The sequence below is a fragment of the Hippocampus guttulatus genome, chromosome 21, assembly GCF_054856545.1.
Source record: "Hippocampus guttulatus isolate MCC_2025c chromosome 21, RoL_Hgut_1.0, whole genome shotgun sequence".
Classification (NCBI taxonomy): domain Eukaryota; kingdom Metazoa; phylum Chordata; class Actinopteri; order Syngnathiformes; family Syngnathidae; genus Hippocampus; species Hippocampus guttulatus.
Window position 1 is genome coordinate 12,003,237 of NC_141281.1, and position 951,764 is coordinate 12,955,000.

At 46.9% G+C, this 951,764-nt stretch overlaps 40 protein-coding genes and 5 long non-coding RNA genes across 130 annotated transcripts; 23 read left to right on the forward strand and 22 right to left on the reverse strand.

Moving 5' to 3' along the window:
* Window positions 1-11,383: 11,383 nt before the first annotated feature.
* On the reverse strand, window positions 11,384-67,060 carry plxdc2b (plexin domain containing 2b). 2 transcript variants are annotated; one of them, XM_086101866.1, is made up of 14 exons: window positions 66,691-67,060; window positions 41,652-41,908; window positions 36,712-36,858; window positions 35,444-35,513; window positions 27,951-28,073; window positions 25,010-25,128; window positions 24,759-24,858; window positions 23,206-23,301; window positions 23,050-23,131; window positions 20,556-20,616; window positions 19,379-19,517; window positions 18,489-18,527; window positions 16,017-16,183; window positions 11,384-15,271 (listed from the first exon to the last, which is right to left on the reverse strand). In XM_086101866.1, exons 1-14 carry the CDS (start codon window positions 66,770-66,772, stop codon window positions 15,152-15,154), a joined length of 1,602 nt encoding a protein of 533 aa, XP_085957992.1. In that variant the 5' UTR covers window positions 66,773-67,060; the 3' UTR covers window positions 11,384-15,151. The 2 variants fall into 2 exon arrangements, with proteins under 2 accessions (XP_085957992.1, XP_085957991.1); XM_086101865.1 differs by having other exon boundaries at window positions 41,646-41,908.
* A 3,492-nt stretch (window positions 67,061-70,552) lies between these two features.
* On the reverse strand, window positions 70,553-100,236 carry malrd1 (MAM and LDL receptor class A domain containing 1). The gene is made up of 33 exons (XM_086102011.1): window positions 99,915-100,236; window positions 97,972-98,103; window positions 97,807-97,895; window positions 97,131-97,289; window positions 96,317-96,407; window positions 96,102-96,245; window positions 94,366-94,518; window positions 93,753-93,858; window positions 93,322-93,689; window positions 92,551-92,999; window positions 91,681-91,768; window positions 91,427-91,606; window positions 91,104-91,260; window positions 89,824-89,980; window positions 89,637-89,747; window positions 87,918-88,131; window positions 87,575-87,822; window positions 86,041-86,332; window positions 84,714-84,959; window positions 84,277-84,434; window positions 79,121-79,301; window positions 77,807-77,935; window positions 77,571-77,732; window positions 76,624-76,781; window positions 75,799-76,000; window positions 75,039-75,317; window positions 74,832-74,957; window positions 73,288-73,354; window positions 72,570-72,664; window positions 72,386-72,482; window positions 72,207-72,267; window positions 71,254-71,334; window positions 70,553-71,166 (listed from the first exon to the last, which is right to left on the reverse strand). The coding sequence occupies exons 1-33, from the start codon at window positions 100,102-100,104 to the stop codon at window positions 71,077-71,079; spliced, it is 5,460 nt and encodes a 1,819-aa protein (XP_085958137.1). The 5' UTR covers window positions 100,105-100,236; the 3' UTR covers window positions 70,553-71,076.
* A 558-nt stretch (window positions 100,237-100,794) lies between these two features.
* On the forward strand, window positions 100,795-102,530 carry LOC147187208 (leucine-rich repeat-containing protein 14). Its single transcript, XM_086102570.1, has 2 exons — window positions 100,795-101,462; window positions 101,963-102,530. Exons 1-2 carry the CDS (start codon window positions 100,795-100,797, stop codon window positions 102,528-102,530), a joined length of 1,236 nt encoding a protein of 411 aa, XP_085958696.1.
* A 1,371-nt stretch (window positions 102,531-103,901) lies between these two features.
* dync2i1 (dynein 2 intermediate chain 1) lies at window positions 103,902-120,788 on the reverse strand. The gene is made up of 23 exons (XM_086102010.1): window positions 120,662-120,788; window positions 120,347-120,495; window positions 119,585-119,943; window positions 119,468-119,523; window positions 119,232-119,396; window positions 119,086-119,145; window positions 117,954-117,998; window positions 117,526-117,721; window positions 117,349-117,457; window positions 114,922-115,051; window positions 114,728-114,839; window positions 114,262-114,350; window positions 112,129-112,258; window positions 111,881-112,056; window positions 111,594-111,756; window positions 110,870-110,977; window positions 110,720-110,781; window positions 110,569-110,620; window positions 106,119-106,179; window positions 105,783-105,882; window positions 105,584-105,715; window positions 104,908-105,131; window positions 103,902-104,211 (listed from the first exon to the last, which is right to left on the reverse strand). Exons 1-23 carry the CDS (start codon window positions 120,674-120,676, stop codon window positions 104,040-104,042), a joined length of 2,865 nt encoding a protein of 954 aa, XP_085958136.1. The 5' UTR covers window positions 120,677-120,788; the 3' UTR covers window positions 103,902-104,039.
* A 534-nt stretch (window positions 120,789-121,322) lies between these two features.
* Window positions 121,323-147,901, forward strand: esyt2b (extended synaptotagmin-like protein 2b). 3 transcript variants are annotated; one of them, XM_086102408.1, is made up of 24 exons: window positions 121,323-121,893; window positions 126,586-126,627; window positions 126,871-127,005; window positions 127,242-127,318; window positions 127,466-127,538; window positions 128,303-128,392; window positions 132,007-132,062; window positions 135,100-135,220; window positions 135,633-135,809; window positions 135,895-135,977; window positions 136,231-136,279; window positions 137,334-137,423; window positions 137,489-137,584; window positions 138,419-138,520; window positions 139,467-139,523; window positions 140,774-140,851; window positions 141,687-141,773; window positions 141,844-141,993; window positions 144,242-144,624; window positions 145,703-145,801; window positions 146,105-146,236; window positions 146,373-146,478; window positions 146,586-146,635; window positions 147,028-147,901. In XM_086102408.1, the coding sequence occupies exons 1-24, from the start codon at window positions 121,489-121,491 to the stop codon at window positions 147,086-147,088; spliced, it is 2,799 nt and encodes a 932-aa protein (XP_085958534.1). In that variant the 5' UTR covers window positions 121,323-121,488; the 3' UTR covers window positions 147,089-147,901. The 3 variants fall into 3 exon arrangements, with proteins under 3 accessions (XP_085958534.1, XP_085958532.1, XP_085958533.1); XM_086102406.1 differs by lacking the exon at window positions 138,419-138,520; XM_086102407.1 differs by lacking the exons at window positions 138,419-138,520; window positions 139,467-139,523.
* A 796-nt stretch (window positions 147,902-148,697) lies between these two features.
* Window positions 148,698-161,610, forward strand: ncapg2 (non-SMC condensin II complex, subunit G2). The gene is made up of 26 exons (XM_086102337.1): window positions 148,698-149,086; window positions 149,859-150,014; window positions 150,102-150,216; window positions 150,298-150,455; window positions 151,080-151,214; window positions 151,307-151,401; window positions 152,261-152,417; window positions 152,673-152,765; window positions 152,859-152,975; window positions 153,163-153,339; window positions 153,424-153,576; window positions 154,515-154,734; window positions 154,814-154,911; window positions 155,006-155,179; window positions 156,756-156,826; window positions 156,904-157,060; window positions 157,143-157,310; window positions 158,382-158,492; window positions 158,567-158,716; window positions 158,907-159,003; window positions 160,063-160,262; window positions 160,385-160,510; window positions 160,763-160,866; window positions 161,087-161,187; window positions 161,271-161,361; window positions 161,438-161,610. Exons 1-26 carry the CDS (start codon window positions 149,009-149,011, stop codon window positions 161,496-161,498), a joined length of 3,363 nt encoding a protein of 1,120 aa, XP_085958463.1. The 5' UTR covers window positions 148,698-149,008; the 3' UTR covers window positions 161,499-161,610.
* On the reverse strand, window positions 153,002-163,137 carry LOC147187212 (uncharacterized). 2 transcript variants are annotated; one of them, XR_015099049.1, is made up of 13 exons: window positions 162,944-163,137; window positions 162,707-162,829; window positions 161,291-161,494; window positions 160,705-161,177; window positions 160,348-160,420; window positions 160,074-160,232; window positions 159,560-159,628; window positions 158,909-158,938; window positions 158,770-158,832; window positions 158,588-158,696; window positions 158,400-158,510; window positions 154,939-155,128; window positions 153,002-154,674 (listed from the first exon to the last, which is right to left on the reverse strand). It is a non-coding gene; the product is annotated as an uncharacterized LOC147187212 (long non-coding RNA). The 2 variants fall into 2 exon arrangements; XR_015099048.1 differs by lacking the exons at window positions 158,909-158,938; window positions 159,560-159,628 and having other exon boundaries at window positions 160,352-160,420; window positions 162,944-163,134.
* On the forward strand, window positions 162,728-284,499 carry ptprn2 (protein tyrosine phosphatase receptor type N2). Its single transcript, XM_086102338.1, has 22 exons — window positions 162,728-162,853; window positions 167,229-167,279; window positions 169,907-170,020; window positions 175,756-176,000; window positions 176,449-176,827; window positions 176,990-177,274; window positions 177,390-177,433; window positions 178,079-178,422; window positions 182,771-182,857; window positions 190,127-190,206; window positions 223,625-223,689; window positions 253,743-253,958; window positions 258,580-258,786; window positions 264,935-265,082; window positions 266,318-266,391; window positions 269,812-269,889; window positions 273,284-273,403; window positions 274,283-274,449; window positions 275,828-275,881; window positions 277,962-278,026; window positions 279,320-279,393; window positions 281,275-284,499. The coding sequence occupies exons 1-22, from the start codon at window positions 162,766-162,768 to the stop codon at window positions 281,344-281,346; spliced, it is 3,057 nt and encodes a 1,018-aa protein (XP_085958464.1). The 5' UTR covers window positions 162,728-162,765; the 3' UTR covers window positions 281,347-284,499.
* Window positions 192,277-252,957, reverse strand: LOC147187214 (uncharacterized). Of its 3 annotated transcripts, XR_015099051.1 has the most exons (7): window positions 246,958-247,254; window positions 246,844-246,884; window positions 223,462-223,659; window positions 196,831-196,984; window positions 195,684-195,733; window positions 192,881-193,341; window positions 192,277-192,446 (listed from the first exon to the last, which is right to left on the reverse strand). It is a non-coding gene; the product is annotated as an uncharacterized LOC147187214 (long non-coding RNA). The 3 variants fall into 3 exon arrangements; XR_015099050.1 differs by having other exon boundaries at window positions 192,277-193,341; XR_015099052.1 differs by lacking the exons at window positions 246,844-246,884; window positions 246,958-247,254 and adding an exon at window positions 252,819-252,957 and having other exon boundaries at window positions 192,277-193,341.
* Window positions 284,500-294,097: 9,598 nt separating the features above from the next.
* Window positions 294,098-325,975, forward strand: dipk2ab (divergent protein kinase domain 2Ab). Of its 4 annotated transcripts, XM_086101721.1 has the most exons (6): window positions 294,098-294,256; window positions 294,433-294,555; window positions 300,540-301,420; window positions 318,545-318,848; window positions 323,972-324,308; window positions 324,412-325,975. In XM_086101721.1, the coding sequence occupies exons 3-6, from the start codon at window positions 300,767-300,769 to the stop codon at window positions 324,470-324,472; spliced, it is 1,356 nt and encodes a 451-aa protein (XP_085957847.1). In that variant the 5' UTR covers window positions 294,098-294,256; window positions 294,433-294,555; window positions 300,540-300,766; the 3' UTR covers window positions 324,473-325,975. The 4 variants fall into 4 exon arrangements, with proteins under 4 accessions (XP_085957847.1, XP_085957846.1, XP_085957849.1 ...); XM_086101720.1 differs by having other exon boundaries at window positions 294,098-294,555; XM_086101722.1 differs by lacking the exons at window positions 294,098-294,256; window positions 294,433-294,555 and adding an exon at window positions 299,057-300,319.
* A 62,293-nt stretch (window positions 325,976-388,268) lies between these two features.
* Window positions 388,269-499,640, forward strand: gyg1b (glycogenin 1b). Of its 7 annotated transcripts, none has more exons than XM_086102454.1 (13): window positions 388,269-388,414; window positions 461,481-461,584; window positions 462,988-463,092; window positions 463,158-463,268; window positions 463,348-463,438; window positions 464,137-464,339; window positions 465,252-465,330; window positions 469,904-470,039; window positions 470,111-470,285; window positions 470,390-470,552; window positions 496,334-496,460; window positions 497,768-497,975; window positions 498,206-499,640. In XM_086102454.1, exons 3-13 carry the CDS (start codon window positions 463,027-463,029, stop codon window positions 498,368-498,370), a joined length of 1,524 nt encoding a protein of 507 aa, XP_085958580.1. In that variant the 5' UTR covers window positions 388,269-388,414; window positions 461,481-461,584; window positions 462,988-463,026; the 3' UTR covers window positions 498,371-499,640. The 7 variants fall into 7 exon arrangements, with proteins under 7 accessions (XP_085958580.1, XP_085958579.1, XP_085958578.1 ...); XM_086102453.1 differs by lacking the exon at window positions 388,269-388,414 and adding an exon at window positions 438,292-438,422; XM_086102452.1 differs by lacking the exon at window positions 388,269-388,414 and adding an exon at window positions 460,456-461,338.
* On the reverse strand, window positions 406,164-438,191 carry LOC147187217 (uncharacterized). Its single transcript, XR_015099057.1, has 3 exons — window positions 438,062-438,191; window positions 415,740-415,940; window positions 406,164-407,774 (listed from the first exon to the last, which is right to left on the reverse strand). It is a non-coding gene; the product is annotated as an uncharacterized LOC147187217 (long non-coding RNA).
* LOC147187218 (uncharacterized) lies at window positions 443,636-444,103 on the reverse strand. Its single transcript, XR_015099012.1, has 3 exons — window positions 444,073-444,103; window positions 443,849-443,986; window positions 443,636-443,748 (listed from the first exon to the last, which is right to left on the reverse strand). It is a non-coding gene; the product is annotated as an uncharacterized LOC147187218 (long non-coding RNA).
* Window positions 499,641-499,995: 355 nt separating the features above from the next.
* LOC147187219 (clusterin-associated protein 1-like) lies at window positions 499,996-504,576 on the forward strand. The gene is made up of 11 exons (XM_086102460.1): window positions 499,996-500,383; window positions 500,449-500,560; window positions 501,513-501,597; window positions 501,695-501,874; window positions 502,306-502,401; window positions 502,467-502,756; window positions 503,054-503,192; window positions 503,328-503,394; window positions 503,491-503,589; window positions 504,134-504,174; window positions 504,319-504,576. Exons 1-11 carry the CDS (start codon window positions 500,272-500,274, stop codon window positions 504,472-504,474), a joined length of 1,377 nt encoding a protein of 458 aa, XP_085958586.1. The 5' UTR covers window positions 499,996-500,271; the 3' UTR covers window positions 504,475-504,576.
* A 132-nt stretch (window positions 504,577-504,708) lies between these two features.
* On the forward strand, window positions 504,709-507,878 carry bdh1 (3-hydroxybutyrate dehydrogenase, type 1). The gene is made up of 5 exons (XM_086102459.1): window positions 504,709-505,078; window positions 505,738-505,848; window positions 506,012-506,153; window positions 506,237-506,389; window positions 507,207-507,878. The coding sequence occupies exons 1-5, from the start codon at window positions 504,866-504,868 to the stop codon at window positions 507,668-507,670; spliced, it is 1,083 nt and encodes a 360-aa protein (XP_085958585.1). The 5' UTR covers window positions 504,709-504,865; the 3' UTR covers window positions 507,671-507,878.
* A 4,653-nt stretch (window positions 507,879-512,531) lies between these two features.
* nck1b (NCK adaptor protein 1b) lies at window positions 512,532-538,634 on the reverse strand. Of its 2 annotated transcripts, XM_086101329.1 has the most exons (4): window positions 538,392-538,634; window positions 525,838-526,078; window positions 515,243-515,997; window positions 512,532-513,338 (listed from the first exon to the last, which is right to left on the reverse strand). In XM_086101329.1, exons 2-4 carry the CDS (start codon window positions 526,061-526,063, stop codon window positions 513,138-513,140), a joined length of 1,182 nt encoding a protein of 393 aa, XP_085957455.1. In that variant the 5' UTR covers window positions 526,064-526,078; window positions 538,392-538,634; the 3' UTR covers window positions 512,532-513,137. The 2 variants fall into 2 exon arrangements, with proteins under 2 accessions (XP_085957455.1, XP_085957456.1); XM_086101330.1 differs by lacking the exons at window positions 525,838-526,078; window positions 538,392-538,634 and adding an exon at window positions 523,310-523,916.
* A 1,304-nt stretch (window positions 538,635-539,938) lies between these two features.
* slc35g2b (solute carrier family 35 member G2b) lies at window positions 539,939-566,178 on the reverse strand. Of its 4 annotated transcripts, none has more exons than XM_086101325.1 (5): window positions 566,000-566,178; window positions 564,933-565,054; window positions 561,505-561,571; window positions 547,448-549,594; window positions 539,939-545,252 (listed from the first exon to the last, which is right to left on the reverse strand). In XM_086101325.1, exon 5 carries the CDS (start codon window positions 545,218-545,220, stop codon window positions 543,976-543,978), a length of 1,245 nt encoding a protein of 414 aa, XP_085957451.1. In that variant the 5' UTR covers window positions 545,221-545,252; window positions 547,448-549,594; window positions 561,505-561,571; window positions 564,933-565,054; window positions 566,000-566,178; the 3' UTR covers window positions 539,939-543,975. The 4 variants fall into 4 exon arrangements, with proteins under 4 accessions (XP_085957451.1, XP_085957452.1, XP_085957453.1 ...); XM_086101326.1 differs by having other exon boundaries at window positions 561,505-562,135; XM_086101327.1 differs by having other exon boundaries at window positions 565,950-566,178.
* Window positions 566,179-566,960: 782 nt separating this feature from the next.
* On the forward strand, window positions 566,961-570,137 carry LOC147187223 (chymotrypsin-like elastase family member 2A). Its single transcript, XM_086101331.1, has 8 exons — window positions 566,961-567,022; window positions 567,108-567,202; window positions 567,274-567,380; window positions 567,801-567,929; window positions 568,080-568,216; window positions 569,005-569,156; window positions 569,228-569,377; window positions 569,967-570,137. The coding sequence occupies exons 1-8, from the start codon at window positions 566,989-566,991 to the stop codon at window positions 569,982-569,984; spliced, it is 822 nt and encodes a 273-aa protein (XP_085957457.1). The 5' UTR covers window positions 566,961-566,988; the 3' UTR covers window positions 569,985-570,137.
* A 206-nt stretch (window positions 570,138-570,343) lies between these two features.
* LOC147187224 (uncharacterized) lies at window positions 570,344-574,638 on the forward strand. The gene is made up of 3 exons (XM_086101853.1): window positions 570,344-570,474; window positions 571,099-571,335; window positions 571,499-574,638. The coding sequence occupies exons 2-3, from the start codon at window positions 571,176-571,178 to the stop codon at window positions 572,815-572,817; spliced, it is 1,479 nt and encodes a 492-aa protein (XP_085957979.1). The 5' UTR covers window positions 570,344-570,474; window positions 571,099-571,175; the 3' UTR covers window positions 572,818-574,638.
* On the reverse strand, window positions 574,590-590,662 carry csrnp1b (cysteine-serine-rich nuclear protein 1b). The gene is made up of 5 exons (XM_086101852.1): window positions 590,361-590,662; window positions 581,505-581,703; window positions 579,148-579,407; window positions 578,773-579,069; window positions 574,590-578,135 (listed from the first exon to the last, which is right to left on the reverse strand). The coding sequence occupies exons 2-5, from the start codon at window positions 581,683-581,685 to the stop codon at window positions 577,194-577,196; spliced, it is 1,680 nt and encodes a 559-aa protein (XP_085957978.1). The 5' UTR covers window positions 581,686-581,703; window positions 590,361-590,662; the 3' UTR covers window positions 574,590-577,193.
* Window positions 590,663-593,977: 3,315 nt separating this feature from the next.
* On the reverse strand, window positions 593,978-667,844 carry LOC147187226 (uncharacterized). 2 transcript variants are annotated; one of them, XR_015098929.1, is made up of 4 exons: window positions 667,737-667,844; window positions 666,434-666,498; window positions 658,422-658,504; window positions 593,978-594,664 (listed from the first exon to the last, which is right to left on the reverse strand). It is a non-coding gene; the product is annotated as an uncharacterized LOC147187226 (long non-coding RNA). The 2 variants fall into 2 exon arrangements; XR_015098928.1 differs by lacking the exons at window positions 658,422-658,504; window positions 666,434-666,498; window positions 667,737-667,844 and adding an exon at window positions 598,910-599,333.
* A 1,130-nt stretch (window positions 667,845-668,974) lies between these two features.
* map3k22 (mitogen-activated protein kinase kinase kinase 22) lies at window positions 668,975-714,687 on the forward strand. The gene is made up of 18 exons (XM_086101927.1): window positions 668,975-669,345; window positions 683,886-683,972; window positions 684,281-684,325; window positions 693,214-693,323; window positions 695,367-695,404; window positions 700,136-700,235; window positions 702,246-702,362; window positions 702,614-702,728; window positions 703,160-703,293; window positions 704,118-704,191; window positions 705,186-705,247; window positions 707,346-707,417; window positions 707,806-707,976; window positions 708,397-708,545; window positions 708,934-709,065; window positions 709,748-709,877; window positions 710,680-710,857; window positions 712,007-714,687. Exons 2-18 carry the CDS (start codon window positions 683,954-683,956, stop codon window positions 712,242-712,244), a joined length of 1,884 nt encoding a protein of 627 aa, XP_085958053.1. The 5' UTR covers window positions 668,975-669,345; window positions 683,886-683,953; the 3' UTR covers window positions 712,245-714,687.
* A 525-nt stretch (window positions 714,688-715,212) lies between these two features.
* Window positions 715,213-729,387, reverse strand: LOC147187228 (uncharacterized). Of its 3 annotated transcripts, none has more exons than XM_086102418.1 (11): window positions 729,149-729,355; window positions 727,830-727,877; window positions 727,288-727,468; window positions 727,130-727,208; window positions 726,706-727,059; window positions 726,363-726,444; window positions 724,445-724,590; window positions 723,606-723,653; window positions 718,582-718,712; window positions 715,578-715,758; window positions 715,213-715,499 (listed from the first exon to the last, which is right to left on the reverse strand). In XM_086102418.1, exons 3-10 carry the CDS (start codon window positions 727,413-727,415, stop codon window positions 715,602-715,604), a joined length of 1,125 nt encoding a protein of 374 aa, XP_085958544.1. In that variant the 5' UTR covers window positions 727,416-727,468; window positions 727,830-727,877; window positions 729,149-729,355; the 3' UTR covers window positions 715,213-715,499; window positions 715,578-715,601. The 3 variants fall into 3 exon arrangements, with proteins under 3 accessions (XP_085958544.1, XP_085958545.1, XP_085958546.1); XM_086102419.1 differs by having other exon boundaries at window positions 727,830-727,994; XM_086102420.1 differs by lacking the exons at window positions 715,213-715,499; window positions 715,578-715,758; window positions 718,582-718,712 and adding an exon at window positions 723,392-723,499 and having other exon boundaries at window positions 729,149-729,387.
* On the reverse strand, window positions 718,727-723,285 carry LOC147187229 (xin actin-binding repeat-containing protein 1-like). The gene has a single exon (XM_086102417.1). The coding sequence runs from the start codon at window positions 723,274-723,276 to the stop codon at window positions 718,951-718,953; it is 4,326 nt and encodes a 1,441-aa protein (XP_085958543.1). The 5' UTR covers window positions 723,277-723,285; the 3' UTR covers window positions 718,727-718,950.
* Window positions 729,388-731,901: 2,514 nt separating the features above from the next.
* LOC147187230 (cystatin-B-like) lies at window positions 731,902-732,989 on the forward strand. Its single transcript, XM_086102059.1, has 3 exons — window positions 731,902-732,064; window positions 732,164-732,265; window positions 732,720-732,989. Exons 1-3 carry the CDS (start codon window positions 731,981-731,983, stop codon window positions 732,840-732,842), a joined length of 309 nt encoding a protein of 102 aa, XP_085958185.1. The 5' UTR covers window positions 731,902-731,980; the 3' UTR covers window positions 732,843-732,989.
* A 2,663-nt stretch (window positions 732,990-735,652) lies between these two features.
* LOC147187231 (cystatin-B-like) lies at window positions 735,653-736,986 on the forward strand. Its single transcript, XM_086102061.1, has 3 exons — window positions 735,653-735,785; window positions 735,863-735,964; window positions 736,711-736,986. The coding sequence occupies exons 1-3, from the start codon at window positions 735,702-735,704 to the stop codon at window positions 736,840-736,842; spliced, it is 318 nt and encodes a 105-aa protein (XP_085958187.1). The 5' UTR covers window positions 735,653-735,701; the 3' UTR covers window positions 736,843-736,986.
* Window positions 736,987-739,488: 2,502 nt separating this feature from the next.
* On the forward strand, window positions 739,489-749,722 carry trdmt1 (tRNA aspartic acid methyltransferase 1). 3 transcript variants are annotated; one of them, XR_015098970.1, is made up of 12 exons: window positions 739,489-740,077; window positions 741,417-741,526; window positions 741,612-741,688; window positions 742,100-742,171; window positions 743,262-743,327; window positions 744,419-744,488; window positions 744,554-744,631; window positions 745,498-745,823; window positions 746,385-746,442; window positions 746,802-746,934; window positions 748,005-748,134; window positions 749,062-749,722. XR_015098970.1 is itself a non-coding variant. In XM_086101671.1 (12 exons), the coding sequence occupies exons 1-12, from the start codon at window positions 740,014-740,016 to the stop codon at window positions 749,166-749,168; spliced, it is 1,284 nt and encodes a 427-aa protein (XP_085957797.1). In that variant the 5' UTR covers window positions 739,492-740,013; the 3' UTR covers window positions 749,169-749,722. The 3 variants fall into 3 exon arrangements, 2 of the variants coding, with proteins under 2 accessions (XP_085957797.1, XP_085957798.1); XM_086101671.1 differs by having other exon boundaries at window positions 739,492-740,077; window positions 746,802-746,927; XM_086101672.1 differs by lacking the exon at window positions 746,802-746,934 and having other exon boundaries at window positions 739,727-740,077.
* A 158-nt stretch (window positions 749,723-749,880) lies between these two features.
* Window positions 749,881-763,525, forward strand: rsu1 (Ras suppressor protein 1). Its single transcript, XM_086101677.1, has 9 exons — window positions 749,881-750,106; window positions 750,227-750,337; window positions 753,296-753,346; window positions 754,285-754,405; window positions 756,513-756,631; window positions 757,026-757,108; window positions 761,918-762,032; window positions 762,397-762,529; window positions 762,986-763,525. The coding sequence occupies exons 2-9, from the start codon at window positions 750,229-750,231 to the stop codon at window positions 763,086-763,088; spliced, it is 834 nt and encodes a 277-aa protein (XP_085957803.1). The 5' UTR covers window positions 749,881-750,106; window positions 750,227-750,228; the 3' UTR covers window positions 763,089-763,525.
* A 932-nt stretch (window positions 763,526-764,457) lies between these two features.
* Window positions 764,458-769,859, reverse strand: LOC147187234 (regulator of MON1-CCZ1 complex-like). Of its 3 annotated transcripts, XM_086101660.1 has the most exons (21): window positions 769,662-769,859; window positions 769,416-769,492; window positions 769,252-769,336; window positions 769,055-769,111; window positions 768,888-768,974; window positions 768,680-768,820; window positions 768,484-768,587; window positions 768,311-768,400; window positions 768,138-768,243; window positions 767,962-768,070; window positions 767,834-767,878; window positions 767,716-767,769; window positions 767,517-767,645; window positions 767,334-767,440; window positions 767,151-767,270; window positions 766,837-766,914; window positions 766,651-766,755; window positions 766,442-766,510; window positions 766,276-766,363; window positions 766,056-766,193; window positions 764,458-764,631 (listed from the first exon to the last, which is right to left on the reverse strand). In XM_086101660.1, the coding sequence occupies exons 1-21, from the start codon at window positions 769,758-769,760 to the stop codon at window positions 764,552-764,554; spliced, it is 1,968 nt and encodes a 655-aa protein (XP_085957786.1). In that variant the 5' UTR covers window positions 769,761-769,859; the 3' UTR covers window positions 764,458-764,551. The 3 variants fall into 3 exon arrangements, with proteins under 3 accessions (XP_085957786.1, XP_085957785.1, XP_085957787.1); XM_086101659.1 differs by having other exon boundaries at window positions 767,962-768,243; XM_086101661.1 differs by having other exon boundaries at window positions 767,962-768,243; window positions 769,416-769,560; window positions 769,662-769,822.
* Window positions 769,860-769,945: 86 nt separating this feature from the next.
* eci2 (enoyl-CoA delta isomerase 2) lies at window positions 769,946-773,443 on the forward strand. 3 transcript variants are annotated; one of them, XM_086101674.1, is made up of 11 exons: window positions 769,950-770,420; window positions 771,017-771,078; window positions 771,162-771,265; window positions 771,337-771,435; window positions 771,589-771,783; window positions 771,933-772,002; window positions 772,086-772,188; window positions 772,290-772,410; window positions 772,490-772,579; window positions 772,644-772,787; window positions 773,055-773,443. In XM_086101674.1, exons 1-11 carry the CDS (start codon window positions 770,380-770,382, stop codon window positions 773,208-773,210), a joined length of 1,185 nt encoding a protein of 394 aa, XP_085957800.1. In that variant the 5' UTR covers window positions 769,950-770,379; the 3' UTR covers window positions 773,211-773,443. The 3 variants fall into 3 exon arrangements, with proteins under 3 accessions (XP_085957801.1, XP_085957799.1, XP_085957800.1); XM_086101673.1 differs by having other exon boundaries at window positions 769,949-771,078; XM_086101675.1 differs by lacking the exon at window positions 772,644-772,787 and having other exon boundaries at window positions 769,946-771,078.
* A 329-nt stretch (window positions 773,444-773,772) lies between these two features.
* On the forward strand, window positions 773,773-778,617 carry LOC147187236 (xylulose kinase-like). 10 transcript variants are annotated; one of them, XM_086101664.1, is made up of 19 exons: window positions 773,774-773,939; window positions 774,086-774,168; window positions 774,495-774,564; window positions 774,635-774,715; window positions 774,802-774,888; window positions 775,031-775,159; window positions 775,227-775,292; window positions 775,367-775,439; window positions 775,737-775,855; window positions 775,928-776,009; window positions 776,074-776,114; window positions 776,193-776,308; window positions 776,403-776,518; window positions 776,586-776,659; window positions 776,729-776,825; window positions 776,898-776,956; window positions 777,036-777,123; window positions 778,122-778,249; window positions 778,338-778,617. In XM_086101664.1, the coding sequence occupies exons 1-19, from the start codon at window positions 773,778-773,780 to the stop codon at window positions 778,482-778,484; spliced, it is 1,818 nt and encodes a 605-aa protein (XP_085957790.1). In that variant the 5' UTR covers window positions 773,774-773,777; the 3' UTR covers window positions 778,485-778,617. The 10 variants fall into 10 exon arrangements, 8 of the variants coding, with proteins under 8 accessions (XP_085957788.1, XP_085957789.1, XP_085957796.1 ...); XM_086101666.1 differs by having other exon boundaries at window positions 778,122-778,216; window positions 778,416-778,617; XM_086101662.1 differs by having other exon boundaries at window positions 773,773-773,939; window positions 776,074-776,308.
* Window positions 778,618-778,883: 266 nt separating this feature from the next.
* On the reverse strand, window positions 778,884-780,569 carry LOC147187237 (uncharacterized). 3 transcript variants are annotated; one of them, XM_086101679.1, is made up of 5 exons: window positions 780,227-780,559; window positions 779,894-779,956; window positions 779,696-779,805; window positions 779,516-779,622; window positions 778,884-779,383 (listed from the first exon to the last, which is right to left on the reverse strand). In XM_086101679.1, the coding sequence occupies exons 2-5, from the start codon at window positions 779,942-779,944 to the stop codon at window positions 779,127-779,129; spliced, it is 525 nt and encodes a 174-aa protein (XP_085957805.1). In that variant the 5' UTR covers window positions 779,945-779,956; window positions 780,227-780,559; the 3' UTR covers window positions 778,884-779,126. The 3 variants fall into 3 exon arrangements, with proteins under 3 accessions (XP_085957805.1, XP_085957806.1, XP_085957804.1); XM_086101680.1 differs by having other exon boundaries at window positions 779,516-779,598; window positions 779,894-780,569; XM_086101678.1 differs by having other exon boundaries at window positions 779,894-780,555.
* Window positions 780,570-795,290: 14,721 nt separating this feature from the next.
* On the forward strand, window positions 795,291-799,095 carry LOC147187238 (zinc finger Y-chromosomal protein 1-like). 3 transcript variants are annotated; one of them, XM_086102358.1, is made up of 4 exons: window positions 795,291-795,458; window positions 796,768-796,967; window positions 797,032-797,346; window positions 797,430-799,095. In XM_086102358.1, the coding sequence occupies exons 2-4, from the start codon at window positions 796,775-796,777 to the stop codon at window positions 798,665-798,667; spliced, it is 1,746 nt and encodes a 581-aa protein (XP_085958484.1). In that variant the 5' UTR covers window positions 795,291-795,458; window positions 796,768-796,774; the 3' UTR covers window positions 798,668-799,095. The 3 variants fall into 3 exon arrangements, with proteins under 3 accessions (XP_085958484.1, XP_085958481.1, XP_085958483.1); XM_086102355.1 differs by having other exon boundaries at window positions 796,768-797,346; XM_086102357.1 differs by having other exon boundaries at window positions 795,298-795,320; window positions 796,768-797,346.
* Window positions 798,997-802,112, reverse strand: chodl (chondrolectin). 4 transcript variants are annotated; one of them, XM_086102364.1, is made up of 7 exons: window positions 801,955-802,112; window positions 800,517-800,692; window positions 800,271-800,407; window positions 800,063-800,208; window positions 799,929-799,979; window positions 799,455-799,499; window positions 798,997-799,358 (listed from the first exon to the last, which is right to left on the reverse strand). In XM_086102364.1, exons 1-7 carry the CDS (start codon window positions 802,034-802,036, stop codon window positions 799,144-799,146), a joined length of 852 nt encoding a protein of 283 aa, XP_085958490.1. In that variant the 5' UTR covers window positions 802,037-802,112; the 3' UTR covers window positions 798,997-799,143. The 4 variants fall into 4 exon arrangements, with proteins under 4 accessions (XP_085958490.1, XP_085958492.1, XP_085958489.1 ...); XM_086102366.1 differs by lacking the exon at window positions 801,955-802,112 and adding an exon at window positions 801,295-801,666; XM_086102363.1 differs by lacking the exon at window positions 801,955-802,112 and adding an exon at window positions 801,295-801,668 and having other exon boundaries at window positions 800,063-800,407.
* Window positions 802,113-802,406: 294 nt separating this feature from the next.
* On the reverse strand, window positions 802,407-806,907 carry galnt11 (UDP-N-acetyl-alpha-D-galactosamine:polypeptide N-acetylgalactosaminyltransferase 11 (GalNAc-T11)). Its single transcript, XM_086102359.1, has 12 exons — window positions 806,519-806,907; window positions 804,999-805,252; window positions 804,792-804,915; window positions 804,565-804,731; window positions 804,377-804,502; window positions 804,050-804,299; window positions 803,861-803,978; window positions 803,622-803,774; window positions 803,256-803,462; window positions 803,081-803,185; window positions 802,864-803,001; window positions 802,407-802,774 (listed from the first exon to the last, which is right to left on the reverse strand). Exons 2-12 carry the CDS (start codon window positions 805,207-805,209, stop codon window positions 802,634-802,636), a joined length of 1,740 nt encoding a protein of 579 aa, XP_085958485.1. The 5' UTR covers window positions 805,210-805,252; window positions 806,519-806,907; the 3' UTR covers window positions 802,407-802,633.
* A 448-nt stretch (window positions 806,908-807,355) lies between these two features.
* LOC147187241 (histone-lysine N-methyltransferase 2C-like) lies at window positions 807,356-845,074 on the reverse strand. 2 transcript variants are annotated; one of them, XM_086102344.1, is made up of 75 exons: window positions 844,096-845,074; window positions 842,339-842,524; window positions 842,083-842,168; window positions 841,095-841,449; window positions 840,832-841,011; window positions 840,618-840,643; window positions 840,455-840,544; window positions 840,006-840,115; window positions 839,402-839,552; window positions 838,887-839,058; window positions 838,359-838,473; window positions 838,119-838,282; window positions 832,928-837,774; window positions 832,600-832,854; window positions 831,874-832,523; window positions 831,626-831,727; window positions 831,318-831,443; window positions 831,039-831,161; window positions 830,800-830,901; window positions 830,627-830,731; window positions 830,366-830,547; window positions 830,089-830,253; window positions 829,444-829,553; window positions 829,317-829,370; window positions 829,089-829,191; window positions 828,622-828,701; window positions 828,425-828,535; window positions 827,855-827,959; window positions 827,697-827,785; window positions 827,477-827,630; window positions 826,645-826,722; window positions 826,066-826,197; window positions 825,808-825,840; window positions 825,287-825,730; window positions 824,626-824,699; window positions 824,366-824,557; window positions 824,097-824,201; window positions 823,106-823,568; window positions 822,407-823,029; window positions 821,763-821,948; window positions 821,275-821,573; window positions 821,071-821,207; window positions 820,622-820,990; window positions 819,685-820,070; window positions 819,428-819,515; window positions 818,954-819,346; window positions 818,765-818,879; window positions 818,389-818,455; window positions 817,956-818,019; window positions 817,651-817,883; window positions 817,041-817,343; window positions 816,712-816,822; window positions 815,488-816,249; window positions 814,848-815,237; window positions 814,124-814,285; window positions 813,523-813,824; window positions 813,267-813,442; window positions 813,102-813,193; window positions 812,915-813,034; window positions 812,787-812,829; window positions 812,584-812,699; window positions 812,372-812,461; window positions 812,119-812,289; window positions 811,811-811,938; window positions 811,516-811,708; window positions 811,188-811,397; window positions 810,460-810,824; window positions 809,804-809,916; window positions 809,600-809,736; window positions 808,873-809,000; window positions 808,596-808,797; window positions 808,396-808,512; window positions 808,134-808,207; window positions 807,951-808,059; window positions 807,356-807,864 (listed from the first exon to the last, which is right to left on the reverse strand). In XM_086102344.1, the coding sequence occupies exons 1-75, from the start codon at window positions 844,590-844,592 to the stop codon at window positions 807,772-807,774; spliced, it is 18,783 nt and encodes a 6,260-aa protein (XP_085958470.1). In that variant the 5' UTR covers window positions 844,593-845,074; the 3' UTR covers window positions 807,356-807,771. The 2 variants fall into 2 exon arrangements, with proteins under 2 accessions (XP_085958470.1, XP_085958471.1); XM_086102345.1 differs by lacking the exon at window positions 826,645-826,722.
* A 595-nt stretch (window positions 845,075-845,669) lies between these two features.
* Window positions 845,670-847,728, reverse strand: xrcc2 (X-ray repair complementing 2). 2 transcript variants are annotated; one of them, XM_086102361.1, is made up of 6 exons: window positions 847,584-847,728; window positions 847,272-847,353; window positions 846,777-846,812; window positions 846,544-846,699; window positions 846,151-846,421; window positions 845,670-845,899 (listed from the first exon to the last, which is right to left on the reverse strand). In XM_086102361.1, exons 1-6 carry the CDS (start codon window positions 847,668-847,670, stop codon window positions 845,764-845,766), a joined length of 768 nt encoding a protein of 255 aa, XP_085958487.1. In that variant the 5' UTR covers window positions 847,671-847,728; the 3' UTR covers window positions 845,670-845,763. The 2 variants fall into 2 exon arrangements, with proteins under 2 accessions (XP_085958487.1, XP_085958486.1); XM_086102360.1 differs by having other exon boundaries at window positions 845,670-846,028.
* Window positions 847,729-847,814: 86 nt separating this feature from the next.
* LOC147187243 (receptor-type tyrosine-protein phosphatase mu-like) lies at window positions 847,815-879,828 on the reverse strand. Of its 9 annotated transcripts, none has more exons than XM_086102347.1 (37): window positions 879,639-879,828; window positions 871,109-871,225; window positions 868,511-868,657; window positions 868,338-868,447; window positions 868,181-868,259; window positions 867,901-868,016; window positions 867,385-867,559; window positions 866,904-867,016; window positions 866,503-866,683; window positions 862,822-863,136; window positions 862,587-862,696; window positions 862,316-862,517; window positions 862,143-862,245; window positions 861,067-861,248; window positions 860,821-860,915; window positions 860,185-860,221; window positions 859,129-859,221; window positions 858,170-858,302; window positions 857,188-857,306; window positions 857,016-857,081; window positions 856,846-856,872; window positions 855,521-855,532; window positions 854,054-854,241; window positions 853,247-853,334; window positions 852,706-852,782; window positions 852,374-852,410; window positions 852,199-852,296; window positions 851,734-851,850; window positions 851,498-851,652; window positions 851,238-851,373; window positions 851,016-851,165; window positions 850,659-850,832; window positions 849,913-850,044; window positions 849,565-849,690; window positions 849,312-849,469; window positions 848,709-848,844; window positions 847,815-848,618 (listed from the first exon to the last, which is right to left on the reverse strand). In XM_086102347.1, the coding sequence occupies exons 1-37, from the start codon at window positions 879,811-879,813 to the stop codon at window positions 848,565-848,567; spliced, it is 4,533 nt and encodes a 1,510-aa protein (XP_085958473.1). In that variant the 5' UTR covers window positions 879,814-879,828; the 3' UTR covers window positions 847,815-848,564. The 9 variants fall into 9 exon arrangements, with proteins under 9 accessions (XP_085958473.1, XP_085958472.1, XP_085958478.1 ...); XM_086102346.1 differs by having other exon boundaries at window positions 857,016-857,084; XM_086102352.1 differs by lacking the exon at window positions 859,129-859,221 and having other exon boundaries at window positions 857,016-857,084.
* A 5,065-nt stretch (window positions 879,829-884,893) lies between these two features.
* On the reverse strand, window positions 884,894-889,255 carry LOC147187244 (chorion-specific transcription factor GCMb-like). Of its 2 annotated transcripts, none has more exons than XM_086102541.1 (8): window positions 888,725-889,255; window positions 887,636-887,699; window positions 887,376-887,564; window positions 887,183-887,295; window positions 886,958-887,083; window positions 886,619-886,875; window positions 886,308-886,548; window positions 884,894-885,647 (listed from the first exon to the last, which is right to left on the reverse strand). In XM_086102541.1, exons 1-8 carry the CDS (start codon window positions 889,088-889,090, stop codon window positions 885,558-885,560), a joined length of 1,446 nt encoding a protein of 481 aa, XP_085958667.1. In that variant the 5' UTR covers window positions 889,091-889,255; the 3' UTR covers window positions 884,894-885,557. The 2 variants fall into 2 exon arrangements, with proteins under 2 accessions (XP_085958667.1, XP_085958666.1); XM_086102540.1 differs by having other exon boundaries at window positions 884,894-885,815.
* Window positions 889,256-889,324: 69 nt separating this feature from the next.
* Window positions 889,325-895,399, forward strand: sycp2l (synaptonemal complex protein 2-like). Of its 16 annotated transcripts, XM_086102532.1 has the most exons (22): window positions 889,940-890,197; window positions 890,270-890,383; window positions 890,473-890,574; window positions 890,644-890,668; window positions 890,752-890,831; window positions 890,904-890,992; window positions 891,069-891,103; window positions 891,225-891,367; window positions 891,562-891,614; window positions 891,690-891,735; window positions 891,818-891,910; window positions 891,974-892,046; window positions 892,147-892,319; window positions 892,555-892,654; window positions 892,731-892,780; window positions 892,885-893,100; window positions 893,197-893,239; window positions 894,235-894,389; window positions 894,460-894,554; window positions 894,654-894,750; window positions 895,122-895,180; window positions 895,265-895,399. In XM_086102532.1, exons 1-22 carry the CDS (start codon window positions 889,940-889,942, stop codon window positions 895,359-895,361), a joined length of 2,196 nt encoding a protein of 731 aa, XP_085958658.1. In that variant the 3' UTR covers window positions 895,362-895,399. The 16 variants fall into 16 exon arrangements, with proteins under 16 accessions (XP_085958655.1, XP_085958649.1, XP_085958656.1 ...); XM_086102529.1 differs by adding an exon at window positions 889,325-889,485 and having other exon boundaries at window positions 890,078-890,197; window positions 890,752-890,992; window positions 891,818-892,046; window positions 892,132-892,319; XM_086102530.1 differs by adding an exon at window positions 889,344-889,485 and having other exon boundaries at window positions 890,078-890,197; window positions 890,273-890,383; window positions 890,752-890,992; window positions 891,818-892,046; window positions 892,132-892,319.
* A 49-nt stretch (window positions 895,400-895,448) lies between these two features.
* LOC147187246 (guanine nucleotide-binding protein G(olf) subunit alpha-like) lies at window positions 895,449-899,390 on the forward strand. 5 transcript variants are annotated; one of them, XM_086102544.1, is made up of 12 exons: window positions 895,544-896,274; window positions 896,408-896,480; window positions 896,770-896,824; window positions 896,966-897,085; window positions 897,396-897,493; window positions 897,623-897,677; window positions 897,759-897,832; window positions 897,915-897,973; window positions 898,053-898,173; window positions 898,247-898,377; window positions 898,469-898,536; window positions 898,625-899,390. In XM_086102544.1, the coding sequence occupies exons 1-12, from the start codon at window positions 896,052-896,054 to the stop codon at window positions 898,769-898,771; spliced, it is 1,224 nt and encodes a 407-aa protein (XP_085958670.1). In that variant the 5' UTR covers window positions 895,544-896,051; the 3' UTR covers window positions 898,772-899,390. The 5 variants fall into 5 exon arrangements, with proteins under 5 accessions (XP_085958668.1, XP_085958670.1, XP_085958672.1 ...); XM_086102546.1 differs by having other exon boundaries at window positions 895,544-896,187; window positions 896,966-897,131; window positions 897,370-897,493; XM_086102545.1 differs by having other exon boundaries at window positions 895,544-896,187.
* A 196-nt stretch (window positions 899,391-899,586) lies between these two features.
* On the forward strand, window positions 899,587-920,964 carry LOC147187247 (piezo-type mechanosensitive ion channel component 2-like). Of its 6 annotated transcripts, XM_086101914.1 has the most exons (55): window positions 899,587-900,002; window positions 901,996-902,094; window positions 902,617-902,724; window positions 902,807-902,849; window positions 902,932-903,052; window positions 903,373-903,517; window positions 903,844-904,057; window positions 904,661-904,808; window positions 904,919-905,092; window positions 905,178-905,277; window positions 906,104-906,456; window positions 907,586-907,691; window positions 907,761-907,978; window positions 908,049-908,197; window positions 908,276-908,354; window positions 908,423-908,517; window positions 908,608-908,810; window positions 908,875-909,032; window positions 909,129-909,299; window positions 909,380-909,493; window positions 909,559-909,759; window positions 909,848-910,052; window positions 910,290-910,391; window positions 910,483-910,660; window positions 910,735-910,821; window positions 911,534-911,690; window positions 911,899-911,995; window positions 912,215-912,380; window positions 912,443-912,532; window positions 912,663-912,751; window positions 912,828-912,896; window positions 912,969-913,081; window positions 913,390-913,522; window positions 913,586-913,663; window positions 914,467-914,633; window positions 914,706-915,025; window positions 915,583-915,828; window positions 915,908-916,009; window positions 916,312-916,468; window positions 916,674-916,856; window positions 916,994-917,135; window positions 917,328-917,424; window positions 917,497-917,644; window positions 917,717-917,804; window positions 917,882-918,008; window positions 918,082-918,240; window positions 918,316-918,463; window positions 918,540-918,728; window positions 918,792-918,884; window positions 918,965-919,131; window positions 919,215-919,331; window positions 919,447-919,526; window positions 919,619-919,832; window positions 919,906-920,047; window positions 920,691-920,964. In XM_086101914.1, exons 1-55 carry the CDS (start codon window positions 899,927-899,929, stop codon window positions 920,790-920,792), a joined length of 7,827 nt encoding a protein of 2,608 aa, XP_085958040.1. In that variant the 5' UTR covers window positions 899,587-899,926; the 3' UTR covers window positions 920,793-920,964. The 6 variants fall into 6 exon arrangements, with proteins under 6 accessions (XP_085958040.1, XP_085958039.1, XP_085958038.1 ...); XM_086101913.1 differs by having other exon boundaries at window positions 907,586-907,978; XM_086101912.1 differs by having other exon boundaries at window positions 903,894-904,057; window positions 904,661-905,092.
* Window positions 920,965-923,318: 2,354 nt separating this feature from the next.
* LOC147187248 (uncharacterized) lies at window positions 923,319-925,834 on the forward strand. Its single transcript, XM_086102405.1, has 4 exons — window positions 923,319-924,561; window positions 925,080-925,204; window positions 925,375-925,586; window positions 925,665-925,834. Exons 1-4 carry the CDS (start codon window positions 924,260-924,262, stop codon window positions 925,686-925,688), a joined length of 663 nt encoding a protein of 220 aa, XP_085958531.1. The 5' UTR covers window positions 923,319-924,259; the 3' UTR covers window positions 925,689-925,834.
* Window positions 925,835-926,984: 1,150 nt separating this feature from the next.
* zbtb14 (zinc finger and BTB domain containing 14) lies at window positions 926,985-932,359 on the reverse strand. Of its 2 annotated transcripts, none has more exons than XM_086102403.1 (10): window positions 932,143-932,359; window positions 930,778-930,966; window positions 930,537-930,707; window positions 929,528-929,626; window positions 929,224-929,367; window positions 928,304-928,542; window positions 928,137-928,222; window positions 927,913-928,023; window positions 927,740-927,835; window positions 926,985-927,189 (listed from the first exon to the last, which is right to left on the reverse strand). In XM_086102403.1, the coding sequence occupies exons 1-10, from the start codon at window positions 932,353-932,355 to the stop codon at window positions 927,014-927,016; spliced, it is 1,524 nt and encodes a 507-aa protein (XP_085958529.1). In that variant the 5' UTR covers window positions 932,356-932,359; the 3' UTR covers window positions 926,985-927,013. The 2 variants fall into 2 exon arrangements, with proteins under 2 accessions (XP_085958529.1, XP_085958530.1); XM_086102404.1 differs by having other exon boundaries at window positions 927,913-928,052.
* On the forward strand, window positions 932,356-942,429 carry LOC147187250 (protein 4.1-like). Of its 6 annotated transcripts, XM_086102401.1 has the most exons (23): window positions 932,356-933,592; window positions 934,565-934,818; window positions 934,884-935,051; window positions 935,784-935,888; window positions 935,954-935,996; window positions 936,176-936,251; window positions 936,388-936,509; window positions 936,575-936,671; window positions 936,765-936,852; window positions 937,515-937,667; window positions 937,761-937,858; window positions 937,934-938,109; window positions 938,915-939,046; window positions 939,124-939,272; window positions 939,689-939,733; window positions 939,807-939,842; window positions 939,913-940,095; window positions 940,168-940,263; window positions 940,356-940,970; window positions 941,269-941,313; window positions 941,533-941,622; window positions 941,683-941,763; window positions 941,834-942,429. In XM_086102401.1, exons 2-23 carry the CDS (start codon window positions 934,759-934,761, stop codon window positions 941,840-941,842), a joined length of 2,667 nt encoding a protein of 888 aa, XP_085958527.1. In that variant the 5' UTR covers window positions 932,356-933,592; window positions 934,565-934,758; the 3' UTR covers window positions 941,843-942,429. The 6 variants fall into 6 exon arrangements, 5 of the variants coding, with proteins under 5 accessions (XP_085958527.1, XP_085958523.1, XP_085958524.1 ...); XM_086102397.1 differs by having other exon boundaries at window positions 935,954-936,055; window positions 936,176-936,509; XM_086102398.1 differs by having other exon boundaries at window positions 934,706-934,818; window positions 935,954-936,055; window positions 936,176-936,509.
* Window positions 942,430-951,764: the final 9,335 nt, after the last annotated feature.

Sequence of the window (951,764 nt, forward strand, 5' to 3'; positions counted from 1 at the left end):
CTAAAAACGCCTTACTATACCATGTCGTTTTTTTTCGGCTCAAAAACGCCTTACTATACTGTCTTTTTTACGGGCCAAAAACGCTTTACTATACTATCATTTTTTTCGGCTCAAAAACGCCTTACTATACTATGTCGTTTTTTTCGTCTCAAAAACGCCTTACTATACTGTCTTTTTTATGGGCCAAAAACGCTTTACTATACTATCATTTTTTTCGGCTCAAAAACGCCTTACTATACTATGTCGGTTTTTTCGGCCTAAAAACGCCTTACTATACGATGTCGTTTTTTTCGGGCTAAAAATGCCTTACTATACTATGTCGTTTTTTTCGGCTCCAAAACGCCTTACTATACTATGTCGTTTTTTTCGGCCTAAAAACGCCTTACTATACGATGTCGTTTTTTTCGGGCCAAAAACGCCTTACTATACTATGTCGTTTTTTTCGGCTCAAACACGCCTTACTATATATACTATGTCGTCTTTTTCGGCTCAAAAACGCCTTACTATACTGTCGTTTTTTTCGGCTGAAAAACGCCTTACTATACTATGTCGTTTTTTTCGGCTCAAAATTTCGGCTCCAAAACTGTCGTTATTTTCGGCTCAAAAACGCCTTAATATACTATGTCGTTTTTTTCGGGCTAAAAACGCCTTACTATACATGGTGGTTTTTTTGCGGCTAAAAACGCCTGACTTCCATGGTCGGTTTTTTGCAGCTAAAAATGCCTTTGTATACATGGTCGTTTTTTTCGGGCCAAAAACGCCTTACTATACTATGTCGTTTTTTTCGGCTCAAAAACACCTTACTATACTATGTCGTTTTTTTTGGCTCAAAAAAGCCTTACTATACTATGTCGTTTTTTTCGGGCTAAAAACGCCTTACTATACCATGTCGTTTTTTTTCGGCTCAAAAACGCCTTACTATACTGTCTTTTTTACGGGCCAAAAACGCTTTACTATACTATCATTTTTTTCGGCTCAAAAACGCCTTACTATACTATGTCGTTTTTTTCGTCTCAAAAACGCCTTACTATACTGTCTTTTTTATGGGCCAAAAACGCTTTACTATACTATCATTTTTTTCGGCTCAAAAACGCCTTACTATACTATGTCGGTTTTTTCGGCCTAAAAACGCCTTACTATACGATGTCGTTTTTTTCGGGCTAAAAATGCCTTACTATACTATGTCGTTTTTTTCGGCTCCAAAACGCCTTACTATACTATGTCGTTTTTTTCGGCCTAAAAACGCCTTACTATACGATGTCGTTTTTTTCGGGCCAAAAACGCCTTACTATACTATGTCGTTTTTTTCGGCTCAAACACGCCTTACTATATATACTATGTCGTCTTTTTCGGCTCAAAAACGCCTTACTATACTGTCGTTTTTTTCGGCTGAAAAACGCCTTACTATACTATGTCGTTTTTTTCGGCTCAAAATTTCGGCTCCAAAACTGTCGTTATTTTCGGCTCAAAAACGCCTTAATATACTATGTCGTTTTTTTCGGGCTAAAAACGCCTTACTATATGTCGTTTTTTTCGGGCTAAAATCGCCTTACTATACTGTCGTTTTTTTCGGCTCAAAAACGCCTTACTATACTATGTCGTTTTTTTCGGGCTAAAAACGCCTTACTATACATGGTCGTTTTTTTGCGGCTAAAAACGCCTTACTATACGTGGTCTTTTTTTGGGGCTAAAAACGCCTTACAATACATGATCATTATATTGGGGCTAAAAACGCCTTACTATACATGGTCGTTTTTTTGCGCCTAAAAACGCCTTACTATACATGGTCGTTTTTTTCGGCTCAAAAACGCCTTATTATACTATGTCGTTTTTTTCGGCTCAAAAACGCCTGTCGTTTTTTTCGGGCTAAAAACTCCTTACTATACTATGGCGTTTTTTTCGGGCTAAAAACGCCTTACTATACTATGTCGTTTTTTTCGGGCTAAAATTGCCTTACTATACTATGGCGTTTTTTTCGGCTCAAAAACGCCTTACTATACTATGTCGTTTTTTTTCGGCTCAAAAATGCCTTACTATACTATGTCGTTTTTTTCGGCTCAAAAACGCCTTACTATACTATGTCGTTTTTTTCGAGCTAAAATCGCCATACTATACTATGTCGTTTTTTTCGGCTCAAAAACGCCTTAATATACTATGTCGTTTTTTCGGGCTAAAAACGCCTTACTATACATGGGCTTTTTTTGGGGCTAAAAACGCCTTACGATACATGGTAATTTTTTTTGGGCTAAAAACGCCTTACTATACATGGTCGTTTTTTTGCGGCTAAAAACGCCTTACTATACATGGTCGTTTTTTGGGGCTAAAAACGCCTGACTATACATGGTCGTTTTTTTGCTGTGAAAAACGCCTTACTATACATGGTCGTTTTTTTTTTCAGCTTAAAACGCCTTACTATACTATGGTCGTTTTTTTCGGCAAAAAACGCCTTACTATACATGGTCGTTTTTTTTTGCTAAAAATGACTGACTATACATGGTCGTTTTTTTCAGCTAAAAACGCCTTACTATACATGGTCGTTTTTTGGGGCTAAAAACGCCTGACTATACATGGTCGTTTTTTTGCTGTGAAAAACGCCTTACTATACATGGTCGTTTTTTTCGGCTCAAAAACGCCTTATTATACTATGTCGTTTTTTTCGGCTCAAAAACGCCTGTCGTTTTTTTCGGGCTAAAAACTCCTTACTATACTATGGCGTTTTTTTCGGGCTAAAAACGCCTTACTATACTATGTCGTTTTTTTCGGGCTAAAATTGCCTTACTATACTATGGCGTTTTTTTCGGCTCAAAAACGCCTTACTATACTATGTCGTTTTTTTTCGGCTCAAAAATGCCTTACTATACTATGTCGTTTTTTTCGGCTCAAAAACGCCTTACTATACTATGTCGTTTTTTTCGAGCTAAAATCGCCATACTATACTATGTCGTTTTTTTCGGCTCAAAAACGCCTTAATATACTATGTCGTTTTTTCGGGCTAAAAACGCCTTACTATACATGGGCTTTTTTTGGGGCTAAAAACGCCTTACGATACATGGTAATTTTTTTTGGGCTAAAAACGCCTTACTATACATGGTCGTTTTTTTGCGGCTAAAAACGCCTTACTATACATGGTCGTTTTTTGGGGCTAAAAACGCCTGACTATACATGGTCGTTTTTTTGCTGTGAAAAACGCCTTACTATACATGGTCGTTTTTTTTTTCAGCTTAAAACGCCTTACTATACTATGGTCGTTTTTTTCGGCAAAAAACGCCTTACTATACATGGTCGTTTTTTTTTGCTAAAAATGACTGACTATACATGGTCGTTTTTTTCAGCTAAAAACGCCTTACTATACATGGTCGTTTTTTTCGGCCAAAAATTGCCTTACTATACATGGTCATTTTTTGGGCTAAAAACGCCTTACAATACATAGTTGTTTTTTTCGGCTAAAAAAGGCTTACTGTACATCTTGCTGTTGGACTGTCTGCGGCTGGATGGATGGATGGCTTGTGGAACCGACGGTGAGAAGAAAGGAGCGTCAGCGCAGAGTGTCGATGCGTATGTGGAACTGGGAGTTGTGGATTGGAATTGAAGGTGGTTGTTTTTTTGGCTGTAAATACGCCTTCCAAACTTAAATATGTTCCAAAAAAAACCGCACAACTATTCATGCTCATATTTTTTAAACAACAGTCTCATATTGAGGCAATGCCGGGTGTTCATGGCCGGCCTGCTAGTTGAGTGGTTAGTGCGTCTGCGTCACAGTGTAGAGGTGCAGGGTTCGAATCCTGCTTCAGCCTTCCTGTGTGTTCTTAAAAACATGTGAGGTCATCCATTTTCTGATCCTCTTTCACACCAAGAAACAACTCAACAACAAAACGCCTTCTGATACACGGTCGTTTTTTATTTTAAAAAATTTCTTCCGACACAAACAAAAGCCAGGCTATTCATGGACTCGTATTGTGAAATAAAAGTGTCTTTTCTTGCGACAATGTGAAGTGCTCATGGCCAGTCTGGTAGTCGAATGGTTAGTGTGTTTGCGTCCCAATGCAGAGGTGCAGGGTTCGATTCCAGCGCCGGCCTTCCTCTGTGTGTGTTCTGAAAAATGTGCGTAGTCATCCATTTTCTGATCCTCTTCTCCACACAACTCTTTGCACTCACAATCACACCAAGGAACAATTGACAATACACCTTACTATGCATGGTTGTTTTTTTCGGCTAAAAACTCCTTACTATACTATGTCGTTTTTTTCGGGCTAATATACTGTCGTTTTTTTCGGGCTAAAAACGCCTTACTATACTATGTCGTTTTTTTCGGGCTAAAAACTCCTTACTATACTATGTCGTTTTTTTCGGGCTAATATACTGTCGTTTTTTTCGGCTCAAAAACGCCTTATATAGTATGTCGTTTTTTTCGGGGTAAAAACGCCTTACTATACTATGTCGTTTTTTTCGGGCTAAAAACGCCTTACTATACTATGTCGTTTTTTTCGGAATAAAATCGCCTTACTATAATACTATGTCGTTTTTTTCGACTCAAAAACGCCTTACTATACTATGTCGTTTTTTTCAGGCTAAAAACGCCTTACTATACTATGTCATATTTTTCTGTCTAAAAACGCCTTACTATACTATGTCGTTTTTTTCAGGCTAAAAACGCCTTACTATACTATGTCGTTTTTTTTCAGGCTAAAAACGCCTTACTATACTATGTCGTTTTTTTTCAGGCTAAAAACGCCTTACTATACTATGTCGTTTTTTTTCGGCTCAAAAACGCCTTATTATACTATGTCGTTTTTTTAGACTCAAAAACGCCTTACTATACTATGTCGTTTTTTTCGGCTCAAAAACGGCTTACTATACTATGTCGTTTTTTTCGGCTCAAAAACGCCTTACTATAGTATGTCATTTTTTTCGGGCTAAAAACGCCTTACTATACTATGTCGTTTTTTTCCGCTCAAAAACGCCTTACTATACTATGTCGTTTTTTTCGGGCTAAAAACGGCTTACTATACTATGTCGTTTTTTTCGGCTCAAAAACGCCTTACTATACTATGTCGTTTTTTTCGGCTCAAAAACGCCTTACTATACTATGTCGTTTTTTTCAGGCTAAAAACGCCTTACTATACTATGTCGTTTTTTTCGGAATAAAATCGCCTTACTATAATACTATGTCGTTTTTTTCGGCTCAAAAACGCCTTACTATACTATGTCGTTTTTTTCGGAATAAAATCGCCTTACTATACTATGTCGTTTTTTTCGGCTCAAAAACGCCTTACTATACTATGTCATTTTTTTCGGGCTAAAATCGCCTTACTATACTATGTCGTTTTTTTCGGCTCAAAAACGCCTTACTATATATACTATGTCGTTTTTTTCGGCTCAAAAACGCCTTACTATACTATGTCGTTTTTTTCGGGCTAAAATCGCCTTACTATACTATGTCGTTTTTTTCGGCTCAAAAATGCCTTACTATACTATGTCGTTTTTTTCGGCTCAAAAACGCCTTACTATACTATGTCGTTTTTTTCGGCTCAAAAACGCCTTACTATACTATGTCGTTTTTTTCGGCTCAAAAACGCCTTACTATACTATGTCGTTTTTTTCGGGCTAAAAACGCCTTACTATACTATCATTTTTTTCGGGCTAAAATCGCCTTACTATACTATGTCGTTTTTTTCGGCTCAAAAACGCCTTACTATATATACTATGTATTTTTTTTCGGCTCAAAAACGCCTTACTATACTATGTCATTTTTTTCGGGCTAAAATCGCCTTACTATACTATGTCGTTTTTTTCGGCTCAAAAACGCCTTACTATACTATGTCGTTTTTTTCGGGCTAAAAACGCCTTACTATACTATGTCGTTTTTTTCGGCTCAAAAACGCCTTACTATACTATGTCGTTTTTTTCGGCTCAAAAACGCCTTACTATACTATGTCGTTTTTTTCGGGCTAAAATCGCCTTACTATACTATGTCGTTTTTTTCGGCTCAAAAACACCTTACTATACTATGTCATATTTTTCTGGCTAAAAACGCCTTACTATACTATGTCGTTTTATTCGGGCTAAAATCGCCTTACTATACTATGTCGTTTTTTTCAGGCTAAAAACGCCTTACTATACTATGTCGTTTTTTTCAGGCTAAAAACGCCTTACTATACTATGTCGTTTTTTTCGGCTCAAAAACGCCTTACTATAGTATGTCGTTTTTTTTCGGCTCAAAAACGCCTTACTATACTATGTCGTTTTTTTCGGCTCAAAAACGCCTTACTATACTATGTCGTTTTTTTCGGGCTAAAAACGCCTTACTATACTATGTCGTTTTTTTCGGAATAAAATCGCCTTACTATACTATGTCGTTTTTTTTTTCGGCTCAAAAACGCCTTACTATACTATGTCGTTTTTTTCGGCTCAAAAACGCCTTACTATACTATGTCGTTTTTTTCGGGCTAAAAACGCCTTACTATACTATGTCGTTTTTTTCGGGCTAAAATCGCCTTACTATACTATGTCGTTTTTTTCGACTCAAAAACGCCTTACTATACTATGTCGTTTTTTTCGGCTCAAAAACGCCTTACTATAGTATGTCGTTTTTTTCGGCTCAAAAACGCCTTACTATACTATGTCGTTTTTTTCGGCTCAAAAACGCCTTACTATACTATGTCGTTTTTTTCGGCTCAAAAACGCCTTACTATACTATGTCGTTTTTTTTGGGCTAAAATCGCCTTACTATACTATGTCGTTTTTTTCGGCTCAAAAACGCCTTACTATACTATGTCGTTTTTTTCGGGCTAAAAACGCCTTACTATACTATGTCGTTTTTTTCGGCTCAAAAACGCCTTACTATACTATGTCGTTTTTTTCGGCTCAAAAACGCCTTACTATACTATGTCGTTTTTTTCGGGCTAAAAACGACTTACTATACTATGTCGTTTTTTTCGGGCTAAAATCGCCTTACCATACTATGTCGTTTTTTTCGGCTCAAAAACGCCTTACTATACTATGTCGTTTTTTTCGGCTCAAAAACGCCTTATTATAGTATGTCGTTTTTTTTGTGCTAAAATCGCCTTACTATATACTATGTCGTTTTTTTCGGCTCAAAAACGCCTTACTATACTATGTCGTTTTTTTCGGCTCAAAAACGCCTTATTATAGTATGTCGTTTTTTTCAGGCTAAAATCGCCTTACTATATATACTATGTCGTTTTTTTCGGCTCAAAAACGCCTTACTATACTATGTCGTTTTTTTCGGCTCAAAAACGCCTTATTATAGTATGTCGTTTTTTTCGGGCTAAAATCGCCTTACTATACTATGTCGTTTTTTTCGGCTCAAAAACGCCTTACTATATACTATGTCGTTTTTTTCGGGCTAAAAACGCCTTACTTTACTATGTCGTTTTTTTTGGGCTAAAATCGCCTTACTATATATACTATGTCGTTTTTTTCGGCTCAAAAACGCCTTACTATACTATGTCGTTTTTTTCGGGCTAAAAACGCCTTACTATACTATGTCGTTTTTTTCGGAATAAAATCGCCTTACTATACTATGTCGTTTTTTTCGGCTCAAAAACGCCTTACTATACTATGTGGTTTTTTTCGGGCTAAAAACGCCTTACTATACTATGTCGTTTTTTTCGGCTGAAAAACGCCTTACTATACTATGTCGTTTTTTTCGGCTCAAAAACGCCTTACTATACTATGTCGTTTTTTTCGGGCTAAAAACGCCTTACTATACTATGTCGTTTTTTTCGGCTCAAAAACGCCTTACTATACTATGTCGTTTTTTTCGGCTCAAAAACGCCTTATATAGTATGTCGTTTTTTTTGGGCTAAAATCGCCTTACTATACTATGTCGTTTTTTTCGGCTCAAAAACGCCTTACTATACTATGTCGTTTTTTTCGGGCTAAAAACGCCTTACTATACTATGTCGTTTTTTTCGGCTCAAAAACGCCTTACTATACTATGTCGTTTTTTTCGGCTCAAAAACGCCTTATATAGTATGTCGTTTTTTTTGGGCTAAAATCGCCTTACTATACCTATGTCGTTTTTTTCGGCTCAAAAACGCCTTACTATACTATGTCGTTTTTTTCTGGCCTAAAAACGCCTTACTATACTATGTCGTTTTTTTCGGGCTAAAAACGCCTTACTATACTATGTCGTTTTTTTCGGCTCAAAAACGCCTTACTATACTATGTCGTCTTTTTCGGCTCAAAAACGCCTTAGTATACTGTCGTTTTTTTCGGGGTAAAAACGCCTTACTATACTGTCGTTTTTTCTGGCCTAAAAACGCCTTACTATACTTTGTCGTTTTTTTCAGCTCAAAAACGCCTTACTATACTATGTCGTTTTTTTCGGCTCAAAAACGCCTTACTATATATACTATGTCATTTTTTTCGGGCTAAAAACGCCTTACTATACTATGTCGTTTTTTTCGGCCTAAAAACGCCTTATTATATACTATGTCGTTTTTTTCGGCTCAAAAACGCCTTACTATACTATGTCGTTTTTTTTGGGCTAAAATCACCTTACTATACTATGTCGTTTTTTTCGGCTCAAAAACGCCTTACTATACTATGTCGTTTTTTTCGGCTCAAAAACGCCTTATATAGTATGTCGTTTTTTTTGGGCTAAAATCGCCTTACTATACTGTCGTTTTTTCTGGCCTAAAAACGCCTTACTATACTTTGTCGTTTTTTTCAGCTCAAAAACGCCTTACTATACTATGTCGTTTTTTTCGGCTCAAAAACGCCTTACTATATATACTATGTCATTTTTTTCGGGCTAAAAACGCCTTACTATACTATGTCGTTTTTTTCGGCCTAAAAACGCCTTATTATATACTATGTCGTTTTTTTCGGCTCAAAAACGCCTTACTATACTATGTCGTTTTTTTTGGGCTAAAATCGCCTTACTATACTATGTCGTTTTTTTCGGCTCAAAAACGCCTTACTATACTATGTCGTTTTTTTCGGCTCAAAAACGCCTTATATAGTATGTGGTTTTTTTTGGGCTAAAATCGCCTTACTATACTATGTCGTTTTTTTCGGCTCAAAAACGCCTTACTATACTATGTCGTTTTTTTCGGGCTAAAAACGCCTTACTATACTATGTCGTTTTTTTCGGCTCAAAAACGCCTTACTATACTATGTCGTCTTTTTCGGCTCAAAAACGCCTTACTATACTATGTCGTTTTTTTCGGGGTAAAAACGCCTTACTATACTGTCGTTTTTTCTGGCCTAAAAACGCCTTACTATACTTTGTCGTTTTTTTCAGCTCAAAAACGCCTTACTATACTATGTCGTTTTTTTCGGCTCAAAAACGCCTTACTATACTATGTCGTTTTTTTCGGCTCAAAAACGCCTTACTATATATACTATGTCATTTTTTTCGGGCTAAAAACGCCTTACTATACTATGTCGTTTTTTTCGGCCTAAAAACGCCTTATTATATACTATGTCGTTTTTTTCGGCTCAAAAACGCCTTACTATACTATGTCGTTTTTTTCGGCTCAAAAACGCCTTACTTTACTATGTCGTTTCTTTCGGCTCAAAAACGCCTTACTATACTATGTCGTTTTTTTCGGCTCAAAAACGCCTTACTATACTATGTCGTCTTTTTCGGCTCAAAAACGCCTTACTATACTATGTCGTTTTTTTCGGGGTAAAAACGCCTTACTATACTGTCGTTTTTTCTGGCCTAAAAACGCCTTACTATACTTTGTCGTTTTTTTCAGCTCAAAAACGCCTTACTATACTATGTCGTTTTTTTCGGCTCAAAAACGCCTTACTATATATACTATGTCATTTTTTTCGGGCTAAAAACGCCTTACTATACTATGTCGTTTTTTTCGGCCTAAAAACGCCTTATTATATACTATGTCGTTTTTTTCGGCTCAAAAACGCCTTACTATACTATGTCGTTTTTTTCGGCTCAAAAACGCCTTACTATACTATGTCGTTTTTTTTGGGCTAAAATCGCCTTACTATACTATGTCGTTTTTTTCGGCTCAAAAACGCCTTACTATACTATGTCGTTTTTTTCGGCTCAAAAACGCCTTATATAGTATGTCGTTTTTTTTGGGCTAAAATCGCCTTACTATACTATGTCGTTTTTTTCGGCTCAAAAACGCCTTACTATACTATGTCGTTTTTTTCGGGGTAAAAACGCCTTACTATACTGTCGTTTTTTCTGGCCTAAAAACGCCTTACTATACTTTGTCGTTTTTTTCAGCTCAAAAACGCCTTACTATACTATGTCGTTTTTTTCGGCTCAAAAACGCCTTACTATATATACGATGTCATTTTTTTCGGGCTAAAAACGCCTTACTATACTATGTCGTTTTTTTCGGCCTAAAAACGCCTTATTAAATACTATGTCGTTTTTTTCGGCTCCAAAAACGCCTTACTATACTATGTCGTTTTTTTCGGCTCAAAAACGCCTTACTATACTATGTCGTTTTTTTCGGCTCAAAAACGCCTTACTTTACTATGTCGTTTCTTTCGGCTCAAAAACGCCTTACTATACTATGTCGTTTTTTTCGGCTCAAAAACGCCTTACTATACTATGTCGTTTTTTTCGGGCTAAAAACGCCTTACTATACTATGTCGTTTTTTTCTGGCTCAAAAACGCCTTACTATACTATGTCGTTTTTTTCTGCTCAAAAACGGCTTACTATACACGGTCTTTTTTTTTCCCATGTAAAAACAAACGCCTGACTATACATGTTGGTTTTTTTCGGCTAAAAATGCCTTCCTATACATGGTCATTTGTTTGCTGTTAAAAATGCCTGACTATATAAATGGTCCTTTTTTTTTCCAGCTAAAAATGGCTTACGATACAAGGTCGTTTTTTTCCCCATCTAAAAACGCCTTAATGCTTGTTTACTGACTCTTGTAATGCCATTTAGAGAGAGGTATTTTTGTCTCCTTAACTTTAATAAAGCCTTAAGTTTGAATTATTCAAAGCTATTATTTTTAAATAAAGATAAATGTTCTGTAAAGCACTGTGTTACAGCAACAGCTATTGTGAAAGATGTAAAGATATATTGGATTGACTATGTGGGCGGGACGGTGTCGACTGCTTAGCACGCCGGCCTCGCAGTACAGTCCAGAGGTCCCGGGATCGATTTCCTCCCACATTCCAAAAACAATTCGTTGCAACGCCTGCTGCTCGAAGACAGCTGTGATCGGGTCGACCACGCCCGCGACCCCTGTGAGAATAAGCAGATTAGAAAATGGATGGCTTGATCGTCTGTTGCTTCGTGTGTAGTATTTCTCCTCACCACAAGGTGGCGATGAAGGCTCAAAATTCACGGACTACTTCATTAGGTACACCTGCTCTACCGAAAACAAATCGATTGGCTGTTACGATGATAAAACCACGGTATTTGTTTTGGAAACCATTATTTATTATTTCATCTGTATTCAACCCCAAAATATAACGAGAAAAATGAGATTGTGGGGAATAAAATGGGGAAAATAAGTCAGAAAGTAACAGTCATCCAGCTAAAATATTACTACAGGAACGAGTGACAAGAATTGAGGGGGTCCACAAACAATTGCAGTTTCAGGCGTCAGTTCAGTATATATATTTTTTTCTTCAAAATTTTTTAAAGCTGTGTCAATCATCTGGAAAGTACTCTGCTCTAAACTCTTAAAATAAATATTCAATGTTCACATTCAAATAACAAAAGAGCGTTATTTTCCACATCATGCAACTCTCGGGGCAGCTCAGCGCCACTACGGGCCATGCTAACTTCTTTATCGAATCAGTGAGAAAGCAAGCTAATACAGTCTTCGGCCAGAACCATGTCTAATATTTATAAATATTCCATTTGAGCTCGTATACATTACAGACCATGCTGTGAAAAAACTACAACTGTGGAGAATGAGCATTTTTATTGTCATTGTCTCGGTTCCGAGGAGAGTTAGCCAAGCATGGTAACAGCCGTAGCTAACTTTTGAGGACCATAATTTCAAAAAGACCATTTAAATTATTTTACATGTTCCTGACAACCTCTTAAATTTGCACAGCTGTGCTCACCAATTTAAAGTTATTTATCAGAGGTGTGAGGGGTTGAACTACATACAAGATGGTCAAGGCATAAGAACATTTTCAAAAAGGACGACTTTTGAAATGTGAACATTAAAAAAGTGTTACATTGCACATTGCATTTGTCAGTAGAATGTCAGCTTAGCATTGGGCTAATTTCTGAAATGTATGTTAAAAATATATTCACATATGCGTGTGAAAATAAAGACTGGAATAGTTACACGTACTAGAAAAGGACACTTATAAAAATATTTTCCCCATACTTTGCAGCCAAACTGCAAATGTTAGCCACGATTTACCTGAATCTGCAAATGTTTTGGACATGGTATATTATTGTATTGTAGGAACCTAACATTCTGCCCAATCAAAACAAAGGAAAACAACACGGTCCAATCAAAACATTGGAATCAAAAGCAGGACCAGTGTGTTAATTTGGCTAATTCATGACCAAATCATATGTGCACAGCCAGTTGTTGGAAATCCAACGATAACTAAAAACCCTTGTTTTTTTGTTTTTCCATTCACACACAATAAGAAAATAGATTGGGCATAAACACTCACAAGCGCCTGTCTTGTCATTTTGCATTAGTACCACATGTATTTAAAACAAAAAAAGTGCAAACTTCTCAGACACAAAATGGCACTTGAGCAAAGAAATGTAAAATAACAATAAAATGTACATAAATACAACTGGACCCATTTATTTGGATAAGAACCAATTAAAAATAATGAAAGAGTGCCAATCACCTGTTCAAAAACTACAAAGGTATATTGAGACCATGCTGAAAAGAAACAAATTTTGATGAGAAAAAAAAAGTATTTTGTTTTTAAAAGCAGTACCTCTAATTTTATGAGAATGAAGTCCTATTTTTTGGAGCCAGAAGTTGGAAGCCCATAAGGAAAAGAATCATCTCTTTTTTTTTTCCAAGAAAAAAGTAGAAATCTTTTATGAGAACTAAGTCGTCTTTTTTTGGGAAAAGTTGTACTTTTTAAAAAGAATTTAAAATAGTCATCATATGAAAATGAAATGACATATTTAAAGAAAAATATCCATACAAAAATAGTAACCACTTGAAATAAAGGCTGATTTATATAAGATAAGATAAGATAAGATATCCTTTATTTGTCCCGCAATGGGGAAATTACAATCAGAATTCAGAAAGGAAAACGCTGGGTAGGGAGAGGGAAAAAAAACCCCCACGCTCGAACTATCCTCTTCCGAGGATAATTTAAGTCCAGGATAAAAAATTTAAAAAAAGACCCTAGCACATAAAATAAGCATATGACAGTTACAACAAGTCACAGGACATAACATGTAATAAGGGGGAGGATGAATGGGAAGGGGGGGGGGGAGAGGGGGGGTAACCGCGACGCAGCCGTAATGACCAGCCGCACGGTCCACTGTTGCGCTCCGCATTATCGAACCACCTCACGGGGGAAAAAGAATCGGAGCGATGAAGACGGTGATAACAAGGATGTGTATGCGCGTGTGGTTGTCCAGTTGTGTATGTGTATGCGTGTACAGGTCATAGCTGCATCGTCGAGGTCTGCTCATCATGAAGACAGTCCCGGCTTATCAGTCCATGGCCTAGAAGGAGGGGGGTGGTGGTGGGGGCCCTAGACTCCGTGCGTATTTCCATCCAGGGGAAAGGCCAGATAGCGTTGTTTGTTTTGGAGAGACGGCCGCCAACAATTCCAGACAGCCTTGAGTCCTTGGTCTGTATCTCCTCAGTGGCGCCGATCAGTCTGATCCAGAAATTCTTTCCGCAGCGTGGATTCCAACGTCTCCATGGTATTATCGATCGCGCGGAGTCGCTCCAAAATCACAACAGTATTGCGATTGAGCTCAGTCACCGCTTGAGTCTGAGTGTTGGACATTCGCGCCAAGCCATCCAGAGTGACCGGCAGCTTCTTCACTTTCAATAGAGCCGCTCCCGTCGGTTGAATTTTGCGATAGAACAGCAAGCTGCCAACACCAAAGAGCAGCATACCTGTTATCAAAAGGCCAATAATGTAGATGTCTTCCACATCCTCCACGGACAGTACTGTCAGGCACACCGGTCTCCACTTTCTCCATGGATCCAGGGCGTATCCGGCAGCAAGTGTCCCCGGAGGGCAAGCATATATATATATATATATATATATACACATACATATATATATATATATATATATATATACATATATATGTATATATATATATATATATATACACATACATATATATATATATATATAAATAAACTTTTCCAGAAAAAAATATATATTTTGGGGATCTTTTTTTCCAAGGGGGAAAAAAGAGTAATCTAAAGACAAAAAACTGAAAAAAAGCAAAAAGGTGATTGTTCCTTTTTTTTTGTTGAAAATTGTAATTTTGTGTGGGTGTCAGTGTGTTTGGCGGTGATCTGACTATTTGGGGATGAAAAAAAGTACAGCAGTTGCAATTTTGAGAAAAAAAGTTATTTTTTGTGTTATGTAAAATTGACATCTTAATTTATTTTTTTTACTCAATATATTTCATCTTTCAACTTGTTGCATTGCTCCTAAAAAAGAGCACTTCATTCTCATAATATTATGACTTTTTATGGAGAAAATGTGATTTTTTAAAATATTCTCATAACATTACCACTTTTTTCTTGCAGTTTAATTATTATTCTTTAGTGACGCCACAGTAAAAAAAAAAAAATAATAATAATAAATCAAATTAATCTATCGTTCTCTGGACTTCACTGTGACGGATGATGCATGCCTCTCAACACTGTGGAAACACAAAAAAAAAATAAAAATAAAAAATTGTCGAAAACATGCCATTCGAAGAAAAAGCAACGTAAAACAGAAGCGGGTGGACATTCAAAGCCTTTCAAAGCCTATATTGTGGAACCCCAGCAACAATAAAAATGAAATCCATTCATACATTGTTTTTAAAAAATGTGTATATAAGATGTCATTCTCTCCTGATGCCGTACAGGATGCAATCAAGACAGCCATGTTGTCCCGCCGTGGCGTCCACTTCCTCAGTTGCTCGGCGTAACGAGTCTGTTCTCCAGATCAGAGATGATCCAGGTGACGACGTCCCTGGCTGGCTAGGAACTTGGCCCTCTCTCAGCACTGTTCGGACACGATGAAGCCCTCCTTCTCGTGGCCCGCCGGCTCCACCTCGGCATAAGACGGGTGGCCCGAGCCGCGGCGGAACTTCATAGCCGGCCACCTGCTCGGCCGTCTCTGAGGATCCGCGTGTTGACAACAACACAATGTTAGCTAATTTCGTTAAACTAGCAATTGCTGCAGCCTTCAACCGTTTCCTGCACCCAGTAACCCGATAACATGATAAGCTGTCCACTGCAGTAACCGCTGTCCCCGCAAGGGTTAATCTACATACAGTGAAACTCCTCTACAACGAAACCTCCATGGGCGAAAATACCCCCCCCCCCCCCCCAGTGTGAAAAAACCTTCATGCATTAACACCATACCCACTTTCCTGCCGCCCCATACAACCAAAAAAACCCTGTTGCATTGTACGAAATGTTTTTCTCTGTTCTTGCCTCGCGACGAGATTCACTACAATGAAGTTGAATCCAACAGCGACCTCTACTGCTTTGTTCGGAAACGGCAACAGCAACCACCACACTGATTTACACTAACACGTTGTTAGTGTTAGTTTCAGACGCAGCAAGAACGTTGCATTGCTAAAATGGCTACAAAACGGACCTTTGGATGTCAAGCAGCGAAGACAATAAGTGTATGCTCATACTTATGCACTTTTGGAATAAAAATAAAGAGTACACTTACATTTGTGTGTGCGTGTGTCTACATCTAAGATCAAATTTGCTACAGTGAAAAACCCCCTGTTGTGAAAAATTTCTTTCTGCAAGCATGATTTCGTTGTGGAGGAGTTTCACTGTATTCCACAAGAAATATTCACGTATGGTATATTTCATCTGGTAGTCTTCAGGCACGCGTTGCTCACCTCGATCAGGAAGAGGCTGGCGGCCGACGTTGGGTGATGGTAGATGTAGACGGTGACCATCACGCCCGCCACCATGATGACCATCACCAGCAGGACGCCCAGGATCAAACCCGTGTGCAGAGGGTGCGTGCCCGTCGTACGGTCCGCCGCGCTGTCTGCCGGCATCACTGCAAACACGCAAAAGAGGATTTGCGACAACCTTGAGGCAAAAAATGGCCACAGAGGATGCTTGGCTTCAAGCAAACAGCTTCTCCCTTTTTAGCCATTCATGAGCTGCTGCTGCGCTTCAGCACGTCTAAGCAAGAATTAATGGCAAGTCAAGTCAAGGTGAACGCTTTACATTCCAGACAAAAAAGGCCGACCACTGGATGCTGGCAAAGATCACTGAAAAGTCAGCGCTAATACATTTACAGACGGCTTTGTATGCTGGCTTTTTCAATCCCTTCATGGAAACCGCGTCGATGATTGAGACAGTTTTGTTAGGAACAACAACAAAAACCATCGTGAGCGTTCACACCTGTGGAAAGCAAGTTAATCATTTTTCGAAGCTAACAGCGTAGAACATTTCCATGCCATTTTCTTTGACGGTATGTCCCTTCTATTATGCTTTTAATTAAGTACGGCCTCCACCGAGCTCACCATTAAATCAGCATCTCCCATGGACTGCTGTAACATTTGATTTTCCAGCACATGTAACAATCAAAGCTATACAACAGGCTCTTAAATTGCATTCACGCTCGGGGAAATTTAAAAGCCCAGCGCGAATGCTCCAGGCTGTTAGCAGCCTGGCAGGGTTGATAAGATAGATTCCCCACAACGGCGCAGCTGTCGAACCTGCGGGAGGTAAATGCCTTGCTCTGCTTCCTTTAAACGAGCAGAGTTATACTGGTTTCCATTTCGGGGCTTTGACATCTGTAAAGAAGGATGCCAAGCAACGCTAAGTGGAGCCTCTCTTTATTATGACAAATTGGAAGATAAAGGAAAGTTAGTCGCTTCAGAATGATCACAAAGATCTGCTGTGAAGATTTTCCGGAAGCACGCGTATTTTCCTGAGACACACAATACCATGCGCGAACATCGTCCATTTGTGCTTGTCAAACCTCAGAGACGTCCTCTTAAAATGCTGTCAGATTAATTTCGCCGTGATGTGAGTCTCAAGCGGCTTTCAGCCTGAAGAAACGGTCAAACGAATCCAATAAAAACGGCGCAGCGTTGTGCTAGCGACACCATGTTTTTAAAGGCGAGCCTTCTTCAAATGTGGCCGATGGGATTCCAAGTACAACTCCAACTGAGGAGTCCCAAGGTCATAACGACAGAATATGTGCTGCTACCTGAGTATTCTGTGATATCAACTCATTCAACCAGCCAATTCTGGACCAAGTCTGAAAAGACGTTTAAAAACGTCTTTGGGAGTGAATGAGTTAAGGCCATAGGTCCCGAATCACCCCTAAAAAAATTCCTGACCACTGTATTGTCCCTAACTACCGTATTTTCCACAGTATAAGGCGCACAGAAAAGCATTCAATTTTCTCAAAAGCCGACAGTGCGCCTTATAAGCAAGTGCCTTATACATGGTGTTACAGTCTCTTTCTATTCCCCATTGAATTGTTGCCGTTCGTGTTCCTATGCCATCTAGTGGTGATTATGAGCAGGAACCAATTGTAACCTAAAAAGGTTTTCTGCACGACACAAATTGACATGTGCATTCACCAACACACACAGACGACTACTTTGTGAGCTCTGCGCAGCCATTATGAAACAAAGATAACACCAAAAGCATCGATAACTACTGACTAAACGAAGGAAAAAGGACACAAGTAAGACTGAAGGATATGCAGCCCCGTGTGGACGTGAGCCTTTTTATCGAATCAATTGTCTTCGTAACTTTGGTCTTTCATTGATTGTTTTGTAATGCCATTTCTATTTATGCAAAGGAATAAATTGTTATGGGCTTCATGTCGTGCTTCATGCTACATCCAGGGGGAGCTACGCAAGGATCAATATTCAGATTTCTTGGACGTCGTATTTTAAATGTTCTGTAAAGCGCTTTGTTACAGCTGCAGCGGTTGTGAAACCACGATATAAATAAAGCTGTATTGTATTGTATTCCCTTTAGTCTAGCTCCAGCTGTGGACCCATAATGCAACCGCATCTAGGGCTCTATACAAATAAAGCCGCATTGTATTGTATTTCCTTTAGCGTAGCTCTATCGAGTGGATGCATAACACAACCGCAGCCACTATTGTAGCTTCTATTCTATGTGCCTTATAATGCAGTGCGCCCTAGATATGAAGATAGTTTTAAAATAGGCCATTCATTGAAGGTGCGCCTTATACTCCGGAACGCCTTAGACTGCACAAAATACGGTATTTAAGCATTGAGTGATAATATCCAAAAATAAATCCAAATTGCTGATTAAGGTTATAAAAAAGAAACACAAAAAACATTGCGGTGACAACATGAAGCACATACCTTGATTTTCTCTGAGATGCAGTGCAATCTTGGTATCATCTGCGAGGGCACAAACAAATCAGTCAGACAAAATAATCAATATTTCTCTCTGTTGTTTGATTTAACCAAAAGGAATCGCTCCCCCCCCCCCCCAGGTCTTCTTTTTCAACTCGATTAAAAATGTATTCTTCCACTAGAATGGTCCAAGATGCATAATTCAGGCGATTAGAGCAGACTCTTGGCTTGAATATACATGTGAAGTATGATAATGTCGCGTGACCCACTTCACGCAGACGCTTTCCAAACACACGAGGATTCGCCGTATGCAAATGCCCCAGACGCGTTTCACTGAACAAATTAATTCAAAAGGGATCTTTCATGTAAATTTCCAGACACGCTTTGGTGCGTCTGAACTTTGAAAACGAGATGGGCTAATGTAAATTAGCAGCTCGTTAAAGCCAATCCAAAGCCCCATTAGCGATCGCGAATGCGGATCAGTAACGTCAGTGGGACGAGGCAGAAGCCACAAGAGACCAAAATGAATGGCTTCCAATGGTATTTATGCGAATAACAAAGGGGTTGACCAAGTTTGAAGGACACCTTGTCCATTCTGCTATCATCAGCAAAAGAATGTGCCTTTCACACGGGATTCGCATGAGAGAGAACACCCCGCGTTTAGCCTCCCGCCGCGGCGCGCCGGATCATGCGCTCGCGCTGCAATATCAAAGCGGTAACCTCCGCAACCTTTCATGCAAAACTCTTTTCGGAGGGACACGCAAGCGTCGCAAGGAGAGAAAATTGGGAGACAAAAGGCACGGAGCGGGTAATTAGCCAAAGTGTGAATGTATACTGACGATCATCCATCAGCTGTTTTGAGAACGGCGAGGCAAAAGCGGCGTTGTAGACTTTACCTTCGGTTGGGGCGCTGGTTGGGGGCTGCGAGGTGGACAGCGGGGAGTCTTTGCTTCTGGCGGTGGTCTTGGCGCCAACAGATGTGATGAAGGGGTAGAGGTAGGTGGTGTCAATGATGTCACACAGCTTGTCCTTTGTCTGGAATCAACAGGATTTTTCAAAGTGCTTTTCCTGACAATCAAGGTTCGTGATTGCTTGGCTGCTGTTGCTCGCCGTCGGTCGATTGCGGCCGACTACTTGAGGACTGTGGCTGAGTAAGTTGCGATGGTTCTCGATAAAACAATATTGTTGTTTTTGGAAAACTGAGTTATGAAAATTAACTGGTTCTGGAATAAATTTCTTAAGTAGAAATTGTAAGTAAAGACGTGTTTTTCATGTAAATGCCCTAATCCATTCCAGGCCCCCCCAAAAATCTGATATAAATGTTTCCTAAAGCATAAAAATGCATTGAAATATGGACCAAAATACATGTTACGGTTGGATTATTGCACAATAAATGAGAATTGTGCATAATGTAAAAAACAAAAGAATCAAAATGATGGTCATTTAACTTTCAACTGCGTCCTCATCGTTTTTTGCCCTCTTTAGTTCATGTTCTCTCCCAGAAGTGTTTTGTCAAGAACTGATCCAAGGACGTTTGCTTTTGTCGGCTTTTAACAATCCTTCGAAAACGTCCGAGGCAAACATCAGCATAGTGAGCGATCGCCCGACTGGTGAAGACCTTTCCTGGGTGATTCACATTTACGTCACACGATCGGAACGCCTCATGGCCCGAGGACGTTGCATAGACACACATCAATCTATCCACACACATTGACGCAAACGGCCGAGGTCCCTCTTAGCCAATGGGATGCCAGAATGATGCTCGGTAATAGCCAATGGCAGAGCAGCTATCGGTATGTTGCGTTCAGGAAACTCGGAGCTGCGACGAGCTGCCCATACTGTATTTTTACCTTTCGCATCTTGAAATTTCTTTCTTAACAAGAGGCAATATTTTTCTGTTGAGATGTTTCGTAACTTGAAAATTTCGGATGAAGAGACCGTCGTAAATAGAGGGTACTACTGTGTTGTTTCTGGTGACTCGAGGATTGTTCCCAACTATATCGATATCAGTGTATTGTTCTTGCCTACTCAAGTAATGTTTTGACTCGCCAAATATTGAGCCTATTCTCTGACCTCATCCGGACAGCTGTTGTCCACCCAGTCCTGCCGATGGCGGTCAAATCCACTGGAGCATCTAAAGTGAAGAAGGCAATCTATCAGTGGGAATCCACTTAACTGATCAAACGATCGTTCAGTATGCTCCATGAAGCAAACCGAGCTGAAAAGGAACCTGGCTTCTTTTTGAAAGCCCTTTCAGGGACAGCCGTTACTACGGTGGTCAGCTTATCATGTTATAAGATTACAGGGTGCATGAAAGGGTTAATCACGTCGCTGCAGGGGAGGTTCGGCTGTTGACCGGTGTACGTGAAGAAAGCACCGACGTGATGAAACACAGTTATAATCGACTGCAATAATAGGCAGCCGTGAGAAGGGGTCATTAGGCAGAATGGGTTTGATTCTTGCTGCGGATTTTCCCCAATTTGGGATCGCTATTTTGGACAAATCTTTGGTGTAGCTTTGATGAAATAAACCTCATTTTCAAAGTCTATATTTCTCCATTGGATCCTTTGTGAGGAGTCACAACGGAGCATTTCAGGCAAATATGCGGCCCGCATGTTGGCCTGCGCTTACGACCCGCAGCAGCCCCACCGAAAGCACGGAAGGCATCTGGACTAGTTAAAAAAATAATAAAAAAAATGACGGAGCTGCTGCAGCCTTGGTCGGCACAAGCCATGCGCCTCTTGTTTGTTCAGGTCGTTCTCTTCAAAATGTCAGCACCTCACGTTAACCGTGCAACCCCGGGAGGTCGGGCGCGTTTTTTTTTAATTAGCGTAACCCACACAGGAAGCGAGCGGATGGAAACAACAAGACCGAATCGTTGTTGAAACACACTCGGCTAGCTAATTAAAATGTGGCTTAATGAGATGGCAGCTACGGGCAAACGGCACCCCTCCATAAATTACCCACATTATATACTTTTTTTTTTCTGTGAATCACTTTGCCTGGGTTTAAAAAGCGAGGCCGGAGGAGAATCCGGAATAACGAGGCCCACGGGAGCCGATCGCATAACCAACCACAAAATAAATGACAAACATTCCATGCAAGAGGGCATTGAAAGCGGATGAAACGGACCGAAACATGACATCCATTTTCAATTGACTGAACCGTTTCTCAGCTCGTCCACCTTTTCGTTTTCTCCTTCAATGCGAGCTTTTGCCGAGCGGGCAAAAGAAAACTCCCCCGCTTCAGCTGCCAGGAAACATCGATGCCTCTTAAGCAGTTGTAATATTGACTTTGGTTTGATTCGTGCGGAGGGGGGAAAAAATGCAGATGAAAAAAAAAGTCACATAACATCCTGGGCAGAGGTATTCATGTACTCACCCTTTCACGCTGTGTTATCAAAAGCAGGTCGGAAACAGTCAACCCAACTTTCACCCCTAACCCTGACCCCGTAAACCCAAAGCCAAATACTAACCCCAACCCGAACGCTAACCCCCAAAACCTGACCCCAACCCTTTACATAGCCAGTGAACATTTAACATGATTTGAGGCTCGATAGAAAGTGCTGTGATCAGTTGAAACCTAACACTGCAATCCAGTGAATGCTGGTCATCGCAAATGTTTGACATTTGAAAACTTTGTTAAAAGAGGAATGCCAGACCGTTATGCAATCAAGAGGAAATGATTTCTTTTACACATCATTACCGGGAAGAAACAATCAGAATGATTTGTGGACCGTGTGCTAGTTTGCGAGAGTGTATGTGCCATCTGTATTGTATTTACACAACAGAGCCATAAAAAGCAAAGAAAAACATCAACACTAATAAACAGGCATTCCAGTAAATGCACTTGCCGGAGCAGATCATCCATCACGGAATATGACATTTATTACGTTTAAGGACGTCACGAAAGGGCATCGTGATACTTAAAAAATGAAATACATCTCATGCATCGGTCCACCCGTTTTTGCAGCACTTCAACTCAATCGGGTGATCCTAACGTGCATATTTTTTTAAAGAATGCAGGAGGAAGCCAGAGTACCCCGAGAAAAGCCACCCAAGCACGGAGCAGAGTCGAACTTGAAACTTTTAGACCGCGGGTGTCAAACTCATTTTTGTCGCGCACCAGATTTTAGTGAGTTTCCCGTGGAGGGCCGTTATAACTGAAACCACATAAAAAAAGTGTAGACTAACGGTGTATTCACCTCGTGTTTAAGTTACTGTAATGAGGGGTTTGGTTACAAGAAAATGCTTACAGTAGCACTCTTTTTTATTCGACATGAGAATTTGAAATGTTGGTTGAGATTTTAGCAAGTATCATGAAAGTTGCCATTTTTGATTTGCTTTCGCCGGCCACAGAAAATGATGTGGTGGGCCAGATCTGGCCCCCGGGCCTTGAGTTTGACACCGGTGCTCTCGACGCGTGGCGATCGCCCTTCCTACTATGTCACCGTGCTTCTCAAAGATCATCATGACTGTCCGCTTTTTTTTTTTTTTAATGCCTATTTCAACTGAGCAAAGCGTCTTCCAACCGGTTACTGAGGTTTGAGATCTGCGGCTCAACCGACCTGTTGAGGCGATGGCACCAGCTGCAGTTGAAGTTAACCTGGGAGGAGATGCACGTTCGACAGCTGGTGAACTGGAGACAAGCTGCGGACGGGAAACATTCTCTCAAATCCAAGACAGGGAAGACACGGATCGAGTGGGTCGAGAATGTGTCTTACTGGGCAACGGTGTAAATTCCACGGCGGAGGAGTTGGTGAGCCTCGTCTTGGTCAGCTCCACGCGGTGGTACTCGTAGATGGTTCGCCGCCTCACGTCTACATTTTGGGGAAAGGTGAGGCAGGAAGTGACGGAGGAAAAGGGAATGCAAAATAAATAAATAAAAAAGCGGGACAAACAACCCCCGAAGAAAGAGGGGAAGACAGCATGAGGCAGAATGAGGTCAAATCGGGGAGGCCCACTTTTTGCACTTAACGGCTCCCTCTCTCCTCTCTCTGCGCGCGGTGCCAACCAGAGGCGGCAATTTTCTGCCGTATAAATCAGAGCCCGTTGACAGGCATGCGCGCTACCAGCGAAAGAGTCGTAAGCCGGGCGAAGACGGGGAGGGATGCGTGCGATCCATCACCGGCTCTCATTGCTTTGTGGCCCTAATAACTCAAAGCTCAGGGGGTCCTCTTTTTTTTTGCTGCCTGTGCATGTTCGCCACAGGGAGAGGAACAGGAGACAGATGGGATGCATCATTTGTTATGTTGAAATAGACAGCCCCAGAGATCACTTTGAGCAGATTGATTCTTAGGTATCAGGAATTAAAGGGAGGCCTGGCAGGTGAAAATTCAGCACCGTTTACTTAAAGCTTGATAAATTATTCCACATTTGCTCGACAGTCTGCACATTCCAATGAGATCCAATGCCAACAACTGGATCGAAAATGGTCAAACTAGTCTCGATGACTTTGCCGTACAAAAGAAGTCCCGTATTTTCCGTACTATAAGTTCAATTTTCTCAAAAGCCGTATAATCCGATGCGCCTTATATATGGACCAATATTCCGATTTTTTTGGACGTAGTATTTTAAATGTTCTGTAAAGCTCATTGTTACAGCTGCAGAGGTTGTGAAAGCTCGATATAAATAAAGCTGTATTGTATTGTATTGTATTCCCTTTAGCGTAGCTCCATCTAGTGGATGCATAACGTAACTGCAACCACAATGGTAGCTTCGAATCTTTGAGCCTTTCAATGCAGTGTACTGTATATATGAAAACAGTTTCAAAATAGGCCATTCGCTGAAGGTGCGCCTTATAGTGCGGAAAATACGGTAGTGGATTTGGGAGAGACCACTTTTTTGGGGGTGAGGGGGGCTGTTTTGAAAGAGTAATTTCAAAACAATCACATAAATGGATTGTTTCACAATTAGCCCAACTGTGAGTGTGTAAGAAGTGGAAAATGTTGATGTTTTAGGATGCGAGCACACGCCTTAACAATAGCATTGGCAAATACAAAGCATGGACATAAAAAAAAAAAAGCATGCGTCCTTGTCGCACAGTATTTGATAATAACAACACTAATTGTCACCTTTCTTGACAGAACAGAAACTCTTGATGGCTCGACGCTTCCCTCCATCTGCTGACATTCCTAATTTCTACTTTTTGGCGCTTTTCGTGTCTTGAAATTAATTAGATATAGCCTGTAATCATTTTCTATACGTGACGAAAATGATTCTGCCTGAAAATATCTTCCCGCAAGCAAAGAGACTGCAATTATAGCTGAGGACTCACTGGGTATCTGCTGGATTTTGTGGACCACCACAAAAGCGTCCGACAGGCCCACCTTCACCGGGTGGTTAACCGGGCTGATCTGCGACAGTTCGACGGGGATCTGAAAGACAAAGAAGGGAAACGTATCACAGCAGGACTGAGTGTGCTTTGGGCTTTTTATTTTTACACTCTGAATGAGTTCTTGCCATTCAAGTGCATTTCTATTTCTTAAGGGGGCGGTTTTATGAATAACTGAGGCTAACTGGATGTACCTCTTTGTAAGCAAAGATGATGCGACCAGTGTCGTGCAACGTGGCCTGGAATGTGAAGCTGCCCAGGTTGTAGTTGTCTTGTAAGTGGACGTGGTCCCACTGCACAACCAGAGCGGTACCTGAAGGGGTCAATAACACACCCGCTGCTCATGAGCGTCACATGCAGTGGACCGATCAAGTTTTTTGTTTTTTGTTTTTTTGGTGGACTTCCGCTTCCAAGTTGTAGCTGATTGAAAAAAAAAAAAAAAAAAAAAAGCATGTGAGCTGATATGAAAGCCCAGCACCGGTGCAATAAAAGGCAGGGCGGTTAGGATAATGGATTTTGTAGCACCGCCAAGATTCAAATCAGACTGAATGACACTGCTGCGCATTACTTTTCCTTATGTCCGGAATAGAAAAGAACACCTGACACAGTATAGTAGGACAACATTTTGAAAAGATTTTTTATTATTTGAGTAAGTTACGGGTTGTCACAACAAGACAATTTGAATGTGTTCTAAATTTTGAACACACTCAAAGTTCTTCTTTGCAGCATTTTACGAACCCTGAGAAAACCCCAAATTGATTCTTGTCACAAGCATTTACCGCTCAGTGAGATACCATCTTAACAAATGAATGTCTACCAAACAAGCAAACCGACAAACTGCCGTAGCAATCAACCAACCCAAAACAACAACCGTAGTAATGAATGGATGAGCAGACAGACAGAGAGACAGACTGACTTATTGATTTAGGTACAGATGAACTTGCGAGCTGACAAACAAACACACGCACTAACTGACAATTGTGATCAAACGATCCCCTCACATTCATGCTTGGGGAATCTAATAAAAGCTCACAAACTGTAGGTGAATCCCTGGAAATAAGAAGTCCAGAAATATGACACCATTTGTAGCAGGCTCGTGATTTAGTAGGACCCCTCGGGCATTATCTTCTTTCATTTTACTGCAGACTGTGGGCAACCCATTGATGTGACAGCCATTCTTCCCCAAAAGGGCGCCAAGGTTTGCCACCACTCTCATCTATTTTTACAGCCGGGGGGGGGGGGGGGCTTCTATCTAACGTAAAAACAAGCTTTCTGCTGACAGCTCCGGAGAGCGGCGGGGCAGGAAAGCCAGTAATGATCTACATGTGTGGAAACGGGGGACTGCCAGCACTGAAGGATGAGGTCAAGACGGTTTGCACCTCCACTACGAGGAAGAGGTCTGTGAGTGACTTAGACCTGATCCAGGTCCCTTTCGGCAGGGGAGGGCCGTCGGGCAAACTGGACCGAGGGTTGCGGGGGAGAGAGAGCACACGTCGGCCTTGTTTCTATTTCCACTTACCAGCTCAGCAGGCTGCGCGAGCTCCAAACAAACAAAAGCGAATCCGCAAACTACAAATTGCACTACCGCAACCTCATTTTAGTTTATCCATGGCCGGGGCTTTAGTGTTTAAATGACATCAGCTTACTAAACAGACACAAATCCCACTCTCGCTTTCTTCTACTTCGGGATTCTTTTAAGTATCATTTCGGTGACTACATAGCCAATGCCTTGTCACAACTACACATGCATGGTTGACAATCACAGTCTACCCTAACCGTACATCTTCTAGCATTTCTCATGTGCGGTTACAGTAGAGCCTTCACCCAAAGGATCCATTTGTGCGTAACAAAAAACAAAACAAAACAAAACAAAACAATACACTCTTATTAAATTAAACTTGATTAAATTGAGACACCACACGTTTCACCATGTTGCTAAGAATGCGCACCCAAGCAAAATTAAATTCACTAAAAAAGCACCTGGCTCACTGACTGACTGAGGGACGAAACGACCAACTAGCTAATGAACAAACAACTCACGAACGAACAAACTATCTAACAAATGGATAGATTAACTAACTACTATAAACAAACTGACCAACTGATGTGTGGAAGTATGAATTTATTACCTCGCTAATGAACTTACAAACCTCTGCAAGGAACGAACTAACAGGCGGGTGAGCTAAGTAGCTAGCTAGCTATTGAACTAACACACTAGAAAGCAACCAACATCTTATTCACTTACTAGCTTATGGAAAAAAAAAATAGCTAGCTAGTGAAATAACTACAAACTAAGTAACCATCTAATGAGCAAACTGACATTCAAGAATGAACCCGGGGACTAACTCAGGTAAAGACTTACTAACAAATGAACAAAACTAATTCGGAAAGAAGCTCACAACTGTACGATCTAACTGCAAACAAACAAATTAGCCACATAGCAACAAATAAGCTAAATAAATAGTAAATTACTTAACTAGCATGTGAAGTAACTAAAATGAGCTCGCATTTGGATTAAACTGTTCCATGTCACTCAGCGGAGCGCAGACCACTGGCAATGCCGGAAGAATTTAGTCTGCAAATTATTTTAGATTCCCACCTTGTACATTTGCTTCAAATTCACGTTTTTTGCATATGCATGGACAAAATGAAGGATGATCTGCACTTTTGTATGCAACCAAAGCAAAATTTAATACATTCTTCTCGTATCATCTCATTACCTGCTAACTTTAGCTAAAAAGAACACACACTACTAATCTTAGTGCTAATCCCCAATTCAACCATTTTGGTCTCGCCTTTGCACTTTCACATCTGTCTCTTACGAAAAAAAACCCAAAGAATCGTTTTCAATTTTGGCGGCGCGCTGAGAATGGATTAGTGTGGTTCTAGTTGGGTGAGCTCCCCTTCAGAAGGTCACACAGTCTGTCCCAGCCTCCCAGGATGAGATGGCGACAAATGTGCTGGATAACCAGCAGCGGGATGGCATTTATTCAGCCCGAAGTGAAGATTTATGGGAGCATTCGAGGTTTGAGAAGGTTTCACATCTTTCCATAAAGAAGAGCTATTTGTTAAAAAGTCTGTGATGAGGTAACATATTGGGATAAAACTGTAGAAGAAAAAAAAAAAAAGCTTTACCGTTGTCAAAGTAGATGACGGTGGAGTTTCTTGACACGCTGGGGTCAAAGTTGGCCATAAGGGGGGCTATGTACTGCGTGGCAGTTAGCATCCTGTGCACCACGTCGCCCGTGTAGATGAACCCTGCGTGAGATCAAACGGAAGAATTACAAAACTTGTACCTGCTACCGAAATGTGAACACAACAGAAGTCGCACCATTTAGCGTTACGTAACGAAGTAACTAGGGAGTCAATGAACGAATGAATGCGTGACAGATGGACAAACTAACTAACGAGTGAACTGGCAAAAAAAATAAAATAAAATGAAATTAAGTAGGTCACCGACCGACAAGCAAACAAATGAACGCACCACCGCACAAGTTGAACCAATTGAAGCGAAGTGATTAAATAGCTAGCCTGCGACCTAATTCCGATCTCACCCGAATGAGGACAAGTGATCTGCCATCGCTAAAATGTACTTCCTTGTTCTTGGGTGAACAAACTATGGCGAGCCTCCGTGTTTTAACGGTTGTTTTGTGTGTCTTCAGGCTTCTTTAGTGATGGTTTTAATTAGCAATAGCATCCTCGATCAGAAACAGAAGGAGCAAATTGCGAGGGGCCTTGAGCAAATATACGCCGAGTGACTCATGCATCATTACTAGGTCACAAGCAAGATGAACACACAGAGAGTGCAAAACAAAGACATGGCAACTTTCCTGGCATTCTCTGAGCGACACGCAAATGAAATTTTCCTCACTCGCGCCCCGAGTTCGATACAAACCAGATCTGCACCACTTAGCGGCCCGTTATCGGACCGCAGCACGGACTCTGGATTCTCTGTAGCTGTTCTATTTCGTATGTGCCCTCGTTCTATCACGGATGCAGGCAGCTCATCATTGTTCAAGCAGAGAAATTATACTCCTGCAAGTCCTGTTTGTATGTGTTGCTGCTCATGTGCTAAAGTAGCAGTTTGTTGGAACGTTTCGCATTAAACTGAAAATGGAAAATTTTCATCAATCCCATTTTGTTTCAACTCATCGAGTTCATCAGGTTGTTGATTCTGTCCTTGGCTTGTCTCGAAAAATCTCGGGAGGTGAAATTGCTGGATGTGGAGGGCCCGGACCGATGCGGTTGGAGCCACCAAAAATTCAACGCCTTATATAAACCTTATAATGAAGGCAACACACGCTTTATGTATTAGCTATATTAGCCTACTATCAAGATGACTAAGTTGGCTACAAATACACAATGAGCCTTCATGATTTATTTATTTTTGCCCTGCAGTGCATCTGGAGAAAACGGTTGGGCACCCCGCCCAATCTTTTTTGACCAAAGATCTACTTTTCGATCAACCAACCTCCCGCGATCGACCCGTTACCGCACACACTTCCACACGCATGCAATAATGAGCAACAGCCATAACGGCCGCGAAGATGAATGAGGCATGGGACGCACTTTTGCAGCGTGTTAACAATCGTAACTCACATGTACTGTTTAAAAATGCTTCTCTCGGCCCTCCACATTCCCTTTCTTTGCCAGTACCCTCAGTGAATTGTACATGAAACGCTGTTTTTTTACGACAGTCACCTGACTGACATCCCGGCCTGCCAATAGAAATGCGTCGCAGGCTATGACACAAATCCTCGTTGACAGAAATGTCGAAATTTAATATTAATTCTGCACATTTTTTTACAGCATTGGAAGACGGTAAGAATGTTTGTGTCATGTTTGTCCTCTTACACTGTATATATTTCCCTCCCCCATCTTTTTCAATTTTCAAACATTTTTGAAAAAGCTCCAGTGAGCCACTAGGACGGCGCTAAAGAGCCACATGGGGGCTCTTGAGCCGCGGGTTGCCGACCCCCGCTTTAGTTCAAGTATGTCATCAGTGTTGACTGTATACTCGATCGAAAAATGTCTTTTTGTTGTTGTTTTTTTTAACCGTCTGAAGATTAAAGCGTCACACCATAGAAAAAGCGCAGATAACATATTTTGCTTTTCATGTTTGGTTGATAACACCCCGGAGAGGGAGATTCTCACTGAGACTAAAGCTGGAGACTCTTATTTCATGGCATGCAGCAAGGGGAGGCCTACATACACACATCTCTCACAGTGACAAGCGGGAGGAGAACATGCCGTGAGGGGAATCAATCTTTCCGTTAAGACCTCCCTGCAAAGAAGACGTGAAATTGTGCGCAGTCAGCGCAGGGTACAAGAGAGGCCTAGGGTGCGGTGGTGGGTGGCGTGTGACTTTATTTAGTGGTGTCAAAGTCTCCTGATTTGCTTACATTGTATCCCCCCCCCCCCCCCAAAATTTTTTTTTATTTTTAACATTTCTGCAAATCACACAAATTAACAACGACAAACGCGGCTTCTGGAAAAGAAATCCAGCCTTTGAATGCAAATGAAAGCAGACAGCGAGATCATTCGAGTGTGTCCATCCAACCAGCGGAGCATAAATCAGGGAAGAACTGCAAAAGCTGCACATTTGAGGAATCGAGAGTCTGATTTCATCGCCAGGGTTCACCTCAGCAATAATCCCAAATATGTGCCGTTTAGGATGTCAATAGAGTTGAGCCAAGTGCCACTAGCGGGATGCATTTCCATTCGCATATTCTCAATCCAATGTTGGCCCAAATGTGTGCTACCACAGTTTAAACAATTTAAAAACAACATTAAAATTCTGCAAGCTGTGCATCCAAAGTATATTTAAGTCACATCAGCTACACCTGCAAGAGATCCAGCCATCCATCTTGTATTAACGCTTAAAAAAATTGATTGCACGGTAACTTGACCTCCGAGTTTTTCCAGTCTGAGCTGTCGCTTCATTTATTTTGCTTTGTGCGCTTCGAGCCAAAATCTGGGTCGCAAACGAGCTTCGGCTACGCTGCCGATCAAGTGTAGTGGAAAAAAAAAAAAAGCAATTGAAGGACAGTTGTCAAGGAGTGCCTCAGTTTCACACTTTAAGCCATTTGTTGAACGGGACAAAGAGCCCAACTCACAAATCTAACATAGGAACATGTACAAGGTGCTGCTGTCAGCCACAACTCACACCAGCCACTCACACACACAGATTTACCAACTCCAGTTACCTGCTGTCACTCACCCGGTCATGCCCATCAAAGGTGAATAATCAACACACCGATCCGACCGTGTGTATAGCAATTACTCGACTCGATTGTTGATTTCATTCTGTTTTTCATGCAAAGCAGTGCTATTTTTCCCTATTAAAAGAAAAGTTTGACCACCTAGGAACAAATTAAAATCTGAATTCAAGGTACATTTGAATTCGTTTTTTGTTTGTTGGTGTGCCGTGAGATCTTGCTAAGATGTGCCCTGGCTCAATAAAGGTTGGGAAAGTGTGTGAAAGAAACCGTCAGAGCGACACGCTTTTCAACCGTTTTCAGTTCATAGCAGTGAAACCAGCCCCAAAGCGTGCGTGTGTGTGTGTGTGTTTGCGGAGAGTGTCGGCGGGCTTGAGGATCTTAAAAATCAGAAGACACTCGGCGAGGCAGCCGGCATTTTTCCACTCTTGAGTCTTGATGGCGAAAAACCACAACCTCCCAGCCAGCGATTATCACATCAAAGAGCCTCAATGACGACTCTCGGCCAAATATTCCGGAGATGCTTAGTTACGTCTGGGTGGAATAATCTTAAACAAAAAAAAATCCCACAAATCTCTTATCATGATAGCCACCCGCTGTTTTTCTTCCCCCAATGGCGATGTCAAGGTGGCGTCGAGAAAAAAAAAAAAAAAAAAAAAGCATTTGGGTGGTGGCAAGCAGATAAAGAAGGCATTCCTCCAGACAGAGATGGAGAGAGGAGAGTGAGGTAGAGAAGGAGGTGGAGGCGGCTATCTTGCGCCTGCAGGCCCTCTCGGGCTTTGGCTTCTTCCTTTCCTTCGTTTCGGTTGAGCGTCTCTCCCGACTAAATATGTTTATTAACCCTTTCACGTACCCTGTAACCCGAAAGCATGATAAGCTGTCCGCTGTGGTGACCGCTGTCCTTGAAAGGGTTTATGTCTTCTACTTAAAAGATGGGAAATCAGTTTGTCGCTCTTTTTTAGTCGTTTAGTACAGCGGTCCCCAAACTTTTTTGCTCCACGGACTGATTTAAAGTCAGACAATATTTTCAGGGACCGGCCTTTAAGGTGTGGCGTATAAATACAAAAATAATAATATGATATGACCTGCATGAAAACTGTGATATTTTCTAAACATAATAATGAATACGAATCATCCCCTTCCCAAAGAAACTTTCCAAAGACGTTTGTTTTTTTACTCATTTTGCTCACTCCCGGGTTTCAATTTAGCGCGAACCTATCACGTGACCGAGAAGCGCGTCAAGAGTGACGTACTGTAAACGGATGGAACGGAGAATCCGGTAAATTTTCAAAATAAAACATCTTTAAGATTCCGAAACAAATAAAAAGTAAGTCGTTGTAATCCGAGTTATTTATTCTTTCTGTGCGGCCCGGTACCAATTGACTCTAGGACCGGTACCGGTCCGCGGCCCGGGGGTCGGGGACCGCTGGTTTAGTACATGAGTAAGGTAAATGCATTGAGACAAGGCGATTACATCTACGAGAATCAAAACATACCCATGAGAAATGACTATCCAGTATGATGAAGCCCTTGAAAGCGTACTCTTTCCATTCCAGTCATGTGACAACTTTTTTAAACAAGAATTAATCATCCCAAATTAAATTCAAACACTGATATCCAAATTGGAGCCACTGAAAGTCCTTTCATGTTCAGAAATGTAAAAGTCAATACAGCGGAAGCTCAATTTACGGGTGAGCCAAATTAGGCGTTGGGGGAGACACAATGCAAAAAAGCCACAAACTGGCGAACAAAACGAATATCAATGATGCGCTACTTTTTACCAAGTAGTAGCCTGACAATCTAACAATCCTCCCAGGCAATTGTTTTCTATCCGACTGAAAAAAAAGACTTCAATGACTGCATCTTACTGACCTGAGCTGTAAAAGTCTTCATTGTTGTATTTAGTGCCCCCTCGTGGCCAAGGCATGCACAGCAGAAGGAGATACACAACGTCTATTGAATTAAAGCATCAAATCATGACGCATAACATTTTTTTTTACATTCTGTTTAATTGTCATGACTGTATGTTCTTTAATGTTTTTTTTTTGTTTTTTTTTTTTAAATAAAGTACTGCAATATTGAATTCCAGCAGAACGGTAAAACACATTTACACAATGAGCATGCTCATGTTCATGGTTGCTTTGGCAAAATCTTTAGTTTGGATTTTGGCCCGATACATTTCACAAGCACTTGCGCTGACCCGGTAACGACCGGGTGACATAATGCCACCGTGATTCTATAAAAGTCTACAAGCTGATGAGATGAGGTCTTTGCGGCTCTTAAATGTTGTATTTTGATTGCGGTCCACTTAATGTGGTCCATCATTGATGGATGTGTGCACACGTCCCCTGGAAAGCACTTAATGGACTGTATGGCTTTTCTATCAATTACAAATGAAAGAAAGCTCGAGTAAACAAAAACTCTTGGGACGTGCGCGCCATCACTCTCCGGCGACCCCGAGCAGATGCGATCAATGAGTATCAGGCAGAGGAAAAACAAAGAGAGCTTGTGTAAACACCAATAAAGTGAAGCTCCAGTTAAGCGGGTGCGCTCATTTCCGCTTGACGTTTTCTTTGGAAGTTCCCGAAAAGCGCCGCACAGGACGGCGTACGTAAAACAGAGCTTCGGGAGGGGAGAATGAATCGTCTTTCCTACGCACTGACCGTTTGGCTCGGTCTCATCCTATTTCCTAACCTCTTTCCCGTTGTTTGGGCTCATATCTGTCTTCTGTACGTCCCTCAGCTGTCTGGTAAGAATCCTGATACTCATTGGACACAACATTAAGCACAACGAACCCACACTTATTTGCGGGTTTCAATTCACGAATTGTAATTTGAAATTTTCCTTCCGCGGAAACTATCCTCGGCCTTGTGTTGCTGTCATGTCATAATATAAAACAACATGCTGCCAAAGCGCTGAGTCATAGGAAAGTGGTACTTGGTGTCAGGGATGTTTGTTACAGTGATACAGTGCGGCGATTCTAAAATCAATAGTACCGTATTTTCCGCACTATAAGGCGCATTTTCAATGAATGGCCTATTTTTAAAACTGTTTTCATATATAGAGCGCTCAGCATTATAAGGCGCATAGAATAGAAGCTACAATAGTGGCTGCGGCTGCGTGACGCATCCACGAGATGGAGATCGACTAAGGGAATACTATCCAATACAGCTGTATTTATATAGAGCTTTCGCAACTGCTGCAGCCGTAACAAAAGCGCTTCACAGAACATTTAAAATACGACGTCCAGGAAATCAGAACATTGATCCAAATATAAACCGCATCGGAATATAAGGCGCACCGTCGGCTTTTGAGAAAATGGAATGCTTTTAGGTGCGCCTTATAGCGCGGAAAATACGGTAATTGTATTGTATCGTAGCTTCTATTTGCGCCTTATAATGCAGCGCGCCCTATATATGAAAACAGTATTAAAATAGGCCATTCATCGAAGATGCGCCTTATATATTCCGAAGCGCCTTATAGTGCAGAAAATACGGTACACAAAATCTGCGCAATGATAAATACCTGACCTGTTCTTTCACTATATCCTCCATTATCAACGGGTAGAATAAACATTTTTTATGTGTTCCCCTACTTCAATAATTAACGAGGCACTGCCTCTTTAAAGTTGAACTCACGCCTTTGACGCTTCCCTTTTTCTCTTGATATCAGCATTTTTAGAGCTGGAGAAACTGCGCATCGTCAATATTCTTCAACACAACGACTGTATTCCCATTTCAGCTACTTTTTTTTGTCTGCTTTCGGCAGAGTTTGACATGATTTGTATGAACGGAAAACATTTTTTCCCCCCCGTGCGGCCGTGTCAACTCTTAGTCTTAGACACACATACACACCCGCCTTCTGATATCGCCGCCGCCTTATCAATGACGGCGAAGCCACTTGGCAGACCCACTCCCGTTTCCAGTCCAAACCCAAGGCCTACTTTCCCCTCCAGTTCAATTTGGCACGTAGTGTAGGGCGGGGTGGGGGGTTTTATTCACTTTTACGAGCAGACTTTGCCGCCGAGGTGAGAACTGCAAATGCTCATGTGTCATAACAATGACTTGGGAGTGATTTTGGAGCCTTTTGAGGTCCATATCTGATGAGATTGACTTTGCAACCCGTCAGATACGCCTTTGCTGTTTGGATCCTTTTCAGTGCTATGATGTTGCTGCACGGCAGCCACAGTCTTATAAAAAAAAAAAAAAAAAAGGGAAAAAAATCAATCATGGCGATCACAGACACACGACGCTGTACATTTTTGAAATGCCTCTGCAGTTTATGAATCCCGACACCGTTCCCCAGCCAAGCCACAGCGCAGTAAAATGTGTCTACGCGCACCCTGGGCGCGTAAACGGCATATCCAATAACAACATTTAAATCGTGAACTACTGACTTATGTTGACTTACCTCCAGTTGCCACGGTGATCTCACGCAGAAAATGTCCATAGAAAGGAAAATCAAAGGACAGGTTGACTCTCTGTGAAGAAAGAAGCAGAAAGAGGCATAAAATTAAATTAGGTCAAAATATTCACGATGCCGGGATCCGGATGAAGGCAATGTCTGTCCAATAAACGCCAATAATGACATGTCTGCTTTGTTCGTTAGCATAAAAGGCTAAACAGACTTTTTGAGACATTTCTTTTAATACACATCGAATTCTCTTCATTTTATGTCGAGTTTGACAGTAAATTTCATACAAAACTCAATAGAAATTGTGTATCTCCCTCTGCGGCGCACGCCTTGGCCACCAGGGGGCACTTGTAAATACACCAAATGCAACCCGTAAAGCCGGCCTGTGAAACTCGGGTTCATTTGAAATGCAAAACCGCTGCCGAATTGGAGGCACGTATAGTTTCACTTCATCTCACGGCCTGGACGAGACGTGCTTCTCAATTTTTTTTTCTCCACAGGACAAAAGCCAAAGTCGGAGCCAATTTGCTTTCGGGAAGAGAATCGGCTCAAAGCCAGACGCCCTTGTACCAATGCGAGGCGCAGCCCGTCGCCAGTTGAAGGGAAACGAGTAGAATGCAAAATGCAGAAATCTTTCATGTTTTTTTTTTTTTTTTAACTTTTACCCTTTCGTCCGTTGAACCGCTGTCCCCGAAAGGGTTAATTTGACGAACGGACATTTCCCAAAACAGGCTGCAACACGTGATCATAGAATAACGTCTTTGTCTTATGATATGGTGAAGCAGCATGGGGCTCATTGTCCAAGTTTATTTTGAACGCCCTGCCGCGGGCACAGTAATTGCTTTTGTGATGAAATCTGATCAAACGCAGAACTGTAATTTTCCTCCTTTGGTCGAGTCCGTACGACGGCTCGTGAGCGACTCGAGTTTCCATCGATATTTTACCAGGGGGATTGGATATTAGCATTCCACCGCAAACACCAAATTGCATTAATGACGACTTCTTTCATTTTGGAAATGTAAATCAAAGTTTAACTGCGGGCCACGGATGGAAAGCAGGGCTGAAAGCGATGATTATTTCCAGCGATAGTTTATGACTTTATTGACTAATTGAGACTTCTCCCACAGCCCAAATGACCTCAATTTGCTTTTTTTTCTGTTTTACTTTTCTGTGCGGGACCCAAACTTTGATGTCATTATCTACCAAACATCCAAGCGTAGGAAAATCAATGAACGTGCGACTCGGTCGCCGTTGGGTCGACTTGCCGCCGCTTGTCTGTGCGTGTTGGACAGAATCCCGTGAATCTTCACTTTCTCCTTGTCCATCTGCTCGATGTTTACCCACAAGCCCTTGCTCGTTGGATCCGTCGGGCTGTATATTTTGGATGTGTAGTAGTTGTGGTCCGCGTCTTCCTGCGTGGGGGTGTGGGGGTGGGTGGAGAAACAACACAAGATAACGACTCTGCAATTTGACCAAAAAAAAAAAAATATCGTAGCATCCTAATTTCTTGCCTTGTTTTTTTAAATTGGGATGCACTCCGTGTTTTTTAGATCCCCGCATCTGTTGGAGGAGCGCCAGATGGCGGACTGTAATTCGCCGACACGCAATGACGTAATCTGAAATTATACTCAATCTAATCTTGCCCATCTGTCTAGTTAAACGGACATATGGAGGATGGACTTTACAATGGCTTATTTACATTTGCTGGTTTCTCTGGGGTGCCTGGCCCCCCGTCAAAGGTCAAAGGTGAAACGAAACATTTTGGGGGTTTTTTTTGGTTGTCATCTGTGAGGGGTGAGTTCTGTATTTCCACCTCCGCTGTTGCTAATTTACAAAACTGCGCCCCCAACGAGGATTTCCCAGCCCTTGACATGATCAGCTAGCCTGGCTGAAGATCCACAGCCACTTTCAAGCGACAGCCAGAGTCTGAAACACAACGATGCGGTAACTGTCATGCAGAAACGTCCCCTCCAACAGCCCAAAAATAGGCATTGCGTTGGATATAAACAGAATCATTTACAATGTATTTGGGGCCAGAATGCCGTTTTGAGTAGCAGCCCCCTCTCCGCCACCAATCATGGCTGGCCCGAGGTCACCGGGTGTCCTTCTATGACCTTTCCTACTCCTCCTAAGACCATCTCCCAAAATATCCTGTGCTTATCGTCTGGATGCTCGAACCCATTTACAACATCTCTCTTCCAAAAAAAAAAAAGCGCTGATTCAGGCTGCCCGTGTGGGAGTTTTCTTCTTCTGACTTGATTTGTCCGCCTTAGCGCTGATGAAAGGCGCCTGGCTGTGTTGGCTTAAATCAGATCACTGAGAGGGGAACACCCGTTTGGAATAAGATATTTCTTATCTCCAGTCTCGTATTCCAAGGCTAATATGATGTGGAGGCGAGTCATGTATTCCCCAAAAGGGACTATAAATCACCCACTTATCTCAAGTTTTTGCTTTAATTAAAGTTTGTCGCCATTGTGTGATGTGTCCCAATATTACTGTAGGAGTTCCGATAAACAACCTCCCATTTAAAAGCGGAGTCGATGAAACAGCAACTTTTGCACAAGATTTTGGAGCTAAAAAGGTGCAGCTGTGAGGCATCTTACGACCGCAGGCATGGAGGAGCATAGCAACAGGAAGCCCCCATGACACAAGCACCGTCTTCCTAATTTTGGGGCAGGAAACAATAAAAGTCTGTCCTTTTTTTTTTAACAAGCACCGCTTTAATGTTCCTCTGATGAGAGACAATCCCGAAATGTGAGCCTGCTTTTAAAGGGGCTTTTTAGACCGGCTTGATTTGTCCCTTTGCAGGAAATTGCTTTTTTTGTCATGTGTAGACCCCACGAATAAAAGACTCCGGAACATCGACCCACCCACCAACGACAGGGTACATCTGCCATATTGTGACATGCCAATGTGAAGTGAGCGACGATGTATTTTTATTTTGTCTGGTCGTTTCTCACTCGATTATTGTTATTATGTGAAGTTTGTGTACAGTTGCGGCTGTTGTGAACGCGCTGTATCAATAAAGTTGAGTCAGAGAGGCAGTTGAATTTACGCCATCAAAACAACCTGTTCCAGTTGTTTCGGTGGGGTGAACCGAGTCCGGGAAAAAAAATGGTGAATTAATAACAAAAGTAGTTGGAGTTGGACACTTCCAACCACGGCGCACGGGCGCGCAACCTCAGCGAAGAGCAGTACTGGGAATCCGAGCTGCGGGAATTCCCTACTCAAAAGGCCCTCCGCGCGTGTGGCCGCAGACATGAAATCTCGCTGCTGTAAAGCGCACCTACCGTTACCGCACATTACAAGGAGCCACACAATCAGGGTCCCTGGTCGGACCCCACATACTCCAGTTTGCTTTTCCTGGCAAAGCGTCACGTCTGCCATCGGTTAAAGCCTCAAGACAGACCAACGTAGTGTAAATATGAGCGGCAGGGTGTGAAAAAGAGGCCGCAGAATAGACGCGAGTGCTTTGGGAAGGCGCGCGGGGGGAGGAATATATCTGTCTGGGGCTCTCCGAAGCGGTGTCGACATACGATGCAGTATTTGGAAAAGGAGGAGGGTGTAGAATGTAACATCCAGCGGGGCGTGGGCCGCGGCATGCGCTACGCTCGTCTGCTCGGTTTGTGCATTGATGGCGCTCGGAGAGCAGACCCCCAAATTGTGACGGGCAGCTGCGAGCGGCTTTTTCAAACGGTTTGCCGAGGTCCGAGGTCAGCGCCCCGCATCGGCTCATTCGCCGTGGACGCAAGCAGATGTTCGAGCTGAAAAACGTTGGCCGGACGGCGTGAAGCTATTGCGATTCTACTCATTGCAATGCTTTTGCAGTTTTATATTCGGAATAAATACAGCGCCGCCTCTACTTCCGAACGTCTCTTCATACGAAATTTTCAAGTTATGAAACGCCTCGACGGGAAAATATCGCCTCTTGTTGCGAAAGAAATTTTAAGATACGAAAGGTAAAAATATAGTATGGGCTGCTACTCGCAGCTCTGAGTTTCCTGAATGCAACATACTTATAGCTGCTCTGCCATTGGCTACTCCAGAGCATTATCCTGGCATCCCATTGGCTAAGGCTATGCTGATGTTTGCCTTGGACATTTTTGAAGGATTGTTAAAAGCCGACAAAAGCAGTTCTTGACAAAACGCCAGGCAAAAACCACTTCTGAGAGGGAACATGGACTAAACAGGGCAAAAAAAACGATGAGGACGCAGTTAAAAGTTCAACGACCCTCATTTTTATTCTTTATTTTTATATTACGGACAACTTTCATTTATTGTCCAACAATCTAATTGTAAAATGTATTTGTTACATACAGTATTTTGATGCACTTTTGTGCTTTACAAAACATTTAGGTCTGAATTTTGGCGGGTGCCGGAACGGATTAGGGCATTTACATGGAAAACGTGTCTCTACTTATAAAATTTTCCAGTTAAGAAATTTCTTCCAGAACAATAATTTTCAGAGGCAGAGCTACCACTGTACTTTATCTGTGAACTATTTGGGAAGCAAAGAAAGCAGAATGTACCGAGAAGGTCTTTGGAGGAAAGAATATGAGATGGTGGATCTGATCATCTGTCTGAATTTGCACCTTTTGTTCTCTCTTTCTATTCATGTCAGCAATGGCGCGATTATCATATGATGATAGATGATCCTGAATGATTATCTTGCGACGTGGTGTGTGTTGAATGATTTTTTCCCCCCTCCCTAATCTGCTTGCAAGATCATCGGGCATCGTTGAGCATAAACGTCTACGAGAACAAATCCTTCTGTGTGTAGTCAACACAGAATTCGGTTTCCCGAATTTTGGGCTCTTTCAAATTCGAAACACCGTTCAGATGTTAAATCCTCACGTATGCGTCCTACTTTGACTCCGAGCACGTCTGAACACAGACTGTCCAATTAAATCTCGCTGCCTCTTGCTCACAATTCCTTCTTCTTGCCCAATGCCATCTCGGCCAACGGTCTCAATTGGGCTTAATGACCCGGAGAGCGAGTGATTCGCCGGCTCCAGGCGCCGCGGCGTCTGCTGTCGCCGCGCCGACACTTTTATAAACCCGCACTTCCAGGTGAGAGGGATCCGAAGCTGGCTGGGTGGCACCGGTTAACCCAAATACAACCTCCCACCACAGCATAGAGTCCATAAAAAAGATGGAGCGATTTCTCCAGTGGTGTAAAGTGGCCATAAAGGTGATACAAGGGAAAAGCGGAGTAAGTGATTGTTAACAAGCCATTCAGCAGGCCCAAACAAACTTTAACTCTGCATCGCGTGTTGTCTCACGCGAGCGTCTGCCAAACAGCTGGCCGGACCTCGAGGGCGAGTGCACGCAAACCCGTCGAGACGATAATAGCATTTTCGCTTGTGGGGGCAGCGCTTCATACACCATGCCGTGTCTATGTATCAATGTGCGTTTAAATGATTTGTGTTTCCATGTGTGTGTGTGTGTGTGCGTTTGGACGTTTACAGCTGATGATCAAAGCTCCCTCTCCCTCCCTCGGTGAGAGACATGGTCTTGTGAACCCATTAGAAGCCGCTGAGAGGAGAGAAAGAAAGAAAAAAACCCACACACATATATAATGAGCTGCCTCACCCCCCTCCGAGGGAGGCCGGCGTCATTACGGCACAACGGAGTACATGGCCCCAGTATCTTTCATTTACACTGCCTCATAAAACAGACCCGACTATTTTTCACCGGTAGCTTCACCGACTTCTTGTGCCTCATTGGGCCAATTTCCTGTCTTGCCTTCTGGTTCTAATTTCGAAACCCACCGCCTGCATAAACGTGGGCGAACAAACGAGGCCCCGTAATCTTGATTTGGTATTCGATATTAATCCAAGCACTTCCTTTGCAAACATCTAATTGCCTGGAGCGATTCGTAGCTGCTCCTGCGACAGCCGAGTACTTTTCTCGGTGGACTTTATGGATTTATTTTCGATAAATGAACTCGGCGTCAGGCAGTGTGGATTTTAATGGGAGACACTCAACAAAAGAACGATCGTTAAAATCCAGAGAAACACTTTTCCTAAGATGTTCTTTTCGTCTAGCGGTGTCTAAAATCGGAAACGCGTCGCACAAGTTTTCCGAGGTCCGAATTATTTTGTTCACCAGAAATAAATGACAATATTAATAATATAATCTCATATTTTCATAAATATAAAATGGTCCTCAGAGGAATAACATCAAATAAAATACATACATCTACCTCAATTTGTGAGCTGTTGCTGGCGTCCTCGGCTGAAATCAGGCCCGGGAAGCGCTCGGTTTCCGCTTCCTCCTGCGCGGCCACCGCCTCCTCGTCCTCCTCGCGTTCCTGCTCCTGCTCCGGACTGGCCCTGTTACTGTCCATGTTCCGCGGGCTGTTTGGAAGCCATCTCCTCCAGCGGTGTGCGTGTGTCCTCGTGTCCACCGTCGCGTCCTCATCCACCACTTGCCCACCTTGCACGTAGGAGTAAGAGACCCCTGAGGAGGAGGCGAGAAAGTTAGAAGTTCATGTTTGTAAGATTAATTGATTCCATCAATTAAATCGAGTTTATCGGGAATTCTTTTTTTTTTGTAGCTCAAAGCGTATCTGCACTGGCGTGCACTGCTTACATTGCTAGCATATTGCTAACTGAGTGCGGCATGGCAAAAACAGTCAGGGTTGAGAACTTTTTCCGATCTCTTGAGGCATAACTTTTCCAAATAAAAAATAAAAAAATAAAAATCCCTCTCCAAAAGAGAATGAACGGGATCATTTTCACATTGTTTTCCACATCATGAGAAAAGAGCCCTGTGAAAGGCAGTCACGGAATCAACCGTGCTGAACGTTGCCAAAGACACAGTGGCCCGTTTACAGCACGTGTTGCGAAGAATAAAAAATAAACGGAGATTTATCCACATTGGAAACTTTTGCCCCGAGGTTTGTTGTTCCAAGTCCAAAATATTTCTTGCCACGCGACGTTAGATCAAAAACAAAAGAGTGCAATAGAGCTAGAAATGTTGCGTGCAAGCAAGGATGTCAGATTTATGTGAGACTCGATAATCAAATCACAGCCTTCAATTGGCCCAAAGCTAAGGTAGCGAGGAGTCATTGGTCAAGTGGATTTATTTTACTGGCACGATGGCCGCCATATGCATCTCCCGAGTTTTTGAAAATTGACGGCTCGTCAAGCATCAAGGTCAGTTTGCGAACCGGCGCAGTGCACGGTGACCCTCGTGATAAGAATGAAGCGCAGTAAGACCAATGAGCCGCTGGAGATGACGCGTATAATTTAAAGACGATTGGAGAACATCGGCGGAAAGACGCGGATGACGGATGAACAAACTTGAGCCGGGACCACAAACTTCATAAATCCCGGCACATTTAACGAAAGACGGATTACGATAAAACAATCTCGGCGAGACGACGAAATGAAAGGTCGGTTGCACCGTCATTAATTGACAAATTTTCCCACATTCTAAAATGATAAAGCGCTCGTTGGAAGCGAGCCCGGGGACTTTAATGAGCTTGACAAATGCATTACAACATCCATATGTCTCCATGCATGTCATACACCGCAAAAGTGCTGTTTATGTTAAAACCCAGCCAAAAGTCATAACTCAGTAAAAGTGGCATCCGCCGCATAATATTTGGCTCTGTCTGCTAATCGATGCACAATCAAAATTCTAACACCATACCACTTATGTTTAATTAAATAACTCCTCTAAAGTGGTACAGTGGTACCTCTACTTACGAAATTAATTGGTTCCGGAAGTAAATTTTGGAAGTAGAGACACGTTTTCCATGTAAATGCCCTAATTCGTTCCAAGACCCTCCTCCCAAAATTCAGACATAAATGTTTTATAAAGCATAGAAATGCATCAAAATATGTAACAAATACATGTTACAATTAGATTATTGCACAATCAATGAGAGTTGTGCATAATGTAAAAACAAAGAATAAAGAATAAAAATGATGGTCATTTAACTTTTCACTGGGTCCTCATTGTTTTTAGCCCTTTTGCATTCATGTTCTCTCTCGAGACGGTTTTTGCCTGGCGTTTTGTCAAGAACTGATCCAAGGACGTTTGCTTTTGTCGGCTTTTAACAATCCTTTGAAAATGTCCAAGGCAAACATCAGCATAGTGAGCGATCGCCCGACTGGTAAACACTTTTTCTGGGTGATTCGCATTTACGTAAAACTAACGGAGCACATCATGGCCCGAGGGGCAAGTGACGAGGACGCTGCATCGACACATAGACACACAAGACATAGAAGTCCCTCTTAGCCAATAGGATGCCAGGATAATGCTCGGTATAGCCAATGGCAGAGCAGCAAGAAGTATGTTGCATTCAGGAAAATCCGAGCTGCAATTAGTGGGCCATACTGTATTTTTACCTTTAGTATTTTATCTTATCTTCGGGGCAATATTTTCCTGTTGAGGCGTTTCGGAACTTGAAAATTTCGTATGACGAGACGTTCATTAGGGGAGATATCACTGCGCTGATAAATACACCGAAAGGCTTTGATTACAATTTTTCCCAGCAAATCACCATTGACAAAAAAAAAGGAACCTGTCTTTCTCTTCTCTGTGATTTGTTCACACTGTCTATTATTACACAGCCTGTCATTTGTCATGCCTGTAACACCACAGAGGGACACCTAAAATGAATCCCAGCCCCCGGAGGGGATAAAGTGTCACCTCGATGTGGGACTGCTACTCGGCCCGAGCGTGAAAGCAAATCTTTCCCCTTCTCACGTCTCCTTCCAGGGCCTTCGCATATTTTGGCGGCCTTTTAGGCCAGACCTTCGAGAGTCAACGCGACTGATTCACACAACGTGGCGGCTCACCGTCATTTTGTTCCACTTAAAACCTTTCAAGGACATTTAGCAGGTCATAAAGCTACAGAATGGAGGTCTTGCCCCCCCCCCCCCCTTTTTTTTTTATTCTCGACCCACTTGACTCACTGTCACAGTCACACAAGAAATAAGCTGCTGCCGCGTTGTATCCAAAGAGAAAAGAGCTTTTCTCAGCAACAAAATACAAATGAGGCTGATGTAAGCGTTGCTTCAGCCTCTTTTCCACTGAATATGAGATGAAATTCTACCCGTCCATTTTCCAGAGGTGGGAGGAAGGCCTATAGACATCACGAAAGTGAGTATTGCACTCATATTGTGGAGAACATTTTAACTTAATATTTTGACTGGCATTTTGTGAACAGTGTTTTAGATCGTAACCCTTTCAGGAACCCTGTAAGCAGATAACATGAGAAGCTGTCCACCGTAGTAGCCGCTGTCCCCGAAAGGGGGGACGGTTCAGATTCGGGCTATTGTGATGGACAAGCTCCACTAGCGGCGTCTTTTCTTTTTCACGAGTCACCTAATACAGTACAATCTTTCTTTGTCACAGCAACAAATATTTGCACATTTTTTTGCAGTCGCATTGATTAGCTCGACGAACACGTTCATAAAACATTTTTTATAATGGTTTTTAAAAGGTGTGACAATATTGCCTTTTACTTTGTCATCCCAATTAAACGCATAACCGATACTAATCTTATCCAATGTTTGATCAGTTATTGGTGATGCTTCCTTTAAATTACCGTATTTTCCGTGCTACAAGGCGCTCCGGAGTATAAGGCGCACCTTCAATGAATGGCCTTTTAAAAAAATGTTTTCATATATAGGGCGCATAAAATAGAAGTGACAGTAATGGATGCGGTAGCGTACTGCATCCACTAGATGGAGCTACATTCAAGGGAATACAATACAATACAACACAGCTTTATTTATATAGAACTTTCAGAACCACTGCAGCTGTAACAAAGCACTTTACAGTACATTAAAAAAAATAAAAAAAATCCGTCCAAGAGATCAGAATATTGGTCCATATAATGGACGCATCGGCTTATAAGGTGCACCGTCGACTATGGAGAAAATTGAATGTTTTTAGGTGTGCCTTATAGTGCGGAAAATACGCTGATGTGCCCGGCAACCATCACTTCAAGTGGAGTCTCACGAATACCAAATCAAAGTCTGCAGTTTTCGTCTGGCAAGTCCGAAAATTGATGACAAAATTCTAACGACGACTTAAGTCCTTGACCTTTCCCATTTTCTATACCGCTGACTTATCCTGTTCAGGGTTTGGATGGGAGCTGCAACCCCCACCTCCACGCCCTCCCTCAATTCAAAACCATTCCCAGGTATCTTAATTACATGCCTGATGCGTGGCGAGAATGCGAGGCACTTCTTGCCTCTCGCCGAACGAGTTTTGCGTGGAAACTTTGCGCACCTCTGCATCATACTAAAATACATCTGTACATGATCACTCTGCTTGTATTTCAAGTCATCGGTGAGCTTTTAAGTGCATTCGTGAAGTGAGCGGTGACACCGCTTGATGGACAAATGTCACCAAGCTCGGCTTTTATCGGGAACATGCCGCAGCTTGCTTTTATAACTCACTGGCAGGCATGAAAGGCTACTCTATCATTAGCGCATAAAGAGAAAGTTAAAGAGCAGGTGAGGAGTGAGGCGGCACCTGCACAAAGCCCCAAAATGACTGCACATCAACAGCAGCCGTGCAGGCGATGGGAGCACTCAAAACAATTACAACATGATAAAACACTGAATCCATACAGACGGCGGGTAAAGTTCGGCACTCTGCGCCCAGAGATTGAAAAAAACCTAAGAAATCTTCACAAGTCAAATGGAAAAGGACCGCTTTCTTGTCACAAAGAAAACGAATTGAAAATGATTCCATTGGATGTTTCTTAGCATCAACTAGATCCTAACAAATAACCCCCCCCCCCCTCCACCCTACTCACTGAACGCACAGGCACTTTAAATTCTTGGTGGTCTCTACCCTATCGTTTCTACTTTCATGGATGATTAGTCACGTTTTGTCCCAGTCAAAACACTCCGCCACAGACCTCCTCAGGGCTTCAGATTGGAGTTGCAGATAAAAAAAAAAATGTTGCTCTCTCCCACAGAAGAACACACTTGTGGTGGATATGGCAGTGTAAAAATGACTTACTGTGCAATGGCTACCACCAAAACGGTGTTGCAGACGAGAACGGCATGTAAACAGCAGGGTTTTTTTCCCCCTTTATTTAAAATTCGGAAGCGGTCAACTCTGTCTACTATTGGACGACAGAAAAAGTTCAGTCAAAATAAAAATTAAATTAAAAGATGACCCATGAACGCAGAGTTACAAATGATCAGAAAACAATAATTCTGACTGTAACTGTCATGTCTGTCTGTTTTTGTTTTCAGCCCCAGTTGGGGTGGAGGGAGTTTCCGTCCAGCAGGCGCACCTGTTCCGCGTTTACCAATCAAGCCCGCCAAGTATTTAAGGACTGCCAAGCTGCCTCGTCTCTTGTCGGATTATTGACCTTGCTCGCTGTTGTGCTTCGAGTGTTGCATTCTAGTCCTATGGATAGCTTTCGTAGTCGCTCTCATTTTATCATAGAACTTTGTCAGTATTTTCCTTATTTCTTTTTAACAATCTTAATTATTGGACTTGTGATACAGTGGTACCTCTACTTCTGAACGTCTCTTCATACGAAATTTTCAGGTTATGAAACGTCTCAACAGGAAAATATCGCCTCTTGTTACCAAAGAAATTTGAAGATACAAAAGGTAAAAATACAGCACGGGCTGCTATTCGCAGTTCCGAGTTTCCTGAACGCAACATACTTATAGCTGCTCTGCCATCGGCTATTACCGAGCTTCATCCTGGCATCCCATTGGCTAAGAGGGACCTCTACCGAATGCGTCTATGTGTGTAGTTAGATAGCTCTGTGTCTATGCAGCGTCCTCGTCATTCACCCCTCGTGCCATGAGGCGTTCCGATAGTTTTACGTAAATGGGAATCACCCAGAAAAGGTCTTCACCAATCGGGCAATCACTCACTATGCTGGTGTTTGCCTTGGACATTTTCGAAGGATTGTCAAAAGCCAACAAAAGCAAACGTCCTTGGGTCAGTTTTCAACAAAACGCCAGGCAAAAACCACTTCTGAGAGAGAACATGAATGCAAAAGGGCTAAAAACAATGAGGACCCAGTTCAAAGTTAAATGAGCATCATTTTTATTCTTTATTCTTTGTTTTTACATTATGCACAACTCTCATTGATTGTGCAATAATCTAATTGTAACATGTATTTGTTACATATTTTGATGCATTTTTATGCATTAGAAAGCATTTATGTCTGAATTTTGGGGGGTTTGGAACGGATGAGGGCATTTACGTGGAAAATGCGTCTCTACTTACAAAACGTTGTAGTTAAGAAATTTCTTCCAGAACCAATTAATTTCGTAAGTAGAGGTACCGCAGTATTTTCTTTGTATATTCTCAGTATTCTCTTGTACCTTTGTACCTCTTGTGCATTGTTTTTTTTTCTTTTTTTCCTGGCTCCTTGTGAGCAGCGATTCCAGTTTGTAATCTGTCGGCATGCTTTTCTGTAACAAATATTTTTGTTATCGCGCTTTGCCTGAGCCTGCATTTCTGGAATCCAAAACAAGACTCGGTTCATTTCAGAACCTGACAGTAACACCTGACGCCATCGGGATCATAAACAACATAATAATCTGACCTTTTGATGAAATAGCGCCGTGCTCCCTCTGGCATAACATCAACCACATCGGAGAAAATGCGCAAGGGAATAGAGGAACATTTATTAGCTTGGAAAATGTTAATTACACTTCCTAGGGCACATCCAATTTCAAAAAGAATGCCTTCAAGGTATTTTGCTCAAATATGCCCTGCTGCAAAGACGAACACTTGACACAGTGTATCGGATTTATCGGTAAAATAGCAGAATCTATTGCGTGACTGAACAAAAGGGGCTCATGTTCAACTATTGCAGTCTTTTTATTTTTTTTTATAGCTTAATGGGCAACAATTTCAATGGGCATTGGCGCATACATTTGGAGAACAGCACTGCTATAAAACTGCGGTCCACTGATTTCTAATTATGACTTTGGCTTGAGTCATGACGGTTAAAGAGGGTTTAGCAAAAGAAGCGCCTCATTTCGAAATAATGGGGATGCCGCATTACGGCTCCGTACTCTATCATTGACCTGTAAACTCTGTAAATTGGAAATATACCACAAATTACGAACCCCAAAACAATTTGACGTCATTTCAATGTCATGTATTTTCCAACAGAACCATTGATGAATGGCTTACAGATGATTTGTGTTCAAAGAACAACGCAGAGCAAACTCTCCATAACTTATTCTTACAACCCGGGCTAAACTGAGCTCCTCCCCGACATGCAAAGTTTTTGACTGATATTCCTACTTTCATATTAGACATGGCTTTGGCTGCATATTAGGGCATTATAGACGGAAAAACGTGAACCGGGGTAAAGTGGAAATATTCTTGTGACCTCAAATCGTGACCAGGAAAAAAAAAAAAAGATTTGCATTCTTGCTCGACAAATTTATTCCAGTCGTGAAGTTTTACAATAAATCACAGAGGATTTTTTTTTGTTGTTGTTGTCAGCTGCATGATTTATGACAATATCAAGCAGTTCACTGAAACAAATCAGTATGCTGGATACAAAGTGCAACAGGCACGCGGGTGAGAGAAACCCGCAACACGGGTCTTTGGCGGGCTAGACAGGGAGTCCGCTGTCACCGCTGCGGCGTTCTTCGTGTAATTGGCGGTTAGCCGCTTGGTCAGTGCAGCAAGCTGAAAATATTTGCGGGATAGACACCAAACAAAAGGGCAAAAAGGAGGAAGTATTGGTGTCCTGGGTGCTTTTATGAATTTCAGATTCCAGTCAGGCACATCGTCTTTCTCTTATTTCAAAAGATTGAGTGATTGACTGCAGGACCGTGAAAGCGTTACTGTTGGCTCAGTTCCATTTTTTGACTGAGCCATACGATTCGGTGCCAGAGCAATGCATCATTGGACACCGGGCTTGTTCTATAAAAGATTATTCCTTTTTGGGCTCCACAAACCGTGGCGATATTACTCTGTTCTCCAAGGTCACAGGCTAACAGAGCTATAAAATGGCATTAGGACAGGACAGGGATGGCTGTAGCTCAGTCAGACTGAAATCAAAGCACACAAACACACACACACACACACACACACACACACACACACACACACACACACAGCCGCACATCTGTGCATTCACCCTTCCCACAGCCTGCCTCGAGCCTTGCTCAACAGAGCTGAAAATTGGAAATGGTCTGGGGGATGTGTCTTGTGGAGATACAGTACAAAAGCCTGCACTATGACCCTCGCGGATACTCAACATCAATCATCGGATCGCCGCTATTTTGTCTTGGTGAACCAACTACTGCGGATAATGAGCGTCCAGTCGTGAGAAAAGGATTGACGATAAAACTCAAATTTCCTTGAATTTGTCGCTCAACTATGCCTTATGTGAGTGATTTGTTACTAAAGGAAGATGAACATTTTGTCTTTGTGGATATTTCATACTGAAAGCTACTGTGTAAGATTCTTTCATAAATTGGAACATTTGAAAATGTTAAATGTACATACATATCGGGTGATAGCTAGCGAAGGGGAGCTACATTTATATGTATTTATAATTTGTTATTATGGTTTGTGGAGCCGACAATGAGGAGAAAGGAGCGTCTGAGCGTATGTGGAACTGGGAGTCGCCGCTTAGAATTGAAGCGGATTTACACGGGACAGGAGATGTGAGCCAATCTTTTTTTTCGTCAATGGACGCTACAGCTTCTCGTTTGCTTTGAAAATTAGTTTACGCACGCACTTACACACACATGCCATGATGAGCAACAGCCATTACGACCCCTAACATGAACAAAACAGAAAGATAAAGGAGACACAAGAGTTTGTGGGTTTGTGAAAAGGAAATCACTGCCGACCTTGCCGACCTTTTGCAGCGTGTCAACGATCGCAGCTCATGTGTACCATTTAAAATTGCTTCTCCCGGCACTCCAGATTCCCATTCGTTGCCAGCGCCCACGGTGAACTGTACATAAAACAAACTCTGAACGAGAAAACGAATAACAATAAAAGATATAGCGCAGCAGCTCTGATCGCATGCTACACTTGCAGACTGATGACCGCTAGCAAGTTCCGGTGATGGAGTTCACGTGCCAGCGCAGATTAAAGGTGACCTGCTTTTTAATTATATTTTATAAATACTTTTTGTGAAAGTGAAACTGATAAGATGCTACGAGTGCAGTGTGCACTAACACAAAAAATATATCATATTAATAACACGCACAAAGACACAAATGTTTTGGGTGGGGTTTATTTTCCCCCTCTGGACCTGTCGCGAATGACTTGGGACCAGTCTGCGAGCTACTGGCCGATCGCGATCGACGTATTGGGCACCCCTGATCTAGAGTCGTCAGGAACTCTAATTGGAACGTAATAGGTCCCAGGGAAAATCAACACGAGCATGGGGACGGTAAGTGAACTCTGCACAGGAAGACCGGAGCGGAGATAAAAATACACGACTCAAAGATGGGCTAACCACTTGGCCACCGCGCTGCACGTCTAATAACGGTTATGGTGTAGTTGTAAACTGCTCCAGAAAAACAAACTCAAACCACTGGACAGCAACCGTATGTTTACTCCTGTTGGGGAACATCATTTCACAGTCTGGTGGCAAAATCAAGACTTGCTTTTATCCGATCGATCACTTTTACATTGTCCCGCTAATAGGAATCGATTCGACTGGTCTTCCAGAGACTCCGAACGTGCCTGCTCCCCGCAGTGCGGACAAGCTTGTTCTTGTCCAACAGGTATTGATTGATTGATGAGACAGTGTATGAACTGCATCTTTTTAGGCACGGACGAGGGGGGTGGGGGTGGGGTGGGGGGGGGCTTATCCATCAGCAGCGTGAAGCCTCTTAGGTCGAGCGGAACGCACTCAATGGGTCCAGCAACTTTCCGAGGGGGTCATGGCGTATCTGTCATCGCTCCCCCACCCCCCCCCCCCCCCCCCCCACTGTGTGCTCCCAGGTGGACTATTCTTTTTGCAAATACAGTGGGACATCTACTTATGAAATTAATTGGTTCTGGAAGAAATTTCTTAACTAGAAAATTTTGTCAGTGGAGACGCGTTTCCCATGTAAATGCCCTAATCCGTTCCAAGACCTCCCAAAATTCAGACATAAATGTTTTCTAAAGCATAAAAATGCATCAATATATGGAACAAATACATGTTACACTTAGATTATTGCACAATAAATGACATTTGTGCATACTGTAAAAAAACAAAAGAATTAAGAAGAAAAATGATGGTCATTTAACTTTTAACTGTGTCCAAATCATTTTTTGCCCTCTTTAATTCATGTTCTCTCTCACTAGTGGTTTTTGCCTGGTGTTTTGTCAAGAACTGATCCAGGGATGTTTGCTTTTGTCAGCTTTAAACAATCCTTCGAAAACGTCCAAGGCAAACATCAGCATAGTGAGCGATCAATCGCCTTACTGGTGAACACTTTCTCTGGGTGATTCACATTTACGTAAAACTATCGGAACGCCTCATGGCCCACGGGGCGAAGGATGAGGACGCTGCATCGACACATATCTCTCTATCTACACACAGACGCATACGGTAGAGGTCCCTCTTAGCCAATGGGATGCCAGGATGATGTTCGATAATAGCCAATGGCAGAGCAGCCGAGCAGCCGTCAGTAGGTTGCGTTCAGGAAACTGGGAGCTGAGTCTAGCAGCCTATACTGTGTTTTTACCTTTCGTATCTTGAAATGTCTTTTATGTCGTTTATCACCCTCATAATCTGCCGACAGTCAGCACAGACGAGTGTTAGCGCAGAGGAGTGGTAGCGTATACGAGTGTTAGCTGGTCCCTCTGCCGGTGATGATGAAGGAGGGGAAGAGGAGCGAGCTTTGTTGACATTGGCATCGGCGGACTGATGCCGGTTGGCAGTCTCAGCCCCCCACTTACAAACCGGACCAATTTTCCCAGGGGGGAGGTGACAAAACGCTGAAGACTAAGACGGCCTTTGCGTTGGCTCGGAGTCAACAAGATCCCCTTAATCAGCCTGTTAAAGATTCATACTCACGTGCGGCTGAGGCTTTCCTGTTTTCGACCAAAGAATCAAAGAAACCAGCTTTGATTGCACAGTGTCTTGTCTGGGTTTCTGGCTTCTCCTCAAGCTACCTCTCGACATCAGCTCTCAACAGATTTTCCGTCCAAAGTCCCTAAGCCTTAACTCACTTTTCGTTCTCAGCATAGTGTTTTGGGGACTTTGGTTCCGTCCCTCGCCATGTCGCTGTCAGGCCTCCGGGCAGCCTGCCACTGCCACCCATGGGCCTCCTCCAAGTTCTTCCTCTCCGGGCTTCCATTGATCAAATTCAGGGGCCCCGGAGACGAAAGACAGCCGAAGGAAAGATGTGGCACAATTCAGACTGAGTGGGATGTTTTCAGAGCAAATACTTCACAGACAGCAATAAAAACTATAAAGGAAAATGATAAAAGGTTTTCTGCCTGCCGCAAATGTAGTAACGCATTCTTCATCAAAATAAACAAACATAAACCCACAACATAAAGCGCGCAAAACTGTCCGTTTACTGTCTGGCAAGCAGACGACCGAACAAGACCGGTCTTGCTCAAGTTTGTGGTTCAGTCTCCTTCTCTAACTGATTTTCCGATCAATGCTCTCTGGTTGCTATGGTAACGTTTAAAACGTGCCTTCAAAATACGATACACTGCAAATACAAAGTGCATGAAAAATACGACCCCCCCCCCCCACTCCCCCCACCGCGTTCCCTTTGCTAGTCTGTGTGAAAGGTCTAAGTCCCGTTTGGAAGGTAAAATCATTCACGTTATGGGAATCTGCAAAGATTGCATCAGGGCTACTGGACTTGTTCTTGACTGTTGAAAGATACCGATCAGTTTGTTGGCAAAAACTGATTATAATCGAATGTGGGTGCAACCGCAACATCGATTGCGGCCCGCGATAAAAATAAAACGAGTTTGACATCCTCGTTACCAGCAATCGACGCAAGACAAGTCATCGTATGTTTCGCAGAGACTTGTCTCTGCCGCACCCAGTGAGCGATGCAGCAGAAAAACAGCGTTAAATAACACCCCCCCCGGCTGGCTCCTTTGGTGGAGTCGGTGAAGACACTTGAGTCGCGTGCTCCTTTGTCGTTCCCTCTCATCAATCTCTGCCCTTTTTTTTTTTCTTACGATGCTGTCTGCCAGGGCTCCACATAAAAACCTGCCCCAACATGTCCGGCTCCTCGATCTTGTCACTGAACCAGATGACCGTGACCAGCCAACTCGCTGCAACTTACGTTGGCTATCATACGAAGGAAATCAAAGCTCATAAACATGATGATGGACTCGATTTAGGGACAGAGACACGCACGCAGGCGCCAGACTCTTCGGTGTTGTAACACTTCGTCCCCGCAAGGTAACTGGCAGACACACTTAGATGTCAGCCAAATAATTCACTGCGATTCAGTACTTGTCAGTCACCAGACACTGACCCACTTTGCAAGAAAAAAATAAATTAATACCTTTAAAGATGACAGTCCAAACAAGAAGAATGAGGCTATTATTCCAAATGATGTCAAAGAATCTTCGAGTGAAGATTCCACTGAGGGGTGAAAAAGGTGGGCACTGTTTAGGTCTTGATGTTATTGAAGCAGGTCTGCGGTCTAAAGCAGGGTACAAACAGGTTTCTAACATTAACTGTTTTTTAAAAGATAACACACCCTACACGTGATGAGCTCGAAATGGTCATTTCGCTGTCTGCAAAGGTAGCGCCACCACCCACAAAGATATCTCCATCGATAATCTTAGTCCTTTGTAGGACCAGGACTGACATGTGGGAAAACAGTACGGTACCAAGAGGCATCAAGGATGTCGGAAAAAATACAAAGGGGAATAAAGACTAGTAGTCGAATAAGAAATACAGTAGCTAGGTTTCAAAAACACCATCTGGACTATTCAATTTTAACAATCAACGGCAGAGGTGACTGATACGATCTAAAGCTCAAGAAAAGAAAAAAAAACATCTAGAAGAACAAAACTCCACAATTGCCATCAGGGTAAGAAGATGAGAAGGAATAAACACGCATGCCATCATTTTTCCGGTAATTTACTAGACGTGGCTGACACGTGATAGATGTTGATTGTTGCCCGGAGAGCAGATTTATGCGCAATAACAACCTCCACACAGCTTGACGATTAACTTTGACCTTTAAAAACTCGCATCCGATAAAAGATGTGCAGATGTGTGATGTTACTGCAGCTGAGTATTAAAAGTGGATGACAAGAGTTAGCGAGACCCAGAAAGATTCTGTAAGGAGGAAGAAGCCATGTTCCCATTTTTGCGACGGAAGACTTTCACTTTGTACTTTCACCGGGCAGTCAGTCACTCACCACGATCCCCTTTTGTGCATTGTCTTTTGGACAAGGCCCGACCTGTTTTTGTTTTCAGGACAGATGTGAAGTCCCACATGGTATTCCCATCCCTCATTCCTCTCATTCCGTTCTTTCGCAGCGGGCCAGAAATTAGTCAGCGGACAATGGCTGCTGAAATGGAAAGCCAATCTCCAAGCAAGCGTTTCATTTTCTAAAAGCTCAAATGGTGGATATAAAAGGCAGTACAAGTTAATGAACAGTGACATTTTTCAACAGAAGCGAGGAGGCTGCGCTCTATGCCTTTGAAGGGTATATGCGCCAATATCAAACTCCATCCATCCATCATTCCATTTTCTGATCCGCTTTATCCTCACAAGGGTTGCGGGGCGTGCTGGAGCCTATCCCAGCAGGTGGGGGACCTATCCCGAACTGGTTGCCAGCCAATCACAGGGCACACATAGACGAACAACCATACGCACTTACAATTACACCTCGGGACAATTTAGAGTGTTCAGTTAACCTACCATGCATGTTTTTGGAATGTGGGAGGAAACCAGAATACCTGGAGAAAACCCACGCAGGTACAGGGAGAACATCCAAACTCCACATGGGAAGGCTGGAGCCAGAATCGAACCCTGCACCTTTGCATTGTGACCACCGGGTGGCCCCAATATCAAACTGACATAAATAAAGATTAAGGCAGGGGTGTCAAAATCATTTTTGTTGCGGGCTAGATTTTAGTTAGTTTCACTTGGAGGGCCGTTATGACTGAAAGCATATAAAGAAGTCACCTATTGTTTACATTATTGTAATGAGGGGTTTGGCAACAAGAACTGCTGACAGTATCACTCTTATTAATGACAAAGGACAATTTAAAATTTTGGTAGTGATCTTAGGAAGCATCATGAAAGTTGACATCTTTGATTTGCTTTCGCGGGCCACGTAAAATGAGGTGGCGGGCCAGATCTGGCCCCCGGGCCTTGAGTTTGACACTCGTAGATTAAGGCATTTATTGTACAGATCCTACCAATTTTTGCACATGCTATCATCCTGGTGAAAATGTTAGTAATTTACATAATGGATATTGCTTATATTAGAGCATTTGATTTTTGATGCATTGAAATGAAGAGGAGGAGCACCGCATGTCTTTATCCAGAGGTTAGTTTGGGGTTTTATCAAAACGTCTGTGCTGCACTGAGATCAGCCAGCCTGCGTCAGCGAAAGGTCCCTTAATCACATGACATCAAGACAAGTTTGGATTTCTTCAGCTCTTGCAGTGAAGAAATATGTGACGAGGCGATTGGCTCCAATGCTCATTGTGGATTCCGGCTGCACCGAGAGGGTCAGGTAAGGTTTGTGAGCTTTTCAATGGCTGCCCATCTAACATGCCTGTCACCTCATTGCTGTCCTATCCGCGTGATACTGTCACTTCTAATCTGCCAGAGGATGTTTGAACCTGCAGCGGAATCACTGCACTCGTCAGTCATAGCACAGGTGATTTAGATGACCGCCTGACACACCCATGGGGGGCTCAACGTGCTCATGCACGGAGGTTTGGCCACCCGTGAAACTCTAGACAACAGACAGTAGCACCTTGATGTTCAAATATCTTCAGAACACCACAGCAGACCTCATTTCGGTCAGCATCTCAGGATGTGTATGTGTATTTTGCTTGCTCACCTTGGTTTTTTTTGGTGGCGCTTTTACAGGGAGTGGGGAGAGAAGAAAAATCTCCTTCTGAAAAGCCTCCTGGATATGTGCAGACGCACATTCTTAGCGCAAAACACTCTGCTAGTATCCAATGACTTAATGTCCAGCGTTAACAATCACGCAAGCTGGAAACGGCCACCGGCAGAATCACAAATTTTCCCTTTGTACGGTGATATTTAGCACTGTAAGAGCGAACCCACGGTTCCGCGTCACTGAATTTCCCTTTGCACTCACGAGTCTAAATTGCCGAACGATGAGGTGGAAATGTCATGAGCCCATTCAATTGTTATTTTGGTTCCATTAGGGAACCCCCCCCAACCCCCTTATTGGCCCGTGCCTGTCTTTATGTTTGCACACTAGCCGCGCTGTTTGCTTCTTGGCAAGTGCTGCCGTTGGCCACAGGCCGACACTGCCCGCTTCAATGTGTTTATCGCCCTCGCGTACGTACAGACAGTCACATGAAGGAGCGCGGCAAGACGAGGTCAGAGTTGCTTCTAGACTGAATAATAATGGCAAGGATGAGGAGCGCTATACAGTGGCCAATCGATGGGTGAACGTTGCCCACAATTTAGGAGACGACCAGTCCAGCGTATAACCTGACAATCCGGCGACCCTAATGAGAGCAAGTGATCTCGAAAGCGGATGGCTAAAACTCAACAGAGGGAAGTTTATTGGATCGCAGATGTCAAATTAGAGACGGGTGACTGTTTATTTATGTTTGGATTCAGCACAATTGGCAGTATGCAAGCTCCTAATGTGATGATGCACAGTGCCGGAGGCCTTGTGGGGTGAGTGGTGAGCTGGCAAGGCATTTAAATCGATAGTTCCACTGCTTTCGATCGCTGGGTTGGGTGTGGAGGGGTGTGGGGGGGGGGGGGGCGCACCAGTGAAATGAAACCCCTCCTTTATCTCTTACAAATTGAGCGTGGAAAAAAAAAATCGTACACTGCCATTCGTGTTTCATAAGGCCGCTACAGATTCCCATGCTGGCATTCATACTCTTTGCCTTTAACTGAAGGACCTTTAGACAAAGATATGAATAACACGCACGCTAATGAGGGTAAACCGTATATAAAATGGATAGATGGATGGATAATTAAACAGATCGCTCTAATTTTAATTTGCCGTCCGTGTAAGAACGACGGGAGCACGGGCAGCCTTCAAATGAGAGTCAGTTTATCGTCCTCGCAGCGAGTGACAAACTGGCACGCACGCAAATGCCACAATTGAGCAATTCCATCACCAACGAAGGCAGTGGCGTGTGGCTCATCATTTTCACAACGCAAAACGTGGGGTACAATTATTATTCGACGCCTTCAAGTTGAGGATGAAAATGCTCCGTTCACCCTGACTTGTTTGTATAAAAAATAAAATAAAAAAAGTAAACAAGATATATTGATGCTTGAGTCATATATAACCCTTTCAGGGACAGCAGTAACTATAGGAGACAGCCTATCATTTTATCAGGTTACAGGGTGCACGAAAGGGTTAAAATTCTTTTGCAATTGTCGAAAAATAGTCTTCCACTTTGCAACCGATGGTCTGTTCTCTTCTTGACCAGCCTCTACTCTTAATTCAAAATGATTTAAGGACAACCGAGACAGAGTGATGCCCACCTTTTTCCAGAAGTCATTCGGGGTGGGATCCACTACTGCCAAAAGATTGATGAATGCAAGTGGTAAGACTCCAAGTATTTCTCAAAATGAGAATTAAGGCGAGTCATCGGAGAGTGGGAGTTAGCGGGTCCTGATGCTGCACCGAGTTACGCGACCCACTTTTTCAAAGCAAATGGCTGCCATTAATGGAGATGCCACACGAAGCCAGGCCCGGGCTTGCAGATTTGCCAAATTACAACTCCACCGTGCCAAACCGCAGATGTGATCTATAGAGTGCATTAAAATGATGTGAGCCTCCTGACTCACTGCGGGCACACCCGGGCCTCCAATGATATCACCCAGCATTAAAAAAAACAACAACATGGACTGGTAGCAACGCACCCATGATGTATACTCAAGTCTGAACTTCCGCGGTCATCTGCGCGGAGAAGACGAGCTTTAAACCGGACGTCTTTGAGAGAAAGCTGAAGTTGCGCCTTGCAGGAGAGCGCAAAGACACTCTGTTTAGACAGAAACCTCAACATTGGGAGAAAAAATGAGAATCGGTTGTTGGTTTGCTTTGGCCATCTGGAACAGTGGTCCCCAAGCCCCGGGCCGCGGACCGGTCGTTTGGTACCAGGCTGCGCATAAAGAATGATTAACTTACATTACATCCATTTGATTTATTTTGGAAGCTGAAAGATGTTTTATTTTGAAAAATGAGCGGATTCTCTGCGACATCCGTCTACAGTACGTCACTCTTGACGCGTTTCTCGGTGACATGATAGGTTAGCGCTAAAATGAAACCCGGGAGCTAGCAAAATGAGTAAAAACCAAACGTCTTTGGGAAGTTTCTTTGGAAAGGGGAAAAGGCCCAGCCAGGACTTCCAAGAAAAAGAAGGCTACATTTCATAGACAGTACTTAAAATATGGATTTATCTCAACGGGAGATTCCTACCCACCAAGCCCATTCTGCATAATATACGGCGATGGTGAGTCGTATTTTTCATGCCCTTGGTATTTGCGGTGCATCTTATTTTGAAGGCACGTTTAAACGTTACCATAGCGACCGGAGAGTGTTGCGGCCAGATGGGACGTTCCTCGTGTCGCGATTTGCGTTTATTATTATGTTACAAAAAGACCACCGTTTTCATGCGGGTCGTATCATATTATTTTGTTGTATTTATCCGTCATACCTTAAAAGCCAGTCCCTGAAAATATTGTCGGGTCGGGTGTGCTTGAAGGTTAGGGTGAGCTTGTCAGGATTGTCTGACCTTAAACCGGTCCGTGAGGCAAAAAAGCTTGGGGACCTGCGTCGTCAAGGTTTGTTTGATTCTGTGGTAAACAGTATGAAAGTGAGCTGCCATTGTTCTGCTCTTTGCAGCTGCAGCTCTGATTTAGGAGACGCGCGGTCAAGCTTGTGTGAGGTTCCGCACAAAAGAAAAAGAAAATTAAAAAAAAACTCCTGACCCCGGGAATCTTCTGCCAGGTGTCTGGGATTCGTCCTGAATCTGTCCCACCCTGGCAGCCCATCATCCACAAGGGTGAAGCCATGAACGGGGCGAGCCTCGCAGATGTTCAATCTTCATAACTCATCCACAAAATGTCGTCACGCAACAATGTTTGGCGTTCTCTTCTAAACACATAAAATGAGGGATGATGATGTTGTCCACAGCTAAATTCCCTTGGGGGGGGCGCAGGACCCATGAATCTGAGCCGTTTCTTTCCGTTGCATACGGCCCGGCAGACCGTGACACATTCTTGAGAAATGCTCTCCAGTAAAAGCACTGAGCGTTTGACGGTCCTCACTGGCTGCAGCAAAGATAAATCTAAGATGCCGGAGTTGCCATCAGAGAATATATTCTCGATCATACTTGAGAACATTACAGCTCAACTCAACTCAACTGTATTTATAGAGCACTTTAAAACAACCACCGCCGTATACAAAGTGCTGTACATGGAGCAAAGATCGTATATACAACAATAAACAATAAAAGACTAAATTAATAACGAAGACGGGAGAAAGGACAAAAACAGTCAAACTAAAATTAAGTCTGAGTCATGCCGAGTCAAATCCAAAGAATACAGATGAGTTTTGAGACAAGTTTTAAAGATGGGCAGTGAGGGGGCTTGCCGAATGTTTAGTGGCAAGTCATTCCAAAGAAAGGGACCGGCAACGGAAAAGGCTCGATCCCGTCTGAGCCTCCGCTTGGTTCTTGGTACCTCTAAGAATGTCTGCTCCGCAATGGACCGTCAGAGGGGTAAAACTTTGCCACGTTCAAGCAACATGCGGCAGTCAATTGCTGGGATTTCTGTACCTTTACATTTCTGCCACCCGTTTTTTTATGGGTAAACTTAATCAACAATGGGCGCCCCGGTGATCCAATGGTTAGCGCGTCAACCTCACGGAGGTCGTGGGTTCCATCCCGGCTCCTGCCTTCCTGTGTGGAGTTTGCATGTTCTCCCCGGGCCTGCGTGGGTTTTCTCTGGGTACTCAGTTTTCCTCCCACATTTCCAAAAACATGCGTGGCAGGCTGATTGAACACTCAACATTGTCCCTCGGTGTGAGTGTGAGCACGGATGGTTGTTCGTCTCTGTGTGCCCTGCGATTGGCTGGCAACCGGTTCAGGGTGTCCCCCGCCTACTGCCCGAAGACAACCGCGATAGGCTCCGGCAACCCCCGTGACCTTTACGAGGATAAAGTGGATTAGAAAATGGCCGGGTGGATGGATAATAAACAATGGGGCAACCCAGGCCGTGCATGTCCGATGGAAACCTGCTCAAACATCTCACATAAGAGGCAATCATGCGAAACCCAGATGCAGCGATCTCATGCCCGGTTCTCCGTCGACCTGTCGCAGACACGCCGTGCCAAGTATTTGATGTCTGTCGGGAGCGAGAGTGAGAAGGATGGGAATTCACAAACGACTTGCAGACGTTAAAACGTGAGTGGTGCAAGGCTAACTTTAGGGCTCTCATTTAATTGGGATGATTTTAGATTTTAGATGAAGCGAGTGTGAGGCTATGAATAAAATGACTCCAGTCGTTTAAGGAGCGCCTACCCGGTTAACATTAAGTGTGCAAATAACGACCAATTAAGACCACCCTCTGCGTTTTATTCCCCCGACTACATCTCCTCCAAGAGGTAAGGGGCACCCTGGACTGGTCGCCGGTCAATCACAAGGCACGGGACAAACAATAATTCAGACTCACATTGACTCCTAAAGCATGCATGCTTTTGGAATGTGCTAAAAACCCAGAGTACCTGGGGAAAGAATCTGCGAACTTGCAATTCGAACCCTGAACCTGATCAAAGACATTCTAAACAAATCCCGTGCATGCACATTATCACTCAAAGCATGTCTTAGTGTGGAAATAATCCCCCCCCACCTCCACGGTACGCCTGAAGAAGCCGCTCGATGAAGGGGAACCGACTTGTTGCCATGAAACGGAGGGCATGCTGAAAGAAGATAACGCGCCCTGCCGGATAGCGGAGACCACCCCCCCCCCCACCCCCCCACACACACACACACACCCTCCTGTCCCGCTGCCCTATTCACCTCATCCAGAGTTCATATCCTGAAGTCGGCAGGAGAGGGGCCACTCGGGTCCAGCCACAAAGCAAGTTGTCGGCCGTGAGGTCTACGGCATGCAGAAAGATTGTTGGAAAGTCTATCGTTTGCATACGACTGCTTTCGCTGCGAAGAGAGGAGAGTGATAACGCCTACAGAGGAGCGTCATCTTTGTCGGATGGGTTCGGAGGCTTTGGGGTTTTGATATTTAATTAGTTCGGATTTAAGATAAAGGTATTAAGAAGATTAACCCTTCTCCACTCAACGGGGGTTACGTTCACCGTCACATTCTCTTCAAAATGACCTCCGCGACCCACTGCGGGTCACAACATGAGGTACACCTGCATGATCTCACGACATCCAATCAAACCTCCTCGAAATGACCTTCATTTAACACCGAATTTGGCAGCCATGTCCGTCATAAATAGACACACGGAAAAAATAAAATAAAAAAGTCTCAAAAAACGAAACACAAAAAAAAATCACATGAAGTCTGGCATTTTGAATTTTACCCTTTCAGCGACAGCGGTTACTACAGCGGATAGTTTATCATGTTATCAGGTTACAGGTTACCATTATTGGTGCATGAAAGGCTTTAATAGGCATGTCTGTTAGGATTCGACACAAATCCTCCCAAAAAGAGTCTGCCACTTTAAACACTTTAAAACAGCCATTCAAGTGTCATTTTGGACATTTCTGTGGGTTGGTCAAAGAAAATTCAGTCCCAGAAGCCAGTTTCCTTGAGTAACAGAGTAGCAGAGAGTGGCTGCCTTTACAGCTACTACTATACTTTTTGTTCTTCTACTTTTTTCCTTTCATAACTTTGCTGCTGTAAATTGGGAATTTCTCCATTGTGAGACGAATAAAGGTTTTCTTATGCTTATTATTATTATATTAACATAAGGTGGCCCGGAGGTCCAGTGGTTAGCACGTCGACCTCACAGTGCAGAGGTACCGGCTTCGATTCCAGCTCCGGCCTCCCTGTGTGGAGTTTGCATGTTCTCCCCGGGCCTGCGTGGGTTTTCTCCGGGTACTCCGGTTTCCTCCCACGTTCCAAAAACATGCGTGGCAGGCTGATTGAACACTCCAAATTGTCCCTTGGTGTGAGTGTGAGCGCGCATGTTTGTTCGTCTCTGTGTGCCCCGCCATTGGCTGGCAACCGCCCCGCCTTCTGCCCGAAGACAACCGGGATAGGCTCCAGCAACCCCCGTGACCTTTATGAGGATAAAGTGGATTAGAAAATGGATGGGTAGATATGAACATAATATTTAATAGGTTTATTTTGTTTCCATTAGGACAAGACACACACACACAAAAAAAAAGTCTCTAAAGCCATGCCTGTGAACACGCAGGAAGTTTGGCATTTTGGTTTGAAGCAGCCATTTTAGACAATCCAATTGTGGTTCAAAGAAGTGTGAATACCGGTACTTTTGCAACCACTGCTGAATGGGCGAAGGAGACCTGATTGTTGGCGGAGCTATCGTTATGTTTGTGATGCGTGTACGCAAATGAAGGAGGCTGCATCCTTCCCCTGAAATTTGACTGCGATTGTTCTCCGGCCAAGGATGAAACATCTCGAGCTGCGGCAGCATGACTGCGGGCGAGGCGGCCGCTTTCCAATCGTTTGCGGGAGAGGAAAAAAAAGGAAGATGTTTATCAGTGGCGGAAATTGCTCGTCATCTCTCCCTGAACTCTTATCCGTCACAAGTCTCCCGGCTTGTGACCTTGAAAGTGGACTTAAGCGCTAAGCGCATCCCGCGACCGCGGGAAGTTGGGGAGCCGGCGGGCCCGCGTGAAATGATGCAAACTTTGAAGAGGGGCTTAACTGCGCCGCGTTTCATTAACTCGTGGCCTCTTGGCTCTTTGTCTCGGGCGTCTATTGAACCCCGGCGCGCCGCTCCTCAGCTTTAAAGCCGCCCCCCCCCGTCTGAGCTTCTTCCCACAGCGGCCCGGGTGGGCGTGGAGGGGAGCGACGAGGTTCCGGGGCGTGACTAATGCGCCGGCCCGGCGCATGCTGGTACGGGTGACGACCCCTCTTCTGGCTCGTATGGCGAAACCCGCAACGGCTGTCGTGGAGGGCGGCGCAATGAACCAGCCCCCGACCCCCCCCCCCCCCCCCCTGTCGTGTCTGTGCATCCCTCCCACTCTCAAAGCACCCAACCCCCGTGATGCATTCAAGGTGGACCCTTTCAACTGGTCATTGGGATCAGCAATGATGAAGCGGGCTTTGGCTATGTCCGTTTTCAAAAGTATACCATTCACAAGACGTAAGGGTTTCGGGTGAATTTTCAGAATGTGCTCTATCAATTCAACTTGACCGGCGCCTTTTCCCGAAGTGGCTTTCTTCAGGCTCAAGCTTTTTATGACCTGGTTGACTTCAAAATCGCCCAATGAATGTACAAAGCACACAAAACATCCAGAAACTTGTTGAAATTCGAGAAAGTTGTTATCATTTAAGGGGTACTAAACTGTACAAAAAATCCAAAACACAAACAAACATCAAGCAAAGGAGTACATCTATAACAGGTGTAAATCTGTGGAATAATTTTGAACTGGACCTGAAAATGAGTAACTCGCTTGCTGAGTTCAAAAACAAATTCAAGAGAGTAGCGCAAGAAAACGACACAAATCAGAATTAAGCTGATAAAATGCGATACATTTGAAAATATAGAAATACATTAGAAGCATTTGTTGATATGTAGACTATTTCCTTTTTCTGTATTGATAAATAATCAATTCATATATTATATAACAAGGAGTAGGACTAGTCAAGTTTTTTTTTTTACTTCTTCCTACTCCTTTGAACGTATAATTTATGATGACGACTATTTTCTTTTCCTTTCTTATATCTTGCTCGCCTTCATTTCTTGCCAATTTGTTGCTGTATTGTATATTTGATCTATTCGATAAACAAACAAGCTTATGAGATCTTAAAATGATGCTCATTAGCGCCACCCGTCGCTTTTGGCATGCACTTGACTTTTCGATTGCCCGACTTTTCCACAGACCCGAGTGCTTAGCTGGTCAGTAGTCAACTAACTGAGGGCTGTTGCGGGGGACTGTTACGGCAAGAGTTTCCTGAAGCCGCAAGGTATCCGGGTGCGCTCCACATGCCCCCGCAATCTCAGCACATTAACAGTCTTGAAGCGTAGGCACTTCAAGCAAACCACATGATTACACGGGCCACTAACACACTCTCTGTCTCTCACACACACACACACACACACACCACCGCCGTTCACACGCTCATTGCATATGCCGGTGCATTCCACGCCTGAGAGGAACATCTTTTTTTTCCACTCGGGACACAAATGATCTCAGATATCAGCCCCAATTTTGTGCGCCGCTGCCGAGAGTCACATCTTTAAGGGGGGGGGGGGGGGGGGGGAAGAACATTTACGCTTGCAGGATGTTGTGTAATTCCACCCAGATGTTGGTACCAATGCTTCGTTTTCCCATGGTACCAAGGTTTTTCCACCTACGCGTCAGTGGTATGGCACAAATAATGCTGGCGCGATGTAGTACCATCGTCGGTAGGGCACCTCTCCCCCATTAACCCTTTCGTGCACCCCGATAACATGATAAGCTGTCCACTGTGGTAACCGCTGTCCCTGAAAGGGTTAATAAACCACCACGGGAAGGCACAAGTCACGCCACCACAGGTGTGAGGAAGCACCACAGCCAGATATCGAAATATATTGTCCTACATACAAACAAGCTCAATACACGGATGAAAAAAAATGCAGTTGCGAGTGCTTTTCTTTAAATCAGTCCATCTGCCACCCGCGCGGACGTTGAAATGCGGTCCACGTGCGGACAGTGAACTGTCAAAACCACGCCGGCGCATGAATACGACACGCGTGTGCCACTCGATAGCATCACTCGTAGAAAAAGCAAAGAGCGGCTTGGGAGCGGGGGCTCGCACACAAACGCGCGCGGCTTTAATTTATAATCACTGTCGGCAGCTGAACATATTCAGCGAACCGCCGTCTGATGAAAATGCAATGGCGGCAATAAACGCTCCAGGAAGGAGGGAGGGGGGACAAGGCTGATGAGACTGTCATGAGTCCTGTGCGCTGATGTTGGGATGCCGACTTTTCTCTGCGGAATACAACTGATGTGAACTAACTGGCTCAAGTACAGTACAGGAGGGGGTGCGCTCATTTACCACACAGCGAGAATTATTACACTCCAGGAAAAGATCCTGGGACATATTATGGGAAAGTGACCTTTTAATTGTCGAGCCGCAGTGCTGTCGGATTCTGTACTGCAAAGGAGCACTATCACATCAAAACCGAAACCGATGCAGAGCCGCAGTGTTGTATGCACTTTTGGGTGCTTATAAAATCTCAGAACTCTAATTTTAAAAAATTAAAAACATCCATCCATTTTTTAAAAAAAAATATGCTGTTATTTCAGCCAGAGGCAGAACATGCAAACTCCGCATAGGAGGGAGTCAAACCCAAAACCTCTATGTGAGGCAGCCGGTCCAACCACTATAACACTATGCTGCAACAATAATTACATTAATGGTATTCAGACCGATGGAAAATTCTAAGTAGTCAGCGAGCATGTTTTGGCAATGTGACAAACAGCAAGGAAGGATTCAACCCTCGAACCTCTCCACTGCAATGCCGACATGCCAAACGCAGGCCAACGTGCTGCCACTAATGCTCATAGCGCATAATAATTACATTGTTTTGATGAATTCAGGCCACGAAGGACCAAGTCAGTTAATTGCTGAGTGCTCGCGTGATTTATGAAGTTAATCATAGCCATAATTTTGGGGGGGAGTTTCCCAATATTTTTCCAACACCTAACTTAGCTGCCGGTTGTGTTTGTTTCTATTTAACCAGAACACAAAGAGCGATTACTGCACATAATTATGGGCTGTGGTAGCTTGACAAAATAATAACATGTGAGACCGCATGAGTGATTATGACATCCTCTTTTTTTCCACCTATATATGCCACTTTGAGTCAGCAAAGTGCAAAAAGAAAGTAAATTTTAGTAGGTCGAGATGTGAAGGTGGGATGGTGGTGTTGGTTCTTACCGGTCTGGGCTCCGGCGTCGTACACACACTGCACAAGCAGAACAAGTCCGAGGAGCAGGTCCAGTCTCCTCTCCAGCGCCATGTCCACAGATATCCGTGAGGTGGTCGTCTTCGTAGCCCCCCTCTATCCGCCGCTCCACTCCTCCGACGCGGCGGAATATCGCAACTCTCTCCTTGGTCTTGCTGAAGAAATATAAACGAAGAAAATAAAACCGTTTTGTCTTCCACGCGGAGGTGCTTCCTTTTCCCACACAAGTGCGCGTCCCCCGCCTCCAAAGTGAACCAAAAAGAAAGAACAAAAATATCGGAATGAAATATTCAAATGGCACAAGATGGTAAAGTTGAACGCATCGAGGGCTGCTCTCCCGGTGTGCTTCGGCGTGTGTCTGAGGTTCGGTGTTTGCGTTCCTGGAGGAAAAAAGTGCGCGTGTGATGTCACCGCCCCGTTGCAGCCAATGAAATGGCGTCTTTTGGGATGCTGCGTGAATACACTCGGAAGACGAACGTTTGACCGTCTTTCGTGTATTCGGCTATCGCTAAGCTAACTACGCTAGTGAAACGACAAATGTCAAAACATGTTATGAAATCTTCTTCTATTTCTACATAAATATCTATCACCTGCTAAGCTCGCTATTTATGGTAGTGACAAAGAAAATGTACAAACAAAATAAAACATCTATGAATGTACTCTATCTCACCGAGCTAATTACTCACTAGCTACCACACACAGAGAAGTTACAAATGAATAGAAATGTCATCAAATATCAAGATATAATGAACATTATTTAACCTGAGAAATACTGCGGACAAGTGAGAAACTATCAAGTTTCACGCTAACTGTCTGTTTACCTTGATAGCTCGCTGTGTGCAATGATAAAGAAATTATATTTAATGCCCCTCTGAAGTTACACTGACAAATACACATTTCATTTCTAAAATGTCAAAGCAGATGTTGAGTGCGCTTGAGGGGGGCATCTTAATATGGCCCAGTATTTCTAAATAAAATGTCGACATACAAATCATTCAAGATAAAATATGGCACTCCACTAGTTAAAAGTATGAAATACTGGAAGGACTGACTGATTTTTTTTTTTTTTGTCGCAAGTTAGTTATCATATCAGCCAAGCTATTAGAAAGAGAAAATATTCTAAAACTGCTACTAGTGCAAAAACTCTATGAATAAATATGGTATACTAAATATTTTCTTATTCTGGACATTCTTGATATCTTGCCAGAAATTATGGTCACCTTGAAACAGGTATAAGTGCTGTAGTGTTGACACCATGACATCACCATTATGTGTGTTTTCCTCACAGGCCGCCAGACATGGGAGGGAGGTGGTCGTTGGGTGTTTTTTCCCCCTTCACCTGCCATGGCGTTCCCTATGCCGCCCTTACAGGGAGGACGACTTGCCAATTAAGATGCAACCCACAATGGAAATTTTGGGAGTGGTCATGGAAAAGATGAGAAAATCAAGGAGCGTTTTTATAAATCACTCGGTTGCTGCCATCAAATATTCACACTTGAGAGGGCCTTAAAATATCCTCGCTTGTACATGACTAACCGCAAAAAAATGTCACCTTCCCTCAAAACAGCTAGAAAATATATAATATTTTCTTTTCACTCCACAAGTCAAGCGTACTTTAGCCTGAATTATACATAAATATTAAACACTACTATTGAATTAATTCCATGGACTTACATGGAACATTAAGAGCAAAGCATGTCGCTGAAACGGTAAAAGATGTGGAATTTCCCCAAGCACTCCACCCACCTCGCCGAAATCCTTTAATGGGCTGCTAAATGTCTTTGCTGGGCAATACACCAGAAGACCCCCCCCCCCCCCCCACCACCAAACATCAACAATAATTAAAAAAAATAAAATGTGGACATACAAATCATTATTCAAGATAAAATATGACTCACTTGTCATTCCACTAGTTAAAAGTATGAAATATTGCTGCATGAGTTCAACGGGGGGGAAAGTTGTGCCATCACCAGACGGCTATGACGAAAGGACTTGGACGAAAATCAAAATGTAAATGCTAGCAAAAGAGTGTATGAGTCCATGTTGAGCTAAACGTGGGATCAAAAAATTGAATTTTCAATCAGACATTTTTTTGTCACTTTATGTAACTTTGAATGAAGATGCGCAAGCCTATTTGACTGCTATCCATTCGCACAGTCAAAGCGGCTTAGACACTAAAACCCTAATATGGCAAAAAAATGAAAATGTGACGTCAACTCTTCACAATGTAACACTTGAGTTTAGTCATCATCATGACTGAAAGTGTGTAAAGTTTTACCCAGCACTTGCAGTATGACCTTCACAAGTCTTCGGGGGGGTTCATCACCGGCTTTCTTGCTTTGCTCTTGCAGCTCGATTTTATCAGTGCTCACCTTATGGCAAAAATGTATCAGTGCCGAGAACAATGGTGGCAAAACCTGTGATGTATTTACCTGAGAGGCGCAGCTCATCACTCAAGGGAAAGCTTCTTTTCGTCTCAGCATTCCCAACTCGTCCGATCACGGTCAATTCATCTTGTTCTGTTGAGGCAATCGGAGCCCGAAGTGCACTTGAGCTCATTTCGCCGTGAGCGAACACTTGTACAAGGTCGTCTGCTTGGTGTATTTCGATTCATGCCAGCGGGGATGACACTGAAGTGAAATAATCAGTTATGTTTTTACAACATCATCTTGGTTTCTATTGGTCACGCTTTCATGCCATTTCCACGCCACAGGGGAAGTAAAAAAAACAAACAAAAAAAATAAATAATAATATATATATATATATATATATATAAATAAATCTTCAAAATCTTTCTCTCACTCGTTTCTACACGGTATTGATATATATGATTAATATTACGTTTGTAGAATATCAATAAAGCAGCAAAATCCAACCGTTTTTAGCCATTGCAGAGAGTAGCATTTTGCCACTTGCTGTTGACTAAAAATGACATCACAGTGCAAACGTCACACTTATCTATCCATTTATCCATAGATATGGATACTGTATATGAAAGACGCAGGTGCAAAAGCATAAAGCTGTGTGATGTATTTTTGAATGTTTCAAATAAGCTGTTATAAAAGTGCTATCTGAATGAAGATGGATAAAAAACAAACATGTTAAATTGAGAAACGTGTGATATTTAAAACAAAAATACATTGATTAGAATAATTATATGAATAAGACCTAAGCTTTGCATATTAACAAAAAAATAAATAAAAAATGAGTAACGGTGTTTTCATCTTTATTATGGTATGACATATTATTTTGCCAATTGTGGTAAAAGGAAAAACAGCTTTTGCAAAAAAAAAAAAATTACAAAATCTAGTGTCCAATGAAATACAGCATGATGCTGTAGCGATCGATAACTTGCAAAGTAATTATTTCACTTGACAGCTGAGAAAGGTGATATACTGTATATTTACAACACATCCCAGTTGGGGCTAACTGGTTGAACAGGGGCGATAAAGCCTCCCTCATCGGGGTGAGCTGATCCCATCAACAACACAAAAACAACTTCCACAAAGAGCTTGTGCTGGCACTACGCGCCATTCAGAGGCATGAATGCCGAAGCCGCCAGAGACGCACAAAAACAAACCAAAAACAATGACGGCTTCGTAATCTCTGCCCGCGAGCGTGCGAGCTTGGCATAAAGGTGCATATAGTTGTATTGCTTTGAGCAAAGGCCGTTGGTTCTAGTGTCACCGGGTTGATGCAAAAGAACACTGAGCTGAGTTTGTCTTTTTTTGGGAGGGGGGCATCCTCCTGTTACCAACCCATCACCCTGCATTTGTGCCATCTCGCTCTGTCGGACGAGTTTAACTTTGCCTTAGAGAGAATCAGAGCAGGATCAAAAGTGTCATAGGTCACTTTAATACGTATCAAATACATTTTTCATGAAATAAAAGCTAATGGTCAATCTCCCCGTGCAAAGCATATGAAATGGTATGTTTTTGTAACACTATTGCATCGCAATGCTGTCATTGTCCGGTGAATGAACACTGTAAATTCTGCCTAGCAACAACCGAGTAGGAAAACTATCTGAGCAATTCTGATGATCTACCCACCTACTGTTGCTGCACCAAGAGCATCAAGAAGTTATCATTTAAAATAATTAGTGCATTAGAAATTTTTTTTATGGGCCTTTGGGCACTTACGGCCAAGTCCTGTGAATTCTGCCTTACAAGTGACCAAAAAAAAAGAAATACACTGGACTGTTGTACTTATCCAGATTGCTGTTTCTAATTTTGATTGTCAAGGCATGTATCTGTTCACTTGGGGAAAAAAATTCAAGGTATATTCGCATACTGATCCACAGCAGGCGTCGATATGCGCAGTCCATCTTTTTTTTTTTTCGCTTACGCCTTGGAGCTTCTTCATTCATTGGGGCTCAGATGATGATGATGCTGATGATTGTACAGCGGATTGGCAAAGGACAGCCTGGCGTCTCTCCTGGATGAGCTCTGCTGAGTAAAGAAGACGAAGCACGGCCATTTTACATCTGCTACTTAGCGAAAACATGCAACAAAAAGAAGGGAAAAAAAAGGGCTCACCTCCGACTCCCTCCTCCAAGGGTACACGCTGATGGAGAGACCCCCACCGCGGTTGCTGCGCCTGGTCACGCGGCGGCCGAACTGAAATAATGCATGAACAAAAAAAAAAGAAGGAAAAAAAAAAAGGAATTAAGTGTTGATGAGGATTTGATGGGGAAAGTTAAAATCAAATGTCTCAAATTAAATTGAATGGAACAGCCCATTAAAAATAAGTTTAGCTGAGGTTGTTAGCCGCAGGTCTATGTACATGTGCATTTGCGGTGCATTTTTGGGGGAACTCAAATCATCTATAAACTATTCTCTTTAAGGGTAATGTTGTAACGTCAGTGGCGTTCCATCGGGGCCAGCAAGGCCTTCTCTGATGGCCTCAACATTCTCAGAAAAGTAAATTTAATAAAGGTACTTTTCTGACAATAACATAAATTAAGTTATGTTATTTTCATAAATATGTCAACAAAATTATTCTCTGTATTCTTTACGTCATATTATTTCCACTTAGTCGAGTGGAAATAATATGAAACATTATTTATTATGGTAGAGTTTTTAACCAATCATATTTCAGCTAGCTTGTGTTGCCAGGTAAATTAAACTTGCTCGGGGGCCTGCAGATTAAACAGAGCGGGCCCCTGTGCGCTGTAAGTGAACGGGCACAGTCAGCTTGCAATAGCCAATCGGATCACGAGTCTGCGCACCGGGGCCAGCTCGAATGCCTTACGTCGAGACTGGACGTGCGTTTTCGGTGATTGGATGAGCGCCTGCTCGAGCTATCACTGCATTTTAACCCAAAATGGCCGAAGGAGAAGACGTCGCTCTCTTTGCAGAACTACTTTCCACACAATTTAATAACAAAATTGGGGATAACAAAAAGCCCAGGATTACTGCATTGCAATTTGCATGACTGTGGACACCCCCGATGCCCCAGAAGAATTGTCTAATGATGGATCAGACGTTACCTCTGCCTTCCAGTCGAAAGTGGGGCTATCCATCATCCCGTAGTCAGTTGGACTGCGCTTCCTACAGCGGAGGCAGCAAAAGGAGTTCATCGTCATTATCATCATTATTATAAGCAGCCCGATAAAAAAAAACAACCAAAAAATAATACATGGGAGTCATTATCGGCAACACAACTCACGTTCCGCGGCATCGCTTACTGCACAGAGCCAGAAGGCATACGCCTACGCCGGCCAACAGCAGGAGCAACCCGACGGCAATGCCGGCGTATACCGCGTCTGCAAGACATGGTGGATCACAACTGGATTTGTTATTTTCTAACTGGACTGTGTGAATGTAGAGGTGGAAAGATGTTGGAGTGTTACCCAGCTGCGTGTCCTGGAGCCCATGTGGCGTCGGGGTGGAGAATGGTGGCTTTGCCCTCACATGGCAACGGTTGCCGGTCCAGCCCAGATAACACCTGTGGACAGAAAAACACCGTAATGACCTGTACAAAATGGACATTGTGATGATGCTACCTACTAGCATGCTAACAACTTCTCATGCCCGACTAGATGGGTGCTGTAGTGCTAAAGCTAACCTTTAGAATGCGAACATGATGACAGTCAGCATGCCAACATATAACATGGCGTGGACCTGTAATGGCATTTGGGAACTTCTCATGCCTCGCTGGACGGGTGCCGTCATGTCAAGGCAAAATGTGTCACGTGGTTCTTACAGTGGCTAAAATTACAAATTGAAGGCATACCTAATTTTGTAGACCTTGAGTACTATAATGAAGGCATATAGAAGCACCGTCTTTCTGGATTGTAACTGAAAAGTTAGAGTGAGCCAAGCCAGAAGCACGCATCGTGTTTAAATATTGACCGGCAGGATCCATCAACAATTCCATTGAGGCACAGTCGGGATAAATAAAGGCGAGAACCCGCTCAGCCTGGCAGAGGAAGAAAGCCAGTGGAATTTACAGGTTCCAACATGCTTCACGGAGTGAGACAGATGGAATTTTTATGTCCAGGGTCTCACCATGCAAGATAATGTGAGTTGTTGAGTGTGTGCGTGTGTGTGTACGTGCGCGCCGCTTACATGCAAACAGGACCGTACTCCTCCACACGGCACGAGCCTCGACCCGAGCAGTACATGGGAGGACAATCTGCATCATTAAAAGTCAAAATAAATAAAGAATAAAAACAAGTGAGCGTGACAACCTGGTAATATTAATAATTCACATGCGCCGAGCCCGTCTTTCTAAAATGGCTTTTTCCGCCTGTCACTTCTTCAGTAACAATGAACCGCAAGTACGTATGCATTTGCGGTTGCCGTGGCTACGACACTGCATTAGCATGTATATTAAAAAGTCAGCGATTCATTTCTCGGATATTACAAACATCACCACGAAAAACAGGTCTCTAGGTCTCTCGCACCGCATTTAAGGTAGCGGTAAGGAGGATTTTTTTTTTTTTTTTTGTTGTGAATAAAACCCCCCCAGGGAACGCCCTAGACATCTGAAATGTATTACACCGAAAAAGACAGAATATATGAGTGTTAAATGATACAAAGATAAGTAAGGCAAGCCAAATCAAGTCTGTTAGGGCTGGGCAAGGAGAAGAAGCAAATGCTCATGACATTTTAAACAAGTTTCTTCTGTGTCTCCTTCTGGTATTTGCTTTATTTCTCCTGATACCAAATAAATCTTTAAATTGATTTTTAATTTTTTTTTTACCAAGCAGTAACTTGCATTAACTGCCACCGAAATAATGGAAATACATATTTTTTCCTTTACAGATAATGTGAATATGAGCGCTTCCTTGAAAAATGTCTCAAAACATGCCTCAAAAACATGTTTACTATTAGAAACACTTATAAATGTCCTGATTTGGTTTTTTTTCCCATTTAAGATACAATGTAGTTTAAAACAAACAAACAAATAGTGGCGAAAGAAGTCATAAAAGTGGCTTCGTTGGCGACACTGACAATGTTTTGTAAACTAGCTCCTCAGTGTTCACAGCTACAGGATGTTCTTGCAAACTGTTTGGACAAAACAAATAGACCTTCCTGAGCATAGAACTCAAATTTATCAACAAAATGTATGAATTTTAGTCTCTGAACACAATGCTACTGCTATTTCAACCCAAGAGGTGTCATGGCTAAGCCACCGATTTTATATGAAGTAATTGAAAAGGATCGCCTTGGCAACAACAGGAATGGCAGTGTAGTCATCAAAATGATTCAAATGTAGTTATTTGAAGGTCAAATTGGATGATTGCTCTCCGGAGATAAACTTTAAGACAAAGATTTTAAGCTTCCATGTCAAAGGTGAGTGCGGGAGACAGGAAAAGCTTGAAATCTGGCAGAAAACTGCTAGATACTGACAAGCAAACAGGACATAGACTCACTAACAAGCACCCGCAATGTGAGGGATCTTCACTCAGACGCCAAGCACAAAACTAAAGTATGGCATAAGATACTTAAAGACAAATCTTAAATTTTAAACTCATAAAATGGGCTCAGATACCACTGAATGTGAATAGTGAATATGCCGGGGATTATTGTGTAAAAATAGAAAATAAATGAATGGATGTCTCCTTTCGGTTGATGTCTCCATCCGTAAAAACTGTTTGGGCCATTACCGTCACAACTGGACTCATCAGCAAGGAAAGGTAGACAATCTGCAAAGCCATCGCAACGCTTCTCAAGAAGAACGCAAGCAGACAAAGTGTCGCACAGTAGCTCTCCAAGTTCACACTGCAGCAAGGCTGAAGACACAAAAAAGGCCAGCACAATTCCCAGACTGTTTGTGTCATAAAAGATGGGTCATTTCTATTAGCGACACATACGGCAGCCGTGCTCGTCCTCGCCGTGGGTGCAGTCGGGGACACCGTCGCAGCGCAGTATGGCCGGGAGGCAGACGTCGTTAGAACACCGGTAGTGGCCAGTGGGGCAGCCGCCTTGCGGGGGGAGGGTGCCCGGTATGGCCGTGGGGCAACCCTCTTCGTCTGACTGGTCGAAGCAGTCAAACGCACCGTCGCACTGCCAGCTCCTGGGGATACACTGAAAGGAGTGGACACACCGGAAGTCCTCCGAGCTGCAGGTGAGAGGCTGTGGAGTCACCGGTGCTGCGGATGGATGGGTGGGAGGCTGGGTTAGGTAGGTCGATAGATGAAAAGATAGGTAGGTAGCTAGCTAGCTAGGTCGATTGAAAAACAGGAGGGCAGGTAGCTAGCTACCTTCCTAGCGAGCTTAATTCAGGAAGTGAATGAAATAGGTAGGTAGGCAGGCAAGTAGACAGGCAAGTGGGAAGGTAGGTTGATTATTGCGGTTAATGAAACTCGATAGTTCGATGGAAAGCAAGGTAGAAAGCTAGCTAGCAAGGTAGAAAGCTAGCTAGCTAGGTAATTTGATTCACAGAGGAAGTTCATGAGAAAAGTAGATCGGTGGGTAGCTAGCTAATTTGGACAGTCCATTTGTTAATGAGAGGTTAATGAGAAATATTATTGACATAAATAGGCTTGTATGTAGGTGGTAGTAGACAGGGTAATTAAATAATTCAATGTGTGCATTAGGTCGCTACAGCAAGTCAACTGGAAAAGCCTTCACCTCCGCCCACGCACTCTGCCGTGTACGTGATATCGTCCAGGGCTATGTCTGTCCACATGTCTCCGCCCACCTCCGCTTGGAAGCTCACTCGAAAAGGTGCCGGGTTGGACAGGATGACGCTGGCGTACGTCCACCCCTCGGCTTGGTTTCCGGCCAAGGCCCACATCAGCAGCGGGGTGCCACTTGGTCCGACCGTGAACACCTCCAAACCCAGATTGAATGCAATGTTATGAGTCAAAATTACAACCACATATGGTTTTAAATATGTAGTTGTACATAATAGCACTACGTTGTATGAGATTGTCAATAAATACATTTGTTTTTATGAAGTTTAAATCACTCATGATAATTACAAACTCGTACGTTGGATGTGTGCCATAAGGGGCGTGGCTGAGTGAGCAACGTCAGGGGCTGGAGTCAGGTTCGCCGAAATTGGCGGCTCCATCTATGTGTGAACATGTGTTGTGGGCTCCAACAGTTCGTTGCAAAGGTTCTTATTTTGAATGTTGGTGTTTGACTGTTTGGCTCTCCTTGCCCACACCGCATACAAGGACTTTACAATACCATTACTATACAAAGAAACAGTGCTATGGCCGGCTAACGCTGTCCATCTCTTGGGTTGTCAGTCAAAGCAAGATTTCTTGGGTTTAGTATTGAAAATCAGTCCCAAAGACGTGAATAGATGAAATTGAGGATGCTTTGATCAATTATTTCCTGCCCACTGCCTTTCATTCTTCCCTGCGGGTACAAGTTGATTGTTAAAAATAGAGTCTTGTGCTCCAAAATGACAGCAAAACAGCATTAATTATGAATTTGCACAGCCACCTTCAGCGTTCCCATCCTGTCTGAGCCGTGCATGTAGAACCAGAAGCGCAGGTGACACAGGCCCACGCTGGCTGGAAAGGCACTAATGGTGGTCACCTTGGCAACGTCACCCTCTCGCTGAGCGCCTGAGTGGATGTAGAGGAAGTTCCCCCCACCACCTTTGGGAGAGAAATGCAGCGCGGCACAGTGTACAATTACCATTTAGTTGGAAGTTATTCAGAAGGACAGAGCTGGAGAAGAATCAGAACAATTTGTAGGTACTGAAGGTAGGCTGGTAAGTAGATAGGTTGCTAACTGATCTACCAACGAAGCTACCTACCGATCAAATTATAACTTGATTTATTCAGCTACCTAACAAACTCATTAACTTCTAAGGAGGCATGTAAGAAGCTAGCTAGCTAAAACCTAAGTCCCAAGTGGGTAGCTACTGCTAGCTGGCTAAAAGGTAAAATACACAAATTAACTAGGTCGCTACTGACGCACTAGCTAGGTAGCTGGCTACCTCGCTTGCTAGGTGCAATAATTAGTTCATGGTGGAGATTGATAGGTTGGACGACCTCTTTGACATTTTAAGGACACTGAAGTTGTTCGTTTTAGAATACCACATTTAAGACTTGTAGACTGACTGGTAAAAACAAAGGGGGACTTTGTATGGATCCTTGTCTCTCAGCGAGTGCCATTGTTTACGTGTTGCCTCAGTGTGACCTTCCATTTCGAAAATGTTATTGATCCGCTGCCCTGTGTTCATCGGTCAATGACACATTCAATCAACAAATTCAACTGGCCAATCAGAGTTCACACACAACGGCAGTCTCCAGGGGGAATTGTGTGTGTTTAATTAGTTTGCATATTGGCGGTACAGGAGCTGAAAACGGAAATATGATTCAGTATTTATAGCACAGTTGGTTCAGTGCTGAAAATAGAGCCCCTCGAGAGGAGTCGCCAACCTGGACTGTGGTCAGATGTCGGTCCAGCTCCCGTCGTTTCACTGCAGTGACTGATCCTCCAATCAAAGTCGTCGTCGGCGTCTTGGCCGAGCAGGCACCTGTCCTCCCATTGGCCGTCATCCACGTCAAAATTACACGCTCCCGGCATGGCAAGCACTGCGTCTAAATGTTCGTGTAACGGAATAAATGGATTTACTTGTGAATTAAAAGGTGAAACTTGCTTCGCGCCCGCTCACCACAGTCTGACTCGTCCGATTGGTCATCGCAATCAGGCTTGCCGTCACACACCAGGTGGGACTCGACACAGTGGCCGCTGTCGCACACAAAATCTGTGATTTCAGGACAGCTCATTGGTTCAGCAGGACCTGGGAAGGAAGCGCATGATGGTGAATGTTTTAGAAAATCGTAGAGAAAAAAAATAAAATTGGAGCAAATAAAATTGCAACTACTAGCTGACTAAAATTGTATTCATTTTACAATAATTCATGTCCACTGCAGTTGTTTGTTAGGACTGTTGAGTACTCTCAGACCAAAAAAATAAAAAATAAATGCAACACGACGGAGACCACGACTGAGTATCCATATATCCACCACGCACATATGACCCTAAGGTTCGTTTGAGCACCCATGCACCCCTCAGCGAATGTATTTTGTGTAGTGGACATATAACACACCCACAAACACGCATACATGCACACACATCTGTTCGTGGTCGAAAAAAGCTGACAAAAGCCTGTCAGGGAGAGCTTGGAGCATCTTTCCGCTTGCTGCACCTCATTTAAGGCTGGGAGGAAGACAGCATTGTAACAGGCAGCATATGTGTGTGCTGAGGCGGGAGGCGCTGACGGCAGAATGAAGGAGAAAATAAGGGCGCGAACGAAGGAATAAGGGTAATAGTAGCACACGGGAAGTTGAATAAGAGGGAGAAGGAAGGGAAGAAGGTAAAAATGCACGGGAAGGAAAGCAGGAAGGAAGGCAAAGTAAATACAGCAGATCAAAACGTTTACAAAGTGATATTAGCGTCATTAGGAAATGGAATAAATAGATGAAGGGAGGAAGGGACGAGTAAATAAAGTATGTAAAGAAAGTAATGGGTAAAGTAATGAGAAAGCGGTGGGTAATATGGAGTGTGGAAGAAAATGTAGGGAAAGAGATGGATTGAGGAAGGAAGGACTCCATAAGGAAAAAAACAAAGTAGCGAGGTAGGAAGGGCAGGGAGTGTGCGCCGGTGTGGGGAAGGACAGAGGCAAAGAGAAATGGTAGGAAGGAGGAAAGAAAGAAGCAAACATTAGCACACAGGAAGCACAACGAAAAGATGGAAGGAAAGGAAGATGTAAAAAGTGAAATTAGCAATATGTTCAGATTTGGACAGAGTCACGCAGCGAGCGGCCTCGCCCAGCATCAAACATCAACATCAAAAACATCTCTTATCCTTCGCTGTCGAGTCCCATTAAACTGATCACGCTGTGAAATTGCACCGCGTTGCATCGCCTGCGAAGATAAACGCAAACATCATTTCATCATTCACGCCGCTCGCCGTCGTCACTCACTCGGGGCGCAGTCTTTGAATTTCAGGTCGTCCAAGGCGGCACCCCCACTCACGTCGCGCCAACGCACACCCTCGAATATCACCCGGAAGTTCCTCAGCCTTCTCAGCGGCACCTCGGCCCGCTTCCACCCATTCCCCTGATGGCCTGATTTGTTCCACGCCTCCCACGTGGCCTTCTCCGTCTGGGTAGAGAAGATCATCACCAAAACACACTGCACGGGGTCAAGAAGTAGTGAGCTGGCTTCATCCGGCGAAGGTGCTCGTGAACAGATTTTGGCCATTCAAAGCTTCCCGCCGCTTTTCAGACCGTGTCTTCGTTTATCGTTGCCTCTCTCATGCCGCATATGGAATATATTAAAAGGCATGCCAAGTATGTAATTCCTCCGCGAGTCTTTTCCCATGGCAGCAGCCAGGCACCACATGGTGACTAATGCAGCGTTCAAACGAGCAATGTGACCCGGAGTGGGGCTTTGGGGGAGACGCCATCACACCCAGCCATGCGTCATGTGTCTCGTGTCTTCCCGGTGTCAAGTTGGAGTTCAGAGGAGAGAGTTATTATGAAGATGCTTAATTATGTTGAAGTGATGCAACAAAAAAAAAAAAAAAAAACAGACTGAATGGAAGAAGGAATGACTGACAGAAAGAGGAGATCAAATAAGGCCATAAAGCAGTATGCAAATAATTAGTTCCAAACAAAATATGGTGAAATACAGCGAATGAAGGCAAGAGACGGGAGGGAAAGAAGGAAGAGACTTGACTAAATAGCTCAACTTGAAAGGCAAAAAATGTGCACAGGAGGTCCAACAAAAAACATGTAAGGGAGAAAGGGAGAGAGTGATTCGCTAAGAAATGAGGAAGTAAAGAAGGTAATATTAGCAAAAAGGAAGTCAAGGAACGAACAAAGGCTAGGGCTGACAGAGGTAGTAAAACCGAAAAGCAAAATGTGCCCAAAGAAAGGAAAGAAGGAACTAAAGCAGATAGCAAACAGTGCAGGTAGCACACAAGAAGATGGACAGAAAGATAGAAAAGGAAAGCGGAGACAAAGTGAGAGAGAGAGGAAGGGAGAAAATGGAAAGGAAAGGAGGAGGTAAGTAAGTTCACAAAAACCTAAACACTAGGTGAAAAGAAGTTTCTCAAGGAGGAAGTCCAAGAAAAACACAAAAGGAAGAAAGAAAGGTAGGGGGGAGTGAATGAGTCAGCAAGGAGGATGTCAAGAAAGTAATAGTACCATCGGGGAACTAAAAAGAACCTGGGTGAAGGGAGGAAGGAAAGAAAAGACAGACAGAAAAGAAAGAAGCAAAGAAGGTCATGTGATGACAAAAGAAGTGAAACAAAAAGGTGGAAGTAAGGAAGATGACATTACCAGTAATTCGGAATTAAATGAGTCCTGATTGGTGGACTCCATGAGGTCAAGGGTCATTTAGGATTACCATTACAAAAGGATGACGACGGAGTGCAGTTTGATGCCTTTCGTTTTACATTTCCTCAGACACAAATGGGACAAGCAGTCTCTCGTTCTAACAAGGACACGGCCTTCATACAGAATTTTACATGAATAAAAAAAAAAGATAGATAGCTTCCTCTTGGCTTGAATACTGTACGCCCACCACAAAAGTATGTCTGAGAGGAAGCGGCTTTCCACCTACTCATCCATTGTCACAATCAACCACGAGCCGCTCTACAGTTGTCACCATATTTCCTTTACATGTAGAATCGCATCATGAAAAATGATATGGAAGCCATGTGAACATTGCTCTTGCAAAATACTACAAGCTGCCGTGTACGAAGGAAATATCCATTAAGTGCCAATGGCTCTCAAGCCTTTACTGTTGGTGCATGTAAAATACGCTAATGAGACGTAATACAAGTGTTACGGGTAAATCTGACTTTACAAGGATAAAAAAAAATGCTATTTCGGTTTGGCATGACTATTTGAGCTTCCTGAAAAGGAGAACTCCACCTAGAAATTGCGACCAAATTTGAGCCATGCACACCTAATAACAAAATGATGGAAGGAAGGAATGGAGCTAAAAAAAAAATTAAAAAAAAAGTGTAACAAAAAGATAATGGCAATAAAGGGTACGAGGGATGAAATGAAGAAGGTAGGAATACACTGTAGATATTGTCGGAAGGAGGAGGAGTAAATAAAGGTAAGCGGTTAATTGGTACCGGACCCCCCGCGAAAAGTGAAAAACCGTGAAGCAGGATTTGCCTCCTTTAGCAATTTTCACGTTTTTGTATGTGATGTTTGCATACAGTTAAACGTGAACCGGAATTTCGCGGCTGTTGGTGAAGCTCTGAGACGACATGCAAGTGACAACAGCCGAGTTACGTGCTGTCTGTCTGATCATTGATGCTGCTGTAAGAAAGAAACATCACGGGTATCAAATTAAAATACTGTATCGGCCCGATTATAAGACAGTGTTTTTTGCATTGAATTAAGACTGAAAAAGTGGGGGTCGTCTTATATTTGGGGTCTAGACATTATACCCATTCACGACGCCAGATGGCGCCAGATATCATTGAAGCGAATGCTGAACTTGACTCCCCAGGCCAAAGTGAACCCCTGTCACGAAGAATAAAAATAAAAATAGCGGTAGCACGAAGAAGAAAAATAAAAAATGAGCGGTAAGGAAGAAAAGAGAAGAAAATAATAAAAGAGATAACAGAAAATGGAGAAACGTAGCGACAATCTGGAGAAAAGTGGGTCGAAGATCGGCAGCTGAGGAGATGTAAGATGTAAGATGTAATTTACAATTCAAAAACCAGAAGCCATTCATTTACGAATGTGATTGCACTTTAGATCTGAATGAGGCAAAATAACATGCCTTTTCTCTCAAATATATTGTTTCAATAATATATAAATAATCGTTTGTTTCAGATGCACTGTAATTATTTTCTGTATAAAAATTAATTTGGTGTTCAAAAAGTCTTTTTTCAAACTTGAGTCTTGAAAAAGAGGGGGTCGTCTTATAATCAGGGCAGTCTCATATTTGGGCCAATACGGTAGGTAAATATTATTTACACTTTACATATGAAATTGTCCCTCAGTGTGAGTGCGAGTGCGGATGGTTGTTCGTCTGTGTGCGCCCTGCGATCGGCTGACAACCGGTTCAGGGTGTCCCGCGCTTACTGCCCCGAAGACGGCTGGGATAGGTTCCAGCACCTCCCGCGACCCTTGTGAGAGGCGAAAAGACTTGTGTTGGTGGCATAGAAGGTGGCTCTCACTTGACTCGAAGGCTTTTGAATGACTCGAGACTTTTCTGTTAGAGCTGCCGACGGTGTAGCTGAGGTTTTTAAATTGGAGGAAAAACACAGTGGTGGGTAGCGCTATGACGTTCATCTTGTCTTCTTATTAGTTGAAATAGGTTTCCGATTTCTTTTTGATCAGACAAGTTTTGTTTTTGTTTTTTTTGAGTGAAGAAACTTTTACCAAGCTGACAGTTTCGGCCGTCATTTCAGCCTTCGCCTGAGCCATTAGTGTCAAGGCTGCGAAACACCTCCCTACCCCTCCTCCTGCTGCCGCCGCCGTCAAAGCAATGCGTCTCGATTGATGGGCCGTCTCCGACCAGCGGGCTAACACATTCTCACACAGCTGGGACGCATTGAGTCAGGGGGCGAGGGAGCAAGGGGTTGGAGTGCAGCTTTACTCGTCAGGAAAAGCGATCGCTTAAACAGAAAAAAGTGATCGCGAACACAATACTGAAATACAATCAGCGAGACAGTTGACACGCTACCAATCAGTTCACGGGGAAAATCCACTCGTGCTCTCATTGGTCGATGCCGCGCCGGTAACCAATCAGACTCCTTGTTTGAGTGGGCATGTAAAAAGCCTCCGAGTCATGTCATCTTTTTGCTCGGCATGCAGGGAAACCTCTGTCTCCGCATCAACATGAAACAACGATGAGATTGTGTCTTCCCGCAATGTGGGTGCCAATATGGCTGTATTTTATGTATTCATATATGATTAACGTTGGGGAAAAAAAAACCCCGCAAAAAAACGAAGCTGCAAAACTCGAAGGGAAAAGTGGCGAGGGATCACTGTAACAAGAATGGAAGGAAGGAAGGAGAAAATAAAGGGGAGAAAGTGATATGACCACACAAGAAGTTGAAAAAATTGAAAGAATGAAGGGGAAAAGAAAGAAAAGCAAGAGGGTGATATCAGCGCACAGGAGGTATAACAAAAATATGTAATGAAGAGAAGAAAGGTTAAAAAAGAAAAGAATGACAATAAACTTACCACCCAGTAAGTGGAACGAAAACACTGAAGCAATGAAGGAAGGACGATGCAATGCAAGGAATGAGCAAATAAAGCACAGGTGCCAAACTCAAGGCCCGGGGGCCAGATCTGGCCCGCCACATCATTTTATGTGGCCCACGAAAGCAAATCAGACATGTCAACGTCTACCATGATTGCTAAAATCGGAACCAAAATTTCCACTCCTCATATGTAATAAATAAGACAGATATTGTAAGCATTTTCTTTTCATTTTCCAAATCCCTCATTACAGTAACTTAAACAATCGTTGAATCAACCATTATTCTTGACTTCTTTAAATGCGTTCACAGTCATAACAGCCCTCGAAGGAAAACGTATGCATTTGAGACCCCTGAAATAAAGGAAGCAACAAAGGTAGGTAGGACACGAGAAACCCAACAAAACAACTGAAGGAAGTGAGAAAAGCAAAAAAAAAAAACAACAACAACAAAAAAGACTGGATTGAAAGGAATGGACAAGGGAAATATGTACGGGCGAGAAGTTGAACAAGGAGATGGAAGAAAGGAACGAGCAAAGAAAGAAAAGAAATAAGAAGCTTTCATAAGTACACAGAGACTCAAAACAATGTGAGGACAAAAAAAAGGGAAAAAAATAATGCAAAGAAAGTTAAATCAGCACACAGGAAGCGGAACAAAAAGATGGAAGGCAATGAAGGGAGCGAGGGATTAAGCGAGGAAGGAATCATTGTAGTCTACAGAAATTTGCTGAAGGAAGACGGGGGGGGGGGGGGGGGGAGCAGCAGTCAAAGCAAAGAAGAAAGTCAAGAAGGTAATATTAGCAAATAAGAAGCTGTACAATAAGCCGATTCCCATGTTGTGTAAATTTTGATAACATTCAACATGGAGGATCGTCACGTTTTGGTTTTCACACGCGCTTACTTTCACGAGCAGGCGGATGGTTCCTGAGGCCTTGTGGGAAATGTAGTACCAGAAGGAGAGCTTGCAGATGGAGCTGGACTCCTTCCATAGCGAACTACTGATGTGAGCCTTGTCGCCTTTCAGTCCCACTGGTGTGGCTTCTAAATACAGAAAGTGACCTGAGGAAGAAGAGGAATCCATTTTGAGGCCTGTTTTTCAGGAGGGTCACATACTCCTGCCAGAATAGACAATGTTTGAATGGCATCTAACTCATATTACCGCAGACGGAAGGAAGTAAGACGGAAGCTAAAGGCGTTGCATAGAAAGAGATGTAGGACAGAAGAGGAAAGATAAGGAAGAAGTAAAAAGGAAATAATAGCACACAAAAAAGGGCTACGATGTGAAGCTAAAAAAAAAACAAAACAGCCTTGCAAGGAGGCGCTGGCCGGATAACAAACCGCTCTCATCCTTCAACGTGTGGTCGTACGGCGGCCGTATGCTCTGGACCGAGCCGCTTCCCAACAACCAGTCAAAATTGTCCGCCAGCGAGTTCTTCCAGCCGCACGGGCCGTCTTCGAAGGAGCAGGACGTCCCGCAGCTCTCCTCGTCCGAGCCGTCGCCGCAGTCGTCGCGGAAGTCGCAGCTCTGGCCGGGGGAGTAGCAGCGGCCGTTTGCGCAAGGCAGGGACCCCGGAGGACACCGGCCTAGAAAGAACACGCAGCGATGGACAAAAGCAATTGAGTTCCCAAATTGACAGCATGTGTTTCCTCCATCATCATCATCCTCAGGCTCTGCTGACTGATTCCCAAAGTTGATTTTTAAAACTATACCGAGGACTCTCTTGGCGAGGGGAGTAGAAAAAAGAAGTCAAAAATAAAGTTCAACACTCGATATAAAACATTCAAAATATAATACCCACCACTAGTACAAGTCATTTGAAAAAAAAAATCAAAAAAATAAAGCATCAAATGAATAAAATATAAACAAAGAATTGAGGAATAAAAAAAAATAAGTGGACAGTAACAATATGAATACAATTTTCACTTTTCATATTAGTACAAAAAAAATACAAAAAATGAATTACAATACAAAAATTAATAACGTTTTTAAATATGTTTATTATCTAAAAAATGTTCAATTAATCCCATATCACAAATAAAATAAATTACAAATAGAGCAAACAGTGCCGTGAAAAAATATTTCCCCCCCTCCTGATTTCACTTTTTTTGTGTGCATTTTTTGTGCCTTAATAAATTGAATTGTTATTTGAAAAATGCATTTTGTATGTCCTCGGGTTGTCTCAGAGTGATATTAAAATTGGTTTGAGGATTTGAAACCTTTGTGTGAGATAGATATCCCACCAAAAAAAAAAAAAAAAACCCCTGAAATCGGGAGTGAGGCAAATACGCGGTAACTGTTAAAAATGTATACAGAGCACAAAAATAAGATCTAAAATATCTATTCATTCATTTTCCGAACCGCTTTATCCTCACAAGGGTCGCGGAGATCTAAAATATGATTTTTAAAAATTATTTATAAAATAGTTGGAAATGTGAGCAATCAAAAAGTATTCCTCAATTCCAAGTGTTGCTCAAGGGACACATCGTCAAACTGGCTGAAGAAAAAAAAAAAAAAAGAACTTTGCCAAACGTGTCCTTTTGCTACTTGGACAAATGGAGGTGCCTAGAGGAGGGTGGCAGCAAAGCAATTACAAGACCTGTGCGGGCGAATATAACGCATCAAAAGAGATAAGTGGAGCATTCGAAATGACCTTGCAAAGTGTACCTTCAGGAGGAGGGGGAGTGGCGTCGTCCTCTATCACGGCTGAGGAGGCGAGCAGGCACCCTGGCGAAAAGGTGATGTCGTCCAGGCAGATGTCCCCCTTGGGATTTCGGCCCACTCGTCCTTCCAAAATGACTCGAAAGTCCTCGGTGTGGCTCAGCGGGACCTCCCCCATCTGCCAGTAGTTGCCCTGGTTGCCCGTCAGGTTGAGGAGGAGGTCAAGACCCTCTTGGCTCTTCTGGAACACGGCCAGCGCTCCGATGCCATCTCCGGACATGTGGAAGAAGAAGCGCATCTGAGGGAAACGTCATAATTATCCATAATTAGTGGGGAGGTGTTCATTTTTCTTGTTTTCTTTGAGGTGATGAACCAAGAAAAAAAAAATATGTGCGGATATTGCGCATTCCTGCAAATAGTGGCCAAGCCGCTTACTGTATTTACTTGGCATCATGTATTTATTCAACTGCACAGAGAGGGAGTGATTTATTTGGGGCGGTCGATTTGTGGAGAGGCATTTAGTAATTTGTCATTATGTAACCAAAAACCTTTGTTTGTATTCCAGATTTATGCAAATATTGGCTTGAGAGCATTTCTTTACTCAACTCCAGGTGGGGAAGTCTGTTGTTGGGGGGGGGGGGGGCACAGAGAAAAAGGAGGATCCATTTGAAGGAGACGTTTATTTGTCTTATGTGTGGATAATGCACTTTTTTTGGGCTCGTTACAATTTGTTTGAAGCGTAGTCCAAATGATCATTTTAGATTTGTCCTGATTTTTTTGTGATGTTCTCGACAAAAGCATTAAAAAAAAAAACCTGCTTATGCCGTATGGACCCATTTTTTCACGGGAAGATTTTCTCTCAGAAGGGGCGCGATTATACCAGCTTCCATCAGCCACGGCAGACTGATTCGTTTGCCGCCCCCCTCCCACTAATTTAACCGCTGGCGTGATTGATGAATTGACTGACAGGTCGAGGGCGGGAGATGACAGATGAACCGGGCGGTCGATCTCTCCCGCCAACAGGCTGACAGCTGCGATGACACAAGAGGCAATTAATACTGACTAGCGTGTGTGTGTGTGTGGGGGGGGGGGGGGGGGTTGGATATATGTGTGTGTGTGTGTGTGTGTGCATTTTTTTTTAAATAATGCATGTTATTTTCTTTTCAATGGAACCATTTTCAAAACAATTTTATTGCAATTTGTTTTCCCCAACATTACGATTTAATAGGTAAATATGTTTTCAATGACCTCTTCCCGTGTATTTTTTTTTAAACAGACACATGCAATAATTGAATCTGCATAAACAAAATCAGACTTATCCATAAATATTTTGGGTGTTTTAGGTTAGGCTTGCACTGAAATAAAGTCAAATGAACAATGAATTAATATGACAAATGTATTTATCTCCTTCAATTAGAGTCGTTGAATCTTTGACTTTTTCAGTAAGCGCTCGCTAGGAAAACGTTAAAATATTCCGCAAGTCATTGTGCATTGTGCAATAGAAACGGAACAATTTGAAATAATTCCATTTTTGCCTGACCTTGCACTGGGAGCTCCTGTGGCTCAGCAATGGCCCCGAAACGCGGGCGGCATTTCCGGCCACTTGAGGGAAGGAGCTCTCCAGGTAGAGGTAGTGCCCAGAGGTATCCCTCAGGGTACGGTCTGTGGACGGGCCCGTGCCGAGAGTGGGAGTGCTGCCGGCTTTGATCTGCCAATCAAAATCATCCTCCGAGCCCTGGCGCCAGGAGCACAGGTCAAACTCAAAATCGCAGCGGCCGCTAAACACCTCTGAAAAACAAGACGGTGAGACAGTAAAAGAAAATCCCATTTCCCTCCCGCTTACTGCGCGGAGGACCCTAACCCGTCCTTAGATTTCCACTCACTGCAAATATAGGGTTCCTCATCCGAGTCGTCCCCGCAGTGGTCGATGAAGTCGCACAGGTTGTCCCGGGGGATACAGCGACCGTTGGCGCAGGCGTACTGCTCGGGGGTGCATGGCCCTTGCGTGGGCGGCGGAGGCGCACAGTCCACGAAGCTGACGTCGTCGATCACCGTGTCGCCCATGTAGCTGATCCCGCGCTTGGCCCGGAACGCCACCTGACGGGGCAACAACGCGGCTGACGTTCATTTTATAGGCAGGCTTTCCTAACCTCTTGGAGTAGTCATGATAACTGCCACTCTGCAGAACAGAAATGAGCAGACAAAGTGAAATGACCAACGACGCCCGTCAGGCACGAAAATTTAAGAACGTCAGGTTCAGTCTTTATGAGGCTCATTTGAAAAGGCCACTAGCACTCTCTGCGCGTCTATAGAAGTAAGAAAGGAAAAAAAAAAAAAAACGGGCGACTCATCAACTTGGCGGCTGGTAGCATACGCGTGGACACAACGGCTGACACAAAGGTTAATGACTGTCGGCGATGTCGCTCCCAGAGACAAATCAAACCTTTGGCTGACACACACACAAAGTCAGTTGATCCTGGACTGACCTCGGCTGTCAGACGCCAACGAAGGACTCATTAGTGCCACGATCAGGACTTAAGCCCATTTGGGGCAGACTTGGATTTGATCGATTTGGCATTAAACAAGTCCATCAGCTAATGAGTCATGTCGGCGTGTGGGAAAGAGGTAATTTGATTCGCAAACATTATAGAAGGCTAATATATTATTTGGACAAACGTATTCAGATACTTCATCAGACTCATTTCCCCGTCGTGGGCCAAATGAATTACCATTTTGGAGAAAATAATTCAGTCCTTCAAAACTAGTTTTACTTAGCAACCTTCATTTTGGTTGGCATGTCTATTATAAGTAGACTCGCAAATATCGTAAGTCTCAAGAACACATACTAAAAAGACTATTTTAGAACACATTTTTGGATAAAATTGATTGTACCACATTTGAAGCAGATATACTCGACGGTGTGGAGACATTAAAACAGCCATAATTATACATTTTCATCATTGTGTGTGGCAGCAAAGTACGACTTGCTGTTGATTACAAAGCTCGAATAACAACAAAAAGCCCAGAATTGTTTTGAAAATTCAGCTCCCACGGCCAATTTCACATAATCATTTGAAATTTGGTAACTGTGTCTATCATGAGACGAACCCCAAAAAAGTCTCAAGAACCCATTCCTGAAAAGACACGGGAAGTCTGCCATTTTGCTTTCAAGTAGCGGTAGCCATTTTCGGTTCATTTTGACCATTTTGGAGGGGATCTCGATCAACATCAACTCCAACGGGTTGTGTCCATTTGCTGCCAGATATACAGTATGAATTAACTCAAAGAAGGGGAAGAAATTAGGGATACACATTTATCGTAAGTAGAACCGCAGCATGGTCTTTAAAAAGCACAAAGGAAGTCTGCCATTTTGAGTTCAATGTGGTCATTATTTGGCCCTTTCTAGGGGTCCTTCAAAGATAGACCCGTTCTATAGATCTATAGATCCAATTGCCGTCAAATTTGAACTGTGTATATTGGTCATGTCCTCGCCGACAGACATTTATAGATGCAATAACACCGTTGTATTGGAGGGCAAGATTTTCAGCAATTAATGAAATGAATGAATCAAACACCATATTAGAAGAAAAGCATTTCCAAACCTGAATGTCATTTGACAAGCCCAAGAACACTTCACCACGTCTCCACTTGTTGCCTTGGTTACCAGTCTGAGACCAAACCTCATGAGTGATGTTTCCACGCCTCAGCAAAAGCTGCAAAAGAGATCAGGGACAACTGCAGATGCTGACAGGTGGAACTACGACTTATGACAGGGCTCTCTGTACTTACTTGTAGTGAGCCCACAGTAAATCCGCCCATGTGGTACCAGAAGACCAGGATGCAATGTGGCCCGGTGGATGCAATAAGGGGCGTCTGGATGTCGGTGACGTGGCCGTAGCCGCCGTTAGAACTGTCAGCGCACATGTACCAACCGTGAGGGCTGCCCCTGGGACCAGAAATAATCGAAGTGGTGAGTTAGCCTTTAGTTTCAGATAATAGACAGATAATCGCTGGAGTCATTTTCAAAAGATAAAATAAAGTCTTGAGACATCTATCCATCTATATAAATGCAGATAAAATGGGCAGTGGTTGACTGGTTCGCACGTCGACCTCACAGTGCGGAGGTACCGGGTTCGATTCCGGCTCCGGCCTTCCTGTGTGGAGTTTGCATGTTCTCCCTGTGCCTGCGTGGGTTTTCTCCAGGTACTCCGGTTTCCTCCCACATTCCAAAAACGTGAATGGCAAGTGATTGGAACACTGTAAATCAGCTGTCCCCACACTACGGCCCGCGGGCCGAATGTGGCCCGTCGCTGCATTTTGCCCGGCTCCATGAACATTACAAGAGATGGGTTTTTTTATGGGTTGTTTTTTTTTTTTTCCAAGTCTGGCCACGTGATCCAGACTTGTAGATGCATAGAACGTAACATACTATCCCACCCTTCTGCAGTCTGAGCCATATCTGAAACACCCCCCTCCCGAAAAAATAAAATAAAAATAAAACCTGCGATGCACCCGGGTCAAAAAAAAAAAAAAAAATGAACTAATGCCAAAATGATTAGGTAAGAGAAAAAAATGATTGGTTATTTATTTCATCAATTGTCCCTGTCAAGAGCCCCAAAAAAGGTTCACATCTGCTTATGTGCGGCTTTTTGGAAAACAATAAATGTTGATGTCTAGACACCCTCTGCGATTGTCACACTTTTTACACCCACACACCCGCACACACACACGCACGCTCTTTACAGTATAACATACATTGACATATGTATGTATATGTTTATGTTATGCTGTATATACAGGTACATACAGTATACTCTGCATGGTAAAGGTGGGTGTGGTGAGCAGCTCATTTGCATGTAACAAAACAGCACCCACAGAACCAAGTTGTTGCAACATAGATGTTTTAAGTGGATGCTAACTGAGGTGTCATTCTTTTTCATTTCCACAGAGGAATGTCAGAGACTTTTTGTAAGACACCTGGGAAAGGTTTTAAATGGTGAAGAAAATGCATAACATGAAAAATAATTACTGCAATGTAGATTAAAAAATATAAATTTGCTGTTGCTCACAGGGTGTGGTCGGTGACAGGACGATGATACTGCTCTCCGGCATGAATGCTCTCCCCTCGGTCGGGGGACCAGCGAAATGCATGCATAGACACTGGGGCCGGGACAATAGTCTCCCAACCGCATGTTTTACCACCTTCAAAATCACACTCCTCAGCCACTGCATGAAAAAAGGAAGGAAATTAGAGTTCGGGTTTGGCTATGGTTCGGGTTGGGATTAGGAGTAGAGTTATGAAGGTCAATTAATTAGGTTTAAGGGGTTAGGTCAATGAACAGACAAGAACTTGATTTTAAAAAGTGTCTGGGGTCCCCCCCCCCATTTTTACCACAGTCGCTTTCATCTGAGCCATCCGAGCAGTCGCGCCTGAAGTCGCACACTTTTTCGGGGGTAACGCACTCCCCAACCGAACCGCATGCAAACTCCCCTTGGGGACAACGATGGGGCTGAACCGATGGCGTCGGCGTGGTCCCCGTCGGGTCAGTGTTGTTCGCCTTGGGGAGCTCACCTTTGTTGTCAAGTGGCACACATCTTTAATGTTCAGTCGGAACACATACGCTGACCTCACAGACGCAGGCGTACCTTCATGCGGCACACAGCCCAGGAAGGAGAGGTCGTCGATGGCGATGTCCCCGTTGAAATCATCTCCAACTGTACCTTCAATTACAATCTAGCCACAGGGACAAAAACACAACTTTTTAGATGTGGGCAACAATGTAGTAGAAGAAAACACCCGGAAGCAAAGCATGACTAAATTAGGGCCCATCCTTAATATTTAAGAGGTTGTGAAAACTTCAATTTGGCCTTGGTTTGAAAATAAGACTTTTATATTATTATTGTTATTATTATTATGACGATGATGATGATGATCGTCATTATTAAATATTATTATTGTTTTTGTTTCTTTTAGGTGGAGGGGAAAGAATAGGTTGGGAAGAGCTAGACCGAAATGATTCATGTAATACGGTAAGACATACAGTATGCTCTCAATCGCACAGATCCTGCAGGCAAAATATCCACAACCAGCTATTTCTATTCCATCTTGTCCACCCATCTAAATGCAAATACATCAGTGTGGAATGGATTAGCTGTGGAGTAAAGAAATTAATTTTTTTTTTAAAAAAGGACTTCCTGTTATCAATAATACTGACCCTGATGAAGGAGAAATCTTTAAGTGCCTGTGAGGTTATATTCGCTCATGAATTACAGCATCATCCATCACACAGAGATCGATGTTAAAGTTGTTACATAGAGATTAGTATTGGAACTCCGGAGGACCACTTTCTGTGTTGACACGATTTGCAAAAAGTTAGCGGTACTCTGCTTCCAGGTGAACCTCAAATACACTTCTAACCTTTACAGGTGAACATAATCGGTCCGTCCATAAACTTTTTGTCTCACTCTGTTCTCTAACAAGGAGCCAAATGCTGAATTTCACAGGAGGAAAATTACCTGGAAAGGTCGAGCGCTGGTGAGGTAAAGAGTCTTCCTGTGCCAGATATTCCCCTGGTCGGCATATCCTACCCACAGCAACTGGCCGCGGCCCGTCGACGTGGTCCTGAGGTAGATGGCCAGGCAGAACACGTGCGAGCCAAACATGTGGTAGTGGAAGCGGAACACGCACGGCTGGCGGGTATTGAAAGGTTTCACGCCGCGTCGGTGGGTGGGCTCGAAGGCCGGGCTCAGCAGCACCGCCGTGTCCTTGAACTCCTGGGGGACGGACGACTCGATGTAGAGGTAGTGGCCGTAGCTGGTGCCGAGCGTGTGGTCCTTCCAGGGCCCCGTGTTGAACGATGGGGTGGGGCCTCGGTTGCGGGTCCAGTCGAAAATGTCGCCGGCGCCGTTTTGCTCCTGTTTCCAGCTGCACAGACCTTGCTCAAAGTTGCACTGCAGCTCAGGTACTGTGACAAATTACAACACCGAAAATGTAAATAGATAATAGCAACGGCTGGAATCCGTTATTACCAACTGAATTGTGTTTGGTTAATAAAGATTATAATCTGAATGGATGGATGGATGATGAGTGGGATAAAATCTGGAGGGGTAATTCATTTATGTGGGCCGTCTTGAAATGGCCAAAATGACAGCCACCAAAATGGCTGCCACCAAAATGGTTGCTTCAGACCAAAATGGCTGATTCTTTTCAGGCTAATCGTGGATCTTCTCATGATCATCGACTGTACCAAGAAAAGGCAATTTTTTAGGATGAAAAATCTCACTCACGGCAGCCCTCTTCATCTGAACCGTCCCCACAGTCGTCCACCAGGTCGCAGAGCAGCAGCCGCTCCACGCACGCCCTGGTGCGCGTACAGTGGAAGTGTGTGTGCGGCGGGCACTCGGCGGTGGCGGGTGGCAGGGAGCAGTTGTGGAAAGACACGTCGTCCAGCGCGGAGATACCATCAAAAACACCCAGGCTGATTTTAGCCAGTGCGATCTGGAAGGGCCGGGTGATTCGACCCAGTTGTACACTGACCCGATTCCAGCGGTTTCCCTGGTCGTACAAAGTCCTCCATATGATGGTGTTGTTTTGGACTCCTTGGATGCGTAGGTACATGTCGGCGGCCCCGACTGATATGCCTGAGTTGTAATGCCTGGAGGGAGGAGATCGTGAATGAAATTTGGCAAAAGACAAGGAAGCTAGAGCTTTGCCTCACCAGAAGGTCATAGTGCACCCGGAAGCCGACTGCTGGAACCACGGTCCTCTGAGAACCGCCCTTGGATAAAGACTGCTGCTGTTCTTCAGTATGAACATAAAGTGACCTGTAACGGAGCAACAATTCATCTTACAAAGAGACCCCTGAATATCATTAATCTGGTGTTCCTCAAGACTCTGTTCCGAGACCTGACCTATTTGACTTCAAAACGGCGCCGCGAGAGTGGCTGCCTTTCCAGCAGCTCTTATATTTGGTTGTTCTACTTCTTCCTTTCATAACTTTGCTGCTGTGAATTGGGAATTTCTCCATTGCGAGACTAATAAAGGTATTCTTATCTTATCTTATTTCCTGTACAATAAGTGGCACAATGTGTTCCACTGTTACTAAGAACTTCACATCTGTATCGCATGGAATCTGAACAAAACTGAATAGTATACCAGTGCAAACCACATTTCATGATATGCAAGCAGATGCTACCCTTAGGAAATGTGTCATGTCAGTAAGACTGCCACTCAACAAGCTCATGGGACCAAAATGCATATCAGAAAACAGAGCAGACGGGGACAAAAACAACATATGGCGGACTATTGAGTTCTCAGGGATATGCTCGTACCCTCCGTGCTGTTACTGGAGTGGTCCGGAGGGGGTGGCCGACCATAATACTCTGGCGGTACGTCCGAGGACGAGCCCCTGACCCAGTCGAAACCGTCACCAAGAGTGAGTTCGTACCAGCCGCAGGAGCCGCCCTCAAAGTCGCACTCGGAGGCTGGACAAAGGCATAAAGGATATTTTCATGATGCAAGGTAACGATAATAATAATAAAAATTTACCAATCTGAGAAATATTGATCAAAAACCAGTCATAATACAGAATGTTTCTTTGTTTTTTGTTTTTAATTCCAAGTTTGTTGAATTTTATAGTCTTTTTAATTTCATTATGTCAGTTTGAATCTGGGCGGCACAGTGACGACTGGTTAGCCAATTCGCCTCGCAGTGCAGAGGTGCAGGGTTTGATTCCGGCTCCGGCCTTCCCGTGTGAAGTTTTACCCGTGCCTGCGTGGGCTTTCTCCGGATACTTGGATTCACTCCAACAGTTCAAAAACATGCCTCGGAACACTCTATACCACAGGTGTCAAAGTCAAGGTCCGGTGGCCAGATCCGGCCCTCACGTCATTTCATGTGGCCCGCGGGAGCAAATCGTCTGTGTCAACAATCATGATCCTTGCTGAAATCTGTTCCGAAATGTCAAAATGTCATGGGTAATAAATAACGTTGAGATTTTGCACCGGCCCCCTGAGGGAAGCCGTAACTCCGAAGTGGCCCGCGACAAAAAAATCTGTTTGACGCCCTTGCTCTAAATCCTCCCTAGGTGTGATTGTGAGCACAAATGGTTGTTCATCAATGTGTGCCCTGCAATTGGCTGGCAACCAGTTCAGTACGCATGAGGTTGGCAGAGGTGGACCCATTCATTCCAGCTGTGCACCTGTCTCTCATTATTCACTCATCATGATCACATCATGCACCAATAATGGTAGCTTGTGACCTGATAACATTAGAAGCGGTCCACTGTAGTAACCGCTGTCCCTGAAAGGGATAAGGACTCTCATTCCGACCATTCAGGGTCGGAGAGTTCGCCTTGCTCAAGCCTTCGTTCGAGTTGCAGTTTTCTAGTCGTTCCATATTTTGCTCCGTATTAGTATTAGTAGTGTTCTCAGTTTGTAAATTTACTCTTGGTTTGAATCTCACGGGTTTTGGTCCTCTTGTCCTTTTGAGACAAACTAATTCTGTTTGTATTTTCCATGCCTTATGCAAGCGCTTTTTGTTCTTCTCGTTTCATCCTGGCTTTGACCAGTGTCAAAAAAAGGTTTATGAACAAAACGCAAGTACAAAACTTGCGTTTTGTTCATAAACCTTTTTTTGGACCGTAATCGTTTGTGAGGTCCACTCTTAAATGGATAATTCCGGAACACATTTATTTCATCACATACTGCATAATGCCTTTTGCAATTAATTAAAAGTGTTACATTTACTAAACTTGTAATACTTAATTCATTTAATGTTCTTTTATTGTGATTTTATATTTATTTTCAATATTAATGTCATAAATGTTTTATTATTTATACAGCTTTTTCCTTTTTTATTTTTCCTATATTTAAAAGTTATATATTTTCCCAATTTTAAGATACATACTGTATATACATCTCAAAAGTATTTCTAACAGGAAAGTTTGTTTGGATTTTGAAGAAAAAGACGCGAGTTGAATTCTTGAGCATTCAAACGAATCTTGAAGTAACACTTTTACTGTTCATAATTCTTGTTCCAAGTATATACATTTAAGCAAAATGCTTACGGCAGTCGTTTTCATCGTCGCCGTGGGGACAATGCCGGGTGAAGTCGCACACTTTGTCCCTCTCTATGCACGGCCCACTGCCTCCACAAGCAAACCAGGACGGTGGGCAACCACTGGTAGGTGGGGGCACGCTAGGAACGAAAACTTTAAAAAGCAACATGTTGTAACGTTTTTGAAGTGTGACTATTAAAAAATGTTCTTAAAAATGTCAGTACATGGCACGCAGTGGGGGCGAAAGGAAATGTCATCAATGGCCAGCACCTCTGATGCATCACTGTCGGCCGTGAGAGTCCCTTGAATTACCACCTGGTGGACGCAGACACACACACACACACACACACTGTATTTTTGTTTTTCAATTCAACATATCGATTCAATGTTAATTTTTTATTTGATTTCAATGTACAGTATTTGTTTCCATGATACAAAATTAGAAGCTGTTCATATTTATTTTTGCTTCATCCCCTGAGGTCTGATGGGGGTGAGATCACACACGCGGTGACAAAGTCCACGGAGAGGCTTTATCTGTGACTTTGGATCTTTATGATCTGCCATATACGGTGTGTGTCCCCAGAGTGAGGAGGAACTGTAAGTAGCTTGGAGTGAAAAATTTTTTTTTGCTAATCATTTTAATTGTATTTTTCTTCATTTTTTTCTTCAAAATGGGTCATCTTACCTTATTTTTTTCCTCAATGATTAAAAACAAACAAACACATTTTACTTTATTGAACCTTTTCATGCACCCCGTAACCTGATAACATAATAAACTGTCCGGTGTAGTAACCGCTGTCTATGAAAGGTTTAAAATATGTTAAATAAGATCCAACAAATCATCAAAATATCTATTTTTGAGCTTTGTATTTTTGGCCAATACAAGAGGGTCTAAGATAATTTTAGAACAAAAACAACCAAATTAAACAAAATTACCTCTCTATAATGTTTTACAAAAGTGGGCAAAACAGGCACATTAAAATGAAAAAAAAAAAACAATAATAGAAAGAATAAGAATAATGTAAAACTTGTACGCACCTGAAAAGTGCTGTTGCTGGAAAAGCGGACAACAGCCCGCTGCCACACTTGCGCTTGATTGAACTGTTCCCAAAGCACAGTGCTGTGAAACAGTGGACCGCTCTCCATCAGAACCTGAAGAACTCCATGTTGGGCTGAGACGTAATAGTAGAAGCTCATCTAATAAGGACAGATGTAATGAGTGATAAAAATGTACACACACAGATTAATCGGATCACTGGCAAACAATATTTGGAGTTTATAAGGTTGACCCAAGTGTGCACACTGTCGCATTATTGGAGTCATGGCTGTGTCCAGAAATAACCAGTCACATTCAAACTCCTGTTAGATGGGAGTCAGCACACAGCTGTTATTATTTAAAGTTAACCCGAATTAAAGTTCTGGTGTTCTTGTCGGGTTTTCTTCACATTTTTTTTCTTTTGGGAATAAACGATATTATTTCAGTTGTTTGTTTTTTTACTTCGCCTCTCAAAAAGAGTCAAATTGAGTTGTACATATTATAGGTCACAATAATAGTGGGAAACGTTTTGAAAGAGGTCTTTTTTTTTTGTATCACAAACTTAACTCTGTTAATATCCGATGTACATGCACTATAGTGCTGCCGCCGATTGTGAAAATGTTTTGTTTTAATGGGTACTCACTTATTACTCGATTGTGGGTTCTGAAAATGTCTTACCTGGCAGGTGTCAGCAGGTCCAAACAGAGGACTTATTAGTTGTGCTGTGGTAGCGTTTCCTCTTTGAGGCACAAGGGACAGGAAATGTGCTGAAGAATTGAACATACGTCTGAGTGAATCGCACACATTCACTTTATTTAGAGTTTTTAAAACAAGTTCTCAAACCTGATTGCTTGGCGGTGTGATCGTGTTGGATGGGCCCAACCGCCATCGTTCTGTTCCATTGAGCGAATGCTTGTGATGGCTGGATCAGGTCACAGAAGCTTTCGTCAAATTGACATCTGTTATAGTTGGAACCTGCAGGGAAAAAAAACAAAACAAAACATGAAACACCCCAATACTAACGAGGGTGTTTCATGTCTTTTAGACCTTTCCTAGCCGATGCCATGTTGGTGAGCGTGGGATGCGTTTTAATTTGTTACCAAATATGGTTCCCTTTCCTGTGTAAACCAACTCATCTACAAACTTTGATTCAAAAATGTGTCTTTTGTTCTGTTTTAACCCGTGACAAACATTAGTACGATACAAACACATGCATTATCTTCAGTAGTGTGTATTGTATCGACATACAGTGTCGCTCGTCGCCACCATCGCCGCAATCGTCAGTGAAGTCGCACACGCAATCCTCAGGTAAATGAGCACCATTAGCGCAGGTCAAGTGCAAACTGAAACCAACGTCAGTCAAGGACGCCAAAGTCAAGGACGCCAGCAGCATTTGTCGAAATTCCCACAGCATAACGGATGCCTACAAATGTTCTCTACATTACTTTTTATATCGGAGAGACTCTCGGTGTGACTTTGTGCTCCAGCATGTCGTAAACAGTCATAAATGGCTTTTATGGCGCTTACTCAATATGCCTGCTTGGTTGATTCGAGTCACTTCATTGAACCGATGCAAAGTGAGATCAAGGCTAACTGGCTAGCTTGAATTGAGGATCAGAGATTTTCTGAACATTCTCTTAAGAATGTTGCTCATTTACTAAATAAATGATCAAATGAATCAATAAATAAAACCCACCTAAATAAATTGTATATTAATGTTCATATACTTGAGTATGCACCAAACTGGCTGTAGTTCATATAAAATGTCCACATAAAAGTAATATTTTTTCAAGAAAGTGTTTATCAATTATTTAAGGGGGAAAAACTGATGATACCGTAATTGAATCTTAGAAAAAAATGAAGAGGAAAAAGTTGTAAAGCTCAAAACGTATAACTTGAGACTCTGTTGCCATCTAGCGGTCAAATTATCGTCGTGATGCTGAGGTAATATCAGACCACTCTTGACAATAACTTCTTTTACGACTGACCAATTACACTTTTAATACGTGCCATACGATAAGAGAATGTCACCCAACCAGTTTCTTGTTTATTACGACTGTAACACTACACTTGTAGGCTGTACCAGACCATCATTTTTACAACATAGTACAAGCCCATACTAGGATGCCTCCCAGAAGGTTTCATCAACTTGTGATACTTTCCACTTAGATCTCACATTGCTGACGGGTTGTGTGGTGTAGCAGGATGCATATACACTTTTCACCTCTTGCCTCTGGCCAAATAAAGCACCAAATAAACACGTCTCTGAGGTGGCTGCCGGTCGAAGAATAGCCTAGCGAATGCTGGGTGGGGGTGACAACGTTTGGTCATCATTAAGATGTACAGTATTTGATGCACACCCACTTGGCAAAGTGGAGACACTTCCAGCTACTGAAATGGGGGCGGAGGGAGGGGGGCTGGAACAGTGATGTGCACTCGGCGTTAAAAACGTTTTTTCTTAAAACTTCTTTTAAAATAGTGTCCCCCAATTAGAACAACAATGGTTAATTCAAATATTTACAAAAATAAATTGTATCAAGGGTTGAATAAATACAAAACACGACGAGAAACAGGTTCTGTGTTTGACGGATGAATTTATGACTGTACGTCTGTTTCATGCGTCTACGTCATAAGAATGCGACAGTGTAAAAGTGTAAACAGATGCTGTAGCTTCCTCAATCGGTCGCTAACATGGACCAAAGAACGGCATCCTAGCTGTACATGTTAACAAATTAAAAAAACAGATTAACAACACGTTAATTTTTTTTTTGCGTCTAATGTCTTACCAAAGATGGCGCTTTCCTTGTTGAGCCTGTGTGCGAAGGAGGTGGTGAGCGACCACAGCTCGTCCCCCCACTGGCTGCGCTGGGTGCCCCGAGAGCTGTACGGCCCGCTACTGGAGGCCTCGTTCGCCGGATGCAGACCGCTAGCCGTCGGGGAGCTGGTGCAAAGGTGGCCCGAACGTCGGCTGCGCATCGGCGGCCGCAGGAAGCAGGGGCAGCGGCCCCCGAGTCGGCTGTGCGTGCAGGCTCTGTTGCTCGCCGTCGTTCGGGGACTCTCCGATCAGAGGTTGGTTATCGATGAGGGATTGTTATTAGCATGCTGCACATTCACCGATCGTTTTATAAGGTGCGTCTTTACAATCTGGAAATCAGAGAGAAGATTTATTTGTCTAAATGTATTAAATTTGTGTATGAATATGTGTGTGTGTATTATTTATATATATATGTATACGATATATATATATGAAAAACTCAATTTTGTATTTAATATTTCAAAAGAGATTAAGTAAAAAAATTAAACAAAATTGTGTTGTTGGAGTTACTATGATATATTAAATAAGATTTCCATAAGCCATCTTGAAACTTCATTTCTAACAAAGGGACAGGTGTGATGTCATCCGGCATGGGCGTGATAGAGGGTGGGAAAGCAAATTTGCTCTTTCCTTTTAGATTTTAACATTGTATGTACAGGAATGTGTAAAGTGAAAATGTGCATAATAGTTTATATGTTTTGTAAGCTACATTTGACCCCCCCACCCCCACCCCCACCCCACTTGTAACTAGATCTGTGCTGCAAGTCCTGGACCTCTGCGGTTTGCAAGGAGACGAGGGTCCGACGGTGGACTCGATGGGGGGCTGGTCCCTAACCATAGCGCTGTGTACCATGGTGGTGCAGGCGCGAGCCGGAGAACGAAAGAGGGTCTGCACTCTGGAGCGAGACAATGATGTGAAACGAGAAAGAGGCCAGCGCAAGAGAGTCAAGGAGGCAACTGGTGACAAGAGCGACCGCAAGGAGGGGTCCGCGGGAGTCTTGGGGGAAGCAGATTTGATGAAGGGGGTGAAGAGGAGGATAGAAACAGGGAGGAGGCGGGAGAGCTCGGGGATGGAAGGAGACGAGAAGGAAATTCGTGCGCCCTTGCAGGTGAGGGCCGACATTTTTGTCAACGCCCGCTCTTGGGAGCGCGTGTGCGCGGCCCTGAGTGCGACGGGACCCCTGGAACTGCAGTGCCGGTACCTGCACGTGGAGGAGGTCTCCGTGTCCAGCATTGGGACCCTGCTGGAGCTCCTGCCACCTCGGTGCCTGCTGGGGGTGGACGTGCGCTACAGCAACCTTGGCGTGGCGGGCCTGGCTCAGCTGCTGCCTCGGCTCGCGGCCTTCCCCGACTTGAGCTCTCTCTGCCTGCACTACTGCAACTTGGACCTTCGCCGGGACCAGCCGCGGCAGGAGGAGGCGCTCCGAGACCTCTCCCAAGGTCTGGCACAGCTGCAGGGACTGCGACGTCTCAGTCTCACGGCGCTGCGTCTGCCAGGACAACTTTGTGTGCTACTCAGGTATGAAAATATTTGTTCAAGATATGCTGAATGTCTTTTGTGATTGAGGCATCCATTCTAGCGGACATTTGACTTGGATGCGCTTTTCTACCTCGGGTACTCAAAGGGCTGTTACCTACTGGTGACACAGCACCCAGAGCAACTGCGGAGGAGGACACACCCAAGGAGGACACGCCCAAACCTCCGGGTTGGGACAGGCCCACTCTAACCCTCATCCATTCTTTTTTGTTGTTGAGGCATGGCATCCTTTTGAACGGAGGTCCTTATTTGAGGAATAGCATCCTGTCTTTTTTTTTGATTGAAACGTTGCATCCATTAAGGACATAATGTCCTGTTAATTGTTATTGTTGCAGAGCATCTCATCGAGGCATCTATTAGACGAAATGTATTTCAAGATATTGAAAATCCGATGTCTTTTGTTATTGAGGCATGCCATCCATTAGAGTAGAAGTAAATATAATATTGTATGTAATATTCTTCAATGTCCTGTCCCGTTACAGTTCCCTGTCTCAGCCCCTGGAGGTGCTGGAGCTGCCTTACTTGAGCCTGAGCGCGGCCGATCTGTCCTACCTGTCGTGCAGCCATCACGCCTCCTCCCTGCAGCAGCTGGACCTGAGCGAGAACCGACTCGACACCCACACGCTCTCCTCCGTGCGTCGCCTCCTGTCGCAAGCGTCGGGTAGCCTGCGCCACCTGTCGTTGAGCGGCTGCGGGCTCAGCGACGATCTGCTGGGCCCGCTGCTGCCTTCCCTTGGCTGCTGCTCATCCCTGCGAAGCCTGGCCCTCGCCCTCAACCCGCTGTCCACGGCCGGACTGGTGAAGACGGTGAGGATGGTGACCAGGGTGCCCTCTATGCGCCAGCTGCTCTATCCTAACCCATTGGAGGAATACCAGCCGGGACTTCCCGAGCTGCCGTCCAGCGCTCAGCTCCTGGACTGGCCCCTGGACGAGTCGAAGGACATCAACGCCACCAGCAGCCTCCTCAATAAAGTGCTGAAGGACTGCGGACGCTCGGACATTGTTCTCACTTGCGACCTGCTCAATTATGAGAAAGACTCAGCAGAGTGATGGACATGAATGCACTATTACCCTCTTCAAAATTTTTATATTCAATATGAACAGAATGTAACTTTTGTCATATTTGTGTGCAATATATTCATGTACAGTATATTTCCAACTCATTTTGTGTCCCATGCACTAAACCGCTTGTCTGTCGACAGATTTTAGAGCTACCTTTTTTTTTTTACTTGCATCAAAAACAAACAAACAAAAAAAAACCAAATTAAAATTAATGCTTACAATTAACACCCTAAATACATTTGTAATTGTATTTCTTTTTTAAAAAAAAAGCACATTTTTAAAATGTTATGAAACGATTTCATCTTTCATGGTGTAAACATACTGGTGGGGAGGGGGGGATGATTTACATGATTCCACAGTTACATTTGGGCTGGAAGGAAGAAAAAGTTGATCACAAAAATAGGTCACACAAAATTTTGGCCCCCCCCCCCCCCCCGAGGCTTTGCAGGCACCGTTGTACACCATCCACACACACTTTCCGGTCCACATACAGTAAACCATTCTATTGTATCTAAATGACTCATGACCTTTTCACAGTCTATTATCACCCTTGGTGGAAAGTTGATACTACAAAGCCACCCGATTATTCAATGGAACAGTTGAGAGGATAATCAATTCTAAAAAGACTAGGATAGTGACAGCCCTAATTTACATTAAATACTCATTCGAATACTCTTCAGTGTCCTGTCATTTGTTTTTACAGAGTGGATGTCAGGAAAGACAGGACTCTAATATTCTTATCTTTTGTTATTGAGGCACAAGTTGAGGACATACAGGACTGTATTTTAACACCTTTCAATAACGTCTTTTTTTTTGAGGCATGGCGTCTGTCTGTTACCGCAAACTCCCAATTTGAGGAAACGGTAATCTCATCTCTCTTGTTATTGAGGAACGGTGTCCATTAATTAGCGAGCGGGTCCCTATTTGGGTCAAGCAAGCTAATAATGTCGCAAGCGGCAAGACTAGAGCCTGTTCCAGTCTTCACAGGTGCCAAATACTGCATATACGACCTCTCCTGAATGAAGTACGATATACATCGTCTTATGTATCACTATTATTATGCATGTCAACAGACCTCTGTAGTTACTACATGTCCTCCACAGGGAAGGCAAGTGGACGCCACTTTTACAGGACTACTCTGTACTCCTTTTTAGCTGAGGTACTGTATAGGCCACAACAAGGACAACAACACCTGTTCTCACCTTTTTCCCAACTGCCAACATACCCGAAAGGGTGGTGATGTTAGTCAATATTACTCCGCATACATTTCGAATTGACCTTACACTGTACCTGAATTATTGCTTCTGTGTGTGTAAATGAACAAAGCATTGCACAAAGCAACAAACTCTCATGATTCGGTCATATTGATCGACAAGCGTAAACGTTTATATTTACATATGCAAATATACACTATAAAAATACACGAGTGACAAAATGTACACAATCTGTATAGGTCATCCTGAGTCCTAAATAACCATAAAAGGTGCTTCAAGGGTTTCAAAAGGATTCTACAATCTTTCCATCAAATGTTTTTTCTTCCTCACGACTTTGGATGGTAAACTCCTTTGCGAAATAGTGCATTTCTATTTTACCCGACTGGTGTGCTGTCGCAATTCCCGAGTAGGTGTTTTGTTGTCCTGGATCTCCAAACGCAGCCATGGCCGTCAGCCTGAGAGAGTAGAATCATGCAGTCAACGTCTGTTCGGATACGTTCCAGACCTACTTGCATTTGATGAAAATATTCGATCTCGAGAGAAAATAAAAATACATATGTTTGTAATAGTTTTATCCTTCGGACATACTTGAAACACATTTCAGCTTGTTCAAACACACTTTTTAGAAGTACGCAAGTTTGTTTGAGTGTCTTTATCATGCTCTCGCTCGCTTTTGTTGTCGCCTTTTGGCATGTAAATACAATTACAACCCCTTTTTTTGGGAGGCAGTGTCTGTTGCTCAGTGATTTTCACGATTGGCAGCAAAGCTCTGTCCCTACACTGTAGATCAGGGGTGTCAAAACTCAAATTTGTCGCAGGCCACATTGTAGTTACGGTTTGCCTTGGAGGGCTGTTATGAATTTTGGGTAACCACATAAATGTTTAGTCACCTCCACATATTACATACACGGCGCACAACAAATTGATGAATAACTAGTTTTAGTTCTCAGAAGTCAAGAATAATGACTGTTATTGTGGATTACATATGACCATTTGAAATTTTGGTTCAGACTTTAGCAAGCATCATGGAACTTGACATGCTTGATTTGCATTTGCGGGCCACATAAAATGATGTGGCGGGCCAGATCTGGCCCCCGGGCCTGGACTTTGACACCTGTGCTGTAGCTAAACACAAAATATAAAAAAATCACCTGTCTGCATCCAGTTGCTCCGTGACCACAGGCGCCGTATCGCTCTTCAGCAGGTCCCAAATATGAAGGCGGGAGGAGGCATCCAACACGCAGAAGACTGCCGGCCTGGTCTGGCTCCACTGCAGCGAGACCACCGCCTCGCCGGCAGTGCCGTCCATCCACTCGTACGCCGGTTTGCCATGGCTGACCTCGTGTAACCGTAGGCTCCCGTCACCGCAGCCCACCTGGGACACGACCATGGTAATGTTCAAAATCTCGGTTAAGTTACAGTGCAATCATTCATAGATTCATTAATGTTGTCCTTCTGTCATATTAAATCATGTCTCAAAATGGACAGATATGAGTGCGCACTCCGGAAAGTGTTCACCGCACTTGAGTTTTTCAAATATTTGTTCTGTTCCATTTCAAAGGGGATTTAATTTCCCTGCCCCTCAAAATTCCACACACAACACTTCATAATTTCATTAGCATTTTGGCTAATTTAATACAAATTTAAAAAAAAAAGGAATCATATGTGCATAACAATGTGCAGCTTTTGTTGATGTACACTTGTCAGAAAATTAAGCCTCCATTTTTTTCCCCAAGTGTATAATGTATAGAGTTGACAAAATACACAGAGATGCATGGTTTTTAAATAGTTTGGTTTTCTGCATGAACATTAGTGGTTGTTGCTCACCAAAAACAATTGAGGCCTGAAAGGAGAAAAGTGGATGGCGGTGACATCTACAAGTCGGGTGGCCAACTCCTGCGAAGTGTAGCACTTGGGCAGGGCCTTCAATCCCTGAGTGGTGCCGTGACTGACTAGACCCTTGAGTGGAAATGTATCATTTTAAAGCGTGCTCGAGTTTTATTTTGGTATTTCCGCTCATGCTCACCAAATTAGTGCCGACGAAGAAATGACTTGGGTCAGTGGAGAGAAATTTTAAATGAAGTGACAGCGGCGGCCCGGTTTTGTCCGCATGCGACAGCGACACCCTGCGAGGTAGATAAGGTGAGGGGTTATAAGATTCCCATCCAAAAACAACCCGGAACACTCGACACTTCTACGCAGATATGCTGAGACGACAAAATAGCATAACAGCATAACAAACGAGATCTTTGCCCCCCGCCCTAGCTCCATTGCGGCAGCTGCGTGCCGCTTTATGGCCTATTTTGAGAGGGCTCGCCTGGCGCTGACAAACGATCATCGCACGCCGTTTATCATATCTCACCCCTCAGCTGTCACGCAGGCAGAACTGTGGAGCAGCTTCACTTTGCCACCTGGCCTCAGACCTGCAAAACCACATGTGTACGGCACGTGTGAGAAATACGAGCGCATACGGTTTGTTCACCAGCCGGGACTGCTGTGATGTTCCGAGCTCCTGACTTGTGTACATTCTTTTGCCGCTCAGACTAACATTTACCTGATTTGGGCGAAGTAAATGGGTGAACAGAAGTTCACATTAGGGCCCGACTGATGTGGATCTTTTGAGACCGATACTGATTAGATGTTTAGCGGAGTAAAATTCAGATAAGCGATTAAGTGGCCAATTAATAAAACAAGATATATAATCATGAATAAAAACTGTGTGATTGATGAATGAATAAAATAATAAATATTTACGGAATTTGTCATTTAGTATTTGTCTAACTTTAGAAGAGAGAGTTTTTGGGGGGATGTTGCCCTTATCTTTGTCGTGTGTTGTAATGTGTTAAGTTAGAAAAAAAATCTCAAAATTTAGCAGAAAAGACTTCTTAAAGGAGCTATTATCCATCCATCCATCTTCTACCGCTTATCCGGGGCCGGGTCGCGGGGGCAACAGCTTTAGCAGGGAAGCCCAGACTTCCCTCTCCCTAGCTACTTCTTCCAGCTCTCCCCGGGGGATCCCGAGGCGTTCCCAGGCCAGCTGGGTGACATAGTCACTCCAGCGTGTCCTGGGTCTTCCTCGGGGTCTCCTCCCAGTGGGACATGCCCGGAACACCTCACCAGGGAGGCGTTCAGGAGGCATCCGAATCAGATGCCCAAGCCACCTCATCTGGCTCCTCTCGATGTGGAGGAGAAGCGGCTCGACTCTGAGCCCCTCCCGGATGACCGAGCTTCTCACCTTATCTCTAAGGGAGAGCCCGGACACCCTGCGGAGAAAACTCATTTCGGCCGCTTGTATCCGGGATCTCGTTCTTTCGGTCACGACCCATAGCTCGTGACCATAGATGAGGGTTGGAACGTAGATCGACCGGTAAATTGAGAGCTTCGCCCTTCGGCTCAGCTCCTTCTTCACCACGACAGACCGATACAACGTCCGCATCACAGCAGACGCTGCACCGATCCGCCTGTCGATCTCTCGCTCCCTCCTGCCCTCACTCGTGAACAAGACCCCAAGATACTTAAACTCCTCCACTTGGGGCAAGATCTCTCCCCCGACCCGGAGGGGGCACTCCACCCTTTTCCGACTGAGGACCATGGTTTCAGATTTGGAGGTGTTGATTTTCATCCCAACCGCTTCACACTCGGCTGCGAAACGCTCCAGTGAGAGTTGGAGAGCCCCGTTTGAAGGAGCCAACAGCACCACATCATCTGCAAAAAGCAGGGATGCAATACTGAGGCCACCAAAACGGACGCCCTCAACGCTTCGGCTGCGCCTAGAAATTCTGTCCATAAAGATTATGAACAGAATCGGCGACAAAGGGCAGCCTTGGCGGAGTCCTACCCTCACTGGAAACGATTCCGACTTACTGCCGGCAATGCGAACCAAACTCTGACATCGGTGGTATAGTGACCGAATAGCCCGTATCAGGGGGTTCGGTACCCCATACCCACGAAGCACCCCCCACAGAACTCCCCGAGGGACACGGTCAAACGCCTTCTCCAAGTCCACAAAACACATGTAGACTGGTTGGGCGAATTCCCACATACCCTCGAGGACCCTGCTAAGGGTGTAGAGCTGGTCCACTGTTCCACGGCCGGGACGAAAACCACACTGCTCCTCCTCAATCTGAGGCTCGACTTCCTGACGGACCCTCCTCTCCAGCACCCCTGAATAGACCTTACCAGGGAGGCTGAGGAGTGTGATCCCTCTGTAGTTGGAACACACCCTCCGGTCCCCCTTTTTAAAAAGAGGGACTACCACCCCGGTCTGCCAATCCAGAGGCACTCTCCCCGTTGACCACGCGATGTTGCAGAGGCGTGTCAACCAGGACAGCCCCACAACATCCAGAGCCCTGAGGAACTCCGGGCGGATCTCATCCACCCCTGGGGCCCTGCCACCGAGGAGCTTTTTAACCACATCGGTGACTTCAACCACAGAGATAGGAGAGCCCACCTCAGGGTCCTCAGACTCTGCTTCCTCCAAGGAAGACGTGTTGGTGGAGTTGAGGAGGTCTTCGAAGTACTCTGCCCACCGGTTCACAACGTCCCGAGTCGAAGTCAGCAGTGCCCCATCCCCACTGTACACAGTGTTAGTGGTGCACTGCTTCCCCCTCCTGAGACGTCGGATGGTGGACCAGAATTTCCTCGAAGCCGTCCGGAAGTCGGCTTCCATGGCCTCACCGAACTCTTCCCACGCTCGGGTTTTTGCCTCGGCGACCACCGAAGCTGCGTTCCGCTTGGCCAGTCGATACCCGTCAGCTGCCTCTGGGGTCCCACAGGCCATAAAGGCTCGATAGGACTCCTTCTTCAGCTTGACGGCATCCCTTACTGCTGGTGTCCACCAGCGAGTACGAGGGTTGCCGCCACGACAGGCACCAACCACTTTACGGCCACAACTCAGATTGGCCGCCTCAACAATAGAGGCACGGAACATGGTCCACTCGGACTCAATGTCCCCCGTCTCCCCCGGAACATGGGAAAAGCTCTGTCGGAGGTGGGAGTTGAAACTCCTTCTGACAGGGGATTCCGCCAGACGCTCCCAACAAACCCTCACAATACGTTTGGGTCTGCCAGGACGGACCGGCATCTTTCCCCACCATCGGAGCCTACTCACCACCAGGTGGTGATCAGTTGACAGCTCCGCCCCTCTCTTCACCCGAGTGTCCAAAACATGCGGCCGCAAATCCGATGATACAACCACAAGGTCGATCATCGAACTACGGCCCAGGGTGTCCTGGTGCCAAGTGCACATATGGACACCCTTATGTTTGAACAAGGTGTTCGTTATGGACAGTCCGTGACGAGCACAGAAGTCCAATAACAAAACACCACTCGAGTTCTGATCGGGGGGGCCGTTCCTCCCAATCACGCCCCTCCAGGTCTCACTGTCATTGCCCACGTGAGCATTGAAGTCCCCCAGCAGAACAAGGGAGTCCCCAGCAGGAGTACTCTCTAGCACACCCTCCAAGGACTCCAAAAAGGGTGGGTATGCTGAGCTGCCGTTTGGTGCATATGCACAAACAACAGTCAGGACCCGTCCCCCCACCCGAAGGCGGAGGGAAGCAACCCTCTCGTCTACCGGTGTGAACCCCAATGTACAGGCACTGAGCCGGGGTGCAATGAGTATGCCCACACCTGCTCTGCGCCTCTCACCATGAGCAACTCCAGAGTGGAAGAGAGTCCAACCCCTCTCGAGAGAACTAGTACCAGAACCCAGGCTGTGTGTGGAGGCAAGTCCGACTATATCCAGTCGGAACTTCTCTACCTCACACACCAGCTCGGGCTCCTTCCCTGCCAGAGAGGTGACATTCCATGTCCCAAGAGCTAGCTTCTGCAGCCGAGGATCGGACCGCCAGGGTCCCCGCCTTTGGCTGCCGCCCAGCTCGCATTGCACCCGACCCCTTTGACCCCTCCCACGGGTGGTGAGACCATGAGAAGGAGGACCCACGTTGCCTCTTCGGGCTGAGCCCGGCCGGGCCCCATGGGTGTAGGCCCGGCCACCAGGCGCTCGCCAACGAGCCCCACCTCCAGGCCTGGCTCCAGAGGGGGGCCCCGGTGACCCGCGTCCGGGCAAGGGAAACTGAGTGCCATCGATTTTGTCTGTCATAAGGGGTTTTGTGAGCCGTGCTTTGTCTGGTCCCTCACCTAGGACCTGTTTGCCATGGGTGACCCTGCCAGGGGCATAAAGCCCCAGACAACTTAGCTCCTAGGATCATTGGGACACACAAACCCCTCCACCACGGTAAGGTGACGGCTCCCGGAGAGGAGGAGCTATTATTGGCTGATTAAATTGTCCGTCCGATTAGCGAGACAGATTTCACATGAAGTTCGTATGAGAATGGCCAGATGTTTACTTTGATTTCTTGTGTCTTGGAGTGGACAGACAGAGGTTCACATTGTGTGTATGAAAATCGACAGTTGTTCACTTTATATGTGTTTATGGAAAGATCAATCTTGATATTATGTTCGCATGTGAGGGGGCACACACATTTACATTTTGCGAACGTCTTCTGTAGAGAGAAAGCGCGTGCTTCTGTGAATGGACCGGCAAGGTTTATGTCAATGTACATGTTTAGACTGTGTGTGGACAAAAAAAAGGTCATATTATGTTTCTCAGCAAAGTGATTGGTGAATGACTGAATCTGTAAAGCTGAAACCTCACGTAGCGTACAGAAAGCGCATTGATGGATGGAAGTGCTGCTTTTTAAATGTAACTGAAACTAATTTGCAGTTCAAATGTGGATGTCACTTGTGCAGCCCTGGTTGACAGCTTGAGTATGTTCATGGGGGCAAAAAAAAAGAGAAAAAGGACTTGCCGAGATCTGTCTGGGAGCCCGCCTCATTGGCTTTTGGCAGTTGCACTACCACCTACAGGCCACAGACAGAACAAACTTTAAGGCATTGCCTGGAAAACAAACAAACGAAAAAAAAGAGCTTAAATTAAAAAATAATAATATGGAGACCTACCCAAAGATTCAAAAGCCCGCTGTCGTCCTGCGAGGCCAACTGGAAGGACAACCCCAACAACTCTGGATATTATGGGGAGATTGTAGCCATTATGACAGTCTGAAGCACACACAACATTCCTCCTTATGCCCTGCAGACAGAATGCCTCACCTTCCTCGGATGCTAAAAATGCCACCTCTGACCCCGGCATCCCAGTCGTATTGGTTGGAACCACCTCCACGGACGTCACTGCCGAGAAATGGGCAGAGGGCACTGCATCTACACACCCCCAACACACACACGAACAGGAGAGACTTTCAACAGCTGTGCCTGTTATGTATCGCCACCGACTCCAGATGAGAGTTAAACCAATATTTGACTTGCAGTGGAGCCTGCTGTAGGCTTGATATATTGCACCATAACTGTGGAAAGGAGAAGAAGGAAAACACACCACACACACACTCTGCGAACACAACGTTAAGTACATATGAACGCCCCCAAATGTCTTTGTAACGCCTCTCATCGGGATTTGAGGGGTAAATTCAGCTCTCATAACCAATGATTTAATATACATTTCATTTTCCAAATTCAGCTTCCCATGTCTTCTTTTCTAACCAACACAAGCAATAGATTAATCTGTTTTAGAATAAACAATATCAGATTATTTATATCTACAGATTTTTTTCTTCCAAAATTGCAGCCTATAAATTTAATTGATTATGTCGAGGCACATCTGACGACAGTTTTAGAAAATGTGTACGACTTGAGGCATTTGTACATATGATGATAGGATTCACAAAAACGAAAATCCGATGGAGGGCTGCCATTTTGGTATGAGGTTGCCATTTTGCAAACTCTTCCTCATGGGGTCATGACCTGGCCAAACGTGACATACCTGTAGAGAATGTAGGCCGTCTGAAGGTCCATTCGCCGTCGCCCAACTTCAGGCGTTCGTGGTTTCCAGCAGGCTCGTGGAGGTCCCACAGCGCCACGGAGCCGACAGACGTGCCGGCAAACACCAGGGTGGCCTTTCCCGGGCTGAAACAGCAGCACTGCACCTGAGAGAGGAATCGGCAAGAGTTACATCTTGAACTAAAAGAGTACAAGTGTACTCATACTTGGCCATTTGAAACATCCTTGAGTTGGAAAAAAACAGGACTAGGAATAATCCACAAAAGGCACCTCCGATTCACAGAGCAGGATCTTCTGGGGTCTGGATGGCTCCCACATGTTCCACACGCAGATGGTGGTGCAGTCGTGATGCTGCACGATATCAATGGGTGAAGTTGGGGGCTTGTGGACAGACAGGAGCATGTGTCTCTGCGCTTGGGAGAAAAGCACCTGGCCGATGGTGCGACCTGGATAAAAACCAAATTAGTTTAGTTGAATGTACACAGTCAATACAAGCCGATGTGATGGCACCTGCGCACCGCGGAGAAAAGGCAAGTCGGTGTTGAGTTGCACACTTCCGTCACTAAACAACAGACCATCCGTTTGTGTCGTCTGGCCCTGGAAGGAACTCCGCTCGGCGTGATCCTCCTCCAGCAGCACTGCCATCACCTGGAAATGTAGTGGAATGAAATTTCCAAATCGCAAAGGCTACAATTTTGAAAAAAGTACAAAATTCAATTCGGTTGATCGGTTGCTAGGTTCTCTTTTCTTTCTTTGTCTTATTTGATGTATGTTTCATTTATTTACTTCTTTACTGTCCGGATACTATAAATTCTGCTCAAGAAGTGCAGTCTACAAAATTCCCATTTCATGAAAAGTCAAAGTGATGAAGCCACAGATTTGTTTGCATTACGGCTATAATCTGAGTTATGATTTACTGTCTTAAATCTACACCGTACTTGTTTGGTAGAATTTATTGAAGGCGTCATCGTGAACATTTAAAAGAGTGCGAGTCAAAGTGAATTTAAGTCGATAAATAAATTGTCTTTCAAATTCATTCATGGTTCAATTTGCACTTATTTTAGCATACGACTAACCTATAAAAAAACATTTTTGTATAAAAAAAATATTAGATGATTTATTGTAATCCAGATTAATTTATTGATCGTGTTTCTTCACAATACATGGGAAGATGACTTGGAAAAAAATAATTACCGTATTTTCACGACTATAAGGCGCCATTAAAAAGTCTTAAATTTTCTCCAAAATGGACAGGACGCCTTATAATGCGGAGCATCTTGTCCATGCGCTGAGTTCCAAAACCTGACTGACAGCCGACACGCTGTTTATATTGAGAAAAGGCGGAAGTGACTGTGGACAGGCATGCGGCAAAGAAGTCGGCCAATCGGTGAAGGGTGGGCGTGTATATATATATACATATATGGAGAGAGAGAGAAAAGGCGGACTCGAGTGAGGACAGGCAAGCGGCGAAGAAGTCCACCAATGAGTGAAGGGTGGGCATGTAAGTGGACGCTAAGGGACGCCCCTAGCAGGTACCAACACCTGTATAAAGTGTGGCTATGTGCATTATTGCAAAACAACTTCGGTTTTGGTTTCTAAGAACCCCCGAAAATAAATTCTACAAAGAGACACGCCTACGAAGCCCAGTTCAAACTTCAAGCCATCGGTTATGCTTTTGGCATGCGTGCCCATCTCACAGCAGCGGTGAAAAACCGAGTCAAGCAAATGAACTCTGAGCTTGCCGTCATTCCCGGAGGCTTGACTAAAGAACTCCAACCGCTGGACATCGGCATCAACCGGGCGTTCAAAGTAAAGTTGCGACCGGGCGTTCAAAGTAAAGTTGCGAGCGGCATGGGAACAATAGATGATCGATGGCAAACACAACTTTACAAAGAGTGAGAGGCAGCGCCGGGCGAGTTACGCCACAATTTGCGAATGGATTGTGGCCGCTTGGACGAACGTGTCTGCTTGCACCGTTGTTCGAGCTTTTGGCAAAGCCGGCATCATTTCTGTGGAGCCACATGGCAATGAGAGTGACTCTGACAACGAGAGGGAACCCGGCGTTTTTGATGGATTACCGGTACTTGCACAATTGTTCAATTCTGATACAGAAGATGAAAACTTTGATGGATTTCTGGGTGATGATTGATCGAAAAACGTGAGTACATTGTACGATGGCTAAATAAAATACAACCGAACTCAGTTTTGCTTCCGTTGCCTTTTTAAAAACGTGTTTTTAGCGTGTATCCGTATGTCTTGGCATGCTACCGTATGCTTCAAGCTAACGTGTTTTTAGCATGCGCGCATGCATGCCGTATGTTTAAGCCGGCGTATGTTTTACCACTGTAAAACTGCGCCCAATAATACAGTGCGTTTTGTCTATGTGTCAAATACAGAAATAGCACCCGTTAATGAGACTGCGCCCAACAATACGGTGCGCCGAATGGTCGTGAAAATACGGTACACATTAAATCGCAATACTGACCATTGGGTTATTTTTCAAATTCTTAAAATCATGCAACCCAAGAAACGAGTACAAGTACTTCACTACTGTAGTCTCCATATTAAAAAAAAGGAACCATGGTGCAAAAATTGACAACAACAGCCCCAGAGAAGCAAGCGAGATTCCCCTCCAAATAAAGACAAGTCACCTGGGAGGCGGTACGCAGGAAGATGGCCAAACGCCTTGAATCAAAATTCATTCCGCTCATGTTTCGAATTTCATGTGACCGGTTTGGATCTGTGGGTAAAAAGGGGATATTAACACAACAATGTCACAATTTTACATGGTAGTTCTGTTAAACTGTCACAAATGACTACATGTCATTGCTTTCTTTCACTGCAATCTACCACTGCCTTTTTTTTCTTCCTAAAATCCTTCAAGTGGTATGTGGGGGGGGGAAAAATCCCAGATTAAAAACTCAAGCGGTCTAATGACAGTGTTTTTTATTTTTTAAATCCAGTATCATAAATTTAATGCAATTGACAGATGTTTACATTTTGTGTTTATGCAGAGACAGTTTATAATTTCATGAAAACATGCAGAAGGTGCATATCTATGAAAGTGTAGAAAGTCTGCATTCAAGTCAGAGATTTCGTTGTTTGCATGTTTCCTACCGCCGCAGGCGCCGCCGTGCTCTGCGGGATGCTGTGTCCACTTGTCACTCGAGTCCACCTCCTCAGTCTGGACGTCCCGATCTGCATTTTCCTCGTTACACTGCACATAAGCCTGCCGAGGAAGTCATCGGAATTAAGGCGACAACGCGGCATCGCAGAATGTGATCAGCGGACAAAGTTTCACGCCGACTGACCTGCTTTGTATTTGCAGCTCCGAAGTTCCGAATGTACATGTCATATTCGCTGATGGGAGGAAGATCCAGAAGGGAAATTGTATTGGAGAAATCCAGATCAATTAAGCGAAGTAGCTCTGCACTGCGCTTCCTGTAATTAAAAAGCAAAATTGAGAATTATTATTTTTTTCTGTTAAAGAAAACAAAACAAAAAAAATCAGTGGGGGATAGTTTCCTGTCAGAAGGTGTTTCAACTCCCACCTCCGACAGAGCTTTTCCCATGTTCCGGGGGAAGCGGGGGACATTGAGTCCGAGTGGACCATGTTCCGTGCCTCTATTGTTGAGGCGGCCAATCTGAGTTGTGGCCGTAAGGTGGTTGGTGCCTGTCGTGGCGGCAACCCCCGTACTCGCTGGTGGACACCAGCAGTAAGGGATGCCGTCAAGCTGAAGAAGGAGTCCTATCGAGCCTTTATGGCCTGTGGGACCCCAGAGGCAGCTGACGGGTATCGACTGGCCAAGCGGAAGGCGGCTTCGGTGGTCGCCGAGGCAAATACCCGAGCGTGGGAAGAGTTCGGTGAGGCCATGGAAGCCGACTTCCGGACGGCTTCGAGGAAATTCTGGTCCACCATCTGACGTCTCAGGAGGGGGAAGCAGTGCACCACTAACACAGTGGGGTTGGGGTGCTGCTGACTTCGACTCGGGACGTTGTGAACCGGTGGGCAGAGTACTTCAAAGACCTCCTCAACTCCACCAACATGCCTTCCTTGGAGGAAGCAGAGTCTGAGGACCCTGAGGTGGGCTCTCCTATCTCTGTGGTTGAAGTCACCGATGTGGTTAAAAAGCTCCTCGGTGGCAAGGCCCCAGAGTGGATGAGATCCGCCTGGAGTTCCTCAAGGCTCTGGATGTTGCAGGGCTGTCCTGGTTGACACGCCTCTGCAACATCGCGTGGTCAACGGGGAGAGTGCCTCTGGATTGGCAGACCGGGGTGGTAGTCCCTCTTTTTAAAAAGGGGGACCGGAGGGTGTGTTCCAACTACAGAGGGATCACACTCCTCAGCCTCCCTGGTAAGGTCTATTCAGGGGTGCTGGAGAGGAGGGTCCGTCAAAAAGTCGAGCTTCAGATTGAGGAGCAGTGTGGTTTTCGTCCCGGCCTTGGAACAGTGGACCAGCTCTACACCCTTAGCAGGGTCCTCGAGGGTATGTGGGAATTCGCCCAACCAGTCTACATGTGTTTTGTGGACTTGGAGAAGGCGTTTGACCGTGTCCCTCGGGGAGTTCTGTGGGGGGTGCTTCATGGGTATGGGGTACCGAACCACCTGATACGGGCTGTTCGGTCACTATACCACCGATGTCAGAGTTTGGTTCGCATTGCCGGCAGTAAGTCGGAATCGTTTCCAGTGAGGGTAGGACTTCACCAAGGCTGCCCTTTGTCGCCGATTCTGTTCATAACCTTTATGGACAGAATTTCTAGGCGCAGCCGAAGCGTTGAGGGGGTCCGTTTTGGTGGCCTCAGTATTGCATCTCTGCTTTTTGCAGATGATGTGGTACTGTTGGCTCCTTCAAGCAGGGCTCTCCAACTCTCACTGGAGCGTTTCGCAGCCGAGTGTGAAGCGGTTGGGATGAAAATCAGCACCTCCAAATCTGAAACCATGGTCCTCAGTCGGAAAAGGGTGGAGTGCCCCCTCCGGGTCGGGGAGGAGATCTTGCCCCAAGTGGAGGAGTTTAAGTACCGGTATCTTGGGGTCTTGTTCACGAGTGAGGGCAGGAGGGAGCGAGAGATCGACAGGCGGATCGGTGCAGCGTCTGCTGTGATGCGGACGTTGTATCGGTCTGTCGTGGTGAAGAAGGAGCTGAGCCAAAGGGCGAAGCTCTCAATTTACCGTTCGATCTACGTTCCAACCCTCATCTATGGTCACGAGCTATGGGTCGTGACCGAAAGAACGAGATCCCGGATACAAGTGCGGCCGAAATGATTTTTCTCCGCAGGGTGAGAAGCTCGGTCATCCGGGAGGGGCTCAGAGTCGAGCCGCTTCTCCTCCACATCGAGAGGAGCCAGATGAGGTGGCTTGGGCATCTGATTCGGATGCCTCCTGAGCGCCTCCCTGGTGAGGTGTTCCGGGCATGTCCCACCGGGAGGAGACCCCGAGGAAGACCCAGGACACGCTGGAGAGACTATGTCACCCAGCTGGCCTGGGAACGCCTCGGGATCCCCCGGGGAGAGCTGGAAGAAGTAGCTAGGGAGAGGGAAGTCTGGGCTTCCCTGCTAAAGCTGTTGCCCCCGCGACCCGGCCCCGGATAAGCGGTAGAAGATGGATGGATGGATGGATAGTTTGCAGACTTTCATCTTAACCCTTTCAGGGACAGCGGTTACACTACAGTGGACAGCTGATCATGTTATCAGAATTGGTGCATGACAGGATGAACATCAAGGATGACATTCGTCGCTTACTTTTGTTTCATGGCCAGTTTCTTGCTGACTTCCCGCTGCTTCGCCGCCACAAAGTCGATAAACTTTCCTCGCTGGGAGCATCGACTGTCCTTTTCGTCTGATCTATTCACTGACAGTGAAAGGTGCATTATTATCCCACATGCGCTGATTTTATACGAAATCATAGGTCAGAATTACCTCTGGATGACTCAGGCTTTTCCTCCCCTTCTTCTTCTCCTGTGCCAAGAGTATTAAAAGAGGCACGGACTCGTTCATTTTCTTCACCCATGGCTTTTTGGATGGCTTTAACCTCCTCCCCCAGCTCCAGATTGCTGGGCTCTTCCTCGGCATCCTTATCATCCTCGTCCAGTTCCTCGAAATCCTCTTCGTAGTCCTACCAAAATGGAAAAAAAAAACCCCCAACAAAAAAAAAATATTGCACTTGACTGAAGGATGCGCCACATCCGGGTAAACACTTGTACAAACGGGCGTAAAAATTCCTTACCGCTTTCTGGTCAAGTAAACCAATTAGAGCATGCAAGTGTAACACATGACACAAAAAAAAAAAAAGAATGCAATTAAAGACACAACACTCAGATATGCAAGTGTGGCCGTTATCATCTTACCTCAAAGTCCTCCTCGTACTCGTGTGAAAGCTCACCCTTGGCTACCTGCACGTGTGTGACAAAAACAGACAACACAATGTAAGCAATCTAACTACACACGAAAATAAAATCAAGGTTGCTTTCTCACAGATTCGGTTACTTTTAGTCAAGGTTGGGTTTGTCATTTTGATTTAGCAGATTGATGACTAGGCGGGCCGAAGAGCTGAAACTGGTCACCATATTGGATGTGTTCTGTACTGAAGTCGAAGTCAATTTTATGTGACGTTGTTGCATCAGGAAGGGCATCCAATGAACAAAATGTGCCAAACATATCAGGGAAAAGTTGATTGTTCTTCTTTTTGGAAAACATTGGCAATAAATTTAGCATGATTTTTCACCACAGCAATAACGGTAACCAGGTTACACATTTCTTGGTAGATTTGACTCATCGGGATAGTTTTCAACCCCTTGATGGCTCAAAATCTTCAATCCAAAGGGCTCAGCCAGGGTTACAATAGTTCGGATAAGTTTTTATTTCATTTTGATTTTTTTTTAATTCAGTTCATTCGTTTTTAGAGCAGGTTTGTTCATTTTTATTTTGTCATGATTGCTTCAATTTATTTTAGTTTTAGATTTTTCGGATCCTTGTATGGAGTATTTTTGAGTGCAATACGAAAGGAAAGTCTCTAACTCTTGTGCAATAAAGTAAACTCCAGTTCTTAGGACTGTTTGACCTCCCTTCTTCTGTATGGATGCACAGCAAATAGCAATGCCTAAATAAATACTTTTAAAATGAACCCCAAAAGTTCATGTATAATATTAATTGACAAATCTAAAAATGAAGGAGTTTTCGCAATACTTTCATCAAGGTAAGATGTGGTTTCTTTTCATTAACTAGAATAATTTTAAAAAATGTTATTTATGAAAATGTGTTTTCAATTCTTGTTTTCATTATTTCAGTACTTTTCATTAACTACAATAACATTGTACCGGGTTCGCTATTTCACCCAATTTGGGTTATTTTTGACCCAGCGGTTTTAAGATGATTTTTTTGAAGTTGTTGTTTATTTCTACTGTGCTAGACGGTGCTTTTCATTAAGAACAGATAAAATAACGGTGAAAATTCCAGAAGTAACCAGGGTTGGAATCTTACTAGGTCTTCCGTGTCTCCGGCATCTTTAGCTGCCACGTTCTCTGAACGCATCACGTTCTCCTGGACCGAAAACAAAAAAAAAAAAAAAACGATATCATGTACCAGTATTTAGTTGTCGGTATCGTACAAATAAGTGACCCACTAACCTCTTTTTTTTTTGTCTTAGCTTCATGGCTGTGACTCGGCTTGGATTCCTTGGAGCTGCTGCGATGTCTCTCTGCATCCTCTCTGCGTCGCCTTTCTTTCCGTCTTTCTCTCTCGATTCTCTCTTGCTCACTTCCCTCTTCTCGCTCTCGCCTCAGCCTCTCATCCTGAACGGACAGTAAGAAATCGTCAAACAAGTGTGGGTGAAACGTCCATTCGCAAAACTTGAAATGCCTACATGATATTCTCTTTCTTTGTGTCTTCTTTCTCGCTCTTCTTTTTGTTTTCGGTATTCTGTGGGAAGAAGAAATGTTAGCCTACGAGAAACGTAAGTGCAATAATTGGAAACGCTTACCTCTTTCATCCCTTGAATGCTTCCTGTCCTCGTGCCTCTCACGTCTGTCTTGGTCATCCCTCCTCTCTTCGTGTCTCCTTCTCTCCCGTTCTTCTCGCCGTCTTTCTTTATCCCGTTCCTCTCGTCGTCTTTCCTTATCTCGTTCCTCCCTCCGTCTTTCCGTATCCTCCTTTCTCTTAAGTCTGTCTTCCTCTTTCTCTTGTCCCTCCCTTGGCCTCCCTTTATCCCGCTTGTCTCTGTCCTCTCTGGAGTCGCGTGCACGCCTGCTCGTGTCCTCTAGCCTATCTCGCTCTGACCTCCTGTCCCGGTCACCCCTTCTCTCCTCTGCGTGAAAGTCCCGCCTCTCTCCGTGATGGTCTCTGTCAGCGGTAGAAAGTAACATGGTAACATTACTGTTCGAAAGTCGGCTTTTCAGAACTGTAACTTGAGTTTATATTTTTGGGATGACTTGACTTTTACTCCCTACCTTTGAAAATGTATATGTAATTTTCATTCCTTTTTTTTTTTTTGTCCATACAGGCTTGTTATAATATTCAACCTCATGCTGACAGAAAAAATGCTGGGTTAAAGTAAATGGCTTTTGTAGGAAATTGACAGGATAAACACATTTTACTTTTGTATTCAAATACATTCCTGTGTCTGTATTTTACTTGAGTAGTTGGATCAGTGGTTCTAATTTACCAGAATCAGAAACAAGTGAGTGTACTTCTACTGACAACTTATTTAAATTAAGTATAAATTTAGAGTACAGTATTTAGCCACCTGTGGTCTCTTTCTCCTCGGGAGTCCCTAGGACGTCTCTCCGTAGAATCCCCACCGCGGTGATGCTTTCTGTCATGCTCCGGTTCTTTCCTCCTGGAAAGCAGTCTTTTCAGCTCGGCAGCAGACCAGGTGTCTTCCATGCTTATTTTCTGAGAAGACATTGTGGTCGTATGAAACGCTTAAAACGAGTGACAGGCTAGCGGGAAAAGCGCACCACAACGTCAATTTCTTGACATACTAACGCTAGGAATTAGCTAGCGAACCCGTCAAGCGACACATATCCCCAAATTAAATAATAAAATATAAACTATATACCTTTTCGTGATGCATGCTGCCGTCGCTGTTCGGAAAAATAGCTCCAATGGGCAGGAAAGCTTACATGTTTGCTAGGACGCAACCATGACGAGAAATTGGCTTAAAAAAACCCCACATGGCTTTGCGCATGCGCGGTTATAAGAACCAAGGAGAAGGCGTCATTTTCCACTTGACAACAGTCTTATTAATCAATAGAAGAGCACGCGCCCCGATCTATTGGAACGCTCTTATCGGGTTTTTTCAAGTACTAATTTAAAAAAATTATTGATGATAACTCTGAGTCATATTATGAAAACTATGTTTTTATTTTTCTCGTTAGGTCCACAATGTTACATCTTATCAAATTAATACAATTCTGTCAGTTTAATACTCACACTGAGCATAATAATTTACCTTATCATCCATCCATCAATTATCTGAACTGCTTATCCTCACGAGGGTCGCGAGTTTGCTGCAGTCTATCCCAGCCGTGGACGGGAAAAGTTCGAAACTATGAATAGCTGCAGCCTGCATTATCGATTCGGATAACATGCGTTTCCTATAAAACGCCAGTAGATGGTGGTGTTTTACCATTTCTTTGAGCTTCAACTTGAGTCGAATAGGATGAATAGACGCGTTCAAGCACATGATCCCCACTGCACATTTTGGGAATGTTCATTCCCACCCCTGAGTAAGCTCGGGAGCCGTGAGGCTCTGCAGCTTAGTCGCTGCAATCAGAGGAATGGCTTCGAAGGGCTCCCATTGAAGGTTATGGCTCAGCAACAACGTGCATGTGAAGCAACCGCACCGCGTTTCCCTTCCGTTTTAGACCGTCGGAACAAGGAGACATGTCCAGAGACAGCATGACGGCCGTGCGAGGAGCTCATGGTGCGAGCACCAGCACCGGCGCTGCGGCGTCGCCCAAAGAGAACGGCCGCGCTCCGCCCGGCGCCCGCTTCCATCGCCCCTCTGCGGGGAACACGCCCGACGATGACAGCCCAGTGTCGGCCACCAGAGAGCTGGCGCAGACGTGGCTGCAATTCGCCAAGACCTTTGTGCTCATTTTCCCAATTTACGCCCTGGGCTACTTTGAGTTCAGCTTCAGTTGGATGTTGATCGGACTCGTGGTATATTTCTGGTGGAGGAGAAATGCCGGAGGGAAGCGCAGCCGATTGAGTCGGGCTTTGGCATTCTTGGAGCGGGAGGAGAAGAGCCTCGCGACGGGTCTTACCACCTCGGACCTCCCGCCGTGGGTAAGATGCCCTGGAACGTTCTGTTTTCCACCTGTACGACTATAACTTTGCTTGTCAGCTGACTGGAGGTGTAAAGCTGTGACTGGGGACCAGCTGTCCACGCTCACCCCCCTCACGTAAGGCAGTGACGTTAGACCTATAGTTCAAGTCTGAGCTAAATACAGCAGGGTACAATGTTGAACCAGACACCGTGTTATTTTAGGATTGAGTTTGCTCACTTTCTCTGTTTTAATCACGTTTTGTTATCCCTGTCACAGGTAATGTCAAAGATTTTGTATCAACACAGGACCAAACCTGCTGATACAGTAATCATTTTCAGAGATATGGTTTAAAGGACTAAAACAGATATTGGTATTTTGGACTTTAGCCTTTTATTATAGTTGAGTTACTTTTTGTCAAAGTAGCATCATGTGTGATACTGCGAGATTTGGTATCCAAATCAATACATTGCCTGTATTGTAGATACTGCTATCACATCGATACTGGTCTTGGTTTTGCCCCAATAAAAAGTGATAAAAAATATTTTCGGCTATGACACTTTCTGTTTTTATTGCTTTGAATAGAGTAATATCAGATGTGTACGAGACAGTATGATTTGGTATTGTCTGACACCGAGTAAATTAGGCTTTACACATACAGGATTTTGTAGCCAATCACCAATCAGTAATTAAAAAAAATAATACGACAACTGATCATTGATCCAATCAGAAGATGGGGCAATCTATCCCATCTATTTAACACTGTACAGACGACCCGCCGCTATTTGCCGCGATTTGGCCCATGAATAGCCAAAATTCATGATTAAGTGACGCCCATTGAAATGCATTCAAAAAAATAACATCCAAACCCTTAAAAAAAAATTTAAAAAAAACATTGAGAAACATTCAATACATGGAAAAATAGGGGAGACCCAATACCCACACTTGGCAAAACATTCATTCATTCATTCATCTTCCAAACCGCTCCATCCTCACTAGGGTCGCGGGGGTGCCGGAGCCTATCCCAGCTGTCTTCGGGCAGCAGGCGGGAGACACCCCGAATTGGTAGCCAGCCAATCGCAGGGCACACAGAGACCAACAACCATGCACGCCCTCACTCACACCTCGGGACAATTTAGAGTGATCAATCAGCCTGCCATGCATGTTTTTGGAATGTGGGAGGAAACCGGAGTACCCGGAGAAAACCCACGCAGGCCCGGGGAAAACATGCAAACTCCACACAGGGAGGCCGGAGCTGGAATTGAACCCGGTACCTCTGCACTGTGAAGTCGACGTGCTAACCACTGGTGGCCGCCCCCCCCCCCCCCGGCAAAACAATATAATAAAAATACTATAAATTTAGAAATAATTGGACTGTACATGCTGAGAAACCTTGCGTTATTAACGATGGTAGCTCAGAACATCCCTGGAGTGAAAGAGATTGTGTTTGCTGTAATATCTTATTTTGCAGATATTTTCCCATCGATGATGTCCTTGATTGAGTGGGAAATAATCTAATTATAATCGATCACCAATTTGATTTAAAATGCTAGATACAGTATTCTGGTAGATATCGATGCAGCCGATCAGACATGCAATGTCAGTATTGCTGATACCAATACCACCAATATCGATGATACTGGCGTTGACCAGACCAAATGTGTTAGTATGTCATGCCACTATGTGTTACCTTGATTAAAAAGTGACCTAAAATAGGAAGAGCAGAGATACCAGAATACCAGTATCTGTTTTCATCACTTATATGTTTGGTATCAGGTTGATACCGACTCATACGGTATCACATACAATCTCTGTTTTATGAATCTTGCGGTACATACAGCAGTCAATATATCAGTATGTTTTGATCACTTTTTATTCAGGAATTGGCAATGAGTTTGCTTTCTATCAAGGTAGTACCAAATCGTGCAGCACCCTACTCCTGTTACCCTGATAAAAAAAGTGACTTATTGGGTCCATCCATTTTCAACACTGCTTATCCTGAACAAGGTCACGGGGAGTTGCTGGAGCCTCTCCAGTGGACTCCGGGCAGAATAATGACTAGACCCTGAACTGGTCGCCAGTCAGTCACAGGGCACATGTCGAGACAAACGATCCTTCGCACCCACTTCCACACCATCACTGAGTGGGAAACGATCCCACGCTGCCCTGCCCGTACACAAGCCCGGCGGGTGTACCACTACACCATCAGCGACGACTTATTGGGTCACGAGGTGACATTTTGCAGTGGCTCGACCTGCACATGCACTGCTAAAATCGCACTTGGTTCAGCTTCCTTTTTTTTTTTTTACCTCAATCGCTGCAGCTTGGAGTGCTCGTGTCTCTCACAATTCTATCCACAGCCTCCTCATCCACGTTTGTTGCTGCCTTAACCCTGTCCTGACTTCTCACTTTTCGCTTTGTTGCTATTGAGCTCATAACAAGACGAGTCAATACGTCGCTCTAAGTAGCTCTTCATGTTCCCGTCGCCGTTTCATCCCCACGATAACATAAACGCCGTACAAGCACTTTGGCAGGGACTCCGGTGGGAATGACACCGTGTTCTGACTGCTTGACTGCGCGCTACAACTCGCACTGCTGCGTTTGGGGAGGGTGCGGTCTGTGTAATTGCAATGACTGGATGGCTCACGTTCAGTCAGTCCAGTACCTCATTGACCGCTTGAGCCGATCTGGCTAAGCGTCAAAGTGGGGCGAAAGGTGTGAGAATGTCAGCAATGCTGACGATTGCAGCTCGATGGATTTGATTTGTGCTCATTAACATTAATAAACTTTTGCTGTTGTGACAGAGATATTGGTTTGATTGGAATCCACGCTGCTTCTTTGTCCTTATGACATTGGGTTTTAGCGAAAAAGAAAAAGCAGCGGGTGTCCACTCCAATTGGTCTTAATTACATCTGCCAGTGCTGGGTTTATTTATGTGTTTGTTTGTGCGCAATGTTCTGTCTCCAAGTTTTGATATACGGTGCTGTGCCATAGATTTCTTGTTTTCATCAGCCTTTTCCACGGAGGGTTTTTCTTGTACTTTGGTTTTAGAGAGGCAGACTCTAGCCCAGCTGGTTGAACCGGACCAAGATCCTGACCCAATTCTGGGGTGGACCTTCCCGTATGTTCTGAGTATTATTTGATCCTGTCAGTTCCGTTTTTTAACAGGGCTAAGAAAAACCACCAGCAGCAGAATATCTTGATCACTAACAGGACTAGGACAAAAAAAAACACCAAAAAGATTGCATTGAAAAATAAAATACAGGCATTACCGTATTACCGTATTGGCCCGAATATAAGACGGTCCTGATTATAAGACGACCCCCTCTTTTTCAAGACTCAAGTTTGAAAAAAGACTTTTTGAACACCAAATTAATTTTTATACAGAAAATAATGACACTACATCTGAAACAAATGATTATAACAATATATTTGAGAGAAAAAGTATGTTATTTTAACTCATTCAAATCTTAATATGCGAACATTTAAATATGTAAACGAAAGTGAAATTACATTTGTATATGAATGGCTTCTGATTTTTGAAATGTAAATTACATCATAACTTCTCCTCAGCTGCCGGTTAACCTGGCCGATCTTCGACCCACCTTTCTCCAGATTTTCTCCATTTTCTGTTATCTCTTCTATTATCTTCTTCTCTTTTCTTTCTTACCGCTATTTTTATTTTTATTCTTCGTGACAGGGGTTCACTTTGGCCTGGGGAGTCAAATTCAGCATTCGCTTCAATGATATCTGGCGCCATCTAGCGTCGTGAATGGGTATAATGTCTAGACCCCGAATATAAGACGACCCCCACTTTTTCAGTCTTATTTCAGTGCAAAAAACATCGTCTTATATTCGGGCCAATACGGTATATTGTGTTATATAAGGTCAGGATTCAGAGTTCCCCTTCATGTTTTTTTCCAGTGACAGTGCTTTTAGTTTTTCCGTGTTGCTTTTTTTTCCCCGTGTTAACGTTTTGAGTTTCACTTTTGACTGGCAGTGATTTGACATCATGGTGAGGGGCTAATGGAAGGTCAAACTCAGGAAGATTGGAAAAATAAAATAATTATTACTTCAAAATGTCGAGAGGAGCCAGATGAGGTGGCTCGGGCATTTGATTAGGATGCCTCCTGGACGCCTCCCTGGTGATGTGGTCCGGTCATGTCCCATCGGCAGGAGGCCCCTGGGATGACCCAGGACATGTTGGAGAGAGTATATCACCCAGCTGGCCTGGGAACGCCTCGGGATCCCCCGGGAAGAGCGGGAAGAAGTGGCTGGGGAGAGGGAAGTCTTTGCTTCCCTGATTAAGCTGCTGCCCCCGCGAACCGACCCCGGATAAGCGGTAGAAAATGGATGGATGGACTTCAAAAATAGATGTCAGGAGAATCTAAACTTTCGCTCTGAAAAATACACAGTAATATAAAATATCCAAATACAGTACTGTATTTTTTTAAACATCTGTATTTTAGTTTTCAATGTAATCTTTTGTCTGAGCCATGATATATTTGCTCAATGTTATGTTCGATGCCAACATTTAATGACCTCATGATTAATTGTTTGGCTGAAGTTTTTATGAACTTGTTATGAGCTTATTCAAGCTTGGATGCATATTATGTCTGCGTCTCTGTCCTTGGCGTTGACCTTTAAAGATATTTTGCCATTTATCAGGCTTACAGCCCAACTTCGGGACTCGTCCGCTCTGTTTTCCTTGCAGGTCCACTTCCCGGACGTTGAGCGAGTGGAGTGGCTAAACAAGGTAAAAGAAGCCAGCGGCCGTCTTTTCGCATTATTCGCTTGAGTGAAGCCACGCCTGTACAGTACATTCCAAAGCCTTTCATAAATATTCATGATCCAACTTTCACTTATTGCTGTGCGATTCGCAGCGGGACCCCATCCTCCCCCTATCTAATATACGGGAGTTCTGCGGCAGTTACTGTACATAGTGATGGCCTTTTCGAATACTAATTGTTCCAATGAGTTTTGCTCTCCTTAATGGCAGACGGTGAAGCAGATGTGGCCCTACATCTGCAAGTATGTGGAGAAGCTGTTCCGCGACTCGGTGGAGCCTGCCGTTAAGGAGTCCAATGTCCACCTCAGCACCTTTCGCTTCAGCAGGATCGACATCGGAGACAAAGTGAGCATCCCTAATGATACAATGAATGTTGCCCATTCATTGTATCATTTATGCTGAGTTGTCTGCGGGCGTAAACGTCCTGGTGGTTAGCGCATTGTCGAGAGGTTCTGAGTTTGAATCTCCGAGGAAGTAGACGCAGCTCTGTTCCTACAAACTGTGTTATCGCCAGCAGTCCAGACAGACACCAAAGTCACAGAAATGAGAAACGAAAGTTTCGGTTGTGTGTTGCGGTGCAGCCTCTGAGGGTCAACGGTGTGAAGGTTTACTCCGAGAACCTGGACCGACGACAGATTGTCATGGACCTACAAATCAGGTACGAAAATAACTGTGCTGACTTCAGTGTTTGGGACAACAAAAAAGCCCTAGTCGGCTAGCTGAGCTCACTAGGCCCGACTACAAATCAAATTTATTCCATTGGCAGAAACGTTAACAGATGGCATATTGTTCACTTGTTTGCCAGCTTTGTAGGTAACACTGAGATCGACGTGGACATCAAACGCTACTACTGCAAAGCAGGAATCAAGAGCGTTCAGGTACGTATGCGTTTGGAGCAAACTATGCCCTGTGTGTCATCTTCGGTCCATGAAAGTGTTTTGTGGCCATTGACTTTTACGTGTCTCCTCCGAGATCTATTTGTCTTTCGTCTTTCTCACCTTGGGACGTAACCAACACAGACTCTGTAGCTCATTAGCGGCGTTGTCAGGTTAACGCCACAATGGCCGGCACGAGAGGTATTTCGCTTAGACGGCTCAGTAAGAGAGAGAGTGGTTTGTTATTTTCTTCATTAGATCTTAATATGGCTCATTTCTTTTACGCCGGGCTCCGAAGATAGCATTTTTAGCAGCAAAATTGTGGTATTCGTGCTAATGATATAATAGCGGTACCTTATTTCAACCAAACTTTGACCAAGTGGTAAATAAATGACATGTCTTGATGAATTCAAAGAAACTTTTAACTACATAATATACCATGAACCCAATTTCCACATATTCAATTCTCTTAGGATGCTAATAGGGTAGCCGCAGTTCACGAAATGAAGTTTCAGTTGCCATTGCGATTGCGCCGTTGACGCTGTGCCGCAATATTATATTATTAACATTTTAAAATTCGCAAAATAGATGAAAAAAAAACACACGCATCTGTACTTGCCTGGTGTCAATGACAGCAGCTGGGGTCCTCGAAAGAACCGGCAGTCTTTTAATCTCCCATAATTGTCTCAATATGTTAAGAATGACAGGGGGAGTGTGTGTTTGTGCGTGTGTGTGTGTGTTAACATGTTCCTGTTGTAATCCCTCAGATTCACGGCGTGTTGCGTGTGCTGATGGAGCCGTTGCTGGGCGACATGCCTCTCGTCGGAGCGCTTTCTCTCTTCTTCCTCAAGAAGCCTGTAAGTGTGATATATTATTGTGTATTTAAAGGGCCAGCAGGGTGAGTAGTGATTAACACATCTGCATCACACCTACGAGGTTCTGGGGTTGAATCCCAAATCCCGCGGCTTTCTTTCACTTCCCAAGAACACGCATGTTAGGTTGTCCATAAGGTTATATGCTCTATGATTGGCTCGTGACCAGTCCAGAGTGTGAAACTAGCATCGATGTCGTGGTACTTATCGTCCTTTCAACAACGGATGTTTGAACACAAACAATAAAGCAACACACGTAGACAATAACCAATATTCAAAGCCGTATATTCTTTATCCCTTCCGAAGAACGACTAAGCATATTTATCTTTGAAGAAATCTCTCTTTCAAGATGTGCAAACTGCTTGATTCTTGACCTTCTACTTATCTATTCGTCTTATTATTATTATGATGATGATGGTTTTTTTAAATAAAGTATAACACTGTAGAGTCCTATTGTTCTCAATAAAAAACACCACTGTATAAATAAATAATACATACTGATTATAATAAAACGGAAATTAATATTACTTTATAAATAATGCAATTATATATGTTGTAATATTTAAACAAAACATAATAAATAAGATTGCAAAATGTAGACATTAAAGTAAGATGAATAAATATTGTTTTTTAAAATGTCTAAAAGGTCCTTGCAAACATTTTTGGATTGAACACCAAATCTTTCCACTTTTGGGGTGATCCACTCTCTGCATTCAATAAAATTGCGCAGGTGTCCCTAATAGAGTGTCTGGGGAGTGTACGTGACATAATTGGACGCCGTGAAATACGATATTTCGGCCAAGCTCGTCTCACTGTCCCGGAGCTCATTGCAGCTTCCGTGCTGCGGTTCCTTTTATTTCTCACAGCCACACGATCTAGTTTCATTTCTCTTTGCTCTTCCGACACGCCGTTAACCACCTCGCCGGGTTATAAAAATCCACACTTTTGACCGATTTACAGCAAATGGGAGCACCCGGCGGAGCCGTATAGCAAAGCTTTTAATAGGCGGCCCCACTTAGTTGGCTTTTTCCTCACACCTGTGACTCGGAATCACTAAATTACCAAAGCTTGCTCGACACGATGCATTTCAATCAATTCTTCATCTGTATACCCGGCAATGTCAGTCACGTAAAAGCAATGCGGCATGTGCTTCTTCTTTGCAGTGAGCCATAAAAGGTGCGAGTGGCAAAAGAAATTTCCAGACCTTAAGAGGTCTCGTGGATCAGTGCGGTCATTATCCACCGTAAAGAGATTTTACCGCTGTGTATGTTGACATAATAACGTCAAATAAATCCGAATATAGGAAAACATACATGAGAACGGAGGTTCCGCAGTCAAATGCATCTGAAGTAGTGAGCGACCCAAATGTACTGGAAAAAATGTGGCAAAAGTCAAACAAAACATCATCTTTGACTTGATCTCACTGAAATTCGAAAGGATGTTTGGATGAATTCCACTTTTGCTTTTTTACATCCGCGTCCCCTCGGGCTCGCATTGCCGATGTCTCGGCTCACCTGTTTTCTCGGTTTGATTGTGTTTTGTTAGCAACGCGAGCCTGAGGGCAGTTGAGATGTGAATTTCATCTGACGGGACGGGCGTTAGGTGTTATTGGCCAAAATAGACGCCCCCCCCCCCCGATACGGATACTGCACGGGCAGCATATGTTGAGGATGGGGATTTTAGGGCGGGTTCATAAAGCAAATCATGCAAAGTTGGTTCAAGCGTGAAGACTTTATTGGCAACATTTCGTACGTCTGTCTCCACCGGTGTTATCTTCTGAACAAGCGCCACCCTAGAGGACGTTTATCAATTGCATTTTGCTCATCATAGCCTTGCATTCAAGATGTTAATGAGACCCCAGGGAGGGCTGCGACAGCTGCGATTAATCATTTAAGCAGATGTTTCCACGTGAGAATGTGTGCCCGCTGCCCCGCTTATGGATCTAGCTCATACGCTGCAGCCAAAGGAGATCACAGCAGAGTTGTAAAAACTCACTGGATGCTTCATTTGGGACATCATGGCAGTTGAGTTGGAAATGCAAACGCGTGTTACGGTAATGCGGCCCGGTGGTCCAGTGGTTAGAGCGTCGACCTCACAGTGCGGAGGTCGTGGGTCCGATCCCGGCTCCGGCCTTCCTGTGTGAAGTTTGCATGTTCTTCCCATGCCTATTTGGGTTTTCTCCGGGTGCTGCGGTTTCCTCCCACATTCCAAAAACATGCGTGGCAGACTGATTGAACACTCATTTTGTCCCTCTGTGTGAGTGGGAGCAAGGATGGTTATTCGTCTCTGTGTGCCCTGCCATTGGCTGGCAACCGGTTCAGGGTGTCCCCCGCCAACTGCCCGAGGATGGCTGGGATAGGCTCCGGCACCCCCCCCCCCCCCCCCCCCACAACCCGAGTGAGGATACAGCGGATCGGAAAATGGATGGATGGATGTTACAGTGATGCCTTGAGATTGTCATTATGTTTCTAACTCAATGAAATGAATGGAAATGTCCATCACAGTGGACTCCTGCTATTTGAAGGCCAGCCTGCCAACAGCAAAAATCCATCCATCCATTTTCTGCTCCGCTTATCTTGACAAGGGTCGCGGGGGTGTGCTGGAGCCTATCCCAGTTGTCTTCGGTACACCCTCCACTGGTTGCCAGCCAATCGCAGGACACACATAGACATACAACCATTCGTGCTCACACCTATGGACGATTTAGAGTGTTCATTCAGCCTGCCACGCATGTTTGGGGAATGTGGGAGGAAAGCGGAGTACCCGGAGAAAACCCACGCATGCACGGGGAGAACATGCAAACTCCGCACAGGAAGGCCGGAGACGGAATCGAAACCCGCACCTCTGTGAGGCCGACACGCTGACCAGTCGACCACTGGGCCGCCACCTCCTCCTCCACCAAAAAACAACAACAAAATTGTGATTCAAACAAAAAAAATAGCACTTTATAGTGTACTGCATAAAAAAGGTGAGTGTGAAGCGATCGGGATGAAAATCAGCACCTCTAAAATCTGAGACCGCGGTCCTCAGTTAGAAAAAGGGTGGAGTGCCCTCTCCAGGTGTGACATGAGATTCTACGCCAAGGAGAGGAGTTTGAGTACTTTAAGGTCTCGTCGACGGGTGAGAGCAGAACGGAGCATGAGATCGATAGGCAACTCGGCGCGGCGTCTGCTGTGATGCGGACTCCAAATCGCTTTGTCGCAGGGTGTTCGTGCTCTCCCGTCATCCTGGAGAGACTCAAGAGTCGCTGCTTCCCGGTGAGGTGTTCTAGGTACATCCCATCAGGAAGCAGGCCGCCCGGAGATGACCCAGGACATGCCGGAGGGACTACGTCCCCCAGCTGGCCTGCCGACGAATCCCTCGGGATCAACACTAGTGTTTGGATGAACTGAGCAAGCTGAAAAAAGTCTGACTCGTGGCCATGAATAATAAATGCATGTAGTCGATGATCCGTCGCAGCTACCTATCCACGTAAGCCTCGATGTATCGATTTTCATTATACGGCAGATCCGCAGGGCTTGTTGGGCGGCGCGGAGTCAAGTTGTGAATGGAAATGTGCGATTCAATGAAAACACCCTCTCGTCTGCTCTTTATCGCAGCTTCTCGACGTCAACTGGACGGGCCTCACGAACGTACTTGACATTCCTGGGCTCACGTAAGGCAATTTGCTTGTCACCTAAGAATAGCGAAATGAAAGTTTGTTTGTTTTTCTCCCTTTTTTCAAGTGAGATAATAGCTGCTCAGAGTCTTGGGAAATTACAAGCTAATGAGCAAATCAGTGGATGTCAATTAAGGAGTCTAATGCAGTTACTCGTTAAAGGAAGGAAAATGAAAAACCTTCCTTTGCGGTCCGAAACACACACACACACAAAAAACCCAAACTTCAAGAATCTTATTTCTCAGAAAGGCGGTGTGAACCTACCTAACCTTATTACACGGATAGAATATTGCGGCCATATTTGCCACTCCTTGCGGTCAGATTTATTGAATGAGATTTTGTAGATTTGCTGTAAAAAGGCTCTTAAAAACTTGGGCTTGCATAAACCTGAAGCTGTCTTGTTTTTACCATGACACAGGGGCCCCATTTTAGTCTCTAGAAAGCCCACTGAAGGCCTTACACCGAATATATGAAACAATATGAAAAAGAAACCAACAAGTGCTTGTTAGGTATTACAATATGTCACTTCAATGTTTTTTTTTCTCCCCCGAACAGTTCCAATAAGCTTTTTCTTTTGGAGTCATAGATTGCACTGTCCTCGTGGCTAGTTGTGGGAAGTAACAAAGTACAAATATTTAGTTTGGAAATTAAGTTTAGTAATTAAATAGATTTTTCAGATACCGGCATGTGTATTTATTTTACTGATTCATTTGTATTTTTTTTACAATTAGTCCCTACAATTAAAAACAGATATCAACGTGTATTTTTTTTGTTTGTTTATGTTTAATTTTCGTTTGTCTTTTTTGCTTTTACTCAACTACATGGGCCAAATCGGTATTTTTTTGAGTATCGCTAATCTAACTTTTGCCATCTCTGAGAATGGGAGACATGTTGGCACAAAAGTACTTGCTGCCCTTTTGTGATGTCCTTTGTGAGGGTGAAAAAGATCAACGTAGCAATACAATACTTGTGCGTGTGTGTGTGTGTGCGCGCGTGCGTGTGTGTGTGTGTGTGTGTGTGTGTGGTTGTTGTGGTGGCGGGGCGGTCACGTGAAAGGAGGTGTTGGCCGGTGAAGGAGAGGTCGCGGTGATGAAATCAGACAGACAGCATCAGCTGGCTGCGCCGCACGTGGTCGCAATGTTATTGTGCAACATGTGCTCAGTTAATAACGTAGCAATGTCTTTATTACTGCGGTGGTCCGGTTGTTTTAACAGAGGGAGAAGGCCCACCGTGGGGTGAGATTTGATATTGAAATAATTTCATTATATATATATATATATATATATATATATATATATAATATACTGCGATTGGCTGGCAACTGATTCAGGGTGTCCCCCGCCTACTGCCCGAAGACAGCTGGGATAGGCTCCAGCACCCCCCGCGACCCGAGTGAGGATCAAGCGGTTCGGAAAATGGATGGATGGATGGATATATAATATATTCTTCAATGGCGTGAACGAATTAAATAAACACAATACATGACAAAAAAAACCCCACAATCAATCTCAAAATATGAAGAGAATTTCAGAATCCTAAATAAATAATGAAATAATGAAATAGTTGCAAGCCTTAACCAAGAGAACGATCTGCTGTTGCTAGGCAGAATTCGTGACAAACCCCGCGAGAAAATCACCAGTCGCGGCCAGTCCCCTTTGCCCTGCCGTCGCCTGGGCAACAGATGGGCGGAAACCGGTCGTTGTAACTAAACGGACTCAATTGATATTCCAAACCTTTGTCCTTCTCATGTTACTTAGCTGTGAGTAAAGGCTAACTGTTGACATTTACGTAGTTTGACATTTAGACCTTTGCTTATTTATCAAATCAATCGGAGGCATGGGACATTTTAAAGATCAATACAGTATTTGGATGAGTAACCAGTTTGCTCTTTTCGAGCTTTTAAGAGAAGAAAAAGAAGTAATCTCATGCAACCTCTCTTTGCTTGATCTGACTGCGCTTTTTCTTGCATTTGCTAATCCATCCAAGGTGGCGTGACCCTCGAAGCCGCATTAAATCTGTCCCGACTGGAAGGGAATACAATACAATACAATACAAAACAGCTTTATTTATATCGAGCCTTCATGACCGCTGTAGCTTTAACGCAGCCATTAGAACTGGTCACAAACACGGACATGAAACCTATAAATCCAAATGGCATTATAAAACAAGAAATGAAAAACAAAAGTTACGAAGACAATCGATTCAACAAAAAGGCGCACCAACTTTGCGGGCTCACATCCGCAAGGGGCGAAATATCCTTGGAGGTCTTGCTTGTAGTCCTTCTTCCTTCGTTTAGTCGGCAGTCAACCGTGCTTCTGGTATTCTCTTTGTTTCATCATGGCTGCGCAGAGCTCACAAAGTAGTTGTCTGTTTCAGTGTGTGTTGGCGACTGCACATGTCAATTAGTGTTGGGCAGAAGCCATTTAGGTTACGATTGATCCCTGCCAATAATAATCACTCGATGGCATAGGAACACTAACGGGGAAACAACTCAATGGGGAATAAAAAGAGATTTACAGGCTCTTTATATAAGGCGCATCGGATGTTAGGGCGCACTGTCGCCTTTTGGGAAAATGGAATGTTTTTCGGTGCGCCCAAATGTGATTATTATGGACTCAGTTGATGCATGATGCTAAATTGCGAAGAATTTGAGTTTTGATCATTGCGCAAGCACCCTGTTGAGAGCACTTTGTTCCTTCTTTTTCGTCGAAATTGGTAAACGCGTATCCTGGTGAAAACAGTATCTATGTATTTTAAAGGTCTTGGTTGCACCCGACTGACACGTCATTTGGCACACATGTCCATCGTGAGAGGACAACCAAACATGAAAATAGGACCTATGCTGTGAAACACACAGCTGATCAGCCATTTCAGGGTTATGATCCCTTGCAGATGGAAAATCGTCGGCTAGAGCCCTCGTGCCCGACCCAAAATGAGATTAGAGGAAAATAGTTAAAACCCAGGGGGGTGTGCTTCTTCCCCATCTTGTCGATAAATGATGCAAGGCCTTCTGTTTGCATTGCTTCCCTCGCAGCGGCCTTTCTGACAGTCTGATTCAAGATATCATCTCATCCTATCTGGTCTTACCTAACCGGATAACCATCCCGCTGGTTGGAGACGTGGAACTCGCCCAGCTTCGCTTCCCCATGCCGAAGGTACCGGAGGAATGGCGTGGAACTCCTTGAACGGTGTGGGAATTGGCGCTTGGTTGTGCAGTCTGCGGGATTTGGTGACTGGTTTTAATGAGTTTTGCTGTAATTCCAAATTTGAATTGCCCGTGAACGGCAATGTAACATTACATATTTTATAATTTGATAAGTAGAAAGCAAAGCGTGGAGAGCCCCTGTAGCCAAAATGCAGTGAAATGGTGTAGCAAGTGAATGCCCTGATTAATCATTGCCAGCAGCCTGTTTCCTATCTTTGTGAAAGTCTGCTTCTTCTTTGACAATCATGCCATGTTTTTGTGGTTCAAAAAAAACAAACAAACATGATGAGTGGAGCCTAGAAACGTGACACGCGATTACAATGATTCCATTCGTCTGTCGTGTGTTCATCACACCTTCGAAGGGAGTGCTACGGATTCACTTTTTGGAAGCCCAGGATCTGGAGGGGAAGGATCAATTCCTGGGCGGGCTCATCAAGGGCAAGTCGGACCCGTACGGCATCCTGCAGATTGGCAATCAACTCTTCCAGAGCAAGACCATCAAGGAGACCCTCCACCCCAAATGGAACGAAGTTTACGAGGTGACAAGTTGCAGAGTTGCGTTTTTTTATGAAAGGTGCTCGTCGGCTGTTTGCACCGATAGTAAACAGTAATTGTCCTCGTCAGGCTTTGGTTTACGAGCACTCGGGTCAGCATCTCGAGATCGAGTTGTTCGACGAGGATCCCGACAAAGACGATTTCCTGGGAAGGTGCGTTTCCTCTCGTTTATCACGTCATGATGTTTGCCAATTATCGCTGGCGTGTCGCAAAAACGGATTTTCTGTCTTTGCAAATTTTCATCATCCGTTTGTCCGGTATATGCGCTTAAGATTTGATAGCAAATAAAAAAAAGACACTTGGAAATAACTAAACAGACCTAAAATGGCCCTTTGAAACCAAAATGAAGACGGACCGAAGACACCTGATAACTTTTTTTTTTTTTTTTTTTTGGGTCGCCCGCAGTCTGTTGATCGATATGACTGAACTCCACAAAGAACAGAAGGTGGACGAGGTGAGCGCCTGCTTTGCTTTCCTTCTTCCCCTCCTTTCAGTTTCATTCCATGCGCTTTGATGTCTTTTCAGGATCCGTTTCACAACATCGGCAAATGTGTCGAGATACCCCGCTCGCGTGCGCGTGTGTGTGTGTCTGTTTGTTGCGTGAGCATTAATGGACAGCCAGTCGGCTTTGAATAGACCAGAGGGAATAATGGAGCAGAGGCGGCCAAATCCACCTACAGTCTGCTTTTTTTTTTGACTCAACTGTTTTGCCTGGAACCATCACAATGAAAAATGTCTGAGCTGAATTCTGGCAGAAATGGCTGCGTTGAATTGTGAAAGAAAGCGCTCAATTTATTTAGGACATCAACCGCACTTGATGCAGCGCGGTTAATCGTACCCTTCTGAACTAGGACTTTTTTTATACATTTGGATTGCTGGAACTATTGTCTAAATTTAGTTCCAGTGTACGTTATCAAGGCCAATACTACTCTTGAGAGTCTTTCCAGAAATCTTTGGGGTGGGATTTTTGCGTTCCGGGAACTACACATACCAAGAAGTACAAGTGATCCTCTCGTAAGAAAATGCAGAGTTTTGAAATATTGGAAAAATATCTCTGGGAATGTTCTGGGCTTTGGTTCCTTTTCTATTATTAAACGCAATGTAAAGAATGAAACAGGTTATGCATCACTTGTTTGGTTAAACTGACCGCCACTAGATACTACATAAAAGACATCCATGAAAAAGACACTCACAACAGCCCAATAAGCTGCAAGAATATTCATCATCTTTTGCAGAGGATAAAGAATATATTCCTGCGAGTAGTGTGTGTTGCTGCACCGTTTCTATTCAAAGATGTGGCTTGATTATTTTTGTGCTTTCCGCAATGATTCAAAATGTCATCTGGACCAAGACATTTTGAGAGAGACCCTCCGAGAGATTCTTAGAATTTTGGGCAGGAGTTAAGTTTAGCCTGGGTTGTTAGCGGGAGTGACGGAGCGTCTTGGCTGAGTGTGTTTGTTAAGTCAAACGACTCGATTGATCCCAAAGATATTTTTGTGGCTCGGCAGTGGTTCGACCTGGAGGAGGCGCCGACCGGGAAGCTCCACTTGAAGCTGGAGTGGCTGTCTCTGCTATCCACGTCGGAGAAGTTGGAGCAGGTACGTGACCATCTGGGGCCGTTCATTTCCCGACGTTTGATCCGACCTTGTCTCGGATCGATCAGGTGCTGCGGAGCGTGCGAGCGGATAGGAGCCTGGCCAATGACGGCCTGTCGTCGGCACTGCTGGTCGTCTATTTGGATTCGGCGAAGAACCTGCCGGTAAGAAAAGTCATACGTAAACACACCAGTTGAGTAGGCGATGCCCACTTGTTCAAATACAAGGCATGGGTTAGTGTTACCACAAGGCTTAAGTTTCCTCTAGAGTTTGCTGGTTGTGTCCTTGGTTTCCGTGACGACTGAACTCCACGTGAACCCGCGTGATGCAATCCCCTCTCCCGTTCTTGACTATCGGCATCTTAATTGTCTGGATGTACTTTTGCTTCAAGGCGACCTTTTCAAAACAGATTGAAGATCAAATTTTTCTTTCCTTCTCGCTGAGCCAGCATTTGAAATGCTTGAGCACCGTTTAAAAAAGGAAAATCCCAAATCCACCATAAATGGTGAACAGTCACATTCGGGCATATTTTATAGGGGGTTTTTTTTTTCTTTCTTTTTTCATTTCAGTGGTAAGCCACAGAGGAAAAAAACAATACCAATTCAATTTTGTGCCACAAATTACTGCAAAATGAGTTGAGCCTAATTTAGGGTTCATGGGAGCCACTTTAAATGGCGGTGGGCTGCGTGTAATCATTGAAGCCATTGGTAACAATAACCAATGGGTTCAGTCACATCTTCAGTTAAAATTAGGGTGTACACACTCGTGCAACCACATTGCCTCGGTTGTTTGGATATTTTATTTATTGAATTATACAGGTTATAGGTCATGAAAAAAAAAGAAATGATATGACCTTTTTGCATGACAAAAGCCTGGCATTTGAACAAGGGCGTGTAGACTTTTTATATCTACTGAATTTCAATTGCGTTTATTTATTTATTTAAAGTCACACCTCTTCATACTCATTGCCTCTCCTCCTCTCCTCCCTCCCTCCCAAGAGCATCTTCAGCGGCAGCTTAGGTTGCGGCAATTTAAGCGAGAGGCGAGCATCCGGCCTGGTGTTTTGCGAGAGCAACAGCTCGCAGTATCGCACCATCGGCGTGAGTGGTTGAGCATGTCGGTTGTGTTTTGGCGGCACGGCCTGCTGACTAATCGGTTGGCTTGGAGTGACCATAAACACTCGCTATTAATACTGATGGTAAAATAACAAGAAGATTGAGAATCCATCCATCCGTCCATCCATTTTCCGATCCGCTTTATCCTCACGAGGGTCTCAGGGGGTGCCTGAGCCCATCCCAGCCGTCTTCGGGCGGGGGACACCCTGAACCGGTTGCCAGCCGATCGCAGGGCACCCACAGACGAACAACCATTCACACTCACAATCACACCCAGGGACAATTTGCAGGAATCGAACCCGGCACCTCTGCACTCTGAGGTTGACGCGCTAACATTTGTTACTTTGGCTCATTGGGTTTTTTCAGATCTTCGTTTGTGTTTTGGATTTGAATTTAAAAATGAAATACAACTGAATCGCGACGAGCTAGGATTCTTTCGGGTGCCACTTGAGGGAGTCCGTGAAGCAAACTTTTTCCGTCACCTTTACGTTCCTATTTTTGGAATGTGCAATAAAAGCCGCAGCCCGAGATTGGAACCCTCGCTTTGACTCGGAGACAGACATGCCAACTGCTTGGATCCCCACGTTGCCAGATTGACATTGGAACATTGGAAGTGCAGAATAGAATTAGCCATAGTTAGTGTCACAACGCGGACGTGCTTTGACTTTCAATGAAGGATCCCTGTTATATGTTTTTTTTTTTTTTTATGACTGTATTACTTGTCAAGGCTGATTTATAACAGGAAAGAGCCAGTGGACATGTTGTTAGACTGGCTGTCAGCTTGTCTAAAAGCGGTCCCTCCCTGCACTCCCCTCCAGATTCATATCGTTCATCTTTTTTGGATACATTTGCCCAACTTCCATCCTGCTAACAGTCGGGTGTAATGTTTCTATTTGTCTCCCCTAAAAAATCTCCTCTTTGGCTTGAAAAGAACAACCTGTCCGATTTCACCTGCGACGGGTTGAAGCAGGTCTTTAAGGCCTTGAAGGTAACGTGGACGTGAGAGCGCGGGGCCCGCGCGCTGCTGCACTGTGTTGAGGAGTTGTGATATGCACGCGTGATGTCATCTGGCATGCTTTCATAGTTTTACGCACTCGCGTGGTTGACACGCAACTTTTGTTTGCATTGTTTTCAATCGAGTTGACTGGCCACACTAAATTGTAACGCTTTGGTCCTTGGTTTGGCAGTAATTACGTATTCAAGTATTTTCTTCAGGTATCTTCAATAATAGCACAGTAATCCGTCGTTTATCGCGGTTAATGGGGACCAAAACCGCCCGTCATAAACGAAAATCCGCAAAGTAGCGACCAATTAACATATTTAAAAATTATGAACAAACGGTCCGCGAGAAGCTGCGAAAGTCAGCAAAACAACTGCGAGTCACATAGAGCAACATATACAGGACTGTACTCCACGTATATGAATTTATTTTTATTTTTATGAATATGTTTGAAAAAAGCCGCGATAAACGAACCGCGAAATAGCGAGGGATCACTGTATTGTCACAACATCGTGACTGTCCTCTTAAAGAATTTGAAATGGAATGGAGTGTCAAAACAATTTCAATGGCCAAATATTTAAGGGAATATTTTGTGATTGTGCAAATATTTACCGGTTAAACATCTTCATTTTTATAACGAAGCGAGACATGATGAATGATATATTTTTAAAGTCAAAACGGATCAACTTGAAAACATGTAACTTCATATCCAAATATTTTCCCCAAAATGATTGTGCATATACGGTATATACATTTTCCAAATTATTTTTAAAAATTCAGCCTTAAAAATGATACATTATACTTCTGCATAGTTTTACATTCAAAATGTTTAAATATTGTATTGAAATATGTTTTTAATGGTATTAATATTTTTCAATAAAACCAAATCTAAATGTTTGAAAATATTCAACTAAATATCTTTAAATAAATTCTACATTTTTCATTATGTTGCCCAATATTTTTGAATTATGACCTGTATAGGGTTAACGCCATTACTTAGCTCCACAGCAGTATGTCCCTTAGCTTTTTTGTGCATTATCATTTACATTAAGATAAGGTAGAATATATAATGCGTAGGGCTTGTTGAGCATCTATTATTTATGGGAAACCTCTCAGATCTCGCATGAAAATACGGGACTGTCGTCTTGCATGTGTAATGGCGGGCGGTTATTCGTAAGACATACAATCGCAGAATTGCAGCATGAACGTCTTGATATCGATTTCCTCTCTTCTCATAGTCGGCAAAGAAGAGCAGCGGCAGCGAGCCGAGCCCCTTTGTCCAATTAACCGTCGGGCACAAAACGCAAGAGAGCAAGGTGGGTCTCGCCTTCGGCCTGCTGTGTTTGAGATATTGATTATGTTTTATGTATGTATGCTCGAGTGCATGTTGAAGTTCTACAACAGCTCGGACAGCATTGATGATCCAATTCATGACCTGGACCAAAAAAATGTATTTTACGCCATGTCCGCTTGAGGTCTTCACTTTCCACCCTGTAATATCTGCGAGTGTGTGTGGATTTATAAGGTGGGGCCTGGCCTGCCGAGTGACGTGGGAGTCAGCGAATGAGAGTTTAGAGCTGGCTGTTGTAAACTCAGGTTAGCGTCTGGCTAACAACTGTTAGCCAGTCTGCATGTCGTGCGTCTCATTATACAGTGGTACCTCTACTTACGAACGTCTCTTCATTCAAGTTACGAAAAGCCTCAACGGGAAATGATTGCCTCTTGTTACGAAATCAATTTCAAGCTACGAAAGGTAAAAATACAGGATGGGCTGCTATTTGCATCTCCGAGTTTCCTGAACACAACGTACTATCATGTCATCGTGTGATCATGTGTGCTAGCGTGCCACGCGCCCTCGGGCTCTTTGAAAGGCAATTTACAACAGAAAAGTGATTATTTTTATTCATCATTCTCCGGTACTTGAAATGTTGTGACCGGTCATTGTACGTAAGATCATTTTTATGTGATCGTGGCCCCCCGAGTTGTTATTATTGTGAAGGCAGTTTTCAAAGTGTGGATCTACTTAGATTGTGCAGATTCACCTGATAAACTGTTTTAATGAAGCCTTTCTAATTAACTGTGACAACTCTACATTAGCACTCTCATTCGCTGCACTTTTGAAGAAAAAAATCTTCCTGCCTGTTCTGAAAGGTCCGCTACAAGACCAAGGAGCCTTTATGGGAGGATTCCTTCTCATTTCTGGTCCACAATCCCAGGAGGCAGGAGCTAGAGGTGGAGGTATGAGACGGATTTGGGGTTTTATACCTTTGCACCAATTTTGAATGTCATTTCCTGCTTCCCTGCGCAGGTGAAAGACGAGAAGAGCAAGTGCACCTTGGGTAATCTGACCGTACCTCTGAGCGGCCTTCTGGCCGAAGAGGACATGACGCTGACGCAGTGCTTCCCGCTCAAGAACTCCGGTCCCAGCTCCAGCATCAGATTTAAAATGGCCTTGCGGGTAAAACTGGCCCGGTGCACGTACATTTTAAACCAACTATAGTCTCTAAAACAAGACTGTGGAGGTGGAGGGGCCGGCATTTTGAGGACTTTACTTTAATATGCATGTCGACATATTTTGAAAATTCAGCCACGTAGCCTGCCCACTGTTATTTAGTAACATGAAAATAGGTAGCCATGTCTGTCACAAGCAGAACAATAAATAGCTTTGTAGAACCCATCCCTGAAAATACATAGGATGTCTGCCATTTTGTTTTGGAGTGGCCATTTTAGGTTAACCCTAAACCGTTTATGTCCTCTTTTAACCTCGAAGATGTGATACTCCTTTAACATTTGTAACCACTCACTGTCATGTTAATTCAAAATCCTTGAAAAAAAACCCACCTCTTGTGCCTTCACAGGTGATTGCAAATGATTTAACCTTTCACGATGCCAACAGAAAACCAATTCATGTACTGTTTAGGGGACGGAAACGCTGTCCTGTCCAGCCACGCATAACGCACATACCAAAAACCGCCAGCGTTTTTGAGGGAATTTTGGTCAATTTCGGGTTACCTAGAGCATAATGTCAAAGTTGAATTAGCATTTAGAGGTTTGGTGATAAAAAAGGTGTGGGGGGGGGGGGGGGTGGTGAGGTCCCTTGTTCGTTGTTGCTTGCGGCTTCAATTTGTTTTTAGAACTCTCTCGGGGAATGTATCTTAGCCACGGGTCATAGTTTGCCTGGCCTCGCCACATGAACATAGCAGGTTTTTTGCTCTTCATACTTCAATACAATAAATCATGACTGTCAGGGTCCTTTTTCATGCTCATGAGGGGCTTGAGTACATACAGCGCCATACTAGCTGAAAGATGGCCAAAGAATGGCCTGTTCCCTTCTTTAATCCGAGTCGCCATGAATTTATACAATCATAAATCTGTTGAGATTTTTTGCCTTTATTTTGCCATCAAATTACCGGTAATTAAAATCTTGACACTTATTTGCTGAAAATGACACCTATTCACTGTTTTTGTGCTCGTTCATTAATGCCCTCAGACAGCGGTCCCCAACCTTTTTTGCCCCATGGACCGGTTTAATGTCAGACAATATTTTCAGGCCTTTAAGGTGTGACGTATAAATACAACAAAATAATATGATATGACCTGGATGAAAAGTGTGGTATTTTTCTAAACATAATAATCATGACACAACCCGAATCGTGACACGAGGAAAGTCCTATCTGGCCGCAATGCTCTACGGTAACGTTTAAATGTGCCTTCAAAGTAAGATACAAAGTGTATGAAAAATACAACTCACCATCCCGGCATATATTGCAGTGTGCGCTTGCTGCATGGGAAACTCCCGTTGTGATAAATCCGTATTTTAAGGACTCGTGATACTGTCTATGAAATGCAGCCCTTCTTTTTCTTGGAAGTCGTAGGCTCCTCTTCTGTCTCCTGGCTGGGCTTTTTCTCCTTCCCAAAGATGTTTGTTTTACTCATTTAGCTAGCCGCCGGGTTTCATTTTAGCGCTAACCTATCATGTAACCGAGAAGCTTGCTTGACCCGCATCAAGAGTGACATACTCTAGACAGATGTAACAGAGAATCCGGTAAATTTTCAAAATAAAACTTTCTTTCAGATTCCGAAATAAATGAAACGGAAGTATTGTAAGTCCTTTCTTATTTCTGTGCAGCCCGGCACCAAATGACCCACGGAGCGGAACTGGTCCGCGGCCCGTTGCTTGGGGACCGCTGACCTAAGATGCCACAATAGTGTAAAGGCACCAAAGCCATGACTGAATAGGAAAGTGGTATTTGGTGCCCAGGAAGTGTGTTGAAATGACTGAGGGATCAAGATTTTTATGGCAGGGCAGAGCTAAAAGCTACGAAGAGTCTTTTGACCCGTTGAGTGGCTATTAAAAAGTCTACGTAAGGCTAATGTCATAAGATCAATTTAAAATGACAAATTCAACTGTTTTGGGATCATAGTTGGTGAAGTATTTGTGGTTCAAACTACTAATACAGTTAATTATACACATTTTGGGTGAGGTTTGTCGGTGACTTGGGTTTTTCACTATTAGCAACATGAACAGGAGTGCTGTTTGAAGTAATGAGTCATTGTACTGCTCCCGGGGCCTTTCCACCGCATAATTACACGAGACCAAAATAAATATATTGAAATGCATTGTTGAGAGTCATGAAATTGCCCTTTCATGAGTGTAAAACAATCTATTTCATACTGAATGACTCGATACTCTTATGTGTCATTAGGTCCTATCACTGGAGAAGCAGGTCTCGTCAGACCAACCTTCTTCAGTCCGGGTCCGAAAGTCCAGCTTACCCCAACCGGCCGCCTCAACCGGAGCGTCCACCTCCGACTCGCCGCCGCCTCATTCGCCCAGCCCGCCCCCTCTTTTGCTCACCCCGCCTCCTCTTCCGCCCCCGCCCGCACATGCCTCCTCTTTTACGCCGCATCACCGGGACGGCGAGCCGTACGCCTCCAGCCCGCTGCGCAGTGTCTCCAGCATATGCGTCGGTATCTCGGCCTCCCAGAAGCACCTGGCCCACAACGAGTCCACGCCCAGCTTGGCCTCGGACATCTCGCTGCCTTTCGCCACCCTGGAGCTTCAACAGAGGCTTCGACAGCTGCGCAAGTAAAATCACTCATTGATAATTTATCAGTCAATTTCCTGTTTGTTGACCTTTTGCTATATTGCCAACAACTCTCTTGACTTTATTTCAACGCGGTTATTACCTCCACCGTTGACATTTTCCTGTACCAATTACAGTGGTACCTCGACTTACGAATGTCTCTTCATACGAAATGTTCAAGTTTGCGAAATGCCTGAACAGGAAAATATTGCCTCTTGTTACAAAATACATTTCAAGATATGAAAGGTAAAAATCCAGTGCAGGCTGCTCCTCGCAGCTCCGAGTTTCCTGAACGCAACATACTTATAGCTGCTCTGCCATCGGCTATTACCGAGCATCATCCTCGTGTTCTATTAACTAAGAGGGACTTCTACCGTATGGGTCCAAGTGTGTAGATAGATTGTGTTTATGCAGCGTCCTCGTTATTCGCCCTTCGGGCCATGAGGCGTTCCGATAGTTTTATGTAAATGTGAACCACCCAGAAAAATTCTTCACCAGTCCTGCGATCGCTCACCATGCTGATGTTTGCCCTGGACATTTTCCAAGGATTGTTAAAAGCCGACAAAAGCAAACGTCCTTGGATCAGTTCTTGACAAAACGCCAGGCAAAAACCACTTCTGAGAGAGAACATGGACAAACGAGGGCGAAAAACGATGAGGACCCAGTGAAAAGTTAAATGACCATCATTTTGATTCTTTATTCTTTGTTTGTTTGTTTTTTACATTATACACAACTCTCATTTACTTTGCAATACAGTAATCTAATTGTAACATGTATTTGTTACATATTTGGATGCATTTCTATGCTTTATAAAACATTTATGTCTGAATTTTGGGGGGCTTGTAACGGATGAGGGCATTTACGTGGAAAATGCGTCTCTACTTACAAGATTTTCTCGTTAAGAAATTTCCTCCAGAACCAATTAATTTCGTTAGTAGAAGTACCACTGTAATTCATTTTCGTCGTAGACCGAAAACATTTGTTTTATAGATGCAGAAGTGGTTAGTTATATGCACACGAGATGAAGGCCTTGGCTGTGGTCTGACTGACTGACTGACTGAATGTCTGATGTGCTTACAGTGGCTCGACCCCGAGCCAGTTCCCCCTGGGTGAGGTCCACCTGACCGTTCGACATAGCGCCCAACGCAACAAACTCATCGTGGTGGTTCACGCGTGTCGGTAAGCTTGCAAATTGACGGAAAATGCTCAACGTTTGACTGTATATGTTTTGTAAGTACGTCCCATTTGTTCCTCTCATTGGGTGTGGCGTCCGCTAATAATTTATCATTCACACAATGATAACCGGTGAGCCCATAAGGCCACAAAACTTGACATGGAGCTATTACGGGATGTCACGCTTACACACAAGGTGCACACTTTCAATCGTGGAGACAGCACTTCATACACTAAACTCTGCGCACGTGGCTTATGGACACATCACAAAACACAGCTTTCGTTGGGTGTGGGCGTGTGTTTCCCTAGAAATTTGATAGCCTTCTCAAAAGATGCCTCGGACCCCTTTATCCGTCTCTACCTGCTGCCTGACAAGAGCCGCACGGGCAGGAGGAAGACGGCCACCGTGAAAAAGCGCCTCAACCCCGTTTATGATCAGACGTGAGTTTTGCATATCAGAACCATGTGGCACATGAGCTTGTTGACAACAATTTGTTTTGGGGAGATTGAAAGTGCAATACACTTGCGCCTCGATGTTGTTCGTGTAGTCCAAAGGCGTTTGTGCGCATACTTGCAGATTTGAATTCAGCGTGTCAATCGTGGAGCTCCACAGGAGAACTCTGGACGTGGCTGTAAAGAATGGAGGAAACATCTTGTCCAAACACAAAGGCCTATTGGGAAAAGTAATGCACATTTCCTCTCTTGTATGTGTGTGGCTGTTTATTTTTTCGAGTCGGAATCAGAATAATTTCCGGTCTGCAATGTAAAACTTAACCTTGTACAATTGTAGGTGCTGGTCGATTTGAGTGGAGAAGATATCGCCAAAGGATGGACGCAATGGTAAAATTGCATTGAGTTGTATATTTTAAAATTGTATTTTATTATTTTATCTTGTATGATTTATTAATGGGCAATGTCAGTTTTACTGTCAAAACACCACATATACACATTAGAAAGATAAGACTATAACAAAACATTCAACAAAAACAACAACAAAAAAATAGTACAGGAAAAATCTTAAGAGGTATTAAAAAAAAGTGATGTGAATTAAATTTTGTAAAAAAAAAAAAATCTATTTTTGAATGCATTTTTTGTGTTATATTCCATTTTGGGTCAAATCACCCTATTTAAAGCACATCCAGGATTTGATAGCAAATAAAATGTTTGCATGACAAAAATTTAGTTTTTTGTTGTCAAAATCAGGAGAACAAATGATCATTTTTATCTTGTAGGTATGAGCTGAGCGAAGATGGTTTGTCTTCACAAAGGAGCATCCAAGACACATTTACATAGTGACCCTAATTGTAACCATTTTATTTCTGTACTGTACATTTTTGTCATATAGAATCATTTCAGCATGCATTTTCACTTTCTGACTCTTGTCGGCGCATCCAAATATTGTAACATATTGTTAACTTAATGAAAGGTCTTGTCGCTGTCTGTGGTGTTGCTCGTACGAAACTTAGCAGGGCATTAAAAAAAAAAAAAAAGTGACAAAATTCTTACCAAAGCAGCGGAATAAACCCCGTAAGTCGGCAGTTGTTTGTATTTTGTCCTGCAGTGGATGGTTTGACTTTGTTATGTATATATTTATTTTGATTTCAACTATGGAATGCACATCAAACTGAATGCTTTGTGTAATTTTTAGGTGGACTTTGTGCAATATTATTTTGGACATGCATGCTCTCCACGGCAAGAACCTTTTGTGAGCATTTTATAGGGCTGCAAATGATGTAGAAAAAAAATATATATACTTGAATTTAGGGTTTGGTGGGTATTCAGACCAGATGTGAGCCAAGAAACCAGACTAGAGACAACTGTTCACGTGTGTTTTTTGTTTAGTTGTGTTTTCTTTTTTTTTTTTTTTTGGGGGGGGTGGGGGTTGTTGCAGGGCTTCCAAGAAACTGAAGCTTTGTATATGTTGTTTTTTTGTTTTTTGTTTTTACGATGCAGTTTTAACTGTTTGTGCTTGTTGGAGCTTTTTAATCTAACCCGTGCCTTAAAAAAAATTAAAAAACCTCACCACCGTGTAATTCTTGCCTTCTTAAAGTTATTGATTTCAGATGACGTGACTTTTTGATGAATAAATTGTTTTCTTTGTGAAAATGGTGTGATTTATTTTTCAATAAACATAAATATATATTTGTTTTTGTACATACGTATAAATGATATATACTTAGATACGTATTAATTTTATGATGAGGAAAAATATGAATGAATAATGTTTTCGTCCTTGCTCAGATGGTCCCGGAATGTACGAGAGTGGCGAATGGTGATGTGACTCAAATTTCTAACACAATTTGCGAACGTAAAATTAAGTCAAAACGTATTCTAGTATTATCGATATATTGATTACCCAGTGGTTAGCACGTCGGCTTCACAGTGCAGAGGTACCGGGTTCAATTCCAGCTCCGGCCTCCCTGTGTGGAGTTTGCATGTTCTCCCCGGGCCCGCGTGGGTTTTCTCCGGGTGCTCCGGTTTCCTCCCACATTCCAAAAACATGCATGGCAGGCTGATTGGACGCTCTAAATTGTCCCTAGGTGTGAGTGTGGGCGTGAATGGTTGTTCGTCTCTGTGTGCCCTGCGATTGGCTGGCAACTGATTCAGGGTGTCCCCCGCCTACTGCCCGAAGACGGCTGGGATAGGCTCCAGCACCCCCCGCGACCCTAGTGAGGATCAAGCGGTTCGGAAAATGGATGGATGGATGATTATTTCTATGCAAAATAAAAATAAGGCCTGTCAGAAACGGTTGGGACAGTCGAAAACGGAGGCGTTCACAGCATCATATACGAACATATGTAAATCAATGTCGCCATCAAGTGGCAAAAAAGAACAAGTACAGGTTCTGTGACGTCACAGTTTACGCCTTACGTAATGACGTGCAGGTCGTATGAATTTGCGCGGTTCCGTACTTGGCCGCTGGTCTGACAACTGCTTACCAAATAATCGCTAAAAAAAAGCTAACAAAAGAGGACGATAGCTGAACGTTTGAATGTATTACTATTCCAAGACAAATAATAGTCGGAGAGTAGTACGGTAGGAACTAGTTTGCCTTTGCAAATAACGCCTTCAACCGTTGTCTTCAAATAGGCATCCATGTTTGTTTGCGCCGTAAAAAAGCCACTGATGCTTTTTTTTGGGCGATTCACCTTCCCGTTGCTACTTTTGAGTTGACTCGACCGAACTTGTTTCTTTTCTAATAAAAGCGACAACATGAGAAAGCGTGAGGCTTTCGTTGAAGCCACCTGTAAAGAAAATGTGGACGACTTCCTTCGGCTAATCCAACTTCACGTAAGTAAGCGTATGAATGTCCCACATACTGTAAAATGGAAATAACGTTGTCGCCACATACCTGTCAACCACGGCTGCCCTTATAAATGATTACGAATCCCCTTACAAAACAACAAAAACCCGTACAACAGTTTACCGCGCATCCGCACATCATGCTTTATCAATCCGACCGTACGCAGCGATGAAAAAAAAGAAACGATTGAGGATTACTTTTGCTGGTTTGCCGTGACAATAGTTGCGATCGACGACGGCATTGTCGTTGGCTTCCAGCAGGTGAGACGATCTGGATTTGAGCCTAAATGGTCTTTGTGAGATCGGTTCACAATTGTTGTTGTTGTTGTTGTTTTTTTTTTTACCCGTATAAAAGTTGTAATACGCCGTACATGGTTTGAAATGATTTATAAAACGTATCAAATACGGGGAAAACGTACAAGTTGACAGGTATGTCACCATGTAAAGTCATAAAAATGTGAGACTTGAATACAGAGCCACACTAAAAGAAGCTCTCCAAGTACGACTAACATTGCACATTGAAATACTGTGTTCGTACAAAATAATGTTATGATGGCTGAAAATATTTATTTGCATCTACATCCGTTTACCATTTAAACCATACACACTAATGTAAAAGTACCGTATAATGTGCGAGGGAACAAAATGTATGCTAAGCGTGGTTTTAATTCTACAATGTTTAAACCTGTGCTCTGAGTAATCTGAATTGTGTCTTTCACGGTTGTTTTTTTTCTCCCCCTCTTGCGGTTTTGCTGAGCAGAAGGACAGATCAGATCCTTTTGACATTGAGGAGGTGATGGAGGAGATGTCCAAGAATCAGCGTGAGGCTCTGTGGCTAGAACTGGCCTCTCTCCTTCGGGATGTCCTTCTGGAGGTGCCCCCGGAACGTTGGGAGGAGGCTATGGATGTGGAAAGCGTGAGTTACGGATCTTGGGAGTGGAGGTGGCGTTTGGTAGGAGGTTAGTTAACGTGGGGAGCGAACTCATTTTCCTCTTAAACCCAGAAACGTGTCATGGACATCGTAGCAGGTGTGACTCTCGTGGCCACCATATCTCTAAAGGTTCTGCAAGACGGCGACGCCTACCATGGGCTTCTTAATATTACCCACCAGCTTCACGGTTTGTTTGGAATCACATTGCAAATTTCTCTTTAAAAAGCTATTTTTCCACTGACCATTTTGTCTTATTTTTCACATCCAGATGTTCTGGTGTCATTTCCCGTGACCGAGGCTCACTTGCTGCACCACATCCACACGCTGTGTGAGGCCTGGTGGAAGAAAGACTTGCTGGATAAAGATAAGTTTGGCCACACAGCTTTGGTCATCACTTTGAAAAAGAGCTTCCTTTCAAAGAAACCGGTGAGTAACTGAGCGAGACATTCCCACATGCTGGTTGACTTCCAAGTTGAATCGTTTCATTATTTACCATACACTGTCAGGGAAAAGGTGCTGAATGTGTATCTAGGTAACCTAAACACACCAAAAGGATAATGATTGATGACTTTTGTACGGGGAAAAGTTCAGCATCGCATGCCACAATGTCCAATGGGAACCAATGAGTGCCCCATAAGTACCCAAACGACAGCGATTTATTTTGTTTTTTGCCAAGAATTGTTAATAAGTCATTTAAAGTACGTTCAATAAGACAGACATTTGAAAAATCATGAGTAACAAAAACGCAAATAATAATAATGATGAATGATGCCCTTGCGACAGAAAAAGTTCAACATTGCACGTTGCAGTGCATCTTGGCAACCAAGGGGTGATCGAAAAGTAACCAAAAAGCAGCAATATTTTCTTCACAAGAAAATGGACAAATTGTTTAAAGTGCATTAAGATGCCCGATGCGACCCTTTTTTTCCCGACACTGTAGTCAATCACGTAAATTGCACTGTATTCAGTTACTGTTTAAAATACGAATTGATGAAATGCAGACACGCAATAAAGTGTGAGGATAACACTGCTAATATTCAACCTTGCCAGTACACCGAGCTCCAAAGAGCGTGGAGCCTCCACAAGGTGCTCTCAAATGTGGACTACACGTCTGAGGAGGGCCAACAGCTGGGCGAGCAGCTGGCGCGGTGTTTCCGACATCCCGCCGTCATCGGTCACGACGACGTGAGCACGTCGGGTTTCGCGCCGATCTCCTCGGTGTCAACGAGCTGAGAGTGTGACCCTGCGTCTGCGTTTGTGTCTGTCGGGCCCCGCAGGGCAAGAGGTTGATGGTGTTTCTCTTCAGCTGGCACGTTGACTTCATCCCACGCATCCACAGCACCATCAAAAATCAGATGCAGTTCTTTAACAAGTAAGGGGCCACGTTCTACCTTCTTACACCCTGAAAGTATTTTTATTTTGCCCGTTTTATTTTCAAACCTTTTTGAACTTTGCCAGAGGGTGTTGGATTGAAAATATTTAAGAATTTAATACTTGTCAAGTGCTCCTTAAATTAGCCTTAAGTGTAAGTGTCCCATTAAAAACCAGCGGAATAGTTCAAGCGCACATTTCTCTTAAAGATGTAAATTTCCCCAGTGTGGGACAAATAAAGGATATCTTAAAGATTTCAGTTTAGATGTCTGTATTTGTTGTTTTTTCCAGCAGATGGCAGTATTGCCCTATTCAAATTACACATCAAAACTTGTTACCTTTCACGGTGTTCGAAAGCATGCCTCGGTACTTATCAACTCATGGCTGCAGCCTGAGATATTGCACATTTTAAGTCTTTGATCTGTTTGCGATGCAAAGTGTGGAATTAGAAGAGAAAATGACTGACACAGAAAGGTACACGCCCACTTTCTTTTTACATACCGCGCCTGCCATTATCCAACATTAATAGCAAAACACGTTATCAGGTCAGTAGCAAGGCATCTTTTTCGAGTTTATTTTTCTTTAGAAAGCAGTAAAAGGGGTAAATTTTGCTGCGTGTTTTGAATGAAGAAAATTAGTAACGTCTGGTGAGCAAATAGAAGTATTTGGTGTAAAAAACAAAACAAAAAACTTTAAAACTATTTTTTTAAACGAGTGATTCATTTAAAAGTGGTAAAAAAAATATTGATAGAGTATTTTTACACTTGTTTTTGGCAAGGTGACCATTTTTGTGGCTGGGCATAACATTTCGGCATTTTAACGTTGTGACACGTCCCCACGATGTCATCGTTTCGTCCCAGAATGACCATGGCGCACGTGGCGGAGATTTACTTCCGAGCCTGGAAAAAGGCCAGCGACAACTTCCAGGAGAAGATTGAAAGCGAGTGCATCCAGGACTTCATGAAGTGTGCCATCCTGTTGCAGAGGTCGTCACCTGTCCACCGCAAAGTCCAACAGGTGCAAAGGGAGAAAAACCGACGAAATGGCTTTCCATGTTTTTTTTTTTTTTTTCTTGAGGCGTTAGCTTGAGAAGCTTGTTCTAATTGTTAATACTTGGGGCATGTCTCATGCAAGTTAGCGAGGAGACACATTTTAAGAAATCAGCAGATATCAAGAGACATACTTGGTTGTTTAATTTCACACCTGATTAGTGGACGGGCATTATATAATCATCTGAATATGTTTGTCTCTGTCTCTCTCGCCTTCCTGCAGATCATCTTCCACTTTCACAAGAAGAAAATCTGCCGCTCAGTGGGAAAGATGCTCAGTGTCCTCTACAAACCCATTCTTTGGAAGTATCTCAAAGTGCGTACTGCACATCCTTTTGTGCCTCTTTTTCGTTCTATTTCTCTCTGCGCCGGCCGAGTACAAAGACTGAACCTCGTCTCCTCCCCACAGGTCCCGAATTTTGAGGTCCGCACCAACGCCACAGTGCTGTTCATGGATGCCTTCCCCATCGTTGACCCCGATAAGGAAATCGAAGAGGACCTTCAAAAGCAGCTTGACACACTCATGGTGGCCTTGTTTTTTTATTTAAAAAAAAATTTTTTTTTTTTAAACCAGTGTAAACGACTTTTCCTACACATGACAGGGGGTGGTTGTGATATATATTTTTAAATGTAGTTAGTTTTATCTTGGACCAAAAGTTGGGACACACCGCTCTAGTATCTTCACTAATGTGTCTGCTGATCTCCATTTCAAGGTCCTGTTGTTTGACAAACACGACGTTGTGCGCTGCAACGCCATTCAGGGCGTCTGCAAGATCCTCGACAGGTGCTGGGAGTTGCTACCACCGGACGTTGTCGTGGACTTCTTGAAGAAATTGAAAGACCTGGCGTGTGACTGCAGCTCGGACGACGTCCGCTGTGCCGTCTTCACGGTGGGACCTCCTCTCTCATTATGATAAAATGCGAAAAGTCTCCCTGAAACCTGCAAGTATTCCTAATGGTGTCGTTTTCCTCAGTATCTGCGCATTGTCCTGGACAACGTGCTCAGCCATCCCGTGCTGGAGAAGCTGGTGCCCAAATTCAGGTACAGCCTCCACGACAGCTCCGCAAAGGTCCGCGTGGCTTTTGTCGACATGCTCCTCAAGATCAAGGCGGTTCGTGCAGCCAAGGTAAATTGAACACGCCAAGAACCACTTCATTAGCTACACTTCGACCATCTCATGTGAGCCAGAGAAGAAATTTTCATCTATGACTGACAAGTGTCCACTAAGTTTTCCCGTGCTCGTGTGCTCCCCGAGTAGGTCAAAAATAAACAAATGGATCCCATTATTGCGGCAGTGCACCAAATGAAATTTGGTGATCGCTGAGAATCAACCGGAATACCGCGTTGGCCCCAATATAAGACGCCCCTGATTATAAGACGACCCCCTCTTTTTCAAGACTCAAGTTTGAAAAAAGACTTTTTGAACACCAAATTAATTTTTATACAGAAAATAATTACAGTACATCTGAAACAAATGATTCTAACAATATATTTGAGAGAAAACGCATGTTATTTTGCCTCATTCAAATCTTAATATCTGAACATTTAAATATGTCAACTAAAGTGCAATCACATTCGTAAATGAATGGCTTCTGGTTTTTGAAATGTGAATGACATCATAAATTTTCCTCAGCTGCCGGTTAACCTGGCCGATATTCGACCCACTTTTCTCCAGATTGTCGCTACGTTTCTCCATTTTCTGTTATCTCTTCGATTATTTTCTTCTCACCGCTATTTTTTGTTTTTCTTCTTCGTGTTACCGCTATTTTTATTTAAATTCTTCGTGACGGGTTCACTTTGGCCTGGGGAGTCAAGTTCAGCATTCGCTTCAATGATATCTGGCGCCATCTAGCGTCGTGAATGGGTATAATGTCTAGACCCCGAATATAAGACGACTACCACTTTTTCAGTCTTATTTCAATGCAAAAAACACCATCTTATGTCCGGGCCAATACGGTAAATACTTGATAGCTGCAACCCTAGTTTGAATACAGCTTTTTGTGTTCATGTAATGGTGCTTGGTTACCATTTCAAATGACTACATCTCTTAACGCTCCACTTCAGTTCTGGGATGTATGCAGCCTGGACCACCTCGTGGTCCGCCTGGCCTCGGACACGGCGCACGTGTCCAAGCGCCTCACCGAATTGCTCTTCGACTCCTTCTTCCCCGCCGACGCCGAGTCGAACTGGTGCAGCCGCTGCATCACCCTCATCCAGATGAACCCTATGGCAGCCCGCAAGTTTTACCTGTACGCTCACATGCACACCGCCCCAACAAATATAGGTAAAACCATGATGCACAATTTTGGTCATTAAAGCTTCTGGATATTTCAGATGAAACTCTGTTGTCTGTTTGCAATCAGTGAAGTTGATGCTGGCCATCCGCCGTGTCTTGAATTCAAGCATCCAGAGCGATGGTGACGACGCGGAGCTTAACGATAGCAGCAAGGAAAACCGGAGGGTACGAAATGACAAAAGCACCACTCACACAGAGAAGCTTGTTGTAAAGTCTTTGAGCCCGCATACTGAGATGCAGGGCTGGTGTTCTCCTTCAGCCTCAGGGTGAGAATCAACTGGCACTGGAGAAGGATGTGGTGGCCAGTCTGCTGGAGGTGGTGGTTGTCCTGTGGAAGAACGTCGACAGGACCCTCCGGCAGAGTGACGAAACCCAGAAGCACCTGTATGCCCAGTTTGGTCGAGTCTTGAGCAAATACTTCAGCAAATTCACGGTACTCGGTCATATGCTACCTTTTTGTTTTGCCAATTTCAGTCATACCTCGGTTTTCGACCATAATCCGTTCCAGAAGGCTGTTCAAAAACCAATTTGGTCGAAAACCGAAACCACGCTCTTTAAAGGGGAAAAAAAAAAAAAAAAAAACCTTTATTGAACACGTCTGCTCACAATGGAACGCTACACGAGGAAGCGTCACTTCCTCGTCTACCCGAGGAAGCAACGCTTCCTCGTGTAAGGAAGGCGAGAGGAGTCAAGTGGCGCCTTCAAGTGCGCTCAGTTTGGTCGAAAACCGATTTGGTCGAGAACAGAGACGTTCGAAAATCAAGGTTTGACTGTATTTGGTAGTGTCACATCTCTCATCTTAGCTTTTTGTGGTTTGCGTGCGTGTGTTTCGTTGTTTTGTTGTCTTTTCTGTGTTTGGTGGTTTGTGTTTTCTCTACGTGCTTGCGTGAGTATTTTCTTAAATTATACAAATGCATGGCTTTATGAGAAGTAGGAACGGGCGTACCTGCTATTAGCCGATAGAGGCCTTATTTGAAAGGGACAGTGGCATTTATTTATTTTTCAATTTTCATTATTAAAAAAAAGACTATTAATTTCAGTAATGTGGAAAAAATATGTTATCTCCCAACACCGTAAATTAATTTATTCATTCATTTTCTGATCCGCTTTATCCTCACACGGGTCGCGGGGGTGCTGGAGCCCATCCCAGCCGTCTTCCCCGACACACACAGACGAACAACGATCCGCATTCACACTCACACTCACACCCAGGGACAATTTAGAGTGTCCAATCAGCCTGCCATGCATGTTTTTGGAATGTGGGAGGAAACCCACGCCGGCCCGGGCAGAACATGCACAGGGAGGCCGGAGCTGGAATTGAACCTGGTACCTCCGCACTGTGAGGTCGACGCGCTAACCACTGGACCACCGGGCCGCCCTAAATTAATTTATATAATTTAAAAAAAATAATTATATTGCATGGGGCGTTGTAATGTTTCGCCGCCATCTTTCTGCTACCAATATCCGAAGAAGACAAACTTGGAGTGCGTAGCTCCTCAACATGATCACTACAGCCCAAGTAACATCTGCCATGCGCTTACTCCGTCAGTCGTTTGGGATGGCACCTCTGCTGAAGAAATTGGTGATCGAAGTGTACTCTCTCTGAAACGTGGATGTATGCGTGCGCTTCCAAATGCACGCGCGTTGAGCTTAGTGTGTTGCATTCTGATGCTTCACCACAAGGTGGCACTAAATTCTACACATTCTACACACCTTAAAGTTATCGGGTACTCCTGGAGGGAGCCGATAACAGTCACAGATATTTAAACCAAAAGAGTCAGACCTTGAGTAAGTTGTCATCATCTGCGTCAGAAAGAAAGGTCTTTGTTCACAAATTTTTGATATTGTGTAAAATAAAAAGTACTCCAGCTAGAGTATTCGCTCGATGAGTGAATACTCAAATATATTTCCTTTTTGCGTTGCACACTTCGCAACATATGCCATACTCATTGAGACGAACCAAATGTATTTGTACCGACTTAGTTTAATGTACTCTATCTCATGTTCAGGATGAGCGATGCCTAGCTCCCCTCATGCAAATGGCATCCTTCATGCCTGCCAATGCGGTGGCAAGATTTAGGTGAGTAAGTCCGACAAGTGCCGCCGCGATCTGCAACCTCTGACGCTGAAATCTTTGTGGGGAACTTCTTGTCCCAGCTACGGCGTGCTGTCTCGTCTGAGGAAGTTGGAACCCGGAGCCCCGCCCTCGGCGTATGGCCAGCTGCTGGACTGCATGTGCAGTTGGGGCAAGACCGCCGGCGTCTTGGAGCTCATCATCGATTGGCTTTCCGAAGCCCTGCCCGAGAATCAAGTGGTCTGTTTGTCAGTCTGTCTGTGTCTGTCATCATGGCAATGGCAACACTCAAACAACTTGTCGCCCACGGTCACTCCACCAGGTAAATGCCAAGCGGAAGGTGACCATCCAGGTGACGGCGGAGGCTAAGCCAGAGTTGGCGCTGGCCTACTTGGACTATCTGCTCCTTCACCGGTCCACACGAAGCAAAGTCCTGGCTCTCAGACAGGGTCCGCTCAAGCGTCTCTACACACTTCTAGGAAACTGGAAGGTTGTTGCAATCATATTTCAACTTCCGATCATATCATGCCGGGCGGCACGGTGGTCGACTGGTTAGCATGTCGGCCTTACAGTGCAGAGGTGCAGGCTTTGATTCCGGCTTCGGCCTTCCTATGTGGAGTTTGCATTGTTCTCCTCGTGCCTGCGCGGGTTTTCTCTGGGTCCTCCGGTTTCCTCCCAGATTCCAAAGACACGTGCGACAGGTTCATCGAACATTCTAAATTGTCCCGAGATGTGAGTGTGAGCGTGGATGGTTGTTGGTCTCTGTGTGCCCTGCGATTGGCTGGCAACCGGTTCAGGTTGTCCCCCGCCAACTGCCCGAAGATAGCTGGGATAAGCTTCAGCACCCCCCGCGACCCTTGTGAGGATAAGTGCATCAGAAAATGGATGGATGGAGATAGATATAGATATATATACACATTGCCTATACTGACGTGTGTACAGGGTTCCCACGGGTCCTTTAAAGTTTATAAAAATCCATAAAAACGTTGTAAAATGATGTTCATAATTGTCCTTAATTTTCGGGGAAAGCTAACATCAATAAAAATCCTTAAGTCTATTTTTATTTGAAAATAAATTTAAGTTTTATATTTTCTAAATTAAAATTTGTCTTAGTGTACTTTATTTGAGAGTGAATTCAAGTTTTTATTTTATTTTTCGACTTGTAATACAGGTTGGAAAAATGAAAATTTGACATACAGTATGTCAAATAAGGGTTAGCTGATTGCTCCCAAAAATAAAAATGTGCCCTTCCTTTTGCAGCGATGATTTGAACACCAGCTCAGTGACATGTGGCTTTCTGTTCAGCCCACATATTGCTGAGCGGGCATTAAATCCACCGTGAATCCCCTGCTGAATGGAGAAAAAGTCCTTAAAAAAGGGCAAATTAGCCTTTAAAAGTCCTTAAAAGGTCCATAAATAAAAACAAGTGGAAGAGTGGGAACCCTGGTGTCGATCTCGTCTCGAAACAGAATCTGCTGTATATCCATATTTCCATCACTATGCCACGCCTTGTTTTGCATCAGCGTTAACTCTCGCTACTTCCTGTGTTGTCACTGTATAGTCGCAGCTGTACTCTCACCTCAGCTCTTCCTCTGGTGGCCCAGCCGGCGCAGAACTAGCCCTCAAGGCCTTCACCTCCCATGGTTGTCTTAGCGTGCACTTGCAACACGACGTAAGTCTCATCCGTCTGCTTTAAGTCACGGAAAGGAAAGCCTTCTTTTGTAAATGAAGGGCACCCCTACCTAGCTGTCCGAAGGCCGCGAGTACCTGCAGTCCCTGGAGCACACGGCCGCATGGGTGGGCGAGAGCGTGCTGCCCTTCCTGGCCAACGGTCCTCAGGAAGATGCCGGTGACGACGCGGAGAGTTTGAGAGCCTCTGCGGCGGAAATAACTAAGGTGAGCGCCATGTGGTCTCAGGTGACCTTCTTCATCGGAAAGGTTTTACATACCCTGGAACTCTTGAGTTAAATCAAACGCTGTCGTACATTTGTGTGTCAAAGCCCCCACTGTAACTGTACAATCAAAGAACATGTCGAAACGCAACTTGGAACTGGAAAGTGACTTCTGGTTTTCATTCATCCATCAGACCTTCCTGACGGTGTGCGGAGACGCGGTGCTCTGTTTGGATGACAGTGGCTTGAAGGATCACGTCCTGCACCTGTGCTCGCTTGTCATACTCTCAGGTGATGGTTATATGCAGTAATCCCTCGTTTATCACGGTTAATTGGGACCAAAACCACCCGCGATAAACGAAAATCCGTGAAGTAGCGTCCAATTAACATAAACAGGTAAAAAAAAAAAATATATATATATATATATATATATATATATTTTTTTTTTAAGTCCGCAAACGGGACCGCGAGAAGCTGCAAAACAACAGCGAGTCGCATAGAACAACATATACAGTATTGTACTCCATGTATATTTTAAAAAATATATATACTATACACAAGTATATATTTTTTAATATGTTTGAAAAAATCTACAATGCACTGAACCCGCGATAAATGAACCGCGAAGTAGCGAGGGATCACTGTATTTGTAAGTATCGTATTTTCCGGACTATAAGTCGCAGTTTTTTTCATAGTTTGGCCGGGGGTGCGACTTATACTCTGGAGCGACTTATGGTGTGAAATAATTAATACATTCTATCATTTGACATGGTATTTTCACATTAAACCACAAGAAGGGGCTCTAGGCCCGTGTTGATGCTTTCCACGTTTACAAAAACAAACCTACGATGACTCTGACGTCAGCGAAGTAGAAGAGGAAGCACCGCCTCTTCTCCCTCCGAAGTTGGCAGAGTTGCTTAAAAGTGACACCGAGGATGAAGATTTCATTGGATTTAGTGATTTGGAGTGACACTGATGGTTTGGTTAACTTGTTAGCATGATCATTATGCTACAGTTATCTGAATAACTCTTAATATGTTACGTGAACATAACGGGCACATTCTCAGTTCATTCTTTATGCGTCATGTAACGTTAGCATATCGTACTCTTATTCAGCCTGTTGTTTTATTTTTATTTGCCTTCAAAGATGACATGTCTGTTCTTGGTGTTGGATTTTATCACATAAATTTACCCCCAAAATGTGACTTATACTCCAGTGCGACTTATGTATGTTTTTTTTTGTTCTTTATTATGCCATTTATGGCTGGTGTGACTTATAATCCGGAAAATACGGTAATGGTGTGTACGTCTCCCTCCCTCTGCACCTCTCTTACACTCTGTGTATTACAGAAGCGGGATACCTGTGCATTCCCGCCGTGCTGCTGGTTCTGAAAGCGTTGATGGCAAGTTCCTCCCCGGTCGACCGCAAACCGGCTGGAGACGAGCGGGATGCCGCCACCAGGTGTCTGGTAGCGGTAGCCAACATATTCCAGAAGGCGATCGAACTCTTGGCTCGCCGACTTAAGAAAAAGCCGGAAGAGAGTAAAGAGGTACGTTGACATTTGTATTCGCGATTTGTTATCCTGCACCGTACCGTTTCATCTCTCACCTCCAGAAATTGTCAAATAGAGCCACCTACTATGTTGCTGTTGTTGTTGTGGTTGGTTCTCAGCTGTGTCAGTCGGCTTTGAGCGGTCTCGCTGACTTCCTGCAAGAGGCTCAAGTCTGTAACATCGGCGGCGTCTTTGACACCCTTTTCGCAATAGTCATCGTGGAGACAAGATACACTCTCCAGAAGGTATGTTGAAGCCCCTCAAAAGGAGATTTGTCATCACAATAATCAACTATATTCCCATAGGGTTGCAAATATGATGAAGTGATCGAAATACTGTACATCAATTGTGATATACTGTAGATGGGTACGGCATCAGATTAATGAACATAGACTGTAAATAGATGGAACATACAGTGGATAGGTGGTTTGATGGGTACCTTGATCGAGGGTTCGGTACTATGAAGTGAATGTTGGTCTGTCCGCCCAACCCACAAGATGACACACCCCGAAGAAGTGATGACTCCAGAGACCGTGCAGGACTTGCCTGCGCTTTCCGGCACCCTCCTGTCTGCCATCCTCAAGTCGCAGCCTGTTACCAGGTAGGAAAGACCTTGACAGAGATCAACTTTATCTTTTGCCATTATTGCTTCCTAGCGAGCACAATTTTGTTTCTTTGTTTGTAGGATAACATGACAACAGCTTGACAAACAAAAATGTATCAGAGTGATACTATTAGGTGGTCGTGTTAATTAACAACAAAAAAAGAACAATAAAAAAACTCTGATTCTGTATCCAACGGTGCTTGCGTGTTGCCTTCAGGGCTTTTTTGGCTGAGGTTCTCTCCTCGTTGGACTCTGACACCTTCAGCACTCTGACTGAGCTGGCTGCTGTTGTCCACCTCCTGGCGGTCCTGCGACACGGTGCGTCGAATTTTTTGTTCTAATTACTCTGTCATATAAAAAATTATTAACATATTTAACTGTAAAATTTCATCTTTTTCCAGTGGCACAGGCCAGTACGTACTTGGAGAAAGCCGCCATAACCGTGCAGCAGCAGATAAACGCACATGCAAATGTAGAGGGTGATGTCCAAGGGTAGGATCATATCAAATGAGAGCAAATTATGAAATATTTGGTTCGTGAAGCAAAAATGTTGTATTTGTCTTTGCAGGGTCGTTTATCAGTCTTCTGTGATGACGCTGAATGAAATCTTGACACTCTGGGCGGACTGAAAGAAAAAAAAAATGGCACGTTAGAGTGCCTCTGTTTTTGTATTTCTTATATTAAAAACATTTATTTGCATGTATACATAAACTGTTTGTGTGTTTAAGAATGGAGAATAAATCTTACGCTGCACTTGATGTGGATTTATTTATGTCTTCAGGTATGATATTCATGTGTTGCTATCTCCTACAATACAGGGTTTTTCTAAAATGGCTGCTTCCAGTTAAAATGGCAAACTTCCTGTTCAATTGTGGCAATGGGTTTTTGAGACTAGATTAATCGGTGAATAATTAACACGGATAATAACGCTGTTGTACTTAAACACCTTTATTCCCAGCACTGATTGTTTCATAAATCGATTGGTTGATCGATGGAGAGTAGATAGCTTAATGGTGGGTATGCAGATAGATGTAATTAGATGGGTAGCTAGATGAACAGATGGGTTCAGTGTATACCGTAGTTAGATTGGTAAATGGGCATGTAATTAGGTTTGTAGTTAGATGGATGGGTAGGTTAGAAGATTGTTAGTTAGACGGTAGGTTGACAACTGTGAGCTACATTGGGGAGACAGATGGATCGATTGGTATGGGAAGTAAATGGTTGAGTAGGTAGGTAGATTGTTACATACAGTATGTAGGTAAGTAGTTGGATGCTAGGTACTTAGATAACTGATTAGAAAGACCGGTCGATGGATAGATAGATAGGCACATAAATAAATGGGAAGGTGAACGGGTTGGTAGTTAGGAAGTAAATTGGGTTGGATTGGATAAACGTTATTGTCAAATGTACTGTATGTGTAACAAACAGCACAGATGAAATTTCTTGCCTCTCAACATAAAACAAAACACTCGGTATGTAGATAGGCATCTTAAATTCCATAGCGGGATCCATTCCTTAATCCCCATTTGGGTGGCCCTCCCTCTTCACATGCCCCCTCTCCCCTCATTGCATCTATGCGGCCCTGCCTGAGCTCCTCGCGCACGTTTCCCCTCCACGACTCGGTGACGTCACGTTTAGGAGGGGCTCCTTCGTCTGACTCGATCGCTGTTCTCGGTGCTGAAAATCACGACCGGCCTCTGCTCTGCCGAACCCCCATTTCCCCCCCTACATACACCAAATTTGCAGCCATTTTAGCTTCTTCCGACACCCCTTGCCCCCAAACCAAGCGAGCGACATGCCCCTCTAGCTCCAGCGACTCCTCTGGGGCTGCTCCCACCTGGCGTTGGCTGCAGTCATGCGCTCATAAACCGGGCATGGATTGAGCTAAACGGCGGGATGGAGTCTCCGTGGTGTTCCGTGTTCGTCTTCGCATTGGCCGTCTGCCTCTGCTGCTTCGCACCTGCACACGCCGACGGAAGCTACGGTGAGCACGTCTTTCTCGCTTTTCAAATGTATCTCCAAATTATCACATGCGTCCTAATCTTGAAAGCAAGAAATGAAAAAAAGTTGACACCGTTTATGTTCCACGCTGGCATTAGCTGCATGTTTCCTCCCCCAAACCAAAAGAAGTGTTCTAATAGTTTTTGTGTTGCAAGGTGAAATCCATACATCGCCATAAGAAAGTTACATAATATGCAACAAGGCCCAGTTAGCATCATAATAAGCGCTCCCGCTGGTCACATTATTAGGTAGTAGATTTGCACTATCTGGATATAATACAGTTCAAAAGATAATGGGCTGTTTTGAGGTACGCCTTTAACAGTACGCCTTTTGTGCTATTTTCCGCTGGGAAATTTTAAGAGAGCTGTGTCTAATATTTTGGTTGGTGGACAAAGTGTGGGGAAGTTCTAATTTATGCATAGACGTAATACAATGTATATGTATGTAAATTTAAATATTCCGTGTATATGTTAGGGCTACGCGATAATTAAATATCAATATGTGTCGCATGAGACACCTGATCGATATCATTAAAAAATGCCTTCGATAAAACATTTGATTAATAAAATCGGAACCCTAACACGAAGAAGAAACTTCAACCAACGAAGAAGAAGCAGCTAAACCAACGAAGGTGTGCTGCAACTCCGTTCAATTAAATGTCTTCTCAGTATAAATTATTCGGGAAGATGATTCTGTGATACTATCACACATTTCAACATCTCCGGGAGGATACGCGCTGTCGCAAAAAAAAAAAAAAAAAAAAAAAATGCAGTCCCCTGTCTTCGTCGCCACTGTTAGCCATGCCCGACCGTTGTAGTCGTACTCAAGTCACAATCAGGCAAGTAAAATATAAATGCACTATGGCAATAATGAGCCCGCTAAAAAGATAAAATACTGCTAAAACGGCTGGTCAATGGCAACGTGTGCATTTTAAAGAGTGTAGCATTTCGATACACTTATATGATGTGTGAACAGGTTGGCCAAACAATCTCTTTTGCCCAGACTTGTTCACCGTCTGGAGGAGTTTTATAAATTCATGTAAATGTCTGGCTTTACTTGTTTTTCCACAGGACCAGTTACCATTTGGACTTTTTTTTTTTACTTCAGTGTGTGGCGCATAAATTGTATCAGCAGGCAGAAAATGCTTTATGATTTCTGCAGATGAATGACTTTGAGACATAAAACGGTGGCAGCCGTTATAAATTCTCTTCGTGGCAGTTGTATGCATTTGGTTTTGAATGAGAGCATGAAACAAATCACTTATGCTAGTCGTGGTTGTTGATGGATGGAAAGACATAGTATGTAGTTAGTGGTCGCAAGACGCGTCTTTGTTGACTGTCTCCATCTTTTTTGTGGATTAATAACAGATCATACAACGTAACATATTGTAATGGGATCCTCAAAACGCTATCCAGGCATAGTTCACATCGCCATGTAATGCCTCAATGCACACACAACAAATGGAATATGTGCGGCGGTGAGTGGTGATTATGATTAAAGCACCGTTACAGTACAATGTGAATCTAATTATTTTTTAATTGATCGCCGACTCTGTTGAAGTCGATGGCTGTCAGTAAGTTCTCATCTCGCTGCCTGTCAATGGTATCAAATGAGTTAACAAAAAAAAAGAGAGAATTGATTGTAGATAATTAAACAGATGGGTACCATTTTTACTGTTATCAGATGAGTTGGTACTAATCTGAATAGATTGATAGGTTGCTAAAATATATAAAAGTGCCGGTAGAGAGCTGGGACGATAAAACAAATTTCAGCGTGTTCCTTCCTGTTCTGGCTGGTGTGACAACAGAAGGAGCGTGAAGAAGTTCAATTAGACCTGCTCGGAGACGCTGTTGGCAAAATAATGCAGAGCGCTCCTGGCGCCTTTGTCGAAGCACAGATCTCGCCTCCCCGGAGCCTCGGGTGTGAAAATAGCTTTATGCATTTAGACGAGGGCTTTCTGTTGAGTCATTGGGTTCTGAAAAAGAGAGCAGGACCAAAAAGACGTCAAAACGTGGGTGGTGCTGCTCGTGTAGCTTCCGTTCTGAGAGCTAATCCGCATGTGGAAATGAACGCCGTCATGTCTGCTTCCTTTCAGGATGATTAATACCCGACACTAGTTGTCATTGCAGCGGGGGGGAGCGCACAGCTGAAGGTGGCAGATGCGAACCCAAAGGCGGTATGGTTTTGCCCGTTGTCCGTCATTCAATTCAGGGCCGGATGATTTCTCGTTGCGCCGTTGCCGTGGCGATGCAGCCATCTTTTATTCATGGCCTGGCTGTTGCCGGGCGGACGGGCATGTCGCCAGGAATTGGCAGAGAGCGACCTGCATGGGAATTCTGGAAGACATTCGGCGTTGAATGCGTCAGGCTCAGTTGCACCTGCACTCTCGGTTGGGTTGCATGCGCGTTCACGAGAATCTCAAATTTTCAATTTGCTTCTCTTTTCCCTCCATATGTCCAAAATTGAGCACAGAAAGGCACAGAGAGAACATTTGTAGATACATGCTTTTTACTGGACAACAAAAACGTTACGACCAGATGTTAATTAATCCTTGAGTTAAAAAAAAAAAAAATTATTGTTAAAAACACACACATCCAAATTTGGAGATACTTTAAGTTTCACCAATGATGAAAATGTCACTTGAGTGTTTTCCTAAAACAAATATTCACCCTCAACGTGCTTTTTATTGCACAACACAGATGACTTCCAAACTTGCAGATCGAACGTTTTCACTGAACAGTGAAACTTTGCCACTTCTCTGGGTTTTTTTTTTTTGGGCGGGGGCAACTTGTAAAATTTGGAGATGCGTGCTTTTTAGGCTTGAAACGATCAGGATTTTACAGCTGATCACCTGTCAGTGAGTAACAAAAAAAATCACTGATTTGATCAAAAGTGGTCCACTTAGTTATTGGACGGTCAGACCCCCCCATTCTTGGCATCAGCCCCGCTCATGAATAACCAAAATTCTCATATAATAAACGCACATTGAAATGCATTTGGAAAAAGTAGTTAGAATGAAACCCATAGAATTCTCCCCCAAACCCCAATAAATATCCTGAAAATGTGGGTGGGGGGGGAAACAAAATAGTTGAGGAATGGCGAGATACTTGATTTTCATTTCACTTTTCATTTCTGTAAATACAAATATCCATCCATCCATCCATTTTCTGATCCGCTTAATCCTCACAAGGCTCGCGGGGGTTGCCGGAGCCTATCCAAGCCGTCTTCGGGCAGTAGGCGGGGGCCACCCTGAACCGGTTGCCAGCCAATTGGAGACGAACAACTGTCCGCGCTCACGCTCGCACCTCGGGACAATTTTGAGCGTGCCATGCATGTTTTTGGAATGTGGGAGGAAACCGGAATACCCGGAGAAAACCCACGCAGGCCCGGGGAGAACATGCGAACTCCACACATGGAGGCTGGAGCTGGAATTGAACCCTGCACCTCTGCACTGTGAGGTCGACGCGCTAACCACTCGACTACTGGGCCACCCTAAATACAAATATTGATCTGGAAATACAAGTCAACGGGAATGAAATGTTCTTTTTTTTTTTTTTTTAAATACAACATTTGGCGGCACTGTATTTACTAGCCTCCTGCAAAACTTTTTGTCATGCTTCAAAATTTGCCCAGTCAGCACGTGGACATTGTTTTAGTCTGGATGCTTCATTAAGATATAGACTGGATAATTGTTGTTCCACCTGTATTCTTCATCGCTAATCAGCTGCATCAATGTAGATTACGTTTTTAATTAAAAGGCGTGATTTTTAATCATCTCCGCCATAGCGGCGGAGGGAAGAGGATGTGGCTTTTATCAGCTGTGCATACGCAGACGCGCGGCTGGATCCTTGATTTAATGGAAGGTCCTAATTAATATTGAGAGCTGACACGCTCTTCGGTTAAATTAAGGCAAAAAGTGATGAGGAGGTAAAGTAGGCCTTTCGCTCTACAAAATGCAAATTGCGTGTTTAAAAACCCCCACCGGGCATTATTTCTACTCACAAGGTGGAGAAAAAAAAGTGGTGTGCACTTTCTTTGAAAATACTTTTGTCACTTTCTCTCCTCTTATCGTTCGAAACTCCTCTTTCGCCAACTTTTTCATTTTTGCCTCACGTTCCCTTCCTGATGCGGCAGAAAAGTTGGAGAAAAAAGTTTTTTTCCACTCCAAAACAAATTGCAAAAATTGATGTAAGAAAATGAAGAGAACATCTTTGTAAAAGTACAGTAAATCGTAAATAAAGCAAAAATCATGAAATGAAATCTGATAACTTTTTTTTGTCATTGCATTTACGATTAAAAAAAAAACTATTAGCTTAGCTTTACTTGAACTTATGAATCCTTTTTTTTTTTTCTTCCAGGTTGCCTGTTTGAAGATGACCTTTGCCAAGCTTACGAGTTCTGTGTCAACGGTAAGTCCACTTTTGAAAAAATATTTTGGGCTAGTTTTCTAGTTAATACCGAGTTACCCCAAATCGTTTAGTATTTTAATTATATTCAAAACCTGATTATGACGCCGTTATGGAAATAGTTAAGTCTGCTTAAGTTGCCTGGTAACCCGGCGTCGTTGGTGATGAGTCGCGGGAAACGCGGGGGTGGTGCCACTTCACTTTCTTCCCCCAAAGCGCTAACCTGCTTTACTCTCAGCCCAGTTTCTAATAACATTTTCATGAAGGCCTCACAACATAATAAAAGTAAGCTTTTGTCTCCCCGGGACAAAAAAAAAAAGATCTTATTGTTATATAAGGAAGGCAGGCAGACTGGCGGTGACATAACAGGTCTGTTAAATGTTTGATGTGCAGCATCGCTTTTGGGTTTCCATGGCAACGGGCCTCCATGAACTCATTGAATCCCTCAAGCTCAGCCGTTTGACTGGAGTTCAATTGATTTGCAAGGGCCACAGATTATTGTGTTCCATTGCCATATAAACGCGTAAGCGTCATAAAAGAAATAGGACGCAACTCTTTTCTTTCGACGGAAAAAAACCGTTTGTTTTTTGTTTCCTTCTTTAGCCATCAGCATTAGAAAATTGCTGTATGTCATCAGATTTCCATTCTCTGAGGATAATAAAAAAACGGAGAAAAAGACGTTTTATGCAAAAGCTTGCATTTCAAGCGTCATTTCAAACACGGCGTGGCTATTTTTTTTCTTTTGTGACATTTCAAACATTTAGATATGACTTTTCCTTCTACAAAACAGCATCAACAGCACCAAAAGATTGATCTGCACTCTATTGAAAGGATAAAATGAACTATGAACACAAGTGAAACAATGACATACTCATTCACTGACTGACTCACTCCAAAAAAATTTTCCGTCACGTTTTGTGTCCTCTTGCAGAGCTTATTCCATTCTATTCTGTTTTATTCCATTCTGTGACAAGCCATTCTATTGGATGCTATTCTATGAATTCTGAACAGTCAAAGCACCTACAATGACTAAATCCGTCCCTCTGTTAATCATGTCTGGATCATTTTGAGGTTATGAAGGAGGATTCTTTTTTTTTTTTAAGTAGCTAAACAGTTAGGGGCCATAAATCCAGACGCCACTCCACCCACACACTGCAGCCTGTTATCTACAGCGTGAACGCTAATGCGCCGGGAAGGAGACAGCGATGTAATGATGTAAAAAAAAAAAAAAAAAAAAGGAGAGAAATTCGGACATGTTTGGACGGGTGTATTGGCAGCGCAAATCAATATGTCCAGACAGGCCATGATGTCGAGTGCAGATAAACGGAGCCCTCTCCTGGTTCGTGTGATTGATGAAGTGCCGCACTTATCTCATCGGACTGTTTTGTCTGGGAAGTAATTAGACTGAGTTAATACAGAAAAGAAAAAAAAAAAATCTTAAAAGGCCTATTATGCTTACAGCCTGCATGCTAACAACATGTTGTCATAATATTCTGGAATATCTCGTTCCCCAATGAACAGATGAACTGGTGGGATGCTGACATGCATGCATATGAAATTTGATGAAATGTCGAGAAATTGAGATTTTTTTTTCTTGCCCAATAGCGATGTATCATCGCTAATGGCGATTGCTAAAACGCTAACAGTCAGTATGCTAACATATCGTCGCTGTCCCGCGAAAAGCGCGGATGCCGGTTATTGTCCATTTTGAACATGTTCGTGAATGGGGTATTTTCCTTAACAGTGTCTCAAAAGTGCTTCCGATGCGGCTCAAGTGATTCCGAAGCTCTGATCATCGCTCGCGACATTCGTATTGAACATACAGCGTGGGCTTTAATAGCCCCGAGTGTGGGTGAGGTGACCACCAAATCAATACAACACAGCTGGTTAATTGTTTATAAAGGACCCGGGCCACGCACTTGGGGGAGGTAACATGTAGCACTTATCTGCTGGCCTCGGGCTTATAAAAGCAGTAAGCCAAAGAGCCACAAGAGACTTGGAGCGAATTAAATGTCTTTCTGTACGCTCAGACGAGTAGTGTGGCCTTCCATAAGTGTTCCATATGGAACATTTACATCATCTTCAACAATAAAAATGACGCTTGGTTAAAGGAAGTGGCGTAAAATAGTCAAGACAGCGCATGATGTGCTGCTTGGTGCCGTGCGACGCTGAAATTGGCAAAAAGAATGTCCACAAATCTGAGCATTAGCTTTGTTGTGTTGGCATCGCTATCTTGAGAACACCTGTCGAAAACACACTGCATGATATGCTGCTTGTTGCCTGATTACACTTTTGGGTTTTGCCATTTCTATCCGGTCAAGCGGATGAAATTATATGCATCTTTATTACATTTCAGCCTACTCCAGAGGTCCCGGTCAGTCATCCAGAACAACCAGTTGGCTCTGGTTGCCTGGCGACCCGAATTGAGCCAGCCTGATGTGCTAGATTAGCATAGTAGCCCCCCCTCCATCCCTATTCCACACCCACACGCACACACACTTCCCGAACTCTTTATAGAGTCGTTGGTATCAGCAAAGGAGCTGCTTAACGGGATAGAATGTCACAGATCGAGGACACCTCTGTTTGCTGTTTGTATATTTTGTTCATGGTCCTGTTCTTCTGGTGCGCAGACGGCGTCTTCGGAAGGTGTCAGCAGCTGGCCGGCGCAGATCTGAACACGTACGCTGTGTCTTTCTCCAGTTTGCTGGGCCTCAGGACGCTCTTGCAGAAACTGGCTCACAGAGGTATGCCACCATGTGAAAATTAATTATGCTAACATGTAGCAAGATGGACGCAAGAGTTATATATATATATATTAAACTGTTGAAACACCTGTGAAGCGTGTAGTCCTGTCTCTGTTTATAGAAGCGATTATCTTCTAAAAATGGTCATACATTGCTTTGCGGTCGGATGTACTAATAGACAGGGGTGTAAATCAAACCTGGCTCTTAGCACATGCCTCCCGATGAAGATAAAAGACGGCCATGGATAGCAGCAATCAATCGAAAGGACTGGCTACCCTCAAAATATTTGAGGATTTGCAGTGCTAATTTTTCACAAGGTTAGTATCATTGTACATATATTGTACTCAATTACAACATGTTGCTCGGTGCAAACAGGATCATGTGAGTGTGTGTGGGGGGGGGGGGGGGGTGGATGTCAGTTAGCATCATAAGGAAGTTTTACCTTCACCATTACAATGTATCTTGTCCCTTTGGTGTGAGCGTAGCATCTCGTCCCAGGGACCCAGCCAGCGACCAAAAAAAAAAAAAAAGGGATGCGTCCAGACTTTTATAAGCTTTTAAATCAGCTCCAGTGTAAGGGATATGAAAACTCAATAATAAAGGTCGTGCGCTGTGAATTCCGGCAAAGCTGGTGGTTTCATTGAAACGATGAACGCAGCAGGCGGCAGTTGAAATAGAGGATGTCATGGCTAGATGGGCAAAAAATAACTCATAGAGTGGCTAAATCGCTCCTTTTTCCCTCCACCTTGATTCAGCAGTCATTAACTTTTGCTGCCCGTCATGGTGCACTCACGTGATCGCGTGACGTAGCCGCAACGGGTCAATCAAACCATACATGGATGGATGAGTCGCATAGTACACGCTGACTAGACTGTAACTGCTGTGCTGACCCACCTGGGGGCAGTAGACGCCTTCAACACAAACACGACCACAAATTTGAAGGTTAAGTCCCCCCCACCCACCCACCTACTCAGTGCAAACATAATTGGCTTTTGCAGGCCATTCTGAGCTTAATATCTTGTAACAGGCGTGAACCATTAACAGTCAGCAGTCAACCGGGAGAAGGGGGGGTGAATAAAAAAGTGAAAAGGGGAGGGGTGGCATGAAGTGAATTAAACGTTGGAGGGCCCTTCGTTTAAACTCCGACCTTGAGGCGGTGATGTCATCGCTTTGGGTTTTATCTCCCCCCACAGTGCACCGTGTGGTGCCTACTTTTTTAAAAAGAATTCGGCAGAGCATCATCTCAGCGGTGCTGTCGGGGAGGTTTTGTGCTTGGGTGTGCAAAAATGGTGAGGAACGTCAATGGAATCGATTGACAATCCCCCTTATCTCCAAAATGGTGTGTTCATCACATCAATAGGGCTCCAGCTCTGTCCAACAAAGCTGAAGAAGAGGCATCAAAATACCACAATGTTCAAGAGATAAAGCACCCTTTTCCCACAATGCTAATATTAGCAAATTCGCTCAAGCAAATGAGTGGCGGTATACCTCACCCCGTATTCTGGCTGGACCAATGGCTTACCTGCTAGCTTGTTGCGACTTGGTGAACAGCTTCAACTTGAAAAAATACTCCATGCGGCCAAAAAGAAAATACAGTGAAACTCCTCTACAACGAAATCAATGTTTGCAGCAAGACATTTTTCACAACAGGGGTTTTTTCACTGTTGCAAATTTGATCTCAGATGAAAAGACACACACAAACGTATGTGTACACGCACACACAAGCGTATGTGTCCTCTTTATTTTAATTCCAATAGTGCATAAGTATAAGCATCCACTGATTTGACACTTCATATAGTCAGTGTAGAAAGAAAAAAGGGAAAGAAATTGCGAAATTTACGATCAGCATTCACTTTCACTTACATCAATTTCTTAGATAATATATTTTATTTTGCTTCCTCCATCTTTCATTCTGATCACTTTTACCCTCTCTTCCCGCGTCAGAGCGCTTCTTGTCTTAACTGCTTGATATCCAAAGGTCCGTTTTGCAGCAATTTTAGCAATGCACCGTTCTTGCTGCATCAGAAACTAACAATAACAAATCCTGGACTAATGCGCATGTGTAAACCAGTGTGGTGGTTGCTGTTGCCGTTTCCGAACGAAGCAGTCGAGGTCGCTGTTGGATTAGACTTCGTTGTAGTGAATCTCGTCGTGAGGCAAGAGCAGAGAAAAAGATATCGCATAACGCAACAGGGTTTTTTTTTCATTGTATGGGGGGCAGGAAAGTGGGAATGGTGTTAATGCATGAAGATTATTTGGGGGGTGTTTTCGCCATGTACTGTAGGTTACGGTGTATTTTCGCCCATGTAGGTTTCGTTCTAGAGGAGTTTCACTGTAATGGCATTTTAACTTGAAGAGGCAGAATTTCACATACTACACTGTGTGTAAAGCAGCCAACAAATCTCAGTGCAGCTCTGCTTACCTTTTGGTTTTGGTAGGATAGCAAAAGCATTACAATGGAGAGCAGGTAAGGGTGCAATCCAGACTTCCACAGAGACAGACTCCTGATGAATGATGCAGTGAAGGAAACTGACATCCTGCTCTGGGCTTTGTTCCTTTCCAGCAATCTGCCGGTTTTTTTTCTTTTTCTAATAGTAAAAATTTACGATCCATCTGAGTTGACAATTGCGAGTTTACACCAAGGTAGCCTCATTCTCTCGATGACAGCGGTCACCTATTCATACAAGTGCGAGCAGTTGTTAGCTGGGTGAGGGGTGAAGTTTTGTTAATATGAAAAACTCTGATTAAAAAAAAAAAATGTAATCAGTCAAGGCAAGCCCGTGACCATGAACATAGCGTACATGTCGCACGGTGCATTTAGCGCCGGGAGAGCGAGCTTTAATGTTAGCATTCAGCTGGCGTGAGTGTGAGCGTAGGCATCAGGGTCATTTTAAAGTAACCCGCTTTTAGTGTGAGCAAAATCATTTCCGTCTTTGTTGTTTTGTTCATTTGTTTGTTTGCTCCTTGTCAAGGTTGCTGCTGTGACTACAATATGAAATGACTCAAGCAGGGCGCTTGTAATGCAAATTAGTTTGCCCTTTAGCCCGACCAAGACTATAATGATGCTTTTAAGGCATCGCCGCACTGTCAGAAATGCCACAAATGGAGCTTTTGTTGAAAAAAAAAAGAAATATATATATATACAGTATATATATATATATTATATTATATTACCATCATGGAAGCTGCTGGGTTGCTTTTCTATACATTTTTGCACCATGTTCTACTTTTCTCAGCTTTTAAATTAGATTTGATTTGGAGCGCACATTTGTGTGGAATGCAGGGAAAGAAAACAAAGACTATAAAAGCATTTTTAACTCTCGGGTGCAGGAGGGATGGAAAAATCATCTCAACGTCATGAGACGATAATTATCCCGATATTGTGGGGAGGTTAGCGACATAAAATAAGCTTACGAAACTCACGATGCTGTTAAAAAACTCATAACTAAAAAAAAAAAAAAAGCACAATATTTTGTGTAATTAAAAACAGCACCGACAAAGAATTAGGATTGGCCAATCATTTCATTGTCATGTGCTCCTATCAGCTCAGCGGCGCAATGCATCATGGTCTGTGTTGTTCACAATGCTGAAGCGGGCGAAAAGTAATCTTTTCTTGACGAAGGTGTGGCAAATAATTTGCTGGTATTGACTGATTTATGGGAGTGATTATCGCTGCAGTGTTTCCGCTTACAACATAGTTTGGTCCACGCAAACCAGGTTTTCCCTTTTAATTTGTGTGTGTGTGTGTGTGTGTGTTTGAGAGAGAGAGAGAGAGACGTTTCTGCGTTTCACTTCAATGCCTCCACTAATAGCCTTTGCTAGTTGCTTTTATGAGTACTATGCCATCGAATGTGAGCAAGTTTTTATCATTTTGCTCCACCTTAAAAATGCGGGTTGGAGTGCCCTTTCGTCACCGCTCACGGCTTTAATTAATGTTGAATTTTTAATAAGTCAGAAACAAAAGCAGGTCTTTTTAAAATGCTCTCTTTTCCTTGCCACTTGTTAAATGACATTGGTGGACTGAAATAAATGTAGATTCCTCCACTTTCTACATGACAGCTTTTATTTTTATTTTTTTTGCTTGTGCACACTATGAAAGTATTCACGCTCTCTTCTGCTCACGCCCTTAAAAATCACACCAAACTAATTAAAATCACCATTTTCAAAAAGCCACCCGATGAGAGGAATGAGGAATGTTTGAGAGCGGCGTGTCTTATAAGCTCGGAATGCTCAAAAGGCTCACGCACGTAAAGCAGGCCAGCATGCGTATTCGACTTATTTGAAGGCTGCAGCGTTTGGTGGTGAGGCGTTAATTAACTGACGGAAGGGATGGATGGGCTCCTCTGAAACAAGTCACCTGGCAAAAATAAATAACTAATAATTCTGCTGATCAACAAGTGCAATTTTGCTGATATGTTTTGCTTTGTATTCGACTTAGCAACAAACGAATGGACTGGTTAAAAAAATAAAATACAATAAAATAATAATAATACCGCATTGGCCCGAATATAAGACGGCCCTGATTATAAGACGACCCCCTCTTTTTCAAGACTCAAGTTTGAAAAAAGACTTTTTGAACACCAAATTAATTTTTATACAGAAAATAATGACACTACATCTGAAACAAATGATTCTAACAATATATTTGAGAGAAAAAGCATGTTATTTTGCCTCATTCAAATCTTAATATCTGAACATTTAAATATGTCAACTAAAGTGCAATCACATTCGTAAATGAATGGCTTCTGGTGTTTGAAATGTAAATGACATAACTTCTCCTCAGCTGCCGGTTAACCTGGCTCATCTTCGACCCACTTTTCTCCAGATTGTCGCTACGTTTCTCCATTTTCTGTTATCTCTTCTATTATTTTCTTCTCTTTTCTTTCTTACTGCTATTTTTTATCTTTCTTCTTCGTGACGGGGGTTCACTTTGGCCTGTGGAGTCAAGTTCAGCATTCGCTCCAATGATATTTGGCGCCATCTAGCGTCGTGAATGGGTATAATGTATCGACCCCGAATATAGGACGACCCCCACTTTTTCAGTCTTATTTCAATGCAAAAAACACCATCTTATGTCCGGGCCAATACGGTAATAATTCTACCTAGCAACAAGTGACCAACCAGTGAAAAAAAAGCCACCAAGAAGAACATTTGTGTAACTATATTCTGCCTGGATTTCAGCCCATACTGGTATGTGATTACAAAAAACAAACATACCCGATAACATTCACGATGAAGCCTAAAAACTGTGGAACCACCGAACGTCTCCTGTGATAAAGAAGCATAATCATTGACCATCTCCGGTATTTCCCTGCTCTCCTCCTTTTGGCTCATTGAGCATGTTGGCCATGTTTGGGGTATCATTTTTTCCCCCCGCTTGGGTAGCTCCATCTGGTCCTGGGCATCCTGGCACTGTTCCCTCTCTGCCTCTCTGGAGTTGTGTACTGCAGCTATGTGCTGGCAATTAGCGGCGATGTTGGCACTGTGACACTCTCCCTGAGCTTGCTGTCTGGCCATGGTCTGCTCACGCTCGTGTGTGTGTGTGTGTGTGTGTGTACGTACATATTTCTCGATGGCCCACAACAATGCATCACACTGAGAGGCCCTGTCATACAAACTACACTCGGGACCAAAGACACTGATAAAATGTATTCATTTCTTATTGGATAGTGTGATATAGTTATACGCATGAATTTGCATGATCAAAACGACGGGTCTGCTTTGACCTCCTTCAGGTCTTACGTGGCACGATGACATCACACAGCAGGTGATCTCCCGAGAGCTCTCCAAACTGAGGAGCAGCCCCGTCGGCCGTCACGAGGCATCGGAGGTGCCCCTCGAGTCCAAAAGCGGGACCGCAGGCAGGAATGCGAGGCCCGCGAAAGCGGAGCTGAGCAAGAACTTTCAGCGCTTCCTGAAAGGCTTGCACTTCCCGCCACCACTGTGGCCTGGAGTTCAACAAGGGGCAGCCAACACTCAGGTCAGAAGCTGTTAAATATGGATTTTACATTTAATACATAGTTGTGCTGAGGCAAAATAACAAAAGAGCTTTATGAGGAATTGTGTTGCCCTAAAAATCGGGCAAGGAAAAAAACCGAAACATTAAATGTACGTATTTCTAGCATTTCTGTTGTTGCATGTTGCACTATGAACTCTGCCTAGCAAAAAGTGACCCAGTAAGAAATAGCCACATTTTAACATTGACGATATATGCGGCCCATTGAATTCAGCCTAGCAACAAGTGACAACCAAAAGAAATAATTCTAGCAATTCTGTTAACATAGTTAAACAAAAAAACATTCTCTCCAGCACTAAATGACCAGATATTAACATTTCAGCACTTCTGGTGACACAACAAGTGTCAATCTCAAGTGAGCACTCTCATTCGACCATCCATTAAAAACTGTTATTGTTGTGGCCTGACATAGAATGAAGGTCTCACCGTTGACGGTCCTCCGGATCGTGGTCCACCAAAGTTGGGCTGGAAGGAGACCGGCGTCTACGGCCTCCAGAACGGAGTGGACCAACCCCCCACCACCAAGGTCTTCTCTCAGAGCGGCGAGGGCAGGCACCCTCAGCTCAGCGCCCCCTACAAGACCCTCTCCAACCACTTGGAGCAGCTCTTCAGGGAAGGCGGACCATCGGGGTCCAAAGGGAAGCTCCGCTACCTCGGCTATGTGCGCCCACCCCCAGATGAGGTTCGCTTGGCTTTTGGTTCCAAAGCCCCAAAACTCAATCTGGATGGATTGCTGGTCAGGAGCGGGTCCAACCAACTGACCGCCAAGAAGCCCCCTAATTTCATGAATGGTAACAACCTGCTTGACAGCTAACATTGTGATTCTTAAGTTCTCAGATGCGCTAAAGGCTAACGGCAGCTTGCTAAGGTTCATAGACACTGTAGTCCAATATGCCGAAGGCTAACTTTTCGCCCTAAAAATGCAGCGTGCCATTTCTTGTCTTCTGTCCCAGATCATTTGTTCCAGGATATGATCAAGCATTTGGGAGGGCACAGCTTCAACACGGACCCTTGGATGAGCAAAGACTTGGACCAACTGGCTAACGTCCTCACCGGAGCTCTGCAAGAAGCCGAGGCGAGGCGACCGGATCCTGGGACCCGGCCGGAACCGGGAACCGGCCGGGTTACGGAGGGAGACGGGGACCTAATAGCTGGAATGGAATCAAACCGAGTTTTGAATGTGAAACCGAGCAAAGTACTGGATGTCAACCCGAAAGTCCCTTTGATATTTGGACAAGGTAGGGGGAACATTCAGTATATACCCGTATGTGGCGCCAGAGAGCTAGTGGCTAACACAAGGTTACTAGCTTTTTGTCACGATTTCAAGACTTCTGTTTTCCCACTTGTTTCCAGGCCAAAAAGAAGATGGCGCAGCCAACAAGGAGCCTGTTGACAAGGTGAATTCCAATTGCTTGGTCTCCAAAAGTGACGCATTAGTTTGGGGCAGGAAGAGGCATATATCCGCACTGAAACTTTGTCACATGATCTTGATCGGGAGCACATCAGGACCGCATGCGTTGCTAAATTCCTGGAACGGCAAGACAAAAGCTTGATCGACTTTCACTAAATGAACCCTTTTTCGGTCCGCATATATCGCAATGAAACTGTTTGGTGAAGGCTCATTCTGTTTTTGATAAAGTCACAGGGTTTCTCTGAAAACATTTCGCTTCAACCCATCCAGGCTTTTGCCGACTTAATTAAAGTAAAGTCATTCACAGTCTCACTAAACCTTGGACCGTTACTCATAGTCATTGCTTGTAATTGTAAACATCATTAAAAAAAAAAAAATTAAGCATATGCTTTTTTTTTTTTTTTCCTGAAAAATATGTACCTTTCTGTCTCAAAACATGCATTTTCATTCTCAAATGAATACCAATTGATTCTAAAAAAAAAGAAGAAGCACATTTAAATCAAAAGTATAGGACCTTTTGTTTTGAGAATAAGATTTTTTAAAATTAATAATACACATTTTCTCACATAAGACTTTTAAATGCAGTAGACGTCAGTCGCGCGTATTTTGAGACTTTTTGTATTTATTGCAGCATACGGCCATTTTCTCCAAGCTCCTTGATTATCTTGACAATTTTGGCGACTCCTCTGAAGTCCAACCTGCTCCTGGCGGAAAAGCGGTGGGCCTGGAGAGCGTCCGGAGCCGGACCACGCAGTCCCAAGGCGCAGAGAAAGGCATTTCGGCACCTGCCAGGGAAAGCTCCACCGTACGCTTGACTGGCGCCGCGGCGAGGCCAGACTCCGAGATGGGGAAATGGATGCACAAACCTGCCGGCAATGACATGAAGGTGAAAACTCAGCTAGTCCACGTCGGACTGAAGGAGTTTTCCAGCAGAGGGAAAGACAGACATTTTGGATACATCATAACCGGCTCAGAGTGAGTACATAAAGAGGGGCTTTCTGAATTTGAGTTGGTGACATTTCACATTAATCCCAAATAAAAATGAATGTTAGTTGTTTCTAATTACAAATAGCAATACTTAGTTCAGGGGTGTCAAACTGATTTTTGTCACGGGCCTGATTTTAGTTCCAGTTTCCCTTAGAGGGCCGTTATGACTGAAACCACATGAAGAAGTCAAGAATAACGGTTTATTCACCTATCTTTTAAGTTACTGTAATGAGGAGATTGCTAACAAGAAATTGCTTACAGTATCACTCTTATTTATTACATATGAGAATTTGAAATCTTGGTCGAGATTTTAGCAAGCATCATGAAAATTGACATATTTGATTTGCTTTCGCCGGCCACAGACAATGATGTGGCGGGCCAGATCTGGCCCCCGGACCTTGAGTTTGACACCTGTTGTTTGGGGAGTCTGAAAGATTGCAGATTCATGTGAAATCTGCAAAGCGCATTTTTAATTCCGATTTAATAAAATCAAATATTGTATGTATACAACTCTCGACTATCTAAAAATACTTGACTAGTTTATTCTCGTAATTTTCCCTTTTTTCGGTTGGGGGCGATACCGAAAGCACAGTCTTAATACTTCATCAAATGTAGGATATGGACTTAATTTTGCGTAATGTGTAATGATTTTGTTTTCTTCTTTGGATGGACCCATTTGTTGTTCCCATCTGGAGATGCCAGTCCATTCCCGGACGCAAATTCTGGACCCCCCCGGAAAAAAAGTGTTTTTCTGTGCTCTATTTAATGATGATAATCCATGAGGAACTGTGCTGGGGTAATTATTATCCACTGCATCTTTGCACCTTCCAATCCCTTTATGGCGCTTTCATGTGAGTTGTCCTTCACCCGTGTCGCGCTGTAAAGTCACCACACCATGAGTAGGCGCACAATTTTTTTTTCTTTAAAAAGGACGTGTCATCGGCCTACCGAGGGGTCTGCTCACAGCGAGTGGATGGCAACCCGCTTATCTGACTGACAGCTCGTGACATGAAGCTGCTGCTTTGGGGATAGGAGGAAAGATCGGGAAGCGAATAAAGGAGACAGAGATGGGGGGGGGGGGCGGGGGTTGGGCGAGCGCTTGCATCAACAGGCGAGACTGTCGTGGAGCTCACAGCTTGCCAAAACTGCCGAGGAGGGACGTAAACGTGCCTGGAATGTCTTCCGCCAAATCGGAATAATCCGAAATAACTGTCTGACTGGTTCAAGGTGCCACTCCGCTGCTGTAGGTGGCAGCTTGGTCTGCTTGGTGGGTCGCAGCCCATCTTTTTCCAGATAAAATGGAATCGGTCCTTCTTTGGCCCGGACACCACTCCAGTACAAAGTTACTACTAATCTGACCAACCAATCACCCATAATTCTTGCATAAACTTTGGCCAGAGCGAATTAACCAACCAACCAGCCATATACGAAGTGTAATAAATTCTCATTTTACTAACTGCAATCCAAGCTTCGTATATTGAACTAACAACCTGTTATGTCATTCACAAACCGACGATCCAAGAATAAAAATCCGGCCGAGTTGAGCTCCATGTCGTACTTAAAAATGAGTGAATCTAAACTTTCATCCAAGCGTAACTACTGACGAAACCTATAAACTGGCTTCTCTTTGCTGTCAGCATAACCGAGCAACTGACCGAACCACCCAATCAAACCAACAGCGGTCTTAGCATAACTTCACTTTTAACCATCTTATCAACGAACTGTAATCCAAGCATAACATTTTACCTCATTGACTGAGTAACTCACAAACTTGCAAAGTGCAGTACAAGCATCGCTTTGTATCTTTAACCAACAAAAATACAATCCCGGTGATCCCTTTTGTCTGGTACGCAGAGCAGTTTCCAAAGCAAAGTGTACCATCTTAACTGAGTATCGCTCTTGTTTTACCTCACAATCGCAGAGTCAGTGGCTCAACCAAACTCGGTGTTGACTATACATATAAAAATTGGCAGTTGTGAATATTGAAAAAGTCAATCTGGTGATTGACTTTTTCAATATTCATTGTCAATCTTCAAATTCATTGTCAATCTTTTTTGTCTTTTACTGACGTTTGACAATCGGGCCTTTAATGGCTTTGATTGGAAGTGTGTAGTCGTGCTCAAATTAGGCCCCATTATTTGTTTGTGTACTGCGCTTAACTCATTCAGTGCCAGCCAATTCTAGTCCAAGTCTGTAAAGACGTTTAAAAACGTCTTTGGGAGTGAATGACATGACTAACCACGGTCCAAACAAAACACTCATTCAGGAAAAGCAATATCCGTGAATCCTTGAATAATTTTCTTCTTTGAAAGCCACGGTATGTCGTTGCAGCAGGGCCTCAACGCGATCCCTGACTTTTTGTTGACCTTGCCGCCTGGTGACGCCGTTCTCTGTTAAATCGACAGCAACCAAGGAGCTTTCTTGTGTGTCCTCATTTATTTCGCCTTGTGCCTTTCTCCAACCCCACTACCCCCTCCTCCTGCAAATTACCTTTTGTTTGGTCTATTTCCTCTGCGATTTAGATGGGGGGGGGGAGAGTTAGAGAGGGAGCGAGAGAAGACGTGGACTGAGCTGAGATGAGGCATGGCTTTATCGGACCGCCATTACACTTCACCTCCATTCCATTTGCACCTTACTATTCTCGTCTGGCGGTGAGGGCGCGTGTTCCTGCCCGCCGCGTTTGTGTACTCTCACTTTGGGTGTGAGAGAGCGAGAGATTGAGAGAGAGAGAGAGAGAGAGAGAGAGGATGGTGCGCAAAGAGCAAGAAAGATGAGAGGAGGAGGACGAGGGAAATGGCGGAGAGGCCCATCCATATGATGCAGCCATTACACCTCATGCAGGTTCCATTTGCACCTTATTGTTTGTCTCATTGCGGGAACAAATGCAGGTGATTTAGCAAGCCCAAGGAGGCAGCTGATCCCTCCCGCCTTTTCCCTCGATGCCGTTTGTGTGATTCGGAGACAGTGGTAATATGAATACTTTGTTACTGTACTAAAGTAGATTTCTCAGGCGTCTGCAGTTTGAGTGTTGTTTTTTTTCTTATGATTCGGACAGAAATGAGGCTATCAGCATTTTACAGCTCAGGCTTGGCAGCTTTTGTAAAGGCGAATTGTTCGCTTGCCCATGGCTCACCAATTGACTCCTGGCAAGAATCACTTCCTGGCAAGATGGTTTTCCATCCCTGAGAAGCATTACTGACTTGAAACCTTAGAACAACCCCATATCAGTTCCAGTCAAGCATTCTAACATAGACTTTCGCTGGCTTTCCGCGAATACGTGTTCAAGGCCTTCTGTTTCGTGGGCTGTCAAGAACACAACCTGTTTGGAGAAACTCGCCACGGATAGTGTAAATTGTACCACGTGGTGGTACAGTCCGACGGCCGTAAAAAGATTCAAATGAAGAGTATTATGATTTGTGGGACACTTTGTAGACAGAGGTCAAGTCAACGGTGGTTGAGATTTTGATCCATCGAAAGGTCTAAAGCAATGGTCTCCAACCCGCGGGCTGCGGACCGATACCGGTCCGTGGGTCATTTGGCACCGGGCTGCGCAGAAAGAATAAAGAACTGATATCACTTCAGTTTTATTCATTTCGAATTGGAAAGATGTTTTATTTTGAAAAATGATCGGATTCTCTGTTACATCAGTCAACAGTGTGTTACTCTTGACACAGGTCAAGGCGTGCTTCTTGGTCACGTGATAGGTTACCGCTAAAATGAAACCCAGGAGCGAGCAAAATGAGTTAAAAACAAAAGTCTTGGAAAGTTTCATTGGGAAGGGGAAAAGGCCCAGCCAGGCAACAGAAGAGGAGCCGGCGACTTTCGAGAAAAAGAAGGCTAAATTTAATAGACATGATCAGGAGTCCTACTTAAAATACAGATTTATCTCAATGGGAGATTCCCACCCACCAAGCCCACTCTGCATAATATGCGGTGACGGTGAGGCGTATTTTTCATGCGCTTTGTATTTGCGGTGTATCTTATTTTGAAGGCATGTTTAAACGTTACCATTGCGGCCAGATAGGAAGTTCCTCGTGTCATGATTCGTGTATATTATTATGTTTGGAAAATACCACAGTTTTCATGCGGGCCATATCGTATTATTTGATTGTATTTATCCATCACACCTTAAAGGCCGGTCCCTGAAAATATTGTCTGACATTAAACCGGTCGGTGGGCCAAAAACGGTTGGGGACCACTGTTCTAAAGAACAACGAGAGCAGCAACACTGAGGATAGTGAATAAGGAAGCAATTACAATCACGGCAACGGAGGTTAAAATAGGTGTCGGACCTCAATAGTTTGACACCCAACTGTCTGCGTGCTTCCCCCCCCAGCTCCCTCACATCCGACCAGGCCATCGACTTGATGGAACGGCTCACCCAGGAGCTGCACCTCCACGCCGCAGACCTCACGCAGCTATCGTAAGTACCCGTGCCATAACACGCTCCCACGCCGTCACAAGTAATCACTGAAGCCATTTATAGATGGCGCCGTAGCTGCACAAAATCAGCAAGGTGAATCAATACACTACCAATGGCCTTGGACGGATTGTAGACAATATAGAACTTGGAATTGTTTCTCCTTCAAACCAATCCTAAATCAGAGATGTGAATCGGTACACTTCCAAAGGCCTTGTTTAAAATGTGCAGCAAATTGTCATTAAAAAAATTGACTTTTTAGCTTGTTAACCTTTGAACCGTTGTTGTAACTTTCAGCTATGTGAACTACTCTACTTCAAATGAGTATTTTGTTCAAATACAGGACAATATCAAAATGGTATAGTTGTTTCACTTTCAAACTGTAAAAAGTACGGGTTTTTTTAACCACTAGACTTCAAATGGCCTTGTTCAAATTCTAGACCATATTTCAAATTGTTCAACCTTCAAAATAGCCGAGGAATGTCAGCGAAGTGAACCACTAAACTACCTGCGACCTTTCTCAAATTCTGGACCATATGGACTTTTTCAAATTGTTCAACCTTTGAAACGTATTGTGGAAAGTCAGCTACGTGAATGACTACAATAGAAACGGCCTTGTTCAAATTTGACACCGCTGCACTACCAAAGCCCTGGTTCAATTTCTGGACTGTATTTTCTGAAGCTGAAGTCCAACTTGTTCGACTTTCAAAACAGTCTGTGGAAAATTAGCTACCTGAACTACTACACCACCAAGGGCTTTCTTCTAATGTAGCACCATAAGTTCCTGGAAATATTTTAACTTTCCAATTATTTACCGTATTTTCTGAACTACAAAGGGCCTTGGATTACAAGGCGAACCTTCAACGAATGGCCTATTTCAAAACTGTTTTCATATACACTGTAGAGGGCGTACTGCATTGTAAGGTGCATGGAATAGACGATAGGCTTTTGGGAAAATTGAATGCGTTTACGTGCGCCTTATAGTGCGGAAAATACGGTCCTTTCAAATTACTCGCCTCTGCCGAAAATGACTACACTTGAAACGTTTCAACGTTCTCTCCCAGCGTGGGAAAAGCATTGTGTCACATTGCAAGGACTGAACTAGTCTGGCAAGACTTTGCAGTCGCACCAGTGAACGTAGGCGTTTGTTGTTTATCTGACCTTTCAGAGTGTTTGACTTCTCCGAGCCGCCCTAATTACCTCCGGAACGGTTGTGATGTGTGTTCTGTATTCAAAGCACCGCCTCTGTCTCTGTACGCCTCGTCAAAGTAAAAGAACAGTCAAGCCATCGAATCCTTCTCAGTTCGAGTCAAAGTGTGAGTGGAGGCAGCGGCGATGTGGATGTGTGAATAGCGGCTCGCAAATAGAGAACGTTGTTCAGCGGAAGGCGGTTAATGTATTCACAAGCGATCAACCTGTCCTTGAACCCCCGTACCCAGTTTGTTCTGGTTCGGCAGCTCCGCCGTGAGTCCGGTGTCAGGCCGTGTAGGCGGCAGACGTGTGTTGGACGCACATACGACAAGAAGCAGTCGCGTCCCGGTGTATATGTATTAATAGCACGACATTTCACCTTCTACTGTAGGCGTACATCGACGTATGTCAGACAGCGCTGTGCAAAAAGTCTCTCTTCACACCTATGCAGCTATAAGTCAAGTCAAGTCAAGTCAACTGTATTTATAGAGCACTTTCAAACAGCCATCGCTGCATACAAAGTGCTGTACATGGAGCAATTTAACATGCACAATAAACAGTAAAACAAATCGGTAATAAAGGCGGTAGAAAGCACCAAACAGTAAAACCAAGAACAAATCTAAGTCATGCTGAGTCGAATGCCAAAGAATACAAGTGAGTTTTGAGGAGGGTTTTGAAGATGGGCAGCGAGGAGGCTTGCCGAATGTTCAGTGGGAGGTCATTCCAGAGAGAGGGACCAGCAACAGAAAAGGCTCCATCCCCTCTGAGCCTCAGTTTAGTTCTTGCTGAAAAATGCTGTAATGGGCTGTTGAACGGTCCGCGGCCGGATGGATGTAAGGCTTGAGGAGCCCACGATGAGAAGAAAGGAGCGTTAGCGCGGAGTGCCGATGCAGATTTGGAACTGGGAGTCGCGGCTCGGAGTTTGAAGCGGATTACGTGGGACGGGAGAAGTGAACTCATCTCTTTTCGTCAATGGACGCTACAGCTTCGCGTTTGCTTTCAAAACTTAGCTTGTAGCAGACGTGTGCACATTTTCAGCATGACGTCTCTGACCCACCGGTGAAAGGACACTTTGATCCCCTCCTCAACAAAGTGTATGCAGAAAAGTGGTGAAGATTGCACGACTGTCTGTGTCTTATGTGTTGTGTTGTGTTATTTTTGCTATTTTGACATCAAAATGGCGCCGCGAGAGTGGCTGCCTTTCCAGCAGCTCCTATATTTTGTTGTTCTACTTCTTCCTTTCATAACTTTGCTGCTGTGAATTGGGAATTTCTCCATTGCGAGACTAATAAAGGATTTCTTAAGTCTTAAGAAGTCCTTTGCTAGCGTTTTTTCCGGACAGCACAGATGGATATTAAAATCCCCCATTAGGAGGATATGATCATATCTCAGCCTGATTTCCGCAAGAAAGTTTGAAAAGTCGCTTAAAAAGTCTTTGTTGTATTTAGGAGGACGGTAAATGACAGCACAGAGCACCGGGAAAGCACGAAATGCCGTGGCGCGGTGGGTGAGCCACCGACTGTTAGCAAGCACGAGGCGACGGGGTCGAGGGCACACCACGCCGGAGCGATCGAAGTGTGTCTCAGATCCCGTTTTAGCTTCACGAGCTGACCGCTACGTTTGCCGCGACGGCGGCGGCGGCGCTTCTGTGAAGGGGGCGAGCGAACGCGGAAGAGATTAGCCGGCACGTTAGCCAAGAACGGAGGTAGCGTCTTTTCACCACCGCCTTGCCAAAACGCGGCCGAATCTCCGACGTGTTGTTGAATCAATAACAACGATCGGCGATCATAAACCATCCGAGACGCTGTTAGGGAGGTAACAAGCATTGCGAAAAGTAAAAAAAAAAACAAAATGGCAGGAGCGTCGCCGAACACACTGGCGGACAGGCGGCCATCTTGGGCTTTTTTTCTATGTTTTTTATAAAACGCACTCACTCCACTTTCTCACTTTCTCTCATTATTTTGTCACAATCAAACGCAAAGTAGCAGGACAGATACAGTAATCCCCCAACTATTCATCCATCCATCCATTTTCCGATCCGCCTTACCCTCACAGGGTTCGCGGGGGGTGCTGGAACCCATCCCAGCCATTTTTGGGCAGGAGGCGGGGGACACCCTGAACTGGTTTCCAGCCAATTGCAGGGCCATCCACGCTCACACTCACGCCTAGGGATAATTGAGAGTGTTCAATCAGCCTGCCATGCATGTTTTTGGAATGTGGGAGGAAACCGGAGTACCCGGAGAAAACCCACGCAGAACATGCGAACTCCACACAGGGAGGCCGGAGCTGGAGTTGAACCCGCTCCCTTTGCACCGTGAGGTCGACGCGCTCATCCAGTGGACCACCGAGCCGCCCTCCAACTATTCACAATTTGCTATTTGTAAATATTCTCTACAACCCATTCTTCGTCTAAAAACTTTTTGTGCTCTTTCTGTAACACTCTAAGATGGCGTCAAACCGCTGAAATTGGTCTCAAGGAAGTACGGTTGAGGCTTTCAACACAAAGCTTACATGCGTTTATTTTCCTTATTCACAGCAGGACTTGCTATCCTCCCAAACTCATTGCGCACTTCTGCAACCTCAAGGACTGTCGATTTTTCTCGAATGAAATGGCCCGAGATGCTGGAACCACTCTGTATCCAGTGCACACCCGTCAAATGTCACCATTGTGACCTCGAAAGAAATTCGGCCAAGGAGACTCTCGATCGTTTTCACGTTCCAGCTTCCAACTTAATTGTGACAAGCGGAAACACCGGGGACATGTCATCAGGCCAGCGCTGATTGAGTTAATCCTGTTATTACAGCTGCCATATCACATCAGCGCTCATCAACCCTGATGCTAACGCATGTGATGAGGGCTAGCTATATTCTTATGAGGACGATGAGCCGCTAAATATGGCCAGATGTGACAAAAGTACTCGCATCCTGTACAGAAGGAGAAGTCTAAATATGTGTGTTAAAAAAACAGAACATTAAAAATACTGATTCAACTCGCGTATCATAATCAAAAATAAAAATAAAACGTATGAAATAAAATGATTGATTTTCCCCATTTTAAAACTGTACCGTCATACAAAATAAGTCCAATACATATATCTATATTTTTTACATTAAAAAAATTGTTAACAGACAATTGAGTAGTGGGGGAGAGGGACTGAGCCCCGAAAAACCAAAACCAAAACCAAGCCTTGCTCTGATCGTGAAAATTTGCCAGGAATTGATGTCCTCTAAAAAGGATTCTAATCGCCCATTGTTGCCACAATATCGCGACAAAGTGTACAACCTTTGTCTCAGTCAAGCTCCTCAACTCACTTCAACAAAGTTCCTTGGCAAGATGGCACCAACACAGCGCAGAATTGAGTGTAGCAAATATCAGAGGATGGCTTCCTTCCGAAAATCTGTGAATAATGTACACGTTTCATTTGTGAAATGATCGTTTCCAGCCTCCCACAAAAAAAAACAAAAAAACCCCATTTTAACTGTGTTTTTAAGAGAAAATAGCAATGTATCGTATTTTACTTCATAAAAACAACAGCGATGACACAATTAAATAGAACACAAAAAACTAGGGTGGAGGTAACGGACAGAGACACACATGAAGTTTCACAACTGAAAAGTGAGAATACAAAACGGACGCCTGTGAGTGTTGTTATATTGCCTGTCTACATGTGTTGCTTCACTGTTTGTGTTGAAATATCCGTTGCTCAGAGTTGGCAAAGCTGCTAAAGGAAAACAGACAAATGACGACTCATATTTCGAAAAACCCGTAAGTAGGGTGACTCGTAACTCAAGGCACCACTTGTACCTCGTTACTTGGCACCGCTGGATTCGATGGCTTCGTAGATGCTTCAGCCGCAGTCTATTAAGGATGGCATATGAGCGCACACCGTTCCATACAAATGATAAGTGGAGAAAAATGTCCTCCTTTATCCCACCCACCCACCAACACACGCACACGCATACACACTCTCGATTTCCTCTCCTTTAATGAAAACCCACTGGAGTCGAAATAGTCCAGACAGGGTGTTCGCGGTGCGACTCGAACCCATTGTGTCGTTCCCCGTGAGGCCGCGGCAGGTGAGTGTTTGAAAACGCCCCCCCCCCCGTCTGAATATGCTCGGCAGCTGGGTCAGAGCACACCGCCACGCTTCTCCGTGCCAGCTCTTTCTGAAGCGCTCCATGAAGGACTCGACGGGAGAGATGTGACAAACAAGCGAGGCGGACATTTTGATGAAGGGGCTGGAGTTATAAGATAGTCAAGCCTGCTGTGATCGCCTTTTAATTTATTTTTTGGTTTGTTTTATTTCTTTTCTCAAGAGACGATTGGCTGTGACGGGGTTTACGAGCCTCGGTTGCAATGACGTAAGGGTGTTACCCGGTTTAGGCACTAGGGGGCGTGGGTCACACACACACATTATTCCACACAGACACACACACACACACACACACACTAATCGCATCCCACCAGCAGGGCTAATATGAAGTCCACGCTTACACATCCGATAACACAGGAGAAAGTGTGAAGTCCTCTAGATAGCTTATCATCCTTGACTCCAATCCCCGCCACCCACCGCCCGATCCCATTGTGTTTGCGCTTCCTCCTTTACTTCATTTAAAACGTGAAGGAAAAGACACCAGTTCAATTTGAGATGCTTGGTGATCTGCGGCCAAAGGGAACAAAGATTGCGGAAATATTGACATTTACAAGACCAAACAGAACCCAAGTGAAGCATTCGAGAAGGATATTTTTTTTTTTGCCCCCCTTAAGAACTATGGGTGCGTGTGTGTGTGAGGAATGGCGTTCACAAATCATTGCATGGCTGGGTCCATCTGTCCGCAAGTACTGGCTCATATTTTGATTGCAGCCCCGGGAGACCGCAGGTGACTAATGGCGGAATGACTTTATGGTCGTAGAACTCCAGTGGTTATCTGTGATGCAGTGTGACAGGAAATACAGTGGTGACTTAAGATCTGCGTGACCCAGCTCAGGAGCATTTCAAAATGAGAGTCGTCTTTCGGCGGATTTATTTAGTCGTTGCTTCGACTTGTGAGTAAAAATTGGCCACGCAGCAATTTGTCATTTAGAATGAATAAAAATATGTAAAAAGAAATGCTTCGAGCTGTTTAATGTCACTCATTTGATCCAACCACCCAGCTTTGCCTTAAAGTGTGATATAAAATTTTTTTTAAAAAAATCCTCGTCTCACCCCCCCCTCGGGCGGTGTCCGTCCCTCATCCACCTCGGGTCCAGGAAGCTTGAGGCTTCTGCGCAGTATCCTTGCTGTTCCCAGCACCGCACATTTCTGGAGCGAGATGTCCGATGTTGTTCCCGGGATCTGTTGCAACCGCTCATCTAGTTTGGGGGTCACTGCCCCGAGTGCTGCGACCACCACAGGCACGACTGTCACCTTTACCTTGCAGGCTCTCTGCGGCTCCTCTCTGAGTCCTTGGTATTTCTCCAGTTTGGATATATGTATATATATGTATACCTGTGTATATATATATATATATTTACATTACATTTAATTATGTTACTAGTGTGTGTTTCAAAATACAGTTGTGTAAACAAAACAAAACATTTTTGTTATTTTCGGTGCGAGGCTCGAATAAATTCATGGAAATTGCATTCGTTTCAATGGAGAAAGAGGGTTTCAGATACAAGTGATTTTGGCCAGCCCTGTCGTTTCAGTCGGGGTTTTAACATGTTCTAAAGTGTAATGCACATCCACCAGATACACATTTTCTTTTTTTTCCATTTTCCCCGTGTGCCGCAGGGAGTCGTTCCACTCCAAGAGCACGGTTGTTAGCCTTAACTTGACGGCCAAGCTCAGGGACCTTTAAACATTTATTCTGCCCCGGGGAGGCACAAGCTCGCTTCTGTCTCCTGACCGGACAACGGCGAGTAAGTGCGGAGTGTATGTACTGTACATAGGCAGGTTCCTGGGGGTTAAATGGAGCCAAGTTACTTAGCTTTTTGCATCCGTGAATTTGAGATGCAGTTTTCTTCACGGAAACATTTTGTTGATAGTCCTGGAGGTCAAAACTGAAATTCAAACGACATTTTGTCTCGTCTTCTGCCAGTGTTCTTGGCCCGGCGTTGACTTTCCGGGTCGGGCTCAACCCTGCCAATGTAACCACCGCAGATCTGGTGCAAGTCGCAGGTAAGAGAGTGGCTTTTTTTTATTTTTATTTTTAAATCACTGACAACGGCGCATTCATCATCTCATTTCTCGTCGCGCCGTCAAATCGCCGCTTGAGCAAATGAAAACATGGATTCGTCTCTTCTGATAGTCGCTTCTCATCCATGTACAATGTGTAACCCCCGATCAGCGAAGATTATTAACACCGTGGTGATAGATGACCATCCGTTCCCGAAAAGTCACATCCAATCTCTTTGCATTGGCCGTGTTAAGAGCACATTATTTGCTCTCTTTTATGAAGACGCATGGAAGTTGTACGTGACGGATTGTCACGTGTAAGTTTCGATGTCGAAAGGAGAAAAGCACATTTGTATATATTTCGTACGTATTCCGCTCTAAATCAAGGTTTCCTTCTAATTTGAACATGTCAGAGTTGGTCCTTATTGCGCTCACAAATGGGGTGCCGCCGCATCTGCATGTGTAAGTTATTTAGAATGTTAGCCATTGGGATGAGCAAGTACTGATACCAGGTATCATATTGGGGCGATGATACCAGGTACTGGCGGAGGCCGACGATACCGGCCAACCAATACTTAGAGCCCAGAAAACCCCAACAAATCGACAATAAAGTCCTCCCCGTCGGTTCTTGGCGCTATACTGCGGCGGTTTGACACGTCGGCAAATCGTCATCTGCGTTGGAAAGAAAGGTGCCATTTTATTCATCGAAAATACTGGAGGTATTGCAACACAATCCTCGAGTCCACTCTCGTTCACTAAATTGTGCTTGTTCTTTGTCTGCCAAGTTGTTTGCTGAGATTTATGCGTGAGCTTTGGTTCGCCGAGTTTGCGGCAAAATAGACTTTTCCACAAGATTGCAGAATGTAGTCACCGTCACCCTTTTGTTTGCAGTGTTTGTTTGTTCAACAAAGGGATTACATGGGGAAAGCTCGTCTGCCGCCCGCAAATGTGTCACTGTTGCCTTTGGGGTGGAAGTTGCGCTTGAAATGTTTTAGTTGATTTTTTTTTTTTTTAACTATGTGACGACTTATGTTTCCTTGATTAAAATGAATTACAGGCACACCGGACCAGCCGCATAAATTAAAGTCTAACATTTGCCGACAAATGTTTTGCGTCACGGGATCCTATTTTTTCTTTTTTCGATGCCTCCTGGACATTTTGGATGGGCTGTGTTTGTTCCCTTTTTGTTGCACCTTGTGGTACGGTGACAATAAAGTTATACTGGTGCATATTCTAAACATTTCTCTTTTTTTTTTTTTTGGAACTGGTTTAAATCTGCCCTCGGTTTTCCTCTCGCAACTCATATTTGCATAATTCTAATCTAATGAAGTAATCTGTAATACAGTAATCCCTCGTTTATCGCGCGGGTTACGTTCCGAAAAGAACCAGTGAGAAGTGAAATCTGTGAAGTAGTGAACGTTATTTTTTTTTACAGTTATTATACGATACTTAACTATATATACAATGAAATCAAAGACCAAAACCTGTTTTCAGGCCCAATTCTAAAAAAAAAAACAAGTTTTCAACAAATAACTATAATAGTTTTTGGAAATACTGTACTGTCGACACGCGGCGGCGCCGACGCATTCTGATTAACTCATTGAATAGCACCCCTTTTCACTGGAGCAACCCCCTCAATCCCTCACATTTGACTGAATTTTGACTGCTTTGCAAGGCCCACAGAATTCTGTCCTATGGCTATATATACATGCAACCTGTCAAAAGAAAGGTGAGACTCTCTTCTATCAGCAGAAAAAAAAGTTTGTTTCTATTTTTCTCCGTTCGTTGGCAATCGGCATTATAAAGCTGCTAAGTTTTATGGAAAAGGCCGATTTTCTGCAGAAAACCAGAGAAAATGAGCTTTTTGTAAAAGCATCATTTCAAGTTTTACACAATTTTTTGCTTTTGTGGCAGCTCAAATACCTCAATAATGTGTTCCTCCTACAAAAGAACATTACAAATAATGTTTTTGTAGCAAAATAATTTACTATTGAACTATGAACAAAAGTGCAAATTGAACAATGAATGAAAGTGCAGCTGCGGAGAGGATGTTTTTTGGCTTGCATCCAGTTTGTCACCACATCGATTCATCCCACCACGTCCAGATGCACGACCTATAAATTATAGAAACATAAAAAGTTGCAAATATATCTTGCTGCAGAGTGAGGTACAATCATTTTATTTACCTTTCTTTCCACCACCAAAGCGAGGAGTCGTCATCTTTTGGCTTCTGGTTGGACAATCTGTAATTTATAGAAGCATGTACAATTACCACACTTTTATTTTTCTATTTTTTTATTGTTGCTTTCCACATCTCTCTCTCACACACACATACATGCTCGCACTCTGCTATTTACACCATTCATTCCACGTTGCTCAGCATCCAATTTGAAATGAAATGGAATATGAATTGAACACGAGTGGTTTTAGCAGAGCTGAGCGGACCAAATGTGTCCTGTTTTTTTTTTTTTTGAAACCTATGGCGACTCGCAAGTCAGCACATTTACGGCGCATATTTTCATCCACATCTATGAGACGCATCAACCGTACATAAGTGATTAGTGTTACTGGCAACTTTATAGTATAGCGGGGAATGTAGCGGTGCATAAAAGTGAGTGGCGAGGCATAAGAAGTGATGAAGTTTTGAATGGGAACTTGCAAGCTCGTCAGCAGTTACCTCCTCGTTCCAGCGGCTCTGGCGAGAACGCTCGGCTGCTTTCCGTTATGTCCAAAGGCTCGTATTCGTCCGACAGATCGGGATCCAAATCGCTCTCCAATTCATCGTCTTCGCCGTCGTCATTACGAGACGATTCCAGCGAATCGCCGACGCGTGCCCGGCGTCGGCCGTGCGAAGCAATGCGGCCTCTTTGCCGTCATCGCCGGAAGTCGCCGGGGAGACGATTTGTGGGCGACGTGCGCCACGGGAGGCGCAAAATGCTCTGCCGAGCGATGGTCCCCGACGTGGAGCATGTTCATCTTCATCAGATGAACTCGAAACTCGGCGTGAGCTCTGCGGGCCGCGTGGAGCACGCCGTGTTTGCGCAGGCTGACGTTTGTGCTGCTTTCGATTACGTGAGCGAAGCGTCATTTCCTCTTCCACACAAACACCATCCCCTTTGTTGTTTTGTTTCGAGGACGCTTTTATACCGAAAAAAAACAATCCTTTTTAGTTAGTTGTTTCCTTTTCTCCATCGTTGCTAGTTGCTAATGTTCCAATCCACTATCCACTATACGCCCTTTCGACTACTTCTGCGGCGTGATCCTGGTGGATTTTTGCACCACTGCCACCTGATGGCCATGTTTTTTGCTATTTAACATTGCCGTCAAGCCTAATCCTGTGGTGAGAAGTTGCATCAGACTCTCTTGCACCCTCCCCCATGAAAACACGTGATTGACGTATTAATACGTCCCGGGGAGGGAGCGGCTTTGCGCTAATTGACGTATTTATACGTCAAAGGGTGTAAATGAGTTAAGAGCATTAAAAAAACTGCCCTAAAAAAATCCGTGAAACAGCGAAGCCGCGGAAAGTGAACCGCGTTAGAGCGAGGGATCACTGTATCGTGTAACCTACCCATTTGACAAGGTGGCCTTCGTCACATTTGCCGTTTTCCTCTAATTCTTCCTTTCTCAAGCCCTTTATACGCCCCTCTCCAGTTTGACGGTCTTTGATGAGATGGCGCGTAGCGAGCGCTAATGAAAGGCGCCGAGCGAGGCTGAAATGCCAGCCCAAATGTTAAGTCAACATGATCGTCCGCCTGACCCGCGTTGATGAATTATGAATCTCGACCCACCCGAATAGCAATCAGTTCACCGTTCAAACTCGCTCCCGCTTCTGATTGGCGGCCGTTATTCACAACGGATGCAAAGCCTCGACAAGGATGAAATATTAAACGGCAACATTTGTGCCCCGGCTGACCTTTAAGATCAATCCCATCCCAGAGCTTCATTTCCTGTATACCTTTAGCGCCTCGCACATCACAGTGTGAAATAGAGCGGACTTCCCCACCCCGCTCACTTCTTATATTAGCACTGATGCAAACTGAATACACAGTTCAAATCTGGTCGTGTTGCATCAGTACTGTGAATCTATCCTCGTCGATGGCTCGGACGCAACGTGGCAGGGTCATGGTTTTTTTCTTTTTGTGTGTTTGTTTGTCCGTCCCCCCGTGAGTATTTTTTTAAGTGGGTACCAGGTTGCGAAGCAACAGCATGCTTTAAATGGAATCCGAAAATCAAACTGACGCCCACATGCAGCGGCCACCCGAGTAATCCCGGCTGACTGACCTTTGCCTTACGTGTGACTGTGCATAAATGACGTGGCCTCCTAATGAACTCATCAAAACCCCACGCCGCATTCTGGCCTGAACCTGCTGCTGGGAGCCTGCGCAGCATGCCTTCTTGCGGTCTTCACAAGCTGCTGTAATCAGGCTCGTATCAGAAGCGTAAACTACTTTTTTTTTGGGGGGATTTCTTCTCTGACATAAAGTAAAGAGGAACTGCACAGGGTTGATTTCAACAGTTTGAGGACGACTTTTCAACAAATGTCAAGTGATTCCAAATACTATTACCGTATTTCCCACACTATAAGGCACACTTAAAAGCATTGCACCGCCCCCCGACAGCTGATATATTTTGAGATACATCGGGAAGATAGAGCGTTCATTTAGTAGTTTGTTGCCATGTCAAATTAAGCTCCAGTACTCATATGTTTAGAATACACGGCACGTTTAGGTGTTCAATACAACAGTACTCAAGTCATATATTCTTTATCCTCTACATGGAAGTGAGATTACCTGAACAGGTGTCTTTCTCGTCCATGTAGAAACCCGACAGTATGTCTGTATATGCAGGTAGTTGAATTCAATGCAGAGTTGTTTTCTGACCTTGCAGACCTATCGGCGTTATGCCTCAATTCTTTATCCTCGACCAATTTTCTGCAGTTTTGCACGGGTGCGTGTTCTGCTACAGAACACATTGTACAAAGGCGAACCTCCACTGGCGCTACCTTGACTGTACCCGGCATTGTCCGACAGAGGTTAATATGGCTGGGCCGCATACTGCTGTCCATCTATCCGCCCATCACTTTCCATTTGATGTGCTCAATGCCCCATTGAAAAGACGAGACAAAGAGACTCGGTTGAAAGGCACGGACAGTATTGAGGAGATTTGATAACTCATTGAAAAGCATCTTTGGGGCAGCAGGTTCTTAGCGGCGGCGTTGGTGAAAGGCCTGCTGGGAGGTCTGACTGTATTAGCCGAGGTAGAGGCTCTTGTGTTCTGCTCGACTGGAAAACCGCAGGACAAAGACGCGCGTTGCCTAATCCCTGCTCGGCTGCAAAACAAAAGGGAAAGCTGCCGCTTTATCGGAACTGCAAGGCGTTTTGTGTGTCCGTGTGTGTGTTTTTTGTTTGCGTGAGATTTTTTTTTTTTTTTTGTGCAGCTGTGCAACTCTGGGACTCTTTGCTTTTTCTCAGACTCACCAAGTAGCGGCCATTTTATGGAATTCCGGGTTGGATTTTGCTTCCGGTACCTGCAAGGAAATCAAGTCGCATTTATGCAGGGTTGGTCTGAAACACGAACCTCGCAACGGAGTACTGTATTGCTGTATATTCATTGATCAACAGGCTTTGTTGACACATACGACAACTTCCCTATTGCTTGGCCATTTTATGCCATTAGCAAATATTGAGGGTTGGTTTGACGGGTTGACGGTATCATGATATTTTCTCATCGGGTGGAAGGCATGACCTTCTCCCATTGGTCTGTAGATTTTCCGTCACGTGTGGCCTTTCAGGAACACGTCTTCCTGCCTCTTTGAATAATAATCTCACTCTCACAGATCTCCTGTCATCACTGAAGTGTGAGGAAGCAACACGGGGTGGGGCGGGATATTGTCTGCGTGCCTCCCTGGGGTGACAGCCGTGTGTCGGGGTCTCTTGCTCGCTCGCTCCAGATGGCCCGGCCACTTGCGGTCAGGGTCCCCTGGCTCCCAGCCTTCATTGACCGGGGGCCGGGGTTCTCACGGCCCGGGGGCCCGCAGACTCATTGCTGCGGCCTGGCCTCCGGGGGCCTTTGTGCCCTCCGAGGGGCTCAGGGGTCATCCGGGCGTGACAGCCGAGACAAAAGGAGCGTCTTCACCCGGCTCCCGCTGACTTCACTCGCAGTCTCTCTCGGGAAATCGCCAGAGCCTGATTTTTGGCCCGGACATCCTCGGCCGCAGTGTGGAGCCTCCGGCTTGCGTCGTCAAGCGATTCTATAACACATGCCTAAGGAGCCTGCCGTTTGTCGTAATAAATTCATGCCAGTTTATTTGCGATCATACGTTCTTGCTTTTTACAGTCTACTTACCGTAATGCCCTTTGATGTGGGAAAGGACAGCCACCGTGGCGATGTATTTTTCAGCCGTTAGTAGAATAGTAAATGCGCAAACGCAACGAGCGCACTCATGTAGGGCCTGCCGTCGGTCACAGGGAATTTTTTTTTTTATAAAAACCACGGCCACATTAATGGCGGCTGCTGTTTGAGTGCTAGTCCTCTTCCAGCTGAGCATATTAGCATTGATCTCCCACGTAGCCAGAGTTGACCTTCACTGTGGTGAACACTTGTCAAAATGCCAATGATAATTACCTGCTCTCTCTTTGGCGAAAACAGCACAGCCCCTCATCTGGGAGTTTTACAAGCCGCCCGTGGTCCTGCCGTTTGTCGTGGCCAATCTGAGCTGCTGGCGTTCCATTTTGCCACTGTAATGTTTTACTGCTCTGGACCAACAAACCACCAAAGGCTGGGGGAAAAAAAAAAGTGAGAATTACATTTTCTCGCCTACATTTCTGTTGTTGCCCGTGACGTGCTGTGGTGAAATGGATCTTTTTTTTTTTTAAACAATATACAGCACTGTGTCCGCTCCCTGAACATCTGTATCAGTGAGCATAGAGGTCAGAAAACAAGCCTCCTTCATCCCGATTCTCCCTGGGCACTCTCCCCTCCATCCCCATCGCCGGCTACCACCCTTTCCGCTTGAATGTCCTCAGTTCGCTGATCAAAGTCTTCCTCGCTCTCTTCTTCTCCATTGCCGCTGGCTGTGTGAGCGTGTGTTGGATAAGAGGCAAGCATGTGTGTCGTACGCTCCATCCTCTTTTGCATCATCCGCCGTCTGCCGGAAGGCACTCACACGTAGCGCACGAAGACGGACAGATGCGCACACACGTTGACGAACGGTGACGCTAATGCGATACGATGCGCTCCGCATTTTCCGTCTCCCCGCACGTTTTTGCATCGATAAGCCGACAAAGGAAAGAACACGTGTTGCTGCGTGCTTGTAGCCATGCAAACTTTCCACTGTCGCAGCCTCAGATGGTTTGTTTGATGGTGGTCTTGAAGTGTAGATTGATGCAGGTAACAAACTGGGGTTCCAATTCAACACGCAAATATTCAAAAAATCTCAATGTAGTCAAAAAAAAAATAGTCATAAGGCGTGTTCTTCAGTCGTTGCCACGAGCTACCGTATTTTCCGGATTATAAATCGCTCCGGAGTATAGGTCGCACTCGCCATTAAATACATAATAAAGAAGAAAAATCATGTATAAATCGCACTGGTTTAAGTATAAGTGAAATTTTTGGGTGAAATTTATTTGATAAAATCCAACACCAAGAACAGACGTGTCATCTTGAAAGTCAATTTAAAATAAAAAGAAAATCGAGAAAAGGCCGAATAAGTGCACCATATGCTCATGTTACATGACGCATAAACAACGGAGAATGTTCGTGGTATGTTCACGTAATATATTAAGTTATTCAAATAACTGTAGCATAAAGAACATGCTAACAATTTTACCAAACCGTCAGTGTCACTCCAAATCACTAAATACAACGAAATCTTCATCAAAATGCGGCGCTCGCTCTTCTATGTCGCTTACGTCAGAGTCATCCTCAGTTGCATTTCCAATTATCACAACCTTTCTGAATCCTGACAGGACGGTCCTAACTTTATTTCTGCTGGTCGATTACCATTTTCGGCTGCATATTTGACTACTTTTGTCTTGTAATCTGCAGACTGTAATTTTTTTTCTGTGCAATTTTTGTTCAGCCCTTCGCGGTTGTTGTGAATTCAGTACCGGTTTTATTATTTGAATTTATCACCAATGTTGAAATCATCAACACGGGCCTAGAGCGCCCCCTTGCTGTGTAATGTGAAAACAACATGTGAAATGATACAATCATGTGTTAAAAATTTCACACGTAAGTTGCTCCAGAGTATGAATCGCACCTCCGGCGGTCAAACTATGAAAAAAATGCGACTTAGCCAACGGCCAACGTCGGCTAAAAACTTAGCCGACGTTTTTATAGGTCACTTAGCTCTTTCGTTCCACAAGACGTACTTCTTATTAAAATTAGGCCCCGCCTACCAAGGACACACTTGTATGTCTAAGTCTGCTTGCTTACAAAAAGCTCTTTTTCTCTGTTTTTTTGCCCAGGACTCGCCATTTTCATAAAACTTAGCCATTTTGTAATGCCGATTGCTGAAGAATGGAAAAAGAAGAGAGTTCAAACTTTATTTTGGTAGGCTCCGTGTTTATATAGCATTAGAACCAAATATTCTGTGGGCCTCGCAAGATCAGTCAAAATCCAGCAAAACGCTGAGGGGGTTGCTCCGGTGAAAATGGCTGGCATTGAATGAGTTAATGTCTCATTTGTGAAGTTTTGTGTACTTGGAAAAGGTTTTAGAAAAATGTTTTTACTTGCATCCTGCAAAGTGACAAAATCACTTTTTTCATGACAGAAGTCTGAAATTTGACCTCCGAGACTCCATTCTCCCACTCGGTTCAAAGCAATGATCATTTTTAATTATAATCGCGACTTTACTTGCGTCGGTTAGTCAAAGACAATGTCATGTTCCGACTTAAGCGGTAATATATTGCTAATATGATTTTTGTTTTCACCCTGTTTTTGCACTGGAACTCCTTTTAACACTCATGTCCAGTAAGATCTCAACTGGTTTGCTGTGACACATCTGGATTGGCCGGGTTATTTTATTTTATTTTATTATTATTATTCTTTGGGTGTCGTATGAAGCCGAGCCGCTACCCGTCAACCAATGTAGACCAAGGAAAGCCGGGTCACGTCGCGAAAGCTCTCCCAAGGCCGTGATGGGTCATTCCACTTGTATTCTCCTCTTCTTCTCCGAACTGATCTCTCCCCAAGGAGCTGTTTCTGACATTTGCTTTTAAAAAAAAACAAAAAAACCCCCACCGATCTTTGGGAATCCTCTCTTTTTACACTCTAGGGGGAAAGTGAGCTCTCATCAAACACTCTTTCATTGTGCACCTCTTATAGGAAAGTTGTCATGTGGAAACATTTCTATTGTACCACCAAGTTGAGAACGTTCCAGACGATTAATGATTCGGGCAGTGTCTTGAGCTCCCTTTTATCCTGTTTGTCCTCGTCGGTCGTGCACTCCCCCCTTTGCTTTGGCGCTTCTCCATGCTCTCCTGCTCTCGGTTACTCCTCTCCTCCGCGCTCGCGTGTTCACCGCAGCGTTGCTCCCGTAAGCAGGTTTACTGTGTCGACGTGGCCGTTGCGAAGAAGCTCGCGATTGTAACAGGTGCCCGTCAATAGCGAGCCAGATCTCTAGTGCATTAAAGGATCTTCGCCCGTAGATGGGGATTAGTGTCGCCTGGCATTGTTTGTTTGCTAATTCCATCTCTGAGGTATTTGTCAGGGAAATTGTCATGAATAATTGAAAGTGATTTCTAGTGGATGAAACCGAGCTATCAGCAAATGGCGGGAGATTAATGAGAAATGTGCTGCAACGCAAATTGAAGCATTGGAGCGAACCGCAGAGACAAAACGAAACAAAACCAAAAAAAAAATAGAATATGCATTTGGTAACAAAATAACAGAGATGATATATTAATGTTGTAATGCGGTTGTCTGGAGTAATTCAAAGTGTGTTCCCACCATTAAATAACACGCAATGATTTCATTGATGGCCCTTTTCTTTCCCAAAACACTGATTTTTGATGACCAAAACAAGACGAGACCTGTGCGAATGTTCATTGACGAAATGAGACTGGCCTGAAATGTTAGCGGATATGGCACCTCTCACGAAATGAGGATGTTCTGGAAGAAATTTCTTAACTCGAAAACTTGTAAGTAGAGACGCGTTTTCCATGTGAATGCCCTCATCCGTTCCAAGGCCCCCCAAAATTCAGACATACGTTTTTTCCTAAAGCATAAAAATGCATCAAAATATGTAACAAATCATCTTACAATTAGATTATTGCACAATAAATGAGAGTTGTGCATCATGTAAAAAACAAAGAATAGAGTAAAGAATGAGAATGATGGTCATTTAACTTTTAACTGCGTCCTCATCGTTTTTTGCCCTCTTTAGTCCATGTTCTCTCTCAGAAGTGGTTTTTGCCTGGCGTTTTGTCAAGACCTCATCCAAGGATGTTTGCTTTTGTCGGCTTTTAACAATCCTTCAAAAATGTCCGAGGCAAACATCAGCATGGTGAGCGATCGCCTGCCTGGTGAACAGTTTTTCTGGGTTATTGACATTTACGTAAAACTATTAGAACGCCTCACGGTGAATGACGAAGACGCCGCATAGTCACATCACAAGTCTGTCTATCCACCGACACACATAGACTCATACGGTCGAGGTCCCTCTTAGCCAACGGGATGCTAAGATGATGCTCAGTAATAGCCAATGGGAGAACAACTATGAGTATGTTGCGTTCAAGAAACTCGAAGCTGCGAGTAGCAGCCCACGCTGTATTTTTATCTTTCGTATCTTGAAATTTCTTTCGTAACAAGAGGCGATATTTTCCCGTTGAGGCGTTTCGTATCTTGAAAATTTCGTATGAAGAGACGTTCATAAATAGAGGTACCGCTGTATGTTCAACCCAAGGTAAGTCGCGAGGCCTCTTTACATAACCGACACATAATGTTACTCTACAGCTGACTTTGCGATCAATTTCAAGGTAAGCTTCAAGTTTTCCCCGTAACTCCTGGCCCGTAAGGGCTGTTACCTAGCTTTGTTGCGCTAACGAGAATTCAGTAGGTTAGGGTTCGTAGTGTTATTGTTGTGTATGTGTAAAACATTTTTGGACAGGCGGCAAGCGTATCGACCCGCGTTTGAGTGACTGTCTAAAATATGAAGGGAAATGTCCGATTTTCGGCCCGTTCCTGTTCTCCACACGCAAAAACGCGTAAATTGTTTTCATTGAAAACGATTCTATAATTGGACTATAAATTGGGTGAGTGGGAGACATTTTATCCACACGGCTAATCATCAGTTAAATGTTGTCTATTTATCCTCATTATGATTCTGCACGATTGAAAACATTTGTGGATGCAAATGTCTCATAAGATTCCCACTCATTGAAATTATGAAAGCAAAGCTCATTATCAACCTCTTTTATTTGGTGTAAACTGTTCCCCGTTAGGTTACACTAAATGTTGCAATCAAGCTCCTCCGGACAGGACAATAAAAAAGTCAGACTAAAGACTATGGTCGGGATGTCATTTCCAGCCGAGCCCTGCCGGATGGCTGGCGATGGCGGCCTTATGGCTTCACTTGCTTTCTGATTTATGACAAAGCGTGTACATTCGTAACAAACAACAATTGTGCTCTGTGTCGCATTTTTGGCAATTCATAAGGAACGGAACGACTTTACATCAACCGATTCCAACCAGAGAAAGCATTCAAATCAACTGTTCACTCTCCTCATGTCAATTTTCCCGATTTAAGTTCAATGCAGGCTCTGGCGAAAGCTTGATTTGATTAAAATCTGCCCAAAATCAACAATCTTATCTTTGTTCACGGTATTATCTGTAGAATAATGCTAGGCTAGCGCGAGGCCTGATTACTATTTGTGCTAGCAACCACACATTTTGATAATCATTCTCTAAGAGCATTAGCAACACACGTCTTTTTTTTTTGTTTTTGTTTTTCCTCATCCTGTGGTGGCTCGCTTACATTTGAAAGTGTTCTTTTTATGATTCAAAGTCGTGTTTGAATGTTTAGACTCATTTTTTGGCGTTTTTTTTAAAATGTAAAAAATATTACGAAAGAGCTTGGCGCACTTCCTCAGTCAGCTTCGAGGCTGTGGGAATGATTTCAGTATGATAAATCACCACTAGGGGGCAGGAGTGACTTTGATCAGATCTTGGTCCACACACAGCGCGAGTGGGTGTGGTGCGGCGATCTTGCGACGCGACGCGTGGCGTGCAGAAGCAGTGTGGTCGTGAGAACACGGATGAATACCGGCAGCTAACTCTACAACACAGCTTTTTCCAAAAAAAAAAATCAAAGTTCCATCGTCACACAAACACACGCACACAAAGTTCAACGTTCATGAAAACCTCATACAGAGGTCATGCATCAGTGCAGCGTTTGGAAACTGTTAATTTTGCATTCAAAGTGACATTTTGTTTTGCTATTGAGTAGGAGGGCGGCCCGGTGGTCAAGTGGTTAGCGCATCGACCTCACAATGCAGACGTACCGGGTTCAGTTCCAGCTCCGGCCTCCCTGTGTGGAGTTTGCATGTTCTCCCCCGGGCCCGCGTGGGTTTCCTCCGGGTACTTTGGTTTCCTCCCACTTTCCGAAAACATGCACGGCAGGCTGTTTGAACACTCTAAATTGTCCCCAGGTGTGAGTGTGAGCGCGGATTGTTGTTTGCCTGTGCGATTGGCTGCGATAGGCTCCAGTACCCCCCGCGACCCTTGTGAGGACAAGTGGATCGGAAAAATGGATGGATGGATATTATTTAGTCGGAAAGCATTGTTGAGAGATTTGAGGTATCACAAATGAAAAACAAAATAGCATCAAAGTGAAAGTTCTGCCTGAAATGCATCCTTTCCCAAAAAGCTCTTTTACTCCGATTTTTTTCTGAGAAAAGCGAAGGTACGAATGTACTTTTTTCCTGGTGAAAGAAGAGGGCTATTTTATTTATTTTTTGGGGGTAGGTTTGTTTATATAGCTAGTGAACTCAATCTTCTGTCGGCCTTCGAAGAATTCGTCAAAATAGTCAAAAATGGCTGGCTCTCCCAATTTGAGAAAAACGGCTGGCATCGAATGCGTTCAACGTGTTTAAGGGGTACGACTCGTTTCAACTACGGCATCTGAAAGCACAAAATGGAGGTTGACTGGCATAGTCAATAGCGATATAGAGCACCCAAGTGACAAAGCAACAGCATCCATTCCCACCATTACTTTCAAGCTCGGTGTATGAGTCCCCTTCTATGCTGTGTTTAGGAGTCTCCTTGAGTTTTTGTCACGGCTCCATAGATTGGAGGAGCGAGAATGAGAGAGAGAGAGAGACGGTAGGATTAAAGCACCATGTTGAGCAGAAAATCCAACCTCCTCTTCAGCGGCGGCCCCCACCGGCTCCCACCTTTTTCTCCTTTTTTTTTCTCGCTCCGCGCCGACCCTCTCAGCCTTCATCTCCTCTGTTCTCTCCGTCCTTCATCTTCCCGCATCGAACGCCGCCTCGCTGATGGCTCTTACCATGTGGAGAGCAACGGGTTCTTGCACGTTTTTTTTTTTTTTTTCTTTTCCACATTATGAAGCAGCTCGTCCAAACAGCCCAGTAAACGAGTATCACCCCATCTCCTTGCTATGAGTCATAATGTAATGATATCCAAAAAAAATGCACCACCCTCCATTATGCTAAATCGAAAGAAGCTGTGAAGATGATCTTCTGGGGGAGTTCACGAAAGGGTTTTATGTAGTGCTGATTCAATCACGCCCCTCTGCCCAACTCAACAGGGGGGTAAAATGACGTTAACTCGCCGCATTAACACCCACCAAGAACAATGTTAAAAACATCGGCACCCTCAACTCAATACGCTGTAGGTTAAAGTACCTCTCCCACATGCTTGAAAACACACTTTTTAAACACACCGCAAACGCATTTTAACACTCAAAATGGAAAAACAAAAATCTGTTCAAAAGCGAGACTGTGTTATTTGACACTGTGGGGCATCGCTCTGTACTTCAGCTTCCTCACCGTGTGCTACTTTTCTCAAAATCAAGCTCCTCGGATCACCCCAACAGTTTTTGGGCACCAAGACGATGCTGGCAAAACACCACTTTTGTTTCAATTAATCTCCTTAATTGGCCTTAAATGACCACAAAATGGTGCATCGGCCGTTCTTTTATTGTTTTGGCCTGAATACAAAAACAGCAAATCACAAATATACGGCCTCATTTTATTCCGTACTCTCAGCACTACTCCAATAAGTAACGATCGCTGTACTCTGCCCCAAGTCCTCAAGGAGCGATTTGTCTGATACATATCAACATAGTAGAGAAGACACGCCCCTTTTGAGCTGCATGAGTCCATTATAATATGAGATCATCTTTTTTGGTCTTAACATGTGATCAATGGGAATTCTCATCAGAGAATTACCGGGGGAGCGGCTGGCCCGACCACTCGACACGCTCATGAAGTCAAAATAAAAATGAAATCAAACAAAATATTTTGAATTATTTTTACTGTATTTTCTGCACTAATTTCAATTTTCTCAAAAACTTAATAATACAATGCGCCTTATATATGGATCAATATTCTAATTTCTTGGACGTAGTATTTTAAATGTTCTGTAAAGCGCTTTGTTACAGCTGCAGCGGTTGTGAAAGCTCGATGTAAATCAAGCTGTATTGTATTGTATTCCCTTTAGCGTAGCTCCATCTAGTGGATGCATAACGCAACCACAGCCGCTATTGTAGCTTCTATTCCGTGTCTTATTATGCGGTGCGCCCTGCATATGAAAAGTTTAAAAATAGGCCATTCATTGAAGGTGCGCCTTTTACTCCAAAGCGCCTTATAGTGCGGAAAATACGGCACAATGCATCCACATACGCAAACATTAAATCACGTCAACATTTGGTAAGATAACAGAGCCACCCTAAGCATTAACCAAACATGACCTCCATATCGGTGCTACTTTTGTGTTATTTAACTGTGTCATATTTTATTATTGTTATTTAACAAAAGGAGATGGCGGTATATTTGTTGGATAGTGAAGGTGTAGGCATACAGTTGTTTCCACACAGCAAACAATATAAGACCATGTGTGTCCCCTGGCCCCGCCCCCCTCCCTTTTTTCATGCATGTTCATTGCCTACTAATGGCGCCTGTGGTACTTAATTGGCCCCCGCATGCGCTGCCCTGCCAGTGGTTTTAGTGCGTTACAAGTGTAGAGAAACAAAAGGGAGCCGGCGAGCTTCAAAGCACACGGGTGACATTTCCTGCCTTTCCTATCTTCAAAGCGCTATTTTTTGCTTTTGTACTTCCCCTATTTTTTTTTTGGAGGGGGGGGGTGATTACATTTTTTTTTTATTTTGACCGAAGGTTTCAGCTGTCTGCAATCATGCCGCACAATACGGGTTCCCTTTCAGAACATTTTCAATAGAGGATGTTCAGTGTGCTGCCATTATGTTTTGTATATGTTATATCTTGTGCCACCACAAATACCGTCTGTGTCATTACTGTGCACTTATAACCAACCAAAACATTTTAAAATATCCTCATGTGAACAAGTGCTTTAAAAAAAAAATGGATCGATGGATGTGACATGGCGATTGCCACCCTATAACCGATCTTACCAAACCCCCAGTGATGGTCTCCAGATGGCCGAGAAACGCATCGCATGCCCCCTCCCCTCATTTTCAGTCACCTGTAAGCCACTCCACACGTTCTTCCACCCTCTCGTCCTGTCTATAATTCATGACCAGGTGCAAAAAAAAAAAGATTAAAAATACATCGTATGACTCTTTTAGGTCAAGCAGCAATCGCAATAGCTAAAGCTAGCAAAGCTAACCACTGTGATCTTCCACCACTAGCTTTTTAGCTATTTATTTTTTGTACCCTCTGACCTGCGTAAATGTTTGATGGTTGACATTTTGATGGCAGCAGGCGGGTGAGTCGAAAGCCTTCCGTAAATAGGCTGACTGGAAGATGAGATGAAGAAAAAAAAAAACTGATTAGCGATCGGCTAATCAGCTAATCATGATACAACTTTAGTACTACCGTACTACTACTACTATTACGATGACTAAGTGATTAATATATTTGTGATTTTCTTCTTCTTCGTCTTTAAAAAAAAAAAATCCAACATGACCTCAAAATTTTCAAGGTTACTTTATGTGCCTTCCGTCATAGTGCAATGAATATCTATTTCATTGTCCGTCTTCTGCTTTGAACACTTAGGAGTTCATTTTCCGAAGAGGTTGAGACTTGGAGCTTCATCCCACCCTTGTCATTAGTGCCTTAATGACATCGTGTTGACAGCACGCAAACTTGTTATTAAGTGTGCAGCGACACACCGCATATTCCGCCGCATCAAGACTGAACCATGATCACGATCCATCACTCGATCAATATGTTCTCTCTCTCCGTCCATTTAATGCCGCGTATTTCTTTTTAAAATCTGCTTTTCCTGTCTTTCGGCCATCTGAAAGAGAAAGAAAGACCACGCTAAATTATGGATATGCGTTAAAAAGGGATTTTGCTGGTCCCTCCTCACTCTCCCTCTGCCCTTAGCCTCGTTTTAAATCGATACCGGCTGACTGTCACGGGTCACTGCCCTGTATACATGAGGTCAGGCGCCAACGGAGTAGCGTTGTCTCTCCCAGAGCTCTATGCCGAGGTGATAAAAGAGGCAACTATTTAGTGTTTATTTTCTCCCCATTAGCCAAGTTATCAAACTGAGCATTGCACACTGTGTATAAATGATGGTTAAAATGCAACATAGAAGAGATTCACTTATAAGATGCAACGTTTTTTGGGTGTTTTTTTTTTTTTAAAGATAAAGAATATATGCCTGTCTGCTTGTGATCCTATGGGCGGTGTTCAAATATAAGTTGTTTTAAGGTTTTTAGATGTAGCCCAACAACGATGCTATTTTCATTCGCCCTTGTATGGCGTTTTGCATTTCATGCCCGCATGAAGCTCGTAGACTCGTAAATCACACAACGTTGAAGTTCAACCCCGATATTCTTGACACAACTATCTGTAATTCGTAGAGCCGAGTGAGTAGTTTAGCCACCTGTCTCCGTGTTAGTTTCAAATCAGTCAATTTCACAGATGTCCGCCCGACTGTTGCCAGTGGCGTCCTCGCACCGGATCCCCGTGTTAAGGCAACGCGTGAGTGGAGGATTACTGAGCATTATTGCGGAGAAAACAACAGTCCGTCCACTAAGCCGCCAGGCAACCGCAGATGCGGGCGAGCGTGAACGTTGTGAGAGGTGTTACATTAGCACCTGGATGTGCGAACGCCACACTCCTGACCTTTTAGCGCCGTCCGATCCACCACCTAGGAAAATCTGCGCTCCTTCCGCGAAATCCTCTACTCCTTCTTTCAACAATTCCCACTATCACACTTTGTTAACCGACATCTCCTGTCATTTGCGGCCATTTGTCTTCTGCAGCTTCTTATGAAGCCATCTTTGGAGTTTTTTCTCCCAACGATTGCACTTGCAATTCTCGAATGCAGAGATGAAAGTGGTCGTGTCAATCAACTGTTTTATTCTATTGAACAAATGTTTTGTTTTGTTTTTTCTGGAGAAGCCCCCCCGGAAAAGAAAATTAAAAAAATGTAAACAAAATAGGAGAAACACTAATTTGTGGCCATAATTTTTTATTTGTGATTACGAAATAAATTTGGAGCCAAAATATACTAATAATGAAATCTTAGAGTTGGAACATAGTACCTCCATTTTTTAAAAGTAAAACATCCATTCATCTGTTTCCCGATCCGCTTTATCCTCACAAGGGTCGCCGGGCATGCTGAAGCCGCTCCAAGCACCATCACAGGGCACACACAGACAAACAACCATTCGCGCTCACACTCACCTAGGGACAATTTAGAGCGTCCAATCAGCCTGCCGCGCACGTTTTTGGAATGTGGGAGGAAACCGGAGGACCCGGAGAAAACCCACACAGGCCCAGTGAGAACATGCAAACTCCACACAGGAAGGCCGGAGCCGGGATGGAACCCACGACCTCTGCACTGTGAGGCCGACGCGCTAACCACTCGATCGCCGGTAAAACAGACCCTCATATTTACTTATGCAAACCTGATTTAAGTTTCATTGCAATAAAATGTTAGTGGGAATTAACTGTATTATTGTATTGACCAAAAATGTAATGTGAAAAAAAATACAATGAAGGCGTGCACTAAATACTAAGTTGTGGCCATGAATTGTTCAGGTGTAGTCATGAAACACTCATTTGTAGCCACAAAATACACATTTTTGATTATGAATATTAATTTAGAATGCTTGCTTGAACTATGACATTACTCCTGCGTTAGCTAAGTAACAGACCACGGCACCTTTTGACCTGTGTACAAATTCAGGTTACCTTGAATCCGTCGTTAAAACCCCCTGTAAGGTGTGACATTGCGGAAAAAGAAAAATCCCATTTGCGCCGGAGTGGATTGAACAGTGTATATGTGTAATTATTCTACCAGACTGCATTCCGTTCTTAGTCTGGCGTACCCCCTTGGCAATCGCTGGCTTTCGAGTAGCTGCGACAAATCCTTGCGCCTTGAACACGGGTGACGTGGGCAACTTTCTTCAAGTCACCTGCCAGGGGCCCCTAATTACACTGATAAGCAGGGTAAGTGGAATCAGATCTTGGCTGTAATCAGCCCCGCGGAGCCCTGACAGATGGCTAAATGAGGAGGAGATGAGCCGTGGCAGCTCAACAGGTGTCCTTAAAAAAAAAAAAAAATAGGAGTCTCGCTTCTACGCTCTTGTCAAAAAAAAACAAACTGTCAAAATGTGCATTTTATTCGCTCTTGTTTTTCCTTGCCTTGTTTTCTGGTCCTGTTGTGATGATTATTGGCTTTTTATGGTGCCGCTGACATGACACGGGGAAAGAAATTATTGTGGCCGTAAGATCCGTATCATCTGTGCGTGAAAGGTTCATTTGTGGCCAATGAATACTCTTTGATGGCCGCAAAATACTAATTGCTCATCGCAAAATTCTAAATAGGTGATCGCAAATGACTGACTCGTGATCATGGAGCACTTATTTGGGTCACATAATCTTAAAATGTCAAGACAAACTACATGTAAGGTACACACAAAATGCTTATTGGTGATCATTTGCTGCCATGAAATGGGTAGACTGTGTACTTGAAATACAATTTGGAACCACAAAATATTCCTTTTTGATCACATAAGCCAAATTGACGATCACAAAATACAATAAATGAACAATAAACGAATTTGGCGTCATGAAATATGTACAACTTTTTAGCCACCAGATACTAAATTGTGGTCACAAACTCTAGTTTGTGTTCACAAAATACAATTTTGTAGTCATTAAATAGGTATAAGTCACAGGTATCAAACTCAAGGCCCAGGGGCCAGATCTGGCCCACCACATCATTTCATGTGGCCCTCGAAAACAAATCAAATTTCATGATGCTTGCTAAGATCTGAACCAAAATTTTAAATTGTCATATGTAATAAATAAGAGAGATGATGGAAGCATTTTATTGTTACCAAACCCCTCATAACAGTAACTGAAATAATAGGTGAATAAACTGTTATTCTTGGCTTCCTTAAACTGTTTCCGTCATAACGGCCCTCCAAGGGAAACTGTAACTAACTCACTGTAACAAAAATTTAGTTCGATACCCTCGGTATAAGGTCTCTACAAAATACTGATTTGTGGCTACAAAATACCCATTTTTGATCATGAAATACTCCGTAGTGGCCACAAAATAGTGCAAAATAGATGCAATGTGTGCACAAAACACCTATTTGTGGCTCTAAAATATTATGTGCACACCAATTATAATACGGCTCGTAGGTCAGGGGTGTCAAACTCATTTTCGTCGCGGGCCACATTTTAGTTACCGTTTCCCTTTGGAGGGCCAATATGACTGACATCATATAAGGAAGTTAAGAATCACGTTTAAGTTACTGTCATGAGGTGTTTGGCAACAAGAAAATGCTCACCATGTCTCTCTTATTTATTACATATGAGAATTTTTGGTGCATATTTTAGCAAGCATCATGGAAGTTGCCGTGTTTAATGGCACGTAAAATGATGTGGCGGGCCAGTTCTGGCCCCCGGGCCTTGACTTTGACACCCGTGCTTTAGGGGAAAACAATCCCCGTGTCATTTTGTTCCTGGGGAAAAAAAAGGGAGGAGCACGAAATAATATCAGTCCTAATAACATCTCTGACAGGAAATGTCATATTTGTCACGCTGACAGCTGAGCGAGGCGGTTGTGTTGCGTCTTCTTTTTACACCCACCGCCACTTCGCAGCCGCAGATGCAGATGACGAGCACTGCGGGCTGACGCGCCGCCCGGATGCTCGGCGACGACGCGCTGAGAGACGGTTCAGGTTACTTCACGTGGCGGAGGAGGTTTTCTGAGCTTTTTGGTTGGCAGCTGACGGCAAAACGAGCAGGCGTCACCTCTAAAATAGCCTCGGACCAGAAATTGCTGCGAAAGACATTTACACTGCAGGTGCAAGTACCCAATTCTGATTTCATGCCTCATTTCCATTGACATTTCAAGTGACACCAACCTCACTGTGCTTACAGGTGCTCTTTCTGTAAATGCCATTTAAAAAAAAAAAGCCCTGACTAATGGGAAAGTAGTAATTGTTGTTGAAGTGATCGTTTCAGATGGCAGAGAAGTTCATGTGACGTTCACGTTTTCGTAAGAAACATGAGAAAGGCTACGCCCTGAATAGATTTGTCGGTGCCCCCTACTGGCAGAAATGTCATTATTTCCTTTTGGATTTTTTTTTTCTTAGCTTTGAGGATCAAGCGTAGAACATACAGAATCTTTCAACACCCTGTCTACATCAAGTTATCAAACGTGATGTGATAATTGTCATAACCCCTGCGGACGCCCCCACGGCCCCCTCTCTCCCGTACCGCCGACTTGAGTGATGGTGTCTGTGATTGCTAATGACAGTCGGAACAAATTTTCAGTAATGAGGTCGCGTGGGTTGTCCTGCCACCCCCTCCCCCTCCCCGCGCCTCCTTTCTTGAGGGGAAAAAAAAGGATAGAGAAATCTTTTTTGAAATGACCCTTCACACCGCTGTCTGTACAGTCAAGCTGTTCCTGAAAAACAAGTCAGCGCACCGGCGAGGAACGGATCAATCGCTTCCTCTGCGAGACCTCCCCGCAGCCAAACTGGAAGCCTTGTCTGTTTTTTTTTTTTTATATCATTATTTTTGTACTATCGCCTGACTCACTGGGGCTCGTATCCTGCCCTCCTGTCCGTGTTAACGCGAGCTCGATTCATCTCCGACCATGGCGTAGGTGTACAAAAACAAAAAGAACAAAATAAACCGTTTTTAACTGTACAGGCTATGTCTTAACATTTTTATATACCCCGAAAACAAGTCAAAACTAGAAATATCTAATTGATGGAGGTGATTATTTAAGTAACTCAGGCACAGGCTCGCAGGCTACAAAAAACAGTTTGCGCACCTACGCACCCCTCTACTCACCTTTCCAAAAACGGAAATGTCCGTTTCCGGGAGGTTTTTATTTTAATCAATTATGAACAATTTGGAAACAATAGAGCAGTCAATCAATCCCTCGCACACCCTTCAACGGTGTTTAAAGCACTCCCTCAACTGTTTATTTCACCAATTATAAGCTGTGCACCCCCTTAAACAGAGTTCAAGCACTTCATGTACCCGGCACGTCCTAAAACAAAAATCAAAGCGGAAATGTCTGTTTGAGAGAGGTGTTTATTTACCTAATTACGGCACCGGATCTATTCGAGCAGTCGTTCCCAAACTTTTTAAACCACGCACTACCTTCGAAAGAGTTTCCTTCTACGACGTGTAGTCAAAAAAAAAAAAAAAGAAAAAAAAGTGAGGTGTCTATTTAATGGAGATGTTTATTAATCTAGTCATGGCACATTCCGCAAACACAAGTTCTACATCCCATTCAACAAAGTGTGTGTGTGTGTGTGTGTGTGTGTGAGAGAGAGAGAGAAAAAAACCCCTAGTTCATACATCATTCTTATGATGTGTGCCTCTCCCGGCTTGAGCAGGATGTCTGCACCAACACATCGTCAGCGCGGCCCATTGAATTGTCGAGAGTGAATTGTGGATGAAAAAGCGCATTTGTGCCCGTGTGCGTACGTGCGAACATGTCCACTGTCAGCGGTGTGCCTCTTGCTCACCCGTGCATCAGTACGCGCACCGCCCATGTATGCGCTCAGTGATGTGGTTAGTAATGCGGAGACGAGCAGGAGATGGTCTGTGAAGAGAGCCCGCAGGATAATTGCCGCCACACTGACAGGTAGGGCTGCCTCTGTCATAGTTGCCTCAGTGGGGAAGTAGTGGCGTGCGTGTGTGTGTGTGTGTGTGTGTGCGCGCCGGTGCGTGTGTGCGCATCACCATCCTTTCCTCCAATAAGCATTTCCCCCAGTAGGCTCTCTTCAGACGGTAGCCGACATCCCAAAATGTTCCTCCGCTGTCAATCATCGGCACGTCTTAAGATGTCAGTTTTAACCACAAGACACAAAGCCAAGTGATAAATTCTTTTTTTTTTTTTTTTTGAAGCAAGCTTTTGCGTGTTTTAATGTTATCACGCATACAAAGCGTCCCTAATGAGACGAGCGCAATTTCAGGTCACGGTGGCCCGTGGTGTGTTCGGTGTTTGCTCAGCTGCAGATGGTGAGTTTTTATTTGGTCTGTGTCAGATTTTCATGCGTCGAAACAAATTTGCAGCATCCAAATCAGCAAAGGCCCGACTGTTGATTGTCACTTGGGTGCTTATCCTGTGGTGCGGCATGTGTTAAGATGGACCCCTCCCCCCGACAATCGTAAATATTAAACTAGTTTGGTGTTTTGGGCTGTTCAACCAAATTGATGCCATTTGCTTGATGGCGTGCTCTCAAAATTAAGTTTGTTTTCTTTTTCTACTGTAAATCTGATAAAAGAGATTTTGAGCAACAGAAAATTTGTATTGGCCCATCTCAGGCAGCTTCATTTATTGTCATTGTATGCATGTTGACACTAAATACATGACAGTGATTCCAAAAAAAAAAAAAAAAAGAACCAATAAAAATCAGGGCCAAATCTCTTCAACGAGAACCCTTTTTAATCAGCCGATATTAGCTTTTCATTTTCGATTTTTGCCGATAAATGGTTGCTCGTGCGCTGTGATTGGCTGGCAACCAGTTGAGGATGTACGACTGCTGTTTGGGATCTGCTCCAGTACGTTCGCAACCCTCCTGAGGATAAAGCAGTTCAGATCATGGATGGATGTTGTTTTAAATTTTTTTTTTAACAAGTTAACAGATTGCAACATAATACAATGATAATACCATTAATTCAATGTTAAAAGATTTCTTTAAGTGTTTTTTAAAATTAATTAATTAATTAATTTTGGTTATACGGGATTTCTTTTTTTTTTTTTTTAATTGACCGATTACAGTAGACCTCGGTGGGTTACGGACCTGGATAGCGAAAATCCACATATAATTGACAGCCATTGAAATGCATTTTGTAAAAAAAAAAAAAAAAAAAAATCTAATCTAATTTTTTTAAAAATCCCCAAAAAGATCTTCAGTTATGCTAAACATTTAATATTTGTTTTCTGGTAAATGTGATTTTTAATTACCGTATTTTCACGACTATAAGGCGCCATTAAAAGTCTTAAATTTTCTCCAAAATGGACAGGACGCCTTATAATGCGGAGCGTCTAGTGTATGCGCCGAGTTCCAAAGCCTGACTGAGAGCACGTCTGGCCGACACGCTGTTTATATATGGAGAAAAGGCGGAGTGAGTGACGACAGGCATGCGGAAGTCCGCCAATGAGTGAAGGGTGGGCGTGTAAGAGGACGCGAAAGGCATGCCCCGAGCAGGTACCAGTCGCGTGAGTACATTGTAAAATGGTGAAATAAAGTACAAGCGAACTCAGTTTTGCTTCCGTTGCCTTTTTAAAAACGTGTTTTTAGCGTGCGCGCATGCATACCGTATGTTTAAGCTGGCGTATGTTTTACCACGCCTGGCTGCGCCCAATAATACAGTGCGTTTTGTGTATGTGTCAAATACAGAAATAGCATCCCTTACTGAGACTGCGCCCAACAACACGGTGCGCCGAATGGTCGTGAAAATACGGTATATATTTATTCATGTTGGCCGGGGGTGGGGGTGAATGTTAAAATCTGCATGTGCTGAGCCGCGAATATGTGGAGGTTTACTGTCATTGGTTATTGGAATTTTTTTTCTGTCACAAATTGGAATTGGCATCGTCCTCCAAAAATCCAAATCGGTCCGTATCAAAACAAAAACATTTGCTCAAAACCTCCAAAATATGTCCCCCCAGTAGCCATAGTTTGCCACTTTGAACCCATGCCACATTTTTCTCATTGCGCGCGTGTGGTTTCTGAAATGTATGATAGGTCTTGCTGCTGTAGACTGTAAATTTCCCCAGTGTGGGACAAATAAAGGTCAAATCTTATCTTATCTTAAAATCGATTCAGGTGTTAAAAGTTGGGACGGTGCGCTTTGTTTCTCTTCAGAAACTCATTCTTCACCGCCATCTGATCATTGGTGAAAGATTGTCATTGATTGACATGCAATGGGGCTTTCTGCCACATCTGGAGGTGGCGGCAAAACAGGAGTCATTGGCTGGCTCCGCCGCTCTTGCCGCCGTCGTCCGTGACGAATTGGTGTCAGTGCCTATCAAAGCCAAAATGCCCATTCTGCACCCAGTGTCAGAACAGCCACAATCTATTTAGCAAGCAGCCAGCCGAGAAACTAATAGTGTGTGTGCGTGTGCGTGTGCGTGCGTGTGTGTGCATATACAGGACCATATTTACACAAAGAGTGGGAATACTCAACGGCAGATGAGCTCTTTATTTGCACACTCCAGGAATGCAGTCTTTCTCAAACCTTTTAAGCCCCCCCCCCCCTTCCCCACATGACAGGGTTGGCACCCTACAGTATTTTGAGGGATACATTTATTAAGCACATTGGGCAAGGGCTCAGTATGAACAGTCGCTCAGAGACTTTTGAAGCTGTGCACCCCCTTCAACAGATATGGCGCACCCCCCACCCCCCAAAAAGAATAAAGGGGGCTTTTTCATGATCTAAATGAGGCTCTGATTGTCTTTTAGAGCAGGCGTTGCCAAAGTCACGCACCCCCTTCAAAGTGAGGGATTGGTGCACCCCCCCCCCCCCCCCGTCCTCTGACATGAAAAATGTGTCAAAAGGGAGGCATTTTCAAATTAACTATCGTGCGATCTCTTAGAGCTGCCTATCCCAAAACCTTTAAGCCCCGCACTTCCTCTGACAAAGTTGGCGCACCCCCCCCCCCCACCCCCCTTCCCCTGCTCATGTCTAAACACAGTAAAAATAAAACAAACAAACAAAAGACTGTTTATAGAAATATCGCTAACATGCCATAGAAATGCGTTATTTTACAAAAATACCATCTGTTCTATTTTTAATCTCAAATGCGCCCAGCGCATTTTCCCATTACCTTTATTAGAAGCACGGCGACTGTTTGAGATATGTGCAGCAGCGGCGAGGACTTGTGAAGGTTTATTATTGAGCTATCTTCCAAAAAAGTCCAGTGAATAAGAAAAAGGAAGGGCGGGTATGCAATTATAAAAGTGTCATGTGGGTTCCGTTTGAATGAGGAAGGAGCCCGGAATATGTTTGGTATCAGACGCAGAGTCTTTGGCGGACCCTCGCATTCTAATTACGCCACTGCCGCCATTACTGAGCTCAAACCACTGCCGCCGCCGCACTCTATTACCTTCGACATCATTTGTAATTGTCGGTCCAAATTTATTTATTTATATATTTTAAAAATATATATTGCACTCATATTGCAAAGCCACCGTTTGCGTTGATTTTAGGCTCGTTGATGCGAGTATCCTGCCGGCTTATTCGCATGAAGCCATCGGTCGTGTTGAATAAACAGTGAAGTGGTCAGCGTTGTGTACATCAAAACTATACCTAAAAACTAATTAACCTGCTCTAAAAGCGAAATAAAACAAGATGCGGGGGGGGGGGGGGAAACGTCAGTCAAAACTAAATAGAAACGAGCGATAATGGAGAATCGAAATCAATTATAACCCCGGTTGCCGAACATAAACGTCAGCGGTAATTTTATTGTATTTGGTTCTGCTATCACTTCTTGATTTATTTTCGGCATTAATACTGTAAAAATATGCTGGTGGGCGGGGGGGGGGGGTGCAGTGGCAGTACACATGCAAATAAGGCCCATAAAAATGACAGCCGCATCTGCTGCGATGTATAACAATCGTCGTGTACAAGGGGGAGGGGGGGCAGGGGAGGTGGTGAGGGGGGGTCGTGGATAATGTGTGATTTATCGTACGCTGCCGCTCGGTGTGTCTTCATACTCTGAGCCGGGCAGTCACATTATTGTTTTTGAGTGAGAAATGGATAGCTGCCTATCTGTTTGGAAAGGGGCGGCGGCAGAGGGATCAGGTGCATCCTTCTCCCGTCCACCCCCTGCCCCCCCCCCCTCCTCTGTCTCCTGATAGGTGCAGACTGTCGTTATATGTGTGCGTTGGGGATGGGTAGTGATGTGTGGAATGGCGGCTTTAATATCGAAGCGATTGCCTACTGATAAGGCTAACGGCTTTGGAGAGAGCGAGGCGTGAGCGCCCCTGCGTACACCCCCTCTCCCCCCTCCCCCTCCCGCCCTCCCAATAAACACTTTCATTTTGTTTTCGACGGGACTGACATATAGACGAAGGCGGGAGCGAGGATCCAGATAGAGAGGAGGGGCGTATCTGCGTATTAACAAATCAATCAGCTGAAATATGCCAACTCAATTCCCCCATTTGGAGGCATTACGACACGCCGAAATAACGAATACTTCGGGGCCCACGGGAAGTGATCCATCTCGCCGCGCCGCATTTAGATTGCTTCCAACAATAACAAACCGCATGCCATGTGTCAGAGAAATGAGCATATATATTCATGACTTTAAGGTCCGATGACTTCATGATAATCATTCGGGGATCGCCGTTAGAATCCGCGACGAGGGCGGGGACATCATCACATTATCCGGCAGCATATGGCGGCCGAGCGGTGCATTTTAATCAAATTATACTGAACAACAGATAATGATGTTGAGTGCGTATGCTCGCAAGCAATTTAAAGGTCGCATAAAGTCTGGCTCGCCCGCTCTTTCTACTCCTCGTTGCGCGCGTCAAGGATTTTGAATCACTTCCAAGGCAAGCCGGTGTGATTGAAATGGCCTTTTCTTCCTCTCCCGACAAGTCCTTGATGAACTTTTGAAGTGTTCTTCAACTCCCAGAGTTGAGCTTGTCATTTGAATCCCGGTTGTTATGGTGAAATACAACTACTTGATTATTATTTTAAGTGACATTGGGTTTGCGCGCGTGTGTCAAACCTGAAGTGGAAGTGACAATGATCCGCAACAGCATCGGAAATAACGTTTTCAATAGGCTGTTATTTGATTTGGACGTTGGCCTTTGCAATCTTGCCAGGGAGGTGACTGTGATCCATAGAGTTTTTACTTATTATTCAACTCTAAAAGACTGTTTAAAAAAAAAAAAAAAAGGAATGTCAATTACTTGTGTCTTCTCACTAACTCATTCACTCCCAAAGACGTTTTAAAACGTCTTTTCTGACTTGGTCCAGAATTGGCTGGTACTGAATGAGCTAATCAATGGCGGGCTCGATCTTATCCTCCCAAATAGTACGGGATTGCTGTCATTTGTTCTAGGCTAAAACCGTACGGCGAGTCTTCGGTTTCTGATGGTCCCGGCACACGAAGTGTGTCAGAAAAGTTGCAGGAATGATGTCACGAGTCGACAAAAGTACAGTCATACCTCGGTTTTCGACCATAATCCGTTCCAGGAAGCTGTTCGAAAACCGATTTGTTCGAAAACCAAAAGCACGCTCTTTAAAAAAAAAAAAAATAAAATCTTCATTGAACACGTCTGCTCACAACGGAACGCTACACGATGAAGCGTCACTTCCTTGTGGAAGGAAGGCGAGAGGACTCAAGTGGTGCATTCAAGTGCGCTCAGTTTGGTCGAGAACCGATTTTCGCTCTTAATCCGAGGCATAAAAAACTCGAAATCTTTGGTCGAGAACAGAGACGTTCGAAAACCGAGGTTTGACTGTATATATTAACCCTTTCAGGGACAGCGGTTACTACAGTGGACATCTTACCGTGTTATCAGGTTACAGAAAAAAAAGTAGCCCACAACACACGGCAACTGACAAAGGAGGAGTAAAAGTAGGAAAATTTACCAGGACAAACGCCAGAACGTACAGCGAGAAACAAATCACACAAACATAGTTACGATTGCTGGCCTGGCGTTTTTTCCCCCATCAGATCATCGAGAGGAAGAAAAAAAAATCACTCTTAACACACATGACGGGATGATCAGTCGGGATAATCTTTTTGAAACGTCAAATAAATCAGCCTTGCAGGCTGAAATTCAGTGAGTTTGTTGGTATGTGTTAACCCGCTTTACTCAAAAACAGGAGTTTTTTTTTGAAGAGGGTGAGCCTTCTCTGCACCCAACAAACATCCATCTTGTTTTATTGAAAGCTGATAAAAATGGAGCACATGCTGGATTCTTTTTTTTTTTCGTCAAGGGCTCAGCATCACTGGGAAAACCGCAAAGATGACAAAAGGAGCAGCGGCGATGGGATGCCATCAAATGAGATGAGATATGCTCGGACAATGCCGATTAAGAATGTCTGGAGGAGTCTCTTTTGAAATGAAACCTGACGTCTCTTTTTCCACAGTCTGTCAGGGATATTTGGTGGCCCATTTGAAGCTCATGAAATTGCCCCTGGCGCTTTCGAGTGCTGGCTTGAGTTGCTTCCCCGATGTAATGCGTGACATTGGACTAGCTACTGTCTTTTAAAAGTTGTCCGTTTTACTATCATTTGAATCGGAATGTGTTATTCATAGACACAATCTGAGGATCTACTGTGTAGTATGTCCCGTTACGCCCCTACTGAACCCTGTAACCTGATCGCATGATAAGCCGCCCACTGTAGTAACCGCTGTCCCCGAAAGGGTTAAACCACATGACTGTGACTTAAAGCATAAGTGACATACATAAACATAACGAGCCTATCTGTTCAAAGTAAGGATTGGCAATTACCGATATAGGATTTCAGTGTGGACATTTTTACTCAGGAGTGTACTCACTTTTCTTTCCAGCCTTGCCACGATTCTGACGGTACGATAACCTTGAACCAAAGTTTTGGTTGTCAATGTTTTATTTTAAAAACTTTTGTTCAATATCTTCTTTTCCATTGAACATGCTCCATAGGTACTTAGTCAACGTCAAAAGAAAGTAAACGATTGCATTTTTTTTCAAAAGACAATCCGCATTAAATTCGCTTATTTCTACGAAACTGAATAGCGTCTCTACTTTATTCCATTTTGTGACACAACGATTGGAAATGACCTGACGTTAGCTATGCTAGCTAGCTAGCAGCCGCTCTGGTGAGTCGATAGTAGTTATTTCACAGAATCCGGACACGCTGACGCTGGTAGCTGCTCACTAACGTTCATTTCATTCAAGGCAACATTATACAGTATAAAGTAAGGTGACCTTGAATTTTTTGGAGTGGCAGCCTTAGTATTATCTCCTCGAGCTAGCGGTCGACAAAGTGTCATTTCCTCAACCCCGTTCCATGAAAAGACAGAAACTGTGATACGGAAGTCTCCCGTTGTGAGAGACTGTATATGTTTTCAAATGTAACAGTAAATATAAAAATCGTCTGAAAAATAAATAGTCAAGTGAAGCCCAGACGCCTCAAACAACCAAGTCCGGTATCATACAGTAACAAAGTATTTGGCGTTTGTTGCTTCCCACGACTGTCGTTTATTCTAATTGCATTCCCAGCTGTGTTGTTTCGCAAAAAGAGACGGTTCGCTGTAAGCAAAACCGAGAGCAATGAGCTATTCCGACTCTCGCTTCCAGCGCTCGTCCGTCCAGCCGGCAGCTTAATGAGCTCAGTGAGTAGATTGTCTTTCCATTTCAAATGGGCCCTGTTCCGTTCTCGCCACTGATTGGAGAGTCCTTCACCTTGATTGGCCGGTAAATATCGGCCCGCCACGCCATGTCGGTCGGCGAACCGGGCGGCGGTCACGCGACGGCTCGTGTTGACGCAGGGCTAATCTTTTTCACCGTTAAGACTCATGCCACTGCCGCCACCCCGGAGGGGTCCTCATTAGCGGCGAAACGTTGCGTGACCTTTTGAGCGTCTTCGCTCCTCCCCGCCACCTACGCCCTCGCCCAGCTGGGCCCAATTACCTCGCTCGTTAACCCCCTCCTAAACAGTATCCAGGTAGCTCCCCCTGGCAGCCAGACGACTAAATACATAACAGGAATTGAAAATGACATTCATCTGAGCCGTGTGGGTTGTAGCCTTTTCTCCTGGCGCTAATGGCTCGTTTTCTTGACTTACGTGGCATTCTGACTTTTAGCGCTTTCAACGTACAAGGGTGTCGTGTGTCCCCCGCGCCCCACAATCTTTAACTGGCCATTAGTCATGTTTTGCATTTTGACTTCGTTGACACAGATACGAGTTTGACTTAAATGTCAGAAAATTCATAAAGGGAGCTTTCTAGTTCTCTCTCACTATACTTTTAGGGCTTGACTGTTTCCAAAAAAAAAAAAAAATAATAATAATAATTATAGGCTGATCCCAGTATTTGAAAACAAATGCATGAGCCATAATGGAGACATCTTTCTTCTTACTTTCTTTCTTTTCTGATTGATATAAAAATGATCTATTTATATATAAACACATAACACGGGGGTAGGACTAGATACGTTTTTTACTTCTTCCTACTCCCTTGAACATAATAATTGTGTTGAATGATGACTGATTCGCTTTCCATCCATCCATCCATTTTCCGAACCGCTTGATCCTCACTAGGGTCGCGGGGGGTGCTGGAGCCTATCCCAGCTGTCTTCGGGCAGTAGGCGGGGGACACCCTGAATCGGTTGCCAGCCAATCGCAGGGCTGATTCGCTTTCCTTTTTACTATTTTACTTACCTTACTTTCTGTCAAATTATTACTGTATATGTTTTATGTTCAATAAACAAACGAAAACGAAATTTGCCACAGAACTATTCCAATAACTCATCGATCGCCTGATTATTTAAAAAAAGGAAAAAAAATCCCCCAATTTTCTTTTTTAAATTACAGGCACAACATTTGACTGTTTTACAGTACTTTGGCCTTCAGTATTTGTTTAACTTTACAACCGAGAGGTATTTTCATTTGAAAACACACAACTTATTATTTTGAATACGCCAAAAAGTGCTGCGTATCATCGGCCTGCCCGTGAATCGGTTGGACCCTAATCGCGTGCCATCATTCGCGCACCAGCTTTATTGTATATATTTATTTTTAGATTATTATTATTTTTTAGACATATCTGTTGTGAAAATCCTCACTGTACTCTGGAAGTCTCTTTTCTTTTTTTTTAAGTACATTGAACCCCAGGGGAATAGGACCTGAGTCACAATGTGTATGCATCCTTTCCCAGTAACCCCCCCCCCCCACCCCCCCAACCCCCATTTCTCATCCTGAAATATATGCCGGCACATCGACGAGATGATAGGATGATCAGTGCGTCCTTCTCAAACCGGCAAGACGAGAGCGTTTGGGCGCGGCGGCGCACCAAAGAGATGGATGATTATCCTAAAAGTAGCATGCTTAATTAGATGGAATGCTGCATACATTGTGGCCCGAGTGGAATCACTGGGATAGATTAAAATACTAATTAAAACAGGCCCTCGCCCGATGTGGAGTGTGAGGTGAGCTTCAGTCTATGCAGGGTCATTTGCATAGCCTTCATCTGGGGGAGGGGGGGGGGCGGGAATGGGATTTAAAGGACCTACTCGTTTTAACTCGCATTCACATGCTAACAAACTCAATTAAAAAGATGCGGCATTTTGCCGCGCATTATTTAATTTTACGTTATCTGTGAAAGTCCCCCACCCTTTGAATTTTGTTTTTCAACCTACGTGTTTGCTTCAAAGGTAGGAAGCGACGGATGTGTCAGATTTACATGAGAATATGTCTGACGAAGCGAGCCGGTGGAAATGGCTTCGGCGCATTTGACGAGATGGCGAGATGCGCGGTGTATTAATTATTGTAAGGACAAAAGGAGGGGGGCTTAAGTTATTAACGAACACACTTCAGCTTCAGTCGGTCGCGTTCTCAAATGGTTTGCGTCGTTACAGCGTTGCAAGAAGGAAATGGGGCCAGTTTGCTCCGAGCTCATTTGCAGGCTTTTAAACCAATCGCACTTTAGTGGTAGCTTGAAGTTTGAATGGCCCTAAAAGTTGTCCAAGTCCTGTTGTGGATTTTCTTGCTTCTACTAAGTCACCTTTATGGGTGTTACTGGTTTTATTTTGTTTTTGTTTAACCGCATTTACTCGCTTGATAAGATTCTCGGTCACAATAGTTGCCTCATTAGTGACGCCTTTCCGGTCAGTGGGCCTCTTCGGAAAGTTCAGAACATTTATTGAACCGTTTCTTGAACCGTTGGGAGGGGAAAGTCATTTGGATCAAGGCGAAATGATTCAACTCCACCTCAAGACAACGATCATTACTTCAACATGCTTCTTTGATGCCAATTCCTGTACTACTTTACTGCTTGGACGGGGGTTTTGGCGGCCTCTCGCGGCATCTAAAATCACCTTTTAGTTGTTAGTTGTTTTCCAGAGAGGATAAAGAATATATACCCGTGAGGGCTTGCTGCAACTTTTGTCTTCAAACATACACTGTTTAACAGCGCGACTCCTATGCTCTTTGTTAGCTCGTCTGCGGCAATTTTTTAAAATTATAGCGACAGACAACTAAGACAAAGTGATGTGATTGTATGAAAAATCTGACTGTCACCTTCAACGTGGAATAAACAGCTTGAAGCCACTTTTTATTAAGAGTCGTTCACTATCTTCCAAACTGCTTCTTGTTGTTTCGTGAGCCGAGTGTCATTCGGGCACCGCCGAACTCCACTTTAGTCATCAGCCATACCCGTACCACGCCACGACCGGAGAGCATCTCCAACTGTTTGTGACATAGACTTCCCGGTAACTTGTGACCGACACTCCTTTCGCCGAACCAGCGCTCGCCATCCTTCGGATTGAATGACCGTCGCAGAAACAGCAGTGATATTTTTTTGGGCGCTCGGTTGACGCAGCCGAGCGCTAAATGACGCGCGTTCCTGCGTGAGCCACTCGTTCCTTACCATCATTTTGTCATCTGACTCACGCCGTCTCATCCGTCGCATCACTCTCGGTATCACTGACCAACTCGTTCCGCCCCTGGTTGTGGGAATAAAACCCAAAAAAAAGTGATACTTTGTTATTCTCCGCTCATACTCACCACCGCCTCCGCTTCTGTCTGTGCAGTCCAAGGGAAACAGCAGCTGGAGAAGGAGACGGGCCTGAAGATAGTGGAGGCTGGAGTCAGTGACGTAAGTTACAGTCACTAAAAATATCCATCCATCCGTTTTCTGCTCTTCGGGGGAGCTTGACGAAGACGTAGACAACCACACGTTTGAGTCTCTTAGGTCGGTTTTTTTCAAACTTTTTTGAGCCAAGGCACACTTCTTTCATTGAAAAAAATCTCGCGCCACACCACTAACCGCTTATTTGAACAATTAACGTGTTATATTGTTACTATAACCGTTTTTAACATTGAAGAATGACGTTATAACGGCTTGAATTGGAATCAAAGGAACACAAAGAAAACAGTATTTTATCATCTTTCATATTTATTGTTTCACCGTCGTCCTGCATTCACGCGTCGCAAATTCGCTTGTCACTCGTCGAAACGCAAGGCGATTGGCTAGCTGTTGCTGCTCCCTAGCGGTATGGGAGGGTACTACACGATTACTCTCTGGGCGAAAGACCGCACGGGCATATAAATTGGATATCTTCCTGCAGTTGAAAATCACTTTCTTTGGTGACTGTGCCAGGACAGCACAGGTATGACCATATGTGTAATTTGACGTCCGGCGAAAGTTTTTCCTTTGTTCCATTTTATGGGTACAATCGAACCCTGCTGTTCGGGTATAATTGACAGACATTAAAACAAATTGAATGGGGGAAACTTTTTTTTTTTTTCCCAAACACCTCAAAAATTCTTCATGTTGCACAAATAACGGGTTGGGGATGGCGTGTAATGCGGAAAAAAATGGGTTGAACAAACCCCCCAAAATAGAAAAAAAAATGCATTCAAAAAAGGGAAAATTTGAAAAATATGCAAATCAGATGGTGCCGATCTGCGATCTTGCTGGGCTTGCCTAGAAAAGCTCTGTAGAGTCTTAAAACCGCTGACTTAAAAGTAACCCAGTACTAGGTTAGCTAAACCACTGCATTGGGTTGATTTGAATCAGCACGTCGGGTTAATCCAGCAAGTAATGAGTTAAAGCTACCGAGTAATGAGTTGCCAGGTGATCAGTATAATTTGGGGGGGAAAAAAATAAATTAAATGTAAATATTTAATATGCGGGACGGGGGGCGCAATTGTTTAGCGTATTTTTGTTTGCACTCATGGGAAACGAAATAACAGCCGCATCGGTTTTGGCATCCATTTCACACCTGCAGCTTCATTTGTGCAGCCGCACGCCGACATCTTAAGCCGTCCGACGTGTCGCCGGCACGTACCCCGCTCAAGTGTTTTTGCGGTGAATGCCATCCGTCCCCGCGTTCGTTTCCTTTAGGTGGCCCTGAGAGCTTTTGTCGCCGTGGCAAATAAAACACAAGACAAAAAAGCCAAAGGCGTTTTGTTCTCGGGCGATATGCGCAGCCGCTGCTGCGTCCAGATTATCCGGAGGGCTTGTTGGACCCCGCCGATGCACCCGTGACATATTCATTGGACAAAAATTAAGAGGGGAACTGGAGGACCCTCATGAGTGATCCGGATGAAAGGAAGAGTAAATGTGTATTCACCCCACGCTGATAAATATTCATATGTGTCAGAGGTAAGGATCTAATCAAGCGCCCATTGATGCATCATAGCTGGGTTAGTAAATGAGTTTCTATGCGGAAATGAGACAGACAGCCTCGTAGACCCCCGAGCTGGCCCTGATCACCAGGCATGCTGAGACGGATGCCGCCTGTGCATCGCGGGACGGTTGCCATTGGCAACAGCCGTCACCCGCGCCGTAGACTCCCATCATTTTGCTCCGTTTGTCCCTTTTGGTGTCTTTCTTTGCCCATCTGTCTCGCTTTTTATATGCCTCATCTTGCTCGTCTCTTGATATTCTCCTCTATTATATCGGATTCATTCATCTGATTCCACCGCCACCTCCCCCTTTTTTTTTTTTTTTTTTTAAATTTTATCTTATCACAGTGACTTTTATCTCGTTCCTATCCTTGCTTCCCTTTCATTCATTTAGACCCACACTGACTGATTTAGTGCACTTAGCGGCGGGGGCTGTGTTTGTCATATCAGGCCTATTTGTAGATAATTAGCTGCAATAATAGTCCCTTTGCAGGAGAGGGGGTGGGGGGGGGGGAATAAAGGGGGTGAAATTGCCTGCCTTCTACCTCATGGGGAGAAAATATCCGCCTCTACTTGTGTTTGTCGAGATGCACATCAAGGACATGCAGCATTTTCCCCTCCCACACAAAAAAAGTTGTCGATTGCCACTTTCTCTGGAATGGAATGTGGGGGGCGCAGGGGGGTGGGGTTTGCCATAGTCGGCAGTGGATGTGATGTGGTGTCATCATCATCGAAATGAGGACTGGAAGTCTCATGGTAAAAGTCATTCAGTACCAGCCAATTCTGGACCAAGTCTGAAAGACGTTTAAAAACGTCTTTGGGAGTGAATGAGTCGAAGGGGAAGTCAACCCCAAGATTTTCTTGACAAAATGTTCTATGCGCCTTCATGAGTAGAAACACGGCTTTCTGCTTTTGTGGTATGAGCAGCAAAATGCACCCATTTTTAGTCATCTCAGAGGGGCGGCCATTTTGCCACTTTCTGTCGACTGAGAATGACATCACAGTTGCTCAGGGCTCAGGTAATGACCAATCATGGCTCACCTGTTTTCTGAAGCTGACCCATAATTGGTTGTTACCTGAGCCCAGAGCAAGTGTGATGTCATTTTGAGTCGACAGGAAGTGCCAAAATGGCCGCCCCTTGAGATGGCTAAAAACGGGTAGGGTTTGTTGCAAAATTAATATTCCACGAACGCAATATGAATCAGAATGCCGTGTTTAGACGAGTGGGGCTGCATAAAACATGTTCCTGTTCAAATAACTTTTGGCTTGACTTCCCCTTGAACTAGATTAATAATTCAAAATTTAAAGTTATAGTTGTGACACGTATCTTGTCATAATTGGAGTGAATCTCGTCATATCGTGTATTTGGGAAGATAATTGGGGGTAATAGTTTTGCTCTGCAATTGGAGTGATTCGAGTCACATTGTGGTTTGAAAGCATCACATTTAACCATAATTGGAGTGACTTAATTGAATGGCATCATCGCGAATTATATCGGAATTGGAGTGAACCGTTGTTTTGTGACATAATTGGACTAAAATGTCATTTGAATCAATCGTATCATAGTTGGATCAGACACGTTCACGTTGTATCATAATTACGAGGAATATTTTGCTTGGTAATTGAAGTAATGTAATTGGATTGAATCATATTATCGTGCCGCATTTAACCATAATTGTCATAAATTATATTGCTTGGAATTGTAATTTCAATGATTAGCGTGAATCCTATTCTGTCCTATTATATCGTACATGGAAGTGAAACGTATCGTCGTTGGAACGGATCATATCTTAATTGGCGTCCATTTTATCGTAAAGTATCATATCCGAGTTACAGTGAATCTGATTGGATTTAACCCTTCAATGCACAAATAATGATAACTCGATAACCTGACAAGCTGTCCGCTGTAGTAACCGCTGTCCCTGAAAGGGTTAAGGGGCAAAAGAGTCATTTCGTTATTACAGTGAATGGTATCGGAATTGGAGTGATCTGCATTGTAATACATCTTGAAGTGTAATGTTGTATAAATAAGTCGAGTGACTCCGATTGTCATCGAATTGAATCAAGTAATCAATCCCTTTACGCATGGATGTTTGGCATCGTTGGCAGCGTAGAGATCCACTTCCCTGGCCGCAATGACGTCAGCTGTTTGTCGCGAGAAAAAAAAATGGAGGATTGAGAATAAGTTGTGCAATATTTTGAACAGGAGAGGGCTGTAAAGTGGCCTCTTCAAATGCATTAAGTTGAGAAGGTGTTAAATCAAAAGGCTGCTTTCACAAAATTGACAGTTATGAGCGACTGCATGCGAGGTCCTTGCAGAGTGGGCTTTTCTTTCTACCTATGAGTGGTGGTGGGAGTGGGGCGGATATGCTCCTTCAATTGCTCGGAGAATGCCAAAGGGGCGCAAATTAAGCGTAGTAAAGTATTAGTGTGAACGACACATTTCCACAAACTGAGACTGTGGTTGGTGTCATTAAGTCTTATCACCTGCAACCTCCCCCCTTCCCCTTCCCGCCCCTTTTCTTCTATTTCTATTGAAGAGGTGACAAATGACAAAACAGCTTAGCAAAGATGTCCGGATAGAGCGCATGTCAATAGCGGTAGATGCGGACAAGGATAAGCAAATGTCAAAGTGGGGGATAGTAGACATCCATCAAAAGGCGGAGCACTACCAAGTCCATTCTAGATCCCGGCGAGGTCTGCACCCAAAACGACAAAATGTCAATTTTGTTTTCCGTAAATGAAGTATGCCCGTGAGGAAGGAAGGCAGGCGGCGCCGTGATTAACAGCCAAGTCCCAAGTGGAAACAAACGCGCGGACCCAAGTAACAAATGGATGTCGTCTTGTGTGTGGGGGTGAATTTTTTTTTTTTATATACACGAGTAGATATTTTTATATATCATCATCATATCTTGTCGCGCCAGTATATGTATATCAGTCTTCCTCAACTGGCGGACCGCGATCCACGTCCGGACCGCCGACCTCTGTCCAGACCTCCTCTGTCCGGACCCTCGGCAAATTGTATAAAATAATAAATTATAAAGTGATTTTTACGTTATACATTTGATATTTTTAGACTATAATCTGCGCATTACCGCGATCGCTTGTTAAAATTATCCGTTGTATTCTTTGCGTGCACTAACAGATGTATTGCAGTGGACCGCAGCAGCGCGACTGTGTGTGCATAATGTTTTGACTAACTGGAGACCCTGGCTGAGCAGGGCATGTCGGCGATAACGATGAGCTGATTGGCTCCTCCGAACTTAAGGTGTGCCCATACGTAAGCGTCAGCATATACGATGCGCTGATTGGCTCCTCTGAACTTAAGGTGTGTCCATACGTAAGCGTCAGCACGCGTCTATCCCAATACACACGCATTCAAAATGGATGATTGTGTCAGGAAACAGACGCATGCGCGACGCCACAGTGTGCTCACAGCTTCAGCCCAGGAGAGCCGCACACAGACAATTAGACAAGACGAATCGCGGGAGGTTTCGATCGTGTGCAGTTTTGCTCCCGTCTACCCGGGGATCTTTGCAGCTGTTTAACAGCAGAACACCGCAACATGGTAAATGAACATCCCGATGGCGTCCTCAAATAATATTTGCATGCCTCAGACATTGCATTCACCTTTAGTGGAAGAACAGCACTGCACATTCCTGTGCTCCCTTGTGTTAGTATTTAAAATGGCTCTTAACTCCTCTTTCCCTAAGTGGAACGGAAAATGTGTGTGTGTGTGTGTGTGTGTATATATATATATACATATATATATAGATATAGATATAGATATATTAGTGCTGTCAAACGATTACAATATTTAATCGTGATTAAAAACGCAACGAAATTAAAAATCAAAATTGTTGTTTCAGTAAATATTTGCATTTTGCACAAAGAAAACTGATCCATGATTCCATGTTGATGAGAGCATTAAAATGGGGAAAAAATACGGCAAAAAATATAAAAGGAAATTTAGAAACGACAAAAAAATGTGTGAGTAATCACGATTAATTATGAGTTAATGATGACAGTTCCGTTTTTAATCACAATTAAATATTTTAATCGTTTGACAGCACTAATATATATATATATATATATATACAATACAATGCATGCTGATTTTTATATATATATATATACACACACACACACACACACACATTTTCCGTTCCACTTATCCTCACCAGCGTCGCGGGGGTCGCGCTCACACCTATGGACAATTTGGAGTGTTCAATCAGCCTGCCATGCATGTTTTTGGAATGTGGGAGGAAACCGGAGTACCCGGAGAAAACCCACGCAGGCACGGGGAGAACATGCAAACTTCACACGGGAAGGCCGGAGCTAGGATCGAACCCTCAATCACTGTACTCTGAGGTTGACGCGCTAAGCACTCGACCACCGGGCCCCTCTCTCTCCCCCTCTCTCTCTCTCTCTCTCTCTCTCCCTCTCTCTCTCTCTCTCTCTCTCTCTCTCTCTCTCTCTCTCTCTATCTATCCATCTATCTCTACTGTATATATAGACACACACACACAGACACACACATATACAGTACAAACACACACATCACCAGAAAGCATCTCGCTTTCCCCGCTAACCTTCTCCCCAAAGGCCCAGATGGCGTATGTCTTGTGGGGGTAGGCGCCGTTTCTACTTTCTCCGGCGTGCAGAGGTGAGTGGAGTAGAAGGGATGCTCAGAAGGGTATTTTTGAAAGGAAGCCATGTGATCTTCAGAGGCTTTCCAGGAGGCTTTGGCGATGGTTGGAACAGAAAGACTCCACAAAGAAAAAGGCACAATTCCGAGAAGCCTCGGAGTCCGTCTGAGGAGCGAATGACGACACATCGGCCTCGTGATTTCATCTGTTTATTTTAAATAGTATAAATACGTTATTTAACCCTTTCATGCACTCTGTAACCTGTTAGCATGATAAATTGTCCACTGTAGTAACCGGTATCCCTTGTGGTTATCATGTCTGCCTCACAGACGAGAGGTCCTGGTTCCTAATCACGGCTTATGCGTCTTAGGTTCTTTGAAGGCTAAATTGACCATAGGTGTGAATGCGAGTGTTCCGGCTCGTTTGTCTACATGTGCCCTGCGATTGGATAGCAACTAGTCCAGGGGCTATCCCACCTCTTGCCCCCAAATTCATCTGCCGAGGTACCACTGGATGGAGATTTAGAATTGTGTTGGTGATCAGTAAAATTAGCCAGTTAGCCAGCTCAAATTTTGTCCCTAAAAAAGGGGATTTCAGTTTCAAAGACTTTATTCCTGGTGAAAACCGGCACTTGTTGTTTCTCTTGATGTTTTTTCAAAAGAGATCTTTCGTCAGTTTTTTTGCTTGAACTTGTCTCCGCACGTCCCGCCGAAAAGGGCATTTGTTCCCTACTTCCCCTTTGCATTTCTGCCCCTGGATTGATGCCGCGGCGAGGCCCCCGCTGGCGTGAGCGCGGCGCTCCCGGTGGGAGAGAGTCGGTGGCCGAATTGAGATCCGTTGACATTTTGACAGCGGGCTTCGTGTTGGGAGATAACTCTGGCATACTGCTTATGTTAAGAGGCTCTCGTTAAGTGCCCATTTCCCCGAGCTGCATATCAACCGGCGATTCAACCGCTTGGATGTAAATCATATATGGCAGCAAGGCAAGCTGTGCCACAGAAAATGATGTGGCGGGCCAGATCTGGCCCCCGGGCCTTGAATTTGATACCTGTGTTTTAGCAAGTACAATAATACGGAGTGCTGCTTTCTCTATTAAAAACAAGTCAGCAAAATATGTTTTGTGTGTGAGGCCGGAATGTGTCAAAGGCATCCCCATTTATTTCAGTGGGGAAAGGTGCTTGTGCCACCTGCTCGTTTTTACCTGCGCAAACTACTTCAATGCATACTGCTCAAAATGTCGTATTATAGTAAATATTGGTATGAAAACCACTTCTAGGCTATAACCGTAAACCAACGCCATAAAAACAGTCAGTTCAGTGGTAACTGAGCTTGCCTTCTTGTGCTCTGCAAGATGCCGTGCGCCGTTTGTAACCTTGAAAATGTCAGGATGGTCATAAACCGAGGGACCCCCACCTCACCCCCCCAATAGTTTTCATAAAATGGTATAACTGAATACTTTATAAGTGCACACACACACAAAAAAGAAATGCCTTTTATTTATGCCTATGAAGAAGGGAAGCGCGTGTTTTGACACTCATTAAAGTTCGCTCTTCTCCCCGCCGCCTGAGAGAAACATGCATTCTGCTCCACAGAGAAGGCAAATACCAAACTGTATGGCATGCTATCAAAAGCATTTCTGCGGTCACAAAAGGTCACGTGATGGTGAAAGGTTGCTGAGAAGCAAAGCCGGCAGTCGGGCTTTCATCAGCGGGGGAGGCAGCTGGAGTCCTGCAAAGAGGCCGAGTGACTTGGGCAGGGCTCGCGGGCGCAGCGGGACTGCTCGGCGGTGACATTTCACATCCTGATCCGCCGCGCTAATGGCATTTGAGCCACACTTTGAAATACACACACAGACACACACACACATACAACCGTGTTGCTGAAAACATTTAGAAGCAGGCGATGCTTTTATTGTTTGGGTTCATGACAGCGTCGGAAGGAGATTGCATAGGTGCTGGGACCAAAAAAAGGCAGTTGAAGGCCAATGTGCAATTGATTGGAAACATGCCTGTAAATGCGCACATAACATAACAGCCCATTCAGTTCAGTCCACAAATAGTTGAATTGAGTTTGATTGTTTTTTATTCCTCCTTAACTACCATCACAAAGTAGTGGAATGATGGGAAAAAAACCACATATCTACAGAATATTGTGCAGATGTGTTCAGTGCTATCAAATCTTTCACTGCGCTGCCTATACAGCGGTGCCTTGCAGAGATCGGCATTTTACCCTATTTTGCCAGTCCGTCCTCCGTCATCGTCCCTCCGTCCATTTAAAGCGCTTCCTGATACACTTTGAAAAATGCGCAGGACTCTCCCATGCAAACAAAGTCGAATTCATCGCGTGTATGTCACCGAACCTTATTTTCAGTAACGCAGCGATTGGCTGTTGCCGATAAGACTGTCAAAAATAACATTAAGCATCTCGGTGGGCGCACACTGAGGGACATACAACACAGCCAGTTTTCTTAACCGGATGGATTGATCATTTGTGAAATGGGTGTCCGGAGGTACTTTGTTATAACCAATTTCATAGGCCTCCTGCCACAACAGCAAGAACTTCATTTTTTTCAATTTCAGTGAGCTCTTGATGTTTCGCAATACTGAACGGGAATGAGGACCTTCAAACTGAATTCCCCTTTTTTATAGCCTGTAGTTGGTCCAAGTACTGTAATTTTGGAGAATAGGCTTCGACATATAACCATTACAGCAACATGAACTATGATGTTAGTTATTACAAATGCAGTTCATTTCGGGCTACTGAGGCATAAATGTTTCATATGGTGGTGGTCTAATATATTTTGTAGGATCCACGACTATGCCTCTCCCCTTCTCGTAGTAAATTCCAAAATGGCAAATGCCATATTTTTCTTAAACCTCTTAAAACAACACAGCCAATTTATTTTAAATCTACTGCAGCACATCATTCTAAAAAAAAACAAAAAAACTATGCACTGTATTTTCTCGACCATACGGCGCACTGTATTAAAAGGCGTAGTGCTCAGTTACGGGTGCTCTTCTGTATTTAACACATACACAGGACGCATTGTAAAACGTATGCCAGCTTAAAAATACGTTAGCATGATGCACACGAGCGTAAAAAGGCAGCGGGAGCAAAACTGAGTTCAATTGTACTTCATTGAAGTGTTGAACAATCCTCATCCTCAACTCGATCAAAGCCCTAATTTTCTGCATCCGAAATGAACAGCCGGGCAAGTTCACAATCAAACACGCCGGGTTCCCTCGCGTCATTATCAGTCAGTCTCAATGCCGTGCAGTTTCTCAGAAAGGATTTTGGGAAACAATAGTGCAAGCACATACGTTTGCGCATGTTTAAGAATCCACTTGTGGCGTTAGTGTGTTCGCCCTCGCGCCCACGCCGCTCGCAACGTCACTTTGTTCATTACCATAGCAACCAAGCACAACAGAAAAAGCAGACTTCATGCGCCCCGCGATGCTTATCGCAACCGTGCTGGTCCCCTTCTTCTCTACTATGTGGTTCACCGGGGGTGTCCAAAATGAACGTCACCTCGTCCAGGTTGGTCATGTGGTTGGGCTGGATGTGTTTGTTGGCATTCGAATTGGTTTGATTTCAAAATGCAAAGTATGCTTGTCCCTCATTGTTTGCTGTAGCCTAAGCGGTTACGTAGGAATGCGGGGATTGGTTGAGAGAACAGTGGGTAATGGACGCCAAGTGAGGCCGGGAGAGCGGGAAAGGCTCCAGCACGCCTCGCGACCCGTGTGAGAATAAAACGAATCGGAAAATGGACGGATGGATCGATGAATTCTCTCGCGGCTGCTCGATTCCCATGATCCTCCGCGGAACTGACATCTTGCAATTTAAACTGGATGCCAGGAAGATGCTAGGTCATAGCCAATGGCAGAGCAGCTATAAATATGTTGCGTTCAGGAAACTTGGAGCTGCGAGTAGCAGACCATACTGTATTTTTACCTTTTGTATCTTGAAATTTATTTTGCTACAAGAGGCAATATTTTCCTGTTGAGGCGTTTCGTAACTTGAAAATTTCGTATGAAGAGACGTTCGTCAGTAGAGGTACCACTGTACTCAGTCATATATTCCTTATCCTCTGTGAAGAGTCACTAATGGCCATTTAATTGATGCTGTGTGACAAAAATGGTTTATTTCTTCTAAAATGTATTCGTGAGTAACTACGTTTTGTCACGAGTATGGTCATGGAATGAATCGAATCAAAAAGTCGACACCGTATTTGGAAATTTGAATTGTTTTGGACATGTGGAAATACAAAGTGGGCGAATAAGACCAATTGAGGTTGTACACTACGAACGGATTTGCGCCGCTTTGCCATCGAAGGAACGGAGCTTTTTTTATGTGATGAATGACAAATGACTGCATTGTGTAGCATGATTTTTACCCGCCACATACCTTTGACAGCTGGCCGCTTATACAAATGTTTTGACTGTGCTTCCTAAGCGTGTCTCTTCGTACGTGCCATTTTCGGGATGTTGTTTTGCACAATGCACGTGTTATATACTGTAGCATATACACCTAATGGGGGCATGCCTTTAGCATCCTAACCCTCTTTCACTCCCACCCTTCCCAGTTTAACGTCGACACGCTGTCCGCAGTTTCGTCCGCTTTTCCTCTATATAAGCAGCGTGTTGGTACAACATCAGTCAGTCAAGCGGACCCCCTCATCGAAGTCACACAACAGCATTCACAGATTTTGGAACTCAGTGCAGACACAAGGTGACACACATTATTAAGTGCCCCGTCCATTTTGGAGCAAATTTAAGACTTTTAAGGGCGCCTTATGGTCATGAAATTACGGTAACCTAAAGTGGATGAAGCCTTCCCTCATCGGCCAACTTTTTACACGGAGACCAGAAGACGCTGTCGTAAAATTGAGTTATCCTCTTCTCATTCAGCTTGGCAGACATGTTTTGAAGTAAGGCATACATAAAAACACACGCTGCATCCAGATCAACATGCGCAGCCCTCGTGGCTTTTATTCACTCTGGTGTCGGAAAATGGTCAATATGCGCTTTTCCTTTGATGTTTCCCCCCCAGTCGTAATGATTTTTCCTCACCGGTTGGAGCAATTGCATTCGCTGTCGGTTGGTGCTTGTTAGTAATGTGCCTGCAATATTCCGTTATTTTATTTTATTTTTAAAGATTAAAGGAAAACAAAATGGGACTGATACCGCCTGATAACAAGAGTTTGCTGGATTTTAAGAGGGGAAAAAATGCCAGGAATAAATATTCATTAGACAAACTCTTCTAAGTAGAACAAAATACAAATGTGTTATTCATACTTCCGTTGAAAGTATGAATATATTGTTGTTCAAGTTTGTGTCGTGCATTTGATGTCAACAAGCCATGATAAAAAGATGAAAGGGACTTTCAGTCTTAACTTTTGCACAATATGACCAACTAAATGTTGCAAACCCGAATATTTCCTGCGCTATATTTTCCTGCTGTCACAAAGAACGTTCTTGCCTGATTTCACTGTCAATTGGATGCAGCAGCGGTGATCTGTATTTTTGGGGGGGGGGGGGGGGCTCCAGCGGGACTCTAAAAGGCATACTTTTCACACAGGATTGTATTTTATCGGATTGAGTTCTTGCGTTGTGGGTCAAACTAAACTAAAAACTGAACACACGTTGTGTTCAAACAACCACGTACTGTCGCTGAGCCTTTCAATCCAAACATTAATGCTTAATAGCATCTACAGTATGTTATGGTGATATAACCGTTTGGTACAATACAGTAAGGATAATGACAGACAGTATAGCAGTGCAGTGGTACCTCTACTTACGAAATTAGTTGGTTCTGGAAGAAATTTCTTAACTAGAAAATTTTGTAAATAGAGACGCGTTTTCCATGTCAATGGCCTAATCCGTTCCAAGCCCCCCCCCCCCCCCCCAAAATTCAGACAGAAATGTTTTCTAAAGAATAAAAATGTCAAATCAAAATTTGTAACAAATACATGTTACAATTCGATTATTGCACAATGAATTATGCACAAGGGTTGTGCATAATGTAAAAAACTAAGAATAAAGAATCAAAATGATGGTCATTTAACTTAACTGCGTCCTCATCGTTTTTTGCCCTCTTTAGTTCATGTTCTTTCACAGAAGTGTTTTTTTACCTGGCGTTTTGTAAAGAACTGATCCAGGGACGTTTGCTTTTTTTCGGCTTTTAATAATCCTTCGAAAATGTCCAAGGCAAACATCAGCAGAATGAGCGAACGCTGGACTGCTGAACATTTTTTCTGGGTGATTCCCATTTACGTAAAAATCGCCCCTCATGGCCCGAGGGCCGATTGACAAGGATGCTGCATAGACACATCTTTCTATTTATCTGTCGACATTCCGTCGCTCATAGCCAATGGGATGGCAGGAAGATGCTAGGTCATAGCCAATAGCAGAGCAGCTAAAAGTGTGTTGCGTGCTGGAATCTCAGAGCTGCAAGTGGCAGACCATACTGTATTTTTACCTTTCATATCTTGAAAGTTCTTTCGTAACAAGAGGCAATGTTTTCCTGTTGAGGCGTTTCGTAACTTGAAAATTTCGTATGAAGAGACGTTCGTCAGTAGAGGTACCACTGTACTCAGTCATATATTCCTTATCCTCTGTGAAGAGTCACTAATGGCCATTTAATTGATGCTGTGTGACAAAAATGGTTTATTTCTTCTAAAATGTATTGGTGAGTAACTACGTTTTGTCACGAGCATGGTCATGGAATGAATCAAATGAAAAAGTCGACACTGTATTTGGAAATTTGAATTGTTTTGGACAATGAGGAAATGCAAAGCGGGCGAATAAGACCAATAAAGGTTGTACACTACCGACGGCTTTGCGCTGCTTTGCCATCATAGGAACGGAGTTTTTATGTGATGAATGACAAATGACTGCATTGTATAGTATGATTTTTACCCGCCACATACCTTTGACAGCTGGCTGATTATGCAAATTAGCCTGCTAGCATTGGGGTCCCGATAGCTCCTAGCATGGGAGCGAATCAACGAAGGTGAAGTGTGGGGCGCCGGTGGGGTATTGGGGGAGCCAGCGGTCTCCACAGCTGGTGTAGCATGGCAGAGGCTTTAAATGTCAGCTGGGGAGGGACGCGGGTGCCATTTGGCCCAAGAAGCTGCATGCCGAGGGACTGGCGGCGGGATGCAAGAGCAGGGGGCTCACCCGCTGCCATTTATCATGCAGCGACTCGCCTAGCACATCTGCCACTCAGCTACCGGTTGCATGCTGGAAAAGCCCTCGCTGCAGGCAAACGCCGCAAAATGGCAAATGATTCAATCCGGTTTAGTTGTTGTTGAATAGAAGCGGACATTTATTACGATGTATATCAATTGAATTATAACAAGGTTTGCTATTTCATTAAAACATTGGAGTCCGCCCGCATGTTAAAATTAGCGCTAACTGAATACCTAACTGGCAGAATTGCACGTTTTGGATTAGCGGCGGACGTTAAGCAGGAGGTTAATTATCCCTCACTGAGCATGCTTTGCTCCCCATGAAATGAATGTAATCAGATGTCCGCTCATCGTTTACTAATGCCGACGACCGTAATTGCCCATCCAGACGCAAACCATCGTTTTTAATTTTTTTTTTTTTTCTGTGGACTAAATTGGTAATAAAGTAAACCACTGCTATTTGCAAGGATAGGTACTGAACCCTGCCATCAAAAGCTAGAAATTGTAATTGATGTAGGAATGCCAACATTACGACGAGTGGCATAAAACAGAAATTTTGAGATTTAGCAATTCAACGTACTTTTTAAGAGGGCTCGATTCAATTTTATTTTGCCAAATCCCTATATCTGTACCGGCATCCACCTCAAAATCCATCCATCCATTTTCCGAACCGCTTGATCCTCACTAGGGTCGCGGGGGTGCCGGAGCCTATCCCAGCTGTCTTCGGGCAGCAGGCGGGAGACACCCCGAATTGGTAGCCAGCCAATCGCAGGGCACACAGAGACCAACAACCATCCACGCCCACACTCACACCTAGGGACAATTTAGAGCGTCCAATCAACCTGCCATGCATGTTTTTGGAATGTGGGAGGAAACCGGAACACCCGGAGAAAACCCACGCAGGCCCGGGGAGAACATGCAAACTCCACACAGGGAGGCCGCAGCCGGAATCGAACCCGGTACCTCTGCACTGTGAAGCCGACGTGCTAACCACTGGACTACCGGGCCGCCTCCTCAAAATCCATACTTTTTATTTTTTTTAAATGTTCTTATGGATTTTTACAAAATGGTCACAAACCACCTCATTGGGCCAACAGATATTACAATACATAGAGTGTTTTCTATACTTTTTCTGCTTCGAATCAGTTTTTGGTGTTTGGTGTGTTTTTATTGACAGTCTTTCTTTATCGGAGATTTTCACCTATCCCCCAACATGAATGAACATTGACTGGACCGACAAATGGGATTATCTATTCGTTAGCAGAGGCTGACACTAGCGGAGCTGCAGAAAGTCATTGAAATATTGATTTTTTTTTTTTTTTTTTTTTTTTTTGTATCCCGTTTTCAACGCTAAATGTCGTACTTAGACCGCAGTCAATATCCAGAACTAGAAGAAAGGATTGCATTTAATTGCCGCTTGCTTGTTGATCTTGGAAAGTGGCGTCCTTGAATGCATGCAATCACACGCCAGTCACAGTTCATTACATTGAAGAGGGAGTGGGAAGGCATCACCACGGCTTCAACGGAGGCCAGGCGCTGTAATTATGCTGGTGGGTGAAAATAGGCCAGATTGATTGTATGCCTTTTGCAACAATGAGCCGTCAATCTATCGGCGCATTGCCAAGCTATCAAAAAAAAAAAAAAATGACGTAAGTCATAATTAATTGTGTTTGCGAACAGCCCTGCGTTTGAAGCAGTGGTGGGCAGACAGCTCTGAGCTGCTGAGCCTTGGGGGGTTGTTTGACTTTTTTAAGATGGGCCCGCTTTAGCTTGAGGGCACACTTGTCTTCCAAAGCGCGGAATACACATACTGATTTCAGGCCAAATTTGAGCACTTTTTCCCCCATTCTGAAGAATGTCGTCAATAGCCCAACTGTCAAAGGTCTCGAAAAAATTAGCCTGAGTGAAAAAAGAACTCAATTATTATTATTGATACTGAAATTTAGGATGATATTTATTCAACACCCAAAACTCAGCTTTAAGTATAACCTAAAAGAACAACAGAAAAGAAATCGGGGACAAGTAAATAATAATACAGTGGTACCTCTACTTACAAAATTAATTGGTTCTGGAAGAAATTTCTTAACTGGAAAATGTTGTAAGTCGAGACACATTTTCAATGTAAATGCCCTAATCCGTTCCGAGCCCCCCCATCCCCCCAAAGTTCAGACATAAACGTTTTCTAAAGCATAAAATTGCATCAAAATATGTAACAAATACATGCTACAATTAGTAAAACTATCAGAACGCCTCATGGCCAAGGGGCAAATCGCGAGGATGCTGCATAGGCACGTATCTATCTATTTATCTATCTACACACACAGACAGGTGCAGTTAAGGTCCCTCTTTTGAACACATGTTTGTAAGTAGAGGTATCGCTGCATATTAAAAATAAAGCGCTGCAGGTACCTCCCACAAGCTGAGAAACACACACGACCAGTGACACGACCCGTATGTCTGAAACACGCTGCACCCTGTGGTTCGACATCAGTTGCAATACTCGCGCAAGCCCTGGTTGATCATGGAGGCATATGCTCAGGCAGGTGCACTCTGCGACCTGAGATATGTCTCAAGTCCAGGAGCAACACCGGCCCTTCATCATTAAACCAGTCAAGTGCAATCAGAAACAGACGCTATTTCCGCACACACTGACCATTTATTTATTTGCCACAAATAGTGAAAAACTTCCAAGTATTTGAGTCCCCCAACCCATGATTACGTTAACCTTGACTATAATATGAAAGTCATCTTACATCCACCCATCCATTTATCCATCTTTTCCTCACGAGATTTGCGGGTGTGCTGGAGTAGGCGGGGTGCACCTTGAACTGGTCGCCAGCCAATCGCGGGGCACGGTCCAACACCGCGGTAGTGTTGGGTTTTTCCGTAGTAGAAAATGATTTTCGTGTCCTTATTGAATTCCCTATCACCGCTCCATCTGACTTCACAGAGGCCAAATCAGCCGACTCTCAGATTGCCCATCTCAGCTAGCATGTTGTCCAACTCGCCACCCTTAAAGAGTGTATATTCCATGCTGTGATGGGAGCTGTCCTGGACCGGACAGCCTTGTCGTTGACAACCGCCATTTTGGTGTTGGTTGGAGTTGCTGTTGTTGCTGTCACTGCAGTGACTTGATGACGATCCCGAAGGTCGCGCAGCGTTACGAAATGCAACACCCCCCCCCGGTTTGAATGTCGTTACTGGGAGAGCATCATGACATAATTAAATAAAATGTAATAAACAATTCATACATCATGATTTAATACTGCAATTCAATTTGTTTTACTGCTCCTTCTGGGTTGCCTGCCAGGCATGCAGACACAAATGAAGAATAGTCCTTATACCGTGACTGTAAATGATTCAGAAAGCTGCTATAATATTTGTCATTTTTTGTAGAGGATAAAGAATATATGATGAGGTAACATTTTTAATTCGGTTGGAAGATGCTTGTTTTCGTAGTTGGCGTGGAGAGGGTTGAATGTGACTCTTTGCCGCACCGCCAAAGCGCTCACTATCATACCTAACCAGCCCACCAAAGTCTCTGGCAAAGGTGGTCGCAATTATGGACGCTATCTTGTGCCAACCTCTACCGTCATGCCGCGGCTCACGTAGGCCCTGCCCGACGCCGCTACTTGTGCCACTTGATGTATTGTCTTGCTGTTTGCGTCCCTTTTAAAATGAATCGCAGCTTTATCGCTCCCGAGCCTGCCGAGAGCATAATAGTTTAAAAGTAGCCTGGATTGTATTCAAACGAAACAATTAAAGGCTCCTTGTTTTCCTGTCTGCGTTTATCTCTGGACGAGATTTTTTTTTTTTGTGGCAAGCACTGCTTTTATCTGGAATACAATAGAATTAATCATGAACTAAAATGTCATTTTATACCGAGTCCTGATATAATAATCATTCTTCTCATTTTGGACCTAGCCACTATATTTTACGGTGAAAAAATGGCATTGAATGGGCCAGGATTGAAGATTCTGGAGGCAAGTTTTGAGAATTTCATCTTTCATGACCAATCATCAAACTTTGACGCCAAGCTTCAAACACAAGCTGTGAAGAAAACTCACAAATTTTGTCATTGATTTGACTTGGTGTTTATAAGCCTTGACTGGAACTGGATAATTTGAAAGAAACGTATTTTATAATTCTAATTCGATATCGGGCGGGTTCTTAACTCATTGAGGACCAGCCAATTCTGGACCCAGTCTGTAAAGACGTTTAAAAACGTCTTTGAGAGTGAATGAGTTAATTGTTATTCGGAAATCCTGTCGCGATGGACATCAAACTGGATTTTGTGTGCGTGATGATATTTTTATGCTACCAGCAAACAAAACAACCAAACTCTAATGTCATTAAAATCGTGTACCTGCAGATTTAACCAACGTGAAATACACCCAAAATAGTTGAGATTCAGTGGGGCTCTTTGAAACTGGCTGCAATAAATTATTCATTAAAAAAAAAAAAAAACATAATGAGTGCAGGGGCTCCATTTGTGAAGGTGAGGGAGGATTTGGCTTTGAACTACAATGTGGTAAAGAAATATATTTTTATTTTTTTTTCCCCAGCTCCCCATCCATCAGCTGGTATTGTTCAAAGGATATTAACATGGGGTGCCACCGCCTTCTGGGCTTTAAATCTATTTTCAAGCGCGTTGCTTATCCGCGATACATTCCAAACTATTCCGATGCGCATCGCACTGATGTAATATCGCTGCATTAGGAGATGCCTTCCGGTGCTGATTCCTAACTTGCACAGAGATCAAATGCAACAAACAATGACACCGCTTAATCCCTGGGATGCAATCATCAGCTAGAAAAAATAAAATAAATTGAGAGAATGCCCTGAATGTATCGTGCTTGTGTGTGTGTGTGTGTTTCCAAATATTTGGTGATCAAACACAGAGAAATGGTCCCGATTTAGCCCAATTGCATTCAGCCTGCATGCATGTGCGTGTCAGTCTGCTACCATCTCCAGTCAAATGCGTCTTTGTCTTGTAGCCGTGCCAAGCGGTTCAAAGTGGCACACATCAAGGTAAATCCCGTCGACTGTTGTCACGTCGGCGACGTTTGAAGGAGGCAGCCCACACTTGCGCGAGAATGTGCTCTTCAAAAAGGAATGTGGCAGCATGGGAAACTCACATCCTGCGTGTAAATCCACGGTTTTGTTTTTTTTTAGCTGCGAGGAATCTACTAATCATGGACTTAATCAAAAAGTAATGTACAGTGGTACCTCTACTTACGAACAGGAAAATATTGCCTCTTGTTGCGAAAGAAATTTCAAGAAACATTTATGTCTGAATTTTGGGGGTGGCTTGGAACGGATTAGGGCATTTACATGGAAAACGCGTCTCTACTTACAAAATTTTCTTGTTAAGAAATTTCTTCCGGAACCAATTAATTTTCCAAGTAGAGGTACCACTGTATAGTTTTCACTATTATTTTGCCCTCGGCCAAAAAGATAGGGGAAGCCGCATTTTAGTTTGAAGTAGTCATTGCATCATCATTTCAAAACCTTTCCAGGTGTCCTCCAAAGAGTAGCTTCTCGAGGAAATGTCAGCGGAAAAACGTGTGATTAATTACACAACCCAAACAGTAATCACCAACCGAATAACATTTAAAAGAATCAAACCGTTTTTTCCGTCACATGGTGTTACCTGAATGGCCATTGTTCTGCTCATTCTGTTGTGCCTGCCTTGGCCACCGGGGGGCATTATGAGACAGACAGACAAATGGAAATGCTTTTCATCGAGATGTCTTGACTCCTCTTAGCTCATCGGCATGGCATTAATATTAGCAGATGCTATTTAGCATTAGCATTGAGCTAGTAGCCTGAAAGCTTAAACTATGAAGTTGTTTCAAACATACCAGCGGTTTGTTTGGAAATGGCATTAAACAGCTTGGAGCCACTTATTGGGAAAGTGTTCCCCATTTGCAAAAACTGAAATCAACATTTTCAAGGAATAAAAGAAAATGTTTTTTCAAACAAACCGCAAATAAGTGAATTTGTCATTTCGAATATACTGCGGTTCGCTGTGTTCATTTTCCCAAGCAAAACATGAATGGCTGTGCCTTCATTCTCGATGGCGTGCTTGTAAACATTCGTACAAAGGTGAAAGCAAACAATCAAACTTGTTATTGTATCCCGATCCCTCCTCGGTGGCTACCGCCACCATTCCAGGAACTGCACTTGATCCTGACATTTGTTTAACATTAATCATCCCTCACTTTTTTTTTCCACCGCTGTTGTTTGAACATGGCCATCTGCTTCTCCATCCATTTTTTTTTTCTTCTTTCCCTACGTCCGTTTTCTAATCCGCCTATCCTCACCAGGGTCGCGGGCAATCTATAGAGCAGGGGTGCACGCACGCACGCCATGATGAGAAACAGCCTGAAACTGAGGCATGCGATGCACTTTTGCAGCCTGTTAACTATCGTAGCTCACAGGTACCATTTTCAAGTGCTTCCCCGGGCCCTCCAAGATTCCTATTCTTTGCCCGCGCCCTCGGTGAATTGTACACGAAGCAAACTCTGAATGAGACTAATGACGATAAAAGATAGAGCGCAACAGCTCTGATCACAAGCTGCAATTGCAGACTTCTGAGCGCTAACAACTTCCGGTGACGTAATCACGCGCCATCGTAAATTCAAGATTTACCTAGCTTTTTTTTAATTTTTAAAACATTTTTTTGTGAAAATTAGACTGATAGGATGATTAGGGTGCAGCGTACATTCACACAAAAAATATATTACTAACATGTACAAACTTAAGACACACAACTGTTTTTTTTTGTTTTGTTTTTTTCTCCTCGACACTCCTCAGATCTACTTGGGACCTGTCTTAGATCTACCGGTTGATCAGGATCGACCTAATGGGCACCCCTGCTATAGAGCCTATCCCAGCTCTTTTCCGGAAATAGGCGGTGGACACCCTGAACCGGTTGACAAACAAACATCCACGCTCGCGCAATCACACCTAGCGACAATTTAGAGCGTTCCATTAATCTACCGTGCATGTTTTTTGGGGGGAATGTGGGAAGAACCGTAATACCCGGAGAAAAGCCACGAAGGCAGGGGGGGGGGGCACGCAAACTCCACACATTAAGGAATCGAACCCTGCGCCGCTGCACTGTGAGGCGGACGTGGATAAGCACCGTACCACCTTTTTCCTTCTACTTTTTCATGATTAGAAATATGAAGGGTGTCGTTGAAGGCAGACGAGGCCGTCTGGCGAGGAGTGTTCGGACAGATAACCCTCGCCGGATTGTCGTCGACTGCCGGAACACGCAACATCTTCCGGAACTACTTACTGCCGGAAGAAGCAGGCGTGACGCCGTAAACATATCTCCATTTTTACAGCGAGTGACCGTGAGAGAGTTTCAGTCGGTTCTCGCCAGGGTTTTTGTCCAAACGTATCGATGCACGTCAAAGACTGCCAGCGTGATAGCCATTAGTCGCTGGAGCCCACCAGAGGGATGCGACGTGACTTGTGACAGCATGCTGCGCTGGGTCTCGCGCGAGGAACGGGAAACAAGTGTCATAGTTTTAATTGGCCCGTTGCTAACCCACTCCCTCTCAGAAACACTTTTTTTGCTCTTTTGGTTGAACGATATGTCTGTGCGATCGTTTTTCCCTCTTTTGTCACTCTTTTATCTGTTCCAGTGTCAACGATGTTCCCATCCATTTATTTTCTGTTGTTAGTTGTAAGGCCCGACCGATTAAAAAAAAAAATATATATATACAGTATATATCCATCTATCTATATCAATATGATGATGAAAATATGCACGGAAGCTAGTCCCCCACCATCACCCCCTCCCTCATACATTCCCTTGATTCACCGTCTTCATTGTTTATGTCTTGTGACCTGTTGTAACTGTCATATGCTTGTGCAGGAGTTTTTTTGCCTCACTCAAATTATCCTCAAAATGAGGGTAGTTCGAGCGTGTTTTTTTTTCTCCCTCTCTCCCTCCCCTGTGGTTTCTTTCTGACCTTCGGGTTGAGTGAACGCTGGCGCGTTTTGGCTGCCGCTGCTCAACCCGTATTGTTTTGCGTTTTTTGTTATCGTAAAGTGTCCTTGGGTGTCTTGAAAGGCGCTTATAAATAAAATGTATTATTATTATTATATATCTATGTCTATATCTATCTAAAAATAGTTTTTTAATATACGTATATATGCATTTATTGATTTATTTTCCTTTATTGTAGGCACAGGTCCATACAAGGAAAAGAAAAAGAAAGAAAAGCATAAAAGATAAGATCCAAAACGGTACATATTATAATGTATAGAAAGTATGACGTCAATGCAGTCTGGCCTCATAAGTAAAGCTCCAGCAACTTTTCGCTGGGCCGACCAGGGTGTCGATTTGTATGGTTCTCCGACTTGTTCGGGCATCAGATTCCTTATTTATTTATTTATTTTAGAAGAAAAAAAAATTGAGGGTCATTTTGTAAGTAATGATCATGTAAAACGAGTATCTCAAGGCGCCGCTGCAGAACGTTTACATTGCTGCTGTTTCGTTGAGCAAAAGAGCTCCAATTTAATCTTGTCAACGATACCGTAGCTTCTACGAGAGGACGGAATTACAGCTGGTAACTTGTTTTGTTTTCTTTTATTTTCCCCCCGACGAGAAAACCAAGGTGTCTATTGAAGGGAGGCCTTTATTTGTCTGACCTGGTTGACACACCTGGCCGTGGCGCTGGGAGGAGTTAATCTTGTGCTAGCAGGTGGTTGACCAGGGGGTGTAAAAGAATAGAGGACAGAAATGATGGCTTTGGATTCTTTCCAGTCAGACAAAAAAAAGCCTCGCAATGTCAGTCACGCGAATCGTCTGCTCTCGTATCCATCTGCAATCTCTTGCAAAATTCGTCTCTTCAGCTGGAGATAAGCCTGAAATGGACCGCATTTATGCCCGATGGCGGGCGGGAAAAAGAAGTCTGCCGTAAATCCTGCCAAATGAGGGTACAAGTGTGCAGAAAGCATGAGCGAAATTGTCACTGAGGCTAACAAATTGCATTCGAGAAGGGCGGTGCGGTTTGATGGAAAATGATGAAATACACTTTGGCAAGAAAAAAAACAACATGAAAATGCTGCTTTTGCTAAGAATTGTTGACAAAAATGCAGTGATAATTAAGAAAAAATTTGCAATTTCACATGAAGAAATTGCTGCGAGAATAAATTAATATGACAGGGGGGGGGGGAGTCCTAATTGAACATTTTACCGTTATCCGAGGAAAGTCGTCATCGTAAAGGAAAAGTTCGGATTTTACCAAGAATAAAGCGGCGAGAGTAAAATTTGCTATCTTTGTCGTATTATGACAGGGATGTCAAATTCATTTTTGGCGCGGGCCATATTTTAGTTAGTTTTTCACTCGGAGGGTCGTTATGACTGAAACCGTATGGAGGACTCAAGAATAACTGTAGATTCAACTACTGTTTAAGTTACTGTCATGAGGCGTATGGCAACAAGAAAATACGAAGAATATACAGTATCTCTTATTTATTAAATATGAGAATTAAAAATGTTGGTTGACATTTTAGAAAGGATCATGGAAGTTGACCTGTTTGAGCTGCTCTCGCGGGCCACATAAAATGAAGTGGCGGGCCAGATCTGGCCCGCGGGCCATGAGTTTGACATCCGTGTATTATGACAAGAATAAAGTTGAAAGATTACAAGCAAAAAAATCGAATGTTATTATTCGGAGAGTAAAGTCGTAATATTACAAGACAATTCCGATTTCATGACGATAAGGTCGCCTTATGACAGAGACAAGTCAAATATTACCTGAATGAAGTCACAAATAGTCCAAGAAAAAAAAACTTGACCTGAAATTCGTTGAGAATCAAATTGATCATTTCTGAGTTGTTTCTCCCAAAAATGTAAAGTTAGGTTCAAAACCTGCCAAGCGTCTTCTCGTCATTTCGTTACACTTCCTGGACTCCATGATGTCCCTAAAATTCTGTCCCAAGCTGCATCCAAGGACCGCTCGCTTTGGGACTTCTCCAATCTTTGCGATGTTCTCGAAAGGTGTTGCGTAGGTTGTTTTTTTTTCACCACATTTTGGACACTGCGAGCTAGTTTTTTTTTTTTTCTCTCCTTTTTTTTTGTTCTCCCCTTCACATTGCCACCTCCAGCTGTCACACAGAGGGACAATAGACGAGAGGTGGGGGTGCTCTCTGAATGGGAAAAAATAAACTGGAGCGCACCCCCCTGCCCCCTCCCCTCACCATTACTCGAAGCGCCACCTCCACCTCCCTCCCCAAAGACTCGTCATCTGCATTTGACAGGACCCCTGTTCTCCTCTCTTCACCGCCCCTTTTCTTTCTCCGTACTCTCCATAATCCTCCTCGCTCTCCTCTCTCTGCTAAGTGCAGCTGTTGGCTCTCCATTGGAGAGAACTTAAAAAAAAAAAAACACGCCGATTGCTAATTAGGATAGCATTTGAGCTAAAAAATGTGCACTTTTTCTTCTTTTAGATGCATGCAGATAATAGAAGTGTTTGAACAATTACGCACAGTATGCGGGGTCGTTGCGTTGGATTTTTACACGAGTCTCTCAAACTCGTGTTTGAAGTGCGGTGGGACGTAACGAAACGCAAATAGTTCAGGAGAATTTTTTTTTTTTTGTGAGTATAAAGCGTCGGGCAGAGTCTGGGTCTCGCCAAACGAATCACTTTTCATGAGACCCCAAAACGGCAACAATTAACATCGCATCATCAAAGGGGGCGAGCCATTTTCAACACTCGGGATTGGTCAAAAATTCGTCAAACTAACTCCCAACACATTTGATGTTGTCTACAAAAATGGAGGGCCGTTCTCTGACGTAACACCGGTTTATGCGCAGGTTGGAATGTGCAATGTTTTGTCATTTTGACTTCAAGATGGCGCCGCGAGAGTGGCTGCCTTTCCAGCAGCTCCTTTATTTTGTTCTTCTACTTCTTCCTTTCATATCTTTGCTGCTGTGAATCGGGAATTCCGCCATTGCGAGACTATTAAAGGTTTTCTTATCTTATCTTATTCTATTGCTAACCTACACTAAAGCAGTAATAAAGTATACGGCTGCATTTTTTCAAAATGGCAAATTCTACCGATTAGCCCAGTTGAGTAAGCGGTTAAAAATCGATTGTTTCTTTGACACCGGCAACTGTTGTATGAATGTGCTTATGTGTTCATTTGTTCAACAAAGCAACTTTGTCTATCCTTGACCACTCGGTAGGCCATTACAGTAAGTTCTAACTAGCAATGGTATGCTATGTTAAATTAGCTAACATCAATATGTTACCTTCTGTGTTGGCAACGGTAGATGTGCTGTGGCCTTATGTGGGGGAATTGTTGATTTGTGTTGAAGCTACGAATCAGAAAGAAGACATACATGTCGATTCACTCATTTAGCATTTTTCGTTCAACGGTTGGCAATGTTAGCAAAGCTAAGGGAACGCGTAGCTAGCACTTCGACGGCAACACGCTACATCATTTTTGATTCTTTGCAGTACAAGCACTACGTAAGAGGAGGGATCAGGATACAATCTTTTTTTTTTTGTACTTTGTACAATTCAGTCTGTACTTTTTTACTTATGATAGGAACTGGAGTGTCTGTACTTCTTTTTGAGTAGAGAGTCTGGGTACTTTTAACACCTCTGCTGGATTTGAATGCCACAAAAAAAAAAAAGGAAAAAAAGATAAGGTGCCACTTTTGAAGAATCACGCAGGCTCTTCCCTAGAAAAAAAAAAAAAAAAAGAAGAAGCCTGAGAAAACAGCACCGCAAACACAGAGACCCCCGGTCGCTCGACAAATGAGCGACGAGCCCCGGGGTCCATTCACAACCCCAAAGCCCCTCCGGCCCCCCGCCCAACCTCAGCCCGCAAGCCTATTAGCCAAGCATCGCTCCTCCGACATTCACCGTCGACAACATGTGGAGGTGTCGCCATGGCAACCCTTGGATATGACATGTGCGACCGACGGAGGGGGGGCTGGATCCGAGGAGGGGCTCAGCCTTAACCCAAAAAAAAAAAAAATGATTGAGGCGAGAAAAGAGGGAGATCAGCACCTCCCCGTCTCTTTTCATCAGGACGGCGGCGGTGGTGAATGGACTCGCTCTTCGGGGGCTTCTGCGCATTCTTCCGCGGCTCGGAGAATCAGGCGGGCATATCCCGCATTCTTCTCTCCTTTTTCCATTGGCCCCCCCCCCCCTCTTTTTCTGGCTCCTTTGTTGAGACCCTCGCTGGGGAACTTTTTTTTTTTTTTTTTTTTTCGTGTGCCGGTGGGGGTTAGGGAGTGGGCGGCCCGGGGACGCATAAACGCGCCTCGGAGCCACGACCGGCGTCAGTGTGTAGTAAGCGCCTCTGGAATACAAGAAGACGCCATCTATCCTGCCCCGCGACATGGATTACGGTAACTATTATTATCGTTCCCGCCTGATCTATTCTGCACGTCGTGTGTGAAATTTTGCATCCCGCCGAGGAACGACGCTGAAAACCTGTGAACATCACGTTGTGTTGATGCTCCAACCCCCGCACCCCCGCCACCACCATTTATTCGGGGTGTGTAGCTTGCGCAAATGCTACCATAGTTTTTTTATTTTTTTAAATTTTTTTTTGCAAATCGGCCCACTAGGGAGTTTCAGTCCAGATCGTTTTCGTGGAATTAAGTCAAACAGCACAAATTCAGATTGTTTTTCCTCCCCGTGTGAGTTCATTTATTGCCCGGAATTCATCATTTTAAGCCATGATTGAATAAAAGTAACTATCCAGTGTATTAAATTACCGCATGTGACATTGCCACATAGAATTTTTTTGCGCTAAAAAGACAATTTTGGCATGCGTCGACGCACCACAATCTGACCTTTCCTCTCCCTTCATTTGGATAACCCAAGGCACTCCCCCCCCCCCCCCCCCCCCCCAAAAATCCATCTCGCCCAGGTCTTTTTCTTCCGACTGACTAATTTAACACGCGGGCAGACTGTGAACGGCACATGCCGCGCAAAGAAAGGGAAGGATGTGGTTTTATTGATTTGATTGGGCTTTTACGCGGGCTTCATCGCAAGACGTAAATGCTCGCTCTTGATTGAACTTTTGAAGCTTTTTTGCCACGCATCCCCTTTGACATCCGGTTGGCGCACCCCCTCCAAAAAAAAAGAAAGTAAAAATACGACGAAAACATCCAGTATAATACAGCCTTTTTCAAATATTAGGTCATGAATCAACCCTTTGAGAATAAAAATATAGAATTTGGGAGTCTTTCCCATAAAATTTGAGATACGCACCCCTCCAAGGAAAAATATCCAACCAAACAAACAAAAAATCTTTTGGAAAATTAAAACATTCATTTTAATTCTTTCCTGAACGTCTTCAGCCCTAATCCGCATCCCCAAAAACTCCTTAAGATGATTTGAGCATCCAGTCTAATGGAGTATTTCTTTATCATTTGAAGCCACGCACATCCTTGAATATCAAGTTGGCACCCCGCCCCCCCCCCCCAAAAAACAAAACTCAACCATCCAAACCTTCAGTCTAATGTCGTTTTTTTCAATTTAAGACAAAAAACTCATTTAGAAGTCTTTCTAAGCCGCACACTTCAACATCCAGATCAGGTTAACATGCCCCCCCCCCTCCAAAAAAATAAAATTAAAAAAAAAAGTATTTGGAAGATCGAATCATTCGGCCTAATGGAATCCTCCAAAGCTATGAAGCCACGAAGCGGCCATTCTGACAAATGATCTTTCTAATTTTGAGGATGCTTCTGCCTTCATCATCTCGACATAGGTGCCCCCCCCCCCTCTACCCTACGCGCAGGCATCTTTTTTTTTTTCTTTTATCTGAGTTTGCGTCACCCTCCCTCCCCTTTTTGAATCACCCGCACACCCCCGGTGGGTACGTTTTGTTCTCCAAAGTCAAAATTGCTGTTCGAGCTTGAAGATAACTTACAGCTCACATTGCAGTTGCTTTTGCTAAACCGGGCGGGGGGGGAAAAAAAAGGAATAATGGTTTGGCGAAGTAGAATTGAGTCTTCTTTTTCTTCCCCACGATGCAGTGATTTGTTTTCTTCATATATTTGTGATATCAGAAAGCATTATCACGACTAAAGCGCTCAGTGGAAATGTTGCCGTTTGGATGTCCCCCCCCCCGCCCTGAGTCTGATCCTCTTCAAACAGCGAGCAGTCAGCGGCCACCTGGCCCACCGTCCAAAAAAAAAAAACCCCTCTTAAAACCATCGAGCCGCAAGGTCAATCGAGAAGCGTAATTTCTTTTTCCAACCTGCTCTGACTTGATTTCGCCTCATTTTGACCATCGGGGTAAATTTCAGCCACATCCTTCAACGTGAGGAGCCTTCTGCCTATCATTACTGAGTTTTTTTGTTTTTTTTTGTTTTTCGGGGTCACAATGTGGTGATTTGGCCGTCGTGTGTCTTTGGGTGTCATGTCTTGTCACGAATCTCCTCGATTGGTGCTTTCGATGATGCCGTTCGAATCGGGTCCATTGGTATTTTCACGACAAGCAAAAGGCCACGAATCGATCACTTAATCGGCATATGTGTCGGACCTTTATGCCGGGCTTTGCTAAAAACGTTAAAACACGGCAGCGACCGCCAAAACGAGGATGTCAACGAAGGCGTCGGGTTGTCATTGAAGCAAGACGTATCGCAGTGGAAATTAGCTTTGGCGTTGAGACTTGGCGAAGCAGCGCGTGGCTCATTGCCCGGCCTATCTGTAAACAATTGTATGGAATGGAGCAATTGCACGTCTGCGATCACGTGGCCTTTCATTTTAGGGTGCTATTTGCGCTACCGTGTTACTCGTCGGACCTTGCGTGCCTGCTATATACAAGTTCCCTTCTTTTGTACGTTTGCGTGTTGCGGCTCATTTTAGCCTAGCAAGGGAGCAGTTCCTGAGCTAGCTAGCCGTAAGTCTTTGTGTTTCGAAAACGATGCAATTTCTACTTTTTTAAAGGATTGAAACAATTAATATGTTTGTGATCATGATTAAGATTAAGATGAAGATATCCTTTTATTTGTCCCGCAATGGGGAAATTACAATGGACTCGTTTCAATGTACATGGGAGAACAGCTCCCTTCATAGTCGTAAAATTTAAGTCACTGAACAATTGTACGTTTGGTGATCATATGGCGGCTCGTTTTAGGGTGTTACTGGAGCTGCTATGAAATTTCTCTTGTAAGTCCCTGAACAACCCGAACACTAACCCTCAGTCATGTGGCACGTGACGGCTGTGTTTTTTTTTTTTTGGGGGGGGGGGGTATGGGTGACAGGACCTGCCGCGTTGTCATGAGACCTTGAACGCTGCATTCAGTGCATCTGCTCGATGCAATTTCCCCTTCTTTTTTTTTTTACCCTTTCCCGCACCAATAATGATAACCTGATAAAGCCGTCCGCTGTCCCCGAAAGGGTGAAGTGACCGAACGAGTGTATGTCCGTGATCATGAGGCAACTCGCGTAACATACTTGCGGAAGCATCCTCCATGCATTTGCACACTGCGTTCCGACATCTTACCGATGCCATTGTTTCTTTTTTTAAGCAAAAACATGACTGAACAATTGCACGTTATGAATTTTGAGGTGACTCGTTTCAGTATCTAGTGTGACAACAGCTGCCACGGTAAGACCTAAGACCATATGGCCTTAAACACCGCATTCTGTCCGCTCTTCGCAATCCCTTTTTCCAGTGGTATTTACAGAAATATAGAGAAACAGGATCCCTGCTTTAACAATCTTATATGTGGCGGCAAAAAATAATTTCAGATCTTACCTTCCTCCACCCAACACGCACAATCCTTACGACTTTGCTATCCATTGGCGGCGCGCTCGCTTCGCAGCCTAATCCAGCCGGGAGCTAATTAAACTCACAAGCTTTTAGGCTACTGACCTCTATGCAGCTGCACAGCGCCTTGTCAACTCTAAATGGGATTGTGAATGTCTGTAGTGGGAGGCAGTAGTGGACAAGGGGGGGGGTTTACGGGGGCTTGTCTCAATGCACATTATGAGACCGGCATTAGCTGGCTAATTAGTAGGAAGTTGATGGACAAGATGAAGCCCATTTTTGTTCCGAAAGAGAAGCCTTTAAGTATGAAAAGAGTAATGGCATGTGGTAAGCATGTATGGTTAAATGATTTCGGGCTTTTATGGCAGCTCCTGAGAGGATTGATTTTTATTTATTTATTTTTTTCGGATTGCATGTAGTGCTTTTGGTAAAGTCAAAAGAGGGGGTGATACGCTTACTGTAGATTCCCTCTCTCTTACTGAAGCATACAGAGCAAAATGATTCAGATTCTGTAAAGCGCGTGTCCAACTCAAGGCCCGCGGGCCACTTCTGGCCCGCCACATCATTTTATGTGGACCGCAAAAGCAAATTAAAAGTGTCCCTTCAATAACGCTCGATAACATTTGAACCCAAACTTTGAGTTGTTCAAAGCGATAAACAATGTTGCGATCTTGCGTGCATTTTCTCATAACATTATGACAGTAACTTTCAGCAATATATATAACAAGAGAAGGGAATGAAACATTGATGTGGTTTCACAGTCATAACAACCCTCCGTGGGCAACTGTAACTACAACTTCAGTCCTCGTTTGTTTCTATGAGGGTTTTCGAAAAGCTTCCGATGGCCGCAGATTTTTCATCGGCGATGCACTGTTTGGACTGTGACGCTTCCGGCTCTCGTGTCGTCTGCAGAGGGGAAGCCTGAGCCGCATCCCGCTGGTGAAGGAGACCCGGGTGGAGTCGGGCCAGCCGGCCATTCTCTCGGCGCTGTGCGTGCTCATCATCCTGGTGGCGCCGGTGGCGTCGGCCACCTTCTTCTGTGTGCGCCGGCAATCTCACCTGCGCATGAAAGAGAAACTCTCCGGCTTGGGCGCCGACACCGGCGGCGATGCCACGGCAACCTATCAGGTTTGGAGACGCCCCCGCCCCTCTTGACGCTCGCCGTTAGCCAATCGGGAGCCGGCACGCTCAAGCTCGAATCTGCCACTGGACGGGCACGTGCGCGCTCGGCCTCATTTTTGTCCACGATTTAGCCTTTCCCTTTTCTACTCCACATTGAAAATAGGGGATGATTCTTATTCATTACAATTGTGTATTTCTAAGTCATGGTCAAGTTCCAAGTTAAGAAAAGAAAATCTGGTTAAACTGTCAAATATTTCCTCAAGAGCTATTCAGCAGCATACGATAAAACTGAGAATGTGAAAGAACATGACATACTGTAAAATCGTGATTCCAATCAATTGCCCCCCCCCCTCACCCATTAAAAAAAAAGGGATTTTAGCTAACATTTACTTCAGGCTCATGCATCATAATATATAAACATCGCACAGGTGCAACGATGGGCAGCCCGGCGGCTGACTGGTTAGCGCGTCGGCCTCACAGTGCAGAGGTGCCAGAGTTCGATTCTGGCTCCGGACTTCCCGTGTGGGGTTTGCATGTTCTCCCTGTGCCTGCGTGGCTTTCCTCCGGGTATTCCCACATTCCAAAAACATGCATGGCATGTTAACGGAACACTCTAAATAGTCCCAAAGTGTGATTGTGAGTGCGAATGGTTGTTCATTCACGTGTGTGCCCCGCGATTGGCTGACAACCGGTTCGGTGTACCTCCGCCTACAACCTGAAGACAGCCGAGATGGGCTACACGGTGCCCGCGACCCGTGAAACTACTTTCTAAAACAAATGTTGTATGGAACTATAATGCTCTCATTGGCAGTGTTTTGTAAATCAGGAGTTTTATACCATCTAAAAAAAAAAAGTGCGAACTCTCTCATTATATGAAAGTAGTACCGCTCGATCCTCACCAGGGTCGCGGGGAAGTTTAATTTGATTTTATATTATTTCCAGTCACTCTTTTGTCAGGAACGGTTTGATCAGCAACACTGCTGATCATTATCAAATAAATGCTTCACTAATAATTCAAGTGAAATGTATGGCACATCAAGCTTCCATTTAAAAAGTAAACCTCAATGAACATTTAAAAACCAGCAGTTCTTCAAGGCAAGTGGATCGAACTTAAAAGTTGAACGCAACAAAGCCGTACTTAGAGTAGGTTGTGAATGAGAATCACCACCTTAAATAATTGAACCTTCACAGATTCAGAGCAGCATCGAAATTGCGGCAGCAGAAAATTACCTCCAGCATAAAGAGCACTGAGAGCTGTCTCTGTATGGAGAGACTGTCCGCAATCAAATCCAATTCATCTTTCACGACTGCTGCGGCTGTAACAGAGCACTTTCCGGAACATTGAACATAAAATCGCCGTCGTCCAACAGAACACATTATGTAAAAATGCAAAAAGAAAAAAACCCCCACTTCATCCTTTTACCATCCTACACACTCTAACCACCTAAAAAAAAGTCATGTAGTTCAACACAAAAGCGCAAATTGAAAAATATATTCCAAAACATTGTATGCATTGTAGTTTCTTTAAGAGGCTTTATTTACAAATGCGGCTCTTCTCCCGGATTAAGCGTCGTTGGTGGAGTGAACGCTGAACCGCGGTAAGCAGACGAACTCTTGTATTGTCAAGACGTGTTAGACTCCCCTCTGACCTATTGCTCCCCCCCCCCCCAGCCCAGCCCCCCCTCCCTGGGCTTCGGTGGCCAGGGGAAATATTGATTCACCGGGGTGGGGCTCAGCTGTGACCGGTGTGGCGCTCAGAACACATTTAGCTTGCGTGACTTGTTAACATTTTCAATATTTAATCAGGTTTACTCTTCCGAGGCTGTTGAAAGAGAAGCATTCAGGAAAGACAATTTGGAGTTTTTGATCACATACTGTATGTCTTGGAAACAACGAAACCAGGAGGAGTTTTAAGGCCTGAGCAGCGACAACTGCCAGGTTCCTATTGTTGCCGTCGGTAATATTAGTCGTAGAGTCATCGATATGGTTTGCGTAGAATCGCATTTTGGACCGTATAAACATCAACAAAAAGGCACCAAACTTTGCCCACTCCCGGCAAAAAAAAAAAATTGCTATTTTAAAGTAGGTGTACATTTGTACAAAAAAAAAGGGATCTGTCGTGCCCACTACAGACATTTCATTTTGTTTTTGTTTTTTTCATGTGAGCAGTCTAGTGAGAGGACATACTAGCTGTAAGGCCGAAGAACAATAAATAATGAGACGTGTAGGGGTTAAGATCTCATGATCACATCCTTTGAATAAAAAAAAACAAAAAAAAACGGAGCAATTGATCGTTAAATAAACAATAATGTGACGTAAGGTATGTGTAGCCGAGCAACATACCTTTTATGGCCAGCATAAAATAAACTGGCAGCATGCCAGATCTCTCTGATTATTCCATTGCTTATAAAAAAAAAATCATTTTAGTTGACAACAATGTTTGCAATGTGTTTTTTAATCATGAAAATATCACTCGACTACATTATATTTTACAAAGCGCCACAGTTATTGCTCACTGTTAGCAAGCGAACGGAGTTTTGCATTGTTTGTTAGCCTTAAGCTAATCAGATTGTCCTGTGGCAAAGCTGTCGTTCTAAATACACAACGTGTCCTTTTGTTTGATGTTGACTTGGACAGTAAGCCAACACCCCCGACGAATAATATGTGAAACTCCCGGCCACCACTTGAAACCTCAGTCAAATGTGTCCAAAATGTCCATCCGCGGTGCACGAGTGTGGATTATTGATGCTCCCTCTCGTTGTTCTTCACACTTTGACAAGAGACCCGGGTCATAAAAACCCCGTCGGTATCTCCCCTCCGCACCCGGGCCGGGCTCAGCTCCTTCCCGCATTGTAGCAGAGAAGTCGGATGAATTATGAGGTGGACTCGGATGTTACCCCAAGGCCAAGACTCAGGGCGCCGCTTCATGACTCTAATCATTAAAGTCTTGACGGTGCCGAGAGGAGGGGGAGATGCGGGAGCAGGGGCTTAGCGGGCCCTGCGGCCCTCAGGGAAATATCACGTTGATAGATCAGCGGATAGCGCGCGTCGCCTTCCACAAGGCCTCGGCCGTTATTGAGCATGGAAATGAATTCTAAAGGAAGTGTCTGGCCGAAAACGGTACACGATGGTTTTTAAAGATTGTGGTGACTTGGAACAGATAAGAAATGAGACAGAGTGTCAGACATAAAATAAGATCGAAAAAGCCTTTATTACTCATGCGATGGGGAAATTAGGTTTTTTTTTTTTTTAACTGCAGGATACAGAAGTGGCGGGTAAAGACACACAAGTATAAGAGTAACAAAGAATCAAATTTGCACATTTAGTTGTAATTACATTACGCAGCGTGCAAGCAACATTTTAATTGACAGCTCCTGCGTACTTGTCAGGTGTACTTGAAGAAACAATCCGGAAGGTAGTCTGCGGCATTGTATATAGCAACTGTACACGGATCAATAAAATGTGTAGGGTACATGCATGCAGGCGTTCAAGAGTCAGCAGCGGCAGTGTCAGCGGCAGTTCCACATGAATCGTCAATACCTGACAGGCAAATGGGAATGTAACCAAAAGGCAAGAGTATGTAGTGAGTGTACTGTACAGCAATAAATACCGTATACAGAATCTGTGTATTTTTTAATATATGTGTGTGCGTGTGTAAAATAGAATTTTGATCATCGATGAATGGTTTAGACACCTTGTTGACTTTAAAACTGTTATCTGAGTGTCTTTTCAAAATAAGACATTTTGGAATACAACGATTGACATTTTGGCTCATTTTCTGACATGTCACGAACCAAACCGGTAATTACAGCTCAGCAGAGTGACACGTGTTGCTTGTAAAATGGCCCGTCTTCAGATTTGGACTGCACAGGAGAGCAATACTTACAACAAAAAATATTTGAAAAAATAAAAAATAAAGGAAAAGAAAAGAAGACGCTGAGTCACTTGAAAAGTTGTAATCTTGATAAAAGTAGGGGGGGGGGGAGCATTTTTTTGTTGGCAAACTGGAGATATGCATCAGAATATAATGCATGAATGCATCCCGGTCCCGGCTGGTTATTTGAATGATGGATGAGCTTCCCTGAATTGTTTTGGGGGAAAGGTTCCTTAATCCATCTTTTAAATGTCTGATTTGTTTTGGAGGAGTGTGTGGGGTGGCATATTGTTTTTTTTGGGGGGGGTGGGGGGGGAGAATCTCAAAATCGGCGCCATGTTTCTTAACAATGGAACACGATAGAGTCGAATCGGCCTTCGTTCTTACCTGCAAGTGGGCAATTCCAGTGTCACAGCAGCAAAGTGCACAGTAGCAGCACCTGAGACGTCACATAATCAGTCATCCACAAATATCTTGCATAATACAGCAAGGAATGAGACCGAGCAGAGACTAATGTACTGTACTGTGTGAACATCAAGAATCAGATGTGGATGGCTCAGTACTGCATCCATGAAAATAGAGACAATGTGAACAGCAGCAAGAATAGTCAGCAGATTGGCAGGCAGCAGGACATACATAGTCAAGACTTTGTACTGGATGCAGGTGTGAATAGCAAACGGCCACACCCTGATTTTCAAATTACTGTATTATCTTATTTTTTTTTTTAATAACATCCCCTCCCTCTCCTCCCAGGAGCTGTGTCGTCAGCGTATGGCCATCCGGGCGTCGGAGCGCGTGGAGCGTCCAGAGACTCTGCGCCATTCGCGTCTCAACAGCGTGTCCTCCCAGTTCAGCGACGGCCCCGGGGCCGGCAGCCCGTCGGCGCGCAGCAGCACCTCCTCCTGGTGCGAGGAGCCCGTGCCGTCCAACATGGACATCTCCACAGGTCACATGATACTGGTGAGCGTAATGAGATCTTCCGTTTGGAAATGCAATTGGGACCAAATGGGGTGCGCTACGTCGCTCTCGGCTACTTTGCTGTCTGAAGAAGCACAATTTCAAAACACCACGCCACACCGTTGGCTGTTGCTCTACAGACGAACGGGAGCTCTTAAAAACCCGTCTTGTTTTTTTTCTGACGGCAGCAACTGCCAACATCGAAGGTTGATGGCATTTGGTTTAACATTCTGATGTTTTGAATGTTTTGAGTGGAGGTTCATGGCGGTTTCTCGAATGTAAGGTTAGCTTGTCTGTGTGTGTGTGTGTGTGTGTGTGTGTGTGTGTGTGTGTGTGTGTGTGTGTTGTGTGTGTGTCCTCGCTTTGTAGGCTCTTTTTAACTTAGTCCTCACTGTGCCACAAGTACAGGAATGTGTGTGTGTGTGTGTGTGTGTGTGTGTGTGTGTGTGTGTGTGTGTGTGTGTGTGTGTGTGTGTGTGTGTGTGTGTGTGTGTGTGTGTGTGTGTGTGTGTGTGTGTGTGTGTGTGTGATTTTTCTCTTTATCTGGCCATTTACCCGGTCACCGCTGCAGCAAAATAAGCTCAACTTTTTTTTTCCCCCCCTCCTAAAATATCTTTTTCCCCTATGTGGCTGTTCCCAATGATTGTCTTTTTGGATGGAAAAGAGCTTTTCCTTCCACACATCCACACAATGGATTGTTTTAATTTTGCAGCACGTCATTCATTTGAGACAAGCTTGATAAAGAGACGGATAGATGCCTGGCAGTGTTTCCAATAATGGCGGGCGCATTAATCACATGCCACGTCTGCCTATTATATGTGTGGGGGGGGGGTGCTGTAATGAATGAGACGGAATGTGAGTAATGCCTTCTAGTGTTGCTAATAGATGGCTTTTCCTCACGCTCGTCAAGGCTTGTTTGTGCCAGCCCCCCCGCCCACCCCCACCCCCCTTTTTGAACGTGGCGACAATAGCACGGCGCTAACAACAATAAGGGGCCCTGTGAATCACTTCGAGGAGGCGGGCTGTTATTATTTGCCAAGCGTAGTGTCGTGAGTGATCTGTTCTTTAGTTCAAAAGTCCAAGTTTGAAATTCACACTGGGCGCTAATATTTTACGCTGATGGCCGGCTACCCGGCACTAAGCCTACGTTTTGTATGTAGCAAACATGAGGTCTCAACATATATATATTTTTTTTAAATCATGGATTTTGAAAACATTTGCATACTTATATACTGTACATGTGCTATTGTTTTTGAAAGAGGAATTATTGAGGAACGGCTGGGTTTAGGAAAGGGGGCACTTAGGCGGGGCTCTTCTTAAGATTCCCCTGCCGTCATCTCCCATCAAACCGTGTGTGTGATTGCCTCCTTATCGCTCATCTCGGGCCTATATTTGCCCCTCTGATCTCATCTCTCCGTCGCACTCTCGCTATTTGGAGCGGCTCGCCGTGTGGAGACGGGTGATGAATACGCAGCGTTCCAAAGCTCACACGCTCACACTGCAAAAAAAAAAAAGAGAGGAAGGTCTTGTGTAACTTTGAAAGTGAAATTGGAGGCCTACGTGTGCTGAGTCATCGGCTCCTTGTTGTTCGTTCGGAGCTGCTTCGATGCGCCGTTTGCTCGTTTGCATAAAGTCGATGACCCAATCGCCAAAATGGCTCGATAATGTTCCCCCACTAGATTGTGGTTCATCCTTTGGACCAATCCGTTGTATGGCAGATTGATTTCTTTTTTGTCCTTTTTGTGTTTTTAAGTGGCACCCTTGATTTTGCAAGTTAAATTCTTTCCGTGATGTCGCAAAAAAATCTGCATTGAACTAACAACCAACCCAAAAAGTTTGTAATTGCCATTCAAAGGCCACAAGATGTTGGCAAAATACTTATTTCAATTTTAGACAAGGCTACGGCCAGATGAAACGAAGCTCCTTTGCTCAGTTCAACATCGACGTTTGACACCAGAAAAAGCTACCATGTGGCGCCAAAGCAATATTTTTATCTTAGACGTGACTTTGTCCTGAGCAGTAAAATGCAAATATGTGGGGGGCAAGAGGGTGTTACTGGATAGCAAATCAATTTTACCCATTGAAATCAATTCAAATGCCAATAGTCGGTTCGAGTTTCCCACAAACCATCGTAACTTTCCAATTATTATTTTTTTTAACTGTAGCCACTACAATTTTCAAACTGTTTTAAAAAAGGGTATCATACATCAAAGTGAGCCTTTGAGGGGTTTGGCCTAGTGAGTGATGCCAAGAAGTGGAGTCGGATTCTCTTCTTGCGGGTGTTCTCATTTTGAGCGGTGTCATTTACAGAATGCCAGTCATCCGTTGTACTGCTTTGTTGATTGTCCCGTTAACTGCTCTTTGCTATTGTTATCGAGTTAATCGGCGAAATGCCTCGGCGATGTGCTGCCATGCATTGTTCACGTTCAGGCAAACAGTTGTTTGAGTGGCCAAAAGACAGGTCACATAAATGGACCAGAAAATTGGGACCGTACGGTTTCGTTCTCGCAAAGCAAATGAATTTCATGCCGGCGTTGACGGGCATTCTTGTTACGAGCACTTTGAAGAAGGTAGGTGTGATCGTTAATAACTGCGATGTTTTTTTTTTTAATGAAAACGTTTGATTCAAAGTATTCTAGAATATTTGATAAGTATATGAGTATGACTGCACGGATGAAATCATCTTTCAGGATTTGCAACTAAAAATGCTGCCGATATCGTGCAGAGCGGCCGACAGCTCAACAGAACTACTTTAGCGATGACGATGTAGGACACCAACCCACTATGACGTGTGTTCTCGGTGCTAGCGGGAATACATGGACCAAGTAGGCAATGCCATCATGTGCGACTTACGGCGCGGCGCAGTATCGAATCGCAAACAATAGCGCTAGGCTAATAACCGTAGCCGAAATAGCTTACCGTTCTTACAATTCTGATGGGTCTCGTCTCCACTCCATGTCCAGCCGTTCGGGCACAACATTTTCCACATTCTGAGTATATGGCTTGTATATGGACGGTCTCGCCAACAACCTCCCCTTCCTCCAACTCGTCATACTAGCGGATCCCCCTCGATAAATTTGAAACGTCTCTTTCAGAATCGATTCCTGACTGCCTTTGTACACTTTCCATCGAGCCCCACTATTGTTTTCCTAAAGTGACGTCACATTTCCGGGTTTGTCGCCCGTCAGGTTCTCGCACGATTACTAACGGAGTCTAATTTAAGGAATATAATTATTTTCCCATGCTTAATTCCATATATTGTATTTAATTAATTGACTTGTGACATAAAAAAATTTCATTTGAGATGTTCTAAAATGAAAAGCATGTGCGTCTGTCCCCCCCCCTACGATAAATGGTGTTTTCACTGTACTGTGCAAACACACCAGGACCTTTGATGCTCATTTCAGGACCACGGACAGCACCTCACAGGCTGCATGCAAAAATATTTCTCTTGCGGACAGTTCGAATGGCCTATAGGACCCATGCATTCATTCATAGTGCCCCGGGCACGACGTTCACGTTCTCATACTCCCGATTTCCGTAATTTAATTTCAGAGCTCAATTAGTTATCATTTTAATTTCAAATATGCCACAGGGGATGGGCCAACTTTAGCGACGACGTCAGTTTGAAAGCAACCTTATTTTTCCAACAGCTGAAAGTTTGTCTATTGATGAGTAACACGCTCCCACAACATATTCTCCTCCAATGAATGTCACGGGCAAAAACAGTCTGTGGGTCGACACAACGTACGATCAAGATTCATGAAGAAAACGACTCTTGTAACGGGAGTCACAAAGGCACCGTGAACCAATTTAGAGAGAGAAACAGCTCCCGTAAGAAACCCAGAAATATTTCCGGAATCTTGAGGATGATCAGTGCGTTGTATGAAAGAACTGAGCGTGAGCCATGTCGCATCAAAATCCCCCTTACCCCCGCCCTTCCTTTTGCAGACTGTCGAAGGCTACTGTTAGTTTTAATTTGACAGTAATGTGTTACCTGTTGTTTGTCGTCTGCCTTCATCCCGATTTCACCCGGCGGCCTCGGCCGCCGAGCGGACTGCTTACGGGATTAGACATTGTTTCCCTGACACTCGGGCCTCCCCCGTACCAAGTCCCCGATTGGCACACGTAATCCTTCCCACATTCGCTAAACCTCCGCGAGCCCGTCTCGCGGAATAAGCTGCGGTCCACCGCCTCCCGCCGGGAGCTCACCGCCTTGATGAGGGGGCCCCGTCGGCTGCGTAGCGTTAAGGGAAAAATCTGAATGTTGAAGGCGATCAATTCACTGTGTCGTTTGAATGGAATGGGATGCACTCGGGAGCAGACGTGATGCCGGGGAGTCGGATACAACGTGACGGGTGACAGGCAGTGATGGAAAAAAGGATTCAAATTTTCTCCTCATGTAAATATATTCTATGACTCGTGTATTGGAAAGAATACTCAGATAGGCCTAAAGGACCAATTTGTAGGAAGGAACAATTCCATGATAATCAATACCCGATTTAAATATTTCCAGGCACGTTTTCATGGTATTTTTAGGCACTTCTTTAAGATCTTGGAACACACTTTAAAGAAATATAAACACATTCGAAATGATTTAATAATGAACCTACAGCTGTGGCCTTCTGTAGGCGTAAAATGCAGGACCATAGATATTCAATAGTCTGTTCAGGAAAATTGAGGCTGCGCTTGAAACGCTTCCTGATTTCTCTTCTTCCTTCAAATGTACACGGTGTTTAACACCGTTGTGCCCTGCCTGCCGGTGGCCAAAAGTAGAATTACATCCAAAAATAAAAAATGGAATATACAGTCAAACCTCGGTTTTCGATCGTCTCTGTTTTCGACCAAATCACTTTTTGACCAAAAAATTCTAGTTTTTTTTATGCCTCGATTACAACCGAAAATCGGTTCTCGACCAAACTGAGCGCACTTGAATGCGCCACTTGAGTCCTCTCGCCTTCCTTACACGAGGAAGTGACGTGAGTAATTGTGAGCAGACATGTTCAATAAAGATTATTATTTTTTTTTAAATAGATTGTGGTTTTGGCTTTCGAACAAATCGGTTTTTGAACAGAACCGATGTATGACTGTAGTTATTATTGGAATAAATAATCCCATGATGGATTTATTGTCATTTCTGGATGACATCCAAATACTGAGAAAATATGGATTTTCCTCCATGAAATTAAAAGCTCCCGGCAACAGCAGACAACAATTAGATTTTTAGGAGCCTGCTATTAAAGATGGCGGTGGAACACACTGTGCTGTCTCATTATGTCCCCTGCATTAATCATGAGCGCTTGATTTTAGGACCTCTGTGGCAATTTAGCTTGCATATCTAACAATAAACTTTGATTCCCATCGTGAGTTCCATTTGTATGCGTCTTAAGGACTCGCCTAATATCCTGTTGGAGATGTGAATTCATTAGCCATCCAAAGGTAATTAGCCACTGTGCGCCGGACAGGCCTATTTGTGATTATCATCTCGCCGGCATTTATATCTTTTTTTTCCGCAAAGATGTGCTTTTTGCGTTTGACAGACGGCACAGACTGGAACAATGAAGCCGCTCAGACTACTTACGCTGTCTTTAATATGGGATAAACCCGACACGCGTGTGGGTATCGCTTTCATTGTAGTAGCCAGCTGATCCCTGACATCAGTTTATGAGTCTGTAATCTTCGGCCCCCGCACAATAGCAGACTAAACCATTTAACCCCCCCCCCCCCCCCCCCATCCGGAGGTGAGCCATAATACTGGACAGAAATGGGGGTAACATGGTGTGTGCTTTAAAAAAAAATAAAAATTAAAAAAACATTCTTGCCTTGCCAGCTACATCCCATAAGCTCCCTAAGACTTGCCCCGATTTGGGAGAACACACACACGTGTGTTTCACGCAACAACCCCCTTCTCTTTTGCCGTCTTTGTCTCTTGAGCGAATTCAATTTTGTCCTCTGCGAGCGATGCCTTCAACGCAGACAGTCTTATCAGTGGCAGTGCAAACGGTAAAGGGCAAGACTGGAACACAGCTGACAAACCTCTCCAAAGTCTTAATTGTGTTCTCCGCACCCCCTCCCCCCACCCGCCAGCTCCCGCCAGTCTAGGCATTTTTCAGGCTTGCCGTGTGAAATGGAACTCTTGTGTTCCCCTCAGTCGTACATGGAGGACCACCTGAAGGACAGGAACCGTCTGGAGCGCGAATGGGAGGCCCTGTGTTCGTACCAGGCAGAACCCGCCACCTGCGGCGTTGCCCAGAGTGAGCAGAGCACCGGGAAGAACCGCTCAGACGCCGTGCTAGCATGTGAGTGCCTCGCCCCCCACAAGCTCTCATTCGCAAACCTGTGTTCGGTCTCAGGGACTCCACTTGTCTAGAACTATGCGAAGATAGTCTGTAACGACACTTGGATAGTCAGCAATGATACCCGGGTGGTCAGAATTACTCCGCAGGTAGTTGGTGAGAATAGCAAACATAATACATAGCGAGGTAGTCGGTTACAGCGGTCCGCGGGTCATTTGGTACTGAGCCACACGGAAAGATTAAATAACTGACATTACTTCCGTTTTATTCATCTGAAAGATGATTCATTTTGAAAAAAGACCGGATTCTCTATTACATCCATTTACAATATGTCACTCTTAGTCGGCTAAAGGCGCACTTCTCGGTCACGTGATAGGTTAGTGCTAAAATGAAAACCAGGAGCTAGCAAATTGAGTAAAAAAAAAAAACAAGCGTCTTTAGAAAGTTTCTTTCCAAAGACGGATTTATTTCAACGGGAGATTCCACTCCGCATAATATGCGACGATGGTATTTTTCATGCACTTTGTATTTGCGGCGTATCTTATTTTGAAGGCACGTTTAATTAAACGTTACCATAGCGACCAGAGAGTGTTGCGGCCAGATGGGACGTTCCTCGTGTCGTGATTCGGGTTTATTATTATGTTTAGAAAATACCACAGTTTTCACGCAGGTCGTATCATATTATTTTGTTGTGTTTATTCGGCCGTTGTATTTATTAAGCCGGTCCCTGAAAATAAATATATCTGACATTAAAACGGTCTGTGGGGGTCGGGGCTGCTGTGTTGAGACTGTTTTCTTACCGGGGCATGTTCCAAAATGCTCTCGTCACACATTGCCGTGCCCTAATATGGGAATTAGTTGACGCCAAGTAGCAATGGGCTTATTCTTCTTTTTTTTTTTAGTTAACCGTCAATCAATCATGACACAAGCGGCCACTCTTGACTGCGTATAACACTTGAAGAGCTGAGATTAGAAGCTTGGCTGTCACTCAAAGCGACGTGTTAAAACAGGAACGCCGAGTGTGCGTTCGCAAGTGGTAGATTTTCATGGAGATATAAAGGAGTTGAGGGACTTTTTTCTTATTGGAGATTCCGGACTTGTGCCATGATGAAAGAGTGACGAAAGTGCTCTTCTCCACACGCATCCTCTCTCAGTTTCATTTTTGTGTTGTTTTTTTTTTTCAACGCGGGGTGCCAAGGAGGGAAAACACACTCATGAATTATGCATTTTTCTTTCAGATGATCATTCCAGGATCACCTTGAAAGCGGAGAATAACCACAGCGGCTCCGATTACATCAACGCCAGTCCAATCGTGAGTGTTGTTCATTCACTCTTTTTTTTTTTTTTTTTCAGGGGGGGGGGGTGTTGGATCTGCCGTTCCCGTTTGATTTGTCATAGATTTGAGTATATTGATCCTTTTTTTTTTCTTTCAAAACTTAACTTCTCCAAGCTCAAATCCACGTGGATCTATCAGTACTTTGAGATAACCTCGTTTTTTTCATCTGTACAAACTAAAAAAAAAGAAAGAAGATAAGCATCTTTTGTTACAGGCAAATGCATCTCCGATATATCCAAAAGTAGGTGGGAGAGGGCCAAGGCTATTTTTTTAAGCACCCCCACAACCACCACATGTTGTCAGTTGTGATTTCCCCCGAGGCTGCCGCGCAGGGACTCCATCAAAGGCAACAGGAAGCTATGCATTTCAAACACAGTACCCGGAATTTTCCGAGCAGATAAAGGAGGGAGCTGCGCTAAAAGCTTAATGTGCCTCTCAAACAAACAATCCGCGCTTTTACATGCTCCATTTTCTCAGATGGCATATTCACACCTAGCTTTTTCAAGGTTGCGCGCAACAACAATTTTTTTTTTTTTGTGGAGGGGGGGGGGCTGTGAAACGACCGAAGGGTTGCAAGTGGGCAAGGAAGGGCAGGACACAGGAGGGGTGGGCGGATGCAAAGAGGGTAATCACACCACAATAGGGACCCCCGGCTGTGTCTGGCAAAACCGATAATTATGTCTGTCAATGTGGCTTCTTCCTCTTCATTAGCTCCGAGGCAGCAACGTCCCACCAAAAATAATCGGGCTCTTTTCTTTCCCGGGGAGTTCACAAAAGCTAATGAGCTAAGCTAGCAGTCTCCGGTCACCCAAACGTCACAAACGCACGGGATTGACTGCATGCGGTACGACTTGGCCGAGAAAGACGGCGGGTCCCGTTCACAACCGTTTCTAATCGTGTTGTCAGGAATGAGAGCCAAAAAGTCGGGAGTAATGCTAAAGTAGTTTGTCGTCATGTACAACATTCGGGGACAATACTCTGAAACAATACTCGAGGAGTTAGAACATATCGAAGTATTTAGGTGCAATTCTCAGGTACAAACATTGCACGAGTGTCAAACTCAAGGCCCGGGGACCAAATGTGGCCCACCACATCATTTTAATTGGCCCGCGAAAGCAAATCAAAGATGACGACTTCCATGATACTTGCTAAAATCCATCCATCCATTTTCTGATCCGCTTTATCCTCATCAGAGTCGCGGGAGGGGGGTGGGGGGGGGGGGGTGCTGGAGCCTATCCCGGCTGTTTTTGGGCAGTAGGCGGGGGAGACCCTGGACCGGTTGCCAGCCATTCGCAGGGCACACAGAGACCAACAATCCTCCGTGCTCACACGCAAACCGAGAGACAATATAGAGTGTTCAATCAGCCCGCCGTGCATGTTTTTTTGGGAATGTGGGAGGAAAACCGGAGTACCCGGAGAAAACCCACGGGGAGAACATGCAAACTCCACATAGGAAGCTGAAACTGGAATCAAACCTCCGCACTGTGAGGTCGGCGGCGCACTAACCACTTCCGCGCTGGGCCACACTATTGGAATCGTCAGGAATAATACCCTGACAGGCAATGACAATACTTTGGTAGTCAGAAACAATAATCGGGTAGTCAGTAAGTACATTTGAGCTGTCCTGGACAATATCAAGCTAGTCTGAGGGAGCCCAGTACAATACTGGGCTCCACACGAACTTTTGGACTGGTAGAAACTGAAAAAGTTGTTTACACCAGGACAGATTTGGTTTCATTCTTTTTTGGGGGAGGGGGGGGGGGCAGGGTTTACAGCCTGATCATATTTGCTCATGCAAAATGGTCTCAATACTGTGATTTTGTATGATGTAAGATTAATTTTGACCGAGGAGAAATATTTTACGGGCACAACAGCTTTGTTTGCAACAAGCAACAGCTGACAAAACGGATCACGTCCTTTGCATGACTTTGAGCGAAAACAAAAACAGGAAGTAAAAATATCCGTTAAAGCAGTGAAATAATAGCTGACAGCTAAACAACACCTTTTATTCGTATTGGTTCAACAAAACTGTAAAATGACTCGATTGAATGCTTTCGGTAACTTTGGTTTACACACTTAATATTTTTACTTCTATCCAGGACTTTAAAAAGTCGTAAGGATTGCAAAATATTTGGATTTTGTTTCATTTCAGCCTTTGCGTCCTAAAATATTATTGAAGACGGAAGGATGGAAGCCTCGCGGTTCGATCGGGTATCATGACATACCGGGATGTGACAAAATGAACATTTACTGCCTCTGGGGACTTAATTCCGTTTTCCAAATGTCCGACTGCGTTTGAACGCACCTTGCGTCTCGCCGAACGTGAGGCGCCGATGTTTAAGATTGTGATCGTTAATTATTATATACGTTTGTATACAAGTTAATAGGTCAAAGCCCAACCGGCCACAAGCATATTGTGTTTTTCAAGTCGTACCTAACAGTATTTATAATTGCACGAGGCTAAAGTGGCGAATGGGCGTAGGGCATTTTTTTTTGCCAGCAGTTTTATAACCAAACCAAAAGAGACGACTTCCTCCGCCCGCGCCGTTCTCCTCACCGCGGCAGAGAAGAGGACGGCTCGAAAACACAGGAGCGCTCTTTCACGTTTGCCTTTTAGTATTCGAGCGACGGCGACGGCGGCGCGTCTGTGTCCTTGAGATTGGCAAAACGAAACGTTCGCCTTTAATTTCAGCGGGGGGAATTTCGCCTCCTCCCTCTCTGCCCCCACCCTCACATTTCTCCTCTAGCAAAAAACATGTGAAGAATCTTAAAACCGGGAAGCGTGAAAAAGAAAATGTTTTGCTGAATTACAACAGCGTTCCAGTGATCTCCTCCTCGCGCGTGTCTGTGATGTTTAAGAAACTGTACATCATTGGAATGATTTTAAAGATAAGGACTATTTGTTTTCAAACCTTGATTAAAATTCTGTTTGTTTGTTTTTTTTTACTTTCTGTGCAACACAGTTTAATTGAATCGCTTTCCAAACGTAAGCGCCATGTTGATGTTCAAGTGGCTTTCGGTGGTTTTCGATGAATATGCATTTTAGTGATTATGTTGTTGGTACTTGCACAGCATAAATATTTTAAGCCGTACGTACCGCGGTGCGACGTAATGACGCAATGACATCATCACGCAATGTCAGTTTGTGTCTTTTTGCAACACAAATGATTTGGCGAAAACTGCACGGTCCACTTCAACAATCACTTTTGCGCTCGGCGACGCGTTCAAACGTAAATCTCATTGGCGGACGAGAGGGAGGTGCCGAATATCTCCGTAAAGGGAGGACGTGATGGTCTCCATCCGGATGGCGGATTTAAGCCGGCGTCCGACCCGCGGGCTTCCGTCCGTCGGCCGCCATCCGAGCGCCGCGTGACGTTTGCGTTTTCTCGCTCCCAGATGGACCGCGACCCTCGCAACCCCGCTTACGTCGCATCGCAGGGTCCGCTTCCCTCCACCGTGGCCGACTTCTGGCAGGTAAGTCTCGTTCGTCCTGCCGCCGCCGCCATCGCTCAAAGCGATTTGCTTCTTCGGCCGCGAGGTTTCCGAACAATCGCAGCGGAGACGCGCACAGTGGGGAGAAAAGACGCCGGGGACATGTGGGTTACGCGTTCTTTGCTTTGCGATGGGAGCTCTCGGCGGGAGATCAGCAAGCCCCCGCTTTGCGCCTCTCGTGTATTGTTCCTGCTAAAAATATTTTCTCAACGATATTTTTAACAAGCTCGATGCTTTAAGCGATGCTTAGCGCTTCTCGCAAGCTGACATTTCTTCAAACAGTCGGAGTCCTGTGGCCCAATTTCTATTTAAGATGACAAAAGCCTCCCTCAAATTCATTTTTTTTCCCCACTTCGAAAAAGACAAATCAAAGAGTAGAAAGAGCACTATTGTTCCAAGGACGTGCAACGTAACCGCTGGACGTAAACTCTGTTGCTAAGCAAAACAATAAAACCTACTAAGGCGTGTAAACAGCCTCTCAGATGAATCAAAGTTGTAAACAAGTCCCCTGCAAAATATCGTTGGAAGGTGAGCGGCACCTTCGCCACAAACGCTCAGTATGCGCTCCACAAACTGAAACTGCTGAACCTATTCTTTGAACTCTGTTGCTGAACAAACTAGCAGCACCTATGGAAGCACAAGAATAAGATCCGATGTGTTGTTTGTTTTAGTTACGTTACGTCGTGACGAGTGGCAGAAGTTGTCTTTCGTGCTCGCGGTTTCCGTTTTTTTTTTTGGACAAATTCATTTTTGTACTGATGCACTAAGTACGAGTTTAATACTTCCCTGACATGTGCTATACTGAAGCACAAAGTCCACAACACTTGTAGCGGGGCAATGTAACAGCAGTTACATTATATACATTATATATCCTCTGTACAAAGACTAATATTAGTGCCGTACCGATGAGCTGAGAGAAGATCTCAATGAGGAATTATAATAAATCCCTTTTTAGTTCTAATTAGGGCACGATTGGCCGCTGCTTCCAGGCAGTACTGCTGCGAAATATCGGGATTCATAAAAACACCTAAATGAGCAATATATCCATCTGTATGTGAGATGCCCCCCCCAGGTGGACAAGGCAGACGCACCGGATGCAAAATCACAAACGCGGTTTGGGATAAAACTGCTGATGATTTGCGAGTCTTGCGGTGCCAATAAGGAGGCTAATGTATTCCCATTCCTTGCCCGAAGCACCATTAATCACCCGGAGCCACAAGCCGTCGTTAAACACGGCCGACCGCTTGCGTGGAGGTGCGCACTAAATGATGCGTGCCGGCCAAATGGCGTCCCTGTGTGTTAATAAGACGCCCACTGTAGTAATTAGCGAGACCATCGCCTGCGCGGTCGCGTAACGGGAGTGCGAAGCGGGCACGAGCCCTCTCTTCCTTTCTCCATCGCGCGGCAGAAAGTTTTCTCAAGCCGGGACTTCCTGGAAAAATGGCTTTTCATAGGCGACAATAGGCTCCAAGTTAATTAACAACGCAATAGCTCGCTAGCTTTTAACTGCAAATTGTGTGGGAAGTCCCCCCCCCCCCCCACCACCCCCTCTCATTCTATTCCACTGTGTTGAGTGGCTCAAATGAAACGGCGATAATTGTTTTGTATTTGTTTGTCGGTGTTTGTGCCAGGTGAATAGACTCAATCTTTTATCGGCACCCAAACAAACAGATTCTCGTGCCACGAACCCAACGCTGCATCTTTTCCAATTACGTCGGTGGGGGGGGGGGGGGGGGCCTTGGAGGTCGGGGATGCAAAATCGGGCTTGCATTCACGGAGTTGAACGGTAGTTTTCTCACTCTTTCAGGCCCGAACAAAAATGAGTCCGTGAATGTCATTGGACGATATTGATGTCAGTCATTGTCAGAAAGTGACTCTTAATTCTTTACGATTCCAAATGCTGCTTTTTAGTTTGGTTGGTTCCTGCTTGTATTTCGTATGTGCGTAGCATTTCATTTCATGAAATCATGACTGCGGGTGGGATGACAAGCAATGACTTCTGGGCAATGTTATGTAATGCTGACCGCGCTGCAAAAATAATAAATGCGTTCTTAAAGAGAGATTGTTTGGAATACATATTCAACTATAACTATAATTCTGCTTCTGGTGATCAGTGTAGATTTGTCAAGTCAGATGTTTTGGGAAAAAAAACTGAAAAAAAAAACATCTGGGGAAAATGAGAAACCTTGAGAAGGGGTTGCAGATGGGACAATCCGCTTTCCGGGCTGTATCTGACACCATTTTGTACTATACAATGTTAGAATGATATAAAAGTCCATTTAACAAGATAAAAACACCGCAGGGAGACACCTTCAGAGAGGCGGATCGCCCTCAAAACCCGGCCTTCAGCTCAGTCGGAGCAAATCCTGTCCATAATGATCGGAGCAGAATCCGTACAGCGACATTCAATTGGGTCATCGTCACCTTGCCCCGTCTCCAGAGAAGGGAGGAGGGGGAAGGACGAACAGGGGAAGAGGCAGTTAAAAAGGCCAACGTGCAGTTCAACTAAATGCAAGATTTGTTCATTCAAATGAGTCTAGAGTAGGGTTTTAAACATTTCAATGCTCCAATTTGCATGGGTAGGGCATTCCAGAGCACTGGAGCCCGAATAGAAAAATTGGCAAACTTCTTTTTGGCTCTAGGAATCACTAAAAGACCAGAGTGTTGAAAACAAAGAGCTCGGGGCGGCGTCACTAAGTCAGCGAGTTAGGAAGGTGCTCAGCCGTGTATTATTTTCTCAGTAAGTAGCAAAACCTTGAAATGGCATCTCACACGGACCGGCGGCCAATGCAAGTTGGCTCGTGTCGGGGGTCATGTATTCGAACTTCTCTTCGCTTTCTCTTCATGTCTTCTTTACTTCCAATTTTGTCTTGTGACCCCGATGTTGTAACGCATTACAGTACTGGACAGAGTAACTGTAATAATATTCCCCAAAATATTAAGAGTAATGCGTTACATGACTTACATCACCACCTAAACATGACCTCACCGCTGTTCTGTAAAAGTTTCTAATTCCCTTTTTTGTCACCGACGAGATACGGAAAAGAAAACATTGACTGAATGTATGCACGCTGAATATATTTGATAAACGCACCGAACGCTCGTAAAATCTTGAGCTCGCCTTCCCATTTCCCTTAACTCACTCAGTACCGGCCAATTCCGGACCGAGTCTGAAAACACGTTTAGAAACGTCTTTGGGAGTGAATGAGTTTTAATGGCTGCTGCGGGCTCGTGGGTTTCTCGCGTTACAATCGGCTGCATCGGTGACGATTTTTTTTCAAGGCCCCCTGCGCCCGGATTAAAAAAAATCCTTTTCGTCCTCTCGTATTCCGCCGCTCGTCAGCCTTGAACGATTCGCGTCTCCCGCCGTGCGCAGATGGTGTGGGAGAGCGGCTGCGTGGTCGTCGTCATGCTCACTCCCGTCTCGGAGAACGGCGTCAAGCAGTGTCACCGCTACTGGCCGGATGAGGGCTCCGATGTCTACCATTTCTACGAGGTACGTACGCCGTGATCGCTTTTAGTTCATGCGCGCGCACCACAGTTTGTGAATGTCCAGTCAAATTGATGACAAGGTCACGCACCTCACGGAGAGCACGCATCGCAACTCATGATTTGGAAATCTCCTCTCTATTAATCGCACGCACCTCCGCACCCGAGTTTGGAAATCTGTACTGCAATTGATCAATTTTAACGTCAAACGCCACCTCGAGTGAACTGCGTGGACCCCCAAGGGAGTGCGCGCGCACCACAGTTTGGGAATCTTTGCTCGAATCGATCTCTTTTAACTCATTCAATGCCAGCCATTTTCACCGGAGCAACGACCCTCAAACCCAGCGTTTTACTGGATTTTGACTGATCTTGCAAGGCCCACGGAATATTTGGTTCTAATGCGATATAAACACGCAGCCTACCAAAATAAAGTTTGGACTCTCTTCTTTCAGCAGAAAAAAAATGTGTTTCTTTCTTTTTCCATTCTTCAGCAATCGGCATTACAAAATGGCTAAGTTTCATGAAAATGGCGATTGCTGGGCAAAAAAACGGAGAAACAGCTTTTTGTAAAAGCATGCATTTCAAGCACGTGAGGCACCACTGTCACCTACGGGTCGTTTTTGGACATGATTTACAATGCAAACAGCTTATTCTCATTCGCAGATTGCATCAGACCCTCCTCCTCTCTATGACGCAAAAAAAAAAAAAAAAAAGACTTAGACGTACAGGTACGTCCTTGGTAGGCGGGGCCTAATTTTAAAAAGACGTACAAGTACGTCTTGTGGGGTTGAAGAGTTAAGATGAGCGCGCGAGGGGCGCGCCGCTGATTGGGAATTTGTACCGTATGGCGTTAATGGTATCGCCGCGTGTATTTATGTGCGTCCAGGTCAACCTGGTTTCCGAGCACATCTGGTGCGAGGACTTCCTGGTCCGGAGCTTCTACCTGAAGAACCTGCACACTAATGAGACGCGCACCGTCACGCAGTTCCATTTCCTCTCCTGGATGGACCGCGGCGTCCCCAACGCGGCGCGCACCCTCTTGGACTTCCGCAGGTATGGCAGAGCGTCGACCCCCGCCCCCTCGTCCGATCAAATCGCTCCCCCTCCCCTGTTTCTCTCCTTTCCTCCAGGGTCATAATAATTTGGGGGGCTTTGGTTTGACATTTCTTCTGAAATATATATTTTTTAATTATTCTTTTGAGCAGATTTGTTCATTGTAAGGTCATTTTTATATTTGACAAATGCGTGCTTTTCATTATTTATTAGTTTTAGTCTTAGTTTTAATTTTGGGAATATATGGAGTATATGTCGAGTGGCAAGTATTCACGGCGTAATAAATTAAAGTCATCTCGAGTTCTTCAACGACAGTTTGACCTAGCGTCTTCGTAGTTACCAAAATACATCATTCTAATTTTAAATGAACCCAGAAAGCTCATGTAGCGTATTAATTGATAAAAAAAAATGTAAGACATTTTTTTTTTTCCCAACTTCACTTTTTGATAACTATCCCGGCACCACCTCCCTCCAGCACTTGCGATGCAGCAACTTAACAGCCCCGCACTGCCTGGCTTAGCTCGGGGGGGGGGAAAAACCCCCCACCTCATTCAAAGAGCCAATTAAATGCGAGCCGCCTGACTAAAAAGAGGGGAGAGAGTGTTCGGCATTTGTTAGCGACGGGATCACCTCGCCCGAGCTCCTCCGGGAAAACAAAAGAGAAGAGACGCATCTGATTTGGGGATGGAAAACTGTCCCCCCCCACGCCCGTTGATGCAAAGTGAGGGGACGGCGGCCTCTTTGGCGCTTTCTTTCCCTTCCAATTAGCTCGTATGGATTAGAGTGCAACTTTGATTGTGTGTGCGTGTACGCGCCCTGACGACAGAGTGTCTATTTTTTGATGTTTCGGCCCAATTTTGCAGTTGCCAGTGTCATTTTTGTGATGTTGCAGCTAGTAATATGAGCCCAGTTGCATAGTCACAAAAGTGATCATTGGAAACTGCGTCTCCTCAGCCAGGCCTGTGCGCTAGCTGATTTTTTTTCTCTCGCTCGCTCACGCTCCCCCGCCCCCCTCCTCGCTCCCTCGACCCTCTCGCTTTTTGCATGGGAAGTTCCGGCGCATCTTTTCGCCGCGCTCCTTGACACGGACCTAACATGAATGACGTTCTCCCCCTTTGGCGCAAACGTGGCCCGTCACAACAACGCGCCGGGAAATGACTCTCCATCCGTCGAAGTGCCTCCGCTCCGGTTAAAGCGATCGATTGGCAGGCCCGAGGGCCAGCGGGGCCGCCTCGATTATCGCCGCGTTTGTCTTGGCGGGGGCGCGCCGCGCGAGTCGCGTTTAATTGGAGCCGTTCATCTTTGTTTTGCCAACATGATCCCTGACCACAATAACGTGTGTTCTTTTTTTTTTTTTCTTTGTCTTCTTTTATTCCAGAAAGGTTAACAAGTGCTACCGGGGTCGAGCGTGCCCGATTATTGTTCACTGCAGGCAAGTATCGCAAGCCGATGATTATCGAGATGTCGATGGCGATTGGGTTTCCGCTTCCGTCCCAGGGGCGCCCGTGTTTTCGACCGCATTCGATCGCGCGACGCAAAAAGGCGTCTTCCGTTGGGTTCGCTTCAAATCAAAATGGCCGACTTCGCTGCGGTTTGAACAGAAAGAGAGAAATCACGTGACATCGACATTCAAACAAATTTGGGGCCTTATCGCTTACACTTTTCACACGGCAAAGTGCCTTCATATTCCTTGATTGAATCAAACATCTTGTCAGGGCAAACCTTTTTTAGTGGGTCAAATTTGGCAATTAAAGAATATGAAAATTGAAAGACTATGCATTAAATCACCCCTCGGCGATGGTTGTGTTGATGTGTTCTTGTAAATTTACTCTCACCCACGTTATCCCAAAATGTACAATTTACCACCAGAAAAAAAGGGAAAAATACATCATTTTATTTTGATCGAGACATTGTCGGTTGTTTATGCTCGATTTCGATTTCCGGCTCAAATTCGGGTTAAAAAGATGTCAACTTTCAGTTTAAACTTCCTCATACACTTAAAGGAGACTTTGATTCTCTCCTCTTTCATCCGAAACTGCTTCAAACAACAAAGCGTGTGACGGAAAAGTGGTTAGGACTGCACGACTGTCCGTGTTTTATGCTATGTGTTGTGTTTATTATTTTACTTTATGTTAACTGTTTTGTGAAGCGCTTTCACAAATCTGCATGTATTGTATTGTATACATGTTCAAAACCTCGAGAGCTTCACAGAAATTGAAAGAGTCCGCATTAAAACGAATAAAATGGCCACGATTACTGTTTGGCAACATCATTGAAAAAAAAAATGGAGTAGCACTTTATTATTTTGACTCGGTTGTCAAATCGGTCACGTACTTGGATTTAATCACCAAAAAAAAAAGAGAATTGAAATCATTGAAAGAGTGCCCCCGCATTAAAGCCATTCGATTATTAAACACCGCACAGACCACCGTAGCTTTTATTTTATTTTTCTTACTCTTTTCTGCATTTTAAGAGTCGAGCCAAAGGCCGGTTTATGGTAAAGCCTCAATGTCCCGCCCGAGCACGTTTTTAACAGCCGCAAGTTGTGAAGTCGTGCGCGCGGCGGGAGCGCCGGGGCACTGCTGCGCCGAGCGTGGATTAATGAGATCGCCGTGCGCCTTCCCCCCCCCTGTTCTGTTGGCCCGCGCCTTGTTTGCAATTAACATGCGGCGCCGCTGAATGGCCGGCGGGCACAAAGGGAGGCTTTTCAACACACTATCTCTGGAGTACTGGAGAGGGCGGGGGAGGGGGGGAAGCAAGGCCCTCAAAAAAAAAAAAGAAACGGTTCTTCAAACCGCCCCTGGTCTCTCAACCTTCTCCTGTGCTCCCGACGTGCGTGCTTTTAAAAGCCTTTGTCCTCTGGTGGGCTTGCAGAAAGCCCCAATCCCCCTCCAGTCCCTCGGCGTTGCTTGGCCAGACCACACATGAGTCAATCACATGTGTTGCATCATCCAATATTCAAATGTCCGGGCCAAATATATTCACGACGTCTCTCTTGCTCAATTAAAAGAAAAACTCTGCAATACTGTATTGTGAAAAGGGATATTTTTCTTTTAATTTGTGTGTGTGTGTGTGTATCTCTCTCTCTCTCGCTCTCTCTCTCTCTCTATATATCTATATATAAAATTCCAGCGTAATAATCCTTGTTTGTTTTTTGTTTTTGAATTCACTGAGATTTTATTTTATTTTTTTAATGTTTATGCCTTGTTTAGTTTTCATTCATGTCAGCATAAATTCATTTTGCCCCCCCCCGCCCCCCCCCAAAAAAAGAATAAATGTTCAAAAAGAAAAAGAAAAGCAAAGTCTCAACAGCTCATTCAGTACCGGCCAATTCTAGACCAAGTCTGAAAAGACGTTTAAAAACGTCTTTGGGAGTGAATGAGCTAATGACCAAACTGGTGGCCTTCGATATTTGCGTGTCCGGCTGTATTTTACCAGCGATGTTTGTCTCTCCCGTCTCGGAGTCGCTCAACGTCATAATGTGCGTCCTCCTTGTCTGTGTCTAACTGCAGCGACGGCGCCGGCAGGAGCGGGACTTACATTCTGATTGACATGGTCCTCAATAGGATGGCGAAAGGTAAACGCTTGGCTTTTTCACACTCCCCCTGCCTGTGTTGCCGTGGCAACGCTCTGGTTTTCCAGAGAGGGTCTCGTTGATGCGTCGGAGGGTGACGCGGAGGCCCGCGCGGGGTTGGAGGGAGTTGAGGGAACAAAAGCACCCCGCACAAATGAAAAATCAAGGGGTGGGGGGGGGGAGCTATATGAACATGAGCATGTAGTCATTTATGCTACTGTCACGCCGTATCGACCCCGCATCACAATTGCCACATGAATTGAGATGCCACGTGCATGGCAATGAAACTGCCTTCGTTTACGGCTTCGCTCTTGGCATCAATGTTTCATAGAAGCAATGTGTTCATTCGATGTTTTTTTTTTTGTTTGTTGTCGTTTTCCTCTGGGAGTGAACCCTCGCGTGTTGCACGCACTCTACAGTGTTCTACTGTCTAAGTCAAAACACAAATAGATAATATCTAAGCAATTTATGACCGCATGCGTTTCTTGTGCGGCTGCTTGTGCTGTGCATGGCTTGACCACCAGGGGGCAGCATAACACAGAAGAAAACTGCTACGGTAACGCGAGTCGAAAAGCGCTGTGTAAAAATGTTTGCAATTCCAAATGGATTCTGCGTCCATTGTGGATGCTGGCAAACCCCCATAAGGTCGAACTGTGTCAGTTAGAAGAACTCCTCCATCCCTGCCCTCTGACCTTTCAACTTTGCCCTTCTCCCCCAACTCAAAACGGCCGCTCGTTAGAAAGGGGTTACGTCCGGCGGAGACAAATGTCTCCGTTGTCCGCGGCGATGAAAGCGTATCGGCGCGCTCTTTTTAACCTTTTGTGTCCTGCACAGTAGTAACCCCCCCCCCCCCCCCGGCCCCCCGACCCGCCCACCCCAAACCCCCTCCGTGTAGAAAATGGACATAATCTGGCCCTCAAAAGTTTTTCGCTGGCTTCTCTTCCAGGCTGGAATTGGGCCCTCCCTTGTTACACATGAAGGTCTTGTTCGGAGTCGTTTTTCCTCACCCCCTCAAAAGAAATCTCGTCATCAGACGAGCCGAGTTGCGCGGTTGCGTTTGGAGAGCACCGTCGCACCTTTCACAGAACCTCCTCCTGCATATTTGATCAAGACTAGCGAGTCGGCGGGCCGCGATCCAAGCCACCCCCCCCCCCCCGCCCCCCTTGGACGAATGTAATCATTTTCACTCGGCCTTTGGAAAGGGAACGGCGCGGAGAAAAGGCTCGATTGACAGATGTGAGCTTTATTCGCCTGCTTGCTTTGAACCGTCTCCAATGTTGTCTGTGCGCGTCGCAGGTGCTAAGGAGATTGATATTGCCGCTACCCTGGAGCACTTGAGAGACCAGAGAGCCGGCATGGTCCACACAAAGGTAAGGAGCTCCCCTCACCCAACACCCGCCTTTCATCTTGAAGGGGGTTGCGTCTGTTTATTGGGGCGGTGAGTTGAAAAGAAAGCACTTCGCTATTGTTTGCCAACTTCACCATCCGGAAAGTTTGATTGCATGCCAGCGACAAATTTATTTGGAGCTGTACAAGAGACCAAATCTGAACTCTTTGACAAAAAGAAAAGGTGCCAGCACGCGATCATTGATAAAAGTCGGTGTTGTAACTGGTGTAATTTTATGGCAAAAAGTTGCGGCAATATTTCCAAGAGTAAAGTTGTTCGTGAATGACAACGATTCAGTGGGGGGTGGGCTGGCCCACTTTTGGGTGAAAGTCAGCGTATAAATTGACACCCACTGAAAATGCATTGGGGGAATCTTTTTTTTTTTTAATTAAACCCAAAATGTCTACAAAATATGTTTTAAAAAAATACATGAAACGCACATTCCACAAAAAAGGAGAAAAAAAGAGCTAAGGGCTAAAAGAGAAATCCAAGAATATATTTATTTTTTTCATTAAAAAATAAAAATCGAATGATCTGAGCGTGCCCAACAGTGCGGGGGTCGACTGTCACATTGAAATTTTACTGGACAAAAGTTCTTTTATGAATAAGAATAAAATGACCCAAAAAACTGATTCTTTGACCGAAAAAAAAGACTGAATTCCACAAAAAAAGAATGTACTATATTAATAATGGTTTTTCAAGAATAATGGTAGGACCTTTATTTTAGGAGAATACATTTCTAATGTTATGAGAGCGAGAGTACATTTGTAATTTTGAATTCAAAATTTGAATTCAAAAAATGAATTTTTATTTATTTATTTATTTATTTATTCATGGAATTCGAATTGTGACAATGGTCCAAATTTTACAAGAATAAAGTTGCAATTTCAAAACGGTGATAAAATATGTCATCATTTTATGACAATAAATTTGGGACCTTTTGCCCCCCCCCCCCCCCCCAAAAAACAAACAAAAAAACCAGCCGTCATTTCAGACATTTTGAGGTGCCCTGAAAACTAAATTCAGCCCCTCAAGCCAGTCTCATGTCTCACCATAAACCTTGGAAGATGAGTCCATCCATGAGGAGAACCACCCAAAAAGTCAAGAAGATGTCTGACAAGACACGTCTAGTCTGCCATTTTCGTCTGAAGCAGTCATTTTCCACTCATTAACAGTCGGCCATTTTACAGGGCTCCTTGAAAGACAATTTCGCCTCTGAAGCCACTTATCACTCAGCAACATGAAATTTGCTCGCTCTGCGGCGAGTAGTCACAAAAAAAAAAGCCGCAACAAGCTTTGTCTGAAATGCAAGTCGGTTATTTTGGTGTGACTGCGAGAGATTTTGCCCGTTTGCTCCCAAATTGGAAGCACATATACTCGGGCGAGAGTGGGACTCAAAACTGCGACCCTCCTCCCAAACAGACTTTTAAAAGCCCCAAAATCCAGGCATCGACAGACGGATACATATTTCTGACATCACACAACTTTAAAAAAAAAATCTGATGGCGGCTCTCGCGTATTGATCAAATTTTTCTTCAGGCCTTGCTGTGTGTTGACACATCAACTCCTACGCTCCTCCTCTCTCTCTCTCTCTCTTTTTTTTTTTTTGTTGGCCCTGAGCCTGGGGAGAAGAGTGTAAAAAAAGCAGCGGCAGCTCTGTGGAGGAAAACATCAATCGCGCTGTTCCTTTTCTCACCTGCGTGGCTAGAAATACTTTGTTACTGTACTTTTCAGAGTCTGGACTTTATGAATTCTACTCGTACCTCTCTCTCTCTCTCTCTCCTCTATATGTGTATGTATGGGTGTGTGTGTGTGTGTGTGTGTGCTTACATCACAAATGTTGCCACCTCTTGTTGTCCCGCAGGAGCAGTTTGAGTTCGCGCTGACGGCCGTGGCCGAGGAGGTGAACGCCATCCTCAAAGCGATGCCTCAGTGAAGGCCGCGCACCTCCTCTCTCTCTCTCTCTCTCTCCCATTATATGTAAAAAAAAATAAATATACACACACACACACACACACATATGCACACACACTCACGTTAAGTGTGTCGGGCAAGTCTTCCAGTGGCCAAAGATGGCGTTCAGGTACATCCAGTTTGTCCAGGGCCTGAATTGATTGGACGCCCCAGTCGGGTTAGAAGTGAGTCGATGAGTCGTTCAATGCAAAGCATGTCTGTTTCGCTGCAAAAACAAAGGGTCCCCAAAGACTTAAAATTGCATTTCAAAAAAAAATTGGAAGATAAAATAAGATGATTGTGTTTATTTTTTAAAAAAAAAAACGTTTCGGATTATGCAGGAATAAAATCAATCCAATTTTGCTTTTTTTTCCCCCTCCCTCACAAATGTATGACTTTTTTCTTGCTTATTTTTCCTTCTCTTTCGGATAAATATTTGAGAATAAATTATGTGAAAATAACAATGTAATGAGAAATGTATTTTTACAACAATATATTTTTCCCCTGAAAATTGAGTTATATGTTACAGCAAAAGAACATGTGTTGACAAAAATTGTGATTATTTTCTTACAATTTTTCAACGATATTCTTATTTTTCAGACTAATTTGAGTTTATTTTAATTTTTTTTGGAAAATATATGTATTTACACATTGAATGAGACAAAAGTAATATTCATTTTTTTATGTATTTTTACAAGAATAAAGCTATTTAATTCTTTTTTTCTTGCCGAAAAAAAATCCATATTTTAGAATAATTAATTAAACATCGAGAACAAAGTTCTAGTATTCCAATACAAATGTAACATGATCCAAATCATGTCATACTATCGTATTAATAAAACGTGAATTATTTTTTGAGAAATAGTAAGTTTATGACGGGGAAAAAATGGAACAACAGTTATTCATCTCAATCATTTTACAAAAGTTTCTTCGCCATGATTGGTTGTAAACACACACAAAAAAAAAGTCCCAGACATGCTTTTCATAGAACAGCGGCCGCAGTACAGACGTACCCGAACGTTCTGTTCTTCGTGCCACTGGGCAGCTTTGACATCACGTCCTGGTGAAGAATTGCAGAGAAATCCACTTTGATGATTCCGTACACTTGATTGTCATATTGCCCGAGCGATCCCAACGACGAAGGCGCCGTCATTTTGGAACAATTAAAGCAAAGAGAAAATATGTCATCACTCCAAGTGAGCAAAATCTCTTTACGAAAGTAGTCTAAAATGACTCATATGACTGCTTTACTGCTTTATTTTTTTTCCCTTGTAACTTTTACAAATCATTTTTTTCTTTTCAGTGCTACCCCCCCCACCCCCAATCTCACCCCCCTACTTGCCAACATGTGTGCACATGAATATCGACATGCTAAAAAGTTCACTCGCAATGATACGGCATCGCTCATTGACTCACCACATGGCCGCGAATACTAAAAAGAACTAAAAGTAGTGTCTTGCCCTCTTTACTATCTCGCTAGGAAGTGTTCCACCTATTTACCGAGAATGTGTGCTTGCATCGTGGTTGTTGTGCGGTGATCCCTCACTTAATCGCGGTTCATAGGGACCGGAGTGTACGTGGGTACCAGCATGATTAAGAAAACCTTTATTAGTCTCGCAATGGAGAAATTCCAGATTCACAGCAGCAAAGTTATGAAAGGAAGAAGTAGAACAACAAAATATAGGAGCTGCTGGAAAGGCAGCCACTCTCGCGGCGCCATTTTCAAGTCAAAATAGCAAAAATAACACAACACAACACATAAGACACAGACAGTCGTGCAATCTTCACCACTTTTCTGCATACACTTTGTTGAGGAGAGGATCAAAGTGTCCTTTCACCAGTGGGTCAGAGACGTCATGCTGAAAATGTGCACACGTCTGCTACAAGCTAAGTTTTGAAAGCAAACGCGAAGCTGTAGCGTCCATTGACGAAAAGAGATGAGTTGACTTCTCCCGTCCCACGTAATCCGCTTCAAACTCCGAGCCGCGACTCCCAGTTCCAAATCCGCATCGGCGCTCCGCGCTAACGCTCCTTTCTTCTCATCGTGGGCTCCTCGAGCCTTACATCCATCCGGCCGCGGAGCGTTCAACAGCACCCATCTCTCCGCTGAACAAAGCGGGGCTGTGAAAAATGCTGCCCATTACAGGCGCAAGACACAAGCGCCCCGGGACTGTCCGGCGACGACAGTCAAATGGCGCCGACATTCCTCCCAGTCAAAAACAGTGCCGGTATGCCCGCGCTGCCGAGAAGGCGCAACCGCCGAGCACAGAGTCTCCTCCTTGATGAATGTCGTGGCCAAAAAAGGCTGAAAAAAGTGCACATCGGGTCCACACGACGTAACAACAAACACAAAGTGACGAAACAAACACAAAAACAACAAAAAATAAAGCAAGGCTCATGAGAGCACTTAACGACGGCTGCCTACTCGGGCGCCATCTTGACTTCAAAGATTAAATTAAAAGATTAAAACACGTAAACAGTATTTATACTTGACATATTTGAGACAAAGACTACAGCAGTAAACGTATTTATTGAAATCTTGAATTATAAAACCTTATACAGTAATTAACAATCGTCAGCCTTCCTTCTGAGAAGAGACTTTTGTGTTGGTGGCGTAGAAGACGGACGGCTCTCACTCGACACTGGCCGCCGTTAGCCTGCAGCTAGCAGCTAGCTGCAGGCTAACTAGCTAGCTGCTAGCTCCTGGCCAGCTTTCCCCACGTAGCCGATGTGTTTATGATAAGACAATTAATCGGTATTGAGGAGGAGGAGGCGAAGAGCGAATTGCTGCTGCCAAATCGAAATCGTGCCATCATTGGTCAACGTCGCGCCAGGAACCAATCATGCGCCTTGAATGAGTGCCCATTGCCTATTCAGTACAGTACAGGCATGTCCAAAACCTCTGAGTCATTCGGATTTATGATGATTTTTTTTCTGAATACAGTATTTTGGGGGGGGGGGAAATGTACCGAAGCCGCAATAAATGAACCGCGATATAGCGAGGGATCACTGTATTCATGTATCACGGGTACATTGTGATATGTTGCGCAACATGACTTCCTCTACCAGAGTGACGCCGTGACATTTTTCTGTCTCCACAGTAACTTTCACTGATAATAAAGATAATTGCAATCCATGCTCTTTTGTCTTTTTACTAATTGCACGCATGGTAAGAAAAGACAACAGTTTTTAAACAACATTTTTTGTGAGAGTGCCTAGCTTTGACTTTACCGTAGTGTCCACTCTGTGCACTCATATATCGGTGTTCAAAAAAAAACTGTGATTGGCTGGCAACTAGTTCAGGTTGTTCGCTGCCTCCCGTCCAAAGTCCGCTGGGACAGGCTCCAGTTTACCCGCGAACCGACTGAGGACGATACCAAAGAAACGAATGAATGGAAGTAAAAACAAAACAACCTTTCTCAAATCATACGCTTCAGACAAATCAAATCAATTTTCAGTTAAAAGCGTTTCAATGCCACCTCTGGGGGGGATACGGCAACGATAGCCGTTTTGTTAACTTGCAATCAACCGGCTCAAGAGCGGACTCGTTGACACGGCTTTGGGAGAAGGGGCATGTGGCATAAGGTCGTAAGCAGCTCCCGAGGGCCTGTTAACATTCCGGTGTCAGGGGCCCAGAGTGGCTTCCCTTATGAGGGCCCTTCCGTCTTTGTAGGCGGGGCCAGGCGGAACGGCGGGCCGACGAACCGGTCAAGTGACGAGTATGCTGCGCGAGGGGCCGTACGCGTCACTCAAGGAACAAACATGGCACCGTGTGTGACATTCATCCATTTTCCGATCGGCTTTATCCTCACAAGGGTCGCGGGGGTTCTGGAGCCTATCCCAGTAGGCAAGGGACACCCAGAACCGGTTGCCACCCAATCGCAGGGCACACAGAGACGAAAAACCCTTCATGCTCACGCTCACACCTAGGGACAATTTAGAGTGTCCAATCAGCCCGCCGTGCATGTTTTTGGAACGTGGGAGGAAACCGGAGTACCCGGAGAAAACCCACGCAGGCTCGGGGAGAACATGCAAAGTCAACACAGGGAGGCCGGAGCGGGGATTCAACCCACGACCTCTGCTCCGTGAGGTCAACGCGCTACCGCGTGCGATAGCAATAAGAAAATAAAGATGTGAAAAATGAACCTTAAAAGCGCATGTCGAATGTTCCCTCCCTACTTTGCGGTTCGGTTGTCGCGGATTCACTCTATCGCAGATTTTCGTTTGTGACCATGACTTGATGTATTGCAGCTCCGTCGCTCTTTCCTGCCATGGTTTTTTTTTTCCAATTTTTTTTCCTGCTAAATTGGACCAGTCAAAAAAGGTCAAATTTAGGGGAAATTTGTTTTCACAAAAACTGAGATCATGAAAATTAGACAGCTTGGCATTTAGTCTACATTTTACATTTTAAGTTATATTTCAGAAGTGTAACAAAAATTCTCACACGCACGCACACACACACACACACATACACTAATCCTGTTACTACCTCTGAAAGCAAAAATCCAACCATGTTCCGTTACATTTGGCTATTACAAGCAGCATCAAAGCGGCTCCTATCAGTGTTGTTCATCTTTGACAGAGGAAGTCTTGTCTGATTTGATGCTATCGCCTACCTCGCTTTGTCCTTTCCGCCTCTGTCCTCGTCCTTTGCCAATCACAAACATCAAACTCATCAATTCAAAATTGGAAACAGACTTAACACTTGGTTGTAAAACAGTCAAATGGCCAGAGCGCCATCCGACAACAAGACAAGCGATGCTGAGATTGAAGAGACAAAACGGCACAAGGGGAATGACAACTGCCATCCAGGCCACGAGTATCATCGTGGTTGAAGTCAAAAGGATGCGCCGAGGTAAATCAGCCCTGAAAAAAAGGCCTACACACCTGAAAAAAAAAAGCCAGACCTAACCAACCCAACATAAACCCTAAAATAATACCATTAGCACCTAAAGCTAACCCCAACTATAAGCGCACAACAATAGCTATTATGCTAACCTCAACCATACCCATTGTCCCAAAACCTAACCAGAACCTGAACATACTGCCTTCATTTTAAACCAAATCTTAATCCTCATTTCAGGAAACCTACAACGAACCACCATCATCTAAAACTAAACGTAACAGAACCCCAATGATAATCCCTGACCGCCATTTTGAAAGTAGCCATAATCCTTCAATATAATTCCCATCCATAGCATTAACATATTCTGAAACCATAAACAGAACTTTTACCAAAACCAAAATCATAAAATTAACTACCATTTCTCAAACGTCACCATAAACACAATCCTCAGAAGCACCCTAATCCCGAGCCATAACTAATTTGAGATCAATCATGACAGTTGAAGAATAGGTTTGATCCCGATGGATTAAGACGTTTCAAAAAAAAATACTGCAGATAAAATAGATTACGTGTCCATGAACCACTCACAGGATTTGCACAAAAATGGACACACACACACACTCACGCACACAAAGGTGGCGGGCTGTGTTGCCATGGCTCCCTCTGTGCTACAGTTGAGAAGTGTTCATCTGTTACCACGGCAACATACTAGCATGCACAAAATCAGAAGGTCATATGAGAGCTTCCTCGAGTCATATTAATCTGTGGTGATTAAAATATATATTTTTTTTCAATCAAGATTTTAATGCGTTAACTGATTGTACTCTATACATTTCTGGCATCAAATAAAAATCCTTAACTTGGAGGGGGGAAAAAACTTGTGATAACACTCATCATGATACATCCTTCATTTTAAATTCCGTTCTTCTTGCTCCCCCCCCCCTCCCCCATTTCTTATTTGTATGTGCCCACCTGTGGCAGATCCCTGTGGTGTGCCTGAAATCATTTTCATGCACGCGACCACAAACTGTGAGAACCAAAAAATATTCCGTGCCGCAGGACTCTGTTTAAAACGCTGACTACCTGGGCTCGTTCGGAACTGAAGGTTAGCAACGAGGACATCGTCGTGGGTTACTAAGTGGAGCAAAGACGAATGCATTTTTTTCGGGGGGGGGGGGGGTACCTGTGATGACAAAATATAGGGAAAAAAATAAGATGTGTGAAATGTACAGTGTAACCCCCACATTTATCTTTGAAAATTAAGAGAACGATTGAGAAGTGTATCGAAAGTGTGGTACAGTGAGTACACACATAGCGTTTTTAACAGCTTAACATCTGTCAAAAGGCACTAAACGTGCCCGGATGTAAAAACTGCCATGTTTGCTTAATACTCTTAAAGTAAATGATGTACTTTGCGTACTGGCGTAAATGAGTGAACACGCTAGAGTAGACCAGACCGGTTTCTGTCAAGTTAACTGTTAGCTTATCTGCTATCTGATGGTCGTTTCTTTCTACGTCACAAAGTAAATGGCTCAGACCAACACAGTTCTGACTACGTGGATATGGATGTGTGGAAAATCTCTCTGAACACACTCCACACCACAGGATAATCGCCGACGACATCCGAGAATGCGACTTTTTCTGATTTTAATCACAAGGGTGAGAGGAAAAATACTCAACTCTGACCCGATAATTCGGCATGTGTGGAAAGTGCTTTTCGTGTGAATATTAGACTTTTTGAAGCTGAACAACTCGAAGCAGTGTCTCGAAGGGATATGAAGTGAGGTTTATGGAACGCAGTGTACTGACTGACCACTAAGTGCGTCTTTTCGTGATGGAACAAGAAAGCGAGTGACAGGCGAACGCTCTGGAACGGGAGTCGGGAAGGCTGCGTCAGTCATTCTTCCCGCATTTCCACGGACTCGCAAAACAAGCGACACAAGCACGTCAAAGAATGCAAAGTGATCCGACTTATCCAAATCTGCCATGTTTTCCCTCGAGGAGCAAGGAGAACTGATCGCGGCGGGGTTACTCGAGAGTCTTTAAAGACAGGATAGGTTGAAAAAAGGCCGTCAACAATACGCTTTCCCACATTGGAAAAACATATAAATCAAAATATAGCAGATGGGATAATAAATACGTGTCGGAGGAGACAATACATGAATTAAAAAAAAACAGTGATGATGAGTGCAATAATTCTAGTCGGATGAGAATAAAATAGAACTATTATGTAACAAGCAAAAAAATAAATAAATAACGGTTCTCTTGTGTCGAGCAGCAAAGAGCATCTTCACACGGCATAGCAGCGCTATCTAGTGTTCGCAAGACAGACCTGCGAAGCCATTTTGCTTTTTTCACACTTCAGGATGTGCTAAACAAACACAAATCTGTTCGGCTTTGATTGACATTGTCCTAAAACGTGTTAGTTCATAAACATGTTCGTTTTTGGGGTTGTAGTTGGCAATGGTATAGAATTGCCCCGCATCATACTGAGAGCTGTTTCTAATACAGGCATTTTGCCTCTATCATCTATCTAAATGGCGTCATTCGTAACAGTCTCAGTACTTAATGTATTGGACAGTGGTCGATTTATTCATATCATGACATAGTTAGATGCCAATAAATCAGTCTCACGGACATTTTATCCAAACAGACGTATCCAAAAAGGGATGATGGTTGCCACAGGTACAGTATAAGAATGAGTGTCATCGCCAACGTGGTTCTTGAACAGAAAATATAAAGAAGCTAGTGTAGGACTCAAATTAAGATTTCAATCTAGGATTAGGGTTTCAAAGTATGGTTTCAGACTCCGGTTAGGGTTTCATGTAGACTTTCCAGCGACGCTAAGTGTTTCAAACTAGGCTTAGGGTTTGTAATTGGGGTTTAAAACTCGGATTAGGGTTTCAAAATAGAGTTAGGGTTTTAAGTAAGGTTTTCCACTTGGGGTTTCCATGTGGGGTTAGGGTTTCAAACCAGTGTTGTGGAATTTGCTCTGCTAGCTCAACCTGAGATGGTGTCCGGACACGCTTCCGCTACACGTTTCCCGAAATCAAAACATCTGTCAACCATTTCTATTAATATTGATGTAAGGTGAGTTTGAAATGGTATCGAAGTGTGTTGGGATCATCTAAAACCACAAGCCTCAATTACTTGTGGTTTTTAGATTTTCGTGAAAGGGCTCCCTATCATCGGCGAAGGGCGACAGTTTACTTTCATGGTAGCTAGCCAGCTCGCCAGCTCAACATGTTTGCTGATGACACCCATTTTTAATGCACTTTGAGGCCCTTTTTAATTGACAAACATTTCCCTTCATTCTTTACCGGCCACCCATTTTGCAGGCATGACAGGACAGCCTGCTTAGGTCTACGGAAAATGAAAGGCGACGGGCCTCCCTCGGGGATTCTGCTTTCCCGAAAGTGACTGACACATATCACACACAAGTCATTCACTCCAGGTCAGTGTTTACAACAGCTGTACCCTGTCCTCTTTCCTTATAAACATCCAGAGGAACATATTGTTTGACATCAACCCCCCCGCCTTCTCGCCTCAAAACATGCCAATCAACTCATATGTCAATCTTCAGGGTGACCGCGGGATGGATTACGGAACACGATGTCCCTTAGCTAGCCTGTAATATTATGACTGCATTCGCATTCTATCCCACATCCCTGACCGGGGCCTCCAGAGATGATTAAACGCGCAGGCGGCCGCCAACACTGAATTCATTTGAATAAGAACCGCGCGCGCAGTTATTCGGCCGATAAACGACGCACGGAAAGCCGGCCGCTAATGCCTGCAACCTGCACTGTCAATAACAGGCCAAGGAGTTGTTTAGTTTTTTGACACACTGCTTGCTTGTGGTGATGTGCTGACAGCCCAAGCAGTGACAGGGAGTATTCCCGATCAAAATAGGTCACTTCTTGTTTTAAGACAGTGGGCCCCAACCCCCGGGCCGCGGCCCGGTACCGGTCCCTGGGTCATTTGGTACCGGGCCGCGCAGAAAGAATAAATAACTTACGTTACTTGCGTTTTATTTATTTCTCACTCTGAAAGGTATTTTATTTTGAAAATTTGCCGGATTCTCTGTTACATCCGTCTCCAGTATGTCACTCTTGACGCAGGCCATGGCGCGCTTCTCGGTCACGTGACAGGTTACCGCTATATTGAAACCCAGGAGCGAGCAAAATGAGTAAACCCCCCCCCCCCCCCACCCCCCAAAAAAACCCCATCTCTGGGAAGGGGAAAAGACCCAGGCCAGGAGACAGAAGATGAGTCACAGAATTTCAAGAAAAAGAAGGCTCAGTTTAATAGACAGTAACAGGAGTATCTCAACGGGAGATTCCCACGCGCCAAGCCCACTCCGCATAATATGTGGTGACGGTGAGTCGTATTTTTCATGCACTTTTTATTTGCGTTGTATCTTATTTTGAAGGCACGTTTAAACATTACCATAGCGACCGGAGAGCGTTGCGGCCAGATAGGACGTTCCTCATGTCGTGATTCGTGTTTATTATTATGTTTCGAAATGCCACAATTTTCATGAAGGTCATATCATTTTATTTTGTTGTATTTGTTGTATTTATCCGGCCTTAAAGGCCAGTCCCTGAAAATATTGTCTGACATTTAACCGGTTAAAAAGGTTGGGGACCTCTGTTTTTTGCCACTCACTTTTCAAGTGAGCAAAAGTATTGGAACAGTGCACGAAAGGGTTTAAAGAACTTCAAGTGATTAACATTTAACATTTGGTGGCATATAACCTTTAAAACAGAAAAAAGTTTCAAAAAGAGCCATATAGGACAAACAAAACAACAAAAAACAAATAGCAAATATGTCTCGAGCCGCAAAAAAATAAAAGCCTTCTATAAACCTTACAATGAAGGAAACACGTGCTGTATGTATGTAGGAGACTGGACTGTCTCAGAATTGTTTATGTTATTCATTCCTTTGTCGTGTGTTCACAAACACCCCCATAGAATTTATTTTGTAATTTCCTCGCTTGATTTTTTGTTTTGGTGCATTATTTTTGCTTCTCTTAGTGTCAGTGAAGTGATCATTAATTTCCGTTTTTCTGAGGCTGTCTTTGAACGCCTCTCGAGTCGAACGAGAAGAGAGAAGGCCCGGAGTCAGACGCAGACGTGTCTGTGTTTGTCGAGACTGTTAAAAGCATAAATAAAGTGTACGTTTAAAAAAAAAACAACAACACCACAGCTCTCCTTTTTTCGGAGCTGCAACATGCATTTGAGCTATATCAGCCTACTATCAAAATATTTTTCCCATTTTTCAAATGGAGCGTTTTTATAAAGCTCCAGGGAGCCACCAGATGTCGCTAAAGAGCCGCATGCGGCTCTGGAGCCGTGTCTTGCCGACCCCCGTCTTAACATAACTGACTCAAGCCTACAAGCCATTGTAGGCTTCGCCAAACGATTGCATTTTTCTTTCTTCCATATCTCGTTTCTGTCTGGGGGTTTCTCCCAAGTGTCCCCTCACGGTGAAAGTCCGGTGATTGACTTTGCCTTCCCGTTCTTTTTACTGGTGAGTGTTTTGCCGGTGCTCCGCGCTGTAAAATGCTCAAGCTTGTCTTGTGTTATTGCGGGTGCAATTACCCACACTGCAGAATAGATTTGATTATCTCCTCATCTGCGGAGCAGAGGTATGACAATGTCTGCATAAAACCGATGCAGACACCGTTACTGATAAATTATGCATGACGCTCGTGGCTTTATTTTAAGGGTCACCTGCGACACAGTTGGGTATGGTGGTGCAAGCGTAGACAATAATTGCCCGTTCGGCCAAGCGGAACACTATGTTTTATCAGACCACAAACTCCCCAGTGGCGCATAACGGACACGTTAATGCAATGAAATCTTTATCTGGCCCTGGAAAGTCCCCTTATGAATCTGACTTAATGACGTGAGTAAACACAGAATGGTTTCAGCCAGCGTCATGTGACTTTGTGGTTTGCAGGTTTGCTAATGAGGCAGCAGGGGGAATGGGGAGATGCATTTGGCCCAGGTGATTTGAACCACTTCCTGGATCAAGAATATTTTCTGTCTTGCTGAAATTAGCTTGTTTTAGCATTTGACCAAAGTGCGTGACTGTATATCCGCTCCATATACTTTTTGGCCAATGGCGATTGGGGTCAGAGAATTCTGCATGACTCTTTCATGATCACCTTTTTGACGACTTAGTTGCTTTAAAGTGGCTATGGATCTTCCCCCCAGCCAACCTCAATGTCAAGGCAAAGTGGGGGCAGTTATACAAATAAGGAAGTGCTTACTATGGACGGGCAGGAACTCTTGAGACCCAACTACTGTATTTGTGTCGAATTTTCCTTTAAAACATTTGCATGTGTCATTAAAAGGATGAAATCTATTTTTGCCTGTCATTATTTTTGTTAGTGCCCTGGGACTGACTGGGGACCAGTTCAACTCCTGTGGCCCTCTTTGGGACAAGAGTTGTTGAAAATTGATGGATGGATGGATTCTTTTGTTAGAGGCAGCCATGTCATCAAAAAAAAAAAAAAAAAAAAAGACGATGGGGTGGGAACACATTTATATTGTAAGATTACTTGAGGCACTTTCATCTCTCCAGCAATGCAATCAAACAATGACTAATTTGACCCAAATCTCATTGCGGGGATTTAGTATGTAAATTTAGAAAAATATCTCGAGGCAAACCACTGATTTACACACACACACACACACACACACACACACACACACACACACACACACACACACAAATAATTGAATTCAGCCGTGAACAAACTAACAATGTCATTTGTTTAATTATAGTTGATGCATCAGTTTTGGGAGCAGAGGTTTGCAGGGATGTTCAATTAAAATGGCAATTTTCCTTATGAGTTAGTAAATTAAAAAAGAAGCCTACCCTCGATTATGTAAAACCACAAATATTGGTTTCTTCATGCAACAAACTTATGATTGCAAATTAGCAGCATGTGGCACTTATCATATCACATTGGGGGTTTTTTTTTCGTCCCACGTTTCGTTTTTAATTTACATTTGGACATTGTGGACTTCCACCCAGTAAAATCGCTGAGATAACTGTTAAAGTGTTTACACTGAGCAACGCTTCTTTTGGGAGATATTTCGAACTGGTTGAGGGGACAATTAAATTGTAATTTACTTCCGCATAATTTCGTGCTGCGTTCAAATTCTCGTAAATCTTTCATCCTTTGTTTTTTTTACGTTACGTAGGGGTGCAAATACGATGGGGGAACTCTCCTGTAAAAACAGGCCTTCAAGTGGCTTTTCACGTTTTACCACGAGATGGCGGTGACTGCAAACTAATTCACGCCGGCGTTCAAAGATTGAATCCATCACCGTTAAACCGGAAATATCGACTCGCCGCTTTCATTGTCCTATTCGGTGGGAGTGAGCCAGTCATTAGCGACTAATTAATCAATTAGTCATCCGGCTACTGTTAATTGTGTTTGGCATGTGCATTACTTCCCTGATTACGATAGTAATAACGTCGCCTCTATGATAAAGGAGTCCAATTAACTTAAGTGTTGTGTCGGTTGCACAAACGAGCGTCTCGCTTTAATGTGCAAATATGGTGCGTTTGGGTTTAAATTTTTTGTGTGTCCACGTGTTGTACCAACGATTTTCAACTCCTAGGGGCAAATAATTAAAATTCTTATTACAAATAGCATACATCAATAAACTTGCGTCTTTAGTCAAAGGAAGTGGGCGAAATACGGCATTCAAATTTAAAACAAACTTTGCACTCGGTCGGAGGCAGCGTTCTAGTGGAGGCAAACAATGGACGAGTCGCTATGGAAACAAGGTCGTAAACGGACGGCGGCTGTCGTAAAAAGGCTGCTGTAGAAAACGAGTGGCGAGATAACCTATTGTGGTTAGAAGAGCGGAGTAGTGAGCCGAGCCGCTATTCGGGCAAGAGAACAAGCACCTTTCTCGTCCCTTTAAAGGCACTCGTGCTATGCGGACACATATGGACGTCCTCGCGCCACGCCAGTCCTCGGCTCTTTTGTGAGGAGAACGCCGGAGGAGCTGGTATACGAAGAGTTAAGATTCGACATCCTAACTGTTTATCTGAGTGGCTAGCAGGCTAGCTGGGTACATGCAGGGGGGGGGGGGGGGGGGGCGCAACGGGGAACGGAGCAGTAGCTCGCGTGTTCGGATCGATGGGAACCGAACCCAGTAGAAATTGCCTTTTTTTGCTCTTTTTGTTGCCTTGAAGTGGTCCGAATCACCCCACGCCTCAACTTTGAAGAATTGACCGACTGAAAGTCGAGCGTCCGCTGTTACTCTTTCCCCCCCCTCTCCACTCATCCAGGAAAGAAGTTAATGTCACGCAACGCAGGTTTGTTGGTTTGGCTTTAATTTGACTTTCATCGTTTTAAGTCTGTTCGAAATCAGCATTAATGTTGTAGCCTTGAAAGTAATTGTGGATTTTTTTTCCACTTGACTGGCTCCGTGTTTTTCCTTTGCACGAGGCTTCGCGTGACACTTTTGTTGCGTTTTCTTTGATGAGAGCAGCCGATAAGAACATTTCTTTTCTTATCTGATGCCCCCATCCTCTGAGTAGTACAAGACGGTAACTTAACCACTACAAACGGTTGTGTGTTACGTTTTACAGCAAGAGAACACTTTCTGTGAGTCAATTAAGAACATAGTACGGCAATTGCATTTGGGAAAAAAATTGCCATCAATTTGGTCGAATCATCTGACGATGTTGCATTTGGACACGGGATGTTTGAAATGCAGAGCAAATCAATATAACCGTGACATTGGTGTCTCTTTTAGCCCAAGACCAAAAAACAGACATGATCACGTCTTTCCCAAACAGTATTTAAATCAATCCAAAACAGCCCATAAATAAATGAGCTTTTAGTGTTTCACTCTTAGTCCGGCCCATTTTACGTTCTGATCGAGCGTGTGGAAACCCCTTTTTGAAAATAACCTGTTACGATTTTTGACACCTACTTGTCAGTGAACTTTGCATCTATTTGCTTTGTTTTTGCATGACTTATTTGTTTTTTGAAACGTACCGGCATTCAAAATGAAACAAGACCTGTGCACATACAAATTTAACTTCCGCGGCGCCTGCAGCGATCCTTGTTTTTACCCACGTAATGGGACTTCATTTCTCACAAAGACTCGACATAGTTCCCCTCAAATGAGAATATTTGTGGCGACTGTTGGTCAGGACTCGCGGTGGTGGTGGTGGTTGGGTGGGGGGTGCCTTGTAATTGTAGCCTCAAAGCTCTCCCAGGAATAACAACGCACTTTGCTTTGTGACATCAAGCCCTGAAGCCAAATTACAAGTGTGTAAAAGTGTTGTTAATGAATCAATGAACCGCTGTCCTGTATGAATAATTTGTAAGCAGAGGAGAGATTTCATAATCACCTTGGGTCGGCCATGTCGTTGTCAAAATGACACAGTGGCTACATGTTGAATTCTTTTTTTTTTTTTTTTCAGGAACATTGGCGGCTTGCTGGAAAGCTGGCTTGGCACAAAACGGTTCAATATTGAAGATACTGCTTTTTTTTTTTTTTTTTTAACGGCCATTTGATTTCCTTGAGCCTTTAAACATCGGCCAAGTCTTTTTAAAAAAGAATCAATCTAAATAAGCCTGCGAACCTCAAACAGTCTTGCACTTTATCACCCTGAGATCCTCAAAAACAAATAGATCCCTGGATTAATAATGTCACCGGGAGAGGAGAAAAGGGAGGCTTCCGTTAATTGGTGCTGATTTTTGAAAAGACTTAATGTGCCTCGAGGAGTTTAAAGTGCTCCAGTGATTAGGATCCCTCTCATTGCCGGGCCGCCTGTGCACTTTCTGTGAGGTTTTTATTTTTTTTTGGAATATATATTTTTTTCTTCTTCATACGATCAAACATTATTGACTCCCCCAGTCGATAACCTTGGCAACCGGAGCCTCGCCATCGCAATGACAGCCGGGGTGAGAAAGTGGAAGCCTCGTCTGATGTTTCGGCTGAAGCCGCCAGCAAACGGCGTTTAACGCTTTTTCTTTTTAACGCGTGCGCTTTCAGACTTCAGTTCTGCCGCGTAGTTGGGTCGTTGAAGGTACGATGACGGAGCTAAAACTGGTTTGCGCAATGCTGTTGTCAAATCAAGGCGTAAAAAATGACCTAAAAAAACTGTACAGGTTTATGACAGAGTTCTATTCTTAAGGCGGCAAACGATCTTGAATTTCGGCACAAGTCGGCTTGCGTCGTCGTTTATCAGTCACGCGCACGAATGCGGTCGTGCGCGCCGCTCTTAACATTCAAACATGGGATGTCATGAACTGTAGACCCGTTACAATATGCAGGGCAGGCCAGTAGATCAAGAAACTCGATGGCCTCTTTTGGAAAGTAAAGCCTCCTAACCTTTGCACCACCTTTCGTTAACCCTTTTGCGGGAAATATCATTGAATTAGAGCCAGATGAGAATCCACTTGTCCCAGTTCAAGGTGATTCGGGGGCGGCCACTATTGCTGACGCCAACGTCTTGCCTGAAACTGTGGTCATCTCTGTCCCGTTGCTTTGAAAAGAACTCCCAAAAGATGATGTAAAACAAGTCGTGTCATTTCGCAAAAGTTGGGCAGCCGTAACTTTAGTTTTTCATCCAAATATATCGTGTTAAAATAGCTTTGCTGCCTTAGCGTAGCTCGGCGATTTGATCGATCCGGGCGTAGTCCAACTGCTAGAAATGAGGGATGCTTTGCTACCGAAGAAATGGACCACAGTGGTAAAGCGGGGCTCTGCCCTTGTTCGTTGTTTCCGTCAGTGAGTTCGATTGGTTCTCGAAATTGAGATAGGCATTCCGCGATGAATTTTAGATGGTAGGATCGTGCTCACCGAGCCACGTGTATGATTCCCAGCTTTCCTTTGAATGACAACAGGTTGTCAATTTTTTTGGGAGACCGCAAACGAGTTCAAACTGAACCCGAGGCACCTCTGCAGTTTGCCATTAGGTCGGGCACCCTGTTTGTCCGCAGCTGCTTTTAAGACATAATTCGTATTGCTATCTCGGAATGCTGTGATTTTTCTTTCTCTTTTGCTTAAAAACCTACAAAAACGTATCGCAGCAAAACCCCAGGAGAAACGACACACTTTGCAGATCAATGCCAGTCGTTTGACTCTCAAATGGATGTTCGGGGGGGGGGGGGGGGTGTCATGTGGTAGTTTTGCCCATGCCAGCATCGACCAAAAAAATCGAATGACTATTTCGATTCTCGCTATTGTGATTTGGGCTTGAACGTTCACCTCAGGTGCCGTTAAAAAAGAGAATCGGTTTATCCCGCGGGATCCCAGCCCCGTAATATCTTAATCTCAATCCAGTTTTACTCGGCCAACAAGAAAGGAGATTATCCCGAGAGGAAACTCCCCATCTTATCTGCCTTATCCCGTCAAACCTTGACGTGGAACGATCGGAAAATTCAAGCGTTATCCGTTGCCCGGTTGCAACTTTGTCATTCCGTTTTTCCGTGTCTACACGGGGGCCTGTTCTCTCCCGGTAATGACGCGTTTTGAGGCTCTTGGCATCCGCCCTAACTTGAAAGTTTCACTTTGCACGCGAGGCTCATTTGCTACGCATGAGGAGTGGGGCGCCCTTTTTGATTTGCCCGCCTCACTTTGCCTCTCTTTCGTGCTCACCGGAGAAGGTGGGGGCAGCGGGGGCCCTCACTTTATGGAATTTGGTACTTTTTCCGTTTGGTATGATGGATTCTTCCTCCTCCCGTTTTGAGCGGAGTGCCGATAGAGACCGTGACGTCGCCGGGGTGGTATGCAAAAGGGGGGTGGGGGGGCACCTTTGACACCATAGCCACAATGAGGGTCCGCAAAGCTTAACTTTCCGTGACCTGCCTCCCCTTTGTATTCTGACGGGGCGACATCTGGTGCCGAACACGAGAGCAAGAGCGCCTGGCTCCCATTTAAAAGCTCAAAGTGACCAAAAAGTGGTCAAAAAGACCTTGCCAAAGAATCAAAGCGCTCGGTGGTCCGCAGTGTCAAAAGACGGCGAGTTAATGGCTTTGCGGGTGTAAAATATCACAAGCGGAAGCCATAGCAGGGTCATTAACGGGGAGTAATATCCAGATTACGACTCGCCATCCACGGGATTGCGTTAAGGTTTTGGTGGGTATTTCACCGCGTCACGCTGGTGCTTTTCTCTTTTATTCCGGGTTGTTGGTTTATTTGCGCATGTGACTTGGCCATCGCCGAGACCTCGGGTTGCCTCTCGTTAAACGGACACCAAAACCGTTGCGTGCGCATTATATTATCTTTTTGGCCGGCGCATTTAACATTGACCTAATCCTTCGTTGGAGAAGACGGCAAAACGCTACGCGTTTTAGCCGCTTGCCTGCGCCTTCTCATTTGCCCCACAGTGTCGTCCTGGGGGGGGGGGGGGGGTTGTTCAAGCTCGCCGCGGAGCTGAGTGACTTGTACCCACTCCCCTTCGTCATTCGCTCGAGCTCCTTGCTGATCCTAGTCAAATCTCGTATCTCCTCACAAGATCTGGGCTGCCACGTCGATGCCCTTAACCGTCTGTGTCAGGAGCTGAGTGGCTTTTGATTCGATATGTTAAAGCAACGCGATATTCAACCCCCCCCCCACCCCACCCCTTAAGCTATTCACTCCCTCACTCCTTGTAGTGAAATGTAAAATGTATCCTTTCTTGGCCCTCTTATCGACGTTTCGCTGTTGGCTGACTTGATGTTCTTATTTTCTCTCCGCCAGTTCATTTCCCTTTCCCGATGGGATACGATTATCTTGGAGAAATAGATTTTTTTGGGGGAGGGGGGGTCAATCAAATGACCATGTTGGGCTTTTAGCACGTGCGTCGCTCCTGAGAGGTTATTCTTTTTTTTTTAAAATTGTTTTTGTTTTTATTGTTCATCCATCACGCCGCGGACACTTAGTGGGCGTCAGCTTGAGCCCGAAGTGCATTTTAAAATGTATTTATTTTCGCTCGCTCAGTGTATTGCAGTTCGCAGACTTGAAAAGGCACAAAAGGATTGCCTCCTACTTTCCCGTATCTGACATCACTCACAGTATTGTGCCGCTTGACATTGGATACTAAATGTGCTCTTAACATTATTCACCTATAAAGCCCTAAAAGCCTCCCTTTTTTTTCTTTGTATGATTAAATAAATCAACAAATGCCATCCAGATGTGACAGATCACCATTGAGGCTTTCCATCTTGTTCACGCCGCATTATATGCCCACCTGGTTTTTAACGGCAAGAGCAGACAGACAACATGCATAAATCTTGTTTCCTCCCAAAAGGAAAAAAAAAAGTACAGTTGCAGCTGTCGACTTCCCCTTTAACTCATTCACTCCCAAAGACGTTTTTAAACGTCTTTTCAGACTTGATCTAGAATTGGCTGGTACTGAATGAGTTAAATGGGTTTGGTTTATTTTCAGTGATATTGGCCTAGGTACACTCAGACGGCGGTGGCGTGCAGTTTCTTATCGGAGTCCCCACAGCTGCTCCAGTCGCCGCCGCCGCTCACGTCGGCCGCCTCCGGGCGAGACCGCATCTCGGCCGCTGGGCCCAGAGGCCGAATCAGACAGCGCAGGCCACGCTAATCCGCTTGCTCGTTAGCCGCGCCCTCTCCCTCATCAGCCGTTCTAATAGGCATGTCCTAATGAGCTCTTGATTGAAGAATGCTAATTTGCACGGCTGGCCTCATTGTCTGTCTCCAAGCATCTTGAAGCTCAAAGCTGTTCAAAAGCTGATTGGGAGTCTAATATGATTTGGTCTCGGATAAGCTCATGTCCCCGATCCCAGATTTGAGTCTCTTTTTCGCGCTTGATTCTTGACGGGTCCTTTAGCGCCAGACGCGGCGAATGTTTTCAACGCCAGGAAAATAGGCGGGAATGGGGAAGTGATACAAACGCAGCGCGCGGAGGCTGGTGCGGCACATTTTTGATTTGCACGAGAGCAGAAGGCATTTTAAATCTTCATTTTGATAGCCGACGATCCCCCACCGTATCCGTGCTTTTATTTATCTTTTTTTTTACTGTGAGTGTACATAAGATGATTTTCCTCAAGAGAACACAACACTGGCAGCTCTATTACGTTGGCCGTGCGCCATCCCATCGTAGGACTACGGTACGGAAAGCTCCGGGATGATCCGGAACAATTCGACTTTCTCTGGCAATCGTGTATTCTCGGAAACGGGGCCTCCTGTGAGCTAGCACATATTAAGTAGTAGTTTACTAGGAAGCCATGAATAAAATGGATAATTACATTTCTGTGAATGCGTTTTCAATTGTGCACTATTCTGACGAGTTTCCTACTTTTTAATTATTATTTTTTCATTTGCTTCCAGGCTTGCTGACTGAAGGTAGCCCATAAACAGGAATCCCGGTTGAACATGACTCATCAGCCACCGCCAGGGACTCGCAACCTCGCCCCAGCTTGCGGCTCGAGATGCCAACCCGAAGCGCCCTGACCGAGAGGCATTAAAATCAACTCGCTGACACCCGTGTGGATACTTCCTCCCTCGGCCAAATTCCTCAAGACTTCCCTTTCCCCCGACTTCGTCCTCGCCGCACCATGATGCGCTTCCTCCCCCTCAAACTTGGCCGCGTGTACCGCTGTCTGAAGCTCCTGTTTGTGGTGGGGCTGTTTGTCATCCTGCTGATGAACACGCACAATCTGTTCGCCTCGTTCCAAAAGAACGAGCTCACCGACCGACGCTTCATCAACCTCAACAAGTGTCCCGCCTGCTTCGGCACCAGCTGGTGCCGCAAATTCATGAACGGCCAGGTTTCGTTTGAGACGTGGGGCCGCCTGCGCTTCCTCGACATCTTTAACGTCAAGAACGTTTACTTCGCCCAGTACGGGGAGCCCAGGGAAGGCACGCGGCGGATCGTCCTGAAGCGGCTGGGCTCCAACCAGGAGCTGGCCGAGATCGATCAAAAGATCTGCAAGAGGGCTACGGGCAGGCCGCGCTGCGATCTCATCCAGGCGATGTACAAAACGGAATTTGCCCGGATCAACGGCGACGTACGTCTTCTGACTCCAGAGGTGGTCGAGGGCTGGTCAGACCTGGTACACTGCCCGTCGCAGCGGCTGCTGGACCGTGTGGTTCGGCGGTACGCCGAGACCAAAGACTCCGGCAGCTTTCTGCTCAAGAACCTGAAGGACACGGAGAGAATGCAGCTGCTCATGACCTTGGCGTTCAACCCGGAACCGCTTGTTCTACAGGTATTGTTACCTTCATCGAGAAGGTTAAATCTTCATGACTATCGATTATAGTTGTTGAGCACGGGCCAAGGGAAGCCCTGTTTTCCGCACTTATCAGGTGCACCTTAAAGCATTCAATTTTCTCAAAAACCGACAGTGTGCCTTATAATCCGATGTGCCTTATATATGGATCAATATTCAGATTTCTTGGATGTTTTAAATGTTCTGTAAAGCGCTTTGTCCTTCTAGTGGATGTATAATGCAACCTCAGCCACTATTGTAGCTTCTATTCTGTGCGCCTTATAATGCGGTGCACCCTATGAATGAAAAGTTTTAAAATAGGCCATTCATTGAAGGTGTGCCTGATGCAGTGTAACTTCTCTACAACGAAATCAAATTTTTCACAACAGGGGACTTTTCACTATAGCAAATTTTATCTCGGATGTAAACACACACACGCATATATACAAAACGTATACGTGTACTCTTTATTTTTATTCCAATAGTGCATAAGTGTGAGCGTACACTTATTTGACACTTCATATAGCCAGTGTAGAAAGAAAAAAACGGGAAAGAAATTGCAAAATTTACGATCAGCATTCACTTTCACTTACATCTGTTTCTTGCACAATGTCTTACTTTGCTTCCTCCATCTTTCATTTTGATCACTTTTACCCTGTCTTCAAGCGTCGGAGCTCTTTTCTTCACTGCTTGGCATGCAAAGGTCCGTTTGGTAGCCATTTTAGCAATGTCACGTTTGTGCTGCGTCTGAAACTAACAATAACAAATACTTCCCGTACTACTGCGCGTGTGTAAACCAGTGTGGTGGTTGCTGTTGCCGTTTGGGAGTGAAGCAGTAGGAGTCGCTGTGACAGGCTGAGGTCGGATTAGACTTTTGCGGAAGGTTTGTTTTCGTTGTAGTGAACCTCGTTGCGAGGCAAGGGTGGAGAAGATGATTTCGTATTACGCAACGGGGACTTTTTGTTGCAGAAAAGTGGGAATGGCTTTCATGCATTTCAAGATTTTTTCACACTAGGGGGTATTTTCGCCCATGCAGGTTCATTGTAGAGGAGTTTCATTGTAATGCGGAAAATACGGTACATTTCTTTTTTTTTTTTTTGAAGCATGTTGCTATTAGTATCGACAACCTAATCATAAAATTCAGGCGTATGGAGGTGGTGAGTTGAAGCTGAAGGTGGACAACATGGTGCTGATCAAATTTGTCTTTGTTTTGTTGTTGTCCTTGGCTGCCTGGGAGATCTGCGCTCTCCTGAGTGACATGATATTTTCAAATTCCTGTGACTTTCCACTATCTGGCGTTTCCATTCACTGTTGTTTTGATTGGCCGGAGTCATAGCACCAGGTTGCTTCTGTCCGAGTTACCTTTGGCTAAGATCACCGGTACGAAGCAAGTGAAGCCCTTTTTTTTGGAGGGGGAAATGCTAAGTCGGACTTCCTGTGCTCCTCTCCCATATATATATATATGTGTGTGTGTGTGTGTGTACAATTAGGAAGAACTATTGCAGCCTCCAAGAACATTTGGCAACTCTCGCAGTCTCGAGAAGATGGTTTTGAGAGCCGTGGCCTCCCGAAAGATGAGAGGCATTGGCTGGCGGCTATACTACATATTCAACACTATATGTAGGGCATATTTGAATTATTCAAGATTGCATCTGCAAACGGTCCAAGTTGTTTTTAATTTTAATTCACGTCTGTGTCCGGTGGGCTGTCGTCAGATGCGGGCGACTTTGCTTGGAATGGAGTACTAACAGGATAACGCGGGCCTGTCAAGTCTTGTTTTGTTTATTTTAGCTGGATGCTGTCATAAGAATGCCAGCTATCCCCCCCCCCCCCCCCCCTTCATTCAGGCTTTAACTATTCTACTGTAACTCTTGACGGTGGCCATGTGCTGAAAGAAAACAACCTGAAGTGGTCGCAGACCAACTGAAGGCCTTGACTACCAAGTCCTGTAGGTGTTGGAAGTGCACAGCTGGCACTGACATCTCAAGAAGAGCGCGGTGTGTATGCCGTCTGTGGCAGTCTGTCTGTCCCCCCCCCCTCCCCCACACACACTCCCACCACTCTCCTCTGCAATTTACAAGCATCCAATCCATTTCAATTTCAATCTGCCATTGACCGTGTCTCGACACAACAACAACGGTCACATGCGGTCATTGAATAACTTTCAGGACTGACCTACAACCCGTGGCCCCTGCTTTTTATACACCATCAGGTCGGACACCCCGGGCATTCCACCAGACAAAAAAAAAAAAAAGAAAAAAGCGAGATCAGCTTTTATGTCCGGCTAACGTCTGATTAGCGTTGCGCGGTCGCTTGCCCTCCCCTTTCTGTCTCCTCTGTTGTTCTTCCCCTCTGTGTCCGTCTTTCTGTTTTTGACAGTTTATTAATATCTGCTCCACAAACTCTTAACGTTCTACCCTTCGCCAAACGGTATGGCGAGGGGTAGAACGGCAAACGTTCCCCCCCCCCCCAAACGCAATGCTACAGACATCGCCCACTCCAACACGTCACGTTTTCCCCTTCACCCACACCCCTTCTACTCTTAGCTTTTGCATATGGCTCATCCCAACACCTTCTCATCTGTGTGTATTCGAGGGATCCTCTTGGGCAGTGGTCCCCAACCCCCGGGTCGCGGACCGGTACCAGTCTGTGGATCAATTGGTACCGGGCCGCACAGAAAGAATAAATAATGTACATAAATTTTTATTCATTTCAGAATCTGAAAGACGTTTTATTTTAAAAAAAAAATATTCCGGATTCTCTGTTACACCCGTCTACAGTATGTCACTCTTGACGCAGGTCATGGCGCGCTTCTCGGTCATGTGATAGGTTAGCGCTAAAATGAAACCCGGGAGCTGGCAAAATGAGTAAAAAACAGAGGTCCTTCGAAGTTTCTTTGGGAAGGGGAAAAGGCCCAGCCAGGAGACAGAAGAGGAGCCTATGACTTTTCAAGAAAAAGAATGCTACATTTGATAGTATAAGTATCAAGAGCCCGACTTAAAATACGGCTCTATCCCAACGGGAGATTCCCACGCACAAAGTCCACTCTGCTTAATATGCGGCGATGGTGAGTCGTATTTTTCATGCACTTTGTATTTGCGGCCTATCTTATTTTGAAGACGCGTTGAAACGTTACCATAGCGACCAAAGAGTGTTGCGGCCAGATGGGACGTTCCTCATGTCGTGATTCGTGTTTCTTCTTATGTTTCGAAAATATCACAGTTTTCATGCAGGTCATATTATATTGTTGTATTTATCCATCACACTGGTCCTTGAAAATATTGTCATGGCAAATGAGTGACACATTCTGATGGCTGTCCAAAATGCATCCAAAAACCCTCTGCGCAGGCTCGGACTGCAGTCGACCATGAAGAATTAATGGGCCTTATTGAGACGGAGCATCTTGGTGTTTGCTTTTTGCCAGAGGTCGCGGTCGCCGTGTCGAGATTTGATTTCTACGCACGATAAGCCAGGACGGAGTTAATGAGCGTTTTAGTCGGGCTGTTTCAAGTTGCCTCGTTGCTATCTTCAGTGAGTTTTTGGAGGCTTTCACGCTAATATTTATACTGTTCAGGTTCGCCGTCTTTAAGCACAGCCGGTTTCCCGCTCTCATTGTTTGGCAGTGCCTCTTTTTCCCCCCCTCTGGCTTTATTCAGTCGAATCATGTGCAGAACATTTCTGTCTGCTCAGCGAGCCGAGCTCCCCACCACACCACCCCCTCGATCTCTCTCCGAACTGGCTTGTGTTTGTGCTCTTTTAAGCCACTGGCAGTAAATCGTCCCCTGTTTCACGATGAGACACCAGACCTCCTTTGTCCGTGGGAAACAATCTGCTGTGCTGTTTTGGCTCTGGCCAACAATGGCTCGTTTTTGTGTGTTGGGCAGTACATGTGGCATACGCAAACACAGTTTCCATTCCTCTGTCACGTGCAAGACCATTTGGCCACGGGGAATAAATATTTTTAGATGACCCAACAAAAAAAAAAAAGACTGTGGCGAAATACTAAAGCGGAGGAAGAGGTTTTGATTCTCTCGTTTCCTCTCCGCTGAAAGCGGCGCTTTCCCTGAATAAATATCACTGCTATCAAGTGAAAAGATTTCATCTCCAATTTAATGATTATCCCGCGTCGATGTGGAGTTAGCTCTATAATTAAAAAAAAAAATACATTTGTTTTTGCTCAAGAAAATCAATCAGATGGCGAGGATATACTTCTCAACTGTATTTGTAGAGTGCTTTAAAACAACCACCCTTGTATACAAAGTGCTGTACGTGCAGCAAAGATCATCGATACGACAATAAATAAAGACCGTAGAAAGGACGAAAACAGTCAAACTAAAAAAAATAAGTCTCATGCTTAATGAAGGATACAAATGAGTTTTGAGATGAGTTTTAAAGATGGGCAGCAAAGAGGCTTGCCGAACGTTCAGTGGGACGTCATTCGAACGGAAAAGACTCGATCCCCTCTGAGCCTCCGCTTAGTTCTTGCTACCTCGAATGTCTGGTCCGCACACCTGGACCTAGGACAATAGGATCTTAAAAAGGACGCTAAAATGTATCGGGAGTCAGTGAAGGGATGCCAAAGTCGGACTCCCGCTTACGAGTACAAGTCAAGAGGCGAGCAGCAGCATTCTGGACCAACTGGAGACGCTCAATGGAGGATTGGCTGACTCCAAAGTAAAGTGCATTAAGCTCTTATCAAGGGTTTGCCTTCTTCCTTAACAAGAGAAGTCACATGTTGCCTCATAATTAGACCTCTTATTCAAATAGTGGCGTCATAATTCAGTTGAGGTGAAAAATCAAGTCGTAAAGAGACAGCCCGGGGTTAATTCTGTGGAATCGATTCGGGCATATTTGAATCGCCCCCCCAGCCCCCACTGGACTCTCTCCGCCGACGTGCTGAGCCTGCAGCGTCGCCCTCCTTCACTACAAGCGAGAGATGGCTCAGTGAGCATTCCGCCGCATTAGCGGACGTGAAAAATTATTTGCGCACTGATGAGTGCCTCTCGAGTTCAGGCGTGGGGGGGGGGCGGGCGGGGGAGCTTAGTGCAATGCACAAATTTACTACGCACTAATGCTCCTTCTAATTAGTTTACAAAGCGTTCAGGTAGCGGTTCCTTAGCAACTGACCCGTCCAGTTCACAAACATTGCATTCGTTTTGATGGCAAGCCGAATTCGAACGTGATTCGATGATAAAATTGCTCAATTGCTCCCTGGAGCTCTTCGTGTTTTGGGAAAAAAAACAATTTGTCAGCACATTGAACCACTGTCCTAAATGCACGTGAAATGAAATGAGGACATTTTTCAAATGAATTGAAAAGAGCCGATGAGTATCTTGTTGCGCTTTTTTGTTTTGAGACGGAACATAACATGCCTTGGGATGTGTCCTCCGAAACGCTGCTCACCCTTCTCTCCTTCCACTCTTCGTCATAAAGCTTCTTCTGTATTTGCAGTTAATTGACCATTCTTGGCGCCTCTCCTTTTTTTGGGGAGCCTGGGGGCGAAATGACTCACTGATTCATCAGGTGACGCGCGCGTTTGATGGGCCAGATGTACTGGAGCCCAATCGGAAACGAGTTTGATTTTTGCCCGGTTTTCCGTTCCAAATCATGAAAGCCTTGCGAGGGGGCCAGAAACATGTGACCGCGCTCGCACCCTTTTTTTGGTCCTCTGCTCCGTTTTTGCTCAGTGAAGCTGAGAATAGGACCTGACAGGCTGCCGGCTCGACTCAGCCATCGGTACTCTCATCTCCTCCAGATTCAAAATCTGTGCTGCTTTCCTCACTTAACACCCGGTCCTCGGCTAGCGCAGACATGCTCATCAGAACCCATCCTGTGGCGTGGCCATCTGTCTTTTTAGTTTTTTTTTCCTGCACATGTGACCTCAGCACCGCATTGCAGAAAAAAAAACACACACATTTGATGGATCACCTTATCTTTGAGGCCTGCGGAGAACTTTGACAGCAGGATCTCAGCGTAAATGTGAAAGTCAACCTTCAATGCTCTCTCAACAAACAATCTGGCGCCACTATTTCCCCCCCCCCCCTCCTCCCCCACAAAAAAATGGGGTGTCTCTTTCCCTTGTTGATTTTAATGATCCATCCAACCATTTTCCGAATCGCTTTCTCTTCACAAGGGTCGCGGGGGCATGCTGTGGAGCCGATCCCAGCCGTCTTCGGGCAGTAGGCGGGGGGGACACCCTGAACCGGTTGCCAGCCAATCGCAGGGCACACACAGACGAACAACCATCCGCGCTCACACTTACACCTCGGGACAATTTAGAATGTTCCATTAAGCTGCCATGCATGTTTCTTTTGGAATGTGGGAGGAGACTGGAGTACCCGGAGAAAACCCACTGATTTTAATGATGTTTTGCAGAATCTAACACAGCCCTTGCCTTCTTTGGGAACTGGAGCCAAACAAAGCGTTGAGGGTCTTCCTGGCTCTCTGAGGGGCAAAGGGAACACCTCATGCACCCCCCCCCCCCCCCCCTCCAGGTTTATTTATCGGAAAGTAAGGAGCCAATTCCAATTACTTGGTATTGGTAAGAAATAGCCCTGCTGCATTGACGAAACCCTCCGCGGTCCTTTTTTATTTATTTATTTTTTTTTGCACGCACGTTCTACTTGTATGGGAGGCGCCTCGTGCAAATGCAATCAAAGCCTCATTTTGCTTTCCTTCCAATAGTTCTTTCCTAGCAACGGCAGACGCACGCAACCCCGTGACGCGTCTGCCTCCCCTTCCCTTGAGGCGATTTCAGCGGCTGAGGCCCATCAGAAAATAGTCCGGTGATTAATATCTCATTTGGGTTCCCGGCTCCTTGGGATCGTGACGCTCCTTTTAGCGTAGAAGAGAGGAGTTGTTTACGCCACTTAACCCGGCTTCAAGTGTTCCCAATCCCCCTTTTGGTTATTCTTCTCGGCCTTTGTGTACAGACTGAATCCTGTTAGGACAGCCGAGTTATCCGGGCCCAACTCCCCTCTTTTGGACGGCATCCCCGCTGGAAAGGCGCAGGGCAGGCGAAGGTTTGACGGGCGCCTGTTTGGTACAAGCCAAGGGCCTTGTGGTGTTGTCTCCCATTTGAATGAACCTGTCTGCTTTGTGTCACCGTAATCCTTAGCGCACACATGCGCGACAGCTGTGTTTAGTTAGGTGTAAACGCCTGTGGTCGAGCCCCCTCCGAAGCACCCTCTACCACCCACCGGCTTGCCTCCGTTTTCCAAAATCAAGCTTCCTTCTGCATGCTACCCAACCCGCTGCTCTGTCCATTGGCCTGCCGTCCTCCACCGCCGGCGAGTCAAACCGGCTATGATACCTTAACGTGACCACAACCATTACGGATAAGTCAAAAAACAAAACAAAACATACATTAGCTCTTCCGCGTGCCCAGTGTTTTTACGTTACAGCGAGACGATGCTCTTTACTCCGTCATCTAGCTCCCGGGAATGAAATTGTCGATCATAAAGCAGTGGTCCCCGGCTTTTTTTTAATTATTATTATTAATTTTTTTTATTTTTTTGCCCCACGTACCGGTTTAATGTCAGACAATATTTTCAGACCGGATAAATACAACAAAATAATATGATATGACCTGAATGAAACCTGTGGTATTTTCAAAACATAATAATAAACACGAATAATGGCACGAGGAACGTCGTATCTGACCGCAAGCTCACTGGTTGCTATGGTAACGTTTGAACGTGCCTTCAAAATAAGATACGCCGCAAATACAAAGCGCATGAAAAATACAACTCACCATCGCCGCATATTATGTAGAGTGGACTTGGTGCGTGGGAATCTCCCGTTGAGATAAAGCCGTATCTTAAGTCGGACTCTGACAGTGTCTATGAAACGTAGCCTTCTTTTTCTTGAAAGTCGTAAGCTCCTCCTCTGTCTCCTGGCTGGGCCTTTCCCAAAGAAATATTCCAAATACCTTATTTTTTATTTTTTCACTCATTTTGCTAGCTCCTAGTTTCATTTTAGCGGTAACCTAACACGTGACAGAGAAGCGCTCTTTGACCTGCGTCAAGAGTGACATACTGTAGATGGATGTAACAGAAAATACGGTCATTTTTCAAAATAAAACATCTTGCACAGCCATCTCGTTACCTCTGCGTCCCGCGTCCTCGACGCATAATTTTCCCGCGGGACGCACAGTTCCTAATAATGTGCGTTTTTGGGACGCAAGGAAATTGATGTCAAAACATAAAAAAACTAAGGCAGGCCTGAGGATTTCACTGTAACGGTGTACCGAAAAATGGTTTCCCATAAAAGTCACTGCACACGAGTTTACTGCTTTCAGATTCCGAAATGAATAAAATGGAAGTAATGTATGTTATTTATTCTTTCTGTGCGGCCCGGTACCAAAGGACCCATGGACCGGTATTGGTCCGCGGCCCGGGGGTTGGGGACCACTGATATAAAGAACAAGGCACTCGTTTCCTGTCAGAGAAAATATGTTCCAGGAATTCAGCAGTATCGGTATTCACTCTTGGTCACCGGAAGTGTAGCTGCTTTGGGACAGTGGAACCTCCTGTGACCGTTTTGGTTCATTTAATTCTCTTGCTAGGTGGCGCTAGGGTCCGTCACAGCAATGGATGCCGCTCCATTGTCCCCCCGCCCCCCAAGATAATTGCCTGCCGCTCTGCAATACCTCAAAAGCACAGCCCCTTCCGAGCCAAGCTTTGAGTTCCAGTCGGGTCCCTCCCCAGTCCCCGTGGATGGCGCTACCACCCAAACGGATTCAACACCGGACCGCGTTTGACTTTAAAACATTCTTGGGTTTCCCAGTAAAGTGGATTTATGAGGTCTGTGCTCAGTGGCTCAGGTTCAGGTCAGGTTAAAAACCACGAGGTCTGCCCCCTCCCCTCCTCCCATTCTTCATTTGGATTCTCCAGGACATTTTGAACACAAAGCTAGAAATAGAATAGAAATGTAGCCCGGCCTTTTCCATCGGTGGTCAGATTGGCTCCATTTTTTTTGGTTCGCTTTTTTTCCCCACCCAGAATGGCGTATATGTGGGGGTGGGGGTGGTGGGGGGGGGGTGCACGACAACCATTTTCCCTCCCGGCATTATTAACGTTGGCAATATGGATTTTCCACTCGGCCATGTGTGGCATTTTATTCGAAAGGGCAAAAATCAAGTGTTCAAGCAGCAGCTCACTAACGCGGGCACATAAAAGTCGTCTTTTAGTGCAAGCGCCACAAACTCATATCTAAAAGGGGATTTCAAGCTCCGTGTTAAAGCTTAGCTAATTGATATGCTTTGACAGGCGCTTTGAAGCGCAATGAATACATAAGGAGGCGCTGTGTGTGTGTGTGTGTGTGTGTGTGTGTGTGTGTATGGCTCGAGGAGCGAGGAGAGCGACTGCATTCATCAAAATAAACCAATGATTATGGAAAATATTTTTCCAATGTGCAATCGGGTCCAATGTAAAGTAGACCAAATTCACTTTGAATTATTTTCCGAGTTGGACTCATCTTTACGGAACATTTTTATTCGACCCCCCCCCCCCCCCCCCCCCCCCTTCCCAGGAAGGCTGACAGTGGGTGACTTTGCTGTCTTTGAACAGCGTCCATAGTAATGAGGCAGACTGAGGCCCTTCGTAATCGAACCACACTTCGCATCCTTCTGTCTCTATATACCGGGACACTTTAAATGTGCAAATACTTTTCTCAAACTTAGTTTTTGCTGACGAGGAAAGTTACAGCTTAGGGAAACAAACTACATTGCTGCCCCTTAAAGGCAAGTCCGGTCGTGGTTGGAACAAAGATGGCAATGAGCAAGTTTAGCGGGGGTGGATGTCTTGCCGCGTGTGTGCTAGGATGAAGCTCAGCGCTCGCTGTGGGCTACCAGACTGGATTTGACACTTCAAATTGCCCCCAAAATGCCAGAAGGGGCTCACTGCACATCCTCCATATGCACAAGGTGACTCCGAAAACGTCTGCCCCCTCCTTCCTCCGGCATTGACTCCGGCATGGCAGTCCCAGCTTCACTGACGCTACCTAAAAGATGAGCCGGCTGAGTAATAGCCGGAAAGTTCACTTGTCGTGTCTGACGCGAACACGTCTGCCGGGCACACTTCCTCAGAGTTGCCATTTGATCTGCTGCACAATCCTGTCTTGACTTGATTTTCATAAAACAGTCGGGTTGAGTCCAGGACAGAAAATGTGGAGAATTGAAACCGCACTCTAAACTACTCCTGTGGCTAACTACTACCGTATTTTCCGCTGCTGCGTATAAGTCGCACCAGCCATAAAATGCGTAATAAAGAAGAAAAAAAACATCATTAGAAATCACATTTGGGGCGGGAATTTTAAGTGATAAAATCCAACACCAAGAACAGATATCTTGAAAGGCAATATAAAGTCAAAAGAAAATGTGCTAACGCTATGCTAACGTTACATGACACATAAACAACGAACGGAGAACGTGCCTGATATGTTCACGTAACATATTCAGTTTATTCGGATATTTATAGCATCACAAACATGGTAACGCGTTTACCAAACCATCAGTGTTACTCCAAATCACTAAATCCGATGAAATCTTCATCCTCTTCAACCTTCATCACTTTTAAACAACTCCGCCAACTCCGGAGGTAAAAGATGCAGCGCTTCCTCTTCTACGTTGCTATGTCAGACTCACCGTCAATTGTTTTTATCACTTACCGCCAATGTGGAAAGTATCAACACAGACCGAGAGCGCCCTCTTGCGGCTTAATGTGAAAATAACACGTGAAATCATATAATGTACAAACAATTTCACACAATTCGCTCCAGAGTAAAAACTGCAAATTATTTTTTTAAAAACGGATTAATAATCCGGAAAATACGGTAATTTCCTCTTTGTAGCTCCTTTTTTTTTTTTTTTTTTAATGAAGCTTTCATGTCTAAATACAGCTCCGAGCCACAGTACTTGCTCACTTGCGTGGATATGTGCTTGTTTGATTGACCAATGTTCTTGCCGGGTAGCCAGGGCAATATCTTGGGAGCCGCCGATGTTTACTCGGCCCCTGAAAAGAGGTTGTTATCAGCCCCGGTCACGTTGCAACCCCCCCCCCCCCCCCCCCCCCATTCACATGCGGTGGGATACAGTTTCACGTCAACACAACAAAGAGCCTCTTTGGAAGTCCCGCGCGCACGGCCGTGCCCTCCCCCAAGTTGTCCAGTGGAAGGGGGCACGTCTTTGTCGGCGGATGTCAAGCCGCAGGTGTGTGCGCTCGCCGTGCCGTTCGCTCTCTTCGTTTCATCCTCTTTCTCCTCCCGAGGCTGACCATTTGTCCGTGGCCCCGTTTTCATTTCAGCCTCCCCCCCTCCGGCTCCCCCCCGGGAGGACGCCAGTGTGTCTGTTGCATTAAAGGGAGGCCGGCGGAAAGCACACACACGTCCCCACTCAATGCTGCTGTTGTGCACCGGCCCTACCTTCTACATTAGATTAGTAAGAGCTGGGCTTGGAAGTCACTGGGAGGTCACCTGCAATAAGAACATGCTTGTGTGCGCGTGTGTGTGCGTGTTCGTGTTTGGCAGCTGTGTTCGTTACGGTTCTAACAATACTTGAGCTTGCGGTTGGAAATCGTTCCAGGCAATTTGTCCATTTTGTATAGAGGTTTCTTATTTTGCATTTATTTACAGTGAAACTCTACAATGAAACCTACATGGGTGAAAATACCCCCTTAGTGTGAAAAAATCTTCATGCATTAACGCCATTCCCACTTTCCTGCCCCCATACAACAACAAAAACCCCTGTTGCGTTATACGAAATCTTTTTATCTGCTCTTGCCTCGTGACGAGATGCACTATAACGAAGTCTAATCCAACAGCGACCTCTATTGCTTTGTTCGGAAACGGCAACAGCAACCACCACACTGGTTTACACATGCGAAGAAGTCCAGGAAGTATTTGTTATTGTTAGTTTCAGACGTTCCATTGCTAAAATGGCTACAAAACGGACCTTAGGATGTCGAGCAGCTAAGACAAGAAGAGCTCTGATGCTGGAAGAGAGGGTAAAAGTGATCAAAATGAAATACAGAGGAAGCAAAATAAGACATTATCCAAGAAATTGATGTTAATGAATGCTGATTGTAAATTTCGCAATTTAGTGTTTGTTTACATCTGAGATCAAATTTGCTACACTGTTGTGAAATATTTCTTGCTGCAAACATAATTTCGTTGTGGAGGAGTTTCACTGTATTTATATCTCCCCCCCCCCCCCGTCCTTGTCAAACGTCTGACAAACGATTGGCAACTGCCATCATATGCCAATCAAATGAGTTGATGACAGCAGCTGCAACAGACTTATGACAACAGATCTCGTCCTTTCTGACTTGATTTTCCCAGCATTGAGCCAGTTTGGGAAGGTTTTCTTACGTGTACGGCGCATGTGTCCCTCTCTCCCTTTTGATTTTTAGTCACGCTTACACACAAAAAGAAAAAAATGTTTTTTTTTGATACCCTTTGTTTTTCGCCTGACCTTTCCAAGATGTCTTTGCATCGCCCATGCAGTGCGACCCGCCGTTTGAAAAACCACATCTTCAGAAACATTCTGCGGATGCCCAGCTTTAGCAGGTTGTCGTCCACTGGCAGGAGCAGAATCTGGCATTACAAAAGCCGTTACGAGTCGCCGGGATCCATCGGCGCCAGTATTTGCACTTTCAGCAAGTTGCGTTGCGTCACCAGCAGAGGCAAATGCTGTCATTGACCACCTGTGCGCTCCCCCCGAAAACTTCCCGATTCTGCTCGGAGATGTCACAGCAGTGTCTCCAACTCATTTTTTGTCTCCTCCCGCCACGCTTCATTGCAGACGGGGAATGGCTTCTTGCAGAATAACCATTTAAAGAGCACCAGGGTGAAATGATTGGTGGGGACACGCACAATAGCAAGTCGAGTCTTTTACCCCCCCGGTAGTCAGTCGGCCTCGTCTTCAGCCCAATTTGCTTCTTCAGAATTCAATCTAAACAGCTCATTGAAAACACCACCCACATAGGAGTCGTGAAGTGACGCAGCAACACCCGGGAGCCGTCGGCGTGTTGAATGGGCGCCGTCGAGGTTCAGAATAGGCGATGCGAGCGGCGAAAGACATCAAGGCCTTCTCATAACAGACACTGACAGTAGGTCTGAAAGCAGCCTCGGGGTAATCATCCTTTTCCTACCCCTACCACCATACACCCCCCACCCCCACCCTCCCAAGCTTCCGGCGCTCTGCTCTTGCACCAGTTCAGGCTGCAAGCTGACAACAAAAGAGGGGAGATAGCGTTTAGCAAGCAGGTCTGTGCTGGTTTACGCACTTCCTCCATTCTCGTCTCATTTCTCCAACCTGGCTCCAGGGGTTGGGAGGATGTTTTTGCCCCCCCCCCACCACCAAAGCCGGTTTAGCCATCACTTTGGACAGGCTAAGTTTTGACATGGCCAAGAGCTGCTTAGAGTTGCATCGATCCAAGGTTTGGATTTGGGTCAAACGAGGCGGGTCTTATAGGGCTGTACAAGCCAAATCATCCAGCTTCGATTTAATCGTTCCATACCCACTTTGTCCGTTTCAAAAGCCATGTTAGATATTTCACCCTCTTTTGCTCTCCCGATTTAAAATTCCTCTGGGATCTCGAAAAATAGTCTGTTTTTTTTACCAAGCTGGAACAAAAGCAGTGCACGTTTAAGCTTCGTGCCGTTACACTTGGCTGTCAATTTCCCGAATGCAGAAAGTTGTTGAGGGGGGGGGGGCGGCTATTAACTCAAAAGTAAGGGTAGAATTTGGAATGAGTCCTTGCCAAAGAAAGAGAGGACGACAGGGCCAAGCGCAGTTGACAGGCTGCTTGAGGCCCATTGTGCATCCTGGACACAATTTTAGCCTGTGCCCACAATTGATTGGCTTTCCTCTGGGAAACGATTCAGCCGAGGCTGCACAGCTTGCAACTTGTCCCTGTCCTCCCCCCTTGTGGTTTTGGATCTATTTTGGTCGTGCTAATCAGAACAAAATACCGGCGGAATGGCTCAGTTTACACCATTGAAGCCAACAACCATTTTGTGTATATGTGTGTGTGTGGGGGGGGGGGGCAGAAGTATAACATGAGTTCACTTAGCAGATTTCAGCCCGGTCAATGCAAAGAGCGGTTAGCGCCGCTGCCTCGCTGCAACAAGGTCGCTCGTTCGATTCTAATTTGAAGCACGAAACTTTGGGGACTTAGCGACTTAGATTCCAGCGCCGGCCTTCCTGTGTGGAGTTTGCATGTTCTCCCCGGGCCTGCGTGGGTTTTCTCCGGGTACTCCGGCTTCCTCCCACATTCCAAAAAAAACATGCATGGCGGGCTGATTGAACACTCAAAATTGTCCCGAGGTGTGAGCGTGAGTGCAGATGGTTGTTCGTCTCTGTGTGCCCTGCGATTGCTGGCAACCGGTTCAGGGTGTCCCCCGCCTACTGCCCGAAGACGGCTGGGATAGGCTCCAACATGCCCCGCAACGCTTGTGAGGGTAAAGCGGATCAGAAAATGGATGGATGGACTTTGTGCGTCAAGCTTTCTGCTTCCTCCTCGCCGGCGTATGCTTTTCTTTGGCACACGGCGGGCTCAGTTTCCGATGACATTCCATTCTTTTGGAGTTGAGGTCTTTTGAAAAAGGGGATAACTTGGAACATCATAAAAATTGGAAGCACGTATCCTGAACCCTTTGCGGGACAGCGGTCACTACAGTGGACGGCTTATCGTTGTCATCAGGTTACAGTTCCAGGGTGCAGGAAAGGGTTAATTTCCAATTAGTTCCCTGGAATTTGATCCCGGGGGCCCAACACCAGAGTTCCTCTGGAATGGTTTCGAAACGGAACAAAATGTGGCTGTTGCGCATGTTCAACTTTGTGGATGGCTTCAGAGTTGGAGTGAAGTGTTGTATCAGCCTCAATCCGACCAATTGGAGCCTAGTTTTTATTTTATTAATTTTTTTTTTCGGTCATGCATTAACTTCTCCAAGCTGTCGGGTGTGCAGCCATCGGTGAGAATAACCATATACATCATAAATAATTTGTCTGTTGTCAATGTTTAATGCGAGCTTGCCATGCATATGTAAAAGGCCCGTTGCGGGCAGCGATAAAGCCGGCGGAGCGTCGCATTACCTCCGGTGACAGCGTGACACGGCGGTCAGGAGTAGTTCACACCTTGCCGGCAGTGACACGGCGCGTTCCCTGACATTTCACCAACGCTATCGGGTTTCGGCACTCGGAAACACGAGTTTCACTACCCCCCTTCCTCCACTGTCACTCTGTGTGGCGGCCGCCTTGGCAGGAACAAGCAAGCGTCCTTTTGCGGTCTTCGTTACATCGGAAGTTGCCGCCGGTTATCAAGCTTCCTTTCCGGGACATGATACACCCGGAGAATGCGGCGCTTTATTGCAATTGAAGTTTGTTCCTGAAAGCGATACACCAACATGTTGGTGTCGTCTGGGGTTTTTTTTTTTCCATGAAAACTAGAGCCTCGCTTAAACCCTCAACTGCTTTGAAATTATAATCGGGCTCTAATGACAAGGCAGTGTTTTGGGCGCAGCATGTGTTAGCGGCTAATGGAGAATATTTGCAACAAAACTGCGATTCGGAACATTGCCTTGGAAATCAATTTGCATAAACACGTTCTTTGTTGTGAGAACCGTAGATCAGGGCTCGGGATCCCTACATTACATTTACACCCATGTATTTTGTAGTTTGGATTTCGTGCACACCCCTGAAATTACATTTCCATACCCAGGGGTGTGCACGAATTATAAATGGACTAAAATATTCATATCTGCTTTTTTAGTATATTACCGATAAGTAGGTGCAAGCGTGGAACTCGGCAACAACAAAAAATATTGATGAATTAAGAAAAAAAAAACTGGAGTTTTATCGGTCACATCTGCACGAGTACCGTATTTTCCGGAGTACAAATGTTTTTCATAGTTTGGGTGCGATTTATACTCCGGAGGGATTTATGTATGAAATTATTAACACATTATTATTATTTCACGTTATTTCCACATTAAAACAAAAGAGGGCGCTCTAGGCCTGTGTTGATAAATCGACGATGAGTCTGACGTAAGCGACGTAGAAGAGGAAGCGTCGCATCTTCTACCTCCGGAATTGGAGGCTCAAAATTGACGGCGAGGATGGAGATTTCGTCGGATTTTGTGATTTTGGAGTGACACTGATGGTTTGCTAAACTTGTTAGTGTGTTCTTCATGCTATAGTTATCTGGATGTTACATGAACATAGCAGGCGCGTTCTCAGTTTGCCGTTTATGCGTCGTGTAACGTTAGCATATCGGACACTGATTCAGCCTGTTCTCTATTTTATTTTTATTTTTAACTGCCTTTCAAGATGACATGTCTGTTCTTGGTGTTGGATTTAATCAAATACATTTATACGCTGGAGTGATCTATAATCCGGAAAATACGGGTGATGTCATTGCCCTGTCCCAAATTTTAGGGGCAAAGTGGCATCATTTAAGGGCAGTCTGAAGTCCTCCGATTTTTGTGATACTTTTTCCATCGGGATGAATTTGTCGCTGGAACTGGATTGTGTGCTTTTGCACACGCTGCATACGTGCCGGTTCATTTTCCAGTCAGTCAGGTACGATGGCAGTGAAGTTGTGGGGGAGGCTTCACCCTTGTGGGAGTATTTCCGTGCAATTATTCATCAGGCTCACCCTACATGAGACGGGGTCGTCATCTTGGCCTGCCCAAGCCGCGTGAACGCAGTGAGAGGCAAACGAGATGCAGCACACACAATGACGACGCAAACCTTGGGCTGCCGCAACTCGACCTATCCGTTTTTCTGCAATCGCAGGCGGAAGCAGATATCGGCTCGTCGCTTTAGGGCTTCCAACGCAAGCCGGCTCGTTCTCTATTAGATTTAATCCGCTGTAGCCCTGCACTGGCTCTGTTTCACGCACTCTTTTTGGCAGATTTCCAAATCTTCTGCTTAGGCCGCCGTCAAATGTTACCCAAGGCTGCACGGCAACTCGGTGTTTGATGTCTGGGGCTTATTCCCTCTGTGTCTTTGTTCGAGGGAAACCCGTTTTATTTTGCAAATGAAACTTGTGCTTGCTCGGTGAGAAACTTTTGTGGTCTGCATTTCAACTGAAGCTGTCGTTTCTGATGTTTGTCGTTTTCCAGAGCTTTCCATCAGACGAAGGCTGGCCTTTCGCCAAGTACCTCGGGGCGTGCGGGCGGGTGGTGGCCGTCAACTACGTGGGAGAGGAGCTGTGGAGCTACTACAACGCCCCCTGGGAGAAGCGCGTGGACCTGGCGCGGCAGCTGATGGACATCGCCGAGCAGCTGACCAACAACGACTTCGAGTTCGCCCTCTACCTGCTCGACGTCAGTTTCGACAACTTTGCGGTCGGCCCCCGCGACGGAAAGGTCATCGTCGTCGACGCCGAGAACGTTCTCGTGGCCGACAAGCGACTGATCAAGCAGAGTGAGTATCATCACTTTCATGACATGTGTTGCTTCGGTTGCCTCGGGGCAATGCTTGCTATGTGGAAGTGTTAGCAACTTATGCTAATGTGTTGAAACTGTCACTCGACTAAAACTCATAGAGTGGTACCTCTACTTTGGAAAATTTCTCATGAAATTTTCAAGTTACGGAACGTCTCAACAGGAAAATATTGCCTCTTGTTTTGAAATAAATTTCAAGATATGAAAGGCAAAAATACACGCGGCTCCGAGTTTCCTGAACGCGACATACCTATAGCTGCTCTGCCATTGGCTATTACCGAGCATCTTCCTGGCATCCCATTGGCTAAGAGGAACCTCTATCGTATGTATGTGTGTAGATAAATTGATAGATGTTTACGCAGCGTCCTCGTCATTCGCCCCTCGGGCCATGAGGTGTTCCGATCACCCAGAAAAACTGTTGACCAGTCGGGCGATCGCTCACTATGCTGATGTTTGCCTTGGACATTTTCGAAGGATTGTGAAAAGCCGACAAAAGCAAACGTCCTTGGATCAGTTCTTTACAAAACGCCAGGCAAACACCACTTTTGAGACGGATCATGGGCTAAAGAGGACGCAGTTTAAAGTTAAATTACCATCATTTTTATTCTTTGTTGTTTACATTATGCACACTTCATTTATTGTGCAATTACCTAATTGTAACATGTATTTGTACCATATTTGGATGCATTTTTATGCTTTCGAAAACATTTGTCTGAATTTTGTGGGGGGGGTGGTGCTTGGAACGGATTAGAGCATTTACATGAAAAACACGTCTCTATTTTCTCGTAAAGAAATTTCTTCCAGAACCAACTAATTTCGTAAGTAAAGGTACCACTGCAATCAACTGGGCGTGAAAAAAAAAAGCGCAAATCAATCACGCACAGACCACAGCTTGCGTGGTATGTAAAACACGGCACTCTACTGTGTGTGTGCGACCGATGAAGTTTCGAATTGGAGGCCGAAGCTGTTCCGGAACATCTCCAGGGAGTACTGTTGCCTAGTCCAAACCTCCTCTTTTATGAATATCCTTATCCAGCATGCGCTTCTTTTGCCCTCAACACCCCCATCAAAGCAAAGCCGGTCGCGATAACGAGCGGTCCCCCCACCCCCACTTTCGCGAAGTCAACCTCATAACAAGGACGCATCGATACATCACACGTCGTGCGTGACAGATCCCGAGCCCTCGCCGGGGCTGCTTCTTCACAGAAAGGGAGGACCACCAAGCCACTTGTTTTTGATTCGTCCCTTTCGTCCCCCCCCCCCCCCCCCCCCCCCCAAAATCCTATTACAGTGATGGACTGTTTTGCGTCGCGAGATGCTCGGGCTCCCCCGTGACAGATATGAAGTGTTGTCTTGGTTTTGTGCATCTCTCAGAGAGGGCGACTTTTATTCTATATACCATTACAGATAAAAAGATGAATTGGTCCTGATGATCACTTCGAACCACCACATTCGCCCCGCCCCCATTGCTCGTGTATTTGTTTCATAGCCGAGAGCTGAAAGTTCCCCGTGTTGTCACGCTGTCTTCGACTCTCCTTAAAATGCAATCCTGCCTCTTGACGCTCTCCGTCTGGCAGATACTGAGAGCTTGACAACTCAAAAGCCGCTTACCCTCGGCGGGGCCAGCGCGTCCAGAGTGTTTATGGGGCCGTCCATTGTGTCGGTTTGCGCGCGCCAAGTGTCGAGGCGCAGCGCGGAGGAAGCCTTCGCAAGCGACGCCGGCGGTGATCAGTTTCAAGAGTTCGCCGGCGCATGTCGGGCGGGAGGACATTCGCTCAAAGCAACACACGAGATGTCCGACGTCAAAAGTGTCTGGTGATTGAGTCTCATCCGTTTAAAGTGAGGCCAATCGATTTGCAAATCAAACCTGCGTTTGAATCGAGCGTGTTTTTCACAGTCCCATTACGAATGGAGGTCATTCCTTGTCAGTGCGGTCAACTGAGTTTCAACCCTCACGAGGCTTTGGAGACTTGGGTCCAAAGGCTAATGAGCAACCTAATGTGTCGCCACACTAGCGAGTCCAAAAAGTTTTTTTTTTTTTTAAACGAGAGTATCGGCCTATTTGTATCTAGGCATTTACCAGTTATTTTTTCTTTGTTAAACTTTGATGTGAAGATATTCTCGCGATCTTGGTGCTAGACTGCTTAGCGCGCCCGCCTCACAGTGCAGAGGTTGTGGGTTCCAATTGTGTGGAGTTTGCATGTCCCCCTACGTACCCTGCGTGGCTTCTTTCCGTATTCACCGTCGGGGTCCTTGTTTCCAACTACCACCTCCATACGTCTGAATTTTATGATTAGGTTGTCGATACTAATAGCAACATGCTTGAAAATAAATGTACCGTATTTTCTGCACTAGAAGGCGCTTCGGATTATAAGGCGCACCTTCAATGAATGGCCCATTTTAAAACTGTTGTCATTCATGGGGCGCACTGCATTATGAGGTGCACTCTAATTGCCCCACGGGGATAAATAAAGTTTTCTGACTCTGAATCTGAATAGACAGTAATGGCTGCGGTTGCGCTATACATCCACTAGATGGAGCTACGCTAAGGGGAATACAATACAGCTTTCTTTATGTAGAGCAAAGCCATGCAGAACTGGTCACAAACGGGGACATGAAACCTATAAATCCAAATGGCATTACAAAACAATGAATGAAAGACAAAACTTATGAAGACAATTGATTCAACAAAAAGGCACACCAACCTTGTGGGCTCACATCCACAAGGGGCTAAAATATCCTTCGAAGTCTTGCTTGTCTCCTCCTTCCTTCGTTTAGTCAGATTTTGGTATTATCTTCGTTTCATAATGGCTGCGCTGAGCTCACAAAGTGTGTTGGCGAATGCACATGTCAATGAGTGTCGGACAGAACCCTTTTGGGTTACAATTGGTTGCTGCTAATAATCACCACTAGATGGCAGAGGAACACTAACGGGGAAACAACTCAATGGGGAATAGAAAGCCAGACTAACGCGATATATAAGGCGCATCGGATTATAGGGCGCACTGTCGGCTTTTGAGAAAACTGAACGCTTTTGGTTGCGCCTTATAATGCGGACAATACCGTACATAGAAGCCACTTTTCACAGACGGTGACGATAAATAAGATTGTCGCGGGGCACATTTGCGGCATGTCTTGACGTGATCTTGAGTCACGGACTCGAGGTGCTTGCAGATGGTGGAAATAATGGAACTGGAGTTTGGAAGCCGGAAGAGGAATCAATTTCATGCCCTCCAAAAGTAGAATCCATCTTGACCCTTTTATGCACCCTGTAACCTGATAACATGATAAACTGTCCACTGTAGTAACCGCTGTCCCTCAAACGGTTAATGTAGCCCAAACTAACTGGAAGGTCATTTTTTTTGTACACCCCCCCCAGGACCATCAACGGTACAAATGTTTTCTCTTATGAAGCTTACCTCCCCATTGACAAGATAATAAATAAAATAAAATAAGAGCGACGACGCGACCGAGCATGCAAACCTCGCATGTTCTCCCATCCGTTTTGACACCAAATCATTTTTCTCCACTTTTTGGAACTGTACGTCTTCGTCACCCTCGCAGCCCCGCCATCTCAGCCCAACAAAAGCAAATGATGAGCTTTCTTTTGCGTTCTCTTATGAGATCCAGCCCCCGTTTTTATTTTTCTTTGTGTGTGTGTGTGTGTGTGTGTTTGTGTGGCGAAGAGGAATGGTATGTTGCCTTGATGCCGTCCGTCAATCAGCGGTGAGGAGCTGTTGCGGAAATTGATGTCACCTCACTTGGGTGCTTGAGCGCACATTTTTATTTGTGTGTGTGTGTGTGTGAGTGGCCGTGCGGATTGTGTGTCTGTCACCCTCGCATGCGAGGCGATCCATCTTAATCAAAGCTCACTGATGGATGTTGATGCCCCCCCCCCCCCCCCCTCCTATTTTGCGGGAGGAAAGGATGCACACGTGGACTCATTTCCTTGCAGGGCAGCACTCGATGGTTTCATTGAGTTGCCGCGATGAGCCAGAGCAGAAGTGCATTAACACCGAAGCCCCGAGTAAGTTTTTGCATCCTCTAGTGGGTACTCCCACCCCCCCCAATTCAGAATGTTGATTTGCTTGATCAATCTTGAGCGTGTGGCGCGTTTGTGCCAAATGAAAAGGTTAGATGAGTTGTTTGCCCGTGTGGGATGAAATCTAGTTCCCGGTTTGTCTCTTTGGAGTCTGGATAGCTTGCACCTTGCACCCCACCCCCCTCAGCTCCATTTTTGAAATTTGCATCCTCAATTTTGATAGATGCTTTGTACTTGAACAGATGGCTATATTTACATTTGTATACGGCAGTTGGCATAGTTGTAAAAAAAAAAAAAAAAAGTCATCCTGTGTAAGGACAAACTGTGTCGAAGAAATTTGACAGATGAAATTACTGAGAAGCTTACGTTTCACCTTCAGACTCCTCCTGCCCCACGGCACTTTCCAAACGTGGTCCTGCTGTATGCGCGTAAGATTTGAGATGTTTGTGGAAATGGGATTGTCCACGTTGGAGCTGGATTGCAACCAAATCTCGCATCACATTCGGGTGAAGCCGTGTCGACATCACGGCTTCTGGCGTGTACATTAGCCGCACAAATATGTATCATGGATCAGATCCGGACTCAACTTGGTTTGATCTCACATCACAACCTTCGGACCCAACATTTAAACTGGATACCTGGGTAGCGAAACAGGATTTTTTCAGTTTAAACTGGAATTGCGATTGTGTTTTTTTTTTGTCTGTAGTTGTTATTGTTACATGTGACGAGCAGCATTATAGATTTTTTAATTTTTATCTAATTTTTTTACATTTTAAAAATATTTTTGATTTTTATTTATTTCCTTACATTTTAAAAATGTTTTTGATTTTTATTACATTTTAAAAAGTAGTTTAGATTTTTATTGTATTTATTTTCTTACATTTTGAAATATTTTTGAATTTTATTGTATTTATTTTCGAATGGTGAGTTTATACAGTCTTAACAAAACAGCAGGTGTCAAAAATTGCCGGCCGGAAAATAACCTCCTGCCCACTGCAAGGAATTGTGTTGTCATAGCAACATGTCTTTGTCCCCCCCCCACCCCCCCCTCCGCCCTGCAGACAAGCCCGAAAACTACGACGTGTGGTACGAGAGCCGCTTTGAGGAGTGCGACCGGGAGGCCTGCCTGTCATTCTCCAAGGACTCCCTCTGCTCCCGGGTGACGGTGGACCACAACTACTACGCCGTGTGTCAGAACCTGCTGTCCCGCTACGCCACGTGGCGGGGCACCACCGGGGGCCTCCTCCACCATCCGCCCGCTCACATAGCCAAAGATGGCCAGCTGGAGGCCCTGCTGGACGAGTGCACCAAGCCCAAGAAGCGCTACGGCCGCTTCCAGGCGGCAAAAGAGCTGCGCGAGTACCTCACGCGGCTGTCGGCCGCCTCCTCGCCCGCCAGGTAATCGACGGAGTTTGACGCTTGGAAGGACCGGATCCCGAGCGCCCTGAACAGCTCCGAACTCTTGAGATCCTTGATGTCATTAGCTCCCCTTTTTGCACAGGGGGCAGGTCCCGAATTCCTGCCTTAGGAAGAAGACCCCTTCGGTTTTATGGACCGACTGACTTTTGAAGAGTCTGCCACGAACGGGCATCTGCCGGGAGTGTCGGGATAGGAATGAGGAGCAACCTCCTCGGATGGTTGCGCCATATGAAAGGAAAGGGGGTGGGCTCTGAGGGACATTTTGCTCGCAGGCTAACGCAACATGTGCGACCGAGCGGCGCTGACGCCGAACCCCCCCCCCCCCCCCCAACCCAACCACCACCACCACGCGAACACACGCATCCCTCGTCTTGCTGCCTCATTTCATCATTTCATCACCTATGAAAGTTTGCCCGCGGTAGCTTTTCTTTTTTTTGTTTTTTTTCATGGCGAGATTTAAATGGATGTGCGCATTTACATTTTTGCCGCACCGCTGATCTTGATTCCGTTTTATTTTTTGCCTCAGTAGCATGCCGCGGGGCGGAATGCAGAGGTAGCGTGACTCTCCGGCTGTCGGGTGGAATTGAGGAGGGCGCACCCCCCCCCCCCCCCCCCCCATGTGACGGTTCGGATGACTCGGGGATCGTCCGCTGCTCCAATCAGTCGCGTCATTTTCAGGGTCTTTTATTGTTGTGGTGGCAATCATCTTTTTTTTTTTCCTCCCACAAACCACCTTTTGTTCATAGGAACCAGCGAGAAGAACTGATGACCCACGTAGGAAAAGATAAGCACGCACTTCTGTGACGATTAAGCCGACGTACCAAAGAGGCCAAAGGTAAACGAGAAAACGGCGCCAAGTAACGGCGTCTTCACACACTTGTTATCATCCGAGGAACGTTTTTGTTTGAGCATTTCCGCAAATAGTGGCCATTACGCAGTCGGTACCAGCCAATTCTGGACCAAATCTGAAAAGACGTTTCAAAACGTCTTTGGGAGTGAATGAGTTCATACTTCGGTCCATAGACTCGATTCGTCCCATGTAAAAAGCCAGCTGCTAACCAAAACGGCAACACCTTAGGAGGTCGTCCCAAATGTGGAGTCGGCATCTTTAAATTTTTTGTTTTGCCATCTTCATTGACACCGTTGGGACACTTCACCCTTCACTGTCAGCAAAAATTTCTCGTAAAGGCTTTTGATATTTTGGTCCACGTTGTCGCCCGATCCGCCTCGTTTGTCATTCCTTGCGATTTTGCGAATCGGATGTGCGCTGCGCAGTGTCGCGTAGCGCGGTCACCCGTGAACGTTTCTGGGAAAAGCAATATAAAAGGGGATTAAAAAAACAACAACAAAAAAAACATACGAATAGTTTGGCTCCTGGCTTTTTGGAAAATTGCCTCTTTGTTGTGTTCCGATCCGTTAACCGTCGTCACGTCCAATTGACTTTTTCCCCCCGCCCCACTTGAGGAGTTTGTACGTGTGTGACTTAACTGTCGACTTTTGTACTGTCCCATTTCTTTTGGAGTAATATTCTATCAGCCTTGTCTGATTGTTCCTGTGCCTTTCATTGAAAAGTTGTACTGAACAACTTTTAGTGGGTTTAATTATTGAAATAAAAGAAGATATCTAAATCTATATAGAGAACGATACACCTGTGTTTGCGCTCTTCTTCAGTCTGTCCTGAGATTTATTTTGACACCACGTAGAGTCGCATTCTGGCCCCCGTGCTTCACGCTAAAATTGGCTCCACAGAGTCCGATGTTGTCTGGAATTCCTTTCTCCTCCTCCTGTTTTTGATCTTTCACATCTTGGGCTCCTTTTGGCCGAGATCCGCCTGTTGTCTACACACAAGACCGTTTTTTGAGCCAGACCGCGTGGAGTCTTTTAATAGTGAATCGGGAACCCCGTCGATGCTTTTTTTTTTTTTTTTTTCACATCGCAATTCCAAAGACTGTACAGAGGATATAGAAATCCTACACATCCCTGTTTTTTTTTGTGATATTCAAAAATGACTCCTTGATGAACCGTTTCACATTTTCCACCAATTGAATGCGATGTAAGACTTGTACTCAATTGAAAAAAATAATAATTTTGTTTTGTTCCATAGTAGTTGCACAAGTGTGCACACCCTTTAATAACTGGAGATGTGCCTGTTTGTAATTCAGCTCAGTTGCATAATGTGTTCGGACTGAAGGTGAAAAACGCAATGAATGCAATTGGAGCATTAAGAATTAAATGTAATTAAATTGCACCCCGATTCAAGTTAAGATGTCCGTTCTCCAAGGCTTTTCCTATTTTTGGCTTTCCAGGCCCGAACACTAAGCACTAACGTCGGATCGAATTTAAAAAACACGACTTGGCCACCAAACCACGGTTTTGTTGGGACCGTAACCTCTTTTTTTGACTTCCCTCCAAATTGGCGGGAATTATTAACAGTTTGAAATCGCAAAATCACAAAAGCTTTCGGTGTCTTGGCGGAAGGCAAAAAAAGTCCGGAAAAGCCAACTAGAACATCTGAACTTCATTTGAGGTTGATCAGTGGCACTTTTAAGCGATAGCAAATGTGCGCTCGCTCCCATTTTACATGACTATAATTATAATTGGATTCTGACCACGGCAAACGGCCTCGCTCATACGAGGGTGTGGACAGGCGTGCAACCACATTCTCAGTTATTTCCCCCCCCCGAGCCTCTCAAAGGCTGGCGTTTGAACAAGGGTGTGTCGACTTTTTCAAATCAAAGCTATCAGTCATTGTGTGGTCTTTGATGTTTCAACTTATTTCTCATGGAAAGAAAAAGACACCCGTCCTGTAATTTTCTCTATTGGACACACCCTTTGGTTTGCGGTACTTTGCATGACGTCACACCCCGTGTGGTGAGCGCCGTCCCCCCCCCCAACTGCAGCCCCTGAAGTCTTTAAAATCCTGGACTGGCCTGATGAATGGCTCCAGGCTCGGCTGGCTGGATGTAAGAAAACACCAGAGACGCGCACCCCCCCGCCACTGCCCTTAAGGTTAAAATAAACATGAGGCCATTTTCAGACGCAGTCATGATAGTTTTTACACATTATGACTTGGGGAGGCGAGAATGCTTGGAAAGATGAAAAAAACAAACAATATTTGAGTTTGCTGAGTGTGTGGAAAACAGAGCTGCGAAAATGTCCCTATTGACACCGTTTTAGCTGCAGGTTTGCTCTTAGGTTTGGTAGATATTAGCACAAGGGGTGGGACAAAATATTAGTGTGGTGACATCATCATTACCCTTAGCCCCGCCCCCCCCCACCCCAAAAATAGGCAAAACATTTTTTGGCCATTTTTTTCCCCCTGTTGTAAAGTTAAAAAAAAGGACACAGTCGTCTAAAACTTGTCAAATCCTCTTCCCGCAATTCTTTATTTTTGTAAGCATTTTAAGTACAACATCGGTTTGAGTACGCCACGTTTTTGTACGATTCGGTTTTGAATGACTCTTGGATGAATTCTATTTTTTTATTTTATTTTTTTAACCCCAAGCTTTAGGTACACCCTTCTTGCTTTTGAGACAAATCAGTGCGACGCTGCCGCTTCTTTACCCGGAATTGTGCTCGTGAGTCACTCCTGCCTCTTGTTTCTCTTTTTCGAGAGCGTCATCTTGTGTGCTCACTTGAAGCCGTTTTGGATGTTGTGTAAAAAGGTTTCAACAGATGGCAACGCGTATTTCGTCCAATTCCCAAACTTAAGGCGATAACAATCTCCTTGTGTGTACATCTCAAACATGGTTTGGTTGTGTTTGACTTCCCGTCAAATATGTGTTTTAATATCGCCACACCGGGGGTTTGATTCCCCCCCAAAAAAAAGAAAAAGTGCTGAGTTGCATTCATGAGATTGGTGGGAATGTGTCCGCTTCATTTTGGTGGCAAAAGTACTCCCATGCTATAAACTCCCGACACCAATTTAAATGATGCCATGTTTGGTGGAAAAAAAAAAAAAATTGGTAATTTTTTTTTTTAAACCCCCTGAATGCTGCCAGTGTTTTCAAATGTAGGGAGTAAAAGTAAAAAGTCCAGAAAATACTCAAGTAAAGGAAAGTAGGTAACTGAGTACTTTGTTACATCCCACCACCGTATACGACATCCATTTTTTTTTTTGTCCATTTTCTGATCCGCTTCTCCTCACAAGGATCGCGGGGGTTGCTGGAGGCTATCCCAGCCGTCTTCGGGCAGTAGGCGGGGGGGCACCCTGAACCGGTAACCGGCCAATCGCAGGGCACACAGAGACAAACAACCATCCACGCTCACACTCACAATTTAGAGTGTTCTCTTCATATGCCGCTTATGTTTTTTGGAATGTGGGAGGAAACCGGAGCACCCGGAGAAAACCCACGCAGGTGCGGGGAGAACATGCGAATGCCACACAGAGGATGGCCGCAGCTGAAGTCGAACCTTGCACCTCTGCACCGTGAGGCCGACGCGCTAATGGTTAGCGCCATAGCTTCCCGAACCCTGCGCTAACCAGTCGCCCACTGGGCAGCCCAGAATAGTGCGGAAATGTTTAATTGCCTGCCGTTGTCAAAGTTCATCTTGCCGAGTTTGTACAAGCACGTTACTATGCAGTAATTACACCGAATCGATGGCGCTCTTCAAGGCCGTATTTTTGAAATCCACACCCCCGACTTGGTGCTTATCGGTGCGGGACAAGTGTGAAAGGCAGAGGTGGGTATCATTGTCGGAGTGTTCCGCAAAACGTGTTATCTGGATGCGCGCGTCTCGCCTGTCATATTCCAGAACCTGGCAAACTGCTGATATCTTATTCGAAAAGGTAAAACGGAGGCGGGCCGGTGCGAGTGCGTTTAGCGGGGGTGGATGTGGACGCCTTATGTTAAGATTACGGCGACGCGGCGGGATGAAAAATGGGCAACAACAACCACAAAAATAAAAAAAAAAGCAAAAGTTTCTTGGTGGACGTGCTGTAAAGTCTATTTCATGCTCTGGCAAGCCTCGGGCCCAGAGAGCCATTTTTAGTCCTGGAATGACCTATATTTATTTTTTGCGGAACTGAAAAGGAGGTGGGTTTTTGTGAGTGGAAGGTTATGAACAACAGCCTGTGAAGTGTTTTGTCTTTGTTTATTTGTGTGCACCCTGCCCTGTTTATTTTTTCTTTTTTTGGAGGGGGCGGGGCGGGCAGGTTTTTTCCGGACTTGGCCACGTCTCGGGAGAAGCAAATCCCGGGGCCCGAGGAGCCTTCCTGCTAAATCATCACTAATGCAACACACAGGAGTTGCGAGGAGCAATGTTCCTGGCGCGCCGCTTGCGTCTTTTCCAACGTGATTATGTCACACGTCCACTATGCCTCATTTAGATAAGCCGTCGAGCGTCCAAGTCTCGACACAAAACCGCAAAGGCGCTGAAAGTTTAAAAAGCGCCGCTTGATCAGGCTTTGGCAAGCACTAAAACCAAGGTTTGAGATGCAAGTAGTGAAGTACCCACTGGTTTGAGAATACAGTGAAACTCCTCTACAACGAAATCATGTTTGCAGCAAGAAATTTTTCACCACGGGGTTTTTCGCTGTAGCAAATTTGATTTTAATGCATGAAGATTTTTTTCACACTAGGGGCTATTTTCGCCCATGTAGGTTTCGTTGTCGAGGAGTTTCACCGTACGTGTCCCTTTGGAATATCTTTTTGCATTTTCATGACGGTTCAACACGCAGACAAAATGTTGGTGCCTTCCCGGAGATGGTCTTACGAGCCTTTACCGCTTGTCTAGAACCGTCTTTCTAATCTCCAGAGAAAACTCTCATTTTGCTTCCCCTGGCCCGTGATCGATGTGGTACGTACTCGCCGCGTCTCCAAACGGCACAGCGACGACGTGTCGCCCTTTAAAATAGGCCAAGTGACGTTCGAAGACGTGGTGATGCTATTTCGAGAACGCACCTTGGAAGTCGGACGCTTTCTGCGTGAGTATTTTTATGCAAGAGTGTCGTTTGTTTTGGGGGTTTTTGAAGTCCATCCCGATGGAGGAGAGACATTCTCCGCTGCTTTCGTCGGTCAACGTGTCCACGGGGCGCATCGGGGGAAATAATTACAAGCTTTGCTAGCGGAGAGCAACTGGTTGAAGCTAACGGCTCTGACCAATAGCTTGACTTTCTGTTTTTTTTCTTTTCTTCTCTCCCGACTGGTTGCTCTACCCGTTAGTTTTAACCCACAAAATAGAACTGAATATTAAACATGACCTTTTATGTAGAATTGACTTTTTAATTGCTTGCCGGCACTTATTTTCCCGAGTGCCCGCCAACCCATTTACGTATGGAAATGAAACGGCAAAGTGATTCTTTTATCCTCGTATTTCTGAATTTGTGTCTGCGAGTGAGCCATTTCTGAATTTTGGCGTGTTTTGACATGATGCATAATTTACATAACGCCACCCGAACGCTTTTCTCCGCCCGCGATTTAGCGACGAGGGCAAAGTCGAGCTCTTGCACGGATTTAGACCATCCGTTGCGCCAAACTTGGGCTGCTCATCAAAATGGTGTCCAAATCCTGAAGAGCATTCTCACCTTTTCACTGTATTCCACATTTTCGAGTACAGGCACACCGATCTGAAAAATCGACTTTCGTACAGCCACAAAGTATTTGGTATTCCGTTCCCACCGCGGCTCACTGGGTTGGCCATTAGTCACCGCTCGCCGAGTGCTGACCGAGATCGCTGTTACTTTCAAACTTTCCCTCTTGTTTTGGATTATTATTTTTTTCCCCTCCCTCCATGCCGCCCCAGCTAATGGAGCCATGCCGCGGCTCCCGTGTCTTAAGAGGAACGGGTCATCTGCGCCGTCAGACGGAGCGCCGTCCGGCAGAAGCCCAACACGCCTCGCCGTGTCATCATCCCGGGACGTGCGGCCGTTTACAGGGCGCATTATCATCTGCCGCGGGAGAACTCGCTTGCGCCGACCATTGGAAGCTCATCATCACCTCCTCCTCCCCCACCACCACCATCATCATCACCACCGCTCGCCATCCTCTTCTCCCCGGAGACATTAAGCCAAGAACATGGGCTGTGATTTGAAGTCTTACAAATTTGGAAGAATCGATTATCCACCCTGCTGAAAACAAAAAACCTGGCAATGACAAGATCACATTGCAGGAGGCGGGCGGGGGGGGGGGGGGGGTGCTCAATCTCCCGAAGGATTTCATATACTTTTTGCATAATGAATGTCTTTCCATATGGCGCATTCTGACTCGAGTGAAATGTAATGAGGAGTCAGCGTGTTGGAGATGATGACATTTGCGCCGATTGCAAATCACAGAACACCCCTGCAACTCCACCCCCATATTGTCCTCAGTGTTTGGCATGTATTTTGAATTGTTGCACTAGGGCAGGGGTGTTTGAACTCATTTTTGGCGTAGGCCGCATTTTAGTTACCATTTCAGTTGGAGAGCCATTCTATCATGAGGGGTACGCTTAAAATCGATCTCGTATATTACATAGGAGAATTTCACATTTTGGTTGACATTTTAGAAAGGATCATGGAGGTTGACGTGTGTGAGCTGCTTTCACGGGCCACATAAAATGAGCCCCCCCCCCCCCCCCCGGGCCTTAGGTTTGACACCTGTGCACAAGGGTAAAATGAAGTTCATTTGTAAAACGTTTTTTAAAAAAAACGCTTTACTTGAGAACATACGGTGCCGCATGTCTACGTCAAAGTATTGATTTGGTGTCACCTTGCCAGGATAAACTATGTTGAAGTGAGGGGAGGAGCTTCATTTGGTCACACCATTGCCTTGTCTAATAGGAAAAAAAATGCTTCGTCGCCCATGATGTGGCATTTATTGGCGATCACACTTTTTTTTTTCCAAGTTGGCATCAAGTACTAGTACATTTTTGTCAGGGTTCCGTTTTTTTTTTAAATTGCTTGCCATGCATTTGAACCCTTTCACGCACCCTGTAACCTAATAACAAGATGAGCTGTCCACTGTAGTAGCCGCAGTCCCTGAAAGGGTTCATTTTAGACTCCTATTCCCTGTAAGACTTCATCCAAGGTGCTTCAAACACATTTGTCCTTGACATCATATGGTGCGGGCTGATTTTGGCAGCTAACGAGCAAATTTATCTTTCCTGATGCCTGTGACCAAACCTTCGGTTGACATTCCCGAATCCCCGCCCCCAACCGCCCCTCCTCAAGGCAATAAGCAGCAGCCGGCTTCCGTCGGGAAGCATCCGTCACTTCTCGACACATCCAGCGAGCCAAAGTGGAACATTTACGTACTCCGACTGTCCACTCTCTGTCGGGTGACGTCTGACTAAAAGCAACGGCACGGAAACTTTCAACCCGCATGGCCCGAACCTGCTCTGAGCTTCCCTGCGAGGTCGAGGACGCAGATTCACTTTGACGGAGCTTGTCCCTTTTAGGCACTTCTGGATTGTGAAACCCTTTGGCACAAAGGAGAGCTCCCACATGACAAACTGAACGAAAGGACACTGGACGCAACTTAGCCAAGAAATGCTCGCAGCGACTCCTGACGCTCACCATGCATATTGAGGTGACGACCTGGCTTTTCACCATTCTTGTTGTATATGTTTGTTTGTTTTTTCACAAGACCAAGCAATTTCATTTTTGAACGTCTATATGCGCCAAGGCGATTTCTTTTTATGTCCATACGTTTTTGAAAATCCAAACCAAAGCATTGAAAATCCAGACCGCGTACATTTATCGTCACCCGTTTGTCTAGCTCGGGGGTCGGCAACCCGCGGCTCCAGAGCCGCGTGTGGCTCTTTAGCGCTGCCCTAGTGGCTCTCTGGAGCTTTTTCAAAAATGTTTGTAAACTGAAACTTCTTTTTCAAGATGGTTTTCTGTCAGAGGACATTCATGACACAAACATTCTCAATGTTTTCCAATGCTGTAAAAATGGGTAGAATAAATATTAGATTTCAACATTTCTGTCAACGAGGATTTGCGTCATAGTCTGCGACACGCGTTTCATTAGCAGGGTGGGATACTGCCGAGAGAAGCGGGTCGATCGCGTGAGGTTGGTTGATCCAAAAGTAGATTTTCGAGCAAACCAGTTTGGGCTCCTCTGCCCTACAGGATGCACTGCAGGGGAAAGAAAATATGGAATCATTAAGGCTCATTGTGTATTTGTAGCCAACTTAGTCATTTTGATAGTAGGCTATTATAGCTTAGATGGATACATACAGCGTGTGTTGCCTTCATTGTAAGGCTTATATGAGGCTTTTCATTTTTTTGCGGCTCCAGACATATTTGTTCCTTGTTTGTTTTTTTTGGTCCGACATGGCTCTTTCAACATTTTGGGTTGCCAAAATTCACTGACTTGTGTGTAAATTGGAACATGCTGTAGTCCAGTGGTTCACAACATTTTTTTAACTTATGTACCCCCAAACTTTTTGTCAAACCATAACTATCCCCTGACTCAGGATTTTCCTAAGGAACAACGTAACCCAACTGCTTATTAAACTAAAATCATTTTATTTCGCCTCCTTCATTTGAACATTGAATTCTACGGTGGGTTTTTTTATACTTCAAATGAAACATAAAAATGAATAGGTTGCCTTGAGAATAAATACATATGATTTTTTTAAAAAAGGAATGAAAACACACACAAAAAACCTGCCTTGTCATTCATAACATTTACCACCCCCCCCCCCCATAAAAAAATGGAGCTTCTTTGAGCAAGTCCACTTCAAACAGGCATTTAAAATTGAAATCTCAGGAACAAAACACTTAAGGATAATATTCAGAGCTAGCAATTTCACTTTCTTTTCATCAGCCATCTGAGCTTCAATGAGACACGAGAGCTGAACGCGGCTTGTTGCGATTTTGGCGCAATGCAGCCAGCATTTTTGCCTTGTTTTTTGGGGGGTTGTAGCTACTGCATGAGGTTACGGTGGAAGTTATTATCTCCTGAAATCAATCCATGACCGTGACTCGTCCTCAATACATCATGGTTCCGTTCCTATGACGGTGACGTTTTGTAAATCGGAATGCTCCAATGACTATCGCTAGGCTATGCTAGCTCAGCGGTAAAGTCATACATATGTAAGCTTAAGTTTAAAATGTTCACGATTATCATTTTATGTTTGAACATGACAGTATTGTCTTTGATGTTAAAGTTACCTAAATTATATTCTCTTTGATAATTTCTTATAACGTGTTTATGTTGAGAGCGTCTGATTGGCTGAAGGAAACGGGAAGTGTTTTAGCTGCGGAAGAAGCGTGCTGCGGTGCAGATGTCTTTTTTTTCCCTTTTTAATAAATCTGCATTCAAAGGATTCCATCTCTCCTTTTGCCCATTCTTAAAGTAGAGCCATCCGCTAAAAACAACAAACACATACACCAAATATTTCCATGAAAAACGTTTTTAGATACGTTTAACCCTTTCGGGGACAGCGATTACGACAGTGGACGGCTTATTGTGTTATCAGGTTCCTGAAATGGATGAAGTCATCAAATTGTCAGTTGAGACGCAGCAGACCACCACGTCACAGGCACGCGTCAAACGACGGCGGTCGAAGCCTCCAAAACAAGAGGAGTGAAACGACAGCCGGCTCGAGCCGCTCGCCGGCGGCTGAAGGGAAAGCGCGTCATCGGCAAGTCAAAGCCGCTCTCTGAATGCTCGGGCGCGAACCGCGCGAGCGGGCCAAACGACCTTTGTGTTGACTCGTGTTTTGCGACTGCCAAGCGGACGCACGGATTAAAATAATGCCAACTTGCCGCACCTTCAAGGCAAATGTACTTTATGTTGCAGCTCCGAAACAAAGAGAGCTGTCGTGTTGTCTGTTAAAAACATTCACTTTATTCATTTGTTTAGCACCCAAGTAAATACAGACGCGTCTCTGTCCGTCTCCGGTGCCTTGTCGATTCCGATCGAGAGGCGTTCAAAGCCTCCGAAAAACGTAAATGAATGATTACTTGAATGAAACTTTCAAAAAAATCTGAAATAATGCACCAAAACAGAAAATCAAGCGAGGAGATCGCAAAATAAATTCTATCAGGGGGTTTGCGAACACACAACAATGGAATAAATAACAAACGATTCTGAGACGGTCCGGTCTCCGACATTTAAATTACAAACACCTTTGACGCTCGAAAAGGGCACATTACTTTCAGTGCGGAAAGAAATATAGATCTCAATAGATCAATTAATTATTCAGTACTAACTTGCACGACATATTACAGCCCACCACAGTTTGCATATCTCCTCAGTATGCGAATGTCCAGTTTGGACTTGGGGGGGGGGGGGGGAAATTGTGGTCCAAATGAAATCCCATTACTCATTGTTTGCGTACAAAGACAATGTTGGCACATAGTTGCGCTCTAATTACTCTCAGGGGTGGTATTTTTAGGGTCTCGAGGACAAAATAAATAGAGTGAAAGGAGCTTTTTCAGCACTGACCGGAGAGCCAAAGTCAATGGAGTATTGATGTATTTTTTTCTTTTTTGTCATACCCTCTGCTGAGCGGCTCTTTATGTTGGAGGGCTGCCGGGTGTTTGTGTTTTCTGCATTTTCATGGCAAGTTTTGTGTGGACAAAAGCACAAACAGCAGGTGTATAATTGAGGCCCAACAGGTGGAAGGGTTTTTTTGGGGGGGTGCGGGGGGGGGGGGGACTTGTATTCATTGCGTTTTGATTTATGAAACTGATTCGAGTTCCTCGAGGGGCAATTCAACTTCAACTCGAGCTGATTGCAGCGGGGAGAACAATTAGTTCATCCTGTGCTCAATTGGTAAGTTTGCTCACTTCTAAAGTTTAGTGGTGCAATGTCATGTGCATTTCAACCTTAGGCCTTCAGTGACGTCACATACGTAAACACAATACTGTATAGGCTCGTCAAGCAGCACTTCATTTCAGGAGTATTTGAAACCATCAAGTATGCATTCACAATTAACAGCAGGAAACTACATTTACAGATGTTGTCAAAAATAAAAAGAGGATTTGAAAATACAAAATAAAATGCCACCCAAATGACGCTGTGTGATCTTAAACAAGTCTGTCCAATAAATTGCGCAATGTCGCAGTTTCATATAAGACACCAACCACACAATAACAAAAACAAACTATTCTTTGAAAATACAGTTGGCAGATCATTTGCATTTTGAGAATAGGCTATACAACAGCAAATAACTGAAAATGTTGAGCAGCTGAGATGGAACGAACTTTCGTGCACGAAGGTGACTACGATGCGGCATTATAAATTGCAGGTGAGCAGATTTATTTGATACATTTTTGTATCTTTGTCATTTTATTTCATTACCATTCATTTAATACGAACGAAATAAAATGACAAGAAGAAATGTAAAATAAAATTCATTTACTCACCAATGTAGTGCGTGTTTCACTGAGCTGCAGATCTACGCGAGTGTCCCCAAACGTTTTTAAACGCACCGTAGCTTGGAAGTGCCCAGCCGTGCTCTGATGTTTCCTTGCTGCCTTGGTAAAACGACTTCAATTGGTAAATCCAGTGTGGCTCCAAACACCAAATCGGTCAGTTGCAAGCATTAGGCATTCCCGGCAGTACAATTTGCAGCGTTTCTCAGAGGCTGTGAGCCACGGGTACCGTTCATCATTGCTCGTCTGAAAATGACGGACAGGCTAGCTTGCGCAGGAGTCCAGCTATCCAGCTTTTCGTGGTAGGTCCGTCTTGAAAATTGTGTGGAAAGTAGTTCTGCAACCAGAGCGACGTCTTCTCCTTCGGCCATTTTGGGTTAAAATGCAGTGATGGCTCGAGCAGGCGCTCATCCAATCACCGAACACGCACGTCCAGTCTCGACGTAAGGCATTCGAGCTGGCCCCGGTGCGCAGACTCGTGATCCGATTGGCTATTGCAAGCTGACTGTGCCCGTTCACTTACAGCGCACAGGGGCCCGCTCTGTTTAATCTGCAGGCCCCCGAGCAAGTTTAATTTACCTGGCAACACAAGCTAGCTGAAATATGATTGGTTAAAAACTCTACCATAATAAATAATGTTTCATATTATTTTCACTCGACTAAGTGGAAATAATATGACGTAAAGAATACAGAGAATAATTTTGTTGACATATTTATGAAAATAAAATAACATAAATTAAATTTGTTATTCTCAGAAAAGCCCTGTGATTGGCTGGCAACCGGTTCAGGGTGTCCCCCGCCTACTGCCCAAAGACTGCTGGGAGAGGCTCCAGCACCCCCCGCGACCCTTGTGAAGAGAAAGCGGGTCAGAAAATGGATGGATGGTTGGATTATTCTCAGAAAAGTAAATTGATTAAATTTACTTTTCTGAGAATAATGTGAATGTGACTCGAGAGAAAAGTGGTTTATCAGTGGCAATGATTACAATTATTTACAACAAAGATTACACTATTGCACACGACAATCGCGTTCACGCACACTCACTCATTTATCATTGCTCATGTACACACAGTCAACTATTGACGCCAACACATACTTGTCATTGCTCGTACAAACCAAAATAAAACGCAGGAACATTAAAAGAACTATGATTTATTAATTTATTACATTTATTTTTCTGAGTAAAAATTAAATGTATTAAATTTATTTTTCTGAGAATGTTTAGGCCAGCAGAGAAGGCCTTTCTGGCCCTGACGGAACGCCACTGTGTCCGATACTTTAACCTTTTCAGGTACAGCGGTTACTACAGTGGACAGCTTATCATGTTATCAGGTTAAAGGGCGCATGGCAGGGTTAATGCTAACAATGCTACAAAGAAGCTAATAAAAGTTGCTTTTCAAGGTCAGATTCCAAAAAAAATTCAGAGTCTGTTAAAAAAATCAAAGTCTCATTGCTCATATGGTTTGTAATGCACACACATCACTTTTTCCGAGTCGTCAACCGCAGCTGATGGCATGATAAGCTGTCCACTGTAGTAACCGCTGCGCCTGAAATGTCATGTTTCGGTTTGTGACCAACGGGTGGCACTGTGGGGCTTTTCCCTGCAGCTGCACACCTGTTGGTCGTTAGATAATGAGTGGCTTTAAAAGGACTCCCAGCCCGAGCACTCGGTGTCGGGTCATTGTTTGCTCTTGGCTACTGCCATGTTTGTTTGTTGCTGTTCCTTTCCTGCTGTCATGTTTGTTCTGGTAGTGTTTTGGTTATTGATAGTTTTTGTTTGTTACTTTGGACTTTGTTTTGGATTTAGTTTTCTCTGTTTTAAATTCAATTCGTCAAGTACACCCTGCTCCTCCCTCCTGCCTGCTTTTTGGGGTCCACCACCACCTTGCGCCGTGACGTGAAAGAGTTCAAGACTAGGTTGAAATCATTTGTGTTTCCGAAATGAACAGTAAGTACAGCGATTCTCGAAATCAATTTCTTAGCTCTCAATGTTTTAACTACCACGGTCAACACTCGAAGCTGTCACTTGACCTTTGAACTTTGGCCTGTTTTGCCGCCACTTCCCCCTGCATCAGTCTGGAGCTCCATAAAAGATGTTTGAGGACAAAACCACGATTATGTTGAGGGAGCAGCCTCAAAATACATGGTGGGAACTTTTTTTATGATCAAAAAAAAAAACTGTTGGGTGGGGAACACAGTGTGCTGGGATGGACACAAAGTCGCCCTACAAGCTCCCGCCAAGTTTGCGAGTGAACGTCAATGTCCCAGAAAAATACTCCCATCTCAAGTAGTAGGGGGACTCAAACCAGTTCTTTGTGTTAAAAGCTCTTCACTTCCTGCCACCTGTAAATCAAAACTCATTCATTGGTTAACCTGGCTTCTGGTGACTCTCTTTTCACCTCTATTTTGTGTCTCCTTCACTTGTTTTTTTTTTTTTTATTAATTAAATGTCAAAGTGATTTTTATTTATTTTTTGTCTTGCCAGACTGGATTTATTCAACCTTTCAAGCACAAAATCCACCTCTTGAAGGAGTCATGCAGGGAATTGCAGGCTCATTATTAGCACAGGTGCATGGAAGGAATGTTAAGAAACAGCTAGAGGCAAGTTGAGGGTGGAAGTCTCCTCGTGCAAAAGACTGCAAAGTTGGAGAGAAGTTTTGTTTTATTCAAACGTTTACACTTCAGTTATATAAACAGTCATGACGATGACTCATGTCGTCCGTATATTTTTCGGCCAGCGTTTGCAGAGTCATCATTTGGGGAATTTTTGGGACCCGATGCCCTGCGCTAACATTTCGCCTTGTTGCGGAGGAGCTAAATTTAGCCGGGTTGTAAAGTACTTCGGTGACACGGTATGCCGCGGAACGCTGTAAATCAGGGGGCGTCAAACATGCGGCCCGGAACCGGCCCCCAAGGAGGTTCGATAAGGCCCACGGGATAATTTAAAAGTGAAAAATTGCATAAAAGACATGGAAGGAATATTTTTAATAAGGTGCAATTCATGGAGTATCCGCTAGGTGACATACTGTTTTTGATCAGAGTAGAAGACAACGGCAGTCTCAGTCTGTCACTGAGACAGACCCAACACAGCAGACGCTATCAAGGACATGTGAATACTTGATTCTTTACACATTTAATAGCACTCTCCTTAGTTTGTAAAGTGTAGGCAGGGATTACATTTAGATTTTATATGCACATGTGTAAATGGTTTAAAAATTCCTTTCTTTATAAATTCCATTTAATCTTAAAGTGCATGACTATATTTTTCAATACCAATTACTTTTATGCCTTTGTACAATCAGCGGGATCAGTTGCAATGCATAAATGTGAATGATAAAAGTAAATTGCACATTTGTCGAAGGAAATGTAAGGTGCTTCATGAAATGTCTTGTAAAAGATATGTTCATTAAATGTCAACATTTTCCTAATGTTCTTGTGCTTCTTTAGACCAAAACAAAGGAAAGACATATTGTTTTGGTTATTTATAGCCGAGTATGGTATCATTTTTGACACCCCTGGGCTGGCGGCTACTTGAGAGCAAGCGAACCAGCGCTGTCGGTTGTCGAGCTTCACTTCAAACTCTTAAGCAGTCACCGGGGCCCAGCTAGTTTACGAACACCTTTGTCTTTGCCTGTTAGTCTGCTGGCCTCACAATACGCATACGAATAGAGTTTGGCCATTTCTATGCAGGTTAGCTTTGCGCTATATCGCATCTTGACCACAACCAAGTAGATTTCGAATTAGTCCAAAAGGATGAATGCTTAAGAAAAAGAATTGATTGATGGTTGGAGGAACACCCCGTGTTCTGTCCATCGATGGCAAGGGATCCTGGAGGTTAAAGTAAGTTATTTCAAACCGAAGGTTGAAGCTGGGTTGTCGCTAGGGCATTGGTATCTTTTCAAAAAAGCACTTAGGACGACATCTGTTTTTTTCTTTTTCATTTTTTTTTCACGTTTGACGATGACATTGTCGTGCTATCGAACGACGCACTCTTTTGTTCACGCGGAGAACATTTATTTCGCTCCCTCGGCGTTTCTGTCCTCTCTCCTCTCCCGCCGCGCCCGACGCACACCCGTGACGTCATCGCACAGCGACTCGGTACACACGGACTACACAAAAAGATTAGCGACGCGATTACGGTCAGAGGAGACGGTGAAACGGTGTCAAAATCTGAATACCGCCCAACCCTACTGTGCATCCACAGAAGCTGTCCTATTTTGACATGACAGCATAAGGCAGGTGTCCCCAGAAGGCAGTGCACGTGTTTCAGACAGTAGCTTGAAAGTGCCTCTGGATCTTAACCTAGACGAGCTATCCAGGTCATCTGTGGTATTCTGGAAATTACCGTATTGGCCCGAATATAAGACGGTGTTTTTTGCATTGAAATCAGACGAAAAACTGTGGGTCGTCTTATATTCGGGGTCTATACATTATACTCATTCACGACGCTAGATGGCGCCAGATATTATTGAAGCAAATCCTGAACTTGACTCCCCAGGCCAAAGTGAACCCCTGTCTCCAAGAATAAAAATAAAAATAGCGGTAAGAAAGAGAAGAAAATAATATAAGAGATAACAGAAAATGGAGAAACGTAGCGACAATCTGGAGAAAAGTGGGTCGAAGATGAGCCAGGTTAACCGGCAGCGGAGGAGAAGTTATGATGTCATTTACATTTCAAAAACCAGAAGCCATTCATTTTACGAATGTGATTGCACTTTAGTTGACATATTTAAATGTTCAGATATTAAGATCCTCTCCGGGAGCCGTCACCTTACCGTGGTGGAGGGGTTTGTGTGTCCCAATGATCCTAGGAGCTAAGTTGTCTGGGGCTTTATGCCCCTGGCAGGGTCACCCATGGCAAACAGGTCCTAGGTGAGGGACCAGACAAAGCACGGCTCACAAAACCCCTTATGACAGACAAAATCGATGGCACTCAGTTTCCCTTGCCCGGACGCGGGTCACCGGGGCCCCCCCTCTGGAGCCAGGCCTGGAGGTGGGGCTCGTTGGCGAGCGCCTGGTGGCCGGGCCTACACCCATGGGGCCCGGCCGGGCTCAGCCCGAAGAGGCAACGTGGGTCCTCCTTCTCATGGTCTCACCACCCGTGGGAGGGGTCAAAGGGGTCGGGTGCAATGCGAGCTGGGCGGCAGCCAAAGGCGGGGACCCTGGCGGTCCGATCCTCGGCTGCAGAAGCTAGCTCTTGGGACATGGAATGTCACCTCTCTGGCAGGGAAGGAGCCCGAGCTGGTGTGTGAGGTAGAGAAGTTCCGACTGGATATAGTCGGACTTGCCTCCACACACAGCCTGGGTTCTGGTACTCGTTCTCTCGAGAGGGGTTGGACTCTCTTCCACTCTGGAGTTGCTCATGGTGAGAGGCGCAGAGCAGGTGTGGGCATACTCATTGCACCCCGGCTCAGTGCCTGTACATTGGGGTTCACACCGGTAGACGAGAGGGTTGCTTCCCTCCGCCTTCGGGTGGGGGGACGGGTCCTGACTGTTGTTTGTGCATATGCACCAAACGGCAGCTCAGCATACCCACCCTTTTTGGAGTCCTTGGAGGGTGTGCTGGAGAGTACTCCTGCTGGGGACTCCCTTGTTCTGCTGGGGGACTTCAATGCTCACGTGGGCAATGACAGTGAGACCTGGAGGGGCGTGATTGGGAGGAACGGCCCCCCCGATCAGAACTCGAGTGGTGTTTTGTTATTGGACTTCTGTGCTCGTCACGGACTGTCCATAACGAACACCTTGTTCAAACATAAGGGTGTCCATATGTGCACTTGGCACCAGGACACCCTGGGCCGTAGTTCGATGATCGACCTTGTGGTTGTATCATCGGATTTGCGGCCGCATGTTTTGGACACTCGGGTGAAGAGAGGGGCGGAGCTGTCAACTGATCACCACCTGGTGGTGAGTAGGCTCCGATGGTGGGGAAAGATGCCGGTCCGTCCTGGCAGACCCAAACGTATTGTGAGGGTTTGTTGGGAGCGTCTGGCGGAATCCCCTGTCAGAAGGAGTTTCAACTCCCACCTCCGACAGAGCTTTTCCCATGTTCCGGGGGAGACGGGGGACATTGAGTCCGAGTGGACCATGTTCCGTGCCTCTATTGTTGAGGCGGCCAATCTGAGTTGTGGCCGTAAAGTGGTTGGTGCCTGTCGTGGCGGCAACCCTCGTACTCGCTGGTGGACACCAGCAGTAAGGGATGCCGTCAAGCTGAAGAAGGAGTCCTATCGAGCCTTTATGGCCTGTGGGACCCCAGAGGCAGCTGACGGGTATCGACTGGCCAAGCGGAACGCAGCTTCGGTGGTCGCCGAGGCAAAAACCCGAGCGTGGGAAGAGTTCGGTGAGGCCATGGAAGCCGACTTCCGGACGGCTTCGAGGAAATTCTGGTCCACCATCCGACGTCTCAGGAGGGGGAAGCAGTGCACCACTAACACTGTGTACAGTGGGGATGGGGCACTGCTGACTTCGACTCGGGACGTTGTGAACCGGTGGGCAGAGTACTTCGAAGACCTCCTCAACTCCACCAACACGTCTTCCTTGGAGGAAGCAGAGTCTGAGGACCCTGAGGTGGGCTCTCCTATCTCTGTGGTTGAAGTCACCGATGTGGTTAAAAAGCTCCTCGGTGGCAGGGCCCCAGGGGTGGATGAGATCCGCCCGGAGTTCCTCAGGGCTCTGGATGTTGTGGGGCTGTCCTGGTTGACACGCCTCTGCAACATCGCGTGGTCAACGGGGAGAGTGCCTCTGGATTGGCAGACCGGGGTGGTAGTCCCTCTTTTTAAAAAGGGGGACCGGAGGGTGTGTTCCAACTACAGAGGGATCACACTCCTCAGCCTCCCTGGTAAGGTCTATTCAGGGGTGCTGGAGAGGAGGGTCCGTCAGGAAGTCGAGCCTCAGATTGAGGAGGAGCAGTGTGGTTTTCGTCCCGGCCGTGGAACAGTGGACCAGCTCTACACCCTTAGCAGGGTCCTCGAGGGTATGTGGGAATTCGCCCAACCAGTCTACATGTGTTTTGTGGACTTGGAGAAGGCGTTTGACCGTGTCCCTCGGGGAGTTCTGTGGGGGGTGCTTCGTGGGTATGGGGTACCGAACCCCCTGATACGGGCTATTCGGTCACTATACCACCGATGTCAGAGTTTGGTTCGCATTGCCGGCAGTAAGTCGGAATCGTTTCCAGTGAGGGTAGGACTCCGCCAAGGCTGCCCTTTGTCGCCGATTCTGTTCATAATCTTTATGGACAGAATTTCTAGGCGCAGCCGAAGCGTTGAGGGCGTCCGTTTTGGTGGCCTCAGTATTGCATCCCTGCTTTTTGCAGATGATGTGGTGCTGTTGGCTCCTTCAAACGGGGCTCTCCAACTCTCACTGGAGCGTTTCGCAGCCGAGTGTGAAGCGGTTGGGATGAAAATCAGCACCTCCAAATCTGAAACCATGGTCCTCAGTCGGAAAAGGGTGGAGTGCCCCCTCCGGGTCGGGGGAGAGATCTTGCCCCAAGTGGAGGAGTTTAAGTATCTTGGGGTCTTGTTCACGAGTGAGGGCAGGAGGGAGCGAGAGATCGACAGGCGGATCGGTGCAGCGTCTGCTGTGATGCGGACGTTGTATCGGTCTGTCGTGGTGAAGAAGGAGCTGAGCCGAAGGGCGAAGCTCTCAATTTACCGGTCGATCTACGTTCCAACCCTCATCTATGGTCACGAGCTATGGGTCGTGACCGAAAGAACGAGATCCCGGATACAAGCGGCCGAAATGAGTTTTCTCCGCAGGGTGTCCGGGCTCTCCCTTAGAGATAAGGTGAGAAGCTCGGTCATCCGGGAGGGGCTCAGAGTCGAGCCGCTTCTCCTCCACATCGAGAGGAGCCAGATGAGGTGGCTTGGGCATCTGATTCGGATGCCTCCTGAACGCCTCCCTGGTGAGGTGTTCCGGGCATGTCCCACTGGGAGGAGACCCCGAGGAAGACCCAGGACACGCTGGAGTGACTATGTCACCCAGCTGGCCTGGGAACGCCTCGGGATCCCCCGGGGAGAGCTGGAAGAAGTAGCTAGGGAGAGGGAAGTCTGGGCTTCCCTGCTAAAGCTGTTGCCCCCGCGACCCGGCCCCGGATAAGCGGTAGAAGATGGATGGATGGATGGATATTAAGATTTGAATGAGGCAAAATAACATGCTTTTTCTCTCAAATATTTTGTTATAATCATTTGTTTCAGATCCTGTAATTATTTTCTGTATAAAAATTAATTTGGTGTTTACAAACTCTTTTTTTCAAACTTGAGTCTTGAAAAAGAGGGGGTCGTCTTATAATCAGGGCCGTCTTATATTCGGGCCAACACGGTAGTTGAAATAAATTAGAATTTGGCAAAATTCTTGAGAAACAGCAGCAAATTAAGATTTAATTTGTTGTGTAATTTGACATTTTATCGGTAGGCTTCTGTTATGACAAGCTCTTAAAAAATCTATTTTCCACCATATGTCCCGTTTTAATATGGCGCTTCAATATTTGTACAACATCCGACTGAGAAGGGGGTTTTCACAAAAGCAGCCTGAGACATAAGAAGCGATTAATGAGAAGGAAACGAGGCGATCATTGGGAAAGACGCTTGAATGAGATGAAATCGAACGCTGTTATAAAGCCGCCGCCGTGGATTAGATACGGTTAGGTGCTCGTAGGCCATGCGGGGAAACAAAAGGATTAGCCTGAGAGATAAATGTGGGTCACAGCTTTGAGAACTGGAGAGAGAGAGAGAGAGAGACGGTTTGAGCTCGAGGCCTTCCCGAATGGGGTTGAGGTCACCTCCGGGAATGTCAAGGTTGTGCTGGTTTTGTACATTTTTCCCAACTTCAAAACGTTTTCCCGAACTTTGACCTTTGTCTCGGCAGTGAAGTCACACAGAGGACACTGTGTGTGTGTGTGTGCCAGACAGGATTCGGATTACACTATTAAGCTTCTTGTTAACCCCTTTGCATTAATGCACCAAAGCTTTACCAGAGATGTTTGGGCGGGAAAAAAAATGGCTGAAGAGCTTTGTCACTTCAGATTGTCCGTTAATCTTGCTTATTTTTTTTGCTGGTAAAATGGTACTGTTTTTTTATTTTAATTTTATTTTTTGTCTTAAAAAAATACTAAAAATGCAACTACTATGGCCAAAGGGTTCACACAACTTTTGTCATTTAACAACAACAACAACAAAAACAAAACAAAACCCAACAACAAAACTAGTTTAAACGGGGGTTCTTGTGGTACGACAAAAAACGTGAATCGCTGGTGAGAGGTTACACGGGGACAAAAACGGAATCTGCGCATTTCCTTCCATTTTAAATAGAAAAGGTATCCTGAATATATAATTTGGGAGGTTTTGAAAATATATTTTTTCCTATATATTTTTCCCCCGATGCATTTCAGTGGATGTCAAATACAGTATAGGCATTTTTTTTTCTCGCTATTCTTGAAACTCAATTCCTCGTGAATAGCGGGGGCCTCCTGTGGGTGATATTGTGAACTTATTAAACAAAATTGCTCTTGAAACGTACAATTTTAATCCAAAAAAAATATACAGGTATATTTTTAAATACTCATGTTCTAGTATAGGGCTGTAGGAGACCCGGTCTGAGCACGGCTAAACCGTGTCTGCCATCTAAGGTTGAGTGGTGATACTACAACTCAAAACTACAGTTGAACTCTGCATGCTCTGGATATCCAAGTTAGACTTTTCATTATTTTCCCCCAATATTTTTATTTCTCTTTTTGCTTCCATTTCCCCTGTGTTTTTTGTGCAAAACATTTTCCTGGAAAGAGAAAAAAAAAATCCATTTTTTTTTTTGTGACAAACCCCCAAAATGGTTCAAAAACACTGATTAACATCCAGTAACTGTTTTGCACCCCCCCCCCCCGCCCCCGTTTTCTGGGGGGTGGGGCGGGGAGTTCATCAAGGGGCAACTCAGAGTGTGGTCACGTGCCGCATGTGGCCCACGGGCCCTTAGTTGCCTATCCCTGCACCCGAGGATAAAATGGAATGCTATCGCGGTATGGTAATTACTCTGACACAGACCACTACGAAGGAACACAGGAAGTTCAGAAAGGGGCCTGGAGATCTGATCGGGAGTCACTGCATGTATGCAAGTGTCCTGAAGCGAGCCCGTCTTTATCGTGCCGGGATCGGCACGACCCCATCAGAGGCTAGTACTTTCTGACCTACATCTCCATTTGATAACATATCATTCTACCGAAAAGACCGCCGGTGTACTATTCAAGGCCGGCGCCTAGCCCCCCGCACACACACACACAAGCAAGCGATTTCAATCAAACGTTGCCATCTGCGCGCAGGAGGATAATTACAGGATGCATGGTGGCGTGTTGGCCGCACGTGGAGATGGAGATGATTATCACGGTCGCGGCATTGAAATAAGATTGCTTTGTGTTCTCCCCTGCAGGAAAAAGAGGATTACAGAGGTTGGAGACGAGAGTAGATTAAGCGGGCCCGCTTGACCGTCGGCTCCACCCGGAACCTTTCGTCACGTTTGCTCGGCCCGACCGTGCACGGCTATTATGGGAAAGGCTTGCGTGCACGTGAGCTCGCCGGAGTTTGTGCGTTGCTAATCAGGTAATCAGCGGTTATAAATAGACGTTTGTCATGGTTGGAAGGTGGTTCCAAAAATAGGCACGAGTGCATCTTTAACAAACGGTGGCTGTAAAAAGTCGACATAGTCCATGTCTGAAATACAAACATGCACGTGTGCACATATGACAAATCGTATTTTCTAGTCTTTAAGTGCATACTTACTATCCAGCACATTGTATGCTTACAGTTATTTTGAAGATTCACATGCATTCGCAAAGCAAGAGCCTCCCCGCCGCGCTCCAACGGGGTGATGATGAACGCGGCGGTCGGCTGGCGAGGAACCTTCAGTGAGCAGCGAAATCAGAAGTGGGCAGAGTACGGTTCCGCAATCCGAAAAGGTAGATTGTTTGTCCGTTTTTTTTAAATTCAGTTTTTTTTATTTATCACATAATTTTCTTTTGATTTATTGTGTACAACAAAATATTCAGTGAATATTCGTGAAATAAGCAATTTTGCATAAATATTTAATTAACCGTTTCATGCACAAATAATGATAACCTGATAAGCTGTCCAGTGTAGCAACCACTGTCCCTAAAGGGTTAATTACAATTCCATTAACACGCTACACTAAACCGCATAATTAAATTATATAGAATGACAACAAATGTTTCTCATACACAATTTAACGTTAAAATAAAAAGTACTGTCTGTAAAGGTGATGAACCTAAGCAGATTTTATTTTATTTTTTTCAATTCTGGTCCAGAAGGGAAATATGATGATTACCATAGAGCTTAAAAAAAAAGTAAAAATTTTCATCTACGGGGGTGAATATGAAACCTAACCGGAGGGTTCTTTAAACTGTTCGTTTTAATCCCGGTTTGAATTTGTATATTTATTTCCAATTTTAGTTTTATTGTTTTAACAACTTGGAGTCGACCGGCGTCACGAATTCTGTTCAACACTGGAGCCTCCACTTTTACGCGAATACATTTTCTTTTTGTTCTATTATCACAAGATGTATGGAAGCCATGAATTTGACATCTCCCTCAAGCACTGCCCACTAAAACTCCATAAGTAGCCAGTCTAAACAGTGACTGCCACCAGAATCAAATAGCATCCATTAGTCAGATGGCGTGCTGCTGAGGGGTGAGTGGAAAAAAAAAAGCTTGAAACGTTGAATGCATTGTGAGACAAATGTAGAACAGAATCACTTAGGAAGGTTAGCGCCCGCGCCTGTGTGCGTGTTCAGCACACACCCGAGCGACTCCTTATCTTAGCATTGGCGAGTGTGAGGGTTCATCTTATTAGACGTTCAGAAATAGTGATTCTCTCGTACGGGGAGATTGCAAGTCAGGGAAGTGATTTCTGCATGCGGTCCAATTGAATAACACTCTGTATGTGTCTGTGTGTTAAGTGAAATGGGTTTGAATTTGCTCTGGATTATGTATTCTGGTGCTGATAAACCCGAATGTAATTGAGTCGGTGACAGGAGCGGATTGGTTTTTCATTTGAGACTTGAGTGTGGATCTCAAGTCTCAATGTGGATCCTATCAGTGGAACTTTTTTTAATTTTAATTTTGCACCGATGAATGTAATAGAAAAGTCAGTTAAGAAATGATGAGTACCGTATTTTCCGCATTCAAAGGCACACTAAAAGCATTCAATTTACTCATAAACCGACATGCGTCTTATAATCCGATGCACTTTATATATGGATCAATATTCTGATTTCTTGGACGTCGTATTCTAAATGTTTTCTGAAGCGCTTTGTTACCGCTGCAGTGGTTGTGAAAGCTCTATGTAAATAAAGCCATATTGTATTGTATTCCCTTTAGCGTAGCTCCATCTAGTGGATGCATAATGCAACCACATCCACTATTGTAGCTTCTATGTGCGTTATAATGCGGTGCACCCTCTATTTGAAAACAGTTTTAAAATAGGCCATTCATTGAAGGTGCGCCTTATACTCTGAAGAGCCTTATAGTGCGAAAATACGGTATGTTTACTGTTTCTTTGCTTCTTGCATAATGCAACCGCATCCACTATTGTAGCTTCTATGTGCCTTATAATGCGGTGCGCCCTCTATTTGAAAACCGTTTTAAAATAGGCCATTCATTGAAGGTGCGCCTCATTCTCCAAAGAGCCTTATAGTGCGAAAATATGGTATGTTTACTGTTTCTTTGCTGAAAAGATTTGACATGTGAGCATAATACCCACACACCAAAAATTAGCAGAACATTTTTTGGGGGGAAAAAACTTTGAATTTAAAACTGCCCTATAAAATCTTTAGTAATGTTCTGAATCCAATCATCTAATATTTGTTTCACTTTGAACGCATCACTCAGACATGTACGTGATAATCGAGATTTTTCCGACCATAAAGTCAGATTGGATGATTTCCCAACACAGTGTTTGGGAGCTACCGATATAAACGGTCTGGTCTGCTGTTTCTGAAAGACACCCCTTGATGCCATCCTTGGGATGGACGGGTGGAACGTGGAAAATCGGGTTGAGCGACTCCTCTCGCGTGGCGCGACTCTCATGCGGAGAGAGAGAAAAAGAGTTTCGGGTAAGAAGCTTATTGTGAATATTGACCTACTATCTGTGGAGAAAAATGAGGGAGTGGCGGGGAGGGTGAAAACAGGCGGGGGTAAAGAAGTAAAGGGTCAAGGCAGGGAATAAGAAAGAATTTTAAAAAACCTTAAGGGTTGCATAATCTTGCGCCTCGCAGACATTAAAGTAACGGAAGACAGATAAGAGATGTGCCTCCCGTAACTGAAAGATGTGACGATGAGACAAAAAGGAGATTGCGTTGGAAAGTGGCCATCGACACATCCAAGAAAACAATGGCGCCATTGCTAGGGGCCGCAGTCGGAGCCGGGATAATACCGGCGAGCCGAGCCAGGACGCGACGCGTTACAGAATTGCATCAAAGACCAAATCTAAAGAAAGTTCCGCCGAGATCCAATAGCAGCTTCTCTCCGCGTTGGATTGTGCTACTTAAACATAAAGAGTTTATCGTAAAGAGCTTAAAGCAAAGAGCGGCAGACTGGCAGTCAAGGGGGCGGCTTTTAAACTTCAACAAGCTCGTCCCCCCCAGTGCTGAAAGGCATTCTTTTTAAGCTAGCTTTAAAATATTTATTCTAAGGTTCTTGGATTTTGGTGAGTGCTTTGACCCTCACATGTGGGATTTTGCCTTTAGAAATGTGGACTCGGTGTAAAATGGTGGGACGCCAGTCAGGACCTCTTCAAAGATGGCGGAGTGTGAAATAAAATGCCATGCTCGGCGTGGAACTGACACATGTTGATTCTCGTCATTATTGAGAGCAAGTGCGGTCGACTTCTCGTCCAAACCTTCTTGGTGCCGCTCCTTCCAAATATGGGCGCTCTGGAAACCAGGGCGCCGTCCTCTTTTCGCTCTGTCGCACAAAGTGAGCGAGGGCGGCACGAAAAGACTCAAGTCCTTGACCATACAGCCCACATCAAGATGATTTGTATTGGAAAGGTTTCAGGTTTACGATTGTCGGCCATTTTCTGAGCAGATCAAGGGCAGAAAATCACCATTTGATACATTGAATAACTGGGCCTTTATTGCGCCGGCGGCCGGTCAATAGAGGGCGCCGGAGCAATCACCCGACCACACGTGGCGCTCCCAACGTTACATCACTTGAGTCGTGTTGTTATGTTGAAAGTTTGTCCATTTCACGAGCTACGGTTGGGTATCCCCGTGTTGCTCTTGAATATTGATTTGAGGAACCGCGTAGCCAAAAAAGTCTTTTTATTTCCCGTCGCGCAGTTTTCGATGCTAATTCAGATGAAGCCGACAGGCCAAACCTACGCAAAGGTCGCAGTGAGACGCCAAACAAGCACGGCAGGGTTCCGATTTTGGCAGACTTTTGGATTTGTTTGGACTTCTTTTCATGCGTGAACCGGAGAAGGTTCGGTCACGCTGAAAAAAGATGAGCGGCGAGACTCGGCGTCTGTCGCTTCCAGATAAATCTCGCCCCCCCTCGCACGTCGCATTGCGCTAGCTGAAGAGGTGGAATTAAATGGCTGATTATTTCGCGCCGCGCACGTCCAATTTCTTGTGATCATACTCGAGGAACGAGTTGGTTTTCAATAAGAAGGACTTTTTTTTTTCTGTTGTACGTTACTTATCCAGAGGGGATTTTTTTTGTAATAAATTGGTCTGTTTTTCTCCGCCAAATAACACGTTATTATTAACATTATTAATTCATTTAATGTGTTCATTGATTGCATGGGATGGAATGATAAATCAACATGTATTCAATTTTGGACTGAAAGACAATTTGTGGAACAAAAGTCACAAAAATACAGTGAATTAATTTAGGAAGAAAAGTTGTCAAGGTAGAAGATTAAAATCAGGATGTTTTTAAATGTCACTCATTTCTATCTATATATCTATGTAGCTATCCATCCATCTATTTCCATCTAGCTAGCTAGAGAGCTAGCTAGCTAGGTATCTAGCTAGCTAGCTATCTAGATACAATTAAGTTATCGTGGTTTTATTTATTTATTTCTGAAAGTGTCCCAAAGGTACTGGAATAAAGTCGGTGCTTTTTAAACATTTTTTTAATTTTTGATATTTTAAGAACAGACGAGAAAGAAGTGGTAATGGTGCAGGACTGAAGCCAGGATTACAGGATTTTTTTTCGTTTTATTTATTAAAAAATAAAAAATAAAAGTCACAATATTGTAAGGAAATGTACCCGATGGAAAAGTCGTGTGTTTTAGTCATGTTAAATATTTAAATTATTATATGAAAAGTAAGAATATTAAGAAGTAGAAATGACTCGACAGACCTGACATTTTTTTTTCCCTGGCAATATCACGACTTATGAAAGGGGCTTGCGCCAATTCAGAATAATTAAAAAAGAATATTAAAAAAAAATCATTGGACAGTCCTTCTAGATGATTTGACGGAGTGCAAATAAATGTCTAATGTCTTCTCTGGCGACAGCGAGCCCGTCATCACCTGCACGGGTCTTTAATAGCTCCGGCTATTAAAACGAAGCCAATAAATTGGCCAGGAAGTCGCACTGGAACGATGGCGGCGGCACGTATGCGATTTCATCGAGCGCTGCGCTTTCACCACCGTTTTTACGACCCTGCTGGGAAATGTTGTTCATATTTCCGAGACATTCCTCACACACAAGTGAGTGCCTTGTTTCAAAATGCCAAGTGGTGCCAATGCAAACATCCCACTGCTATTTAAAAAAGAAATAATAATAAATATATTTCACAAAAAATAACATGTTAGAACTTGAACCCTTTCATGCACCCTGTAACATGATAAGCCGTCCACTGTAGTAACCGCTGTGCCCCGAAAGGGTTAATCACATTCATCAACCTAATTAGCGTGCAAGGGTTCCGAATACTGAGAGTGTGTTACAATGTTTGCACTATTATAAATGCATAAAGCACCATCTGCTCCACATAGGCGAGACGTCACAGCTCCTTAGGCCTGACTTATCATTGTTTGGACTTAAAGTTAAAAAAAAAAAAAAAAGTGTTGCATGTGAGCCAAGTGGAAACATCCATCTGTTACTCAATAGTGCTTGTTTGTATAGCTCCTTTTTCTTTGGACTGAGGTTGGACTAGGTAGCCTCCAAGAGACTGAAATATTCTGGGAGTCCATCCAGAAAGCTCTAAGCATTGATGAACAGGCCCTTTTTTTTTTTTCCATGTTGAATCCTCGAAAGGCTCATCAAAATTTGACACCATGTTGGGCAAAAAAGCTTTGCGATTCATCCAGAATATCTGAATTTCTTGAGTCAGATTCCGTGGAATTTCCCCAAATGGCTGATTTTCTTGTCAACTTCACGTATGGAACTTTCGGACGTTACCATGTGCCTGCCATGAGCCACATGTCCACCCAATTTCGAATTTCCTCTGTCAGGGGCTTTTTTTTTTTCTTTTCAACCTTCTAAGGGAGACTTGTTGTAGTTCCGGACCAATCGGGAGCAGGAGTGGATTGTATACCAAGAAATAATTTATTATAATAAATCAGGTCGCGAGACAGACAAAGCGCAACATAAATCGCTGGGACCACCCCAGGGCTAAATAACATTTTTAACTAAAAGAGCTTGCAAAAGGCAAGAGAATGTTTTGGATCCAACACCCTGGCCCAAATTGTCGGGTAGGAAACATCGGAGGTTCTATCCTCGGCGAGGGCCTGGGAAAGGCGCTTGATTGCCGGGTAGAAAATCTTGGAGGGGTAAACCGGAAACATATCCCAAATTATTACTCGTCCACCCGACAAATTACCGTATTTTCCGCACTATAAGGCGCACCTAAAAGCATTCGATTTTCTCAAAAGTGCACCTTATAATCCGATGCGCCTGATGTATGGATCAATATTCTGATATCTTGAACGTAGTATTTTAAATGTTCTGTGAAGAGATTTGTGACGGCTACAGCGGTTGTGAAAGTGCGATATAAATAAAACGGTATTGTATTATATTCCCTTTAGCAAAGTTCCATCTAGTGGATGCATAACGCAACCGCAGCCACAATTGTAGCTTCTATTCTTTGCGCCTTATCATGCGGTGCGCCCTATACATGAAAACGGTTTTAGAATAGACCATTCATTGACGGTGTGTTTTATACTCCGAAGCGCCTTATAGTGCGGAAAATACGGTACTTCCATATTTGTCCACTCATCTTCCAGGATTACCCTTCAAATACCTTTCAGATGACTTGATTTTGAAAAAAAATGTGCATGTACCTGCACATGCACAGTGTGGCAAAGACTCTCCAGGACTTTAAGTAAAACCCAGGCTACGTTTAGCTCCTCTCTTCACCATTTACGACTTTTCCTTTTTCAACAGAGGGCTTTGGCACATTGCAAAAAAAATAAAAAATTAAGATCAGCACTCCTGAATTTCATGATCATACTGTTTAATCTCCTCTATAATATGAAGAACGACATTGTTCGATTTCACTGCTTTTAAATACATTTGTTTAGCCATTGCTTGCGGCCACCGTCTCTTGCCTGGCTGTTTTGTTTGTTACACAATGGTGCTAAAAATGACTTAGTTGAGCTGGAAGTGTGCTCCGGGCTGCGCTCCATCCGATATCTCTTTTCGGCAACTGTGTCCGCGGTGCCAAAATGTTGAGGGTGGGCTGCGCACAAAGAGAAGGCAGTAAATACCGTGGGATTGGTGTATTTCAATGAGGTGGCACAAACAAAAGCACACCCACACACATAGTGTATGTCCCACGTGGTGTGAGGATGTGGACATATGGTCCGTACGATCCAAAAAGCGTCGGCCCTCCGCATGTTTACTTGGAAGTGTGAACATTCTGGTTGAAGTGGTGCTCCTGAAATTTGACTGTCAAAGCAACCGTCTTTATCAGTGAAATCGACCAAGGCTGAATTTTTCACGTTAAATACCAATTATAAAAAAAAAAAACTCAAATTGAAGGTCTCGAAACTACTTTTTTTTTTTATCCACCATTTTGTGTGATCAACAAGTTAGCTATGAAAGCATTGATCTCTTTCCACTTTATGGGGTGGGGGGATCGCCTCCAAGTCACGGAATTTGGAGATTCCTGTTGGCGAGCAAGTGTACTGCAACAACTCCTCAAATAACTTTTTCATTTGAGCGTGTCAGTTTTGCCGTTTTGCCACCACTCGGCTTAACGCACTCAGATTTAACCTCTCCTTCGGGTAGGGCCTCCCCAAACCACAAACGGGGCCTCGTGCATTTCAAATTCTGGTCACGAAACAAACATTTCCAAAAGTGTCAGGCTGAATCACAGCCAAGATGATGCACGCGAGCAGCACGGCTCCGGAATCCTCACAAGACCCGCCGACGGATGGTTCCATTGCCTTTTTTCCCCAAACCTGTGTGAGGAGACAACGTTTTTTAAGTGCTACACCATGTGGCTAAAAGAAATCCAAGTTGACGATCAGCACTTTGTGCATACAAAACAGTCACAGGGAACGTGACATGGGAAAATTCTCTTTTGCTTGACGCTCAGTATAGCATCGGTGTCACACAGCGATCAACCTTTTCAAGCAATGGAGATTCCATCCATTAGCTAATAATTTAAAAAAAACAACATTCTTTGCTGATGATGAAGAATCTATCTATCTGTAGCAAAAAAAATATTTTTTTAAATTAAGAGCGCTCAGTAGCTAATAATATAAAACATCTTTGCCGAGGATAAAGAATATAAAGGAATATATTCTTTATCCTCAGCAAAGATTTTAAAAAAATTTAAGCTACTGCATGGAATTCGTTTCTGTGGAAAGCCAAAAGTGCAGCACCTGCTTGAGGATAACTACTGCTTAGTTCGAGCCTTCAAAGCTCGCTGCATTATTAAGTGGCGGTAGGACCGGTCGTGGTGCACGCAGGCCTCTCTGCCATTCCCTTTGTAGCCCCCCCCCACCCCCCACCTCCCCAACCCCGACTCTGCCCACCCCGACAGCCCACCACCACTTGTGTCCTCTGTGAAGTGGAAATAGTGCCCCCCCATTAAAAGACGCTAACCTCAAGTGGATCACTGCTGCACTTGCGCTAATGTAGACACAAGGAAGTATCACACAAGGGCGCAGGGAAGGGGAAATGTATGAAGCGGAGAAAAATGATTCCTCGTAAATGTTTTTACAGTTATGGGCAATGATGCGTTCCAAACACCCCTGTTAAGTGTCTCGCTTTCGGAATATTTGAAATCCACGCAATGCCTTGAACACCCTGATAGGGCTGGCTCACCCCTATCCTTCTTAGCCTGCTAGCAACAACAAACAATAAAACGAAACTATATTATCCATTGAAGCTACGAGTGCCCAACCTTTTTTGACCCAACGGCCTTTTCCAAACATTTTATGGAAAAAAAATAAATAAAAACATCCTGCTCCTGTTATGCTGCTCTCTGACAACTCAAAAGTGAACTAGCCACCTTGATCTTTGCATTGAGGTTGGCGCACCCCCATTCCCCGGCACGGCAAAGAAACCCTAGTCCAGAAAATCCATCCCCATCCCACTCCGCTCCGCTCCGAGAAAAGATAATAAAGTCTCAGACGACCGGAGCGTAAAAAGGAAGAATTGTTTTGTCCTCCAGGCAGGTGCGGCAGGCGTCTCTTTTTAATTTTCGACGCGCCCGCGACTCAGCCGCACGGATCAAAAGGGACACTTAATTTTTCTGCAGCGAGTGAGGCGGGCCCCCGCGGGACCACGTTTGATTATTGCTCTTTATCGTTGGCATCGTGATCCGCTCGCGCGGGCGCGCGCGCGCGGGGGTTACGCAAACGCGCCCGGCAAAGCGGACCGCTCCTTTGCGCCCGTCTTGTGCTCCCGCGTGTTATCGGAATCGAATTGGCGATTATTGAACGAGCTCCCTCACGGGTTGCGATGCAAATTACTCGGAGCGCAAGTTGCCTTCGAGAAAGTGAGGAGTAATTGGTCTGAAGGTGTTTGTTTTTATCAGCCACTTCCTGGCTCACGGAAAATGAACATTTGTCGACCCCCTCGCTGCTCCACTCCAGAAATTCTAGAAGTGTTACTTTTGCTTTTCGTCCAAGCCACTTCCTTATTTTTGGACTAAATAAAATCATGTCGGAAAGGCAAATTATCATAACGGTACACTGCGACTGTAGCACAAAAAGACTATTATTACCAATAGTGAATAATAAGCATTGTTAATGAGGGAAACAACGTTGCGCTTCAGGTGGAGAAATTGGATCGTTTACAAAGCGTGACTATGAATTTTGAACAATCCGCCGCCTCATAAAAAGCAACACAAGTGGCCTAATGAATTCTGCGCCCTTAATTAGCGCTAACATCTGCGCACCTCTTTTGCAAATGCAGAACGTCTTGATCGCAAGCGTGCCGCATTGTCAGCGTTACCATGGTGACAAGTATGCGCCTAATAGGTCGAAGCATTTTTTTCCCTGCTCAGACCGCCTTGGGAGTGAATACGGTTGTCGTCGGGGCGTCTGGTTGTCTTTCAAAACGTGGCCCACCCACGCACCCCTCCGCCGAGCCCCCTTCTCGGGCGAGCGGGTGCGAAGGCTGACTGCCCGCCGCACACCCAATGACACGCTGACAATGATAATGATGATGGCGGCACTGCGAGATAATCGTACGGCAACAGATGTGGGCCTGACTGCCACCCACTAGCCCAGATGTTTAACGGCGGCAACCGGAGAGGAAAAAGAATTTGGGGCTCATCAAAGCCTCGTCGTTTCAAAGCCGCTCTTTTCAACAAGTTGTCGGCCTGTGCTCTTTGTTCAATGTTTAAATGTTTTCCTACCGCGACGAGCCGTTGCCGGAGGACCGCGGCATCCGCTAAAGTTTCAAATGGTGTCGCCATGAAAAATGGAGCGGGTCGACGTGATGGTGTGTCGAGTTTAAAAGCCCCTGAAATAACAAGAAAGAACGATGTTTTTTTGGTGCTGTACACGGAGCAACTAACATATACAACAATAAAGCAATAAATCGGTACAAAAATGGTAGAAAGCACCAAACCGTAAAACTAAGATCAAATCTGAGTCGTGCTCAGTTAAATGCCAAAGAATACAAGTGAGTTTTGAGGCCAAAATAACAACAGTATGGCTTTCGGTGGCAGCTTGGTGCCCAAGAACTTGGTTGACACGAGATGAGGCGCTTCATTTTGACAAAATCAGTCCTTTACCACCCTTTTTTTGACATCTCTCGGCAATCATAACCCCTTTTTTTCATGCGGGTTATCCATTTCTAGCAGATTTCCGCTCTCAGCGGCATGATTTGGTCCCTCTCCCCCCACAAGGGGGCGCTTCTCGTATTTTTATAATTGAGACAAATAAATGTCAAAGTTGTGACTCGGTTCTGTTCTTGGAGTCTTGACCTCCTTTTTTCTGAGGCTGCCCCTCACTGGCTACTTGCTTTAGAGGTGTGCCCTCTTCGACGGGGTCAGGGGTTAAAAGCAAGATGGCCGCCTTGAGTCAGGTGTGCGGACAGTGGGAGTGGCATGTTAGATGAGGGGTTTTCAAAGCATTGTTTGAAGATGTTATTGGCGCGCTCCATCATTTCAGACGTGAAAAAAAAAATGAGTGGAGTTGATTTGCTATCCCTTCAACGACCTATCTGCCATCCACAACCTGACCGCTGCCCTCCTCTCCCGAGCGAATACAAATGCGTGGAAGACCTCCACATGCCCTTTGACTTACTTGCATCGAAATTTGCCACTCAGGGGCATTGGGATATGTGATGCACTTCTACTGGATTGGAACTAGCATGTTAGTGCTGTTCAACTGTTGTAATCACACCGCATCGTAGTGGGAAAAGTTTCGAATGAGTGATGAGCAATGCCGCATTTAACAACTCCAAATATCACGATGGTTTGGTCACAAAAATGACAAGAGACTCGGGGAAGGGTGTTTAAGTATCGCGGCCTTGTGTTTTCAAGTGGTCAAATCCCTCGAGGGGAGCGAATTACTCCTGTGGATTTGTGTTTGTGCGCGTGTGGTGGAGCGCACGAAAAGAAATGCACATGTGAGTCGGCCGGGCAGAGCTTTAATTATTGTCAGTGTGAGCCTTCGCCGCACGCGGCCTGCGCTCATGGTGTGGCCGGGAAAAAAATATATCGAAAGGGAATTAGGCACCGGCTTTCGCTGGCCCTGACAGCTAATTACATTTCAAACGAGCTAGCGCGGCGGAGCAAAAAAAAAAAGAAGAAGAAAAAAGCAGCCGGGACAATCGGCCCCTCACCAAGCCGGCTCCGCATATGAACCGTCTTGCCGGCATTTGCGTGGATTCTTTCTTCTTCCGGATTAGAAGCCTACTTCCGTCAAAAGTCGAATGCGCGGGATGCTAAAGATACAATTGTGGACGTCGTCCTAATTGCCCCGTCTCCAAAAAAAGCGCCATTGAGGAAGCTGAGAGATGACCGCCGATGTCAATTATGCTTCGCTCCACCTCTGCTCTGCCGGCAGGCTGCACTGCAATGCTAGCGGCGGGGCTCGCGTTCGCTAGAAAATGCAGCTAACCGACACAGAAAGAGCCGAGCGGAATGCTGCATACCGTTCGCGTTCATGCCACGAGATAACGATGTCTTGCTTCGCTTTGAGGAGAAATATGATGGCGAATGGACTTGATCAGACGAGAAGATCCGGAAGACTTCCAAACACCGTAGTGACTAGCGGTGGCTCTCATATTAGCGTTAGCTTTCATTTACTAAATTAGGATTGACTGATTGTTCTGGCCGTTCACACAAATCAACCCAAGTCAACACCAACTTGCTTCTGTCCTTTTGCCAAGTGTGGAAAAGCTGCTGCTGTTATATTTTTTTCCTCCCGTGCTCTGTGCCGAGAGAACGGAAGCAGCTGTATTTGTGTATACTCGGCACTCGTTTCGGAAAAATGAGTCCTGCTGCGTCCTTGGAGGGGGGAAGCAAAAAAAAAAAGGACGGCAATCATTGTGTTACGTCGTGTCGAATTTTGAGTGTCAAATACAGAAACATTCATGGATAATTGTTAATCTGCTATGACATTATCACAATACTGAAAAAAACAACCCCCAAATTCAAACAAAGCAGAATACTGCACACACACACAAAAAAATTGATAGTTGCGACATGTAACATCGTGTTTCATGTCTAAATGAAAGAAAGTGGATAATCTGCAGCGGGCCCGGTTTGATGGTACCTCCCAACAGCCATGAATAACTCACTCGAAGGCTCAGGAAAAAAACGGCTGGCTTTCATTGAGAAAATCCCCTCAAGAGTTCCCAAGTTCAACATGGCTTGCGAGGCTCAACCGCTGCTGGCTCACATGACTGTTGCAAGTGCCGACGTCTAAAAATAGGCTCAGGCGCAGCCTCCGGCAGGAACACGTCTGTTTGCTTTGCTCCCTGCGACGCCTGCGCCACACCCCACCCCCAGCGCACCTTTCGCATTCCGAGTGTCGCCCCTCCCCCTTCCCCTAAGCTGCACGGCGGCATATCAAGTCAAAGCAGGAGTTCCTTCAAAGCAGGGCTATATCATTCCCCACTGTCCCATACGGTCTGTACATACTTTTTTTTACGACAGTTATTTGTAATCTATGCGCTCATCCTTCCTCCAAGCGTCTCCTTGCCTCTGAAGATGAACGCAGCGCATTTCTGCGTCACGGTGCCCACTGAACCGAAAGACGAGTTCTGAAATATGTCGCGCCTTGCGAAACACGTGAATGCTTTTTTCGAATGTATGTATTAACCCTTTCAGGGACAGCGGTTACGACAGTGGACGGCTTTGTCACGGGTGGCGTCAAACTCATTTTTTGTGGTGGGCCACATCACAGGGTCGTTATAACTGTGAAAGCATATCGCCGCATATTATTTCAAAAACATAACAACTTGATGGGTAACTAAATTTAAAATCAGAAGCTTATGAAAAGTGTTCACCGGTAACGAAATGGGAAATACAAAATTGCCTCAAACGTTTTTATTTTTTGCCAAAAAAAACATAAGGTTGGCATTCACAATTTGCTTTTGCGGGCCATATTAAATGATGGGGTGGGCCCGATCTGGCCCCCAGGCCATATGTTTGATAACTTGGCTTATCTTATTATCGGGATACAGGGTGCATGATAGGGTTAATTAAAGCACGTGTAATCAGCAGAAGGTCATGTAAAATTACAAGGTTTGATGGCTGGATGGATAGAAAGTCAGAACGTGACGGGAAATAAAGTTTTAGGATGACGAAAATGAAAAAAAAAAAGATGAATATGAGAATCACGTCGTAATGTTACGATCACCTTGTAATATCATGGCAGTGAAGTCACATTTTCAAGAAGTGTGTCATGAAAAAAAAAAAAGTCAGAAAATTAGGAGAGTCGAGTCAAATATTTTTTTCTCAATGTTGTGAGAAGAAAGTCGCAATATCATCGCCGCCCTCGTACAAACGGATTGTGCGGAACGCCACATGAATTATGAATTCGACAGGTGCCAAAACACTAAACAACGGACACGTTTTGCGCCCAAAATGAAACGATTAAAATGTGTTGCTTGATCATTTGGAGGGGAACCGTCATTTAATTCAGCCAATCAAGTAGATGAGTAAAAAATATTGCATCGGTAGTCTCATTCGATCCAAAACTGGCGCTGGCCAGTTTCATCCTGACTTGCCTCCAGCGCAGCCCATGTGATATTTCACGGGCGGAATGGAGATCCTCTTGACGGTTGCATGGAAAACAGTGAGTGAGGGCAGCGTGCCACTAGCTGGCAGTTCAGAAGAACAATTAAATTTGGAATGGCCTGGCTAGAGACGGCAAGTTATAAAACATACAGCGAGGATGGAAAAATGGAGCGTCAAAAAAAAAAAGATTTTTTTTGAAGCACCAGCGGGACTTTTTTTATATGTCACCGCTAAACGCTTGGATTTTTGCGTGCGCGATGAGGAAATGAAGTTTGGCGACAATTCCGCGCAGTCAATTAATGGCGAGGCCCGGAGTTCGGGTGGATTGACGAGGTGGGCTGGAAATCCGCTGGGACGCTTATTAAAAAAAAATTAAAAGCAAGAGTTGGTCTCGCTGGATCCAGGCGATAGTCGGGTTCAAGAATTCAGTTCTGTATGAAAGCATTTGAATCACCGCGCGCTCCAATCGAACAAACCAACCGAGTGAATGAAATGACGAAAAACAAAGTGACATCAACTAGCTAAACAAAAAAATATTTTGACATTTATCTCGAGTTTCTGTTTTTAAATTTTTTTCTTACAAAATGGATTACGAGAAAAAAGAAAAATCCGCACACATTTGCCATTAAAATGCCGCGGGGGTGTTTGTTGTTGTAAGCGTGGCGTATTACTTCAGGAGCCAAACCGCGGCCGTCGTCCCAATTCCAAAGAGTTGTTCGCGAGCCAGCTAATCAGCTCCCCTGAATGCCTGGCGCCAACTCAAACCGCACTTACACGACATTGAGAAAAGCAATTATCGGCGACGGCCTAATTTGCCTCATAAAGATCCCGTTTGCCATCTTTGCTAATTTTTTTCTTTTTTTATCTCTAAAGAAACCGGCAGCTGTTAAAGGAAGCCGACACATGCCCTATCTGCTGACAAAGACCATCTTCCATTCTTTTTTTATTGGAGACTATTACAGATAGTCACGGCGTCTTTTATAATATATTGCTTTGGGACCTTGCTAATCAGCCAACGGCGAGAATGACTCACCTCAATTTACCTCGGCGCGCTCTCCTTTCGCAGATACGTGGCTTCATTATGAAAAGTGCATCTATTAGTGAATCCCTACCAATTGGGTTCGGGTGCCAAGATGCAACAGTTTGTCCCAACATGGGACTTTTTTTTTTTTTTTTTTAATCGCGATGATGCCAGTCTTCATCTAACAAAGTTAGAGAGAGAGAGAGACACACACACACACACAAAGGTTGTATGAAAATTGGAATAACAACAAAGGGCTCGACGTCTTTTCTCTGTGCTCCGTCCTGGCAAACAGAATGACACAAACATACGATCGGAAAAAAATACGAAAAAAAAACCCCAATACAAAAAAAAATCTGATTTTTTTTGTTGTTGTTGTTGTTTTTGTTCTCAAGAAGCTGCTCAAATCTGGAACCAGCAATGGCAAGTAGAAATCTCCAAAAATGTAAAAACGGTAACCGTGCCAAACATGACCCCGAAACAGCAAAGGTCAGACTCAGCTGGAGTCTTTCCGACATCGAAATGCGAATCCCCGAGCTTGAGATTTGCAAATAGTGTGACCCCCCCCCCCCCCAAAAAAAGCTTTTCATTTTTCATTTTTGCCACCAAATAGCTCCGATTTACTAATGCGCACGGAGTGGCAAGAAACTGGCTCCCCAAGTTGGCATCCAGGGAAAGATTGCAGAAGATTTTCTCTTAAAATGTTGCTTTTCTCACAACTCTTATGAGGACCCTCGGCGTTTTACTACTCTCTGGGGTAATGTAACAGTAGAGCACTTTGCTTTACTAGGTGAATGTGAAACGCATAACAGTTACCGCCTCATCAAAGAGGGCGAGTTTGTGGTCACACATGCGGGATAATTCACCGTTTGGCTGCCACTGTACAGTATCTCCCGGCTGGCCGTACAGCAAACTTTTTTTTGTTGTTGCCGCCCATTTAAACCCGGGTGAGCATTATTGGCTTGTAAATCCTGTTTATTTTTTCGGTGATGCAATTTTGGAATCACCTAAAACCACATTAGACGTTTATTACATTTCCAGTGAAACTGGAGCTTCAAACAATATCAAAGGCAATACTGGAGTCCCAATAAGGGATTACCGTAATTGTGTCCTTGCATACCTCCTCATCGCAAATCGTCAAGAGCACATCAAATTTCGACCCTGCGCTAAAAAGCATTGTTGACTTTTTGTGTACCAGTAAAGTGTCAGTGGCTATTTTTGTTTTCTAAACGTTCCCTGGAGGAGCTGCTTTTAGATGGGTGAGGCGCATACATTTTCACCAGGCTACATGAGCTTTTAATGAGCTTTTGGGGCATGTGAAAAGCAAAATTAGAATCTGCATCTTAAATTAGGACAAAGTTATACAGTCACAGCAGACAGTCAAGCTAGCACGTCTTAAAGTTTAGCTAGCAACGATTTTGGAATTTGGAGGGAAAATGGAAGAGTAATGTACAACAACTGTAAGCGCTCGGGATTTGAAATGAAATGAATACATATTGTCACAAAAAATGCACCCATTGCATATGGGAATCACTATGCTAGCATAATAAGCTATCTGAGTGAATGAAATGAATCAAACCCGCTATGACAAAAACATGCTATGTCTTAGCAGCTGCCCCTGTTAGCTCAGCTCATGAGTACCATGAATACGTTTTTAACCTTTCAGGCACAGCGGTTACTACAGTGCACAGTTTACCATGTTATCAGGTTACAGGGTGCGTGAAAGGGCGAAGTTGATCAACCGAAGCATGCGTGCTAATGTTGTCGGAAGGCGCTGCTAAGTTTTAGCCATGTCGTGTTGGCGACGCCTAAAATATGTACATTCATGCACGAGCCTACGAAAACCAGTGAGTTTTGGGGCATGTCAACAATGATTAATGTCGTAACGATTTGAAAGAGCCTGATGCTCTGCTCTTAATGATGAAGAAAAACGTAATGTAGCTCTGATTAAGTTATGGTACATTTGTTTCGATATGTGTTTCCAATTTGGTAGAAACAGAATTTTTTTTTACGATGGGTCTGTTTTTGAAGGACCCCAGGAGATGTCCAAGCACACCCAGAAACTCACTGAGAACTCTGGCTTCCTCCTACATTTCCAAAACAAGCACGTTCGGTTGATTTTCTATCGGTGTGATTGTGAGTGAGAATGGCCGGACATATCGTCACTGTCCTGTGAAAACATTTTTCATTAACATAAAATTAAAAAGAGTGGCTTAGAGGTCGACCGGTTAGCATGTCAGCCTCACGGTGCAGAGGTCGTGGGTTCGTTTCTGCCTCCGGGCCTTCATTTGTGGAGTTTGCATGGATGGATGGTAGACGCCATTGACTAATGGGCCAGTTCGCGTTTTGCATGACACGCGATGCGGCTGACAGCTTTAAACATGTATTTATTGTGCCTGCAATCGCCCCCGGGGCGCCTTCGGGGTAGATTGCTGCCTCTTTGCACAATGTGAGCTGTGGTAGGCTCCAGCTCACCGCAAGCCCGGAGAGGTTAGCGGTATACACAACGGATGGATTTCTTGTGGCGTCTGATTTTTTAGTTTTTATTTTTTTAAATATAGTATGGCCTTTACGGGACTACGTGGGGGGGGGGGGGGGGGGAAACTGATCCGAGATCATTCTATTTGATTCCGGACGGCCGTCGAGCATACGAGCAGATGATGTCAAGGCCATTCTGAAATTTCTTTGTTGGGCTTCTCTTCGTGGGACGTGACGTCGAGTCATCACTGAGAGTAGAGTGGATAGTGGCTGGTGCGACGGGGACGTTGTAGTCGCGAGTTTGTGCTTTATTTGAGGCAAATTGATTTCAATTCTCAGGCGAAACTCAAGTTAGTGCTCCGTGGAGAAATCCTTGTTGGCGAGCACATCAATAAGGTGTTCCTTGTCATTGGCCAGCGCATTTTCACAAAGGTCAGGGGCCTGGGGGGCGGTGGGGATTTTGGCCAACTGTTCTTGTTGGAAACATTCAAATACTTCAAGTTCCTTCACTTCAAAACTCGAAGGTTCTCACTCCTTCAACAGGTTTTTTATTACCTTGAGTTTCCTGAACGCAACATATTTATAGCTGCTCTGCCATTGGCTATTAGAGCGCATCTTCCTGACATCCCATTGGCAAAGAGGGACCTCTACCATATGTGTCTGTGCGTGTAGATAGATAGATAGGTGTTGATGCAGCGACCTCGTAATTCGCCCATGAGGCGTTATGATAGTTTTACGTAAATGTGAATCACCCTCAGAAAAAATGTTCACCAGTCGGGCGATCGCTCACGATGCTGATGTTTGCCATTTTCGCAAATGTCCTCGATTCAGTTAGTGACAAAACGGCAGGCAAAAACCGCTCCTGAGAGAGAACATGGACTAAAGAGGACAAACAATGATGAGGACGCAATTAAAAGTTAAATGAGCATCATTTTTATTCTTTATTATTTGTTTTTATTTTTTACATTATGCACAACTCTCACTTGTTGTGCAATAATCTCACCGTTAACATCTATTTGTTACATATTTTGATGCATTTTCGAAAGCATAAAAATGCTTCAGAAAACATTTATGTCTGAATCTCGAGGGGGCTTGGAACGGATTAGGCCATTGACTTGGAAAATGCGTCTCTCCTTACAAAATGTTTTAGTTCAGAAATTTCTCCCAGAATCAATTAAGTTCGTAAGTAGAGGTACCACTGTACGTATAAAACCCAGACTGAAAGAGTTTGAAAACCCCTGGTCAAGGGGTCTTACACGACGTTGCATCCAAAAATGAATTTTAAGTGTCAGTCACTCGGGAATCTGAGTTTCCATAGTTTTTCTGAACTCCAAACTCACGTTTCAACCATGCCGGGCTCTCGAGACGTATCTCACACGAGAGCACTTTTTGAAATCTGCCTCCGACTCGTATATGTCGGGTAACAACTCAAACGCAACGTAATCCAGTGTTTGTCAGTGCGTTTCGACACCCCCCGTGGCATCTTTCGTCCCTCCTGGCACGAGGAAGCGAGAACAAGACGGGATAGGACGGATGATGTGAAAACAATGATGTCGTACAAACATTCCTACCCGCTAGCGAAGCGCATCGGTCCGCTTTCCGCGACCCCCCTCGGGCACGTGAAGCGACCCGCTTTTGCTTTCAAAGCAGCCTTGACATTTCCAGCGCACTTTTTTTTTCTTTACTCCAGCATATAGGGCAAACTGTTAGGGGATTAGAGCGGCGCGTCGATGCAAGCGTGTGGGTGGCACAAATACGGGGAGGTGCCATTTTATCTGTGCGCTTCCTGAGCCATCGAGAGTATGATCACGCATCAAAGTGGCGGCAGCGTCTGACGGAATAATCACCGGAGCAAATCTCACACTCCCCATTCAGCGTTGAAGTTATCGGCTGCAGATATTGTTTTGGAACGTCGCGCTCCCGCCGAGGGATATGCGGCCCTTGTTCCTCAGCTTGGTTCTTTCAACAATTGATGGATTCAAGTAGCACGGAACCGGGAAGCTGCATTAAGCGGCGCCCACGATGCTATATTGGCCCCCAGCATGAAATTGGGTGACGTGTCTTATCATGGTAGGATGCCCAAAAAAAAAATAAAAAGTCTCATTTACCTGCGTGAAATTGTGTCGGACGTTTGCCATTTTGTTTCGGAGCAGCTATTTTGGGCAAATGTAATGATTTTCACCTACGAGAGAGTTCAACCAAATGAGTTCTGATCAGAAAGGAGTTGCCTTTTTAGGGGCCCCATCGTGCCCAAAACTTGACCAAAAATCAATGAGGAGTTAGCAACTACCGTATTTTCCGGACAGCCATAAAATGCATAATAAAGAACAAAAAAACATACATAAGTCGCATTTTGGCCGTCTTATATTCGGGCCAATACGGTAATAATGTGTTAATAAAATCACCCATAAATCGCTCCAGAGTATAAATCGCACCCCCCAGCCAAACTACAAAAAAAACGCGACTTATAGTCCAGAAAATACGGTACTGTCAGACACACTGGTGAAATGCCATTTTTGGTTTTGGTGTATTTTTTTTTTTGGGGTGGCGGGGGACGGCCTTCGGGCATGTTTCAGAGTGTTCAGCCGTGATCAGAGCATTCGAACTTGTGTCCTTAGTCATGGAACAAATCAAACTTAAGTCAAGACAAGTGTACTGAGTGGAAGTTTTAAGGGCCAAAAGTTTACGGAAAATCATCCAAATTGCTTTGTACGCTTAACCCTCTCATACACTAATAACGGTAACCCGATAACCTGATACGCTGTCCACTGTAGTGACCACTGTGCCTGAAAGGGTGGAATAGAAAATCCCCATGGGGGGGCGAATGTAGAATCATCAGAGCTCTCTGGGTGTTTACTGATTCCCCCTCAAGGTATTTGATAAATTGCTCGCCCGTGGACCGCATTCGCAGCAGTGATTTAGAAAGAAAGAGCAGCAGCAATCAAGCTGCAATTTTTACAATTAAGGAGCCACTGTTGTTGCCTGCGAGGTAAGCTACCGTAACTAAGGTGGTTGAATCCGAGTTGCGTACCTACAGAAAGCATAAAATGCGAAAAGCTGGATAACACGGGCATGTTACCTCGTAGAACGCTCCTTCTGAGCACTTCTTTTGGGGGGGGGGTTGAGTCTCTGGTGGGTTTCCTGTGGATCAAAGGCCCAACGCGCTCCAAATCCCGCGCAGGCACCATAAAACTTGAACCGAACTGAAAGAAAAACAGCGTGGCAGAGCCGAGGCGCAAGATGGATCTTGTATTTCCTCAGGCTGAGGAGTTTGTTTGCGTTTGATAGCAATCCGGCCAGCCGCTTGACGGCTTCCTTGCTTTTCCTGAGGAGGTTCCTGGCTGCAGAGCTGCAGGACTGAAGGCTGGAGTTTGTTTTCCGGAGCCCTGTGTTGATGCGCCGTGTCGTTCAGTTCACTGTTGAGTCTTTAGAGGCTGTCGGCTGTGTTCCCCCTCTGGCCTGCGTTTTCATCCAAGCATGCATTTTTCTTCCAGTCTGCAAATTCACTTCAGTTGGATGTTCATTACAACGCCGCCCTTTTATCGAAGGATCCTGTTCTCTTCTCATCGAGTCCAGTAAGACGTTGTAAATAGTTGAAAAGAGACTAGAAAAAAGATTTACAGTGGTACCTCTACTTACAAAATTAATTGGTTCTGGGAGAAATTTCTGAACTCGAAAATGTTGTAAGTAGAGACACGTTTTCCATGTAAATGCCCTAATCCGTTCCAAGGCCTCCAAAATTCAGACATAGATGTTTCCTAAAGCATAAAAATGCATCAAAATATGGAACAAATACATGTTACAATTAGATTATTGCGCAATAAAGCAAAGTTGTGCATCATGTAAAAATCAAAGAGGAAAAGAATAAAAATTATGGTCTTTTAACTCCGTCATCGTTTTTTGCCCTCTTTAGTTCACGTTCTCTGTCAGAAATGGTTTTTGCCTGCCGTTTTGGAAAGAACTGATCCAAAGACGTTTGCTTTTGTCGGCTTTTAACAATCTTTCAAAAATGTCCGAGGCAAACATCCGCATCGTGAGCGATCGCCCGACTGGTGAACACTTTTTTTGGGTGATTCACATTTACGAAAAAAACTATCGGAATGCCTCATGGCCCGAGGGGCGAATGATGACGACGTTGCATCGACACATATCAACCTATCTATCTGCACACACAGACACATATGGTAGAGGTCCCTCTTAGCCAATGGGATGCCATGAAGATGCTAGGTAACAGCCAATGGCAGAGCAGCGATAAAGTATGCTGCGTTCAGGAAACTCGGAGCTGCGATTAGCAGTCCATACTGGATTTTTACTTTTCGTATCTTTCGGCAATATTTTCCTGTTGAGGCGTTTCGTAACTTGAAAATTTCATATGAAGACACGTTTGTAAGTAGAGGTAGCACTGTACATTGTAAAAACTCAATAAGGTTGGGATACTCGTTTAAATGTCACAGCCCGTTCTCATGAGAATTGAGTTGGATTTTGCGCAGAAAGTAAATTATGATAAATAGTCCGGAAAAAACCCCCGAACTACAGTATCTTGGGGTTGGCCGTAGGAGTTGAGCAACTTACCTTTTTTTTTTTGTACTCGACACCAAAGTGTTGAATGTCAAGGTTGATTAATCGATGGGTGGTCATTGATGTATTTATTTTTCGGTCGCTTGCTTTTCTCTCCAAAGACAAGCTCGCTCACTTTTGATTTCAGCAAACGGCGTCCGTGTTGTTCATGTCAAAAAAAAAAACGGGCGTGCCGATTTATTGACTTCAAGCTGTGATCATCGTTGGGATGCCATCGGCTGTCGTCAGCCGTAAATCGACTCGTTGGTTCATCTCCCTGGTAAGCAGCCATTTCCTTTATTCCTTGAGTTATAAAAATAACTCTTTTTTTTTTTTTCTGGCAAAACTGAGCTTTTTCCAAGGCCCAACAATCCTCCTCTGGAACCGCCACACATTGTGCCATTGTTTTTGAAGTATGTTTCTTGGGGGTTGGTTTATCTAGAACACCGTACAACAATGCTTGCTGCACGCACACGGAAGAGCATATCCATCTGCATGCAGTGCCATGTACCGCTGTGCCTTGGATGCTTTGCTGAACCTCACACAAGAGTCAGAAGGAAAAAAAGAAGAAAAAAAACAGCTTGACTCAGGCTTTCATTATTCAGCCACCAGGAACTTTGAAAAATCCCAGAATAAAAAGTGTGACTTAACATTTCACTCATAATCGCACTTATTACATACTCACTGAGCAATGTTTGCACTTTTTTTTCCCTCTTCGGGTCTGACAGACCAATTTTCACCTTTCCATTCCAAAGTATGATTTTTTTTTTTTTTTACTGCAGTAACCTTGCAAGAAGGCTCGACTGGAGCCGATTTGGGATGCGTCATATTGATCCAAAGAGTAACAAATAGCTGCAGGCGCATGCTGGGGTGGCAACCCATCTGCTGCTAACGTTCAAGGTGCATGCAGGCAAATGCAAATGAACGATGGATTAAGTACTTTGAGACCGAATTTGCAGTAGTTACGGCAGGGTGGTGGCGGGAGTCGGAAGCGCCATCCATTCCGGTCCATAGGTGATCCATCAGGATGCACCAGGGTCACACGGTGAAGGGCAACCACACACATGGAAGGTGCGTGTGGTGGTGGGCAACAAAAACCACATTGGGGAGATGTTAAAGGCTATTTCCGGAAAAGCAAATAGACTGGGCTGGGGGTCGGCTACCCACGGCTCCCGGGACCTTTTTCAAAAATGGTAGAAAATGGAAAATGATGGGGGAGGGTAATATATACTGTTTATATTTTGAATATTGTTTCTGTAGAACAGGGGTCAACAACCCAAAATGTTGAAAGAGCCATATAGGACAAAACCCCCCCAAAAAACAAGTATGGCTGGAGCCGCAAAAAAATAAAAGCCTTCTAAAAACTTACAATGAAGGAAACACATTCTGTATGTATGTAGGAGACTGGACTGTCTCAGAATTGTTTGTTATTCATTCCTTTGTTGTGTGTTCACAAACGCCCCCATAGAATTTATTTTGTGATTTTCTCGCTTGATTTTTTTGTTTTGGTGCATTATTTTCGCTTTTCTTAGTGTCATGAAGTGATCATTAATTTCCATTTTTCAGAGGCTGTCTTTGAACGCCTCTCGAGTCGAATGAGAAGCGAGAAGGCACGGAGTCGGACACAGTCATGTCTGTGTTTGTCGAGACTTTTAAAAGCATAAATAAAGTGTACGTTTTCAAAAACCAACACCACAGATCTCCTTTTTCAGAGCTGCAACGTGTATCTATATCTATTCGAGCTATATTAGCTTTTTCCATTTTCAAACATTTTTCATAAAGCTCCAGGGAGCCACTAGATGTCGCTAAAGAGCCGCATGCGGCTCTGGAGCCGCGTGTTGCCGACCCCCGCTGTAGGAGGACAAACATGACGCAAACATTCTAAACGTTTTCCAATGCTGGAAAAATGTGTTGAATATATCAATTAAATTTCAACATTTCTGTCATAGCCTGCGACACACGTTTCTATTAGCAACGTTTCATGTACAATTCACAGAGGGTACTGGCAAAGAATGGGAATGTGGAGGTCTGAGAGAAACGATCGCTACGATCGTTAACATGCCACAAAAGCGCATCCCATGCCTCTGCGTCACGTCTCGACGAAGGTAGGCAGTGATTTTCACAAACTCTTGTTTCTGTTTTTCTGTTTCATTCATCTTAGGGGCCGTTCTGGCTGTTGCTCACTATGGCATGCTGGGGTAAGTGCGCGCGTGTGCGGGAACGAGTTGATCGCAGGAGGTCGGGTGATCAAAAAGTAGATCTTCGGATAAAAAACTTCCGGCCCCTCTGCTCTACAGGTTGACTGCAGGGGAAAAAAATTAATTATGAAGGCTCATTGTGTATTTGTCGCCGACTTAATCATTTTGATAGTAGGCTAATATAGCTAATATAGATACATACAGCATGTGTTGCCTTCATAGTAAGGCTTATATAAGGCATCTAACTTTTCAGACATATTTGTTTTTTGTTTGTTTTTGGTTTTTTTGGTCCAAAATGGCTCTTTCAACATTTCGTGATGCCGACCGATGTGGGTGGAGTTGAAAGCTTTGTGTCTCTGAGAGGTGTATTAAGCATGAGCCCCAGCATCGCACCGAAACGCAGACTTTTATTCTATTTTCTTTTTGTCCAAGAATTTAAAAACTGGTAACGATTTGGATTTTTCTCAGGACACCTCAAAATGTGGAACAGGACTGTCCTGTAACGGTCGGATGTTGGGGAGCATGCATTTGAACCCAAATAAAGGATTTACTCCACCGCTAAAGTCCTTGAAAACCAAGTCTGAAAGCAAATTATCACGGAGAATTTCGGGCCGATAACAATTTCCCGGATGCGTCACAGTTGTCACGTTGCCACAGTACGTCCAGTCAAAGAGCTGCAAAGCTCTTACAATGAAGCCTTTCGCCTGACTTGAACAGAGTGTAATTAAAGTACTTGACCGCCCTTCGGTTTGACAGCGCCGCATTTCCTCTGCCAGTAATGATCCTCGTTTTAAAAGCGTATTCAAATCGCGGCATTAATTATCCGATTTTTGTGACTGTTATTCCTCGGTCCAACTGGCAGGAGTTGTCTCCTTGTCGATTCCAGCCGACAGATCTTTGCTGCGGTCTTATCACGGGATTGCAACGCAACCGAATGACAGCATGCTCAGGTCCAAACTCATGGTTTGATTCTTCGGAATCGGCCGGTGCGTGAAGGGAGACGGTCCCACTCCAGATTGCTTTCCAGGAAGAATTCCACCCTCGATCTTTTATTCATCCCCTTTAACTCTTTATTTATGACTGTCCTCGCTGCCCTTCGCCGTTTTTCTAGTTGCGGGTGTGAGCCGTCCTCTTGGTGCCGCCCCGTCTTTTCCGGGCCAAACCTCTCGTCCGCCTTGCTCGAGGGAATCCCACGTGACTGAACTTCACGCTGATTTATGGAGCCAGACGCTCCATATTCCTGCTTGAGGTTGTTTTTGCATATCGTAGAATCCCAACGGACGTCGGGGGGTTCACCTGAAAGGGGGCCTTCATTTGCATTTGTAAAGATCTTTGAGAACAATTTTTCTGTCAGGCCCGATCCTTTGGCAGTAAGAGGAGGAAATTGCTTAACCTGTTCTATTTTTTCCCCCTCCAATGACTGGACTACTGACAGAGCAATCACAAGCAATCAGGCCACAATCAACCACCCACTCGAATGGAGTTTATTCTGTTCAGCATTCCAAGTGACGCTTGTCCATATTTGCAGCGAGCCAGTTCATTCTGCTTCTGCTTTTGTGCTGTTGTCTAGCCAAAAGCCAAGTGATAAACAGCAGGCGACTTGGTTTACAACAGCCCCCAACAAATGGCGGGTTCGATGCAACTAATTCAGTTGCGTTGCAAAATGAGAATGTACGTACCGTATTTTTCGGATTGTAAAGCGATTTATACTCTGGAACGACTTCCGCGTGAAATGATTAACACCTTATATAATCTGACATGTTATTTTCACATTAAACCGCAAGAGGGCGCTCTAGACCTGTGTTGATAAATTGGCGACGAGTCCGACTTAAGCGACGTCGAAGAGGAAGCGCCACATCTTCCACCTCTGGAGTTGGCGGAGTTCTTTAAACATGACACAGAGGATGAAAATTTGATTGGATTTTGTGATTTGGAGTGACACTGATGGTTTGGTAAACTCGTTAGCATGTTCTTTATGCTATAGTTATCTGAACAATATGCTAAGTGAACATACCAGCCACGCTCTCCGTTCGTTGTTTATATGTCATGTAACGTGAGCATATCGTACACTTATTCAGCCTGTTGCTCTCTATTTTATTTTCATTTTTATTTGCCTTTCAAGATGACATGTCGGTTCTTGGTGTTGGATTTTATCAAATACATTTCCCCTAAAAATGCGACTTTTACTCAGTGTGACTTATTCATTCATTCATTCATTCATTCATTCATTCATTTTCCGACCCGCTTATCCTCACAAGGGTCGCAGGGGGTGCTGGAGCCTATGCCAGCTGTCTTCGGGCAGTAGGCAGGGGACAACCTGAACCGGTTGCCAGCCAATCGCAGGGCACACAGACAAACAATCATTCACACACGCAATCACACCTAGGGACAATTTTGAGCGTCCAATCAGCCTGCCATGCATGTTTTTGGAATGTGGGAGGAAACCGGAGTACCCGGAGAAAACCCACATAGGCCCGGGGAGAACATGCAAACTCAACACAGGGAGGCCGGAGCTGGAATTGAACCCGGTACCACTGCACTGTGAGGTTGACGCGCTAACCACTGGCCCACTGGGCCACCCCAGTGCGACTTATAGTCCGAAAAATACGGTAAATTGATTACGCTTCAGATATTCATTTTATTTGTGCCTGTGTTCCCATCCAAAGGTTGAACAATATTCTATATTAAAAGTGGCTCTGGAACCTGACCCTCTCATCATTCAAACAGAATTTCCTTGACCTCGAGCTTTAATCTCAGAAATTTCCGTCTTTCTGACCTTCGTACCGGTTTGTCAGAGTCCAAAGGCATCAAACTGGGAAAACAGCTATTGATTCACGCGTCCTGTTTTTAAGAGAAAAAAGCCGGCGGATGTTTCCTCCATTGTTGTTGCCGGTCTTGGGGGATCGGTGGAGCGCGAGCGAAGGCTTCAAAGAGGAAACGGTAAACACAGCAATGGCCTCCGTTTCCCAACGGAAAGCCAAGAGGCCAGCAGCCAGAACCTGAGCGTGGGCTTTCCTATCTCCTATCACAGCACCGCGTTGCGCTTTTAAAAGCACTGTTAGTGTGACTGACAGATGCAAATTTTGCATTTCTGCAACCAGGGGAAGAAGATGAGAGCTCCCACAAAAACAAAATAAAAGCAGAGTTGAGTGATCGTTGTCTCATGGTCTGAGCGATGGAGGGAGGGCGTTCAACAGCGCAACGTGATAAATCTTGGGATCCTGCAACAGTAAATGTTCTGGCCAGTTCTGTCATTGCAGCTGGATGAAAATGGCTCTTTGCTGCTTGCAGTCATTAATCAAATCATCCAATTACCACATCAGTGGGCAAGTTGGGGGAACAATTGGAAACATTACTTAGGGCGTTTTTAGACCAGCACACCTTAGATCATGGCTCTAAAAAGAACTTGTTTTCATCACGGGCCACTTTGTACTTGGGATTGCCCTCAAACTCAGAAACGTGTAATTGTTGTGGGTGTAACGCCAAAAGTCGCCACGCCAATCGTTTGTAATCTTTTGAGGAAATGTCAGACAGACGTGGTCTCAGATTATTATCAAGGTGCTTGTTTGGTTTCTTCTCTTCTCAAGGGGAGACGTGACCCTCTTGATATGTAAATAGTGTCGAGTTCAAATTCATTGATGGCCTCCGGCCAGCTTTGGCACCCCTTGATGACGCCATCGACGAAACAGACACGTCTTTTGTATGACACACACGGTCAATATTGCCCTGTTCGTGTCTTTTCAACACGGCAATGAGGATGATGAGAGTGAAGCTTTGAAAGCGCGCTCGCCTGTCAACAGATGTCACTTGTGCTTCTTTGGGTGCTTAAAAGCGCTCGTTTTTTCTGCGTTATTGCTCGGGGCTGCGTAGTATTTTCCTGATCCAATGTCATCTGTTTTTTTTTGGCGACACATTTGGCAAAGTTCACCGACCTGCGAATATGCTCCAATGGTAGCGCTGAACAGGCGGTTAAATTTCTTGACTGGTTGACTAACTAGTTCTGCGATGTGCAGTCAACCATATGACATCAGGGCGTGTTCTTCAGAAAACTCAAGTGACTTCATAATTCCGCGTAGGTGACTGCATGAGGACGAATGTTGACATAATTACTGTATTTTCCACACTACAAGGCACAGACAAGGAGTATGAGGCGCACCTTCAATGAATGGCCTATTTTAAACTCTTTTCATATTTCGGGCGCACTGCATTATAAGGCGCATAGAAACTACAATAGTGGCTGTGGTTGCATTATGCATCCACTAGACGGAGCGACACTAAAGGGAATACAATACAATACAACACAGCTTTCCCAACCGCTCAGCTGTAACAAAGCACTTTCATTTAACTGTTTCATTCCACAAGACGTACTTGTACGTCTTCTTAAAATTAGGCCCCGCCTACCAAGGACGTACTTGTACGTCTAAGTCATTTTTTTTGCGTCATAGAGAGGAGGAGGGTCTGATGCAATCTATGAATGAGAATAAGCCATTTGCATCGTAAATCATGTAAAAAAGCGACCAGTAGGTGGCAGTGGTGCCTCACGTGCTTGAAATGCATGCTTTTACAAAAAGCTCTTTTTCTCAGTTTTTTTTGCCCACGAATCTCCATTTTCATGAAACTTAGCCATTTTGTAATGCCGATTGCTGAAGAATGGAAATAGATAGAATTTTTTTTTTCTGCTAAAAGAAGAGAGTCCAAACTTTATTTTGGTAGGCTCCATGTTTATATAGCATTAGAACCAAATATTCTGTGGGCCTTTCAAAATCAGTCAAAATCCAGTAAAACGCTGGGATTGAGGTTCGTTGCTCCAGTGAAAATGGCTGGGATTGAATGAGTTAAAATACTAAGAAATCAGAATACCGATCCATATATAAGGCGCATCGGATTATAAGGCGCACTGTTGGTTTTTGAGAAAATTGAATGCTTTTAGGTGCCCCTTATAGTGCGAAAAATATGGTAAAAAGACATTTTCAAAATGTACTCTCTGTATGCCACACAGTCTTATACTGTATTTTTGTATGTTGTTTTGAAAATTTGTGACAAGATAGTGGTGGGATTAACGGGTGCATCAATAGGTCTCTTTAGTTTGTATTGAAGGCCCAGTTCAAAAGACACTGCCCTAGACCGATATCAGCTACTGAGGCGGGGTTGAGCATTTTTTCTCCCTTGCTGTCAGTCATCAAAGACACCATTCCCGTATTTTTCTGAAGGATTATGGTATGGTAAACCGTTTGCTTAAACCAGAGACTCAGTCATTTGGAAGTGAATGGAACACCCGACACTTAAGTGGAGCACACATTTGCTGATATGGGCCAATTTTCGGCATTTTCTCCTCCTTTCCGATCCAAGCCAGGAAATACTCGGACGTCTCCTGCGGGTTGTCCTGTGGTGTGTTGTGGTGTAATACGATGGCAAATCCTTGTGTGCGTGTGTGTGTGTATGTGTACGGTCAACACTGCGTTCAGCCAAGCCATGGACTCTGTAATTGTGACGTCTAACACGGATGATCTACTTTGGAATGAGGCAGGCCAGGGACCTGGAGAACGCTGGTGGGAAAACAACATTCCAACCAAAATAGCTGTTTTTCCCCCCCGTCACCATCTTTAATTCCCTCTTCCTTCCCCTGCAGCTGCTTTGATGGATCATTTTGTCTGTCTAATAGCAACTCCGTATCCCTGGATTCTCGTTACTCGGCTTCCCCGGCAAAGATTGGAACAGGAGCAATGGGAAAGCATAAGGGATAATCGTGGGCTTTATTTAGGCTTAACCTGCTCTTGGCTTTTTAATTTTTTTTTTCTTCTTGCTCTGTCAATATTAACTAGCTGTCGCCTGCCTCTTGATTTCTGAAGGAGCCCAGTATAAATGATGCAGTCCTTCAAGCTTGCACAAGGCTCTCAATCATGTATGAGTGGTGGGTAAGTGACGGAAGCAGCCGTGGCCTGCCACTGTCCCCTCCTTCCTTCCCCCGCAGCTCTCCATTTGTACAGAAGAGGATGGGGGTGGGGGGTACGTGGGGGTGGGTACTGCTGATGGTGGAAGTGGAATGAAAGAGATTTCCTATCACACCCACCGCTCAAATATCAAGAGCACAAAAAGAGAGCGAATGATGTACCAGCCGATGTGCGTTACGGTACGAGTTATATAAACTGGAACAGTAACATCAAGGTGTCAGTCAGTGCTTGTCTTTGTTCACGCCGCGACGGCGCAAGCGTTTGATCACCTTTTCTTTGCACGAATGCAATATTTATTAGACATGGCTTCCGAACACATTTCCAATTAGAAACCCAGAATGGCAGATTGTAGCTTCTATTGCTGTTCCTTTTCATTTTTTTTTTCATTCCGACTGCAATTACCTTCTTACCTCAACCAGTGGTCATCTCTTTAGACTACCAGACCCAATTCAAAAGTTCCATTCCCTCCTTTATGGAAAATAAATCGGGTCATAGCTACAGTAATCCCTCATTTATCGCGGTTAATGGGGACCAAAACCACCTGCGATAAACGAAAATACGCCAAGTATGAATATGTATGTATGTATGTACATATGAAAAAATCCGCGATGCACTGAAGCCGCAATAAACGAACCGCGAAATAGCGAGGGATCACTGTATAGCTCAGTTTATAGGCTATTGCGCCACAGCCATTTGATAACCAAAACAACAGCACGTATCGAGTGCTGTTGCCGCAAAAAAACAGTGTCAAATATGATCCATATGACTCTCCAGTTAAGTTTCACAGATGTGCGAAGAAATTTATTCAACAAGTTTACACGATTTTACAACATGTACCGTATTTTCCGGACTACAAACCACTCCTGAGTATAATGCGCACCAGCCATAAAATGCATTATAAAGAAGAAAAAAAAAACATATATAAGTCGCACTGGAGTATGAATCACATTTTGGGGGGAAATTTGTTTGATAAAATCCAACACCAAGAACAGACAAGTCATCTTGAAAGGCAATTTATAATAAAATATAGAGAGCAACAGGCTGAATAAGTGTACGATATGCTAACCTTACATGACGCATAAACAACGAACGGAGAACGTGCCTGCTATGTTTACGTAAGATATTCCGAGTTATTCGGATAACTATAGCATAAAGAACAAGCTAACAAGTGTTACCAAACCATGAGTGTCACTTCAAATTACTAAATCTAATGAAATCTTCATCCTCTGTGTCACTTCCGTGAACAATCGGAGCCAGAAAATGCGGAGCTTCCCCTTATACGACTCATCAATTATTTTTATCAGTAACCGCCAATGTGGAAAGTGTCAACACATGCCTTTGAGCAACCTCTTGTGGTTTAATTTGAAAATAACATGTGAAATGATATAATAATGTATTAATAATTTCACACATTGGTTGCTCCAGAGTATAAATCATATCCCCGGCCAAACTATGAAAGAAACGGCGATTTATAATCCGGAAAATATGGTAAAACGTCATCCATAGTACTGCTCAATTTTTTTATGGTGGCATCACATGTTGCTAGGCAGAATTTGAAATGCTAAAAAAGAAAAAGAAAGCAGACCTATCCCATGATCGGTTTCAAAATTATTTACAAAACTTTCCCAGATCTTTTGTAGGAGGTTGCAAATCCATGATGTGTGAACATTTATCAACTGTACTGCTCGGGATTCTTTTTCCTGGTGACATCATTGATTAGCCGTAATAGGTGGCTTGTTGCTAGGCAGAATTTGTTGGGCACAAAATGGCCCTTTTTTTGGATGTGTGGAGTTTGGATGAGTGCGCGGGTAGATGATGTCGGTTCCATCGGGTAGGATAACATCCGTTTCTTATCGTCATACAATGATGGCATCAAGGTCCCGACGGACCAAACATTAAACGACACGGGAAGCACAGTACAAACACCATCAAGGGAATTGATGTACTGGATGTATACAGGAAGCATACCGTTAGATAACGCACGTACGCATCTCGCTGAAGGTCAATTTGTCTGAAGAAGCTTTTTTTTCCCCATAAACGTAAGGAGCATCCGACCATGCAGGTAGTTAGTCTTTTACGTGTCATCTCAACAGCAGCTAATAGGGTTTTAATGAAAGATGACTAAATCAGTGAAATGTGATGTTCTGCCAAGAACAGCATGTGCTTTTGAGCCGAGGACAGGTTCTCAGGTATCACTTTCGATTTCTTTCCATTACAGAAGCTTTTCCTTGCCGAGCCAGTGAATTGTCGACCGTTTTCAGGACCTTGACGCTTTGGGTTTTTACGAATGGCGCTTTTATTAGCATTGCAGGAGCTTCCATTTATTTGCTAAGAATGCGTTTCCGACACCCATTAAGAGTGTGAATGCATTTCCAGTATTTATTTATTTTTTTGAAAGGACCAACATTACCGAAATGGACAAAAGGTGGGAAAAGTAGAACACGTGTTTTTTTTAAAATTTAATACTTTCGAACACAACGAAATAGTATTTGTGAAGAACTAAATACTAAAAGCATAATCGGTATGATGTAGAAAAGCTGCAGGATGCTGAACTCTGCCAAGGCCAAGCCTCTAACAGGCTGGTTATGTAGTTATTTACCTTTTCATATTTCATATTCAATTCATTTTTTTTGTTCATATTCACTTTTGCTAAATTACTTCCCGACTCAATAAATCCCAGCCACTGAGCTACGTAGTGCGCCGTGAAAGATCATCAGGTATCCTGCGGAATAAGAAAAAAGTAACACTGTAAGAAGAAATAGAAACTCTGATCATTATTTAAATTTTTTTCTTCAGATTTTCGGTTGTTCCTCACTTGCTGATTTGCTATCTTTCCATTTCACGTCGGGATGCCCGAGTCGGCAAAAGTTGATCTTGACCACAGATGTAAAGATTTGTCATCGTAACGATTGAATGGGTTTAACGTTACGATTGTTGACACCGACTGTTTTGTGCAACAGGATAAATCTCTCACAGGATCATCTTTCAGAAACATCAAACAATTTCGCCTGCTCTGACTTTGATGGCCGATTTTAAAAGTGCCTGGACATGTTTTCTAGAATGACTGACTGGAGGTCACAAGGTACATATTTCTCATAAACCCAGCCTGCAAATTCCAAGGCAGTAATGCGAGAAAACACCGAGAGCCGCACCGGGGAAGCTGCAAAGCGGAGCGATTGAGGTCGATGCAAAAGGTCTTCATTTTCAGAGCAATTTCCCGCTCCCTTTGTAACCAATCGGAGGAACTGCCGAGGCCCCTTTTGCGTCCCTCAACAGTACAATCCAGCCCTTTCTTTCCGAATTTGACCAGCGCCGTGAGGGCTTGTGAAATTGACGCACCTATCATGTCCCCCTCCCCCTCTTCTGGAGGAGAAAAAAAAACACTTTATGGCTTTATATAAAAAAAAAAAATATGAAGACAAAACAGTTGGCTGTTTTTAAGCGGCCCCCAGGGATGGTGAGGACTGTATCAGTTGTACTTATTAAACCGCTGGCAAGTGGCATTTAGACGTGACACCACATTTGGCCCCCATCATGTGGCTACTTATTAGCGGCATGAGTGGAGACCCTTGTGCGGCGCGAGCTAATATTACATGGCCGTGGGTCAACTGGATGTTGATGTTTCTCTTTGGGAGACGTCGCCCCCTTAGTAGGGTTGGGCCACTCACAACACAGTTGAAATCGTTATTTGGATTCATTTCAAGGGGACACCATATAGGAATCTGACTTTGTTGTATTTAAAGAATATATAAAAACAAATAGTGTCCCGAGTGCCTACAACACCCATTAAGTGTGAATTTAAGCAACCAAGGACATCTTTTGCCATCTCACTGTCTCTGTGTAACACAAGGAATGCAGAGCAAGCTTTGGTGGACACGCAGATTAGCATTAGCTAACGTCGTGAGCTTCTGCTAAGCAGCACTTACTTGATTGGTTGTTGCAGTTGCCGACGCGGCGGCGTTTGTGGCCCGTGCGCCACATCGCCGTGTGATTCTGAAGGCGCTGGACAGATTCGATTTAAATGGCACCACGGCGAGGCTTGGACAAACACGCACACACTTGTACTGGAAGCAACGTAGCCAATGGGAGGCTGGCAGAGTAGGCCCGCGCGTCGCATGCGGCACCACTCCTTTGAAAGAGAAGCTTATTTTTTCCTTTTGTGTGTTTAGAATGCTAATAGTAATCCTTGTGAGACCTTGCTTGTTGGCTGAAGTCCACGGTTGGCGCGGCAAAGCAGGTGAACGGCGAACAAAGCCCTTCACACAAGGTAACAAGCTTTGACTGTTCCACCCCAAACCTTTTTAATTTTCCGCATCATTAAGAACTCCGGTGGCACCCGAGGCCGAGAGGCCCCACCTTTAGGCTGAGGCAGACCCTTTAACGACCCGTTTACCAGGGCGAAGGGAACGGCGGGACAGCCCGAGCTTGTTAAAGCTTTAACGGCCTCACTGATTGATTTAAGGATTTGCATAAAGGTCACACTTGTTTTAGGGTTGCATCCGAGGTTTGTGATGCGCACGGATCGTTTTGCAGGGACGGGTGGCTGTGATGAAGGCTAATGAGAAACGACTTTTCTTTTTTGTGGTCCCTTGATAGGTTCCAAATTAGCGTGGAGCACAGCAAAGACAAGAGAAGTAAATTAGCTTTGACTTCAGCGGACATGTGGACGTGCCCTCGAGCGCCAACGGTGTGCGATTGCGAGGCCGGATTCAAAGGCATTGCTGTCAAAAAGAAAAATACATGGTTCTCCAATGTTTTGGGATCTGGTTTGATTATCAAGTGGTGGCCCCATGAGAGTTAAGCAGATCGGCATGATGGTAATGTTGGATATTGAGATTAGCGTTAGCTTCTCAGCCGTGTCACTTACTCGGGTGTTATGGAACGAGTCCGTTTGCGACATACACACAGTACAATGTATGGATTTCTGCTGAATGTACATGTCTCCTGTAAACGTAGTGTTTTTAAAATTTCTTTCAGCTTAACATGTCAAGCACAAAATATGGCGATACGGCACTTGCTTTTCTCTGGGAGGTGGCAATATTCTCGCTAAATGTTTGATGGCGACTTTTTATCCATCAAACAAGGTAAAGTCACAAAAAAAGAAAAACATGACAATACAGAATGTGTTTCACTGGTCAATTACTTTGCTAATACTTGCTAAATGCCAGATTAAATGCTTGTTTTCTGACTAATAGTGTCTTGAAACAAACCAGGCATGTAGGTTTGCGTTTAAATTCTTTCAACATATCATTTGTGTTCCGTTTGCCTTGAGAGACAACATTTTATTGACCAAATTTGGCCCTGGCTTCTGGACAGGACTTGCTCTCTATTCCGACGCAAAAGTACTGGGGATGTTGGATTTGCGGATTAGCATGGGCTAACGGTGTTAGCCTATGATAAGCAGAACTTCCTTAATTGTTTACTAAAGTTGTTGACGCGGTGGACCGCAGTGGACCGCCGAGTCCGTTTAAAATCATGCTTTTCAGTGCACAGGGACCAGGCAAAAAAAAAGAAAAGAATAACGCCGAATGGAGAAGGTTTCTTGTAGATCTATTTCATTTTTCAGATTAAAAAAAAAAGTAAAAATTTGCCGATCCATGCTTTTTTCCAGTGAAAATAATAAATAAAATATTATATTTATTATATTTTGACACACATGCGGGATCGTAGTGTGACATTTTTTTTTCTTGTTTTTCTATGGCCTCACAGAACCACAGTGGAGCAGCTCTTTGAATAATTCAACAGGCAAAGCTGAGCCGATAGCGGAAAGAAAAGCCCGTAGACTCGGAATAATGAATGTCAGTTAGGTTTAATTTAAAAGGACAAACCTGACATTTTTTTTCTTAAAAAAAAAAAAAAAAAGGAAAAAAATGGTGGAAAGAACAGATTGTCTTTTTTTCGTCATTTCTGCAACTTGAGAGGATACGTGGCGCACGTCAGGTGTCCACATTTTTCCTCCGAACCGGCTTCCTTATCTGGCTCGCTCGGGGGCCCTGCTTTTCTTTTCGGCAACAACGGGAATGAAGATGGTGACATTATGATTTTAAAGTAATCTGTTTTAGCTGCTTTTGACAGCTCCCTCTGCCTTCTCTTTCCTCGCGTTTATCTTGACGGCTATGTCATCCGTAGGATGGTTGGACTGAAACAAGTGTGAATTGCATTTGAACCAGAGTGTGAGTAAGTCACATACTGTAAATCTCAAAATCTTAACCTTAAAGTTCAAGCAAGTCCCAAATTACAAAATCAAGCCAAGCGGAGTCTGTCAGGTTTGAAGCAAACCGAATAATGTTTAGGATCCCAGAAATGCAGACGCAGACAAAAAGAATGTACTCTCAAAAAAGGCAAAACCGACCAAAACAGAAAACGCCGGTCAAAAGAATCCAGGGGAAAATGAGGAATCAAAAAGGTAATGGAACGCAGAAAAAACGAACAAAATGCCAAGAGTCCAATTCGCATGCCAAACAAAAGCAAGATCAAATGACTAAACAACATTGACAAAACGTGGAACAAATGGAATAAGAACGACTATGACGAGATGGAGAGGTTTAGAAAAACAACACTTGAGCAAGAGCAGCAACAAGGTCAATAATCCGACGAGCGCCAGGCAGCTTTTCAGTCCTTAAATACATAGTGATGAGGACATGTGGCACGGGTGTGTCTGCCGGAGGGAACCGCCCCTTCAGCTGAAAAACAAATCAATACACAACATGACAGAGTCAAGTCATTTTTTTGTTTCATGTCATTTTGCTCTCTATCCACACATATTAGCATGTTAGCCCAAGTCCTAAAATTGGTGACTTTAATCTGATTCGGGGGAAGTCACCTGTTTGCGCCTCTCCTTGGCGCAAACAGGCTGCGACATGGCTGACCCTGGGCACAGTCGCCTTCTTCCTCATGCTCATCCTCAACTACACGCTGAAGAAAAAAAAATACAAATATAACTTTTCCTCGATGCCCAAGAGAGAGCGAGGTCAGTTCCCGCCGAACGCTTGTGGACGTCTCCGTGATGGTCATTGGTCATGACTGGCTGCACTGCCTCTGCATCATGCCGAGTCCTTCCGAGTCACTGGTCATGATGCACTTTCCTAAGGCTCCCTTTGTGGTCGTTATTCTCATTGGTCGCTCTATTCCCTGACACAAATGATTAAATATGTACTTTCCTAGTAGGACGGCCCGGTGGTCCAGTGGTTAGCGCGTCGACCTCACAGTGCAGAGAGTCCAATTCAATTCCAGCTCCGGCCTTCCTTTGTGGAGTTTGCATGTTCTTCCCGGGCCCGTGTGGGTTTTCTCCGGGTACTCCGCTTTCCTCCCACATTCCAAAAACATGCATGGGAGGTTAATGGAACACTCTAAACCAGGGGTGTCAAACTCATTTCACATTGTGGGCCACGGTAGATGTCAAGTGGGCCGGACCATTAAAATGATACCATACTTTGCTATAAATAACCAAAACAATATGTATTTCCTTTGTTTTGGCATAAAGAAGCACAAGAACATTAGGAAAATGTTGACATTCAATGAACATATCTTTTACAAGACATTTCATGAAGCACCTTACATTTCCTTCGACAAATGTGCAATTTACTTTTATCATTCACATTTATGCATTGCAACTGATCCCGCTGATTGTACAAACTTTAACAAGTAATTGATATTGAAAAATGTAGTTATGCACTTGAAGATTAAATGAGATTTATAAAGAAAGGAAGTTTTAAACCATTTACACGCGCATATAAAATCTAAATGTAATCCCTGCCTACACCTTACAAACTAAGGAGAGTGCTATTAAATGTGTAAATGTGAGAGTGCTATTGATAGAGTCTCCTGCGTTGGGTCTGTCTCTGAGGCTGCTGTTGTCTTCTTCTCTGATCAAAACAGTGTCCCCTAGCGGATACTCAATGAATTGCACCTTATTAAAATATTAATTCTGTGTCTTTTATGCATTTTTTTTTCACTTTTAAATTATCCTGCGGGCTTGAGTGAACCTCCTTGCGGGCCGGATTCGGCCCGCGGGCCGTACGTTTGACACCCCTGCTCCAAACTGTCCCTTGGTGTGAATGTGGGCGTGGACGGTGGTTCGTCTCTGTGTGCCCTGCGATTGGCTGGCAACCGGTCCAGGGTGTCCCCCGCCTACTGCCTGAAGACGGGTGGGATAGGCTCCGGCACCCCCTGCGATCCTAGTGAGGATTAAGCGGATCAGAAAATGGATGGATGGATCGACTTTCCTAGTTAACTTTGATGGGGCTAAATTCTTGGAAGCCCGGTTGCCTATTGATGAACACATCTGCCTCACAGCTCAAAAGTTCTGGTTTGAATCTCATTTCTCTGCATGTTAGGTCGACTGAGGATTGAGAGAAAGAAATTTCATCGATGCTGCATGGCACATGTAAGCATATTTGACAATTAAGATGACCTTGACCTTGACTGCTAAATTATCAGGTGTGAATGGTTGTTTGTCTTTATGTGCCCTGCGATTGGCTGGTAAACAAGTCCAGGATGTATTCTCGGCCTAAGTCAGCCGGTATAGGCTCCAGCTCACTGATTTACATTGAAATCACTATAATTCAAACTTTAAGCAGATCTTATTTCACAAGTCATAGTTTACATCGAAAACTGTCATGTTTTTTTTTCTCAAGATTGAATGTAGATCCTAAGACTGAAGTGTCAGAACAAAAACAATATTAAGCTTTGTTACACAAATGACCTGGTGACGTACTCAGGAAAATAACTGAATGGCTTTTATAAGGTAACTATGGCAACACCCATTGCAGGTAAGCTGGAGCCTATCTCTAAGGTAAATGTAGATCCCCACCATGCTTCACACCAATAAGTCACTTAAAACTTTGCTTTTGTTCGTCTGCTTGGCTCCATTTGATTGGTCAAATGGTGTCGAACGTCACAAGTAGTTCTGTTGGATCGGTGAAAGAGAGTCATGTGACACAATTAGGACAGAAGAGGGAGGAGCTAGTGAGCCAAGCAGTGCTTGCGGTGTTGTGTGGTGCGCGTAGCTCATGATAGCATGAAAGTTTTCAAATGGGTTTTCAAATGCCCAAAGGCTCGGATAACAACAGCCTTTTTCACGAGTTAAGTGACATTGGCTTCGCGTTCCCGCGGTGCCGGCCTGTTAATAAAATGTCGCCATCCTCCCCCGTCTCTTCTTGTCGGGCCTTGCCGCTGTACACGTTTGCATTAGCATACTAAAGGTCACCGTTGCTGCTTTTCATAACGTCGGCGCACACTGGCGGTGACTAAGTAGATTTGGACATGCATCTGGGTGCTGCTTTGCATTTGCATTCCGTCCAAGGTGAGCCCCCGGTGTCTTTGTCGCATTTTGACATTCAATTTAGCGCGCCAGATTTTCACATTATGCAAACTTTTTACTGATAATGTGACACCGCCGGAGCTCAGCGGATGGAATCAATGTGGTCATACTTTCGATCGGCTGTGACGGCACTGTCTAATCCAGTTGTTCTTACACGTCGGTCGCTTGCTTCATCGTGCATAGAGTGCATGATTGGAATACCAATATGAAGAAGAACCCCTCGGCGGTTGATCCACTGTTCCGATGGTGGGGGGGCGGGACGGTCGCCGGCAAAGGCAACACGTGAAGCGGCTTTTGTTTCGCGAGATTCAATCAGAATTCAATACGCCGTACCTCGGTTACTGATGTCGCGACGCGGCGGGAAGCAACAAGCGGTGGAGAGGATAATGACGAGGCCCGCTTCCTGCGCGAGCCATTCACGCGCCAACGGGTATGACAGCCGCAGGTCTCGGCCGTTGCATTGTTTTGATGGCATGACAAATGGCTGCCCGATAGCCGCGGTGACGGGCTGTTTGCTGTATTTACCCTCGTCCCATTGGACTGGAGCGGACACTGCGCAAATGGGGGTGATCCATCATTCTTTTTCTAGCATAATTGTGAACTTTAACCTTATTTTTTAAATATATACCGTATATTTTTTTCATTTGTTTGAGAGGATGTGAAAACTAAATCACTGAAATAATGTGGTGACACGTCATCTTATAACTGTTATGTAGAGGTGGCTCTGTTGAGACATTTTTGCTCGCCTTTTCTATTTAAAACCCCCCCCCAAAAAAAAAAAAAATCAGTAATCCCAAGTTATGTAGAGGTGGCCCTGTTGAGACATTTTTGCTCGCTTTTTCTATTTAAAAAACCCAAAACAAAAAATCAGTAATCCCAAGATGGCCGCTTGTCCGCCAGTGTGTTCGGCGACGCTCCTACCATTTTGTTTTTTTTTTTTACTTTTCGCAATGCTTGTTACCTCCCTAACAGCGTCTCGGATGGTTTATGATCGCCGATCGTTGTTATTGATTCAACAACACGTCGGAGATTCGGCCGCGTTTTGGCAAGGCGGTGGTGAAAAGACACCACCTCCGTTCTTGGCTAACCTGCCGGCTAATCTCTTCCGCGTTCGCTCGCCCCCTTCACAGAAGCGCCGCCGCCGCGGCAAACGTAGCGGTCAGCTCGTGAAGCTAAAACGGGATCTGAGACACACTTCGATCGCTCCGGCGTGGTGTGCCCTCGACCCCGTCGCCTCGTGCTTGCTAACAGTCGGTGGCTCTCCCGCCGCGCCACGGCATTTCTACCCTCCACGCCTTTCTCGGGGGGAATCCAGCGAAAGCTTTTGAGGGAATTCCCCCGGGCTCGGCGATCGGAAGAGGCAATCCCTCCCGTTGCTACTCCCACAAGGATCGCGGTGTTAAACGCCCGGTCGCTGACCAACAAGACCCATATTCTGAGGGAGTATTTCCTTTCCGATGACTTGGATTTCCTGTGTCTGACGGAGACTTGGGCAGGTACTGGTGAGCACAACGCTTTGCTTGAATTGTTGCCACCCGACTGTGGTTTCCTCGATACCCCGAGGACATCAGGCCGTGGTGGAGGAACGGTGAGCATCTTTAAGAACAATTTCAAATGCAAACGGTGCACATTCACCACATCGGCCACCAGCTTTGAAGCAACCTTCTTTGAAGTCGGTCGTGCTTTCCCGGTGCTCCGTGCTGTCATTTACCGTCCTCCTAAATACAACAAAGACTTTTTAAGCGACTTTTCAAACTTTCTTGCGGAAATCAGGCTGAGATATGATCATATCCTCCTAATGGGGGATTTTAATATCCATGTGTGCTGTCCGGAAAAAACGCTAGCAAAGGACTTCTTAAGACTTATCGACTAATTTCGTGCAGTATGTGACCAGCCCGACACATGAACAAGGTCATATTTTAGACCTTGTCCTTGCTTATGGTCTACCGGTGTCAAATCTGGAAGTCCTTGAAAATGGGATTTCTGATCACATGGCAGTTTTATTTGACGTAGTCTTATCGCATGCTGCTGTGAAATCTGCCGCTCCTAGTTGTAAACGCCGAATTTTTAACCCTCGCACTGCTAGTCGTTTCTCTGATGCCTTTAATAACCTTTGCGTGCCCTCGTCTAACACAGAGGAACTCACCTCTTGGTTCGACTCATCATGCCGTGCCATCGTGGATTTGGTGGCTCTTTCAAAAACTGTGCTCCCAAAAGCTAAACCCGAGCCATGGTTTAACGACATTACCCGCGCAGCTAGGCAGGGGTGTCGCAAAGCCGAACGCAAGTGGAAAAATGACAAATTGCATGTCTCTTATCAAATTTGGAAAGACGGCTGGCGTAACTACCAGCTCACAGTAAAAGAGGCCAAAAGAGAATATCTGTCGGACCTGATTCAAGCTAACCGTCACAACCCACGCACACTATTTAAAACGATAGATTCTGTAGTCAAACCCCCTCTGCCTACTTGGTTTTCAAATATAGAGGTCTTTATAAGGTGGATATAGTAGAATAGAAGCTACAATTGTGGCTAATGTTGCGTTATGCATCCCCTAGATGGAGCTACACTAAAGGGAATACAATAAAATACAGCTTTATTTATATTGCACTTTCACAACTGCTGCGCCTGTTTAAGATACTACGTAAAAGAAATCTGAATATTGATCCATATATAAGGCGCATCGGATTTTAAGGCGTACTGTCGGCTTTTGAGAAAATTGAATACTTTTAGGTGCGCCTTATAATGCGGAAAATACGGTAATCTCCATAAAACAAATATTCCTACACTGTATTTTTCTCGTAAACAATATTGTAATAAAATATCTAAATTGTTTCGGCCTCTGTTCATCTGTAGCCATGCCGGCGGTTGACGTGCAGTTACTTCGTATTCGCTCTTCAGCCCTTCATTAAAAACTAAACACCCGAAGCCGCTGGCAATGAACCAGGTGGGCGTTGGAGCAGTGAGAGTCCTTGGTCTGACTCATGCTACTTTTGTGCGGCTGAATACTACTCGCGAATGCGTTTAGCCCCCCCAAAATCCCCCGCTGCGGTTTATGGATTCCTGGAATCGATTTTCTGATTTTAAAAGCTAATGATCTGGATAGAAACGGGAGAGAAAACAGTTGCCCTTATTGAGTGTATAGCTTGTCCTCCGTGGCCGACATGAATAAGTGAGTTTGCTATGTGTAATTGAAAGCTGTGCGAATTCGTGAACCAACGGCTGAAAAACGAAGATCGGGATCCCATTGGCGGCTTGACGGATGCTCGCGAGGACCGACTTGATGCTCCCTCAGATTAACTGATAAGAAAGATCTCTCTTGATTTTGATCCTTGTCCGACGCAATAGGTGGCCCACGTCGCTTGAAGCCGACGAGGCTCTGTTGTTCCAAGCAAGTTGCTGATTTATTTGGAAGATTACAGAAAGGAATAACTTTATTGATTTGAAAATGGATGGAAAACACATTCAAATCTGAATCGATGCCCCGCCGTACTAACAACTCCCACACTTTATAATTGGAGTCTTAAAGTGAAAAAGTTTAGACGGTGGTCTTTTTAAATGTTTTATTTATTTGTCCCCCTCTGTGCTCATCATCGCCCCAGTTAGGTTTCTGTTGTTTGGCCACGGATTCAGGGACGTTGCTTACGGCCACCGTTTGCTTACAGTGGTACATTCCGCTCGAATGCGTGCTGTAATGAAAGCGCAAAAAAAGTCGGGTGGGGTCGTCACCCATGAGAATATTGAGGATGGAATTTTTGCACACCCGCTCTCCATGTTTGACGAGAGCAATTGTGCTCTGTTTTAATCAGTTCAGCTTTTCAGCCGCCTCCTCCCACTTTGCTCCTCAAGCAAGGCGGCGGGGGGGAGTTGATCAACCGAGCCAATTCAGAAGTGACAACATAAAATATTATAATTAAAAATATTTTATTTGCTGAGATGCAAAATTATATTTGGAATACAAAATTAATATTTCAATTTGTGCTGTTTTGAATGATGGCTGTGAACAAAAAGCATTTTTATTGTTGAGATGAATTCACCTTAAAATGAAAAAGAAAATTCATTTAAATCAGTCATTTGTAATTCTTTTTTATAAAATAATAAACACATTTGGATGTACAGTATTAATACTACTACTAATAACAATAATCTAATCATAATATATTAACATTTGATTTTTTTTAATTGACCCTGGGAGTAGACTTATATTTATTTAAAATAAAATAAATAAATGTCAAGCTGGATAGCCTTTACAATGATTTCTTGGAAAATACTTCATTGATCACCATTTAATTATAATAATACAAAGGCAATTATTTACAATTTTAACAGACCTTTTTTTTTTTTTAATACCTTATCAAACTCGCAGAAGTCCTTCAAAATGTTCCCATTTTTTCACGTTTCGTCCATCTCAGCGCGCCGCAGCAACCCGGTTGAGGTCAGCTCCTTGGCTCTGACCCGAGTTTAGCATTGAAATTGGGCCCTACATTTGCTTGGGCTGTGTACTTGATTTAAATCGTGGGGCATTAATGAAGATCCTTCCAGGGTGAGGAAAGTGTGTGGGGGGGGGGGGGGCGTGGGAGTGGGTGAGGGGGCAGGTAATGTACTGCGGCGGAACAAGATGGAGCGCCCGTGTTATTATAGACTTAATCTTCTCTCTTGGCAGGCCGGGCCAGTGTAGTCATTGATCGGCAGGGCGTGGCTGTGGAGGAATGGTCTCCGAAGCCGGAAGTTGTCATCGTTAACAAAAATGGACATGGACATAAGACTTAAAACCCTCCGTGGTGCATGTAACAAATTAGATTGGTGTTTAAATTAGATTGCTTCCTCTTAATTTGGACCCGGGGTGAATGATATTTAAAATTGAATTATTATTATTTTTTATAGCATTCCAGCCTTTAGCCATCTCATCTCCTAAGTCCCTCGGCGGGTAGGATCTCATTGGTGGGTTCTGCTGAGGACGTCTGGCCGCCTCCGCTTAATGCAGGGGTGTCAAACTCATTTTTGTCACGGGCCACTTTGGAGTTACGACATTGAACCCGGATAAATGTTTCGTTGTCTCTTCGCATAACTTGTTTACAACCAATTGATGGATTACGAGTTTTGAAATCACTCAACGTTTTGTTAAATTAGGTGTCAAGTTTATTTATTTTTTTTGGTCTTTTGGTCAATGGTCTTCTTTTGGTGATGTTTCTCTTCAACTCCGACCTGGCTGAGAGTTTCGGCTGCCACTTCAGCCTTCATCAGAGCTGTCACTGCTTCCTTGTGATGTGTCTTAACCCATTTAATCCCATTTTTCTCCCAGACATTTAAAAGTCAGATGTCATTGGTAGCCCTTTTAAGTAATCGGTAATACCATTTTTTAGAACCCTTTAAATTAAATCGTTGTTGTCCTTCACAAACGTGACCGGTGGGGTTAAAAACAGCTATTTGTTTGTTGAATGTTCCATTATTGTTGAAGTGAGTCTAAAGAGGGTCACAAAATTATTGCAAAATCGTAATGTCATTTATTATACATGACAATTTGGCATTTCAGGACAGATTTAAGCAAGCATCATATAAGTTGACACACAAGATTTTCTTTCGCGGGCCACATAAAATGATGTGGCGGTCCGGATCTGGCCCCCGCACCTTGACTTTGACACCTGTGGCTTAATGTTTAGCGGCGCTCAGTGAGTTAGCATTTAGCCCCTTGCCAGCGAGCGTATGTGTGTGTTTGTGTGTGTGTGTGTGTGTTTCATCATCTTACCAGTGAGTGTGCATTCAATACTTTCCATTTTGCGCCCCCCCCCCCCCCCACCCCCACACACAAGGGCACAGACAACCAATATGCATGGGTACGCTCATCTCTTTTGCTAGCCAGGTGAGGAAAAGGTACAAAAACGTTATTACTTATGCCAGGGAAATCTGAGCAGAATTTTAAAAAAAACGCTTCATCCTTCCTTGCAGCGGACTAATTCATCTTAAACAGTCACCTGGAGGCCTCGCTTCTTTTAAATTGTACCCCCGGACTGTGTGTGTGTGTGTGTGTGTGTGTGAGAGAATCACTTTTGTGTGCGTTTTTTATTCCTTGAGAGGTAGAAAAATTGTACATGTACTAAAATGCTGTCTATCATTTTTATTGGAGAAGGCGGCCTCTCGAAAGGCTGCGGGCGCTCGCAAACAACAAGCCTCACAGCGATATTGATCACGCGAGTGAGCGAGAAACACCGGAAGAGAATCTGAGCTCCTCTCAATAATTTGACGTCGGGGAGAAGGGGACGTTGCAGAGCTCCATTTCGGAATCCTTTGATATGGGATGAAACCGGAGCAAATCGCGCGCGACTTTGAAGTGTGCACGCTCGACCGGCGCCACGCTGCGATGTGGAACACTTCCAGCCCAAATCACCGCGCTCGGCGGCGGCGGCGGCGATGTCGCTCCGCGTTAACGTCTCGCGTCAGCGCGTTTGAGAATGTTTTGGAGAATCAATAGAGATGTCTTTTCGCATCAGGCGCCGCATCGTACGCCTAAATTTCATCCGTCGCCGCATGCCGCGCTGACGCTTCGGTGGCCTTGCTGAATGTCGGGGGGGCCCGGGGAGAGGTGACATGTGGGTCAGCGCCGCTGAATCACAGCCCGCGGCGGGAGGGTGGCGGGAAGTAAAAAAAAAAGAAAAAGGCGTCTGAACAGCGGGCGCAAATACACACGCACGACTTCCATCACGCTTTTATCGTTCCACTCCCACAAGGATGTTTTCCGTGACCGGACACACACACACTCACACACAAAAATTTAGTGAGCCGAATTGTGTTTAAAAATGTGCCACCTCAACAGTAAACAAACCAACAACAAACACCGTATAACTCCAGGCCCGGGGGCCAGATGTGGCCCGCCGCATCATTTTAAGTGGCCTGTGAAAGCAAATCAAAGATGACAACTTCCAAGATATTTGCTAAAATGCGCACAAAAATTTCAAATGTTAATTTGTAATAAATCAGTGACGTATTTTCTTGCATTAAACATTAATAACATTTTAATAACAATAATAAAACGTTATTCTTGATTTAGCGCATCGACCTCACCGTGCAGAGGTACCGGGTTCAATTCCAGCTCCGGCCTCCCTGTGTGGAGTTTGCATGTTCCCTGCGTTCCTGCGTGGGTTTTCTCCGGATACTCCGGTTTCCTCCCACATTCCAAAAACATGCACGGCAGGCTGATTGAACGCTCTAAATTGTCCCTGGGTGTGAGTGTGGGCGTGGATGGTTTGTTCGTCTGTGTGTGCCCTGCGATTGGCTGGCAACCGGTTCAGGGTGTCCCCCTCCTACTGCCCGAAGACAGCTGGGATAGGCTCCAGCACCCCCCCCCCCCCCCCCCCCCGCGACCCTTGTGAGGATAAGCGGATTGGAAAATGGATGGATGGATATTTTTGATTTCTTTATATAGTTTCAGTCATCATGGCCCTCCAAGGGAAACGGGAACTAAAATGTGGCCCACGACAAAAATGAGTTTGACACCTCTGCTTTATACCGTATTTCAGCCTCCGTTTCTCTCATTGACACCGGCTGCATTGTCCACTTCAGAATAATAATAATTGGCTGCTTTGTTAAATATTTAACTGCTGAGCCCATTCGAAGTCTGTTGCAAATGAAAACAGCAGCACATAAACAGTGTCGAGTCTATCGATACGACGCAACCAATGTTGACCGTGAGATCCGATTCCTTCAAGTCGTGCCCATCTCTCTGAAAGATACCAATTTGTCACTTGGTGCGTCACTTCGGAAAAATTAAAGGCCAAACTCCAACAGATGCCCCCTTTTCAATTGATGCGGTGGTCCTATTAGTCACCCGGTGCCGCGTTCACCTAAAAATAAATACCTGCCTCCACTTAACGGACTAAACTGTTCAACTTTTGATGGCGCCGGCGCTTTAAGGTGTCGACAGTCTGTCAGCGGCAAACGAGGCCAATCTGCCAGTAGATCCTCAAATACGAGTTTACGCTTGATCTTTCAGAAGCGTACGATCCTTAAACTTGGTGAGCTGCCATTGCGCGGTTACCGTTTTGCTTGAGAGCGTACGCTTTCAAAGTGTCCCAAGTGGATTGTTTTTGCACAAGTCAAACGCAGTGTTTTGTCTGGCGCTGCGGTTATTTTGTTCGCAGGTGCACAGCTACGGTCGGGTAAATCATTATTTGAATCCACGTTTGCTCACTTACCAAGAAATCCACTGACAATTTTTTTTTTTAGGGTTGCTCATTGATTATTGTACAAGACAGAGTATGCGTCAAAAAACACACAATATACAGTTCCCTTGCAATATCGGGGTTTAGGAATCACGTTTATATATATTGTTTTTTGGGGTTGTTACGGTATACTTATCGTTAGGGGTGTTATAAAAAAAATGAATTGAATCATCAAATCATTTACTTTAACCCTTTGAGGGATGGCGGTCACTGGAGCGGACAGCTTATCATGTTTTCCGGTGACAGGGTGCATAAAGGGTTAAGAGGAAGGAAAAAAACAATTGAAACACTTGTGCACTTGCGTGTATACAAGTTCAAGGCTGAATCGAGTGAACTAAGTTGAGGTTGAGCTAAGTGAATTAATTACATGTATTACATGCATTTATTGTGGAGCGCTGTCCCAGCTGTACGGTCGTGACAGTCAGTGTCGGGGCTGGGCCGCCTGCGTCTTGGCAGATAAACCGAGGATTTGGCACAGGGCAGAGATGTAGGCTACGTTCGCAGGTCCGCGGGAGGTCCTTGCGTATCTCCCGCCAATACCGTCTTTTATTTTGTTCACGTTTGTGCGGGACAGACACATGGGACAATATGGAAAATACGGAACAAACCGCGTCCCGTATTGGTTCCAACGTAATATTTAATTCCCAATTAAAGGACGATTCCGTATTTTACGGGATGGGCGGCAACCTTAGCGTGCGGTAAACGGAATGTCTTGGAATGTGTTAAAAATGTGTTTACATCGGGTGGGAGGATCAAAATATAATACAATCCGGTACATTGCAGCTTTATTTCACACTTTCACATCAGCTGGAGATGTAACAAATTGGTTTTCAGAAGAGTGAAAATGTATTTCCAACTACAAGCACACGTTTTGCCCTTCAACGTGGAGCTGGAGAAATGATTAAAAAACATCAATAAATGATTTTTAGATGGTCTTTACTGAGGATTTTCAAGCAGTCGCTCCTCTTCTTGCAAGATGAAAAACAACTCTTGGTGTTTTCCAGCCTTTCTCACGGTAACAAAGGAAACCTCCAGTGCTGTCCGTTTGGAACTATACAAGAATGCCGCATGAATCGACAGATATTGGCTTTAACCCAGTCGTCATAAATCTCCTCTTGTGCCGGTTTATGTCCACCTTATGAAGCCCTCAGCAGCATCTCACGGGCAGAATAAAATATTTCAGACGACACTGTTAGAAGTCAGTCAGGGTGGGATGTCATATACTGTAAAAATAATACACATGGGAGCTTAGCGGGAACGTAAAGAGAAAGCCCCGTGACCCAGCCACGACCGGGCCGGCAACCCAAGAATTTTTTTTCCCCATTTTCCATTCACGCGAAAGGCCTCATGAATAAAATACACAAGCGGGAGGAACCACAAGAAATCCGATTTGGCCTTCAATATGTGAACTTATCCGGCTTGTTAAATTTACCGGATCGACTCCACAGCCTTGCCTGTTTGAGAGATTCAAAAGTTCCCAATAACATTAAGATGCATACAGCAACGATAATCCGGACGAAATTGAGATTGTTTTGCTTCTCACGGTTTCGTCTCGGTACCACAACAAATAAATGCTGTAATTTAAAAAAAAAAAAAAAGAAATAATTTCACAAGTAGTTTTAGACTCAGTAAGGTGATTTATATTGGCCTGTGCATCAGTTAATACCAAATGGCCAGCAACAGAAAGCAGCATCGTTGTCATGTTAATTTAGCAAAGTGATGAAGCCGTCACACTCCTACGTGTCAGCCCCTTTCTGCCAAGTGCGCTCGAGAGCACTTGCACGCTCTTTGATTGCCTCTCTGTTATGGATTTGATCATTGGAGTGGGTGGTTCTTGTTGTTACGGTGATGAATGTGTTCACGCTGCGTGAGGAAGTTGTGTTGGAAATGACATTATTATTATTGAGGCAGCCGGTCATGCTTGTTCGGCGCTTTCGCTTTAGGCCTGTGAAAACAATCGGGAACATGTAACTATTCGGGTTAGCTTAGCTGGCTAAGCTTGCTAGCACCACGGATAGCCTTTTATACAAATAAACTTAATATACCGTATTTTCCGCACTATAAGGCACTTCGGAGTGTAGGGCGCACATTCAATAAAGAGTGTAACCCTTTTCAGATCCTGGATAGGGCACACCACATTATAAGGCGCATAGAATAGTATTCACTTGATGGAGCTGCGCTAAAGGGAATACGGTACAATACAATACAGTTTTATTTATATCGAGCGCCGGCTGCGGTTGCGTTATGTATGCACAAGATGGAGCGATGCTAAAGGGAATACAACACAATACAACTTTATTTATATCGAGCCTTCACAACCGCTGCAGCTGTAACAAAGCGCTTTACAGAATGTTTAAAATACCACGTCCAAGAAATCAGAATATTGATACACATATAAGGCACATCGGATTACAAGGCGCACTGTCGGCTTTCGAGAAAATCGGATGCTTTTAGGTGCGCCTTATAGTGCGGAAAATATGGGACTACTGTTAAATGGCGTCATTGCTGTGCCTTAGCTCTGTACGCGGCAGTATTTTTAGAGTCTGGCATCCCCAAACCGTGCAATCTTAAACAACCAGAGGACAGAAAATATCAGACAAATATGTAAAATGACATATTATATCGATTTATTATTTTTTTGTAAAACATATTTGGTATGGAGTAATCGAAAAGTAATAAAACGTATTAAAGTTACGTTCCTTTTTAAAATGGTGGTACTTGGATTACATTACCCAAATACATTTTATAACATGTAACTATCTATATCGGAATACATTTTTAACGCATCCCTGTTTTTGGCGAGTCCTGTTTTTCGCAGTTACTAAGGACAACGAACACAACTGAGGCACCCCCCGTCACCAAAAAAATAAAAAATAAATCCTTTCCGCTTCTTCATAAATGAGATCTTTAAAAGACCGCGGGCAAAACTTGGCTCTAATAAAAGCTGACATGTTGATCATATCCTGGAATATTAGCACTGATAAAAAGTGAAAAGCTGAGATCCACAAGTTGGCTGACTGATATTCACGGTTGATATTTCCAATCCACTTTGCATCGTGGAAGATGAATGGACCTCCGCATATGAATCATTCAACGCATCCATTTTGGCGGAAAATCCTCATTTCCATTCCCCCAAAAAACATCCGTGAGCGTCAAGCTGATGACCGAGATGTATGAGATGCAATCACCGTAATAATACTAAGAAGCAGACGCATCGCTTATATGAGCATATCCTCCCCGAAACAAAATATACCGACTAATCAAGTCCTGTTTAGTGTTATGGCGGCTTTTTGCGTCGTCGTTTATTTGACTTTTTTTTGCATATCCATAAATTCCCGGTCGCAGTCGCATCCTTTTTTTCCACATCGTGCCCCACCCTCTTCATCGAAATGACTCTTTCATAGCACGGAAACACAATTAGTTTAAGTACTTGCAAGCGTTGGATATCGGTGACAAGCCTATTTGTTACAGACGCTTTTAATAGTGCATTAAAAGATTTGCCTGGCAGAACACTAATCAAAAATGTATACTCCCCTGCACGGGCCTTTATGGAAGTAAATTGTCATGGCGTTTGTACAATTTGCCTGAGGGGATCTGGGGACAATATATCACCGAATGTGCCTCTGGTGTTACAGTAGCTCTCCTACGGTGGCCATATTGGCTGTCGAGTGGCGATAAAAAAATATGCCGTCTCTGCCGCCACGCTTGTCATAGTTGCCGCAGATCACAATGTCAATGTGGACCCTGCCTGCCCCGATCCCTCGGCGGCCGGCTGCCATTTATACTGGGAAATTCAATTTAGGAAGTATATTCGTTCTTGATTATAAGCGGCGAAACCTTCCATTATTTTTTTTATTTTTTTAAGGTCAGTTTCCTTTTTTTTTTTAAACAATTAGGCCACTGACGATTTTTGAAATTCTCAACATTTAATGCAACTGCATTGTACTTCAAAGTTAAACACAACTGAAATGAACCTAACAAATATACACTTTTTAAAAAATATACACTTTTTAGAAAAAAGTAACATTATGCAGCGATGTGCTTTCCTTCAGTGATTCTTTCACGCGCCACAAGAGCGAGCCCATGTGCCAAAAGTGGTACTCTACTACTTCACTTTTTACACTAAGTAGCATCTCGACACTACTCCTCGCCATGTCTCGGTTCACGTTTTATGCTACATCGTTGAATTTGTAAGTCGCACCAGGTCAATTTTAGAGAGCAAATTTATCGTCATATAAGTGGGATTTTATTGGGGAGGGCAGTGACCATTTTTATACACGGACTGTTACTGCTAGTCGCAAAAAGCATGAGGCAGGATGAATGAGAACATTCAAGACCGTGAATGTCCACAATGTGGGATCATATTACACTTTAAAAAAAAAAAAGATCAAATGTAATGTGTCTCACTGCAAAGCAGAACTGACTTACACAGAGTCACGTCTACGGCAAAGTAAACATGGTGAGCCGATTTAACCCATTCGGGGAGATGGGTTACTACAGTGGAAGGGTTATCGTGTTATCAGGTTACAGGGTGCATGAAAGGGTTAATATAGGCTACAACCACTGCTGAGAGCATTTTGCATGCACTCCCCTGGTGGTCAAGGTTAGACACATCCACAGGTGCTCTTTAAATGACTTGAATGAAGAAACATAACAAAATACAATGGTACCTCTACTTACGAAATTAATTGGTTCTGGAAGAAATTGCTTCACTTGAAAATGTTGGACATAGAGACGCATTTTCCATGTCAATGCCCTAATTCGTTCCAAGCCCCCCGCCCCCCCCCCCCCCAAAATTCAGACATAAATGTTTCCTAAAGCATAAAAAATCATCAAAATATGTAACAAACACATGTTACAATTAGATTATTGCACAATATTTGAGAGTTGTGCATAGTTTCAAAAACAAAGAATAAAGAATAAAAATGATGCTCATTTAACCTTGAACTGCGTCCTCTCCTGGTTTTTTGCCCTCTTTAGTCCATGTTCTCTCTCACAAGTGTTTTTTGTCTGGCGTTTTGTTACAAACTGAACCAAGGATGTTTGCTTTTGTCGGCTTTTAACAATCCTTGGAAAATGTCCAAGGCAAACATCAGCATAGTGAGCGATCGATCGCCCAAGCGGTGAACACTTTTTCTGGGTGATTCACATTTACGTAAAACTATCCAAACGCCTCATGACCCGAGGGCCGAATGACGAGGACGCTGCCTAGACACATATCTCTCGATCGACACATACGGTCGAAGGCCCTCCTAGCCAATGGGAGGCCAGCATGATGCTTGGGAAGTCGCTAGTAGTCGTATATTGCGTTCAGGAAACTCGAAGCCACGAGGAGCAGCCCGCACTGTATTTTTACCTTTCGTAACAAGAGGCAATATTTGTTCATGAACAAATATATGTTCATGAACATATTTGTTCATCTGTTGAGATGTTTCGTAACTTGAAATTTTCGGATGAAGAGACGTTCGTGGGGACTATGCCACATTTAATCAATTGCTCATTCATTTCTTATTGCTTTTGTTTTTGGGGGGGGGGGGTTGTCACATGATACAGTTTGTGTGTTTTATTTCATGAGTCATCCCAATAATGGCTGTACAATAACGCAGAACGTGTATAATTGCGACTGTACCGTTTGCACACTACACCCACGCGTACAAATGGGAGCCATAGCGGAGAAGCAGAGCATTTCTCCCCCCCATTTCCTCAATAATGCACCAAGCACGCCGCAATGCACAAACGTTGCTGTAATGTTGTTTCGAAATGATTCCAAGGCCCATTGTTGAAAGTGCAACGTCGTTTTAAATTATGAATTTAAACGGGGATGCAAACACGGCAAAGAACCTCAGTGAAGCGCAGTGGTAATGTAAGCCGTTCGCGACGACACATACGTCTTTATTTTTGTCTTTTTTTTTTAAAGCTTTTAAAACGGGAAATAATGGAGGCAGGCGAAACAAGTAGGCTCGTGTACTCGCACCCCTCTAATTGCCTCCCCCCCTCTGGTTGTTGTCCTTTAAATATTCATATGAAAACGCAAGAGTTGGGCTGAGTCATTAGCATCTCGCCCTTTGAATTCAGCCCTCTTTTATTCGCCGGTGGTAATGAGCGGCCGTTGACTCGCTACACCGCTAATCTATCACCCCGTTGCAGAATGGGAAAAGGGAAAAGATTGCGGGCATGGAGTCAATATTTCTTGTCTGGCGCTTTTAAAGCCCCGTTTTCAGAATGGATGTTTTGCACTTAAGCAAAATGAATCCAGTCATTCGTCATTAAGCGTGCCGTTGACAGACAGAAAGCGCTCGGGCTACATATGACGTACGCCTTGCCGGTGATGTCACCTCCGCGCTTTTCCCAGTGCAATCCCTTATTCCAGTGTTATTGTTGGGCCGCTGTAACGGCAGCTAATGGGGCTTTAATAGCGAGCGGTGCGGTATCATCAATCTAATGGGACGGGATCACTAATGAACAATACCGAATATCACATTGTTTTGTTTTTTTACGGTAACGTCACGAGAAGCGCTAGGGACCTTAAAAGTCATCGGTTTCTTATTTGTTAGCTCTGACCGAGAGCAAATTGGTTTGGCACGGCGATAGTTTTGGTTGGAGTGGCTGGCGAAAGGAACTCACGCTCTGCACTGAAGTTGAAGAACAGGTACTTGTCTAAAGGGGTGTGTACACTTTTAAAAGGAGCAAATTGATATTTTTATTTTATTTTACGGTTATGGATATTTTGCCATAGATTTAGAAAAGCTCGTGACGCTCAAGCTAACAGGTTAGCGAGAGGCTGTGACAGTGCAGGGCAAATGATTGACACCTGTTAGTTATCCATCCTGTTTCTAGTTGATTGTTTTTCCTCAGATGCAGTGGTTTCTTCAAAATCATGTAAAGGTACAAAACGGGTCAGAGTAGGCAATTTGTTTTTCTAATGTTGTGCCGGGCGGCCCGGTAGTCCAGTGGTTGGCACGTCGACTTCACAGTGCAGAGGTACCGGCTTCAATTCCAGCTGCGGCCTCCCTGTGTGGAGTTTGCATTTCCCCCCGGGCCTGCGTGGGTTTTCTCCAGGTACTCCGGTTTCCTCCCACGTTCCAAAAACATGCGTGGCAGGCTGATTGAACTCTCTGAAATTGTCCCTAGGTGTGATTGTGAGTGTGGATGGTTGTTTGTCTCTGTGTGCCCTGCGATCGGCTGACAACCGATTCGGGGTGTCCCCCGCCGACTGCCCGAAGACAGCTGGGATAGGCTCCGGCACCCCTCGCGACCCTAGTGAGGATCAAGCGGTTCGGAAAATGGATGGATGGATAATGTTGTGCCGTCATATTTTAGCAAATATAACACAAAGGGTTTTTTTAAATTATTTTTTTTAAAACCTCTTTATGTAAAAGAAGTACAGATTCTAAAATGTACATCAGGGCAAAATCTAAAATGATTTGTTTCTATTCAAGTTATGTGATGCCTTTAAAAGAGAGCCAACTTTTCCTCAATGCATTTTCAGAATCAATCAAATACTGTACAGAAATACAGCATGAAAACACTCGCAAGGAGCCGCTGAAGGCCACGTAACACGCCCAGACCAGATTCCCACTCTTGATGTCACTCACTAGGCCACACCCCTTTAAAAGCACACATCCAACACACTACAAGACAGAGTAATTATATTTAACAGCCAGTTCGATTGTCCGTGATTAAAAACAAAAATTGTGGACATAATTTTGTGGCAGCAGTCAGTAACGTTCTCACAGACACCCTGAGAAAATGTGGAAAGTATTCCACTGTCACTTGAGGTGTTTCACTTTCCAAATGGCTGTAAAAAACATTCATAATAGGGTTTTAAACTGCGGGATTTTGCAAATATTTGCCTGGTAATGAGGAATCTCCCATTCTGCAGTGTGACAAATGGCCGATCCCTCAGGCAACCGTCTGTCGCATACTAACCAGAAGAAAATCCTTGGGACAACTCCGCTGCTTTATTTACAAAGTATTTATCGTTTCTGGGGTTTCACACAGGCTTGTAGATGCTGCTCTCAAACACTCGCCGCTTGGAAAAACGCCACAGCGCCAAACCAATAACCGGATCCACTGTATAGCACAATCCATAGCTAATTAGAGCAGATGGTTTTCAAAGCAGACAGTTTGACGAGGGGCATCAAGGCAGCACGTCCGCCGCGTGTCAATACCGTTTCTACAGCTCCCTCCTGCATTCTCGTGCACGTGCTCAGCAATATTCCTCCAGGTTTGATTGCCCAGCGTTATAGCGTCTGCGCACATTAAACACAAGCTACGTTGCAAGCGAGCGGTTTGAGACTTGACCTTATTTGTGTCCCAAAAAGGATGACGGCACAGAGGATAATGTTGTCATTGACCCTTGGTATTTACAGTTGTAATTGTTCAAAACAAACAAGCCTTTGAAAACTTTACAAGAGTTTACAAACAACCTTGTTAGCTTCGCTGGCAACTTGCTAACTTGATTAATAATTCTGGTTCACATCACTAGCATTGTTTAGTTTAGTTTTTTTTTTTTTTGGGGGGGGTTGACAGAGGGGAGCAGAAAAGGCATGTCTGTTTATTTAGGATGGATTTAGCTGACTATGTGACTGAACTTCAACCCTTGCAGTCGTTAACATTCAACCTTGTTGGCTTAGCTGGCAACTCGCTAACTTGATTAATAACCCAACCTTACATCACTAACATTATTGTTTTTTGTGGGGGTGTGGGGATTGTTTAACTCAAAAACAACAGCAGCAGAAACGGCCTGTTTATTTATGATAGATTTAGCTGACTATTTGACTAAACTCATCAACTTTACAATAGTTAACGAAACCTTGTTAGCTTAGCTGGCAACTTGCTAACTTGATTAGTAACTCTGCCTCAGATCACTAACACCGTTTTTTGCGGGGGTGTTGTGAGGTCAGGGGGATTGTTTCACTCAAAAACAACAGCAGCCTCATCGCTCAGTCACCCAGCTTTACCAAGAGCCACTTTTCGATTGTGTGTTCAATTTCAGGTCAGTTGACTAGCTCTGTATGCCAGTTAGCACATTGTGATCGATCAGGAAGCATTATCTCAGATCATAGACGAATTAATTGTTGCACAGTTAATTTGTCGGCACATAACGCACTGCTGGTCGCGAGAAAATGGCTTGATTCTGCATTTTCCCTTTGAGTGGGCGTTGGAGACAAGGATCGTGTCGCAAATGTTTATGTGCGTTCAATTTGACTGCTGTATAGTGTTGAAAGTGGTATGAATTTTTTTTTTGGACAGGTCTCTGAAATGTGTTCCGGACACAATGCCTGGGATCAAATGCAGAGGTTGTAAAGCCGCTCTGTCGCACTTTTCACATCCAAACACTGATTCGACAGTCAGCATTTGTGTTGTGGTGTTTCCAGATGATTTATTCCTCCTACATCAATGGTGACCTTAAAAACAACCCCCCCTTGCCAGGTTTGGCATTGATACAACATGCAGCTTGGACATGAGATAAGCACTTAATGTGCCTAACAGATGCTAGCTAGCTTCATTAGCCGCTAAAAGAGCCAATGACTCAAACGACAGCTGTTCAAACCCTCATTTGACAAAATATGATTGCCAGCATACAGTACGTTAGTCAAAATAATCTGAGAGTAATGTGACTATGTAGTGTTCATTTTTTTTAAACCAGTCGTCAACAGTGTAGCATTTTTCGCTCTTTTGCTGTCTTTGCAACAGATTGTACTCGATGTACAAATCATGCTACTTGTACCGTCAAAACGACCTCTTCCCCTACATATGTATATTTTTTCAAATAAACAGTCATTTAACTCAATGCCAAATTGAATGTCGTCTCGAAGAGCAGCATGTGAAAAGATTTCAAATGCGGACGGCAAAATGTAAGTGGGCTAACCTTGAGCTAATCATGCTTCTATTGGCGCATACCTGACCCGAATTCCACATTGCAGAAAAAAAATAAAGTTGTTTCGAGGCCTGTCAGACAAAGCTTTGAAGGACACTTTCCTTCCAATTGAAAGGTATTTTTTTGAAATTTTTCTTTTACTGCCACACTCTCAAAGTATGTTAGATACGTCGCTATCGATCCCGCTGGTGTAATTAGAAAATCCTATGCGGAAGATGGTAAACTGCTCAAAGCAGGGCTGCGGCATGTCTCTTCATCCTTAATGAGATTTCACTGGGAAAGCTTGCGAGGCATCCCGGGAATCGATCGTTTTCTCTCTCGCTTTTTCTCCTCAAATGCTTTTGATAATCTTCTCTCAGGCCCCGCCGATCAATTCGGACTGATTCATCTCATTAATAAAACTTGTACGGGCCAACTTGGACTGTGTTTGTGTCTTGGAAAAACAGTGTTAAATAAGGAAAGCCAAATGTCAGTTGTCACTGACAATAGGTTCATTTGAAGCCGCTGTACTACTACCTTGACCAGGACATACCATTTTGCGCAGGGTTGGTTAAAGTATGGCTCCGTTCTTTAATCCGGCTACTGACACATTCACACCAACGGTCACCAACTTTTTGGAAACTGAGAATTACTTCAACAAACTACAACTGATTAGGCCCATCTGTTTTAAAATTGGCCCTTGAGCAAAAATATGCCCACCTCGGCTCGAGCATGTTGCCAGCTGACTAACACAAGTGTGGGTGTGATCTCATTAAAGCTTCATCCTTTATTAGCATCTCATTTCGCACTCTTATGTCCCGTACAGGCAGCGGTCGATATACCATTTGCTTCGCTTTATACCGTGCAAGAGATTACATTGCACAGCTGCAATCCAAGCGTACGCTCACATTAAGCAAGATGAGCCAATGTGATTCATGCCAGCGAGTAGAACGTCTGCCAATTTGATCAATTTTTACTTTCAGCCAAACCACTTGAGCAATGTTTGGAATTTAGTTGACGTTGTGCGATGGATAGCCAAAACATTTTTTTTCCTCTTTTGAATAAATCGAGACACAATCATTATCTCACGAGGCGCTTCGTGTTTTTGTGTTCGGCTTCAGTGGTTGGCGGGTTTTTCGGAAATACAGTGAAACTACAATAAAATCATGTTTGCAGCATGACATTTTTCACAACAGGGAGTTTTTCACTGTAGCAAATTTGATCTCAAATGTAAACACACACACACAAACGAATGTGTACTCTTTATTTTTATTCCAAGAGTGCATAAGTAAGAGAATACACTTATTTGACACTTCATATAGTCAGTGTAGAAAGAAAAAAAGGGAAATAAATTGCGAAATTTACGATCAGCATTCACTGTCACATCAATTTCTTGGACAATGTCTTTTATTTTGCTTCCTCCGTCTTTCATTTTGATCATTTTTACCCTCTCAACCGGCATCAGAGCTCTTCTTGTCTTAGCTGCGTGACATCCAAAGGTCCATTTTGGAGCCATTTTAGCAATGCAACGTTCTTGCTGCATCTGAAACTAACAATAACAAATACTTCCTGGACTACTGCGCATGTGTAAACCAGTGTGGTGGTTGCTGTTGCTGTTTCTGAATGAAGCAGTAGAGGTCGCTGTTGGATTAGACTTCGGTGTAGTGAATCTCGTCGCGAGGCAAGAGCAGAGAAAAATATTTTGTATAACGCAACAGGGGTTTTTTCATTGTATGGGGGACAGAAAGTGGGGATGGTGTTAATGCATGGAGATTTTTTTCACACTAGGGGGTATTTCGACCATGTAGATTTCATTGTAGAGGAGTTTCACTCTACGTTATTCATAAAAATTATTTATCCAAAATAAAAATGAAAAAAAAAACCCCGGCCATATTGCGGAAAGACTCATTGTTTCATATTGATGCGCGACAGAGGTTTCCCAGCATGCTGAACAAAGAGCTGAGGTGACTCAGAGGCTTTGTAAATGCCCGTATTGTACCGTACATGCCCACCCAAACAAGGCGCGTGATTGGTTCCCGGTGTGACATCGACCAATGAGAGCACGAGTGGATTTATCCCGTGCTCTGATTGGCTGTGCATCATCGCAGCCTCACCCTTGTTGTGCCTCTTCATGCTGTTGACTGTCTCAGGTACTATTTCTGAGGGTTGTGTTTGCATTAATTTTTTTTTTAAGCGATCATTTTTTTCCAATTAGTGAAGCTGCGCTCATCCTCCTGCCGCCATTGAGGTAATGTGTCCTGGGCGTGTGGGAGCATGTTAGCGCACTCACACTGCATTTTATTTTGAAGGTTTCCCAACCAGGTCACCTGTTTTCTTTTTTTTTGGACACATCACAAGGAAGCAGTGACAGCTCAGACAAAGGCTGAAGTGAAAGCCAAAACTTTCAGCAAGGTAAGGTAAGGTTCTTTTTCTGCAAACAGAGAGGAGCGGTGTAGTCTATTGATTTTTTTTTCTTCCCGACTCCTTTATTCAAAAAAATGCATCAGGCAATGTGAATTCCTGCTAAGAAACATACAACATAAGTGGAATTACATTTACATTGGCTCCCTCGCCACGTTATGGCCCCTCTATTTTATGAGATATGTTTTTTGTAAAATTGAATCAGGACTATTTACCTCAATGGTGGAAAAAAATATAATAATATTGGAGTGTTGGCAAAGTCTCCACACGAAGGCAACATTGTTTTTATTCCTCAAGAGTAAATCGATGCGATCAGTCCGCCTCATCACACTGTTGACTCAGGTAAACCCATATGCAGTGAAGCGTTCCAATCCCGAAACCTCTCGCTCTAATTGCTGGAGTGTGGGCGCCTGCACAGCATCAAGCTTGACTCTCACAGGAAGAGAAGGTGCTGTAAACACACACACACAAAAGCTGTGAATGTGCACATTATGGAGTCATATGCATAATACTGACAAGGCCTCAAATTATGCTCTTCCCACTTAGTGACAGTGTGTTGACAAGCGAGAAGCCAGGAAGAGCAGAGGGCACCGGTGATTTGTATTTTTTTTGTGTTGTCTCCATCGTTAACAGTGACCTGTGTTGTCGTTTGCAATCTTTGAATGACAAACGGGTCTACGTTGGAACAACTGGTTGAATTTAAAGTAGGACGAGAATAGCCCTAAGTGGAAGGCACACCTCTACTGTATTGATTTAATCGAAAAATGATTCCGGCGCTCAGTGTTTTTGTTTATTCACTCCGGTTGGTTGGAAAGGATTTGGTCCGGGATATCAACATCAATCATGAAATACAAAACTCAGTCTGAAGAAGAACCAATCCTGAATACGTCCTTGTTTTTTGAGGGCACATATTTAGTAATGCCTCATGCTCTTCAAAAGAACTGTCAACGATTCTTGTCTCTATATTTTTAAACAAAGCTGTTTGTATACTTTTGAGATCTGTTTTGTAGTGACGTCTTCGGTTGAAATCTGATAGCATCTAGACAGAGTTTGTGTTTTTGGTGGGTAGATTCAGTATTGCTGTTTTACTCGAACAAAATACAATTTACTTCACCTACCGTATTTTCTGCACTATAAGGCGTTTCGGTGTATAAGGCGCACCTTAAATGAATGGGCTAGTTTAAAACGGTTTTCATATGTAGGGCGCACTACATTATAAGGCACATAGAAGAGAAGCTACAATAGTGGCTGCGGTTGCGTTATGCATCCACTAGATGGAGCTACACCAATGAAAATACAATACAATTTCACAACCGCTGCAGCTGTAACAAAGCGCTTTGCAGAACATTTAAAATACTACGTCCAAGAAATCAAAACATTGATCCATATATTAGGCGTATTGGATTATAAGGCGCACTGACGGCTTTTGAGAAAATCGAATGCTTTTAGGTGTGTCTTGCAATGCGGAAAATATAATAATTTGAGCCTGGCTTCTTTCCAGACCCAGTCTACTCTTCTCTGGTGAGGTAATACGTTCTTGGAGTTGGATGTCTCCCATCTTGTGGTTAACACTGTGATTACAACTCAAAACTTCTTTGCTACAGTGCACATTTTTATTTTAAAAAATTAATTGAGGGCCAGTCCAAAAGTGGGCGCGGGCGCGGGCAGCCAGTTGCGCGTCGTCTTTCCCTTATAGGTAACTCTAAACATTTGGTTTGGCATCGCACCTTTTCGCGATTGCCGGGAGAGCCCCCCTTGATTTGCAGCACACATGTTCACAATGCCATTTGCTTGCCGGAATTTTCTCCGTGAACGATGCACTAGCAAAAGTGGATGGTGGCATTTCAACAAGCGAGATTAATATAGACAGCAGGAAAGGTTTAATAGCAACAGTATGTTCCCTAAAAGGGAGAACATGTCAAAGTCAAGCAGGTGACATATGAAGACCAATTACAGGCCTCGCGCTCGCCGGGCTTCGCCCTCGAAGGGCTTCCCTCACCTCGGCTATTAATATTGCACTTCTTGCTCCAGAGCAAAGGACACGCCGCCGCCTGCAACTGACAAAGGCCACCCCCGGCCCCCTCAGAAATCGCACTTTAATAAGGTACAAATATTAAACAGGACATTCTTGTCTTTGATCCACCTTTGGGTATGATAATAAGCCCCGTGCTAATGTGCACAACGCTACCAATTGAGACGAGCCCCACGGGACAAAGGAGCCTGAACGCTTATGAATTTTAAGATCGGCTCATATGAACTTGTCAAGCATTCAGGCGGACATTGTCGAGTCGCGTCCTTCTGGAGCAATAGGGAGCTGACTTTTTAATGGTTTTTATTTATTTTTCATGAATACACTGATTTTGCAATATGCCTTCGAATTTGGGAAAGGAGAGCGAGTGTCAGCCATTTACTGAATGGGGCAAGCAGTCAAACACACAAATATAAAATGAGAACCCTTGCAAGGGGCTGCTGTTGGCCACAGCTCACACTCAGACGCGCACACAAATGAAACGACTCAATCATCTGACACATTCACTAGGCCACACCCCTTGGGGCACACATAGAACACATTCAATAATACATCCATCCATCCATTTTCCGAACCGCTTGATCCTCACTCGGGTCGCGGGGGGTGCCGGAGCCTATCCCAGCCGTCTTCGGGCAGTAGGCGGGGACACCCTGAATCAGTTGCCAGACAATCGCAGGGCACACAGAGACGAACAACCATTCACGCCCACACTTGGAATGGTTTATGTTTTTATACATTATAGTGTGATTAATTTAATTGAAAAATGCATAACAGAAAAGTATAGTGTTTTTGTGGAGGCTGGAACAGATTCAGGAAAGCGCCTGGAGCGATACATTGTTTTTCGCTCCTAATGAACCAACAACCAAAAACTTCCGGCGACATACAAAAATCAAAAAAAGGTGTTTTTTTTTTTTTTTTTGTGTTAAACACCATCATGGTTTCGGTGACAACTATAAACCGACAGAACAACCCCCCACCCCACCCAAAAAAAATAAAGCCTAGAATCTTTCTGTGTGAAGTTGATGAGCTGCCCTCTGGCTTTTTATGTAATGATACGGCACAACTAAGACGCCCTTCTTCGCTAAGATATTTGCGGTGAGATGAAAACCTAAATCGACTGCCGGTACACGCACTCAGAGCCATTTTGGGCCAACTGTGCGCCCAACTTGTTGACCCTCTAATAAACGCAAACGGCCCCCTTGCACTCTGGGGTATGGTAATAATTGTAATTCTCAGCATCGCCGCATCTTTTAGCCCAGACAGAGCTATTAGAAGCCTTACTTTGATGCTTTTATGTGACCGTTGTTTGCAGGCCTTTGCGGGTTAAAGGGGGGATTAATCGGCACCGTTTGATCTCACTCACGTCGAAGTTGGTGTTGGGCTTTGACAGCGGTTCAGCCCCCTCTCGCTGTTTGAAACCAAAGCACTTTTGATGAGAGTTTAATGTCCCCTTTTCAGTGTCTTCATAAATGCAATAATACAAGTTTTTTTTAGAGCAGTGCTTCTCAAACTTGTGTGAGCAAGTCACCCATAAAATTAATCGCAATAAATGCGATATTAGGAAAAAACTGAAACCTCTAATATGATATTGATGAAGCATTTCTTGCTTTCACACATTCTTTTCTCATGCACACTTGCAACCCAAGAACCACAAAAGTAAAAAAACAACATCATATTGATAAATGCTTGTGTTTGCACCCCCCCCCCAAAAAAACAGTTTAATGCCATTCCCAGTCAAAGAGAATTACAGGTGCTTTATTTAAAATAGCCATATACTGTAACTGCCTTCTATTGAAGCTAGCAGTATTATGCTAGCTTCTTGCTAACCCATAATGGGAAACACCATTGAAGGGCTAATGGAACATCTAAAGCAGGAGATTGTTTCTGACTAGCTGAAACATTTCTAAAAAGGGTCGATATGTACGTGTATGTGTACATGCACACACACTATACACACACACTCTGTATATTTGTCTGGCGCTAACTCCAACTCCAACTCGAGGATATTTAATTTTGTCATCTTGCCCTTTGGGGTCATTTCAGGTTGTTGAGGCGAAAACACCACCTGGTGTGGTATCTTCCTCCAAATCCCCCTTTATCTTTATGACTGCATCTTCAACCTACACTTTGTATGGGCTGCTACCCACTTCCAATTAAACCGCAAGCGTGACATTCTCTGGAGTGTGATCTGAGCAAAGAATTAGGTGACTCATGAAAAAAAAATAGCAGCCCAAGCGGACAAGTAAAAATGTAAGAGGAGGATAAAACAAGAGCCGGCAAGGTTTGACGGGGGGATTATAACGTTACGGGTCATGAAAACCAACCGAAGCGGCTCATGCTGCACTGCACGTCTTTCCGATGCACTTGGTTTCCATTGTCGCAAATATATGGCACACTTGGCTTTTAATAAGTCTCTTTGCTTCGATGTTAGCGTGAAAAAGAATGTCTGCAGGCATTTAGAACGGTGTAAAATTCACCATTTATAGAAGGAAATGCGACCACAATTATAGAAAGGTGTCTGGGTCATCATTAGTTTGCGAGTAGGATTATTAAATACCCTACCACAAAACTACAATATATTTTTTGTTTTAGATTAAAGACTGTAAAGGTAAATAATGTTTTTGTTTTCCTTCAAAACATATCCATGTTTGAAAGTAGTTGAGCGTGTTTCCTCACGAGTCCTGTACCTATCACTACGACATGGCGTTAGCTAGCAAGGTACGCCGATAATCCGAAAAGGCATCTTCCCTGGATGCCACAACTTTCAGAATCGCTCGGTGGCCTGGTTTCAATTCCCAAGCACGGAAGCGACACTTCAGATGAGCCCGCCGCGAGCCTGCTAGCTTTATATTTCCAGTCATACACTTCTTTTGTCATGTAAGAATGGCTATTTTGTGACAATGCGCAGAGCTAACACTAAAATCAAGTTGGCACTTTTTTTTCCTCAGTCAACCTAATTGGGATTTGTTGTTGAAAGGTCTTTGAAGTTACCTGGAGTTATATTTAATTGCGTCTAGATTGTACATAATGTAGTGGGGGTTTTTTTGTGGCAGAAGGGCGCACCACAGTGGTTAGCATATCTTACTCACAGCTTTGCGATTCCAGTTTTCATGTTCTCCTAGTTTTCAAATTTTACATAAAACGTAAGATTGAGGAAATTTAAGCGTACATCCTGACAATCGGGCCAAATTTGAGCCTTTTAGTCTCAGTTTGTTATCAGTCATCAAAACCCAGATTATCAGGTAATTTTCCGTCAGAATAGTCAAGATGAATCCTGTCTGCGCATGCTCTGTCTTTAAGTAAAAACATTGTGTCGTCGCGAGACGGCGGCTTCCTACCAGCGCTTGTCTACCATGGGAGAGCTTGTTTTTTTGAACAACTTGGATCTTGTTCAAAATGACAGAACTTCATCTTGATAAATCACGTCACATGGAAACAGGTCACCACAGCTCTACGATCGGAATGACAAGAAAGGCTCCACGTTAATGTAGCTATTGTTCAAGTGAATGATGTCGATTTTGTTTCCTGGTCATTGTGTGGGGCCTCATTTTGACCAGTGAAAGTGTTTTAAAATCGGTATGTTTCCACCTCGCAACCCCGCTGTGATTCCAACTTTTAAAAGGAATGAAAAAGTTCCAACGCGGCGTTAAAAGTACTTTTTTTCCCCCCCCCCGTTGTAGCCCTTTTACAAGTTTCTTGGACCATTTGTGCCGGAAGCGAGTCTTGAGACGGCGAAGAGCTCCATACATCATTGTGCCGCTGCATTACTGCGGGTAATGAAGTGTGAACCAGGAGCGGCACTTGCTTGTGTCATAAAGAGTGCGATAGAGATTGCGGGCAGTCTTCGGGCGATCACAGCCAAGCGCCTCAAATTACACTTGTCAAAGAAATGGAGTCCACCTTGCTTGCCATCGCTTTTGAATATTTTTTTATTTTTTATTTTTGCAGATCACCCAGGAGTGGATGGTAATGTATGTGTGGAGAAGCGCTTCAAGATGAGAGATGAAGATGAGTGGATGTATTGTTTTCCAGCTCCCGTGAGCATTTATCATTCATGTCGGAAACTTGAGCTACTCCTCCCAGAACACATTATACTAAAGAACAACCCCAGGAAATAGATGCTCGCGTTGAATAGACTACTCCTGAGGAGGAGGACAGGAAAAAAAACACCTGTAAACAAAAAGTCCTTACATGCGTCGTTACAGTTGAATAGGATGTCAAGTCTAGCTGGAGTGGTCAGCAGTTAGTATGAAGCACGACAGCGTTGGCTTAAGGTGCGTCATGGGGTTGTTTTATTTATGTATTTATTTATTTTTTTAAGCGATTGAAGAGTTTGTTGACCAAGCTGAAATACTGTATTTTCCGGAGTATAAGTCGCAGTTTTTTTCATAGTTTGGCCAGGGGTGCGACTTACACTCTGGAGCGACTTATGTGTGAAATAGTTAATACATTGTCCACATCACATGTTATTTTCACATTAAACTGCAAGAGGGCGCTCTCGGCCTGCGGTGATACTTTCCACGTTGGCAGTAGCTGAAAAAAAACAACTGACGATGACTCTGACGTAAGCGACGTGCATCTTCTACCTCCTGTTATGTTTCGATCCGGTTACGTTTGGTTTTGATTCCTCACGTGCCCTTTTTTCGCCACCTGTTCTCGTTATCAGTGTTCCTTGTGTGTAACCAATTAGCTCCCTCAACCCTTTGTGTGTTGTCCAGGTGTTTCTCGTTGTCTCGTCACTTGGCTTGTATTTAGTTCCCTGAGTTTCTGCCAGTCTTGGTTGGGTCATTGTGAGCTGTGAGTATGTGAGCATACGTGTGCTCCTGTCATGTTTTGTTTCCTGTTGTAGTTTGGTTTGATACTTGTGATTTCCAGGCACTTTTTGGAGTACTTTGACTTGTTTTATTTTTTTTTGAAGAATTGTATTTAAAACATAGAAAACTAAATCCTAAACAAAGTCCAAAGTAACAAACAAAAACCATGACTTAAACAAAAACTATCAATAACCGAAACATTACTAGAAAAAACATGACAGCAGCAAAGGAACAGCAAACAAACAAACATGACAGGAGCAAAGAGCAAACAATGACCCGACACTGAGTGTTCGGGCTGGGAGTCCTTTGAAGGCCCTAATTACCTAGGACTAACAGGTGTGCAGCTGCCGGGGGAGCCCTACAGTGCCACCTGTTGGTCCCTAAACCGAATCGTGACACCTCCGGTATGGCGGAGTTGTTTAAAAGTGACACAGAGCATGATGATTTCATTGGATTTCGTGATTCGGAGTGACTCTGATGGTTTGGTAAATTTGTTAGCATGTTCTTTGTGCTATAGTTGTCTAAATAACTCTTAATATGTTAGGTGAACATACCAGGCACATTCACAGTTTGTTGATTAAGCGTCCTGTAACGTTAGCATATCGTACACTTATTCAGCCTGATGTTCTCTAGTTTGATTTTTATTTTTAAATTGCCTTTCAAGATGATATGTATGTTTTTGGATTTTATCAAATAAATTTCCCCCAAAAAATGCGACTTATACTCCAGTGCGACTTATATATGTTTTTTCCTTCTTAATTATGCATTTTTTTGGCTGGTGCGACTGATAATCGGGAGCGAGGTATAATCCGAAAAATACGGTACACGTTGGCAGTAGTTAGTGGTGCGGGTTCTCACGAGGTTATCTGGTCTCACTTTTCAAAGTTCTTGCTTTAAAAGTGGAAAATAGGGGTGAGATGTAGGTTTTAGGTCCTAGAGAGTTAGGACTGCGATGAAGGATTCTATGTTTTCGAAACTACGGTTGGGGTTGAGATTTCCTGTTGGGCTCCTGGTTTTGGGTTTAGGTATCTGGTTTTATGAAAAGTGGGGAAGTTCACGTATTTTTTAGTCTTGTTCAGGAGTGAGGGAATGATGGAGTATGGGACCGACAGGAGGATTGGAGCAAGGTCCGTCGTGGGGAAAAGAGCTGAGCTGAAAGGCTGAGTGCTCGATTTACCGCCCGATATATTTTCCTACCTTGACCTATAGCAGTGGTTCTTAACCTTTTTAGAAGTACAGAACCCAACCGGTTAATATGCACATTCAACAAATCCTTCATGAGTGAAAAAAAAATATGTATATACTGTATATATACATATGTTTTTTTTTTTACAAATTCAATATAAAAACACGCATTTATTAAAAACAGAAAAAAGTAAATAAAATTTTAGCGATAAGAATACTTTTTTTTATTGTACGACGTACTATCACGACAGTCAGACGTTGTCTCCTAAGCGAAATAAATTTCCCAGAGCACTGATTGGACAAGCAATATTATGTGATCATCTGCAGCCAGTGATGGCCAAGTGGGCGTGTCATAACTAATTAACATGTTGAGTTGCGTGTGTCTTACCCTCCATGGCAGAGCCTCCGTCGAACCCCTGAGACCAACTCACCGAATCCCCGGGGGTTCGATCCAACCCAGGTTAAGTAGAGTCATCAAGGGTTCCCTGCTCAGCCCTCCCTCGTGTACCCAACCCCATATAAGTGGAAGAAAATGGATGTCGGGTTTAGGCCTTGGATGGGTGGGTGATGCTCTTTTCAGCGTGACGGGCTAAGAAAAAAAAATCATGGGAACGATTATTAGGATTATAATCTTGGTTCATGGTTTACAGTAGGGTTTATGGTCTCAAGTAAAGTCAGATTTACAGTATGTCATCGTAAGGGGCATCGTCCTTTATTTTTATTCGCCACATCTTAAATAGGACAATGCCGCTTTTGATTTGGTTCCCTGCCCTCAAATCACGGACTGAAGCGAACTCCCTGGTGGAAACATTTATAAGGCCTACAATTGTTTCAAGGCCGACACCTATGATTTTACCGCATGATTTATTGGCCACGCAGATAACATTGCCCCGGGGGGATATTTCGAAACAAGCGCACTGCATTTCAAAAAATACAAAAAAAGTCAGTCTGAAGCAGATGCACACTAGTTGTTATGCTGCATGTTGAACAGGCGGTAGTGGAAAATGGAGACAACTTGCCAAATATTGTTCATCGTGTCAAATGATGATGTGCTGAATGATATCTTCTGCCTTATGTGGGTCTTTAAACTTTTTTAAATTTATTTTTTTGCTGAACCATGCTCCTTTTGGCGCTAATTCAGCAGGTTCATCTTCTGTTGGTAATGTCTGTATAAAGCCCGTTAATGATCTTTGCTGATTGAGGAAGGGCAGGCAAACGGCGATAAAAGTTGCACGTCACCTTTTTTGTCTCACCTCGTATTTCAAGACGGTCACGGACTTCAGGATCTTTAAAGTCCCGCTGCCTCATTACCTCCGCCAAGCACAAAAAATATGACGCAAAAAGGATTTAACCCATTACAGCGAGATTAAGTTTGAATTGAAACTTATATTGGCGGAAAATACAGTTTGCTGCGATCCACATTGTGAATTTTAAACAAATGTAGATTATATAAAAATGGCAACACGGAAATGGAAAAATCACAAGATAATCACTCACGATAATCTTTGAGAGTAATCAGAAATTCCCGCCTTTATTGACTTTGATCCGTAAGAATAAATTATGCTCAAATTTGGCCCCATTATTAGGATTTGTATATTCCACTTACTCAGGATCAAATCTGTCTGAAGCATTTTGAGTTTTTCATGTAAATGGTCTCTGCTTCTTTTTCCTAACACTCCAAAAGTGGCCTCGCATCTCGTTTCTCCTGTGTGTCGATTAAAAATTTATGAGGCACAAAACGGCAAGAGAGGATAAATAGAAATAGTAGTGGTGGAGGCGGTGAGTGACAATGTCTGAAAAGAGTTTCTTTCCCAACGTAGAGTGACATTTTACATTATGCATCGCGTGTAAATCAACAACAAGCATGTTGTGGCTGATGTATTACATGCAGACTGCTCCGGCAGAGGAATGTATGGTGGCTCTAAAGAGACAAAAAGACATGCAGTTTGTGACGATAAAAGGCTGTGAGGGGTCTGTCATGGTTTTGCTCTGTCTTGAGCACCAACTGGACCCGTGTCTTGTTCCCAAGCCGAGTTAAGTATTTAAGGACTGCCAAGAGCCCAAGTCTCTGTCCGATTATTGACCTTGCTCGCTGTTTACGCTCAAGTGATATTTTCCAGACCGTTCTAGATCTCTTGGCCATTTTTATAGTTGCTCTCGTTTCGCTAGATTCTTGTTTTTAATATTTTGTTCTCAAGTCATTTTGGACTACTTTGTTTTTGTGTGTTTGCAGGCGCTTTCTGTTCTTATCTGGTTTGCATGGCTTGTTGTTGCCAGTGATTTCTGTTTGTACTTTGTTGGTACAGTACTTTGTTTTTCGATGAATGAATATTTTTTGCAACGCAGTTCTATCTGAATCTACATTTTTGGTGTCAGGATCTGTGAGCTGTCATAAATAAAATACAAAAAAGGTCAATGATCCCATGGAGACTTGGAGATTAGGCGGTCCTTAAATACATGTCTTAACTGATGAGACGGTGGCAGCAGGTGTGCATGCTGGAGGGAAGGCCCTCCTCTGCCACCTGCTGGAGACACACCAGAACAGGATCATGGCACACGTGGTGCCTGAGGGCGCCAGCTAGCTCCCGAGGACCTCATGAGTAACCTGCAGATGACTGATCAAACTGGGGGGCCAAAATGTTGATGACCCGTCATGTATAATGTACAGTGGTACCTCTACTTACTAACATCTCTTCATACGAAATTTTCAAGCTACGAAACGCTTCAACAGGAAAACATTTCCTTTTGTTACGAAAGAAATTTCAAGATACGAAAGGTAAAAATACAGTATGGGCTGCTACTCGCAGCGCCGAGTTTCCTCAACTCAGCACACTTAGAGCTGTTCTGTCATTGCCCACTCCCGAGCATCATCCTGGGATCCCATTGGCTAAGAGGGACTTCTACCGTATGTGTCTATGCGTGTAGATAATATATATACTGTACGTCCTCGTCATTCGGCCCTCGGGCCATGAGGCGCTCCGATAGTTTTACGTAAATGTGAATCACCCAGAATAAGTGTTCCCCTGTCGGGCGATCGCTCGCTATGCTGATGTTTGCCTTGGACATTATCGAAGGATTGTTAAAATCCGACAAAAGCAAACGTCCTTGGATCAGTTCTTGACAAAACGGCAGGCAAAAACCACTTCTGAGAGAGAACATGCACAAAAGGGGGAGGGCGCAGCTCAAAGTTAAATAACCATCATTTGTATTCTTTTTTCTTAGTTTTTTACATTATGCATAACTCTCATTTACTGTGCAATAATCTAATTGTAACATGCATTTTGGAAGTGAAGAAGCTGCCTGGAAGTGAAGAAGCTGCCGGTCTTTATGGATGGCATGGCGCGGATGTCCAACACTCAGACCCAAGCGGTGACTGAGCTCAACCGCAAATTGGAGCGTCATTGCAAGATGGAGAACAACTTGGAGAAGTTGGGATCCGCGCTCAGAAAAGAAATCGCCGATTTGGTTGATCGACGCCATTGAAGAGACAGGCCACGGACTCAATGCTGTCCGGAATTGTTGGCAGCCGTTCCCAAAACATCTGCTATCTTGACCTTTCCCCTGGAAGAACGTACGCATGGAAGCTAGTGCCCTACCATCACCCCCTCCTTCTCGGCCATTGACTGATAAGAGAAGACCATGACGAAGCAGCTGCGGCCTGACAAGCTCACACAACCAGACAATCACACGTGCATACACACCCTTGTTATCACCGCCTTCATTGTTCCTGGTTTTTCCCCGCGACGTGAACTGATCTGCTGAGCGCTCGAATGGACCGGGCAGCTTGCCGGTCGGGCCGCGTCGCGCCCCCCCCCCCCCCCCCCCCCCGCCGCCCATCCATTCACCCCCTCATTACATGTTATGTCTTGTGACTTGTTGTAACTGCCATATGCTTCTTTACGTGCTGGGGTCCTTTTTCTCCTAGACTCTAATTATCCTCAGAGGAGGATAGTTCCAGCATGTTTTTCCCCCTCTCCTTCCCTAGCGGTTTCCTTCTGAACTAAGATCTCGGGGCGCTTCACATAGCGAGTACCGACAGGCCCTTTGCACTGTATCCCATGTTCGTTATTGTTTTCATGTTTCTTGTGCAGAGTGTGTCCGTTAAGTCCTAATTGCCCCACGGGGATAAATAAAGTTTTCTGAATCTGAATTTATTTGTTACATGTTTTGATGCATTTTTATGCTTTAGGAAACATTCGTCTGAATTTTGGGTGTGGGGCTTGGAACAGATTAGATCATTTACATGGAAATGTGTCTCGACTTACACATTTTTTAGTTAAGAGATTTCTTCCAGAACCAATTCATTTCTTAAGCAGAGCTACCACTGCATTGACAAAGAAATTGCTGAATTCAATCGACAGGACCTGTACAAAAATGCAATGCAACGCCATTGCTTGTCGGCGTCGATATGATCAGCAATAAGCGGCGACTGCACGGACACAGCAGCCAGAGTGATTTACAGCAGGAAACCCAATAACAAGAACAGGATGACAAATAACTCGAGGCGCGATGGTGGATAAAATGCAGCCCTGGCACCGTTGTCCATCCACAAGTGGACAGTAGAGCATATGCTTGATGCGATAGCAGACGTGACAGACAGATTGGTTATTGTTTCACGGTATCTATTCATTTTTGTTCCTTTTTTGCAGTTTACTGATCAGGAAACGGTAATCGCGATGAAAGGCCCCCGTACGAGCATGGCGGAGGTTCTCGATGTGACATGAGGTAATCACATTGATTGGCGGTGTCACTCACGAATCCATTGAAAAGGCAACATGGTCATGGAGGTATTCCTTGAACGTTTTGATTTCAGTTTTATTCTTGTGCACGGTGGCTCCTTTTGATTATTTCGGTTGGGTACCTAATAATTTCACACCAAAAAAAAATAAAAAATCAGACAGAATGCGGAGAGCCCAAAAGTTAATGGCCTTGTTAGTCCTCGCTCCACAATTAGCTTTCATTTGAGAGGCCAAAATATTAGGAACAGCTACCAGTATGCTACAAACCACAAGTGCCATGAGAAAGGGGTTTTTTTTTTTCCCTTTCCTTTAAATGTGTACTTCAGTGATACTGTCGATCAACACGAGCATTTATATCTTTGCAGAGGCAGACTTTTCTTGCATTTGGATCTCATTAGACCATGCCGGTGCGGTGTGGCAACTCAGTGCAGAGTCAAACCCCCAAATTATTCATATTACACAAAATTTGGATCATTTTATATCCTGAAATTGTACACCAAGTGACACAAGATTTTAATATCATATTTGGGGGCGGGGGGCGTGGGGTTAATTTAAAAAAAAAAGAATTCTTCATGTACATGTTGACAAAAAGTTTCCAAAATGCTGCTTTTTGTCAATATATGCAGTAAAAAAATGTGAAGACTTTTCATATTTGTCATTTCCAGTCCCCCATGCCTTCAAAAAACTTAAAATCGATTAGTTTACTATATGAGACCAGACTTAATGGCACAGTGTCCACCCTGCAGATCTCATGGTACCGTGTTATTGAATTAAAGAGCTTGCAAGCACCAGCCAACTTCTGTGATTACTTGCTGTTTGCTGTTGTAAGGTTTGTGCGTGGGGGAAAAAAAGAGAAAAAACATTACAATATAGAATAGTGTTAAGTCTTTATATGAAATGTGCATCCCCTCTGTATTGAAAACAACCTCCCACATTTCACTTTGAAAATGTCAATATTTTATTCTTGTGGATGAAAACAAGCTCGAAGAACAAAGCGATTTTGAGATGTTTTAAATCATACATTGGAAAAGCGATGTAATTTGAATGATTCCAGACTGGAGGAGAGGCGTGGCTCCTGACAGCCGCATGAGAAAATAACGATATTATGCTCCTGGTGTGTTGTTTTTTTATTTTTTATGTCTCTGCGGACCTAATTACAATAGCTGAAGCGTGAGGCTGTCAATTGCTAGGAAGGCTCGCCATCGTATTTGATTCTTGACCTCTCCCTTCTGAAGAATCTTATCACGGCAGACTTCATTTGCTTAGAGCGATAAATATACAGAGACTGTCAGCCATTTGTTTATTTACGTGCCCATTGCCTCGTATAGGTGGAATCTTTATTCTGCACGCATTGGCGGCGGAGTGGCGCCTTCTCTCGGATGCATAATGGATGACGAGGTTGATCTCAAAACAGACATCCTCAATAAAACGCAGCCAATCACATTGAGGGCAGCCTTGTGAGCACCGCAAGTGGGTAGGTATGAGGTTGGGAAGAGGTGAGGGGACGAAATCCAGGGCAAATTCTCTGCATTGTAATTCATCCCAGGTAACATGACCGGGCCCGTCCAAACTTTTATTTCAAGCGGGGTTTATGGGAGCAGCGAGTGGGTGTGCGTGTGAGGCAGGCAAGCGGTGAGGAGGAAAGTCTAAGGACCATTCGCAATCATTACAAGCACCTGCCACGTGACATCACCCGGCCGAGTGAGGCTTTTATTGTGAGAGCGGAGAGCGGGTGTTCACCGGGTGAGAAATCCAAGAGACGATTCTTTGATTGAATGACGAGCAACGGAATCCAGAGCAGCTTTGGAAGTGGAGCAAGCGGGTGTGTGCAAGGCGGGCGAGCAGTGAGGAATGAAGCCCAAGTGTACGAATGGTAAATTCTCCAAAATGACATGAGCCAGAGAGTCGAAAATAGTTGATTTGGAGTTTTCAAGTGGGTCGAGCGGGCGAGCCGTGAGGGGAGAAGTCCAAGGGCCAGTCGCTCGCTAACTCCTCCCGCCGCCCATCTAAGAACACCGAGGACATCAATACAATACAATGCAATACGTGCTGATTTATATAGCGCTTTCACAACAGCGGCAGCTGTAACAAAGCGCTTAACAAAACAGTCAACATCAGAATATATCCGCTGCACCGCCCTTGCGTCATGATTTCTTCTGAAAGGATTGCTGTATTTTCTTAACTATAAGGCGCCTCGGATTATACCTTCCATATAGAGCCTATTTTAAACCTGTTTTTATATACTGTATTATAAGGCCCATAGAACAGAAGCTACAACAGTGGCTGCAGTTGCGCTATGCATCCACTAAAGGAAATACAATACAGCTTTCGTTACCGAGAGCCTTCACAACCGCTGTTGCTGTAACAATGATAACTGGTCACAAACACGAACAAAAGCCATTACAAAACAATGAATGACAGACAAAAGTTATGATGACAATTGATTGAACAAAACGGCACACCGACCTTGTGGGCTCACATCCACAAGGGCCTCAAGTCTTGCTCGTCTCCTTCTTCCTTCGTTTAGTCAGCGGTGAACCGTGCTTCTGGTATTCTCTTTGTTTCATAATGGCTGCGCACAGCTCAAAAAGTAGTTGTCAATTTGAGTGTGTATTGGTGACTACACGTGTTAATTAGTGTTGGGCAGAACCCTTTTCGGTTACAATTGATTCCTGCCAATAATCACCACGAGATGCCGTAGGAACAGGGAAACAACTCAACGGGTGATAGAAAGAGAGTTACGGTCTCTTTGTATTAGGTGCATCGGATGTTAGGGCACACTGTCGGCTTTTGAGAAAATTGAATGCTTTTAGGTGCGCGTTATAACGCGGAAAATACGGTACTTTGCCTTCGGCGTGACAGCTTGATCGCAGGCAGTCTCCAAACATCCCATTCTGAGAGCGCTTCTTAAGGAAGACATCTCCACGATTCAGGTGTAGTCCAATAATGGCGGTGTTAGCCCACGAGGAATGCTAGCCACTGCCCCTCCTGAAAAGGCACGCCGTTTGTCCGCTTAGGATGATTTATAACTCGTAGCGCAAACATTTCGGCCGATCTTAACCTGTCGGCCTTGTGTCAATGAAAAAAGAGGGTGAGTGTTGGGGGTGGAGGTGGGGGAATAGACTAACACCTTCTCCCTCCCCAAGGCAGGGTTGAGAGGACATTCTGTTTACCCTGCGCCACCCGACTGCCAGTCAATAAAAAACCTATTAGCCCTGGCTGAACTCTTTAACAGCAACCCATGATGTTTGTCGCGTTATTGCGATGGGCTGCCGATTTCTGTGAAACCTTTCCCGTGGCTTTCCCTACGCGGCATTTGGGTCTTTTCATCTGGGTTCAGTCGTGTCTACAATTTGGTGCGCTTCGTGAAGAATGAGCTTGTCATGGCTGGTGGGCAGATATATGATTTACCGCTGCACACCACCACTGCCCTAAAATCAACTTGAATCGCTCGTCAAGGCTTCGCAAAAGCAAACGACCGAGTTTATGTCATCTTCTCAAACTCTTTCCCAAAGATCTTTCAGCCATGTGTGTTGCAATAAATAAATCGACGAGCTGGCTGACCAGTTCCTTTTGCACTGAAGCATTACAGCGATCCAAGAGAAGAGTTAATAGATTCATTCTCAGGCTATTTTCAGCATTTTAAATTGGTTTGTGCCGTATTTTCCGCACTATAATGTGCTTCGGATTATAAGGCCCACCTTCGATCATTTTTAAAACTGCTTTCATATATAAGACTCAGAATCGAAGCTACAAGAGTGGCTGCGGTTGCGTTATGCATCTGCTAGATGGAGCGACGCCAAACCGAATACAATACAATACAGCTTTATTTATATGCAGCTTTCAAACCTGCTGCAGCTGGATCAAAGCACTTTCCAAAACATTTCAAATATGATGTCCGAAAAATCGGAATATTGATCAACATGTAAAGCACGTCGAATTATAAGGCTTGATGTTAGGAGACCAAGAGTATCGATTTGCGGAGAAAATAAAAATGTAACTGGCCATATTCGGACAAGCCTCGGTCGACCTCATTTTAGCCACCATCAAGGATTTATTCTGTTTTCTTACTTTGAATTTTTTGTGACATTTCTCCCTGGCAGAGTAGTGGTGGAAGTCGGAGTGTGATTTCAGCAAGACAAGAAAGTGGATAAGGTAAAAGCTTCCTACATTTTTTTAACCCTGGGGTATTTTGACAAACGCATAAAAAGTTTTCAAAAATCGAGGAGCTGTTTTGAAGAAGAAGAAGAAAAAAGCATATTATTCAATAAAGGACAGCTTCCTAACCGGATGACGACGGGTTCGTCTGTGGGTCGAGCGCTGTAGCGTTTCATTAGCTTGACTGACATTTCATTAACTGGGAAAAACATTTTCACGTGGGACTGCGCACGTCCGAATATCTCTGCACTGCTTTGAAGGATAAGTGGCTTGATTGGTATGCCATGGCGTCACATCTCTGCGTCTGTGCTCGAGGTTAGAGGTTGCTTCTTTGGAGTGTAAGCCCTTACTTGCAAAAGTGTAAGATTATGTTTCCATAAAATGTACATGCCACGTCTGAGAATATTGTGAAACAGCACGCGGCCATGTGCAGACGGAGCGTTACAACGATACACCCGGACATATATTCTTTATCCTCTGCGAAAAGTGACAGTGCTTCAAAATTCTTCAAAAAGAGGCTTCAATTGTTTATTTCTATCTCCTGGTGAACTTTACGTTCACATTAAGCATAAAACTCAATTACATGGATGGTATTTAGCCAAGTGCGGCCCGTTGGTCCGGTGGTTAGCGCGTCGACCTTACGGAGCAGAAGTCGTGTGTTCGATCCCGGCTCCGGCCTTTCTGTGTGAAGTTTGCATGTTCTCCTTGGGCCTGCGTGGGTTTTCTCCGGGTACTGTGGTTTCCAAAAACATGCATGGCGGGCTGATTGAACTCTCTGAAATTGTCCCTAGGTGTGAGTGTGAGTGCGGATGGTTGTTCGTCTCTGTGTGCCCTGCGATTGTCTGGCAACGGGTTTCGGGGGTCACCAGCCTACTGCCTGAAGACGGCTGGTTTAGGCTCCAGCAGCCCCAGCGACCCTTTTGAGGATGAAGCGGATTGGAAAAGGGATGGATGGATGGATGGTATTCAGCCAAAAAAAGAGGTGCTTTTGCTTTTGCCATAGAAAAGTCCACTAGCTTAATGCCAACACACCGCGCAAAACACCATAAATAGGCTAACAAAACTAGCTTCAATGTCACAGTAATCGCACACCATTAGACAACTCCACTAGGGAAACGCAGGCAGAAGAAACGCACGCAGCACTCCTCACAGGCATATATTCTTCATCCTCTGCAAAAGATGATGATTATTCTTTCGTCTTTCATCACCAAGTCTATGTCTAAATCATTCCGCTTTGATTAAAAAAAAAAAAAAAAAGCCCGACTGATAGAAATAACTCATACAACATGAATCCCCTCGTCGATTCCCCACGTCACGACAGAGAGGTTGAACGAGAAGCAGCTTCTTGCTCTCCTGTGTCACAGTCATCCTGATTGTGGGGAAACTGTTGGAATCTGCAGGATTTGAATTTTTGCTGGTGGGGTGGGAGGAAGATGAAATAGTGACGCTCGGCTGAATAGACTTTTTGCTGGTGGCGCGCGGCGAAATGCTCCCTTTGTGGGTTCATGATAAGATGTTAAATATAGGCAAAGCGTTTTATTCATTGCCCCTGTGAGTCACAGCGAGCAGCAACGCTAATCTGAATGTTTTAAAGACTCACGCTGGAGTCATATTTCACTCCAATGCCCACCGGAAATGCTGAGTGTACCTTTATATCATGAGATCGGGATTTCACCAGCGCCGCACTTTCCACGCAATCTTATTTGTTCTTGTCGATTATAGATTCATTATGCCTCCCACTCCGCCGGGAAAATGCCATTAACCACTTTTTTTGAGCCGGCTCTTATTAGAAGCCAAAAGCTGTGTGCTTGTCATATTTCAGTGAAAATACATATTCCAAGCACCAAGTGCGGTGCTCATAGAACACTAATGCCCAGCGAGATGAAATGTCTCTCATTCTGTTATAACGCCCCAAAAAAATGGGCGTTGAATCTTCTGCTCGTGTTTCGACATCGGCCTCACCGACGCGATGCTGCGATATCCGCCGCCGGCTTCTCCGCTATACATAATTCCTCGAGCCTTCGGCCAGAAATGCTGTGGCTGCTCATGCCGTGCACGTGCATTTAATCGCGTGATCTTTTTTTTTTTGTTTGTTTGTTTTGTTTTCCTCGGGCAGAAAAGGAAGGGAAATGAGGAAAAAAAATTAATAATTTGACAGTAACCCGCCGTGGCGCGGCGCTTCTCTCCGAGTAATTGGCGGTGTAATTTGGGCTGAGCGGTGGAAGCAAAATGAGTTTTCCCTGGAGAGTTTGGCCATGGATTTTGTTTGATGTTGCTCGGAGGAAACGTGAAGTCGCTGCGAAATTAAATATTGTCACTTCATTGCAAGATAAACAAACAACATTTAAACTGCTTGATTTAATGCTCCATACATGCATTTGTCCTCACATGAAAAACCACCAAGTAATTGACAGACTCCCTAAAAAATGTTTAGAATGTCCTATATTAATAAAACAGTCAATAGACCGTGTCCTGGTGTTCAGCTATGTTGAACTGAGGGAGAGTAACTTCATTTTGTCAGGCCGTAGCAGTGTCTAAGATCATTTTCTGCCATCTTATGGCACTCTCGGCAATTCCAAACCTAGCGGGGCTCGTTCTCGAGGACTCTGTGATTTCCACTCACAACTCAGACTAAATTTATCTCCTCCGTGGCATAAGATTGTCTCTCAGTTGAAATCATTTTTAACATACCGTATCTTCCGCACTGTAAGGCTCGCCAAAAAGGATTGAATTTTCTCAAAAGCAGCGCTTTATAATCGGATGCGCCTTATATATGGATCAGTATTCTGATTTCTTGGGCGTAGTATTTTAAATGTTCTCTAAAGTGCTTTGTTACAGCTGCAGCGGTTGTGAAAGCGCTATTTAACTAAAGCAGTATTGTATTGTATTCCCTTTAGCGTAGCTCCATCTAGTGGATGCATAACGCAACCTCAGCCACGATTGTAGCTTCTATTCTATGCGCCTTATAATGCGGTGCAGCCTATATATGGAACCCGTTTTAAAATGAGCCATTCACTGAAGGTGCGCCTTTTACTCCGAGGTGCCTTATATTACGGAAAATACGGTATTTTCTTGACATGAATCGCTAGTTTCCTCTTATCCAAGATGTTGGTACCGTCTTGTGACATCTTTAGAGAAAGAGCACAAAAATCAGTGAGGATTGGTTCCACAAGGGGGGAAAAAAGACATTAAAGCATGTTTGGCCAGTGTCACAGACTGGATGGTAATGAAACATCAACGCATTGGCGTATAGGCGCAGCATTACGTCAAAGTGGTCTTATCGATGTTGCTTGCGTCTTTACTTTTCAGTTGTGTCTCTTTTTGTGCTGATAGCCTAGAGTCTGGCGTCGCGCCTTCATTGTCTTTGTCATTGATTTTTTTTTTTTTTTGGAGGGTCCGCAGGCTTGCATTGGCCCTCCACTCAGGATGAAACAGGATGCATGAGGCTCTTTACTGGAGCACTTAATGAGATTTGCCTTAAGAATCGATCCGTAAGCGGGACAAAGGGAATTGAGTTCAAGGCCATTGGACCCCCCCCAAAAAAAAGAAAGAATACTAATAACATTTCACTGTTGTGATTAATTTCCTCCGGTCATTATGGTTTGATGTGTTGATACGTCTTTCATTTCCATGTTCTCCACGGTTTGTTCTGGCACAGTTCGATCACTGTTTGCGTTCCGCCAACAAAGCTCTCTGTTGTTGGAAAAGTGCTCAACGCTGACAGCTGCTGAGTAGACACAGGTGGTAGCTTTCTAATGCTCTCAATGCCTTCCATTGTATTCCCGAGCTGTAATTCTCTCACGATTATCTCCAGCGCATGAGCACTAAATGGCCCATTAAAAGTGGACACTTAGGGTCCATCAGCAGGGGAGACCACTTGTCTCGATGTCTTTTCTACTCGGTGTGACTTCTCAGCACCATTTTACATGGACGCGTCACAAAAGAGCCGCAGTTTGAAATCCTTACATGATTCATGTCACACTGGTTCTTGAATTGAGCCCCCACACACTTTTTGTAAATCATAAGTTGATTGGTCCAACCCAGGCTCAATTCTGAGATGAGTTGGGCAACCTGAGCCCCATGAACCCATTACAAAAGCACACGTATGCTTGTCACTGGTGTTTTTCTTTTCTTCAGGGTGAATGGATTCGACAAACATATAATGGTCCTCTAAACACAACAAAGAATTTGTAGCTGCTGCAAAACATGGAGGAGGCTCGGTTGTGTGTTGGGGCCGCTTTGTTCCTTCAGGCTTGAATCAGTACAGAGTACAATTATGTCTCAAAAGGCTTCAGTCATGATGGAGCAAAATGTGCGGATGAGTTTTAGAAGACTTGAAACAAGGCGGAAGCTCGTATATGTTCTGAGACCGCTTTGCTAAATCTGGTTTGGTTGGATGTCTTGAATCTGTACATTGGAACAAGAACATCTCAAGACCCACAACGTATTCTGAAGCTGCTCAAAAATGCTCAAATTCAGCTCGATTGTCGACATGCCGGTACCCTGGTTTAGAACAATTTCAATTTCTTTAAATAATTGATCTTTCAAGGCTCATCAATTCTGAAAAGCATCCACTGCGACCCCGGTTTGAATCCGGGTCATGGCATCAACTGGTGAAGATGCTACTGTTTCACTCGTCTGCCTCGTTCCTTTCCTACCTCCATTTTGGAGTAACAAACGTCAACCAAAGTGTGAACTTCCACCTCAGGGACATGAACAGTCACTATTGAAGAGTGAAAAACGGAAAACCCGAAAGCGATTGCCACTAGGGCTGCCACTATTGAATCTTTTTACAATTAATTTTCTTAACCCCTCGATTATTACATTACGTAATCGAGTAATCCGATGGATCAGCACCACTACTGTCCTCCGCCTCCGCCTCCTTTGCCCTTGGATGAATGGAAATAGGATAGGCTTGTCCAGGAACAAACCACCAAAGCTCAAGCCAGCCATGCTCTGGAAAGTCGACCATGTTGTGGTCTCACTGTAGATATACCCCAATCAAATGTGAATTAGTTTCCCTGAGGCATAATCACACAGGCTGAAATAATCCCATTAACGGCGCAGCTAAGCGGCGCAGTTCTAATAGCGTTTTATTGCCACACCACCTACGACGTCAAAGCGCTCGTTTGGCAGAGTCGTGTGGAACTGTCGGAACCTGCGCCTCTCAGCTTTTAATGGCAGCCCACTCAGGTCCTTGGAGGCGGACCGCTGTCGCTCAGCCATTGAGCGTACTTTATTGGGAAAGAGCGGGGGGAAGGTAATTGGCAAGCGGGCTCCTTTCTTTTGCTCGCACTTTCCTGATCTGTCGGTAGACCGGAGGCCTCTGCTGGGATTAAAGGAAGGTGGTTTTGGAGCAGCGAGGGTTACCTCGCCTTCACACATGACAGAAAAATCCTCATTCTATCAAGACGCCCACCCGGCAGTACCGCACTTCACAGTTTCTGAATTTTCAGCCGAGCCTCATTTAATGAAATGGGGACATCTGAGAAGGGCTTGGAACCTTCTTTTAATATCGAAGAATGGATTTGAATATTTTTAGTTTGACACGAAATGCAATTAATATACAGAGGGGACGCTTGTACTGGACAGTTGACATAGTGTTGGCATCAGGCCGAATCCTCCAAACTGATCGCTTTTTCCCAAGACAGCCCAAAAATGAAAAGCATTGCATTGTCAACGGGAGTACTTTCAACACTTCATTTAAAAAAAAAATTAAAAAAGCAGACATGCACATGTGGACTGACAAATAGTATAGAGTAGTGAAAAAAATATGACATTTCCCAATTTTGACCTGACGGCAGCAATGTAACAGGTGTGCACGCTGGAGGAAAAGCCCTCCCACTGCCACCTGCTGGAGACGCACCAGTTTTAAGAGGGTAATTACATAAATGTCATTTATTTTTGTTTTACTTTTGTTTTGGGAGCTATATTTGAGCCGCGCCCCAAGAATATAAAGGCTTTGTGAGGTGGTGTTTTACTCGTAACATCACCTCGCGTATCGCTCAGGCCGCTGAACTTGCTCGCGTACCTTCGGCAGGTATGAACTCAGCAGGGGTCAGGCTAGCCAAATTATTAGGAGGGGTGAGACGGGAGAGGGGTGAGTTAATGTCGCGCTTGGGGGAGATGCGCGCCTGTGAATGCCGATCGGCCTCCGTTTCCTCAAAGACCGCCGACCCCGACGCAGCGTGGTTACTTCTAATGCGTTTGTCGCCGGCGTGACGAGCGCCGGGCTTGCTTTCCCTTCGTTCATTTCTTCATGTGTTCTTAACCAAATCATTTGTAGCCTGAAGCGTTTGGATGGAAACAGCTGTTGCGGATAAAACCTCGTATTATGTAGCGGCAAAAATGAGCATTCGGATCATCGTATTGTTTGACTTTTAAGATGTGACCTCTTTAAATGGCCCGGAGAGAGGGATGATGTGATTATTTTGTTCTGACAAGGATGATGGATACACTGACAGAGCTCATTCCAGATGGCATCACTGATGCATTTTCAAAACCTGTACGTATTTCTTTTCCCGGCGTGTCGTTTTCCCCGTTTATCCCTGTCAATGATCGTCTGATGAGGTCCAAGGTGACATTCTGAAGATGGAATAAAAGCATTGCACCCCCGCCCCCAAACCCCCGTGAAAAAAACGCTCATAGTAAATCATCAAAATAGGATTTGCAATGGTATTCGCCTCGCCCGATGAGATCAAGCCGTCATTATTTCAAATTACATGAGCTTGACGAGACGGAGCCGCGTGGTTCGCTGCACAAGAGGAAGAAGGCTGTAACGGCACGCCGCTCAAAATATCTGCTATTGGAAACCTTTGCAAGTTGCACGCCAGAATGGAATCGCTTCTATGCTTTTATTCGAATCCAACAACTACAAAACTAATGTTTCGGACAAAGTAGACCTCTATAAGCTGGTTTAGTGGGAACGTTCTATTGCCAGCAGGCTTTTCCACAAAGTCTCTTAATGACTCTCCAGCTGCCACAAAATGCTGGGGCCAGAGTACTGACCGCAACTTTGAGAAGAGATACTGCAACTACTGTACTACTCATGAGTGGCTCACTGGTTTTGCTGCAATTCCAAATTTGAATTGCCACGGATGCAACAGCCAATTAAAAATCAAGATAAACCCGATACAATATTATATATTGTATTTTACAATATTACGAAACCAGATTTAGAGATTCGTATATCCTGTAGCTATGACTAGAAAGCAAAGGGTGGAGAGTGTCCGTTGTAGAAATCCACAAAGGTGATTAGTCATTGCCAAAGGTCACTCAAAATATCCACACTCTTCTTTTTTTTTTTACTGCTTGTTTGACACTTTTCGTGCTTCTTCTTTCAATGATTATAATAGAGTCCAGCATACTGTATCTATTTTGAGGAAAGACGCATTGTTTTGGGTTGATGCCCGAGAGAGAAGGTTTCCCTGCATGCCGAACATAGAGCTGAGCGTGATAACTTTTTTTGATGAGTGATGTGGTGGTCGGAGCACTCGGGGCAGTGACCCCCAAACTAGATGAGCGGTTGCGACAGATCCCGGGAGCAACATCGGACATCTCGGTCCAGAAATGTGCGGTGCTGGGAACAGCAAGGATACTGCGCAGAACCCTCAAGCTTCCTGGCCTCTGGTCGAGGACCCGAGCTGGATGAGGGACGGACACCGCCCGAGGGGTGAGACGAGGATTTTTACAATATATGCATTATATACATGTATTTATGTAATATTTTCGGGGAGTCTTTCCGATTAAAGTGGATTGAATAAATATCTCCATACATGGTGCTGTGATACAATTTCATGGATGGTACATTTTAAAGTGTGATGATTTGATCCAGTTAAATTCAAAGCAATTTTCCTATTCAATTCGCTTTTCATCACACCCCCTATGCGATACAATTTATTCCAGTTATTTTGGATTTCTTGACCATTTTTATCTTATGCGTCTTTTCAAGTAAGTGTTGATTGAAATAACGCTTTTTTTTGTAATTATTTGAAGCTGTGAAGATGCAATTTCAGTGTCGGGGAGGTGTCACGTGCAATGTCAACACGTGACACAGAAGATCTGCACCTTTGTTTTTGTCATTAAACTTGCAAAGTGGGAGAGGGGTTCTATTTCGCGCCTCCACTTGTGCGCCTGTCTTATTGAGCGACGGCTCATAATATGCAGAACGCCGCCGAGACCTCACCGTAGTGCAGCTGTACGAGATGTGCTAATTGAGTGCGCTAACAACTAAATCCCTCCGTTACATTGACGTGTCACCCAGAGAAAGTATAGCCTATCGCTCGAGCGCTTTTGTCACACTGGATTGTGTTGCCGGTTGTTTTCTTGTAAATGTGATGACTGATGAAAAGCTGTTTTTGTTGACTAATTCACATATATGTTTGTCAATAAATAAACAGCAGCGGTTGCAGTTCCATTTTAGACCTGTAGGCGTCGGTAGATGTCAAGTGTTCCAGACCGTCACAGCAAATCCAAACAAAAGAAAACTATCCGTTGCTGTTAAAAATATTCGAGAAGTGCCCAAACGAGATTAGTTTTATTATTTTTCATATATATACAGTATATATACAGTATATGTATATATATATTTTTTTTTTGCTGGTAATTTGGCATGCTTGAGTTGCCTTATAGATACCGTAAGAACAGCTCACAACTGACTAAAATGCAGTAAGGGGTCTGTTTTGCAGAGGATAAAGAATATATGCCTGTGAATTTTGTTACATTGTCTATCAACATGCAGTCATGATTCGGTTTAGGGACCAACAGGTGGCACTGTAGGGCTCCCCCGGCAGCTGCACACCTGTTGGTCCTAGGTAATTAGGGCCTTCAAAGGACTCCCAGCCCGAACACTCAGTGTCGGGTCATTGTTGCTCTTGGCTACTGTCATGTTTGTTCGTTGCTTTTTGATTGTTTGCTGTTGGCTTCTGTCATGTTTGTTTCAGTCATGTTTAGTTCATTCTTATGTTTTAGTCCTGTTTTGGTCATGTTTTTGTTATTGAGAGTTTTTAGTTTCTGCCATGGTGTTTGTTTGTCACTTTGGATTCGTTTTGTTTTCATGACTTTGTTTTGGATTTAGTTTTCTGTGTTTTATCAATACACTTCTTCAAATACACCCCGCTCCTCTCTCCTGCCGACTTTTTGGGGTCCACCACCACTTTGCAACGTGACACATGCGTTAGTGCATAAATATCTGTTGCTTAAAGGGTTAGAACACTGAGTCTCATTCGCTAGTCTGCGGTGTTTTGCATTGCGTCTTAGCATTCAGCTAGCTGAATTTGTATGTCAGTCGAAGTATTGCGTTTGTTTTAAATAAGTAACGTGTCGTTTTCTTTGATTTATATTACGTTTGACAGTGTACGTTTGCTTGCCGTTGGATTTGTATACGCTCGTGGAGTTTCGCAGTTCAAAAGAGTCTTTCAAACTTTGCCGACTGTCAAAACAAATCAGAAAGACATCGCTGGTATCGGGAGGAATGCTACAGCTAAAATGAAAAAAAAGAAAGAAAAATTCTTTGTTTGAATGGCAACAGGTGGATATGCAGGTTAATTGTACCTTCTGCCACCAAGTGGATGACCATTTAATTGTTTTGCTTGTCACTAAACATCGCTGGCATAGATAGATGAACAAAAAGAGATGATTTGTCGCAAATAAATAATCACGACGCACTAATTCTCTCAGCCATACCCGGCACAGACGATGTCTCGCCATTTCTCGTTTTGCGGGCAGCAGGACCCCTGTTTAGCATTCTGCTGCAAGGCGGCCAACCAGCCTCGTGCGTATTTGCGCTAACAAGGACGTTTCAGCGGATACGGCGCCAACGTCAAGAGATAAAAGTAAATATCTAGAGAGCCCCTTTAAAAAAATAAAACCTTTCTGAGAGGAGTAGGCCCTCGCTGCTTCAAAGGTAGCGGTGTGCAGAGTCCGCACGCACGTCTTGCCTTAATGACACACTTTGTGGCAAATCAGAGCACGTAGATATCGACAGAGCCGAGGCTTACGGGTCCGAATCTCATCAGGTTTTTCCTCTGCTGGAAAGATGCAAGTGTAGCTCTGGAAGATCTTACTCCGATTTAGTGCTGCACTATTACACTGTGGGTCTCCCGTCCATCATAGCAGCTGTCAGAATTTCTTTCAATGAGGCTTTTACTGAAACGCACTGAAAGTTTTTCAACACCCACAAAAATATCAAACATAAAATCCATAAAAATATCCTCTCTACTATATTGTGGTGTCTGTGTGTTACAATAGATGTGTGCCTTTAAGAGGCGGGGCCTGGTACGTTTGCATGGGACGTCAGTATCCGCGTGAGCGTCTCAGCGTAAGCAATGGCTGACAGCAGCCCCCTGCGTGAGGTGCTTCCTATGTTTGTGTTTTACTTATTTACGAATGGCATTTAATAAATGACTGACAATTATTGGAAGTCAATGCCAGAGTTTAATGCCTAGAACGGTTTGTGAAATGTGCTCATTTGTTTGCCCATGTGCGACGTCGCATGCTAGCGTGTCACTTAGGCTAGCATCTTATGTAGGGGAACCTCAGGTGAAGGTGGCTTGTTTGTGTAACATCGGTTCATGATGGTGTACTTTGGACATGCTAGATGTTTTGTTTTGTTTTTAACACTCGGTGCTGACTTCACATCTTTTGGCTGCTTATTCCGTTTGCGTGCAACACAATAACTAATTGCAGCTTCCCGTGTTAACTTTGAACTCTGCGGTCAATTACAAACTTGTTTTATTGGGGCACGTCATTCATTTCCGTATTTACGCTCTTCCTAAAATAGCCACCCTCTAGAAATAGTCAGGGTTCAATGTGAGATCCTTTTATAAAGCCGGTGCTTTAAATCAGCGGTCCACAAGCTTTTTTGCCCCACGGACCGGTTTAATGTCAGACAATGTTTCAAGGTGTGGCCGATTTTCTAAACATAATATAATAATAAACACAAATCATGACACTAGGAACGTCCTATATGGCCGCAACACTATCTGGTCGCTATGGTAATGTTTAAATGTGCCTTCAAAATAAGATAAAAAGTGCATGAAAAATACGATTCACCATCGCCGCATTTTATGCAGCGTGTGTATGGTGCGTGTGAATCTACCGTTGTGATAAATCCGTATTTTAAGTAGGACTCGTGATCCTGTCTATGAAATGCAGCCTTCTTTTTCTTGAAAGTCGTCGGCTCCTCTTCTGTCTCCTGGCTGGGCCTTTTCCCCTTTCCCAAAGAAACCTTCCCAAAGACCTTTGTTTTTTTTACTCATTTTGCTAGCTCCTGGGTTTCATTTTAGCGCTAACCTATCATGTGACCAAGAAACGCGCATTCACCTGCGCGAAGAGTGACATACTGTAGACGGATGTAACAGAGAATCCGGTCGTTTTTCAAAATAAAACTTTCTTTCAGATTCCGAAATACATAAAACGGAAGGATTGTTCTTATTCCTCCTGTGCGGCCCGCTACGAAATGACCCACGGACTGGTACCGGTCCGCAGCCCCAGGGTTGGGGACTGCTGCTTAAAATGACAGAGTTCCATGCTAATCAAGTCATGCTTCCACAGAATTTGTATTTAAAAAAAAAAATTAAGAAAGATCTCAATGGCAATTTTTTTTTCTTTTCTTCACCTTCCACAAGTGCGGTCCTCTCAATGATTCCTGATGCCTTTTATCTTGCACTCACTGTGTGGTCACCGAGGAAGAAATGCGGCAAAACAAATTTCATTGCAGATACAATAAGAGGATTTGCGACATATTCTATCCTTACCCCCCCCCCCCCCCCACCACCATCCCCTCCGCTGCTGCCGTCATCACTGGAAAACCAAACGATTCAAGCGCCGTGTGGCTACCAGTCAAGGGATTGTGACTAAATGCTTTAAAGAGGGGTTTGATCGGTTTTAAAAGGCCACATTTGGCCAATTAACTCTCAAATATCGTGGGAATAGCAATCATATTTCCACCAGCTCCAACAAGCCTCGTGCTTTGACTCCATTGTTCTCAAGAGTTCTTTCCATCCACGTTATCAGTCAGCTGCCTTAAAAAGGTTCTCGGTTTAAGCTCCTTATGCTCTCCCTCTCTGGGTTCAAATAGTTCTGTTATGTCTCGGACAAGCCGAGTTTAGTTTGGATCCTAAAGCGTAGACTTAAACAAGGTCTCTGTAGAAAAAAATATATATTTTAATGTACAAATCGCACCGATAAAGAGGGAACATAAAGCGCTGGTCACAACAAGGACCAGAGGGCAAAAACGAATAACAAAAAGCGCTTGCACAAAAGGCAAGGGAGAAAAATAAAGACCGCCAATACAAACAAAAAACAATGTATCAAAAATACACGCAAGAAAGCCCGATCACAAAACAAAATCAGTCCTGACTACACCATGGGTACCGAGAATACAAAAGCGAAACACGACGAGGTCTAAAGCCAACTAGTCAATGAGCAGAGGAACAGCAATGCAATAAACAATACTCCGACAACAGGTGCACGGCGGAGGAGTCCTTAAATACTGAGTCTACTGATCACAGATTGGCAGCAGGTGTGCACAGAAGTCCGCTCATGCCACCTGCTGGCCAGACCGAAAACACAACTGTGACAAGTTCAAAGCTTCAGAAGAACATTGGTTGGAAAAAAAAGCAAAACAAAACAAAGCTGTCTGAGTGCTTTCACTCAGTTGGAGCGACGAGGGTACCATGGCGATGGTTATTAAGTGGCCATTAGTCGACTTGTTCGGCAAATTGAGCCCTGCAAACAGACGGATCAAATTGTCATTTTCTTTCTTTGTGGTGTCAGGGTGGAGAGAAGCTGTTCCAAAAAATAAATAAAATTTGTGACAATGTAATTACATGCTCACGGGAAGCCCAGATGTACTTTAATTCGATAATGTCCATTTGTGAAGACAATCAAATCTTTCCAAAAAAACAAAAAACTGAATAGAAAGCCAATGAAAGAAATTTTGACCCTAATTGCCTGAAACAAAAGATTTTTCAAAGATGCCTTGGGGGCAGTTTGACGTACGGCGCGCGGCAGGCTTTTGACGAGTGCAAACCTTTTTAACTCGAGCCAGAGGACACTCGTTTCAAAACGTCCCTGGAAAGAGACAGATGGATTTCTTCAGTGTTGCACATTTTGTTTCACCGCAGTAGAACCAAATCAGAAAAATAAAAGCGAAGATTGTAGCTATTGACTGTTCGGTGAAAATGATTTACAAATGATCGGAATTTGACCTTCTTTATACTTTAAAAGAGGGGCGTCAAACTTTTTTTTGTCGCGGGCCACTTTGGAGTTGCGTCTTCCGTCGGAGGGTCGTGACGACAGAAACCGAATAAACGTTTTGTCATCACTTCGTATTATTACTTGAAGACGCTTTCTAGTTTTGAAATCAGTCAACTATTTGTTGTTTGTTCAATTCACGTTCAAGTAAGTGTAAACAGGGTAGCGAAATTATTGCAAAATCGGGCCACATAAAATGATGTGGCGGGCCGAATCTGGCCCCCAGGCCTTGAGTTTGACACCAGTACTTTAGAACGTGCATGTCCAACTGTGAGATGATTTTTGCTTTTTGATCGATCGAGATGGTGGAACACTATTTTGTTTGACACTGAAAATTTTAAAGAACCGTGAGGTGTCAAATTTTTTTCAATCCTGCATTTTACACCTACAGAAAGCAAGAACTGTAGTTTTATTTTCTATGAGGGTCTTTGGCTCTGATTATTGATATTTATTTTGAGATGCTGTTCGTCACGTATGTTGGTATGGAAACCCCCCCCCCCCCATGGAATTTCTACTTCGCGGATTTCAGTAATTGCAGGGGTGGTCTGGAACATACCTCCCCGCGATGGATTTTTGCAAGTCGGTCCGCATGCGCCTCCGTTGCGTGCCACCCGCCGCTTGCTCCTTCGCCACCGCGTCGTCAACACAGCTCCCGCTGCCCCGGAAGAATGAGCGGCTTAGCCGACCGACTCTGTTCCCCGCGACCCAGCACGGCGTCCACATAAACGAGACAGTCAAATGGGATTAGATGTCGGGAACATGGAGGTGTGTTTTTCCCGTGTTTGTGTGAGGGCAGAGCAAGCAACACGAGTTTGTGTTTGGAGCCAATTTGGAAGTCGCGGAAAGGTGCTGGGCCCCCGCTTTGGCGGCTGTGTCCCTGCAAACAACAAGACGAGGCTGCAGGAGATTTGAAAGAGGTGATTCATCACAATAAGATTTCGGCTGGAAAAAAGCTTGTTGGCGTTTAAGCTTTATTACTCGGCACTCAAATGCCAAGAGACATTTTCGCGTTTTCTGACATTTTGGGAAAACATGCTTGATGGAAGTCATTGGCTCTCTTTTTGGGTTTGCTTAGTTGAGTGTTTGGGGTGATATTTGATTCATTACTGGAAACACCCAAAGTTGCTGTTAAGATTTTTTGCAGGTCGCATATATCAAAATCGGGAGGTCTTCATATATTGGTTATGGAGATGTACAAAGGTTGATTTGTTTTGATCATTTTCCAGATGTATGCATGTTTCGGGTACCAAGAGGTGTTCCAACGTTGTTGTGAAGTTGGAGGAGTATGTGCAATTGACAAACGGTGCCCTAATTATATTATGATGTCGACGCAGGCCGACCTTTTTGGGATTTTTTTTTTTCCAGAGGTATGCCATTGAACGCTGTTCTCCCTACTTGTCACAATGCTGCTCTTGTGTGTCTCCAGCAGGTGGCAGTGGAGGGCCTTCCCTCCAGCGTGCACACATGCTGTCAACGTGTTGATTTGTCAGCCAAGTATTTAAGGACTGCCATGATTCCATGTCTCTTGTCGGATTATTGACCTTGTTGCTGCTCTTGCTCAAGTGTTTGTTTTTCGATCTCTCATCATCGTTTTTACGCTCTGGCCTCCCGCTTTGGAAGTATTTATTTTTGACCATATCTTTTGACCAGCGATTTCTGTTTGTACTTTGACGGTGCGCTTTTGTATTGAATTAATATTTTTGGACGGACTTTTGTTTGTGTCTACGTTTATGGGTTCCGGTCGCCATTCCGTTGGTTCTCAAACTCTGTCACAACTATATATTTTACATATTTCAGTAAATAAGTAAGGGGTCCGGTTTCCTTCCCCGTTCCAAAAACATGCCTGGCAGGCTGATTGAACACGCTAAATTGTCCCTAGGTGTGAGTGCGCGTGGTTATTCGTCTCTGTGTGCCCTGCGATTGGCTGGCAACCGGTTCAGGGTGTCCCCCGCCTACTGCCCGAAGATGGCTGGGATAGGCTCCGGCACCCCCCGCGACCCTAGCGAGGATTAAGCGGTTCGGAAAATGAATCAATGAATGAATATTTCAGTAAATAAGGGGTGCTACAACTCTGTCACAGTTCTGTCATACTCTACTGTAGATTATTTTTCTGTCTTGACTGTCTTACATGGTTCACTAGTGTGTAAATTGGGCGTCAGAAACCAGTAAGCGATTTTCCGACAGCACAGATGCTTCGCAATCTGGAAGCCCTGCCAAGCTAAAAATAGGACAATCTCATTGTGGCCATCTTAACCTTGGCCCCAAGTGTAACAAAGATCCTGAGTAGGGATGAGGAAAAAAAAGTGAATGAGGCGTTTGACTTTTATTGCATCCCCCTCTCCCCCCAACATCTCGTTACGGCATGTGATGGGGTTTCTGTCTGTATCAGATTGGATCGGGCTGACAAATATAAGCGCCTCATCCAACCCTCTGGAGGACAGTGCACCCTGGGTGAGCTGGAACTTTCTGACTCCCTTTTCTGTCCCCCCGCCGCTGACAAACAAATTGATTTGACGAGGGATGCCGGCTGGACTCTGCTAACACTCAGCGACAAAACGCTAATTCAGAATGATAAACCAGCTACAAGCCGCTCGCTGGCTAACTGTGGATTTTGTGAGGGTTGTGTTATTTTACCCAAGGTTGGATTCATTATTTTAATGCGGCAGAACCCTTTGCTGAACCCTTTCATGCGCCCAGTAACCTGACAACAATGATAAGCTGTCCACTGTCGTGACCGCTGTCCCCGATAGGGTTAATGTCACATGTTCGAAAAAGTTTGTGGTCATGGGAAATGGTTGCGTGAGGAAGGGCAGACTGTGCCAATGCGAATAACTTGCCGTGCCAGGGGAAACTTTTGTCTTCTTACAATATGTTGGAAATAAAATTTCAATTATTATTATTATTATTTTAAACCTCAGCTTTAGAGGTGACCTGGTCGCCTTCGATGCTTTCACTCTTCACTATGGGTCATTTTTACCTCTTGTTGCATCAAAATCTGACCCAATGTAATGGGTTCTATTCCTCATGCCCCCCCCCCCAAACAAAAAACTGAGCAAATGGCTTGAATGATGATTTTTTTAAGAGTTCTTCTCTACCAGTGAAGAAGATGGTATGGGAGGTAAATCAAAGGGAGACAGAACGCCGGGTTGATTCCAAATAGATTCAAAAATAGACATGGTGGAAATTCAGACGTAGTTGACATGATCATTGAGGAACTGGCTAATTACTTTGTCATTGACTTTTCTGTCGCTTGGATTTTTGCATATGGTTTATTTATTTAAGTACAGCATATATTTATTTCATTGGGACAGCGCACATTAATCAACACAAGACTAAACGGTGTAAATGCGCCAGACCTAGCATAAATGCTACTAGCCGTAGTCCCAATAGCATAGATGTGTTCTGTTGAAGCTTAAATTGTTAGCGGGCTAACTATTCTTAAATCGATAAATTACTCTTGACAGCCCAACCAAATATTTTATACATTCCTGTGAGAAAATGTCTTCCACAAACCAGATAATGATTCAGTCCCCGGTCAAAGAATCACGCAACAGATTTCACTTAAATAACCTGCGTATTCAACAAAAGTCAGTGTAGCTATGCTTACCTTTTGGCTTTGGCAGATCTTCCTCCTTTTGTGGTTGAGGAACTTGGTGTGGGGGCGGTTATCATGTAAATGAGACCCACTTGAAGTTAACAAATGCAAGAACGGCGTTTTCAGAAAGCGGTAGATCTACACGCTTGTTTAATTTCACACTTGGGACCCCCACTATTTGTAAACAAGCCATTAAAAAGTGTCTCTTCCCAAAACTTTTTTTCGGCTTACGCATGTCAACTATGACTAAGGCAGATCACATTTTGACACCAAATTCACGTTTAAGTAGGAGGAAGATGATTGACTGTTTGGGGCCGCCGCATCTCACCTGCACAAGGCTGACAGTTCACTCGGGATTGAACTAGGTCAATCCCGAAATCTACGCTGGCACCCTTCATTCCCAGAAACTGTAGAGTGGACTCATGAACACTGAACGCCACTGGGCCAGTACAATTTGGAATTGAACCCAAATCTTTTATTTTGGGCGTGGGGGTGAGGGGGAGGCGCCCCTGCTAGCTAACAATTGGAAATTCTACTGTGCTAAAGCTCTTTGGGAAGAGTCATCATTTATTTCAAGAGAATAGAAATGTAAATGTCGGGACTGTACATGATAAAAGAGGCTTTATGGGGTGGGGCGGGGAGGGGGGGGGTGAAAAAAAACAAACGGCTGCCAGTGTAATCGATGGTGTTTTGGCGCCTGTTTCTCATTTAGCATCACAAGCCAGGCAGCGAGTATCGATCCAAAACAAGAGCGCGGGGGAGCGGCGGGGGCATCCTTAAATCTATTTCATATTTGGTATTTCCACCTCATTTGCAGCTTGTTGACGCTGTGAACTAGATACTTCTTCATTATCTCTCGAAAGAAAAAGTTTACTTCTACTTGGGGGGCTTGTACTGAGGATGAAGTACTGATTTAACTGCATATGTCAATTTGACGGCTGAACTGCACATCTTAACTCATCACAGCATTTCGAATGGATCCCTTTCGGCATGCCGTTCCACTTTATGTATGCATTTACTGACCTTTCGGGGTTTTTTTTATATATCATTGCTGTTTTAGTAGATTTAGCAAAATCACTTCGGAAATGAAAACACAAAAATACAAATGAAATACAACACACGATACATATCTGTAAATAAAAATGTCTTTTTTTTCTGAGAAAAATCGCATGGTAACATATTGAAACACACATTTGGAGTTGTCTCTTTTTCCCCATTAGGCTTTTTCTAGTCTCACTCTGTCATGATTCGGTTTAGGGACCAACAGGTGGCACTGTAGGGCTCCCCCGGCAGCTGCACACCTGTTGGTCATAGGTAATTAAGGCCTTAAAAGGACTCCCAGCCCAAACACTCAGTGTCGGGTCATTGTTGCTTCTTGCTGCTGTCATGTTTAGTTCATTGTTGTGTTTTAGCTTCAGTCCTGTTTTGGTCAGGTTTTTGTTACTGAGAGTTTTTAGTTTCTGCCATGGTTTTTGTTTGTTACTTTGGACTTTGTTTTGGATTTAGTTTTCTTTGTTTTAAATACAATACTTCAAATACACCCTGCTCCTCCCTCCTGCCTGCTTTTTGGGGTCCACCACCACCTCGCAAACGTGACAGAATGACCCGACCACCTGGACCCCGCAGGTACTAAGGACTGGTCCCTATTCCACCATGTGCCTGGCGGAGCGCGTCACCCTTTCCCCTTTCAGGCAGCGCTGGTGATGCGGCTGTCCTGTTTTCGTCTCGTCAAGCGCATCTACGGTGGGCCGAGCCCCGTCCGCGTCCACGTTGAGCCGAGGCTCGTCACGTGTCTGTTGGAGCTGAGTCACAATCACGTCGACGACGAGCCGTGCCACGTCCACGCCCACGTCAGGCCGAGCCCCTGTTCACGTCCGGCTGTTCCATGTCGCCCGTTACGTCGAGCTCCGTCCACGTCAGGCCACGCCCAGCCAAAGGATTGCCGTCGCTTTTGTTCCTGTTCCCTGGCGAGGTGAAGGTCACCGTCGCTTTTGTTCCTGTTCTCCGGCAAGGTAAGGGTTGCCATCGCTTCTTGTTCCTGTATTTCGGCGAGGCGAAGGTCGCCGTCGCTTTTGTTCCTGTTCTCCGGCAAGGCAAGGGTTGCCGTCGCTTTTGGTTCCTGTTCCCCAGCGAGGCAAGCCTTTTGGACAACTTTGGGACGTCTGGGATCCGTCCCTTGAAGGAGGGGTACTGTCATGATTCGGTTTAGGGACCAACAGGTGGCACTGTAGGGCTCCCCTGGCAGCTGCACACCTGTTGGTCCTAGGTAATCAGGGCTTTAAAAGGACTCCCAGCCCGAACACTCAGTGTCGGGTCATTGTTGCTCTTGGCTACTGTCATGTTTGTTCGTTGCTTTTTGATTGTTTGCTGTTGGCTTCTGTCATGTTTGTTTCAGTCGTGTTTAGTTCATTGTTATGTTTTAGCTTCAGTCATGTTTTTGTTATTGAGATTGATTTGTTATTGATTTCAAGAAAGAGAGAGGCTCGCATTACATCGCAGAACTGCGTTTCCTCCAAGAGACTTGAAGAAGCCTACCGGGCGGCCAAGAGTGAAGCACAGAGAGAGATCCGGAGGATCCAAAATCAATGGTGGGTCAACTTTGCCCACCAAATGCAGAGTTTCGCTGACCGTCACGATACCAGATCCTTCTTCGAAGCAACGAGGAAGATCATCGGTCCGGCTCGCAGTGCTCCAATGGCTGTGAAGGTAAAGGACGGCACAATCCTGCAGGAAAAGGAGGCTACTCACCAGCGATGGAAGGAGCATTTCATGGAGCTCCTGAACCGTCCGACATGCGCAATAGACGGCTTCCTCGATCCTGTCCCCCAGCTCCCCGTGCAACACTGGATGACGGAGCTGCCGACTCTCCGGGAGATCTCCGGAGCCCTGAGGAGGATGAAGAAGAACAAAGCTGCTGGAGTCGACAACATCCCCGTAGAACTTTTACAAGCTGAGGGTGCACATCTCCTCACCCGCCTCCACACCTTCATCCTTCAATGCTGGGCCGAGGAGAAGGTGCCTGGGGAACTGAAGGACTCCGTCATCGTCACGATATTCAAGAAGGGCGACAAACTCGACTGTGGAAACTATCGTGGAATTTCCCTGCTGTCAACTGCTGGAAAACTCGTCTGTCGTATACTGGCCGACCGACTCACCTGTCTCGCTGAGCGGGTTCTTCCGGAGTCCCAGGCGGGCTTCCGTCCAGGAAGGGGAACCGCGGACATGGTGTTCTGCGCCAGACAGCTCCTGGAGAAGTGCCGGGAGCAGCGGAGGGAGTTCCACGCCATCTTTTATGATCTGGCCAAAGCGTTTGATTCTGTGCCCCGAGCAGCACTCTGGAAAGTGCTGGAACGTCAAGGCTGCCCCCCCCAAATTCATATCCCTCATCCGGATGTTTCACGACGGCATGAAGGGTTGCGTCCTGACTCGGGGCGAAATGACTCTCCCATTCCCGGTTCGGACCGGAGTCAAACAGGGCTGCACGGTGGCGCCGACGTTGTTCTGCCTCTACATCGCCGCGCTCATCCACCACGTCACCCCTGTCCAGGAGCACGGAATCACTCTACGCTACCAAACTGAAGGGTCGCTCTTCAACCTCAGCCGTTTGAGGAGCAGGCGGGGGGCCATGGTCACGACCGTCAGCGAACTCCAGTACGCTGATGACAATGCTGCGGTCTCCAACTCTTCCAGGGGCCTCCAGCTCATCGCGGACGGCTTCGCCGCGGCGTACAGGACCTTTGGCCTCTCCGTCAACACCAAAAAGACAAAGACCCTCCACCTGAACCATCGTCCACCCCAAATCACCATCGACGACGAACCCATCGAGCAGGTCTCGGCGTTCCCTTACCTGGGCAGCATTATCCAGTAGGACGCCGGCCTCACGGAGGACCTCACTTACCGTATCCAGGCAGCCCACACAGCCTTTGGACGCCTCGGTCGTCGGGTCTTCTGGAATCACTCCATTTCCACCAACACGAAGATCATGGTGTACAAGTCTGTCGTCCTCCCGACCCTTCTCTATGGCGCCGAATGTTGGACCCTCTATCGGACCAGCATCAAGAGGCTCGAGAGGTTCCACCAAGGACGACTCCGATCTCTCCTCAACGTTTCCTGGGAGGAGAGAGTGACCAATAATGAGATCCTCACCCGGGCCGGCCTCACGAGCATCGAGGCCATGATCACCCTGGCCCAACTGCGGTGGGCCGGCCACGTGCAGCGGCTGAGCGACGACCGTCTCCCGAAGCAGCTCCTCTACGCGGAGTTGCTGGAGGGCACCCGTCCTCGCGGTGGCCCGAAAAGACGATTTAAAGACCAGCTAAAGGGTCATCTTCAGCGGTGCCGGATTCCCCCGGCACAGTGGGCTGACCTGGCCGCGGATCGGGCGGCCTGGCGTGGGGCTGTGCGGGGCGGGGTCCTCGAGACTCGACGCGTCGCTGCGGAGGAGGACCGGCGAGCGCGGAGGAAGGACAGGGCCCGGCAACCGCCCGGCCCCCCAACCCACTTCTGTCAATCCTGCGGGCGGGGCTTCCGGGGAAGACTGGGCCTCCACAGTCCTCGGAGACACAAGCACCAGGAGCCGTCTCCTTGTCCTGAGGGCCGCATTCCTCGATAACGAGGGCCTTCACCGTTTGTTTCAGTCATTATGTTTTAGCTTCAGTCCTATTTCGGTCATGTTTTGGTCACGGTTCTGTTTTAGCTTCACTTGTTATTTTTGTTTGCTACTTTGGACTGTTTGTTTTTGGATTTAGTTGTCTCTGTGTTTTATCACTACACGTCTTCAAGTACACCCTGCTCCTCCCTCCTGCCTGCTTTTTGGGGTCCACCACCACCTCGCAAACGTGACGCACTCAGGGGTGTACTCACTTTTGTGATAAGCGATTATGTCATCCATAAAATGGCTGCGTGTTGGATTATTTTCAGTTGACACTGACCACTTGACAATTCAGCAAAATAATTTCTGTGCCGTTCCATGAAGAATATAACATTTTTACAAAAATGTCAGGGGTGTATTCCTTTTTTGGGAGATACTGTATGTAGATTTTTGATTAGTTTTGACGAATAAAATAACTGAATTCGTAGTCATTTAAAAAATATATATTCTTGTTCGGGAAGTAACTTCATCTGGACATAATCGTACTAACTGCATTATTCGTGCGAGCGGCATTAAACACCCCCCGCTGTGCCGTCTTATTGGAATCATCATGAAAAGTGATTTTTGCATATGAGCTATTTGTTGTGTTTTGTCGATGCTAATGTGCGCCTGCTGTTGTAACGGTGTTTACAGTCAGTCACAAGCAGTCCCTATTGTGCTAGCGTTGTCACATTTACAAGCTGGAATCCAAACACCTGCAGAAGCATACACACTTGTATATATGGAGAAAAAGAGCTTGTCATATATTTCAATTCCCCCTTTTGCAAGAGGAATAATTAACAGGCCGGTTTGATTCATTTGACTGTGGAAAGTAGAGAGGAAGCGCTCTCTTCAAAAGGTTCGTTTGATCCGTGACGAGGTGAGCGGGAGACGGGTGGCACGGTGGCAATGCCGCGTGATTATGGCCTGCGGACATCAGCTCGGAAAGATGGATGGCGGCTGTCAGCCACCTCGGAAAGATCGTTTGATTTGATGCCGCAGAGGAGAAAGAGAAGTTGCCCTCTTAATTTGCTTGAGCTCTCACCCCCACTCCCGATATGTCGACTTCAGCTTTGTATCCCGCGATTAGTTGGGGAAAGTACAGTAAGTAGTTTTAAAGTTAAAAAAAAAAAAAAAAGAGGCTTCACGCTGTTTTATGCCACTCCCAGTTGTTTACTGTCCAACTAAAAATAAAAACTAGGATAATTACACGTTGCAGGCGTGGTTCAGTGGTTAGCGCGTTGACCTCACAGTGCACAGGTACTAAGTTCAATTTCAGCTCCGGCCTCCCTGTGTGGAGTTTGCATGTTCTTCCTGGGCCTGTGTGGCTTTTCTCCGGGTACTCCTGTTTCCTCCCACATTCCAAAAACATGCATGGCAGGCTGATTGAACACTCACAACTAGGGACAATTTGAGTCTAAATTGTCCCAAGTTGTGACCGCGAGCGCAGATGGTTGTTCGTCTCTGTGTGCCCTGTGATTGTCTGGCAACCGGTTCAGGGTGTCCCCCGCCTACTGCCCACAGACAGCTGGGATAGGCTCCAGCATCCCCCGTGACCCTTGTGAGGATAAGCGGATCAGAAGAAGGATGGATGGTATTACATGTTGCGTATTTAAATCAAGCACATTGCTTCGCCGTATGTTTGCTAGCTTAATGCTAATGCTATCACCAAATGGGAAACGTGTATATAATCCTTCAAGCCACAAATATAGGACTATCAATGTGAGATAATAAATACGGCCACTGTCACAGATTCGTCCATATCTTTCTGACCCGCATGTACACTTTTGCCATCTTTCCTTTTAATACTGTCCCCTGGTGGCCAAGGCAGGCAACAGCACAATGGCCATTCAAATGATTCGTTTGAATTCAATTGAATGATATCACTACTGTATTTATTTATAAAATACAATCATACAGAGTGCTATTTTTCTCATTAAAAAAACGCACCTGACATTTAATTTTTTTTGTACAGCTGAACTGTATTAATAGCATTTGCATTCATTTCGATAAGGCAAGATGTTTTGAGATTCGAGTATTTTGAGGCGCTGCTCTACTTGATGGCTCCGCCCCTAGTCGTCCCGGTAACAACATCCTTACTCTCTATTGACTGTAGTCTCCCACTTGTAAGCATGCTAATTTCAGCAAATGTTTCATGCTTGAAAGGGGGGGGGGGGTATTTTGACAAAAGCATGTCACAGACATGTTCATAAAACACATCCGTGCTGTTTTAAATTGTATTTAATTCCATCATATCTCTCCTACTTCCTAATACTTTTCTCGTAGGTAGATGCAAAATCCCGTTTGTTTGGACCTCTCCTGGTTGGAGCAATTTTGTGCAAGGAGGGGAAACAGAAAATCATTACGTAGCTTAAAAAAAGAAACTTAAGTGAATTACAGTAATTATGTAATGTTTGTTCTTGGTCAAACTAAGTGTCTTTACTGGCTGTTATTTATTTCCTTAATAGGGGCATTCATCTCCCAAGGTCCCTCAGTGGATACTAGAAACATCCATAAACGGGCAATCTATGTATTGAGCAGCGGACGTGGAAAAAAAATAAATGTAGATTGCTTTTACTTTTTTCTCACGGAGTAACTTAATGTAGTCCATAAAGGGTCCTCGGTATGTTTTGCTCATTCGTGGGATTGCATCGTGGAATATCGCTCTTTGACTTTTTATGATGTTATAGAGCAGATCTTGTTAGAGCACTTAAAATAACCTACGCCCCCCCCCCCAAAAAAAAAATCCATCCGCCTTCTTGTCTGGAGTAGTCTGCAAAATCAATGGTGTTCTTGCCGTAACGAGAAAAAAGAAAATTGCACCCAGCAAATTGCACGTTTGAGCTCAACCGCTTTCACAAACTCTGTTTGACTTTTCCATTAAAACAAAGAACCTTGCGTGAACACAAATCTTTGCTTTCGGTAAGTACAATCCTGTCACATGCTGTAGCCTAAATTCATCCACCTCAAAAAAAAAAAAAAAAGTGAATGTTGCATCAGAAATTCATTGATAGAAATTAGCTAAGAATGGCCCATGTGGAAATTATTTATGTATATGTATGACTGAGGCCTTGCTTCAAGTAGAAAAGTCCCTTTTATGCAGTTATATTCAATTGTTAAGCTCACCTAATGCGTCCAGATCTCAAATTTATGTTGCATTCAATTCAATACCCATTACCCGATTCGGTCCATTAATGTAACACTCTGCATTAGCCGTTCCAACTTTCATGCTATCTTCTCCTCTTTAAACATAACAATGCGAGAAATAAAGTTTGTTGCAATTTTATTCGCCCCCCTCTCTGCCAAATTCGTGTTCTAGGTTTGAAGGTGAGAGCATCGTAAAAGTGACACCATTGCAAAAGTCAACACACCTTGGAGGCTATTTAGGCCTAAAATATTGCTAATGTCGGGTGGCCCCGTGGTCGACGTGGTTAGCGGAGGGGTGTCAAACTCATTTTTGTCGTGGGCCATATTTTCAAAGTCAACAACGGTTTATTCAACTATTGTTTAAGTTACTATACTGAGGGGTTTGGTTACAAGAAAATGCTTACAATATGTCTCTTATTTATTACATATGCTAATTTTAAATTTTGCTAGAGATTTTAGCAAGCATCATGGAAGTTGACATGTTTGATTTGCTTTCGCGGGCCACATAAAATGATGTGGTGGGCCAGATTTGGCCCCCAGGCCTTGCGTTTGACATCGGTGGCTTAGCGCGTCCGCCTTACAATGCGGAGGTGCGGGGTTTGATTTCGATTCCTGTGTGGCGTTTACAAAAATGGAATCCACCTTGTAGGACTCAAAACTGTTACTGCTTCATATTGAAGTGTAAAACGGCTTTGCACAGCACATTTGTTCACTTTCCGCAATGAGACAATTTGGGGGGCTCTCCGTGGTGGTGCATTTGCCTCGGTTACACCGGTGGATTGCCATCTCTCGCTCTCTCTCTCTCTCTCTCTCCCACATATGCATATCATACTTGTTTCAAGGAAAGTCACTCACCATTGAGTCGTATTATCGTGTCAATATTTTAGCTTCAAAAGAAAGTAGGTAATAAAATGCCACGTATTGAAAAGTTGTTGTTTGAAAGTAGTTTGCCCGGCACTCTGCCCGACTTTGACGGAAATAATGAGTACTAGATTAATAGCAACAAAATTGATTGTTGCGAAAATTGCCTGTGCGGAAAAGCGGCATTGGTGAAGGTCAACTGAAAACATTTCATGGAATTGTTAGTCTCTTGTCCTCGGGGCTCACAAACATTGCCTTTAAGTCTGACTGCAGGTTTAATTTGTCAAATGGGTCGCTCGCAGTGAATCATTGTCCGAGGTCTGCGATTTGGCCTGGTGTTTAAAAAAATATATAAATATAAATCAAAATGGAAAAAACAGCATGTGATTAAACGGGAAGTGTGACATAACTCATGTTTAATGGTAGAAAAACAGCGGGCCAGCGTGTTGGCACGAGGCCCGCGTGGGCAAACATAAATCCTAACTCCCCACAGATGTTGCTTGTAAAAGGTCAGTACGACTTTGAGTCATGGCGCCGCGTTGAAATCAAAAGGCAGAAGGGGCCTAATTTGTCAGTTTCATATGACGGTCGCATGGCGGACCAAAATTCAGACCCCCCACTGCCCCCCCCCCCCGCCCCCCAAAAAAACCCCAAGCACAATCTATGATTGCCCTTCGCAGGAAGGCTTATTCTTTATCCGCGGCAGACATGTCTTGAACCTTTTCACCATTTCACTGTGTTGATGAAACTTGCTAAATCCAATTCAGGAAGTGTAAAATACAAGCGGCCGAAATGAGCATTCTCCGCAGGATGTCCAGGTTCTCCTTCTCAAGATCAGCTGAGAAGCTCGGTCATCCGGGAGGGGCTCGGAGTTTTGAAAACATTCAAAAATGATCGTGTCACGCAGGTGAAGACAATGCCTGATTTCTGGCGGCGCAAGCTTATCAATTCCATGCAGGCCATTTTGCACCATGATAAATACAATGTGCCCATTAAGTCACTTCATCGTTGGCTGACAATCGTGCCTTAAAGGAGAAGTAGTGCCACCCATATGGCGTAAAATCCACTTTCGCTTCGGGTTTTTGCTGAACGTGACCGAAAAATGACAACAACTCTTTGTTGGGAATAATCCATTTTTCCCTTAGAGGCTGCGTTGAATAATTCCGTTTTTCGGAGAGTGGGTTAAAAAAAAAAATCATGCCTAAAGGAATCTGATCAAATTGTCTTTTCTCTCGTCATTTAAAGAGTGACCAAATATACGTCGACAATCAGCATTGTGCATTTTTTGCAGCTGGGCTAATTGATTATGAGGAGATCGCCACGTGCATATGCTGCGCCTCAATGCCGCAAAGGTCTAAACTGTATCATGGAAATGATATTTACCGTCCCGCCATGCATCGGAGGAGCTGAAAGGATGTTGGGAAATTACATTACGGCGGCAGAAAGAAAAAAATATGATCCCAATTGGCTTCACTGCGCGCACATTTCCTCCTCTAAATGACCGAATCATGATGTGAGCGTTCACTTAATGTGAGAGGCAATTTATTCGTTCACTTTGCGTGAGGCTGGCGTCCAAACGGGAAGGACGCCGGGAGAGCACAAGTGACAGGACGAGGGACGAGCATCCGACGATAACATTTGCCTTAATCGTCGATGGGACGTTCCGTTCCTGCGCTACTAGCGTAAAGCTGAATTTGATGGGCTAACCTCTGAACGCTATTCTTAAGTCACATGTCTTGTCATGTATTAGTAAGCACTGTAGGAACACGCGCAAAGGTACGTAGGGGAATAGGTATGCCCGAGTATGTGTGTGGGTGTATGTACGTATATGTAGATGTGAAATGCAACTAGGCGTTTATGCTTTAGAGTATACGTGAGTCAATGAGTACGTATGCCCGTTCGTGTGTGTATACATAGATATGACCGGGGACGCTCGGACTCCTGTGCATAAATGTGTTTGGGGGAGCGACAACTAACCGAGGGCCCTCTACAAGGGAACCGTAGCGGAGGCTTCCCCTCCGAGCCAGCAGAAGATCCTGGCTCTTTTGGGGTCGAATTTGAGACCTCGCAGCGGAGTGTTTGCTCGGCGGAACTTTCGCCAGTTACTGAGTTTGTTCTTCTCAGATCTTGTTCTATTTTTGTTTTTGTCTATGGATAACGTCAGAAGAACTCTACACTCTACACATAATTGCTCATATAAAGGCGCGTGACTTTGAAGCTGTTTTGCTGGGACTGGACGCGGAAAAGGCCTTTGACTCTGTCAACTGGTCATATTTATATAAGGTACTACGGAGATTTAAATTCAAGGACAATTTTATAAGAACTATACAGGCTATATATGATATGCCAATAGCAAAAGTAAGGATAAATCGATCTGGAAAGGGGATGCCGACGGGGCTGCCCTATTTCCCCCACTCTTATTTGCCATTTTTATAGAGCCCCTAAGTCAGTGGATAAGGCAGAAAGACGAGATCGAGGGGATAACCGTTGGACAGGATACTCATAAATTAGCCCTATTTGCGGACGATATATTCATATTTCTGGGAAAGCCATCTACCTCTTTCCCGCAATTGCTTTCTACCGTCAGGGTGTACGGAGGATTTTCGGGATACAAACTTGTCATCGAAGTACTCTCCGAGCAATGTGATGAGAGATGAATTCAGTTTGAACTGGGACTCAGAGTCGATCAGGTACTTAGGCGTGAATATTCCAAAAGATTTAGATACAATTATGCTCGAACAGACAGTTGAGTCACCCTATTGGCCTCATTCCACTCGAGTTGGTTTATTTTTGTTTATTATTATTATTTGATTTTATTTCATTACTTTTCTAGTCATATGGCACAGCGTTCAGGACATTGTATAGGTGGGAGGGCGGTAATCGTAACCCGTTTCACAGGGATGTCAATGTATGTATGTGCTATTTCGATGCCCGGAACTGGTGTGGTTCTATGTACCGGTGCTTAAACACGTGACCATGGTTTTCTTTTTTCTAACTGTTTGAAACAATTCAATAAAAAGTTTAATAACAACAAATAAATGAGGCTTCGTAATGCTCTAACCCCTTACGGGGGACAGCGGTTACTACGATGGACAGTGTATCATGTGATCGGGCTACAGGGTGCATGAAAGGGTTAACGTCGTAACGCTTCACGGCGGTGAAAAGTAGCTGCTTCCGGCTGGATAGTGCCTTTGTATGCTAGTGCTTCACAGTAGAGTCGACCGTCACTTGAAAGCGGTTCCGGATCTTTGCCACGTCCGGCTGACCTTTTCGCGGGCGGAGAACCTCAACGTGGGGGCGGTTATTATGCAAATTAGCATGGGCTCGTGACACTAGAGGCAGTAAAAAGGCTACAGTGCTGCAATAATTCATTTTTAATGTTTGATTTTGGAGGGGGGGGCGGCCCGGTGTTCGAGTGGTTCGCACGTCGACCTCACAGTGCGGAGGTTGTGGGTTCGATTCCAGCTCTGGCGTTCCTGTGCGGAGTTTCTATGTTCTCCCCGTGCCGGTTTGGGTTTTCTCCGGGTACTCCGTTTTCCTCCCGCATTCCGAAAACATGCACGGCAGGCTGATTGAACGCCCAAAATTGTCCCTCGGTGTGAGTGTGTGCACGGATGCTTGTTCATCTCCGTGCGATTGGCTGGCAACTAGTTCAGGGTGTCTCCCAAGACAGCCTGGATAGGCCCCAGTACCCCCCGCCACCCTTGTGAGGATAAAGCGGATCAGAAAACGGATGGATGGATTTTGGAGTGTGAGGCCATCTGCTCGTCGGCGTGGATCTACTTTTGTCTAAATCGGCCTTAGAAAACAATTAAAAAGTGCATTTTGCTTAATACGTATCCCTTTCAGGGGCACGTGCAACATGTATTGCAAATCCGGCGTCTGCGTATATGTTTGCTGAAGTTGAAAGCGCAGCGGATCGCGATCGGTGCGCCTGTGAAGGCCGCATGAGGTGAGACGCGAAGGCCGTCTTTGCGGCAGCTTATCGAGAGCCAGCCGGCAAAGCTTCTGCCCTGGGAAGTATCATTCCGAGGCTTTGCTTCGGAGATCTGCTCCGACTCTCCTTGGGAAGTCGCTCCTTCACTGCCGTTTGGCTAATAATCTCATCCGTGTGTCTTTTTTTTTTTTTTTTTTTTTTTGTCTTTGTCTTAATCATTTTAAGCCAAATGAAAAGGCGACTGCTTTCAGAATATTCGCAGTAGATACACGGAAGGCCTGAACGATTCCAATCTCACCCAGGTGTGCTTTTGTGCTCTATTTGCGTCGCCGTGAGTGATGCCACAAAATGGCGCCAAAGCTCGAGCTAAATTGGAAACTAGTAACCGGGCTAATTCTTGAATGAGAGTCTCTCCTTCTCTCTCACTCTCTGGAATGACCTTCCATTGAACATTCGACAAGCCCCCTCATTGCCCATCTTTAAAACCCGCCTCAAAACTCACTTGTATTCCTTGGCATTTGACTCAGCAGCTAAGTTTAGCCCGGGTGGTTAGCGGAAATTATGGAACGTCTTTGCGGTGCGTACAAGTGTACTGCCGGTGCTGTTCCATGAACCTGCCATTCATGTTTTTGGAATGTGGGAAGAAACCGCGGTCCCCGGAGAAAACCCACGCAGGCACGGGAGAACATGCAAACTCCACACGGGAAGGTCGGAGCCGGAATCAAACCCTGCGCCTTTGCACGGTGCAGCTGACGTGCTAAACGGTCGCCCAGCGGGCCGCCCCCATTAAATCATGAATTAGAAACTTTATAAACCATTCTTGGATGACGGTTTGTGGTATTTTTTTCGTTCAAAGTATCAAATATTTTCGGGGGTAGTCAATACCCGGCGTTTCCTCCCATCCCATTCCCCACGAATAGTTTATTGCCACAGTTGAATGAAGTCCACCTGTATCCTGAAATTTCAGCACAAGACAAATATTGCTAACTTTTCCTGAGTAATGTTCACGAGTCGAATCAACAAAAAAGGCCTTTTCGCCCTTGGGTTAATTGTGTTTTGTTGCTACGCCTCCTTGCCACACAGTAGCTTGGCGATTCGATTCCGAGGTTTAATCTGTGACTGTGATTGCGTTCTGTAACGAATGCATTCCATTTCTCCCGGAAAACCCGAAACGGGGCCCTTCCTCCATGAGCCGCGTGAGCTTCCTACGGAGGTCTTCGTAAGCAACCGCAGCAATTTCAACTTTTCTTATTGCCCCACCAGAAATCATCAGGCGAAGTAAAGAAAGAAGTGGCACGTTGTTTAATTGGAAGGAGCGGGCGCTCGCCGAGGCAATATCCTCTCGCGTTTGCCGGCGGAATTAAATGCGGATGCGCGTATTCCTACCCCGGTGTTCATTATTCATGGGGCAACGCGTGGAGGATCAAGTGCTGAATAGTGCAACGGCTCATTTTGGACAGCAGGCGAGAGCACAGCTGTTGTCCGGGATCTTTGCTGCAGCCTCGGGGGTACATTACCGACGTCAGGTTCTTTGTCAAGCTCAGCCGAGGCTTCCTTCCGCCCGGGCTTCGGGACCTCCTTTTCCACCGCGCCGTCTTCCTGCCTGTTCCTTCGGTTAAACGAACAGGAGGCTGTAGCGCTCCGACCTGATCTCGACCAAGGACCTTATTAACAATTTGACAAAGGCCTTATTCTGCGGGTCTCGCCTCGGGAGAGCTGATTAGGCTAATAAAGCAGATCCTTGGGCATGTAAAGGCACGTTGATTTGCCCAATTAGGGATGTGACAAACCCCGGACATATCCTCGATGCAAGATTCTCCGTATCTCATGTTGGGATAATGACGCCAGGGAGGAACGTTTCAAACCAGACTTGAAAGAAAAGGATTAAATATAACCCCGTTTTCCGGAGCAGGATTTGGCAGCTAGAAAGACAGTGGGGCCATCTTTCGGTTTTTAGACACTGTCAAAGCTTTTGATCCGACAGTTTACAAAGTAGCGATGTAACGGCAACAGGTATTGTTGTGGTGCGGTTTGTCGTTTGTGTTTGGCGCTACCGTTTTTCTCTGAAACTCATCCGAAGGGTGCAATGCCGAGGAAAAAAACTGCAGAAGCAGGCATTTATTTTTGTTGCCTGTCCACATGCGCTTGGGGCCCGATACAGAAGAGAGAATATAAGAATACAGTGGTACCTCTACTTACCAAATTAACCGGTTCTGGAAGAAATTTCTGAACAAGAAAATGTTGTAAGTAGAGACGCGTTTCGCATGTAAATGCCCTAATTCGTTCCAAGCATCCCCAAAAGTCAGACATAAATTGTTTTCGAAAGCATAAAAATGCATCAAAATATGTAACAAATGCGCATTATCATTAGATTATTGCGCAATAAATGAGAGTTGTGCATACTATCAAAAACACAATGACGAGGACGCCGCATCGATACACATGATCTATCCACACGTATCGACACATTCAGTGGAGGTCCCTCTTAGCCAACCGGATGCCAGAATGATGCTCAGTAATAGCCAATGGCAGAGCATTTATACTCGGAGCTGCGAGTAGCGGGCCGTACTGTATTTTTACCTTACGCATCTTGAAATTTCTTTCGGAGACGCAATATTTTTCTGTTGACACGTTTTGAAGAGACGTTTGTAAGTCGAGGTACCACCGTATGACATTCCACATCAGAATTCAGAAGCGTGGGAGGTGTCATTGAAGTTTTTTTTTTTCCTTTCAGTCCATCGCGACAACCCATCGAACAGAAGGTTGCTGCGATGAGAGAAATCCTCATTTGCAACATTCTAGAAGCCTTAAGGAGTTACGAGTTCACATTTTTTTTATCACCAAAACAAAGTCTGCTGTCACAAAATCCTCCGGAGACAAAATATCGCGCCGCTGACAAAACGAGGGGATTGTCGAGACTATGCTCAGGGTCACGTTAAAATGAATTACTTCGCTCCAGAATCAAGCCCTGAGCTGTGCGATGTTATTGGAAGTGAACGGGTGCCGGGATTTGGATCTAATATGGTGCCGCTACAGACATAAGTCCAAGTAAGACGAGGCTCAAAAAAAAAGTGCGTATGTGTGCATGTGCGCGTGTGTGTATGTGTAGGCTCTTTATCCCGGATTGCAGGGGAAGGTGACATAAATCACCTTCTTGGTGCTCAGTCACTTTTCACCTTGAGAGCACCTCGTTCCTGTTTTTTTTTTTTTTTTTATCAGTATTAATGGTTGTCCCGCTCTCTTAACTTGGCCGGAGCTATTTCACACTTGGTTGACTAAGCGATGAGAACGTCTCCTTGGCTCTATATATCGCCGGGGCCTTCTTAAATATTTTTTGAGATCCCTACTTTTCTTTCATTATATCCCCCCATATTGTGCATGTGGCGATGGGCTTCTTTGAGACTCCAACATGTTCAATACTGGGGACAGGGCCGTCGTGAGCTCTACATAAATGCTTTGTGGTGCCCCCACACCAGCCCAAATATCTGAGTATTTGTCAGTTTTGCTTTATTTTACAAAATAGCTTGTCAATATTCATGTTTCAAAAACTTTCACAAAAATAAGAAAGAAATAATAATAATTACGTCTTTAGAAAATACTAAGAATGGCACCAAATACGCAAATAAATAAATTTTAAAATAAATACATGCCACTGCTATTAACTCATTCACTCCCAAAGACGTTTTTAAACGTCTTTTCAGACTTGGTCCAGAATTGGCTGGTACTGAATGAGTTAACAGTGAAATATAGTTTGGTACCATGGTACAAACATTTTCTAAATTAATTATGTTCCTATGTAGGCCGGGCGGCCCAGTGGTCCAGTGGTTAGCACGTAGAGCCCACAGTGCAGAGGTACCGGCTTCAATTCAAGGTCCAGCGTTCCTGTGTGGAGTTTGCATGTTCTCCCCGGGCCTGCGTGGGTTTTCTTTCGGTACTCCGGTTTCCTTCCACATTCCAAAAACATGCATGGCAGGCTTAATGGAACACTCTAAATTGTCGCTAGGTGTGAGTGTGAGTGGGGATGGTCGCTCTTGGCCTATGAACGTCTCGAAAATGTCGGCATGGTTGTTGCATAACAAACAAGTTTGTCTCCTAAAATTCCATTTAATTTTCATAGCGTAATCAAAATTGTTATTTAAAACATTGTCTTACCTGCAAGTGATGCGCATCTCGTTTTTTTTTTCTTTTGCTCTTTTTTGCCCCCGACTCTTGATCCCTTTTCGATGACATGCCCAGATATCCAAAATAAACTTTTGCCATATTTGCAATTGAAGCATAATGGAACAAATTACTTGAGAATGAAAGAGAGAGGTGCTGGGGGGGCCACCAAAGCAAGACTGTTCGCGTAAATAAGCCTACGTTAATTTGAATTACATAACGTACTTTACAAACCTTTATTCCCAATATTATATACTGTTATTATGATAATTCCGATTATTGTGATTTTTTTTTTACGATCTTGATTTTTTGGTGTCCATTTAAGTCCGCCCTTACCGTTTTCTGACCAGAAATAAAACATTCTTAATACTTCACACCACAGGATAATCAGGCAGGATATTTTTTGATTTCTTGATAGGGTGACTTTGACTTGTGCGCAAGTGTAGAGGCAATGACTCAATGTGACATTTTCTGACGGATGAGTATGGAAATTGTGTGAGGTGGCTAATACCCGCTCATATTTTTGATCCGACGGTGTGAATATTTACCACATACCCGGGCAGATGCTCTTATTTATGCATGTGTAGGTTTCAGCAGGGATTAAGTGTTTAGACGTGTGGTTACACGCGTGTTTGTGGTTGCGAATCAAGTGCTACGGTAGAGTAGGTGTGAGATTGTGTGCAAGTGCGTTGGGGGTCGGTTGGGAAGCAGCTGCAGCGGTTGCTAGGAGGCATGTTGCGATATCTGCTCATGGCAGCGAAAGGGAAGCGGTGGCGAGCAGGCAGCAAAGAGGCAAGGGCAGCGGTGACGCGTCGGCCATTCTGAACCGAAGGGTCGCACGGTCCCTGATGGAAGAAGCTTTGTGAACAGCTCAATGCTATAGGAAGATTGGAGCCCTGACTCAAAAAGCTTGTTGTCGATCATTGGTGGAATTCAGTTCACGAGGTTCTCGTTTGTGAAGAATAATACATTGGTACCTCTACTTACGAACCTCTCTTCATACGAAATTTGAATACACCACGCGACCCACATTATTCGGTGCCCAGTCCGTTTTGGAGAAAATTTAAGACTTTTACGTGCATCTTACAATCGTGAAAATATGGTACATGGTACGAGCTGCAATGAATTACTACAGCATTACTGCGGGGCCTTTGCTGACGTTAGCAGACCGCTAACTTCCATTCTCATCGAATGTAAGATACTGTACAGTGAAACTCCTCTACAACGAAATCATGTTTGCAGCAAGAGATTTTTCACAACAGCGGACTTTTCACTGTCGCAAATTTTATCTCAAACGTAAACACGAACACACTCAAAAAACGTATATGTGAACTTTTTAATTTTATTCCGATAGTGCTTAAGTATGAGCATACACTTATTTGACACTTCATATTGCCAGCGTAGAAAGAAAAAAAGGCAAAGAAATTGCGAAATTTACGATCAGCATTTACTTTCACTTACATCAATTTCTTGCATCATGTCTTTTATTTTGCTTCTTTCATTTTTATTACCTTTATCCTGTCTTCAAGCGTTAAATTTTCTTTTCTTAACTCCTTGGTATGCAAAGGACCGTTTTGTCGCCATTTTAGCAATGCAACGTTCGTGCTGCGTCTGAAACAAATACTTCCTGTACAACTGCGCACGTGTAAACCAGTGTGGTGGTTGCTGTTGCCGTTTCCGAATGAAGCCGTAGAGGTCGCTGTGGCATGCTGAGGTTGGATTAGACTTTGCGGAAGGCTTGTTTTCGTTGTAGTGAATCTCGTTGCGAGGCAAGAACAGAGAAAAAGATTTCGTATAAGAGAACAGGAGGACTTTTCGTTGTAGGGGGAGCAGAAAAGTGGGAATGGCTTTCATGCATGAACATTTTTTCACACTAGGAGTATTTTCGCCCATGTAGGTTTGTCGTTTGAGAGGAGTTTCACTTTAACTAAATCACTGCAAGATTGGACCACTCGAACCTCTCTTGGGGGCTCACATTTCTTTTACTATCTTTCGGCTGCGTGGTGTTAACAAAATGCCTCATATTCTGACACGCATCCATATTCTAAATTCCACTTCCCCAGGAGGGGGAAGATCTCAGCTGCGGGGATGTGGCCTCATTCTTTTGAGGGACGGAACCCCGCCTTAAAGAATAACACAAGAGACCAACATGTCACAACGTTTCATGTATTCTGGTGAAGAATGAATAATGAAATGAAATACTTTGGAGCCTGCGTGTTTTCCACAGCTCATTTCACCTTGTCAATTAATTCCAATTAACGCGGTTTAAGTAGAATTCTCCGGTGACTTTCTTAAGTCACAGTAAAGCCAGTACCATTTTTTTTTAGCCTTCATTGGTTGGATTGCTGGCATCGAGAGGATCAATGGAAGCATCGTCTGTCACAGAATGGCTGAAGCTGACCTGCGAATCAGAATTGGCACACTGGAGCTGTTTTTAAATGAGCATGAAGTCATCAATGGCTGGCCTGATGAATCGCTTACATAAAGCAAACATTTATGCACTTCCCGGACATTTCCAAAAGGACAATGATCGGATCAAAATGTCATAAACGCCCACGGCCTCTCATATTTCGACATCCGGTGAGTGAATGAATCATTTTGCTCTAATGGTGACATGCTGAGTGATTGGTGACATTGGTGAAGGCCAGTTGAAGAGGGATCAAAAGAAAGACCACTCGAGGAGAAATATGATGAAAATTCGGCTTTTCAATGTTTGTTCACAAATATTTGGGGCTGTGGCATACCTGCCCACCCATCAAGTGTGAGATTAAACAAGCGAATAAATATGGCTCACCGCATGAGACAGATTCTCCCCAAACCACGGCAAGAAATATGCAGGAAAAATACTGCGGTATTTTGGCGAAACCATGCCGCAGACATTTTATACGGACTAGCAACTGTTTTAAATATTGAAAAAAAAATGCATCGTGACATACATTTCCTTTTCCTGAAATCTGGATAAACAACTTTCCATGTTTGTACTTCAGTCTTTTTCTGTGCCCAACTGATATTGAAAACTAATTTATTGCATGTTGTTTTAAAATTGTGATTTTTTTTTCCCCACAGGAAATAATGGCAATTGAATGAATTCTCCGCAGGGTCAGCCTGTTGTCATTTAAAAACGTTTGACCTTTCATGGAGGATTTTGACATAATACGCATTGCTGTCAAATGATGTGATGACCGCATGGCTCAATCCACACCGACTTGTCAAGCTCGGCATGCTGTCAGCACACAAACAAAAAAGACCTGCCGTCCCGCCGCACGTGACTCCGGTAATCAAGCGAGCAGCGGGTCAGGCGGACGCCAATCAAGGCGGACCCTGCCTCGCGCAGCGTGGCCTCCGATATCACAGACAGCCCGGTGCCACCCACGGAGTGCCATCTGCTCTGCGTTTCATGTCAAAGTGTATTAAGCGTCTATCTGCATGCTCACTGTGCTGTGGGGGTGGAGGCCAGGCGGATGAGTTCTGAGGATCAGGCCTACACTTGCCTTCTCTGTTCAATGTCAGTGTTGTTTTCTTTTTCTTTCTTTCCGTCGTTTTAATCACAGCCAATGAAAAACAGGTCACCTTGATGGAGCGTAAGAGCTTCCCTAACCCTAACCCTAACCCTTTTTTCAATTATTTTATTTCCTGTTCTCATTCAGAAATTAGCTTGTTGGGAACAGCAAGGATACTGCGCAGAAGCCTCAAACTTCCTGGCCTCTGGTAGAGGACCCGAGCTGAATGAGGGACGGACACCGCCCGAGGGGTGAGACGAGGATTTTTATAATATATGCATTATATACATGTATTTATGTAATATTTTCGGGGAGTCTTTCCGATTAAAGTGGATTCAATAAATATCTCCATACATGGTGCTGTGATACAATTTCATGGATGGTACATTTTAAAGTGTGATGATTTGATCCAGTTAAATTCAAAGCAATTTTCCTATTCAATTCGCTTTTCATCACACCCCCTATGCGATACAATTTATTCCAGTTATTTTGGATTTCTTGACCATTTTTATCTTATGCGTCTTTTCAAGTAAGTGTTGATTGAAATAACGCTTTTTTTTGTAATTATTTGAAGCTGTGAAGATGCAATTTCAGTGTCGGGGAGGTGTCACGTGCAATGTCAACACGTGACACAGAAGATCTGCACCTTTGTTTTTGTCATTAAACTTGCAAAGTGGGAGAGGGGTTCTATTTCGCGCCTCCACTTGTGCGCCTGTCTTATTGAGCGACGGCTCATAATATGCAGAACGCCGCCGAGACCTCACCGTAGTGCAGCTGTACGAGATGTGCTAATTGAGTGCGCTAACAACTAAATCCCTCCGTTACATTGACGTGTCACCCAGAGAAAGTATAGCCTTTCGCTCGAGCGCTTTTGTCACACTGGATTGTGTTGCCGGTTGTTTTCTTGTAAATGTGATGACTGATGAAAAGCTGTTTTTGTTGACTAATTCACATATATGTTTGTCAATAAATAAACAGCAGCGGTTGCAGTTCCATTTTAGACCTGTAGGCGTCGGTAGGTGTCAAGTGTTCCCGACCGTCACAGCAAATCCACTCCGGGACTAGACAAGCACAAACAAAAGAAAACTATACGTTGCTGTTAAAAATATTCGAGAAGTGCCCAAACGAGATTAGTTTTATTATTTTTCATATATATATATACAGTATATATACAGTATATGTATATATATATATATTTTTTTTTTTTTGCTGGTAATTTGGCATGCTTGAGTTGCCTTATAGATACCGTAAGAACAGCTCACAACTGACTAAAATGCAGTAAGGGGTCTGTTTTGCAGAGGATAAAGAATATATGCCTGTGAATTTTGTTACATTGTCTATCAACATGCAGTCATGATTCGGTTTAGGGACCAACAGGTGGCACTGTAGGGCTCCCCCGGCAGCTGCACACCTGTTGGTCCTAGGTAATTAGGGCCTTAAAAGGACTCCCAGCCCGAACACTCAGTGTCGGGTCATTGTTGCTCTTGGCTACTGTCATGTTTGTTCGTTGCTTTTTGATTGTTTGCTGTTGGCTTCTGTCATGTTTGTTTCAGTCATGTTTAGTTCATTCTTATGTTTTAGCTTCAGTCCTGTTTTGGTCATGTTCCGATCAGTGTTGAACATGATTACACCTGACATTTGTTTGTCGTGGCAGCTCGGCAAGAAGTCCAGCTCCGCCAAGCCTGCCATCTTCATGGACTGCGGCATCCACGCCAGAGAGTGGATCTCCCCCGCTTTCTGCCAATGGTTTGTCAAGGAGGTACGAGATCTATGAACCCAAATTTGAAAATGGAGATGATTTCGAAAACGGTCATGCGTCCTCAGGCTCTGTCCACCTACGGCAAAGATTCTCAGATGACCAGTCTCCTCGACCAGATGGGCGTCTACGTCCTTCCAGTCTTCAACATTGACGGCTATGACTACACCCACAAGAGCGTGTGTGCTTTTGACACCCCGACGGCCAGGCTCACGTTGAAATGCGTGACCGACTGTGTTTGCACTTTATGCTTTCTAGAATAGGATGTGGAGAAAAACTCGCTCCAGGAGGTCCGGGTTCAGCTGCGTTGGAGCTGATCCCAACAGGAACTGCAACGCTGGCTGGTGCAGTAAGTAGGATGAGGATGAGAGAAATTTGATCTCAGATGTAAACACACACACACACACACACACACACACACACACACACACAAAACGTATACGTGTACTCTTTATTTTTATTCCAAGAGTGCATAAGTAAGAGAATACACTTATTTGACACTTCATATAGCCAGTGCAGAAAGAAAAAGCGGGAAAGAAATTGCAAAATTTACAATCAGCTTTCACTTTCACTTACATCAATTTCTTGCAGAATGTCTTTTACTTTGCTTCCTCTATCTCAAATTTTTATTACCGCATTGGCCCGAATATAAGACGGTGTTTTTTGCATTGAAATAAGAATGAAAAAGTGGGGGTCGTCTTATATTGGGGGTCGAGACGTTATACCCATTCACGACGCTAGATGGCGCCAGATATCATTGAAGCGAATGCTGAACTTGACTCCCCAGGCCAAAGCAATAAAAATAAAAATAGCGGTAGCACGAAGAAGAAAACTAAAAAAGGTTGTATAGCAAATGCCCTGGACGCTTTCATGCATGAACATTTTTTTCACACTCGGGGGTATTTTCGCCCATGTGGGTTTCGTTGTAGAGAAGTTTCACTGTATTTGTATTGCCCTTTGATGATTCCACTCCTGTGTTATCGGCACCTCTCAGCATTGACACACACTTTCTAGTGCAAAGACACCAAACCTGGGTCTTTATTTCAGCCATCGGAGCCTCCAGCAACCCTTGCAGCGACACCTTCTGCGGCTACAAACCCGAGTCTGAGATCGAGGTCAAGAACGTGGCCGACTTCATCCGCAGGAACAAGTCAGCCATCAAGACCTACATCACCATCCACTCATATTCGCAACTGCTGCTCTTCCCTTACTCGTACACCTACGACCTGGCAGCGCACCACAGCGAGCTGGTCAGTATGTCCTCGTAGGAGCTTCCTCATCACGGTGTTGGAACAACGTTTTTCTCTCCCAGTTCGTCTTTTGGCTCTCAGCTGGGAGGATCAAGTTCGTCAACACTCGCAACGCGTCTTAGTGCTCACATTTAACACATCTGTCTGCGTCCTCACGGGTCATTTTTGACACTTTAAAGGGAGACAAAGAAGTCTCACAGCCGAGGAATTTCATTTCCCGAGCGTGCATTTCTTGCCTTGGTTTCATTTCCTGCTGGGTGTCGCCACAATCTCCGCAAAAATGCGCTGCGTGTGCGTATTACGTGTATCTTTTGCCATTATCATCTGGATTGAGTTCATAGCACTGTGTCGGTCTTTCAATTTTAACGACAATCCCGGTCGGAAATGGACGTACGTTTGGCTTCAAAGGGTCTCCTTTACAATGTCACCTGGTCTATTATAATTGGTAGTATAATAATAATAATAATAATAATAATTATGGGGCGGCCCGGTAGTCCAGTGGTTAGCACGTCGACTTCACGGTGCAGAGGTACCGGGTTCGATTCCAGCTCCGGCCTTCCTGTGTGGAGTTTGCATGTTCTCCCCGGGCCTGCGTGGGTTTTCTCCGGGTGCTCCGGTTTCCTCCCACATTCCAAAAAAACATGCATGGCAGGCTGATTGAACACTCTAAATTGTCCTTAGGTGTGAGTGTGAGCGTGGATGGTTGTTCGTCTCTGTGTGCCTTGCGATTGGTTGGCAACCGGTTCAGGGTGTCCCCCGCCTACTGCCCGAAGATAGCTGGGATGGGCTCCAGCACCCCCCGCTACCCGAGTGACGATGAAGCGGTTCGGAAGATGAATGAATGAATGATGAAGAATGCAAAAAACAAGATAGTGAACGTAATTTGTTTTGTCCACTGTATTGCGGCTGAAGATCGCTCAGGGAGCTTCTGCTGCCCTTCGTCGTCTGTACGGAACCCGCTACGCCAGTGGACCCGGTGCAGCAACCATCTGTGAGTGACAGTCAAGTTTCCATCATGTACACACTTGTGCAAGAGGTCTATGACTAAAACTCATGCTATTGTTGGTCGGTTGGTTCCTAAGTTAAGCCTCCAAAATAGACACATCAGAAAAGGAACAAAAGACAATTTTGACACAGTTCAAGTCCTGCCTTGAATAGGGCTTTGACGCCACTTCCAATGGCGTAATATTGCATGCGAGCAATCTCCTGACAACCGTTGATTAAACTTAACTTCGCTTCGAGCTTGCCGATCACTTCCTCCACTGTACTCGGCTTTGGGCCTTGTTATCGAACTCAAATTGATTAGCATCCCACAAGCAAATATTTCAATCAACTTTGCTGCTCGATATGCCCTCGGACCCCGCCGCCGGAGGCTCCGACGACTGGGCCTACGACCTGGCCGTAAAATACTCCTTCACCTTGGAGTTGCGTGACACCGGTCGTTACGGCTTCCTGCTGCCCGAGTCTCAGATCGAGCCCACGTGCGAAGAGACAATGATCCATCCCTGCGTGTATGATACGATGGATGATATGATACACTACAAACGCATATCGGGGTTGATGTTGGCCTACACAGGCACGGCGCTACAACGGGACGGGACGGGGGGGGGGGGGGGGTGCTACAGCCCCATCAGGGATCTATGGAGCACTTGAGGTGACATCGAAAAAAAATGTTTTGCAATGCCACCCAGTGATTTAAAGCTTTTTTTATTTTTGCAAGGGGTCTCTTGCGGGTCATTTTCCAGGTAACTGAAAACAACAAACATGGAGCGCTTTCACCCGTTGGCGAGTTGAATGGAATTTTTCTTTGAAACTATCTTGAAATACAAAGACATTAAATATGTTCATGATCTTAAATGCGGTTTCCAAGTCCTCCTCCATGATTCTCTCCTTTCCAGAAGTAGTGTCGTCTCTCAATCAGTAGCGATGAGAGCCTACGTTAGCTAAACCAACCCGGAAGTACAAAAACGCGCATTAAAAAAAAAAAAAGAGCGTCACCGTACAAAGAAATCAGTTTGCGTTATCGAGGAAACGAAAAACTTTGCAAGGGAACGCAAAGGTTTTTTTTTCTCCCATGTCACCGAATGGCTCCGTAGAATATCATCTGGGCCTCGTGAAATTAAAAAAATAGAAACGTCCTGTAATAGTGTTATCAGCTTTACTACTTTTGGATCCAAAATACTGCAACCGCAACGTTGACAATGAAGTGCCAAAGCAAACAAAATCACTTCAAATCATCAAAAATCAAATCATTCAAATATTCAACTATTCAGTACAGCTGATGAATTTGTGGTACATGAAATAAGGTGAATACAATGGCACTTCTACATTTACGTCCCTAAATCGGTCTGAAAATTATTATTCAATGACAACAAATAATGTATCGTTGTTATTTATCCATGCCGTTAACGTAAAGTGGAAGGCAGAAAAATTTAATGTTCTTCTGCCGGATGACAGAATGGCCAATTAATTTGGGTATCAACCAGTTGCAGTGACATTTTTCATGGCTGGTTTGTAGTGATTTTTGTTTTCTAACGTAATCCAGTACCGTAGGCCAATGTGCTTTGGCGCTATTATGGTTGAATATTGAAAAAGTGTATCGCTCGCTGTCCACAAGATGACGCTAAAGCATCACAATTGAGCGAGGCTTTCATTTCTGTACGGTATTTATCATTTTAGCTGTCATTCTACATCATTTGCATTACTGTTGCCTAGTATTTCCATTTTCCTCACTTTATATTGCTTAATTACTCTGTATTTTTTTAAAAAACTATTAATCTACTAAATGTACTATTTGTGATCGTTCGTTGGAGAGGCTGCAACTACCGTGTTCTGAAATAGTATTTCCCTTGTTTCTGATTTCTGTGTTCTTTGCATATTTATCACATGCTAAGCTTTCGGTGAAGGAAACCAATTTTAATGATCACATAAAAGACTGCCCAAGGAAATATACCATTTAATTTATTAAGGCACAAAAACAAAAAAAAAAAATGCAAAATTACCTGCCCGGTAGCGGTCCACAGATAGCTGGTTGGGGACCGCTGCACTCAAGCCTACTTTTTAAGTCAGGGTTTCGAATCTTAACTTTGCACAATGGTTCGGCTTAAAAAAAAAAATTATATTGGGGGTTCAAGGCCAGGGTTTGGGTTTCAAAGCAGGTTTTATTTCCTGGCTTTGGGTTTTAATATCTCAGTCAAAAGTGAACATTTTTTATGTATGATATAAAACCCTCACCGTATAATAGTGCCTCATGCGCGTGCGCACACATTCATCTTCGCACACCCCTGGCCTGGAGAGAATGCGTGCGCGTGTCTGTGCGCTGCGCGCCTGTAAACGCTCATGCTGAGAGCAAGTAGTGTCGTGGACAGACACAGCCCCCCCGCCCTGGTCACATGATGCTGACCACTGTCCCGCTGCTATAAATGCACCCCCGGTACGCTTTCGTCGCTCCTTTTCGTTTCCACGCCAAAGCTACCTTGAGTGTGTGCGCCAAAGTTGCCTCGAGTGTGTGAGTGTGTGCGCCCGCAGGCGTGCGTGCGGTGGTCGCGTCCACGAAGATACGACGACGTAACTTGGACTTTCTTCCTTCAGTCATGACAGGTATGTGACAACGGAACGCGGCTTTTCTTCCAAATACCGCGAGACTGCCCAAGAGGCGAGACTTGTGACTTGTCGTGTAGCTGGCAGGCCTAATATACAACCGCGGCGGTGAATTCATACGTGAAAATGTCAACGGAGTGACGGGAGTGATTTTACATGCCGTGAAAAATGGCAGCGCATCGTCACTTTCACGCCGAACATGCGCGCGCACCTTCGACGTGATTTCTTTAGAGATTAAACGTCGGTATTTTGGGGAGGTGACGTGACGTCATCACTCGCGCCAGCGTCACAACATGGCGCGGCGACGTCAAACTTGTATTCATGTTCACTCCAATCGAATGCTACTTCATTTTGCATTCATTTTAACATTCAAGGCAATTAGTGACATTATATCCTGTGAATTTGAGTTCCTCTCGGATTTTAAGCCCTGCCAGACAAAGTTGATAACAAAACAGTGGGGTGACATCGTATGAATTGCGAATGATCTATTCGGTTGCTTGAATCGCATTTTTTTTTTAAATAAATAAATAACGTACTGGCACACGTGACAAAAATTCTATTCAATTTTTTCACGCTTTGTTGAGTTGCTATAGTATATGACGCCATAAAACATGTCCGACAGTATGAGTGACGCAATTAATTATCATTAACGATTCTTGTCCAGCCAGCGTCACAGTGTCCTAATGCATATTTAGGGTGAAAAGTGACAAAATATTTCCTTTATTTATTTATTTTTAGCCTGTTAGCTAGTGTTGCAATTTGAGGAAAACATCTGGTCGCCGAAAATGGATGACAACATGCATAAGAGTCTGTCCAGTAGTGTTCAGTTTAGTCTAACCCTGCCCCCCCCCCCAACCAATTCTACTAATATTTACAGCAACATGCGAGGACATTTCTGTAAATTACAATCCTCTGTATTTCTGTGTTAGCTTCTGTTGATATATCATGACATTGACTCACGTCAAACAAAAAGGATACCGAATGTCCTGGCTAATGCAGGGGGCGCCACCGGCAAGGGGCATCTCAACGGCACAGGGTGGACCCTGGTCAGCAATATGAATTACTCATGTTTAATATTGTCTGCTATTGTTTTACCCAGCCTCAGCTGGTCCTAAGCCCGGATATAAAATGGCTGGCTTGTGTCAAGAAGGCCATCTGGCATTAAAAACTCTGCCAAAAAAAATCATGTGCCCTGACTTGCTGTGGCGACCCCTGATGGGACCATCCCAAAGTAGGAACAACAACCGCAACTCCATATCTGACATCATTTTAACAGCGGCTTTACCGAGTGGCATTTCTATTTGAGTATCACGTTTTATGATGCTCATGTTGAGATAACGTGACTCGCCGTCACTCATCACAATGTCAAACTGATCAAGAAAGCATATGGCTCAAGTACATCATCATACTGTAACTGCCCATCACTCTTTTTCCAGCAGCTCCATCCATCCATTATATTACAGAAACGTATTTTTAACATATTGTATCCAAATAGGAAGTAAATCTTTGAACCACCTATTTCAGGAAAAAAATGCCCGTGAATGAGCCGTTTTGAAATGTATTATATATCCTTCTAAATGCTGCTTTTTGTATTTTATTTATTTATATATATTTTTTACTTTGTTGGTCGATTCTAAATCATTACCGGTAATACAGGTGTCTATCTTGATCCCCGTTGGCCATATTGACGAAAGAGTGTCGTTAGAACAAAAGGGAACTAACCGTTTTAAAAATTGGAGGGGGAAAGTGCATCATGTCTCCTTCCAAGTTTGGCTGAATACACCAATAGAAAAAGGGAGGCCTGGCCAAACAGCCTGCAGCGCATCATCTCAACATAAAAGTGCATGTGACTGTTGGCAAAAACAAAGTTGGTAGCGCGTAGGTATTGACATCACCTCTCAGTGTCACCCATTGCTGTGGGGAAAAGTCAAAACATGAAACGCGTGTCTCTCACTCCTTGACAGACCAAGCTTTCGTGACGTTGGCTACCAATGACGGCTATGCCAAGGGAGCCATGGTTCTGGGCCAGTCCTTGCGCCGCCACAAAACCTCCAAAAAGCTGGCGGCCCTCATCGGGCCCCAGGTGTCGGAACAGTGCCGGTAAGGAAGCTCCGTTCCTATCCCGACCGGCAGTTGCCCGTTGTTTGTTTGACGCTTCCAAAACCCGTCAGGTCCGTGCTGAGGAGGATCTTCGATGAGGTTCGACCGGTCGACGTGCTAGATAGCGGCGACGCGGCCCACCTGGCGCTGTTGAAGAGGCCCGAATTGGGCGTCACCTTCACTAAACTCCACTGTTGGACCCTCACCCATTACTCAAAGTGTGTCTTCATGGATGCAGACACTCTGGTGAGACCGCGAGAACACGTCAAATAGAATCACGCCACTAAATTAAAAAAGAAAAAAAGAAAAGCTGAGTGAGGATATTTGCCGCCTGTTTGTGTACGTCTCAGGTACTTTCGAATATAGACGAGCTCTTTGACAGAGAAGAACTGTCAGCCGCCCCCGATCCTGGCTGGCCCGACTGCTTCAACTCGGGCGTGTTTGTTTTTCGTCCGTCCGTGGAGACTTATGACAAACTCCTTCAGTACTGCACAGAACACGGCAGCTTTGATGGTAAGCCAGCACGCACATCTTATGCAAGTCAAGCGGGGAAAAAAACAACCTTACTAGCCTGTTTATATTTTCGGATTTGAGAGGGGTTCAAAATGTAAAACTAGAGATGGTCGACCATTCGTATATAAAGTGTTAGCACGCACTGTGTAGACAAAGCCCTAAGAAATACTTTAGACGGGGGTTGAGGCTATGATCGCTCTGCAATGAACTAATTTGCACAGCAACTGTAAGAATGACACATTTGATTGTTTTACTGTATATTCATGGCCCGGTGGTACTCTTCGGAACGATACCACAGTTCGGAATTTACGATTGCATTTTGGTAGGTTTGCGACACGCTACGAACGCCGCATGTCATAAACCGAAAGATCCCGATCACCTGATAACATGATAAGGTGTCAACTGTCGTAACCGCTGTACCAGAAAGGGTTAAAATATGAAGACAGATAACAACAAAACATTTGCTGTTGTAATTCACATAAAGACAATACGATAAAATGATATTCAAGTTATGACAGGCGGAACGCAAAGTTAAAGTTATCTTATCTTATCATGACCGAAACCCCCCCCCCCCCCCCAAACACTAAATTGGTAAAAACGGAATTTCATAATGGAATCTACTCGACAAGAATCAGAAACAAGCACAACGTGAACCAAACAGCACCTTAACCCTTTCAGGCACAGCTGTTACTACAGCGGACAGCTTATCAGGTTTTCAGGTTACGGGTTATCGTGATGGTGCACGAAAGAGTTAAACTCTCTTCCACATTGCATCTAAGTAAGCCGAGTCAGCTGTGAGTAGGACTTAGCGGATGGCCTGCCAACCACTCTGGGACATCTTGTACAGACTTGGAAAGGAACGTTAATGAAGAAAATAGTTTGTCAGCCGTCAACAGATGCGTTGAGTGTAAATGTGTTGTTGTTGTTTTTTATATGAAGGAAAATGAGTCATGAAACATCTTAGATGCAATTAAACCGTGAAGAATGGTAAAAACTAATCAAAAATCCAGGGTGCGCCCCGCTCGGATGTTTTCACTTTGGGCCTGATTGTTTGTCATTTTCGAGATGCCATCGACAAAAAGCCCGCAGACAAAAGTCTCTGCACGTCACCTGCTCAGCAATGTTGTTGCCCTCAGGGGTGGGTGGAAACTTACTTGAACAGAAATGTAACTTTGAAGAACTCCACTTGTTCTGCTCAAAACTGCTCAAAATCAAGGCCCGGGGGCCAGATCTGGCCCGCCATGTCATTTTATATGGTCCGCGGAAGCAAATCAAGCATGTCAACTTCCATGACGCTTGCTCAAGTCTGAACCAAAATTTTAAATGGTCAACCGTATTCCATAATAACATGGAGATAGTGCAAGCATTTTCTCGTTAACAAAGCTCTTATTAAATTAACGGAAACAATGTTGAACATTTTCAGGGACAGCGGTGGACATCTTATCGTGTTCGGGTTGAACAGGTCATTCTTGACTTCTGATTTCAAAACGAGCTCTCCATCAATTTGCGCAGGTTGACAAATATGTAATATGTGGAGGTGATGAAACATTTATATGGTTTCACAAAATTCACAGTCATAGAATGGCCCTCCAGAGAATCCGGAACTATAATGTGACCCTCGACAAAAAATGAGTTTGGCACTACTGCTTTACAGTCGCATGATGTTTGCAGATTCTGATGTCAGCTACCAGGCAATCAATCCATCCTTAGGCGTTATAGTAAAAAACGACCATGTACGGGATGGCGTTTTTAGCCGAAAAAAACCACCATGTATAGTAAGGCATTTTTAGAGGGAAAAAAATGACAGAAAAAAATGACCATGTATAGTAAGGCGTTTTTAGCCGACAAAACCGACCATGTATAGAGTAAGGCGTTTTTAGAGGGGAAAAAAATTACAGAAAAAAAACGACCATGTACAGTAAGGCGTTTTTAGCTGAAAAAAACGACCATGTATAGGAAGGCTTTTTTAGCCGGAAAAAACGACCATGTAATTATGGCGTTTTTAGAGGAAAAAAAGGACAGAAAAAACTACCATGTATAGTAAGGCGTTTTTAGAGGGAAAAAAAACGACCATGTATAGTAAGGCGTTTTTAACCGAAAAAAAACGACCATGTATAGGAAGGCGCTTTTAGAAGGAAAAAATGACAGAAAAAAACCCCATGTATAGTAAGCCGTTTTTAGCCGAAAAAAAAGACCATGTATAGTAAGGCATTTTTTTAGCCGAAATAAACGACCATGTATAGGAAAGCGTTTTTAGCCCAAAAAACCCCACCATGTATGGAAATGCGTTTTAAGCCGAAAAAACCGACCGAAAAAAACGACCATGTATAGTAAGGCGTTTTTAGCCGAAAAAAACGACCATGTATATAGTATAGTAAGGCGTTTTTAGCCCAAAAAAATGACCATGTATAATCAGGCGTTTTTAGAGGGAAAAAACGACCATGTATAGGAAGGCGTTTTTAGAGGGAAAAAAATGACAGAAAAAAACGACCATGTATAGTAAGGCGTTTTTAGCCGAAAAAAAACGCCTTACTATATACTATGTCGTTTTTTTCGGCTCAAAAACGCCTTACCATACTATGTCGTTTTTTTCGGGCCAAAAACGCCTTACTATACTGTCGTTTTTTTCGGCCTAAAAACGCCTTACTATACTATGTCGTTTTTTTCCGGCCTAAAAACGCCTTACTATACTATGTCGTTTTTTTCAGCCTAAAAACGCCTTACAGTACTATGTCGTTTTTTTCGGCTTAAAAACGCCTTACTATACTATGTCGTTTTTTTAGGCTCAAAAACGCCTTACTGTACTGTCGTTTTTTTCGGCTCAAAAACGCCTTACTATACTATGTCGTTTTTTTCGTGCAAAAAACGCCTTACTATACTATGTCGTTTATTTCGGGTCAAAAACGCCTTACTATACTATGTCGTTTTTTTCGGCTCAAAAACGCCTTACTATACTATGTCGTTTTTTTTGGCTCCAAAACGCCTTACTATACTATGTCGTTTTTTTCAGCTCCAAAACGCCTTACTATACTATGTCGTTTTTTTCGTGCCAAAAACGCCTTACTATACTGTCGTTTTTTTCGTGCCAAAAACGCCTTACTATACTATGTCGTTTTTTTCGGCTCAAAAACGCCTTACTATACTATGTCGTTTTTTTCGGCTCCAAAACGCCTTACTATACTATGTCGTTTTTTTCGGCTCAAAAACGCCTTACTATACTATGTCGTTTTTTTCGTGCCAAAAACGCCTTACTATACTGTCGTTTTTTTCGTGCCAAAAACGCCTTACTATACTGTCGTTTTTTTTCATGCCAAAAACGCCTTACTATACTATGTCGTTTTTTTCGGCTCAAAAACGCCTTACTATACTATGTCGTTTTTTTCGGCTCCAAAACGCCTTACTATACTATGTCGTTTTTTTCGGCTCAAAAACGCCTTACTATACTATGTCGTTTTTTTCGTGCCAAAAACGCCTTACTATACTGTCGTTTTTTTCGTGCCAAAAACGCCTTACTATACTGTCGTTTTTTTTCATGCCAAAAACGCCTTACTATACTATGTCGTTTTTTTCGGCTCAAAAAAGACTTACTATACTATGTCGTTTTTTTCGGCTCAAAAACGGCTTACTATATATACTATGTCGTTTTTTTCGGCTCAAAAACGCCTTACTATACTATGTCGTTTTTTTTGGCTCCAAAACGCCTTACTATACTATGTCGTTTTTTTCAGCTCCAAAACGCCTTACTATACTATGTCGTTTTTTTCGTGCCAAAAACGCCTTACTATACTGTCGTTTTTTTTCATGCCAAAAACGCCTTACTATACTATGTCGTTTTTTTCGGCTCAAAAACGCCTTACTATACTATGTCGTTTTTTTCGGCTCAAAAACGCCTTACTATACTATGTCGTTTTTTTCGGCTCCAAAACGCCTTACTATACTATGTCGTTTTTTTCGGCTCAAAAACGCCTTACTATACTATGTCGTTTTTTCGGGTCAAAAACGCCTTACTATACTATGTCGTTTTTTTTCGGCCTCAAAACGCCTTACTATACTATGTCGTTTTTTTCGTGCCAAAAACGCCTTACTATACTGTCGTTTTTTTCATGCCAAAAACGCCTTACTATACTATGTCGTTTTTTTCGGCTCAAAAACGCCTTACTATACTATGTCGTTTTTTTCGGCTCAAAAAATCCTTACTATACTATGTCATTTTTTTCGTGCCAAAAACGGCTTACTATACTATGTCGTTTATTTCGGGTCAAAAACGCCTTACTATACTATGTCGTTTTTTTCGGCTCAAAAACGCCTTACTATACTATGTCGTTTTTTTCGGCTCAAAAACGCCTTACTATACTATGTCGTTTTTTTCGGCTCCAAAACGCCTTACTATACTATGTCGTTTTTTTCGGCTCAAAAACGCCTTACTATACTGTCGTTTTTTCGGGTCAAAAACGCCTTACTATACTATGTCGTTTTTTTTCGGCCTCAAAACGCCTTACTATACTATGTCGTTTTTTTCGTGCCAAAAACGCCTTACTATACTATGTCGTTTTTTTCATGCCAAAAACGCCTTACTATACTATGTCGTTTTTTTCGGCTCAAAAACGCCTTACTATACTATGTCGTTTTTTTCGGCTCAAAAAATCCTTACTATACTATGTCATTTTTTTCGTGCCAAAAACGGCTTACTATACTATGTCGTTTATTTCGGGTCAAAAACGCCTTACTATACTATGTCGTTTTTTTCGGCTCAAAAACGCCTTACTATACTATGTCGTTTTTTTTGGCTCCAAAACGCCTTACTATACTATGTCGTTTTTTTCAGCTCCAAAACGCCTTACTATACGATGTCGTTTTTTTCACCTCCAAAACGCCTTACTATACTATGTCGTTTTTTTCGGCTCAAAAACGCCTTACTATACTATGTCGTTTATTTCGGGCCAAAAACGCCTTACTATACTGTCGTTTTTTTCATGCCAAAAACGCCTTACTATACTATGTCGTTTTTTTCGGCTCAAAAACGCCTTACTATACTATGTCGTTTTTTTTTCGGCTCAAAAACGCCTTACTATACTATGTCGTTTTTTCGGGTCAAAAACGCCTTACTATACTATGTCGTTTTTTTCGGGTCAAAAACGCCTTACTATACTATGTCGTTTTTTTCGTGCCAAAAACGCCTTACTATACTATGTCGTTTTTTTCGTGCCAAAAACGCCTTACTATACTATGTCGGGGTTTTTTTCGGCTCAAAAACGCCTTACTATACTATGTCGTTTTTTTTTCGGCTCCAAAACGCCTTACTATACTATGTCGTTTTTTTCGGCTCCAAAACGCCTTACTATACTATGTCGTTTTTTTCGGCTCAAAAACGCCTTACTATACTATGTCATTTTTTCGTGCCAAAAACGCCTTACTATACTATGTCGTTTTTTTCGTGCCAAAAACGCCTTACTATACTATGTCGTTTTTTTCATGCCAAAAACGCCTTACTATACTATGTCGTTTTTTTCGTGCCAAAAACGGCTTACTATACTATGTCGTTTATTTCGGGTCAAAAACGCCTTACTATACTATGTCGTTTTTTTCGGCTCAAAAACGCCTTACTATACTATGTCGTTTTTTTTGGCTCCAAAACGCCTTACTATACTATGTCGTTTTTTTCAGCTCCAAAACGCCTTACTATACGATGTCGTTTTTTTCACCTCCAAAACGCCTTACTATACTATGTCGTTTTTTTCGGCTCAAAAACGCCTTACTATACTATGTCGTTTATTTCGGGCCAAAAACGCCTTACTATACTGTCGTTTTTTTCATGCCAAAAACGCCTTACTATACTATGTCGTTTTTTTCGGCTCAAAAACGCCTTACTATACTATGTCGTTTTTTTTTCGGCTCAAAAACGCCTTACTATACTATGTCGTTTTTTCGGGTCAAAAACGCCTTACTATACTATGTCGTTTTTTTCGGGTCAAAAACGCCTTACTATACTATGTCGTTTTTTTCGTGCCAAAAACGCCTTACTATACTATGTCGTTTTTTTCGGCTCAAAAACGCCTTACTATACTGTCGTTTTTTTCATGCCAAAAACGCCTTACTATACTATGTCGTTTTTTTCGGCTCAAAAACGCCTTACTATACTATGTCGTTTTTTTTTCGGCTCAAAAACGCCTTACTATACTATGTCGTTTTTTCGGGTCAAAAACGCCTTACTATACTATGTCGTTTTTTTCGGGTCAAAAACGCCTTACTATACTATGTCGTTTTTTTCGTGCCAAAAACGCCTTACTATACTATGTCGTTTTTTCGGGTCAAAAACGCCTTACTATACTATGTCGTTTTTTTCGGGTCAAAAACGCCTTACTATACTATGTCGTTTTTTTCGTGCCAAAAACGCCTTACTATACTATGTCGGGGTTTTTTTCGGCTCAAAAACGCCTTACTATACTATGTCGTTTTTTTTTCGGCTCCAAAACGCCTTACTATACTATGTCGTTTTTTTCGGCTCCAAAACGCCTTACTATACTATGTCGTTTTTTTCGGCTCAAAAACGCCTTACTATACTATGTCATTTTTTCGTGCCAAAAACGCCTTACTATACTATGTCGTTTTTTTCGTGCCAAAAACGCCTTACTATACTATGTCGTTTTTTTCGTGCCAAAAACGGCTTACTATACTATGTCGTTTTTTTCGTGCCAAAAACGCCTTACTATACTATGTCGTTTTTTTCGTGCCAAAAACGCCTTACTATACTATGTCGTTTTTTTGGGCTCCAAAACGCCTTACTATACTATGTCGTTTTTTTCAGCTCAAAAACGCCTTACTATACTATGTCGTTTTTTTCGTGCCAAAAACGGCTTACTATACTATGTCGTTTTTTCGGCTCCAAAACGCCTTACTATACTATGTCGTTTTTTTCGGGTCAAAAACGCCTTACTATACTATGTCGTTTTTTTCATGTCAAAAACGCCTTACTATACTATGTCGTTTTTTTCGTGCCAAAAACGCCTTACTATACTATGTCGTTTTTTTCGTGCCAAAAACGCCTTACTATACTATGTCGTTTTTTTCGTGCCAAAAACGCCTTACTATACTATGTCGTTTTTTTTCGGCTCCAAAACGCCTTACTATACTGTCGTTTTTTTCGTGCCAAAAACGGCTTACTATACTATGTCGTTTTTTTCGTGCCAAAAACGCCTTACTATACTATGTCGTTTTTTTCGTGCCAAAAACGCCTTACTATACTATGTCGTTTTTTTCGGCTCCAAAACGCCTTACTATACGATGTCGTTTTTTTCGTGCCAAAAACGCCTTACTATACTATGTCGTTTTTTTCGGCTCAAAAACGGCTTACTATACTATGTCGTTTTTTTCGTGCCAAAAACGCCTTACTATACTTTGTCGTTTTTTTTGGCTCAAAGACGCCTGACTATACTATGTCGTTTTTTTCGGCTCAAAAACGCCTTACTATACTATGTCGTTTTTTTTCGGCTCCAAAAGTATACTATGTCGTTTTTTTTGGCTCCAAAACGCCTTACTTTACTATGTCGTTTTTTTCGGCTCCAAAACGCCTTACTATACTGTCGTTTTTTTCGGCTCAAAAACGCCTTACTATACTGTCGTTTTTTTCGGCTCAAAAACGCCTTACTATACTATGTCATTTTTTCGTGCCAAAAACGCCTTACTATACTATGTCGTTTTTTTCGTGCCAAAAACGCCTTACTATACTATGTCGTTTTTTTCGGCTCAAAAACGCCTTACTATACTATGTCGTTTTTTTCGTGCCAAAAACGGCTTACTATACTATGTCGTTTTTTTCGTGCCAAAAACGCCTTACTATACTATGTCGTTTTTTTCGGCTCCAAAACGCCTTACTATACTATGTCGTTTTTTTCGGCTCAAAAACGCCTTACTATACTATGTCGTTTTTTTCGGCTCAAAAACGGCTTACTATACTATGTCGTTTTTTTCGTGCCAAAAACGCCTTACTATACTATGTCGTTTTTTTTGGCTCAAAGACGCCTTACTATACTATGTCGTTTTTTTTGGCTCAAAAACGCCTTACTATACTATGTCGTTTTTTTTCGGCTCCAAAACGCCTTACTATACTATGTCGTTTTTTTCGGCTCCAAAACGGCTTACTATACTATGTCGTTTTTTTCGGCTCCAAAACGCCTTACTATACTATGTCGTTTTTTTCGGCTCAAAAACGCCTTACTATACTGTGTTTTTTTCGTGCCAAAAACGCCTTACTATACTATGTCGTTTTTTTCGACTCAAAAACGCCTTACTATACTATGTCGGTTTTTTTTTCGGCTCAAAAACGCCTTACTATACTATGTCGTTTTTTCGGGTCAAAAACGCCTTACTATACTATGTCGTTTTTTTCGGCTCAAAAACGCCTTACTATACTATGTCGTTTTTTTCGTGCCAAAAACGCCTTACTATACTATGTCGTTTTTTTCGTGCCAAAAACGCCTGACTATACTATGTCGTTTTTTTCGGGCCAAAAACGCCTTATATACTATGTCGTTTTTTTTCGGCTCCAAAACGCCTTACTATACTAGGTCGTTTTTTTCGGCTCCAAAACGCCTTACTATACTATGTCGTTTTTTTTTCGGCTCAAAAACGCCTTACTATACTATGTGTTTTTTTTCGTGCCAAAAACGCCTTACTATACTATGTCGTTTTTTTCGGCTCCAAAACGCCTTACTATACTAGGTCGTTTTTTTCGGCTCCAAAACGCCTTACTATACTATGTCGTTTTTTTTTCGGCTCAAAAACGCCTTACTATACTATGTGTTTTTTTCGTGCCAAAAACGCCTTACTATACTATGTCGTTTTTTTCGGCTCAAAAACGCCTTACTATACTGTCGTTTTTTTCGTGCCAAAAACGGCTTACTATACTGTCGTTTTTTTCGTGCCAAAAACGGCCTACTATACTATGTCGTTTTTTTCGTGCCAAAAACGCCTTACTATACTATGTCGTTTTTTTCGTTCCAAAAACGCCTTACTATACTATGTCGTTTTTTTCGTGCCAAAAACGCCTTACTATACTATGTCGTTTTTTTCGGCTCCAAAACGCCTTACTATACTATGTCGTTTTTTTCGGCTCAAAAACGCCTTACTATACTATGTCGTTTTTTTCGTGCCAAAAACGGCTTACTATACTATGTCGTTTTTTTCGTGCCAAAAACGCCTTACTATACTATGTCGTTTTTTTCGTGCCAAACACGCCTTACTATACTATGTCGTTTTTTTTGGCTCAAAGACCCCTTGCTATACTATGTCGTTATTTTCGGCTCAAAAACGCCTTACTATAATATGTCGGGGTTTTTTCGGCTCCAAAACGCCTTACTATACTATGTCGTTTTTTTCGGCTCCAAAACGCCTTACTATACTATGTCGTTTTTTTCGGCTCCAAAACGCCTTACTATACTATGTCGTTTTTTTCGGCTCAAAAACGCCTTACTATACTGTGTTTTTTTCGTGCCAAAAACGCCTTACTATACTATGTCGTTTTTTTTCGGCTCAAAAACGCCTTACTATACTATGTCGTTTTTTTTCGGCTCAAAAACGCCTTACTATACTATGTCGTTTTTTCGGGTCAAAAACGCCTTACTACACTATGTCGTTTTTTTCGGCTCAAAAACGCCTTACTATACTATGTCGTTTTTTTCGTTCCAAAAACGCCTTACTATACTATGTCGTTTTTTTCGTGCCAAAAACGCCTTACTATACTATGTCATTTTTTTCGTTCCAAAAACGCCTTACTATACTATGTCGCTTTTTTTCGTGCCAAAAACGCCTTACTATACTATGTCGTTTTTTTCGGCTGCAAAACGCCTTACTATACTATGTCGTTTTTTTCGGCTCAAAAACGCCTTACTATAGTATGTCGTTTTTTTCGGGCTAAAAACGCCTTACTATACTATGTCGTTTTTTCGGGTCAAAAACGCCTTACTATACTATGTCGTTTTTTTCGGCTCAAAAACGCCTTACTATACTATGTCGTTTATTTCGGGCCAAAAACGCCTTACTATACTGTCGTTTTTTTCATGCCAAAAACGCCTTACTATACTATGTCGTTTTTTTTCGGCTCAAAAACGCCTTACTATACTATGTCGTTTTTTTTTCGGCTCAAAAACGCCTTACTATACTATGTCGTTTTTTCGGGTCAAAAACGCCTTACTATACTATGTCGTTTTTTTCGGGTCAAAAACGCCTTACTATACTATGTCGTTTTTTTCGTGCCAAAAACGCCTTACTATACTATGTCGTTTTTTTCGTGCCAAAAACGCCTTACTATACTATGTCGGGGTTTTTTTCGGCTCAAAAACGCCTTACTATACTATGTCGTTTTTTTTTCGGCTCCAAAACGCCTTACTATACTATGTCGTTTTTTTCGGCTCCAAAACGCCTTACTATACTATGTCGTTTTTTTCGGCTCAAAAACGCCTTACTATACTATGTCATTTTTTCGTGCCAAAAACGCCTTACTATACTATGTCGTTTTTTTCGTGCCAAAAACGCCTTACTATACTATGTCGTTTTTTTCGGCTCAAAAACGCCTTACTATACTATGTCGTTTTTTTCGTGCCAAAAACGGCTTACTATACTATGTCGTTTTTTTCGTGCCAAAAACGCCTTACTATACTATGTCGTTTTTTTCGTGCCAAAAACGCCTTACTATACTATGTCGTTTTTTTGGGCTCCAAAACGCCTTACTATACTATGTCGTTTTTTTCAGCTCAAAAACGCCTTACTATACTATGTCGTTTTTTTCGGCTCAAAAATGGCTTACTATACTGTCGTTTTTTTCGTGCCAAAAACGCCTTACTATACTATGTCGTTTTCTTTGGCTCAAAGACGCCTTACTATAGTATGTCGTTTTTTTCGGCTCAAAAACGCCTTACTATACTATGTCGTTTTTTTTCGGCTCCAAAACGCCATACTATACTATGTCGTTTTTTTCGGCTCCAAAACGCCTTACTATACTATGTCGTTTTTTTCGGCTCCAAAACGCCTTACTATACTATGTCGTTTTTTTCGGCTCAAAAACGCCTTACTATACTATGTCGTTTTTTTCGGCTCAAAAATGCCTTACTATACTATGTCTTTTTTTTCGGCTCAAAAACGCCTTACTATACTATGTCGGGGTTTTTTCGGCTCAAAAACGCCTTACTATACTATGTCGCTTTTTTCGGGTCAAAAACGCCTTACTATACTATGTCGTTTTTTTCGTGCCAAAAACGCCTTACTATACTATGTCGTTTTTTTCGTGCCAAAAACGCCTTACTATACTATGTCGTTTTTTTCGGGCCAAAAACGCCTTATATACTATGTCGTTTTTTTTCGGCTCCAAAACGCCTTACTATACTATGTCGTTTTTTTCGGCTCCAAAACGCCTTACTATACTATGTCGGTTTTTTTCGGCTCAAAAACGCCTTACTATACTATGTGTTTTTTTTCGTGCCAAAAACGCCTTACTATACTATGTCGTTTTTTTCGTGCCAAAAACGGCTTACTATACTATGTCGTTTTTTCGGCTCCAAAACGCCTTACTATACTATGTCGTTTTTTTCGGGTCAAAAACGCCTTACTATACTATGTCGTTTTTTTCATGTCAAAAACGCCTTACTATACTATGTCGTTTTTTTCGTGCCAAAAACGCCTTACTATACTATGTCGTTTTTTTCGTGCCAAAAACGCCTTACTATACTATGTCGTTTTTTTTCGGCTCCAAAACGCCTTACTATACTGTCGTTTTTTTCGTGCCAAAAACGGCTTACTATACTATGTCGTTTTTTTCGTGCCAAAAACGCCTTACTATACTATGTCGTTTTTTTCGTGCCAAAAACGCCTTACTATACTATGTCGTTTTTTTCGGCTCCAAAACGCCTTACTATACTATGTCGTTTTTTTCGTGCCAAAAACGCCTTACTATACTATGTGGTTTTTTTCGGCTCAAAAACGGCTTACTATACTATGTCGTTTTTTTCGTGCCAAAAACGCCTTACTATACTATGTCGTTTTTTTTGGCTCAAAGACGCCTTACTATACTATGTCGTTTTTTTCGGCTCAAAAACGCCTTACTATACTATGTCGTTTTTTTTCGGCTCCAAAACTATACTATGTCGTTTTTTTTGGCTCCAAAACGCCTTACTTTACTATGTCGTTTTTTTCGGCTCCAAAACGCCTTACTATACTGTCGTTTTTTTCGGCTCAAAAACGCCTTACTATACTGTCGTTTTTTTCGGCTCAAAAACGCCTTACTATACTATGTCATTTTTTCGTGCCAAAAACGCCTTACTATACTATGTCGTTTTTTTCGTGCCAAAAACGCCTTACTATACTATGTCGTTTTTTTCGGCTCAAAAACGCCTTACTATACTATGTCGTTTTTTTCGTGCCAAAAACGGCTTACTATACTATGTCGTTTTTTTCGTGCCAAAAACGCCTTACTATACTATGTCGTTTTTTTCGGCTCCAAAACGCCTTACTATACTATGTCGTTTTTTTCGGCTCAAAAACGCCTTACTATACTATGTCGTTTTTTTCGGCTCAAAAACGGCTTACTATACTATGTCGTTTTTTTCGTGCCAAAAACGCCTTACTATACTATGTCGTTTTTTTTGGCTCAAAGACGCCTTACTATACTATGTCGTTTTTTTTGGCTCAAAAACGCCTTACTATACTATGTCGTTTTTTTTCGGCTCCAAAACGCCTTACTATACTATGTCGTTTTTTTCGGCTCCAAAACGGCTTACTATACTATGTCGTTTTTTTTGGCTCCAAAACGCCTTACTATACTATGTCGTTTTTTTCGGCTCAAAAACGCCTTACTATACTGTGTTTTTTTCGTGCCAAAAACGCCTTACTATAGTATGTCGTTTTTTTCGACTCAAAAACGCCTTACTATACTATGTCGTTTTTTTTTCGGCTCAAAAACGCCTTACTATACTATGTCGTTTTTTCGGGTCAAAAACGCCTTACTATACTATGTCGTTTTTTTCGGCTCAAAAACGCCTTACTATACTATGTCGTTTTTTTCGTGCCAAAAACGCCTTACTATACTATGTCGTTTTTTTCGTGCCAAAAACGCCTGACTATACTATGTCGTTTTTTTCGGGCCAAAAACGCCTTATATACTATGTCGTTTTTTTTCGGCTCCAAAACGCCTTACTATACTATGTCGTTTTTTTCGGCTCCAAAACGCCTTACTATACTATGTCGTTTTTTTTCGGCTCAAAAACGCCTTACTATACTATGTGTTTTTTTTCGTGCCAAAAACGCCTTACTATACTATGTCGTTTTTTTCGGCTCAAAAACGCCTTACTATACTGTCGTTTTTTTCGTGCCAAAAACGGCTTACTATACTGTCGTTTTTTTCGTGCCAAAAACGGCCTACTATACTATGTCGTTTTTTTCGTGCCAAAAACGCCTTACTATACTATGTCGTTTTTTTCGTTCCAAAAACGCCTTACTATACTATGTCGTTTTTTTCGTGCCAAAAACGCCTTACTATACTATGTCGTTTTTTTCGGCTCCAAAACGCCTTACTATACTATGTCGTTTTTTTCGGCTCCAAAACGCCTTACTATACTATGTCGTTTTTTTCGTGCCAAAAACGGCTTACTATACTATGTCGTTTTTTTCGTGCCAAAAACGCCTTACTATACTATGTCGTTTTTTTTCGGCTCAAAAACGCCTTACTATACTATGTCGTTTTTTATTCGGCTCAAAAACGCCTTACTATACTATGTCGTTTTTTCGGGTCAAAAACGCCTTACTATACTATGTCGTTTTTTTCGGCTCAAAAACGCCTTACTATACTATGTCGTTTTTTTCGTGCCAAAAACGCCTTACTATACTATGTCGTTTTTTTCGTGCCAAAAACGCCTTACTATACTATGTCGTTTTTTTCGGGCCAAAAACGCCTTATATACTATGTCGTTTTTTTTCGGCTCCAAAACGCCTTACTATACTATGTCGTTTTTTTCGGCTCCAAAACGCCTTACTATACTATGTCGTTTTTTTCGGCTCAAAAACGCCTTACTATACTATTTCGTTTTTTTCGGCTCAAAAACGCCTTACTATACTATGTCGTTTTTTTCGTGCCAAAAACGCCTTACTATACTATGTCGTTTTTTTCGTTCCAAAAACGCCTTACTATACTATGTCGTTTTTTTCGTGCCAAAAACGCCTTACTATACTATGTCATTTTTTTCGTTCCAAAAATGCCTTACTATACTATGTCGCTTTTTTTCGTGCCAAAAACGCCTTACTATACTATGTCGTTTTTTTCGGGCTAAAAACGCCTTACTATACTATGTCGTTTTTTTCGGCTCAAAAACGCCTTACTATACTATGTCGTTTTTTTCGGCTCAAAAACGGCTTACTATACTATGTCGTTTTTTTCGTGCCAAAAACGCCTTACTATACTATGTCGTTTTTTTTTGGCTCAAAGACCCCTTACTATACTATGTCGTTATTTTCGGCTCAAAAACGCCTTACTATAATATGTCGGGGGTTTTTCGGCTCCAAAACGCCTTACTATACTATGTCGTTTTTTTCGGCTCCAAAACGCCTTACTATACTATGTCGTTTTTTTCGGCTCAAAAATGCCTTACTATAGTATGTCGTTTTTTTCGGGCTAAAAACGCCTTACTATACTATGTCGTTTTTTTCGGCTCAAAAACGCCTTACTATACTATGTCGTTTTTTTCGGCTCAAAAACGCCTTACTATACTATGTCGTTTTTTTCGTGCCAAAAACGGCTTACTATACTATGTCGTTTTTTTCGTGCCAAAAACGCCTTACTATACTATGTCGTTTTTTTCGGCTCAAAAACGCCTTACTATACTATGTCGTTTTTTTCGGCTCCAAAACGCCTTACTATAACTATGTCGTTTTTTTTCGGCTCAAAAACGCCTTACTATACTATGTCGTTTTTTTCGGCTCAAAAACGGCTTACTATACTATGTCGTTTTTTTCGTGCCAAAAACGCCTTACTATACTATGTCGTTTTTTTTGGCTCAAAGACGCCTTACTATAATATGTCGGGTTTTTTTCGGCTCCAGAACGCCTTACTATACTATGTCGTTTTTTTCGGCTCCAAAACGCCTTACTATACTATGTCGTTTTTTTCGGCTCCAAAACGCCTTACTATACTATGTCGTTTTTTTCGGCTAAAAAATGCCTTACTATACTGTGTTTTTTTCGTGCCAAAAACGCCTTACTATACTATGTCGTTTTTTTTTCGGCTCAAAAACGCCTTACTATACTATGTCGTTTTTTTTTCGGCTCAAAAACGCCTTACTATACTATGTCGTTTTTTCGGGTCAAAAACGCCTTACTATACTATGTCGTTTTTTTCGGCTCAAAAACGCCTTACTATACTATGTCGTTTTTTCCGTGCCAAAAACGCCTTACTATACTATGTCGTTTTTTTCGGGCCAAAAACGCCTTATATACTATGTCGTTTTTTTTCGGCTCCAAAACGCCTTACTATACTATGTCGTTTTTTTCGGCTCCAAAACGCCTTACTATACTATGTCGTTTTTTTCGGCTCAAAAACGCCTTACTATACTATGTCGTTTTTTTCGGCTCAAAAACGCCTTACTATACTATGTCGTTTTTTTCGTGCCAAAAACGCCTTACTATACTATGTCGTTTTTTTTTGGCTCAAAGACGCCTTACTATACTATGTCGTTTTTTTCGGCTCAAAAACGCCTTACTATACTATGTCGTTTTTTTCGGCTCAAAAACGCCTTACTATACTATGTCGTTTTTTTCGGCTCAAAAACGCCTTACTATACTATGTCGTTTTTTTCGGCTCAAAAACGCCTTACTATACTATGTCGTTTTTTTCGGGCTAAAATCGCCTTACTATACTATGTCGTTTTTTTCGTGCCAAAAACGGCTTACTATACTATGTCGTTTTTTTCGTGCCAAAAACGCCTTACTATACTATGTCGTTTTTTCGGCTCAAAAACGCCCTACTATACTATGTCGTTTTTTTTTCGGCTCAAAAACGCCTTACTATACTATGTCGGTTTTTTTCGGCTCAAAAACGCCTTACTATACTATGTCGTTTTTTTTTGCTCCAAAACGCCTTACTATACTATGTCGTTTTTTTCGGCACCAAAACGCCTTACTATACTATGTCGTTTTTTTCGGGCCAAAAACGCCTTACTATACTATGTCGTTTTTTTCGTGCCAAAAACGCCTTACTATACTATGTCGTTTTTTTGGGCTCCAAAACGCCTTACTATACTATGTCGTTTTTTTCGTGCCAAAAACGCCTTACTATACTATGTCGTTTTTTTGGGCTCCAAAACGCCTTACTATACTATGTCGTTTTTTTCATGCCAAAAACGGCTTACTATACTATGTCGGTTTTTTCGGCTCAAAAACGCCTTACTATACTATGTCGTTTTTTTCATGCCAAAAACGGCTTACTATACTATGTCGTTTTTTTCGGGTCAAAAACGCCTTACTATACTATGTCGTTTTTTTCGGGCCAAAAACGGCTTACTATACTATGTCGTTTATTTCGGGTCAAAAACGCCTTACTATACTATGTCGTTTTTTTCGGGCCAAAAACGCCTTACTATACTATGTCGTTTATTTTGGGTCAAAAACGCCTTACTAGACTATGTCGTTTTTTTCAGTTCAAAAACACCTTACTATATACTATGTCGTTTTTTTCCGCTCAAAAACGCCTTACTATACTATGTCGTTTTTTTCCGGACAAAAACGCCTTACTATATGTACTATGTCGTTTTTTTCGGCTCAAAAACGCTATACTATGTCGTTTTTTTCGGCTCAAAAACGCCTTACTATACTGTCGTTTTTTTTTGGCTCAAAAACGCCTTACTATACCATGTCGTTTTTTTCGGCTCAAAAACGCCTTACTATACTGTCGTTTTTTCGGCTCAAAAACGCCTTACTATAATATGTTGTTTTTTTCGGCTGAAAAACGCCTTACTATACTATGTCGTTTTTTTCGGCTCAAAAACGCCTTACTATACTATGTCGTTTTTTTCGGGCCAAAAACGCTTTACTATACAAAAAACGACTTCAATAAGCCTTACTTATCATGTTGGTCAAAGAAAGAAGGGATATGGTTGCAACCTCTGGGGATTGAACACCCAACCGCTAGTTTGGGACATGGTTTCTCTACCCCTGAGCCACACCACCACATAACTTCTTGTTTGTTTTGTGTTGTCTTCAATAAAGCTGCAAATAGTGGTTTAAGAAAAATGTGACCTTGTTGCAAACACTGGGAATCGAACACCCAACCACTGGATTTGGGACTTCAGCTTTCTACCACTGAGCTAACCCACCGCAATGAACCTTTGAGTTGTTTAGGGTTTTTCCTCAAATAAGTTGTATTTGGCGGTTAAAGAGTAGACATTGTTGCAACAACCAGGGATCGAACACTCAACCTCTGGTGTGGCACTCCATCACGCTACCACTAATCCAAAGCACCACGTAGAGCAGTGGAGTTGTGTTTTTTTATTAATCATGGTCGTTTCTTTCGGCGAAAGTGACATGGTCGTTTTTTTCGGCTAAAAACGCCTTACTATACTATGTCGTTTTTTTCGGCTCAAAAACGCCTTACTATACTATGTCATTTTTTTCGGTCCAAAAACGCCTCACTATACTATGTCGTTTTTTTCATGCCAAAAACGCCTTACTATACTATGTCGTTTTTTTCGGGCCAAAAACGCCTTACTATACTATGTCGTTTTTTTCGGCTCAAAAACGCCTTACTATACTATGTCGTTTTTTTTTTCGGGCCAAAAACGCCTTACTATATATACTGTGTCGATTTTTCGGGCCAAAAACGCCTTACTATACTATGTCGTTTTTTTCGGCTCAAAAACACCTTACTATACTGTCGTTTTTTTCGGCTCAAAAACGCCTTACTATACTATGTCGTTTTTTTCGGCTCAAAAACACCTTACTATACTGTCGTTTTTTTCGGCTCAAAAACGCCTTACTATACTATGTCGTTTATTTCGGGCCAAAAACGCCTTATTATACTATGTTGTTTTTTTCAGCTCAAAAACGCCTTACTATACTATGTGTTTTTTTTCAGCTAAAAAAAGCCTTACTATACTATGTCGTTTTTTTCGGCTCAAAAACGCCTTATTATACTATGTCGTTTTTTTCGGCTCAAAAACGCCTTAGTATACTATGTCGTTTTTTTCGGCTCAAAAACGCCTTACTATACTATGTCGTTTTTTTCGGCTCAAAAACGCCTTACTATACTGTCGTTTTTTTCAGGCCAAAAACGCCTTACTATACTATGTCGTTTTTTTCGGTTCAAAAACACCTTACTATATACTGTCGTTTTTTTCCGCTCAAAAACGCCTTACTATACTATGTCGTTTTTTTCCGGACAAAAACGCCTTACTATATATGTCGTTTTTTTCGGCTCAAAAACGCCTTACTATACTATGTCGTTTTTTTCGGGCCAAAAACGCCTTCCTATATACTATGCCGTTTTTTTCAGCTCAAAAACTTTTGGGCTAAAATCAGAATCAGAATTAGAGTCAATATCATCTTTATTGGCCAAGTATGTAGAACACACAAGGAATTTGTCTCCGGTATAACACGCTGCATAACTATTATCGTACACAAGGACATGACAAATAGGTATGCAAGGACATCTCGTAATGTAAGTGAACCGTAGTGCCACCCAGTGACAACTGTGAGGCAATGTGCAAAGTATCAAGCAGAGCAAAAGTGAACAGTGGTAGAATACAATACAATGACAGTTTGTACTACAAGAAGAGTGACTTTGTCAGTGACTGTTTAGGGAGTTAATGGCTAGAGGGAAGAAGCTGTTTAAGAAGAAGCTACTGGATTTGGTGCGCATGGATCTGTAGCGCCTGCCTGAGGGGAGTAGCTGGAAAAGGTGGTGGGCAGGGTGCGGGGGATCCAGGAGGATTTTCCGTGCCCTTGTCAGAATCAGAATCATCTTTATTGGCCAAGTATGTAGAACACACAAGGAATTTGTCTCCGGTATAACACGCTGCATTAGTATCATCGTAAACAACAAAATCATTGAACCATTTTAGAGTAACCAGTAGCAGTATTTGTAGTACAAGAAGAGTGACTACGTCAGTGACTGTTTAAGGAGTTAATGGCTAGAGGGAAGAAGCTGTTTAAGTGTCTACTGGATTTGGTGCGCATGGATCTGTAGCGTCTGCCTGAGGGGAGTAGCTGGAAAAGGTGGTGGGCAGGGTGCGGGGGATCCAGGAGGATTTTCCGTGCCCTTGTCTTGATTCTTGTAGTGTGCAAGTTGGCGGTGCCAACGATTTTTTCCGCCGTCCTAACTGTCCGTTGAAGTCGGATTTTGTCCTTTTTTGTGGCGGCCCCAAACCAAACCGCGATGGAAGAACGCAGGATTGATTCGATGACTGCCGTGTAGAACTGTCGTAGCACCTGTGGCAGGCCACGCTTCCTCAGCAGCCTCAGGAAGTACATCCTCTGCCGGGCCCTTTTCAGGATGGAGATGGTGTTGACTTCCCACTTCATGTCCTGGGAGACTGCGATTCCCAGGAACTTGAAGGTCTCGACGGTTGACACGGGGCTGTTGGATAGTGTGAGGGGCAACTGTGGAGAAGAATGTTTCCTGAAGTCCACGATCATCTCTACGGTCTTGAGCGTGTTCAGCCCGAGGTTGTGTCGGCTGCACCAGAGCTCCAGCTGCTCCACTTGTTGGCGGTACGCGGACTCGTCGCCGTCTTTGATGAGACCGATGACCGTGGTGTCGTCTGCGAACTTTATGAGTTTGACAGCTGGATTTGTTGAGGTGCAATCGTTTGTGTAGAGGGAGAAGAGCAGTGGAGAGAGGACACATCCCTGTGGGGCTCCAGTGCTGGTGGTGCGTGTTGATGATGTTGTTGCTCCCAGTCTCACCTGTTGTGTCCGTCCCGTCAGGAAGCTGAGGATCCACTGGCTGATCGTAGGGGACACACCGAGGTGGAGAAGTTTGGGGGTGAGGAGTTCTGGGATGATGGTGTTGAACGCAGAGCTGAAATCCACAAACAGAATCCTTGCGTAGGTCCCTGTGCTGTCGAGGTGCTCGAGGATGTAGTGCAGACCTATGTTGACTGCGTCTTCCACAGACCTGTTTGCCCGGTAGGCAAAGTGGAGAGGGTCCAGCGGTGACGTTCTTTAGGTGGTTCAGCACAAGGCGTTCAAAGGACTTCATGACGTCAGAGCGACAGGCCTATCTATAGTCGTTCAGTTCCGATGTTGCCGATTTCTTGGGAACTGGGATGATGGTAGACTGTTTGAAGCAGGATGGGACCTCACACAGCTCCAGGGATCTGTTGAAGATTTGTGTGAAGACCAGAGCCAGCTGGTCAGCGCAGACTTTCAGGCAGGAGGGAGACACTTTGTCGGGCCCCACAGCTTTCTTGATCTTCTGCTGCTTGAAGAGCCGTCTCACGTCCTGTTCGTGGATCTGTAGTGGAGAAAAAGAGGGTGGGGGGGTAGATAGAGTAGTTTCTGGTAGAGATGGGTGTGTGTGGGAAATGGCAGAAAATCGGCAGAAAAACATGTTTAGTTCATTAGCAAGACCCTTATTGTTCACTGTTTGGGGGGGTGGCATTCTATAGTTAGTGATTGCTTTCAGGCCCATTCCACACAGATGCAGAGTCGTTAGCAGAGAACTTTTTTTTCAGCCTCTTTGCATAGCTTCTCTTAGCGATGTTAATTTCCTTTGTCAATTGGTTTCGGGTGTGTTTGTACAGTGCCCGATCTCCACGTCTAAATGCGGCCTCTTTCTCTTTCCTGAGTTGCCTGAGTTTGGGAGTAAACCATGGCTTGTTATTGTTGAAGGAGCGGAAGGACTTCGCTGGTACACACATGTCCTCACAGAAACTGATGTATAATGCCTTACTGTACTGTACATGGTCGTTTTTTCCCTCTCAAAACGCCTTACTATATATGGTCGTTTTTTTCGGCCAAAAACGCCTTACTATACATGGTCTTTTTTTTTTGGGCGAAAAACGCCTTACTATACTGTCGTTTTTTTCGGCCTAAAAACTCCTTACTATACATGGTCGTTTTTTTCTGTCATTTTTTCCCTCTATAAACGCCTTACTATACATGGTCGTTTTTTTTCGGCAAAAAGCGCCTTACTATACATGGTTGTCTTTTTTGGGCCTAAAAACGCCTTACTATACATGGTCGTTTTTTTCTGTCATTTTTTCCCTCTAAAAACGCCTTACTATAGATGGTCGTTTTTTCCGGCAAAAAACGCCTTTATACATGGTTGTCTTTTTTGGGCCTAAAAACGCCTTACTATACATGGTCGTTTTTTTCGGCTAAAAAAAGCCTTACTATACATGGTCGTTTTTTTCAGCTAAAAAAGCCTTACTATACATGGTCGTTTTTTTCGGCTAAAAAAAGCCTTACTATATATACATGGTCTTTTTTTTTTTGGGCGAAAAACGCCTTACTATACTATGTCATTTTTTTCGGCCTAAAAACTCCTTACTATACATGGTCGTTTTTTTCTGTCATTTTTTTCCCTCTAAAAACGCCTTACTATACATGGTCAGTTTTTTTCGGCAAAAAACGCCTTACATGGTCGTTTTTTTCCGGCAAAAAACGCCTTACTATACTATGTCGTTTTTTTCGGCTAAAAACGCCTTACTATACATGGTCGTTTTTTTTCGGCAAAAAATGCCTTACTATACATGGTTGTCTTTTTTGGGCCTAAAAACGCCTTACTATACATGGTCTTTTTTTTCGGCTAAAAAACGCCTTACTATACATGGTCGTTTTTTTCTGTCATTTTTTCCCTCTAAAAACGCCTTACTATACATGGTCGTTTTTTCCGGCAAAAAACGCCTTTATACATGGTTGTCTTTTTTGGGCCTAAAAACGCCTTACTATACATGGTCTTTTTTTTCGGCTAAAAAACGCCTTACTATACATGGTCGTTTCTTTCGGCTAAAAATGCCTTACTATACATGGTCGTTTTTTTCTGTCATTTTTTCCCTCTAAAAACGCCTTACTATAGATGGTCGTTTTTTCCGGCAAAAAACGCCTTTATACATGGTTGTCTTTTTTGGGCCTAAAAACGCCTTACTATACATGGTCTTTTTTTTTGGGCGAAAAACGCCTTACGAGTTATTGCACGGATTTTGACGGGGAGGTCGTTGTCCCAACAGCAGGCGATCCGTCATCCCCCCCGCCCCCACACACACACATTTAAACACATTTATGGCGAGCCCAAAGTATGCAAGCCTCCCTAATTATAGCAACACATTGATCTTTGATATTTGCCACGGTGTGCAAAGGGCTTTGGTGTCAACTGCAAAACTCATATGCCACTTAATGTAAGCTCTGGCGAGCAACTGTGAAAACGAGCACTATACACATAACTGCCTATTAGAAATGTGCGATGTGCTCGCTATCGTACGTTTATATGAGATAGCAGAGTAAAAATGGGAATTTTCATGTCCAGATGACAGTGTCAGAATCTTCGATTCCCAAGGACTTGTCAAATAACTAATTGCTCTCATAGTGTTATTTTATAAAGCAAAACAGTCTTTTGTCGCTAGTTTGCACAATGCTAATTTGTCGTGGGCAACACAAAAATTACTGTTTCCCTCGGAGGGCTGTGAGGACTGAAACTGTACAAATACCGTATTGGCCCGAATATAAGATGGTGTTTTTTTGCATTGAAATAAGACTGAAAAGGTGAGGGTCGTCTTATATTCGGAGTGTAGACATTATACCCATTCGCGACGCTAGATAGCGCCAGATATCATTGAAGCGAATGCTGAACTTGACTCCCCAGGCCAAAGTGAACCCCTGCCACGAATAATAAAAATAAAAATAGCGGTAGCACGAAGAAGAAAAATAAAAAATAGCGGTAAGAAAGTAAAGAGAAGAAAATAATAGAAGAGATAACAGAAAATGGAGAAACATAGTGACAATCTGGAGAAAAGTGGGTCGAAGATCGGCCAGTTTAACCGGCAGCTGAGGAGAAGTTATGATGTCATTTACATTTCAAAAACCAGAAGCCATTCATTTAGGAATGTGATTGCACTTTCGATTGGAATGAGGCAAAATAACATGCTTTTTCTCTCAAATATATTTTTATAATCATTTGTTTCAGATGTAAAATTTAATTTGGTGTTCAAAAAGTCTTTTTTCAAACTTGAGTCTTGAAAAAGAGGGGGTCGTCTTATAATCAGGGCCGTCTTATATTCGGGCCAATACGGTAAGTCATCATGGGGGGATTGGGAAAAAGAAAATGCTTACATTATGTCATCGATTTATTACATATGACAATTTGACATTTTTGTACAGATTTTAGCAAGCATCATGGAAGTCGTCATCTTTGATTTGCTTTTGCGGGCCATTTAAAATGATGTGGCGGGCCACATCCGGCCCCCGGGCTTTGAGTTTGACACCTGTGGTCCATATCCTCCTGACTACCAGTAGTTCAAATTTGTCCTCTGTAGAGGACATTTGTGAACCTAAATATCTCCCACCCAGTGCCTCCAATCGCATTAACTCCTTTTGTACTCTAAGGAGGACATTCAGTGCTTTCCAATGATACCAAATTTGTAGGGGTTAGAAAAAGTAAGAAAATGGCTTCCCTCAGTGCAAGCACTTTTTATGGGAAGAGGAAAAGTAATACCGGTACTTTTTATCAAGCACATTTTGAAATGCTGTTGGCATTTTAATTATAAGACTCTTATGAACACGTTAAAGTGTTGTTTGAGTTGTTTTAAGTGTATTTGAGCCTGTTTAAAAAATGTAGTGGGATTTCAAATATTCCTTTTGGAGTAGTCCAATTACTTCACATAGATTGGGGAATATCAAAATAAATGTGATTGGACAACATTTCCTGGTTGTCAGGAGGATATGGCACATTCTACTCCATTTAACTCTATCGGGGCTCAGAGCCACTGACGTGCACCCGACCAACCAATCACAATGCACAGTGCAGTGGATACCCCGCCTCTTTGTTTGTTGGTAAAGTGGGAAACCATGGCCAAAAGCCAATGCCAAACTGAGTTAGTCCCGGAAAAAAAATAACTCCACCTGCGCAGTGTGGACGCAGTGTTTAACTCTTCCCCAGAGGACAAGACGCAAACCAAAGTTACATGCAGAGTTTGCAGAGACTCCGTTCGGGCATCGGATGGCAACACGACGAACTTGTGAAAAAAAAGCAAGCAAGCTGTGGAAAGATCGGATTGGATTGGATAAGCTTTATTGTCAAATGCACTGTATGTGTAACATACAGCGCAGATGAAATTTCTTGCCTCTCAACATAAAACAAGAGGAGCCGCTGCGGGTGTCCGCGCCACCACCAAAAGAAAAGCCAACAAAAAAAAAAGACAAAATAATACAAAACAACACGTGATGTAACTGAGGCAGTGACTGATTATTTTGTTAAAGACGTGACTCCCGTCAAAACAGTCGAATACGAGGGGTTTAAAATACTGCTCCGAGCTGCCCAGCCGTAAATATTTCTTCAGCACTGCCATTTCATGTGTCCACTTTGAAAACCGCAGTAAAATCCATCGCTTAATTCAGACCGTCCGATTTTTCATCCTTTTTTATTTGTTTGCATTTTCATTTGACCTTTTAAAATAACCTATTTGGTGTGTTTATGTCGCAAAAAGCGTCACATGTAGTTGTTCATTGCCTTTTACGTTTACATTCATTGAACACCTTTGATCAAAAGTGCACTATTTCAGTTAAAACGTGGTCAGAATACTTATTTGGCTTCAATTGTGTTTTCTTTTCGTGTTTTACATACGTTTTAAACATGTTAATTATGAGGAAACTAGTCACTGATGTGCAAATTAGTCCATTTTTTAAAATCATGATAGGATCTTTTTGCCGTGTCACCCACCCGTAACTACTACTAACCAAAACTGACGACCCTCCGATCGAGACACCACATCGCAATACTTGTCCATTACCTTCTTTACATCCCAATATGTTGAAAAGATACTTGTCAATAGCTACCGGGGCCTCAACACTTCCATCCTGCTCCCTGAGATATAGTGACACACAGGGTCAGAGGTCATTATGTGCTCCCTCTTACGAGCGCCAGTCAGGAGGCGAGCAGCAGCATTTTGGAACAACTGGAGACGCTTAATGGAGGATTGGCTAACACCAAAATGATGTGATTTGCAGTAATCCGGTTGAGATCTAATGAAGGCATGAATTGCTGTCGGGAAAGGAGAGGCTTTAATTTAGCCAGATGATGATGATGAAAGAAGCTGGATTTAACAACAGGACCAATTTAACGGTCCAATTTAAAATCAGGGCGGCCCGGTGGTCCAGTGGTTAGCGCATCAACCTCACAGTGCAGAGGTACCGGGTTCGATCCCAGCTCCGGCCTCCCCGTGTGGAGTTTGCATGTTCTCCCCGGGCCTACGTGGGTTTTCTCCGGGTGCTCCGGTTTCCTCCCACATTCCAAAAACATGCACGGCGGGCTGATTGAACACTTTAAATTGTCCCGGGGTGTGAGCGCGGATGTTTGGTCGTCTCTCTGTGTGCCCTGCGATTGGTTGGCAACCGGTTCAGGGTGTCCCCCGCCCGCCCCCTGAAGACAGCTGGGATAGACTCCGGCACCCTCCGCGACCCTTGAGAGGATAAAGCGGATTGGAAAATGCATGAATTTAAAATCAAGGTGAAGACCCAAGGTCAGGACTGATGGCAGCGGGACACAAATCTAACAGTCCTCATATCATTTGATGGTTGCCTCCTTTCTGTTTCAGGGGGAGACCAAGGGGTTCTGAATGGCTTCTTCAGCGACTGGGCCACGGCTGACATTTCAAAACACCTCCCCTTCATCTACAACCTCAGCAGCATCGCCATTTATACCTACCTACCAGCCTTTAAGCAGTATGTGTCTCAGCCATTTGCCGACGTGGTGCGGGTGCCTTGAATACTTGGAGTGGGCAGTCAAGGGGCGGGCAGTCGGGGAGGGGGGGGGGGGGGGGGGGGGTGGGGGTTGTCACGATAAACGTTGCCAGTAAAAGACCTGGGTTGTCGCCCTCATTGGCGACATAGCGGAAAGAGGCGTGAGGCGCTTCTGTTTCAAGTTGCGGCGTAGGAAGACAGAAAAAAAAAACCTACTCCGGCAAAGAGGCTGCGGAAGCTGTGACAGCGCGTACGTAAATCACGCGCTCGTAATCGCACAGTGACCTGGAGTTCAGGGCAAGATGAGGAGCGGGACGCCCGCAACTCCGGATAGGGTTTCTACTTCGACAGCTGATAGCAAATCCCCAAATAGAGCTGTTTATTTAAAGACCTTTTATGTTTACCACTCAGCCGGGTCATTGTGTGTCCACTTTTCTGTCCTTGTGGCCGTGCGATCCCCCCCCCCCCCCCCCGCCTCGACCCCCACCCCCACTTCAGAAATAAACCTCATTGACAAGCTCTAGGTTTTGGTTTTCCTGGCAACACGGTGGGAATGATGAACGCGTTTTTACCCGTCGCCACTTGTCAGTTTCAGCAGCGCTCTGGCCAATGAATAAATCTCCCAAGGCAGGGGAAATGTGCTCATACACAGAGACGTCACTCGTCCACATTTACCCCCGACTCCACAAGGCGGTGTTGTTTTAGTCGCGCATTTATGAGGGGGGAAAAAAAAATTGCTGGATAGTTGAGGAAAAAAAAAATCTGACATTAATCGTGTTATCATTATTGGTGCATGAAAGGGTTAAAAAAAACATTTGAATGATTAAAGTTGTTATCTTACGACTAATTTTGCAAGAAAATGTGTGGTATATTTCAGAAAACAAAATGTTACGTTCAAAATAAATTCATCACATGATGAGAATAAAATTGTATCTTTTTTTTTTTTGCAATACATTTTCGGGACAAAAGTTTTATACTTGAGTGTTTTCAATATTTTTTTTTCAAGACAGAAGTCATAATCTTCCAATTGGAAGAGTAATCGTATCGAATTTAGCGCTCTCTGCTTTGAGATGTATCATCAACTTACTACAGTGACACGGCAAGGACTTCATTTACTTACGCAGCATGCAATCAAAATAGTTTGTCAGGCAAGTAAAAGACAAATCTGCTTGACTCCTCGTCTCTCTTGTGTTTTAAAGTTTGTCTGATTGACCTGACAAAAATAAAGTTGTCTTTTTTTTTTTTGTGGAGAAAAACCCCACCGTTGACTCCACCTGGTTTCATTCCAGCTATGGCGGCAGTGCCAAGGTGGTTCACTTCCTGGGGAAGACCAAACCTTGGAGCTACGGCTTGGATGCCCACACCAAAGGGATCTTCGGCAGCGCGCGCCCCCCCACCTTCCTCCTAGACTGGTGGGCCTTGTACTCCGCCGGCGTTGTGCCGATGCTACGGGAGCAATATGGAGACCAGCCCTTCCACTCGGAATGCACCCTGGAGGTAACTACTGTCCCTTCCTTTCCCGTAAAGTTCCCCTACAGTGACACGGTTACTTTTTGGAGTGCGCGGGTATGGAAGAAGCTCAACGCAAAACTTGTTGGCTCGGCCGCGACTTCACACCAGCGCTTCTGCGGCATTCGTTTTGTGCTATTTGTTATGAATTATTTTACAAAGTGTTTTGAGATGGGACTGGCGGGTAACTTCCCCCCCCCCCTGTCCGTCTCCCTCAGGCCACGGAGGAGAGCCTGGCCTCCGCGGCCGCGGCGGTCCGCCCGTCGCCGCCGCGGCCGTCTTCCGAGGAGCGCAAGCAGAAATGGGAGCGAGGCCAGGCGGATTATATGGGGGCAGACTCCTTTGACAATATCAAGAAGAAGCTCGATACTTTCCTCAAATGAGGCGGGGGAAGTGGGGATGCACTTACACTCCCGCACCCGACATACGGGCGCACCTCAAAACAGAAAAGTATGGTGGAAAAATTCAATGATTTCATCGGTCGGATTCAAAAAGTGAAATATATGGAGGGAACGCCCGCGTATTTGTGCTCCGCCAAAAATGCTATCGGAACGAATTGACGAGCTTTCGTCACCACGCCGTGGCAACGGCGGGCGATCGGAACCCTTTTGAAAGGCGGGCGGCAATGGCTTGCATATTTTCGCTCCTTGTGGCGGTGTGCGACCCCTATTTTCCGCAAATAGTCAAATACAAAGGCCCATTCCGAGCCATTTGCTTTCATAAATAACATTTCGATTGTTTCTTCGATAAGATTCGAACTTGTTGAGTTGGCGAATGTTGGTTATAGCCTCAAAACTGTTTCTCATCACTTCAAACTGATCTTACAGAATCTTAAAAATAAATGTCTTCCAGATGATTTCAATTAGAAAGAAAATGCACAAGTATACATGCATAGAAAGGGGTGAAGATGCATCATGTCAAACATACTTGGTCGACAACAAATCCTATTTCGGGCGCGGAACATCACAACAACAAAAGAAAAAAAGGGCCGTTTTTGAGTCATTAGCAGGGGAGAGATCCACAAACGTGGATTGGCCCCATTTGTGAAAAGTGGACTGCGAATATGCGAGGGATTGTCATAATCATGCGTGTGTAGCGCATTTAGAATCTTCAAGTTTCTCTTTTTCAATGGAATTACTTGAATATATGAGCATGTTGTAATTGACCGAGATGCACCCGATGTGTCGGCCGCCGGCCTTTTTAACCAGTGTTAAATGGTTTATGTTCTGCCGTCAATGTGTTTTGCTCGCCACATGCCGCCGTAGGTTACTGCACGGAAAGCTCAACAAAGCCGTTCCTATACGTTTTGAACACGGAATATAGAGCTTTTACCTGTACGTTTTCATTTTGCCTTTCTATCATTAAAAAAAAAAAGCTGATCAAATGTTTACAGTACTTTTGGAAGCATCGCTAACGTGGACATGTTATGTGCTGTACATTTTGACATTTTACTTGACCAGGATGTGTGACGATAAGATAAGATAAGATAAGATATCCTTTATTTGTCCCGCAATGGGGAAATTACAATCAGAATTCAGAAAGGAAAAAAAAAAACGCCGGGTAGGGAGAGGGAAAAAAATATATATACCGTTCATCCGGAAATATGAATGACATACTGTAGATATATACAATAAACACTTTTAGAAATTGAAATGTTCTCAAGTGTGTTTATTTTCACGGTACTGTAGTCTCAACTCCCAAAAGTAATTATTACGAAAGAAACTTCCTCGGTAATGTTTGAATGACTTGTGAAACACACGCTCGTTACGACCGTACATTTCCGTACTACACGTCTGTATGCTTTTAATATTCAAGCTAAATCGCCGTTTGGAATTTTAAGTCTTTTTTTTTTTTTAGATGAAGCTCGACAATAAATGATTTAAATAGCGATGACTTGTATCCCAAATAATAAGCATTTGCACTCGTTGACTACCGTGCGGTCAAACGTGACACGTCACCGCCCTACGTCACTGTGCCACGTCACCACTTCGCACGATAAAATAGTGTTGCTGTTTGTGTTGCCGAGGAAACGCTTTGCGATGCGCGCGTGAACGTAAACGGAGGCTTTGCAGTCGGCTGTGTCGTCACGGTGACGTAGTACAAGACGATGTTGGTAATGGCAGCATGGGAAGGGAATTGGCAGTATTTCAATTTTTTTTAAAAAAGAAGGAAAAAGAGGGTCACAAAGACGATAAACGACACGTCTTTGCAATTGGTCATTTAGCGTGCAAATTTGTATATATATATTTTTTTTTTTTTTTTAAATGGAGAGACGGATGGATGAATGCGTGCATTTTCCTTAGGCTTCCTATTTTACGGCTGTTTTGACTTGCACGCCCTTCATAAACTTCGTCTCTCGGAGCCCACTCGCGAGATGTCTTTCAGAGACTTGCAAAGTAAGTAGCATAGGCTAATATGCGGCGTTCATTTCAATCTTACTGCTGAGATGATCTCTTGATAGATTTTACAGAAATGATGAGAGCGTTGGGCTTCCCTCGCCTAATCTCGGTGGAAAACTTCCGGACGCCCAACTTCACGCTCGTTGCGGAAATCCTAATATGGCTCGCTAAATGGTAGGTTTAAAAAAAAAAAACCCTGAGATGTACGTGGCAAGATTTTTTTTGTTTTAGTGTCCTTTGAATCAACGAGGTAAGTAATATGCCACGTTTCATATGCTCTATTCATTTGAATTTCCTGCACCCACTTTTGATGCCGACACGATGCAAAATCCCACATTTAATCTAGCTCCATCCGAGCGATTGACATTCATAGCACGCATCCCCCGGGACACATGATTATATTTCTGTATGTTAACACAGCGGTCCCCAAACCCCGGGCGGAGGGTCATTTTGTACCGGGCCGCGCAGAAAGAATAAATAGCTTACATTACTTCCGTTATATTCATTTCGGAATCTGATAGACGTTTTATTTTGAGAAAAAAAAATGACCAGATTCCTGTGTTACACCCGTCTACGGTGTGTCACTCCTGACGCGGGTCAAGGCGCGCTTCTCGGTCACGTGATAGGTTAGCGGCAAAGTGAAACTCAGGAGCGAGCAAAATGAGTAAAAAAAACAAAGGGGGCAGAAGAGGAGCCGACAACTTCCAAGAGAAAGGCTCCATTTTATAGACGGGATCAGGAGTGCTCCTTAAAATACGGATTTATCTCAACGGGAGATTCCCACGCGCCAAGACCACTCTGCAAAATATGCGGCGATGGTGAGTTGTATTTCCTTAAACTTTGTATTTGCGCTATATCTTACTTTGAAGGCACGTTTAATAAACATGACCGCAGCCATCGGAGATTGTTGCGACCAGTTAGGACGTTCCTCGCGTCACGATTCGTGTTTATTAGTTTAGAGAATACCACAATGTTCATGCAGGTCATATCATATTTGTTTTTTTGTATTTATCCGGTCCTTGAAAATATTGTCTGACATTAAAACCGGTCCGCGGGGCAAAAAAGGTTGGTGACCGCTGTGTTCATCCATTCAACGATGTACCCGATTTCCTCCTCTCGAATATAGTTATGAACCCCAGATGGAAATTGTGTCTGACATGAACACAGAGTCGGACAGAGTATTCCTCATCAAGACGGCGGCTCAGTTCATGGTAACATTTTCGCTTCCAAATGAACACGAGTCCCCCCCCCCCCCCATCCCCCATCCCCTTACCCCCATCGACGAATGTGCATCCCTTCCTGTGACAGGCAACGAAAGCTCACATCAAAATGAACACCAAGCGCCTTTACCAGGCCGACGGTTACGCGGTGAAAGAGATGCTAAAGATCACCTCGGTGCTGTACAACGCAATGAAAACCAAGCAGATGGCCCCGGAGGACAGAGTGGAGGAGGAAAACAACAAATTCAAATTTGAACTGGGCACTCGAGTGAGAACATTTTTTTTGGGGGGTTGTTTATTTGTTCCATGGGGGAGGTAGTTTGCCTATTTTGAGTGGCTGTAAAGTCTTAAATGGGAGAAGAAAGTGGATAGAGTAGAACTGAATTGCTCTTGAGTTGAACCCTTCGAACTGCCTTCACCCTTTCATGCACAAATAATGAGAACCTGTTTTTAGAAATATTTAGGCACGGAAAAAAAAAATCACTTTGGATGGCAACACGCGCAAGGGTCCATAATTGATGCACAACTGTGACATTAATATGAACTACTATAAGCCAAAACAACATTCAAATAGCTGCCTACTGGAGTGACCGCTGTCCCCGAAAAGCTTCATTCTTTGCGGCGTGGATTCAGCGCTTCCTTAGATTTGAATTCTTTTGAACGTCGTCTGCGTGTCTACGATTCCCTTCTTTTGTCCAGATTTCGGATCTAAAAGCAGCTCGGCAGCTGGCATCGGAAGCCACGTCAAAAGGAGCGTCTCTGTATGACTTACTAGGAAAGGAGGCGGACCTAAGGGTGAGGAAAAATATTCGCGCGCAAAGTTTGAGATCCAAAGTTCTCCGTGAAATGATTTCCTCCAGAAATTGAGAACGGCGGCCATCGCCAGACCTCTGGAGATCGGCGAGACGGAAAAGGCCTTGAGGCGCGCCATCGGGGAGGTCTTGGTTTGTATCGAGGATGAGCTTTTGACACTGTTATTTTTGCGGTATCGTAAAATGGGGTTGTCCTTTACCAAGGAAAATGTGGAGAAGACCAAAGTCATGATGAGGAACGTGGTTTCCGATGTCGCCAGTCTGGATGCCAAGAAAGAAAAAAAACACTGGCAGTTGGAGATGAATCAGAGAAGACTTCAGACGCTGCAAAGTGTCCGGTTAAGTTTCCGGTGTGACGCACGAAAAATGGGAAATACGCCGTACCGCGATAAAGAAACTCCCACGGTTGACTTGGCAGTACGAGAAAGTTCAGTATCGCACAAACGTGGAATAAGGAGCAACCGTTGGGCAAACCAGCAATTATAAAGCTTACAGACAACACTGACCAATCCAACCCCCCGCCCCCCCCCCAAAAAAAAAATACAATGATTCAAACCTTTTGTTTGAACAGTATTATTATTATCGTCACTGGAATGTTGTAAGCAAAGACTTGATGTTCCTTTTCGATGTCTCAGGCCATTATTTATGGATGAATACGAGAAGATCGAGGAGAAGCTGGAGGAGCAATATAAGTCGCAAGTGGAAAACTTTGCCAACTTCTATTACCTCGAGTGGCAGCAGGAAAAACAGATCAGACAAGACAACATGTTTGAGGTGTGCGAACGCAAAGATGGCTTTAAATGTATTTTTTAATTCAGATTACGGGACGTGTTTCGTTCTGCGCATTCAACAAAGAGTCCTATTCGCTTGTTTTTCTTTTTTTGTAAGTTTCTCTTTTCTCACCCGCAGGAGGAAAACAATCGAAAGAGGATGATGCGGCGACCGAAGGAGAATTATGGGGACGGTATGAGTTCGAGTGAGACAAACGCAGCTTCAAAACATGAGCAGCTCAGATAGACCTTGTGGCGTTGGTCACTTGCGGCACTGAAAAATGTGTTTGTGTGCATTGCAGTGAATGAACGGGACACAGTTGAGGACAAAGGCCAAGATGGCGACACTGATGAGTGTCAAACTTCTCATCCGAGGCTCCCTCTAAACGACATTGTGGCAGGTAACCAAAAACAATTACGCTTGAAGTCAAGAGTTAGTTTCCAGATAAGGCTACAGTTTCGGGGGTACAACATGCGGCCACCGTTTTCATATTTTTCAGTTTCTCGTCGCTAAATGCATACCTGTCAACTCGTACGGTTTGGCCATAGTCCATACGGATTTTGTGGTGAATCTTACGTATATGGCCGTATCGCACAAATCATACGGATTCGGAAATTTTCTTCACCAACTCCAAATGATTTGGAGTTGGTGAAAAAAGTAACGCAGGAATACAACTCTGAACACGGTAATGCCACAAAGTAGAATGATGATTAGACATTAAGCAGACATTGTATTATGGAGATCTACAATAAATATCATTGACAATTTCGTGGGTTTTTTCTGCCGTTATTTTGACATATAAAATGCTTTACCAAAAAAAAAAAATCCTTATAACATGCCAGTTTATACAGGTTGGCGCTCCGAAAAGTTGACGGGTATGTAAATGTGACCTGCTAAATAATAAACAAGAGCCTCAAAACGCATTGATGTTTTGTGTTAATTAGGAACAGCCATTGGGAACATGCTGGCTAGTGACAGCGATGAGGTAAATCTCCAGAAATATTTCAAATGTCTCTTCTACATGTACTAGCTAAATATATACTTTGGCTGGACATTCCTTTCTTTCGTTTGTAAACATACCCCGGACATGTATTGGGGTTGACAAGTTGTGTGTAATCTTACTTTTCAGTCAGAGGAGAGCGAGCTCGATGAAGACGAAGACGAAGACGAAGACGAAGGCCTGGGATCGGACGGCTTTTTGGGGGGTCCGGAAGCAAGGGCGCCTTGCGCTTCCAGGGGAGGTTCGAAACGCCATCTGCTGGACAAGAGTGATGATGACTTTTGAATTCAGAACCGACCATTGAAGTCTCATTGTGGGTACTCTTAAAACAACCACGGTATTTCAAAGAAGAATACAATTTTCGATTTCGTGGGGTCCCCATTATAGACACCATGAAAAAAAACCTAAAGACTCATCGTTTCAAATTAGCACTGCCCGAAGACATGAAATTGAACCTGACACGAAGGGAGATGGTTCACTCCAATGTACTTCCGGTTTCGCTGACTATAGCTTCTCGAATTTTCGCTCATTGATCTCATTGCCTGTATTGACACCTCATAAGCAACAAATGAGTGAATAAAACCGTTATTCTATATCGGGAGTCGAATATGTCTGTCTCACTCAGGTTGTCGTCCGAGAGGCGTGTCCCGGAACGTAAAGGCAGCATTCGGCCAAGATGGCGCCGCTTTCCGCGTTCCGAGTGTGCCTTCTCGTCTCTTTCTCCGCATTCGTGACCGTGTCACTGGGCTTCGGCCTGCCGGCTCTGTTGAACGCCGCCATGGGGCTCCTGGGAGTGCCGGAGGCGAACGCGAGCGAGTGCGTGGTGGTGTGCTATTTGCTCTTCGCCCTGTATGTCGCGACACCTCGGATCCCCAGAGGGCTGGTGGAGGTAACTAGTGCGGCCGTGAACGCATCACCAGCAACATTATCTGGATACGGAGTTTTTAAAAGCAGCGCGGGTTCGCCAACTAAACAAAATGCATTTATGGGGGGGAGAAGAAGTCATTTTTCCGCAACAAAGTTTTACTATGGTATTGAAATCAACGTTGAACAAGTGAACAAATAAGTCCTATTTTATCAGGTGAATTTATTTCTCGTGATATTACTGCATTTACTCTGTAGTCAACATCTTTATCTCTGAATAAAAACATAAATAAAATAAAATAGCCATAGTTTTTCTCGGTGGAACCTATTTTCTGCCGATAACGCACCTATTTGCAGCTCTGGTTGTTTTTTTTTTTTTTTTGCTCCAGCAGTACCACCCTAAAATGGTGCCAAGGCCTTGGCTAACATGAAAGTAGGAATGAATTGATGTCAAGAAAGTTTGTCGATGTTACAATTATAAAAAAAAAAAGAATACTGTATATCGAATAGGAAGGACTGATTGGTTTATTTTGTTTTACTGGCACACCATATGCACTTATTATCTTACGGACCCCCAAGCTGCGGCTCAAAGACCCCTGGTTCCGGGGAATCCAGTTTGAGACTCGGCGCCTCAATCGATAGAGTACATCGGCACTCCTTACATTGGTATTTTGTTTTGTGCAGGCGACGGGCAAAGCGGTGTTCATTACAGGTTGTGACAACGACTTTGGTCTGGCTCTGGCCCAACATCTGCACAAACTTGGCTTCAGCGTCTTTGCGGGATGCCTGCTTAAGGTGAGTGTGGCAATCAATGGCATAAAGTTTAGGGAAATGCATTTGAAAGACAGTATCGCGGCTCCGCAGTTGACAACACGCGTTGATTTGTGGCAAAGTGGAGCAGTAACCGCGTCGTGTTTTGACATGACGAGCTACAAAATGGAGAATAGTTTCTTTGCAGGATAAAGGCGGAGAGGGTGCCAAGGTGCTGGAGGAGTTCCGCTCCGAGCGCATGAAGGTGGTCCAGCTGGACGTGCGCAGCGAAGACCAGGTGAACGGCGCCGCCCGGTTCGTCCGAGACAACCTGGAGGACTCGCAGAGAGGTTAGAACAATCCCGAGTCGATGGACATCTTTGCTCGTTCTTGTAACTTTTTTTTTTTTTGGTGTCCGGGATCCACCACCGAGGTCTGTGGGCGCTGGTCAACAACGCTGACGTCTCCACGTTCGGAGGAGTGGAGTTCACCTCCGTGGAAGCCTACAAAGAAGTTTCTGAGGTCAACCTGTGGGGCACCATCCGGGTCACCAAAGCGCTTCTGCCGCTCATTCGCCGGGCCAAGGGTGGGGGCAACAAAATTCATTTTTCATCACAGCTCTGACCTCTGCGTGGAAGAGGCTTTCGATCGACGGGCCCACTGGCTAAATTAGCGCAGAGTCACCGCAAATGATGAGGTTGTGACAATTTGCTTTCGGGCGGTTTGGAAAATATACACATCACGTTGGGATTGTTCTTTGTGCTTCGCTGCCGCAAAGACGCCAACGGATGACTTAATTGTGACGCTGCGGGCCACATTCTTGGCTGGAGTAATTCTCTCAAGACGAGGCTTAGCTTTGGACCACGAGACTTTACTATTGTATTTGATCCGGAACAATGTTGACCGTCTACGTGTTTACGGGGGGGGGGGGGGGGGGGGGCTTTTTGGATTGGCTGCACGGACTTAAAAAGTTTTGAGGTGACCGGTGGCAGGCAACGAAGCGCCATACTTTTTGTTTTTCCATTAGATTGTTTTATCCCGAGAAGTGTTTTTCATACAAATATTTCCTGTGACCGTATTGGGTTCTCAGCTGGCGATCCTGTTCCAGATGACTCACATTTCACTCTTGAGCCAAGTTCACGTCAATTGAGCAATGGAACTGTTTTCACGTGGCATCCAAAAGAGGTTTAGGGTGGACTTTGGTTCGTTATGGCGATGACCTAACGCAATCCACTCCAGCTCTTAGCCTCACTCGGGTCACGGATGCGCTAGAGCCTATTCCAGGTGACTTTGGCCAATACAGGAAATATTTGTGAGAATTAAGCTATCATCCACAAAAGAGTCTACAAGATGTCCTTCCGGTGCCACGTCATTTCTTGTTCATTGTTGCGTTTCTCTCGCAGGTCGCGTGGTAAATGTTTCCGGCTTGTACGGCCGGATGGGCAATATTGCTCAGTCGCCCGTCTGCGTGTCCAAGTACGGCTTGGAAGCGTTTTCCGACTGCCTGCGCTACGAGATGAAGTCATGGGGCGTCAAGGTGTCCGTCATCGAGCCGGGGAATTTCGCCGCCGCGGGCAGCCTGAGCCGCGAAGTCTTGGCCGGCACGGCCAACAAATTGTGGGGCGAGGCCTCGCGGGACGTCCGGGAGGATTACGGGAAAGGACGCTTTGATCAGACCATGACACTGATTCGCTCACAGTGCAACGGCGGACACAAAGATGCGAGTCCCACGCTGGACGACATCGCCGACGCCATTACGTCCAAGCGTCCGTACGCCAGGTACAACACCATGGAGCCGTACTGGTGGATCCGAGTGCAGCTGATGACGCACCTGCCTGCCGCATTGTCCGATTTGCTGTACTTCTAAATGGTGACATTCCAGCTCAACGCGATTCCTCAGAACTTGAAGCCTTTCACTGATTAAGCCTTACATTTCAATCTTTTTTAAAAAGTAAACTCTTGCACTTTGTCGGAGCCACAGATGTGACATGGGAGGAGAAAAAAAATTACAGTACGATGTAATCACAGTGATAGGTTCTAAATACTTCGGTCATTAAAATACGGTGGTACCTTGACATATGAGTTGAATTTGTTCCTCTGACCAAGCTTGTAACTCGGTTCACCCGTAGACCATATCAGTTTTTCATTTTGAAGTTCATTAAAATGCCATTAATCCATTCCAGCCTAGCCAAACACCCTTTTTTGTCATGTTTTGTTGAGACACCCGCGATAAAAGTGTTACATGCACACAAAATACTCATTTGTGCTCTTAAAATAATTCTCATTACCAACTTGAACGTCTGGGTAAGCAACTGGAGCAGCTCTTGATAGAAACTACAATATGTGATGCCCTTAAAGTTTCCGTTCTCCCCAATAGTCTAGAATGACAAGCTTTTCATAATGCTTTTGTAGCTCCAAAATAAAAATAAATCATCCTTGTCCATCATTTTGTAGAGAAGGTGTGCCAAGTTTGCTTACTTAACTGTCCAGTCTGAGCCACAGCTACTCTATGGACACATATTAGTTTTTATTTTTGTTGGGGGGTTTTTTTTTGTTGTTTTTTTACAAATAAATCTGGGGCTCCATATGTTGACTGTACAGTTGACGAAATCAAACTTTTTAGTTTTCTGTACCATCAAAACGTTTTACTTGTCGGTAAAAACTGTTGGATGGAGAAAAAACATGAGTCATTTTTCATTTAAAAATTTATGAGTCATTTATTTTCTCCATCCAACTGTTTTTACGCATACTTTCATTCACTCATTCACGAAAACGTCATATGAGGTCCCGAATAGCAAAAAGGTTACCAAACTTGAATTACATGAAGCAAAATACAGGTATAGTAGATTCAGGTTTTCGGTTTAGCCGTAACATTAACTGCCACAAGATGGCGAGGTAGCATATAACATGAAATCTTACGCACAATGAAAGCTTTGGAAAGTACAGTAAGGTCGAAGAAAACAAGACACGTTTTAATTACATTTGAAAAAATATTCTGAGCGTATGATACCACCAGGTTTGCCATAATGACTACCGTATTTAGTTTTACACAACATAGAACAGGAAAAGTGCCACAATAGTGTTGCTTTACAACTTACCGTTTGCCATTCGTTTCACGGATATAACCTAGAAGTCATTTTCATACAATAAAACTGATTTTCCTCTGTTTGACCGCATTCGGAATTACGTACGTATCCGGGGTGCATCGTCAAAGTTGGAATGGAGCTCCGTTGTTAACAGAGGACCCCTTTTACAACTGTACAGGTTGTCTGAATACAACCATATGCTGTCCTGAATTTTGTAACTAGCAACAAATCCATTGAAAAGTAGAAAATAAACGGATACGTGTAAACCAGCCAATGTCCACTAGAGTTCACTCTTCCACAATCATTTGTTGACACAAGGCCAGGTCCAATGGTTATCGCTCAAGTGAAACGCAAACGCTCAACCCTTAGCACGAGAATATTTCCACCAAGGGGGCCAAAAGTAACACAGCAGGCATAAATATTCTGGCAAATTAATTAAGTGCTCTTCTACACTGGCCGTGAATGACGCCATCGCTAGTTTAGAGGGCTTCATGTGCTGCTGTGCTGTCTAATGTTCTGAAAAGTTGAGAAGAATTGGGACAAAAGTGGCTGTATTTAGATTGTATACGCTTGGTGGTTGGACACGTCAAAACCCCACCGATTCAATTTATGCGCCAATAGCTTGCCATTCGGCCATAATAGTTTTATATTTTATTCCTCGTTCATTTCCGGGGTCGCCATGTTTTCAACATCGCCGCCCAACGTTTGTTTGAAAACTACGATAAAGTTCCAACCGTGCACCAATTGGGTAGAATACTGGCGAGCCGGACCAATCAGTGTTCTCAAAGGTGATAGAGCCGGAAACTGTGAACGTGGTTTACATGTTACAGAAAGGAAACCATAACATGAGTTAGCAACGGCTACGTCTCAAAGAAATTAGGTTTTTGTGTGTGTTCTGTAGCATCTATGCTAAGGAGAGAAATAAATGGTCAGTTTGCGTTCACTGTCTCGACCGGCTAACGGAAGTAACCCCTCCTCCCCAAACGTATTGTTCCGATTGGTCCCTGCTCGTGTGAGTGACATCATGTTTGTCCAATCCACTTTGAAGGCTCTTTCCGTTTACCGTAACAAATTAATTAAAATTGTGTTGACTTTAAGCCAAAAAGGGAGCTTTGGAGGAAATACTCATCATTATATTATATAATAATTATTATATGGCATACGCTTCGAAACATGGACAGCAGATGATTGAAACTATGCTCGTATATTTGAGTCTTTGCACATTAAAACACAATTTCATGACTTTATTTTGTCGTTTATTACGTTTTTGAAATAGTAATAATTTCTTCTAAATTATAACACCTGAAGACGCTCTCCCCTCCGTTAAAACAGCATAAAGAGCATGTCAAAACATTTTCACAGCACTGCTTTTTTTACCATTCCACATCGGCGTAGATCTGCTTGCTTCAGATTTGCGCACACGAAGAGCCGGGTGGGGGCTGTCTGCTTACATTTCTATGTAAGCAGCCCTCAGTAAGCACCAACATTAGGAAACGGGTCATTTGTATATTTGTCTCAAGTGGTTTCCGACGTATTTGAAGCAGATTTTTGTTCTCTCCACTGCCCATGCGGGCCCCATTGGTGCAGAGACAAAAGCTACAGCCGTTATATACAAATCTAAAAAGCAGCGAGAGTCTGCTTCATTCTTGTATTTCAATACCAACATTTACATGTGACTTTTACAAATCTACTGTAGGTGGCTACACAGAAAAAAAAAATGAATGAAACAAACGTTCAAACAAACGTGACACTTGACTTGCTTCCGTACTTCTCCATGCATGATTTCTCTCAACTGTACATGTAGGCATTCACTTATGGTTGCTATCTAAGGACACTTGAAAACTAGACACAAAGGGCATTTTATGGATCTGGGTGGGGAGGGGGGATGGGGAGAAAAGGATCAAAAAATAAATAAAAATGTTTTTAAAAATTCAGTCGACGACGAACACCCGATAACTCATATGCAACAACACGGACTGATTTAAAGCTGAGGTGGAGAACCTTTATAAAACCCTTCAAGGAGCAAATTATTGATATATCGGGAGAAAATAACCGAGGTACATTTTTAAGGTGAGTGGGTTTATATGTTTGGAAAATTGCATGTCCAGCCTTATGAAATACTCTTTGTTTGGATGGCTGACCGAAAGGTCTAGCTCCAGTTGCCCGTATATGACCCCGGGGCCGTAGGTTCAACACCACCGCTTTAAAAACAAACGCCACGCACCATGGCAAGTAAACAAGGTAGATTAGCCAAAATAAACAAATAAAATGACACTTTGGTTGACAAAAAGCTGTAAAGGCACGTGAATTTAAAAAAAAAAAAAAAATCTCCCAAATCCTCCATTGCATTAGTCGCTTTACGTCACAGGTTGGACACAAGAGGGGAAGTTTCACAAGACTCTGAAGTGTCACAACAACAACGTAAGAGCCAATAATAAGAATAATACGCAATGTAACATGAATCCTGTGAGGAACTTGAATTTTTTTTTTTTGTGTGTAGAGCGAAAACAGCGTTTACTGGACAAAAACCTTGCGGTTGATTCATCCCAGAACGTGAACCAGCTCACATTATAAATCTAAAAGCCGGAATGGCCTCCCCTCTTTAGCGAGTCATCGCTTAGCTCGACGCACACCTGGAGAGCGTGGAAATTCTATCCCCGTTCCCCACCCAAACCAGGACGAGGTACATAATTCCAGATGCGCTACTACACGGGACTCCATTCCCCGCCCCCATCTGAAATCCCTCTTCCTCCCTCGCGTTCCAGATGGACAAATCATCATCCGAGAAAACACGGATGCGCAGCGCTCAATCTGGATTACGACAAGACACTTTCTATCCGACAAAGCGACAAATAACATGTCTCCGCCAGATGGAATCTCGCACTTCCAAAGCACAACCGGCACATTGCCACCGATAAAGACCTCCCCCCTCGTCCGTTCCCTTCGGCCATGCTAATTGAGCACAGTGACATCATCTTTTGGACTCGGTTTACCCCGCGGCTCTGCCGAGAAGGCAGGTGTTTTGAAGACCCCCCCCGCCCCCCCAAGGCCTTCCCAGCAGGCCCACTTCCTCAAGTTAAAGCGTCCGACGATCGATTCTTTTTCACATGACCTCCTAACACCTGCAATGAATACCAGGTTGGACATGCTATGTTTCGCGTAGCATCCATGTGAACAAGGGCGGGGAACCGAAAGGGCCTTACTAAAAAGGGAGCCGTATGGTAGAATATTGAGTTTTAATGGCTGGTATACTGTTGGATGTCTGGCGTGTGGAGCTAATTTACACAAGAGAAGAGTTTCTTCACCAATGACATCACCTGCTTGGGTGGGAGAAGATCCAGAGCCCCTTTTCGAGCAATGGCCTGAAACACCATGCGGAGGCATTATCATGTATGAGCCAAAGCCAAAATGTAAGCAGAGTTGCATTGAGATTTGTGAACTGTTGGTGTGTGTGGGTGTGGGGGGGGGGGGGGGGCTGACACAAAACATGTCTCCTCTAAAGCATGAAATAAATACAACGGAAAGGCCTCAAAAATTCTGGACACATGTGACTGAAACATTTCTGGACTTTCAACAGTTCCTCTGAAGGTCTGACAATTGGGGGGGGGGGGGGGGGGGGGGGGAAATACAGGTACCCCCCCCCCCCCCATAAAAAAAGACATGCACATCGTTTCTGCAACCAGCAGAATTAATAAATATATTTTGGTCGCTTAACTAGCAGATGCCATGATTTGCCTTAACAACTTGAGATCTTGGGGAGAGAGAGAGAGAGAGAGAAAAAAAAAAAGCTTCATACCGGAGGGGCTCGGTTTACAGTTAAAACAAACAAACAAACAAAAAAAGTCACATTTTTAAAAAGAAATGGTTAAAAAGGATTAGGTATACATTTTCGACAAACTAAATGCGACTAAGCTATGGAGGTGGAAATACACGACTGCCGGCAAACACATCTGGATCACATAAATAAGTGGCCAAGAGGTCCGTCATCCGCTCTCAGGAGTCTTTAGTCTTTTTCTTTTTCCTTCTTCTTCTTGTCTCCCAACACTCCCAACATTCTTCCTCCTCTCATGCCTTTTTCCCATCCTCCTCTTGGAATGCTCAACCAGGCAAAAGAAGTCCCGACGACGTGTAAAGTCTTCAGGCTTGATGTTAGTGTGTGTTCCGGTCTGTATAGTGTGCGAGTGTCTGTGTGTGTGTGCGTGAGACATTTACAATTGTGTGTGTCTAGATGAGATTGCGTTCTTGGGATCAGGAGGCAGATAGGGCCTTGACCAGGTAGAGTTTGTCACCCTGCTCGCTGGTGAAGATGGGCGCTTTTTTGTAGTGTTCCACAAGCTCCTCCATGGAGTTGAACTTGCGCTGTCCGATGCAGTAGAGGCTCTCCTTCAGCTGCACCTTGAAATGCTTGTTCTTGCTCTGCGCCTTCAGCGAGATGGAGAAGTCGTTGGGCTGGAAGACAAGAAAGGGAGAGAAACGTGTCGCCGAGTAGTTCCCATGCACGCGAGACGAGACACGGCCGGCCGTTATTTTCAGTGAACGTGACCCAAACGGAAGGCGTTATCGTTTGATACGTTCTAATTCCCAGGTCAAAAGTCGACAACAAGTAGCGGGACAACTGAACGTGCCTTCTTGTGACAACATTTCCTTCCACCGCTGTGCAAACTAGTTCATTGCGCATCGCCGTCGTTGAACCGAGGCCCCCTTGCGTGTACCGTCAAAGTCACTCAACCAAACAAGGAGCCGGTTTAGGATAACATCAGAGCAATCTGATGAAACGCAAAGCGGGCAATGGCGTGACGTCACTTCTTCCCTTTTGAAAAAAAACAAAAAAGGACCAACATTGCTTGAGCAACGCACGCTTGGGATGATCAAAGTAGCAACAAGAAGCCACCAAGCCCAATCCCGAGGGTGACGACAACAGGGGGGGGGGGGGGGGGGGGAGTAACGCCGCGGTCCTTTACATGGGTGGCTTGTCAGAGAAACGCCAAAGACATTTCTTCAAACGCAGCAACCCCCTCAGACAAAAGATGGTTCAAACCCGAGGGCGGAATCCAGAACGGCAAGCTCAGCAATGTTGTTCACGCAGTGCGGTGTAGTGTCGTCAGGCGGGCGGCGCCCGCGACGTCGGCGTGACCGAGCAACCGCCAAAAACTAACACGTGGCACGACGCGGGTCGAGAGTCGGCGGGTCATTTGCATCTGAACTTTCGGTTCCGCCGCCTTCTCCAAACAGAGGAGGAGGTCTGCGTCATGACTGGTCATCAGCGAACACGATCCCGACATCACTCTCCCGTGGATGGTCTCAAGCGACGGTAACCAAGTCGCGGTAAACCAAGATTTGGAACGGAAGAATCCCAAGTTGAAACGTCTTCAACAACCAAGATGCCTTCATTCAGCTGACATGAATGACTCAAGTCTGCACCGACACAGCACCTTGAAAGGCGACAGAGACCGCCGTAAATCAAGGACCTTCTTTCTTTTTAAACTCTGGTTCTCAGCAAATAGCTGGTGACTGATCATCACACAGAAAAAAAAGCCAAAATAGGTGAACAGTGAACTGCAAATCGTGTATGCCGCAGACTACTTTCGATGTAGAGCAGCGGTCCCCAAGCCCCGGGCCGAATGGAAAGATGAAATAACTTACATTACTTACGTTTTATTCATTTCGGAATCTGGAAGATGTTTTATTTTGAAAATAAAAATAAAAATCTCTCGTTATATCCGTCTCCAGTATGTCACTCGTGACGCAGGCCGAGGCGCGCTTCTCGGTCACGTGATCGGTTACCGCTACAATGAAACCCAGGAGCTAGCAAAATGAGTAAAAAAACAAAAAACAAACGTCTTTGGAAAGTTTCTTTGAGGAGGGGAAATGGCCCAACCGGGAGACAGAAGACAAGCCTTCGACTTTCAAGAAAAAAAAAAAAGGCTGCAATGAATAGACAGTATCAGGAGTCCAACTTCAAATATGGATTTATCTCAACGGGAGATTCCTACATACCGAGTCCACTCTGCACAGTACGCGGCAATGGTGAGTCGTATTTTTCATGCACTTTGTATGTGCAGTGGATCTTATTTTGAAGGCGTGTTTAAACGTTACCATGGCGACCAGAGAGTGTTGCGGCCAGATGGGACGCTCCTCGTGTCGTGATTCGTTTATTATTATTATGTTTTGAAAAGACCGCTGTTTTCATGTCGGCCACATCTTATAATTTTGTCGTATTTATCCGGTCTTAAAGGCCGGTCCCTGAAATATTGTCTGACATGAAACCGGTCCGTAGGGAAAAAAAAGGTCGGGGAGCGCCGACGTAGAATGTCGAATAGCAACTCGAATACGGTTCGAAATGATCAACTCACTGATGACTCGCTGTCTCGAATGAGGAAGTCCCCCTCGGTGCCTCGCTGGTTGAGCGCCACCTCCGCCTGGTGGCGCGTCACCTTCCCGTAGTACCACTCCTTGCCCGCGAATCGCCCGCTGCCGGACGGCGAAATGTAGTCACAGTCGGGCGTGGGCGGGCCGGCGGGCCCCGCCGCGGTTTTGTGCGAGGCCGAGTCCAGCACCGTCACGTAGTTCTTGGGCACCAGGCCGAGTTGGCCGTCAGCCTTGCGACATTTCCACCACTCCGGGTCGTTCTCGGGCTTCTCCACCACCTCCATCACTTCCCCCTTCTCAAAGTTCAGCTCCTCGTCGTTGTCCGAGCCGAAGGGGTAGAGCGCCTGCACCGTGTGTAACACCCGGTTCCCGTTGGCTGCGCTGTTCACCGCGGCCGCCAGCTTCTCCGCGAACGATCCCGACGGGTCCCCGAGGCCGCCGGGCCCTCCTCCTCCGGCCGTCCCGTCCGCGTCCTCCGTCACGTAGTTGGACGGGAACCAGCCGGAGCGTCCGCCGTAGCTGCCGCGCCACCAGCCGTCGCTGCACTTCTCCATCACCACCACCCGAGTGCCTTTGACCAAGGAGAGCTCATCTTCACGCTCCGCCGCGTAACTGAACTTGACCAGGGCTGGCAGGTTCAGGTCGTACAGGCGCTCGCCGTTGTCGGCGTACATGTCGGCGTCGGCGTTGGAGGCCGTATCCCTCGTGCCCCCCTTCCTGCTCTTCACCTTTCCAATTCCTGTGGAGAACGACCAATGACGTAAGTTCAACGTGACTTACGTGTGACTTATACTCTGGAGCGATTTACGTGAGAAAATATTCACACATTATTCGATCATTTCACATTAAACCGCAAGGGGGCGCTCTAGGCCTGTGTTGATAAGTCGACGACGAGTCTGACGTAAGCGGCGTAGAAGAGGAAGCGCCGCATCTTCTACCTTCGGAGATGGTGCAGTTCTTTAAACGTGACACCGAAGATGAAGATTTCATTGGATTTAGTGATTTGGAGTGACATTGATGGTTTGGTGAACTATAGTTATCTGAACAACGCTTAATATGTTACGTGAACGTACCAGGCACATTCTCAGTTCGTTGTTTACGCGTCATGTCACGTTAGCATATAGTACACTTATTCGGCCTGCTGTTCTCCATTATATTTTTATTTAAAATTGCCTTTCAAGATGACATGTCTGTTCTTGGCGTTGGCATTTTATCAAATAAACTTCCCCCAAAAGTGCGACTTATACTCCAGTGTGACTTATGTTTTTTTTTCTTCATTACGCATTTTATAACTGTTGCGATTTATACTCCCGAGCAATTTATAATCCGGAAAATACGGTACACTGGAATGACCTACAACAGTATGGCATGTTCATGTGACAATGAAGAGTCTGTGCAGATTTGTAAACATTGAAATGAGGCAAATCGACTCTTCTCTTTTTGGGCAATCCAAATAAATGGATTAGAAATGGTTGAAAAGCCCCCTGGAAGGGATTGTGTTTGAGTTCTGAGGGCCGACTGTAATCCAAAAGGAGGGGATTAGTAGGTCCCTGCGGCCCTCGCTCTCCTGGTGGTTGTAGAGCCCTGAGGCCGAGCTTTTGGCAAGCCTGTGATCTCCATCTTACTTGACAAGAATTTCCACTTGGCAGCATGGCACGCGCTCGCAGATGACGCCGGTCACACTGTTCCCATTTTCCGAGAGACCGCAAAACACTTCCAGGAGTCCCATCCCGATATACGAAAACGCTCTTTCGTGTAAACAGAGCAACGCAACAGTACGCCAACACAATCATTCTTGAACTGAGAATGCCTTTGCTCTCAATGCTATCGGTGACCCAACGATGTATTGCGGGAAAACTCCGATTACGTTTGCGAGAATTGCATCATGAAAAGTCAGCCGGTTGACATTACACCGGGAGGCAGGGTGGAGTTTCCGGGACGACGCTGGGATGGTCGCGTTGATTTTCTGAGAAGCTGCGGATGAATTGTCCCTGACAGATGTTTGGATCCGAAAGCCGGGACAAAAAAAAAAAAGTGCAGAGAGGCCCCAAATGCTTCAAGGTAGAGCCTGTTATTAGTCATGCCGATGCATTGAAGTGCAGACTACAAACGCAAGTGGACGTCTCAGCTGCAACTGCCCGGCGGGGTCGCTCCAAACAAGCTTGAGGACTCAGCGCTGCATAATTGACGCATCTTTAGATCTGCTTGCTGGACATGATGTCAGAGTTGTATCTAACTGGCCGTGTTCCTGACACGACTGCCTTATCAGAGATTCATTTCTGCTTCCTTGTCTGAAGGCTTTGCATTGGAAACAGAATGCCGCCTAACACCGCCTCATTTGAGTAGAGGCTCAAACTGGGTCAGAGTGATAAAAAAAAAAAAAGTTGGGATTTGCATGCACCGCACAGCTACAGGTAGGCGGCAGTTGGACAATACTGGGGGTGGGGGGGTCCTGTTATTGAGGTAATCAGTGCCGGATTGCTCAATTAGACCAAGCAATCTTAATCGGATTAGTACGGAATTGGAAACAACAGTTTGGGGTCAGAATAATGCACTGGCCCCCCCAAGAAAAAGACAATCCCCTTTCATTTAAACAGTTCAAGGATGTGATTGTTCACACAGGGACAACAAAGAGCCCATTCGAACACCACTGATAACGAAAAAAAAATAAATTAAAATAGCACGCATAAAATAGAAAAGTTTGTCGTGCATTTTGGCAACCGTTTCCAAGATGATACGTGGTGACGCCGTCTTCGACAAGTAACTCGTGAAGCAAAAGCGCCAATTTATGGAATGGCAAATGGACTCTGGAATTACCAAATAGATTAATTTCGTAAGTGGCGATATGAAGCAGAGTGCTTCCCCCTCATACCCACAAAGTGTGATTATTTCGTGACCACGACCGACAACAGGTCGAGAGAGGAGAAACTTGTGATCCACATGACAGGCTTTTTCGTTTGCATTTCCTAAGAGGGGGGGGGGGGGGGGGCGGGGGTTGTAGCCTAACATTCTTATGTTAATGACCACTAAAAAGCCCATTGTAGACTGTTTACGGATGGGGTGTGTGTGGCACGAGGGGGCGAACGTGCCGAAGTGGCGAGCGGCGTTTGTTTAGCGAACAGGCGCGCACAGGAACTGGTTTTGTTTTTTACTCTGCTTTGCCTTTGCTGGCAGCTCGTCCATTGTCCGTCTGTGGCCCTCTCGACCCTCGGCTTCCCTTCGTTTCAGGGCTCTTCCTCTGTGGACGACAACACCCCGCGTCAGGCTGTCTGACAAAGCCGGGACATCCCCCAGCTCGGGACACAATGCGCTCACTTGGACTGGCTGAAAATTTGCGGTTGTAGGATAGTTGCAGGCCAAATGCAAGTGATGAACTGTCTGGAGTAAATGTACACAATTACCATTTGTTATCATCTTAAAACCCTCATAGTCGACCGTTTACAAAGAATGCAATATTTCTTTGAAGTGTCATAGCACAGAACTGCTTTTATTGTCCATAAAGGGCAAAAAATCCCAAGGAATTCATATCAACTATATATGTATGGATAGCACAGATGCCGCTGAACATTTTGAGTGATTGAAAATAAAAAAACACATGCTGGAATAATGCCATATACACAATTTTCAAAAATTGTAAAACGCGTAGGTTCGGTTTAGTTTTTTTCGAAGGGCATAAGGGTTTTAAAGGGGGAAGGCAAGTCAAAGATTTTCCTTTCAATATGTTCAACGTGCCCTCACTCGTCTGAACACGGGCGTTCTCTAGATTACGTTTTTGGAATCTGAATTAAGCGGCAAATTCAATGTTTTTCATCCATCTCATTTTGCCAATTGCCGTCGATTGAAAATGACATCGTAGGTGGCCTGGGGGCTCGGCTCGCAAACGTCACATGACCAAACCCAGGAAAAACAGGTGAGCCGTGACGGTCGTGCTCATGCCTTCGTCTTGGCATCACTCGATGTTGTTCCACCCCCCAGTGATGACTATCGAGTCACGAGACAGTTCCGAAGGGTAATGGCTTTCTCACAGCATTGTCATTTCAGTACAGACATCTGACGAGAGTTTACAATGTGGTCTTGAAGTGCGTCTCTTCAAAAATAACGCAATGAGTCAGGACAGCTACAAAGACGGCTCGCTGACTTTTGGCGCTCGGACACATCAAGGAGGGCGGCCATTAGGCCGCGACGGAGACCCGAGAGGCCCCCTTTGGCCCGTGTTTTTTGCTGGTGGCACATGCTGCGATCGAGGCCGCATTGACAAGTCCCTAAGGCTAATGATGTTCAGACCATCCTCAGTCGAAGATGGTTCCGAGGTACACCATTTCCAGATGATGAATAATGAGTAGTGAACTAGCTTGTAAAACAGGATAAGAAATAGTTTGTCAAGCAGCAAAAGGTGCATTCAGAAATACTGTAGTCACTCTGTTTATTTAAATATGTTTTTCTTTTTTAAATCTGTGGCCTAGATATGTTTTTCAGACAAATATTTTTTGTAAATATGCCTTTGGCATAGTAAGATCTTTCCCAGCCAGGAGTATTGTACGTGAGCGCATTGTCGGGGGAAACATTTCATAAGTTATTTCCAAAAAAAGATAAGTACCGTATTTTCCGGATTATAACTCGCTCCGGAGTATAAATTGCACCAGCCATAAAATGCATGATGAAAAAAAAACACTAGAGTATAAATCACATTTTGGGGGGAAATTATTTGATAGAATCCAACACCAAAAACATACATGGCATTTTGAAAGGCAATTTAAAATAAAAATAAAAATAGAGAACAACAGGCTGAAGAGGTGTATGATATGGTAACGTTAAATGACGAACGGAAAACGTGCCTGGTATGTTCACGGAACATATTAAGAGTTATTCAGATAACTATAGCATAAAGAACATGCTAACAACTTTACCAAACCATCAGTGTTACTCCAAATCACAAAATCCAATGAAATCTTCATCCTGTGTGTCACTTTTAAACAACTCCGCCAACTCCGTAGGAAGAAGATGCAGCGCTTCCTCTTCTACGTCGCTTCATCGTCCATTTATCAATGCAGGCATAGAGTGTGGATTTCCTGATGAGTTCAATATACACGCGGATGAGAGCACAATCAGGAAGGTCTTTTCTCAAAATCTCGCAAACCACTAATGACAATGGTGTCAAAAAGCATTTATGGCCCGACGCCACCAAAAACCACTTCAAATCCGATTGATCCCTCAAGGGAATACGTTAGCATTACCCGGCACGCCGGAGAAAGAGAACTCCCAACACGGATGGTCGACAGTACTTCACAAAAAGCACTTGATGTGATAATTATCAGTTCTTCATCCATCCCATCTGGGCGCCGTCAACCAAGGGTGACGAGCGACCGCACAGCCGCCCAAAGGCTGCCGTCAGCCACATCTTAAGTGCCTCTCATGAGGCGGCATGTTGTCACAAGCGCATGGCAGACAATGATAAAGTTACTCGTCGGCTTCCGCCAGAACTGCGTTGTTTGAGAACGTTGAGTAGCTGACAAGAGACATTATTGCCGAGCCTGATTACAAGAATGGTTTGCTGATTTGATGGACAAATGCAATTTCCCGTGTTGAATTTGCAAACATTTGTAGATGTGTGCATTCCACTTCCCCGGGGAAAAGATCAGCCTCTCCACGTGCAAAGGCAAAAGTAGGAATGTATCACCGCGACCGCATGCTGAACTGAAATTGGTCTAGATCCTGATAATGACCACAAATGTCTCCTATTTTACACGGAGAGAATTTTATGAATTTTAGCAGCACGTTGCCACAATAAAGTGCGCTTTCACACAGACACTACATTCAAGCACAATTTCTTTCGAGCTGTGTTGACATCAGGGCTAATGTTTGGTGTGACAGAAACTACAGTGGTACCTCTACTTATGAAATGAATTGGTTCTGGAAGAAATGTCTTAACTGGAACATTTTGTAGGTAGAGCCGTGTTTTCCATGTAAATGCCCGGATCCGTTCCAAGCTCCCCAAAATTCAGACAGAAATGTTTTATAAAGCATAAGAATAAATCAAAATATGTAACAAATACACTTTAGAATTCGATTATTGCACAAAATATACTGTATTTTTACCTTTCGTATCTTGAAATCACTTTTGTAACAAGAGGCAATATTTTCCTGCTGAGTCGTTTCGCAACTTGAAAATTTCGTATGAAGAGACGGTCGTAAGTAGAGGTATCACTGTACTTCTCTGACAGCGACAACTGCTTTGAACAACGATAACATGAGAACTTCAAACCTCATCTTTACACCCCAACGCCACCCACCTTCTGTTGCAGCCCGATATTACCACTTGGGATCTCCGTGTACTACACATTTCCGTTCCTACGGCGGTGAGATAAACCAAATTTGAACACAAGTCACTCAGCTCGGCTAAAGCATGGGTAAAGTTATGAGAGTCAAGGTTTGTATGACAAACGCTCTTAGGCCACAAATGTAAAACGATCAAGTGAAAAATGGACAGCAGTACCTGATCATGACAACATTTTATGACTGTCATACAGCAAGGATCATTTGAAGGCGTCCCCACCCAGCCCCCCACCCCACCGGATTTTCTAGTGGCCCACCAGAAGGCAATGCCTTCAGACACACAAAAAAATGATAATTTCTCCAGAAGCAATCATTATATTTTCACATTGTTACTGCCTTATTGTTCTATATTAAGGTGTTGAATTAAAAAAAAAAATTTTTTACTGCAGTTGAGACCAACCTGCTGAGCGCGGGTTAGTGATAGACTGCGGAGTGTTCCACCTTAAGCACAAATAAAGGCAATGAGAAGGTAAACCGCACATAAGTCAAGGACCCCCTGTATCGAAAAGATTAAGCTATTCTTTTTTTTTTGACCGGTAAGATGAACAAGACTGGAAGGAAACATGAATCGAGGAGAGAAGCGTAGAAGCGGGAACAAGCGCGCGCCTGAACAACAGAGTCCCTGCACAATGATTCAACTTCCTTCTGACTTCTCACTTCCTCTCTGGCCAGCTCTCCTCCAATAGTAGGGAGGTAAGAAATGTGGCTCAAATTAGAGTTTCCGCTCACTTGAGGGGGGGGGGGCTAAGAAACAGGAAAACCCAGGGAGGGGGCAGAGCAACTTCCCCCAGTTGCCCAAAAAAATACAACTTTGGTAGCTGATCTCTTAGTGTAATCTCTCCGGACAACGAGGGGTATGTGTAAAGTTTTAAAGCGGAAGGTGGGCACTCGGCAGGGAGGTACTAGCTTCAGATCACTGCAAAAAGTGGGTGACGGGCTGTAAAAGATCAACAGACTCGGGCTAACGACATTCCCCTGATAAGTTAGCGAGGTGCAGGAGATGGGAAGAGGGCAGGGGGTGTAGTTCGACGGATGGCACCCGACACAATGACTACACTGTTCTATGTGAGCAGCGATAGATCATGACCGGCCCGGTGGTGCGTCGGGGGGTGGGGGGGGGGGGTCTTCCCAGAACGAAGGCCCTGAGGGTAGCACAAAAGGAAACGCAGCGTCTTGAGATTTTCCCAAACAAAAGTGGCGTGATGTTCTTCAACAACAATAACAATGGTATCTGTCGCGTTGCAGGACGTGAGGGGGCCGGGGGGAGAGAAGGGGGCGAAAGCGGGATTGCGGCGTGGCTATGTACTTAAAAGCAAGAGAGACAGAAGGATAGCTGAGGCAATTACAGGCTTCAGCTTGGGCAGCAGGATTTTCAAGGGAATATCCAACCCAGAGTGTGTGTGTGTGTGTGTGTGTGTGTGTGTGTGTGTGTGTGTGTGTGTGTGTGTGTGTGTGTGTGTGTGTGTGTGTGTGTGTGTAGACCCCCCCCCCCCTTGCTCTTCCAACACAACATATTAGCACATTCACAAAGATCCGTTTCTCAGAGGAGACTCGCTTAACAAATCTTGAACGGTTTCACAACCAAAACGAGAAAGCCGGTCAAGCCACGCACGGTTAGGAAGGCCATAGAAAATCAGCGGGAAAAAAACAAAAATCACCAAAGACCACCAAAGTTACAAGAGGACCTCCGCGTAGGATAAGCAAAGTGTGGAACTCACGGAAGAAGTGTTTGAATAGGTTAGCCATGTCCATTTTCGGCTCGCCGCCGCCTCGCCTCGCCTCTCGGTATCCGTCTCACTGCAGCTGGAGAGTTATTCCATGTGAACACCCAGCAAGCGAGGGGGTGGGGGTGGGGTTGGGGGGACGGGGGGCGGGGGTTGTCCACTCCTTGGACCATGTGACCGGCAGGAGCCAATAAGTGCAGGAGCCAGGAGGCCCTCATGGAAAGGGGAAGAAGGAAGGAGGTGGAGGACGGATGTCGAGATGTCGTTCACGTCAGAAGAAAACGAGATGTAAAGATGTCAAATGGAAGTCAAAGAGCTATTTTTGGGCAGCAGATTTTTGGAACTCCGAGTAAATGTTTTCCCTCGGGGGCGAGGCGGCGTTGCCGACTTGGCTGATTCACGAACTGCTCGCCCATCGCATGACTGCGAGTTGTTTGTAAAATTTGACATGAACCCACTCCCCGCACGCTCCAAAGCGGATCATAGCCTGACACATTCTTTCAGGAGGATGACACCACTCCACGCCCAGACACAAACTTGTTTGTTGCTTTTTGTTTTGGTCTCTCTCAAATAGAATTTCATCCACTCGTTCACCCCCCAAAAAAATAAAATAAAGTGTGATAATCACCTTCAACTCTTTAGTTAAAATGTTCTTGAATCCACTAATAGATCAGGGTGGCATATTTACGAGCTCCTCGTGACTGTAATTATAATTTTACAAGCCGCTCGGTGCGCTTCAGCTCAAGTTTCGCATTAAGGCATGTTAAGCAGATGTAAAACACACACACAAGACATGACCAAGTTGAGTGCGTTTTGTGCGCCGTCCGTGCAGCTGCTCACCTGTCCCGACCGAGTACAGGGGACGGATCTCGTAGCAGGTGGAGTGGCGGTGGTGGGGGGGGGGGGGGGGGGGGGGGGGGGGGGGGGGTGTCATGGCGAGGTTCCTGTTACGTGCTTGCACATTTTACAGGCTAGCTTCCAAGTGAGGCAATAAAACAATCACACGCTTGTAAATTAAAAGGTCACGGCAGAAGGGCGGCATCAGAAGTGCAAGTCATAGCAACCTCAAATGGTTTTAGTGTCGTTTTGGGGCTGTTGCCCAGCTACCGGGAAGACAATGTTCCCATCGTCTGAAGATAAGAGAGTTGCACACACTGCGGCGCCAGATACCATTAAAACTCCAGGATGCTTCCCGGGCCTCGTTTCTGTAGTTGGTAGATCTGGTATTAAGATGCCGTTCCCTTTCACACCCAGTGAAGGCAACCGTGGATGATTTTGCACAGCGGTGAGATAACATTGCTTGTGACACGACAAGTATGATGACAAAAAAAAAAAAAAAAGACTTGTTTTAAACAATACAGCACAGCGCACACAGACTGTAATATTCCCTCTCAAAACAGAGGCACCCCTTTTACGATTGGCTGATTCCCCACTTGAGCAAGGTGTGTGAAAGGGGCTATGCTTTTCAAAGGTCCGTTTGCTGATTGGTTGACAAAGTTGCCTACCAATGTAATGATTCCAAGGGCATGAAGAAGAAAGCAACATGCTTTGGCTATATTTATTCTTTCTCGATGGCACAGGTATCAAACTCAAAGCCCGGGGGCCAGATCTGGCCCGCTACATCATTTTATGTGGCCCGTGAAAGCAAATGAAAGGGGTCAACTTCCACGACGCTTGCTAAAATCTCCACCAAAATTTAAAATTCGCATATGTAAGCATTTTCTTGAAACCAAACCCGTCATGACAGTAACTTCAACAAAAGTGGAGTAAAACGTTATTCTTGACTTCTTGATATGGTTTCAGTCATAACGGCCCACCAAGGGAAACCGTCACAAAAATCTGGGCCGCGACAAAAATTTGTTTCACACCCCTGCTCTATGGGATGGTGTGGCATGGCGTGACACTAATTTTCTGTTAAGCCGGTGATCCGGCTTTTGCGTTCTGGTCTTCACGTCCTGATGTGGAAACGTAAGCCTCAACGGGGTATACTGTACAGCACGGGTGTCAAACTCAAGGCCCGTGGGCCAGATGTGGCCCGCCACATCATTTTAAGGGGCCCGCGAAAGCAAATCAAAAGACGACGACTTCCGTGACACATGCTAAAATGTGTACCAAAACTTCAAATTTTCATATGTAATAAATCAGTGACATATTGTCAGCATTTTGTTGTTACCAAACCCGTCATTAGAGTTACTTCAACAATTGTTGAATAGAACGTTATTATTGACTTCTTTATGTAGTTTCGGTCATCACGGCTCTCCAAGGGAAATGGGAATTACTGTTGTACTTCTACCACTGCTGTGAAATGTACCACCCAGTGGAAACATGACTTTCGTGTCATCGGGTCTCGTTTTCATTCAGAACCTTACGTGAGCTGGACTCTCACCCGCAGACACTCTGAGACTAAGAGGAGAGCTGACTGCAAAGCCATCACAAAAGCCACCATGAAAGAGGCGATGTGGGAATGCAATGTTTTGGCTTACGACGTGCGAAAAGGTTCAGTCAAGAAACAAGATCTTTACCCAATGTATCCTTGAGGTTCTTGACAATGGAAGCCTTCCTGGCACTGTTTTTCCTTTCCACATAGTTGGACGGCACAAAGCCCGTTTTGTTGGTGGCGTTCCGGACTCTCCACCAGGACTTGGAGTCGTCGAGAAGCCAGAGGCGCTCGTTCTTCTTGATGTCAAGCTCCTGGTCCTGCTGGGCCATGTAATCAAACTTGGCGATGACTATCACCTCTTCCGTCATCTTGCACAACGTGACCTGGAGAAGAGGACGAGGAGGAGCGGTAAATACTTTGAATGATCTCATGTTAGCTCATGAGGCAGAAGTTCAGACTAAATGACAAACTCCTACACGCAGTTTCAAAATGTCACCAATACTTTATTTTATTTTTTTTAAATCACAGCTCAAGTTTGTGGTGGGGGGGGGGGGCTGACAATGCAGTCAGACACCAATGGGGCGAACTCGTGCATTTCTACATTTCAGTGAGTCATTTGACATTCAAATAAATCAACACAGGTTTAATGTCAAGCCTGTTTGGGGAAGAAGAAGAAAACAAACAGAGAAACAATGACATTCAGTGAGGAAATCTTGCCTACAGAATCCGGACAAAAACGGAATGCGATGGTTCCCGAAGAAAAAAGGTTTGTTGGAAGGCGTATGTACTGTGGCGCGATTCATTTGGGATGTGTCTGATGTTACAGGTAGAAACTGCAAGATTTGTCCAAATACAATAAGAGTCCTGAAAAACAAAATCACGGCTAGTTGCCAGCTCCTCGAGCCAAAGCTTGTTCTCTCCAGATCTTAATTCTCTGGGCATAATGTGTTGTTCAAACAAATGATTGATAAGTGATTATTATTTGCAACTGTAAACACAAAACGCTGGCAAAAGAAATCCATCAGAACTGACATTTTCTGATATTTAGGGAGAGGATTACATTCCCTCAGGAAGCACCGAACGATTGGCCATTGTTTTGCATTTTAAAAAAAAGTACAGTGGTACCTCTACTTACGAAATTAATTGGTTCTGGAAGAAATTTCATAACTCAAAAATTTTGTAAATTGAGATGCGTTTTCCATGTAAATGCCCTAATTCGTTCCAAGCCCCCCCAAAATTCAAACATAAATGTTTCCTAACGCTTAAAAATGCATCAAAATATGTAACAAATACAGAGATTATTGCCCAATAAATGAGAGTTGTGCATCATGTAAAAAACAAAGAATAGAGTAAAAAATAAAAATGATGGTCATTTTACTTTGAACTGCGTCCTCATTGTTTTTTAGTTCATGTTCTCTCTCAGAAGTGGTTTTTGCCTGGCGTTTTGTCAAGAACTGATCCAAGGACGCTTGCTTTTGTCGGCTTTTAACAATCCCTCGAAAATATTCAAGGCAACGGCATCGTGAGCGATCGTTCGACCGGTGAACACTTTTTTTGGGTGATTCACATTTACATAAAACTATCGGAACACCTCATGGCCCGAGGGGCGAATGACGAGAACGCTGCATAAACACCTTCAATCTACACACAAAGACACATGCGGTAGAGGTCCCTCTTAGCCAACGGGATGCCAGGATGATGCTCGGTAATAGCCAATGGCAGAAATCTCTTTCGTAACCAGAGGCAATATTTTCCTGTTGAGGCGTTTCGTAATTTGAAAATTTCGTATCAAGAGATGTTCGTAAGTAGAGCTACCAATATACTTCAGACTCAAACTGAAGCAGTTTGGATGATCATTTCTGCCAACGGTCGATCCACATGAGCAATTTCTCACTCCAAAACGAACATTTGATTTTTGCTTTCTTGAAGTGACTAAAGTCGTGTTTGTGGGTCAAGGCTTGCTTCATTAGGGCAGGGATGTTGCTCATCACAAGAACAGCAACACTCCCCCGGGCATTCGACAAGTGTGTCATTACGAGCCTCTTAAAAACAAAGAGCAGCATTCAACCACCGGTCTTATGACAAAATTCCGCCATCAGCTCTGCGCCACGCTGCGCAAATGTGAAGTATTTGGGAAGCGCGGGCAAGCGCGAGGAAGCATCCAAGCGGCTGTTTGGCTGCTCCAATATCTCGCGCGAGATGGTCGCTCTACCTTTAACCTCCGGATTAGACACTGACCTCATTGATCGGGAGCTCTCAGTTTGGTTTTCATTTGAGCCACTGGTGCTGGGGTCTCGGTTTCAACTGCAGCTGGCGCTGGGACCGGACCGCAATTTGATCCTTGGCAAACACATGGACCTAAACGAATTTTCGGTGCGATTCAGCCACAAGTGGTATTATGAGTAAATAATCACAACGTACAAAGTACATTGACAGCTTCACATATCTTGGGAGTAACATCTCAAATATAGGTGGTGTGGAGAAAGACGTCAATGGTAGACTTGGTAAAGCTGCGGGAGTGTTCCAACGCCTCCGCAACATCTGGTCATCGACCACCAAGCTACGTGGTCAGTGGTCATCCCAACAGCGAGTTACGCCTGGATGAAGACAGCCAATATTACCAACAAGTTAGATGTCTTCCATCGGCGTTGCCTGAGATCCATCCTGAGGATCTCAGGGAGAGACCACATCACCAACGAGGAGGTGATGAGGAGGGCAGGAGAAGCTGATCTGTCAGACATCGTCTCTGAAAGGAGAAGGAAAATGATCGGCCACGTACTCCGACTGCCAAGAGAGAGACCGGCAAGTGTGGCCATGGACTGGATGCCAGAGGGTGGAAAGAGGAAGAGAGGTAGGCCAAAGAAGACGTGGAGACAGACTGCCAAAGAAGACCTCAGTGAGATGGGTGTCAGCTGGCATGGAGCAAGAAGGGTCGCCAGTGACCGGAACAAATGGAGGAGACTCGTCGCCCAATGTTCCAAATAGGAGTGGGTGGAACGAACTAACTAACTAACTAATCACAACGTAGCGGTTGATTGTGTTCCTCACGATCTATAGGAGGTGTTGAGGCATTCATCATTGGCCTGGCATAGCCAAAAGATCCCAATCTACTACACCGATTCTACTAAATTCAAACTATACGGCACCGTGCAAAGCCGACAGACGTTTTAAGTACAGCTCGCACCCAAAATCCCCATTCGCTATTCATGTAGATGCCAGCGAATGACGATGGAATTAATTTGCTTCTCTCTTTTTCAGAAGAGACGCATCCTAGTCCAACAAATGAGAAATCCCATTTGATCAAATTGGTCAACGGATCGCGATTGTATCGCGTTTTGTCTACACCATACTATGTAGACAGTATGAAGCTTTCCAAAGCTTCATATTCACTCATTTGAAAACATATCTATTGAACGGGACAACTGCAGAGGCTCCAGCACGCCCGCAACCCATGTGAGGATAAGCGGATTCAAAAATGGATAGATGGATGAGTGTGACCCAACAGTTGCGGCAACTTCCGAAATCGTTTTTTTCTCTTTATTTTAAAATAGCTTCCTTTTACTGCAAAATATGCACACCTTGTGTTTTTCATACAAATATTTACATTAAGACTTTAATACTGTGTTAGCGTTTGTTCCTGATACAAATGCAGAAAGAAACTCATCAGAAATCGAGGACCCTCCTGTAGATTCCAACCATGCTCTGCTTTTACCAGATTTAAAGGGACATTTATCATCCTTTTAGAGAGCAAAGGGGATTATAGCCAATGTTGTACTTTATTGCGCCAAATGTGATACTTATCTTCTGACAGCATCCTTTCATGTCATTTTTCTTCAGAGCGATACATAATTCAATATCGGACCAAATTTCTACATCGCCACCTCAATCTCACTTCAGTCACCGAGGCCCCTGGTGCACGGGGTGGCTGAGTGCTAACTGCATATTAACTCTGCAGTGACTTGCAGCCATGCAGATGTAAGGGAGGATCAAAAATAAATAAATACCGGCGACAGATGCTGCAAGCTAATCGCTCAGCTGCACAGCAAGCCAAGGCCGCTTCCCAAGCCAAAGCCCTAAAACACGAGGGCAGACGGGTCAAACTACTCTAACGGTGTCACATCCACAGCCCGTTTGCCACACAAACACTGTAGACCAAGAATCAACCCCCCCCCCCCCCAGGCTTGATTGGACTAATCTACCCAAGTATTCCGAGATGAAACTTTCTTGAAGAAAACACACTCTGAGCTGGAACCTTTTTCCTTTCCACCTTTTTGTTTTTCCATCTCTAAATAAGTCTGAAATTAGGTCAACTGAATTTGTGCAAGACCACCCCCTTTTGGACAACTTCCTGCAGGGAAATTTGTAAAAGCTGCCGTGTGAGGTTGTATTTATTCAGAACGGCGTACTGGTGAGGGAAAACCAGGAATTGCCGGGTATAAGGGGCAGTGCTCCTGACTTGGGAGGCAGAGGCACAAAGGAAATGATGCCCTAAGTCAGTGGTCCGAATCAAATAACCTTGGACTTCGGACAAAAAAATAGGTAATTATATAGGTATGCCGCTGGAAAAGCAGAGACTCTGAAAATAACACCGAAAAGAATGTCAAGGAAAAACAGGATTTGCGGGCCTGTTTTGTGGTCAAGGTCAACGTGGGCGGCCAAGACCACATGCGATGGCGGACAGGTGGTCAAGTGTGGCGGCAAATGAGGGGCTTTCCGTCGCTCAGCGTGGCTGTCATTTGTCACTTTCAATCTGGAAAGTTAGACCGTGACAAAGACAAACAAATCAAAGTGGCATCCCCGTTTCTTAACAAGTGCCGCTAAATCACCACTTCCTGTTCCCAAAGAAAAGCTCGTCGCCCTTTCCATGTCGTGTGGCAAAGCTCGCGGTTCAAGATGACGGAGGGCAACTTTTCGACTGTCGTGATCGCAGCTGTGGGTCAGAGACGGGTCACCCATCGAGATTATCATTAATCCACTCGTGTCCACAAACCGCCCCAACGGTGCTCACAACTGACATCCCAGTTGCCAAAACCCGAGGCCAAAAGGAACATCCGGTAGCATTGAAAATGAAGCACCAAGTCTGAAAATGTGGATGACTTAACCAGGAGTCACTATCCCATAACCTCAGTTACATTTTGTCGCAATTTTTTTTTTCAAAAAAGAAAACAAACCACCAATGATTGTTAAGTGTTTCAACACACATTTCAGTGAGCAAGATTATGATCATCATATGTCTCGGCGAGAGTACCCGAATCGACAGGTGTCAAACTCAAGGCCCGCCACATCATTTTATGTGGCCCGAGAAAGCAAATCAAACACATCAACTTCCATGATGCTTGCTAAAATCTCAACATTTTAAATGTTCATATGTAATAAATAAGAGACATATTGTAAGCATTTTCTTGTAATCAGACCCCTCAATAACGTAACGTAAACAATCGTTGAATAAACTGTTAATACTGACTTTTTTAATTTGGTTTCAGTCATCATGGCCCTCCAAGGCCAACCGGTAACTAAAATGTGGCCCACGACAAAAAATGAGTTTGACACCCCTGGCCGAATCAATTATCTTTTGGCGGGGGATGTTCAAAGGTGAACTTTCCTCCTCAATCTGCTCGGAAAACAACCGAAGATGACAATTATAAATGAATCGCAAAATTCTTAAATCCCGCCAAGCCTCGGACGTCGTACCAGTGAGGTGAAACACAACGATAGCATTTTAAAACTGTATCCAAGCAAGTCGAGTAGACCCCCGTGTATACTCCATACCTGTCAACTCATACAGTTTAGCCATAGTTCATACGGATTTTGTGGTGAATCTTACTATATGGCCGTATCGCACAAATCATACGGATTCTGAAAATTTGGTGAAAAAAGTAACGCAGGAATACAACTATGAACACAGTAATGCCACTAAGTAGAATGATGATTAGACATTAACCAGACTTTGTATTATGGAGATCTACAATAAATATCATTGAAAATTTCGTGGGGGGTTTTTTGCCGTTATTTTGACATATAAAATCCTTTGGTATGTTATAAGGATTTTTTGCTCTTTATAAGGATTTTTTTGGTCGTTTATACAGGTTGGCGCTCCGAAAAGTTGACAGGTATGATACTCATGGTTCCACACCTACGGATTCGCAATGCCACAGATAGTTTTGCAATATTTTTAACCGTTTTCTCCCCATGCCCGCGTGGGTTTTCTCCGGGCACTCCGGTTTCCTCCCACATTCCAAAAACACGCAGGGTAGTGTTAATTGGAGGAGTCTAAAGTGTCGCGAGGTGTGATTGTGAATGCGGATGGTTGTGGGTGCCCTGCGATTGGGTGGCAACCAGTTCAGGGTGTACCCCGCCCGCTGCCCGAAGATGGCTGGGATAGGCCCCATCACGCCTGCGACAAGTCGCGCATACAATAAAACTAGCAAACTGGTAAATCCGAGTTCTTCAAAGATTTATGAAGACATAGTGACGTTTTGTTGGCCAGTGGAGATGCATCTTCAAACCATGCTGTGACCAAACAGGCTTTCATTCGATGTTAGGGTACAAAAGAGAACACCGACACGAGAACACAGACAATCTCATCACGCTAAAAAGCTGTGATGCGAGGTTGTCGTTTGATAGAGCCGATATGTTAAACCACGCGCGAGTTGTGTCACCGAGTCGACTGACACGATCACATCCGGCAAAGCCCGCAGCTGCAGACACAATCTGATTGTCTTTACGGGGTAAAACGATGGGCAAGCGAGTTGGAGAGCAGCGCCGGTTTGTCTTCTACGTGGTCATGCTTCGCATCGGGATACGGTAATGGAGATCAAAACGAAAAAGAGAAACTCGGACTCAGTGTTGGAGCTCACTCAATGGCCCTGACTGTCTTAAAACGGGCTTAGCAAAAATGATGTCACGAGTAGGCCTAAAGCCTAATGGGACAAATATAGATCCATCATTGTTAGGGGGGTGGTGGGGGGGGGGGTCGTACTGCTGCACAGCCAGATTGCTGAGGCACTGACACAGCAACAGCATGAGCTCACAGGGGCAGACAGTAACCTAATCCCTGTGACAGCCTGCTAAAATCACAGGGCTCTCGCCTTCTGGAATGTGCTCTGTATGCGCACTCGCCCCTTCTGGCACTGCGACACTTCCTGTGACTTACACCCAATCCTCGATTTTCAGCCGCAAACCTCCTTCGGACAGCCACGTGAAGGCGCCGTGAAGAGCTTTTCGCATGGAACCGCGACAACTGCGGCCCACGGGACGGGACGTCCTCGCGGCTGTCCTAGATTTCCCCCAAAACAAAACGGCAGCATCACAGCAAAGGGTCATGGGAGACTCGCAGGGCCGGCTGTGAGACAGGAAGTGCGGACATAGGGGGTGAGTGGACGATGGGAAAGCGATGCATTCTAGCAGAGTGCGGGCTTGACCCAAGCCACTCGAGTTCACGTTTGCTTTCTACCAACGCATAGCGGCATTACCCACAGTATGCGGTGCAGTTCAAATCAGGATCAGGGCCATACGAGACCTTCAAAGCGGCGCCCCTGCGAGCATGTGCAAAAAGTGTTTTTCTTCATTCTCAAGCTAAGCGACAACGCCGCAGCAGTCATGAGTGCGTGAAAGCAGTTGGCTACGCACCCTTGGGATCAATGCCTACAGAGGCCCAAAACAGAGGAGCGCAATTCTTAGTGATTGACAACAGCGTTTTCAAGCCTTACTGCGCACGGAACAAATGTACAAGTTGTAAATAATTTGTCATCCAACTAGACACAAATCACAACTTGCCAGAGTGCATTCCGAACCCAGACGACCGCAGTTCTAAAGTCAGAAACAGAGTTAATCTGTCTGAAAAACACTTCCAAGTCCATACATACATGTTACGCCGATTGCGAGCGACCGGTAGATCGCGGACTGGTCCCAAGTCGATCGCAAGGGGTGTAAACCCCAACAACAACCATTTGTGTGTTTTTGTGCGACTGTACACTGCACCCTAATGATCCTATCAGTCTCATTTTCACAAAAAGTATGAAAAAAATAAAGCAGGTAAATCTTGTTTGCGCTCAGCAGTCTGCAATTGCAGCTTTTGATCAGAGCAGTTGCGCTCTATCTTTTATTGCTGTCCTTATTCTCATTCAGAGTTTGTTTCGTGTACAATTCACCGAGGGCACGGGCAAAGAATAGGAATCTAGAGGGCCCAGGGAAGCATTTTAAAACGGTACGTGTGTGCTACGATAGTTAACGCGCTGCAAAAGTGCGTCGCGTGCCTCCGTGTCAGGCTGTTGCTCATCGCGGCGTGCGTGTGTATGTGCGTGCGCGGTAGCGGGTCGATCGCGGGAGGTCGGTTGATCGAAAAGTCGATCTTCGTTCCAAAAAGTTCGGGCACCCCCTGTGTTACGCCATCGCATGACTTTATTACTCCCAAAACTCACATCCGTCGTATCAAGGACCCTCCAGTTGAGATTGAATGAACAACAACTCTGGTGGCTGCACCCAAGCCAGTCACTCCTTTCGCCACACTTTCTTCAGAACCTGATTAATCAACACCTGGTTTGATGCAGTCGACAATTCTTAACCAGTAATGAAATGAATCGCTGATCATTACGCGTACCGTTGGGTAAAGACCAGGATTTCATCATATACTGCTCAAACGAAAAACAGCAAATGATATCATCGCCACATTTTCACATCCCCATTTCCACTTCCCATGTCACTCGAACAGTACCGACCGTGAACGAAAGATGTGCCCATGTAGACCACAGATGAGACAATGAAAAATATCAATGTCGGGAAATGCGGGGATCTCGAATTAAGGGGGAAGAATGGAAACGGCATCTGACGCTAAACTGCATGAAGTCGTTGACAGGGCGGGTTGAGGCAATAGTGGAAAACAATACCCCGATATCAGAGAATACCCGTTTCTAACTTGAGTGTAGCCCAGTGGTGGGCAAACTACGGCCCGCGGGCCGAATCCGGCCCGTTTGTCTTTTTAATCCGGCCCGCCGAAGGTTGGTCCACAATTAAGGTTCGATAGGAATGATTGCATTCATTTCAATTGGACTTGTAATGACAGGCATTTCACCGCCAGGTGGCGCATTGACTTGAAGTTGCAGAACACGGGGGGGCCGGGCAATCTTTTCGACCACCTAGCACCTTTGTATCGCTCTACTTCTACTGGTCTGATCACAACCCATCTGCAGCGATGCACAGGCTAAAAGAGGTCATCAGGTGTCTCCCTGATTACTAACACAACTTTACAACGACAGCTTACTTAATGTTTGGCTCCAGTGGTGTTGGGCTACTCAAAACCGTCATTTCATTAGGGAAGCCATAAATGATACCCAAGCTTTAGGCAGCACGCATGTGGTCTTCCAGAAAACTCCGCCGTTGCCTTCAAAACGGTCGACCGCTTGTTAAGCTTCGCGTTGACAATAGCAGACGGGGGTTGTTGAAAGGAATACGACTGCTTCCGACATCCTGACTAATACGAGCCCTCGGGTTCTGTCTCTAGAAGACAAAATAAGCCACTTGGGAAAAGGAAGTCTGCGAGAGACGCGTGTTGGAACTTGTGTAAGAGCATCTCGAGAGCGGGAGGCATTCCAGGTTGCGTGTTGGTCAGACAAAACGCATAACAACACGGAGACAGTTTCGCCACGGGTGTCCAATCTCTACCAAGTATGGGTCAATCTCTGCGGCCGTTTTCGATATGCAGTGTCATCGTGAAACTCATCGTGACCACAGTTTAGGACACATTTCCTCATTTTCACACCACGCGGCTGACGATAATACGCAGGCAGTCAATAAAGGACAACAAAAGCAACAGGAGGAAGTAAAAGTACCGTGCACCAAAAATTTCCGATTTTTGGTGCACGGTACTTTTTAATACAAATTTTAGGGGCCCAATTCGCGAAGAAAATTGGCGTCATTTTTCAACAACACCGTCACAATGTGACATTTTTATCAATACGGTCAACTCCTAAAAAAAGGATTCCATTCCTACTGCAGCAACGTAACCCGAACCTGGACAGAATGCACAGTACTCTATCACGGACCAAGACAAAAGCAGTAGTAAAATCATAATGTGCCTTTCCGCCCGCTTACAGTTGACCTTCATTGATGTTTGTTCATATAAAAATGTGTCAGCTGACTGTTTAGAGAGATCGATGCATGAAAGCTCTACGGAAAATATCTGTTCTATAGCCCAAGTGAAAATGAGGAAATAGCAACATTCAGATTTGAAAAAAAAGAAGATCAAACAAAACGCATGGCTGAAAAGGAAACTTTCCTAAGCCACTTAGTGGAGTAGCGTGTCTCCAACTTGTCATTTGACCGTGGAAATTTTGAGCAACATCAGCTTTTCTTTTTAAATGGTGTTTTGTTTTTTTCTCGCCAATAAGCACAGTTGGGACAGATTTTGGGCTGCTGGAGTCCTGGACGTGGGAGAAAGCAATAAAATGAGCCTGTCGCTTGATAGTCACTAGCCAATAGAAAAGCTTTTAAAAACAACAAAGAAAAAAACAGCCAGAGCTTAGTTGTCATCAGAGTCGCCGCTGGCCTCTCTCTGGGTGCATGTGAATTTGGGTTAAAAAAAAAAAAGGAAAAGGGAAAAGACAAATGATCTCATCACCCTAGTGTCAACAGACCAGGCTGAATAAAGCTTTAATGCAGTTAGGAATTCTTCAAGTTATGATAAAGGGTGTTATGCCAGAACCTGACAGCCTTAAAAAAAAAAACAACAACAACAACATCAATACAGCCTGGGCTTCAAAATTCAAATTCTTAGTGAGTTCAACCAAAATGCGTGTACAAGTCTGACTTAGTTTTTCCTGTGGCTTTGTTGAATGTAAGGAATCACACCGTTCACCTGGGTTTTTGATGGAATAAGCGATTCTAAAAAGATTCATTAGTGACGGCGCAGGTGACATGGAGTCTTGTGATGTCGTATTTTTGTTCGTGATTTTAAAACAGCGGGGAACTGTTTTAAATTGTGGCGAAAATACATTGCGAAATGTCTTTGTCTTTCGGGGTTCCACTACCAACAGGTCTCAAAGTACAATTAGAAAGAAAAAATTCAAATTGGGCTTCACCATTCATGTGTGAGGCTCCCACGAGAATACATCAAGTCAACCAAATGCCCCCCCTCCCCCTCAAAAAACTTAATGAGAGACTGTCAGGAGGCCCATCAGTCAGTCAGACAATAATTACATAAACTGTACGAATGGGCAGACCCACCCACACTTTTTAGTGTTTGGGTCTTAGCCCCAAGTGGAATAAGCATACATCAAAATAAACATGGGCGATAATGAATACCAGGCACATACAATTACACAGTACATATCAGTTTGGAAGTTTATGTGTGCGTATTGTTTAAACTGGAGCACAAGCAGATGACGGTTACGGTGTTATTTTCAATTGAAAGTTGTTATATGCTAACTGTCGAGTTCAAACAATGAAAGAAAGATACACAAGAATAAAGTTGTACGGCGGACCCGTAAACAAGCCCGATCGTAAATAGCAAAAATCCACAAATAACTGATACTTGCCATGGGGAAAATAAATGTGGAAAAATAAATAAATAAATAAGAATGAACTGATCGGTGCAAACAAAAACAACAAAAAAACTGTTGTATATTTGAGAAATGTATACCTCTCTCGATTTACCTTGAAAACAAAAGATTTTTCTTCTAATCACTTGAATGTACAATTAAAAAAATGTTATCACCCAAACTATTTAAGTCTTAAAAATACACCGCTTTCATCCATCAATTATGTAGCGTAAAAAAAAAATTATAAACGTCTCTTCCTCCCCAAACTTATTCTCATTTTATGACATACATTTTATAATTGGAAGACTTTTCCCCTCAAATATGACTTTTGTACTTTAAAATACGCAATTGAAATGTCTTTTTCCACCATAAAATTCAACATTTCTCTTGAATAATGTCCAACTTTATTCTCGTAATGTTCCAAATTTCATCTCAAAACCAGATATTGCATTTGCCTTAAAATATGTATCTTTTCAAATCATAAAATTTCAACTTTAATCCATATGAATTGTATTATCAATTTATAAAGACTTGGTATAAATTAGTTGAAACTCCAAACAAAACATTCTCTCCCCAAATGCACCATTTTTATTCTTGGAAATAGACAACCTTGTTCTTACCAGATAACTTAACAGTCACTTTCCCTTCACTATACTGCACTACTTTTAGGGTCACATTTCAACTTGAATCCCGTCAATGGAATAGACAAATTTACTCAAGATTCCGTAATTATAATATTCAAAATGAGTCTCCAAAATATATCACTTTTTATCGCGAAAATATGTTTTGAAACATTAAATAAAGAATGCAACCAGGGCGTCTCCGCGTTAGAAAATGCAGACATTTGGGAGATGCTAAGCGTCTCCTTTTCGTATTCGCGAAATAAAATAAGGCACGTTTAGTACGCTTTACAACAATTTGACCTGGACTGACTTTTCTACAAACACCTCGCGTTACGTTGCGAAGCTAACAATACGCCCGTTGTTTTTCAATGTAGAACACGGTGATGAGAGTCGCGAGAAACTAGCCCCTGGTTAGCCCCGTTAGCCGCCGTGCTGATGGAAGGTTACGTACGGTGAAGTGAAAAAAGAGCTAGCCTCGGGGCTTGTCTCGATAACAAGCCACACTGCGGCACCGGTGATTTTTACAAGGCACGCCTTACCTTCTTCTCACCGACGGCCACCTTTTTTCGTCTCCCCCTCCGTGCGTAGTCCTCCCCGAAACAGCCCGGCGACGTGACCGGAGAGCAGCCAAGTTACAGAATTTTCCAGGTTACGTTAGCCGCCGTTGGAAATAGCATGGCTGTGTGTATCCAAGCATGTCATAGCTCCGTGGCATTAGCTTATGCTAGGCTAACTAGCTAGGTTCGCCGCAAGCTGCTCAGACACCAGGTCCCGCCCACTCCTCGCTGGTTGGCTGGTTGTAGCGATGAACGCTCTTCTGATTGGACGACCCGGGTGGAGGTCAAAACCACGACGTCTGCCCATTAGTTCCACGAGCGTAATGGTTTTTGGACACAATATTAGGAACACTGACACGAGTTTATTAGTACTTGGGCAACGTATTGCCCGCGGGCCATACGCGGCCCACTCCGTTCTTTAGCCCGACCCATTATTTATATGATCAAGCGACCTGGGATATTGAAAAAGTATGTATTTGGTTTTTTTTTATTTGTGTATCTAACTAAATTGTTTTAAATATGTGATTTGTTGTGAATTATGTCATGTAAAAAGAAATCCCAGTAAACTAAACATTTTAAATACTCGTTTCATTTATTTTACAAAATCAGGCCAGTAGCTTTATACCAGATCACAATGAAAACATAAAAAATATAGATATATATTTTTCACATTTGCAATTTAGTTGATTAAATCATTGGTTACTTGATTTATTGCAAAATAAAAGAGCAACATTTATATTTACATTTATAATTCTATATTTTTTCCAAACACATTTTACATTTTTTCATTAATTGTATTAAATGCTTGGTTAGTTTGATTGTTGAAATACTAAAACAAAAACGTTTTCATAAAGTGATTTGATTTACATTTAACATGTCACATTATTTTATTAACTGGCTAAATTGTAAATGCTAAAATGAAGGATTATTAATATAGATAGAGAGATAGATAGATAGATAGATAGATAGATAGATAGCACATTTTTGTTGTATTTATTAATTGGTTACTTGATTTATTGTAGATGATAAAAAATAAACAAATTGAGAGTACACATTTAAGATTATTATTTTCCCCAAAAAGTACATACAATTACTGTACTTTTTGTCAAATGGGAAGTGATGACCCCTTTTTCATGAACTTGTGTGTTTGTGTACGGAGAACATATGCAGTTGTGTGCAGTGTGGGTTTGGAAGGTTCTGCAGTATGCTTGCAGGATGCAATCTGTTTCCTGTTCAAACAGCTGAGGCCTCCTCCACATAAAGACCTGAGGTGAATGATGACGCTTAATATACTGTATATACAGGTGTATGGCAAGAATTTAGAATACGGCATAAAACATCATTTAGTTTAGTGTTTATGTTCAAAAAGTGGAATTAAGTTACCAGACGTAAATAAACTTTTGTATTACATTTTCATTTGTGCCGCACCTGTACATACACAAACTAACTTTTGTAATGTTTGGTGAACCCAGACAATTTTATGTTGTTTTTGAAAACACACCATTGTATACACAGTATACAAAATCATATTTAGGAGTCATTTATAAATGTCTTTAATTTTGAAGTGAAAGCACCTTTTTCTTTTTTTTTCTTTTTTTTTTTAGAACCCCATCAATTATGTCAAGACCAGTTTTATTTCTAACAAGCATATGTGATATAATTGTAAGACACTGACACATTATGCACAGTTTGAACATTAACAGTGCACTTCAATAGAGTAAAAATATAATGTCAAAAAAATACCGAATGATTCAATTCAAATGTCTTGTGCAATAAAAGTCAAATAAAAGTTGTATCAACATAAATATCTGAAAAACATCGTTCCAAATGATTTTAAATGCAAATATATTGTACTTAAAATGTAAATTCAACTGAACTTAACCAACAAATGGGTTACCGAGAACGTATACGTACGACGCTTTGAAAATCACCCATCTAGACTGTATTTCAAATGCATTGAATATAATCTCAAAAAAAAAAGATTGTCTTTCAAAAATAAGTATATACAGTACATACATGTAAGTGGTCCCAAACCTTATTTGGCAACAAAAAACAATTTCTGCTGGAGATCTTTTTTTTTTCTTCTCAAGTTTATTCACCTTTTCGATTTGAGGTGATCCACATTGATTGAAGAAGCAAACATGCAATATTTATTCAAAACAAAATGAAGTTGTACGTTGAGAGACCATGAGCGATGCCGTTTTATCGCGGCCGTGAATATTTTCAAAACAAAATTCTTTTATAAACAAACAATAAATGCTCCGCGTTGCAAACTTGCATGAGTGATTTGGTGTACCAAAATGTATAACATTCAACATCTGTGCTATGACTGCTGCAGCAGTTAAAATGAAAGCATGGGTTGTGACTTGAATGTATCCAGCTGCATAGTTATCATGTCTAATAAAAACAATTGCCTTCACAATTAATGAATAGTTACTGCACTCAATGTCAACTCACTTTGGATGACTAAGAAGTGAGTCGTCAGCGCCCTTCAGCGACCATATTGAGAATTACAAGGTTCCCACTTCGGCACCACCATCTTATTCTTGCGAGGCGGTCCTCGGTTTACGACGCAGTCCCTTTCCAACGGCGACGACGTAACCTGAATTTGTATGTAAGCGGCTGTTGCTTTTTTTTCTTCAGCCTTTTGTGGCATTTTCCCCCCTGATCAGCCGAACGCGTTTATCCACCATAGACGGCGTGAAAACCCCCACAGACACCTCGAAAAACTCGCGTATTTAAACTTTCCCACACCTGGAAAATAATGTCATTTCTTAAAATAATCTTACTCATAACTACGTCCTCATTACTTCGGCACAACAAGTAAAGACGAACTGCCTATTTGTTTTTTGCTTTTTTTTGGGGGGGGGGGGCTTTCTGTTTTCAGAACAAGTCAGTCTATCTATCACGAATGTATTCTTCGTAACCTCAAATTGTCCAATGTCAGCACCGTTGCAAAGCGAGGACCCCACTGCATCTCAGTTGATCACATTCCCTCCGGGAAGGGGTTCAAAGCGGCTGACTCAGCAGGCAACGTGAGTCACGCGCCTGGCCTGGGTAATAACAGATGGCCGCATGTTAGCATCAGAAGGCAGGGTCATTTTTAACTCATTCACTCCCAAAGACGTATTTAAACGTCTTTTCAGACTTGGTCCAGAATTGGCTGGTACCGAATGAGTTAATAATGACCTCGGGGAATACGTTTTCAACCGGGGCTTTGAAAGCGACCGGAAGCACGTCGACGTCAAATACGCGCCGCGGAGCTCTTTGCGTTTGCAACCTCGTTGACGAGAAATCAAATGGCGCGTACGGCGAAACCGAAAAAAATGCTACAGTTTAAAGTTTGACCACAAATTGATGGGGAAAATGCGCTTCGGAAATCAAACAAATCTATTATTATCTCAGACATTAAGGGAAACTATGTTGCCGTCCGGCACAATACGAACAAATAATTTGCATGACTGTGAATGTCGAAGCTTGCCAACAGACCACAAATAAGATTTTTTTTCCGTCCATGATTCTACACGACCGTTGCGTTCACCGAGGTTAACTTCAGTTCAGAATGTAAAAACCAGCCGGCGTTCAACTCCAAAGGTTCTGCTGTCAAAAAATAGAAATAAAATCAATAAACGCGTTTGTGTTTGTCGTTTCGCCGTGACTTGTCGACACTCACGATGCATGACGAGAAACGCACCCGGCTGATGTTCCCGTTCTAAGAAGTCGATAACGCTCCAATGAAAAGGGGACGTATGCAAATTTGACTTGGGTCTCTGGAGTGAGACTATTTATTTGAGCCGGTTTAGCTGCTATGTAACAGATTGGTGCCCATACGCCACATCACATGGAGTCTCGGGTGTGAACTGCCGTCTCCATGAGTTCAAACGGACTCTCCTTCCATAAGTAGAGGTAAGAACCGACCAACACGCAGTGACGAGGGGACAGCCAAGTAATCGCGAGAACGCCGCGCGAGTGACCTCAAAGAGCCAAACGGCAGCCCGCAATGCCACAAACTCACTGGTAAGATGCAGCGTTACGCATACACTTCATGGCAAGATGACGAAAGCCAGGCCGTGAAGCCTCTGCCCCCCTGGTCGCCATGGTAACTAAAGCTTGACTTAACATTGGCCCGCTTGTACATGGCTGGCATGAGGGCTGATTTCAGCAAGGCAAATCGAGAGTAAAACGTGTGGTAGATTTGTGATATTTGTAGAAAAGTGTGTGACAGGCCAGTTTTAAAGACGCATGGGGAGTGTTTTAAATTGGCGGGAGGGGGGGGGGGGGAATCCATGAATACGTCTCCTTTAATAGACCCACAAAATTGCTCACCGTTTTTCTCTTCTGCTGACAATTTGACACGAACATATCAGAGGGGAGTAAGACAGATCACCACATCACATTGTTTTCATTTCACGTACAAATATTAAGACATTGGTCACATGACTGGCACTCTTCCAACAACTGGCACGACGACACCAAAAAAAAATAAATAAAATCATCCGATGACGGCACAGACATTCTTTGAATTGCACAACTAAACAAACACTGAAGGCAGGGGGTGGGGGTGGGGGGGGGGGTTCTCAAACCTTTTGGGTGCAGGGACCCCTGATTGGGCAGAAATATTCAACACAAGTACCACTTAAACCAGGGGTGGGCAAACTTTTTGGCTCGGGGGCCGCATTGACTTTTAAAATTTGACAGAAGGGCCAGGTCAGCGCGAGCTATGGTACATTAAAAAAAAACTGCATTTGTTGACAGTCCATATCAAACATCAACAGAACAAAAGCATGAACGTACTGTATTAATATACTTTTTTAAAATGACGACAGTGTTGTTGATGACCTCTTTTAGCCTGTGCATCGCTGCAGATGGGTTGTGATCGGACCAGTAGAAGTAGAGCGATACAAAGGTGCTAGGTGGTCGAAAAGATCCCGCCCCCCCTCCCCGTGTTCTGCAACTTCAAGTCAACGCGCCACCTGGCGGTGAAATGCCTGTCATTACAAGTCCAATTGAAATGAATGCAATCATTCGCATCGAACCTTAATTGCGGACCGACCTTCGGCGGGCCGGATTAAAAGGACCAAGGGGCCGGATTCGGCCCGCGGGCCGTAGTTTGCCCACCTCCGACTTAAACATAAGTACATATCCTGTACACCCCTCCATGCCATGGGGAATTGTTTGATTTTTGAACATTTCAATGGAATGATTCACATTAATTTGATCCAAATTCTGTTGAATTCAATTCTGTATTGACCCATCGTCGCTAGCTGACAAGCAGGACTTCACTCGAACAACCCGACTGCGAACAGAGAGGAGCTCGTTTTCAAAAAGCGCACGCAGTGTGGCCAACTTTATGACTTGATTGCCGTATTCAGGAAGTTGTGTTCCTGCTCCGTTTGTTTTCCGAGTGGTAGACCGACGCTACTTTCCGTAAGCTCGTCGAGGGCATTTCAAACTGCAAAAGAATTAGTGAATAGCAAAAAGAGGGCTCGCAAAGGTCACAGGGATCCGGGGACCCCGGTTTGAGAACCGCTGCTGTAAAACAAAGACCAGGACGGACGCAAATCTCTCATTTGATGGGCGAGTCGAGGATCTCCTGGTAATCCTGCCGGACGGCCCCGCTTACCCGGTACAGCTTGAGCCCGGTGAGCGTGAAAACGCTGATCATGATGACCGAGCCGCCCACCGCGTCGTAGAGCGACGGGATCATCCTCAGCACGATGAGCTGCAGGAACATGGCCACCACGATCTCCAGGTGCTGAACGGTGCTGACTAAGGCCGGGTGGAACTTGTCGAGGGCGTAGTAGACGCCCAGGAACGCCACGGTGGAGCAGATGCAGATCCCGATCAGATAGCCCCAAGTCTCGCCGTCCAAGGGAATGATGGGCTCCTGCATGATGAACATAGTGGACGCGCCCCACACCGTGCCCGTCCAGCCGAAAGTAAAGAGCGCGGTCCACATGCTCACCCGCTCCTTGATAGCTCTGTAGACGATCATGGAGAGCGCGGCGGTCAGGCCGGCCATCGCCGTCATCGCGTAGCCAAAAGCCTCCTTCCAAAAACCCAGCCTGGACTTCTCTTCGTCCGCCACGTTGGGCACCATGACCAGGCACAGGCCGAAGACGCTGCCCACCACCGCGACCACGTCCGCGTACGCCAGACGCTCATCCAGCAAGAGGAACGCCAGCACGGCGCTGAAGACGGTGGTGGAGGCGCGCCACACGATGGTGCCGTTGCTGGGCGGCACGATGGCGAAGGACGTGTAGGCGCACGTGATGGAGATGACGTTGCACACGCCGTAGAAGAAGAGACGCAGTCTGTAGCCTTTGGGTCCGAAGGGAGCCTCGTGGTGATAGAAGACCACCAGGATGGAGAGCACTTGGATCACCGAGCGGATGAAGAGCAACTCCAGGGAGGGCACCTTGGAGCGGTCCGCCGCCAGGCGGGTGATCAAGGCCACGCAGCCGTGAGCGACCGCGGCCCCGAAAAGGGCCATCCAGGTCACCCTGGAGGCCAGCGCGTTGGCTTCGCCGAAGCTGGCCAATTGACCGCCCACCCCCTTGTCCCTGGGGGTGCCGGGCGGCTTGGCCTGGGTCTCCACGGTGCCGAAGAAAGTCCTGCCGCCTCTGCTCTCGGTCACCGGCCTCTTCCCGACGTTAGCTTCGGCGAAGGCGCCGAAGTCTTCGAAGGAAGGGGCGTCGTCGTAGCCCTCGTCACCCGGCCGGGCTGAGTGAGCGCCGTACTTCGCCGTCACCGCGTCGGGGTGAATCTTGACCCGCTTTTTGGAGCCGTACGGCAGCGAGGGCGACGACATTTCCAAATGGGTTCGAGAATCCAAACTCTAACCTGAAGAGATGCGGTGGGAGATCATTAGGACAGTACAGACATACGGTACAGTTAACCCCTGAATATTCGCAGTTCATCCTTCCACCCTCTTCCGCTAATATGAGGGTAGTGTCGAGGCAGCAAATTCAGCAGGGAGGCCCAAACCTCCCTCAACACCAGCCACTTTGTCCAGTTCTTCAGGGAGACTGAAGTCTCTCCAGCAGGTCCTGGGTCCTCCATGGGGACTCCTCCCGCGGGGTGTGCACGGAACACCCCGCCAGCCGGGGCCCAGGGGTCCAGGAGGCATCGGAATCGGATGCTGGAGCCCCCTCATCTGGCTCCTCTCAATGCGGAGGAGCAGCGGCTCCGTTCTAAGCCCCTTTCGGAACACCGTGCTTCTCACCCCATCTTTAAGGGCGAACCCGGACATCCGTGCGGAGGAAACTCGTTTCGGCCGCTTGAATCCGGGATCTCGTTCTTTGGGTCATGACCCGCGGCTTGTGACCGTAGGCGAGACCGTCGATCGACCGGTAAATCGAGAGCTTTCGGCTCAGCTCCTTTTTCATCGGGACAGACCCAGACAAAGTCCGCATCACAGCGGACGCAGCGTGGATGCGCCCGTCGATCTCAAACTCCGTTCTTTGGGGAAGGATCTCATACCCGACGCTCGGCAGTTTAGCATTTGCAAATGCACCGAAATTGATACCGGTGTGAGATGGTTTAAAATGTCTAGCTGGTGCTTTCAGTACCGTCATGCGGCATCTTGGGGACATGTTGAAGTGAGGAGGGATGTTTCGTTTAATCAGGCTTGTCAAAGACAAAAAAAGTTTGAATTCCGAGCCATCGCTTGATCTAATTTTTACTTTGGTATTTTTGGCCAAATTTGTACGAGCACACTTCTGGTGCGCCATCGCTCGACTGAAATGAAAAAAAAAAATTGGAGCTGCTAATGCACTGTAACACCCTGTCATTCATTAGGACACGCCCCTTAAAGGCATACATCCAACGCACATAGACTATCGTATGTACGGTAATGATTCTTTCTGAAGCCAGTATATTTTATAACGTTTGCTCTTCCGTTTCATCTCATCTGTGATTCCGACTTCACCCAATTGGAGGAGTCGAGAGCTACATTTGCATATTTCTTCACTTGTGTTCTCTGTGTGCAACCTCGCCCACACACAATAAAATAGCACAGCTGCTGACATACTTTAAAAATGAGATGAAGTGCATGTGTCAAACTCAACCAGATCCGCCCTGCCATCATTTTTTTTTTTTAAGGGGGCGGGGGCCCTCTCATGCAAATCAAGTGAGTCAACATCATGTTTCCTGCTAAATGGATTTCTCATTTTCATTTTGTCACAAACAGCCAATTTCATTTCAATTTATGAAACTGGTGTCTGGGTGTCTTTATTTTTTTTTTTGACTTTTCACACGCCTTTTTTTTCGACGAATCCTCCAAACGTTCACCCAACTTTGTTATGCTCCACCCACATTAATAAATGAACACCTTTCTGACTAGGAGTGAAAATGAGATACTATTCATTGCATCATTTTTGTTTTATTTTCGCAAGTGGTCATAATATTGTGGTGCGTTGTCTACGGATATATGCCATGCAGCCTCACGTAAGCAAGTGGTGTGAGGCTGATTCAGGGTGATGGGGGGGGGGGGGGGGGGGGGGGGTTGACATTACATAACAAGAGCGCACGCACACACGCACACACACACAATACCAACGCGGCTCATTTAAAGCATGGCGCCACAAGAAGATAAAAAGGTCGAAAGGGTAAAAAGCTAATGTGAGGACCCCCCCGCCCACACACTCCCCACTTTCTTTTCCTTGTGACACATGATCAATAAACGTTCTGCGTGCCTTTTAGGACATGACGACCACAAGGGGGCAGCCGCAAGCTATTATTCGCCTCCAACACGGTGTCATTGAGCTCTCGCTCGATTAGAACGCGCGTTGGCAATTATCGATTGCTCGTAACAATCTTAATAAAAGCAATTTCTATTGTTACCGAGAAGCAAAACCACTATCCAGTACTTAAAATGTCAGCCCAGTGGATTTGCGTAGAGGAACAAAAAAAGAAAGGATGCATTGCTTTCTAGGAGGAGTCATGAATCAATTTTCCACACACTCTTATCAGTTGCTCGTATTTACCTTGTTTGGGCGTGCGAGGGGGATGAGGTGGGAACTAAATCAATGTCTTACCTTGTATTCTTTAGACTGCTTCGTGGGTCATAAAAGAAGATTGAGCGTCATTTGTCCCCGCAGCCATTTCTCCTGCATCTTCAACCCCTCGGACTGGAGTGGAACGCGCATCTGAGAGGCGGTGGGGGTTGGGGCGGCACCGAGACGAACGCCGGGTGCGCGCTCTCGACGCTCCTGTCCTTCCCAAACGCGGCGCTCTTCAGGGATGATGAAGCTGAGGGTCTGCTGCTGGTGATGCTGAAGATAAAGATAGAAGAGAGGAGGGGAAGGGGCCCGGGGGGGCGGGTGCTTGTCGTTCCTCTTCCTCTTTCTGCGGCCGCTCCAGCTTGACGGAGTTTAGGGGGGGGGGGGGGGCTTTTTGATGACGAAATAGCCTGATTAGCGGAGAAGGTTCTTAACGACCACCATCTTACTCAACTGCAGATGGGGACGGTCACCATTTGAAGTTTATTCATTCATTCATTTTCCGATCCGCTTATCCTCACAAGTGTTGCGGGGGGGGGGGGGGGGGCTGGAGCCTATGCCAGCCGTCTTTGGGCAGTAGGCGGGGGACACCCTGAACCGGTTGTCAGGCAATCCCAGGGCACGCAGAGATGAACAAACATCCGCACTCACACTCACACCTAGGGACAATTCGGGGTGTTCAATCAGCCTGCCGTGCATGTTTTTGGAATGTGGGAGGAAACCGCAGTACCCGGAGAAAACCCGCGCAGGCCCGGGGGAGAACATGCAAACTCCACACAGGGAGGCCGGAGCTGGGATTGAACCCGGTACCTCTGCACTGTGAGGTGGTCGCGCTAACCCAGGGGTGGGCAATTATTTTTTGCATAGGGCCACATGACAACCAGAAAATATTACGGAGGGCCGGATCAAAAGGGTGAACTAAATTCAACATAATATTAATTGGATTTCTTTATTTAAAAAGCAGTATTTTGCATTTTTTGGCACGTTTTTCAGACTTTAAGAGTACATTATTCCGTCGTATCGAACGGGATTTGCTTGATTTGGCGCTACTGCGGGATTCCGTATCGTCTCCCCCTTCCTCCCTATGCTCTGCAACTTCAAGTAACTGTCCAAATGAAATGAATGCAGTTGTTAACATCGAACCTTAATTGTGTACCAACCTTCGGCGGGCCGGATTAAAAAGACTAACGGGCCGGATTTGGCCCGCGGGCCGTAGTTTGCCCACCACTGCGCTAACCACTGGTCCACCGGGCGCCCATTTGAAGTTCAGTAGTTTATTTCAATTTCAAGTCCAGTCAAACAATGAAAAATTAAAAAGGACTATTTTAGAGTAACGGGTGGACTGCTGAACATATCCTGCTGCTGTTTCAACGCGGCAGTTGACAAGTTGGTCATGTGCAAAATGATCATTGTGTAATTGCTTTACCCAACCGACTAACATGAATGACAACATACCAGTCACCTTGTTTAGCTTTAAAGGACACGAAGGGCAATCTGCGAGCGTAGCACGCCAGAACATAACGCTGCTGTTTTGGCTAGCAAGGGAAGAAAGACTCTACCATCACGTTTATCTCCATGAAAAGTGCCCTCTCGACATAATAATGCGCCTGGAACCCGGTTACAATATACGGTATGACACCACTTGGTTTTTTTGAGGGGGGGGGGAGTCTTTTACGCATCTCATTAGGTGCACCTGTTTTGGTTAGCAACACTCAGATATCAACTATTTAAAGAAAATGCATTGGGAGGATAAACCCGAAATGGAGGTCCTGCAGCGTTTTTGAATGTGGCGTCACATCTTGAAGTGAATGAGATCATCCCCTCGACTTCTCTCATTAGATCCAATTCAAATAAATCGAATGCGATCAGATTTCGGTCCGGCGGTGAAGTCGCCTTTAGGGGCCGCTTTAATGATGACGTACAGAGAAGGTAAATGCGTTGAGCACGGCGGTGATTCATCAGCGTGAAAGCAGCGGTGAAAACATTTCTCAAAGGATATTGACGGGCTGACATGCGGCGACTGCTCCTGTGATGAAAGGCCGGCTGTAAATTTCGAGACAGGGTGGTTGAAAGGACGACAATGAGATAAGGCAGTCGACACCCCGAGCCAATTCCACCAGGAGCTCTGATTGTAATAACTGACATATTGTCTGTTATGAGCTGCCGTTGTTGCCTCTGTGGAGCTGAAAAAAGAACAAGCACGTCAAATGTCTTGCAGCACCGGAGTACAAAAACTGGACTTCTTTCTACTCTACTACGGTTTTCTTTGGCGGTATCAAACACAACTGGGGGAATTTGCAAATATTCATCCATCCATTTTGTAATCCGCTTATCCTCACGAGGGTCGCGAGCGTGCCGGAGCCAATCGCAGCCGTCTTCGGGCAGTGGGCGGGGGACACCCTGAACCGGTTGCCAGCCAATCATAGGGCACACATCGACAAGCAACCGTTCACGCTCGCAATCACACCAATTGACAATTAGGAGCGCCCAATCAAACTGCCATGCATGTTTTTGGAACGTGGGAGGAAAGCGGAATACCCGGAGAAAACCCACGCGGGCACGGGGAGAACATGCAAAGTCCACACAGGAAGGCCGAAGCCAAGAATCGAACCCCGCACCTCTGCACCGTGAGTCCGACGTGCTAACCGGTCAGTGATGTCTCTGCATTTGGGGCCAGTGGGTCCTGGCCCCACTAGATGGCGCTGTGGAGCACTACGCAGGTTCAAAATGCAGTAATTGTGAACAAAATTGATCTTCTTTGTAGAAAAGAATTGATAAAATATGTTAGCAAGAACAATAATATTGAATAAATACCATTGAATTGAATGATTTGAAGCATTTTTCAGAACTTCTGACTAAACACGAATTCATTCATGAATTACTGGACTTTGACAGACGGTTTATTGACAAATTTGCCCGGAGGAAAGATAAGTACACTTCACAAGTACACTTCATTTATTTTGAACTCCTGTGTTTTGTATTGAATTTTTCATGTATTCATTAGGCAGTGGCAGTTGGGCTTTTCCCCTCATTTGAATTCTAAATTCCGACTGTATTGCCGCGGAACAAAGTGAGTGTGAGGAGCATCAAAAAGCCAAATGACCCCGACCTGGGGTCATTTGTTTGACCTCCAGCCAACCGAAAAAAGCGCTAGTGATGATAGAATACGAAGATACGAGGGCACCGGGACAAGACACAGCATTCTTACCATCTGTAACCCTTCCACTTGAAGTAAATGGCAGAAATGAAGTTGTACACGGAATAAAAGAACAAAATCAAGTTCTGAATGTGAGTGGTATGACAGACAACAAATATCATGCTCGTTTTTTGGGCGAATGGCAGATAGAGAACATCCCCCCCTTGGACTTGATATTATCAATCATACATGCAGGGAGAAGTCAGCACTTTCTAAATACGGTCTTTTTAAAGATGCATGAGGGGAGGAAGTCTCCAGCAATGCCCGCGTGAAGATTTTCTTTCATGTTTATATTATATATATATATATATATATATATATACTAGAGCTGTCAAACGATTAAAATATTTAATCTAATTAAAAATGCAACTGTCCTAATTAATTCAAATGAACTAAAAAATTAATCGTGATTACTCACACATTTTTTATCGTTTTTCTTTCATGTTTATATTTTATATATATATATATATATATATATATATATATATACACATACACACACACACACACACAGAATTCCCTTGCTATAATACGGTTCATCTTTCACGGCTTTTTTTCGCGCATTTTTTTTTACATCATTTATTTATTTATGTTTGTGTTTTGCATCCTGATTGGCTAAGGGACTTGTTGACTAATGTCACCAGTCTCCGTCCCCCATCCATACCTGTCAACTTTTCGGAGCGCCAACCTGTATAAACTACCAAAAAAATCCTTATAAAGAGCAAAAAAATCCTTATAACATACCAAAGCATTTTATATGTCAAAATAACGTCACAGAAAAAAAAACCCATTAAATTTTCAACGATATTTATTGTAGATCTCCATAATACAGTCTGGTTAATGTCTAATCATCATTCTACTTAGTGGCATTACTGTGTTCAGAGTTGTATTCCGGAAATGAAAGCATTCGAGTAGACGAGCACCATTCTGGGCAAAAGCAAACGGAACTACCTGTTGGGGGGGGACGGACAAAAAAACGGAAATTTTCTGAATCCGTATGATTTGTGCGATACGGCCATATACGTAAGATTCACCACAAAATCCGTATGAACTATGGCTAAACCGTATGAGTTGACAGGTATGCCCATCGTTGTACAGCGTGCCAAATTTTTTCCATGACAAAACCCACACTATTAACAAAATGTTCTGTGCAGTATTTTTAAAAAACTGTAATTTTATAAGAAAACGTATGTGTGTGTGGGGTGGGGGGGGGGGGGGGGGGGTTCGGAAACGAAGCAGATGGTGTGGGGAACCCACAAACGCAGAATCAGACAAACTACGAAACAAAAATATTTATTGATAGAAAAAGCGGAGGACCGACAAAGTATGAACATAAATCACTGGCGACAAAGAGCCAGAAAAACCGATTGTGAACATGAAGCAATTTCATGTCATGTCACGACGCTGTTCTTGTGTCTCCCCAACGGGTGGCAGAGGAGGGCCTTCCCTCCAGCGTGCACACCTGCCGCCAATTTGGCCATCAAATTAGGCAGGTTTTTAAGGACTGCCGAGATCCCACGTCTCTGTCGGATTATTGACCTCGTTGCTGCTCTTGCTCAAGTGTTGTTTTCTAGACACCTCAATCTCATCATTTTTGGCTCTCGAGTCTCTCGCCTTGTATTTTTACTTTGTCTTTGATCTTGCGCATGTTTTTGTTTTGTGAAAGTCTAATAAATAAACATGGTGGCATCACAAAAGCCAACACAAAAAGTGTCGGAACAAAGGGAAAAGAAATCGGATAATAGGATTTTTTGAGGGCGGAAAGGGGTGGGGGGGGGGGGAGAGTGAAGTGTTTAATGTAAGGCCACATCACCGCGCTCGACTGCTCAAAACCATAATCGGGAAATTCAGGCTTTTTGTATCAAGTGTACAAGTGGGAATAACACTGTGCACACTCTGAGATCTCACATTGAATTATTGGGTGTGTTGGCTTGCGCGCACGCTGTTTTATCGACCCATTACTCAGCTCCAACGGGAGTGTATTTCACTCAGACATTGAATCTGACATTCATGGCTTTTCTTGACATTACGAGAAAAACACACACACACACATAAAGTGAGAATGAGGCGGCAGCGTGTTCGATGAGAACTCTATACAGCAGAGGTCTCCTCTGTCAGGGACGCTTAAAACAGTTTCCCTTCACCTTCTTGAGCCTCAGCACATATTTTACATGAGAAAAGATCTCAGGGCACACCACCCAAAAAAAAAACAACAAACAAAATAAAGTCACAAATCACACGGCCATTAGGAATCTTCGTATTGATCTAGTCTAGGGGTGGCCAACCAGTCAAGACTAAGAGACAATTCTTTTACTGTGTTACTGCAAAGAGCCCCCCCCCCCCCCCACACACACATTTTTTGCCCAAAGATCGACTTTCGGAGCGACCAACATCCCCCAATCGACCCAATCGCACACGTGCAAGCATATGAACACACACACGCACACACAACCATGCACTCGCACACATATGCATGCATGCCACGACGAGCAACAGGCGGAGCGCCCGAGCATAAATGAAACCTAAATGTTGCAGCTCTGAAAAAGGAGAGCTGTGGTGGTGGCTTTTTTTTTTTAAACGGATACTTTATTTAGGCTTTTCAGTCTCAACCAATACAGGCACATCCTTCTCCATCTCCGTGCCTTCTCTTCTGATGTTTTTACTCGAGAGACGTTCAAGGACCGCCTCCGAAAAACGTAAATTAACTTAACTTTAATGTCACGAAAAAAAATCGAAAATAATCCACCAGATAAGAAACCCAAGCAAGGAAATCACAAGATAAAATTGATGGCGTGGCGGGGGGTTGTGAACACACAATGAAGGAATCAATAAACAATTTTGTTTGTTTGTGTCTTTATCCTACATAAAGACACAAACACCCCCCCCCCCCCATTTCCTCCTCCCACTGCTCGCGGTCTGTTGGCTCTTGGTCGATTGCGATCGACCTATTTGGCACCCCGGCCTTAAAAACAGAGGTAATTCGCTGACTAACTTAGCACTTAGCGCCGTTGTCGCCGCATGAGCGGTGATTGAGTTATCGGATTGGTTGCCCTCTATGTTAATCAAGTAACGGGAGTGATGATAAGTTGACATCGTACATTCTGCGTATTAAACACCGTTGTTTGAATGGCAGCGCCAACGACGAGGAGTTTCGACAATTGTCGTGTGAAAGCCCGGGAGAGCCGCACGCGGCCCGCGGATTGGCCACCCCTGATCGAGTCGAGCAATTATGATTGTCGGAACTACTGTCCCCGCGACTTTATCTTTCAGACCGCTTGCTTTGTTTCTGTCGGTTTTCCTGGCGAGTTTTTTTTTCTTCCTACGGGGAAAAAAAAACACTCAACATGGCCTCATTATGGAGGATTGCACTAACTCACTGATGAAGTGGTGGAGCAAAGTGCTTGTTTCTGGCTCAGCTCTTTGTATTACAACCTGAGCACCACTGAACCATTTGTGTTTATTTTTTATTTATTTTTGTGTTTTATTATTTTAACCATTATCTATCTATATTTGTTTTAAAAATTTGAGCACCTTATAGGCCGTCTCTGGGCCACGTTTAATGGAGGGGGTGCAGCCTCACGCAAGCAAGTCGCTGTCAACAGGGGCGGGCCTGGCGCACAGCAACGAGCGCGAAACGCGACATCTGGGTTGCGGCGGCGCGAGCGATATTTCGGTAATCGGGTCACATGCACTTGTTTTATGCTGTTCTTGAGTTTCCCGGCAGAGCTTTTAGTGTTCGGGCGTTGTGACGAAAGAGCCGAGAGGGAGAGGAAGACGAGGGGGCGACAATGGCAGCCGAGGCCAAATTGCAGGTGAGTCACACTGAATGATGACGCGCGTGCTGATAGTTTAGGTAAGCGCAGCGCGTTGTGCTGTAGCTGAAGGTTTGTCCTTCAAATGAAAGCATCGATAATAGCCTCTACGCCGGTGTTTTTCAACGTTTTTTTTTGAGCCAAGGCACAATTCTTTCATTGAAAAAATCTCACGGCGCACCACGAGCTGAAAATGTGAAGAAAAAAAACAACCAAAAAAAACGCTTATTTGAACAATTAACGTGTTATATTGTTACTATAACCGTTTTTAACATTGAAGAATGACGTTATATAACGGCTTGAATTGGAATCAAATGAACACAAAGAAAAAAGTATTTTATAATCTTTCGGATTTATTGTTTCACCGTCATCCTGCATTCACGCGTCATAAATTCGCTTGTCTGTCGGCTAAACGCAAGGCAACTGGCTAGCTGTTGCCGCTCCCTGGCGGTATGAGAGGGTACTACACGATTACTTTCACCCGCGGCACACCTGACAATGGCTACGCTCATTTTTTTAACTACTTTTGTCACGTACAGAGGGAGAAAGAGTACGCCACAGCAGCGTAATAGGCAATAGCATAGCTAATTGGCCACCAAGAGGCAGTGTCATATTAGCCAGACAGACATAATACACAAAGACGAGCTTCACGACTCCAGGAATTGACTCCATCGGCTTGCAGTAACAGTGGTTTTTGACAGAGGTAGTATTGTGACATCGTCTGTCTATATGTGTAGCTGCACCTTTGGTTACTATCCATTTTAACGACCGCAACATTAATGCTAGTTTCAATATAGAAAATGGATTTTGTAGTGAAAATAAAGCTAAATTACAGCAAAACAAAGTCTTCTGTCAATAAACATAGAAAAATGGCAAACACAACACTATAAAAAGATTTGTGGTAAAATGTCATCCTCTTTGACGGGAAATCGGAATTTTGCAGAACAACGTAGGATTTTCAGGGCAACGTGCCAACAGCGAAATAATATAAATGCAGCGTTTTGTGGAACAGGGCAGAATGTGTCAACGTTTGAGGAGTGAGCAGCTTCAGTTCCATTGTGAGACAAGATGCTAGACCGTTGCGCCATTTGGTGCGAAAGTACTGCTTTTGTTCCCCACCGCGCGTTTGTGTCAGGCAAAAATATTAAAAGTGTCGCCGACTCATTGCGGCGGATTTAATGCGCCGACTCCCAGGCTGAGAATAAAGCATCTTTTATCAAGTCACATTCCTTGCAGGAGCAAGTATTATGCTTCTTTTTCACTTGATTGTAAGCATCTGATGTATCCCTTAAAAGATCACGTACAAGACCTGCGCATTCCATCTTCTTTGTCTTGTAAAATTGCCACGCGCGTTTTTGTGCGCATGTGTTGTACGGATGACAGTCATTTTATTATTGAATCGCGAAGCAAGATAAAAAGCTCCCGCGTCCACATTGAATAAAGCAAAGGCAGATAAGAGCCTGTGACGGACGGTCTGGCTGCGAGCAAGGCTTGCGTTTGCAAGAGGTGATTGCAAAATGACCCTGCAATTACCCGAAAAATCCAGAAAACGGCCATGGCAACAAGAAAAACGTATGGCCGATATTGACAGACTCTCAAGACCGGGAGGGACATGGATGAGAACATTGAACTCTGATGTTAGCCCGACGGAAGTGAGGTGAGCTTAGCATGATGCTAGCTAGCTAGGAGACCAAACGGGTGGCGCCAAAAAACTTTAATGTTTTGGAGGAAAATGTTTATTATCTTATTCATATGTCTGGGCTATGAGGTAGGATGCCAAGCCGGAAGCCTCACCTTCCGAAAAATGCACCTATCGTATTTTCCGCACGATAAAATACGATAAACACGCTTCGGAATATAAAGTGCACCTTCAATGAATGGCCGATTTGAATTCTGCATTCATGAGGGCGCACCGCATTATTAGGCGCGTAGAATAGAAGCTATAATAGTGGCTGCTGTTGCGTTATGCGTCCACTAGATGGAGCTACGCTAAAGGGAATACATTACAGCTTTACTTATATTGAGCCTTCACAACCGCCGCTGCCGCAACGACGCGCTTTACAGAACATTTCAAATACCGCGTCCAAGAAATCAGAATATTGATCCATATGGAAGGGGCATCGGATTATAAAGTGGCCGCTGAGAACATTTTTTGGTGCGCCTTATCGTGCGGAAAATACGGTAACACACATAAACACGCATGTTCCAAGGCTGTCGGAAACATCTGTTCAGCTTTTCGGGCATAAATCCCGAGATTTATTGATTTACTTACTTAACCCTTTATAAAAATGCATTCGCTTGTGACAAGTCTTATTAAAATTGCAATGATTTATCTTGGTTATATATTTTTGGGTTGTTTTTATATCCCGAAAATCAGTCATCAAAACAGGCGCGTGTAGACTTTTACTATGCACTCTACGTGTCCTTGCGTGTCTAAGTCGAGTTACGTGTTGCATGAAGAGTCGCGACCGTGCCGGGGGAGGGTCTGGCAGCTCGCTAACGCTCCGGGCAAGCTACGATGGTCACGCCCACTTGGGAAGAAGCCGCCTCTGCCGTCGGCATCGCCGTTGCGGCTCCAAACAACGGCGATGCTTCCGTGACGTCCATTTTACTCTGCAAACCGTGGCCTTTTTCTTAATGCGCTGCGATAAATCGGCTACTTTGTGAATTTTTAGCAGGTCTCGCGGCGCGGAGTAATTCCTTGCCGCACGTGGATTTGCGGTTGCCGCGGTGACGGGTGACGTTAGCATCAATGAAAGCACACACGAATCTCGACAGTCTTGAGGTTAACACTTCAAAAAGCATACCGAGTTGGCCGACCGATTACGTGAGAACTCACGGGAGACTGGCACACTTCTATCACTAGTGAAAGTGACCGTGGTTAAGCCCAAATCAAGTTCAGATGTTCTCGTAGGATTTTCTGACACTTTTTTTTCAAGAGAGGTATTTGAAACCGTTCATAGATTAAAATTAGCAAGCCTGTGCCGTGCGTCCATCTTCGTGTTTGCGTGTGTGGGCGGAGTCCCGCGGTTAAGGGGACCATATTGAAAAGTCTTCAGCGCACGTACACCCGTGCATACACGCACGCACCTGCCCCTTCTGTTTGCATCCCTCGCTGGGTAAACAAAGTCCTTTTTGCCTTGGAGGCCCGTCCTCTCATGCAATCACCGTCCCTACTGTCGAACGTCATCAGGCCACATCTGCTCGCGCGCACGCTAATAACCGCTTAATGTCGTGCAGTAAAACCAAAGATGGCCGCTGATGCGATGGCACATTAGTAATGCATGTCGTCTCGAAGGGAGATGGTGGGGGTGCGGGTGGGGGGGTGGGGAATAATAGTTCCCGTTTGCCGTCTGGCCTGACCTGATAACAGCACAAGTGTGTATCCCCAAAAACAGAAAATGGTGACTCATATTTTTGAGCCGAACTACTGCACAAGAGGGGGATCGTAAAAATAACAGCGTGACGTGGGTTGGGACGTGCTAATAATATCCAAGTCGAGGCACATCATTAAGTACATCTAATGACATCCAAAGCAACACGAGTCTGACGAGTCGAGCGAAGACCTACGCCGAGACCCAAATCGTTGATGTTATGGCTCAGTCTTGAGTTCATGAACAGGCGACAGCGACAGGTGGTTGACTCTTTCTGTTCTGGACGCTATCAATTATACCAGGAAACGGCAGAAAGTGAATATATTCTTCAAACCGTGTCCTCAGTCAGGTCTGCCCAAAAATATCATTGAGTGACGCCTGAAATATTTTCACCTTTCCGACAGTTGAAATGTTTCATCGATGTATTACAAACATGTTCCTTCCATCCTTCCATCCATTTTCCGAACCGCCGTATCCTCACAAGGGTCGCGGGGGGGTGCCGGAGCCGATCACGGCTGTCTTCGGGCAGTCGGCGGGGCACACCCCGAACGGGTCGCCAGCCAATGGCAGGGCACACGCGCTCACACCCGGGGACAATTTATAGTCTTCAATCAGCCTGCCGGGCATGTTTTTTTGGAATGCCAGAGGAAACCGGAGTACCCGGAGAAAACCCGCGCAGGCCCGGGGAGAACATGCAAACTCCAGACGAGAAGGCCGGAGCTGGGATCGAGCCCGCGACCTCCGCGCTGTGAGATCGACGCGCTAACCACTCGACCGGGCCGCCCCAAACATGTTCCAATTAGAAATATTTCGTTCCAAAGGGCAAACAAATCACAATTGTATTTCATTTGCATTTAATGAGCTCAATCGTCAATCGACATCTTTTCTGTATCATGAAACAATGTGTGATCATACGCACAACATCCAACAAACAAAATCCTCTGGAAAACACAGCAGAGGTAGCGTGAAGTCAACCTCCAAACATCAACCCAAAAGAGGATGCATTTTACCCGAAAAAGAGGACACCGAAGCACGGAAGCTTTATTAACTTTAGTCCATTTTAGCTCTGTCTGGAAAATGAAATCAACCTAAAATTAAAATTAAGAGTAAAATTTAATATGGGGCGGCCCGGTAGTCCAGTGGTTGGCACGTCGGCTTCACGGTGCAGAGGTACCGGCTTCGATTCCAGCTCCGGCCTCCCCGTGTGGAGTTTGCATGTTCTCCCCGGGCCTGCGTGGGTTTTCTCCGGGTGCTCCGGTTTCCTCCCACGTTCCAAAAACATGCACGGCAGGCTGATTGGACGCTCTAAATTGTCCCTAGGTGTGAGTGTGGGCGCGGATGGTTGTTCGTCTCCGTGTGCCCTGCGATCGGCTGGCGACCGGTTCAGGGTGTCCCCCGCCTACTGCCCGAAGACGGCCGGGATGGGCTCCGGCACCCCCCGCGACCCGAGTGAGGATCAAGCGGTTCGGAAAATGGATGGAAATTTAATATTGAATAAAAACCATGCATATCCTCCAATATCTTTGCTCCCCTTGGACTAGAGCATGCATAATTAAAAAAATATACATTTGAAAATAAAACCGCGACTGTTCATTTCTTCTCAAATTCAAATTTTGGATCAAAATATTTTCACTCCACAAATCAAAAACAAAAAAAGCAAACTGGCTCCACTGGCCCAATCATTTTGTTTGGGAGCGTACACCCTCTATTTTGCTGTTTCAAAGCACTTCCATCCAACTCCAACGTGCATCAAGCAGCACACCACAGAAAACACATTTGTTCAGCTATCAGGTGGATCAGGGCTTTTTCTTTTTTTTCCCTCCCCCTTTTAATTTTACACACACGCACACACACACACACAGTCATTTGTCAATGGCCAAAGGACCAACAATTGTGGCCCACGTGACTCACTGCGGCGCTTACAGATACCGTTCCGCCATTTTCCAGACACCCGATACTATCTCGCAGCTTCGTCAAGCCACGATTGCTTTCCACGTGCCCATAAATGTCAGCTTTTTCGGGCATTGTATAATGAAGCGCATGTTCACAGCCACTGTGTGTATTAGGGATGCAAATACACACACACACACACACATTTTATATATATAAATATATATGTTATTTTCAAATGTTGTAGCTAGCTAGCTAACTTGATAGCTAGCTAGCTAGATAGCTCAATAGATAGCTCGATATGTACGGCAGTGTCAGGCATGCGATGTCACTGCAGGGTGAAAGCTTGGCAGAAAAATGAGGTTAATACTGCGAGGCAGGCCAACACCCCCGCTGCCCACCCAAATTGGGTCAGAACCAAGCCCGGCCAGTGGCGGCGATGTCGCGGCAAATATGTCAAACAACAAGCAGGAAGAAAAAGTCGAAGGGTGGCAGGGGGGTTAGCTTTGAGGGGTCTCCGCCGAGGCGTGTGCGCCGACAGTCGCCTTGATGTCGAATGTGACTTGGGGGGAAAGGCGGGGGGCGGGGGCGTGCGTAGCTTTTGCGTTTATCACTGAGCACTGGCCATTTCATTAGGTACACCAAATACAAGACGGAACCTCTGACAATGGGTCCCCCCCCGCCCCCCCCCCCCACGCAAGGTGGGACTTGCCGTCCTTCTCCAACCTCTCTCTACCCTGTTGAGAACCTTAAAATTAAGATTTATGGGGCTGGATGGCAGCGTGGCTCCAATCAGCAAGTCAAGGATGCAATTCTTGCATCCTTAAACAATGCCCAGGTGGAAAATATCCAAGTTCAATAAAAGAGATTTTTTTTTTCCGGGTGATATCCAAGAGGTGCTCCAATGCAAATTTGAACAGGAGATACGTTTTTCGGTCAACTTTCCTGTTTTTGGGGGGGGGGCGGGGGTTATCTTTTTTTTTTTTTTTTTTAATGATCTTTATTTAACGATAGAAATCAGGCCGATTTTTCCACAATCCTTTCTGTTGAGGATGTAAGACCACGAGGTTTGTGTGTCTTTTTGTTGAATCAATTGTCTTCCATTTGTTGTTTTGTTATTCCCTTTTTATTGATATGTTTCATGTCCATGTCGGTGGCCATTCCTCACGGGTTGCCGAGGAATAAAGGCTATGCGGTGTGATTCATGTTACATCCTGAGGGAGCTACATATGGATCAATATTCTGATTTCTTGGACGTATTATTTGAAATGTTCTGTAAAGCGCTTTGTTACAGCTGCAGTGGTTGCGAAGGCTCGATATAAATAAAGCCGTATCGTATTGTATTCCTTTTGGCGTAGCTCCATCTAGTGGATGCATAATGTAACCGCAGCCACGGTTGTAGCTTCTATTCTTTGCGCCTTGTAATGCGGTGCGCCCTAAATATGGAAACCGTTTGAAAATAGGTTGTTCATTGAAGGTGCGCATTTTGCTCCGAAGGGCCTTATAGTACAAAAAATACGGTAATTATTCCCTGTAAGTTGTATCGACTGTTAAAGGAAAACATCCAAATAAAATGGAGTTGAGTCAATTTTCCAGGAGGTGTGAATGTGAGAGCAAACGGTTATTTGTAAATAAGTGCCCTGTGACACTGCCTCTTGCCTTAAGTCAGCTCGCACGGGCTCCGATTACCCAACACCATCGTTAGGACAGGCGCAATATTAATGGATGGGCGGAGGTTTTGCCTCATATCTTCTTGAGCGTGAGCCACGCCCGCTGGATTCATGACAGAAAACGTCAAGAGGCAACAAACAAACAACTCACAAATCTGCCTGGGATGCCTTTGGCCGTTGTTCGGGGGTTGCAGCATCAGAGCGGCAATGCTTGTAGCCTGAGGTTGTAATGACGAAAAAAAAAAAAAAAAGCCTCCTAATGAATTTAGGCCTCGCGGAATGAATGTAATTACAACCTTGGAAAGCACACACAGCCACTCGCTCCCCGGCTGTGGTATGTTTTCTGCACGTAGCGCAACACTAATTTGGCTCACAGCGCATTCATAGCGACGATGCTTTTGCATTGTTATTCGGCAGGATGAGCGGAAAAACAACAATATGAAACCGCGCCCTTGCGGCGTACTGTACGGACGTGCAACAGAAGAGTAATTATTTGATACACTGCTGAATTCAGAAGTTCATTTTCCTGATTTGGAAAGTGGAAGAAACCAAACGATCATGAATTGTCCCCCGTCCGAACTTGATATGACATCTTTCCTCGTGAAGTGAGATTATACAAAATCTACTAAATCCCCAAACAGCTACCTTCAAATGGTCATAATCTCTTCCCCTCCGCATGTGTCTTTTTTCCACTCTCGTGCGTTCATCCGAGCCTCAATTTGTCACGCCGCAGCGACGGGCGTGAGGCGGTGGTGCCGAACGCGATGCCGGTGCCCGAGAGCCTGAAATAAAGGCGAGATGACAAGCGGCACCCGCGTCATCGCTTCCTTCGAAACGCTGGCAACATAATAAAGGAGAGAGAGAGAGAGAAAAGGAGCACGAGGCAATGACGCCGAAGCTCTGTAGTCGTTCCGGAGCTTTCTCCCCGAGCCTTGGGCTAACAATGCTATGTGTCGCAAAGCTAAAAGGGCGATGGGCGGGCAAAAACAAGGCCGGGGCCATTTTGCTGTTCCCGAGATACAAAATCTTAACAGAAGGGTTGAATTTGGCTAGCTTAAACCACTGAACGGAGATTTGTGAGTAGTAATGCACTAAATATTGATTAAAATGGTTGGAAACGAATAAGCTCATGTCGCAATCAGAGTACTTTCGGTGCTAAAGTATACCGAGATGGGAGAAATGCTAACATGCTAACAGTTGGTACTTGAGCTTGTAACAAAGCAGTGTTAAGGCATATGTATGATTAACTCATTCGGTACCAGCCAATTCTGGACCAAGTCTGAAAAGACGTTTAAAAACGTCTTTGGGAGTGAATGAGTTAAGGATTTTTTTTTCCACCTTAGCCTGCCGACAAAGATGGAGCCTTTTCTTACACGAGAGAACTTTGAAACTGCGGCTGAGTTTAACTTTAAGGTTTTACCTTTGTTGTCGTTTTGAAATTGTTACGTTCATCCGTCTTAAATTGCATGTTTCGTTTTTATGTATGGACGGCCCTTTGTTTCAGTTGCGGTTGTTTCTAAAGTACTCTCTTACATAAGTGGGTTGAGTTGAAAGTTGAGAATTTTACACCAAGCCCTGTAATCTTTCTTTTAAGAATTGATGCAAATGCGAACATGCTAATGCTAAACTTCGAGCAGGTAGCAACCTAAGCAAAGACATAATGTAACACTCTTACAGATATAACACAAAGGCGGATGACGGAGGAATTCACATTGTGCGCTTTGCTTGGGTACTTTTGCAAATCGGAATGAGAAATTTACATCATGACAGTCACTCGAGGACAGATGGCGTGAAAACAGAGATTTCACATCATTGCTACTATTTCAAATGAGACTTAAAAATGTTAACCTGTCAACAAAAAAGACAATCTAACAAACTCGAGGTAAACTCCGAGGTAAAAAAAAATCAGACGACGGATAGCTGAAATGCCGATTTTTAAGGAGTTTCAGAAAGAAGAAGGAAATTCTAAGATATAGCGAGGTGGCAATCCAAGCGGTTTCATGAAACCGCACTGACGTGAACGATGAGAAGCACCCGCTCTCTCCATCTCATGTTTCATCCGCACGTGTTTTTTTTTCTCTCTCTCTCTCTCTCGCCTTATGCCCATCCCCCCTTTTCCAAGGAGGAGTACCCCATTTAAAAATAGATGTTCCTTCGCACCACCCCGGTTCTCTTCATTATTGTCGGGACGAGCGGGAAATTAGGACGAAACTACGTGATGAGGGGAATCAAACGGGGAACAATTTCAATCCAAAAATACTCACACGCAGCAGATGAATTATAGCATTGCTTTTTGTTCTCTTAAGGTCTACGTTAATCATGAAGCAGCCTAATTTGGATTTCGTGGATTGATGAAGGCTCCGGTGGCAAAAAAATGAGATGTTTTGCTGACCCCTTCTGTCTTAAAAAGGGATTTCGATCAACTTCGTGAAAGAGGGACGATTTGAACTTGTCACGGCATGTTTGAGCTGTGCTTGTTTTTGAAAGCACTCAGAAATACCGTCGAGTCGCATCGCATGCGATGTCAAACGACCGGGCGGTGACCGGAGGACAAAAGGGCCATCTTAAATGTTGAATTTTACTTTTCTGTGTGAAGTCATCTCTGGTATAGACGACGAGCATAAACAGACACCTGGCTGCACACTCATTAAAAAGTATTATTTGAAATCAACTGGTTAGAGGCAGTTTAATGAATAATATTTATTGCTTTTTTTTCAAGCATTGTTAAAATCAATGACAGAGTCGTTTGAATAAAACTCTCACAATCGAGCGTAAACACATGATGGCTTGCAATGTGTATGCAAATAAGCAGCTTGGAAAAAAAAAAGGCAAAGAGGCACCGCAGTAGATGCCTGAGATTGTAGACTGTGCGGTGAGTATTCTCACCGAGCGTCCGCATGAACAAGAACTAATAAAAGTCTTTGGAAGTCAAATGTGCAAATTAGCATATGCAGCAATAAAGAAGTGCTCCATGTTTTTTTTTTTTGTTGTTGTTTTTTTTTAATGCTATTCTCGGTTGGCTAGGCTGATTATTCTTGGCTAGTCGTAGCATCAAGAGTCTAAGACAGGGGTGGGCAAACTTTTTGGCTCGGGGGCCGCATTGACTTTTAAAATTTGACAGAAGGGCCAGGTCAGCGCGAGTTATGGTACATTAGAAAAAAAACTGCATTTGTTGACAGTCCATATCAAACGTCAACAGAACAAAAGCATGAACGTACGGTATTAATATACTTTTTTTAAATGACAACAGTGTTGTTGATGACCTCTTTTAGCCTGTGCATCGCTGCAGATGGGTTGTGATCAGACCAGTAGAAGTAGAGCGATACAGAGGTGCTAGGTGGTCGAAAAGATCCCGCCCCCCCCCCCCTCCCCGTGTTCTGCAACTTCAAGTCAACGCGCCACCTGGCGGTGAAATGCCTGTCATTACAAGTCCAATTGAAATGAATGCAATCATTCACATCGAACCTTAATTGTAGACCGACCTTCGGCGGGCCGGATTAAAAAGACCAAGGGGCCGGATTCGGCCCGCGGGCCGTAGTTTGCCCATCCCTGGTCTAAGACATGCTGAGTGAGTCGCACCTCTATGTCAGGTCGTTTCTCAGTGCCGCCGTCCTCCTTATTCTGATCGACAACTTGGACCTGCTCGGGAATCTGGTGCTCCGAGTCCAATTCAGGAGATCTTACGGGGATGGATAAGGAATCTGGAAATAAAGTAAGCAGTCTTTTTCAAATGAATTTCAAAGTTTTGTTACAATTTCTGTACATATTTATCCATGTTATTTACTTTATGTCTAATTTGATTTTATTGTAGATAAAAATGACACCTATCCATACTTTTAGTATTATAAATTGTCCAGTATTAATTACAACCCCAAAACCACATCAATATTATAATTGACACCCTGAACCGGTTGCCAGCCAATCGCAGGGCACACAGAGACGAACAGCCATCCGTGCTCACACTCACACCTACGGACAATTTGGAGTGTTCAATCAGCCCCTCATGCATGTTTTTCAAATGTGGAAGGAAACCGGAGGACCCGGAGAAAACCCACGCAGGCCCGGGGAGAACATGCAAACTCCACACAAGGAAGGCCGGACCCGGGATCAAACCCATGACCTCTGCACCGTGAGGTCAAAACACACGCACACGCACACACACACACACACGCACACGCGTGCACGCACACACACACGCACGTGTTTGCAGATTTTTAAAAAAATGATAAAATCATCATGAAAGGATTTTGGGCATTAAACTTTAGGGCAGTGGAAGACGTTTTATTCCCAATTCTGCAAGAGTACTTTTTCCTCGATTTTTAAATTGAATGCCAAAATGCAGTTACAAGAGGGTTAAACGTCTGAATGCTTTGGCCGCATGCCAAATGCCACCTCATCGCAGGTTGATATTATGACACACCTGGAGAAACTTTTCATTGGTAATGGATCAACGTGACAACAAAAGCGGGATTAGAATTCAGAGGTGTAAATTGAAGCGAATCGGTTCGGCGGCACTTTAAATAGGCGACGAGCGTGAACGGTGTTCAAATTTACAACCGCGGGTACAACTACGACTGCGGCTAAGTTAGCGCATACCCCGTGAACATGGTAGCCACTCGTAGCTTCTCCACCGGACAAAAACGAACCTTGGACTAAGCCCGTAGCTTCTAGTCGACCGCTTCAATCATTTCGCAGAGATAAAATCACATTTGGAGTTACGAGACGAGAAGCTCGAGGCGGCGGTGACCGGCGTTTGAAAAAGCAGCAAGGCATAAGTGGTAAATAAAGATGCTAGAGAGGATCGAAAGGTAGTGCGTTGGATGGGCGCGCCATCGGCACTCTGGGATCGTTTGGTTTAGTCTGTGACGTGTATTGCTAAGATAAGCACCTGCCTGGCAATCGACGCTCGTGTGTTTATTCCTTGTACTGTATTTAGGTACCCTACGAGTACCACTACTACGACAGTATTACTAGTACTACTACGGCGACGAAGAAGAAGAATACATTCCCAAGAAGAGAAATAAAACTTTTACAAAATAAAACAAACATCGTCCGTGTTATTTAATTTGTCACCGAGTGAAATATAAACACAAATAATAAGACGTGGAAACACAATGGAATAAGACAATTCATCAAAATGTACACAGTCCCTGCTTTTGTTTGGATCGAAACCGCTGTAAATGTCAAGTTTCGCCACGGAGAACTTTTTTTTTTTTTTTTAAACTCCAAACATCAATTTTGCGAAATTTGACCTTGCGGCGCAATATCATAGTGGGAATTTTTAGATGTGGGAATCATGCCGTTTGCAGATGTTTTAGTTGACTTTGAATAGAACGGCACCTACTCCTTTCCCACCGACGATAACAGGTCCCACTCACATAAATAATATAAAAATAAAACATAACTAAACAACATTTTGGATATTTGTAAAAAATACATTACCGGTACATGAATTATCTAATAATTTTCAGTATCATTATTATATCAACATCATGACATGTTGGTCTAACTTTCTTTAAAAAAAAAAAAAAAAAAGTGTTTGCGCATTGGCAAAGAGCACCGGAGTTATCTAACTGAAGGTCCCACGAATGTGATATAAAATGATGAAACCCCGTTCTGCGTTCATTCTCCCAACATGATTTGGCTTGCGACTATCCTGTGCTGTTTCGGTAAGACGTTCTGCTTTTTTCCGATGCGACAGAATTGTAAGATTACATGAAGATGTTAAATGGTTTTTAATACCATGTTCAAAAGGGCTGATTGGTGCTGAGGTACCATTCAACCACTATGTGAACAACCAGAGAGTCATCGGGGGCAGTAATGCCAAACCGAATACCTGGAAATGGCAGGTAAGCCCTATCAAACGGTTTTTTTTTAAAAACATCCGTTTCTCCATTTAACGACTTTTCTTTTATTCCAGGCCTCTCTCCAGCTCGATTCGTACAACGAAGGATCTTTTAGTCACATATGCGGAGGCTCCATCGTCGATGCCTTTTACATTTTGACGGCAGCTCACTGTATCCTCAGGTCTGGCTTTAGCTTCAAGCAAACCATTGCTTACTTAAAAGAAATGAACGGTCTCTAACTGTTATGGTTGTTGTAAACTCAAAATAAACTCAACTCCATCCATTTTTTATTTTTTTTACTGGGTTGAGGTCTGGAGTGGAGCCACTCCACCACCTAAACATGTTTCTTCTCGAGCCACTCGTTGATCCCCGGGAAGTAAATTTCTTATGACGGGTTTGCACATTGTATCTACCATCTTGAACAGGAGATGTTCAATGTTGTCACTAACATATTTTTGACGTCTCACTCCACGATGGGATAGAGATTAAACCACAAGTAATTGGTTTTAGATGAAGATAGTTGGTCATTTGTCGATCGCGCACATCCGTGTGCATCGTGGCCAGCGGGCGATGAATAATGGTGTTGTCGTTTCCATGGCAGTACGGATGCCAGTCGGTACCGCGTGGCGGTCGGAGAATACAACCTCTTCGAGAAAGATGGCAGTGAGCAGTTCATCTCGGTTGAGAAGATTCACGTCCACCCCGAGTGGACGGGCAACCTCGGCATAGGGTAAAGTTCGAACCCGTCCGGTTGCATCAATCACCTAATAAGTCCTTTTAACTCATTCACTGCCAAAGACGTTTTTAAACGTCTTTTCGGACTTGGTCGGTACTGAATGAGTTAATGTACATACCGTGTGTGTGCGTTTCTCTCGATTAGAAAGGACATTGCTCTCCTGAGGCTGTCTCGGGCCGTTTACGATAACGGCTTCGTCGCAATCGGCAACCTGCCCGGGCCAGGTGAAACGCTGCCACATGACTTCACCTGTTTCATCACCGGCTGGGGGATCATGGACTGTAAGTCGAGTAGACAAGGGCAAAGTACAGTAGAGTAGAGAAAAATATAGTACAGTATGGTTCGGGGAAGTCGATTCAAGTAAAAGAAACCCCAAATTAAATGCATCCATCCAGCTATCCATTTTCCGATCCGCTTTATCCTCACAAGGGTCGCGGGGGGGGGGGGTGCCGGAGCCTATTCCAGCTGTCTTCGGGCAGTAAGAACTCTTTTGCCTGCCAATCGCAGGGCACACATCGACAAACAACTGTTCACGCTCGCAGTCGCACCAATTGACAATTAGGAGCGCCCAATCAAACTGCCATGCACGTTTTTGTAACGTGGGAGGAAAGCGGAGAACCCGGAGAAAACCCACGCGGGCAAGGGGAGAACATGCAAACTCCACACAGGAAGCCCGGAGCCAAAATCAAAGTCTGCACCTCTGCGCCGTGAGGCCGACGTGCTAACCAGTCGAGCACCGGGCCGCCCCAGATCCAAATTAACATGACAATTGAAATGACATTTTAAATGAAACAAAAATAGAAAGAAATTACAAGAAAATAAAATAAAACTGGTACAGAACTATTGAACGAAACAAAACGGAATCTGTAGCGTTAAGAAAACCCAAAACCAATCAAAAGACAACCAACATTTTTTTAAAAAGACAACACCAAAAGCAAATCGACCAAAAAAAAAATTTGAATTAAAAAAAAAAAGAAAAAAGGAAAGTTCAAAAAAAAAGAATCTGGTACATGTCATTCTGTCCAAATACTTCCAAACACTAATGACATCGACTCCTGCGTTTGGCCAGACGAAGCATCAAGCATCACGCCCGACATCCTGCAGGTGGCCCCCATCAAAGTGGTGGAGCACTCGGTTTGTTCCCAACCGGAGTGGTGGGGGGGCATCGCTCTGAGGAGCATGGTGTGCGCCGGAGGGGATGGAGTCATCTCGGGCTGTCAGGTATGACGACAAGCCACCGGTCTTCTCTTAAAAACACCCATCACGGCATTGATTGCGTTTATTCTCACCAGGGCGACTCTGGGGGACCTCTTAACTGCTTCACTGACGATATGTGGAGGGTCCACGGGGTGGTCAGTTACGGTCCGTCCGGCAGGTGCAACCAAGTTTCCAAACCCACCGTCTTCACCCGAGTCTCTTCCTTCCAAGACTGGATTTATTCCGTAAGCACCCATGTTCAGTATACGTACACGTCTTTTATCTACGGGGGCCCTAAGGGGACATGGAAGGAAAAAAAAAACCTTTTTCATATCCTCAGAGATAACGAAAAGTTTTTTTTTTTGGGAAGGGGACGCTCCTTTTTTTTTTGTTTTAATGCGCGTTTTTGTACTTCCGGGTCAGGTTAGCTAATGTAGGCTCTCCTCGTTCAAGACTGATTGAGAGACGACACTACTTCGGGGAAAAGGAGAATTGTGGAGGAGGACTTGGAAACTGTATTTAAGCCCAAGAACAGATTTAATGTCTTTGTATTCAAGGCAATTTCAAAGTAAAATTCCGTTAAACTCGCTATCCATGTTTGTTTTTTTGAGTTACCCGAAAGTACATCAATGTGCTTTTTTTTTTTAAACCCTTGCAAAAAAAAAGAAGTTTGCGTTATCTCTCAGTCTTTGCAAGGGAAACAATCGTTGTGAGGGAATGCAAAACTTTGTGAGGGAACGCAACATTTTTTTTCTTCCATGTCTACTTAGGGGCTCCGTGCTTATCCGGTGATCGTTGATAGTTCATCTTTGTTTTTCTTTGCTTTACTCACAGGTTATTGATGGTGCATAAGCAGCACACCTGGGGAGTCTACAGGGTATCAAATAAAAACTATATTTAAGAAAAATGCTGCATATTTTGTCCACAACTGATGTCTGTCATCATTTTGGGTTTCACATGTTGGATCACGGTCATTTTATGCTAATAAAGAATTTCGAGAAGGCATTCCAATCATAAAACAACAAGGCATTTTATTTTGTGGAGGGGATAACATGACTAGATAGAACTATGCAAATGTGAGCTCTTCTAGTTGAGTTTTTTTTTTTGTGAACATCTTAAATGTAAACGAGTCAAACGTAAACTGCGTGTCAATTCAGTAATCGTTTTTGAACAATAGGTGGCAGTGTTTACGTTGCCAACCACCGTTCAACGTGACTAGGCTAAAGAAGAAGAAAAAGCGGAAGTTAGCATAGCGTCCAACGCTTCAAGCGGACTCCTGAGCGTCAAGTGTTGTTGTCGTTGAGCTTTCTGAATCACCGTCTTCTTAATGTTGAGGACGTTGGTAAGGAAGTGTCGACTTGCTCACGCCGACAAAATATTTTCACTTTTTCAAAAACTGATATTCTCGTACGGGAGCGAAAAAGACAGGGAGGGCCCTCAAGATAGCTCGAGTATATGTTTGCAACACTGAAATTGTCTTACGCTTTGGAGGTCAGCTTACAAATTAAACTTCGACCTAATGTTATCGAAACGACGTTTTGTTTATCTTATAAGAGTGTGCAAAACGTTCCGCTAATTGTGCCCGTTTTGCAAAGAATAAACGAGCGAGATCAAAACATGATGAAGTGGAGTTTACGAGGTTTATTTCGTTACTATAAAAATGTTCCCTTTGCACCAAAGTTAGTTTACTGTCAAAACAACGGCACGATCGTACTGCTAAATATAGGATGATGTGATCGCGTTTACTACAAGTTACTTTGAACTGTATGCGGATAGACACATTTACACTGTAAAAAGGATATATGCTTTTCTCCCATTATTTTGTGGCTAAATTAACCATTTCTGTGCTCGGGCCTGCTACCAATGCTTTTTTTTTATTTATTTTTTTTTTAGCTTGACCAGTCTGACGTAATTCAAAATTTCATAGTCCATCATACGTACCGTGTGCGTTTCGCCTGTCCCGCAGACGTCCGGCAGCTGATAGGTCATGGGGAAGCACTTTTCAGCCCTCGGCTGCAATTGGTGGAGCATAACAGACTTCAGATGACCGATGTCCCCATGAAGAGTGAAACCGAACCGGTCGAGGGCTCACAGAATCATTTGCACGGTCCAAGCGGAGGACCGCCAGCAGACAACCTCGTTGCTCCACAGTCAGACAGCGACGGCATGGCGAAAGCCCGCAGGAGCAAGGGAGACTGTGAAGGTGACGACAAATACTTGAAATGCTTTGCAGAAAAGAAAGCTCACAAATGTATACATCGCGTTACCCGTTCAGTTTTGTGACTTTTTTGCCCCTAAACCGAGTCGGGCATATTTAACCTGTTGGCGCAATCCAAACTGTATTTGTGTTGCTCGTGTTCTTGCAGACATCCAGCGGCTAACCGGCCATCAGGAACATCCACAGGCCCGTCACGTTAAAGAAGAAGAGGGAGCTACACAGCCCTCCCACTTCAAGAGCGAAGAGGATGATCCACACCTCCCCCGCGTTAAAGAGGAAGAGGAGGAGTTGGACGTCAGCCACTTGCCGCCGACCGTCGTCTTTGTCAAGAGTGAAGACGACAAATACGAACTACCCGAACGCTCGCAGCGTCCCCGTCGCAGTCCAAGTGGAAAGAATTGTGGACGACCGCCACCGGGCAACCTCTTAGCTCCTTTATCGGACAGCGACGACGTGGACGAACCTTTAAAGAGCGACAAAGTCTGCGAAGATGACGACAAACATTTGGAATGCTCTGAAAAGGAGACAAGTGTGAACGGGCGTAAAAGGCCTTTCAGCTGCTCGATTTGTGGTAAACGGTTTACCCGGAAGCCAAACATGGTAGCGCACGTGAGAATTCATACAGGAGAAAAACCCTTTAGCTGCTTAATTTGCGCCAAAACATTCACTCTAAAAAACGGCATGGTAAAGCACATGAGAACCCACACGGGGGAGAAACCGTTCAGTTGCTCGGCGTGCAGCAAAACGTTTTTCTTTAAGCAAAGCTTGAGAACGCACATGACCAAACACGTTGGAGGGAAACGCCTTCGTTGTTCAACTTGCGGTAAAACCTTCGCTCAAAAGATCGGCATGGAATCGCACGCGAGAACACACCGCGGGGAAAAACCTTTTGATTGCCCGTTGTGCCATAAAACGTTCTCTCAAAGTCCACATTTAGAATCGCACGTGAGAACGCACAATGGGGAAAAAGCTCTCGTTTGCTCGTCGTGTAATAAAACATTCTATCAAAGGGGACATCTGGAATCACACCTGAGGACGCACACGGGGGAAAAACCTTTTCTTTGCTCGTTGTGCGGTAAAACATTTGCTCAAAAGGCGCATCTGAGATCGCACGCCAGGACACACGACGGCGAAAAACCCTTTGCTTGTTCCGTTTGCGGTTCAACGTTCTCCCGGAAGGAAACCGTCAAATCCCACATGATTATCCACACGGGAGAGAAACCCTTCAGTTGCTCATTGTGCGAGAAAACGTTCTTTTTTAAGCAAAACTGGAGAGCGCACGTGAAAACGCACACGGAAGAAAAACCTTTTAGTTGCCCGTTCTGTGATAAAACATTCTATCAAAAGGGACATCTGGAATCACACGTGAGAACTCACACGGGAGAAAAACCCTTCGGTTGTTCGATTTGCGGCGGGAGCTACGCTCATCGCAGCAGTTTGGCCGCACACATGCAGACCCACGACTGAGGCGGGACAAATCCCGTGGAAATCACAACTGAATGTGTATTCTTATAAAAAAACTGCAAATTCCATTTTTTGGCACGTGGAAAAAAAAAATAAAGCTGAACCAAAAAAAATTGTCGTCTTACGAGCGCTTTCTTTCGTCTCGGTTTCATTGCGGGCCGGTGCCGATTTGTGAGGAGGAGGGTGAGTAGGGGGCGGTCATGCGCATATCATTTGGAACACAAGTCGAAGAAAATGGGCCTTTTGCATCGAGTAGCATTATTCATCATTTTTAAAATAGTTTTTTGTGAACGCGAAACCGAGACATTTCTTAGGGTGCAATGTGCACGAACACAACAGCATACGGTATTAATAACATGCACACAGAAACGCATCTCTAAAAAAATCGTTTCTTTTTTACCTAGACCCCCGCGATCGCCTTGGGACCAGTTCGCGGGCTACCGGTCATCGCGATCGACTGGCTGGGCCCCCCTGATGTAGAACATTGTCAATTTTAAGTAAGACTTCAAAAGAGAGCTACTGCGATAGTTTAATTCCCCCCCCCCCCCCCACCAATATAGAGGAGGCTTAATTTAAATTAGGGCTGCACAACATATTGAAAAAAATATTCTCATTGCGATAACAGCACATGAAGTGCAGCATGCAAAATAGGTGCAATGAATTCATATGGAATTGTTATGTCTCGGACAAGCCGAGTTTAATTTGGATCCTAAAGCGTAGACGAAAACAAGGTCTCTGTAGAAAAAAATATATCTTTTAATGTACAAATCGCACCGATAAAGAGGGAACATAAAGCGTTGGTCACAACAAGGACCAGAGGGCAAATAAAACGAATAACAAAAAGCGCTTGCACAAAAGGCAAGGGAGAAAAATAAAGACCGCCAATACAAACAAAAAACAATGCATCAAAAATACACGCAAGAAAGTCCGATCACAAAACTAAATCAGTACTTACCACACCATGGGTACCGAGAATACAAAAGCGAAACACGACGAGGTCTAAAGCCAACTAGTCAATGAGCAGAGGAACAGCAATGCAATAAACAATACTCCGACAACAGGTGCACGGCGGAGGAGTCCTTAAATACTGAATCTACTGATCACAGATTGGCAGCAGGTGTGCACAGAAGTCCGCTCATGCCACCTGCTGGCCAGACCGAAAACCAAACCGTGACATTACCCCCCCCCCCCCCCCCTCCCTTCAACGGACGCCTCCTGGCGGACCACCCGGCTTCGATGGGTGCGCAGCGTGGAAAGCACGGAGCAGGGACGGGTCCAAGATCCAGGAGCGGGGGGGGGGGATCCACTGCCGATCCTCCGGGCCGTAGCCCTCCCAGTCGACCAAATATTGGAACCCCTTACCCCTGCGCCGAGAGTCCAACATTTCTCGCACCGTGTACACCGGGTCGCCGTCGACAATCCGTGGAGGAGCCAGGCGACGTGGGAGGAGGAGCCAGGCGACGTGGGAGGAGGAGCCAGGCGACGTGGGAGGAGGAGCCAGGCGATGTGGGAGGAGGAGCCAGGCGACGTGGGAGGAGGAGCCAGGCGACAGGAACAAAAGCGACGGCAATCCTTTGGCTGGACTCGGCCCACCGTAGACGCGGCTTGACGAGACAAAAACAGGACGGCCGCATCACCGGCGCTGCCTGAATTGTATTTGAGCAAATTACTTAAATGGACCTTTGGTCCTCCGGCTTCATGCGAACATTATCGACCGTTGTAACATTTCCTTTAGTTCTATTATTGCTGTATGTTCTTTATAAATTGCACAATGCCATTTTTAAAAATTGTCTTTACTGGGAACATATTAAAATGATACATACACTTCAAGCTGTGATTTAAAAAGCAAAACAGGAGTCAAGCATTTGGAAAACATTTTATAATTTCGAGGGACAGGCTGTCAAAATGGCTTGAATGAAAAGTCTAAAAAATAAAGAAGCTCTTGTTTGCTCTGCGGGAGCATTGAAGCAGAAATATGTACATAAACAACAAAGGCTTGAAAAATGTACCCCCCCCCTCAAAAAAAATGTAAGACACGTTCTTTGAAGCGGAGGTATGAAAAAAAACGCAGTATGCTTGCTTAATACATGACATTGATCAACACTTACTGTTGCCGTTTCTTCATGGTTTTGTACAAGCACGGCATCATCGGATGGAATTTTAAAAAAATGAATATAAAAAAGAAAAAAAAAAGGCAAAAGCAAATACAATTCCAAATTGCTGCACTTTTCAAAAGTATACAATTCTAATCCAGACCTCACCGAGCCTGCATGCATTATGTTGGCAATTAGAAGGTGGGGAAGCTTTGGGTGGAAAAAAAATAATGCACCTTTTTAGAATTGCATGGCGGTCACGGAGGAAAAAAAAAAAAGAATCCTCACGGACGTGGCGGGTTCCCCACCCCCGTTCGAAAGGGACGTCGAGACGAAGCTGCCGGAACAGCTGCAAAACTGAAGCGTGTATATGTACATGGGCTCTCCAGCTGCCCCTGTCACATGAATTCTCCCTCACTGTTGGGAACACGACTTTAAAAGCGCCATCGTATTGGCGAATTGTTTTGAAAGACGCCCTGGAGTGCCTGACGACCCATCATGTGTGAAGTGGAACCGAGCAAATAGTATTTTCTGGAAATGTGAATTCAACCGGATTGTGACGTCACAAATTAGCCGGCGAGGGCTCCACACGAGCGACATTGGTACAGTCTGGTCGCAGAGATCGTCTCAGAAGCGCCGATAACGCTACGAAAAGTTTCAAAAAGTAAAAATCAAAGAAACTGCTAGATAGACACTTCCCGTGGGAATAACGTCATAAAATTGGCAACACAGAGTTGGGACTTATACGTCATCAAAACGCGCTGGCCCCGCCCCCAGTCATCATGAAAAAAGTACAGCTGAATTGGACATTTTCGTGGGAAGGGAACCTTCCTCGCCGCAAAACGGCGTCGTTTTCATCTGTTTTTAACTTTAGAAACCTGGGAAGCGTTTTCAACAATCTGCTCCTTCAAAACGAGGCAACTTCTTCACATCGAGGGTTCCGCACACATGATAAAAATTGTATAATATATACAGTTTTTATCCGGCAATCTCCCCCCTTTTTCAAATGCTCTGACGCGACTCACAGACTTCCGAGAAAAATTCAGAATACAATCAAATCGATCCTTTTTGAGCGCCACCTCTGGCTGTGAAAAATACTTCACACCATAAATGTAATAGAATTTCTATATCTTGCCCCCCCCCCCCGCCCCCATTGAAAAAATTCTGCTTAATAAAATAGTCAATTTGTCAGTTTCATTAGAATTCTCTGTCAGTCAACATAAATTAGTTACAAAATATTAGTCATTTCTCTATGGTTACATTACATAGGCAGAAATACAACAAATGCCATAATTTAGAGATTTTTTTGTTGTTGTTTGTTTCAAGGGAGATTCCGCAGTTTTCTTGCTTGGCTTCCACAGCTCAATTTTTATTGCCAAAAGAATTAAATAACATAACTGTTGATATAATAAGTTAGTCAGCAAATAGATATTAAATACTTTTCTGATGGCCTTTTTCCGATAAGGATTCCTAAAAAGTCAAATAAAGTAAAAATTGGAAATGACGACGATTGCACTTGACGGTTGTGAAAGAAATGAAAGGAAGCACGGTGCTTCTTGAGTGGAAAATAAATAAGAATCATTGCAGGAAATAACTTATGACAAAAGCCTCGACCCCCTCCCAAAAAAAAAAAAAAAAGTACAGCTTTGTAATAGTTTAAGACAAGAAAATCCGTAATTTAACGGTTGACTACACGCCCCACGCGACCAAAATGATGCCTTTTAGTACAGCTAAAGTGCAGATCAAGCGGGATTTTTCTAAAAAAAATTTGTACCACGCGAGCCTCTCAAGAGTCTGCTAGCTAAGGGATTCCACGCAAAAAAGGGGACCGCCCCCCCCCCCCTCCCCCTCAAGTCCAGGACGTGGAGGAAGGCAATGGCCTCCAAAAACCAAGAACAAAAGAATCCCTGAGGTGTTGTTACGGCTCGTTCCGCTTCCCGTTCTTGGGTTTGGTTGTGAGTTCTCTCGGCGTGATTTGGTGTCGGCGACGCCTTCACGCAAGCGCCCAAAGGAGAGTTTGGACTTCAGACGATGAAGGAGATCACGGCTTCCTCCGTATTGCGACGGGTACCACCAAACACCCTTAAAAAAAAAAAACTACGCACAAAAGTTTTGGATAATGAGCTTTTGGCTGAAAATTCAGGATGAACCTAAAATGCACTTTACAGTTGAACTTAAGCGGACATTCTGGAAACTTCTGAACTGTTCCGTTCCAGTGCTTGTCGTCCAACTTCCTTTACGACCGAGCACCCGAAATAGCCCGAACGTTTTGCGAGCGGTGTCCATCTAGAGTCCAACTTTCACAGACTCCATTACAGACATCTTGATGGCTTCCTCCAACATCTGATTGTCCGTAAAGGCGGCGGGCGGTTCCGGGACGGACTCGGAGAGGCCGATGAGGGACTCCAGGAGGCAGGCGCCCGGGTCGCCGGGTGCCGGCAAGCTCGGGTAGCTCGGCGGCTGGAAGTGGAAAAAGTTGTCCATGTGCTCGTACTCCTTAAGCGAGTTGTAGAGCGAGCTGGGCCCCAGGCAAGGGAAGCCGTCCAAGAACTCCAAGTCCGACTCGGAGGACAGGCTCAGGTCCATGTTGTAGCTGGCCGAGCGATCGACGGTGGGCGAGGGCGTGTGCGGGATGCCGCCGCCGCCGCCACCGGGGAAGAGCCCGTCGCCCCGGTTGGCGTTCTCGTCCAAAGGTCCCGACGCGGCCCGATTGTCTAACGGCGTCGCGTTGTCGTTCTCGTCCGCAAAGTCCGTCACGCCGAAGCCGTCGAACGTCTGCGCGGTCGTCGCCGCTTGCCGGGAGCACGCGCCGCGATCGGCGGCGTCCCCGTTTTCCGGGTCGTTGAAGCTGAGGATGCGGCTCAGGCCTTCCTCGTCCACGTCCGGCGGCGCGCGCCGCCCGCGCGGGCTCCCGCCGCCCTCGGAGTCGTCGCTCTGGGCCGACGACTCCGACGAGTCCGTCATGTCGCTGCTGCAGCTATTGTCCCCGGCGGATGCTAGCTCCGAGCTGAAGGGGAAGGGGTGCGCGGGGGCGGCGCCGGACGTGACCTCGGCTTCTGCCGCCGCCGCCTCGCCGCTCGACTGCTCCTCCAGTCGCTTCTCCAGCTCCAGCTTCATGATGGTGTGGATGTAGTGCGTCTGCACCCGGGTGGAGTTGAACTCGATGCGGCCTTCTGTGTTCCCGCAGCCGTCCTTCGTGCAGCCGCACGGGAACGACGAATGGTCCATCTGTCGGAGGAAGAACCCGTTACTTGCCGATACCTCCCTTCCATACCTCAACGTTATTCGTTGAACAGAAGCCTTCTGTCCGAGTAGCCGAGCGGCACTTCTCCGACGGAATCCCGCCTCGATTTTTAGTCGCCCAACAGAAGAAACTTACTTAGCCTAGCATACCGGTGGCCTCCCACTATTTGTCCAACAGAAGAACGATTGTCCGACAGAAACCCGAATCTTCATGACGGAGGTCTTCAGTTACACGACTTATCCAACAGAAGTCGAACGCCGCTTGGTTTGTCCTACAGAAGCCTGCCGCTACCTTACTTGTCCGAGAGAAGACTGATTTGCCCGACAATAGCCTAGCATACAAGAATCCTCCCGCTACTTGTCCAACGGGAGACTAAAACGATATTACATCTGGAACATCAACATTACCAATCCAAAACGAGGATCCTTTTACATTTCAGAAGTCAAATTCGATATCTAACACAAGCCACGAGATGTCGCCAAAGAGCCGCACGCGGCTCCGGAGCCGCGTGTTGCCGACCACCGTGCTAACCCAACAAAAGCCTACCGCTACTTAGCCGACCCGAAGAATGCAGCTACGTGACTTGGCTAACGGAAGCCCAAATCCCAAATGTTCTCTCACCTGACACTTGATGCCAGCTAGGCTGCAGCCGCATGTTTCAGGCTCGCAGAACCCCCGACAGTCGCACCCGCAACGTTCCCGGGAGATCCTCAGCTCATGCAGCTGTCTCTTCTCCTCTTTGTCGACCTTCTTGACGCCGGCGGCTTTGAGCAGAGCGTAGCGCCGCTTGGATGGGTACGGTTGGAGGAAAGAGCCTTCCTCCGGGTTGCCGCCGCTCACGTCCACGTCCCGCTCGGGGATGTCGTCCACAGTCAGCCGCTCGGCCTCTTCGCTGTCCTGGGTTCCGTTCTTGGTCAGCTGCGCAAGACGCGACGGGTCAATGGGGAAACCCAAACAAAGCCTCTCATCCGCATCCGGTTCGACTTCTTCACTCACCTTTAATTTAAGAGCCTCCAGCTTGTCTTCCCGCAGCCGGTTGAGCAGTTTCTCCCGGCGTAGCAGCCGCTGCTCGGCGGCGAACTCGGTCAGCGTGTACGTGCGGCGCGCGCCGTGTCGTGGCGTCATGCCGAGGGTGCAGCCCCCTCGACTGGGCACGCTGGTGAAGCCCTGGCACCGCGGGAAGAAGAACACGGTCACCCGGTCAAAGGTGACGTTGCTCCGTCGCGCCCGCTTGGATTTCTTGAGGATGGACGTCGCTGTGGAGGGGGAGAAAAGAAGAACGTGATTGATTTTCCTCCTTTTTGCCGACACCGCTTCCGTCTGCCACTAGAGGGCAGAATATCCCCTCAGTTGAATTGGCAAGCTCTGCGCAACGGCGTCGGAAAAAAAAAAAAAAAACGATCCGCACAAATCAACCTTTCGCAGCTCAATCTGGGTAATAAACGCTGAAGGCTTCAGAGGGAGTGCAAAGGGGGGGGGGGGGGTGCAATCGCCGTAAAATGACACGTTTCCCACAACAGTGCCGTAAAGGTACACATGCACGCAAGTGGAAGTAAAACTATCGGATGCTTCTTAGAAATTCCACATCCTAGAACCAAGCCCCCCCCCCCCCCCCCCCCCCATCCACCCTCCACACCCCCGTTCTGGAAATACATGACTGCACTCCACATGTGCTGGCTATTATCTTTGAGTACTGGGGGTTTTCTCCGCACCGTCACCGAATTCCTGGAAACAGCAGCAATGGGCGCACTTGAGGTAAAGTCCACTCATCTGTGGACTCTGCGACGGGGCAGTCTTTCCTGAACTTCTTCGACAAAAAAAAAGGTCGAAACAAAGCCAAGAGGTCTTTTGTTTAGGGACTCGTGTATGCAAGTCAAACTCAAACTTCATAGTTTCATCACATACTGCTCCATTTTAGGTTCTTTGCCCTTATAAACTTCATGGATTCTATTTATAACTTTTTTAAATAAAATTATCTGGGGGGGGGGGGGGGGGGACATGGGTGGGAACAGTTGAGAAGGCCATCTCTGGAGAGCTGAATTTATGAGCACCTTCCCATATTGGCCACTTGCCCAATCTGCTCCTCGGGTTTATGTTTGCACGCCTCCCTTGCCGCATCGCACGCCCGCCGGGCCTCTTTCGGCACCTGTGCTGGGTGCGCGGCCAACCCTTCGCACAACGGACCTTGTGTGTTCGCCGGCGTTTTGGCAGGCGGCCAGGGCCGCTCTTCCTGGAAACCTCGTTTGCCCTCATCACCTATAGCGACAACCCCCCCCCCCCCCCTCCCCGCCCGGCTTTTACAGAAAAAAAAATTTTGGACCGACTCGCATAGAAGCGAGTAAAAAAAATAAAAAATAAATAAAATAGAACTCACCATTGCGCCACATGTAATTAATGAACGGGAGGTGTGCACTTGTTATTCTTTCGTGAGCTGGTCCCATCGCGGGTTAACGTGAGACAATTTGATCTGAGGTCTTGCTACTTATGTCCACTGCATGCCGCACTTCTGAAAATACCGCTTGTTGGAATCAAGGTGTTCCCTGCTTTTTTTTGGGGGGGGGGGCAGTTTTTAAGGCTTCATTGCCTCACTCGCGATCCTGACGCCACATTTTATACAGAGCTGACTTGGAGTGATAAATCGATAAGACTTTAGTAAGACTGTTGATATTGTCACTTCAATGCAGCTTTTTTTTTTTTTTTACACCTTGGAAGTCGGAGGCTCTTCTTGTGTCTGTTTGATGGGCGTCACATAATTGGCTACAAGTGCCACACGATGCTGGCAAAGCACGACACGAAACTCCTCAAATCACTTCACATTATGCCGACAAGGTACTACACCAACTTTCTCGACTCGCTTCAACAAGGCAAGGTACCCGGAGATGGCGACTAAGCCTTCCTTTTTATATTAGACAGCGCTTTGACCCGAGCACAAAAACACCGCAGCGTGACACATAATTTAAAAACAAATGAAAAAAAAATGACCACAGGGAGTCTGAACGATGAACTCATTGATTTTCAAATAAAACTTCTTTCAAAGTCTGAGGATCAATAGAATGTGTTTTGCTCAACGCGTTCGTGTGGCCCGGTACCAAATGGCCCGCAGCCAGGTTCCCGGTTGTCCTCAAACGGCCTCTCGCCGGACCTTCGGAAAGACCAAAGCGAGGAGTCACCGTATGAAGGGATTCAGCCCTTTGGCCCGCTTTAAGGCAAGAAATAAAAGCGGTATTTAAGTGTTTCATGGGCTGCCAGCGGATAAAATTCCTTTCACCTCCCTCCCGATTGGGGGTTTTTATTACCGGGGCCTCTGCGGAGCCGTAAAGACAAAATATTTTCCGTCGGCCAACTGGACTCACCGTTGATATGCGTTGCCGGGGAGCCGGGGTTGCTGGGGGTGGAATCCAGGGTGTCCGAGTAGCAGCTCTCGCCCTCCGAGTCCCAGGTGGAGCAGGCCGACGAGAGCGAGGAGGGCGAGGGCGACGAGTAGCACGGGTCCTCGCCCACCTCCTCGAACTTCCTCTTTAGAAGCCCGCTCATAGCGCTAGCGTGGACAATCTGGAAGGAACACAACAAGGCCCTCCGTCAATTGAGCAGGCTAAAGATACGTCCAGACTATTTTCCAAAAATTACAGAAAACACACGTCTCTGACTTTTGTTGGATGTTCTCTTTGGGTGTATTTATGCTAAAGTAAGAGGTTTAAAATAACAGCAATACCTATGCTAATTTCCATTAGCTTGTCTGTGGAGTTTCCCTTGTATGTTAGCTTTAAGCCCGTTAACTTTTGTTGTGCTAACAATCATGACAGTTGTATGTTAGCATTAAGCTAGTTAACGTTTGTTGTGCTAACAATCATGGCAGTTGTATGTTAGCTTTAAGCCCGTTAACTTTTGTTGTGCTAACAATCATGACAGTTGTATGTTAGCATTAAGCTAGTTAACGTTTGTTGTGCTAACAATCATGGCAGTTGTATGTTAGCATTAAGCTCGTTAACGTTTGTTGTGCTAACAATCATGGCAGTTGTATGTTAGCATTAAGCTCGTTAACGTTTGTTGTGCTAACAATCATGACAGTTGTATGTTAGCATTAAGCTCGTTAACGTTTGTTGTGCTAACAATCATAGCAGTTGTATGTTAGCATTAAGCTCGTTAACGATTGTTGTGCTAACAATCATGACAGTTGTATGTTAGCATTAAGCTCGTTAACGTTTGTTGTGCTAACAATCATGGCAGCGATGCCGTGTTTGAAAGTCCTTTGAATGAACATTTTGGGTGGAAACTAAACGGCACGAGCTCAAAAACCTCTCAATTGGAGAACTGAAGACTTCACGTTCAGAGAGCGCAGATTACATAAAAAATATGAGAGAAACCAAGAACTAGGATGTTTCAGATGACATTCCATACAAACAAAATGTGTATTTTATATGACGAACGCAATACCCAAGTCAGAATTTATATCATATAATCGCCCTCATTTATAAGAATTCAGTGAAAAAGGCAAAGTGAGGCAGCAAGTGAGTCCTCTGCTTGTAACCTTGAATAATCGGAATTAAACCGAGGACCCAGTCATAGAATTGCATACCAGTTTGTCCCAGAACCATCAAAAAATGAGGACAATGCAGCCACGTTCACATTGTAAAATAAAAATCATCATAATAATAAAAGAAATCCAGCGTCTGTCAATATGATCTGACCGGCCGGCGCTTTGCCCATGTGAGTGCACGAGTAGCCCATCTCCTGCTGCCTGCGGCCAGTCAGCCACAGGAAGTAATCAATCAGCCGCCATTTGCATAAGTCAACAACGAGCAAACCCATCGTCGAAATCCCATCTTGGCCTTCCCGCTCAAACCGACTCCTTCCCCCCCCCCGTCTCGCTTTTAAATGCGCTCTCACGTGACACCTTTGCAGACAAAGACGTTCGCCCTTCTTCCTCTTGGAAGATGGCGCGCTTGCGCCTAGCGCGCGGCGCGCGCGCGCGTTCAGCGTTCCCGTGAGAGGGAACGCTGCCTCAGCCATAAAAACAATCAATCCTCGGAGAGACGCGCACATGCACATCCACGCACGGGCATAAAAAAACAAAAAAAAACAACGCGCGCGCAATAAGAGCTCTTGACGAGGGAATGCCATTTATTCTCCACTCTCCCAAAACATTGCTATTAGTGACGTTCAAATGTGCACACGGACTCATTTTGAGCTAATTGCATGCGAATCAATGTGAATTGGACACTTCACATCCGAGTATTTAAGCGGTGCGCATACGGGTACTTTACACAGCGACGATCAGACCTAAATTGAGCATTTCATTCCGGATCCAAGCAAGCCGGCAGATGTTAATAAAAGATGATGTGGGTTGTGTTCTGGGGCGTTGATGGAGTTTTGAAATCACTCAAGTCAACTATTGGTTAAATTAGGTTGAAAGTTTCTTTTTTTCCAGTGGTTTCTCTTCAACTCCTACCTCGCCGACAGTTTCGGGTGTCACGTCAGCCTCCGTCGGAGCCGTCGCCGCTTCCTTGCGTCTTAAACGGCTCTTTGTTTGTTCCTTTATTATTGAAGCGAGTGTAAACGGGGCAACAAAACGATTGCCGAATTGCAACGCCATTTATGACACACGCCATTTCAGTACGGATTTTAGCAAAGATCGTGCAAGTTGACGCGTGATTTTCTTTCCCGGGCCACAGAAAATGATGTGGCGGGCCAGATCTGGCCCCTGGGCCTCGACTTTGACACCCGTGAGTTAAAGGGTGCACGTAAGGGTTAAAGTGGGACATTGGCACATGTTAGAATTTCAGTTGCAGAAACGGCCCAACAACTGAAGGTGAGGGCAAAGGAAAGACTTTTTCCATTTTTTTTTTATTTATATGTTTGACAATGTCTTTGGAGTGATGTCTAAATCACTTACAGCTGTTTTAAAAGGGCTTTCTGGAAAGCATTCTTGTTATTTTTGGTCGGGAGGAGTGGGGGTGGGGGCATAGCCGCTATTTTGCTTAAAAGCAGAAGTGATTATCAGGGGGGCTAATTGCAGGGTTAGCATTCGCGCGGCACGTTAAATGCCGCTTTCTCAAGCACGTTGGCTATTAAAGACAAAGCGAATGCCAAGCGAGGCTTGCTGGGAGGCCGGCGGATTCTGAGAAACCTTGGCGTAAGCGGTCGACTAAACAAGATATCCCCCCCCCCCCCCCCCCCGCCGTGAGTTCCTAGAAGAGTGTGACCTGCGTGCCGCCTGTGTCACATCAGGGTGCGTTATGCAAGTGTGAGCGTTCTGCCTGGTGGGGAGCATCCACGAGAGAATTCATATTCACCTTGGCGCCTGCGGACTGTCGAGGCCTTTCAATTAACCCGACGCGTCTGTTTTGGAATGTGGGAGGAAGGCGGAGGACTTGCAAGCCCAGATTCGAACCCAGAACCTCGGAACTATGAGGCGGGCGCGCTAAGCGCGAGCACAAAGTGCGGCCTGACGGGAGCAATTATGCCCAAAAAAATATATATATATATTTTTTAGATGGGGTGGGGGCAGTCAGCCCTCCGACAAGGATGAAGTAGAGAGTCAAGGACGGGGGGGGATGATGAATGAATCACCTTGAGACAAACAAAAGGGGGCTTCGCGCGCAGAGACCTCCTCCGTATGAAAAAGCCAACCGCATGATGCGAGCCGGTGCGGAATCAAGAGAAACTATTTTTTTTTCTTTTTAACAAAAAACAAAGCTGTGAGGTGTCCTCCGGGGAGCGCATCGCGCCGGCTAAGCAAAGTCTTTTTAATTAAAAGCCGCAGTGAGCCAGAAGGAGGAAGAGGAGGAGGAGGAGCGGTGGTGTCAGAAGTGGGTCATTGTCTCTTGACTGCAGCCTACCTGACACATTGATTTACTAATCCCGTTCAACGGGCAGAAACAACGGCGAGAGGTTAATCCTAGTTTGTGGTCAATGTGGAAATGGCAGAAGGGAAGACAACAAGGTTTCAACTACTGATCTGGAGTATACCAATGACGATGATGACGATGAAAGTGTGGCAGGAAAGTAGGATTCATTGAGGTCTCATGAAGGAAATCAGTGCCCGGAGCGGCAGCGCCGCACGTCGGCGGCGCCCCGCTAAATTATGCATTGCTGTCATTCCATCAGTGGCGGGATAAAAAGGGACGCGCACGCACTCAAGGGGGGGGGTAGATAAATCTTAGAGCCCGGCAAGATTTGTCACGAAAAGGCACGACGCAGATCCAATGGAGAGGCACCGCCATGTCAGTCCCACCCGATTACCGGCGTACTAGCGTGACATCAGCGACACTCATTTTGCCGTTTGGAAGTGCGGCTGGCCGAAATCAACAACACGGAGGTCTGCGTGCGATGATCCGAATTGGTGATCTCGCGGTGCGCTAAAGAGTTCTTCCGCTCGCCATCTTGGCTGACAATCGCCAATGGCAAACCTATTCGAGAGCGATGTCATGAAAACCGCTTCGGAGCTGAAAATCGGAACACAAATGAATCCCGACGATCGTCTCCCCCGAACGAGAAACCGCAATCGCACTCAATGGAAGCGTTCCACTTTTTAAAAAAAAAAAATAGTACCGTCCTTGAATTGTATCGCACCCCATGCGTACATCGTCTCTTATTGGCGAGATGAACGGCCCTCCTGTTCAACATAAGGCGGTGTACACACATGCCAATAACCGCCTTGAATTTCGGCACATTTGCCAACTTGAGATCAAAAAAAAAATCATTGAAATAACTGAAATTAATTATTTCTGGAAGAAATTTCTGAACTAGAACATTTTGTTGAGACGAGTTTTCCACGTAAATGGCCTAATCCGTTCCAAGCCTACCCAAAATTTCAGACAGAAATGTTTTATAAGGAATAAAAATGCATCAAAATATGTAACAAATACATGTTACAAGTAGATTATTGCACACGAAATGAGAGTTGGGCCTCATCGTTTTTTACCCTCTTTAGTCCACGTTCTCTCTCAGAAGTGGTTTTTGCCTGGCGTTTGGTCAAGAACGTTTGCTTTTGTGGGCTTTTCACAATCCTTGGAAAATGTCCAGGGCAAACGTCAAGCGTACCGAGCGATCGCCCGAGCGGTGAAGACTTTTTCCGGGTGATTCACATTTACGTAAAACTATCAGAACACCTCATGGCCCGAAGGGGTGAATGATGAGGACTCTGCATCGACACGCGTACGGTAGAGGTGCCTCTTAGCCAATGAGATGCCAGGATGATGCTCGATAACTGTAGTAAGTATGTTGCGTTCAGGAAACTCGGAGCAGACCGTCGTGTATTTTTACATTTCACATACCCGTCAACTTTTCGGAGCGCCAACCTGTATAAACGACCCAAAAAAAATCCTTATAACGTACCAAAGCATTTTATATGTCAAAATAACGGCAGAAGAAAACCCACGAAATTTTCAATGATATTTATTGTAGATCTCCATAATACAAAGTCTGCTTAATGTCTAATCATCGTTCTACTTCGTGGCGTTACCGTGTTCAGAGTTGTATTCCTGCGTTTCTTTTTTCAGCAACTAAAAAACCCGGAAATTTTCCGAATCCGTATGATTTGTGCGATACGGCCATATACGCAAGATTCACCACAAAATCCGTATGGACTATGGCCAAACCGTACGAGTTGACAGGTATGCATTTATTTCGTAACAAGAGGCAATATTTTCCTATTGAGGCATTTCATAACTTTTCGTTTCATATGAAGTCGAGCTACCGCCGTGTATCCGTATAGGGCTATACGGATAGCCAAGTAAATCCGGCAGCACGATTGATCCAACAGACCGACGAGACGGTTGACTTTGTCCCCTTTGCGCTGCCTTGTCCTGCCCTTTTGCAGCCGATAATGATAAAGCGTGCGTGTGCGGAGTGGGGGAGGGGCGTGCGGCCGATAGCATTTAGGTGGCAGACGGTCTTCCCGTCTAAGTGAGTGAGTGAGCGATTGCTCATAAAATGTGATAATAATGAAGCCAGGAGTGCGCGCGCGCGTGCGCGTGCAACATGTCGAGGCAGGTTGGAGCTCAAGGCCTACCTCTCAAAGTCATCCCATGGGAAAGACGGGAGCCAAATGCGACCAACCCACGGGAGGCCGAATTCCTCAGACGCTTCTTAGCCACAGAGAAAGCAAAATTGCCGCTTTCCAGACGCACTCGGGAGATGAAAAAGGGCAATATGACCGGTAACGGGTGGAGCGACAACATGCGGACACGAGTACGTCTGCCATCTTCAAGTTGCTTCCTAATTCATTAATGTGTCTTCCATTCCATTCAATTCTTCCATCCATCGATTTTCTGATCCGCTTTATCATCACGAGGGTCGCAGGGGGTGCCGGAGCCCATCCCGGCTGTCTTTGGGCAGTCGGTGGGGGGACACCCTGAACACCCCCCCCCCCAGCCAATCGCAGGGCACACGGGGACGAACAACCATCCGCGCTCACACCCACGCCGAGGGACAATTTAGGGTGTTCAATCAGCCCGACGTGCATGTTTTTGGAACGTGGGAGGAAAGCGCAGTACCCGGAGAAAACCCACGCAGGCCAGAGCTGGAATCGAACCCGGTACCTCTGCACTGTGACGTCGACACGCTAACGACTCAATCGCCGGCCCGCCCGATTCAATTCTTAACATAGGCAATGATGAACTTTCTGACGGACGGCACGAATGACTCGCATTAACCCCACCCACAAATTGTTTTATCACTTTCAACGAAAGTGGAACCGTCGTCATTTCATAGTGCGGAAATTCCCGGCCGGCGCTCCCGTTTTTTTTTTTTTTTTGCTCCGGTGTCGCTCCCGTCGGAGCCCGCCAGAGAAACATTTTGTTCCCCTTGCCCGGACCCGTGGCGGCGCTTTCCAGAAAGGAGAGGTGCTGGGAAAAGGGAGGGAGCGCGGCGCGGCGCAAAGCAAATAAATAATGTCATGTCTCCAAAGCCGCAGGAATTCCTTCTCCGGCGGCAGCGCCGCTCGAGCTGTAAAGGAGCTCAATCAAACACAGATGTGGGCTTTTTTTCTCTTCTTCCCGGGCTCGGAAAGTCCGACGCCAGGGCGGGCGGGGGGCGCGCGCGGGACACACCTGACCGGGGAATTAGCCGCACGTGGAGCTCGCATGCCGCTTTTAAAGCCGAGCGAGTCTGGAGATAGTTGAAGTGTCAAGACGGGGGTTGCGCGCGGAGGATGGGAAGACGGCGAGGAGGACGACGAGGCGCTCGCGGTGCGTTCGCAACCTGCGTGTGGAATGCGATTCAAATGCGCTCACTTCAAAATTTCCCAGTTCTCAAATCGGACAAATGTGACCGAAACATTTAAAATAAATAAATCAAATTTCAATAAAAACCATTCAAGGAGGATTTGTTGGTCCCATTGGCTTCATGGGTCGAGTTCAGAGCCCAAAACGGGACGAGGAAGATGGAAGCCGGCTGCCGCCGTGCGTTAGGTGGGCGAGTGCGGAGATTCCTCCTCCCCTTCCCTCCCCTCTTGTTTCCAAAGTACAAAAGAGAGAGAGGGGGGCAACCTCGCTTGAACCCGACGCCGCTCCCGCAAGCGTGTCCTGATCGAGATGGCTTGCGTGCGCGCCATCGCTCGAGGATTGACCTTTCGTCACGACGGCATTCGGGTCTCGAGGCAAAATAGAGGACGAGCGCAACCCGCGAGGCGCTGTTGACTCAATCGAGGAGTTCGCAGTTGAAAGCAAAGTCCGCGCAGTCAAAAATCGATAAAGATATTCCCGATCGGCACGCGTGCGCCCCGCTGAAAGGAGGCCGATATGACGTCAGATATGACGAGATGAGCCGCGCGCACGCGACACCCGCTTTCGACGAAAGAGACGGCATTGAACAACAACAAAAAAAAAACAACTTCAAATCCGCCATTTCTCAGTCAATTTTAAACCATTCAAATTTCTGGAGAAAAAAAAATGGACAAGTTGCAGAAAATGTGTCAAATGCAGTCCGCATTTCTCAGATCCCAACAAAACTCAAATGAATTGAGATTTTTTTTTTTTAATTCACAATTTCAACCAATACAAATTTCCACCCTCAATGGAAACTTACCAAAGTCACAATTTCTCAAACCGATACAAATCATGCCCGCAAAAAAAATCTGAAAGAGATTCACATCAAAATCGACAACCAACCAATTCAAGCCATTCCACCGACTGACAAACAAGTCCCCGTTTTCCTTGAAAAAAAAAAAAATTCAACACATCCAAAGCAATTCTACGCCAACGGCATGTCGACTCATTTCTGGGAAAATCAACCCAAATAATTTCTAATAATTTCTCAACCAAATCGACTCCAACGGAGGAGAAAAAAAATATTATATTTACAACTGCGTAAAAACTCCCAAAGTGACTCAGGGGCCCACTCGTGGCGTGCGCACCGCACTTTGAACACACCTCATCCGCAAGTGTTGTCCTCGTGTACTAAATTCCCCAAATTGGACCGTACAAGCTACTTGCTAAGCATTCTGGAGAAAGTGGTGCTTGAGTGCGTGCGTGTGTGTGTGTGTGTGGGGGGGGGGGGAGCACATGGAATGGAAGCCGTGTCAGTAAACAAAGGATCATTCTCCTCCCGTATGTATGAATGTGTGTGTGTGTGTGATTCCAGAAAGCATGATTTCCAAAAATGATCCGGGTGAGGTCGCGCTAGAGACGCTTTTGAAAAGTGCTTCCCACATACAACGAGACTACAAACTAAAACAGAATGCACATTCAAAAAAGAAAGACAAAAAATCAGGCGGAGGGTTTAGGTTAAATAAAACCGAACGGGTTGAATATAAACGCACAAGTAAAGATGAATTAGTGGAAGGTGGAGTGGGGGGGGGGCAATGAAAAGGAGCGAAGCAAAGCGGGGGTGTTTTAAAAGGCATTTTTCTTTTTTTAAATGGCAGAAATCGCGCGGGGGGGGGCGCGGGTCGTGCGCAGGTGACAGCGGCGCCGTTAGCTTTAGTGCCTTGCGCGTGGGCACAAAGAACGCCGAACTAACAGGAACGATTGGGGGCGGGGGGGGGGGGGGGGTGATGATGAGCCCCGTGCGATCTCGATGACTGATTGGTGTCCGAATCGGGTTCACCTGTGACGCAAAAAAAAAACCTCACCGCGTGTCTTTCCCGTACTTTTAGAGAAAAAAAAAATCAAATAAAAGATCAATAAATGAAACCAATGCGCGATAGACTAGCTCGCGTCAAGGCGCGCGCGTTTTATGGAGCACAATCTGAGCACACGCTTACTCACCAGCAAGTGTCCGACTGTCCGATCGGCATGAGTGGCGAATTAATCCGAATGAGTGTTTGAGAAAGCAGAAATGGTGGACGACTGCCCTCCCCCCGACCCCCTCCCCGCGGACGCCGAGCTCTCACGCGGGGGCTATTGTCTGCCTGCCTGCCTCCATGCGGCTCGAGCGCGTCCTCTTGTCTGGAGCACAGCGGCGACTAGCTCGGGCTTTTCTGTGTCTCTCTCGGTCGGTGGAAAAGTCCCTCCCGGCGTGTGGCTGTGACGCAAGCCGTGACACAGTGCAGAGGAGGCGGCCGACGCCGCTTCCTGCCTCCGCCTCTTCCTCCCGCTGCGTGACTGTATTACGCGCAGCACCTTGCGGGGAGGAAGGGGGGGGGGGGGGCAACAGATGGGTTGACATCATTGGCTGAAGGAGTCGGTGTGAGGGGGGGGGGGGGGGGCGACAACTCCAAGAAGCCCCGAGAGTCGGTCACTTCAACCAGAAGTCACGATGTGAATCACGACCCCCCCCCCCCCAAAAAAAAGACTTTCGACTTGAGTTCGGTAGCTACGACATTTTTTTCCTTGACAAATCCGGCACTCTCGGCGACTTTTCTTTTCATTCCCGCTCGGCCCCGAATGCAGAAGCGGCGGCGGCGGCGGCGGCGGCGGCGGCGGCGGCGACGGCTTGCGCCAAAGTCAACGCAGGTGCTCCTCCGCTCCCGAAACTTGTGAAACACGGAGTTATGTTAATTGTTTTGCAGCTAATGGGTGGGGTCTTTTCTCACACACTTGATGAGATTTTGGGCCTTAATTATGAGCCTGAAGCAGACTCCCCCCCCCACCCTCCCCCCCCGCCAGCCGAGCGCATCCAGCTGAGTGACAGCTTTAAGTGTCCCATTAGCACTGCTAAAAAGGAAATGATGGATGTCTTCTTGTGTGATACTGGCGACAATGTCTGTATGTGAGGGGTCCCCAACACCCCCCCCCCCGCATTAAAACTCATTCGGCAGTGTACCGTGGAAAGTTTAAGGAGAATTATTCGCACCCCTAGATATTGAAACTTTTGCCAACAAATCAACACCTAATTTCCTCATTGAATGTTTCTCAAGATGGGAAAAGACAGAAAAAAAGGATCTTTGACCATTCCTCCTTGCAGAATTTTTGATTCTGCATCTGGTGAACTATTTGGACAATTCTGAGTATGAGAGCTGGCTTTCACGATTAAAACAAAAGAAAAAGAAAAAAAAAGAATTCAGGCCCGTTTAGACAGTGGTCGCGGCTCTCCGGTTTGTGTTTCGGTGTTGCCGGCAAGTCTGAGCGTCCAGACAGACCCCACCCATCCAGCTTCCCCGACTCCCCCTCCACTCCCAAATACACAACAATGAGCCACGCACGAAAAAACCCGCAGTCGACATGAACAATTAGCTCTGTGTCCGACAGAATATCCAGACTTTGGGATTATTGCTTCCGCGTTCAAGGCTAATTATAGCAGGCGACACATGTGCAGCAATGTTGTTCGGGCAACGGGCAAACAGACTTCTTGCATCCCCCCCCCCACGCCCCCCACCGCTGCGAGTTCTTCGCTTCGGTTTGTTTGTTGAGGTGTCCTCGGCCAAGTCCTGCCGAGATAAACAGGAAGTGTGGAACTCGAGTCCTGCTTCATGTTGGTCTCTAAAGTTGCCTGTCGCGGGTCCATCAGAGCCTCTTTAAAAAAAATTTTGGGATAAACAAGGAAGAAGTTCCAGGGAACAGAACGGCTTGCGCGCTGACCCTCCCTTACACAACTTCTGAGAAAAGAAGCAGTGTGTCGGGTGGAGGTTGACAGGGGTGGGGGGGGGGGGGGGGCTGGGCTGCCAAAAAGCCAGCGAGACAGGCGACCCTTCTCTTTGAAAAGTGTGCCAAAGAGTTCACAGTGAAAGACAACCTCCAACCCGCCCCCTCCCTCCGAGGAACACAATAGTGGTCTTCAATGCTTTCCATCTGTGGGCCACCGAATGCGCGTGTCGCGCCGTGGCTGCGTTATCGTTTTACGGCGTCGTAAAACTATTCCTATTGTGAGTGATGGGGCACTCTAGTCGAGTAAAACAGGTGTCACTTGGAAATCCCTGACCGGACAACCTGAAACAACAGTTTTGATTCAAAGCGCGGGGTGGGAAAATACCGGTCCGTCATGTCAGGCTTGAGGTGTTAAAAAACTATTGAGATTAAAATACACAGACTGTAGAAAAAGTTATATTTGATAGTTTTAACCCCACTATAAAACGCCTTTAAACCTTTCATGCACCCTGTAACTTGATAACCTGAGAAGCTGTCAACTGTACAGCGAAACTCCTCTACAACGAAACTTACATGGGCGAAAATACCCTCTAGTGTGAAAAAATCTTCATGCATTAACACCATTCCCACTTTCCTGCCCCCCATACAACAACCCCCCCCCCCCCCTGTTGCGTTATACGAAATCTTTTTCTCTGCTCTTGCCTCGCGACGAGATTCACTACAACGAAGTCCAATCCAACAGCGTCCTCGACTGCTTCGTTCGGAAACGGCAACAGCAACCACCACACTGGTTTATCGCAGTAGTCCAGGAAGTATTTGTTCACACAGTACACATTGTTTGTGTATGTGTGTGTTTACATCTGAGCTCAAATTTGCTACAGTGAAAAACCCCCTGTTGTGAAAAATTTCTTGCTGCAAACATGATTTCGTTGTAGAGGAGTTTAACTGTAGTAACCGCTGTTTGAAAGGGTTAAAAAACACACACACACACACACACTCTCAATGTATTTGAACACATACAACTATAAAATGTATACCAAATACTGTAGTAATGTGTCTTTGTATTGGATAATGAGGCTTTAAGAGGCGGGGCCTGGAGGCCGTAGCGTGTGACAAAAGCGAGTCTGTGTGTGGGTGTCTGTGACGGACAGCAGCTAACTGTGCGCAGAGTGTGCTCATTGTGGTGCGGCTTTATTGTTTGTCCAATAAACAGCTGAAAAGTGCCTTCGAGATGGCAACTCTCCTTTCCCACCCGCAAGAGCATTACAGAAAGTGAGACTTCATTCTTCAGTATACGAGCTTTGTTCCAGCCGAGGTCCAAAATGAAAACACGCCGTTTTGTTTTCTTTTTTGTTCGCCTTGTTCGGAGGTTTCGAACATCTTGTAGCCGCCTCATCAAAGCTTAAATTCACAACAACATCTGTGTCAGTGGAAGTCAAAAACAGTTCCCCGCCCCCGCCCCGGAGGAGTGACGTGAGACCAGATGAGGCGGCCTGATGTTGTTGCGGTCAGAGCGGCCAGACGGACACGACTCGTTTCAAGGATCGCGGAAGGGAGGAGGAGGAGGAGGAGGAGGGAAGATGGGAGGGAGGGGGTGGGGGGGGGCATGATTGATGGCTGCAGCTGTCCCGGTGGAGAGCGCAACACAGGCGAGACAGCTGGTCACCTGTAGCCCCAGATGGGACTGTGATGGAGGGCCACGGCATTGTGTTTCAATGTGGAGTTCATCCTGGTCGACTTTGAGAGGGAGGTGCTCACACGGAAGAAATAAGACGCTTGATGGGTTCGGATGACGTCTTTCGCAATATAAAAAAAACTTCAAATGTTGGTGAAAATGTACCATACAGACAGAACAATAATACTGCACACTGTATTTTATTTTAATAGTTTACCCCTCCCTCACACTATTAACTCATTCAGTACCAGCCAATTCTGGACCAAGTCTGAAAAGACGTTTAAAAACGTCTTTGGGAGTGAATGAGTTAATACAGTTAAACTTTTTCACTCTGTCATCATTTTAGACATAAGAATTCCCTTGGTTAAAATGAGATGAGCACAAAAATGCCCAACGTTGTACAAATTAACCTTTTCAGGGACAGCGGTCACTAGAGTGGACGGCTATACAAATGTTTTTTTTTTTCTCTTACATAAATTCATCTTAATGTCACAGTTGTGCATCAACCGCTACAATGGACGCTTATGTGTGTTGCCATCCAAGGTGATTATTTTTTTCCCATGTTTTAAGACAACGGCCCGGTGGATGAGTGGTTAGCGCATTGACCTCACAGTGTCCTTCCCGCGTGGAGTTTTGATGTTCTCCCCGGCCGGGCCTGCGTTGGTTTTCTCCGGGTACTCCGGTTTCCTCCCACGTTCCAAAAACATGCACGGCAGGCTGATTGAACACTCCAAATTGTCCCGAGGTGTGAGTGTGAGCGCGGATGGTTGTTCGTCTCTGTGTGTCCTGCGATTGGCTGGCAACCGGTTCAGGGTGTCCCCCGCCTACTGCCCGAAGACTGCTGGGATAGGCTCCGGCACCCCCCGCGACCCTAGTGAGGATAAAGCAGTTCAGAAAATGGATGGATGGATGTTTTAAGACAAATAAAAGCACTTGAGGAAAGAAAAACCTGAACCTGATTTAGGTTCTTATTATTAGTGCATGAAAGGGTTAAAATTGCATTTGTGGAAATTCCACCCATGTTTTGAAAGTTAAATACCACTACTGTAAATCCTCCAAAAGATATGCAGGTTTAAAAAAAAAAAAGCAACTAAATATACTTCCAAAATTGCGCATGCCAAAATACAGCTTGTGTAAAAACCTGAAATATTACCCTGGTTAACATATGATGTGAGCAAATGCCCCCAAAACTGCACAGGTCAAACCACAACGACTACAAATACCCCTACAGGTGCACTGGTTAAAATAAAAAAATGTAAATCCCTTAAAAGCTATGCAGGTTAAAATAAGTAAGATCCTGTGAGAAGTTGAAAATACTTTACAACACAGGTGTCAAACTCAAGACCCGGGGGCCAGGTGTGTCCCGCCACATCATTTTAAGTGGCCGGCGAAAGCTAATCAAAGATGACAACTTCCATGATGTTTGCTAAAATCTGTACCAAAATGTCAAATTTTCATTTGAAATAAATCAGTGAGCAAACCTCTCATTACAGTTACCGAAACAACAATTGAATAAAACGTTTTTCTTGACTGCCGTACATAGTTTCACTCATCACGGCCCTCCAAGGGAAACGGGAATTACAATGTGGCCCGTGACAAAAATGAGTCTGACACTGCTTTACAGCATTTGTAAAGCCGCTCTAAATTGCATTGAAATTCCTCCGAAAGTCGCACGGGTTAAAATAGCGCTCCCCGACCTTTTTTGCCCCACGGGCCGGTTTAATGTCAGACAATATTTTCAGGGACTGGCCTATATGGCCGCATAATTACGACAAAATAACATGATATAAAACTGTGGTCCTGCATTTTCTAAACATAATGATCGACACGAATCATGGCACGAGGAACGTCATATCTAGCTGCAAAGCTCTCTGGTCGCCGTGGTAACATTTAAGCGTGCCTTCAAAATAAAATACAGCGCACATACAAAGTGCATGAAAACTACGAGTCACCATCGCCGCATATTATGTGGGCTTGGGGCGCGGGAATTTCCCGTTGAGATAAATCCGTATTTTAAATAGGACTCCGGATATTGTCCATTAAATGTAGCTTTCTTTTTCTTGGAAGTCGTAAGCTCCCCGTTTGTTTTTTACTCCTTTTGCTAGCTCCTGCGTTTCATTTTAGCGCTAACCTATCACGTGACCGAGAAGCGTGCCTTCACCCGCATCGAGAGTGACATATTGTCGACGGATGTAACGGAGATTCCGGTCATTCTTCAAAATAAAACATCATTCAGACTCAGTCATGGAAGTTGTTTCATCTTTATGTGCGGCCCGGGACCAAGTGACCCACGGACCGGTACTCGTCTGCGGCCCGGGGGTTGGGGACCGCCGGGTTAAAATACAACCCTCAAAAGTCGGATGGGTGAAAATAATCCGGCTCAAGGTCCGGGTCTATTTAGGAAGGCACCCGGGCCCGCACCCGGAATGGAGTGGGCCTATTGGTGACCCGAACGGCAAGTCTTGCGGCCACCTCCGGATATCGCGGCCGGCCTCGGAGTCATAAATCGTCCCGACTCGCGCCACCGTCGTGGCCGTCCCTCCGAGACAAAAAAATGCTGCGTACTCAAAGCTCCCATTCATTGGCTAACAAACGAGCACTATGTCCGAGTCGCCCTCGCCGCTCGCCGCATACTGTACGCGTGTTTTCTCCGCTCGGTGCCTTTGGGCTTTAAGGCCACAACACACTGCCAGTTTTTGAGTGCATGTCTTCTTTTGTTTATTTTTGGGCGACTTGGCTTTTTTTGCGCTAATGCATTCTGGATTGTCTCTCCCAGGACGTTTGTTGGATGTTTTATTCATACGACGTGATGCGCTATGGACTTTTCTCTGACACAATATTATTGATTGCTTAACAGAGCGTCAAACGGAACGACCGCGCTCACGGCGGCAAGAGCTAAGGGACAAATTCTACGATTACGGATAAAAATGACTGCTAAATAAGCACCGGGATCAATTCTCATTACATTTTGGGGAAACGTGTTGTTATTCAAGCCGAATTATGTCACACGCGCAAGAACTGGAACATTTTTTTTTTTTTTTTTTTTTTTTTTGCCAACCGGCACATTGACTTCCTGCCGACGTGCGATTGATCGAGCGATTAATCTCCGGATGCCAAATTGATTTTGCTGTAACAAGCTCGACGCAGGCAAACATTCTTCCAATAAGGAGGAGATCTATACGGATATATGATGAATGTCGATGGAAACGTACTTTCGGGACAACGAAGGAGTGGCTCAAGAAAAAGCGGCGTTTTAAGGTCCTGGAGTGGCCGCTTCAGTCTTCAGACCTCAACCCGATCGAAAAGCATTGGAGGGATTTGCCGTACTTAATATAAATGAATCAAGTCAAAAATAATAAATCACAAGCTACACTTGGAATCGTTTTTTTCTTTGACCCGCCATAAAATTGCCAGAATTCTACCGTCAGCGGTATATAAATATAGAACATTTATGGCTCTTATGGCTTCTTGCAATGCTCAGAAATCAATACAACAGCAAAGGCCTTCTTTTTGGCGACTCGGCGGTCCTAGCGAGGATATAAGCCCGGCCGAGTGTCATACAACAAAAGCGAAACGGCTCATCAGTTTTTTTTCCCCCTTTACTTCTGCCCTCCACCCGGCCGCCTCCCCTTTCCTCACACTTCCTGGTTGAAATGTTTACATGCGACACACGTGCTTTCAAAGAAATACGAGAGGCCACCGAAGCACGGGAAGTGCCGGTCGTGAGCAACTGCTGTGGCCGATACTGATAACAACACAGTTGCAAATATGTTTCGCTTACTATCGATGGAAACAGCAGTACGAACAGAAGAAGTACGTTTTAAAAAGTACAAAAATAATGATTTTATTGCTATTGTATAGCACAGAATATATTGAGAATACAGCGGTACCTCTACTTATGAAATGAATTGGTCCTGGAAGAAATTTCTTAACTCGAAAATGTTGTAAACAGAGACGGGTTTTCCATGTAAATGCCCTAATTGGTTCCAAGCGCCCTTCCCCCTCTCAAAACAAATCTGACAAAAATGGTTCCAAAAGCATAAAAATACATGAAAATATGTAACAAATACACGTTACAATTAGATTATTGCACAATAAATGAGAGTTGTGCATAATGTAAAAAACAAACAAACAAACAAAAGAGTTAAAAATAAAAATGGTCATTTAACTTTTAACTGCGTCCTCGTCATTTTTGCCCTCTTTATGCTCTCTCTCAGAAGTGTTTTTTTGTAAAGAACGGATCCACGGACGTTTGCTTTTATCGGCTTTTTAACAATCCTTCGAAAATGTCCAAGGCCAACATCAGCATAGTGAGCGATCGCCGAATCGGTCGACACTTTTTCTGTGCGATTCACATTTACGTAAAACTATCGGAACGCCTCACGGCACGAGGGGCGAACGACGAGGACGCTGCATAGACAATTGTCTATTGATTTATCAATCCACACAGAAAGACACGTAAGGTCGAGGTCCCTCTTAGCCAATAGGATGCCAGGTTGATGCTCGGTAATAGCCAATGGCAGAGCAGCTTTAATTATGTCGCATTCAGGAACCTCGGAGCGGCGAGTTGCCCAGACTGTATTTTTACCTTTGGTATCTTGACACTTCTCTCGGAACAAGAGACAATATCTTCCTTTTGAGGCGTTTCGTAACTTGAACATTTCTGAAGAAGAGACCTTCGTAAGTAGAGGCACCGCCGTATAATTTTTTTTACTATTTCGGTCGACACTCCGCGGTTGTGAAATCGTTCTATCGATTATTGATGAATGGACGACTATTTGTATACAAGCCATCAAATAGTAGATTCGATTTTGATCCTCTTTATTCACCGGGTTACCGTGTCTAATGTTGTCGTGGCAACAGGCTTTCGCGTCAGCCTGTTGGAAGTCCCGCACCGCGTCACAGGACGAAACCAACGAGTTGCGATACTCCCGTGCACTTCCTCTTTCTTTTTTCTCTCTCTCTCTCTCTCATCAAAACGTCCCGTGTCGAAATAGCAAACTGCTCGGAAAGAGATGAGACGGGAGAGTTTACGAGGAAACGCGACGGCTGGCTTGATTTGAAATGATAACCTTTCCTGGAACTCTTCACGGCGGGGGCTTGAGATGAACTTTACCGGACGCATGAGTCGCCGATCCGTAGAAAGGAGCGCCTCGCCACTGACGGGCAAATCAGCCATCGGCCGCCGTCGCACGCCGATTTGTTTGACTTGTCTTATGTAAGGCGGTTATTTGTGCTCATGAAACGCACGGAGGGAGTCACGCGGCGCTGTCGTCGGCGCCGCGGAGCAACACTCTTGGCAAAAAAAGTTGGAGCTAGCGGGCTTTGGAATTCCGACAGTGATATGCGGCCGGGCTGCAAACCCAAATATGAACTTTGACCAAAAACAAAACAGCACAGTGTAAACGATGTTAACGGCGTCCAACTTAGTAACAACAAGACGGTTTAAAAATCAACTTGTGCTTAACTCATTCAGTACCAGCCAATTCTAGAACAAGTCTGAAAAGACGTTCAAAAACGTCTTTGGGAGTGAATGAGTTAATGTCAGCCAAATGCCTAAACCATGTCTGCTAGCCATCTTTCTGCAATCATTTCTACATTTCCTTTCCACAATAAGTCCCCTTGAAGGGCATTCCAACTTCTGAAAAAAAAAACTGCCTGAGAATATGAGAAAAAGGACGAGTAGTTGTGTCGACTGAGTCCACACATGCGTCCCCCCCCAATGGCCCCTTTGGGCGGACGCAGGTTAAAGCCCGTTTTAAAAAGGCTCGTTTAATGCCGAAGGAAGAAGAGGGGCGCCGCATACCCAAAGCGCAGGGAGGTGGGGCGACTGACTCACGGCTGGGTTCCTCAACCTCCAGAAGTAAGCCCCTCCCCACCCCCCCGCCCCTACACCCTCCAACCACCTTCCTCCGCACTTGCAGCTGAACTATTTTTTTTTTTTTGCATCGTGTCTGCAAAAGTGAGAGTACATGAGGACACGGTTTGGCTGAGGACAGGAAACGAGCAACCCCCCCCCCCCCCCCCGACCCCCCCTTTGCGGGATGGATGGGCAGAGGGAATAGTCGAACCCCACCGCCTTTCTCTTTCTCCTCGTGTGAAGGACAAGCCCGGCGGGGTTGTGCTCCGACCCTGGCCGATTGTGTACGCCGCCTCACACAAGAAGCAGCCCCCCCCCCCCCCCCACCTCCCTTGCCATTAATCACCCATGCAGGTCTCTCACTGGTGAACACAAAGACCCCACACGCCGACTTCCACTCGTGCAAACACACAAACAACACGAGCACAACGGAGGCCGCATGTGTGATGGAGATTCCTATGCACGCCCCCCCCCCCCCGAATGCACGTCGTTATTTTTCCCCGGAAAGGAATGTTCAGTTGGAGTCCATCCAAGAGCGCGGCCTCCCGTTCCACTTGGCATCCACCGAGTGAATTTGTTGCTTCAATGCTGAGATTTCAACAAAAACGGCTTTTGATATCATTGAAAGCGGACCTAACCCCCCCCCCCCCCAAAATAATGATACCATGAGAATAAAGGCTAAATAGTAAGAGAGTCATAACTTTGCGAGAAAAAAATGGTGTCATTGTGCAAGAATAGGTTGTGATAGTTTGAGAAATAAACGTAACCTTTGCGATACAATGACATAAGAATAAAGTCATAACACTTGCAACCCCCCCCACCTCATAATTTCAATATTGCAAGATGAAATTGTAGTTTAGTCGTGCATTTCAGTATAAATACAGGAAAAAAAACATGTGTATAACCATTCAAAATAGCTTGACAAGAGTAAGATGGGGGGAAAAATTTGGTGCATCATAAGCATTTCTACCGACAGGATGTTGTCATTTTTCATATTTTTCTTTCCTCGAAACAGTCCTTTTTTCCCCCCCAAATGTTTAGCACAAAGCAATATCTCAAACGGCACGCTTTACATGGTGTTGCATCCCCGATCTCATGTTTGCAGCATGTCCAAGATATATGTGATCTAACAAACACGAGAATCCTCACACGAGTCGAGTGGCCGATGTTTTCCAGGTCATTTGGTCGAGGAATCCCTGCAAGCAATTCTATTTCCATCGGCTGCCTCGAGCGCACCGAGTCCATGTGCGCGCACTGCGTCGATAGGAGGAGCCCCGGAAAGGACGCGGCCGATGTCATTCCCCGTATTAGAACGGACACAACCCGCCAGCAGCACGCTTTTCTCCGCGACATGACGAATAATATCATTAGGTGTCTTTGCATGAGGGAAATCCTGACAAGCGGGGGGCAAAAAACACCACGTGAGGCATCTTTAAGGGGATTTCAAATACGAGAACATGTGTTGGAGGATGACGATAAGGCAGCAAAATGGATTGATTGATGGAGCAATGTGGAGGTGGAAAGCAGAGCGGTAAAAATGTGCAATTGAGAAGACACTCATCAATGTGTGTGTGTGGGGGGGGGGGTCAACAGCTACATAAACCTCCGTGTAACGAGCAATATTTGAGTACTGGCAAAGAGGTCGGTGGCGCGAGGCGAGTCACGCATCACATGTTGACTGCATTACAACCCCCCCCCCCCCTCCTCCCAAACATTAAAATATCACGAATGATGGCCGGGCACCTCATTGTCTGGTCACGAAGCTATAGCGCCATCCCTGGTCGTCACGGTAATGAAATCTAATTGGCATTGGTCCAGCAGTATGACACAGGATGGTTTACTTGTAACAGGGCCAAAAAAAACGGACTGATTTCAGCTCGACAAGAAAAAGGGTACTTGGGGTTGATCTTTGCTGTACTGGAAGTCAGACGAGTTAGGACACCTTAAATTGTGAATTTCTTGAAGACAACAAATGAAAAAAAAAAAACGACTTAAGTCTCTGCTGACCCTCGTTAACAAACTTTTTATTATTGATTTATTTTAGAATAGAGCGCTCGATTTCGTCGTAAGAGATTAACGGTGACGGAAGCACCGCTGTGTTATCTTTCACGTCACGACACACGACTTGCGCCGTCCCAAACGCCTTCGACACAGACACGCTGGCTCATCCCTCATCTGTGGAATGGGATCCCAACAGATTTTTATGTACCATAGCTCGCGCTGACCTGGCCCTTCTGTCAAACTTTAAAAGTCAATGCGGCCCCGAGCCAAAAAGTTTGCCCACCCCTGTTCTAAACCTAAACTGAGGGTGTACAAAATCATTTGCAAATAAATATATAATACAAAAATGTCGACCGACATATTGTGTCCGGTGCAAACAAACATAGCGTATAACCAAATCCTCCAAACTGAGCTTTGCGTCAAAAATAAGCTTTACGTCCGACACCAAAAAAAGCTTTCAAAACATTTTGTGCACATACCTCAGGTCAAAAGTTTCCAACATGTCTGTTTCTTAGCAGGAATCGAATTCGCTCTGCGCAATTGTCAATCGAGTAGTCGGAAAAGTTATTACCGGTAAATATAGATACCTCTCTGTCCGCAGCCGTGTTGTTGTGGAAGCAGTGCATGTCAGCTGAGCAACAATTAATTTAATGACATGATAGTTACTATTGTATGTAGGGGTGTAGATGCAATGTGTGTTTAAATGACGTGAGGATTGACAGGCTCGTCCGCTTGAAAGGGGCTCTGGATCTTTGCCCGACCTAGCTGATCATGTCAATGGCAGAGAAGCTCGGTGAGGAGGGGCGGTTATTATGTACACTACAATAAGCCTCAGAGTTATGTAACGGACGCATATTTACAAATAAGGAGATAAAGTACAAAAGATACCACCTGTTCAGTAGGCCGGCAAATATTTCGATACAAACAAGTCAATTTGGTACAATAGTCTCCTTACTCGGACACAATGGTTGAAGAGTCCCGTACCGCTAAGTGTTTGTTTGGCAAGAACCTGTGCAATGACCTGCACGCTCACATGTATGCTAACGGCACGGTCTAGTTAATTCAAACAAACAAACAAACGGTTGCTTATGGATTCAAGAGCTGCGCTTGGGAAGATATGATCGGGCAGCAAGATATTGATGCCGTCGATATGAATATAAAACTAAAAGCGTGCTTGCCCGGCACGCACACGAGCGGCCGGCGTTCATAGAGTGGAGAGAATTTAATAAGGCGACGGTAGCCGGAAATGCCTAACTTATGAAAAAAGGAGTGCCTCTAAAAGCTTTGACAAAGCAATTTCAAATACAGACTTAATCCAGCGTGACAATATCGTTTAGATTGGGGCTCTTTCCCAAATAAACTAAAATGTATTACAAATTACCATAGCATGAACATTTGATGTCGATAAAACTTGAATTTGCTATAAGAACATAATCCAATATCTAGTGGCGTGTTTAACTCAACTCAAATGTATTTCTAGAGCACTTTCAAACAGCCATCGCTGCACACAAAGTGCTGTACATGGAGCAACTCACATATACAACAGTAAAGCAAAGCAACAAATCAGTAACAAAGACGGTAGAGAGCACCAAACAGTATAACTAAGATCATAATTAACCCTTGCAAGGGACTGATAGTAACCAGGCCTTTGTGTGAGTAGCTTAACATTAGATAACAAGAGCAAATTAGCCATGTTAGCTAACCAGGCTAACCGTAAAAGTGCCGAAATAGGCCTAGCGCTTGTGCGAGAGCTTGTCTTTATTTATTTTTACGTGTAATACAAGTGCAGTACATTGCCAACCTTGGAGTAGCCCGTTGAATTTTGTCACCATCGTTTGTTTTTGGTTTAAACAAAACCAAAAACAACGAAAAGAACTGAAGATTTTCCGTCGGTGTCAATGTGAATGCCCATTTGTCGAAATGATCCTTTCGCTTGGCAAAATTGAATTTGAGTGTTTATTTGACCAAATATTTATCCACAGTGGCTTTTTGTTAAGGTGTGTGTGTGTGTGTGTGTGTGGGGGCGGGGGGGGGGGTGTATTAGAGAAATAACATGTTTCCTTTCTGTCTGATTAATGCATTGGTGGCAGATGCTGAGGGGATTAGACCTAGATTAGTATCCTTTCCACTGACTGTTTTCCTGCCACACTGCCTTACCGGTGCTCCCCTTTTCAGAAACAAACATGATCAGCTTTCCCCTGTGTTTTAAATATTTTTGTTTTCTCATTTGTCCGTCGCTCGAAGGTTCTACTTGTTTTCGACACGCTCTAGTCTGCGTCTCAGCCACGAAAGCAGGATTTATGCCACATGCTTCTAGTGACACAATTCTGATTTGTTTGCTCTCCAGTGGCACAACTGACAGATGCGTCAAGATGGATTCACTCCAGCCATAGATAAATAGCTCCAATGCTAATATGCTAACCGTTGTTATGATAACGTGTAGCAAATTAGTAACCCGACTTGTCAACGTGCTGCCATCAATTTGTCTCGGCGCTTTCACGACGCTATCCGCTATCTGCCTTTGACTTATTTTATTTAAACGGTACTTGATTACATGGCACAATGAACATATTGTGATAGGCATTTACGAGTTAGCAAAACAACTGTTAGCATAATAGCGATTTTTTTTTCACAAGAGTGCCTGGCCCCAGGGCACAGTTTTAAATCTGTATCAATCTGCCTTTGTGTTTTCTGTACTCGGAACACCATCCCGCTACATGTTAGCGTGGGACCTTTTAGCATTGTGGTAAATAGCCATTCCAAATTGTACCATCGTAATGCTCTCCTTTTGTTGTGGCAAAATCTTAAAGTGGTTCTACAGGGAAGGCCAGCTTCGACCAAAGCTTTCAGAAATAGCTCACCGACTAAAATTTGAAACAAATTATTTTGCGATAGTTTGTCATTGCGCACTCTTTGGGCGACTTATTTGGTGCGCTCCGTCTGTAAACACAGACGGTCAAAAACTGGCATGAACATACTTTGGAATTAGGCACCTTAACCTGCAGTATGAATCCAGCCTAAATCAAAGAAACTTGAGTGGAAACAGATTGCCGCACACTATTTCTTCTTTTTCTCATTTTGGAACATAACTCGTCCTTTTTTCTTCGTAATTAACCGAAATCATCAGGCTCGGAGCCAGCACCGGAAGTCGTATTGTTATTTTTGTCGCCAAGCTTTGCTCCTCGGGCACAATTAGGCGCCTACTAAGTCGCCGGCGAGAGATAAAGATATCAGTGACTGGGCGGCCGTTGTCGAGGAACACCGAAGTCTCGGGAAGGAGTGTCCCTGACCCTCTTAACCCAAGGAGCGCTTGTTTCTCCCCCTCCTGAAACTGCACCCGGCAGCAGATGTGCGCTGGCTGGGCCTGTCAGATAATGACAAAGGATTATGTCGCCCGATTCCCACACCGGCAGCCCACTGTGTTTGCCTCTCCTCTTTGGCCACAATTTATGGGCTCTGTAGAGCCGAGATAGATCCACTATGAGCATAAGCCCTCAGAGGAATAAAGAACAGCTCTTATCCAGGGGCCTCGGGTGGGGTGGGGTGGGGGGGGGGGGATTAATCCCAATTCACGGCGCTGATTTGGGATTAATACAAATGAAAAAAAAAATTGCGAGATGTGATGGAATTATTTCTTCTGACCTTAGTTTTTAGAGTTTGTGCTCATAATTGCAGATGAAACGCCGCATTTTTTTCTCTCTTTCCTGCGTCGCCGCTCTCCATGCAGTGGTCTCGGTTTGTGTTGTGTTCTGGCGTAACCCAAATTTGAATGCGGTTAGGAGGCAATGTCTCCTAACACGTTGCTAAATTCAGAATTACATTAATTATTTGTAGGGGGGGGGGGGAATCTACAAACGTATTGTATCAAATAGAATCGTTTTGTGATTTAAATGACTTTAAATGAAATCATTACATTATACTGTATATGAACGAATGAAATATACTTTTTCATGAAGTAATCTATGCAAAATAAATGTACCGGTATATATGTATGATGTAAAATGAATATCTCAATGTATTCGAATCAAATCACATATCTTTGCTCAGGACCTCCTGTGTGGCATTTTCCTTTTTAATTTTTTTTTAAAGACTCAATGTAAGTGACAATACTCCGCAGCGAGTCCACAACCCTAATGAGGACAAGCGCTGCAGAAAACGGATGGCTCTAATTTTCCAAACATAAGAGCAAAAACGACGACCAACTGTGTTGCGCAAACCACTTTAGTTGTTTTTGTACATCACTAACCATCGACAATAAAATGGCCACAACTCCAGGCAAGAGGCAGTTTGCCAAATGTTTCCATACAGTCCGGGCCTAAGTGGAAGAGGATTTGCAGTCCAGATAGGATTAGGCGCTGTCTCTTTACACAACAGTAATGTGGATAAGGACTCGGGCGGGGCTTCTCGGCACATGCGCCACAACGGAGACCACGCAGATGAGTACCTGAGATGACTGAGCTCACTGTCGCTGCGCTACTGGCCAAGTGATTCCCACCGGACAATCCACCCAAGTTGCGAATTATGCGGGCGTACGGTGCCGCGGCCTCCTCTGATTAGTTAGGTGTCAGCCCGCTGTCAAATCAGCATCGTAATGCTTTCTGCTTTCAATCTGTTGTCTAATAACTGCGCCCCATCAACGGAGGAAAGAGCGTTTGATTGCCTTAATATGCAGTCGAACCCGTTTCATCGTGGGAGATACGTCGGGAGCCCATAGAAAAAGTCTTCAGCGGCTTATTCGAAGCTGAACAGTTTATGACTTGAGAAACCTTTAGAGGAGGCACAAACTCAAGGCCCGGGGGGCTAAATCCGGCTCGCCACGTTATTTTATGTGGCCGCCAAAAAAAAAAATCATACGTGTCAAATTGCATGACCCTTTGCTGAAATGTGTACCCGAATGTCAAATTGTGTGTGTAATGAATGACGTTGAGATATTGCATTAATTTTGTTCCCCTGTTTTCACTCACTTCAACAAGAATGGAACAAACAACAAACAAATGTTTTTAAAACGTGTCGCAAGGAAGCAGGGACAGCTCTGACGAAGGCTGAAGCGCCAGCCAGGTAAGAGTTTTTCGCTTGACCAAGAAAAGACCACTGTCTGGAAAAAAAAACAACCCCAAAACTGTAAACCTAATTTAACAAACAAATAAAAGGTTGACTTGCGTGATTTCAAAACAAGAAATGTTGTCAATTGGTTATGCACAAGTAATGCCACGAGATTTTCAAAGAAGGGCGGCAAAACGCTTCATGGACGTCCCTAATCCTGGTAAAGTGTGACTGGAATAGATTTCTTTGAACGGCAACAGTAGTGAAACAAACCGCAGGCTGCGCGCGTCCCAACGCGGCATCCGTACCGGCGCAGGTTGCGTCAGTGAAGGTTTCCCAGTGGCCCTTTGAGGGTTCAAAGAGCTCTAATCACATTAAGGCAAGCCACTTGCCGCCGAGTCCCATCGAACCGCAAAAGCTCCCCGAGCTCAGATCAGGCTGCTCACATCATTTAGACAAGACGGCATGAGCCGTTTTGCTCCGGCGTTGACATTTTCAACATTTCCTTCATTCGTCGCCCCATGCGGAGAGTATTGATCTCCGTGCAATCGGGTCCGCGCGACAAATCTCGGGCCGCACTCAGACCGATGGATTAGGAACCGAGGATGCGTGGAGAAAATGACATTGGTTTACATTCGAACCAACAGCTCAATAGCAAAAGTCTTTGAACATGAAGAGAAAAACAACGGGAGACAAAACACGACCGAGTCTTATTTAAGATCCAGCAAAGAGTCGAGGAAAGTGAAGAACTAAAAACAGGACAAAAGGAACATCGTCTCATACAAAAGAACCAATCAAGACTAAACGAGAGCAAGGACCTCAAATACAGTGGTACCTCTACTTAAGAAATTAATTAGTTCTGGAAGAATGAGAAAATTTTGTAAGTAGAGACGCGTTTTGCATGTAAATGCTCTAATCCGTTCCAAGCCCCTCCAAAATTCAGACATAAATGTTTCCTAAAGCATAAAAAATCATCAAAATATGTAACAAATAAATGTTGCAATTAGATTATTGCACAATAAATGAGAGTTGTGCATCATGTAAAAAACAAAGAATAAAGAATAAAAATGATGGTCTTTTAACTTTGAACTGCGTCCTCATTGTTTTTTAGTTCATGTTCTCTCTCAGGAGTGGTTTTTGCCTGGCGTTTTGTCAAGAACTGATCCAAGGACGCTTGCTTTTGTCGGCTTTTAACAATCCCTCGAAAATATTCAAGGCAACGGCATCGTGAGCGATCGTTCGACCGGTGAACACTTTTTTTGGGTGATTCACATTTACATAAAACTATCGGAACGCCTCATGGCCCGAGGGGCGAATGACGAGAACGCTGCATAGACACATAATCTCTCTCTCTATCTACACACCATACCTGTCAACTCATACGGTTTAGCCATAGTTCGTACGGATTTTGTGGTGAATCTTACATATATGGCCGTATCGCACAAATCATACGGATTCTGAAAATTTCCGGAGTTGGTGAAAAAAGTAACGCAGGAATACAACTCTGAACACAGTAATGCCACAAAGTAGAATGATGATTAGACATTAAGCAGACTTTGTATTATGGAGATCTACAATAAATATCATTGACAATTTCGTGGGTTTTTTTCTGCCGTTATTTTGACATATAAAATGCTTTGGCATGTTATAAGGATTTTTTGCTCTTTATAAGGATTTTTTTGGTCGTTTATACAGGTTGGCGCTCCGAAAAGTTGACAGGTATGACACACATACGGTAGAGGTCCCTCTTAGCCAATGGGACGCCAGGAAGAATAGCCAATGGCAGAGCAGCTATGAGTATATTGCGTTCAGGAAACTCGGAGCTGTGAGTAGCAGACCATCCTGTATTTTTACCTTTCATATCTAGAAATTTCTTTCGTAACAAGAGGCAACAGTTTCCTGTTGAGGTGTTTCGTAACTTGAACATTTCATACGAAGAGACGTTCGTTAAGTGGAGTTACCACTGTACGTGACACAAGAAGAACGGATGTCAGTCGGGTTGAGACGACAAGACACTGGCGGTCTAGAAAACAGGCATCAACTGCCATAAAAATAAATGAGGTCAAACAAAAACAACAACACAAATCACTGTAAAGGTCCAAGCACCTCAAAGCACCGCCGAGCGAGAAAAGAACCAGAAAAAAAATGACACAAGAAATGAAATGAGACACGGGTGAAAAAGTCAAATGGGTGATTGCTGCACAGTCCGCTTACCATGGATGTCATTCCATGGGGATGGCGGCCCCTGGGATGAAAATGACCATTTTACGATGCCGCTCCCGCGCGAACGCTTTGAATGGTCGGTAATTATCGCAAGCCGCTCCATCGGCTGCCCGGAATCCGCTCAGTAAGGTTCAATTCCTGCCTGGCTTAATTCCGAGATTTCATGCGGCCGAATTGCTTGCCGTTCGCGGGCTTGCTGATGCGTAGCGATTCCTTTCAAATCAGCCCGTGAGGAGGATTGACAAACCGCGAGCTGGTCGGATGCCACTCGCCTGAGATTACTTTTCACAAATCTTCCTCTGGTCTTTAAGATTAGGGGAAATAGTCAAGTGGTGGGCAGGGAGAGCTCTATTAAGCACACTTTTCGAGGGGAACGCGTTATGGATTTTTTTTTTTCATAGCTTGTACACAAAGAGTTGGATCTCTGGAGTGCCTGCCCAGTAAGTAGGAAACGATTCAATTCAGTAACTTTGTTGTTTTTTTTTAATAAGCCTATTTTTGAAAATAGCGGTTCTGCACGTACGCCAAATTGTTACGTAACACTGAGGTCAATTAACATAATGTCCTAACCACCCTGCCCCGCCCCAAGTGGAGTTTCTGCGTCCATGCCATGATTGGCCAGGCTGGGCGAAGAGCCAGGGCCACATTCGAGCGGACTACATACAATCATGATCAGAGGCACTGTCACGCACAAACACCCAATTGTCCTACGATCATACCAAGGCCAAGAGGTAAGCAGAGCTGCATTTCATTTTCTCGTACAGATGGTTCATTTTAGCCAATGGCGTTATCTTGTAATGAGCAGCCTTCACTTGATTTTGCCTTTTTTTTCGGCTTGACAGCAGAACTCGTAAACACATCTGGTCATCCAGGTCCTGAAGAAGCGAAGCAGCCCTAGACCAGCACACTGCCACCACCTTTGGTTGGTGACGGGATGTTCTGTTCAAATGTTGTGTTCTTCTTACGCCAGTTCTAACGGGCTTCTCCAAACGTCGTGGAGATCGTCAAGATTGTTCTTGACAAATATGGGATGAGTTTTGTCTTTTTTTTTAATCAGGCTGGAGTTCTACCTTGCGTACCATTTTTGCTCATCGTCACTGACGGCGTAGTGGTTCACTCACCTGACTTGTGTGAGGGCAGTGTGGGATGGTTCCCACTTGGTGACGATGTAAATGTGGGTGTGAATGGTGGTTTGTCTCTATACGTGCCCTGCGACTGACTACCAGTTCAAGGTGTAGTCTGTCGTCCACCCCAAGTCAGCTGCATACCTGTCAACTTTTCGGAGCGCCAACCTGTATAAACGACCCAAAAAATCCTTATAAAGAGCAAAAAAATCCTTATAACATACCAAAGCATTTTATATGTCAAAATAACGGCAGAAAAAAATCCACGAAATTTTCAATGATATTTATTGTAGATCTCCATAATACAAAGTCTGCTTAATGTCTAATCATCATTCTACTTCGTGGCATTACCGTGTTCAGAGTTGTATTCCTGCGTTACTTTTTTCACCAATTCCAAATCATTTGGAGTTGGTGAAAAAAAAACTGGAAATTTTCAGAATCCGTATGATTTGTGCGATACGGCCATATACGCAAGATTCACCACAAAATCCGTATGGACTATGGCTAAACCGTACGAGTTGACAGGTATGCAGCTGGGATAGGCTCCAGCATACCCAGCATCCTCAAATTTTCTTAATGAGCCAAAATATTTGTGATAAATAATCTCAAATCAGTAAGGAGACGCAAATATATATATATTTTTTAACGACACTGTGAGTATTCACACTCCTGTTAGCCTGTAAGAGCTTTTATTGATTTTATGGATCACTCGAGGCCAGAAAAAGCATGGCGGCACACAGGATTGACCCTGAAATCGAATCCGTTTCAAGGCTATAATGTCACTCCATGTGTACCATTTGCCCGTGCGTCAGCGCCAACAATCGTCGCTCAGTCCTTGAGTAACGTTGTGTGATGATTTACGCGTCATCTGAGAGGTGTAATTGTTGTAGAGGAGGAGCCCCCCCCCGCCCCCTCCCCCAGCTCTGACCAGATGCCAGAATTGCAGGCAGGAAATTAAGAGCAGAGTCTGTGCCAGAGGGCGTGCGTGTGCACTTCGTGATGTTTTTACAATTAAATTATTATTATTTTTTTTTTATGAAGACAGCAAGTTGGATTGTGGATCCTGTCATCCTTTCGGCGCCACGGGCCCACGCACAGGAAGCTTTTCTCGCCAAATACAGACCACCCGACCCTCCCCACTCCACTCCCCCCAGTCTTCAGGTCCCCGAGCTGAACAGATAGTGAAAGTAGCATTTAACGAACACCCAAGCAAAAATAAAACCGGTACCACTCCCACCCAGCTGCTGTGTCCTTGTCATTTCTTTGATGTTCATCAGTAAACGTGCGTGACCGCGCCGCGACCCGACTTCTCACCAGAGACGGCGCTGACCCCGCACCGTAAAACACGACACATTGTCTGCCGTGTCGGAAACGACAATCTTGATGACCTCCCGCTCTTCTTTCATGTCTCTCCATCGCGTTGAAAGGAGACATCTGCGCAAAAGCGTGCCCAGGTGTCTTACAGAACATGCCCGTGACATACTTTTGTCAAAATAGTCCAAGACAACTTTTTGATCGGATTGGCTTCCCATATACAACTGGGCTAATGGTGAATCCGGCAGAGCCTAAGCCTCGTCAGTAGACTTTCGAGACTAGCGAGTAGGAGTGATGCTCTTTGTTTTGATTTTCTCTTGACTGCCTGTTCAGTTAATTCCGTTTTTTCACGGCCCTCTGAATAGGGATCGTCGGCCAGCATGGAAGGATCTTACTTTCTGTACTTTTTTGATACATTTATTGGGACACTTTGCAGCAGAAGTAGATGAAACACAAGTAGTTGCAGAAGCAGGTAATAACCTAAAGCACACATGAATGCAGTAAAAAAATGAATAGATGTATCTTTCTGCATCACGATGTAAATATGTATAGAATTGACATTAATTAATACTTTTATTTTAACAATACATTTAATCAACACTACTTTAATCAACCACGATTTCACTATGTATTATTATCGTCATTATTTTAAACGTAAGAAACCATACATCGCAAACATATCAAGTCGACTCGAACAAAAGAACCACAAGTCCCAAAAGGTCCGACCCGGAAGTGGAGCGCCGGCACGATTAAGCCCAGCTGCAACGCAATGCACTTCGTTCAAACATCAAATTGCAGCCGGACAAACATGACAACTATGCAAAATGAGTTGAATAAAGACACCGCCGTTCTAGACACACTTTGGCCCACGCCGTCTAAATTGCCGATTGCGAACGGTAACTGACTGTGATTGCAAACACGAAGCACAACGGACACAACGCAAAGCAGACAAACAAAGCAACCGATCACGATCGAATCTAAAGCTAACTTTACATACGGTATCCGGTAAAGAAAAGCACACGCGTAGCTTACCGTTGGGCCATGCCGACGACGAAGCGAGCGTATTCACTAACGTAGCATAATGCGATGCTGTTTTTTATACGCGGCGCGAACGGTCACCTGTCAGTGGCAGCCCCGCCCCCTCTTAAAGCGACAGGTGAATCCAACACTGCCAATTTGATTTGACCAACTCAGCAGTCACACCGAAGCGCTGCTCCTTTTAATTTACGCATTGAGTGCATTTTTTTTTTTTGCACTTCCATGTTAAGCAACCCCCGTTAGCAAAAAATGTGATAGAGTCAAACCTCGGTTTTCGACCATCATCCGTTCCGGAAGGCTGTTCAAAAACCGAAACCATGTTTCCCATTAGAATCAATGTAAAAAATTTCAATCCGTTCCAAGTCCAGAAATCAACTTTTTTTTTAAAAGCATTTTTTCAACTATTTTACACCATCAACTGTATAAACGTGTAATAAGAGAGCTGGTAACAACCAACCACAAATATTTTGTATGTTTTATTTTTACCGATTTTAACATAAACATTGACGTTGTAACATCTCTCTGTCGTTTTTGTATTTTCCATTTGCAGCTACTCCATTAGACACCCTGTTGCCAGCCATCAACACCATCCATCCATCCATTTTCTATTTTTTCTTATCCGGGGTCCGGTCGCGGGGGCATCGGCTTTAGCAGGGAAGCCCAGACCTCCCTCTCCCCAGCCACTTCTTCCAGCTCTTCCCGAGAAATCCCGAGGTGTTCCCATTTCAGCTGGGAGACATCGTCTCTCCAGTGTGTCCTGGGTCATCCGCGGGGCCTCCTGCCGGTGGGACATGCCCGGAACACCTCACCAGGGAGGCGTCCAGGAGGCATTCTAATCAGATGCCCGAGCTACCTCATTTGGCTTCTCTCGACGTGGAGGAGAAGCGGCTCGACTCTATCTATCAACACTATCTGCCGGCGCATGAAATATGATCTCGGAGGTGATCGATAGGGAGCCGTCGCCACTGTTCTGCATGCAAATGCTTCGAGGTGAAAAAAAACCCAGGGGGACAAACACGGTTTAAACCGCCATAAATAAACAAACAGGTCAAAAGTAAAAATGCATCACTGGGAATACCGAAATATTTTTCGCTTACAACTGCCATCGTCACACATTTATTTCGACGGCTGTGTGCTTATACATTGCCTGCCTTTTGGAATAGTCCCGCTATTTTCCCTGGGCCTGAACAATTTTGAAAAATTAGCCAATCCCCATTTTTTTCCGATTTGAATTCAATGAATCGTTCAGCCCAAAGTTTCTACAATTGTGACAGTGATCGGGGCGGTGGATTAAGTCCCCACCGAAGGCCCGGGTACTGAATACACTCATTGAGGAGAACCGGATGCATCAAACTTGGGGCTAATTTGTCCCCGCCGAATTTAATTACCACACGCCACTTTGCAATTGAACCTTTGGACTTGTACTTGTCAAAATGGTAATTAGCATTCCCCAACCCAGGGCACGTTTAATTCTAAATATTTACTTAATGACGCCGGAAAGGGACGGTCGAAAGCCTGTCGTTGAAATGAGTGACTTTGATAAAGGCAAAGTGCGAGGATCGCTACGCTGTGCCCATATCGATTCGCGCACAAAAGCTCCGCCGATGCTCTGCGCATATCTAGGTCAATGAGGCGGCACACTCGCTCAAGTGGAGCTTCCCGTCAGATATTTAGGTCACACCCCAATTACGGCGAGGCAGAGACCAGCTCTGTAGGAAATTTCTTGGACAAAGGACACTGTTGTGCTTGTGTATCGTTTGTGATTTCTATTCATTTGGAAAATGCCAAAATGAAAAAGGGACACGTGATTACGTTATTTGCTTTTCCATTACATTTTACGGTCAAATCTAAAATATCAAATTGATAAATCTCCTCCAGGGACTACGTTTGATGATAACATTTAATTGGTCAGGTTTACGGGACAAGTCATGATGTAACAGCTCGTTTGCCGGCGCGACGGGTCAAGTGAGACATAAAGTGGATCGAAAAAGTCTACATTTCCCTGTTCCAGATGGCGGGTATTTGTGATTTACATGAGAAGAATAAATAAAAAATCAATTCCAAAAGCCACGTTTGGAGCAAAGGACACCAAAAGAACACAAGCCGTGAAGCGGCTTGTCGGTGGCATCGTGAGCCGCAGCCGTTTTTGTTCAGTTGGAACTGGCGCCTCAGTCCGGCTGGAGAGAATTATAAACAGTTGCAAGTACCGGTCCGTGTTAGCGCAACACCTTCCGCCTTCTGTTAGAGAGAAGAAAAATTGGCAGAAAAAGCCCACTGGAACATCTGAAATCAATTTCAGGTGTTCAGTTTGAATGCGATTGGTTCATTCTGAGCAAAGCCACACCCCCAGTTTGAAGCGCACTTTTGCAACCACATTTGACTTGACTTGACTTCTCAAAAAAGCAAACATGTTTTTTTTTAATTGAACATGACAGATTATCATTGACATAAACAGTTTCATGATTAGGCATGGTCTCTGCTTTTCCAACAGGGTGTGTAGACTTTTTATACAGCACACACAGCTCCTCGCGTAATCCACAATGGCTGAAAGAAGCTACAAAAAAAATGATGGCGTTGTCGACTAGTTGATTTGGTGCACTTCATCGAGTGGTGGTCATGTCTTAGGAGTCACGCGTTTTTTTTCCACAAACAATCCATAATTGTCCATCTTGGTTGGTTTGTGATGGCCTCCAACCCATGACGTATTAAAATCCAATTTGGATTTTTGATCTTAGCCCAGGGGTGGGCAAACTTTTTGGCTCGGGGCCGCATTGACTTTTAAAATTTGACAGAAGGGCCAGGTCAGCGCGAGCTATGGTACATTAAAAATTAAAAAAAACTGCATTTGTTGACAGTCCATATCAAACATCAACAGAACAAAAGCATGAACGTACTGTATTAATATACTTTTTTAAAATGACGACAGTGTTGTTGATGACCTCTTTTAGCCTGTGCATCGCTGCAGATGGGTTGTGATCAGACCAGTAGAAGTAGAGCGATACAGAGGTCCTAGGTGGTCGAAAAGATCCCGCCCCCCCCTCCCCGTGTTCTGCAACTTCAAGTCAATGCGCCACCTGGCGGTGAAATGCCTGTCATTACAAATCCAATTGAAACGAATGCAATCATTCACATCGAACCTTAATTGTGGACCGATCTTCGGCGGGCCGGATTAAAAAGACCAAGGGGCCGGATTCGGCCCGCGGGCCGTAGTTTGCCCACCACTGTCTTAGCCTAACATTTGAAGATGAAAAGTGAGTGTTGGACTCAAAACAACAATCAAAGAAGTCACTTTTTTTTCCCAATTGCCTGAATAATGCACGGGATTGGCTGGAAGCAACAAGAACGATGACAGCTCGGGTGATTGGGTTTGAAAGCGGACCTGTCTGGCCTCTATGCTAATGCTCAGGCTGCGAGACGCTCCTTTATGGCCCTCACTCCACTCAGCCTTTTTTTTTTTTTAACGTGCACGTGACATCACCATTCACGCAGCAGCCAGCCATGACATCAACGGGTCAGCAAAGGCCGTCAATCGCAAAGCAAAGCTTGGCTTTGCTTTCTAGACGCAAATCTGGCCCGGCGTGCCAAAGCTCACTGCGAGCCGAGCGCGTGAGAGTGCCGCTAACCTTATTTTACCTCTCCTGCGAGACTGAATGTAAAAGTCAATAGCGTCACACACGAGCTTGGCATGCGGTCCGCATATCAGATCGAGGCACCCGCGAGCGATGCTCTGCGGGGGAGGGGGAAGAACGCGCTTGAAAAAGCCTTTGAACGAACACGCTACTGGAAAGCAGACTTGCTCTCTTTATGTGTGTGTGTGTGTGTGTGCCAAAAGTAGAAATGCTGCAAGGTGGCAGAAGTGTTCCTTATTCGCATGACGTTTGAATGACAGATGTGGTGCATGGTCGCGAAAAAAAAAAAAGCTCTTGGCTCCCCGAGTAGTATTTTAAATTCTCTGAAGAAGGGTACGCACATATTGAACCGTTTATCTCTTGTCTCGGATTCATCTGGCCCCGTTCTCGTGTCAAAGTGAGTTCCATTGGATTTACGGATGAGAGTAAATGAAAACACTGCTCGGGAAAGATGACAACACGGTGGTGTATTCATGTTTGGTCATGTCTACAACATTGACATGACCAAAACAAAGTTTTTGTTTTTGCCACATAAACACAGCCGAGTGAATGAAGTGTTGAAAATGGAAAAATCTGCTTGACTGCCGATTTTTTTTTTCGGATCCTGCAAATTCCAAACTGTCAAGTCAAGTCAAGTCAACAGTATTTATAGAGCACTTTCAAACAGCCATCGCTGCATTCAAAGTGCTGTACATGGAGCAATTTAACATGCACAATAAACAGTAAGACAAATCGGTAATAAAGGCGGTAGAAAGCACCAAACAGTAAAACCGAGAACAAATCTAAGTCATGCTGAGTCCAATGCCAAAGAATACAAACTGCCCGCGAATGCTCTGGCTCCACCCTCGTTTGACATGTGAACAAAATCCAGACTCGCCATTGGTTCAGTCGTATACGGGGCGGGGTATACATTCACTCATTTGCACGAGACAGAGTCGCCATAAGAAAAGCAGGCAAATGACAGTACAGCAAAACAAGAAATCGAATTCTCGATCCGAGGGATCATTTTTTGATTGTTTTCAATTGTGAAAAATATATCATTTGTCGCTTAATTAACTCATTCACTCCCAAAGACGTTTTTAAACGTCTCTTCAGACTTGATCCAGAATTGGCTGGTACTGAATGAGTTAAAACAGATAAATAAATAACTAAATAGGCCTCCCCCCCCCCCCCCCCTCGTGTGACAAAATGTCAACCTTGCCATTTGCCAGAGTTCCCCAAAAAAAAAATTGGAATTCCAACTGGGAAGTGTTACAGAGCAGAGAATGAAGCATAGTGTATTGGAATTGTTGATTTTGACTAAATAGTCAATAGAAGTAAGATCAACGCATATTTTTCTATGTGGGGGCAACACTATGAGTCACAGTGATCTCCCCCCCCGTCCCCAAAATGTTATGACAACCATTTGAACAGCTCACACCTTAAACTTGTTATTTCGAGGTGCCTTCCCTCAGGCAAATGCAGACACACTGGATAGCGTTCCCGGTTGTTATCCTCTCAATCTTCTTCAAGTTATTGCCGGCATCCGTTTGGCTGTTACAGCTGCGGTACCGAAGCGACGTGATGCACAAGCGGGAACGCAATGTTCCAGGAAAAAAAAAAACAAAAAAAAAATCATGAAAGAAAGCAGAATTTGGAAAAAAAAAAACAAAAAAAAAAAACGAGGGAGAAGACGTCATTGAATTCCATTGGCAGCTGCGGGTCAAATGTGGAAAGCTGGGATGAATCATGCGATGACGTCCGATTCGCTGACTGCATCGCGCATGACACGAGGCGACGTAACATCACACGCATGCCATCACGGCTGCTAAAGGAGGTGATTTGTGCAAATGGAATGCATGTTGTCACCTCCCCCCCGCCCCCCCCCCCCCAAAAAAACAAGCCTTTAAAATTTGCGAGATGGGAAAGACTGGGGAAAGATTTCTGCTGACGGCGGGGAAAGTTCAAAGGAAAGCAAAGAAAGGCGTGCGTGCTGTGTTTCCCCGCCGGCTGCTACTAGCTAACATGGCAGTTGGCCAGCATGAAACCGCTTATGTCATGCTACTGTTATTCCTTCAGAACAATTTATATGGATTATCCTGAAAAAAAAAAACTAAATCTGTGCTACATTTACTCAATGTTATTTCAATATAAAATCTTCTGAATCCGGATATATTTTTTTAAGTAGATGACTTGAAACATGTATCTGGATACAGATTATTTTATTTCGTGCCACCACTTGACAAAATAAAATGGAGTCAATTTCAACCACCATTTTTATCAGTGCAACTTGAATTTATGGACAGCGTGGCGCTTCTGTTGTTATCATGTTTGCTTCACGACTCTGAGGCTTGGTGTTTAACGCTCAGCCCCTCAAAACGGCCAACATGGCACAAAATTATTGTTTTGTCTTTTTTTGGGGTCGAAAAAGTACAGAACAATTCTTTGGGAAATAAATATTTTGAAAACGCTTTTCCAAACTGGGCGGCAAGGCGGTGGACTAGTTAGCATCATCCACGTGATCCGCTCCTTTTAGCTACATGCTTACGGTGATGCTAAGCTAATGGCAACGCTTACCATTCCCTATCATGGGACAGTCGCCCCTACAAAGATGGCCACCATGTACGCCCAGGCATTGTCTTTTGATGGAACATCGTTACTACCAACACGGCCGCCGTAGAAGATCTCCGATGAGAGCAGTGCAAAACAGTAATGTGTGCCTAGCTCCTCCCCCTTTAAAGATCGACGAACACCCCTTAAACATGTTTCCTTGACACCAATTACTGCTTTGCAAGTATTCAGGCCTCAGCTGGCTTCGTGTCATATCTTAGGGCGGTACAGAAAGAATACAAACAGGTTCCACTGGAAAGTTCTTGAAATGCAAACCGCAAAAAAGGTTCACTGTGTTCACCTTCAGTATATTTTTTTTAAATGAAAACCACATGCAAGACAATGAGAGTCACGTCAAGAATTGTTTTCCAAAAAAAAAAAATAATAATTTTTTTAATAAAAATCTGGACCTTGCTTTCATCTGGCGTCCTATGATGGCAATGGAACAAAGACAGGAAGTAGACACAAATCATCAGCAATAGCGCATTTTGATTTAGTTAAGGTGAAAATAGTTTTGTTCAGCCTGCTGCTACTTTAGTCAGAATGCGCGGTCGTCTCTCTTTAAGCCATAGTAATGCAATAGGTTCAATCATCATTACAGGAAGCAAATGAAGTGTGAAAAATTATAAACCGCGTTTTATTATAAAGTCGGCGGTCACGGAATTTGCGCCGACATGTTGCACTCACGTTGCTGCGTAAACTACTTTGTTGCGCGCGTGGCCTGTCCCGCAGCCATCGATGTATAGAATTTAGAATATGCAAGACAATTCTCGTGTCAACAACATGTGACATTTATTTTCAGTCACTTTTCGTTGTCACACATGCCGTTATTGGGCGTTGCGAGAACTTCACTAATTCCCCAGTAATGACCGCAAAGCTCAGCCGACAGCGCCGTCGCCGGCTAATCGTGCCCCGAGGGGCCGAGCGCTTGAAGTCGTAACCCGCCCTTAATAATACGCCGGGGTTTCTTTTTCCCTTCCGGTGAGGAGGTTTTTACCTGGACGGCGTTAACACGCGCGACACTTGAAGCCGCGCAGGATACCTCGCTGAGTCACTTGGGGGGGTTTATTCAAGCGCACGTCGCCTGCGAGGCTTCTGTGGTGATACCGTTTCTGCTAGCCAGATGCTTTCGCCTCAGCCAAAAGTGTTCTGTCGTCGCAACGCTCCAAGTCCGGCGTGTTGGCGCGACACCCTTTTATTTGTTTTCTGTCATCTGTCATTAGACTTGGGAGGGTGGGGGGTCAGGGGGGGGGGGGGGGGCGTATCCAAAAGTAGGCCATGAACTCATGAACCAAATTTGACCTTCCAGGAAAAAGCGCGTCAACTGTACGGTGCGATCCCGTACCCGGCCAAAAATCGAGAGGGACCGCAAATAAACAAACAAATAAATAAATAGACACTGGACTTGTTTTTCACAGATATGTCTTGAACCACCACTTAGTCTCCAGGTTGAAATATCATGTGTGCAGTGCAAATACGACCATAAGGCCGTGTTGACGGAGGAGCAAAGGTCGAGTCGCAGTTGATGACGTCGGCCGGCGTTGACTGAAATTGACAGCGTGCTCATTTGGCAGCCTGCACAACTGCTGCAACCGGCGTGCGGCAAAGCGTTGGAGTCACGCACGCAGGATGTGCCAGTCAGAACTAAGTAAGACTCCAATCGCAAGTCCTAAGTTACAGTGGCAAAAAAAAACCCAAAAAACAATCAAACAAAAAAAATTTATCCTATTCACTCAAAAAAAAAAAAACCCCGCACATTTTCAGGATTTGCAAGGATGTCAAAATTTCAGTGAACCGTCTACTGCAGGGGTGGGCAAACTTTTTGGCTCGGGGGCCGCATTGACTTTTAAAATTTGACAGAAGGGCCAGGTCAGCACGAGCTATGGTACATTAAAAAAAAACTGCATTTGTTGACAGTCCATATCAAACATCAAAAGAACAAAAGCATGAACGTACGGTATTAATATACTTTTTTAAAATGACGACAGTGTTGTTGATGACCTATTTTAGCCTGTGCATCGCTGCAGATGGGTTGTGATCAGACCAGTAGAAGTAGAGCGATACAGAGGTCCTAGGTGGTCGAAAAGATCCCCCCCCCCCCCGTGTTCTGCAACTTCAAGTCAATGCGCCACCTGACGGTGAAATGCCTGTCATTACAAGTCCAATTGAAATGAATGCAATCGAACCTTAATTGCGGACCGACCTTCGGCGGGCCGGATTAAAAAGACCAACGGGCCGGATTCGGCCCGCGGGCCGTAGTTTGCCCACCTCTGGTCTACTGGCACCTCCATGCACGATTGCCCCAACACGTTGTTTTCATTTAACTAAAAAAAGGTCCTGAAGTAGAGATATCTCCTTCATTCATTCTTTCACTACACTCTTGCTTTGATGGCACTCGATTCGCACTACCACACACACACATGGACATACATCAAAGAGAGGAGACCCCCCCCCCCCCCACTCCCCTCCCCGCCCACACACACATCCATACATTAGGACAAAAACCGTCTCCTCCACAACAGGAATGCCGTAGCAGCTTCCTTTTTTTCATGAACTCCTTTCAGCTGCTTCTCAATACTCAACTCAATCAAAGCGAGTGATGATCCGCCGAGGAGAGACAGAACCGCATTTCAGCACACTCGCTCTGAATGTTAAAGCACACATGCCCATTTTACACAGGCCCATTTCTTCGCAATGAGACAGATTTTACGGGTCATGTGGATAACTCACTCCAAGTCATCCTGGGCCAATGGTGAGTACAGATTCCGTTACTATGACAACCAGTGCGAAGCCTCGGTATTTGTTACATATTTTGATGAATTTTTATGCTTTAGGAAACATTTCTGTCAGAATTTTGGGCCAGCTTGGAACGGATTATGGCGTTTACATGGAAAACGCTTCTCTACTTACAACATTTCCTAGTTAAGAAATTTCTTCCAGAACCAATTAATTTCGTAAGTAGAGGTACCACTGTACATGGCCTCTCACCAGCCGTAACCCAAAGCCAAAAACTCATCCGGCGTAAGGTGGAACTGAAGACCAACGCTAGTAAAATCCTACACTTTATGTGCCGCTTCAGAGCCCGCAAAGGTTTTGAACAATTTGAAAGACAATTTGAAAACAAAAATTTACCGGTCGATCTACGTTCCAACCCTCATCTATGGTCACGAGCTATGGGTCGTGACCGAAAGAACGAGATCCCGGTTACAAGCGGCCGAAATGAGTTTTCTCCGCAGGGTGTCCGGGCTCTCCCTTCGAGATAAGGTGAGAAGCTCGGTCATCCGGGAGGGGCTCAGAGTCGAGCCGCTTCTCCTCCACATCGAGAGGAGCCAGATGAGGTGGCTTGGGCATCTGATTCGGATGCCTCCTGAGCGCCTCCCTGGTGAGGTGTTCCGGGCATGTCCCACCGGGAGGAGACCCCGAGGAAGACCCAGGACACGCTGGAGAGACTATGTCACCCAGCTGGCCTGGGAACGTCTCGGGATCCCCCGGGGAGAGCTGGAAGAAGTAGCTAGGGAGAGGGAAGTCTGGGCTTCCCTGCTAAAGCTGTTGCCTCCGCGACCCGGCCCCGGATAAGCGGTAGATGATGGATGGATGGATGGATGGATGGATGGAATTTGAAAACAGCTGTTGCTACTTGTAAAGGGAGGCAAAAACCTGCCTTTGGACAAGAAGTCCGACAAAGTTGGCCCCGCGACGATGTGATTTGGGATCGCAAGTCAGGCTTGTGAAGAACCTAGCTCCTCGTTCTGTTTGCCGGATCTTCTTTGGCCCTTCCTTGACCACATCTGACACGCTTCGGTTTTTTCTTGGGGAAGGAGTTGTCAGTGCTCCTGTTTTGAGAGGACCAGTCTTGCCACCGACTATCCGACACCCCTGCGACATTCCTCTCAGAGGTTGGCACAGGGTCCGTCCTTTCCCATTGGTGTTTGAGAGATTCCAATAATTTTTATTGTGCTTTGTTGCGCTTCCTGTACTTTGCTCCACGGGGAGTCATGCAAAAGAATGCAAAGAGCCACAAACCGGGGTCAGTCCTTCCGAATTCATGGCGTGCGGATCATGTGACGGGCTACGAAAGATCACAGGGAATACGAAAGCAGTCTTGCCCGACGCGAACAAACAAATGAAGTTAGTTTGAAGCAGATTATCCAAACGGTGTATGTATTTAATGGGAGATGTGAGCGCGTGTTCTTTTCCTCAGACGGCCGACGCCATCCTCCCTTTGTCTCGTGGCGCGAGGGCAGGAGGAGCCCCGCTTGGCACCGGGGAAGGATGATTTTCCAAGCAGCCTGTCGACTTTGCTACTTAATGCTCTCTTCGCCTGCCCCACTGACTGAATTTTTAATAAATGATGAGATGCGGTATGAATAAACCACAAGGCAGCGCAAGCGCCAAAAGGCAGAGAGAGAGAGACAGAGACAGACAGACAGACAGACAGACAGACAGACAGACAGAAAGAGAGAGAGAGCTTGCGATATACTGTACCAAGGTAACACAAAAGCGATAAATAAGTGAACAAAGGCTCATTTGCAACTGCTCGCCTCTTATCGCTATCACTGTGCCGCTACGCTAAAAGTGATTTTGAGCTTGACAAAGCAGCCATCTCCAAGTGCATTGAGTACTTTTTTGCAAGACATGTGTGCTACGTTGCCAAATTTCCATTGCAAATTATTCATGCCATGCCCAGATTAGGAACTTCTTTTGTCACATGAACCCTCTAAAATCCAAAATGACACTAATAGCCTAATAAAAGACTCACCGATAAGTAGTTAGTGCCATATTGTCGTAAGGTTAGAATTTGAAGATCAAGAACTTTACTAAAAACAATTGCTTGTTTGTATGGTACCATTTACAATGAGTAGAAATAAATCCAGCACGGTTGTCCAGTGGTTAGCACATCTGCCTCGCAGTTCTGGCAACATGGTTAGGATCTAGGCCACACTTGGCATGTTTGGGAGGGTTTTCTTGAGGTACTCTGGCTTTCTCCCAGATTCCAAAAAACATGCGAGGTAGGTTATTGACGATTCGAGATGCGCTCCACTGGACAACGACATTTAATTGACATTTTGTACTGAGCTATAATACAGTGAAACTCCTCTACAACGAAATCATGTTTGCCATAAGAAATCTTTCACAACAGGGGTTTTTTCACTGTAGCAAATTTGATCTCAGATGTAAACACTCACACACACACAAGCGTATGTGTACTTTTTATTTTTATTCCAATAGTGCATAAGTATGAGCATACACTTATTTGACACTTCATATAGTCAGTGTAGAAAGAAAAAAAGGGAAAGAAATTGCGAAATTTACGATCAGCATTCACTTTCATTTACTGTACATCAATTTCTTGGATAATATATTTTATTTTGCTTCCTCCGTCGTTCATTTTGATCACTTTTACCATCTCTTCCAGTGTCAGAGCGCTTCTTGTCTTAACTGCTTGACATCCAAAGATCCGTTTTGTAGCCATTTGAGCAATGCAACGTTCTTGCTGCATCTGAAACTAACAATAACAAATACTTCCTGGACTACTGCGCATGTGTAAACCAGTGTGGTGGTTGCTGTTGCCATTTCCGAACGAAGTGTAGAGGTTGCTGTTGGATTAGACTTCGTTGTAGTGAATCTTGTCGCGAGGCAAGAGCAGAGAAAAAGATTTCGTATCACTCAACAGGGTTTTTTTTCGTTGTATGGGGGGCAGGAGAGTGGGAATGGTGTTAATGCATGAAGATTTTTTCACACTAGAGGGTATTTTCGGCCATCTAGGTTTCGTTGTAGAGGAGTTTCACTGGATTGGAAAGAATTATACACTTAGAATAGTGCTACAGTGTCGGGTCATTGTTTGTGTTGCTGATTCTGTTCCTGTTAGTGTTTTGCTTCTGGCATGGGTTTTTGTTGGTTGTTTCCATCGATTGGAGGTGAGGACTGGCGTCAGAGACGTAATTAGAAAGCTGCTACCTTGTACTAAAATGACGAGGCACATCAATTAGTCAGTGGGGATGGAAGCAAGAGAAGACGGATGAAAGGCAGGGGTGAAAAGCTGGTGAAAACGTCCTCTATTTCATCAAAGCGATTATTGGGGGCGAGGGTGGTGGTGGTGGGGGGTACTTAACGGCATTCATATTAAAATGATTAAGGTCCCCTTTGAAAAGCTAAAAGCTGCTGTGACTGCAGTCGGTGGGAGACCTTGAGGGAAAAGGCTCTTTCGGTGAGAGAGGTGGTTCTTAAAACCTGACACAAGACGGACTGGAGACAAGGGGGTGACATTTTGACTCATGTACGCTCATTGATTTCAAAAGCCCCCTTTCCTCTTCTCTATTTTGCATAAATGACATGGAGAGGGAACGCAGATGTGAAGGTGGCAATTTTCTGGCCCCCTCCTCCCAATCCGGTGCGTTGAAAACACATCATGATCCAACAGGTATGTTTCAACTTCCGACAGGTTCCAAAAAATTTTCAAAGAGAAAAAAAACTAATCTGAGAAAAAATATCTTTCTTAGACACAAAGTTGTATTTTCTCAGAACAAAATGTCTATTTTTCTGATAAAAAAATCGAAAAAACAGTATTATTATGAGAGTAATAAGTCATATTTTTAGAGAATTTTGGTCACATTTTTCGGAGAAAATGTTCGAATCCCCCCCAGTTGAAAAAAAAATTACAAGACTTAATTTTTACAGAAAAAAATGTGTATTTCTTTGGAGAAACTGTGTAATTAGGTAAAAGATTAGCATTTTGACAGAAAAAAACACGAAAAAACAATGACCCATGACCATTTTTCTTGAGACATACTTTGTCTTGATCGTGTAAAATCTTTTTTTTTTAAATAAACACTTTAATGATCAAACAATCTTACTTTTTCAGATCAGAAGAATACAACTTCATACCAGAACAAGTTGAGCGAGTCATCTGTCGTACGTTACGCAAGCCGTGCATACCAAATGGAAACGGTGGCATGACAATCAGCTTGTTAGTCACCTTGTGGTTGTGTTGTTCTTTGCCAGCGCGTGTCTACCTCATCTGCTTGCGACAGATTCACAACGCTAATCACGCTAACAGCGGCGTGCTTTTTTTTTTTTTTTCTAAAGGCCATGCAACAGATGATTGCCGCCGAACAAACAGGTCGCTGTCTTGACATTCCCACGAGGGAGTTCGCATCATGCCCGCCCTTGCCGCCTTCACAGCGTTGGGATTAAACCGAAACAATTTCGTACATACAATGTCTTGTGTATGGTATGATGCACCAATTTGCCAGGTGGCAAATATTGATTCGCGCGTGAATGCAACTTTTCCCGCCAACACATGTAGAGCGGACTGGGGGCCCACGTCCCAAAGTCAATCATCGGAGGACATGCAAAAAATGCCGGCAGCAAAAGCATAGTTACCGTATTGGCCCGAATATAAGACGGCCCTGATTATAAGACGACCCCCCCTTTTGCAAGACTCAAGTTTGAAAAAAAACTTTTTGAAAACCAAATTAATTTTTATACAGACAATAATTACAGTACATCTGAAACAAATGATTCTAAAAATATATTTGAGAGGAAAAGCATGTTATTTTGCCACATTCAAATCTTGATATCTGAACATTTAAATATGTCAACTAAAGTGCAATCACATTCGTAAATGAATGGCTTCTGGTTTTTGAAATGTAAATGACATCATAACTTCTCCTCAGCTGCCGGTTCAACTGGCCGATCTTCGACCCACTTTTCTCCAGATTGTCGCTACGTTTCTCCATTTTCTGTTATCTCTTCTGTTATTTTCTTCTCTTTTCTGTCTTACCGCTATTTTTTATTTTTCTTCTTCGTGCTACCGCTATTTTTTATTCTTCGTGACAGGGGTTCACTTTGGCCTGCGGAGTCAAGTTCAGCATTCGCTTCAATGATATCTGGCGCCATTTAGCGTCGTGAATGGGTATAATGTCTAGACCCCGAATATAAGACGACCCCCACTTTTTCAGTCTTATTTCAATGCAAAAATACACCATCTTATATTCGGGCCAATACGGTAACTACTGACTAAATGAAGGAAGAAGGAGACAAGCAAGACTTCTCAGGATATTTAGCCCCTTGTGGATGTGAGCCCACTTCGGGACCAACAATTAGATTAGCGTGTCATGATTTTCTTCTCACAATTTGAAATTATTCTCAGACGTTCCATCCAAAAGAACACAAGGCTCGAGAATTACTAAGGGATGGGGGCGAGGGGGGGGGGCGGGGTCACAGCGTTCGAGATGGAACGCGCCAGCCAGCCATGGCCAAAGTGAGCACCCCGGAGCACCATCGTGTTCAAAGCAATTGTAGTCTTGAGGTGGCTAATGATCTTAATGTGGGAAGCCGCATCGGCTGAACAAAGCATCGGCTGATGAGCATCTGCTTGTGTCTGTACGCAGTTGTGAACTCTGCAGGCCACCCAGTGTGCGTCGCTTCGGTTCACCCACCGGATGTCAAGATTTCTTTAGCCTTGCGAAAAAGTGCTTTCAGAGGATTAGAATCGTCTCCAAATGCAAATGAAATGTCGCGGCCGCGCTTCAAAGAGTGACAGAATGTGCTTTCTCTGCTGAAAACGGATTACAGAGATGACGAGGTTCACACGAAGAAATTCTCTGATGGAATGGGGGGGGGGGGGGGGAAACGTTGCGGATGGGAGAGATGGAGGGAAGCTGAATTGAGGTGCACCCAAAATCTGCATTTGATCTCGAATCGGTAATTTATTGTAGGCCCCCCCCCTCCAAAAAAATCATAGTCCAACAAAAGAAAATTCAGATTTGAGTAAAATGGTAAAGGGGGTGCACTCACATAGCACTGTTTCAAAACCATACGGTGTCTAAAGCGCTTCACAAAGCCTCATTCATTCACTTATTTGACGAAAAAGAATTAAAGTGGCCATCGTGATTTCGGGGAGTTTCCCGAACATTTCCAAGCTTCCCATACTTTTATTTCATGGTGATATGTTAAAATAGCTCAGGAGAGAGTGCCATTTGTTTGAAGCAACCCACTTTTCAAGTGAGCAAAAGTATTGGAAGCGCAATTATGAAATGAACCGAATGACATTTAATAAGCCTGCGAGCCTTTGACTTCACCAGACTGTTGCGGTTTTCATTTGGAATCACTTTTTTCAGGCCTTTACCGCAGCCTCTTTCAGTTCTTGCTTGTTTCTGGGGGGTCATCGTGTGGAGTCGACCGGTCATCCACATGCACATTAACTGTCGGGAGGGTGGGGAGTGTGAACGTGAAGTCACTGACAAGCAGGCGACACATTTGCCACCAAGTTGCCAGAATCCAGCTCTGTGTACACGAGCACGTACGCACGCGCAGGGGAAACATAGACAATCCACTCGTCCGAGCAACTCTGGCATCTTCGCCTCAGCTCACCCCATCTCTGCGCTGCCGGACTCGGCTCGTGTGGTGGTGGACATTGCTGCCAGCAAAAGGTGCGTAGGGGTTCTGGTTCTTCACATCGCAGCCAATGAAGCAACCTCATTTACAACAGATGCTGTCATGAGTATCATATTTTCCGCACGATAAGGCGCACCTAAAAGCATTCCATTTTCCTCAAAATCCGACAGTGCGCCTTATAATCCGATGCGCCTTGTACATGGATCACTATTCAGATTTCTTGGAGGTAGTATTTTAAAATGTTCTGTAAAGCGCTTTGTTACAGCTGCAGCGGTTGTGAAAGCTCCATATGATAGTGCTGTATTGTATTGTATTCCATTAGCGTAGCTCCATCTCGTGGATGCATAGCGCAACCGCAGTCACGATTGTAACTTCTATTCTAGGGGCCTTATAATGCAGTGCGCCCTATATATGAACACCGTTTTAAAATAGGCCAGTCATTGAAGGTGCGCTTTATTCTCCGAAGCGCCTTAAAGTGCGGAAAATACGGTAACTTGTACAGCTGACTGGGGCCAACCTTTGCTGCTCAAGGGCCACATTCGGATTTTTTCCCCAAACAGACAGATGGGCCGACCCTTTTGCAGACGAGGTTAAAAACAACAACAAACAAGGAATGAAATATTAAACCGTTTTTTTCTATATATTTTTAATTAAACTGCATTTAAACAACCAATTATTGAATTTAAAAAAAATAAATATTTTAATTTAAATATTTATAATAAATAAATCTGTTACTTTTACTGGACTGTAACATTTATTTTTCCCGCTTAATAAAATGTATTTTGAAAAAAAAACACAAACCATTTTTTTAATATGCGCAATATATCTGTAAAATCTAGTTCATAGTTGACAAAAATGTTCATTTTTAAAATTTCTGATGAATCAATAAACCAATCATTTACTGAGATAAATGAACAAAATATCACGACATGTTTATGATCTGCTGCATGACACACAAGTTAAAAAAAAAAAAAAGGACCATGATGGAAAGCAATCAAAATTGTCAAAACCATTCATTCTTAGCGAAGGCAGAGATTTACCACCATCTTGAAAACTTTTGACCTGAGAGATATGCTTCAAGGTCACCTATTTTGATGCAAGTGAATGCTTGGGGAAGAAAAAAAATATCCAAGTTTGTTGGGTCTCGGGAAGGAAAGAACCAACCTTGAAAGTAGAAAGAGACAACAAGCAATGTTTTTTTTTCTTTCTTAGAAGTGAAGGGGGGGGGGGGGGGGGAATTCATCAGTAATCAGACTCTGCTTCCACAAATTTTTTGACGGCTTGAAAATTGTCCCTATGTGTGACTACGAGAGAGAATGGTTGTTTTTGTATGTGTGCCCTGCGACTGGCTGGCAACCAGTCCAGGATGCACCCTGCCTCTTGCCCAAAGTCAGCCGGGCGAGGCTCCAGTTCGCCGTGACCTTAATGAGGACAAGGGCTTTGGAAAATGGATGGATTTTTTTCGCCGGCGGAACTGCATCCACACAACATCCCTCCGCTTCACAACGCCGCACGCTGCTCTCTCATGACTGATGATGCCGCAAACTCCTAAAGAGGAATCGGCGCCTAAATTGCCCCACTCGGCGCCACTTGCGGAATCGCCTTGGCTTTTTTTCGTCGTTGCCGTGATGTATGACTTAAATGCAGGAATTAGGACTTCATATACATGCACACAATGCATAAAATGGGTTTCATTCAAAGGGGTTCTGCGCCGATGAATTCCCCGACCTCTCATTAAATGTATCTTATCGGGGAAAAAGAAGAGGATGCAGAACACAAACCTGTTGCTCAATAATCCCATAATTTACAGGATATTTTATAAAAATATATTTTTAAAAATAATAAAAATTGTATGATTATTTCTGTCCACACACACAACTATATATATATAATAATAATACATTTTATTTATAAGCGCCTTTCAAGACACCCAAGGACACTTTACAATAACAAAAAACACAAAACAATACGGTTTTACGTACGGTATATATATATATATATATATATATATATATTCATATATACATATACAGGGTCAAGCAAAATGATGTGACACATTTGACAGTTAAAATAAAAACAAAAGTGTTTTTATTTTCGAAAAGTATATTAAGTATTATTTTCGATAAGCTATTTTTTTCCCATATAATGCCATTTTGCTTTGTTTCTTGATCATGACAAATGCATCAGATCCTTTTGTCTGACCCTGTACATACACATATATACATATATACATACATATACACACAGAAAATACACACACCACTTTGAGGTCGGCATGGACACGACTTTAATCCCCATTTTACCCCTCACACTCCATTCATCTGGACGTGACCCACGAAGTTAAGAACGGTCACCGAGCTCATCAATAAATCAGACGCTCGCTTCACAATTCGGGGGCCCAAAATAAAATTCTGGCTCAAATGGAACCATTTGTGCCTCCTGCCTGAATTCCATTCATTTCCATCTTTCAACCGGGGGGGAGTTGAAATGATGAAAAAGGAGGCTCTTAACATCTCATCTCTGCTCCGTTTTCCCCGCAGAGAGACGGGGCATTGTCTAGAGACCGGCTTGCGGAGATCTTCTGCCGAGCTTATTAATTCACTGCTCTCATCTCCCCGAGCTGGCTATCATTACGGCCCTATTTATAGAGCCACGCGGGGAATAGTGAGAGACGCACGCGCACCCACACACGCACACATGTATTACATGCATTAACTGGTGTGCGTACACAAAAATTGATTGCATTCATACCCCCCAATTTATTCCTTTGTTTACAAACAACAATAATATTTTTTTTTTTAAAGCTCTTGGGTTGGACCAGAGGTGGGCAAACTACGGCCCGCGGGCCGAATCCGGCCCCTTGGTCTTTTTAATCCGGCCCGCCGAAGGTCGGTCCACAATTAAGGTTCGATGCGAATGATTGCATTCATTTCAATTGGACTTGTATTGACAGGCATTTCACCGCCAGGTGGCGCATTGATTTGAAGTTGCAGAACACGGAGGGGGGGGGGGCGGGGGGGGATCTTTTCGACCACCTAGGACCTCTGTATCGCTCTACTTCTACTGGTCTGATCACAACCCATCTGCAGCGATGCAGAGGCTAAAAGAGGGCATCAACAACACTGTTGTCATTTAAAAAAGTATATTAATACAGTACTTTCATGCTGTTGTTCTGTTGATGTTTGATATGGACTGTCAACAAATGCATTTTTTTTTTAATGTACCATAGCTCATGCTGACCTGGCCCTTCTGTCAAATTTTAAAAGTCAATGCGGCCCCCGAGCCAAAAAGTTTGCCCACCCCTGGGTTGGACTCACACGACCAGGAGAGAAACTGTGCTCGGGCTCTACTTGGTTTTCACGCCTTGTGCAATGTAATCTGATACAATGAACATGATGGTTCCTTTTTTATTTAATTCACGATTCCTACCATAAGCAAGAAAAGTAATGAAGAAAAAAAAATGTCGTTTTTATTTTCAAAAAATGCAAATGAGATAAGATTTCGACAAGGTCGCCGTCACGTAACCGCGCCGTTAGATTTACAGGAAATCTTAATGGTGGCTTCTTTGGCGGTACGTGCGGAAGCCCCCACTGAGCGCGCTAATGAACAATCATCCGCACCTCCTCCGGCGCTCGCATTTTGTTCAAAGTGGGATTAGATTGTGTCCCTCCATCCCAAACCTCAGCGGGAGTCCGAACGGACCATTCCGTTTCCCCACATTGTGCATGAACGTAAATGGCGGATTTAAAACCTTGTTTTAGTGACATACATTTGAGGCAGTGAGAGGCTACAGTACACATCATGCCGACCCCCCCCCCCCGCCCCCAATCCTCTTCTCCCTAGGCCCCATCCGGGGTGGCTCGGTAGTGGAGAAGCAGATGGTGCTTTGGGGTAGATACTCGGAGGGAAAGGAGAGCAAGTGCTTGCGCCGGGGCCCTGCCGGAGCCTTGGGGCCGATCGCACCGCATCAGACCCAATCGGCTTGCAGAATGCGACCCCGCTCTCTTTTACAACAGCCACCCTCCACCCCCCCACCCCCGGGGGGCCTTGAACACGGTCAGCCACGCAGAAAGCAAAGGCAAAGCCACGGCCCCCAACAAACGCTCGCACAAGCACGCAAAGTACACCCCACCCGCTCCCGCTTCCAAAGCTTCTAGGATGGCTCGACGAGGTTTGTGGCGAAGGCTGTTGAGAGTCCACCACCTCGCGGGCACCCAGTACGAAGGCCCCGACTGGGAATAGAATGGAAACCGGAGTCAAAATATGTTATTTGTACAAACTAGTAACTGGAGAGCTGTGGTTCGTTAATTCTTTTTTTATTTTTTTTATTTACTCTACCCCACCCTGCAATTCTCCGATCGCCTAGAACCATAAATAAAATTGCAGGCATGGGAATAATTAAATGACACTAAATGGTAAAAAATATATCAACGGATTGGTAAATCGTCAATTGTCTTTCGGTTCTGAGACATCAAGAATTTATTTTCGGACCTTTTCCAAGTTTTAGGACCTTTTCGAAGTTCCATTGTAACACAGAAATGACGATGCGCCATAGAAGCCGCCACCGCGCCGTTCATTTTGTACGCGCTTGCGAGGGTAAAACGCCGCTGCGTCGCATTTGCCGTGGCGCAATGTGCCCTTGAATGTAACATGACTTTGTCGCGGCGTCAAAAGAGAGGCTGGCGGTGTGATTTCAGAGTGCCAGCTAGCAACAGACTGAAAAGAAGGAAAAACCTTCGAGCTACTTCGTGGTTGACTGCCGCGCAAGAACTTGGCCAATCTCGTGACTAACTGTCATAAGTGGTCCCAGGACTCGGAAAAAAATTGGAGGATCCCTGACACTTCACTGTGTTGATTTAATCTGTAAAATTCTTCAGTGGGCCCGGCGTATTAGATTAGCGACCGCGCTGCTCCGCCGAGTGCAAAATAAGCACAATAGGCCGCGTTTCTGTTTTCCCGGAGGCATATTGCGTGCGCCCGTGTCAGTCTCGCTCGCTGGCGGCGACGACCAAATCCGTGGTGACACACGGACAAACAAAAGGAGCTACAAGAACGCCTCGCCGCCACCGCCACACAAGGCAAGCGCGTCGTAGCGGGCGTCGTACGCTAGCACTATCTCCGCGGAACACAAGCTGAGCTCTGGGGCGCGGGTTCGCCATTACATGTCACACGACACAGTGAAATCTTTAAGCGCCGCGGAGAGGGGGGGACGGGGGTGTGGTGGTTGCGGGGAGGGGGGGAAGCCATTTCGTCAAATAGCTCCACTTGATGGAGCGCTAAAGCAGAACTGGTCAAGATAAAGCTTTTCTGGTCGAAAATTGCCAAACGTCCAGTCATCTGTATGTTCCAGGCAATTCCTTAAATGAGCCCGAGATTAGGGAGCGCATGGTGATTAAGCTCATTTGAAGTATTGAGGATCCATCTGGGCATTGGCAAGAGCCACACTTTAATTAATCTGGTAATGGATGAGAAAAATAAGCACTCTAAGGCGCATATCAGCATTTTCCTCAACGTTTGGAAGTGGATAAGATGCAGGGGTGGGGGGGGGGCTGAATGGGTGTGTGTGTGGGTTGAAGCTTTCTTCCTTTTTTTTTGGAGCGAATTGGGGGGTGTGTTTTAATTTTTTTTTTTTTTTTATGGCAGACACAGTGGGAGTAAATTGGAACACGTTGCCTACAGGGAAATTAGCACGAAGTGTCGCCTGATGAATGCACCATTGTATGTATGTTATAACAGAGGGGGGAGCGGGGGCGGTTGTATGGACTATAGTTATACGCACATTTTCAATTTTGCTTCTATTGTGAGCTCAACTGAGCCTTGCCGTCAAAAAGTGAGCGCACCGACAAAGGACTGGATATCCAAAGAGGGCAGAACACACCCCAGAATCTGCGCCACTGGAATTCGCAAGAATATGCTGGAAGGAATTGTAATGGGAAAAGCCTTTTTCGTAGGAAAAGAAATCAATAAAAATAAATACAAAGACTGCTTGATGATTTGAGGTTTAGTTTTCTGAAGTGGATGTTCACTTCTTGGGGCGCAGTGTCAATTAGAGGGATAATCAGTGTTTATTACTATAAACTAGGTCGTTACCAGACCCGTTTGACCCCTTTGACCCCTTGTGCAGAAATGAGCTGCTGCTTTCATAATGGAGGCCCCCCCCCCCCACCCCAAAAGGAAGGCTGCAAAGTTCTCTGCTTGGTGGCCAGGAATGTCGCCAAGGATCGTCCCGGGAGTGGATTTCTTGGCCTAATTGGGCTTTACGCTCCTTTAACATTTAATAACGGCCAGCTGGATCTTCAGCCGAATATTTAATCCAAGTGGATACCGAGGGATTTTCCGCAAAGATTATTGGGATTAACGGACAAAAGACTTCCGAGGAAAATTTGACAAAATATTGCGGTGGCGTATTTAGTTCAAAAGTGGCTCATATTCACATGCGGCTCCTTGGCGATAGGCGTCGTCCGCTAATGAGACAGATGCAAGCGGCGGGATGTGTGCCAACGACGACGGCGAGCCAGCGTGGACGGAATAATAAGCAGTAACTTCTTAAATCCTCTCCGAAAAGGCCTAATCGCATATTGGGAGGTCAATGGACCATCTGGCGACCGTCAGCTCGTGACCTCGGAATGCGTCCGCCATACCTGACCGGTGGGCGCGGTGGCGGCGTTCCCAAGGATGAACAGATTCAAAAACAGGAAACTCGTTATGAGCGAAATAAAATTAAAAAACCGGCAGCTTTGGGAGAGACGTTTTTTTTTTTTTTTTACCGTATAGCGACAAATCTAAATTTAGAGATGTTTGACATTCTGTGTTGTACCATGTTGTGCCACACGCAACATGTCAGGTGGCAGGGAGGTTCACTGGGAGAGATTCAGTGTTATTAGCAGTCAAAAAAATTCATAAAATAAAAGTGAAAGGCAGAAAAGGTCCCAAACATAACCTCCAATAACAGTCATCACTCCCAAAGAGTAGCGATAGTTGACCGCGTTGCTGCTCTGCGTGTGTATTGAAGTTAAAATGTCAAACTCAAGGCCCGTGGGCCAGATCTGGCCCGTCACATCATTTTATGTGGCCCGCGAGAGGAGCTCAAACATGTCAACTTCCATGATCCTTTCTAAAATGTCTACCAAATTTTAAAATTCTCACATGTAATAAATAAGAGATATATTCGAAGCATTTTCTTGTTTCCAAACCTCTCATGATAGGAACTTAAACAAGAGTTGAATCAACAGTTATGCTTGACTTCTTGATACGGTTTCAGTCACGACGGCTCTCCAAGTGAAGCGGGAACTAAAATATATCCCGCGCCAAAAATTTGTTTGATTTAAGACGGAGTTGTTTATAATTACGGTAACATATGCGCCAAAGTCTGTTAGCATGTCCGTAGCCATTACACGTTAACATTGGATGAGATAACATTTCTTTCTGCTTGGCTCTCGACGAAGACGCTTTTTGCTCAGCTCCTCTGCCCCCCCCCCCACCCTCTCCTTGCTCGCCACTTAGTCTTTGTGCTGTCTTTGTCTAACTTTTCCTAGCCTCCTACCGTATTTTCATCCGAAGAACTAACCATGGAATTAGTTGGCTGGTCTCTCGATGCAATCGACAACATTTTTTCGACGAAAAGAGCAGGCAGTGGGGAGCCTACTTGCCCCTCGGGGACATTTGCTGCCGGATACGCCCTTGATCCATGGAGAAAGTGGAGAATGGTGGGCCTGTCAATACTGTCCGTTGAAGATGCGGAAGACATCTACATTATCGGCCTTCTGATAGCAGGTATGGAGATAGATGCGGTTTTGGAGCGACTCCGTACGATCGACAACAACATGGAGAAGTTGGAATCCGCGCTGCGGAAAGAGATTGCGGATTTGGCTGATCGGCGCCGGTGAAGAGATACAGGCCACGGACTCAAGGCTGTCTGAAATTGTTGGCGGGCGTCCCTCCAAAACAACGCTAGCTGGACCCTTTCCCCTGGATGGAAGTATGCATGGAAGCTAGTGCCCCCCCCCCTCCACCATCACCCCCCTCTCCTTCTCGGCCATGGACCGATAAGCCGGGACTGTCTTCATGAGCAGACCTTGACGAAGCAGCTGTGGCCTGTACACGCATACACATAACACAACTAGACAATCACACGCGCATACACATCCTTATCATCACCGTCTTCATCGCTCCGATTCTTTTCCCTCGTGATGTGGAACGATCTGCGGAGCGCAAGGTGGTCCGTGCAGCTGGTCGGATGGGCCGCGTCGCGGTTACCCCCCCCTCCCCACCCCCCCCTTCCCATTCATCCTCCCCTCTTATTACATGTTATATCTTGTGACTTGTTGTAACTGGCATAAGCTTATTTAAATTATCCTCAGAAGAGGATAGTTCAAGCGTGGTTTTTTTTTCCCTCTCCCTACCCAGCGTTTTCCTTTCTGAATTCTGACTGTAATTTCCCCATTGCGGGACAAATAAAGGATATCTTAATTTCGCAGCTTGGGTTGAGCATTCAAATAAACAATGTTCTTTTTTTTTTCTTTGTTTTATGTGTTGGTTTAACAGCAAACCTCAGCTGGGGGAGTGAAGTTTGTTTGATTTGACGCTAACCGGTTTAATATTAACCCTTTCAGGGGACAGCGGTCACTACAGTGGACAGCCTATCATGTTGTCAGGTTATCATTATTGGTGCATGAAAGGTTTAAATGTGTGGGATGGGTTAAAAAAAAGTCTCTCGATATGGTTCTGATCCCCGCAAGAAGTGGAAGTTCACTGGGTGGCCCTGCTTGTGATTTCCATGGAAATGATATGAAGACATGCCACTGTCTATTTACCACCTCTGACATCGGATTTGCTCACTTTGGCGGCATGAGAAAACACACATAATGCCAGCGTGGCCTACTTATTTCCCCTCCCGGAGTGTGTAATAAGGAGAGTTGGCTTGTCCTCTTGAGGGAATGTGAAGCCCACCCCCACCCAACAGAGGAAGGGTCATTCAGGACTCGGATGCTCTCACATTCCAGCATAAGGGAATCAACGAGTCGACTGAAAAAACGGAACTTGAGGTAAAATATTCATCAATTGGAAACTCACAATTTTGAGGTTGGGGGTTCGAATCTCGGGTTATTTGTTCAGATCAGGGGTGGCCAACCAATCAGAGACTAAGAGTCAAGTTTTTTTTTTTTTAAACTGTGTTCCTGCAAAGAGCCACATCATACACAGGGGCACACACAGACATCACCCCATTCCTTCAACACAAACACCCCCCCCCACCCCCCGCCTTACTAGCTTAGCTCTTAGCGCCGTTGTTTGTGTATGAGCAGTGACTTAAAGATCATAATTCAGTTGTCATCTGACCGGTTGCCCCGTGTGCCGCATTGGACTCATCAACAGGCGTTTGTGCGACGTGCAGATGAAACTAATTTTGGCGGAAGCAATGCATCTCCGTGTCAGTCACTTTTGTTCTATTTTGTTTGTTTTAATATTATCCCCAACCCGCGCCCGCAATTAATGCTGCCTTGCTGTTCCGGTGCATTAGACGAGCAGTCACGTAATTGCTGCGTGAGCTGCATTCGGGGACACCGTGTCAATGAAAGTGACTTTCCGTTCAGTGTTATGAAATGGATTAGGGGGGGGGGTAATGAACATTTGTGTTAGATTGTTTGGTGAACGCGCACATTCACACCTTATATGATCAAAGTTGAAATGATTCATTTGGGTTTGTTTTTTTTAATATGGGATGTATCCTGAGTGCTATCATATTGATACTACAGTACATCCAGAATGCCACCGCCCGCCTACTCACCCACACCCGCACTCGTGATCACATCACCCCCGTCCTTAAAAACCTCCACTGGCTCCCCGTTCCCCAGCGTATTCAATTTAAACTCCTCCTACTCCCCTATAAAGCCCTTCACAATCAGGCCCCCTCCTACCTTTCCGACCTTCTTTACCAATACACTCCTTCCCGCAATCTTCGCTCCTCAAACACAAACCTTCTCGCCATCTCCGTGACCAAGCTCAAAACCTCGCGGGGACCGAGCCTTCTCTGTCGCCGCCCCCACCCTCTGGAACGCTCTACCACAACACATCCGCAACTGTACTGACCTCCAATCCTTCAAATCATCTCTTAAAACTCATCTGTTCCGCAATGCTTTTAACACCTTTTAATCTCTTTTACCCATTTTGCTTTTTGTTCATCTAAATGTGCTTTTGTAAAATATGTATGCTTGTTTTAAGTGCACATTTTTATCCTGTGTTTTAAGCTTTTGTAAAGTGTCTTTGAGTGTGATGAAAAGCGCTTTCAAATAAAATGTATTATTATTATTATTATTGAGCACAGGTGTCAAAGTCAAAGCCCGGGGGCCAGATCCGGCCCGGATCATGAACATTTGTGTCATGTTCCTTCATGACACAAATCATGTGTGTCAACTTTCACGATCCTTGTTGAAATCTGTATCGAAATGTCATGGGTGATAAATAACGTTGAGATTTTGCATCAGCTCTCCGAGGGAAGTCGGAACTTCGAAGTGGCCCCGTACTTTGGCTCAGTCTGGAAAAAAAAGTTCTATCGGTGCATTCCTAAAGTAAAGACATTCACGTTTAGTTTTGTTTCTTTACAAGTTGAGTCACAAAGGGGTCACTGGACATCATGGTTCAGCCAGTCCCGTGTCTTTAACCCTTTCAGGGACAGCGGTTATTACAGTGTACAGCTATTGAAATGTTTTCACTTACATTGATAAATCTTAAATTCACAGTTGTGCATCAACCAGTTGCAGAAGCTAAACTCATACAAACAAACCGACTTGCAAGTCTTCTCGGCGAGTGAGCGGCGTTAAGTCAATCAAATGGCTCCGGATCACACAGCGGATTAGGTGTGCTGACCCACACTGCCCGAGCCACTTACATCAACAGACTGAAAGCCCCCGTTACAAAACAACGACGCGCAGTCCGTCGGGCCAACCTATAGCGGAAGCGTGCTTCTCCTTCGCTTGACCCTGAATTATTAAAAACATGAGCAAGACGCATGCGGATGTCATCCAACCCTGAAGGGAGCGCCGTCTCAATTGGGTCTGCGGGTCTAATCATCTCGCCATATGTCCTCTCGTCGCCTGGCCGATGCCTCTCCTCCTCATTGATTGCCACATGCTTTTGATATATCATATAGGGGGGGGGGGGGGGGGGACGATAACAGTATGCTCATGCACGCTCTGGGCGAATCTTGACCCCTGAAAAAAAAAAATGCTCCTGGCAGTTGAGAGAAAACCTGGCTCCTCCCACACGGACCATCTGTGTTGTCACAGGAAACGCATCCCTCAATTGCTTTGTAGGTCACCGGCGCTTCGACTCTGTAATTTTCCGAGCGGGCAGATCTCTCGTTGTCCAGGTAAGCGCTACCTTGGTGCTAACCCCCCGCCCCCCTGTTAGCCTTTTCTATATTTGGGTCATCTTCCAGGCATATCCCTTAAACACAGTATCCGGCTGCGAACTGTTTAGAAAACATTGCGTCCATTTTACCTCCAGGAAGCAAATGGGTAGTAACGCATGATCTCAGCTCATACTCCTGTATAGTAAAGACATACAGTGAAACTCCTCTACAACAAAATCCTGTTTGCAGCAAGAAATTTTTCACAACAGGGGGGTTTTCACTGTAGCAAATTTGATCTCAAATGTAAACACACACACACACACACACACACACACACAATCGTATGTGTACCCTTTTTTTATTCCAGTAGTGCATAAGTATGAGCATACACTTATCTGTGTCAAGTGTCCTCATACCGTCGCAATTTGTTTTCCTTTCGCCCAAGTCCAGCGCAACAAAACAGCAAGCAACATATCGCTGGCGTCAGGCAGAATCCCGGTACCTCCAAAAGCATCACGAAAACAGCATATTTGCTCAACCGTTACAGCCATCTCGTTACCTCTGCGTCCCGCGTCCTAGACGCACAATTTTCCCGCGGGACGCATAGTTCCAAATAATGTGCGTTTTTGGGACGCAAGGAAATTTCTCAGTCAAAACAAACTATGGTAAATATTTTTTCCAGCAACGATCGCAGTTTTATAATCGCCGCCATTGTTGTTTTGATCTCACGTTCAGTAATCTCGCGTCACGAGATTTCCGTTCTCGCGAGACGAGATTGGTGAGATCGGCCTTCACATCGCGGAAAGCAGACGTTTAAAACAAGTGTTGCGAACAAGCATTGCGAAAGTTTATTGCGGAGATATCACAGAGGAAGCAGCTAAAGTTGGATAGTTTTTGCGATCATAATCTTGGATGCCTGAATTCTTAAAATTTTTGCAGCATTTGTTTATAAGAAATAAACCTATTATCAATGTATATTGTTGTTGTTTGTGTTATTATCATATGCGATTGAGTACGTAGACCATTTCAGAATTCGAAATTTGGGACGCTCTAAATGCATAATGGGGCTCATACTTTTCTGATCAGCGAGTCCCTGGAACTTGCAGGCCTCAAACTGTAAAATTATCACTGCCGTTAACGTAGCATCGTCACAGAGAGCCATTTTCAAAACTTTCAAACCCGCCTAGCCATTTTCTGCTTCTTAGGATGTTTGATTCCGCTATTTGTCCTCTGATTTGTTTACCTTCTTCCTCAGTTCAGCACCATACAACCGCAGTAGCCTCTCACGTACGGTTTTGAATCAAGATACGAATAAATATCAAATGGGACGTCAAAGTATGCGCCTCTGTCGTACACATGAGCAAATACCCGATCCAGTGTAGTATTTTGACCTGTTCAGCAATGACGTTGGTTTCGCACACTGCGACGTCAAAGTAAACCAATCCACAGTCCACACATGAAGCATGCATACCCCTATCCGAATTTTGAAAGTAAATCCAAACCAGAAATCTGCTAGAGGTGGGTGCAAATGTGGGGTCCCTTGTCTTGTTTTCTTTCTTCCCAAAGTCAGAAAGACACAGCAGCAAAGCATCGTATCACACACCGAGTCGTAGTACAATGACGACGACAATCGGACTCTTTGTCCCAAGATTTGCCCTTGTTTTGCGTCCCAAATGAATCAAAATGTTGACGAATAATAAATACGTCTCTGAGCCCTGAAGCGGAACACCTTGGGAAATGACAACATTTGACTGTGCTCGCCCGGACCTGCCAATTCAGGGGTATGATGATTCTTTGTCAAATAAAACGTCTGCGTCCGGAAACAAAACATGAGCTCTTGTTCTTTGGCCCAAAAAGTTTTCGTGACTAAATGATGATATTTGGAAGCCCGCCTTTCCCCACGTGGTTCATAAAATGGCTCCCGGTGAAGACGGGTGAACTTTAGACCCACCGGGAGTCTTAATGCCTGCCTGACGGTTTTCTTCTCATTGAGACGGACCCCCCGTGAGTCATCAGATGACTCTATTGCAGGTGCCGTAGACTGCGCGTGATTCGTCAATGAAACATGCAACACAACAGTCATTCAGTCGGCAAAAGATTTCCAACGCCCGCACATAATAAACCTGAAGTATATTTGATGAGCCCATCCGGGGGGAGACTATAAACCTATTTTATGCAGGCGAAGAGGCTGCTCTTCATAAAATAAAATAAAAAGGCGGCCTCGCTCTTCATCGGGGTATGTTTTGAGAGGTAAGGGCCTCCTAATATTTTACAGCAGCTCAGGGAGAGTTGATTTGCAGCTGCGAGGGATCTTACGCAATCAAAAGCAGCAGCCTCCCACGGTGTTCTACCGATGGCGATTATGAAAGCCGTGGCGCGTGGTTGAGAGTTGTTTTTAGCGCGGCGAATCTAACAATGACACACCAGTTTGTACAAAGCAGGAGCTCTAACCGGGAGCCACACAAGGAAGCCTGACCCTGGAATCGCAGCTCCCTCCCTCGATTTATTTTTTATTTTTTTGCGCGGATCCTACTGAACTGCGCGCGAGCCAAACTGCAACGACATCACCATCTTATTTTTGGAAAGTCATTCACGCATGAATCATCCACACGCCGATAAAACAAAAGCTCTCAAAGTCTTCCGTCTGCCGTCCCGTGTAGAGGTTACACTGTTTTAGTCGTTGCCGGGCAATTCTCATAAACGCATCATTTGCAAAGACAGCCGCAGGAACAAGTGAGTCAAACACAGCACCCAAGTGAAAAAAAAAGAAGAAAACACCAGGCTCTGATTGGACAATGGGTTTGAAATATTTCCAGTTCTTTTTTCATTTGTGTGTATTTACAGGGAGTCGAGCACCTAGATACAGAAGCTAATGTGCAATAACAGTACAAATGGACACACACCAAATCCTGCACATTATAAATTCATATGATAAGACCACAGGGGGGCGGCCCGGTCGTCCAGTGGTTAGCAGTCGGCTTCACAGTGCAGAGGTACCGGGTTCGATCCCAGCTCCGGCCTCCCTGTGTGGAGTTTGCATGTTCTCGGGCCTGTGTGGGTTTTCTCCGGGTGCTCCGGTTTCCTCCCACATTCCAAAAACATGCATGGCAGGCTGATTGGACGCTCTAAATTCTCCCTAGGTGTGAGTGTGGGCGTGGATGGTTGTTCGTCTCTGTGTGCCCTGCGATTGGCTGGCAACTGATTCAGGGTGTCCCCCGCCTACTGCCCGAAGACGGCTGGGATAGGCTCCAGCACCCCCCCGCGACCCGAGTGAGGATCAAGCGGTTCGGAAAATGGATGGATGGAAGACCACAGGGAAATAAATAAGTGATCCTCCTACTGGTTTCCCGACCTATGGTTGTTTATTGTTCATGGTGGTCAACACATTGAAAAACAAACTCAAATAGAAAAGTTGAGAAATTCCGGCTCCCACCGATTGCACACCCTGTGCTCCACATGGACGCCATCCAGAGTCAACCCATGACTCATGGTCTTGTTCTCTCAACTGGCCAAGTGTGGAAGACCAAACGGGATGTCATATGATTGGATACCTCACAGCATTGAATCATGAACAGTGGTACCTCTACTTTCAAAATTACCGTATTGGCCCGAATATAAGACGGCCCTGATTATAAGACGACCCCCTCTTTTTCAAGACTCAAGTTTGAAAAAAAGACTTTTTGAACACCAAATTAATTTTTATACAGAAAATAATTACAATACATCTAAAACAAATGATTATAACAATAAATTTTATTTTGCCTCATTAATATCTGAACATTTAAATATGTAAACGAAAGTGCAATCACATTCGTAAATGAATGGCTTCTGGTTCTTGAATGTAAATTACATCATATAACTTCTCCCCATTTGCCGATTAACCTGGCCGATCTTCGACCCACTTTTCTCCAAATTGTCACTACGTTTCTCCATTTTCTGTTATCTCTTCGATTATTTTCTTCTCTTTTCTTACTTACTGTTATTTTTTTCTTATTCTTCATGCCACCGCTATTTTTATTTTTATTCTTCGTGACAAGAGTTCATTTTGGACTGGGGAATCAAGTTCAGCATTCGCTTCAATGATATCTGGCGCCATCTAGCGTCGTGAATGGGTATAATGTCTAGACCCCGAATATAAGACGACCCCCACTTTTTCAGTCTTATTTCAATGCAAAAAACACCGTCTTATATTCGGGCCAATATGGTAATTAGTTGTGGAACTCGAAAAATTTGTAAGTAGAGACGTGATTTCCATTTAAACGCCCTAATCCGTTCCAACCGCCCCCTTAAAATTCAGACATAAATTTTTCTAAAGCATAAAGATGCATTAAAATATGTAACAAATACATGTTCCAATTAGATTAGTGCACAATAAACGAGTGTTGCAGAATGGAAAAAAAAAAGAATAAAGAAAGAAAAAAAATGACGGTCATTTAACTTTTTGTTGCATCCTAAAAAACAAACAAAGAATAGTGTCAAGAATAAAAATGATGGTCACTTAACTGTGAGCTGCGTCCTCATCGTTTTTTGCCCTCTTTAGTTCATGTTCTCCCTCAGAAGTGGTTTTTGCCTGGCGTTTTCGAAAGAACTGATCCAAGGATGTTTGCTTTTGTCGACTTTTAACAATCCTTCGAAAATGTCCAAGGCAAACATCAGCATCGTGAGCGATCGCCCGACTGGTGAACACTTTTTTCGGATGATGCTTGGGAATAGCCAATGGCAGAGCAGCTCTAAGTATGTTGCGTTCAGAAAACTCGGAGCTGCGAGTAGCAAGCCTTACTGTGTTTTTACCTTTCGTATCTTGAAATTTATTTCGTAACAAGAGGCAATATTTTCCCGTCTGGTTTTTCGTACATTGAAAATTCGTATGAAGAGACGTTCATAAGTAGAGGTACCACTGTACTGGATTGAAAAGGAAAATGTCGCTTCCTCAGCGAAAACAGTCAGGATGGGTCGTGGACGTCATTATCCAGACCTCAAGCCAGTAGAAAACCGAGCGGAGCCGAAGCTTCCCGTTTCCGAGCGGCAGCCGAGAAAGGATTTATGGAGTTTCTGGAAAGAGGAGTGTTGAGTGTAAACCAAGACGCGACACCAAGGACAAACTTTTTGTTTTGCTTGGGCATTAAAATACTCGCTCCACTCAGTTTATAGCTTTGAGTTTGTTTGGGGTTTCTTTTGTTTGTTTGTTTTTTTTTTACACAAGATGAACCATACTTTGGCCTGTACGGAGAGGCCAAAAGGCCAAAGTATGGAGAAATAAAGTGTCTGCTCATGAGCAGCTCACATCCTGGCAGCAGAAGGAACGGGCTTGATGGTCTTTATTCATGACGGGAGCAACAGAATGAATCCTGAAGTCTACCCGGCAGGAGGAAAATCCTTTCAAAGTTGCTCTGCCAAGAAATAGCAGGAAATAAAAGCCGCACTTCCCAACTTTTGCGGCATCATCATCTTTTGAGCCGACACTCAAATGTCATCAGTCGACAACAAAAACAAAGGACTTGATCTTGCCGTTGTGATACTTCCGGAGGGGACTGTACGCTCCACTCGAACGGGTGGTGCCGGCAGCTTCGAGAGGGTTGAGGTCACACTCAGAGAACATCGCTGTCGTTCATTGCGTTGTTTGTACCACAAAGGAACAAACTGTTTCATCTAACGACACGTTCTCTCCCGACGACTGAAGAACAGAACAGTTTGAGCACACGCAGAACTGATGACAAAAGCAAAGGGGGCGGCCAACACTCGCCGAGCCCACGCGGCAATGGAGGAGGCGCGCGCCGCGCGGCTGACTAAGTGCGTGGCCACGCATCGGCGAGTCATGAATGCGTCGGGGTTTGGCGAGACACGCGTGAGTCACGACCGGGGGAGCGCACACGAGGACGGCGGCGGAGGCAACGGGAGCTCTCGGCGACGGTTCATGGCGCCTCGGAGGTCATCGTGAAAGAACGGCCACAAGCTGTGTGTCGGGTTCAAACACTTGGGACTTGTCTTTGTAATTTAACACCATCTACACGCGGGAAGGAGACATCCTGTGCTTTCTTTTGTCCCGCTACTTTCAATATTTAGAAGTGCCTTACTAACATGACGGTGACAGGATTTCATCCAGATACCAGATCATCGCAGGGGTTACGTTCAAGACCCGCCCAAAAAAGGCGAAAAGCCACAATATTGAGGAAAAAAAATGCAAATTCAGAAGTTTGATGATAATTTGATGCCGACGAGTCTGCGTGTGAGCGTCTGAGTACGAGTGTGCACGGTGTGCTGATGCATTTTCTTGTGAAAGGAAATGGCTGAAAAGCGCATTGAAGAGACTCCATCTCTCCTTTTCCCCACGTGCGACAGCAACACAGTATGTATGGCTATTGAAAAACTAGACTTGAGGACTTGGGGGCCCCTGGCTCCTTATCGTAAGCCAACAGTGTCATACTTGGGTCTTAAACTGGACAGTGATTTTAAGTTGAACTGGCAAATTGGTGAGGTTGTTAAATCCAGATTCTTTCATCTTAGGCAGCTGGCTAAACTAAAACATCTCCTTTCTTATTTTGAAACAGTAATTCATGGCTTTATCACTTCCCGGTTGGATTACTGTCATGAACTTTACTTTGGAGTCAGACAATCCTCCTTGAAGCGTCTCCAGTTGGTCCAGAATGCTGCTGCTCGCCTCTTGACTGGTACTCGTAAGAGGGAGCACATAACTCCTACTCTGGAATCCCTTCACTGGCTCCCTATACATTTCAGAGTTAATTTTAAGATCCTATTATTGGAGGGTGGAGTGCCCTCTCCGGGTCGGGGAGGAGCTCTTGTCCCAAGTGGAGGAGTTGAAGTATCTTAGGGTCTTGCTCACGAATGAGGGCAGGAGGGAGCGAGAGATCGACAGGCGGATCAATGCAGCCTCTGCTGTGATGCGGACGTTGTATCGGTCTGTCGTGGTAAAGAAGGAGCTGAGCCAAAGGGCGAAGCTCTCAATTTACCGGTCGATCTATGTCCCAACCCTCATCTATGGTCACGAGCTATGGGTCGTGACCGAAAGAACGAGATCCCGGATACAAGCGGCCCAAATGAGTTTTGTCCGCAGGGTGTCCGGGCTCTCCCTTCGAGATAAGGTGAGAAGCTCGGTCATCCGGGAGGGGCTCAGAGTCGAGCCGCTTCTCCTCCACATCGAGAGGAGCCAGATGAGGTGGCTCGGGCATCTGATTCGGATGCCTCCTGAAACGCCTCCCTGGCGAGGTGTTTCGGGCATGTCCCATTGGCAGGAGACCCCGGGGACGACCCCACTATGTCACCCAGCTGGCCTGGGAACGCCTTGGGATCTGCCGGGAAGAGCTTGAAGAAGTGGCTGGGGAGAGGGGCGTCTGGGCTTCCCTACTAACCGGACACCCCGGATAAGCGGCGGAAAATGAATGGCTTCTTTGTTTTCAAATCTTTTCATGGCCTTGCTTCACCTTACCGCTCTGAGCTCCTCCACCACTACGCACCTGCTCGGTGCCTCGGGTCTGCGGACCAGACATTATTAGAGGTACCAAGAACTAAAGCGGAGGCTCAGACGGGATAAGAGCCTTTTCCGTTGCCATTCCCGCTCTTTGGTATGACCTCCCACTGAATATTTGGCAAGCCCCCTCGCAGCTGAGGTGTTTTATTATGATGCATCCAAGCCATCCTGGTCCCACCTGGTGAAAACAGAGGGCGTGTCAGCGGAAACTGAATCCGTTCAGGATGCTCAGTGATTGCATTTTCAGTTGTCTTCTGTCGAAGATATTTCTTTCTTCCTAACGTGCAGAGGGCTTGGCTTCCCAGAGTCTCCCCGACGGTGTCATGGTAACCGCCAGGGCAGTTGGCAGAATAATAACGAGAAGGCGAGCGCGACGTGCCGCCTTCTGTTCCGGAGACGCCCTTCGGCGGAGTGGATCCCAAAAGGGCTATCGTGTTGCGGCGCATAAACAAGCAGGCCAAACGGACATATTTGCTCATGGCTCTGTGGCAGGAGGTCCATTTTCACTCGTTGTTTTAAGGGTCTTCTCAGACGTCCAGGATCAGTGGATGAGATTTCAAAGAATAGTAAAAGTGAAGTTTTACAGTTTGGAGACAGAGGGAATAATATGCCTCAAAGTTCAAGCTGCTACGCATTTTCCTCAAAGGCCGGTAATAGTTAGGCAAGAGTTGCTAACATTCTGGAATATCCATCTTGATCCTGGTGATACTAGGACTTTAGTTTTGTCAAACCATGAATGTAATCTTGTATTTTTTTCTTTCCAGGGAGGACGATCATTTACACGATTACAGTTTGACTTGTTAAGATTTTATTTGAAACCTGTAGTTAAGTCGCTGGATGGTGTCGTGGTACACTCGACTGACTTGTGTACGGGCAGCGTGGGATCGGTTTCCACTCAGGGACGGTGTGGATGTGGATGTGAATGGTCATTTGTCTCTATATGTGCTGGCTGGCGACCAGTTCAGGGCCCAAAGTCAGCTGGGAGAGGCTCCAGCAACTCCCCGTGACCCTCTTCAGGATAAGCGGTGTTGAAAATGGATGGATTAACCTGTACAGCTAAATTAGCTTTGATGATGGCAACAATCTGGAATCTGGAATGAACCACTCCGTATACAATTGATCTCAAATGACCGAAATGAAGTTCACTCGGCTTCACGCGCATTCTCCACACCACGGTTGAAATCTATTTCAGGGGCAGCGTTGTGCCAGTCATCTGCAGTCGGCCATGTGAGTCGTTAAATTGCAGCCACAGCAACAAGCCATCGTTCAGTCTATGCTGTCTGCGAAGGATAAAAAGGCCACTGTGGCTGGCGCTGATATGAAAGGGCTCTGCGCAGGGGCTATAAATAGACTGGCCCCGAGTCATAAGAATGACATAAGCGCTTCCATCTTCCATTTTAGCGGACAAAGCCTCGTTTAAAAAAAAAAATAAAAAATGTAACTTCTCACTTTTGGTTATGTGTTGCTCAACACGGTCGAGCACATGATGCCACGTGCCCATCGTGATCGGACAGATGTTAGAGCCCAAGGTCCAAAGGCGTGACACAAATTCCTTCCACAATTTCTGGCATACGTTCTTCCGACTTGTTGATCGCAAAACGGGCAGCCTCCTGTTCTATTCTGGGCACGGCTCCTTGAGACTTTTTCATGCATCCTGATAGGACAGACGCGTCCCAAAAAATGTTGCGTCGAGTGCTGAAATTCGTGACAGGAGCTAACCGGACAATACTAAGTGACTTTTCAGGGTGCCTAAAATACATTTTCACCAGGACAGACATACTGACAAAAAATGGTGAGATTTGGGGCATGATGAGCCTCACCAAAAGGGCGATTCATGACAAATACTGACATCAAGATCACGTCATAGAAAACAAAACCCACAACAAAACATTATACTGATGAGTCAGAGAAGCAGCTTCTTGAATGTCAATCGTTTGCCTGGACTGACTAACGCTGCAACCGCGACTCACTGACGAATCGGCTTAGTGAGTGAGTTTCCATTGATAAAATAGTACATTTCTGACTCCGGTGCTCTCTTGCAACGTTAAAGTTGTCTATTGTGAGGGGGGTCTGAGCCTGAGTCGTACTCGCACCTTGATCCGTTCCACACTTTGTGCGCAGGTTACATACACACAAAGCCATACACAAATACAGTGGTTCCTCTACTTACGAAATTAATTCGTTCTGGAAGAAATTTCTGAACTAGAACATTTTGTAAGTAGAGACGCGTTTTCCATGTAAATGCCCTAATCCGTTCCAAGCCCCCCCCAAAATTCAGACATAAATGTTTTATAAAGCATAAAAATGCATCAAAATATGTAACAAATACATGTTACAATTGCGCAAGAAATCAGAGTTGTACATAATGTAAAAAACAAAGAATAGAGTCAAGAATCAAAATGATAGTCATTTAATTTTTAACCGCGCCCTCATTTTTTTTTTTTTTGCCCTCTTTAGTACATTCTCTCTCTCTCAGAAGTGATTTTTGCCTGCCGTTTTGTCAAGAACTGAACCAAGGGCATTTGCTTTTGTCAGCTTTTAACAATCCTTTGAAAATGTCCAAGGCAAACATCAGCAGCGTGAGCGATCGCCCGACCGGTGAAGACTTTTTCTGGGTGATTCACATCGGAACGCCTCATGGCCCGAGGGGCGAATGACGAGGACGCTGCATAAACACCGATCTATCTATCTACATGCATCGACACGTTCGGTACAGGTCCCTCTTAGCCAATGGGATCCCAGGAAGATGCTCTGTAATAGCCAATGGCAGAGCAGCTCTAAGTGTGTGGCGTTCAGAAAACTCAGAGCTGCGAGGAGCAGCCCATACCGTATTTTTACCTTTCGTATCTTGAAATTTCTTTCGTACCAAGAGGCAATATTTTCCTGTTGAGGCGTTTCGTAACTTGAAAATTTCATATGAAGAGACATTCGTAAGTAGAGGTACCACTGTAGCCTGCCAAAGATAAGAAAAATACTGACATAAATTGAAAGCGATCGAAAATACATATGTGACACAAGCACGCAATGTAGTGTCTGAACAAGTGCCTCAACAAGTTCAGCACTTCATAGTTAGCCTGCCTGCGCAGATTCAAGATGGTCTGTCCAGCCCCAGAGCCGAATTGCGTTTCCTCCTCCTTTACATGCTTTCGGACTCTGAGAAGCATATTTCACTCCTCTTGATCATTTATTTTTTATTTTTTTTTGTAGCCTGCAGTTTCAGGACAACCTCTGTGCCAGAAGCACTAAAACAGCCCCAAATCATAACTGACCCTTCTGTGTGTTTCACAGTAGGCACACTGTTCTTCGGTCTGTTGAAATCCGTGTCAAATTGAAGTCTTGTACCGTTGCGCAACATGGCCTCTAATCATCCTCGGCTACGTGACTATATCATGGGATGCGTGGCCTCGGCCGCGAGACTTTTCTGGAGCGTGTCTCCCATCTCTATCGGTATCTTTGCGTTTATGTAACAGGTTACGCAAGCTTTGCAATTCATTCACAGGATCAGAAAAAAGGTAATCGACAAACGAGCCAGGGTGGTGCAAAACTCTCACAAGGTGCCTCTTGAAAATGGCCCTGAGCAGTCCTGAGATCATTTAGTTTCTGGTTGGCTTTCAAGGAGGGTTTCTTTCTTGCCATATTTACTCCAAGAGAAGGCCAAGCTTTAAAAAGAACAGCAAGAGAAGATGAATGTGCTCTGGAATTACTGTCACACGGATGCGACGATGATTAATGTTTCAAAAATGAGATGTGCAACTTGAATGGGTCTCGTTTGTTGTTTCGGCAACATATCAATGACCGTTTCTCATGTTTCAGACCTCTGCCGATACTTAACTGTACATTGAAAAAATAAATAGATAAACATACAGTGGAATCTGGACTTTCAAGTTTTTGTTTCTTTTCTTTTTTTTTGCGGGAAGGATTGATGGCATTTCAAATGGTTGAAGATCACTTCCTTCATGATGATTCGAGTTCATGATAGGAATTACTGTTTGAATTATTTGTATTTGAAACCAGCGTGATGAGTACAAAGATCATCCAGCCAGTGTGACTTCCAGTTGGTCGTCTACCTTGTGACACCCTTGAGTGTAGGTCGCCGAGCAACCCGGCGGACACCTTCCAACCCCCCCCCCCCCCCCCACCCTATGCTATTAAGAGTTTTTCCTGCATCACATTGTCTGCGCCAGCATCACAGTTGCTGCGGCAACCATATGGCCGAGACGCCATAAATCTTCACCGCTCTTAAGAATCCATGAGGCCATTTTGCGCCGGCCGACAGCAGCATCGGCAGCCGTGACAACACTTTGCTGCTTTGTTTTATTTCGTTATTTTTGCATCTTCGTATCACCATTTCCTTCCTCCAGGGGCCATTTTATAATTATTTTTAAAAAAACATGATGAAAGAACAAGCAAATTGTATCTGAGAGATTACTGGTAAAAAAGTTTTTGGGCCACTTGGAAACGTTTGATATTTATTTGAATAATTTTGGGGGGTTTCAAACAGCCAAAAAACCCCCAGAAAAAAAACCCCAAAACAATTTACCAATTGATACAAAATTGAGTGCCCTTGAGTAATTTGAATAGAAAGTCCAGTCATTTTTGATTGAAGAGGTCATTTGGGGGGAACTCCAGCATTCGGATGTTGACAAAATTGATTCTGGGGAATTTTCCCAAATAAGAGTGCAGTTTGATCAAATCGCTGATTTCTCCCCTTTTTAGCTTTAGTTTTTCTGATAATTTTTTTTTCCACAAAATGTTTTCCCCAGCATCACCGCATAATATCTTCGACAAAAATAATAAAAACATAAATTTTCTTGGGGGGGCAATCACTCGGTCTAGGACAAAATATTATTTTTGTCCATTTTTTTTCTTTGTATTATAATGTGGCTAAAAGTGACCAGGGCAACCTGCTTTCCTTCTTGACACTTGCGCCGCGTTTGTCGTTCAGTCATAACATAAAAGGATGCAAGTAGCACCGCAAATATGTTTACAACAGCAAGCTTGCAGTCTTTCCGTCGCGGCGTGTTTGACACAAGCGCAAGTAGGGGAGACGTCGACTGAAAAGGGTTTGCCAGTTTTCACTTCAGTCACATTGCCTGTTGTGCCGCGGCCCTAACAGACGCGGTAACTTTAAGTTTAGTGACTTTCCAGTCATCTTAAAATTCCGCAAGGAGAACGTGGGACAAGATTTACCGCGACATTATTTCTCTCTCCACTTGGTGTCAACGCCTCGCCCCATTACCGACTTTATGTCTCGGAGCGTTGCATTTCTTAAGTTTATGCACGGTCATGTTTCCATCCAAGACTGTGACTTTATTCCCCCCCCCCCCCGTACCCTCTTGTTGCCTTGCACTTCCTTTGAAAACCACACGACCTCCAAAAATGACTGCATTGCACTCACAGCTGCCATAAAACACGTTTACGACATATCAACTCAAAGACATTCCAAAGGAAAAGCAGATTTGGACTTCCAAATGATGTCTTTCCAAAAAGAAAATGTCCAGAATGTAATCCAGTGCAGTGAAAAGAACGCTGACAAATCCGGCCCAAAAATATCATAATCAAGCCCGAGAGAAGTTGGTCATTTAACCGACGCAACTCCTGGGGCATTTAAAGGTGACGCAAGGCAACCTTGGAAACATTTACGCTGCTCGGAAGCACATTCCGGTTCGGCAAGACTGATTCTGTGATTGCCTTTCACTGGGCTCCGTTCTCGTCAGAAAGAACACAAAGTGAAAATGATTTGGTTCAGGTTGTCTGTTTCTTAGCGAGAATTCAACTCACGAGCTTCTTTTTATTTTTTTTATTTTTTAAACTCTTGCGAGAACGGGCAGAAAAGTTGCTTATTGTCGCGGCCAAATTGTTAATTTGGCAACAAGTTGGCTTTTAAAACTATTTTGTTCGTTATTGGCCGCCATGTCATCAGTGGAATGTGCTTTTAACTACGACCAATAAACAACCCCCCCCCCCAAAAAAAAAAACCAAACAAGTTCTAACAAATAAATTCCATGTGCCGTATTTTCCGCGTTATAAGGTGCACCTATAAAAGCGTTCAATTTTCTCAAAAGACCCGACAGTGCGCCTTACAATCTGATGCGCCTTATATACGGATCAATCGTAGTATTTTACATGTTCTGGAAAGCTTCTATTCTATGCGCCTTATAGTAGGCCCTATATAAGAAAACTGTTTCAAAATACGGCATTCGTTGCAGTGCGCCTTATACTCCAAAGTGCCTTATAGTGCAGAAAATACGGTAATTATTCCCTGCAAATTGTATTGACTATTTAGGAAAAAGTCCAAATATAATTGAGTTGAGTAAAGCACAAGATATTATCACTCAGGTTAATCTTTCGGAGACATCCGATAAGTGGACCTTTGATTGCAAGAAAGGAAACACACGGCAATAACTACAATGCGAGTGTGTTTTGTCAGGAGAGCATCCTCACTGCCATATTCCACCGACAATCATCCGCACAAATCAAGAGACCGTTGTAAGGTTCCCTGGAGGGAGAATGCTGGTGGTGAGGACGCTTATGTGATAATCTGTCTCGATCTCTTCCCTTGAAAGATAATCCGTCTAGTTGATCGTGTTTTCCTGGGAGTGTCTCGCTCGGTTTGGCGGCCAGTCGCCGTGGCCCGGCGGAGAGCCGCTTCGGGGTTGGCGTGTAAGCGGCCGTTGGGAAGGGGCGCTCCCGAATGTCTGACTGTGCCAAGGGCCTCCTGCCGACTGGGAAGCGCGCCCAGAATGTGTGTACAGACTAAAAACAATCAACGGGGATCTTTCTCTTGCAGGGAGAATAGTCTACTGTCTGTATAGGTGACAGGAAGCCACGCAGCTGCTTCCTTTTTTCACCCCTCTCGGAGAACAGTGGATGAATTCACTCTAGATGTCAAGTAGAGCTCCTTTCGGAGGAGGAGCAGTAAACCGTTGGCTCATGCTAGTGGCAAGCTGCCAAAGTCCACTGCAGAAGTATAGCATGACACTCCCAGAGATGACCCGCAACTCCCGTGTTGACAGAGAAGTAACCTACAATATTTAGGTACAATGGTGCCTTCACTCAAGTGTTCACGTCATTCAAAGGTAGGCCGCTTCAAAGGTTTACAATTACGGCAACATTCATGCTAGTTGTTCCGTCGAACAGCATTGTCCGTTCGGATTAAGCTAGTGGACTTTCCGAAGAAAGTTTGGTTCAACAGATGTCATTCTGTTTGTCTTATGTTGCGTTTTCCAGGCAACATAAGTCCTTTCACCCTTGGATCAGAGACGTCGTGCTCAAAATGTCTGCTCAAAGCTAATTTTAAAAGTAAACAGAAAGCTATGGCGTCCATTGACGAAAAAAGGGGATTGGTTGCCGACTGTCCGACAGCGTTGACATCTCCGCTGAACAAAACGAGGCTGTGAAAAAAAATGTTGCCCATTAGAAGGCACCCTCAGTTGATTTGTTGAACATAGTTCTCATCAAACATCCGGGATACTGGTTCTTTTGGGGGAAAGCTATTAAGCTATCAAAGGGAACTGAATTTGGCCTTCGTTAAACTTTTACATGCATGTGTCCAACTCGTCAGTTTTTCAGGACGTTTGACACGACTTGCCGCTCTCCAACGAGGAGCTGAATGGCAAAATTCGCAAACGGTGTTTGAACCATGAGCGGACAAATATATTTGCCGATTCCTATTCGATTAGCTCCGTATTGATTACGCCGCTCTGACCGCCGTTCTTGCTGTTCTCTATTAGCTACCTGCAAATCATTTTCATGCAAATGTTTACTAGAATTATCACATTCATAGGTTACGAACGGTGCTCATTGTTGTCCAGGCACCCTTCGGAAGCTTGAGATTCATTGCGCGGGGACCGCGGCAAGCTGAAGACTTAGTCGTAATAAGTTATTTACTCAACAATGGCTTGTAAATGCTCTAAATCCATCTAAAGGGAGGCTATCCAACTTCTATATAGTCGACATACTACGGACTCCACTTGCTTGTGCTTGCTTCTCTTCCGAGCGGGCCGGTTTTCCCTGCAGGCGGCATCGGGGAACGTCCTCGAGGTAAAACCGGAGTCTGGCGGAGACGCAACGCTGCCGGCATGACGTCACGCGGGTGACCCTTTTTCCTGCGCGGTCAGCACTTTCTGCCCTTTGGCCCCCACCCTGGTGTTAGCCGCGCAACGCCGTGACCTTCCGGCCATCCTTCGTGAGGCCCCGCAGCAGAGGGGCCCACCGGTCAGGCGAGACAGAGTAGGCAATAAGGGTGATTTGAGGGGGAAGCGTGAGCGGCTGCGTTCGGGAGGAGACGCCGGCCCGGAATGTTTGCGTGGCTGTCTGGCACACTGCGAAACTAAGCGGCGGGAATGAGACACACGGTGTCTCTCACGTGCCCCCCCCCCCCCACCCCCCATGTGAGAGCGCGGCGAGCGGGAGCCAGACTAGTTTTATGCAAGTACCGTCTCCACCGGTGGGATGACTCGCTCATTCTTTTTTGCACGTGTGGTCATCTCGTACGGCCAAAAGGTTGCACATGGCACAATAGGACGAGATTATCGTAAACACACCCTAATTCCCATTGCCTGAGTGCAATCCGAATAAATACTGAACCAAAATGGCAAAGTTCCTTCACACACGAATGAATTGGATTGATGATGGCTATGGCGAGGAACTAATTTGGCTGCACTCACCGAGAACCTGGCGGCCCGGTGGGCAAGTGGTTAGCACGTCGGCCTCACAGTGCAGAGGCCGTGGGTTCGGCCTTCCTGTGTGAAGTTTGCATGTTCTCCCCGTACCTGCGTGGGTTTTCTCCGGGTACTCCGCTTTCCTCCCGCATTCCAAAAACATGGGAGGCAGAGTAACGGAGCGCTCAAAGTTGTCCCTAGGTGTGAGGGACAAAAAAATTGATGGATGGATGGATGGATGGATGGATAATCGAGAAGCTGCGGTACCGAGGGCAAGCGAGGGATTGGGGCTGTCAAACAACACGATAGGACAAAACTATACTCACAACACAGGACCGCCCCCCCTCCCCCACCCTGAAGTGAAAACAACTGAGTCCTTTAAAACAATTGTAGTTCATCTTTGCTGGTGGCGGCGGCACACCCGGGACGAATTGGGGGTTCCTCTCCCCTGCACCGATTGGTCGGCTGAGTTGTGACCAAGGGCTAGCCATCGGCAAAGAGCAGGGGAGAGAGCGACCGCACATGTGCAAAGATGAACCCCAACACAAACATGAACAAAATGAACGGCCACAAAATACCGTTGACGGTAACAATCGCCTTTCCCCGAAAAAACTTCCCCTTCCTTCCCACTTTGAATTCTTGCTGCTGCTCTGCGCTTCGGCCCAGGCCGCCAGCAGTTCACAGCTGCGATGGGGGAGGAACACGGCCAAGCAAATAAAAGGTTGAGAAGAAGCACGGGCCAAAATATAAAGTGGATTTTTGGACATCCGCATCAAGGTTTCGGATAGAGAATAGAACGAGCTCATTTCTCCCTGTTTCGGAACAACGTTTGTGCCACTCAGTCCTAAGAAGCCATATTTGTGTATCTTCTGGGAGATATTATGAGGGGAAAAAAATGATGGATTGTATACAAATAATTGGATCTGAGGAGTGCCTGCCCACCCGTCAAGTTTGAAATTGAACAACCTGAATTTTGCAGGCTTCTGAAAATAAGATTTTGATAAAGCCATCCGAGTTTCTCCACATTAGCCAACCGTGTCAGTGCCTGTAAGCAGCAGAGCGCACACGTGATTTTTTTTTTGAACTTTGTGTCTTGTGTTGGGAGGTTTTTTTTGCATATTTGAATAATTACCATTTTAAAAAATATTTTGTTTAGAACATTTTTTTTTTTTGCACTTGGTCACTTTTGTATTCCTGATTTTCTTGTATATCATTTGATATATTTTGTGCTTGGGTTTATTTAGTATTTTCTTACATTTTTGGACATATCTTTGTCTATTTACATATTTTCTTTTATTTTCTTTCATATTTTCATGATACTCCTCATGCCTATATTTCATGCTGTCATTAAAAAGTCAATTATGATGGCAAATCCTCAAGCTTGACAACCAAAGATTGCACATATATACATGTACAAGTGTCCTCCACAAACCAGATACAGTGAAACTCCTCTACAACGAAATCATGTTTGCAGCAAGAAATTTTTCACAACTGTAGCAAATTTGATCTCAGATGTAAACACACACACACACACACGCACACACATACACACACACACACACACACACACACACACACACACACACACACACACACACACAAGAGCCACATTTACCCCTCCGCACTGCCTCTGAGGGCAGCTGGTCAAACACAAAGGAGAGAAGTGTGCAACTGGTGTGATAAAGCCTGGAACATCTTACTATTCAGGCATCAGCATTTAAAAAAAAAAAAAACCCTAAGAATAAGTGTGCAACAGTGGCCAGCATTTTTTTAAAAAAAATTAAAAAAGGACCTGCAGCTGTGGGTTCTTTAAGGACACAACGGTGGCGGAGGGACAAAAAAAAAAAAAAAAAAAAAAGAAATGAAAAGACAACTGAGACGATTGTGTTCGCTCTCTTTTAAAGAATGCAAATGATCAGGCAGCGACAGGATTGAGAGACAACAAAGCATGCGTGTGCGCGTGTGGATTTCAGCTGTGCGGCACGCCGATCCCGACTCCATTTCCACATCTCACTCATGTGCTGACATTTGCGCCTTAGGTTGCCTCCCGAAGGTCTGACACAAACCGCAGGGAAAAATTTCGTCAAGACATCGGGATGCATTTGCTCGCTGTTGAAGCGCACCTTTTGGATTTATTGCTCACCGTCCTTATTTGAAGGGACGGTGAGGAATAAACGGCTTGTATACAAATGATAAATACAGCTGGCTCACTTGAGTGCCAGCCCCCCCCCCCCATTGAAATTCTTCAGCCAAGACATGATCAGCCGGGAAATTGAAAAGATCCAGAGTCACTTTCAAGCGACGACCTTGTCTGAAACACGATCATGCAAAAAGGGCCACATCCTCCGCGTCTGTGACGCCACCCCCCCCCTCCCTATCATGTGGCCGAGCTCCGCCCACAGTTGTCATAGTCATGAAAATTCACACTCGCCTCACTTTCATGAGGCGGGCTTGCACTCTCATACCAGTTCACTGCAGCAAGAAATAGGCGGTGTCAAATGGAGTACAATACGGGACCCTTGGAGTGTCTTGCCGAAAGCATGTCACAGACATGTTTTGAAAACACCTGGAAACTGTTAAAAAGATGAAGCATATGCTTCGTTAAACCAAAGAGTATCACGGCAGTATAACAACAAGCAATGCCGATTTAGTTCCCCCGCCCCACCGCTAAACTCCCGGAGTGATCCCTCGACCTTAAAACCTCCTCTGTGTTCTCACAATCCCCCAAGGGAGGCGGGTGCAAAGTCTGCTGCTGTCTGACTGTTCCCATGGCAACCCCCAGGTGAGCAGACAGACACCACGCAAACACGTGACTCGCTCGGCACGCTGGGGCGCAACACGCGCAGACTCGCGAGCGGACGGCGCCGTCAGCAGAAAAGGCAGCCGTGCGGTCTGACAATCCTTCTGCTTACCGCCGTGCGTGTGTGTGGAGGAGAAGGGTGGACTCCAGGGGGCCACGGATGTGTCACAAGTACTCAACATCAATCCAGTAGTGCTACAGCAGCAAAAAAAAAAAAGAAAAAAAGAAGAGGACATGGCGTAAGGAAAAGAGGGCCTTCATGAAATAGATTTACACGACATGGCAACAAAGAATAGTACACTGGTGGGAGGGGGGGGGGGGCTCCGTTTATGAGGGTCTTGACATGGAGTTTCTCGCGGTTTCAAGGCTACAGAAGGTGTGCAATGAACTACACACACAAAAAAAAAAAAACTGGACAAGTACACTTAATCAAAGTGAGTTGAGGAGCTTCATTGAGCCTAAAGTACACCTTTGCCACTTTGGCCTTTTTGGGGAAGGTGTCAATTGCTTGCAGATTTTCACGACAGGACCTGCCACTAATACGCGAGCACAAGAAGACGCCGTCAAAATAATGAACTTATTAATGCACTCGCGTAGCGACGGACCGCGAGGCGTTCTGACAAGTCGAGTTGTGTCACTTGAACATAACTTCTTTGACACCAGTTACTACTTTCCAACTCGCCAGGGCTTTGAGGCCATTTTGTGGCATTGAAGAGCAAGGGCACCAAAACCCAACGAAGTCTACTTTGGTTAAGTACAAAAGCCAAAGTATATCCGTGACAACACACAAGTGACACCACATATGCCTAAAAGATGGACAATGGTATTTACATCACGTGAGGATGTTGATTTAATTTGAGTTGTGAACATGAATGGGGGGGGGGGAAAATGTCCACATATGCACCTCATCATTTAGTTCGGTCGTGCGAATTTTACGCTAACACTTCACCGGCATGCTGTTTTAGCCGTGACCCTCTGAGCGAGATGCTCAACCGGCTTCTGGGTGATGGAAAAATGTCCCAGAGGCCTGGGAACCGTTTTAATTTGTGTGTGTGTGGGGGGGGGGGGGGGCTAATATATCTCCTCTGACACCAAACGTTAAAGCCTGACACTTGGACAAAAGGTCGGCCGAGTATTCCCGGGGGTGATATGTTGACAGGAAACATCTGAGCCAGCGGCAGCTTATACAAAACGTACTCTTCACCAAACGGACAATCCGACCGAGAGAGGTTTCCACAATCAATACAGGGCAAGGTCAGCATTTTCAATGCTTAATAATATTCATTCTTCATTGGGGTAAGACATTTGGGACCACCGCATTGCTTCCAATTGTGTGGGAAAGGCTTTGCCTCATTCAAGCAAAGCCAAAATTAGCCGGCCCGAATGTTTTCCGAGCACATCGGGGAGGATGTACGAAAATGCTGCGATCAAAAAAACACTTTGATCGCTGTCGTGAAACATTTCTTGCTGCAAACATGATTTCGTTGTAGAGGAGTTTCACCGTATCCGCTTTGTGGAGGACACTTGAGATATCCGTATGCGTAAAGTGTGCCGTGTGTGCGCAGCGATAAGAATCGAAAAACAGGGCATCGAGTTGCACCCGTAAATACTGAGCAGCTTGAAGACGAAAGCGGCCCGGGGGAAAAACGCCGAAGAGCGCTCGCGGGCAACGTCAAAGGGAGAGAGAGGTCGGCGCATCCTGAGCCGACCTGCATCCGACACCCTTGGCCTCATGCGGCTGCCGTGCAATCTAAACATGGGCCTGCTGACAAGCATGAGCCCCTAACGACACACTCCGCCATGTCATCGCAGTCGCAACCCCGAGTGAGGAAGCGCTGACTGACACATTCGCGCACACCTATGTCACATGACTGTAACATACATTTCTTCATCCGTGCGCCGCACCCCAACCTTGCCACCGGGTGTTTTGTCTGAAATGCCAAGCCTCCAAATGGAGTCCTTTGCAAAATTTGCTAGTTCCGCTAGACACTAAAATGTCAAACTAATACTTCATAATGTACCTGCACAGAGCTACTGTACCCGTACTGACATCCCGTCTATACTTTGGAGTCAGCCAATCCTCCATTAAGCGTCTCCAGTCGGTCCAAAATGCTGCCGCTCGCCTCTTTGACTGGGGGAGCACATAACTCTGGCATCTCTTCATTGGCTCCCTATACATTTTTTTGAGTTGTTTTTTGTTTTTTTTTAGGATCCTCTCCAGACACTCTTGGAGGCACCGAGAACTCAGTTGGGATAAGAGCCTTTTCCGTTGTTGGTCCATCTCTTTGGAATTACATTTGGCAAGCCCCCCTCGCTGCCCATCTTTAAAACTCATCTTAAAACTCATTTTCATTCTTTGGCTTTCGACTCGGCATGAGACTTGATTTTTAATTGGACTGTTTTTGTGCTTTCTATTGTCTTCGTTATGAAGTTATCGTTTGTTGTTGTTTGCATTATTTTTGCTCCATGTACAGCACTTTGTCGACAGCGATGGTTGTTTTAAAGTGCTCTAGAAATACAGTTGAGTTGAGCTGTAACAAGGTGACAAAATGATTTTAAAACAAATATTAGAATCCCCCCCCCCCCCAAAAGCAACTTTGTCATGTCTGTTCTTCCTCAACAATACCGCAGCTCAGTGAGTTGACAGTTAAATGCCCCCGAAGCAGGCGTTGGGTTTGCTTTTGCATTTGGGCCGGCCGGCCGTGCGCACTTTCCCCTTCATGGCAAAAGCTCGGCCGTTGACTCCTTCCCCGCCGAGGCCCTTTCGATTAGAACACGACTCCAGAAAAGGCACATTGCTGTGGATTCCTACCCGTTTGCCTGCAGGCTCTAAAAATAGCGCCTGTCAGATATTTTCACTCCTGCGCCGAGCGCACTCGGTGGCCGATGCGGTGTATTAATAACCAATGTGACCGAAGTGCTGCCTCAGGAGGGAGCACGCGGGGGGGGATAAGCGCGGGTGCGAGTGAGGCAGCAGGGATGTTGTGACAAAACTCAAGAGGGACAAACGCATCCCAGGTGACGGATCACGCAAAGGGCTCCCGTAAGCTCCAAATGAGTAAATGGCACCAAAACCATTTTTGGTTTGGATGGCGAGATTGAAACGATCATTTTCATCATAACTTCTCCCCTTCAAAATAAGATCTTATCGAGTTGGAAGTCTGTCAACATTTGCAGAAGCCACACGCTAATGCTTTAGCCGCGCGATCGTCTTTCGAAACACATTTTGGAAGGAAATGATCGCCGAAGTCCACAAGTTGGCGCTTCGTCGGCTTCGGAGGCTCCGCGGTAACTCCAAAAGACTGGTCGGGTTCAAGGATTTCACTTGAATCCGGACAAGCTTGTTCAGCTGCGTCGAAAGTCGAACTTGAGCAAAAAGGCGGGGCAAATTTGAGCCTTTCGTCGGGGATGTTAAGCGCAATGTGCTCCCACTCAACGGGTCGACGATCGTAAATGTTAAAACCCGGTTCCATATTTGAAATCAATTGTAAAAATGTGCGGTGCGCTGCGTCGCTCATCTCCCATACAACACGCGCGATAAAGAGCAGCAAGAACACAGTGGACGATTATTCTCTTCACAGTTTAACCCTTTCGGGGGCAGCGCTTACTGCAGTGGACGGCTCATCGTGTTATCGCGTTCAAGGGTTAAAAAACAGTTCGGGCATGAATCAAATTCAATAAATAAATAGCCATCCATCCATTTTCTAATCCGCTTATCCTCACAAAGGTGGCAGGGCATGCTGGGGCCTATCCAAGCCGTCTTCGGGCAGTAGGCGGGGGACACCCCGAACCGGTCGCCAGCCAATCGCAGGGCGCACAGAGACGAACAACCATCCTCGCTCACACCCAGGGACAATTCCAATCAGCCTGCCGTGCATGTTTTTGGAATGTGGGAGGAAATCGGAGTACCCGGAGAAAACCCGCACAGGCACGGGGAGAACATGCAAACTCCACACAGAGAGGCCGGAGCTGGGATCGAACCCGGTACCTCTGCACTGTGAGGTGGACGCGCTAACCACTGGTCCACCGGGCCATAAATAAATGAATGAATGAATGAATGGCCATCCATGCATCCATTTTTGAATTCACTGATCCTCATAAGGGTCTGCTGGAGGCTACCATGGAAGTTTTTGGGGCAGAAATGGCACAGGCAAGCCATTGGCTGGCTAAATAAAGAAATAAATCACTGTGTGTGTGTGTGTGTGTGTACACCCTGGTTGTAAAATATCACTGCCGTCTGCTTATGTAAGAGGCCGTTTTGCAAAACTAATGCTCACACCGCCCGACTGATAAGGGGCCCGCCTGGCTCTACGCAGGACATTCCAGAAGCAGCGCGCAGTGTTTCAAAAAAGGGGAGGGCAAAAAAAAATATAAAGAAATCAATTAAGCCCGAGTCGAGCCACTGTGCAACCACAAACTTGTTTTGCGGCGCGGCCGATCGCATTGGCGGCTTTCAACCTTCGCAGCCGACCGATTCGATCAAGAGCGGAGCGCGCACGGGAGCGATTCGTTCCAAGCTAAACCAGATCCACCCTTTCTCATTGTTTCACGCTTGGCCTTCTCTTCTTCGACTTCGTAAATTCTCGCCTGTATCGTCATCCGCTCTCCCCGGGTACCCCCCCCCCCCCTCCCCCGCGTCGCTCCCTCACCCCCGCCTTTCCTCCGCCTCCTCTTCCTTGGCTTGCAGTGCCAGGACTCAGCTGGCGCCATGGCGGGGGTCAGCCAGGGTTCCGCGCGCAGGAAAGAACATGAAACATGAATGAAACGCACAGACACGCACACACCAAAAAAGAATCCCGACTCATTTGGATTCCCCGCGTAACGTCCAAAATACAACTCCCCGCAGCGATCGTTCTGATCGCCAAGCAACCTGACCAACAGCGGAGACGCATTTAGTCGGTGGCCAATATCCTCAGAGAGGACCCTGACGCGGCGCCGCCGTGTGCCGACAGAGGCGGAACGAAAAGGTGAGGCTTGAGAGTACAAAGCAAAAGCAGGAAACCCGATATTCCGGCTCCGAACGTGCGCCGAATTGGAGCGGAGAGAGAACAGCCGTGTCCCGCAGGAAGACGCGCGCACTCCCTGCACGCCGTGTTTCTATCTTGCATGCAGGAACTGTAAAGCGCTCAAACATACTTATTATTTATATTTGGAATGACTCCGCCGATTAACCCGTCATCGTAATTGACTCCGTTTTGCTCCATTTATAGATGGAGCTCCTTGTTACAGAAACAGTTGGACGTGCATTCCAAAAAGTTGACGAGAGGTCAAATGAAGTTCACCGGCAAAGACGTGTGACGTTTCACCTGCGAGCCGGAACCTCCCCAACGTTTTGTGTGCAAGGTATAGTCAAGGGCGGCCCGGTGTTTGAATGGTTAGTGTGTCGACCTCACGGTGCAGGGTTCTGTTTGAAGTTTGCATGTTTTCCTGCGTGGGTTTTCTCCGGGTGCTCCGGTTCCCCCCCCCCACACATTCGAAAAACATGCATGGGAGGTTCATGGAACACTCTAAATCAGGGGTGGGCAAACTTTTTGGCTCGGGGGCCGCATTGACTTTTAAAATTTGACAGAAGGGCCAGGTCAGCGCGAGCTATGGTACATTAAAAAAAAAAACTGCATTTGTTGACAGTCCATATCAAACATCAACAGAACAAAAGCATGAACGTACGGTATTAATATACTTTTTTAAAATGACGACAGTGTTGTTGATGACCTCTTTTAGCCTCTGCATTGCTGCAGATGGGTTGTGATCAGACCAGTAGAAGTAGAGCGATACAGAGGTCCTAGGTGGTCGAAAAGATCCCCCCCCCCCTCCCTGTGTTCTGCAACTTCAAGTCAATGCGCCACCTGGCGGTGAAATGCCTGTCATTACAAGTCCAATTGAAATGAATGCAATCATTCACATCGAACCTTAATTGTAGACCGACCTCCGGCGGGCCGGATTAAAAAGACCAAGGGGCCGGATTCGGCCCGCGGGCCGTAGTTTGCCCACCTCTGCTCTAAATTGTTCCTCGGTGTGAGTGTGGGCACAGATGGTTGTTCGTCTCTGTGTATCCTGCGATTGGTTGCGAGGATACGGCGGATCGGAAAATGGATCGATGGACGGGATAGTCTATTCATGTTTTCCGCATCTTGCAGGGAGTCGGGGGGGGGGGGGGGTATCTGCCTACAAATGGCAATGCATTGCCCTCACCACAATTCGATGCCTGCATTTTTTTTTTTTTTTAGACGACAGCATATATTAAGCAAAGTAACCAGTGGCGATTGCATCACGTGAATTGGCCTCTTGCAAAAACCAAGAAACAAAACATTTTCTCGACCGATTCATCTCTTTGACGCCCGAACAAGAGGTGCGTTTGGTACTGCGTGCGCGGTCGGTCCAGTGCGTCGACGGGACGGCCCACCGTAACCCCGGGTGCTCGGCTGCCCGGTCACCCCGCCCCCCCCCCCCCGCGCCCCCCTCTTCAGGGTGCCGGCTGAATGCTGGGCCTCCTAAAGCCGCCAAAGCAGCTTAGCGCTCCTCCGCTGCAGTGGGCCCCACGTGTGAAACGTGCACTCTCCGCTGACACACAAACACATGCGAAGGCCGGCCCTCGCCGCGCTCCGTGCAAGCCTAATGAGGTGGGCGGCGTTTGCTCGGGCGAGGGAGAGGACGACTTAGGGCCGGCTCACTCCCACTCAGCTGTACGGAGGCACGTTGCTCCTCAGGCGCCGCGCACACACACACACACACACACACACCTGCAGGGGGGACAGAGAGAAAAGCCAACACACGCCATGTGCATGTGGAAAGCAGAGAGGTTGTTCCGACTAATGGCGGGCATGTGTTGCAGGAAGCCGAGCGTGTTCCTGAGCTTTACTGGAAAAAAAATTAAAGTGACATTGATTTCCTTTACCAAACGTAAACTCAAATGGAGAATGCAGCGTTCCTACACAGTTCATGGTTGGTTCCCTCCCCCCACTAGACGTGGAGTATACGTTTTTTTTTTAATGGGTTTTCACATGTGGGTAAGGAGAAGAAAGTTTTTTTTTTCTCGACACCGATATTTTCCCTTTTACTGAAAATCAATAACGGCGGCCCGCTCGACGACTGAAAATGGTTATCGGCCAAGTTTTGCCAACACGGCCTCGCCTCACCTCACAATTACACGAATAAAGACATGTTACTTTTCGGCAAGAAAAGAAAAAGAAAAATGGCTTTTTATGATCTATTATTAAAATTCATGCAGTCGATATCTAATTGTACGATGAAATAAAAGCACACAACGAGCAAACAAATCAAGTGCAAAGGATGTTTCAAACACAAAACGCTGATGAAGACGTCACAGCTGAATAGATTTGTGGCATTCTTTCTGCGAGGGAAATGAGATCTTTTTCAGAAAAGTGTTCCAAACTTTTTTGCTCAACTTCCAAAAGTGCGTGACCTTGCCTATTTGGAAGTCAGAAATGTACATCATATTTTAGTGGTGGCTAACCTTGCCCATTCTTTTTAAACCTCTGGCGGATCAATCGCTGACCTTAGTTTGTGCCATGAAAAGTTAATCGGTGGACTGATTTTCAATTTTTAAAAAAGTCAACATTGAAGTGGTTTAAAACTTTTGATAACCTATCAAAAGTTAAAAAAGGTTATTAACCTTTTTTTTTTTTTGGCGTAAGCAAAAGTGGACAAAGCCAACCATTACAAATCAGAAATTGGATACGAGTGGGGAAAGAAAGGGGGCCATTTTTGCCCAGCCCTCACCGAGAAGCCTTGAAATCACTTTTATTTCCATCGGCGCCACAGCGTTGGAAACACGGCACGTTGTTTCCCTCATCAAAACATTCGAGTCACGTCACGAGTAGGAGAAGCATGAATCGCTCACGCGCGCGCGCGATTTCACGATACATGTTGTCATTGCGCTAACTCATGCCCAGCCACGCGAGCCCGCATTCAACTCCAGTGTTGCATTCAAGCTCTTTTGCTAAGAAATAACATCGGGTCAAACGAGGAGAAGATTTGCCTGGCTTCTGCACACCGATTTCACACCGACTACACACACGCACACATTGTGGTGTAGTCAGTGTTGAAGTGAACTGGGCCGAAGCCCAGTTTCTCACCGCTGCCCTCAACTTGGCCCGGACTAACCTCACTTGCTGAATGTTGCACAGGCGCCGCCGGTGGGAGTTTGGGCTGGTCTGTAACGCCCTCTTCTGGTTGTCACGATTGGCGAACATGCCGTGAAAAGACGACGAACACAAAAATATATATATCAGCATCTCGTTCCCATCATCGAAAACATTTCACCGGCGTGTGACTATGCAACGTAAAAAAACAAAACAGGGAGTTATAAACCCTAAAAACGCATCCACGAAGACGAGACAAAAAAAGAAACCCCACCAATGTCATAGGGGTGTTCGTTCACGCGGCACACGTTTGCTCCGGCGCTGCAACGATGTATTTTCTTGCGATACACTATACAACAATCACAGATTGGAACTTTTTGCTGACCTTGTTTTGAGATGGCTCTTTGTTCTTCTACTTTGTCATTTATTTTTTGTAGCGCTCCATGTTGAGTATGTCCAAAAGAATATAAATCGAGCCATATAAATAATAAATATTTGATACACTGTATGGTTTTTTTTACAATAGTAATTCATTTTACACATAATTTTGCATTATTTTGGTAGTAAATTAATTTAAAATTAAGCAACAAAAGAAAAACCGAGGAGCCATTTGTGAGCCGAAAGAGCCGGCTCCTTTTAGTGAGCCGAGCCAAAAGAACCGGCTCTCTAAAAAGAGCCGGAATTCCCATCACTAAAATGTACAGCAGTGGTCCTCAACTAGAAAGGCTGTCGGTCCACTTTTTAAAAAATTTTTATAAGACCAAGGTCCGGTCCCATGCACGGCGGTCATGGGGAGCAGGGCGATATGCCCATTTAGTATGGTCAAGCCAAGCTTATACAAATCAACACTCCTCACAACCAACCAATAATGGGGTGCGTGAAAATAACAATTATTCACTTTGCCAGTACACAGCAAATAATGAGAGGTATTGTGTTGGGGCACAGGAACTCTTTTATTTTGTTAAGTTGTGCCCGCTTAATAATAGAAATAGCGCTTTTAGGGAAATAAGGCATTTTTACTTTAACTTTGTTAAACGGTAGTTGTCTTTTTCTCCCTTAATTTAACAAAAACAAAACAAAATACTCATTTTACCAAAATAATTACTAAACATGAAAACAAAAATATCCTTTTCATTTGTACAATTCCCCTTTTCACATCCCCTCTGAAATCACTGAAAAATATATCAGAAGAGGAGTTAAGAACCATTTTAAATACTGACACAAGGGAGCACAGGAATGTGCAGTGCTGTTCTTCCACTAAAGGTGAGTGCAATGTCTGAGGCATGCAAATATTATTTGAGGACGCCATCGGGATGTTCATTTACCATGTTGCGGTGTTGTGCTGTTCAAAAGTCTTGTCTAATTGTCTGTGTGCGGCTCTCCTGCGCCGAAGCTGTGAGCACACTGTGGCGTCGCGCATGCGTCTGTTTCCGGACACAAGCATCCATTTTGAATGCGTGACGTTTATGTATGGGCACACCTTAAGTTCAGAGGAGCCAATCAGCGCATCGTTATCGCCGACATGCCCTGCTCACACACACAGTCGGTGGATCACACCTCCCTGAGGTGGATCAAATGTCGTCCGGTGGAAGCCGTTTTCCGGGCCTACGCCCCATTCCTCTAGTCTTTACAACAAATGACAACATGATGGTGGGTCATGTGGAACACAGATCAGCAGCATCCGCCTCCCCAAAAAAAAAAACCCCCACCAATTTGATTGCGGAATTTGATTCACTGGGAGGGAAATCGAGAAAAGCTAGAAACGAATGAAACAAACAAACAAGTTAGGAAAAGCTTACTAGAACAAATAAAATTTACTCTGAATTAAATTAGCTTGTACTAGGGATTTAGACAAGGTGGAAGGATGAGGCAGGTGTATGCTGACTTCCAGTTATCATGATTTTGAATGGGATTTGTTAATTCTGAACATATCCGCATCTAAGTTATAAGAGGGTGTGCACACGTGTGCGACCGTCCAGTTCTTTAGTCCCCAAAAGATTAAAACTAATCAATTACGTTGTAAAGGTTATAGGTCACATTAATGATGGAAAAAGTTTATAAATAATTTTGCTTGTTCTTTTTTTTTTTTTTAATTCTCACAAAACTTGCATTTGAACAGGGGCGTGAAGACTTCTTATATCGACTGGACCTTCCTTGTCAATTTCCTGTTCAATCTTTATCCTCACACCTTACCCACTTTTGGTACCCACTTGTGGTTGCATCACTGACAGAAAAATAATAATAAACATGTGGGTTTAAGTCATTGACCTGCAGTCTCGCGATGTTTAGACAAGTCCCAAATCTAGGATACATTTTTTGATATATTCATTTATTTAATTTCAGGGAGACTTTCATTTTTGTAAAGGCCAAAATGTAATGAGAATTCGAATCGATTGCCATTGTTCTTTTTTTTTTGGTTGTTGTTGTAGTTTTGTATTCGAACGCCAGTGGCCGTCGTCGGCCACTTTTCTCCGGGGCTCGCTTGGAAACGCGCCAACAAAAAGCGTCACCACTTCCTGGTGGTGACGCAACGTCTTACGTCAGAAGCGCGTCCCCTCCTCCGTCGCCACCGCCGCTCTGGCTTATGCTTGTGCAGTCTTTACGGGGGTTAGCGCGACGGTGGGAGAAAGTTTTCCCCGGAGAAACATCAACATTACCGGTCCTGGAAACTACGAATCCTCGGCTCTGGATGTTTCAAGTGGATGAAAGCCTTCGTTTGGCATTCCAGCACCTCGGTTTCCGGATACCAGCCCACTGTCCTTTTTTTGGTGGGGGGGAGGAAGGGGGGTTGAACATTTGGTCAGCATCAGTTGAGTGTCTTTCTGTCGGGGGTTTAAAAAAATATATATTTTCTTTTATTTGGGATAACTTCCCCCTTCGTCTCCACTCGTCCCGCAAGATCCGTTCGTGACATGGAGACGCTGAGGTAACAAGGTAAGAAATGCACACTTAATGCAGTAAACTTGCTGCCATGACAACTCGACGGCTTTTCAGACAGTGGTGCAACTTTCTCTTCCTTGGATTTTACTTTTCAACCAAATGAGATAGTCAAGTGGCCATCTACTGCGTTGTTGACATATGACTGTCAGTCATCCTTCTACGCGGCCGTTTAGCTTCTGTGCACCTTCGTTTCAGATTCAGATTCAGAAAACTTTAGTTAAAAAGTTAAAAAGTTACTTATAAATACACATACGTAAATTTGGACATGTGTAATGCTAATTGACGGACAATGGTTGTTCCAGTCTTGTAGTACCACTCTTTCCCACAAATGATGCTAAAGAGTGTGCTTCACCCCCCCCCCCCAAAAAAAATAAAAATTGTGAGCGAAGAAGAAAAAGCGAGCTAGATTATGAATTCATTTCTTACAAAACATTGTAACTGTATTAAAAAATATATCGATAAACATTTATCTGGATCATCTCATTGGAAGAATTGCAACTTACTCGGTCTTAGCTCTTCTATTTACAGACGAGCAGTTACAGTGAAACTCCTCTACAACGAAATCATGTTTGCAGCAACAAATTTTTCAAAACAGGGGGTTTTTCACTGAAGCAAATTTGATCTCAGATGTAAACACGTGCACACACACACAAACGTATGTGTACACGCACACACAAACGTATGTGTACTCTTTATTTTTATTCCAATAGTGCACTTACACTTATTTGACACTTCATATAGTCAGCGTAGAAAGAAAAAAAGGGAAAGAAAATGCGAGATTTACGATCATGGTTCACTTACATTACGAAATGTTCTTCCATACTTAATTTTTCCATACTTATTTGTCATGTCCTTGTTTATGATGATACGAATGCAGCGTGTAATACCGGAGACAAATTCCTTGTGTGTTCTACATACTTGGCCAATAAAGATGATTCTGATTCTGATTCTGATCAGCATTCACTTTCACTTACATCAATTTCTTGGATAATGTCTTTTATTTTGCTTCCTCCGTCTTTCATTTTGATCACTTTTACCCTCTCTTTCAGCGTCAGAGCTCTTCTTGTGTTAGCTGCTTGACATCCAAAGGTCCGTTTTGTAGCCATTTTAGCAATGCAATGTTCTTGCTGCATCTGAAACTAACAATAACAAATACTTCCTGGACTACTGCGCACGTGTAAACCAGTGTGGTGGTTGCTGTTGCCGTTTCCGAACGAAGCAGTAGAGGTCGCCGTTGGATTAGACTTTGTTGTAGTGAATCTCGTCGCGAGGCAAGAGCAGAGAAAAAGGTTTCGTACAACGCAACAGGGTTGTTTTTTTCGTTGTATGGGGGGCAGGAAAGTGGTAATGGTGTTAATGCATGAAGATTTTTTTCACACTAGGGGGTATTTTCGCCCATGTAGGTTTCGTTGTAGAGGAGTTTCACTGTACCACCAGAAATTCCATCCAGGATGGAGGAAATTGACAGAGGAACAAGGCGGGAGGAGGTAGAAATTTTTTGGGGTTAATGAGGTAATTGCTCCTCGATGCTGTCATTTGATGGAGATGTATGCTAACGGTGTCACGTCATTCAAGAATTACTACGATCACAGCCAATGGTCACTTTATGCTTTATGTTTCAATGAGGGTTAAAGTCAAACGTCAATACTGTTACGCTTTACAGGTTTTCAGATGAAAGACGAGCACAGCTGGTCCCGGATTGCAGATATTGTGAAATGGACAAATCACACAGAGACAAACCATATTGTACAAAAAAATTGAAATATTGATTCATATGTTTTGTTTTTCTTGAAAGCATACTGACAAGCTAATCCCAGTTGTTTTTGTCATTTGTTTTCCTAGTGTTTGCTTCCTCTTGCAGTGTATGGAGGAGAAAAAAAAGTTAGTGCCATAAGAGAACTCCGTTGAAAAGTAAATTTTCCAAAAATGGAGTCCTGCCGTCATAGATCTGCAGAAAGCAGGCCACTTGTCAGACGCTTTGTTGGTTACGGTGGTTACGGTGACTCACAGGGACCTGCAAGTTGCATCGAGAGGCCCCGCTTTAGACGTGGCATGGTTACACTACAAGGCTGAAACAAGTTTGCTTTGTGGGTGGGATGCTTTCACGCTACCTCGCCTCATGGACTAGGCCCTTTAGACTGTGGCGCATTTGCACAATGCGGGACGACAGCGTTGTTGTGACGTACCGAGACAGGAAACACGAATGCTCAGGCCGGTGTTTGACTTGAGCCCGATGGCGTCTGAATGCTTTCAGGGGCCAGCCGAGTTTGCCCGTCGTTATCTGTGAGAGTTCAGGGGTTGTGCCCCCCCCCCCCCCCCACCGGCCTCCCTGCCTCTGCCCAAACCCCCGAAGAGGAAGTTGTCCCGATTGAGCTTTGTCCGCAATGGCTTGTTTGAGCGTGAAGACAATGCTGTCTGCCGCAAGGACGGCTGGATAGACAACACACGCTTGCACGCCAACGTTGGACAGGTCTCGCACGGGGCGTGTTTGATTTTTTTGGGGGGGAAACACTTGCAAGCATTTCTCACAAAAATAAAACCGATCATGTTTGACTTATTTCGCGCATTCATTCCGGTGAATGTGATTCTAATCTGGAGCTTTCATTTTCCTGCAGGTTTTTTTGAACTTCTTAAATCAGTGAATCGACAGTGAACATTGACCTTCGTTTTTACCATCTGCAGTTATCAGATAATGAGATGCGACTGCAGCTCTTCTTTTTTTCTTCCATGTTCCCAAGTAGCATATGATGCTCTATCTTGAATAAGGAAGTATGTTTCTATGCCCGTTCCAGAGATGGCACCCATTCGATCTTTTGACACCAGCATCTTTCGTTGACCAAAGCAGGCTGGAGCTTAACAAACAAAGAAATGAGATGGGCTCTTTACAAATCTTTAACGCGTTGTAAGGGCTGTTTTTCAGTGCTCTTTTGTTGAAATGGAAAACTCTTTGAGTACCGAGAGCCCAAAGCCCCAAATTGCTTGATGGCGGAAAACATAAACTCTCTCTCTCTCTCTCTCTCTCCCCTGTTGCTGTACCACAGCTGTTTGACATTCTGTCTTGCCACGAATGAATGAACGCGCTTGCAATAGTGTGTCAGCATATAACGGAGACGACGGCTTAACTCGAGGTTCCTCTCGGGGTGAGAAAACTCCTCTCCCCGATCCGAGCGGCTGCGACGCTGTGGACCCTGCGAGAGAATCTGCTATTTTTAGGTCGCGTTGTGCGGCCGGCGATAATGGCAGAGATAGAGCCGTCACTTTGTCAGAGGAGGATCTTTTTCTTTTCTGTCGCCTCACCAACTATTATGGTATTAAGCGCCCTGCCAAAATGGCGTCGTTCGAATTTGTCACCTTATCGTCTACTGACTTTTCACCTCTTCCAAGGAAGTTGTATTTTTACTGTTCACGTGTTAGATTATTGAATAAACTGGTCTTTTGAGCACGGGCCAATCATTTTATTTTTTTGTCCAGGGCCCAGTGAACAACCAAAGTCAACACCAAATCAATCAAGACAGGACACATAAAAATTTTTTTTTAAAAAGTCCTCGCTTGGAATTGAACAGGAAGTCTGCAGCCATTTGGGGCAAACTTCTGCCAGCTTGAATTCCACTCGTTTTGGCCTAAAACCAAAGGTACAGCTCTAAGTTTCCAGGAGACATGCAGCGGAGAGTTGAGATTGTGTCTGACGAGGCCTCCTGCAGGGTGACATTCTCTCGTCCGCACACCGCCAGGCCTCGTGCGCCTCCCTTCCCAGAACTCGCCAGCTGGTGACTCATGCAGGGCGACCACAGCGCAGCACAGTCTTGGCTGTCGCTCGGCGGATGAACGGACAGGACACCGCCGCCACTGACCTTTTGTTTTTCTACAAGGAGCCGGTCACCGAAATGTCTCGCTAAATAATCACTCCTCCGCTTCCCGGCCCATGGCGCAACTCCTCGTCCGCCGGGGGGGTTGTGGCCGCTGTCCCCTCGGTGACTTCATGCGCTGTTGATGGATTTTATTTTGGAGACCGCATTTAACGTCCCACCACGTCTCGCTCGTGTCCGCAAGAAGACCTCATTTTGGTGGCAGGTTTTTTTCCCCCTCATATCCTGCAATTAGAAAAGCATGTTTCCTTGATTATTTCCGTGAGAGCACTGTCCATGGAGGGCCTAAATGGGATGAAAATGTTCTCAAATATTCTCCGCACTGTATTTAGGCCCTTTCCTCGTTTCTTGGTTTGATGACTCAAAGGCAGTATATCTTGAAGAGGCGGATTTCTGCGACATTTCCAGCCAGCCGCACCGCAGTTTGATTTGGTGAATTATAGTGGTACCTCTACTTACGAAATTAATCGGCTCTGGAAGAAATTTCTTAACGAGAACATTTTGTAAGTAGAGACGCGTTTTGCATGTAAATGCTCTAATCCGTTCCAAGCCCCCCAAAATTCTGACATAAATGTTTGATAAAGAATAAAAATGCATCAAAATATGTAACAAATACACTTTAGAATTCGATTATTGCACAAAAAACGAGAGTTGTGCATAATGTAAAAAACAAAGAATAGAGTCAAGAATGAAAATGATCGTGATTTCACTTTGAACTGCGTCCTTGTCGTTTTTTGCCCTCTTTAGTTCACGTTCTCTCTCAGAAATGGTTTTCGCCTGGCGTTTTGTCGAGAACTGATCCAAGGACGTTTGCTTTTGTCGGCTTTTAACAATCCTTCGAAAATGTCCAAGGCAAACATCAGCATCGTGAGCGATCGCTCCGACTGGTGACATTTTTTTCCTGCGAGATTCACATTTACGTAAAACTATCGGAACGCCTCATGGCCCGAGTAGCGAATAATAATAATAATAATAATAGATTTTATTTATAAGCGCCTTTCAAGACACCCAAGGACACTTTACAATAACAAAAAACACAAAACAATACGGGTTGAGCAGCGGCAGCCAAAACGCGCCAGCGTTCACTCAACCCGAATGACAATGACGCTGCACAAACACCTCACTATCTATCTCTACACAGACACAAACGGTAGAGGTCCCGTAGAGGTCCCTCTTAGCCAATGGGATGCCAGGAAGATGCTCGGTAATAGCCAATGGCAGAGCCGCTCTAAGTATGTCGCGTTCAGGAAACTCGAAGCTGCGACTAGCAGCCCGTACTGTAATTTGACCTTTTGTATCTTGAAATTTCTTTTGTCACACGAGGCAGTTTTTTCCTGTTGAGACATTTCATAACTTGGAAATTTCGTATGAAGAGATGTTCGTAAGTAGAGGTACCACCCACAGGTATTTGTCGGTGGATTCTTCCAGTTTTGGACTTTCAATGTACTCTGCCCATTTTGCATTTGTTCTGACGGCGAGGGAGAGTCACAAGCGGCTTATCATGCACTCTCTTGAATAATAACAGTTCTTTGCGTACGTTGGCATACATTCAATCCAATTGTTGCTCAATAAGACAGATGCAACCAGCCCTAGTGCATAATTCATTTGCTGTACAGATTTTCCTTTTAAGGACTAGATACAGCCACTCTGTTTCAACTCATGATGAGTGCATCATCGCCTGCAGGAACCCCTCCAGCCATCTGATTGATGATCGCAGTTCCCTGTTGACTTGTTTGTTTGTGCGACTGTTGTCAACCTCACGGTCAGGGGCAGTTTTTCACCTGACTATGCGGAGGCTTGTATCATTACAAATGGATGGTCCCATTTCTTTTAATTTTCTGGTCCCGCATCAGATGAACCCGAGTTCTGCTGCCAAATTTTGCTGCAACGCGGTGGGCCAAAACAAACTTGCTGTGGAAAATCCTGAAAGCGTTGGGGGATGTTTTTTGGCAGAAGTCTGCACTCTTTTCCATCAGCAGGATTACGCAAAACCTTGCTGCTCTTTGTAGAACTCCCAGTTGAGGATTATTGTGAAAGCTGTCGAAGGCACTTCCAGTCTTTCAAAATGGCACAGGCAGAATTATGATGGAGAACCCTTCGTGGCTTTTCGGGGAAGAGAGTCTCGGTACGTTCGGTGCGGAAAAGCAGCGCTCACGATAATTAACTCATTCACTCCCAAAGACGTTTTTAAACGTCTTTTCAGACTTGGTCTGGAATTGGCTGGTACTGAATGAGTTAAAAAAGGTAGGCATAGATGACTATTTTGTCTTTGAAAAATGGAAGAAAATGCAGTTTGCATTGGTACCTTTTGTCCTCATGAAAAAAAAAAATGAACCAAATCTGTTTTTTTTTTATGCCATGCAATGTGATGTGGGTGGTGCATAGTGACAAAGTTATTTTTTTCGAGGTCGCACCATCAAAAAGTCTACCGAGGTCCTCTTCAACGCTCCTCGAAGCTTTCATTTGAATTGTATCCTTTTTTTAACGTGGTGTAGCAGATTGGGTCATCATGCGAACACTCCAGCAGACAAATCAAAACTAGAATTATCCTCACGAATCAAGCAAAACGTTTCCCGGTTCAGTTAGAATTGGTGTTGAAACAATCATATCCGTCATGCTCTTCAGATTTTGGCATCATGAGACCAACACCGCACCGAACAATTGATCTGGCAGTACCTTCACTGCCTAGCCTTGCTAAGCGTCAAACAGGATGTCCTGAAAGGAAAGTGACCACTGAGCTTCGAGTGTCTTCAGCAGATTGCTGTGGAGATACAGAGACTGGAGGGGTCACAGAAAAGCATTTTAAAAAAACATGAGTTTTTCATTCATTTCCTTGTTAGAAAAGCTCTGCGTAAAGAACTGGACCATTGAACAGTTGGAGTAGTAGTAGTAGTAGAACAAAATTAGAGAATATCAAATGAAGTTCACCTGGAAAGATTTTCGTGCATTTTAGGTTCAAGCGGAATAACCAAAAGAATAACCAGGGGCATACCATATCTTTTGCGTCAGTCAGTGCATATATTAGCGGCATCCCCACATATTCGTCCAAAGTCGTTCTGATTTCTTTGGGACTCCATGAGGATGATGTCACACGTGAGATCACTCCTTTCACACCGCAGAGCAGCTGCAGAGCAAACCTTTCAACTCTCAAGTCTCCAGAGAGAGAGAGAGAGAGAGAAAGAGAGAGAGAGAGAGAGAGAGAAGGGAGTTCCCCTGTTTGGATAGTGACGCAACGGAGCCGAAAGACGTTCGTGTGGATGGGCTGTGACTTCCCTTTAATCAAGAGTCTTAAAAATACCACTGCAGTGGGAGGCTTTTGGGCTTTGTCCGACATCAAAGTCGCTAGCTCCTCTTCATATGTTGAAATCGCGCCACAGGTAGCACCTCATGAATCATTTCGAGTACAGAGGCCGACCCCAAGCCGGAGAACCCTCCACCTTGAGAGCGAACGGCGTTCGCCCAAGAAGCAAGCCTCAGTGCTGGGATAGTGATCAGTGGGTGGTGAAGAAACAGATGGGCCTTCTGGTAACTCGCTGGCGCCGGACATGTACGACTTGGGCATTAACAGACCATCCCATGCGGTGTTCCTAGACCACCTGTTCTCCTCTTTCATGTGTGGTCGGAAATCAGCGTTGACGCTGTTTATCAAGGTGTTCAAACATGGACAGTGTTGTCGAACCTACAAATAGTAGTGTGCTACATTTACAGGGAGCGGAAGTGGGTCCTCGATTCAAGACGCTCAAACAAATGCCGTACATCAAACCACGGACCCTCTGTGTGAACCGCCAAAGTTGCTCAATGACGGGCCTGAGCATTTTACAATTGGAGCAATCTGATGGAATGCAAAGTAGACAATGCCGGAGAAGAAACAATATTTCCGGAACAATACAGGTTTGGGATGAGAAACGTAATGGACGTCTTGTTTCAAACTACTTGCATATTTTGCTCTTTCTTCGGGTTTTGATACGTTGAGTGATTTGAAAGTTGGTACGAGGGTGTCCTCAGTTCACAACGTAGTTGCAACCCGAAGTCGGAACACACCATATTCTATCAGTTATTCCCTGCTAACCCAGTCATAATTACCGTATTTTCCGCTCTATAAGGCGCACCGACTAGAAGCCGCACCCACTCCATTTCTAAAGGGAAAGCCATTTTGTACACACACAAGCCGCACCTGTATATAAGCCGCAGGTGCCCGTATTGTAACATGAGATATTTGCAAAGAAAGACAGTACACAGAAAGAGATTTCAACGTTGAATAACATCCGTTAACTTTTCTTTCACTACGGCAGTAAAACAGCACTCACACGGCCGGTTTAAAAAATAAATCAATCAAATGAAATGCACCGTTCCCTGTCGAGTCATGCTTTGTTTTAAAATGAAAAAAATCCTCGCTTGCCGTCATACTCGGTCAACCATTCCATCATTAGACTTTCTACCATCCACGCTTTCTTGTCAACTTTCACGACAATGTCATTCGGGAGGTTTTCTTTTGGCATATGTAACCGGGTGAACAATACTATGACTCTTGTAATGAATGCTGGATCGTTTAATAAATGGAGCACTGTCACTTTAAAAGGAGTGTTGGACAATATCGTGAGAAATCTCGTGAGACTTGGACCATGAAATGAAGGCAGACGAACGCTGAGCTGTCCTTGTTCAGACCTGATGTATCCACGATCGGCAGTGTCGTCCGACTGATATGAAGAGTAAAATATCATCATTTGGGAGTTTGAACGGCGTCACACGGTGGCTCGTGTGAACAGCCGGGATGCAAGGGAGATTAGTTGTTTTCCACGTGTTTCAGGCACATAAAACATGCGGCAAAGTGCTCACAAGCCACGACTGTTGTCTATTTTTGTCAACATTTCTATTTGTTAGTCCCGTTTGACATATCTCAGTCTTTTATTTTACTAATGCTGTACATTTTCTGTGTTCAATCTTTCGGATTGCAATCCAGCTCAAAACACAGGAGAAGTGTGACCTCTCCTGGCTTGTTGTTTTCACTGTGACACATGATAGCGTCTCACTGTTACCTTTTCTGCTCGAGCGCTCACTGGCGGCCGTTGGAAAAATCGTTAAATAGGCCTCACCATAAAATAAGCCGCAAGGTTGAAAGCGTGTGACAGAAGTAGTGGCTTATAGTCCGGAAATTATGTTAATTGTGTTATTGTGCAATGTTTTCAGAAAGTACAATGATCTAGAGTGCTCTTTTTCCTTATTAAGAAAATAAACAAAATAAAAATTGGGGGTGGTGGGTTGCCTGGAACAGATCATTGGCATTTACATTCATTTTTCTGGTGAAGAATGATTTGAAATGCGTGTTTGAAGTGTTTTCAGTTACAGTGAAACCCCTCTACAACGAAACCTGCATGGGTGAAAATACCCCCTAGTGTGAAAAAATCTTCATGCATTAACACCATTCCCACTCTCCTGCCCCCTCATACAACAACAAAAAAAAAACCCTGTTGCATTGTACGAAATCTTTTTCTCTGTTCTTGCCTCGCGACGAGATTCACAACAACAAAGTCTAATCCAGCAGCGACCTCTACCGCTTCGCTCGGAAATGGCAACAGCAACCACCACACTTGTTTACACCTGCGCAGTAGTCCAGGAAGTATTTGTTATTGTTCGTTTCAGACACAGCAAGAATGTTGCATTGCTAAAATGGCTACAAAACGGATCTGCCGCTGCTCAACCCGTATTGTTTTGTGTTTTTTGTTATTGTAAAGTGTCCTTGGGTGTCTTGAAAGGCGCTTATAAATAAAATCTATTATTATTATTATTATTATCTTTGGATGTCAAGCAGTTAAGACAAGAAGAGCTCTGACGCTGGAAGAGAGGGTAAAAGTGATCAAAATGAAAGACGGAGGAGGCAAAATAAGACATTATCCACGAAATCGATGTAAGTCAGGCATGTCCAGCTCCGGGCCTGGAGGGCCACTGTCCTGTCTATTTTCCAGCTCTCCGGGCTGCAACACACCTGATTCAGATGATCAGCTCATCAGCCCGCTCTGAAGCAGCATTAGAACGTTCCTGATTATTTGAATCAGGTGTTTTGCTCTTGGGAGAGCTGGAAAACGGGCAGGACAGCGGCCCTTGAGGACCGACTTTGGACACCCCTGATGTAAGTGAAAGTGAATGCTGATCGTAAATTTCGCAATTTCTTTCCCTTTTTTTTTCTTTCTACACTGACTATATGAAGTGTCAAATAAGTGTATGCTCATACTCATGCACTATTGGAATAAAAATAAAGAGTACACATACGTTTGGGTGTGTGTGTGTGTGTTTAAATCTGAGATCAAATTTGCTACAGTGAAAACCCCCCTGTTGTGAAAAATTTCTTGCTGCAAACATGATTTCGTTGAAGAGGAATTTCACTGTACTAACGTGGTCGCGGAACGAATTCAACTCATCTCGAGGCACCAGTGTAGTTATCCCACAATAGCACTGTCTTCTGACTTTCTACACATAACTACTTTTGTGTTGCTTTTGAATGTCTTCAACGAAAACGATAGGAGAATTGTTGTTTCAGACTGAGTAGGATTACTGACATTTGAGCGTCTGCTCATACCGACTAAGAGAAGTCCGTCCAGTCTGCAGAGCCTAATTTGCAGTAGGCTAACAGTGTTGTCATTCCTGTCCTCAAAGTAGTAGTGGATAGTATCGGTGCATTTTCAGAGTACCAAGTACTGTTGGCATCGATACTGTCATACAAAGTAACATCCAAACTCCACCAAAGGACAGAGCTAAGATTCAAACCATGATTGTCGAACTACAAGGCAAACCTGCGAGCCACGAGGTTACCCTGTTGCCCACAAGAGCTCTTGTTCAAAAAGAGTACACTGTATTGTGTACTTTGACAAATCCTTCTGTGTAAAAATCAACATTTTTCCTCATTTGGTTTTTAGCCAAATTCATAATCTTACAACCATCTGTTGCACGGTGCTCTTATATTTATCCTTCTGTCTCTTATTTACATTTGCGCACACACTCTCTGATTATTATTCAACTGTCTTTGCTCTTAATTTATTGTTTGTTGTTGTATGAATTATTTTTGCACAGCACTTTGTATACAGCGGCGGTTGGTTTAAAGTGCCCGAACAATACAGTTGAGTTCAGTTGAGGATTGCAATATTACATGAGCCGCTAAGCTAATGGCTAATTAAAGTCCAATCTGCCCTGATTATTCGGCCTTGGTGGAGGTCTGCACTCCAGTTGCAAATGTTTTGCACTCCCATACGGCCCTTCACTCTTTATTTATTTATTTATGTATTTATTTTTCTTGGTTGTTTCCACACACACAAGTACACGACGTTCAAGCACACGCACGCCGGGGACATTAAAAACACACTTTGGTGGAAAAAGAGTCAGACAATCTGGCGGAGGGTGGCTATTAGTCTCGCTGCATGCTCTCTGTGGATAATTACACCAGCCAATATATCTGTCTGGCCTGTCTGTGGACGCGCACGAGTCTATATTTTACTCCTCAATGCTTCAGAACTGCTTGTCATGGAGATGCCACTTTCTCGCTTCTTGGCATTGTTGCGCTTTATCACATGGCAAAAGTACTGACACGCAACTCTTGATCGAGATCTAAAGTCTGTCTTCATGGGGTTGAGAGATTTTTTACAGCAGTCACGGTACCATTTTAAAACCCTGCTCTAAATAATAACTCTTTCCTGATTGTATGCTTTCAAGTTTCAAGAAGTTGCAACCATTTCCCACATCACAGCTGTATCTTGCCACAACCAATAGCAACAGATGCACGGTTTTCGGCCACTGCGAGCCTCGCTCTCTTCATAAACAGTGGGAAGTGGAATAGGAGTTGTTCTCATAAAACAAAACAACAACAACAACAACAAAAACCGTTGGAACAAATGCAATGGGGGGGTTTTTTCCAGAGCACCATCATAAAACCTTTGTTGTGAAGCTTGAAGTAGTATTTTAACAATGGGGGTGGGGTGTGTGTGTGTGTGCCAAATTTAGAAATAAATAATTGAATGCGGTGATGTTAAATATTTTCATCAAAGTTTTATTTTATTTTTAGGGCAGCTCGGGTTAGCGCGTTGACCTCACCGTGAAGAGGTCGTGGGTTCGATCCCGGCTTCTGCCTTCTTGTGTGGAGTTTGCATGTTCACCCCGTGCCTGCGTGGGTTTTCTCCGGGTACTCCAGTTTCCTCCCACATTCCAAAAACATGAATGGCAGGCTGATTGAACACTCTAAACTGTCCTTAGGTATGAGTGTGAGCGCGGATGGTTGTTCATCTCTGTGCGCCCTGTGATTGCCTGGTGACCGGTTCAGGGTGTCTCCCGCCTATTGCCCGAAGACGGCACCCCCAGCGACCCTTGTAAGGATAAAGCGGATCAGAAAATGGATGGATGCATTTTATTTTTATTGACTGGCATTTTATTTTATTTTTTTATGACTTGGCCTTTATTTCGTGACACTGCAAACAGGTCAATAATAATAATAATAATAATAATACATTTTATTTATAAGCGCCTTTCAAGACACCCAAGGACACTTTACAATAACAAAAAACACAAAACAATACGGGTTGAGCAGCGGCAGCCAAAACGCGCCAGCGTTCACTCAACCCGAAAGTCAGAAAGAAACCACAAGGGAGGGAGAGGGGGAGAAAAAAACCCCACGCTCGAACTACCCTCATTTGAGGATAATTTGAGTGAGGCAAAAAAACTCCTGCACAAGCATATGACAGTTACAACAGGTCACAAGACATAAACAATGAAGACGGTGAAACAAGGGAATGTATGAGGGAGGGGGTGATGGTGGGGGACTAGCTCCCGTGCGTACTTTCATCAGGGGAAGGTCGAGATAGCAGATGTTGTTTTGGTAGCAGGCTGCCCAAGAATTTAAGACAGCCTTGAGTCCGTGGCTTATTCTCTTTAGTGGCGCCGATCAGCCAAATCCGTGATTTCAGTCAATATTTGAGCACGGATTCCAGTTTCTCCAAGTTCTTGACCATCTTGCAGAGACGCTCCAAAACCGCAACAGTTTGTGGTTGAGCACAGTCTGAGTCTGAGTGTTGGACATCCGCGTTATGCCATCCTTAGACCGGCAGCCAACACTTTAATTCCTGAACACTTGAAATAATTACTTGTATTCATATCTATATAAATATATTAACTCATTCAGTACCAGCTAATTCTGGACCAAGTCTGAAAAGACGTTTAAAAACGTCTTTGGGAGTGAATGAGTTAAATGCCGATAAAAAATCATCACAATCTGAAACGAAGCATATTTAATTTTGGCACACATACAAAAAAAACCCCAGAAAATAAAACGGTATTCAACCAATTTATAGTAAAGTAAAATTATATTATATTTAATTGATCGCACTGGTCATATTGTACTTGGGAGGCAGCACATCGCGGTAGTGGTTAGCACATCTGCACCATCATCCTGAGGTTCAGGTTTGAATGTTGACTATTGTATTTCTGTGTGGACTGCATGTTTTCTGACTTCCTCCGACACTATCGAAAAACACAAACGTTAGCTTGACCGAAAATTGAGCATGAGTGATTGCTTGAAGAGATGAACTTGATCAGAGGCGCTAGGTGTGGTATCTACGTCAAAGTAATCTTGGTCTTGTTTTTTTTTTCTATGTTTAGACTGTACTGTGGTACCTCTACTTAGGAAATTAATTGGTTCTGGAATAAATTTGTTCACTAGAATATTTTGTAAGTAGAGACGCGTTTTCCATGTAAATGCCCTAATGCGTTCCAAGCCCCCCCAAAATTCAGACATAAATGTTTTCTAAAAAATAAAAATGCATCAAAATATGTAACAAATCCATGTTACAATTAGACTAGGATGCTGCATAGATGCATATCTATTTATTTATCAATCTACACACATAGACACGTACGGTAGGATATACGGTCCCTCTTAGCCAATGGGATGCCAGGATGATGCTTGGTAATAGCCAAAGGCAGAGCGGCTACAAGTACGTTGCGTTCAGGAAACTCGGATCTGCGACGAGTTGCCCGTACCGTATTTTTACTTTTCGTAACAAGAAGCAATATTTTCCGATTGAGGCGTTTCAAAACTTGAAAATTTCGTACGAAGAGACGTTCTTAAATAGAGGTACCACTGTAAATAACAAAACTTGCCATTTTATTATCTTTGCATTGGCCCTGCAACCAGAGTACTCTGTCTCTCAAGCCAGCTGAGATAGCCTCCAGTTTATGGGCTAATGAAGACAATGGCGATAGAAAATGAATGGATGGCTATCACCACACTTTTCCTCATCACTGTCACCTGTCTTCTGCGTCCTTTTGTTTCACGCCCCTTTGGGATACCGGAGCACTCCGTGCATGTCACTGTGACACCCTCGGGCGGAGGGGGGTTGTCGGTAGTGGAGGGTAGGAGAGGATTTGGAAGCAACATCAAACACGCCACAATTCCTCTGCCGCCTCTCGGAAACGACCAAGACTTGCGGGGAATTCACAGGATTCCGCAACCAGCCTGACTGTCAAAAAGGATACGCGATTCACACGAGAGCGATCCCTGGTTAAATAGCGATCATATGCCAATCTGGTGGAAAGTGCGGAAAGTACCACCTGCGTCCTGTTTTTGCATTCGTCGAAAACACACTTCTCGTTTATGCGCGTGTGTGCTGAAAAAGTGTTTCTGTCTTGCAGGGTGAAGTGTCCGCCGCCGGCCGAGAGAAGTTGAGCTCCGCGCTCGAGTTCACCGGGGCCACTTCCTGATGATGACAGTAAACATGGGTGAGTGGCAGTGCACGAGCGAGAGCGCACCTTTCCTCACACTTCCTCTGGCGGGAGAAAAGAAAATAACACATTAAAAAAAAAAAAAGCTAAGTGCACAAGCGGCAGCACCAGATGGCCCGTTTTGTTTTTACGACATTGTTTTGGGAAATGTTCCCTCCTTTTTATGAACTTGGAAGTCCGTAAAGTATGTGGGTGTATTTCCACCATTTCGACTTGAAAGCTTTGAAATATTCAGATCAATATCGTGTTTTTTTTGTCCAAGCAGTCTAAAACAAGCATGTTTAGGCCCTGCCTTGTTTCCACAGATGACGGTCTCCAAAATGGACTCCGACAGCCCAGGAACTTACAAGGTAGGTTTTGCTGCATTTCCTCACATAGCGGCCCCGTCCCTCGAAAGCTGCATTTACACTGCAGGACCAAGTGGCCAATTCCCATTTAATGCCAGAATTGCAAGTTCAATTCACTCCGTACCAGCTTGTACTAGCTCAAGTCACTTGAGCTGCACATCGGTTTTCCTCATTGATATGAAATGTGATTCTGTTCCAACCCCACAAAAACATGACGATGTTTTTCTTTTAAAAAGAAAATAGTGCTCTACAATATTGGACTGTGTAAAAGCCTACAGTAGTAACTTGCCGCATGGTTTTCCAAAGAACACTCCCAGTTCTACTTAAATTGTAATATACCAGTCGCATTGTTAATTATTATTCCAAAAAAATCACTTGCAGGAATACTACAAATTATTTGAACATTAACTATGCTCACACTCTCTATTACATCAGAGCCATACTTGATCGTCAACCATTAATTTTTCAAACATGCTACTGAGATTTTTTTTAGCAAAGTGCAATTTTTGTAGGGCCGCATTTTCGACTGCGTATGTATGTGTGTGTGTGCGTGTGTGTGGTGCGTGCACGTGTGGGTGGGTGTGCGTGTGTTCGCATGTGGGAATGTCAGAGTGCGTGTGCGCATGCTTGTGTGTGTGGAACCGACGTGAGTCCAAGTGTGGCTCAGGCTGCTAATCCTGCCGGATGCCTTCGCCATGATGTGTCACTCGGCACCAGGAAATCCCCTCAATGTCTTTATTCAGCCTCTCTGCCTCGCACGCGCGCGCACACACACACACACACACACACACGCACACTTTGTTATGCTTGCAAGTCACAGCTCTGTTAAATCTATAAGCTGCTGTTTTAGCATTGCGACTTCGGTGGTGAAATGAAAGCAAACAGTCATATGGCAGCATATAGCTAGTTGGCGGCTAGCGTGAGAAGCCAACACTGTCGTCTGCATCTTCACTCCGTGTTCCTTCAGATGGACTCCAATGCAAGTTCTTGCAAAGTGTGTAACGCCGTAACACGCGCATATATATTTGGTACACATTGCTAGCATGAGAAGCTAACAGTAGTCTCCAGCTTCTCTCCTTCAAAGGCACTCAAAGGCATGTTGTGGTAAAATGTCATAACGTACACAAAACACGACTTTTGGATTGCGAATGACAAGCATATGGCAGCTTTTAGTCCAATTGTCAAATTGTCAGCGAGTGTGAGAAGCAAAATTAGCAGTCTGTCTTTTCCGTCTTGTTAAAACAGCACAAAAGAATTGAGTCAAGTGCAAACCACGAGTCACAGAGAGCCCGATCCAAGTCACCAGAGGTCTTGGGAGGACACATTTTCCTCCTGAATGTTGGTAACTAGAATCCTGGGGGGGGGGGGGGGGGGGACAAACTTGCAGAGCAATGATGCAATGCTGAAGCAATCGACCTCCGTTGTATAATGATGCTAGCTGGGAGCCCCGCCATCCCTTCCTCCAATGCTAGTTGACATTTTTGCGAAACCCGTGAGAAACAGCATCAGCGTTCATGTGCATTGCAGTACATTGAAAGAGCGGTTGGGTCACATTGACGCTGTCCTTCCTTGGCAGCAGAATTCCCCCCGTCCCCCCCAGCGTTCCTCTGAGATGGCAGTTCGCCTTAGCGAGCCAACATGTCATTTATATGCAAAACGGAAGCATGCAAAAAAGATATTTTGGAAGGAAAACATACAAAAAGTTCGGCACCATTTTCAAGCATCACGTGAGGATTTTATTTAATATTCATACTTCTATGGTCATGGCCTCGTTTTCCTGACACAAAAGAATGCATGTTACTACATTAAAAAGCTTTGAGATTCAGGAGTGCATTATTAGTTTGAAAAGAGTTAGCATTAGCTTGAGAAGCCAATATAGCAGCCATCATCTAAACTCAGTGTTCCTTTTTGTCAAGTATAACCTTTTCTCATGTGGTCATCCCTAAAAGCATCAAGTTAAAAAAATATACCTGGAAAAAAAAGGGTTTTGGACAAGAATGCCAATTGAGAAACAGTTTATGCTAATTGGAGGTTTAGGGTTCGCGTGGGATGCTAATGGAGCCAACTATCTTCATTTGCTTCTTCTTGTCAAACATGCTGTTTTTGTAACATAAAGAATTAAAATTAATTATTTCAGTGCGCATATCATTTTATGGTTTTATATTGTATGTGTGTGTGTGTGTATCTATCTATCTATCTATCTATCTATCTATCTATCTATATATATATATATATATATATGTATTTTTTTTTAAACAAATCCTACAAAATTGTATGTTACATAATTTAAAATACCGTATTTTCCACACTATAAGGCGCGCCAAAAGCATTCACTATAATCTGGTGCGCCATATATATGGATCAATATTCTGTTTTCTTGGACGTAGTATTTTAAATGTTCTGTAAGGCACGTTGTTACAGCTGCGGCGGTTGTGAAAGCAATTCTAATCTATGCGCCTCATAATGCGGTGCGCCCAATATAGGAAAACAGTTTTAAAATTGTCCATTCATTGAAGGTGCTCATTATAGTACGAAGTGCCTTACAGTGTGGAAAATGCTTGTTGAGGATCATTGGTTTTTGACCAGGCTATGTTTGTCATGTCATCGAGCTCAGTATACTATCCTGCAAAAAAAAATAGCATTCGCCAAGAAGCTAACATAGCATTCTACATCTACCCACACTCAGTGCCCTTTATTGTCAAAAGGGGTTCGCTTTAGAAGTCTATCGGTGGACGACCTTCTTCATTCGGATTTTCGGACCGAATTGGCGAGATGATGCCGACGCCACGCTCGTTTACTTTCCCAAAGGCAATCCCGATTATTTTCGGAAGTGTTGACAGCAAAGGGCGAAGCGTTCCGTGGCCCCCCGCCGGCACCCCACGGATGACGAAGTTGTCATCCCATTTCATCATTCGTGCGTTTCTTTCAAAACGTGTTGCCGCACACACAACACGCAGAGGCGCGCGCAGGCCTCTGTTGTTTGTTTTGTATCCTTGACTGCGAGCGCACAGTGCGGTGTGCGGTTCTCAGGCTGAAACAACACCGAGATGAACAGCGGCCAATGAGAAACTCTCTGAAATTCACAGACGGCAATAAATGTCACGGCGTTCATTTTTGAACATTTACCGTCTCCTGTAAAATGAAAGAGACTAGCGGTCCCCAACCCCCGGGCTGCGGACCGGTACCGGTCCGTGGGTCATTTGGCACCGGGCCACACCAAAAGAATACATTAAGTTATGCATTACTTTTGTTTTATTCATTTCCAAATTTGAAAGATGTTTTCTGATGAAAAACGACCGGATTCTCTGTTACATCCGTCTCCAGTATGTCACTCTTGACACAGGTCCAGGCGCGCTTCTTGGTCACATGATAGGTTACCGCTAAAATGAAACCCAGGAGCTAGCAAAATGAGTAAAAAAAACAAAGGTCTTTGCAAAGTTTCCTTGGGAAAGGGAAAAGGCCCAGAAGAGACAGAAGTAAGAAAAAGAAGGCTACATTTAATAGACAGTACTATTTAATATATTTATATATTGTATTAATATATATTTATATAACATATATTAATATATTTATCTCAACGGGAGATGCCCACTCTTCATAATATGCGGCGATGGTGACTTGTATTTTTCATGCACTTATTTTGAAGGCATGTTTAAAAATTACCATAGCGACCGGAGAGTGTTGCGGCCATATAGGACGTTCTTCGTGTCGTGATTTGTGTTTATTGTTGATGTTAATGTCGAAAATACCACGGTTTTCATGCCGGTCAAATCAAATCAATATTTTGGTGTATGTATCCGGCCCTGAAAATATTGTCTGACATCAAACCGGTCCGTAGGTCAAAAAAACTTGGGGATCGCCGATATAGACGACTAATGTCGTGTAAAACATCACAAACACACCTGCAAGACTTAGCCTCTGGTATTCATGGCAGCTAGACAGACGGCCGCGAACATCGCCTTGTGTGGCTTTTCTTGACGCTCCTTCAGAAAGACTCAAATGTATGTTATTGTCAAAATGTAACTGCCACATAAAACAGTGCCTCAACAGCACAAATGACAATAACGTGGCAGCCTAGAGCCACTCTGCTGTTAGTGCAAGAAACAAATTCTAGATCTCTGCTTTCGGCACAAACAAATGCACAACAACATCCAAAATCTGAAAGCTATTTTCCCCCCCGTGTCCATCCGTGTCTTAGTGATTAAAAAAAAAAAAAAGTTAATTTCCCGAAGTGGAATAATTTGTATTCTGGACAGACGCAATGACTCACTTCCTGACATGACTCCACTTCGACATGCCACTGGTGCTGAAGCCTGGGCTTACATTGTAAATAGTCAGAATGTAATCGAGACTGCGCTATGCCGGCTGTGTCGTCGTATGTGCTATCACCGTTTCTTATCGCTATCTTCCGCTTTAACAAGGAAAGGATCAACTAATCGCATCTTGTCATCACGAGCGGAAACTTGCTACGGCATTATCATTTTATGGTTTCTGTCTAAACGTTGAAAAAACGTGCGATGCGGGATCAAAGTAGGCGTACGCCAGGACTGCTGACGAAACAGGATGAAAAAAGTTCATATCTTGATTGGCACTTTTTTGCGAAGGAGAGTGGCACAAGTCAAGACGTTCGGCACACTTTCACAATCTAATGAGCTCCAAAGCAATAAAGCTCAACGTATGACAGGAAATGCTGATAAAAAGAAATAGCAGACCAAAAGAAAACCACACAAATATTATAAAACACAATATATAAAAAAATCGTCATGTAAAACTGCAAACATAATAGGAAATAATAAAAGTCAAGAAAGATTTTCAATATAAGTCTTAAATGCATTAATGCAAAATTATTCAACAAAAATAGACATTTTAAGGAATACAAAATATTATTGTGAAAAATCTAAATATTTGACAAACAAAATGTCAAGTGCAGGAAATAATTCAAAATATGAGACCGTCATTAAAATATAAAAATAAATACAATTTGTAAAAATGTGACAATATAATACAAAATATTAGAGAAAATACTTTTAGAACATACAAAATCGGAGGATGTCAGACAGGTTGGAAGATGAAATATATCATTCAAAATATTTGTATTCGTGTTATTAGAAAAAGTCGCATATATGAAATTAACTCATTCAGTACCAGCCAATTCTGGACCAAGTCTGAAAAGACGTTTAAAAACGTCTTTGGTAGTGAATGAGTTAATACTATAAACATTAGCTGAAAATGTCTCCAATATGAGTATGATTGATATTAAGTATGATGCAAAAACACAAAATATCAGACAAGAATACAATGGCTGCTATACTCAACATATGGGCAGCATTTTTCACAGCCCCGCTTTGTTCAGCGGAGAGATGGGTGCTGTTGAACGGTCCGCGGCCGGATGGATGTAAGTCTTGAGGAGCCGACGATGAGAAGAAAGGAGCGTTAGCGCGGATTTGGAACTGGGAGTCGCGGCTTGGAGTTTGAAGCGGATTACGTGGGACGGGAGAAGTGAACTCATCTCTTTTCGTCAATGGACGCTACAGCTTCGTGTTTGCTTTCAAAACTTAGCTTGTAGCAGACGTGTGCACATTTCAGCATGACGTCTCTGACCCACTGGTGAAAGGACACTTTGATCCTCTCCTCTTTCATCTAGAACTGCTTCAGACAACAAAGTGCATGGAGAAAAGTGGTGAAGATTGCACGACTGTCCGTGTCCTATGTGTTGTGTTGTGTTATTTTTGTTATTTTGACTTGAAAATGGCGCCGCGAGAGTGGCTGCCTTTCCAGCAGCTCCTATATTTTGTTGTTCTACTTCTTCCTTTCATAACTTTGCTGCTGTGAATTGGGAATTTCTCCATTGCGAGACTAATAAAGGTTTTCTTATCTTATCTTATCTTATATTGCCGAATAAAACCAATTCAACACAAAAAAAGTCAAATGGAACCAAAATACTTGACCAAACAAACATAATGGGGAAACAAATACAAAATATTAAAACATTGATATATTTGGGGGGAAAAAACAGTTGCGCAAAAAAAAAAAGTAAAATATTGAACCAATGCAATACAAATAAATAAAAAATATTCATCAATAAAAAAAGGAGTCATGGAAAAAAATTGAAGAACAATTAGGAAAAACGTACAATGAGTGATCCTTTTTTTTCCCCCGCAATCAAAATAATCCTATGACCGGACACCAGCTGGGTGATTTTTCCACTTGATGCAAGCAATGTTGTTCTTAGTCGTTATCTTGAAGTGGTCGGGCCTAGTATTTGTACCACATTCTTGTTCAACTAAACCGATCGCTTTAAATCTGTCAGGATTAATTTATTAAACACTACATTTCCCAATGGCGCAGTGCACTTGATTGCTTGGTTTGTCTCCACTTAAACATGAACGTCGTTCTTTTGTGGGTCACGGCATCCGAGAACGCTCACCCAATGCGTTGTGAATGTCTGCTCTTTTAATTAGAAGGAATGCGGTCTTTCCTGCCGGTGCTGTTGCTTACAGTGTGTGTGCGTGCTTGGCGTCTGCGAATCAACAAAGCTCCTCTGAACATTCTTAAGAGCCCCACTGGCATAATTGCGTCGATTAAAGTCCCGTGCTTGTGAACCTGAGAGAGTGCTGCTCGACGTGTCTACTTTCTCTTCAGCTGGAACAAATTCCTATGCTTTAATGAACACTTGTTTAAAAAAAAAAAAGGGAAAGAGAAAAAGAAATACAGAAAATATTTGGAAATAATACGTTGTATTGAATAGGGGAAAATCGTGGAAAAGGTTCCGAGGAAATCAAAAGTTCATTTCAGTCGCCATCATTTGCGCAATCTAACAAAAAGCGAAAGTAGCGTATTTTCCACACTATAAGGCACACGTAAAAGCATTCGAATTTCTCCAAAGCCGACAGTGCGCCCTGTCATCCGATGCGCCTAATATAAAGAGACTGAAACTCTCTTTACATTCCCCATTGAATTGTTTTGGTGTTCGTGTTGCTATGCCATCCGGTGGCGATTATTTGCAGGAACCAATTGTAACCTAAAAGAGTTCTGCCCGACACAAATTGACATGTGCAGTCGCCGACACACACTCAAACAGACAACTACTTTGTAAGCTCTGCGAGGCCATTATGAAACAACGATGATACCAAAAGCATAGTTAACGACTGACTAAACAAAGGAAGTAGGAGACAAGCAAGACTTCTGGGGATATTTAGCCCCTTGTGGATCTGAGTCCACGAGGTTTGTGTGCCTTTTTGTTGAATCAGTTGTCTTCATAAATTTTGTCTTTCATTTATTGTTTTGTAATGCCATTTGTATTTATTTTTTATTTCCGTGTGTGTGAGCAGTTCCGATGGCTTTTTTTTAGAAGCGCAGCGATTGTGAAAGCTGCGTATAAATAAAGCTGTACTGTATTGTATTGTATTCCTGTGGCGTAGCATCATCTAGGGCAGAGGTGGGCAAACTACGGCCCGCGGGCCGAATCCGGCCCGTTGGTCTTTTTAATCCGGCCCGCCGAAGGTCGGTCCGCAATTAAGGTTCGATGTGAATGATTGCATTTGTTTCAATTGGACTTGTAATGACAGACATTTCACCGCCAGGTGGCGCATTGACTTGAAGTTGCAGAACACAGGGGGGGGGGGATCTTTTCGACCACCTAGGACACTCTGTATCGCTCTACTTCTACTGGTCTGATCACAACCCATCTGCAGCGATGCACAGGCTAAAAGAGGTCATCAACAACACTGTCGTCATTTTAAAAAAGTATATTAATACCGTACGTTCATGCTTTTGTTCTGTTGATGTTTGATATGGACTGTCAACAAATGCAGTTTTTTTTTTTTAATGTACCGTAGCTCGTGCTGACCTGGCCCTTCTGTCAAATTTTAAAAGTCAATGCGGCCCCCGAGCCAAAAAGTTTGCCCACCCCTGATCTAGGGGATGCATAGAGCAACCGGAGCCACTATTGTAGCTAGTATGCGCCTTATGATGCAAGGCCATTCATTGGTCTTGTGCGGTTTATAATCGGAAGCACCTTATAGTGCAGAAAATACGGTCATAAAAATAAAGTATATACAGTATATATAATATATATATATATTTTTTTTTTAAATCCTCGTCTCACCCCTCATTCAGCTCGAGTCCTCTACCAGAGGCCAGGAAGCTTCTATATATATATATATATATATATATATATAGCACACAGCTCACCAGCAAGCTCTGCAGAAGCCTGATAATGACCCCGATCATTTGAATCGGGTGCGATGGAGGAGGGTAGCATCTGAAACATGCAGGATAGTGTCCCTCAAGGACCAGATTTGGAGAGCCCTGTTATATGGCAAAGACACTCTAAACCTTCCACGAACAACCCGGGCTAAACTTGGCTGCTCCTGAACATGCAACGCTTTTCTCACCGTTGCGATGTAATGACAAAAACTGCATACGTAATCGATTGGAGTAGGCGGAGAAAACCGCATCATAATTCCCGACACGTGATGGGAGATAATTATGAGTTTGCACGCTTTTTGAAAGTGCTTGCGTTGCTGTTGCCGTTATGCGTGTACTCTGTCTTGCGTGGGAGGCGTGCGGGCGAGCGAACTTTGATCGAGATCATCCCATGCCAATAAAAATTTGACGTTACTCAATGCAAGAAAAAATGTAAAGGTGTGTTTGCTTGGACGTCTCGCCCTGAAACTTCTTTCGTGCGTACGCGGTCCGGTCCCATTCGTGTATTCCAGCCGGTGATTTCAACAAAGCATATGCGTGTCTAATAATAGTTTGACTACAAGTCAATTTGCAATGTCGTGTGCAGCGGGAGAGGACTGTCCGGTCATGTCAGCTTGCCTCTTCTGCAGTGCAAGATCCCACTTGCGTGTAACTCCGTTGTTGTGCTTCCTTGGCTTTCCTAGATGACGAAGAGGCACTCAACTCCATCATGAAGGACCTCGCAGCCCTGGGTTGCTGCTACACTCAGCACAACAGCCACAAGCCCAAAAGCAGGACCTTGCTGTACAAACAGGTAACACGAAATGATGCGGAGGGAAAAAAAACCCCCATGCGGTTGTACTTTATATTGCCTTATACACCAAATATGGCAAGTTGCTACGCAAAGAACAACACTCCGCAAACATGGCCATGCTTTGATGAAAAACGATACTCCACAAGGATCGCTGTCACACCGAATCCACAATCGCGGCCGGCGTGCTTGAGTGAAAATAAATCTCCGCAAACATCCCCTACGAAATTTGGCGGGCCACGCGACACTTGAACAATATTCCGCAAACATGGCTGACCCTCAACCGAGCGCAATCCTCCACAAACGTGGCCGACATCGCGCGGAACGCGGAAGACAAGCATGACGCGCTTTGCTGAATATGAGACTCCAAAAAAAGATGGTGGAAAAAAAGTGCACCGAGAACAACGTTACAACATTCCGTGAGCACTGCGCAACTATTACGCAAACAACATTCCGCCAACGTGGCCGAAGCGTGCGCTTCACGAAACTTGGCTGCCATGCTTCACTGCTAACATTATTCCACAAATATGGCGGACGAATTGCTCACCTCAAACGTGGCTTCTGGAGAAAAAAAACCCAAAACATTCCACAAACATGGTTGACGCGCTTTGCTGGCAGTGCGCAGTCGTTTGCAAAAACAATAATGATAAACAAAGCTTGGCGTAAAATGAGCACGACACACATATGGCTGACATGCTATCCTGAAAAAATAAAATAAAAAGACGACACTCCACAAAGATGGCGGGCAAACATGGCCGACATGCTTGTACAGCGGTACCTCTATGAAATGAATTTGGTTCTGGAAGAAATTTGTTCACGTGAAAACTTTGTCAGTAGAGACGCGTTTTCCATGTAAATGCCCTAATTCGTTCCAAGCCCCCCCCCCCCCCCAATTCAGACATAAATGTTTCCTAACGCTTAAAAATGCATCAAAATATGTAACAAATTATTGCCCAATAAATGAGAGTTGTGCACCATGTAAAAAACAAAGATGGTTAAGAATTAAAATGCGTCCTCATTGTTTTTTGCCCTCTTTAGTCCATGTTCTCCCTCAGGAGTGGTTTTTGCCTGGCGTTTTCTAAAGAACTGGTCCAAGGGCGTTTGCTTTTGTCGGCTTTTAACAATCCTTCGAAACTATCCAAGGCAAACATCAGCATAGTGAGCCATCGCCCGACTGGTGAACACTTTTTTCTAAACGAAACATACGGTAGAGGTCCCTCTTCGCCGATGGGATGCCACCATCATGGTCACTAATAGCCAATGGCAGAGCAGCTCTAAGTATGTTGCGTTCAGGAAACTCGGAGCTGCGAGTCGCAGGCCATACCGTATTTTTACCTTTTTCGTATTTTGAAATTTCTTTCGTAACAAGAGGCAATATTGTCCCGTTGAGACGTTTCGTAACTTGAAAATTTCACATGGAGAGACGTTTGTAAGTAGAGGTACCGCTGTAATTGGGGAAAAAAAAGTATTTTTTTGTGTCTGCGTTAAGATGCAGTCGTGACAAATAGCTAATGAGTAATAATAAAGTGCGTGGATAACCAAACTGCGAGCAGGAAGAGACTTGCAGGCCCCTGCGCATTCCTGCTCCTTCGGATGACGCATCTAAAAATCCGTTGCGTTTGTCTGATGCATTCACATCACATGACGTTGTCCGGAATAGACCAGGGGGTGTCCAAAGTCTGGCTCAGTGGAAATTTGTGGCCCCTGGCTTATTTTTATTGGCCCCTCATATAAATAGAAATGAATAACCCGGCTTCAAAGATGTCGCAACCCTCGGAGATTTGAACTTCAACTTCAACTCGATTCCATAAAACTGTGAATCACTGAATCATTTGGTGAGTTTTTCAGTATGTTGAAGCAGCTCAAAAAGACAATTTGGTTGCCAGAATTGAAGCAATTTCACACCACTGTGCTCGAGTCCTAGCAAAAAGGCTTTGGGTGCATTTTGACAGACTGACTTGAGTTCTCCGACATAATGCTGCAAGTGTGAATCACTTTCAAGCTCCGTAACGCCCCCTCTGTTATTGTTGTTTTTCCCCTCAACAGGATTTAAGAGTCAAGCTGGAGCATGAGAGAGAAAAACGGTACGTATCACAGGCTTAACTCTGCAGTCCGGAGCTCTTTTTGTTATGCCTGGCATTTTGTGTGAGGAGAAGGGGGGGGGGGAGCGAAGCACAGTTACATGCTCGAATCGCGTGAAGACAAGGAAGCATTTTTTTTTTGCCTGACATTTCGTGGAGGCCTAAGGTCTCCGGCTTGGGAAGCTTAAAACTCACGAGGTTCTGCCGACATCATGCTTTAACCCTGGTTTGAATGTCGAGCTTGAGGTGTACCTTTCTGAAACAATAGTGGGTCAACTTGAAAATCGGTCTTTTTTTTTTTTTTTTAATTATCAGCATTTTCATATAATTGCGAAAATAGACGGGCAGTACATAATAGGTTCGGAAAAAGTAAGTGACATATTTCTCAATGTTAACATTAGAAGTAATATGTCTATCTATGTAAATAAATAAATACTTTTTTTTTCAGAAAACAGCTCAAGCAAGAGCAATTTTTCATTCATCAAATAGCACCGTATTTTACGCACTATAAGGCGCACCAAAAAGCATTCAGCTTTCTCAAAAGCCGACAGCGCGCCTTCCATATGGATCAATATTCTGATTTCTTGGATGTGGTATTTTTAATGTAATGTAAAGCGCTTTGTTACAGCCGCGGCGGTCGTGAAAGCTCGATATCAATAAAGCTGTGTTGTATTGTATGCCTTTCGGCGTAGCTCCATCTAGTGGATGCATAATCGAACTACAGCCAGTGTTGTAGCTTCTATTATAAGATAAGAGATAAGATATCCTTTTATTTGTCCCGCAATGGGGAAATTACAGTCAGAATTCAGAAAGGAAAACGCTGGGTTTTATATGCGCCTTTTAAAGCGGTGCACCCTGAATATGTATACCTATTTAAAATTGGCCATTCATTGAAGGTGCGCCTTATACTCCGAAGCCCCTTAAAGTGCGGAAAATATGCAATATACACCAAGCCGATGCAGACGTAAATGTACGCATGCTTATTGCTTCCATCAATACATAAACACAAATACTCTCCATTACCATGTCAAGCGAGCACATTTGACTTTATTTTAGTTTTACTACAATGTGGTCTCCTTTTGTAATTGCTTGGCACTTCCAAATGTTGAAGTCTCACCTAAAACACGGCCTGAACGGTTAGTTTTAGTTTAGTTTCCCCCCCCCCCTTTTTTTTTTTTTTACGACAGCCTGGAACAAATGAATCCGCTTCCCGTGATTTGGCCGCCGTCGGCCGGTCTGCCTGACTCAGTAGAACCGCCTTGCCCGTCCACAATGGAATCTAATTGGACCGTCTCTCTTTTCATTGGCAAGCAGTTGAAGGCAGGAAATGGGAACTTCTTCTCCCCCCCCCCCCCCCCCTGCTTTGCTTCAGTGCCTGAGGGAGCACACACGAGCTCTCTCTGACTCTATGCACAATACATATATGACTTGTGTTTGCTTGTGTTATGAATGCAACTGTGCCTCGGCTCATTCAACGGTGCTTCACTGGATTGGTAGATTGGTAGTATCGGACACAACGCACTCTGCGGTCACGTCACACCATGAAAACTAAGTCCATCTCAGACTGTCATTTCCAAGTGACACTCAGTCACGCGTCTGTCATTCCCACAAGTGCAAAGAAATGACTTTAGTTCAGCTTTGTTTTTTTTCGCGTCGCTAACATTGTCATGATTGAAACACGAGTACGTTTATTTTGCTGTAAATCTGTGCAGGGCTCGTGTGTGCACGCTCCCACATGCTTGCTTTTGACAGGAAGGAAAGGCATATCTGTTTGGAGCAGCATCCTCTAAGCGGCTCTTTATCACTCACATCATCGGGCAGTATAAACAGAGACCACCAATGTTTAGTTGTGATCTGCAGGCCTGCCCTGTCTTCCCAGAATCCTCTTGTCCGATGAGGAAGCTAGCGAGCGTTCATTAAGATAGGCCCGGTCTTGTCCTCTGATGGGGAAATGACGTGGGTGAAACGAGGCTCCCCCCCCCCCCCCCCCATCCCCCTCACCTCGATATCAGTTAACCTCAAGCTTTGTAAGCCACACACCCCTTGCAACTCTTTTTGGAGCGAAAGAATAAAATAAAATCATTATTTGGTAACCTAATGCTGCGAACAGAAAAATGTGAATCACATTCGGAACATTTGACAGTGTACATGACCTAGTCCTTTAGAATTTGAGAATTAGAGAGAGAATTAGAGAAAAATAGGCAAAAGGAAAATTGTTTTGCCCGTTTCCTTTTTTGGGAGGGGGGGTGTCGATCTTTGCATTATATGTCGTAAAATGTTCATATGTTTAAAAAAAAAGCATAATTAGAATTTTTTCTTTTTAAAGAGCTAATATTGGCCAATTAATTCGGCCGAACGATTAATTGGTCGTACTCTCGTGTGGGTTTTTATTTTATTTTATTTTTATTTTTTTTATAAAGACACTAGAGCAGGGGTCACCAACCTTTTTGAGAGTGAGAGCCACTTCATGTATACTGATTGTGTGAGGGGCTACCAAATTGATATATGTCTGAAATTACACATTTGTCCAAATGACCTTTTAATAAATATGAACAAGTGAATAAATATTATGAATAAATATTAACATTTTTAATTTTCAGACTCTGATCACGTTAAAGATTTCTCACAATACTGCCGGTGTTTGCATTTTTAAATCCAAATTTCTATGAGCAAATCACAATGTCACTGCGCTGGCGGGCTACTCATGTGGTCCTCACGGGCGACCTGGTGCCCGCGGGCACCACGTTGGTGACCCCTGCACTAGAGACTTGCTTGTGGTTTTGATGGCAGAAGGGGGTGCGTCGCTTCCTGTTGGTGCATACCTTATTGAGTCTTGGAAACAATGCTTTAAACGTATCCATAATAATTTGGGGGCGGCCCTTATATAAAAAAAACAAAACCAAACATCATTTCCAAACGTTGAAACCCCTTTTAACATCCCAATGCACTCTGTTTCCCCAAACACACCTTCAACAAATTCAAGCCTCGAATTATTGAGCTTGTACCTTCCTTCTTCCCTGACAATTTCTTTTTTTTTTTAATCCCTATTGGATAGTTTTCGAGCAGTCCGTTCTCTTTTTTTTCCCCAAGGCGCAGCCCCTTCAGCAACAACAATGTTTAAAGGCATTGTTATCAAGCCGCACTGAACAATTTGATTGGCCGAGGCACGTTGTTACACACGCGATTGTTGTGTGTATTTCCTGTGTACACGCTCGCTACCGTAATGACCGCAAATGTTCCACAACTGAAATGGCAAGTGTGGCTCATGCGCAGAAACCACAGAAAAAGTGAACACGAGCACGCGCTCTCCTTTTGTTTTCTCAGGCCCGTCAGCATTATTTTCTGGATATATCTCGGCATCTCTCTTTGGCTATCTTTCAGTCTTTAAGAGAGAAGGGAAAGGCAGACATCCTGCTGCATTTTGCTGCCACTCTACTCACTCTCTCTTTCTTTCTTTTTTTTTTTTAAACCATCCCCACTTGCTCTCAGGATGTTTCCCATCTGCATTTGTGTGCGTGTGTTTCTTTGACCTGAGGCTGGGATGATGAGGGGGAAGCCCGATGGTGTTGAAATGGTAGCCAACCTTGCACCGGTTTATTTACTTTGTTTGTTCTTTGCAAATTTCTACGTGGCAGCATAAGAAAGCGCACTCGCTCGCCCACGTAGGCGCGGAGCGTACGTGCGCTTTAGACGGCGCCTCGACGCAACGAGATTGCTTCCGGAGGGTTAGCGTCGCTTAACTTTCCGAGAAGACTTGGCGCACCCCCCCCACCGCCCAGACATTTGGCAAAAGCTGGCGAAAGAAAGTCGTTTTAGGACTGAAGGGAGAAGCCTTTCTCAAACTTTTAAAAATTGGATTCAAAAAGATTTGTTTGGACCTCTTTTTGGCGTAGGTGAAGGGATGAGGGGGGGAAACCAGATTTTGTCATGTCGAAGGGGTTGTTTTGCTTAAAAGCTTTGGGAAAACTGCTCTTCAAAGGTTTACACGCCCCCTCACCGCCGCGTTCATCCATTTTATGATGGGCTTATTCTCACGAGGGTCACGGGGCGTCCTATCCCAGCTGTCTTGGGGCTGTAGGCCTGGTCCGCCAAGAAGCGGTTGCCCGCCAATCGCAGGGCACGCGCATAGATGGAAAACCATTCGCACTTACGATCACACCTAGGGACAATTTAGAATGTTCCATTCGCCTGCCGTGCATGTTTTTGGAATGCGGGAGGAAACCGGAGAACCCGGAGAAAACCCACGCAGGCGCGGGGAGAACATGCAAAGTCCACACGGGAAGTCCTGAGCCGGAATCGAACCCTGCACCTCTGCACTGTGAGGTGGACGTGCTCACCATTCATCCACCATAAGCCATATTTTTTTTTTTCCAGCCTTAACAAAGCCGTCCGGATACTTAAAGTGGTAACCTTTACCGCAGCATCATTTAGCATCAATTACACATCAATTAGTGGCGACAGTCGGCTCCCACCACCACCACCACCACTTCCTGCTCTCCCACCGTGCTGCGCTACGTTTGAAATAGCTGCAAAATTGCTGACGCGAAGCCGGACTTCCGCTGCACTATTCGATTATGTGCAAAAATGATTGCATGACAAAAAATAAACAGAAAAGAAAATGTTAAGTCGTGTGAGTGACTGGCAGCACAAAGCCGGCAAGGAGGACTGATATTTGTGTCCATTTATTCCATGTTTTTTTATTTTAAATATATTTGCACCTCTCTTGCCTCCCAGGATCATCCCATTCCAGAGGCCGCTGAAGATCAAGGAACTCCTCCAGAAAGTGACCGAGGCCTTTGGCCAGCAGATGGACATGTTCTTCATGGAGAAAGAGGTACCGTGACACGTGTAGCTCTTATTGTGGAAATGGAACAGTTCTGTCCCTAAGCGATTTGGGTACTTATCATTTCATGGCAAATAAAATAACAATTGCTTGGGCCGAGATCAACGAGGGTTGAGGCAAGAATATACTGCAACACAATTTTTTTAGATTAGAAAAAAAAAAAAAGAGAATGATTCACGAACCCTAATAAAAATATAAAACCGTCAAAGCTGTAATGCTGCAATGATTTGTGCCACATCCACCGAATATTACATCTGGATTTCATGACATCCCCTTGTCCAAAAAATAAAAAGGTCATAAATCAGTTTTTGTTTTCACAGTGTAGTTTGCTCTTCTACCTCATGAGTTAACGAATCGTAGCTTACCCAATGAATGACCGAAATGGATGGCACCCGTATTTCTGACAAAGAATGGGTGTGGTGTCAACCTTTTTTGTTTGTTTGTCCCGAACCAATCCCTTTCTACCTCTTGAACTAAATTAGCGTACAGTGCAGAATGGGTGAAAGACAAAGACTTTGGCCCTATTTCTGACAAGAATTTCTTGATATGTCAAATTCTAGACCTTTTGATTTTATGATCTCCTGTTGCCAAAAGGGCCATAAAGCAATCATTTTAATGATGAGCCCCTTATAATTTAGGTAGGCCATTGAATTGATGAAACATATGTATGTATGTATGTGTGTGTGTGTGTGTGTGTATATATATATATATATTAGAGCTGTCAAACGATTAAAATATTGAATCTAATTAAAAATGCAACTGTCATAATTAACTCAAATTCACTAAAATTAATCGTGATTACTCACGCATTTTTTATCGTTTCTGAATTTCCTTTTACATTTTTTTTATCGTTTCTGAATTTCCTTTTACATTTTTTGTCCTATTTTTCCCCATTTTAATGCTCTCATCAACATGGAATCATGAATCCGTTTTCTATGTGCCAAATGCAAATATTTACCGAAATAACAATTTCGACTTTCAATTTTACACGAACATTTTTCACTTGGAGCAGTTAATCACACATAATCTCTCACACAATATTACTGTCCATCAACAACAGTGAAAAAAATATTTAGTCACACAACAGCTGCTTTAACAGCTCTTTTTCTGGAATCAAAACAGAGCAATATAACATTATAAAGTGCACATCTAAGGTAAACTAGTACTCGGCCTACAGTGGATTTAAGCCGCGGTTGCATCCTTCGTTTTTCTCAAGTTTGCTTTGAACACAGCAGTCAGGCTATGTTGATTGTGTTGGTCCTTCTCGCGCGCAAGTCTCTCTACGGTTTTGCGTCGACATCATTTCGGATGACGACACTTGGTTCGATGACAACACCGGAGACGTTTTATTTCCGCTAGGTCGCTACCACTGCACCGCTGAACTTGACCGTCACTGTCAGACGAACACAGAGAAGGCCCACCCGCTCTATTTATATGGACACGGAACACTGTAACCTTCCACGCAAAATAGTAACAATCGCGTCAGTGGCATACATCGTACGCCTGTATGATACAGGTAACTTTGGTCTTGTCAGTGGAGCAATCTGGCAACTTTTTAAAATAAACTTTCCATTCATAAACTCTTTAAGTATGCGTTTTCGCTGTCTCGCAAAACAGACATGGGCGTGGACTTCTGCAGCGCGCTTGTTGTTTTGGTTCCGGCGTAGTTCTAGAGCAACCTATCATCCGCTTGTGACGCGTGCCGCGTTAATCTCGCGAGAAAAAATTTAATCCCGTTAAAATTCATTTCAATGAACGCCAATAAAAACGCGCTAAACTGACAGCTCTAATATATATACATATAATATTTCTGCCGACCTCACGTAAAACCATACAGCAACCTCCTGTTGTCAAAAGTGGGTCATAAGTCAATCATGACTTTTTTGACGTGTTGTGTTTTCTAGCTGTCTCCCACTGATGCTTTCACATACGGGAACAATAAGGGACACCCAGAAAAGGTTACACGGCATGTTGTTTTCTTGTCCTTTTATTTTTTTAAAGATGCTGTTGCCCCTCAAGAGCCAGGAAGACCTGGACCAGGCTGTGTTTTCTCTCGTCTCCAGCACGGTGACCAATGGTCTACTCAGGATATTGCTGAAGACCCCCAAGAACAACCATGTGAGAGCCCAAACCCCTGAGCCCTCAGCCTGAAATTACATGACTTTTTTTTTTTTTTGTATATTGCAACACAAGTAGGAAGTCACCCTCCTTTAAAAGCTGATATGCATTTAGAGTCAACACGAGTGCCACTGTTAGCTGAAGTGACTCGCTCAGAGGTGCGGGTGACATTTCTTCACTTCCTCTCCCACTACTTATGCACACTAACCCCCTTGCCCCCCCCTCCCCCTCATTTACCCGTCGCCCTGCAGTACCTTCAGGTGAACAGCAGAGACAAGCAGAGCGAGATGAGGTCATCGCGGTCGCTCGGGGATCTGAAAGGCTCACTGCTGAAGGGCTCGGAAAGGGTGCGCAAACACTCCACAGGTGACTATGGCTCATGTGCCGTTGCTGCGCCGCGTCCATTTTCATGCGTCGATCACCTCGGTCGTGAAACGCTTAACTCCACTCGACGGTGACGGAAATCTCATCACGTTTATGACCGTTGGCGACTTAAATCCCGACACGATCGGCGCAATGCACCCCCTTAAAAAAATCCATTCTGTTCATTCCATTCACTCAGTCATCATTCATGACTCCCTTTTTCCCAGGTGGAAGTTGATCAAATGGTTTGCATTCACGTTGGTGCACCCCCCTCAAAAATGCTCAGTCAGCATTAACGACTCCCCCTTTGTTTTGCAGGTGTAAATGAATCCCATTTTACCGTATGTGTCAAAGTTGGTGCCCCCCCCCCTGCCCCACAACATAGCAACAGATTTATTTTGCCGTCACGTAACTTTCGAACTTCCTCCTCTCAGGTTCCCTCCACACAGGTCGGACGTCACCTCCCCCGGGGAGCGTCCCTGAAGAGCAGCAGCAAATTGCTCGCCAGGGTTCCTACACCAGCATCCACAGCGAGGGGGAGTTCATTCCAGAGATGCAAGACACAAATGTAAGAGGTCCAAAAATATAAAATCCTCACGTTAAAGTGTTTTTTAAAAAAAAGTACACAACAAATTGAAGGCACACATCAAAAATAAAAAAGGGAAAAACATGTTTTTTTTAGACAGCCGACATTTTTTTTAAACCACACATCCCCTTCAGTGCGCGGATGGAGTTGGCCCATCCCCTGTCACCCGCACACCCCCGTAAAAGAAGCGAAACATCTTAACTCGTAGACCCCCTCAAAATCAGGACTCTACCACAGCCGACACAGAATCAGAATCAGAATCATCTTTATTGGCCAAGTATGTAGAACACACAAGGAATTTGTCTCCGGTATAACACGCTGCATTAGTATCATCGTAAACAACAAAATCATTGAACCATTTTAGAGTAACCAGTAGCAGTATTTGTAGTACAAGAAGAGTGACTACGTCAGTGACTGTTTAGGGAGTTAATGGCTAGAGCGAAGAAGCTGTTCAAGTGTCTACTGGATTTGGCGCGCATGGATCTGTAGCGTCTGCCTGAGGGGAGTAGCCGGAAAAGGTGGTGGGCAGGGTGCCGGGGGATCCAGGAGGACTTTCCGTGCCCTCGTCTTGATTCTTGCAGTGTGCAAGTCCTCAAGAGTGGGTAGGGCGGTGCCAACGATTTTTTCCGCCGTCCTCACTGTCCGTTGAAGTCGGATTTTGTCCTTTTTTGTGGCGGCCCCAAACCAAACCGCGATGGAAGAACGCAGGATTGATTCGATGACTGCCGTGTAGAACTGTCGTAGCACCAGCAGTCTTGAGCTTGAGCGTAAATGACTTGCACTCCGTTCTTGTTGTCACATTTCAGATGTTGGATCCCTTCGGGAGTGCTGGCAACTCGCTGTCGAGCAGCTGTCAATCCATCGACCAAGCGCTTGACAGGTGAGGGATCGCCTTTCTCACGCTCTCCGCTCATAAGGTGTGTTGAAAGGTCAAAACGGAGCGGATGGAGTCGGGTCATTTTAGCTGTTACCGTGGCGACACTTTTTTTTGTTTTTTTAATGATCTGGGCACCCGGATTCCACCGCCGTCATCATTAGAGGAAAGAGAGAGGACATAAGAGTGGGGCGCTAACGAGGGGAGTGAAAAGGGAAAAGAGAAAAAGGAGGCTTGGAGAGCGAGCAAGCGGCGGGCGGAAAGGGCTCCTACCTGCGCGAGGCTTATCTGTACTGCAGGCCCCGCCAACAATGGCAGGAAACCGGCGCATTGGAACTTTTCCCTGTGAGCGGGCATGCGTGCCCCCTTATCCAGGGTCTCGCGGTCCCCGCGACGCCCCGCGGTCAGCAGAGACGTCACGCTTCTCTGATGGGTCAGCCCGGGGGGGGGTGAAGGTGGGATCAGACAGATTTAGTGGTGAAATATTACACGGGGTTGGCGCACCACCAATTGCCCGCATCTGCTCTCCTTCTCAAGTCAAAACAAACCCTCAGGATAGACTTTGACTAACTGATTCAGCTACACACCCCCCCTTGAAGATCTCGCGAAGAGCTGGTGCCACCCTTCCTACCCTGCACACACTCTCAAAAGTCAAACTCAACCTTCTGGATAGTTTGAGGAAAGCCTTCAATATGCTGACAGACAAAAAAAATGATGGAAAATGGAGTTCTTGAATTGGTGTAACCTCCGTTTTTTTTTTCCCCCCCGTATATATTTTCCCGTATATTTTAATCAGTGGTATCCACATGCAACACAATGTAATTCAGTACGTTGTTGTTCAACATCGGTTTTGTAGCCGCAACACAAAAGTTTTTTAGTTTTTTTTAAGAACACCGCCCAACTCGTGCACTCATTTAAAGATAAGGCCAACGGGAGGGGAAAATACGAGCGCAATAGCAAATCATTTTTTTTCTTTTTCCATCTTTTCTTCTCGTCGCAGCCCGCCTTTCTCGCAGAACAACCGTGACAATAATTACCTGAACCTCAGCTACGAATACAAAGGTGAGTTTGCGCTCAAATGCGCACGCGGCGCAAACACAGAAAGGGAGAGTCATATTCTATGGAATCTTTCTCTATGTGTAAACAGGAATAGTGTTTATATGATTTCATGCTAAGAAAATGCAAATGTTGCACGCCAGCTCAAATATTTGTGTTTGTCGTTGTCTGTTGGGGGTTTTTTCCCCCAAAAATTGCAGGTTTCATTGAAAGGTGACAAGATGGAAATTTACATGAATTAAAAGGAATAAATAAATAAAGTAATATTTACAAATCAAATAAAAGGAAACACGTTTCCACTGTTTGGTTTTGGATAAGAAGAAATTACTCAACATTTCAAGCAGCAATGGGAAATGTGTGCACTAATGAGAATTCATGATTTGAAAATTATTTTTCTGAACACAGTTAATCTGTAAGAGATTTTTATAAGGGTAATGTATGAAGAAGAACTTTGAATTTATATTTAACTGTTTTGTTGTTCTGAACACAGCTCGTGAGACATCCATCCATCCATTATCTTACTCGCTTGTCCTCACGAGGGTGGCAGGCGTGCTGGAGCCTATCCCAGCCGTTTTCGGGTAGCGCCTACGACCCGACACGACTACACCCTCAACTGGTTGCCAGCTAATCACAGGGGCACACATGTATGAACAACCATTCGCGCTCACAATCACTCCGAGGGAAAGTTTAGAGTGTCCCTAGTTTGCAGTACGTTTGTATTAAACTAGAGGATTCGTATGTTATTATAAATATTTGAAGGTGGCGCTGCCCCAATTGCTCAAGTTTCTGGTCGTCTTGTACAACATTACTTTGGACAACAGGAATATAAAAAGAAGTGTTACACCTACTTTTCTCCTATAAACCAAGGAGGTGCAGTTTTGCTTTCTGCTTGGAGGCTTACTGTGGCACGTGTTCGTACACACACACACACACACACACACTTGCCTAATGTAAATCTGTGCCTGCTGAACACTCCAGTGTTTGTCTATCATTCCCCGTGAGTCAATTTTTCCTCTCCATTGCTCCGCCAAACAAAAAAATAACTCCCCGTTGCCACGGGAGATGGCCACAAACACGGAGTGGGAGAAGAGGAGGATGGAGGGGACAGGCCGCGTCATCTGACAGCTGCTTTCAATTGCCCGTGGCTCTAGCCACTTTTCTCTTTCGCGTGTTTACGTCAGTACTCATCCTCCACCTGCTTAAGGTTACAGTTCCTCTGGGCTGGGTGCTAAAGGCTAAGCTAGCAACACATTACCTCACTTTCCTCTGTGAGAACTCCGCCATTCTGGTTCCTGACTAGCTAGCCACTGATATGACATGTTGCAAACTTGGCAACTAGCTAGGAAGTGACAATCTCCCGAAGAGACTACTACTACGCCTTAGTATATGTGGTCTGAAGAGACTAGCAAAGAGAGACTACTGAAGCGATTAAGCAGCTAGCACCTTGCCACTGGAGCAACAAACCAATTGGCTACAGGAATGACAATCTACAACAGCGGCTTGGGGATCTAACGGCTACCTTGTAGAACTACAAGGTAGCTAATTCCGATCAAATGGATCACCTAGCTATGCAGTCATTCGCTACTCAAGTTATGAGCTGCTGAAACAGCTAGGTATCTAATGGCGACTAAGTTAAGCTAGATTGGAGCAACCTACATGCTTCAGTAGATTGTTGCTCCAGTAGCTAGCTGGTATCTGGTAAATCACTTCTGTACTTAGCCATTGTAGTTGCTTGTTGCTTCAATGGCAAGTGTCTCTGCTAGCTACCTACTCGCTCAATGAGCAAACTGCTAGTCACTCCAGATGATTGTTGCTCCAGTAGCTAGGCGCAGCTAGTTGGCTTCTCTTTTAGATAGCTACTAGCTTCCTACTCAGAAGGGCGATTGTCCTTCCAGTAGCTCGCTGCCAACTAATTTGTTGCTCCGGTAGGTATTCGCTCCCGTTGCCAGCTCAAACTACCTACTCGTTCCATTGTTACCTTGTCACTCCATTACCTAGTCGCTATCAACACATCCACGACCATTCCTGTACATGTTCTTGTGTTCTCTATTTAAAAATAAACAACAACAAATAAAAACATGTCTTCCTTTGTCCCCCCCTATAGGTCGCCATGGCAAAGGTGGGACTTTTCCTCGGCAGTTTCAGTTGCCCAATCGGAGCAAAGACTATGGTGATCGTAAGTATGGCGAAAAACACCTAACAGCCACGGTGACGACATTTTAATCCATTGCCATTTAATCGAAAAGATTAGTAGGCATGCACAAGAATGCCGCATCGCCCAATCAGCACAAAATATTAGACTGAATGCCCAACTTTCCTGAGCAGATCACAATGGAACAGTCCCAGGTTGATACTGTGGAGAACTCTTTTAACGGGTCCTTTCAGTCAAGCAATGATTTCGATTTTCCTCTGTTGAAACTGAGCACGTTTAAAAAACACAGCCACCCTGGCTTCCCTTTAGACAGGAAGCCGGGAGACCAGGGAACCAGAGAGGCACCTGTAAAGCAAACATGTGCATGACGGTATCCCCATCATTAATATGTCCAATCCTTCTTTTCTCACAGGTCGCAGGACACTTCCGCGCAGCTTCATGCCGCAGGAAAACCTGTTCCAGCTGGTTCCCTCCAGCCGCACACGCAGCTACAATGGTGACGGTGGTGGCGGCCTACAGTATGGCGAGTTGAGAACGCTCGGACGCAATGTGGACAAAAGCTGCCAGCGCACCACGGCCAAGTGTGAGTTTGTTCTTCTCATAAGTAAGCATTCATTTAGTAATAATGTGTAGCTTTTGTTTTCTAACTGAAAAGGGTAATCTTAGAATACTGTAGCTAGCTACTGCGCTGACTAGCGGCTAGCTACTGGAGTGGCTAACTAGCTAGTCGCAGAGCGTTTGACGCGTCACACCAGTGGCTAGCCAATAGAGAGACTAGCTAGAAAGAAACTAGAGCGACTTGCTAGTGAGTGGTTTTCTACTGGCGTGAATATGTACTTTAACAACTAGCTGTCTGAGCTTCTAGCTTATCAGCGACTCGCTCCTGGAGCCACTAGCTGCTAGGCCAGTATTTTTCACTCCTGCAGTGATCTGCTAGCGAGCAGCTCGCTTTCGGAGTGCCCCCCTCATATTCATGACTAACGTGTTGTCATTGTCACCGCAGCCCCACGGGCGCCGGTCAACTGGAGGCAGGGTAAGCTGCTGGGGCGTGGCGCATTTGGTGAAGTCTACCTGTGCTACGACGCTGACACGGGCCGCGAGCTGGCTGCCAAGCAGGTGCCCTTTGACCCTGACTGTCAGGACACTAGCAAGGTGAGCGAAGGAAAGAAATGAGTTTAATTAAAAAGCTACATTGCCACCATTGCAGTGAGGTACACTTGGTTATTCAGTGAACCCCCCCCCCCCCTCATGAAACTGACATATTGACCATTTTTGTGCTAGTTCTAATAGATGCCACAAGATATCACTATAAACTATGTCACGGAGCTCTGTACTGTTAATCCTTCCAACACACTGTAAACGAGTCATTGAATCTAATTAAAGTCTCCTAGCTCAATGCTAACAGAGAATGCAAAACTCCCTAAACGGGCAAACTAAAATTAGCGTTACCATTACAGTAATTCTAAATCTTCAAACAACTGCAATGTAGGGGTCCTGAAGGTATCCCCCTCACTGAACATCCATCTATTATTTTGTGCAGGAGGTGAACGCTCTGGAGTGCGAGATCCAGCTTCTGAAGAACCTGCGTCATGAGAGAATTGTACAGTACTACGGCTGCCTGCGGGACATGGAGCAGAGGAAGCTCACCATCTTCGTGGAGTTCATGCCCGGGGTGCGTAGATAAATAAACAAAACAAACTAGGAGAAATTGCGACATAATTGCAGAGGTAAAATGTCATTTACCTCCACGCCTGCCGAGTCGCTTGCGGAAATGTCAGCGTCCTCAATTATCCTCCGTGTTGGCCCAAACACACGCTTTATGGCATTATTTTTCCCAAAGAGGGAGAAATACTATTCCTCTGTCCGTTTTTAATATTTACCACGGCACCGTTTTTATCGCTCGTCTCAACATTTACGCTGCATTGTTCTGCCTGACGAGGCGAGGATACCCCCACTGCTCCTTTCGGTGGGATATTTTAACAGCTAAAAAAAATGGCGGCACGTCCGCCTGTCACATTTCAGTTTCGAGGTTTGAATCTTGGCTTAGGCCTGCCTGTTCGTGAGTCTAGGCTCCGCCCCAAAAGTCTGCTCTGCTTAAGGACAAGCGCTGTAGAAAATGGAGGGTGCATCAAATAATGCAGATGTTCTTGTTTGTCACAGTTACCGCGAATAAGAGGGTTAATTATCTCGCGTATATTTATTTTATCTGTTCGTGGATTGAAGAAAGGAGTATTGAGGAATGAAAGGGGGAAAAAAATAGTCTAAAAAGACAGGGAAGTTGTAAAGTTGCGAAATTATGGAAGTGAAATTGTAAATCATGCATTTCTCCTCCTCCTCTGCCTCCTGCCGGCCAGGGTTCGATAAAGGACCAGCTGAAGGCCTACGGGGCTTTGACGGAGAAGGTGACGAGGAGATACAGCCGGCAAATCCTGCAAGGCGTCTCCTACCTGCACAGCAACATGATCGTCCACAGAGACATCAAAGGTTAAAAAAAAAAAAGAGAAAGAAATTCCGCTTGGAAAATTGGCTCCCGGAGCTCGTCAACTCTAAAAAATAAAAAATTGAAAAAAAGTCCCACGCCGGATGTGAAATGATTTGGTTTAGCGGTTCACAAGCGCTTTGAGAACGTGACTTGAAATGTAGCGTCTGGCCTGGAAAAAGGAGATAGCGGGCGGCCCATTTGAGCATCTACGCGGCTGGGATTTTTCCACTTAGAAATGCAAGACGGGAGTTGGTCTCCACACGTCCATTTCTGTTTTCTGGCAATGAAACACTCCCCAAAGCACAAGATGGATTGATTTACTTTATTTTCATTACTTGACGTTTTACTTCTTGCGATGTTATGGCTTTATTCTTCCCACTTGATTGCTTTTTCCGCAAACGGTTACGGCTTCGCCCTTCAGTGTGTTGGCTTTTTTTCTTGTCACCCAGTGACTCCGGTCTTGTTACTGCCACTTTATGCAGGGGCGGGGTGGCCATCGGGAATTTGGGGGAAATATGTTCATTTTCCCAAAAAGGCCGTTGCATCCCGGCCGTCGTGGCCGCCGGCAGCCGTCTTCCCGGACTTTTTTTCCCATGTATTTTATTTTTTTTTTTTTAAGTACTCAATACTTTTTTGAAATAAAATTCTCTAAGAAGTAAAAGGGAATATCTGCAATGAAAATCTTTAGTGGAGATAAATGTGACGTGTGATTTTTCCAAGTGTTCTTCAGGTTTATTTTGGATGAGGCTGACGAGTCTTTGGACTAAATGGCTGCCGGTCTGGCCTGTGTTTCCTCTCACCAAGGTGCCAATATCCTGAGGGACTCCTCCGGTAACGTGAAGCTTGGAGACTTTGGGGCCAGCAAACGCATCCAGACCATCTGCATGTCCGGCACGGGCATCAAGTCTGTCACCGGCACGCCCTACTGGATGAGCCCGGAAGTCATCAATGGCGAGGGATACGGACGCAAAGCCGACGTCTGGTAAGACGTCGTTAGCATGTCTGCAGCATTCTAGGATTCGAATCTGGTACAAATATACTTCCACCCTCTTCTCCAAAAAAAAAAAATTATATATATAATATATATATATATATATATATATATATATTTTTTTTTTTTTTGCCGCCGATGCATTTTCAACAGTTTAGTGAACAGAAGGAGCAGTAAAACACACAAATACAAAATGAGAACACTTGCAAGGAGCTGCTGGAGGCCACTACTTGCACCCAAATGCTCACACGCAAGCTTAACTGGCTAACATGAAAAATACTGTACGTTTTTCAACTTTGTAAAACCAGTTAATTTTTTTACATTGATTTATCCGATTTTATTCCATTTCCATACAGCCAAGGACGGTGGTTTCTTTTTTTAAATTAAAATCACGTTTGGAAAAAAAAGAATTTTCGAAGTTTGTGGGGCTGCTGAAATGCCATTTCAAATAATTCCAGTTCCAGTTACACTGTCCTATAATAATATTTTATGTTGATGTTTTTTTTATACGACAATATACAGGTATATTGTTATTAAAATCGGCTGTCAGATTTCCTCTTCATCTCCATTTTTTTGGGGGAACCATGTTTTTTTTGTGTAGTGTTCCGTATTGTTTTCCCATTTTTAACTTCTTCAGTGTCACATTTGATTTATATGTCTATTATATATTTTTATTTTTTTGGTTTCGGTTGTTTTCAATTTAGTGACTGCCAGCGGGCTTGAAGCAGGGACGAGAGCGCCCTCTGCTGCGCACCTATTCCACACATGCCCTGTGAAGCTTCACGTTCCAAAATCATACGAAATGTTCATTGAAAATCCAAATTGGCCTGACATGTGAATGGGAATGCTTTTTTGTCTTGTGTGTGGACACACACTATACAAAATGATTTTATTGCACATTTTCCTTAAAATTCAGAAAAAAATATGATTGTGTAAGATTGGGTCGGGGGCAAGTTAGAAAAGAAAGAATGAAGTTGTAAAATGAATTATCAGATGGCCTTCGTTTTTCTTATCATTTATGAACTAAAGGAGCCGTTCGGCTGCCCTTCAGATTGAAAGAGAATAAAAACCCAAAAGCTGGGCAGGAGACTCTCGAGCGTTAAACTGTATAGCTTAATTCTCCTAACTTTGCTACTTCAGGAGTGTGGCGTGCACCGTGGTGGAGATGCTCACCCAGAAGCCCCCGTGGGCCGAGTACGAGGCCATGGCAGCCATCTTCAAGATCGCCACGCAGCCCACCAAGCCCGCACTACCGGAGGGCGTGTCCGACGCCTGCCGGGATTTCCTGCGCCAGGTTTTCGTTGAAGAGAAGTGGCGGCCCACCGCCGACGTCCTGCTCGGACACCCGTTCGTCCAGGGCGGCTTCGGCCCCAAATGACTCGGCGACCCGCCCGCGACCGCCGACACCCCGCCAGAGTGAGCGCTTGGCGGCAGAGAGCTTTTTGGGCCCGCTGCGCTAGCTTAGTTTCATTGCCATCAGAGCAGCGGTGATTGGCCGTGTGCTAGTACTGTACACGCCACTCGTTAGCGTCCGTTAGCAGGCGATATTTTTATATGACCGCGCAAAAAAACAAACAAAAAAGTCAGCCTGTTTTTTGTCATCGAAGCCTTATGATAATACCGGCGTCTCAGCCATATGGCAAAATGGCCAAATCGGAGCCGTAGCAGGAGTCGAGTCGCGCGTCGTCCTTTGTCACGCAAAACCCAGAAGAGTGGCGCGCTTTGGCACAGCCTGTTGTCGACACGGGTGGCAAGGGCAGAGTACCGCTATCCCGATATCGGAAGCTTCACGATCGCATATCAAGATACGGCGATTGGGATATGATCGATACATTCGAAGAGATTCATAAGCGATGAAAAAAAACGTCAGTGCGACATCAAACGGCGACAGTATCGATTCTTGATTCGTATCGAGAATGTCTGGCGAGACTTCATCGCGCGATACGTCACACTATTGATATTTTTTGCAGTCATCTCCGATCTTGTAATACTGTCCGTATCAGGATGCGGTGATGGCGTGATGATTGATGGTTTTTGTCATCCCAGCATAAAGTGATATGAGACCGTGATACCGCCTCACGATATAGCAGCTGAGGTTTGTGTTGCACTGGCTCCTTTCAATATGTGTTAAAAAAGTGAATCTGGATTTGTGACGTCAGACGGCGACATTACAGTCCTGCTATTCGGATGGATTTAACGATACGCCACGCTAAAGCTACCTTTTTTGTCCCACTCTTAACTTGTCGGACAGCGGTTGTGTCTTTGAAAAGCGCTACTGTTGTCAAAATGAAGCTCCTCAACTCACTTCAACACGGTTCCTCGGCTTAAAGATGGCAGCGAACACTCCTTTTGTTCACATGAACTCATTCGGTAGCGGCTAATTCTGGACCGAGTCTGAAAAGACGTCTTTGGGAGTGAATGAGTTAAGCTCCTCCAACATAGTACTTCGCAAATTCCGAAAATACCTAGCCGCGAAAATACGTGATTGTATTGGCATTTATTTTCGCTTTGTAAACTCGTGATATGTCATCTTAGCTGTAACAGCAGCTAGTATTTATCCGCTGGTGCCTTTTATACAGGATTGAGCGAAGGCGGGATCTGGGTGACAAGAATCCCGTGATCATATACTTACACGACACCGGTGCCGAAACAGGCGCCCTTATACTTCCGTGCTGCCTTTTCCAGCATTCATTTACCACCCGACCGCTATCCTGTCTCCGTTACGGCTCTGATGCTCGTCTTTCAAGCAGAGATCCCGCAAAAAATTGCCGCCATAAAGAAGAAAGGGTTTTTTTCCCCCCACCGGTGCCTTTCACACAGAAGCGAGCGCGGGCGGGATATCGCCAACACGTGACACAGCGACGGCACCCGCCAATCAAATGTCAACCCGACAGGGATTTTCCCAGCGTTCGCCACGCAGGCAGCGCCCCCGCCGCCGTTACGGCTCCCGTACGCTCTCGGGAGGCCGAAAAATGTCTGCGAGAACGTCTTATTTTATTGCTTGTTTTTAAACGCGCCGGAGAGGTGCGCCTCCTCTCACCGTTAGGATTGTACATTGCACTTTTTGATATCGCGCCACCTTTTTACCCGATGGACGCCAGCTATTTTTCTACTTTTTTAAAATACACGAGCGTTTCCCTCTCAAAGCAATAGCGGCGACTCCTCCCTATTCGGAGTGGCCCTCGCATCCATTCCGGTCTGTAGACAAGTGGCCAAAGAGAATGTTGAGCACATTCACGCGTTGCTGTTGTTTATTGACAGCCCTTTTACTTTTACGGTATTCCTCTTTGTTTTTCCCGCAACCTGGTTCTACGTCGATGGCAGCTTCCAAATCCGATGCAGTTCGATTTCAATCACTTGATTGCCTTTACCTTCAGCTTTCCACGCTGTATATGAAGAAGCAAATTATCAGCGCCACCCCTCCAAAAAAAGCGTGGCTGGGGTGACGAAAAAGAACGATCAAATGTTTTTATTCCACCCTCATCTGTGCCTTACCTGCTTGGAACAATGAATCGCTGAAACTCTGATATGGACAAAATTAAACACACGCACACACACAGTTCCACACTTTTTGTATGACACTCGAAATACACAGGAACATAAGCTGTGTTCCACAGTAGATTGTAATATGACTTTGACCAGGGTTTGGATGATTGTCTCTTTCCGGGGCTTTCGATCGGGACTCACGTTTTGTTTTTGTCTGAATGACAAAGCCTAAAAAAAATGTATCATGTCATTCATCTTTTGTACATTTAAACTACATAAATCAAAGGTCCAAGTCAGCTTTCTTTGTAACTTAATAAATCAAAATGTTCAAGTCATCTTTTTTTGTCTGATATTTTTGTTTTGTTTTTTAACTCAAACCACTTTCAACATGGTGGACTGCCTCTTTCACCGCAGACACTCACAAAACCCATCAAAAAGTAGGGCTCAGACCATCGAATAATTCGATTACAGTTTTGGCGGGTTTTTTGTCTTCTTTTGGTCTTTTTGTCTTACATATTTGGTTCTTATTTCTGTCATCGTGGATTTAAAGTTTGATGTGTCTCACTGTGCTATTTTAGAAACCTGCCTTGGGACTACGGCTGAAAACTAGGATTTATGCTAAATCCGGCGCAGTTACAGTTTATTTTTGTGTTGATCAATGTGCACTGTCCGAATGAAATAAATTAAAAAAGAGAATTAAATAGATTTTCCAGGACCCTGGTCATTTTGTGACAGCAGACAAAATTGCCCTGGTGTGTGCGGAAGGTTGCCCCAGTACTTCAGGAACTAAAGGTTTTTGGGGTTATTTTATGTAACAAATAACGATTTGACGGTAATCGACCCCTCGGAATAGTTGAGCCTTTACAAAGAGACAAGTGTTTTTATTTCTGTATTTAATTCAAATCTTTTTTCGATAAGCGGGCATTAGATTTGAAGAGGATACAGGAAAACCAATCATTAGAGCAAATTCCTCTACGTTGTTCAAGCAACTGAAGACAAATTGAAAGCAAAAAAAATTAAAAATTCTCACAGGTCCTTTCCTCACGAAGGTTGCGGGCGTGCGGACCCTACACCAGCTGACTTCGTTGTTTGGCAACTCCCGCACAGCTTTCGGATTCATTACGTCGTCATACCATTGTCGTCATCCCTGAGAAGAGAGTCGTTACTGGTGATAACCGAGCAATCGGTAAGGATCAATACATGAGTTCTCGCACAGTTTACTCACATCATCGCACCAGAGGAAGATTATCTAAGCATCCGATTCGGCACGCGTGGTCTTGAGAAGCCACCGGTTCTTGTGCTGAGTGTGTCCAAAGCCCTCGTCGTAATTCCCTTTTCTTTGGAACAGTTGTCGGTAGTGGAATATGCAGTAGAATTCCCCGTGTAAAGGAACGTAATTGATCATGCTACGAAATGAGCACAAGTCGCCGGTTATGGGACGAAATAAACAACAATGCTGAGTAAAGCGATACGGTGGTCTGCATCGTCATTTGAATGACACGGAAATTAACCGGTCCAGGGAAACCCCTCTACAACGAAATCTACATGGGCGAAAATACCCCCCTAGTGTGGAAAAAAAAATCGTCGTGCATTAACACCATTCCCACTTTCCTGCCCCCTATACAACGAAAAAAAAAACCCCGTTGCGTTATACGAAATCTTTTTCTCTGCTCTTGCCTCGCGACGAGATTCACTACAACGAAGTCTAATCCAACGGCGACCTCTACTGCTTCGTTCGGAAACGGCAACAGCAACCACCACACTGGTTTACACGTGCGCAGTAGGCCATGAAGTATTTGTCATTGTTAGTTTCAGACGCAGCAAGAACGTTGCATTGCTAAAATGGCTACAAAACGGACCGTTGGATGTCAAGCAGCTAAGACAAGAGCTCTGACGCTGGAAGAGAGGGTAAAAGTGACCAAAATGAAAGACAGAGGAAGCAAAATAAAATACATTATCCAAGAAATTGATGTAAGTGAAAGTGAATGCTGATCGTAATTTTCACAATTTCTTTCCCCTTTTTTTTCTTTCTGCACTGACTATATGAAGTGTCAAATAAGTGCATGCTCATACTTATGCACTATTGGCATAAAAATAAAGAGTACCGTATTTTCACGACTATAAGGTGCCATTAAAAGTCTTAAATTTTCTCTAAAATGGACAGGGCGCCTTATGATGCGAAGCGTCTTGTGTATGCACTGAGTTCCAAAACCTGACTGACAGCCGACACGCTGTTTATATAGAGAAGAGGCGGACGTGAGTGAGGACAGGCATGCGGCGAAGAAGTCCGCCAATGAGTGAAGGGTGGGCGTGTAAGTGGACGCTAAAGGGACGTCCCAAGCAGGTACCAACACCTGTATAAAGTGTGGCTATGTGCATTATTGCGAAACAACTTCGGTTTTGGTTTCTAAGAACCCCCGGAAATAAATTCTACAAAGAGACACGCCTACGAAGCTCAGTTCAAACTTCAAGCCATCGGGTATGCTTTTGGCATGCGTGTCCATCTCACAGCAGCGGTGAAAAACCAAGTCAAGCAAATGAACTCTGAGCTTGCCGTCATTCCCGGAGGCTTGACTAAAGAACTCCAACCGCTGGACATCGGCATCAACCGGGCGTTCAAAGTAAAGTTGCGAGCGGCATGGGAACAATGGATGATCGATGGCAAACACAACTTTACAAAGAGTGAGAGGCAGCGCCGGGCGAGTTACGCCACAATTTGCGAATGGATTGTGGCCGCTTGGACCGTTGTTGGAGCTTTTGGCAAAAGCCGGCATCATTTCTGTGGAACCACACGGCAATGAGAGTGAGTGACTCTGACAACGAGAGGGAACCCGGCGTTTTTGATGGATTACCGGTACTTGCGCAATTGTTCAATTCTGATACAGAAGATGAGGACTTTGATGGATTTCTGGGTGATGATTGATCGAAAAACGTGAGTACACTGTACGATAAATAAAATACAACCGAACTCGGTTTTGCATCCGTTGCCTTTTTAAAAACGTGTTTATAGCGTGTATCCGTATGTCTTGGCATGCTACCGTATGCTTCAAGCTAACGTGTTTTTAGCGTGCGCGCATGCATGCCGTATGTTTAAGCTGGCATATGTTTTACCAGTGTAAAACTGCGCCCAATAACACAGTGCGCCGAATGGTCGTGAAAATACGGTACATATACGTTTGTGTGTGCATGTGCACGTGTGTGTTTACATCTGAAATCCAATTTGCTACGGTGAAAAACCCCCTGTTGTGAAATATTTCTTGCTGCAAACAGTATCGTCAAAGTATCGGATGAATCTCGTTCTAGTTATCCACCAGAAAATCTGCAACGCTGGAATCAAGGTAATCTAGCCGATTCACGGTAGGCCCTGAATTCCTCGCTCTGGCGATTGACCAGTGGGGGCAGGAGAGTCGCCGGTCACCGCAAATGAACCACTGGCTCGCCCCGGGTTTTCAAATTTACGCCTTTATCTCTGTCAGCTTCTTGGAGGAAGGAAGGCAAAAATCCTGTGAAACAAAGTCAGGACTTAACCCTCTTTGGACCGGCTAACCAGGTAAGATTCAATGAAGTATTTTTCAAAGTAATTATATTTCCAGCTGCGTTTATCGGGATAACACGCAACAAGCAACTCTCATTTAAAACAGTCTGTCAAGATGAAATCGAAAAAAAACAAGCCGCTGTATTCTTCTGTCGATAATTTTTGTGCTGTTGTTTTCTCGAGCTGTCGAGTTTTTACTTGTTTTAGTGTTCCCCAATATGAGCTAAAATGAACTTGTTTGGTCTTTCAAATAAAATGTAGTTGCTGCATTGCTAGCTAGACGTCATCACAATTTAAAAAAACATACTAATGGATTAATTTTTAAAAGTCTGTGAGGCAAGCTTGTTCCGTCAAAACACGACGTCTGTTGTGACGTTAACATCATTTGGTAAATGTCACTATCAGGGCAGGATGTTTGCCAAGCGGTCAGCATTTCTGCGTCGCAGTTTTGAGCTTTGGAGGTTCGTTCTAAATTTGGCTTTGGCCTTCCTGTATGGACTTTGTTATGCTTGTTCTCCCATGCTTGTGTGGGATTTTTTTCTGGGGACTCAGTTTTCCTCCAAATTTCCAAAACATGAATATGAGAAAATGGAATCAAACACCCCTTACATTTAGTCCTTGTAAAGTTCCCGTACGAGCTCTATTTTCAAGCGGTGCTTGAAATCATGTTTTGCATTTGTTCTCGACATCTCACCTCAGTGTTTTCTTGCACTTTTTACAGCAGAAGCAACCTTTGTGAAAAACGTATTTGTCCGCGCTCATTTTTTCCATGGGATAAACTGGCTTCAGACAGGCCGAGCATGTCTCTTGGTGACTCGGTTTGCACTGATGAGACAAGTGAGACAGGCAGTTGAAAACGAATCGTCTGTATTTGTCTAAAAGCAACAAAACAAAACCACATTCCGGCACATAAGTATCAGTCAGAAATAATTGCAGTTCTGTACACGACGGTCATTGTAAATCTTAAATAAGCACCGACAAAATGTGTCGCGTTCTCGCGCGGTAGAGTTCGGTTGACGGGCAGCAAAACCTCCGGGTATGTCGCAACCCGATGCAAAGTTGGTCAGGTCACGATCAGATCTGTGGATGACATTCTGGTCTCAGGCTGGATGGCGGTGACAACAGTGGAGGTGGTCGATGAATAAATCCCGTTGCTGCGGGCATCCGTCCTCTGATCGTTTTCTGCGACAGTTTTGGTGCCTAAGATTGCGCTCCCCTCCGGGTCTGTTTGTCCGTCGACTACGCTCGTCTCTCGTTGTGGGAAGCAGGCAGAGGGCTCTTTTTCGCTCAAAGCGGGACTGTTGTTTGAAGGGAATTTCTCTGGGCTGTGCTGACAAGTTGGGCAGGTTGTGGCCTCTTGGGGCAGCAGCTTTGGTTGATCTGACTTTTTCGCGGCTGACTGTATAGAGATAAAAACAGGTGAGCGTGGAGGACCCTCTCTGTGCTTTGGGGTTATTTCAGCACTTGGATTCTGGCCACCCGGTGAATCTGCGGGGCCTTCTTTCACCTGCAGCGATGCCATTTTGCTTGAGCCGATGCTAATTTTGCTCATGTTGCCAGATGCCCGGGAAACTCGTCCACCTCCTAACGACTCCTTAAACAGGCATGACAGACCGGCAATATCAGACTCCGATTTTAAAGTGGAGACCGAATAAAGGGCCTTCTTTATGGCTTCCTCGATGTCAACAAGCCGTGCTAATGTCTGTTCCTTGAGAGTCATAATTTCCTCGCTGGCTCTTTCAAGATCTCCAAAAACGTGCGCCATTGGGGACTTAGTCTCGGTTGCTGATGTCGTCGTCATCTCCTCTTTGCTATCTGCTTTCTCTTGCCTTAGCTTCTTTTTGTTCGAGGCGACATCCCAGTCGGGGACGTTCTCAAACACGTTTCTGAGGGACCTCACATCAACCTCGCTGGCGTCCTCTTCAATCGCTTCGACTCGACAGAGGATGCCCCGCAGTTCCTCCTGCTTTCGCAATTGGTCGAAAATCTCCACGGCGGTCCCGCCGTTGCCCCGCATGATCTCGTCCATGTGGAGCGACAGACGCTGACGCCGTTCGTTGTCGGTCTCCGTCCTTTCCCTTTTAGCTCTCGACTCAACCTTGCCCTCCTGTTTCATTCCTTCTTCTTGTTCGGCGTCATTTTGTTCCCCTGTGTCACTGCCTGAATGACTAAGTGGCGGGGGATTTGGTTCTGCAACCACCTGCGCAGAAATGTTTGACATTTTGTTGTCAGGTTGAGCTATTTTCACTCTTTTTGGTTTCACAGGTGGTCTCTTTTTTGGAAGGTCATCCATACCCCAGAATTTTTTGCATGTCTCATTGAAATTTATCTGGACTTCTGTTCCAGTCATCTTCCCTTTGGCAAGGAGGTCCGGGGCCACTGTCTCCTGGACTGTGTCTTTGTTCTCCCCTCCTTGGTCTTGATCAAATTTTTCCACTGCGATATGCGATTGATGGATTTGGTGTTTTTCAAGTCTTTTCTGAGGTTTTTGTGATCCTTCACCCAACCTTCTGTGACTCAATACATCATGTTCTGACTCTGTACCAGTGTTTATTTTCGACATTTCTTGAGTTTGTTTATCAATGTCCGGTGAACGTGTGTCTTTCAATACCTTAAATGAGTTTTCAGTGTTTATTGATTGCTTATTTTGCAGTTTGACTTCCAAATGTTCAGGCTTTGGAGGGATGGCTGGTTTTGGTCCAACAGGCCTTCTACTTGTCTGGAGAGCAGGACTTGTTGACTTTTGATGCACTGTACTTGTCCCCACTTCTGTGACCGTATTTGGACTCATCCGAGTTTGGGATGCCTTTGCACAAACGTCTTGGTTGATTGCCTTGTCGCCGGAAACTCGAGCTGGATTTTTCACTCTTTCTTTGAGAGGTTTTGAGGAGTTCCGGTAAATCGTAGCTGCTTTGAAATCTCCTCTCGTGACGTTAATGTGAGACCTCTCTAAGGAATCCAACGCTGCTTTGAACTGTCCCCGAAAGACAACGTCCTCTCCGTCTTTCTGTGTTTCGGAACCATCTGGACAAACCACAGCAGCTTGGAAGTGATTCATCTGGACCTCCTCTGTCCTATTTTTTTTTTGGTTTTTATTGCTTGGAGCTGTGTGGGATTCCCCTGAAACAATTTGGTCAAGGCCCTTCATTTCTTGTTCAGTATCTGGTCCTGAACTGATCCTCCAACTCATTTCCTCTGATCTTCCACTATTTTGGGGTGACGTTTTAGGTTGGTGATGTACTGCCTGTGAATCGATATCAGGCGCTGAGATAACGGGTCGCTCAGTGTGTTGTACCGTTTTGGATTCATGTTTTTCCGGCGATAACTCGTGTAAAAATCGGGCCTCCAATGTGGCTTCTTGGAGGCTATCGACTGCAAGTTGGAGGTTTGAGATGTCATCGTCATCATTCACCACTTGGATTAATTCAGCTTGGACAACTTGGTATCCACATTGGGTTTCAAATGGCACGAGAGTGATGGAGTCTCTTGTTTCTTCACGAACTTGGCTTCCACATTCTGCTTCATGTCTGTCAGCGGGAACGTCAAAGTCATTCACTGGAGATGCCGGAACATTATCAAGGGTGACATTTTGCAAAGACTTTGGCGTCGTGATTGAACGGGGTTGATCTTTATTGACAATTTGATCAGACTGGTTTTGGATTTGCTCACCAGAAAACATGTTTCTCAGTCTCTTTATATCCACTGGAGTACACTCGTTGACACGATCAACTTTATGTTCAGGAACAATATCTATGCATTGTCCCATCTTCCATTCGGGAGTAATTTCCTGTTCCCTGTTTTCCTGAAGAGTTTTCAGATAATCCAGTTCACCATTTTCAATACAACTCTTGAGTAGTCTCACATTCCCCTTCACTATCACTTCCGGACTGACGGATCCTCGGCAGGCGCCATCTGGAGACATGAGGGGAGATTTTCTTCCGTCGGTTCTTATGGAATATTCTCGAGGACAGTATCGTTGCACGTCTTCCTCATCCGAATACTTGTAGAGGGAGTAAACGACGACATCTGCAGATTTTTCAGCGGCCTCCTGGATGATCACTCCTTTCCTCAGAGAGTTGTCTTGATTAAGAACATCCTCCACAAGTTGAACCACATTGGCAGTGTTGCGCGGCATGTCCTGGATGCCGGCGAACTGATGCGGGTGTCCGGGAACGTTGACCAATGTGATTTTAATTTCTCCATTGCAGGCTTCCGTTAGGTAAGTGATCTGAGGCTTAACGTTTGCTCGTGGTAGCGCACCAAGTATGAAGTTTTGAAAATGACCTTCAGAAACCTCATCGTAATTGATCTCGGCTCCATTCGCCGACTGGGTGTACTTAGCCTTTTTCGCTCGCGCGGTCTCGTTCACCTCGATAATCGAGCCGTCTGCATGAATGGCATTAAAGCGATGAAGAGTGTTCAGTGATTCCTCGAGCGTCTCCGCGATTGCCTCCACTTCGTCCTTGTTCTGATGTCTGATTTGGTCAAACGGGACCGAGTCGAACAAATGCACTCTGTCCTTAACCTTGGCGGCGGCATAGTCGTCTTCTGCTGTTATTTTGGCTTTTGTCATATGAGCATTGGAATCTTCAATGTTTTTAGATATGAATGGGTTGTTTTGCAGAAGACATGTCCTAGTTTTTATCCCGTCCTGGTGTTGTTTAACTTCAGAACAGGACAAGGCTTCCTCTTCCTTCCATGTGCTATAGCCAGCATCATCTGGCCCTTGTTTCTGTTCTATCCGATTCATCCGGCTGGGTTTCTCCTGGCACTGTACATTCTGACCATCACATTTCTGCCTCCACCGGACATTGGCGAAGTCAGTCGAAACACCAAGAGTAGAAACTTTACCGTCAACCTTTTCTGGACTTGACTCGGGTGCATCCACAAACGGACTCTCAAATATCCTTCTGGTTGCCTGGACATCTATTCTCTTGACACCCTCCTCACGATCGGTCTTTGAAGCCACCGTTTGGTCCAGAAAAGACATCTTGTCGGGGTGCTGAGAAACGGCTGATATTTTACTGACGTTGCCTTGTTGGACAGCTGTGTGCATTTTGGGGCTGTGAACGGACACTTTAGCACTTTGGGAACAATTCTCAAATATCAGGCACCTGGAGCGGACCTCTCCCTCATATCCGCTTTCATCGGCCGTCACCTCGGTGTCTGAGCTCAACACCTCGGCGAGCTCCTCATCTACGACCTCATCCGGCATCTTCAGCTCGGGATGCGTGTGCTTCAGGAGTCTTCTTAGCTCACATTTCTGCCGCTGTTGGTACAGCCTTTCTTTGGACATTTGGGATCGCAATGATTGGTGCGACTGTGACTCGAGGTTATCCGGTCCTTGCCGAAGGCGCTCTTCTCTCATGAGCTGGGTGTCTTCCGCCATCTTATAAGAACAAAGTGATGCAGTCATCATTTGGCACCGAGTTGGTTCTTACGGGGTCCATGCTTCAGCATGCGCAAACATGCTTCCGTTCATGAGACGTTTGTATTACCTTCCGAGTACCACCTGACTGATGCAAGTCGTCAGTGAATTAGCTGAACTCCAAAGCTTTCAACAACTGTAGGCAGGCCAAATGTGAACCAAACGGATGAAGCAAGTGTTTACTCTGCAAACAACATGCAGCTGTTTTGTCAGTACAGCGCGAAATGTAATGCGCTACCTGTTTTGCCAGTTTCATGATGTTTGAAAAATGATGCTTCACAGATACTTACCTTCATTTGTTTTATTCGTCTCCCAAGTTCAGATGACTGATCTTGTGCCTAGTAGAATACAGAATATAAGTCAAATTTAACAAGAATAAAACAAAACTATAGAGGTACAGTGATCAACTGATTCATCGAGAACTAATCGACTATCAAATGAAGCCTCGCTGGGTTTATTTTCTCTTACCATTTCTTTGGTGTGTTCAGGACCTCAACTGTTCAGTGATTTTATTTTTGTATCGACCAGTTGCATAACTTATAAATACAATACCTCTTGATTTCTATAGCGCTGCACCTATAACAAAGAGCTCTACAGAATCAATTTTCCATCTGACCGGAGTAAAATGTTTTGAGCTCTTTGTTCTGGTTAGAACCCAAGATGCAGCGTTCTGAATGAGGTGCAGCTGTTTGATGCTCTTTTGAGGTAGTCCAGTCAGAAGACCATTTCGATAATGAGGTCTACTGGAGATAAGAGCATGGATGAGATTGTCCTGGTCTCCCTGGAGCATGCTTTCAATCTGGATTAGGATTATTATTATTATTTTTTTTTAATATGGTAAAGCACACCGGGGTTTCGGACTTGTTGTTTGGTGTTTGAGGACACTAGCTAACAGAAATCCCTCTTTTTACCTCACTTCTGTTTTGGCTTGGTTGACGGAAATGTTGGTCCATCCAGGCCTTGATTTTGTTTCAGACAGTGACACAGCACCTTCATTGGACCGTTGTCAGTTGGGCACATTGATAGATGTCGCTACTGTTTATCTAGCTGGCTCTGAATAGGTATGACAGCCTACAGATAGGAGTCTACATTCTCCGGGTAGTCGGATAGAGAAAAAGTATGAAGTTACCGGTTTGAAGTCACTCTGCTTTGCTTCCTGAGTCGCCACCTTTGACAGATAGAGTGCAGACAAAGCTTTGACAGAGACACACGGTATCTCCCTCTCTGGAACAAAGGAATTTTCTCTGAAGTCTGCGATTGACCTCCGTTTTTCATCTGCAAACAAAACACAAGTTGACACAAAGGCAAGATGCAGTGAGACCCCGTCCGGAGGTGCAATAGACAAAACGGTAAATCACTTTCATTGCTGTCACGATTTGTATTTGCTACCGCGCTCGGGAAGCTTTTCCGTCGCAACTGCCGTACGTCACGGTTAAAAATATCCCACCTATGACGGTAAGAGGGAGATACCTGACACACATACTGACCGTGAAGTGAAAGGCATACTGTACCACTGGCACAGAAGATCAGAAATATGTGTCGCATAAATCCAAACATGCCGGCCGTCATGTTTTGCAGCAACCAATCGTTCAATATTAAACGTGCTCAAAAGAAGTTGCCGTAAACTATACGCGAACCGTGTCTGTGTCACCAGGAGTTGGGACTGATGTCTTGCTCGATTACGGTCTGCGTCTAAGGCGCAGTTCTATTCCGAGCGCAATGTTGTAACCTGCGTGGAAGGCAAGTCACAACATACTCTCATCGATCACTTCTCGACGCTAACGCAATGACACCATCGTTCGGAATGACAGCATTTGAAGATGTGAACATTCTCTTGCAGGCAAATCATTGAACTCAATGAAATTAAAAAATAAACAAAAAAGACAAACGGTAACTGAATTCCGTTCATGTTTTGGGTCGGGACAGTCGCAAATCTAAGTCCCCCTGTAATCAATCAGAGGTCGTCCAGACGACTTTAGTTCCCCTTTTCATTATAGGACATTTTTTTTCAAAGAAATGTCATATTTTGTGTGTTTGACAATACTGCGAATACCTACTAAGTATGGTGAAAACAGTTTTATAAAACATCTCATGATTAGTAGGACCCCAAAAAATTGGGTATGGAGACCAATTGGTAGCCGCCCACGATTGGATTTCAAACATCTTGAGTTTTTAATTTTAAAAAACAAAAGCTGTTTGACATGCTTGCAAGATCCAGTCGCTGACTGTGGTCTCGAGAGAAACGAAACACAAATCATTATCGGTACTCACCACCAACTGGCTGCAACTTAAAAATCAGTGCGTATTTCCTCAAATAATTTCCGGTTGGTGTCTGCGCTGTGGTCCCGAGCTATCTGGCGCTCGTGCCCTAGTGACAGCTGAGTCGCACGCGCCACCTCCCACTAATTCAGCGGGGCTATTTCTGTCCCGCGGCGGTGTGGTCTGCCATGGTCACACCGGTAGGAACTGATCACTGCTCCTTGCAAAGTCACCCTCTCCTCTCTTCATTCATGGGGGGGACACCCTGAACCGGTTGCCAGCCAATCGCAGGGCACCCTTAGACGAACAACCAATCCACGCTCACATTCACTCTAAGGGACAATTTAGGGCAGGGGTGTCAAGCATACGGCCCGCGGGGCAGAACCGGCCCCCGAGGAGGTTCAATCAGGCCTGCGGGATAATTTAAGTGAGAAAATGCATAACAGAAACGGAATGGATATTTTCAATAAAATGCAATTTGTGAATTATACGCTAGGGGGCACACTGTTTTCTTCTTAGTTTGTAAAGTGTAGCCAGGGATTAAATTTAGATTTTATATGCACATGTGTAAATGGTTTTAAAATTCCTTTCTTTAAAAACCTCGTTTAATCTTAAAATGCATTTCTATATTTTTCGTACTCCAATACAAAAATAAATGGGATAGGCCTTTGCGTTCAATGCATCCAAATCCCATTTGCTTCGTTCTGTGCTGCGCTTTCCAATTTGGGACTCGGTTTAATATTATGGAATATTTTACTGTCACTTCATATGAAGTGTCTTGTACTCACCGGCTTGGGCGGCCACAGTTCTTTCGACGACGTTGGTACCGCCACTCGTTTGTCGTTTCTCTGTCCAGGTTTGTGTCACCGCCTTGAATGGACATATTAAAAAAATACATTCAAAAAAAAGCAGTGGCGCACTTGCCCAAAAAGTTGAAAAGAAAGTATGGAATTGATTGGTCACTTTTCAGATACTGTTTCATGGCTTCCACTCTTCAGGCAAGACCTGTGTGTGTATTCATGAAGTTGCCCAGCAAGTTAAAAATGGTTCCCCCCCCCCCCCCCCCCTTCCCTTTTCTTTTTTTTTTTTTTTTTGGTTAATGTTTAGATCATGTTCAGTATGCTTCTTTACCGTATGTGGAGGATTCCTTTCCTTTGCATCACTGTTGCCGGGATGTACCGGAGCGTCGGGAGCCTTCTGCCCCTTTGCCGACTCTCCATTCATCACCGGCTTGACGTCTTTGGAAGGCTTTGCCTCGTCCGCCACCCTGAAAGTGCTTGCCTGGTTATTTCTCATCTCAAAACGTGCCTTCAAGGCCTCGATGGACACATTGGCGTTGTTTTGAAGGCTCCCTGTCGACTTGCTGCGGCTCAAACTGGTTTCGGGCAAAGAGCGCTCCCATTTGTCTTCGCCGGTCTTTGGAGGCTCCAGCTGAGATGTTTTCCTTTCCCGTGGGCCATTCACAGACGGAGTTGGAACTGTATTCTTCCATCATGACAAAAATCCCCTTATTCCACGCCCAAGTATGGAAACATGTTGCAAAATGAAAGCTTACCTCTTGACCTGATGACTTCCCTTTTGTGCCGCCGTTCTCTCTAGAATCGGTACCAGTTCCTTCAGTTGTAGCTTGATATCTGTTTAGGTCATGATGATGCATTCAAAATGGAGGCGAGATTTGTCTCAATCCATAAATCAGGACAGTGTTTCTTCCACCTTTCGACCAACTTGGACACGGACACCGTCCGAGTAAGAATCCCGGTATCCCTCCGGGTTGGGTTGTCGTATGATGAGCGGACGCTACGTAGGGACTGACTACGAGTCGGCGTGTTCTTCCACTCCATTGTCGATCAAGCCTTTTAGAATATCGGGCTGTTTGTCCGGCGTGTCTGCCGTTCTAATGGATAAACAGTTGGAGAACATCTCGACTGCCGAGGAGCCATTTTTTTATTTGCGTGGTTATAAGTAGATACACTATCAGGCTACATTTACCCTACGGTGAGTAAATGTGATATCGATATGATATCGAATGTGATATTGAGTGTCCAAATGTGATATCGACCCCGGACATTCCGGCCGACATAAGGCTGCTTTTTCATATGCTCGCAACTCACGTTTTTAGACGGTTACCACAGATTTACATTCACGCCACGTCGCGAGTATCGCCAAATTGGTGCATGTGGTATCGGACAACTTCTGTGAGGAATCAAGTTCTCGTTCATTCATCAGACATTTTGGCGACAAAGATTGCGTGTCACCTTAGGCTGATGCCCACGTTCCTGGCCGCCAGTCTGGTGGTCCCGCCGCTGTAAGTTCAAAGATTTTCAGAGTGGCAGTGACCTGAATAATCGAAGCTTGTAAGGCTGACCGCTCTGATTTGTAGATTTGTGCGTAGACGAGTGAAGACAATGCTGCTCTGTTGGCTGGACGGCATGCCAAAAACAGTTGATCAAAGATTAGTTGACTGCAACCGTTAAACGTCAATTTCTGAGTCGTAAAATCGACTATTCCGAGTCAAGGCCTCTTGTGTGTACGTCTTTGTGCTAAGCGTACCTATCGATTAATCGATAGGTTGCCATATTAGTCCCTCAGATTCAATCATGATTTAAGGAGCCATCGGACTCGATTCACCATCTGACCACAGGAGGGCGCAAAAAATCGATGCAAAAAATCGATGTGAACGCTTTGAATGAAGGTCGAGATGGTATGTTGTTAAATGTTGAGGTTGAGGTCAAAATTTCCAAGCGATAAGAAGTTGACACGCACTTTAATTTTCCAGTGTTCATTCAGAACGGTCGTGTGTTTGTTTGTTTGTTTTTTAAAATGAACTTTTGTCCTTCATCTGCAAAAAAAAGTTATTGTTGTGCACAGGGACGTGAAAATGAAGATTTCAAAATTTTCAACAGCTACTCCTGCGATGTGCGTTTTTCTTCGACATCAATAAATAAATATTGAATCGACTCACGACCTAAATAATCAAATTGGAATCGAACTGTGAGGTTCGACACCTTCTCCGGGCCCTTATACTGCATGGCCGAGACTGGTGTATTTCCATGACGTCAAGTTGGCATTGAGAGGGCACACGTTTGATCATGTGAACACTTACGTTGGCAGATAACACCATCTATTTTAATCAACATTTGAGCAGTCTAATGATCTGAAGATATTCAATTCCATTCGTGGGGGTTTTTGGGTTGTTGTTTTTTATAATGCAGTGTCAATTAAGCCTCATGGTTACTTTACTCGACACACCCCGAAGGACACGATCCGTAGCATATCCTTATTCGAATCTGTATCCGTAGTCTGCTCATATACATAGTTAGCCCAATGGCATAGTTGCCCAAATGATTTTCCAATGTTTTTGGGGGAAAAACAGAAAAATCCAAATTTGAATGCTTTGATTCATTTGGTTACCGTCATGTGAAAATGACGGGGCTAACGATATGCGAATTATGCCCAAAACTGAGCTGTTGTGAAGAACGATGCCGGTTGTTATGTAACTTAATCATGTAAATCATAACAAGTCACACTTGATTTCACATTTTTTTTGTATGGTCAATAATGAAATGATGTTTACCTGCGGTAACGTCACTCCGCTCCCTGGGACGACGCGAAGTACTTCCGCAGCTTCGCAAGACCTGTAAAGTGAGACCAAAGTCCGCGCGAGGACCTACTGTGTTAAATCATTTGGTACTGGCGGTGCGGTGGCATCAAAAATCTCTTGCAAGAATAATAATATTGCGATTCTTTCGTGGAAAAAAAATCTGCCGATTGTTGCAAGCTTTAGGTTGACTTTTTGCAGTAGCAAATAGCACATCGGCAACACCAAGTAGAGTGCATTTGTACTTGAATGTATGATCATTCCTTACGGTCACTTGGTTATATATTGACGAATTGAGTTTAAAAGATAACGGCACACCGTGGGCCTGTCTAAACATGTAAATTAACAGTGGGCTGGATCTCATCTGCCAGTGTACGCATGCTCATACAGCTTTGATTGCGCTTCAATGTCACTTTTGTCTCTCTTTCAAAGGTTAGCATAGCGCTAGTGCTGTGCTTACCGTAGTTGGTGCTTAACAAGTTCTTATGAAGAGCGTGTTTGGGTTTCCACCGGCAAAGAGCCAAGCAGGAGCTACGTCATCACATCATCATCACGTCGACGTTTACCCAAAATCGCCCGCGCTATTAATAATAAGAACAATGCACCATTAGCGTCGGCTAGGCAACTTAGCATTGCATCGATTATACTTTAATGTAGTATATAACAGTCGGGACATGCAATCAGCAAATGCTTATATCTTTCTTAGTCATTGTAGATAATCACATTCTTTGTTACAAAGACCTCTTTTTTTCTCAACCGGATTTGCGAAAATAGATACAGTAGGTGTGAAAATCAATTACTCACTCTGGCTGTTGTTTATGAAAACATTTGATTCAAATGATTATACATGTACATGGATGTATTCCTGTACAAAAATATTTCGAACTATATGAGTGCCTGGATAGAATCATCGTTGTTTGTTTGCAACTAACAATGCCGCAGATTTTATGTGCGGAATGGCCGACGGCGCAACAGAACTTCCTTAGCAATGACAATGTAGGAGACCAACATTCTATGACGTGTGCTCTGAATGCTAGCGGGAATATGCGGACCGAGTATGTGATCCCATCATGCGCAATTTACAGCAAGACACGGCATCGAATTGCAAACAATGGAGCTAGGCCGGGGGTCGGCAACTCGCGGCTCCAGAGCAGCATGCGGCTCCAGACATATTTGTTTTGGGGGGGGGGGGGGTTTGTCCTATTTGGCTCTTTCGACATTTTGGGTTGCCGACCCCTGCGCTAGGCTAATAACCGCAGCGTGTATACCTTAACATTCTTCCAAACGCAACTGGTCACGTCTCCGCTCCAAATCCTGAGCGTCTGGTTCGTCCATGAGAGAAGTTTGAGAAATTGCTTTCTGAATCAATTTTTGACGAGCTTTGTACACTTTCCATATTGGCCTGTACCATTTGTTTTTCTTGAATTGACGTCACACTTCCAAACGTCCTGGTCAAATTTACAAAAGAGTAAGATTTTTTTTTAATGATTCATTTAATGTATTTTGTCTCATTACTTTACTCGTGACGTTAAAAATAGTTCATTTGGGATTTTCTGAAATGACTTCTCAGTTAGCCTTTAAAGATGCATTTATAGTTTTTGGCCACTGGAGGCAGTACAAACAAGAGAAAATCACCACAATGACACGAGACTGACAATCCATTTTTTTCTGCAATAATTCATGTTTTTGTTTGTATCCATGAACATGTCTCGCCTGTCTGGTTGGTCTTGCGCACCGTTGAGTGCATGTTAACATGATGCTCTTACGTTCACTCGGTCTTTTTGTTTTTGTGGTGTTCCCCGCCACTTGACACGCAGCCACGGTGAAATGCTGTGGAGCTGCAGGAGACGATGGCAGCTATTGTCGGCGCACGCAATTTTCTCTGTCTCGGTCTGTCCGTCTCGCTGTTTTTCTGTTTCTCTCCTTGCCTGTCTGCTAATAAGTCTTCAGACAAAGAGAAGCAGTCACCCCTGAGGCAAAAAAAACAAAAACAGAGCGAATCCTTTCCTGATCCCGACCGGAACTCTCTCACCCTCCCTCGGCCTCAGAGGCGCCGCACAGATGAAAGGGAATACGTGATGTGCCGCCTTGTGGACTGCGAACCCCGCAGTGTTATTGTGGGCATAGTTCTCCAGGCTCTTGTCGCTGGTTTTCAAACGTACTCGCCCGCCGACATTGGCCTTGCCAAGTGGATATTGTAAGCTTATGTTAAATGATTAATTATTTTCATTTGATATTTCAGCATTAGATTCTTTTGTGTGACTGTTACCTCGGTTATATTCCGTTTAATAATTGCTTAAACAAGTTTATGTTGATATTATCCGATTGGCCGAAGGAAACCGGGAAGAGTTTGTTACCGGAAAAAGGTGTGCCCGGAATATTCCGTTATTAAAAGCTTCCAAGAAACTGTTCATCGATCCCAGCCTGTATTTGAAAAACCGACATTGTCCTCGTCCGAAATTCAACAAACACGCGGGGGAAAGGAGGCCGCTCCCCCCAACATTAAGAAAAAAAAATGTCTGAAAGGACCTTGCGGTACAACACGGCAAGGGTAGAGGTAGATGAGCTGAGGTTGTCTCTGGTAATAGCAAAGCAGGGCAGTGTCTGTGATCTCCACCCAATGACTAAGCTGGTCACTGACTAATTACGTGGTCAACTGTGTCGAAAGCAGCACTGAAATCGAACCCAAAAAAAAGCATTTAGCCCTCCCCTCGATCTGCTTTTAAAAGGAGGTCATTTGTTCGTCTGGTCGTCTTGACCCGCAACAGACGCGCCACAGTTGAGTTCTTCTGCTCCTCGTCTCTCAACATGACAACCGTCACCTGCCCGATGTTCGGAGGTCTTTCAGATCTTACAGATGCCGGTGCCATGATTCAGACTATTTGTGAGAGTGTGAGTATCAAAACGTGCGTTAATTGTTGCTTGCTTTTAAAGTTAACATTGGACAGAACATGACATTTTTAAAAAAAAACATACCAAAATGATTTCCAGGTAAAGTCTAAAGTTGAGCAAAAAACTGGGAAGGCTTACAGCGTTTTCATCGCCAAAAGTTACAAGTCACAAATTGTGTCCGGGACCAACTACTTCATCAAGGTAAGCACGAGATCAGTCATTTTATGTTTTGTTTTGTGGTATTATTATTATTATTATTATTATTAATAAAACACATTTAAAAGTATATTTAATATATTCTTTCAATTCATTAAAAATGTAATTTATGGAATACATTTGATTATTTTTCTTAGTTTATAGGTAATTTGAACATTACAAATATATATATATATTGCTATCAACATATAGCAATATATATAAGACACATCAACATATATTTTTTTCAAGAATTTATTCTAATTAAAATATATATTGAAATCTTATTAAATTAAAAAAAAGAAAAATTGCGTAACAATTTTGTATATATTTTGGAGCTGCTTTTCATGATCTTTTTGAGAATGTTTGTGTTCATTTGTCATTTGTAGCTCATCGTGCCTCTTTTAGTAGCAGATGAGAAGCTATTTTCAATGTGAGTGTTATCACATTTTGGTTGCAGGTGCACGTGGGAGGAAACGACTACGTCCACATTCGTGTCTTCCAAGGTCTGACGCAAAGCGGGCCCGAGCTGGTCAGCATCAAGGAGTCCAAGACACACGATGATGAAATTGAGTACTTCTGAGAGAAGCCTCAGCCTGTCTTTATCTACAGCAACGAGTGCATTGCAAAAAAAAAAATCTATATATATATACCAAGAATGTCCAATGTAAATCACGACCATTTTAATATGACTTGATTGAATTAAAAAAATAAAATCTATTAAAAAAAAGACTGACATTCTGGTTGTGTGATTTCGTCACAATTCATTTTGATTTTTGGTTGAGCTCAGGATTTCGTGCAGTACCAAATTTATTCTCACGTGGAAAACGTTCTCGGGATAAACAGTGCTGCAAAATGGTTGAAACTTCTCGCCCTCATCTGGCGCATCGGTAAGAAAAATGAATATTTACGGTTCGAATCGATGACGTCTTTCAGCACGATGTATCCATCACATGCGCGTCCTTGGCTCTGGATGTGTTGCGAAACACGATCATTTTGGTGATTTCTGATGAAGACACTGCTTGGCTATATCAGCAACGATCTAGCAAAATATTGGTTTAGTGTCTGGCAAAGATCAGTTGGATTTTGTTGATTGGTAGATTTACTTTCAGTTCAATTTGTTTGGTAAAAATTCTGATTTTGACCAATTTACGGATTTGGGTGCGGTACTCAAATTTCCCGTTTGGAAAGTCAGAGTGCACCAAAAAAAGCAGTGCCAGTGCACGAGTCGGTGAAAGAATCTTTCCAAAGATTCTTTTAAATGAAGTGATTCTCATGATTCTGTACCCTTAAAAGCCGGGTCAAGGTCAGAACAGCAAACATTGCCTGTGATGACCCCCAAAAGGTCCGCTCTACATAGAGAAGAAAAGCAACTCGGGGCAGTGTCTCAGTCGACGAAAATAGCTTGGTCAGCTATATGGAAAGCAACACTCAAGAGAGATAACCAGGCTTCTCTGGTATGGTGGCTCTCTCATGTTGCCAGCCAAATAGAATGTCCACTAGCCATTCTTCTTAACTTTAACTCTGCTATTTTTATCAACCTCTCTCACACTATGTCTGTTTGTTTGTTTTCGCCCCGGGTGCACTCTAAACTGTAGCGCCAAATGCTGGCATTTGCGCAGCTATGACTGGGGAAGTTCATTTTTTTGCGTAAACTACTTTAAGGCTCAGTTCGCAACTTTGAAAATGAACAACTACAGTTCATATTTCAAAAATTGTAACTGATTAAATCGTTCAAAACACAAACCACTTTATAATTTTTGATTATAATTTATAACTTTATAACTCCTCAGCTGCCGGTTAACCTGGCCGATCTTCGACCCACTTTTAACCAGATTGTCACTACGTTTCTCCATTTTCTGTTATCCCTTCTATTATTTTCTTCTCTTTTCATTCTTACTGCTATTTTTTATTTTTCTTCTTCGTGCTACCACAATTTTTTTTTTCTTTGCGGCAGGGGTTCACTTTGGCCTGAAGAGTCAAGTTCGGCATATGGCGTCGCGAATGGGTACACCGCCGAGACCCCGAATATAAGACGACCCCTGCTTTTTCAGTCTTATTTCGATGCAAAAAACACCGTCTTATATTCAGGCCAATACGGTATAAACCTTTTACTGACATCTGATCGTTCTGTTGGCGTTTCCATCTAGTGGATGCATTGTAGATTGCGTCTTATAATGCGGTGCGCCCAATGTCTGAAAAAAATTGCAAAATAGGCCATTCATTGAAGGTGCGCCCCATAATCAAGTGCACCTTTTAGTGTGGAAAATACGGTAATTCTTTTTTCCCCCCCCCAAAAAATAATTTTGCCATGAAAATGCATTCGCCGACACCAAATACTTCATACTGCTGTGCATCAAATCTTGTTAAGAGCTGTTTAGAAACATTAAATAACCCGTTTTATTTCATTCATTTAACCTCGATTTATCCAGGTAAGGAAAAGTGTTCCGGCCGGGCTCAAGACAGCAGAGTAAACCGATGCAAAATAAAAGTCAACGTCACAAGTTATAAATAGAGCACACGGTGAACAAAGAAGTTCCATGATCGGCTGGCGGTTAGCACGTCCGCCTTACAGGGAGGAGGTCCTGGGTTTGATTCTCTGGCCTTCCTGTGAGGAGCTTGCATGTTCTCCCCGTGCCTGGGTGGGTTTTCTCTGGGCCCTCCGGTTTCCTCCCACATTCCAAAAAACATGCATGGTCGGCTAACGGAGCACTTTAAATAAGGGGGCAACAAACTGAAGCCTGCGGGCACCAGGTAGCCCACAGGAACCGTATGAGTAGCCCGTGGACCTATTCCAAAAATAGCTGCATCTTGATATTTTACAGTTTCCTGATTTTTCTGAGAAATAATTACATCTGGAGAAAACGCTTTATGTTTTTGAAAATGATTACTTACCGTATTTTCCGCGCTTTTAGGTGCTTCGGAGTATAAGACGCACCTTCAATGAAGGGCCTATTTTTAAGTGTTTTCATACGTGTATTGCGCACGCCGCATTATAAGGCGCATACAATAGAAGCTACCAAAGCTGACAGCCACTCAAGTTTGCGTGACTTTGGTCGACCAAATAAGGTCTTTATCACCTTACATATGAAGACTCGCGGACTGCGGGTTGAGCGAGTTTTTTTGCTGGAAGTCGAGCAAAACCTTGCACCTTTAAACAAAGATGAACTCTTGTTCAAAAACAGCTCACAGAGCACTTAAACAAAAAGGTTTCAACGGGCAGAAAGACCCACAGGATTGCCTTACAACCAAGTGGCTGCTAAGCGTCTATCTACACCTGCCAAAATGCATTTAGCGAGTGTTAATTTAGACCCCCGGTCACAGAATAAGCATCGAGCCCTCCCCTTTATCCGCTGTTAAAGGGAGGTCATATGTCACTCTGGTAGCGTTGGACCATAACAGACCCAATGCGGTTGAGTTCCGCTGCTCCTCATCTCTCAACATGACAACATTCATCTGCCCGATGTACGGAGGGCTTTCGGACGTTACGGATGCCAACGAAGCGATTCAGGAAATCTGTGACCATGTGAGTATCAAACTTTGAAACTCAACATGGCAAAAAAAAAAATACATAAAAATAAAAAAAAGCGCAATGATTTCCAGGTGAAGTCTCGAGTTGAGCAAAAAACTGGAAAGGCTTACACCGTGTTCGCCGCCAAAAGTTGCAGATCACAGATTATCGCCGGGACCAATTACTTCATCAAGGTAAGCACAAGATCAGTCATTGTATTCCCGTTTGTTTTGCGATAGTGTTTTTTTACACAGTATTTTAATTCAAAAATAGACAGAATACACAATCATAGAGAATACGACACATCCGTATTGAGATGGCACTTTCACAACAGCCGCAGCTAAAACCAAAATACTCTTTTTCGATTCATTTAAACTGTAATATAGAAAATACATTTTGTTTTTATACTCATTTACACTCAAATACGCCGCTCTTTTTAATGAAAATTTTTGATTTTGTTTCATTCATCCACCCCCGAAGCCCTTTGAGACTTGTCTGCAATGAAGGGCGATAGAAATAACTTTGACTTGAATCTCGGTCGCAAATGCCGACTCTGCAACAAATGCAACAAACTCTCTCAAAATAATTGCGCCAATTTAAAAGTCATGTTACGGTGAACCTGTTCTTCTAATTAAATGCACAAACAATACAGATTAGGATGAAACACGATTCATCGTATTAGGCGGTCGTAAAATTTCCCGCAGTCTTTTGCGATGCATTTTTATGAAACCTTGTCGGCACACGAGGTTTCTGTTTTTTGAAAGAGCAGAATCGCGTCACTTCCGCTTTCCTCGTCGATCCGGCATCACAAATACTGTGCCGACGAGTCAGCTTGGCCAAACTGACCGGGGAGTACATAAATGACCGCAATCTTGCCGACATTTTAAGGAGCGGCTGAGAAGCTTCCCTAAATGTTGACCTTGTCCCGTTTTTATTGCAGGTGCACGTGGGAGGAAACGACCACGTCCACCTCCGCGTCTACCAAAGTCTATCACTCACCGGGACGGGGCCGGAGCTGATCAGCATCGAGGAGTTCAAGACACGTGATGATGAAATTGAGTACTTTGAATGACAATCCTCCCCTTGTCTTTCTATACAGCAACGAGTACATTGAGGGGGAACAAAAAGTAATACAGTCATAATAATGTGTGATGTACTGGCGATCATGATCAACATTTATACGAATTAATTTAACAATAAAAAAAGATTGATGCTGCGGTGTGTGATTGAAAAGGCTCGATACTCAACCGTATTGGGTTATTATAACCCCTTTATATATATATATATATATATATATATATATATATAGAGGGCGGCCCAAAAAATGGATACACATTTTAGCAGCAATCACAAGACAATAGAATGATATTCGTAAATTATTCGAATTATAATAAAACCCAAATTTACAATTATTTAAGGTGTGTATCCATTTTTTGGGACACCCTGTACACATATATAAAAAAAAAAATAATAATCCTCGTCCCCCCCCCTCGGGCGGTGTCCGTCCCTCATTCAGCTCGGGTCCTCTACCAGAGGCCAGGAAGCTTGAGGCTTCTGCGCAGTATCCTTGCTGTTCCCAGCACCGCACATTTCTGGACCGAGATGTCCGATGTTGTTCCCGGGATCTGTCGCAACCGCTCATCTAGTTTGGGGCTCACTCAGGCTGATTGAACGCTCTAAATTGTCCCTAGGTGTGAGTGTGAGCGCGGATGGTTGTTCGTCTCCGTGTGCCCTGCGATCGGCCGGCGACCGATTCAGGGTGTCCCCCGCCTACTGCCCGAAGACGGCCGGGATGGGCTCCGGCACCCCCCGCGACCCTAGTGAGGATAAAGCGGATCGGAAAATGGATGGGTGGATGAGTTGAAAAGTTGTAGTTGTGTTGTGGTTGTCAACAGAGCAGAACTTGCGTCGCGGGGCTGCAACAACTGCTTTGTATTTCGAACTTTGAGGCGAAAGAATGTAGTTGCGAGGGTGTTGCTTAATTGTTGTGAGTAAGTGAACGCCTGACATAATGACTGGGCGTGGGGTGCGTGTACAGTAAGGGTGTGTGCGCGGGAGGGTGACGGTCTAATGGTGATTCACATATAAATACTAAGCATGGATATTTTTTGTGTAAGCTGTGCAAAAATATATATATAGAAAAAAAATCCACATTCAGCATTTGGTGGTACAAAAATATAAAGAAGTAATTGAATGGATCGTATTTCTAATATCTTGTATTGTAACAACAGTTGAGGATTTTGAAGTCCAGCAGTGGTTCATTTTAGCATTAAATAATATCACAAATGGACACTCAGTAATTTATGTGCAGTGGATCCCCGCACATTCGTTTGTCACTTTTGAATTCACCTATTCCGGATTTTGAAAACATATTTTATACACACACACACACACAGTGTGATGGTGATTCACATATAACTATTAAGCATGACCTTTTTTACATGTCAACTACAGTATGTACCAGTAACTTCTGACACTTTGAGGCGGATGTGCTAACCAGTCAACCACTGTGCCGCCCACTATGCAACTTTGTGAAGTTCAAATGCATTTGGTCATATAAATGCACATCAAAGGTTTTGATGATCCTGCACTGTTTTTGCAATCCAGGTAACACATAAACAACACATCAGAATGACAGGGAGTCCACAAAGTCTGGGTACATGGGAAATTGGAGAAGTCGTCCCTCGTTCAGCACAACTTTCTCCCCTTGACTTCTTTTTCTGGGGGGGGCTAAAAATGACAAATTTAAGCCACATTAGAAAATGCATTATCACTGTGCTGAAATTAACAGCATTGCAGACCAATGACATCGAGTTCACCTGAATTTTGCAAAGCACATCAAATTATGCATTGAAAATCTTCAACATCTCATTGAATATATTACTTATCAACATTCCAATTGAATAAAATTTGTTTAGAATGTGTGTGTGTGTGTGTGTGTGTGTTTACATGTCAACAAGTGTGCTGCAACCGTGGAGCGATTGGGCCACCTGGTTGCAAATGAGGAAATGAAATTCCAGTTTAACGACAGCCTACTCACACTTACTGGAAGGAATCACAAAACAACCACTCCTAAGAGTTAATTTAGTAGTCTAATTCATATCGCATCTTTAAAACGTGTTAAAATGAGCTTTGACAGAAGAAGAGCAACAGAAAACGAATAACGACAAGAAAGAAAGAAGAGAACCTGACGCAGCCAAGTGAGACCAAGAAGGCCGATGAGGGTGTTATGTTTTGGTTCTGTGCAGTTTAATTTTTTTTCTCCATATAAGTCACCTTGGTAACAACTGGAGGATGGATCCTGCGATCACACCTCTGTGGCCTATTTGTATGGCAGTGGCAGAGAGGAAACGTGGCATGAGTGTAAAGAGATTTAGGTCTCTTTATAAATACAGTGCTTCGTTTTGCTACTCACTTTCTTCAACTAAGATTTTTATTATCTCCTGAACTGTTATTCACTAGTGGTACGCGATCCAGACTATGTTGGTATCGATCTGGTACCGATCCGCGGTACCGATAGCTTACAATAATCAAGGTACCGTAATTTCCAGACAATAAAATGCGATTTTTGTCACAGGTTTTCAACTCTGTGTGAGAATATGACGATTTTTCTAATGGCCGCCAGGGAGCGCTCAAGATGAAAAAAGGTAAGCGTGAGACAAGTTGATAAACTGGATACGTGTCGAGGCAGACTCTTTCATCTGTCACACACCGAAGACAACCGGTCATGAGAGGGCGCATTTGACCATAGATAGAGCTTCAAACGCTGTCTGTGCACGCTACACCGCACCTCCCAGTTTTCCTCGTCATTTGTCGGATCATTCCGATTTCCGACATTCCGCGAATGCAGCATTACTCAGGTGGTTTCTCGCAACCGCGCTAGTAAAGCCAACTTAGAATTGTGAAGAGTACACTGCTGATCATATTTGACTTTAATGAACTCTCACTTGAAACAAAACATAACCCGAAATTTATCGTGATAGCAAATTAGCAATAAACCAAAAGGACAATTCATATTTCCGTCACTGCCGTGACGTCATCATTAGGTGCCATCAACGTGAAGTGAAAACCGCGTCGCTGAGTTGAAGTAAACAAATTGAGTCAAACACGTTTGCCTGAAAGGGTTTTTGATTTTTTTTTTCCGTCAGTGTCAAAGACACTCTACAGATCGGACGGTCTATTTGTATTCCGTGGTACCTTCCATGTTTTCCAATAGAGTCGAATAAGACAGAGAACACGACAAATGGATAGTCTCCGAGTACTTGAGCTTTACAGTGGAATAGGTGGAATGCATTATTCTCTAAAACGTAAGTACTGGATATTATTGCCTTCTTCATCGCCTTGCCACTGCCTTTCTATTTGACAATCGCCCATGACCACCTGCTGCAAACGGAGGAGGAATTATAGGAGTCGGCCGAGTACCCGGGAAAAACGTGATAACTTCAGGACGATTTCGACACTTAGCTCAAGCCATTCTCCACATGCGCAAAATCAAGCCATCGGCAACAGCTATTGCTAATGCAGTATTGTGGTGACGGTAATCAACCGGCAACGAGCGGCGTTGGCCACCTTCAAAATAAAAACTGTTCAACTAATGCATACGCATCAGTGGTTTGGGATAGAAATAAAGTTATAAAATAACTTATTTGTTGTTAGGCAACCGTTAGTTCAACCGGGGAGAATGCAAACTGTCTCAGAATCGCACCAAGAAACCTTAAATTGAGATAGAAACAGGTGTTAATCTGCATCAAATTACACCTGCGTATAAAAATGAATGAAAATTCAATTTTCGTTATCCTGCAATTAAACCAGGGCTAGGACACACTAGGCCACACTAGGTGTCCAACAAAAATATTTTCATTAAGATCTGATGTTGCATTTCAAAATAGAAGCCCTCTCTGGAATCTCCAATTTTGACTTTCACGCCTGATTGAAAAAAATCATCCAAAATTCAGTTTTCGTTACCCTCCAACCAGACCAAGTCTCGGGCCCACTAGGCCACCCCAGTTATCCAATCACACTACTTTCATTAGCATCTGATGTTGCATTTCAAAATAAAAGGCCTGTGAAATCTGTCATTTTGACCTTTTCACCTGAAAAACAAAAGTTTCAATTTCTGTTGTCCTGCAACCAGAGCAGGTTTATTCGTCAATGCTTAGCCTGTAGCATGGCTGAATAACACACAAGACTAAGCGGGTAAACCAGCAGTCAACCTGGTTTTCCCGGCAAGTGCTGGGTTTTTGTCAGAATTGCATCAAGAGAGGGGCGAAATTTAGCATATTGCCGTTTGCCATAGTGCTATACAATGTTATTGCGCTGCTGCAAATGACATGTTAAGTGAATGCACGCGCTAAAGATCATTGGCACACAAGTCATTCTACTCGCGTTATTGGACACAACACCGTTGAAAGCCACTGTCTTTGCCTTGGGTCAGCTCACTGAATTTTATCCGATTGTGATGCAACGGTGCACTTAAGTTTACAGACTGTGCCTTGGCAGTTAAACGGAGTAAATTTCTCACTTTCAAATGACAATTGAGTTCCACAGAATCAAGTAGTGACCGAAGGGGGTAAAAGACTAGTCCTTGTGTCACCTTTGTACACCATAGTTTTATTTACAGATTATTATTTTTTTTAATTTCTCTAGAGTCTGGAATATCTGCCCATGTAGTAGCGGCCATAGACATAAACACAACTGCCAATCAGGTCTACAGGCACAATTTTCCCGACACGCCGCTCTGGAACAGAACCATTGAGGTAGGTGGCATTCAAAGAATTAGAACATGATGTTTACAAATATGATTCTGTTCGCCTTAAGCCTCGCTTTCCTTTTTTTTCTTAGGGCATATCACTCGATGACTTCAATAACTTGCACTTTGACATGATTTTGATGAGTCCTCCGTGTCAACCTTTTACCAGGTAGGCCCTCATGTGTATGACAAATGTAAAAGCATGGAACCTTTAAGACACTGTGTTTCAGATTGTGGCAGTGTACTATGAGCCTCTCCGTGGAGAGTAGGCGTCTCATGGTATTGTATTGTAAGTAGAATGGCTGGCGTGTTTGTTTTAAAATCCTCGCAGTAATGCCACGGTATGTGACAATATCAAATGCCGCCAGTGTGCCGTATTTAGCGGCCGGGCAGGGGCGATGTGTGCTCGCTTGGAAATCATTCGAAACGAAAGGGGAAATTTTCAATGAAAAATATTGTGCGGAACTCTACGTATGTGGAATGAGAAAAATAGTACCCCGGTCGGTGTCATCTTAATTCCATTACCGGTACTGTACTCACAAGAACATTTTTACAATGTTATTTGTAACTATCTTTGTAGGGTGGGACTCCAACGTGGTATTGATGACCCCAGAACCAAGAGCTTTCTCTACATTCTTAATCTACTGCCAAGGTATTTGCTTCTCAGGTTTTTATACTGTATCTTAGACTGTATTTACTCAGTACATGCACCGTGTACTGGTCTTTGTATACATATGACGTGCACGTCGTCCCGAATCATCAGAATATGGACGCGAACAGTTTGTTCACACGCGCGGGTTTAAGTGTATGCTGTATATCGGTGTAGTACACTGATATATACACCGAGTGTATATACTTGGTCTAGGTGTATACAAATGTACAGTCTGTCTGTTCAGGAAGGATGTCACAATATTCACAATATCGGGGTATTGAAAGTACCTCAATATATTCACGGTCGCGTCTCATGATAATATAATCAGTCCTTGTGCTCAAAAGGTAGTTTGGGGTTGGCTCTGTGTGAAATTATGAACACGTTATCATATCATTTCAAGTGTTATTTTGACATTAAACCGCAAGAGGGTGCTCTTTGCCCGCATTTCTAAATCGATGACGGCTCCGATGTTAGCGACGTCGAAGGGGAAGCGCGGCATCTTCTACCTCCCGAGTTGGAGGAGTTGTTTAAAAGTCGCACAGAGGATGACCATTTCATTGGATTTAGTGATTCGGAGTGACGCTAATGGTTTGGTATACTTGTTATCATGTCCCTTATGCTTTCGTGATCTGAATAACTCTTAATATGTTACGTCAACATACCGGGCACGTTCTCAGTTCGTTGCCATGTAACGTTAGCATATCGGACACTTATTCAGCCTGTTGTTCACTATTTTATTTTTATTTTTATTTGCCTTTCAAGATAACATGTGTGTTCTTGGTATTGCAGTTCCTCAAATAAATTTCCCCCCCAAAATGCGACTTATACTCCGGTGCGACTTACGAGTTTTTTTTTAAAAAATTCATTTATTTTTATCCGTTATTATGCATTTTATTGCCGGTGCGACTTGTAGTCCGGAAAATACAACTGTCATGTTGCAGTTCAGCATTCGCGCGCAGTTACTCCAGAAATTGCTTCATGTAGTTGATATTTGAACTTCTCGTTTGTTCAAGTTACATTGTTGGGTTTTCTTGACTTCCGCTTCTCACAACCGCCTCTTTATTTTATGTGTATTTCATGGTTGTTCAAGGCTGAGTCGGCTTCCCCGCTATATCCTGCTCGAGAATGTCAAAGGTTTTGAGACCTCCTCTGCCAGGTAATATTTTCACGATTCTTAACATTTGTGAAAATAGTCATTGATTATTGATCTACTTCAGGGATGAGCAACGTAATTGACTGGGGGGGCCACAATTTTTCATCAGTGCTTCTTTTGGGGCCGCCGAGGACCGCTGACTTCGTAATCAGACGTATGACGAAAATGGCATTGAAATTAGGCCCGTCGGTCCCTCGTCCAGCATGAATGATCCCTAGCCCGTGTAAGACCGTGACGCCTGGGCCCGGTGGTGCGGTCGGGTACCCTCGCGGGTCATCGAGCGCGCGGACCGCACCGATGTAAATGGTTTCAAATGATCCGACGTGACACTCGGGTGCCTCTCACGTCCCTCAAATGGGCCCGTGTTTGAGTGGCATTCATGATCCGGTTTCTCGGGGCATTCTTCACAAGTATCGGATGTGGCCAAAGGACATCCGCTTCTACATCTTTCTGTGACTCTTCCAGTCTCTCTGTATCTTTGTTGCAACATGCTGATCACACTCTGTTGACACGAAGCTCAATTGTTGGAAGCATGGCAATGGCGAGGTACTGTCGATCTATTGTGAATTGTACTTGGTCCTATGATGGCAAAATGTCAACAGCGTGATGAGGATGACTGTTTAAACACCAACTCTAATTGAACCGGGACATTTTTCGGTCGATTCAAGGACCAAACACTTGTTTAGTGAATTTTGCTCTTTCGAGGACGGCAACTTCTGCAAAAAGCATTGAAACATTTAACAGTTTGACGTGCGCCTTCAAAAGCTTCGAGAAGCTCTCGTTTAAGTTCATCTGTGATGTTTTGAATGCATTTTAAACTGGTCCTGAAATTTCACCGAAAGCCAAATATGTGCGGCTTTGTGAAGATGATGACGGGTGGCGATCACGCTATTGACTTGCAGATTGCGGTCAGCGGACGGCTCGTAACTCTTTTTTTTAGACTCGCATGCCAAATCCTGATTAAAATGTTCTTGCGTACCCACCTCTCAGGCATTGTCAGCTGGGGGTAGGCGTCAACACACCCGCGGCCCCAGTGAGGATAAGCGGTATGGATAGATGGATGAACTTACCGTGCGATTTTTCTATCTTTGCAGGCGGTCTTTCGTTGAAATGCTGACAACATGCGGATACACTTTCCAGGAGCTGATGGTTTCTCCCACGAGGGTAAGAAGAACATTGTAGGTTGTCTTGTTTTCGCCAACATTTTTCCGCTATATTCCGATATCCAGTTCGGCATCCCCAATTCAAGACTACGTTACTACCTGATGGCTAAGATTTCAACAGAATCGATTTCTTCCAAGTCAAAGGTGAGTGTAATGTACGGCGAAGCGGTATTTCCTCTGCTCATTAACTGCATATCGGCGATTCTTAATTTGGATTTGATCGACCCCGATGGGTTCAGTGAGTCAATCTTAGGCAACGGGTGGAGTTTAAAGCCTCGACGCACCGATCCCCCCCCCCCGTCGGCCATCAGAAAATCGTATGCGGCGTCTGCTCGGTGTAGAACGCGCCGCCGTTACGTCGGAGTCGTTGGAGCGTCGAGGAAGCGCGTTCGGCGGGCTGTCACGCTTGGCCGTTAGCTTGCGAATCAGTGCATCGGATGAGAGCGGAAGTGAGGAACGGGAAGCCAGCTGCCAAAATGAATTGTATCAAGACATTTTATGTAGATGTCCTTGCAAGCATCTTGACCACATGGCAACCGGGACAGAAGAAAGTGAAAAGGAATTCATGAGTATGATTCGGGGATAAACGAGTCTATCACAATCTTGACGTCCTTTTTTTGGGGGGGGGGGGGGGTAACAAGCAAAAGCCTAGTTGCACGCGGTATTTAAAGCAAGACGGCAGAAAAATACATCCCATCTAAACATAATTGTAACATGCCGTACCCCAGCCTCGAAAGACGAATGAGAACCAATTTTAAGGGTGACGCGATTCTAATCTGCGCGTTTTCGTCAGTGGAATGGGAGTTCGTCGCCGGAAGGTCCTGTGATACGGACCCTTTGATTATCCTGACGGAATGCAGAGCTCTACTAACTGGGATAATGGCCTCTGTTCACTCAACCCTTTTCATAAATGTCTTAGTTGGGTCTTGATGTGGAAACGTTTGTGAAACTTGTGCAACGCGATCACAACGTCCGATGTGAGTTTATCGTCCGGTACTTTATCTTGACAGGACTCGCAAATGTCGCCGCTCCCCGCCGAGACGGAGTCCCCTGCGGAGCCTTCACTTTCAAGCCCTCTACAGCCAGTTAGTCGCCAGACAAAAGAGGAAGAAATGAAAGATCGCGTCTTTTATAAACTCGAGACGAGAACGGATGCGCAAAGAAAGAGGAATCAAAATCAGGATTTGTCCGTCGGTCGGATTGAAGACTTCCTTGAACCGCCGGAGAATGTTGACTCGGATCGGTATCTTGTTCCATCCGAAGTATTGGTGCGGTACGCTCTAATCCTGGATATTGTCCGACCCGGTTGCCGGAGGTCGATCTGCTTCACCAAAGGGTAAGAACATCCGTATTTTATTGGATCGCTTTCTTTCTTTCTGCAGCACTAAAAAATTGTTATTTTTATTTGACTTTCCAGATGACATGTCTGTTCTTGGTGTTGGTTTTTATCAAATACATTCTCATACTCCAGTGACGCTTATAGAAGTTGTTTTCTTCTTTATTGTGCATTTTATGGCTAGTGCGATTTATACTCGGGAGCGATTTACAGTCGGGAAAACACGGTCTATTTTTGAGAGAATGCGCGCTCTGCGAGACGGGTGGCGGCCTTATTTATAGGTTGCTCCACCCGGAATGTGTACGTTGCCTGTCACCACACGCTATTACAGCACGTGGCTAAATGGACCATTCGCGAGATGATACGTTCGGCAAATTTCTGTTGCGTGTGGGGATTAGATAGGATAAATGGATTAGAAAATGGATGCATGGACAGTTTGCCAACTCTCTCCAAGGATTTTTGAAGTGTAATTGTGGCTTTTTATTTATGAATCTTGTTTTTTGTCCACATTATCCAGCCATTTAACATCTTTTGTGTGTGTGTGTGTGTGTTTATTGGAAGCTATGGGCGGTACGTGGAAGGAACTGGCTCCGTATTGCAATGCTGCCTTGAAACAGGGGTATGTGTTTTTATGTATTCATTTTTTTATTATTTCAAAAGAAAACAAAACATTGCAACTAGGGATCTTGCCATTAGCAACTGAGATGAGACATGTCAGCTCAGTTCCAGGCCTGGTGTCACAAAATATTCAAAGGCCCGGGGGGTGCCTGCAGGCATCACAAATGATAGACTGCGCGCGCACGGGCATCTGTCGGCCACTGCGGCTCAAGGCAAGAATGATCACGGCTGCCACTGCGCGTACCGATCCCGCACATCAAAATAACACGATAGAAGCAGGATGAACATTTTTTAAAGAATTGTAAAAAAAAAAAAAAAAAAAAAAATGTCGTATGATCTCACAGCACAATTTTGTCACAGGAAGGGCTCTCACAACCGCCTCACGCATCGCGAAGCAGCGGGGCAAGATGGCTCGCCTCCGACTGTGAACGTGCATCTTGGATGAACGCGTTCATTTTATTGTTTCTTCAAAACGACGTCAGAGAGGTAGAAGGTGCAAAATGCTGCTCGTGTATCCTAAATCAATCGGAATTTCTTTGGAGTACTTTCTGTTCACAACCATGAAGGATGGAGCTTATCGACAAATTCAGCCCCCTTGGCCAGTTCACTACAAGGGCTCAGTTGATTGCAGTTGTTCACCGACATTCCGACTTCGCTCGTACTAAACGTGCGTGACATCACGCTTGTTGTGATCGTGCGATTACAATTTCAACAAGCCGTTGACATCGATGATGCCTGCGCTTTAACTTACGAGCCCCTGTGAGCTTACCGGTATTTGAGGCTATTTCGCTCCTTTCAGATGTCAGATGACTCGAAATGCTTATGAAATAACATGTTTTCCCTTATTTATGAATGGACCACGTGGTACCAAATGTTTACAGTGTGTATTGAAACATAATTAATTACGGTGGTACCTCTACTTATGAAATTAATTGGTTCTGGAAGAAATTGCTTCACGAGAACATTTTGAAAGTCGAGACGCGTTTTCCATGTAAATCCGTTCCAACCCCCCCCCCCCCCCAAAATTCAGACATAAATGTTTTCTAAAGCATAAAAATGCATCAAAATATGTAACAAATACATGATAAATTAGATTATTGCACATTAAATGAGAGTTGTGCATCATGTAAAAAACAAAGAATAAAGAATAAAAATGACAGTCATTTAATTTTTAATTGCGTCTTCATCGTTTTTTGCCCTCTTTAGTTCATGTTTTCTCTCAGAAGTGTTTTTTGCCTGGCGTTTTGTAAAGAGCTGTTTCCTTTTGTTGGCTTTTAACGATCCTTCGAAAATGTCCAAGGCAAACGTGAGCATAGTGAGCGATCGCCCTCCTGTTGAACACATTTTCTGGGTGATTCACATTTACGTAAAACCATCAGAATGCCTCATGACCCGAGGGGCGAAAAGGCCGTTTCGTAACTTGAACATTTCGTATAAAGAAACATTTTAAGTAGAGGTATCACTGTATGCTTAAAAAAAAAAATTCAAAATTTGGTCTGATTCGTGTTAGTTTGTACGAACGAATGGCCTTAATATTTAACTTTTTTTTAAAATGCTTTGCAGATCGAGAGTGTTTTTAAAAATCTGGACCAATTTTCCGAAGAAGAAAAACTTCAACAACTGCAGAGACTAAAGCTTCGTTATTTTACCCCCAGAGAAGTAGCGAACATCATGGGCTTCCCAAAAAGCTTTTGTAAGTATGATAACCATCAGCAGTTGAAGTTCAACAAGGTTTTTATTTTTTTTTATTTTTTTTTGAAAGACTGCCAATGGCAGTCTTTCACAATGTACTTTATGAAACTATGGCAGTCTGCCATAGTTTCATAAAGTACACTGTGTACACTGTACATATCATACATGGGAAATGGAAGTATTCGTCAAGGTATTTAATCTGCCGGATGTTCAATTGATCAGTTCTCTGGTGATACAATTATCACCAGAGAATACAAATTATCCAAAGGTTTTAGGCTTTTCAAAGTACTATACTTGCTTCCCTGCCAGGCTGTCGGCACACAAAATATCAGTGTCACTCCAAATCACTAAATCCAATGAAATCTTCATCGTCTGTGTCACTTTTCAACAACTCCGCCAACTCCAGAGGTTGAAGAAGCCTCGCTTCCTCTTCTAAATCGCTGACGTCAGACTCGTTGTCGACCCATGAACACGGTCTTAGAGCGCCCTCCTGCGGTTTAATGTGAAAACAACACGTGAAATGATATAATACTGTAATGTGTTCATAATTTCACAAAGTCACTCCAGAGTATAAGTCGGACCCCGGGCCAAAGTATGAAAAAAAACGGATTTATGGACAGAATAAACCGAGGAACCACTGCAATATTTTCTTCCAAAATGACAATGAATGGCAAAGAAAAAGTGGATTTCATTCGTTGAGCTGTGAATATCAGCTCAAATTGTTCACTGCATATGATGTATTTAGAATAGCTCAATGACGGCGCAGCGTGAAAAAGCTAAAGTTGCTTGTTTCCCCTCAATCTCCTCCCCCGCGTCCCTGACTCCTCCTCCTACTGTACACGCCGCGTGAACAACTATTTGTATATGGAGAGTTGAGCGCTACATGTTGAAATCATTGAAATCATTTTTTATTCTCTTTTCTTTTTAGCCTTTCCAGAGCAAATCCCCACCAAGCAGCGTTACAGACTTCTAGGAAACAGCCTCAATGTTGTCGTGGTGGCAAGACTGCTACAGCAGCTGATCTCCAAGTGTTGATTAACGGAGGCCCAAAAAGTTGCCATTACTGATATTATTTCATTTGCCGCTCCCAATTTGTATTTTAATGGGGGTTAATGTCACGGTTGTTTATAATTAATTACTGTACATTTACAGTTTAAAAAGAAACTTGCACGACACATTGCTCTGTGGTCGTGTGAAAGGACAGCTTTTGTTCTCAACTTGTGACTTTTTGAATTATCGATCCATCCATCCATTTTCAGATTTTATCCACAAAAGGAAAGCTGTCTTCAGTTAGTAGGCGGGATACACCATAAACTGGTTGCCAGCCGATCGCAGGGACGCGCTCACACTCACACCAGGGGACAATTGAGAGTGTTCCATAAACTTGTCATGCGTGTTTTTGGAATGTGGGAGTAAACCAGAGAAAATCCCAACATGCAAACTCGACACAGAAGAAACCCGGACCCGGTATCGAACCTGACACATCTGCACTGTGAGGCTGACGTGCTAACCAGTCAACGACTGTACAAATCACAAAATTAAAATTGCAGAAAACTAAAAATACATGGTTACAATCGCGGTGTTCTAAAGTGCTGTGCGTGTGTGTGCGTGGACTTTGTTCAGGGCAGTGGTGTGGGCACAAAATGTTTTTGCGCTGGCGCCTATCACAACGATGCGTCCGGTCTTTGTACAAATGTGTTTTTATTCAGCTGTTTTGTGCCATCTTTGAATGGCAGGAGAACCCTTGATGCTCGGAAAAAACACAGCATGAGGTTATTCTGTTGCATTTGGTCTTGCCTGTAGAGGGCAGCATTACGCTCTGTCCCCCCATTGGGAGTGCCAAAACGGTATTGGAAGAAGAACGATTGTCGAACGCCATATCCTTTTTTGGTATGGTGAGTTTGGACCTCAAGAAAGGCGTAGGAAGTGATTGAAGCGATTAAAATATATTTTCAAGTCCATATTTATCAACGGTAAGTTTTGTATTTCTTAGACATTGTGTTACCTTGGTCATATTTGTTGTCGTTGTTCTTTTTTTCCCCGAGTGTGAGCCACGGCGAGCGTTAATCAGCCTTTCTCCTTTTCATCATCAGAAATGTCCAAGTCATTGAAGAAAATAGTGGATGAGAGTCGGGAGAAGAACCTTCCAGACGTTGAAATGTGTGACAGAGGCATTTCGAACATGCTGGATATTCCCGGACTCTGTAAGAATGCATGAGTTTACTTTGCAAGCTCGTCGTACAGTGAAAGAATCCAGAGGAAAATACTGTACTGTTTCTCTGTACCCATTACGCCCCTGAAATTTAGGCTGAAAAAAAATACGAGGCTGGAACGAAAAGGTTTTAAATAAGTAAAGATGATTTTTTCCCCCCTAATAAGTACTTTTAATATTATTATAAGCGTTGCTCGAATATGTAGTTTAAACACTGAAATAGTGCTACAATATTTGTCAATAATAATAAACAGGACGTTAGTAATTAAATATATTGCACCTCATAGATTATTGATATGTGTGTGTGTGTGTGTGTGTGTATATATATATATACATACACATATTTTTAAAAAATCCTCGCCCCCCCTCGGGTGGTGTCCGTCCCTCATCCACCTCGGGTCCAGGAAGCTTGAGGGTTCTGCGCAGTATCCTTGCTGTTCCCAGCACCGCACATTTCTGGACCGAGATGTCCGATGTTGTTCCCGGGATCTGTTGCAACCGCTCATCTAGTTTGGGGGTCACTGCCCCGAGTGCTCCGACCACCACAGGCACGACTGTCACCTTTACCCTCCAGGCTCTCTCCGGCTCCTCTCTGAGCCCTTGGTATTTCTCCAGTTTCTCGCGTTCCTTCTTTCTGATGTTTCCATCACTTGGGACCGCTACATCCACGACAACGGCTTTCCTCTGCCCTTTATCTATGATCACGATATCCGGTTGGGTCGCCATTACCATCTTGTCAGTCTGCATCTGGAAGTCCCACGGGATCTTCGCTCTGTCATTCTCCACCACCTTCGGAGGTGTTTGCCATTTTGACCTTGGGGTTTCCAGTCCATACTCCGCACAGATGTTTCGGTAGACTATGCCGGCCACCTGGTTATGGTGTTCCATGTAGGCTTTCCCTGCCAGCATCTTACACCCTGCACTTATGTGTTGGATCGTTTCAGGTGCCTCTTTGCACAACCTACACCTTGGGTCTTGTCTGGTGTGGTATATCTGGGCCTCATATATATATATATATATATACACACACACAAAACATGTTAATTTTGATGAAAGAAATCACTGTTAATAAACACAATTATGCATTGAGTTCCAAACATCAACAATTATGTAAAATAATAGTACATTTGTTTGGATAACAGCAAATGGTTCAGTTAATTAACTAATGCATATATTAAATATATGATAGATTATAGGTGACCCGATGGTCCAGTGTTTAACACGTCGACCTCACTGCAGAGGTGCAAGTTTTCGATTCCGGCACACTCTAAATTGTCCCTGGGTGTGAGTGCGGATGGTTGTTCGTCTTTGTGCACTCCGCAATTGGCTGGCGACCAGTTCAGGGTGTCGCCCGCCTACTGCCCGAAGACAGCTGGCATAAGCTCCGGCACCCCCCGCGCCCCTAGTGAGGATAAAGCAGTTTGGAAAATGGATGGATATAACGCATACAATATCTGTTGTGACAGAATGCCTTTTATTTACTTCCTTTCCGGCTTCCTTCCTGAACAATTTATCTTAATTTTCTAATTCTGTCCGGCGCATTGCAGCAAGACTGCACACAGGACTTTTTTTTTTTAACTGTAAATATTTTAAATATTAATGCTTCAAATAGAATAGAATAAATCACTCAAACAATTATTGACTTATCTCTGACTGACCTTTCAGCAATGCATATTGCACACATATATGCATGCACACGTTTTTAAATAAAAACTGGACAAAAGCATGTTTCCAGTACCAGTGCAGAGGGTTCAATTCCAGCTCCGTCTGGCCTCTCTGTGTGGAGTTTGCATGTTCTCCCCGGGCCTGCGTGGGTTTTCTCCGGTTGCTCCGGTTTCCTCCCACGTTCCAAAAACATGCACGGCAGGCTAATTGGACACACTAAATTGTCCCTAGGTGTGAGTGTGGGCGCGCATGGTTGTTCGTCTCTGTGTGCCCTGCGATTGCCTGGCGACCGGTTCAGAGTGTCCTCCGCCTACTGCCCGAAGAAGGCTGGGATAGGCTCCGCCCCCCCCCCCCCCCGCGACCCTAGTGAGGATGAAGCGGTTCGGAAAATGGATGGATGGATGCAAGAATGTAATACTATAAACTGTCAACACTGTAATGTTTTCATCACTTCTCGATGATTGTCAAATGTGCTCTGTACAGCCCAGATGAAATTTCTTCCCTCTCAACCAGACAAGATTCACTTCCATCACTGAGCAATCTGCGACCATGGCAAAGTTCGAACTACAAATTTCCAGTTGATGCTGTGTTACATGGGCTGAAAAAAAAATGATATGAGCATAAGTGGTTTCGATAATGGACGGATGAATTCGGAAAACCTTGCCGATGAAAGGATGATTGATTTTGAGTCTTCTCAGGCCCTGCCCATAATTCACGCAACGCATGTTTTGAGTAATTTCAGAACTAGATGGTACGAATAAAGTGTTGATGTGTTCCTTACGTATTACGTTGTATTGAAACCATCAAATCATTTTTATTTTCTTTGTGTGACCTGGTGCATTTGAGATCTAACATCCATGTTAAAATATCAGTAAACCGTGCATGTAGCAAACACAACAGATGAAGGTATGCCAGAGAGAGGCAGGCAAACAATCAAAGACAGCAGAGACACTGATCAGAAAGTGACGCTGTAGAGAATGCAGTCAAAGGAAGTGTGATATAGCGAGGGATCACTCCACTCTTTTTCATAGTTCTGTTTCGTTCATGTTCAGGGCCATTGTGGCTGTCGCTAATCATGGCGTGCGCGCGCGCAGTAACGGTCGATCGCGGAAGGTCGGTTGGCTTGAAAAGTCTATCCTCGGTCAAAAAAGGTTGGGCAAAATTTTCCTCAAAACTAAGGATTTTAAACCTGCCAAAATTGAATTGCTGCGACTTTGTCAAATTTGAGGTACTTCCCGTGCGGTGTGCATCATTTTGATTAATTGTATATTCCTTTTCTTTTTAGTCACTTTGTCCAACATCACTCAACTGGTCCTGAGTCACAACAAGCTGACAGGTAAGCCATGTATAAAATATTTGATTTGTTTAATGCAGTGTAAATGTATTTTTTTAATGCATCGTACATTTTACCAATGCTCAGTGTTGTTGTTGTTTTGTTTTGTTTTAATCTTTTTATTGCTTACTGGATATACCAGAAAATCCCGTGTATAATATGCACCTCGTCGTGTCGGAGTCCGTGGAATTTGATTTGTGTCCCAATTAAATACAGCGGTACCTCTACTTACGAACGTCTCTTCATGTGAAATTTTCAAGTTACGAAACGCCTCAACGGAAAAATATTTCCTCTAGTTACGAAAGAAATTTCAAGATACGGAAGGTAAAAATACAGTATCGGCTGCTGCTCGCAGCTCCCGGGTTTCCTGAACGCAACATACGTCTAGCTTCTCTGCCATCGGCTACTCCCTCTTCCTGGCATCCCATTGGCTAAGACCTCCGTCGTATGTGTCTATGCGTGTAGATCGATTAAATGGATAGATATGTGTCGGCGTTTTATGGCTAGTGCGACTCATATTTAGGCGCGATTTATAATCTGGAAAATACGGTATTATGGGCGTGAAATGTATTTGTCATTTATTTGGGGTGGGGCGGCACGGCTCGGCGGTGGAGCGATTGACTCAAAAGCGAGAGGTTGGGGGTTCGATCCCCGACCGTGTCAAAGTGTCTTTGAGCAAGATCGCGCCAGTCGCCCCCGGTGCTGGGTCGTCAGTAAGTCAATGAGGAAAACTCTGTTCGGCGCTATGTAAGTGACAGCCCGTGGACGCAAATTTTATTTGTGTCGGTGCTCTGTCCGCTCAACATAATGTACTGTACCAGATTCAAAATATTGACATTTATGATATGATATTTAGAATTGACCTTCTCCTTGAACGGGTTTTAGAATGAAGGACATGTCTGTGACCTCGAATGTTCATTTGCCTTTCTCATATTTTCCAGCGGTGCCTCCGAACATCTCGGAGCTGAAAAATCTGGAGGTTCTCAACATGTTCAACAACCAAATTGAAGAGCTACCAACTCAAATTAGCAGTCTTCAGAAATTGAAGCACCTTAATCTTGGGTACATTCCACGTGCATGTTTCATACAACAATAGTTGTTCTTTTTATTGAATATGTCCCTGCCTCATTTGCGCCAGATTCCTAATGATTTAAAAAATGATTTTGTCATTTTATGTGACGACATTCTCATCATCATTTGGTTGATGCAATCATTTCATCCAAGCGAATTCCGATTCTATTGTTCTAGAGCAGGGGTGGGCAAACTTTTTGGCTTGGGGGGCCACATTGATTTCTAAAATTTGACAGACGGGCTGGGTCAGCACAAGATACGGTCCATATAAAAAACTGCATATGTTGACGGTCCGTACCAAACGTCAACAGAACGAGGGACATACTATTTTTAATGAGAACAGCGAAACAACTATGGAACCGTATATGTCCTGCATGAACGTCCATGTCTGTTGACGACATACGTGTGTGACAACACAAGCAACGGGTGCAACAATAGATTGCCCAAAAACTGTAGCATACAGTACAGGTATATAAAAAATACACAAAATATTACAAAGTTAGGACTATTTGCTACAAAATGTGACGAGTAAGAGACCCGGTGGACCTTTTTTTTTCCTCTCACTCGCTGCCTCGATCACCACACGTGACAGCATTGCTCAGCCGATGTCACGCAACGAACTTTTGAAGCCAGCCGCGAGACGCTTCGAAGTCTTCGATGCTCATAGTTAGCGCCATGGAACTCGCCTCCTCTCTTATTAGCGGTCCAGTTTGCGGAAGGTTTTGAACACGATAAGGGTCAAACTATTCCAGGAAACGTTCATTTACTCGAGCCGCAAGCAATTCACTCTGAGCAGGGAAATTGCCAACGTCGGACTGAGCGAGAATCGCTTCCTCGTTTTTCAAAGTCTCGTAGATTTGAGTCTGACTCCAAGCGTCTCCTGAATCTTTCGTAATTTGTAACCCGCTTCGTTTAATCGGATACATATCCCTTTCCCTTCCTCGGTCATGACGCTTTTCCTCTTTTCTTCGTCTCCCCCTCCCTCCCTGTGCTCTGCAACTTGAAGTAACTGCGCCATCCGGTGTTGAAATGCGTGTCATTACAAGTCCAAATGAAATCAACGCATTCACCTCGAACCTTAATTGTGTACCGACCTTCGGCGGGCCAGATTAAAAAGACCAACGGGCCGTAGTTTGCCCACCTCTGTTCTAGAGTCATGATTATTTCATGTCATTGAATGGTTTGCAGATTTAAAAAAAAAAAAAATCCAACGACATGGTAACGGTGTCCTACGGTCATGTTCTTGACAAAAGGTTAAAATTATGGAAATTCAGACAAATCGTCTCGGAAATGAATTCCAGTCGTTTGCCGACTCTGGATATTCAGTCTTGAGCGCACCCTTTCAATGGAATAGACCCAGTAAGGTACACGCGAAAAATTTTACCGCAAACTTCAGCAGTCCATCCATTGGTATTGTAAAATCCACATCATACACAGCCGTGTATAATGTGCCCTCCCCACCCAAAATCAACCTTCATTTTTATTGATTTATTTTCTCTGTACCCATGTATACTACAATACTGTGGAAATTGTAGAAACTCAGAGAAAGCGACAATTTCACACGTTCGCACTCCGAGAGAGTGTGTCGTTTTTTTTTTTTTTTAGCACACCAAAAAACTTCCCGCGCAACACGAGACCCGCCGAAAGTCAGTTTCCATAGAAACAAGCAGACTACCAAATGATCGTGAACTCTCTGACAAGCGTATGAAACATTGCATTCACGCGTTTGCAGTTGGTGGTGAATTATGTACATAGCAGTCACTACAATAGCCTGATTTCCCGGTCAGTTTTTGTTTTGTAGTGCTCTTTCAATACGGTTGAGTTGAGTTCAAATAATATGAACATCTAATTATTAACGCCTAAACCTCAAAGCAACGCATTGGGTGATGGGACTCGAGGAAAAAAAAAAAAGCCTGTAATAGTCACGTGCCAGTGCAGCCTATTGATATAGTGCGCCATGGGGAGAGGCTTGCCTTGTTGGTGCCTCACCTGTTCTTATTTCTTGTGTTCGAACAGGAAAATGGGAATAAAATTGAGCACGGTCGGTGTCCATTACTCTCTGTTGGTGAAAAAAAAAAAGTTTGAATTTTGTGCACAGAATGAACCGCCTTTACAACTTACCCAGAGGGTTCGGTTCTTTGCCTGCACTTGAAGTGTTGGACCTCACCTACAATAACCTGAGTCAAAATTCGCTGCCTGGAAACTTCTTCTATCTCAGTGAGTGAATACACACGCAAACGCAAACGTATGTCATGAGGAGACCCCGTATTTTTTGGAGGTGCAATGATATGTTTTTGGACCAATGCGATATGTATCCATGTAAGGGCCAACAATTTGACACAAAGGTACATATGGCAATTATTATTATTATTTGGACGATGCACTTTGATACTTTAAAGGCGATTTTGATAGGATATTTCGATATGGTTATTTTGATACAATAATCATGGCTTTCCTGGAAATAAACATACATTCAAGTTAACTTGAAATAAACCGTAGAATTTTGTTTTTCATTGGATTTTATTTTAAGACCTCCCGCTGTAATTTTGGCAAGCCCCCTCACTTCAATAAAGTTGTACTTGACAATTAACGGTGATGCTTGTATTTGCAGCAACTCTTCGCGCGCTATATCTGAGCGACAACGACTTTGAAGTCCTGCCGGCCGACATTGGAAAGATGACCAAGCTGCAAATAGTAAGTCACGGGGATGGCGATTTTCCGCCGTTTTATTTCTTGAATTGATTATTTTTGTGAATCGTCTAAATCCGTTGAGAAAATTTTAGGGCGGGTCAGGTACCTTACCGTCGAGTTTTCACCAGCTCTCCCGATCAGTCTTTCCATCTTCCGATTGTAAACGGCCCCGCCATCGGACGTGTTCGAAAGCTTCAACTAATCGGACCACCGCAAGCATTATTTGCTGCGGAAGTCTTGGCTCGATCGCGTACGGCCCGGCGATCGGTTAACTACAAGCGATTGGACCAATCAAAATGCACGTAACGTATTTTTTTGCCCGTTCGTCTCGCAAATTCATTGTTCTGGGATCGTTTTGAGCGGAATTATGAGATTTTTGACGAAAGATCGGGAGTCTTCAATCCTAGAAATCGACTCAAATGTCAAGAATAAATTCCGATGGGACCGGCGTGAAAGAGAAGTCGCCGTCAAGATGAAAATTGCTTCCAAGTTCGACAAAGTCACAGAAGCTCTCGGGACAATTTTTGAAGAAACCGGACGTAGCGGGCAAAGCTTATTGTTTGTATTGTGGTGACTTCATTAACTGTGGCTCCCGCGGATGCGTGGCGCCGACGGATCACGCAACAAAAGTGAAAAAACGCGCCGACAAAATCGCCATCCGACGGAGCAATTATTCTTTGGGATCGGCATTTTCCAAACAAACCTTGTCAGCGGCTACAACGAAAGACGCTACGCGCTGGGGTACTTTGGCTGAACCGAGCAACGAATCCGCTCCGCTCGCGCCCCTTGCCGATACACGGGTCCACTCCGAGGTATGTACTTTTTTACTCAAATATACTGTACGAGGATGATACTTGCAATTTTATTTGGTATGCGTTTGTGGCAACGGCATGATAACATTTCTTTGTTTTTATTTGCGTTTTATATTCATACTGATGATTCACGTTTTGTCACGGATAATAGAGCGCGGTTATGCATCATAAATTGTATGATCTGAGAGCTAAGGAATGTTGTTAAAACGTTGATGTTTTTCCTGCATTTGAATGCATGATCTCATCAAAATGATGAACTGCATGTTTCGGGAACACAAAGTGAGTATGATGGTAATATTTGAATGTAGTATGTTGACTGTGTCAGGTGTAGACGCTTTCCAATTTGTTGCCTGCCTGCACTAACTTCTAACTTGTGTAGAAAATCTTGGCGATTTCAAGTTACATTTGGTTATGGTCTTGCTTCATAGCTCACTGGAAAAATATGAACAAATCACCCTTTGTCCCATTGTCCCAAACTAATATCTTACTAAACATTGACTTCATTCGTTGTGATTAATTCTTGTCATCAACCCTGTCTATATATCACTCTTTAATATGACAACAATATACCTTTCGGGAAAACCTTGTATCCCTTGCTCTCGGATTCCCGTTCTGTGACGAGAGGCGCCAATAATGGATTGGAAGTGAAGATTAGGAAGCAAAAGGCTCTTCGGCTTCTGGACGTCAATGGAGATTCCTGCCATCGTGTCCGCGATGCTTGTCGGAGGTTTTGTGAACCGTTCGATGGCCGGGTTGAGAGTTTAGCAAACGGATCTTCGCGACGACGTCAAACGGTCTGCCCATCCGAAACTACTCTTGAGAGAGATTTGTGAAATGAGTTCAATTCCCTTCACCGCTCCCTTGAGGTTTCCCTCTCGCAGATGGCTCTCCTGTTATGATGTGACCGCCCCAAACGTGGTCACGACGGATGCGTTTAGGGTCGTGCACTATGGGTTCGTGCGCCTTGAAGATCGTGCCTCGCGCAAGAGTCCCATCGTGCCGATTTTGAGTGTCTCTTCGGGTGGCAAAGAAAGAGCGAAGGAAATTTGGGGGACAACGTCAAACGAAGAATATGACGCGAGACGGCCCAAGTAGGAAACGGAGGATAGCGGAAAAGATCATTGTCGAGTCCAAAATGACGGATTTGATCAGTTCCTTTCGGACTCCCGAAAGACTATGTTCTGCTCTTCCAGAGTAAGTGCCCCCGAATACACAGCCTTCATGACAAACAAGAAGAACTCATGAAAAGCTTTCTTGCGCGCTTCGCCGAGCCTCAATTTCTGGCAAAATTGTCATCCGAACAAGTGAAGACCTTCGAGATTGATAAAGGCGAGGAGCGATCGTTAGCTCCCAAAGACGTGTTTCTTGGCCTTGCGGCAGGAGAAATGCTGCAAAAGGAGAGAGACTCTGCAACTGTCAAGACCTTTCCGGACAAGGCATCCGACGCGTACATCGAGTGTGCGCAACATCTACAAAAAAGACTTCCTCCGGATAACCTCTTCCTGAGATCGCTTTTGGCTGCGGATCCATGCGCCGGGGGTCACCGTCTAACTAGCTGAAGAACCTGAGGAATGCTTGCAAGAGTTTCCTGACAGAGGAAGAAGCATCGCAGATCTCCTCGGAGGTTCGCAGGTATCGAGCGGACGGCTCCTTACCTGATCCGAACCCGATGTGCGTTGACAAGTGGCGGACTGCGGTCAAGGGATCCGACGAGTATCCCGCTCTCTCCGAGATGGTCCCGACCGTGCCGACATGCTTCCGCGGTCAAATGGTCGGAAGGCTCATTCAATTTGATGGGGGATGTCGTGGATCGCAAGCGCACGAGAACGGACACCAAAACCTTCAACGCCATCCGGTCAGTTAAGTATGCGTTGAAGGCGAGAAGTACAACTGCCCTGCGACACTTCAAGAAAAGCGATGTTCTGCGCACACCGGTTGACGGAAATCTGCGTGTGGATATGAGAGGGGCTGCCAAGATGCGGGAAGAAGACCGGGCCCAAGCTGCAGCCGACGAGAAGAAACGCGCGGAGAAGCATCCGCGGCCGTCTCGAGTGTCAAGGCCGCAGATTGCTTGAAAGGCAAGGACACGGCAGCCAGAAAATCTCACCGACGGGAACTGAAGAGGAAAACCGTTCAAAGATTGACACGGCCGGCCGCCAAAAGAAGGAAGTTGTTGAATTGAAACTGATCAACTGACTTGTAAACGGTGTGTAAATTGTGACTGAAGACGGTGAGAAAACTTTGGAGAAAAAAAGGGAGTTAGTTATATTAAATTTGCCGATTGTTAGTCCACAATTTCATTTTTCTGTCCTTTTTTGCATGAAATTGTGCTTTCATTTCACTGCAAACCACAATTTCACTTTCAAATAGTGTGTAAATTGAATACACTTCATCTTCGGCGTGTTTGTAAGTGGCCGCGCCCCTTTCCGCTTTTCTCATCACTCGCCGTCGCCACCCCTGAAGTTAATGGCAAAATCAATGCTGTGGAACTTTTGTTTATTGAGTGGCGCCATTGAACAGTCTGGCAATTTGTGGGTTTGTAAAACTACGCTTAATGAGCCGCCAATCGGCGCTAACTACTTTGACTGCGATTTACATAAATCCCGTGATTTAATGTAGCGACCAGTTAAAATTGTTCTCATAAATCATAAATGTCATATCAAATGATCTTTTAAAACAAAAAGGGCATTTCTGATTGCAAAGCGAGTTGCAGCTCGTCGCTTACCAATTTTACGTTCAATATCGTTTTATGATATTTAAAGGCTGCCACAAACGATGGCTTGGCTCGTCGGCTAACCGCCGACGGGAGTTGCGATGATTTATTTGACTCATCGGATCAAATGTAAATCACGGCATATGAGACCGACAAGCAGCCGCTCTTATATAACCATCATTATCTTTCCTCTTGAATTCCTTAAGGCGGTGTTTTTCAATCTTTCTCGAGCCAAGGCACATTTCTTTCATTGAAAAAAATCCCACGGCACACCACTCGCCGAAAATGTGAAAAAAAGCTCATTTTAATAATCGGGTATTGTTCATATAAGCATTTTTTTTTTTTAACGTTGGAAAATAACGCGATATTAGAACAGCTCGAATAGAATCAAATCGAGATCAATCCAATATTTTATAATCTTTCATATTTATTCTCACTCGGTGCGATAAATGGTTCGGATGAACGTAGATCCGATATCCCGGCAGCAATCGATGAAAGACACGCCAAGCCGATGCTCGGTAATAGCCGATGGCGGAGCAGTTATAAGTATGTTACTTTCGGGAAACTCGGATCTGCGACTTGCAGCCCACACTGTATTTTTACCTTTGGTGAACTTTTTTTTTTTTTCCCGTAACAAGAGGCAATATTTTCCCGCCACTGCCGAGGGACTCGCTTAGGGCTTAGCGCCGTTGTCTGCGCTTGAGCGGTGATGCGGTCATCCGATTGGTTTCCCCTCTATGGCCTCACCCTCTAGTCCACCGTGTTGAACCCCAATGCACAGGCACAGGGACCGCTAGGCGACAAGTATGTCCGCACCTGCTCGGCGCCTCTCACCGGGGACAACTCGCGAGTAGTATTGAGTTAACGCCGCCGTACCTTCCGGAGGATTTAGCCGCATGTTGTTAATCGATTGAGCCGTGCCTCGTCCGGTTCCTCGCCTCTGACCCGTTTGTCAAGGGTGACCCCGCCGAGGGCACGGAGCCACAGACAACTTAGGTCGGAGGATGGTTGGAACACACAAAGCCCTCGACTACGATAAGGTGACGGCTCACGGAGGGGGATTTTATATGTTGGGCTTTTAAAAAAGTTTAAAAAAATACTCATACCGGCACGCGACCGTTTGACAGTGAGGGGCGGGCATATTGTCCGGGCACCGTTATGTCACTCGCACCCGTCTGAACATTTGACGCAAGGCCAGCTCGAGCGTGCGGTACTATTCCGAGTATGTTGCGTATGTCACGATTTTGAATCGGAAATTGACCGAATCCACCTTTCCCCCGTTCCCAGTTGAGCCTGCGGGACAATGATCTCATCTCCCTGCCAAAGGATATTGGGGAGTTGGTCCAACTCAAGGAGCTTCACATCCAGGGCAATCGACTGACTGTACTACCTCCGGAACTTGGTAATGACCGGACTCTGATCTGACGAGTCTTCTACTCAAGACAATGCCATTTAGCAAAAATGACGATACAAATCATAGGTAGGGTCGGTCGGGCACCGAGAAGCGAGGATAAAGTATAACCGGGACTTGATTTTTTTAGCATTTTTTTTTTATACATTCACCGTGGCTGCGGCCAATCAACTATTTGAAGATGACCAATCTACAGTATTCAGTCAGCAAAGCGGTAAACATAGCCCTGTGCCGCTCCGCTGTTTTAAGACGAGACTGCGAATTTGTTGCCACTTTTGAGAAACCGCCTCTCATAAAACGTGCAAAAGTGTATGACAAAGCAAGTCTTAACAAATGTATTTTGATGTATCTGAAGGTAATCTGGATCTGACCGGTCCGAAGCAGGTCTTCAAAGCGGAGAACAATCCCTGGGTCACGCCCATTTCAGACCAGTTCCAATTGGGAGTCTCGCATGTTTTCGAATATGTTCGCTCCGAGACCTACAAATAGTATGTATAAGCACACCGTTACACAAACACGTGTATATGATCCCTGTATTTTATATAACCGATCTTTTGTTTTGAATCATTTGCCGTAAATTTTCACTACCGCGCTAAAAATATCTACCGGATATTCCGCACTATAAGGCACACCTGAAATGTACTGCGAAGCGCCTTATACTTGACGCCGCCGGATTTTTGCGCAACCTGCTGTCGCCGTGTCACGTCACGGCAGAGAAACCGCGCGGATGTTACGAGATTTCAGAATGTTTCGCCAACAGAAAGACAGATCCTGTATTTCTAGATAAATGTTTAGCCTGTTGTTTAATTTCACACTTGATGGATGGCCGGATACACCACAGTAGTTGAATACGTATATTAAAAAAGAAAAATACATTTATACACACACACATATATATATATATATACATTTATTCAACAGCATCTTTATTTTACTCTTCTCAGTCTCTATGGCAGACACATGCAGGCCAACCCAGAACCTCCGAAGAAGAGCAACGACAAGAGCAAGAAGATCAGCCGCAAACCACCGGCAGCCAAAAACAAATAAAAACAGCACCGGACAGGAATGTTGTTGTTATAATAACAAGCCAGACTCACCGCATGTGCCTTTCGGTAGCTTTATTTCAAAACAATGTTTATTTTTGATTTTTTATTCATATTTATATATATATTCATATATATATGCCATTATTCGACTTTGCAAGATGGCTCTACAAAACCTAAATTCAGCTGATCTATTTCTTATTTAGTGGATCAGCGCTGTAAAGGTTTGTTTGTTTTTATCATGCATTTGCCTGTTGTCAGTTCACATTTTTTGAACTTTCTCCTTGTGAAATAAGCTTTCTAACGGTATACTGTTATTTGAAATAAATGCTTTTATGGCAGGACTTTTACAATATAATTGAGGAAACCAAGTTAATAAGTTGAAATGTGTAAAACGTAAATAAAAACGGAATACAAAATAAATGGGGACTGGCATGTTTACCAATGTGTTCCTCACCTTTCCTTTTAACAGCATTCATTGTTGAAGCTTGGTCGTGGGATTCTTTCCCACTCTCGCCGGATATGCAGCTCAACTTTATTTCCCCAACAGACCGGCGTCTCTCTTCTACCAGCCTTGACAGCAGTACTACTACGGTAGAGTACACGGACTCGAGTAGCGCTGCTTGTATTTGGACACGGCCAGCGCGGGTTTTCATCTCTTGAGTGCGGCTCACGCCAAGGGCCTCGGGCCGGACGTCGCGAGCTATCTTGGGTGCCGGCCTGACCGGGCAAGTCAATGCAGTGACTTTGTCCACGTCACGGCGGCCGACGCTACTCTTGAGTTTCACATTGGCAACGCGTGGCCGCCGTTTTCTGATTTTTTTCCCCCCCAAGTCAAAGGGACTCTCCAACTTCCCCGTCAGCATAGTTTAGCTAAACGAGCAATAGAATTATCCAAGAGGAGAGAGAGAGGGGAAAAAAAGCTTTAATCATCAAATCTTTTGTTCTTTCTGTTAAACTGTGAACATGAACATTATTATTATTATTTGATTTTTTCGCTTCTTCTGGGTGACTTTTAGGATAGTGTTTTGTTTTTGCATGTTTAATCAAATGAGCTTGATGATTTCTGTACACACACACACGCACACGCGTCATAAATAAAAGATGATGTTGCGCTCGGGGTTCTTCTCTAACTGTTTTTGTTTTGCTTCCCGAGATGAAAATGTTGATGATTTCTTGAGTTCATGTCGACTGTCAATCAATCAATCACACCAGCACTTGACTGTGAACGCACACTCAACAAGTGGACAAAGTCGTCAATGAAAGTACAAAAATAACGTTTGAAAACGCCTCTCGCTGTCCACGTTTTGTTTGTTTTTTTTTGCGGACCCCGCGTTGGAACGGAAAGCAGATTGCGGTCACTCATGCGAAGGGCTTGTTGACATGGATGCTTTATTTCACGTTGGCCGCGCATGCGCGCACACGCGGGAAAGGGCGCGAGCTGGCCGGACGTCGCGCTGATGGCGGTCAGGTGGTGGCCGCTCTCATCAGTGCCTGCTCACCAAACAAGTGCGTGAAGTGAAGCACGTGCTCCTCGCAGTGCTCGCCTGTGGACAAACACGACACGACACGAGGCGATTCAGCTTGCTTGCCAAACGGCGTGGCCCCGACATGTCTTTGCTGGTCTGGCTGTGGCGTCCGGGGGCACAAAGAGCCTACCTTTACGCTCGGACCGGACAACCCGTGATGCCTTCACTTCGGTTCGGAGCCATTCAATGGCCGAGCACCGTTTTCGGAAACCCGCTGGGCGGCCGCTGAAAAAGCGGCTCATTGGCCCACGCGACCGACACTCCGACGACTCGAGCCGCCTCCCGGTACTAAAGACGCCCCGAAAACGACGTCGACGAGCTCGGGAAGTGTCCAAGCTGGTCCGGGCTGTGCTCCGCTCAAGTGAACGCCGGTAAAAAAGCTCGCTAACGGGATCGCATACCTGTCAACTCATACGGTTTAGCCATAGTTCATACGGATTTTGTGGTGAATCTTACGTACATGGCACAAATCATACGGATTCTGAAAATTTCCGGGGGTTTTTTTTCACCAACTCCAAATGATTTGGAGTCGGTGAAAAAAGTAACGCAGGAATACAACTCTGAACACGGTAATGCCACGAAGTAGAATGATGATTAGACATTAAGCAGACATTGTATTATGGAGATCTACAATAAATATCATTGACAATTTCGTGGGTTTTTTTCTGTCGTTATTTTGACATATAAAATGCCTTGGTACGTTATAAGGATTTTTTGCTCTTTATAAGGATTTTTTTGGGTCGTTTATACAGGTCGGCGCTCCGAAAAGTTGACGGGTATGGGATCGAAATGAGGTTTTTGCTACGGCCGGCCTGGTTTGAGAATGGAATGGAAAGCTTTGCGAGTCTTTGATCCCGGCTGCGGTACGCCGCACCCGTTCGGACTGTCAAGTTTGCGGAACGGGGATGAGCGCGAGGCGAGCACTCATCGCCACTGGCTCACCGCGAGGCTAGCGTAGACCTCGCACGTCGATGTCGGGCGGGCGCCCCCCCGCTCGTCCGAGTGGGGGGGCCATTTGGAATTGGTCCACTAAGTGGCGCTCGGGGTTATTTCCCGTGCGCGTTGACGAATTGTGATCGAGCGGGTCGGCCAACCCACGAGGTTGAAAATGACTTGCCGTTTTAGAAAGCCGATCTTAAAGGCTCAACAGAACAAAATGTCGCTATCTCATTGCGGGAAAGAATCTGAAATCAAGGTTCCGCTTGTACAAAAATGTGTCGGTGGCATTTTGGTTGAGCGGTGGTGTACCGCGGGCTTCTTTTCTCATTTCCAACAACGGTGGCGCAGTAAGCGGAGACGGGCGCAAGATCCGTCAGGCCGCGATCCGCCGCTTCCGCCGGCATTTGGGGCCGAGCCGCGCGGGGCCCGGTCCGTCCCTCGTCGGCCCGAAATACCGCCGGAAGCTCACTGAGGCTAAGAAGCGTACGGGCGGGCGCGCTGACCCGGGTTGAACGCCGGGTTCCCCCTGAGGCGCTGGTTCCTCTGCTGGAAGGACCTGAAGATGGTGAAGAACAACATGTCGTCTCCCGTCTGTCGAGCCGCGTCCAGAAACTTGCGGGCGGACGTGTTGTCGTAGGCGCCTGCGCGAGGCACACGCCGCGTCATGAGGACAAACGCGGCGCTAGCTCCGGCCTTCGTTTTTGCGCGGCGACGTGACGTTACCGACGCTGCGGATGAATCGGAGCGCGCCCAGAACCTGCTGCTTGGACAGCAGAACCTCCACGATCTCGTCGTTGGCCGTCGACAGGCGCTGCGAGGGGGGGGGGGGCCGAAGGAAGCGTGTCGGAGGACGGTCGAGTGGAAGGACAAAGATGCGGCGGAGGAGTACCTTCAACATGTCCAGGGACAGCTGATGGGCGGGGGGGTAGGTGCTCTCCAGGGACAGGAGCAAACAGGCCTGAAAAGAGGTCGACGAGCGTGAGGGGCGCCTCGGCTTGAGATGCGATGACGCGGCGCCGCTGGGGTCCGCGTGAAAGGACGCCGCGGCCCATTTCCCAAACGGCGGAGGCGGGGCGAGCCGGCGTTAGCGTGACTCACAAGCGGCTTGGAGTCGGTGAGGACGTGGTACTGCAGGAACTGATGCAAGACGTAGAAGAGGTTGTGCTGCACCAGCGTCTTGATCACCAGCTCGTACAAGTAGTGCTGAAAGGACGGCGGGCAAAGTCAGTCGGCGCGCGGCCGGGACGGGGGTGGGCGGCGGCCCGTCGCGGGACCCGAGCTGACCTGCACGCCGATCTGGAAGTGGTTGAGCGAGCGAATGTACTCCATCAGCACGGCGATGGTGGACTTGTGGGAGGCGCCCTGCGCGACAAGACCGCAGCTTTCGTTTCGCCGCTACCGTCGGACTTTGACGGCCTCCGCGCAAATTCGGGAAATGCGGTGGCAAAATACCCGCGGGGAAAAGTTCGGATTCGTTCCTCCGGCTGATGTCGCTTCAACATAATGTAGGAACCGCCTCCCTCATCAATCAAAAAGCCACGTCGACGTACGGTACGGCCAAATCCCAATCGAGCGAAAGGACGCGTTTCCGTTTGTACCTTCCTCTCGGCGAACGCCGACAAGACGTGCGCGTACATGTCCGACTGGTCGATGACCGCCTGGCTTCTGATCGGTCGCTTGTGAGAAACTCCGCCTCGCGCCGGCCCCGCCTCCGCGGCCTGCCAACGCACACGCGTGTCATCCGGCTCCTCCCTTTCGGACGACGCCGCTCGCTCGCTCACCGCGCTGTAGCTTTGCTCCGCCTCCAGGAAGTCCTTGTACACCCGATTGAGTTTGTCGAAGACGCTCGCCACCACGGGAAGACTCGCTCGCCGCTCGCCGTCCACCACTACGCGTTACGTTAGCAATTAGCGCACCGGCGCGGCGACCCCGTCGCCGCGCCGGTGCGCTAATTGCGGACGTACGCTGCGAGCACACGGACAGGATGACCGTCTTGCAGTCGTCGCGTCGTAACAGGAAGTCCATCAATTTGCTTTTGTCCTGGAGCATGTCGACCGTCGGACTTAACTTGACGCGAAGATGCCACAGGTAACCTGTCGATCGATCCATTCATCCGTCAATCGGTCTGCGCGCGTGCGCGCGTGAGGGTGCGCGTCGACGGACCTTCGCTGGCGCTGATGATGATGTCGGGCTGGAAGACGCCCCAGGAAGACGAGTCTGCGCGACGGTCAAGTCGGACAACAAACGTACGAATAAACGCGCCCGTACGATGGAAGGATACACAGTTGACACGGGACGGGAAGTTGCGAGGGAACCACGGCCGGACCTTCAAACAACAGCGGAACGTTTTCATGAATGACATCCTCGTTATCGAGGCGTGCGTGCGTGCCTGCGTGCGTGCGTGCGTGCCTGCGTGCGGGATGCGGCACGGCTGTATGGAGCGAGCGGGAAGCACGGGCCGATGCGTGCTGACGGCGCCGTCCGACTCCTTCAACTTGATGTCGAACATCAGCGAGGTCTGAAACGGGCACGCGCGTCACGCGGCTTTGGCGCGTGATCCCGCGCGGGCGCGGGCGCGGACGCACCTGAGAGCTCTGATGATGGACCACCACCAGGTTGTCGACGATGTTGAGAGCAAATTTGCCGGCGGTGTTCAATTTCAGCACGTGGGTCTTCTTACACGCGCCCTCCCTGCGCAGGCGCGTTGACACGTGTGGCACTCGAAGAGATGCGCGCGGGTGTTTTTTTGCGTTTGTACCTGGGCAAGTGGTAGAGCACCACCTCGGCGCCGGGACTGTTGGCGCTCCTGGAGTGATGCTTCAGGTGCATCACGTACAACTGACCGTAACTGAAACACACACACACGCGCGCGCGCTGCGGTCCTTGAACCGAGGTCGGACGCGCGGCCGTATCCGCGTCGGAGCGACTTACATGGTCGCCATGGCGACGTCCCTCTCGGATAGGCTGAGTTTGGCCGGTTTGGGGACGACGGGCAGCTCGATCTCAAATTTGGACATCTTGGAGACGCTCCCGCCCTGACGCGATGGGGGGGCGCACGCGAGCGGAGTTCAGATGCGGCGGCGAGCAAGCCGGCGCGACGACGACGCGCGCGCTCGCGAGGCCTGACCCGGAAGGCGAAGGGCTGCAGGACGTTGGCCTGCACGGTGGTGGACAGCAGCATGACGGCGGTCTCGGGGCAGTATTGGTACCAGTTGACGTTGAGGCTGTGACTCTTGAGCAATTTGAGAGCGCGCTTGTCGGGAAACACCTGAACGGGAGACGCGTGTGGGCGGGGCTCGGCTCCCGAAGGAGCGCGGAGGTGGCCGAGGCGCTACCTGGTAGAACTCGATGCCCTGGTCGCTGACGAAGACGATCTCGTTCCAGGTGGTCCAGCAGAAGCCCAGAAGGTCGGCGTTCTTCATCTGAAGACGCGCCGCGCAAGCACGCGTCACTCGGACGACGGGCCGGGCCGGGATCGGTGGCTTTTGTGCGAGCGGCTCACCTTGCACTCGTGCGTGAACTCCGTGTGCGGGTAGTCGGGGATGAAGTTGATGAAGTCCTGAAAGACGGGCCGTTTTGTTGCCGTCGTCCCCCACACACAAAGGAAACAAACACGTTTCTGCACTCGGTTTGCGACTCGGCGATTGTCACAGACTGTCGAGCACCTACAAACAGTTTGTGCGGGGAAGGGGGACTCACCACGGACTTTGACGTTCTCTGCACGGCAAGAATTTTGTTGCCAATGGAGAATTTGATGCACTTGACTTCTCCTTTGTCCTCCATTCTGCACACGACACAAACGTTGAGCCCAAGCTCTCCTAAAAATAAGGATGACGAACGATTGTGGGGCGCCCGCGACTTGCCTGAAGGCGACGGAACTCTTGTCGTCCGGTCCTTTGACGACCACCCCCGTGGCGCCCCCGGAACGCACCGCGAACACCTGAAGGCGGCACCAGACCATCATCAGCTTCTTGTACGGACAAACGCATCGGATACCCGCAAGATATGCTGTTGGATGGCGTTTTTTTAAAATGTATTATTTTATTTTTTTGCGGCTCCGTTGCCGCCACTAGTCAGCTGACTCTCAGTCGAAGCTCGCGGAAGCGGACCTGTTTGTTGGCTTCGTCGAAGAAAACATTGTTGACGCTCGAAGCGTTTTCAAAGTGGACCAGGTTGTCGCAAAGCTCCAAGTAGTGCTCGTCGCTCATTGTCTTAAAACATCAGATCGATCTTTTGGGTTTTTTTTTCCCTCCCTCTACTTTTACGGCCACCAAAACAAGACGGGCGGAAATGTCGTTGGCTGTCGGTTCAACGACTTCCGGTACGCAGTTTCACAATAAAAAAATCCGTTCGCTCTTCAAATGAAAATTGAAAGTAGGAAGCACGACGAGCCATTCATTGGGACCGGCTGTCGACGCGATGAGGACAAGCGGCAACGACGGAGAAGATAAGCCGCGATGGAAACTGAGGGCTGAGGAGCATTTCGGATTGCTCTTCTTTTTGTGTGAAATCGTCACTCGGAGCGAATCAACTTGACATATTCATTCGAAAAGACATTTACATATTCAGTGAAATGTTTTTTTTTGTTTGTTTGTTCAAGAAGCTTACGAGACCACGGTCTCCTTATCAAAACAGAATTCACGAGTCCAGTTTATTGTCTTGTATTCTGTCAATGAAATACATCTGAAAATACGTAGAAAGAAAAAAAAGCGGACGAGACCCGGAAGTGTTTGATTTCCTGCCGTCACCGCGTCAACCTTGTTTGCCCTGCGGCCATCTTTCGGCTTTTGGTCCTGCCTTCTTGTTCTCCTCCCAACCTCTCTCGAAATGACTTTGATGGCTCTGACACGCTTCACGTTAACGAGTCGGTGAGTTTTTCTTTCACTTCTGCGGAAATCCCCGCCGAGGGCGAAGTTGGTGTTCGTTAACGTCAAGAGAAAGGCCGCAGGAGCGAAAGGTCAACTGATGCGTTTCAAAGAAAGACGAGAAAGGAACCCCGTCTAGTCGAGTGGCACTTTTGGGCAGAGGAGCGAGGACGTCGGGGCGCGGTGGTCGAGGGAGCGCTCGAAACTGTCCCTCGGTGTGATAGCGAGCGCGAATGGTTGTTTTTCTGTGCGATTTTTCTGCGCTTGGCTGGCAACCCGTTCGGGGTCTACCCCGCCCGCTGCCCGAAGTCGGCTGGCGTAGGCTCCCGCGCGCCTGCGACCCTCCGGAGGAGATCCCGATCAGATTATGGATGGATGGAGTGAGTGAGGACGTCACGCGATGCATCCTGGGAAGCTAGCGAAGGGATACGTCGGCAAATGTCAGGGAGTAAGACGAGAGCGAGAGGCACCGCGATGTGATAGAACGCAAACAAAAGTCAAGAGAGTCACCGGAAGTGATCCGTCTCACTGGCCTTTGGAGTTGAGATGTCGGCGCGTTGTGTTGTTGTTGACGTGTTGTGGTTGCGTGTGGCGATCAGGTTGTGGCGATTGTCCGGCGTTCCCACCGTGAGCTTCCACACCGGCAAGACTTGGGCGAGGGGTGAGGCGCCCTTTTGAGCTCCTCCGTGCCGCGGCGCGGGTCACCTTCGCCACCGATGCCGACGTGAGTGTGGTTGCGTTCAGGTGTGACCCAGGAGCGCTTTGAGGAGGCCAAGAACAAACTTTCCTCGTTGAAGGAAGATCCCGGGAATGACGTCAAGCTGAAGATCTACGCCCTCTTCAAACAGGTCAACATCTCGTTCAGCTTTCTTTTCGGCTTTCACGAACAGGACGGGCTTCTTTGTGGCTCAAATGACAGGCCACGCACGGTCCATGTGACACCCCCAAACCCGGGATGTTGGACTTCATCAACAAGGCCAAGTGGGACTCGTGGAAGTCTCTGGGATCCATGACACAGGTCCGGGCACTTTCTGGCCTTTGGCCTTTTTTCGGGCACGTCATGGCGTGTTCCGTGACGCGCCTCGCGCGGCATTCGACAAAGTGCACATCGTGACCATTTTTGTTTGTTTTTCATGGCAAATGTCCCCAAGATCTAAAATGTGATTGATAGGAGGAGGCCCGGCAGCGGTACTGCGATCTGATCGGCTCCCTGGCGGCGGCAGAAGGCGGAGCCGCCGCCCGAGCGCCCGCCCGGTCGTCCTCCGCCGGCGGCCGCACGTACGACTCCCTGTTGGTCAGCGCGCAGGATGACATCACCACCATCGTGCTCAACCGCCCCGCCAAGAAGAACGCCATCACCACCCAGGTGACGCCGACCCATCCTCTCAAACGTCATCGTCGTCGTCGCCCCCCCTCCTTGTTCGATAACTAAATGGCCTAACTTTGTTCCCGGGCGCTTCTGCGAGTTGGAGATAAAAGAGTTGACATGGAGCTGACATGTTGCGTATGTTTCAGATGTACGAGGAGATCATTGAAGCTCTGCAGCACGCAGCCCGCGACCACTCGGTCGTCACCGTCTTTACCGGTAACGCGCACGCGCACGCACACACGCACGCCTCCCTTCTCAGCGGAAGCACACGCGTCGCGTCTGTTCGGGTGCTTTGCCAGGCGCCGGGGATTTTTACTGCAGCGGCAACGATCTGAGCAACTTCACCGAGATCCCCGAGGGAGGTGTGGAGCAGATGGCCAAAGCCGGCGGGGAGCTGCTCAGGTGAGGGCTCGCTCGCTCGCTCGCTCGCCCATCCATCGAGCGAGCGGTGCCGGGATGGAGAGTAGTAAGATTGTCGCTCATTGCCGCCCCCTTGTGGACAGGAGGTACGTGAAAGCCTTCATCGACTTCCCCAAGCCGCTGGCGGCGGTGGTGAACGGACCGGCCGTGGGAATCTCCGTCACCGTCATGGGAATGTTCGACTTGGTCTACGCAACGGAGAGCGTATGCGCCCGCGCCCGCGGCAAACTCGTGATTTGCGTTTATTCCAAATCAAAGTCGTGAAATCATTTGTCATATTTAGGCTACTTTCCACACGCCCTTCAGCCAACTGGGCCAGAGTCCGGAAGGCTGCTCGTCATACACGTTCCCTCGCATCATGGGCCTCGGCAAGGTACACCCGCGCGAGAACCGCGCGCGCGCGCGCACGCTTGCGATTGACAGCGGCGCACGTGCAGGCCAACGAGATGCTGCTGTTCAACAAGAAGCTCACGGCCTTCCAGGCATGCCAGCTGGGCCTGGTCACGCAAGTCTTCCCCGACAGCAGCTTCCACGCGGAAGTTTGGAGCCGACTGAAGAACTACGCCAAGCTACCTCCAAATGTAAATGCGCACAGTTCGCGGCAGAGGGGGATCAACATCACCGCAAAAAGACCATTTTAGACGATACGCATCGCTTTGCGGGGCTTGACGTTAACGATGGCCCGGCCCGGGGCGACGGCGAAGCTTAAGACGCCGGGCCCAAGAAAAAGGAGCCGAGAAAAAGATGTCTGGCTCATCGCTCCGGTTGAAAAAGCAAACTGTACCTCTCCCGCCCCCAGCGGGAGGCGTGAGCTCGTAACGTCGTCGGGTGTGTGTGTGTTCCCTTAGTCTCTGGCGCTGTCCAAGCAACTGATCCGCTCGGTGGAGAAAGAGCGCCTCCACGCCGTCAATGACGCCGAGGTGGACTGTCTGATAGAGCGATGGATGTCGGATGAGTGCTTCAACGCCGTCACGAGCTTCTTTCAGGCCAAAGCGAAGCTTTGAGCTGTGACGGCAAGCGTCGGGACCCGCCGCCAGGAGTGTCTCCGCGGCGGCGTGCCGCCGTGCGCCGGTCGTCGATGCCATTGATTGGCAGCAGACATTTCGGCCAACGTGAAGGATCAAGTGCCTGACCGGATTTGCACGCGTGCGTGGCACTCAACTCTATCCTGTGTGTCCATTTGTCTACAGGGGGGGGAAAAAAGTTGTTCAAATGATCAATAAACACGTCTCCTTTCTTTGACATGTCTAATCACTTGGTGTTGTTAGCGGGAGCTATTGTTGAGATTCGTTAGCAATTATCATCTTGTCATTTATTTGTGATTGTGATCGTGGTGTATTAACCATCATAGATTTGTACGTTGTTCGGACGCATTGACTTCCCGTGCTTTGTATTGCCGTCTACTGCGCATGCGTGAAAATGTTACCGGAACGCTAAGCTCTTCCCTACGAGGTTAATGGCGGAACTCGACGGTCGAATACACAATAGAAAACGCGCGTGTGTGCCTCGTCGTTTCAAGACACAACGGTGATCGTTCAAATTGCCGACATCGAAGCCACGAAGCGCCCGCCATGATGAGCGTCGTCGAGTTGCCCGGCAACGAATCGTCCAATCGCGAAGCGCACCGCCTCCCTTTAAAAAAAGGGGAGGCCCCTCCTCGCGCGCGTCAACGCAAGATGGCGGCCGTCCGAGATGGTGACGCGTACCTCGGCTTCGACTTCAGCACTCAGCAGGTAAGAAACAAAACGCCATCCCGTGGTCGCGTGTAAACATCTCGGAACCGTAATAAGCTGTCCAAACGTTTTTGATCGTAACACGGGACAAAGCTATCGATTAACCCCCTTCCAACGACGCCATCTTTGTCAACTTGTTTGTGAAGTTAAAGGTGGTCGCCATCGATCGCGACCTGAATGTCATCCATCAGAGCCAAGTGCACTTTGACTCTCAGCTGCCGGAGTTCGGGTACGTGAGCGCGTCCGCACTCGGTGTCATGCGATAAGGCACGCCGCGCACTTGACGGAAACGACCTAACGTCAAGTTTAGCTGTCGGGTCTTGATCATGTCAAGTCAAGTCCAACTTGAGTGTCAAATGTGCCGCATCCCTCTCAAGACAACATCCATTGAACTAGTTTGAATAGTTGACTTGGAGTGAGTCTATTCTCCATCCGGTCCCTTGATTGTAGTCATTTGCATAGTTTGACTGTAAGGCGCGGGGCCGAATGGAGGTCAGGTTCACTTGTCGTCGACAAGCCCTCCATCGGGCAAATCATTTGGATTTTGGGGTGCAGGACGGAGGGGGGCGTCCACGTGGGTGCGGACGGCCTGACGGTGACATCGCCCGCCCTGATGTGGGTCAAGGTGCGAGCGCACCCGGACGGTCGCGTGACCCGCCTTCAAGCGCCGGTTCATATTCTCGACCGGTCTCCAGGCTCTGGACCTCCTTTTGGAGCAGATGCGGGAAGCGGGCTTTGACTTCTCCAGGGTGCGGGCGCTGTCGGGCAGCGGTCAGGTGACCCGGTGACTTTTTCTCACGCGCTTCCCGCCGTCCGTCGGTCAAAGCGGATCGCGGGCAACGTCCCGCTCTCGTCCTCTCAGCAACACGGCAGCGTGTACTGGAAGAAGGGGGCCGCCGCCGTCCTCCGGGGGCTCCGCCGCCAGCACGGCCTCGGCCGGCAGCTCCAGGTGATCGCGCGTATGCGAGACCCTCGGCCCGCCCGTCTCTCGCGAGAAAGTGGCACGGTATCGCCGGCCGACGAGCGTTCTCGGGACCGCTTTGTCCGACGGCTCCGCCTCCTGCGCCGGAGTGCTCGGCGGTGTGTTTCAGGACTGTTTCTCGGTGCGCGACTGTCCCGTGTGGATGGACTCGAGCAGCGGGCCGCAGTGTGAGCGCCTGCAGCGGGCGGCGGGGGGCGCCGGCGAGCTGGCGGACATCACGGGCTCCAGGGCCTACGAGGTGCTCCTCGCGCACGCACGAGCGCGCGCGCAAATCCTCTGGTGGTGACACGTTTGGCTGCGCGCAGCGCTTCACAGGAAGTCAGATTGCCAAGATGCGCGAGGGACGGCCGCGAGAGTTCCAGGACACCGAGGTTTTAGCCCCGCCCCCGCCCCCGCCCCCGCCTCAGATGCGCCCCGACTGACCTCGGTGCGACCTCCCTTTCAGAGGATCTCTTTGGTCAGCAGCTTTGCGGCGTCGCTCTTCCTCGGCGCCTACGCCGCCATCGACTACAGCGACGGTAGGTGACCAAACGTCCTCGCTCCCGCCGATGGCGTCGCGAGGCTTGGGCGGGGCAGCGTGCAATTTGGAGCGAAATCCCTTTTGTCATTCCTATTTGCTGGCGAGGACGGCTCGGCAACTCCGACGCGAGTCGAGCGGCTCCGAAATTCCATTTTTGCCGCGATCCAATCCACGTTTTTTTGCCGATTCTTGGCTAAAAGGGACGGACGGGATCTATCCCGTCCTTGCGCCGGAGAAGCTTTGTCATTCGGGAGTCCTGCGCCGACTGAGCGCGCGGCCCGCTTCCCTCTTCAAGGTTCCGGGATGAACCTTCTGGACATCCGCAGCAAAAAGTGGAACGAGGCCTTGCTGGAGGCGGCGTGTCCCCGTCTGGACGTCCTGCTGGGAACGCCGCTGCCCTCCGCGTCCGTGCTGGTGAGACGGCCGTCCGAGCGGGTCCCCCCCCTCCCCCGAGACCCGCCCTAACCCGGCGCGACCGTCCGTCAGGGTGCCGTGTCGCCCTACTGGGTGCGCAGGTTCGGCTTCTCGGAGGCGTGCGAGGTGGTGGCCTTCACCGGAGACAACCCAGGTGAGCGCCGCCTGCCCGTCCGCGCCCCCGCCCGCCCCGACCGCCGTTTGTCTCTTTTTCTCAGCGTCTTTGGCGGGGATGAGGCTCCGGCAGGGAGACCTGGCCGTAAGTGCGCCCGAGCGGCAGCTTTTCGGGAACGGAGGGCGGCGCGGCGTGACGGACGTGCGCGCGCGTGTGTCGCAGGTGAGTCTGGGTACCAGCGACACGCTGTTCGCGTGGCTGCGGCGCGCCCGGCCGGCTCTCGAAGGTCACGTGTTCGTCAATCCCGTCGACTGCCAGCAGTTCATGGCTCTCTTGTGGTGAGCGCGCCGCGCCGCGCCGCCTTTCGGGCCGTCGGCGCGAAAGGCGCGACCGAGCCGAACGCCGGCGTGCGGCTCCTCGTGCGCTCCTCAGCTTCAAGAACGGCTCTTTGACCCGAGAACGACTGAGGAACCGCTGCGCCGATGCTTCGTGGGAACGCTTCTCTGCCGCTTTGAGACAAACGCCCCTCGGAAACGACGGCTACATCGGTATCGTCGGCCCACTTTCCTCGGCTCCTTTCCTTTCCTTTCCCTCCTTCTGACTTCCCGTTTGCAGGCTTTTATTTTGACGTGATGGAGATCACGCCTCCTGCGGTGGGAGTTCATCTCTTCGATGCGGATGACAACGAGGTGGGTGTCGCGCGGCCGCTGGCGCGCGCGCCAGCGGCCGCGCGAGAGAGTACTTGCGTTGTCCTGCAGGTGTCCTCGGTGAGCGCTCGGGTGGAGGTACGGGCCCTGGTGGAGGGTCAGTTCCTTTCAAGGCGGCTCCACGCTGAACGTCTGGGCTACTCCATCAGTAAGAGCAGACGCATCGTCCAAAGAACGCGCGCGCGCGCGCACGAACGGACACGAATCTGGTCCGCTTCAGTTCCAGGAACTCGAATTTTGGCAACGGGCGGAGCGTCGCGGAACAAAGACATCCTGCAGGTGAGCGCCAAAGCTAACGCGCTAACGCCACGCCGGCGTCACGCAAACGTCTCCTCGTCTGCGCGTATTTGTGCGTCAGGTGTTGAGCGACGTGTTCAACGCGCCGGTTTACACGGCGGACGTGTCCGACTCGGCTTGCCTGGGCTCCGCCTACAGAGCGCTGCACGGTACGCTCGCGCCCGCTTCCTAATCCCAGCGTCTTAAGCAAACTTTTTCCTGCGAGGGCCGCATAACTTTTCCCTTCTCCGGCGGGGGGCCGGTGTCGGTTTGTAACAGAAAAAGTGTGACGATCGTAGGGGAGCTTAAAAAAAATATTGTTTTCCAGAAAGCCACACATAACCAAATAACCCTGTGCAGGTTCTTTACACAACGTGTAAACGCGTTCTACTAATTGATCTGAGACGCAACTAAAACACTGAAACATTCTCTGGTGTGTAAATAACTTTGTGACCTTGATTTCAACCCTATTTGCGTCATGGGTCATTTTGACCCGAAGACCACCTTTGTACTTTTTTTTTTGTACAGCTTCCATGGAAATGTGAATAAAGAAAAAACATTTCACTTTTTCTGCAGTTGGGGCCAATCTAGCAAAAGTCATAACATTTCAAGTTAAAACAAATGATCATTTAGGGGTTTTTGGGGGCGTTTTTAACACAGTGACGGGTCATTTTGGCCCGAGGACAACAGGAGGGTTAGAGGGCCGGGCCAAATGTGCCGACGGGCCGTAGTTTGGGGACCCCCGGTCTTAAAGCGTGACACGCGGCCGCGTTGTCGTTCTTCAGCCGCAAGCGCGCTTGTAAGCGAGGACAAAGGAAGGCAGCCGAGAGAGGAAGGAGCAAGGAAGTAGACTGAGATTTGTTCTTGCTTTTACCGTTTGCTGCTTTCTACCGTCTTTATTACCGTTTATTGTAGATGTTCAATTGCTCCGTGCGCAGCGCTTCGGAGGCGGCGACGGCTGCTTGAAAGTGCTCGAGAAATACACTTGAGCTGAGTCGACAAAAATAAGCAAGGAAAGGAAGGAGGGAAGGCCAGCAAAAGTCTTGAGGCTCAACACGGTCGCTCGCTCGTCAAGTTGCTCGCTTGCTCCCTTTTGTGTACGTTTGACACCGCCGACGAAGGCGCAGGAGGAGCGATCTTGCCGACCGCCGTTTCCGCCTCCTCTCAGGTGCGCTTCGGCAAGCGGGCGTGTCCTTCTTTGACATCTTGAAGAAAGCTCCCGAGGCGCGACTTGCCGCCACGCCGCAGCCTCACGCGCCCCAGGTACGCACGCACGCACGCACGCATACTGGGCAGGTGAGGAGCAGGAAAAGATGGCTGAAAATGAGAGAATTGAAATTGGCCAGTTTGCAAAGGCCCAGCTGGCTTCACTGTCGATTTCCAGAGGGGAAAAAACCCAACAAGACAAGCGGAGATGATGGAGCCCGCATCCCTTTGTGACCGATGCGCGTGTGTGCGTCAGGTGTACCGCGAGATGCTGCAGCGTTACGGCCGGCTGGAGGAGAAAATCCTGCGGGAGCTGCGCCCCTAAACGCCTCAAAGCCACGCGACGGGCCGTGGCGGTGTTCGACGAGAGCGCCACCGGGCGGGCGCGGCACCGCGAGGCGGATGCGCCGGCCAGCCCGTCGCCGTGCCGCCTTCATAATAAAGCTTCAAAAATCAAAGGGCGCGGTGATGACTCCGAGTGCTGCTCAGACTTCCTGTTGTGAACTTTTGAACTGTGGCCATTGGGATTTTTTCCGGCGGGAAAAACAAATGGTACGCGCGCGTCACATTTTCAACTTTTGTGTGTGGAAAGAAAGTCTTTTGTTGTTGTTTTGCAAATGCGGATGTCGAATCGACAAACTCCAAGGTGAGCATTTGTCAAACGCCAGCCTCCCCCCCTTGATGACGCCCTTTTCGAAAGATTCAACAAAAACATTTGCTCAAATGCGTCCGGTCAGCCTTGACCCATTTAATTTGCATTGCTTTTATGCTGGCGCTGCGGTGAGCCAACATGCCCCCCCCCCCCTGCCTTGGGAGGTCGGACGTTCAAATGCGAGCGGAGGAAGCCTTCCGCTGTGCGGTTGCTGTCGCCGTCATCGAGGCTTTTTTTCCTCCCGCGTTTCAAAAACACGTGGGTCCGTTCGGTTCTGACAATTTGGTCCACGCGCGCGCCGCCGTTGGCCGGCGGCTACTCCGGGGCGGACCCAAAGTCGGCCGCTCGCGCCGATGCAACGCCAACGGGAAGAGGAGGGGCCAAAGGTGTCGCGGAGGCTGACGGCGACGAGGCCCGCGCTGCGTCCGGAGGCGACGAGAAGGATCGCAGACGTCCGGGCTCGCTGGCGTACGTCTCCAGGCGGAAGGCGCCCACCTGCCCCGGGCCGCGGGGGCCCCGGAGAGGAGGGGGAGGGGGCGGCGGCTGAGGGGGGGCGCACGACAAGCTGAACGCTGGCCCGCACCGCGGCCGGGACCGGGAGGAACCGAGCGGATGGAAAAAGAGGGAACGGAGAAAGCTTCAGATGACCACGTGAGACACGCGCGGCCCGAGACGGGGGCAGCCGCTCACACACACACACACACCTCTGGATTTGCTCCTCTTGTTGCGTGAGAAGAGTTTGTTGGCAATGGGGGACATTTGCTGGTTAGATTCTCTGGAGGCCGACCTGAACATCCCACTAAAGCTCAGCCTTGCCGCACACACGCACGCACACACATAAACTCAGTCCCAAAGCGTTCCTCGTGTCAATAAAGTGTGTTTACCTTCTTGTGGGGGGCGGGGTCTCTGCAATGCTTTTGCCCGAGTTGGGCATGGCCCCCGAGGCTGCGCCGCCCGCTTGCAGGACCGAGTTCCTGCCGCCGTTCGACTCCCCCTGGAGGAGCACGCGCATACTGCAGCATCAGCACAACGTCACCGAAGGTCGCGAAAGGTCAGGTGCCGGAGGGACGCCCGCTTGTTACCTTCCTCGCTTTGTCGTTCTCCGCTCCGGCCGGCGCCTTTGCGGAAGCCATTGCAAAAATGTCCTACGGCACCATCGTCATCGTCAAAACCGGACCCCCGTTCCAAATCGCCGATGCTAAATGCGGCGGCTCGCGGCAGAGGAAGAACATCCGCCGTCCGAGCTTTGCCAAAAGATTATGCGCTGGGGATTGGCAGTCGCCCGACTTCCGCTCGATCGAAATCATCATATTCGCGTTCGCATTTGATTGCGTTGTTTAAAATGCACTTTTCAACCATGGCGAACGAGCCAGTTGACCGCCGCGTGCCGAAGGAGAAGATAAATGAGTACGTACCTAAGTCACAATGAACCGAAATGGCGGGGGAAAAGCTCGAGTCGGGTCGAGCGCCTTACTCGATTTCTCAAAAAGAGCCGTCGGCCGACCGGTCCATTGCGACGACGTGACGGTCAAAAGGGTCGAGACGCATTCTGGAGAGCGCGCAGCCGCGCGCCGACCGATGTGATCAAGAGTGACTGAGGCCGTCGGGCCAACCGTCATCTGTTCTCATCTCACGCCGACCTGCCTCTTTGTCACTCGTTTTGTCCCGCAACAGCCAATCGGCAGCGAGGATGCTCCCGTGCGTGCTCTTGTGTGTGTGTGTGTGTGTGTGTGTGTCAAAGCTGCTATCGGCAGCGAGGTCGCAGAGGGCGCCTGCCATTCCACAAGGTTGATTGTGGGGGCGTGGCCAGCAAGGAGCAACGTGGCTGACAAGACAAAACAGAAGACTCGCAACGAGGTGGGCTCGCCTTCAGCGGGTTGACGCAAGTGACTCGAGACCGGACCACTTCAGTTCAGGGGCATGCGGGACGTAGGTCTTGAACTGACTACAAAGAACTGACGACTCATCATTGGACACTGTTCGAATGTCCAAATGTTCTTTCAGTGTTATTGGCGTCCCAAAGTGTGATACCATCCTGTTTTTTATTTATTTATAATAAATAGCCCCAAAAAAAGACGACCAAGTATAGTAAGGCGTTTTTAGCCGAAAAAAATGACAATGTATAGTAAGGCGTTTTTAGGCCCCAAAAAAGACGACCATGTATAGTAAGGCGTTTGTAGCCCCAAAAAAAGACGACCGAGTATAGTAAGACGTTTTTAGGCCCCAAAAAAGACGAACAAGTATAGTAAGGCGTTTTTAGGCCCCAAAAAAGACGACCATGTATAGTAAGCCGTTTTTAGGCCCAAAAAAAGACAACATAGTATAGTAAGGCGTTTTTAGGCCCAAAAAAAGACAACCATGTATAGTAAGGCGTTTTTAGACCCCAAAAAAGACGACATAGTATAGTAAGACGTTTTTAGCCCCAAAAAAAGACGACCAAGTATAGTAAGGCGTTTTTAGCCCGAAAAAAACGACATAGTATAGTAAGGCGTTTTTGGCCCAAAAAAAACGACAAGAGTGTAGTAAGGTGTTTTTAGCCAGAAAAAAAACGACATAGTATAGTAAGACGTTTTTGGCCCGAAAAAAACGACATAGTATAGTAAGGCGTTTTTGGCCCGAAAACAACGACATAGTATAGTAAGGCGTTTTTGGCCCGAAAACAACGACATAGTATAGTAAGGCGTTTTTGGGCCGAAAAAAACGCCATAGTATAGTAAGGCGTTTTTGGCCCGAAAAAAACGACAAAGTATAGTAAGGCGTTTTTGGCCCGAAAAAAAACGACATAGTATAGTAAGGCGTTTTTAGGCCCAAAAAAAGACAACCATGTATAGTAAGGCGTTTTTAGGCCCCAAAAAAGACGACATAGTATAGTAAGACGTTTTTAGCCCCAAAATAAGACGACCAAGTATAGTAAGACGTTTTTAGCCCCAAAAAAAGACGACCAAGTTTAGTAAGGCATTTTTAGGCCCAAAAAAAGACGAGCAAGTATAGTAAGACGTTTTTAGGCCCCAAAAAAGACGACCATGTATAGTAAAGCGTTTTGAGCCCCAAAAAAAGACGACCAAGTTTGGTAAGACGTTTTTAGGCCCAAAAAAAGACGACCATGTATAGTAAGGCGTTTTTAGCCCCAAAAAAAGACGACATAGTATAGTAAGACGTTTTTAGCCCCAAAAAAAGACGACCAAGTATAGTAAGGCGTTTTTAGCTCGAAAAAAACGACATAGTATAGTAAGGCGTTTTTGGCCCAAAAAAAACGACAAGAGTGTAGTAAGGCGTTTTTAGCCAGAAAAAAAACGACATAGTATAGTAAGACGTTTTTGGCCCGAAAAAAACGACATAGTATAGTAAGGCGTTTTTGGCCCGAAAACAACGACATAGTATAGTAAGGCGTTTTTGGCCCGAAAACAACGACATAGTATAGTAAGGCGTTTTTGGGCCGAAAAAAACGCCATAGTATAGTAAGGCGTTTTTGGCCCGAAAAAAACGACAAAGTATAGTAAGGCGTTTTTGGCCCGAAAAAAAACGACATAGTATAGTAAGGCGTTTTTGGCTCGAAAAAAACGACATAGTATAGTAAGGCGTTTTTGGCCTGAAAAAAACCGACATAGTATAGTAAGGCGTTTTTGGCCTGTAAAAAACGACATAGTATAGTAAGGCGTTTTTTGCCCGAAAACAACGACATAGTATAGTAAGGCGTTTTTAGCCCGAAAAAAAACAACATAGTATAGTAAGGCGTTTTTGGCCCGAAAAAAACGACATAGTATAGTAAGGCGTTTTTCGCCTGAAAACAACGACATAGTATAGTAAGGCGTTTTTGGCCCGAAAAAACGACATAGTACAGTAAGGCGTTTTTGGGCCGAAAAAAACGACATAGTATCGTAAGGCGTTTTGGGCCCGAAAAAAACGACATAGTATAGTAAGGCGTTTTTGGCCTGTAAAAAACGACATAGTATACTAAGGCGTTTTTTGCCCGAAAAAAACGACATAGTATAGTAAGGCGTTTTTAGCCCGAAAAAAAACAACATAGTATAGTAAGACGTTTTTGGCCCGAAAAAAACGACATAGTATAGTAAGGCGTTTTTGAGCCGAAAAAAACGACATAGTATAGTAAGGCGTTTTTGGCCCGAAAAAACGACTTAGTATAGTAAGGCGTTTTTGAGCCGAAAAAAACGACATAGTATAGTAAGGCGTGTTTGGCCCGAAAAAAACGACATAGTATAGTAAGGCGTTTTTGGCCGGAAAAAAACGACATAGTATAGTAAGGCGTTTTTGAGGCGAAAAAAACGACATAGTATAGTAAGGCGTTTTTGGCCCAAATAAAACGACAAGAGTGTAGTAAGGCGTTTTTAGCCCGAAAAAAACGACATAGTATAGTAAGGCGTTTTTGGCCCAAATAAAACGACAAGAGTGTAGTAAGGCATTTTTAGCACAAAAAAACGACATAGTATAGTAAGGCGTTTTTGGCCGGAAAAAAACGACATAGTATAGTAAGGCGTTTTTAGCCCGAAAAAAACGACATAGTATAGTAAGGCGTTTTTAGCCCAAAAAAAACGACATAGTATAGTAAGGCGTTTTTAGCCCGAAAGAAAAGACATAGTATAGTAAGGCGTTTTTAGCCCGAAAAAAAACAACATAGTATAGAAGGCGTTTTTGGCCCGAAAAAAACCACATAGTTTAGTAAGGCGTTTTTCGCCTGAAAACAACGACATAGTATAGTAAGGCGTTTTTAGCCAGAAAAAAATGACATAGTATAGTAAGGCGTTTTTGGCCTGAAAAAAAAACGACATAGTATAGTAAGGCGTTTTTAGCCCAAAAGAAAAGACATAGTATAGTAAGGCGTTTTTTGCCCGAAAACAACGACATAGTATAGTAAGGCGTTTTTAGCCCGAAAAAAACGACATAGTATAGTAAGGCGTTTTTAGCCCGAAAAAAACGACATAGTATAGTAAGGCGTTTTTAGCCCGAAAGAAAAGACATAGTATAGTAAGGCGTTTTTAGCCCGAAAAAAAACAACATAGTATAGAAGGCGTTTTTGGCCCGAAAAAAACCACATAGTTTAGTAAGGCGTTTTTCGCCTGAAAACAACGACATAGTATAGTAAGGCGTTTTTAGCCAGAAAAAAATGACATAGTATAGTAAGGCGTTTTTGGCCTGAAAAAAAAAACGACATAGTATAGTAAGGCGTTTTTAGCCCAAAAGAAAAGACATAGTATAGTAAGGCGTTTTTTGCCCGAAAACAACGACATAGTATAGTAAGGCGTTTTTAGCCCGAAAAAAAACAACATAGAATAGTAAGGCGTTTTTGGCCCGAAAAAAACGACATAGTATAGTAAGGCGTTTTTAGCCCAAAAAAACGACATAGTATAGTAAGGCGTTTTGGGCCCGAAAAAAACGACATAGTATAGTAAGGCATTTTTGGCCCGAAAAAAACGACATAGTATAGTAAGGCGTTTTTAGCCCGAAAAAAATGACATAGTATAGTAAGGCGTTTTTGGCCCGAAAAAAACGACATAGTATAGTAAGGCGTTTTTAGCCCGAAAAAAACGACATAGTATAGTAAGGCGTTTTTGGCCCGAAAAAAACGACCATGTATAGTAAGGCGTTTTTAGCCAGAAAAAAAACGACATAGTATAGTAAGACGTTTTTGGCCCGAAAAAAACGACATAGTATAGTAAGGCGTTTTTAGCCCAAAAAAACGACATAGTATAGTAAGGCGTTTTTAGCCAGAAAAAAAACGACATAGTATAGTAAGACGTTTTTGGCCCGAAAAAAACGACATAGTATAGTAAGGCGTTTTTGGCCCGAAAAAAACGACATAGTATAGTAAGGCGTTTTTAGCCCAAAAAAACGACATAGTATAGTAAGGCGTTTTTGGCCGGAAAAAATACGACATAGTATAGTAAGGCGTTTTTGGCCCGAAAAAAACGACATAGTATAGTAAGGCGTTTTTGGCCCGAAAACGACATAGTATAGTAAGGCGTTTTTGGCCCGAAAACGACATAGTATAGTAAGGCGTTTTTAGCCCGAAAAAAACGACATAGTATAGTAAGGCGTTTTTGGCCCAAAAAAAACGACAAGAGTGTAGTAAGGCGTTTTTAGCCACAAAAAAAACGACATAGTATAGTAAGACGTTTTTGGCCCGAAAAAAACGACATAGTAGTAAGGCGTTTTTAGCCCAAAAAAACGACAAGAGTGTAGTAAGGCGTTTTTAGCCCGAAAAAAACGACATAGTATAGTAAGGCGTTTTTGGCCCAAATAAAACGACAAGAGTGTAGTAAGGCGTTTTTAGCACAAAAAAAACGACATAGTATAGTAAGGCGTTTTTGGCCGGAAAAAAACGACATAGTATAGTAAGGCGTTTTTAGCCCGAAAAAAACGACATAGTATAGTAAGGCGTTTTTAGCCCGAAAGAAAAGACATAGTATAGTAAGGCGTTTTTAGCCCGAAAAAAAACAACATAGTATAGTAAGGCGTTTTTGGCCCGAAAAAAACCACATAGTTTAGTAAGGCGTTTTTCGCCTGAAAACAACGACATAGTATAGTAAGGCGTTTTTAGCCAGAAAAAAATGACATAGTATAGTAAGGCGTTTTTGGCCTGAAAAAAAAACGACATAGTATAGTAAGGCGTTTTTAGCCCAAAAGAAAAGACATAGTATAGTAAGGCGTTTTTTGCCCGAAAACAACGACATAGTATAGTAAGGCGTTTTTAGCCCGAAAAAAAACAACATAGAATAGTAAGGCGTTTTTGGCCCGAAAAAAACGACATAGTATAGTAAGGCGTTTTTAGCCCAAAAAAACGACATAGTATAGTAAGGCGTTTTGGGCCCGAAAAAAACGACATAGTATAGTAAGGCATTTTTGGCCCGAAAAAAACGACATAGTATAGTAAGGCGTTTTTAGCCCGAAAAAAACGACATAGTATAGTAAGGCGTTTTTGGCCCGAAAAAAATGACATAGTATAGTAAGGCGTTTTTAGCCCGAAAAAAACGACATAGTATAGTAAGGCGTTTTTGGCCCGAAAAAAACGACCATGTATAGTAAGGCGTTTTTAGCCAGAAAAAAAACGACATAGTATAGTAAGACGTTTTTGGCCCGAAAAAAACGACATAGTATAGTAAGGCGTTTTTAGCCCAAAAAAACGACATAGTATAGTAAGGCGTTTTTAGCCAGAAAAAAAACGACATAGTATAGTAAGACGTTTTTGGCCCGAAAAAAACGACATAGTATAGTAAGGCGTTTTTGGCCCGAAAAAAACGACATAGTATAGTAAGGCGTTTTTGGCCGGAAAAAATACGACATAGTATAGTAAGGCGTTTTTGGCCCGAAAAAAACGACATAGTATAGTAAGGCGTTTTTGGCCCGAAAACGACATAGTATAGTAAGGCGTTTTTAGCCCGAAAAAAACGACATAGTATAGTAAGGCGTTTTTGGCCCAAAAAAAACGACAAGAGTGTAGTAAGGCGTTTTTAGCCACAAAAAAAACGACATAGTATAGTAAGACGTTTTTGGCCCGAAAAAAACGACATAGTATAGTAAGGCGTTTTTGGCCCAAAAAAACGACATAGTATAGTAGGGCGTTTTTGGCCCGAAAAAAACGACATAGTATAGTAAGGCGTTTTGGGCCCGAAAAAAAACGACATAGTATAGTAAGGCGTTTTTGGCCCGAAAACAACGACATAGTATAGTAAGGCGTTTTTGGGCCGAAAAAAACGACCATGTATAGTAAGGCGTTTTTAGCCAAAATAAATACGACATAGTATAGTAAGGCGTTTTGGGCCCGAAAAAAACGACATAGTATAGTAAGGCGTTTTTGGCCCGAAAAAAACGACATAGTATAGTAAGGCGTTTTTTGCCCGAAAACAACGACATAGTATAGTAAGGCGTTTTTAGCCCGAAAAAAAACAACATAGAATAGTAAGGCGTTTTTGGCCCGAAAAAAACGACATAGTATAGTAAGGCGTTTTTAGCCCAAAAAAACGACATAGTATAGTAAGGCGTTTTGGGCCCGAAAAAAACGACATAGTATAGTAAGGCATTTTTGGCCCGAAAAAAACGACATAGTATAGTAAGGCGTTTTTAGCCCGAAAAAAACGACATAGTATAGTAAGGCGTTTTTGGCCCGAAAAAAACGACATAGTATAGTAAGGCGTTTTTAGCCCGAAAAAAACGACATAGTATAGTAAGGCGTTTTTGGCCCGAAAAAAACGACCATGTATAGTAAGGCGTTTTTAGCCAGAAAAAAAACGACATAGTATAGTAAGACGTTTTTGGCCCGAAAAAAACGACATAGTATAGTAAGGCGTTTTTAGCCAGAAAAAAAACGACATAGTGTATAGTAAGACGTTTTTGGCCCGAAAAAAACGACATAGTATAGTAAGGCGTTTTTGGCCCGAAAAAAACGACATAGTATAGTAAGGCGTTTTTGGCCGGAAAAAATACGACATAGTATAGTAAGGGTTTTTGGCCCGAAAAAAACGACATAGTATAGTAAGGCGTTTTTGGCCCGAAAACGACATAGTATAGTAAGGCGTTTTTAGCCCGAAAAAAACGACATAGTATAGTAAGGCGTTTTTGGCCCAAAAAAAACGACAAGAGTGTAGTAAGGCGTTTTTAGCCACAAAAAAAACGACATAGTATAGTAAGACGTTTTTGGCCCGAAAAAAACGACATAGTATAGTAAGGCGTTTTTAGCCCAAAAAAACGACATAGTATAGTAAGGCGTTTTGGGCCCGAAAAAAACGACATAGTATAGTAAGGCATTTTTGGCCCGAAAAAAACGACATAGTATAGTAAGGCGTTTTTAGCCCGAAAAAAACGACATAGTATAGTAAGGCGTTTTTGGCCCGAAAAAAACGACATAGTATAGTAAGGCGTTTTTAGCCCGAAAAAAACGACATAGTATAGTAAGGCATTTTGGGCCCGAAAAAAACGACATAGTATAGTAAGGCGTTTTTAGCCAGAAAAAAAACGACATAGCATAGTAAGGCGTTTTGGGCCCGAAAAAAACGACATAGTATCGTAAGGCGTTTTGGGCCCGAAAAAAAAACGACATAGTATAGTAAGGTGTTTTTGGCCTGTAAAAAACGACATAGTATAGTAAGGCGTTTTTAGCCCGAAAAAAACGACATAGTATAGTAAGGCGTTTTTGGCCCGAAAAAAAGACCATGTATAATAAGGCGTTTTTGAGCTGAAAAAAACGACATAGTATAGTAGGGCGTTTTTGGCCCGAAAAAAACGACATAGTATAGTAAGGCGTTTTGGGCCCGAAAAAAAACGACATAGTATAGTAAGGCGTTTTTGGCCCGAAAACAACGACATAGTATAGTAAGGCGTTTTTGGGCCGAAAAAAACGACCATGTATAGTAAGGCGTTTTTAGCCAAAATAAATACGACATAGTATAGTAAGGCGTTTTGGGCCCGAAAAAAACGACATAGTATAGTAAGGCGTTTTTGGCCCGAAAAAAACGACATAGTATAGTAAGCCGTTTTTGGCCCCAAAAAAAACGACATAGTATAGTAAGGCGTTTTTGGCCCGAAAACAACGACATAGTATAGTAAGGCGTTTTTAGCCCGAAAAAAAAGTCATAGTATAGGCGTTTTGGGCCCGAAAAAAACAACATAGTATAGTAAGGCGTTTTTGGCCGGAAAAAAACGACATACTATAGTAAGGCGTTTTTGGCCCGAAAACAACGAGATAGTATAGTAAGGCGTTTTTAGCCCAAAAAAAACGACATAGTATAGTAAGGCGTTTTTGGCCCGAAAAAAACGACCATGTATAGTAAGGCGTTTTTGGCTCGAAAAAAACGACATAGTATAGTAAGGCGTTTTTGGCCCGAAAAAAACGACATAGTATAGTAAGGCGTTTTTGGCCTGAAAAAAACAGACATAGTATAGTAAGGCGTTTTTAGCCCAAAAAAAAAGACATAGTATAGTAAGGCGTTTTTGGCCCGAAAAAAAAAAGACATAGTATAGTAAGGCGTTTTTGGCCCGAAAAAAACCACATAGTATAGTAAGGCGTTTTTGGGCCGAAAAAAACGACATAGTATCGTAAGGCGTTTTGGACCCGAAAAAAACGACATAGTATATAGTAAGGCGTTTTTGGCCTGTAAAAAACGACATAGTATAGTAAGGCGTTTTTTGCCCGAAAACAACGACATAGTATATAGTAAGGCGTTTTTAGCCCGAAAAAAACCAACATAGTATAGTAAGGCGTTTTTAGCCCGAAAAAAACGACATAGTATAGTAAGGCGTTTTTGGCCGGAAAAAAACGACATAGTATAGTAAGGCGTTTTTCGCCCGAAAACAACGACATAGTATCGTAAGGCGTTTTGGACCCGAAAAAAACGACATAGTATATAGTAAGGCGTTTTTGGCCTGTAAAAAACGACATAGTATAGTAAGGCGTTTTTTGCCCGAAAACAACGACATCGTATATAGTAAGGCGTTTTTAGCCCGAAAAAAACCAACATAGTATAGTAAGGCGTTTTTAGCCCGAAAAAAACGACATAGTATAGTAAGCCGTTTTTATCCCCAAAAAAACGACATAGTATAGTAAGGCGTTTTTGGCCCGAAAAAAAACGACATAGTATAGTAAGACGTTTTTGGCCCGAAAACAACGACATAGCATAGTAAGGCGTATTTGGCCGGAAAAAGACGACATAGTATAGTAAGACGTTTTTGGCCCGAAAACAACGACATAGTATAGTAAGGCGTTTTTGGCCCGAAAACAACGACATTGTATAGTAAGGCGTTTTTGGGCCGAAAAAAACGCCATAGTATAGTAAGGCGTTTTTGGGCCAAAAAAAACGACATAGTATACTATGTCGTTTTTGGCCCGAAAACAACGACATAGTATAGTAAGGCGTTTTGGGCCGGAAAAAAACGACAGTATAGTAAGGCGTTTTTGGCCGGAAAAAAACGACATAGTATAGTAAGGCGTTTTTGGCCGGAAAAAAACGACATAGTATAGTAAGGCGTTTTTAGCCCAAAAAAAACGACATAGTATAGTAAGGCGTTTTTAGCCCGAAAAAAACGACATAGTATAGTAAGGCGTTTTGGGCCGGAAAAAAACGACATAGTATAGTAAGACGTTTTTGGCCCGAAAACAACGACATAGTATAGTAAGGCGTTTTTGGCCCGAAAACAACGACATAGTATAGTAAGGCGTTTTTGGCCGGAAAAAAACGACATAGTATAGTAAGGCGTTTTTAGCCCAAAAAAAACGACATAGTATAGTAAGGCGTTTTTAGCCCGAAAAAAACGACATAGTATAGTAAGGCGTTTTTGGCCCGAAAAAAACGACATAGTATGGTAAGGCGTTTTTGGCCTGAAAAAAACAGACATAGTATAGTAAGGCGTTTTTAGCCCAAAAAAAACGACAGTATAGTAAGGCGTTTTTGGCCCGAAAAAAAAACGACATAGTATAGTAAGGCGTTTTTGGCCTGTAAAAAACGACATAGTATAGTATGGCGTTTTTAGCCCGAAAAAAACGACATAGTATAGTAAGGCGTTTTTGGCCCGAAAAAAAGACCATGTATAATAAGGCGTTTTTGAGCTGAAAAAAACGACATAGTATAGTAGGGCGTTTTTGGCCCGAAAAAAACGACATAGTATAGTAAGGCGTTTTGGGCCCGAAAAAAACGACATAGTATAGTAAGGCGTTTTTGGCCCGAAAACAACGACATAGTATAGTAAGGCGTTTTTGGGCCGAAAAAAACGACCATGTATAGTAAGGCGTTTTTAGCCAGAATAAATACGACATAGTATAGTAAGGCGTTTTGGGCCCGAAAAAAACGACATAGTATAGTAAGGCGTTTTTGGCCCGAAAAAAACGACATAGTATAGTAAGCCGTTTTTGGCCCCAAAAAAACGACATAGTATAGTAAGGCGTTTTTGGCCCGAAAACAACGACATAGTATAGTAAGGCGTTTTTAGCCCGAAAAAAAAGTCATAGTATAGGCGTTTTGGGCCCGAAAAAAACAACATAGTATAGTAAGGCGTTTTTGGCCGGAAAAAAACGACATACTATAGTAAGGCGTTTTTGGCCCGAAAACAACGAGATAGTATAGTAAGGCGTTTTTAGCCCAAAAAAAACGACATAGTATAGTAAGGCGTTTTTGGCCCGAAAAAAACGACCATGTATAGTAAGGCGTTTTTGGCTCGAAAAAAACGACATAGTATAGTAAGGCGTTTTTGGCCCGAAAAAAACGACATAGTATGGTAAGGCGTTTTTGGCCTGAAAAAAACAGACATAGTATAGTAAGGCGTTTTTAGCCCAAAAAAAACGACATAGTATAGTAAGGCGTTTTTGGCCCGAAAGAAAAACGACATAGTATAGTAAGGCGTTTTTGGCCCGAAAAAAACCACATAGTATCGTAAGGCGTTTTGGACCCGAAAAAAACGACATAGTATATAGTAAGGCGTTTTTGGCCTGTAAAAAACGACATAGTATAGTAAGGCGTTTTTTGCCCGAAAACAACGACATATATAGTAAGGCGTTTTTAGCCCGAAAAAAAACAACATAGTATAGTAAGGCGTTTTTAGCCCGAAAAAAACGACATAGTATAGTAAGGCGTTTTTGGCCGGAAAAAAACGACATAGTATAGTAAGGCGTTTTTCGCCCGAAAACAACGACATAGTATCGTAAGGCGTTTTGGACCCGAAAAAAACGACATAGTATATAGTAAGGCGTTTTTGGCCTGTAAAAAACGACATAGTATAGTAAGGCGTTTTTTGCCCGAAAACAACGACATAGTATATAGTAAGGCGTTTTTAGCCCGAAAAAAAACAACATAGTATAGTAAGGCGTTTTTAGCCCGAAAAAAACGACATAGTATAGTAAGGCGTTTTTGGCCGGAAAAAAACGACATAGTATAGTAAGGCGTTTTTCGCCCGAAAACAACGACATAGTATCGTAAGGCGTTTTGGACCCGAAAAAAACGACATAGTATATAGTAAGGCGTTTTTGGCCTGTAAAAAACGACATAGTATAGTAAGGCGTTTTTTGCCCGAAAACAACGACATAGTATATAGTAAGGCGTTTTTAGCCCGAAAAAAAACAACATAGTATAGTAAGGCGTTTTTAGCCCGAAAAAAACGACATAGTATAGTAAGCCGTTTTTATCCCCAAAAAAACGACATAGTATAGTAAGGCGTTTTTGGCCCGAAAAAAAACGACATAGTATAGTAAGACGTTTTTGGCCCGAAAACAACGACATAGCATAGTAAGGCGTATTTGGCCGGAAAAAGACGACATAGTATAGTAAGACGTTTTTGGCCCGAAAACAACGACATAGTATAGTAAGGCGTTTTTGGCCCGAAAACAACGACATAGTATAGTAAGGCGTTTTTGGGCCGAAAAAAACGCCATAGTATAGTAAGGCGTTTTTGGGCCAAAAAAAACGACATAGTATACTATGTCGTTTTTGGCCCGAAAACAACGACATAGTATAGTAAGGCGTTTTGGGCCGGAAAAAAACGACAGTATAGTAAGGCGTTTTTGGCCGGAAAAAAACGACATAGTATAGTAAGGCGTTTTTAGCCCAAAAAAAACGACATAGTATAGTAAGGCGTTTTTAGCCCGAAAAAAACGACATAGTATAGTAAGGCGTTTTGGGCCGGAAAAAAACGACATAGTATAGTAAGACGTTTTTGGCGCGAAAACAACGACATAGTATAGTAAGGCGTTTTTGGCCCGAAAACAACGACATAGTATAGTAAGGCGTTTTTGGCCGGAAAAAAACGACATAGTATAGTAAGGCCTTTTTAGCCCAAAAAAAACGACATAGTATAGTAAGGCGTTTTTAGCCCAAAAAAAACGACATAGTATAGTAAGGCGTTTTTAGCCCGAAAAAAACGACATAGTATAGTAAGGCGTTTTTGGCCTGAAAAAAACGACCATGTATAGTAAGGCGTTTTTAGCCAGAAAAAAACCGACATAGTATAGTAAGGCGTTTTTGGCCTGAAAAAAACGACCATGTATAGTAAGGCGTTTTTAGCCAGAAAAAAACCGACATAGTATATATAGTAGGGCGTTTTTGGCCCGAAAAAAACGACATAGTATAGTAAGGCGTTTTTGGCCCGAAAACAACGACATAGTATAGTAAGGCGTTTTTGGCCCGAAAACAACGACATAGTATAGTAAGGCGTTTTTGGCCGGAAAAAAACGACATAGTATAGTAAGGCCTTTTTAGCCCAAAAAAAACGACATAGTATAGTAAGGCGTTTTTAGCCCAAAAAAAACGACATAGTATAGTAAGGCGTTTTTAGCCCGAAAAAAACGACATAGTATAGTAAGGCGTTTTTGGCCTGAAAAAAACGACCATGTATAGTAAGGCGTTTTTAGCCAGAAAAAAACCGACATAGTATATATAGTAGGGCGTTTTTGGCCCGAAAAAAACGACATAGTATAGTAAGGCGTTTTTGGCCCGAAAAAAACGACATAGTATAGTAAGGCGTTTTTGAGCCGAAAAAAACGACATAGTATAGTAAGGCGTTTTTGGCCGGAAAAAACTATGTCGTTGTTTTTGGGCAAAAAACGCCTTACTATACTATGTCGTTTTTTACAGGCCAAAAACGCCTTACTATACTATGTCGTTTTTTTCGGGCCCAAAACGCCTTACTATACATGGTCGTTTTTTTCGGCTAAAAACGCCTTACTATACTATGTCGTTTTTTTTCTGGCTAAAAACGCCTTACTATGCATGGTCTTTTTTTCGGGCCAAAAACGCCTTACTATACATGGTCGTTTTTTTCGGCTAAAAACGCCTTACTATACATGGTCGTCATTTTTTCGGGCCTAAAAACGCCTTACTATATATACATGGTCGTTTTTTTGGTTAAAAACGCCTTACTATACATGGTCTTTTTTTCGGCTAAAAACGCCTTGCTGTACATGGTCGTTTTCTTTGGGCTAAAAACGGCTTACTATACATGGTCGTATCGTAAGGCGATGTATATCGTAACACCCCCCGCGTTTTTAACCATGTATACATGGTTGTTTTTTCTCGGTTAAAAACGCCTTCCTATATACATGGTCAATTCTTTTCCTCTAAGAAGGCACACATAATGAAGATGTAGGGAGCTCATGACCTGCTTGGTAGTCGAATGGTGAGATCGTCTGCGTTGCACTGCGTGGGTGCAGGGTTCAATTCCGCTTCAAGCCGTCCATTTTTTTTTTGATTCCTCTTCGCCCTCACACCAGGAACAATTCACAAAACGCCTGACGAAACATGGTATTTTTTGTCAGCTAAAAATAGCATTTTTTGTACCAGGCAGGTAATGAGCTCCCTACATCTTCATTATGTGTGAGTGTGAGCGAGAAGAGTAAAGGACGGCTCCGCATGTTTTTGGAAACCTGCGCAGGAGTTCGGTGAGAACGTGCAACTTAACACTGAAAAGGACAGAGCAGGAATCGAACTAAGTACTTTTTCAGTGTAGGAAGGCGTTTATCACAACAACAAAAAAAACGACCATGTATAGTAAGGCGTTGTTCACAATAAATAAAACCTTTTTTTTAAACTAAAAAAGACGACCATGTATCGTCAGGCGATTTTACAGCAAAAAAAAAGACGAGCATGCATCTTAGGGGCTGTTTTCCTCCTAAAAAAGACGAGCATGTCCATGTCTTTTGGGTTCAAAACGCCTTTCTCTTTTTCGGCTGTGAATACAGGCTTACTTACCCATCTTATCAGTGAATCTGAAACATCCTCGGCTCAGCATGTTCTCGTCGCTTTTCTGCCACTTGAAAGCATCACAAGCGGAACCAGACACTCCGATGGCCGACGGTTTGTTGATAGTGGACCGACGGCTCCGGTGTCACTTTGGCTTTTTTCTCACGCGCTCAGCAAACTTTCCTGCCGACGTCTGCGTCCAGCGATGGAGCATCTGAAGACGTCACGCTTTTGAAGACAACCGGTAACGAGGCCGGGCCCATTGAGCGCATTCTCATCGGCGGTCCTGGGCTGCTTTCATCTGGCACGCTTTTTTTTTGAAGTCGTCATCTTATCATGCTATCGGGTTACTTCCATGTTATCATGTTCGTATTCTGTTGCCCCGTTGGCATGTTGTCACGTGACCACATCATCTGCCAACGGTCAATCATCTGACGATCCAAATTTTTGTCAGCATTTCCACCTCGCGATGTGTCAAGGTGACGTTTAATTTGACAAAGAAAAAAAAAAACAAACCAAAAACTGATGACTTGCGTGCGCGTGTATGCGCATGTATTGATTTGTGAGCAAGCACTTTGCTGCACTTAAAGACATGATAACATGCTTTAAAATGTTTAGTAATAGACGTGGTTTCCTCGCGGCATGTTGTCGGTTCATATCTATCAGTTCATATCAAGAACGGAAGACAGAAAAAACGACCTCGACTCATGATCCTTTCGAGCCCATGACCCGCTAGGAGGCGCGCGTAAAGCAAAAGACTCGAGGAATCCACTGCCGAAGAAGACAAAGGACAAAAACAAGCCGACGACGAAGAAGATGACAAGGATGCGGTCTGCTCGTATGCGCCTTAGTCTTGTTCGGTTGCGTTTCTTCGACAATTGTGTTTTAGTTTAATTTGATTTATATATATATATTTTGGGGTGGGGGCCAGGGGTTATCTTTTTTCCCCCTTCCGTCGTCAGACTGCTTGACGCGAGTAAGAACGCAACACTATTATTCGGCTCCTTGTCGTCGTGCCCGCGCTGTTAGCACGAAGCTGCTAATAGTTTCATCCGGCGCAAAGTTGACTTTTAGTTCAAGCCATCACTTGCATTTAATTCTTCTCCGGTGTGACTTTATTATTCTTCGGCTAACGCTCATAACACTTTCAACACTCGGCAAACAAGACTTGAATTTCACTTTGACGCTGCGCTTCAACGTTTGCTTGATGTCACACGTGCCTTCATTCACTCATTCTTCAACATGAAGTCATACATGACGCAATCGGCGGGTGGGGGGGGGGGGTTATTGATGGATTTGGATACTGTGATAACTTTCTACTTTTCAAACTCAAAATACATAAGACGCGCGACCCATTAAACCGCGTTTCCAGACTCCCGTTCCCGTGGGCTCTTCTGGCCAGCAAATGTGCAGCTCTCTGTCCTTTGGAATCCGAGTACTGCAACAGATTGTATCGTTTCTTTCATGACGTCGAACCTATTCGGTTTTTATTTTTGTCATCGCGGTTATAAAGTTTGATGTGTCTCACTGCGCTATTTTAGAAACCTGCCTCGGGACTACGACCGAAAACGAGCATTTATGCAAAGTCCGACGCATTGTCGCCCTTAATTCTTGTGTTGATGAATGTGCACCGCCCCCCCAATGAAAGAAAGAAATACATACATATGCGTAGCACGTTACGCAAATGAAAAAGCAGCAGAAAAGCTCGTAATAAATTCATTCCACTTAAAGTGTAAAAAGATTTTGGGGGGGAGCAAGTGACGTACGTGAACGCGTGCAAGTTTAGAAAACCTTTTCCCATCCTCGTCACTCGGAAGGCGTTTTAAACTTTAGACCCATGTTGCACACGTACACTGGATAGAGCGAGCATCCGATGTAGGCGTGAATATATATGTTAGTGCAAATAATGGGTCGGGTTAGTGAACGCACGCGCCCTACTGCCAATATTGAAAAAGTGCCACCCTGAAATATTAACAATTGCCTTTATCGAAACCTAAGCAAAACGGTGCTCCCGAAACACCTTTGATATCGTTTACAGGTGATTTCCAAAAAACAGGCGCCGAACCCGTGTACACGTGTCACCTTTCTTCACAATCTGTAAAAATCCCAATGGAACTTGCGCACGAAAAGGTTTGACACACTTCCAGCTGGAAAGATCAGCTGGCAGAACCTTTTCCATTGGCGCCACGTTCCAAGCGACAATCGGGTCGAAAAAAATGTCCCGGAGGAAACGACCGCTCGGGTCGGTTGCGCCATCCCATTCTGATCTTGCGTGTCACCTTTAGGACGGCGATGGCGGCGGCGCCGCCCGCGGGTGGAAGCGAGCTGCGCATCCTGGTGGGGAGGTGGCGGGAGGCGGCCTGTCAATGGGAGGCGCCGGCGGGCGGGACCCGCGAGGTGGCCTGCCAGAGCGACCTCGCCCACAGTCGAGACGTCGGCGTTCAGGCGGACCTGTTGACTCGCCGACTGTGCTGGAGACGTGCGGGTGACTTGACCGCCGTTGAACTCCGGGCCAAAATCTCGCATGCGACTTTCTCGCTTCTTCGCAGGTTTGTCCGGCGCATCCGTTCGGCGCTTAGCGCCGCGACCCGCTCGTCAAAATGGCGACGCCGCCGCGCCGCCGGGCGGAAGCAAAGAGGTCGGAAACGCCGCCAAAGCCCGGGGGGAGGAGTCGCCCGCCGCCGACTCCTCCCCGCCGCCGCTGTCCAGCGCGCGTCCGCAGAGGACGCGCCGACCTCCCAGGTGGCGCCAAGACCTGCAGGCGGCGGCGCCGACCGAAGCGCCGTCCGGGGGGGCGGAGGCCGACGGCCGACGGCGGCTGGCGACGGAGGGGGAGGAGCCCGGGCGGACTTTGCCTCAGGAAGGTGAGAAGACGCTTCGGCTCCCGTCCGACGAGGCGACCGTACTTCCGCCGCAGCTCCCCGTGTGTGCGGCGTTGCGTCACCAGGGGCGGCGGCGGCGGCGGAGAACATCGTGTGCGACGTGTGCGGCCAGGTGATGAAGAACAAGTCCAGCCTGGCCCGCCACTCCTTCATCCACACGGGCCAGAAACCCTTTGCGTGCCCCCTGTGCGACCTGCGCTTCAACCGCCGCGACAACCTCCGCCATCACCTGGGCCGCCTCCACCCGGGGGGCGTGGCCCGGCGCGAGAAGCGGCGCCCCGTCCAAACGTGGCTCTGCGACGTCTGCGGGAAAACCTTCCGCTGCGGGTCGGCGCTCAAGACGCACGAGGTCATCCACCTGGGGGTCAAGCCCCACCGCTGCGACCTTTGCCCCAAGGCCTACATGCGCACCAACGACCTGGAGCACCACAAGCTCACCGTGCACCGGGGCGGCGACGGCGGAGGGCCGCGGCGCCGCTCGGGCTCCTTGCTGTGTCACTTTTGCGGCAAAGAGCTCAAGTTTCGCTCTCAGCTGGCGGCTCACCTGCGGACGCACACGGACGAGCGGCCGCACCTCTGCGACGTCTGCGGCCGCAAGTTCTGCCGCGGCTACCGGCTGGAGCGCCACAAGCTCCTGGCCCACGGCGAGGGCGGCCGGGACGGCTCGCCGCCCCGCAAACGGCCGAAAGCGGAGGCGCTCCTCGCCGCCCGCTCGCGCGGCCGTCCCGACGACGAGCCCTTCCGCTGCGCGCTGTGCCCGCGCCGCTTCGCGCGCCCGGCCTGCCTCAAGCGGCACCAGGCGCGCGCTCACCCGAAGGAGGGCGGCGGGGCGACGGCGCGCGCCGCCAAGGCCTTCCCGTGCGCCACCTGCGGCAAAGTCTTCAAGTTCCGCTCCCTGCTCAGCAACCACGCGGCCGTGCACAGCGACGAGCGGCCGCACGGCTGCGACTTCTGCCCGCGCCGCTTCCGCCGCCTCAGCCACCTCAAGCGCCACCGCCGCGTGGTCCACCGCGACGGCGCCCGCCCGCCGCAGAACTTTGTCTGCCACATCTGCGGCAAGGACAAGAAGTGCCGCTCGCAGCTGGCGCGACACGTCATCATCCACACGGGCGAGCGGCCCTTCGCCTGCGACCTTTGCTCCGCGCGCTTCAATCGCCAAGGCAACCTGCAGCAGCACAGGAAGCGCGTGCACGGCGTCCGCGAGACGCCGCGAGACGCCGACCCGCCGTTGCTCTTCCAAGACCTCGACGGGGGCCCGGACTTCCAACGGGAAGAGGTGGCGGCGGCGCCGCCCTCCCATTGACGCCGCGTTCGCTCATCAATCCGACTGCTTTGTCTCGTTGGCCGAAGGGGCCGCGCCAGACCGCGTTCGCCCGATGCCGTTGCGTCATCTTGTCAAAATTGATGACGTAACATGACATAGTATCCGGGGGGGATGAAAAATCACGTCAATCCGACAGAGTGTGACTTATTTGTCTTGCCATTTGGCGCTTGGTCCCAAAACGGCTCAAATTAGAAAATCTTTTCTCGCAATAAGTCCAAGTGAATGTTTTGCCGGCTTCACTCTCAGGAGCACGAAATGATTCAAACTCTCAAGCAAGAAAATGATCACCATCGAAAGGAGCGACACACTTTGAAGTTGAAATTTTTTTTTTCTTTCTTTTTGGGATGGGAGATTTACACCTGGAAATGAGCTTAGTGATCCAATAAATGATGTCACGTGACACTTGAGACTCCGCCCTCATCACCTGCCTGGAATCGGGTAGCCCGGCTGCGCCGTCACGGCTCCGCGCCGCCGCCGCCTTTGTGCGTCTCGGAGATCCAAAGGTGGCCCCCCCTCGCCGCCGGGCTGCGGGAGGAGCCGCGCGTCTGACGTTCGGCGCCCGAGCGGATGGCTGACCTTTTGCCGAGCGCGCGGCGGTAGCGGGCCGCGGCCGCCGCCAGGATGAGCAGCGGCGGGACGGTGGGAAGGAGGATGTACAGCGCCAACGGACCTGCGCGCCCACAGAATAACACCAAATAACATTGGCCAAATATCGAAATCGGCATCGAAAGCTTCGCGTCGGCAACGAGCGTGTGCGCGGGTGTACCCGAAGTTCCCGTCGAGGTCACGCGATTCCCATCCGGCGTGGTCTCTGCGAACACAAACGCACAAAACTGTGCCGAGTGCTGCCTTGAGATACAAGTCGAGTTTCTTCCTCGACCGTGCTCAAGACTCAAAACATTCAGAGCTCAAATCGTCCTTCGCCTTTCAATTGAAAAGATGCGGCCAAGTTGTTTGAAATGAGCAGCCCGTCGCGGACTTTGCACGCAGACGGACACGCGCGTTTCCGTTTGCGCTCCAATCGAACGCGCATTGTCCCGCCGAGAACTCCGGTGGGATTCGCGCAGTCACTCTTGGCGGAGGATCAAGAGTACATCGTCCGTCTACGTGCGTCGCCGCGCTCTTTGCGTTCAAATGCGTGCCGACACGGATGCCGACGGTCTTAGCGTTCGCCTCAAGCTGGTGGACTGAAAGGCGAAGCTCGGACGGAGATGAGGAATGTTGCATTTTTCTCGCTGACCCGCGCCCCGGCCGGCGGCCGTGGTCCCGCGTTCCTCCTCTGGGCGGCGCTCTGCCAACGAGACGAAACAAAGGAGTCAGAAAGCGGCCGCCATAAGGAAGGGGGATGAGGAGACGAGAACGAGATGGAGCGACCGGGTTGGTATTTGCAGATGAAGTTATGTTTCATGGAGCAGCGGTCGTCGTTCCATTGGTAGAGGTAAGCCCCGCCCACTCCCGGCCGATGATACATGGCCACGCACGACTCGGCGCCGCACGACGGCTCGTCGGAGTGCCACTCCCTGCGGGCGAGCGACAAGAAGCAGACTCGGCGCAGTCCCGCGCGCCCGCGCCGCGACATCACCTGAAGGCCGCCGTGCTGCCGTCGGTCCACCTGTAGCGTTGCGGGCAGGGGGCGACGCCGTCGGAAGGATGGCGCTCGTCGCGCCTCAAACCGATCCAGAAATCGCCATCTGATATTCCCGATCCCAAACGCAACTTCTGAACAACACACAACGGCCGTGAGGGATGAGGACGATGACGAAGAACGGCGGCCGAATGTGACGTGGCAGATGGCAAATGATGCGAGAAGGGCGGCGGCGGCGGCGACCTCCAGGAGCGTCCGGATGTGCTTCTGTTCCCGCGGCGTGCGTATGCTCACGAGGTGTCCGCCATCCACGCGGCACGCCAGCTCGGCCTCCCTGAAGTCGACTCGGCTGGACACGTGGTGGAAGTAGGCCATCTTGTAGCACGCCGGCCGGGCCCCGCCCAGACACAGCCTTTGACCTGTGCACGCACGACCCCGCGCGTTCAGCTCGAGTGAGGCGTGGCCTGAGTGACGTCATCAACTTGATCTGGGTTGACGTCGCCGCCGCCAGCGAACTGCGGCAAAGTGACACTCGCGTGTCGGAAGCAAAGGCCGTCTGGCAGGTGGGGGGCTCTCTCGCCTCAAATACGCGCAATTGCGCTTTCTCGCCGATAGGCGGAAACACTGTTTTGCATCAGAGAAGACGTTCCGGTTAAAAAAAAAAAAGTTCAATTTCGCCCTCTCCCATCGTCACCAAAACAAAATGACAGCGGGCTTATCGTCTGCTTCCTACTCCACACCGCCCCGCTTTTAAACGATGAAGAAAAAGTCTCTCGCTTTGGCAGAACTACTTCGACCGGATGAATTGGACGTGCTCCCGTTCGCCCCAAATCACAACGGCGTCGGATTTCTGAGCCGTTCCCCGCTCCCGCGAGACCTCTTGTCAAAAAATAACTTTTCAAAAAACAAGTTGGACGTTCTCTGTCCATTTATTGAAGGTCTTTTGGAGATCTACTTGCCATGCAAATATTGCCCATCGGCAGAACCCAGTGCCAATTTTAATTTTGAAGAGCAATCTCACCGTTGATGTTGCCTCGGGAAGCCACCACAATTCATCAGCTTCACCCAAAGTGAGCGCGGCCCCTGCAGTCAAAATGGCTGTGCGGGACATGTTAACCCAAATGGATATCAGCTGACATCCCGGTTGGAGTGGACTGTCAAAGTGTCCAAAAAACCACCTTGCACACCTCACGACAGAGCGTCGCTAGTGCCGGTGATAAATTCAAAGGAGGATCATCCATGCAAATTAGCATCGACTTCAGGGGTGCTATTACGCCCGCCGCGGAAACGCAGCACTACTCAAAGGCGCAACTTCTGCCCAATGTGGGAGAAAAACGCCGAGTCTCTTCCGGACGGAGTTCAACGCAACCTTCTTCTGCTCTCCGTCTTGGGGCGCACTCCATCCGCGCATTGCGCCGCACTGCCCCCCAGAGGCCAAAGGTGCGCGAACGATTGCCGGCAATCGTTTCCAAGGATCCAATGACTTTGGTTTCTTTGACCAACACATATTTCCGCCCGGCGTGGCGCGAAACACAACCCCCGAGATCCCAGTTGAGCCCGGCCGGTCCCGAGACTCGCGAACGGAAAAAAACTCGAGATACTACGAACGCGATCAAGAGTTAAGGGTCGTGTCGGCGCGCTCCGTCTCCGCATGAGACACGTTCAGCGATGAGCAACTCACCGCTGAGGACTCTTCCGCCGCCGACCGCTGTGACCAGCGCGATGAAAGCCAGCGCTTGCGGCCTCGGCAGGTCAAAGGTCATCTTCCCGATTTTCTGCGGAATTAGGTAGACGTTCAAAATAACGTCGGCTTCTTTTTCTTCCGCTCGGTGCGACGCGGGCGAGGCCGGATGCTCACGAGGCCCGCCCCCTTCCGCAGCCCCGCCCCTTTCCCCTCGCGCACAAACCCCCACGCGCACTCAACTTAATTGGTTTAGTGGGACGGCAGAGACGCCAATCGATAGCTCGGTCGATAGCTTGCCATCGCAGCTGGATGACATCACTGTAGCTCGACAGCAGCGCAGGGGGAAGATTTTACAAAGGAAAAAAAGGGGACGAAGAAGACGAAGCCATCCTCTCAGACTGACTGTTGTCATGGTTATTACACACACACACACACACACACACACAGACTTTGTTGCTGGTTGGTCATCGATTCCCATTTAAGGAATCCAGACAAACTTTATTGATCTGTTTTGGTTGACAACGGGCAAGGCGATTGATACGCAGCACTTTCGACATCACAAGCGATTCGAGCCAATCACACGGTTTTGATATTTATTTACAAGACGGCGACCGTGCCGGGGTCAAAGTTCATCACGCTAAAATCAATACGAGAATCTTAAAAAGCGAGTGGACGGTCAAGCCCCGCCCACCTCCAACAGCCACCGCTGCGGCCGCGAGGCGTCGCATATCGCCATGGCGACGTGACCTTTGACTCCCGGCGGCTGCGCGGCAGACAGACACTGACCGACGGACACCTGGTACACGCGAGCAGACTTCTGTGGGAACAAGCGCGCGCGTGAGCTTAGTTTGGAGAAACGCAAAGGAGAGGACGTATCGGAGGGGGCGCGGCCGCGCGGCGTCTCACCCCGAGGCTCCACTGCTGCGACCCTCCCGAGCCGTGACACTTCATCAGCCTGGGCGGGTCCGAGGTCCTGACTTCCGATACGTCCAGACACAGCAGGCCGGACAGGATCAGCTGACCTTCGTCGTCGTACGTCCACTCCTGCACGCACGCACGCGCGCACAAGCCGCCACCGTGACGTCACGTTACCACGGCGGCATCGCGCGGGGCCGGGGGTCACCTGTTCGGGGTCGCCGGGGTCACAGGGTCTGAGCACAACGGCGCCGCCCTTCTGACTGACTCGCGTCTGCGCCACCAAACAGCGTCCGCCGGCCGCGTTGCGCAGCTGAAACGGGAAGCCGCTTTGACCCGGACGCCCGCCGCGCGACGGCGGGCGTCCGGGGGTCAAAGGTTACCTGTCCTCGGCGCAGCACCCGGGGGCGCGCCGCTTTCCCGTCACCGAGCGCGGGCGGCGCCTGCAGCTTGTTGTTGATTTCGGGGTACACGTTGTCCAGGTACCAGCGGAACGAGCGACACTGCAGACGTTCCCTCAGCGCCAAACGCTCGCTCACGTCGCCAAAGTCGCGCTCGCGCAGCTCGGGACGCAGGGAGAGGAAGCGCTCCTGCGAGGAAGAAGGAGCCGCGACTGCAAGCGTCCAATGTGGCGGGAACGGAACCCGCCGCCTCCGGGTGAGGATTCGAAATGATCCGAGGGCTTTCCGCAGGTGCCGACGCTCAACCGGGGCTCCGGTTGTTACGGCAACACTGACGCGCGCGCGTACCTTGTAATCGTCCATCCAGACGTGAGCCAGGCGCAGGGAATTGCGGGCCATGGTGTCATGGCCTCCCGGGGAGCCGTAAGGTCGCCTTTTGCGGAAGATGTGACCGACGCGGGAACAGGGGATAATCAGCAGCTGCCCGCCGCACATCCAAATCTAAGGCGCACGCACACGCTCATCGTCTGGCGGCACACGAGCCGCGGTCGCGACGGCGCCATCGAGGCGAGCGAGCCGGGCCTCACCCTGAAGGAGATCTCCAGGTTCTCGCCGCCCCAGATGTCCATGCCGGCGTCGTACTGCCCCAGCTCGCCAAAGTACTTCCTGTCCATGGCGAACAGACCGCCCGCCATGGTGGGAGACCTGGGGGGGGGGGGGGGGGGGGGGGGCTCAGACGGGGGCCGGCCGAAAGGCGGGGCCGGCGCGCTCCTTACCTGATGGGGGCGATGGCGCCCCGGGGCCCGGCCAGCTGGGCGGCGGGCACGGGGTCCCACTTGAAGTGCAGCCCCCAGTTGAAGCCGCCGCGGACCACCGGCGACGGCGAGTAGGCCAGCGTGTCGGCGGAAATGATGTCGATGACGGGACAGACCACCGCGCGGCGCTGCGCCCGGATGGCCGCCAAGAGGGGCTGCAGCCACGCCCGGTTCACCTCGCAGTGACTGTCCAGGAACACCAGAACCTCACCTGACGGGAGCGCGCAAGTTGGAGGGCGGGCGGGCGAGGAAGGCCCGGGTCACGGAAGGCGGCGGCACGCGACTCACCGGTGGCGTGCCGGGCTCCGATCATGCGCCCTCGGATGAGCCCCTCCCTCTTCCGGTTGCGCAGCAGCTTGACGTTCGGGGGCAGCCGCTCTCGGACCAACCGCTCCAGGTCCTCGCTCAGCTCGGCTGCGGCCGTTCGGTCTCGCTTTAGCGACCGGGTTTGCGACAACGTCGGGGGCGGCGCTCACCGAGCTCGCTGTGGTCGTCCACCAGGATGATTTCGTGAAGGAGACGAGCGGGGGTGCGGTCCAGCACGCTGCGGACCGTCCGCGTCAGAGCGGAGATGGCCTCGTTGAAGAAGCAGATGACCACGCTGGCGGCCGGGAGGTCCTCGGGGTAGGCCTCGGCGCCGCACCTGCAAACGGCGGCGGGTCAGTCGGCGGCGGGCGGGCGGGCGGGACGACGGGCGGCCCACCTGCGGTCCCTGGTGTCGGGCAGCTGGCGGCGAGGGCCGATGCGGCGCGAGATCAGCACGTTGAAGGCGTGTTGACGGTAGCCGGCGTCCCGGACCTCCTGGTCGGACTCGTTGAAGATCATGCCTGCGCGCGGAGCAGAGGGTTCCCGCGGCTGCTCGGCGGGAGCCGCCGACGACGCGCGAGCGCTTCGGCCCGCGCTCACTCACCCATTTCCGGCGACGGCCCGGTGACCCCGGCGTCGCCGTCGCCGCCCCGGCGGGCCGGCGCCTCGGCGACGGCCCGGCGTCGAGGCCCGACGGGAGTCCTGCCCGGGCCCGGCTCGGCCGTCCGCGACAAGTAGACCAGGAGCAGCACCGACCAGGCGGCCGACGTCAGCACGCAGCCGTAGCAAAAGTAGCGCAGCGGCACCATAGCCATCGCGGCGCACGCCGCATCGCTTTACGTCCCACCGCTACATCCGCTGTCACGCGCGCACAAACGCGTTCGGATGTGTGAAGGCTTGGATTTTGCGCTATTACGCCACAAGTCGCAATTTTTCACTTGCGCCCCTCCGCTCTACTCCCGCCATTGTGCTCGTAGGCAGCGCTGAGCTCGATCGGAAAACGTGGCGCGGCAAAAAAGAAGAGGCAAAGAAGGCCCCCTCGGAAGCAAAGAGAAGCGAGACCTTCGAGGAACGACGTGGCGCAAAAAGCGCTTCGAGGTTTGCTTGAACACTTTTCTTCTCTGTCACGTCAAGTCAACTTTATTGTCAAATGTGCTCCGTGTGCAACATACGGCGCAGATGAAATGACGAGAGAGAGAGAGAGGAGCCGCTGCGGGTGCCCGCGCCGCCATCAAAGGAACAGTTAACATCAAATGACAAAAGAATCCAGCATCGGCATTGCGCCAGGCTTCCAAGCGGGAGCGACAAAGCCATGCTCGAAGCAAGCGCGCAGGGCAAGAGAACACTTTCAAAAGTACTCCTGTGGTGTTATACCTTGACGAATAACAGGAAGGAATACATGAATTGCATCTGTTTTAGGTGTGTGCCAGAGACTGCTCGAGGTATAAAAAGGACGGTTTGTAATGGTCTCGACGTGACCCCCCCCCCCCCCCCCCCCCCCCATTGCTGGTGCGTCGGTCCGTGTGAAGGCAGCTTCTCCTTCTGCACACTGTCGAAAAGCTCGTCAATGATCGCCCGCGTTAAAACAAGGCGACGACTCAAAGTCCGGTCATAAAATGTCCGCACTCGTCGAAAACAAGCAAATGTCCTCTTCTTGAAATTTCCGTTCCCTCTCGCTCTCTCGGGTCCTCAGCCCCCCTCCGATGGGGTGCAGAGCTTTCGGCCGCTCTGCCCCCAAACTCTGGAACTCACTCCCACCCGACATCCCTAATATTGACTCTCTTCCAGTATTTAAAACTCATCTCAAGATTTAACTCATCACTTTTTATTATTTACCATTTTACCTATGGTTTTATTGCTATTTTTGGACTGTAAAGTGTCCTTGGGTATTTTGAAAGGCGCTTCTAAGTCAAATGTATTCTTATTATTGTATTCAAAGCGCCTCGCGGCGTCCTCAACAAGTGGTCGACGTGCGCACAGGCTCGAACGTTGGTCTCGAGGCCGTCCGAGAACGGAACCGAGCCCGCGGCGGCAACACGAGCTCGGTTCCGTTCCTAGCGGATTTGATTTGTTAGCATTTTTGCTAGCGGCCGCGCTAAACGGCGAGGAGGTCACGTGACTCACCCGGCGTCCCGTCAGCAGCCGTCGAGACGAGTTTGACCGCACGGCGCAAATCGTGAACGGACGACAACAAACATCAACGTCGTGTCACCAAATCCGGACGACGGACACCGGAAACGTCACGTCACGCCGCGGGATACACTTCCGCCAACCCCTTTCACAATTACGGTCCAAGCAAAATCCGCCACACGGGCTCAATTTCAGCATTAAAAGTCAAGTCAAGTGTATTTATAGATTGAAAGCCGTCGTGGCGTGGCTCGGTGATTCCAAAACAAGCAAGCAAGCTAGCTAGCAAGCTTTTGCGCTACACCATTTGCTGCAAATAAATAATGGCTGCAACACCCATCCGTTTTCTAATCCGCTCATCCTCAGGAGGCTCGCGGGCCTGGAACATGAGGCGGGGTACACCCGCGACCTCTGCACTGTGAGGCGGTCGTGCCGCTCTTATTTACTCCAAATAATGGGCTTTTCTTTCCAGTACGGCATTTCCTGACGTCAGTCACAGCTCCAACGATTCAATTCGCCCGCTAGATGGCACAAGACCCAAAATTCAAATCCGTGTCCAAAAGGAGACAACACACGATCGATAGTTCGGCATACCTTTGGTACCCTTTTCGGAGGGGTTGGTGTGGGGTGTGGGGTGAGATCTTCCGAATGTAAATAAGATGCCTTGGGAAAAATATCGGGAAAGTGCAAAATACAGCCCGCTTCAAACTTCTTTTTCATGAGAACTTTTGCAATATTTTCTGCATTCACCGAGTTGGGTTTACCCTAATCGGTTCATTCAACATGTATTTTTTTTTTTAATCTTCTCCAGTTACACCAATACACGGTGCCATGTTGTCCAAGATGTAAAATATTTTATTTTGATGAACATGTTTCCAAATCAGGGTCCACATAATAAAAAATCAATTCATAATCATGATCACACTGTAGGGGGGAAAAAAGCAAGACGGGGCATGGTCACCAACAAAAATGGACACAATGGCAAATAAACAAAACAATTGAAAATGGATCTTGTCCAAAGGGTGATTTCATTTTTTTTTTTTTTAACCAGACTTTATTTACATGCTGCCACTCGCCGCCAAACACAAAAGGAGAGTGATTAAAAAATAAGTTCTTTTAGTAATAAATACAAAAACAAACCAAATGTATTTTACACCAAATCATCTGCCGGTCTTTCTACACATTTACACACAGAGGACCAGCCTCTTGCTCGTTCGCTCAGCCGTCCGCCCGCCAATCCGACTCTCGGCTCAGTTCATCCACTTGCGGCAGTTGAAAGCGCCACAGTGACACGGGATCTTGTGCTGGTCGTCCTCCAGGTCAAACTTGTAATCGTAGGACAGCTGCCGGACAAACGCACGGAAGGACAGACGGAGTTGAGCCGGCGCGGCGAAGCAAAGGACGGCCGCCGAGGTGCGGCGCCAACTACCTCTTCTCCCCTCTGAATGCGTCGACAGGAGCTGATGATGATCTTGTTCTCCTTTTCCACGCTCACCACCTCAGTCATGCAGTTGGGGGCACACGAGTGGTTGATGTACCTGTCGATCAAAAGCGCGGGTGACATCAGTGACGCGGCGGCGGCGGCGGCCGTCATCATCGGGCGCCGTCGCACCTGGCGGGTCCTCCGGCGATGGTGGCGTCGATCACGTAGTCGTTATCGATCCGGAACATGTACACGCCTCGGTTCTACGCACACCAGACAAAAGTTAGGACGTCAACGCTGCGACTCCCGATCGAACAACGCCGACGACTGCGCCGAGGGTCGTCCTCCAAGCCGCCGTCAAAATTGTACTTGGAAAAACAATGCGCGCCACTTTTTTGGGGGGGACCAGATGAGGACGCGTTGGGCGGCGAGAGCCCTCCAATGAGGTCACCTGACTCTCGTAGAGTCTCTCCTTGCGGTTGGCCACCTCGCTCCTGATGATGGCGCCGATGTACTCGATGACCATGGTGCACTTCTCGATGTCTCGTGCGGCATACAGCCCCAGGCCCTGCACGGATACACGCAAACGTGCACGCGCGAGTGACCGCCTGGCCGGCCCCGGGCCCCAACGGGCGTGGCGGCGAGGCTCACCTGGATGCGCGAGCGCGCTAGGTAGACGTTGGTTTTCCAGTCGGTCTTCATGCGGCGATACTGCGCCAGCTTGGAGTGGCGCCCCTGGTGAGCGCCCGCCACCGTCTCGCCCGGCGACAGCGAAATGACCCCTGGGACGGCGCCCACGATGGCTCCCACTGAGCCCTGGCACCGCGGCGCCATGCTAGCCAGCAGGTACGGCCTGATATGGGGGAGGGAGGGGGGGGGGTGATAAATCACAGGTGGCGAGCGGACGGACGCGCGTCGCTCGCTCTACCTCTTGGCCTGGCTGGCTTTGGGCTCCGAGCGGGCCGAGCCGGACGGGTTGAAGGCCAGCGGCCATTCCATCAGCGGGTTGCGGCCGTAACGGAAGGTATAGCGCTCGCACGCCTCCACGCCTGGTAACTGCGCACACACGCATACAGTCAGGATGGCGGCGCCGGCCCTCTCAAGATAAGCCCAACAGCACGGCCGCCGTGACTCCATGCATGAAGAGAAGATCATGAGATGCTTTTTCAAAGTCTCCAAATGCTATATCGGGTCACGCCGAGATGAGGAGAAGGCCCTCGTGTCAATTGTTTTGCTCTTAGGGCAGTGCTGGCTAACAGACCCGCTGGTTTTGCAGCATCAAAACAAAGTAAGGCCGTTGCCAAAATCAGATGCTCAGCTTTTCTCTTCACGGGAAACAAAGTCGAAAAATGCACTCCATTGGCTCTTGCCGTCAACCGCAAATGACCAAAGGCAGAAAACGGGAGAGCCGCCGCGGTCGCTCGCCGAGGCCCGCGCAAGCGTTGACGACGAGCGGCAAAACGGCCGCATTTTGCCGCTTCGTTCGCAATATTCATCCGAGCGCCGCGCTCGGACCCACGGAGAACACGTTGGCGTCGGCAAAGTTTTGGACTTGACTTTCCCCCGAATAAGGCAACGTTTCGGAAGGACCTTCCGCAGCCGCGCTTTTGCGATCCCACGCGAGGTCGCCCAAAGCCTTAAAGGAGCCCACGTACGGACTCGATGATCCTGCGGATGGCCGAGGCGCTCAGGCCAAAGAGGTCTTCTCCTTTCAGGAAGTCCGGAAAGAGTTTGAGCGTTCCGCCGGAGCTTCTGAGCCGCGCCACGGGTTCCAGGATTTGCTCCCACACACCTGCGGGCAAGTCGGGGTTCAGCGGGCCGGCCGGCGGACGCGCAGCCGGCCGATGGGCGGACGTTACCTTTGGGCGTGGGCGCCGTCAGGACCAGTTCGTCGTAGCCGTTCTCCACCACTTTGACCTTGAAGAGCGGCCGCGCCTCCTGCTCCTCGATGAAGCACATGTATTTGCAGCGCCTGAAGGTCAAAGCGGGTCACACTTGTGTCATTCCAGTTTTGTTTTGTTTTTTTTTTGGGGGGGGGGGGGGGGATTTTTCAATTCCCCTTTTTACAGGGTCCCGAACTGATTTCTGCCTTCCAAATGAGAAGAGCCACTTGACCCCGCCCCCCCCCAAGAGGGAGTACTTCTTCTCACATGATCTGTACAGAAGCAAAACAAGTCGCGTCTGACGTGAGAAGCGGCATGTCGATCGGGGCCGTGGGCTGGAGAGGCCGCTTTAGAGCGCCTCGTCGAGGGGGGCGGAAAAGCACCGCGACGCCCCGCTGGCACTTACGCAGGAGAGGCTTTGAGAAGATACATCGGGCCGCACCGGTCGGCGTTGAATGAGATCCGATGGACATGACGTTTGAGATTGCCGAGTTGTCAACTTATTTGATTTTTTGGGAAGCTTTCCATTTTGGCAGGCTCGCTAACAATCACGAGACTTGCCCGCGCCGCGCCAAGAAACGCTCCCGTTCAAAAACCTCAGCCGGCATCGCGCGGGCGCTCGCGTGCGTTACCTGTCGCCGTGACGCATGCTCCAGTAGATGCGGTTGGCGTGGTAGCCGACGGGGAAGATGGCGGCGGCGTCGTGGAAGGCGCTCATCTGGCGGGGGAGGAGCCTGCCCACGGAGCAGAAGAGAAGGCTGCCCACGCGGAAGCTGTGCCGCCGCTCTCCGCGCTGCACCATGGCCGCCACCTGCCGCGCCTCGTCCCGCTGCACGTACACGCGGCGGAAGACGGCGAAGCAGCGCAGCTCCGAGTCGTAGGGGTCGCGCGGCCACGCGCGGGAGTCGGGGGGCGGCGGGCCCGGGGCCGAGGACGGCGAGCCGCCGCCGGCGGGGCCCGTCCTGGGCCGGTGCAGCTGGCACAGCATCGTCTTGTCCTGGGAGGCCACACGCGCACGCGTTTGTCTCCGTTTCGGAAAAGGACGGACGCACGGCCTCGACGGCGCGCCGACAATCTTGCGCGCCATTCGTCACCTCCGCCTGCCGAACGGCGCTAGCGTCCCAAAACAAGGAGACCGCTCGTCTTCCGAGATGAGTGTGAAATGATAGTCGAGTGTCGTGGCTCCATAAATTGCACCGGTGTGCTCTCAACTCTTACGAGAGGTCATTCAGAAGCTTTTGTGGGGAGAAGCGTCACTTCTTGACGGATGAGCACCGCCCAGACGGAGTCTCGCCCCCCCCCCCCCCTCCATCGATGCAAAAATCAACAACAAAAGCCAAGCATCGCCTCCTCTTCTTACCTTGAAGAAGGTGCAGCGCGCCCTGATGGCGCAGGTGAAGTGGTACGTGTTGGTGCAGCGCAGCCGGTTGCAGCCGCCGGTGGCGCCCGTCTGCTGGCAGTGTGCGCAGCGGAGCGTCAGACCGCGGCGCAGCGCCGACTCCACGTTGATCAGAGCGCCAGCCTGAGTCTCGTACACCTCGCTGGACCAGAGGGCGCAGTTCAGGTGCACCTGGGACACACGCGTACCGTATGTGCAAAGCCGCGTACCGTATGTGCAAAGCCGGCGGCGGCCGACGACGTCGCTCGGCGCAGCGAGGTCACGGGCCCGACGGGCGCCGCGGACTCACCCACAAATCCAAGTCGAGGTTGAGCAGTCTGGCGGCTCCGTCGGTTTCGCCGTCGCCCTGCTGGTGGCAAAAGCAACACCTGCGCTGATCCACGGGAAAGGGCTCCGGCCGCAGACACGCCCCTAACTTCTTCGACAAGGCGTCCACTTCCTCCTCGGTCGGCGCGGCCGCCGTCTTGTCGGACACGGGGCCCCTGGGCCGGAGGAGAGCGCACCAAAAAATGACGCGCGAGCGTTTGAAAAGTCGAACGGCAACATAGGCGGATTCCGAAGGCTGGCGATTCGGGGCCGCCCACCTGCTCAGAGCCACGTCGGCGTTCCAGCGTCGCCAGCGTGAACTCTTCAGGCGCTTGCCGCGCCGACCCGGCGGCGAGTCGTCACCCTCGGGGAAGGCTTGGGGGTGCGGCTTCAGTTTCACCTTCACCTGTCAATCACGGACATTCGAGGGAAACCGCGGGAAGGGACGGCGGCGTATCGAACAAGGACGTTGTTTTCGACTCGGCGGACAATTTGTTTTTCCCCCCGAAGGCCAATGAGCGTATGCGCGATAGCCCTCGCGCGTTGCGGCCTCGTCACCGATGTCAAGCGCCACCGCGTTTCCCACCTTGAGGCCGTCCGCGCGGGGCCGGGTCTCCATGGTGACGACGGAGGCGGAGGGGAAGCGGGGGGGCGGGGAGGCGGCGGCGCTCCGCGCGGGGGCCGCCGGGAGCGAGTGGACGGCGATGGACGACATGTTGTTGGCGTAGCGGTGCTGAGGAGGGGGCGGGATCGCCGGCTGGGGGGGGGGGGCACAACAGAGACATGACATCATCCTTCAAGTGGCGATCGCGAGCCTGCCTTCGGGTGGCGCATTGCACCTCGTCGGCGCCGCTGCCGCCGCCCTTCGGACCCGACGAGTAGAGCGCCGAGCAGTTGGGGCTGCAGAACAGCAGACTGGGAGGACCCTCCTGAAATGCCAGCGCGGCGCGCATGAGATTTCTTCAAGGTCAAACACGGACGGACGGGCGGGCGGGCACTTTGGACTTTTCAAGCAAAAGTCAACCGTCGCAGGAGAGCTCCTCCTCCTCACCTCTTTGATTTTGCGGACTCCGTTTCCCAGCAACACTTTGCAGAAGCTGCACGACGGCGGCCTGGAGACGGCGGGCCGGCCGCCGCGTCCGCGTCGGACCGAGTCTCCGCTCGCAGCTGGACCAAAGGTCACTCGATAGGTCACGCGACAACGCCCGCGCGCCATCCGACACATGCAAAAGTAGCAAAAGGAAGTCTACGCACCGGTCGGCGGCGCCGCTCTCTGCCGCCCGCCGCTCGCTGGAGCCTACGCGCACAAAACGTGCAGGATTTCAAAGCACGCATTCAAAGCGCACGAGTGCATTTGCGCGCGCGGGGCTGAATAACGGCACCTCAGGTAGCGGCGCCGAGACTCCGGCCAGCGGGGCGGGCGGGTCGAGGCTCAGCCGGTAGCCGACGTAGGCCGGCACCCGCAGCAGCTCGGCCAGCGTCGCCATGACGGCGGGAACGTTCTGGAAGGACGGCGACATGGTCGGAGGACGACTCGGGTAAAGGCGCGCCGCCGCCGCGCACGCTTACCTGCGAGGCGCTGGGGTTCAAGGCGACGGCGACGGTCACCAGATCCGATCGGCGGCCAGGCTCCGTCTCGACTTCCCGCTTCAGCGCCGAGCCTGAAAAGGGCCGAGGGCGCAAACGGGTCAAAGGGAAAGAGCCCGGGGCGAAGACGAGCTCGGCGGGACCGACCTTTGCCCCGGGAGCAGGGCGTCATGGGAATGGGCGGCGACGGGCAGGGCGACAGCGCCTCCGTCTTGACAAAGGACAGGTCGGGATACCTGCTGACCTCCGCGTCGGCCACGCTCTCGGGGGACGAGGACGGGACAAAGCCGTCGGGGCCGCCGCCTGGAGACGAGTCCCGCGTGCTGATTGGACAAAAGACGCGGTGTGAGCCAGCGAGGCGCCGGCCGGCGAGCGCTCGGTCCGGCGGCGGGGGGGACGTCACCGTAGTTCTTCCTGGTTGTTGTGCGGCGGCGTGGGCAGGGAGGCGGGCACGTCCACGTCGGCGGGCCCGCGCGGCTCTTTGCCCTCGGACGCCGGCCCACCTTCGAAGGGGGCGAGGGACGCCCCCGGGTCAGGCCCCAAGGCGGCGCCGTGCTCTCCGCCGGCCTCGGACGGGAGACGCCGCGCGTCCTTCCCGCTCGCCGCCTCCGCCGCGGCGAAGCCGTTGAGAAGCTTCCGCTTGGCCGCCGGAGGGGGGGTGGGCGGCAGCGAGGCCGGAGGGGTGGGGGGGTTGCCCAGGATGTTCTGTTTGGGACGAGAAGAGACACGGCCTCAAAATGTCCCGTTTGCAGTTGCGCTTCCTCTTCCCTTTTTGCCACTGGACGCAGCAAAGACTATTATCCCGACAAATCAACTCCTGAATGAATGTCATTGACCTTTTTGCTCAATTGCGGTCATCTCGAGACAGACGCTAGACGTCAGATCGCGGATGTCGATTGCTTTCGTTGGAGCCGAAGAGGACCAACATCCGCCGCGAAGTACGTACGTCGATCGATGCGCGGCGTCGAGTGCCGCGTCCCCGCAGAGCGCCCCCCCCCCCCTACCTTGCACGCAAGCTGCGCGTAGTAGTCGGCGACTCCGTCGAGGCAGGCGTTGCCGAAGGAGCCGCTCAGCACGGAGTCTCGGCCCGGAGACGAGCTGCCGTACGGGGGGAACAGGCTCAGGTCCGGGCCCAGGACGGGCTCCATCAGGGGCAGCGCCGACGGCTGAGGGGCCCCAAAACCAAAGACACGCTTCAATCAATCCAAAGCGAACGGATTTGATCTTTTCATTTGGCGAGACAGTTGTGGAGTTTTTCTCACAATTCTCATCAACTTCAACAAAGCAGTAGCCGAGGGCAGGTGAACATTTTCGACGCCGAGTAAGATTCAATATGTGGTGTCAAGTTGTCCATCTTTTTTTCTGGCTTTTTTCCCCTTTCATCAAGTTGGCTTTTGATTCAGTCAATTCAAAGGGAAAAAGGCAATCTTGTGACAAGTGTTTTTTTTTTAAAAATGAGCGCAGATTGTGTCCCGACGGCCGTCTGAGGGGAATTGGAGCCGCTGTCTGGTGTGTGACAGCGCCGCCGCATAATGTCAAGGCTGTGCTGGGAATCCTTTAGAATTCGGCGTTCAACGCACTCAACTATTCTCATGAGAAATCCCTCGCATGGCGCTCGCGGAGTGATTGCGGTGACCGCGTTGGAAATCATTCACTCGCTCCCGACGGCTTCTGAGCAAAATGTCGAAATGACAAATAGGAGGAGCTCGCCGCGTGTCGTCGGCTGACCTGCGTGAGGCGCGTCGTCGGCTGCTCCGAGGCAGAAGACGAGCGGTTGAGCGCATCGTCGTTCTCCTCCTCGTCCTCTCGCCGCCGCCTCTTGCACTTGCTCGGGTTTTTGTCTCCGTCGGGCCGCACGGCTCGTTTGCAGCGCCGGGGCTTCTTCCCGGACAACGCGTCCGAGACGCCGGGAGGGCCCGTCGTCACGCGGTCGGGGAAAGCGTCGCCGTCCTCATCCTCGGAGCGCGCGCTTTCAGCGGAGAGCCCGCGTTGGACGCCGGACGCCGCGTGGCCACCGGGCGACGCCGTGGCTTTTTCTTTCAGCAGGTAGCGGAGCAGCTCTTTCCCGGGGTCGGCGCACTCTGACTTTGCGGGATCGCCTCGCTCCTCACGCTCCTCCTGCGGAGAAACGCGTCGAGCGCTGAGGCCGAAGTGTCCCAACCGCGGTGACCGACGACTTATTAGCGAGACGTCGTTACTTCATCTTTTGCCATCTGCGCTATACTGTCGATTTTCAGGCTTGCGGTGCCAATGAAAAAATAATAATTTTCTTTTTTTGGATTAAAATCAGACGGCTAAGGAGAGATCAATTGAAAGCCGGCTAATCTTGAGGGAGCGCTGCTGTTCGGACACGCGTGACGCGACGCACCTTGACCTCCGTGCGGCTCCCGCAGAGGAGGGCTCTCGGAAAGTCGGCGGCCACGAGAGCGCCTCTCTCCTGGCTCGCCGAGCACACCGACAGCTGCCTCTCCAGCTCAGAGGACGGCGCCAGAGCCGACGGGGGCGGGTCGGGGCCGGCCGCCTCGGGAGCCGAACGGGACGCGTCGGCCGAGGCCGGGGTGTCGTCCGAGGGAGCCGACGGCGGCGTCCGGGCCCCCGCGTCCCGGCCGACGCTCCTCCTCCTACCGGGGCCGTCCTCGGGCAGGATGTTGGCGTAGAGCTGAGGAAGACGGGACGAAGCCAAGGGGACGCGCGGGGCGGCCGACGGCGAGGAGGAGGCCGAGTCGGGGTCGAACGGACGACATTGACCGGCTCGATCGGGGGGTGTCGGAAGGCCGCCCGGCGGACGGATCCGGGCCAGACTGCCGGGGGCCCGGGGTCCAGTCTGCGGGACGGAGGCGCCCGCCTCCGCGGGCGAGAGGCCGCCCCGCTCCGGGGAGGCGCCGGCCGGGCCGAGCCCCCCCGCGCACCCCCGCCGCGGCGGAGGGAACGGCGGCCCCGTCTGGCCCCCCGGCGTGCCGGGGGGTGACTGGAGGAATTCCTGGGGCAGCTCGGAACTGAAGAAAGGCACTTGCGAGAAAGCGTCGCCGCCGGGGGCGGGGCCTAGGATCCCGCCGCCCACCGCCGGCCCCGCGGCACGCGGCTGGACCGGATCCGGCCTCTGCTGCTGCGACATCCGATGGCGCTCCGCCTGAGACGCAAGGAATGATGATGGAACATACACGTCGAGGAATTTGGGGTTGGCCGCAGCAGGTGGATCAGTCAAGCCTTCCTTTCATATCGGGAATACGAAGGGAAGAGTAAGCAAAATGTTTTGCTTCTCTGTGGCCGTTTGTTGAAATCACAAAAAAATCCTTTTCTTTCAGTATCGCTTTTATATGTACGTCGACAGGATATGGATACGCGTGGCTGTGTGCTGCGTTATCCTGGGTTTAGATGTCGAAAAGCTTTTGTTGTCGTCTTTCAGTGCAGGACGAGCCCCCGACTATGTCCCCTGTGCACGTAGGCAAGATGCGACTGGGGAGGAGGGAATGACGAATGATTCTGCATTTGGAATCATTCGTCATGGCGACTCCCTATTCACGACACAAGTCTTTTCAGAGAACTTCTTAGTGTGCGTGCGTGCGTGCGTGCGTGCGTGCGTGCGTCTCACCCCCTGCTGCATGAGTTGCACTCTGTGTCGCTCTTGCTGCTCTCTCAGTCTTTCCCTCCTTTCCCTCTCCTGGAAACCCTCACTGAATGGGTTGTTGTCATCAAATTTGACCTGGGGGAGCAGAAGGAACGGCGAGCTCACCATCGACGTCGTCGTTCGCGCCCCCGCTCGTCACGTCGCACATTTCCAAGCCATCGTTTCGATGTTTTCTTTGCCCGACGCGTCAGTTTGTCGCGTGCCTCCGGCGCATGAGCGCAATACAGCGCAAAACGTACCGGGCGGCACCGAGCCCGGTGGGAAACAACGTCGTTGGATTCCCGGCCCGTTACCTGAGGCGCCGGGGCCGATGCGTCGCGCGGCGAGACTCCCCCGTGGCCCGCGGCGGGTCCCCCGACGGCCGAGGCGAAGCCCGCCGCGGCGGGCGCGAGCCCGGGCGCCGCGGCCGAAACCCCGGCGCTTGTCGGCATCTGAGACGCCAACGTGCGCCCCATCAAGGGCGACCAAGCGGGAGGGACGTTCCGGACGGCGCTCTGCAAAGGCTGGGGGAGCGTGGCGGCAGGCGCGTTCTGCTGTTGCCGTTTGCTCCTGTAGTCCTCGATGAGCGCCGTGTGATCCTTCTGCTGCCTCCGGATCTGAAGCGCAACAGGCAGCGTTTTCCGAGGTTTGAAAGTGGAATCAAGGGGAGGAAAACCGACCGATTCCTTCCGCTTCAGCTCAAGCGGTCAAGTGGCTCTTATGATTCAAATCCAAAATCATTTGAAACACTCGGCCTTTTTTCCGGAACGCGTCTACTACCTTTGATCGATAAGACGCACAAAAAAAAAAAAAAGTGAATCGGAAGGTCCCGTTTGCATCGTTTGGAGCGACGCGCCACACATTCAAAGCGCAAAAGCGGCCGAGTTGAGAAGTGGAAAAGCGGGTGGGGAAAAAAGCCGTTACCTGCTCCAGCTGCTTCTGGACGGCGGCCTGCTGCTCGAGCACGCGGCGCAGCTGGGCGGCGTCGTCCTCGGCCGGCGCGCGGCCCGCTTTCTTGGCTGTCCTCCGCTTGGCCGACAGCGCCTTCTTGGTCTTGCGGTGGGCGCCGAGCTGCTCCTCCAGGAGGCGCTCTTGCATCCGCAGGAGCCGCTGCGTCTCCCCCAACCACTCCTCATACTGCCGCCTCCGAGAGTCGTCTGCGGCGCGCGCGTCACAAGCACGCGTCACCGACCGGCAAAGCGAGCCGCTCGACATCGGGAGCAACTCACCGATGAAGCCGGCTCCAAAGCCGGGCGGGTCGGGCCGCGCCGGCTGAGGGTCCACGTCGGGATCCTGACGGGAGACGAGAAAGACACTTGCAGTTTTGCTCTTGCCGCGAGTGCCCCTCCTGACCTTTGTGGCGCCTCGAGTGTGCCTTTCAACTACCGGTGTCCGACGCATCCCGCCTGCCGCGTCATTTGTTGAAAAGCAAATCGCGTGGCGTCTACTTCCTGTTACTTCTCAACATTGCAAATCCTCCCCACGAGTCTTTCAAGGCTTTTTGTGCAAACAGTTAGCTCTTGAAAATAACTTGAACAAAACAGTCTGACTTCTGCTATATTGACTTTGGTAAGAATTAAAATCACGATTATTCTTTTTTGTGTTGAGGGAGGGCGGGGTAGGAAGAGAAAACAAAAAAAACTTTCAAAGAAGAGAAATCACCTGTGCCACTGGAAGAGGAGTCTGACTTGCGGTGGCCTGGGCAGCGGCGGCAGGGGCCGGATGAAACCTAACAAATGAACCCCCCAACATGTGAGTGGAAGCCCACAGTGACGCAGAGTCAGCGGTGAGCCGACAGGGAAAGGCCTCCGCTGGCCGAACCCCGCCAGCGGCACCGGCCTTGATATCAACCCCGTTTTTCAACTCTTTTCTTCTCGACGCCGGCTTTTGGCTAGCTACCCCGCTTCCGGCGCTCGTGCGCATCAAGTCTTATATCTCATCCTCTCGGTGTCGCCACGTCAATCGAGTCTGCCTTCTCAATCCATCGCGCCGGCGGATGGAACTCGCAACTAGCGGTTCCGCGAAAGAGCGGCCGTACCTGTTGATGACCATGTTGTTGAGGCCCAGGTTGCCTTGGCTCATGACTTTGTTAATGCCTTTCAGAGCCACCATCTTGGCCTTCATGATGGGATCCGAGATGGAATCAAAGTCCGCTGCACACACAAAGCTTTTCACAGCAACGCGACAGCAAAACGACGGCCGCGCCGCAGCCGGGTCGTCGGCTCACCCGAATCGAGGATTCCGGGCTCCGGGGTGGACTTGTGTATGATCAGGGCTTGCATCTGTTTCTGCTGCTGCTGCTCCTGGCGCTCCTGGTCGAGGAGGTCCTGCAGCAGGAGAGGCTGCTCCTCCAGGAGCAGAGGTTTGCCCTTGTTTTGGTTCTGGCTCTGCTCCTGTTCCTGTTCCCGGCTCCGGCCCTGGGCCGACACTTCCCGCTGAAGGGGCTGCGCATTGGGGTTGAGCGGGAGGCAAGGCCGGGGGAGCTGGAGGGACAGCGAGCGAGGGCCGGAGTCAAGGGGGACAGCCTGAGGAACGGGACCGTGGCCGGAAGGTGGCGGCTGCAGAGCGAGGTAAGCCGAGCCGGGTCCGGCCGCGCTCCGCTGCGAGCTGCCCTGCGGACCTGGAGAGGGACAAAGGACGCGGTCGACCCTATGTGCCGACTCGCGAGCTGAGACGAGTCGCATCCTGATCCGGGGTTCACCTGGAGCCGGCGGAGGGGTCGGGGCGCAAGACGCAACTTTTCCTCGTCCCTGCGCTTGGGGCAAAATGCTGGACTCCTTCGATTCCACCTGATGGGACACAATTGTTATCGAGACGCCACCCGGGCTTCTCTCACGACACACGGATGAATTTTTTTTCTCGTCACGAGAAAGGGAACTTTCGGCCCCGAGTTGAAGTGGCCCTCTCGGGTACATCTCGTCACGTTACGACTGCGGCGTTCCGAGTCTGAAAGCCTACCTTGGAAAGGTGCAAAGCGGAGCCGGGCAGGTCGGAGCCTGCCGCCGCAGCCGCAGAAGCTCCGGCGAGTCCAAAGACCCCGTCCGGTCCGGGAAGCTTTCCGGGATGCGCGAGCGGAGCGGATGGGGTCGGGCGATCCGCCTGGATTCTCTCCGGGTTTTCTTCTTTCACCCGACCCCTCGAGTCGGCGCGGTCGTCCGTCTTTTGGGGTCCCCCCTTCTTGGGGTCACCGACAGACTCCCCGAGGTCGAGTTCGTCGGCGAACATGTCCTTCTTGTCCTCCAGGTCGAGCTCAGGGTCAGCATAAGCGATCAGGTCAAACTTCCCCGACAGCAGGAAGTCATCGAGATGGAGGTCGTTCGGACCCAGGTCCAGATCTTCTTTGCCTAAAGTGGACAAGTGGCACGCGGTACCCGTCAGGTGACATCATAGGAAACCCGTCTCGACTTTGGAGCATGTCGAGAAACCATTCTGGCCAAAATGAGCAGCGCATTTACTCAGCGTCTTGTGGAAAACAAAGCAACAAACAAACAATGTTGAGATTTTCTGCACAAATTGACACTTTGAATCGATGAGTTTGAACGCTCAAAGATATGTTGAGCGAGACAAGACTTACCCGGCCGGGTATTTCAACGTTCCCAAAAGCCAACGTTAATAAATGATCTTGGGGGCTATTAGATATGATGTTGAACAGAACTCCGAAAAAAGATGTTTCTGCTGAACTTTCTGTGCTGGCTCGGACCGGTCGACTGAACGATTCGAGGCTCCCGCCTGGCGCGCTCGCTTCTTATTGAGGCAGCTTAGCGGTGCCTTAAACATGCTCCCGCTGGCCGGCTGTCTACCGCTTGAGGGAGCGCCCGATGAGCTATGCGACAGTATTAAGATGAAGATCGAGATCTCCTTCAAGCTGCCGGTGGCCCGAGACTCTCGTTCTTACCGTCTTCGGGATCCAGGTTGAGATTGAGGTCAACTAGGTCTTTCACCTCCACATCTTCCAGATCTTTGACGGCAGACTCCACGCCCTCCAGGTGCTCCTCGATGCCCTCGGCCCCCTGGAGCGCCATGTCGTTGCCCTGCGCCGCCGCATGGACCGGGTTGTGTTGATCCTGCTGGTTCAGCTGCACCATCAGGAGCACAGGCTGGCCCGCCGCAATCTCCCGCGCCCGGGCGCTCGGCGGCGGCGCCTCGGCAACGAGGGAGAAGGGCAGCCTCAGGCGGTTCTCCGGGGCGCGGTGGCGAAGCTCGATGTAGGGCTGGCCCATGATGCTGTGTTGCTGCACGGGGACGGGAAAGGCCCGGGGGGCGGCTGCAAAACAGTTGCGGGGTCTTCAAATCGCAGGCGCAAACGCGGCGAAGCGCACCTCAAGCCGCGAGCGCCCTTCTCACCTGCCAAGTCGTGACGGTGCGGGCCGGCGGCGACCGGCTCGCCCGGGAGAGGCTTCCTCATCTGGGCGGGGGCCCCGAGCCCGGCGCTGGGCGCCGATACCGGGGGAGGGCGCGGGAAGGGGTCATGGGGACCGAACCTGAACGGGAAATCGCTGAAAATGCCGCCACGCCTACGAGCGCGCGTATCGCTGCCGTCGCTCTCACCTCAACGGCGTTCCTCTCCGCGCGGGAATCAAAGATGATTTGGGGGCCGGACCTCTGAGCCGTTCCCCCGGAAACGCTCCCGGCCCGGGAAGGCGCAACGTGCCCGGGTAAGGCGGCGGCGGACGTCCAAACACTTCGGCGAGCGCTTCGTCTACGACGCCCTGGGGCCAGTGGCTGGGCGTCGCCGAGCCGGGGGCCGAACCGAGAGCGGGCGCGAGTCCGGCCTGGATGCCTTTCTCCTGCCGCGTGGCGCTCTTCTGTTGTTGCTGCCTCAGAATGAGCTGGCGCAGCCTCTGACGCTGCGCCGGCACAGACGTTTCAGGATCAAGAGACATTTACAACAGCCTACCGAAGGCCCGTGCGCTCGTACGCCCTTTGTCCTCACGAGCGGGACGACGACATGTTACTGGAAGGACTCCTGTGCCCAGCTGACAACCCTTGGCCAAGGACTACACACTCACGCCGCTTTTGCAGAAGAGTAGTCGCACCTGTCTCAGTTTCTCCTCCGAGTCGCCGAGCTGCGGCAGCAAGCCCAGCGGTCCCTCTGAGGAAGCCGCGCCCACCGCCGCCATGTCATCGGCCGCCATCTTGTCCACGGGTGAAGCTCCGGTGGTCGCGTGAGCCGCCGCCGATCTGTGGTCGGACGTCCCGGCGGTCCTGGCAAAGCAGTCCTGCTGCGGCGACGGACGACGGCAAGGAAGACCTTCTCACTTCAACATTTGCAGTACCACGGTACTGGCGATTGGCACGCGGTGAATGACTCTGGCTTGGCTAGCAAAAACTGGTTTGGGTTTTGGGCTCCCGCCACCGCAGGGATTCATTTTTGAGCTGCTTCATGAGCTGCAGTGCGTCTATCATCTTAGCGATTGTAATGTCAATAACGGCCTACGGTCTCCCTTCTGACAATCAACCTCATGTAACTTCGCCGTTTTGACCGACACTCGACACATTCAAACTTCGGCCGTAGAGACGAAGGCTAAAATCATCGTTCGGGCCATTTTTCGTATTTCCTCAACCACCCGTCTTGGTCGGGCCAATTTGTTTCCTGATGGCGCCACTCGAGAACGCTCAGGCGACAAGTTTGACACGATGCGCGATGTTGATGCAATGAGATACGACGAGGGCCCCTTACCTGCTTGCGGGTCGCCGTCTCGCCACCGAGAGGAGATCGCATGAGCCGAGGAGCCGGGCTCTCCGCTTCGGGGGTCTTCTGAGGGTCGGGGGTGGAGGCTCGCTGGGCGTAATGGTCCAAGGTCAGAGTGCTGCCTGGCAATCCGGGCAAGTGCGCGGGAAGCGAGGGGTGGGTGTCCGACCCGGACCCGGGGCGGGAGGGGCAGGGGCGGCGGCCGCTCGCCATATTCGAGCGGTCGAGACGAAGGTACGAGGCGTCACCATGCGGGCCGGAGGCGGGGGGGTTGGCGTAGGCGTCGGACAAAGAGGACCGCTGGACGAAGGGCTCGGCCATTTGACGGTCGTAGTCCTCCCCGGGGTTACGCGGTGCGGGCGCGTAGGTGTTGCGCTGAGGGGAGCCAAGCTGCGGATGAAGAGCGGGGTCCCGAGGCCGCGGGAGGCCGATGTCCGCCGTTAAGCCGGGCTCCCTCCTGGCTCCCGGAGCCGCGCCGTCAAATAATTCCTGCTGCAGCTGGTTTTGGGGTGGCATGGGAGCTTTAAACAAGCCCCCTTGAACCTGAGACCTATGGTACACCTGGGAGCCCGAGGGGGGGCTCTTCATAGCCGCTCTGCTGTGCTCCAGGCCTAAATGACAAAAAAAAAAAGCAGGTCAGAGGCAGGAGATATTTGGCGGTGTCGGTCACTGCCAGGGGCCGCCTACCCGGCTGGAGTGTGAGCGCCCGTGAGGCGTCTGAGGCTTTGGAATCCGGCGAGGGCACGGGAGACCCCGAGGCGTCTCGGGCGGGGGAGGTGCCGAGCGGGGGGCAGTGCTGAGTGGAGGCGGGCCGAGGAGTCCCCGCCGGCTTGTTGCAGGGGTCCCAGGGAGAGGCGGGGCGGGATGAAGGGGGGGAGAACATCTGGGGGGAGGAGGAGGAGTGAGGGGAGCGGGGGGAATGCGGATGGGACGAGTAGCCGGAAGGTGGCGGCGCTTGCGGCCTGAGGAAGACGTCGTCAGCCGGCGACGAGCCCCGGAGGAGGCCGTGGCGGGCCACCGCGTCCGGCGAGGTGCCCGCCCGCTGACCGGCCGAGAGCTGCTGCTGCTGCTGCCGCTGCTCGCTCTTCACCTGCTCCAGCTTCTGACTGGCTTCCATCTTGGCCAGTTGCTTGCTCTTCTGACGCATTTGCTGAGGACACAAAACGCAGCGGCGAGGTTACGTCAGCGTCCGGCGGCGTTAAACCTGCCCCGCTTCCAAGACCGCAATTGCTCGAATGTGCGCGCGCACGTATCAACATGACATCACTCAGGCAGGACGTGGAGCCCAAGAGAATCCTGGCAGGTGGTCCTGCTCTCAGGTGGAGAAGACCGCCAACCCACCCCCCAAAATCAGACACGCAATGAAGAGGAGTCGCGTGGCAGACGTGGACGGCTCAGAGCTTCGTCACGACGCGTCTGGACGGGCCGGCAAGAAATCGCTCGCAGTGAGAAACACGAGCGCCGCCTGCATCCATGAAGCTGAAATCCTCACACGGCGGCCCAGGAATTCAACTCGCGGCCCGGCGATACCGCGCGGCCGCCGCGCTCGCCGACGCCGACGGGGGGGGGGGCACGTTTCGCGAGCAAAGCGGCTCCGCGCTAATCGGCGGCACGGCGAGAGGATTTCAGGGGGTCACGGATGCAGGCCATCGGGAAGGGGTTCACCTGGAGAGCTTACCGGAGCCTCTTTGCCACCTCCTGCTAGAGATGCCTGGAAGGGACAACCTTTATCTGTATTTTCCTGCCTCTTCTTACCGGCTCGCCATCTGTCTTTTACCTCTCCCTTTTCAATGACACATCAGAGACATTAGTAGAGGAGGCGGGAGCGACGCTCGGCACCGTTCACACAAGTATCAATCAACAGCATCAGCCTCTGGCATGCGGGGCGCGCGGTGAGCGTGGAATGAGCGGCGCCCCCGTCCTTCGCCGGCGCACAGGGCTACGCACCTGTCTCAACTTCCACTCCTGTTCCTGCTCCGACTCTCGGGGCCTCAACGGGTCTTTCGGGGCCGAGTCGGCGGCGTCCGGGCAGACGCGGTCGTGGAGCCCCCGTAGCGGCGGCTGCACGTGCCTCGGGGGCTCGGCGCACACGTGGACCTTGTTGATGCGCTGAGCCGCACGGTTGTCCCGCGCGCGTTGCTGCGAGACACGGCGCCGCACGGTCAGGACAAAAGGCAGCGGCGCGGCCGTGACGACGAGGCACTCACCACATAAGGCGCTCTGTCCTGAGAGCTGGCCTTCCTCCACAGCTTGGCAATCTGCTTGACTCTCGTGGACCACTCTGACAGAGACGCACACAGAACATCGGCCATAGGTGTGCGGCTGCAGCAAAGCGAAGACCCTGAACCACCGGCGCCAACATTCACAGAGAGGCTCCTTCGCAAATTCAACCGATACGATTCAAACACCGTGACTTTGCCATCAACAGTTTTCAGTTAGTTCTGCGCCTCTTCCGGACAGTCTCCCGTGCAAACGTAACGTGGCCGCAACATTCACTCGCTTGGATTTGCGGTGAAGAAGCAGATGGGCGGCTCCGAATAAAAATAAAATATCATCTGAATACTTCTCCACTTGAGTGGCGGGAAACGTGAGCTGTGGTGGAGCACGCAAAAAAAAATAAAAAACCAAAAAACTGGAGGTTGAGCTTGGTCAACAGACTCTAGCATTCAAAGGTTTTGGCCCCGCTTAGAAAAAAAATTGTCCTTATTCTTCAAGCAAAATGACTTTTTCCTCCGGTGAAGAGCCATCACCATGATGTGACATTTGTGTTTCGTGGCGTCTCGTGTCAAATCTTTCTTGCCTGCTTCAAATCAGCCCTGAAACTCTTTTGCCATGTTGCTGCGCATGCGTGCGTGCGTGCGTGCGTACCAGGATACTGCTCTCTCAGCTGGGGGAAGTTGGTGTTGCAGTAAAGCACAGGCGCGACTGTGGCCTGCTCCCCGAGAGCCTCCTCTTTCTCCCACTTCATCATGCTCCTCTGAGCCGTCGACATGGTGTCGCGCTCGCCCTCTGCCGCCCTCTGGTCGGTCGGGGGCCGGCAGGGGACGGAGCCGCCGCAGACGGGAACCCCCGGCATCGGGCCTAAGCGGTGCGGGTCGGGAGCGCTGCCCGCCAGGCCGTTCGGCGGGGCCAGACGAGGAAATGCCCCGGTGCCTATCGACATGCCGCATTCAACGACGACGTTTCCTTCAACCGCTGCGCGCGAGTACGTTTTGCTGCCAGCACCAGCGTGCGTGGATTGGTCGTGTTGCTGGCTGCCGTCTGGGCTGAGCACGGCGGTGAAAAGGTCTTCCACGTCTTTCCCTTCCAGCTCTGCGTACATGTCAGCAAGATGCGTCAGCACGGGGTGCAAACGTCAGTGGGGTGCCGGCGCCGAGACGAGGTCCTACCTGGAATCTTGTACAATTTGCTGAGGAGGGCACCTGGAACACAGCCGCAAAACAAAACTGTTTCAGCAACAGCTCCCCCCTCCCCCCCGCAGCCGTCTCCCTGCTGACGTGGGTTCAATGTCGCACTTGTAGGCACAGAAGTAGGACGCAAGTGCATTGTACACATTGGTGATGTCCCGACATCCACCTCGATGTCCGAATGCCGCGGCAGCCGGAAACCGTCAAATGCAAGCTGGAATGTGTGCGGCTTGAACTCACCGTCTGTCACCATCTTGTCCAGCTCCGGGTTTAAGATGGCATCCAGAGGCTCTTCGTGCAACGCTTTCTGACCTTGCCCGCCGCTTCCTGTCAGCTCGGAGGTCACCAAGGGCTCGTTGATGTCCAGGCCAGCTGAAAAGACATGCCACCAACAGTTACTTGGTTAGGGCGGGGGCTTGAAGGTCAAAGTGCCGGACCCAGCGAAAACGCACGATAATTAGCAACAAGGCCCCAAAATCCCTTTGGAGTGATTCGGGACTCCGGAACAGTGGCAACGGGGATAACTGCCACCAAAGTATTACGAGTCAGGCCATGCGGAGAGGCGCCTGTCTGGCGGTTGGCCGGGCAACGCCTCGGGCGAGAGGACGCCCTCCTTCCCGCCAAAGCTGCCGCCCCCGCCTCCCCACCTCGGATTTAAGGTCCATCTTCAAATGTCAGCCCAAAACCCGATATCAGCAACTTTGAGATTTTGTGAATCAGCATGCATTGCGTCTTTTGTTAGCTCGCGAGCTAAACGAGTCAAGAAAAGAAAGAGGATGGCGATATGATGGGCAAGTGCTGCAGTCCCGCCCCCGGTACCTGCGTGTCCGCTGGTCACAATATGAGGATGAGTGTTGAGAACGTCACACAGATCCGCCAGCGCCTCGTCCGACAACGCTGCTCGCACACACGCACACACACACACACACACAAGCAAGCAAGCAATGAGGTCACCACAGAGAGCTGTGTTGAGAATCTGTCCCCATCTACTTGAATGTGACCACCTTGGGATTTAACAACTGCTTGAATCATCAATTCCTAGGTTGCTCACACTTGCAGATTAATCAATTCATCAGATTTGGGAAAAAAAACATGTTTTTAATTTGAAAAACAGGACATGATTTGAAATTGTCAGAGCATTTGAAAACGCACCAAACAAATGGTGATTGAGTTGCTGGCTTGGAGGCAAAAATGACGCTCGTTGTTGTCCAATGTCAAAGCAGGTGTTTGCAAATCCAAACCACAACCCAAGTGGTGAATAGGTGTCACAATTGTTTGATCGATTGACAACTAATCGAGGCTCAAAATAACTCTTTGCATCATTGATCATTTGTTTCGGGCCGTGGCTGAAATTCAAATGGTCTAAATGTCAGCCTCCCAATAAGAATTGTGTCATGCTCCCCGATTGGCATGGCAAGTCCAAAGTCCAAGCGTGCTGCGTCGGAATCCAAAAGAGACGTTTGCAAACATCTGCTTCATCGAGTCGTTCCGGACGGCGGCACTCAATAAACCCCCCCCCTACGGATAGCGAGGACTGAACAAACGCTTCCCAACGCAGCCTCACGTGTCGTCACAATGACGTCACGGTGCCGGCACGACCGCGGAGACAAATGAACGGTGACGTGATGGAGGAATCAATGTCCAGACTCACGCGGCCTTTCCTGCTTCGCGTCCATCAGATTTTCCGAGGGGGCGGGGCCTTTACTATCCACCGTTCCCGACCGGCTGACCCTCGCCGCCTCCGACAGGATCCTCTGGTCCACTTGACGAATGCGGTACAGAAGATCCCGGCCAAAGAACGCTTCCTTTGAAGGGACAGGCGTGACAGCCCGTCAGAATGCTGCGACCGTGCGTGTGTGCGCTAGCGCTACCTGTAGATAAGACGGAAAGGCCTCCTCCAGCTTGGTCTTCTTCTTTCTGTATCTCTTCTTCACCTTGTCCACGGTCTGCTCGGCTCCCTCTGCAAGAGGACGACGAGGATGAGGATATTGGCCAAAGAGCGCGCAGTCTTCACTTCAGGTCACGTCACCTTCGTCTCCCCGCAGTGTCTCACTGCAACGTTTCCCGCCGCACGCTTTGATGACGCCGGCGGCCGCCTTGCCGCCTCGCTGCCGCACCGTGAAGCCTCCGATACCTGAGAGACGGAGCGTTATCACCGAGAGACGATGCTTGGACACCGCATCGCAAGGGTTGGCCGGCTGCGACCATGCGTCTTTGTGTTCTCCATATTGGATGTGGCGGGTCTGTCCCGCGCAAGAAAGCAAATCAACGGAAGGAACTTCGTGCAGCCACAACCCCCCAAAAATAAAATTTATTGAGCACAAACCCAATGCCTCTTGATTGATATCAACTACTCCTAAATAGTTTGGCATTTGGGGATTTTAGGAGACATTTCAGGATGAGCCCGAAATGCATTCCAACCTTGACAGGTAAACTTGATTTGAACTCGGGCCAACTCTCCAATGCACATGTCGAACCGTTCATTCTTTTTGCACAGCTGGCCGTTTGACGACTCTGAGCTGAAAAGCAACGTTGACAAACCCGATATAGGACGTCTTTGTCGACATGACGTCGGCGGCGGGGTCTAGGGCTTCCTCACCTGGCCGGTACGGCTTCCTCTTCCTTTTCACTAGGTCTTTGCTGACATCATCCTCGGGCGCCTGCTCTCTCTCGGGGCTGGAGTCTGACTTGATCTCACACTCCACGTGACCTGCACGCACCACACGCGCATGGACGCATTCATATAACCACATTCAAGCACGTGTGTGTGTGTGTGTGTGTGTGTGTGTAAAAAACCTGCGTCTGGGTCGGGCAGGGTCTGCAGGACAGACACGCTGTTCTGGTTAATGATCCTCAGCTTCAGTTTGGGTTTGCACCTGATAGCAGACCGAAAACAGATGGTCAGCGCTCTGCATCTCAGTTGGCAATTATTATTATTATTTTTTTATAATGTGGTTAATAGTAGCTGGAGGGATTATCGGGGGACAATTTAGGGAAGCATCTACGTCCATTAAATAAAAATCCGTAGACAGTGATTCGAGTCAGGAATGAGCGGATGATTTTGAAGGTAGTGGCCGCGTTTGGAATCAATCAGTACCTACGCAATCCCTCAACTTTAGCGTTATGGCCTCACAGCTCACTCCGAATTCCAAGAACTATCAAATATCTGACGAAATACACAGGGAATGTTTGACTTCTGACTCCAGACAGATCAGGACTTGCACTTTTCGTCTCCGTGTGAGGTCACTCATCCTTTTGCTCACCTGCGGTACCTACGAGTTGAGGTCAAAGGCTCAACCAGGGACTGGAGCTGAGAGAGGCCCGACTCTGTCAGAAATACGCCGTCTTGACGGTAGGTCTTTGTGTCTGCACACGCAAACAAAACACATTTCAGCTCAACTGCCGATGGTTTCAGGAAACGTCAGCCATTTTGTGCAAAGAGGAGGAAAAAGTAGGCGGCGGCGGGCAACTTGACCGTCAGAAGAACACACCTGCCTCGCGGGTTCTTGAGAGGATCTGAACCATGTCCAAATTGTCAGGCCTCCCTGCAACAGCCACGCCAGTCGACCGTCACGACATAGCCAATCAAGCGTGCGCACGTGTGTGCGAATGCGTTACCGTATGGGATGCGACTGCGTGTTCTGCACAGTGAACAGTCGAAACCTTCATCAGCGGCAACCTCCACCTCATCTTCAGATGTCAGACCCTCACAGACTGCATGCACCCACCTACGCACGCGCACAACGGACACGCACAAGTCAGTGGAAAAGATGATGCAAGTTTCCCTTAATTCATTTAGGGAGCCGCAAATTTTGCCAGCTTTATCCAACAGAGTTGTTCCCAAACGAACTGGGAGAGTCCACAGGCGCAAAAAAAAGAAGATATAAATTGTGCCATATTTAAAAAAAAAGAAAGTTTAAGTGCCTACCTACAAATGGTGAGCGTCAATACCCCCAACTAATGCACTCCTCCCGACTTGAGAGCAATTAAACACTCCAATATGTTGACATATCATCAAATACTTGTTACATCCTTGCAGCATTTCTGAATACAGCCAACAGATAAATATTCCATTGTATTGAGTTTAATTTGCTCAAGTTGATTCTTCGAATGTTTTGATTCAAACATTTCCGATAGAAATGAGTCCTCTCGAATGTAGACGTGCATTTAGTAATGTTGAATAGAGGGAGATGAAAATCAATTTAAGAGATCCTTTTGTTAAGCCCTATAGGAACAGACCAGATAAAAGTGTGTGTGTGTTACCGGTCACACTGCTGACACTGCAGAATGAGGTCATCATGCGTGTAGGCTCTCTGGCAGAGAGGGCAGCAGGTGAGACTGGCGCACGGTCCGCAGCGGCTGTAGTTGTTCTGCCACTCGCAGTGCGGCCCGGGCGAGGCCGAGCCACACTGGACGCACCACACACACCTGCAGAGCACGGGCGCCCATGCGTGCACACACGTACACGCGCACGCACACACACACACGTCTGGTAAAAGAGGCGAGGCCGAGTTCCAGAATGCAGGCGACTGGCGCCCACCATTTGCACTTCCAGGCACCCTTGGGGACGGTGTGTAGGGGCGGCTCCAGGCAGTACGTGTGGTAACTGATGTCGCAGTCATCACACAGCAGCAGCCGGCCGGGGTCGGTGGCCTCGCCGCACGCCTCGCACACCGTACACTCCAAACAGCGCCACCCTTTGGTCAGGATGACCCGAGTGACCTGCGCAAAGCGGATGGGCGCTTGGAGTCGCAGCTTGACCAGGAAGAGAGGAAGAGGAGGACGGGGACAGACGGGCTACCTTGACGTTGACGCAGTACGGGTGGTAGCACTGGCCGCACTGAGAACACGCCAGCAGTCGACCTTCCGCTCCCCGACCGAAGCTGCCGCACACCACGCACATATCCTTCGCAATGACAACGAGGAGGACGGTTACTTTCCGGTGGGCCGGCGGGGCCTTTTCTTGCCACGCACCTGTCTGAGTGTGAAGACGTCGGAGGTGGAGAACATGACCACCGTGTTGTGCATGGAGTTCTCCTCCTCTTCCTTGGGCGGGGCCGACTCCACCAAGCCGTACTGCAACGACAGCGCCTGGTTCACACTCACTACAACTGGCGTCGCGTGCCAAAGCCTTCACGGCATGTCGCCGTGAAACGCTCCGATTAAGGGCGACGCGACGAAACGTAACTTGGACAAAGCGTGTGGGCTCTTACCGCAGGCGAGACGGGAACAAAGTCCTGCGTCTTAATTCGACTCCTTCCTCGTCCCCCTCGTCCTCCTCCGATACCCCCTCCTCCCCTGGACCTCCTCCTCCCAGGATAGCCCGAGCCACGACCCTGACAAACAGCACAGCAGGACGATGAAAGCAGCTCAAACAGACGACAGACAGGCTGCGCTTGCTTTCCACCCGTTCGCCGGCAAAGCGGCAGGCTAGAATGAGCTTGGTCAGTTAAGGCACGGAAGTCATCCGGGGTCGGCTAGGGCTTCTTTACCACTCTCATGCTCCATAGGGGCGAGTCCGCTCGACGGGACTTGGGGCTGTCCCGGCCCCCCTCGCCCAGAGAGTCCTGGGAGGACGAGGGGGGGCTCACCGCCCTCACATTACTCCACCACGAAGCCTGAGGGAGGACGACGACGAGGGGGATGCCGGAAAGATGCCGAAGGCCGACCAGAGTGAGGAAGACAGGAGGGAGGGGACAAAACGCGGCGACATGAACGAGACCTCTCGACAAGATGCCGTTACCACGACAACAGCGTACAGCGTTGCTGTGCACGCGTCGTGCTCAAGGAGGTCACGTACCTGCCTGACGCGGGTCCTGCCGGGGGAGAACTTCCTCTTGGAGATGGCGGGTTTGCCCATGCCGATCTTACGGGTGAGCGGAATCACTGTGGACGGAAGCGTCTGCGAGCCCGGTGGACATACAAGGACGACAGGACACCACGGCGTGACTTACAAATTCAAACCTCATCAGCTGCCGCACGAATGCTAAGGCGGGGTTGTCCAAACCGCAAACTGAGATTCACTTTCAAAATGGCTTTCAGCCCTACCTTGCAGAGGGGCGGCGACTCCCTGTACGGTGGGCCGAAGCTGAGGGGCGGAGAGGGAGGGGAGAGGGGCGGAGGGGTGAGGGACACCCTGACGGGCGAGGTCTCGGGCGAGGCCTCTGTGGAGAAAGGAGACTGCCTGAGGCGGATGGACAGCTCGTCCAATGGAGGAACGGAGCGAGGAGGAGGCCTGAGACTCCGCGTACTGAGTGGGGGAGGTGTGAGGGAGGGTGGGCGGCAGGGGGAGGCGCCGGGAGACGACGAGCACATCAGCTTCATCACCTCCACGTCTAAAGTTGGTTCCTGCTCCCCCTCCCCGTCACTGCTACTCTGCCTCGCCCCCTCCTGATTTGGCCTCTTAGCTGCCGCGTCAGGAGTCGACTCGCCACTCTCCGATGAGCCGGCGTGGGATTGGGCAACATCTTTGGCGGCTTCGAGCATCTTCCGGGAGCACGGCCGGTCGCCTTGTGGCCATTCCGAGGGTGCGTCGGGCACCGCAGCGAGGGGGAGGAACGTCTCAGAGGTAACGCCCCAATGGTGAAAGGCGGGCGGCGAGGGCGGAGGGGAACCACTAAGGGAAGGTGAGGACTGCGAGGGGGGGGCGGAGAAGAAGGGGGATGCTGCAGCAGGCTCATCGGCTGATAGTGGGAGTACTACGAATACACGGAGAAAGAACATCATCATCAACTTCCTTCCGCAGGTCGTTCGAACTCACTGCCTGCTCCATACCTGATGGGAGCTCCTCACAGTTCTGCTCCGCCTGGTGTTGGTCCCGATTCTCCTCTTGCATCTGCTCCTCAATCTCTTCCTGGTGATGCTCCTTCATCTTCTCCTGGCTTTGGACCTCCTTCTCCTCTTGGCGCCGCGCCATCTTCTGCGCATCTATCAGCTGCTTATTGTGCTCCCGGTCCGGCACTTCTCCTTCTGTCTTCTCAGGAAGGTACCGCCGTAAGCCAAGTGGGTAGGCCTGGTCTGTGGTGGCAACTGTGGAAAGAAAATACAAAGGTCAAGACATGTCGGACGGTTGAACGAATGTTGACCGTTCATTCCTACTCACAACTGGTTGACTCCCCCTCACACAGGAACGCAGAAGTGGGAGCAGCGAGACAGGGGGCGCTTTCTGACCCAACGCGAGTAGGAACAGCTGACCCCGTACTGGACTCGAGCTCCTCAAGACTTTCTGAAATCTGTGCATTATCCGGCCGCAAAGAATCAGCGAGCTGGCTCCGGCCTGCTGTTCTCGCTTGCGTTTGACCAGTACATCCAGTTTCAGGCACGTCGGCGTGTTCCTGAGTGGGACCGCTGGCTGGTCTGTCATTCCAGGGGCTTAACGGTGCTGGAAAGCGCCTCGGGTCAGTCGTACTAGCCTGGCTAGCAGCAAACGAGCCGCCGAGCTGGTGACGTGGAGATTTTCTTGTGGTCTTCCATGATGGCTCCCAAGTGAAACCCGGAGCACAATCATGCCCAAGTGAATTCTGTTCTGGGGAGCCGGCCTGCGGGTCCGCTTCTGGGCTCAAGCGCGTGCTATCCGTGAGGCTACTGGGACACGTTTCAGCAGCCTGCGCTGGAGTCGGGCTGCCGAATGTCGCACATGTTTTTAAGGAACTGTGGTCGCTCGAGCAGCCACTGGCCTCCGCGCCAATTTTGATCGGACCGTGACTATCAGAGCCGTCGCCTGCGTATCTACTGTGTGGAGGACTAGCTCTAGCTGAATGGGAAGGCTTGGAGTCCGTGGGGCGGCTGCACGTCGGAACGGCGGAGAGACTGGATGGGCCAGTCTGCGGGAGCTGAAAAGGTTCCGGATCATACAGCGAGCCAGCTGGACTGCGGTCACCCGCTGAAGCGGGACTCTTTTCAAACTCGCTAAGGCGACGCGGATGGTTAACTGCTGTCTGAGGTGGGGTGGCGTCCAATGATGAGGGGCTGGCACATGGTTGGGAAGAGCGGTCTGCTGACATCACGGGGCTACCTGCTTGGCTTGAAGGACCGATCCCGCCCGGTAAACGTTCAACAGTGTCGGCGTCTGTCATCAAGTCATACGAGGCCTGAAGTGAGTCGGCAGGACTCGCACCTCTGGCTGCGGCATGGATATGTACGGGACGAGTGGGGTTTTGCAATGGGTTCGAGCGCTGCGGCGTGCAGTCAAGAGAATCGTTTAAATGACAAGGAACACCCTCTGCGGTCCCAGCATCAGAAGACACAGGAGATGGGCTACTACGGTCCACTGAAGCGCTTTGGCGAACAAGGCTTGCCGGCGCGGGCGACGGCAGATCACCAGGTTCACTCTGCGGACGGGAAAGGGTCGCGGGTCCGACCGTGACAGTGGCGGAGCTACAAAGACCAGATTCCAGTGTTTGGCTATTATCCATGCTTCGATTGGGCGGAATGTCCCCGGGACTAAGTTCGGTGCCGCCGCCGCCTTGAGAGACGCTCGATTGTGCACAAGACTGGCGAGCGACCGCCCCCGGTTGCAAAGGCCTGGCAGGTTGCGGAGCTGGACTAATGGGCTGCAACAGATTACACGGGGTGGAGCTCAAGGGGGCTCTCGATGGGCTACCGGCAACAGTACCGGGCCTGCATGCAGAGGGTTTGCTGCCTGGAGAGAGATCCTGCTCAAGTTTACAAGCCATGAAAGGAGAGCAATCGCTCTCCTGATCCAGGGCCGTTTCGACATCCGGTTTATGACCCTGCGAGGGTGATCTTCCAACTAGCGTAGGACTTTGGGCCTCAGGAAAGCTTTCTGGTTGATGAGTCTGGACCTGCAGCGGTTCATCAGCAGGCCTAAGGGGTCTCGTCGGCTGGGAGCATTCATCTTGCACGCGGCTGTCTGGCGAAATGATCACGGGCTTTGCTTCGTCATCATCCATTCCACACGGACTAAGCTCAGACATCGTACCACCCCGAACCGGACTTTTAGAAGACACTCTGTTTGCCAGCTTTTCCCTACTTGAGTCAATGGGAGGGCTGGATGGAGGACTATGTTCGGATGGTGTGGAGGTCAAAAGGACAGCGCGTTGCTGCAGGTCCAAAGCAACAGAAGGCATCACGGGGGGTGTTGAACTCAAGGGAGTTCTTGGAGAGGTGCCATGGTTGTCCTGGTAGTCCCAAGGAACATGATTGACTTGTGGGTCTTTCTTGACTTGGATTGGATAAAGATGAGACATGGCAGGACATTCGTGGAGTTCTGCATTCTCAGAACAGCGCAGGTGGCTCATTAGAAGCTCAGCTGGACACGGGAGAGATTGCAGTGCACCTTCCTCGAGATCTGCTCCACAAGGATAAGAAGGCGCGGAGGGTTCTCGGGCTTCGTTGAAATTCTGTGAATGCTCGGTGGCTCTTGAGGGCAACGGCACTTGACTCTCATGGAGTTCTGCAGGGACTGAGGGAGATGTTGCTGGACTTAGCTGGAGCTCTGTGGGAATTGCTTGAGCTGAGACTGGATTTAGTCTTGCGTTGGTGAGATCAGAAGGAGATGGCAGCGGGCTTTGAGGGAGCGCTGTGGACGTGGACAAAAATGGCAATGGTCTTTGTGGGACTTCGGTGACAGACGGGGATAGGATTGGATTCCGAGGGAGCTGTATGACATGAGAAGATGGCTTTGGACTGTGTTGGAGCTCTGTGATATTCGGAGGAGATGTTGCTGGACTTTGTGGGGGCTCTGCGACGTCAGGAGGATATGGTGTCGGACAGTGCTGGGTCTCAGTGACGTTAGGAGATGTTGCTGGACTTGGAGGGAGCTCTGTGACCTTGGAGGGAGATGGTGGTGCACGGTGCGGGATTTCTATGACTTTAGGAGGAGATGTTGCTGGACTCTGATGGAGCTGTGTAACGTTACAAGGAGAAGTTCCTGGACTTGGGAGATTTGTGACATCAGAGGGAGATGTTGGTGGACTTGGATGAAGCTCTGTGACGTGAGAGGGAGATGTTACCGCACTATGATGGAGCTCTGTGATGCTAGAAGGAGACGGCACTGGACTGTGATGGATCATGGTGACATTGGAAGGTATTGATTTTGAACTTTGTTGGAGGTCTTGTGTCCGAGAAGGCAATGGTGTTGCCCGATGTGGGATTTCTGTGGCCTTGGGAGGAGATGTTGCTGGACTTTGTTGGGGCTCGGTTCTGACCAAAGGAGAAGGGACTGGACTTTGCTGGAGGTCTGTAATGTTCAAAGGAGACGGGACTGGACTTCGACGGAGCTGCGTGACATTGATAGGAGAGGTGACTAGATTTTGATGAAACTCTGTGGGCTTCGATGAAGACGGTATGGGACTTTGCTGAAGATGCGTGATTTTAGAAGAAGTTGGTGTTGGACACTGCAGGATTTCTTTGGTGTCAGAAGGAGACGGAACTGGACTGCGCGGGAGCTCGTTCGTTTTACAAGGGGGAGGGAGTGGATTTTGCTGGAGCAGTGCGACATTAGGAGATGCGACAAGACTTGCTTGAAGATCTGATGTGTTAGAACGAGATGGTAATGGACTTTGCTGGAGCTCTGTGATTTTAGAAGGAGATGGCGTTGCAGTTTGCTGGATCTCCGTGACCATAGGTAATGGGACTGGATTCGGATGGAGAGCAGTAACATTAGAAGGAGATTGGGTAGGACTTAGATGGAAATCCTGCATGTTAGTAGAAGTTAGTGGACTTTGTGGGCGGTCTGTGGGCTTTGACGTAGATGAGAATGGAATTAAACCGAGCTCTGTGACACTAGAAGGGGATGGTGTTGGGCTCTGTTGGAACTCTGTGACTTTAAAACATGGGAGTGGACTCTGCTGTAGCTCAGTGCTCCTAATCGGAGATTGGACCGGAGTTCGCCGGAATGCTGTGGGCTCCAATGAAAACGGGACTGTACTTGGACGGAGATCCGTGACATTACAAGGAGATGGCAATGGACTGAGATACAGATCTGTGGCATTTGAAGGAGATCGCACTGGGCTTTTCTGGACTGCTTCAGTGTTTGGAAGAAATGAAACGGGACTTAGTTGGAGCTCTGCTTGGTGAGACTTCAAAGGTTGGAGGTTTGTGTGCTCGGATGGAGACTGCGCTGGACTTTCACGAAATTGTGTTGGGCTACAGGGAGCCGTTTCTAAACTTGCCTGCGGCTCAGTAGCGTAAGAAGGACTTTTGTGAAGCGCTGAGTGGTTCAAGGAAGATGGTGGTGGACTACGAGGCGACACTGAGAGGTTTGCAGGTGATGCCAATAGACTTTGTCTCAGCACTGTCAAATTAGATGGAGATTGTTCTAAACTTTGCTGGAGGTCTGTTGGATTGGATGGAGATTGTGGTGGCCTCAGTCCGAGTTCTGTGGGGTTAGACGGTGACTCTGGACTTTGATTAGGGTCTGGGTGGTCAGAGGGAGACCGTTCTAGACTTCCTTCTGAGCGGTAAGGAGTTTGTTCTGGACTTAGTCTTTGTTGTGGCTTTGTATCATGAGAAGGAGACGACTGCGGATTTGGTTTTAGCTCTGTTGACCTAGGCGCTGAAGACGGTGGACTTGGCCGGAGCTCTGATGGGTCAGAGGGAGACAGGGCTAGACTTGGCTTTTGCTCTGTAGGGCTGGTAGGAGGCCGAGTTGGACTTTGCTGGAGCTCTGCGGCATCGGAAGGAGAAGCTACTGGATTGTCGTGTGACAGTCTTGTAATCTCAGTTGGAGTCTGAGTCTGCTCTGAACTTGAGAGATGAACTGGGCTGCGAGCAGTAGTACTAACGGGGAGAACCTCAGTAGGATTTTGAAAATCTGGCGCATGTGCGGGTGTGAGTTGGAGGTCTTGGGCAGGACTGTGCAAGATCAGCGCGAGTGCCGCTCGCTCCGCACCCTGAGGCCGACAGGCGGGACAAAGGTAACTTTTGCCGTCACGCTTGGTTGCGCCGATGTCTTCCTCAACGGAAATGCACTGGGTGTGAACACACCTGCAACACACCGCACATGCGTGCGCAACACAGGCTGTTATGTGGCACACGCAGTCAAGCCATACAACGCGTTGACTAGAAACCAATAGTGTTGCAGCTGTAGTTTGTAATCGACTCCAAAGGAGGGAAGCAAAGCACTTTCTTTCTTAGACATGTCTACGGTTTGACGAAATGAAGGTCCTGACCTCACTTCAAGCAACGCAATGTTGTCACGGCAACATTTTCATATCAGACATGGCTTTTGGCCCGAGTACAGACAGCAGAGGGCAGAAAATGGAAAAAGCTACAAATAAGTGGTGGAACACTGTTGTCAACTCTCCAACATATTCCTGTTGATCGTGTACCTGTAGCAGCAGATGCAGGTCACATAGTCCTGCAGCGAGTACAAATCGGGCGTGTGGCCACACACGCCACAAGGCAAAGCTGGATCACATGACGCACAAAGGAAGGGGTGATTGGCCCAGTGACCTGACGACCTCACGCCGCAGCGGAGACACACTCGACAGCTCTGGGAGAAGAGCATGCTCACTAAGATTACACTGCTTGACGAAAGTGTGTGTGTGGCAGGCAGCGGGGGGCATTACCTGGCAGATCCAGTTACTGTCTGGAGTGTGATTCAATGGGGGAGTCAGACAGTGCGTGTGGTAAGCTTTATCACAGCGAGCACACACCAGCAAGACCGACGTGTCCTCTCGCAGCCTAAAGGAGACGGCAGCACACGTGTTACATCACTGAAGCAGTGTTAGCCCAGTAGGTAGATAATTATCAAATATGATCAAGAGATGAGTGTAACACTGCCAAGGGTATAGATGCAAAGCATCACTGGCGTGGATGTAGCAGAAGGAAAATGCACAAGGCTTTAATTCCAAATGACACGGACAAGGTCATTCTGGACCAGACAAAACGAAAAGCATGTTCAAAAAGGTGTTCAACGTGCAGGGATGAATCAGCATGAGGCTTTGACGCAAATTTGGAGGAGTTGAATAAATACCAAGTTATTTCCATCATTGAGATTTCAATCCCACCCAAAATAATCCCGATTATTATTTTGTCCATAATTGCGCGGCCTTACTCGTCGACTAATCTCGGCAACCCTCGTGCGCATGCATTACCTGCAGCTTTGACACACTCGACATGGAACGCATTGCCAGCCAGCCCGGATGAGGGAGGAGGGAGTCAGGGGCGGGGCCAAGCATCGTGCGTGGTATCGGTTGCCGCAGCAACAGCACATCAACAGACTGCCGACATTGTCGCCGAGTGAACACGACACGCAGGACCGAGACTCTGAAAACAAAGACGACAACACACGTGCAGCCGTTCACAGGACCGAAACCGCACCAACGCCTGGATGTGGCGCTGGCGGCGAGTGATGTTGTCAAGTCGGAACCTTCCGGCTGCCGGCAAGTGGAAAAAATAAAAGAAATAGATTCAAGTCACGTGGGGCTTTTCTACTCGTCTCTTAACTTTAGAGGTACTTCGGAGGGACTTGTATACAGCACAACTCAACAAACCACATCGATTGGACACGTTGAAGTCAGCCGGAGTCTTCGATAGGTCCAATATTTGGCGACTTCGCTTTGACCGGTGCCCTCCCCCACCTGCAGCGACGTGCGTGTAGTTTGCGTACCCGTGTGCGCGTGTCTCGCGCACAGCGTGCGTCTCTGCTCCCAGTCCTGATGAGCTCCGGCGGCAGCGGCACATGGGAAGTGGTAGCTCCGCCCGCAGCCCGTCTCCCGGCAACGCAGCGACGCTCCGAGACCGCCACAGAACACGCACACCTGGACGGGAGAGATGTGGCGAGGGGGGCTGAAACACACTTGCAGTTACTGCTGTGACACCATGCGCCGATGGGATCGCACTTTGGTCTCCTTTATTCTTTCGGCTTCCTTGATTCACATTTGGTCGAGCGCGGGGGTCACCAACGTCATCAACATGATCAGTGTCTGAAAATGAATCGTTCTTAAGAACAACACATTCTGCAATATTCGTGAACAAATGCCTCATTTGAGATGGCCGCCCCTTCGCGCTAGTCAGTACACGAGACGTAGTTGTCACTCAACAACGTTGGCGAGCCCCGGTCTAGCGACAACGCGGAGATGCAGCAGGAGGGCTTGCGGGTCAACTCTTGAAAGAGATCATCGTGGGATGGGAGACATGATTTTGTCATCGTGTAACTTCTTAGGTTTGTGGCCTCGCATCTCCGTGTTGGTTCAGCTCACTTGTCGACTGACCTGTGTGCTTCCCGAGTCGATGGCTTTGTCGACGTAGAGCAACGATTGGCCCTCGCCGCGACACACGCCCTCAGACCAGGCTGCACACTGAAGGTGAGCGCAGCACTGACCTGCACATGCACATGGAAAAGTCACCTCACCAAACAAGTGTGCGTGTGCGTGTGCGAGAGAGCCTAGACCACAGATGTCAAAGTCAAGGCCCAGGGGCCAGATCTGGCGAAAGCAAGTAAGCACGTCAAGTTCCATGATGCTTTAAAACTGGTTATCCATCAATTTGTTGTGCGCCGTGTATGTAATATGTGGAGGCGATTCAACATTGATATGGTTTCCCAAAATTCATAACGCCCCTCCAAGGGAAACCGTAACTACAACGTGGCCCGTGACAAAAATGAGTTTGACAGCCCTGGTTTAGACAGACGTGACAGCAGGCGTGTGTGCATGTCAAGTACCCGTGGGATCAAACAGTGATTGGACATCGATGTCGTGCGGGAGGCCGATGGCTCCGAGCTGCTCCAGCAACTGGAAGGAAGACTCGTCGTCTGCGAAACAAGAAAATATTGATCATGCTGCAATGCTGTGTGGGGCAACAGAAAATTGCAAAACGCCACTCACCACACTGTGCTGGACTGTTGCTCTTCCTACACGCACACGCGCACGCACACGCGCACACACACACACACGATTAAGGTTATTGTGACTGCTTGTTCATACAAGGAAAAAAACAGCATATTTCTCTCTCATTTAAGATTTTAAAAAAATTAAAAAATGCAAAGTTTATGTACAAAAAAAAAACCCCAAAACAAAAACCCCACAACGTGCGTCTCACATGTGCACGGCGTGGCTGCGTGGGTAGCAGTGGTCGTGACAATCGCCGTCGCGGTCCGAGGACGTTCTGCGGCTGAGGACGTGAAGCGGGACGTAGCCCGGCGTGGGTCCAAACACCACCAACGGGCCTTGGCCCAGAGGGGGTCGCTCGCCGCGGTAACAGAAGGCACACTGCTGTAGGCTAACGGGACGACACGAGAGCCGTGAAGCCCGCCGCTTCGTGTGGAAACGCACGCAGGAGCGCACGCGTGGGCCGACACTCACCGTCTTTCGGTGAGTCCCAGGCTGGGCGTGGGTGAGCCGGAGTCTTCCGACACGGAGCGTCGTAAGAGCGGCGACGGCATGTCGTCGTCCTCCGGGCGCAGGCCGGGCGACTGCGCGGGGCTGGAGGCCAGACTGGCTCCGCCCATGTCGGCATTCGGGCCGGGAGCTGGGCTGCGCGGCGGACGGGGAGGGCTGACGGGAGCGGCTTGAGGCGGCTCCTCCTCTGAGGTCGATGTCTGGGGTGGGGCCAAATTAACAGGTGGGTCGGCGGGAGGGGTTCTGGAGATGGTGGGGGCGGGGTCAGTGTTGGATCTCCTCCTGGAGGCGGAGCCACGTTGTCCAGTCGTCACCTCTACTGACAAACGAATCACAATCATCCTCATCAGCATCTGAAATTTTCCTGCTCATCAAGTTTGGAGGGAAGCACCTCCACCTCACTTGGAGCCCCTCTAAAGCATTTCAAGCATCTGACACCGTGAAGTCATCTTACTTGACCGGTGCCGTACTACTTAGGTATGTGGGTGTTTTTTTTTTTAAAAAATTTTGGGGGGGGGGGTGTTTTAAATAAACGCCTTGACGGTGCCGTATCTCCAAAAAAGTCGCTCCTTAAACTGTGGACGGTGATGAAGACGACCCGAATGAGACACAAATGCCCAACTTTCTTTTTGAGTGCATATGTGTCGGACGAAGAGCTCAATCTTGTTTTAGGGACACATGGAAGAAAAACATGGCGTTAACCCAGAGCTGACGACAGGAAACGAAACTTTGCTGCGAAACTGGACACAAGTCCACTTTTGGTAGATTTGATTTCATAAGGAAGATGCTCGTTGCTTTATTTTGTAGTTGATCATACCATATGATTTAGGGAAAAGAAAGTAAAAACATGACAAATTAAAGAACAATAAAATGCATGTAAATACTTGAGAGAAAACATCTTTGAGCCAGGGGTTACAACCGTTACAACCTTTGACACGGTCCTCATCCTCACCTGCCATCTTCCGAAGAGGACGCATTTTATCCGTTATGTCCACGCCCTCTTCATCCTCCACTTGGGCTTGGCCTCGACTCCTCCCCCTGCACCCCCCCCAAAACACACACACATACACGCACGCGCACACACACACACACACACACAAAAAGCGTGTGAAGATGATCAAACCTGCACACGCACCCTCACACAACGACCAGGTGGCCCGAAACCGACATGAAGACAATTCCCAGCCAGCCTGGCTCATCACACTTACTTCTTCCTGGATTTGGGAGAAGGGGGAGGCAGAGGGGAGGTTGAAGGAAGAAGATGAAAGGGAGGCGCACCGCGGCTGCCTACGCCATCTTTGCGAGGTCGCCCGCGAGGCCGCTTCTCCGACGCGGCGGCTTTGCGTCCGGCCCGAGTGACAGGAGGTGGCGCTCTTCGGTCCTCTGAGGGCATTCTGCTTCAAAACATGAAAGACGGTTCTAACGCCTGCTCCCGCTTCCTGGACAGCTCGCTGGCGCACAAACAACAGGTTTTCATCTTTGCTTTGAGTGCGTGCGTTGCGTTTGTAATGACGTGACAATTGCCGTCTTTGTGGAATTTGTGCGGGAAAACTTAAAACACCTCCAAAATCCTGCAAGGCAAATGAAAGCACAAAACGTGTATATGCTAATGAGGTATTCCACTGCACACCATTCCAAATAACAATCGTGCTAACTCAGTGGCTGTTTGGGCACGCAAGAGATGCTGCTTGCAACGTCATGCAGCAATTCAGAGAAACCCTCGGGATTTTGGTCCTTGCGAGCTGATTGGGGAAACTGGGAAGGAGTTTAACGGTAACTTGTCAGCCAATCAGGGAAGCGATTACCCACGTAGCAGGGTCAGAGAGAGAGAGAGAGAGCTGTGTGGAGAAATGATCTGGTAAAACTGTTTGACTCCATTTTCAAGGTGCTTTTGCAGCCAAATTTTCTATTGGCTTTAAGGCACAAAAACGTTTCCCAAAAAGGTTGTTTTTCTGCCCGGCATAAAAAAAGACATCCTCTGATTTTCAAAATCCTTTGTGTGTTGGACTCACGTTGAAGTGGCCATTCTAACCACACTGGGCACTTTGAGGGAATCTTTGGGAGTTGGGAGTTTCACCCATTCCCCACTTTCTAATCACAAATAAGGGATTCTTAATAGTCTTTCCAGCAACGCAAATCACTACACATGGGGATTTTGTGACTGTTTTCAGGGACTATTGAGGTCCACAAGTTGAAGTGGCCAGTCCACCTGTGGTCAAAAGCTCCAGTACTCGAGGGCCGTTATCCTGCATGTTTTCCTCGATCTCCCTGCTGCAACACGCCCGTTTGAAATGATCAGCATCGTTATCAGGCTCCCTCCCATCCAGGCACCCTCGAGGACCGGAGTTGGACACTTATGTGCTAGACATTTTGGATGTTGCTCGTGTGTGCATCCCTTGCTAAAAGTCAGGATGTCACTGTGATCCCGCCAACGAAGCTCTGCTGCTTGCTAGTGGGTGGACGCTTCTTGGCCGCTTTTTAAACGTTGCCATTTTTTGCTTCTCATCCTTTGAACTTTCTTCCGCGCCAAACTCATTTAGAGTTCGGAACGTTCCACTCTGGCCATCGAAAAGCGCCTTTCTTTTGACTTATGCCAATTACACTTGGACAATGTGAGACTTTGGCCAAGGAAAGAAAAGAAAAGAGCAGATGATAACGGACAAGATGTGCTCGAAAGGGCCCAAAGTTGAATTTGGTCCGGTGACGGGCGTCGGCGTTGGAGTTAACGTGCGACAGAAAGCCAGCGAAAGGTGTAAACATTAGCGTTAGCAATAGCATGTAGCTCGTCGCACCGCCCAGTTGACTGATCACTTGCGTTAGCAGCAGCTAACGCTCGCGGGGCTAGCCCTCGCCCCGACGCTCAAGGCGCCGCTCGCGTTCGCGGTCTCGTCCGAGCAAGGCCAAAGTCACGCGCTCAAGCGGCCCCGAGCCGACAAAAGCGAGAAAAGCCAGCGAGGCGCCTTACGGATTGGACGCGGTTCTCCTTCTTTTGCTCTCCAGCTTGCTGCCGAGCTCGAGCGACGTGTTGACACACAACTTGTGCGAGCACCAGCGCGCATTTGCCGCTGCGGTCACAGCGAGTCGCCCGCCGTATCCCCGCTCATGGCGTCCGGGCTCGTCGCGTTTGGCTTTCGGCGAGTCGCGCGAGGTGAAGGAAAACGCTAACGTTACAGTCGACGCTCCATCGCGGAGGCCATGTTTGTACGACCGAAGCACCGCCCGCCTGTCAGCGGCACCCAGAAAAGTAGGGCCGCCCCGGACAAGTCCGGCCCGCCGCGGAAGCCGTCGCGCCCGCCTTGCGGCATGCCTCCCTTCCTCGCCCTCGCTCTCCTCGCCCGCCGACCGAGTAACCGACCGAGTGTGTGACTTCTCGAGCGTGTAAATACACGCGCATACACGATGGGCAGCCGTCTCTGTGATACTTCTTGTTTGGTGTGTCAAAGTGCATCTGACCCCGCGCATGAATCTGCTCGTGGTGATTCGGTGCGTGTCATTAGACCTCAAGCTCCGTACTGGATTTCGACTCGCGAGGATTCGGACTAAACACGCAAAGACACAGACCTCATTGACAAATATCCGGACTGGACTTGAGCCGATTTCTGGGAATCATTCCAAGCGCGAGCATCTGAGCGAGATGTACTTGAATCCAAACTCGAGTCGTCTCCCAAAGGAACAAAACGAGATTGAGCGAGGATCCGGATTGGATTTCCGTGTATCGATGGATTCGGGACTGGCTTTTGAAGACATTCGGACCGAACTCTCCAGGTATCAGCGAACCCAGACGAGAGTGTGGTCGACTGGTCGATGCCGTTGACGCGAAGGCGATGACACGTCCGGACAGAGTAACATTTCTCGCAGGAACGCGTGCGATTCCAGCAACACAAATCAGTGCTTTCGTCCCGTTCTATAAGTTTGCACCCCGTATGAAACGACTAGAAATCATTTCAAAGTGACCAACTTCTGTCCAAGATCTGGAAATCCTGACCTCAACCGGTGACTCATCTCAAGGGGCCGCTTTCCGGAGAGAGGGGGCTGGCAGTGCCCCTGCCTTGTCAACGGTCGACATCCAAGTTGCGGCAGCGCTTCCACTTTTTCGAACTCGGGCTGTTGATTGACGTTTCGAAAACTGGGGGAAGGGGGCCGATTTCTCCTCTTTCATCTCTCACCGATTCGGACCGCAAGGGCTGTGTAGGAGGAACACGTGTTACGATTGTGTCGCGGTCACTGTTTTATGCTCGATGCTCTGCAAAGCGCTTTGTTACAGCTGCAGCGAGAGTGAAAGCGCGATTGTGAAATAAAGAAGGACAGTACGGCACGGTGTGATCACTCGAATCTTTCTTGACGGAGCATCCGTTTTCACCACTGCGACCTCCGGCGGACACAATTAGCAACAACAGTTGGCTTCAGCCAAACATCGCAGTGAACCTGTTCCGGGGGTTCTGATGAATACCCGAGACAAAAATCCTTCCCGCGGGCCGGACGTTTGACACGCGTGCTCTTGAGCGGCCGATCAAATGAAATGCGCTGACGAGGTGAACGTCAGGAGTCGCGCCGAGGCTTTATTTATTGAGCGGCGGGTTTGAGTCTGTGCAGTAGATCGAGCGGGCCGCGCGGCGGTCGGAGGACAAGCGCGTCAGACAAATTCCAGGCCGCCGTCTCCGATCCGGAAGGAGCAGTTTCTGTGAGCTTTGCCCCCGGATGACGAGGACGTGCAGCGCACGCTGAACACGTGACCTCCGGGGCCACCCTCGAGGGGAGCAACTTCCTGCCTGGAGCACAACATGCGGTGAGTGACCAGCCGTTGCCAGGGGCGACACAGGTGAGAGAAGGAGGAGGAGGCGTGGCCGCGACGCCTCCTGTTGGCGTGGCAGGAAGCAAACACGCCGATCCGGTAATCCCTGACAGATGGAGGGCAGGTGACAGGTGCAGGAATGGCAACGACTTGATTTACTTTGAACAACATTCAGCAAAACAAAATCAACAGCCGACACGAAAGCCCGGATAAAAAAGGCCCGCCCACCTCAGCAGAGCCGCCAATAGCTGCGAACATTTGCTGAGATTCTCTTCCCGCTTGGACACACTGGCCCCACCCTCGCCGCGGTCCGACCAATAGAACGCCGAGGCGCTGTCCAGGAGGACGAGTGCCGGGCCGGGTCGAGACGCCAGGCGAGCCTCCAGCGCGTGCAGGGTCACCAGCAGCTGCCGCGAAGAGCCGCAGTGCGCCACCAGCAGGCGGGAGAGGCAGGCGCGCACGTGGGCCTCGGGTCGCTGCGGCCAGATGGATGACTCGGCTGGGAGGGAGGGAGGCGCGGAGTTGGAGAAAGAGAGGGAGGGAGGGCAAAAGAATGATTCGCGGGAGAGAGGGTGAGAGCAACTCGCTCACACACATTCACGCACGCACAGCGGCACATACCGGCAGCGGCGAGGAGCCCGGCGTCCAGGATGCCGACGAGCCTCAACACGTCCAGACTGTAGTCGGTGTCGACGAAGAGCACCTCCAGCTCCAGGCCGCCGGCGTGGACGGGGAGCACGGCACGGCACAGGAAGTGGTAGAGCAGCTCCGTCTTACCTGCGCGGCGCGCGCCCGCGTCAGCGTCACGAGAGATTGGTGCCGACGCCGCGCCGCTTCTTGTGGTCTCAACTCACCGGTGCCCTCCGTCCCGTAGAGCTCCACCACCGCCCCTGATCCAAATGCGCCATGTCGTTGGTTAGCGAACGCACGCAAATGCCCGACTGCGTAGCGATGATGCCGCCATCTTGGATGTCTCACAGCGTACAAGACCGTGCTGTTGGCACTCCAAGCCAAATTTCATGAAATGCGATTTGATCACCGGCATGACAGACAAGATGTGCACTCGTTGTTTGACCTTTGGGGTGAATTGACTTTGGTGGGATGTTTTTACTGCCAACGGGTATCACCTTGCGTCTCTGTCTACTTTTCTTCTGCTTTAGACTGACAACTTGCAAATATGTGTTTGCATATGTTCATAGATGTCAATTTAAATAAAGCTTTTGACCCCCAAAAAGTCCACGATCTTAAAAAACAACAACAACTCGTGACGGATGAGTGCAGTATAGGCTTGTGAACAGCGCCCATGTTGAATTGTTCTGGCGTGCGTGAGAGTGTTGTTGTTGACTGACCGGGTCCGGGTTGTGCGTTTTGTGGAAAAAGGCGAGGTTCGATGTCACGAACACTTTGGCGGCCATCGAGACGTGCGAACAGCTGGACACAGGGAGAGGGAGGGAGGCGCTGGTGATAGACGGTCCTCGCGCTCAACGGCCACTTCGTTAGACGGCGCCCGCTACGCTAGTAGCGCTACTCGACGACGTTACGCTGACGCTCGACGTCACCGATGCATTGCAAATATTGCCACTAATCATAACCAACGCTGTCAAGTACAGCCTGGGGGGGCGACATTGACAAGTACAATTGAAAACATATCACCCTCTTACCTGCGCGCCACTTTCCGTCATACTCACGTTAGTCCCGCCCTCTTTTTCTTCTTCGGTGGTCCTTATTGGCGCTTGGCAAAGCAGCATAATGGCGCATTACCGCCCGCACTTGGACTGAAATGAACAGAAAGAAACAAGCAAAACCCGAAATAAATCACGTTTGCCTAAAGGCCGTAAGTGGAATTACAGAAGTTGTCAGGAGGCGGAAGCACCGATTCATTTCCCTTCTCGTTTCAACAACTTGACTTCTTTATTTGTGAAGGCTAGGAACCAAACAAGACAAATACAATTCTTCAATAAATACATTTAACATCAGCACCAGCCGTGTCCGCATGCTTCGTAAGGACAACAAGAAAGAATAAATAGTGGCTTTGCTGCGCTCCTCTATATACAAAATATCGAATGTCACAACTCGCAGTCTCGGGCAACGCCGGCACAAATTCAAGAGCAACACTCATCGTTCGTACGAGGAACACTTTTGGCATTTTCAAAACAACTTACAACTCACCGCTGTGCTCTCAACATGCACGGACGCGCATGCTCACAGAACACGTACGCAGGCGTGCGCATGCACACACAACGTTCAAGTTTTTGGAGGGGATTAAATACAACGGGAGAAATAACAGTGTGTGTGTGTGTGTGCGCGTTATGCAGATAAAAGCACTTATGATGAAGGTGACTTCTTGCCGTCATCATGTGACCAACGGGCAGCAGCGCACATCAACTTTGAATGGACGCTCCACTCAGATGCAAAGATACCAACCGCCGAGTTGTGTCCACAAAAGACGCACGCGTGTGAATGTGTGTGACATCGTTCAAACGGGAAGTGCAAAAACATGTCCTCCACTTCCGGTAGTTGCGCTCATCCTTTTGGACTTCCTGATCGTGTCCACCAGCACCGTGGCCATTGGAGGAGGCTGATCAAGAGAAGGGTGAGGATGAGGATGACGAAGGGCAGCGGGAAGCGGTGTTGTTCTCCCACTATGCCGAGGACAAAAACTCCAGAGCCACCTCATAACAAAACTTGTATTGGTCCTACCAACAAAACAAGAAACAGAAATGATCTCAGAGACAAGCCGCCAGTCTGTGTGTGTGTGTGCGTGTGCGTGCGCGTGCGCTACCAACCAGAAGTTCCACCATGTTGGGTTTGTTGTTTCTCAGCGTTTTGACAGCGTGAAAAACATCAAGAGATCGCTGCTGTCGTAACATGTCACACACAATGTTGACACTGCAGAACACGCCGCTGCGGCCCCCGCCGTTCCTACGGGTGGGTTAGGGTCGAGGGTGAGAAGGAATGAGGGGTGGTTGAAAAAAACAAGGAGGAAAAGTAAAATGGCCAACTTTCCCCGAGAGAGAGAGAGAGCCAAAACGGCAGTTCTCTTGAAACAGCCACAAAGTAGCGCGCCACGATGCAGAGGTCAGGCTGGCGGGGTGGCGTGGCCCGTCAGAAATCTGTGGAGCCCCACTTTATGCCCTCCGCAATTTGACCTGAGATTCCAAAAGATATTTGGGAATGACCCTGCGCAGCCCCGGTACAGAGGAACATCTTCTCGTGGCGCCCGGAGATACGAATGAGTGCCTTCCAAATTCGAGGCACTCGTGCCCCAAATGATCTCTCCCGGTTGAAAGGAACATGGCTGCACTGTTTGTGTTCAAAAATCCCTCGCTTTGAGCGTCGTAAAGCCGCATCGCGCGCGCGCGCAACTCGCCGGCAGCGGGCGTACGTACAGGCAGTGCACGAGCGTGCGTCCGTCCCCGCCGTCGTCGTGCCACTTGTCCACCAGGTAGAGCAGCTTGAGGAAGGAGCGCTTATTGACCGGCGTGTCCCGGTACCTCGGCCAGCCCAGGAACTGGAACTGCTGCACCGCGCGGTAGCCGTCCTGGGGCTGGGGCGGGGCGGAGCGGGCAAATCAAACTCTCTCGCCGGACGAGCGCGAGACAACGCGAGGAAGGAGGACGACGGAGAGGGGAGAACAAGCACCCTGGTGTGGTTGTAGATTCGGAAGATGCGACTGATGACGTCCTCTTCCAGGTCGGCCGAGACGAACTCCACCTGCAGCGAGCCCAGACGATGGACGCCGTTCTCGGGCCAGTATTGAGGACAGAGCTGGAGGGCGAGCGGGTCAAAAGCGTCAAGTGCCGATGAGCTCTCGAGACATCAAGGAAAGGAGAAAGCCTTTCCCGAAAGCCGCGCGCGCGCGCGCGCGCGCCGGGGTTAAGGGCCGCGAGAGCCCGAGGGCAAATCTGCGCGGTCACCGTGGGATAATAACTCCATGGACGTGGAGCGCGGGGAGAGGGGAAGCCCGAAAGCCCCGATTTGGCGGCTGACCTGTGCGGGGTCCACGTCGTTGAGCATGACGATGGCGGTGCAGTGGTAGTCCAGGACCAGGCGCCAGAAGTCCTTGACGGTGTTGGGCAGCGGATGCTGCGTGACGATGAAGGCCGACGGCCGCTTGTAGCTCTGCGGGGCGCAAAGCGGTCGCCGGTTGGCCAGTCGCCGCGGAGCCGACGCCTCGCCTAATCTCCGGCCGCTTCGCGCCGGCCTTCGGCGAGTCGCGCGAGTCCGGCGCGGCTCGCCGAAGCCGGCTTAGGCCGGTCAACCGTCTGAACTAAACCGTTCCCGACGGGGAACCCCTCTGCAAATTGGCTGGGGCACGGATGGGCAACGTCAACGCTGGAGGGGGCCACAATTTGTCATCAAAGACCCGCGATCCTCAGACGACGACAGAGGCTCCAAGATCGGCTCCTGATTTTCTTTTTTGCTTGCTTTTGTGTCGTTTCGGGGCAAAAGGCTCTCGTGCATCGAAATGGCCATTCGGGGATGGCACCGAAAGTGCCAAACAGCGAAGCAAACACAAAGAACCTTTTTTTTGGACAACAATCGACTCCCTCATCGCATCGGTATGATTGAGGTGCTCCATTTGTACCGCAGACCCGATGGGCCCAAAAATGACGAGAGGGCCGCTCAGCAGAAGACCCGGCGGGAGCTCGAGCGGGCTACGTTAGCTCGCCGTCCGGTGCCGACCGGCGACCGCGCAACTTCGAACGGCAAGTGAAGCTTGGCGGCGTACGTACGTCCATGAGGGCGGCGTTGATGTAGTTGGAGCTCTCGCCGTCCATGGTGATGAGGAAGGGCAGGCAGCGGTCGGGAGGGAGCACGTCCATGCAGCGGTTCTTGTCGTGGTTGCGTGGCAGCAACGCGATGCTGCAGTCCTCCACGCGCAGCGTCGGCGTCACCATGTTCAACGTCTAGCACGCGCGCGCGCGCGCACGCGCACACACACAGCGTCACGTTTCAAGTCAAGCCTTGCCGACAGGCAAATACGTTCGTCCGACAAAACAAATGACGGCTGCAAACAATCCCGATGGGCACCCGTGCATTTTTTTTCCCTCTTAAATGCAGTCTAGGACTTTTTGGGGTCTTTTGTTTACCCGGAATTCCTCCTTGATGGGACAGGAGTTGGTCTGCGGGTCCAGTCGGTTCATGTCGTAGCAGACGGAACGCAGTCGATTGGCCGGGACGGACGTATCGCCGCACAAACACGCCTCCAGGATGGCGTCGTGGATGAAAACGTACTGCTCCTGAGAGCGCGGGACGCCGCGTCATCTTCTGATGACGCGGCGCCGGCCGCCGGCGCCGGCGCCGGCGCGTACCTCGGTCTGCACCATGTTGACCCGTCGCGCTCGCAGCTCTCGTACGCAGTTGTAGATGTCGACCACGCCCTCGCGCTCGGCCATGTCCAGCATGATGTCGATCACCACGAAGCAGCCGGTGCGGCCCGCGCCGGCGCTGTCACGCACACGCGCCGGCGTCATTCATCTCGCACGCCGCTGGCGCGACGCGGCGAACGGCTGACGGAAAGCCGTTCCGAGCCAAACCGAAAGCGGAGCGGATGAAGACGAGGACGAGGAACCTGCAGTGCACGACGGTGGGCCCGGCGGCAGGCGGCGTCTTGGCCTTGACGCGGCGTACGAAGCCCAGCAGTCCGGTGGCGTGCGGCGGGACGCCGTGGTCGGGCCAGCCCGTGAAGTGGAACTGCCGGATCTCCCGGATCTCGGCCGCGCCCCTCTGGAAGGCAAGCGCGGCCCGTTAGCCGGCGGGCCGGCGAGCCCCGAAGGACGAGCCGGCGGCGGCGGCGGCAGCGCCGACCTTCTCCACCGCGAAGGTTCGAACGACGTACTCCGACAGCGGCTGCGTCTCCATCAGCGTCACGGAAACGTCGCCGAAGACGTCGCTGTCGTCGGGCCAGTACTTGCAACACTTCACCTGAGCACAAGCGCAACCCGCCCATCTCAAAACCTCCCGTCGCAACGTGAATGACAACGCATCAACTCACTGGAAATATTCAAGCTCGACACCGGTCGCCCCGGCAACCGACATACGACTGACAGGGAACGGGATGTGTGCGTGTGTGAGAGTTTGGGTCCGACTTTCCACTTGGAGTTGTCGCTTGAAGTTCAAGTCAGGACGGAGGTTTGCGCTGCTGTAACAACAGGGGGCACTGTTGTCCTGGCAGATGCATTCTGGGAAAAGGAGTCTCTGCGCATGTGTGCGTGTGTGCGCGCGCATGCGTGTGTGCGCGCGCGGGCGTCCGGCAGTGTGCGCGTTGCCTACCCGCCCCACCTCCACCAGGTTGGTTACCATGACGATGGCAGCCGTGTTCTCCTGCCACACCATTCGCCAAAAGTCGTAGACGGTCTCTTGCGTGGGACCTGCAAGGCGCCGGCACACGCAAGAGTAAGACGAGGCGCGTGCCGTTGCGGGGACACGTGAAGGCGTCGCCGCGCACCTTGCGTGGCGATGTAGCGGTTGGGCCGGTGGTAACCCTGCAAAGGAGACAAAGAAACAAGCGCTCAACGTTTTGGCTCGCCGGACTTGGCTCGGAGGCGGCCGGCCTTTGGTTTCCACTCGGCATTCGTTGCCGCGTCGCTGTGGGAAAACTAACTCCGGCGCACGCGCGTGCGCTGACTTTTGTGTTTGTTTACTCAGTCAACACCGCTCGCATCCGGGATGACCACCGTTGCCATGGAAACAGAGAGGCCCGCCATCTTTTGCGCTGACCTTTAAAGGCAACCAACTATTTATTGTGCCTGCGTGTGTGTGTGTGTGTGTGCTACTCACGTCGACATAGCTGGCATTGATGTAGTCTGACCCCTTGTCTCCATCTTGAGGCTGCAGACGCACACGAGAATGGTCGTCTACAACACACAGACACACGCAGGCAGGTTAGCGCGGTACGAGGCTCTAAGTTCCCAAATATGAAGCGGCATTCGGCCAGTTTTGGTGGCAATGGGGGGGGGGGGGGGTGGTACACGCGAGAGCAGGCGTGTCCATCTGCGGTCCCGGAGGGCTCGAAAGCAGCAGCGGAACCACGCTGATTATCGGAATCGGCATAGTTCTGGACAGTGGCCCTCGAGGACCGGCTTTGGACAGCCCTGCACTAGAGGGAGCAACACAACCAAACAAATTGAAGCGTGAAATCATCGCGCACCGCGTTTCTCCTTTATTCGAGAATTTTGCCGTGGCTGTTGTTGTAAAAGCACAACGTTACAGAGTGCGACTTTCTTAATTGAAAAACACACGACAATGTTTTGTTTTGCTTTTTGGAAGGAGGGGGCGCGGTCGGGGGAGAACAGACGAGCCGGCGTGTTTGCGTACGTACAGGCGATGATGTTTCCGTAGCGATTTTTCATTCGGTTTTCGTCCTTCTTGGCTGAGTCCCAAGGTGCCGACTGACCCTCCAAAAAACTCTGAGCACACAAACGCAACAAACGCAAAGTCAGCCAGCCGGCCGTCAATTGCAACAAGTCGCTGAAGAAAGGCTCATCTCCACTGCACTGGAGTGCTTGGAGATGAGAAAGAGAGAGAGAGAGAGAGAGAGAGAGAGGCCGACATCATCCCAAAAGCGTCTCTCCTCGCATTCTTCTTCTCTTCCCTTCCTTTGTTCCCCACTTCCGTCAGCGGCCATCTGTGCGTGCGCCGGCTCAGGCCGACGCCGGGCGTCCCGTCGCGTTGGGCGGCTCAAACCGCAGGGGGGCGCCGTTGCGCCGAGCCCCCGGCACGCGGGCGGGCCTCCGCCGGCCGAGCCGAGCGGCCTTACGCAGGGGGGGACTTTCCGCGAGATGTCGTTCAACGGAGCGAGCGAGCATGCGCACCCGATTTTTTGAGCGGCCGCGAATCGACGAGCGAGCGGACGACCGGGACGTGAACGGACGCGCGGGCGAAGGCGCGGATGAAGGACGCCGCGAACGAGCGCGTGTCGCGGACGAGGAGGCGGGGCGTGACCCGTCTTACCTGGTTCAGCTGTCCCATCGGATGAATGAAGAGAGGAGAAGCAAGGGGGTTGGGATTATTATTCTTATTCTTCTCCTCGCTAACACTTGCGAATCGGAGAAACACTCCACGTCGATCATTACGGTCGTGAGACGAATCATCCCGCAACATGTACATCGAGTGGACACGGGCCCACCTCGTACTCCTCCTTGAAGCCGTAGCCCTCGGCGCACTTCATCTGCGTGATGTGCTGCAGCAGGTCGGCCACGCGGACGGCAGGGTGCATCTGGGCCGGGTCGGGGCGGTAAGGGGGCGGCTCGCGCTCCGCTTCGCGTTGCTTCAGGTGGTTCTGGACCAGGCCGCCGGTCTCGCCGCTCAGCTCGTCTGCCGCGCAAAAAAACCCACACAAAAGCCGCAGACCTCGTCAACGGACGGCGACGGCGGCAAATACCGCAAACCGGACCTGGTTTGTGCGCCGCACGATGCCATTTGCCGGACCTCACAACAACAACGACGACGACGGCGGCGGCGGCGACGACGCGCGCGCACACGTCACATCGATGGAGGAGTTAGCAGTTTTTATGAATGGAAACGGTGCGCCAGAGTCGGATCGAGCCATCGGAGACAGAAGATGCGATCGAGCGTCAGTCATTCGTACTCGAGCTCGCCGTGGCGCTGACCTGTGAGTTTGGGCTCCGGGAGCGCTGCTGAAACTCGCGTGCGATACAAATCGAAAAACAACGTCCATATCCCGCCTTTGCAAAGCGCTCTGACTAAGACGGGCAACCGGAGGCGGCGCAAAGGGCGCTCGGAAGCCACGCGCAATTAGGGACGGATCCGCCGGGCGGTCTCCTCCACGATACAAACATTTAGCGTGGGAGTCCCGCAAAGAAGTCAGGCTGGCAACAAAGCAGCTAGGCCACCACTGGCTAGTTCGCGGCGCTCATGCTAGCTTAGCCTTCCTAAGGCGGTTGTTGACGACGACGGACTTGCGCGTCCGTAAGAACGCCGGCATTTGAGAAGACTTTGATCAGAGACTCAACGGCGGGCTGACGGGTGAAACGAGGCCAAAAACTGCAAACTCGCCCTTGGGCTCACATCGAGGCAGATATGCATCAACTCTTTTCACGCTGCACTTGTTTTCCTTTGACTGACCGAACCAGATTTTTCTGGGTCGGATCCGGTTGGCGGTCCGGAACAAAGAGCGGTCCGGGCGCGGTGCCGAATCGCATCGATGAAAAGGCCGGATCCGCTAGAGGTTCCGATCCGAATCCACCCTCGGTTCAGATCCACAAACCGGTCCGGATTCAGCAGACGATCCGGGAAAAGGCGGGCTCCGGAAGTCGCCCCGAGCGGATTTGGGGGTTGGGCTCGCGCGTGAAAAGAGTCGCGGCGATCTGCTTTCGGCGGACAGACCCGAGGTCACGCGCGAGTCACCGAGCTCTCCGCTCTCATCGGCTGCGCGGCTTCCGACCCGACCGATCGCGACAAAGGGGCGGGGAAAGGCGATGAGATGAATGAGGCGACGGCGCGCGATAACGCGACCACGACGGCGAGCGATCGCAGTGGATCGGTGACATCACAGAGGGCGGCGGGCGCGGTGCCATGCGCTCAGCGGGTGAAATCCCGCCCACCCCTCGCTCCGAATGCTGCGTCAACTTACCATGAATGGGAACTTTGACACATCGAAGATGTCAAGAAGAAGAGAGAGAGGAGACAAGGTTTAAGCAATAACTGGAGCTCGGGCCTCAAGGCTAGCACCGACGCAAAGCGGGGCTATCTTTCCGACCGCAAGCGTCTTCTTCCGGCCCGCTCGCTCTGAGGGCGGCGGGCTTCCTCGACTAGCCTCGCCCACGCGGCCACCTTGACTAGCTCAGTTCATGCGACTCATCTCGGCGGACTAGCCGAAAAACAGAACGCGCGATGAATGCCGGAGCGAAGGCTCCCGCTTCGCCGCGCGCAAAAAGAGCGACGACGGCGCTACTTTGATTGCCGTTTCCTTGGCTAAAACGACCTTCGTGGGGAACTGGGAGTCCGGAATAAGCGGCGATTGCCTTCCGAATCATGAATCGTTCCCGAGTCCTCGCTCACTCGTCGCGCATTTTTACACAGTGGACTACATCGGCCTTCCCCTCCGAAGCTAACCGAGCGCGCTATCGGCCGGCGGGAGTGAGCGTCCCAAGGAGCGTTGAGCGCCGGATCAAAGTTGATTTGGACTAGCGACGTGTTAGATGGACAAAATGTTAGGTCGCCAAATAGCTTGTCTTTATATCTACATCGATAGAGATAGACAGATAGATAGATAGATAGATAGATATAGACACACACGCAACCACACGCACGCAGTGGTTTTCTTCAAATGAAATGAAATAAACACACATTTTACATGCAAAGAAAAAAAAAGGAATGGCCAAATATACAAAAGAACACAAATAGGTGGTGACTAAGCGTGGCTCGATCATGCCAGGACAGTGACGCACAAGTACGACATCACGGAATTTGCCGTTGTTGCGTCGCCAGCGGCAAGTAGCGACGGCGCGAGCTAACAAAATTGCCCACGCATCCAAGTGACGACGGACGGAAAGGTTCCCGTCGGACGCGAGACGGCGACGGATCGTGCGGGTCCTAATTGGCACTGCGGGGGGAGGGGGGGGCGGGGGCACGCGAGCGCGTGTCCGCGCACAGGTCGGAGGTCGCGGACACGGAGCGGATGCGGGACGGAGTGACGAACGGAAGCTGACGGAGCAACGGCCGCGCTCTCGGCGCTTTCCGATGAAACGGCCAAACGGACTTGAAATCAAAGCAACTCGTGAGGGAAAGAAATGATGGAGCGAGCGTTTTCCACAAAGAAGCCAAGAGCAGCAAGCGGGGAGGGAGGGAGGGAGGGAGGCAAGCGAGCCCGTCTCTTTGGCCATTTCCTGTCTCACTTGTCTACTTCCCGTCTTACAGGATAGAAAAAAAAAAAAAGAGGAAAAAAAGACGGCTCACCTAAAATGGCGGTCGGCACCGACGCGTCTGCCGGAAGCGCGCGCGCACGCACACAAGTAGAAGTGGTGGTTAATTGCAGGCACAAGTATGGGAAGATCATCGGACGCTGAACGTCAAGGTGCGCGGAGGGGACAAAGGATGTCTTGCTTGGTTGAAGAGTCAAGCGTTACCTGCGTAGTAGCACTTTGGAATCGTGCTGCCGTTTGTCTTCATGGTGAAGGACGACGCGGATGACACTGCTGCGCACACACACACACACACGCGCGCACATCATCATCATCGTCATCATCAGGCTGACACTGTGAGCGCGCGTGTGTGTGAGAGAGAGAGAGAGCCACTCACTGTGTCCATTGAGAGTTTGCGCGTGCGCTTCCACCATTGTTGCGTGCTGGGAATTGTTGACCATGAGAGTCATTTCCTGTCTGGAGCTGAGCGTTTCCTTCCTCTTCTTGGCCAACTTCCTGTTGGCATCCCAAAGAAACGCACCACAGTTCAAAACACACACCAGGACACGATCCACATCCATTCATCCACTCAAAGCAACTCCTCTTGATTTCTGTGTGTGTGTGTGTGTGCGCGCACATACAAAAAAGCGACCTTCAAGTCGACTTTAAAAGCTTTGTGTATTTTTTCTCTTTCTATTCCGAGTGTGCAAATAAAAACATCCATTTGTCCGATTCACTTTGAGAACGCACACGCACACGCTTTTGGCTCTGCCCTGTAGATGGAAAAGGTAACGGTCCTATATCTATATCCGTGTGCGCGCGAGTGGGCGCGCGTGCATGAAGAGCAGCTTTTAAAATGAAAAGACCTGCGCGCACGTGGATGCGGCCTCCCCGAGGCCAGCCGCTGACCCCGCCCCCTCATGTCTTGTGCGCTTTCAATGGCCCATAAAGATGGTTTGAAATCAAAACAAACATTTCCCTCTTCCTTTGACAACAAACATCCAAACACTCGCTCAAACGTGACGTGCCGGCCAATGCGCTCCTACAAATGAAGCGAAAGAGGAATTGTGCTCATTTACTCCAGTTGAAGAAGGGCCCGACAAACAAAAAAGTCACCTTGATGGGAGACAAAATGACAACAACAAAAGAAAAAGAAGGAAACTGAAAATCAACAGCTTGTGACGAGTTTTACTCGACCGACGGCGACGTGCGCTCGCAAACGCCCCGCCAACATCAATGAGCGCCCGCGATGGGAAGACGCGGGCGGAGACCGAACCGCCCGCCAGCTCGCGTCCGCGAGAGAGGGAGAAAAGTCGGCGCGGCGTTTCACGGGGACTCCCCCCCTCCCCCCCCCCCCCCCGTTCCGTCGTGCCGCTTACCGTTTTTTCATGAGGAGGACCAGCCCGAGGAAGATGATGACGAAGAGCAAGACGCCGGCCACGGCGCCGGCGATCTTCACCGTGCGGTCCGATTGTTTCTCGTGATCCGGTTCGGGCTTTTTGGTGGCCGCGCCTGAAAGCGCACGCGCGCGCTCGTGAGCGCTCGAGCCGCTCGTCTTGCGAGCGCCACGGCGCGACTTGGCAATCGGCGAGACACTCAAAAGCACACGCCGGGGCGCAGACCCATTGGCGCGACGCTCGCCCAAAGAAAAATGTGTTGGCGACATGAAGCTCAAAGGGCAGCGGGATTTTTTCGGGTGTTTTTTTTTCTTCTCTATTTCGCAACTTGAACTGAAACGACATTTGCAAAACGAGCAAATCCGCTGAGAAAATGAACTTCCTCCATTTCGAGTTGCTTTTGGGCGCACGGGCTCGGCCGCTTTGGTGACGGCCGCCCGTCCGCCCGAAGCGAGGAAGGCGGAATCGTTATTCCGCATGGACGGCGGGTCACGCGGGTCACGCCGTAAAGCGAGCGCGGCAGTTGCAAGTTGTCCGCTTGGCAGCAACGGACGGAAAGCGACGGCGTCGTCCTCGCCGGATCGGAGCGAGCGGGCCTCCTCGCCACGACTTTCTTTTTGCAAATCCAAACAAAGCGAGCGGGACCGAAACGCCGCCGTCGGATGGCGCGATGCGCCGCTCCGCGGCAAATCCGCTGCGGGCAGTCAAGCCTTCGCCGGCGGCCGGTGTGGATTTGGCGACGCGTGCGCACCGCGAGCCGCCCCCCCGACACGCGTCGTCCGCGCGCTACTTTGCTTCGAATTCGGTTTTCAATGCCAGCGGCGTGTGCTTTTTCTACCGGTGCGTCGAATCGAGGACACTCGCCGGAAGCGCGGGCTCACGGGAGCAACCGGCGGCGGCAACGAGGGTCTCCGGCGCGCCTTGAGCGGGCAACGTCTGACCTGCTAATCGCTTGTCGCCGGCGTCGCCGGGGCCTCGGGGGCCGAAGCCCAGGGCGGCGTGCGGCGTGCTGAGCTGAGTGCTGATGATCGCGGCTGCGAGGAAACAAGGAAGGAAGGAAGGAAGGAAGGAAGGAAAGAGCATGCGGAAAGGCGGCGCAAAGGGTTAAGACGTGCACAAAACGTCCTGACGGCGGCGCCGCCGTCGCGACGACGGGCGCGGGGACGCCGAGCCCGCATTGGCGACGGCTCCCGAGATTTGGCTCCGCCTCCACGGACCTCCGGGAACACTTTCTTTTTGGAATCCGGCGGCCGTCGTCGGCTGAAAAACGCAACTCGGCGGCGGATCTCGGGGCAACTCGCTGGCCGTCGTCCGGTCCGGCGCGAGGGCTTAAGGCGTCGCCGCGGGCGGCGATTGCCAACGCGGGCCCGCGTTTGACGCGTTTGGAGCCGACCGATCAAACCGGAGCCCCAAAAAATTGTTAGTATCCAAACCAGACCCGAGAAAGCAAAGCAAAGGGACGTTGGGCGCACACCTCTGTTAGCGTGGTGAGCCACAAAGAGAACAGGGGGAAAAAAAATCCTCGGGATGCGTGTGATTGCGCAATACATGCCAAGGCTCCCACAGTCCAAGCAAATCGACACGCTCGGCTGGTTGGCTGCTGCAGTGTGACTGACAGCTGCCAGGGGAGCTTCACCCAATCAGCTTCCGGTGTCATTAAACGCCACAACTGTGCACCAATAAAAACTGATTAAAGGTACAATAGTCAAGCGCCGTGCGTGCGTGCGTGCGCGTCTGTCCATCATCAGGGAAATCAGACTTTTTAGCGTGTTTATCTGCTCAGCCAAATGCCTCCCTCGGCATTCATAGAGTGCCGGTCATTAGCATCGTGTTCGCAGCGCATCCATGGAGGCGCTCGCATGCGTGTGTGACTGAGGCTACACGAAGGACAACATTAGTCTTTGTCTTTGTTCACCCCCCGCCATGAAGCCTGCTTTTGGGTTTCAATCCACAAACATATTTGGAACCTACCAAAATAAAAGTCAAGATTGCATTACCTTTAGTGGCCACGCGGACGCAGTCAATCTTTGTCTCCTGTGAGAGAACACACGCACACACGCACACTGGTTGTAAACAGAATGGACAGAAGGAAAATGGCTGCGGCTCAGCCTGTGGCATTTAACAGCCAACACACACACGCACACACACGAACAAACAAACACACTGACACTGTGACCGGGTGCAAAGTGAGACGGAACATCTTGTGTCTTTCTGCTTTTAACAAACAGATGACAAATTAACCAGTAGAGCTCATGCATATTCATGCCCACACGCACATTCGCTACGGCAGTGTGTGTGTGTGTGTGTGTGTGTGTGCAGTGTGGAGACAGTGAAAAGCTCTCCTGTCGCTGCATTATTCAACACACACACACATACACACCCCAATTAAACCTCCAAGCGTCAATAATTAACACACACATAACACAATAACATCTTGTGTGTGTGTGTGTGTAGTAAACAATTATCTCTCTCTTTTCTCTCTCTCTCACACACACACACACACACAAACTAGCAGGAGCTGCTGTCCTATCCAAGTGTGTGTGTGTGTGTTTTTCGAGGTTTATGCCTTTATGGGGACCAGATGGAGTCGAAGTTAAAGGCTCACACGAGTGCATGCGCGCGTACGTGCATACCCCGTTAGCACTGCTGACTGCCTGGTAGTAGATGGCGTAACTCTTGTGAGGCAGTAGAGGAACATTCCAGAATCCTCCATATGTGTCGTTATCACCTAGGCAGCAACACACGATAGCATCTTTATCGTTCTCTTGATTCCAACCACCATCATCCTCATCCTCAAATTGAACATCATCATCACATCTTGGTCCTCCTCAACATCCCCGCCATCGCTCTGCTCATTGAAGTGTTGGCGCGGTCCTCACCGACGCAAAACGGCGTGGGCTTGTTGATGTGGCTAACGGCTAGCTCGGCGCTAAAGTAGTAGTGCGAGTCGAGCTGCGTGGCGTTCAGGAAGTGGACGGGGACGGGATAGCAGCGCAAGATTTCAGCAGTGCCCCTCGTCTGCCTGCGGGGGCGCTCCTCCTCCACCACCACCTGGTACTTGCTGCGCGCATGCATACACACACACACACACAAATTAGCTTTAGCGGTAAGCTAGTTAGCTAGCGGGCGGTTCACTGCTGTGCCCGTTTGCTCTCTGTTCACAAACGCACACACAAAAAAAAAGTCATTTTTGGATTTTTTTTTTTTTAGGATGACATCATCATTCGGGCCACGGGCATGTCGGGACAAGGCACGCCCACAAGTGGCCGCCGGCCAATCGCAGTCCGCAATTAGACAAACAAGCGGCCGCCCGCTCGGGACGACTTCGAGTCTTCGGTGAAGCGGGCGTGCGTGTTTTTAGAATGCGACCTCGGCCACCTCCTGAAAAACAACTTGTTTGTGTGACGGAAAAACTTTGGAGTGGAGTTTTGCGCTTAAATCGCACGAGCGCGTGCTGAAATATTGAACGGCATCAATCTTCCACTTTATTAAGTTTTCATGAGAAAAGCATGAAAGATTGAAAGGACATGTTGACATTTGAATTATTTGACAATGAGATGGCTCTGCACGCGTACATCCGAATTGGAGCCGCAACACGTTTGGCCGCGGCGGCGAGGCGACAGAAGCGCTTTACTAGCGGGCCGGTGCGGCGGCGGTAGCTTTCGAGGCCAGGCCGCGCGGATCCTGCGCGGCCTGGCCTCGAAAGCTTTTCGGGACCGCCGCCGTGGAACATTTGAGACTTTGGTCTTTTGATCGGGCGCAAATTGTCACTCGGCAAGTGGCGGGCCAAAGCGCTTCTTTCAAGCCGCGCCGCGCGCGCGCGCGTTTGCGGCCGCCGTCGCTTTTGTTCCTCGCGACGCGGCCGCTCGTTGCCGTCGGGCACCGCGCGCGATCGCGCGCCGACGAAAGGCGCGGGCGCACGCGCGTAAGGAACGCCCGTTTGTGTGCGTTTCACCTGACTGGGGCGCCGCGGCCGCGCGCCGGCCGGAGCAGGACGGTGACGGTGGCGTCGCTCTGGTTGATCGGCGGCTGTCGCTCGTACGTCGGCATGACGGGAGCTGCGAGTGCGAGGAGGTGAGATCGCCGGCGAGCGTGCCGGATCCGGCTCCGAAGAGCCGCCGCCCCCACCTGAGATCTTGGTGGTGAACTGCGTGACGGCGGGCGGTCCGAAGCCTTTGGCGGTGGCCGCTCTTATTGTGAAGGAGTAGGTGGAGCCCGGGAAGAGGCCGTCGAACACGTGACCCGTCTCGTTGGCCGCCTTCAGGACCTTCCCGCTCTGATTGCTCAGGTCCACGTCCGAGTCGAACGAGCTCAGGGCTTTGAAGGAGACCTGGCGGGAGGAAGCGCACGCGTCACTTCCCGTCGGAGCGTTTCCCCAACGCGCCCGCCGCCGACCGACCTCGTAGTGGCGGATCCGTCCGTACGTTTGCAGCGGCGGCGCCCAGCTGAGCCGGATGCGCTGCTCGTAGCCGCTGCCCCCGATGGACGCCGGCGGAACTGCTCCGGGAACTGCCGAGGCATTCGCGTTAGCGTTAGCGCGAGCGCGAGGGGAACCCTCGACCGCACGCGAGTTCACGTCCGAGGGCGCGGAGCGAAGCTCTCGAGCCGCTTTCGCCCGTCAAATCACGTCGTACCGTCCTCGTCCGTCAGCACCAGCAGCTCCTCGCTCTCCTTGCGTCCTTCGGGGTTGCTGAGGATAAGCTTGATGCTGACGTTGGTGAAGGGCGTGAGGTCGCGCAGGACGTGCTGCGGCGCCGCGCCCCGCGCCTCGTACGCCGCTTCTCGCCGCTCCTCGGCCTCGGCCGCCCCCGCGGGCCGGAGGCGGTACTGCAGCGTCAAATTGTAGCGGTGACAGCGTGTCACGCCGTAGCCCAACGAGTCCCAGCGTAGCGTCACTTCTTTGGAGCGCACCGACGCCACCTGCAGGCCGCGTGGACCGTGCAGTGGCTCTGATGTGCACGTGCGCACGCACACACACACACACACACATACATACAAAGTGATTTTGTTGGGCAATATCCATTTCATATTTTTGTATTCACACTTTCTTGGGAAAAAAAAAAATCAAGTTGTTTGCTTGTTTTCACTGAATACTCGAGTTCTATTTTCGGAAGCCTACTTTTCATTTGGACTGACTAGCAAGTCCACCTCGCGAGCACCGTCTCCAAAGCACTCGAGACATTTTCCGGCCATTTGCCGGAACGGTCTGCTCAAAGTTATTTGTTTGCCGTCCTGCGTTCGAGGACCCCGTCACAAGTTGCCCTTGAGGAGCGGCCGCCTTCGACACAGTCTCGCTTGCTACATTGGACTGCTTGCTGGATTTCAACTGTGTGGCGTGTTTCAACTTTGGCCTTTAAAGGAACAATGGTATCGTCGTCTTCGAGATTCTCCGACAAACATGCAAATGTGCGCCTTTATGTTTATATTTAGGGCTGCTTTTGTTTCTTCTTACATGCCAGCGCGCTGCTTTGGGCACGCGCGTGTGCACACACGCAAGCAGGCCCGCGCGCGCGCACACACACACAGACAAAAGCACACGCACGAGATGGAAATAAAGGACTCAAGGAGGGATTACCAAGGATCACGTGACTCATAAACCCTTAACACAATCTCATACATTTGGACTATTTCCCTCATACGTGTGTGCGCGCGCGCGCGCGTGTGTGTGTGCGCGCGTCACTCCACAATTTGAGTTTGACATTTCAATCAAATGATGAGAAAGAGATGGCTGCCCCTGTCATCGTTTTTTTCAAGTGAAAAGTCAATCAAGCCCTTCATTTTCAGACCACTTCCTGTTGTCCTCGCACATGCACGCACACACGCAGAAGCTGAGGGGTTGTGTGTGCGTGCATGTGTGGAAGACAGCTGTGTGTCTTTTGTGCGCGTTGAGCACGTGGCTTCCTGTCACCAAGCTAATTAGCGTGCCATTCACTCGCCCGTGCAGCTGCTAGCGCGTCACCTTCATTACCTTCATCACGATCCCCCCTCCTGCTCATCAACAGCCTCGGCCTCATCTTCCTCGTCTTCAACACTCGTTGCCGATGCCATGTGAGAGCATCCGTCTTGTTTGCACTCGCTAACGAGCTCGGCTAAGCGCGCACACACACGCAGCGGCCCGGTGGTCCAGTGGTTAGCACATCGACCTCACAGTGCGGAGGTACCGGGTTCGATCCCGGCTCCAGCCTTCCTGTGTGGAGTTTGCATGTTCTCCCCGGGCCTGCGTGGGTTTTCTCTGGGTACTCCGGTTTCCTCTCACATTCCAAAAACATGCATGGCATGCTGATTGAAGACTATAAATTGTCCCCGGGTGTGAGCGCGTGTGCCCTGCCATTGGCTGGCGACCCGTTCGGGGTGTGCCCCGCCGACTGCCCGAAGACAGCCGTGAGAATAAAAGCATAAAATGGTTCTCCTCTCTCTCTCTCTCTATATATATATATATCTACTGTATATATACACATACATATGCACAAAAGCATACTCTCACATCCAGACATGCCTAGATGAGGCCTAGCTAGAGTGAGTGATGTGAATGTAAATAAAAAAAAAGTGTGATGAGAAGCGATGCGTAAAAGGTTGCAAATCCAAGTAATAAAAGTCGAGAAGCAGAAGAAGAAATCTAAGTGAGTCAGAAAAAAAGGTCAAAAAAGCTTTCAAATGTTTGCTGGCCGAGTTGAGCGTGAAAATGTGACGTGAAAAAAAGAATGACAGTGAAATATTGATATGAGATATTCTAAAAGCCTCGACAAACAGCGCACACACACTTTAATGGATGTCAACACCCGCGCGCGCACCGCTCCGTGCGCGCGGGCGCAGGCGCGCTCCCTTTTGAAAGGGCTTCAACTGTTTTACTTTGAAATGACTCACTGACTTCCCACACAATTCTCCGCTCATTTGCATTCCGCTCATACACGCGCGCGCGCGCCAGATGATTTCGCCCTCGTTTACTTACGGATGCTAACTTGAGCGTCATTGTGAGCCCTTCCTCAAGTGGCGTTCGTGTCTGTTCTTCCGTCCATGTGATCTGGTCAACTTCCCCCACCTATTGTGGCGGGATTTTTTTCCCCTCTCCTGCTAAAGGGCGGGTCTAAAAAAAATCACTTCAAAAGTGTATTTCAAAAAAAAAAGAAAAGAAAAATGCCGGAGGGGCTCAAGCGGGGGCAAGACAGATTTCCGATAGGGCTTGCGCAACCCGAAGGCGGCGTCGTGCCGTCTCTGGGCCCGAGCCGATTCTGTTTCAGGCATTCAACGGGAACGCACGCGAGACCACAAATAATGAGCATGTTCAAGCAAATCAAAAAGAAGAAGAAAAAGCACAAAGAGAAGAGCCAAGAGCTGCGGCGTCGCACTGAGTCGCCTCACTGGGCTCTAAGTCACAAAGCTTGTATGATGGACACCCTGATTCATTATTTAACATACACACACGCACACACGGATTGTATAATTGATGTGCAGTAATATGAATAAATAAAAGTCACTTGATGACAGACGAATGTTATCAGAGCGTAAATCATCACGCTGAGTGTGTGTGTGTGTGTGTGTGTGTGTGTGTGTGTGTGTAAGGGCCCCCAATTGTCAATCACACACACACACAAATTAACTCCCAAAGGTGAATTTGTTTATGGGGTGCGTGTTGGGTTAACAAGGAAAGAGCCATCAAATTTTTGCAACAGCTTGACAACATTTTGTTTGGAGAGCGCTTTGTGTATGCGTGTGCGCTAATAAATAACCACAGAATGGTGTGGTGTTTTAAAAGATCAACAACAATAATCATAGCCTCAACCAGCCATACGAGTACAACGCCTCATTTGTTGCGCACACGCACGCGCACGCACGCTTGCCGAAGTGTGCGCCGCGGCCATGAGCGGCTAACGAGCGCAGCGCTAGCACCGCCCGATGCGGCTCGGCATTTGAACGATCCGGCAGATGAGCGTTAGCCACCTGACAGGCTCCGCTAACTTGCCTCTAATCAGCGACGACTGCGGCTTGGCGCTAATCGTGCTAACGGCGTGACGGCAAAGCGACGCAGACGACGCAAACGCAGATATGGGCCTTTGCACTTCCCGCGCCGCGCGCCGTTCTTCCCTTGAGCGCTGCCGCAACATTTCCGGTCGTCATCTTACGGCTCGCTCAAATGGATTCCTTCAAATGTACGTGCGACTGATGAATCGTCGATTCGTTTGTTGACTCGGCTTTTTCTTTCAATTTGCATCCTTTCAAATGAGCGGGGCGGACGATCCGCGAACACGAACGGACGACGATTCCGTCCTCGGCCGAGTGAGCGCGTGACTGGCGGCTAGCTAACGCGTGGCTCTCACCTGCGCATTTGGTGCGAGCGCGCAGCGGCGGCCCGGGGTTTCCCGTGCCGCCCTCCAGGGGCCGGGTGAGCAGCACGCTGATGCGGTACTCGGTATCGGGGTCCAGGTGGCCGATTTTGTGGGTGGCCTTGTCCACCGGCGTCGTGTCGATCAACACGCCCGTCGCCGTGCGGTACTCCACCTGAGCGCGAAACGCACGCACACGCCCGTTGTCAGGACGCCGCCGGATAGCGAGACGCCACGCCTCGTAGCCGACTGCCGTATTCGTCGGGGCGAGTCGCTCATCAAAGGCAATCGTGCGGGGACAAGGCGTTGGAAATTGTTTCTTTCACAACCGAGGGCCCCCCACCTCCCAAAAACGCGCAAGGCCAGTCCCGGTTCCGGCGGCGCCGGCGGCTCACCTCGCGCTCCACGATGGGACCGTCGCCATTGATGGAGTTGGCGTTGAGTTGGATCCACAGGTAGGTGGCGCCCACCGCCGTCAGCTGAGGGGGGGCGATGGGCACGGGGGGCTCTGAGGGACACACGAGACCCGGGTGAGTCGCGCGCGCGCATGCGCTTCGCTGTCTCGTGACGAGGGAAAGGAAGGAAGAAGTTGAAGACATAATTAATATTTGTGACCTTCGGCAACATGCGGCAGACCTGGAATTTATTACCCACAATCCCCGCTGGTGCTGCTCTACTTCCTCTTGACCCACTTCACTCGCGCACGCGCACGCACGCACACATTTGCGCGTTTGAGTGACAGTTCAATCGGCTTTGAACGGCTATGGATCGTAGGATGTGTGCGCGTGCGTGCGAGTGCGCGGGGTCATTCGTGCGAGCCCTTAGCCGTCTCCGAGACACGCGCGCGTACAAGCGCGCCCAAAGAGAACTTCTTACGCTTGACGGTGAGGTCGGCGTAGGAGGACACGCCCACTCCGTGCCCCGATTGGCCGATGCAGCGGTAGCGGCCGGAGTCTTCTTTGGTGGCGTTGTCCACGTGAAAGGTCGCCACGTAACGCCGCGAGTTCACCGGCTTGGTTTCCGTGGCGACGGTGCGACGGCCACTCGCGCCCTGACGGGCGCACGAGACGTGTTTGCGGCGGTCGAGCGTCCTCGTTACATCATCCTCATCGTCAGCGTCGTCGCTATCATCATCATCATTACCGTCAACGGCCTCGGCATTTCACGATCGCACACGGAAAAACCAGCACTGGATTTTCGGGAGCGCACGATGATAGCGTGTTCGACAAACACATCTCATTTGTTTTTGGGGGAAAAGACGGCAACATTTGTTTCTGCCCATTTTCGTCACGAAAGGATCTCTTTTTCTCCGTGCATCACCACCATCAGGAGCGGCAAAAGCACCGTCGCCATCATCATCATCATCATCATCATCATCATCACGTGACCTACCTGCAGGAGGAGGCGGACGTCGTCGCGAGGGCGACCGCTCACCGTGCATGCAAAGATGGCCGCCTGGCCCGCATTCACTTCCACACCTTTGATGTGCAGGAAGTGAGGCGCGCTCGCTTTAAAAGGCACACACAGAGCAGCTTTTAGCCCATCCGGCCAAAGTCACGTTCGAGCTTCGAGATGAAACGGCAACGTTCGTCGCAACGACGCAAAAGCGTTCAAAGTGTTCAAACCAACGAATGAAGGCAACGGGGGGAGAGGCGGAGCCTCGTGTACTTACTGCACTGGTGTCCCTGCAGCGATAGGTCTTTGATGGCCACACCCCCCGCGTAGCCGCCGCCGACTGCCTCGAACACCACCTGTCGACGGAGCGGTCAACACCGTCACTCGCGTAGCGGCAGGATGGCCTCCGACCTTTGGGGTGCGCGTTTAGTGACCTGGTAGAGGTTTGGCCAGAACGTGGACACGGCCAGTTCCAACGCGTTCCACGTGCGGCGCCCGTGCGCGGATGAGTTGAAGACGGGAAGCGCCAGGGGACCGCTGTTCTCTGCGACAAACGGGAACGCGCTCAAGCCTCCGGGCGCCCGCGCGACGCGCGGCGCGGCCGTACCTTTGACGTAGACGTTGAGCGTGGCGTCCTGGTAGAAGAGGAAACCGATGCAGTGCGTGTCGTTCTCTTTGAGCGGCGACATCAGCAGACGAGCGCGCCGACCGGCGCCGCGACCGCTGGTGTTGGCAAACACGAAGGGGGAGGAGCCTGTGCGCAAGAAGTCACGCGTGACTGACAGCTGGCGCGTCACGTTAGCGTGCGGCGCCACCCTGTTGGAGAAGCTTCGCCGGCCAAACCGAGGCACGAGCCCACATTGGAGTCTGACGGGATGATAACCGTGTGGTGGGAATAAAAACAGCATTTTGTTTGTTTGGAAACAGAACAGAGGCGGCAAAGGCGGAGCCTATCCCAGCCGTCTTCGGGCAGTACATCGGGGGACACCCTGAACCGCTTGCAAGCCAATGAGAAGGATTGCAAAAGAAGAAAACAAAAAAAAAGCCTCGTTTTCTTGAAAGGGACGGCTCGTTTTCTTTGCAAGCGGCCGATGATGAACTTCGAAGTTGCCCGGAAGAAAATTGACGACGGGAAAGACTCGTGACCGCTGACCGGCACACACTGAAAGCTTGACCTTTTCAAAACGGGGAATACGGTCAAAGAGGCGACACGCGTCGATCAAGGGCACCCCAAAAAAAACGAAACAAACCCACTCGCGTGTGCAAAATGGGCAGCGGGATTTGAAAGGCGAGGCAGGCCGACTCCTTCCAAAGTACGGAAGAGCTCGTCATCGCCGCCGCGAGCGCGAGCGGCGGCCGCCGCGCAACACCGGAACAAGGCGGAGACGCCGACGATCGCAAAAGCTCGCGAGGGCCGTCATCAGCGCTTGCGGCCCTGCGAGAAAGCCGAGGCTCCGCCCCCGAAGTGGAAAAGGATTCACCGCCGCCGAGAATAAGCTCGGTTGCAGGCCACCTCGGTCACAATTCCTTGGTAACGTGTGCGCCGATGCGTGTGCGCGCGCGCACTAAAAATCTTTGATTTTTGACCTCCGGGTCTCTTTGATCCATACCAACATTGCGGGAGGAAAATAAACAACACGCAGCCGGCGCGTGCATGTGTGTGTGTGCTGTGTGTATATATGGCAGGGTTTGCCTTCGAGCCTTAGCTTGAGCGCACGCGCGCGCGTCTGTGTGTTTTGTGTGCGGCTGGCGGCGAGCTGATAACGGTCCTATTAGAAATATTAATATAGCCCGAACTCTGCGGAGACACACACGCGCGCACTCACACACAGCGGAATAAATCAATGAGTGTGCGCAGCAGTGTGACCGACTGAGAAACGTTGCGGTTGCCATAGTAATTCAAAATGTCAGCACGGTCAAGTGAAATAAGAAGAAATTAGAAAAAAAACAAACATTAAAAAAGATATATCTGTATCTCCACATTGTATGGCATTCCCGAGCTGGCGGAAGTTCATTTCGGGGCTCATGTGTGCAAATGAGACAAACGAGCAATTTGAGCGTGCCGCCCTCAACAAACAAATGCATCTTTTCAACAGAGAGAAACGGAACAACATACGCACACTCTGGTGCGGGTGTGTGTGTGTGTGTTGTTTCCAGGAAGCGCAGCGAGAGAGTGCAACAAGCAAGGATGAAATGAGCCCTCCGCCTCATGGAAAACTTCAAGCGGCGCCCGTTTGACACGCGCGGCGCAGTGACGCGTACAAGCGGTCAAGTCACGCCGTCACGACTCGGCGCCGGAGCGTTTCACCTCTCTGCCGCGTGGCAACGATGTGGAAACGAGGGCAATTACCGGAGTTTAGTCGGGGATCTTCTTGCTCTTCGTTACACCGGATCTCTGCATCCGATTGAGGTCGGTGCTGCCATATTGGCCTGTTGTGGCGCAAGGTGGTACTACACTGCGGGTGCAACTTGAAATTCAGACTTGCTGCAGTAGCAAGTGAAATGGCGCCGGTGGCGTCGTCGTGGGAGCGGCGCACACGCGCACAAAAAATAGTTTGCGCTCGTTCCCGCTGCTCCGCGCGCGTGTGTTTGTGTGTCATCCGATAGCCTCCATCGGTTGCAATTAGTTACACACACGCACGGACGCGTGCGCAGGCATAGACGCCTGCTCGAAGAAAGGCGAGGAGGATGTGAATCAGAGCGAGTAGGACAGTCTGCGTGTCCTCGCTCACATTGTCTCGTACATGATTGGCTGCCTGATTTAAGAGCGCCACGTTCTCATTCGTCAGCAGAGTAACCTCGGAGAGCATGTGACAAACGGCATCTGGGAATGCGCGCAGCCCCCCCCCCACACACACACACACACAAGCAACGGTGTTGTGCGTAGCGGAGTGTGAAGTGTGCGTCCATAAGTCAGAGGAGAAAGTGTTGCGAGATAAGAAAAGCCGCAGATAGTCTGTGGTGCTGCATTGGAGTGCAACGAGCAACAAAAAAAAAAAAAAAAGACAAGGCAAAGCGTTCACTCGCCGCTTGAAGAGAACCCGCACGCGCCCGTTATTGGCCGCGCAGTAACCACGCGCCGCCTTTCGCTGAGTGACATTGAATGTCTTTTCCCGTCGACTTGAGCCAAAAGGCTTTCTTAAGAAGGTGAAAGGGCTCGAGCAGGTTCCCTGAGGGACAGCAGACGCGCAGACGGACGGGCTACCTGTCGGCATCCAGGCGTCGGCGTGCCGAGGAGGCGGCGGCGGCCCCGCTTCCCAGTCCGAGTCGTCGTCTTTGGACTGAATCAGAGCGCAGTCCGGACCTTGTCCCAACAGACACGCTGAAAAACACACGCGTGCAAAAACGTCAACAAACAAAAGAACGACGCCGAGCGAGGCTCAGTTGACAATGTCCTCGCGCCGTCTTGAAAAGGATGCGGACACGAGGGTACGACGAACGTTCCAAACGATTTCGCTGCGCTCGACGTGCGACAACTTGAGGCCAAAACGGCTCCGGAGGGTCCGAAGCGGTCCCGCTTTTTCTCTCGATGCCGGCGCTCCGCATTTTGTTCACACTCTACACAAGTGCGCAAACTTCCCGACACGATGGGGACGAGGCAACGGTCGCGACGAAAACCTCTTCGGTGGCTTCAAATGGCATCGCGATACCTCAGCCTGTGGACTTTCATCTTTAGGGCCCTTTGCCCCCCTCCGTGAGTCGTCACCTTACCGTGGTGGAGGGGTTTGTGTGTCCCAATGATCCTAGGAGCTAAGTTGTCTGGGGCTTTATGCCCCTGGCAGGGTCACCCATGGCAAACAGGTTCTAGGTGAGGGGCCAGACAAAGCACGGCTCAAAGACCCCTTATGAAGAGAAAAATATATGGACCAAGGCTTCCCTTGCCCGGACGCGTGTCACCGGGGCCCCCCTCTGGGGCCGGGCCTGGAGGTGGGGCTCGTTGGCAAGCGCCTGGTGGCCGGGCCTGCACCCATGGGGCCCGGCCGGGCGCGGCCCGAAGAGGCAACGTGGGTCCCCCTTCCCATGGGCTCACCACCCATGAGAGGGGCCAAAGGGGTCGGGTGCAATGTGAGCTGGGCGGCAGCCAAAGGCGGGGACCCTGGCGGTCCGATCCTCGGCTGCAGAAGCTAGCTCTTGGGACATGGAATGTCACCTCTCTGGCAGGGAAGGAGCCCGAGCTGGTGTGTGAGGCAGAGAATTTCCGACTGGATATAGTCGGACTTGCCTCCACACACAGCCTGGGTTCTGGTACCAGTTCTCTCGAGAGGGGTTGGACTCTCTTCCACTCTGGAGTTGCTCAAGGTGAGAGGCGCAGAGCAGGTGTGGGCATACTCATTGCCCCCCGGCTCAGTGCCTGTACATTGGGGTTCACACCGGTAGACGAGAGGGTTGCCTCCCTCCGCCTTCGGGTGGGTGGACGGGTCCTGACTGTTGTTTGTGCATATGCACCAAACAGCAGCTCAGCATACCCGCCCTTTTTGGAGTCCTTGGAGGGTGTGCTGGAGAGTACTCCTGCTGGGGACTCCCTTGTTCTGCTGGGGGACTTCAATGCTCACGTGGGCAATGACAGTGAGACCTGGAGGGGCGTGATTGGGAGGAACGGCCCCCCCGATCAGAACTCGAGTGGTGTTTTGTTATTGGACTTCTGTGCTCGCCACGGATTGTCCATAACGAACACCTTGTTCAAACATAAGGGTGTCCATATGTGCACTTGGCACCAGGACACCCTAGGCCGCAGTTCGATGATCGACTTTGTAGTTGTATCATCGGATTTGCGGCCGCATGTTCTGGACACTCGGGTGAAGAGAGGGGCGGAGCTGTCAACTGATCACCACCTGGTGGTGAGTAGGCTCCGCTGGTGGGGGAAGATGCCGGTCCGTCCTGGCGGACCCAAACGTATTGTGAGGGTTTGTTGGGAGCGTCTGGCGGAATCCCCTGTCAGAAGGAGTTTCAACTCCCACCTCCGACAGAGCTTTTCCCATGTTCCGGGGGAGGCGGGGGACATTGAGCCCGAGTGGACCATGTTCCGTGCCTCTATTGTTGAGGCGGCCAATCTGAGTTGTGGCCGTAAGGTGGTTGGTGCCTGTCGTGGCGGCAACCCCCGTACTCGCTGGTGGACACCAGCAGTAAGGGATGCCGTCAAGCTGAAGAAGGAGTCCTATCGAGCCTTTATGGCCTGTGGGACCCCAGAGGCAGCTGACGGGTATCGACTGGCCAAGCGGAACGCGGCTTCGGTGGTCGCCGAGGCAAAAACCAGAGCGTGGGAAGAGTTCGGTGAGGCCATGGAAGCCGACTTCCGGACGGCTTCGAGGAAATTCTGGTCCACCATCCGACGTCTCAGGAGGGGGAAGCAGTGCACCACTAACACTGTGTACAGTGGGGATGGGGCGCTGCTGACTTCGACTCGGGACGTTGTGAATCGGTGGGCAGAGTACTTCGAAGACCTCCTCAACTCCACCAACACGCCTTCCTTGGAGGAAGCAGAGCCTGGGGACTCTGAGGTGGGCTCTCCTATCTCTGTGGTTGAAGTCACCGATGTGGTTAAAAAGCTCCTCGGTGGCAGGGCCCCGGGGGTGGATGAGATCCGCCCGGAGTTCCTCAAGGCTCTGGATGCTGTGGGGCTGTCCTGGTTGACACGCCTCTGCAACATCGCGTGGTCAACAGGGAGAGTGCCTCTGGATTGGCAGACTGGGGTGGTAGTCCCTCTTTTTAAAAAGGGGGACCGGAGGGTGTGTTCCAACTACAGAGGGATCACACTCCTCAGCCTCCCTGGTAAGGTCTATTCAGGGGTGCTGGAGAGGAGGGTCCGTCAGGAAGTCCAGCCTCAGATTGAGGAGGAGCAGTGTGGTTTTCGTCCCGGCCGTGGAACAGTGGACCAGCTCTACACCCTTAGCAGGGTCCTCGAGGGTATGTGGGAATTCGCCCAACCAGTCTACATGTGTTTTGTGGACTTGGAGAAGGCGTTTGACCGTGTCCCTCGGGGAGTTCTGTGGGGGGTGCTTCGTGGGTATGGGGTACCGAACCCCCTGATACGGGCTGTTCGGTCACTATACCACCAATGTCAGAGTTTGGTTCGCATTGCCGGCAGTAAGTCGGAATCGTTTCCAGTGGGGGTAGGACTCCGCCAAGGCTGCCCTTTGTCGCCGATTCTGTTCATAACCTTTATGGACAGAATTTCTAGGCGCAGCCGAAGCGTTGAGGGGATCCGTTTTGGGGGCCTCAGTATTGCATCCCTGCTTTTTGCAGATGATGTGGTGCTGTTGGCTCCTTCAAACGGGGCTCTCCAACTCTCACTGGTGCATTTCGCAGCCGAGTGTGAAGCGGTTGGGATGAAGATCAGCACCTCCAAATCTGAAACCATGGTCCTCAGTCGGAAAAGGGTGGAGTGTCCCCTCCGGGTCGGGGAGGAGATCTTGCCCCAAGTGGAGGAGTTCAAGTATCTTGGGGTCTTGTTCACGAGTGGGGGCAGGAGGGAGCGGGAGATCGACAGGCGGATCGGTGCAGCGTCTGCTGTGATGCGGACGTTGTATCGGTCTGTCGTGGTGAAGAAGGAGCTGAGCCAAAGGGCGAAGCTCTCAATTTACCGGTCGATCTACGTTCCAACCCTCATCTATGGTCACGAGCTATGGGTCGTGACCGAAAGAACGAGATCCCGGCTACAAGCGGCCGAAATGAGTTTTCTCCGCAGGGTGTCCGGGCTCTCCCTTAGAGATAAGGTGAGAAGCTCGGACATCCGGGAGGGGCTCAGAGTCGAGCCGCTTCTCCTCCACATCGAGAGGAGCCAGATGAGGTGGCTTGGGCATCTGATTCGGATGCCCCCTGAGCGCCTCCCTGGTGAGGTGTTCCGGGCATGTCCCACCGGGAGGAGACCCCGGGGAAGACCCAGGACACGCTGGAGAGACTATGTCACCCAGCTGGCCTGGGAACGTCTCGGGATCCCCCGGGGAGAGCTGGAAGAAGTAGCTAGGGAGAGGGAAGTCTGGGCTTCCCTGCTAAAGCTGTTGCCCCCGCGACCCGGCCCCGGATAAGCGGTAGATGATGGATGGATGGCCCTTTGCCGACAGGAAAAGAAATCAAGACCGAGCACCCTGCGGCCAACGTGTCAGCACGAGCGCACGCGCATCACGTAGCATTCTGCGCACGTTGGCAGAGGGGTGACGGGGAACAGAAACGCACCCTGAGGACAAATCCACGACACGTGCGTGTTTGTCTTTGAGTGGGTTAATTTTCAGCTGATCAATAATCAAGTTTCTGTCGTTGATGTTTGACGAATGATCATCAATGACTCTTTTGACTGCAATGACACCACTTATCACTTGCCGACAAGCGCGGCGACCCTCGGCGGTCAACTTGGATATTTACGTCGCTATGGAAACCAACGGGAGCGCAACGAGAGGCGACGCAAACCAAATTGCGTGTCGATAGCTCGCGCGGGGCAAATCGCGGCGGAAAATCAATAGCCAACATGTCTTTCTTGCACACACACACACACACAGAAGCTAGAAAAGAAGGCAGAAAGAGTTTCGCTGCGCCAAACTTTCAGGAAACTGACTTTTCCTTCCTGCCTTTGTCTGCCCGTCACAAACAACCGAGCGCGCGCGCACGCACACACATTAACCGAGGCTGGTTTCAGACTTTTAATGAGTTTGTGCCCGCACCACTGCCCTCACAGTTATCTGTTAGCACAATGCGCCAACGTAAACCCCGCGAGCTGTTTGGACGAGACGGGACAGGCCGCCGCAATGACACGGCAGCTTGCGGCCGCTCCTGCGGCGCCCGGTTGCGCGCGCGCGCGTGTCCGCGTGAGATGGGAGGTGACAGTGGACACACAATGACAGACAGCGGCGGTGGCATTTAAGCGGTGACACGCCCACACACCCGCGCACTCGGATGGCAAAGCTAACACGAAGCCCGAGCCAAAGCGCGACGGGGAAGAGAAAAGCGGCCGCGGACGTGCGCTCGGGACACCCCGCCGACACGAGATCTCGGGCCGCCGAGATGAGCGCAGCCGTCGCGGGCGCATCCAAATATTCAAGCCGCCGTCACATCTCAACGTGCGGCGGCAAAGCGCGACCCGAGCGAGGCGCGCCGGCCTCCCTCCGCGCTCGCAATGAAATCCCGGTCCGAAGGGGCGGCTTTGCGGCCGTCGTAATACGCCCGTCGGCCGGTCCGAGGCGCCGGAACCGAGCTCGCCGGCGGGAGGGAGGAGGCCGGCCGCTTTCAAAAGGTCTTTGTGGACTCTTCGCGCGCGGTGGTTTCGGAAGCGCGACCAATCGTGATTTGGGGGCTTCGGACGCTACGTCGGAGCGCCGTTTATATGACGCGGCGAGAAATGTACTCGGGAACCGTGAAAAGAGCCGCGCTACCCCAATGGCGTCGCGACGGGGTCGCGGCCACGGCGACTTCAAGTTTGCCGGTCCGGAAGGCGCCGCGCTTGGTGTCCGGTGTTCGCCAAGCACCCGACTTTGTCCACCGTGCGTGCGAAAGCGCCAAACGCGCATCGATACGCGGCCGGGAGACGGACGCCGCGCAAAAGCTCGGCCCTAGTCCACATTTCAACTTTGACGGTAAAGCCGGCGCTGGCGCTCGCGCGCACTCTTTCAAAGCGCGAGGCCCGTGTTCGGCAAGAGTGACTGGCTGCTAACAGCTTTAGCCCCGGCGCAGCTTGCTAACTTGCCTCGGGTTAAGTATGAATAATGCAGCAGTCAACCCGGCGCTCGTGCGCGCGTCGCACTTCAGGCATCGCTGGGACGCCATGAGAATAATATGCTAATGACTAATAATTAGCCTGAAACATACACACAGATTATCTCGCCCTCCTCCTCCCTCGGGGCTGGAACTGCCGCTGGCGAGCGAGAGGAGGGGGGGGGGGCAGTCAGGGGAGGGGGAGAATCCGGCGGGGGTGTGGGGGTGGGGGGGGGGGGGGGGGCTTCCGCGCGAGCGTGCGGGACACAACACGTCTGCGCATGCCAACGCCAAAGTCGGGAGCCGAGTTGAAGCCGGCGCAACGTTCCGTGCGCTCAGCGTCGCACGCCCGCCGAACGCCATCGCAAGGAGGAGCTCGCCGCCCGCTTTGAAAGCGGCGACCAGTCTGCGGACAGCAGAAAAAAGGCGCGAGCCGAGACTCATTAGCTCAGCTTGTTTCAAGCAGGCCGCGCGTTCGTCTTCTCCCGGAATGCCTTCCGCTTTGAAATCAACACGTTTGCTCGTCGCGCAGCTCACGTTGGCCGGCTCAACACGCGCACGCACGTGAGAAAGGTCACTTTTCATTCCGAGTTTTATAATCCTGCAGAAGGAATATACACCCCCCCACACACGGACGGGGATTAGAAGATATCACAAAGGCCCCAAAAAATGTCAGATTAAGGATAAGAAGGCAGATGAGGAATGAAAAGGAAAAAAAAAAAGCCGCTTTTTATCCCGAATCTTTGATTTGCTTCCTCTCTCCTTGCTGACACGGACGCAAGGAAGCAAAGCAGAAGGCGCAACGTGCCCCCACCCCCCCGCCCCACGCGTGTGCGTTTTGCGCAGCCGGCCTGCGAAAGGTGCAAATCTGCAATACGGAGGGAAAGAAAACAGCCAAAATGAAACGCCCGAAAAATCAAGCCGGCGCTCCAACTTGTCAAAGCTCGCCAGTTCTCCGAAGAGGTCCGGCGCGCTCGCTTCGAGGTCCGCCGCTCGCACGGCGACTTCATCGCGCGTTTGGGAGAGCTCTCATTTTTCAACCGGGATCAACGGCAAATCGAGCGCGCCATCGAAGCAAAGCCATCGGCGGCGGGATTTCCGCGCGGCGGAAGTCGCGAGGCCCTTTGTCCAATGGCTTCCGTCGGGCTCGGGCGGCGGGGCCGACAAAAAAAGAACACATTGAAATGACACGCTCCAAAAATTGGCAAAGGCAACGGAACGGAGGCCCCGAAAATTTCAAGGCCGAAGCGCACGGTGTCAGCGCCGCAAAGAGATCAGGCGCGAATGCGGGAACGTTTGGAGAGCCGGCAAAAGACAACTCGGGACCCATCGACTGCTACGCCGGGCAGCAAGACTTGTTGTCAGAACCGAGCCCGACCACCTCCCCCTCCCCCTCCTCCTCCTCCCCGGTGCCGCCACGGAGAAGTAGAAGGTCACCTCCGAGAGGGACAATATTCATTCTGACAGTCAAGCAAAAGGTCTTCGCCGGCCGCCGGCGCACGCACGCGCACACACAAAGCTGAACACGACTTCGGAAGCACAGCAAAGGTGTGCGCGCGCGCGTGTGTGCGTGTGGCCCGGAGCTCCCTCACAGTGCTGCACTAATGCAAACTCGCCGCAAGGCAGACCCGAGGGGCACTCGGTGGGGCCCCTCCCTTACCGTCCTCACCTGCAGAAGAGCGCGCGTGCGTGCGGACCGACGTCCGCAAAAAACTTGGACACGCCGACAAAGATGGAAACGCACACGCACGCAAACCAACATGACAAAAAGAATCCCTCCCATACACATACACAAATATCAACGGACTAATATCGTTTACAGAGAAGCTTCTGCGACGTGTGTGTGTGTGTGTGTATGAGAGATAGAGAGAGAGAGAGAGAGAGAGCCAGAGAGGGGGGGGGGGGGGGGTTGCTTGATGAGCCTGTGGGCATGTGAGTTAGCTGGCAGCGTTTTCCAATAATTAGCATCATTATGATGCTATCTTCCTAATACAGTCCTTTTAGATTGGAGATTGTGTTTTTTCTCCCACACTGACATTGACAGATGGTGCGTGCGTGCGTGCGTGCGTGCGTGCGTGTTCGTGATCAAACTCTGAAGCGTACTGATACGTAAACAAGAATCATCAAACCTGCTGAACACACAACAGGCAGATTATACCAACGAAACACACACACACACACACACACAGCAAGCACACTAATCCCCATCTCATTAGTTCTGTCTGACACGCACGCACGCACGCACGCACGCATCTTCAAACAATAATCCTTTGAATATGATCTGGGATTTGGGCCACAACACTAATCAGACTGCCATCTCAGAACAGGGCTTAACCCCCCCCCCCACACACACACACACACACGCTGGTAATCTTGCGAAGACATGCTAACTGTTTTGGTAATCTCATGTCAAAGCCATTATTTGCTTCCATTTTGTGGTCACGGATGCGCGGGGTCACCGGCGAGAGGTCACGTTTCCTTCCCTGTGTTTGGCGGTCATCGACCACGGTGCGACGCTGCGGTGCGCCGGCCGACCGGTTCGAGGTCTCCTCGGACGCGACGCCGACGTGGGGGCAAGCCGACATTTGGGTGGCAAAAAAAAAAAAGCCCGCCAAAGAGGCCAACAAACCAAGAGGCCACCGACCCTCTTCGGCCCAAGTCAAAGGACCTCTGCAAAAAAAAAAAAGGGCAAAGGCTTGTCGCAGACTGTCCACTTCTTGACTTTCACTTTAAAGTCCAAAATGAGAAGTCGCCCCTTTTGGTCGTAACTTTGCGCATTCATTTCATGGAAACGTCGTTTGTTGTCCTTTTCGAATCCTTCCCCCCCCCCCCCCCCCTCATGTGGTTCTCTGTCAGAAAAGCCACGAATCAACTTGAACTCGGCGCTCGCTCAGACAAAAAGCCGCGGCCACGCGCCGTCGCCGCCGCTGCCTCCGTAGTCAGAAACAAAACTTGGCTTAACGCGGCAACCGACAGAGGATTAAGAAAAAAAAAGTGAGCTCACGTTGACACGCGAGAGACAGACCGACGGTTTTTTTTTTTCAGGGCCGCACCAAAGCGATGATTTCTTGTCGAGCGTTGGATGGATGAGATTTGCTCCGTGCGCAACACTCTTTGTACGCAGCGCCGCTCGTTTGAAAGTGCTCGACGAATACACTTGAGTTGAGTTTGCGGCAAAAAGGAAAACGCCCGCCCGCCCGCCCGCACGGACGCGCGCGCAAGCTTCATTAAAATCCTGACGAGACAAAACAAAAAGCTGACCCTGCTGCACCCGAATGAGCGCGCGCGCGCACACACACACACACTTTCAAGGTGAAAATATGGAGTCCTGACTCAGCGGCAGCATGAAGTGGACACATCAGGTCACCAGGGAGCGTGCGTGCGTGCGTATCATTCTGCGGTTTCTGATTCTGACGTAGCAATTAGAAGCCATCTTTGACGTCACGTCAGCTCACGAGATGAAAAGGACTCTTTTGTATCGGCGACTCTTTGTCGATCGTGTCAATTCAACAGCACGCAAAGGAACGCGCGCGCGTGCGTTGGCGTACGTGCGGCCGTTCACGCCGTCGCCCGCCGTGACCTCACGGCGGGCAAATGCCCGCTTTGGCTCGGTTTCTCCCGCCCGCTTCGGAAGGGTAGAAGTCGCGGTCACGTCGCGGTCACCGAAGCCGTACGGAGGGGCGGGTGGAGCGCCCCGTCGGTTTCGGATGGAGGCGCCGAGTGGGCTCTCGCGCTCGCAAATGGCAAAGGCGCATTTGGAACCTCTTCGAGAAGGCGGAGCCTCCTTCCGCACAAAAGGCACGGGGGACTCGGCTTCGCTCGGGCAACCAAACGTGTTTGCATCGCAGCGGGCGCGTGAACTCGTTTCTTGACAGGAATAAGAGCAACTGTCACGGGAGAATGAACGGATTGATCGATCGGTTGAATGATAATCGACCCGAGGCGCTCGCCGGATTCCGGGTGACTCGGACCGCCGCAGGCGAGCTGACGCCAATGGTATTCATTGACCTCCCGTTGGCCACGCGCGCACGAGAGAGCGAAATGACCGCGCGCTTCGGTCGGGATGGCGGGACTTGAAAAGGCGAGGTGGCGCCCGGTGATCACGCTCTCATCTTTTCCCGGTTGACTCGGAAGCGGGGCACCATACCGTCGGCCGCTTGACGGGATCGATACGCCGGCCGCCGCTTGGAAGTGGATGATGGGGGGGGCACATCGGCGGAAGACCGGACAGCAACTCCGCCGACGCGGTGCCCGTGAAAGCAGATTGTTATCAAATAAATAACTAACGCCCATCGCTCCGCTCGGAAAATAGCCACCATTGATGAGACGCTGCGACTTACTAAGAAGTCAAACGGAAGAGTGATTGAGTTTGTTAATGTGGCAAATGTTCCACATCGAAATGGACCGTGTTCAAAGGAGACCTCAAAAAGGACACTTTGGAGCTGCTCTTTTCACGAATACGCCGCAAGATTTCAAAGATTGGCCCAGGCCCCCACACACCATTGTGAACACAACACACGAGCACGAGCACGAGCCTTCGTCGGAACGGCGCACACCGTGCGGGCAAAGACGAAAATATGCGCGCACGCACGCACGCACACAAACTTAAAGACCACATCGCGCGCGCGCGCACAATCACGCGAAGACACTCGAGACAAAACGAGCTGAAAATATGCAACGAAAAGCACCAAGATGTCAAGACGGGCTAAAAGAAAAACAAAACACAACCCCACCCCCCCCCCACCCCAAAAAAAAAGAATAGCAACAGAGCAGAGAGTGCAAGCAGGGGAATGTTGGAAGAGAAGGGAGGAGATTTGCACATGGAAAGTTGGACGCCGACACACAGTCGCGCGCACAGGCACAGATGTCGCCCCCCTCCCCGCCCAGGCGACCCAACCCGCCAGCCCGGGTCCAAGTCCGGCTCGTGTTGCAGTTGCACACTTGTTTGTTGCCTACCTGCGATGGCTGCCGTCACGTGGAGCGACAAGAGCAACAAAGTTGACGCGTCCATCTTCTTCTTCTTCTTCTTCGCTTTCTCGGACGCCCTTCGCTGGTTCCAGACGCAAAGTGTTGTCGGCACTTTTTCTTCTCTCCTCCCGTTCCTCGGCGTCCGTTCCGCACACGCGCGCGAGCCCGCCGTCACGTGCGCGAGCCCGCTCGCTCGCCCCTTCTTTCCGTCGCCGCGCCGGGAGGGGGCCGGCGTTGTGACGTCACGCCGGAGGGGAAGTTCGGGGTGGGCGCTCGACGATTCCCGTCAACTCGTTTGAAGAAGGAAAGAGCGAGGTGACGTCACCCCCGGCCCGCGATCGCGCCCGAGAGTCGATTGGGGGGAACGCGACGCGGCGCGCGCGCGCGCGTCAATTAACCTGCACCGCCGGCGACGAGCGGGCGAGTCCGCGGTCAAAGCGCCTCCGTGCGGACGACTCACAAAGTCTCCTTTGACGGCGGCGCCCCCTGCCGGACGCCGCGCGCGCGCGCGCGGCACGAGTAGGCGACACCCTCGCGCGCGCACTTTTTTCCATTTTCTCTCTCCAAAGTTTTGGGGCTCTTCGTCGTGCGTGTCTCTTCACCGACTGACCGTCTTGAGACCGAGAGTCGAGCGCAAAAGATTCCATCCAACAAGAAGAAGAAACCCTTTCCGTCGGCGCGGTGGGATTTGAGTTGTCTTCTCCGAGCAAATTGTGCGCAGGCGCGCGACGGAAAGCGAACGGCGAATGAAACTCATGAGCCAATAAAGCTTCGCGAGCCGACGCGGCCTCTTCGCGCGAACAACACGGTGGCGAACACGGATGCTTCGCTGTGTTGAGCGACTCGCGTTCGTTCCCGTGCTCGCGACGACTTTTCCAAAACGGAGCTCGGCGAGCGCGCGCGCGTCTGGTCTGGAGCTGCTTTGCGATGCGGCGGCTCCCCCGAGCGGACAAGTCACGACAACGCGGCGTAAAGGTGTCCCTTGAGGGATCGATTGGCGGCGGGTGTGCGGGCGGAAAGTCCGTTCGGGCTGCCACCTGCCGGCCGGGCGGAAAACAGAAGCGTGATGACGCGGAGGGTCGTCCGGCCATTTGCAAGCGCGCGATAACCGCGTTGGAATCCAGCCGAGCGCGATCGTCGCGTCCTCGAGTCGGCTCGGGACTCGAGGGCGGTCCCTCGAGTCCCGAGCGAGTGCCTCCGGTCGGTTTCCGTAGCGCCGGAAGGCCGCGCCCTGCCTGAGCGCACGGAATCCATCGCTTTGTTGTCGCCGTCGTTGTTCACATATGTCGGGGTTGAAAATGAGGAGAGAGTTTGAAGGGGAAATCCAGTCGATCAACAAACGACGTGCGGCGGCAGATGTGGGAGAGGTCAAGGCCACTCGGAAAGATGAAGACGCGCGCGCATCGAGCCGCGGGCCGCCACGGCACTCGAGCTCGGGCCGCCTTTCATCAGGACTCGTCGCCGACATGGCCGCCACCTGCTCCCCTCCTCATCCCGACCACTTGGCGGGCTTTCATCTTTTCCCTTCGGATGGCCGCGAAGCAACCCTCCTCCCGATGAGGGCGCGCGCGTTTGCCGAACGGCGGGCCGCTCTCCCCTTCGGGGTCGGAGGAGCTCGTCGGGGCCTCGCCGCGCCCTATTTGGCGGCCGGCCGCCAAATCCGCTAACGCTAACGACGCACGTACGCTAACGACGACGGCACCCCGAAGGCGTTGTTTTCAGCCCGGCGCTCCCGCGAGCGTTCGGCGAGCCGCGTCGCTCGCATTCCCGATGCGGGTCGGCGAGCGTGACACGCACGCCATCCGTCATGCGCCGCGCGCGGCCGCCCGGTTCGCGACACGACACGTTTACTCGGCGGCTTCCTGCCGTCGGACCGCGTGACCTCCCGTCTCCTTCGGGTGGCTGACGCGCGTGCGCGGGCGTCACGCTCAGACCTGTCCCGCGCCGAGCTCTCATCAAAGATAAACTTCAACATAAACCCACCTCATTCTTCTTCACTCAGCCGCTAACTTCCTGCGGTGTCAAAACACGAGCGCCCAGACGGAGCGGGCCCGGGTCGCCTCCTCGTGTCCTTTGAGCAGAAGTGGGGAAAACATCGGCCAGCTGCTGCTGGAGGCTTGTCGCCATTTTGCCAGCACCGCTTCCGAGTCAAATCTTTTGGATGTGAGCCCACGGCGACGGGACCAAATCGGCTTTTTCTTCCTTTCTTTCTTTTTCATTGTCAAGTGACAACGAAAGAGAGCGAAGCAAGCGCACCGCGGCGCCAATTCCTTTCTTCTTTGGCGGCCAAAGAAGAGCTCGAAGCTCTTCGCGTTTCTTCTGAAATGTCACGAAAGCCGCGCACGTCCGCACCGACGCTCATCCGTCCGTCCGACGGCTTCTTTTGCCACCCCGAGGTCAACCGGAGCGGGACCTCGCGCCCGCGTTTTGACCGATGCGGCCATCGTCGGCGCAGGAGGCCCGCCCGGGTGGAGACGGACTCCGGTCCCGGTAGCCGTCTCGCTCTTCCTGCGTGTCCTTCGCGTGACCTCGGGATGTTAACATTGCACACACACACACACACACGTACAGTGCGTGCGTGTTTCTTTGATGTGAGTCTGTCTTGTTGATGTTGGCGTCCGTGTTGAGAGAGGAAGATGAAAAGCGCCATCATGCTGGTGCCGGTTCTGGACGTCTACGTGATGAGACGCCGATGAGACGCTCCGATACGCACCGATGCTACGATTACATCCAAAACCGGTCCGGCCAGTAAGGGCTGGGCGGGGCAAGGCGGGCAAGCCCGAGGCAAGGGGGCGGGGGCGGAGGGACACGGGAGATCTGCCGCACATCATTCTCGTTCACAAAAAGCTTTGGGATTCCAAATGTCAAATGATGACCATGATGAAGAAGACGAAGAGGGCGCCGACGTCCTCGGGAGTACACAAAGTGTGCGCGGGGGGTGATTTACTTAACTGAGAAGATTTGCATGTGAAACGTCAGTGATGAAGATCAGCAGAGGAGAAGAAGATAAGATAAGAGCGTCTTGCTCCGAGGATAGAATTACAGCGCAGACACCCTTGCGGGTGCGCGCGCGCCCGTTCCCGCGTGTCGTCCAGGTGGACGTCCCGCCGCACGCCGCTTGACTTCCAAGTCAAAACACCTGCGAGTTGAGCTTTTCCCTCCCCCTCGCACCTGGCCGCCATCACGCCTCGGCCGCCCCGCGGCCGACCTTCGCGGCAATCACCTTGGCCTGCCCTCGAACTCTCGCGCGCACGCGTCTGTGCGCGTTGGCCCATTCTGAGCAGGTGCGAGCGAGGTCAAGACCACCGACTAATGGAGCTTAGTGACAGACGCCAAACACTTCCCATCCGCACACGTTTATTACGCACGCATTTCTAGTGCGCGCTCACCCGCACACACGCGCGCACATTCTGGTCTTAATGTTTTTTTGTGCATGCGCATTCTGGGCCAACCACATTGCTCACATTCACCTTTTTATCATCTGCCAGGTCAAAGGCAACATCATTTGATGGTGAATAAATATGGACACGTGAGGGTTGTCATGACGATTGACAGTTTTGCCGCTCACAGGAAATGAAAGGAAGTCATCGGTCAAGCCGGGCAAAACGTCGGATGGGGTTCGATTGAGTCCGAAGGCGAAAATGTCACCGCGACGCTTTTGCCCCGGAGTCGAAATGTCAAAAAATGGCCAGTCCGGAAGCGACGCGCCGACGCCTAGGAAGTCCGGGCCAGCGTGCCGCGCGGGCGCGGAGCTTCGACGCGCCGACTCGGCAACGGGCCGGCGCGTCGTGCGGGTTTCGACTCCACCGACGAGGGTTCCCAACCTCGCCGTTCCGGCGTCGTTGTTTTTTTTCCTCCGGTCGCCGCCATCGCGAGGGGGCGGCGGCCACGCGGGGAAAGGCGGCCGATGTTTTTCTCCAAATCCGTTTCCGTTCAAAGGCGGGAGCCCAAAAGAAGATGCTCGTTTCTTCAAAGCTTCCCGGCGTCGGCGCGCGGGCGACGCGTCAGTAGTCGTCGTAGCGGAAGCCGTTGCCGTAGCTATAGCGATAGTCGTAGGCGTCCGCCCGCTCCGTTTTGGTCTGCACCACTTCGGGCTGAAAGGAAAGCGACTTGATGACTCCGCCGGACTCCTCCGTCACCTTCACTTCGGCCGAGTACGACGACGACGGCTCGTCCGGCAGAGCGGAGCGGCCGGGGAGCCCGGACTCGGCCTCGGGGCACGACCGGTAGGCGGCGCCCTTCGGGCACGGCTGGTACGACACCTGAGGGGCGGCGGCACAATCAGCGGCACGATCGGCAACCTTCGACCGATCGAGCGGTAACGTCGAATCTACGGAGGCGGACGGAGCGGCGTCGGCATCGCCGCCGCCGCCGCGTCTCAGTCGACTCTTCCGGGTCGCGGGACGTCCGACGGCGACCGGACGCCGAGAGCGAGGATCCGAGACGGGGCCCCTCCTCCGACGCACCCGATTCAAACCATCGGGACCCTTCTCGGGCGTCCGCAAATCCGGCCGGCCGACGAGCCGGTCGTTTGATTCGAGCCCGTCGGAGGATGGCGAAAGGTGATCTCGAGGAGCGGACTCGGGCGCCCCCCCAACAAAGATCCGGGATTCGTTGACGCCCGCGTGAAATGGCCGCACGTGGACTTTGGACGGATCCAAAACCGACTCTTGCGGGACGCGGGACGGTTCGACGCGGATCGACAAATATCAAAGACGTTTCCCGACGTCGCGTCGTCGTCGGAGGCGACTGACTTTGGTGGTGGTGGTGATGATGGTCTGCAGCGCGGCCGGAGAAGCCGGGGGGTTCCCCGGGTAGCGGCAAGGATAGTCCGGGCCGTAGTAATGGTGGCCGTCGCCGTAGGGACCGCAGGTCTTCAGGAGATCCTTCCAGCCCGGTTTCGGCAGCGGCGGATCAAAGGAGGAGGACGACGACGGCGACGACGAGAGAGGAGCGGACGCCGAGGACGTGGGACCGCCCGGGACCGGAGCCGCCCTGCAAACGCCGACATCGGGTTTGGCGCGTCCGCGCCGCCGGGATACGCCGTCGCGGGTGCGGGGCTAACCTGGGATCGCAGAATTCCGAGGGGACCGGATAGGAAGGTGCGCTCAGGTAGCCTTGGAAGTCGTAGCCGCTTCGACCCACGCAGAGTCTGGGACCGGCCGTCTTTTGCGGGCCGGCGGAGGGCTCTCCCGGCGCATTGTGGCGGTTGTAGTAGGGCTCCGCACTTGGGAACGCGGGGTAATGCTGAGGGAAACTCGGCTCGAGAAAGGAGATGCGGTCGGCGGGCTCGACGCGGGACAGCGGGGCGGGGCCGAGAGCCTGAACCCGCCGCGGCGGTGACAAGAACGATAAGCGAGGAGACGGAAAAGACCGGCGGCGCTCGGCCCTCGTCTCGCTCTACCTGGGATTCCGCCGGCCGTCGTTTCGGCGCGAAGGGCGGCTCGCTCGCTCGTCTTTTGACCGAACTTCTCCTGGCCTCCGTCTCGGACTTGGACTCCGGTCTGGGATGGTCGTGAACCCCTTTGGCCTGAAACGATAGCGCCGCCGTAAGAGAAGCGGAACCCCGACGGCTGAGATTCGGACTCCGGGCGAGACGGGTGGGAGATCGCGTCCCGTTCTTCCCGACCTGGAAGAAGATGGCTTTTCCGTCCACCCTCCAGAAGTTGGTGACGGGGTAGCCGCTGTGGCCTCGACACGGCAGTAGCTCCAGAGTGCCGCCGCAACCGGGACAAAGTTTCTCTGGAGCGCAACGACAGGAAAGCACGCGCGGCTTGAACGCGGCTCGGAGGCGGCTCGGGGTCGGCGGCCGGCGGCCTTACTCTGCTGCTTCTGCCGCGCCTTGTCGCAGATGGCGGGCCGCAGCTGCAGTCGGGAAGCGTCGGCGAGCGCGCAGCCTCGGGAGCAAACCACCACGCCCAGACACGACTTTTTCAGGATCTGACAGTTGTGGTTGTTGGTGTTCCTCATGGCCCAGCCCGACAGGTGGCGCTGCGCGTTCTTGTCCTCGGCTAAACAGAGCATCACCTTGGCACGTTTCGCGCGGCGATGTGAAATGACGTGGCGTTTGCCGTTTTCTCACCGCCGTAGATGTAACGCACGTAACCGTCCGTCCACTCCCGGAAGGGGTCGAACCGCTTCACGTCCTGCAAACGGTCATTCGTATTTAGCCGGATCGGCAAGGAGCTCGGCCGGCCAACCGGCCGGCCCTTTCCCCGCGCGCACGCGGTCGTTCGCCTCGCGGGCCGACCGCGAACCATCCGCCGCGCTCCTCGAGTAAGACCGACCGGATGCCGTTCACCCCGCCGGTCGCGAACGGAGACGACGGGCCGCTCGCCGCTCGGCCGCAAACGCCAGAAAAGCATCCGCGCTCCATTTCCGACCCCGAGATATCGATCGGTCGCGCGCGCGCGCGCGCGCGCGAGATTGTGTGCGCAACGCATATCTACGCTTGTTGTTTCAACACTAAAAACTGGTTTTTGTATTTTCGTTCCCAGTGAAACCAAAACACACACGCGCACACAAACACACCCACGCCAGCCTCCGAAAAAACATTTTCTGCGTCAGACGTATTTTAATGAACACTTCATGGAAAATGTATTTGGTTGTCGATTGTCATCCTAAATGCTACGGTTATGAATTCGGCAATCGCGATGAGATGACGAAGAAGAAGAATGACGAGAGCAAAACTGTCGGGGAGACAACGTGACAATTCTGTCACCGCGCGGCGAGAACGACGATGAGCGTTTGCCTCCTTATTTCCGAGCAAAAAGGCGTACGAATCGGCGAATAAAACGGTCACCAAATATTTCGGTCGTTTTTTGGAAGCGAGAGACGCGAGTAAACTCTCTCAGCTTTTCATCGTCGTCATACGAATCCTAATCGCGTGCGGCTCGTCCATATCGATGCGGTCGCTTCTCTGACGAAAGCCGTTTTAGGCGCGATTTTACAGGTCAATCTAAAAAAACGAAGCAAAAAAAGGCCATCTTTGATTCAACTTTGCCGTTGACCGGTTCGCTTCAATATTTTTGTCATTTGGTGTTTTGAGGGAGAATTTGTTCTTATTTTGACCTCATTGCGGACAAGCGGCGCGCGGTTCCGCTATCACGTTTTCACTCCGTCGATCGATAATTGGGAAGCGATATAAAACGAGTAAGCGATGTCCAATGACCTGAGGCAGTTTGGGGTCGTTGATGTCCCAAGTGGACTTCATGCCAAAGGAGCACACGCAGTCCGCCTCTTGGCGATCCTCCGCTGCGGACATCCTCGAGGCGCTCCTCCCGCTCCCGCTCCTCCTGTTGCTTTCGGGCGCTCGGCGGAGCGACTTTGGAGCGCGCGACGAGTCCGCGCCGCAAAAGTCCTCAAAGATGGTCAAACGTCGTTGTCGCTGCAAGTCGGCCGGCCGGCGATTCACTTGCAACCAAAAAGAAGGTGAAACACTCAACGCGCAACTCCTGGCTGGGGGGGAGGGACCTCTGCCCGGGTGGGTGTGCGTCCCCATGTGTGTGAAAGAGAGAGAGAGAGAGAGAGAGAGCATGTAGGGATGTTGTGGAAACAAAGAAATGTTTCTCCCAAAACAAACAAGTCATTACTCATCAATTACAGAAAGTGTGCGCGCGCGCGTGCGTGCGCGCGCGCGTGCGTGTCAAAAAGTGTTACAATGTAGCCGTTGTACAGAAATGGTGTAAAGTCAATGAATTTGTCATCGTAAAAGTTCTTCAAGCGCGTTTGACACACTGACGTCTTCCTGAAATGCGCTTTGCCCTTGTGTGTGTGTGTTTTTTTTTCAGGCTCTCGAAAGCGGCGCGCACGTCGCGGTGATTGGCGGCGGCTGCGTACAAAGCGCCGAGCGCCGTCTCGCCTCCCGCACCCCGAGAGCCGCTAACGACCTCAACGAGCCGCAGCCGCGAACGCCGCCGACTCGTCATCATGGTACGAAGCGACGCCACGCCACGCCACGCGGTTCCCTCGCCTTCCGATTCTTTTGGCCTTCCGCGTTCCGACTCGCTTTGCGCGTTTAGAGGTGAACGGTGCCGTCGAAGCCGCCCGCGGCGGCGTCGTGAATTCACGAAGCCACTTTGCTTTCGAATCACCCGCGTCCGTCCCGCTCCTCGGCAGCCGCCCTACCAAGTCCGACCGAGCTTGGCGAGCTTTGGCTCCAATCTTAATCGGGCGAAAGCTCGCAAAAGCTTTTTTTTGGGGTTGGTTTTGGGCGAGTGCGCGTCAAAGCGGTCGGGAAAAGCGAGGGCTTGAGCGCCGTCTGCCGGTGCGTGTGAGAGAGACAAGTGGAGAGATCCGTCTCCAAAGATGCATCCGCCACGGTCACGTGTTTTTCATCAAATCTTAGTCATTTTCATGAATTTCGGTCGTGTGTGCGAATTGTCCAATGTGCATTTGCGGGTCAGCGGACGCGCGCGTTTCTTTCGGGCGCAAACGTCGAGCCGTTTCAAATCGGTCGCCGCCGGTCCTCCTCTCATCGGCCGAGAGGGGGGGCTGTCCGTCACCCGCGAGAAATATGTGTCAGATGGAGATGGAAATGGAGGCGTGTCTGTCTCGTGGCGACTCGTCTCGATTGGCCGCCGTGCTTCGTGACGAAGGCGTGAGCGGGAGCACGCTCACCCAACTGGGCCTGCTGGTCCGCAAGGTATCGGCCGCCCGCCCCCATATCGTCGTCGTCGTCGTCCTCCTCCTCCTCCTCACCTTCCGTGACGTGCAGCAGCTGAGCTTGGCCGACTTCGGACGAGTGGACGTGGTCTTGAAGGCTTTGGAGATTCTGGCGGAGGACAGAGACCTCAACGAGACCCTGGTCGATCTCGGAATCGCGCACCAAGTAAATGCCACGTCTTCTACGTGCGGTAAACGGCCCGTAGCTCATCGGCCGGCGTGAGCGCGTCGTGATGCGGCGACGCCTCGGTCCAGGCGCTGTCTTGGTTCCAAACGTTGCGGCGACTCTTGACCTCGAGAGCCCCGGGAAGCTCGGCTCAGCTGCGGCCCGTCGAAGGCTTCTACGACTTCTTTCTGGTGAGCGGCGCGACGGACGGACGGGCGCGTCGGGGCGCCGGCGCGCCTTTCACGCCTCCTGTCTTTCAGGCGCTGAGCCGCTCGCATCTTCCAGGTCGGTCACGTCGCGCCAGCGCTTCGGGGGCCACGCGGAGTCCCGCGGGGCCCCTGATCCGCGCCCGTCTGTCCGTCCGCTAGCCTCGGAGCTGTCGTTGACCCTTCTGGAACTTCTGCTCACGCTGCTGGAATCGCAACTGCACTACGGCGTCAGACTCGAGGTAACGGCGGATCATGACGAGCGGCGTACGCTTTTCCCGGTCGTCACGGCGGTTCGCCTTGGCGGCGCTCAGGCGGTGAGAACGTTCAACGGCGTCCTGGATCGTCTGAGCCGAGATCAGAGGAGGCGCGTCCAATCGGAGCGGACGCTCCTGCGGACCACGTGAGTGCTTCGAGACATTCTCTCGCCGGGATGAACGCGAGGAGACTCGCGCGGTTGACGTCGGGCGCGTCCGCAGGCCGGAGGTGGCGGCGACCATTCAGACGGTCGGAGGTGAGCGGAGCCCGGAGAGGCGGACGGCGCGTCGGATCGATGAACGAATGCCGAACGGGAGTCCCGTTTGTTTGCCGGCGCGGTTCGCCCGCGCCCGTTGACGCCTGCGCCTGCGTTGCAGACTACGAGCTGCAGGTGAGCCTTTCGGAGGCCTTGTGCCGTCTGACTCCCAGGAAGGAGCGAGCCCGGCGAGCCCATCGGTGGTTCTCCTGCTCCGACGTGGCCGACGCCTTCTCTCGCATCAAAGACACGGACTTTGAGGTGGTGCGTGTTCAAGCGCTCCCTCGGGCCCGCCTCGCACGGAGGTTGCCCGCGTGCGCTTTGCCCCCCCCCCCCCCGCCCTATCAGCGGGGGATGTCACCTTTCGTGATGAAGGGCGCCACGAATTTGAACGGGAACATGTCCAATCTCTCTCTCTCGTCTGTGTGTGTGTGTGTGTGCGCGCGCGCGCCCGCAAGGATTGTCGACGTTTCCTCAACTTCCTGAACAATCGTCAAGGTGACGTGAGAAGGTGAGAGAGGAGGCGGTCGTCGCCGGGTGTTTGCTTTCTGCTTGGTTCGCCCGACGCGGGTGTTTTGCGCGGCAGGGTTCGGACCTTCCCGTGCATCAGAGCCTTCTTGGAGAACACAGAGGTCGGAAGCGGACGCGGCTCGGGCACCCTTTGCTCCGCCGCCCGTGTTCACTCCCCCCCCCCCCCCCCCCCCCCCCCCGCAGCTCTTTCGGCCCTCGGACGACAAACTGGATGAGTTCTGGGTGGACTTCAACTTTGGATCGCAATGCGTCAGCTTTTTCATCGACCTTCCTCAGGTACTCGCGACCCGTGCGGCCGGCGGGTCGCGCGGCGTATCGCAGCAATGCGCCTCGTCGCAGGGCTTCCTGTGGGGCTCCGTGCACCTGCTCAAGGAAGAGGTGGAGCGCTTCCAGCTTGAGGTGCAGCAGGACGGTGCGTCTCCGGACGGGCCACGCTCGCCGTCGCCGGCCCACCTCCTCCTCGGTAAGGTCCGGTCCGAGGCCCGTCGGCCTCTCAGCGTTTTCTTTCCCAGAAGGCGGCGCGGCTCGGGCGGTCCTCAGCGTCCATCTGAGCGTTCCCATCACGCACCTGAGCCGCAAAGGCCACCGGGTCAGGCTGCTCTTCCGGCCGGAGCTGCTCGGGGAGCTGGAGGCGGCGGCCGCGAGGGTCTTCGCGGGAGACGGCCGGGCCGCGTCGTCGTCGCAGGTAGCCGCCCCGACGCCGACTAAGCTTCAAGTCGCCATCCGGGGGGGGCGCTCGGGGAAACGTCTCCGCGTCGCGATCGGGAGGCGTGGCGACCTCACCCGGGTTTTTGCCGCACAAACTGGCCACTTTCTTCACAACGGAAGCTTCGGGCCTCGCCGCGGGCGCATACGAGGGGCGGGACTTGCGACTTTCGCTCCCTCCGCCGAGCGGCCGGCTCATCCGCTCGTCTGAGTAGGAAGCGGAGCGAGACTCGGCCGGCGCGGCGCAGGCCTCCCCCTCCGCGGCGAGGCCGCTCGGCAGAACCTACAGGAAGAAGCCGCGCGCTCAACTGAAAGGTCGGTCCTTTGAAAATCGAGCTCCTCCGCCGTCGACGGCCGCGGATCGGCATCCCACCCGCCGCCTTCTGCGCAGTGCTCCCGCTGTCGTCCCCGAGCGGCGCCGACGAGGCCTCGCTTCCCAAGGTAAGCGCTCGATGACGAGCATTCGCCGCCGTTGAAGGAAAGCGGCGGCTTTCATTCGAAGGCCACGCTGTCCTTTTTGTCTATGATGCTCGATGCCTTCGCAGACTCGTCGAAGCCCGGCGGCGATCGCCTTTGATCGAGTCGTCCGCTCGACGCCGTCAAAAGCGTCCGGCGAGAGCCTCGGAGAACCGAGCGGTGGTCGGGAGGGACTCGAAGAGCGAAGCTTTTGGATCTTCTCAGACGAGTTGCGCCTTCCGGGTGTTGGTGCGGGGCCGCCGCTCCGAGTCTTTCAGGAAGAAAACTTGGACGTCTCTCCCACGGTGCTTTTGAATTCTGTTTTTTTTTTTTTTTTCCTTCCCCACCGATCAACACGGCAGACGGCTCAACTCTTTTTACTTTTCGCCGTTTGCTTGCAGGAAGCGTCCCGCTTGCCTCGGAAGCGAGCGGCTCCGCATTCAGGTCCTGAACTTTCCCTTCCCCCTTCGCTCTCTCGTCGTCTTCGCGGGCGGTGGCCTCATTCGGGATTTGAAGGGCGAGGGCGCACGGGAAAGTTGTCGTTGCGGCACCGCTCCAGCTGGCGGGAGTACGACGTCGCGTTTTATTTTCCGCGCGCCGCGGCGCAGCATCAATAGTCCCTTTTCTTTGGACTCGAGTACGCTTTGACGTCTTTCGCGGACGTTCGGATTAGCCGTGCGCATTTCGAAGGAATTATTCTCAGTCGTGTCGTTGATGACGATTCTCTCGCGCTTGCGTTAGGTTACCCGTCTGACGAAATTGATGCGTTGGGGAAGCTCGGAGGCATTCGACCGGGGGGGTCTCAACTTGGCGGGCGTGAGCCTCAGGGGGTGGAACCCGCAGGTACGCCTTTGGATGATGCGTGCGTTGGTTTCCCGGAAACATACGGCGGGGGGGGGGGGGGGGCAATGCCAGGCGAGAGCATCGCATACAGTCGTGCCCTCGGTGCAAGTCTGTCAAACTCTTTGTCGTCCGGGGACGCGTCACGCTCGGGCTTTCCGTGATCCAACCGGAGACCGTGCAGCTCACCTCATCGGACTGTCGCCTGTCCAATTGGCCCTGCATTTAGGTCCTTTTTTTGCCAAACGTTTGGAATCGCGAGTCATGGAAAATAATAATAAGACCGAGTCCCCACCGCTACCAAATGGAAACGCGAGTAGCGGCAATAGTCGTTGTCCTTCGGCAGACCTGAGCCCACTTTGTCTTGACCTTTGTGGCATCGGGTATGTCGAGACGCAACGCGGCCGACTGAAGGCGAAGGGCGCGGGCGACCCGCTTGAGGGCAACGCGGAGCGCGACGACTTCGGTCACGTTCCCATTGACACGAGTGGCGTTCGACATTTTGCGGGCGCTCCTGTCCGGTCGGGCTTCGGGGACCCGCCGCTAGCTCAAAAATGCTCACTCTCAATCCGATTGTCATCGGGGGGGGTCCGTTAAAGGGGCATTACCCGAGGAGCCGTCCGAGGAGGCGGCGGCGGAGCCGCGCGCCTTCGAAAAGCAAGCCTTGCCGGGGGCGGAGCGGCCGACGGACGCGACGGCCGGCATCCGAAACGCTTTCGACGTCATCAAAACCAACCTCGAAGAGCGTTACGAGGTCGGCCTCTTTGACGACTTCATCGAGTCCGTTCGTCCGTCCCGTTTCTGATCGGCCCTTGACAAAACAGGACTGCTGGCGGAAAGTCCAAAACCAACTTCACCCGTCGCCCCGAGAACACCAAGAGCACATCGTCTCGCTCTTCGATGACATCTGTCGACACCGGTACCAACGCCTTGCCAACCTCCCTCCCATAACATCTCCCCATCGGCGCTGGTGCAGACCACAGTACACTTGTTGTTGTGTGTGTGTGTGTGTGTGTAGGGTAGTTCTGCTCGAAAATTTTCAGAAGTCTCTGTCGGCTCATCTCAAGTGTTTGGAGGAAACCTCGACATATGTCGATATGTTTTCACAGATTCAGGTAACGGAAAGAAAAAAAAAAAGGGCTTCGAAATGATCCCGATGCCGACATCAGATTGTTACTGTAATTGGATTTTTGCGTGACGTGCCGAGTCTCGACCTCGGATGAGATTCCCACCGGATCCGGAACGGATCCCGATCCGATCGATTGAGCAAAGATCCGACTCCGTGCCGAGCGTACCCGGACCCGATCGGCAATCCGATCCGGAGCGCGTATTCATCTCATTCGGAATCTATCGGTTGATCCCGATCCAAAGACCGACCGATTGAGAACAGATCTCGGTTGAATTTTAAGCCCGATTGAAAACGGATCCCGATCTAACTCGGAGCAACGGAACCGGATCCAATTGCGAACTTTTTCTTCTCTTTCAGGGTTTCCTCCAGTCGGAGAGACGTCGACTGGAGGACCTTTGTGATCATCGCCAGCTGAGGTGACTGCGACCTTTTGAACCCAGCAAAAGTGGGCGCTGGGGGTGGGTCTAACGGCGTGCGTGCGCGTGCGTGCGCCGCCTCAGGTTGAGATCCTCGGACGGCGAGAGAACCGAGCCCGCATCCGGCCAGGGAGGATCTGCGGATGACATCGATCGCTTCGGGACGGATAACTCGATTTGAATGGCTCTCGTTTTGTCAATAAAAGTGCATCGGCGGTCGCCGGAGTCCACTCTTGTGCGGACAGTCGGGCCGAGCGCGCTAATTTGCCATCCCGAACTAGGAGCTGCGAACTGTCCGTCAGTCACCCTGACCAAAAAAGAAAAAAAATGGGCCAAGTTCACCCTCAAATGTGTCGGAGACAAAATAGAGATGATGATGACGATGATAAATCTGAAAGGACAAAAAAAACGGAATAGGATCAGCCGGGTTGCTGAGCGCGTTTGCCTCGCGGGATCGAGCGGACCTTGCCGTTTGAGCACGTTGGCTTTAGGTCACCGGCGAGCGTCCGCCGGCGCGGCGCCTCGCGCGCTGCCCTGACATTGTCCGATTGGCCGCACGTGAAGGACGCGAAGATGGCGACGGCGCACGGGGGATGCGGGTGAGGGTGGCGCCGCGCGGTTGTCAAGCAACGGCAAAGCGCGTCACGGAAACGGAGAGTCCCCGCAGAGAAGGCGGCGCGGGCGAGTCTCGCCGAGGTTCCGCGGAGGCTCTTGAACGCGGAAAGACCGACGGGACGCTGACGCTTTCTGCCCGAAGGAGCCACGCGGGCGCACTCGGACTCGCCGGCGGAGAGCCCCGAGAGCAAACGTCTCCGGTCGGCCGGCGGCGGCGGCGGCGGCCGAGATCGCGCTCTTTGGCCGGGGCCCCGACATGGGCTGTTTGGGGGGGAAGACGGACGAAGAGCGGCTGGATGACAAGGTCAAGCGGGAAGCCAACAAAAAGATCGACAGACAACTGCAGAAGGAACGGCAAGCCTTTAAAGCCACGCACCGACTGCTGCTGCTGGGTCCGACTCGCTCGCTCTTGTTGTCCGTTTGCCCGTCGCGCCGACTTTCCGCAATCTTTCTCTTATGTCGTCTCCGTCTCACTTATGGTGTGTCCCCCGCGTCCGCTCTTGCGTTCTTCACTCGCTGCCTGTCCGTTGTTCTGAATCCGTCTGCGTGCATAGGTGCGCGTCTCACTGTGTGTGTGTGTGTGTGCGTGCGCGCGTGCGTGCGTGCGCGCAGGAGCCGGCGAGTCTGGCAAGAGCACGATCGTCAAACAGATGAGGATTCTTCATGTCGATGGTTTCAATCCTGAGTGAGTCACATTCAAGGTGCTCTTATTGTGAAAAGCCTTCAATGTCCTTCCCGACGTCGCTCGGATCACAACTTCAAGTCGGAGGTCGTTCGGACGCTCCAAAGTGTTCATTGAGCGAAAGCCGAACGGACGCAACGGAGCCGTTGAAGACATTTCATCCCAAAGCCCGCTTCGCCGCTCATGTTGTTTTTGCGGCGATGGAAATTGTCGTCCTAACTGCCGTTAGGACGCGATTCGATCGGTGATTGACACGCACTAAGCGCTTCTGTGATTTTTCTTTTGTCTCTAGAGAGAAGCAGCAGAACATTCAAGACATCAGGAAGAATGTGAAGGATGCCATCGTGGTCGGTCACCTGACCTCTGATCACATGAGCTGCCGAGTGACTGACTGCATTCACTCGGCAGCGCTTCAACTTGTGCGCGCGTGTGTGTGTGTGTGTGTGTGCGTGCGTGTGTGTGTGTGTGTTTACGCGTGCGTGTGTCAGACCATCGTGTCGGCTATGAGCACATTGACTCCTCCCATGCCTCTGGGTGACCATGGCAACCAGTTCAGAGTTGACTACATCAAGGGGATCGCACCTCTGTCTGACTTTGAATACACGGAGGTAACACACACACGCACACTTGAAGGCACCTCGGGAGTTGTTGTTTGTCGTCACCATGTTAATGACCTGATGAAATGAGACCTCTTGGGAGTCAGACCACAAAAGACGACACGCACGCACGCACACGCGCAGATCTCTGACTGTAAGTGTGTGTGTCACCTGTGGCCTTGTTATTTGAACGTCTCCCGGGACACTAAGAAGACAACGCGGGTGTCTCGAAACTCTTTCGCTTTCTGCACGCGTGCGGATGAGCGGTTGCGACACCCGCGTGTATGCGCACAGAGCAGTGATGAGGCCTCGTCTCTCTCAGGAATTCTTTGAGCACGCTCAAAAGCTTTGGCGGGACGACGGCGTGAAAGCCTGCTTTGAACGCGCCAACGAATACCAGCTGATTGACTGCGCTCAGTAGTAAGGCAGGCACACACGCAAGCGCGCGCCAAGGCCTCCGCTTGCCTGTCGCATTCAGAATCCCGTGTGTGTGTGTGTGTGTGCGTGTGCGTGTGCGTGTGTGCGCGTGTGCGTGTGCGCACACCGTAGCTTCTTGGACCATTTGGACTCTGTGAGAAGGGCCGACTACAGTCCCACCGACCAGGTAATTAAAAGAACCCGAGCGAGCCGTCCGCCGTTCGCTGTCCTTCTCGCTCGGCAGACTCGGTCTGGTCTTCTCCTCAAGGATTTGTTGCGCTGCCGAGTTCTGACCTCAGGGATTTTCGAGACCAGGTTTCAAGTGGACAAGGTCAACTTTCAGTGAGTGTCTGCGAGACGGTCGCCGAGCGGTCGGCCGCTTCTTATGCTTCTAATGCCACTCGCGCGCGCGCGCCAACTCTAGTATGTTTGACGTGGGAGGACAGAGGGATGAACGCAGGAAGTGGATTCAGTGTTTCAACGGTAAGAGGCGCACGGGCACGCGCACACACGCGCGCGCGCACACACCCCCCCCCCACGTGTGATCGGTCTGATCCGTCAGATGTCACGGCCATCATCTTTGTGGCCGCGAGCAGCAGCTACAACATGGTGATCCGAGAAGACAACTCTACCAATCGCCTGCAAGAATCTCTGGACCTCTTCAGATCCATTTGGACAAACAGGTTCTTTGGTGATCGGCTGCCCCGCTCGTCCGTTGTCTCCGCCTCACGTGGCCCGCTTTGCGATTGGCTGCAGGTTTTTGAAGACCATCTCCGTCATCTTGTTCCTCAACAAGCAAGATGTGCTCGCTGACAAGATACTGGCTGGCAAATCCAAACTGGAGGATTATTTTCCCAAATACTCCAACTACACACTTCCCCCTGATGGTAACACACACACACACACACACACACAAACGTGTGGGAAGGAAGTTACAGTTGCTGTTGTGTGTGTGTTTGTGTGTGTGTGTGTTTGCAGCTGTTCCAGATGTGGATGAAGATGCCAGGGTGACCAGAGCAAAATTCTTTATCAGAGATGAGTTCCTGGTGAGCAAACCCATGTTCAAATGACAATAGGGCCACGTACAATTTCACTTGAAACACGTGCGTGTGCGTGTGCGTGTGCGTGTTTCAGAGGATCAGCACGGCGAGCGGCGACGGCAAACATTATTGCTATCCACACTTCACCTGCGCCGTGGACACCGAAAACATTCGCCGCGTGTTTAACGACTGCCGGGACATCATCCAGCGCATGCACCTGCGACAGTACGAGCTCCTCTGATTGGCCGCTGGCCTCTGACCGGTTCCCGCCCACTTCCCGAACCGAGCCGGCTCATACGTAGACGAGCACGTCTCCCCGTTCGCTCCGTTGGCCCCAAAAAGATGATTTTGTAACCGCAAAGCACGTCTCCGCTCAGCTGCGCTTGCCGGGCGGAAGAACGCCGTGCTCTTCGAATGCCAATTTCGTCGAGTGCCGCATCTCGCCGCGAGATGCCGCTTGATAGGCTTTGGCTCGACGGGAAGCTCGGGCAACACTCAAGTCGAGAGAAACAATGTTTTTGTCCTAAGCGCCGCTCGAGATGACAAACGCGATTCGTTAATCGACCTTTTATTCACGTAAGGTAGCTTTAGATCACGGGTGTCAAACCCCGGTCCCGGGGGGCCGCCGTTTCCCAACGCACCTGACATTGAAGCCGTTCATTGGAATCGGGCGCGTTGCTCCGGGGAGAGCTGGAAAACGGCCAGGACGGCGGCCCTTCGGGACCGACTTTGGACACCCGTCACGTCGATGATGAATAAATATACTTGCGCGCGATGGTACATACGCTATGTTTGGTAGCGCTCGGTAGGCGGTTTGTGCTTGTTCTGGTCAAGTGAAATAAAAGCAGGTGTGCTTCTTAGTTCTTTGAATGTCTTTTCGCGCGCGTCCTGGAAGGTGCACTTGGGGGCTGCAAGACGGACGCTTTGGCTTCTTCTTGAGAGGTCGCCTGTAACTCGACGTCGACGCCCTCCTGGCGGCGCCGATTGGCTGAACCGGGTGTCTGTCAGTAACTGGGGCGGGACCAAAGGCGGGAGAGAGGGGGGAAGAAAAGTGGGGTGGGCGAGTCCGAAAACATCTGCGCGTCGCCAGTTGAGTTATTTTGGGCCCCCCCAAAACGAAGGAGGAGATTTCGCCTGAAAGTGAAGGCCGAAGACAACCTTTGGCTTCTTCTTCTTTTAGTCTCTTGCTGTTTTTTGTCGCGTGAGCCGAACGACTTGGTGCGCGCGCCCGCCCGCGCGTGCGCGCGTTGCCCCCAGCGGCGGCGGCGGTGCCCTCGGTCCAGGTCCCGGTCCCGGTCTCTCTCCCCTTCCCGGTCCCGCTCCCGTTCGCGCCCCAAAAGCGCGACCAGCCCCAGAGAGCAGAAGGGCCCGTCGTGGATCCGGACGGAAGGGAACCATGACACGTACGACCTCCGAACTGCTGCTGGCCGGCTTCATCTTCCGCTTGCTGCTGCCGCTCGGCCTCACCGCAGGTTGGGCTTCGTACTTTTACGTTGACGTTTTTCATTTCGACTACACGACAAAGCCCTCCGTAATGTCGTTGCTCTTTTCATCGGACATTTGGGCCGGCATTAATAATTGACAAGTAAACATAAGGCACTCTTTTCAAAGCGCGATCGGGTCACGAGCACACGTTTGCGTTGCATCGCAGACATTTTGTAAACGGAAACGCTGTCAATCGAACAGATTTATCACCGCGACGTCGTTGGCGATGCGCTTTGGCGGTGGCAAGTGAAGGCCAAGGGGCCGCGTGTGTTTCGACCCACCAAAAAGTCAAGTTTTGATGGAGTCTTTTCATTCGGGCAGAAAATCGCCTCGTTTTCCGCGCTCAAACCGGTTCAAGTCAAGTCCGCTTTTATTGTCAAATATGCTCCGCGTGGAACGTTTCCTCTCTCGAGAGCGCGTTGAACACGCACGGCGAAAATGACATCAAATGACATAAGACAAGTAAATATGTCGAATGAGATAAGTCAAACAAATGGCGACGGCGGTCGATCGGCGCGTCATATTCTCTTCCGAATTTAAATGGAACCGTCGTCGTACTCTCAAATATTTGCCCGCGATCGGTTTGATGCGGAGGAACTATCCGGGCGCGCTTGAGACAAAGTCGCCCGAACGGTCGAATAAGTGTCCCGTTGCTTCCGCTCCACTTTTTATTCAACGCTCAAACTGTGGCAATCTCGATCTCGTTGATATCGGAGGAGGGAAATCGGCGATTCCCTCCGCGGCTTTGCGCCGCTGCGGCATGCGTGCGCATTTTTACACCGTCCTTGTCGCCGTGTGAAACTTTTCAAGAAGCCAAAGAAAAAGTCGCCGAGTTGGCGTCGATAGTTGCCGCGTAATCGCGTATTCCGCGTCGCGCGTACGTTCGCCGCCTTTGAGTCTCGGTGCGATCGGGGCCGCAACTCGCCGCCGTTTTGAGTCACCTTTCAATCATTGACATGCCTCGATTGAAAAACAGGACATTGCTCGAAATTGACAATCGATGGCAATTCACTTGCCGCTCCGTCCTTATTATCTGTCGGAAAAGCAGCAAAAATGTCCACGGAAAGAAAGCGCAAATCAAATATTGGTTGTATGGATTAGCACCCAGGTCTCTCCGGTCTGCTTTCATGGCCGCTTCCAGAAATATTTTTACCGTTGGGAGGCTGACACGGGAGCATTTGGACAATTTCAAGTTCAATAAAGGCCCGATGTTCACATCGCAGCTCAGCTGCCATATTATGATATCTCTCGATATTTTTTGCCGCCGTGCCAGCGGAACAATCGCAATTTTGTTCAAATCTCACCCTGGCCTCTTTCGTACGTGGATATAAATCGGATGTTTGTCGTCGTTTTGTTAGTTTTTTTTGCGCGTGCCAACAACTCGCATTTCCTTTTGCAGACAGCGCGAGTCGGCGGGATTTCAGGCCAAATGCGTCGCGGGCATGAACGATTCAGTACGTGTTGTTGATGAATCGCGTAATTGTGGCACCTTCACGCGTGATCGACGGGTGACCGGTCGTGACCGACCCCGCCTTTCGCAAGAAGTCACATTACTCGGACACACTTGATGTCACTTCTTAGCATGTTAGCACGTTGGCAACATGAACAACAAAGCGGCCGACTGACACGTGTTAACATCACGGTGCGTGTGCGCGTGCGTTCGTGCGTTCGTGCGTTGGGAAAGTGTCGTTTAGGCCGGAACTTTCTGTGGCTGCAGGGAGCCTTTTAGCGCCTCACATTCCAAACCGAGGGGGAGGTGTGTGCGTGTGTGCGTGGTGAGCGGTGTGTCAACACACACACAACCAGATGTTGTTACCTGGGAAAGTGTATGCGTGTGCGTTGGGGGGCGGGGGGAGCAAAACAAGGCCACGTAGTCTTCCGCGATGTTGTCTCGTGAAAAGTTTCGGGCCGCTTCCTTCCCGCGTGTCCTTTCCACGTCACCGTTTGATGCACGCGTGTGACTTGCGGCCGTGTCGACAGGCGCTTTGCTGCGTTTCAACGGCTTCTCGCTGGTTTACGTGCTCCTGCTGCTCCTGCTGCCCCTGCTGCCCCGACCCGGCGCCACCTCCCTCAACGCAGGTACCGCCGCCTTCGTGCCGCACCCCCGAGGGGCGGAGTCACGCAGCCGCTCCCGCCTTTCGTCCCGCCGATCTGCAATCATCGTAGCGAGAGCCCCGCAATCTTTCTGCAGCCATTTTTTCCCCTCACAGTGCTTGCTAATAATGTCTCTCTCTCTCTCTCCTGTTGAAGCGTTGCTTGAATGTTTCAGATAAAGGTAGCCTTGGAGGGAGACAGAAAAGCCCCTTGTTAGGAAGTTAGTTAGTTACTTTGTTTGTTTGTTTTTTTCCAATGGTGATTGGATTAATGAAGGGAACTTGATGAATCGTCGCAGCTGAAAGGAGAACTCCCGAGGATGTGCTGACAACTGCATGTCGCTCGGCAAAAGCGGACCCGCGGTCCAAAGTGGCCCGCGCCAGTCGCCCGAGGCGCAGAAATCGTTTTTGGGCCAATGAAGCGAAGCGGCGTCGTTTGATGACGCCGTTGCAAAATCACTGACCCCGAAGGGTCGAAGGTCAAAGTTGGGTGTCATTGCTCTCCTAGGCGGCAGCAATCGCTGCGTGACGGCGGTTTGCGTGTCCAGTTTCCTCTTCCTGCTGCTGCAGACTTTCTTCCAGATCACCGCCGCCTCCCTCGCGCCCGAGCACAACTGTAAGACGCCCCCGCCCGGTTCGCGCCCGTCCGTCCGTTCGCTCCGTCTCACGCACGTCCGTCCGTCCGCGCGTGTTTGCAGGCACCTCCTGGCAGAAGGCGCTGAGTCAGCTGGGCTTAGTCAGGTGAAAAAGCGCTCCGAGTCGCCGTCGTCGGTGTCGCGAGTGTGCATTTTCCTCAGCCGTCTTTGTGTCGAATGCCAATCAGTCTGACGGGAAGCGACGCGGCGTCCGCCGCGCGACACGTCCTTCCGGACGTCGGCGTGCTGGCGGTCGGCCTGCTGACGTGGAGACTGAGCCTGAGGTCCGGCCCCGCGGCGCGCTCGCAGGTCGCCACGCTCTCACGCAAACGAAGCGGCCGATAAGTCCTCTCCTCTCCTTTCTTGATGAGATTTCTTGCGTATTATCGTGTAACCCTGTAGGCCATTTGTAAGCGTAACCTCGTTATGTGACGCACACTAATGATCGGACTCCCAGTTGAATGCGCTTGCGCCCGCTGGAGTCGGTTTTCACGAGAGCAGATGCGCTCTCGTTCGTCGCTGCCCCCTTTTGTACGGGGGGGGGGGGGGCTCGCGACGGGGGCGCCTCTCGCCGGCGTGACTTTCAAGCGCGGATGGAGGAGGCCCGTTGATGCCGTGCGTCCTCGCAGGTCTCGCGCGAAGAAGGCGAGGGGACCGCCGGCCACAGAATCGCAATGGAGCTGGAAGAAGTGCTCGGCAAGACCAGGAGGACGCTGGCAAACGTGATGAGCGGCGGAGGGAAAGTTCTGCTCACACTTTTGCTCGGGCTCACGGGTAAAAGCCGTCGAAGCGCACGGACTCGGTCGTCGTCCGCCTTATCTTCCTTCCCGCCCCTGGCGGCGAGCGAAAGCTTGTTTTGGCGCCCCAAAGTTCTTGCCGCAAAATTGCCCCTTTTGCAGTCCTTTGACCGCCCATCGGCGCAGGGTGTCGTCTGCCCCCCCCCCCCCCCCCCCCCCCAACGCCTCGGATGCATGTGCCGGCGGATGGCGGAACTCCCCGCCCGCCGCCTCGACATTTCAGCAACTGGAATCATTTGCGTAGCATCTGCCGCCCTCTCGGCCGGAACGTCGTACGACGAGCGCTAACTGTGTCCCCGGCAGGTGTGGTGCTGCCGTCGCTCTCCTCCCTGCCCTACCTGCTCTCTTTTCAGCTGGTGTGCACTTGGTGGGCTTGGAGCGGTTCGCTCCCGCCGCCGCTCTTCGGGGCTCTCTCGCTCATGTCACTCGCGTACTCCGCCGCCCACTTCCTGCTGGTCTACAGCTACCAGCTGCCGTCGCTACAGGAGGCGTGGCCTCCCGGCCGTCCCTCCGCCAGGTAAGGCGCGCGCGCGCGCGCGCGAAAGCGAAAGCGAATCCGAGGACGGGCCCCGAGGCGGTACGCGGAGGACTCGCGTCGGGTCAACGTTTGCCGTCGGGAAAAGCTCGCCGTCCGACGGCCGCGGGGGCGGCCGATGTTTTTGGAATCGTTCGAGGCCCTCGTGGCCACTCGAAACACGCCTACACTTATTGAAGGACACGCTCGAAAGTATTCCGTTGCGGTTGTTTTCAACATCGCTCGGAGGAAAGCAAAAGACGAGCTTTTTTTGCCGCCGGCTTCGCGCTAACCGGCAAAGTCACGCGCCGTAGGCGGTAATTGTAAACTTTCCAACATCGCGTACGAGCGACGCTCGCGGCCGTACGTTCTCTCCGCCGCTCGGCGGGAAGAATGAATATGACTGCGGATCGGGATTTTGTTCCTCTCCCGGGGCTGGATGCCGCGATGAGCATTTTGCAAGATCCGGTAGAATAGCCAAATCAAATGCCGAAGCGCAACTTTCACCCCCCGGGGCCTGACCTCTCACCCCCAAGCGCTCGCGACGCACCGACGGCCGCCGACGCGATGACGACGAACCGACAGATGGCTTTTATGCCGGCGCAGCTTGTTCGGCCTGCTGCCCCTGGTGTCGGTGGACTGCGCCGCTCCCTGGAGGATGCGGGTGAACCCGCGGCTCAGCTGGTTCCACTTTGTCAGCCCTCTGACGCTCGTGACGCTCTACCACGTCGTGGCCGGCCTGCGGAGGAATCAGGTGATCACGCGCAAAGCGGACAAAGGCGGAGAAGGACGGGGGCCGATGCCGGGAAAGGAGGAAACTCCCGACGTCACGAAAGGCGGACCGCTCTCGTCGTTGTTCTTCAGCTGCTAGAAGGCGGAGGGCCGCGGCGGACCGACCGAAGGGACTCTTTGGACTCCGGCGGCCGCGACGTCAGCGGTGACGCGATGGCCGCCGCCGACGAGGTCAAAATTGCCGTCGCGGCGGAGAGGCGAAGAGAGCTGCGGAGAAGCGCTCGTGGCGTGCGCAACCCCAGAGATGTACGTACGTTCCGGGACGCAAATTGAATTCTCATTCCTTTGACGATCCCCGTTCAGACGAGCCCGACGTCTGTGCGGCTTTCAGCCTTCGGATTCTTCGGATAGCCGCTCGGAGTCTCCGGCCCCGCCCACGCGGAGCGCGGCCTCGGAGCCGGACGCGCCCGACTACTCCTTCGGCCGATCAGGTGAACGCCAGCGGCGGCCATTCCGTTCGGGGAAGCGCAAGGTCCGGAACGGAGACGCCTTTTTTTTTTTTTTTTTTTTTTTTTTTTTTACGTTTGAGGAACAAAAGTGCACGGGAATGACGACGTTCGAACCGGGCGCCAAACGGCCCGAGTTCCAAATTGGCGGCACGTCACGACGGCGTCGGCCTCGCTCGACCAAACGAGCCTCGGCGACATCCGGGGCCGTGCGCGAAACAAGGCGGCTACCCGTGACTCGGATCTGCGACGCGGGGCCCGTTGGTCGTCGTCAACGTGACTGCGCTCGCGTAGGGTCGCCGAGATCCTTGCGCTTCACCAAAACGGACGCGGTCGCCAAAATTGAAAAATGCCAACGAGAACGCTTTGAAAGAAATGGAAGCTACCTGAAAGTACACGTTAAGTGAACGGGACGCACTCAAAGCGGTCCCGGTACTCTCGGTCAACCGACGCCACTTCGTGCGTCCCTCCGTAGAGAAGAAGGCGGAGGGAGGCCCCGCAGTCGCTCCGCAATTGTACCGCTCGCCGACTTTGACATGATGACTCGGCCTTGTCGGTTACCTCGCGACGAACAAAGAACACTAAAACGACCGCTCCGACTCATCAAAACTACAGTCGACGAAAACCAAGCATTTTGGGAAGAAACGAGGACAAAAAAACCAAAAACCTCGCTCTGAAGGTGAATTTCAAAACGGAGCGATCGTGACAAATGCCGGCGTGCAGACGAGCGGTCGGCGCGCGCGCGCCTCCTCGCGGTACGAACGGAGTCCGGCGAGCCGCGAACTCATCCGACTCTCCTTGCGTGCGGCAGACGCGTCGGAGACGTGGGCGTTTGAAGGCGACGCGGCGGCGCCGGGAGGATGCGGCGCGGCCTCGGCGGCCTGGGGCTTCCTCCTGAAGCAGAGCTACATCGGCGCGCTGGTGGCCATGATGGCCTGGTCCATCACGTACGTGTCGTGGCCGACGTGCGCGCTGCTGCTGTGGTCGTGCGCGCTGTGGATGACGCGCGAGCGCCGGCGCTACACGCTGGCGTCCTCGCCCTGGCTGGTGGCCTACGGCAATCTGCTGCTGCTCCTGCAGTACGTCTTCAGCTTCGCCGCCGTCCGGCAGCTCCCGGGCCTCTTTCCCAAAAAGGACGATCCCTGCCGGGAGCTCGCGTCAAAGGTACGAGGACGACTTCTTTTTCCCACCCCGGACCTAGGACGCGCGGCGCTCTCCGACCGGCGTCTCCGCCAACGCGCGATTCCATCAAAGCCTCCCGTGCCGGAGGCCCCGCGGCAGCGTGTCGGGAGGGGGTTCTTTTCCTTCTCATCTCGACCGCAAACAAACCCGCGGCGCTCTATTTCGGTTTCGGGCGTCCGCGCGACCTTTGCCCACGGCCGGCGTGGCTCGGCAAAGCTTTGTCGTTCCTTTTTATGTCCTCGCCTCGGGAGCGCCGTCACTCATCAAGCGCCGCTCGCTTCGGCGTGCGGCGGGCGCTACTCGTCGGAGGCGCGATCCCACGCCGTTCCGGGTCGGCCTTCGGGTGTTTGTTTGTTTGTTTGTTTGTTTGTTTGACGCGCGCCCACCCTCGAAGATGCTCGATATTTCTCCCGCCCCTACGTCCGGGGAGGTTCCGGATAGTTCCGTGTCGTGACGAACCTCGTCCTCGCGCGAGGCGCCGTCGAAACGGAGAGCCCGAGGTTTTTGGAGACGGCTCCGTCCGCTCGCAGGTCGTCGCGTTGGCAACCGACGGCGCTTCCGATGTCCCCGGACAGCCGCCTCCTTTTCACCCTTGCGACAAAGGGGGGCAACGGGGCGGCCTTTTAAGACGCCAAAGTCCATATTTTGTCACCCGGGGACGTACGGGCGAGATTCTCATTTGTGACCGAGCGCGGCCAGTCACAATTTGTCGGCGTCCCGATTTACGGCAGACTGTAAGTTTGCCGCCGTCGTTTCTTGTTTGAAATTGTCGTTTAGCGTTTGCGTTCTCTGTGGGGAAAGGAAAGATTTTTTACGACGGGTGCCAATCATGGCGAGCGGAGCTGTATTTTCCATTCGACCGGGGGTCCCAAAGACACCGAAACAAGATCACGGCAGCGCGGGACGTCGGGATCGTCCAGGAATGTCCTCCATTGGAAAATGCGAACGCCGACAGGGCGGGAATGCCGCGCCTCGATCTCGATCCGCGTCCTCATTGCGAGAAATCGCGAAAGCTCAACCTGACCCGTGACGTCGCGGCACCATCGAGGAGCCAAATGGCGGGAAGCGGCGAGCCGGGGCAAATTGTGATGTTTTGCGGCGCTTTCGGCAGCTGGCGTGTCTGCTGAGCTTCTGGCTGCTGCTGCGTCAGGCTCGTGCCGAGAAGACCGACCGACGGGAAGACGGACGGGCAAACCCCGTCGGCGTCCGCGTCCAAGGTGAAGCGTCTCGGGCGGGCGGCGCCTCCTCGTTTCTGACCGCCGGTCTTCCCGGGTCTCGCTCTCCAGACGAGGAGAAGATGGAAGAGATTTCCTATGAGGAAGCTCTCCTGATGAACGGAGGCGTTCGGATGGACGCGCCGCTGGCGCCGGTGACCGGGATGTTCGTCAAATATTGGATCTACGTCTGCGGCGCCATGTTCTTTTTCGTCAGTTTCGAAGGCAAAATGGTCCTGTACAAGGTCATCTACATGGTGATGTTCCTGTGCTGCGTGGCCCTCTACCAGGTAGCGGCAGTCCCTCGCGACCGATGACCGCATTTGCCGTTGATTGCGCGCCCGCCTCCCCTCCCTGCAGTTGAACTATGAAAAGTGGCGAGCCTGGCTACGGGGCTTCTGGGTCGCTGTGGTGGTTTACTCCATGTCGGTCCTCTTTCTGGTCTACACCTTCCAGTTCCCCTCGTCCCTCCACGCCTGGACCTACTACACCGGACTCGGCACTCACAGGTCGGTGCCCCGGACGGTCCGCCGGCGCCGGCGCCGGCGCCGCGCGTCTGTATGTTCTGCTGTCTTGTGTCCCTCCAGGTTAGAGGATCTGGGTTTGGAGAAGTTCTCGGTCCCGGTCCTCTTCACGAGGATCTTCATCCCCACGGCTTTTCTGCTGGTGCGGATTGACAAACGGGACGGGACGCCGACCAAATGCTCACGCTAATGCCGCTTTTCGTTTCGCAGGTGTGCATCGTTCACCTGCACTACTTCCACGAGCCGTTCCTCCGGCTGACCGACCTCAAAACCGTCGTGGACACGCACAACAGCACCGTCGCGAGGTAGAATGCAAAGCGACAAACGGCCAATCGGAGGTCGCTCCGCTCGATCGGACACGTCGTCTGTGTTTTCGCGTGTCCCTCGCGTTTCAGGTTGGTCCACTCCGAGGGCAGCCTTGCGGACGTGTCGGCCGGAGGAGCTTCTCGGCTCTTTGCGGAAGAGGAGAAAGTAGGAGCGGCGTCGGAGAAAGAGGAGCGGCCCGAGGAGGAGTGCGGACGGGAAGAAGAAGAAGCGGAGGAGGGAAAGAATTACGCCGGGACATTTGAGGGGGAGAGCCCGTCGGAGCACACGGCAGGTAAAGCGAACTCGTCAGAGCGCAGCGCGAGCAACGAGCGGAGCTTTGGCTGCTGTGTCTGCAGTTTTGGGCTCGTGGAGATTGGTGGTGGACCGTCTCTCGGTCTTGTTCCTGCGCCTCCTCCTGTCTCTGCAGCGCCTACAGCGCCTCCTCTGGTGGCTGCTGGAACTTCACATGTTGAAAATCGTCTCCTCTTACATGATTTGGATGTCGGTGAAGGAGGTCGGCGAGAGTCGCCGCCGTCGGCCGTCCCGCCGTCCGTACGCCCGTCTCACCGCCCGTCTCACCGCCCCGCCCCCGCCCCCGCCCTCTTTCCAGGTGTGCGTGTTCAACCTGCCGTTTGTGGCGTGCGTGGCTGTGGCTCTGCCCTGCAGGGCCCGGCGCCCCCTGGCGGCCGGGGTGTGCACCGTTTGGACATGCGCGGTGGCCATTTGTAAGATGTTGTACCAGCTCAACATCGTCCAGCCCGACACGCGCAACTGCACCGCGGTAACTTTCGTCCGGCCGGCCGTCTCGCCGCGTCCGTCCGCGTTACTCGAGATCCAAATGAATGAAAAGATCGTCTCCAGCCAGGTAACGCCTCGACCGAGGCGTCTACCTCGGTCTTGTATGCTGCTCCGATCGACCCCGCCCAGTGGGTGGGGCTTCGCAAATATGAGGGAAAACCGCCGGACTATTTGAGGGTGAGACCGGTCGACGCTTTGGCGCTCCGCCGGCCGGCTTGCCTCATTTGAGCTCGTTTTCACAGCACAACCTGACGATGCTGGCGCTTTTAGCCTTCGAGGTGACCGTTTACAGACGCCAGCGACTCTACCGGCTGCGATGCAACAAAGTCCCGCCTCGGAGCGGAACTTTGTTCCACGACATCGGCAGGCATCACCTGGATCAAAGTGTGCCGAGCTGCGCCAAGTACTTTCTCAATTACGTCTTTTACAAGTTTGGCCTGGAGGTGAGCGGCCGTCGGCACTCGTCGGAGCGTCGCGAACAATTGGGGGGGGGGGACGGAAAGGGTCAACTCGCGTTTGCCTGCGTGCCAGACCTGTTTCCTTTTGGCGGTCAACGTGATCGGTCAGCGGATGGATCTCTTCGCCGTCGGCCACGCCTTGGGGCTCATCTGCATCCTGTCCAGGCGCAGCAGGAAGCGAATCGCTTCGGTGTGGCCAAAGTACTGCTACTTCCTGTCGGGGCTCTTGTGCCTCCAGTATCTCTTGTGTATCGGATTCCCGCCCGCCGCCTGCAAAGGTAAAGGCCCTCCGCCGGATGCTACCGGGCCGTCGCTTGGCGTAACAATAGGGATAAGAATAAGTACGCGGCGGCGCGCCTCCGCCTCACGGCGCCGATCGGAATCGAGTGTCCGCTTTGCACGCGTGACCTGCATCGTGAGGACAAGCGCTCTGAAAACGGAGGGGTCGGACAAGAATTGTACTTGGAGAAGCACAAAACCTCAAAGCGCTGTCGAAACGCGCCCTTCCGTCGCAGATTATCCCTGGCGGCCGCCGACTTCCGACATGGACTCCAATGTGGTGAAATGGCTTTTCCTGCCAGATTACCTGACTCCTCCAAATCCGTTCTTCCTTCTCTGTAAGAAAGATGCTCTTTCTCCTCCTTGAAGCAAATGTCAACAGGATAAGACATTGTGCGCGCGCGTGTGTGTGTGCGTGCGCGCGTCCAGACGACTTTCTGCTTCTGCTGGGCGCCTCGCTGCAGCTTCAGGTGTTTGAAGACGAGCGTGACGCCGCCGTCCGGGCGCTGGCGGCTGACAACGGCGAGGTGGATGTAGAAGACGGACACGCGTGGGATCCGGCCACCGGGCTCCATCTGGGCGCCGTCCCTGACTTCATGCTGTGCAGGTGAGCGGCAGCCGCGCCTGATGCGCTCCGTCCTCAGCCATCTGTGTCTCTGACCTTCTGACCCTTGGGCGCAGGTCTTACCTGGATATGATGAAGGTCATCATTTTTAGCTACATGTTCTGGTTTGTCCTTACCATCACCTTCATCACCGGAACCACCCGGTGAGTGAGCGAAAGGGCTCATTTCTGCACCATTCGTGACCCCAAAGCGGACGCGGACTGCTGATGAAAAACCTCAACGCGTTTCCTCCCACGTTCCAAAAATAATGCACGGCGGGTCGACCGAACGCTCTCATTTGTCCCGAAGTGTGATCGGTCGTTTGCTTTTGTATGCCCCGCGATTGGCCGGCAACCGGTCGAGGGCGTACCTCGCCCCGCTCCCCAAAGACAGCCGGGAGAGGCTCCGGCACGCCCGCGCCCCTCCCGAGAAGAAGCCCGTCAGATAAATGATGGCCGGATCAAGTGCAAGTAGGACAAATGACCGAGGAACAAAAACGCAATCGGAGGGCAGTCGATCGACGCGAGCGAGGCGCAAAGCGAGGAGGGTCTGCGGGAAAATGGCCGAACCTCGCACTCGTAGAAAGGAAACGCGTCACGGGAAGACGTCCGGCAAGTCGTCGGTCAAAACCCAGAAGCGAGACGGGGTGCGGTCCGGGGGCCGGTCGTAACGAGGGAGTGTCCTCCGCCGTTCCCGCTAGGACGGATTGGCAGGCGCATCCAGGTGCGCCGCGTTGCTCACTGCGCCACCTAGTGAAAGTAAAAAAAAACAACCCAAAAACGGACCGACTGAACGGGAAACAAACCCCCACGAACGTCAGAGCGGATGATGACGACGGTCCAGTTCTGTTGGAGTTTGTTTCGACCTCTCTTGCAGGATCAGCATTTTCTGCATGGGCTACCTGGTGGCGTGTTTCTATTTCCTGCTGGTGGGTGGAGACCTGCTGCTTAAACCCGTCGGCACCATCCTGCTTTATTGGGACTGTCTGATCGGCTACAACGTCTTCGTCATCACCATGAAAAACATCCTGTCCGTACGTCCGCGTCCATTCTCGCTCCTCGGCGAAATGCGGACCAATGGATTGAGCCGAACGCTTTGAATTTGGAACATTGAGGATTTTGACGGCGAAGCGTACATCGCCCGCTCGCCTCCGCCCGATGCGGATCCCGTCCGCACGCGTTGACGTTCGCGGACGGATGGCACAATCTTATTTTTTGTTGTGTTTTGTGGAACCGCCGCAGATCTTGGCGTGCGGTTTCATCAAGTCGTTGGTTGTCGACCACTGCTGGCTGGTTCAGCTCTTCAGCCTGGCCTGCACCATTCGAGGATACGCCAAGCGTGAGTATGCCGTCCGTCGCTTCGCTCGCCGCCTTTGCCTTTGCCTTTGCCTTTGCCTTTGCCTTTGTTCGCTCGGGGCGGAGCGGCGGTCTCGGGGCGCGATTCCCCGGCAAAGCCCCCCTCGCTCCTGACGCTAAAGCATCTCTGAGTGTGAATGAGTGCCAAAGCGAGCGACGGCCCCTTATTGCCATCTACCCGTGGCGGGTTTGGTCTCGGCAGCTGCGCGGCAGAGCGCTAAACAATGCGAAGTGCCCAGCGACCAGGCGGGAATCATCTGGGACGGCGTGTGCTTCTGCTTCCTGTTACTGCAACGGAGGGTCTTCAGGAGTCACTACTTCCTCTACGTCGTGCTGGACCTGCAAAACACGCAACTGCTGGCCTCCAGGTAAAATACCCGCGCCCCCGCGCGGGCCCGCGCGCGCGTGACGCGCCTCGCCCGTTTGGCAGGGGGGCGGAACTTTTTGAGGCGTCCACCGTGAAAGCCGCGCGAGCCAGACTGGAGGTGGAGAAGATGTCCATGGACCTGCTGAAGAGACAGTAAGGCGACGCTCGCCTCCTTTCCGCGCGCGCCGGCCGGCCGGCCCCGCCGCCTCGCCGAGCGTAAAACGGCGCCGGGAGCGCAGGCGCCCGCGACAATGTCCCGATTGAACGCGAGTCTGCCTTTCAGGATGGAGAGGATCAAATGCCGCCAGCAGAAGTTCCGCCGAGGAAAAGAGAAAATGCTCCGTTGGACCCGAAAGAGCCCCCGCGGCGACGGTGCGTAAAGCGAGGCGCCGGCGTGACCGAACGGACGGACACCCCCTCGGCTCGATCGCGTGGCTTTTCTCTTCAGCTCAGGAAAAGACGAAGGGCGGAAGAGCGCGCGGCGATTGGTGGCGGCCGTGGGTGAACCACGCCTCCAGTGAGTGACGAGCGCCCGACGCGCTCGCCGCCCCCGACCGGCGTCGCCGTAACCGAGGCTTTACGTCCGCAGCGGTGCGCGGCGGAGACTACTTCCTGTTTGAGAGCGACAGCCAGGAAGACGAAGACGAGCAAAAGGACGACGAGAAGGAGGAGCGGCGGGGTCCCGACAAATCTGCCTTTCAGGTGGCCGGCCCGCTGGCGCCGTACTTCATCTCCACATTTTAGTTTCCTCCCTTCCCGGCCAATCGGCGCCCCCTGCCGGGTCCCGCACCCGGCACGATTCCCGCCGGTGCCTCGCGAGGTTCCCCGCCGACACTTTTATTTTGTTCCTCTTCTCCTCCTTCCAACTTCATCGGAATTGGCTCGGTACCGTTTGTCCGCTTCTCCTTCTCCGGCGCTCTCTCTTCGGGGCCGTCCTTGGCCGGGTTCGGGTCCGTCGGTAATGCCGGCGCATCTCCTTCCATTCCTCGCGTCTGACCCGGGCGGCGCAGTTTGTGTACCACGCCTGGATAACGGACTCCAGAACCGCCCTGCGAGCTCGTCGCAGCCAGAAAAAAGGGAAGAAGCGGAGGCCCGAGCCGGAGACGCCGTCTTGTCAGCGAAGCGCAGGAGAGGACCCGGCAGGTATTTGCACTCGCGCAAAGAAACCCAAAAGTTGAGGAATAAAAGTGCGACTCGTTCTTCTAGCGCGCGGCGTGACTGAAGTGACGGAGGAGGAGGAAGAGGAAGAGGGGGATGCGCAGAAGGACAACGAGGAGGGACCAGGTCGGACGATCGACTCGCTCAATGCGGTTGCGGTTGTGGGGGGGGGAGGACTTGCTCTGAGAATTCCTCAAATCAATCTTTGAAGACGACGTCACTTGCGCAGCTCATCGGCGTGGCAAAGAAGTCAGACCATCGCCATTAGCCACTTTTCCACGCTGCAATCGAGCCCCTTCCGGCCTCGTCGCAGGCGATTCTTTCGGCCGCGAGAATGCGGTATATGCAGTACGCATAGTGCCGGTTGGCTTTTGCAACATTACAGAACCATATTTGCCATTTCATCTGAAATAAGTGAAGATCGCGGCGAGTAAATCAAGCAATCGATGGTTATTATTGCGGCTCAAGTGAACGGCTCCGCGCCGTCCCCGTTGCGGAGAGCGAGGGGGAGCCCCGTCTTTCGACACGTCCCGCCTCCCGCCGCACGACGTCGGTCGAGGACACACCCCTCGCTCCGGAAACACGACGCGGTCGACGATAAAGATCAAGTATATCGAAAGACGGTACTCGCTCTCGTCCGGTTGAAAGACGTCTGCGCGGCGCGACCGCCGCGAAACCACTCGCCCCGACTCCTAAACTCGATGGCAGAAGCGCGCGTGCTTTGCGCGTGCGAGCGGAATCGCAAGCGCGCAACTCGGCGGATCCCCTCGCAAACGACGGGCGGAGAAGCAACGCGGGCGGCGGCGGGCCCGGGCGCTTCCGGAACTTGAATGAAAAAGAGCCAACGGCGACATTCGGGCTGGCGTTCGATCCGGCCCCGAGGAGCTTCGCCTGCGCAGATTTTCACGCGCTCTCCTTTCACGTTCCAGATACGGTCCTCCGCCGGGCCTCCGACATCCTCCGCTTCTGCCGGGTTCTGTCGTCGGCCCTGCTGGACTCGCTGACCGCTTGGCTGCGCGGTTTGTGTCGCGAACACGCGGACATCTCCGCCGTGCTGCGCGCGGAGCGCCGCATGCTGACCCGGCAGGCCGAGCGGGTACGGCTCGAAGAAAAGACGGCCGCCGAAACGCCAGAGCGTCCGCTTCACGTCTCGCTCCCGCGTCGTCAGGGTCACGTGCCGTCCAGAGAGGCCATCCGCAAGTACTACCGGGAACAGATGAGGCGCGGTTCCGCAGAATCGGGAACGGACCGGACCGATCCCGAGCGAGACGTCCGGACGGCAGATGCGGACCGAGACGAGAGCCCGGCAGGGGGAGGCGGATCCGCCTCCGCCTCCGCCTCCGGAGATGAAAGGGAAGCCGACGCCTCTGCGGGCCCGGTGGAAAAAGAGCGGCCGGGGCGCTTTGCGGCTCCGTCCGGCCGACGACGCCGAGCCAAACCGACCGGGACGAAGAAGGTGGCGTCGTCCTCGGACGAGGCCGACCGCGGGTAAGTCCCCTCGAGCTACCGACGGCACTTCCGACGCTTCGCAACGCCGAACGGGCCAAAGCGCTATTTTGCTATTTTAAGCCTTTCTGGGACGATTGGGACTTCCCCCCACATTCCAAAAACGCGCTTCGCCGGAGACCGGCTTCGTTTGCGCGCGCGCGGCCCGCGTTTGGCCGGCGACAAGTCCAAGGTGGAACCGGCCCCTCGCCCGCAGTCGGACCGGGACGGGCTCGTCCGCGACCGACTCGCCAACCCAGACAAAGGATGAGCACCAAATTTGGGCGCGATTCGTCGAAGCCCAAGCTATTCTTGTCTCGCGTAATCCGGGGATCCTCGGAAGCGGGCGGATGGACGGGTTCGCCGCGCCCGGGAGCGCATTTGGTGGGTGGGGCGCGAAGCGGATCCTTTTCTCGGGAAGCGACTTTGGGATTTACCGCCCCGGAGAGGAGCCTCCGGACGAGTGAATTTGTTCCGAGCCGACTCGCCGCCGAAAGCTTTTCCAAAGGGCTCTCTGCGTACCGCGCGGCGGTCACGGCGCGCGTCCTTTGTTTCCGCAGCGCCGGAGAATGGAAGGAACGAGCTCCCGGACGGGGGTCTTCCGGGGCCGCCTCCCCGCCCTCGCGGGCGTCCCGCGGTCGCGCTCCGGGTCCGCACGTCCGAGAGCGCTCCAAAGAGAGAACGCACGAGGCGGAGGCGGGATTGAGACGGCGGGGGAGCGACTTCCCGTCCGGAGGCACCTCCGCTTCCCGTCCGTCGGCGTCTCGGCCTCGGGAGCCGACGGCGAGCGAGCTTCTGAAGAACAGGCGAGTGCCCGCCCGGAGCGTCGACCGGACGCGGACCTGACCCGACGGTGCTCTGCCGTGGGATTGTCTTTTTCTACAGGACTTTCCACAATGCCGAACTGGAGGCGTCGGACCGTTTCTATCGCGAGCAACCGCGGCTGCTGCGGCTCTGCCGCGCCTTTTACGACATCCTGGCTTCCAGGTAGCGTCCGAAAGCGCCCTCCGCCGCCACGATGATGATGAAAATGTGAAATCGGACAAAACCGGCATCGCGGCGGCGGACCGGCCGGCGGTCGAGCCAGACTCATCGGCCGAAGCTCGCGTCCGGGGGGGGGGGGGGGGCGGGGACAATCGCTCCGCGCCGACGCACGGAGAGGTCACGCGTCCGAGCTCGCCGGGTTCTGTTCCGGGCCATCTCCGGCGGTCCTCGCTCTCGCGTCGCCGCAGCCGAACGGCCGCCGTCGTTGGCTCCCTAAGGCGCCGCGAACCGATGTGTGGTCCCAGGTCGGAGACGGTGTGCTACCTGGTCATCGTCTCGAACCACACGGTGTCTGCCAGCTGTCTCACCTTGGTACTTCCCGTTCTGGTGTTTCTGTGGGCAACTCTGTCCGTACCCCGACCCAGCAAGACCTTCTGGATGACGGCCATCATCTACACCGAGGTTCGCTCCGCTCCTAAATGCGTTTGTTCCCAAAACAAGGCGCCATAAACACGTTGCGCCATCTCGCCGCTCTTTCCGAGACGTTTTAATCGCGCCTGCGGTTTTTAGGAAATGGCATATGACCCTTTGATACGTCTTCCCCGTTGTAGGCTCAAGAAAGTCTTCATCTCTTGATTTTTCCCCACCTCGGGACTGTCTCCTTCAGGTCACCATCGTGCTCAAGTATTTCTTCCAGTTTGGCTTCTTTCCCTTCAACCAGAAGCTAGAGGTGGACCGCTCAAAACCCTTCCACCCGCCCAACATCCTCGGGGTGGAGAAGAAGGAAGGCTACGTTCTGTATGACCTGCTGCAGCTGCTCGCTCTATTTTACCACAGAGCCATACTGAAGGTAAACGTGCTCGGTGGCGCTGCGGCCGCCGTGCCAAAAAAAAAAAAAAGGAACCGCATCACCACCGGCAACAAAAACAACAGCCGCTTAGTGCCGTTGTTTCTCTTTCTCCTTCCCTCCTCTCGCGCCCGACCTAGCGCCACGGACTTTGGGACCAGACCATCTCCGCCGAGCCGCCGCGCGGCCGTGATGACCGGGCAGAAGTGAGTCCGGGTGCCGCCCCCGCCGACGGGGTGTCCCGGCGTGGCGAGAGGCAGGCCCGGCTCTGCGCGCCCGCGGGTGAGCTGGAGCGCACCCTCACAAAACCAAACGTGAAGACAAAGCCGACAAAACGAGCTTTTTGCTTCGGGTGTCGGTCAGAAACCAGATGAGCGCATGAGGATACTCCAGGAAACGGATGGATGCAACGTACTCGTTTCATGTCGGTCCCGTTGCTCCCCCCCCCCCCCCCCCCCTTGTTGTTTTTTTCAGGCAGTCTGCGTTCCGTCGAACAGCTCAGCAAGTTGGACCTCCTCGTGGAGAAACTACGAGAACTTTCCATCCGCACCAAGCGGTCCTGCGTTTCCAAGTATGCCGAAGCTAAGCCGTGAGCGGTTGGAGCGCGACGGCGCTGACATCTGCGCCCGCCGCAATCTTTCAGGTGCGAGTCTCTTTCCGGTCCGGCGCGTCGGTTCCTCCGAGCTCTGGTCCGACCGGAGTACAGCGCCGTGACGGACGTTTACGTTCTCATGTTCCTGGCGGACACCGTCGACTTCATCGTCATCGTCTTCGGCTTCTGGGCCTTCGGGGTAGACTTTCGCATCGCCGTCGCAAAAATTGCGCTTTGAGTCAATTCAAAGTACACGCGCTCGCTTCGATAGAAACACTCCGCGGCCGCCGACATCACTTCCTCCCTTTCGGAGGACCGGGTTCCCGAAGCCTTCTTGGTCATGGTTCTGATCCAGTTCGGTACGTCTTCCCGCCCCCGACCGTCGGCCGTCTCTCGGTCCGTCCGGCCGTCTGACTCCGGCGGCGCGTGTCTTCAGGGACCATGGTGATCGACCGAGCTCTGTATTTAAGGAAGACCGTCTTGGGAAAGTTGGTCTTTCAGGTGATTTTGGTGTTGGGGATCCACTTCTGGATGTTCTTCATCCTACCGACCGTCACCGAGAGGTAAATCACCCTCATTTCCGCGAACGATCAAATCCGACCGAAGCCGTTTTGACGCAAGAAAACCCGCGTCCAGACGCTTCGATCGCAACCCGGTGGCTCAGCTGTGGTACTTCGTCAAGTGCATTTACTTCGGCTTGTCGGCCTACCAAATCCGCTCCGGATATCCCACGCGCGTCCTGGGCAACTTCCTGACCAAGAGCTACAACTACCTCAACCTGTTCCTGTTCCAGGGGCAAGTCGCCGCCGCGGTCCGTCACTCGATGGCGCGATCGCCCGCTCAGCCCCCATTTTGTTTCGCCCCGCGCAGTTTCCGTCTGGTTCCTTTCCTGACCGAGCTGCGGGCGGTGATGGACTGGGTGTGGACCGACACCACCTTGTCCCTGTCCTCCTGGATCTGCGTCGAGGACGTCTACGCCCACTGCTTCGTCCTGAAGTGCTGGAGAGAGTCGGAGAAGGTGCGGGCCGACCGGCTTCGGAGACCGAACGGAGAGACCCGAGCGCGCTAAAGTCTCGTTGCGCTCCGGTCTTCAGCGATACCCTCAACCTCGGGGTCAGAAGAAGAAACGAGCGGTGAAGTACGGCATGGGAGGTTTGATCGTTCTGCTGCTGATCTGCATCGTCTGGTTTCCCCTGCTCTTCATGTCGCTGATCAAGTCCGTGGCCGGCGTCGTCAACCGGCCGCTGGACGTCTCTCTGACCGTCACTCTCGGAGGCTTCCAGGTGAGCGCAAAGGCCCGGACGCGAGCCCGCCCGTCCTCGGCTGACGCCGTTTGTCCTCGCCAGCCAATTTTCACAATGAGCGCGCAGCAGAATCAGCTCAAAGACCTGACGGAGGAGGACTTCGGAGCCTTGGTCCGTTCCTACGGCTACACCCCGGTAAGCCCCCCCCCCCCCCCCTCGCGCTCCCGTCGGTCTCGTCGTTGCGGCGCGGCCGGATAGCTTTTCTCCCCCTTCAGAGCGCGTTGCAGTTTCTGGAGGCGTACGGTCACGAAGATGTGACCGTGGCCGAGCTGCAGGGAAGCAGCAACTCCCTGTGGACCATCAGTCCGCCCAGCAGGCGATACCTGAGCCAGGTGCTCCACCTGGACCACTTTCCCCTGACCTTGTCCTGGACAGTTCAGAGGTCACATTTACTTTCTTTTGGAGAAACGCCAAAGCCCCTCGAAGACGGAAACTAACCCCCCCCCCCCCCCCCCTTAAAACCAGGAACTTAAGTCTCGGTGCGAAGGCAGAGCTCGCATCAGGTAAACACGTGTCCTACCTGAATGATCAGACTCGTTTGGAACTGATCCAGCTGCTGAACGGCACCAGAACGCTTCCCGTGTGAGTGACAACTTTGGGCGGGGATGCACTTTTTGTCATCGTTACGCAAACCGTCGTCGAATTTGCCATCCGAAGCTCGGCCGCCGGCTGACCGCGCGTTTGTTTTTGTTTTCAGCACGATTGACGGCGTGCTGCCGTCTTTCTTACGGGCTCCCGGCGACTCCAACGCCAAACCCGTGGAGCAGCTCTACGCAGGTTTCTAGTCCTCCTCCCGGATAATGTCAGCTCATCTCCGTGGGGGGAAAAAAAAAAAAAAGACTCGATCTTTTTGTTTGCCTTTCCATCAGACGGCCGCTACAAGGGCATTTTGTTGTCCCTGGAGCGAACGGCCAACGAGAACCAAGAGATCCAGGAGTGGTGGATCGTGGACCAACCCTCTTCCGGCCTCGTCCGTTTGGGAGGGAGCGCTCCGACGGACGCCGGGAGAGAGGCGGGCCTTCAGATCTTTGTGTTCAGCGATAAAGTCAGCCCGCCGAGTCTGGGCTTCCTGGCCGGATACGGGTACTGGGCTCGCTCGCCGGCGGCAGCGGCGCCGGCGTACGCCGCGTTCTTACGTTCCGCTTGTGTCCCGCAGCATTATGGGACTGTACGCCTCCGTGGTGTTGGTCATCGGGAAATTCGTGCGGGAATTTTTCAGCGGAATCAGTCACTCCATCATGTTTGAGGAGCTTCCCTGCGTCGACCGCATCCTGAAGCTGTGCACCGACATCTTCCTGGTACGACGGACTTTCTTCCGCGCGCTGGCGGTTGGAGGGCCGGCGCCCGCTCGCGGCCTTTTACCATTTGCCTGGCGGGCGGGCGCCCCGAAACCATCGGGCGGCTCCCGCTTCCCGGCGCGGCCGACGGCGGCGCACGTCGGGAAGATGACGGCAAACGAATGCCGCGCTCCGGACGGGCGGGGCTCCAGCCCCGATTCAATCGATTACATTTCATTTAAAAATCGATTAAATTTCATTTAAGTTCGGTGGCAGTCGAGAACGATTTGCCCCCAAAGCCACGGCAACGAGCGGTCTCCCGACTCCTTCCAAATCGACGAGCGCGGCGCGGGGGGAACGCGGCCGGCCGCCTTTTGGCACTCGGCCGACGTTTGAGCCGCGCCTCGCGACGACTTTCCCGGCTCGGCGGTCCAAGGTCTTCGCCGGCACGAGCTCGCAACGGAGGCGTCGGCCGCCCCCCATGCGGCCTCGTCGGTCGGCGGAGGAGGGAGCGGCGCGACGTCGCTTCGGGTAGCAAAAGCGCTCTCGCGGCGACCGCCCGGCTCCGGTCGACGCGAGCGAGGGTCATTCGCCGCCGGGCGCCTATTTCCAACAAAAAGCGCTTCTGTCGAGACGAGCGTCCGACGGGCTCTTTGCGTTTCAGGTGCGGGAGACGGGAGAGCTGGAGCTGGAGGAGGAGCTTTACGCCAAACTCATCTTCTTGTACCGATCGCCGGAGACTTTGATCAAGTGGACCAGACGCTGACGGAGTGCGGCGACGCCGTCCGCGCCCGATCGCTCCGGCGGCCGGCTCCCCGCCCGGAGGTTAGCGTTCGACCACGTCCAACCTTCGGCAAGACGGCGAACCCCTTTCTCGTGACTCGCTACTTAGTCCCAATCTCAAGTCTGAAATGTTAATAAATTGCGGCTGACCTCAAGTGGACGCGCGCGTCGTGCCTGCAAACAGTCCAGCGAGCGTGCGCCTCAACCAGCGGGAGGAGCTGCGGCTACGGTTTCCCCTAAACGATCGGCATGTCAAAAAAAAAAACCTTGCTTTTGGCCGCATGATTTGCAGTCGGCTCCAAAAGGTATCCTCTCCCGTTTGTGCCGCGCGTCGTTACCTTTCTTCCGCTTAGGCCTGCTCGTTCTTACCGAGTCGCAAAGTTGTTTCCGAATAGATCCGCTCGCTTCGAGTTCGTCTTTGATTTGTTGCCGACGACACCCGCCTGTTCCTACTTACTGTATTTTACGGACCGCCCCGTGCGGCGCGTTGGGCTACGAGGCGCACCGTGGAACCTCCGACTGATGGGGGGGGGGGGGGCAAAACCAAGTTTGCAAATGAGTGGGCGGCGGTCTGTGGCTAAGGCTCAATGCCATCTTGGCGGCCAGTTCGACAGGTCAGGGTTAGGCTATTTGCGCTCGGTCCCGGCAGCTATTGGCAGCCCTCCGCCTCGTTCGCCTCGCGGTAACGGTGGAAAACTGCCGCCACCAACGCTGGGCGGGCTCACGTTCGGTCGGACTGCAGCATTCGTCATTTGAGTTTCGCTCAAATGAAGAGGAAGGAATTTGAGTCAAAGACCACAAAGCCAAACGCCAACATCCAGAACCGAGGCGCGCCGGATTCCACACGGACGATTTTGGAGCAAATCCCAGGATTCTAAGGCCCCCCCCCCCCCCCAAAAAAAAAACAATGCAGCAGTCCCGAAGTTGTCCCTGATTTGCAGTCCAGTGTCCCCGCTGTCTCTCGCACGCACACACAAAGAGCGGGCACCTGAAGCCAAACCAACCGACGATGGAAACTTTATTGAAGGAAAGTCGCGACGGCGCCGTTCAAAGCGGCCTGCATTTTGGATGCGGCGCGCTCATCGGACGCCGACTCGCTCTCCCTGAGCGGGGGCATCGGCACACAGAAACAGAAAGGAGCGACCGCCCCCCGACGTCAGCGAAGCGGGCGGCAAACGGAAAGGTCGCTCTTCGGCGTCCGACGCGGAGCAAGACGATGGACATCCGCAGCCGGACGTGGCCGCCCGGCTGCGGAACAGCCTCCCGATGAAACGAGCCGCTGAGACGAAGGCGCTCCCGCCGCAAAATGTTCTCAGATGGAAAAGCGAGCCGGACGAGCCGCCGAGGTTCACGCGCTGTGCTACGGGCTAGCGATCGGCTCTCGGGTCACATTTTCTCCCGGCGCGCGATCCTTCTCGTCGCCCCCGTCAGCGTCACGTGCTTGCTTGTCGTCTTCATTGGCCGACGGGTTCTTTTTTTCGTCTGGTGACCGTTTTTTTGCCGGCGTGATGCGATGAGGCGTTGTCTCCCTCGAAACCTTCCTCGTGTTTAAGCATCGAGATGGAGCTGTAAATCTTGAGGGCGGGACCCCGTTTGATGGACATGATCGGGATGACGTCCCGCCGAGTGAGCGGAAGGAAGGCCCCGCCGTCCATTTGCTGGACAGAGCGGGCGGCGGGCCGATCGGATGGCAGCAATGCTGAAGAGCCTCGTCGCCGAATTGTTGAGCGGGCCGCTCGCCGCCGACCGAAAATGACACGGCGGCGCCGAGCGGTCGCAGCTCGCAGACCGTCGTTACGTCGCTCGCATCTTATCTGCGGACGCGGCGACAGTCGTCACGCGGAACATGTTTGGATGCGGCGGGTCGATTCCCTCGAGCTTCATGCCAACTTTAAAAGCACATCTCTTTGTGGCAAATCCCCGAGACTGACACGACAAGCTCGCGCCTGCCAGTTTGCCTGCCTTTGGGTGTAGCTGCTCCCGCCGGCGGGAGCAGCTTTGGCATTCTGCTGCTTCGGGTAGTCTTGCCATGACCACAAAGGTCTCCTCCCACCTACTAAAAACACGCGCGCACGCACGTCAAACTCTCACAGGCTCAAATGTGAGTGTGCGTGTGTGCGTGCGTGCGGTTTACTTGCCTGGAGCGCTGCTCTGTTTGTTCTTCATCCTCTTTAGTGCACATGCATTTATATACGTAAGCGTTTTAATTTCAAACGTGACAAACCTGTCGTGTGTGTTCGGGTTAATTTCAAACACGAAACAACCATTTGGAAAGTATTCATCCGGGGGGATCAATATTGAAGGACTGAACTCGAGACCGCCCAACTTTGTCTTGGCTTCAATGGCAACGAAACCAAAGAGGAAGTTCCAATCGACGTCCTTTCAAAATAAAGTCGCTTCCCGGTTCAGAGGAGTTGGGAGAACGTCCGCACGCGGGTCACGTGCTACTCAAAAATTACACCTTCACTTCCTGGAGTTTTGCAGTTTGGGGGGGGGGGGGGAAAGACTTCCCTAAATAGCCCTCCAGTTTGTACGGCAGATTACTCGCTGTGTTCATCAAATCATTCCTGTGATCATTACGAGGGAAAGAGCACGCGAAGACCGGCTGCAAAATCCAACGAGCTTCAATCGATTGGACTGCATCGCAGATCACGTCGACCTTTATTGCGAAAGTGTGAGCGGTAGCGCGAGCTGCGTCGTCGCAACTTTGCCAAAAGTCAGCTCGTTCCACAACCCCGAAGCCGCGCGAGCGGACGGCGACTTACGGGAGACAAAACAACAACAACAACAACACCCACCCTTGTCGAAGATCCGCCGCCGTCAGCCGCTTCACACAAACAACGCGGAAACGCTGCTCGAGCTGACCACTGCGCATGCTCCGTGCAGATCGCCAGCCAGACGAGTCGCGCAGCTGCAGCGGTCGTCCCAAAGCGAAAGGAAAATCGACTTTTCATTTACGTACCAGAGGACACACGGACCTCTTGTATCCGTGATATTTCAGTCAATTCATCTAAGTCCGAAACGTATTTTACGAAAAGCATTTCGAGTGGGCGCGCAGGCAAAGATGTTGAGAATTGAACAGCAAAACGCCTCGCTCCAGGCGCTAAGCTACATACGCTCAGGTGCTGTGGGCAATTTTTCACTCAAAGCCCACCAACAAATCACGAGATGGAATTTTTGGTGTACTAGTTGACAACGACAACAAAAAAGTCCTCTCAAATGCCTTGAAAGTGATGAGGGGAGCGAGTGAATCGTTTGTTGGGGATCGCTCTTCACCCAGGAACTCAACCCTGATCGTTCTGAAGGGTTTTTTTATTTTTAATTTTAATATTGTGGACTGTCGGCCCGGGCAATGAATCAATCTCACCGCCTTAAATACACTCTAGTGGAAGAAAAACGACCAATGGGCCAAACGGCGTGGTGCCACGTGAAAAGTACCTTGACGGCATCATGTTGAATGTGCCATATGCGCCATCGCCCTCCTTGGCATTTCTTGTCAGACCCTCCAAAAAGTTGTGCTCAGAAGTACCTCGGGGTATGTGTCGGGGCCCGCCGACTGTACACTCGCTACGCGTTCCAACAGCACGCCGGAAAGGGAGCGATCGTCATCTGACTCGGAGGTCCAGCCGTCGATCCAAAGCGGAAGAGCGACAACCGCACGTGTGCTCCGGGCCACTCCCACTCGCATCCTCGAGCCCTCCGCCGCTTTCCCGCGCCGCTCCGGCCCAACCTCGGCGCAGCGCCGCATGGAGGTGAGTTGCTTTCTCTTTGCACTTGATTTTCCGCATACAACCAGCACTATAATTAGCGCAGTGACATCCTGTCGTTCGCGCGATCGAGCTACGTCATTTAGCGGCAATGAAGAAGAGCTGTTCAAGGGAGTTTAGTCGACAATCGTCGTCCTTTCTGACTACTTATCGTCAATTACGATCCACGGTCAAACGATCACAAAATCCGTGCTTGCAAACGTGACATACCGCACCGATGGAGGGGCAAGGTCTGCTTGCAGTCTGAGGACCAAAGTGAAATCTCTTCCATCTTATTGGCCGCCAAGATGCGTTTCCTCCTAATGGAGACCAGATGCACGCACGCGCGCTGCGAGATCAATACACCGGATGCGTCTGGCTTCCTTCGTCATACGGAGCGCGTCCGCGGCCGGTGGAACGTATCCCGTCTGGAGCAAACGGCCGGCCAGTTCTCAGAGTGCCCCGCCGCATCGGCCCCGTACACCAAAGCCGCAGTCAACTTGTCTTTGATTGCCGGCCTACAGAAAGACGTCACCCTCATCAGCTGAGCAGACGGCGACGGCTGACTCTCGGCACATCGCCACGGAGACATACTGGCAAGAGCCGGAGAGCGCGGGGGAGGAGCAAGAGGAGAGGCAAAGTATAGATGGTAAGACAGAAGTTTGCCGAGGCTCGCGCGTCACCCTCGCACGTTTGGCTTGCATCCAATCCGGAAGCATGTTAGCACGTCGGCACGTGCCTTCCCCCCTTGCCCCAAACGAGAGGCGCGATTCTCCGCGTGACCTGGAAAACAAATCGTCAAATGCGATTGTGGTGCAGAGCTGCAGGAGGCGGGGCTATCCACGCCGCCGGCGGGTTCGTCATCCGAGGAGGCTTCTCCCGCTGCGCAGGCTCCGCCCCCTGCCCAGGCGCTCTTGGCCGCGCTGACGCGCCGACAAACGCGCGCGGTCCAGACGCGGCTCCGCAACTACACGCGCACGCTCAAGAGCACGCGCAGACAAGCCGTCACGCGCGTGAAGGACATCTTCGCTGTAAGTTTTGCGCACGCACGCTAACGGAATGCACGGCCTTAATCACATTTGCGTTGCTTTTCTTTCCTCGGTCGTAAGCCGCGGCCCCCAGAGTCCCGGTAGCCAATCGGCGGCCGATTGCTACGACAAAAAGAGCGCCGAAACCGTGCGGAAACGGAGCGAGTCGGGTGCCCGTCCCGCTCGCCCTTCCTGTCTGGCCGCCCGAAGTTTGGAGGATGAGGAAGTGCGCCGCCCGCCGCTCTTTTCCAGCGCACCGCGGCCTTTCCTCGTTCTGTTACGACGTGGAGCCTTCGTGCCCGCCCGCCTTCTCCACGCGCACCTCGGCCGCGCGAGGCGACCGGCCGCGCTCGGACGGCGCGGCGGAGCATCGCGGGGGCGGGACTTGTCGGGACTGCCCGCCGGAGACGTGCCGGTGAGTGTGACCTTTGACCTCACAGGCGAATTTGAGCACGAGCGGCACCGCCTGTGCGACTGCGCGTATCGATGTCGGGCGAGAGCGTTCGCGCATGTGTCGGAGGACGTCGTTCGCTAGCACCTTTGAGTCGAGCGCGTGAGGGCTTCCTGAACGACGGCCCCCTCGCGTAAATGCCTGCGTGTTTGTGTCGTTCGCGTGTCCGCGGCAGGGCGCGACGCAAGCGGCCGACGCGAAGCGGCCGGGCTTCGTCCGTCACGTCGAGCTCTCCGCCTCCCTGCCGGCTTCGGGCGTTGAAAGCGAACGCGCGCGGCCGAGGCGCACGAGGAGCGGCGGCGCGCTCGCTCGAGCCCGCGTCAAAGGTCGGATCTCTTTTCGACCAGCGCTTTGCTCTCTCCCGTCAGACGGCGCCGTCTTTGGCGTTCCTCTCGAGTGAAGCCCGGCATCGAAAGATTCTCGACCGCGGGGCTCCGCGGCCGTTTCCTGCGAAGAGGCCCGCCGCCGGCAAAACGTCTCGTGTGTGGTGCGAAGGCATCATTAAGGTTCACGGGCCCCTCGGCGCCAAAGCTTCCGCGGCCATCCAGCTCGACTTCAGTTGCGACAACGGGTATCGGCACGCGCGAAGAGGCCACGCGTGCCCACCTGAGTTGAAGTCGTCATCGGTCCAGGTTAGGCTAAGCCGCACAAGTCGAAAGGAGGCGGCCAAGTGGATTCTGGCAAATTTCACCTTGCGTCCCCGAGGTTCTCGAGGTCTGCCGTTAAGTCCCCAAAGATTGAGACACGGACACGATTGTCCTCTTTTTGCCAAGCAGCAGAGCCGCGCCGATGCAAGGCGCCGTCTCCGCGCGGCGTCTCTTCGACGTCGGCGAGCGGCGCCTCCACCCGGACCGTCTTCCGTTGGAGGTTTACCACGCGAACCCCGGCCGCCGTTGGCCCGTCAAACCCCGAGACGGCGCGGCGACCGGAGAAGAAGGCGCCGGCCAACGTTTGCGCTCATGAAACTGAACCGAGAGTTTTATTTTTGACGCGGGAGCCGAGCGTTTGCGTACGTTAGGAGCAGCTCATGTTGTCCATGTGCGACTCCTCGGCGGCCATGGCGGCCGCCTGCAGGGCTTCCGTGTCGCTCTGCAGGGGATTCGCCAACTTCCTCTCGCTGTGCATGTTGTTCTCGTGACGCTTCAGATCGGATGCCTGTCGACAAAAACCTCGGTCAGTGCCCTCACGGAGCATTTGCGGCGCAGCGCTACCGTGACTTCTTTCTTTTTTTTTTAACAAGCGGGACTCATCCATCGGAGTTGGCAAAAAGGCGAGTGCCCTTCCATCCACGGGTCGAACGGAACGAGAAGCCGTACCTCCGCTCGCGGACGAACCGCCCGCGCTTCCTGACTAAAATCGGCAGGCCGCACGTCACGGCACGCCGCGACGGCACTCCGTACGGTCGTGAGACTTGAGGAAAGCGGCGGCGTTCTTCTTTGAGCATTTCTGTTACGTTGCGCGCGATCCGACGTTAGGAGGGGGAAAAAAAGCCCCCATCACTTAGAGGGCCGAAAGCCGTTTCACCGACGAGATCCGCGACGACGATTTGACCGACCGAGAGAATCCGACGTCACCGTTTTGGTGCCGCCGCCGCGGAAAGGTGGCGGCAATCACCGCGCGAATAGAAGCTAAGTTTGACTCGGGGACGGATCGTTTCGGGACGCTAACGAGCGGCGCCGAGACGGAAATCGCGCGACGCCGGCACCTTGGCGAAGGCCTTCGTGCACGATGCGCACACGAAAGGTTTTTCTCCCCGGTGTCGCCTCTCGTGATCTTTCAGGTGAGACTTGTGCTTGAAGGCCTGCGGACAGACGGAGGGACGGACGGGTGAGACGGAGGGAGGGAGGGAGGGACGGCGGCGCGGCTCCGCCCACCCACCTTGTCGCACATCTGGCAGGCGAACGGCCGCTCGTTGCTGTGGACTCGCTCGTGTTTTTTCAGGTCCGGAGCCCGGATGAAGGACTTGCCGCACACGTCGCACCTGTACGGCTTGAAGCCCGTGTGGATCTTGAGGTGTTCTGGGACGGACGGGGGCCGGGGCGGAGTCACTCCGGAAGCGAGAGCCGTCCGTCCGTCCGTCCGGCGGCGGGGCGGCTTCTTACCTTTGAGGTGAGCGTGGGTCGTGAAGGCCTTGGCGCAGATCTCGCACGCGAACGGCCGCTCGGCCGAATGGAGCTTCTCGTGTTTCCTAAAAGGCGCGGGCGGCACGGTCACGCGCGCGGCCGGCGCGGAGGCGGGCCGGCCGGCCGCGACGACGCCCGCGAGCTACCTGAGCCGGCTCTCGTCCGAGAAGGTCTTGGCGCACACGTGACACGCCGGCTGTTCTCGGTGTCCGTAGAGCAGATATTCGAACTTCATGTCGGCCGCCGCCCAGGCGGGGGGCTGCTCGTCTTTCACCTCGCCCATGCTGTCGGCGAAGGCGAGCGTCTGGGTGGCGTGGTGCTCGGCTCCCGGCTCTTTGGGCTCCGCCTCCATGTCCGTCACCACGTCTTGGTCGTAGCAGGCCACCTGCGGACCGCGCGCCGCTACGTCAATCCCGGCCGTCGCGTCGAGGTCATCGCCAGCGGGCGAGTCCGGAGTCGGTCCCCACCCCCCCGAGTCCTTTTGTCTTGGACGAGTCCAGTCGCCTCGTTCGCGCCGCCGTAGTCGACGAGACCGATCGACAAGTGTCGACGCGTCACGGGGAAAAAGATGCGGGACTTTCTTCCATTCGTTTTGAACGACAGATTTGTTCATTCCCCGTTTCCAACTGGACATTTTGAAAGTTTGAACGTGGCCTGCCGTCACCCCCCCGACCTCCCCCGGCCGGGCCGCTCTATCGCTAGTCTGACCGATTCCGAAGCGAACGGTACTTTCAGACCAAGGGTAGTTCCACTTTTGGGAACGGACCAACGCAAGTCAATTTTGCGCGCCGCTCATGGGCGTTTTGCAGAACGCTGCGGTTTTCTGCACGAGCAAGCCCACTCCGCAGCGTCCCGCCCTCCGTTCCAGAGGAGAGGCCGCCAAACGGGACGCAATCATTCGTTCGCAGTCGGCGACGTGAACCCGCCGCGCGGTTTGTCTTGAACGCAACGGATGAAATGAAGGACGAGCGTTCTTTGAAGTCATCCCGTTTCATCCGAGGCGGAGTCAAGTTTGGACTTTTTCTTTTGGTCGCGCCCCCCCGCGGCGCGCTGCGTTCCGCGCTACCTTGTGCACGTGCTCGTTGGCCAGTTCCTTCAGAATGGCTTCCTGCACACGCAGCGCCGCGTTGGGAGATTTATCCAGCTCCTGATTGGCCGAGGCCCCGACGAGGTCATCTGCGCCGGGCGCGTCCTCGTGCTCCCCGAGAACCTGCGTTGCCCCACACATCATTAAAACAGGAGGGGGAGGGGGGGGGGCGATCTCCGTTAACGGCAAAACAATATCGGCGTCCCGTGGCCGAGCAAGCGTTCCCGACAGTAAGCGTAGGAGACCGTTGTTGACGTTGGCAAATAGCGACTCGAGCGTTGACCTCGGCCGCGGCGACCAGCTGAGCCTCGGGAGGCAGCGCCATCTTTACGATGTCATAAGGAAACTTGTCCTTCTCCTCGGAGGGCGCGTCTTCTCGTTTCTGCAGGAAGGAGGGAAAAAAGAGAGAGAAACTCTTCAATCCCGGTGGTTCGAACAGACTCTCACAAACTCCCCACGCAGAAAGCCCCGCCCACTTCACTGCTCTCATGGTACAATCGAGATCACAAACTTTTTTGGGGGGTGGGGGGGGGGGGGGGCACGAGAAGAGATATTGTCACGCTGCAGCATTGACCGCACCTAAAGAGGCGCTTTTTAGCCGTCGGGAGCCCACGATACCACGAAATGACAACGCCATCCCAAGGAGACGTGTCGGTTTTCGAGCACGCAGCTCCTCCCCGCCACAGATTCGGAAGCCGTCACGTCACGGGGCTCGCCCGACTCCCCGCTCCGACGGGAGACGTGACCCGGCGCCGCCGCTTCTACTCGAGCAAAGTTGCCGTAGGTGCCGCGCGTCGGACCAAATACTCCGGGGCGGCGTTGGGTTCGGGCGCCGCGCGGCCCGCCAACGTCGACGTGAGCCGGCGTGCGGGAATTCGACCGGCGTGTGGGCGCTTTCTCCCCGACGGGGGCCTCGTCCAGGAATTCTTCAGGGGCGATTCGTGCAAAGGGCAGCCGGTTTGAGACGCGCTTCCGATTGAAGCGGGTTGCTCCAACGACCGTTGCTATTATGGCATGTCGCTATTAAGAATGAATGATACTCATGTTCGTGACTTCTCGCAATAATTGGCAAACGTAAATGTGAACTCTCTTTTGTTGTTGTTTTTTTAACACACGGGCCGGCGTTCACATTTCCAACGGCGCTAGAAAACGGCCCCGTCCCATCACTAGCGAGCCGGTCTCGCAACGCTCCCGGCGGGCCGCCGCGTCGGCGGGCGGCGCTTTCGGGCCGAGGATTCATCACAAAGGTCAAACTTTTGTCGGACGCGGGACGAGGAGACGCCGGCGCCTACCTGAGAACAGAGTTTGTCGAGGAAGCGGATGCCCAGGATTTGACCCGACGACATCATCAGGTTGACGTCTCTCTTCTTGACGGAGATCTTGGCCGTGTACATGTAGTTCAGCACCTCTTCGAAGATGTCCGAGCGGATGAAGTCGATCTCGATCACGGACGAGTTGTCCACCTGCACGCGCACGCGCACTGAGTAGCGGCCGGCGCGCGCGCGTCGCTCGGGTCGGCCGTTGTGGGCCCACCTCGTGTTTTTTGAAGAGTTTCTTGAAGTAGTTGGAGCAGGCCGCCAGGACGCAGCGGTGAGCGCGGAATTTGACGTCTTCGACCACCACGGCGATGTCGCAGTGCTCCCCCTCCAGACGCTGCTCGTTGAGCAACTTGAGGAAGACGTTCTTGTGCTCCTCGTCCACATACTTCACCGTCTCGGCCATCTGCACGCGCGCATCACACGCATCCTTCACTCTTCACTCGGACGAGTCTCGCCAACGTGTGTCGTTGGGGGCGCCAGGCCTAACTATCGGATGAGGGCGCCGTCACGGATCACGTTTTCCACAAAACCGCAACGTGCAATAAAGTGCACCGAGTCACCGGATGAGGCGAATAGCTGCTCAAGAGTGGCGATGGCGAGCCCGTTTGCCTCACGGCTCAGAGCGTGCGGTTTCATGTCGAGGCTTTGCCGATGTTCTGCACAGTGTGTGTGTGTGTGTGGGGGGGGGGGGGTGTTCTCCGGACACTCTGGCTTCGTCGCACATGACAAAAGTATGCACGGTCGGCTCATTGAAACCCGGAAGTTGTCCATAGGTGTGGGTGGTTTGGGGCTGCGTATCTGCCACCAATCCTGTGTGTACCTGCCTCTCGCCCACAAGTCAGCTGGGATGTAGAAAACGGAAGAGTGGACTCGCCTACGTTACAATGTTACAAAATGCAAACGCCGACTCAAGTGTGGAGCGCCGATGGCGCTAAAATGGCCCAAGGAGTTTCCGTAACGACGTCGAAAGAGTTTGGGATCGCGGGAACGCGCCTTCGGAGTGTGTCCGCGCTCCGTGACGTCACGCGCAGACGTTTTTCAAAGGGCTAACAATTAGCACGCGGCCGCTCGCGGGCAAAGTCGGCGACGAAACCGAAGCCCAAACTCGACATGGGCCGCTCGGCCGGGAGCACGGCGACGCGCAAATGGAAGGGCTTCCTTGTTCGAGGGACAAGCGGCTGCTCGACGTTCGTCGCGGACCTCGGCGAAGCCGCCGTGACGCGAAATCGACAAACGAGCGGAGCGCAGCCGCTGCTCGCTTTCCCGGCCGACGTCCGCCCGCTGCGGATCGGACGGCTCTTTTGTTGGTCCCGTCAAATGGCGGCCTACTGGCGGCCGCTGGACTCGAGGCACAAAATGGCGATTTCCGCCAAGCTCTCGCTCGCTCTCGACTTGGCTTGCGGGTTGCGGTCGGGGCGTCGTTCAGTGGAGCACGTCTGCGCGCGGCCGTTCGCGTTCGCGGCTCGACCCGGGAGCGAGACGCAGGCACGCGGGCAACACGAGCGAGCGGGCGGCCATGAGCGGATCGAGAACGCGCAGCCATCCCCGCGAACAGGGCGCGGGCGCGGCGGGCTCTTACCTCAGAGTCGGCAGCGGTCGGGATGTTCGCCCGCGTCCGCTCACCGCAGGCCCAGCCGCCAGCAACGCTGGACCGCCCGCCCGCCGGTCTTGCCGCTGTTGTTGTTTTTTCTTCTTCTTCTTGATGTTGTTGTTGTTGTTGATGTCGTCGAGGCCGCGCTTTGCGCCCGCACGCGAAGATCCCAGACGGAGCGCCTGCCGGCTCATCGCGCATGCGCGGCGGCTTTCGAGGGGAGGGAAAGCGGTCCACATGTTCACGTGGTGCCGTTTCCGACCCGGTTCGTCATGTTTGGGTCACTAAGCAGTACTTAGTTGGTATCAATAAATTATTGAGACCGGGGGTGTCGCAGTCCTTTTAGCTCAGGCGCCGCGTGGAGGAAAATCTATTCCCAAGTGGGCCGCACCGGTAAAATCACGATTTACAAGAACTTCAAAATAACGCAAATTTGAGCTACTTGCGGGCCAGCCTAGTTTAAATTCTCCGTGATTTGCGGGCGTCAATTGTAATTACATTGTAAGAAAAAAAAACACAGCTTCCATTTTGGTCCACTGTATCGTATTTTTCCTGAAATTGTACGAAACGGGTGGGGATTTGCTATTATTTCTTTTGCGTTTGTTCAAAGAATACATACAGTATTTTGCACAAATGAACTCAAAAGAAATCCCTCAATAAATGCAATGCGACGCAACTCTCCAGTGGCGATAAGTCAAGTCCCGGTCAAAATATACAGTCGAACAACTTTTTTTCAAGGCACGAATTCGGTGAAGTGCAAAGAATTAAAGGGATTTCAGCAGGGCTTCGAGAAACTTGTCATCTTGCCCGACCACCGGACCCTCCTGTTTCATTCAACTGCGGTGTCTCCGTCTGACCACTGGGTGGCAATCACGTAACGACAAATATGACCGTCGTTGACAGAAGAACACTCACGAAGAAGAAATGGCCACGTCGCGCGGACTAACGCAGCGCTGTGCGCGAAACTCTAAAGCAAAAAAGTCCACACAAAAAGAAAAAGGCAAGAGGAGGGAAAGAGTGACCGATTCAAAACTCGGCCTTGCTAAAGCTCTCTCTCTCTCTCTCTCTCAGACACACCCACACGCCTGCATGGTTGTTTGGATTTCGATGATGTTCAACTAGAAATGGATGTTGTGGGCAAGTTGTCACGCGGTGTCAAAATTGATGGACGTCAAACACTCGATCGGACTTGATTGAAATCACAAAGAAATGAAATCCAGGCCCAAAAAGCTTGAGGTTAGACACGCCCAAAAAAGTGGGACTCTTTTCATTTGATTTGGGACGAAGCTCCACCTGTCCGAAGTGGTTGAGCCAGCCCCGCCCGTCCTGTACGTCATGACGTCAAGGCGTCAGACAAATGACGTTGGAAGGGAAAGGCGGGGGCACTCGCCCGAAACCGCGACGAAGAGAGCGAGCTAACCGGACGCCGGCGGCTTAGGTAAGGACGCTTTCACCTTCCATTCGATGGGTAATATTGCATGTTGGAGACGCGCGCGAGAGCTGGCCCCTGTGATGCTTGCTCGTATCTCCTGAAGCGAATGAAGACTTTGACCGACCCCCCCCCCCCCCACACACACACACACTTGCTTCATCATGCCGCAGCTGTGCGCCTGCGTTTGCAGTGCTGGGCCGGGCTGGGCTGTTTGCTGCCGCAGGATGGAAGCAGCCGTCATGCAATCCTTTGCTTTCAAAGTCAATGCATTCAAAAGAGAAGACTTTCATATTCACCATTTGAGAACACGCTACAGCCTTAGGCAGATTACTTTTTCTTTTTCAATGAAAGTTGTTCAAATGACTTGAAGACAAACTTAACATTCTTTATTCTAGACATGCTTTGTGCATGGTAACAAGCCTGAAAACGTAGCGGACGGCATCGTCAAAGACCAGAGCAAGCAATTCGGAACACTGGAGATTGGGCAACCATTTGTCAAAATAAAAAGCCCAAGGGGGGGGGGGGGGATTCAGCAAATGTCGACATAGGATACACAAGTGATCACAATGTTTCAGTCATGTCTTTTTTAAACTTCAATGGCCTGATTTTTGCTTGTCCAAAAAAAAGAATCATGTCAATGATTAGGATTGCAGCAACATTTGGGGGTGTACCCTGCCTACCGCCCAAAGACATCAGGGATAGGCTCCAGCCCCCCCCCCCCCCCCAGCATATCGGGGCGATAAACGGAAAATGGATAGACGGATTTACTACACACGCACACGCACACACACACGCAGACATAACATTACAAGAAAAAATCAACCTCACCCCCTCTTATTGTAAGCTCCACCTTCAGAACCCCTCCCCCCCCCCCCCCCCTCCACACACACACACGCACGCACATGCTGACCCACATCATCTGACTGAAAAACAGAGCACACGATGTTAATCCCTTTTTCTGGATCCCCTGCTCAAAAGCATTGCCATGGCGACCCTCGTATGACAGCTGGCGGGCCAAAGGATTGACGAGCGCGAAGGATATTTCAATCGATTTGATTCTGACATTGCGGAGAAGCTCATCGGACTTTCATTCGTGTTGCTGATCAATACGACGCGCAGCTTTTGCCGGGGGCACCGAGCCAGTTCGTCCTTGAACCGCATCCGCCGATGACATGGCAACCGGGGGGGCGCAGGAGGCGGAGTCCCTCCCAGAGGTGGCCGCGCCCACGCAGGTAAAGAGCCGCCGCGCCTCGTCCTCGGCGCGGCAGAAGCGTGATATCGCCTCCCGCCCGCTCAGTCAGGAGAGGGCCGAGGCGTCTCGGCGGCCGGCGAGTGGAGCGCTCCAACCTCGGCCGGCGGTCCGCCCGCCCCCGCCCCCGCCCCCGGCGGAAGGACCCTGAGCTTCAGGAGCGCGCGGGCCAAAGTCACCCTGTTGGACGGATCCGTCTTCAGCTGCACGCTGGAGGTGAGAGCGCCCGTCGGCCGCGCGACGCGACGTCACATATCGTATATAACGGCTCGATACCGAGACGACGCGTTCGGCGCCGGCCGAAAAAAACGGCGGCTTCGGGTAAGCCTTCCCGGCGGGCCGTGCGTGTTTTGCGCTCGATGGAGCCGGCGAGCGAAGCGAGGACTTTTTGACTTGCCGCGCCGTCTCTTTCGACGCGGGTTGACGGACGATGCGACAAAAAAGAAATAAAAACCCAATCCGCAGCCCTTTCTCGGAAGAGCTCGACACCCCGAAACCGTCCCGACTTTGTGGCCGTCCCTTCCCAAACAAGGATGTCTATGTTGCGTCTTCTAAGTTTGTCTTCCGAGATGATCCTTTGGTCTGAGGCGCGGGTGTCAAAGTCCGGTCCCGCGTCTTTTCCACGTCTCCCCGTTGCAACGCACGCGATTCAAATCGTCAGGAGCGTTCCAATGCCGCTTCGGAGCTTGCCGACGATCCGATCATTTGAATCGGGGGCGTCGCAACGGGGAGACGGCGGCCCTCCGGGACCGGACTCGGACGCCTTTGGTCCGAGGTGTCGCGAGAGTGGATTTGCGCGCGAGCCGGCACTCGCCGATCCCGACGGCGGGATCGATTTTCCCAAGCGGATCTTCTCTTGCCGGCGCGGCCGGCCGACGGTCCCCCTCGGAAGCGCGGATCCGCGAGCGGCGTCGCCTTGACGGCGTCCGCCCTTCGCCGTGTGTGCAGAAACGCGCTCGCGGTCTTCAGCTCTTGGACAAAGTCTGCCAGCACGTCAACCTCCTGGAGCGAGACTACTTCGCCTTGTCCTTCAGAGACGCGGACGACAACAAGGTAGGCGTGCCGTCGCGTGGCCGCCCGCGCGCGGCCCCCCGTGACCTCTGAACCCCGTCTCCTAGAACTGGTTGGATCCCGGGAAGGAGATGAAGAAACAACTCCGAGGTCAGCGAGTCTCCGGCGGGCCGGCCGCAGCGACGCCCCGCCGGCAATTGTGTTTCTTGGTAGTTTGCGATTGGCCTCGGAATTATTGATGGCGCAAATGGAGCGGAACCTCAAGAGGTCGCGGGTGATGAGCTCGACCGACCGACCGACCGTGCGTGCGTGCGTGCGTGTGCTTGCAGGCATCCCCTGGAATTTCTCCTTCAATGTCAAATTTTACCCCCCCGACCCTGCCCAGCTCTCCGAGGACATCACCAGGTAGGAGCGTTCTACTGTCCGGCGATATAAAAATCAAAGCCCAACTTGTTTCGAGCTGGAGTTGGCAGGCTCTCGACACAAAGCAAACAAGACGGCCCCCAATGGCAAAAGCTCCGATGAGGTTGTGTGCGCGCAGGTACTTGCTGTGTCTGCAGCTCCGAGAGGACGTAGCCTCGGGTCGACTCCCGTGCTCCTCGGCCACTCTCGCCGTGCTCGGCTCCTACACCGTCCAGTCGGAGCTGGGCGACTACGATGCGGGTAACGCGCCCGGCTCGCCGTCCGCCCGCCCTTCCTTCCTTCATCCTGCCCCGCCCTTCCTTCAGACGAATGCGGCTCCGACTACGTCGGTGAACTGTGCTCGGCTCCCAACCAGAACAAGCAAATGCAGGAGAAGATCACGGAGCTTCACAAAAGTTACAGGTTGAAATGCAGATTGCATTTCCATGAATCGGGTGAAAAGTCATGATGATGATGCGAAATCTTCACTGTGTCAACCTTTGCGACCGTCTTTAGAGGAATGACGCCGGCTGAAGCCGAGATGCTTTTCCTGGAAAACGTCAAGAAACTTTCAATGTATGGAGTTGACCTTCATCACGCGAGGGTAAACGCCCGCCCGCGCAGAGGGTGATTTCACCGTGAGGAATATCCTGCTTGCGATTCCTTGTCAGCACTCTGCGTAACGCTCAACTTGATGCGGGTGTTTCTAGAGAAAAGAAAGACGCGGCCCCCTTCCCGTCTGGAGTCGATTGCGCGTCTGTCCGCTGATTCTATTTTATTTTTTCCATCGAGTCCGATTGAGCGCCGGCACAAAGCCGATGCCCCCCTCGCCCCTCGAACTCGACAGCTTTTGCGTTCTCCCGGGTGGGCCTTTGTACGCAACTGTTTGCCGACGGCGAGGGTCGCCTCAAGCGTGCGCTCGCTTTTGTCCCCCCCCAACGCGGTGAAGGCGTACGAAAGCGCCAAGAGGCTTTCTTGGTGCTCCCGGAGAGCAAATGTTTGTCACGTGCCTCTCGGTGAATGGGCTTCTTTTCTCTTTGTTTTTCTTTCTTTCTTTCTCACGTTATCCGTTTGTCGCTTTGAACGGCCTAGACGCTAGCGAGCCGCTTTGCCGGCTCGTCTTGGGGTCTCCGCCGGGTGAGGCGGCGGGGGGCCGCGGCTCCGCCTTTTGTCGGCTTCCGTTCGCTCCCTTCCACGTTTCGGGGACGGCGTCCGTCGGAGCCGCCGGCGCCCCTCGACAACCGCCTTGCGCGTGCGTGTGCGTAGGACTCGGAGGGCGTGGCCATCACGCTGGGCGTGTGCGGTAGCGGCCTGCCGGTCTACAGGGACCGACTGAGGATCAACCGCTTTTCCTGGCCCAAGATCCTGAAGATCTCCTACAAAAGGAACAATTTCTACATCAAGATCCGCCCCGCCGAGGTGACGGCCCGGCCGGGAGAGATGCGCTCCGAGCCCTCGGGAGAGCAAAGCGGCGCGCGACGGCTAAACGACGAAGCGCTCGTTTGTGTCCAGTTTGAGCAGTTTGAGTCGACGATCGCCTTCAAGCTGCTCGACCACAGAGCGGCCAAGAGATTGTGGAAAGTTTGCGTGGAGCACCACTCCTTCTTCAGGTGAGCGAAGCGTCTCGGCCGGGTCCGGCCCGGCGCCGTCGCGCGTCCTCACCCGCGCCTTTCTCCCCTCCTCAGACTGGCCTCTCCGGAAGAACCTCCCAAACGTTTCCTCTCCCTGGGCTCCAAGTTCCGCTACGGCGGCCGAACTCAAATCCAGAGCCGCGGGGCCAGCGCGCGGATTTCCAGACCCGCGCCGCACTTCCCGCGATGCGTCGGCAAGAGGAACCTGCTGAGTCGCAGCCTCGATGGCGGTACGGCGCCCGCGCTCCACCCCCGCGCTTCTCTTGCGCGTGTAAATAGACGCGGAGGGCAAACTAACCTGCGAATGGATAAACGGGGCTCGAGTTCGCCGCTCGACGCCGGCCGGTCACGTTTCGTGCGATTGATCCTCAGCTCCGAGCGACACGCCCAAATCCTCTCTCGGTGGCTCTCCGGCCATCGCTGGGAGCTCGCCAGCGGGTAGAGAGCAATCTGTCCTTCGAGCGCTTCCCTGTTGAGCTTCGAATTGCCCGCGGGAAACGGTGTCACTTTCCCGGGAGGCCACGCTACCCCTTTTCCTTTTTTTTTTCAATTCACGCTGCCCGCCCAAGCGCAAGTTTCTTGTCTTTTCCGCGCGGCCGTTCGACGTGGCGTTTGCCGGATGGCACGGACGCAAAAGGGCGGACCGAGTTGTCCCTCCCGCGTTGTCCCGGCGGCGGCGGAACGCCGGCGTATGTCACCGCGCATCGAATGATGCGGTCGCGGGACGCCGCGTGGAACGTCGCTCCGATGTCCCGCCTTCTCCGGCATGTGGGAACGGCGCGGGCGGATCGAAGCTTCTCTTTTGCGACGGAGCACGTTTGTGGGAAAGAATTGCAGGAAGTCGACATCCCCAATGTTCTTTGCGCTTCGGAGGCGGAGTCGCAAGGTCCGACGGCACCGAGGAAGATTGGCCGCTTTGCACGGGGCCCGAGCTCCGATCGCCTCTCTTGTCCATCGCTTTGAAGACGGGCGAGCCGATATCGGATCGATGCCGGCGGGACGGCTCATCGCGCGCGCGCGCGTGCGTGTGCGCAGACATGGGAACGGGCCTGTATATGGTGTCTCAAGCCATCACTGTCGGCGACCTCATCACCGCGGTGACGCCTGAGAAGAGGAGGGAGGAGCACACCGATGAAGGGAGCGCTCGGGAGGGATCGTTTCCATCAAGTCGGTGAAAAAGTTCAACCCGAGAAACGGCCGTTGCGTTTTCTCATCTCATCATTTCATCTTTTCTTCGATGCCAGTCGAGATGGCGCGGGCCGGCGGAAAGGCGGAGCGGGAGGCGGAGCGAGAGGCGCGGCAAGAGGCGGAGCAAGAGGCGGAGCGGAGCAAAGTAACGGAGGCGTCGGAAAGTCCGCCAACTCCCGAGCGACTCGACGACGAGCTGCAAAATGTTTGTAACCTCACTTGGAGATGACGCGCCGATTCCGCCCGAGCGCAAATCTCGCGACCGAGTCATCTTCCGTCGTCAATCCGTCCGTGTTCCGAAGCGCTTCCCGTCGAAGGTCGGGGCGGGCCGCGGCTGCCTTTTGGCGAGACTCGGGGCGCACCCGGAACTTGACACGAGCTTGTCGGCCGACGCGCTTTTGCGGTCGATCGATACCGATGCTTATCTGTGTGGTGGGCATCGCGCGCCAACCGGTCCGGCGCGTACCTCGAGTCGGCTCGGCCGGAATTGCCCGCGAGTTGACGCGAGACTCCGATTAGGACGAGCGCTTCTGAAAATCGGCGGACGGATACGGCGCGCTCCTCATGAAACGGAAGCCGTCGCCCCTCTCCTTGCTCGTGTTCATTGGTTTGTGCCTCCAGACAGAGCCGACGGAGACTGCGGACGGAGACCTCACGGGAACAGAGGTGACGATGACCGTGACCGTGACGAGGTGACTCGCGTGCGCAAGAAAAGCCAACCTGTCTTTCTGTGTGTCAGTCCGAGCAGGAAGAAGATTTTTTAAAAAGCCATCAGGTAAAACGGCGGACGGTCGTTCCTCGAGATTTGTCGAGCCGACCCGCCGACCTCTCGACTCTGCCGTCAGGAAACGACGTCGGGAGCGCGGAAAGTTGAGAAGGCGCCGAGCGCCATCGGCGACCTGCGCCGCTCTTTCTTAGAGGGAGAGACGCCGGCGGGCGGGCCCACCGAATGGGAAAAGCGTTTGGCGGCCTCGCCCGTTCGCCGACTCGACGACTCGCCGATGATCGAACCTTTGGAAGCGGATGGGGTGAGGCTCGCGCTCGGAGGCTCCTCGTCGCGATCGGATCTCGAATCCGTTTGTGTGTGCGCGCCCGCCCAGGCGAGGCCTCCTTTGAATGAAACGTCTCCCGAGCTGAACGCTTTGCCGGAGTCGGCCGCAAAACTCAAAGCGTCCGGAGAAGAAAATCTACCGAAGGTGTTTGTTGTCCTTCGTCGGCACTCGAATCCCCCTTTGTCTCCCTTTTGACGGCCGGCCGTCTCTCCGCTCGCTTGTTTCGGATGTCGCAGGGGGTCCGGACCGTGACGGCGGCGCCCGGGGAGGAGGAGTCGCTGCGTCAGGTAGCGGCAGAAGCTTTCGCGGGACCGCCTCCGCCAGGGGCTTCCGTCATTCACGCCGCAGAACTCGCAGTCGGGGACGCGGTCCGAGACGCTCGGCGGCTTCGCCGCCGGAATAGCTTCGCCGGCGGCGACGATGACGAGGACGCGCCGAGTAGCCCGGCTAGTGACGATGATGTCGGCGAGGCGAGCCAGGATGCGATGGGCGTCGTAGCGCAGGCGGTTGCGGAGGAAGCTTCGGAGACGGCGGTCGGACGGAGACGCGGCCCGCGAGCTGACGTCGCTACTCGGGCTCGCGCTCCCCGTAAGCGGGAGCGGCACGCGTGGGCGGCAACGGAGGCGAATATCGGCCCCGGCGCCGGGCCCCGTTCTCTCCCGGCTCCCGGTTCATCGCTCCGCGACCGTGACGCGGACGACTCGGAGGAGGAGGAGGAGGAGGAAGGTGGCCGAGCGACGGGCCAAAAGGTCCCTTCCCCCGCGCCGCCCGCGCGCACCCGCCGGGACTCCTCCGGCTCGGCCGACAAAGAGCTCGACGAGCGGGACGAGGACGGGGGGAGCCCGCAAGAGGTAACCCGACCGTGCGACGGGCGCTCCCGCAAACCGGTCCCGCGTAAAGAAAGTCCCGGATAAAGCGTTCCCACCGAAAGCGACCCACGGTGACGTGAAGCGGCTCTTTCCGCCAAAGCGCTCCCCGTCCGCCGTTTCCTTTGAAAAGCGCATTTCCCCACCTTTGAGCGGTCGCCTCCTCCTGAAGCGCTTGAGCGAAAGTCTCCCCATTGGAGATGCGCGGGCTGACCGGCTGGAAGCGTAAAGACTTGCTTGAGAGTGAAGGCCTTTGTTTTTGTGCTCGGTGTCTTTTTGTCAGGCGATCCCCGGGGCGAGGAGGACTTTGACGCTCCGAGCTCCGGGGGTGAGTACGCGCGCCCACTTTTGCTTTTGGAAAGCCAAAACAACGGAGGCAACGATCTCAAGTCATTGTGAGTTGCAGTCGAATGGATGAATGTTTGGAGAGGGGGGGGGGGGGGGGGGGTCATTGGAACGGGGAAGGCCGGAAGGTGATTTGGAGACGGGCGAGCACGGAGGGAAAGCGCCGACGTTGACGAGCGGCGCCTATTTGCCTGCGTTTCAGAGGCGAGCGGACGCGGACGGCGCCGTCCCCCCGACGACGACTTGGCGCGGCTCGGCGGCGGAGACGGCCGGCGGCCGTTGCGTGGCCAAGGTACGCGAGTACCCCGAAAGTCCGGAAGAGCCAAAGTCACCCCGCTCCCTCCGCCAACAGACGGTGAACCGAGGGATTTCCGAAAGCAGGATCGAGAAGAGAATTGTGATCTCGGCGGACGCGGGGATGGACCGGGATCAGGTAAAAGCGCCGCCGGCGCGGGACACGCTCGCGAGCGTCCCTTTGTCTCATGGCTCTCTGTGTCTTTCAGGAAGCTTAAAGACTTGAGCCGGACCATTTGACCGACTCCGACGCTCGCTCTGCCGTCGCGCCTCGTGACCGCCGCCTTTGGGTCGACGCGCTGAGGGCGAGTGACGTTTCGGTAGCGCGGCCGCCGGCGGAGCAGCTCAAACTTCATTTCTTCTGTTATTTATTTCTTCGTTTGTTAGTTTGAATCGTTGCGACGTTATGATGCCACGCGAATCCGTAGCCAAGGGCCGGAAGGTGAAGGTGAAGGTGCCAGTGTGTTGCCCACTTGACAAAGCTCCCGACCGCACCGCGGCTCATTCGCCGTGAACAAGTGCTTCAGTCTACCTTAGCGATGTTAGCATGCTCATCTTGCTCCGTAGTTGCAAAAAAAGAAAACCAAACGCTATCCGCTTCCAGTCCGACTGTCGGTTGACTTTGCGGCCACCGCCTCGCTTTGCTCCTGCGGCTCGTCGGTTCTCTCATGAAACGGGAAGAAATGACGTCGGCGTACTCGTCGGTGTGACGCTCACCTGCGTAGGCTATGTTGTTCTTGTACAGGAAGCTATCGTTTATTGTTCCTCAAACCACCCGCTGTGTAATACGACGTCACGACCGAGACTTGACTGGCTTTTTTTTTCTTCTCTTCAGACAACAAATATTGCCGCCGCGCACCTTTTTCGGAGAGGTTGGTCAGGAGTCACCCGGACGCCAAATTTGGCCCGGGCGTCGGTCTCGTAAGCGTCATTAGGGACGCCGCGAGCTTTCCTTTCCGAGCGCTCGCGGGTCAGCTCGCTCGGATATCGCGGGAAAGTTCCCGGAATCGGAAAAAAGGCCCGTCCGGCCACCGGCGTTCACGCTCCCGCCTTCGGGCGATGAGCGGCGCTCCGGAGGCGTGAGAGTCAGCGGAGCGAAGCGCTCCGACGAGGCCGGGGAACGCCGGTGGCGCGCGTGCTCGATCCGTCCTCCCCGAGCCCAAGGACCGGCCTTGAAGCGGGCGCGTCGGAACGGGGAGAACAGATCAAAGGTCCGAGTCGCCCGCCGAGTCGCCCGAGATCATCAATTCTGCTTCTCGGGGGGTCTAAAAGTGCCGCCGCGGCGGTACGGCCGAAGCAAAGGCTTTCGGGTCTTTATTCTGTCAGAAGGTTAGGCGTAGAACATTTCGAGCCTCGCTAGGCGGCCGGACACGAGCGAGGGGTGACGCCCGGCGACGAGCGGGCCCGGCTCACGTCCGGAGGGCTGGCGGCGTGCGACTCGATCGGACGAACGTTCTTCAGACAACCTCGGAAGGCCCGCTCGGTCGACAGGCGATTCTGTTTGACTCCGTCTCCGAACGAGAACGAGAACGGGATCGCGGAGGCTTTCCCCGAACGATCGGCCGCAACGTGTCCGTGCGGAAAGCTCACCCGGGTTAGCCGCCCACGAAGACGGGGTCGTCGGTCTCGGCGGAGGTGGATCGCGGGTAACGGTTGGCGACGGAGTTGCTCCGCCCGTCCACGCTCAGGCTCGGGGTGCGTTTGGTCTTCGTGGCCGGCGGGCGGCGCGGGACCGCCGGAAGCGACCCGTACTCTGCCCGCCCCGTTATTGACGTTAAACACCAGCCGCGCGCGAGGCGAGGGACGGATATCGGAAGTAGACGCGCCGTCCCGACAATTTCATACGGGGCCCGGCCGCCCCCTCACCTGTCCTTTGATCATCTCCGGGCCAACGGCATCCACCGTGGCGCTGCCGATAGCCAGCGAGACGCCTTCCGGTCGGCCGGTCCGAAAGTCCAGAGACACGGACGCGTCGGAACCCACCTCGTAGCCGTCCCGCACCGAGCGGGCACGCAAACGTGACAATCATTTCCCACGGGCGCCGACGGGCTCGCGCGTCGTCGGCGGCGCGACTCGCTCGGCGCGGCGTATCCGCTGCCGTTAAAGTAGCTTCCCGTCTCCTCCTTTGCGAAACGGCAAGTCATGTCGTGCTGCGAGGCCGGCCGCGAGAGATCCGGCGCCAAGCCGTTCGCGCTCGCCGAGCGAACGCAACCTCCGAGACTCGTCGTCACCTGAGACGGGCGCGCGGGCGACCCGTCACCGTGACGTTTATTCTTCGGGCGTCGCGCGCGCGCGCGGCAATCCGCCGAGGTACAATCTGCCGTCCGCGTCCAGCCGGTTCCCTTTGACCGCCGCCGCGTCCGCAGCGGAGGCGTCCGCGGAGAGCGAAAGCGAGCGTCGAGCGACGTCCGCCGTTACCTGGGACGCGGGCGGCCCGGTTACGCGCGCGTCGACCTTTTGGACGGACGGACGGACGCGAACTTCCTTTCGCTCACCGTGTGCCATTTCCCGTCGTTGACGCTCACCGCCGAGGCGGCGGTGGCCGCGCCCTTCCCGAGGTCCGCCGACATCAGCGCTCGCCCGGCCGCAGGACGGCAAAGTCCACTTGGCCGGCGTCGGCCGGCGGGAGCGGCAAGCCGTCCCGAGCTCGGGTTCGCAGCGACAAGCGCGCGGACAAGCTGTCGAGAAGGCGACGACGTTAAGCCGCGTACATCGGCGATCCGCCCGGCGACGGCGTTTTAAACGATAAGACAACGGATGTGGATGTGGCTCGCGGCGACTTGCCGACTAGTGAGAATCCAGAACCGTCAAAGTGGAAAGATGTCTCTTCCGCCTGTGGACCGAAAGCCCGCTTTATGTCAGCCGCGTGCGTGCGCGTGCGTCGGGTGGGGGCTTCGCCTGCCGAAGCAGCCTCCGCACCGCCCTCGTCCGCCGATGTAGTTCCACGGGCCGATGTTTTTCTCATTGAGCGACGCTTCGCCCAGACGGCCCCGGAATGTCGACCGCCGCAACGCCGCCGGCCTCTGACGTCACGCGCGAGCCGTCGTTAAAAGTTGGAGCGCGGGCGCTGCTTTTTGTGGGGGGGGGGTCGCCGAACGGACAGACCGGGACAAAGCAAAAGTGTTTCTTTTCCACGCGCTCACGAAGGCCCGCGCACAAACCGATCGGCGTGCGATTCAAGTGCCGGCGGTTTTTCGTCAAGGCCGGCGCTCAAGCCGCCGGCGCGAGACGGAGTTTTGTCTGCCTCTTCCTCGAGGGCTAAAGTCAAGGAGAGCGCTTCAAGGACCCGGCCGCGGCCGCGCGCCGCCACAGACGGACGGACGGGGAAATGAGTCTGGTGACTCCAAATCACGTTTGGTCGCCGGTTTCTCGATGCCGGCGACTTGGAACGACTCAATGCTCCTCCTCTTCATGGCAGAAGCTGCAACGTTTCCATTTGCTCTCTTTTGTCTGCGCCGGTTGCGGTCATCGGCGTCCCTCGCGTCCGACCAATCGGCTCCCTCGAGCCTCGGCGCCTCGCCCAGGTGTTCCTCGTTGCCTCGTCACTCGGCTTGCATTTACTTGGCGGGCCCGCGGCAGCTGTGTCGGTGCGCTCCTGTGGGGGGGGGGGGGGGGGGGGGTCGTTCGGAGGACTCTGTCGGTCTCCTCTGATTTTGTTCTTCCGGTGCACTTGCGCAAGTGATTCTATTTCTTTTTTGGCGAATGCGTTTGGTTCAGCCAACCCTCCTCCCGGTTTCCCGCTCGTCTGGGTCCTCTAATACCATCACGCCAAACTTGACAGAACGAAACGGCGGATGCACAGCAATAGCCGAGCCTCGAGCGCGCGCCGAGTAAGTACGCTTGAGATGAGATCATCATTTTGCTCAATATTCTTTCGGGACTTTTTGGTTTGGTGGTGTTTTCTTTTTTAAATGGCACAAAACGAGCGTCTAGCTGGCTTCAGCAAACCGCGTTTGTCTGGACTTTTGCACGGTTGCAACGAGATGCGGCCCGGTCGCGGGTTACGTCCGCTGTTCCCGGGCCCCGCGTTCATGTCTCGCCCGCTCGTTGGCATCCGCGCCCGTCGCCGCCGGTCGTCCTCGGGGTCGACCGATCGGCTCGGTCCGTTTCGCGCGTTCTCGGCGCGCTCGCCCGGCTTTGCTGCCGCTACTCCGCCTTTCGATGTCCTCAAATTGATTGAGATGCGATTCGCCAAAGGTGTCGATTAGGTGAGGCGTAGCCCGTCCGCGCCTCGCATTTGAACGGTCGCCGGTTCGGGGCGCCGACTCACCCGCGACCTCACTGAAGGCAAATGGAAGAAGAGAAAGTCTTCAAACAAACAACGGCTCATTGTTGCCAAAGTACACTTTTGTCGATGAAAGCCAGAGGACACTTGTTTAGAGGGTCAACGGTGTTGTGCGCGCAGCTGTGGAGGTGTGAAAGCATCAACTGGGTGGGTGGGCTCTCGCTCTCTCATTCGCACCTCGAGGGCTGGGTGGGGGCTTTTGTTCAGCGTGTTTGGGTGTGGGGGAGGTGGTTGGGACGCCATGTAAACCGATGACGTCAAAGTCCCTTTCAACCTATGCCTTCGTTCTTCCATGTATGAACTCGTATCATGATTGATCAATCTGAAAAATCAAAGCCACAACCTGCGAGGGATGAATGTGGCTCCCTCCGGTGGACACGGTGCGACATTGCATCCCTCCAATCTATTTGGATGGAGGCTCCTCTTTCCGCTCAGACCAACTTTTTTTTTTATGGGGGGGGGGGGTCTTTTACACCAGCCGTGGCTGTAACAAAGACAAAGAAATCATCGATCAAAATAAAAGCCAGCATCTCCAAGCCCTGAATGGAGCTCCCTCCGGTGGAGACGTCACCTCACTGCACCCCCCCCCCCCCCCCCCTCCATTACGATTGGAAAGAACGTCGCCTTTCTGCTCGTAGACGCCTCTTTGGGGGCCTTTTCGCATCACCAAAAGTAACAATGGCGTTCGGAAATAATTCTTTCCTGTCACACCACGAGCTGTTGGATGATTTACGTTTTTATTCTAAATTCGTCCACGTATCGACTCAAATATTGAATGATTGACCTCAAAGCCCTAATTTCCGACGGCCTCCGTGTCTCCCTCCGGTGGACACGCCGCACCATCGCACCACTCCAACCGGTTTGAATCGTCGAAGGTCGGCTTTGTGCTCGTCGACCCAGTTTGGAGTGCCCTGACCAGCAGCGAAAACAATGACTGCGTGGGAAAGAATTCTGTCCCGTCGTGTCACTTTATGTTGGATGATTTAGCCGTTTGTTTCTTCATTCTTCCCTCGACCAACTCGCTGATTGAAAGATCTACTCGGAAAACCCCCCAAAACAAAAGTCCAATCTCCGAAGGCCTGTAAGTGTCTCCCTCCGGTGGACACGCCACGCCATCGCACCCCTCCAATCCGTTTGAATGTTCAAGGTCCACTTTGTGCACGTCAACTCACCTTAACTGACACTTTTTCAAAATTCCATTCTGTTTTTAAAGACGTTTTTCAAGTTGTACGCATTTTTATATTTGAATTGTCTACGCGTATTACACCATACTCGCAGAATCCTGAGCGGGAATTAACTGTATACCTTCCCAGCATTCATGGCGACACTCACGAAGAATGTGTGTTTAAACGTGTGTTTTGGGTAAATTCTTTCTTGAGTCATGATTTTGATTGTGTCATTTTTCACATCTCGAAATGATCACATTCAGTCACAGCAAACTGAATAAAATACTAGCGAAAAATGACACAATCAAAATCATGACTCAAGAAATAATTTACCCATTCGAAACGAAAGCGCTGTGGCTCATGTGCCAAAACATTGTGACGGGATGGATAGGATTTGCTTGAATTTAATACGGATTTATTTGGGTCATGCTCATCCCTTGATCATTAGAACTTATTTATGACGAGCAAGTACTCGTCATAAATATGCCTTTGTGACATGGTTTTTTTTTCCAAGTTGTTTCAAGAAAACATTGACTAGATTGGACAGGATTTTTTTTTAACACAAGACATGTTTATGACGAGCAAATACGTGACCTTTATGACATGTTTTCTTTCAAGTCGGAGTGACTCAAGTTGGGGTTGTTCTCTCTCTTCAGCGCTTTTCGTCACTACAGTGATCTGTGGCTCACGCTGTGGATTTTATTGTATTTCAGCGTCTCGAGCGACTTTCAACTTGGAGCTCTTGGGTAAGTTGAAACAAACCAACACAAACACCATCAATGCTTGTGTGTTGTGTGTAACAATGAAGGCATTGCCGATGATCAATGCGAGAAACGTTAATAAAATTAATTGGACTAGAACAAAATACAGCTTGGATCAATGATAAACACGCCAGTGTTTACCGCAAAAGGGATGCTTGTATGATACATTCGCGAGTTAAAAAACAAGATCTATGGTTAATATTTATTTTCTATTGACTAAAAACTGCCCCAATCCTTGCCCGTGTTTTTTTTTAATCGGATGTAATGCAAAGGCTCAAGAGAAGTAGCAATTTTGCTGACTGACTGGACCTCATTAACTCATTTAATGCCCCGTCATATCACGAGCTGTTGAATGAGTCAGGTGCTTGTTTCTCTTCAATTAAATCAATCTTAGCTAATTATGAAAAGAGAAAAAAACGACTGAATAAATAATGTATTCAAAAGAATTAAGAAAATAATTGTCACACAACATGCATTCAAACACGACGCTTAGTGCCGCAAAGCATGGTGGGAGCTATTTCGCAAAAAAACGACAAAAAAACAAAACAAAGCCACAATCTCCGAAGGCATGAAAGTGTCTTCCTCCGGTGGACATGCCGCGCCATCGCACCCCTCCAATCCGAATTTCCAGTACAATCACGGGACCACTTTTAAACACATTTATGAAAGCAAACTGAAATCAATCTGAGCTGATTATGAAAAGAAAGAAAAAACGACAGAATAAATGATGTATCCAAAACAAATAAGAAAATAAGTGTCACAAAACATGCATTTAAACTCGATTCTTAGTGCCGCAAAGCATGGTGGGAAATATTCAGAAAAAAAAGCCACAATCTCGAAGGCATGAAAATGTCTCCCTCCGGTGGACACGCCACGCCATCGCACCCCTCCAATCCGAATTTCCAGTACAATCACGGTCCCACATTAAAAACCAAACTTATGAAAGCAAACTGAAATCAATCTGAGCTGATTATGAAAAGAGAGATAAAACGACAGAATAAATAATGTATCCAAAACAAATAAGAAAATAATTGTCACAAAACATGCATTTAAACACGATTTTTAGTGCCGCAAAGCATGGTGGGAGCTATTACAAAAAAAAAACCCTTACTGAAATCAATCTTAGCTGATTATGAAAAAGAAAAATCGACTGAATAAATAATGTATCCAAAACAAATGAGAAAATAATTGTCACAAAACATGCATTCAAACACGGTTCTTAGTGCCGCAAAGCATGTCGGGAGCTCTTCCTTTGACGTCACATGAAATATAAAATGGCTTCCACTCTCGCTCCTTTTGATTTATTTAATGATATTCTGGAAAAAAAATTAAATGACATTCTGCCACTTTTTCCAATCTTCACGTCACGGTGTTTTTAAAAAGTTTTTGAAGTTGTACGCATGTCTAAATTAGAATTGTCCGCGTGTATTACAACGTACGGTCGCGGAATGCCGGGCGAGAAACTATACCTTCCCAGCATTCATTGCGGTACTCACGAAGAATGTAAATCGTGTTTAAATGTTTGTTTTAGGGACATTATTGATTTTGTCATTGCTTCTATTGAGTCATTTGTAGTCATTGCTTTTATTGAGTCATTTTTACTCGTACTTTATTCAGTTTGTTATTGCCAAATGTGATAATTACGAATTAGATGTGACACCTTGACTGGAAAGAGTATGACGATTAACCAAGTACCAATGCCTTTTGCCTGAGCTTTCAAAGCCATTGCACGCTACTAATTTAGGTGTCGTATAGTGCACAAATGACCGACCTAAGTCAGTGCACTCTTATATCTGACAGGTGGTCAGAGCACTTGATTGAGCGTGTACTCGTTTTCCATCAAAGTAGGGCTGCGGATGGCTTTCCTGCCTATCCCCGAGCAATGAAACATACTTCTCCCCTCTTGCTCACATCCGACCAGGGGTACGCCAGGTCACCTTCGCCGTGCATGGGCGTCCCGCCCGCCCCCTTCGTACCTGAGACATACACTCTCCTAACTCCGGAGTTTAACTCCACATAGGGCTAGACTGTCAAATTCCCCCCAGCGGCGCGCTCATTTGTCGTGTTAATATATTAAATTAAGTGTTACAAAACATGCACTTAAACTCGATCTCAAGTCCGAAGGCATGAAAGAGTCTCCCTCCAGTGGACACGTCACTCCATCGCACCCCTCCAGTCCGAATTTCCAGTACAATCACGGTCCCACATTAAAAAACAAACTTATGTTAGCAAACTGAAATCAATCTGAGCTGATCATGAAAAGGGAGAGAAACGACTGAATAAATAAAACAAAACAAACATGAAGGTAATTGTCACAAAACAAGCTTTTAAAATCGATTCTTGGTGCCGCAAAGCATGGTGGGAGCTATTCCGTCGCCATTACATTAAATATAAAATGGCTTCCGCTCTTGCTCCTTTTTACTGATTTAATGATATTCTGGAAAAAAAATAAAAGCCATTCTGACAATTTTCCAATCTTCACAATGTGCTTTAACGAGTTTTTGAAGTTGTACGCATTTCTAAATTTGAATTGTCTGCGTGTATTACAACATACGGTCGCGGAATGCTGGGCGGAAAAGTATACCTTCCCAGCATCCATTGTGGCACCCATGAAGAATATAAATCGTGTATAAATGTCTGTTTTAGGGACATTTTTTCTTTTGTCGTTGCTTTTATTGTGTCATTTTTTAGTCATTGCTTTTATTGTGTCATTTTTTTACTCCTACTTTATTCAGTTTGCTATTACCAAATGTAATCATTACGAATTAGATGTGACACCTTGACTGTAAAGGGTATGACGATTAATCAATTGCCAATGCCAATCACTTTGACGCCAACCTCTGATGTCTGCCTTAAGAAAAGAGAATGGAATTCTCACGCGGGCAGTGGGCTCGCCTCTGCGTCTCTCACTCTCACTCTCACTCTCACTCTCACTCTCACTCTCACTCTCACTCTCACTATGTTCTCGCCGAGAGAAGGGCCTTCTTGCCACAGAAGTTAAGTTTCGTACATCAAAAGCTTTCAAATCTTGCTTCTAACGCCACCATAAATGCATTTTACTCTCCATTTGAAACTCATTCGCGTTCTTTCCGAGCGGAAGCTTGAGTTTAAGTATACATGAGATGTCGGCAGCAGGAGACGTGCGCATATATAGTACTCCAGACTTGTTTACGCGAAAATGAGATTTGTGCCAAAATCCTTTTCTTGCAGCCTAGAGAATGGAGAGGTGCGGCGAGCTGTTTTTGCAGAGCTTTGGAAGCAGCTGGTATGATTTGCCTTGATTAGCCAGCCGCGGGGAAGGGAATCAAGTTGATTGACTCCAGTCGGACTTAAGTGGACAACTTTGGGGGCATTTTAAATTTGTTACCGCAGCTCCTGGAGCCAAAGTGCTGTGGCTAATCTGCGAAAACATTGTGACTAGATTGGACAGGATTTGCTTGGTTTTTATTTTTTAATACGGATTGATTTGGGTCATGCTCATTCCTTGAATCTTAAGACTTCTTTATGACCAGCAAATAGGTGACCTTTATGACATGTTTTCTTTCAAGTTGGAGTGACTCAAATTGGGGTTGCTCTCTTAGGCGCTTTCGTGTCACTATTACTGTGTTTGATTCTGACACTTGAGGAGTGAAAATGCTGGCGCGCGGAAACTTGCTCACACTGTGGATTTCGCTGCATTTCGGCGTCTCGAGCAGCTTTCAACTTTGAGCTCTTTGGTAAGTTGAACCAAACCAACACAAACACCATCAATGCTTGTGTGTTGCAGCTGAAACTTGATAGTGGGTGAATTGATCCAAAAATAGTGATTACAATGAAGGCATTGCCGATGATCAATATAAGAAGGGACGTTAATAAAATTAACTGGACTAGAATTGAACAAAATACAGCTCAGCTTGAATTTATGATTAACACGTCAGTGTTGACTGCG

Excerpts from the sequence above, each read along its gene's own strand:
- plxdc2b (XM_086101865.1), bottom strand. The coding sequence starts at position 66,772 with ATGGCGCTGGAGAGGAGACTGGACCTGCTCCTCGGACTTGTTCTGCTT. Across the intron at positions 23,302-24,758 it reads CAAAATCCAGCAGATACCCA|ACGTGAGGCGGCGAACCATC; the intron begins GTGAGTCCTCAG and ends CCCAAAATGTAG. Across the intron at positions 18,528-19,378 it reads AACCAGCGCCCCAACCGAAG|ATGATACCAAGATTGCACTG; the intron begins GTAAAGTCTACA and ends GTGCCCTCGCAG.
- malrd1 (XM_086102011.1), bottom strand. The coding sequence starts at position 100,104 with ATGCGCAGCCGACGTTCGGGCCACCTTTGCACCAGCTCCCCGACGGCT. Across the intron at positions 79,302-84,276 it reads CCATCCGCCTGCTCGTGAAA|ACGGAGAAGGCCACGTGGGA; the intron begins GTAAGCGCGTGT and ends TTCTCTACCCAG. Across the intron at positions 77,733-77,806 it reads ATCGGACGAGTCAGACTGTG|ACGCAGTGCTTGCCATGCCG; the intron begins GTGAGCGGGCGC and ends ACGAACATTTAG.
- LOC147187208 (XM_086102570.1), top strand. The coding sequence starts at position 100,795 with ATGGTGGTGCAGGCGCGAGCCGGAGAACGAAAGAGGGTCTGCACTCTG. Across the intron at positions 101,463-101,962 it reads CAACTTTGTGTGCTACTCAG|TTCCCTGTCTCAGCCCCTGG; the intron begins GTATGAAAATAT and ends GTCCCGTTACAG.
- dync2i1 (XM_086102010.1), bottom strand. Across the intron at positions 112,259-114,261 it reads TCCTGCGTACCGCCTCCCAG|GTGATGGCAGTGCTGCTGGA; the intron begins GTGACTTGTCTT and ends CTACATTTCCAG. Across the intron at positions 105,716-105,782 it reads TCTTCGTCGGCACTAATTTG|GGTCTAGTCAGTCACGGCAC; the intron begins GTGAGCATGAGC and ends TTTCCACTCAAG.
- esyt2b (XM_086102408.1), top strand. The coding sequence starts at position 121,489 with ATGTCCAGAGACAGCATGACGGCCGTGCGAGGAGCTCATGGTGCGAGC. Across the intron at positions 132,063-135,099 it reads CTTGACATTCCTGGGCTCAC|CGGCCTTTCTGACAGTCTGA; the intron begins GTAAGGCAATTT and ends CTTCCCTCGCAG. Across the intron at positions 137,585-138,418 it reads ATTCGGCGAAGAACCTGCCG|AGCATCTTCAGCGGCAGCTT; the intron begins GTAAGAAAAGTC and ends CTCCCTCCCAAG.
- ncapg2 (XM_086102337.1), top strand. The coding sequence starts at position 149,009 with ATGAGAAAGCGTGAGGCTTTCGTTGAAGCCACCTGTAAAGAAAATGTG. Across the intron at positions 152,976-153,162 it reads AGCAGCTTGACACACTCATG|GTCCTGTTGTTTGACAAACA; the intron begins GTGGCCTTGTTT and ends CTCCATTTCAAG. Across the intron at positions 156,827-156,903 it reads AATGCGGTGGCAAGATTTAG|CTACGGCGTGCTGTCTCGTC; the intron begins GTGAGTAAGTCC and ends TTCTTGTCCCAG.
- ptprn2 (XM_086102338.1), top strand. The coding sequence starts at position 162,766 with ATGGAGTCTCCGTGGTGTTCCGTGTTCGTCTTCGCATTGGCCGTCTGC. Across the intron at positions 162,854-167,228 it reads ACACGCCGACGGAAGCTACG|GTTGCCTGTTTGAAGATGAC; the intron begins GTGAGCACGTCT and ends TTTTTCTTCCAG. Across the intron at positions 279,394-281,274 it reads CCGGCATGGTCCACACAAAG|GAGCAGTTTGAGTTCGCGCT; the intron begins GTAAGGAGCTCC and ends GTTGTCCCGCAG.
- dipk2ab (XM_086101720.1), top strand. The coding sequence starts at position 300,767 with ATGATGCGCTTCCTCCCCCTCAAACTTGGCCGCGTGTACCGCTGTCTG. Across the intron at positions 301,421-318,544 it reads CGGAACCGCTTGTTCTACAG|AGCTTTCCATCAGACGAAGG; the intron begins GTATTGTTACCT and ends GTCGTTTTCCAG. Across the intron at positions 318,849-323,971 it reads CAAGCGACTGATCAAGCAGA|ACAAGCCCGAAAACTACGAC; the intron begins GTGAGTATCATC and ends TCCGCCCTGCAG.
- gyg1b (XM_086102454.1), top strand. The coding sequence starts at position 463,027 with ATGGACTGCGGCATCCACGCCAGAGAGTGGATCTCCCCCGCTTTCTGC. Across the intron at positions 463,269-463,347 it reads ATGACTACACCCACAAGAGC|AATAGGATGTGGAGAAAAAC; the intron begins GTGTGTGCTTTT and ends TATGCTTTCTAG. Across the intron at positions 463,439-464,136 it reads CTGCAACGCTGGCTGGTGCA|CCATCGGAGCCTCCAGCAAC; the intron begins GTAAGTAGGATG and ends TCTTTATTTCAG.
- LOC147187219 (XM_086102460.1), top strand. The coding sequence starts at position 500,272 with ATGCGTGCATTTTCCTTAGGCTTCCTATTTTACGGCTGTTTTGACTTG. Across the intron at positions 503,193-503,327 it reads GACAAGACAACATGTTTGAG|GAGGAAAACAATCGAAAGAG; the intron begins GTGTGCGAACGC and ends TCTCACCCGCAG. Across the intron at positions 503,395-503,490 it reads TGGGGACGGTATGAGTTCGA|TGAATGAACGGGACACAGTT; the intron begins GTGAGACAAACG and ends TGTGCATTGCAG.
- bdh1 (XM_086102459.1), top strand. The coding sequence starts at position 504,866 with ATGGCGCCGCTTTCCGCGTTCCGAGTGTGCCTTCTCGTCTCTTTCTCC. Across the intron at positions 505,849-506,011 it reads TTGCGGGATGCCTGCTTAAG|GATAAAGGCGGAGAGGGTGC; the intron begins GTGAGTGTGGCA and ends GTTTCTTTGCAG. Across the intron at positions 506,390-507,206 it reads GCTCATTCGCCGGGCCAAGG|GTCGCGTGGTAAATGTTTCC; the intron begins GTGGGGGCAACA and ends TTTCTCTCGCAG.
- nck1b (XM_086101329.1), bottom strand. The coding sequence starts at position 526,063 with ATGACGGAAGAGGTGATAGTCATCGCCAAGTTTGATTACATGGCCCAG. Across the intron at positions 515,998-525,837 it reads GAACCTCAAGGATACATTGG|GAATTGGAAAGGTGAAGAGC; the intron begins GTAAAGATCTTG and ends CGTTCTCCACAG. Across the intron at positions 513,339-515,242 it reads TTCGAGACAGCGAGTCATCA|CCCAACGACTTCTCCATCTC; the intron begins GTGAGTTGATCA and ends CTTGTCTTCCAG.
- slc35g2b (XM_086101328.1), bottom strand. The coding sequence starts at position 545,220 with ATGTCGTCGCCCTCGCTGCCGTACGGCTCCAAAAAGCGGGTCAAGATT.
- LOC147187223 (XM_086101331.1), top strand. The coding sequence starts at position 566,989 with ATGATTTGGCTTGCGACTATCCTGTGCTGTTTCG. Across the intron at positions 567,381-567,800 it reads GCAGCTCACTGTATCCTCAG|TACGGATGCCAGTCGGTACC; the intron begins GTCTGGCTTTAG and ends TTTCCATGGCAG. Across the intron at positions 568,217-569,004 it reads CGGCTGGGGGATCATGGACT|ACGAAGCATCAAGCATCACG; the intron begins GTAAGTCGAGTA and ends GCGTTTGGCCAG.
- LOC147187224 (XM_086101853.1), top strand. The coding sequence starts at position 571,176 with ATGACCGATGTCCCCATGAAGAGTGAAACCGAACCGGTCGAGGGCTCA. Across the intron at positions 571,336-571,498 it reads GAGCAAGGGAGACTGTGAAG|ACATCCAGCGGCTAACCGGC; the intron begins GTGACGACAAAT and ends GTGTTCTTGCAG.
- csrnp1b (XM_086101852.1), bottom strand. The coding sequence starts at position 581,685 with ATGAGCGGGCTTCTAAAGAGGAAGTTCGAGGAGGTGGGCGAGGACCCG. Across the intron at positions 579,408-581,504 it reads CCCGGCAACGCATATCAACG|CGACGTCCATCCTCAAGAAA; the intron begins GTGAGTCCAGTT and ends CCCCCTCCACAG. Across the intron at positions 578,136-578,772 it reads TAGCTGGCATCAAGTGTCAG|ATGGACCATTCGTCGTTCCC; the intron begins GTGAGAGAACAT and ends TTCCTCCGACAG.
- map3k22 (XM_086101927.1), top strand. Across the intron at positions 702,729-703,159 it reads GGTGCGCAAACACTCCACAG|GTTCCCTCCACACAGGTCGG; the intron begins GTGACTATGGCT and ends TCCTCCTCTCAG. Across the intron at positions 710,858-712,006 it reads GGACGCAAAGCCGACGTCTG|GAGTGTGGCGTGCACCGTGG; the intron begins GTAAGACGTCGT and ends TTGCTACTTCAG.
- LOC147187229 (XM_086102417.1), bottom strand. The coding sequence starts at position 723,276 with ATGGCGGAAGACACCCAGCTCATGAGAGAAGAGCGCCTTCGGCAAGGA.
- LOC147187228 (XM_086102418.1), bottom strand. The coding sequence starts at position 727,415 with ATGGAGTGGAAGAACACGCCGACTCGTAGTCAGTCCCTACGTAGCGTC. Across the intron at positions 727,209-727,287 it reads GTGTCCAAGTTGGTCGAAAG|ATATCAAGCTACAACTGAAG; the intron begins GTGGAAGAAACA and ends TGACCTAAACAG. Across the intron at positions 718,713-723,605 it reads GACGAATAAAACAAATGAAG|TGCAAACCGAGTCACCAAGA; the intron begins GTAAGTATCTGT and ends TTGTCTCATCAG.
- LOC147187230 (XM_086102059.1), top strand. The coding sequence starts at position 731,981 with ATGACAACCGTCACCTGCCCGATGTTCGGAGGTCTTTCAGATCTTACA. Across the intron at positions 732,065-732,163 it reads TTCAGACTATTTGTGAGAGT|GTAAAGTCTAAAGTTGAGCA; the intron begins GTGAGTATCAAA and ends AATGATTTCCAG. Across the intron at positions 732,266-732,719 it reads GGACCAACTACTTCATCAAG|GTGCACGTGGGAGGAAACGA; the intron begins GTAAGCACGAGA and ends TTTTGGTTGCAG.
- LOC147187231 (XM_086102061.1), top strand. The coding sequence starts at position 735,702 with ATGACAACATTCATCTGCCCGATGTACGGAGGGCTTTCGGACGTTACG. Across the intron at positions 735,786-735,862 it reads TTCAGGAAATCTGTGACCAT|GTGAAGTCTCGAGTTGAGCA; the intron begins GTGAGTATCAAA and ends AATGATTTCCAG. Across the intron at positions 735,965-736,710 it reads GGACCAATTACTTCATCAAG|GTGCACGTGGGAGGAAACGA; the intron begins GTAAGCACAAGA and ends TTTTTATTGCAG.
- trdmt1 (XM_086101671.1), top strand. The coding sequence starts at position 740,014 with ATGGATAGTCTCCGAGTACTTGAGCTTTACAGTGGAATAGGTGGAATG. Across the intron at positions 740,078-741,416 it reads AATGCATTATTCTCTAAAAC|AGTCTGGAATATCTGCCCAT; the intron begins GTAAGTACTGGA and ends TAATTTCTCTAG. Across the intron at positions 743,328-744,418 it reads TTTGAGACCTCCTCTGCCAG|GCGGTCTTTCGTTGAAATGC; the intron begins GTAATATTTTCA and ends CTATCTTTGCAG.
- rsu1 (XM_086101677.1), top strand. The coding sequence starts at position 750,229 with ATGTCCAAGTCATTGAAGAAAATAGTGGATGAGAGTCGGGAGAAGAAC. Across the intron at positions 762,033-762,396 it reads TGTACTACCTCCGGAACTTG|GTAATCTGGATCTGACCGGT; the intron begins GTAATGACCGGA and ends ATGTATCTGAAG. Across the intron at positions 762,530-762,985 it reads CGCTCCGAGACCTACAAATA|TCTCTATGGCAGACACATGC; the intron begins GTATGTATAAGC and ends TACTCTTCTCAG.
- LOC147187234 (XM_086101659.1), bottom strand. The coding sequence starts at position 769,760 with ATGAGCGACGAGCACTACTTGGAGCTTTGCGACAACCTGGTCCACTTT. Across the intron at positions 768,821-768,887 it reads AGGGCATCGAGTTCTACCAG|GTGTTTCCCGACAAGCGCGC; the intron begins GTAGCGCCTCGG and ends TCTCCCGTTCAG. Across the intron at positions 764,632-766,055 it reads GAACCCGGCGTTCAACCCGG|GCGAGCACTGCGAGGAGCAC; the intron begins GTCAGCGCGCCC and ends GTTTGTCCACAG.
- eci2 (XM_086101673.1), top strand. The coding sequence starts at position 770,964 with ATGTCGGCGCGTTGTGTTGTTGTTGACGTGTTGTGGTTGCGTGTGGCG. Across the intron at positions 771,079-771,161 it reads CGGCAAGACTTGGGCGAGGG|GTGTGACCCAGGAGCGCTTT; the intron begins GTGAGGCGCCCT and ends GGTTGCGTTCAG. Across the intron at positions 772,189-772,289 it reads GCCGGCGGGGAGCTGCTCAG|GAGGTACGTGAAAGCCTTCA; the intron begins GTGAGGGCTCGC and ends CCTTGTGGACAG.
- LOC147187236 (XM_086101662.1), top strand. The coding sequence starts at position 773,778 with ATGATGAGCGTCGTCGAGTTGCCCGGCAACGAATCGTCCAATCGCGAA. Across the intron at positions 776,010-776,073 it reads CTTCACCGGAGACAACCCAG|CGTCTTTGGCGGGGATGAGG; the intron begins GTGAGCGCCGCC and ends TCTTTTTCTCAG. Across the intron at positions 776,826-776,897 it reads ACGTCTGGGCTACTCCATCA|TTCCAGGAACTCGAATTTTG; the intron begins GTAAGAGCAGAC and ends GGTCCGCTTCAG.
- LOC147187237 (XM_086101679.1), bottom strand. The coding sequence starts at position 779,944 with ATGGCTTCCGCAAAGGCGCCGGCCGGAGCGGAGAACGACAAAGCGAGG. Across the intron at positions 779,623-779,695 it reads ACCCCGCCCCCCACAAGAAG|GCTGAGCTTTAGTGGGATGT; the intron begins GTAAACACACTT and ends GTGTGCGGCAAG. Across the intron at positions 779,384-779,515 it reads CAAGAGGAGCAAATCCAGAG|CGTTCAGCTTGTCGTGCGCC; the intron begins GTGTGTGTGTGT and ends GGTGCGGGCCAG.
- LOC147187238 (XM_086102355.1), top strand. The coding sequence starts at position 796,775 with ATGGCGGCGGCGCCGCCCGCGGGTGGAAGCGAGCTGCGCATCCTGGTG. Across the intron at positions 797,347-797,429 it reads GCGGACTTTGCCTCAGGAAG|GGGCGGCGGCGGCGGCGGAG; the intron begins GTGAGAAGACGC and ends TTGCGTCACCAG.
- chodl (XM_086102362.1), bottom strand. The coding sequence starts at position 800,751 with ATGACGTCACTCAGGCCACGCCTCACTCGAGCTGAACGCGCGGGGTCG. Across the intron at positions 800,408-800,516 it reads ACATCCGGACGCTCCTGGAG|AAGTTGCGTTTGGGATCGGG; the intron begins GTCGCCGCCGCC and ends TGTGTTGTTCAG. Across the intron at positions 799,500-799,928 it reads GGCCGCCGGCCGGGGCGCGG|AGACCACGCCGGATGGGAAT; the intron begins GTCAGCGAGAAA and ends TTGTGTTCGCAG.
- galnt11 (XM_086102359.1), bottom strand. The coding sequence starts at position 805,209 with ATGGCTATGGTGCCGCTGCGCTACTTTTGCTACGGCTGCGTGCTGACG. Across the intron at positions 804,916-804,998 it reads CGGGCCGTCGCCGGAAATGG|GCATGATCTTCAACGAGTCC; the intron begins GTGAGTGAGCGC and ends CTCCGCGCGCAG. Across the intron at positions 803,979-804,049 it reads GGCGCCATCGCCCCCATCAG|GTCTCCCACCATGGCGGGCG; the intron begins GTAAGGAGCGCG and ends CCCCCCCCCCAG.
- LOC147187241 (XM_086102344.1), bottom strand. The coding sequence starts at position 844,592 with ATGCGCGGGGTCAGATGCACTTTGACACACCAAACAAGAAGTATCACA. Across the intron at positions 823,569-824,096 it reads GAGGTGGCAAAGAGGCTCCG|CAAATGCGTCAGAAGAGCAA; the intron begins GTAAGCTCTCCA and ends TTGTGTCCTCAG. Across the intron at positions 820,071-820,621 it reads CAACCTGGATCCCGAAGACG|GCAAAGAAGATCTGGACCTG; the intron begins GTAAGAACGAGA and ends TGTCCACTTTAG.
- xrcc2 (XM_086102360.1), bottom strand. The coding sequence starts at position 847,670 with ATGCTGCTTTGCCAAGCGCCAATAAGGACCACCGAAGAAGAAAAAGAG. Across the intron at positions 847,354-847,583 it reads TGACGGAAAGTGGCGCGCAG|CTGTTCGCACGTCTCGATGG; the intron begins GTAAGAGGGTGA and ends CCCTGTGTCCAG. Across the intron at positions 846,700-846,776 it reads CTACGGGACGGAGGGCACCG|GTAAGACGGAGCTGCTCTAC; the intron begins GTGAGTTGAGAC and ends CGCGCCGCGCAG.
- LOC147187243 (XM_086102346.1), bottom strand. The coding sequence starts at position 879,813 with ATGAAGCTTGCGCGCGCGTCCGTGCGGGCGGGCGGGCGGGCGTTTTCC. Across the intron at positions 863,137-866,502 it reads CGCTCGCACCAAATGCGCAG|AGCCACTGCACGGTCCACGC; the intron begins GTGAGAGCCACG and ends CGTGCACATCAG. Across the intron at positions 861,249-862,142 it reads GGCCGCGGCGCCCCAGTCAG|CAAGTACCAGGTGGTGGTGG; the intron begins GTGAAACGCACA and ends GCATGCGCGCAG.
- LOC147187244 (XM_086102540.1), bottom strand. The coding sequence starts at position 889,090 with ATGCTCTCTCTCTCTCTCTCTCTCTCTTTCACACACATGGGGACGCAC. Across the intron at positions 887,565-887,635 it reads CGTGCGTTACATCTACGGCG|CCGAGGACAAGAACGCGCAG; the intron begins GTGAGAAAACGG and ends TGCTCTGTTTAG. Across the intron at positions 885,816-886,307 it reads TCATCACCACCACCACCAAA|GTGTCGTACCAGCCGTGCCC; the intron begins GTCAGTCGCCTC and ends GCCGCCCCTCAG.
- sycp2l (XM_086102523.1), top strand. The coding sequence starts at position 889,940 with ATGTGCATTTGCGGGTCAGCGGACGCGCGCGTTTCTTTCGGGCGCAAA. Across the intron at positions 890,384-890,472 it reads ATCTCGGAATCGCGCACCAA|GCGCTGTCTTGGTTCCAAAC; the intron begins GTAAATGCCACG and ends GCCTCGGTCCAG. Across the intron at positions 891,104-891,224 it reads GACCATTCAGACGGTCGGAG|ACTACGAGCTGCAGGTGAGC; the intron begins GTGAGCGGAGCC and ends CCTGCGTTGCAG.
- LOC147187246 (XM_086102542.1), top strand. The coding sequence starts at position 896,052 with ATGGGCTGTTTGGGGGGGAAGACGGACGAAGAGCGGCTGGATGACAAG. Across the intron at positions 897,086-897,395 it reads CTGACTTTGAATACACGGAG|GAATTCTTTGAGCACGCTCA; the intron begins GTAACACACACA and ends CGTCTCTCTCAG. Across the intron at positions 898,378-898,468 it reads CTACACACTTCCCCCTGATG|CTGTTCCAGATGTGGATGAA; the intron begins GTAACACACACA and ends GTGTGTTTGCAG.
- LOC147187247 (XM_086101909.1), top strand. The coding sequence starts at position 899,927 with ATGACACGTACGACCTCCGAACTGCTGCTGGCCGGCTTCATCTTCCGC. Across the intron at positions 902,725-902,806 it reads CCTCGCGCCCGAGCACAACT|GCACCTCCTGGCAGAAGGCG; the intron begins GTAAGACGCCCC and ends GCGTGTTTGCAG. Across the intron at positions 905,278-906,103 it reads CTACTCCTTCGGCCGATCAG|ACGCGTCGGAGACGTGGGCG; the intron begins GTGAACGCCAGC and ends TGCGTGCGGCAG.
- LOC147187248 (XM_086102405.1), top strand. The coding sequence starts at position 924,260 with ATGTTGAATGTGCCATATGCGCCATCGCCCTCCTTGGCATTTCTTGTC. Across the intron at positions 925,205-925,374 it reads GGAGAGGCAAAGTATAGATG|AGCTGCAGGAGGCGGGGCTA; the intron begins GTAAGACAGAAG and ends ATTGTGGTGCAG. Across the intron at positions 925,587-925,664 it reads GCGTGAAGGACATCTTCGCT|CCGCGGCCCCCAGAGTCCCG; the intron begins GTAAGTTTTGCG and ends CTCGGTCGTAAG.
- zbtb14 (XM_086102403.1), bottom strand. The coding sequence starts at position 932,355 with ATGCGCGATGAGCCGGCAGGCGCTCCGTCTGGGATCTTCGCGTGCGGG. Across the intron at positions 930,967-932,142 it reads CGACCGCTGCCGACTCTGAG|ATGGCCGAGACGGTGAAGTA; the intron begins GTAAGAGCCCGC and ends GCGCGCGTGCAG. Across the intron at positions 927,190-927,739 it reads GCACGAAGGCCTTCGCCAAG|GCATCCGATCTGAAGCGTCA; the intron begins GTGCCGGCGTCG and ends TTTTGTCGACAG.
- LOC147187250 (XM_086102397.1), top strand. The coding sequence starts at position 934,759 with ATGGCAACCGGGGGGGCGCAGGAGGCGGAGTCCCTCCCAGAGGTGGCC. Across the intron at positions 936,056-936,175 it reads GCCGGCAATTGTGTTTCTTG|GCATCCCCTGGAATTTCTCC; the intron begins GTAGTTTGCGAT and ends GTGTGCTTGCAG. Across the intron at positions 940,264-940,355 it reads GAGAAGAAAATCTACCGAAG|GGGGTCCGGACCGTGACGGC; the intron begins GTGTTTGTTGTC and ends CGGATGTCGCAG.